The sequence below is a fragment of the Ambystoma mexicanum genome, chromosome 3p (assembly GCF_040938575.1).
Source record: "Ambystoma mexicanum isolate Mex_15411 chromosome 3p, UKY_AmexF1_1, whole genome shotgun sequence".
Taxonomy (NCBI): Eukaryota; Metazoa; Chordata; class Amphibia; order Caudata; family Ambystomatidae; genus Ambystoma; species Ambystoma mexicanum.
In genome coordinates, this window is record NC_090925.1 from 196318266 (window position 1) to 197471698 (window position 1153433).

Sequence of the window (1153433 nt, forward strand, 5' to 3'; positions counted from 1 at the left end):
CACTCTGAAGTAAACTGCACTGAGAATGGGCGTGTGTGGCTGGCTGACATACCCTGGAGCAGACATTAGGGGGATCCGAGAGTCGGTGTGCTGCTGGATACTGGGACCTACTATGCTCTCTCCCCACCTGTTGCCTCACTCTGGCGTGGTGCAGTTCGTTGCGGTGCATTGTGGTGAAAATGGCCCAGAAACTGTGCATTTTAGGGTTGAGTGGTCCTTCAACGACCACATTGATGTTTCTTGGATTTCAGGCGACCGTCTCATGTGTGAATGTCCGGAAATCCTGGGAAGAGGGAGGGGGGTCCATATGGTATGTAGCCAATCATGTCAGTTGTGTCAGGAGGGTCCTAACAGGTAACTTTGCAAATTGTGGTGCAGATTGGTAAAACGGTGTGGAATTGTATACAGAACAACGCTTTGCCATGTCACAAATCAACAGACACATTTGGACCTTTACTGAAATCTGGGGACTGGGGTGGGGTGTTCAAATGTCATGTAGCCAGTATTCTCTCGAGGATCCTAACAGGTAACTATGCAAAACTTGTTGCAGACTGGTGAAACGGTGTGGAATTGTGTAAGGAACAATGCTTCGCCAAGCCACAAACACATTTTGACTTTTGCTGAAATACAGGGAAAGAGGTGTGGGGTGTTCAAATGTCGTGTAGCCAGTGTTGTTCGGAGGGTCCTTACAGGTAACTATGCTAAAATTGGTGCAGATTGGTGAAACTGTGTGGATTTGTTTAAGGAACTTCTCCTGCCACAAACAATACCACACATTTTCACTTTTATAAATGTAGATGGATGAGTCCGATTGGTTACATCACAGGATTAAAAAGCAGCCCACAGTGGCTGCAAGTAAACACATATACTCATTTGTGATTCCTACATCATAATGTCACCACTAATTTTAATCCACATGTTTTGACTACAAAGCTTATACTTTTGCCACTAAACTGCCCCTCTTCACACCAGTGAAGACATCCTGTATTGTAAACAGGCGTTCAGCTCCTTTGTCTGGACCCTCAACTTTGCCAGCTAAGAGAAGAACTCGAGAGAATGAATCTTCCAAGGAGCAGGCAGTTCGGATCAGATGTGGCAAGCAGGCTTGGAAGCTGGACCCTCCAATGTTGGCTACTTCGCTGCTCCATCATCAACCCTTCCACTAGCCCCCTGTCTTTCACATTTAAGGTGCCCTATTATACTTTTGTTGTGTTTATTTCTGAGTACTCTTAGATTTGGAAGAAAAGGAAACTGGAGCACAGGGAGCTACAATGATACGCTTAAGGTCACGCCATTTTGGTAAAGGGTCAAGTGGGGGAAGTAGTGATTAGAATTCAATTGTTTCAAAATCCTTAGCTTAGCCACTAGGTCACACCGTCACTATTATAGCCAGTCTTTTCGGTTCAATAAAGGGCTTTTGTTTGAGTTCTCAGCATATCCCCATTTGATAGGTCACTTAATGGATGGATAGTGAGATAAAGTGATGTGTCAAAGATTGGACACTTATGGTCAAGTGGGGAGGCCAATATTAGAAGCCAGATCTTCCAGTTCCGAAATTGGCATTTTATTCACTTCATTTTGCACTCTCTCTCTCCTTACCCTTCCCACCGCTTTCCTTCTCTGATCCCCTGGATACCTGCTCCTCCCATGCACCTCCGGCCCGTTGGATGGCGAGGAGGGAAGGTTAACACTGTCCTGTGGGAGGTATGGAGGGAATGCAGGGCCTCTTCCGTGCAGATTTGAGAGCGGAGGCTTCTGAGAGGCAGACGGGGTGGATTGCATATCTGCGCTGTAGTTGGAATGCGCCCTTGAAGTGTGTCCCCAGAGACGTAGCCAAGTAGGGCCTGAATCCAATGTAGTGCGGCCCACCACAATGACATTAACATCTGCAAATGCCCACACAGTGTGCTGAGTGGGAATTTACAGACTTGCCCGCTCAAGTCCTACCCTGTCTATGCCTCTATGAGTACCAGCCTGTGCATGGTCCTGTGATGCTTGGAGAATGGGGCGGGCGAAGAGTTGGGAACTGGATGGGGGAGGGGTGGAGGAGGAAGGATGGAGCGTTGCAATGGTCTAAGGGATAGTGGTTGGATAGTTTGCAGAGATGTGCACTCCAGACTGTTGGAGGGTGAGGGAACTGCTATGACTATGAGGATGGTCTGGTTTGGACACCAGAGCCATGTGACTTACGTGCCTTCTGACTTATAATTATTACTAATCTTGCATGAGATTATTACGGCTAAGGCAGTCTGTCTGTGTTTTTCAATGATATCCTCCCCTGTCAAGAGATCATCATAATATGTGCCCCACCAGCATATCAGTATTGCTGGCTACGCCTGATGGTCAGGTTTCTAATACCTGCCTGCTGGTGTTATTGCTGATCTCTTGCTTGCTTGTCAGTATTGCTAGCTATGCCTGATGGTCAGGTTTCTAATACCTGCCTGCTAGTGTTATTGCTGATCTCTTGCTTGCTTGTCAGTATTGCTGGCCATGCCTGATGGTCAGGTTTCTAATACCTGCCTGCTGGTGTTATTGCTGATCTCTTGCTTGCTTGTCAGTATTGCTAGCTACGCCTGATGGTCAGGTTTCTAATACCTGCCTGCTGGTGTTATTGCTGATCTCTTGCTTGGTTGTCAGTATTGCTAGCTACACCTGATGGTCAGGTTTCTAATACCTGCCTGCTGGTGTTATTGCTGATCTCTTGCTTGCTTGTCAGTATTGCTAGCTACGCCTGATGGTCAGGTTTCTAATACCTGCCTGCTGGTGTTATTGCTGATCTCTTGCTTGCCAATATTGCTAGCTACGCCTGATGGTCAGGTTTCTAATACCTGCCTGCTGGTGTTATTGCTGATCTCTTGCTTGCTTGTCAATATTGCTAGCTATGCCTGATGGTCAGGTTTCTAATACCTGCCTGCTGGTGTTATTGCTGATCTCCTGGTTGCTTGTCAGTATTTAAAGTTCTGCCTGATTACCTCATTCCTAATCATCTCTAATCATTATCAGTCCTGATAATCTTGTTTATATAATTATTGCTTTGAAAGGCAGTGATATAGATATTATCTGGCCATGAGAATGAGAAATATTTTCTTAAGCTAAAGTGGAATTAACGTCCTACTTTCAAATTGTTATGATTGCATGCTCAGTAGCCTCTTACCTTGTATTATAGTATAACATATTTCACAGTCGCCCATGATTTGTGGGGCATTTATTGTTTGTTGGAAATGTTGCAGCTGGGCTGCTGTCAGAACCGATAGGTGGTCTGCTGGGTCCACAGACCCCTCCCTAGTTGTGCTCCAGTGTAGTTTTAGCTTCCCATATTATGTTATTGTCACAGATGGCCTTAAAAATTCTCAGAGTCTCCAGGAAGATTCACAGGTTTTTATTTGGGATTTTTAAAAATAGCTTAAGGCGCATCGAGTGTGAATGTCAAAAAGTGCAGACCTTTAAACGTAAGGGTAGGCACATTGTTTAATGTAACGACAGGCAAATTGATCAATATAACGCACTGGGCTGGAAAAAAGAGGGAGGAGAAATGACTCTAATGGGCATCCCTCTCTCATCTCCAGTAGGCTTTCCTTCCCTAGGTGACGTTTCCCTAAATGACGGATTTCCACACGTGTTACTGGTAAGACCTTCTATCTAAGGTTAGCTTAGATGAAGGTCTAAAGGCAAACGCCTCATCTATCGATCTCCGTCCGAGGTCCTTCTAAGTACCCCAAATGCTCATGAACAGAGGTGATGTTTTCTTTGTGCCAATTGCAGGCACCCTGGTTCTTTCTCACACTCACCTCTTCCTCTCTCTCGCCTTTCCCTTGATCTTATTACACCTCTTCCTTCCCAATCCTGTGCTACTCCAACCTCCCGTTTCCTCCCTCTCGTTCATTCTCCCTCTCACCTTCCCTCCCTTCCTCCTGTCATTCCGATATCCCACTGTCTCTCTCTCTCTTTCTTTCTCCTCTTGCATTTCTCCTACCCCTCTCCTTACCTTTCACTGCACCCCTCTTCTCATCTCTCAGCACACCCCTCTTCATACACTCTACTCAGGGATATGGTGCCCTGCTCGTCCTTCCTTCCAGTACACTCCCACTCACTATGTTTGTTAATGGTATTTATTGAGCGCGGACCTAGCTTCGAGAAGGAACAGAGCGCTTTACAGAGGTATACAACAATACAGATACATCACGGAGCGCTTTTCAGGGGTAACAACAGAACAGATATACAGCAGGGGTAGGATACAGAGGGACACAGAGGAGAGGGGTACAGCTGTTCTGGGTGGCGGGGAGGAGAAGGGTGGGCAGTGTCTAGCGGTTAAGGGGCACGAGGGGCGATGTGATGGCCTAGGTGTTGAGGAGGAGAGACTCCTTGAAGAGGTGGGTCTTGAGTTCTTTTCTGAATTGTAGGAGCTTGGGGGCGGGTCTGATGCTGACGGGGAGGAGGCAGAGAAGGCTTGTTTTCTGCTCCTTTCCTTTTTGCAGCAGTGGATTTCAAGTCTGTACGCGACCAGGCTTCTGGTGGTGCGCTGTATGCCAAAGATACCGAGTTTCGCCGTGAGATCGCTGGATGACTTGAGGGAGACTGCCTCATAGACGATGCAGCAAGACTTGAAGATGATTTGTGCATGCAGTGGGAGCCAGTGAAGGTCGATGAGGGTCGGGGTGATATAGTCATATCTGCTTAGACCCTTGATGAGGCATGCAGCCGCATATAATACCTTTTTCAGGGGCACAACGGCGGAAATGGGAGGCCTTCGAGGAGTGCATTACCCCATCCAGGTGGGATAGGACCAGTGCTTGTACGGTGGATCTAAAGATGTCCAGAGGCAGGCTTTTAGCCTATGGATGTCCTTGATTGAGTCGATCTTGAGGTATAGCTGTGTGTCGTAGGTGTATTGGTGGATGTTGTGTGTGTTTAGGAGGGCTCCCAGCGACTTCATGTATAGATTGAAGATCACTGCGGAGAGGATGGAACCCTGCGGTACTCCACAGGTGACGGGTAGCATTGGCGATTTAGAGGTGTCCATCTGAACAAACACCTGGCGGTTGGTGAGGTAGGACTTGAACCAGCATAGGACAAGGTTGCTGATCCACATGCACCAATGTAGGGTGTCCGTAAGCACCTGGTGGTCTACTGTGTCGAAAGGGGCCGAGAGGTCAAGTAGAACCAGGAGACAGGAGTGGCCGTCATCAAGGATGTTGAGGGCGTTGTCGACCATCTGTATGGTTGCTGTCCCCATGTTGCATCTGGGATTTGTAGGTTTGGAGGAGATTCTTGGTGTCTCTGTGTTGTGTGGCTACTGCTTTCTCAATGATCTTACCTAGGAAGGAAATATGGTTGATGGGGCGATAGTTACCTAGGTTGTCGGGATCCAGAGTGGGTTTCTTTAGTAAAGGGTGGATTTGTCCTGTTTTTAGGGTCGATGGGAAGGTGCCTTGAGTTAAGGAGCTTTTGGTGATCTCTAGGTAGGGAAAGAGAGCTTCTGCAGCAAGGGCCTTTAGGATGGATGGTGGGAGGATGTCGTTTGTATATGATGTGGCTTTTAGGGTGACCAGGGTTTCTACTGGGTCCTCTGTTGAGGGAGTCTTGAATGTTGTCCAAAATGTGGATCTTTCATGAGGAGGGACGCGAGGAGGGTCTGTGGATGAAGAGCTTGTATCTATGTTCTGGTGAATCTTGCTGATTTTGTTAATAAAGAAGATGTTGATGGTGGTGGATTTTTCGATGGAGCGTGGTATGGCAGAGGCGGGTTGCGAGTTGACGCAGTGCTTGACCGCATTGAAGAGGGCTCTGCTTTTGTTGTCAGCTTCTGCTATGGTGTTCTGATAGTAGGAGGCCTTGACTATGTTGATTAGTTGTCCGCGGGTTGCTTGGAGCTGTGCAAGGTTTTCTCTTGTTTCCTGATGACTCTTTTGCTGCGATTCAGTTCTTGAATGTACCAGGGTGCTGATGGTTTCGGTTTGCAGGTGCGTTGTTTCAGAGGCGCGTGTCAGTCAATGGAGGCGATGTCGTTGATGTTGATGCTACCTGGTGATGGTGGGGCTGGCCTGTGCGGACGCAGGAAGAAAACACAGGTTGGCGCATGCTTACCTGGTGTCTGAGCACGGGTTTGGGTCCTAGATCCTCCCAGTCCGAACAGGCCCAAACAGGAATTGCCCTTTTCTTCATCTGCCCGGGTGAGAGACGCCCTTGATTTAAGAGTTAAGAGCAGAAAGGAAGAGGAAGAACTAATAAGTTGGGTGGGGCTTAGGCCACGTAACCTAGATTCATGTGCACCTGCTCACCAACTGCAAAGGAAAAGAGGCTGGAAGGCTGCTTAAGTAGGGAAAAAGGGTGGCAAAACAGGAATACACTAACAGTTTAAAGTGATTGACAGGTGGGTGGGGCTTAGGCCACGTGACCTAGATTCACTTGCACCTGCTCACCAACTGCAAAGGAAAAGAGGCTGAAGGACTGCTTAAGTAGGGAAAAAGGGCAGCAAAACAGGAAGGCGCCAACAGATTAAAGTGATTGTATACTATTCTCACCCCTCTCCTGCGCTCTTCTCCTCCCACCCCACTTCTACTCCCCTCTCTACTATCCTTACTCTCCCCAACACCCACTGCTTTTAACTCTGCCTACTACCCTTACCTCCCTATTACTATCTCCCACACCTCCCTCACTGATACCCTTACCTTTACAAACACACTCTCAGTCACTGCTTCACTCACACAAACTAGTACCACTCTCCCTCACAAATATCTCACCTGCACTCTTTTCCTGTTCTGCCACCGACTCCTCAGCACTCCACTCCTCTGTTCTTCCTACGTCTGGACTCTCAGTCTACCTCCACACCTCCTGACCTCATCTCTGCTAGCCACACTCTGCCTTTAACCTGCCTGCCTTATATACCTTGGCTCTCCTTTCTCCCCCCGTACCCCATAGGCTCAATGGGCAATCTATGCCTGTCTTTTGCAAGGGACTGGGTTACACAGCCCAAAAGCTTTACAAAACCCTCTACATTCCTCCCCCTCTTCAGCACGGTTTTTTTGGCAACTCTGATGGTTCCCCATGCTGTTTCTCCTGCGTGGTGTGGGTCTGCAATATTGATTTTCTGCTGTTGTGGTGAGTTCTTTCCTTTTCTAAGGAGTTGGATGCTGTTGAGTAGTGGTAAAGGCTCTCATTCCGTTTTCCCCTTCGTTTTGTTCCACTCAGGGTTTTCATGGTTGGTCCCAAGTGCACCCTGGGATTTGCAGTTCTAGAAAAGAAGAAAAAGAACACTGGCCAGAAAAAGTGCTAGGAGACATTTTGTGACAGAGGGTGGAACCATGAACAACAGGCATAGCACATGGGCTCTCAGAGACTAGGGTCCCACCATCTCTCTCTTTCCCCCTGACAAGGTCATGGCCCTGACACTGTCACATTATGTTTTGTTATGTTATTGTGTTTTTACAAAGCACTGCTGCCATTTTCATGATCTCCAGGCACTTGTGTGGATCTGAAATGGAAGTAGGTGGGTTAAGGGACTATAGAGAAAAGACAAGGTGTTATGATCAACTGTTGGTGGTTGTAGAACCTGGAGCAACTGGAGTCCATGTTGGTGTGTTTTCTAGGTGGATTATGATGTGTATTCCCAGAGGTGTTTTATTTCCATATGGGATGACTGGCGGTCTGGAAAGATTTGTGTGTTTTGGCCAGTGGATAGGTTTACAAGTTGATTGGACAGATGTAGAGTTGTCACTGCATTGGTGCAAGTCACACATTTCAGGTCTTTTTGTCACTATTTAGTTTTAATAGCAGGGGCTGTGCTTGCGTGATGTGTTGGTTCAGCTGTTTAGGATCCGTTCTGTTTGAGTATTTCTGTAGCTTCCTGTGTGTTATTTTGTTCCTTGTTTTCTTCCTTTTGGAGTATGTTTGTTAAGCGGGTGTCCTGTGGTGGTGAGGCCGGAAAGACAGCGCTGGTATGGCATGCAAACCCGATGTGGTTGTGTTGCTGCGACTCGTGTTTTGACATTTTATTGCTTGCTGGTTTGGTTGTTTTGTTTACTCTAGGGAGTTATTTGTTGAGTGAGTGACAGATCTTATGATGCTGGTCATTATGTGGCGGCGTGTTGTAGTATATTTGCTTTTTGTCTGGTTTGTAGTAGTCCTCTGTGATGAATCTAGCAATGTCATCATTGCCTCTGGCAAACTGGGGAAACTGTCTTCTATATGGCCAGGAAAAGGCAGTCACTACCTGATCCTGACCCTGGGGGTGACTATCTGAGGGAGGACTAAATGGGGGGAGACAACCCTCATGGGAGGGAGGTGGACTCACTAGCTGGAACATGGAATCCCGGTTCCACTCGTGACATGACATCAACCCCTTAAATTCCCAATCCTGAATGGCCTATTGTAATATAGAACTAGAACCTACAATTTGCACTGACAATAATGTTTTTTCATACCATTGTAATAGAAGGACTGAGATGTGGAAGAGCACTAGAGCAGTGCAGAGAACTGAAGCCGCAAAACTAGAGAAGCCCCCTAGTTGTTGGATCAATCTGATAGGTGCTGGGACATTTAAAAACATCCAGTGGCAAGAAACATGGAGAATCACTACTCCTGACGCAGGTCGGAAAACCAAGAGGCAGCAAATTGCAGTAGGGAGCAAGAGAGCTCCTGCAGGCGCCATCAAAAGAGGCTCGGAAGTCAGAGGTTCGCCGTGCAGAGGCCAAGAGCAGAGGAAGCTGTGGAACCAAGGCCAAGGCATTGCGGGTAATGGGAAGAGGACGAGAGGCCAACAAAAGGAGGAATCGATCCACTGGGGAAATTGCAGATCGCAAGGAGCTAGGACCCCAAGTCAAGTATTGATTGAAACAAGTGAAAGAGGGGCAAGGACCTAATGGTTGAATGAAGAAAATATTAAAGCGTGGAACTATTACAAATGCAGAAAGCCCTGGCAGAAGAGTACACCAGGCAACCTGATTGCGAGTCTGGTACCCGCACCAAAGTACAAGTGACCATTGAGAAAGTCCTAGCAGGAGAGTACACCAGGTGAACTCATTGCGAGTCTGGGATCCGCACCCAATTGAATAAACATAAGTGTTTTGAAGCAAAGGAGGAGAGTGTGGCAGACTGGAGGAGGAGGCGGATGAAGAGGAGGAGGCGGAGGGTCTCGGGCTCACTCTCATGCTTGTCAAGAATCTATGTGTGGAGCAATTCCCTAATGAGTGGAAACCACTATCCAGCTTCCCTCTTATGTATATTACATTCCTCATTAGTCACAAACTTCCCCTAACTTTCACTACTTTCCTTTCTAAGTAACGGCATCGGTGCACTGGCAACCCAATAACCCTTTTGCTTTCCCTGGGCTTACCGGTTGCCTTTGGTGCTGCTTTGCCTTTGTTTGCTTTGCTGTATTGGCTCAGTGTGCACCCGGTTAAGCACAGCCTTGCTACTCTTCCTGGTTCTTCCATGTGCGGTTCGCCATAGCGTTTCCCTTCCTTACGGTAAAGCGCTGACACCTCCTTCTCTTGTCTCTGAAGTCGGGTAGTCCTCTCTGCTGTCTGCGACCACGCATCTTACTTTATTGTGGTTTTCAGCTACGTTCTTGCCCGGTAGGCAGACCCGTGTCTGCAGGTTTCTCTGTTCCTTCTCCTTCTCTTGACTCTCCTTGCCTACAACCCTGTCAGCTGGGTTTGACTTGTATTTAAACTTCCCGGCTCAATTACCCCCTTCTCAACAACTAGCCTGTTGCGTTTGATACTCGGTCTTAGAAATCATCATTGCTCCTCTGTTCTTCCTCATGTCAGTGGCCATGGTCCCTCCTTTTGAATGACATTGAGGGAGTAACTGCTGAACTTCATTAGGAGTAATCTTTACTGCTACTGATCTCTTCCTCATCTCAATAGTTTGTATGTGGTCCCTATTGGATCTTGGGGGAACCTAAAGTGGATCTACTAAAATGTTGGGGAGGGATATAACAATATGCCATTAAAGTCTGGGGAATTGAGAGAATGTCACGTAAAGGGAAGAGGGGGTATATGGTTTCATCTAACCATGTCCCATCATTCCCCCGAGGTGTACATCCCCCCAGGTGGTCCTCCCTCATATAGCCCCCAGGTTCAGGAACAGGTAGCGACTGCCATCACCTGGCCACATAGGAGGAAGTGGACTCAGGGAGGACATTGCTAGATTCATCACAGGTGGTAGTCACGTACGCGGAGTCAGAATAAATGGTCACTAAGCATCCTTGGAATGCTTCTAATGCTTTAATTAATGCAAGCTATTCCGCTGCCTGAGCCGAATAATGTGTTGGTAACCTTTTTTTATACTATAACCTCATATTCTCCATCTAGAAGGTGCACCAATACTGCCCCTGTGTGTCTCTGGCCAGTCTCTTGATCAATCATCGAGGACCCATCAACAAAGATTACCTCCTCTTCCTCAAGTGTGTCCTACCTTGCTCATGTTAAATCATCTTCAGGACCTTCATAGGCAATGCAATCATGCACTCCCTCACCTTCCTCAACATGGATTGCAATAAACGTGGCAGGGTTCACTGTGGGACACTGCACAATATGAATGGATGGGCTTGACAAAATAACCTCATATGCCGAATCCCGTTGTGTTGTTAAGGTGGATTTGTATCGCTCAAGAATTGCAAACACTGTGTGCTCTACTTTTAATGTCACTGAGCAATTCATAGTTATGGTTGAAGACTTTTCAATGGCAAAGGCAGCAGCGCTCAGTGCCTGTTCACAAGGGAATTGGCCCTGCATCACTGAATCTAATATGCCACTATTATATGCTAGGGGGTTGTGTACTAAGGAGGTTTTCTGAGCCAACACAACAGTCATTACTTGACCATTGGAATGTGAGAACAAATAATATTCCTTTGTGTAATCAGGATTTGCCAGTAGGGTTGTATTACGTATGGCATTTCTGAGTACCTGGAAACATGTTATCATTTTCCCTGTCCATGTGAGTGACCCTTTCCTTCCCTGTGCTTCTTTGAGTGCCTGTAGTAGAGGTTTTGTGTAACTAGAATAGTCAAACACCCCTGTTCTACAATCGTTAAACAAAGCCAAAAACTGTTGCATTTCTTTAACTGTAATGGGCTGTGGCGTGTTCTGTACCGCCGCTACTCTTTCTGGAGTTACTCTTTTTCCTGCTGATATTATTTGTCCCAGATATACCACTTCTTTCAGGCAGTATTGCATTCTGTCTGTATCTACTTTGCATCCTTTTTCCGCAAGCACTGTTAACAAAGTAATTGAATCTACTCTGCATAGGTCTTCTGTTGGGCTACACAATAAGAGGTCATCTACATACTGAATTACTGTACTCTGTACATGTATATTGCTCAAATCCATATGGAGGACTCTGTTAAAAATTCTCCGGGACTCACAGTAGCCATGAGGAAGTCTGGTGTGTTGGAACCTTTGCCCGCGATAGTTAAACACAGTGAGATATTGAGAATCGGAATGCAGTGGAATGGAAAAGTACTCCACTGCCTCTTACCACCAAGGTATCCCAGACCACTGTCCGTTTGTATTGCATACGGCACACTAAACGAGTACCTCTCCACTCACTCACGGCCGCTACCGAGGTGCCCGTCTCCCCCGCCCAACTATGGTGTTCCGCCCCCTCTGAAAGTCAATTGCCGATTACATTACCGTTAACCTCCCATCACACAGCCCTGCCTCCCTTTCCATGAAAACAAACACGTACAAAGGCATATGATACCTAGCAGAGACTTTCCCCTCAGCTGATACGTATTTCAAACCTATATGTCTACTTGCATATGATGCATTGTGTATACTGTCCACTGCTGCATTCTTATTGTTACTTAACCTGCTATGCCTATTTGAATTTAAATGTTGCTTAGTTATCTACATTGCCCACTGTTGCCTTCACAGTGCTCCACAGTTGCCTCTTGCACATTGTAGTCACTGCTGCACTGCCACTCACCGGTGCCTGCCATCTCTTAGCCTATGACGGCCTCTGTTGGATAATCGAATTTAGGTACTGTGATTATTAGCCTATGCCTGCCTTTCTTGGATAATTGCATCTAGGCATTGTGTTTATTGCTACACTGCCACTCACCTGTGTCATGCCATCTCTTAGCATTTGCTGGCCTCTCTTGGATAATCAAATCTAGGTACTGCGATTATTAGCCTATGCCTGCCTTTCTTGGATAATTGTATCTAGGTATTGTGTTTATTGCTGCACTGCCACTCACCTGTGCTGTGCCATCTCTTAGCCTTTGTTGGCCTCTCTTGGATAATCGAATCTAGGTACTGTGATTTTACTGTACTGCCACTATCCTCTTGTCAACCCTATCCTCTCTACTACCAATACTTTATATTGTCTAGCATATACTCCCCATTGATATCTAGCTATAGTGTACTGCACTGTGCCGGCCTAGATGCCTACCTATACTGTCTAGCCTATGTATGCCACTGATATTCAGCGATAGTGTACTGCACTGTTTCTGCCCCCTTACAACTATACCACTTTGTGCATACCCATTTAGCATGTTTCCCTTGATTATCAGCTTGCCTGCCTGCCTCCTGCTCCTTATAAACAATATAGCATTGCCTAGCATGTCATTTTACCCACAGATCACTATTTACTCCACTATAACTAACATTAAATCATCTAGTAGCTCACCTCTAGTCATAAAAGACCCACATCCAGTGCTACCCACTAGCTTCCCCTGCCCTACTATAGACAGGAATCTAAGACTTAGAGCTAGATTAGCTAAAATCTATGAACCACTCACCCGCTCAACAATGCCTACTGCACAGAGACTAAAAGCCACCACTGTCAGCCTAAATACCCTAAAATCTAACCTAAATCAGAATTCCTACCCTAAATTTCCACATAGTCCCTCTAAACAGAGCAATCCTGAAACAACACAAGTCCACCCTCCCACCATAACCACCGCGAGCCCCCAAATCAAGGGAGCTTTGATCAACGCCAGATCGTTAGTAGCTCACGCAACAGAAATTGCAGACTTGATCCTCAAAGAAGACCTTGACCTCCTCGCAATCACGGAGACATGGCTTCATCCGGCAGCAGGCCCAATGCTTATGCTTGCAGTCCCTGACAATTATTCCATCCTGAGACAAGACCGACCGAACTCTAGAGGAGGGGGTGTCGCTATTATCCACAAATGTAGTCTCACCATGAGATTAGCAACTACTATCAACGTCCTCTCTTGCAAACTACTCTCAGTTAAAGTCCCCCTCACTAATGCCCAAACTCTCAACATCCATGTGATCTATCGCCCTCCAGGCCCAATAGACACATTTGATGAGGATATTAATGCCATCCTATCCAGCAACCTCAAAATTTCCATTCAAGTACTCACCCTTGGCGACTTTAACATGGGTTTCAAAGACCCGGAAGACCAATTCACCAGTACCACCCTTAATACTCTTTATGAACTAGGATTTACCCAAAGAAGCATGGAACCTACACCTGCCAAAGGTAGAATACTCGATTGGGTGGCTGACTACAACTGCCTAGCCAATATTACCGACATTTCACCACTAGCCTCGACCTACCACCACCTGGTATCATTCACGCTTTTTACCACCCGACCCCCACCCCTGCCGGCCAGTAGGGCTCCACCCACACTTACGAGAAATAAGAAGAGCATAAGTGCGGAGAGACTTATCCCGAACTTACTCCCCACACTCAACACACTCCCTAACAACCTGGATCCTGAGACTCTGGTTGAAGAATACAATACAATTATGTCCACTTCGCTGGACCTAATCGCCCCCCTCAAACTCTGTCCAAGTAAGCCCAAAATGCACCTGAACAAATGGTATACAACTTTCCTTAAAAACCTAAGGCAGCAAAAAATAAACTGCGAGGCCATCTGGAAAAAAGTCCCGTCAGCAGCCAATAAACTCAAACTTACTAAACTACTTTACCCTTTACAAAAAATAAATCTACTTAGCAAAACAAACCTCCTTCGACTCCCGTATGTCACAAGCCAAATCAAATATGAAGGAATTATTCTCCATCCTTAAAGAAGTAGAAACCCCTATAGCACCACCAGATACTTGTATTAAAGATAAAAACTGGTGCTCAGCAATTCAGAATGCCTTAGCCAACAAGATCGCTACCCTAAAAAACAAAATCTCCTGTGAAAAAGCCTGCTTGAATGACCCCCACCTGTCCAAACCTCCCGAGAAGCCGACCCCAAGGGAAACCACCCGCTTCAATTTCTCTAAAGTCACCACACTGGAAGTAGAAAAAATCATCCTGTCACTTAAACCCTCCAACTGTCAGGGAGACCTGTGCCCTGCACAGCTCATTAAAGACGCTGCCCGTGACCTCTCCCCTTTCATCATGAAGCTAATTAATGCATCCTTCTCCACTGGTTCTATCCCCACTAATTTAAAACAATCTTGGGTATTACCACTATTCAAAAAAACCACACTTGACCCAGCCACGCCCACAAACTATAGACCTATAACGACCATACCATTCATTCTAAAAATCCTGGATAAGGTTGCCTACGTACAAATTCAGAAGTACTTGGAAGAACATCATCTACTAGGAAACAGACAGTCAGGCTTCCGTCCTCAACATGGGACTGAGACGGACCTTATTGACCTTAAAACACAGATAGATATGCTCAGCGACAATGGCCAAGCTGCCTTACTCCTCCTCCTTGACCTCTCTGCAGCATTCGACCTGGTCGACCACTCTGTCCTATGCACACACCTCCATACTTCAGCTCACTTCTCTGGTGAGGCCATTACATGGATTAGATCATTCCTCAACAGCAGAACCACGAGGGTCTTTTCACCTACAGCTGCAGCAGACCCCATACCTATCACTTGTGGTGTGCCACAAGGTTCTTGTGTCTCCCCTACACTGTACAATATATTTACCAAGCCCCTTTTCGATGATCTGGATCATCTCGGTATCACCTACACTAATTACGCAGATGATACCCAGATCCTCCTTCGGCTTTCTGGAGATTATGGGAAGGATTTGGCCTTGGTGAATAGAGTGTACATCATCATCCAGGCATGGATGGCCACCCATGGACTATGCCTGAATGATGATAAAACTGAACTCATCATCCTGGGTACTACCGCCAGCTTAAAGAAATTAGGCCCCGCCTATTCATCTTTCACGATTGATGGCAATAGTATCAAGGTAGGACTAGAGGTAAAAACGCTAGGCTTTTATTTAGACTCTAATTTCTCCTTCAACAGACAGGTGAACTCCCTAACCTCTTCCACGGCCTACACGTGCAAACTGTTCCGTGCAGCCAAACCCTTTCTGTCCGACACTAGCTGCTTGACCCTTGCTAGAGCCCTCATATTATCCCACCTGGACTACTGCAACGTGCTCTATCTTGGGTCTTCCAAAGCCACCACTAGCAAATTACAAACTCTTCAGAATAACGCTCTCAGAGTGGCTCTGGGCATCTCTAGAAGAGATCATATCACAGTCCACAGCCAACAGAACAATTGGCTCTCTATCAACAACAAAATTCTCTTAAAAACTGTGTCACTTACTCACAAGGCCCTCAATAAAGCTGCTCCCATTTACTTGATCGACAGATTTCATAGGCAGACCTCCCTGAGACCCACAAGAACAGCCTACAAAGACTGCCTCTCTGTCCCTATCTTTAAACGTGCCACTATATGGGGCAATAGTTTCCCAGTGAAAGCGGCTAAACTGGAACTCCCTACCACCTATTCTCAGAATGGACTCACATTCCGATCTAAGATTGTTTCATGGTTGAAGATGTAAGCCTCAAACATATTTAGTCGCTAAGTCTTTCATATTTGTGCCAACTGTACACACTGTACTCTCATGTGTTTACCTATATATATGTATACAATCCTGCCATTATTATTATTGTGTGTATGTACTTGTATATTTCATTGTTGTTGTAACTAAGCTTCACAAATTCATGTAACTGCTGTGCCCTGTTACCCCAGGGTATTCTGGCGCATTACAAATAATAAAACAAACAAACAAACTCATTTTTCAAATCAATGACAGTGAAATATGTGACCTGAATGGGTATGTTGCAAAGGATCTGTGGGGACACATTTAGCCACCCAGCAGAATTCCCCTCCATCACAAACCTTCACTTCAGCACTTACCAGCAAAATGGCTGCGCTGGCTCTGCAGAGCACCATTCCCTTGCATCAAAACTGCGTTTTGCAGCATCAAAAATGATGGCTGGGCTGTCGTTGCCAAGCAACTATTGGGCAAGATGGAACAGGGAACACACAGAGAAAGGCTTTCAGTGTGTTTCCTTATGTGCACCAAAGAAGAGAATTGAAAAAAAGAAATTCTTTGCTGCTAGCACAAAATTTTAAAATGATGGCGCCCTGATGCTCCTTTCAACCGTTTTCAACAGTACACAGTTTTGTTCAGTGAGACCCAGCTCTGTCCATCCATATTCAGGTTGTGCTCCAGGAAGAGGGGGCATTGCTCAATGAAGGATAGGCTATGCCAGGCAAGATCGCTGAAATAACAAAGAAACTCCACTCTCAGCCGTACGGAAAAACGCTTTACTTTTGGCAACAAAATATCATAGCTAAACTCTTCAAAAGAAGCTCTATTTCTCTGTGCTTATGCCAGTTTCAGTGGACCTTTGCCTTGAACAGATTTCTGTGTATGAGAAATTGACTAGGGCTGCAAATAATGTTTAGAATCTAGATGTAAGAGAAAACCGCATTGGAAAGTGACAGCAAAAGGAAGATTCACCATGTGTAAAAATGGCTGCTTTTTACAAACAAGAAAATGTCTGTTTGAAAGTAAATTGTGGAATTAAGGCCCTGTCTTTGGAAAGAAATGTGATGGGGGTTTTGTTTGAAAACATATATAGGATGTTTTATTTCAACAGACTTGCGTCTGATTCAGAAAATAAATAAAAAAATAAATCTACTGTGAAACCACAGAACAGGTTTTTAGGCCCTGGCTTCAAAGGACATATTCTTTCTTGGAACAGGATTTGCCTTCCCCCCAAGAGCCAGCCCCTTGTAAACTATGAATGGACCAAGAGGAAGCATCTCACATGCTCATCAGACTTTGTGTCTGGGCTCCAGCAAGAGACAAAGGATTTCCAGGACACACAGGTGCGACTTTATGAACAGCACCACTCCTCAACTTCAACTGGGGAGCCTCAAAGCCAACTCATGAGCAACATTGGCAGTTATGCCCTTATTTGGGAGACAATGCTGGCCATTTGGGGCAAAAGACTGTTTTGAATTGATAAACCTTAAGATTTTATTCCTGCGACCGTACAACGCAGTAATGTAGTCAAGTTTAACAGTTTAAATATGATTTTGGGGGCATTAAAACAAGATATTGTGGCTTTCCTTAGCATGTATGGGACACAAACGGTACAATAATGTCATTAATGGGAAAAGTGTTCATGGGATAACTTCGAAATTTAATGCAAATATGCCCTGTGATAATAGGTACACCTGTATAAAATTGCGGAATTGTAAGTGGAATATTTCCCACCGAAAGATTATTAGAAGGATGAAACAATGTTGTACAGACCTGGGAGTTTGACTGCCATGCTCTGGATGAAGTATGTCATTTGTCTGTGATTTGCAAGAGTGCGACAACTGTAAAAATTTGCAATTTAGGTCAGAACTGATTTTTGGCAAATGTGACTGTGGGATGGCTCTTTACCTCATAAAAACACACACCATAAAACACAGTACCCTCCTCCAATCCAATCTGCTTCTAGGAAGGAGGCAACATACATAGGCTGACCTATCCAGTTGTTAGAGGCATGTCCAGCCTAAACCTGCTCCAACAAGGAGAAAGGGGGAAAAGCTGTGGAACCCTTTTGGAGAGTATCCTGTGACCGACCGGCTTTTTGACCAGACAGGCCCAGCTGTTTTCTGCTAGGAGAGCCCCACTGTGATGCCGTGACCAGATCCTTTGAGTCCAGAAACCTGGTTTGCTGTCCCAAATCCAAAACTCAAGCACTGATTGTGAGTATCTCCCCAAAACAACAGATAGCCTACCCTATCTTGATACCTTCTCTTGGTTCCACCTTCTCAGTAATCCCATCCATACCCTGATAACTTGTTTAAGATAGTCTGAATCATCTGTGTATCCTGTTTCTTAATTTCATGCGTTGGCGTCATTCTTTCCCATCGCTTTAGTACATTGCATATGTCCTTAGTCATATTTGGAGTAAATTAATTAATTTCCACATAAAGAGACACGCGGCATGAAGGGGGTTAAGATGGCCGCTTAACCTGTTTCATGGGCAGCGTTATCTTCTTGATAATCTAGTTACAAAGTTGTAGTTGCAGTAGCACTTGTCATTTTCCCTTTCAAACCAATTCTCTCTGTCAAACTGCTTTTATTTTTAAAACCGATCTCTTTCAAACTGCTTTTATTTTTAAAACCGAATTAACATTTCCTTTGAGAATCTCATCCTGTCATTAAGTTAGAGTCAGTCTTAAACTTGCATATTATTCCTGTGATATGCATCTGTCATCCAGCATAAAAACAGCATTCCAATTCTGTCTATTTCACCCGTTTTTCAAACCGTTTGACATTTAAACCTGTGAAAGCCAGAAAGTGAAATTTCTATGCGTGTGATTTTGGTTGTACTGTGTTGTCCCTCCAAAGTTGATTGTTGGTACCATGCCTTGTAGTTGCTAGTGTTCTTACATCTCTGATACTCTTATAACTCATATTTACCTCATTTATTAAAATGCACATGTAAATTAATTATTTACCAATTCCGAGTGTTATTTATACAATTGCAAAGGTTTTTTAATCCGATTTTGCCTCTCATTTTGTGGCGGACAGTCAGATTTTAATTCTGTTTGCTGCCTAGTATACCTGACTCCTAGCTGTTCCTTTCTATCCACTCAATAGGGGTTTGAGGGAGCATTGCAGGGGGAAATCTTAACTCGGGTGCAATATACCCGAATAGTAAAATTGCTCCTATTCATCTGTGCTTTGGATATGTTCTAGTAAAAGGTCAACCAAGTGTATTTCAGCAGTTTACATTGTAATTATCACCCCATTGGTGATTGTTGCCCACTATTAAAATTGTGTGATTTTCTTTGAATTGAAAATCAATAAATATTGTATTCCCACCCACCGGCCTAGTTCATGGTCCATTGTGACCCCGGGTATTTGTAAAAGGGGGTGTGAGACGGGTTGGGTGCCAGCTCAATCTGAATTCTAGGAAATAAAGAAAAAGTATTTTAACTGTGCGCTGCATCCCAGGCTAGTGGCAAGAGTCCTGGTCCGGTGTGTGACGCTCGATTGGGATCCTTAAAAGCTTGGGGCTTGTGCCGGGATTTGAGACACGTGTTGCTGCCAGTGGCAGCTTAACACAGCAGGCTAACCTTCAAGGTAGTGATACTTTCTGTGGCTAGAAAGCTGTGTTACACTGTAAAAAGCACCTCCCGAAGTAAACCCTAAGTACCAGGCCTGCGTGTAAAACTAAAGCAAAATCAACCCCAAACTAGACAAAAAGCAACAGAATACAGGTTACCCTTATAGAAATAAATTAATAAAGGAAGAACACTTTCCAAAATGACCACAGTAGAGATCAACATGGCTAGGCAGCACCTTCTGCACAAGTTATTTGTCAGGAGGGAAGGGGCACAGCAAGATGAGGCGGTCTGGCTAGAAGAAATGATGCAACAGGTCACCACCATGGACATGGATATGTGGCAGGACGGTGGCCTATTACATCAAGCTTTGAGCGAGTTGTACATGACTCTGAAAATTAAAGAGGAGCAGATTAAAATTGTCAGAATCACAGCCTACATATATCTCCATATGGGAGTGATGCGGGCAAAACGTGAAGAAAACAGAACCCTTGCGCAAAATCAGTCCGGGCTCTTAAACCAAATCCAGACTCAATTAAAATTAGCGGTAGAAAAATTGCAAAAGGGCCAAGAGTCTGAGGTAGGATTGGAAAATTACATTAAACAGCTAAAGAGGACTTGGCCCTACAATAACAGAATAATTCAGACCAAGAAGCCCAATTAGATGCATTGAAAGAGGAGTGTCAGGAAAAGGCTGTCTGTCTAGAAGAGATTCAACAGAAACTAAATCAACAACTAAAATATAATAAAGTTTGCTCAGAACAAATCATCATGTTACATAAGCAGATTAAGAAAGTGGAAGAGGAACGGAATACATTAACTATTAAAGAACTCCTTGCACAAGCAGAATTTGATCAAGAACGCCAGAGATTAAATGCTATCAACCAACAAAGGGACGACCTGGCTGAAGAGAGGGGCACCCTAAATCAGGAGAAACATGCCCTATGTCAGGAAGTGTGCAACCTTAAAACAGAACTACAGAAAAGAGAGTTAGGACTCCAGAAAATAAATGAACTAAAAGTAGAATACAAAATGTTATTGGAGCACCCCAGATGAGTAGAAGGTGCTCTGGAAGAGAACACCCAAACTAAAAATGCGCAAACTCAGGAGTTGAATCTCCTGCAACAAAAATGGTCTCAGTGTTCCCAAACCATACAGCACAAAAAGACAATGAGGCCCTCTGTGAGGAGAACAATAGACTCCACAAGCAGGTGGCAGCTCAAGAGCAGGTAATCGAAGCCAGTCAAGCCTTGATAGCCGAGCAAAAGGCTCAGACCTTTGCCTACTATCAAGAGGTAGGGGCTGAGAAGGAGAAACTAGGTAGGTTGAACAATTAGATAGGGACAGGGCAACCCCTGATCACAGTGTGATGCCCTCTGTACTAAGGGCCTCAAACCCACTTACCAATATGTATGCCCAGGGCACTGCTGAATTCATGTCCGCCGGTTCACTAGAACTGGGTGTCCTGGGGCAGCCAGACTTAAATAGGCCTAGCATGATGGAGCTGACAGGTCAGTGCCCCTCAGAAAATGATGGGCGGGCGTCCCTGTATAGATTCAAAAATATCATGGCTGATGTCTCTGACCAGGTAGCCTCCTATGAGGAGAAAGTCAGGGAATTCGACCTGCAGAAGCACTATCTCCTAAGGGACCATTTAGTTCAAATTGCAGAAAAACAGCATGAAAGGAGGCCTCCACCCAATCAGCACAGTGGGGGGTTCCTCCGCCAACCCTGAAAGTCAGAAGACTACTCTCCTGTGTGCCACAGGGGAGAAGAAACTAGGCCCCATGTTAGGAAAGATTTCATAATTGTATGTACTTCTCCCTCCATGTGTCAACCGCCAATTGTTTTGCTGCTGTTTAGACACCATTGACTTACTTTGCCAGAGAAGCACAGCCTTCAGCTGCACTCCTCTGGGCTTTTGCTCACTTTTTATGGGGAAACTGACATGCCCCTAAGACCGTCAGTACTAGCAGACTTTGTTTCCCTTAGTCCTTTCCTCCTGTTGCAACTTTGTGCAACATGTAACAAGTGTGCAATGTATTTTACCATACAGCACACTGGGGTCTATAGTAATTTCCAAAGGCCCTCAATACTCTCGCTGGATTTTTTATGAACTGTGCAGATGTGTCATGGACAGGACTGGTGACAGCTATCTTTTTGCATTCTTTTTAACCCTTTCCTGCCAATTTAACCGCGCTAACCACGTTTGGCACGAATAGGTGGCCTGGCTCCAAAATGGCCATGCCATGAGGTTCTTTGTCCTGTCCTTTGGCCATCTTGCCCCTTCAGCTTCCCCAGGTCGAGTCAACCCGGGCCAGTCCTTATTTGATCATGCACTTTCCCGTGAATCCCAATGTTTTCGCGGGCTTCTGCATGCCTTGTGTGTGTGCCTCCAGGATGTGGGCTGGAATGTCTGATTCCAATGCACATCCTGGGTGCCAGAGAGTCTGGAGTGCCATGAATACCTGGGACCACCGTGGTCCGTGATTGGTCAATTTATGGAGTGTGTATTTGTGAGAAGATCTCCCATTGGGTCCTCTCTATTTTGGCGCGAAGGGAACTTTGGATAAGAGGAGGCTGAAAACACCACTACCATGTCGATCTCCTGAGTTCACACCGAACAAAGGATAGGATCCAAGTATCCTGCAACTACAAAGCTGAGCCGAGGAACCGCTGGTGACCCTCTGGAAGGTTTGGCACCCTGAGCCCGCTGTCGTCCCGTGGAACCCCTCTGCATCTGGTCGTCCTAAAAGGTCTGCAATGACGCTTTGACCCATTGGAATAGTGGGACCAACTATTCTCAGCACCTTCATCAAACCCTGCGAGCAAGCTTTCTCTTAAGTGTCCCTGGGCCAACCAGTGGACTGACCAGCTTACCCAGTTGCTTTGCTCTGTCACCGCTGCCGTTTTGAGGAGGCCCTCTGAACTTGGTATACTGCTAGCTCTGTGTCCCCGGCACCGTCACACCGAATTTCATACACTTGGCATTCCCAGGTCTGAAGTGAGGCGAGTGTGCCAGGACCGGAGTAAGCGCGGTTACCATGTTGCCCTGCCACGGCAACGACCTGTGCAAGTTCGCTGCATTTGTGACACTCTTGCCCCTGAAGCCTGCTGCAGTGAAACTGGGCCGATTCCTCCACCCAGAGTGGAGAAATTGCCACTGTCCCATTTGGGAATCATCGCTGTATCTTAGGAACTGAAAGGTGCAGAGACGTCCTTTTTGCCGCATTCGAGTCTGCCAGCGAAGTGGACTGAACTGGCGAAGTTTGGGTCTGCTTGCATCGGGGAACGGTGAGTACTCCTTACCCCAACCGGTGGCCCCTAGTGCAAGAGCCCATTTTTATGCATGAGTGGCCCCTAGGGGCCCATCTCCTTTCCACAGCTATTGCGAAATAGCGTCTCCATCCCGCACTCTCGAACTGCCTCTGCCTTCAAGTGGAGGTCCTTCTTGAATAGTGGGAACCTGTTCTGCATTACCTCATCCACCTTCCTGTGCTGCTAGAGACCCTTGAAGAGACCCTGTTCCGCCCACTGGCACAAGCGCGTGCATGTACTATTGAGCACAAGGCTCCTCTCTTCGTTGGGCTTGGACTTCCTCTTAGTCAGGTGAATTATTGATGTTGAACTGGGCCTAAAGATTAACTGCACTGCCTGTTTCCTTCCCATTTAGGTTGCCGACATATTTCGTGCAGTCACCCCTTTGGACCCCCATGGTCTTTTATATATATTGTATTGAGTGTGGTGAATTGGTTTACTTAGTGTTACTGTGATTCTTTTGCTATGGTCGATGTTACAAAGGCCTTGTAATAAATGTGTCTATATTTTTGATATAACACCTGTCTGGAGTAATTTGTAAGTGTCCTTGCTCTGTGTGCTCATTGAGGTCCTTCAGTCACCCTCACCCCTCCTGAGACTTAGTCTTGACCATCTGCCATATCTACCCTGATTGGTCTGGCTTGTCCAGAGGTTACCCTATTCCAAGAAACTAGGTTGGCCTTCTGAACTTCTGCCCCACCGGGTCCGAGTTCAGAAATCCTTCTTAACAAATTGGTTTACAGCAGATGGATAGGACTGAAGGTATGCAGTGTTGCATACTAGTGAAGGCATTTTGAGTTATTCCTACCAGGACACATAATGAATTGTTGTAGTATAACTGAAAAAGGCCATAGTCCTATCTATCAATATGGAAACAAGTGCCTTGTTAACTTTAAATGCTTCTAAATCTGAAACATTGAGAAAGATGTGTGCTGTGAGAGGTGTCTCTGCTCAAGGCACAAAAATGGAAATGATCCAAAGAATCATGGACTGGCAAGAAGCTCAGCTTAGTGCCATAGCTTCTGAGGACAGTGCAGAAGGAGGTGGGGCTGCTCCCACTGACAGAACTGGTAGTTCTGCCGCTGCACTGATCCATAGAGATCATGAGGATTTGGAGGATGTAATGTCTAATGTTTCCTCTGCCAGTGCTGAAGGTGAAGCCAGGCTTGAATTCAAGAAGCAAGAATTGCTGTTTAGGCAGAAGGAGCTTTGATTAAGCATGGCCAAGCTGAAGATAGAGCAGGCAGAAAAACAGAAAGACAGGGATCACGCGTTGGAACTGGCCAAGCTTCAGGTTGCCAATGGATCCAAGGGTCCTGGACATGGGTCTGGGTCCTCCTCTCATCCAAGGCTTCCTAAGGATCCGATCAGTGTGTATGAGGAAAAGAATGACATTATGGACTGGCTGAATACATTTGAGTATGCAAGTGAAGTTCAACAAGTTGACAATGCTGATAAAATTGCCTGGTTACTTAGCAGACTGCCCCATTCTGGCTGCAGTGCCATTATGGAAATGTCAAAAGCTGAGAGAGCAGATTTTGTAATGTTGAAGCAAACTCTTATCTTAAAGTTTGGAAAGACTCCTGCCCAATACTTAAAAAGATTCAGAGAGTACAAGAAAACAAGAAAAAAAAGGTGGTACTTGGGTATCTTATGTAACTGAATCCTTAAAGAACTTGACTGGCTGGGTTGAAGGTTATAAGGTCTCGACTTTTGAAGGTATGATATGTCTTGTCATGCTGGAACATATTTTTGCATCTTCTTCCCCTGAGCTTAAGCAGCATTTGGTAGATTCAAAGGCGATAGATCCTAAGAAGCTTGCCATAGCAGCTTATTTGTGGGTGTCACATAGAGTGCCCCATAAGGACAAAACTCATCCTGGTAAGCAGGAGGAGGGGAAAAAGTCCAAAGATAAGGAGGGTGGGGACTCTGATAAAACTTCCTCCCATAAGGGCCACGAAAGAAAAAAAAGGGTACGACACAAGAGAACTCGCAGGGTAGTGGAGGTCACCCTCCAAAACAGAACTCTGGTTATAGTAAGCCTCCCTATGTAAACAGACCCAGTGAATCTTGTTTTGCTTGTGGAGCAACTGACAATGTGAAGGGGGATCCCAGATGTAAAGTCAAAACCTTGGGGTCCACTCTGCTAATCTGGCCTTCTTCTCCTATGAGGAAGAAGAGATTACAGGGGCATCCTTCTCCTCAGACTCCTTCCCCAGTGGGATAGAAGCTGAGGTACGTTTAGTTTCACTGGGTTCATGGGAGCCTAAAGTCTCAGAGGCTTATGCTAGATTCCAGATAATACCAAGCACTACTTTAAAGGCAGTGTGCTGACCAATGGAGTAGATACTCCAGCTCTTAGGGATAGTGGATGAAGTCGAACTGTAGTGGATTCTACCTTGGTAGACCCAAAGGAAGTTGCCAGAGCTCCTCTGCTACCCACTAAATTGGCTGATGGCCCACCTCTCATGTTCCATGCAATACCTGTAACTCTTACTATAAATGGTACAGCAGTCAGAATTCCAGTGAGCATACAGAGGAGTATCCCAGGAAAGGTCTTGCTGGGAAATGATCTCAGAGCTTTAAGGCTTGTGGGATATACAGCTGAAAGACCCTGCACAAGGTCTCAAACAAGGGCAGCACTGGCCAAGACCAATGCAATGCCCCAGCCAAAGGGGAAACCCAAGGCTAAAGGAGAAAGAAAATCCAAAAGAGGGAAAGAAAACATTCCCCCTAACTCACCTACCACTGTGGTGGAGTTGGTTGGTCAATCACCAGGACCTGACGAGGAGGTGGTGATAACTGAAGTATTTGACCCAAATGACCATCCTGAACTAAAAGACTTGTTAGTAGAAGGTGGTCCTGACAGGGAAGAATTTAGTAAGGGCCAACGTGAGTGCCCATCTCTGGAAGGTCTAAGGAGACAGGCCTGCTCCCAGCTTCAGGGTGAACCTTCTGGGAAGCACCAGATTTATTGGGAAGGAGGGCACCTGTATAGTGAGCCTACAGAGTCTACAGAAGGATACCATAGGAGGTTGGTGGTTCCCCTTGCTGCAAGACCCTTCCTCCTGCAGCTGGCACATGAAGTGCCCCTTGCTGGTCACCTTCGAATCAAGAGAACCAAGCAAAGGTTATCCATGCACTTCTACTGGCCCAAGATGGGGGTGCAAGTAGAAAGTCACTGCAGGAGTTGTGCCTCCTGCCAGTTATCTGGTAAGAGTGGCTCAACAATCCAAGCTCTATTGGTACCACTCCAAGTTGTGGGGGTACCATTTGAGGGGGTCGGGATCGACAATGTTGGTCCCCTTGACCCCCAAACATCCTCAGGCAATAGGTTTATCCTGGTGCTGGTCGACCATGCCACCAGGTATCCTGAGGCCATCCCATTGAAAACTGTGACTGCCAAGTCAGTTGCAAAAGCTTTGCTTGGCATATTTACTAGGGTTGGCTTCCCTAAAGAAGTTGTGTCTGACAGAGGCAGCAACTTTATGTCCAAGTTTATGCAGGCCATGTGGAAGGAATGTGGTGTCACCTATATGTTTTCATCTGCATACCACCCACAGAGCAATGTTCTGGTTGAAAGGTTTAACAGGACCTTGAAAATCATGATTGGGGCTCTGGAAGAACCTCAAAGAAGATAATAGGATCTTCTGTTACCATGCTTACTGTTTGCCTATAGAGAGGTACCGCAAGAGGGTGTTGGCTTCAGCCCCTTTGAACTTCTGTTTGGTCACCCGGTAAGGGAACCCTTAGCCATAGCCAAGGAGGGATGGGAGATGCCCACTCCCCCCATTACTACCAATGTAGTGGACTCTGTGCTAAGGCTCAGAAAAAGGACGGCACTCCTGATTGGTCTGGCTATTGAAAAGTTGAAGGCAGGACAAGCTCTGGTGAAACACTGGTATGACCAGAAAGCTTCCCTCATCAATTTCACACCTGGTCAGCAAGTCCTTATCATGAATCCTATAAGCCCTAGAGCTTTACAGGACAAGTGGTCAGGCCCTTACACAGTGGTGGAGTCACTGGGTGAGGTCAACTATTTCGGGACCTTGGAAGGGCTGGTCAGGCTCCAAAAGTGTTCCATGTAAATAGACTGAAGGCTTTCATCCCAAGAGTTGAAATGGCTGCACTGCTGTTGGCTTCAGATGTTGAGGAAGAGGAGTCAGAACCTCTCCCTGACCTGTTCCAAAGCAGTCCTTCAGACAGCTCCATTGAGGGTGTCCATTTGGGCCCTCACCTGACCTCTGATCAAAAGGCTGAAGTGAAAAGTTTGCTTAGGCAATTTTCCCTTGTTTTCACAGACCCCTGGTTTGACACCTTGGTGCAAGCATAGCATTGACACAGGAGACAGTGTACCTACCAAAAGTAGGGGATACAGAATGTCGGACAAAGTAAGGTCTTACATTAAGACAGAGGTCAACAAAATGTTGGATCTTGGGGTGATTGAACCCTCCAGTAGTCCTTGATCCAGCCCAGTGGTTTTGGTTCCAAAGGAACGTACTTCTGAACTGAGGTTCTGTGTGGATTACAGGGCTCTGAATGCTGCCACCAAGACAGATGCACACCCCTTGCCTAGAACAGATGAGCTGGTGGATACTTTGGGTGCTTCCAAGAACCTCAGCACGTTTGACCTCACTGCAGGCTATTGGCAAATAGCCCTTGCAGAACATGCCAAGGAGAAGACGGCTTTCGCAACACCAGAGGGTCTTTAACAGTTCAAGGTAATGCCTTTTGCGTTGAAGAATGCCCCTGCCACTTTCCAGAGGCTTGTGAATCATGTGTTGAAGGGGTTGGATGAATTTTGTCTTGCATATCCGGATGATATAGCAGTTTTCAGTGCCACCTGGGAAGACCATGTGAAACACCTTGGGATTGTGTTACAGGCTCTTCAGAAGGCCCACTTGACCAAAAAGGCCAGCAAGTGCCAGATTGGACAAGGATCAGTGGTCTACCTTGGGCATGAAGTAGGTGGAGGGAGGATACAGCCTCTACCCAGTAAAGTACAAGCAGTACAAGAATGGCCTACCCCCACCACACAGACTCAAGTGAGAGCCTTTTTGGGACTCACTGGGTACTACAGAAATTTCATGGCAGACTATGGTACCATAGCTGCCCCTCTGACTGCTCTCACTACTCCAAAGAAACCCAAGAAGGTAACTTGGTCTGAAGAGTGTGAGAAGGCCTTCAATGGCTTAAAAGACTCCTTGTGCCAGGCCCCTGCTCTCAGGGCCCCTGATTACCAAAGTCATTTTATTGTGCAGACAGATGCCTCTGACACTGGGATAGGGGCTGTACTATCACAAGTAGATGAGAAGGGTAAGGAACACCCTATTGCCTTCATTAGTCGCCAGCTTAAGGACAGAGAGCTCAGATGGTCCACAGTAGAGAAATAATGTTTCTATGTTGTGTGGGCCCTAAGGAAGCTGAGGCCCTACCTCTATGGGACCCACTTCACTGTGCAAACTGACCATAAACCCTTAAAGTGGCTGATGAACATGAAGGGAGCGAATCCAAAGTTGCTTAGGTGGTCCACAAGTCCGCAAGGCTTTGACTTAACTATTGAGCATAGGCCAGGTGTCCAACATAGCAATGCTGATGGGTTGTTCAGAATGTTTAAACAACCTGAACAAGAAATTCATCCAGGGGTGGATTAGTTCCCCCTGTCCTTAGTTTGGGAGGGGCGAGTGTTAGGAAAGATTTCATAATTGTATGTAATTTTCCCTCCATGTGTCAACACCCAATCTTTTTGCTGCTGTTTAGACACCATTGACTGACTTTGCCAGAGAAGCACAGCCTTGAGCTGCACTCCTCTGGGCTTACGCTCACTTTTTATGGGGAAACTGACATGCCCTTAAGACAGTCAGTACTGGGAGACTTTGTTTCTCTTAGTCCTTTCCTCCTGTTGCAACTTTTGAGCAATATGTAATAAGTGTTCAATGTATCTTACCATACAACACACTTGGATCTATAGTCATTTTCAAAGGCCCTAGATACTCTCGCTGGACTTTTTATAAACTGTGCAGATGTGTCATGGACAGGACTGGTGGCAGCTATCTTTTTGCATTCTTTTGAACCCTTTCCTGCAATGTTAACCGCGTTAACCACATTTGGCACGAATAGGTGGCCTGGCTCCAAAATGGCCATGCCACAAGGTTCTTTGTCCTGTCCTTTGGCCATCTTGCCCCTTTACCTTCCCCAGGTTGAGTCGACCCGGGCCAGTCCTTATTTGGTCATGCACTTTCCCGCGAATCCCAATGTTTTCGCGAGCTTCTGCATGCCTTGTGTGTGTGCCTCCAGGATGTGGGCTGGAAGGTCTGAATCCAATACACATCCTGGGTGCCAGAGAGTCTGGAGTACCATGAATGCCTGGGACCACGGTGGTCTGTGATTGGTCCACGTATGGAGTGTGTGTTTGTGAACAGATCTCCCATTGGGTCCTCTCCATTTTGGCGCACAGGGAACTTTGGATAGGAGGTAGCTGAAAACACCACTACCATGTCAATCTCCTGAGTTCACACCGAACAAAGGATAGGATCCAAGTATCCTGCAACTACGAAGCTGAGTCGAGGAACCGCTGGTGATGTGCTGGAAGGTTTGGCACCCTGAGCCCGCTGTCGTCCCGTGGGACCCCTCTGCATCTGGTCGTCCTAGAAGGTCTGCGAAGATGAATCGTGGGACCAGCTATTCTCGGCACCTTCATCAAACCCTGCAAGTAAGCTTTCTCGGAAGTGTCCCTGGGCCAACCAGTGGACGGCCATCTTACCCAGTTGCTTTGCTCTGTCACTGCCGCTGTTTCGAGGAGGCCCTCGAAACCTTTTATACTTTTATACTGCTAGCTCTTTGTCCCCAGCACCCTCACACCATTACTGCGTTGCCCTGCCGCCGCAACGACCTGTGCAAGTTCGCTGCATTTGTGACCCTCTTGCCCCTGAAGCCTGCTGCAGTGAAACTGGGCCGATCCCTCCACCCGGAGCAGAGAAATCACCACTGTCCCGTTTGGGAATCATCACTGTATTTTAGGAACTGAAAGGTGCCGAGGCGTCCTTTTTACTGCATTCGAACCTGCCAGCTAAGTGGACTGAACTGGTGAAGTTTGGGTCTGCTTGCGTCGGGGACCGGTGAATATCCTAACCCCTACCAGTGGCCCCTAGCGCAAAAGCCCATTTTTATGCACAAGTGGCCCCTGGGGGGCCCCTCTCCTTTCCACAGCTATTGCGAAATAGCCACTCCATCCCGCACTCTCGAACTGCCTCTGCCTTTCAGTGGAGGTCCTTCTTGAATAGTGGGATGCTGTTCTGCATCGCCTCATCCACCTTCCTGAGCTGCTAGAGACCCTTGAAGAGACCCTGTGCCGCCCATTGGCATAAGCGCGTGCATGTACTATTGAGCACAAGGCTCCTCTCTTCATAGGGCTTAGACTGCCTCTCAGTCAGGTGAATTATTGATGTTAAACTGGGCCTAAAGATTAACTGCACTGCCTGTTTCCTTCCCATTTAGGTTGTCGACATATTTTGTGCAGTCACCCCTTTGGACCCCCATGGTCTTGTATATATATTGTATTGAGTGTGATGTATTGGTTTACTTAGTGTTACTGTGATTCTTTTGCTATGGTTGATGTTATAAAGGCCTTGTAATAAATGTGTCTATATTTTTGATATAACACCTGACTGGAGTAATTTGTAAGTGTCCTTGCTCTGTGTGCTCATTGAGGTCCTTCAGTCACCCTCACCCTTCCTGAGACTTAGTCTTGACCGCCTGCCATAGCTACCCTGATTGCCCTGTCCTGTCCAGAGGTTACCCTGTTCCAAGAAACTGGGTTGGCCTTCTGAACCTCTGCCCCACCAGGTCAGAGTTCAGAAATCCTTCTTAACACCCCACTATTCTGCGAGCCCCTCACAAGCTCGCAGAATCAGGGGGCGCGTAGAAGATCATGAGGGGACCTCCAACAGTAGCGGCTCGGAGTCTGAGGGCAAGTGGACTCAGGTAATGCGGCAAAAGAAGGCAGAAGGCAAATAAACAGAGGAGAGTTATGGTGAAAGACTCCATTAGGCAGATCAAGGCCATTAGGAATTTCTTAACACCGTACCACAAAACGCAAAATATTCTCTCTGAGAGCATCTGGAGCTCTATGAACAAATGATGGACACTTTTCCTTAAAGATAGCCAGAACTGCATAGATTATGCCAAATTGACGTTCTCTCCGGAGTACTCCAGCTTCTTTGCTGGACTGGAAGACCAACACTATTCAAGATTGTCCACCTACAAGGCGCCATCTTGAAACACTTTTCCACCCACAGAAACCCCCAGGAGGCTTGCAAAGCGGCCTACAATTTGGAATGCGGAGAAGATCAGGCCCCACGGGAATTTGTGCAGGAGCTAAAACGTGCCTTTGCACAAACTACCAGGAGGGTGCACACGTATAGTAGAGAGTTTATAACTACCTACTTTCATACGCTCCCAAAATACATAATGACCCAGCTGGTGAGGGATTTTCATGATAAAAGGACCGTGGACTGCATAATAGAGCAGGCTACCCGGATCTATGAGGTCCAAAAACCTGCAGAAAATAAAAATCAGATAAAAAACCTCAAACCACCCAACACCCCTGCTGCTTCTAAGGCGGCGGAGGTGAAGGTTGCCCCCATTTTGGACCTAGAAATGGGGGGGAGTCTAAAAATGCACCTACCCAAAATCAGTCAAATCAGAGGCAAAAAAGTCCTTCTGGCCAATCAGCAACAGATGGCAGCCAAGGAGGTAACCGCACCAATGGGACCCTTAACTCTCCTTATAAGTCACAGATACAAGGGCAACCAACCTATCTTGGGGTATGTATGGACTCCCCCAGCCCAAGAGGGTAATCCAACCAGGTAAGTACTGCCCCAGGAACCTCCCTCCTAACTTCCCTCAAGAGGGCAGTAATCCCTCAAATCCAGGGTTAAGTTTCTTTCCCCGGTAACTACCGAACCCCAACCTGCAGGACAACCCTCCGTTCTTTCCACGGTTTCAGGACTCCAGACCACCCAATCCAGGAGAGGGAGGCCAAAGGTGGAAGGCTACCAAATCCCCAATACCCAGGGTACTCCAGGAGAAGGGATAGGTACCCTTCCCGTGGACCGGCTAGGTATGAACAAAGACCCCTGTACCAGCCGGAACGGGTGTCCCGACTGGAGTGCCAGGTCCAGAACCTCACGCAGGATCTGAGCCGCATGTTGAGGGCTCAGCAGAACCCTCAGATGAACATGGCAGCTCAGAACCCCACAAACCAAGGGTCTGGCACCCCAGAACAATGATGCAGAGAGAACCCTGACAACTCACCGGTTTCAGAGTTGGAGGAACGGGAGGAAGGGTGGTTTGATGCCCTAGAGGAAGCTTCCTTCCTCACCCGTGAAAAGCCCCTGGGCACCCCGAAACCAGAACTAAAGTCTCTTGCCCCCGTAAATCTGCCCCTCAGGGAACAGGGGGTGGGCAGGAGAAATAAAGAAATCAAAAAGGCCCATTTTGTGGAGGAAGTTAGAGTCCTCCAGTTTGAAGGGGAAGAATTCTTAGAGGATTCTGAGAAGAGAATCTTCTCCTTCAAGGATGGGGGAATTCCTCCCAAAGAAAAATGGGTCCGAAGACATCTGAGTGAAGACTGGGTGGGTGTGGGGACTGATTCAGAGTCATCCATCCCTGAATCCCAGAATCGTCATCCTGAGAAAAAAATAGTAATGGAGGGATCCTCCCCAGAAATTGGTTCTAGTTACTGCCACCATGTAAGAGGTGGCAACACAGAGCTAAGGGAAAAAGGGGGTTCCAAAATCCCATCTATTTTAGGATGTGACATTTTTATTACAGATTCCCAGACTCAGCACAGAAAATTGTCCAAAACTCCACCGTGTCAGAGCCCAAAATAAAGAAATTGACCACCCAACTTGCCCGAAATGCCCATTACCTTTGCCCACTTGAAGAGAAGGAGGGGAGATTCTAAGCCCCCGTTTGAGTGCAAGGGCAATGTGCATTTACAGCACTGGTGGACACTGGATCCCGAACCACTCTTCTGTCAAAAAGGGCTTTTGAGCAGCTAAATTCAGGAAGGGGGGAGAGACACCAGATCCCTCACTGTCACGCTCCATCGAAGACGTTGGTCTTTGTGGCATTGATGGTCCCGTGGATGACGTGTCTCGGCCATTTTTCCTTTCAAGATGGCCGTCGCAACGAACGGTGTGAGTCTAGGCGTTACACAACTCAACACCCAGGAAGTTCCGCCCTCCTACTCGGAAGACAGTTTATCAGTCCCTGTGGACAACGCGCTGGTGCGTTGCTACTCCACTCAAACAACGCTACAGCCTGCCTTTCTAATATCCCTTCTCTGACTTCGAAAAACTCCAGCCCATTCTCGTACACACCCACTACCCGGCTCCGCCGAAGATTCTGGCATCCGGAATACGGTCTATACATCTGCTTGTTACACTCACACCACTGCGATTGTACCTTCAAGATTCACCCGCACTTTATGCCAGGTCACCACCAGAAGCCTCTGCTTTCAACGTGAAACGCCTCTGACTCTTTTCTAAGGGCAACCTGAATAATACATACTTACAATTACTATTACCTACCTACCTGCAGATGCTTACCAACCTCTCATCTTCTTTCCCTTCCAAGACCGCCTTTCTCCAGTCTTCATCTGAATCTTCGCTGCGCTGAAGACATCTATCCTGCAGCCACTGACACAGGGTTTTCTTCCCCAGAGGGTTTCCCTGAGACCTTTTCTCTCCTCTATTTTTCTAGGGGTAGGGAAAGAGTATCAGGGAGGCGTTCGCATTCATCCCCCTGTTGGAAGATATCTTAGCCAAGGAGAAGAAGGAAAGTACCGGTGAGTCATTTAGATAACCTGCCAGTATTTACATTGTATTTTGAATCCATAATTATTACAGTTAGCAACGCCCGAAAAGAAAGATAAAGGATCTGAAAAGGTTTCCTTTTACTGAACAGGTTGTCTCAAGGTTCATTGAGAAATCTTCACAGATAATTATGGATCCGGCCCAACAACAGCAGTTAGTAACAGCTGTACAATCATTAACGGCTGAAGTTCAGGCTTTAAAGCAGGAGAATGCATTTCTCCGGCAACAAGTGGGGAGAGTCGCTAGTTGTTCTGAATTACCTCCAGGCCCACTTCCGGGGGGGTTTATATGACGGGAACCCACATAAACTCAAGGCTTTTATTGAGGCCTGCACAGTCCAATTCTCATTTAAGAATGCCTTTTTCCATCGTGATAAGGTAGGACACATGATTGCTAATTTAACAGGTCCTGCTCTGGCATGGGCTACGCCACTCGTTACCACAAACAACGCTTTATTAGATTCCTATCCCGCCTTTTTGAACAGCCTCAGAGCACTGTTCAGCCGACAAGAGATCACAGTATCAGCCCAAGAACAGTTGTTGGACTTTAAACAAGGATCACAAGATTTACTGTCCTACATCACCAACTTTAAACAGTTAGCAGCTGGTACTTCGTGGGCTGATGATGCACTGATCACGTTATTCCGCAGGGGATTGAACGAGGAACTAAAAGGTGAAGTGTCCTGAGTGCCTAGATCTCCAAATCTAGCCGAATTGATTACCATGGTAATGCAGATGGACTACAGATTGCAAGAAAGACTGAAGGAACGACGTTGAGGCCGTTTCCTAAAACAGCCAATTACTTATTCTCCTAGTGCAGCGAGAACACAGACAGAAGAACCTATGCAAATAGGAGCTACAAGAGTCCGACTCAAACCTGAGGAGCGTAATAGACGTTGAGTCAAAGGGTTGTGTATGTATTGTGGTCCTAAAAACCACGCAGTCCAGGATTGCCCTATCACTCCTGTCAAGAGACAGGGAAACGCCACTTCCCAACCGCAAGGGGAACCGCGGCTAGGGAGTCAGTAATAGGTTCCTCAACAGCATCCTTACCTTCACAAGTAACAGACATTCCCGATCTCACTATGATGGCTCTGCAAGTCAAGATCGAATGGGGTGGCTCAGACTCTGTTCTGGTAACGGCCGTAATAGATTGTGGGGCTGCCGGGAATTTCATCGATACTTTCTTGAAGGCAACTCATAAAATACCGTACTCAGTCAAATCCTTGGCTATACCTGTGGAATCTGTGGATGGTAGTCCACTAGTTTAAGGTCCCATAAAGGAACAAACAATACCAATACAGATGAATATTTCCTCCCATCAAGAAACCATTGTATTTGATGTTATCCGTACGGCACATTACCCCTTGATTTTAGGGTTGCCCTGGATTCGAGCCCATAATCCTTACATCAATTGGAAGGCTGGCACAATTTTTCTAGGGTCAGAACATTGTTTGGCGCACTGTCTTTCTGACGGAGCTTTGGGGTTTCGTCCTACAATCTCAGTCTTAGGAAACACGGGTACCACCTCCTTGTTGAACAATATTCAAGAAGTTCCTCAAGAATACAGGAAGTTTCAGGCAGTATTTTCTAACTCAGAATATGCGGAATTACCCCCACACCGTAGAGATGATTGTGCCTTGGAACTCGTTCCAGATGCACCGATCCCTTTTGGTCGCATGTATGCTCTATCCATGCGGGAGCGAGAAAGCACTTAAGGAATATCTCCAAAATAACTTACGCAATGGGCTTATACAGGAGTTCATCTCTCCAGCCAGGGTTTCCTTATTCTTCATCCCCAAGAAGGATTCTACGGAACTCAGGCCGTGTATTGATTATCGGGGGTTGAATAAGATCACGAGCCCTGATCGATATCTGATGCCTCTCATACTGTATAGTCTGGAGGCGGTCAAGGGAGCCACAATCTTCACAAAATTAGACCTCCGTGGAGTGTACCATCTCATTCGTATACGCACCGGCGATGAGTGGAAGACGGCTTTTTGTACACCCTTGGGACATTACGAATATAAAGTAATGTCATTTGGCCTATCCAACGCCCCAGCTGTTTTCCAGCGTTTTATGGACCATATCTTTTCTGATATTCTTCTTCACACACTCATTGTCTACTTAGATGATATCTTGATTTTCTCTACATCACCATCAGAACACAGAAATCATCTAAGAGAAGTCCTACAGAGACTGCCTGACAATCATCTTTTTTGCAAATTGGACAAATGTGAGTTCCATATGAACAAGGTGGCATATCTGGGGTACATATTATCCGCAGAGGGGATAGCCATGGACCCTAGGAAGGTCTCAGCCATTACGGAATGGCCTGTTCCACTGTGTATTAAGGATCTGCAGAGGTTCTTGGGATTTGCACATTTTTATAGACGCTTTATTCCCCATTATTCTGAGGAGGTTCTTCCGATGACGGCTCTTCTTAAGAAAGATATACAATTGCATTGGTCAGAAGAGGCCCATCTAGCATTTGAGAGAATCAAGAAACACTTCCTTACAGGACCCATACTGATTACTCCGGACCAATCCAAAAGATTCATTGTGGAATCAGACGCATCTCATCAGGCGGTGGGTGCCGTCCTGCTTCAAGCAAATGATCAACGGGTAGAATGTCCCGTCGCCTATCTATCAAAGACACTTACGTCTTCAGAAATAAACTATTCAGTTCTTGAAAAAGAACTATTGGCGATGAAGAGAGCCTTTGAGGAGTGGAGACACCTACTGTTGGGAGCGAGACACCCTATTGAAGTCCGAACGGATCACAGTAATCTACGTATCTTACAATACTCACAGACTCGAAATAGCCGACAGGCACGTTGGGCACATTTCTTTTCTCCTTATGAGATAGTATTCTCCTTTATTTCAGGCAGAGTGAATCTCAAGGCAGACGCATTGTCCAGGAAGGATTACAACACCTCGACACCTTTCCGATCAGAACCTCTCTTTCCTCGAGCAAGATTTGTACAGGTGGTTACAACCTTTCTTCAGAATGTGGCTGAATCAACATCTCAATTCATCCAGCTAAACCCTAGATGTTTGACCACTTGGGAACTTACCATCTCCCAAGGATGTGCTTACAGAGATAAGATGCTATTTCTCCCCTCTGAGGACCTTAGAAGATTGGTTCTACAATTATGCCACGACTCCCAATTGGCGGGTCATAGAGGCGTTAAAAATACCAAGGAGCTGATCCAACGGAATTTCTGGTGGCCGGAAATGACTCAAGACATTCAAGACTATGTTTCTGCCTGTGCCATATGTTTGCAATCCAAACACCCTCGGTCCATTCCCTCGGGTCTCCTGTCGGTGATGCCCGTACCTGATCGCCTTTGGCAAATGATATCAACAGATTTTATAGTTGAACTGCCTATATCTGAAGGTTGCACTGTAATCATGGCAACAGTGGATTATTTTACAAAAATGGCACATTTTGTTCCTCTTCCTTGGATTCATACAGCAGCCCAGATGGCTAAGATTTTCCTTTCACGAATATTCACTCTTCATGGCCTTCCTGAAACAATCGTCTCTGATCGAGGTTCCCAATATACGTCTCGATATTGGCTGCAAGTTTGCAAAAGTTTGAACATCTCCCGAGCGTTGAGTTCGGGTTTCCATCCACAACAGAATGGCCAGACAGAACGATTAAATCAGACTTTAGAAGGATACTTGCAATGTTACATTTCTGCTTCACAAGACAACTGGTGTTCTTTGCTACCCTTGGCAGAGTTTGCCTATAATAACTCTCGTCACTCTGCTTTGGGTTTCAGCCCTTTCTTTTGTTCCTACGGTTATCATCCTACCTGTTTTCCCACTGGGCCTGCATCTTCGTCCCGGTTTCCAGATGTGGACAATCTCATCAGAACTCTCCAAGCGGGACATCGAACAGCTAAGACATCTCTTTTGGACGCTCAGAGTCGTGTCAAACGCTTTGCAGACAGACACCGCACTACAGCACCACAATTAGTGCCGGGTGATTTAGTGTGGTTGGCTTCCCGATTTTTACCCTGCCATCTGGTCCCTTCCAAGTTGTCTCCTAGATATTTCGGTCCCTTTCCTGTTTTGCAACAACTGGGTTTGTCTGCTTTCAGACTCAAACTACCTCCTTCGTGGTCAAGGATTCATCCAATATTCCATGTATCCCAGCTGAAGAAGGATGTTGTTGATCGGTTTTCTAGGGAAAGGATTGGTTCTCTTCCTCCTGTTGTCACCCCGACGGGACCTGAATATGAAGTGGCGGGCTTCTGTGATTCTCGCTTTTTTTCGGGTCGTCTCCAATTCTTGATCGATTGGAAGGGATATTCTCAAGCTGATCACACATGGGAACCTGCCTCAGCTGTTCATGCTCCGGCTCTTCTCCGCCGATTCTTTCGGTCACATCCGAATAAGCCGGGGGGCCCGGGCCGTTGGAGGGGGCATACTGTCACGCCCCTTTGAAGACGTTGGTCTTTGTGGCATCGATGGTCCCGTGGACGACGAGTTTCGGCCATTTTTCCTTTCAAGATGGCCGTCGCAACGAACGGTGTGAGTCTAGGCGTTACACAACTCAACACCCAGGAAGTTCCGCCCTCCTACTCGGAAGACAGTTTATCAGTCCCTGTGGACAACGCACTGGTGCGTTGCTACTCCGCTCAAACAACGCTACAGCCTGCCTTTCTAATATCCCTTCTCCGACTTCGAGAAACTCCAGCCCATTCTCGTACACACCCACTACCCGGCTCCGCCAAAGATTCTGGCATCCGGAATACGGTCTATACATCTGCTTGTTACACTCATACCACTGCGATTGTACCTTCAAGATTCACCCGCACTTTATGCCAGGTCGCCACCAGAAGCCACCGCTTCCAACGTGAAACGCCTCCGACTCCTTTCTAAGGGTAACCTGAATAATACATACTTACAATTACTATTACCTACCTACCTGCAGATGCTTACCAACCTCTCATCCTCTTTCTCTTCCAAGACCACCATTCTCCAGTCTTCATCTGAATCTTCGCTGCGCTGAAGACATCTATCCTGCAGCCGCTGCACAGGGTTTTCTTCCCCAGAGGGTTTCCCTGAGACCTTTTCTCTCCTCTATTTTTCTAGGGGTAGGGAAAGAGTATCAGGGAGGCGTTCACATTCATCCCCCTGTTGGAAGATAGCTTAGCCAAGGAGAGGAAGGAAAGTACAGATGAGTCATTGAGATAACCTGCCAGTATTTACATTGTATTTTGAATCCATAATTATTACACTCACCCCTCTTCCTGCACAACTCCAGAACTTCGACAGGAATGAAATTCCTGTCGAGGGGACTGCGGATCTGGAAATAAAAATTGGGCAACATAAGGTGAAACACCCGGTCATAGTCATGACTCCAGAGGGAACCCCCTGTCTATTAGAGAATGACATCCTTCGCAGGTTGTCTCCCCTAATAGACTGTGTGAACAATGTCCTCTGGACTCAGACTAACCAGCCAATAAAATAAAAAATAGAGTGTAAACCATGTTATTTGAAATGGCACCTGCCACATGGTTGAACAAAAGTCTGATCATATGGAGTTTAATTTCCAAAATAATCAAACACCTGATGTTACAGTAATTGCTATAGGACAACAACCTGGTGATGGGAACGCCTCTCCATTCCTTAAAATCAACCTTCATTCCAGTTTCAAGTGCCATTCCACACTGGAAGGAAATACATTCAAATTTTATACTAATTCACAATCTGAAAATCCAAACTCTATACTCAAAAGTGATGAGAAACCAGCTCAAAGTTTAGCTTACATTCAGGAAATTAGAGAACAGTTGCTCCTCCCTATTCAGTTAAATGAGGGGAAGGAGCCTGTTCTCGGCCGAGTGTGCGTGAACCATGGAAAGAGCTTAATCAGTGAAGCCATGTTCAGAAAGCTCCCAATAGATCCAACCATCCCTACATTTAAATTGATTGATAAGTGGGAAATGCGCCTGGAAACTCCCAATTCCAAACATCTCCTGCCTACACAGGTGTATGTTCAAAATTTCTTTAGGTGACAAAAGCATTAATCATAATTGTTGGGTCGTGCAAGATGTCCCTGCTGCATTCTATTTAGGAAGTGACATTCTCAATCGGTTTGCAATTAATTTGTACCTTATAAATTACAAGGCCTGCTCCCAACTAGGGGGCAATCTCATGGGCTTTGATGAGCCCAGTTGCTGCTGTATGCAGTTGAAGATCAAATTGGAGAGGAGGTCACCATCCCAGGACGAACCCGACAATTCCCACTTGACTTAAAAATTAAAAGAGGACAGAAACTGCAAAATCATGATGCCTATGTACATCTCAATTTCACAACAGCAGGGTTTGGGGTTAAACCCAACACCATTAGTCAATGTACAACACAACACCACTCCAATATTTGTGAATAACAGCTACCTTAGGAGTATCACTCTGGGCGCAGGCACCATTATTGGAATGGCGGTTCATGACCAACATTTTTCCATGGCTCTAGGAAATGAACTGATAGGACCAATCCCCAATGACTCTTATGATAATGATAATGACAATGACAATGACATACCACCGGACAGGATCTTCACCTGGCAAGGGGGAGATTTCCTGGTGTATTCTTCCTGCCCTTACGGGGAGGAAGAGGTGACCTGTGACATCAGGCAGGATGAGGTGATATTCCAGGTCCACAATGACTGTCTCTCCTACCTGAAACCCTCTGTCCAGGTCGATACTCTAACCAGAGACCTCTCCACCCAATTGGAGGAGGCCACTGAGATAGCAAAACTCGAAGTCTTTCCAGACTTCAGGCAAATGGTTGAAAAGCGGGTAAACCTAGCTGATGCCTGTGAGACTCCGGTGCAAAAGCAAAAGTTGAAACAGGTGTTCTTAGATTTACAAGATATCTCTGCTGTTCACTCGTATGACTGTGGTCGCACTGAGATCCATACTACCACCATTCCCACGGACTCTGGAATGACTCCTGTGTTTGTGAAGCAATATTGCTTGCCTCCATGGAGTCCCTGACTGAAATAATCAAAAACCTAGAGTCCCGTGGGATTTATTTATTTATTTATTTATTTATAATTCGTCCAGTCCACAGTGCCTTCAATAATCCGGTGCTGGGGATTTTAAAACCAAATGGCCAATGGAGACTTTGCGCAGACCTTAGGGAGCTAAACAAACGGGTCAACATGTACCGATGGCCTCTCCCCTACATTGCCCAAATGCTGGCCCAGATCCAGGGGTCAAAGGTGTATACCGCTATTGACCTGACAAATGGATACTGGACCGTACCTGTCAGTAGGGAGGACCAATACAAGCTGGCCTTTACCTTTGGGGGCAGCAGTACACGTGGACCCGGACTCCCTTCGTATACATAAACTCCAGCAACAAATTCAACATCTTCCTACACAAGGCCATGCCCAACTTGGGTGAAAGGGGTAACCTGGCCTATGTGGATGATGTCCTGATAAAAAGCGCAACTGTGGAGGAGCACATAGCAGAAATCCGTTATGTTCTGACCCAGTTGAGGGTTGCCGGAGCAAAACTGTCCTTCCAGAAGGCACAGTGGTGCAGGACCCTTGTCATCTTCTTGGGACATGAAATAACTCCTGAGGGTCTCTGTCCCCTGGAGAAGGAAGTGGAAGCACTCCTAAAGCTAAAAGACCCCACAAATCTGCATGAGCTAAGACGCCTTCTTGGACTGACTAATTACAGTAGGAAGTTCATTGAGGATTACGCAGAGGTCACAAGACCCCTGATCCATCTGTTGAAGGGGGGGTCAAGTGGGAGTGGGGTCCAGAACAAGCCGAGGCCGTACAGAAACTTAAAAGAATTCTCTCACTAGCTAACCCTGTCAAAAACATTGAGTTCTTCTTGGAGACAGGGTTCTCGAATACATGCTTGACAGCAGTATTATATCAAAAGCATGACAAGGTCAATAAAGTCATCACCTATGCATGCAAGACTTTATCCTCTGTGGAGGAAAAATTCAATGTTGTGAGAAGGCACTCCTGGCGACAGTATGGGCATTGAAGAATTACCGGCCGTTCATCCAGGGGGAACACCTCCTAGTGGAGACTCCACACCAGCCTTTGCAATACCTCCAAAGCGACAGAATCCGCTTCTTCCTGGATTCTGTCAATGCAAGGCTTTCCTGCGGAGGTCAGATATGGTCAAAACAAGAAGAGTCCCCTCATGCAAGGTCTGGCTGACTTGCATGATTTTGCCAGAAAAAACGGTCTTGAGGACGAGTGTCTTAAAACCCAGGACAACATGGGAGCGTACCTGAATTCCCTGCACAAAGTCTATGAAGAAGACAAGTGTGAGGGGATGCCCACAGTTTATGTGGACGGGTGCTACTACCATGTTGACAACAACGGGGAAAAGGAACTTGTGGCCGGCGCTGGTAATGCCTGGGTGAATGATGCCCTGGAACCCTCCACTTGGTACAAAATCGGTCCCTGCAGTAGTCAGGTGGCGAAGTTGATGGCAGTTTAGCATGCCATCCTCACTGCCATCCAACTCCAACTCCACAAACTGGTCATAATCACTGACTCAGATTATGTCCAGAACGGGTTTGTGGAGCACCTGGTTAATTGGAAAACCAGAGGCATGCTGTGTGCTAATAACAAACCACCTAAACATGGAAAGCTAATACAAAATTTTGATGATCTGGTCACCTCTAATGGGATGACCATCTATTGGAAAAGGTTAAGGGTCATTCCAGAATAGAGGGGCCAGACAAAACTGGAAACGACCCAGCTGATCAGCTGGCCAAAACCGGAGCCATCCAGGGGGATATCCTTGAGATTGAGTCCCTGTTGGGGGAAATCCAGGTCACTGCTGTCACTAGGCCCCAGACAAATGCTCACAATGAACTCTCAACTGCCCAGTGGAGAAAGGAGACCCCAGATGCTGATTTAATCAGGGCACAAAAAGGGGCTCCGGTTATTGGGAAATGTTATCAACACATTGAGGACCCTGAGAACTTTCCTCTGATGGATACCGATTACATTGGGACAGAGGACCTCAGGGTGTTGATGAAGCGTCCCAAAATGTTCTGAATCCAAGAAGGTTTGTTGGTAAGGAGATCCATCTCTGGATGTGACCAGTGGGTGGTACCTACCTCATTCCAAAGCCTGATGCTAAGTCACGCCCATGACGCAGCCACAGCCGGTCATCGGGGGTTTCACACTACTCTAGAAATCTTGCGGAAGGTTGAATACTGGCCACACATGGGGCAGGGCCTCGACCAATATTTGAAGGGGTGTCTTGTGTGTGCACAATTACAGCCAAGTTTACTCACACACCAAACTCCTCTCCAGAAGAGGGGGATGACACTGCCTTGGTCAGACTTACAAGTAGATTTCATCGGGCCTGTGATTCGCTCCTCTAGGGGGAACAAGTACATGTTAACCTTAACATGCTTCTTTTCCAAATGGGTGAAATGTCTCCTGGCCCCAAATTGCAAGGTAGAAACAGCAGCTGCCCTGATGATCCACCACATCGTCTCGCATTTTGGCCTATTCCACAGGATTCAGTCAGACCGAGGGAGTCACTTCACTAGCGAAGTGATGACGAAGATGTGGGAGATACTTGGGGTAAAAAGGAAACTTCACATTGCATACCGCCAGTCCTCTAGTGGGGGAGTTGAGAGGTACAATAAAAACAATTATGAGCCTTCTAAAAAGGTTTGTGGCAGATTCTGGGCCAAGTTGGGACATCCAATTACCGCTTGTCCTGATGGCCATCAGATCTACACCGTGTTCTGCGACCAAGATGTCTCCATTTGAGCTAATGACTGGATGAAGGATGGTGCTACCTCAGCATCTGCTCTATAGAACACAAGAACAGACACTGATAAATGAATTTAAGAAAACTCCTTCAACGTGCTTTTGCGTGCGCTCAGCGGAATCTGGAAAAATCAGCAGAGGCGATGAAGACTCAATATGACTTAAAAACAACCAAAAAGGAGTACCAAGTAGGAGACAGGGTCTACTTGTACAATTTTCAAAGGCACCAGACCAAGGAGCTGTAATTTCTCCCTACCTGGTGCGGTTTTTTATGAAATTATATATAAAATTTCACCTGTCACCTACAGAATCCGCATCCCCAAAGGAGAGTTGGCAGAAGAGAAATTGGTCCATATTAATCATTTAAAGAGTTCTCACCCCAGACACACTTTGCAGCTGATTGAGGAGCCACCAGAAAGTCAAATAGAGGATACATCTGGAGAATGAGAACAAGAAAAAGAAGAACCAGAAGGGAACAGGTAGGTTCATAGGTATATCTATCTAACAGGGAGTACTTTTCTTCATTGGCAGTGCAAAAGGGTATTGCCAAAAAAAACCTAGTAAAACTATCAATAGTTATCTGTGTCTTGTAAGGAATTATTTGTTGTTATTGTCCGAATGCTAGAATGACTGTAAGGTATGTGTGTCCCACTGCTGTCAACCTTCCGGGAAGACGGTCAGTGGGAAAATGTTGTAACCTGTCTTATTTATTCACTAGATTAGTACTGACTCTGCTCCTTCATAGACCCAGGAGGACTTCCCCGGGGACCGAAGGAAAATCTGTGGATGTCGCTCCACACTCCAAGGAAGACTGAAGGAAAATCTGTGGGTGTCACGCCACACTCCAACGAAAGACGACTGGAGGATCGAGGTGTACCGCTCCCTGATGGAAGAAGGATTCCCCCTGATTAACCCCACTTTGGCCTACTCTACCTCAACAAGAAGTCTCAGGGGAGTTGAGGGGGAATCTGCGGGGTACATTTACCCATCCAGCAGAATTACCCTCCATCACCAACCTGCACTTCAGCAATTACCAGCAAAATGGCTGTGCTGGCTCTGCAGAGCGCCATTCCCTTGCATCAAAACTGCATTTTTCAGCTACAAAAATTATGGCTGCGCTGTCGTTGCCAAGCACCTATTGGGCAAGATTGAATGTGTATGAAAAATTGACTAGGACTGCAAATAATATTTAGAATCTAGATGTAAGAGAAAACCGCATTGGAAAGTGACAGCAAAAGGAAGATTCACCACATGTAAAAATTGTTGCTTTATACAAACAAGGAAATGTCTGTTTGAACGTAAATTGTGGAATTAAGGCCCTGTCTTTAGATAGAAATGTGATGGGGGTTTTGTTTGAAAACAGATATAGGATGTTTTATTTCAACAGACTTGCTTCTGATTCAGAAAATAAATAAATAAATCTACTGTGAAGCCACAGAACAGGTTTTTAGGCCCTGGCTTCAAAGGACATTTGCTTTCTGGGAACAGGATTTGCCTTCCCCCTATGAGCCAGCCCCTTGGAAACTACGAATGGACCAAGAGGAAGCATCTCACACGCTTGTCAGACTTTGTGTCTGGGATCCAGCAAGAAACAAAGGATTTGTAGGACACTTAGGTTCGACTTTGTGAACAGCACCGCCCCTCAACTTCAACTGGGGAGCCTCAAAGCCGACTCCACAGCAACCTTGAAGTTATGCCCTTATTTGGGAGACAATGCTGGCCATTTGGGGCAAAAGACTGTTTTAAATGAATAAACTTTAACCCCTACAGTGCCAAGGACGAGATATCTCGTCATTGGAATTGCATGTGCAGTGCCAAGGACGAGATAGCTTGTCCTTTTTGGCATCTTGTTTTGAGCGATCCCTGCAAAGCAGGGTTTCCTTCAAAACTGTAATCCAAACCTCGGGCTATGTGAGGGGGAGGTCCCCCCTCACTGCCAGGGGGCTGGATTACCTTCAGTTTCACGTCGGCGTGCGTAAAGCAGATCGGCGTGAAACTGAAAGTAAAATCACTGCAGCATCCATTTTCGGCTGCTGCAGTGAAGAGAGAAGGTAAGAGCCCTTCTTTCTCCGCGTCGATCTCCAGCTGTATTTCAAGCCGGAGATCGAGGCGGGTATCGTTGGAAAGGGGAGATTCTCACCTTTCCAACAATACCCATTGTGTGCATTGCTGCCCACGGATCGGGCGCAACGTCACCGGATCAATAGAGATCCGTTTGTGATGCGGGGGTGGGGGGGCTTTTTACTAGGTAAGCAGCCCCCAAAGCATGGGGCCTCAGTGCTGGAGACCCCTGGGGGCAGATGATCACTGCCCCCAGGGGTGACAATAAAAATGTTAATAATTCGAGGGAAGGGGAGGTGGGAGGGGGTTTGGGGCCCTGGGGCCCACTAGGCCACCAGGGATATAGGAAAAAGTGGTGTCCTTGGAAAGGGGAGGTTCTCCCCTTTCCAAGGACACCACGTATATGACGCATTGCTGGTCACGGATCAGCGCAGACCGCTCGATCCGTGACCAGCAACCCACTGGACCACCATGGATTTGTTTGTGATGTGGGGGGGGCTGCTTCAAGTAAGCAGCCCTCTGCCCCCCCTGGCCTCCAAAGCATGGGGGCACATATGTGCACAACCCTGGGGGCAGATGGCTGATCATCTCCTTCCTTTAAGGCGAAGTCAGAAACCTACAACAAACGTATCATGGAAGCCAACTCCCACTCAAAAGAGCTTTTCACCATCTTTAAAGAACTCACCGTTCCCCCAATCTGTACAGATGAGATTGTTAAGGATGAAGCCTGGTGCAATAGCATCCAAACAGCGATGTTAAAGAAAATAGACCTTCTTCAAAACAAAATAGCAGAACACTTCAAGGCTCTGCACCCCCAACATACCCTCTCCGTCAATACCTCTAAAGGTAAGCACTCCTCCAAATTTAATTTTTCTCCAATCACCGAATCAGATGCTCTCCACATCCTCAAACAGCTCAAACCATCTCAATGCAAAGGCGATATTTGCCCCCCCCCAACATCATTAAAGAGTGTGCGGCACCCCTCACACCTATCATCACAGCATTCATTAACGCCTCATTCAAGACGGGCAAAGTCCCTGACAGCCTTAAAGAGGCGTGTGTGCGCCCGCTCTTAAAGAAACCAACCCTGGACCCTGCCCAACCTAACAACTACCGGCCCATTACTACGGTTCCATTTCTTCTAAAAATCTTAGATAAAGCTGCACACATGCAGATACAGTCCTACCTGGAAAACAACTCTGTCCTAGGCAAAAGGCAGTCTGAATCCCGCAAAGGTCATGGCACTGAAACCGCTTTACTAGATCTGAAGAACCAAATTACCCTAATTCTAGATAAAGGCAAGCCGGCCCTTCTGCTCCTTCTAGACCTCTCACGAACCATCTCACTCAGGCCGCACATTTCTCCAAACAAGCCACAAACTGGATCACCTCCTTCTTCGAAGGAAGAGTGATGAAAGTGTTTTCCAATATAGCAAACGCAGAGCCTACCACCATCAGTTATGGAGTCCCTCAGGGCTCATGTACGGCTCCTACCCTCTATAATCTTTTTACCAAGCCTCTCTTTGATAAACTGGACGCTCTTGGGATCACATACACCAACTATGCTGACGATACCCAAGTGCTCCTCCCGCTCACAGGACTCTACCATCAGGACGCAGCCACCCTCCAGAATATGTACGCCACCATCCAAGCATGGATGGCCACGAACGGCCTATGTCTTAACGGAGATAAGACCGAAATTCTCATCCTTGGTCAAAAATCCACTCTCACGAACCTCGAACCACTCTACACCAACTTCTGCATAGACAATTGTGTCATCCCAGTTCTACCCTCTGTTAAAACACTACGAGTCCACATTGACGCCTCACTCTCCATGGACAAGCAAGTCAACTCCATTGTTTCTGCCTCTGCCCTGAGCACTAAGCTCATTAATGCCATCAAACCTTTCCTAACCAAAGATAATTGCCTTTCTATTGCCAGAGCCACCATTGGAGCCAAACTAGATTATTGTAATGCGCTATTGGCTGGCACCTCCAACTCCAATCTCAATAAACTCCAAACAACACAGAATAATGCACTAAGAGCAGCTCCCAATATACCAAAAAGAGACCACATCGCGCAAGCCAGAAAGGCAGCACACTGGCTACCTGTCAAAGAGCGCATTACATTCAAAATACTTACCACCGCACACAAATGTATCAACCTGTCTGCACCCTCATACCTGTCTGATACGCTAGCCAGATCTCACTCCACCAGACCAACTAGGCAATGCCACACCAACCAACTTAGGGTCCCACGCATCAAACGAGCTAGAGCAGGTGGAATAAGTTTCCCCTACATTGCCCCTAAACTATGGAATGCACTACCTAGCACGCTCAGAGCAGAAACATCTCTCACTGTCTTCCGAAAAAAACTGAAAACCACCTTGTTTAACTAATTCCTCTTCCTTTGTGTTGTTTACTCTCTTCTCCTCCTCTCCTGTATCTACTACTCTTCTCTTGTAACTAAGTAATGACTTCACTGTATGTACAACAAGTCATTTTCATATCTGTAACAAGCGCCACGATGCCCTCCGGGCTGCCTGTGCGCTAAATAATTACGAATAAATAAATAAATAAATAAATCTGCCCCTAGGGAAGGGGACAAAAAAAAAAATAGAACGGGGTGGGGGGCCTGGGATTTCTTTGCACCCATGAAATGGTGGTGCCCCTCCCCTCCCACACCAAGTGGAAAGGGGGGCACCCCTTGTAGCCCTTTATGCCCCCAGGCAGGAGTACATGAGGTGGCCCCCCCATCCAATTGGGGTGTGGGGGCAGGGCCACCAGGAATTAGTGTGCAGGCCCCCCAAAGGATGGGGCCTGCAGGTTAGGCCCCCCCTGGGGGCAGATGGCTGATCATCTGCCCCCAGGGAAGGGGGCAAAACAAAAAACAAAAAAACAAAATGAAAATAACAAAAGGGAATGTTGGGTGGGATTGGGGGTCCACAAGCCACCAGGGATATATTGTACAGAAAAGGGGGTGGCCCTCTCCCCCTCCCCCCAAGGGGAAATGGGGGCACCCCTTGTAGACCTCCCTGGGGGCAGATATCTGCTCCTAGGAAGGGGCATCTGACCCCAGCGAGGGCTGCATGAGATGCCCCCCTCTTATCTGCCCCCAGGGAGGGCTGAATGAGATGCCCCCCCTGCATTTGGTGTGGGGGGGTAGAGGGTCACCCCCCATTACATTAGAACATTAGCTGACGGTTTAGGGAGCCCCTCAGCCCGCCCTAAGGTGTAGTGTACCTTTTCCATTTTTTTCCTTTGTTTACAAAACTTGCCTTGGCGCAGAGGGGCACATTGGTGTGCCAATCTGGCGCCGGGTGCCCAAACCTTACTTCCCCACCCACTGGGGGGCCTGTCCCACCCTTTTTGGGGGCCCTCTCCCCCTCACCCAAAATGGGTGGCAGGGGCACCTCATGCAGGCCTCCTTGGGCCTCCTACAAACAGCTGCGTGAGGTACACCCCCCCTCCATCAATCCTTCTTTCCCTCATGGAGCCCATCATTTCGCCTATCCACCAGTGCAACCTGTGTGCCACTATCAGCCCCAGCCGGTATCTTGCACTTGTACCTGCCCGCACCCATCAATGCTGTCTTTTTTATATTCCGCCCTGTGTCGCCTCTGCACCCTATAGATCTGTAAACTACCGACTTTATCTCCTCTGCATGCCCTCTGCCATATCTGCATTTTACTTGCTTGCAACTATCGTTGTGGACTTGCATCCAGTCTATGATTCCACTGTAATTTAGAAAACTGCAACACACACGCCCTTTCTCCCATCTGCCTGTCTATATGTCTGATGTAGCTCCTTACCAGACTGCATATTTGCACCTACCATGTCCTTTTTATGCATGCATGCCTGATGTAGCCCCCCGATATATGATGTGAGGTTTTACCAGTCGGTATATTTGCACCTACCATGTCCCTTTTATGTACGCATGCCTAATGTTGCCCCCGTAACATGAGGTGAGGCTTTACCAGTCTGCATATTCCCGCTTACCATGTCCTGTATCAATCACTTTAACTAGCGCCTATATGCTTCAGGGCTTTGTGAGCTGAAATAAAAGCAAAAATAAAAAGAAATAAAAATAAAATTAGCGTGCCTCTGACATCGGCTTCTCTCCTGGGGAATGGAAAAAGGGATTTGTTTTTGGAACTGAGATAAAACAGAGCCACAGTGCCACATCAGGGCGTGCAGGCTATTTTATTCATTGTGCACCAGGCCATAACATCCTTCTGCCACGTTAACAAACTGACCTCACTTTTACCACAATACGTTTCTGACTCCATCTTCCACCTGTTTCCACTCTTTCCGCACTCCTCACTAAAAAACATAACTTTGAATGCAACATCTAAATACTGGGGCTATAATATTGCCCTATCTATAACCTCTGCAACCACAACATTAATACATTTGTTGCTTCTTCTGTGTTGCTATATGTATGTATCTAATATGAAATAATGATATGTTAGGTTATTTATAACGTGCTTTTTAGAAACCCAGAGGTTTCTAAGCACGGACCCAGGGATCGAACCTGTGGTGCTCCGTGTCGTCTTGCTTCCAAGGCGAGCACGTTGCCCCTGAGCTATCCTCCCGAGACAAAAGTGTTCCTATGTGTCAAAACTAACTACAACCACTGTATGCGCCTTCTGCCGTGCAAAGCTCATCCTGCTCACACAATGAGACGTGTTAATATGTTTTTTCTCAGCTTGAACCTTTTTTGCCTGTCTGGAAAGCTCTACTTGCATCCCAACAGGTCCACTGGGTTGGTAGGTTGGATGTTGAGTGTTTAATTTCTGTTTGGTGTTAAAAATCCCAGTCCATTTCATGTTCGATCTCGTTTCCATTTCTCTGGTTCCAGTCCGGGTTTTCTTGGTTGTGCCCAGGTGCATTTTGGGATTCGATTGATTTCATCTGAAGAAGACAGAAAATAACTTTAGCCACAAGAGAGGCTGACAAGCATTGTGGAAGAGACCGTGGCACAGCCAGTCACATACAATGCAGATTTGTGGGGTGGAGTTGCATAGGGAGGACTGGCCCCCCCAGCTCTCCTTCACAACCCTTTGTGGTAAGATTGCCTTTGGTATACGCCCTGGTAAGCCACCTACCCCAGGTCGGGAGTGGTCCCTATTCCCCCATGGCAGGGCCAATCCCCTAACCCTGACACAATAGTGAGGGAACATTTTCTAAGCTGTTTTCTCCATGAATAGAGAATAAATGAACAAGCTTGAAGGAGGGAGATGCTTAGCACTGCTTTGGAGACATTTCTAAACGTTCCAGCGAATTGGTAAGTGCTTGAGAAATGTTGAGCAAGCCTTTGTCTAGGGTACACTTTGGTACTTGAACTATGCTTCCTAATATGCAACATGCGCCCTCTGGTTTCCTCAGTGTTTAACATGCACTCTGAAACTTGAACTACGTTTCCCAAAATGCAGCTTGATGCCCATGCTTTGTATTGATACCACCATGCCTGTTCCATCCAGCCTGGCCATGTACGTTTACTCACGCCCTGTTAACGGGGCTCGGGGATTTCTTGCATCAATTGCAATTCTGGCTTCTGGTGGCACTCCATTCCTTACATCGGGGGTGCACTGTGTATTTCTTGCCTCTGCTCACAGACCCCTCTGATGCAGTCTCTTGGACTTCTCACAGCAAGATGCCTCGCACCGTTCATCTATTGGCATCTCAGCTGTCCATATGGTGCCACTTCCAGATTGCAGCAGAACCAACCCAGCCATCATGGTTTCTACCTTCCCAGCTACACCTGGGATTAACCCCAGAGGTCGAAGTGGGCGGGAGCGGTCGAGAGCGGTGCTCCTATACTTTTTATTTTTAAGTTTCACTGTTCCTATACTTTTATTTTAAAAAGAAACCGTTCTGGAATGGTTTCGTTTTAAAATAAAAGTGTAGGAAGAAGTTGAAGCTTGCTCTTCAGTGCACTGCACTGACCATTCCCATGAATAGCAGGTGTGTTTGTTTGGGTGTCTGGATTGTGTGTGGGAGGGGGCGCAGGGATGAGGTTTGTGGGGAGCGGGCAGACCAGCAGGGAAGATAGTTCCACTACTTCTTTTCGTAAACTTTGACCACTGCTTAACCCTCATACCTTCACAGTACTCTTGGATTCCTCTCTCCACTGGCGGATTTCAGCTGCCATCAGGTCTAATGCATCCCTTCTCAACTATTGGCCTGTGAGATTTTTGTACTTTGCATGATTGGCGGAAAAACGTGTGACTTTTTGCTTGTGGTTTAATTAGATTGCATTAGCACCCAGGGAGAGGGTCTAGACAATCCAGGGAGAGGGTCTAGACAATCCAATTGCCAAGAACACAGGTGGAATCTGCCAGTTACTTCCTGCGTCCTCTTGGCCACCTCTGCATCGCCACTGGTTAACTTCCATTTTTGTTTTCAGTTGTTTTTTAAGGGAAATTGGGCACACATATTCATTGCAGCCGCAATTTCCAACGTTAGGATCTGTCTGGGAGGTGGTTACCGGCCAGCTACGCCCCCAAATGTACGGTGTATCAGTATAGTCAACTCCCCAGGATTATCTATGATTCGTTGAGTTTGAATTCCAGTTAACATGATCTAAGGCGAGGATATAAACCTCGGTGGCCATTTTGCATTTCGCTTTGATACCTCGCAGAATTCGTTTTGTATCAGAAGTTGTTGTCCCCACATTCTTCAAATAAAGGAAAGTGACCTGCTGAGTTTCTTACTCCATTTGGACCTCTAAGCAACCAATAAGTTCTATTTTGGCTTTTTTGTGTCAGTCAATGTGCGCACTTTGATATGATTTGAGTAGGGAACATTTAAGCTCGCCCATTGGTGGTGTGTACAAACTTCACAAGAGGCACATGACACGTGCTGTGTCCCTGTGTTGCGCCCTTTAAACTCCTGCTGGAAATGTAATGGCTCTTGTGAGCTGAAATGTTTGTTCCTGTGGTCAGGAGCTACTTTGCATCGATATTTTCCTAGTCATAAGAAGTCATCTGTCAAAGTCTGTGACTGTCAATTTTTCCCAACTCTTGCCCTGGGAACAGAGAAATTCCCTGTCTTTCTGAAGCGGAGCCTGTCCTCTCTCTATCTGCAGCAGAGATCGTCCTCTGGTACTCTCAAGAAGCCGCTATTCTATTCCTCTCCATGGGAGACCATCACTGCCCCTCCAAAGCAAGGAGCTTATCTGTCTCAAGCAGAGGCTGTTCTTTCTCTCCCTGAAGCAGCGTCTGTCGACGACCTCTCCATTTACCCCACCTTGGACTCTCCTGAGGTATTTCTATGGACATGTCCCTCCAGAGATGACACTAGGAGCCACTGCCACTGTTCTTCTTGCAGCCTCCAGTCTCTTGCTCTGTTCCTGCCTCGTGGGAAACCTCTTCATCTTGAAGGCTATCCTGCACCAGAGGCCGGCTTCACCGCGGGCCCTTCCGACCAATGAACTGGTCATCAGCTGTCTGGCCGTGGTCAATGTTCTCAACGGGCTGGCCAACTTCATCTGGATGGTGGTGTACCTCCTGGGTCTCTGCCAGCGTGCTGGTGGCTGGGTGTACCAGGTTGTGGACTTTGCCTGCATGAGCACTGCAAGCACAGGCTTCTGGTTCACTGCCTGTCTGTCAGCCTTTTACAGCCTCAAGATCTCCAGCTTCAGTCCTCCCTGCTTTGCCCGACTCAGGCTGCGGGCCCCCTCTGCAATGCCATACGTTCTGCTCTTCCTGCTGCTGGCCTGCGGTGCTCTCAGTGGGCCAACCATCTCCTACATCAGCCTGAAAGAAGCCAATGGCTCAGACTTACACTGCGGGGACTACTACGAGCTATCCGCCGGCTACAATGCTTACATCATGTCATTCACCATCCTGGCGTACGTGCTACCTCTGGCTGCCTTGACCATCTGTAGCTTTCTACTGGTGGCCTCGCTGTGCCGCCACTCTCGCCGCATGCAAGGCCGTCTCGGTGGCCCACGCGCAGGCGTGCACCTGCGCGTGGCCAAGATGGTGCTGGGGTTGCTGGCCTTCTACACCGCCTGTGTGGTTCTTGTCCAGCTTAGCGACCAGCTGTACATGGCCAGCGGCGGCAACAGTGACTGGTTCATAACCTACAGCTTTGTAATGTTGGCCTACTCTGCCGGTTGCCCCCTTGCCCTTACCTGGGGCACTGTCCGGCTGCACCAACGTCTGATGGAGCTCTGCAGCTGCAGGGGATGCTGTTCAGCGCCTGCGCGTCAGCGCAAGCCAGAGATTGACACTGGATGCACCTCGGTCAAATGTGGCTCACGCTCCTCCACCAGTGTTGCAAAGTCGATATTCATGATGGCTGTGGAGTAAAAACATTTATGATGGTGGTCAATACTTCATCCTATGATCTGAGGACCTCCAGGGATCTGGCCCGCAGGATCACCCGGGCCCTGTTGGCAATGGGGTAATTATTAGGGCCCACGGTCCTAGCAGGGAGTAGCTTTCCTTAATTCCACATCGTCCACTCATTATACGCAGACATTACATTCATGCCAAACCTCCCGATTTAGGCGGGAGACTCACGATTTTGTAGATTTTGTATTTTTCTCGTTCTCCCATCTAAAATAACTCGTATCCTATTGCAGCCCAGTGGGCAAATTTAGCTCACCCTTCCAGGAGCTGCAAAGTGTTGGCATCGTTCTGCCATTCATTCAACTCTGTGAAACTGTATCCCGCAGAGATGGGAGTGGGCCATTTCTGAATGTGAAAGTTCGAACCTTGGCCCGACGACCATTCCGTTTGTGAATGTGAGAAATTGTACTTTTGGGGCCACACCCATCCCTTTTCTCAATGTGAACATTGGAACCTTGACTGCACACCTATGAACTTGAAGATTCATGGATGCTTGTATGTTGTCGGAATCAGCGCTTGATTGTTCGGCCTTCTCAGTGGTGGTGGCTGGAGGTGGGCCAGGGCTCGGTGTGACGGGGTTCTTCTTTTTCTTGGGGTGGCTCCGTAACGTCAGGAGCCGGCGATTTCCATCTGTGTAGATGATGCTCGCCTATGCCACACAAGAGCAGGCACTGACTAAACCTCCCAAGGAAACCAACCACCATCACCACTGAACCCACACCACGGTACAACCATCTCCTATTGCATAGTCCCCCTACTCAACATCTCCTTCGAGTAATCCCTCGAAAAACCCGCAATGTCCAAAAACTTCTCGGCCGCCTTAACTATTATCATTTTGTCAGTCTTACTCTGAAAGGAACAATTAAAAACTTCAATCATAAAACAGCAAAAACGTCTCCTTCGTCAGCAACAAAGCATCCCCCATCACCTGTGTCTGCACAGCCTTCTCCTTAGCAGTGTTCGAAGTGAGCGGGAGCGGTCGGGAGCGGTGCTCCTCTACTTTTTTAAATTACCTTTTACAGCTCTGATACTTTTATTTGAAAATGAAATCGTTCCGGAATGGTTTCGTTTTAAAATAAAAGTGCAGGAAGAAGTTGAAACCTTCACTTTCAGTGCACTGCACTGAACGTTCCCTTAAACAGCAGGTTCAAGTGTTTGGGGGGTTGTGGCAATGGGGTGTGTGGGGAGCAGGAGCAGGCCAGCAGCGAACATAGTTCCACTACTTCTTTTATTACACTTCGACCACTGCTCCTTAGTAACATTCGATGGAGGCAAGAGCCCACTCTGAGCTTGACAATCCTGCCTAGCGCGGTCCTCACCAGAAACTTGCATCCGCGCAACCGCCTCAGCATAAGTCAAATTGTGAGACGTTCTCACTGATTGGACCTGGTCCTCGCGCATATACACAGGGCACTTCTTATGCACAGCGCTGTAATCCCCACCACAGTGCCTACAGGCAGGCTTTGTCTCACCTAAACACTCCTTGGTACCGTGGCCACCCCCACATTTCGCACAACATTGCACACCTCTGCAGACACTGGCTACACGGGCAAACCTCTGACACTCAAAACATCTCAGTGGGGCACATACTTTGCCACCTGAAACCTTTCATAACCAATCCTCAGAAACGGTGGCACCTTCACAGACTGAAACGTCACCAATGCAGTAGTCGAGTGCACTGTCCCTCCGCCATTGCTTTGACCCACTCCTGCCACATTATCGTGCTTAAGTTCTGTGATTAAAAGTTCCAAATCAGAACTGGTCAGCACTCCCTAGATCACCCCCTTACCTCTTTCCACACGTGTAGGCGGCACAGTACACACCACAGGAATCCGCAACACTTTACGCAACCGCAGTGCCTTCTCCTTTTGTTCAAAATTCTTGCAGCAAACCAAAAGGTTACCCTCACCCACCTTGCACCCAAACCAAGACGAACACGCCCTCTCCTGTACAACTTTTACTATTTCAATTGGGCCCAGCTTCCTGAAATCCCGACCTTCCACAGCACTCGCCACTATGACCAAAAAATCCCTCTGCTTAGGGGTACCAACATTACCCTCATGCAGCACACAGCACCCATTACCATCCACAGCTTCCTTAACACAGCCTCCTGCACCTGTCTCCCACGCTGGACGAAGAGGCACTACCTCCTCATGCTCCCACACTACATACCTCAAAGAAGCAGCAACACCACAGTCACCCTCCACCAACCTATCCACAGGAGACCTGCTACTTTTCTCATCCTGCCACTTTGTGAAAGGAACTGACTGCCACTCAGAGCCAGAATCACTAGAACCCAAGGATTCCTCCATTGAAAAACGTTCTCCCTAATGCCCCAAAATGGATAATGTGCCCCGCTACTGGCCACACTCGTTCTGCCAATGTTTATCCACCTACTCAGGACACCCACTCTCCATTCCGCCCACACACAACACCCTGTTCACTGACAGCGACTCCTTCTAAATCAATCTCAAACCCGATAAACCATTAAAGAGCAGGGATGTACCGAATAGAAGATTCAGTATTCGGCAGAATACCGAATAGTTGGGCAAAGTATAGTTCCCTTTTTAATACATACAGGGCCTCATTACACGGACGGCGGTAAGGGTTAACGGTCACCGTTAATGGCAACGGTGACCGTTAACCATTACCGCCGTACTACGAGGTCCCTTAGCGGGTTGGTGCTCTAACGCCTGCTTTTTGCAGGCGTTAAAAACCAATCCGCTAAGGGACCTCGGAGCTAATTATGGCACCGCAAAATTGCGGTGCCGTAATTAGCGCCTTCCCCATTCCCATAGAGCCCTATGGGGCAGAAATGGGAATGGGGAAGGGCAATGGCGGAAGGGGGATTTACCGCCCCACCGACCTTGGAATGGGGCGGTAAATCCCCTTACCGCCAAGGCGGTGCCGGTAATTTACCGGCATGGTCCAGGGTGCTAATAGCACCCTGTATCACCGCCTTCCGTGTAATGAGGCCCACAGTTGTGACGCAAAAAAGAAAATACTTTGTAAATTAAAACCGCACTGATAAATATGCATCCCCATTCTGTATTTTGTGTCTCTTTTTTGTTAACTGCAGGATGTGCTTACATGAAAGAAGACACTGAAGAGTTGCGTTCTTTGTGCATTCATGGGTGATGCTTCCATGGATACAGCTGGGCTAAGACCAACTAATTAGGAATAGCCTGTGGCAAGTAAATGCAAATGTACAATCACTGGGAGGGGAGTGTTTGGCAAGTGACTATTGCTTGGGTGTTGTGTTTATATCTCCTGAAAAACATATGGCATTTTCTCCTATTCCTGCTGCAAAATGTGCTGTAAAACGTGAAGTTTTTACCTGGTGCTGGGTACAGCTCCCTCGCTTCACTGCTTGTGGGAACATCTGCTCCCATAGTGAAAACAAAAGCTGGCACCCGTGAATGTATGCACAGTAATTGTACATATCTTAAAGCAAAATATAAAAGTTTTGTTCAATTGACATTTCCCCTTAGAAGAAAGTGCATATCAAAAAAGAGCATTGACATGTTTTTTAAAAAAAATGAATCGACACCAGAACAATGATCTTCCAGTAGGTATGCTGGTAAAGTATAAAAGGTTCCCACCTTTTAATAACAACAATCTATAGTAAAATATTCCCAGGAAATCAAAATCCCAATACGGGACACGTTTTTATGACTGTTTTATGTGGTCTTGTGGGTAAACGTCTGCTTTCGGGACAACCCGGTTGAAATTCTTGTAGCCAAACACTGAGCAAGTTAGCCGGCCTCAAAAACACCCAAGCTGGGTAGCGTCTGGCCTCTGAAAAAAGTGTGCCCACCTACATGTATCCTCTGCTTGTGCCCTGAAAAGCAACACATGGCCACAATGAGGGAAACTAACCTCTCCAGGATTGCAACCTCTTACCAAATCCGCATACATAAATGGCTTGCTTGCCCTGTCATCAGCCCTCCCACCCCCATGTTTGGCTTTGAACAGTACTCTGTTTTATAAAGATGACTTAAAAAGTACACAAATCATAGTAAAGTAATCACACAAATATATAAAACCTCATAGAAAAATGTTAGGCAAAAAGTGTACAATTGTGGCATTATTCACCCCAATCTTGAATGGGAGACTACAAATACCAGAATGCAATTCAGGAGAAGTCAATAAATGGCCTTTGCATTTTGAAAATGTACTTTCAAGACTTAGGGCTTGATTCATGGAATTAATTGCTTGAAAAATAGGGTACTTGCGTGCCATTCTGTGCTGAAAACCCTGTTCAGAGATTCATGGAATCGAATGCGGGGGAATTTTCCTGGACTTGCATGGAGTTTGTGCTGGCTCGGCACGTCTCTGTGAGCCGTCGAGGGCCTTGCGTGAGACTCCATGCACAGAAATGAGGAAGAACTTGCCTGCGGGCCGTCCCTCGTAATGCCCACATTTTCCCTTGTTTTTCCTAATTTTCTGATTTCTGCCTCCTTCCCTGCCCTCTGCGCAAGCAACGCCTGCCCTCTGTGTGGTGTCTCACGTAAAGCACCCAGTTGATCGCAGAGACGTATCGAGCCTGTGCGAAGTCCCAGCAGAGTACGAAAAAGTGCTGCATAGCCGATTCCATGAATAGACATACAGGATTTCGCATGCAGTTTGGCGTGCAAAGTCCCTATTTACTGTACAAGTAATTCCATAGGTCAGTTAACACAATTTACAAATGCAACTTACCAAAAAGCCACATTTACAATGCACCTTGCAATTACATATTTTCATAACTAATGTCACGCTTATAGGCAGAGTTTGAGCACTTTTCAATTTTCCATAATTTCCCAGTTGGCATACATTGCCACTTCCCTGCAATAAATTAAACAAAAGTGTGGAAGCCCCTCTACTGAGGACGAACATGGTTCAAATAACCTTTTCTATGGAATTTCTTCCACTGAAGAGGGTCTACTACCATGTTTTAGCTTACTGTACCCTTTGCAGAGGAGAAATACCCATTTGCATATCAGTCTGGGCAGTCCAGCACCGAAATGCTATGGCAATTCTCGGAACAAGAGTACCATCAGCAACCTCAGACAGGCGTTTCGGATTTGTTGGGCCTCCTCAGTGAGGTGAAACTGAGCCTTTCTATGGCACAAGGTCGAAACACGTGTCTGGGGTTGCTGTTGGTACTCGTGTTCAGAGGAAAATTACCTATCACTTCGGTGCTGGACTGCCAATGTGGAAGGCGGAAGAATGCTTTATTTCGGCTTTCGCGATTTACAAAAAGAAATACATTTTATGCAGAATAAAGAGTAAAAACCATATTAAAAAACATAGGGCCTCATTACACGGACGGCGGTGGTCCATGCCGGTAAAATACCGGCACCGCCTTGGTGGAAAGGGGAATTACCGCCCTATTCCAAGGTTGGTGGGGCGGTAATTCCCCCTTCCCCCATTGCCCTTCCCCATTCCCATTTTTGCCCCATAGGGCATAATGGAAATGGGGAAGGTGCTAATTACGGCACCGCAAATTGCGGTACCGTAATTAGCTCCCTCGTCCCTTTGCGGGTTGGTTTTTAATGCCTGCAAAAAGCAGGCGCTAAATTCTCCAACCCGCAAAGGGACCTCGTAGTAAGGCGGTAAGGTTTTACCGGTACCGGTAAAATACCGGTACCGGTAAACCCTTACCGCCGTCCGTGTAATGAGGCCCATATATTCTAAAAATATAAGATTGTGCACATTTATAACCATTTACAATGTGGGGATATAATTAAAATGTTCTTTCCAGACGCTTAAAAGCAGTGATAATGTACAAACATATATAATTAACAAAACATGTGTCGACTCAAGACAGAACAAAATGCAGTGCCTCCAAAAGAGTTCTAACATTAGTACCAACATAATGGGCCTCATTAGCTCTTAGTAGCCGTTAAAATCCATGGCGCTAACCTGCCATGATGCTAATTACGCCACCGTAATTTACGGTGGCGTAATTAGCGCCTTCCCCACTCCCATTATGCCCTATGGGGCAAAAATGGGAACGGGGAAGGGAAAATGGGAAATGGGGATTTACCGCCCCACTCACCTTGGAATGGGGCGGTAAATCCGCCATCCACCATGGTGTAAACGTAGTTTACACCATGGTGGTAAAGTTGGCGCAATTAGCGCCTGGGTCGTAATGACCCCCACTGTGTTAGATCTGTCCCTTGCAGTTTTTTCGAGGGTACGCCTCGCAATCATTTTTTGGGTGTGTTGTGTTTAGCAGTACAAGCAGCACACATATTGGCATCCGTTAATGGCGTTGTTTTCACAGTTGACGTAATAGGCGCTTGCCTGCTTGAGGTCACTAGCATCTGGGATAGAGAGTCAATTATATTTAGGTATCTGTCCAAACACGCAGGATCTTTTATTTTTAAATCATGCCAGCTTGGGAAGGGAATTGCTCATCTCCCAGTAAGCATTGGTTACACGATTCACACACTCAAACAAGAAGCTTGAATTGCCCAGGATTGTTTCGGGTCTACACGAACTTGATGACTCCAGGGAAACTTCTAACGTTTCAAGCAATGAGGCATTTTCAAGAGTATCTGCATCTCCAGCTTCCCCCAAAATAATAGACATGGTGGCTGGCTTGACCTGGGCTACGGCATTGGGAGTGTTTGACAACAAAGGGAGCAGCAAGCAATGCAATGAATGTCCGTTTTGATCGCCAATAGATGGAATCTCGGCTGAGGTGGAAAAGTAATTGAGTATAATGTTAGAGAACCTGGGAATTGGGTGAATGTTTTGCTCAAAGGTGAATACGGATGTAGAGAAGCACTCTGGGGCTCAATGTAGATTCAAGTGATTTTTTGTATAATTTCAACAGTACTTAGGTGCTATACAGAGTCTGATTCTGGGCTACAGAATCCAAAGTACAACGGTTTGTGTGATCACTCTAGCTAAAATGATCGTACTCTGTGCACACTTTTGAGCATAAAACTTGCAAAACAAATTACTGAATCTCGTCTGGTACAAACATGTTTTTTAATCCAAAAGTAAATAAAAAGTTTCTCAATACTCTAAATCAATATGTCTGTTTGATTTCATTAATTTTTCAAAATAAACATTTTAACAAACATTTCATTTGTGCAATCTTGTATTTTCAGATTGTATACATTTTTTTAACACATAAACATCTTTTATCAAGTTGTTTTTAAACCAAGGTCACTTGATATATTTCTTTGATAATTGATTTCCCGTTGGGTCTTCATAGTTCAAATTTTATAGATGATCTTTTTTCTCTTTAATGCGCAACGCGTTTCGGGCTATCTGAGCCCTTCATCAGGTGCGACAAAATTCTATTCTTCAAAAGTGTTGTATCTGTAAATAGATATATATTTCTTTTCTAATGTTCTGCTTCTAGACTTCTCACCTTTGTCGACTGGACTGCTACGTGCAACGAATCCTCAACACGATATTTCAATCTCAGAAGAAGAAGAATATGTCAGAAAAACCGAAGAATTGAAAAGCAAGTTTGAGAAAAGAGGCTATCCACCATCTACCATCACAACAGGTGCTGAAAAAGCAGGGAGAATTAGCAGAGAAGAAGCGTTGTTATCCAAAGAAAAGGAGGAACCGGAGAAATTAGTGTATGTGACCACTTTCTCCCAACAGAGCCCGAAAATCAAAGAAATCGTTAAAAAGAATTGGTCAACATTGACCCTGGATCCAACAATGAAAGGACTTTACCCAGAAGCACCACTCTTTGCATACTCCAAGAGCAAATCAATGAGAGAACACCTAATCAAAGCAGATTTTTCAGCGGAAAAACATACACTGGACACCTATAAGGGAACAATTCTGTGTCATAACTGTAATAATTGTAACAACTTGATCACAGGCAACACGATAACTCCTCCACACAAAGGTCATAAAATAAATCTCCATCACTCTTCAACTTGTGATTCGAAAAACGTTATATATGGCATAAGATGCCCATGTGGTTTATATTACGTGGGGATGACAATGAGGAAGGCCAAAATAAGATGGTCCGAACATAAATCAAATATCAGGACAGGAGCCTTTAAATCACTGGTCACTCAACACTTCAAAAAAGAAAGACACAACATTTCACAGATAAGATTTATCATTCTGGAACAAATAAAAACACTGAGAAGAGGAGGTAATCTAAACAAAATACTTCTGCAAAGAGAAACGTACTGGATTGACAAACTGAATTCAATGCAGCCAAATGGTATGAACGCAGATTGGGATTTGAGTTGCTTTCTGTAACAATGTACAGAATATATAGACTGTGCACGTAGACTGTGCACGATACCTGCACATTAAGAAGTCAAGGAGAATGTATCATGGAAAACAATGTTCTAAGCAACCCTGCCCCCAAAGGGCAAGCCTCTTGTGAGCTCAAGTGGGCTATGGAAAGTTCACAATGAAGACAATATTAGTCATTATCTGGGTTTGTGCAACAAAAGGCACATAACACACATTCAACCTCAAGCTCAGAACACTGAGTGATCAAGAAATCCGTAAAATATTGTAGCCATTCTCAAGTACACAATGGAGAGATATGGATAACCCACGAACAATCCAAACCACGACAAGATGGCGCCCAGGGAAGCACAACGGTTTCCCCATCTGTACATCCAATAGCAAGCAAGAAAGGACTAGACGCACAAAGGCCTAGTAAACAAAAACACGAAGTCAGAATTACAACCGTAACGTGATTTGCAGACTGTGGAGTGAACCGGAGAGAGGAGACGTGTGAGCGGATCAGTGGAGAAAAACGAGCGAAGCGAAAGAGGAAACGAAGCGGCTCGGCGCGGAACCAAAGTGCAAACAACGCAGTCACACACACGGCGTGTTGAGGATTCGTTGCATGTAGCAGTCCAGTCGACAAAGGTGAGAAGTCTAGAAGCAGAACATTAGAAAAGCATGTAAGCGATTGAATCAGGGCTTTGTGTCTGGGGCACAGCGCTATCACGTAGCGACTGTTCCCAACACAGACCCCACATATGCATATTCACAAATTCAGATTAAAAGCGGATGAATTATTCGTTTTGCAGATTGGGCAGAACATGCATGGAGGACATAAAAACTGATGAGGATATAACAGTGAAGCTAAACTGATGAGGATCAGATATTGGAAGACGGGAGTGATCCACAGTATTTCAGGTACAATGACCCATTTTATTGAATAGGGGAATCTTTTAAATTAACAATACACGGAAAATAAGGATACATGAACTAAACAGAAATATATATCTATTTACAGATATAACACTTTTGAAGAATAGAATTTTGTCACACCTGATGAATGGCTCAGATAGCCCGAAATGCGTTGTGCATTAAAGAGAAAAAAGATCATCTATAAAATTTGAACTATAAAGACCCAACGGGAAATCAATTATCAAAGAAATATATCAAGTGACCTTGGTTTAAAAACAACTTGATAAAAGATGTTTATGTGTTAAAAAACTGTATACAATCTGGAAATACAAGATTGCACGAATGAAATGTTTGTTAAAATGTTAATTTTGAAAAAAAACAGACATATTGATTTAGAGTATGAGAAACTTTTTATTTACTTTTGGATTAAAAAACATGTTTGTACCAGACGAGATTCAGTAATTTGTTTTGCATGTTTTATGCTCAAAAGTGTGCACAGAGTACGATCATTTTAGCTAGAGTGATCACACAAACCGTTGAAAGTTTTACTCACCCACGGCTGGGCTAGAATTGGATACACCATTGGGCGCTTGGCTATTCAAAGGTGTTAGCGATTGGTCGGCCCTGGGACCCACATTGTAGGGGAGCAAATTAGAGCCCCCCACGTGTGCTGCTAGAGATCATCACACTTGATTGTCTTCATACACAGGTTTCTTCATAGTGACGGTCGATGGAGGCCTCTAGGTCCACAAAAGTCGCCCGTCCTCAAGATTATCCCTGTCCAGAAGGTGCAGAGCTAGACCGGTTCTACAGGGTTTGGTATAGACAGAGATCCTGAAACATTTCCAACACCCAAGACGAACCAGACACTGCACTCCCTAAGGTTGCGCCTAGTGGGCGGGGGGCCCCAATATCGAACATACTACTGCACAAAGTCAGAGATATACCTGGGCCCTGGCTGGGAGGACAGGGAGGACACTGAAAGGGCCTGAAGGAGTAGAAAGAAGCTTAAAAGGCACTTGTGGGCGGAGTATGGGTAAATCACTCAAATAAGCAGTTGACGGTGAAACACATACTAATGGCTTAGGGGCAACTTGTACCATTGTATGTAAGCTGGTTTTTGGGTGGGCCTGACTCCTCAGGGCTCATTTTAACATAGAATGCTTTAAGCCGTCTTTGTTTCTTCCTGCAATGCAGCCTACTCCGCTCAGGCACCTGGATTGTGTACTATGACCCGTCAGATTCTTTCTGGACATTTTCTTGCCCATTTGGCACACTGCGAGAGCTGAGAGAGCTAAATCAGCTGATATCCAGCTGATATCCAGTATCTGTATAGGGATCTGTGGCATGGCTCTAGATACAGAGTGCCATACACCTCTGCTGACACTAGGTTGGAAGCTCAGTGTCTTTCTGCTCTTTGCTCGCACACAGGTGTCCAGGGTACTGGAATTACCGGAGTTAAGAGGGATCTTGCCTCGAGCCTTACCTCGAGCCACGAATAGGTGGCCACATTTTCCAATAGCAGGCCAGCCCGCTCTGAGAGCACTGTTGCCAGGAGAAGTGCATCCCGGACAAAGCAGGCAATGCAGGCATAAATGGTGCTCAGCTCCGCACAGTGACAGGGGAGGAGGCAGCTGGCCTTGATGGAAGACTTGCTTGAACTCACATCCTCCTCGCCCCTCGCTGCCTGCCACTTTTCCACTTACTGCTCGCGACACACCATGATGTACTGTGGCACACAGCACTTGCACCGGTCGCCCGCAGCACACCTCAGCACAGCCTCTCCCAGCTTCATACAGCTTCACATGGCTGTTAGAGGAAGGAACCTAGCTGTGTGCCAAGCCGCACCTCACACAATTAGAGTACAAACTGCCGGGGCCGCTTCGGACACTGCAAAAAGGTTGGTCCACCAATGTGGGTGGGACCAGACTGATATGCAAATGGATATTTCTTCTCTTTGAAAGGTACAGTGAGCTAAAACATGGTTGTAGACCCTCCCAAGTGGGCACCTTCCCAAAGAATAGGTTTTTTGCCTGTGGTCATTCTCAGTAGAAGTTCTCCCAGACCTATTTTTCCATGTTTAGGAACTTGGGGTTTTACCGTAAGTTACTGAGGGGTTATCAAGACGTGGACCCCATGCTCACTGTGCTTAGATAGACACAGCTTCACTTCACTGATGAGGCCCGACTAGGCCGAAAAACATGTCTCGGGTTGTTATTGGTACTCTTGTTCAGAGGCGAATTGCCTACAATTTCGGTGCTGGACTGCTCAGGTGGGTGGTACCAGACGCATATGCAAATAGATATTTCTCCTCTGTTAAAGGTTCAGTGAGCTAGACATGGTGTAGACCTTCCCTAGTGGGTACTGTGAGGGGTGAGTAATGTGAGACTCACGACTGGATTTAGATTTCTCAGGATTAAACATTTTATTGTGCACAGAATTATAAAATAAACCCTAACTACCAGAGGATTCCCTACCTAGTCTAGAATCTATGAGGCAAACCTCCTCTCATTCACACAACTAACCCTCACACGAATCGACATAAACATTCAAAACAACATGAAACAACATAAATAAAAGGTTACCAAACCCCCATTGTCTTGGATGACTTCCACTGAACCTGGGGAGAACCTGCACCCCCAGGAATGTTGCAAGGTCCATTTCTTCTAAGGACCAAAAATGTCTTAACCTAAATTTCCAAAGAAACAAAAGTTCACACAAATAAAATACACTGGCAAGAGTCTCTTCTTTGCTTGGTGAAAAATAAATTCCATTTACAGTTCCACAAAGAAAATAATAGCACCAATGGGGTTTCCTGGACGACTTCCTTTCCAGACAAAATAGATAAAGTTGAAGACAAATGTGCCACTTCCACTTTGACAACTTTTCTGCTTTCAACTTCTGCGGCGTCTTATTTACACAGTTTGTCAGGATGCTTTAAGAGTTGTTCTCCTCTCAGCAACTTGCTTTTTTTTACAGCACGGTGGGAGTAGACTCCCTTGCCCCACAGTTAGTTTCAGCTTCTACTTCTTCCAGCTTTTGTCCTTTTGACAGGAAAAAGGACGTCCACTGCATTACTATTGCTACTACGACTTCTGAGATTAGGCCACAGTTCTGCTACTGCTACTAAAACTTCTGAATGTAAGTCATTTTGCTGCTACAACTGCATCTTCAAAGACAGGCAACTTAGCAAGACGTTGTCAGCCTCTACAGGCTGGCAAGGCACTCTTCTTTCTATACTATAAGAAAGGGCAGCCTCTTTGCCTGTCTTGCAGCTATCACAAAATCTGCTGCTAGCATTTAGACCACTTCTTCCTCCTTCATATAGTCTTCGTCATGCAGATTTGAAAACAACAATTTCTGTTAACAAACACCCAGCTCCCACCCCAGCTTCATATACACCCTTCTTTTAATGGTCACCACAAAGCTATTGCGCCACTCTTTCAGCTTTGGTTGTTCTTGTCCCATTCAATTTAGAGGAATCTTGGGTAACAATATCTTTAACAACTTCAAAACAATGGTGTATAGATCTTTGAGAGAGAAGGATAGAGTCCGCTCTATAGCTTTGGGTAATGCTTGTTCTGGCTTCAGCTTCAGCTTCTTCTACGACTTCTGTTTCTGCTACTGCAGGTAGAAATCTGCCTCCTCTCTACTCCAGCATCCCTGTTGTGGTCACACTTCCTTGTGAACTGCTCTGCTTCTTCTGCTTCTACATTGCATTATATTACAAGGCATTTCTAATGCACGCTATAGACCCGCAGGCATGAAGGTGCAGACAAGAGGAAAAAAAACAGGCAAATAGATACTCCCAAAAAAACAGGGAGCATCTGAAGACAAAAGTTGGAAACTAAAAGATACAGGCTGCAGATGGGGTGTACCTTCTGTGATACTGCAGACTAGAGAAATATCAGGTGAAAAGCAAGGTTTTCAAATCTTTCTTAAAATTTGCGGTTGCGCAATTAACCTGGCAATTGGTTCCACAAACTAGGTGCTTTAAAAGCAAATGCACCATTCTCTGCTTTGGAATTCCTGGGTCTAATTATTTATTTATTTGCATTTTTAAAGCGCTCACACAGCCTGGGGGTATCAAGACGCTGTTACAAGAATTGTTTTTTGTTTTTTTTGTTGCGTAATTGTTTTTTTTTGCCTTAGTGGCGTATTTATAACACGCTTAAACACCCAGAGGTTTCTAAGCATGGACCCAGGGATCGAACCTGTGTTGCTTCGTATTGTCTCTTGCTTCCAAGGCGAACACATTGCTGCTGAGCTATCCTCCCGGGACAAGTTGCTCCAACAGATTTTGTGACCTAGACCTCAAGGATCTAGTGTTAGTTTTATCCCTAATGTGGCACGGAAGATAAGGTGGCATTAATTGCATTCTGCACTTAAAAGTTATAACTAAAGTTCTAAACTTAATTCTTGATTCAATTGGAAGCCAATGAAGTGATCACCTGGCCTCCGATACGTGTTCACCCCTCGAAAGCCCCACAACCACTCTCACCATCCAATTCTGTAGAACCTGCAATTTCTTTAAGTCCCGGATACAGGTACCCAGTAATAGGCTACAGCAACAATCCATCTTAACTCCTATAATCGCTCTCGCAATAGTTTCTGCACTTTTTTGGGAAATACATGGTCTCAGATGTGACAATAGTTTGACGTAATAGATAGCAGAAAACCCAACCGAGTTAACATGAGCTCTCATATTGAGAGTCTGTTCAAGAGTAACTCCCAGAATTTTTGTTTTTGGAAGTGGACGTATAATATCGCCCCCTAGCTTTAATGCACCATAGGCGTGATTTAGAGCTTTCAAAGCATGTGAGCTAGCTACGATCATTAGCTCTGCCTTGCTCCTATTAAGTGAGAGAAAATTATCCAGCATCCAACTCTCAATTAACCTAAAGATTCTGTTAACTTCAAACTCATCCTGTTCTTGGGAACCCGTTAGAGGTACTACGCATTGGTTGTCATCTGCGTAATTTGAAAATACCACCCCCTCCTGCTCTAACATAAAGAAGAAGGGTGCCATGAAAAGATTATATATACGTGGAGAGGTACTAGCCCCCTCAGGGACTCATAAAGAACTGGGATTGGAGCCACTTCTGCAACATCCGAGCAGATACTACTATGTCTTTGTTTAAGGAAAGATAAATCCATGAGGCAGCCAAATCCGAAAAATGTGTGACTTCCTTCAACCTGGTGTTTAATATGGAATGTTCAGTAAGGTCGAAGGCCGTCGATTGATCTAATGATATGATCAATGAGAGCCCACTCTTATCCATCTGTGTTAATAATTTGGATTTCAACTCCAGAAGCGAAGTCTCTGTGCCGAATAATTTTCTGGATCCTGACTGATGGGAATGCAGGATAGTAAATTGATTCAGATGCTCAGCAATTTGATGGTATGCTACCCGATCGAGTATTTAAAGAAAAAAAAAAGGGGGTATTCGAAATAGGTCGAAAATTCAATGGGTTATCCCTTGCCAATCTCGGTGTCTTAATAATTGGGGTAACCATAGTATGCTTTAGTTCAGTCGATACCTTACCCTCTATAAGTGAGGCATTTACAAACTAACAGACTGCTTTAACTATAGAGGGGGCGCATGTCTTGATTATCATTGAAGCACATGCATCACCTCTACACTGTAAAGGTTTCATCTGTTCAATGATTTTTTCTAGATCAGGTTCACAAATTAGGTGAAAATTTAAAATCAGGATATCTGTAACCCTTTTGAATGCCTTGCGAGGGGCATTGTCTAAAGATACAGAATTCTGCTTCGTTTTTGCAAGCATTGCTGATCGAATATTATGCAGCTTGTTTTGGAGTCCGTCTTGGATAAGTTGGCACTACTCCTTGTCATTTTTTTCTGTGAGACCTGATGGTGCAGGAGTAATTTCTTGTTCCCTCAATATTTTAAATAACTCTTTGGTATCAGATTCAGCATTAATTATGCGATTGCAATGAACATTTCTTTTTGCCAGAAGAATGCCGCTTTTATAAATCACTAACTGTTTTCTTATATATCACTAATAAATTTGGCTTGTGTTCACGTTTCCAAGTGTAAAAAGCTTCTGATACTGCCGACCTTCCAGCTTCTGCTCCAACTTCTTTCTACTGCTCCTCCCTGCTGCAGCCTTCTATGCCCCTCAGGGGGGCTAATTAGGTTCAGGTACAGGCCCTTATGATTAATTGCCTGACCTTGTTTAGAGTCATTAGGCTTGCCTGCCTGACCTGGACTCCTACATGATTCTTTAGCACTCTTCTTCTTCACAGTCCCCGAGGGAATCTGGGACTTGTAGTTTATCTTGGGGAAATTCAAATTCTCTCATTCTTTACAATGTTTTAAGATGGATTTTCCTCCCAGATATTATTAAGAGAAGAATTATACGGTTTAGCCCTCTGGACAACTGAAGGGACAGAAAAGGTTCCCTTTTCACCATTCCTGTTGGAATACCTTTGATAAAGTGGGGCACATGGGGGTATAAAAAGATTGGTTTCTTGGATTCAACACGAAGTGGAGTCACTCCTTCAGATTTTACCTTTTCATCCTGAATAGAGGATTCAGATGTATCAAAATGGCAACAGGCCAATTCCTCCTCTATGTCTGGAACTACAGTGTCTCACCCTGCGCAATCTCCCCACTTCTCTGGGCCTGGTCTCCACATTGGTGATCCTCCCGCAGTGCACCACCCCCAGGATTGGGATCAGGAAGCGTCTGCCCTCTCCTGGCCACCTGGGAGGAGACTCTAGTTAGGGTTTTGGTGGGGAATCCACAGTATTCTCCACAGTACCTAACCATAAATCATAGCCATGTGCCTTCTTGGTAGAGGAGCTCCCAGACCTTTGTATTAATTTCCCTGCAATAATATGCATGCTTTCCAAGTTTCCAGGATGCAATACCCAGGAATCAGACCCAGTTATTGATTGATTATGCTCATTTATTGTTTTCAGTATATTTACGTGGACCTGCAGATACTTGAGCTAGACGATCACAGTGTGGTGCTGTGACACCACTCCTATTGGGCAGTGGGAGTGCCTTGCCTCTCTGTGGCTGCTTTAGATACAGCCAGGTGCTGCTGGCCCCAGTAACTCACTGGGATTGCCTTGACTCTTTGTAGCTGCTTTAGATACAGCCAGGTGACATAGGCCCCAGTAACTCACTGGGATTGCCTTGACTCTTTGTGGCTGCTTTAGAACAGCCAGGTGCCGCAGGCCCCAGTGGCTCACTGGGAGTGCCTTGACTCTCTGTGGCTGCTTTAGATACAGTCAGGTGCCGCAGGCCCCAGTGGCTCTCTGGGAGTGCCTTGCTCTCTGTGGCTGCTTTAGAAACAGCCAGGTGCCGCAGGCCCCAGTGGCTCTCTGGGAGTGCCTTGACTCTCTGTGGCTGCTTTAGATACAGTCAGGTGCCGCAGGGCCCATTGGCTCACTGGGGGTGCCTTGACACTCTGTGGCTGCTTTAGATACAGTCAGGTGCCGCAGTGGCTCGCTGGTAGTGCCTTGACTTTCGACTGCTTTAGAAACAGCCAGGTGCTGCAGGCCCCAGTGGCTCGCTGGGAGTGCCTTGACTCTTTGTGGCTGCTTTAGATACAGCCAGGTGCTGCTGGCCCCAGTAACTCACTGGGAGTGCCTTGCTCTCTGTGGCTGCTTTAGATACAGCCAGGTGACATAGGTCCCAGTGGCTCACTGGGAGTGCCTTGACTCTTTGTGGCTGCTTTAGATACAGCCAGGTGACATAGGCCCCAGTGGCTCACTGGGAGTGCCTTGACTCTCTGTGGCTGCTTTAGATACAGCCAGGTGACATAGGCCCCAGTAACTCACTGGGATTGCCTTGACTCTTTGTGGCTGCTTTAGATACAGCCAGGTGACATAGGCCCCAGTGGCTCTCTGGGAGTGCCTTGCTCTCTGTGGCTGCTTTAGATACAGCCAGGTGACATAGGCCCCAGTAACTCACTGGGATTGCCTTGACTCTTTGTGGCTGCTTTAGATACAGCCAGGTGACATAGGCCCCAGTGGCTCACTGGGAGTGCCTTGACTCTCTGTGGCTGCTTTAGAACAGCCAGGTGCCGCAGGCCCCAGTGGCTCGCTGGGGGTGCCTTGACTCTCTGTGGCTGCTTTAGATACAGTCAGGTGCCGCAGGGCCCATTGGCTCACTGGGGGTGCCTTGACACTCTGTGGCTGCTTTAGATACAGTCAGGTGCCGCAGGCCCCAGTGGCTCGCTGGGAGTGCCTTGACTTTCGACTGCTTTAGAAACAGCCAGGTGCTGCAGGCCCAAAGGCTCTCTGGGAGTGCCTTGACTCTCCGTGGCTGGTTCAGATACAGCCAGGTGACATAGGCCCCAGTGGCTCACTGGGAGTGCCTTGACTCTCTGTGGCTGCTTTAGATACAGCCAGGTGACATAGGCCCCAGTGGCTCTCTGGGAGTGCCTTGACTCTCTGTGGCTGCTTTAGAAACAGCCAGGTGCTGCAGGCCCAAAGGCTCTCTGGGAGTGCCTTGACTCTCCGTGGCTGGTTCAGATACAGCCAGGTGACATAGGCCCCAGTGGCTCACTGGGAGTGCCTTGACTCTCTGTGGCTGCTTTAGATACAGCCAGGTGACATAGGCCCCAGTGGCTCTCTGGGAGTGCCTTGACTCTCTGTGGCTGCTTTAGATACAGCCAGGTGCCGCAGGCCCCAGTGGCTCGCTGGGAGTGCCTTGACTTTCGACTGCTTTAGAAACAGCCAGGTGCTGCAGGCCCAAAGGCTCTCTGGGAGTGCCTTGACTCTCCGTGGCTGGTTCAGATACAGCCAGGTGACATAGGCCCCAGTGGCTCACTGGGAGTGCCTTGACTCTCTGTGGCTGCTTTAGATACAGCCAGGTGACATAGGCCCCAGTGGCTCTCTGGGAGTGCCTTGACTCTCTGTGGCTGTTTTAGATACAGCCAGGTGACATAGGCCCCAGTGGCTCTCTGGGAGTGCCTTGCTCTCTGTGGCTGCTTTAGATACAGCCAGGTGACATAGGCCCCAGTAACTCACTGGGATTGCCTTGACTCTTTGTGGCTGCTTTAGATACAGCCAGGTGACATAGGCCCCAGTGGCTCACTGGGAGTGCCTTGACTCTCTGTGGCTGCTTTAGAACAGCCAGGTGCCGCAGGCCCCAGTGGCTCGCTGGGGGTGCCTTGACTCTCTGTGGCTGCTTTAGATACAGTCAGGTGCCGCAGGGCCCATTGGCTCACTGGGGGTGCCTTGACACTCTGTGGCTGCTTTAGATACAGTCAGGTGCCGCAGGCCCCAGTGGCTCGCTGGGAGTGCCTTGACTTTCGACTGCTTTAGAAACAGCCAGGTGCTGCAGGCCCAAAGGCTCTCTGGGAGTGCCTTGACTCTCCGTGGCTGGTTCAGATACAGCCAGGTGACATAGGCCCCAGTGGCTCACTGGGAGTGCCTTGACTCTCTGTGGCTGCTTTAGATACAGCCAGGTGACATAGGCCCCAGTGGCTCTCTGGGAGTGCCTTGACTCTCTGTGGCTGCTTTAGAAACAGCCAGGTGCTGCAGGCCCAAAGGCTCTCTGGGAGTGCCTTGACTCTCCGTGGCTGGTTCAGATACAGCCAGGTGACATAGGCCCCAGTGGCTCACTGGGAGTGCCTTGACTCTCTGTGGCTGCTTTAGATACAGCCAGGTGACATAGGCCCCAGTGGCTCTCTGGGAGTGCCTTGACTCTCTGTGGCTGCTTTAGATACAGCCAGGTGCCGCAGGCCCCAGTGGCTCGCTGGGAGTGCCTTGACTTTCGACTGCTTTAGAAACAGCCAGGTGCTGCAGGCCCAAAGGCTCTCTGGGAGTGCCTTGACTCTCCGTGGCTGGTTCAGATACAGCCAGGTGACATAGGCCCCAGTGGCTCACTGGGAGTGCCTTGACTCTCTGTGGCTGCTTTAGATACAGCCAGGTGACATAGGCCCCAGTGGCTCTCTGGGAGTGCCTTGACTCTCTGTGGCTGTTTTAGAAACAGCCAGGTGCTGCAGGCCCCAGTGGCTCTCTGGGAGTGTCTTGACTCTCTGTGGCTGCTTTAGAAACAGCTGGGTGACATAGGCCCCAGTGGCTCTCTGGGAGTGCCTTGACTCTCTGTGGCTGCTTTAGATACAGCCAGGTGACATAGGCCCCAGTGGCTCTCTGGGAGTGCCTTGACTCTCTGTGGCTGCTTTAGATACAGCCAGGTGCTGCAGGCCCCAGTGGCTCTCTGGGAGTGCCTTGACTCTCTGTGGCTGCGTTAGAAACAGCCAGGTGCCGCAGGCCCTAGTGGCTCGCTGGGAGTGCCTTGACTCTCTGTGGCTGCTTTAGATACAGCTGGGTGACATAGGCCCCAGTGGCTCTCTGGGAGTGCCTTGACTCTCTGTGGCTGCTTTAGATACAGCCAGGTGACATAGGCCCCAGTGGCTCTCTGGGAGTGCCTTGACTCTCTGTGGCTGCTTTAGATACAGCCAGGTGCTGCAGGCCCCAGTGGCTCACTGGGAGTGCCTTGACTCTCTGTGGCTGCTTTAGATACAGCCAGGTGACATAGGCCCCAGTGGCTCTCTGGGAGTGCCTTGACTCTCTGTGGCTGTTTTAGATACAGCCAGGTGACATAGGCCCCAGTGGCTCACTGGAGGAGGGGATGAAAACCAATGGGTAAATTAGTGGCCAGGGTCAGACTGGAACACAAAATAGTCCTGGCCAACAAATAAATGTGTCCCACATTCATAAATTGTAATTGGATGCTTTTTTTCGACAAACTGAGTAGTTACTGGGATTATTTGGGCATAATTGTGACAAGTTGTGGATTTACAAACACATTGGGTCATTAGCATCAGTTAAAAGTACAAGCTGCACAGTAATTAGAGTGGCTCATATTGATCGAGACAACTGTTCCACACAGGGATGTAGACTCGGTCCACACACTTTCGCCGCATCATTTTCCACGAAAAGGCGGCTTTTGTTGCATAGCGGCCTGTCAGGGAAGTGCGCATGCGTTTACTGTGCATGGAGGAAGTGAGCTGATTGTGGCGACGGCATGGCCTGTGAAGTAAGGAGGGGGTTTGGAGAGGGGTATGGATGTGTGTGTATGCATTTGTATGTCGAACCTGTGTGTGTGTGTGTGAGCCGTGGAACGGGAGAGCGGGATGAGGGTGGTTGGGGTGTAAAAACCGATGACTGTGCCCTGGGGGAAGAGGGGCAGGGGAGAACAAGGCTTGCAGGGGTGTCCCCAACATTTGGATTGGAGAGCCTAGGGGGCACAGAAAGGAAAAGATGATTCCCTGCAGTGCCTGAATCGTACCCGGGCAACCCGGCTTCGATGAAATTGGCCTGCAGGAATCAACATAGATCCAGCAGACCAGCCTTCCCAGCATTGCCCTATTGCCTTATGGGCCAGTCTGAGAATGCTGGTGGCCCCTCTGAGCCAGGCTCAAGTCCTTCTTTCCCGTCAATCGGACACTTAGGTAACAGGGTAGATGGTTCATATGTTCCACAAGTGCACTGTCTGCTGCAGTCGCTTGAAGGACTTTAAAGAGTACTTCAACGACTTAAAATGGTCAACTTTTCAATATCATTTTGCAGGACACTCAGGATCACGGCTATAAATCACACACATATCTGCCATTTTCGTCTATACATATACAGGTGACTGCTCATTAGTCCTTCGCAGATCTATGTTTATGCACAGGGGCATATGTATAACCCTATGTCTGGGAGGTCAATGGTGATAAAGAGGCATCTTCGGAAGGTAAGTATCTTTATTGTACACATACAGGTACATTGGTTAGTTAGTCAGTTGGGAGCAAAGGTAACAGGCATCCTCACCCAGCATATATGAAGGCAAATGTCCTTTACTGTCAGGCTTAGAACACTCGCACGAAGACTCCACAAAGCTGTAGGTCATCCAGCTTGGGCAGGCCCTTCAGATCTGAGCTCAGCTGGTCCTCCACCTCAGGTTCCTGCACAGCACCAGGCAACTCTGAGGTTTCTGCGTCCCCTGCTACCAAAGTAGGGTCCTCAGTGGCTACCAGCAACGCCGGTCCCTCCAACATGCCCCCTGGAAGCACTCCATGTCCTAAGGTGATGAGAGCCTTAAATCTGGCGGCCTCTTTGACCTTCGATCTGGTGGCCACTGCAACTATCTCGGGGTCAGGAAGTTCATTACCCAAAAGACATGGAACAGGGAATGAGTCTTTCATCGCTACATGACGCTGGGTAGATGAACTCTACTATTGCCACGGGGCACTTACTTTTTCTATCAAACCCACTGCAATCAGGCCCATCAATATATTGGCCTGGCTATACCCACTGACGGGTGACAGCAATGATGGTAGCCGCAGTGTCTCTGACCCCAGGAGTTTTGTGTCCATTGATATACACATGTCCTAAGAACAGATGAGTATTGTTGGGAACTGGGACCTCTTCTGGAGATCCGGCACCGTTCCCACTCAGTTTAACCAATCCACATTCAGTCACTCCTTGGCCTAGTGGGAAGTCTTCCTCTAGAAGCCCACACTAATGATGGCTTCCTCCATGGGTTCAACATTCACTATGGCTTGCTTGGGTAAGCCCTTGCAAGCAGGATCCCCTTCCATATGGCCCAGCTCCTTACACACGAAACAACCTTTGGGTTGTGAAAACGCAGGTGTCCCAGTCCTAGGGGTGTCCGCGCTCTGCTTTTTGGAGTGCGCGGCTGAACTAGAGTTGTGGCATTTCCCGCCATGACTTTGGGGACCTGAAGAGGAGTAGGCTGGACCTTATTCCTTCCCATCCTTGTTACTTTTCTTGTCCAATGGTTTCTCATCTGATTTGGGTGTGCTCGCCTGAGCCTTTTTCTGGATTCAAGCCCTTACAAACCTGCCGGCAGCCTTTGCAATCACTTTAGGGTCTGTAAAAGTCTTGTCCAAAGGATGCTGGTCTAAGTCAACCTCACAATTCTTCAAGATATGCTCACACGCAATCAAATTGTACACCCCTTTAAATGTGTCATCTTTGTTACCAGACATCGACCTGCTCATATATTTCAACGACAAGTGTGTCAACACTTCTAATGTCTGCCCACTTTTCTTTCTGAGCTCTCTGAAGCTCTTGAGATACTGTTCTGGGGAACTTCCTGAGGAGGGCTGCCTTCATGCTCTCATAAACTGGCCTTTCCTCAGGAGTTAACTGAAGAATTTCATCAGTCCCCTGGGTTTGTTAAGCGACTCATTAGGGCTGTAGCCCACAGTACCTGCTCCACCTCCTGTACCTGAAAAGCAAGCTCAAGCACTTCAAACCAATTAAAAATGTCCTTCCCCACTTCATAAGCATGTATTAAATCTTTAGGGATGGGGTGCCAGGGCTTATCCCAGGCACCTTGGTTTGAGCCACTACTGCTGCTTTCACCAGAGGTGGATCTGTTGGCCTCCTTCTTCTGCTCGAATGCCAGCTTGCGCAGTTCTTTGGTGACCTGGTTCCGCTCTTTTTTTTCCTTCAGCGCTAGTCTGCTCTCCTCCAACAGGAGCTTTTGAGCCGCTACATCGCTTACCACTTAAACAATTACTGGGCCACATAGAGGCCACTTAGAGGCCTGGGACCTAAGGGATGCTGCACTAGCCCCTGACCTCTCTGACACTCTGGAGTGTTATGAAACCACACTTGCTTACCTGAGGGATGGTTGGTGAGAAACACTACTCATGCTGTCTTTCTCGTCATCTTCCAGCACACCCTCTGGGCAGCCTTCTTTATTCGGGTACACGGGGCCTGGCCAGTCCCGCTGGGTCTCTTCCCCAGCCACCCTCGCTTCTACCCAAGCTTGGAGGCTGGTCAGCAACGCAGTTAATTAATCCTGGTGCTGTGAGCAGGATATCCTTGCTCATGCCTTTCACAGTCTCTATGTCAAGATCAATGATTCCTAACAAATACCTAGCAGTGTTTTGAACGTTAACTAAAGCCATACATTTATCGTTGGGTGACCAAGCTATGCGCAAGGCTCCAAATATATCTGACCGTCTGCCACCAATGTGACGGATCAACTTCCGGTGTACCTGTGGTCCAGGGGGGAATATTGGTTTCTAAACCATCAATCAGCCCCACACCTCTAATACACCAGAAGAGAGCTAAACAGATTGAAATAACAAGCAAATGATAAACCTCCTTGTCCAATTTTGGTAATGTGGATGGAATGGCAGGCTTATCTCCAAAAGGTCATGGATTGTTGGTTAGTTGCAACACAGCAAAAAAACAATTATTACCCAATGATAAAAGGAGTGTCGAGTCAAGGTTGTATTAAAAATATCTACTTTATTAATCACAACAGACAGTCTAACAACACTCCAAAATACAACCCACCCTGTAAAGGAATGCAGAGGACAGACAGTTTCAAAGAAGGAAAGGGGATGCACTTTGGATACTGACAGGAGGGTGGCCGGTATGGTTAATAACCACAACAGTTTGTTAAGGTTTCTTGACTTTTGCACAAAGGTGAAAAGGGGTCTACAAATGTCTCCAGGGGCCTCCTGGGAAGGATCAGGGGGACAGAACTACAATGTACCTTGTGCAGTAGGCGTTCTTGGTGCTTGACAGGATTCAGTTGACTTCAGTGCTGCTTTGCAGGCTTCTGTGACAGAGTTCGCGATTGGGAGTCAGCTGCGGTATCAGGCGGCAAGACGGTTCGGTGAGCGAAGCTGGATGAACAGCTGAAGGCTGGCTTATTGGCGGCTCAGGGTCAGGAATTGTTGTCTTAGTGCTTATCAGCGGTTCTGAAGCCCTGGTCGAGACGTCACAGATGTGTTTAAGCGATGGTGGCTTGACAACAGTCAGTATTGCCGTTGGTTTTGGATCGAGGGCCTTGACTGGCTCAAAAATGTCCTTCAAGGCGGACGGTGGTAGATGCTCGTAGAGGCACTTCTCCCAGCTTCTTCAATGAGCTGGTGTCATCCTTTTAGATGGACGGCCCACAGCTGTGGAGTGTGTTGCAGGCAGCTGCCTTGTCCTTGATTGTAGGTTCAGAGACCTTCTGGCACTTCCTATCCAGAAAGCTTGCTGCAGAGCCTAGCAGGGCATGCTGTGTGCTGGCTGGGAACGGGTTCTGGAGCAGCTGGTGGGTCCTCTGAGTTCTGTTTCTCCCTCTGTTCCCTGGTAGAGGTTTAGGTGAAGGATTTTTCTTCACTCCTTCTATATCCTGGCTTTCCTTCACTGCCGGAGGATGTAAGGCAGATTGTACCTTCAGACAGGGTCCAAGGTTGAGTTCTTCTTTCTTACTTCTTGTGAAGTCTTCAGATGCTCTGCCAAAAGAGAGGCTCGGCCCTCTTTAAAAGCCAAGTGGGCCATAGTGATTGGTGTAAGGTATGCATACCTTAAGGAACCAATTCTGGGGTCCCTACCAACAATCTCCTGTATGCGTGAGGTAATAACGAGAGTGCTTTGCAACAGGAAAGGTAAAGGGGCGAAAACAGGAACAAGGTGTGCCCCAGAACTAATATTGCAGAACCTTCCTCTCAATACAAAGAGCTCTGGGCTCACTCCTTTTTGCTACTAAGTCCCACCCACCTTCCTGTCTATTGTGTTCAAAGAGTCTATCTGGGTAATGGCCCTCCCTGTGTGGTTCCTGTTAAAGCAGCAGGTCTGCCTTGAAGCTGCAGCAAAACCAGACTCTCTGGCTCCTGCTAACCACATTCTCGTACCTTATGAATGGGGTCCCCCTAGCGAGGTGGCCTATTGTAAACAACAGATCCAGACATGGCAGTTCACTTGTCATTGATACTGAGAGCAGGAGCTGGCTTCGGGGTTGACACACTTACATATGCAAGGTTGTTGGGTTTCCTGTCTCCCCTCTGCAGGCAGGCCCTCATGTGGCCTGTTTGAAGTACCCTCTGTTGGAATGTTAAAAACTGCCACCAGCTGCAGGGCCTAACAAAAGAGCAGGGTGGTTCCATGGAGCCTTTGTCAGTTAATCAGACTGACCATGGCATGGGGAAGGTTGGTCCTCCCCCTTCCTGGAGATGACATTGTGCCATCCTCGCTTGTCTCATTCTAAATATGACAGGGGCGGACAGTGCCTGTAGACGTTTTACAGCCCTGAGTACACGGGTCTGTGCTTTTGCTGTGGTGTTAGCCCACACATTTTCCTGCGGTTGGTCTACCATCATTCCATTGAATTAAACATTTTTTAAAAAGCCCAGGCGAGCGCACGGCCACCCCGCAGATGGTCTAATTCCTCACAATTGGTGTCCTAGAACAAAACATCTACAGAGCCACAGGTTGCAGATCCAGCAGTGCAAGTAAAACTGTTTTTATTTTTTAAAAAGAGACTAGAAATTGGTATGTATGTGGAATCCATAAGTGAAAGAAGAGCTGCTGGTATGATCATGGGTTCTACATCATGGCTTGATTTACTTCGACAAAATCCTTTTTAATTGTTTCTTCATATGGGGCAATTCCCCCTTACCCTTCGCCTCTCCTCCCACTACCGCCCCTAGCCCCACAATACCCCCTATGCCCCTAAAGAGACACATGTAGGTACTTCCCCAGAAAGTGAGTTTGTCAAACTGAATGGCCAATGAGTAATTGACATCGATGAAACCACAGAATATGGTCATCAGGTACACCTTGGGTGTGTAACCCAGGGCCGTCATTTAGGGGTCGCCAAGGGTTGCAACTGCGACCCCTGAGGTCTCCCTTGCTACCCCTGTGGTATCCCTTGCTACCCCTAAAATAAACGGAAAAAAACCTTTTTTTTCTTTTTTTTCTTTTTTTATGCAAGCTTTTTTTTCTTTTTTTTATGCAAGCTCCTGGCCTGTGGCCAGCGCCATGTGGCTCTTTGCTTCCGGAGTGGCTGGCTTTCTTGTTCAGGCCTCTTAAAAAAAAATTAAAAAATAGGGGTTACACAATTTTAACACGTTCACTAGTGACCCTCCATAATTGATATTGATATTTTATTTCTATCGCGCTCATGCACAACTGTTTCAGCGCGCCACAAGGCAAGGGAGGGGAACAGCGGAGAACAAAATAACGATCTTACTAGGCCCAGTGACATTGAGAACGCGCAAGTGCATGGTGGAGGGGAAAAGTGCATGGAAGGGGGGGGAAGTGGAGAGTGCGGAGCAAAGGAGAAACAGATAAATAATAATAAATAAATAATAAAGGCAACAAACTGTTGAGAAGGTGTAAGAAGGTGTAAGAAGGTATACGAAAGAATAGGAATACCAAATAATGTGTCTTTCTAGAATTCTATACAATAACTGCTAGACTCATTAAAGGTTTATTTCAGGCACACTTCAGGGTGTGAGTCACTGATTTAGTCTGTTCTTAAATACCTGAACTCAGCCTTTCATTCTTCTCAGGTCGATAAATGAGTACCAACACAGGTTGGGTGATATTGTATGTATATTTTTTCTATATAAAGCGCTTAAGCGTAAGTGCTATATAATAACACATCATTATCATTTGGTCATGGACGTCTGCTTGCATTCACAGTAATTTGGTAATATGAGCCTATACACACTCATCTTGACGATACATATGACGATCCATTCTTTTATGAAATGTATATCACATTATAGTTATCTTAACCATGTCTTTCGTATTGTACTTAGGAACAATGCTATGTGATGCCTCTTCTGTTTTGTCAAGGGTTGAAAGGTGGTGTTCCATCGCTTCCCGCGATATCACTTTGGGGGTGGGGTCAAACGACATCACTTCCTGTGATGTCATCAGAGGTCAAGGGTCATGTGATGTCACGTCCGCTACCCGTGGCATTTTGGTGAAATGACGTCCCTGGTCTAACCTTTAGCTCTCCAGGTAGTTTGGTCTGCAACACTCCAGCCCTAACCAGCATATCCAATCTTCAGCCTTCAGAGCGCCATGTCGCAGGCGAATTATTAAGCTCTTGAATTATTAAGCTCTTGAAGAAAGAAAGCCACGAAGAGACATCCTCGGACATGACAGCCACGAAGAGACATCCTCGGACATGACAGCCACGAAAAGACATCCTCGGACATGACATTTCTGTTTTGCAGGAGACCTCTACGAGGGTATCTCCAGGCTACCTGGCAAGCTGTGGCACTATGGCTGAAGTTCAGCCGGCTTAGTGAAATCCAGCTCGGAGTCTAAGGGCCTGATTCATGCCATTTTCAGCGCGGTGCAAAGTGACTCTGCGGTGCCAACTAGCACCCGGATTCACAGAGCGGTGCAACGTGTATTTTTGCAGCGCAAAGTGGCTTTACACTGACTTTGCACCGGCGCAAAGTCCGTTTGCACTACAAAAATACACGTTACGCCGCTTTGTGAATCAGGCCCTCTAGGTTTTAGCTTGCATGTTCGCTCCGCGCAGGGACTTGTGAACATCTGCTTTGCGTGTGTAGTTGTTTCTGCTTTTCTTGCGCTTTCTTTTCCTGCGACCCATTTTCTTCTTCGATTCAGACACTTTTGGAGCTGCTTCTGGGGTTAGGTTTGTCATCATTCATTTTTAACGGTTTTAACTGATTTGTCTGCTTACTGTATATGTTTTCGGCTCATTTTTTCGCGTCCAAAATTCTCCGTAGCTGACAATGTTTAAATAGATCTGACACGTCTGAACCTTTTGAATAGTTAAGAACACATTTGATGTGAGCCTGTTGGTACTGTTAAAGTGTTTTTTTCATTCAATGGGGAATGAGCTGAAAGTAGTTTCTTTTAAAATGGTCGAGAGGTGTTAACGTCGTCAATAGGAGGAATTAATGCCCCCGCCTATCTGAAGCATTTGTGTGACTGTGAGCGAGAAGATGGCTATAGCGGACACTGCACACTGAATCGCCTCATGGCGCTGATCTATGCCTGTTAGTGAAAGAGAAGCAAGGCAAAGTGGCTGGCCACAAAAGGTTTTAAACCGAGATCTAAAACCAAGATAAATATTTCTGATTTGTTGCAGAGAAAATTTGCAGCATCAAGGCCCCACCGTATACCGCGGAACTGTAGCGCCAAGAACTAAAGCGGCAGTTGGGGGAGCGCTAGGTGGCTGCCAGAAACACCTCTCGCCTTTTCCATAACTTTTGGGAAAACAGACAACAGAATGTAAGGGGACACAGACCCCAGCATGGTAAAAGAGAGACCCCGCCACACTCCCAATCCCAGGTTGATCTGCTGTAAGATTACACATTTCAGGACCTGAAGGTGTACTACATGGGTGGCTGTTGGTTGGAGGACACACGTAATTAGCACCCAAGCGCTGTGCTCCTTGCGGGCATTCTCCCCATTTTCTAGGAAGACATTGAGAACACAGCGTGCAGGAATCTGCCCCTTTCTAGGGCAAATAGAGGTGGCAGCAGGAAGCAGAGAGACCTACTGGTACCCGGAGAGCAGGTGGCACAATAGCGGAAGTTGTTATAAAGGCACCAGGCACTAGCAACGATTGGTCACCCATGGAGATCAAATGGAGATGAAATCACCACCACACCCTTCAAACCAGGCGCCATCATGGCTAGAGACCCCCAGCAGGCATCCCTTTAACCACACACGTACACTTATCCATCTTCCACTTAGCCTCACGCCGCCCAACAAATGACATGCAGCTACACCGGGTCGGACTGAGTTAGTGGGGCCTCAGGGTAATTCCGTCTCAGGGACTGTTGGGACTGTGACCGGCCTAGCCCTGGCCCACTTTAATCCCTGATAACCTGTCATTCGGTAGTGTCGTCTTCCTCATACACAGGCCCCAGAGACTGGTCGCGGCATCAGATGGGAAGCGAAGCAGTATGCCCCGTATGGAAAACACGTAAACAACAGGCCACACGCGTGTCTCTGCAGCCGCGTGTGAGGGAGGGCAGCTCCTGCCACCCACGATGTGTGCGAGCAGCAAACGATAAACAGTGGCTAGTCAAATACACCCGCCACAAGCCCAGGCCGCCAGCCCATGCAAATCGGCCACTAATGGGAGAACCATGAAAATCAGAGCAGGGGTCTGAGAGGGCCCCATCGAGGAAACACACGACCAAAGATGGGCAACACCGAGAGGAGGGCGGTAAAGGGTCTCCAGGGATTAATACACCTGTTAAAAATGGCATGTGTGCAGTATGCAGCTCACAGGGTCCAGTGCCAGTAAGATAGTTGAAGGAGTAAGTGCACGTGCCTGCAGCTTTTTGTAAATTGACAAATCCTAACCATCTTCAAACCACAGTGACAGGGATCATGATTGAATCATGATTGAATCTCTAACATCAAGTGGGCAACTAAGCCCTCCTCTAGTGGAGATCACTATGAACGTCATCAAATACACAACGTCTTATTGGTTATACAAACTATAGGGCTCTCTATTACGACGTCCTCTATAATTGGTTGGCACCCTCATGCCCCTCTGTAATTAAATACTATTAAATGCTGAACCTCTGACGTTTTCAGTGTTCTTCCACCCCACCTTGTTCTTTTCACATGTTTTGTAGCTACTGAATGAAAACCCAGGCTCACAGTGGCATCGACTTCTTGATGATGGGCCAGCCAAGCCTTTCTTGAATTCTCCTTCGCCATTAGCTGTTTTCAAACTGCGCCACACTAAAAAAGCCTTTCTATTCATGGGGTCCAGACTCTGCTAAAGGGCATTGTGGAACATCCATATTCCATACATTCCTATGTGTATAGGTTTGCACATCGCTGCAATCTATTCACTACATAGCCATCCTTAAGAATACGTTGTCTGCTTGCGTTACTGCGTCTGTACAATTTTAAAATGACTTTTTTTCTTCATCGTTTGTGTAGCATGAGCATCTTCATCTCAAGCTCAAAATGTTGCTCATCTTTAACACCTCCTCCTTAGACCCCATAGAATGTTTATATTCTTAAGCCTCTTGCCTCCTTTCTGGGTGCATCTGCTCTGCTTCGCATGACATCACCAGTCTTCTTTTTCACTCATTATTACACTACTTCCGGGATTTCGTTCGAATGGCCATCATATTTTCGTGAATGCATATATGGTTTCCTCAATGGATACCTTACTTCCATGATTTTCTGCGGTACAGGCATTCTCACTGGTACTGCACTGTCTCACATTTCGGCTCCCAGCATATAGGCAACATGTGGGCAGAGCTTTTGCTGGGGGTACTTGGCTCCTTCTCTACTCTACCCCCTCTGGGCGATTCTTCGACCACTCTCTCATCAATCTTCACATCTAGACATCCACGTCTGAAAAAGTGCTTCTTTGGGACCCATATCTTTATGACTCCTTTCAGACATCCTGCTGATTTCACATGCTCATCTTTATTCCAGGACATAACTATGCATTGTCCATTGGGACTGCAGTAGATCTATTTCCCCACATACTTCTTGTGGTTCTTTGGGTACAGGAATCTCATTCCTTCAGGTGCATGGATGCTGGCCTTTATGTAGTCTCTGATCTCTTTGTCTGTCAGCTCTTTAGGTAGACATCCTTATTCAGCATTAATCACAATCTTCATTCCTACTGCCTTCTTTGCAGTCTTCTTGCATTGTGTGATTATTATCCTGATTACACAGAATCCAAACATAATCATCACCAACAGAGTTCCGAGGAATTTGAAAATGTTCACCCATCCATTCTGGAATCCATGAAAATATTGATCCAAACCAACTGTCATCAGCAATGTCTTCTACATCATCTTCCATCTTGGTATGCAAGTTTGTCAGCAACGTTATGGCCTCTGTCAAGGTGCCATCCTCATCATGACAAGGTATGAATGAGCAACACGATTCTCCGATTTTGGCACAAACACCTCCATCCATAGCTGTGATCATGTCCAGGACATATCTATTCTGTAGAGTCATCATTTGTATGGCTCTCAGCTCGTCTTTGATAACATTAAATCCTTTTATTGTGGTATTGATCGCCTGCAAAAGCTCCCATCTGGTTATCTGTAACCATTTGGTATTTGCTGCCGTCTGGATTCTGGGCATGAAGATTGTCGTGAATATTGATGAAGTCTGACTGAACAATCTGTGTTCATATGGAATGGCATCAAATGCTGCTATTGATTTAGCTGCAAAATAGTTCTCGCTCTTCATTTGGCTCAGGATCTCAACAGATCTCTTCTTCCTCAGGTGAGCATCTGCTTTTGGAAACTTCCCAATGTTGAAATCACTTTTAGGAATCACCAACGCTGGAACATGGACGCTCACTATAGAACATAGTCCTCCCCAAGCTCTGGGCAGCTTCATATAAGCTCTGGATCCACAGGCCCAGTAGTGATCCATTATCACTGCTGTCCCGTCCTTCATTCTTGGCACATCAAAGATTTGTCCACATTGCTGATTCTCTCCGACTTTTGTCATGCCATTATTTCTGAAACATAGCTCGGCACTAGCCAAAGGCACTATTTGCAACGGGCCTCATTTGTCTTCAACCCATGTCAAAAGCTTTGCAAGCTTTGGACATAAAGGATTGCATCCATTTTCAACTCGTTTAATAACTGGTCTCTGATTGCCAGTCACTGCCACAGCTCTGCATATGACCACACCTTCTTCTCATCCATCTGGAGAAAGCACTGATCGCCAGATCTGCATCTGTCCTCTTTCTATGCAGCTTCAAACCTCTTCATATGTTCTCCCATGGCAATTGAGTTTCCTGTTTATTTCCCATTTGAATCCTCCTTCCTTCATACCAGGCTGTTCATATCTTATCACATGATTTCTTGTGTGTGCTCTTGATATTGTTTTTATATCTTGCACATAATCATCTTCATCAGGTGCTGACCATTATGTCACCCATGTCAAGGATGCTGTTTGATCCAGGAACTGACCTCTTGTATGGCAGAGTGCAATGTGGGTCAGGCAGTGTGCTGCCTGAACATCTATTTCTATGGCTATGAATATCTTAGACTTTCCCATGGTATAAGGCAGGAGTGCACATACATAGAAATCCTCCTCTGACGTTCTCATTCCCACCTCTTTCATGTGTTGATACCACATGTTGTTCCCCAAATGTGCTTTGCTGTGAAGATAATTATTTAACTCATAATCATTCTCCTCCATACTTCTCTTAGGTCTCTTTCTTTGTCTTTCTCTAAGAATCTGCAGATGGCGTTCAGTAAGGATATCTGTAGGAGTCCTTCCTGCATACAGATGTTTAGGCATAACTGCCACAGAAGCAGGTGCTTCCACTTAACCTACTGGAGTAGGGATAATCACATAGGGTCTTGGTTTTCGTACAATTGCAACATCTGTAACTACCTTTCGTGCAGGAAGAAATATGGGAACTACTGCTTTCTTTGGACCAACATAATAATCAGTATGTATCGTGAGAAACAGAAGAATAATGATGAAGACGATGCATGCATATATTATACAGCAATACATCAGGCTCCAACCGCTGTGGTTTCTCGCACGTCGCTTATCTCTCTTGTTGTCTGCTATATTATTATTACTATCAATACTCCACCTCTTGCCTGTGATTACTTTTAATGAAGGAAAAAGTAGCTTTAATCAGGCAAGTTTATCAGATGCTCAGGTAGTAGACGAATTTGCGTGGGGCTCTCGTGTAGCAGCCAGTTATTGCAGGTCGATTCCTGGGAGCTCTCAGAAATACAGAAGTATTGGTCCTTTGGCCGACAAGATAACGGTGTTCTTGAAGCAATTAATACAAGATCAGAGCAAGTAGTTTGTGGGCATCATCGTTAGACAGGACCATCTGTACATTCCGTACGATACTCAGGTAGTTGGAGGATTTGCTCATTGATGGCTGAGAGCAATCTCCTCACAATGGGACAATTTTTAGGATCTTGCAGAAACACACTGAACTGGATGGACCCCAGCTGGCCCATTTGACCGGGGGTCTCCAAACAGCCCTTTAAGATGAGTAGCAGCACCCTCGAGATAGATGGGGATGCAAATTTATACTCTTGCACCAAATAACTATGACAACTCAATTTTTTGGCAAAGGGAGTCCGTTTAATGACAAGTCCAAAAAAAGTGGGGAGTTCAATGAACATCAGCAACCGCCCGATCTTCCTTCTCGCTTAAACTCCACTTAATTTCAGAAAAAACACATTATTTATATCAAAAACCCATCATCACTGACGCGCAATCTTAAAAACCTAACATGCAACGTGATTGGTTATAGGAAGGTAACTTTAACATAGGTACTATAACTATATGTGGTAACAGGGAGAGGGGATTGGATAATCAATGTAAGGTGGGGCAACTAAGCCCTTTCTTCAAAATGGCCACTGTGAACATAACTAAAAGTTACAACGTCTCATTGGTTCTACTCAGTATAGGACCCTAGATTACATGGTCCACTATGATTGAGTTGGCATCATACTTTTCCACTTACGTCCAACAGCATGCAGAACAACCAGCCAGGTGCAAGGAGTTTGTCTGCACCCCAGGTTCCCTCCAATTACGTTACCATCAATCATCACCTCAGTGGTCATGTGTCAATGTAACACCTTGGGGAATATGGTGAGTTTGGGATCTCTGGCGTCGGGGTATGCCATTGAATGTCCCACCATGACTTTCCAAGCGCTGGGTGCGGGACTAGCTTTGTTTTTCGTCGCGTACATAACCGGTAGCACTTATTCCCCTGCTTCCGGGTTACGGACGCGTTGCAACGTTTCCTTGGTTCCTCCGTGGTTTGCCTGCGCTCCGTGTTTACCTTCCTTGCGTTTGTTCCCATTTTGGCTTGCTCCCCCTCTCCCACTTAGCCTCCCTCTGGTTCTGCCTTTCCTTCCTCCTGCTCTTTCTCTTGCCTCCCTGCCTCCTCTCGCTCGAAGTTTTTCCCGAGTTCCTTCCCGTAATTTTACGTACTTCTGTCAGTCTCTTTCCTTCGCTTTGCTTCCGTTTCCTCCTCTTCCTGGTTTACTCTCTCTGCCTCTGTATTTCCCGCTTCCACCGGTACCCTGACCCCGGCCTGTTTACTTTTCTGTCTCAGCCTCCCGATCTGTGTTCCGCATTGATTACCTGTGTATCGGACCTAGCCTGTTTATTGGACTGCTCCTGCCTCCCGATCTGTGCACGCATTGCTTACCTGTGTATCGGACCTAGCCTGTTGATTGGACTGCTCCTGCCTCCCGATCTGTGCACGCATTGCTCACCTGTGAATCGGACCCAGCCTGTTTACTGGACTGCCTTTGACACCTGAAGTGCTCCCTCTGGTCTAACCACGTGGATGCCTTGGATCTTCTCCCACCGCACCTGACTTCATCTTGGTTTCCACAGACTTCAGATTTCTCTACTACAGCCTGAGGATATCATCTGGGGGTTTTATGTGCCTTTGGCTTTTTCCCCCTTCTTCTGATGGTCACGGGGGATCATCCACCGCCCCACCTATACGGTGGCACTGTGGCGTCCTTCCATGGCCGTCCTTACCTGCATAAAAAAAAGGAGAGACCCAGAATCAAAGAACAAAGGAAACCCAGGAGAAAAGACAAAGGTGAGGAGGAAGGGGAGGGATTCGAGACGGAGACCCCTTTTGAGGAAGAGGACATAGCCGACCCTTGTGACAGTCAGTTACTGCTTTGTAGTTTGGCCTCGAGTCTGCTTCTTGGTCTAAGAAAGTTTAAGGAGTATGGGTATGGCAGGGATCCATGCATAGGTGTGAAAGTCTCATCCCTTGCTACCTGCCTAGTCACGTGATTTGGACACCGTGAAATTGACCTCTTCTTCATGTATTTTCATGTATTTGATTTAATTCTGCCAGTATTCTACCATCTGTGGCTTATCTTGACCTTTCTGAACAGGATACTCTGTTCTTTTTCTCTTTAATTGTATCCACTGTTGGCCTTTTCCAGCCCGATACGACCTTGGCTTCTTGGCATGGTTACCTTCAGCTGGGTTTCTCTCCGTCTTAAATCTCGATTTGTTTGCTGCAACACTCTCCTCTTGAGACCTTTAGTAACCTTTGTTCAATTCTGCTCATGTGTGTAGTGGATTTTCACTCAACTATAAAGTGCTTTTTGAGGTATATATATGTATAGTTGTCGCTTGCCGCAATCTATTTTACTACTGAGCACAAGCAAGCTTCACAATTTCTTTGCTTCTTGTGGTTTCTTGCATCTGTACACATTTAAACTAACTGAACATCTTCATCGTGCATATGGCATACTTTTCTGCATCTTGACATCAACTGTTTCTCCTTAGATTCAAGATGTCACTTATCCATGGTATTCCGTCTCTTTGTCAGTATTCTTAGGTCATTATATCTTCTATATGTGCGTCAGTCCGATTTATTATGACGTCACCATTTGTCTTCCTTTAGTATATTCTTGGCTTCTTTGGGTATTCCATTCTGACAAACATCATTTTGTCTTGCCTGTAGATATGGTTTTCTCAATGGGTACCTTACTGTCCAGGTTTTCTGAGGTGTCAGTACTTCAATAGGTGCTGTTGCTCTGTTAGGCACTGGGCAGAGCCCGACTGAGGCTCTCTGCTGGTTTATCTGTTCTTCATACGTCACATATTTTGGCGTGAACGTACCTGGAACTAAGAAGGGGGTGGCTGGAGTGTGGATGGTGCTTGGCATTTCCTCTTCAACACAAACGTCAAAAGTTCTTCCAACCAGTGCAGGATATGCTTGTAGAATAAAGAGAAAAACAGCAAAAACGCGCCATTAAGTGTTGACATCAGACACCACCATGGGTGCCTCCAAAGTGAAACTCGGTAAGGAACGAGTCAGGAAACTGTTGCCTCCTTCAATCATCAAAAAGCAATTGAAGATCTGGCATTTTCCTTCTTCAAGACTTCATTATTTCACAGTCCAATGTTAGCAAACTCCTGTGGCTCAAGAACTAGCTTTTACACTCTTTGCGTAGCAGCTACAAAGAGTGTCTTAGGGGAGCCACAGTCCAAGTGTACACTTTCCCTCTGTCTACTGGACAGTCTCTGCGTACTTCTTCCTCATCATCGATCGAGTCTGCACATGCTGAACCTCTTCTCCTTGGCTTGCTTCCGAATGGGTTGGAGGTGCGGTGGCCTCTCCTGCATAGACTTTCAGGTCTCTGAGGTGTATCCAAGCGTGTCTCCCTAGGACTTTTACCGCTGATGCAGTAATGTCCTCCACTATGAAAGGGCAGTTAAATCTGGGCTCATGCCACTTGTGTAAAATTCTTAATTCAAATTTGATCACCACAAAAAAGTCTTGGATATATGTAATTCTTCAGGTCCGGTTGTTGTAGGGTCTTCATCTGTGTTCTGAGACCGACACCCCATCCATTTGACTTGATCCGAAATGACAGAGATACTCGTGGTCATACATGCTAAGTAAGCACATAGGTCATCTCCTAACAATTCTGCAGTTGTCTGGGCATCACTCCTAGTCCTCGATGGAGGAGTTAGTGGCGTTCTCATTTGCCTCACTGTGACTAGTTCATGGGGTGCGGGTGGTGGTCAGAGCCTGGTTGATTCCTCAATGCATATAATGCAAGGGGCAGGCAATGCAGCCATCCCTTTTTTAGCGTTAGTTTCAACTTAGCTATCCTCTCTTTGAGCAGACCATTGAGATTCTCTCATATACCGTTCGTTTGTGGGTGATAAGCAGAAGAAAACGTATGTTTTATGCTGAGCAATAAGCTAATTTTCTCAAATACCACATTCACAAAATGGGGGCCATTATCTGATCTCAACACCTCACATATTTCCCATCTAGGAAATCCTTCTCGGACTAAAAACGTTGCAGCGCAAGTGGCGTCAGGGTGTGCGCATGGACCCACCTCGATCCACCTAGAAAAGGGGTACACAACCACTATCATATCCCTATATCCATTACAGACCTGCAGCATATCAACAGAGTCGATATGTAAATGCAGAAAAGGACCATTTGGTCAAAGAATAACTCATCTAACTGTTTGCAGTGTGTGCCCAGTAGTAAACCTTTGACATATGATGCAATTTACTACATAAAAAGCAATGTGTTCTAAAAGGTTCGGTACAAACCAGTCCTCCATAAATGTTGCTGTGAGGCTCTCCCTAGTGACATGCACAGGGTAGTGTAACTGTTCTAATGTCACCCTCAATAAGGCTCCAGGCATCACCAGTTTACCAGTGCTGTCTTGTCACCACAGTGCCTCAGAAGGGAATAAAGAACACCCCCTCTGTGTCCACAGGTCTTTCTCATCCTGTGGGGCTCCACCTTGAACTTCTATCAATTGTGTTTGCAATAAATGATTACAGCTTTCATTCACAATCATCATCAAAACCATTCTCTCTTTCACATCAGGCGTATAAAAACTCATTAGGTCAAGTGAGTATGCAACTCTTTTTGCATGAAATAAAGTCTGTTCTCTTAGTGTGCGATGCGCACTTAACTATCACAAAGGCTACTGGGAATTGTAGTGCTTTAATAAGTCTGTCCAACAAGACAGCGTGTTGCACTGGAGTGCCGTCCGCTTGTAGGTAGCCCCTCCTTTTCCAAGTGCTAGCCCTGCATGTATGGTGGACGTCATGTAGGCGGAGTCACTATACACTGTTACTTTCTGCTCTGCGTGTTTCTCGAGAGCGACAATCAGCGCCTCTAAATCTGCAGCCTGTGCTACAAAGTGAGATGGCACTCGTGCACTTGATATTACTTCAAATTCTCTGTAAGCCCTGTGTTTTACCACAGCGGCACCTAAATGCCTTTGTCCATCAGTTTGATCGATCTTCGAAGAACCATCAATAAAGAGAATCTACCCTGCTGCTAGAGCGTTTTCCTTCACCCTCGGGATCTCGTCATAAAATCCCGCATAATTCGAGCAATCATGTGCTTGCTCGTCCTCTGCCAGTGGTTCAGTTACAAACGTGGCAGGGTTCACCGTCTTACATCTGACTATTTTAATCGCTGGATTCCATATAACCACCTCATAAGCAGAAGCTCTTTGAGATGTCAGTGTACCTTTGGGTTTCTCCAAAACAGCAAACAAAGCATGTTCAACAAATAACATCATGGAACACCCCATGGCTATGCTATCAGACTTCCCAATAGCAAACGCGGCGGCTGTCAATGATTGTTCACAAGGGAAGTGACCCCTGATTATTGGGTCCAAAATCCCACTGTAATATGCTATGTGCTTGTACCCCAACATAGTTCTCTGCGTGAGTACTGCTGTCATCACTGTTCTATTTGTGTGTGAAAATAAAAATAACTCTTCCGAATAATTGGGAATCCCTAAAACTGGAGCAGTGCAAATTGCCTTTTTTAATGCATCAAACCACTCCTCCATTTCCTCAGTCCATTCAATTTTTTCCTGATTCACTTGGGCCTTTTTCAGGGCCTGCAACAAGGGTCTTATGTTCGAACTATAATAGAATACCCAAGCTCTAACATAATTGCATAATCCTAAAAATTGTTGCATTTGCTTTATCGTGTACGGTTTGGAGGTTTTCAAAATCGCCTCAGTCCTTTCATGTGTAACTTTCTTTCCTTCATGCGAGATGAACTGTCCTCTGTATAACACCTCTTCTTGGCAATACTGTAATTTCTCTTTGTCCACCTTATGTCCCTTCTCTGCTAGAATAATCATTAGCTGAACTGAATCGCGTCTGCACTCTTCTTCTGATGTGATGCAGACCAAAATATTATCTACGTATTGCTGCACGACACTTGGCAAATCAATATTGCTTAGATCCATCTGCAGGACCCTATTGAAAATCGATGGTGACTCACAATACCCTTTAGGTAATCTTGTGCTTTTCAGCTTGGGAACGTAATGACGTAATATCTTGAGACTCTTTATGCAACGGGATTGAGAAAAACACATTTTTCAAGTGAATCACAGAAAAATATCGCGTCTCAACTAGGATACTACACAGGATCATCGCCAGATTAGGAACTAGAGGAAATTAGGCCTCTACAATCTGGTTAATTAGTCTCATATCCTGAATTAAACGCCACAACTCCCTCTACCCCCCTTAGATTTTGTGATAGGGTACACTGCAGTATTGCATGGTGACTCTGACATCACTAACATGGTGAATTGGGGGTGGGGATGCATACCACTCTTAATTCTTAAATTCGGTCAATGTGTTAAAAACTGGGGCACAGCAAAACGCAACTGAATTGTAATTGTTTCTTTAAAGCCTGATAGGCTGATTTGGTAATTCTACGACACAATAATTCAAAATTTAAATTCAAGAATTGTAATTCATATTTTTTGGAATTGTAACTGTGTATTTTTACATCATCATACACTTGTCTTTATAAATCATAGCATATATTTTCTAACAAAAAGTTTTACTGAGAAAAAACATTCATATTCTAAATACATTTGTTACATTAGTACATAACTTTACATTTCCATTTACAAAGCATCCCAATATTTCGATAGGAATGAGTCACTGAATATTGATGACCACTACTGTAACTAGTGCCCTATCTCTAACTACGCATTTCGGGCACTTCCCGCCCTTCTTCAGGTTTACTAACATGCCCTGATCCATCATGGCTGATATTGTCTTAAAAATACCTTTGTCTGCCTCTCGAGACATAGGATACTGCCTTGGTCGAGATAAAATTGCTTCAAGCTTCAATTTAATCTTCACTTATTCCACCCTCTTTAGGCCATCATCATAGAGGCTCGTAGTCCATAAAGAAACTTTCGCCATATTTTCATCAAAAACTGCAGGATGCTGCTGCACTATCAACATTTTCTGTGGAACCTTGCGTCCTTCTGTCCTAATCCAATATGTAATGCTAATCTCGAACACTACTTTGTCAACTGACGGGTCATCTCTGAACATATCCTCGTCAGTGACGTCAGTCAATCTGTAACCTCCCTCAATAGAAATCACTGTTCTCCATGGCCTGTCCTCATCCCAGCCTTCAAGCATCCCAGCCTTCAAGCATGGCCAATTCTGCTCGCACTACAGATGCTTGTAACTCTAAGGGAAATTCCTGTCCCCCCTCTTTGTCCATGGGAATCTCTGCCCTAAAGAGAAATTCATCAGGTATTCTCATAGTCTTACTAAACCAGGCAGCCATGTTAACAAAATGCATACCCCATAGTGAAAAACCTCTGGTTCTAACAGCATCCCTCGTATGGCTATTTGTCCATGATAAATTCGCCCACGTTTAAATAGTGTATTCCTGGCGTTGAACACACTATGTCGTCATCATTGAAAGAAATCGTCATGTTTAGTTTCGTCATTAAATCTCAGCCCAGTATATTAACTGGTGTCTGCCTTGAATACAACAATGGGACAGACATATCACATTATCCTATAGAGAATGGAAATTTCTCAGATAAAGGAACTCTACTTGTAGCTCCCGAGAACCCTAGAGCATTCATGGCATTACCTGATAATTAACATTTACCCTTCCGTAAACATGAGCAAGTTTCACCCGTGCCTACTAAAAAAGAAAATGATTTGCCTCCTATAGTAACGTCAACCCTCGGTTCCTCTTGAGGATTGGGTATCACAGATAGTATTGAACACATCAAGTCACTCAGTGAGCTGTCCTATTGTGGGTACATACTTATTCCTGTGCCCGTAAAACGATTCCCACCCTGGACAGTGACACACCCTACTCTAGGAGTCAATAACTGTCCTGTGTTTGTGCTCTGCTGTATCTGCATGGGTGCATTCTGTGACTGCCCTTGTGGTGGATTCGATGGCGCTTGCTGTGGTTGCAAAGCCTGTTGCGTTCTTGGTGCTTGTGCTTGATACACTGTCTGATCTTGGGCAAACCAGATAAGCGCTCCCCCTCTTGAGAATTGCCCACTCTGTACATATCCATGCCTCACGCAATGTGCTCTGTCATTCCACGTGTCCAACACACAAGAGGGAGTCTTCTAATTTGCCCTCCCTGCATGCCTTGATTATCATTCTGCATACTCCGAAATCCACCCTGGTTATTTTGAAAATGTCCTTGATTATGCTGAAAGCCGCCTCTTCCACGGAAGCCTCCCCTGCCTCTTGGTATAAATCTGTTCCCTCCTTGATCCAACTGCTGTTGGTTATTCACCTGCGGCATACCTGCTGCCTGTTGCAATCCTGGCCCTTCTCCACTAGTTAACATCGCCCCTTCTATAGCATATGTCAATAGCTTCTTCCCCACTAACTTAGCCTCCTCTATCTTCCTAGCATCGTCTCTCTTTTTATTTTTCTCCTGCAACAATCGGCAATGATGCGCAATGGTCAGCTATATTTCTGGCCATGGTTTTACTTCCATACCCACCAGCTTCTTGAGCTGTCTCTGTACCTTGTCTGGTAGTCCCTGACACAACATATGATAAAATACAGGTATAGATTTTCCCCACGGCTCGTACGTTTCCAAAGACCACTGCTCTTGAAAATTCTGAATGGAAATAAGCAGATCATATACTTCCTGCATTTTACGTGCCATTATAGTGCCCATATCTGACGTATCAGGATATTGCACTTGAAGCGCTTTCCAGACTGCCGCTCTCCAATTATTAAACAGCGCTCCATCTTGAACTGTGTTCTGTGCAGTGACACTTGTGTATCCTGCTCTCGTCCAAATGTCATCAGTCCTCTCCCCAAGGATAGCTGCTAGAAGACACTTAATGTCCCCTATGATAGGTATAATAGGTTATTTATAATGCACTTAACACCCAGAGGTTTCTAAGCGTGGACGCGGAGATAGAACCTGTGTTGCTCTGTGCCGTCTTACTTCCAAGGCGAGCACGTTGCCCCTGAGCTATCCTCCTAAGACAAAATATGGCTAGCGTGTTTACTTCTGTCATTTTCTCTAACTCATAGATCAATTTTACGGCACCCAATGTCAGACCCGGGAGCTTACACCTTAGGTTATCTTTATCTATCTGGGGACACGGGATATATTGTGGTCTGGCCCCTCCTTTTTCTAACAAGGGGAACTGCGAAATCCCAAAATCGCAATCATATCCCATCGTCTGACTGTCCATAGAGGGACAATGGTTCTGCACCGCCTGCTTCCTGGTAATGACCTTAACCTGTTCACATAGGGTGGTGAGTCCCCCCTCTCACTAAGAGGTCGTCTTTTAGGTAAATCTGGCTGTGCCATAGGCTCTGGCATCCACAGTTTAGGTAGGTCCAGATCCGACCACCTCACTTCCTTGTCTGTCTGGGATACCCCTCAGGACCACATGCACTACCGCCCTGGTTCCCTTTCTTCGTCTGACATATCTTGTCCCCAACTAGTGTGGCTACCCTCTTTCTCGTCCCTGTTGAGAGTCAGCCTGTCCAAATGCAAGGCTCTATGCTCGAGGCTGAACAGGCCCCCCTCTTTGCCTCGCGACTGAGCACCTTCAAATCGTTCATCTTTCCCTTTATTTCTTGATTCACTTTTTGTTCTCATCTCCTGGAAAGCCCTCTCAATTCTGTCTCTGATAGCTCCTATATAAAAATTATCTTCCAGATCTACTCTAGAAGGTCCTGGCATTGGTTCTTGTGTCAGGAAGAACTCCTCTATGTCCTCCCATGCTACTACTGGAGCAGGTTCCATTAGCTCTCTTTCCATGCAATCAATGTTGCATACCCTTTGCCTTCTCTTTCGTTCTATTTCCTCATCAAATTCTCTTTGTTTCTTTGCTTCCTCCCTAACCCTTTCCTCTTCCTGTCTTTTCACTTCTCTTCTCTCGTTTACCCTATGAATTTCTTCGTCTCTGCGTCTTTGCATTCTTTTATCTCTCAATTTCAGTTCTTCTGCTTCTTCTCTTCTCTTTTCTAGCATGTTTCATTCTTCGATTGCTCTCTGTTTATTATCATATTTTCTCTGCTCTTCTGTTCTCTCCTCCTTTCTTAACTGTTCATCCTGCTGCAGTTGTTCCCGCCTTTGTCTACTCTTCCTTTTAGCCTCATCTTTAATCGTTTTTCTCATTCCCTGTCATTCCCTGTCTTTTTTATCTTGCTCGTTATGATCTTCTCTTTGCCGTAGTTCATCAATGCTCTTTCCATCAAGTTTGAGCAATATCTGACCGCCCATCCATTAGTTCTGTATGAGCACTACCTCATCAGCTTTGTCCTTTTCACCTTTCCATCTCTTTATTTATCTTTCTATATCTACAGACGTACCTGGCTGTTCACCTTTCTCGTTGTCCCGTGGGACGTTAGAGATCACATCCCTTTCTGGAGTTTTTTTTGGACTTTCGTCGCTGCTATACGCAGGCTGCTCATGTATCGGATTACTGTACCTCGTCGCTGCCTTAAGCTATTTTAAAGGATTTAATCCTTCATCTAGGGGGAGCAGAAGTCTCAACACCCCCATCTTTGCACTGGTTAAGCATCCGGTCTTCAGAAGGCAGGTCTTCTCTTTCTTTCCTGGTACATCTTCCAAAGCTCTAAGCAAGCTAACCACTTTTAAATCTTTTTTCCTGTGTACGCTGCGTGCAAGTATGTCATCATGTATTGCAAAACTGCTTTGGATATTGATCCCCCTTGTGACCATGGCATGAACATTATATCTTCCGTGCCCCTAACCCATTCTGCACTGTACTGCTAAGCTTGGGTGCGTGTTTTGGCAGTTGTTTGCACAGGTGTATGAGCGGAGTAACATCCTCCATCATGACCAGTCACAATCGTCTGTCAATACTTACCGTTCTTTTACACAGATAATACTTTTCAGAAAATAAATTCAATATGAGCGTGCACCAATCGTCACAGCTCCAACCTCTGTGTTTCACTTTACTTCAATCTATCTATTCAACCAACACCATCAGTCAATTAAATACATAAATAACCAAATTTCAGCCTTCTCCCACAGTCTATTACTTTCTGTACTTCAATATTTCATAATTTCTTTGCCACATATAACACATACAATATACAAACAGACAGACTGGCCGGCCCCACCATAAATCTCTGCCAATGCTCCTCATGGCTATTCTTGCCCCTAAAATTAATCTGATCAGAGATAACTTATTCTCTTTAGCAATCCTTGATCGCTCGTAGTCTATTTATGTCCCCTTGGACTTTAAAATAACTTCTTCTAGACGTCGCTTGACGTAGGATTTAAAATGGGCTTATTTTATGGATCGCTCCTCGTCCACAACCAAATACTTCTGTTTGACACTCTACGTCATTAAACCAAATACCCAACCAACCCTCTGTTACTTTTTCCCCGTTATCACTTTCCCCCACTCAATGCTCATTCATTGTTTGCCACCTCTCTCAATCTACTCACCATTTGCGTTTTCAGCTCCTGACCCTCGGGGTCGTCTCCTCCTCAACCAGCCACCTCAGCCTTTGGTCCGCTCAGCTGCCTGTAAAAACCGGAAGGGGAATTCCGTGAAAGAGGGACCCATCCCACCTATCTTTTAGTAACTTGCACGTTTTTATTACTGGCCGCTGTCCACAGGGAGCTTCACGTTCCTCCAGCGAAACGGCAGAGCACATCCGATATTCCGAGACCCTTAAAAGCCTACTTGATCGATGGGTCTTGAACCATCATCTCTCTGCTACCACGTGAACCCGTATACCTAAGGGCTGTTTAAGACGAGGTACCAATACTTTGAGATTGATGGGAATGCAGAGTTTACTCAAACATCAATAATCAGACCGTCTCAGGAAGTTGACAAAAGTTAGTCTGTTTTATTTGCAATTGTCTAAAACTGGGAATACAACGGACATCAAAGGACGTCTCACAGCATATCTCTCAGCAGGTTTCATAAAAATCACTGTTATATAGTAAAAACTTGTCATCACTGACGTCAATCTACGTGGCAAACTACAAAAACCTACTTGGGAAAGTGATAGGCTTAGAGGGAACAACTAAGCATACGTTTCATACTGACAGGGATAGTGATTGGATCTCTAACATCAGGTGGGCAACTAAGCCCTCCTCTAGTGCAAGTCACTATGAACGTCAGCAAATACACAACGTCTTATTAGTTATACAAACCATAGGGCTCTATTACGTGGCCCTCTATAATTGGTTGCCACCCTCATACCCCTCTGTAATATTCCACACACGCTAGCAGCACGAAGGCTGGTACCCCAGGTGCTCGTGGGCTGGTCTTGACCATAGCTTCCCACCCAATTAGTCTAGCATCCATCATCACTCTTGAGGTCTGCCAGTCAATTAAGCTTTGATCTATACCTTGTAAATGTTCTCTGCGCCTGAGAATAAAAGGGAGTATAGGCATAGTTTGTCTCTTCATTTCAGTGTAGCTCGATCCAATGTCTATTTTCATCTGACCATGTGTGGAGACCACGTTTCAGAGCTTTTTGCTGTATTAAATACTATTAAATGCTGAACCTCTGACGTCTTCAGTGTTCTTCCACCCCACCTCAGACTGGGGTTTGTTCTTTTCACACGTTTTGTAGCTACTGAGGCTCACTGTGGTCTCCTTCGCCGTTAGCTGTTTTCCAACTGTTTTCCAACTGCGCCACACTAAAAAATCCTTTCTGTTCACAGGGTCCAGACTCTGCTAAAGTGCATTGTGGAACATCCATATTTCATACATTCCTATGTGTATACATTGGCGCATCGCCGCAATCTATTTACTACGTAGCCATCCTTAAGAATACTTTGTCTGCTTGTGTTACTGCGTCTGTACAATTGTAAAATGACTTTGCATTTTCTTCATCGTTTCTGTAGCATGAGCATCTTCATCTCGAGCCCGAATGTTGCTCATCTATAACACCTCCTCCTTAGACCCTATAGAATGTCTATATTCTTCTGCCTCTTGCCTCCTTTCTGGGTGTGTCTGCTCTGCTTCGCCAGTCACCAGTCTTCATTTTCACTCATTTTCACACTTCTTCTGGTACGTCATTCAAATGGCCATCATATTTTCGTGAATGCATACATGGTTCCCTCAATGGATGCCTTACTTCCATGATTTTCTGTGGTACAGGCATTCTCACTGGTACTGCACATGTCTCACATTCTGGCTCCCAGCATATAGGCAACATGGGGGCGGAGCTTTTGGTGGGGGTACTTGGCTCCTTCTCTACACCAGTTGCATTTATGCACAAGCTTGATTCATAACTGGGGGTATAACAGTAATACATTGCGAGTGGACATACAGTTAGGAGGGAAAATGACATTCAGGACATGGGGTGCATGCAGGGTGACATCCTGGTCGGCGAGAGTTTAGGCAAAGAGCCAGGTTTTCAAGGTTTTTCAGAAGGCCCAGTATGAATTCTCTGCTCCTAGATCTGCTGGGAGGGAGTTCCAGTGGTTAACTGCGACTGTTGGGAAGCTTATCCCCCCTCCTTGGACTCTTTTCACTCTTGGCATGGTCAATCTGTGGGCATGGATGGATCTTATTGGTCTGTTGCATTTTGTTCTTTCAATTTTTTGGTGTTAGGTACTGGGGGAAGTCTTGCTCAAACATTTGTGGGTGATAGAGAGAGTCTTGAAGATAATCCTTTCTTTGATAGGGAGCCAGTGAGCCTTTTTTCTGGCGGCTGTGTTGTGGCCTCTTCTCGGGATGTTCAGTGCTGCTTTGAGGGCATTATTCTGTATTACTTACAGTATATTTAAGTTCCTTTTGGATGTGCCTGCAAATAGAATGTTACAGTAGTCCAATATTGCCCTTGTGATTGCTCTGGCAATGGTCATGCAGCTATCTGAATTGAGGAATTGTCTAGCTGCGTTGATTAGTTTTGCTGTATAGGCTGCTAATGAGGCAATAGCAATGACTTGTCTGTTTAGGGATACTGATGCGTCTAAATACACGCCTAGGGTTTTTATTGCGTCTGAGATTGTTATTGTTATTTTGCATTTATATAGCACCTTATATACCAGTGGTATGGTCTGAAGGCGCTGGTAGGTTGAACGCCCTTGGGAACCGAAGTTCAGGTCAGTAGAGAGAGTAGAGGGAGTCAAAAGGTGCGTGTGAGCACCTGGTATGTGTGCAGTTCGTGCAGTATTCGTGTAATAGCTGCTTCTTAGCGGTAGGTGTGGTGGATGAGAGATCAAGAGTATGTGTTCATTCTGGCAGGATTTATCCAGACCGGATGTGACTGCGTTAGGCCTGAAGAGAACGCCTGGATGAGGGGTGTGAAACCAGCAGTGTTTAGTTAGAGTGATGTGGAGTGAGCGGCGGATGTTGGTATGAGAACAGTTATACCGAATGGTGTCATAGTATCCCTGTGTTCTAGTTGAGTGGTGATGTGAAGGAGAGAGTAAGCGTGGCGGTGTGATATGATGGGTTATATGCTCTTTCAAACGTTCTCTGCATTCCAAACCAAATTCCATACTACATACGTCATGCAATTCTATGCGCTCCAGTCCGTTCCATGCACTCCTATCTACTGCATGTACCCGAGTATGCTCCATACACTCCGGTCCGCTCCACGCACTCATGCATTCTAGCCCACCCCGCGCGCTTCAGTCCGCCCGCGCGCTGCAGTCTGCCCTGCGCATGCATTCTTGTCTGCCCCACGCATGCATTCTTGTCTATCCCACGCATGCACTCTTGTCTGCCCCATGCATGGGCTCCTGTCTGCCCCATGCTCTCCGCATTCAGCACTTCTACGTACTCCTCTATTCTACGCACTCATCAGTACTGGATGCAATCTGTGCTCGTCTGCTCTACGGACTTCTAGATTCGATTTTCACAGAGATGTTATTGGGTATATTTCTAATTTCGACTTCTAAATGCACTTCCAGATTCAGCTTTTCACAGAGGGGATATTGGGCACACTTCTCAATACAACTTTCCACGACCGGCTATTGGGTATACTTCTAAATACAACTTTCACAGAGAGGTTATTGGGTACATTTCTAAGTTCAACTTTCACAGAGGTCCAATTGGGACACTTCTAGATTCACAGAGAGGTTATTGGGCATACTTCTAAATTCAACTTCTAAGTGCACTTCTAAATCCAACTTTCACCTGGAAGCTATTGGGCACACTTCTAAATTCAACTTCTAATGCACTTCTAAATTCAACTTTCACAGAGAGTCTATTGGGCGCACTTCTAAATTCAACTTCCGAATGCATTTCTGAATTCAACTTTCACATAGAGTCTATTGAGCACACTTCTAAATTCAACTTTCCACAGAGAGGCTATTGGGTACGCTTCTAGATTCAACTTTCACAGGGATGGTATTGGGCACACTTCAAAATTCAACTTTGCACAGAGGTGTTACAGGGCACACTTCTAAATTCACAGCGGGGCTATTGGACACACTTCAAAATTCAAGTTTGGACAGAGGTGTTACAGGGCTCACTTCTAAGTTCGCAGGGGGGCTATTGGGCACACTTCTAAATTCGATTTTCACAGGAGGCTATTGGGCACATTTCTAAATGCAACTTTCAATGAGCGGCTATTGGGCATGCTTCTAAATTCGATTTTCACAAGGGCACGCTATTAGGCACACAGAGGATACTTAGGCATACTTCTAAATTCAACCAGGGCACGTTATTAGGCACACTTCTAAATTCAACCAGGGCATGCTATTAGACACACACAGATGATATTAGGCACACTTCTAAATTGGACCAGGGCACGCTATTAGGCACACTTCTAGATTCGACCAGGGCACACTATTTGGCACGCTTCTAAATTCAACTTTACACAGAGAGATATTAGGCACACTTCAAAATTCAACCAGGGCACGCAACTAGGCGCACTTCTAAATTCAACTTTACACAGAGAGGCTATTAGGCAGAGTTCTAGGTTCAATCAGGGCACGCTATTAGGCACACTTCTAAATTCCCCCAGGGCACGCTATTAGGCACACTTCTAAATTCCACCAGGGCACGCTATTAGGCACACTTCTAAATTCAACCAGGGCACGCTATTAGGCACACTTCAAAATTCAACCAGGGCACGCAATTAGGCGCACTTCAAAATTCAACCAGGGCACGCAATTAGGCGCACTTCTTAATTCAACTTTACACAGAGAGGCTATTAGGCAGAGTTCTAGGTTCGACCAGGGCACGCTATTAGGCACACACATATGATATTAGGCACACTTCAAAATTCAACCAGGGCACGCTATTGGGCACACTTCTAAATTCAACCAGGGCACACTTCTAAATTCAACTTTACACACAGAGGATATTAGGCCCACTTCTAAATGCAACTTTACACACAGAGGATATTAGGCGCACTTCTAAAATCATCCAGGGCATGCTATAAGCGCAGACTAAACTTGAGAATTCCCTCTAAGTGTGGCATATGCTAACAATCACATTTCTATCTAGATGCAACACGGGCTAAGCTTCAGAATTCCATCTAAGTGTGGCATATGCTAAAAATCAGATTTCTATCTAGATGCGGCGCAGGATAAATTGAGAATTTCCGGCTAAGTGTGGTACATGCTAACATTCACATTTCTATCTAGATGTGGCGCAGGCTAAATTGAGAATTCCATCTAAGTGTGGCATATGCTAACAATCACATTTCTATCTAGATGCGACGCGGGCTAAGCTTGAGAATTCCATCTAAGTGTGGCATATGCTAACAATCACATTTCTATCTAGATGCAGCGCAGGCTAAAATGTGAATTGCATCTAAAGGTGTCATATGATAACAATTAAATTTCTAGCTGGATGCGACGCAGGCTATATTGTGAATTCCATCTAAGTGTGGCATATGCTAACAATCACATTTCTATCTGGATGCGGCGCAGGCTAAATTGAGAATTCCATCTAAGTGTGGCATATGCTAAGAATCACATTTCTATCTAGATGCAGCGCAGGCTAAATTGAGAATTCCATCTAAGTGTGGCATATGCTATCAATCACATTTCTATCTAGATGCGGCGCAGGCTAAATTGAGAATTCCATCTAAGTGTGGCATATGCTAACAATCGCATTTCTATCTAGATGCGGCGCAGGCTAAATTGAGAATTTCCGGCTAAGTGTGTTACGTGCTAATATTGTTACACCTGTCTAAAGGAGATGCAGGCTAATCATGACATTTCTCTATCAATATGGTGCTAATTAACATTGGCTAGTGTAGTTATACACTGGGAGGCGGGAGGAGGGTCGGGAAGGGGAAGAGAGAGCAAGAGGGGCCGGGACAAACGACGCTGCACGCAGGTGCAGGGGGCCTCAACAGGGGCTGGAAACAAACGAAATCAGGGCTCAGAAGGCTCTACAGTATGCTGCACTCACCTCAATGCCTCCAGATGGAAAGTGGCGCTCGAGGTGAGTTCCAGAGGGCTACTTCCTACAAGGAATTCAGGTGGCCTATCAGGGGAGGGGGCGGGCTGGGAAGCGGGAGGAGGGTCGGGAGGGGGAAGAGAGAGCAAGAGGGGCCGGGACAAACGACGCTGCACGCAGGTGTTTAGGCACAAGCAATTAGATGCCATCAAGGACTGGATTGTCAGGTAAACCGTTGAGCATTAGTGAGTCTGTGTGATAGGAGCCTGTCAGGGGGAGAAGGAGTTGGGTGTCTGCAACGTAGTTTGTGTAAGATATGCCAAGGTCGTCCAGGAAGTCAAATAAGGGTTTGGTGAATATGTTATAAAGGGATGGGGAAACACATGATCCTTGGGGGACACTGTATGGGATGTGGATGGGTGAGGCGCTGTTTGTGTCAGATAAAACTCTCATGGTTCTTCCTTCTAGGAAGGAGGCGATCCAAAGTGAAGCTTCCTTGGAGAAGTTGGCTGATGGCCTAAGGTGATGGCATAGAGTTTGGTGTCCACTAGGTCGAATGCGGCCGACAGGTCTAGTAGAAGGAGGAGTGCTGGTTTGCCCTCATCCTTGGAGGCGTCCATTTGGATCTTAAGGTCAAGTAGTGCGGTTTCGGTGCATTGGACAGGACGGAATACCGATTGTCGCATCCCTAGGATGTGATTGGATTCTAGGTAATGTTGGATCTGGTTGAAGGCTGCTCGGTCTAGGATTCTTAGCAGGAAAGGTACTGTGGTGATGGGGCGGTAGTTGTTGGGCAGTGTTGGGTTTAGTAAGGGTTTTTTCAGTAGTGGGAGGACCCATGATTCTTTGAGTTCTGTTGGGACAAGACTTGTGGCGAATGAGGCATTGATGAATTTTGTGATGAAGGGGACTAGGGCTGCTGAACAGTCTTTTATGATTGAAGCTGGGCATATGTGTCCTTTGCATTTGGTTGGTTTCTGGTTGTTGAGCATATTGGCTGTTTCAAGCTCAGTGACGTCTCTAAAGCAAAAGGTGGGTGTAGTGTGAGAAGTGATGGCGAGGGAGGGCTGATAGGACTAGTTTTGATTCGTTTATCTTCAATTGTTTTCTGAAGTAGGCCGATTTTGGCGCGCATAGCGTTCTGTATGTTTGTGTGCCATGTTTCATGTTTGCTGATTGGTGAGGGTTGTGATACGGGATTCTCAAGTTCTCTTAGTATTTTGAACAGTTCTTGGGATCTGGAATTCACTTTGGCTACTCTGGCATTGTAGATGGCTGCTTTAGCTGTTGTGATGGCTTGCTTATATTCTTTAGCAACCTTATTAAAGGCCAGTCTCAGGTGTTCTATGGGTTCTTTTTCTCCAGAGAGCTTCTGCTTGTCTTTTCTGTGAGAAAAGTTGTTGGAGCTCAGGGGTGAACCAGGGGTTGCAGTGGTCTGCAGGTTTTGTTTTTCTGGGAAGGAGTGGAGCTACTGAGTCTATGGCTTTGGTTAAGGTGCTTGTGTAGATCTCAGTTAGATGTTTAGGGTCGTTTGAGGCTAGGTTTTCCCGAGCTAGGGGCGGGAGGTATGGAGGAGATAGATTTATTTAGAGCTACGTGACCAAGTGGGTGGTAGTGGTGGTGGTGAGGGCGGAGCTTGTTTGAGTGAGGGGAAGGTAAATGCAATGACATGATGGTCCGACTAAGGGCAGGGATTGTTTGAGGTAATGGTGATTTGGTTGTTCATTTTGGCTATCCAGTCCATGGTTCTGCCTTTGAGACGTGTAGGGGTTGTGATGCAGTGTTTGAAGCTTAGGTCTGAGAGAGCGTTGGCAACACCTGTTGCTGCGTGGTCAGATGGGTCATGGAGGCCTAGGTTGCGGTCTCCTAGTAGTATCGCTCTAGTGGTGGGTTTGATGTTTTCCCCTATGGTGTGGATGAGGTTTTGTTCAAAAGTATGAGAAGAGGCTGGCTGGCAGTATAGGATGTGTATGGTGACGGTCTCTCTGGGTGTGGTGACAAGTATAACTGATAGTCGTTCGCAGTGGCTTTCTGCAGAGGGGCTGCAGTGTCTTATCCGGAGGGAATCCCTATGTATGAGAGCTACCCCTCCCCCTCTAGAGCCTGTTCTGAACCATCTGAGTATGGTGAAGCCTTTGCGACGTGCTAAGGACAGTGCAGGGCCAGAGGCTTGGTGAAGCCAAGTTTCCGTAATGGCCAGTATGTCTAGGTACAGGGTAATGATTAGATAGTTAATGTCCAGAGCATGAGCAGCCAGGGACCTGGCATTGATGAGGGCTGCGTATAGTGTGGGGTCTTGTTGCGGTTCTGGGGTAGGTGAGGGTGTGGGGGGTGCGGGCAGTCTGTTGGGGCTGGTCATGATCTTGTTTCTCCTTTGGTTATTGGCAAATATATTGGGGTTCTCTTTATTGTTCGAGTTAGGAAGAGATGCAGTGTGGAGAGGAGGGTGCTTGGAGTTGTGTCTAGGACGCTTTCTTCTGGCTGGTTGTCTTTAGTGCCTTTGTGGTTGAGTGGCTGGTGCGAGACCTTGCGTTGAGGTTCTTATTTCTCATTGCTTTGGTCGCTGGGAAGTGGGAGGAGGTATCTCTGATAGTTCCTGCGCTGAGCCTATCGTTCCCTGTTTGGACGGGTGGCTGGGTAATGTTTGGAGGATCATTTTGGGGGAGGAGGCGATTTTGTGGACCAATGGTGATGGCTGGTAGGAAAGGGGTTGGGCAGATGATGGATGGTGCGGGCATCGGCCTGCTATCGAGAAGACTACATTTTTGCCGACCACAGGAGCGCCGGTGGTGCATAGGGGTTCTTCGGGCTATCTACTGGGGTGTGGTCTGTGCATCTCAGGCCTAGGCCTTTGAGTGAGACTGGCTTTGCTGGCTCCATATGTGAGCGCAGCTGAATCCGGTTTGTGCGTGCAGGGTGGAATCGATTTGGTAAGGCGGGCTAAGAACACATTTAGATTCGAGTTGGTGGTGTGGGCCAACTATGCACCTAAGTTTAGGTTTGGTTATGTAAGTGGTGCAGGTTAAGAGCACATCTAAGTTCGATTTCGTGGAACAGGCTAATTACACACCTAGAATCAATATGATAGGGCGGGCTAAAATATGCTCCAAGAATCAATTTGTTGGTGCAGGCTAAAATACACACTTAGAATCAATTTGATAGGGTGGGCTAAAATACACACCTAGAATAAATTTGTTGGTACAGGCTAAAATACACACGTAGAATCAATTTGTTGGCGCAGGCTAAAATACACATATAAAGTCAATTTGGCGTAAGGTAGTGGTGAGCCCATCACAGCATGGTGGCTATAGGTGCATCCAAAGTCAGTTTAAGCAAAGGTGAGGTGATTATGAGAGCTTTGTGGATGGTGCGTGGCATGTCCTTTGAGGATGTTGGTACAGAAGGTGCCGCGAGATGGGGCATGCAAGTGATTTGGTGAGGGTCAAGTGCAGGAATAGTGAGAAGGAGTTAACTTACTGGATCGTGTGTCCATAGGAGATTATCCAGTGCACCGCTTGCCGCTCACCCACGCTCAGACAGGCTCAGACAGGGGCCTTGGTAACGGGGTCTGTAATGGTTTATTGAGAAGCCACCCTCAACACGGGGAGTTCCTTCCGTCTCCACTCAAGTGGTTATTCAACAAACTGTTTAACAGATTCTTTTTTTAGCCCTATCTCAGACACATATCATGCCCTTTGGATCCCTCTCCCCTGAGCTAACAATGAGCCAAGAACCAGGCTGGTGTACGGGAAATATATTGGTATTTATTTAAATTAAAAGTAATAGACTTTAGCACGAAAATGTTAAACACCACTTTATCCGTGGCACAACACAATCAACTTCTCTCAGCATATATAAATCACATAAGTGAGTTAAAACGAACGCAATTACAATTCTTCACTTTCTGCAAATTTCACTTCACAAAAAAATTGTCATGGTGCATGCTCCCAAAACCCTGAAACTGGTGAGCCCATCCCGGACTTTGGCTTCCTTGGGGACTTCCTAGGCCCCAGCTAGGCTCACCTGGACTCAGTCCTGGCGCCGCTGGCACCAGGCTCATGCTAGGTGCTAAATACATGGGCCTTATACTTGGCTCTGAGAGGCTGAGCCATTCAGTACAGGGTGTGGCTTGGGACTACTTTACCTGGAGGCAGGATACGGTTAAGGGGGACTATTTCCCTGGGACTACTTGCAAGGCTATTTAAACCACACCCTGCAAACTGAACAGGCTTCGCGTTATTCTGCACTCCTGCAGCGTAACACTCACCGTGTCAGCTCAGCTCTTGCTTCCCTTCTGCCACGCCAGTCCAGAGTCTTCTTTCCATCGGCACCTGAGAAAAGAGAAGAACAGGAGTTAGAAACGCATTGAAGGCCTTACCTGCAGAACATCCTGATCTCGCCTTCTGCTTACCCACGGACTGCCGCATCTGTAGAAGAGCAGAACTGAAGGTACCCTCTCGGGTAGCTACTCACCTGAATTCGGCCACGTCTAGGAACTCCATCGAGCAGTCCTTCAATCTTCCAGCATTGCGCCGCAACTTAACCCGTCAAGCGGCTCTTCCATTTTCTTCCTGGAACTGCGTCGCACCTGCCGAACAGAAACAGACAAAGCAGGTTAGTCGCACACAGCAAGGAAAGCTAAATACAGCGAACAATTAGCGCGCCCAGCACAGTGCTATACTTACCAGCTGGAATCCTGCTCATCATTGTCAGGAGAGTCATCCATCATCCGAAAGCTGCTTAAAGCAGCACCCGAAAGACGAGAACAAACATTAGATATCTCGAGCAGAAAGAATTAAGGCAGCTATTTCAAGGAGTTAGTGGAATAGAGACTTACCTGCTTACTCCGGCCTTTCCACTTCAGCAATCCATCGGATCAGTGAAGTAACTAGATCCTGGAAAGACTTTGAAACCGCGCCCCTGCCAGAGTGTGCAGGACGGAGAGCTCGCCCATTAAAAAACCAAGGTGAGCCAGAGGAAGAGAAGTGAAAATCGGAAGGAGGGGAAAACCAAAACCAGCTCCATTCAATTGGCTAATATCTTGTATAGACTTGCAGACGAACATCTCATGAGGCAAGAACGAAGGGAAGACGGGAGCTAGCACCCTCAGTTAAGCAGAGCGACACCAGTGCAGACATCATCCTTCGAACACGAGCACGCCCCCGTGGAGACCAGGTGAGCGTGACAATAATTACACTGATCAATAACGAAGGCACTTATGTAATGTTGTGCGGTTTTAACTTTCCTGCAGGCTTAAAAGGGTAGCAGTAGAACTTCAAGATTGTTAAAAACACATATGGAAATTATAATTTTGCCCACACTTTTGGTTTAAAATAAACACCGTGATTTAACAGTTTGTTTTTCAGACCCCCCCCGCCCCTTGCTTTGGTCTATGTTGGGAAGTCAGACAGAAAATTGGAATGCTTTGAGGAATTTTGGATTTCAGACCCCCTTACTGAAAGGCCTGTGTTGGGGAAGCTTGATAAAAAAGTTGGACTGATTTAAGAACAAAGACACCCCTCTTCCTTAAAGAAGTCGGGGTCCGCAGGACAACACGGATTACCCAATTAATTTGTAGGCTATAGCTTTCAGCGCACACTGGGAAGTGAGCTTTGTTAATTTCAATTTGTAACAAAATTTACCCCGTAGTGTTCTGCCAAATGGGGAATTAATTATTTAATATTTTTTTGTTAAATAGGGTAAGGATCTACACAATTTTGCCCTCCAACCCACGATAAAGGGAAAGGATTCAAGGCAAACAGACTCCCCGCCTTTTGGTTTCCCTGGGCTCAGTTCTATTTACATAGCAAGCCTCTGTTTAAGGTTCAGGAAAGCCAGCTGCATCTCGGGACATTCTGGAAAGATAGGGCAAGGGTCTGGTCACTTCACTCTCAAAGATGGCCTCCCGCTCCCCACCATAGGACCCAGTCAGCTTTGAGGCCTTTTTAGGAATAGACTGCTCCACCCAGATACACTCTCAGCAATCTCCTGTGGTTTTTCCTTGCAGCTGTCAGGTGGTAAGTTTCAGCAGCCTTCCTGATGGCCTGTCTCCTGTTTGTCCTCTCCCTTTTATATGTCTGTCCCTCTCTGTGTCCTGTCTTTGTGTTTCCTTTTTCTGTGTGTCCCCTGTCCTAGTGCAGTCCCCCTTATTTAGCAGTGATGACACCACCAATTTTACAGTCTTGGGGAGATATCCTGCAATAATTTCTGCCACTAGGAATGGACAGTTACCCTTCTCTCTCCTCCCAAACCCAGCCTCCAAGTCAGGATTGGTTCAGGGGTCGGGAGCAACATATGGCAATTCCCATTTGTCATCACCCTTTCTTCTCCTTTTAACTTTTTGGAAAAAACTAGTTATGTACCACAACTTCATATTTTACTAGCAACTGCCTGACAAAATATATTTTCTGTATCAGCGAATCATGGGGAATTAGATAAGCCGACCCACAAATCTGTATCATGTAGCATGGCTATGTGCCACCTTTCAGCCTTTTTCATAAAAAGCACAACAGTTATGAATATGTAAGTTATTAAGCATATCCCTCATTTCATTTTCCACCCGCTCACCAACTCTCACATGTGGAACATGTTCAGATAAGCCAGAAACCTAGTTTAACTGGCCACTACAGTTCCCGGAGTCACAGGAAGATGAATTTTATATCCTCCAAATCGCCTGGAAATTACATAAAAAATGGCACATAGATGAAATCCATCCGCCTTATGATGGCTGAGAAAAAGGCCTAAATCATAATAGTCCTTTTAAATAAATTGTGAATCTTCATGTGGGACAAATGGTCCTGCTCCTGCTTCCGGCCATTTGTTTTCACTGGGTCAGCCTGTGCCCACAGTTTTTTTGATCAATCGACTTTGAAGTTGGTGCCCCCATTTTCACACATTTTAATCATGCTCCAGCCAAGGGTAACTTTTGCTTTGAGAGCCAGCAGATCTGGAGAACACTGAATTTCGACATCTTTAGCAGGACATTTTCTATTGTGGTTGGTCATTAGATGGGAGATGTGACATCCAGGCTGGAAGTGGGAGGATTCCTTATGAAGTTTTGTCCACAGCCAGCAAAAGGGTCTGCCTTGGGCTGACATTTTTTTCGTGAAGACAAAGTGGCTCTTCAAATGTCACTGGAGTTTTGTGGGTGAAACATAATATACATTTCGCTTTGTCAACCCACACATCATGTTTTGTTTTCCTGACATTTTCTGTGAGCAGTGATATGTTTTTTTCAACTTTTACTTTATCAAACCCTTTTTATTTGCACACACATGTGCAGGCCTTTTTTGTTTTTAATGTTTCCATGTGACTGGGATCTTTGATTTTTCCTTCTTTTGTAAATTAAAATGCTGCTTACTCATTGGTAATGACAGGTAGGCCCCTTTCCACATGGCTCTTCAATTTTACTTGAAAAACAACAACAAAGTCCAGGCCGTTTTATTTTCCGCGTTTGCCATTCATCTGAAAGGGACTTCTGTTGGGGCGTTTAAATGCACCCCATAGGTCTTGGGTAGGAGGATCCGGTTTACCACCTGCCAGTGATCCTGATTGGGTTGTTAGTGCAGCAGCAGCCAATCAGCAGGGGTCATCAGCACTATGCTACTTTGCTCTGTGCGATGCGGACCTGTCGGACATTTTTTAATTGGCTTTGCACAAGCCATGTTACATAGTAGGGCACAATCATTTTGCAGCAAATGCAATATGCGCGGACTCCCGCTCCAGAGAAGAAGCTGCACAGTGCACGAAAACATTAATTTAAGCAGGTCTTCTCATTTTCACACATGGCTCATACATGATACCATTCTGTAAACAAAGGGACCATAACCCATATCACAGTTATTCATTCATAGTTATGCAGTCTCAGCATGTATCACACATTACATTATGGTTCTATTATGAAACCGTTTATTTTTAAATACTGATATCAAATGTATATTATATATTATTTTTTACAACGCAACAAGAGATTCCGAGCATTTCAACACTTGCCACATATAATGCACACGTAAAAACGTGTTTTCATTATTTTCCCAATTCCAAATCAGAATGAATCAGGGCAAAAACAAAAAAACATCTTTAATCCGCTGTAAGAAACACTTGCTTGGTCTGCGGCCATTTCAGTAAGTAAGTAAATAAATAATTATGATGCATGTAACAGTGATGGTTACCGATAAACAAAGTGTATACGATCAATTATTTTCTCATCATTGAAAAGCTCACCACTTCATAAAGCTAAGCCAACATTGAAAGTTATTTAATTGGGAGTGGCCAGGGGGGGTTCTATTATATGTGCAACTATTGCCCCCCTCCACTTAAAGGTTGCATACAGTAGACAGATGCCCAAGATCACAGGGCAACAATACTACTAAACGGAAGTGTGCAGCATTCCAGAAATGCCTTTACTTATTGAAAAATAAATAGATGCTACTTATTTTAAAAAAGAAATGCATATATACCTTTTTTATTTTTTATTGTGTTTTGGCTCAGAAAATAAACCTTTCACATATATATTTTACCATTTACTGTTTGTAGTGAAATTAATTCACTTTATTATATACTGGTGTTTGCTACAAAAACATGCCTTGCAGAATAAATAAATAAATGCTGAAAAACTTTAAACAGCAGTGCCATGCAACCTATTGACTCAGACTGCTCATTTATTAACCTCGTTTTCAAAATGGCAGGGGAGGGAGGCACAGAACTTACTTCATTCACTGCCTTCACCCCTTTTTCATGTAAAAAAGCTACATCAATCTCATATTGTAGAGAAAACACCAACCAGAGCGTAGTGATATTGAGCACCTTGGCAAGGGGCTATATTTATTTTATTTCTTCATTTGCATTTATGAAGCGCACTAGCAGCCCGGGGGCATCGAGGCGCTGTTACTAGGGATTGACTTAGTTACATGATCAGACATGGCTACTGGTTACATGAAGCGTAGCAGGTTAGGAGCAGCTTACATAGATTAACAAAGTATATGCATATCATTAGGAAAAGAAGCAGTAGAACAGGCAGTACAATTGACACTTTTAGAGCCCTATGGTGGATACTGCGGGATTTCAGATGAACAGTCGTGTTTTGATTTCTTTACGGAAGGCTAAGTGGGATGGGATCCCTCTGAGGTTGGGAGGGAGGGAATTCCACCGTGTTGTGGCGAAGAAGAGGGAACTGGAGCCTGCGGCTTGTGCTTTTCTGACCTTGGGCACTGAGAGTCGGTTGGTGTATGGGGTTCTGATAGGTCTTTCTGTGAGTGGTCTGGTGAACCTCTGAGACAAGTATTGAGGTGCTGAGCTGTAGAGCCCTAAACCGTTGTCCAGTGATAGGTTTCTTGTTTATTGATAGGATTGTTTTGTTTCTCAGTTGTCCGTTTGGAACCAAAAAGCACCTAAACGTGTATTAACATCTTGAATTATTTCAATTTTAGTTGGGGGGCATCGGGAGGGGTGATTTGATTTGTTTTTTGGTTATCGCTCACACTGCCATGCGACTGCTGTGCTGCGATTCACACAATGAGTTGGAGCGGGGCGATTGGACGGAACAGAAGAGAGGCAGAGGGGCTATTGTTGATCTTCAGCCTCAAAAGCATCAGCAAATGCCATGTAGGTTTTGCCATGTAGGTTTTGTGACAGGGCCAGTAATTTGACCCTGTCAACAAGGGCTGGGCATCCCTCTCAGCCTGGGGTGGTAGGCCTATCATGCTAGAAACCAGAGCCATTCCTACCCAGCAGGGGGAAGGTGTTAGTAAGGAGGGCCCCTTTTCCCTGTCCTTTCCTTTGGTGCCCATTACATTGCTGATACAACCACTATTGATCACCCAATACCTCTGTAGGAATATGATGGCCAGTCTCTTTCTTATACTTGCAGAAAAACACATGAACCAGCATTCCTGGCTGATCACCTGCAATAAGGCACACCACCAGAGTCTCCGGGGAGATGCCTGCAGCCAGTGCTTTTTCACTGGCAATGAAGACTGTGGCGGCATGTAATGAGGAGTCTCACCAAATGGTGGCATAGTGGTTGTTCTGGAGTTTTATTTATAGAATAACAAACCTATGTTTTGCAAGGCCATCTCCAATATTTTTCCATCCCTCTCGGACAGATCAGCGTAGTACTCCTTGATCTGGGTCGTCAGCTGAAGCTCTGATCCAATCATCTTTAGCAAACCCTGGCTCAAACTGTACAATGATTTATTCTCCTTTGTCTTCACCATCACCTGGCTCCCCTCATTGGCCCATGGAAGTCTGGGGAAACAGTCCACTATCACATTCCCTGCACCCGAGGTGTACACAAACTTGGCATTATACTCCATAATGTCTATCATCCACCTACGTATCCTGGAGAAGGCGAAATGCGGGAATTTGGATTTCAAAATGTGTATCAGGGGTTTATGGTCAGTTCTCACAGTAACTGGCAGGCCGAAGATATGTGTCCTGAAGTGCTCTAAAATCCATCTCACTCCTAAAGCCTACTTTTCAATGGTCGAGTAATTTAACTCAGTGTCCTTCACACATGAGAGGCAAATGCAATGGTTACTACTGCACCTTTTGAACCTGTTGCAGCACCCCTCCTAGGCCCACATTGCTGGCGTCCACCACGATGACACTGGTGGCAGTGGCACTGAACATACTGAGAGTGGGCACTTTACTGATAGCTCTCTTGACATCCTCCAACTCACCCTGACATTGTTCCGACCAATTGAACTTTGGGCATTTCTTCATCAAACCTCTGTGTACGGTCTAGTCCGTGAAATGAAGGATGAATTTGGAAGTAGTACTGTGCCATTCCCAAAAAGGAGCGCAACTGATCTTTACTAACAGGGGCTTGCATGTTCGATATTGTCTGAACTAGTTCCTTCTTGTGTTTAATTCCTTTGCAGTTTATCACATACCCCAAATATGTCGCTTCACTCACTTTCAACCTGCACTTGTCAATCTTCAAGGTGAGCCTTTTTTCTTAAATAACCCGTGAAACGCCTAGGAGGTTTGCGTCATGGTCTTCCTCCATCATGGATGCAATAAGAATGTAATCTTGGAAATAATAAACCCCTGTTAGACCACCAAACAGTGAAAGACTGCAGCTGCAGAAGCTAATCCAAAGGGCATACGTTTGTATCTAAAGGCTACAAAGGTTGGGGCAAACGATGTTAGATGTAATGAATCATCGAGAATAACCTGGTCGTAGGCTGGAGGAGATAGGTCTAAAGCTGTGAAGTACTTTGCAGGCCTCACAGTAGTCAACATCTCATTGATGTTGGGTAGCGGATGCCTATTGACCCAGATGTTGGAATTTAGGTCTGTGATGTCTACACACATCCTTATGGAGTTGTCACTCTTTTTTACAATCACTATGCAAGCTAAACATTCCGACGACTCAATGGGTTCAATGTTGTCATGTTCACACAACTTGTCTAGCTCCTTTTCTAAAGCATCTTTAGTGCCGATAGATATTTTCCTGACCTTATGTATCACTGCCTTCGCTACTCTCTTAAACACAATGCAATGCTTGAATACTTTGAGCATGCCTATCTTGTCGTTGAATGCAAGAGGAAATGTCTTTGCCAGGCCCTCCTTAGACGCAAAATCATGCTTCGTGACACACAGTATGGGTTTTTCTTCACCAGGGTGTCTCTTGATCTGTACAGCAGCCTGCTCCTCCCATCCTACTACCGATGATCCGTTCTCCGCCAAATACAATTTAAAAAAAAATCTCTCCCCCCTAACTTGAGGTTGACCCATGTATAACCAAGAATCATGATGGAGCTCTTGCCATACCTTGTAGCTCTTAGGTGAGAGGGTCTCAACTCATGCAGCTATCCTTTCAAATTATGTTCAAATACGCTGGCGTCTACTATTGTGTACAGTGAAGCAGTATCCACCAATAGAACCAGCAGAATGTCATTCATTTCCATGCACACCCACGGACCTCACTTACCTGTAGAGCCGACGGTAAGAGTGTGGACAGGGTCGACATCAGAGATCGTGGCATGCAATTCATTGCTGAAGAGATGCAGATATTCTTGAACGATAAAAGGATCCAGCATAAGCACACCTTACTTTTTCACCCCATCATCTGGCTAAAAACAAAGAACATAACGACCGCACCAGCGGCACCCATGGTGTTGTGTTTAAGGACAGGGAATTGGTCAGAGTAAAAAACCATTGAAGGTGCTTAAAGGCTAGTCCAAATATAGGAGCCCACGGAAAGTTGAAAGTGTTGGGAAGAAGAATGTGGTGCTAGACGATGGGAAGAAGTTGTTTTTTGATGATCTTGTTCACTGCTCCTCCAACGTAAGCAATGTTTCAAGTGGTGACCTGTTGTCTGATCAGGACCTGTCCTTTGATGAGACTGCTTCAGGTGGTTCTAATCCTGTCACCCATTTCATGGATGTGTCTACCAGAGGAAGGAGAATCACCGCAAATTTGAAAGACAATTTTATTAATTAACCCAGTTTCTTCCTGTCTGTTGGATCCTGTTGATGTCTTCACCCCACCTTCCTATGCCCACCCTGTTTCATTTTCATGCCCTTCTGTGCCTGGCATCCCTTTTCCTACCCTGGTTGTTCCTTTCCACTGTTTTCTTTTGTTATGCAGGAAAGGTGTTGGGATTTAATTTCCCATTTCGTTTGAGAGCTGCCAGGGTTCACAAATGATACGGGAGGACTGTTAAGAACTGCTGCCTCTGGGAGTGGTGTGTGGCGTTCCTGGGGGTCTCTCACAATTAAACCTACCTTGCAACTTTCATCCTCCATCCGTACCATTATTTATAACAACCTACCTATACCTAACTAGAGGGGATTTCTCTACCTCAAACAAACGAAAACGTGTCCATCTGTGTAGTCCAAAACAAACATTCACTGTCCTAGTCCAAACTCCTTTTCCATCCCCAGCACTTTTTAAAACACAAATCCTAATCTAAAAAAAATAGTTATTTCTACACCCAGGAGAATGACTCCCTTCTCCTGGGTATGAGTTTCTCAAGGTGCAGCTTTCTCAAGCTCAGGAAATGTTCCAAGGTTCACAAACAAAGGGGAGGTTCCAAAGTTCACAACAAAAAAAACAAAGTTCCACTATTTTCAAGTGGGGCTAGGAGAATGACTCCCTTCTTCTAGCATGCTCCCCAGTTCTTTGAAAGCCTTTTCCAGGCTACATTATCTTCAACTTCTTTAACAGATCTTGTAGTTCCCTCCAAGGGCTACTTCTGCATTCTACTTTCTTTAACTTACCCCACTGGGACAATGAAGAGGCTCCCAAAGTCCTCCTTGACTCTCCAGTACCACACTCTTGTGGAACTGGTCAGGGTATTTACTCACAAGGTGTTTCACTATTTTCTCTTCATCTTCTTCTACTTCTTCTGCTCCTCAACTCACATTCTTAAACTTTTCCAGCCTCCTCCCAGACGTACTCTTATTCCCGTTACCTTCTCTCAGGGGAATGCTTCACCGGTTTCACCAGGGGAAGTGGGTTTATTCTTCCACCTTCTACTTGTACTTCTCTTCATAGGCTGGCTTGTCTTTGCGGACCGGTACTGCTGGCGGTTTTGGTGCAAGTATGGACCCTAATGGTCCACCCGTTATAGATCATGCCACCACCATAGTTTATTGTCCCCCCCATAAATTTGCATCTGCAGTAGGCCAGAGTAGGCGGTCTCGCTGCAGTTCTCGGACCGTAGGGTCCTCCCACAACAGTTGTAAAAAAATGCCTTTGGTATCAGTTGCTCTAACAGGCGACTCCTTACAATCCCTCGAGTAGTCACAAGCGTAGTTATTGCTATGTGGCCATAAACGTTATGACCATTCCTGGTCCTGTGGATGTCGCAGGTCACAGGATTCGGACGGTAGAAAAGCATACACATATTTGATGGCGCTGAGTCCTGGAGTCTCTTCTTGTTGTACTGATTTTGGTTGAAGGTTAGGCTTTTCTATCGTCCCACAACAGGTGACACCACCACCTCTCCATTTCTCCACTTCAATTGCACCAGCTCGCAGCCGACTCGCAAGACGCTTGCCTGGCATCCTGCTTCCTGTCTCAGCTACTCTCGAGAGCTGCCTCTCTGCAGTCCCCCGAAGCCCAGTTTCAACCTTTCGAGTTTCTCGACAGCATCCTTGCTCGCCGGGTTCCCCTTCCGGATTCAGAACTGAACAAAGTTGCTCTTTGCTGTTTAGTTTAAATAGCGGGGACTGCCCCAGCATAACGCCAGTTCGATTGACAACAGCTGGTCGAGCACTCTTCCTACTTGATTGTAACGTGCTCGGGATCTTCTTCCTCCCTGTACTCATTACAGCAAGGTTGTCTGACAGTTTACAATAACATATGGTTTCAGACTTTATCCTAGGTAGAGAAGGTTTGGGTGTTATTACTCTGTGGGGTTGGGAGTTAAAGGGGATGTGTCCCGGACTCACGTCCTTAACCCCAGTAAGGGAGTTCCTCCCCATGAGGTCTCCCGCATGTTACCAGCCCTAGGGGGACCATTGGTTTGCGGCCGCACCTCCCTAGCCTCATGGAAAGGGGCTGCCTTATGGGGAAAAGTGACGCGAAATGGAGAATCGTCACATACTCTTCCCAATTCACTTCCATTGAAAACCGAGACAAGAAATCCACATTTCCCTGTTCTTTCCACTTCTTATGCTCGACATAAAAGAAACGCGGTTGTAGTTCTAAAAACCAGTGCATAAAACGAGGGTTAGTGTTTTACATAGACTGAGCCCGGTTAAGGACAGCGATCGGTCAGGCAAGATGTTATACTGGAATCATTCAGAATAAACCAACGATAATAGCCAATAAGGCTGCAAAATGCTCTTAAGTCCCTCTTGGTCTTAGGGGGTGGAGTTTCACTAACAGCCTCATTTTCTCAAATTGAGGTCTCACCAAGTCATTCCCCCACAAAAGAAAACAAGTATCTCACTGCCGACTGGGCCAAGTGGCATTTCTTTGGGTTGGCTGTCAACCCCGCCTGACTTAAGTCTCTTACAATTTCATATAGGTGACATAGATGTTCCTCCCAGGTTCGGCTATGGATCACGATATCAAGATATGTGCTTCAGAATTGGGAAAAGGGTTGCAATATCTTATCCATGAGTTGCTGGAAAGTTGCTGGGTGCCATGGAGTACAAAGGGTAGGACTCTGAACTGAAACAATCCTCTAGGAGTGGAGAAGGCAGTTTTTTCCTTGGCGGATGGGTTTAATGGCACCTGCCAATAGCCCTTAGTCAGATCAATCGTGGAAATGAAAACCACATATCCCACTCTGTCAATAAGATTGTTGATTTGAGGCATCGGATAATTGTCAAACTGGGATATTGCGTTTAATTTTCTAAAATCTATGCAAAATCTCCACAATTGATTGGTTTTGCAACTAGGACTATTGGCGATGACCATGGGCTTTCAGATGCCTCTATTATTTCCGCCTCCAGCATTTTCTCCACCTCCTTGAGAATTATTTCCTTCCTGAACTCTGGGATTCTGTAAGGTTTTAAATTAACTACCTTTGCAGGGGAAGTACGGATATGATGTTAGAAATGTTTAACTCGCCCCGGCTCCTCATTAAATACATAAGGAAACTGGTCACGTAGATCCTCTATATCTTGTTTTTGGTTAGGAGGTAACTCGGGTGGTATTAGGTTATAGTCCCTGGTCCCCTCAGACAGGAGAATGGCCATAACTACTGAAGTACTCTCAACAGGATCCACCTTCCACTCTTTTAATAGATTTGTATGATAAATCTCAGTATTAGGCCCTCATTATGGACATACCGTTACCAGCACCTGATGTGCCGGAATATTACAGGTGCCGTCAACAGCATAGTCCCATAGGACTCAGTGGGGAGGGGGGAGAATTGCCCATATCACTGGCACCGGTAATACCGGTAGAAAGGGGAAAGTAGTAGCATAGTGGAGAGGGGAGTGTAGTAACAGAGTAAAGAAGGGCTAGTAGTAGTGGAGTGGAGAGGGAAGAGTAATATTAGAGTGGAGAAGGGAGCGTAGTGGTGGAGTCAAGAGAGTAATACTAGGAGAGTAGTAGTGGGGTGGAGAGGATAGAATAGTAGATTGGAAAGGGGCCAGTAGTAATAGAGTGGAGGGGAGAGTAGTGTTGGTAGGAGGAAGGAGAGAGAGGAATGGAAGAGGGTAAGATCCAAGGTTGAGGTAGACTGGAGAGGAACAGGAGAGGTTAAATCAGGCAGAGAGAGGTGAGATGGGATGGAGCAGAGGGGAGGAGAGAGTAGTGGTGTGGAAATGGGAGAGTAGTGGTAGAGCAGCAAATAGTAGTGGAATGGAGAGGGGATTGTAGTGGTGTAGCAGAGAGTAGTACTGGTGGGAGTAAGGAGAGAGGAAATAGAACAGGGTAAGATCGAAGGTTGGAGGTAGACTGTGGAGAGATAACCTCAGAGGGACTGAAGAGATAGAAGTAGGGAGAGGGCAGGCCAGATGCAGTAGAGGTTAGGAGTGGAGTGGCAGAAAGGGAGAGCGAGAGAGAGAGATCGAGGGAGTAGATATAAAAAGCAAAGAAGGAACAGAGAGGGTGAAGACCAGGGTGTCTGGAAGGCACGCCCTTTAACTATCACCTGGTTAGGAACCCTAGATTGTTCCCTGAGGGAGGCAAGATGCATGAGGCATTTGCCTTTAGGCCCTCACAAGAAGGTAGACAGTTTTAAGATAGTCGGTGTAACCGAACACTTTTAGCCAAAATTTCTTTTGGAGAAGCAATCTGCCAAAAACAGTATTTCACTGTGTTCAGTTGATTTTCCATAATCAAAGGTTTTTTAGGGACTCTGGTATGTCTAACCACTGCTAATCTCACCACACAACTACTCCAGCAGTCTGGGCTTTCATTTTTCTGCCGAATGCCTTATGGGACCTGTAGTCCTGGGCCACGTTGATTGAATACAGTAACAAATGCAGCAACAATCCTCCTAATATCATTAGTAAACATAAACCGAAGCTCAACGTGCCACCACCACTAAAATAAGAAAAATAAACAAATAGTATGCTAGGAATGTAGGCCTTCAGCTGCAAATAAACTTTCCATCAGTGACAGTGCCTAAATTCAAACAATAGTGGGCATGTCAATCAAACAGTGTATTTTAATTGTTGGCCATTTTAGCGTGACAGTGCAATAATTAGAAAATAGATAATCGAGTGCCCCTTCTTGAAGACACTTTTTACAGCTGGGCATATTATTATTTTGTTTTAATTGTTGGCCTTTATAGGCATCATAGGGCATAACAGTTTACATTAGACCAATCATGGAAGGAGATGATCGAATCCAGCTGCCATGTCTGTTTCCATTTTTCAGGTAAGTGATCAAACCTCTGCACCCCCATTGCCATGCTCATGAAGTGCATACTAGCTCAGCGCGGAACATCACCTGGCCCTCAGCGCTATCTTAGGGATTGCACTGAGTGCCTGCTCTGCAGGAATGTAGAAAATGTGCCATGTTGTGCATGGGTAACCAATATGTCTAGCACAGTTCAATTCTCTATAACCCTATCGGGCATGGGGGCATAAGAAACCTTGTGGGGGCTGCTCGCCGAAATGCAGGAGTCTCAAACTGAAGTAAACAGTGCATCGTGTGTCCACTGATATTACCAATGTTTATGATAAGTACTGTAGCAAGAGTTTGTAATGGGAGACTCACCTTATGTAACTGAGTATTATTTAGGCATTCTGACATGCTGCCATGATGCCGTATGAAACAAACCGGCGGGGGAATCAGAATTTGACCACCTACTTGATTGGTAAACAGCGCCAAGACATTGGGACAAAGAGGGAGCAATGTGTTCACCACTCATGGCACTGAAGATGCGGTGGGCTGATTCCTTCTGAGTTCGGTCAAGCGTGCCCGCTGTTTTGGCAGTAGCTGGGAGACCTTCCCAGATGCTGTCATATGACTTAATAAGGGAGAGGCCTGCTACAGTGACCAGCGCAATCCGAGGATGTAGCAGAAGCAATGGTTGGAGAGAGGATACCGACCATGTTTATAGACCTCGATGGGGAGCAAGATGGGTGCACGTAGAGGGGGTCAGTTAAAAGGAATCAGTGACTCAGAGCTTTCACCAACTGGCAAGATTTCACTTGCAACCACTGAGGTAGGGATATTTCTGTACGTGACAGTGGATGAAGTTGGAGAAAAAGATTGTGTGATGGAGCCCGATATCACAGGGTGCGATGAAATTGTACCTGTGGAATCAAAGGCAGCAATGCAGGCTTAGCAAACTCTCCCAAATGGGTTAATCCAGGAGGGATTGAAAAAGGCATTCAGTTAAACCAAAAGGATTGTGATAGTACATGTGTTGAAACAATGGAGATGGAATTGAGATCAACCAATTAGAATGAGAGTCTTTCCAGCAACGGTCATGATAGATTCAGAGAGGAAGTCGGTGTTAAGCAAATTGACCAATGGAAGCTAGCTGAAGAGCAAAAAGAGGCACGCAGGGGTGTCCAGCCTCCACGATGGAAAGGCCAGTTTAGAGGGAACTTGTTCAGAAGAACATTCCCACCCCTAAGATCAGTGCACGTCTTTTTTTTTAACATCTTTATTTAATGCTTTCAAGTTAAACATACGGAAGAGTACAACAATGAATTCTCTGGACAATATAATGAACACGCTATACATCCCTACATCGATGACGATTAAAACATCCTTCACCCTGTGGAATCTTTTCCCCATTAGGACAAACTCTTCCTTCCTAGATAATATTAATACAAAAATAAAACCTATTTACACACTAAACAAAAATACAGAACGAGCATTTAGACAGAAAAGAGAAAGAAAAAAAGGGGGGGGGTAAGATCCTGATAGTACGTTTCTCACCTTATGTTCCTTGGCATGCAATCACATGAATGCCGACCAGGAAGTAAACTATGCACTCTTCCTTACCACATGGACTGACATTCATGGGGATTCTCACACAGGGCTAAGACGCTCTTCATAGAGTACTTCGGGGCAATGTTTACTCCTGAGCTATTCTAGAATTTCGAAATTACCTTTATAGTAATTTTCTATAACAACATGTGTGTCTTTTCCCTGTTGCCCACCCCCCCCCCCTCCCACCCCCCCAACCCTGCTTTTCCTCCAACTACTGGTGGGGTCTCCTGTCTTTAATCCATTGAATATTAAGCAACCTCCAAGACGGCACAGCACTTAGTGCTTGATTTCATACCCCTGATGAAAGTAGTTTCGAATTGCAAATACCACTGAAACTGGCAGGCTTTCTCTCCGACCAAACAGACGAGTGATAAACTATAAACTTGGTGGAAGGTTGGACAATGATCCTCTCAAAGAATACAACATGAGGATGACTCGACACCCTGAACTGAGTCCTTAAAACCTGGGAGACGTGTTCATAGTGTACAGGAGAAAAGAATGAACAACTATGGCATCTTGCCTTACTGTGTCTCTAAAACAGAACACAGACCTATTCTGGCAATCTAGTATTGTTCTTTGGCCGGAACTTTTAAACCCTGTGGACAGAGAAACGGAATAAAATTTGGAAATGTTTCATCTGTGAAGCAGTTTTAACAATTGGGCTTCAAACCCTGAGAAGAGAGCAAATCAATAACAGAACCAAAACATTTTAGATAACCAAAAAAACCCACATAAAACAGATTCACCTGAGTCCTTCAACATAGGGAAATAAGATTACCATCTCTCTCATATTCCAAATTTGTTGAAAATACTCATAATTCAATTTAACACTCAACAACCATAGAAGTCATTAAAGGGCGTCCAGAGATCCAAATATTTGCCCTCCCGTCCCTGCCTCTGAAACATAACTCGCTCAAAATTAGATCAGTGCACGTCTTCTGATGGTCCAGCAGAAGAGCAGAGATGATGTCAGTCAAATGGAATCACAGGAGGATTGTAGCGTGACCACACGTGAACATGAGAGTTCTGCAAGTCAAGATGCCCAAGAAGTACTAGAACCAGGATACCAGAAAATAAAGAGATGCAACCCAACCAGGGACATTGGTTACCGTCATGGGAACAAGAAGATGCGTTCAGTGAGCTCGGCATCCTATTATGTGTGGAAGTTGTGGCACCCAGGACACAATTTTACTGGAAATTATGTGGTCTTTTTTACACAAGTGAAGTGACAGCTAAGACGACTCACTGCCGACGTACAGTGCATTACACAAGTCTACAGAAATATTTATCCCAACTAGCACAAGAAACACTAAAACTTTAGTGTGACACAAAAGGATGCTGGGATCGTTCCACAGTTTGAGAAGAAAAAGCTTTGATGAAAAGGGATGCAAGCAGCAAGGAAGGGCCAGTGATTGGTCATGGACTGAGCCAAGAAGTGGGGTTTCCTTCCCCACAATGCTACGTCAGCCTGCATCGCAGCATCGGAATGGACTGAAGTTGGGAGTCAGGAAAATACAGTGAAAAATCAGCTGTCCTTTGGCTCCCCAGAGCCTTAAATATTTTAACCACCAACATGAGTTTCATTGTAGAGATGGATGTTAGGCACAACTACAGCGACTGGACACAAAATTGTGCCCATTCTTTTTCTGACAATCACACAAGTTTTCTTTAATATGTACTTTTTTTTAATTCTGAGGGACATTCAAGAATGTATTATATGGATGTGCTATCTCTTGCAAGCATGCACGAGGTATCAGAACTTCCCCAGGACCACCTAGAGGTTTCTATCAAAGGGAAGAAGATTCAGTGGATCCCCCCCGTTTCTCACCCTTAAGTGAAAGTACCTGGTTGTAACAGCGCCTAGACGCCTTTGGGCTTTGTGCGCTTAACACATGTAAAATAAACATAAACAGTGTTGTTTGCAGTGGTGGACTGGGAACCAAAAGAGGCCCTGGAAATAATGTTCAAAGTGGCCCCATATTCAGTGGTCGAAGTGAGCGGGAGCGGTCAGGAGCGGTGCTCCTATACTTTTTTAAATTACCTTGTACAGCTCCTATACTTTTATTTTAAAAGAAACCGTTCCGGAATGCTTTTCTTTTAAAATAAAGTGTAGGAAGAAGTTGAAACCTTCACTTTCAGTGTACTGCACTGAACGTTCCCTTGAACATCAGGTGAAAGTGTTTGGGGGGGTGTATTGTGTGTGGGAGGGGTTGCGGCAATGGGGTTTGTTGGGAGCAGGGGCAGGCCAGCAGGGAACATAGCTCCACTACTTCTTTTCATACACTTCGGCCACTGCCCATATTACACATTTTCAGCCAGCCCAAATCCTTTTGTGTTGTATTTGGAAATACCACACAAAAGAGGCCCAGGGTGCAGAGGCTCACCAGAAAATCTCCAGAGCTCCCTATAGACCAGTCCGCTCCTGGTTGTTTGTAGGCAAGGCAATCCATGACCTGCTCTTGATGATTTGGTTTAGCGGATATTCTTATGTAGCGTTGCATGTCATCAGCATGTGTGTGGATCTGGTATTTTGGATTTCCTGGAGGGATGCAAGTGTACTTAGATAGACCGTGAAAAGAACTGACCACTAAACCGTTCTCTGGTGCACACTAGGAAGACACTTCCGAGCGTGATAGGGAGCCATTCTAACTTCTCATGGGTAAAGACTACAAAGCCAGTCCCCAAATTCAACTGGTCTTCACAGGGTGTGATGATCTACAATATCATAGACTGCTGGGCGAAATTGGAGGATCAGCCGCAGGCTTGGCCTGAAGCCCTGCAGATAAGTAGCCTTTCCCCGATGCCTACACGGGCTGCTTCTGTTTCATGTCGTTGGCAGAACCGTGATTAGAAATGGCGGAAGTGGCTCCCGAGATCCTGGTAAGTGGACAGATGACAAGCCACCCTGTTTTCCATGACATTTCCAGGCAAAGAAAGCCAGCGCTCAGCCTGAAGATGACCAAGGAGCAGGGACATGATTGATTGCTGCTGGAGATGCAGGCGACCACACTCCATGTGACAGAAGCATTGGTCAGTTGGTGATGGACAGCTGGCATGGTTTGTTTTTCTATTATAGGTATTTTTTGGTGTTTCAGACTTTTGATGATCTTGGGGATGCAGCCTTTCAGGAGTGAGGCAATCCACAGATGGCAGTAAGGCAGGGAGGCTCTGCATTGGCGCCATTTTATTTATTTATTTATTTGCATTTTTAAAGCGCTCACACAGCCCGGGGGCATCGAGGCGCTGTTACAGGAATATGTCTTAGTTATGTATTTATAACACGCTTAATACCCAGAGGTTTCCAAGCGCGGACCCGGGGATGGATTTGTGTCGTCTTGTTTCCAAGGCAAGCACGTTGCCCCTGAGCTATCCTCAAGTAGATCATGTACAGCCCACACAAAAGGTGGAGGCAAATGTATGCAGGCAATGAAAATCAAGTCGGGGGCATCCAATCCACTCTAAAAGAGTAAGGGGCACATCTGCCCCAAACGCACTTTCCAACAGCATGCTGCCACTAGCAGGTGCACACTGGGACATGCTTGCACCTGCAGCCCTACATTGAGGTGCAGAGTCTGGAACAGCCGCAGAGAGCATACGGAGCAGAGAGGAGGAGGAGACACCATGCAAGGCGAGCGCCTGTTCCCCGGGTCAGGCCTTCACCCTGGGCATTAAGTCATGTCCAGCTGATAACCCTGTACCGGCTGAACAGGGAGAACAATGCAGAGCTACTCTCCTTGATCCACGATGGCATCCACAGCAGGATCACTGGCACTTAGCACTTTTTTTTTTTTTTACAAGGCACTTAGCACTTTTTCTGATAACCTTGTTGCACTGACTTTTGTGGCTTAACTGTTGTAGATACACAGTGGCTATATACATTACAGTCAGCAGTGCCTGATTGGATAGTCTTTTAGATAGATACATTATTTTTTCTAACATATTTTTGATATATATCATGTATTTGTATGCATTTTATAAAACGTTATAGTGTGGATGATATAAAATGATTTTTACTGTGTTATTTGTATTAATTGAATAAAATATGTAAATTTGACTTCTGACCTGTCCAGTTCCCTCATTGCCCATTCACCCTACTGAGTCTTTGAATGTTTTGAATTGTTGTATTTATCCATGTGACCCCATTTCTCTTATTTTCAATCCACAGCAGGATCAACACCAGAACTGCCTTACGCCCGCTGCTGAAGCCTGTGTCGGTGCTTCATTTCCTTGCAACTGGCAACTAGCAGCACACGGTGGGTATGCTGCATGGCATGTCTCAGTCCACATTTTCAGTTGTGCTTCCTGTGAAGAAGACAAGGATAACCTTGCCGTGGTTTTTCTGCATACAAACACTATTCCATTGGTTACAATCTGACTTAAAAAGGTTTTCCCCAATTTCCCTACTTTAAACACTCTCACGCCACATCAACCACTTTCCAAGTCTGCTTCAAGTATTCTCCAGCATCACATAAAGAATAGTGCATCAACAACTGAGATGAGGAAGAAGCCGCGAGCGATGAGGACGCGAACCAGGATCGGCGGTGTAGTCACTGGCGAAATCCAATTGGCCCAACATGGTTCAAAACCATGCTGTGAAAAGAAGCATGGAGTTCTCCAGCTCAGGGCAGAACGAAGTACTGGCAGCGGCGTGGGAGTTTGGTGTTTTACACAAAATGTGTTAATTCAAATATCTTTACCCATCCGATGAATGAAGAAGAGCAGCCGAGGAAATGTGCTCAACACATCAGATTTTCTGGAGAGACTGATCGGGTTTACTAGAGAGAATCTGCAGGTTTGCTAGAGTCAATCTTCAGGTTTGCTAGAAAGAATCTGCAGATTTACTAGAGAGACTCATCGGGTTTGCCAGAGAGAATCTGCAGGTTTGCCAGAGAGAATCTGCAGGTTTGCTAGAGAGACTCATCGGGTTTGCTAGAGTCAATCTTCAGGTTTGCTAGAAAGAATCTGCAGATTTACTAGAGAGACTCATCGGGTTTGCCAGAGAGAATCTGCAGGTTTGCCAGAGAGAATCTGCAGGTTTGCTAGAGTCAATCTTCAGGTTTGCTAGAAAGAATCTGCAGATTTACTAGAGAGACTCATCAGGTTTGCTAGAGAGAATCTGCATGTTTGCTTTGTTGACAACAAACAAATTGTTTTTTTTCCTGAATCTAAGGGAGAGCAATCTTCTGATATGGGGTTAATGTCACGCTAATGATGGGCAAATTCGTGATCGATTTTCCCCCAATAAACTCGGGGCTTTACATAGGTACCAATTTGGTTTCTTTCTTAGAAAAACAACATTTTTGGGGAAAAACAGAATTCGTTTATCTCTCAGTGTAATCGAAAGTGTTAGGTCATATGAACTGTGCTCTCTTGCTTCACTGTTGCCTCATTAATCAGATACATTTGTGAGGAGAACTGGCAAACCATTGTACAAAATTGTTCTAAAACTATTGTCCGAAGTAAATCCCAAATGCTTTATAGATGGATGTATTTCAGCTACTTAAGGGCACACTTAGCCAGTAAATATTCCAGGTGTGTCTTCAACATATGCTGACATTTTACCTAAGCAGGAGGTCCTTGTGAACATAGAAGATGAGTGAAGCTCTCAGGATTCAGAGGCTTTCCTTTTGTTCACGATTAAAGCAAGGTGTCAGGTAATTGCCAGAAGGGGTTTCTGGACAAACATACTTTAGGGGGGAACAACCAAGGAAGGCTTCCCATGAGCTCCAAACAACAGAAGGGACGGGGGTAATTGTTTAAAAGTCTTAATTGCGTGGAAGGGAACGGTTCATTTTACACTTCTGTGCCAAAAGGTGTGCTTGGTGCAAGTTTCCTAATTTCCACCACTTAGCGGAAAACGGAAGAGTAAAACATAGGCAAAAATACCCCACCTCTTCTCTTTTCCACTATGATGGTGGAAGCATGCGAGTACCTCCCGCAATTAACCATTGCCCAGGCATTTGCAATTGATGGAATTTGCATGTTTTTATCAGGTGGTCATTTCATGCAGAGTCCATAAGAATTCCTTGTATTACGTCCAGTATAAAAATATATGCTGGCGGTAATGCAGAAGTATTTGCAGGCGGATCTGGTACATGAGGTGGACATGTAGACCGCATCTATGTTTGTCTCCCACCTGAGCCTGGTCCAATATCCACTGAAAACCCGTCATCCTTGTCTTCGGGTTCCTGAACACATTCCAGTGGGGCCAGGCTGTTCCTTGGATATATGGTCCAGATCTAGGCACAGTCTCAGGATGTGGTCCAGATGGTTAAGATCATTGGCAAGTCTTTGGAACAGCCACTTATGCTCCCAGGGCTAATGGGCGGTAGGGGGCCATAGGTTGGGCCAATGCTCTCCACCCTGGACTTTTTTTCCCCAGGAGTCACCCTCACCTTGGAGAGTCTAACATATGCCCTCTGCCCCTCTGTGATGCTTCAGCGATTTGTTGCTCCGCCCGCAACTAATGTCTGCCCTGGACCAGTCTGGCCTGCTGGAACCTGCCTTTTCACTATAAATACGGCGGTTACCTAGGGTCTGAAATAATATCTCCCCCTATAGCTGGTACTTTGCTTCTCCAGCTGCATGCTAGGGGTTGACTTTGACCAGCAATGTCAACCTTCCTTCTAGGCACAGATGGTATTTCTCCTCCAACTAACAACTTGGTCCTAGATCATACGCCTCCTCCTCCAACACAGTCTCCTCCTTCCAGCCTCCGACCTCCTCATCTAACCTCCTGCTTTCTCACTATGCCTCCAGCTTATCACTCGTTTCCAACCACTTCTCTCCAGGTACTAACTGAACACCCCACACGTGGAGACTGTCCAGGTCGGCCTTTGTAAGATTCTCCATCCCCTAAGGTAGCATCTTTGGAGACTGCTGTACTTGGGTAGTGTTGGCTGGATTGGTTGTGAATTGTCTCATGTGCTCAGGGTCAGGTGGCTTGTGAGGGTCCGGGCCTAAGGTTATTTTAAGGCCAACCACCATTGTTGATTGCAAACTGTTGCTATGAGCAGTGGCGGCTGGTGCGTTTGAAAGCTGGTGGGGCGTAAATTTCCCAGGGCGAATTTAGTAGCGAGCGCGCAAGCCCACCCCCCAAGGGGGTTGCGTGGGGGTTATACCCCGCAAAATTTTGGGAAAAATGGCTTAAAAAATGTGCAATTTACTGTCCCAAAAACCCACCGAAATATGAAAAAAGCATTCGGTTTTACACATTAATGGTGGTACACTATTCTTACGTGTGCAAGTGTGATGGTGTATTTTACAGCAGCTTGTATTGAGAATAGCTGGTACTATGGTGTATGCATAAAGGAATTCATTATATAGTCAGTAATGATGGAAACATATGTTTGTCATGCAGCCGTTACTGGTTGCCCCTGCTGTTTCGGTTGCGACTCGCGCGAGTCATGGGTTTCTGAGGCTCGGAGCATTGGAAAGCAATTTGTCCAATCTTTCAAGTGTTAAGCTGTTTTTGGCTTGATCCTCTAGGCTGAAGAGCATCCTCAGGCTTCTATGCACTGGTGTATAGGCGCGTTACAAATGCCATATCATATCATTTGCAGTAGCTGCCCTCAGCCGAGGTCTAATCCAAGGAAAATAATGCAAACACTGCCCCTGCTGCTGGTTGGCAAGCTGATGACAAAGCCAGGGGCACAAGGGGCCGAATCAGTGCAATGCAATCAATTATTACACAGATATCGGTAGGAATTATTAAAATGGCGATAGTTGGATGGCAAACGAAATGAACCCTCAATAATACCCCGGCGACGGCTCTCGCATCTCCAGGCAGCACAAAATGCTGCAGTTACTTATTTTTCATCTTCTAAAATCAGCCTTGATCTCCCTGCTGTGGAAATCATTGCACTGCCTGCCCGTCAGGCAAAGAATCGAATGTATGGCTAATGGCTCTTTGTGGGAGCGGGACCTCCATTCTGCTCACTAATATATATTGGCTGTGCCAACATCACGTTTTTGTGCGCCGAGGAGACAGGAATCTTTCAGTCTTGGCCCCTGGGCCCCATCAGTCTGCGTTGCCTTTATACATTTCTCTAAATTATTTTCTTAATACCACCATGCATATTTTAATAAAGCTTAAATGCAATCCACGTAAAACCTGCGTCCAGATGCAGTTTGTTCTGCCCGGTCTATGCGCATTACAAATAAATAAATACAATGTCAAACACTGGCACACGGCTGCGAAATAAGGTACAGTAAAGTGTACAAAGAGGGCAGCGTTTCCCTCCTGTTCCTTTGGGAAGTCTCTCGACCACGGATTTTACAATGGGAATAATTCATTTTCACGTAAATGGTAAACTGTGGGGGCAAAGTAAGGTGGCCTTGTCCCAGCCGCGGCCTGCGACCCCTCCGAGTCCCGCATCATGCAGTGCTAGGCCTGGCCCCTCTCTCCTCTGCTACCACTCTCCCCTGCTCGCGCTCCATCTCCTCTGCTCACCCTTTCCCCTGCTCGCGCTCCATCTCCTCTGCTGCCCCTCTCCCCTGCTTGCGCTCTCTCTTCTCTGCCCCTCTCTCCTCTGCTGCCCCTCTCCCCTGCTCGCACTGTCACTCCTCTGCTCTACCCTTTCGCTTCTCTATATTGACTGGTGCTCCTCTGCTCTGACGATATCCCCTTTGTGTTCTCTCTTTCTCTATCTCTCTGCTACCTCTCTCGCTCTCCCACTTGTTGCTCCCTTGCTCCCTTCACCCTGCAGGCTGCTCGATTTTCTGTTGACCCATACTCACGTGTCATCCATTATAAACTATGTCTCTCTTACCACTGTAAGCCATATCCGTATCTTCTTCTCTCTGTATCTCCCACCCACCCCTTACCCACTTCCCCTCGTTATTCTTTCCTGCTCATCAGACCCCTCTCAATGGTTCTGTATTGCTCTCTATGCATGATATATTATTCCCCAATCCCCTGTGACTGCCGAACTCCCTCGCTCAGATTTTGGCCCGGGGACGGGTATCTCTCGACTCACCTCTCACATTTTCTATCTCACGTTTCTACACGGTCCCTTCTCTCTTCATTGCATTCCCTCTTCTTCTTCTCCTGTGTAACTCTCTATTTCTAATGCCCCCCCTCTGCTACTCTTAGTCCCAGTACTTCTAGTCAATTCGTTCCAGCCCTCGGCTGTATTGTGTATTTTTTACCTGTGTCTCCTCTCCTACCGCCTACCTTTCTGGCTCACTTCTCTTTAGACACCTCCTGTTTACACTGTCTCTCTCTTTCTGGTCCTCGCTCTTTCCACTTCCCCTTTGGTCTTCTCCTCTATCTCTCCTGTGCACGTTTTCCCCTTCTCCCTTGTTCCTTACTTGCCACCCCCTCTCTACTTCTGCATCCTGTCTCTCCTTTTTTTGTCTCTGCCTATCAACGCACTCTCCCCACTACTTTTCCAATCCTCTTTTTCTCTTTTCTTTTGTTCTCCCTCCTTCCTTTTCTCTGCCTGTTTCTTTCACACTCCCCCGTTTTATCAAGAACTCCCTTTCCCTCCCGCGCCTTCCCCTCTCTCACCTTACTTCTCTCTTCTCGCTTGTTTTTCTTCGCCTCGCTCTCCCTCTCTCCATTCTGCGGCTCCTTTCCTTCCTTTCCCGCTTTCCCTTTCTTCCCTTCTCTCTCTCCTGCCCAGGTTTTTTGATGGAAAAGGCCGTTTCCTGCGGAGGGCTGCGACCCCCTTTCTCTCTTCCCGCCCGCCCGCCCGCACTAGGGTGGTGGGAGGGTCAGCCTTCCTGCTCCCACCCTCGCTGCGCTTCCCGGTGCTGGCAGCCCTGTGGCAGTGCCAGGCTGCGAGAGAGAATCCCGCTCAAATGAGAGTGCATTCAAATCCCTTAAAAGCTCCCCTTGCTAATGCACACGGATCTGGAGGAGACATGGGTTTAGCAGCAAAAAGGCTGTCTTTTCTGATATTATCCACCTGGGCGACCCCTGGCAGCGCCTGCTGAGCCCTTCTGTTACAGGAACCCGGGGATGGGGGGAAGAGGGAGAGCAGAGGGAGAGAGAAAAGGCAGGGGTAATGGAGACAGGAGGACGATGAATGCAGAGACATCATGGGGCGAAAGGGAGGTGGAGGAAAGAGGGGGGTAAAAGAGAGACGAGAGGGTCAAATGAACAGGGGAAGTGGCCGTAAAGAGCGAGTTGGCGAATAAGAGATTTGTCTGAAAGTGGCACCCGTCTTCAACCCAATGAGTAGGCCTTGCCGGACATCAATTCATTTTTATTTTTAAATTTCCCAAAGAAACTCCACTGCTTAAAAAGTGAATGAGTCTGAGAGCCATTAATATGTTCACATCAACCCCCACCCTCATCTGCCAAGTGACCATCTGCACCGCTACCACCCCCGCTCCCAAGAGTATCATTGAACATCTGTGCTAGGCCTGGCCACCAGGCACCGCACCAGCCGTGGTGCTGGTACCACTGTGCCAGGCAGCCAGGCCTCTCCCTCACGCTGCCAGGGCTCTCCCTGGTGACTTACTTTGCCGTTTTATATTTTCGGCATTTTTTATCGAAAAATGCAGAAAATATAAAATGGCACATTTTCGATGGAGTCGAGATTCTACGCGGCAGCGGTCCGCACTGGGCAGCAGCACGCCTGCCTGCGCCTTGCTGTCCGTGTGGGCGGACCGGGGGTAAAGGTCCAGGCCAGGTGGCCCCGGGCCCGCTACCACCAAGGCCCGTGGGAGACTCACTCGAGTGAGACACAAGGCCCCATGCCCCAATGAGTTGACGGCAGTCAGCAACACTGAAAGACGTAGGCCCTGGCCTACACGTCTTTCAGCGTTGCTGATTGGGCCGGCTGTGGACCATGTCCCCAGGCCCTGGGAAACACAAACAACATGCTGGGACCTACTACTTACCCGCCGGCAACTCGTGTCGTGGAGCAGGGTCCAGGCCGTCTCTGCTGGGCTGGTGGTGGTCTTCAGGGCCAGGAAGCTGAGCTCACGTCGACTTGTGACTCCTGCCGTCGTACCAATGCATAGATACAGTATGTCATTGGCTGTTTGCCAGCCAATGCAAGGGTTGTCATTGGCTGGCAAACAGCCAATGACATTACTGTGTCCATGCAGGGGAGGGGAGGGAATTTCATTGATGACCCGGAACCTAGTGCACTGTTTACGCACATTTTAGACTGGCGGGGCCACCCCTGAAGCGCCCCGCCAGCCTTCTAATTAAAGGGGCTTACGTAGAGTGCGTGGAGCTACGAGCTCCACGCACTCTACTATTGAAAGAGGAAGACGTAAAATGGGACGCGCCCCGCTATGAAAGCAGCCGGGCCGGCCCTTTGTTCTTGTTGCCTTGCCACAGCGCCCCCGCGCTGTTGGCAAAGGAAATGCAAGCTAAAAGAGATTCAATCAGAGAAATTCTCAGATTGAATCTCTTTTAGCTTCCTTTCTTTTCTCCTTCTTTTCTGGGGGGGCGGCGCCCGGCCGCCCTATGATAGCAGCCGCCACTGGCTATGAGTCTAAGGTTATCTTAAGGACAACCACCATTGTGGATTGCAAACTGTTGCTATGAGTCTAGGGGTATCTTAAGGCCAACCACCATTGTGGATTGCAAACTGTTGCTATGAGTCTAAGGTTATCTTAAGGACAACCACCATTGTGGATTGCAAACTGTTGCTATGAGTCTAAGGTTATCTTAAGGACAACCACCATTGTGGATTGCAAACTGTTGCTATGAGTTTAAGGTTATTTTACGGACAAATTAGTTTAAGGTTATCTTACGGACAACCACCATTGTGGATTGCAAACAGTTGCTATGAGTGATGCCCCTCACGCCCCACTGGAAAGTGTGGTGAGTTTGGTTATTTTCTTCCAGCATCCTCTAGTTCGTCTTCATGTACAATGTAGCCAGTAAATCCCCGGGGAGAGCTTTCTGCTCTGGAAAGTTTTTCGTCGCAGGAGGAATTACACTTTGTGTCGCCAGCGGTGTTTGTTGTGCTAGTCACACATTTGGAAGGATAGAATGTGCCAGTGCAAGTCCCTGAAACCCTCTTCCCTTGTGCTGTCATGGTATCCGGGTCGGTCTCTTGGAACAGGCTGATATGAATGCTGGTTTTGTGTGCTTTCTGCACTACTGCTGAAAACGAAATCAAAACACTGTTCTTGACTTTATATTTCTCCGGTGGAACCACCGGCACCTACAGTGCATCTGACTTACCATCAGGAAGTGGTGTGGGTAACCATGAAACCTTACAGTGTGTATTCATTTCTGAGCCCTGCAGCTTGGATCCCTTGAAGGAGTAGGCCTGATTTTTGATTGCAGGTGACAGACTTTGGGTGAATGGAAGGGACAACCCTTATGGAATCAGGCTAGGGCTAGTAGAGCTAAGGGCCAGGTCATAAGGCGGCCGTCCCCCATAGACATCAATGGGATCAGTAGGTACATTGACTTGGCACGTTCATAGCTCACTCTAGAGATGCAGCAGCGGTGGTCCGGGGATCCTCCGGGCTCAGCATCCACTAGCTCAAGGTGGCACCTGGTTCCTGTGACCACCCTCCTGCCGAGCCCTGGGTCAAATGGGGGATGTTGTCACACTCCTTCAAACTGCCAATATTTTGTTTGAAAAATACTCTCAGAAACTCCTTAACAATTGCCTTACAGAGTAATTTGTTGTAATCAATAAACTAGACTGGAAGGGCTTTAAAACAATACCATTTTACTTTTCTTTTTCAAAATATTTTGGGTGAGATAATTAGCTCTGAAGCGAATGTTCCCACTGTAAAAGCTGTGGATAAAGAGTCAATTTTCCTTTATGCAGGGGACACTGGGCGTCATTCAGTGTTTGGCTGTGTAGTAGACATAAGTAAGGAGGGTTCTGGGAGTTTCTCTCTACCGGCCTTTATCCCGGGTTAGAGTCTCAACCAGATTCTTAAGCTCAACATCCTTTCACAGAAGAGAAATGTCCACAACATATCTGTCTTTGTCCTGCCCTGGTTCAGTCCAGCACTGAAAGGCTAGGCAATTATCTTCTGAACAAGAGTACCAACAGCAAACCCAGACACACGTTTCAGCCTGGTTGGCCCTCCTCAGGAGGATAGCTCAGGGGCAACGTGCTCGCTTTGGAAGCCAGAAGACACGGAACAACACAGGTTCGATCCCCGGGTCCACGCAGGGCGTCAGGAGGGGGGTGCAGGAGGGGCAAACTTCCCTGGGCCTCGCGCCTGAGAGGGGCCTCGCGGTGCCCTCTCCTCCAGTCCCTGCCTTCTGCCAGTTGCTGTCCCTCTCACCGACTCCTAGGCACTTCCTGCAGCAGCAGTTGCCTGGACTCTGCTGAACTTTTTTTCTGTTCAATGCAGCGCTCGAACTGTCGATGTGGGCCCCCATCCCCTCACTTACACTGGTTTCAAATGGAGTCTGTTTCGCCGATATCCTCACCTGTGATGCAGACTGGGGAGGCCGCGCTTTTCCCACCCACTGGTACAGAACGAGGGTGCATAACCCCGCTGCTGCCAGAAGCACAGAAACATCTTCAGCCCTCATCAAGGTTGTTGTGGGAGGTTCTGGCGTTCGCAGCATTTCCAGCTGGGAACTTTGGGAAGGGTGAATATTTGTTGACTGTAAATGCTCTTTCCTCTGCCTGACCAGTTTGATTGTGTTCATTCTGACAAAAAATAAAAGTGAGTATCCGATACAACCAGCAGTTTTGTGTTGAGGAAATGAAAACACTGTAAGGGCACCATAGGGCCCAGTAGTTAAGCCCGATTTGAACATGTCCTGTCGCAACAGTCTATGCTCATGTGTGACATTTTCACATAGTTCTACTTTTTAGCTAACAGCGCTGCATGAATCCGACTTAAAATACCCACATGAACAGTACAAATTAAAGTTCAGACTGCAAAGTGCTTTTGACTTCAATGCCAAGACACTTCATTTTTTCTTATACAGCATTGGTTTTTTATATACAGCTTTTTTTTAACCCAAGGCAGCCAGCTTTCAAGAATGCAGACATATACATCCTTAATATTAATCATCCAAGTGGTAGACTATGACATCCTTTTTAGTTTTAGCTATTAGGTGCGGCACCTATAAGTTGAAAGTATTGCATTAGAGCACAGATAGCGGGAAATGGCACAAAGCTTGTAGATGTTGTCTGGATATCCCCTCTACCCCCCATTGACTTTCTATGGCTATGCTAATCCCTATGGGAATTCGCACCCAGTCCCTGAATAAAAAAAACACACCCTCATGGCAACACTTTGTGCTAGCTTTAATCAAGCCTTACTGTCAAACTTTGCACTCAAAGTGCCTGCCAGTGATTTCTCAAAGGAGTCTTCTTAGAGTGAATGACTTACTGGACACTGTAAACACACCACTGGTGTAATAAAAATGTCTTAACCAGATCTGCCTACAGCCACTTTATTTAAAAGTAGCATGCATGTCCTTTACTGAAGTCCTGTTAAAAACAAGCATTGGCAAAGCCAACAGTTTTGGTGTGTACATACGTAATAGACATTTGCAGGCACTGCTATTAGATGTGAAGCTTTTTGAACCATTTTGCACTTGCCGCCATCAACGGACAGTTAATTCCAATACAGCAGTGCCTTTTCCATGCCTACATGAAAGCCCAAACTGTTGCCATTGCCAATGCTTGTTTTGCTTTACCCTTGATGCACAGGACCATGCATCAAGGGTAGAGCAAACATAAGTGTTACCACATGGCTAATATGGACCACATTGAATGTAGGCCAGTCTAGCCAGTAATAACACTGATTGTGGGCAGCCAGTCTGGATATACTTTCTGTGGCATGGCATTTTTAGGAGCTGGGAGTCCTTATATGTTAATGTTAATGTTAAAGGACATTTGTACCGCGCACTATCACCACCGGAGTGGTCCCCTGGTGCTCTGGCGGCTCTGAAACAGGAGGGGAGGTTGAGTTAGTGGGAGGAAGCAGGAAAAAAAGCACGAGAGCAGTGATGTGCTGTTGGTGGCCTCAGCCCGGTGCATCCGTTGGCTGGGCCTGGGGTGTTTGTGGCCGGTAGTCGTTGTGTACTGTTGTGCAAGGCTATGTGTAATTTTGTTTTGTTGTTGCAGTGTAGTGAAGTTTGTGCGGTTTGTTGTGCTGTAGGTTTTGGTTGTGTTTGGTTTGGAGTTTGAGAGGTGTATGCAGAAAGGGAGATTGTTAGTAGGGGTTGGTTAGTTTGCGTAATGGTAATACTTCCATATATTGGTGCAGCCTGCATGGATATACATGGGAACAGGCAGCATGAACATATTTTTATACTGGCATATGTTGTGGGCAAAGGCAGCATGAAATGCATTTGACAATGTTCCTGTGCATGGTTGGTGACTTGCAACTATTGTCTTTTTCCATGTGCGACCATACAAAACCAATTGCAAACTGTATGGCTTTCTACCCAACCTTTTAAAGAAAGTGATGTAAAATGCACCATTTAAACCCATATTTCAATTTTTTTCTTGGGAGTGAGAACCCCTATCAAGCACCCCTTTTTTGGTTTGGACTCCCTCACCAGCCTCCACTGTACATGTCACTTTGCACGATGCGTTTTGTAATGCGCATATAGGTGCTGGCCGCTTCTTAATGCTGGCACCTCGCACCACACGTCGGCATGCCATCCTATACATATTTATGCATTTGATACAAAAGTTAGCCTGACAAAACCTTTCTTTAGTAGAAAAACCTATCTTTGCTGTAGTTGATTCGCAGTTGTAGGAATAGACCACATTTCGGTTCCTCCACACAAAACCTCAAGGGAATATTTCTCGTGTCCGTTTCTGGCCATGCTGCCGCTGGCCAGTGCAAATAATCATAAGGGGGCCTCACCAAATCTTTTGCCCCGGGCCTCACCACACCCTGTGACAGCCCTGGGTCCGCGCTTAGAAACCTCTGGGTATTAAGCGTGTTATAAATAACCTATCATAGTGTATCATATCCTCAGTGAGGTGGAGCTATGCCTCTCTGAGAGCAGTGAGCAGGGCTGTAAAGTAGAACATGCCCATAAGGCGGTAGTAACAGAATTACGTATAGCTGGAGGTCTTTTTTCCACTTTACCACCAAAAAATGGAGGAATTCCGCCCGTGGTAACTACTCCAAATCCTCGCTGGAGTCCTATGGGTTCCAAGAATGGGGATTAACAGCGCCATTCTTGCCCTTGCCATCGGCTGGAGTGGGAATCGCTAGATGCTGGACAGTATTTCCACCAAACTTGAAACTTTACATGAGGCCTAGGCCTATCTGACATATAGGTGGGGAAGCAGCAGGCCTCTGGACTCTTATCAATGCTAGCCCCACATTCATTTTTAGCCTCACCATCAATGTTCAATCCTCGAGTAAATAATAAAAAACGAATGAAAATGTGACACATGGGGAAACACGGTTTGTATATGAGGTATCCGCTTCCAGATTAAAGCTTAAGGTAAGGAGAGAAGGGGCATTCTTAACTATGCTACTCGGAGTAGAATATCAGTCTAAAGACTGATACATGATAAACATGCAAAGACCTGTCACGAATGGATGGGAGGCACAAACTTCATTTTTTCCTTTTACAAAACAGAATTAACTTTATTTAAATTATTGTGAATTGACAAAGGCGCAATAAATGCGCATGAACAGTGTAGGACTTTGTGCACGGGACAGGGTCGTCCCCCCCCCCAACCTCAGTGACTGGGATGGAAAGTCATTCTTGCGTACTGAGGGATGAACAAGGTTGCGCGGGTAACTCGTGGGGTTGAGGATCTCAAGGAGGGCAGGGATTGCTCTTGAAGGGGGGGGGGGGTTATCACGTTGTAAACATTGTGATAGAAGCACAGCAGGTGTGGGAATAGTGCCAACCGTGCCATCATGCAAAAGCATGGGATGCCATGATTGCAGTGGGTGGATGTTGAAATCAATGGTCATGCATCACCCACCCATGGAGAATCACCAATGAAAGGGAGTGACCATCAGGGGTACAAGTAGGTGCAAGTCTCAGAGGTCCACATTGGTCCACCCAAAATGGGCCCCATCAATATCAGGGCTTTCTCTCCCTGAACTCAGGCCCTCCATGACTGTAGGGGGAAGAGGAGTCAGAGGCGCCTTGATTGCGAGCAGGACGGGCCACCAAACCATATTCTATATTAGGCACACCATTTCCAGGGAAGACTGGAGGGGGCATAGAAGTTTTCTAGGTGCAGGAATAGAGCCAAGCTGGGCAAGTGTGCATTGGGCACAGCCGGTAGCAAGGGAGATGGTCAGATGGGGCACGACAGAGACGTCTTGGGCGGAGGTCTAAGGCTATCCTGGAGCTTGGTCGCCATCCTTCATCACACGTCTGGAAGATAAAAGAGAGAGGAGAGTGAGTTGGGCATTTTCAAGACACAGCAGCAGTATTCGACAAAAACACCAATAAAACAAAGCAGGCAGTTCATTCCAAAAAAGCAAAGCTCAAGGGTATCTCTGCTTAAGTGGGCAATTTCTGACGGGCATCATCTGTTGGGAACCACTTTGCACCCCCTCTGATTTAATGAAGGGTGGACAAGCCTTCAAGTTCTCGGCTGGAAGCATTTTTGGAATCAATAAAGTGCAGGTTCGAAGCAGCTGGGATCGGTCAGGGCCCTACTGAACCGACTCACCGAACCTTAAAATGTTCCATCTGCCCAGTTCGTGGCTCGTATCCATTCAAACCAGTTCAAACTATAGGTGCCTCTTGGTTTGAATCAGGTCGCACCAATTCAAATTTGAATGCAAAACCCATATCAAAATAAAATCAACTAAAATGCAATAAAAACACAACAAAACAAACATTCTGTCAAATGAAATCGAGACAGAGAAAGGAAGGAATGGGTGGGTCTACTCTGACTCTGCTCCATTTCCATGTTGAAATTGGGGTTTGAACATTTTAAATCCTTTTCACCTTCAGTTGCAAATAGGTAGTTCTCCAAATTTAGCTAGGCTAACTTCTGATTTACTAAAATCTAGCATGTTTGTTTATGCCTGTGATCAAACAATGTTTATTAGGTTGCTTTAAAAAACATGCAACGCTCCATCGCTTTGGGTTGTAAGGTACATGTGATTTCACACAAGCTATGATTTTGCTAAAATGATGCAACTGAAATCTGGAAAAAAATACCTTTTTGCATGAGCAATTTGTGAGAGGTTACATTTTAATTAAAAACCACATATAGATAACATTTTCAGTAGGTACTAAATTGTGCGGGGAACATCTGACGTTAAGCAGTAGTGCGTAAGTACCCGCCGCACCGGCTCCTGATATCCATGTTTTATTTGTCATCTTATTTTTTCTATACATTCTTTCTCATGTGGCTGGGGTGATTTGTTACAGCTTTCAAGAGCCGAGCCCCCTCTTACCTTCCATGTTGTTGGTGTCATTTCCTCTTCAGGGACCCTTTCTGCTTCTCCTGCTCGGATGGTCTCTGCTTCTTCGCCTTGTCTTCTTTCCTCGGCCGGTTGGCCTGGAGATTCTCGTAGATCATGCCCTCATCTTTCTGCCTGAGAGAAAACAAGGTGTGGGTCCACGACAACCACGGCGAGCGGTGAGTTGTTATTCAGAAAAGAGAGTGGTAAAAGACCGGGGAAGCAAGGGAGGCAGAAGAATTCATATACGTGAGACGTTTGAGTGGACACTCATAGGGCGGTCTTACTTTGATGATTTGCGCGCGGCTTTGCTGTGTGTGTTCTTCGACCCTTGAAGGCACTGGATGTTCCCATACTGAGACTCTGAATTTTTCTACAAGACACGACAAAAAAGAGAGACATGTTACAGTGCAAGGAGTATTTATGCCCCAAAGTATTCTCCTTACAACCATGCCGGCATACCGGGGGGTGAGGCACGTCTAGCTGTCGCCAGGTACTCACAGTGGTGCTTAATGCTTACTCCACCTCAAAGTGGCCCTGTCTGTACTCCTCTCTCATTGGTTTATAATGCTTATATACACCTCACATAGGCCCTAACTGTGCTCATATCACAGTGGTTCTGTCTTCACTTGCTGCACCATAGTTCTACCCGTACACCCTACTGTCACTCACAACTGTTCTACTCTCTAATGGGGTGGTGCCGCTTAGTCTCCCACAGGATCATGCAACTAATTAACAGAACAAGGAACTGACATAGCCAACCCACAAAGCACTCTTTGACCACACACATTGTCTCCCTCAGTTCTACTGTGTTGGCCGACCACAGTTAGGGCATAGTCTTCCACAACACAATATACCTTCATGAAATTGATCAAACACAAAATGTTTTGTTGATGCATGTGTAAGTCAAACTTGCAACTGTTGACTTGATACCAAAATGCAATTTGCAATGTCCTACGGAAATCCCAGATCATTGCCAGCCTGCACTACAGGACAAACCCAGGTACTAAAACGCCAGTGTCATATAATGCATTACGATGACTCCTGCCTCCAACAGTACCCATCTCACAGTGGTGTTTCTTGCTTGTACCTTTATGACAATAGTTCTGGCTGCTTTCATCTGACAGTGGTTTGTTCTTTATCCATCTCTCAGTATTTTATACTTTGTGGTTGTGTGTATACATCTCACATTGGCCCTGTCTACACACAGTGCATCATGCTTCTACCTGTACCCATGCCACAGTGGTTCCTACATTCATCCCATAATGTTGCAGACTGCATCTTGCAGTGGTCTTCCCCATCTGTATTTGTATTTGTTTATTTATATTGTGCAGCCTGCCCACCGGCATCAGGGCGCATGTTTAGAAAGGTAGTTACAAGAAAGTGTTACAGAAGACAGTTAAAGATTACAATTATATATACATACACATATATAAATATATACATACATTTACAGGGTAATATACAGCTGAAGTATATAAATGGTAGTCGGGAAGGTGCAGCATGCAGCCAGTGTTACATAGGAGTGGCCGCCATAACGTCTTGCTCGTGGAGTCAGTGTTTTGTTCTGCTTTTGAAGGATTGGAGGGAGGGGACATTCTTGAGCTCATTAGGTAGGGGGTTCCAGAGCTTCGCCGCCAGGACTGGGAAGCTCGAACCTCTGGCAGTTTGAAGTTTGTGCCCATCTCACAGTGCCACTGACTTCTTATACCCATTTCACAGTAGTTTCTTTCTGCATCACTCTCACAGTGCTACTGTCTTTAATAATCTCCCAGGTGTTCTGCCTGTACCCATCTCTAAACAGTTGGACTGATGTGATGATTCACATACTCTCGTCACTTCTCCCCAGAGAGGAACACCTTTCCATGAGGCTAGGGAGGTGAGGCCACTAACCAATGGTCCCCATAGGGGTGGTTTCATGAGGGAGGGCTTTATGGAGAGTAACTCCCTTCCTGGGGATAAGGATGTGAGACGGAGGACTTAAACACTCTTTTCCCATGATAGATCACCCTTTTCCTCCTGGTCTTGAGAAGCCAAAGCTTATAATATCTGGAAAGAGTTATTTAGAAAGTGTCAGAGTATACTCCTGTACTAACTTGTCGTCTAAGTCTGTTAGTTCGGATCTACGTTAGATCGAGTAGCTAATTCTATTCCTTTCCTTACCGGGACTGAGATGAAGAAGACTGATGACGATAAAAATAGTATAGCTGACTCAAGTACTATCACAAAGAAGACTATCAGAAACATGAAGACTACCAGCCATGCAAGTACTGAGAAGTGGTGGCCCTCAGGAGACATAATGAGTGGCCCAGTGTAGAAGGAGGAACTGCAGTGGTATATACCTCTGCAGAGGTGTGGTGCCTCCTACGCCATAAGAACAAAAGAAGGACTGCATATCAGAGAGTCGCAGCAAACCAGGACGAGAGACTGTGAAGCCCAGAAGCAGAAGGGGATGAGGAGAAGGCCAGGACAGAGGCGTGAGCAATCCGCTCGTGAAGTCAAGAGGACAATAGGACTCCTTCACCTGACGATGTCCAGATGGTAGTGGGAGGCTGCCAGATGGTGACGTGAACGCAAGAAGCAGCATCCATACCATCACTTCAAGGGCCGGGCAGGAGATCCAAAAGGCAAAAGAACCGAGTCACGGAGAAACCCACACAACTCTCCGAGCAGCAGAAGTACCTCAGGAAGAACCGGCCACCCATCCCTGGTGCAGACAAGGTAATGGAAGAAGCGTGAGGACTGATAGGGGCTGAAAGGTGCAGGAATTACAAACCTGGTACCTAGATTATGAACAGGACTATCTCCTGTGTGTCAGTACTTGACACGTGAGGCAGCCAAGGTGACATAAAGAGAGGGGTAGAGAAACCAGGGTGGAGGACCCAACCCAAAAGAGTGATACACGTCATCTACCTCATGGCAGTACTTGGCAGGGATGTAAACCAAGTGGGCCAAGCCAAGGAAGAAGAGAAACCGGGTTCAAGGACCCAACCCAAGAGAGTGATACGAATCATCTTACTCATGGCAGTACTTGGCAGGGATGTAAACCAAGTGGGCCAAACCAAAGAAGAGATACAAGGGTCGAGGACCCAAACCAAGAGCACAATGCAAGTCATCTTCCTTTAATTTAATTTTAATTTAATTTAGCATTTATATAGCGCTACGACCCCGCGGGTATCTGAGCGCTGCTTATTACCCACAGTGTATGGTGCTCATTTATCGACCTTGGAAGGATGAAAGGCTGAGTTTGGCCCTGCTGGGATTCGAACCTGCATCAGCAGGCTCTTCACAGATGTCAAAGCAAGCTCTCTACTCACTGTGCTATCGGACCGGCTTGTGGCAGTACTTCGAAGGAAAGTGGACCAAGTGGGCCAAACCAAAGAAGAAGAGAGAAACCAGGGTTGCATACCTTCACAACACTGAGAGTTTTGTGTTGCGAGTGTGAAACCTAATAAGGAGACATGGGGAAGGGAGTCCTTTTCCTGGTAACGTGGACTGGGAGGAAGATCCAACAAGCTTGGGGAAGGGAATCATTCCCCTGGGCTAATTTGAGACTGAGACCAAATGCCAGGGGAAAGGAGGCATTCTCCTGGCTCATGAAGAAACTGTAATTTTGGAACCGTGTGACCTGGGGAAGGGAGTCATTCCACCAGGTTGTTTGCAAATTGAACGCCAGGAGAAGGGAGATATTTTCCTGGCCCAAACAGGGGAACATTGTGTATTATTTGGAACTTTGTGACCTGGGGAAGGCAATCGCCCCACCAGGCCTGTTATTTGGAACTTTGTGACCTAGGGAAGGGAGTCATTCTGCCAGGTTGTTTGAGACTGAACGCTGGGAGAAGGGAGGCATTCTACTGGCCACCAAGGAGACATTGTGTGGAACTTTGACAATAACCCAGGGGAAGACAGGCATTCCCCTGGGATCAGCCCAGTGCTGATTTATTTATTAGTTTATAGTATAAGTGCCAGAAGTAGGGGGTTCTTGACACTGGACAGTGGACACTTTCACTTTAACAGACACCCTGACAGTCACCTAAGGGCTATAGTTAAGGCAGGGAAAAAAACTCTTAGAAATAGGGTAAGACAGGTTTTCTTGTGCTTTACTTTTACTAATAAAAGTCTATAGCCCCAAATATGCCACCTTTGTGTCAGACTCCTTCTTCTGCACACTTACACTGCCAACACACATCTTGCAGTGCATCCGACAGACAAAACCAAAACGACTGTTAGATACGTGCAAACAGTTAGAACCACTGTAAAATATTGTAGACAGCGGAAACTATTGAGAGATGGGTACAGGCAGAACCTCTGTGTGGCTGGTAAAGACAGATGCCGTGTGAGATTGATACATAAAATGAAACACTGTGAGATGGTTACAAGCAGTCAGCGGCACTGTGAGGAGGGTAAAGGCAATGAAGGGCACTGTGAGATGGGTACACACAGTCAGGGGCACTGTGAGATTGGCACAGCATAATGAGTTGGATATGGATGGTTAAAACGCTGAGATACGAACAGGGAGTCACAACTACTGTGATGTGGTTATAGACAGCCACACCCAATGTGAGATGGGTACAGACAGGGCTTTAAGTGGGCCCCGGCTAGCCCCGGCAGGCACCAACAATTGTGTCTGAGACAGGGCCATCACAGGGCTCCCTAATGTCCCCACTGCAGCCCACCAGAAGCAAAGGCTTTTTATAAAGCCTGAAACTCTCACGTAAAAGTGAGAGCTTCTGGCTTTAGAAAAAAGCCATGCCTGCCTTTTAATTGCGGCACTGCCCCCCTCCCTGCAGCGCACCCCTTTCATTATAAATGCAGGGATCTTCACCCTCGCACCACGGGTGCGAGGGTGATGATCGATGTAAAGTGGTGCCTGGCAGGAGGTCGGTGTCGCAATTAGGTGCCAACACTTACCTGATTTGAATGCCTCATGTTAGGCCACGGCCCTTTTGCAAAATCGAGCCGGGGCTCTTACAGGGAGAGGTCAGGCAAGTGTGGCCTCTTAATTCTGGCGCATACCCCCTGACAGACCACTGCCATTTTCAGCTTCACCCCAGCCCTATGAACCCTGACTCAATTTGGCAGGCCACTTAAAGCACTCAGTGGAGACACTCTTTGTATATATCACAGTAAATAAGCCTCTGCGAATGAGACATATCCTTGACCTTAAGCCCAGGGACCGCATCTCTCCTGCCCTAAAAAGTTTTCACTGCCTCCCGGTTCAAATCCCTCTGCATCATCCACAAGGCTATCTGTGCGAGGTGACCAAACTATCTTCAACTTTATCTTACTAAATACTCTCCCTCTGGACAACTACGTTCCTCTGGCACCAATACTTTGTGTGTAAAGCATTTTGCTAGACAGAGGGTAGGTGGTTGTTTGCTTTCCTCAGCTGGCTCCCTCCTATGGAACAGCCTCCCCCTCCCTCTGCGCCTTGAGCAGGACTTCCTTAAATTCCGGAAGCTCCATAAGACTTTCCTCTTTACCTCCTCCTTCCCTTCCTTTCTTCTCTGCTAATCCCACAGTTGCTGTGATTGGTGTCCTGGGCCCTTATGCATCCTTGGGGCCCCTGAGCTCCCACACTCAATCGGCCCAGTTCCTGTCTACCCTCAGCACTTGCATTGGCACACCCTCCGCCCAGGAGGTTCACACTTACACCTAATGCGGCTTCCCTTATTCTCTCCCCTGCTAATCCCACAGTTGCTGTGATTGGTGTCCTGAGCCCTTATGCATCCACGGGCCCTGACTTCCCGCACCCAATCGCATAGCTCTCAACTCACACGCTTTTGGCGGGTGTCACCCGCCAAGCCTCCTGCACGCCCATTCATTCCAATGGGCGTCTCACCCGCCAAAAATAAAATCGGGTGATTTCACCCGCCTTTGCAACACAAATGGTTGAGAGCTATGCAATCAGCCCAGCTACTGTCTATCCTCTGCACTTGCACTTACACCCTATGCGCCTGGAAGCTCGCACTTACACCTCTCGCGGCTCCGGGCCGTCTAGCACTCAACATTCCTAGCACTTCATCTGTGGCTAGCTCATGAGCTCGGTCTCCCCTGCACTTACCCCCTCTGCCCTCTTCCTTGCTGCACTTGCACGTTCTGAATACTTACAAGGCATAGTAGATTCGTCCTCTTTTCCTTTTCGCCCCACTGCTCTTAAATATTGTGTTTTTATGTAGTTTGATGTATTTTCCAATCCAGCTCCCTCCCTTTCCCTGTGGGCACCCTGAAACAGTATTTTCTTATTGTATAATCGCCTAACAAGCAAACAATAAATAAATAAACAAACAAACAAACAATACTAGCACTTCTTCTGTGGCTCACCCAGGAGCTCAGACTCCCCTACACTTACACCCTCTGCCCGTTTCCTTGCTACACTTGCACGTTCTGAATACTCACAAGGCGGAGTAGGTACGTCCCTTTTTCCTCCCAGTGCTCTTAAATATTTTGTTTTGCAATGTGTTTCACTCCCTTCGCCCTGTGGGCGCTTTGAAACAGTATTTTACTTGCTGTATAATGCCTAACAAGCAAACAATAAATAAATAAATAAAATAAATACATATGGCAATGTAGCCATGCCAGCACGGTTATGCACACGCGCCTCTCGCGGCAGTTCTACCTCTTATCAGTTCCTGTATCACTGGCTTTGAAGAGACTCCTGAATTCGGCGCCATCGCAGGATCGGAAAAAAAGGATGGAGAAACCAGGAAATGGTGGGTGGGGGTAGCTCTAACTGGTCTGCAGTGCTGCTATATTTGAGGACGACATGGAGAGGCGAAGAAGGTAGGCATAGCAGCAGGCAGGTGGCGGATGTGTTGTGAAATGACACATAAGAAGGTCCTGTGTTGCAAGCTTAACTCTTTATTGCTGAAGCAGTACCAGCAATGCAGGGCATATAAACACGTGCATCATTTAGTCCCATAGGTAACTGGCCTTCACTGTGCTGGAGGGTGCAGTGCAATAATGCCTCTGGAAAGGGTTTTAAGCCTCTCTCAAGAAGAGCGCCGGGAGCTCGACCTGCTCCGTGTCCTCTCTGGCTGAGTCTCCCCTTCGCGCTCTATTCACCCGGCTTTTTAGTGTGGACAGAGACGGTACTGTCTTTGGAGCTGGCGGCAGGCCAGTTTGTCAGAGGTGGCACAAGATGCCAGCCATTTCCTTTCAGACACCATACACTTGCATTTAAGTGTGATGAGGTCTGAGTCGTACCAAGAGTTGCACTTGGCTTTGGGCTTCAAGCAAATCCTCATGACAGGGGCAAGTATATGAAGAGTGTCAGAGATAGATGAGTCAAGGTTAGAGAGGGCTAAGTCAGGATGTGAGTCAGCCAGATGTGCAGGAGGGGGAGAGAAAGTAGCAGTGAAAACCTCAACTGACACATGCTTCATGGGTCAGATTACCAAGAATGTGGGTGGCAGTGTGGGGGTTGACTCAGCCTAAGGGGTAGAGAGAGAGAGAGAGAGAGAGAGAGAGAGAGAGAGAGAGAGAGAGAGAGAGAGAGAGAGAGAGAGAGAGAGAGAGAGAGAGAGAGAGGAGAAGAGAAGAGAAAGTGGTCACTCCAGGAGAGAGGTGTGCAGAGAGGGTTATAAAGGGGGAGGTCTGAGGAGATCAGAACATCCAGAGTGTGCCCTGCAGAGTGAGTCAGCCAGAGGGAAGAATAGAGAGAGAAAGAGAGTCGCAGAGGTTGCGAAAGAGCCCAGAGGAGGGACAGGAAACATCCAGGTGGATGTTTAGGTCTTCGAGGAGGAGGAGGTGAGTGGGCGAGGCCAGAAGGGAGGGGGAGAGGAAGGAGGATACCTGACCAGGTGGCTGCTAGATAGTAGCCACAGTGAGAGAATGTCCAGGAGAGAAAGAGAGCCTTCAGACCAAGCATTCAAAGGAGAAGTAGGCCTGCATAGGAATGATGGAGGCAGGAATCCACTCCGGGAAGATCAAGGCTACACCCTCACCGGGATGGTTGGATCTGGGCGTGCAGAGGATCTTGTATCCATCAGGGAGGAGAGTGTCAAAACCTGTGACAGATCTGGCCGTGAACCATGTCTCGGTAAGACCAAGGACATCAAGGTCGAATTCTTCCAGGAGACGGCAGATGCCAGAGGAGTGTTTGACAGCTGATCGAGAAGTTAGAGTGTCAATATGGAGAAGGTCGCCACCTTTGAAACACTTTCGGGGAGGGGTACATGTTAGAGGTACTCCCTGCGGAAGTGTAGAAGGAGCCTGAGGGTAGGCAGAGGAGGGAGGAGGAGAGGACAAGGTAGCCAAGGGAGAGGGGGAAAGCACCAGAGAGGTGGCAGAGGAAGGAGGCAAGGAAGCTGGAGTAGGGAAAGAAGGAAGCGTCTATCAAAGAGGAGGAGGTTGGCCTGAGGGCCTTGGACCAAGACGGTGCCATTTAGGTAAACATTAATGATGATCTTAGAGGAGTGGAAGGGGACCAAGGGGGCCTCCCACTGGGTGCCACCATTAATGGAAGAGGAGGAAAAAGGAGAGCGCACAGAGACCATATGTGGTGTCCATAGGTCTGGCGAAGAAATGACAAAGAGGATGTCGGTGAGGGTCTGTCTGGAGGAAGCGCTGGTAGAGGTATCAGTGATAGAAATAAAAGCTCTTTGTGATCCACCTAAACACAAACAAAAGGGCAGGAAATCAGATGTATCAGACTAAAAAGGACCAAAATCAAAACAAATAATCAAATTACACTCTACAGTGAACTGGGTTATCCAAAAAAAGTATGGGCAGCAATCTAAGTACAGTGTAAAGAGCTGGAGAAGACCCACTTGAAGGCTCTTGTGGGCTAAAGAAAGCAGAAAAGACAACACCATAGGAATGGAACATTGGAAAGGATCCACATTCTGACCGCTGCACCAGTCGCAGATCTTAGGGCAATGGTCCAGGATTTTGTTGCGGGCCGCCTGGCTGAAAGCAACACCTCCATCACATCATCTGGGAGGTCCCAATCCTTGTATCTCAACCTTTCAGATACCAAGCATGAAGGTTGAGAGACCTGACCTCTGGATGGAGAACCTGCCAGCAACATAAAACAAAATGCTCTTTTCTTGTGCTATTTTCCAGGTATTCATGATCAATCTTCTGAGAGGCAAATGTTTATGGAGAGGGGCACTCCTCCAGTCCTGCTCCCCCTCTGTCACTGGTAGGATCCCACAGTACATAACTCCAGTGAGAGCAGATCATCACGGTAGGGAAGACGGCGCAGAGAGCAGATGGACATGTCGAGAAGGTCCGGGTACCACGCTCTCCTGGCCCAATTCGGAGCAATGAGGATCATTCGGGAACCGAACCTCCATAACCTCCGCAACACCTGAGGAATGACAGGGACTGGAGGAAACGTGTACAGCAGTGGGAAAGACCACTCCACTACGAACACGTCCCCTAAGGCTCCTCTTGGGGGAAATTCCCACGAGCAGAATCTCTCGCACTTCCAGTTGACACTGGTGGGGAAGAGATCCACTTGTGGTGTTCCCCCAAAGGGTGAAGATCTCCAAAAGGACGTCCTGAGCCAACTCCCACTCATGAGTGACCATGCTCTGCCTGCTCAGAGCATCCGCCGCTGCGTTTTCGTCTCGGGCCAGATGAACTGCCGAGATTGAGATTTCCTGTTGGATGGCCCAGAACCAGAGCTGCATCGCCTCCCTGCACAACAGGAGTGACCCTGCCCCCCCCCCCTTTTTGTTGAGGTAATGCATGGCCACTGTGTTGTCCGTCATAATCAGGACAGTCTTCCCCCGCACAGATGGCAGAAAAGCCTTCAGGGCCAGCCTGATGGCTCTTAGCTCTAACAGATTTATGTGGAGTCTGGACTCCGACGGAGACCAACGGCCGCTGGCTATCAACTCGTTGGCATGAACACCCCAACATGTGAGGGAGGCATCCGTCACGATCGTCACCTCCAGCAATGGTTGCCAAAGCGGTGCCCCCTTCATCAGATTTCCTTCGTCGGCCCACCATGGAAGACCCTGGGTGACCGAGAGCGGAATCTGAATGGGATCCGGCATCCTGCCGGAGAATTGTGACCAGTGCATCTTGAGAGGCCACTGCAGGGATCTCATCCGCAGCCTGGCCTCTGGCACCAGAAAAATGCAGGATGCCATGAGGCCGAGCAACCTTAAGAATTGGAAATCCGGGAGACTCTGGGCAGGTTGAAACTTGTCCACCATATGCAGAATGTGATGAGACCTCACCTGGGGAGGCGAACACTGCCCCAGGTATGTGTCGAGCACTGCTCCGATGTATTGGAGCCGCGGGGAAGGTGTCAAACGCAATTTCTTTAAATTTAGGGAGAAGCCCAGCTTGTGAAGGGAATGGCAAGTGACGGATAGATGATCCAGGGCTTGCTCGGGGGAACGCGCCCTGATCAGCCAATCGTCCAGGTAGGGGTAGACGTGAATCCCCCCTCTCCTGAGGTACGCTGCCAAAACCACCATCAGCTTGGTGAAGACCCTCAGGGTGGAGGTCAATCTGAATGGCAGGACCCGAAACTGAAAGTGCGAGTCGCCAGCCGCGAACCTCAGGTACTTCCTGTGCTTGGGATGAATCGGCACATGAAAGTAAGCATCCTTGAGGTCCAGAGACACCAACCAATCCTGAAGTTGAAGGGCCTGGAGAACTTAAAAAAGAGTGACCATCTTGAACTTGTACTTCCTGAGAAGCTTGTTCAACCAACGCAAGTCCATGATGGGTCTCAATCCCCTGTCTTTCTTTGGGATCAAAAAATAAGGGGAATACCATCCCTTGTTCCTCTCCACTACAGGCACCAGTTCTATGGCGCCTTTCTCCAGCAGGGATAGGATTTCCTGCGCAAGGAGCGGATCCGGAAGCTTCAAAGAGAGTTTCCCCTGTGGATTGTCGTGAGGCCGCTGAAGGAAGGGAAGGCAGCAGCCGTGGGCTATGATATCCAGAACCCACGCATCTGAAGTAATGGTACACCATTCTCCAAGATGCTGCGCAAGTCTGCCCCCAACCATGGGACATGGCCTCATGACTGAGCTGTAGTGGCTAGGGAAGTGCCTGAAGGCAAAGAGGCAACTTGCCGAGCGGCTTTGGCACCCAGAGTTCCCCGTCTACCACGGGTACCCTTATGTTGGCCCCTTTGACTGGCAGCTCCTCTCGATCTACCAAAAGAGGAGTAGAAACTAAAAGAACCTCCCCTCCATTGCTGTCCCCTAGGAAGAAAAGGCAAAGGTTGACGTACTGCAGCGCTCAAAGACTTTGCTGCAGCTTTGGAGGTCTGCAACCTCTCAAGGCTCTCGTCAGCCTTGCTGCCAAATAAATGAACGCAATCAAAGGGCATGTTCAGAAGACGGGCTTGCACATCAGGAGCAAACCCTGACTTCCATAACCACGCAAACCTGCGTAGGACGGTGTTCGACGCCATGGACCGGCTGGCACAGTCTGCTGTGTCCAAATCCGACTGAAGGGATTCACACATAGCATCCTTGCCATCACGCATGAGGGCTAGGAAGCCATCCCTCTCCTCCCCTTCTCGGGAATATGCTCAGCCACTAAGGAAGCACAGTTCCACAGAGTGTGTGTAAATCTTGCCAAGGCACACATGGAGTTGACAGCTTTCAGTGCCATGCTCCCTGAAGAAAAGACCTTCCGAGCCCATCCATCGAAGCGCTTGTCGTCCCTATCCGGAGGGATGGTAGGGTACGCCTGCTGCCTCGAGGTGGCTGTAGCCGCCTAACCCACCAAACTCTCAGGAGTGGGGTGAGTAGACAAATAGCTGGGGTCGCTAACAGATGGGCAGTACTTTTTTGACAAATTCTTATTGACCGCCGGAAGAGATTCCGGAGCCTGCCAAGCCGATGACACTCTTTTTTGCAACATAAAATGAAAGGGCAATACCTGGTCAGAGAGGGGACCCTGGTCCAAGATGTCAGTAAGGTCATCCTGAATAAAATCCTCAGGAGGACTGGACCACCACAGGTATTCGGAGACCCTAGACATGAGTTGCCTGTTGGAAGAGTCTGCATGAGCCCCCGGCTCAGGCCTACCAAACTCAACTTGCGGAGAAGTGTCCAGGCCACTGGCATCATGGAGGGTCTGCCTCAACTCCTCCAAGGGGCTGTCAACCAACAATCCCGTAGCCTCATCCTGAGAAGCAGGGTCTTCAATCTCTGACCTTTCCTCCTCTTCAAAAATGTCGGTCAAAGGTCTGGAAAACCCAGAAGTGACAGAATAGGGCCTGGGGCCCTATACCAGCCTCCCAGACTTAACCACCTCCTCAGGAACTCCTCAGACACATTATGCCCAAAAAGCGTTGAGGGCGCCGAGGGCCTCGACGCTGAGGGCATCGAGAACATCAACGCCATCGAGAACATAGACGTCGAAACAGCCGAGGGCTTCGATGCTGGAATCTGCGCCATGGGTGTTGACGCCGCTACAGTGTGGGCTGGTAGGAACGAACAGCATCATCCTAGTCTGACTGTCCCGGCGCCGAACGAGTCGACGCCAGCGTCGATACCTCCACAGGCCGCAACAGTCTCGCTGGGGATGAGGACCAAGACCTGGACGCATGTCTATTGTGACTGCTCTTGTCCACACGGGACCTCCAGGGCTCCCTGTGCGAGTCGTGGCGCGAACCCGAGACCGAAGGCATGCGAGCCGCAGTTCGAGAGCATTCTCTGCCGGCTTTGTGAGAAGGTGCAACAGGAACCGTGCCTTGCGACTGGAAAATCGCCATCATTTGCTCTTTCAAAGCCGCCCAATCCTCCGGGGTTGAGGACTTCGTGGGACAGGCTGCCTTACGCACGGCGCCATCCTCCAAGGAGGACAGGGAAGGTGATTGGTGCCTGCGCTTCCTAGAGTGCTGCTAGTGCTGCTAGGACAAGGAATGGTAGAACCACTCCGGGACCGAGAACTTGGAGCCTCCTCTCGACGTGGATAGTCGCCCCTCGAGTCATCGGTGGAAACCCTACACTTCGATCGGGACTTATGGGACGTCGAGGCTACCTACCTTGAGCTTCCCCTTCCTTTCACGCAAGGCCTTGGTGGTTAGAGACTGGCATTTCGAGCAGTTGTCAATGTTGTGCGACTCACCCAGACACCATAAAGAAATACGGTGCAAGTCTGTCAACGACATCTTGGACTTGCAGTCCCGGCAAGTCTTGAACCCAGACTTTGGAGTCGGAGGGGTTGAAGAAATAGACATCATAAAGGTTGATGATACACACGAGGCGCGCCGAGTTTCACAAAGCTATACATGTTCGCTGTCGGAACAAATCGGAACTGAGGCAACGGGCACCGTGCGTCCTAAATATCACATTCGGTGACGTTGACCCTCGACGGAGGCCCTCGAGGGACATCGTCTCGATGCCATTGACGCAAGACGCCCTCTGCTGAAAAGTAACCGAAGTGCACATCTGTGGACATTAGATGTCATAGATGTGGAATACGTCGGAGGACACAATCTCTTTGAAAGTGTTTTTTCTACAACCACTTGGTTCAATAATCCAAAACATTAGTCTCTTCCACACAATGGGCCTCATTATGAGGAAGGCGGTAGAGGGTTAATGGCGCCGGTAGAGCTGCCGGTGCCGTTAACCCTCTACCGCCTCATTACGAGGTCTGCTTGCGGGTCCCGCTAAGGACGTCTGGTAAAACCAGGCGTCCTTAGCGGGACCCGCTAGAAGACCAGGATGCTAACAACGGGCCTGTCATTAACGGGCCCGTTGTTAGCATCCGCCCCATTTCCATTGAGCCCTATGGAGCTCAATGGCAATGGGGATGTACCGGGTCTGGGTCCCAGGAAAGGGAATTACCGGGCCCTCCAAGGTCGGAATGGCGCGGTAATTCCTCATTCCTGGAACCCGGACCCAGTACCCGGTATGGGGGTAGCCATGCCACTAAAAGCGTCATGGCTACCTCTATACTCGTAATGAGGCCCAATGTCTTTGCTAGACTTCAAAGGTAAATAAGCAATCACAATTATTCTTCCATTGAAAAGCTTTTGTTAGAATAGCTCAACCAAAACAACACTTGTTCAATGTCTCTTCTTCAACATCTTTTTACCATAAACATATCTTGTTCAATCAACTGGTTCTTTCCTGGTCCACTCTCCTGCCAATATGAACTCTAAAAGGTCCCTTTCCTGGTTCACTCTCCTGCCAAGAAGAAAAGCTCCTATCTCTACAGGTGATTTCTATGGTAGTATTATGTCTTAAGGTCTCCCCAATTAGACATCTCATAAAAGGAGAGCTATCTCTTTTGCCTTATTGGTAATTTTGGACAACCTCTTGGTTGTTGAGGGTTATAAGGTTCCCCTTGTGGACTATTTACAAATGGAGAATGATTCCCTTTTTGCACTTACTCTTCTTTAAAATAGCCTCTTGGCTGTTGGCAATGTAAGTTACAAACATCCCTTTCTTGTATTTTGTTAGGGAGATTTATCATTTGTATGCTTCATCCCCTCTCCTAGTGAGACCCCCAGCACTTATTGTTGGACTTCTGGATCTTTTTCTTTCTATTCTGAATGAGGCAAGCCTTTTTCCCCTGATTCATTCTCATTTGCTCTGACTTTTGAAACTTGGTTCTCTGTGTTGTACCTTTACTATAGAGTCTACCTTCCTCCATATCTCTTTAAAGACATCTGTGTTTAACTTTTGCAGCACAAAGCACCCTAGGTGCAGTGTTGCTGGGAACCCTTTGGGTTCTCCTTTGAGATGTATTACTATCCTCAAGTAATTACAGTTCTTAAGGATAGAGGGATATTTTGTATCCTTCTTAAAACTTTATACTATGAGAGATTAGGAGACACCACCTTATGTGGAGTGCTAAGGGGATATCTAGTATACTCATTCGCTCTGTTCCTGTAACTTTTAAATCACACAGACAACCTTATAATTATGGCTCATGGCAGTGGACGTGTTCTACTAATTATTGTGCTATGTTTTACCGCAGACTGTATTTGCAGTCCCGGTTATGCATGATAGGGTCACCTATGTTCTAACATGGTGGCTCCTTTCTTTTTTTGCCATTTCTATCATGGTTGTTCTTTATTAGCCCTTCTTCTACCATTCTGTGAGGAGGAGGTCTGTGTGTGTTTTGTCTTTGGTGGGAACCCTTGGGTGTCCCCGCCTAGGCTCTAGTGTGTCTGGGTAGGCAGGAAGTGTGTGAGGAGTTATTCACTCTCCTGCCCTTTGTCTACCTGAGTGCTGGAATGGAAAGTGTTCCCACTGGGGTGCAGGCTGTCCTGATTGGACAGCCACCCGCCCCTTTCTCTAAAATGCAGAGAGAGTTTGCAGGAGTGTGTGGTGAAACTGAATAAAAGGTGAGGTTCCTGAGCTGAAAGGCTAGTCGACCACTGGAAACTGAAATAACTGAAGCTGAGGATGACCAGAAACGCCTGCAGACCCTTGTCATCACCGTGAAGCGACCACTGCTGCCCTGACCCTGTTTCTACTAACAGAGGAGCTCCAAACAGGACAACTCCTTCCCTTTGGCTGGTGGGACCAAACAGCCCTGAGACAAACTGCAAATTGAGCCATCTCCCGAGGTCCTGTGCCTCTCCAGAGCTGCAGACACTGAATACCAGGAGATCTCTTACCCATTCATAGTGCAATGTCTTTGAGAGGCCAAATCCATCCAAGTCTTCCATCCAAGATTTCGTGCCCTGGTCCCTGCCCACCCAGTTGCACATCCGTACTGCCTCCTGGCAATGCTTGCACTTGGGTCTGTATCTGTAACCCTACAGTCCCCCTGCCTGCACTTATTGGACACCTGCTGTCTGCACTTACCATTGCACCTGCTACCTGCTGGGCGCACTTCTTGTTATTGTGATCCCATGACCAGCACTGCCCTCAACCCGCCCCTGGCACTTTTCCCCTCCAATCTACCCTGCACTTGCGCAATGTCAATATCACCTGGCCTAGTAAGATCGTTGTCATTGTTTTCCCTCTGTTCCCCCTCACTTGCCTTGAAACACTTGTGTATAGGCGTGTTATACATGCCATATCATATCATAAGTCTTTGCTGAGCTCCAGGTAAACCTCCCGAGACACGATCCGACTCATCTAAAGTCCCCTCTCCAGAGTGCAGCACTCCAGAATTGAAAAAGCTCGACCGGACAAATACCGTCCTTTGTTGGTGCTGAGAAAAAGGAACCAAAACTGAAGACTGACCAAGGAAACTAAAGAAATCAGTGCCAACGTTCCTCTCTCAATACTGCTGCTGAGACATCCCATTCAGAGTGATTCCTTTTGTCACCAGACCAAGGAATCAGGAGACTGTGTCGGTCGCTGCTACAAAGAGGAGAATCCAGCCACAAACATTTCTTCTAACCTAAGGTACTGTGGGGTGAAAAGTATAACTTACCTTGAACCACAAAGTCGCTCCAGTGTGACTAGAGTGCCTTAAGAGGCCTCCACAGTGTCCACTCTAGCTCAGACACAAGCTGCCGGCTTGTGTGCCTTTAGTGAGTCCTTTTGTAGGGTCTCCATCAGTGTGTTAAATTGGCAAGTATTTTTTCCTAGAGACTAAAAGTATCCCGAGGAATCTTCTCTGTTCTGCTGCTTCTTAAGACATTGAATCCACTCCAAACTGATTTTTATCATATAGTTACGGATTGGACATTAAAAGCATTAGTTTGCCCGAAAGGTGTCTCTAGAATGGTAAGCTCTACTGCTGTGTGATTAAGCAACCCTTTTCCTTCCTAAAAGACTTTATCTTATGTGGTTTTGCTAACTAAATACAATTACTGTATATCTTTGCCTCAACGTGAGTGCATGGTCGTACCAATAACACGGTAGAACTGTCATTAGTATCAACATCTGTAACAATTGTACCGCGAGCAACTACTACTGAAAAGTGTGCTTACGTATTCCCAAGTGCGCTGGTTAATTGAACTAAATATTTTGTCACCTTTCTTGTGTAAATATTATAAATGTATATATTTTGATGTGGCAGGCTTGTTATGCTATGGTAAGCTACATTATACACTCGCATACATTTAGATCTCAGATCCTCCATTTTGCCTTTGCCTGAGGCCTCCCTCTGCACTCAGCTCCTCAGACATGTGCAAACCCTGCCTAGTGCAGATTAGACCAAGACCATGTAACAAGGCAAAGGACACATCAGATCCTCTCTTCCGTTTGCTCTCAAGATCAAGCCTGTACCCAGCAAGGTAATGATAATGATAATAATGATAATTATGTGTTATTTATATAGCGCCTTAATCCAAAGCACTTTACAGAGCACATATTTACATACAATATCACCCAAACGAAATTGGTACTGATTTATCGACCTCGGAAGGATGAAAGGCTGAGTTGGCCTTGCCGGGATTCGAACCTGCGACCTGCAGATCATGCTCAGATCACAGCAGCGAGCGCTCAACCCGCTGAGCTATCTTACCGGCAGTAGCTAGTAGTAGTAGTAGTAGTAGTAGTAGTAGTAGTAGCAGCAGCAGCAGCAGCAGCAGCAGCAGCAGCAGCAGCAGCAGCAGCAGCAGCAGCAGCAGCAGCAGCAGCAGTAGTAGTAGTAGTAGTAGTAGTAGTAGTACAACAAGCTGTACAGGCATGGGCCACCACTCCAACTACTCTGACTCAAGTAAGAGCCTTGTTAGGATTTACTGGATACTTCAGGAAGTTCATTGAGAACTATGGGACCATAGCTTCTCCTCTGAATACTGTGTCCTCTCCCAAGTACCCTAAAAAAGTCAAGTGGCATGAGGACTGTGAAAAAGCATTTCAGGGGCTGAGTGATGCCTTCTGTAAGGCTCCAGTGCTGAGAGCTCCAGATTATACTCAGGCCTTCCTAATCAAGACTGATGTTAAATGTTAGAGGTATTTGTACCGCGCATCGTCACCAACAGTGTTGGTCCCCGGGCGCTCTGGCGGATCTGCAAACGAGAAGTCGGGATAGGTTAGTAGGGTGAAGGGGGAGTAGGATAGTAAGAGGGGTGGTGTTCTGTTGGCAGCTTCATCTCGGTATACACTGTGCGCTGTGCTTTAGGTGCAAGTATCGGAGCGATGTCGGGCCTCATGTGCTGTTGGTGCTGCTTATGTGTTGTTGCGGTATAGTGAAGTGCATGCGGCTTGCGGCTTGAGAGGTGGTTGTGTGAGTTTTTTTTAGTGCGTTAAGTATGCAGAAAAGTTTGAGTTTCTTGGTTAGTGGGTCACGTTTTGCATCTAGTCCTCGCAGTATGGCCGGATGCCTAGATTTCGGGACTCCTGCATGGCGCGAAAGCAGCTAGATTTGAGAGTCATATATGGTGGGAGAGGCCTATGCCAGGCAGAGCAATAGTGTATGGTACCATACATCGCTGGATATAAGAAACAATTGAGCAGTTCAGTACAATCCCAGGGCACAGCTAGATCCGAGGGTCCTGCTGAGTGGGAGGAAGGCCCGCGTCTGACAGATCAATTAAGGTTTTTGCGCTGGCGACTTTATGTTGTTTGTTTTGACCTATGTGTAAATTAGTATTCTGATGAACTATGTATAGTGAGATTAGAGAGTCTGTTCTTTTCCTTGGATCTCGGGGTGGGAGTGTGGTGTCGTCTTTCCCTATTATCTGAGCTAATTTGTCTGTTAGTGCTTCCGATATGGTGCAGGCGGGATGCTAAGGGTGAGCCGTCTGAGTGCTTCCGTTTTGGTCTGTCTATAAGTTCAGTCTTTAGTGTCCTCCTCTTATGGTTCTCTCTCACTTTCTCTTATGTAATGTCATGTAATGTCGTGGAGTGCGTTCCTTGGGTTCTGTTCGTCGTTGCTTGTTTGGTGGGAACTGGGGACGGTATCTTTATTCATCGTTGTTTTAGCGGTGTGGTCGTTCTTGTGGGTGGTCTTCTTGTTACACAGTGAAGAGCCAGGATTTGAGCAGTTTTCTGAATATTAGGTGGTTTCTTGTGTTCCGTATATTGATTGATAGGTCATTCCAAGTTTTTGGTGCCTGGTGAGAGAAAGATGATCCTCTGAGTTTTCTTCTGTTGTAAGGTGGTTCTAGGTGGATGTCGTTGCTTGATCTGAGCATTCTTGTCGTCTGGTGTAGGTGTAATTTATCTCTCAGGAACTCTGCGCAATGGTTGTGGAATTGACTTGTGGAATATTCAATCGCTCCATGGTCAAGCATATTTTTGACCTCTTCTTTAATGTGGTTCTTCGCATTATCTGACACCCTGTAGCCCCTGCTTTTCACACGTACACTATTGCCAGTGTCAATGTGTCAACACAGGGATAGAAGCAGTCCTGAGTCAATACGATAGCAAAGGCAGGTAGTACCCCATCTGCTTACTAAAAGATAGGGAAACCAGGTGGGCCTCAATTGAACGTGAATGTTTTTCTATTTTATAGGCCTTGAAGAAGCTCTGGCCATTCCTGTACGGAACTACTTTCAGGATTCAAACTGAACACCAACTCTTAAGGTGGTCAACACAGATGAAAGGAGAAAACCTAACATTGCTCAGGTTGTCCATTAGCCTTCAAGGCTTTGATTTCACTATTGAGCACAGGTCAGGTACCCAACATAAGAATGCTGATGGTCTCTCCAGAAAGTATGACTCACTGGACCAAGAGAATCAGGTTATATGTGATATTTCCACATTTTAAAGGCCAAGCACAAAAAAGACATACTTTTGGCCATTTTTGTGTGGCCTTAAAAATGACAAATATACATATGCCACCCCCCTTCACAAGACAATCCCGTCCCCCCACCCTTTCCTGCTGGTCGTCCTATAAATCGGGGGGGGGTAAATTCCCCCCTGAACCCTCCATTTACTCACCCACCACCCCCTTCCTATCTCAACACACACTCCCCAAAAACACACACACACACCAAATGTATTTACTTCCCTCAATGCGCCTTCCCTCTCCTGCCCGCGCTTGTCAGCCCCTGAACGCACTCGTGTGTGGCAGGGGCATGACAGTTCGATTTAGAAAGACAGCACTGTGCGGTCACAGAGCTGTCTTTCTAAATCGATCTTTTTTTTTTCTCGATTAAGTGAGAATTTTTTTTCACTTAATACCAAGATTCATCCAGGAGTGGATTAGATCCTCCTGTCCCTTAGTCTGGGGGGGGAACGAGTGTTAGGGAGCTTTGTAATTTGTATGCTTCATCCCCTCTCCTAGTGAGACCCCAAGCACTTACTTTTTGCTGGACATCTGGGCCTTTTTCTTTCTATCCTGAATGAGGGGAGTCTGTTTCCCCTCATTCATTCTGATTTGCTCTGTCTTTTGGAACTCTGTTATCTGTGTTTACCTTTACTTTGGAGACTACTTTCCTCCATATCTCTTTAAAAACATCTGTGTTTAGCTTTTGCAGCACACAGCACCCTAGGTACAGTGTTGCTGGGAACCATTTGTGTTCTCATTTGAGATGCTTTACTATCCTCAAGTAACTACAGTTCTTAAGGTTAGAGGGATGCTTGTATCCTTCCTAAAGCTTTATACTATGAGAGATTAACACCCACCACCTTATGAATGTTGATTACTAAGGGGATACCTAGTATCCCCCCTTCTCTCTGCTCCTGTGACATTTTAGTCACATAGACAACCCTATAGTTATGGCAACTGTTGTACTATTGTTTACCGCAGACTGTATTCACACTCTCAGTTGTGTACAATAGGGGCACCTATGTTCTAACATGCTGGCTCCTTTCTTTTTTGCCATTTCTATTATGGTTGTTCTTTGTTAACCCTTCTTCTACCATTCTGGGACAGGGAAGTCTGTGTGTGTGTGTTCCGCCTTTGGCAGGAACTCTTGGGTGTCCCGGCCGAGGCTCCAGTGTGTCTGGGCAGGCAGGACATGGGGGAGGAGTTATTCACTCGCATGCCCTTTGTCTGTCTGAGTGCCTGAATGGAACCAGTTGCTCTAAAATGCTGGGAGTGTTTGCAGAGGAGTTTGTGGTAAAACTGAATAAAAGGTGAGGTTCCTGAGGTGAAAGGCAAGTCGACCACTGGAAACTGAAGTAACCGAAACTGAGGACAACTAGATACATGTGCAGGTCCTTCTCTTCACCTTGAAGTGATCACTGCTGCCCTGACCCTGTTTTCTACTCCACAGAGGAGCTCTGAAGAGGACGACTCGTTCCCTTTGGCTGGTGGGACCAACGAGACCTGAGACGAACTCCAAATTGAGCAATCTCCTGAGGTGCTGTGCCTTTCCAGAGCTACAGACCCTGAATAGAAGGAGACCTCTGACCCATTTGCAGTGCAACATCTTTGAGATGCCGAATCCGCCCAAGTCTTTGCTGAGCTCCTGGTGAACCACCAGACACACGATCTGACTCATCTAAAGTTCCCTCACTAGAGTGCAGGACTCCAGAATCGAAGAAGATCGACCGGGCGAACACCATCCTTTGTTGGTGCTGAGAAAAAGGTGCCGAAACTGCAGACTGACAAAGGAGAGTGAAGAAATCTGTTCCAAGGGTCCTCTCTTCAGACTGCTTATTTATTTTAATTGTATCATCATCGCATTCAGAGTCCTTCCTTTCGTCACTAGACCGAGGAATGAGGAGCCGTGGCCGTCGCTGCTGCCAAGAGGAGAATCCAACCACGAGCATTTCTTCTAACCAAAGGTACTGAGGGGTGAAAGGTACTGAGGGGTGAAAGGTATAACTTACCTTGAACCAAGAAGCCACTCCAGCGTGACTAGAGTGTGTGAAGAGGTGTCCAGAATGTCCACACTACCTCAGACCCAAGCTGCAGGCTTGTGTCCCTTTTAGTGAGTGCTTTTGTAGGGCTCCATCATTGTGTTAAATTGCCAAGTATCTTTTCCAAGAGACTAAAAGTATCCTGAGGAACTTTTGCTGTTCTGCATTGAATCCACTCTGAACTGTCCTTTCTCGTGTAGTTAGGGATTGGACATTAAAAGCATTAGTTTGCCCGAAAAATGTCTCTAGAACCTTAAGCACTGCTGCTGTGTGATTAACTAAAGTGTTTCCTTCCTAAAAGACTTTGGGCCTCATTAAGACCCTGGCGCTAATGGGTTAACGGCGCCGTAAAAGGCTGCGGCGCCGTTAACCCATTAGCGCCTGATTACGCCTGATTACGAGGTCCCTTTGCAGGACCCAACCTTAACGGCTGGTCTACACCAGCCGTTAAAGTAGGGACCCGCAAAGGGACCTTGGTGCTAAGTACGGTACCGCAATTTGCGGTACCGTACTTAGCGCCTTCCCCATTCCCATTGAGCCCTATGGGGCGAAAATGGGAATGGGGAAGGGCCATGGTTCAATGGGGAATTACCCCCCCGACAACCTTGGAATGGGGTGGTAGTTCCCCATTGAACCATGGCGGACCCGTTACAACACCGGCACCAACCATGGTGCTAATAGCGCCATGGTTTAGCGGCAGTGTTGTAATGAGGGCCTTTATCTTATGTGGTTTTGCTAACTAAATACAATTGCCGTATATATCTCTGTCTTATCGCGAGTGCGGGCTCATACCGATAATATGGTATAACTGTCATTAGTGTCAAACTCTGCAACAATTGCACTGCAAGCAACTACCACTGAAGCATTTGCCTTTGAAAAGTGTTTTTAAGTATTACCCCTAAGTCTGTTGGGTAATTTAAGTATTTTACTACCTTTCTTGTGTAGATATAATAAATGTATGTATTTTAATATAACATTTGAAGTGGAACTGTTTCTTTGGACTATTGTACTTACTGGCTACAGCTCACATCTTCCTCCTATGATAATCCGGACTGCTCTGCCACTCTACTAAGGTTCCTTGAGTAGTACAGACTTATACTAAGAGTCTTACCTCAATTGGGCTTTAGGAAATATCCCCTAAAACACTTCCACTTCTTGCAAGCAGCCTCTTGGCTGTTGGCAATATGAGTTACAGGTTTGCGCCCTTTTTGTCTTCTTGTAGTTTGCCACTTAGGGGTTGTATTCAGGCTTTCATGTACTTCTGGCGGCCTCCCCTGAACTTCTCTGAGGCTCACCAGTAATTATGGGAGGCTTCAGCCTTCTTCTCTTGGGTGGTGTGGTACAGCAGCACTCCCCGTTAACGGCTCTACATCACGAGGACCTCTCTGGTTTGGACGCTGTCTGGGTCCCTCTCATCAGGAGTCTCCGCTGCTCCCTTCTCTGTGAGCACGGCTTCCCAGGTCTCCCATTCTCCTCACAGGCACCGTTTTCATGCCTTCCTGCTCACTCTCTGACCCCAAGCCATGGCCTGGGAGAGTGACATTTCTCCTGCTCCTTCTGCTTCCACCTTCCTGCAGCTGAATCGCACCTTCATTTTTAAAGGCCCTGCTCCGATGCCTTGTATCAAACCAACTAGACCGTAGATTCTTTCAATGGCACTTCCAATCCTCACTGACTCCTGGGTCTGCTTCCTCGTCCCAGTACCACAAGCATTATGGATCCAGAAGTCCATAATGGGTTTAAGTCTGTTATGTACATTTATTTGTTTGAAACTATTGAATTGGGGGTTACCAGATTTAGGAATGTTACAGGGTCGATGTGAGACTGAACATTAGGCTTAAGACTTTCACACAAAACATAATATTGATTATTAAAGGACATCACATTAGTTTTAGGAACTCCCAGGGTGTAAAAACTATTTGGTTTAAGTGACTTTTCACAGAGGGCTTTTTGAGTTTCTTTATGAGAGGGTGTGAGACAGGCATGGTATCAAGAGAGACACAGACTCAAAAGTTAAAGTTCCAAAACCTTTATTTACTTCAATGCTGAGGTTGGTGTAATACCTAACTGGCCCTAATTCTAAAGTGATGGTTCCCTGAACTGATGTTTCTAACGCCCGTCAATGTCTGAAAGTCCAAAACAATAATCCATCTGTGTCCAAACCTTTGCTTGCCCTCACTCTTTACAAAAATGTGTTAGGAGGTCTTTAAAATGGAAAATAGTGGCTCAACAGAAAATAGGAAACAAAGGTTGGTTTCATGTGGTCTTCTCACCAGGTGTAGTTTGATCAATGTCACAAAAAATGAGTTCAATCAAAAAGGTCTGTTTGTAAGACCTTCTACACAGGGCCCTTGCAATATTCTCAAATACTTTCAATGTCTTTGGTTCCTTGGTATTCCCTTCACTAAGCTTCACCTTTTCCAGGTTCAACAGAACTAAAGAAATATAGCACAGTTCCTCTTTTCAACTTCTCGGGGATCCCTTCCCCAAGCTTGAATTCCTTCAGTATCAAAATGGTTACGACTCTCAGGGTTCCCTTCCCCAAGCTCAGGCCCCTTCAGTTTTAAACACAAGTTCAATTTAACAACACAGTTTCTCTTAGGCCTCCTCCATTATAAACAAAAAAAGTTCAACTTGTCAAGATGTGCCTTTCTCTTGTTTACAGTTCCTTTCACATACAACCTTCTCATGGGGTAATATCAGAGACTTTCGAAATGCTAGGTTCTTGGCTCACCCTAAGCTCAGATCTTTGGCCCCTCTCTGTATTTCTTGTACTTGCTTCTCTTCTATCCTTTCCTCTTCCAGGTGATTCCTGCACCCCTTGGTTATCGTTCACTTGATTGTGTTCACTTGCACCTTCTCTGTCTTGCTTTCTCTCAGCTTGCTGTGCCCCTGGCACCTTCCCTTTGGGTTCACTTTCTCTTTACTGTGCCTCTTGCACATTAATAGCATTGCCTTTGTGCACCCTTACACCTGTCCTTGTCCTTTCTGTGCCTCTTGCTGCACACTTGGTTCATTCACCGGTGCTCACTTGAACCTCCACCTCACTTTCGGGTCACCCACCCCCTTCGTGTGTACTTTATTTCACTTTCTGGGGGTCACTTGCACCTTTCCTTCACTTTCGGGTCACTTGCACCCTTCTCATTTATCTTCAAGCCTTTTTCTTCCTTTCCCCTCTCTCAGCGCCTCTCTCTCGCTTTCCTTTTACTTTCCGCTATCTTACTTGCTTTCTGCAGTGTGCCACTTGCAAATTCTGTCCTTTTTCTCTTCTCGCTCCAGCTAGCTGCAAGCTCCCAAGTTTCTCATTACTTTCCCCTTTGAAACTCACCGGGTAGCGTTGTGCTGGTGAGCGGTCCTCTCAGGGCATATGGGATTGAGGTCAGGGTCTCACCATGTGCCCCTCGGACCCCCCTTGGGACCAGCACAAGTCGCAAGGGAACAAGCACACGTTGCCAGCAGGACACAGGCTGCCTCAGTCCGGCTACCCGGTGACACGCCTCTCTAGCCACACTGCAGCCCTTCACAGGCACCGAACCAGCATCACAGCATGCCACTCTCCTATGGATCCTCCAGGCTCCTCTCCCTTCAGCTCCCTCCTCCTTTGCTCCCTTCAGGATTTACTGCTTGCTCTCTGCTTCTGACAAAAAATTGGACTAGGACTGAAAGGGGATTCTCTGCTGGACTCAGCCACACAACCTCCCTTCTGCTCTCCCAACTGCTGCTCGGCCTGATCTCTCAGCAGTCCCCTTTTATACACCTGGTTTGTATCAATGGGCTGCAGGTGTGTGGTCAGGACTGGGTTTGCGGGACCTTCGATACTCCAATTAACAGGACATGCCCTTCCTTCAGTCCTGAAAAGAGAGTCAAGTGGAGTCAGGTGTAAGTGGTCATTATTAAATGCCTGACCCTGCATGACTATTAGTGGGACAACTTGAGGAGTTCCTTCATTTGGTTTCCCTTACTTTCCCCATGTCGTTTCTAAGGGTAATCCTCACTATTCTCGGCTGCCTCTTCTTCTTCCCAGTATTAGTTGCAAATGGGGAGGGGGAAATGGAATGGGATTGGAAATATCCCATGAAGGCTAACGAAAGGGCTTCTGATGGCAAATGGGGAGAGAGGGAATACCATGTCTTGCCCTTGGGTATTCTCCTTGCAATCCCTCGTGACCCTGCACTCAGGTGATCCCCCCCCTTGCTTGTCCAACCCCAGGGTTGACATCCAAAAGCGATGGACCTTCCCATGCCACCTGAACAGAGGATCCTGGGGGAGTAGGTGGAAGAACACCATCAGGTTTCTCACAGAGGGACTTGTGCAATGACAACAGGCCATCAAATACTCGGGGATCATTGAACACTCATCCTCACAAGAAGATGAATACTGCTCTTCTCCCAAAGGAGTGGCCTCTTTTCCCTGACAGCCATCTCCTCCCATGTGATCCTCCCGCATGATACCACCCCCAGGGTTAGAATCAGGTAGCGTCTGACTTTCCCTGGCCACATGGAAGGTGATCTTAGGCTGGGTTTTAGTGATGACTCTGCAGGATTAATCACAGTACTCTAAGGCAACCCTTACAGCACTGCTTAAAAGTTGTTATCTCTATCAGGTTTTTCATGCTAATGAACATGTTTAAGAGAAAATGTACTGCAAGCATTGGGCACTTTGTTCAGTTGTGTAAAAAGCCATTCAGCTCCTTGTTGCTGTGCAGTGTGGGATGTTTTTACCCATGCATACAAGCCCTACCATAAAACTGTGCAGTAATGGCATGGAAAACATCATGATGGCCAGAACTCCCCAGAAAGTGCACAGGGAAAACATGAAGAATAGGCTGCCACCCATTTTTGCCTATGTGAGCACAGGAGGGCACTGCCTAAAACCACAATTGGGCTACACACACAGTAGCCTGAAACCATTGGGAATGGCAATGCTGATTGCCAAAAAGCAATTCAGAACTGTGGGGAATTAATTTTCTTAATCCCAAAAATGGTTGCATTACCGGTACTCACCACTATCAGAAAGCCGGCGTTTTAAAACTACCAGACTTTTGTGTAAAACTGAACAAATGAAACAAAACCAGGCCAAGGAAAGACTTGCTAAGAGGTGGAAGAATGTAAAACTATATTCTGAAATGACTTGAAGGAAGTCATTATTTAATGTATAGGTACAAATTGTCAGTTTGATTTGAATGTAGAAAACTGGGAACAAAAAGTGACATTTAGCTGAAACCTGGCTTAATGAAACTGGATTCTGCCTGACAACTACCCCCGACAGGAGAAACCTGTTCAGCCACTCTTCCCAGGCCTAGCTGCATCCTGCTGCCCCTTGCCAAAAGGAGTTGTCACCTCTCTGATTAGATTAGGGGTGGAGCACCTGGGAACTGGAAAGAACAGAACAACGCAACTTCCTTGACTCAGGCAAATGTTATATTGGGGGCGTCGTAAAATAGCTTCCTCTTGGGAGAAACTGGGGGGCATCTGTGCCTCTGTGAACAAGCTGGCTTGGGGGAAGTGGATAAACCAGTTATTCCACCCTGTGATGTGGGAAGCCACACCCCTTTTTGACCAGAGCATAATTTTAAAAAGATAGATAATTCATAGTGCGGACTTGTCAGAATTATATAAGTAATATCATTATTTTTGTGATTTTTCTGTGAACATTTTAAGAGGTGTTAGGACCCTGTGGTGTATTCTGGGGGGGTTGCTAGCGGAAAATAGGGTCTCACTCCAAATGTATGCATGTTAAAAATCTGACACTTTATCCTCTGTAACCTATATCCCTGGTGCACATTTGTGTAAAATCTGGAAAGGTTTAGAGGTTGTTATCTGGATGAAAAGGGGAGAATTCTGTCATCAGTGGACACAACATTGTACAAAGACAGGTATCGGATGGTTTGGTGCTACAGAAAATATGTTAACTGGACCTATAATATTAGAAAAATGGTACATAGATAAATATGTATTTGGGTCAGAAATAGATTTGTGTGCAATCTGACAAGGGGAGGTTCCTCTGACCATAAAACCTACAGCATCACTCTGACTCACATTTCCTTCCCCCAAATCAAGGGAGAGAGGAGGAATTGGCCAATGATAAGTGAGAGGGGCAGGTTTAGTTATGACCAACGCACACACCCATTTCCAAAACACATAAAAAGAGACTGCTGGGACAGGTAGAGACATTCAATTCCATTTGCTGCGGAGCATGCTGACCGACGACTTCACATCCAGAGATCCAGACTTCAAATCCATCAATCTCCAGAACCTGTAGCAGAAATTAACTCCAGAATTTGTAGCAGAGAGGCCTGAATCCACCAGCTGAATCCTCTTCAGCAGGCCTCAAAATTAACCAAACTATTCAACAGCCGGGCAAGCTGTTTGAAGTTTTGCCGAGAATTTTTGCAAGAACCTGTAGCAGTACCCAGAAAGCAGTGTTACATCCAGAATCCAGAGAGGCTAGACCAGCAGAGCAGAGCTGACCCAGATCGCTGTGAGCAGAACCGGTGCCTGATTGACCCGCCGAGCAGACAGAACCACAGCCGGACGTGTTGACCAGATCCGTGACGAGGCCTAGTTCAAATTTATATTGTGAGTACCTAGCAGAACTGTGCAGAACCAATCTCTTAGTTAAAATAATCTAATCCAAACTATTTTAACCTAAGTAGAACTGCCTCCTAGAAATCGTGTCATCTGTCATTTTTAAAGCTGCACAACTATCAATTCTGCAGCTGCAAGCTGTCACCTGTCATTTTGAGTTTTACTTTAAATCCGAAAAAACTACCTTTATTTAATCGTCCGTATCTCTGGAACCGTTTGGGCTAGGAACGTAATTTAACTTTCATCTGAAAGCTTAGAATCTATCTAGGCTTTCCAACAAGCCTAGAACCGACTTCCTATTCCGTATACTTTTTCTGCAATCACGATTTACGCACTGGCGAAATTTACCGCAATTTGCGATTTTGGCTCAATTTCTCCACTTGTCAAAATAGCAGCTCCATTCTTTCTTTTGTTAAAATCCGTTGCAACTTGGTAATAACTCATAGAGCATTGCTAAAGTGAACCTGAACTAATACCAACACGCATCTCCCACTCACCCTGAATCTCTAGAGGGAATTAAAATCAGTTGGCACATTTTCCCATCCATTGCCATCACATTTAAAAAGCATTTTGGGCCTGTGTTTCAAACTCCTACCTGTTTCCTCTAAGCTTGCTGGGGGGGAACTGAATTTCGTATTGTATTTGATTGCATTCCTGAGAACTGTGTGCTCCTCTTTCCATCTCCTTCCATTTCTTACATTGCATAGGGGAGGGGGGTGAATTGCCAGAGAAAAAGTGATTATCTTATCTTTTGCTAAAATCATCTCAAGTATTTCTGTACTGCATTTTATTCCTCATTTCTTTTCCCTTGAAATCATAAAAGTATTTTTGCGACTTTATCCATCCTATACTAACTCCTCATTGATTGTAAAGAAGTGTGCTAGTGCCAGATTACCCATTGTTGATCAACATCATATGTCTAAGTGTACTATCAGATATTAATTTATTATAAAGTGTGATATATACATATTGTTTAAATTATCAAATAAACCTTTTAATTTGCAAAACAAACCTACTTCTTGGCTCAGTGGGGTCAGGGGGATTCTAAGAGGGGGGTGTTATACAAGGGTGGTCATCCAGAGTACTGAACTAGACATAAACATACATTAATAAGGGTTTTCCTCAGCATCCCAGACTAGGCATTGACTTGGCTGTAGTGTTGATTGAATACTGCTTACAGCAGTTCTACAGCTTTTTATTTAAGAAATCGCCAGAGCACCCATCTTGTACCCATCTCAGTGGCTCAGGCAGACTATACCCACCTCACAGCTGTTTTGACTATCTGTAGTCACCCCACAGTGGTTCTGTCTGTACACATCTCACTGTGGTTCTGTCTGTACTCACCCCACAGTGGTTCTGTCTGTACCCATCTCACTGTCGTTCTGTCTGTACTCACCCCACACTGGTTCTGTCTGTACCCATCTCACTGTGGTTCTGTCTGTACTCACCCCCCACAGTGGTTCTGTCTGTACTCACCTCCACAGTGGTTCTGTCAGTACACATCTCGCTGTGGATCTGTCTGTACTCACCCCACAGTGGTTCTGTCTGTACCCATCTCACTGTGGTTCTGACTGTTCCTTTCCCACAGTGGTGTTGACTGACAATGTTTAGATCACAGTATTTGGGAATGGATATACCATTCTTGCTACAGTTCTGCCTGTAACCATCTCACAGTGCTTTCCACTACCTGTGCGCATCTAATAGTTATTCTCATTCTCTGTTCCTAATTCACAAAGATTCTGCCTATATGCTTCTCACAGTGGCCCTTTCTGTCACCACAATCTGACAGTGTATTAAGAGACAGGGGGTGGTGTGACTGGATTGTGCGTTTGGCCTTTAAGTATCCATATAGTAAAAAAGGTCAGATTCAAAGAAATGCTATATCGCTGATTCTTTAATAAATTGAGTGGTCAGCTGACACGTGTTTCAACAAGCATCTTGTTCACGGCTATGCTATAGTTGGCAAAGCGTAACTTTATTCATGATTTATAGGGATTTCACAAGCATGTCCAAACTGGTTTGGTAAGGCGTAAGGACCCAGACTCGTCAGTCAAGTCCTCTTTTGGTGATATTTAACTGGTCTTGAGCTTCACTGGAAGTGTGTATCTGGTGTACGTATTATTTTCGGCTTATTAGGCAACATGTCTGGCGTGAGAGCCACCAGACATGTTGCCCGGGATTTGACCCCTAGAAATCGACAGGACTGCCTGAGTACCAAACCTAACAAGATGAAAATAATATGTACACCAGATACACGCTTTCAGTGAAGCTCAAAACCAGTTAATCAAATATCACCAAAAGAGGACTTGGCTGACGGGTCTGGGTCCTTACGCCTTACCAAACCAGTTCGGACACGCTTGTGAAATCCCAATAAATCAAGAATAAAGTTACGCTTTGCCAATTGTAGCAGAGCCGTGAACAAGACAACTGTCGAAACACGTGTCGGCTGATCACTCAAATTATTAAAGAATCCGCAATATAGCATTTCTTTGAATCCGACCATTTTTACTATATGGATACCTATAGGCCAAGCGTGCAATCCAGTCACGCCACCCCCTGTCTCTTACTACAACTTTACTAGGGTGTCTCTGGGTACATCCTGTGACTGTGAATCCGCAGCTGGCTCACGGAAACATTTGATTGACCATAGCGCACACTCCAGGGTCCTACCCGTACTTACCATAACTTGACAATCTGACAGTGGTTCAGACAGTCTATACCCATATCATGGTGGTAATGTCTGTACCCAATTCTTACCATTTTTGATTTCCTTTATTTGTCTGCCAGTAGTTCTGATGTTGACTATATCACAATAGTTCTGCCTGTACCAATCCCATGATGGTCTGTCTGCACATATCACAGTTGTTTCACTATCTGCACCTATGTCACAGTGATTCTGGCTGACTATACCCATCTTGCAGTGTTTCTGTCTCTAACTCCCTTGCAGTGATTATGAATGCTTGTACCATTCTCACAATGGGTTTCGCTTCCAGTATGTATCGCACAGTGATTCTGATTGTCCATTGCCGTCTCACAATGGTTCAGAGTGAACCCTTCTCACATTAGTGCTGAATATACCCATTTCATAGCGGTGTTGGCTTTGAGCACCCATTTCACAGCTTCTGGCTGACTGACCATTACACAGTGCTTTTCACTGTCTGCACCTATCTCAGTTCGTCTGTCAGCATCCATGGTCTGGCTGTGCTTATTTTACAGTGTGTTTGCTCTCTGTACCAATCACACAATGGTTAGGTCTATAGTAGGGGTCTGCACCCTTTGGCTTTACAGATCTTTTAGACTACAACTCCCAACAGCTCGAACCAGCATAGTCAATGATGAGGGACTATGAGTGCAGTAGTTCAAGATGTCTAGAGAGCCGCATGTTGCAGACCTTGCCTGTACTCATCTCACATTGCTTCAGAATGTCTGGCCCCGCCCCACAGTGATCGCTACAGACATGCCCCTGTTGCCCCAGCTCACCTGCATGGCTTTTAGTTTCTGCTTCTCTGTATCGATAAACTGTGACAACGCCATGTAGATGAATCTGTACTGGGCCTCGGTCTGCACCATCCCGGACCGCTGGTCGCGCACCATCTGGATTGTCTTCTGGATGTCAATGTCACAGTCCAGGCCTGGGGGGAGGTGAGCATTATTGGGGAATAATTCAAAAGCAATTAACATCAAGTGTGTGGACTGTTGAGTTCTGCAGCTTTACAGGGTCTAGATCTTTGCCAAACCCAACAATTTTACATTAGGGACTACACTGTTCAAATTATATTTTCAGAGCATATTAAAAAGTACACTTCCTTTCTTAACTTGCATATGTGAGGTGTCCTTCACCTTAAACATGTACTGCCCTATGTATTCAACACAAACTTATATAATGTACATGGCAGGCTGAACAGTCTCTTGGGATGCCAAACAACAGCTGTTATTATCACCCAACTCAATAGTACTATTTCTATGGCATTCTGAAAGCATGAAGTGCTGCCCCACAGCAGTAAGGGAACCTATCCGCAGCAGGCACCAGAGGCGTTGCTAGGGTGGGCTAAGGGGGCTATAGCCCCTGATCTTTTGGTTGTAGCCCCGGATAGAATCTCAGGAGCTACAAGCAAAAGGCCAGCTAGCCCCCGGTCCCGACAGTTCCAACATCAGCCTAGCCCCAGGTCTTTTCCAGACCTGGCAACACCCCTGGCAGGCACTTAACCCATGCAGCTACTGTATCATTACACGAATGAAGGAAGAGAAAATGTGCCTAGATGTCTATGAAATATGAGCTGCCTTTCGCTGAAGGCCATTTTCAGAGCACCATAACATAAGGCCAAGAGTGCTGCAGAATTTGTTTACATGTATAGCAGAATCGATACCACCAGATCCCCCCTATCACTGTGCTGAAAACTGCCTACACTGATGGAAGTAGAGCTGGATGGTATAATCCCAATACAGCCTACTAAGGACTAGCATAAGGGATATTTGGTGCACTTGAAATAATTAATTACTTGTCTCCTGATGCAGCCCGATTAGGGATTGAAACATGTTTGTTACCTTTGGTGTTGATCATGTCCATCAGCATGTCGATGACAATAATGGTGCCCGTCCGGCCAATACCTGCACTGTGAAAGAGGGAGTCAAAGATCAGTGCTTAATGGGGCCATGTTTGAGATGTAGATAGGAATGGGGATTTGAAAGAAGGTGAGGATGCAGTGTGGCAGGGGGCCAGGGCCCAGAGAGGCATGCAAAGAGTTCATGGTTGTCGGTTAGGTGAAGTATTGCGCAGCACTGGAAGAAGGGGCATTAGTGACATCATCAGAAAAGGACCAGTGCAGCTGGTACACACTCAATGAGCTCAAAGGGAACAACAAAGAACCATGACTGGCTGTTTTGCATGCATTGACATAACTTCTCAACATCTCATGACAAAAAGGACCACTGCTTACTGGGCAGCGGATACAGGAAAAACATGGCCAGGAGGCAATTATCTTGTGGTTAGCTCTGTGGTACAAAGGGTGGTTGGTGGGAGATGGGTTCCGTTTCAACACAAAACATCTAAGGAACAAATCTTGCCTCGCTATGGGTATTTATTTAGATTACTATATCTTTTATAGATGCTAAACAGTTGTTTACTCAAGAAACGGAAAGGATACAAAAGTTCATAAGAACTGGTTGAGGATTGTGTGGAAGTATTGCCAGCGCAGGCAATGGGCCGGAACAAGACGGAGCGGCGGTCGGGCAAAAATCGCCTTGCTGGAGCGCTGCTCCGTCCCCCAGACCCAGGGGCAAGCACATGACTGTCGCAGGTCCGAAGACTCGGCACGGAGTGCTGCCCAGTCTTCTGAAAGCAGTCTGCTCGTCGCAGCGCACGCATGCCACAGATCACCAGGACCAGGGGCTCGCACAGAAATCTTCCCCCCCAGATCTGTTTCGAAGTTCCACTTATTGCACGCGGCAGTAACGAGTAGCCCACTTTTCAACATAGCGGCACTGGAGACTGCAACAGTGTTGAAGCGGTTATGTCCAAACTGGTATATATGTCCTGAAATTCACAGACATCTCTTTATTAGGGTGAATGCTTTGACCAATCAAAACAGTAGAGTCCATTGTTCACTTAAAAGGGTTTCTTACTGAATCCTTAATTATTTATTTTAAATTGTTTTTATTAATGCATTTGTAACAGTAACAGCCCACCGGGCATATATCAAGCATACAGATTGCAATGGTACCGTGAAATAATGCCCATTTGTCTTGGCAAGCAAACGCCATGATTAACAGTGATTAAACAAACATTAAACCAATAACAAAGGCTTGCATGTTTCCGTATTCAACTTGGTAGTAATCCAGATCAGGTGGCGGCCGGGGCTGCAAAGTGTTCTTGCATCGTGTGAGTAATCACAATCTGACTTGGGGGTTTCGAGGGGACTCTGAGCTTAGATGTGTTGTCCATTTCACTAACAAAGCCTACTTGACAGTGAGGTTGTAGTCAAGGTGGTTTATCGCTATAATGAGCATTCTCCAGGCTTCAAAATTAGTGGCAGGGTCCCCTTCATGTGTCTGTTCGGACCAAGTCTCAAAATCCATGGGCCATCCTTCATATTGTGGGCCTTGTTTTATTTTCCACGCCATGCCTAGGCGCTGTTTTGCGAGTATACAAGCAAGATCCATAAGTTTAGTAACATGTTTGTGTTTGCTAGGTCTGGGATAAGCGCCCAATAGGCCTTCAAAAGCAGTCCATTTATATCGAACAACTCCAGCTCCTGTGCAAGCCTGGTTTAACGCGTGACCAGAGGATTTGTGCTTTATTGCATTCCCACAGCATGTGTATTAAGTCAGCCTCTTCCTGGTTACACCAGGGGCAGGCCGACAAAGTGTTAGTGCGAAATTTAGCCACTCTGCCGGGGGTCATATATGTGCGGTGGAGCACGTGGACCTGGAGTAATCGAAACCGTGCATTCCGGGATACTTCTTTGGGAAAGCTAGGGCCAGTTCCCATTGTTTGTCAGTTATGTCAGAGCCAACGTCACTCTCTCAACGTGTCCTTAACTTAGTGTCACGGGCGCTGGTCTTGGCTAGCAGGCATTCGTATAGTCTAGAAACAGGCTTCCAGCCATCCCCCACGGCATACATCAGAACTAAGGAAGTGTCCTCCTGTGGTTGGTCCTAGCCGCCTTCATTACCCTCATGTGCTTCAGAAATTGGCCCTTGGGAAGGCCCTCCCATTGTGTCAGACTATCCAGGTCCCTGAACCTACCATTCTCATACATGTCGCCCCAGATATATAACCCCAGTGACTCCCAGTACCTTGCGGTACCTAGATCTTCTGTCCGTGTCCATACATCAGTCATCAGTGGGACACTCGGTGAGAAGGGGTGTCGTGAGTGTAATAGTTTAAGGGTTCTAGCCCAGATCTGTCTGCCTACGTGCACCATCAGGAGTCGGGGGGTCAATGCGGCTATGTGGGAGCCACAAGAACTCTTTGAGGTGAGCAGGCCCCACCAATGTTTGGAGTAGTGCGGTCTCCCAGTACACCAAATCAAAAGCCTTGACGGCATCTAGTGTTGCCCTAGTGTTGCCACCACGCAGTGATCAGTGAGGGAATTGGTTACGTCAATGATAGGCGGCGAAGATTAAGAGAGGTGTTGCGGCCAGGTACAAGCCCGGTTTGGTCGATGTCTATCAGAGAGGGAATAGATTTCTGTAGGCGGGTGGCCAGTATGGCTGTGAGTATTTTCATATCATAGTTAAGCATGACTAGGGGTGGGTAAGAGTCGCACCACTCAGTGGGTTTCCAGGGTTTTGGAATGGGAATCACCAGTGTTTCACGCAAGGTGGCTGGAAGCGTGTCAGAGTCATATGCCTCCTCAAAGACTTTTTGCAGCACCGGGGCCAGGTTGGGGCAGTATGCCTTATAAAATTCAGCTGGAAGGCCATCACTACCCAGTGCTTTGCCAGAGGAAAGGGAGGTGATCGCCTCACCAATGTCTTCAACTATAATGGGTTGATCAAGGAAGGCTCTCTGATCGCTGGAAATCCTGGGAAGTCGGATCATTGAAAGAGCTTCAGCTATGTCAGCCAAAGGTATTGGAGTTTCGTGCTGATAAAGTTGGGGATAGTAAGCAGTGAAAGTGTCGTCAATGGCCGCCTGGGACCGCCACAAGACGCCACACTCATCATGAATCGCCGTTGTCAGGGCCCTGGGTTGTTCGCGTTTGCATAGCCAGGCCAGCAGTCTTCCGGATTTGTCTCCTTATGCGTGCACTCAGGCTATACGTGTGGCATAGTGAAATTTGAACAGCCTCTTCCAGGCCAGCAGACAGCGAAATCGAATCTCAGCTAGTTTCACCTTGGCCGACCGCTGGCCAAGCGTTAGGGCCTCCAGAGTAGTTATCTCCCTTTCCAGTATCTCCAGTTCCGCCTGCAGTTTCTGCGGATGCCCCCAGCGATGGCAATAACCTCCCCTCTGACCACCACCTTCATTGTTTCCTAGATGACTCGCCAGCTATTTACACTGCCAATGTTGTCTTTCATATAATTTACCAGGGTTTCACACAATGTCTCCTTAAACACAGGGTCCCTCAGAGCGTCTGTGGGCATACGCCATGTAGGGATGGGGGTTTTAGTTGTACCAAGCAGGCATGTAAGGACCAGAGGCGTGTGGTCCGATACTGTGCGGCCCATGTACTCTGCACTCGTGAACTCAGGTAGTTGTTCAGTGCCTACAAAGAAGTAGTCTATTCTGGTGTGCAATTTGTGGGTGGGGGGAGTAGGAAGAGTATCCCTTGACTTCTGGATGTAATTCCCTCCAGACATCGACCAGGTCAAGGTCAGAAAGTGCAGCATTCAGGACAGTGATGGCCTGGGAAGGGCCGTCACGGGGGCGGGGGAGGTTCTATCTAGTGTGATATCTCAGACACCCCACAAAAAGAAGATGTCATGTTTGGAGATAATGCAATTGCATAGCGTTCGGATATGTGTCGGGTCGAGTGATTTGGGAAATAGTCCACAATACAAATGTCTTTATTGCCCAAATATCCCAGTAGAATGAAGTAGCGGCCCTCCCTATCTTTGTCTAATTCTAATAGCTGGAAGGGTAGGCTCCCGTCCAGCCACACAAACACTCCCCTCAAAAATCTAGAGAATGGGGCACCACAGCCCAGCTCCCTCCCCACCACTCCAGTGGTTAATTACCTTGTCTTGGTCTTCTGGCAGTAAATGAGTTTCTTGCAGTAGCGCTATGTCTCTTTTTTTCTGGTGCCCGTAAAATTTCACCCTATTCCTTCGTATGTAAGACCCCAGGACCCTCACATTCAAAACTGGTAGTTTAAGGTGCATCATAACCCCCTTCAGATAATATACAAATTCCAGCCTTCCACTCCCATGTAACCCCCCCATCCGCCAGCAGTGTCGCATTGCACACCTAAAATCATGAACAATACAAGCAAACCATAACGAGAACAACAGACCTCCAAACATGGGGTACAAACAATGCCCAATGGAGATGTACCGTTTGGGCACACCCATTCCCTTGTGGCACACCAGGGCAGTGGGGTTGTGGGTGAAAGGACCAGCGATGAGCTTGTATCCATCGTCCATAAGGACTGAGGTGGTCTAGTCTGCACCCACTGGGCATCCTTGACTGCTTTCACCGAGTTGCAGGATGTCAGCCGCGGCAGGCCATCTGATCTACTAATTACACACCTTTGCGCAGGAGAGTACAAGAAGTTCAAAGCAGGTATTGTCCTGCTCAGTGAGGCACAGGGCTGCACTCGGGTGACTCTGTCTGCTGACACTGTGGGGCACCTGTCTCGCACGCAGGGCACGTATTGATTCAAAGCTGCTTTAGTCTGAGTGGGATTGTATTCAGGCTGTCGTAGGCTAATCCTTATTCCATTAGTCGTCCATGTCTATCTTGGGCTCTAGGTTGTTGTGCTCCATCCACATGTTCGCTGCCTCCGGTGTTTCTAAGGAAAGAGCCCTACCATTATATGGAACCTTCTAGCATGCTGGATAGATAAGCATGTACTTCAGACCTAATTTGTGGAGCCTTGCTTTAATCAGCACAAACGTGATCCTCCACTGCTGCACCATGGGTGTGTAGTCTGGGTAAATGGTGATCATTGCACTGCCCCTTTGGATCTTCCCGCCTTCTCTGGAGAACTGAAGGATCACTTCCCGATCTTGATAGTTTAAAATCCTGGCTATGACCAGGAGGGGATGGGAACCCGGCCGGGGCTTTTCCTGAAGGGAGCGATGAGCTCGCTCGACTGAGAAGCCCCGAGATAAGTTCCCAGGTCTGATTTTCTGTAGCAGTAGGGTCTCTATATAGTTGGTAGGGTCCTGTCCCTCAGCTCCCTCCGGGAGCCATAGCAGCTGGGTCTTCCGCTCCTCGTTCTGGCACACAATTTGTAGCCTCCAGCACCTTCATTCGTGAAGACAAATCTTCTGTGGTGGTAACCGTGTCCTTTAACAACGACTCAGTGGTGGTCACCCTTTCTGCTGGACATCGTGCCTCAGTAGCTGCACGTCAACCTTCACCTCTTCTATTTTATCTTCGAGAGGATCTAAGTGCCGCAATCGCAGCCTGGGCCTTGGCCTCCTGAGGATCGGGATGCACTGGTAAAGTGGCAGGCTGGATTGGGTCCGTGGGCAGAGCTGGGTCGCAAGGTTTCTGGAGGTTAGCAAAGGAGTCCATTTTCGTGCCCTTCCCTTTGCTTTTAGAGGGCGACATGGCTAGAGCCGTAGTGCAGGTCAGGACAGGCTCAAAACGTGTGATCACAGCTGCCCCAAGTAGTAAGCTGTTACAATCTCGCAGGCAAACTCTGTACCCTGCAGGGGGGCCAGTCATGGACGGTGCTGGCAGGGTTGGCGCTCGGGCACAAGAGGCCCATTCAGTAGACAGAGGCAAGCAGAGACCGAGCTGCAGGCCAGCTTGTGGTCCCGTTAAGGCATCAGTATGCGTGATCACAATAGGCTCTCAGATTTGGACCTCATACAGGACCCTAATGTCTGTGGTCCCTGAGCGCTTAGTTTTTATAAGTGAACAGTGTAGGGCAATCTCACAGTTAGTGTTTGGCTCGCAGGATCACTCAACACTCCGCCACCCCAGGGCTTTAGAAGAGAGGCACCCCAAGTGTAATTAGTGGGGGTTATCCCAACTGGTTGGGGTGTAGTCCAACTCACCCCTCTATGGCCGCCAGTGCAGCAGGATTGGTGTCGTGTATCCCAGCTATGGTGCTTCAGCGCAGAATTCGCTTTTAATTGGGGGTGGGTGAGCACCTCCTGCTCGATAGTGAAAGCTGTGGCAACGTGTTGTGCTTGTACCAGAGGTGCAGTGGAGGGCACCCTCAGCACGTTGGCAAAGCAGGAGCGCAGACCCGACCCCTGTGGCAGTTTGTAGGTGGGCTCGTGGTAGGCAGTCACTTGCCACTGCGCACGGGTGACCTCTCCCTGTCTGCAAATGGCTGTGTGTCTTCTCCGGCAGCAGTGGCTGCGGCTTTATAGGTGAGCCGCCTTCCACAAGGGGGCTGCAGTTGGGCTTTTCAAGCACCCGCTCTGTCTTCCTCCGTCACTGCCTCAAGCAAACAGGAGCAACCCCAGCAGGCAGCACAGCTCAGCATCCCCGGACCCATTACCACCAGAGCTCGGAGCAGACCCAAGCAATATGACTCAGCGTGATAGCGGGTCCAAGTCAGCAGTAACATTTAAGTCCACCCGCTCTCACAGGGGATATGCGCACAGTGAAGGCCAGGTTGTGGCACCTGGTGTCAGCTCCCGCAGCTTGTCAATGAGCATCGAGGGGCAGGGCTGCCATCTTGCATTCTGAGTCCCACGGGCTCCGAATTTCGTCGGACTTGGGCTCAGAGTGCCGTCACAATGGTGGCAATCCGGAATGTTATAAAATAAGGTGATTATTTGGCATTTCACCATTGCGGCAGGATCATGTAATAGGATCACCATGGGAGCCCAAGCAGATCACGTCCTCGCTGCATGAGGCTAGGCCACGCCCCCCTTACTGAATCACTATAAGACATGTTTAACATTTAAAATTGTAGACATTGGGCCTCATTACGAGTTTGGATGTAGCCATGCCCTTATTAAGGGCATGGCTACCCCCAAACTCAGGTCCGGATTCGGCAAAAGGGGACTTACCGGGCCATTCTGACCTTGGAGGACCTGATAATTCCCATTCGCGGGACGCGGACCCGGTACGTCCCCATTCCCACTTGAGCCCTCATAGGGCTCAATGGGAATGGGGAGGATGGTAACAACGGTCCCGTTAATAACAGGGTCGTTGCTACCATCCGGTACTGCTCGTGGGTGCGGCTCTGGATGCCTGGTCTGACCAGGCATCCAGAGCGGCACCCGCGAGCATGCTCGGAATGTTGCGTCGAGGTAACAATGGCGCCGGTAGCACTACTGGCACGTTGTTGCCTTACCGCAACACTCCTAAGAGGCCCATTATGTTGTTCCCATAATGCTCTTTGCTTTTATGCAAATCGCTAGGACTGGGTTCTGTGAAGAGATACTGTGTTGCGCAACCTGGCCGGGGGTCCCGCCCCTTGGCCCCACCCACTCCTTCCCACAGCTCCACCCCTCCAAAGAGGTCACAGTTCCCCCAATACATTTTTTCAAATTCCAGCACTGAGTATAGCCAAGCAAGTCAAGAGGTGATGTTCAGCTAGGAGTCGATCAGAATGCATCCATGGCAGAATGAAGTTATTTACTGTGGAAAAGGACAGATCGTCTGGAGCTTAACAGAATGAAAACAGCCAAAGGGTAGCTTCGACAGACCCTAAACAGGCTAATGCAAAAGACAGATTAGGTATGGGGGTTCAAATATTAAGAACATTTTATAATTTTGCCATGTATAGGGGAAGAAAGGAAGCACATATATGGGAAGAAAATAGCCAGCTAGGCAGAGGACAGTCTAGAAAAAGGAGGATCACACATTTTGGTGGGCAGAGGAGTGGCAATAAAGCGGATATCACAGAATCGAATAAGCAGAGTCGAAGATGGTGAGGCAAAGTGAATGACCAGAGAGTCGTCCGTGCAGTAGAGACATGACAACTTGAGATGTGTTGTGGCAGCGAGTAGGGAAGGGTGCAGATGAAAAATCGAAAGAGCCCAGAACATAGCCTTGAGGGACCCCCATAACCAGAGCCGGCCCCGGGTGGTTTCAGAAAATACACCCCCCCCCCGTCTCTGCATGCACCACTGGCCAATAATTTTGTACTCTCCGCTCTGGCGCCTGAGCTGGGAGTTAATCACTGGAGTAGGGTGCTCATGCATTAGCACCCGCGTCAGAGCGGGGAGGTAATCCTCTCAATAGATGGCTGTTGCTCTGCATCAGCACCCTATTATTGTTAAATGCGCCCCACTGCCGATAGCGCATTTAACAACGAAAGGCTGCCTGTCCCGCCTTCTCCCACTACGCCAGCTCAGAGGAGCCCTTGAAAGACTCCCCCGGGATGGTGTGGTGGGGGGCTAATAGTGCCCTGGGGAACTATAGTGCCCCGGGAGGTCGTCCAGCCCTAAGGCCGGCCCTGCCCATAACAAAGGGGAGCAGATGGGCAGGGCGCACCACAGCAAGACACATAGAAAGAGCACCCCAAACATCAGGGTAGGATGGTGAAGACAGTGCCACAAATACCAAGACAGCGGAGCATGGCCTGGAATATAAGGGGGCACAGAGCCTTTGCAATGGTAAAGGTCATATAGGTCAGACATAACTACCATGCCTGTAATGTGGGCAACATAGAATCTAAGATGCAACGGAGGAGAAGTGGGAATGACAGCTTGTGTGACTCTGGTGAGCAGGCAGCCCACAGCACCGGTGCCCAACTCACGCTTTACCAAGCATACGCTTGTAGATCTATTTAGGTTTAAAGAAAGAATATTAATCAGCTAATAGCATAAGCTTTGGTTTAGGTTGGGCAATGATGTAAAATAACTTTCATTTGTGATCCCAGGTTCTTTGCGGCCTTGGGGGTGACCATGCAATACTATGCTGGGCTGGTCAGTGTGTAAGTATGAAGAGGCAGAACAGTAGATTGAATCAGAGCATTGACCGGAGAGCCGTAGAGGATGCAAGAAAGAAGAGATGGAGGGGTGGATACCAAGCAAAGTGGAGGAATGCAAACGTGTGGCACCGCCCTGCAGCTCCATCCCCCAATACCTGCAGTCCACAGGGGTGGATAGCGAGGAAACTGGAGGACAGAAAACATATGTGGCACCTCCCTGTACCGCTGCTTCATCCCCCAATACCTGCAGTGCACAATGATGGGGCCAGCATTGGGAAAGCCCTCCTGGACCCGGTTGATATCGTCCAGGAAACTCAGCACACCACCGGGCTCCCCAGGCACGCCGTGGTCCGGCCAGCTAAGAAACTGGTAGTGCCAGATATCCCGGACATTGTTTTCCTAGAAGTCGAAAACAAAAGAAAATAAAACACAAAGATGATTTTGTGCTGATCCTCCCTTAGCTTTTGAAGGCAAGGAACAGTCTTCTGCATGTGTCCATCCATCCATTGCGGGGTTGGGAGAGGTAGAGACTGTCGTATAGACCAGGTGCTACAACCATACAATCAAAGATAGAATAAAGCGGCAGGATTTGGATCAGAAAATGAAACTGAAATCTCTAATGCCAGTGTACATTTTAGGGCATATGAAAGGTTTTTATATTTTGTCACCCAGTGCCACAATTAATCATTCTGATACAATTTTTTGATTTATAAAGCACCTTCGCCAAGGCGCTGCACATAAAGAACCACAATTGGTACAACAATCAAGCAAAATGATGGATCCGGTTTCTGTAGAGTGCGTGGGGCGGTAGTTAAATAGAGAAGTAGAGTTGAGAGAAGGCTTTTTCAAGATATGGCTAACTAGAGCATGCTTAAAGGAGGGAGGGAAGGTAGAAGAAGAGCGCGAGAGATTGAAAAGGGAGGTCAGAAGAAATTATAAAGGGATAGACAGCAGGGATAAGGGAAGAAGGCCAGGGGTCAAGCGGAGAAGCCAAGGGGTGAGTACGGGTAAGAAAAGAGGCAGTGTCAGAGTCAGTGAGAGGAGTCAACGAGAGAAGAGGAGAAGTGGGTCGGCATAGGTGTGGGTATGGAACACAGAGGAGAGTAAGATAATGATGAGAATAAAGTAGTGACTTTGGAGGCGCAAATGTAGATAGAGAGGAAGAGACAGAAGGATCAGAGGCAGGAAGGCAGAACATCTTGTTTATGGCCAGTAAAAGGCGCCGGGGTGACGTGAGAGAGAAGGAGTGAAAGAAGACAAATAGCGCAAGGAGAGAGGCATCATATAAAGAGTGAAGAACAGACAAGTGAGAGAGACGAGAGTGAGCTTTTTCCCAAAGGCGCTCCGCCTTCTGTAAAAGCAGAGTGAAGACAATGAAGACCAGGAGTCAGCCAAGGTTGTGAAGCTTTGCAAGACGGGGGAAACGATACTGAGGGATGGACCATGTCGCGAATAGCGGAAGGAGAGTTTTGGAGAGTAGTAGAAGTAGTGTCAGTAGGGAGTGCGGAAAAGTAGAGGGAAGTGTGACAGAAAGGGAAGACTGGGAGGAAGCAGAGGAAATGGAACAAAGGTTGCGACGAGAAAAGGTAGGGAGAAGGGGGAGTAGGAGTAGGGGCAGGGAAAAGGAGATAAGATAAGAAGAGCACATCAGTGAAAGAGAAGAGAATATCAAGTAAAGTGATGAACTAGAGACATGGGACGGGGAGTAGAGAGCTGGAACAGAGAGTAAGATTTGAGAAGTGGAATGAAAGATGGGTTACGGAAAGATGGAGGATAAAGTCACTTAGGAAAAAAAAGGGGGTAGGCGAGGGAAGAAGAGGGAATAGTAAAGAGTTAAGTCATCATAAAAAGTGTAAGCAGGGCCAGGAGGTCGATAGATAGTAAGGAAAGTGATAGTATATGGCTTTGAGAATGAAGAAACGTTATATTCAAAAGAGGAATAAGTAGAGACAGATGAAGGAGGAGAGGACGCAGTCGAAGAAGAATGGAAAAGAATGCTGGTGCCACGGTGGCATACATTGTTTGTGTTGCCTAGGTGCTTGAAGGTGCTTGAAGATTGGTGTGTTTTTTCTTTTTTGTAGGGGGCGCCACATTTTTTTCGTCCAGGGCGCTGCCGGTGCTAAGAACGGCCCAAGTGCCACCACTGTGACCAGTAGGTCGAGGTGAGTGGAAGAACTTAGTAGAGGAAGTAGTAAGAAAAGCAGGAGTGGAGGTATTATGGTGGGTAAGCCATGTTTCCGTCAGGAATAGAAATAGTAGATCAGGAGGAAAGAACAGATCAGGGATGCGGTGGGACTAATTGCAAATGGAACGAGTGCTCAACAATCCGACTTTTAAGGAGAGGAGTAGTAGAGGAAGATAGAGGGGAGTAAATAGAGGGGGGCCCATAGCGAGGACGGAAGACGGAATCGGTGGGAGAAAAAGATGGGATAGGGAGGGACATGAAGAGCAAAATCAAGAGAAAAGGCAGAGGCAGGGAACATAACCCTGGCATCCGTCCATCTTTGGACTCAATACATAGCAAACGCTCATTCCCTTTCTCCCCCCAGAATAGTGTAGAATGAGTCTTGTTTTGTTTTTTTGGCATAAGAAGGCCGCAGATTTATTTCCACAATATCATTAAAAAAACCACACTGCACACATTAGTGGAAAACACTCAGAAGATGCAGCGACTGCTCCGTGTCCAAATAACCTGCTTCCCCCTCTCCTTCCCCAAGAGTCCAGAATATGCCCAACTCTCCCAACCCTTGTGTCCGAGCCTCTCCTGCCCCTGCAGGCGCTCCTGGGCGGGGAGAGTGCCGTGTCCTAGGGGGAAGCTGAGCCCTTGTTCCCCCCCCCGACGCCCCTGCCGCTTAGGCTCCCAAGGCGCGCTGGTCTGTGAAGAGCGAAGACCCTTCCGGCTTTCTTCTAGCTCAATAGGAGCAACCAGGGTGAGAAAAAGCCCTTGAATCCGACGTCCTTCAAAGAGGACGCCCTAGGAGGTGGAAATAGGAAGAGGTGGCAAGGGGATCACGTGACTTCTCTCAATGGAGCAGCGTCAAGAGATTCTTTTCTCCAAACAGGTACGAAGATGCAGGGGAGGGCCAGAAGGCGGGGGCATCTCAGGGACCTCGGGCGGCAGTTCACACAACACTGGCGGCGATGAAGAGGTCAGGAGTGGTACAGTCCAGGGACAGTCTGTTGGCAAGGGAGTGGGGAGCTGGCCCTCTGGTTGAGAGGTCTGTAGGGACCCTTGGCGCTGTCTTGCCCACCAGTTGTATCAAAGATAGAGCTCCTTCTTGAGGTCATGACTTGGCAAGTGCCATTCACATTTGCGCACTCTGCATGAAAGGGAGACGAAATATGGGAGGGATTGTATTTTGCCATGCATGCTCGCGTGGAGCAACATTGGTGGCTGGGGTGGAATAACAGTGGACACTCCATCCTTAATCTCATCCACCAGAAATAATCTAATAGATGTTGTGTCTTCTGTTTAGTATGAAATAACAAGTAAGTCTTGGCAAAACCAATAGAATTGGCTCTTTGTAAGTGAAACTGTTTCGTAGTGGGGAAACCTGTGTGTGTGTTTATTAACACTAGAAATAATATATGCTGTCTTTCCTGGGAAGGCAGCATTGTGGGAAAAAAAGAGGTAAGGGCTGGAAGGTTTAGAATGAATCTAAACCTCTGGCATCACTCTAGGGTAACCCTCCAAACTATCATTTTTTGCCTGCCAAGCCATTACAGAAAGGGGAAAGACCATATGCAAATCAGGCTTGGTCCCACACCAAAAGGAGCAGTCCGGACTGAACTGCTGGGTCACATTCCTCCTGCACGAGACCACAAGCATCCCCAGACATGCTTCAGCCTCAGTGGGCGTCATCAGTGAGGAGTAGCTTGGGTCTCTAGGCCCAGCAGGCATGGGACCCACATCTGGGCATACCCGTCCCACTCATGGTGACTAGAGTAAGGCAAAAAACGTGACGGCTGGAAGGTTTAGAACTAATCTTAACCTCTAGCATCGCTCTGAGTAACCAGAAATCAGGCTCGGTTCCACACCAGAAGGGGCAGTCCAGCCTCAAATGCTAGGTCACATCCCTTCTGCACGAGACCACAAGCATCCCCAGACATGTTTCGGCTGAGTGGGACGGGTATGTCCAGTCGTGGGTCGCCTGCCGGCTGAGCCTAGAGACCTAAGCTACTCCTCATGTATGAGGCCCAATAATGCTGAAATAAGTCTGGGATGCTCGTGGTCTCATGCAGAAGGGATGTGACTAAGCAAGATTTGCATATGGTCTTTCCCCTTTTGTAATGGCTTGGCAGGATAAGAACGATGGTCTGGAGGCTTATCCCAGAGCAAAACCAGAGGTTAAGATTAATTCCAAACCTTCCACCTTTCACCTCCTTTGGTTTGCTTAATGCAGCATTGTGGCTATTTTTTGTCAAGGATCAAGCAGGAAGTTAAAAAATATGACAAAACTCCCCTCAACCGTGCTTGTTTATTCAGGTCCTAAAATATTACTTTCCAAGTATTAATACATATTTGTTTCAAGAATTTACCCAGACCCAAAGAAGCGGAAATAGAAATGGATTCACAACAAAAAATTCCCACAAACATGTAAGACAGGACACAAAATATAATTTCATTTCCTAATAAATATTTTTTTAGGAATTTAGTTGGACCCATAGAAATAGAATGCCACATGTGCAGCCCAGATGAAGCCAGATGTGACCTCCACGCACAATACTGCTGAGGTGACCTCCAGAACAACTGGACGCAGTACTCCAGCTGTTACCACCAGAACTAGAATAATCGAGATAAATCCTCCAGAAGAGGACACAACAATTTAGATGGAGCCTCCAGGACTAGGACCGATTCTTCAGATAAGGCCTCCAGAAGTGGACACAGCACCCGTGAGGGCAATGGGTTTCAGATGCGGGAATGAGTTAAGTGGCAACACTATACTTACGTCATTTAAGAGTGACAGCCTAAGACGCCGGATCTTGGAGTCTACGGTTGTACGCTCACTCACGTTCTCCAGCAGGTAAGGGCCAAACTCTTTAGTGCTTGCGGGTTCTGGCCAATAAGGGACACACTTATTCTGTAAGAATGAGAAGAATGAGTGAGTAGAATTGCAGACTGAAGGTAAGAGGGAAAGAAGGGAGAGGGAGAGAGAGAAAGAAAGGAGAGAGAGAAGGAAAGAAAGGAGATGAAAGTAAACATTTAGAAGAAAAGAGAAACAAAGAATGAAACAGTAAAGAATGTGGATGGATCAAGCAACATAAAGAGATGGGAAGAAAGAAAAAGAGAGTGGGGAATACGCATGCACAAATACAAATTATTCACTATTTCTTTACCCTTTATTACAGACCCCACCATTAAATGGCAGGATAATGCTCAGTATGCCGATTTATGATAGGTACACAATAAGAAAAAATGAAAGAAAGAAAGAACAAAGGAGAGAAAGAAAGAACGAAGGAGAGGAAGAAAGAGAAAAAGAAATAAAAATAGGATAAAGTGAGATACACAGCATGGAGAGAGAGGGAGAGTGGGAGAGAGATGGCAGAGTGAGAGGGCAGATAATAGAATGAAAGAGAAAGAAATGGTGAGGAATGAATTGAATTGAGATGGAGAGAGAATGGAGACACACAGACAGGCCAATGACAGGCCCAAGCAGGAGCGTATCATGCAGCAAGAGGGGTAGATTTGTCAAACTATAGATGGGTGAAAAATGAATGTACTAATAAATAAATGATGGGTTATTTGCTGGGTGGATGGGAAGGTGTTGGAATGGGTGGATGGGAGCACTGGCTGGAGGTTGTGTTGGGATGGTCAGGATAGGTCCCCAGGATTACAAGAGATTTATGTTGCGCATGCAATATCAATAACTGGGGATGGTGGCAAACTGGGTGCGATTTTGCAATTTCATATGTATCGAAGTGTACTTAATTATGGATGGGATATGTTACTTTAGTGTTACAGTTGTCTAGAATTGATACATATTAGCTTGCACACACGTAGAAAGATAAAATATCAAACCAACCAAATGTGAAAACATACATGCATATTAATACAAATACATGGGGAATTTATGAATCTCGATATAGTGCGCTTTTCACAAATTAATCAAAAACACGCTTGTCAGGGGCTGTTTTGCAAAGTGACATTTAAAACTGGTTTTGTGAGGTTTTAGAAGCCAGGGGATGGGTGAATAAGTAACTTCACAAACTTCTCAGTTAGCACAGCTGCAGGAACTAGCCATGGGTTTTATGGTCGTATAGGTTTCGTAGATAGTAGATGTAATCTGCGGGCACCTGAGAGCATGACAGATGGGTTTTCATTATTTATTTTGGTCAGCAGTAAAGTGCAGGGTAATTCAATCCCCAAGGCTACCCAGGAGTTTCAATTGTGAGATAAAGTGGCACTTTTGTAGATTGGAACAGTGACCTGGGGAATGAGATATTGCTAACTCAAAGAGACATTTTTTACTTTGCCTTCCTTATATTGCTTGAAATATTTCCGCAAACCATGTTCAAATTAAAAGTTAAGGCTAAAGCCCTTAGGCCAGTTATTGCTAGTAATGAATTATGTTTCAATGCCAATGTTTAACCGTGTGCTGATGTCATGACCTACTACTGGCGAATCCTAAGAAGATTGTGTTCTACATATGATCTGAAGATGACACTTAAGATAAAACTGGCCAATGAAAACAGAGGAATTGGGAAAAGATGGGGTTTCTTTGAAGAAGTTTTGTCCAATGATATGTGGGGGGTGGATTGCAATAAAGTACCTGGGAATGTTTTAAGAAAAACATATTTTTATTGTACTTTATGTACATCAAAAACCATCAACAATTGGTATAAGACTTTTGAGACAGTAAATAGCAATCCCCTTTCCACTCTCTCCCCCAAAAATCACTCCCTTGGTATCTTGATACTTTTTGCCCTTCCCCCATTCTCACCGCCCTCCCTCCCTTAAACATTGCCTTCAACATAATGTAAACCAGCATGTGAACCTTCGGTTCTGACCTGGTAAAGAATCTTACCACCTGCTTCTGATTATAATCTTTGGCCGCCTCTTGGGAGGCGTTCCCTCTTCTTGGGACATTGTCTCGTTAGGGTAACCCCTTTGGAGGGTGGAATTTACCACTCTCTCTATTTGAGCCACCCAGTACTATAATTCCGTAACCTCCTCCCAAGTACCACCTCTCATTCCCTAGCTTTTCAGGTATCTCGCTATAAATTCAGCCCATATACCCTGAAGTGATGCTGTCTTCCCATGAAGCACTGCAGTTATTTTTTCCATTACATATATGTTCATAGCAACATTGATCCATTATTTCTTGCCGGGAGTTGTAGCCCCTTTCCATTTCATGACTTGGCAGGCCCATGCTGCAAGCAACAGATGCGCTGCCACTCCAGTCAACCTTCTCAGTTCTCCCTCCACTTCTTCCATGCCGAATAATATCAGGAACAGTGTTTTGATACAGTGGATCCCATCTAGATCTTTAACCCACCCCAGCACTTCATCCCAGAACACCCGTATCCGAGGGCATCCTCACCACATATGCCAGTAGTTGGCCCTTTCCCCACACAAGCGCCACCACATGGGAATCGCTGACTGAAACATCTTTGACAGCTGGACAGGGTCGTATTGCCATCTGTGGAGAAGCTTAATGGCATGTAGTTTTTACTGAATAGAGATTGAGGTCCGCGAGGCCCCTTCACACAGTCTCACCCACAGCCCCGGGTCTATTTCCCTTTCCATATATCTGTCACAATGGCTCCCTGGTTTACTCGACTCCTCACCACTATCCACAGTGACCCTTATGCCCTCCTGCTCACCTGCTGTCTCTTCTTCTGTTTGGAGTCCAAATCTCCTTCTTCTCAGGGCCTCTTCTCGGGAATGCAGATGGGGTCTGCCTCGAGAGGAAGCCACCCTGCCCCTCTGACTCGGGGCCTAGGGGGGCCCCCGAACCGGGGCAGACCAATGAAGGGGAAAAAGCCACAAGGCACAAAAAACCCCTTCCGATTGGATTGGATAACAGGATGCCAGGTCAGAAATGATTTGAAGGATTCCCACACGGAACGAACTTCCTTCCAGAACGAAGGTAGGATGGGGGTGAGGGAACCCAACAGACAGAAAAGAAAAGGAGAACTGCTGAAGCCAATATGGTAGCCAAAACAGAAGGACTGCTGAAGAAAAGGGGAGCCTGAGAGGTAAGGGAGAGGACGAAAGGGCAATGCAGAACGTACTCAGGAGAAAGAAACGAGAGAGGAACAGAACACGGAGAAAGGCACTAGAGCGTACCAACCCGGAAGCCTAATGCGAATAGGTTGCAACGCGCGGGCTTCCGGGTTGGCGCTCGTAATGAAGTGCGCTGCTGATCCGACGGCGGAAAGCTAGACCGCGGCTGGAGAACGTGCAGCTGCGTAGCGGCCATATCAATGGCCACCCCAGCGCCAGCGTCTCCACAACCGCCAGCGGCCGCGGCTGCCGTGCGTGACAGTATGCCCCCCTCCAGATCCTACCCCTCCGGGTTTCCCCGGATGTGTTCGGTGAAAACATCTTAACAGTCTAGGAGCATGTACATATGACCTGGGTTCCCAAGAATCCTCCGAACTGGGATAGTTCTTCCATGACACAAGGTATTCCAATCTGCCTCTACGATATCTGGAATCTAATATGGCAGATACCTCATATTCTTCGGGTATAGCCTGGGGATAACTCGCTATCCCGGTAGCCTTTCTAACAGGAGTGCTTGAATCGACTAGCCGGAAGAGGGAGGAGTGAAAGACTGGGTGTATTCGAGACATGGACTTGAGAAGTTGTAATCTATAAGCCACTGGGTTAATCTTCTTGATTATTTTGAAAGGTCCGATAAACCGGGGGGTTAGTTTGGTTGGGTGTACCCATCTCGGCAAATATCTGGTGGACAACCAGACCCGCTCTCCCTCCCTCCAATCAGGACCGGATAAACGTCTTCTATCAGCCACCTCCTTATACCGGCGTCTGGTAGATATCAGACTTTGTTGAGCGGTAGTGTGGGCTGAGGTTATTTGATCTAATGTGGATTCGATGGTGGGTATATTAGAGGGTGAAGAGAAAATTGGTAGTATACCTCGAGGGTGGAAACCATAAGAACAAAAGAAAGGGCTGAGTCCCATCGCCGAGTGAACAGCGTTGTTATATGCGAATTCGGCAGTGGGCAGAAGACTCACCCAATTGTCCTGATACTTGTTGACATAACATCGGAGGTATTGTTCCAGGGAGGCATTAAGGCGTTCTGTCTGACCATTAGTCTGAGGATGGAAACCGGATGACAAGGCCCTCTCTATACCTAACCGTTGACATAGTGCGCCCCTAAATCGAGAGGTATATTGAGAGCCCCGGTCCGAGATAATCTTATCAGGCAGCCCGTGGAGCCTGAATATGTCCCTAAGGAATACTTCAGCCATTTCTGTAGCGGATGGAACTCCTTTCAGCGCTGAGAAATGGGCCAGCTTGGTAAATGAATCAATGGTAACCATAAGACATGTCAGCCCCTGGGATCGGGGCAGGTCTACTATAAAGTCTGTGGATATTTGGGACCATGGCTGGCTTGGCATTTCCGGTTGCATCAACAACCCATAGGGCTTGTGAGTGGAGTTCTTATTTTGGGCGCACACCATACACGACTTACAGTGTTGCATTACATCGTGAGAAAGAGAAGGCCAGAAGAAAGAGCGAGAGATCAACTCCACAGTACCCTTGACACCCCTATGTCCGGCGGTAACATGGTTGTGACCCCATTCCAGAACTTTCAGTTGTAGGGGTCTAGAGGGAATGTACAAACGCTGCCCCACCAGCAAAAGGCCTTCAGACCAGCGAAGTTGAGGTTGTAAGCCACCCGGCACAGTGGTTGCTAAATTTGGTTGGGTTGCTGTCTTAACTTCTTGAAGGAATGACGAGATTATCCCCACTATTCGGTTTCGGGGAAACATCATGTGACTAAATGAAGAAGAGTGATTTTCGGAGGTCTGACATCTTGACAGGGCGTCAGCCAAGCTGTTTTGAGTGCCTGGAATATAGGTTATAGAAAAGTCATATTGGCTGAAGAAATGAGCCCAACGAACCTGCCTGGAGTTGACGCATTCCATATTTCGAAGGATCTTTAGGTTCTTATGATCTGTACGTAAAGTGAATGGATGTGAACCGCCTTGTAGCAGGTGTCTCCACTCTTCACATGCCACCTTGAGCGCTAGAAGTTCCTTTTCAATGACTGAATAATTTTGTTGACTGGTGGATAGAGTCTTAGAAAGGTATGCGATAGGATGTTCCAGTCCATCTTTGAGTTGAAGAAGTACTGCTCCTAATGCGCTTGCGGAAGCATCAGCCTCTACTATAAAGGGCTGATTCTGATCAGGTTGGGATAGTATAGGTGCGGAACAGAATCTCCTCTTTAAACCAATAAAGGCTTGATTGGCCGTTTCCGACCATAGAAACGGCTTAGCCTCCTTCTTAAGTAGTGAAGTAATGGGCAGCACTATCTGCGAAAAATGTTCAATAAACTTTCTATAGAAGTTGGCTAGTCCCAAGAACCGTTGGACATCCTTCAAAGACATGGGTGCGGGCCAGTCCAAGATGGCAGACACCTTCCTGGGATCCATGGTTATGCCTTCATGGGATAAGATATAACCCAAATAAGGAACAGAAGATACGTAAAAAAAGCACTTCTCGGGTTTGACTAATAGGTGTTGGGATTGTAGTCGGTGAAACACTGTCTGAAGATGCGACGCATGTGCTGAGGAGGATTCTGAAAAAACCAAGATGTCATCGAGGTAGACTATGACATTGATGAATAACAGGTCAGAAAACAAGCGATCCATGAAACGTTGGAATATTGCCGGAGCGTTAACCAAGCCGAATGGCATTACTCAATATTCAAAAAGGCCAAAAGGTGTCCGAAAGGCTGTCTTCCATTCATCTCCATCTCTAATCCGGAGAAGGTGGTAGGCGCTCCGGAGATCTAATTTTGAGAAGACGGTTGAACCCTGTACAGCTTCCAGTATGTCTGCTATCAAAGGCATTGGATAACGGTCACGTACTGTGACCTTATTTAGACCCCGATAGTCGATACATGGCCTTAATTCCGAGGAATCCTTTTTAGGTATGAAAAATAAAGATGCTCCAGCCGGTGATTTAGAGGGTCGAATAAGGCCATTGGTCAGATGAGAGTCCAAGTAAATCCGAAGCGCCTTCTTCTCCAATAGAGATAACGAAAACATGCGACTAAACGGAACCAGGGCATCTGGTACCAGCTCGATGGCGCAGTCTTCCGGACGGTGTGGAGGGAGATCCAAGACCGGATTGTCTTTGAAGACTTCTTTGAACTTAACCAATTCTGAGGGAATCTTACAAACTTCATGTACTCCTTCTTGTTGGGGGGTTAGGACTTGTACAAATTCTTCTGAGGTATGGAGTAAACAGTTTTGTTTACAATACGAGGATGTAAAAGCCAGGGTGTTCTGAGCCCAGTCGATTAGCGGGTTATGCCTCCTTAACCAAGGGATTCCAAGGATAACCGGAAAATGGGCTGCTCGAATTAAGTCGAATTGTATCTGTTCTGAATGTTGGAGAATGCACGCCTTCAAAAAAATAGTGGAATGGGTGATGGGCCCCGATGACAGAGGAGAGCCATCAACTCCTTCTACCTTCTGGACTTCTTCCAGTTTCTGCAGTGGGAGACCATGTTTGTGTGCCCACTCAGTGTCCATAAATACTCCTGCGGCGCCACAATCCAAAAGCGCCATAGTGGTGAAGACTTTTGTCGGGGTTTCCAACCGGATGGGAACAGCCATAAGGCGAGAGTCCATGGTGGTTGAATGAGACGCTACGGTCACCGTAACATAGGGACTTGTGGTCGAACCTCGGTTACTCGTCCCCTTCAGTTCCGAGGTCGATCGTTTCCCGAGCGTCTTGGTGGGACTTCAGTACAACTTCGCAGTAAGTGGGAACCGGATCCACAATACATGCAGAGGCCCGCTTCCCTCCGGCGTCTTCTTTCTTCGGGGGTCAACGGGGACCGTGCGGACCCAACTTGCATGGGTTCCTCCTTGTTACTGGAGTGAGACAGTGAGGGCATACGGTAGGCACTAGGTAGAGGGGTGACCGACACCCTTTGTTTCTTCTTTTCTGCCTTGCGTTCGCTAAGGCGGTAGTCAATCTGTGTTACTATGGAGAATAAGTCCGACAGGGTAGTAGGACGGGCTATTCGGGCCAGCTCATCCTTTATCTCCTCCTTCAATCCTCGACGGAAAATTGTATACTGGGCCCTTTCTGGCCAACCTGCCTCAGAGGCCAACCGTTTAAAGGTGGAGATGTATGTCAGCAGGTCCTTGGAACCCTGTTGCACATCCAAAAGTTCCTCTGCAGCCACATGTGTTATCTCCGGTTGTTCGAACTGCTGGCGCAATAAGGTCAGAAAACCCCCATAATCTCTGATAATAGGGTTATTGTTGGTCACAAATGGGGTGGCCCAAGCCAAGGCATTTCCCATCATATTAGATATCATGTACCCCACCTTAGCTTGATCGTTAGAGAACATCAGTGGTCTGAATGCAAAGTAAACGGAACATGCTTCCAAAAATTCTTTTAAGCGCTTTGGGGTGCCGTCATATTTGCCTGTGGACAAGGTCATAGGCGGTAAGTCGGAATCTCTAGCTTCTCGATTAGAGATCATCTGCCTCAGAACTGCATTGTCTGCCTTTACATTCTGTAGTTCCATATTCATGGCCTGAACCGCGGCTACTAAATCTTGTATTTGCTCGGGGGAGGCCATACTTCTTTCTGGGCGTTGCAAACTGTCACAATGGCTCCCTGGTTTACTCGACTCCTCACCACTATCCACAGTGACCCTTATGCCCTCCTGCTCACCTGCTGTCTCTTCTTCTGTTTGGAGTCCAAATCTCCTTCTTCTCAGGGCCTCTTCTCGGGAATGCAGATGGGGTCTGCCTCGAGAGGAAGCCACCCTGCCCCTCTGACTCGGGGCCTAGGGGGGCCCCCGAACCGGGGCAGACCAATGAAGGGGAAAAAGCCACAAGGCACAAAAAACCCCTTCCGATTGGATTGGATAACAGGATGCCAGGTCAGAAATGATTTGAAGGATTCCCACACGGAACGAACTTCCTTCCAGAACGAAGGTAGGATGGGGGTGAGGGAACCCAACAGACAGAAAAGAAAAGGAGAACTGCTGAAGCCAATATGGTAGCCAAAACAGAAGGACTGCTGAAGAAAAGGGGAGCCTGAGAGGTAAGGGAGAGGACAAAAGGGCAATGCAGAACGTACTCAGGAGAAAGAAACGAGAGAGGAACAGAACACGGAGAAAGGCACTAGAGCGTACCAACCCGGAAGCCTAACGCGAATAGGTTGCAACGCGCGGGCTTCCGGGTTGGCGCTCGTAATGAAGTGCGCCGCTGATCCGACGGCGGAAAGCTAGACCGCGGCTGGAGAACGTGCAGCTGCGTAGCGGCCATATCAATGGCCGCCCCAGCGCCAGCGTCTCCACAACCGCCAGCGGCCGCGGCTGCCGTGCGTGACAATATCTTTCCCACCTCTGTCTCAAATTCTCTGTGGACCCCTTCCCTGCAATCAGCAGTGTACTATATATAACAGAAATCAAGCCCTTTGTTCCACTTCTTTTATGTAAGACTTTCAAAGGGAGTGAGGTCTACCTGTATCGCCGAAAGAGAACCTATGCCCAGTTCCCCTTCCAGGTCCGTAATCGTTATGATAACATAGTTGGCCCACCCTCTACAGGCACGCCTCTAACCATGTTTGGAATCTCTCAGGGTTCAGGATCGCATCCCGGACAACGGGTGCCCAAATATGACTACGGGGAGATGGCCATGTTGTCACTCCCTGCATATCCACCTTCTCCTGCCAAATTTCCCAAATGGTTCCCAGGATCGGGTGGTCCCTGATTTATTTTTCGTGAAACACTACCTCTTGGCACCCACAGCCACTCTGCCATAGTGGCGGGAGCTAAATTACGACTGTCCAACTCAACCCATTGGAAATCCTTCTGCATCCTTAGATGGGGTATGAGGACCCTTAGCTGTGCCGCTTTGTAATACAGCTTCAAATTCGGGCCCCCCGCTTCTTTTGGCAAAGTAAGAACTTCATACACAATTCTTGCTTTCTTCCCTTGCCACAGAAACTTAAGCATCTTCCCTTTTGTCTCCTGGAAGAAAGACTCAGGGACCCGTATTGGGAGCATTTGGAATGTGTATAAAAACCTTGGGAGGCAAACCATCTTCAGGGCGTTAAGGTGCCGAGCCACAATATGGTCAGTTTACCCCGTCTTTCAAGGTCGGCTCGAAATCCAGAAATGAGGGCAGGGACATTAGCTTCAAATACGGCTCCCACCTCCCTTGTAAGGTTAATACCCAGGTATCTCAATGTATCCCATTTAACCATTTGTCCCAATGGGTCGAATCTATTCCTGTCTTCTGCCCTGTCCCCCTTCAAAGGAAATAGGACAGACTTGGCCCTATTAATCTTGAAGCCAGATAGCTCTCCAAATTGTTCAATCAGGTGGATTATCCTTGGTATCTAGGATGGAGGGTTCCTTATATGTAGGAGCATATAGTCTGCGTATAACGCCACTTTTTAATCTACTCCATCCACCCTGAGTCCCTCAACTAGGGGGTCTCCTCTGATTCTTTGAGCTAAAGGCTCAAAGGAATGCACAAATAGGATCTGGGAGAGCCTTGTCCCGTGCCCCTACTTAGGGCGAACCAGCGGGAGTAACCACCATTAACTGCCACAGATGCCCTTGGGGAAGTGTACACTGCCATTATGCCCCTCCTAAACCTAGACCCCAAACCCACATTGCCCAGAACTTCCTCGAGAAAGTCCCACTCTACCCTATCAAACGGTTTCTCTGCGTCCATGAGAAAAGTGCACCCCACATCCCCCAACTCCCACATTTCGTGAATCAGATGTAAAGTTTACCTCATCGTGTCTGCTCCCTGTTGGCCCATTATAAAGCCCAGCTGATCAGAGTGTATCAGGTGCAGTATGTATGTTTCCAATCTCGCCGCCAGTACCCTCGTGTAAATCTTAGCATCGATATTCAGGCGGGATATGGGGCGGTCTGTTCCACACCTTCTGGAGTCCCTACCTTCCTTATGGATCACAGTTATTAGTGCGTGGGAAATGGATCACAGGGCTTCTCCTGTCTCCAGGATATCGTTAAAGAGCTCTACTATGAAGGCTAGGAGGGGGGAACTAAATGACTTATAAAAACCTGCTGAGAACCCATCTTCCACCGGGGCCTTACCTAGAGGTAGTCGCACCACCGCCCTCTTTATTTTTTCTGCCGTAATTGGGGCTTCCAGTGCCTCGGCTTTCTCCCGGGAGAGCCTTGGCATCTGCGTCCCAGCCAAGTATGTTGTTATCTCTCTGCGTCCCGGATTGGCCTCCGATTTGTATAGTTTTTCATAAAATACTGCGAACGCTTCTTGAATCCCTTCCGTCCCTGGGTCCTGTGTCCCCCCAACCTCTTCTATGGCAGCCACCCATCTCTCGGACCTCTGCGCCATCGACCTGGCAGCCAATAAAGCATCCGCCTTATCTAACTTTTTGTAGAACCTCTGTTTCAGGAACTGTAGGTTCCTGACTGTCTGACCTTCTACAAGGGGCCTCAGCTCTTCCCTTTTTCTCCTCGCCTCAAACACTCTCTGCTCCCTCTCTTGAATGGCGTCCCTCGCCCTCCTGTCAAGATGCACAATCTCATCTCTCAACCTGTTTTCAATTAACATCTGCTCCCTTTTCTTCCTAGCCCCTTCCCTAATCAGTATCCCCCTCCAAATCCCCTTCCCAACCTCCCACACCGTCTTCCTTGAGACCTCTCCCATGTTATTTATTTTAAAATATTCCCAATTTCAGTGGCCATTTCCTCGCGGAACACCGGGTCCTTCCACAGTGACTCATTGCATCTCCACTTAGACCCCTTATGTAATAGGCTGTGACTGTTTAGCTCAACCGTTACCATATCATGGTCTGACCATGCGAGCAGAGAGATCTCCGCATCCAACGTCTCCTCCCACATCCCCCCTTGGAAAGTACAGGTAGTCTATTCTGGTGAAGGTGCTCTGTGGGGCCGAGTAGAAGGTATACCCCTTTTTCGTTTGGGTGATGGTGCCGCCATTAATCTCGGAGCTCGTAGACCGCCATCATTTCCAAGATCTCACCCCGTCCCGGGCGGATCCTGCGTCCCTGTGTTTCCCGCTTGTCTATCCAATTTAACATCTGCCCACATATTAAAGTCCCCGTCCAATATTATATGGCCTGAAGCCTCCAACATCAACTTCGGATGTTTTTCAACAGAAACCTCACCTAACCCTGGTTAGGGCAGTAAACAGTAGCAAACATAAAACACACCTTCTGTATAGTGCCCACAATCAAGAAATCCCTGCCTTTTTCATCCGCCCACACTTTGACCACTTCCATTTTAAGCCCCTTCCCTATGAGGATTCCAGCCCCCGCTTTCCTCAAGGGCCCAGAGCCGCAGTATTCCTGTCCCAATCCACCACTTGGGACCGTATTTATTCTCCTGAAGAAACATCACATCAAGGCCCACTCTTCGGAATTCCGCTAGCCACTAACGACCTTTTCATGGGCGAGTTCAACCCCTTGACATTCAACGTTCCACTTCAAGATGACCACCCCCTTGAGTTCATAAATTTACTGGCATACTATCGTCCCACCGCCCACACCTCTTCTTCCCTCTCCAGGGGGCTAAACTCGGACTCCACTGACTAGCAACCGATTAAATTCAACTTCGAGAAGACCCTTTTCCTAACCCCTTCACCACCTCCCGCCCCTTCCCCTTTCCCCCAAGGTGCCTGACACCTCCCCGGCTGAAATTGAAATTATGGAAATGCGCGCTGCCAATTCATCAAACAATTCAAGAACTATACTCGAACACTACAGTCCCGATACATCTAGATCAACAAGGGTCGTTGACTACATCTATCACCACGAATAAAGGGCTGAAACAAGGCTGCCCCCTTGCAGCTGACTTGTTCAGCCTGTTTATAGCAGATGTCAAACAGGCATTCCACCACATTAGATGTTTTCCACCCAAAATCGGTAACACAACCATAAACCGGCTTTTGAATGCTGACGACATCGCCTTAATAGATCAAACTCCCATTGGCCTACAACGCCAACTGAACACATGCCATCATTATATCACAACCAATGGGCTTAAAATCAATCTAACTAAATCCATAGTGATGATATTTGGAGAAAAATCTATCGGCATGAGGAAAAGCTCTAATACCTGGTCAATTAACAGAGAAAACGTTCTACAAGTAACTGCGTTTACTTATTTAGGAGTCTGCCTGAATACAAGCATGAGTGACAAACCAAGACTCAATCTATTAAGATCCAAAGCCATAACTGTGGCTAGCCAGGGCAGAATCCTACTAAAACGCTATTGCAAATTCTCCCTCAGACCATTGATAACTTTCTATCGATCAAAAGTTATCCCCATCCTGACATTTGGTGCTGAAGAACAAGTTACTTTCTTACCTGGTAACGTTCTTTTGATGGGATGGTCCGACGACGTATTCCATATCTATGACAGGTAATGTCCACAGCTGTGCTGCTTCGGAAAATCTTTGGCGTCTGCGTCCTGCGTCGATGACGTTGATGCGCCGTCCCTGAGGACCTCCTCCGACGGCCGACGTCATCCGATGTGATAAGTAGGATGCATGACGCCCATAGCCTCAGTTATAGTTTTTTTCCCAGAACGTGTGCCACCAGTTATCTGCCAGTCAGACACACAAGGCCTTGCGGAACGCAAGCTGCAATCGCAAAAGAAATTCTGCAGCGGGGAAGGCAGGGAGGGAGCGATATGGAATACGTCGTCGGACCATCCCATCGAAAGAAAGTTACCAGGTAAGAAAGTAACTTGTTCTTCGAGGGGATTGGGTCCTCCGACGTATTCCATATCTATGACAGACTCCCAAAGCAGTACCAAGCAATGAGGTGGAAAAAGAATTTAGAATACAAATTTAGCATGCCCAATCAAAATGCGGAATAGAGAACTGCCTTGCTAAAGGCCAGATCTTGCCCTCTGATGGAATCGAGGGAGTAGTGACGTACAAAAGTATGTACTGAAGCCCATATGGCTGCATCACAGATGTGACGAATAGGAACTCCCCTCTGCAGAGCAGTAGACGCAGCCACTCCCCTGGTAGAATGGGCCCGCAAGCCAGCCGGAGGATCCTTACCCGCCAAGCGGTAACACTCGGAGATAGCTAAAATAATCCAACGAGACAAAGTCTGTTTCGTCACAGCTTGTCCCAAACGCTTTCCAGCATAACCAATGAAAAGTTGATCGTCCACTCTGACCCGGGACATGCGCGATGTGGGATGTTTTTACCCATGCATCCGAGCCCTACCACAAAAACTGTGCAGTACTGGCATGGAGTACATCATGATGGCCAGAACTTCCCAGAAAATGCACAGGGAAATGCATGAAGAATAGGCTGCCACCCATTTTTGCCTATGTTGTGAGCACAGAAGGGCACAGAGCCTAAAACCATTGTAAAAGGGGCAATGCTGATTGCCAAAAGCAACCCATAACTGGTGGGAATTCGTTTTCTTCAGGTCAAACATGGGTAATTTATGGGCACAACATTATTTTACTGCAGAACTACACCAATGCCATTTGTTGAACCTGGACAATATACTTCCATGTAATATCTCTTGTTTGAAATGCTTGAATTCAAGACTGATCCAAAAACATTGCATGCAGTACCCGCTTTTGACTGAGGGCGGCGCTAGCGGTCTAAACTCTGACAGGGAAACTGCATGTCAGGAGTTGCAGGAGAGGCCTTTACATCAAAGGCTGGGAGTTAATTAAAATCTTAACCACATGCTGTTCCCAGAAGACAATCTGATTTAATTAACAGGCCAAAGGCTGGGAAACCTCTCACCTCCAGAGATTCACACCAGGAGTTAGAATCTCACATGACCTCTTGATTGATAGAAGGCAGACTGGCTGGGAGCCTCCTGGAGACCACACAATAGGCTCTTGCACTTGAATAGAATATGTTGATTTTGACTGTTTCCTGTCAACAAAGGCCTGCCTGCCAGAAGACACATGTGATCACTGACCCACCCAAGTCTTGGAGGCGGACTCCAACACTCTGAGAACTGAATTGAAAGCAAAATATATATTTTACAGAAACACTGATAACTCTTTGTAATCAAATGACAGGAATGTATAACTTTGAGAGCCTTCATTTAAAAAATGTACCTTCGATTCAAGCCCAAACTCCAATTTGTGTGATGTTCTGGGGCAAAACCTTGCTATTTATGTATGCTACAGACTCTGTGTTTAAGCTAGAGACATGGGAATTTACTGGAGTATGTATGGACAGGCCGTGTATATGTGTATAATTTTTAATGAAAAACCAATATTGCAAAACCAGTTAAAAAACAGAAAATGTTGCCGTTTCTGAATGCAAGCTCTTAGAAACATCAGAGTTTGAACAGAGTATACCTCATGTGATACGTGATGGGTGCATGTAATTTCAAACCACTGTGTATCTATGAAATATGTCTTTAGGTCAAATATAGATTTGTGGGCAAACTGACCAGAGGAGGATCCTCTGACCCATAAAACCTACAGCATCACCATGACACACATTTCCTTCCCCCAATCAAAGCAGTGCGGAAAGCTTGACCAATGGGCAGTTGAAAGAGGGGCTGGCTAGTGATGCTGCACACACACCCGCTTTCAAAAGACATAAAAAGAGCCACTGGAAGCTAGAGAGGACATTCAATTCCATTTGCTGCGGAGCATGCTGACCGACGACTTCACATCCAGAGATCCTACACTTAGACTTCCAAGCTAAACAGAGACTACAGAACTTTGAACCAAGAAGGCCCACTGCAAGCAAAAGTATTTGTCAGCAGGCCCAAAAATCATTTGCAGACTATTCACAGCCGGACCCAGGTGTTGATTCTGGCCTGAAACCCTGTGCCAGAAAGATCCAGAAGCAGTGCTGTACCCAGAGAAAGCAGAGAAGTATCCAGAACCAGAGGCCAGAGATCCAGAGTGACCCAGACCGCTGTTCGCATAACCAGAGAGCTGACCCAGATCACTGTGAAGTGCCGAGACCAGAACCGGAGTCCAGTCCAAACCTGACCAGATCCGTGGGGAGGCCTATTTCAAAATATATTGTGAGTCCCTAGCAGAACTGTGCAGAACCAATCTCTTAGTTAAAATAATTTAATTCAATCTATTTTAAATCTAACCAGAACTGCCTCCTAACTGTCACCTGTCATTTGTAAAGCTGTCACCTGTCATTTTCTAGCTGCAAGCTGTAACCTGTCGCTTTGAACTTTTAAAATTTCAAATCCGAAAAACTACCTTTATTTAATCGTCAGTATCTCTGGAACCGTTTGTGCTAGGAACTTGGTTTAACTTTCCTCTGAAAGCTTAGAATCTTACCTTTCCAACAAGAACCGACTTCCTACTCCTTATACTTTCTCCGCAATCACGATTCACGCATTTGCGAATTTTGCCGCGATTTGCGATTTGGCCCGATTTCTTTACTTGTAAAAAGATAGCTGCTTAGCCTAAACTGCTAAACTTCGTTTGCCTCTTAAGAACCATCCCTGAATCATTGCTAGAGTGAGCCTGAGCTCATATTAACTAGATACCACTCACCCTGAACCTCCTGAAGGGAGTTAAAAGCATTTTCAGCATATTTCTCACTGCATTGTCATCATATTCAAAGCATTTTGCCTGTGTTTCAAAACTCCTATCTGTTGTATAAGCTGCTGGGGGGGATTGAACTGAATTACATTTGATTGCATTCCTAAGAACTGTGTCATCTTCATCTTCATCTCCTTACATTGCATAAAAGGGGGGGTGAATTGTCCAAGAAAGTGATTACATTGTCTTTTGCTGAACCCCTATTAAGTTTTTTTCTGTACTGCATTTTCATTCCACCTTGCATCCATTTGAAACCATAAAAGTATTGTTGCTATCTTATCCATCCTATAACCACTCATCATTGATTATAAAGAAGTGTGCTAGTGCCAGACTATCCATTATTGATTACTGCTCAGATTAAGTGTGATATTCAATTATTAATGTATTATAAAGTGTGATATATATATATATATATATTGTTTAAATTCTCAAATAAACCTTTTAACTTGCAAAACAGAACTACTTCTTGGCTCAGTGGGGTCAGGGGGATTCCAAGAGAGCGGTGTTATATAGGGGTAGTCATCCAGAACTCATGAACTGGACATAAAGATATATCAATAAGGGTTTCCATTCAGTATCCCAGACTAGGCATTGATTTAGCTGTAGTGCTGGATTGAATCCTCTTACAGCGAAATATAAAAGCTCAACGCTCTCCTAGGATCAAGCCTATGGAGCCTCTCCTCTTCCTTACCAGGATGTGGAGGAGGAAAGAACGCCGGAAGAACAACCTTCTGGCTCAAATGAAATTCCGAAACCACCTTCGGAAGAAAAGAAGGACGAACTCTAAGGACAACCCTGTCCTTATGAAACATAGTGAAGGGTGGCTTCACTGAAAGTGCCTGTAACTCACTCACTCTGCGAGCGGAAGTAACCGCAACCAAAAACACAGTTTTCAGAGTTAACAGCCTCAAAGGGCAAGAATGTAAAGGCTCAAACGGAGCACCCATAAGAAACTTAAGAACAAGGTTCAAATCCCAACCTGGCACCAGAAAAGGTGACGGAGGGAACACATTAGGGAGCCCTTTCAAAAACTGCGAAATTAAAGGAATTTTAAAATAGGAACACTCTTCAGACGAGCGCTTAAATATGGACAGTGACGCCAGGTAACCATTAATTGTCCCCACTTGCAAGCCCCTGTGGGCAAAAGAAAGCAAAAAAGACAGAACCATGGGAATGTCACATTCAAAAGGATCCACATTCTGAACTCTGCACCAGTCTCAGAACTTTCTCCAACGGCAACGGTACAGAGACTTAGTTGCCGGCCGCCTGGCCGAGAGCAACACCTCCATCACGTCTTCAGGGAGGTCCCAATCCTTATACCTCAACCTTTCAGAAGCCAAGCGTGAAGATTGAGGGATCCGACCTCTGGATGGAGAACCTGACCCCCCTCCCGTGAGAGCAGATCGTCTCGGTCGGGAAGACGACGTGGAGGTTAGATGGACAAGTCGAGAAGGTCTGGGTACCACGTCCTCCGGGCCCACGCCGGAACAATGAGGATCATCCGGGAACCGAACCTCCGTAACCTCTGCAGCACTTGCGGGATGACGGGGACTGGAGGAAACGCGTACAGCAGTGGGAATGACCACTCCACCACGAACGCGTCTCCTAAGGCTCCTTTTGGAGGAAATTCCCGCGAGCAAAACCTTTCGCACTTCCGGTTGACACTGGAGGCGAAGAGATCCACTTGAGGGGTCCCCCAAAGGGCGAAGATCTCCAGGAGAATCTCCTGAGCCAGCTCCCACTTGTGAGAGATCGAGCTCTGCCTGCTCAGAGCGTCCACCGTCTCGTTGTTGTCTCCAGCCAGATGAACAGCCGAGATCGAAACTTCCTGCTGGATGGCCCAGAATTCGAGCTGCATCGCCTCCCTGCACAGCGGAAATGACCCTGCCCCCCCTTTTTGTTGAGGTAGTGCATGGCCACTGTGTTGTCCGTTAGAATCAGGACACTCTTTCCGCGCACAGTCGGCAGAAAAGCCTTCAGGGCTAGCCTGACGGCCCTCAGCTCCAACAGATTGATATGGAGTCTGGACTCTGACGGAGACCAACGACCGCTGACTGTCAACTCGTTGGCATGAGCTCCCCATCCCGTGAGGGATGCGTCCGTCACGATCGTCACCTCCGGCCAGGGCAGCCAAAATGGGGCCCCCTTCATCAGATTGCCCTCGACGGCCCACCACAGAAGGTCCCGAGCCACCGAGGGCGGCACCTGAACAGGGTCCGACAGCCTGCCGGAGGACTGAGACCACTGGAGCTTGAGTGCCCACTGGAAAGATCTCATCCGCAGACGAGCCTCTGGCACCAGAAGAATGCAGGATGCCATGAGGCCGAACAGTCTCAAGAACTCGGACGCTGGGTGATCCTGGGCAAAATGAAACTTGTGCACCATCTGCTGAATGTGAAGAGCCCTCACCTGAGGAGGAAAACACTGCCCCAGGGACGTGTCGAGCACTGCTCCGATGTACTGGAGCTGCTGCGTTGGTGTCAAATGGGACTTCTTTGAATTGAGGGAGAAGCCCAGCCTGTGAAGGGAGTGGCAGGTGACGGACAGATAATCCAGGACTTGCTCAGGAGAGCTCCCTCTGATCAACCAATCATCCAGGTAGGGGTAGACGTGGATCCCCCCTTTCCTGAGATGCGCTGCCACCACCACCATGAGCTTGGTGAAAACCCTCGGGGCGGAGGTCAATCCGAACGGCAGGACCCAAAACTGAAAGTGCGAGTCGCCAACCGCGAACCTCAGGTACTTCTTGTGCTTGGGATGGATCGGCACATGGAAATAAGCATCCTTGAGGTCGAGAGACACCAACCAGTTCTGAAGTTGAAGGGCGTGGAGGACTTGAGAAAGAGTCACCATCTTGAACTTGTCCTTCCTGAGGAGTTTGTTCAAACCGCGCAAGTCCATGATTGGTCTCAATCCCCCGTCTTTCTTCGATATCAAAAAATAAGGGGAATACCATCCCTTGTTCCTCTCTGCTACAGGCACCAGTTCTATGGCGCCTTTCTCCAGCAGGGCTTGAATTTCCTGCGCAAGGAGAGGATCCGGACTCTTCAAAGAGAGGCTCCCTGGTGGATTGTCGTGAGGCCTCTGCCGAAAAGGAAGACAGTAGCCGTGGGTTATGATCTCCAAAACCCACACATCCGAAGTAAGGGCTTGCCACTCTACAAGATGCTGCGCCAGCCTTCCCCCAACCGGCGAACCATGGGACCTGGCCTCATGACTGAGTGGTACCGGCTGCGGCGTTGCCCGAGGGCAAAGAGACAACTGCCCGAGCGGCCTTGGCATCTCGAGTACCTTTATTTCCACCTCTGGCACTCTTACGATGGCCTCTTTGACTGCTAGCTCCCCTCGCTTTACTGAAGGACGAGTAATAGCGAAAGGAACCTCCCCTCCATTGCTGTCCCCTAGGACGAAAAGGCGGAGGTTGGTGAACTGCAGCGCCCAACGACTTCGCTGCAGCTTTGGAGGTCTGCAACCTCTCAAGGCTCTCGTCAGCCTTGCTGCCAAAAAGGTTTTCACCGTCAAAGGGCATGTTGAGGAGCCGGGACTGCACATCAGGAGCGAACCCACACTTCCGCAACCATGCAAACCTGCGCATTATGGTGCTCGCCGCCATGGACCGGCTAACACAATCTGCCAAGTCCAAACCCGACTGAACGGCCTCACACATGGCATCCTTGCCATCCTAAAACATAGCAAGGAAACCATCCCGTTTGTCCCCTTCGGGAATATGTTCAGCCGCTAATGCAACACAGTTCCACAGAGTGTGTGTGAAACGAGACAAGGCACATATGGAGTTGGCTGCCTGAAGCGCCATACCCCCCGAAGAAAACACTTTCTTCGCCCAGCCGCCAAAACATTTGTCGTCCCTATCCGGAGGGATGGTAGGATACGCCGCCTGCTTTGCCGGGGCCGGGGCCGTAGCCGCCTGCACCACCAAACTCTCCGGAGTGGGGTGCCGAGACAAGTAGCAGGGGTCGCTACTGGCTGGACGGTATTTTCGCGACAAACACTTGCCCACTGCCAGGGGACTCTCCGGAGCAGTCCAAGCCGCTGCCACCCTTCTCTGCAGAGCCATATGAAAAGGCAAAACCGGGTCAGTGGGTGGACCGAGATCAAGGATGTCCGTGAGATCATCCTGAACGAACTCCCCTGGGGGAGCTGACCAACCCAAGTACTCGGTGACCCAAGACATAAGGCGCCGATATGAAGAATCGGCATGAGTGCCAGGCTCCGGCCTACAAAACTCCACCTACGGAGAGGTGTACAGTCCACTGGCATCATGCAGCGACTGCCGCAGGTCATCAAACTGGCTATGGCCCGAGATAAGTTCATCGGGAACCGGAACCAAGCCGCCATCAAAGCCTTCATCACCCTCAGAAATGTACTCCAGGCGGGGAGAGGAAGACCTCTGGGGACCAAAGTAGTGCCTGACCTTAGCCAGAGCCTTTCTAGGGGCAAACCCCGTGCCACGGGGCCCCTCCGACACCACCGCCTAGAAAGGCGTCGGCATCGACAGAAAAGGCGTCGACGTCGAGCGAATTGGCGTCGACGTCAGCTGCAGCGCCGCCAACATCGGCGGCGTCGACACAGGCCTCGAAGCCGGAGCTCCGAGCGTGTCTCTCGACGACCTAGGCGCCGACGGCGTCGACGACCCCTTCGGAGGCAGAGCCTCGAGAGAAATCGTCGACTATCTCGGCGCCACAGGCGTCAACGTCTTCTTCGAAGACGGCACAGGATCACGCGGTCTCGAGCGCATCGAGGAACGGGACCTGGAATGGGCATGGCGAGAACGGCTACCCTTCTCCGAGCGGGACCTCTCCCGTGAGCCATGCCGACCACCTGAGCCCGAAGGCGTACGGGTGGTGTCTCTCGACCGGTGCCGACCGACCCCACTCAGAGGCGCGGACGGACCAGTGGCCTGCGATTCAAGAATCGCTAGCATCTGCTTCCCGAAGGAAGCCCATTCCTCCGGTGTCGCTTGCATGGAGGGATAAGCGACCCGCCGACGGGTGGAGTCCTCGGAAGAGGACGGGGAAGGCGACCTATGCCGGCGCTTCCGGGAATGCCTCGAAGAGGCGGAGGAGTGGCAAGACCGACTCCTGGAAGGAGACCCACTGGACTTCCGACGATGACGCGGAGAGTCGCCCCTCGAGTCATCCGTCGAAAGCCCCACAGACCTCGACTTCTGGGGCTTAGACACCCGGCCTACCGACAGCTTCTTCTTGCGTTCCCGCAAGGCCTTTGCCGTGAGCGACTGGCAGTCGACACAGTCGTCCGTACCGTGGGCCTCCCCGAGGCACCAGAGGCAGGCGTCGTACGAGTCTGTGACCGACATCTTGGACCCACAGTCCCCGCATTTCTTGAAGCCCGGACGCGGGGTTGAAGACAAAGAAGACATCGTCACGAACAGGTCTTCACAACAAACCGAACAGGTTCAACGAACCAAGAATTGAAAACAGCAAACTCCAACGAGTCGAGGCGTACCGAGATTCACAAAGCGAACATGTTCGCGGAAAAAACGGAACTGAGGCTATGGCGTCGTGCGTCCTACTTATCACATCGGGTGACGTCGGCCATCGGAGGAGGTCCTCGGGGATGGCGCATCGACGTCATCGACGCAGGACGCAGACGCCAAAGATTTTCTGAAGCAGCACAGCTGTGGACATTACCTGTCATAGACATGGAATACGTCGGAGGACCCAAACCCCTCGAAACAGTGTTTACATTCAGTTCTCACAACTGGATGATTCTTGAAGGCCTCTTCTGGAAACGATTGCCTAGAATCCCGCTTGGAACACTGATCCAAGCCCTACGTATGGCACTAGGTTTAACATCACTAAAAGCAATCATCACATGGAAATCATTAGCCCTATACCGGAAATGCGTCGATCCACCAAAGAAGAGTGGCTTCACATTCATAAATGAGGCTCTAACAAAAAATCAAGAACATACACTACAAGAATGGCAATTAATATGCCAAGCAATTCTTAAAGATCTGAATGAAACGGACAAATCACTTAGTGAAAATCCAGACAAAATTAAAAAAGAAACTTTACACCATGGATGTTTAGTTGTGTTCGACTTCCTCCAGCTGCTCCTCCATCTTATCTATCCTCTGGGTAATCTTGTCAACCCTACTTCCAATGTCTGCCCTCATATTCCTTATTTCTTCCATCAGGGCCGCCACGTCCTTTTTGGTTGCTGCTCATTCCGAAGCCATTTTACCCTGCCCCAAAGTTTCCAGCCAAGGGCGGTTCGGTGTATATTTGTTTGTGGCAAACTTCAGCTTTGCCTCCATGCACCACAGTCTGCTTCCCAGAGAGTGACCCCCAGTACCCTCTCTCCTCCTGTTCACCCCTCTGGATGGTTGCTGTCACCTCTTATGCAGCTTGCTCTTCGAGGTCACATTCTCAATATGGGCCATTGTTTCCCTCCCGCGACCCTGTGGCGGGCACACCACTAAGGTCCTATGTAGAGGGGACCCTCCCTTCTCCACTCTCCAATCCTGTGGTACAGCTCTGGGCGGGGGGTGGGGGGTATTTGTCAATGGGCAGTCCCAGGGGTATTGGTTTGAGTGATCGCCAGCTCAGCCCCACGTGCTTAGAGTCCCACCTGGACCTTGGGTCCTACCCACTCTAAACAAAGTGGCCCAATGTCCTTCTCCTCTGCGTGTGCGGGACCCTGTGCTGACCTTCAATTTGACTTTGCAAACTCACCTCCGACTTCGGCGTGTCAATCAATATTTTCCTGGTGCACCGTTGCACCAAGCCTAGGCCTGGAGCTCCGCAAGGAACTGTTACTGAGTCTTCTTCTGACAGTGGCTGTAGAACCCAGTTTGCGACAGGGAGGCGGGCACACGCCCCAAGACTGGGGGGCCCACACCTCCCTGCGCCCGCTGCAGGAGTCTACCGTGTCCATAGGAGGTCAGGAGACCCCTACTCCCAGATTCTCCAAAAATGCTTATCGAGGGTGGGGGGTGGGAGTCTCAGTGCCGTGCTGCCCCTAGGTCCCTCCTCAAGACTCTCCCCTTTGTCGCTTCAAAATGGCCTTGCTCTTGCTGTGGGCTGTGGCAACCAGGCTCCTCCTATCCCTCCATGGCATAAACAAACATGCTTGTCTCTGTGGTGGCCACTCATGTGGTTCAAAAGGCTGTATCAGTAGATGATGGGGTGCTCTGATACTTTCTGCAGCCCTAATTTGGCGACAGGGTGATCTCACTTGGGTAAACAAACCTGGAGGTAACGTTGTGCGTATGCTTACTTCTCACTGTGCACTGTGCATTATGAAGCTGTTCATATGGGGAGAAGGGCACCTGGTGCTGTGTTCGCACCCTTCCAGACCCCTTGGCAAGCTGCAGCCACCACTCCGGGATGACTCAAAGAGAGAAATCGCTTGAGAAACTGAGGTAATACCTTGGAGCAGGTTTGTCAGGTGAGAGTGCTATACCAGCCGGCTCTCTAACGTTATCTAATCAGGCGCTTGAAAGAAGGTCTGGCCTCATAGTACTTACAGTGGGCTGATCCAGCAATAAGGAATTGTGTGGTGACTGTGGGAGGTGTTCTCTTTTGAGCCCACAGTTCGGATAGAGCAGGGTGCTTGAGGCAAGGACTATCACATAGGGTTCTAAGAAATATATGGCTGCCATGCCAATGAGTGTGGTACAAAGTTTTAGTTACATCCTCATGCCGGGGAAAATGGCCCCCAAACCAAGGAACTATAATCTGAGGAAAAAGCCCTATGGCAAGTGTTAGGCAGAAACCTGTGCAGTTCCCTCTGGGACCACTGCAAAAGATTTAAGACTACAGGTGTTTGGCAGTAAACCCACTTGGTAGCAGTCTGTACCACACAGATTCACTTGGTAGCTGTGGCTGAGCAGTCAGACTTCCCTCAAGAAGAGTTAGGCAGTATACAGAGTATTCACAATAGGTCAAAAGAACACAGTAGAACAAGCAAACACTGACCAGAGCTTGGTGTAAAAGAGATATAATTATTTATTTAAAATCACATCTAATAAAACACACAGGCACTAATATTAAGCAGTTCAAAAACATGGTCACTAAAAGATATACACTCCCTTAAAAGAATATTAGACAAGTCTTTAAGTAAAGCCCCACTTATTTTCAGACAGCGGTGAGTGCTTAACGCAGATGGCACTCTAATAATTCAGTTTAAAAGGGGGAGAAAGGCAGAGTATAAATTGAAACAGATCCCAACACTTTCACAAGAACACAGCAAGAGAGGAAGGCAGAATCAAACCGTGAAGTTAGAGTTCAGAAAGCTGGATCCACTTTAAGAGGATCAGAACGAAATGTGTCCAAGGTCACAGGGTTGAAAAGTGCACAAAAGTCTCGAAAAGGTTCAGAAAGAGATGGACCAAGAGAAAGGGACCAGTTAGATGGTCAAGGCGGCCAGCCCAGTACAGAAAGTTAAGGGATTATTATTACCTTGTAGCAATCTTTAGAAAGCGAGGCCTGGCGGACACGGTACCTTAAAGTGGTGAGAATACTCCAGCGGGGGCAGTTGTTCCTGGCAGCGGATGCAAGTCGGTGCTTCGTCCGGGGGAAGAGAGGATCTCGTCGGGGAGGAAGACAGGAGTCCGTTGCACTGCCAGGGAAGAAACCAGCTGCAGAGTTCTCAGTTAAAAGGAGCGGTCCTTTTATTCGCGGTCCAGTGGTACGTGGCTATCCGGTTGCCGGGGTGCTTGGCACGGGCAATTCGACCACAAGACGTCCTGGGATGCGAGGAAAAGAAGGTAAACTGGTTGTGCCCACCAGTCAGGGGAAGAAGACTCTCCAGCAGGGAGATCTTCTCTGTCGTCGGGAAGTGGTGAGTCGGTTCCGCAGGGCTCCACTGGTGCGGTCGTCGTAGCAGGTCGGCTCAGCTTCTCCCTCGTCGGATTCTCAGGTCCTGTGGTGACTTCTAAAGTTCCAGTCCCCAAAGCCCTGCTTTTATGAAGCACACCCCCATTCACTCAGCCTTGCTGTCAATCAAACATGCTAAGTGGTGAGCCGGCTGGCTCACCACTTGGGCCAATCACACAAGAGTGCGACTTGAGTTACCAAGGTAACTCAGTCCAGGGTGCCTAAACCCCCTCCCACACCCCCTGTGGTACCCAGACAGAGTGGCACCATTTTGGAGGCTTCTGTGGAGAAGCCTGCCAAATGTGGAACAAAGGGCTTGACTTGGGTTGGAGTCACAGAAGAGAACACAAACGCCATTTTAGAATCGAGTCCTGGCAAAAATACCAACCGGCAAATTAATATTAAATAAATAAACCGGCGGTATGTTCGAGGCTATGAGAATTAAATAATTAAATTTGGTAGCCTTGAACAATGGGAAAATCCCATAGGGATATATTCGCGGTCGAATATAAAAAGTAGTATCCACTGCCACCAGCCAAAACTCGATCAGGGCGGACGGAGACCTGCCCCCTCGACTAACAGACCCCGGGGCAATAGAATTGCCCCGAGCAGTACGTCCACAATATGATGGTTTGCACTGGTTTCTGTTTATAATTTGGGACTAGTAAAGCCAATGGTGACTTTACATGCCCTGGGAGACAGTAGTCAGTCCCAGGGTATGGAGTCTATGGTGGGGTGTCTCACTATGACACCCCTGTGTCACTGCATGGAGGGTGCTGTGTAACACACATAGTAAAACTACATGAGAACCTATGGAGTAAAGGACCGCATAGCCCATAAAACACATTAACAGTCAAAGGAACACCATAAATCATGTCCAAGAGTGGGAGAAAACGAGTCTCACTCTTGGCAGGAGAAAAAAAAACAAACTCCAGAAATCCAGCAAAGCTGCTGGGGGACTCACTAGGTTAGGAAATTCAGCCTAAAGAGAGAATTCTCCCTAACAGCAAGAGCAATGAATATCAATGGGCCCCCTCTGGCGGTGCCTCTGAGGGTACTGAGGGTACTGCTGGTGAGCCGTTTCAGGAAGCAACCACTCCAACTGTGGGAGACTCTGTAAAATGGGGTCTTAACAAATTAAAAGAAATGACATCCTTTTTTCCCCAAAAAACTGCCCGCTGAGTGGGGCCCCCCAGTTGAACAGAATGCAGTCAGTGCGATGATGCATGATGAACCAGGTGTAAATAACATTTCTATACACTCATCCTTTGATGGAATTGATAACAATTCCCTATTAAACCTGTGCTACCGTGTAAGTAACTCACTGAGACCCCCTCAACTGTGCCTCAGGAAGCGCCAAATGCTCTATTAACTATCTCCCAAGAAAGTGGGAGCTTTAAGGAGCTGGAAGAACGGAGTGGGGTTTCAGGAGCACTACTGTCCCAAAGACTGTCAGCTTCCCCTAATTTGGTGATGGTGATACACCACCGGGGGTGAGTCCAGAAGTGGTGAACTCTAGCAATGCTTTAATGGCCTCCAATGAGAACTTCCTATACCAAACAACAGAAGACTCAGTGTTGCATTATGCCATTAAGGTTCTTTTGAAACTCTGTGGGTGCATCCATGATAAGGTGGCGAAACAAGGTAATAAGTTGGACTGGGTAATGGGCATTTTAAACCTCCCCACGCCTGCGGAAGAGAGGGCGCTGGAGGGTCCTTCTACTCCAGTGGTACCACCAATCAATATAGAATCTCATGAAGATGCTATTATTGAAATCCAACAAGACAAATTTACTCCTTTGAATTACTCAACCCACCGGGTGAGACGTAGACGAAAGAGGCTCCAAAAGGGGGGAGAGGGCCAAACCTTGATACTCTGATCCCCAATGGAACCAAGCAGCCGCTGAACTCAACTACAGCTAATGAAGACGGGTTACCGGTGAGATCAAAGAAACTAAAAAAGAAAAAAATGAGGAGGAAAAAGCAAAGACTTCAGAAAGAGGGCACGCTCACGGGTTGGCTGTTAAAAGATAATGTATCCATACAAGCCATTGAGAACATGATTGAACCATCGTCCCATATTAATGAGAATGTCAATGAACGGCCCATCTCGGCTTCTTCAGTTATTCCCAGGGTTGACCCTATTGTAGAGGGGCGGAGTTCCCCTCCGCTATGCCCAGTTTCATCTCCCCAGCCGATGATGTGGGAGGCATTGGACAAACGAATGGCGAGTTAGTCAGATGGACTGTACAATTAATAAATCTGCCATAAATAGACCAGCTTGGTTGAAACTATTCACCAAGATACGGACTCTTTGCATCCTGAACTCTAGTGATCTGGATTTTGTGCAACCCCTAGGGCCCTGATATAATGATCTGTCAAAGATCTATTGTGTCCTCCCGGCTACGGCTGCATTAATCAGAGCACAGAGTGAATCCCTGGAATTCCTGGGGTATAAGCTGGACTGTGAACCTGAGTTAAAACCTGGGGATGCGGCTTGTGTTTATTGTAAGAATTGAAATAACAAAGATAATTTGGTTAAGTCTGCACTACCCAGTAAGGTTGTGGGACAAGGTTTTGACAATAGGCACGGGAGGAAATGGCTCCAGAGTATTATTCCTGGGATGGGGGAGTCCCATGATTGAATTAAGATCCTGTCTTGGAACACCCAGGGCCATTCCCATTTCTCCTCGGAAGGAGGATCTCTAACATCAATTGTGGCTTCTGATATATTCCTGCTTCGCTTCAGGAAACTTGGATGCTGGAAGATTTAGCTCTTGATGGTTACAGGGTTTATCAGAGTAAGGCAAAAAAGGGATTACTGGGAAGACCTTCGGGAGGGTTATTGGTGGAGATTTCGCACAACTTTCTTTCCGTCATTGTAACTCCCTTGGAGGAAGGGGGTAATGCATTGGCTGTAGAAACCCGTTTGATGGTGGGAAGACTAGGGCACATTTACTGGTGGTATGTGTGTATGATCCCCAGGTAGTGAGAAATCAGAAATCATTTTTGAATATTTGGATAACTTGTTTATGAGATGGGTGGAAGATTCCGAGCATGATTTGATTTTATTGTGTGGGCATTTGAATGCGAAGTGCAGGGAATTTACCACAAAAAGATTATCTAGTCATATCTCCATACAAAATAAAATGGTGTTGAAAGCTCGGAATGCAAAAGCAATAAAATGGGAATAAATCTGGGAGCCATGGGAATTAACCTCTCTGAATGGCCGAGTTGGGAGTGACATACCAGGCCAACCCACGTGGTCTATGGCTAATAAGAATAGCTCCATTGATTATATATGTATGAATTCCCCCTTACTCACCCTTGTTGGACAATTCTGTACTGCTCCCACAATGTTTAATGACCACCGGAAATTGGAAACATACATTGGGGGAAAAGGCAGGGACCAGACTGCCCATGGTCCGGATGATATTCTGTTCAACCATGGTGTCAACAGAATTTGTTGGTCGGAAGGCAACATCAGAAGGGTTGGCAAATCTGTGTCTAAAACTATGGTTGAGTAATTTGATCCCAGTTGGCGTTCATTTATAGAAGGAAAAATGCTTGTGAAGTGCAAGGGGGGGAATGGGGGATAAGGTCAGCTGGCCTTTGCACTTCAATCGGAATTGTATTATGGAGCTAATTATAAAAGTAAAAAACTCAAGGGCCCAGGGTCCAAATGGTTTGGCGGTGGTTGTGTTGAATGCCGACCCCATAAAATGGGCATCCTTTCTTTGCAACCTTTTTACCAAAGTATGTATTCTCACTATCATGGTCAAGTTCAATCTTGATACCAGTATACAAGGCAGGTGACAGGTTAAATCCTGAAAATTACTGATTACTATAGCTCTTGGACACTACTGGTAAGGTCTTCTCGGCATGCGTGCTAAAACATCTGCAAGCTTGGGTTGATGAGAAAAGGTTGCTACATCCACTACAAACAGGTTTCCTGAGTGGCGGCAACATTAATTTGAACCTTCGAGTGCTGGATCAGCTAATTAATCAGGTGAATAAGAAAGTAAATCCGAGCCTGTACATTGCGTTCGTGGACTTTAAGTCCACGTTCAACCTGGTCAACAAGGATTGTTTGTGGGGAAAAATGGCAGAGTGGGGGTGCCCGGCTTGGCTTCTTGAAATTGTGGTGGCCTTACACAAGAAAACTACTGAGAGAATCCGATTGGGCAACTGGAACTCCCTTTTGGAAAAAAATCGGCATAGATAGAGGGGGTGAAACAAGGATGTTTGCTAGCCCCCCTACTCTTTAATTTATACTTGGCCAATCTGATCCATCGTTTGGGAGCCCTGTGTAGCTGGTCTCCTAAGATCGGTAATGACCGTTTTACGGCCATTCTATACGCCGATGATCTGGTGCTCTTTAGCCACACGGTTCAAGGTATAAAAGTTCTCATGGAAGCTCTGGTAAGCTATGCTTAAGAAAATTAGTTTATACTAAATCGAAATAAGCCAAGATAATGCTGGCTATCCACAAGAAAGTAAACAGGATAAGCATTGACCTTAGTATCAGGCGGATTGATTATGCCCCTCATTATAAATACTTGGGCATAAATCTAGCAGAAAATTGGTAATCAAGACATTATAAACGTTAAAACGGTACGGGCCTGACAATTAACATACCTGATAAATCGATTCTCTAAGGGATACACAGGATTCTCACTGAGTGGGACGCTCATGCTCTATAAGCAGTGGTTTTGTCCTGCCATTCTTTACGGCCTAGATGGACTGGAATTACAGCAATGGGAATGGTTAAAACGAATTGAGGGCTTCTTTTGGCGCAAGATGTTGGGTTTGCCCCAGAGTACACCAACTGAATACTTGCAATTGGAGTTAGGAGTACCATCGCTTAAAGCTCTTGTGCTGAAACGTAGAGGAGAGCTGTACCTATGTACCAAGATCTCGAAGAGGGAGTCTTTGATGGCGCGAGTAGCAGGACATAAAGTGGGGACGAGTAAGAAAGATAATACATTTCTAGAGTCTATAAATGCTGTCTTCAGTGAAATCGACTGGTGGCCGGAGTTTTCACGTGGCACGAAGTACGAAAAACTAAAAAAGTGCTGTCCAGGAAAATTATGCAATGGGATTGGATACGAAATTATGCCCACTTGGAATCATTGCAAGGGTATGCCCAAGTAGCCCAGGTAACACACAGTTTTATGCACCCACAGATAGACCTGCTGATTTGCCAGGATCCTAGGGTGAGACAGCTTTGACTCCTGATTATGATCAATCAGCTTCCAGTTCAAACAACCATGGGGGTGGGTGGGGGCGTTTGAACCTAAGTAAGGAGAATCGCTTTTGTAGGATATGCAAAACCCCCAGTAATAACTTCTGGGTCACCTAGTCCATAATTATGAAGCTATCCAGAGTAAAGACTTCTGGAATTACTGCCTGAATACGAAATCCATCTCAACGCATATAGCTTTATACCAAGTTTGGGTGAATGCTCAGAGGTATCTTTGAGATAGGTCTTATGAATTTGCTAGGAATATTACCTGTTGGCCCGCATGTTTAAAAGGGGAATGACGTGGGCCTGTAGGTTTGTTAGGTGATTTTTATTGATTTTATGCCTATGTTAGATGTCTGCATATTCCTTTTTAGGTGATGTGACTCTTGAAACAGATATGGGGACTGGCATTTAGGTTAAGAAAATGTATAATGTTGGTCATGTGTTATGTGGTATATTATGTGAGGTGATAGGTGGTATGTGACTGTTATGTGAATGATGTATGTGATACATGAAGGCTATGGATTTGAATTTTGTATATGTAATACGTCTTAATTGTATTTGTATGTGTAATATGTAATGTAAATGTATTGTAAAGATTTATACAAAATGTTCAGTGAACTGAAACATATAATAAAGTATTATTAAAAATGGCTAATCAGGCGAGTTACCCTTGAACTTCCGCCGGAGGCCCCCTCCTCTCCTTTGGGTCGCGTATCACCCAGGTGGTGGGAGATAATCACCTTACAGAGAGGGGGACACCCTGTTTGCTCCTGGACGTACCACAAGTTCACTCCTGGGGCCCCGTGGTGTCCCCACAGCAGCCTCTGCTGCCAATTACTTCTCCCCAGCACTGTGGATCGTTCTTGCGGCTAACTGCTGTGTAGAGGGGCTGAGGGAGCAGTGGTTCCTCGCTCCCACGGGACTGCACACCCACCAGGATCCCAGGGGGGCACTCACTCACCTCCCCCGAAGCTCCGAGCAGATCCTCCTCTCGCCCCGCTGGTTCTGGTCTCTTCCGTGGGAGGGCAGCTGCTGCACGCAGCCTTCCAGAACCATTGCAGTGGGGAATCCGGCCTCCACACAAGCCCACAATCCGCAGGCTCGTTCACCACGATTCCGGGGGTCGTTTTGCTCCGCTGTTTCGCTTGCAGTGCTGCAGTGCTTCCTCTTCACACACCCCAAGTTTCGTGTAGGGGGGACAAAAAGCGGGGCCTCAAGCCGCTTAACGGTCCCAGGCAGGGAGAAGAAAACGCTTAGGCTGCTTCCATGAGCGCGCCCCTGGTGGCCTCTCCTGGGAGTGTTTTAATTGTTGCATAAATGTATACAAGATGTGAACTGAGACTTGGGTTAGTTTGATCCTACAACACCATATAACTGCTCCCCAGATAATTGTAAGTTAAAACTTGCTTTATGGACAAAGCATGCACTCGTTCCTCAGGTGGTGAACCTGGTTTGGGCTGAGGTAATTGGGGGTCTGCCCCCACAAATTTGGTGAGCCAGCCAGGAGCCTAGGCTTTCCAAGATGCTGGGGGTCTTCTGTCTGCACCACTCAGCTGCGGCACTTCACTGGGATGACCAGTCTTCCATGCACTGTGAAAAAGAGGTCTGTGCACACCATATTGGTTAAAGGTCTGTCTTCTCCCCAGAGATGTGGTGCCATAGCCTAGCTGTGCAGAACGAGCACCACAACACGGCACTACGGGTTCACATGAGTGCACATTTGGGGTGTAAAGCAAGAGGGCAAATAGGGATAAAAAATGTTGTTTCATTGATTTAAGTTTTTTTTTGTAAGGGTAGACCTGGAGTGTGAGTGTGAAATCAGTTGAGATTCAAGAAGAGCAGATTGGCTTGACAGATGGGGGAGTATTTGGGTGCATGACTAGACACAGGGATGAATAGAGGAATAGATTGAAGCATACGTAAATGGATGGCCAGATCAAGGTTAGATGGATAGGCAATTAGTCGGGGAATAAATTAGTGGGTGATATGGGTAAATAAATATGAGGCAGTAAACATCAGGGAAGAAATAGATAGCGAAGTAGATCGCTGTATAAAAGATTAGGGAATAATTGGTCATGGGATACATGGAGGGATTAACTGATGGAGGAATAAGTGGGTGGATGACAAATGATGGAATGTATCGATGGATGAAAGGATAGATGGATAGATCAGTGGGTGGTTAGATGGATGCATAAGTGAAGGGATAGATGATAATAGGATGGATATTGATGGAGGGAGAGAGAGTTGAATCGATTAACACATGTGTGGTTGAAAAGGTGAAGTTATGGATGGGTGCATAAATAGATGGGTGGACAGATGGATGGGTGGATTAATAGATGGATGCATCAATCGATCAATTAATACTAGGATGGATATTGATGGAGGGAGAGAAGTGGGTTCAAGGGTAGATCAATGGATGAATAGATGAGGGAAAGATTGATGAATAGATGATGATAGATGGGGATAGTAACAGATTGGGGATGTGTGTTGGCGAACAGATTTTGGCAACATAAGTGGATAGACAATAGATAGGCAGATTCAAAGAGGGAGGCATATATAGTCTAATTAATATAAAAAGGCATATGTGGGTGGATTAACAGATTGTGACATATTAGTAGATACATAGATGGAGATATGGACGGGTACATGAAAAGATGGAAGGATAGGTGGATGGATGAAGAGATAGATGGGTGCATGAATAGATTGAGCAACAGATGAACACAAGGGGGATAGATAGGGCGTGACTAGATGGAGGGCTAGACGAGTGGATGAAGAGATAGATGGGTCCATGCATAGAGATTGAGCAACAGATGAACACAAGGGGGATACATAGAGCGTGACTAGATGGAGGGCTAGACGAGTAGATGAAGAGATGGATGGGTGCATGAATAGATTGAGCAACAGATGAACACAGGGGGGATAGATACGGCGTGACTAGATGGAGGGCTAGACGGGTGGATGGAGAGATAGATGGGTGTATGAATAGGGTGAGCAACAGATGAACAGAAGGGGGATAGATAGGGTGTGACTAGATGGAGGGCTAGACGGGTGGAGGAAGAGCTAGATGGTGTATGCATAGAACAAGTCATCAATGGGTAGATACACGCAAATGGGATAGCTAGGGCATGACTAGATGAAGGGAAAGACTGGTGGATGAAAATATGACAGTGAGATGGGAGAGAAATTGTGCAGTGGCACAGATGGGTGCATAACAAATGGATGAAAGGACGGATGGATGAAAAGATGGTGGGATAGACAGGTGGCTAAGGACATGAATGGATAGATGGAGTATGGATGGGCGGATAACTAGACGGGCGCATAACTAGAGCTGGGCTTTACGGGTGGATGAAGAGATGACAGACTGATGGGTGATTAAATAGCTGGAAGGTTAGATGAGTAGGTGTATAGATGAAGAAACAGAGAGGTGGACAGATGGGGAAGATGAGTGGGTGAATACAGATAGATGTATAGGTTGATAAAGTCACAAGGCACAGAGCCGATACTTGATTCTCACAAGGCTGAAAGTAAGGGATGGGGTTCGGGTGTGGGGTAAAGAGGGGCACTCACCCTGCCTTTCTCCACCTCCCGGGTTGTCATGACAATGAGCCGTGACTTCTCCTGCCACACCATCTGCCAGAAGTCATTGACGGTGACCGCAAGGCAGCCTTGGCAGGCGATGAAGGTCTTGCTGTACTCATCTGGACTCACCAACCGGTTCTGAGGATGGAGAAAGAAAGACAGGCTGGTGTACTTTTCCATTTTATTTGTACAGCTGTTATATTGTAGAGTTGCCATCTATCCAAGTGTTCTGGAATGTACCAAATAGGTTAACTGATTCCAAGAAAGATAAAGTGATTTCACCAAAATCACACTATTTCGTCAAGAGGAGGAGCGAAGATTCCAACACTGGTCTCCTGACTTCAGAGCCGAAGGCTATCACACTCCAGGATGGACACAGAGGGAATGACGGAGATGTTGCAGGAACAGGATGATAGCCAAAGTGTCTGCTGGTGCAAAGTTGGGGAGGGTAGGTGGAGTTCGCTTACATCCCCCAATGACAATGGCATAATAGCTTACCATGACAAAGTTGGCATTGATGTAATCAGAGCCAGGCACATTGCAGTCCCCAGACGCCAGGATGACCCGGGTTTCATCAACTGCAAGAAAGAGGAAATTAAATGTGAGGTAGGGGGCAACTAGAATCAGGACGATGGAAATGCACAGTGAGCAACAACAAGACATCACACAGTAAACAATGCCTCAGACTTTAAATAGGAACACAGGATCTCCTTAGTGCCCTTGGCCTTTAGAGGTGCATAGGGGGCGGCATTGGCAGCGGGTCAGTATTTTAACTGGAGTCACATAATAATTTCCCATGAATATGGCAGCAACCAATCATAGAGGGGAAGCCCAAACCAACCAAGGGGGTCGCACCACAGGAACACATTGTTTCTTTTTTTTAAACCTTTATTTAAGCAGGCAGGTAGACAGGTTGGACCATGTCACACGACCCCGAAACATCAAATAATAGACATACATGAAGTTTTGGTTCATATAACACATAATTTACATTTTCATTGCCTCTGAATAAAGTCCTTGCTGGCAATGTACCGAGGTAGGACCGGAATGGTTCTCATATGTTCCTCGGTCAGTCCACAACTGGCATAGTCATTGCCTATCCCGCTTCTTTTTCATTTGCATATGTCAATTCTCTTAACCATTCAGTGGGTTTCGATTTCCACTTAAGCAGTATACACTTCTTTGCCACTATACATGATATATTAAACAGTTTACGTCTTACTGTGGAGATTTTCCCAATGTCTCCCAGCAGGTACTTAAGTGGGATTAATGTGGGTGGAACTCCGACCATGACATGCAGCGTTGTGTGACCTCCTGTCAAAATCGTGCCACCGCGGGGGAAGGCCCAGAACATGTGATACGAATCTGCATCCCCTTGACCACATTTCATGCATTTACCCTCAGTGGTTGGGAAGAAACGTGCTACCCTAGCCGGGGTGTAATGCAATCGTTTCAAAACTTTAAATTGGACAAGTCCCAGTCTTGAGTTTAATGCAACCTCCCTTGTAAGGAAGCAGCATCTGCGCCATTTCGACTCGTCTATACTCCCACCCAGGTCTCTCGCCCAGTTAAACTTTGCTGTAATTCGAGGGGGCTGAAGGGCCTGCACCAGCCTGTATAGTCATGCAACCTGTCCCCTGTGTCTTTCCTTTGAGGTCATCACCTCAATATATTCGCATGATTCGGGCTCTTTTGGGAATGATGGCCAACTTCGGTGTGCTGCTGTCCTCATTCGGAAATACTGTAGCAACCTAACCGGAATCGCTCCCAGCTTCTCCTTGAATTCTTCTTTTGTTACAAACCTGCCCCCCGGAAATAGGTCTCCTAGGATCATCTCTTTACATGGGTCCCAGGCCTTTTGCATGTCTGTGTCATATGTGGGGGGAGGGAAGGGACAGTTCCAGAGTTCACTTGTTCTGTTATTTGGGACCTAGATTTCTAGGCGCTTGACCAGTTGGGCCCATGCCTCTATTGTCGTACGGACTGAATCGAATGCACACAAGTCTTTGTAATGGTCATGCAAGATGACTGCCTGGAGGTCTGTTGGGGCATCTCAATAGTGCTCTATGTCTGTTTGTACCGGTCTGGGGGGTGATGTGTACAAGTAGCTCGCCTATTGTGCTTGGACCACCAGATAGTACAGTTCAAAATCAGGGGCTGCCAAGCCACCACTTTATGGGGTTCTGTCAGTCTCTCCCAGCTCATACGAGGGAGAACAATTTTTTCCCGGCCATACCAGTATGTTTGTAAAATAGTACAGGAGCTTAGATACCACTACCATTTTTAACAGGGATAGTCTGCCGTACAATTACATCAGGGATTTCCCCCAGAATTCAAGCTTTACGGCAAGAGTGTTAATATATTCCTCATGGGCCCATTCGCATAGTAACTGTTGGGTGCGCTCTACCTTCACTCCCAGATATTTAAGGCTTGTTGGGGTCCACCTGCGTCCCATGAGGTCAGTCGGTATTGCAGTGTTGTCCGGCAATGGGAATTCTGTACCCTGTATTCATGGAAAATTTGGCCACTTCAGCCATGATTGGTCCCAAGTGTACCTCTGGGTTCCTTAAAAACAGTAGGGTATCATCCACTTATAAGTATATAACCTGGGGTGGCCCTGCTATTTGTATGCCCCTATGGGCGTGCTGTTCCCTCATCTGTTGTTCCAGTGGCTCTATTGCGAGTGCAAATATTAATGGTGAGAATGGACATCCCTGTCTTGTCCCCGTTAGAGTGTGAATGATTGATAAAGAGCCACGTTGGTCCTTATCCCAGCTGTTGGGTTTGAATACAGGAGTTTAACACATTTAATGTCATAATCACAAAACCCAAATCGTCTAAGTAACCCAAACAAGTAGTTCCAAGACACAGGGCCTCATTACGAGTTTGGAGGTAGCCATGGTGCTATTAGCGCAATGGCTGCCTCCAAAATCAGTCCGGGTCCGGGTTCCTTGAATGAGGAATTACCGAGCCATTCCAACCTTGGAGGACCCGGTAATTCCTCATTCAAAATACCCATCCCCATTCCCATTCGAGCCCCCATAGGGCTCAATGGGAAGGGGGAGGGAGCTAATAATGGCCCTGTTAATAACAGGCCTGTTATTAGCTCCCTGGTCCTTTAGCGGCTCGCGCTAAGGGACCTCGTAATGCGGTGGTAAGGGGTTAACGGCACCGGCATCCTTACCGGCGCCGTTAACTCCTTACCGCCGCACTCGTAATGAGGCCCACAGAGTCGAATGCTTTCTCTGCATCAAGCGATGCTGCCACCACTTGAACCTGCTGATCAATATGGGATATTATGCCAAAAAAGGTGTTGCAAATTAAGGGCTGTGGATCTGGTTGGGATGAAACCAGGATGGTCTGAATGTATAAGGTGAGTCATGTATGCTAATTTTCTGTTTGCCAATACTTAAGCATATATCTTGGCGTCACAATTAATTAATGACAATGGTCTATAGAAAGCAACCTCATTCACTGGTTGGCCCGGCATTGGTAATACTGTAATGATAACCTCTGCCAGAGTGGGGGGCAACTTCTGAGTTGCCATCGCCTCCTCCCATACCTTCAGTAGTCTTGGGCCCAGGATGTATAACTCTATACTTAGGCCGTCTGGTCCGGGGGCCTTGCCTGATGCAAGCATTCTTATGGCATTAACTATTTCTTCGGTTGTAATGGGGGAGTTTAGAACCTTCCTACCCTCTAGGGCGAGGCTCGGAAGGGGTATCAGTTGTTAATATGATTCCATTTCATCTATCGTGCACTTATCTGCATCAGCGTATAGCTTTCTATAGTATCCTAGAGACTCCCCGCTAATTGCTCCTGTGGTTGTTAGGAGCTCCCCGTTAGATCCCAAAATTCCTGTAATGGGCGTTATCCCTTTTTCAGTTTTAACTATTCTTGCCAGTAAACGGCCAGGTCTGTCTTCTTCCCCTTAGTGCCTCGCCTGGACCGGTTTGGCCATGTAGCGTACCTCCTGATGGTTCTACGTTAAAAACGTTCTTTTTTTTGGGGGGGGTTACCCCCCAAACCCCCCCTTTATTTTATTTTTTTTAATTATTCCCATTCACCCACAAATATTTATTTAATTTTTAACCCTCCCCAAAAACAAAAACGGCGATGAAAAGTCCCGCGACGAAAAATCCCGCGGCAAAAGAACGGTATACCCTCCTGATCAGCTAGGTCTCAGAACTTAAGCATGTTGCCCTTTGTCACCCCAAGTAGTGCATTGTCTGTTTTTGTGTCATATTCATTCTCTAGCCTAGTAGATCGGCTTCTACTTCCGCCAGCTCTCGCCTGATGGTCTTTAGTGTCCCAGTTGTGACTGAGATCATTGTGCCTCTCAGCCAGGCCTTAAAGGTCTCCCATATTGTGGCATACTTTGGGACTGATAGCTCATTCACCTTGAAAAATCTTGATTTTCTTGCAGAGATTTTCCACTAACCTGCTATCAGTGAGCACATCCCTAGACATGCCCCATAGGAATTGAGGTCTCAACAAGTTGCCCATCCCAAGTGACACCACCACGAGGAGTGATCTGATAGGGTGCGAGCCAGAATTCTGCTGCCATGCACACGAGGCACCCAACTAGCGGAGAGCAACCAGAGGTCGATCCTTGACATTGCATCATGAACCGTAGAGTGATATGTATATTCTGTTACATCCAGATGCAGATTCCTCCATACGTCAATATGTTCTAGTTGATACATTATTTGCTTAAGCAGTCAGATCACACCTAGTGGTGCTCGATCCATCCAAATATACATCTAAGATCGTATTAAAATCTCCCCCCAAATAATGGGAATATCACCCATGCCTTTCAGTATTTGTGACACCCGGTAGAAGAACTCAGGATCATCCACATTCGGGCCGTAACTATTTACTAGAATGATCGCTGCCCCAGCTAGTATTCCTTTCACCATAACATATCTACCTTAAGGATCCAACCTCACCTCCACTTCCTGAAAAGGTATTGTACAATGTATCATGATTAGTACACCTCTGGTTTGGGATGAGTAGGTCGTGTAATACCTCTGATTCCCCCGGTTATGTGCAAAACCAGTGTTCACCAGGCCCAGTGCCTGTGTTTCTTGCAACATCACTATCCTAGGGGCATGTCTAGCCAAGTATGCTGCAATCTTTCTGGCCTTAAAAGGATTGTTCAGGCACCGTACATTCCAAGACATTAGATCAATAACCTCACCCAGCATGCCATTCTGACAAAGAATGATTATGAACCATTGGTTTACACAATTTACTCAGGGTGTTGCCACCGCCTGGTCCACCCGCCAGCCTGCTCCTGTCTATTTTCAAGACATTTCTAACTTCCCTCCACACTTCACCTGCCTCCCCCCACCCGTTACCCTGCTTTAATATTCCAACATTTCCCTTGACTTGCCCGATCCCTCCCCCCACCATCACCAGCCACCCCAACTTGATGATGTCGACACTTTGAATTTTGGAAACTTCCACAGGTCGTGCTTAGAGCAGATCAGTAGCCGGTCGGCCCACCTACCGCATCCCCGACTTCCCAACAAATATGTTCACGTGCCTGTGTACGATACAGAGTACCATGTCAATGCCACCTTCACCATCAGGCCTCACCACCATTCTCACCAACCCTCAATGTCTGTCAGGGACTGTCCCGCGCTCTGGCGGAGGGAGCAGTATTGATGATTGAATATAAGCCGTGGCGTCAGCCGGATTTCAGAAGAAATGTCCCCTTCCTCCATGCTGAATGTGCAATTTTGCAGGGGAACATAAGGGTGTATGGGACATGCCTGGCTTTCAGTAGCCTCTTGGCCACATTGTATGATCTCCTTTGTACCTGTACTCCAGCCGCAAAGTCAGGGTAAATATGAATATTGTTAGCATCATAATGTAATGTCCCCGTTCTCTTGATAGTTTTAGGATGTGGTCCTTGTAGTTGAGGATTCTTGCTATTATGGTACGCGGTGGGGCTCCAGGTCTGGGGATCGGGGCTAGAGGGCGGTGCGCCTGCTCAACAAGGAAATGGTTGGAGAATTGATCGTCACCAAATAGGGACTTTGGCAGATTTTCTATGAAGGGTTCCATGGGTCCCCTAAATGCAGCCTCGGGTACTCTGAAAACACGTATGTTATTTCGTTTCGATCGTGATTCAAGATCATCACATTACCCCGGGTCTTATTTAGTTCGGCTTTGAGTATTGTGATATCCCGGTTGTTGGCTCACTGTGTCTTCAACAGTACTTATTCTATGCCCTGTCTCTTTAATTAGACCTGTCTCTTTCTCAAGCTTGGATTTTAAAGACCCAATGGTGGCTACAATATCATCGAGCTTGACGTTGACTGCCCGGAATCCACTTTGCATGGCTGTCATCAGCTGGTTGTCTTGAGCCTCAATGTTGTGAGCGTGGACGTCCCCACCTTCTCTGGTGTCGCCGGTCTGGATCCCGGGGTACAGTTACTGGTAAAGGAGTCTATTGGTCCTGGTTTCTTCCCAGCACCTTTGGTCATCTTGAAGCCCCTATCTCCTCTTTGTATGCCCTTCGCTGCCCACCAACACGCACCCCAGCCCCTGGTGTCCAAGTTCTATATTTGGTCTCAGCAGGATTCTTAGAAAGACCCAGGGCCTCACACTGGCACCGGTTGTTGCTGGGATCGCTCTGGCCTTCAGTTGTCTACAGGATGGCGTAGGGATCAGTAAGCCCTTCTGGCCAACTTCACCCGACCACTGCATCAAGCAACCCCCACAAAGAGGAGCAAATAGCGGATCTCTGCAGGTATAGTAGTTCAGAATTGCCTGTGGTACACAACCAGCACTGTCTGACACTTAAAAGGATCATATTTTACCCTTTGACAGCAGCCCCATGAGGTTGTCCCCCCTCGCTTTTATTTCCTCGTTTAGCCAATTTGGGCCATGCTCCGGAACCCAAGTTCCTGAATATCAGGGCTGGTTATCCGCCAGGGGGGAGCAGGGTGTCTTTTGCGCAGTCTCCAGTGCACTCCACACTCCCCGTATTACTATATATGTTTTGCTGTGCCCAGCCGGCCCTCAGGCCCTCCAGCACTGGTAATCGCTTTTGATTTCAGGAATGCGTCGTCAGCCGACCTCTGTGATGTGGTGTTGTGGAGGCCTGGCTAGCCCAGCCCCATCCCCTGATGGATATTCGTTGACAGTACCGGCCTCCACTGCACTATGGATCAGGCCCGTCCCTCTCACCTCTCCTCCGGTCCTGTAGCAGCTGGTGAAAGTCTCCTCTTCACTCGCACGCAGGCACCAGCACTCTCCAGGACACTCCAGACCAAGTTGTTCCTCATGCCGTCTTGGCCAACCTCCGCTGCCGAGGCGCTGGCTGGAGCAGGGGGCCAGGACAGCTAGCTACACCTCCCATTAGCCCTATACAGCATAGTCAATTAAATGGAGAGGGATCATGGGAGTTGTGGTCCAAAACCCCTGGAGAGCCGCATGCTCAAGACCCATGCTTTAAGAGAAGAACAGAACCAAGCATGAGTAATGGTAGAGCAAAGCGATAAGGGAGGAGCAGGCCGTAGCCTGGGGGCAAGCAGGGAAAAAGAGCAGGCATGTGTCTAGGCTCATGGAGGGTGGGGCATGACTAATAGAAATAAAGACTAGGAGCACATAGGACGAGAAGGGAAGAGTAATAAGGAGGAGGGCAGGCCATGACTACTTTTCAAAACAATGATAAGAAAGTGAAACCGAAGTTTGGCAGGAAAGAAAAGCCAGCCAAGAGGAGCTAAGAACTGAGAGACAAAGGAGCAGGGAAAAAAATCGAAGGGAAGACAAATAGCAGAACTGTAAACCGATTTTAAGTGAGGCTGGTGACCATACGTGGAAGTCCAAGAAGTCAAGCCAAGTAAAAACTGGATGAAAATAAGAAGCTTAGTTATCGAGAAAGGGAGGTATCTTGGAGATATTATGAAGTTGATAAAAGCAGGTGTGAGCAGCAGAAGAGATTAGGAAAAAGGGGAATGCAATATGACACCAAAGATACGAACAGAGGATGTTAAGGAAAGATGTACTTCCAAGACCAGCGCACTGCCCCAGTGCTATCCCCCATCCTCTCGCGGCACTAATCAAGCTGGAGAGCTTAACATGAAGAGAAGAGGCTGCCACAATATTCATAATTGTCTTGACTTTCTTTTTATGTTTCCTCTGATCCCCAGGTCCTGGGGAGCTCAGAAAACATAAAATGAAAGTCACAGCAACTATAAATACTTTGGCGGCCACCCGGGGGGAGTGTTCATAATTACGGTGACTTTCTTTTTAAGTTTCCCAGGCCCGGGGAGCCCATGACACTTGCAATGAAAGGCATGACAATTATGAATACAACGCTGCACTCCGATCGCAGCATGTGGCTTAGTATTTATGATTGCCCATACTTTCGCTTTAAGTCTTCCAAGCGTCCCCATGCCCGGGGAGCCCAGGAGACTTAAAACAAAAGTACCAACATTTTTTTTGTTGTTGATAAATTCTTTTTATTGGTTTACAACAACAAGACGGGCATACCCGTCACTCACACATACAGTAATAAATGGGATTGACTTTGAAAAGGGCCGTGGGTCGGGCAACCGAAAGCAAGGAACAGAATACATGTTAACAAACAACGATCGGGCAGGCCAGGAGTGCGTAAGTACAGTCATGCATGCACATAGTTCCTGAGGGGGAAGCAGGGAGCTCCACCAGGAGGGTGGTGGGGGTGGAGCGGGGTCCCATCGGTGCTAGTCTCAAGGTAGTTGCTCAAGGCCTTGCCGGTCATGTAATGCCAGACCATTTACCCCACACTTTCAGAGATTTACCAGGGCAGCCTCTGGCGGAATATATAAGTTTCTCCATGGACGCACATCTGTCCATCTCATTGGTCCATCTGCTTATGGTGGGTCCTTCCGACGCCCCCCACGTGGTGGCTACGAGTCTTTTGGTGAGGCCCAGAGCTACGGCAAGGAATGTTTTTTCTCCTTTTCTTGTGTGGTCTGCCTCCCCCCAGATACCCAGCAGTGCAACCTTGGGTTCTAGTGGAGCCGGGTTATCTAGGACAACGTTGATTTCATGAAAACATTCACGCCAGAATGTGTCTATGACATCACATTCCCACTGCATGTGATAAAAAGTACCAGGCACCCTATGAAATTTAGGGCAGTCAGCATCCTCCCTCAGTCCGCACTTGGCCAGTGCAGCCCAGGAATGATAAGCCTAGTGAAGTATTTTATACTGTATAAGCCTTAATTTGGTGTCTATGCCTATTTCACAGGGTTAACATTAGGGCCTCCACCCACTCCTCCAATTCCAGGGCGCCCACTAATCTCTCCCACAGACGGGTTAGGTCCTGACCCCCGAATGGAGTAATCACTTGGTACAGTGTCGATGTGGGTTTTGCTGGGATCCTCGCGTGTAGGACGTTGACCTCCAGGGGTGAGCTTTTAGGAATATATGAAAGAATAGGGAACTGGGCACCTAGGGCATGTGTCAGTTATGTGTGTCTGTAGATGTCTCCGGGAGGAAGGTCAAACTCCTCTCGTAACTTTGCGAACGGCTTGAGGTGTCCATCCTGTAAAACCTCTGTTAAGGTTAGTAGTCCCCGATCCTCCCAACCAGGAAAGCGGCCCATTGTCATAACCTCTGGGTTATACCCATTGTCCCACATAGTTTGGCTCATCGTCGGCCGCCTCCCCCACCTGATGTGTTGGAGTGCTTCATTCCACACCAACTGCATTTGTCTTATCATCCCCAGGAGATTGGCCACAGCAGAGTCTGTTCCACATAGGAACTGGAGGGGCATTCGCTCACCTAGTGTTGTTCCCGACATGTGGGAGAGCAGGGTCCACGTGGAGCCAATCATTCAAGATGCCTAGCTGTGCAGCCCAGTAGTAAGCCCTAAGGCAGGGCGATGCAGGATTGTTTCCCGCCTCACAGAAGTTTCTGGAGGGTTGAGTCTATGTTGAAAAAGGTTGTGGAGGGAATGTGAATGGAAGAGTTCTGCAGGACATAGAGGAATCTCGGCAGCATTTATGAACACTACGCTGCCTGCTGGCGAGTGGCATAGTATTCATAATTGTCTGTACTTTCACTTTAAGTCTCCCGAGCTCCCCTGGGCAGGGGAGCCTGGGAGACTTAAAACAAAAGGCATTATAGAGTACAAAGCCAGCAGAAGTAAAAAAAAAAGACTTATTTTTTTTTTTAAAAAGAAGGGGTGGGGCAGCACTCATCAGGAGCACAGAGCAGGAGCCTGACAGCATTCTCTGATCTCCGGCAGCAATAAGCAAAAGCTCAGGCTTTTGCTTGATTAGTGCCGCAGGATCAGAGTTAACATGAGCACAGGAGGCTCATTCATTTCACAAAATGGATGCCTCCCAGTACTTTGAGCCGAAAATCCCACAGATTTTACATAGGAACATTTTTCAAACATATTTTATATGTATATTTTTGATTATGGCCAATCTTCTTAAACAATAACATTTTTGAATGAATTTCCCCTGTCTCTTAACCAGGTTTTTTTTTTTACTGAATTTCAAGGGTTTTGTTTTACTATAGTTTCTCCGGGGCCCACTTAACTATGCTCCCATTGTTGCGCAGCATATGACCACAATTGTGCACACTGTACGTGTTGAACCAATAGGTTTCTTTGGGTCCCAAGAGCCATGGCCTTCGGCCTCACCCAATACCCCCACTTCACTGTAGCTGTAAAATGTTCTTTTTAACAATTTGTGTGTTGTACTCTTTTCCCATACCCACGGTATTCCCCCGATAATAGCAATAAGTTACACCTATGGCGGCAATGAACTACCCATGCTCGCAGTTATCCTGTGGTCATCCAAAAATGCTCGAAAAATCCCCATCTCTTCCCTGCCCTTATAGGCACTCAGCAAGTACCACCCTCCTATTGTCATGCTCCCCCACTACCTGGGGTGCTTTTTCCCTCCCTTCCACTTTCCCGTTACCCCCAAACACTCTTTGTTTCGTGTGACGCACTTTAATTCCTGATCGCGTTTTCCTTTGTAGTCACGGTTATCCCGAGGGATGCCTGCACTATTACAATGATAATGTGACAACGTTTGAACTCTAACTCAGTCGCCAGACCCCCATAACTCCCCAATTTCACATGGTGTCCTTTTTCCTCATGCCACTTCATCCTTCTTCCTCCTCCAAATATCTTGTATTTACTTTTCATTTTTGCCTAACCCCAGAATAACCGCAGGCATCGCTCGTATCATGCAAAGAAAATTGCAGCTTTTTCATTTCAGAAAAGCCTCTTTTCTGCATTGTACCATGTGAGATATAGCTATAATTTTGGGGAAAGTGGTGCCACCTTTCCCATCAAATTTTTTAAAAATGACTGCAATAACTCCAAACATGTCCCGGAAATTAAGTCAATGCTTTGTGCCCAAATTGTTCTTTACTTAGTCCAATTCCGTCCAGCGGTTTTTGAGCATCCATGTGATCAAAATGTGAAATCTTTTTGCTTTCTTAATAACTTTTTCATTTTTTTACGAATCTTTCCAGTCTAGGGGGGGTCCGTCACAAACATTTTGTTTGGAAAATTTCAACCAAGTCAAAACTTATCAGCAACAAAATGCTTGGATTTTGTATGAATCTAGGCAATCATCTTAACTATAGTGCAGCAACCACAGCACTGTAATACATGGGATACATTACTCTCCCTAATCGTATTTCTGATGCTTATATCTGCATTGATTCACATGCTTTGCATAGGCCGACATCTAGTGGAAGGTGCAGAATATTGCAAATTATGTTTTTTCAAAGTTCGAAAAAGGACGTCGACAGGGCGTGTTTGTAACACTATCGCTACTGTGACCTACCCTGTACCTATGATACTTCACACATTGAGGTCCCTCAGATTGCTTATTTCTGACAAGAAGGAGTGTAAGTTGTAAGCGTGGAGTGTAGGTAGAGACTATGGGGTGTGAAAGATCTATGTTTTTTCCCAAGAACCTTCAATTGCAAGAGGGGAAGAAGGGCGGGCGCATGTGAATCTAAGCAGATACAAGCATCAGTAATACGATTACGGTGAGTAATGTATCCCTTCTGAGGCTTGTGGATCTGCTTAGAATGCCATGCTTTCCATAGATTAGCGAGCAGTACTTGAAGAAGGAGGTGGGTTGTTTGAAGGTAGTGCTGCAAAAAGATGTTTCAACGGTTTATAGTGCTTGCATCGAATACCAAAGCATCGAATGCCTTAGCATCTAAAAAAAAGCAACAAAAAAGCATCGAATGCATTTTAAAACATTTTTTTTAATGGGGGGTCCCTCGAACCCCTGTTTTATTACCCCTTAAAATCCATTATAATTAAAATAAAACCTTTACCTTTGAAAAAAATGCGTTCAATGCTTTTTTTCAATGCATTTTTTTCTATGCTTTGTATTCGATGCAATGACTGGATACCATTTCAACACCGCTTGTCCCACCTCTGTATCATCCTTGGAATGTGTGTTTAGACAGTAATGTTGTGTGAAAGCATGTACTGAACTCCAAGTGGCAGGCTTGCAAATGGTATCTAGGTGCACATTTGCTATGCAGGCCAGAGTTGCTCCTGTGCCTCGAGTTGAGTGTGCTCTACGCTTAAATGGCAACGATCTCTTGGCAAGAGAATAGAAAAGTTGGATGCAGTTGACAATCCATTTAGAAATTGCTTCTTTAGAGATGGGGTCCCCTTCTCTTCCAGTGGCTATAGACACAAATAAAATCTGTTTTTCTGACAGGTTTGATCTTTGAAGATAGAACATGACAGCTCTGTTTACATCTAGTGTATGAAGGCTTTTTTCTGCTGCCTTTGTAGGGTTTTGGAAAAACACAGGCAGTTCTATAGTTGTGTTCACATGAAATGTTGATATAGATTTCGGTGAGAATCAAGGATGAGTGTGTAGCACCACTTTGTCTTGGTGTATTATTACAAAGGGATCTTGTAGTGACAGAGCCTGTAGTTCACTGACCCTTCTAATAGAGGTAATGGCTATAGGAAAGGCTGTTTTATATGTCAGAGGTTTAATGTTGGGCCTTGTGCATCAGCTCAAAGCGGGCCCCTATGAGCCATGCGAGTACCATATTGAGCTCCCAGCCAGGAGTAGGATTAGAAACTGGGGGTATAGTTTTTTAACACCTTCCATGAAGGCTTTAACTAATGGCACCGTCCCCCACAAAATTGTACTTTGAGAAGTGGTGTACGCGGAGAGAGCCACCAGGTGTACTTTGAGTGAGTTACAGACTATTCCTGAGTCAAGTAGGTATAGAAGGTAGTTGACTATGTTAGACGGTGAACAGTCAGTTGGATTGAGAGACCGTGTTTTGCACCATAGCAAAAATCACTTCCACTTGTTTAAGTAGCAGTGTCATGTGTTAGGTTTACGTTCTTCTTTGAGAATTTCCATGGACCGTTGGTCTAGGTTTAGGTGACCAAATCTATGACCTCAGGCACCAGGCTGCTAAATTCAATGTCTGAGGGCATGGGTGCAGCATTGTCTCTTGATCCTGAGTTAACAGATTGTCTGGACAAGGTAGTTTCATGGGAGGACACAGGGACATCATCTGAAGGTGGGAGAACCAGGTGTGCCATGCCCACTTGGGAGCTATTAAGATCAGTGTTACTTGTTCCGGTGTAGCTTGTGGACTATTTTGTTGAGAAGATGTTTTGGGGGGAAAAGCATACATATATTTCCCTGACCAATCCATCAGAAGTGCATTCCGCTTGGAACCTTTCTGTACACGTAATCTTGGCATTGTGCGTTCTCCAGGGTGGCAAAGAGGTCAATTTCTGGTAACCCCAGTTTGAGAAGACATTGGGCCTCATTACAAGGTAGGAGGTAAGGGATTACCAGCACCGGTAAGGGTGCTGGTAATCCCTTACCTCCATATTCCGAGGTCCCTTAGCGGGTCCCTTCCTTGACACCTGGTCTAACCAGGTGTTAAGGACGGGACCCGCTAAGGGGCTTCAGAGCTAATAACGGTACCGCAAATTGCGGTACCATTATTAGCTACTTCCCCATTCCCATTGAGCCCTATGAGGGCTCAAATGGGAATGGGTCTCAGAATGGGGATTTACCAGGTCCTCCAAGGTTGGAATGACCCGGTAAGTACCCATTCCGAGAACCCGGACCCGGTATGCGGTAAGGGGGTAGCCCTGGTGCTAATAGCACCATGGCTACCCCCTGCCTCGTAATGAGGCCCATTGTCTAGCAAGTCTGTGTTTAGGTGCCACTCGTGCTCTGCGGGTAGCAGTGTACTCCTGCTTAGCACGTCTGCCAGAGAATTGAGTTCCCCTGGAACATGTTGTGCCACTAGAAACATGTTGCGATGTAGTGCCCACAGCCAGATGTTCTGTGCTAGTTTAGACAGCCCTGCAGAGTGTGTTCCCCCCTGTTTGTTTATATAAAACATGGCTGTGGTACTGTCTGTGAGAGCTAGGACTGTCTAGTGTGCTAGCTGAGGCTTGAAGTGCTTTGAGGACTGCTAGCAGTTCCAGAAGGTTGCTGTGTTTTCTCGATAGCACCTATGTCCACACCCCGTGAGCTGGGTGGTGAAGGAAGTGAGCTCCCCACCCTGTCATTGATGCGTCTGATGTAAGAGTGGCCTCAGTCTCTGGTGTGTACAAAGGCTTTCCCTTTAGCAGATTGCTTCTGGTCCACCACTGTAGCAATTGAACCAGAGGTTGCAAAACTACCACTAGATCGTCTCACAACCCGATTGCTTGCGACCCTAGTTTTGCTAGCCACTGCTGCACTGGACACATGCACAGTCTGGTGTGTGGCACCAGGTAGATGCAGGAAGCCATCATTCCTAGCAGGCGCACAGCCTTAAGTACCATCACCTGGCAACCGGCTACATACAGAGGTGTTTGAAACAACATGTTTTTGGACCCTCTCTTGGAGGGTAAGACTGGCCTGGCGTTTGTTTTGTTTAGTGCCCCCAGAAATTGCTTTACTTGACTGGGCACTAGGCTTGATTTATTTTTGTTTATGGAGAAGCCCAATTGGAACAACAGATTGATTGTTTGTTTGTTGCGTGTTTTGTGGGCACCTCTGGGGTGTGTCCCCAGTAATTAGCCAGTCGTCTATGTAAGGGTACATTGGAATAGACTGCCTGTGCAAGTGGACGGCTACCACTGCTAGGACCATTGTGATCACCCTGGGTGCTGATGCAATGCTGAATGGTAGCACTTTGAATTGGTAGTGTTTGTTCCCCAATTTGAACCTTAGGTATTTTTTGTGCCCTGGCAAAAATGAAATATGAAAGTATGCATCTTTTATGCGCAATGTTGCCGTGTAATCCCCTTGTTTCAGTAGTGGGATGACTTCCTGCAACGTTGGGGCTTGGCATAAGTGTTTGCAGGGCACAGGTCCAGCACTGGGCACATTATTAGATATTCTTTGGGAACAAAGAAGTACATTGAATAGATACCTTGATTCTCTTCCAGAGGTGGCACCAGTTTCATTGCTCCCTTTTGGAGCACTATTTCGATTTCTTCCTGCAGGATCTTGAAATGTTCTGAGGGCATTTTTCTTACACGAGCTGGATGGTCTTGTTTCTGGGAACTCTACAGAGTATCCCTTGGCCACTGTCTTGAGTACCCAGCGGGCAAAGAGTGTTATGCGACCCCTGACTGGGGACGCATCGGAGGGAATGTGAATCGGCCCGTCATTTGGCAGCAGGGGTTGATGTGCCTCTAGAGGCTACAACCCTGCCTCGCCCTTTTCCACAGAGAAACCCTTGTTGCTGGTATTGGTAGGACGATTGACCTTACAGGCTGTAGAAGGAGGCATCAGATGTTGCCACGCCAGATTGGTTCGATCTGCTGAAGCCTTGTGCACGAAAATTCTTGTGCGCATTGAACACTCCCTTTTGTATAAAGGGTTTACTTGAAATCTGACCAAGTGTTTTAATGGTCTAATGTTCCTTCTTGGTAGTAATGTTCCTTCTTGGTAGTCTCCAGCTGTTCATCACAGCTTTACCGTAAATGACTGCCTCTTCAATAGGCATGTTAATGAGGGCTGTCTGTGTTTCTGGCTTAAAGCCTGGGCCTCTGAGCCAAGAGTGCCTCTTTAGGAGAGTTCCTTCTGCAATTACTCTTCCCGAGGTGTCAGCAGAGTCTAGAATGTTCTTTGGAATATTCTGTGACACCTTTTTTCCCTCTGTGGCCACCTTAAGCAGGTGTGATCGAGTAGGTTCCGGCACAGAGTCTAGATGTTTAATGACCTCATCCCACAGGGCGCTGTTATAGCTGGTGAGCAGTGTAGTATTGTTGGCTATTCTGTTCATTAATGGGCCAGAGGTAGTAATATGCTTGCCCAGTGTGTAGAGCCTTTTATATTCCTTATTCATAGGCACCTCAGAGGTGTAGTGAGGAACACCAGCTCTCTTCCTGGTGGTAGTGAACACCAGAGAATCTGGCTTTACGTGTCCTCTGATATACAGAGGATCAGATGCTGATGGCTTAAAGCTAATCTCCACCCTAGTGAGAGAGGGGGACAACAGGGATGGAGAGACACTCTTTTTGATGGATTCAAGTAGGGGAATAGCCTAACTTATGGGCTTTCTCTGATTGAGGATGTCCTCAACAAAGTCAGTTCCCTCAGGACTTGTCTCATCCGTCTGTATTCTGAAATGGTGAGCTGCCTTCTTGTGCAACTCATTATATAGCAGTTGGTCTACTATGGTTGAAGTATGACCGCTCTTGACTGCTGTGGTGTCATTTGGATCTATAAAGGTAAGATCTGGGCCATCCTGGTCTTGTAGGTAGGGGATGTCAGCATCTTGGTTGGGATCATCCTGATCCATGACCCAAATGTCCTGGTCTGCCTGATCAAACTGTAGGTCACCATGTTGAGAACCTTGAGAAACCTCCCGGGCGTGACAGTAGGGTGAGGCATGGGCGACGGGGGGCGTTGGGGCTGTCTAGGTCTCCAGGTTCCATTGCCACTGGAGGTTGCTCCACAGGTTTTTGTGGAGTAGGCAACTTGCTCATGAAGTCGACAAAGAAAGAGATTTTGCCCATGGTTTCCTCACATTTCGCCTGAGGCCATGCCCCCAGTAATTTGAGTTTCTGCGGGGGGTGGGGGAGGTTTGCCACAACAGTGCTTGCCCTGGCGGTCACTGTTTGGCCTACCATAGGACAGTCAGCCCTAGGGGTATCCTTGTGGCTTTCCCTTGGGAATTTTTTGTGAAGGGTTGATGACAGAGATGAAGATCCTTCCTCATAGTCCTCAGAGGCACCAGGGGTCTGTTTACTATGAGCATGATGCTCCTTGTGATGTTTTTCTGATGGAGAATGAGATTCATGTCTCTTCGACGGCTGCTTCGGCGCCTTTGCCTCATCGAACGTTGGCAAATAGTATTTATGCACACCCATTGCTAGAGTACCTTCATGAACGCCGTGTGGTAAGCATAGAGGCAGAACCACAGCAGATTTAGTCGGCAGTGGATTGGTAGGTCGATATATGCCTAGTCCGAGCGTACAGCCTTCCGTCAACGATTCTGTTGAGGAATGGCTCTGTGGGGTGTGTTTATGTGTAGGCATGTGTCCGTGTACTCCACCGTCACCAGAGATCTTCCTCATAGCAGTGCGCTGGGACTGCCTTTCGGGGCTGAGGACAGGCATGCCGGAACCGGAGTGCTCCTCAGTTATGTCTTTGAGCTCCGGATTGGAGTCTCGGCTGCCTCAGTCTTCGTGATTATAATTATAATTGTTCTTTTATAACACACTTAATACCAGAGATTGGTTTCTAAGTGGCAGAAACCTGTCTTGCACTGCTTTGCCTTGCTTCCAAGACAAACGCATTGCCCCTGAGCTGATTTGAAGATCCCTGCAACGGTCTCCGACTCGGCCATCATGACATGTTCCGCCCACTGCTTTGTTCGTTGATCTTTAAGGGTTTTCGGCCTAAAGAATTTGCACGATACACAGCGGGACTCCGAGTGATCACAGAGAAGGTAGTGGTTACACACTCTATGTGTGTCTTTCCACAGAAACTTCAGATTGCACTCAGGGCAACATTTAAATGTAGTATGTTCCATAATGGAAGGTGGGGATAAAGAGGCTGCCAGACAAAGGTAGTAGGGGCAGGGAGTGGGGCAGGTATTCTCTAGACAGATATGATCAGTCCCCCCTGATCTCCCTACTGGTAGGTCAAAGCCAGGTGCAGGCCGAAGCCTGTTGTCAGAATGAACATCTGTCTCAGTGTCCGAAATCAGGCGTTGTGATCGTTCTGAAGGTCAGCCATCGAGAAAGTGTGTCGATCGATAACTGGAAGTTGAAATTAAATGGAAATAACTCCAAAGTAGTTTTTGCTACAAGACTCTGTGATAATACAACTATCCATGATCCTTCTCAAACTGGGGTCATCCAGAAATCTATCTCTTCACAACACTTATGAACGCACAATACCCAAACTATGCCTCCGGGTATCCCCAAACAAAATCCAAGGGGAACGCCCAGTGGATCAATTGGTCAGATGATTTGCTTATGCTTTTTCCCCTGACTCCTCTCTGCAGCAAGATAATCCACAAGATGCAACAGGAACACGTCAAACATATCCTCATACCACCAATGTGGGTCCATTAACTGTGGTTCTCACATCTAATGAGAATGTCACTCTGCCCTCCAGTCAAACTACCGTGCCCTTTCAACATGCTGTCCCAAGATCAGGGGTCAACACTGCATCCATGTCATCAAACACTGAACCTAGCTGCTTAGCTCCTAAATTCACAGAGTTTGGACATTTAAACCTGCCACAAAGATGTATGCACATCCTTTTGGAGGCACATAAACCCAATAGCAGACACTGTTATTTCAATAAATGGAAACGCTTTGTCATTTGGTGTAATTCGCATAGCATCAATCCAATTGATTGCACACCATCACATATTGTTCTATACCTAATTTACCTCTTAGACTCAGGACTAGTCTTTAATTCACTGGAAGGCCATCTAGCGGCTCTTTCTGCACACACTGCCATTGAGAGTAAGGTTTATTGGTGGAAGGGCACTGTCATTAAAGCCTTAATGGAAGGAGTTAAAAGATTGCACCCTCCAATTTCAAATCCAATTTCCGAATGGTACTTGAATGTTGTCTTTACTGAACTTGTGGGCCAAACTTTTGAACCGATGGATAAAACCAGTCGAAAATGGCTTACTTATAACCAGTGGTCGAAGTGTAGGAAAAGAAGTAGTGGAACTATGTTCCCTGCTGGCCTGCACCCACTCCACACAAACCCCATCACCACGCCCCCTCCCACACACAATACAACCCCCCAAACATATGCACCTACTGTTTAAGGGAACGTTCAGTGTAGTGCACTGAAAGTGCAAGTTTCAACTTCTTCCTACACTTTTATATTAAAACGAAACCATTCCAAAACTGTTTCCTTTTAAAAGTATAGGAACAGTAAAATTTAATTTAAAAAAGTAGAGGAGCACCACTCCCGAACGCTCCCGCTCACTTCGACCACTGCTTTTCTCATGGCAGTTACATCAATAAGGAGGGTGTGTGAACTGCAAGCTCTCTCAGTTCAACATCCATTTGTCACCATTCACAAGGACAAAGTGGTTCTGCGCACACATCCACGCTTCACTCCTAAATTCATCTCAAAGTTCCATGTCAATCATTTCACAGAACTTTCTTCCAAAATCCAACAAATTCAGCAGAGAGGATCCTCCATACATTAACTGCGAGGAGAGCTCTGATGAATTAGCACAATAAGACAAAACCACTATGGAAAATAGATGTATTCATTGTTTTCATAGCCACAGGAAAAGAAGAGGATCCTGCCTCTAAGTCAGCAATTTCAAAATGGATTGTGAAATGCATCCAAATGTGTTATTGAGCCTCATTCCGAGTTGGGCGCAAAGGGATTACCGGCACCGGTAAGGACACCGGTGCCGGTAAACCCTTTGCACCCTATTCCGAGGTCCCTTAGCGGGTCCCTCCTTTAACACCTGATCTGACTAGGCATTGTGGACGGGACCCGTTAAGGGACTTCGAAGCTAATAATGGTACCGTAATTGGAGGTACCGTTATTAGCACCTTCCCCGTTCCCATTGAGCCCTATGGGGGCTCAAATGGGAATGGGGAATGGCATTTCCAATGGGACTTACCGGTCCCGTAAAGGTTGGACTACACCGGTAAGTGCCCATTGGACGAGACTGGTGCCAGTACCGTTATTGGTGGCAGTCATGGCACTGATCGTGCCATGACTGCCACCAATCTTGGAATGAGGCTCATTGTCTTTCAAAGACAATTTTACCTTTCATGCCTAAAGCTCACTCTACTTGAGGGACTGGGGCTACTTTAGCTATCATTGTAAATGTACATTTAGGTGCCATTCGCAAGGCTGCTACTTGGAGTTCTATTCACACCTTTACACTACATTACTGCTTAGACACACATTCTAAAAGTGATTCACAGGTAGGTCAGGCAGTGTTAAGACATCTTTTTGCCGCTGTACCTTTAAACAACCCACCACCATGTCCTGGCACTGCTCACTTGTCTATGCACATAATATGATTCTACGCAGATCCCCAAGCCTCAGAAGACATACATTACTTAACGTAATCATATTTCTGATGCTTCTATCTGCTTAGATTCACATACATCCTCCCTTCCTCCACTGGAGTTGAAGGTACATAGACATCTTACACCTTTCTTTACTTCCTGTACTCACGCATGCACTTTGTGCTCCCTCATGTCAGAAACAAAACAATCAGAGGGACCTTGATGCGTGGCTACAGTACACGTTACACTACGGATAGTGCTACAGACACACCCAGTCAATGTCCCTTTTAGAACATTGAAAACAAGATGCAATACTCTGCACCCACCACTAGATGCCAGCCTATGTACAGCATGTTATTCTGAGCCACCCAGAAGCCTCAGAAATATACATTTATATATTGTGAGGAATCTGAGGGAGTTCTCACTTATTTTCCCATGGCCAGGGAAAGGCCTTCGCTATCGGGTCCTGACCCTGGCGGGTGGATATGCAAGGGAGGATCATCTGGGTGGAGGAGACTAGGGGACTGGGGATGAGGCACCCTTAGGTGAGACATGGCATCCCCCAATTACCTTTCACTATGAGTCCAATGCCCCCCAAGCCTTTAAAGGCTGTTGTCAATCCCTTCCCTACGTTTCCTGTAAATCATTCCCTAATACACACCAGTTATGTAGTACTGGGACGAGGAGGAGACAACCAAGAGTAATACAGAACTCACAAACCAACACTGAGCAGTCTAGTCTTTTTTCAACCAGCAGCCTGACAGGATGTTTAAAAGCATGAAAATTGAAGAACATGGACTGAGCTGTGGAAACTGTTCTCCAGACTGCAGGACGAGAGGACGAGAGCAGACCTCTCCAGGAGGTTGGGTGGCAGACAGAGTGCTTGAGGAACCAGACAGAGAAGATGCAGAGTCTATGCAGTGCGAGGCCGGTGGCAGAGTACAGAAAAGGAACCGGCGTGTGTGCAGGAGAAGATGCCGAGTGAGGCCAGAGCTGCGGGAGAGCATCATTCGTGGGAGCGAAGCCACGAAGAGCCGCTACCGAGACGGAGCAAGGAGCTGCATGAGAGAGAGAGGACTTGTGACAGCCGTAAGCCTCACTGGAAAGCCGTAAGCACTGACGGTTGAGTCAACCTTGAAAAGGGGACACCGTTATGGCAGGCAAGAATGAGGCTTATAAGAAAGTTCATGAATACCGATTTAAATGAAAGCAAGCACTTTGATGAAACAAGTATTTTGAATACCGAATTATATGAAAGCAAATACTTTGAACTTTGAATACCGAATAGAATGAAAGTTGTTTTGTGGAATCACACTAGTTAAAGGAACTGTGTAAGCATTGGCAAGAGCTACAAGGATATACTTGTGAACTGTGCAGATTAAGAGAACAAGTATTGGCAAGAGTAATAAGGATATAAAGAAGCTGAGTAACTTGAAAGAAAAAGCATTGGCAAGAGCCATAAAATGAACTCTGTAACTTGAAAGAACCAGCAACGGTAAGAGCCATTAGAGTATGTGAAAGGGCGAAAAGCAAATGGTGGCAAACCAACCACCGGTAAGGCATTATAAGAATGTGAAATGAGGATAAGTCACGCATCACTGTATGGAAGCGACAGTGGTCACGTGCATATGAAGAAGGAGCAAATAAGGTGTGTTGGTTGCGTGACCTGTAATGGGTGTTCCGTGTGGTCCAACAACTGCGCCTACAGCCCTATATAGAAAAGCCACTTAAAGCACCACAAAGAAGCTTGTGATTGACTCTAATAGGAAACCTTGTGTGATTTGAAAGTAAGGAATTGAACTCTATGAAATTGGTGAAAGATAACCAAGACAGAAGAGCTGGGAAGGATCCCAAGGAATTGTGCTGTGTTGGAACTGTTGAAAAGACTTGAAAGCTTGGGGAAGGGAACCCCTTTTTGTGCTGTAAACTATTTGAACCCTGGGGAAGGGAGACCTTTTGACCAAGAGCTGGATGAAGCTCTGAATGTTTATTTGAACACTTATAATTTTCAGGCTGACATCCCTGCACATTATATACAAGTAGTTTTGAGGGCAAGAATACGTTTTGGAAACAGACAGACATTTGCCTTGGACTTCCTGACACAGACTATCCTTAGCTTTATTTAGGTAGGGAAATCCTACTTTAGCACAGGGCAAGTTGGGCCTTTTTACAACCTTCTTTATTGTAATAAATGTTTGTAGCCCAAACTTTCTGTGCATTGTCTTTGTCTCATTTATGATGCCGTCACAATATATATGTGTATATATATTGTAGGGCGGTGATAGCAGCCCTATAATTAAGTTCAGTCGTACTCCCATAGGAACATCGACAAACTCTAGTGTTAATAACTTTTGATTTGTGTGACGATTTGGATGAAACACTAATGTTGCTAAGGGATGTGTAGGCTCCTCCAGGCTGCAATGTTTCGTAAAGATTTGTTAAACAATAAAAAAGTTATTAAGAAGACAAATACATTTATTTTCTCCAAAGATGCGGCCTGCTTCCCATAAATCTTTCCATAGACAAACAAAGTCAATTTTTGCCTGACCGCACAGCCCAAACCATTGAATGGATTTGGACCAGGTCCCAAATAACTCGGGCAGGAAGCATTTAAAAGATGCCTTTTTGTGGTTTGGGGTTATTCCGTGAAGTCGTTTTTTAAATATTTGACAGAGAAGGGGGTGCCCCTTCTCAAGAATAGATAGCTGTATTTCGGTAAATTACCAAACAGTTTTTTTTTTAGAAATGAAACGGCCGCCATCTTTTTTTTCTCAATGCGAGAGATAGCCGCGGCTATAACCGAGGATATCCGAAAATGAAAAGCAAGATTAAAGCCATTTGCAGGTCAAAATAATTGCAGATGTCTTTAGTTTAGGGTTGTGGGGGTGGCTAGAGGTCACCAAGTGAAATGTGGAGTTGGAGGGGGTCTAATGAATGAGTTTGCAACACAAAGCTTTTCTGTAACCTCAGCTATAACCTAGAATAGCTGACAACTCAGAGCAAACTGCGTAACAGAAATAGTGTGTGTTGTGGGGGGGAAGTGAGAGGGCAGGAAAGGTGAGGCCATCTGGGGAGTGAGGCGAGCTGACACAGATTATGGGGGTACTTGGTGAGGCCATGGGGGGGGCAAGAAAGCATTTTTTGGGTCAGATTTTCTGATATTCGCGGCTATGATAAACTACAGATAACTGTGGTTATCTGCAGTACATATATAGAAATGACTACAGATAGCTGAGGTTATCTGTAGTTCTCCATCCGCGGCTATAGAACAAAAAGTTAAAAAAATAAAAATAGATATTTTGACAGGTACAGTGACGTCATGGGTGAAAAATCACTGGGGCATCTGGGACTCCCATACAGGAAGTATTGTGAGAAACCTGAAGGTGTCTCACCCGCTAGTCTCCGGAGATCTGTCGTCCAGGTTGCCAGGCCACGGCCATCGCTATCCGATCCAGTTCCTGGGGGTGGACCAGTGGGGGAGGATCACCTGGATGGGGGGGTGTTCGGGGAGTGGAAGTGGGACACCGAAGTTTGAGATGCGGTATCCCCTTCCTTGTAACACCTTTTCCCCATCCTACCCTGTAGGATATGTAGAAGTTCTACCCCCTTTTCAGACACAAACACTTTTTTACACCGTAACAGACTAACACCAGAGCCATTTACCTGACATGTCCCAACACAAGGGTCAGGCAGAGTCAGGCAGTTGATAATAATCACACACACCTGATGGCCCTTTACCTTCCCCACGGGGATAAAAGGCGGAGCACGAGCACGCACTACGAGCAAGGCAGAACGCACAAGACTACAGCTAGACCGGACTGGCAGTTCACACAGAGGAGAAAGGCAGCACGACCTGCAAGGAGGATGAAGGGGGAACTGCCTTTGCCCTTCTCAACTCAGACCCACAAAGCCTCAGAGAGGGAAATCATAAGACCGTGATCTACAGCTGGCTTGTTTAGGAACAAATGTCAACGGTGCACGGGGGCCTGCCGCATTGATAGCAAAGGCTGGGAGGCATGCTGGCTACTGTTTGGATCCATCAGGCCTTCTAAGGCAAGAGAATTTGCAGAGAAGAATCTTTGACCCCTGAAGGTTTTGGTATCATTGAACTGGAATTGTGACCCTCGTGGTGGAGAGGTCCAGGAGTGTGCTGTGCTCAGAAGTCCTGCCTTATCCTGTGCTAAAATGTGGGGAAGGGAGACCCAGCCATACCATCCTGACTTATCATTTTGTGAACACTTCTTTCTTGTCTGGTGAACATTATCCCACATTCTTTTTTTGTAACTTAGTGGTAAGGATTGGCAATAGGCTTTTTAGTATAGGCTCTTTTTATTTGACAAAACGCTACTAGGACTGCCTTATTATTATTTGATGGTCGTAGCATGCCCCCATCTTAGCTTTAGGTTTCGTTTGGGCATTTTTCTCACCCATTATAAAGTTCAATAAACACCCTTGAGCTGTGATCACTTGTGTCAGTCTTTACTGTTGCCACCATGAGTTCCTTACATATGGTGTCAGAGTGGGATGTGGCTCAATTGAAACAAATTGGGGAACCCTACAAATTTCAAAAACATAGTCATTGAGCTTCTAACCCTTCTGTTGCCACAAAAGAATCGATAGGTTTTGATATTTGTAGCAGTAGGGAAGCTGTCATCCCCCCTGGGAAAAGAGCAATGATTCCTACCTATCTAGTTTTGATACCCCCTCCAGGGTGTTACATCAGGTTAGCCCCAAAATCTGGCCTAGCATGGAAGTTCGGTATAGATGTTTTAGCAGGCGTCATCAACCCTGACTTCCGAGGGGAAGTAAAGGTTCTCTTAAAGAATCATGGCAAAATCCCATTTGAAGTACATAGTGGGGCTCCAATTACTCAAGGAATTCGGCAAAGGGCACCATTCCCTCAGTTTAGAAGAAGTGAACCAGACAAAACAGAAAGAGGTGCATTGGGCTTTGGGGAAGCTGATAAACCTTCTAACATTGAAGAAACGAAGGGAGAGGAACCCACCATCTATCCCGATCTAGGATTTGCTCAGCAAAACAATCCCGCTCTCGCTGACGCCTTTCTACAGGCTATTTCGGAGGGAGAAGGTATAGGACAAGGGAGCCCCTTTTTCTTCTCAAAGCAGGGATTGGTATACAGATGAGAAACATCAACCGAAGGGTTAATAAAAACACAGTTGGTGATCCCCAGAACCCACCGAAAGATTGAACTGGAGATCACACATTCCCATCTTACCGGGGGCCACTTAGGACAATCAAAAACCCAATCACACATCAGTGTGAAGTTTTACTGGCCAGGTTTCCACGCCGATATAAAGATCTTTCTCCAGACGTGTGAAATATGTTAAAAAAAACTAGCACACACGTCCCATTGCCTGCCTCTTTGAATCCTTTACCAATTTTAGAAGTCCCCTTTTCAGGTCTCGGAATGGACATTATTGGACCTCTAGAAACCTCCAGATTAGGCAACAAATACGTCCTTGTGATAGTTGATTATGCCATAGATACCCAGAAGAATTCCTAATGCAAAATAATACCACACAGAAAATCCTTAAAACACCTTGTACTGTATTTTTCCAGGGTTGGCTTTCCCAAGGAAATATTGACCGACCAAGGTTCAAATTTTATGAGCAAGCTCATGGCAGAGGTAAAAGAGCTACTCCATATTATCACCTTACGAACTTCTGTGTATCATCTCCAAACCAATGGCTTGGTAGAAAGATTGAACAAGAACCTAAAATGTATCTTGTGAACATTGGTAGACAACGACGGGAAAGACTGGCACCGAATTATCCCCCGGACGCTATTTGCAGTGAGGAAAGCCCCACAGGCCTCTACAGGATTTTCCCTTTTTGAACTACTTTATGGCAGGGAACCCAGAGATGTCCTGGACATGCACCGGGAAACCTGGGAAGAACGAGAAGAGACACCCATTCCCATCTCGCAAACTGCTACCCAAATGCGAGAAAATATGAGACTTGTTTGAGATCTAGTCAGCACTAATATGGAAAAGGCCCAGAGCCAACACAAATCTTACAACGACAAGGAAGTAACCTTGAGATCATTTTCTATAGGACAAAAAGTATTGGTCTTATTACCCACCTCAGAAAACAAGCTTGTTTCTAAATGGCATGGGCCCTATAAAATAGTAGAACGAACAGGAACCTGCACTTCTCCAGCATGGGGTCTGGCATGGATTCACATGCTCATGAATATTCCCCATCGTCAGGCCGGGAATCCTCTGTAAAGAAAAAAATCAGTATCAGTTTCGTTTCTGATCTGTCTTTCTTAGTAGTAACCAATCACTGGTCTCTGGGTCATACTGCCACAAGCCAATGACTACCCTCTCCCTAAGCCCCGCCTCTGGCAGCCATCCTCATATTTTTACCGCATGCTCAAGTGTTGGGAGTCCTCGTGTTTAGCTCTCGAGTTTTTTGCTGCGTTTTCGCGCTTTTTCAAAGAGATTTTCTCATTTTTCGGTCAAATAGAGCCTCAAGCTCCACCGTGTCTACATCCGATCAACGGGGACCCGTTTCGGATTTTCTACGCCCCTCAACGGTGATGTTTTCGTCGAGTTACGCTTCTTGGAGGAGTCCAGAAGTTTCTACGGCCTACCCGGACATGGCCCAGGAGAAAGGAAGCTCGACGCCCGGAAAGCTGTTCAGGGTTTGTCCTGGATGCCAGCTGCAGAATGTGTTCAAGGAGGACGAGCACTCGAAATGTCTCTACTGCCTTCATGAGAACAAAACGCATGTGGAGAAGGACCGTGCTTTTTGCGGGAACATGTCGGAATGGACCATCAGGGACCGACACTTTGTCTCTCCAACTGGCTGGAAGGAAAGAGCCCGTCAGGTGAGAAGAAGAAGAAGAAGTCAGAGCGGTCTTCTAAGTCCTGTGAGGGCGCCCCGGCGACGGGGGCCCAACAGAAGGCAAAGCACCGTGAGTCCGCGGGCACTGGGAGCACCGAACGGTCGGGCTCCACGGCTGCCAGGCAGGGCGCATCCTCTCCAGCGCCATCAACCACGAGCCAACGCTCTGACTCAGGGAAGAGGAAGAGGAAGGCCGAGAACCTGACAAAGCTTCTGGAGAGGCCCCGGTCGATCTCGAAGGATCCAGCCGAGGGGGACCGAGGCGGTGACCCTCCCCCCAAGGTGAAGGCCACAGGCCCGCAGAAGGTGGTGAAGGCCTTGATTCACCCGGCCTAGGCCTCTATCGAGGAAGTCGCGGCGGCCCTGGCGCAGCCTGAGGAGGCTACACCAGTGGAGGCGACCTTGGGGCCCAGAGTTTCCCTGCCACCACGGAGGGAAGCCTCTTTCAGGCCATCGAGAAGACCCCCGTGAAGACCCCGGCGGAAAAAGGGGAGGGGGAGCCGGTGGCCATTGTGGACACGGACACAGCCTCCGAGGAGGAACTGGTTGAAGTCTTGGAGGGCCTCGACGAGGGCGTCGAAGAGGCCCGGTCCCACGGGAGGGATCCCGACGAAGGGGACGACGAAAGCGACGGCGGCGAGGTTCCTTGTCAACCGTCGCACCCGTCGCTTCCGGAGCTGCAGGACAACTTGGCGGCCATTTTGTTGGCAATACAATCCTTATGTTCAGAGATAAGGATGAGATTGCCCCTACCACCGACGGAGGTCCCCCAAACAAGAGAAGACGGACCCATCCAGCCCCGCCTTTTCAGCCCTCGCTGCCTGCTCAGCCTTTGCCCACGTCCCCCGTACCTGGGGATGACACAGGAACGGACATGGGACGGAGCTCCCATCGCCTCCAGCCCGGGCCTCGCCGCCCGACGAGATTGGGTCTTTCCACGCTATGATCGCCAGTGCATCTGAGCTTTTTCAGCTCTGCCCCGAAGAGAAGAAGAAGGAAGGTTTTCTTTATCAACGGCGCGAGGCCAAGAGGAAGACAGTCCTCGCCGTGCCTCTGCTGGATGACATCTGGGACGAGGGTCTCACCCTTCTCAAGAACCCATCTACGACGTCTGCCAAGAGGGATTGGTACGAGAAGAAGTACCGGGTCCCTGACGTGGCACCTTTGTGCCTTAGGGCGCAACCGACCCCTGACTCGGTCGTCTCAGTGGCGGCCAAGAAGAAAGTGGGGGGTGTTCGGCCTCAATGTCAACTTCTTCGCCGGACGGCGAAGGAAAGAAGCTGGATGCAATGGGACGACGAGTTATCTCGTCGGCGTTAAGGCGGCCAACGCCCTCGCGATCGTGGCCCGCTACGACAAGGAGTTATGGTACAAGATCGCCCCCCTGTTGGACTTCCTACCGGACGACAAGAGGGCTGAGGCCCTGGAGATCTTGCAAGAAGGTGAGGTGGCATCGGACCATGCCATAACGGTGGCAACGGACATTGCCGACACCGGTTTCCGCCAGCTAGGCAACGGCGTTTGCCTCAGACGATGAGGGTGGCTCAAGGATTCCCGCCAGGACGTACAAGCCAAAGTTTTGGACATGCCGTTCGACGGGAACAACCTGTTTGGGAAAACAGTGGATGAGTCCCTCCAAGCCATCAAGGCGGACACGGAGACAGCTAAGGCCCTAGGAGTTCTCCAGCAATGAAGGCCGTCCTTTCGGAGCTCCGGAAGCAAGCAGGGTGCCTCCAAGGAATTCGGCAGTGGTTCCTCTACATACCGCCAAGCGGCCCGCTCCTCGTCGCAGGAAGCCTATAGAGGACGAGGCAAGTCGGGTGGATCCCGCCGTCGTCGCCAGGGAGGCCAAGGCGGCAAGGCATCCTCCAAGCAAGATTGAACCGACCGTGGCGTCGGGCCCCCACCGAAGCACCTCGGTGGGAGGCCGGCTGGTGAAGTTCGTCAGCGTGTGGGAGTCCATCTCCACTGACCGTTGGGTGCTGGACGCCCTGGCCCAGGGGCACGCCCTCGAATTTCTAACAAAGTGCTCCTGCATTCCTCCCGTGGCCAGGAAAGAAAACCACATCCCTCAACTGCTGTTGGAGGTAAGGGCGATGCTCAAGAAAGGTGCCATCGAACTCGTCCCAAAGAGGCTCCGGGGCTCCGGAGTATACTCAATGTACTTCCTCGTGAAAAAGAAGACAGGAGGGTGGCGACCCATCCTAGACCTGCGACGACTGAACAAGTACATCAAGGCACAGAAGTTCCGGATGGTCACCCTGCAGCACGTGCTGGGACAGCTGGAGGAGGGCGAATTCCTGTCGTCGTTGGATTTGGAGGATGCATACTTTCACATTCCCATTCTAAAAGGACACCGGAAGTTCCTCAGGTTCGTGGTCCAAGGGCGGCACTACCAGTTCAAGGCCCTCGCGTTTGGATTGAAGTCGGCACCCAGGGTTTTCACCAAGTGCCTCGCTCCAGTGGTGGCGCGGCTGCGCCTGCAGGGGATCCACGTCTACCTGTACCTAGACGATTGGCTCATCCGCGCAAGGACAAGGGAGCTTGCCGTAGAACACACAGCGAAGACCATCCAGGTGCTCACGGACCTGGGATTCTCCATCAACTTCCCCAAGTCCCACCTGGTCCCCGTCGCACTGTTTTTGGGAGCCAAGCTCGACAAAGTGGCGCGTCTGGCCTCGCCGTCGGAGGAAAGGACAAAGGCCATCCTAGGCAAGGTGCAGCGTCTCATGGCCACGGACGTGGCCAGAGTGAGGTCCATCAAGTTCCTCCTCGGGATGATGTCCTCTTGCATTTATCTCGCGCGCCTGTGCAGGCTTCGGATGCGCCCTCTACAGGAGTTCCTCGATGCCCGCTGGATTCAAGCGACGGGCAGCTTTGAGGACAGGATCCCTCTCAACGAAACCTTCCGACGAGCGATCCGGTGGTGGGCCACCCGTGCTAATCTAGCGGCAGGGACAGACATTCAGACCCCGGCCCACCAGGAGACGGTGACGACGGATGCCTCCCTGGAGGGGTGGGGAGCCCACAACGGAGATCTTCACGCGAGAAGCCTTTGGCTCCCGGAGGAGAAACCACTCCACATCAACATCCTGGAGCTCCGGGCAGTGTTCTGGGTCCTTTCTCCCGTCCCTCAAGGGCAAGGTGGTGAGGATCTTCACCGACAACACCTTCACGATGTTCTACATCCGAAAGCAGGGCGGAACCAGATCCCCGGCCCTATTCAAGGAAGCCCAGGACCTGTGGCATTGGGTCGTTGCTCAAGGGATGTTTCTGGTGCTGTTTCATCTGGCAGGGATAAAAAACACCATCGCCGACTCACTCAGCAGAGAGCTGTGCTCGTGCCACGAGTGGGAACTACGTCAGGATCAAGTGGACCGACTCTTTCAGCGATGGGGCAAACCCCAGATCGACCTGTTCGCGACGGCGACAAACTCCAAGTGCCAGAGGTTCGCCAGCAGGTTTCCCCAACTGAGGAGCATGGGCGATGCTTTCTTGTTCCCCTGGGACGGCCTGTTCCTATATGCGTTTCCTCCATTGCCGTTGCTGCTCCGACTCATCAACCAGCTCAAGAGGTCCCGGTGCAGAATGATCCTCGTCGCACTGGCGTGGCTGAGACAGATCTGGTTCCCGGACCTTCTGGACTTGTCAGCGTCTGCACCAGTCAAGCTGTCGACGGACGCAGATCTTCTCTCCAGAGAAGGAGGCGCAATTCTTCATCACGACCCAAAGTCGTTGAACTTGCAGGCCTGGCTCCTGAAGCACTAGAGTTTGCTGGATATGATATCATGGCCGACTGCAGAGAGGTTCTTGTGAAGGCCAGGGCGTCCTCAACTCTCAAGTGCTACGGACATAAGTGGAAGAGTTTCTCTATCTGGTGCCGTGCACAGAAGATTAACCCTCTGCGGATCACGGCCCCTCTAGTATTGCCGTACCCTCTGTCGCTAGCCAAAACTGGACTATCTTATGCTTCAATCAAGATACACCTGGCAGCAATTTCCCGATACACCAGGACTACAGGGCGGTCATCCCTGTGGTCTCATCGCCTCGTTAAGGAATTTATGAAGGGACTGGGCCTCATTCCGACCCTGGCGTTATCCAAGGCGCTATTAGCGCCTTGGTTGACGGCGTTATTTTTCCGACTCCGCCATGGTGAATGGCGGAATTACCGCCCCATTCCAAGGTTGGCGGGGGCGGTAATTCCCCATTCACCATGGGCCCTTCCCCATTCCCATTTTTGGCCCATAGGGCTCAATGGGAATGGGGAAGGTGCTAATTACGGCACCGTAAATTACGGTGCCGTAATTAGCTCCTAGGTCCCTTTGCAGGTTGGTTTTTTAACGCCTGCAAAAAGCAGGCGTTAAGTACCAACCCGCAAAGGGAACTCAGAATAGGGCGGTAAGGGTTTAACAGCACTGGTCTCGTTACCGGTGACCGTTAACCCTTACCGCCCTACTCGGAATGACCCCCACTGTTTCGATCATTCCCGCCAGTGAAGGCGTGGGAGCTCAACATGGTGCTGACCAGGCTCATGGGTCCGCCATTCGAGCCATTGCATTCGGCCCCGTTGAAGTTTCTGTCGTGGAAAACAGCGTTCCTTTTGGACATCACCTCCGCACGACGCGTGGGAAAGATCCAGGCACTATCCTGCAAGCCTACACACCTGACCTTTCACGATACGAGGGTAGTGCTGAGGACGCGCCCCTCCTTCATGCCCAAGGTGCCGTCGGACTTCCATCTCAACAAGCCCTTGGTGTTACCAGTCTTTTTCCCGTCGCCTTCGTCGCTGGCCGAGAGGACTTTGCACTCGCTGGATGTAGCTAGAGCGCTGAAGTTCTACGTGGACCGAACGAAGAGTTTTCGGAGGACATCACAGCTGTTTGTGAACTTTGGGCCTGTGAACCAAGGGAAGGCTCTCTCAAAGGCTTCCATTTCCAGATGGCTCTCCAGCTGCATCATGCACTGTCATCGGTTTGCGAACCGACCGTTGCCCGGCCGTCCGAGAGCCCATTCGACCAGAGCGGTCGCTGCTACCACGGCGTTCTTGTCTGGTGTGCCCCTGCGGACATCTTCAGGGCTGCTACGTGGAGGTTGACGCACACCTTCACGAGATTCTACTGTGTCGACCGGGATTCCAGGGAGGAGTCCAGGGTCGGCCAAGCAGTGCTGCGCAAACCTGTTCCCTTAAGGTGAGCCTGGTGAGGAGGTAAGAGATGCTTAATGTTGAGTTTTGATGTAATGCTTAATATTGAGCCTTTGCCACCTCCCGTGGTTGTGCATGTGTGTACTGCTATGTATTCTTATATTCATGAGCATGTGAATCCAAGCCAGACCCCATGCTGGAGAAGGAACAAGTTACTTACCTGTAACTGTTGTTCTCCAGCATGGGTCTATCATGGATTCACATGCAAACCCTCCCTCCTACCCCTCTGCGGCTCTTCACTTGGTCATACTGCCACTTTACGTGCTACCAAATCTGAGGATGGCTGCCAGAGGCGGGGCTTAAGGAGAGGGCAGTCATTGGCTGGGGGCAGTATGACCCAGAGACCAGTAATTGGTTACTACTAAGAAAGACAGATCAGAAACGAAACTGATACTGATTTTTTTCTTTACCAAGGATTCCCGGCCTGACGACGGGGAATATTCATGAGCATGTGAATCCATGCCAGACCCATGCTGGAGAACAACAGTTACAGGTAAGTAACTTGTTCCTTATAAAGTATTCCAACCGGACAGAAAATAGAAGGTCCATTTATATCACGTAAATCTCTTAAAAGATTGGAAGGAGAACCCATCAGCCACCATGCCATAGTACTATCTTGTTTAGTTCCAGAAGATATAGACAACTTTGAAATAATTCCTCCTGAGTTGTCTACTCAAAAACAAGAAGATCTAAAAGATATAATTATATTCTTCCCCGATGTATTTTCAGACAAACCAGGAAAAATCTAAGGCACTTACCACTATATTAGAGCACCCAAAGAAAAAGTGGTCAATTTAAAGCTGTATAGACTCCCGGAAGCCTGTAAACAGATAGTGGTTGAGGAAGTAAACATAATGCTGCAAGATGATATTACTGAGCCCTCTTCGAGCCCATGATCCCCTCCTATCATGTTGGTCAATAAACCTGACGGTTCCTGGAGGTTCTGTATAGACTTTTGCCAACTTAATGACTATCCCATGCCACACATCGATGAACTAGAAAAGGCACTATTTTCAACACCCTTAGGACTGTTTCAATTCAAAGTCCTCCCTTTTGGATTACACAGCGCACCAGCCACTTTCCAACACCTAATGGATAAAACCTTACTCCCCTATTCTGATTTCTGTGGCGCTTAAACTGACGATATCGTCATTTACAGTAAAATCAGGGAAGACCACCTTTTCCACCTTCATATTGTCATGAGAGTCCTCAGACAGGCCGGCCTAACTGATAATCCATCTAAATGCAGATTGGCACAGTCAGCTGTAAAATATCTTGTTTTTTTGTAGGGAACGGGAACGTACAGCCTCAAAATAAGAAAGTAAAAGCCCTCCTAGATACACCTACACCCAAGACTAAAAGGGATTTTAGAGCATTTCTACGGTTAATAGTATCTTACCGTAGGTTTATACCAAATTTCTTGGTCTAAACAGCTAGGCTAACGGATAAACTCAAGAATGCAGAGCCCCAGAAACTTCATTGGTCTGAAGAGGATGATATATGTTATAACAACTTGAAGCAAACTCTGTGCCAGAACCCAATCCTGAAGGAAGTAGACTTCTCCAAAGACTTTATATTGCAGACGGATGCCTCCCTTACAGGGTTAGGAGCTGTCCTATCCCAAGGTGGCTAAAAAGGTGGGGGCGGGGGGTGGCAATAATTTTTAGAGAAAAGTTTATCTTTTTTGTACCCAGCACACCGGTACTTGATGCTTGTGAGGGTTTGCTGGTTAAACTCAATCTGAGTCCCATTCTATCCTTAGCCTCCTCATTATTTACCGCCCACCCACCATCTTGCCAGATTTTCAGGAACAACTTCTGGTTTTCTTGGGATCCCACACAAAATTACAAACCCCACTAATAGTGGTGGGTGATTTTAATCTTTGGGCAAACAATCCATCGGATTTGGAGGCCGGCACTCTATTGAACCTCCTGGAGAGCAAAGAGCTAAAACAACATATTACCATCCCAACTCACCCAGGAGGTAACACTCTGGACTGGATTCTATCCAGAAATCAGATAATCTCGCCAATAAATGTAAAAATCTGTTGCTGGTCAGATCACCATCTTATTTTGATTTAGATCCTTTTATCTGGTCATGTCACGGATAGAGCATGCGCGTGCCCAAAATCCATCTTGCGCACAGGCACCCGCAACATTTCACAGGAGGCCTTTAAGTGCACTGTCTCTTCCCAACTATTGGCTATTGAGGGCAATGGTTCAATGGAATCATCTACCTGCCCAGTTGCGCTAAATGTCGCTTTCGACGAGTTAGCACCTCTTAAACTCTCTACTGTAAGAAAAGAAGTTCATCCCAGTGGTTGTCTACAATACTTTGGCAGCCAGGCAGCTGAAACGGGTGGTTGAAAGAGGATGGCGGAATAATCCCATAAAAAATACCCTGGCTCTGTACAAGGAAGCAGCAAAATACTATAAAAATTATTTTTTGAGAGCAAAAAAAAAACTCTAGAGAGCTGTTCACTATTTTGAACGAGCTAAAGGGGAAAGCACAAGAGCCACAGTTAGCTGTGGACGAAGCATGGTGCCAAAAGATCCACGACAGCTTTGTACAAAAGGTTAGACAGCACCAAGGGAGTATACTAATAATAATAATAATAATAATAATTTCGGGGGGGGGCGTGGCTTGGAGCGCCATCGATGTGGTCGCTCCCTTGAGGCCACCCGTGGGATGTCCGCCGCCAAATTCAAGCGGTTCTGCTCGAGTATCCGAGTCGCCAATGCCATCTACAGTGATCGGAACCGATGAGGCACAACCTGGCCTACAATGACCTCCGAACGCTGGAGCGTTCTCCTAGAACTTAGCGACCGAACCGCTCCCCTGTCGCCATTCGAAGAAACCAAGATGGCGGCCGCGCCGGAACTCAACAACATACTACGAACCCGATGGTGACGGGCTTCAGGGGGACCGAAGAGGAGTAGCAGACGGACCCGCCAACACGGATCCAGCCGGATCGTGCCGGGGCTGCCCGGAGAATATGTGAGAACTTCATCGGGGGCTGCATTCGGCCAGGTCGACGGGGGAAACACGGAGGCCACGAGATAAGTCCCAAGAGCCACCCAGAGAAGCTCGACCTCGCAGGCCCTCCCTCCACGCACCACCCAGTGCTTCCTGGGGCGCCCCGGCCCAGTCATCCAGCCAGCGACCCAGACTACTGCGGAACCACAGCTACTCCACCGACTTCTCACTCGCACTCCCATGCTTGAACTCTCCTGGGCGGCTGACGCACAGCTTTGGTCCCGCCGCAACTCCTCCAGCCAAGGCCGCCAAACACGATCATCATGACCAGGCAAACGAAGGTTGGCAAGGGCGCAGATATCTCCACCATGCTCACTACATTAGATAAAAGCAAGAAGCAAGAGCCCCCCAAACTCACCCCAGAGAAACAACATGAGGACGGGGGTGCCCTCGCTACCAAAGGGGACCTGATAGCCTTCATGGCGGACATCAAGTCGGAGTTTCGCTCATGCCTATCAGAACTCACCACCAAAATCGAACAGACAGACCAAAGGGTTACGGAGGTCGAACAGAGGCTCAGAGAAATCGAAGACCACTCTCAGGACCACGCTACCACTCTAGGGGAAATGCGAAGAGCCATTGACTCCCTGCATCAGAAATGCGAGATCCTGGAGTTTAAACATGAGGACCTTGAAAATAGGGCGCGCCACAATAATCTCCGCATTCGGGGGGTCCCAACCTCCGTCCCCGACAACAAGCTAGCGGACTACGTGGGACGCTTCTTTGAGGCCCTCCTCCCAGACCTGGATAAATCTCAGCTCTTGCTAGATCGCACCCACAGACTCCGCCCGCGTCGTGGGGCAGTCTCTGACCCCCCCCAGATGTCATTACGAGGGTCCACTTCTTCACAACCAAGGAAGCAATTTCGGCGATCAGCCGCCAAGGGGAGGAAATTACGTTTCAGAGCACGCCACTTCAAATATACCAGGACCTCGCACCACTCACCCTTCAGAAAAGAAAAGCACTCCGACCCCTGGCACTGTTCCTCCAGGAGCAGCAAGTCCGCTATAGATGGCTGTTTCCAGCGGCTCTACAATTCACATATAAAGGCACCCTACGCCGGATCAGTCACTTGGAGGATGCGGAGAGGATCATGCATCCAACCTCGCCCCAGGAACTCTCCACACCAACCCTGGAGGGAGCTGAGGACTCTGGGCCGCTTTCCTCCCCAAAACCTAAACGTACGCTATGGTCATCAACCCAGCGGATCAACAAAAAGAGATGAACAATGGTGCCCCCCGCACCTCTAGGCTCCAAATGCATCTTTCCCTGGTCTCCTCTGACCCGGTCTGAACTCGGATCCGCCACATAACGCCTAGTCTGATGAGCCTTGAGGGCGGAGACGGCGGACCATACCCACGGTTCATACCCACTCCAAGGACACTTTACAACTTTCGTTCCTTGGAAACCCACAGTACTTGATACGCGATGGGACAACCGGCCCCGTTGGCCCAGGGTACACCCGTACTTACAATGTTGGTCTACCCACCAGTTAAAGTTGCGGCCCCCCGTTGGGGCTCTGCGTTAAAACCTCAAGTGCAGGATGGTACCACAAGATCTCATGACAAACATGGCAGCTGAACCACCGACTCAAACTCCCCCCCCCCAACTCAAGAGATAGAGAATGGGACACCTCTGGACCACCATGTTCTGCGAATCCTCTCCCTAAATGTTAACGGACTGAGCTCCCCTAACAAACGAAAGGCAATCTTATTAAAGCTCCAGGACGAAGACGCAGCGATAGCTATGCTCCAAGAGACCCACTTGCTGCCGGCGGACGTGACCCGGCTTCGATCTCGATCATTCCCGCTTCAATTTTTTGCCTCAGGCCTAAGGAAAAAGGGAGGCACGGCGATTCTCTTTAGAAAAGACTTGAACCCGCAAATCCTGGAAACAAAAACATGCCCGGAAGGCCGATACAAAGCAGTCAAATGCCTCCTGTTGGGAGACACATACACCCTCATCTCGGTATATGCCCCTAACACTGGACAATCACTCTTCTACGACTTCTTGAACACGACTCTCGCTAGTTTTGAGGAGGGCCAAACCATTGTCGGAGGGGACTTCAATGGGGTTCCCGGCCCCACTAAAGACCGGTCACACCCCCCGACTTCAAGCGATTTTGCCCAAGCACTCAGCCTCCTCCGGCTGTTCAGATCTCTGGAGATAATAGACTCATGGCGGGTGTTTCACCCCGACGAAAGAGACTACTCCTTCTACTCGTTCGTACACCGCACTTTCTCAAGGATCGACTTATTCCTGATCTCCCCGCACACCTTCCCCTCAGTCAAAGAGGTCTCCATCGGCACGAGAGCCATGTCCGACCACGCTCCAGTGTTCCTGGAACTCCGGGTTCAGGACCCCACTCTCAATAACCCACGCAAATGGTCCCTATATGACCCGATTCTCAATGACATGGCTACGAGGGACAAGATCGCGACGGGAATAAAAAACTTCTTTGACGAAAACCCAGCCTCGGACACCTCACTAGCAAATAACTGGGACGCCATGAAGGCAGTAATCAGGGGCTCCCTCATTGCTCAAGGAGCGGCCTACCACCGGAACAGACGCTAGATCTGAATAGCTTTAGAGGACGAGCTAAGAGAGGCTGAGACAATCCACAAAGAAAAAGGCTGGTCCCCTAAAACGCAACGGATCATGAGAACAGCGAGGAAAAAGCTTGAAGCCCACTACGCGGAACAAACCGCTCTACTTATGGCAAAAGCCAAACAATCATATAACGCAAAGGGCAACAAGGCGAACAGGTTCCTGGTGGCCAAACTAGCCAAACGGAGATGCGTCAACACGATTGCAGGTCTGCGTGATCCTGAGGGGGTCACCCGGTACTCGGAGCCTGAAAAACGACAGCTCGCGACAGACTACCTGACCCAAATCATGAAGGCAACCCCTCGGAACCGACCGCAACAGGTGGAATACCTGCAGAGGGCAGCGGTACCCCGTCTCGCCAACACAACGAGAGACGAATTGGAGGAACCCATCACGGGGGAGGAGGTCGAGGAGGCCATCAAGTCGCTTAAAACACGAGCCCCAGGTCCGGACGGCTTTTCGACCAGATTCTATAAACTATTCAGGTCACAACTGACCCCCCATCTGGTGACCCTGTTCAACTCCTTCAGAGCCACAGGCGCTGTCACCCCATCGATGCAGGAATCAACCACCATCCTCCTGCCCAAACCAGGAAAGGACCCAAGGAGTCTAACCTCCTACAGACCAATTGCACTCTTAAACATTGATGCAAATATATATTCAAAAATCCTGGCAAATCGCCTGAACCGCGTCCTCCCGAAGATCATTCACCCCGACCAAGCAGGCTTCATCCTCCACCGATCAGCGGGAGACAACATACGGAGAACCTTGAACCTGGTGGACCTTGCCGCCCGGAACTCCCAAAAACTGGTCTTAGTGGCTCTCGACGCAGCCAAGGCATTTGATCGAGCAGATTGGCCCTTTATGAAACTCACCCTAGAGGCCTTCGGCTTCGGGTCAACTTTTCAGACAATGGTGCTGGCCAATTATAAGAGCCCAAGTACGAGTCTAAGAATTAATGGACACAGCTCAGCTCCGATCCCCCTATCATGCCGAACCCGGCAGGGCTGCCCGCTATCGCCCTTACTCTTCACTCTCACCATGGAGCCTTTGGCCCAAAGGATTAGGGGAGACGAACAAATTAAAGGGCTGCAGAACGGCCCCACGCAACACAAAATCGCCCTATATGCGGACGATGTCCTACTCACAATCTCAGAAGCCCAATCATCATTGGAACAGGCGATACGTGAACTTACCACCTATGGTGAGGTCTCAGGCTTCACTATAAACTTTGATAAATCCTCGGCCTTGGGCATCGAGCTCACCCCAGCAGAACGGGAGCCACTGACTGCGATGTGCCCGATGACATGGGTGAAGAAGGCCATCCCCTACCTAGGGGTCCACATCCCGGCTAACCCAAGAGACACATACAAAGCCAACTTCCCCCGGCTACTGAAAGAACTGGAAGGCGATTTGAAACGATGGGAGACCCAAGAGATCTCACTGCTGGGGCGCATCACAGCATGTAAGATGACCCTACTGCCGAGGTTACTATACGCCTGCGCCTCCCTCCCAGTAGCGATTCCTACACCAACCCTCAGGGACATCCAAAGGAAAATGCTGAAATTCATCTGGAAAGGTAAGAGAGCGAGAATCCCTCTCAAAACGATGCTGGGGGGCTCCAAGCTAGGAGGTCTGGGGGTCCCGGACTTGAGGGCCTATAGTGTGGCAGCACAACTAGCACAGATTCAGGCATGGCAAACTATAACAAACTGCCCCAGGTGGGTAGAGCTGGAACAATCACAAGCACCTCTACCCTTGCGATTTCTGCCACACATTCCGCCCCCCCTTAGAACACACTGGGGAGACCTCCTATCAACTAAACACACCCTTAGCTCCTGGGACTGGGCACTAAAGCAAAAGGGAGTGCCAAGAGGACTGAGCCCACGCTCCCCGGTCTTCCATAACCCATCCTTCTCACCCGGAGCAGACCCCCGCAATTTCCGGAACTGGATAAAGGGCGGGCTGGAGACCATAGACCAGCTACATATGGGAGGGACACCCCTCACCTTCGCCCAATGCAAGGAGAAGTTCCAACTCCAGGAAAGGGACAGATTCACTTATATCCAGCTACACCACTGGTGCTCGCACCCCCAAACTCTGCAGGCAGCAACACGCCCGCCCACCGCCCTGGAACTGACACTGGGGGACCTTCCAAACCGGGGCAGGGAATCCACCCTATATAGGCGCTTCTTAAGGGACTTCCTGTCCACAAAGACCCGCTGCATGGCTCAATGGGAGGCGGACCTGGGTCATCCGGTCGAGGACCAAACCTGGGTGGACATATGCACCAGAACACACACCTCCTCCACCTGCGTTACCAATAGGGAATGTGCGTACAAGGTGCTCCTCCGGTGGTATTACCCGCCCCTTCGACTTCACCACATGAACCCACATGTGGATCATGCCTGCTGGAGAGGATGTGGTCACCCAGGCTCTTTCTTCCATATGTGGTGGGCTTGCCCAAAGATACGACAGTTCTGGAGGACATGCCTAGAGACCATCGCACAAATTACGGGAACGGCGATTCCTCTGGAACCTGAACCAGTTTTGCTGGGAGCCCCGATCCCCGCGATCTACCCACGCTCCAGGACCAAGTCTGAACTATTGACACACTGCCTTCTGGCGGGGAAAACTGTGTTGGCCAGGGCCTGGAAATCCCCAGAAGGACCTCACATAGCCCAATGGTGGTCTAAACTCTGGGACATCCTGATCGCAGAGAAGGTGACGGCAGCACAGGCGGGAACGCTCCATCGCTTTCAGAATGTTTGGAGCCCAGGGCTGGAATACGACCAGCGCTTCCCCGCCCAGACCTACAAACCGACCAGGGCCCGATGGATCCTGAAACACCAAGAGAACCCTGAAGAAGACACATAGACGCTAAGGGGCGAACTGGATAACCCAGGAGGGAAAATTCCGCCTCCAAACCTAAGGGGTGGAGAGGCCGGAGGGAGGTGGGAGGGAGGAAGCCTGGTGATCAAAAAACCTGAATAAGCATTTCTTGTAATATGTCGTGATTTGTATATTTGCCATCCTGCCTTGATATAAAATAAACAAAGTTAAAAAAAATAAATAAATAATAATAATAATTTCGCATTTATATAGCGCTACGAACCCTCAGGTATCTGAGCGCTGCTTATTATTACCCACGGTGTGTGGTGCTCATTTATCGACCTCGGAAGGATGAAAGGCTGAGTTTGGCCCTGCCGGGATTCGAACCTGCGTTAGCAGGCTCTGCACGATGTCAAAGCGACCGCTCTACTCGCTGTGCCCCTTGACCGGCTATAAACCTTCATTCTTCTCATGCGGCTGGTAAGACACCAGGACCCTTAGTTTGGAAGAAGATAGAGACATAGATGTTTTCTTTTTTAAGCAGGTCTCAGTTAATGAGCTATCAATAATGGTTGATAACCTGAAACCTACATCATGTAAAGGTGATATCTTCCCTGCATCTCTGTTCAAGGAATATTTCCCCAGTATTGCCACACCAGGTGCTCCCTTTATAAATCGCTCTTTCCAGGAAGGGAAAGTCCCGGACTGTATTAAGGAAGCCTGGATCACCCCCTTATTAAAAAAGGATGGTTTCAATCCTCACGAACCCCTGAAGTATCGCCCTCTAACAAACGTCCCTTTCTTACTAAAGATTATGGATAAAGTTGCTTGTACGCAGTACAATGCCTTTGTTGAAGAGAAGGGCCTTCTGTCTAAGGGTCAGTCTGGTTTCAGGAAAAACTATGGAACGAAAATGGCTCTGGTGTAAGTTAAATCTTCCTTAGCCGAAATTGTTGATCAGGGTAGCCTGGCTATGCTGCTGTTGCTGGACCTGTCTGCCGCCTTTGATCTGGTTGATCACGATAGGCTGGCAAACAGGTTAATTGAGGTTGGCAATTGTTCCAAGCTAGCAGCAAACTGGTTCAGATCCTTTCTTGGACCAAGGAGAGCCAAGGTAACCAGGGGGACTTCAAGTCACAAGAGGTCCTCCTTTGTTGTGGCGTTCCACAAGGATCCAGTGTGTCCCCGCTGCTGTGTAACATTTATTCTAAGCTTCTTTTCGATCTCTTGGATGGCCTGCGTGTCAAATATGCAAATTATGCTGACGACATCCAGATCATCCTGGAATTGTCGGGCTCCTATGAGGCAGACTCACTATTGGTCGGTGGGTTCTTTCATGCTATTAAACCATGGATGGGAAATAACTTTCTGGCATTAAATGACAAGAAAAAAACGAGATTCCAATTCTCGGCAGTGCGGCTAAGCTTAAGACTTTGGGCCCTCAGTATGAGGCCTTTTCAATTGGTGGGGTGAGTATTCAGGTCTCTCGGCATGTTAAGATCTTGGGGGTGGTATTCGATTGTAATCTAAACTTCAATAAACATGTTTCCTACTTAAGGTCAAACTGTAATTATATGACTCAATTACTATGGCAGATTCAGCCATATTTGTCATAGGGAAATAGGGCCTTGATAGCCACAGCTACCATTAATTCTAGGCTTGATTATTGCAATGGGCTATTAGTTGGCAACACACAAGCAAATGTAAAAAAATTGCAAGCTATTCAGAATGGGGCGTTCAGAGCCGTATGCGGCATCGACACAGAGATCATGTCTCCAATGCCCGGAGGAAACTACACTGGCTCCCTGTACATCAAAGGATTCACTTTAAAGCATCTTGCTTGGTGTTCAAATGCCTTGCAGGTATTGCTCCTAGTTATCTTGAATCACGCATCACGAGAGTGCCTTACAGGCGAACGCTGCAGTACAATAACAAGGATCTACTACTGCAACCATGCTTCAAGCTCAAGAGGTTTGGAGACTTGAGTGTTAACGCCTGTGATCTACCCCTCTCTATCAGACAGCTTCCTTCGTCTGCCCAGTTTAGGAAAGCTTTAAAAACTCACCTGTTCGATGGTGGAGGAAGTTAAGTCTTCTTCTTTTCTTCCTCCTCCTGGTCTTCGACTGCAACCCAATTGTCATCTTCGCCCTCTCTATGTTCTTTGTTTGTATTGTCTGTGAGCGCTCTGAGGCCTGCAGGCGAGTTGGCGCCTAATAGAAATGTATTAGTATGGAATAGAATAGAGGTTTGCGACGGATTGGAATATCCCATCTTGTTTACAAGTCGCACGCTCTTCCCATGTGAAGAAAATTACAGTGTGCTGGAATTAGAGGCCCTGGCCATCAACTGGGCCATTTATCTCTGTGGATAGTACCTCTTAGGTAGAAAGTTTACATTAGTCACAGACCATTCTCCCCTAGTTTGGATCAGCCAACACAAAGACTCAAACCCACGTGTCATGCAATGGCTTCTAGACCTGCAGCCCTACTGCTTCACAGTGGAACACCGGAAAGGTAAGGACCAGGAGAATGTAGATATCCTATCCTGGTTCCCCTGTGAAGCAGATGCGCTACATAGCATGAAGGAAGGGTGTGTAAGGTGTCTCACCATCTAGTCTATGGAGATCTGTCGTCCAGTTGGCCAGGACATGGCCATCGCTATTGGATCCAGTTTCTGGGGGTGGACCAGTGGGTGGAGGATCACCTGGATGGGGGTCTTCGGGAGTGGTAGTGGCATACTGAAGTTTGAGACACTGTACCCCCTTCCCTGTAACACCTTTTCCCCATCCTACCCTGTAGGATGTTTAGAAGCTCTAACCCCCCCTTTTCCGACACAAAGACTTTCTTACACTGTAACAGACAATGGACTAATAACAGTGCCATTTAGCTGACATGTCCCAGAACAAGGGTCAGACGGAGTCAGCAATTGATAATAATCACACACACCTGACAGCCATTTACCTTCCCTACAGGGATAAAAGAAGGAGCACGAGAGCACACTACGAGCAAGGCCAAACACACAAGATTACAGCTATACCGGACCGGCATTTCAAACGGAGGAGAAAGGCGGCAAGACCTGGAAGGAGGACGAAGGGGGAACTGCCCTGGTCCTTTTCAACTCAGACCTGCAAAGCCTCAGAGAAGGAAATCATAAGACCGGGAGTTAAAGCTGGCGTGTGGAGGAACAGATGTCAACAGGGCATGTGGGCCTCCCGCATTGTTAGCACAGGTGTGGAGGCATACTGGCTACCGTGGTACTGTCCTTGACTCCAGAGGCAAGACAAGCCAACGGGTTCAACACAGCCAGTGAGTCAGAGGAAGCCGATAGAAAACCGACCTGTGTTGAGCCCAAGGTTGCAAGTGGCAACATTAGATTAACTTTAGAATAAAGAACTTGTATGCATTTGAACTTTTGGGAAAGCCTGAGAAGTGCCAGCTGCAAAGTGGTCAGGCACCGTAGCAGTTCTCATTCGAAGGACTCTCGCTGGCCCCTTTTCCGTTGAAACTGCAAGTACCAGAAGGCCCTAGGAAAGGGAGGCGTGAGGTGTCGGAGTGGTCCTACAAGGGTTACAATATATTTCCTTGTACACTCGAAAGTCTCTGACCCATTGCCAAGAGAAAGCTAAGGAAACCGAATCTTGCATCATGAGAAAGTAGAGTGAACTGTATATTTGGCTACCGTAAACCCGGTTGAGGGATGCCTGCGAGTTCCAGTGAAAAGTAATACACCCGTGAACATTGTGTAGACAAGAGTTGTTGTCCATAGTTGGGAGTTGCTTAAAAAGACATTAAGGATCTTGAATATTGCAATGTGCATTTGAAAGGCCGTAGTGAACCTGACGGAAGGAGGTCCAAATTGCAAGAAGGATCTGAGCCCGTCGTAGGGAGATCAAAGGGGCAAAGAGCAATTGGCCAAGGTACAAGATTACCAAAGGAGCTGCTTGTTGCTGAAGGTTTTGGCATTGTTGAAATGGATTTGTGAGCCTCATGCTGGAGAGGTCCAGGAGTGGGCTGTGCTCAGAAGTCCTGCGTTGTCCTGAGTCCCAGCCACACCATCCTGACCTATCATTTTGTGAACACTTCTTTCTTTTCTGGTGAACATTATCCTACACTATTTTTTATAACTTAGTGGTAAGGATTGGCAATAGGTTTTTTAGTCTAGGCCCTTTTCATTTGACAAGACTCTACTAGGACTGCCTTATTATTATTTGATGGTCATAGCTTGCTCCCATCTTAGCTTTAGGTTTAGTTTAGGTGTTTTTCTCACCCATTATAAAGTTCAATAAACACCCTTGAACTTTGACCTCTTGTGTCTGTCTTTACTGTTGCCACAATGAGTTCCTTACATTAACCAGGACTGACGCTGCTTAGCTTTAAAGCAAGGTAGCAGCTGGTATCCTCGAGCCATGTTGCCTAACAAATGAGCACAAGTTAAAAGACCACTTAGAGCAATGTGGGTTGAAGGGACAGGCACCTTCCTCGCTTAGAAGCCATGCACTTAGAGACCATTATTTTGCCTTTTGCTGAATTGTATTCTCGTATTTGCAGTTTCCTAGTCAAAACGTGTGGAATGATGCCACAATTGTACACTTTTTACCTAACATAGTTCGATAATGATTTATATATTTGAGTGACAATATGGTATGTGTACTTTTGAAGTAATTCTTTTATAAAGCAGAGTATATTGTTGAAAGCCAGCTATGTGGGTGAGGAGGGGAAATGAGAGGGCAAGTAAGTGATGAGTATTTGCCCACAATGTAGCAGGAGAGTTTGCAACACTGGACACTGGTGCAGTAATTTGCCCGATTGTGGCTGATTTTCAGGGCACAAGTAAAGGACACATGTAGGTGGAGAGCATAACTTTTTTCAGAGGGCGGACGCTACCCCTTGCGCATTTTTAAGGTTGACAAGCTTGCTCAAGTATTTGGCTACCAGGGTTTTACTGAGGTTGTCATGTTCCGTTGCAGACAGTTACCCACAAGACCACAGCACTTGTTTCATATTGGGATTTTGTTTTCCAGAAAAGATTTCACAACAGATTGCTGGGTTTAAGAGAGCACCTTTAACACTTTGCCAGCATATTTGTTGCAACATTTCCTCTCTCAGGTTATTTTTCATTACTTTTGTTTAAAGTCCAATGCTATTTTGTCTTGCGCACTTTCTTCTAAGTAGAAGGTCAATTGAACTACATTTGTATATTTCACTTCAAGGTATATGTTTAATTGAACTACATTTGTATATTTCACTTCAAGATATATGTTCACTCACTGAGGGTATATTCATGGGTGCCAGCTTTAGATTTTTGCTATGGGAGCAAAAGTACCTGGCATATTTTATTGAAGCAAGTAAAACAAGGGCCTTGTGGTACTCTGTTTAACCAAACGGTGTGATACTTGGCAAATAATTTCATCGCACAGCGCATTAATTAAAAACATTGTGAGTTCTCAAAGCCTGCAATCCTTTATACTTAATAAAAAAACAATATTTGTACAGCAACACTGACATCAGGGGTGAAAAATCACTGGTGACCCGGGTCTCCCACCCATGCGCTGGTGTAGCAGATGCCCCCGCAACCCTGGCGGCGCATGCATTCCCGCCACCACATGTCCTCGGAGGGTGCTGCCTCAAACATTTTAAAAAGTTTTTTTTTTAAAGAAATAGTTTTATAGTCAGAGTGACTTCAAAAGTAACCATTTCTTTTTGAAGTCGTAGGGCTCCCCTCCACCCCATGACATGTGGGCCTCCAGATGATGGGAACAAGCGTTGCTCGCTGCCGCAGGGAAGTCCTCATTCCCTGGACCCACCGATTAAAGGTACAAAAATTTATTTTTTTTAAACGTGCGTGCGTACATGTAAGTGTGTGTGTGTGCGTGTGTGTGTGTGTATATAAACATATTTTTTTTTCATTTGAGTTATTGGTTTTTTAGCAAACATTTCACAAGTAAACCTATTGATAAAATATAACTTTGGCGATACTCAATAAAACTGCCTGAAATGTTATATCATTCTTGTTGTGAACTCAAATGGTTCTACAAAGTGTGGTGCTGTTTTGCCAAGAGGGAGTTAAATTAGAGGGGGGTACCTAAATATTTGAAAGACTAATACATTTGGTGCCGTTTCACAAATCTGCACAAAATATTGCAAAACGATTTAAGACCCAGATTTGAATGTTTTTGCAAAGTTTGGTGGTATTTTGTGAAGAGGCGGCAAAACTAGATGGGGGGTTTCAACATTTTTAGATGGCTTATAACTTTGCTGCCATTTGATGAATGTGCACAAAAGATTTTAGAAAGATTATAGAGCCAACCTTGAATTTTTCTGCAAAGTCTGAATGGATTTTGTTAACTGGGAGCTAAATTATATGACTATTTTATGTACGTATATTTTGACACTTTAAAAAAAATAAAGCATGGATGGATTTGCAGAAAAGTTGTGCAAGGAGCATTGGCAAGGACCTGAAAGCATGGTTTTGCAATTGTGTCAGTGTTTTATTTTTTGAAAAGTGTTATATTATTTTCTTTTTATTGGTTACAAATTAATTCAACCTTCAACAAATTACAGTTAAGCAATTATATTCTTGAGTGCCCTACATATTACAAACAAATAGTACAACCAAAAAGCAACACACAATTGAAAAAAGTGTTATAATGAACGCACAAAAAATAGTGATATACCTTTGGTGACTGAGGTATCGCCAGTGGTAATGGGCAGTGGCCAGATTGTCAGAGTCATGGCCAGATAATCTGGCTACCGGCCATGGCCACGAAGGACTGGCAATAGGGTTAAAGTGGGCATGGCCACCAGGGACTGGCAATAGGGTTAAAGTGGGCATGGCCACCAGGGACTGGCAATAGGGTTAAAGTGGCCATGGCCACCAGGGACTGGCTATGTGGTGAAGTTGTTTAAAAATGGGATAGGTTTGAATGGGAAAATAATTTCTGTCCATGGCTACAATTCTGTCCATGGTTACAGCCCGAAGTGCTGCACAGGATTGCATCAAAAGATCACTGTGACTATCGCTGCATACACTCTGAGTCAATGCTAATCAGCAGATAATTACCAAGTATGCCAAACCAGGTGCTCACGTGGTCACCAGGCCATCCCTTGAAATCATTACCCACCCTTATTTGCGACCATAGTGGGACAATATATTGGGATTGGATGCTGGACTAATTTCCCCAACCTCGCAGCAATGACTGGATCATAATCCACATGCCTTGAGAAAGACTCTAGACAGTCGAATTACATGCCAGCTGAGTTCTAAGAATAAATATAACATCAAGAATGATTTTGAAGACTGCTTCATTACGACAACAGGTACTTATTGAAAAACCCAGTGCTGAGTTAAACAGGGCTCACGCTCCTATTTGAAACCTAACACTTGAAGAAGGCAGGGCACCTTCACAAAAGAACCCCATCACCAGCAGTAAGGTCATCAGTTTAAAATACTAGATGAAGTGCAGTGATCTACCCATTCTACTTCCCTGCAATTACTTGATAATCTTGTACTCTGGGGCATGCAGCATGGCAGCACCCAAGGTTTGAATGGGAAGAAATATTTTGCTTGTGGCTACAGCCTGAAGTGCTGTACTGAATGACAACAAACCTGTGCGAAGAAATGCAAGTACAAATAATTGTGATATAATTTTTCTGCTGTGGGCAGTGGCACAACAAATAGTGATATAAGTTTGGTGCATGGACAATGGGCCTGGCCCTCTGCAAGGATGAATGCCTACTCTGATTTACTTATTGGGGCATGCAGCATGGCCGAAGCTGCAGGTTTGATTGGGAAAAGAAATCTGCTTGCGGCTGCAGCTCGGAGTACTGGATGGGATTGCAGCAAAGTTGTGCAAGGAGCATCAGCATGGACCTGGAAGGATGCTTTTGGAAATCTGTCATGTGTTTTACTTTTTTGAAACTGTCAAAACGTAACAACAAAAAATAGTGATATAACTTTTCTGCCATGAGCAGACGGCCTGGCCTTCAGCAAGCATAAATGTCTACTCTGATTTGCCTAGTGGGGTATGCGTTGCAAAAAATATGTTTGTTAAAGGCGGTTTATAGTCATTTCTTACATGTTAAAAGAGTCATTATTAATAACTTATATACAGTGATGTAACATTATGAAACATTTTCACTTATGAAAACGTATTCAATTGACAGAAAAAACGTTGTTAAAGGGATGTTACGGATAAGATGCATCCCACCCTTGGGACTCCTATACACCAGGAGTTAGCCAGTGGCCTCCCACCTTGGCATCCCTAGGCACTTCCCTCCTGGGCTCCCATGAGCACTTGTCCATCCGTATTGCCCCTTTTATTTATGCACTTCTGTTATTACACAATGCATATGTGCATTTATAGGAGCACTATGTACAATTTTTTTCTATAAGTATGGGAAATGTAGATGCAAAGGATTTGTAGAACATTGTTAAGTGGCAGTTGGTGGGTGGAGGTTTAATATGTTGATAGGCTATATGTAGAGTTTTTTAAGTGATTAGTGGATATATGTGTGAATGGTGTGAAGCAGGCAATGAGGGAGTGTTACAAACATAACAGTAAAAAGAGTAAAAGGGTTGTTTCATGTGATGGTGTATGTGCAATCTGGGATTTCTAATATGGCATGGACTAGACAGGGGAATGCAGAGACTGTGGATAGTTATAAACAGCAATGTATTATGGTGTTTATTGTATACTATAGAGAAGAATTTCGGACAGAAATTTGTTTCTGTGCTTTTTTCTTTTTCTTTAGTATACAATTTTCCATTATTCTATTAGCAAAGTAGAAAATGTTCTTGGAAATGTTGGAGAATCTTATTGTATCTAACTACTTTAATGAAAAATGTAAAGTAGATGGAGTCTATACGCTTATTTTTTTAGTTCTATGTGTTACTTGTGAAAGGTGGCTCCTCAAGGAATCTTTTTTATTTTCTGGAGGTGGAGAGGGAAATGAGGGAAGGATCACCAACACACACATATGGAGGGGGAGGTGGACAGGGGAAGATGTTGCACATCTGTTAAATCTAAAGTAGAGGGCAGTGTTTCTCATGGTCCTTGGTTACAGCTTATAAAGCACTTCAAAATTGTTCCCCCTGCAGAGTGGTGGGTTGCAGTATATACAGAGTACTGGTACTGTTGATTTCAAAAGATATGGATTAACAGCCTATTTTATTGCTTGCAAGGTAGCTGATGGGATCTTGTGTCCCACAGACGTAGGCTGTGTGGTTACAGCATTGGTTGAGGAAGATGAGGTAGAGGAAGACAGCCTACTACTTACTGAGAAAGGAGCAGCCTTTCTAAGAGCATTGTGGTGGTTGGATTTGGTGTGGCGCTGTATGGAGGTGGTCCAGTAGGATTATAAATAGCAGTTTTGCTAATATTCTTCCAAGTATGTGCTGTGTGCTACATTGTTAATCGATAATGAGTAAGAATAGGTGTAGGAGCAGTGCAAGGGTACATTTTGATCTTCAAAGTTCCAAGATGAGCTGAAAAATACAGTTCTGAACTGTTTGCAACACACAGACCAGTTCGGAAAGTGCAGACGCGTTAGTGGACACGTCATCATGCTGCGTGCGAGCGCGTGGTCACATGACACGGTCTGAAAAGTCTGTGATGCGTCAGACGTTTGCGAACATCGGCGAACCCAAAAACTGTGGAAAAAGCTTCAAGAAAGGTATAGAAGTGTTAGAAATGATGCTAGAAGGTGGGGAATTTCAGAGTTTTAAGGCAAAACTTTCTAGATTGGAGAAATATGTTGCTATATTGGGGTAAGTATGATATTAGTAAGTTGTCGCAAATTAGGGTGCACTGGTAAAAACCAATGAAATTCACTGAAAAACTTTGTTAAAGGGTACGTTATGGTCAAGTTGCACTAATAAAAACCTATGAAATACAATGTAAACTTGTTGTTAAAGGGACGTCAATGACATTTGTGATGTTATCTTTCATGTACTGGGTGTTTGTCTTAGCAGTACACGGTGGTGGTGCGAGTTATGTTTGCTTAGCTAACCATAGCTGACGAATTTCTGGGGGGTTTCGGTTTTACTTTTAACCATAACGTTCCTTTAACAAAGTTTTTTCATTGAATATATGTATATATTCATGAAAAAACCTTAGTTAAGGTGCAGTTAAGTTGCATAGATTTAACCCAACAGAACCCTTAAAATTCAGCGGATGTGGGAAGCCATGGCCAGCTTATCTTGGCACACTCCCGTTGATGTCCCCCGTAATGCTTACTCCCCAGACTGCCATTTTGTATGTCTGTGATGCTGGAAATCCATCGGAGGGACAGGGCCTCCGTATCCTTGTCCTTTACTGCTTTTTATCGTGTGTTCTGTCGTGTTTTCCGCGCAGGAGTTCACGTGGGACTCCTGGCGGTGCAGCTCTCTTTCTTTTGGTTTGGTGAACGGACTCGTGGGATACCCTTATGGCACCCATTGGTGGGGGATACAACCCTGTGCCCCTAGTGTATGTTTTTGGGCACCTGTGGGTGGCCCACAGAGCACGGTATGGGCTGGTGGCAGCTCCATGCTGAATTTGTCCGGTGCTCGGAGCATCCTCCATTTTGGGATACCCCGGCCCTGCCATTGGGATCAGTTGATTCCTGAGGGAAAACAAGATGGCCCCAGTGACCTCTTGCTTTCCATTACCCATTACCTTGTTTTCCCAAAGTCCTGGGAAGCGCTGACTCTGTCCCTTCCCCCTGACTGGCTGGAAGTGCCATATATGGTGTTGTTGTGAAGGCCCAGTCAGACTAGCTGGAGCCTTCCTGGTGATGTATGTTGTGGGTACCTCCTGTGGGTGGGACCTGGGTGAATAGAGTGTGTGACGAATATGCATTCTGTGTTGTGGGTGTCCAGTATCTGGTGGTTGACACAATGACCGAGACAACCCTGCCCGAAACCGGTATGAATGCAGCTTGGAGTGTTGAATGGCTCGGTACTTGTCCCAATACACATAACTTGTTGTGAGTGTCTGGAGAGAAGTGAATGGCCTGAATACCTCATGTGCCTGATTGGCTGCCTGCCTGCATGAATGCCTGTAGTCGTGATTGGATGCTTGAATTGACCCAGTGGAATGAATGGGAGATCAACAGTATATCTGGGGACCTCTCACTGCTAGGAATCGTGTTCAGAAGCTGAAGTCCACTACGACGAGTAACTGGATTAACTGACGCTTGACCTTGAAGCCCTGCTGGACGAGAAGAATTGCTGTTGCTCTCCTTCACAATCTGAAAGCTGTTGTGCCTCCAAGGACTGACCCAGAGAGGACCTGGTAAGGCGCCCTCTTCCCGAGCTACGAGGGACCATTGTGCACAGCTGATCTTTGCCAACGCTCCCTGGTAGACAGACCTACGACAGGCTGCCGACCCGATACGGGGACTGCTGCGGAACTCCAAGGAGAAGCACTCGGACTGTTGTCCGCCACTGTCGACGACTGCCGTCGCCGACCGGAGCCGCTGTGCTCCCGTTTGCCTAAGAACTTCCATTGATCATCGGACGCTCTCGCCTGCATCGTCACCCGCTTGTCTCCCACTGGAGAAGGCCTGACCGTCGACGCGCCGAGAAGTATCCACCGGTGGGTTTCCCGCCACCTACAGACCGCCGAGACGCCGACGACTCGACGCCCTTGCTGGGCCACAGTTCTTCATCATCTCTTTGCGGTCCAGAACTATTGTCATGGAGGTGCCCCGCACGCCTCTTCCTTGCAGGACGCCAACACTCTGTCGTCGACGAGCACCGCTAGGAACGAAGCGGCCACTTCCCTGCCATAGTTCACCCTGTTCACCGTCGGACGTTCGACGACCCGTGACTCCTGCCTTAAAGGGAGGGCACTCAAGAAGGGCCGTCGATTCCCCGACACCGAACGCCAAGTTCCCCGACACCTCTCGACGATCCGTGGCTCCCACCTGAAAGGGAGGTACTCAAGAAGGATCGGTCGGTGCATCGTCGGAGAACTCTACTCCACCAGGTACATAGGGGGGGTAAAACTTTAATAAGAAGAAGTAAGACTATTGAACATTTGGACTGGGCTTGTGCTATATATCTTTATTTACAGGTTGCCCAGGTGGGGGGATCTCTACACAGAACTGTGCCTAGAGGTAGGGCCAGTATTCTGCCTATTGTTTCAACCATCTTAAGTTCCTGCCTATCTCTATTGCTGGTTTACTCGTTATTGATCTGTGTGACATTTTAACGGTACAGTTCATGCACTTTAAAGAGATTTGATAACATTAGTGGTACCACTCTAGACGTGTATATATTTATAATTATTGACTTCCAAGTACAAAGTGCGTTATTGTGATCGTGTACATACCTTTGAATATTAATTATATAAAGACTGTGTTTTCAGTAATACAGTGTGTGGACACTCCTTTGTGGGGGTTCGGGGACTACACTGTACTTAAGAACCAGCCTGCATCACCTCCTGAGAAGCTAGGCCTTGATTGCTCGTCCATTGCTACCAAATAGAGAATCTTGGCTGGGGTCCTCTGTGCCTCTCCTCTACCATATAGAGAGCGCAAATACAGACACCCCCTACCAGTCTTTACAATGTCATGGTGAATCCCTTCTCTTATAATATGTATGTGTTCATGGACTTTGCAGCAGGGACCGGCTGAGTTAAGCTGGTCATGACCTCCCACATTTGCTGAATTTCAAGGGTTTGTTGCACTAAATCTGCGCAACTTAACTGCACCTTAACTTAGTTTTTTCAGTGAATTTCAAGGGTTTTGTTATACCTTCTTTTTTTATGGGCAACTGGCCATGTCCACTGTACATGCCCCCCCCCCAATATGTTTCTTTTGGACCCACTAGGTGGCCACGAACTTCAGCCGTGGCCACTATACACATCTTTCAGGCCCAGTAGCCAGGGCCTTAGGTCCTGGCCAGTGAGCAAGGCCTTTGGACGTGTCCACTGTATATTTTAACACACGGTGGGCCACTAGCCATGGTCTTACATGTTCACCCAATATGTTTCTGTTGGACCCACCAGGTGGCCACAACCTTCAGCCGTGACCACTATACATGTCGTTCGGACCCACTAGCCTTTGGCCATGCCCACTGTATATTTTAAAACACTCCCAGGCCACTAGCCATGACTTTCGGCCATGTCCACTGTACATGTCCCCCCAATATGTTCCTTTTGACCCACTAGGTGGCCACAGCCTTTGGCTGTGGTCCCTATAGGTGTCTTTTGGGCCCACCAGCCATGGCCTTTGGCCCTCGCCATTGAGCACGGCCTTCTGCCATGCCCACTGTATATTTTAAAACACTACCGGTCCACTAGCCATGGCCTCCGGCCGAGTCCACTGCACATGTACCCCCAATATGTTTCTTCTGGACCCGCTAGGAGGCCACAGCATGACCACAGCCTTCGTACTCACTGGCCAGGGCCATATTGCATACCTTGACATGTTGCCCCAATAGGTTGCCCCACACCTCAATGAGGCTGTACAATTCCACTTTTTTGGTATTAATCTCATTTTTTAACTCTCTCTTTTTATTTGTAAACTGTTTTCTCATAACCGCAGTTATATTAACAATGGACTACAAATAACCGTGAATATTTCTAAAATATTTGCGGCTATTATAAGTGTGATGCACCTACAATAACGCTGAATATGAAAAAAGAACCTTGAATAAGTGAAAAAGCTTGAGCTCTGAACTTGGTCCCTGGCCCCAAAGCCCCCAATTTCACATGGTGTCTCTTTCCCCCTCCCCACCTCTAGCCTAATGCCATTTGATCTGTTTTTCTCCTCCAAGTGCCATTTTTTCAACTTTTCATTTTCGGATAACCCTGACTATTACCCCAAATATTTGCAAATATCTCTTGCATCGAGCAAACATGTGTCATTTCTGAAAAGCCTCTCTGCTGCAAAGCACCATGGGAGATCTCACTATAATTTTGGGAGAATATTTTTAAAACGACTGGACGCAATAACTCCAGACTCCCTGGAAATCGAGTCAATGCTTCGTGCCCAAGTTGTTTTGTACCTGGTCCAAATCTGTCCAGCGATTTTTGCTGATCGCTCGAGCAAAAATGTGACTTTCCTCTATGGGAAAATGAGTGGGGACTAGATAGAAACTGCAGATTTTGTTTTCTTAATAACCTTTGTTTTTGTAACTGATCTTTTCCAAAATATCCAGTCTATGCAGTGGAGGGGAGGGGGCCGCAGGAGGTGCTTAGCCCATAAGTACAATTTTATTTGGAAAATGCGAGCCAAATCCATTGTACGAGCCAAAAATTATAAGCAATTCATTTTTCCAGTTTCCTATGGTACTTGATACTCCACTCTAGTGCAGTGACAGCTACACTATTTTATATATATATATATATAAATATATATATATATATATAAATATATATATTTAAGAAATTTAATAAGTCTTGTCAGAATCTAAAACAAATGCATGTTTGTACACACATATTGCTTACCCAGTAATAGTCACTCTGTGGCTTGTATCTGTTTAGAGTCACATGCTTTGCACAGACTGCTGTCTTCTAGTGGTTGGGACAGAGTTGTTTACTTGCAAAGAAAATGGATGTTTATAGGGGCATTCTTGCCACCCTACCCCTACCATACATGTACAGGCACCCATGGTACTCCATGTGTCAAGGTCCTCAGATATGTTTTCGGCGTCAATCCCAAGTCTTCAGTGCTTACATTGAGGGGTTTGGCATCTTGGCATTCAAAGCCTTGAAATGTGGTTCAGTGTTAGGGGATGTCTTTCATTGTGTTGCAGTTTTATGGACAAGAGCAAGGGTCTCCTTAGTCTGGCTTTAAATGGGCCCAATGCTGCTGGGCATCAATTGCAAGGGTTTCCTTGTAGTATGGGGTTGGAAAAGTCCTCCGAAAGTCCTTATAGCTCGGACGGCGAGAGCACTCCAAAAACGCATTGATGTTTATACTCAATTTATGAATGATTTCAAGGTGAACTCTGCAAAATACGCTGTCATGGCCAGTGGCAGGGGCAAGAAAACCATAAGAAATATAAAAAAAGATCAGTAATGGGGCAGTGATACCTATGGTTCATGTTTTTGATTACCTTGGAATGACCTTTTCCCCAGATCTGACAAGTAAAGCCCATGTTAAGAAGCAGATTGTGCGGATGAATCAATCTTTAGGGGCATTACTTGTTTTATGGCCAAGCGCTCAACGTGATCCTTAAGGTCTATGGCACCCAGACGAAGGTGGCAAATACTGAAGGTGCTTCGTTAAGGGGATACTCAAATATGTCAGAGCTACAAATACTGGCAAACAATTTCTGTAAAAGGCTTTTGGGTCTCCCGAGATCCGCCCCTAACTTTGCGGTGCACAAGCAACTGGGCGTAGGATTTCTTGAGGACGAATGGTGCATGGCTCCAGTATTCCATTGCCTCTGCATTTGGTCCAACCCAAAGCTTGCTCTTACTCAGTTTATAATTAAAGAGCTTTTAAATCGAGATGGCTCGATGAAAATCCAATGGCTGCGCTATATTAGGTGTAGCCTGATTCATATTAACGCACTTGCACTTTTTTCATCATCTACTATATTGAATAATGGCCAACTAAATTCTTATACAACATTGTTCACTTCGTTTGTAGAACATCAATGTGAATCTGGGCAATTTCAACAGGAAACATGTGGGTGTTAGCACTGGTGATTCTTTACGGCTATATTTAACTTGGAGCCACAAGAAACAAGACATGATGGCTAATTACTAAAGCACGTTTTAACTGTCTTTCGTTGAAAGCAAACACTTCAAAATGGCCAGGACATTTAGTCGACAATGGCTGCCCGCTATGCAACTAAGTCGTGGAAGATATAATTAATTCTGTTATGTTCTGCCCTGGATATTCACGTATAAGAACATTTACAATTCTTCTTATTTTAAGACAACAGCAATTTGCAGAATGTCCTTGTGCTTTCTATGACCTTCTTCTGGATAATTCGTCGAGGGCATGTTGGCACACCTTAGAAGAGCAACTTAAGTGAGAAAACAACATGTGGATGTGGATAATTCTTTTTGTGCCCCAATAGAAAATTGAAGGACTTTTGCTGTTTGAATGGACTGCTAAACTTTTTTGCTATGATGTTTTAGGAATGGGTGTTCTACCCTGGCTGCTTTTTGAACTTTCTCGTTTCCATTTTGATATTTTTTGAAATTATGCATTTTTAAAAATGTATTTTATTGAGCATTTGTTAGACGCTTATACAACTGAATAGTGTTCCAAGGCGCCACAATGCTAAGGGAACAGGGGGAAAAAAGCAATAGCAAAAACAGTAAAAATACATTCATGGTCCTACTAGACCTTATGGCATTTAGACGTGCAAGTGCAGCGAGAAGAAGTGCAGGAGGTACGGGGGGTGGGAGGGAGCAGAGAAGTGGCAAGTGCTGATGGTGGGCCCGGGGGGAAGTGCTAAGGGGAGCCAAGGGGGAGAACCTCAGGCTAAGTGCTAATGCAGGCGACTTCCAAGAGTGGGATGCAGAGCCGCGAAGCTGGGGCCCACAGGGGCAGTACAATGGGGACAAGGGGTGCTGGTAACGACTGGGAAGAAGAAGGGCCTGGAATCCTATGTGAATCATGAGGATCAGGCCACCAGTCACAGCAGCAGTGGGTGATTAGCTGGGAAGGGAAAGAGGGAAGGAGGTAGAGAACAGCAGAGCTTTGAGTAGTTTCCGGAACTTGAGGAGGTCCGGCTCAAGTCTCAGAGGCGCGGGGTGGCTGTTCCAAAGGGAGGTGCCAGCCGAGGAGAGAGACCTGCCCCCCACTCTCTGCTTGGAGAAGCGTTTGACAGTCAAAGAATTGGAGTAAAAGGAGCATAGGGCTCTAGCGGGGGAGTATTTAGGGAGAGAAAGTTGGAGATAGCACAGTCCCAGGCCTCAGAAGGCCTTGTGGATGATGCAGAGAGTCTTGAATTTCATCCTTGCAGCCACTGGGAGCCAGTGGAGAGATCTTAGGGCTGGAGAGATATGGTCACTGGGCTTGAGGCTAAGGATAACTCTTGTGGCCCTATTCTGGATTAGTTGAGGAGGGCGAAGGGAGGAAAGAGGCAGATTGAGAAAGAGGCTGTTGCACTAGTCCACCCTGGAGAGGACCAGAGCTCTGGGGTCATTGACCTTCTGGAGAAAGGTGAGGAAAGGAAGAATGCCTCTAAGGAGGTGGAGCTGGAAGTGGGATTTCTTAGTAAGATCCATGATGTGAGTGATGAAGGAGAGACCGGAGTCGAAGATGACCCTGAGGATTTTGGCCTGACATGATGGTGGGGGTAGAGGACCGAAAGAGGGTGGCCAGAGGGAAGGGGGAAAAGAGGGCACAGGTGTCCCAATCAGAAGGATCACCGTCTTACTAGCATTAATACAGAGATTGTTGGCTGAGCACCATGCCTGAATGACAGACAGACAGTCAGGGATCAGAGAGGAGGAACATGCATTCTACTATATTGATCTGCTGTATATGTATTATATGAATGCTGTATACCGTTTGATGGATTTTATCCGAATAAACTATTTAAGAATGAATTAACATTTTGAAAGGTTAGATGCCGTGTTCCAATGGGATGAGACCCTTAACGTTTGTTATATGGGCCCTCTACTGAGATGGGAATTACAATTGTCCTATCAGGACGTTAAACCCCAAGGAACTACCTCCTTCCAAGATACAAAAACTGCCCTATTACACAGGGTGGGACAAACCAAAACCACCTTCCCACTGAAATTCTGGAATACCCATTTGCTCCCCAATGAAAGCCTGATGGAGTTAGCCAGATGAACACAAAGTCTCCTTTGCCAATGTTTGGGGAAGAAAACCCTTCCAGAGATGTTAGAAGCTATCGCCTTAGATCAGTTTATTAACGCATTAGCTCCGTCCCTCTAGAGAGCGGTACTCCAGCAACCCCAACCTTCCCTAGACACGGCTAATCAGATACCCCAGGCCCACTCCAAGGCGTTTAAATATTTTTGAAATACAGGGAAACCAGTAGAAACAAGAAGGGAGCCTAAGCCATCCATAACGTCCCTGTAGAAGCCTATAAAAGGCCCAAAAGCCCTTTCCTATCAGACCAAACCCAAAGGAAGAGACTACCCGGAGACCCTTGTCTCTTCCAGTTGTAAAACAAAAGGTGACCCCAGGGGAAGATGTTGGAAGTGGGAATCCTCTTTTCTCCACCATGCCCACCTGTTTCTCCTGTGGAGAAAACGGCCATTTCGCCCGAGCCTGTCCCAAAAACCTCATTGAGGAACCCATGGAGATAGGATGGGTAGGGACAGGGTAATGATCAGGAGAAGCAGTGGGAAGGGAGGAAAATCTGGAAGAGGCAGAGATTTGCTACTGGACCCCTTAGCCCGTCCAAACTCAAGAAACCATCCAACTTAATGGCTTCTAGGCTAGAGCTTTAATTGACTCAGGGAGCAAACAAACAACCATATGGTCAGACTTAATCTACCCCGAGGATCTAAAAAGGGAAGGGGACGTAAAAATCACCTGCATGCATGGGGATGTAGAGACCTATCCCAAAATTCTCCTCACACTAGAAATTAGAGGGTGTCCCACCAGGATAAGAAAGAAAGGGAGAGAGTCGAGATGAGTGGAACGTGAAGACCGCTAGCGCCCAGTGCCGTTGCTTATATGACAGGCCCTCCCTGGAGCAAGCAGTGCAACAGAGCAGATACATGGGTTGCCCAGGAGGAAGGGAAGAGATGAGAAGAGAGAGCGAGCGGGGAAGAGGGAAGGACTACCCTAGCCCCATCCTAGGGTCACAAGAACTTGAGAGAAGAGAGAGCATAAGAGAAGGAAGAAAGTTACGGAAGCCTGAGAAACCACAGCAGCATAAACCTCGAGAAGGGACCCAGGGACCCAAGAAAACTAAAAGAGCCAGAAGCAGAGAGGGGTCACAGGAACCCTAAAGAACTAAGTGAAATATTGGGTATGGGGAACCCAAAGGAGCCACAGGGGCACAATAAGCAAAGTGAAAAACATATATCAAGGGGACACAGAGGCACCCAACAGTTGGTCAAAGTGGGAAGAGATTGACCAAGTTGGTGGATAGGGATCAGGAAAATGTCCCTCGACCCAATGAAGTTTGGCTATTTTATTTTTCCAGGAACTTGAGACTTTTGTTCGAACTTTGTGGAACTTTTGAGGAACTTTTGATAGACTGACAAGAACGGTTTTCTTTGACAAGAACTGTTATTTACTTCTTATCATGGGATCCAAACCCAGGTGGGATTCCTGGGACAGCCAGAGATACCTTTGAGAACAACCAAGAGTGCAGGGCACTCAACCTATTTTTGTTTACGTTTTGATCAGTGGTAGGGCCAGTTTAGTGGATAGGTTTGGACATAGGGCTATTTTTGAAATGTTGACTATAGACGAGTACTTTCGTTTAGTCTGATTAGGAAGGGAACTCCCTTTTACTGGTAGGGTCAGTGAGGTGTTTTCTTTTCATTCAAATAAAACTATGTTCAAACAAGTCCTCTGGTCCGAGTCCTTCACTGATTTGACACACCAGCTTTCAACTCTGTCTCCAGTGGCACCATGGGTTTGCCAACATTTACAAAAGTGTTTGAACCTTGCACTGCAAAATTGTTTAAAGCGGCCTACATCTGCACCTGGCACCTTCTCTGCGGAAATAAATTGGTCCGTGAACTCAGAAGATGGGTCCACAGCCCTTTGCTTGGCAAAATCATCACATCATCCTGCAAACTTTGGTTCTGAGTCTGTGAACCAAGGGACAACGTTTTGACACCAATTGTACACCGGGGGTACCAATGGTAAATTGGGATACCAATCTTTTGAAGCAGGGTGTGTTATTAGTATTAGTTTAGGACGGGTGACCACCAGATACGGCCTTATGCAAAACAGAGATGCCACCTCAGGTACCATCACTCTGCCTGGGCTATAGCCAACGGCAACGGCCGGCGGGCTGTAGAGGCAGGTTGATTGTATCCGAGGTAAAGCTCAAGTCCATGTTCTGGGCACAGTGCTTGCTAGGAACTGGGTGGGAGGGAAGAGTGTGCACAGGGCTGCAGGAGAAGCCCAGCATGCACTGCAAATAGAATGATTACTACCAGTGCGTGCCCATTTGCCACTGCATGGCAGCAGTGCGTTCCTGACATGGCCACATGGCACGCCCAATGACAACAGTTGGTAGGGGCAGTGTTTCCAGTGCCACAGATGGGGCGCAGCGTTTGCTGGAAGTTTGATTACTGGGGCTCCTGGGATGAGTGCCTGCACGGCATAGCTGTATGTCATGCACAGCGGGTATCGCATCTCTGCATGAGGGGATGCAGTGTGCCCCGCGTAGGGAATACAGCCATCACCTGTGGACTTCGTAGGACAGGTTCCTGCATGGTTAATGGAGATGATTAAAAAAATCAAGTTAATTGACACACATTTTTGTTAAAGATGTTTGGTTCCCCGCTAGGTATTAAAGTAAACTTAAACTTAAAAATGACAAAAAGAATCTGAGGCTGAAAGGATTTATGTGGTTACAAATAAAATATAGAAACGTAATTCACGCCCACCATTCTTTGGTTATGTCGTTCTGCATGACATCACAGATGACATCGACGATGAGTCAGATATGTGCATTTTAAGGGAAAGAAGATAGTGGGACTGTGTACATGGGATGCACATGGGATGCAGTGACGTCAGATATGTGCATCTTAAGGGAAAGAAGATAGTGGGACTGTGTACATGGGATGCACATGGGATGCAGTGACGTCAGATATGTGCATCTTAAGGGAAAGAAGATAGTGGGACTGTGTACATGGGATGCACATGGGATGCAGCACCTATGTGTGATGGCAATTACTGTCACGCTTGATGCGTTCACAAGCCTCCTATGATTCGCCCATGTGGATCCCAGCGCCTGCCTTACAGACGCATCCAAGAATCCAAGTTGTTGGACTGAAATCTGATTGGTCCATTTCAATTTTTCCCCTACGATCCTCGGATCCAGCTGACAAGATATGTGTACATCCCTCAGCCAAGAATTCATAGAAATATTGAACTTAAAAACACAATGTTTCAAGTAACTGCTGAATGAGTTTACTCCAAATCTTGACAATGTGCCGCTAGGGTAGACGCCCCTTCAAACGCCAGCAGCCTCGGGTGCATCTGTTTAGTGGTCCCCTCCAAAAGTGCAAAACCTTCCCTGCTGGAGAATGAATAGGCAATGCATGTTTCTTTCCGCACGTAATACCCTTTGGTGCATGGTTGAGTTAGTTGCCTGAACCAATGTGCAAACTTTCATGCAGATTTGTGTTGGTGTTGAAATTATAAGGAGTAGTATTTGGCCATTTCGCGTGCGTGCGTGCCTGCGTGCGTGTGTGTGTGTGTGCGTGCGTGCGTGCGTGTATTTATATATATATACAAACTCAAACTCCTCTAAGCTCAAGGCCCCTCAATATGCATCAATGTATCCTCTGAGTTTGTGACCCGTCAGTAAAGCTATATTCCACACTGTTCCCCCCACCCCCAGAAACCTATACTCACATGGTAAGATATTCTTGTATCGGTTTTTGCTCTTGTTCTCTGGCCTTTGGCCTTCAGTGCGGTCTTTGAGCTGCTTGGCCTCCTGCTTCTGCAAGGTCTGAAAAGCACCAACAGGAGAGATAAGGAGGACGGGTCGGGGAGCAAGAAATGTCTGAAGAGAAATGGGACCTCAGAGGTACAGTCAGAGAGAGCCAAGCGGACGAGAAAGAGGCGAAGACAGAAATGAACCTCAGAGGAATGGGACCTCAGAGGTACAGACAGAGAGAGCCAAGTGGACGAGAAAGGGGCTAAGACAGAAATGAGAGACCCAAAGACCAATACATGCATACGGACATACCAAGGAAGAACAGCTAACAGACAACATGTGCAACCATTACAGCAACCGCTTTAGCAGTAAATATGACTGTACAGTTTATGCCACTCAAGCCACACTGAACGGAATGAGGGTAAAAGAGCGTCTGAGATGTGGGGATGGAGAAAGAGTGAGAGAAGGGGAAGGAGGATGGAAAGAGCTTTAGGGCCATGACCGTCACAGTGAGAGAGTGACCGGGCAGCTTACATCAAACTCTTCCCAGAATCCTGCCTTGGCGGTCTCTGCTTCCTCGCTCTTCTTGTTCAGCTCCTTCACCCGGTTCTCGATGTCGGCGGCATGGATTCTGGTGGCATAGTATGGCTGGAAACACAGGTGTTGTACAAGAGGAGAAGGGCAGTCAAAGATCACACAACATTTACAATTTTAAAAGCCCTGAGCTTATCTGAGCTATTTTAAACAGCTTTAAGGGCGACCCGTACATTAGGCATGTCAACCACGACATTAACACGAACAGAAACCTTAACATTTTCTTTTCTTTTTTAAATCAATGCAAATTTAAAATCATCCCTGTATCCACATTATTACACAGGTGTGACACCATGGGCCTCATTACAAGTTTGGAGGTAGGCATGGTGCTATTAGCACCATGGCGGCCTCCAAAATCGTGTCCGGGTTCCTTGAATGAGGAATTACTGGGTCATTCCAGCCTTGGAGGGACCGGTAATTCCTCATTAAAAAAAAACAATCCCCATTCCCATTTGAGCCCCCATAGAGCTCACTAGGAATGGGGATGGAGCTAATAACGGGCCCGTTATTAGCTCCCTTGTCCCCATGCGGGACCCGCAAAGGACGTCTAGTCTGACCAGACGTTATGAGCGGGTCCCCTAAGGGAACCTCGTAATAGGGCGGAATGGATTTACCAGCACCATTACCGGTGCTGGTAAACCCATTCCGCCCACCTCGTAATGAGGCCCCATGAATTTATATGAACTGATATATGAGGTAGTGAGTGTGACTACCAAAATATGAAGCACAATATCTAGAGAAGATGAGCCCATTAGAGCACGGGTAATCGGGTAAAGCACAGCAGGGTCCCTGGGGCATATGAGGCTGGGCCACCAGAGAGTGATGGGGGGGTGTGCCATGCATGGGCTGGAAGACTAATCCATGAGTGAGAGCGAGTGGCCATGGAACAAAGCAGGCCGAGCACCGGCACGGTTTCCCAGGATCTAAAAAAGGCATGAGCGATGCCAATTTTGAAAAAAACAGGATTGTCACCCGACTTGCCAAATAATTATCGGCCTATCACTAATACCACCTTTCTATTGAAACATTTTAGATCGTGTGGCGTACAAACAAATCTCAGCCCACCTGAAAACCCATTCTGGTCTTAATGACCACCAATTGGAATGAAGCCTCTCTACTAATGTTTCTGGATCCATCGGCCGCTTTTCAATCATGTCCACCAGGTTAAAGGAAGTTGCAAACTTTTCGCCACTTGCCATTCAATGGGTGTCCTCCTTTCCTTGCAATCACGAAAGTAGGGTTTATCTGGGAGAAGATGAATCGGCACCTATTAATCTTAGCTGCGGGGTTCCTCAAGGTGCATGCACCTCACCGTGTTTTTATAATATTTTTACTGTCCCGCTATTTGCTAGGCTGTCTCATGAAGGCGTGATTTTTACGAACTATGCCGACGACACGCAATAGGTTGTCCCGCTAACCGAGAGTCATAAGTTGGACGAAACAGAAATCAACAAGGAATTTGACCTCATTGAGTCATGGATGAATCACAATAAATTAGCACTCAGTAAGGACAAAACCGAGCTGATGGTAATTGGGTCAACTGATATGTTACAGTAACTTGGTACGGCATATGAAAGCTTTAATATAGGGGCAGAAACCATTGCTCCGTTGAAGAAAGTGAAAACTCTTGGAGTAATACTTGATCAGCATCTTACCATGAGATCACATATAAGCAGCCTGGTGTCATCATGTGCATATTATATAAATGTATTGGCTGACTTAAGACGCTGATCTCCCAAGAGAATGCGGAAATGATTGCCAGAGCAATCATTGGAGCGAAAATTGATTATTGCTCCAGCCTACTCATAGGCATTGATAAAACTAGTTGGAATAAACTCCAGGTTTGTCAGAATGGAGCTGTCGGTGTAGTAATGGGGCTCAAACGCAGAGACCGTGTTACATGGGGCCGACGCTCTCTACATTGGCTCCCGATTGAAGCGAGAATTCACTTCTGAATCCTAACGATTCTCCAAAGGTGTAGATCGGGTAAGATGCCAGGATACCTACAGCAGTTACTGGTCACAGGATCCTATGATAGATTACTCAGATCTAATCATCAGAACCTTCTTACCATTCCCAAATGTCGCACTGTGAAAGTGTCTAATGCAGCCTTCTCTGTAATTGCCCCAAAGGTCTGGAACGATCTTCCTCCAGATCTGAGAAGTCTGGAATGCACCAAAGCATTTCAAAAGAAATTGAAAACCTACCAGTTCACATAGGTAGCCACTTTCGCTATCTGGATATATGTCTATTTAGGTCTTACTTGTTACATGTTGTGTATGTCTAGTTGTGCCCTCAAGCCCCAGCGTCCATGGATGCACATAATGCATTTCTTAAAGTAAAGTAAAAGTGAAAAAGGCATGGAGGCGAGTGCAAGAGGGAGGTGGAACAGCAAATGTTGTGGGGCAGGGTGATCAACAGATGGGGGTAGATGTCCAGTGGGCAGGAAGGTGGGTGGTGTCACAAAATGATGCATGGTGACGCGTGAACACGTCAGGGTGATCAGTGAGTGAAGGAGGGTTGCCACCAGGCAGCATACACTTAATGAAAATATATATGAAATGGAACTAATGCACAGAGCCAGTAAACGAAAAATAGATGCCCTTAGTGAAGTGCAATTAGAAAGAAAACGGAAAACAGCGGTGTGTCAAGTGCTGTATGTCTTGAGCTGGTCTGGTAAAAATGCCAGAAACAATGCTGGTACTACCGGCTCTGGCATTTTTACCGGACTGGCTCACTCCGAGCAGTGAACTACCGGCAAGGCCTGACCTGCTGGGAATTGCGGCCCCTACCGGCAGAGAAATGACTGAATCACTGGTACCAGCTGCACTGCCTTGCTGTGTCATGGAAATAGAAAGGAGGCCATTCTATGGCGGTGCCATCTTTGTTTTTGGCTTTTTGATGGGAGATTGGACACTCGCATGACACGCGCAGACATTACCTTATCCAAAAAACACTTTTAGTCTATTCATACCCTGGAGGGTGCCCTGGCATGAGAATAGCTATCACCCCATTGTTTAGGGTCATACAGGGCTAATGGCCCTGAGCCCTCGTTGTGATGCTCGCTCTGCTCAGGCACGCCCGCCTGTCCGCCCCTGAACGTGGGATAACAGCTGCATTCCCCAGCATGAGGGGGTTACCATATGTTTTTGTTGCATGACAATCCCTAGAAATTGGGCAATTTAAAGGAAATCCATGGGAAAGGCATACTGTTATGGCTTCTCACAAAGACATGATGGCTTGGACATTTGGGGTTTCATGATGAGCGCTGTGGTAGTAGCGATAACATACAATGCCTGATCACGAGTATGTAGTGGTAAAACACGCGGTATTCACCACTACTGGATGTTTTGACACACCACCAAACTACGAGCTGTGTTACCGAAACTCAGTTTAAGACCAGCTTTTGTATAGAGGAAATGACCAACACACAAAAGCATGATCACACGTGGTAATTACGATATGCGGTAAACACCAGACCCGCTAGAGTCCTATTTCGGGTACATGGTATTTACAGCATGTGGTAAAGATAAAAGAGTTTGGTGGCATTACCTCTGGTAATACTGCAAAACTCATAATCGGGGCCACAGTGTTTTAAATACCTCTGATTTTTAAAATACCCCCTAATGATGAGTTGGGATTGCATGAGATGTTTACAGCACGGGGTGCATATAAAACACTGCAGTGGGTAAATAATCCATATTTACCCCACACAGTATTTACTATGTATCAAATGCGGTAAATATCCCAATTTATAATTATATGATATTTTAAAAATAGGAGGCTGTAAAATACCGTGTTTTTTCCATCACCACCTAGCTCCTAATGAGGCCGTTGATGAGAATCCCTAATGATGGAGTGACTACCCATGCATTTCACAGCAATCCCTGGCCGTTACGTAAGCAAGCGTGCATACAATGCCAAGTCCTGGCAATTTGACAGACATCTGGCATGCACTATGTGTAACAGTGTATGTAGTGACAACAGCTGCCATTGGGGGATTAGGTATTTGATGGAAAAACCTGGCATATAATACTGGCATTTGTGGAGACCACCTGGTATGCTTTGACTATCTGACTGTTTGCTAGGACTCACAATTGTATGATGTGAGTACCTAGCATGCAATGCCAATTCCTGCAGTATGCTTTGTCCACATGGCTCTATAATGACAATAGCTGGCAACCGGAACAATTTGAGCTCTACGGAAACCCAAGCAGTTGGTATTCATGCTTGCTTAATGCAGCCGCCTCGCAGTGCCGTCATTAGTCAGTGCCACTGTTCTCCTAATCAATAGCATTCTACGCATTCATCTGGGAAGGATAAAAGTCTAGAAGACATCTCGTGCCACCGACCTACCAGCGGCCTGTCCGGGCTGCCGTCAGTAACCCACTCAGAAGCTGGAAGATACGCAAGGCGGGATACAGAAGATGTAGACAGCAGGACTGGAAGACCTGGGGTACCTGGAGATGGGGTAAATCGCCACAGGAGTGAAGTGCTTCCAACCTGCAGTAGGTGTCATCTGACCGTCTCGTTAGCTAGGGAAACAAGGTCATGGCACCTGTTCCGGTGTTGTATCCGATGCTGTTTCCCTGTGATGAATGGCATGGCTTGGTCTTCCCAGGTTGTGGTTTTTAAGCCCAAGCAAATGTAATGCCTTTTTTTGGCAACTGTTGGTGTTCCATCTTCCTGTGTTTCAGTCCTTCCTCTCTCTTGCAGTACTTGTCCACTCTGAATCCTCGCCAGTGGGTGTCCCAGAAAGACATTGGGCCTCATTACACGGACGGCGGTAAGGGTTAACGGTCACCGTTAATGGCAACGGTGACCGTTAACCCTTACCGCCGTACTACGAGGTCCCTTTGCGGGTTGGAGGAACTAACGCCTGCTTCTTGCAGGCGTTAAGTACCAACCCGCTAAGGGACCTCGGAGCTAATTACGGCACCGCAAAATTGCGGTGCCGTAATTAGCGCCTTCCCCATTCCCATAGAGCCCTATGGGGCTGAAATGGGAATGGGGAAGGGCAATGGCGGAAAGGGGATTTACCGCCCCTCCAACCTTGGAATGGGGCGGTAAATCCCCTTTCCGCCAAGGCGGTGCCGGTAATTTACCGGCATGGTCCAGGGTGCTAATAGCACCCTGGATTACCGCCTTCCGTGTAATGAGGCCCATTCTATTTTGGCTCTCTGCAGTTTCCCTCGGATTCCCAAATCTGTACCCTTCCCTTCTGGTCCTGTCCCCTGTCTATTTGTCGCGTTTGCATGGCTTTTCCCCATTGGCTGATGGATTGCCCACATTCCAATATGCGCATTCCAGTGGGGGAGATGCTAATTGTAATGGTTTATTGAGAAGCCACCCTCAACACAGGGAGTTCCTCCTTCCCTCCCACTTAAGGGCTGATGCAGCAAACTGTCTATCTCAGACACATATCATGCCCCTTGGATCCCTCTCTCCCGAGCTAACAATGAGCAAAGAACCAGCCCGGTGTAAGGGAAATAGATGGGTATTTATTTAAATTAAAAGTAAAAGAAATGAGCACGAAAATGTCTACTGCCACTTTAACGTGGCACAACACAATCAACTTCTCTTAGCATAAATAAATCACAAAAGTGAGTTGAAAAGAACACAATCACAATTTTCACGGGCTACAAATTTCACTTCATAAAATAATTACAGTGATCAATTCCGAAAGCAAATGATCATGTAGTGATGTGCGATTTACATTTTTCTGCAGGTTTAAAAGGCTAGCATTAGGATTTCAAGATTGGTACAAATACTTATGGCAATTATGATTTTGCCCACACTTTTGGTTTAAAATAAGGAGTGATTTAGTGGTTTATTTTTCAGAACCCCCCACCCTACTTTGGTCTGTGTTGGGGAAATCAGACAGAAAAATATTAATGATTTGGGGAATTTTGGATTTCACACCACCCTCCAATGAAATGCCTGTGTTGGGGAATTCGGACAGAAAGTTTGAACTGATTTAAGAAAAAAGACACCCCTCTTCCTTAAAGGAGTCGAGGTCAGCAGGACAAAATGGATTACCCAATTAAATTATAGGCTATAGCAGAGGTCCCTAAACCGTCGATCGCGGGGGACTAGTAGCTCGCCTGAGCCTCTTCAGTCGCCCACGCTGGAAATACTGAAAAATAAACACTTTTTTAAGTTAATTTGTTCAATGCTGTGTTTTGCAGCTATTTTCCTTGATCAGGATCACCCTGGTCCTCCCAATTGCAGGTAGGGAGCTTGGCTGCTGTGCCACATGGGACTGCATGTAAATTCCTTGACAGATGTTCTGCTTCTGCAAGCCGCCTGTAGTACCAGAGTTGGCCTTGTGCGCCCCCGACACTTTCTTGCTTAAGCAAGCTTCTCTTGTTTGCCAGAGATGTCAGAGGGGGTGGGGAAGGATCAGTGTGACCACGCAATGAAAATATCACAGTAGCACTGCCGCTCGCCTGGAAATGTTCAAAATAATATTTTTAAAATGGTGCAATTTCTTTCATGTGGCTTCTTTCCAAAACCCACTTTTAGTACATTAAGCGATCCATAGACACGCTGTTCAGTAGAAGCCTACCAGGCTAGCTCAGCAGGTTGACAGACCAATGCTGAGATGTTATATATTCAAAACTAAATGCTGTATCATATCATAAGTGTTTCAAGGCGCGATGAGGCAAGGGAAGGGGAACAGAGTGAAGACAGACAATGAGCCTACTAGGCCAGGTGTCATTCAGATCGCGCAAGTGCATTGGAAGGGGGAAGGAGGAAAGTGCGGGGCGAGGGGAAGGGGACAGTGCAGTACATGGGATAATAAATAAATAATAAGTAGCGTCCGGCCAGCTGGTGGCAAGTGCAAAGGGAGTGCAGACATCAGGTGTCAAGTGCTTGTGGTGGAACTGTAGGGGTAAAGAACAGTCCCTAAGTGCGGGGGGGTTGCCAGGAAGGCAGTGCAGGTGTGCGACTGGGGTGGGGGGCCTGGGCTTGAGAGAAGGGGGGTTTCCTGGTGACCAGTGCAGGTGACCAGTGCAGTTTCAGTATCGGCCAGGAAGTCAGCAGGGGAGAGGAGGAGAAAAGGCAGAAGCAAAGAGAAAGATTTTGAGGTGCTTCCGGAACCATAGATGATTCTCCTCAAATTTCAGGGAGGCAGGGAGGCTGTTCCAGAGGGAGGCCCCAGCGGAGGAAAGATATTTACCACCAACTCATTGCTTGGAGAAGCGACTGACCCTGAGGGAGTTGGAGGCGGATGAGCGAAGAGCTCGAGAAGGAAGATATTTTGCAAGAGAGAGCTGAAGGTATTGAGGCCCCAGACCCCAGAAGGCTTTGTGGACAATGCAGAGGGTTTTGAACTTAATCCTCGCAGTGACTGGGAGCCAGTGCAGAGATTTCAGTCCTGGAGAGATACGATCCCTGGGCTTGAGCAAAGGACAAGTCTCGCAGTTCTGTTCTGGATGAGTTGCGGAGAGTAGAAGCAGACAGATTTAGAAAGAGGATGTTGCAATAGTCCAGCCTAGAGAGAACCAGAGCTCTGGAGACAGTGAGTTTCTGGGGGAAGGAGAGGAAAGGAAGAATGCCTCTGAGGAGGTGCAGCTGGTAGTATGACTTCTTAGAGATGTCAGAGATGTGAGGAGAGAAGGAGAGTGTGGAGTCTAAGATGACCCCGAGGTTTTTAGCCTCACAGGTGGGAGCAGGAGGAGGGCCAAGGGAGGCCGGCCAGAGAGTGACAAGAAAGAGCAGGTGTTCCAATGGGGAGAATCTCGGTCTTACTGGCATTAAGACAGAGATCATTGGCGGCACACCACTCCTGGGTGGCGGACAGCAGTCAGAGATGAGGGAGGGAGAAGAGGTGGCTGAGGATAGCCTGAAAATGAGCTGAGTGCCGTCCGCATAGCACTGAAAGCATAGAAAAGTGCTATAAAACGTGTTTGGCCAGGGTATGGGTTGGGCTTGTTGCTTGCTTATATTCAGGACGGAGGTAGGGATATTTCTGCCCCTGTAGTGAAAATCAAAAGTTGGCACCCATGAACCCACAGTTTAATTTCCTAAAAACTGCTGTCAGCACAACAGAAGCATTTATTTGTGATTAACCAGTTTGACAAGCATATAACATCTTTATAAATATAACCTGTGCTAAAACACAGAGGGGCACACAAATAACAGAGTATGTGTGGTGTCTGACAAAAAAAACATTTCAACAAAAACTAGTGAACGCAAGCAGCATTTTTCAATTTGGAAATAACTTATTTTTTTATTTATGGAAGTGTGAAATGCACATTTGGAAAACAAAAGTGTGCCTAACATGTAGAAAGCCTGCATAAAGTGCAAAGGAATGACACAAAAATTACAGGATATTTGTGTGGTAGTCCAACAAATATCTCTCTTTTTGAGACAGCTACTAATAAATAATAATGCAACAAAGAGGTTTTTGAAGTTCTTAATATAATCGTGAAGGCATATGTTATTCCATCTGTTTATAGACAGTAACGTAAAGGTTGGAGACTCCTGGGCTATAGTGTTCAGCGGAGACTGGGATTTGAGCTTTATTAATTTCCAATTTTAACAAAATTTACCCCGTAGTGTTCTGCCAAATGGGGAATTAATTAAAATTAATATCTGTAGTTAAATAGGCTAAAGATCTACACCGTTTTGCCCCCCGCCCCGCCCTCTATAAAGGGAAAGGATTCAATGCAAGTAGACTCCCCCCTCCTTTCGGTTTCCTGGGCTCAGTTCTACTTACATAGAAAGCCTCTGTTTAAGGTTCAGGAAAGCCAGCTGCATCTCAGGACACTTTGCAAAGAAAGGGCAGCTGTCTGGTCACTCCACTCTCAAAGATGGCCTCCCGCTCTCCACCATAGGACCCAGTCAGCTTTGTGGCCTTCCTAGAAATAGACAGCTCCACCTAGATGCACTCTCCGCAATCTCCTCTGGTGTTTATTTACAGATGTCAGATGGTAAGTTTCAGCCGTCTCCCTGATGGTCTGATGCTTGTCTGTCTGTTCCGGTCTCTCAGTGCAGTACCCCTTATATAGCAGCAATGACACCACCAGGTTACAATCTTGGGAAAGTACCTTGCAATAGTTCCCGCAACTAGTATTGGACAGTTACCCTTCTCTCTCCTCCCAAACCCAGCCTCCAAGTCAAGAATGGTTTAGGGGTCTGGAGCAACATATGGCAATTCCCATTTGTAATCGCCATTTGTTCAACTTTCAACTTTTTTGCAAAAACGAGTTATGTTTCACAACTTTGTAATTTTACTAGCAACTGCCACAATAAACTGATTCAGCTAATCATGGAGAATTAGATAAGTTGACCACCAAGTCCGTACCATGCAGCACGGCCATGTTGCACGTTTCTGCTGTTTGCATAAACAGCATAACAATTATGAATATGTAGGTTATTACCCATATCCCTAATGTTATTCTCCACCTGTTCATCAACTCTCACATTTGGAACATGTTTAGATCAGCCAGAAACCTAGTTTAATTGGCTATTACAGTTCCCTGACTCACAGGTGGATGCATTCTATATCTCCAAAATTGACTGGAAATTACATAAAAATGGTACATAAATGAAATCCATCTGCCATATTATTGCTGAGAAAAAGGCCTCAATGATAATAGTCCTTTTCAATGATTTGTGAATCTTCATGTGGGACAAATGGCCCTCCTCCTGCCTTCCAGCCATTTGTTTTCACTGGGTCAGCCTGTACCCAGAGTTTATTTTTTATCAGTCTCCTTTTTTGTTGGAAGCTTGCCCCATGTTCCTACATATTAGTCATGCTCCAGCAAAGGGGAACTTCTCTTGCAGTCAGTGCCTTTAGAGCCAGCCAGTCTGGAGAACACTGAATTTCCACACCTTTAGCAGGACACTTTATTGCAGTTAGTAATCAGAATGGAGATGTGACATCCAGACTTGGAGTGGGAGATTTCCTTGAGAAGTTCCCCACAGCCAGCAAAAGGGTTTGTCTTGGGCTGACATTTTTTTCATGAACACAAAGACCAGCCATTAAGGAAGGGACCCGCAAAGGGACCTTAGAGGTAATTACGGTACTGCAATTTGCAGTACCGTAACTACCGCCTTACCCATTCCCATTGAGCCCTATGGGGCAAAAATGGGAATGGGGAAGGGCCAATGGTGAATGTTGAATTACCGCCCCGCCAACCTTGGAATTGGGCGGTAATTCCGCCATTCACCATGGCGGAATCCGGCGTCAACCATGGCGCTATTAGCGCCATGGTTTAACGCCTGGGTCGTAATGAGGCCCATTGCTTTTTGTCAACCCACACATCATATCTTTTCCCTGACATTCTTCTGTTAGCAGTGATACATTTTCACATTTACACTGCTTTTATTTGCACACGCCTATGCCAGCCGTTTTTCTCACTGTTTAAAAATCCTGTTTTCCATGTGATAGGGATCCTTGATTCCTCCTTCTTTTGTAAATTAAAATGCTGCTTATCCTTTGGTAATGACAGGTAGGCCCCTTTTCTACATGGCTCTTCAATTTCACTTGAAAAAACAAACAAAGGCCAAGCTGTTTTTTTTCCATTGTTTAAAATCCTGCTGTTCATGTGAAAGGGACTTCTGTTTGGGGCCTTTGAATGCACCCCACATCGTCCTTTCCTGGTTTTAGATTTGCATCCTGGGACTTGTAGTCCTGGGTTTATAATGGGGCTATTTGGGACTACAATAAGTTAAAAAACATCTCCGAATGGAATGGGGGATATTGCCAGGTATGGGTTGTGCCACTTTGGCTAACCATATCACTCTTTTTCCCATATGCATTGCTGTTTGAGCAGCTCTTCTCTAGGACAATCTCACGTAACACAAGTCACACTATATTTCTGTGTCGGGCACTCACATAGTGCAATTGCTGTTCTAATTCTGGTGTTTCAGCAAAGTTGGCCGCAGTGCCCCTGGATTCCTTGCTCTTTTCTCCCATGGGTGCACGCGGGCATATTGTAAATTAACAGGTGCGCTGATTGAACCCATGTCAGGAGCTGAAATTGGATAGAAAACAGCTTCATGCCTGCAGAATCCCTTGCCCCCGCAACCCCTTGCTCAGAGTGGCGGGGGTTTCAATGGGGTAAGCACATCCAAGCATTGGCCTTACTCCCATGCTTCCAAAGTGTAACTTGACGGTCATGTGATGTCTTCTTGTCGGAGCTGCTTATCACCGCTCTTGTGTTCTTTAGTTCGGCTACTTTTGTCCCGGGGTGTTATCACTTGTAACACGGATGGGATTTGGGGGGAAAAGGCAGGGGACCCCTCCAATATGAGGGGACTCGAGCTTTGGAGGGAACATGATATATTGGATGATGCCACTGAGCTCTAGTGTTCCAAACTGCCAGATGTGGGATGCCCAAATAAGCCACTCCACTCACCTCTTTTTACTCCAACTTGCCAGGCTGCCTGCACAGCTTCCGTCTGGCCCATCGCCCATGCTTGGCTAAGGATCAGCCTGTCAGTGGAGTGGGTAAATGTAACCCAACTTTAGAGGGCGTGCCCTCAGCCTGACCTTTAAATAAAGAAATCAAATCTCCCCCAGAAACATTCATTCTGTCGGGACGTGCATCTCTGCAGCCAGTTGTTCCTACAGGGTCACTATAGCGACAGTGCACAACACTAGAGAGAGTAACATCCACACAGTACAAGACATTTAACACCTCTGTCTATCCCTTGTTATTGGGGACTGACAGTTCTGGAGACTGTCACAGGCCGAAAGGGTTAGGCGACGACTCCCCCACCCCACGTTATAAGGTGTTTATTAAGCAACACAAAACAAAGGCTTTAGGGAGCACTTGGTTTGCTGGAAAGGAATTTAACAAACCAATGTGAGTCACTATTCTCTGGAGGACGGTGGTCCTTAGACTTTTCTCTTTTCCACTTTCTTGGTGGGAAACAGAGTCACCCATGATCTGTGCACTTTAAGTGCCTTCCACTTCTTTCTTGGCGCGGCAGATGCCTGCTTATGCGTCGAAGGTCCTGGTCAGGATGTTGCCCTTCTGGTTCCCTGGGCCACCTAGTCATGGGCCTGGTTCTAGACTCTGACATTCTTTGCAGCATTGTGAGGGGCCCAAGCAGGGATGTTGCTAGGTCTGGAAAAGATCCGGGGCTACGCTAATGTAGGGACTGTCCGGACTCGGGGCTAGCAATAGCCTTTTTGGTTGTAATCCCTGAGCTTCTATCCGGGGCTACAACCACAAGACCCGGGGCTATAGCCCCCACCCCCAGCAACGCCTCTGGGCCCAAGGGTTTTTTTGGCATAACGCTCTTGCAGACTGCCGAAGACCCCCCTAGGGTCAACTGCCTCCCCCAAGCTAGGATCCTCCCTAGGATCTCGGGTCGTGAGCAGCTGTTTCTCAGCTTACTCTCCTTCTTGACTAATGCCACCCACCAGCTTCCTCCTCCACCACCAAACCCTCTAACTCCATCGTGTTATTCTTGGCTACTGGTTTGCAGCTTCACCTCTCTCCCCCTTCCTGGCTGCTCTTTCACATCCCCTTTGACCTCCACTGCACATTTTCTGATCCTCTGTCCAAAGCTGTCCTTTGCTCTTCCTTCCCCTGATCACCCAACCTTAGCTCATCACTTCCTCTCCTTCCCACTCTTCTGTTGCTCTCATCTCCTGCCTCTCATACCAGCTCCCCTCCTCTTCCTGCACCTCCATCCCTGCTGTATGACTAGTTGTCCCCCCTCCACATCCGTCAGCCAGCTCCTCTCTGCTTCACCACCTGCTCTTCTCTACCACTTTCCTTCTCACCGTTCCGCCACGCACTGCCTCTCTCTTCTCACCTTCAAGTCCAGACTCCAACCCTCCACCTTTCCTCCTGCCCCCTTTTATCCTCATGTGTATCATAACATTCAGCTGTTTGTCACCTGCATTATGATGGGTGCTTGGTGTTAGGAACGGCATAGTTTGTTCCATTCTCTGATCATTAAACGGGGCCCAGCACAGCTCGGCAAGTTGAGGGTTTTTTAAGATGAGATACCATCTTGGAATCAGATGGCCCGGAGTAGAGTTTGTCAGCAGTCAGCATTCTTTCGAATGTCTTTGGATCCAATCCATCCTGTACTGGGCTTCACGGGCTTGGTGCCCTGACCTTTCTCTTTGTGAAACAAAACATCATCTGATCTGGGCACAAGCAATGTTATACATCTCCCTTCATGGAAGATGTTCACATCCTCTTCCTTGTACTTTTTGAGAGCCTCAGACTTAACGGCAGTGCTGCCTCCTCCATAAATTCCCCAAAGACCCACTTTTGTACCTAGCAGAGGGCTTTCCTGGGGTTAAACCAATTAAGCAGGGGATGGTCTGGAAATCCTGGGCGATCCTCGGACATCCTCTTGGTGCCTATGTAAAGGTCCACTTCACGGAGCGGGTTGTGGTCCCCAGCCACAGTGGTCTCCCCAGTCTCATCCCTTAGCCCAATGCATGAGACTTCAACACATGACTTGCGCCATATTTTCAACCCAGAGAAACAGCAGGATAGATACACCTGGGGACTGAAGTCATCTATATATGTCCATTACAAAGAAGAGCCTGACAATTAAATGCCTCCATACATACATACACCTGGGGAGGGAATGAAAGATCTGGGTGTTTTTAGTATTTATTGGTTATTCATAAAGCACCTGTTTTGGGAGGATAGCTCAGGGGCAACGTGCTCGCCTTGGAAGCAAGACGATGCAGAGCAACACAGGTTCGATCCCCGGGTCCGCGCTTAGAAACTTCTGGGTATTAAGCACGTTATAAATAACCTATCCTATCCTATCCTATCATATCATATATAACAAATGGTGTTTCAAAGCGCCACAAGACAAAAAAAAGGGGTTGGGACAGGGAAGAAAGCAACAATAAACAACAAGAACGGTCCCACTAGGCCTTTTGTCATTCAAATTATGCAAGTGCAGTAACAAGAAGTGCACGGTAGGGAGGAGTGGGAGAGTTGGGCGGAAGTGCTGGTCATGGTGGAAGGGATAAAGCTAGGGTGGGAGGGGAGTGCGGGTCAGAATGGAGGTATACAAGTGCAGGGGGGAGGAGGAGGGGAAAAAAGGCCCTAGTTAAGGGGAGGCCAGGAGGGCAAGTGAAAGGGGGATGCAGGGAGTGAGGACCACATGCTAAGTTTGAGGGCAGGGGTGGACCAGGCTCGGTCAGGATGCACACCCCGCCTGGCTAGTCAGGGGAAGTGCAGGTTGGGGGGAGGGGGGAGTCAGGGATAAAGGGGTGCAGGTGTAGAGAGGGCGAGGAAGGGCCTTGTGCCCTGTAGGACTCCGAAGGGACCAGGCAGCCAGTCAATGTGGCAGAAGGTGGATTGGCAGGGGAATGGGAGAGGGAAGGAAGAAGAGAAAAGGAGGGTCTTGAGAAGCTTCTGGAACTTAAGGAGATCCGGCCCAAGCCTGAGAGGGCAGGGAGGCAATTACAGAGGCAGGATCCTGCCAAAGAGAGGGGTCTACCTCCCATTCTCTGCTTGGAGAAACGTCTTATCTGCAGAGAGCTGGAACTAGAGGATCAGAGGGCTCTAGCAGCGGGGTATTTAGGGAGAGAGAGTAGGATGTAGTGGGGTCCCAGGCCACAGAAGGCCTTGTGGATGATGCAGAGGGTCTTGAACTTGATCCCTGCAGCCACCAGGAACCAGTGGAGAGATTTTAGGGCTGGAGAGATGTGGTCCCTGGGCTTGAGGGCAAGGATAACTCTCGCAGTCCTGTTCTGAATTAGCTGGAGGGGGCAAAGGGGGATAGAGAAAGAGGCTGTTGCAGTAGTCCATCCTGGAGAGGACCAGACCTCTGGTGACTTTTCGTATCTAGGAAGGCCTCTACGTATGACAAGGCCAGGTGATGAACAGTGTTATGGTTATTATGATGGTATTTATTGAGTGCGGTTCCAGCTTCGAAAAACTACAGAGCGCTTTACAGAGGTATACAACTATACAGATACATAACAGAGTGCTTTACTGTTAGGAAAGATTTCCATTTATGGGTTCTTTTCCCTCCATTTGTGTACCCCCCCATAACTTTTTGCGGTTGTCTGACCGTCCTAGCCTGACCTTTGCCAGTGGAGCCCAGCCTTCTGCTGTACTGCACTGGGATTTTACCCATTTTGTTATGGGGAAACTGACATGCTCTTAAGACCGTCAGTACTGGGAGACTTTGTTTGCCTTAGTCTTTCACTTTGCTGCTATTCTTTAGTAACATTTGGTAACATCAGTGCACAAAGTACCTTACAGTACAGTGCGCGGGGGTCCCTTTTTCATTTATAAGGCCTTAGACACCCTTGAAGGATGTTTGGTGAATGTACAGGTGTGCCTTGGACAGAGCTAATTGCAGCTGTGACTTTTTATGTGTTTTCAACTCTTTTCAATGGTCTAAACCGTGTTTACCGTGTTTGGCCCATGACAGTGCCCAGTGCCTAAAATGGCCATGCCACGAGATCCTCTGTTCTGTCCTTTGGCCATCTTGTCCCTTTGCCCTCCCCAGGTCGAGCAGACCCGGGAAATTCCTTACTTTCATGCAGACCCCTGTGCAAACCGAAGCTTTCATAGGCTTCTGCATACCTTGTGTGTGTGTGTGCGCCCAGGATGAGGGCTGGAGCTGTCTAGTTCCTATGCACATCCTGGGTGCCGGGATGTCTGGTGTGCTGTGACCACTGTGGCCCGTGATTGGTGCACGCCTGGGATGGCTGTATGTGAAAAGATCTCTCATTAGTTTCTCTTTGTTATGGCACGAAGGAGATTTTGGATAAGGGAAGGCATTTTACACCCATTCCAGGTTGATCTTCTGAGTTCACACCAAACTTAGTAAAGGAGCCAAGTATCCGGAATCAACGAAGCAGATCCATGGAACCGCTGGTGACTCGCTGGAAGGTTTGGCACCCTGAGCTCACTGTTGTCCCGTCGGACCCCCTGTTTTTGATCTAACCTAGAAGGCCTGCAAGGGCACTTCGACTCATTGGAATAGTGAATTCATTTATTCTCGACACCTCCAACTTAACCTGTAAGTGAGCCGTTTTGGAAGTGTTCTTGGACTGCCCAGTGAACTGACCACTCGTATGGGACCTTTGCCCTGGAACCGCTGCCGTCTCAAGTTTCGACTTGAGCCTTTGCAGGCTGTAAGCTCTGGGTATAAGGCACTCTCCTGCTGAGTTTCGTACACCTCGCACTCCTAGGTTGGGAATTAGGAGAGTACGCCTGAACCCAAGCATACATGGTCACTGTGTCGCCCAGCTGTTGTGACGAACTTCATGGGCGCCTTGCTGCTGTGTCCCCTGTACCTGCAAACTTTCTGCAGTTGATCTGGCCTGATCCCTTCACCAGGAACAGAGAAATCGCCACTGCCCCGCCACAGAATCATTCCTGGAACGCAGCCCCAGAAAACCACAGAGCTGCGCAACTGCAGGATGTGAACCTGCGACCAAAGTGGACTGGACTGCCAAAGTTTGGTCAGGAGTGCACCAAAGCTCAGTGAGTACATGCAACCCTTACCGGTGGCTCTGGCGCATCCATCAATTTTTACACATGAGTGCCCGCTGAGGGCCACTCTTCTTTATCGAGGTAGCCTGTGCTACCGAGCTATTCCCAATTCTTGGATCCTGTTCTGCTCTCTTGAGGAGAACCACCTTGAATAGTGGGAACTTATTCTTCACTGCCTCACCCACCTTCCTGAGTCGCTACAGCCCCTTGAAGAGACCCTGTTTTGACTTAACCGCACGATCGCGTGCACCAGCACCAAAAGTACTTTTGAGCCCAAGGCTCCACTCATCTTAGGGACTGGACTGCATCTTAGCTAGGGTCTGAATTGTGAAGGACTGCCACAGAGATATTTGCACTGTATAACCTCTTTCTTTGCAGGTTGTGGAACTGTAGTGAGTGATATCCCTGGTGGCAATTGGTTACTGTATATATGTTTGCTAGATTAATGTTGTGTTGGTTTTGTTATTACTGCTGAATAATTACTTTGTGTTTGACTTAAGAGGCCTTTAATAAATGTATATATATATTATTGCTATACACCTGACAGAGTAATTTGTGGTTTAGTTTACTGTGTCCGCTCATTGTGGGCTTTCGATCAACCTCATCCCTCCTGAGACATAGTCTTGACCGCCCCCGGTGCTTCCGTGATTGGTCTGGCTTATCCAGAAGGTTACCCTGTTCCAAGAAACTAGGCTGGCCTTTTGAACCTCTGCCCACCAGGTCAGAGTTCAGAAATCCATTTACCAACTTTACAGAGGCACACAACAGTACAAATGCATAACAGAGGGCTTTTCAGAGGTAACAACAGATCAGATATACGGCCCGGCTACGGTACAGAGGGATACAGAGGAGGGGTACAGCTGTACAGGGTGGCAGGGAGGAGAGAGGCGGATGGCATCTAGCAAGTCAGGGGCAAGGTTATGGCCTAGCTGTTGAGGAGAGACTCTTTGAAGAGGTGTCCTGGCACTGAAGCCTGTTCTTTATCTGCAGGGCAGGGGAGGGACTAACAGCCCCTGTGTGTTTTCAATTTTCCTGTGTCCGACACTGAGTTCAAGTTGCAAACATTTTAATCGGGGATGGTGTCCCCCATGCGGACGTCTTACCTGCTTTATGTAAACCAAGGATCCCGACAGCTCCTCAATGTGCGATTTCTTATAGTGTTCGACGAGGTCAGCCAGTGAATCAAACTTCTCCTTTCCGCCCAGTGTATACTTTCCATTCTAGGGAGAGAAGTAGGACAGGACTCGTCAACGCAGGATATCAAGCACCCAAAGAAGAGAGCGGCATAAGGTTTCTGTATGGATTTCAGAACAAATAACAGAGGTAATCACTCGCACTCGACTGCTGAGAACCTTGGTTCGGTCTCTCGTGAATCCTGGTTAGGGAGCATCCAGATGCGCTAAGTGGCCACGGGAAACTTGAGCGCTCCGTGAATCCAGAGGCATCATCATTGTATGTTTCAGGGATGACACGGTCACACACATGCCACCCGATGACGATCCCTATGGATTGGAACATGCGCATATCCTGGCATGTGACCCCCATTGGCTGCCTTAACCAGTGGCATGTCCAGACTCTTTTGACTGGGGTGGCGCAAGTGGGGCACGGACTTATGCAGGGGTGCCATGAAGTACGAGCGTGCGTGCGCGCACACACACACACACACACACACACACACACAGATCATAATTTAGGATAATGGGGTGACCCCTGGGGTGGCCAATCAGATTCCAAGGGTAGCACGTGCCATTCAAGGCCCCTCCCTGGACAAGCCACTGGTCTTAACTCATGATCGAGTTTAATTATGTGATAAAAATGTTCATTACAAGAACATGTAAGAACATACATATGTGCAAAGTGCAAAGTGGTAGGTTACTTTTGCAAGATACATTTCTTTGGAGGACTTAGTGGATTTCAGCGGAGCAGAAGAACGCAGGGGTGTGATATTGGAGCTAACAAGGGTGGCAGCTAATGCCACCCTTAATGAATCTTGCCTCTCTGCAAGCACGCCCACCTCACCTCAGCACGGACGCCAGCCAGGGGCGTGTGAAATTCCCATAGACAACCAGATGTGCCTGCTGTGGAGTGACAGGAAGCTGGCCCTGGCGTACAGTCCACCCCATGCCATTGGAGGATGGGTTACCGCGGTGCCTCGCCACCTCAGGAGACCCCCTACTCCCACAGGATGTCCACCCAGCAGGACCCACCGTTGTTTTGAGCCCTCCTCTCAAGTCTCTCGTTTGCCCAGTCATCTGACAGGGCTGGGGTGGCACTAACATAACCATTCCTTGGGATACACTTTAACTACTTTTGGGGAGACCAATGTATTCCTAAAACGCTACTATTTCTGCACACGTGTACAATTGCCATCTTCTGCTCACGTGAGAGGGTAAACATGGAAAATGCACCCATTCCGCTTCCAGGGGCACGATCTGACCATAGAAAAGCAACTGAGTGTAAGTGCACAGCACAGCTGGGATTATAAGAATCATGAATGACTATTCATGACAATTAGGACGAGCCTTTGGTGCCGAGGAGGTGGCATAACCTGGGCACGAGGATGGAAATACAACATAGATAAGAAAGAGTGTCATACTCCCGCCCCCCGCACACCTTAGTGATTAATTAATTAATCAGCCAAGAGAATTAGCAATAATTTAGATTAGGTACAGTTAGCTAGTTGTGGTTAGTAATGCCATAGGCAAATCAAAATAGAAACAATTCACTCCACAGAAAAATAGAAGACTCTTTGTATTCCGTGCCTTCTGCAGAACGCGTTTCGGGATTCAGTGTCCCTTCATCAGTTCCAAGTCAAGAGTCTATATCACAACATAACATATGGCATTGTAAGCGTGGTGTATCTTAAGTTTCTTTTAAACAATAACATTATTTAAACGAATAGATTCGAGAAAATCTCTCTTTTATAGACATAATACACCATACTTACAATGCCTTATGATATATTGTAAAATAGACTCTTGAATTGCACTGATGAAGGGACACAGAATCCCGAAACGCGTTCTGCAGACGGCACAAAATCTTGAAGAGTCTTCTATTTTACTGTGGACTGAATTATTTCTATTTTGCCTTGCCTATGCAATTATTAACCGCAATATATCTAATTGTACCCAATCTAAATGATTGCTAATTATTGGCTGATTAATTCATCAGAAAGGTGTGCAGGGGACGGGAGCATCCGGTTCTTTTGGCTACACTTTCTTATCTATATGGAGAATCTGACCCAACCTTAGGGGCAAGCACACCCACTGCTACTTCTACTGTCCAACCCTCGAGGCGGGTGACTGTACACTGGCTTCCGGTACGTGAACGCATCGTCTTCAAAACACTCTCCATCACCCACAGATGCCTATCCAACGCTGCCCCCCACACCCGCCTCCAGGCCCAGTCTTTGAGAACGACTCGCTCCACCACCGCCCATCGCCTCATTACACCCAGGTGCAGACTGGTTAGGGCTGGTGGGACCAGCTTCCTGGTCACTGCCACGAAGCTCTGGGATTCTATGCCACTGACCCTGGGAGCTGAGAAATCTTACTGGGCATTCCGAAAACATCAAGCAACTTGGCACTTCACCTAGATGATCACCCTGTGAAGGCTCCTCAACCTGACACTCAACTGGCTGCAAACAGTATGCAAAGGTCGGAATGAGGCCCAGAAGCTTATAAGGGAAAGACATGGGGCCTCATTACGACCCAGGCGTTAACCATGGCGGTATTAGCGCCATGGTTGACGCCGGTACCTTACCGATTCCGCCATGGTGAATGGCGGAATTACCGCCCCATTCAAAGGTTGGTGGGGCGGTAATTCCCCATTCACCATTGGCCCTTCCCCATTCCCATTTTTGCTCCCATAGGGCTCAATGGAAATGGGGAAGGCGGTAATTACGGTACCGCAAATTGCAGTACCTTAATTACCTCCAAGGTCCCTTTGCGAGTCCCATAAAACCAGCCATTTAGGGAGGACCCACAAAAGGACCTCAGAATTGGGCGGTAAGGGATTACCGGCACCCATGCCCTTACCGGTACCGGTAATCCCTTACCGCCCTGGTCGTAATGAGGCCCATGAACTGTGCAAGGTGCTGCCTGTATTAGGGTGAAGGGGCTGCGTGCTGAGCACGGTGAGTCTCGATACAGGCACCGAGGTATGAGTGAGGCATTAGCCACACAGAAGTACCATAACAGCTTGCGGGAACATTCATGTACTGCACAATGTAGGGTTTCCGTTATACCCCATTATATAAGAGAGGCAGAATTACCACACGCAGTAATGGCGCCTGCTCCCTTGCCGCCACGTTTCATGGCGGCATTTCCTACATGCAGAGCAAGCGTTACTAACGCCTTAATCACGTGGAGCGGTAAATCAGGCGGTATTCATTCCGCAGTCTGGAAAATAGTTACGGGCCTGCTGAAGATTTCCAATTCCTTCTTCAGCGCCGAGATGCGAAACACGCGTCTCTCATATGCATGTTGCCCTCCTCTCCTTCTTCAGGAAATCGTGGGCACTTTCTAAGTCCCCCCTCACGCTCTAATTAAAACCGTTGCAGTTTTTAAAAAAAACAGTGACAACTCTTCATCAATCACTTGAATTAACCAATTCACTAAATTGTAACAAGCAACTACAATCCACACAAATAATCTTGTTGAAATTAATGAGGTTTTTTTTTAATAATTACTAAAATGACTTGGAAACATAATGAATGCAATGATACCTTCAGCCTTAACGCTAATCTGACGTGCCCACACGTATTTCACAACAATGTAACAACAATGCCATCTACTGGCCACTTTTACAAAAGACATAGGGGCTCATTACAAGTTTATCGCTGGGTAAAAATGCCAGTACAACAAATCACGAAGGACATCATTAGCTACAATCACTGGTGCGGGTAAATCCTCCCACGGTATTACCGGCACTGGTAACACAGGCAATTCTAGTACTGGAAATGCCGGCAAGAAGAACCAGTCATACCGACACAATGGTACCACCGGCTCATTATGAGCATGGACTTGCCGGTAAAACAGGCAAAAATACGCCGATATTAAAGATAAATCTATGCCGGAAACACTACCACCACACAGCTGCCGGTAAACGCACCCAGGTGGGGGAAATAAGGGCACAGGTGCACCCAATTCACCCAGAACGGGAACAGTATCAACGGGTCACAACCACAAGAGCAGTTCCTGGCACAGGCATGCTGCCACTGATAGTTGCTGCCATGGGCATGGAGGCGCTGCACGCTGGAGTGCCGCTAATAGAGGTGGAGCAGCTGCAGTAGCGACAGGACGTCAGGACAGGAGGAGGAGGAGGATGATTGGGAAGCAGGTGGTGAGGTGGAGGCGTGCTGTGATTCCCCCGCGCAAGGGCCACTCCCTGGGCCCTCACAGACAGCCAGATACACACCCTGTCGCAGCTAAACAGGGAGACAATACATGAACTCCTGTCCCTCATCCAGGATGACATTGGGAGCAGGGTCGGCATCAGGACAGCCATGCCACCATTGTTGAAGCTGGTGTCGGTCCTGCACTTTTCTTGCCACTGGCATGTTCCAGCACTCTGAGCCAGATGCATGGCATATTGCAGCCTGCTTTCTCCAGAGTACTGGTGTAGGTACTGGAGGCCCTCCTGCGCCAAAAGGGGCAGCACACCGCCCTCCCAACCACCCAGGCATAGGTAAACGCCACCAAGGCCAGCTACTATGCTGCATCGACTCCCTTGATGCCCTCCACGTGCAGTATTGAGCTGCATGTCTCCTCCCAGGGCATCAGGTTCGGGGGTGACGCCATCCTTCCTCCTGTGGCTTAAGATTCCCTGCGATAGGCAGACAGGATGTTCCGCACCCAAAGCCACGTGTGGCAGTCTCAGGGTGTGCAGGGGACGGGTCCTACTTCAGAGACCTTCCCCGACACCTCCTGCCATATCATATTCAGGAGATGGGCTCAGAGCGTAGTGCAAGCCCCATCTCCTGAAGAAAGAAAGAAAAGGCAAACAAATGACAGTTGCAATTAAAATGAAATGGGACTAGGTCCCTTTTCGGATGACGGCAGCCATAAGAAACATGGAAAAAAATGGCTCCTATCATCCCAAAAGGCATCTAGTCCCTTTTCTATTTTATGCTGCGGGTGCGGCTGGAGATTGCATTGCCACTGTCGCCAAGGCGCTTTACAAGATGAATGCGTTAGTACAATAAATGAAATGATAACCAGTAAGCAACAGAATACAACAGAAGAAAAGAAGAACAAGAATCACCAAAAAGACAGAAACGAACTAGGCAGAGGTCGAGCAACAAGATGAGGAGCTGCCAGCAAAAGATCTGACCATCTTCCACCAGAGCCAGGGCGACAGGTCAAATCTAAAAATACATGAAAATAGGTCTGAGCCAATTTCAGCATAGCAACCGCAGGTAACAATGGCACTACAATGGAACTGAAAACTAGCCCCAGATGGAAGTCAATACCGGCAAACAAACAGAGTCAAAGATGGAATTCAGGGCCATGGAACCACTCTCAGGACAGCCACTGGGAGCACCCGAACACCACCAATGTCTCAGGAAAGTCTCCGAGGACCGCCTTAAACATCCAGGAGTAGCAGCCTCCACTTTCCCACCATCTCTAGAGGCACCTTGGCAGTTGTTACAGTTCATGACCCACAGCAGCAAAACAGCCTGCCACGGCTAGGCACCTCACTCCTGTCCTCCTTGCCGCCTTTATCCTCCAGCACCACATAGTGGGACAACCTGTCCCCCCCGCCCCCCAGGGCAGATGACCGAAGCCAGGAGTCCGATGTCCAAAGCTGACAGTCCGCAACCACAACCTCCTCCTCCAAGGGGCTGTTGCCCTCCGGCGCTGCAGACACAGCAGACCGGGATAGTGCATCCCTCCGAGGCCCGCCCACAGAGCCCGGAGCACAACCCCAGGTCTCAAACCACCACCACTGCCTCAGCAGAGGACCTGTCCTCAAGGACCGGCGGCAGTCAGAGGAGAGGACCCTCCGATGTCCCTCCAAGGACTAGAATAAAATACATTATCATCCTGGGAAGGTAGATTTGAGAGGTGTCTCTCAGGTTCTCCTGTCCATCACCAGCCTTAAGAAAATGAACTCAGCACTGAATGCTAATGGAACTGGGCAAGACAGGGCCCTACACGACGTAGGGACCACAGAATAACAGACGGGGCCAGTGGCAGGATCCTGGCTCCAGCACAGGGGGACTATCTGGCGGGCATGAAAGGGAGACTAGTTTGGCCGGGGATAAGGAATTCGGATGAGAGGATGCCATCCAGCTACTCCTTTGAAAACCAACCCTGTGATCTTATACCCAACAGGGGAGGATAGCTCAGCGCCAACGTATTCGCCTTGGAAGCAAGACGACAGGAAGCAACACAGGTTCGATCCCCCGGACAACACTTAGATACCTTTGGGTATTTAAGTGCGTTATAAATACGCAACTAAGACAAAAAAATAATAATTACGCAACTAAAAAATGAACAATTCCTGTAACAGCGCCTCGACGCCTGCGGGCTGTGTGAGCGCTTTAAAAATGCAAATAAGTAAGGACAAGCCCTTTCCATAAGGGAAACCTACCCATTACAGCCACTATCCCAGACAAACTGTTAGTTCAATATATGTGCCTGCCTAACTCGTCCAACTCCAAAAACAGGTTGCTCCAATCTAGAGAAGCCACATGCCAGAGCCAGGACCGGATTTATCCCACTGATGGAAGACAAGGAGAGATCCTCTGTGGATCCCTCTAAAAGCGGAGGCTTGCATACAACAATCCAACACAGGGGAAATACCAACCAACATCAGAGACTTGGACATTCAAGTGGTAATGGCAAATCCTGCCGGGAAAGAGACATGTACAGGTCCCTAAACCCTGGCATTCAGCATTTGTTTCAGTGGAGGAAGGCCAGCACGCCAAACACATCATGAGCAACCGCAAGCCTGGAGACTGGGTGTTTGCAGAGGAAAATAATGCCAGCAAGTCGGGAAGAGCTGCAGCATCTAATTTCCATTGGATGTGGGTGTAGGAGGGCCCTGAACAAAGAGCTGGCATTAATCCAGATTCGTGATCCAGCAAAACATATCTTCCCAGATCAGGAAAAATACATTTGCACCACTCTAAAAAAACAGTACAGAGCAAAAGAGAAACAAGGAAAATAGTGTTGCAACATCACTCTTCCCTTGCCTTCTGCTCTCCTCACATTTCATCAACTCCCCCTGACCACCATGCCCATGTACCCCCAGTCTTTGTTCTATCTTAGATGGCGCATGCTCAACAATGCCACCCTGAACACGGTGGCTATTCCCAGCAGGCGTTTGTGGACCCACCATCTTGTTATTAAAGACATCTCCTTCCCACTTTCAGAATACTGAAGCAAGGAATAGGACAGTTACTTTCTTGCAAAACGACATTTTGAGGCACAAAATATTAGTTGCATTTTTGCAGACTATTTTTATTGAGCTGAATGCATGAGGGAGTGATAGCATGCAGGAGAGAGAGAGTCGGGGTGGTGTGGGGGAGTAACTAGAAGTAGTGTGGAGGAAAGAGTAGTAGGATTGTGAAGGAGGGAGTAGTAGTGTGGAGGAGGGAGTAGAAGTAGTGTGGAGGAGTAGGATTATGGAGGAGGGAGTAGTAGTAGTGTGGCTGAGAGAATAATAATAGTGTGGACGAAGGAGTAGTATTGTGTGCAGGACGGGGTAGCAGGATTGTGGGGAGGGAGTCAGTGTGGAGGAGGGAATAAAAGTAGTGTGGAGGAGGAGGAGGATTGTGGAGAAGGGAGTAGTAATAGTGTCTATGAGGGAGTAGAAGTACTGTGGAGGAAGGAGTAGTAGTAGTGTGGAGGAAGGAGTAGTAGGATTGTGAGAGAGGGTGTAGTGGTAGTGCAGAGGAGGGAGTAGTAGGATTGTGGAGGAGGGAGTAATAGTGTGGAGGAAGGAGTAGTTGGATTGTGGAGGTGGGAGTAGTAGTACTGTGGAGGATGGAGTAGTGGTAGTGTGAAGGAAGGAGTAGTAGTGTGGGGAAAGGAGTAGTAGTTGTGTGGGGAAGGGGTAGTAGTAGTGTGGGGGAGGGAGTAGACATAGTGTGGAGGTGGGAGTAGTAGTAGTCTGGAGGAAGGAGTATAGTAGTGTGGAAGAAGAGTAATAGTGTGGGGAAAGGAGGAGTAGTAGTGTGGGGGAGCAAGTAGAAGTAGTGTGGAGGAAGGAGTAGTAACATAATGGAAAAGGGAGTAGTAGCAAGGAAGAGAGAGCAGTGGTATGGAATGGTATTGTTTATTTGTAAAGCGCCTATACACAAAGCAAGTGCTTCAAAGCGCTCAAGGAGGGAGGGAACAAGGCGAAAAAAACAACAGTCATTCAGAGCCCTTGAATTTCTGAACAATATAAGTCTGCACAGGCAGAGTGAGTGCATGGAACAAGTGCATAAAATACAGCCTCCTTGCCTCTCTGAAACTTGAGGAAAACCATCTCCGGTTCCGGAAGCACCTCAAGACCTTCCTCTTTGCTTCTGCTTTCTCTCCTCCTCTCCCCTGCTGACTTCCTGACTGAATCTGAAACTGCACTGGCTACCTGGCTACCCTCTGATCTCGTGCCCAGGCCCCCTTCCCGCCAGTTGCACACCTGCACTGCCCTTCTGGCAATCCTTGCACTCTGGGACTGTTCTGTATCCCTACAGGCTCTACTAGCACTCGACACCTGATGTCTGCACTTCTATTTATTGTCTTTATTTATTTTACTGTTATCCTATGTACTACACTGCCCCCTCCCTGTTCCCCCACACTCCCTCCCTCCCCTGCACTTGCACAATCACAATGTCGCCTGGCCTAGTAGGATTGTTGTCTCTGACTTCCCTCTGTCCCCCTCCCTTGCCTGGTCGCGAACTTGAAACACTTGTGTATAGGCGCGTTATAAATGCCATATCATATCATATCATTTAACAGTGTAGATGACAGCTAATAGGTCTGACAAAGATTCCGCAGTTTTTCCAAGTGCATTGAAGAGCCACCATGCAGGGAGGGGAGACAAGGGAAAAACAGATAGACGATCTTCAAGGCATGGTACATTCAGATCGTGCAAGTGCGCAGACAGGTGCAGGAGAGGGGACAAGTGCAGAAGGTGGGGGGAACATGTGCGCCCAGTCAGTCAGAAGCTGGGGTAAGTGCCGAGAGATGCCGATCACATGGGTCATTGACCAAGTGCAGACCGTGGATGCAAGTGAAAGGGCCCGGAGGCAAGTGCAGGGGAGTAACATCAAAGGGTGGAGACGAGACCCAGTTTGCGGGAAAGTCACAGGAGGAACAGGAGAGAGGGTGAGAGAGTAGAGCCAGGAGCAGGGGAGACGGTGTGTAAAGAGAGGAGGGAAAAGAAAATGAGCAAAAAAGATAATACTGAATTTTACTGAGGGTCTGCAAGGAACGTGAACGTCCTAAATTCCCTCAAGAACACTAACATGTGGTTAGAGTATGGACAGTTAGGAAGTCCCTGAGGGAGTTTAGAAAGATAAGGCCCAGTGGCTTTTGGTCCTCATCGCAGCATATTTAGTCTCTGAGAAACAAACGCTAGCACTAACCTGGGTAGTAAAGATGCCTGGGCTAGGGAGGGGGTGCAACAGACAAGAGAGAGAGGCATGGCCGTACGGGCCACAAAGATTTTTTTTTTTTAAAAACCTTGAGCTGCCTGAACTCGGTTGTTGTACAAGCATCAGAGCACTTGTGTACCCAGCCCCCCCCTGTCTACAACCAGAGAGGAGGCAAGATAGGAGGATACTGTGCAAAGTGTTGCAGATGTTGAAATTCAAAACCTAGGTTCCATAGCGGCAGGTCTACTGGGCACATATGCTTTTCATTATTTATTTCAATCAATATTATAATAATAAATACTTTATTGTGATATAATCCAAGAATAGGATTTTACACAAATCATACATTTTCAAAACACATCCAATAAATGATTTTGAGCAAAAATACAGTAAAGTATAAAATAAAAAATCTAGAAATCTAGAATTCTAAAAATATTAGACTTATTGTACAGTATCGCAAGCTAAGTAGCACAGTCATGATTTCATTTTATCACTGCAACAATATAATAGTATGATATAGTGCTGGGTTATGTCGAAGTCAACCCACCAAACAATACTCAATACTCATGGCCTATCTGAAAAGTGAGATAATTCCTTCCTCATGTGTTTAATAGTCAGGTAATTTAGTGTAAGGCCAGGTGAGGGTCCACCGGATAATCAATGCCAGTATCTAATATGAATTAGATTATACCTGAAGTAGTGCCTTTATTTGTGTCCACACCCTAAAGAGCGCAAGCTGAAGGCGTAGGGAATCAGAGTTAAAGGCATGGTCTAGTAAACAATTTTATTTAAAAAATAGATAGGCAACATAAAAAAAAAATACTAGCATTCTCTTTTTTAAAACTTCCTATGTAATATTTTGAGCTATTCAAGCTCAAAATTCGCAAAAGCAAGAAAATGGGTGCATCCATTTTGTGAAATGGATGCCCTCCTGTGCTGGCTTTTGCTTTTGCGGCACTAATGAAGGAAAAGCCAGCCAGCTGTAGTAAACAAAAGCTACCGCTGGGTGGCTTTCCCTTCATTAGTGCTGTACGCGGAGGATGGGGACCGGAGACCAGAGCAGGAAAGCTGCAGCTGAATCTCGGTAAGTGCTATTTATTTTAAAAAAAAAATAAGCACTAGCTGCATTTTTTTTTCTACGTTTTCCGGGCTGGAGGAGCCCGGAAAACTTAGAAATAAAACCGCAGCTTTAAAAACGTTATGTTTATGTTTGCGGTCGCTTTTGAAGCGCGGAGGAGCCTGAGAAACTCGGAAAGAAAAACCGCAGCGTTTTCCAACAGAACCGCGTTGTGTTTCTGCCTGCTGTGGCTATCACTTTGGGTCTCCGGTGCTCCCAGGGGAGCACGGAGACCCAAAGTGAAAGCCACAGCAGGCAGAAACACAACACGGTTGTGTTTACATGCCGCGTAGTGTTTCTGCCTACAACTGATTTCCCATTTGGGGCTCTCGGAGAGCCCCAAATGGGAAATGCTAAATGCTGCGTTGTTTCTGCCTGAATCTGCTTTCCCATTTGGGGCTCTCGGGCTCCGAGAGCCCCAAATGGGAAAGCAGATTCAGGCAGAAACACAACGCAGTTGTGTTGGAAAACGCTGCGTTTTTTCTTTCCGAGTTTCTCAGGCTCCTCCGAGCCAGAGGAGCCTGAGAAACTTGGAAAGAAAAACCGTAGCGTTTTCCAACACAATAACGTTGTATTTATGTTTGCGGTCGCTTCAAAAGCGACCGCAAACATAAATACAACGTTTTTAAAGCTGCAGTATTATTTCTAAGTTTTCCGGGCTCCTCCAGCCCGGAAAACTTAGAAAAAAAACCGCAGCTAGTGCTTATTTTTTTTTTTAGATAAATAGCACTTACCGAGATTCAGCTGCAGCTTTCCTGCTCTGGTCTCCGGTCCCCGTCCTCCGCATACAGCACTAATGAAGGGAAAGCCACCCAGCGGTAGCTTTTGTTTACTACAGCTGGCTGGCTTTTCCTTCATTAGTGCCGCAAAAGCAAAAGCCAGCACAGGAGGGCATCCATTTCACAAAATGGATGCGCCCATGTGCTTGCTTTTGCAAATTTTGAGCTTGAATAGCTCAAAACTTTACATAGGAAGTTTTAAAAAAGAGAATGCTAGTATTTTTTTTTATGTTGCCTATCTATTTTTTAAATAAAACTATTTACTAGACCATGCCTTTAAGACAAGCATGCCAGTAGGCTTCCTCCGTTATTACCTCATAGTTATGTACCCATTTCCCATATGCATTCATATATACAGAGCCTAATTTAGAACAGAGTGTTAATTACTAGACCATGCCTTTAAGACCAGCATGCCAGAAGGCTTCCTCCGTTATTACCTCATAGTTATGAACCCATTTCCCATATGCATTCATATATACAGAGCCTAATTTAGAACAGAGTGTTAATTACTAGACCATGCCTTTAAGACCAGCATGCCAGAAGGCTTCCTCCGTTATTACCTCATAGTTATGTACCCATTTCCCATATGCATTCATATATACAGAGCCTAATTTAGAACAGAGTGTTAATACATGTCGGGTAGTTTCAAATACTCCTACACCCTGGCAGATTCGACAGAGCCTAGACTCATATGTAACCTTCAGCCGAGTTCCAATGATGGTGAGGACCGGTAGCTGGTTTATTTGTAATCTTAATAGGAACTGCCTTACTTCTGGAGCCAGGCATATGAGTAAATAGGCCGGGGGGGTTTTAAGTATTTGTGCATAACATGAGAAACTTCCTCATATCCACTCAATTTAGACAGATTGTCCGAATTTGCACACCAATTCCATTTATTCAGTTTGTCCTCAAATGCTTTTTTTTATGGATATAAGGCAGGTGTCTCAATTTTTCATAGGCCCAATCAATCTCCCTAAATAGAGATTCATTCAGCTCTTTATAATTTCGGCCCCGTGGATGTTTCCCTTTCTCATAATTATCTCCTGCTAAACTAAGCAATTTGCATCTCGGATCTGCTCGTGCTTTCAGATAAAAGGACCCTTGCACACGCAGTGCCATCCCTCTCAGTGAAATAGGTCCCAGTTCCAGGCGCAGATATTGAACCGAAGATGTTGAGCCATGTTAGATCTTGCATAGACGGCGCCTCCGAGCTGTAGAGAATGGCAGGTACAAAGCTACAATCTTAATATAATATACCCGCCATACTGAAACCAGCAGAACCCTTCGAAAATGTAAAGGCTTGGAGGGTGAGCAATTTTGCTCTTCGTTTTTTATTTCTTATTATGGCTTCATAATCAGACAGTACCTTAAAGTCTAGTCCCAAGTAGGGATATTGCTCCACCACCGCAATTTTACCCACGTCGGTATCTATGCCAGTCCGACTTGGGCCCTTACGTGCGATTGTCATTATTTTTGTTTATTCTAAATTGATGATGAGGCCTAGCTGGGTAGAATAGACTAATAGTTCATTCAACATGTTCTTTATGCCAGACAACGTACGATAAAATCAGATCAAGCCGTCAGCATACAGCATGCCAGAAATAGAGGTCTCACCCAATTTAGGGGGGCAATTTGACTTTAGTGTCATGCCTGCTAACAGATAGGTTGTGTAGCATTGGCGCAGTTACGCAGCCCTGCTTTACAACGATATTGATGTTAATTTCATCAGACACTTCTCCTTGGTCATTGAGTCGAACCCTAGTAGTGGTGTTACTGTGCAGGGCTATTAGCATATTCAAAATCCACTTAGGGCAATCCATAGCCTTAAGTTTTGAGCATAAGGTGTCCCGCCCCACTAGGTTGAAAGCACTGCTAAAATCTACAAAGGCTATGTACAATGTGGCCTCCTTGCTACTTGTGGTGTTATTAATTAATTGATCGAGAACCCTGATGTTATGGGTAGTACTTGCTCCAGGCCTAAAGCCCGTTTGTGCATAATGAAGAATCTGTTTCTCAGTAACCCAGGTTTCTATTTCTTTAAGAACCAATGTGTTAAAGATTTTGCTTGTTACATCCAGCATTGAGAGTTGCCGATAATTCACGGCAGACTTCCTCTCCCCCTTTTTGTATACTGGAATTAACACAGATTTCTTCCAAGAGGAAGGTATCTGACAAGTTCTACATATTCGGGAGTAAAGAGTAAGCAACACCTGTGCCCAACTGTTTGGATCCCTTTTTAATACAACATTGGCTAATCCATTAGGGCCCGGTGCATTGGATGATTTTAAATTCACAATGATCTGTTTTATGATCTTGTAGCCAAGAGTGAGAGGCCAGGTTTTTACCCCCACCAAACTGCTAGTATTAACAGCATCCTCCGTATGGAATTTATCAGAGATAAATTCAACCCATGTTTACCCAGAGATGGGGTTTAGTACCCTCAGCTTCTGTTCTCCCCCTGCCTGGCCTAAAATGTGCAAGATGTGCCAAATTATACGGCTGTTCTTACCGCCAAGAGCTTCTGCAAACTTCTGCCATTGGGTACTTTGTACAGTCAGGCAATACATTCTTAGCCACCTTTGGTATTTTCGCTTTATCTCTAAGCTCTTATTTTCTAGCAATCCATTATCTACTTCAGAAGTTGCTTGCACTCTTATGGCTCTTAGGGCTCGGCGCATCATAAGTTTCTGATCTCTTATATTTGCGTCAAAGGCTAGAGCCCCCCCGCCTTCCACCTTATTCCCGGGGCAAAGCTGCCCTTGAAAAGTGAATGTGTTAACTGCAGTATCCAACATTCAATTTCCTCGGGGCTCTTTCCCCACATTAGCTGCTTAATATTAGTGTGGCTGGGGAAGGAGTTGTCATTCATCTTATCGATGTTTCGCTGGGTCCACCAGATTTTATTTCTAGCATAATTGGGCACTATCTCTCAACAGATACCCCCCTCAGCCATTTCCCCACCTCCATCTACACTTAACATTAAGGTGGCATGGTGACTGTGATTGTTCAACATACCACTTAGTTGCCTAACGTACCCCAAGAGACACTCAGAAACAGCCATATAATCAAGCACATAATGCTTTTCTCCCACTGGCCAGGTTTCTTTGCCCGGTATGTCCCCCATTGTACGCCCATTTAGTATTGTCAAATTCCATTCCCTAAGGATATCACTGGTATTTAGGATTCGTAAAAATAGTCATTTAGAAAAAAGGGCAAAGAGTGTAGGTCGATTAAGTTGAATACCAGGTTTACCACCATCCGCCGGTGATATAGTCACTTTTTTTATGTTGACCTTAACTGGCACTACAGGCACACCATCCCCCATCGGGGGCTTTACAGTGGGTAGTCTAGAGTGTCCCTCGGACTCCTGCAAGGACACTTAATCTGAATGCTGTAGTGCTGGGCTTGTTTAAGAGCAAGAGGCCGACTGATCCACAGACTGCTGGCTCGTATGAGCCGGCTGTTCTTCCAGCAGCCAGCTCGTCAGAGTACCCACTGTTTGTGCCAATCTTCTCTTCCTTCGTGCTGCCCGTTTACGTTGTTTTTTGGAAATGCTTTTACCAGGTTGTCGTGGGGTGGAATTCCGAGGAGGGGAAGACACCACCAGCAGATTACCATTCAGTGGCTGGAGGGGGTGCCTAGCCAGGGCGTTAACTTCTCCAAACGTTTGTTTGCCTGTCTCGTCTGTTTCCTAGAGGGATGGGCCCCAGTCGGTGGCTCACCAACCCCTACGAGAGGAGGGTTGTTCTCCTTCTGAGCAGGTATTTCCATGTCCATGGTTGGCGATGGGACTGCCCTATCCCGACTAGTGGGCGGAATAACTGATGACGGTATTCCCCTCAAGTCAATACAAGGAATAATGGGAATTTTATTTGAAGTTCCCAATAATTTATGGAATGCAAGGATCACTCTCCCCTGTGCTTTCAAATCTTCGCGATTCGTTCCACATAACTTTAATAGGATTTTTATAGCAAAATTAAGTGTGGCATTGCTTGTTTGCGAAGTGTCATGTGTACTGAACTCCGATTGTACAGGTTCATGGGTCAAATTTGCTGAGTCAAATGCCATATTAGGACAGGCTGATTAGCGTGGTACCCTGGAAGACATTTCGGTTTGGGATGCTGATGTCACATACATAGGAGGGTCTTTAGGTAATTTATCCCCTTAATTTGGGACTTCCACTGGTTTCTCAGTCCTAGGCAAAAGTACCCCCTCCCCTTCCTGTTTATCTAAAGCTCTGTCACTTATTACAGAGGGGACCGATGTCGCCTCTCCAGCTTGTTTTCCCTCTTGTGTTCACACACGTTCTTGTAGTGCATAGCATAGTTGGAGTAAGGAGTCATTATCCAAATCTAAAGGAAGGTAACTGCCTTCTCCCTCTAGTTGGGAGATGTTGGGTTCACTCGGCCCAACCAAAGGCTCCCCTTCCAATGGTTTACTAGGAAAGTAAGCATCTAGTGGTCCCTTTTGGGGGGCACGGGCTTATCTCCAATTTCCTTCTTTCCACAATTTTCCAAGGTTGCCTTGTTACCCATAACAATGGCCGGCGTTTTGTTAGATTGTAAGCCATATGGTTTTCTTCCCCGTGTCGTTGTCGTTTTATTACAGCTGGTCGCTTTACCCGGCATTTTTAATGACTTTAATATGAGGGGCTTGGGAAAAACGTCACCAAACTGCTTTCCCAAGAGTCCTCGTTTATAGAGCGCCCAGCCCAACTCAGGACCAAGGGACCAAGGGCTATGGCAGTGCAAAACTATCACACTCCCGAGGTTCCCTTACGTAGGTCGTCCGAGGAAACAGTGCAGTCGGAGTTAGCAGCAACGGAGAAGGGAAAACGAGGGGAAGTCAACAAGAAGTTCAAGGAATCAAACACTTTCCGGAATTCTGGTTTGCTATTTTCTTTTAAAAAATGCCATAGCCAACCATTACAGTTCGTAGAAAAGTACCTGCAGGCGAAGGCGTTCTCCTCCCTTGCTCCTTCCTCGCTCCCCAGGAACACGAGAGACACAATGCACACGGCAAGTGTGCTGATTCCTGGCACTCGGCACCAGCCTCTCACTGCCGCTCCACTTTCAACTAAACTGGTTGGCGGCAGTTTCAAAATTCAGAAAAAGTCCAGCCTTAACAGCACCAATTCTGCAGTTGCCTCTGCAAGCCCCTGCTAGTTTTCCAACAGACGCTGCCGTTGCAGTTTCTGAGATTCCGCTAGAGGAAAATTTCAATCAATATTAACTTTATTGTGCCGTAGGGACATCAAAGTACAACATATAACATAACTCATATACAATTGCAATAACTCAAATTACAAACCAAACTTCCAAACAGCGGCCAGGCTGTGTCTACACTAGTAACAACCCTCGGGTCAGTCCTGGTATCAGCGGCTCAAGGGCCAGTTAGCATCGGATCAATTGGTCATACAGGCGACTACCCCACTTGCAATGCTAGCCCCCCAAATCTTTTCCCCAATGGGACTACCTCATCTCCTGAGAGCGAGAGTGCTGGCGGCCAGTTCCAGTGGGGGAGAGGGGGGGGGACATTGTTGGAATGGGGAAAGGCACTCATTTCAATCATACGATATGGTGAGCATCCACATACCGTTGGGAGCCAGGGAGTGCACTTGTTGATCAACGAGTCCCTAGATCTGGGCTGATCACCAGCACCTTTGGGGACTCTGTGTAGAAATATCAACCCCCCCCCTCCTCATGAGACCCTACAATGGCTTTGCGCTCCTTTGCTTGACATCGTTGGAGTCTTAGATCTCTGGTGCTGGTATCATTGGGGGCCGATATGGTTTCTACATGGCCTGCCCCTCCATCTTCCTTGTCACCCTGGGGCGTGCTTCTGGACCCCTGGACAGCCTGCCCACACCCAGCCCATCATAGAGTTTGAACAGATTTATACTGCTGGTTTCAACTTGTTTCGGGGGCCCCTTCTCGGGCTGGACAGTTCTGTTACCAATGATGTCAGTCAACGTTGTATCATTTGCCCGGGTGCTGCGTGACTTCTCCACTGCTGGCTGGGGGACGGACCCTTGTAGTGTCTTCCATGTTCAACGTTGTCTCCCCCTTGTTGCCGCTTCCACTGGGATCTTCTTAGATAAGCATAATCAATTTCTTCATAGAAGCCAGTTCACGAAGATCCCTCAGTGACTTCAACTGGGGTGAGGGTGATGTACAGATAGAATTGGCACCCGCCGGTTGTCCCTTTTTACCACTCATGACCTGCATCTTGACTTTATGGTCATTGGGATCTCCTAATAGCACTGCAGGGAGGTTGGACCTGGGCGATGCAAACCCTCCCCCCTGTAACCTTTTCGGAGAAGGGCTCAGTGCTTTGTTCTGGGTTGAGATGTTATCACCGCCATCAGAACTGAACATAACAGGGTTTAGGGCATCACAGTGATGTTCTGGTGTAGAGCGAAAGCCCATCCCCAAAATACATTAAACCATCCCTAAAGAGTCCTAATGCAGCACATATTCCACCCCCAAATCCATCCAGGATGAACACATTTCCCACCTTTTCAGTTTGGGTGGGAGCCGGCCGTGAGCTCTGTTGCAGTAGTGGCTGGCATACTGGAGTGATGCACTGATAGATGGAGACAGGGATAGGGGGTTCTGCTGACAGTCCAAGCAGATGAAACAGTCCAAATCCTCCCCTCCCCCCTACTGCGGCTCCTTACCTTGTCTGTTGGAGATCCTCATCGCTCTTACTTATTGGGCAGTGCTCTGCGGCGAGCTGCAAACCTCCATGTGCTCGCTCCCCACGTGGGTGTCTAACACCCTGTGGGAGCACAACACCCATGCCCTTTACCCGCAGCTTCACCATGGCGGGCCCGAGCTGAAGGAGAAGTGGGGGGCATGGCGTCCATTGTCTCGCGTATGTTTGCCCTCCTGGACCGAAAAGCAGAGAGTTGTGGGAGCGGAACACAACACCTGCGCCCTTTACCCATGGACTTCACACTGGCGGGCCCAGGCTGAAGGAGAAATGCGTGTGGGGGTGTGGCCTCCAGTGCCTCGGGTATGGTGGCCCTCCTGGGCCGAAAAGCAGAGAGTTGCCGGAGCGGGGTTCAACACCCATGCCCTTTACCCATTATTTATTTAAACCATCCTGCACCCATAGTCTGCCATATTTTCACAGTGGCATAGTAAATGTAAGGAGAATCATTGAAAAACTCTTCATTTATTTTGTTTGGAAACCAGGTGCATTGGCTTTGCAGGTGTGCTGGGTTGGTTCAGAATACACATATAAGTGCAGCCAGAGTGCTCATTCACACATATTTGAAAAAAAGAAACAATAGAAAGGGAGCACAAAAACATAGGCAGGAAAATACAGCTTCATTGGGGGCTTATTTTTAGAGAAACAGAAACACAGGAATTCCCCTGAGAGTTATTCCAACGTAGAAGCTAACATGTTGTTTTTAGTTTAATAGGCAAGATAATTGGTCTCTTTCCAGGGCAGGAATTAAACTTTCACAAGGAAAGTGGTAAGAGAAGGTGGGCACAGTAGTTCACTGTTGCGGTTCACCTATATTGTGACAGAATGCTGTCTTTTGAGGGGTAGCCTGAATCTTTTGGATTTTTTAAAGTGTTTTAAAAATAAAAGAATGCAGGTAATTCCGTTTTTGAAAGGGGTGTCTGCTATTTAGCCCCCCTTCCATAATACTCGAGGCAAAAATCATAAAGCACTCATGCGCTTTTGCTGTGACCATCCCTTAACATCCCCAGCAACTGCCCTTCGGTGGCAGCAGGGCAGGGTCAAAGGTCACCTGCGTTTTCTTTACAATGGCTTTCTATTGGTTTGCACCTCTGGTTGAGACTATTACATTTGTAAGCCCTGGTGAACCTGGTGGCATGTTTAACTGTTAATATAAGCCTTGCCTGGTTATGGTATAGTGGCTACTGGGATTACACAATTATACAGCTACAGCATTTTGAGGTCATATCAATGTTAGCTTGGAGAGGTGACTCAGTCATGACAGGGCTAATGTGCACTAGCTGTCTGGCCTGGGTGTCTCCAAAAAAAAAAACCATCTGGGAGCTGCTCCCTTTGATACACCTGGGGAAGGCCGCCAGCTTCTTCCAGGGCACAGGAACGTTCAGTGGGAGGTCTCCTGGGAACTGGTGCTTCAAAGACAGTCCTGACATAAGAAAGACACTCTCAAACCAGGGTGGTGGTTACTGGAATCCTTTTGAAGAAGGCATACACAGGAAGGGTTGGAGTAGGCTAGATAATGGGGTTTGGCCAAGAGAGGGGTTCCACTATCTTGGATTTTGCTAAGGCTCCACCAACCCCCTGCCCTATCCCACTTCCTGCAGGTAGGGCACTCTAGCTATGACATCAGCAGGCAAAGGACATTTGTTACAGGAGCATGGATTGGCCCCTTGACAACAAGCTTGTTCTGGATCAATTAACTTGCCTATATAATAGGGGAGACCCTTCCCTTAGTGGATTCATCTTTCTACTTCAAGCCAAGAAGGAGTCATCTGGAACTCTGTTGGGGATACAGTCTATTCTAAAGTCCCCTGCCATAGAAGTGAAGGCAGAAGGCTCCAAGAAAGAGGAACCCTTTTCTCCTTACCCATCGCAAGGGCACATTTGGAGTGAAACTGCAGTGTGGACATGGCCTACTGCAACTGAGGCACTGGTAGCAAAGACCACATCACTGGATGTAGCGGAACCCCCGCAAGTGCAATCTACAAACCTTCCTGGTTGAGATGGGCAGATGAAATGACTCATCTTTCCCCTGGATGCCCTGGACTGGCTCTCCCAGCAACTTAAAAGTAAAGGAACAGGCCTGAGCCGGCTCTCATCTGGACCCTCTAGAGCTACATCGCCTGCCTCTTCCAAGCCTCTCTGTGCCACGTGTTAGAATGGATTTCTAAACTCTGCTCTGCTGAACACATGTTTAGGAGGCCACCCTTTTCAGTGAAACAAGGGACACTTCTGGGAAGATAGCAGTCAAGGCTAAGTCTCAGGAGGAGTGAGGGTGATGAAAGGTCTCTGATGAGCACACACAGTGAAACACCAAGAATTACCCTTAGACAGTAGTATACGAAAATATACTATTTATTAGGCCCAAGAATAAACACAAGTGAATAATGGAAAGCAACAGCAATAATACAGTCACTGGAGTCCATGTGGTAAAGGTCTTAACTCTGCCAGTACCTGTAAGGGAACAGGGCAGCCAATCTTTATAGCATAGACAATCTTCAGAGATGGACAACCCTAACTTTATAAGTCCAACCCTAAGTTGAAGGGAGCCTTGTATGAAAAATTCATAAGGTACCTTTCTAAGGAGCTGGCAAAGTTAGGGGCAGGATTATGAAGAGTGAAAACAGGTTCAAAGAGTCAGGGGAGGATCTGCTGCGATGAACTAAGCTATTCCCAACTTTCGAGGGCTTTAGGAAGCGGGGCTACCCAAGCCAAAGAGAGGACCAGAAGGGATCCTCTGTGCGTAAAATGCAATGGATGAACAAGGGGTCACCGGTAAGTGGTTTCAGTACTCACCGCCCTAAGCTTGGTTTTGGTCCAAACTTAGCAGGTACGGAGAGGGTTGTCAGTTGTTCAATTTACCACCCTCAATTCTGCTTCAAAGTGCACAGGTGCTGCGGGTGCAGTTTGCAACGGAAGCTGAATTACCGACTTGGTTGGAGAATAAAGAAAACACAGATGCAGCTGGTCTCAGGGCACAAGAAGGAACGCGAGGAAAACTGCCTTCAGCGATCGTCACTGTCGCACAGTGATGCAGAGGCACCCAACTCTCACGATCTGATGCAACCTTCTCTCTCACGGTCAAAAGTCACTGGGATGACAAAATTCAATGAAAAGGTTCTTTGCAGTGCAAGCTAGGATTCCACAAAGTTTTGAGGTAAAACTTGATGCAACAAAGCTCCTGCACGGGTGCCAAAGCTCAAGTTGGACAGTCCACTGGATGGCCCAGGAACACTTCCAAACAAGCTCTTTTGCAGGGCAACCAGGAGGCATTGAGCATGATTATTCCCACTACTCCAAAGGTTCAAAGCACCTTTGTAGGTCTTCTGAGATTGAGCGAAAGCAGAGCTCTACCAGGTCAATGGGCTCAGGGTGCCAACCTTCTTCTGCGCGTCTCTGGATAGTCCTTTGTTCTGTCTGGCTCTTCTGGATACTTGGCTCCATCCACAGGTCGATTTGGACCTGTTGCTAATCTTCTGGTCTGCATTCAGGTCCCTTCCTTATATCCATAAGTCCGGCGAGTGCTTGCACCCGGCCGGCCAATGTGAAAGATTTGCACCAATCATGCACGCCAGCAGTGATCCAATCAGGGACCACGGTGGCTCTCATGTCCTCATGCACACCAGACATCCTGGCACCAGTAGTTTGGATTGGGACCAGACAGTCCCAAACCCACTTCCTTGGTACCTACACAAGTGACCTGCAATAGCTTACGAAGCAAGCAGCTTTCATGAGCTACTGCATGCCCAAATAAGGAAGTCAATGGACAAAATGATCAAAGGAATAGATAAAAGCCCTTGTGGCAGGGCCATGAAGGACACTAGCCACAGTCATAAGGCCTGAAAACACTAGGACCCCATTGCGGGGTACAGTAATGTACTTTGCGCAAAAGACACCAAAAGTGGCAACAAAGTCATAAGACTAAGAGAAACAAAGTTTCTCAGTACTGACAGCATGAAGGACATGCCAGTTTCCCGTAACACTGAGGGAAAGCCCAGGGGAGCGCAGCTGAAGGCTGTGCTCCACTGGCAAAAATCGGGTCAGGAAGCTGAAAGAAAAGCAAAATGTTTGGGGGGTCCACAAATATAGAGGGAAAGTTGACTTTAGAGAAATGTTCCCTAACACCACGTGCAGGCACATACCTGGACAACACTGCGTTTTGAACCTAGTTGACAACCCACCAACCCGATTCCAAATCACAGCCTCAGGACGCTCCTAGAAGCCATGCTCAATGTCAGGGAAGCCATTTCATCAAAATGCCAGGGGTAGCGGAAGTGACATCACACGACCCTTGACCTGTGATGACATCACAGGAAGTGATGTTATTGGACCCCACTCTGAAGTGACATCATGGGAAGCGATGGAGCATGACCTTTAACCCTGTGACAAAACAGGAAGTGGCATCACATAGCATTGTTCTTAAGTACACTATGAAATATATGGTCACGATATCACTGTAATGTGATATCCATTTCATACAAGAATGGATCAGCATAAGTATCATTAATATCGGTGTGTATAGGCCCATATTACTGAATTACTGTGAATGCAAGCCAAGGTCCAAGGGCAAATCATAATGATCTGTTATTATATGGCACTTGCGCTTAATCAGTGTATATAGAACTAATATACATACAATATCATCCAACCTGTGTTGGTACTCATTTATCAACATCAGAAGGATGAAAGGCTAAATTGGCCTTGCTGGGATTTCAACCTGCAACCTGTAGATCACACAAAGATTGCAGCAGCGAGCGCTCAACCCACTGAGCTATCTTACTGTGTATAGCTATCTTACCGGCTATAGTAAAAGGAGCAATTACATGTCTAAATGTTCTCAAAGTCGGAAAGCAAATTACACTCTGTAGTGGATACCAATGAACTAGTAACTGAGACTTTACAGCAGGCCAGTTCATCTGAGGGTCTGGTGCAACGTTGGCCACATGTCAAGCTTTCTGGCTTCAGAGGATGGCAAAATACACACCTTTGGGAGGGTTCATAACTGTGTATAAAAATGTTTAAAGTAGCGCATGGAAAGCACGACACTCACACAGCATCCCATACTCTGGGCACTCATTAACACATACATGCAAACATACATCCTGAACAGCATTCCATGGAGATAGGAAAGATAGACACACTACAACAAAGCATTAAGTCTCGCGCAATGAAATCAAGGGCCATTTTATGTGCTATGCGCAAAAATGTCTACACTGCAGACAAGCTTTTAGGCACAAGGATTTTGTCAAGTGACAGAGGACACTGAGATGGAATGTCTTGTGATGATTGTGGCGGAGACTACACAGAAAAAAACATGCTATAACTGCAACTTGCGAAAAGCAAAATACAGTCTGGTACTCTAAATATTTTTTGGAGATTTTTGGCTGCATTGTTAATTTGAGGTGTTTAAGAACAAAATAAATCAGTGGCTCACCCCCCTGAAGTGTGCCTGAAATAAACCTTTAATGAGTCTAGCAGTTATTGTATAGAATTCCAGAAAGAGAAATTGTTATTCCTATTCCTATTCTTTCTTATTTAGTGTCACTTGCGGAGCACCCAGTTTTCTTTTTTAAGAGGCCTGAACAAGAAAGCCACTCCAGAAAATAAGAGCCACATGGTGCTGGCCACATCCCAGGAGCTTCAATCTTCCCCCCCAAAAATCCTTTTAAAAATATTTGTTTTTGGGGTAGCCAGAGGGACTACTGGGGTAGCAAGGGGGACATCAGGGGTCGCAAGTGTGACCCCTGGCTTCCCCCAAATGACGTCCCTGCTCAACGTTGGTGAGTCCCCCGAAGACACGAACAAAAGATATCTGAAGAGGCCCTGTGACCCTGGTCCACCTTGACGGACACTAGTGCCTTTTTGTCCCCCTTCCCTACCTTTTGAGGGACATTCATACGCGTTTACATTTTGCTGCTGACATCTTTGCTTGTACACCTCTGCCTGCAAGCTCAGATTGCTCCCCCCTTTTTAAAGTCGGCTTCCCCTGTTTTCCCTTACACGGGTTTCCTCATCTTCTTCCTCGGTAAAGTCATAGCACCCCCTGCTTTGGTCTTCAGACACTTGGACGGCAGCCACTCTGGGGGTCTTCCTTTCCCTGCTCTCCCTTGACATACTCTCCCCTGGTGTCTCCACCATGCTGTCCAGCGTTGGGGCGAGGCACACCCGTGCAAAGTGATCCACCTTTCTGCACCTCCCACAGATATGTCCCTACACCGGGCACTCCTGCGGATGTGGCAGCTCCCACCCGCACTTATGGCATCGGGTAGCACCGAGGTCTCTCTGTGGCCAATCCCCTCTCCTCGTTGGTCTGCCGCCTTGCCACTTGCCGACAGCTGACACCTCCTCCAACTTGACCCGTTGCATGGGGGCTTCCAGCTTGAGTTGTTGCCTGGACAGTTCCATGGCCGAGGCCCGCACCTCTGCGAATTCCTGGGCGTGCCCAAGTTCTAATATACGTTCGAGGGTTAGCGCTAGGTCCCTCAGGACCTGTTTGTGCAGCTTTGATCAGGCACAGCCGTAGATGATCTGCGCCCTGATTTCGTCCTCCTCAAAGTTCCCCAGTGCACAAGACAGTGCAATGCCACGCAGTTTTCCATGAAATGCATCGAGGCTCTCCCCTTACTCTTGCCTCGCGCACCTCATCCTGGCCGCTGATAGTCCCTGTTGACCATGGGCCTGAAGTACTCGTTCAGGGCTGCAATGGCTGCATAGTAGGACTGATCTCTAGGCCTTAAGGTATTGAACAACCTCTTGACAGCCAGGCCGGCTGAGTACAGGAGGGTTGGGTGTTTTGCTCTTTCCTTTACTTCCACCGCCACAAAATACAGCTCCAGGTTCTCTACCCATGCCGTCCACCGGGGCCTAGACTGGTGGGTGTGCCCACAACATCAAAGGGATACAGAGGTGCAAGCTGACCACCCCGTCGGCACACACCCTCATTATCTACATCCCCCATGATGGTTACAGTGTGTGGCGCAGTCTGTGGTGATGGTTACAGGGTGTGGCGCAGTCTGTGCTCACTGCTGATGGGCCCCTGGGCTAGCTGGACCGAATGAAAGTCCTTGAGGGCACACAAGCCTTCCCTGAGGAGCCGCTACCCTTTGTTGGTGGTTGGCTGGTGACTGTGATACAACCAACTGCTCCTTGACCCTGCCGAGCCCAGGTCCCAGAGGGCGCACAAGCACTCCTCGGGAAGCCGCTACCCTTGGGGAGTCTGGCCAAAGGTAGAAAACACAGAGTGGTTGATGACAACCTATGCACCCAGAGCACCAAGCACTTGGGCCCTGCAGCCCTCTACAGGGGAAGACCTGCAGCCTCCAGGCCAGGACCTTCCATAGTAGAAGGGAAGAAAAGCGACAACATTGTTAGCTTCCTCCTTCCCTTGTTTTGCTGTTGGCACGTTGCTCTTGGGCTTCCTCTTCTCTCCGCCGGGGCCGGCTGCTTCGTGTGGGGTTCCGTAGAACTTTCAGATTCACCACCGCGGCCCGGTGGTATGGGCCACGCCCCTTTCCTTTGTCCCCTGTTGGTCGGATTAAGTGCGAGCCGTAGTGCCCATGGAGGCCAGGCCCCCTTTTCGGGCCGCTCCACAAGTAGAGGCCTAGAGTGTTTCTTTTTTTTGTGTGTGTGTTTTCACCATCGGTACCTATGGGCCCTCCTCCTATGCTGTCCCCTCACCGGGGTCCTCCGATGATGTTGGGGGCATGCGAGGACCAGCCACAGTCCTCTGCACTGTCACCACTGCGGGCCCGGGTCCACCCAGGCTCCGCCCACTGCCTTTGTTGGGCGGTGGCTCTCTACCCATGTGGCTGATGCCGCAGCTTTCACTGTTGCAGCCTCGCCAGCCGCGCCAATCCTGTGCCGCCTCCACACACACACGGCTGATGACGCAGCTAAAATACTCAGCGCGGCCCGGTCACCCGCTGCCTCTGGCACCAGGCGCAGCACTGGCCCTGGGCCACCCTGAGCGGCTAATGCCGCTCTCACCCACGTGGCTTCTTCTGCCTCCTCCAGAGAGGCACCTGGCGGCCCGCACACCCCAGAGTGAGCGGGACCCAGACTGCCTCGTCATCAATGTGGTGACGAGGTCATCAGGGCGGGCCACACCATGTGGTCCAGCGAAGCACAGGCACAGCAATCACGCCGTTAACACAAGGTCAAGCGACACCGAGCTGGATGCGGACTTGGCTCCGGGGGGCACACAGGCCGGGGTCCCAGATCAGGGCCGTGATCACACGGCAATTAGCACCAAACAAAGGAAACACAGACACTGAGTTCCACTTCCTCGGGATCTGCTGCACTGACCCTAACGTGCCAGCAGAGCCCCATTTATTAGAGGAGTGTCATGACGATGTCATGACGCTTCCTCGCACAGAAACACTAGCACACACACAACATTAACATTGAGCCGCCCATAACACTGCCCATGTCGGAAAAATTACGAACGGAGGAAGAATAAATGCCATCACACACGACGCTCACCACTAAGCCCTGAACAGGAAGTGGAAAACGGAAGCGAAATATCAAAGTGTCTGTCCACACAGGGTAGGAAAGAATAATTTTTATGAGCCCTGCTTAAGGCTATTTTGGTGAAGCAGCAGAGGGTGTGATAATAATACACGAGTTGACAGAGATATTCTGGGTAGATAAGGGAGTGAGCCATCACAAAGAACAAAACGAAGAGAAAGTGAAACAGGAAGGAAACGGCCAGAGGTGGAGACATGTCAACAGAGGCGAAGGCGTGCCAGCTAGGGCGGCGGCTGGGGCTGTACATTTCTAGTGGAACTGCTGCGCACACGAGGACCAGGCATCCGCCACGTTGTGTGCAGGGCTCGAAATGTCTTGACTTCTCTCCTCAAAGCCTTTCCAGGTCCCCTCACAACATGGCGTGAGGAGAGCTGGAGCTCAGGCAGCAGAGCAGCTCTCCCAGGGGGCTGTGCGGCGTTTAGCACGTAGCTCTGTGTCAACAGAGCATTATAATGCGGGCGAGTGTACATTAAAATGGGAGGGATGGGGACTATTACCAGGGACCTTTGACCCTTGGAATGGGGGAGTTGGGAGATTGGGAAGTGTAATGTGTTAAATAAGACTGGTTTTAAAAACTGCGGCATTGTTTTGTCTGACATTAATGTGTCAGGTGCCACTGTGCCCTTCCATGCAGGATGCAACATGTTTCTATGACAATTTCCATACTGTAGGGTTAGTTTATTATGACATACAAGTTTGTGATGTTGTGCGCGTTCTTTTAAAGTTATTTCTATAAACAAAGCCTTAATAAATATTCATATCAACTAAACCTGAGAAGTTATATGATCAACTGTTTAAATGGCCTACATCCCGTTTTCACCCACTAACCAAAGTGTGTGATCCTGGGCAAATCTGATTCATGGATTATCTGCGCCAAAAAAAACAGGATTTGTGAGCCTTTCTGCCTGCAAATCCCTGTTTAACTAATGGGGATTTGCGGGCAGAATGGAGCACAAATCCCCTTTTTTTGCCGCAAATAATCCATGAATCAGGCAGTTAATCTCTGTGTTATCTGGGGTCGCTGTAAATTATTCAGTCCATAGTTTATGTTATGATATTAATCAAGCACGATTAATTGATGATAGAGTTCCTTCGTATATCATAATAGTAGAGTAATTCTCACTCAACTTACTAATGGCAATTTATTATAATGTCACTTCCCTTGGTGCCCCTAAATATCAAAGACTAACGATGCTTCTGGCACCGCCATTTCTGTGAAGTCATTTATGCGGGTATCAACGCATATGCAAATGAGGACATTTGCATATATTGTGCCCCACGGGGCCTGGACAGAGCTCTAGCAGATGAGCATCCTGCATGTACAATGCTCCTACAGTTGTATTTTGTATGCTGTGTATGTGTCAAAATGACACCTGCCACTAATGTTACTAAAAGGTGGATGGTGGACTAGGGGGAGGGGGCATGAATTACGCCAAATTGAACCACTTCTGACGTGCTACCATGTCTAAAGTGTCCTGCAAAACCATTTTGTAAAGTTGGCCACCATGGAAGTATCTTCCAAGCAACTTGAAAAGTCACAGCAACCTGCAATTCCCATTACCCATGAGACTCCAACACCTACAAGCTACACTCAGGCTGTATGCCCCTCGGTAACGTCCCGCCGCCCAAAGTAAGGGCCAGAGCGAAGCGAGGGTACCTTAACGCGGGCGGCGGTGCTATTAGAGAGGGTCGTCCTGCCGCCGAGGGGCACATCGCCTTGGGCACCCGCGAGTTATCATTTAAAACGTACCTTGACTCAGTTCTGCACTACCGCGTCAGGACAGGAGTCCATCTTCAGTGTTGATTCTGCATCAACACTGAAAATGGACTCCTTTCCCCAACACAGCATTGCATGATGGTGTAAAGGTAAGGTTTTCCTTTAAATAAAAATGTTAACATCGCCTTTAGCGCCCGTGTGAAGTTACTCACGGGTGCTATAGGCGGTATGGGGGAGGTTGGAGGGAGCAAGGATGGCACAGCACACGGGCCCTCACTCTGTCTTCTGGTGTGAAGTGAGTCTATATAAAAGTTTTGACTATTAAGTATACCAGTAAGCACTGCATAAAAACCAAAACTATTGGCATGGGAAGTTAAGATAGGCGAGAGATGTGAGGCTGTACACAACCTGTGCGTGTTGCTTGGCTTTTTACCCACCTATTCACTGCCCATGGCTATGCTAGTGCCAATGACTGTTTTCATACACTATCTGCTCCTCTGCCAACAAAACACACAGCTCTGGAATCTCTATGAACTAGGTCTTTCCATTTAACGGGATGCCAAGATGTTTCTAAGCCACCTTCGGAAAGGGAAAGGCTTAATTCCAGCAGCAAACCAACTCCTGGTGTAATAACAATGTCTTAGCCAAGTGTCTATTCAACCATTTGATTTATAGGCCATGTGTGTGCCCTTGCATTGGTTCCTTGCACTGAAATTCTGCAAACCCACAAGCATTGGCAAAGCCAACAATTTTGGCTGTTGTATAGGCAGTAGGTAGACATTTGCAAAGCACCGCTATAACATTTGCCCGTTTTTGACATTTTATGACCAAGTGGTACCATTATCGCAGTGCCTGCAAATGCTTATATCCGAAGCCATACAATGGCTATGCCAATAGTTTCCTTTAGTTTTGGTGGTCAAACTTTCAGCCGGCTGCCTCAAAGCCATTTGTACATTTCTTTCAACACATGAAAGCCGTAAGGCTGTGCCCTCCTGTCAGGCCATTCTCACAGTGAACATCAGACTGGGGAACACAACTCAATGGAGTCAAAGGTTGTCTGCAGTCATATGAACTGTGGCCTATCTTTTGCACAAGCGGTCTCCCTTTATTTTTAAATGTCGCAGTTCATCCCCTCTATTGCTCTGCAGAAGTATGTTTTGTTCCATCAAGACTGTCACCTTCTCAACTTTTAATTCACTGTGTGTTTCCTTCCTTGTATTTGTAAAAAAAAGTGCAGATGCTTTTCTAATGTTCTAATCTCCATATTTTACTGCAGTGCCTTTGGTACAGATGTATCTGTCCTGTGCTGTGCCAATTTCGCCTCTAAAAGCCACCATGCTTGTTTTTTCTAACATTCTTTTAAACATCTCTTATACATTGTCTGTTCAGTTGTTTTGCAGAAAAGTAAAAGAATTGATCAGATGCAATGTTTGGTGGGTGGGGACATTCGCAGGGCAACAGAACTCCTAAGCATATGTTGCATAGCCCCCAAGATAAACAATCAAAGTTATGCAAATCATTTCCACCTAATGCACAATACACAATTGGGCGTGAAGCTTACTACGGTTATTTGATATGACGAGTCATAACTGTGTCAACTTGTGGTAGGCTCATATGTATAATTTGGAAACCAGAGAGCTGGATTCCCCATAGTAATAAAAATGTGTGATCCTGGGCAAATCATCTTCTCTCTGTGCTTCAGCCCACTTACATGGCGAAACTGGGCGCGCATAAAACAGCATATGTTTTAAGAAGTGCTATGTTAAAACTGAACTACCATTGGCAAAGCCACCAGGTTTATCTTTGGTGTAGGAAAGGGGGTCTGTGAGGAATAAGGCAATGTGGGATGGTGAAGTGTGAGGAAAAGAGGGGGAGAGGAAAATAAGGGAGAAGAGGAGTGTGGGAATAGGGGTAGTGATGAGCAAGGGGAAGAGTGGAGCTTGTATGGTGTGGTCTGCAGATATATGGTCAGTAAGACAAGGGGAGGTGCAGTGGACGGAGATGGTAAACATTTGCCACTAAAGCTAGAGAGGTTCTTGAGTAATACAATACCGTGACAATTGCCATCACTGGACGACAGGCACAATTGCTTCTGGATAGCCGCTCACAGGTGACTGTTGTGTAATGAGCCCTTTTACATAAAATATCTGGCGCTTACCCCACTAGAGCCCTTGGCTGGACTGAACCTCTTGGCGTGGGAGAAAACCCTTGCAAATATCTGGGATACATCCGGGTCAGACTGCCATTCCCATGCGATGTAGCTGGCGTCAGCACTCCTATTTACACCCTGTCTCTGGTCTGCAGCAGTCAGCATGAAGATCCTGTAACACTGGTGGTTATTGCTACTAGTTCCTCGATGTTCGAAGTTATGGCAGCATTATGTCGGGAGATGGCTGGACCACAATATGCCAGCACGTAGTCAACACATCCTATGTGCAAACAGGCATACTTGCAGAGAGAGATCCAGTCCAGAGCTCCACCTGATGGACCCATTGGAGATGTTCACACCACCCAGTTCGAGCAGATCACAATCCCAGCACACGCCACACTGATGGTTCCTGGCAGGGTGCAACTCAGAGGGTAGCAACGACCAAGATGTTTGGTGATGGAGGCACCAGAATGTGGGGGAGCTCTGGTATCCAGTCTTTGTATCGAAATAATTACCATCAAATTACTATCCATCGAAATGTATTCATTGAAATGCTTTTCCATCAAAAAGCATATTCAATTGAATGAATTTCGATGGATTTTTAGGGTTGGGTTAGGGTGGGTGCCCTTGGTGGTTGGGGGTGTTGGAGGGGGATCCCTGTTAGTGTTACAGTTAGGGTTAGAGTTGGGGTTAGGGTTAGAGTTAGGGTTGGGGTTAGGGGGCTCCTGGGGGTTGGGGGATTCGGGGGGAACCCCCCAATAAAGTTAGAGGAAGCTGGCCAGTGCTGAAATACTTTAAAGATTTGAGCACTGGACAGCTCCCTCTAACGTTATAACGTTAGGCATGTTTCATCGAATTTCCATGCAAAAAATGTGAAGTGTTTATGTAACAAAACCCTATTCGATGGAAGCGTTTCGATGCATAAACACTTTGCAGTTTATGTATGGGAATTTGATTAATCATTTTTCGATGGAAATGATTCGATGCATCTAATTCTCGATGGAAAGTCCATAAACCGAGAGCTCCCAGGGAGTTAACTGGTACAGTGGGCCCTGGTGAAAATGGATGGAATGGACCTGAACACCCTCGAGCTACTGGTCATTAATGTGAACCATAGGTCCATCAATTTACCAGGATGCACCATCATTGCACAGTTCCTCCTGACCACTTTTGTAGCCCCAGCTAATTTGGCTACCAGTCACCGAGACGGCTCTGGATCCCAAGACCTTGGACTTTGGAGACTCCACAATCTCAGAAATGGACAAGGAAAACCTGAGGGGACAGCTCACCCTGTGCACAGAGGCTTTCTCTGCCAGCCACAGGGACATCAGCAAGGTCCATAGAGTCGAACACCAGATCTGTGTGAGCAATGAGACGCCCTTTAGGGAGGGGTTGTGATGCCTGGCCCCAGGAGACATGGATGTCGCCATCTGGATGATCATCTTAGGCAGGAATTGTGCAAAGGCTTTCTCCACCAGCCACCCTGACATCAGAAATGCCCACAGAGTAGAACATTGGATCCGTGTGAGCTATGAAACGCTCTTCAGGGAGCGGTTGTGGCGCCTTGTCCCAGAGATATGGAGGATGTACGCCGCCATCTGGATGATCTTCTTAGGCAGGAATTATCCAGGATCTCAGGAGTTCCTCCGCTTCTCCCATCGTCACCCGGAAGAAGAACAGAGATGTCTGGATATGCATCATCTATCGTTGATTGAACACCCACACTATTCCAAACCAGTATACCAAGCCCCAGGTAGACAAGGCATTGGACTGTCTGACTGGGAGTACGTGGTTTTCAGTCCTTGACTTGCAGAGTGGGTATTATCAGATCCCAATGCATCCGGCGGATTGACAGAAGGCAGCGTTTATTTATACGTTAGGATTTTATGGGTTCCTCAGGATGCTAAAGGGGATTTCCAGTGCGCCAATGACTTTCCAGCACATCATGAAAAAGAGCGTCAGGGACATGAACCTCCTGGTTGTACTTGTGTACCTGGATGACATCACTGTGTTAGGGAGGACCCTTTAAGAACACAACAGGAGGTTCATGAAGGTGCTGTATTGCCTGCGGGGGCAAGGGCTAAAGGTCTGTGTGAACAAATGTCAGTTTTGCCAGACAAGCATCAGGTACATCGGACACATCGTCTCTGCAGAAGGCATCGCTGTGGTGTGGCAGAGATGGATTCCCTCCTCACCTGGTCTATACCTCAGACCCTCAAGGAGTTACAGAGTTTCCTGGGATTCTGTAACTACTACCAGAGGTTCATCGCAGGATATGCCAACAACGCCCGACCACTTGTGGATCTCACCAAAGGATGCCCACCTACCCAGAGAAGCCAGAGGACTACTGTCAACTCTGCAGACCATCTATATCATCCATGGGAGCCCTTGGTGAGCAGTGGACTGACTAATGTTAGCAGGCCTTCGAGGAGCTCAAGCAGATCCTCACCGAAGCACCAGTCCTGGCATGGATCCTCAGCTGATGTGCAACTTGCATGTGGACGCAAGTCCGGAGGGATTGGGAGCTCTTCTCAACCAGGAGACAAACGGTGAGATAAGACCAGTCGCTTTTGCCAGCCAATGCCTGCATGCAGTGGAGAAGAATTACCCAGTCCACAACTTGGACATTTTGGCATTGAAGTGGGCCATTACCGAGAAGTTCCAGGATGACCTCTATGGTGCCACCTTCACAGTAAGGATGTACAACAACCCCCTCACGGATATGTTGAAGTCGGCAAAGCTAGATGCTACCAGACACTGATGGCTTGCAACACTGTCCACATACAATTTCAATTTACAATACAGACCTGGGCACACCAACATCGATGCTCTCGGGAGGATAGCTCAGTGGCAACGTGCTCGCCTTGGAAGCAAGACAACATGGAGCAACACAGGTTCGATCCCGGGTCCACGTTTAGAAACCTCTGAGTATTAAGCTTGTTATAAATAACCTATCATATCATATTATGACCTCTCTCAGAGGCCACATGCTCAGCTGGATGGTATAGCTGGATCCACCTCGTGGAAGGAGTTGTCTTCAGCAGATGTCAATGCTATCTGCCATGCTCCAAGGATTGCTTGGGATCCTCAGCTGAGGTGGTACCTGCTGTCTACTGCAACATCACCAGTCTGGATGAAATCTGTATGTCGCAGCTAGCGCATCCTGGCATTGCTCTATTCTTGAAAGCAAAGACCATGGGTTGGATGTGTCAAGAGTCAAGAGACATCTCGCATGACCCCGAGCAAGCTGCAATACTGAAGGAGTGGTCAAGGTGCTCGTGCAGAAGGGTGGAATCCAGTAAAAGGCGAGCAGAGTTGGAGACTGGCTACTACATTGCCTGGGGTTGCCACAGAGAATTTGCAGAGCTTTATTGTGTGCACTCCATGACCAGCACGGATATCTTGGCAGCAATAGAACCTTTGAGTTGGTCCCTAGACTACCAGCAGATTTTGAGTATTATTTTGAGCACTGCCCACGTGTGTCACCAGGAAGACAGTGGCTCGCCCTGCAGCCTATCTTCATCAACTGCAGAGTTCCGGGGCCCATGGACCTCGGCTGCATTGACTTCCTCAAGTTGGATTTTTAGCACGCATCTAGATCTCATAAGGGACCGGTGCAATGAAAACAATATTTGAAATCGACATTGCCAATTTGGCAATATTAACAAGTTGAGATGTATTTATATATCATGGATGCGCAGAAGGAGTATGCATCTTTTATGCAAACTGTAAACATACATGTAGAAGATGTAAACTTTGTACATGTACGCTACTATATGTACAAGGACTGTTTTCGATGTTACTTTTCATATACATATAAGACATGTAAGAGATGTAAATTGCATACATGCATGAAGTATAAAACTCCCATATGCTTCTTATATGTACTGAAAACAAACACCAAAGTTAGACCTCACTTAAATGTGTGCTTTTATATGTACAGGAGGTATATAATACAAGAGCAGAATTAATGTACATCTTATATACGAACTGAACGTCTAAGAGATATACATTTTGTAAATGTTCAATAATATACATATGTAAACTCACATCAAAGTCAGAACTGCCTTTGATGTCAGTTTTCAGAAGATGTAAATAGCATACACCCAGTATGAACTGTACAACTCTTATATGCCTCTTCTACATTTAAAAACTCACATCACCGTCAAGCGTAATGTGAGCTTTCACACATCTAGGAGGCACATAGGACTTGTGCATTTCATGACTTTACACCAAACAGTCAAACGCCTTACACCAAATACGCTTATAACACATGCACTTATGACAAACACTTGCGACACACGTTCTTTTGACACACACAATGCACACTTAGGTTCATTTTATATGACTTCACACCAAACATTCATACGTCTTACACCATACACTCAGTCACCTACATGTGCAAGACATGCACTAAAAGAAAGGATATCTTCTACACAAACTGGACAAGTACATGTATGAAATGTACCTTATGTACATCTACACTAGGATACGTATAGAAACTCATATTAAAGTCAGGACAAAGTTTGATGTGAATGTTCGTATGCATATAAGACATATACAAGATGTAAATTGTGTACATCCACGAAATGTAAACTGCATGGCTTATACATCATACGTTCATATGCTGATACACTCATACTACAAACACTCATACTGCATACACCTGTAGAACATACACGTATAACTATAAACCACTGAAATGAGATCTAAAATATTTTGTAAATCAAGAGCTATAATTAATCTTACAAAATTAAAGTCTAAAAAGAGTGGAAATTACATAGCTACGATACTACTACTCATTGTATTCCACTGCAGATTCAACTATATAAATAGAAGGATACATATTCACTCTGTACTACTAAAATCCAACCTTGACACTCAGTTCAAGTATTAAGTAGGTTTCATCAATACTATAGTTCCACAGTTATAAATATATAAATAATACATTTTGTATAATTCTTTTATATCCTCCACAGTGCGCTGAAGCATCTATTTTAGGTCCTTTCAGTGCTCCTATATACACAAATGAAAGGTCACCTAGGAGCCTACAGACAAATATGATGCAGCTCATGTCTTGTTTTGTTAGTGCTCCTATATAGGTATATAGAGAGCTACTCCGCGATCCTATTATACTCACCTAGAGTAAAAACACTCTATATAAGCACATTCTACTCACAAAGAGTAAAATCACTCTCTAAAAGCACATTCTGTTTACCAAGAGTAAAACCACTCTCTAAATGCACATTATACTCACCTGGAGTAAAAGCACATTCTGTTCACCCAGAGTAAACCACTCTCTAATAGCACATTATACTCACATAGATTAAAACCTCTCTCTAAAGGCACATTATACTCAACCAGAGTAAAAACCACTCTCTAAAAGCACATTTTACGCACCTAGAGTAAAAGCACTCTCTAAAACCACATCCTGTTCACCCAGAGTAAAACCACTCTCTAAATGCACATTATACTCACCTAGAGTAAAAGCACTCTCTAAAAGCACATTATACTCACCTAAAGTAAAACCACTCTCTAAAAGCATGTTAAACTCAACCAGAGTAAAACTGCTCTCTAAAAGCACATTATACTCAATCAGAGTAAAAGCACTCTCTAAAAGCATGTTATGTTCACCTAGAGTAAAAGCACTCTCTAAAAGCATGTTAAACTCAACCAGAGTAAAACCACTCTCTAAATGCACATTATACTCACCTGGAGTAAAAGCACTCTCTAAAAGTACATTCTGTTCACCCATAGTAAAACCACTCTCTAAAAGCCCATTATGCTCACCTAGAGTAAAAACACTCTCTAAAAGCACATGCTGTTCACCCAGAGTAAACGCACTCTCTAAAAGCACATTATACTCACCTAGATTAAAAGCACTCTCTAAAGGCACATTATACTCAACCAGAGTAAAAGCACTCTCCAAAAGCACGTTAAACTCAACCAGAGTAGAACCACTCTTGAAATGCACATTATACTCAATCAGAGTAAATGCACTCTCTAAAAGCATGTTATGTTCACCTAGAGTAAAAGCACTCTCTAAAAGCATGTTAAACTCAACCAGAGTAAAACCACTCTCTAAATGCACATTATACTCACCTGGAGTAAAAGCACTCTCTAAAAGTACATTCTGTTCACCCATAGTAAAACCACTCTCTAAAAGCCCATTATGCTCACCTAGAGTAAAAACACTCTCTAAAAGCACATGCTGTTCACCCAGAGTAAACGCACTCTCTAAAAGCACATTATACTCACCTAGATTAAAAGCACTCTCTAAAGGCACATTATACTCAACCAGAGTAAAAGCACTCTCCAAAAGCACGTTAAACTCAACCAGAGTAAAGCCACTCTTGAAATGCACATTATACTCACCTAGAGTAAAAGCACTCTCTAAATGCATATTCTGTTCACCCAGAGTAAAAGCACTCTCTAAATGCACATTATTGTCACCTAGAGTAAAAGCACTGTCTAAAAGCACATTATACTCCCCCAGAGTAAAACCAGTCTCTAAAGCACATTATACTCCCTCAGAGTAAAACCACTCTCTTAAAGCACATTATACTCACCCAGAGTAAAACCACTCTCTAAAAGCACATTCTGTTCACCCATAGTAAAACCACTCTCTAAAAGCACATTATGCTCACCTAGAGTAAAAGCACTCTCTAAAAGCACATTATACTCACCTAGAGTAAAAGCACTCTCTAAAGGCACATTATACTCAACCAGAGTAAAAGCACTCTCTAAAAGCACATTATATTCACCTATAGTAAAAGCACTCTCTAAAAGCACGGTAAACTCAACCAGAGTAAAACCACTCTCTAGAAGCACATTATGCTCACCTAGAGTAAAAGCACCCTCTAAAGGCACATTATACTCAACCAGAGTAAAAGCACTCTCTAAAAGCACATTATATTCACCTAGAGTAAAAGCACTCTCTAAAAGCACGTTAAACTCAACCAGCGTAAAACCACTCTCTAAATGCACATTATGCTCACCTGGAGTAAAAGCAATCGCTAAAAGCACATTCTGTTCACCCAGAGTAAAAGCACTCTCTAAAAGCACATTATACTTCCCCAGAGTAAAACCGGTCTCTAAAGCACATTATACTCCCCCAGAGTAAAACCACTCTCTAAAAGCACATTCTGTTCACCCATAGTAAAACCACTCTCTAAAAGCACATTATGCTCATCTAGAGTAAAAGCACTCTCTAAAAGCACATGCTGTTCACCCAGAGTAAAACCACCCTCTAAAGGCACATTATACTCAACCAGAGTAAAAGCACTCTCTAAAAGCACATTATATTCACCTAGAGTAAAAGCACTCTCCAAAGGCACAATATACTCAACCAGAGTAAAAGCACTCGCTAAAAGCACATTATATTCACCTAGAGTAAAAGCACTCTCTAAAAGCACGTTAAACTCAACCAGAATAAAACCACTCTCTAAAAGCACATTATACTCACCTAGAGTAAAAGCACTCTCTAAAGGCACATTATACTCAACCAGAGTAAAAACACTCTCTAAAAGCACATTATATTCACCTAGAGTAAAAGCACTCTCTAAAAACACGTTAAACTCAACCAGAGTAAAACCACTCTCTAAAAGCACATTATACTCACCTAGAGTAAAAGCACTCTCCAAAGGCACAATATACTCAACCAGAGTAAAAGCACTCGCTAAAAGCACATTATATTCACCTAGAGTAAAAGCACTCTCTAAAAGCACATTAACTCAACCAGAGTAAAACCACTCTCTAAATGCACATTATACTCACCTGGAGTAAAAGCACTCGCTAAAAGCACATTCTGTTCACCCAGAGTACAAGCACTCTCTAAATGCACATTATTGTCACCTAGAGTAAAAGCACTCTCTAAAGCACATTATACTCACCCAGAGTAAAACCACTCTCTAAAAGCACATTATACTCACCGAGAGTAAAACCACTCTCTGAAAGCACATTCTGTTCACCCATAGTAAAACCACTCTCTAAAAGCACATTATGCTCACCTAGAGTAAAAGCACTCTCTAAAAGCACATTATACTCCCCCAGAGTAAAAGCACTCTCTAAAAGCACATTATATTCACCGAGAGTAAAACCACTCTCTAAAAGCACATTATACTCCCCCAGAGTAAAACCACTCTCTAAAAGCACATTATACTCCCCCAGAGGAAAACCACTCTCTAAAAGCACATTATACTCACCTAGAGTAAAAGCACTCTCTAAAAGCACATTATACTCCCCCAAAGTAAAAGCACTCTCTAAAAGCACATTATACTCCCCCAAAGTAAAAGCACTCTCTAAAAGCACATTATACTCCCCCAGAGTAAAACCACTCTCTAAAAGCACATTATACTCACCTAGAGTAAAAGCACTCTCTAAAAGCACATTATACTCCCCCATAGTAAAAGCACTCTCTAAAAGCACATTATACTCCCACAGAGTAAAAGCACTCTCTAAAAGCACATTGGAGCTTGTTTTATCAAAAAAAGTAATTTGGCAGTGGAGAATCGTCACGTTTGCACTGCAATGTAAACAGCTCCTTGCAGCCAAATCTTTGTCATTTGCACGGCGCAGGGCAAAAGTGCAGGGAAAGGGGCAGCGTGCACATGTATATGCTGCCTTTTGCCTTGCACAATTGCATTACGCTGTGCAAAGTGAGTAAACGCTGCCTGGCATGTCTCGCACAATTACCGATTTCCAGTAAAAGCGCTTAGAACATTACCAGTTTACATCATGCCCACTTTTCACATCATGCCCATTTCTCATTAGGCCTCCTTTCACAGCTAGTCTCTATTGTTGCCCGTCTTTCCCGGCAAGCTTGAGCTCCTGTTGCTAGTGCAGTACCAGGGGGGTCAATGCTGCCTGTGGTAGACTATGGCCTCCAAGGGCAGCGGGGTGCAACTACTGGTGTCTGCCCTTGGCTTGAAGGCTGGACGCAGGGCGCTAAACTGGCAAGCAGACACATCTTGGTGGGCCCTTTGACACCACTTCCCTATGGGAACCTTTTTATGGCCCACGCAGCTTATTTGTCGTATTACTGGGCGGATGACCCAGTTTGTAATGGTCTTCGTGTAGGAGCAGTGACCGTAATAGCTCTGCTTGTGGTGCTGCTGAAATGACGAGGCATGGCTGGCGCTCGTTCTTGGAAAACATCGGGATTTGCACAATTAGAAGCAATAGCACAATTCCTGTCCTCATGCAAGCACTAAGACAGCACATATTGGGACATTTCCCCTGCACTGCTAATTGTAGCCCCAATACATGGACAACATATAAGTGGATCTTTTCCGAGCCCCAGGGAAAGGGCAACATGTCACATTCCTAGTAAGCACACGTTGCAATGCTATTAACCACTTGCCTTTCATTAGTGCTAGGACCAGCATGCACCTTGTCACAGCTCTGGTTCCACAACCAGAAATTTGGCCCGAATATAAAAGTAGTCCGACATGCATATTCAGACAACCGCAGTATATTCTCAGTCTACACATGGCATCTCATGATCTACCATGTTGTGATATATCATGTCATGCCATCTCATGATTTGCTAGATCATGCTATTCTAGGTCATGATATTCCATGTCAAGATATGTCATGTCAGAATATGTCATCATGTCAGGAAATGTCATGTCCGGATATGACATGACATGATCGCAAGACATAAAATGTTATCATATGTGTGTGTCAAGGCATGATATAACAGTACGTTTCCAGTAAGCTATGTTATGGTAACAGTTTTATAAAGCGCTCGGAGGCCTGCAGCGCAGGTATCTTGGCACGAGAGACATCGAGCACAACTAATCAAACCTAGTTTCTGGTCTTTTTTTTTTTGGAAGAGGTAGATTTTCAAAAGGCGCCTAAATAGCAGATGGTTGGGAGTACACCTCAAAGCAAGAGGGAGTGCATTCCAGAGTCTGCCTGCTGCCACAGAGAAAGCACAACCGCCCACTCTGGACAGGCGGAAGCTAGGAATGTAAATTGAGCAGGCGCTTCCAGAGCGTAAGGCTTGAGCAGGCAGATATGGAGGGAACTTGTCGCAAAGATAGTCTGCACCTTGAAGATAAAAGGCCTGATGAACTAAACAGAGGGCCTTACATTCCACACGTTTAGCAACTGGGAGCCAATGTAGATGACAGAATAACCCCAAGATTCTTAACTAGCAACACTAGAGAAGGAAAATCACCAGATGCAGCTGGCCAAAAAGATGGAGTCCAGAGAGTGGGATTAGGAGGAGAACCCGCAACGAGAACCTCAGTCTTGTCCCCATTCAGCTTCAGCCAGTTCTTACCCATCCAATCCCCGACGGCTGTCAGGCACTGACTCAGGCATGATGACACCTCTGTCTGGTTCGGATCTAAACGAGCCAGGGCCTGGGTGTCATTGACATATGAGTAGCACCTGAAGTCGAAGGAGCGAATGAGGCAGTCCAGAGGCTGGATATAGATGGTAAAAAGCAAAGGGGACAAGGCAGAGGCATGAGGGACCCCACAAGACAGAGGACAAGCTACTTGATTGGGATTCTTATTAAGCTCCCGGTAAGATATTCAAAGTTTTGCATTCCTTGTAAGCGCGATATTCTTAGAAAGGTTGTAGTTTGACAATATCTGGAAGTTCTCAGTTTGACATTACTAGTAAGCTTGGTATCACCAGTAAGCTAAGAATATAGCATTTCCAGTAGGCTCCCAGCAAATTGACATTCGCAGTTTGCTTTCTGTTCTCAGAAAACTCTCAGTTTGACATTACCAGGAAGCAGAATTTACCATTCTGAATATGCCTGAAATGTGCAGTTAGCTGCTATTTTTAGCTGCTATATTTCTCTCCCAGTATGGCATTCTGCCATGGGGTACAAGACTGCCTTACCTGGGTCACTTTTGCAGCACTGGACATGGCTTCCAGTCTGTGGAAAAAGCACAGCGGCCAGAATTCTAATTTTTCCTCAACCAAGATGGCCACCGTGGCACAACAATGCCATATTTGGCCACACACAAGATGGCCGCACTTACGGTTCCGGTCACGTCGCATACATGGGAGGCAGATGCTACTTCAGCAGCATTCAGCGACTACCTGGAAGACGCGTCACAATGTTACTGACAGATGCAGCAGGACGAGCAGGAGTGTATGCAAAATACGTGAGTAGCATAGTGTGGAGAGACAGCACAGTAAATACCAAGCTAGTAGTACTCACAGGTGCAGCATGGAGGCAGGCAAAGGCTCATAGGCTAAGAGGCCAAGAGGCTGGTCAACAGCTTGTCTTGACCCTGTTCCACCTTTAACTGAGACGCCTCTGGCGGGGCGCCACTATGGAGTTCTTAAGTGATCACACAGACTCTCATGCTCTCGTCACCTGATCGCCTAGTCCATCAATGGTTGGACTCTGATTTTCGTCCCTGGTGTTTTTGGGATGAGACAATTTCTTCTTGATTGGTGTTCCGTGAGGAGTCTCCTGTGGCCTTCAGCTGAAGTGTGGGCCGACTCAAGATGGCCATCAGTAAGGTTGACATTCGCAGGAAGCTTCAATTTAGACCTTCCGAATAAGATCCTAAGTTCACATTCCAAGTAAGTTGACATTCACAGCATATTCCAAGCTTGACATTTCAAGTAAGCTTCCAATTTGGCATTACCACTAAGCTTGACATCCCCTGTAAGCACCCAGTAAGTGTGACGTACCAGTATTCGCAGCTTGGCATTCCCAGTAAGTTCCCAGTTTGACATTCCGAGTAAGCTTGGAATTCTCAGTATGCGCCTAATTTGACATTCCCAATAAGCTCTTAGACTGCACAACTTCAGTACAGTCCACACTGAAAAATCCCAAATGTGGCTAAATGCCATGCAAGCAAGCAGCCATTGTGAAACCTTCATTGTGCAGCTCAAACTGAAAAGACAGAAAACAACCCTGCCCCTTAGAATAATGTTAGGTAATATGATGAGGCGCAAGCACATCATTCTGAGACAAGACTTTGCAGTACATAGACACGATCCCAGAGGGCGATCAAAGCTTTGCTGGTGGCGCTGAAACAGTTGGCAAATTCTGTCGATTCTTTGTATAGTTTATTTAGTTGGATCAACCTTTAGCAACATCCTGACAATGCTCGATCTCTTTTGCAGCAATCCTTAAACGGTGACGTGCCAAGAAAGTAAAACATTTATATCCAGCGTGGAAAAAAGGTTCAGTCCTGAAGAAGATCACAAGTAATACACTTGGCGAAATATGTCAATTTGTTTAACCTTTTGAGTGCCTGCAAGAGCAAACTTTTTTTGCCCTGGGGTCTAAGGATTGTCTGCTCCCCCCCACCCACCCTACAAATAAGGGTGCATTTATACACTTTGTGGCAAAATGAAAACGTTTTTGTTGGGCGTTTATATATGTCTTAGAGCTCACAAAGATTTAATGTTGATGTAAGTAATGGGTCTCACAAATTGATGTCTTTTGTTGTTGTTGTTATTTGCGCTTCTCTTAGCTTTTGAAAATCTCTTATGATTTGTATGGGCGAAAAGTATATTCCTGTATATTAGAATCTTCAATGCTTGGTGATAAGAACTACAACATGTACATAGAGGGATCTATTTTGAACACTGTACATAATTGAGACAGACATTTTGGGTTCAGAAAGGGGTTTGCAAAGTCAGGAAAATTGGAGATAATGAAAAGAATGTAAAGTGACAAGTAAGGAGCATTGAACTTTTTTTGTTGCTTGTGTACATGTAATTGTGCTGTTTGTGATCCCAAGCCTGCCTCTCCATCCTCAAACATTGAACTACAACCTTTTACCTCGCACAGGATCTTGATGTGTGTGACTTTTTTCTTGGTGTCCTTCATCTCATCGGTCAGGACGGAGATGACGAAGTCGCCCGGGTTGCTGAGGCTCTCGCGTACCAAAAATGTCCAGGTCTCTCCCTTCTGCTGCAGGAGCTCCTCGGCTTTCGTGCCCGAGAGGTGTCCATGGTACCACCTGCGAACCAGAGAAAGGGGCGGGAAAGGAGCAGATGAGACACGGAAGGCAGGTGTGGAAACCTGGAAAGGAAAGGTTTAGTGGGCCACTGTTCTAATGAAGCAGCTGTGCCCCCAAGTAGCAATCTGGAACCAGTTGTACCTCAGGAGAACGCTTCTTAACTCTTCTGCTATTCATACAGCGACGTCCAGTCGTAAGTGTATCAGGCAGAGAAGACAGCCCACTTAAACAGGCTAATGCCAGGCTGGCTGGTTCCGTAATATGGAATTGCGGGTTACATGTCGTTATATCAAAGTAATTTATAACGAATGCCCATATATCCAATCTTTTATCTTGAAAACATTTATAGTGAATGCATTTTTGGGGGATGTGGGTTCCCCCCAAACTCCTGTCTGCTAGCCCTAAAAACCCATCCAGACTGTTTCCCAAACATATTTAACCCTTTACCCCACCCTAAATACATTCACTTTAAGGGTTTTCAAGATAAAAGATTCGATATATGGGCATTCAATATAAAGGATTCAATATAAACACTGTATACCGGAATGGCGCAAATAGGTTTTATCCAAATGATTTTTTGCACTTGCGCAAAAATGAAGCCGTCCCCTTTTTGCACTATGTACGCTGTGTGACATACAAAGAAACATATTTTGCCTCAAAGCCTCACTAACACGTTAGAAAAGTGGAGCAACATTTATTTGCTGTGTTCCTCATAGCATAAACAGAAGGAAAAAAATCAGTTTGTGTGTTTAGTTGCCTCCACTGGACTTAAAATGTTATGTCGCAGATACATTTGAAGCACACTCTATTTTCTCTGGTACTATCATTCTTGTCATGCCATGATATAAATAATATAAATAAACTATCATATCATGTAATAAGGACTGGAGCAGAACGTGCTCCATTATTTAGAACCCGCAAAGCAGGCCTGCTGCTGCTAAGAGCATTTTATCAATAACAAGCACACTTGAGATAATCCGGCGCCAGGAATCAGTTCCTCATTAGCACCTAGGGTTGGGGGGGGGGTGCAGCAACCTGTAGGAGACCTGAGCCAGGGACACTACACCTTACCGCACACATGTGCGAATGTGACCCCAGAAGGATGGTTTAAGCTTTTCCCTATCGATAGCCCAGCCCTAGGGACTAGCCGTCCTAGGGTTGCACCAGTTTCAATAAACAGACACAGCCTCAGGTGAGTTGGATAGAGTAAAACTCCTTATTTATATAACATTAATAGACCAAAGGATCTGCTCCTCGGCATGCCTGAGTAATATGGTTTTTACAGTTTCCTCTAGTTCCATTTATTCACAGACATTTAGGATTTATTCTCTCATTGCCTCCAATAGTTCTAGTTATCTTTAACACCAGTGAGGTCGCTGGGGGCAAGACCAATCAAGGTGGATAAAACCATCAACACATATTACAGTGGTAACATTTATGACTCAGATCAGTCTCATAGGATAACTACATAACTGTTTGTCGTTTGGTGGGAGTAACTTAGAGCATCACCCTTCACATATGGTAAGTAAACAACGGTTTCACAGGGATGTGGAGCTCTTTGTGAGTACGGTTATTCACCTTTGAAGAACAAATGACTCCTTCACTTATGAGAGTGCATTAGTGAGCAGGATTATACACAGTTGCTAAACTAAACAACTCTTGTAAGCATTTGCAAGCTAGCTTTTCCACCTTTGGTAAATTACACAGGGCCTCATTATGACCCTTGCGCTCCCGGTATGAAAGGGGCCGGTACGGGACCGTCCCTTTCATTACGGGAGCGCAGATTACGAGGTTCCCTTTGCAGGACCCGGACCAGACGTCTGGTATAACCAGATGTCTTTTCCGGGTCCCGCGAGGGGAAGAGGGAGGTAACAACGGGACACTTGTAATGTGCCCGTTGTTACCTCCATCCCCATTCCCATTGAGCTCTATGGGAGCTCAAATGGGAATGGGGAATGGTTCCTGCAAGGAGGACTTACCGGGTCCTCCTATGTCAGAATGACCCGGTTATTCCTCATTGCAGGAACCCGGTAATGGAGCCCGGTTTGGAGGCAGTAATGGAGCTAATAGCTCCATGGCTGCCTCCAAACTCGTAATGAGGGCCACAATCTTTCACTTCATGAGGGACATTTACGAGCAAATTTTGTCACATTTGATAAATACCCACTCTTTCATTTCATGAGGGACATTGGCGAGCGAGATTTGTCACATGTGATAATTAAACAATCTTTACTTCATGATGGACACTTGCAAGCAAGTTTGGTCACATTTGATAAATAACCACTTTACTTTGTTTTAAAACTTCCCTTCAGATTCCTGCCAACATCTGTGCCCCCTCATACTGGGCGGACACCCATCACGTTGTCCCCTGGATCCTAAGAGAACACCTTCCTCATGCAAGCCCTTACGTGATCCGGACCAATGTTGGCCGTTATCTAGATACCCCCTGAAACACCCGCGATGAGCACGACTCCCAGCTTGGGAGCTCAGTGAGGTGGGGTCTAAGGAGCAAAGTCTGACGGAGTGCCTTGATGCTAGTTCTTCGTTGACAAGAGCTGACAGCCTAATTTAGCGCCCCACTTTCAGTATTAAACCATATAGAGACCTGTACACGCGCCCCTACCCTTGAGGTTTTCTCTAATGTTCTCCCTTTTTACAGCTCTGCTTACTAGAACACGCCGCTGACTGTAGAAGCAGCGATACTCTGCCAATCCATAACCCCCTTTCACTCTCCAATTTTCTCTTCCTTAGGAGGCAACAGGAAACTGGCAGAACGGGGCCAGATAATATCATTTGTTTTATAGTTCCAAAACGGGAGGCACTATATTGCCGTCTCTGAAAACATTTCAGCTCCTACCTCCTGTCACGGAGAGGGGAAGGGCAGACTCACGTCGTCCGCTACTGACGGTCCCATGGACAGGCGCGTACACACGGGCACTACCAGCCCCCGCTGGGCTGACAGACTCGCTCCGCTGCTCGCTTCCTCGACTCTGGATGAGGGGAGAGTGCAAGCAGGCCCGGTGCAACCCCCAGTGGATCGCTTCAGCATGTATGGCCGAGATGCCCTGCGTGTTCAGGAAGACGGCACGCTCTCTCTCTCTATTACACTACCTGCCACGAACATTTCATGGTCCTCTCCACCTCTTCCCCAGGGCGGGGAGACGCCGATAGGATTTGTGTTACATTCACCTCATCCACGCTCCTATTTCCTCTGCGGGAGGCTCGTACCATGTCCCCCGGGATCTAGGAGAGAGAAAGCCCTGCAGAAATAAAAACAGGACTCATTTTACACACTTAATCTACCCTCCATACATTACATTAAAATGTCCACGCTGTCAAGAGGGGCTTTAGACCTAGAACCGGTACACCCTCTTTTGGTGCCGCCATTTTACCGTGGGCCAGTTCGGCGCAGCCATTTCGCTGCAGCTGCCGATTTGGCACGCCCATTTTGGCGCAGGAGACTTTCTGTCACGGCCGATTTGGTGCGATGCATGTTTGAACGTGGCTGACATTGCAGCCACCTCCAAACTCCCTTACGCCAAAGTCAAAAGCATAATTCTTTGCAAATGCAGCACGTTGAGGTACTTTGCCAGTTAACGTGTTGCATTTGCAAAGAATGATTTGTTGCACTTCTATATACCCTGTTGGGATGTGGAAAGGAGCGCTTGGTCTACCTTACATTCTGTGTGAACAGCCCAACTACAGACATCGATTGTTATGGAATTAGTGTGCGATTGTTACGTTTTTGTAACGAGGCCTGTTGTGGGAAGGATTTGCATTGCACGCTGGTGGCATGCTACATGTGTTTGAAAGCGGTCAATCAACCTGCGGAGCTAAGTTAACGCATGACACCTGTGGGAAGAGTAACTGCTGTTATGATGATAACACTTTCGGGGATGACGGTTTATGGTCTTTGCATCGAAAATGATGCTTCGAAATAAAAATCCATTGAAAAAAATTCTACGAAAATAAATGCATCGAAATGCAATCTTTTGAATAAACAGTACATGTCCATCAAATATAGGAATGGACAAGTTTCGATGGATATGTCCTTTTTAATGTAAAAGATGGCATTTCAATGCATTTATTTTGCACGTTATAACATTACATGGAGCTGTACAGTCCTGAAATCTTTAAAGTATTTCGGTACTGGCCAGCTTCATGTAACGTTTTAGTGCTTATTGTTGAGTGGGGGGGGTTCCCCACAAACTCCCCCCAACCCCAAGGGCAACCCCACTAACCCTAACACCCTAACCCTTGACCCTACCCCCACCCTAACCCTTACCCCACCCCTAACTCTAACCCTAACCCTAGCCCTAACCCTAAATCTAACTCTAGCAATGGAAAAGCAATTCAATTAATACAATTCGATGGATATGAATGTGATTAATACATTTTCGATGGAAAGTCCAGATACCGGGGATGGCAGGTTGAAAGTGCAGCCATTCACCCAGACAAGACTTCTGTTCATTAGTCACTCACCCGCGTTGCCTATGTGTACCCCAGGGGATGCTTTCCCACAGAGGCACACCTGGACACTCATCCACTCACACGGCCCCTCCTGTCTTGTTTCGGAGGATATGGACAAAGGGGATCTATTGCACAGATCAGAGAACGCCCTGAGGGGTGGGAGGTGCAGGGGGGCTGCGGTTCTGGGCATGCAGTAGAGGGGGGGGTGGGAGCTCAACCACGGTGTGTACTGCCTGACCGGGAAGCCCATGTGGGTATGAGAGGGGTATGCACTCATTGTAAGGGGGTGGGGGGATTGAAGAGCAGTTCAGCGGTGGAGTGCAGGAGTCGTGAAATGGCTGCACATGTGGCGTCAGGGGGGGTAGCTGTAGACCAGGAAATGCCCCCGGGGGCCAGGGGAGCTATAAGGGTTTGCTGGATCAGACCGGGTATGAGGCTGCCCTGTAGATGTGCACTCCCGGGTTCTGCCACTCTCTGCACATCTGCTGGAGTGCCCTTCATCACGTGTGGCTGGAAGATCACGGTGTGCCTGGCTCCCGCCCTCGTGCTGGGGGTGGTCTCTGGTATCCTTCCTACACACATAAGCGGAGGCAGCGAGGTGAAGAGAACCAGGGCCAACTAGCTTCCCCAGTCACTGCAAGCACTCCCCAGCTCGGTCTTCATTCTAATTACATATCATGAATAGTAACAGCCGATAATGAGCAACAGGTCGCGCCTAGCTGGGCCCATCCAAGGTCTGCTCAAACAATGCAGTCCAAACAGGTCTCTTGCTCTGTCTTTACCCTGACACTGTGATGACCCTACACACGCAGAGCCAAATAGCAAGTGCTCTTGGCTGTGTTTATATAGCGGTCTCTGCTACAGTGTTGGGGGTTTCATGGCGCTGTAAATAACAAACGCTATCACTGTCTAACACAGTGCCCTCGCGTGCTGACTTGGGAAAGATAAAAGGTTGAGCCTGCTCTTTGGTGCTTCACAGTCGCATCATTAAGCGCTCAGCTAGCTGAGCTACTGCCGACAGCAGATAATGAACACTGTAGAGTCAGACAGCAACAACTATTTCCCACGCTCCTAGAGGCCCTTCCTCTTGCGGTATGCGCTACATACCATCTAGTTAAGTGAACCACGTCACTATGTTCACGATATGAAGAGACGTTTTGCGTTATCAGCCGAAGAAAGTGCAAACGCCATGTTATCTTTGACAGCCAGGAGGTAGCTCGGTAGGTTGGGCTGCTGCTGCGAAGACCTGTATATCGCCTGCTGGCAGCAGGTGTAAAGCATGCTACCGAGGTCCATAATGTAAGTATCAGTGATTCTTGTAGCACACCGAGTCACATGATGCGAGCACGCAGAGACAGTGGTGTGCGCTCCTGGTGTAATCTGCACAAATGATGACCTGAAAGCAATGGCGTCCTGTGCATACACATGGAGTGAAACGTTAGGGACTTTGGGCGAGTCACTGAGCAACATCACAGGTGCATTATTTTGTGGTGATTATTTCAAGTCTGAACTTGTTTTTCGTTTTGTCTTTTTGGTTGCAGCAGCTCCTTCATGAATGTAGCAGTAGGATGCGTGTACGGAACATGTCCCTAGGCTCGTTGATCACAATGCGGCCTATACCCGCAAAAAGATCCTGGCGCCAAGAGCAGCCCCGCGGTGAACTGGTCACGCCGAAAGGGGCGCGCCAAACAGTCCTGCTCCGGCCTAGAACATACACCAATGGCCGATCCCGGCCTCCTGCCTCTCCCCCCTGGGCCGATGTCTTTGTTGCATTCATCCGATGGCCTGTGTGTTTTATCCCACCCACATGCTGCACCAGTCCCCACTAGAGTCCCCCTCCCGGCCCCCACCGGAGTGCCATAGCTCCCCCGCACACACGCCTGCATACATGCGTACCCCCATGTCGCATCCAGGCCACTTGTCGTAAAAGTAGAGGGGCCAATATGTCCTCGCTGTAGGAACATATTTGTTTGTAATTACATTTTAAGGGAAGTGGGCGCATGCCATTTGCTCAAAGGCCGATAAACAAAAAAAAACGATTACCCCTCCCAGCTCACGGGGCGGCCTGAAGTGCTAATAGCGTTTGGGGGTGGACAGGGTCCGTAACTACCTCAGGCTCGTGCTAGCAAGGTGTTACCACCCCTATCTGCCCCCCAAAACACAGTAGTGATCGATGAAGTCCGTCTCCCCCTCCCCCCATTCCACTCACCAGCACCAGTGACGCCATCACACATGCATCCACAGCAGTCTCGCCAGAAGCACAAGCAGCACACCCACCACCACAGCAGCAGCAGCAGCTACCTGCGCAGAGGGTGCCGCTGGGTACAGCGCCATTTGTAATACACGACGTAGAACTTATTCCACCAAGGGACTGTGTCAACCAGACGCTGACTGGGGCACCCCCCTAGTTGTTTCTGCAGCAGGAACATTCTCAAAGGCCTCAGCATGCCTAGAGCAGCTAATGACAATATGGCCACACAGAATGGCCCCCTGTCAGCTGGTTCCCACCAAAGCGAACAGTGCTGCAGGCATTGAGGTATATATAAAAAGAGTGTGTATCTCCAAAAAGCAGACAAAGAAAATTCAGCAGAAGCACTAATGCATCAAATAGCACCAAAGCCTGTGGGAGTCCTTCTGAAAAGGAGCGCACAGCTGTACTGATCAAGAGCGTTAGAACAGCCACAATTCCAGCACAAGGCGCTCATCAGGAATGCCTGGCAGTCCTGATTTACGCAGGATGCAGCACTATGCTCTTTCTATATTCTGAAGGTAAGGTGGAAGTGTGGAGGGGGCAATGCCAGAGGTCACCAGATGGGTTCTAGGTCAATTTGCCACCAAAAGCTATCCATATGATCTTTGCCTTTGACAGGGGGGAAGTACCCCTGCAGCCCCTTTTACCCTGCCCTGCATTGTCCAGTCCTTTACCCACCTATATGGATAGATTAAAGGGAATGCTTCTGGCTGCACTATTTTCTGGCAGCCAGTTCTGGCGATTGGGCTGGCTCTCGCCGGATCTGAGATCCGGCACCATATGTGTAGCCCGATCTTGCGATCCGGCCAGAGTCAACATTGGGGGAAGGAAAAAAAAAGAAATCACCAGCAAGCAAACTGTACAGTCCTCAGCCAGGACCCGGCCCTCAGCCAGGACCCGGTTTATTTATTTATTTATGCAACATTTGTCAGATACACGGACCCAGATTATTTATTTATTTATGCAATGTTTGTCCGATACCTGTATCTGACAAACATTGCATAAATAAATAAATATACAGGTATCCCACAAACACTGCATTGTTAGGCAGAATCCTGTGCAGTTCCCTTGGGGACCACTGCAAGAAGATTAAGACTACAGGAGTAAGCAGTAAACCCAATTGGTAGCAGTCTGCACCACCCAGATTTACCTGGTAGCTGTGGCTGAGCAGTCAGACCTCTCTCAAGAAGAGTAGGGCAGTATACAGAGGATACACAATAGGGCTAAAAACACAGTAGAGCAAGCATACACTGACCAGAGCTTTGTATCAAAAGTATATAATTATTTATTTAACACACACTTAAAGAAATACACTAGCACTATAAATCAAAGCAAGTTCAAACACAGTCAGAAAAGTATACACACCTCCCTTAAGAAGTATTAGACAAGTCTAAGTCAAAACACCACTATTTGTCAAAACAGATGTGAGCGTGTAACTTAGATGGCACTCCAATAATTAAGTAAAGGGGAGAGAAAAAGGCAGGTCATGAAAATAAGACAGTTCCCAACACTTTTCTAAGGCCAAAACAAGTTAGTGAAGGCAGAGTCTACTGTAGAGCCAAAGTTCATAGGCCAGGCCCACTTTAAATGGAGCAAGGCGAAATGTGCCCAAGATCACACAGTTTAGAAATGCATTCAAGTCTTTGTAAAAATGTTCAAAAGAGGTTGGGTTGATTCAGAAGGTAAGGTTAGAGTGTCTGGGGGCCAGCCCAGTTGGAAAGCCAAGGATTTAACGGTCACCTTTAGCAAACCGTAGAAAAGGAGGCCAGGTGGAACACAGTACCTTTAAAGTTGAGGAAGCTTCAGCGGTGGCAGTTGTTCCTGGCAGCGGGTGCAGTTTGTGGTTTCGACCAGGGGAAGAGAAGATCTCGTTGAGGATGAAACGTGGAGTCGTTTCACTGCCCAGGGAAGAGACCAGCCGCGGAGTTCATCGGTTAAAAGGTGCGTTCGTTTTATTTGCGGTCACAGTGGTGAAGCTTGGCTATCCAGCCGCCAGGGTGCTTGGCACGGGCGTTTTGACCAAGAGACGTCCTGGAAGGCGAAATGGAGAACTGGTTGATCCCACCAGCTCAGGGGAAGAAGACTCTTACAGCAGAAGATCTCTTGTCGTCGGGAACGTGGTGAGTTCGTTGAAGCAGGACTCCACCGGTGGTGTCGTTGTTGCAGGTGGCTCAGCTTCTCCCCTCTTTGGATTTCTTAGGTCCTGTGGCGACTTCTGAAGTTCCATTCCCGAAAGCCCTGCTTTTATGCAGAAAACCCCCCATTCAACAGCCTAGCTGTCACTCATACATGCTAAGTGGTGAGCCGGGTGGCTCACCACTGGGCCAATCAGAACAGAGTGTGACTTGAGTTGCTAAGGCAACGCAGTCCAGGGTGCCAATTCCCCCACCCACACATCCTGTGGAACCCAGACAGAGTGGCACCAGTTGGAGGGCTTCTGTGGAGAAGCCCGCCAAAAAGTGGAACAAAGGGCCCGACCTTGGTTGGAGTTACAGAGACGGACACAAACGCCATTTTAGAAAAGAGTTCTTGCAAAAAGACCCAACCGGTGATTTTATATTAAATAAATAAACCAGCGTTATCTTTAACATTGCACCAAAAAGTGGTGCGTTTAAAATCAATGGGAAAATCCCATAGGAAATATTCCGGTGGAATATTTTGCGTGTTAACCACTGCCACCAGCCAGAAACTCAACAAGGGGGGACTGGACAGTGCCCCATTGGAAACAGACCCAAGGGCAATCAAATTAACCCCTTCCAGTACTTCCACAATATGATGGTTTGTACTGGTTCTGTTCACAATTTTGGACTAGTAAAATCAATGGTGACTTTACATGCCCTGTGAGACAGTAGTCAGTCCCAGGGTATGGAGTCTATGTTTGGGGGTCACTATGACACCCCTGTGTTACTGCACTGAGGGTGCTGTGTAACACATACACAAAAACAGATGATACCCTATGGAGTAAAAAAAAAACATAGCCCACAAGCACACACTAAGTCAAAGGAGCACCTCAAATCATGCCTAAGAGTGGGAGGAAAAGAGTCTCACTCTTAGCAGGAGAAAAAAAACAAACCCCAGAAATCCAGCAAAGCTGCTGGGGGACTCACTAGGTTTGGGAAATTAGACTTTTAAGAGAATTCTCCCTAACATGCATGAATAAATACATACCCCTATCAACATTGAAACTATCACACACGATGCAGCCACCCAACTGCTTTCAGAGGGGAGCTGCAGGGGCTGTGCCGGGTGTGGTTCAAGTAAAAGAAAACGTTGCTTATGGCGAACAGAAATCACCCTGTTTGAATAGTACCCAAGGGGGAGTTTTTCTTAATAAAATGGGATGCAAATTGTGCAAACTCCACCCCCACCCGGCCCTTTTGGGGCCAATTATTTTCCATTTCCATCACTGCTGGCAGCTTCCTAAATGTGTCAAATTGACCTAAAACAGAGAAGAACACCTCGCAGACTGAGAGCTAAGCCATGGGCTCTAAAAAGGCAGCTGCTCATGAAGGGGAGGACTGGAAACATGTAGCCTGGGGGGTAAGTTTACTTTTCTGGCCAATAGTGCAGTAACCCAAGCCCACAGTGCAGTGGCCACGCCTTCATGAACAAGTCATCTCAATACCAACCTCCCCACCTACCGCACATTCTCAAGTATATATAGGAGACATTATTGATATTACTCTCCTTTTATGCAACATAGTTTTCAGTTATGTTTGTGGTTTCTTAGAGACCCTGGACATTCTCCCACTTAACAAACATAGTAAATTATAAGTATTAAGATATTTCACCAGGATAATGGGAAAGCTGGGATTTGAGCTGAGTTTTCAATGTGTTACACTTTGTAATTGGACAGCAGGCTACATTTCCTCCCATCCCATCTTTAGTTTTAGATCAATTAGCCAAATAGTTCAGTGGTAGTGGTAGATGAGCCAGTGCTGAAGGAGAGGGTCCGGGTTTGCTCTCAGAGTCAAACATGAGCTGTCATGGCAACAGTCCCATAGCTGGCTTCCTGTCTCCCCAGCCCACAACATAAAACCCATACCTGCACCCTGTATGCCCACCCCCCACAACATAAGGCCCACACTTGCCATCCTGCCTCTTCACCAGCATGTTTAACATACATTGTTAAAATGATTCGTAGAGTAACACTAAGAGTATAAACCAATATGAGTAAGGCTTTCTTACAGATAGTTAAAGAAAATAGTGCCCAGTGATGAAACATGATTTGCTCAGGATTGCAAAATGTATGAAGGGTGGAAGGTGTGGATTGGAGTCCTGTCTTCCTTGTTCCACAGTTTCCAATTCAGAATTCATGGGAGACTGCATCTTCTCCTGTTCCATCTTCAATATTAGAAACCAAAAAAATGCTTTCTGCAAAGTTGTTATTCAAAGGCGAAACTAGTATACTGTTAAAAAGAAATCTGGTTTTCAAAGCACCAATGTATCTACAAGGGGGGGAAGCCTATTAATCATCTATATTCTAAGGCAAATACACCTGAAACACAGACTGAATTCATAACTAATTAAAAATTACTATACTTATAATCTTAGTCTGTACAATTGTGTGTACTTTCAGAGCACCATGTCACATGATAAAGCAACCTGAACAAATGTAAGAGAAGTAGTAAATGAAACATATGTTCATAAAGCAAGTATGCATCAGTTAGTCAGGAAAAATAAAGGGTGTCAAGCCAGTCCCACAATCAGGTGCAGTGGCAGCCAGGTCAGACATAGATCTCAGCAACAGTCAACCTGCTGACCTACAGTTCCAGAGGTGTACCTCTGTCTCATGTACACTATTTTCCTTACCCATCATCCCCTGGTATTCTTCCCTTGGACCACATTCTCAATGTCCCCATTTCTTACAATTCACTTTCCGACCTCTTTTACACCCTCCTTCAACTTTTAATTCAATCCCCTACCCTTACCTTGCATGCACCTCCTTCCCTTGACCACATTGCTCACTCACCAATTCCTTGCTACTTATGCCCTTAATTTACCCATCACAGCAAGTCAATGTTTTGCCCCTCACCACCTTACGCTGCCCTGGCTTACAGTTAGAGAGTAGACACCTTGATTTGCCAGTCAACCTGTGCCAGACACAAAAAGAAGCCACTGTCAGGGTCTTGCTGGTAACTGTGACTATGGGGCCTGCACTTAGATAATGCAGAGCAAAAGACTGTGGGGGAATGGGTCCTTAGTATGATCCCAAGTTGCACTTTCTTGGAAAATCAGCTGCATATTTTAACTCACGGAAGCAGAGAGAACTCCAAGTGGAATACGCCTTGGACCTGGTGATGGAGAGGGAGCAAGAGCATCCTATATGTATGTGTGTTTTCAAATAAAAGATTTATCTGTATTGACATGACTTTGTATCTATATATATCTATATATCTGAATATGGTGTTGATCTGCATATGTGTCTTTTCTTGTTTGCATAAGAGAAGAGTGTTCTGGATAAGACAATGAAAAAATCACAGACTAAGAGGGTCATTCAGAGTTGGGTGGTAACAGTAAAATCGTCAGTATTTGGCAATTATAGTTAATTGTACCCTCCACCCAGTTCAGGGTTTGAGCAAATGTCATCAGTGGCATTTCATGGGAATATTTGTGGTGGTATTTTAGGCAGACAGAAAATCCATCTATTTTTACCTCTGCCTTGAAGTTGGAGGTCAAAAATCCAAACTTGGTCCAATTTGAAAAAAAAACATTATTTTTACTGTACAGATGGAAGGAAGGACTGGTGCTTCCCTTCAATAGAGAGAAAAATAGTTTTTGCAAAATGGCCATGTTGACGGGGCAAATAGGTGGGCATCTCTGATTGCCTCAGCTCAACACCCCACCCACATAATGCATAAACACACCATAATTTACCGGTTTGGTGCATAAAGAAAATCATCAGTAGTGATATGAGCCACCACTGTACATAATCAATTTCTCCCTTCACACTGAAGCTGAAAATGGCTAAAATTTCTTTTTAGAAAAACCTTTTTACATTACTGCCATCAGAGGTGGCATTTCTGAAATAGCACTGGAGGCATTCCAGAAATACCACCTCTACTGGTGGTAAACAGTGAGTTGGGTGATTCCCAGAAATACCACAGTCGGAGCCGATAACTTTCTTCAGTGGTATTAATAATTCCCCCTAACTCTGAATGACACCCTTAGTTTGCAGTCATTTAATAATGAATACCTGCATTTTACATCTTTCTATATGTGTTTTTCAACTGTGCCCAAAAGTAAGTACCACAAACAGTCCAACAGTCATTTCTATAACCACTACATAAGTAACATCCATGGGTGCTTTTCTGGGTGCAACTAAACAATTATTTTTTTAACACACTGGTGATTAAGCAATTCACCAGAACATTGGGCAAGCATTTGTAACGCATTAAACCGAGGACAAACTCTAATAAGATATGGACCCTACTTCCTTGGTAAGTACGTGTGATAAACTGCTGAGGTTTGTAACAAACCCATGGTGTATGGGGAGCAGTAGTGCCAACATTACCATCCAGGGACCCAGAATCTGTTATTTAAATGCATACATTGCCGCTGGATGGTATGAACTTGCCCCTGCAGCCTAGACTTCTCTCCCACTCTCTCACGGTGGAGGCCCATGTGTGGGGGCCATCCAGGCCCATCTACAACATTGCTGACATCAAGACGAATCTGAGCAGACGTTGAAGCACTGGGTTGCTTTGTGGCAGGCTACATTCTGAAGGGTTTAATGATCCAGTTCTGTAGCGACATTGGGACTGCGGTCCACAGGACCCAGTAGCTAGGATGGACCATCCAAGTCTTCTAAGTTCCAGAAAGGCCTGTTCCCCTGCTGCATAAGGACCCCCCCAGTCTCCACAAGGGCATCTTCTATGGTGCCCAATTCTACATGGCAGCTGCAGGCTTTGGGATCTTGGCATCTCAGTAGATACAAGATTGATATCATATATCAGTAGAACAGCCCACACCTACTCCCCACTCCTCACTCACCTGTTCTCTATCTCCTCCCTTGCTCACTCCTCTCATCTTTCCAGTTTCTGCTTCCTAGCCTGTTCTCTTTCTCCTCTTACTTAAATGCTCTTCTCAATCGACCCCCGCTCCTCCACCGTGAACCTTCTCTGTGTATCCTCCCGTTAGTGTGGTTCCTCTGTAGCCCCAGTGTATTTTTCCCTTGGCTGCTGGCGACGCTCTTACCACCAGGTCAGGGAGGGACGCCTCCGAAACCGGGCTGCATGTCTTGTCCCCAGAGGAAAGTGAGACACCAGGGTGGGATAGTATTTTATTTATTGGGTATGCAATGTGTTTGTGTTTACTGGGTACGCGTAGCTGGAGTATTATTTTGAGGGGCTAAACCATCCACACCAACATTGGGGCTGGATAGAATGCAAAAACAAAAAGGAATGAGAATGGACAGAATATCCGGGGTGAGAGGGTCGAAAGAAAAAGACAAATGTTTGAGAGCAATGGTCTTACCTGGAGAAGGTGTAAGAGGCTGGACTCTGGGCTTCCTAGGGGGGCCGTGGCCTTGAGCGGCCTTGCGGGGCTACCGGAACATTATTCGGTGGACCGCGCATGCCAGGTGCAGCCCGGCATAAACCGTGGGCCCAGCTGCGTGGCCGCTTTCATCGCATCTCCTAGCCCCTCTCATCATCGTTCTTGCTCTGTCTCTGGATACAGGCTTTCACCTTCGTGCCCATCTGGCAGTGGATAGCCTCTCCTCTCCATCCCCAATCCCTCTGCATCTTTCTCTACGGTCTGCATTGTCTGGATCCTAATCTCCTGCTATTCTTTCTCGTGCATTATTTATCTGACTTTCCTTTTCCTGTTTAATCTAGATCTCAATGTTGTGATATATCTTCACTCTCTATTCCTCTTGTGCAGCGTCCATCTTTTCTGACATTCTTTTCTTTGTTTTACATTTCACCACCTTCTTTCCCATGATCAATCATGTTATTTCTCCTCGTCCATTTTCTGTTTTTCATTCTTTCCCCTTTCCTCTCGACCCCGCCCATTTTCTTCGCTCACCCTCTTTCTTTCCAGTCTTACACTAATGTCCTCCTTTCTTCACCATCTGCCTTTCTGTTTTAGGCCTCTTCCTCACCATGTATTTTACTGTGTCTTTGTTTCCTCTCCTTTCTTGTACTCAATATTTCCCTCCTCCTTGCTCGGGCTGTCTGCTTCCTCTTCTCCGGCTCAGTCCCCACTGAGTCATCCACAGACTTCCCCGGATACTGTCCAAGCGTTCAGAGCACTTAAGATGGAGATTTTGCACCAGAAGTAGGGACGTTTCCTTTTTTCCACTGACCGGCAAGTGGTGCATATTAAGGGGAATAAACAAACCTCCCTCATTCTGGAGCAGGTTTATTTATTTATTTATTTATTTATTTATTTATTGGGAATTTGTAAGGCGCTTATGCAGCAAGGAAATTGTGTTTTCAAAACACCCAAGGTTACATTTATTTGTAAAATAGCAACATTTTGGGATACAAATCTCCCTAAAATGTATTGGTTAGTATGCTTGGTAGGACAGTCTTTCCCCTGAGCTGTGGGAGATCAAAGGGGAAGATCACCAGGGTGAACAGAAGCGTTCCTTTATGGGGTGAAGGGGTACCACGCTGTGTGTTTGCAACCTTTTCCTCTCGAGATGTTTTAGACTATAACTCCCATCAGCCTTAGCCAGCACAGTCAATTGTGAGGCGTGATTGGAGTTGTAATCCAAAACCTCTGGAGAGCACCATGTTGCAGACCACTGGAGCCCCCTATGGCTGGAGGATATGCTGGAGCTGATAATATATAAAAGGTGCACCTAGAAATGGCCCTAGGAACTCCTGCTAATCCCCTGGACTCCATGAGACAATATAGATAGACATGTTGTGACTCCTTGGTACATTGTGTCGATAAAGGGCACATGCATTAATAAAATATACAAGGCACAACCACAGCAGCATTCCCTCATTTGGTTTGTATCAAAATTAAGGCGCACCAGATGGATGTTCTTTAAAGCACATGGCAAAAAAGACAACTATTTTAATCTTCAAAGAAGTGAGGGGTAGGTGGTCATAGAAGCATATTTAGAAATGTATTTAGTAGTCGAGAAGGGTAACCGGGAAAGCAATGGCAAAAGTAGAGAAGAGAATTGCTGAAATTAATGGAGCAAGGAACCAACCCCCTCTGGTTGGGAATATGAGCGAAAAGAAAGCAATGCCTGCAGGGCCAGAAATGAGTCAAAGGAAAAGGGGACAACCTCCTAGTGCCTACATGCCTCATCCTTTGCCTTCAAAGCTCATTCCGGGGATAGAGCAGGAGAGTGGTGGGAGTGGGGTGGGGCCACTATAAACTCTGAATGACTGGGCCCTGGGCAACTCTGATATGACCTGTGTACCTGCCATTCCACATCCCTGTTGACTAAAGCCAGGGAATGGATGTCCGGCTCTCAGGCAGAACTCTGCTCATGATGCAGTGTGCAGAACACCGCTGGGTTTCAAGGAGTCCGATCACACCTCCCTAACTATCAATGCCTGCCGTTGCCTGGCGACATAAGAACGTAATTGATGCAAAACCATCTGGCTGATCCACAAAGCGCTCTCTGTGGCCTCAGGCTGACACACATGTATGTATTTATTTATTTATTACATTTGTTAGGCGCACAAAACCCTCGGGCATCAGGGCGCTGTCACAGCCAGGGACATTAGCTTGGAAGGAGGGTGGCAGGGGGAGCAGGGAAAAAGGTGTACAGTCAACTGGGGGCTCTAAGGGAGAGCAATGTTTTCGTTGGCTTTCTGAAGGGCCAGAAGGATTGTTCGTCTCTCAGATGAGGGGGGGGTGTGCTCCACTGAGAGGTCGCCACTGAGGTAAGCTTGTTTTAAGGGAAGGATGTAAGGAGTCGGGTTTGACAGTTTCTGAGTATGTTGTGTGTAAGGATGAACTCCTGCAGGGACATAAGAACCATGTAACATCTCTCAAGATGGATGCCTACCACAGGCTACACCAGAATATGCTAGAAAACCTTAGCTGAGCTTGCCCCTCCACATCTTACTCGCTTTGATTTGGGCACAGTGAGTATGTGAGTTCATGCCCTCCTGACTGGCCTGTTGGATTGGGCTTTCCCAAAGCTTTGTGTCAGGTATGGTGGGGCAGGGTTAGGAAGGCAGCGGAGGGTAACTGACAAGGTTTTAAAGAGGATTCACTCTTTGACTGGCAGCCAGTGTGCGTTTCTTCTTACCTCTGAGATCTGCTCTCTTTTAGGAATGTTCAGAGCTGCTCTGATAGAATTGTTTAGAATCACTTGTAATTTGTGAATGTTGTGTGAAGAGGTGTCAAGACATCATCAGTGTCAAAGTGCAAATGGTTTTGTTCCGAGGATCTTGACCTTCCCAAGGCTTCGTACCATGAAATTCCCTTCTGCTAAGACCCTCCGTCGCCTCACCCCACCGCCAGACTCGAATCTGACTATAAGAGACGCAGGACATCACTGAATACTTGTTTCACTGTGCTTTGTGTGTGTAAACCATTTCTTTGCCTGTAGGTTCAACACAACTGAACTCTATCCCATGCCCTCTTCGCATTGCCTCCATTTTCCACTTGCCACGCCAAGCACCTGCTTTTTGCTAGCACTCAGAAACTGACATCTCGTGGGTGATTACTGCAGCACAATGACATGTATATATTGTTGGGGATCTTAAAAAACAAAAAGCAGCTTCCAAACCTGTCCTCTCATACCCTTTGAGGGGTGGGATAAGATTTATTTTTCGAAAGTCATTATAAAATGGACATATGAAAAGCAAATGTTGCGTTGATTCTTAAACGATTTATTGTTAAACGATTACAAAGTGGGCAAAGGCAGACTTCTGGATTCTATTCGTTAAGAAGTACTTCAACTGGCGGAATCCCAAGGCAAACCCCTACAAGAAGGCCTCATGCCTGGGAGAGCTATGAAATCCAAGTATTGCTTGTATCCATATTCCCCCAGGATCAATACATAATTGGAAATTGAACACTGTCATGGTAGCTATTAAATATGAATTGCAGGGACCAAAACAAAACCTTGCAATTCCCAGTATAGAGTATTCCAGTGTCTAGAGTCAGAGATCACACTATGAGGAGTAAACCAGTATTGCTTGTGGCCAGCCGTTCTCAGGGCATGTCCTACAAGTATGAACGAAGCAAGGCCTGAGACCCTTCCTGCTTTAAGACATCACAAAGTGCTTCTTTGAATTCACGCAATTCCTGTCTCTCCCAGAATTTAATCCAATATTATATCATTCTAAAGCACGCCACAGTTGCAATTAGAATCCGTCCTAGAGCTAAATGGAAAATTGCATTAGGGGCATAAAATGGAAGCCTTGGTATTAGTTTTAAAAATGTGTTTTCAGTCAAAGAAAGATTTAGGATTAGAGAAGCCCCAAATGTCCGCTCCATACAAGGATTTGTCCCACAGCTTCATATGCATGCTGTCTAGCAAATCTTAATATCGCAGCATAGTTTCTGGATAAAATGATATTGCTCCCGCTGCCCTAACCCCCAAATATATGGCTCAAAGGTCCTTTTTTTCGTTCTAGGTGAAAAGATCTTTTCACCAAAAGACCGAGTTAGAAAGATCGCTCTGTGACTGCGAGGAGCAGTCTTTCTAAATCAAACTGTCACGCCCCTGCCTCAAACGAGTGCGCACAGGGGCTCACAAGAGATATTAGAGATATCCATCGGGAGGGTGTGTATGGGGGGTGGTGGGGAACGGGGAGGAACAATGGCGGCTTGGGGGATGAACCCCCCCACCCCCGCATAATATAAAAAACCTTACTGTAAAGCTCTCAAGTGAAAAGACCTTTGCACAGCTGGTTTTACGACCAGAAGAAAATCATTGTAAATCGGTCTTTTTCCCTTGAGAGCTTTAAAATGAGGTCATTTCACATAGAACCCCTCTTTTAGCAAATGGGATATCCAGATAATCTTACGAGGATACTACTTTAAGATGAGATGAAATCACATTTTAAGGATACATGTTCCCCCTTGCTCATGAGCATGTCATCGCCGTCACCCTTTTGACAGTTTATTTCTAATCCCGGTGCATCGCGGGTTTTACTAACGAGAGATTTGATTTTCTCAGGCTGGTGGGAGCTATGGGGATGACATCGCCATCATCTGCAAACAACAAAATGCTGGCAGGACCCCTAGTCAGATAGGGGGCACCAGCTACCAGACGAAATAAGGTTGAGGCCAAAACCCACCCCTACCTCACACAGGGCAGTCTTCCTTTCCCCAGACCTCATTTTACCAATTTAAAATAAATAATGATGTAGAGAACTGATACTTTTATCTCATAGCAATGGATCCACATGCACCCACCTTATAGCAAACCATGTGCTTCCCCTTCTACACCACCCCATCCTCACGTCTGCGGCATTTCACCTACTATCCGGTCCTCTTATCTTCCCTCTACCTCCACAGACGTCGTCTCCATGCACTGGACGTTGGCACAATAGGTCACCCTCCAGACAAGCCACTAGGACCACTAAGATGGTGACTCAGTGCAGTACAAAGGCCTTGCAACTTAAACAAACATGTGTCTCTCCTTTTCTCTTCCTTTCCCCTCCCTCCCCTCTGCTGCTCTTCTCCGTTCCCTCGCAGACTGAGGTCCGGACACCGCAGGAGGCGCCACACTACTCCACTCTCCCGAGAAGACTTGGCACCGTGAGGCCACTACACTGGTGACTGGCGCAATATTTAATACATCAATAAAATATATTACCTCTTAACATAAGACACAGAACACATGTGACATGTTATTCCCCTCCCCTTCAGAGCTTTGAGGCAGCATGAAAGCCATATCAGTGTGTGTGTTCCTTCCTAGTTTCTGTACAGGTTTCCTACTCCGCCGCTCTGCATCCTTCCTAGTTTCTGTACAGGTTTCCTACTCCGCCGCGCTGCATCCTTCCTAGTTTCTGTACAAGTTTCCTACTCCGCCGCTCTGCATCCTTCCTAGTTTCTGTACAGGTTTCCTACTCCGCCGCTCTGCATCCTTCCTAGTTTCTGTACAGGTTTCCTACTCCGCCGCTCTGCATCCTTCCTAGTTTCTGTACAGGTTTCCTACTCCGCCGCTCTGCATCCTTCCTAGTTTCTGTACAGGTTTCCTACTCCGCCGCTCTGCATCCTTCCTAGTTTCTGTACAGGTTTCCTACTCCGCCGCTCTGCATCCTTCCTAGTTTCTGTGTAGGTTTCCTACTCCGCCGCTCTGCATCCTTCCTAGTTTCTGTGTAGGTTTCCTACTCCGCCGCTCTGCATCCTTCCTAGTTTCTGTACAGGTTTCCTACTCCGCCGCTCTGCATCCTTCCTAGTTTCTGTACAGGTTTCCTACTCCGCCGCTCTGCATCCTTCCTAGTTTCTGTACAGGTTTCCTACTCCGCCGCTCTGCATCCTTCCTAGTTTCTGTACAGGTTTCCTACTCCGCCGCTCTGCATCCTTCCTAGTTTCTGTACAGGTTTCCTACTCCGCCGCTCTGCATCCTTCCTAGTTTCTGTACAGGTTTCCTACTCCGCCGCTCTGCATCCTTCCTAGTTTCTGTACAGGTTTCCTACTCCGCCGCTCTGCATCCTTCCTAGTTTCTGTACAGGTTTCCTACTCCGCCGCTCTGCATCCTTCCTAGTCTCTGTACAGGTTTCCTACTCCGCCGCTCTGCATCCTTCCTAGTTTCTGTACAGGTTTCCTACTCCGCCGCTCTGCATCCTTCCTAGTCTCTGTACAGGTTTCCTACTCCGCCGCTCTGCATCCTTCCTAGTTTCTGTACAGGTTTCCTACTCCGCCGCTCTGCATCCTTCCTAGTTTATGTACAGGTTTCCTACTCCGCCGCTCTGCATCCTTCCTAGTTTCTGTACAGGTTTCCTACTCCGCCGCTCTGCATCCTTCCTAGTTTCTGTACAGGTTTCCTACTCCGCCGCTCTGCATCCTTCCTAGTTTCTGTACAGGTTTCCTACTCCGCCGCTCTGCATCCTTCATAGTTTCTGTACAGGTTTCCTACTCCGCCGCTCTGCATCCTTCCTAGTTTCTGTACAGGTTTCCTACTCCGCCGCTCTGCATCCTTCCTAGTTTCTGTACAGGTTTCCTACTCCGCCGCTCTGCATCCTTCCTAGTTTCTGTGTAGGTTTCCTACTCCGCCGCTCTGCATCCTTCCTAGTTTCTGTGTAGGTTTCCTACTCCGCCGCTCTGCATTCTTCCTAGTTTCTGTCTAGGTTTCCTACTCCGCCGCTCTGCATCCTTCCTAGTTTCTGTGTAGGTTTCCTACTCCGCCGCTCTGCATCCTTCCTAGTTTCTGTACAGGTTTCCTACTCCGCCGCTCTGCATCCTTCCTAGTTTCTGTACAGGTTTCCTACTCCGCCGCTCTGCATCCTTCCTAGTTTCTGTACAGGTTTCCTACTCCGCCGCTCTGCATCCTTCCTAGTTTCTGTATAGGTTTCCTACTCCGCCGCTCTGCATCCTTCCTAGTTTCTGTATAGGTTTCCTACTCCGCCGCTCTGCATCCTTCCTAGTTTCTGTATAGGTTTCCTACTCCGCCGCTCTGCATCCTTCCTAGTTTCTGTACAGGTTTCCTACTCCGCCGCTCTGCATCCTTCCTAGTTTCTGTGCAGGTTTCCTACTCCGCCGCTCTGCATCCTTCCTAGTTTCTGTACAGGTTCCCTACTCCGCCGCTCTGCATCCTTCCTAGTTTCTGTATAGGTTTCCTACTCCGCCGCTCTGCATCCTTCCTAGTTTCTGTACAGGTTTCCTACTCCGCCGCTCTGCATCCTTCCTACTCCGCCGCTCTGCATCCTTCCTAGTTTCTGTACAGATTTCCTACTCCGCCGCTCTGCATCCTTCCTACAGGTTTCCTACTCCGCCGCTTTGCATGCTGAGCTGGCCGGCCTCAGGTGCACATTGACTTCTTCATTGTTGCACTTAAGGACAGGGCATACCACCTCGGAGGCAAATGTTGAATGTGGGACAGAGAAGGCTGCATGCTCACCCTCCCTTCCTCTAGAAAGCCCTGGAAGGCTGCATGCACACCCTCCCTTCCTCTAGAAAGCCCTGGAAGGCTGCATGCTCACCCTCCCTTCCTCTAGAAAGCCCTGGAAGGCTGCATGCTCACCCTCCCTTCCTCTAGAAAGCCCTGGAAGGCTGCATGCACACCCTCCCTTCCTCTAGAAAGCCCTGGAAGGCTGCATGCTCACCCTCCCTTCCTCTAGAAAGCCCTGGAAGGCTGCATGCTCACCCTCCCTTCCTCTAGAAAGCCCTGGAAGGCTGCATGCACGCCCTCCCTTCCTCCTCTAGAAAGCCCTGGAAGGCTGCATGCACACCCTCCCTTCCTCCTCTAGAAAGCCCTGCAAGGCTGCATGCTCACCCTCCCTTCCTCTAGAAAGCCCTGGAAGGCTGCATGCTCACCCTCCCTTCCTCTAGAAGGCCCTGGAAGGCTGCATGCTTACCCTCCCTTCCTCTAGAAAGCCTTGGAAGGCTGCATGCCCACCCTCCCTTCCTCTAGAAAGCCCTGGAAGGCTGCATGCTCACCCTCCCTTCTTCTAGAAATTCGTGGAAGGCTGCTGCTCACCCTCCCTTCCTCTAGAAAGCCCTGGAAGGCTACATGCTCACCCTCCCTTCCTCTAGAAAGCCCTGGAAGGGAAGATGTATCTGGAAATAGTTTGACTGAATGAACTAAAAAGCACTTCTCCACCCTGTTCGAAACATGCCTATACTTGGGAGTCAACGTTGGCACAAATGAATGTGGGCTTCCTGGGGGTTTCACCTATCTCCTCCTGCCCAGGTACATCCCAGTTCCCCATTGATCCTGCTGCTGGAGAACTGCCCTTTTTAATGCAATTCTGCTGGCTTGCAGTTTGGAATCTGAGAAAGAGTGAATCCCCTCATTATTTGACATTACTGAGTTTGCATACCTTCTGTCTGTCATGATGGGGTTGTTACAGCCATACACACATGTTCACTTCTGTTGGGCTGCCACTTCTTTTGATTCTTGTGTTTTATTTTAACACTTTATTCCAAACTTCTATTTTGTCACAAAGAATCTTTTCATTATTCAAGGGCATTTGATTCATTTTTCAATGTATCTATATGGGATACATTACTCACCGTAATCGTATTTCTGATGCATGTATTTGCTTAGATTCACATGCTGTGCATAGGCCGACATCTAGTGGAATCTGCGGAGTATTACAGTTGTTTTTTTCGAAATTCGAAAAGGGAGGTCGACCGGGCATGTCAGTAATATTATCCCTATTGTGCCGTCCACTGTACCCATGATCCCTCACACGTCGAGGTCCCTCAGATTGTTTTTAACGTTTTCTTATACAAGCATGTTATGATACCTCATATTTTATACCATGTTTTGTTTATTGTATTTGCAATATCATATCACTTTTCACAAGGCCAACAAGGGCTTTGAAGCAGAGGGAATTTACGTACCTGCATAATTAAATAATACACCTTGTCAGCCCTCATTTCATGAAAAGAGCCCCACTGCCCAATGAAGACCTGCAAAAGCAGACTCTAAAACCCCCCCCGAACCAAAGACTACCCTTCTGCTCTCTGTTAACAGGACGAGGTTACTGCAGCTCAGGTTGAGAATGGTAGACAAGGCTGGGTTATGTAGATTCATTAGCAAGAAGACACCAGCCTCAGACAAGGAGGAATGCAACCCCCCAAACCACCCACCAAACTCAACAAACACTGTCCCAAGTAATCTGAAAGAGTCCTGTGTACTACCTTTACTCAAAAAGCAAACACTAGACCCATCCATTCCAACCAACTATAGGCCTATTACGACTGTACCTTTCCTTCTGAAGATACTTGACAAAGTTGCGTATCTCCAGATACAGTAATATCTCGAAACAACCCACCTCCTAGGCGTCCGACAATCAGGCTTCAGACCATTACATGGCACTGAAACTGCCCTAATTGACCTAAAGACCCAAATTGAGGAGCTTAAGGAACAAAGGGAAAACTGCCATGCTACTCCTCCTTGACCCGTCAGCCGCCTTTGACTTGGTGGATCATGAAGTCTTATGCAATCACCTTCCCTTGGTGGCTCACTTCTCTAAGGACGCAATAGCCTGGGTCCAATCGTTCCTTAACAATAGAACCATGCGAGTCTTTTCCCCTTCAGACTCAGCAGACCTGATTCCTATAACGAGCTGCGTTCCGCAAGGCTCATGTGTCTCGCCCACTATGTATAATATCTTCACAAAGCCGCTGTTCGACAAATTGGATAATCTGGGTGTCTCTTACACTAGTTATGCAGACAACACCCAGATTCTCATACCCCTTTCGGGCAATTACCTCAGTGACACGGCTCTTGTGAACAAGATTCATCTCCTCATTCAGGCATGGATGGCCAACCATGGCCTCTGCCTGAATGACGACACGACTGAACTACTGATCATGGGAACCCCAGCCAACCTTAAAAAGCTAAACATTGATTATTCCTCGTTTGACATTGATGGCAACACTATCAAGGTCGTAAAAGAGGTAAAAACATTAGGTTTTTTGCCACAATTCTACTTTAACATTGACCAAACAAGTTAATTCACTGGTTTCAACTTCAGCATATACTTGTAAGCTAATTAGGGCCTGCTGGCCGTACTTATCCTCATCCAGCTGCATTACCTTAGCAAAAGCCCTTATACTTTCAAGATTAGACTACTCTAATGTGCTCTGTCTGGGCGCCAATAAGTATATCCTGAACAAGAGTCAAACACTACAGAACACTGCCTTAAGAACAGCCTTAAACCTCCCTAACAACGATCATATATCTGAACACAGAAGACAAAATCGCTGGCTGACAATTAAGGACAGAATCCTGCTTAAAAACACAACTTTGACCTCCAAATGCCTGAACAATACCGCCCCACTCTATCTCACTAATCGTATTGCCAGGAAAACCTCTAATCGCCCTTCCAGGACCAACTGCCTCAATGTACCTCGTTTTAACTTAGCCAAATTTGGCGGCAGACGTTTCCCAGTTATGGCAGCTCAAACTTGAAACTCACTCCCACTCACACTCCGTACTGAGCAAACGTACCCCAGCTTCAGACGTAACATTCAGAAATAGCTGAGAACCAATGATAATCATCCTGGGATCTAATCCCAAGAACAATGTGCAACCTAACTGTATGTCTCTGCATATATCTGTGAACCACAATGTTTTGCGGAGTCAAACCTTGTTCCCAGCACGCAATCTACTCTTGTCATGTTGGCTAACTGTAATTAATATATCTTGTAAATATTGTATATTACTGACTACTGTGCAACTTTGTACCTTGTAAATTTTGTAAATTGTAATTTGAAATTCTGCTAATGACATATCCTGTAACATAAGCTTAACACTGTCTTGTACTGCTTGTGCCCAGCTACCCCCGGTTTGGTGCGCCATACAAATAAATCAAACAAACAAACAAACCCTTGCATGCACTTCAGTCTCCTTGCAGGCCTAAAAAACTTCCAGGCAGGTGGCCGAGTGCCCTGTTCCCAGTGGAGCTGCAGCCCAAAATCCCCCTTCATTTGAGAGTGCCCGTTGCTTCGCCTAGTTTTCTTGGCTGCTCTTTGCCCCATGAGTAAGTCGAAGGCCTGTGCTGAAGGTGTCAGGAGGTCAGTGGGCTCGGCTTTACCAGAACCCCCTCAGCCTGTCAGCAGGAGGGAATCCAATATGATTATCGGGACACAACCGGTGACCACACCTTAAACACAACTCAGAGCCATCATGCATTCCCATCATGCCACCACCACACTAGTAATGGTCTCCATGAAAGTACTGCCGGTCAATAAGGGAAGTTCTCATCCCTTCTTTCGATTACATGAAACACTGAAAACAATACATTTGTCATAAGGATCAATATCACTCACTTCTATTTTTCAATCTCCCTACATGTTGTGGCAATAACACCCGAGGCGGCGCGCCAATACCACCCCAGGTAATGCCCCCGGAGCCATAGTTACAGGCCCGAGCGTAGCGAGGGCCTTAATGAAGCCCCGGGGGCATGACCGTGGGCGGTATTGGCCCGCCGCCGAGGGTCTTATTGCCATTAGCACCCCGGCCCGTTAGACCGGGGTGCTAATGGCATTTTTTTTCTGTTTCACTTGTTTCGAAACAGAAAAAAAAAAATTATAATAATGAAAAAAAATGGCAGCCGGGAAAGGGAAAACAGTCTGTTTTCCCTTTCCAAGGCGGACATCGGGAGCGGACGCGCTGGGAACACAAGTGTTCCCAGCGCGTTCGCTCCCAAGACCAGAAGAAAAAAGAAGGTAAGTGGGGTTGGGAGGGCGGAAGGGAGGGGGACGGGGAATCAAAAAAAAATAATAAAGTACCGCGGTCTCTGGCGGGGGACGATGGAAGCCTACAGCCGTGTGGAGGCTTGGAGCGGGGATGGCTCTGCTCCGAGTCTCCACACGGCTGGAAGTTTCCATCGTCCCCCGCCCGAGATCGCAGGATAGAAGGTAAGTCGGGTGGGGTGGGAGGAAATAAAAAAAAATTCTTACCAGAATCCCCGGCGGGGGACGAAGGAAGCCTCCAGCCATGGGGAGGCTCGGAGCGGGGATTGCCCCGTTTCGCGCCTCCTCATTGGCTGAGGGGCTGCCACGCCCCTTGCTGGGAACAGAGTAGCCGGCATGCACGGCGTAAAAGGGAATACGGTGTGGTATGGCTCGCAAATGAGCCAATCACCACGCAGTATTCCCGTTGCGCTGCGCGTGCCGGGTGCTAATATGTGTTGTCTGCACGTTTTTAACTCTGTGATGTTTGCCAATCTTCCCCTTTCCCGCTCTCCTTGGACCCACTTCCTTTTCACCACATAGACCAAGGTCTGGCTGCCAGCTTGGGTAGGGTCCAAACTCCCCTCTACACAGGCAAGGCTCTGTGCTTTCAGACCACTAGCGTGTTGATGTGCTATCATGAAAGACATGACATAACACAACATATTCACACCAGAAGTGCTAGTGAGCAGCCACAGGTGAGCAAGAGAAGAAATGGAAGGGAGCAGGTGGAAACTCATTGATTGGAAGAGAAAGTCCTGCTGGGGCATGCACCCTTTACGGTGGATACAGCAATGGACCAGGTGGGATGTAGCCCATATTGTTACTAGGGATTAGTTTCTGGAGTAGTACATGGAACATATGCCAGCCAATCAGCAACACAAGCTTCTGTGCAATATTTGCTTCTAAGCCACATTACCTGTGCCCACAGGAATGCATTTCCATCCTTGAGCCTCTCTGCCCTAGACCTATGTATCCTCACTTGCCACTGTATCCTCTGACACTCCCCTCCTGCTCACTTCACATGGGCCGGGAACAGACTCCCGTTGCTTGGTGGCCATCTTGGAATTAATATTTTTCATTTTTCGCACAGATGGATGAGCCATATGTAGCAACCAGCATGGTGGGTTGGTGTTAATAGATGTGTCAGTAGCTGTGGGATAATATTGGATTTGTGGAGCCATCCTTTTGCGCCCTTGGTTTTCTCTGGCCCAAAAGTCAGATTTTCAGGCTTATGACAAAAAGCGTTGCCTACGGAATCGGCCAATAATGCTTAACTAACCAGATGGGGGTACCACCATCAACAACCCCGATCAATTGCTTCCTGTAGATGGAGTAGGGTCAGGCCAAAGGAAAGAGGAGCCCCACATACAAAAACAGTAGAAGAGCCGGTGACCGAATAGGGTCTGCATGCCCAAATTAAGCAGGATAGAGAAGATTAGATGTTGCTGATGGACCTTATCTCCCAACATTTCCCTGGTTTCCGTAACATGGGTGGTTTCACATCTCCCTCCCAAGATAAACCTGGATTGAATCAGGAGGATTCAATAGAGGGTTCTACGTTATTACAACGAAGTCATTTACTTCGTCATAATTTACTTCGTTGCAATGGCTTCACATTTTTTTTTGCCTTTTTGGGGGAGGTCCCCCATTAACCCCTTCCCTACCACGCCAACCTCAACCCTCCCAACCCACCTTTTGCCCCTTAAGCCTTAAATGCATCTACACAATTCAAAGACATTCAAGGTAATTGTAACTAAGTAAAATACAGCGAAGTAATTTACTTGGTTAAAACAATGGTAGACTAAATAGAGTTAACTGGCACCATGGTATTATCAGCCATGCCCGGCTCTCAACAGATGTGATGGTGGTGACAGCTCGTGCATTAAATCCTGCATGGGGGATGGTCTTTGGCCTACAATAACACACAAATGCGTAAGGCCCCCAAAAAACCAGGCCGCTCTTATGGGTCTGAAGTCCCTTCAAAAAGGCATCCCCAGAGGTGTCATGAGTCTCCCACAAGGCCCGTGGATATACCCAAACAGCGCTCCAAGCCAAAGTGATAGAATGACATGCCCAACATGTGTAAGCAGGTACATTCTTGGGAACTCTGACTACTTCTGGCAGGATAGCTCAGGGGCAACGCGTTTGTCTTGAAAACAAGACAAAGTAGTGTATAGAAGTTCGAATCCCGATTCCGCGCTTAGAGACTCGACTTTGGTAGTAAGCGCGTTATGAAAGATTAATTCATTCATTTAATCGATCAGAGCTTGTGAGTACATTATTTCAAAAACATGGAAGTAATTCCATTACTTTTGGAGGTCAAACATCCTTAAAGGTTTGTGAGTAAATGACTTGCATGACAAAACATGTGGAAGGGGTGTAGAAGAGAGGTAGAATGCAAATTAGCAATTCGATTTTTAAAAGCCCCCTGGAGTGGGGGATGAGACTGCGGGAGTCATTAAGGGAAAGGTAAATGACCACATTTGGGAATAAGTCTGAGGCTCTGCAGCTGTTCAAGCACACTCCCATCAATGAAGGTCTTTCACTTCCTAACACCTATGTTTGGAGTTGGCTTCTTCTGAACTTAGAAAGATCCACTAATTTGGCTGATCTGATGGACTGCCTCAAATGAGGCAAAGATGTGAGTCAATGGTTAGGGGACAAGGCGGGCATCCAGTCAAATTTCTAAAGAGGAGGACATGGGAGACGTTTACAAGAGGAAACCGCCTACATTTTTTAGGCTTTTCCCAAGTCCCACAAGCAGCCAAAAAAGGCTTACGCAAGGAACCGGAGATTACTAAACATGACTTACTCCATCACTGGTTTCCGTAACCTCACATCTTGTAACGCAATTCAAGAAAAAAGGTGAACATGTCAGCTTCATTCAACCGCGTCTCTACTGTCCACCATCTCCACAGACAGATATTTGGGGGACCTAATCTCAAAATACAAATAAACAGTACATCATTTTGGGTCTTGAATGTGGATCTAGCTTCAGGAAGCAATGCAGGAATGTACATCAGTAAAGATGCCGGGTGGGGGTAGGGTGGGCACAGTTTCAGTCACCATTTCGGTATTAGAAAGGATTTAACATTTCGAGTTAGTGGGGGACTAGGGACAGTAGGACGCGGCCTGGAACAGGGGTGTGGGCTGTGGGGGTCGGTGGTCAGAAGGGATGCTGAGACGGGTTGGTTTGGAGGTGGATCTAACTGGGTGTGGAGAAGGTGTTCTTTGCCGTGGGCGGGGGTCTTGATTTCTTTTCTGAATTGCATGAGGGTCGATGCAAGTCTGATCTTGGTGGGAATGAGGATCCACAGTTTGAGGGTATAGATGAAGAATGCTGGTTTCCTGTTTCTTTTAGTATGCTGCATTTTTCACCCCCAAATCTTCACACATTGCATTTTAAGGGGACTTGTTAACGACATCGCACTTCATTAAGAATAAGGATTTTGGCATGAGAAAACATTTGAGGGGTGTGGGTGGAATGTGTATGTAGTTGTGCGGCGGAGGGAGGTGTGGCCGGGGGAAAGGGCGTGTGTGGGGACACCCGCTATGCAGGAGAAGAAGGTTCACCCTACATTAGTTAAAACTTAGGTTGGGATAATGCCGGTTGGCCCTGCCACCGGCGTCCTCATTTCTTTGCACTTCTACTTTACTAGTCGTCTTGCCAGCTCTTAACTTCTGGTGGTGCCCCGACACCCAGAGATTTTGAAGTTCTCTGCCACGTAGGAAGGACCGTGCATGGTGACAGCTTTGTATATGATGCAGGTGGCTCAGAAGGTGATACGTGCTGCTAGGGGCAGCTAGGGAAGTTCGATAAATGTGGGTGTCATGTGGACATATTTGTAGTTATATGTGATGAGGTGGGCATTTGCGTGGAGGATGCACGGCATAGGTGCTAGGTTGGCTGTAGGTAGGCCAGTGAGTAGGGCATTTTCTTCACCCAGGTAAGACAGGACTAGGGCGGACGGTGGATCTGAAGTCAGTGTCTGGTAGGAAGGGCTTTATTTTCCACAGAATGAATTAGTCTCTTGATCTCTTATAATGCGCTTAATGCCGGAGACCAATCTTCAAGCATGGGACTGGGATTCAAAACGGTGTTTCTCTGCGTTGTCTTGCTTCCAAGACAAACGCGTTGCCCCTGAGCTACGCTCCCAGCACAGAAGGTATCCTTGGAACCGTGCTGTCCAAGGTTCCTTCAATAGGAGTGTTATAAAGGATATGTGGCTGTCTACGAGGAACCCCAGAGATTTTGCACAGTTTCTCAGTCCCCGGGTGAAGCCCTTGAGGTTTATGGCGGACCACCTGGTCTGTTTGTGGGGGATTTCTATGCAGTTAGTTGGGAGAAGGGTTTCTCCTTGCTGGGCCTCATTGAGGTAGGCATTGCATATCCAGGTCTGCATTAGGCTGAGGCAGGCCTTGAGTTGGGTCAATTGATAACTGCTAGAGTTCAGCACTAACACAACCCTCTGCTACCATGACAGTGATATGATATGATAGGTTATTTATAATGCACTGAATACCCAGAGGTTTCTAAGCACAGACCCGGGGATCGAACCTGTGTTGCTCTGTGTCGTCCTGCTTCCAAGGTGAGCACGTTGTCCCTGAGCTATCCTCCCGGGGATCCTCCTCTGCTGAATAGGTGCAATTTAACATGAATAACAGCATTTATACAGCATACCCCACAAACTGAATTGTGCTAGAAAGCTGCTGTTGTTTTTACCCACTTCAGTGATTCTTATTGTATTGGCATCAGCAGGGAGGAAGGGCACATGGGCTATGTGGCAGAGATTGAAGCATGTGCCCTTCTGCTTACCCATCGATCTCTGCTGCCAGCACTTTAACTTGTTTTAATGGTCATTCACAAAACACGGTTATTCTTGCTTTATCGATGGTGAGAAACTCATGTTCGCGATTGGTCCTAGATATTGTCCCTTGTTGTCAGCGGGGTGAACACAGGAACTGCAACCTCTGACCCCCAGGCTTTCCTACCGCAGGCACATTATCAAGCTCATTCCGTTGGGCGCGTACACTGGGATCCCGGGGGTAGGAAGTGGCGGTTGGTCTGACTGCGCAGCGGATCACGTGATGGAAAAAGATTTGTGTGAGCCGTTTTCAAACATTGACAAGATCAACCACATTTTCCAACCGCAACGAGGAAGTGGTACCTCGGGCAGAGACTAGCAGGCTATTAATACCCGTGAAAGTGTGGGCAGGGAAATGGGGTACTTGTGGCACGTGGAGAAGAGGAGAGGCCAGGGAGGAAGGGGTGGGCTCTGGGGTACTCTGGGGGGCCCACTAGGGAAGAATGGTGTTACACTAACCCCCTATTAGGCCAAGCACATACAGCGAGTGAGCAGGACCAGCACCTTGCAAGCCCTGGGGAAAAATGCTTTCAAAAGCCGCATAGGATAAAACTGTACCTTTTACAACATTTCATATATACTGACATATATGGGAGGGTTGAACTAGGGCACCCTGAATAACGTCAGAGCTTGGCGCAGTATAATTACCTGTTTCCATACTCTAGCCCTTTCTTACTCCCCATCTTAAAACCTACAATATGTTCTCATAAGTCAGGGGTCTGCAACCTGTGGCTCTCCAAATGTTCTGGACTACAAATCCCACCAGCACTTGCCATCATAGTCAATGGGGAGTGATCTTGTGAGTTGTACTCCAAAACATCTGGAGAGTCCTAGGTTGCAGACCCCTGTCATAAGTGACCACTGAGTGTAATTTTCATTTGTTGAGTTTCCTCCCTCCACCGTGGATCATGTTCCAAAGAGGAGAGCGAAAAAAGGGAAGGAGATAGAGGAAAGAACCCGTAAGGTGGATGCTGCTATGATGGGGCAGCTATTTATGTACCGATGTGTCTAGTCACAAACACGCGCGCACACACACACACACACACACACACACACACACACACACATCACTGAATACTCACTTGGTTTACCCATGTTTGTCCTAACATACTGCAGTGTAGTGGCACGTGTTGCAACAGCCACATGTCTGTCTTTGCATACTCAAGTGGAGTCTCACTCATCCCCCCCCCCCCCGCATCTCTCTCCATAAACACTGCAGTGGGGTATTGGATGTTACAACCACATGTCTTTTCTTACATACTCCAGGGAGTCTCCCACATTCCACATGTTTGTATTTACATACTCCCGTTGGGGGCACTCATTTTCACATGCCTGTCCTTAAATACGTTGGTGGAGTTTTACCCATTCCTACAGCTGTGGCCTTAGATACTCAGGTGGAATCTTAGAATCTCACCCATTCCTGAATATCTGTCCTTAAATATCCCATTGTTGTCTGGCCCATTCCTAATGTCTTTCCCTACATACTGCAGTGGAGTGTCACTAATTCCAAGGACATGTATGCGCTTGCATAATGCAATGGTGTCTTCAGTGTTACAACCACATGTCTATCCTTACATACTCCAGTGAGGTCTCACTCATTCCTACATGTCTGGCTTTACATATTCCAATGGAGTCTCACACACAGGCCAGTGTTCCTATGCGCAATCATCAGGCACTCCACTCCCGAACACCAGTTCATCTCCCTAGCAATAGGCAACTGTATATTATCCTTTATCATACAATTCACCCTCTCCACCAGACCATTTCACCTAGGATTGTACAAGGCTGTAGTACTCAATTGTATGCCACTTTCTCTGCCCCGTTGCCCTAGACGCCAGTTGAATGCCGTTATCACTGACACTCTTGCTGGAAAAACCTTCCATGTCGAACACACAATGAAGAAACCTAACAACTTTCATTGATGCTATATCTGGAACAAACTCCTCCTCAAACCATTTACAGTTCTAATCTACTAGCAGAATGGCCAACCATTTCTCCACGCCTGGAAAATTCATCGGTCCCAGCAAGTCCAATGCAAATTTCAACCACACCTTGAATGAAACCTCAATCAGTATCCATCCTGGAGTTGACACATTCAGGTTCTTATCACTGGGAGCATAAGCTAAGCACTATTGAACCACTAGCTGTATATTCCTATCCATGGCAGGCCACCAGTAAGACACACAATCACGTATCTTAGTAACACTTGGGTCCAGAGGCCCCTCATGACTAAAATAAACTAGTCCTAATTGTGAAGAACAAGCAGACGGTTCAGTGTCCCTCAAAACTATTCTCTCTAGCTGAAATGGTGACATGCAGGCAGTCTATGTTGCAAGTCGTTCAGCAGAAAGTCTTGGTGCTGCTACTGTTTCTTTGGTGGACAGAACTGTGGGCTCAGTCTTTGGGTATGTTTTGTCACCGACTCTGCATGAAATCCGCCACTGATGTAGGCACGGAGCACCAGAGAGGACAATTTTGGGCAATCTTCAGAGGCTTCAGTGGCACCATGACAGGCCCTAAACCCTGCACTGTATGTGGCATGGGAACTAGAGGGAACTCACCCACAATGCAGCCTGCAAGACTTAATAAGACAGCAGTCTTAGAAAGAATCTTTGACACAGACATGGTGTCACCCTATCTTGCACAAGATGACTCAGCTGAAGCGAATGAAGATGATGACTTTGGTCTGCAAGGCCTTGGGAGTTCAGCAACCTAACCAATCTCTTGAGGAGCTTACTGTTGGCCTTCAGGGTGCACATGGGCTGGATACTTCTCAGGACTTCCCTGCCAATCACAATGGTCTGTCTGGTGAGTTCATCTCACATATAACACTGCTATGTCCACGAGAGGAGAACCACTGGGGTCATCTGCACCTATTGCCACCAACAAGGTTCACACGGTGGAGTCAGAGGTTCTGATGAACTTCAGTGGGATCTTATACGAGTCAGTGCTGACTTTGTGGTAGAAGGTTTACTTTGAACTGTGGATGAGCAGAAGAAGGATTCAGACTAACATTGGACATTATAACTTTTTTTATTTAAATAAAAAGAAAAATGCCTAACTCACCCTAATGCTATGGCAATGTGTCCTACCTAACCAGTCTAACTGAGGGTGCTCGTCTGTCGTGAAAAGTCCAAAGACAAATGTCCTCAGTCCAAAACCTACTTCTATCTGACCCTACCTCTAAAACAAATAACTAAAGATGGCCCAGACCTACATCTTCTGGCACCTTCCCTTTAACCGTATGCCTTGAAGCTTTATATCAGGGTTTTCTATTTGCAACAAATCTGACTTTGTCACCAACTGGAAACGACTTAGTAGAAACTATTGATCCTGGTTCCTAGTGTCTCTTTCATGAGCTTCAGTTTGTGCTGTATATTCATAGGTCGGCTACCCCAGAGTCTGTGAGACTTATCAATGTCCTTCATACTGTTTTTCTGGATGTAGTATTTTACATTCCTTTCTCTGGATATTAGTCCTTCAAACTCTTTATACTTGATGTTTTTTTAGTTGGGGTTTGGTATACCCTTAACAATGGTATGACACCACCAGTCTTGGGGCCTCTCTACTGGGTTCTCCTTTCTTTGTCTTTGATTTTCGAGATTGATACTTGAAGTTAACTCAGAGCAGTTTCAAACGTCTGTTAGAATTGGTTTCCACTGTTCCTCCACAATTATACTTAGTAACTATCTCGCTCTTTCCTCATAAACACATTTGTGCTTTCTCAATTATCTACAGTCCTCTTTGCAGTTCCTTTCAATTAATTAAGTAACTTCACTTCAGGTGGGTGGATTTGCAGGGCTTGGCGTCTTCCTTTGGTGCTGCTTTCATCACGGTTCCAGACTGCTCCACCTCTCCAAGACGTAGCTACATCAGAGGCCTTCCTGCGTATGACTCTCTCTCTCTCTCCCTCTCTCTCTCTCTCTCTCCTCTTGATTGGTTCGTCGCTGTTACAAACAAGTTCACGTTTAAACGGGTTTTCCATTTTCCTTCAGGTGTCATATTTGATTGATCATTACCTGAAGCCAAACAAAAGGAAGGCACATTACGTGTGATTGAAGGCAATCCCACGTAGGCAGATAGTATTGCTTGCCAAGGGAGTTCCTTGTGGAAATGAGGGTCCTTGTACCCTAGAGGGGAGTCACTCCCAGTGAGGTCCCACTTGCCCAGACCCCTATGGAGGGTCTTACAGAGCGGACTCACCTACCTAGCCTCATAGGGGTGTCTTCCTCCTAGGGAGAAGGGGCAAGCACTCTCGATTCATCACAGCACCCACTGTGTTTAAGGAATACGCACCCTCAGATCCCCTGATCCTGTCAACGCAAACCCAGATAGTCTAGTGCTTAAGGCTCTGAACATTTCTTTTTAAATGTAATGCCTTCTTGCAACAGTACCCATAAAGGGACTCTACACGTTTGGACACTTTGTGGCTAAAGGTGTTTGCCTAGGGTATCCTTTTTTTGTTAGTGTGCTGGCAAGGCCACGTGCAAAACAGCTCACTATGCACCGTGCGGTGTCAGAGGTATGTTAGCAGTTGCCCGGGGAGTTGCAGAAGGCTTCTCTAGAGCTAGTTTTGGGTGTGAAGACTACTATGATGGAGACTTTACGTTGCAAATTGCTTAGACAGGTCCAGGACATGATATGACATGATAGGTTATCTATAAGGCGCTTAGAACCCAGAGGTTTCTAAGCGCGGACCTGGGGATCGAACCTGGGTTGCTCTGTGTTGTCTTGCTTCCAAGGCAAACACGTTGCCCCTGAGCTATCCTCCCAAGACATGTTATGTTATGTTATAGGTATAGCGCACCGTCACCAATGGAACTGGTCCCCAGGCGCTCTGGCGGATCTGTAAACAAGAAGGAGGGTGAGTAGGGTTAGTCGGGTGGAGCGGGAGTAGGAGAGGTGGTGTGCTGTTGGCGGCTTCAGCTTGGTATACACCGAGTGCTGGGCTTTGGTGCAAGAATTGGATCGGACAAGACCTTGTGTGCTGTAGGTGCTGTTTATGTGTTGTTGATGCAGTGTGGTAAAGTGCATGCGGATTGCTGGGAGAGAAATGGCTGTGTCAGTTTTATGTGGGTTGAGTATGCAGAGATTTGAAAGTTGGGTTAGTGGGGTCTGTATCCTGATTCTGATACTTCTGGTTTCGTTTGAGCTGTATCCCTGTGGGTGGGGTTGTTGCTGATTCTTTATAGGGCGTCTCGCTGTGGTGTGTGATGACGCAGCACGGATACAGCTGTGTCCTAGTGGGTATTTGTATGAGTGATAGGTAAGTCTGAACCTTTCCTTCGGGTGTGAAACTGAGGTTGGTACTACCTATTCTCTTGTTATCTTTTGTGACAGTGGGCTGTTGGAGTTTGGAAAGGTTCTTGGTCAGTGTGCTGCTGATGAGGCGTCCTAGTGCTTCCGTCTTGGTCAGCCAGTGTATTCAGTTATTAGTTTCCTCCTATTATGACTATCTTTCATTTAGTCCTTTGGTTTTCGGGGGGTGACTTCCTTAAGAGCTATTGTTTGGTTATTGTTTGTGGGTGATGGTGCATAGATTCACAGTGACAAGGATTGAAACACACTCTTACACACAAGGCTTCTTGAACAAACAACTACCAATGTATCTATCAGTCAGCCAGAATAAGCCTTCCATGAGCAATGGTGTCTCATTGTTATCTTTATTTGGAGCTTCTGCAACTTGGACTTCTTTTTTCTGCATGCACTGGGTCTCTATTCAGCCACTTTATCAAAGGGATCTGAACCTTGTACTTACATTCCCACCCTGCAGTGATTTTTCATTCAGTTTCTTTATAATTTGTGTCTGTAATTCCCAATATCTGGTGCTTCTCTGTTCACTGTCTCTATCAATTGTAGTTTGGGATCTTGGATTCCCAGCATGCACTAATTCTCCTTTCTTGGATCATTCTCACGCGGTTCCAGACATTCAGCATTTTGCTATTCATTAATTTTCCCTGTGTGCTCTGGAAGGTTCTTTCTCAGTCATTTTCTGTTTATCTCCTTTCCCACTGGATTGTGAACCTCTTCTCTCCCCGTGCCAGGCATCAGTAACTCCTCTTCTACTCACATGATCACTGCCTCGGATAGCCAGTGTTAAGCTGTGGTCTCGTGCAGAAGGCATATGACCAAGCAGTTCGGGCTGGACTGCCCCTTTTGGGGTGGGAGCAAGTTTGATTTGCATATGGTCTTTCCTCGTCTGAAATGGATTGGCAGGGAAAGAACGATGGTCTGGCAGGTTGACCAGAGCAATGTCAGAGGTTAGAATTAATTCTAAACTTTTCAGCCATCACCTCTTTTGTCAAATAGCTCTTCCTCCAAGTTTGAACATGCACTTACTCCATTCCCTACTTTCTCCCTGAGCTCTAGGAACTTTCGTCCTTGGTCTTGAGTGTCAGCGCTTCTCCGTTCAATACCAACCAGGTGGGGTTTCCTCACGCCCACCATTTGGCCGGTGCAGTGGGTCTCCCCGCATTCACATACAGGCCTCCACGACCCTGTCTACAGTAGGGGGACCTCCCCATTGTCTTTTATCTCTCTGTCAGATCTCTCTGCATCCCCTCTCTGTTCCTCTGGCAGCCCTGCTCGCCTGGCATTTTTCATTTTTGCTTGAGCTAGCTCCACAGTGCTACCTTCTCCGGGCGCTCTTCTGATTTCAGAGTCAGAGATCAGCCAGTTCGGATCTACTCAGTGTTATAAATAATTTGTTGTTATAGTTGGGCTCTGAACATCCATACACAGACCAGCTGTGGAGCCATAAGGTTTTATCCAGGTCAGCCTATTGTACATATTTATAATTGTACTGGAACCAGTTTCTCTTTATATGTACAGTAGCACAGTAGACAACACAGGACCATGGACGGGTAGTTATACAGACAAAGAGACCCACCGGCCATCCTTACACACCCAGCTCAGGGCCCCAACTGACATTCATGGAACACTCATTCACAGACCCACACAACATTCTCCTAAGCTGCTCATCATTCATGCATCAACATTGCAATGGCATTCACTCCTGGCCAGTGACAATACAAGACTACAATACAACACTCAGCCATCCCATCTGGAGTCAGAATTATATATGTCCAAACTTTCTTGCTCAGCTGCCCTCGCAGGACTTCTGAATTCCGCACCTTTGCCGCAGGCTGCATGAAATGTTCATGGCGGGAGGGGCAAATTATTCTGCATGTCTCATCATTCTCATGGTTGGGGAGGGCGCTTCACCACAATATATACATACAGGGCACAGGAAGGAGCCATGTTGTGGCTGAGAAGAGATAGCAGTGAAAGTGGCAGGAAAGACAGAGGGCTGAGTAGAGGGACAAGGGAGAACAGAGGTTTTAGTATAGAGGCTTATGGCTGGACAGTATTTGGTGTTTCCTGCTTCGGAGTCAAGTGAAACGTAAAGGTACTGTCAGAGATGAGTGAGTGCTTGAGTGGGAGTCCGGCGACTTTCAACTAGTGAGGGCAATCTGGGGAGAAGTTCTAGGATTGTATAAATTGTTATTGATTTTCACTTGTACAGTGCACATCGCAAACTGAATGTCCTCTTTGCGTTAACAAGAGACGATGGTAGATAGACATGTCTGACAAGAAAGAGATGATGTATATGGGGAAAAAGGAAATTCAAGTTATTTAGAAAAGATATTTATTAATTTTCAATGTGAATCGTAAGAGGGAAACTATGGGCCTCATTACGACCTTGGAGGTAGGGGCTTAACGGCGCCAGTACAGCTGCTGGAGCCGTTAACGCCCTACCGCCTCATTAAGAGGTCTGCTCGCGGGTCCCGCTAAGGATGCCAGGTAAAACCAGGCGTCCTTAGCGGGTCCCGCGAGCAGACTAGGATACTAACAACGGGCCCATCATTAACGGGCCCGTTGTTAGCATCCTCCCCATTCCGATTGAGCCCTAACGGGCTCAAATGGGAATGGGGATGTACCGGGTCCGGGTTCCTTGAATGGGGAAATACCGGGCCCTCCAAGGTCGTAATGTCTTGAATTGGATTCTGGATGCAACCGGGAGCCACTGGAGACCTTGTTGGTGTGTAGAGAATATTTAATGCTATTCAGCTGAAAGATCAAGCAGGGTACACGCTGCGGTAGTGCCAGGTCTGCCTGGGGGTGTGAGGAACTCATCTAATGAGAAGCACAGTGGGGTACACGCTGCGGTAGTGCCAGGTCTGCATGGGGGTGTGAGGAACTCATCTAATGATAAGTACAGCGGGGTACACGCTGCGGTAGTGCCAGGTCTACATGGGGCTGTGAGGAACTCATCTCATGATAAGTACAGCGGGGTACACGCTGTGGTAGTGCCAGGTCTGCATGGGGCTGTGAGGAACTCATCTAATGATAAGTACAGCAGGCTAAACGCTGCGGTAGTGCCAGGTCTGCATGGGGCTGTGAGGAACTCATCTAATGATAAGTACAGCGGGGTACACGCTGCGGTAGTGCCAGGTCTGCATGGGGCTGTGAGGAACTCATCTCATGATAAGTACAGCGGGCTACATGCTGCGGTAGTGCCAGGTCTGCATGGGGCTGTGAGGAACTCATCTAATGATAAGTACAGCGGGGTACATGCTGCGGTAGTGCCAGGTCTACATGGGGGTGTGAGGAACTCATCTAATGATAAGCCCAGCGGGGTACACGCTGCGGTAGTGCCAGGTCTACATGGGGCGGGGAGGAACTCATAATGATAAGTACAGTGGGGTACACGCTGCGGTCAGTGCCAGGTCTACATGGGGCTGTGAGGAACTCATAATGATAAGTACAGCGGGGTACACGCTGCGGTCAGTGCCAGATCTACATGGGGCTGTGAGGAACTCATCTAATGATAAGTACAGCGGGTTACACGTTGCGGTAGTGCCAGGTCTACATGGGGGTGTGAGGAACTCATCTAATGATAAGCCCAGTGGGATACACGCTGCGGTAGTGCCAGGTCTACATGGGGGTGTGAGGAACTCATCTAAGCCCAGCGGGATACACGCTGCGGTAGTGCCAGGTCTACATGGGGGTGTGAGGAACTCATCTAAAGATAAGTACAGTGGGGTACACGCTGCGGTAGTGCCAGGTCTACATGGGGCTGTGAGGAACTCATCTAATGATAAGTACGGCGGGGTACACGCTGCGGTAGTGCCAGGTCTACATGGGGCTGTGAGAAACTCATCTCATGATAAGTACAGCGGGGTACACGCTGCGGTAGTGCCAGGTCTGCATGGGGCTGTGAGGAACTCATCTAATGATAAGTACAGCGGGCTACACGCTGCGGTAGTGCCAGGTCTGCATGGGGCTGTGAGGAACTCATCTAATGATAAGTACAGCGGGGTACACGCTGCGGTAGTGCCAGGTCTACATGGGGCTGTGAGGAACTCATCTAATGATAAGCCCAGCGGGGTACACGCTGCGGTAGTGCCAGGTCTACATGGGGCTGTGAGGAACTCATCTAATGATAAGTACAGCGTGGTACACGCTGTGGTAGTGCCAGGTCTGCATGGGGCTGTGAGGAACTCATCTAATGATAAGTACAGCGGGCTACACGCTGCGGTAGTGCCAGGTCTGCATGGGGCTGTGAGGAACTCATCTAATGATAAGTACAGCGGGGTACGCGCTGCGGTAGTGCCAGATCTACATGGGGGGGTGAGGAACTCATCTAATGATACGTACAGCAGAGTACACGCTATATGGGGCTGTGAGGAACTCATCTAATGATAAGTACAGCGGGGTACATGCTGCGGTAGTGCCAGGTCTACATGGGGCTGTGAGGAACTCATCGAATGATAAGCCCAGCGGGGTACACACTGCGGTAGTGCCAGGTCTACATGGGGGTGTGAGGAACCCATCTAAAGATAAGCCCAGCGGGCTACACGCTGCCGTAGTGCCAGGTCTACATGGGGCTGTGATGAACTCATCTAATGATAAGCCCAGCGGGGTACACGCTGCGGTAAACCAGGTCTACATGGGGGTGTGAGGAACTCATCTAAGCCCAGCGGGATACACGCTGCAGTAGTGCCAGGTCTACATGGGGGTGTGAGGAACTCATCTAATGATAAGTACAGCGGGGTACACGCTGCGGTAGTGCCAGGTCAACATGGGGCTGTGAGGAACTCATCTAATGATAAGCCCAGCGGGGTACACGCTGCGGTAGTGCCAGGTCTACATGGGGCTGTGAGGAACTCATCTCATGATAAGTACAGCGGGGTACATGCTGTGGTAGTGCCAGGTCTGCATGGGGCTGTGAGGAACTCATCTAATGATAAGTACAGCGGGCTACACGCTGCGGTAGTGCCAGGTCTGCATGGGGCTGTGAGGAACTCATCTAATGATAAGTACAGCGGGGTACATGCTGCAGTCAGTGCCAGATCTACATGGGGCTGTGGGGAACTCATCTAATGATAAGCCCAGCGGGGTACATGCTGCGGTAGTGCCAGGTCTACATGGGGCTGTGAGGAACTCATCTCATGATAAGTACAGCGGGGTACATGCTGCGGTAGTGCCAGGTCTGCATGGGGCTGTGAGGAACTCATCTAATGATAAGTACAGCGGGCTACACGCTGCGGTAGTGCCAGGTCTGCATGGGGCTGTGAGGAACTCATCTAATGATAAAGTACAGCGGGCTACACGCTGCGGTAGTGCCAGGTCTACATGGGGCTGTGAGGAACTCATCTAATGATAAGCCCAGCGGGGTACACGCTGCGGTAGTGCCAGGTCTACATGGGGCTGTGAGGAACTCATCTAATGATAAGTACAGCGGGGTACAGGCTGCGGTAGTGCCAGGTCTACATGGGGGTGTGAGGAACTCATCTAATGATAAGTACAGCAGAGTACACGCTATATGGGGCTGTGAGGAACTCATCTAATGATAAGTACAGCGGGGTACACGCTGCGGTAGTGCCAGGTCTACATGGGGGTGTGAGGAACTCAACTAATGATAAGTACAGCAGAGTACACGCTATATGGGGCTATGAGGAACTCATCTAATGATAAGTACAGCGGGGTACATGCTGCGGTCAGTGCCAGATCTACATGGGGCTGTGAGGAACTCATCTAATAATAAGTACAGCGGGGTACACGCTGCGGTAGTGCCAGGTCTACATGGGGGTGTAAGGAACTCATCTAATGATAAGCCCAGTGGGATACACGCTGCGGTAGTGCCAGGTCTACATGGGGGTGTGAGGAACTCATCTAAGCCCAGCAGGATACACGCTGCGGTAGTACCAGGTCTACATCGGGGTGTGAGGAACTCATCTAATGATAAGTACAGCAGGGTACACGCTGCGGTAGTGCCAAGTCTACATGGGTCTGTGAGGAACTCATCTAATGATAACTACAGTGGGGTACACGTTGCGGTAGTGCCAGGTCTACATAGGGCTGTGAGGAACTCATCTAATGATGAGCCCAGCGGGGTACACGCTGCGGTAGTGCCAGGTCTACATGGGGTTGTGAGGAACTCATCTAATGATAAGTACAGTAGGGTACACGCTGCAGTAGTGCCAGGTCTGCATGGGGCTTTGAGGAACTCATCTAATTGTAAACCCAGCGGGGTACACGCTGCGGTAGTGCCAGGTCTACATGGGGCTGTGAGGAACTCATCTAATGATAAGCCCAGCGGGATACACGCTGCGGTCAGTGCCAGATCTACATGGGGCTGTGAGGAACTCATCTAATGATAAGCCCAGCGGGGTACATGCTGCGGTAGTGCCAGGTCTACATGGGGCTGTGAGGAACTCATCTCATGATAAGTACAGCGGGGTACATGCTGCGGTAGTGCCAGGTCTGCATGCGGCTGTGAGGAACTCATCTAATGATAAGTACAGCGGGCTACACGCTGCGGTAGTGCCAGGTCTGCATGGGGCTGTGAGGAACTCATCTAATGATAAAGTACAGCGGGCTACACGCTGCGGTAGTGCCAGGTCTACATGGGGCTGTGAGGAACTCATCTAATGATAAGCCCAGCGGGGTACACGCTGCGGTACTGCCAGGTCTACATGGGGCTGTGAGGAACTCATCTAATGATAAGTACAGCGGGGTACAGGCTGCGGTAGTGCCAGGTCTACATGGGGGTGTGAGGAACTCATCTAATGATAAGTACAGCAGAGTACACGCTATATGGGGCTGTGAGGAACTCATCTAATGATAAGTACAGCGGGGTACACGCTGCGGTAGTGCCAGGTCTACATGGGGGTGTGAGGAACTCAACTAATGATAAGTACAGCAGAGTACATGCTATATGGGGCTATGAGGAACTCATCTAATGATAAGTACAGCGGGGTACATGCTGCGGTCAGTGCCAGATCTACATGGGGCTGTGAGGAACTCATCTAATAATAAGTACAGCGGGCTACACGCTGCAGTAGTGCCAGGTCTACCTGGGGGTGTGAGGAACTCATCTAATGATAAGCCCAGTGGGATACACGCTGCGGTAGTGCCAGGTCTACATGGGGGTGTGAGGAACTCATCTAAGCCCAGCAGGATACACGCTGCGGTAGTACCAGGTCTACATCGGGGTGTGAGGAACTCATCTAATGATAAGTACAGCAGGGTACACGCTGCGGTAGTGCCAGGTCTACATGGGTCTGTGAGGAACTCATTGTAGAGACTCTAGTGTTAGCCTCGCTGCGGTCACGCGCACTCTCGGGTCATTGCATGGAACGAGAGCCGCGTGACCACAGGAGGCGGTTGAGCTTGAAGAAACGGATCTGTGAGCTGGGTTTGGGAAGAGCTCCGGCGGGCTCCGTAATAAAAAGACTTACCCTATAACGTGTTGCCGTAACTTCTTCAGGTGGCGACGAGGATGGGCACACGGAGCTCGCCGTGGAGTTGGCTGCGGCCCCATAAAGCTGCTAGAAAAGACGCGTCATCCGCGGTGCGGACGGCAGACCCTGCAACAGGCAGAGCGGCCTGTGTGGGGGCGGGAGAGGGACTGTCTCTGTAGCGCCGGGGAGCGTGGCGCTGCAGGGGGACAGTCTCCCCACCTCTGCTCCGTACGGCTGCCGAAGTGAAAGCAGCTCTTTCTGGTTGGGGGGCGTGGCGCTGCAGGAGGACAGTTTCCACCTCAGCAACGAGAGGCTGAAAACGGAAAAGCAGCTCTTCCTGGTTGGTGCCGCCACCCTGCTCATTGGACAATAAGGTGAGGAGCAGGGAGAGGGAGGGCCGGGCACAACCAGAGGGGGAGGCTCATTTAAAGGGAGGAAAGAGATCACGTGAGACTGTGGCTGTGAAGAAGTGTCTCCCAGAGGAAAATTGAGACAAATACAAGGGTGAGGGAGCCTCACACCAGACAGTAATAGTGAATCAGCACAAAAGAAGAAAAACTGTGCAATTAACACAGAAAGACTGAAAAGCAATAAGAGGAACATATAAAGTACACTGGTGCCATTGTGAAATTGGGTGTAATTGGACCATCAAGAAAATGGCTGCAGCAAGCATGTCACCACCGCCACCGTTTCTGGCAGAACCTGGTGCTCCACCTATAAGATGGGACAGGTGGAAGAAGCTATTTGATACTTACCTAATTGCCATTGGAGGGGATAAATTCGCATCCGCAAGAAAAGAAGCGATTTTGCTTCACAACTTGGGGACTGAAGGCAGAAGTGTTTATGATGGTTTGCCTGATCCTCCCCAGCAGGGTCAAGGGGAGGTGGACCAATATTCCATGGCGGAAAGAAAGTTGGAAGCTCACTTTGAAGCCAAGAAAAATATAACGTTTGAGAGGCATAAGTTCTTCCAAAGAATACAAGATCCACAGGAACCAGTGGAAAACTTTATTGCAGCCTTGAGGTCCCTTAGCCATACATGCGAATTTGGACTGCTCACAGATTCTCTAATAAGAGACCAATTGGTACGTTGCACGAATAACGTAAAGATACAAGAGAGGCTATTGTCCAAGGATGCATCACTGGAAGCAGCCATAGCAATGGCTAGAAGCATGGAACAGACCCATAAATATATGACTACTATGAAGGGAGAAAAATCGGAAGGAGAAGTGGCTGCGGTGAGAGGATTCCGCAAGGGGGTCCCGAACAAGGAAGTGAGGTCCTATAAGTGTGGGAGTAACCGCCACATTTCAACAAGCATGTTCTATCCAGCCAGGAACATCTCCTGCTTAAAATGCAAGAAAATGGGTCATTTTGCAAGAGTTTGCCGCGAATCTGGGGTGGTGCAGAACATTGAGGCAGGAGGAAGGATGCCAGAACAAGAAGAGGATCAGGCAATGGGCAGGAGCAGTCAGGCGAAGCATGTGCTGGAAGTGTCAGAAGTATCAAACAAAAGTGGTGCACCAACGGATGTGTTCATGATCAATGGGAGAGTAGTAACAATGAAGGTGGACAGTTGTTCACCGTGGACTTTGATGTCGAAGGCAACATTTTTGGGCTGCATGCAGGGAGATGTAAAACAGTTGAGGGAACACAATATTGAACCCTATGCATATGGGAACGTGAGAATTGAAATTGTAGGGATGTTCCAGGCTTCCATAAAATACAAAGGGAGAAGCTGTGAATCTGAGATATATGTTACGCAAGAAGGTTCGTCGCTCCTAGGTTGGGGCGAACAGTGGAAATTAGGAATCAGAATCCAAGCGAATGCGGAAAGACCTATTGACGTGGCCGAGCTGAAGGATAAGTGGGAGAAGGAATATCCCAAAGTGTTCCAGGATAAATTGGGAGTGTTGAAGGGATTTGAGCACCAAATTCAACTAAAGGCAGGAGCTAGCCCAATAGTGCACAAGGTGAGGCCAGTGCCTCATGAATTAAATGAAAAACTAAAAGTAGAAGTGGAATCGCTACTTCAAAGTGGAATAATTGAGAAGAGTGAGAGCTCTGAATGGCTGTCGCCGGTGGTAGTGGCAGCAAAGGCAAATGGAGACATCAGACTATGTGTAGACCTGCGAGATCTTAACAGGAATATTTTAATAGATAGACATCCCCTGCCGATAATTGGTGACAAGTTATCTGTGTTGAACAATGCCAAAGTGTTTTCAGTCATTGATCTGTCTCAGGCATACCATCAAGTTCCGCTGAAGGAGGATTGCCAACATTTGACGGCATTCATTACAGTATTTGGAACATTTAAATATTGCAGGATGCCGTTTGGACTCGCCTCGGCGGCAGCCGTGTTCCAAAGGGTGATGGAGACAGTGTTGAGCGGAGTAAAGAACATTATTGTGTTCCAGGATGATGTTCTGATATATGCGAGTTCCCCTGAAGAACATGATGGGGTGTTGAGACAGGTGTTAAATAGATTGGGTGAGGCAGGGTTAACGGTAAAAAGGAGCAAGTGTAAGATTGCGGTGCACAAGGTAGAATATCTAGGACACGAGATAGATGAACAAGGGGTGAGGCCTAAGAGGAATTTGGTGGAGGCGGTGAAGGTTGCACCTGTGCCAGAGAATAAAGAACAAGTGAAGTCATTTTTAGGATTGGCCGAATATTATCACAAATTCGTGAAAGATTTTGCCAAGGTGTCCATTCCCATAAGAATGTTGCTCAAGAAAGGTGCAAAATTCGAATGGACAGCAGAATGTGATGTGGCTTTTGAGGGTATCAAACGAGAAGTTTGTGAAGCACCATCTATAGGTAGATTTGATCCCAAAGATAAGATTGTTTTGGTGGTTGATGCGAGCATGTTAGGGCTGGGAGCAACATTGGTGCAGTATGACAGAAAAAATACAGAGAGAGTTATTGCGTTTGCGTCTAGGACGCTGAGAGGTGCGGAGAGTAACTATTCTGTTATAGAAAGGGAGACTTTGGCCATGTTCTGGGCAGTAAGCCATTTTAAGTACTTCTTGTGGGGAAGAAGGTTCATAGTTAGGTCCGACCACAAGCCTATGGTTCAGCTTTTTGAGAGTGGAAGATGGGCGTTGGGATCACCAAGGATTAGTAGATGGGGGTTGGGACTCCAAAACTATAACTTTGAAGTGAGCTATCTGCCTGGAAAAAAAAATGTGGTGGCAGATTGTCTGTCAAGATTGCCAGTGAACTGTAAGATTGCAGAAGGTGGAGAAATAGAGGAAGAATCAGTAGTGGCAGAATTACAGAGTGCCATTAGTAAGGAAGAGTGGACACAAGAAGAAAGTACAGATGAGGACCTCAAGCTAGTAAAGGTGTGGACAGTGAGGGGGTGGCCGGCTAAAAGAGACTTGGATAGTAAATTCAATACATGGTGGGAGGTAAAGGATGAATTAAATTTGTGTGAAAACAGATTAAGGAGAGGAAAGTGTATTGTTCCTCCACAATCACTCAGGTCGGTGTTGGTTAGGCTGGCCCATCAGGGACATCCTGGAGAGGCTGCCATGAAAAGGAAGTTGAGGCAGAATTATTGGTGGCCGGGAATCGATAGGAGTGCAGAAAGGTGTGTCAAGGAGTGCATGACTTGCCAAACTAGTGACAAGTGTAGGGTGGTAAGAGAAGCTCCGTTAATATCTAATATAATACCAGACCAACCTTGGAGCAAGTTGGCGGTGGACATTATGGGTCCAGTATCAGGTCTGGGAGAAGGCTTGAAGTTTTTATTTGTGGTGGTAGACTTTCATTCCAAATGGTTTGAATGGGAAGCAGTGAAAGAGGTAACGGCTAAGGAATTGATTAGTTTCTTGGAGAGAGTTTTCCTTAAAGAAGGGGTACCGGTTGAAATTGTGTCTGACAATGGGGTACAATTTGTATCTGTGGCCATGAAAAAATTTCTGGCAGGCTATAGCATAAAACACACGAGGACGGCGTTGTATAATCCCAAGGCGAATGGTCTTGTTGAAAGAGTCAACAGGTACATAAAAGGGGGCTTGCAGATGGCCATGAAATCAGGACAGCCATGGAGGGAGGTGTTGAGGATGTTAACATGGAATTACGTTACTACGCCTCACTCTGTGACAGGGGTATCACCATTTGTGTCTATGAAAGGTAGAGAACCTGGGACAAGGCTTTGCCCAGGATGGCTAGGTATGGCCAAAGTGGTTAATGTTGATCGTGAGCATATAATGAGACTCATTACTTTGGGTCAAGAGAGAAATAAGAAATTGTTTGACGACAGGATGAAGGTGAAGGAACGACAATGGAAGGTTGGGGAAATGGTATATGTAAAAAATCCCAGGTTGGTGAACAAATGTGTGGAAAGTAAATTTCTGGGACCGAAAAAGATGTGTGCAGTAAAAAGTAACGTTGTCATATTGGAAGGAGGAGAGGTTTGGTCAAAGGGAAGGTTGGCAAGAGTGGGGAATGGTAAAGAGAATGAAGGGGATAATCAAGTGAAGGAAAAGGAAATGTATGTGAACAAAAATATGGAACTGGAAGAAGAGATGAAAGGAAGGCTGGTAAATGGAAAAAAAAATGGCACTGGTGTGAGAAATAATGAAGAAGGTTCGCATAGGTCTAGATCAAAGCCGGTGTGGATGAGAGATTATGAAACTTGATACACAAATATAAATTGCATGTTATATCTCGTTACAGGTAATTTAGAAATTAACTCTGTTAAATATTAGCACATATTCATATGTACTGTTTTGTTACAATTGATTATGTTTTCTCCTTACTTATATCTTCATCGTATATTTTGTTTGGTTGTTTTCCCTAAGGGGGAAGATGTGTAGAGACTCTAGTGTTAGCCTCGCTGCGGTCACGCGCACTCTCGGGTCATTGCATGGAACGAGAGCCGCGTGACCACAGGAGGCGGTTGAGCTTGAAGAAACGGATCTGTGAGCTGGGTTTGGGAAGAGCTCCGGCGGGCTCCGTAATAAAAAGACTTACCCTATAACGTGTTGCCGTAACTTCTTCACTCATCTAATGATAACTACAGTGGGGTACACGTTGCGGTAGTGCCAGGTCTACATAGGGCTGTGAGGAACTCATCTAATGATGAGCCCAGCGGGGTACACGCTGCGGTAGTGCCAGGTCTACATGGGGTTGTGAGGAACTCATCTAATGATAAGTACAGTAGGGTACACGCTGCAGTAGTGCCAGGTCTGCATGGGGCTTTGAGGAACTCATCTAATTGTAAGCCCAGCGGGGTACACGCTGCGGTAGTGCCAGGTCTACATGGGGCTGTGAGGAACTCATCTAATGATAAGCCCAGCGGGATACACGCTGCGGTAGTGCCAGGTCTACATGGGGGTGTGAGGAACTCATCTAAGCCCAGCGGGATACACGCTGCGATAGTGCCAGGTCTACATGGGGGTGTGAGGAACACATCTAATGATAAGTGCAGCAGGGTACACGCTGTGGTAGTGCCAGGTCTACATGGGCTGCGAGGAACTCATCTAATGATAAGTTCAGCGGGGTACACGCTGCGGTAGTGCCAGGTCTACATGGGGCTGTGAGGAACGCATCTAATGATAAGTTCAGCCGGGTACACGCTGCGGTAGTGCAAGGTCTGCATGGGGGTGTGAGGAACTCATGTAATGCTAAGTACAGACGGGGAAAACGCTGCGGTAGTGCCAGGTCTGCATGCGGCTGTGAGGAACTCATCTAATGATAAGTACAGCCGGGTACACGCTGCGGTAGTGCCAGGTCTGCATGGGGGTGTGAGGAACTCATCTAATGATAAGTACAGCGGGGTACATGCTGCGGTAGTGCCAGGTCTGCATGGGGCTGTGAGGAACTCATCTAATGATAAGTACAGCCGGGTACACGCTGCGGTAGTGCCAGGTCTGCATGGGGCTGTGAGGAACTCATCTAATGATAAGTACAGCGGGGTACACGCTGCGGTAGTGCCAGGTCTGGATGGGGCTGTGAGGAACTCATCTAATGATAAGTACAGTGGGGTACACGCTGCGGTAGTGCCAGGTCTACATGGGGCTGTGAGGAACTCATCTAATGATAAGTACAGCGGGGTACACGCTGCGGTAATGCCAGGTCTACATGGGGCTTTGAGGAACTCATCTAATGATAAGCCCAGCGAAGTACACGCTGCGGTAGTGCCAGGTCTACATAGGGCTGTGAGGAACTCATTTAATGATACGTACAGCGGGGTACACGCTGCGGTGGTGCCAGGTCTACATGGGGCTGTGAGGAACTCATCTAATGATAAGTACAGTGGGGTACACGCTGCGGTAGTGCCAGGTCTGCATGGGGCTGTGAGGAATGATAAGTACAGTGGGCTACATGCTGTGGTAGTGCCAGGTCTACATGGGGGTGTAAGGAACTCATCTAATGATAAGTACAGCGGGGTATACGCTGCGGTAGTGCCAGGTCTACATGGGGCTGTGAGGAACTCATCTAATGATAAGCCCAGCGGGGTACACGCTGCGGTAGTGCCAGGTATACATGGGGCTGTGAGGAACTCATCTAATGATAAGTACAGCGGGGTACAGGCTGCGGTAGTGCCAGGTCTACATGGGGGTGTGAGGAACTCATCTAATGATAAGTACAGCAGAGTACACGATATATGGGGCTGTGAGGAACTCATCTAATGATAAGTACAGCGGGGTACACGCTGCGGTAGTGCCAGGTCTACATGGGGGTGTGAGGAACTCATCTAATGATAAGTACAGCGGGGTACACGCTGCGGTAGTGCCAGGTCTACATGGGGGTGTGAGGAACTCATCTAATGATAAGCCCAGCGGAGTACACGCTGCGGTAGTGCCAGGTCTACTTGGGGCTGTGAGGAACTCATCTAATGATAAGTACAGCGGGGTACAGGCTGCGGTAGTGCCAGGTCTACATGGGGCTGTGAGGAACTCATTTAATGATACGTACAGCGGGGAACACGCTGCGGTAGTGCCAGGTCTACATGGGGCTGTGAGGAACTCATCTAATGATAAGTACAGCGGGGTACACGCTGCGGTGGTGCCAGGTCTACATGGGGCTGTGAGGAACTCATCTAATGATAAGTACAGCGGGGAACACGCTGCGGTAGTGCCAGGTCTACATGTGAGTGTGAGGAACTCATCTAATGATAAGCCCAGCGGGGTACACGCTGCGGTAGTGCCAGGTCTACATGGGGCTGTGAGGAACTCATCTAATGATAAGTACAGCGGGGTACACGCTGCGGTAGTGCCAGGTCTGCATGGGGCTGTGAGGAATGATAAGTACAGTGGGCTACATGCTGTGGTAGTGCCAGGTCTACATGGGGGTGTAAGGAACTCATCTAATGATAAGTACAGCGGGGTATACGCTGCGGTAGTGCCAGGTCTACATGGGGCTGTGAGGAACTCATCTAATGATAAGTACAGCGGGGTACACGCTGCGGTAGTGCCAGGTCTGCATGGGGCTGTGAGGAATGATAAGTACAGTGGGCTACATGCTGTGGTAGTGCCAGGTCTACATGGGGGTGTAAGGAACTCATCTAATGATAAAGTACAGCGGGCTACACGCTGCGGTAGTGCCAGGTCTACATGGGGCTGTGAGGAACTCATCTAATGATAAGTACAGCGGGGTACACGCTGCAGTAGTGCCAGGTCTACATGGGGCTGTGAGGAACTCATCTAATGATAAGTACAGCGGGGTACAGGCTGCGGTAGTGCCAGGTCTACATGGGGGTGTGAGGAACTCATCTAATGATAAGTACAGCAGAGTACACGCTATATGGGGCTGTGAGGAACTCATCTAATGATAAGTACAGCGGGGTACATGCTGCGGTAGTGCCAGGTCTACATGGGGGTGTGGGGAACTCAACTAATGATAAGTACAGCAGAGTACACGCTATATGGGGCTGTGAGGAACTCATCTAATGATAAGCCCAGCGGGGTACACGCTGCGGTAGTGCCAGGTCTACATGGGGGTGTGAGGAACTCATCTAATGATAAGTACAGCAGAGTACACGCTATATGGGGCTGTGAGGAACTCATCTAATGATAAGCCCAGCGGGGTACATGCTGCAGTAGTGCCAGGTCTACCTGGGGGTGTGAGGAACTCATCTAATGATAAGCCCAGCGGGGTACATGCTGCAGTAGTGCCAGGTCTACATGGGGCTGTGAGGAACTCATCTAATGATAAGTACAGCGGGGTACAGGCTGCGGTAGTGCCAGGTCTACATGGGGGTGTGAGGAACTCATCTAATGATAAGTACAGCAGAGTACACGCTATATGGGGCTATGAGGAACTCATCTAATGATAAGTACAGCGGGGTACATGCTGCGGTCAGTGCCAGATCTACATGGGGCTGTGAGGAACTCATCTAATGATAAGTACAGCCGGGTACACGCTGCGGTAGTGCCAGGTCTGCATGGGGCTGTGAGGAACTCATCTAATGATAAGTACAGCGGGGTACACGCTGCGGTAGTGCCAGGTCTGCATGGGGCTGTGAGGAACTCATCTAATGATAAGTACAGCGGGGTACACGCTGCGGTAGTGCCAGGTTTACATGGGGCTGTGAGGAACTCATCTAATGATAAGTACAGCGGGGTACACGCTGCGGTAATGCCAGGTCTACATGGGGCTTTGAGGAACTCATCTAATGATAAGCCCAGCGGGGTACACGCTGCGGTAGTGCCAGGTCTACATGGGGCTGTGAGGAACTCATTTAATGATACGTACAGCGGGGAACACGCTGCGGTAGTGCCAGGTCTACATGGGGCTGTGAGGAACTCATCTAATGATAAGTACAGCGGGGTACAGGCTGCGGTAGTGCCAGGTCTACATGGGGCTGTGAGGAACTCATTTAATGATACGTACAGCGGGGAAGACGCTGCGGTAGTGCCAGGTCTACATGGGGCTGTGAGGAACTCATCTAATGATAAGTACAGCGGGGTACACGCTGTGGTAGTGCCAGGTCTACATGGGGGTGTAAGGAACTCATCTAATGATAAAGTACAGCGGGCTACACGCTGCAGTAGTGCCAGGTCTACATGGGGCTGTGAGGAACTCATCTAATGATAAGCCCAGCGGGGTACACGCTGCGGTAGTGCCAGGTCTACATGGGGCTGTGAGGAACTCATCTAATGATAAGTACAGCGGGGTACAGGCTGCGGTAGTGCCAGGTCTACATGGGGGTGTGAGGAACTCATCTAATGATAAGTACAGCAGAGTACACGCTATATGGGGCTGTGAGGAACTCATCTAATGATAAGTACAGCGGGGTACACGCTGCGGTAGTGCCAGGTCTACACGGGGGTGTGAGGAACTCATCTAATGATAAGTACAGCAGAGTACACGCTATATGGGGCTGTGAGGAACTCATCTAATGATAAGTACAGCGGGGTACACGCTGCGGTAGTGCCAGGTCTACACGGGGGTGTGAGGAACTCATCTAATGATAAGTACAGCAGAGTACACGCTATATGGGGCTATGAGGAACTCATCTAATGATAAGTACAGCCGGGTACACGCTGCGGTAGTGCCAGGTCTGCATGGGGCTGTGAGGAACTCATCTAATGATAAGTACAGCGGGGTACACGCTGTGGTAGTGCCAGGTCTACATCGGGGTGTGAGGAACTCATCTAATGATAAGTACAGCAGGGTACACGCTGCGGTAGTGCCAGGTCTACATGGGTCTGTGAGGAACTCATCTAATGATAACTACAGTGGGGTACACGCTGCGGTAATGCCAGGTCTACATGGGGCTTTGAGGAACTCATCTAATGATAAGCCCAGCGGGGTACACGCTGCGGTAGTGCCAGGTCTACATGGGGCTGTGAGGAACTCATCTAATGATAAGTACAGCGGGGTACACGCTGCGGTAGTGCCAGGTCTGCATAGGGCTGTGAGGAATGATAAGTACAGTGGGCTACATGCTGTGGTAGTGCCAGGTCTACATGGGGGTGTAAGGAACTCATCTAATGATAAGTACAGCGGGGTACACGCTGCGCTAGTGCTAGGTCTACATGGGGGTGTGGGGAACTCATCTAATGATAAGTACAGCGGGGTACACTCTGCGGTAGTGCCGGGTCTACATAAGGTCTGTGGGGAACTCATCTAATGATAAGCCCAGCGGGGTACACGCTGCGGTAGTGCCAGGTCTACATGTGAGTGTGAGGAACTCATCTAATGATAAGTACAGCGGGGTACATGATGTGGTAGTGCCAGGTCTACATGGGGGTGTAAGGAACTCATCTAATGATAAGTACAGCGGGGTACACGCTGCGCTAGTGCTAGGTCTACATGGGGGTGTGGGGAACTCATCTAATGATAAGTACAGCGGGGTACACTCTGCGGTAGTGCCGGGTCTACATAAGGTCTGTGGGGAACTCATCTAATGATAAGCCCAGCGGGGTACACGCTGCGGTAGTGCCAGGTCTACATGTGAGTGTGAGGAACTCATCTAATGATAAACCCAGCGGGGTACACGCTGCGGTAGTGCCAGGTCTACATGGGGCTGTGAGGAACTCATCTAATGATAAGTACAGCGGGGTACACGCTGCGGTAGTGCCAGGTCTGCATGGGGCTGTGAGGAATGATAAGTACAGTGGGCTACATGCTGTGGTAGTGCCAGGTCTACATGGGGGTGTAAGGAACTCATCTAATGATAAGTACAGCGGGGTACACGCTGCGCTAGTGCTAGTTCTACATGGGGGTGTGAGGAACTCATCTAATGATAAGTACAGAGGGGTACACGCTGCGGTAGTGCCAGGTCTACATGGGGGTGTGGGGAACTCATCTAATGATAAGTACAGCGGGGTACACTCTGCGGTAGTGCCGGGTCTACATAAGGTCTGTGGGGAACTCATCTAATGATAAGCCCAGCGGGGTACACGCTGCGGTAGTGCCAGGTCTACATGTGAGTGTGAGGAACTCATCTAATGATAAGCCCAGCAGGCTACACGCTGTGGTAGTGCCAGGTCTACATCGGGGTGGGAGGAACTCATCTAATGATAAGTACAGCGGGGTACACACTGCGGTAGTGCCAGTACAGCCGGGTACACGCTGCGGTAGTGCCAGGTCTGCATGGGGCTGTGAGGAACTCATCTAATGATAAGTACAGCGGGGTACACGCTGCGGTAGTGCCAGGTCTACATGGGGGTGTGAGCAACTCATGTAATGATAAGTAAAGCCGGGTACACGCTGCGGAAGTGCCAGGTCTGCATGGGGCTGTGAGGAACTCATCTAATGATAAGTACAGCGGGGTACACGCTGCGGTAGTGCCAGGTCTGCATGGGGCTGTGAGGACCTCATCTAATGATAAGTACAGCGGGGTACATGCTGCGGTAGTGCCAGGTCTACATGGGGCTGTGAGGAACTCATCTAATGATAAGTACAGCGGGGTACACACTGCGGTAATGCCAGGTCTACATGGGGCTTTGAGGAACTCATCTAATGATAAGCCCAGCGGGGTACACGCTGCGGTAATGCCAGGTCTATATGGGGCTTTGAGGAACTCATCTAATGATAAGCCCAGCGGGGTACACGCTGCGGTAGTGCCAGGTCTACATGGGGCTGTGAGGAACTCATTTAATGATAATCACAGCGGGGAACACGCTGCGGTGGTGCCAGGTCTACATGGGGCTGTGAGGAACTCATCTAATGATAAGTACAGCGGGGTACACGGTGCGGTAGTGCTAGTTCTACATGGGGGTGTGAAGAACTCATCTAATGATAAGTACAGCGGGGTACACGCTGCGGTAGTGCCAGGTCTACATGGGGGTGTGGGGAACTCATCTAATGATAAGTACAGCGGGGTACACTCTGCGGTAGTGCCGGGTCTACATAAGGGCTGTGGGGAACTCATCTAATGATAAGTACAGCGGGCTACATGCTGCGGTAGTGCCAGATCTGCATGGGGGTGTGAGGAACTCATCTAATGATAAGTACAGCGGGCTACACGCTGCGGTAGTGCTAGTTCTACATGGGGTTGTGAGGAACTCATCTAATGATAAGTACAGCGGGGTACACGCTGCGGTAGTGTCAGGTCTGCATGGGGGTGTGAAGAACTCATCTAATGAGAAGTACAGCGGGGTACACGCTGCGGTAGTGCCAGGTCTACATAAGGGCTGTGGGGAACTCATCTAATGATAAGTACAGTGGGGTAAACGCTGCGGTAGTGTCAGGTCTACATGGGGTGTGAGGAACTCATCTAATGATAAGTACAGCGGGGTACACGCTGCGGTAGTGTCAGGTCTACATGGGGTGTGAGGAACTCATCTAATGATAAGTACAGCGGGGTACACGCTGCGGTAGTGCCAGGTCTGTATAAGGGCTGTGGGGAACTCATCTAACGATAAGTACAGCGGGGTACACGCTGCGGTAGTGCCAGGTCTACATGGGGGTGTAAGGAACTCATCTAATGATAAGTACAGCGGGGTATACGCTGCGGTAGTGCCAGGTCTACATGGGGCTGTGAGGAACTCATCTAATGATAAGCCCAGCGGGGTATACGCTGCGGTAGTGCCAGGTCTACATGGGGCTGTGAGGAACTCATCTAATGATAAGTACAGCGGGGTACAGGCTGCGGTAGTGCCAGGTCTACATGGGGGTGTGAGGAACTCATCTAATGATAAGTACAGCAGAGTACACGCTATATGGGGCTGTGAGGAACTCATCTAATGATAAGTACAGCGGGGTACAGGCTGCGGTAGTGCCAGGTCTACATGGGGGTGTGAGGAACTCATCTAATGATAAGTACAGCAGAGTACACGCTATATGGGGCTATGAGGAACTCATCTAATGATAAGTACAGCGGGGTACATGCTGCGGTCAGTGCCAGGTCTACATGGGGGTGTAAGGAACTCATCTAATGATAAGTACAGCGGGGTACACGCTGCGCTAGTGCTAGTTCTACATGGGGGTGTGAGGAACTCATCTAATGATAAGTACAGAGGGGTACACGCTGCGGTAGTGCCAGGTCTACATGGGGGTGTGGGGAACTCATCTAATGATAAGTACAGCGGGGTACACTCTGCGGTAGTGCCGGGTCTACATAAGGTCTGTGGGGAACTCATCTAATGATAAGCCCAGCGGGGTACACGCTGCGGTAGTGCCAGGTCTACATGTGAGTGTGAGGAACTCATCTAATGATAAGCCCAGCAGGCTACACGCTGTGGTAGTGCCAGGTCTACATCGGGGTGGGAGGAACTCATCTAATGATAAGTACAGCGGGGTACACACTGCGGTAGTGCCAGTACAGCCGGGTACACGCTGCGGTAGTGCCAGGTCTGCATGGGGCTGTGAGGAACTCATCTAATGATAAGTACAGCGGGGTACACGCTGCGGTAGTGCCAGGTCTACATGGGGGTGTGAGCAACTCATGTAATGATAAGTAAAGCCGGGTACATGCTGCGGAAGTGCCAGGTCTGCATGGGGCTGTGAGGAACTCATCTAATGATAAGTACAGCGGGGTACACGCTGCGGTAGTGCCAGGTCTGCATGGGGCTGTGAGGACCTCATCTAATGATAAGTACAGCGGGGTACATGCTGCGGTACTGCCAGGTCTACATGGGGCTGTGAGGAACTCATCTAATGATAAGTACAGCGGGGTACACACTGCGGTAATGCCAGGTCTACATGGGGCTTTGAGGAACTCATCTAATGATAAGCCCAGCGGGGTACACGCTGCGGTAATGCCAGGTCTATATGGGGCTTTGAGGAACTCATCTAATGATAAGCCCAGCGGGGTACACGCTGCGGTAGTGCCAGGTCTACATGGGGCTGTGAGGAACTCATTTAATGATAATCACAGCGGGGAACACGGTGCGGTAGTGCCAGGTCTACATGGGGCTGTGATGAACTCATCAAATGATAAGTACAGCGGGGTACACGCTGCGGTGGTGCCAGGTCTACATGGGGCTGTGAGGAACTCATCTAATGATAAGTACAGCGGGCTACATGCTGTGGTAGTGCCAGGTCTACATGGGGGTGTGAGGAACTCATTTAATGATAAGTACAGCGGGGTACACGGTGCGGTAGTGCTAGTTCTACATGGGGGTGTGAAGAACTCATCTAATGATAAGTACAGCGGGGTACACGCTGCGGTAGTGCCAGGTCTACATGGGGGTGTGGGGAACTCATCTAATGATAAGTACAGCGGGGTACACTCTGCGGTAGTGCCGGGTCTACATAAGGGCTGTGGGGAACTCATCTAATGATAAGTACAGTGGGGTACACGCTGCGGTAGTGCTAGTTCTACATGGGGGTGTGAGGAACTCATCTAATGATAAGTACAGCAGGGTACACGCTGCGGTAGTGCCAGGTCTACATGGGGGTGTGGGGAACTCATCTAATGATAAGTACAGAGGGGTACATGCTGCGGTAGTGCCAGGTCTGCATGGGGGTGTGAGGAACTCATCCAATGATAAGTACAGCGGGGTACACGCTGCGGTAGTGCTAGTTCTACATGGGGTTGTGAGGAACTCATCTAATGATAAGTACAGCGGGGTACACGCTGCGGTAGTGTCAGGTCTGCATGGGGGTGTGAAGAACTCATCTAATGAGAAGTACAGCGGGGTACACGCTGCGGTAGTGCCAGGTCTACATAAGGGCTGTGGGGAACTCATCTAATGATAAGTACAGTGGGGTAAACGCTGCGGTAGTGTCAGGTCTACATGGGGTGTGAGGAACTCATCTAATGATAAGTACAGCGGGGTACACGCTGCGGTAGTGTCAGGTCTACATGGGGTGTGAGGAACTCATCTAATGATAAGTACAGCGGGGTACACGCTGCGGTAGTGCCAGGTCTGTATAAGGGCTGTGGGGAACTCATCTAACGATAAGTACAGCGGGGTACACGCTGCGGTAGTGCCAGGTCTGCATGGGGCTGTGAGGAATGATAAGTACAGTGGGCTACATGCTGTGGTAGTGCCAGGTCTACATGGGGGTGTAAGGAACTCATCTAATGATAAGTACAGCGGGGTATACGCTGCGGTAGTGCCAGGTCTACATGGGGCTGTGAGGAACTCATCTAATGATAAGCCCAGCGGGGTATACGCTGCGGTAGTGCCAGGTCTACATGGGGCTGTGAGGAACTCATCTAATGATAAGTACAGCGGGGTACAGGCTGCGGTAGTGCCAGGTCTACATGGGGGTGTGAGGAACTCATCTAATGATAAGTACAGCAGAGTACACGCTATATGGGGCTGTGAGGAACTCATCTAATGATAAGCCCAGCGGGGTACACGCTGCGGTAGTGCCAGGTCTACTTGGGGCTGTGAGGAACTCATCTAATGATAAGTACAGCGGGGTACAGGCTGCGGTAGTGCCAGGTCTACATGGGGCTGTGAGGAACTCATTTAATGATACGTACAGCGGGGAACACGCTGCGGTAGTGCCAGGTCTACATGGGGCTGTGAGGAACTCATCTAATGATAAGTACAGCGGGGTACACGCTGCGGTGGTGCCAGGTCTACATGGGGCTGTGAGGAACTCATCTAATGATAAGTACAATGGGGTACACGCTGCAGTAGTGCCAGGTCTGCATGGGGCTGTGAGGAATGATAAGTACAGTGGGCTACATGCTGTGGTAGTGCCAGGTCTACATGGGGCTGTGAGGAACTCATCTAATGATAAGCCCAGCGGGGTACATGCTGCAGTAGTGCCAGGTCTACATGGGGCTGTGAGGAACTCATCTAATGATAAGTACAGCGGGGTACAGGCTGCGGTAGTGCCAGGTCTACATGGGGGTGTGAGGAACTCATCTAATGATAAGTACAGCAGAGTACACGCTATATGGGGCTGTGAGGAACTCATCTAATGATAAGTACAGCGGGGTACACGCTGCGGTAGTGCCAGATCTACATGGGGGTGTGAGGAACTCATCTAATGATAAGTACAGCAGAGTACACGCTATATGGGGCTATGAGGAACTCATCTAATGATAAGTACAGCGGGGTACATGCTGCGGTCAGTGCCAGATCTACATGGGGCTGTGAGGAACTCATCTAATGATAAGTACAGCCGGGTACACGCTGCGGTAGTGCCAGGTCTGCATGGGGCTGTGAGGAACTCATCTAATGATAAGTACAGCGGGGTACACGCTGCGGTAGTGCCAGGTCTGCATGGGGCTGTGAGGAACTCATCTAATGATAAGTACAGCGGGGTACACGCTGCGGTAGTGCCAGGTCTACATGGGGCTGTGAGGAACTCATCTAATGATAAGTACAGCGGGGTACACGCTGCGGTAATGCCAGGTCTACATGGGGCTTTGAGGAACTCATCTAATGATAAGCCCAGCGGGGTACACGCTGCGGTAGTGCCAGGTCTACATGGGGCTGTGAGGAACTCATTTAATGATACGTACAGCGGGGAACACGCTGCGGTAGTGCCAGGTCTACATGGGGCTGTGAGGAACTCATCTAATGATAAGTACAGCGGGGTACACGCTGCGGTTGTGTCAGGTCTACATGGGGCTGTGAGGAACTCATCTAATGATAAGTACAGTGGGCTACATGCTGTGGTAGTGCCAGGTCTACATGGGGGTGTAAGGAACTCATCTAATGATAAGTACAGCGGGGTACACGCTGCGGTAGTGCCAGGTCTACATGGGGCTGTGAGGAACTCATCTAATGATAAGCCCAGCGGGGTACAGGCTGCGGTAGTGCCAGGTCTACATGGGGGTGTGAGGAACTCATCTAATGATAAGTACAGCAGAGTACACGCTATATGGGGCTGTGAGGAACTCATCTAATGATAAGTACAGCGGGGTACACGCTGCGGTAGTGCCAGGTCTACATGGGGGTGTGAGGAACTCATCTAATGATAAGTACAGCAGAGTACACGCTATATGGGGCTGTGAGGAACTCATCTAATGATAAGCCCAGCGGGGTACATGCTGCGGTAGTGCCAGGTCTACATGGGGCTGTGAGGAACTCATCTAATGATAAGTACAGCGGGGTACAGGCTGCGGTAGTGCCAGGTCTACATGGGGCTGTGAGGAACTCATTTAATGATACGTACAGCGGGGAACACGCTGCGGTAGTGCCAGGTCTACATGGGGCTGTGAGGAACTCATCTAATGATAAGTACAGCGGGGTACACGCTGCGGTGGTGCCAGGTCTACATGGGGCTGTGAGGAACTCATCTAATGATAAGTACAGTGGGGTACACGCTGCGGTAGTGCCAGGTCTGCATGGGGCTGTGAGGAATGATAAGTACAGTGGGCTACATGCTGTGGTAGTGCCAGGTCTACATGGGGGTGTAAGGAACTCATCTAATGATAAAGTACAGCGGGCTACACGCTGCAGTAGTGACAGGTCTACATGGGGCTGTGAGGAACTCATCTAATGATAAGCCCAGCGGGGTACAGGCTGCGGTAGTGCCAGGTCTACATGGGGCTGTGAGGAACTCATCTAATGATAAGTACAGCGGGGTACAGGCTGCGGTAGTGCCAGGTCTACATGGGGCTGTGAGGAACTCATTTAATGATACGTACAGCGGGGAACACGCTGCGGTAGTGCCAGGTCTACATGGGGCTGTGAGGAACTCATCTAATGATAAGTACAGCGGGGTACACGCTGCGGTGGTGCCAGGTCTACATGGGGCTGTGAGGAACTCATCTAATGATAAGTACAGTGGGGTACACGCTGCGGTAGTGCCAGGTCTGCATGGGGCTGTGAGGAATGATAAGTACAGTGGGCTACATGCTGTGGTAGTGCCAGGTCTACATGGGGGTGTAAGGAACTCATCTAATGATAAAGTACAGCGGGCTACACGCTGCAGTAGTGACAGGTCTACATGGGGCTGTGAGGAACTCATCTAATGATAAGCCCAGCGGGGTACAGGCTGCGGTAGTGACAGGTCTACATGGGGCTGTGAGGAACTCATCTAATGATAAGCCCAGCGGGGTACAGGCTGCGGTAGTGCCAGGTCTACATGGGGGTGTGAGGAACTCATCTAATGATAAGTACAGCAGAGTACACGCTATATGGGGCTGTGAGGAACTCATCTAATGATAAGTACAGCGGGGTACACGCTGCGGTAGTGCCAGGTCTACACGGGGGTGTGAGGAACTCATCTAATGATAAGTACAGCAGAGTACACGCTATATGGGGCTGTGAGGAACTCATCTAATGATAAGTACAGCGGGGTACACGCTGCGGTAGTGCCAGATCTACATGGGGCTGTGAGGAACTCATCTAATAATAAGTACAGCGGGCTACACGCTGCAGTAGTGCCAGGTCTACCTGGGGGTGTGAGGAACTCATCTAATGATAAGTACAGTGGGGTACACGCTGTGGTAGTGCCAGGTCTACATGGGGGTGTGAGGAACTCATCTAAGCCCAGCAGGATACACGCTGCGGTAGTACCAGGTCTACATCGGGGTGTGAGGAACTCATCTAATGATAAGTACAGCAGGGTACACGCTGCGGTAGTGCCAGGTCTACATGGGTCTGTGAGGAACTCATCTAATGATAACTACAGTGGGGTACACGCTGCGGTAATGCCAGGTCTACATGGGGCTTTGAGGAACTCATCTAATGATAAGCCCAGCGGGGTACACGCTGCGGTAGTGCCAGGTCTACATGGGGCTGTGAGGAACTCATCTAATGATAAGTACAGCGGGGTACACGCTGCGGTAGTGCCAGGTCTGCATAGGGCTGTGAGGAATGATAAGTACAGTGGGCTACATGCTGTGGTAGTGCCAGGTCTACATGGGGGTGTAAGGAACTCATCTAATGATAAGTACAGCGGGGTACACGCTGCGCTAGTGCTAGGTCTACATGGGGGTGTGGGGAACTCATCTAATGATAAGTACAGCGGGGTACACTCTGCGGTAGTGCCGGGTCTACATAAGGTCTGTGGGGAACTCATCTAATGATAAGCCCAGCGGGGTACACGCTGCGGTAGTGCCAGGTCTACATGTGAGTGTGAGGAACTCATCTAATGATAAGAACAGCGGGGTACATGATGTGGTAGTGCCAGGTCTACATGGGGGTGTAAGGAACTCATCTAATGATAAGTACAGCGGGGTACACGCTGCGCTAGTGCTAGGTCTACATGGGGGTGTGGGGAACTCATCTAATGATAAGTACAGCGGGGTACACTCTGCGGTAGTGCCGGGTCTACATAAGGTCTGTGGGGAACTCATCTAATGATAAGCCCAGCGGGGTACACGCTGCGGTAGTGCCAGGTCTACATGTGAGTGTGAGGAACTCATCTAATGATAAGCCCAGCGGGGTACACGCTGCGGTAGTGCCAGGTCTACATGGGGCTGTGAGGAACTCAGGGGTACACGCTGCGGTAGTGCCAGGTCTACATGGGGCTGTGAGGAACTCATCTCATGATAAGTACTGCGGGGTACACGCTGCGGTAGTGCCAGGTCTGCATGGGGCTGTGAGGAACTCATCTAATGATAAGTACAGCGGGCTACACGCTGCGGTAGTGCCAGGTCTGCATGGGGCTGTGAGGAACTCATCTAATGATAAGTACAGCGGGGTACACGCTGCGGTAGTGCCAGGTCTACATGGGGCTGTGAGGAACTCATCTAATGATAAGTACAGCGGGGTACACGCTGTGGTAGTGCCAGGTCTACATGGGGCTGTGAGGAACTCATCTAATGATAAGCCCAGCGGGGTACACGCTGTGGTAGTGCCAGGTCTACATGGGGCTGTGAGGAACTCATCTAATGATAAGTACAGCGGGGTACACGCTGTGGTAGTGCCAGGTCTACATGGGGCTGTGAGGAACTCATCTAATGATAAGTACAGCGGGCTACACGCTGCGGTAGTGCCAGGTCTGCATGGGGCTGTGAGGAACTCATCTAATGATAAGTACAGCGGGGTACGCGCTGCGGTAGTGCCAGATCTACATGGGGGGGTGAGGAACTCATCTAATGATACGTACAGCAGAGTACACGCTATATGGGGCTGTGAGGAACTCATCTAATGATAAGTACAGCGGGGTACATGCTGCGGTAGTGCCAGGTCTACATGGGGCTGTGAGGAACTCATCGAATGATAAGCCCAGCGGGGTACACACTGCGGTAGTGCCAGGTCTACATGGGGGTGTGAGGAACCCATCTAAAGATAAGCCCAGCGGGCTACACGCTGCGGTAGTGCCAGGTCTGCATGGGGCTGTGAGGAACTCATCTAATGATAAGTACAGCGGGGTACACGCTGCCGTAGTGCCAGGTCTACATGGGGCTGTGATGAACTCATCTAATGATAAGCCCAGCGGGGTACACGCTGCGGTAAACCAGGTCTACATGGGGGTGTGAGGAACTCATCTAAGCCCAGCGGGATACACGCTGCAGTAGTGCCAGGTCTACATGGGGGTGTGAGGAACTCATCTAATGATAAGTACAGCGGGGTACACGCTGCGGTAGTGCCAGGTCAACATGGGGCTGTGAGGAACTCATCTAATGATAAGCCCAGCGGGGTACACGCTGCGGTAGTGCCAGGTCTACATGGGGCTGTGAGGAACTCATCTCATGATAAGTACAGCGGGGTACATGCTGTGGTAGTGCCAGGTCTGCATGGGGCTGTGAGGAACTCATCTAATGATAAGTACAGCGGGCTACACGCTGCGGTAGTGCCAGGTCTGCATGGGGCTATGAGGAACTCATCTAATGATAAGTACAGCGGGGTACATGCTGCGGTCAGTGCCAGATCTACATGGGGCTGTGAGGAACTCATCTAATGATAAGCCCAGCGGGGTACATGCTGCGGTAGTGCCAGGTCTACATGGGGCTGTGAGGAACTCATCTCATGATAAGTACAGCGGGGTACATGCTGCGGTAGTGCCAGGTCTGCATGGGGCTGTGAGGAACTCATCTAATGATAAGTACAGCGGGCTACAGGCTGCGGTAGTGCCAGGTCTGCATGGGGCTGTGAGGAACTCATCTAATGATAAAGTACAGCGGGCTACACGCTGCGGTAGTGCCAGGTCTACATGGGGCTGTGAGGAACTCATCTAATGATAAGCCCAGCGGGGTACACGCTGCGGTAGTGCCAGGTCTACATGGGGCTGTGAGGAACTCATCTAATGATAAGTACAGCGGGGTACAGGCTGCGGTAGTGCCAGGTCTACATGGGGGTGTGAGGAACTCATCTAATGATAAGCCCAGCGGGGTACACGCTGCGGTACTGCCAGGTCTACATGGGGCTGTGAGGAACTCATCTAATGATAAGTACAGCGGGGTACAGGCTGCGGTAGTGCCAGGTCTACCTGGGGGTGTGAGGAACTCATCTAATGATAAGCCCAGTGGGATACACGCTGCGGTAGTGCCAGGTCTACATGGGGGTGTGAGGAACTCATCTAAGCCCAGCAGGATACACGCTGCGGTAGTACCAGGTCTACATCGGGGTGTGAGGAACTCATCTAATGATAAGTACAGCAGGGTACACGCTGCGGTAGTGCCAGGTCTACATGGGGCTGTGAGGAACTCATCTAATGATAAGTACAGCGGGGTACACGCTGTGGTAGTGCCAGGTCTACATGGGGCTGTGAGGAACTCATCTAATGATAAGTACAGCGGGGTACACGCTGCGGTAGTGCCAAGTCTACATGGGTCTGTGAGGAACTCATCTAATGATAACTACAGTGGGGTACACGTTGCGGTAGTGCCAGGTCTACATAGGGCTGTGAGGAACTCATCTAATGATGAGCCCAGCGGGGTACACGCTGCGGTAGTGCCAGGTCTACATGGGGTTGTGAGGAACTCATCTAATTGTAAGCCCAGCGGGGTACACGCTGCGGTAGTGCCAGGTCTACATGGGGCTGTGAGGAACTCATCTAATGATAAGCCCAGCGGGATACACGCTGCGGTCAGTGCCAGATCTACATGGGGCTGTGAGGAACTCATCTAATGATGAGCCCAGCGGGGTACACGCTGCGGTAGTGCCAGGTCTACATGGGGTTGTGAGGAACTCATCTAATTGTAAGCCCAGCGGGGTACATGCTGCGGTAGTGCCAGGTCTGCATGGGGCTGTGAGGAACTCATCTAATGATAAGTACAGCGGGCTACACGCTGCGGTAGTGCCAGGTCTGCATGGGGCTGTGAGGAACTCATCTAATGATAAAGTACAGCGGGCTACACGCTGCGGTAGTGCCAGGTCTACATGGGGCTGTGAGGAACTCATCTAATAATAAGCCCAGCGGGGTACACGCTGCGGTAGTGCCAGGTCTACATGGGGCTGTGAGGAACTCATCTAATGATAAGTACAGCGGGGTACAGGCTGCGGTAGTGCCAGGTCTACATGGGGGTGTGAGGAACTCATCTAATGATAAGTACAGCAGAGTACACGCTATATGGGGCTGTGAGGAACTCATCTAATGATAAGTACAGCGGGGTACACGCTGCGGTAGTGCCAGGTCTACATGGGGGTGTGAGAAACTCAACTAATGATAAGTACAGCAGAGTACACGCTATATGGGGCTATGAGGAACTCATCTAATGATAAGTACAGCCGGGTACACGCTGCGGTAGTGCCAGGTCTACCTGGGGGTGTGAGGAACTCATCTAATGATAAGCCCAGTGGGATACACGCTGCGGTAGTGCCAGGTCTACATGGGGGTGTGAGGAACTCATCTAAGCCCAGCAGGATACACGCTGCGGTAGTACCAGGTCTACATCGGGGTGTGAGGAACTCATCTAATGATAAGTACAGCAGGGTACACGCTGCGGTAGTGCCAGGTCTACATGGGTCTGTGAGGAACTCATCTAATGATAACTACAGTGGGGTACACGTTGCGGTAGTGCCAGGTCTACATAGGGCTGTGAGGAACTCATCTAATGATGAGCCCAGCGGGGTACACGCTGCGGTAGTGCCAGGTCTACATGGGGTTGTGAGGAACTCATCTAATGATAAGTACAGTAGGGTACACGCTGCAGTAGTGCCAGGTCTGCATGGGGCTTTGAGGAACTCATCTAATTGTAAGCCCAGCGGGGTACACGCTGCGGTAGTGCCAGGTCTACATGGGGGTGTGAGGAACTCATCTAAGCCCAGCGGGATACACGCTGCGATAGTGCCAGGTCTACATGGGGGTGTGAGGAACACATCTAATGATAAGTGCAGCAGGGTACACGCTGTGGTAGTGCCAGGTCTACATGGGGCTGCGAGGTAGTGCCAGGTCTACATGGGCTGCGAGGAATTCATCTAATGATAAGTTCAGCCGGGTACACGCTGCGGTAGTGCCAGGTCTGCATGGGGCTGTGAGGAACTCATCTAATGATAAGTACAGCGGGGTACACGCTGCGGTAGTGCCAGGTCTACATGGGGCTGTGAGGAACGCATCTAATGATAAGTTCAGCCGGGTACACGCTGCGGTAGTGCAAGGTCTGCATGGGGGTGTGAGGAACTCATGTAATGCTATGTACAGACGGGGAAAACGCTGCGGTAGTGCCAGGTCTGCATGCGGCTGTGAGGAACTCATCTAATGATAAGTACAGCCGGGTACACGCTGCGGTAGTGCCAGGTCTGCATGGGGGTGTGAGGAACTCATCTAATGATAAGTACAGCGGGGTACATGCTGCGGTAGTGCCAGGTCTGCATGGGGCTGTGAGGAACTCATCTAATGATAAGTACAGCCGGGTACACGCTGCGGTAGTGCCAGGTCTGCATGGGGCTGTGAGGAACTCATCTAATGATAAGTACAGCGGGGTACACGCTGCGGTAGTGCCAGGTCTGGATGGGGCTGTGAGAAACTCATCTAATGATAAGTACAGCGGGGTACACGCTGCGGTAGTGCCAGGTCTACATGGGGCTGTGAGGAACTCATCTAATGATAAGTACAGCGGGGTACACGCTGCGGTAATGCCAGGTCTACATGGGGCTTTGAGGAACTCATCTAATGATAAGCCCAGCGAAGTACACGCTGCGGTAGTGCCAGGTCTACATAGGGCTGTGAGGAACTCATTTAATGATACGTACAGCGGGGTACACGCTGCGGTGGTGCCAGGTCTACATGGGGCTGTGAGGAACTCATCTAATGATAAGTACAGCGGGGTACACGCTGCGGTAGTGCCAGGTCTGCATGGGGCTGTGAGGAATGATAAGTACAGTGGGCTACATGCTGTGGTAGTGCCAGGTCTACATGGGGGTGTAAGGAACTCATCTAATGATAAGTACAGCGGGGTATACGCTGCGGTAGTGCCAGGTCTACATGGGGCTGTGAGGAACTCATCTAATGATAAGTACAGCGGGGTATACGCTGCGGTAGTGCCAGGTCTACATGGGGGTGTAAGGAACTCATCTAATGATAAGTACAGCGGGGTATACGCTGCGGTAGTGCCAGGTCTACATGGGGCTGTGAGGAACTCATCTAATGATAAGCCCAGCGGGGTACACGCTGCGGTAGTGCCAGGTCTACATGGGGCTGTGAGGAACTCATCTAATGATAAGTACAGCGGGGTACAGGCTGCGGTAGTGCCAGGTCTACATGGGGGTGTGAGGAACTCATCTAATGATAAGTACAGCAGAGTACACGCTATATGGGGCTGTGAGGAACTCATCTAATGATAAGTACAGCGGGGTACACGCTGCGGTAGTGCCAGGTCTACATGGGGGTGTGAGGAACTCATCTAATGATAAGTACAGCAGAGTACACGCTATATGGGGCTGTAAGGAACTCATCTAATGATAAGCCCAGCGGGGTACACGCTGCGGTAGTGCCAGGTCTACTTGGGGCTGTGAGGAACTCATCTAATGATAAGTACAGCGGGGTACAGGCTGCGGTAGTGCCAGGTCTACATGGGGCTGTGAGGAACTCATTTAATGATACGTACAGCGGGGAACACGCTGCGGTAGTGCCAGGTCTACATGGGGCTGTGAGGAACTCATCTAATGATAAGTACAATGGGGTACACGCTGCAGTAGTGCCAGGTCTGCATGGGGCTGTGAGGAACTCATCTAATGATAAGTACAGCAGAGTACACGCTGCGGTAGTGCCAGGTCTGCATGGGGCTGTGAGGAATGATAAGTACAGCGGGCTACACGCTGCGGTAGTGCCAGGTCTACATGGGGCTGTGAGGAACTCATCTAATGATAAGTACAGTGGGGTACACGCTGCGGTAGTGCCAGGTCTGCATGGGGCTGTGAGGAATGATAAGTACAGTGGGCTACATGCTGTGGTAGTGCCAGGTCTACATGGGGGTGTAAGGAACTCATCTAATGATAAAGTACAGCGGGCTACACGCTGCGGTAGTGCCAGGTCTACATGGGGCTGTGAGGAACTCATCTAATGATAAGTACAGCGGGGTACACGCTGCGGTAGTGCCAGGTCTACATGGGGCTGTGAGGAACTCATCTAATGATAAGCCCAGCGGGGTACATGCTGCAGTAGTGCCAGGTCTACATGGGGCTGTGAGGAACTCATCTAATGATAAGTACAGCAGAGTACACGCTATATGGGGTGTGAGGAACTCATCTAATGATAAGTACAGCGGGGTACACGCTGCGGTAGTGCCAGGTCTACATGGGGGTGTGAGGAACTCATCTAATGATAAGTACAGCAGAGTACACGCTATATGGGGCTGTGAGGAACTCATCTAATGATAAGTACAGCGGGGTACACGCTGCGGTAGTGCCAGGTCTACATGTGAGTGTGAGGAACTCATCTAATGATAAGCCCAGCGGGGTACACGCTGCGGTAGTGCCAGGTCTACATGGGGCTGTGAGGAACTCATCTAATGATAAGTACAGCAGAGTACACGCTATATGGGGTGTGAGGAACTCATCTAATGATAAGTACAGCGGGGTACACGCTGCGGTAGTGCCAGGTCTACATGTGAGTGTGAGGAACTCATCTAATGATAAGCCCAGCGGGGTACATGCTGCAGTAGTGCCAGGTATACATGGGGCTGTGAGGAACTCATCTAATGATAAGTACAGCAGAGTACACGCTATATGGGGCTATGAGGAACTCATCTAATGATAAGTACAGCGGGGTACACGCTGCGGTAGTGCCAGGTCTGCATGGGGCTGTGAGGAACTCATCTAATGATAAGTACAGCGGGGTACACGCTGCGGTAGTGCCAGGTCTACATGGGGCTGTGAGGAACTCATCTAATGATAAGTACAGCAGAGTACACGCTATATGGGGCTATGAGGAACTCATCTAATGATAAGTACAGCGGGGTACACGCTGCGGTAGTGCCAGGTCTGCATGGGGCTGTGAGGAACTCATCTAATGATAAGTACAGTGGGGTACACGCTGCGGTAGTGCCAGGTCTGCATGGGGCTGTGAGGAACTCATCTAATGATAAGTACAGCGGGGTACACGCTGCGGTAGTGCCAGGTCTACATGGGGCTGTGAGGAACTCATCTAATGATAAGTACAGCAGAGTACACGCTATATGGGGCTATGAGGAACTCATCTAATGATAAGTACAGTGGGCTACATGCTGTGGTAGTGCCAGGTCTACATGGGGGTGTAAGGAACTCATCTAATGATAAAGTACAGCGGGCTACACGCTGCGGTAGTGCCAGGTCTACATGGGGGTGTGAGGAACTCATCTAATGATAAGCCCAGTGGGATACACGCTGCGGTAGTGCCAGGTCTACATGGGGGTGTGAGGAACTCATCTAATGATAAGCCCAGCGGGGTACATGCTGCAGTAGTGCCAGGTCTACATGGGGCTGTGAGGAACTCATCTAATGATAAGTACAGCGGGGTACAGGCTGCGGTAGTGCCAGGTCTACATGGGGGTGTGAGGAACTCATCTAATGATAAGTACAGCAGAGTACACGCTATATGGGGCTGTGAGGAACTCATCTAATGATAAGTACAGCGGGGTACACGCTGCGGTAGTGCCAGGTCTACATGGGGGTGTGAGGAACTCATCTAATGATAAGTACAGCAGAGTACACGCTATATGGGGCTATGAGGAACTCATCTAATGATAAGTACAGCCGGGTACATGCTGCGGTCAGTGCCAGATCTACATGGGGCTGTGAGGAACTCATCTAATGATAAGTACAGCGGGGTACACGCTGCGGTAGTGCCAGGTCTGCATGGGGCTGTGAGGAACTCATCTAATGATAAGTACAGCGGGGTACACGCTGCGGTAGTGCCAGGTCTGCATGGGGCTGTGAGGAACTCAGCTAATGATAAGTACAGCGGGGTACACGCTGCGGTAGTGCCAGGTCTACATGGGGCTGTGAGGAACTCATCTAATGATAAGTACAGCGGGGTACACGCTGCGGTAATGCCAGGTCTACATGGGGCTTTGAGGAACTCATCTAATGATAAGCCCAGCGGGGTACACGCTGCGGTAGTGCCAGGTCTACATGGGGCTCTGAGGAACTCATTTAATGATACGTACAGCGGGGAACACGCTGCGGTAGTGCCCGGTCTACATGGGGCTGTGAGGAACTCATCTAATGATAAGTACAGCGGGGTACACGCTGCGGTTGTGCCAGGTCTACATGGGGCTGTGAGGAACTCATCTAATGATAAGTACAGTGGGGTACACGCTGCGGTAGTGCCAGGTCTGCATGGGGCTGTGAGGAATGATAAGTACAGTGGGCTACATGCTGTGGTAGTGCCAGGTCTACATGGGGGTGTAAGGAACTCATCTAATGATAAAGTACAGCGGGCTACACGCTGCGCTAGTGCCAGGTCTACATGGGGCTTTGAGGAACTCATCTAATGATAAGTACAGCGGGGTACACGCTGCGGTAATGCCAGGTCTACATGGGGCTTTGAGGAACTCATCTAATGATAAGCCCAGCGGGGTACACGCTGCGGTAGTGCCAGGTCTACATGGGGCTCTGAGGAACTCATTTAATGATACGTACAGCGGGGAACACGCTGCGGTAGTGCCCGGTCTACATGGGGCTGTGAGGAACTCATCTAATGATAAGTACAGCGGGGTACACGCTGCGGTTGTGCCAGGTCTACATGGGGCTGTGAGGAACTCATCTAATGATAAGTACAGCGGGGTACAGGCTGCGGTAGTGCCAGGTCTGCATGGGGCTGTGAGGAATGATAAGTACAGTGGGCTACATGCTGTGGTAGTGCCAGGTCTGCATGGGGCTGTGAGGAACTCATCTAATGATAAGCCCAGCGGGGTACAGGCTGCGGTAGTGCCAGGTCTACATGGGGGTGTGAGGAACTCATCTAATGATAAGTACAGCAGAGTACACGCTATATGGGGCTGTGAGGAACTCATCTAATGATAAGTACAGCGGGGTACACGCTGCGGTAGTGCCAGGTCTACATGGGGGTGTGAGGAACTCATCTAATGATAAGTACAGCAGAGTACACGCTATATGGGGCTGTGAGGAACTCATCTAATGATAAGCCCAGCGGGGTACACGCTGCGGTAGTGCCAGGTCTACATGGGGCTGTAAGGAACTCATCTAATGATAAGTACAGCGGGGTACAGGCTGCGGTAGTGCCAGGTCTACATGGGGCTGTGAGGAACTCATTTAATGATACGTACAGCGGGGAACACGCTGCGGTAGTGCCAGGTCTACATGGGGCTGTGAGGAACTCATCTAATGATAAGTACAGCGGGGTACACGCTGCGGTGGTGCCAGGTCTACATGGGGCTGTGAGGAACTCATCTAATGATAAGTACAGTGGGCTACACGCTGCGGTAGTGCCAGGTCTGCATGGGGCTGTGAGGAATGATAAGTACAGTGGGCTACACGCTGCAGTCGTGCCAGGTCTACATGGGGCTGTGAGGAACTCATCTAATGATAAGTACAGCGGGGTACACGCTGTGGTAGTGCCAGGTCTACATGGGGGTGTGAGGAACTCATCTAAGCCCAGCAGGATACACGCTGCGGTAGTACCAGGTCTACATCGGGGTGTGAGGAACTCATCTAATGATAAGTACAGCAGGGTACACGCTGCGGTAGTGCCAGGTCTACATGGGTCTGTGAGGAACTCATCTAATGATAACTACAGTGGGGTACACGCTGCGGTAATGCCAGGTCTACATGGGGCTTTGAGGAACTCATCTAATGATAAGCCCAGCGGGGTACACGCTGCGGTAGCGCCAGGTCTACATGGGGCTGTGAGGAACTCATCTAATGATAAGTACAGCGGGGTACACGCTGCGGTAGTGCCAGGTCTACATGGGGGTGTAAGGAACTCATCTAATGATAAGTACAGCGGGGTACACGCTGCGCTAGTGCTAGGTCTACATGGGGGTGTGGGGAACTCATCTAATGATAAGTACAGCGGGGTACACTCTGCGGTAGTGCCGGGTCTACATAAGGTCTGTGGGGAACTCATCTAATGATAAGCCCAGCGGGGTACACGCTGCGGTAGTGCCAGGTCTACATGTGAGTGTGAGGAACTCATCTAATGATAAGTACAGCGGGGTACATGATGTGGTAGTGCCAGGTCTACATGGGGGTGTAAGGAACTCATCTAATGATAAGTACAGCGGGGTACACGCTGCGCTAGTGCTAGGTCTACATGGGGGTGTGGGGAACTCATCTAATGATAAGTACAGCGGGGTACACTCTGCGGTAGTGCCGGGTCTACATAAGGTCTGTGGGGAACTCATCTAATGATAAGCCCAGCGGGGTACACGCTGCGGTAGTGCCAGGTCTACATGTGAGTGTGAGGAACTCATCTAATGATAAGCCCAGCGGGGTACACGCTGCGGTAGTGCCAGGTCTACATGGGGCTGTGAGGAACTCATCTAATGATAAGTACAGCGGGGTACACGCTGCGGTAGTGCCAGGTCTGCATGGGGCTGTGAGGAATGATAAGTACAGTGGGCTACATGCTGTGGTAGTGCCAGGTCTACATGGGGGTGTAAGGAACTCATCTAATGATAAGTACAGCGGGGTACACGCTGCGCTAGTGCTAGTTCTACATGGGGGTGTGAGGAACTCATCTAATGATAAGTACAGAGGGGTACACGCTGCGGTAGTGCCAGGTCTACATGGGGGTGTGGGGAACTCATCTAATGATAAGTACAGCGGGGTACACTCTGCGGTAGTGCCGGGTCTACATAAGGTCTGTGGGGAACTCATCTAATGATAAGCCCAGCGGGGTACACGCTGCGGTAGTGCCAGGTCTACATGTGAGTGTGAGGAACTCATCTAATGATAAGCCCAGCAGGCTACACGCTGTGGTAGTGCCAGGTCTACATCGGGGTGGGAGGAACTCATCTAATGATAAGTACAGCGGGGTACACACTGCGGTAGTGCCAGTACAGCCGGGTACACGCTGCGGTAGTGCCAGGTCTGCATGGGGCTGTGAGGAACTCATCTAATGATAAGTACAGCGGGGTACACGCTGCGGTAGTGCCAGGTCTACATGGGGGTGTGAGCAACTCATGTAATGATAAGTAAAGCCGGGTACACGCTGCGGAAGTGCCAGGTCTGCATGGGGCTGTGAGGAACTCATCTAATGATAAGTACAGCGGGGTACACGCTGCGGTAGTGCCAGGTCTGCATGGGGCTGTGAGGACCTCATCTAATGATAAGTACAGCGGTGTACATGCTGCGGTAGTGCCAGGTCTACATGGGGCTGTGAGGAACTCATCTAATGATAAGTACAGCGGGGTACACACTGCGGTAATGCCAGGTCTACATGGGGCTTTGAGGAACTCATCTAATGATAAGCCCAGCGGGGTACACGCTGCGGTAATGCCAGGTCTATATGGGGCTTTGAGGAACTCATCTAATGATAAGCCCAGCGGGGTACACGCTGCGGTAGTGCCAGGTCTACATGGGGCTGTGAGGAACTCATTTAATGATAATCACAGCGGGGAACACGGTGCGGTAGTGCCAGGTCTACATGGGGCTGTGATGAACTCATCAAATGATAAGTACAGCGGGGTACACGCTGCGGTGGTGCCAGGTCTACATGGGGGTGTGAGGAACTCATCTAATGATAAGTACAGCGGGGTACACGGTGCGGTAGTGCTAGTTCTACATGGGGGTGTGAAGAACTCATCTAATGATAAGTACAGCGGGGTACACGCTGCGGTAGTGCCAGGTCTACATGGGGGTGTGGGGAACTCATCTAATGATAAGTACAGCGGGGTACACTCTGCGGTAGTGCCGGGTCTACATAAGGGCTGTGGGGAACTCATCTAATGATAAGTACAGCGGGCTACATGCTGCGGTAGTGCCAGATCTGCATGGGGGTGTGAGGAACTCATCTAATGATAAGTACAGCGGGGTACACGCTGCGGTAGCGCCAGGTCTACATAAGGGCTGTGGGGAACTCATCTAATGATAAGTACAGTGGGGTACACGCTGCGGTAGTGCTAGTTCTACATGGGGGTGTGAGGAACTCATCTAATGATAAGTACAGCAGGGTACACGCTGCGGTAGTGCCAGGTCTACATGGGGGTGTGGGGAACTCATCTAATGATAAGTACAGAGGGGTACATGCTGCGGTAGTGCCAGGTCTGCATGGGGGTGTGAGGAACTCATCCAATGATAAGTACAGCGGGGTACACGCTGCGGTAGTGCTAGTTCTACATGGGGTTGTGAGGAACTCATCTAATGATAAGTACAGCGGGGTACACGCTGCGGTAGTGTCAGGTCTGCATGGTGGTGTGAAGAACTCATCTAATGAGAAGTACAGCGGGGTACACGCTGCGGTAGTGCCAGGTCTACATAAGGGCTGTGGGGAACTCATCTAATGATAAGTACAGTGGGGTAAACGCTGCGGTAGTGTCAGGTCTACATGGGGTGTGAGGAACTCATCTAATGATAAGTACAGCGGGGTACACGCTGCGGTAGTGTCAGGTCTACATGGGGTGTGAGGAACTCATCTAATGATAAGTACAGCGGGGTACACGCTGCGGTAGTGCCAGGTCTGTATAAGGGCTGTGGGGAACTCATCTAACGATAAGTACAGCGGGGTACACGCTGCGGTAGTGCCAGTTCTACATGGGGCTGTGAGGAACTCATCTAATGATAACTACAGCGGGGTACACGCTGCGGTAGTGCCAGGTCTACATGGGGCTGTGAGGAACTCATCTAATGATAAGCCCAGCGGGGTACACGCTGCGGTAGTGCCAGGTCTGCATAAGGGCTGTGGGGAACTCATCTAATGATAAGTACAGCGGGGTACATGCTGCGGTAGTGCCAGTTCTACATGGGGCTGTGAGGAACTCATCTAATGATAAGTACAGCGGGGTACACGCTGCGGTAGTGCTAGTTCTACATGGGGGTGTGAGGAACTCATCTAATGATAAGTACAGCGGGGTACACGCTGCGGTAGTGTCAGGTCTGAATGGGGGTGTGAGGAACTCATCTAATGAGAAGTACAGCGGGCTACACGCTGCGGTAGTGCCAGGTCTACATGGGGCTGTGAGGAACTCATCTAATGATAAGCCCAGCGGGGTACACGCTGCGGTAGTGCCAGGTCTACATGGGGGTGTGAGGAACTCATCTAAGCCCAGCGGGATACACGCTGCGGTAGTGCCAGGTCTACATGGGGCTGTGAGGAACTCATCTAATGATAAGTACAGCGGGCTACACGCTGCGGTAGTGCCAGGTCTGCATGGGGCTGTGAGGAACTCATCTAATGATAAGTACAGCGGGCTACACGCTGCGGTAGTGCCAGGTCTACATGGGGCTGTGAGGAACTCATCTAATGATAAGCCCAGCGGGGTACACGCTGCGGTAGTGCCAGGTCTACATGGGGCTGTGAGGAACTCATCTAATGATAAGTACAGCGGGGTACGCGCTGCGGTAGTGCCAGGTCTACATGGGGGGGTGAGGAACTCATCTAATGATAAGTACAGCAGAGTACACGCTATATGGGGCTGTGAGGAACTCATCTAATGATAAGTACAGCGGGGTACATGCTGCGGTAGTGCCAGGTCTACATGGGGGTGTGAGGAACTCATCTAATGATAAGTACAGCGGGCTACATGCTACGGTAGTGCCAGGTCTACATGGGGGTGTGAGGAACTCATCTAATGATAAGCCCAGCGGGGTACACGCTGCGGTAGTGCCAGGTCTACATGGGGTGTGAGGAACTCATCTAAGCCCAGCGGGATACACGCTGCGGTAGTGCCAGGTCTACATGGGGGTGTGAGGAACTCATCTAATGATAAGTACAGCGGGGTACACGCTGCGGTAGTGATAGGTCTACATGGGGCTGTGAGGAACTCATCTAATGATAAGCCCAGCGGGGTACACGCTGCGGTAGTGCTAGGTCTACATGGGGCTGTGAGGAACTCATCTTATGATAAGTAAAGTGGGGTACACGCTGCGGTAGTGCCAGGTCTGCATGGGGCTGTGAGGAACTCATCTAATGATAAGTACAGTGGGCTACACGCTGCGGTAGTGCCAGGTCTACATGGGGCTGTGAGGAACTCATGTAATGATAAGTACAGCGGGGTACACGCTGCGGTAGTGCTAGTTCTGCATGGGGGTGTGAGGAACTCATCTAATGATAAGTACAGCGGGGTATACAGGGAGGAACCATGATATTGCGGGGGAGGGTCTGCCACCAAATTTGTGCATTAGCATTGACAGGTAAACAGCAGGTTTTGTTAGCCCGACAATAGGTATCTGGGCAGCTGGCAGTATGGGAACAGTTTGGTGGGATAGTCAGCTGCAGGACAAGTGAGGTCTTTATGGAGCACACGTATTGACTGGCAGCCGGTATAGCGCCTTATGAGCTGTTGTGGTGTGGTCTCAACACTTCTGGGGAGACAGGAGGGGGGCTGCAAAATGTTGTACTACTCGAACTGTGTGCAGCTTTTTCATTCCAGCATTCTGGTATGTATCTGTTTGCATTTGTTGAAGTGTGTCATGGCTTCTGCACGGACTAGGTGGCTCTTGGGTGAGGCCTGTAGAAGGCAGCAGACCCCTAAGCATATTCCTGTGAGAATAGGCTGTTATAATGATGGAACTCACTTGAGGTCAGACTGACTGACAACATTAGCCTTACTTAGAGACAGGAGATGGGGAGCGGGGTGTATCCTGGACTCAGCCCACTGGCAGAATCTTGGGTCTACAAGTGTTGAGACAGAGGTTTGCTTTCATCCATGCGTTGGCATGTTGAGTCAGTCGGCAATGTGTTGGTTATTCACGCCACTTTCATCTAGTTTGAGGTTAAGCTGAGTATCGTCAGCACATGTCTGTGGATGGCCGGGTGGTTCCATGTCATTTCATCACAGGATGTTTTTCCGTGGGGTTTTTTACTGCAAATTTTTTATAGAAAAAACCCATCACATTTTTTTTTTCATTTATTTTTGGAGGGGTCCTCCCAACCCCCCATTCCCTTTCAGTTTTTATCTATTAACAAAAACCCACATCCCATATATATTTTTTTTAACCCCCCCCCAAAAAAATTTGATGGGCTTTTTTGATAAAAAAATTCATGGTAAAAAAACCTGCCAAAAACGTCACGCGATGAAAGGAGGTTGTACCGGCTGGGGTTGCACCTGGAACCATGTTAGCTTGTGACAGTCATTTTGCACCCCACCTTTGTTGCATGGCATTGAGGTCTAAAGCCAGGGAATGGGGAGATCACTACTGGGGAGTACAATCCAGTACCAGCATGGGGGGGCCAGGAACAGGCTTCCACTTAATCCTCAAAATCTGAGATCTTACTGTTCAGAAATTCTGAGTAGTCAGATGTGTGGCTCTTGGCCTGAGCCTGATAAAAAGGTCAAAAACCTTGCACTTCTTCTCCACAATATGTTTCTGGTAGGATTCTGATATACTCAGTAGTAAGATCTAGTATGTTCCAAATGAGAGACATGAAGCGCATTGTTTAGTCTGTCTGTCCCTCAGATATTTTGTAGTCAACACTTTTGTCTCTCCACGTGAGGTATCAACTCTTGCAATGTAGTCTTCACTCCCACATTGTGGGTGGTCTTGGCCATTAACGTCCTGCTAGCTCAAGCCATGGTAGGCTCAAGGAAGCCAGTGTTTAGTGCGTTTGGAAGAAGTATACACATGTTTTTCCCTTGGACGAAGTGGCACGTGCAGCCATGGGCCTCTCATGAAAGGGAAGGTACGCCTAGTCTAAGGTGGCAATCATTGGCAGGCGACTGGAGCTCGGGAGTGAGTCCCTTGTCGCTGTCCATGGCAGCATGGAGAAGGAAAGGGGCATAAAAACGGCGAGCGGTCCTGGAAAGTTTGAATGGCATGGGGGGGTATGGTGAGCGGTGGGGAGAATGAGAGGGCTTGCAGGTGAGAGGGCAGAATGAGGCAAGCTGGGCCATCGAGGATAATGGAGCTCATGGCTCGGGGAAGCGGAACGCGGGCCTTCACTACCCCTTCAAACCCGGCAAAGGAATGAGCTGGTTAGCCGGCAACCCCAGAATGTGTGCTAATGATGTATTTTTCTGGCAGAATATTAGGACTTGCCTTTTTGTTGAATTCGGTCTGTCTGCTTTTTTTCTTTTCGTTTGCAAACCTGGCAAAGGAATGAGCTGACTGGCAGGCAACCCCCTGAATGGCTGCTAATTCAGATTACTTTGAACTTCTGAAAGGAGACATTACGAAGATGCAGAGCCCGAAAGGTAGCAGTCTGCTTTCAATGGTACATGCCAGTAACCCTTGTCTGCCACTGCACTTGCATCCGGGGCAAAATGTATGCTTGCCTTTTGTTGAATTCGGTTTATCTGCTCTTTTTATTTTAATTTGCCTCCCCAAGCACATTTGGGTCTAGCGTCAAGCTGACTAATGCATCCACTACAAAGCCCTGTGTTTGACCTCATGGTTACAGGTTTGAGTCCCGGCAGGTCCACTCGTCCCTTCATCCTTCTGAGGTTGATAAAATGAGTACCATAAAGTTGGATAACATTAAAATCTGTTATCTGTCGATAGCGCCAAGATGCCCCTCTGGGGGTGAACGTGTGCTTTACAAATACACTGGTTATATGTTATAACAAAATGTTTACCTCAGAATCACTGATAAATGCCTACATATACCTGTGTTACGTCGGCCCATACGGTCACCCTTCACACTGTATGTAATTGCGTTGCTTGATGGTTGCATTTCAAGGCAAGTATGAGTTATTGTTTGTCTGTATGATTCTGAAAATATTTAATGTGTGCATACATTAAATGTATTGTAGTTCTCTTCTTAGCTCTCAGCCAACACGTGTTTCGCCACAAGGTCTTTCTCAAGGCATTAGCAGTAGATTATGATACTGCTTATAAGAGTAGGCTGTACTGAGTTATTGCATGAGGTCAGGTTATACTAGTGGCCTGGCTTCTTCTTGAGTTCGTCTAGATACTCTAGTGTTCCTTCGGTACATGAGTTCATGAGTTGATTCTTCTACACATCCTTTATGGAATCCTCATTTGAATGGGGGTGTTCTTTCTGGATTCATCCCAATGGCAGGCAAGCGGGCTACAGGAATAGAGTTCAATAATATGGGTGGATAGATGGATTCTTTCCAACGGTACACTTGGAAGGACATGAGAGAGGATACCGCTGGTTGCAGGCAGGGGATGCAGGGGATGGAGGGATGGAGGGACATGTGGATCCAGTTGTGCTTAAATTGTTGCAGGACCCACAGCTATGCTCCTGCTGAAGATATATCCCAGGGCATTCCCTGAAGTGGTAATGCACTTCCCACCCCCATTCGGGGCTTATTGCTATTAGTACCCAGGCCTGTAAGACCAGAGTACTAAAAGCATTTTCTTTCTCTGTGGCAAAACGCTGCAACAGAGAAATAAAAAGTAAAAAAAATGGCTGCCAAGGAATGGAGAACATAGTCCGTTCTCCCTTTCCAAAGGAGCCATTGAAATTAGTAAAAAAAAAAAAAGGGGAATTTAAAAATGCCCACCATGGAACAAGAGAAGGGATGGTACGCAGTCCCTTTTCCCTTTCCATGGCAGCCATAAAACAAGACTATGTGTAGTCACTTCTCCCTCTTCATGGTGGTGTGCCGCAGATTGGGAGTGGATGCGCTGGGTCAGATGTGTACCCGGCAAGTCCGCTCCCGATCAGGAACGGATTAAGGTAAGTGGGGTGGGGGGATGGAGGCAAATATTAGGCAAGGTGGTTGGGGGAGGGGAACGCAAGCCTCTTACCTCATTCCCCGGTGAGGAGAGATGGCGGCTGCTTGCCCTGAGGAAGCTCAGGGCAGCGGGATTACCATCTGCTAACGCCCAATTTCGGAGCCTCCCCATTTGCTGGCAGGGCGCCACACTCACCTAGCTGGGTACTAATACACAATGGGACCTTCCTAACAGCATTAAGTCAAGTCGGAACCAGTGAGGACCTCCCTTACCTTCTTATGACGCAAGAGAGAAAGTAAAATGTGTTCCCTTTTAATCCCCCCAAAACGAAAAGTCATTAAGCAACTTCTCCCAAATTGTGTCCCACCTTTTCCTATGCCAATGTTGATTGTTTACTAAGCTGTGAGGCCCATAGTCTTGTCTACAGTTGCTGAGAGGCTTCGTCTTCAATGCTTACAATAAAGGGGGCCACCTTCACAGGCCACATACCATAAAAATGCACGCATGACAATATGATTTTTAGATAAAAAATGCTAAACCCTATGGCAATTGCTAGCCAGTTTCTGCCTCTCCCCGCCTCATTACTCCAAATTCTCTGGTTGAAAGTGTAGTCCCGGTTTGGATTGCTTATTGATCTGTCTTATCTTGCAACAGTAGCAATGGTTTCACAGAGGCAGCACTGTGTTGGGCTACGGGTAGCGTTCAAAAGGATTTGCAGTGATCATAACAAGTTTCTTGATCAGAGGATTTGCGTTCTGATTCAGTCCTTGGCAGAATTATCTGTTTAGCTTCTCTAGATGTTCATCCAAAATCGCGATGCCCATCTCCCTGTGCAAGTCTGCTGTTCTTGTAAAAATGTGGGACTCCAGACGCTATCTTCAGTGCTTTGTTTTGCACCTTTGAAGAGCCGTCTGGTGTGTTTCTGCACAGGTGCTCCATGTCAGAGAGGTAAAGTCAGGGGGTCCACTAATCATCTTGTAGATGTTGACTTTACTCCAGATAGACATGGACCTTGCCTTCAATAGTGGGTACAGAGCTGTAAGCTTGCTGGAAGCTTTCTGTTGGGCGTTTTCGATCTGGCTTATCTGGGTGAGCTTGCTGTCCAGGTTCACTTCCAGGCATTAGCTGCTGCTCTCCCACGTGATGTTTTCTCTGTTGAGGCTGATGCACAGGTGCTATGTGATGACCTTTTGATGAACAGCGTAGCAGTGGTCTTGCTGGTGTTCAGTGCATTCTGCCAGTCGCTGTACCATGTCGACATCCTGTCCAAGGACATTTCAAGGTTCTTCGCAACTTCCTTTTCCCTGAAAGACTGTGAGATGACTGCAACATCATCAGGTCTGTTTTGTGGAGAGCCGTAGGGATGTGATTGGATGAAGATGTTGAACAGTAATGGATAGGGTGTGTTGTTCAGAGCTCTGCCTGCATGGTCATGTGGAAGGAGCGGTCGTCCAAGTAACTTGCGATCAAGTTCACCAAATACTATGGAAATCCTAGGTTGATCATCTTGTACAGAAGTTCTTTATGCCATTCTCGATCAAAGGCTTGAGCCACATTCAAGAAGACAATTTCAATAAATTTGTGGATAGTTTTGTCCACACCTCTCAGTAGCTGATGGTTTGTCGCTTGCTTCCCTTTACGAAAACCAAATTGTTCGTTGAGAAGATCCCTTTCTGAGGCAGAGTTGTTGAGTCGGGCGAGAAGGGCCCTTTCCAAAAGCTTAGTCCAGAAAGTAGGCTGATAGGGTGGTAGTTTGCTGGATCTCTCAGTGGTTTCCCAGGCTTTGGATACACAATGGGCCTCATTACACGGTAGGCAGTAGCCATGGGGATATTAGCGCCATGGCTACCCCCTTACCGCATTCCGGGTCCGTACTCCCGGAATAGGGACTTACAGGGTCATTCCGACCTTAGAGGACCCGGTAAATCCCCATTCCGGGAACCATTCCCCATTCCCATTTGAGGCCCCATAGGGCTCAATGGGAATGGGGATGGAGCTAATAACGGGCCCGCCATTAGCGGGCCCGTTACTAGCTCTGAAGTCCCTCAACGGGTCCCTTCCAGAACGCCTGGTAAAACCAGGCATTAGGGAAGGGACCCGCTAAGGGACCTCGTAGTAGGGCAGTAAGGGATTACCGGCGCCGGTGCTCTTACCAGTGCCGGTAATCCCTTACCGCCTACTGCGTAATGAGGCCCAATGACTCTGGCTTCTTTCCAGGATTTGGGTAAGTGGTGACGTCTCATGCATTAAAGATTTCTCCAAGACACAACCAAGCCTGCCTTCAGCCACTCAATTTATAAGCATTCTGCATGTCCTTTGCTGAAGTCCTGTTAAAAACAAACACTGGCAAAGCCAACAGTTTTCACTTGTGTGTAAGTATTAGTCGTTTGTCAGGCAGTACTATTTGATGTCCTGGTACCAGTACCACCATTTGGCCCCTGCTACCATCAATGACCAGTTAATATCACTACGGCTGTGCCCGGCAAGTGTTTTTTCCATGCCTACACAAAAGCCCAAACTGTTGGCCTTGCCAGTGCTTGTTGGTGTTTTCTTTGGTGTCAAATGCTGTGTTGGCATAAAATTGTTTGCGCTTTGGGGACAACTCAACCATTCTTTTCTCTAATGGGAAACCTGAGCAAAGCCGGTGTACAATAATAAAAGCCATGCTAACCTTCTAGTAGAAAAGTAGATAATCAGCCAGCCCCTGTCTGGGGGTGCAAACTAACAGTGACCGTGACCCATGACCTCTGCATGTAGCTAGCAAGCGCAGAGCAGGAATGGGCCTGAAGGCTGGCCGGCACTGATACTTGCCCAATCATTCTTGAGATGGCAAGAACTGAATAGGCATCAATGCAGGATAGCCCACTTGTGCCCAATACAGAGAGGATCCGGATTCAATAAGCATGGAGCCAAACCTACAGCGTTACCCAGAGGTGCTCATTCCAGAGAGGCCATAGACTGACTGGGCACGGAAAGTTACCAGTATTCACGAGTTCATATAAGATTTTGAGGTGGGAGTATTTTACCCCATACTTTTGAAAGTTGGGAGTGGAAGGATTATTCAGGGAGTCCAGAAAGTAGTTTACATTGTAAGCAGGGGTACCTTTAAGACATGTAAAATACATTTTAATTTTCAAAAGGTGAGATATTTTTGTTGTAACATACTATATTTGTATAATCCTTTAGGTCCCCTTCAGATAAGAATGGTACAGCTGGTCTTTGTGGCATGCACTGCTGTTGCCTCTGGCCTGAACACACCAACACAGCAGTGCAGGCAGCAACACGAGGCAGTCAGCGGCTGATCTTGTGCTCCCTGATTTTTCTTGGTTTGGGGTATTTGTCTAATTTTAGGGAGTAAAACAACGAGGCACGCCGCTTACCTGAGAACCCTGCCTGCCTGTTACCTGCAAGGGACCCGTCCAAAGAGGCCATTCATCGGCTGGCATGGTGAAGTTGCCAGCCGTGGTGTGTGGTGCAATGGATCAGACAAGAGAGGCCAGAGGTGGAATGGGCATTGCGTGTAAACCCCAATGGCACCTGATGTTTGCAGCCATTGCAGCAGTCCCCGAGGAGGATTTCCACGCTGGCTCTGTGTGCTTTACACTGCAGCCCTTGGAACTGCGGAAGGGGGAGTCGATCTGCCAGTCCAGAATTGCACTGAGTTTGGGAGACATTTTAAAGGTAGAACTGCAACTTCTTATACCCCGTGAGATCATTTGGGGGCGCTGTGCAGCACCTGCTATAAATTGTTTTCTGCTCCTGATGTAGTGTCCCATCTTTATGTTTAATGTGTGTCCCAGTCCTCTATTCATTGCGAGCAGAGGTAGGCGGAGCTACCGCCTAAGGTTTGCCAGTTGCAGTATAAAAAGAAAAGAGAACTGGCATACGCTGCATGTGTCTCCGTGTGCTTATTGATTGCGTTTATCTCTTATCAGTGTTGCATACCTCATAAAACCTATGCTCTGGCTTTTCCGTCCCGCGTGCTGGGCGCCATGACCTGTTGTTTCTCAGAAAAGATCAGCAAGCTTTCGAAGAACATGCACCTTCTATTCCATTGCAATTGGAGCCAATTCTGGGGGCGAGCCTGGCGTTGTGGTGGGGGTAGCTGAAGTTGCACTGTTCACAAACGAGCGTAATTCCAGAAGGGCTAATGATGGTGTTGGCATGGAAACCGACATGCAGGGTTGTCCATAGGCGCCAAGTATTGAATGGGCTTTGAAAAACGCTTACTCTTGAAGGTGAGTAATTCTTCAGAGAGGCCAGCCCAACGATTCCTTGGACATGCAGGTGTCCTCCTACGACAAGTAGACATTACCCCATAAGTGCGGAAACCCTGAACGCAGAACAGAGATTGCCCCTTGCTTTCAGCCACCTGAGAATCAGTGCTTTAAATGGGACGGCGCTACCCGCCCTCAGTACCTACACTTCTTAATGTTGAGCATTTGCATACCTGCGCTTCTCAGCGCCTGAAAGAGTACCTGTACTCAAGTATGGAAGCTTTTCATTTCCCTTCATGGCAACTTAAAGGACTAAGCTTCTGCAGCCTTTGCTCTCCACCACACGCAGTGCCCATGATGTCTCCTTCAGGGCCCTCCCTGCAGAACATAAGGAGAGACAAACATGCGCCCACTGTTCTCTCAGCACACCAGGCGCGGAACACGGTTTCGCTAAGTGGGCATCACCTGTTAACAGTGGTGTCTCTTGTTGGAGCAGGGACTGATTGGGAAGCCTGAGCAATTTCTTCTTAAAGATGTGTTTGTTAATAGCAGTGCCTGTTCTAATATGTAAATGTTTAAGCAATTGGAGTTCTGATGGAACGTTTTCGACTGAAAACTGGCATACTGCTCCAGTTACCTACCGAATTTCGTATTAGGCAATGAAAGCAAATATTAATAAAACTCCCCTTCTGAAGCTTAGTTTACAGCTATATTTATTTGTATTTCTATTACCGTATTATACAGTTAGCAAAAGCCAGCTTTTAATACAACACAATCAAAACCTAAAACCCAATTCCAGAATAAAATCCACGTATGACATGGCAGTAAAAATAAACGGGTTAGACAGCTTGTAATATCAAACATAGGCCACGATGCATGTTCCAAATGTTTTGACAGCATCTGTAACACCATCTCCTCATGGCAATATGTCCAGCAAGTTGGCAATCTTCTGCCAAAAAATGGTGAAAAATACAATACACGCTTCACAACCTCTCCTCATAAACATGGCCCGCGTCGCATCTGCCGATGTTGACCCCCAGAGACCTGCTGCTTTTTGAGCATTCATCCGTAGGTGCTGAAGAGAAAGGCACCCAGGCAAGGGGTGTCTGAGAGAGTCCAAGCACTCTTCCCCACACAGTCGACATTGCCTGCCCCCCCTCGTCGGTCTATTATTCCAAGCCCCCACTCTCCCACGATGTAGAATTTTAGTCTTCCAGAGTGCCAAGCCAAACTATATCCCACACATTTTGTAATATATCTCGGTGTTACTTCTCTAACCTGAGTGTATTCCGCAAATAATGCTGCAATAATGCTGCGTAGCTCGTGTTTTGTGGCCAAGTCAATAGTGAATTGCTCCTAGCTGTGCTCAACTGGTCTGTTCTTCGTGTGTTTTTTGAATTTGTTAACCGGCCAGCTGAAGGCGCACTCTGGTGCCATGGGCAGAAGACCACACTGTCACTATGTTGCTTCTTGCTCCAGATAAGATAAGATCACTTCATGTAATAAGCTCATCAGTGTGTCAGCTGGAGCCGCTGCCAATTACCGAAACAGAGATGTAGCTGACACATGAATGGCTACCACTTCGAATTCCAAATAAATCATTTCGGTGGAAGAACTGGGGCGGGGAGGGCCAGTCTCAGCAGTCTCTTTAGTACATAACGCTCCAATGTGAACGTCTCGGGCAGATTTGTTAAAAACCCAAGTTTCAGCCTCATATAGGATGATGGGGGGGGGGTCTTTGCATAATACAAATGAATCCGTGCCCCAGGAAAATAGCCCCCACCCTTATGAGCAGGCGTACCAATAGAGCCCGTTATTGTGTCCGTTTTCATTTTACTGGTTCCAAATGGTTTATTCCACGCAATTTGTTATCCAAACTAATGCCTAAGTATTTGCACTCTGAGACTACTTCAACTGCTACCCCGTCAAGAGCCCACAGCCACAGCTATAACATCTGCTAATTTGCTACGCAAAAAAGAAAGTCTCGTTTAATATAGATAGACATTCAAATTCTCGCAACACAATGCATAACGACGAAATGGAAGTTTGTGTGAAAGGATCTCAGGTGCACTGCTTTACCAAAGTGTGTGCTCCTTGGCACATAACTTAATCTCACTGGGCATTCCCTGCAAACAACATGGTGTGCCTAAAAGAGACCTGTGCCCAAGGTGCCCCGCGGAAACAGCCGGCGCCGAAAGCACTTCTTTTCTCTCCATTTAAAGCACTGCTGAAAATACACCCCATTCCTTCTGAGAGAAGCCCCACCTATGCCCCCCATGGCTCTAAGCAGGGAGGCTATATGCCCACTGCACGGCTACCCTTCCAGAAATAATTCATATAATAGCTCAATGAGTTAATACACTGCAGACCACCTATATCAATTACCCTGGATGGGATGACTCGGCCTTTCATCCTTCTGGGAGTCATAAAATGAGTACCAATGAGCGGGGAATGCAAAAATGCAGAACTGATAGAAGCATTATGGGAAATTTCTGTTTTGTTGGGATACCTGTTCTTTCTCTAATGCTAAAGAGTATTAACTGTTATCGTGGACACTCATTCCTCTATCACAAAACGTGACGATAAATAATATTATTAATATTATTATATAGCAACCCTGCTCCAGCTCCACAGCCAAGGACAGGCAATGGAGTGAGAATCAATTAAGAGTCCTATTTCTAAATGTGGTACATTTACAATAGGCCAGCCATATTGTATGCATGGTCATGCCCCTCTCGACGCCCCACTCACCCACTACCAGAGTAGGAAAAGTCAAGCATATAACAATTAGTTACACTAAATTGAATCCACATCATTAGTGCTGGTCTGAGCTCGCTCCTGAACCTGTCTGACACTGGCCATCTTCTCACACCAAGCGTGTGCTACTCTGAGGGCAAACCGCAATGACCGTGTTTTGCAGTAAGGCTACCTTATCATTTCAAAGTGGACATTGCCTGGTTCCAGACTCCCACAAGCATGGATGGACCCATTGGTGGCGGCCTGGTCCAGGTGGACATCAGGCATCGATGGCATGTGCCTACATCCCCTGGCTCTGAAAAAACCTGCTAACTGACCAAGTCCTCCTCGCGCTCTGCCCTATTCTGCCCTCCTGCCCTTGTATCGGGGACCCATCTAACTTGTTGCCTGGCATCCTGTAGACTTAACCTGGGTCCCTTGAAGACTCGTTATACCACACAATGCATCCATCGCAACCTTTTTTATGTGGCTAATACTTAATGCATTCTACCCTATTTTTTACGAATGCTCTGACTTGGATTGTAACCTCGTATCATGTATCTATTGCCAAAAGGCCAAAGGCATCGATAGAAAACTTGAAGCCAAGTTCTATTGGGAAAGCTAAATGCTTAGGTTACTTGGTGGGAATACAAGGAACACAGAAACAAGTTTGGCTTTTCTACATGACTGTTGCCCTCGGTTGCCCTTGGACTCTGCTCTCCTGGTGGATTAAAGGTAACCTGCATCCGATGTGGTTTAAGTGCCCTGCACATCTTTGCTTGCTTGGCATCCATGTAGGCTGTCAATTTGTCAAACCTCTAGTACCTTGGGGCATCTAATGGTGGGCCGGGCGTCAGACACTTCCCATTGTGCCTTGCAGCTGCCAGGCTTAAACCCTTGATAGGCTGTTGAGGCTCTGCCAGAGTACTGCTTCTCCTCCAAGCTAGGAGTCTCTCCAGAAGCTTACACCTCCTTTATCTTTGATTCATCCCTACCTCTGCATTACTTCTCCTTACCTCCTCCAGTTCTGCATCTCTCTCATGCTCTCTTTCTATTTCTCTCTCTCGTTTTTTTAAGATTCTACTCTGCTCATTTTTGCTGTTCCTGGTCACCTCCCTTCCTCCCTCGTTCTATGTTCTCTTCTTCTCCCGCTTCCTGCTCCACTTCAACTCTTTCACCTCCACTCCTCCTTCTTTCTCTGATGTTTTTCAATCCTGCTTTTTCCCCTTCAACACTTTCACATTTGCACCTCCCTCTTCCTCTAATGGTCTCCTCTCCTCTTTCACCCTGCCCATCTTCAACTCCTTCACCTTCTCTTCTCTTCCTGGTCTACTCCCCCCGTCTATGCTCCTCCGCATGTTTCCTCCCCATCAGTCCACCAATCACAACCATCTGTCCCTTACCTCATGATTCCAACTTGTGATTCCCACATCTCTCCTTATAATAGCCGCCCACTCTTGGCCCTCTTCCTGCTCCTTCCTGTGAGTCTAAGAACCTTGGTGTCATCTTCGACTCCACCCTCTCCTTCTCTCCTCACATCTGTGACGTCTCTAAGAAGTCAAACTATCAGCTGCACCTCCTCAGAGGCATTCTTCCTTTCCTCACTTTCTCCCAGAAGCTCACTGTCTCCAGAGCTCTGGCCCTCTCTAGGCTGGACTATTGCAAGAGCCTCTTTCTAAATCTTCCTGCCTCTACTCTTAGAGTCTTACACTTTATCCAGAACAGGACTGCAAGACTTGTCCTTGGCGGCCTCAAGCCCAGGGATAGTATCTCTCCAGCTCTGAAATATCTTCACTGGCTCCCTGTGGCTGCAAGGATCAACTTCAAGACCCTCTGCATCATCCACAAGGCTTTGGCTTTCTCTTTCAAAACATCTTCCTTCTCGAGCTCTCCGCTCATCCACCTCCAACTCTCTGAGGGTCAGATGCTCCTCCAGGCAGCGAGGTGAGGGCAGAGCTATCTCCTCGGCTGGGGCCTCCCTCTGGAACAGCCTTCCTGCCTCTCTCAAACTTGAGCAGAACCACCTCCGGTTCCGGAAGCAACTCAATACCTTCCTTTTCGCTTCAACGTTCTCTCTTCCTCTGCCCTGCTGATGCACCTGACTGCTATGTGCACTGGTCACCTGGTCAACCTCTAAACTAGGGCCCAGGCTCCTGCATGTCCAGTTGCCCTTGCACTGCCTCCGGGCTCCCTAGCACTTAAGGGTCTGTATCTGCAACCCTGCAGTCCCTTCTCTCTGCACTTATGAGCCACCCGCTGGCTGCACTTGTGAGTTAACTGCACTTCCCCTTTCCTCTCCCCCCTGGCACTTATCCCCTTCCCTCGTCCCCGAACATGCACGATCTGAGTGGCACAAGGCCTAGTATGATCGTTATTTTGTCCTCCCTTTGTTCCCCCTCCTTGTCCTGTCGCGCCTAGAAACACTTGTGTACAGGCACGTCATAAATGCACATCATATCCTATCATAGTCTCCTCTTAGTACTCTAGCAGGATCACTGGTAGGGCTACCAATGGTATGAACAAATTCACCGACGCTTACACAGGGATCAAGTGCTGGGGTTAGCTCACTAGCCAGGAAACTACCAGTCCATAGCACTATATAAAGACAACATATATCTTACGACTGCTTTTGCATAATTTGGTGCAACTTGATTGACTTTAGGGGGTACAATGGATAGGCCTGGACAGCACTAGGGGTCCGCATCAAGCACTCTATTCATGCGCATCACAGAGGTTTAAATCCCTCCTGTATTTTAGCATGACCTTCCGTGTAAAACAAAACCAAAACTGAACAACTCCAACAATGAATTGACTCCCTTGCACTGAAGTCACTTTCTGTCAATGTTATGTTGTGTTGCTTGATAGCGGTATAGCGCTTATCTCTGTTTCAGGGCGCTGCTGGGCAGGTGCAAGAAATAGGGAGAGAGCCTCAGCATATCCTTCGTCCCGGGCCTCAGATAGCCTTGTGACAGCCCTGGCCACCTCCTGGGGTACCGGAGCGAGTTAGCAGGGGTTCCCGAGGCTACCTGGTGACCATTTGGCCCGTTATCTCAGGAATAACTATTCTCCTAGTTTGCATGATTCTCAGGTTGGGCCGGCCCAAATGGGCAGAGGGTGACCAGCTTTCTGGAGGCAACTATGGGCATACGTCTGCTGATAAAGTGGAGTGTTTGGGGGATCCTCTGTGTACCCACTCTAGGGTCTGCATCACAGTGGGGGGTGTTGCTCCAGGTCCAAATGCCACCCAGGTCACATCCTCCAGCCTCCAACATGGGGCTTTGTCATACTGCATTGTGACCTTTGCCAGCACCTGTGGTAGAGTTAAATTTGGGGCCGGCTTGCACTAGTTCAGGTGAGGCAAGGGTCAAGGTCGGACTGGGGCATAGCATTGTCTCGGGCACCAATGAAAAGTTGGTCCACAGTTGCAGATGGCAATTTATTCCTTTTGTGACAGACTGTTTCATTAGTGCCCATGGGGGAGGTTTTTTTAAAAATAAAATGTGATTCCAATTGTGCATTTTAAAGAATATGTATACACTGGTCAGAATTACTAGCCACACAGTAAAGTAACTCATCAAACTGGCCCACATTGGCCAAAAAGTGTCCCACTTTGACCACAAAAACTGGCCCACACTAGCATTTTGAGTTTCTGGCTCGGGCAATGGTGAGCAGTTGGACAGAGATCTCTGCATATCAGGGCTATTCCCAGTTTCTCATTTCACTCAAGATCTCAATCCTATCACTGCTGATCCAGAAGAGATGTTTTTCTGGTTCCTTCCACATCGTCATTATATTAAAAAAAGATCTGTTCACCAGAGTCGAATTCAGGTTTGAGCCTTCTTCGGGCTTTCCTTACCGTTCCGAGGTGGGGTCTGAGCAGTTCACAGGGTACTTCAGCTCAATGAGGGTGCCGTCCTTGTCCTGCAGGGTGCCATGTTCCTTTGTGTAGAACTCAACAAGCTCGGTTAGCGTGGCAAACTTCTCGCCCCCGTATAGGTCATAATAGTCCCCTGTGTTTTGGATCCGGATGTGGGTGATGACGTCACCTACCCTGTGAGGTCAGAGGAAGAAGAATAGGGTTAGTGGGAGAAGCCAGGTCACTACAAAAGGAATGCCAACAGGACAGTGGCTACCCAGAGCTAATCCCTTACCTCACAGACAAGGAGAAGTCTCCCTGAGTCTTGCTGCTCGGCCGGGCCAGGAAGCTGCCATGTATCCCGCGGCTCTTCAGCAGGGCTTCGGCATCCAAGCCAGTGATGTCGCGGTGAAACCATCTGTAGAGACCAAGAAAGAGAGAGAAAAAGGTAAATGCACAACGCGAGAGGAGGAAAGAGAACTTCCAGAAAAGGTTGGTCTTAAACTTTTCATGTCACGATTTGTGCCTTTGTAGTTTTCATGTTTTGTACAGGGAACAATGTGCAAACACAATATATATTCAAAAACACACACAGAGCAGAGAGGGTTTTGTATCACTCGTTATGGATTGTTAGCATCATTCATTTTTATCCTTGTCTTTAACACACATTAATGGGCCTCATCACGAGTTCGGTGGTGCAGCAAAAAAGCAGTGGTATTCCCTTACCGCCACTTTTTTGGGCAGTTATGGAATTACCGCCATTTTTACAGAACTGCCGTGTTAGGAGGTAAATCCTCCACTTTTCCTCCAAAAATCGGGGAATTCCTGTGGACCCCAAAAATGGGGATTTAGGCCGCCCTACCACCACGTGATAAAGCCACAGGACCAGGTGGTGGGAACGGTAATGAAGTCTGGCTGTATTTCGGCAGATTTACTGCCGTAGTACCACCAAACGTGTAGTGAAGCCCGTTTTTAGCCCCAACTCCTTGACTGTGATGAGAACCAAAGGGGATCAGGACAGTCAAAGAGTGGAATAGAGATACACTAAAATACAATAAATACAGCAATAAAGAAAGGACAAATAAATATATAAATACCGAATCCAAAATACTGAAAGCTTTACAGAAATCAAGACAAATTCAATAAAAATAAAGAAGGGACGAGGTGGGATGCAGCAATGGCTAAGGAGTGGGAGAGGGAATGGGCGGTTCAAGAGGTGGACTGTGGTGGAAAGATAGGGAGAGAGTGTGAGGGAGAAAGACAGCGAGACAATTAGAAAAGTGCCACAATGCTCAGGCGAAGCTTCCTGCCACCTCTCCCTCTGCCACAACGCTCAAGTGAAGTTTTCTGCCACAATGCCGCCTCTACCTTTGCCACAATGCTCAGTTGAAGCTTTCTGCCACAATGCCACCTCTCCCTGTCCCACAGTGCTCAGGTGCAGCTTTCTGCCACAATGCTGCCTCTCCCTTTGCCACAATGCTCAGGTGAAGCTTTCTGCCACAATGCCGCCTCTCCCTCAGCCACAATGCTCAGGTGAAGCTTTCTGCCACAATGCCACCTCTCCCTCTGCCACAATGCTCAGGCAAAGCTTTCTGCCACCTCCCCCTCCGCCACAATGCTCAGGTAAAGCTTTCTGCCACAATGCCACCTCTCCCTTTGCCACAATGCTCAGTTGAAGCTTTCTGCCACAATGCCACCTCTCCCTGCCCCACAGTGCTCAGGTGCAGCTTTCTGCCACAATGCTGCCTCTCCCTTTGCCACAATGCTCAAGTGAAGCTTTCTGCTACAATGCCGCCTCTGCCTCTGCCACAATTTCACAATCACCCCTGAAATCCACCTTAAACTCTCCTCCTGTCTCACAGCTATTAAAAACTGGATGTCTTCTCACTTTCTCTCTCTTAACACTGACAAGACTGAGGTTGTATTCTTTCCTGCCAACACTCTTCCTCCTCCCTCTCCCCCTCCTCTTATCCTCTTTCCCCTACCAGTCTTCCCTTCTCAACCTCTGCTCGCAATCTTGGCCTCCACCTCGACTCTAACCTCTCACTTACTCAGCACATTTCTCTTACCTCCCGAGCCTGTCGCTATCACCTCTTCAATGTTCGTAAAATCCATTCCTCTCTCCCCTTCCATGCTACCAAACTCGTAATTTCCTCCCTTATCTTTTCCCATCTATTCTACTGTTCGGCTCTCCTCTTTGGCCTCCCTACCTCTCATCTCACCCCCCTCAAATCCCTCTATCAATCCGCTATCTGTACCCTCTGCTTTCTCTCGCCTTATGACTCCATCTCCTCTTTGCTTTCATCTCTTGGTTGTCTTCCCTTTCACTCACAACTTAAATTCAACTTCCTCTGCCTTGTCTTTAAATCTCTTTATGATCTTGACCCTCTCTGCCTCTCCTCCCTCCTCTCCTTCTACACCCCCTGTCGTCCCCTCCGCTCTGCTGACCTCTTCCTCCTCACTGTTCCTCCTTCTCCTTGCGCTCCTTCCCGCTTACGATCTTTTCAGCTTCTCGTCTCCTCTACGCTGGAACTCTCTACCTCTTCTTATCCTCTCCACTTCCTCTTACCCCTCCTTCCACTCCTCCTTAAAATCTCACCTTCTTCATCCTCCCTCCTGACAGCTCCTTACTACTTCCTCTTACTCTTCCTCTATTTTTATCTTGTTCTTAGTTTTCAGGAAATTGTTCTGCATACTGTTTTTGATTATATGACTCAAGTTTGTTACTCATGCTTCTAATGTATTCTTGTTGTTGTAATGTAAAGTAATTTGGCGTAAAGCGCTATATAAAATTAATAAATACAAATACACGATGCTCAGGTGAAGCTTTCTGCCACAATGCCGCCTCTCCATGTATTACACTGCTCAGGTGCAGCTTTCTGCCACAATGCCGCCTCTCCCTCTGCCACAATGCTCAGGTAAAGCTTTCTGCCACAATGCCGCCTCTCCCTCTGCCACAATGCTCAGGTAAAGCTTTCTGCCACAATGCCGCCGCTCCCTCTGCCACAATGCCCAGGTGAAGCTTTCTGTCACCTCTCCCTCTGCCACAATGCTCAGGTGAAGCTTTCTGCCACAATGCCGCCTCTCCCTCTGCCACAATGCTCAGGTGAAGCTTTCTGCCACAGTGCCGCCTCTCCCTCTGCCGCAATGCTCAGGTAAAGCTTTCTGCCACAATGCCGCCGCTCCCTCTGCCACAATGCCCAGGTGAAGCTTTCTGTCACCTCTCCCTCTGCCACAATGCTCAGGTGAAGCTTTCTGCCACAATGCCGCATCTCCCTCAGCCACAATGCTCAGGTGAAGCTTTCTGCCACAATGCCACCTCTCCCTCCGCCACAATGCTCAGGTGAAGCTTTCTGCCACAATGCCACCTCTCCCTCCGCCACAATGCTCAGGTGAAGCTTTCTGCCACAATGCCGCCTCTCCCTCTGCCACAATGCTCACGTGAAGCTTTCTGCCTGTCATGACCCATAGAACTTGTCCCTTCTGGACTTCCTGGTCCTTATCGCGCCAGGGCTTGTATTCTTTGTTACTCCAAACATGGCCGCAACAAGCGACTTGCCTCGCACCAGCTTCCACGTCGCACATGGCACGTTCTATAAATTGGCCACGCCCCCGCGGCCCCGCGCGTCTCAACGCTATCATTAGGTAGTGACTTGACGTGTGTGTGCTGTTCGGCGAATCCACTATTCCTAGATCCTGGTTCCTTCTTCTTTCCTTCACCCCTTCCCTCTAATCTTCTCCTGGAATCCCCATTCTTAGCAACCGCTACCTATTTTTCTGGACATCCTGGAGCAGCGACCTTCCCGAAAACTTGAACGCGCTCTGCAGCTGGACGAGACTCGAGCGAGTCTATACAAGACCCTGTCCGTCCACAAGAGGAATCCTCCCGCGGAACAGAGCAAGAAGTGATCCCAGGTGAGACGGGGGGAGATTTACGACAGTTTGAGACGCCCAACGACCGACACTGATACTGCTATGGAGAAAGCAGTCCAGGACCTTATGCGTGGCATGCAAGAGCTCACAACTGAAGTACAGAACTTAAAGGCTGAGAATGCTGCGTTAAGGCAGCTTGTTTTGACTCGCGACCCCGCTAACAAGGACAGTGTGTTACTGGGTGGAGTGGTAGACAAATATGATGGATCGGCAAAATCCTTACGTGGATTCCTGGATTCCTGCTTGGTGCATTTTACTTTTAAGCCCTATTATTTTTCAACTTCTAGGGCGAAGGTGGGCTTCATAATCTCGCACCTCAGAGGGAACGCATTGACCTGGCCACTCCCTTAGTCAACTCAGGGAATGCCCTCCTGGATGATTATGATGGATTCATTCAGGCACTCAAGACTATGTTCGACCGCCCACAACAGGTTTTTAGTACTCAGGAACGCTTACTAGATTTCCGACAGGGTACTCAGGATATGCTAACGTACGTTGCTAGATTCAAACAATTGGCCAAGGAAGCGGATTGGTCCTCAGAAGCAAGTTTCACTCTTATTTCGCAGGGGTCTAAACGAGGACATTAAGGATGAATTATCCCGGGTGGCTCGTCCTAGTTCATTCCAGGCTCTTATGGATCTAGCCATGCAAATAGACTTCCGAATCCAGGAAAGAAAGGCTGAAAGAAGAAAGACCAAGACACCCATTCAAAAGAATTCCCTTGAGACCTCTGTTAAAACGATTCTGCCCCAACCCCTAACATAGATCCAGAACCCATGCAAATCGGAGCCTTCCGTGGGCCTATTTCCCCTCAAGAAAGGATGAGAAGAATCCACACAGGCCTGTGCATGTATTGTGCCTCGGATAAACACCTTGTTAGAGAATGCCCTCTAGCCCCTCCACGGCGTTTGGGAAACGCCAGCTCCCGATCCTACATGGAGCGAGGTGTCGGGTGAGAGATGTTTGCTCCACATCAATTCCATCCTTGAACTCTCCTGGACAAAACAGTTTGGTGATACTACAGGCCTTCCTCTCGCCCTCCAAAGACAAGACCTATCCCATTCTGGCCTTGGTGGTTTGCGGAGCTATGGGAATTTTCATTGATCAAGACTGGGTTGTTAGTCATCATATTCCGTATGAGACACGAAACACCATGCAGCCGGAGGAAGCAATTGACGGAAGACCCCTCTATTCAGGACCCATAAGCCTGCAGACTAAAGAGATCCAACTTTCCATAAACCATCATCAAGAGCGGATTACTTTCGACATCATTAAGTCAGCCCATTACCCCATGGTTTTGGGTATGCCCTGGTCACAAAAGCACAATCCGTAAATCAATTGTACAGCAGGATAATTATTCCTGGGCTCAGAGTTCTTTATGTCCCACTGTCTATTTCTGGACCCCTCCTCGATAACTCCTAAAGAACCACCAAGAGACCAAGAAACACCACTCATGGTTTCCAATATCATGCAAGTTCCAGAGGCCTATCAGGGATATGCTGATGTATTTTCTACTGCCATAGTCCAAGCCTTACCCCCTCACAGGCCCGAAGACTGTGCCATAGATACAGATCCCTCAGCTGTAATTCCCTTCGGCCGAATGTTCATTCTTTCCGAACCTGAGAAAAAGGCCCTTCGGGAATACCTAGACACCAATTTTGAAAACGGTACCATAAAACCCTCGAAATCCCCAGCGGGTGCTTCGTTGTTCTTGGTTCCCAAGAAGGATACCAAGGTACTCAGACCTTGCCTCAACTATCGAGGCTTAAACCAATGCACCCTCAAAGATCGGTACCCACTGCCCCTGATCTCAGATATCCTGGAAGCTGTGAGAAGAGCCGTAATATTCCCGAAGTTGGATCTCCGGGGTGCCGTCCATTCCCGTGTCCGGGAAGGGGACGAATGGAAAACAGCCTTTAGAACACCCTTTGGTCACTATGAATACCTAGTCATGCCCTTTGGACTAGCCAATGCTCCTGCAGTCTTTCAGCGTTTTATGGACAGGGTGTTCTCTGATATGTTGTTCCTCTTCATCATTGTCTATCTGGATGACATATTGATTTTTTCCAAGGATCCTCTAAAACATGAAGAACATGTAAAGGCAGTACTACAACGACATCGTGAACACAAACTGTTAGCCAAGCCCGAAAAATTCTTGTTCCACGTTACTTCCGTTCACTACCTAGGATTCAGCCCAGAAGGAATTGGTATGGACCCTTCAAAGGTAAAGGCCATACTGGCTTGACCCGCTCCCACATCTGTGAAACAAGTGCAATCCTTCCTGGGGCTCGCCAACTTCTACCGGAAGTTTATTTCTACCTTTTCCGAGATCGTTCAGCCGATCGTTGCTCTATTGAAGAAAGACACCCCCTTTATCTGGTCTACACCGCAAGATAAAGCATTCCAACGATTGAAGACAGAGTTCACGCAAGCCCCCATCCTGACCCAGCCTGACCTAAATCGCCCATTCCTAGTGAAAACGGATGCCTCTAACTACACCAAAGGGGCGGTCTTGAAACAGGAACTTGAGGATGTACTGGAACACCCCACTGCTTACCTTTCACAAACCCTAACCCCCAGTGAGACACACTATTCCGTCCTGGAGAAGGAACTCTTGGCCATCCGTCAAGCCTTCACTGAATGGTGACACCTGCTTCTGGGTGCTAGATATCCAGTTCAGGTCCACACAGATCATCGGAATCTCCAAATCCTACAGTTGTTGGAGTGCAGGAACAGTCGTCAGGCCCGTTGGGCCTACTTCTTTGCCCAGTACCAGTTTCAAATCACTCATGTTCCCAGATCACAAAACATGATTGCTGACGCCTTATCTTGACGTCCTGACTACGCAGCCACTGAGGACAAGGCCTATCCTAGGATGTTTCCCCAAACTATCTTTGTAGCTCAAGCAATCAACCTCCTGGAAGAAATCCTAGTGCAAACCCGGTCCTCTGACCTCTGGAAGGAAATTTCAAGGAAGAATCCATGGAATCTAAGAGTCAAGAAAGAATATCTATTCAAGGACAATGCACTGGTCATTCCTACGCAGAAACTTCAACACAGGGTAATAAACCTCTGCCATGATACCCTTCACTCCGGTCATCGTGGTATAACTAACACCCTCCGTCTTATACAAAGACAGTTTTGGTGGCCTCGACTGAAGACTGACGTACAACAGTACGTCAAGGCTTGTACTGTCTGCAGTCAAAACAAACATGATAACAAGAGACCGGCGGGTCTTCTACTGCAACCGTCGCTGCCAAGAAGACCATGGGAGTTTATTGCTACAGACTTCATTGTGGAATGCCCACCTTTGCAAGGGTACACAACCATCATGGTAACCATAGACCTGTTCACCCATATGGCTCATTTTACACCTTTGTATAAACTACATCCTCCTCAGAACTTGCTGGAATCTTCCTGGAACATATTTTCCCTCTTCATGGACTTCCTTCCAAGATCATATCGGACCGATGACCACAATACGTCTCACAATTCTGGAAACATCTGTGTCGTATTCTAGGGATCCAACGCGCTCTCTCATCAGGTTATCACCCACAAACCAACGGGGCCACGGAACGTGTAAATCAAACTCTGGAGCAATATCTTTGTTGTTTTGCCACCAAGGTTCAGGATGACTGGTCTCTCCTCATACCCCTGGCCGAGTTTGCCTGCAACAATTCTGATCACTCAGCGCTCAAGGTCAGCCCTTTCTATTTCAGTCAAGGTTTTCACCCGTCCGTTTTACCTTCTGTTCTTCCACATCCCACTCCAGTACCTACTCTCGACTCATGGATACAGACTCTCATCAACATACAAAAGGAAGCCAAGGAACAATTGAAAGAGGCTCAAAGACGCACTAATCTCTATGTGGATTCCAAAATAAGATCAGCGCCCTCTTATTCTGTTGGTGATCAAGTCTGGTTGTCCTCGCAACTATTACCGTGACATCAACGGCTAAACAAATTGGCCCCTCAGTACTATGGACATTTTTCCATAAAGGAAGTCATCAATCCTGTCGCATTCCGACTCAAGCTAACCGATTCCTGGAAGAAGATACACCCAGTCTTTCACACTTCCCTATTGAAACCTTACATCCAATCCTCCCGAAAATCCTGCAGACCCAGTCCTGTTGTTGTGGACGATCAGCTGGAATATGAAGTGTCCAGAATATGCGATTCCAGGTATAAACGGGGTTGACTTCAATACCTGGTTGAATGGAAAGGATACCCTCATAGTGAGAGAACCTGGGAACCAGTTTCTAACTTAAATACCCCTCGACTGCTTAGAAGATTCCATCTCATACACCCGGGCAAACCTGGTGGAACAGGTCTTCGGAGGAGGCATGCTGTCATGACCAATAGAACTTGTCCCTTCTGGACTTCCTGGTCCTTATCGCGCCGGGGCTTGTATTCTTTGTTACTCCAAACATGGCCGCAACAGGTGACTTGCCTCACACCAGCTTCCACGTCGCACACGGCACGTTCTATAAATTGGCCACGCCCCTGCAGCCCTGCACGTCTCAACGCTATCATTAGGTAGTGACTTGACGTGTGCGTGCTGTTCGGCGAATCCACTATTCCTAGATCCTGGTTCCTTCTTCCTTCCTTCACCCCTTCCCTCTAATCTGCTCCTGGAATCCCCATTCTTGGCAACCGCTACCTATTTTTCTGGACATCCTGGAAGAGCGACCTTCCCGGAACTCTGAACGCGCTCTGCAGCTGGACGAGACTCGAGCGAGCTTATACAAGACCCGGTCCGTCCACAAGAGGAATCCTCCCGCGGAACAGAGCAAGATGCGATCCCAGGTGAGACGGGGGAGATTTACAACACTGCCACAGTGTCGCCTCTTCCTCTGCCACAATGCTCAGGGGAAGCTTTCTGCCACAATGCCGCCTCTCCCTCTGCCACAATGCTCAGGTGAAGTTTTCTGCCATAATGCCGCCTCTCCCTCTGACACAATGCTCAGGTGAAGCTTTCTGCCACAATGCCGCCTCTCCCTCTGCCACAATGCTCAGGTGAAGCTTTCTGCCACAGTGCTGCCTCTCCCTCTGCCACAATGCTCAGGTGAAGCTTTCTGCCACAGTGCCGCCTTTCCCTCTGCCACAATGCTCAGGTAAAGCTTCCTGCCACAATGGCGCCTCTACCTCTGCCACAATGCTCAGGTGAAGTTTTCTGCCACAATACCACCTCTCCCTCTACTCACTCTATGCCTGGAGCTTTGCTTCACCATCTGGTGATAGATTTCTATTCATGAGTCACACCTAAAAAAGACTTGATCTTGAACAAAATGTTTTTGCGCCAAATAAGAAATGGATTCATTTTAGGAGTTGCAGTGTAATACGGCGGAGAGAATAAACCGTACCGAGAGTTTCGACCTGAGGGACTTGTCAAGGGAAAGAAAGAGGCTTTACGAGAGGTCCACGCACTACGACATGTGATGACCAGTGGGCGCTGTGTGGGATGGAGGTCAATGTGTGTTTGGCTGCACCGGCAGAGCCCTATGGTGGGACCACTACAGAAGGGGTGGCCCGCGAGCAAGTCAGGGTAATGTCGGGAAGACAGCTGGCATTGTGGGGCGGCAGGAACTCTGGTGATGTTCAATGGGTGGGGATCCAGGCGTGGAGTGAAGCATGCTGGGCAGGATGCCGTTTTTTTAATAAGTTTACATTTTAATGTTAAGCTCTTCACCTTTATCTCTCTGTTTCCGGGCCACCCTCCCCCACCACATCTGCTTTCAGATCTGGTTGTGATATATATATCTAAAATTGGGAAAAATGAAACCGGGCAAGGACACCTTTGGGAGGAAGGGCCTGGAAGAACCATATGTGTGATGATTAGTATTTGAGCGTGATCTCTATTCTGCTTTCTTGTCCTATTTGATAATAAAATCATTTAAAAGAAAAATATTTTTGGGAAATTCCCAATAATATTGGAAGCATATCAGTGGTCCCAGGTGAGCTGCGTATCAGGGCAATAGGTGGTGGGGGACATGCATGTGCGGTGGAGAGGGTTCAACGTATCAGACTAGAGAATGACACCCTCCACGGCTATGGCCTCTGTCACCCCCCTCCGCGGCGGCCCCCAGACTCGAGCTTGGAGTCCTCCACTTTTCAATGTTTGGTTTGTCCAGCGACTTGCACTTGTGTGTAGGGCCAGCCTGGCAGCTACACGTAAACCCCAACACCATCTCTAGATGAACCAAGAGTGTGGCCAACGGGTCCGGTGAAGACTAGTCATGGATGGTTCATGAGGGCTAGCATGTTACGCCCGAAGACATCTAGTGCTTTAGGGAAGAACAACCTACTATACCTGAGATCAGCAACCACAGCCCTTATGCAGGGCAGAGCAACCTATTAACAACCTACTATGCCTGAGATCACAATCACAGCGTATATGCAGGGCAGAGCAACCTACTACACCTGAGATCAGCAATCACCGCCCTTATGCAGGGCAGACCAACCTACTATGTCTGGGATCAGCAATCACAGCCCTTATGCAGGGTAGAGCAACCTACTATGCCTAGGATCAACAATTACAGCCCTTATGCAGGGCAGAGAAACCTACTAACAACCTACTATCATGCCTGAGATCAGAAACCACAGCCCTTATGCGGGGCAGAGCAACCTACTAACAACTCAATATGCCTGAGATCACAATCACAGCGTGTATGCAGAGCAGAGCAACCTACTACACCTGAGATCAGCAATCACAGCCCTTATGCAGGGCAGACCAACCTACTATGCCTGGGATCAGCAATTACAGCCATTATGCAGGGCAGAGCAACCTGCTATGCCTAGGATCAACAATCACAGCCCTTATGCAGGGCAGAGAAACCTACTAACAACCTACTATCATACCTGAGATCAGCAATCACAGCGTATATGCAGGGCAGAGCAACCTACTACACCTGAGATCAGCAATCACAGCGTATATGCAGGGCAGAGCAACCTACTACACCTGAGATCAGCAATCACACCGTACATGCAGGGCAGAGCAACCTACTACACCTGAGATAAGCAATCACAGCCCTTATGCAGGGCAGACCAACCTACTATGCCTGGGATCAGCAATCACAGCCATTATGCAGGGCAGAGCAACCTACTATGCATGAGATCACAATCACAGCGTATATGCACACCTGAGATCAGCAATCACAGCTCTTATGCAGGGCAGAGCAACCTACTATGCCTGGGATCACCAATCACAGCCCTGTGCAGGGCAGAGCAACCTACTATGCCGGAGATCACCAATCACAGCCTTTCTGCATTTTCTGTTCCTAGATAATTTTTTTGCTCTATTAAAAATAATTTAAAATGGTGTTATAAGAAACTCCTGTGTTTGATCTCTTTTTAACATACACGCATTCTTAATATTTGTATGTGATTTATATACATTTTTTTTAAAGTCCTTGCCTGTGCAGGGATTGCAATTCAAGCCTATTTGATTGCCTCTCTCCCCTTTTCCTAGCTGCGTCTCGCGAGATCCAGTTCAGGCGTGGTATGTAGTAGGATGTATAAAAGTCAAACCGGCTGAATTCTTGTTTACGCTTCCCAAAGCAAAGGTAAAAGGAAATCATGTTGACGCTTCTCAGGGTTGAAAGGAATCTGCATCAGGATTTGCGCCCTGGGAGGATAGCTCAGCAGCAACTTGCGCACCTTGGGTGCAAGACGACACGAAGCACTGCAGGTTCGATCCCCAGGTCCGCGCTTAGAAACCTCCGGGTGTTTAAGCGCGTTATAAATACGCAACTAAGACAAAAACAATTACGCAATTAAAATACAAAAAAACAATGCCTGTAACAGCGCCTGATGCCCATGGGCTGTGTGAGCGCTTTAAAAAAAAAACAAAAAAATTAAGCTAGGCCAATGCGCTATCCCTCAAAGCCACAATATGGGTGGGTAAAGTAAGACACTTCTGTTGTGTGCAGCTACAATACCTGAGAGTTGTAGCAGATATGGGGGATCTCAATTACCTTCAATGTTACTGGCGAGCGGCAGACAGGGTCTTGCTCCAGTTTAGTGCAGAGTTTGTTTTTGAGGGGGCCTAGGGATTTTAATTTGGATTCCGACATATATTTGTCCATACTCTGAATACTCAGAGCACCATAGTCAGTCAATTCGAGAGATCCTAAGGCCATTATTTCTCCAAATAATGTGACGATATGAGATGAATTCTATAGAATAATCTAGTTCTCGTTTTTTCATGGTCATATTTTCTTTGCATGAAAAACATTTGCATTATCCAATGTGGATCCGAATGTTTGTGTTTCTGTGGAAAAGGTAAATCATGTTAAGAAATGTTAGGGAGCAGACCCTGACCTTGCAGGCTGCGACCCCGTGAATGCTCTTTAAGGAGTAACTCGATTTCCGCCGCGACCCGGGATCATTCTCTGAGCCGTAAGGCAATGCAAGTCCAGAGCCAGAGTGTGTGTGAGAGAGAGGAGAAGATAGAGAAACAGAGACACCACCAAAGCTCAATGTGCTGCATGAGCAGAAGCTATATTGCCAGCCCTCAACAGCGCCCCCGCACCCATACTTGCAGTATTACAGGCGCCGCCATCAACCGGATGCCTATCCAGCTTCATATGGCGGGAGTGCTAGCAAACCTCTGCGAGGACTGGACATTTCCTGGCATCTGTGGGGAAACCGGACCATGGCCACCATGATTGCAATAATAGAAATGTGAGAATATTATGCATTCTCGCTCATGCAAAAATGCACCATCGCATCTCTGATTAGTATGGACCCAAAGGCAATGCTCCAGCCTTGACTTTTTTTAGTTTTCCAAACTCTGCTCTTTAGCAGAGGCCCTTACCCACACAGACATATTATCTATTAGTACCCAGCGAGAGTCAACCAGAATGAAACAAGCATTCTGATTGGCCCTCGCCAAGTCCACACCTCTTCGGGAATCCCTCGTCCGGGATTCCATTCCTTTGTCCCCGGCAGGGGCCTTGCAGCCCCTCAGCCAATGAGGAGGCTCGAAATCAGGCCATCCCCGCTCCTAGCCTCCTCATGTCTGTAGGCCGCAATTCTCCCCCACCGGGGATTCAGGAAGGTTTTTTTCCCTTTCCGCAACCACCCTCCCCGCAACCAATCCCCTCCCCGCCCTCCTAGCCGCACTTAGCCACTTACCTTCTTATCTGTCCCTTTTCGGGAGCAAACGCGCCCAGAACACTTATGTTGCGTGTCTGCTCCCGATGGCCGCCATGGAAAGGGAAAACGGACTCCATCTCCCTTCCCCTGCTGCCATTTGCTTTGTCATTTCTTTTTCTGTTCCGAAACGCTGCAATGTTTTGGGACAGAAAAAGATTGCTTTTAGTACCCCGGTCTTGCGGGCCGGGGTACTAATAGCAATATGCCCCTCGCTGCTGGGCCATAACCCCGGGGCATTAGCTGACTTGGTAATGGCCCCACAGCTCAGGGCATATTGCTTAACCAACTGTGTTACGCGTAGAGCGCATGACTTCCGCAGGTAGTGCCGGCAAGGCGCTATCTGTATGGCATTTCTGTCGGGTACCTTGCTGGTAGTAAGACTATAGAAAACATTGAGCCTGTGGCTCAATTAATCATTGTAATTGAATGAAGCTATTCGACGTCAGTTCTGGTGCCAAATACGTGGTATCAGACTTTTCCCCACCAATTTCTTTCACAGTCTGTTTATGCTAATTTGGTGCTGCAATAACTTCTAAAGAATCTCTCGGCAATCAAAATAAATGAACGTGTTAATTTATCTACACCATTTTAAGTCAGTCATTTTAAGTCAGCAATTCTCAACGTGTCTTTCGTATAACACATTTAATCAGTGGAAGATATATTTTGAATGAAAATTCTATAAATTGAAATAAACATTGCAACATAACTATAAAACTGGATTTTAATCTTCAAAAAGTCTATAAAATTGCAGGCAATAATGACAGCTATGGTGGCTGATGCGGCCGGTAAGGTCCAGCCGCTTCAGTTAATAGGCCTGCCCAGAATGAAGCACAGTCCTTTAACGAGGACTGGTAGCTACGTTACCAGCCTTTGTAGCCATTACAAGTTGCTATTGTTGCCATTAGCACGCGGGCAATAGCTTAACGTGCGTCAACCCATTCAACAAAAAGAGAAAAAATACAAACAAGATGTCTGCCAGTTAAACAGAGAAGGGTGATTGCAGCCCTTTTTCTGTTTCCATGATGGCCAGAGAGAAAACAAACGCACTCAACCTGGTGGTGGCACTCTCAATTTAAAGTTTTACCCATGCTCTATACATTTTTTTAAAACACCCCTTTCCTTGTTTTTACCATTCGTTTTAAACACCCCTTATTGTAGAAAATATAGAGGTAATTATTTACAACACCCTTTCCCCTGTGCCCACTCCCCTGCACTTCGCACTTTTCCCTTTCCCCCTCCCCCTGCACTTGCACAATCTCAATGCCACCTGGCCGAGTAGGATCGCTGTCTGTCTTTCCCTTGTTCCCCCTCCCTTGCCTCGTCGCGCCTTGAAACACTTGTGTATAGGCGCGTTATAAATGCCATATCATATCTTATGCTCGATAATGTCTTACCTGCACAAAACAACCAGGCATCTCTGTGTATTGCCCTGCTTCTATTCACACCACAGAAATGTTTTACACAAGCATCTTCTGAATAAAATGTGCCTGTAATTACACCGTTTCAGGCGTGTGTGGTGCAGCCATTTACTGTGGGGAATAGGAAGAATGAGGGGGTTGCAATGCGTATAGCCCCTTCCCAGTGAAATGTGACTTGTCACGAAAAGGGCACTGCGGTTCATAGTCTCTTCTGGTGCACCAGTCTTTGAGCTAGTGCCCCATTTTCCCTGCGATTTCTGTCTCGGGGAACTCAGTAGTTTGTCATACGATCCCTCGATGCGTCCCAAGTCCCCTCCAACCTCTTGGAATTTGCGTATTCGTCACAGAGAGTCCTACCAGCATAACAGTGGTGTACCCTTCTAAGGGTCTTACATGGGGGTTGGATTACCCTCTTGCTGTGCTCCTCCCGTGTAGTCTTCCCCCCAAGGTTCATGGACTCTCCAGCAGATTATGTGGCCCACATCTAGTAGCATGAGTCTCCCTGCATCGCCTGCACCCTCTCAGGAACGTGCCTGCACCCTCTACGGAGCGTACCAATACCCTGTGCCTCGTAGTGTCTCTCTTAGCATACAGAACTGCATGGCTCTTATATACCAGTGGTCTCTCCGCCTGCAGCTTGTATTATTTAACATTTAGTTGTTGCCAATTTAGGGTCATTGTGTTACCCAATAAAGACAAGTTTATTCAAATCAAAAGCTCTGTCATCATCTTTATATATCAATGCATTTTGTAAAGTGCTCAGGGGGAGGGAATTGTGGGAGAAGGGTGGGGAGACACCTAGCACAGAACCCAGGGCTGCAAACCTGTAGTTCTTCTACTTGGAGTATTCAGACTGTTAAGTGCCTCTGAGTTAGGTGCCCTGAGGAGGATGTGGGGAGTGGAGGGAGGAGGAAAGGAAGGACTTACATTCAGCACAGGCACAGGGGCTAGAATCCTGTGGCACCAAACTGCTGAGAGTAAGGTAAGTCCAGGGAGATGGTGGTACCCGGGAGTGTCTCCAGGGACCTGATGAGGCAGATGATAAGGCCCAGGCAGAGATGTATTCCTGGGTGGGAGAAGCCTAATCAGGAGGAAACATTGGTGGTGGTCACACAGGGTCAAAAGTGCTGAAGTCTCAGGAGAGGCAGGAGGAAGCATTGGTGGTGGTCTCAGTGGGCCCAAAGTGCAGAAATCTCAGGAGGGGCAGAAGGAAGCATTGTTGGGATGTGACAGAGGGTCCAAAGCACCGGAAATCTCAGGAGAGGCAGGAGGAAGCTTTGGTGGTGGTCACAGAGGGTCCTAAGCGCCGAAATCTCAGGAGAGGTAGGAGGAAGCATTGGTGGTGGTCACAGAGGGTCCAAAGTGCTGAAATCTCAGGAGAGGCAGGAGGAAGCTTTCATGGTGGTCAAAGAGGGTCCAAAGTTCTGAAATCTCAGGAGAGGCAGAGGTAGCATTGGTGGTGGTCACAGAGGGTCCAAAGTGAAATCTGAAATCTCAGGAGAGGCAGGAGGAAGTATTGATGGTGGTCACAAAGGGTCCAAAGTGCCGAAATCCCAGGCGAGGCAGAGGAAGCATTGGTGGTAGTTACAGAGGGTCCAAAGTGCTGAAATCTCAGGAGAGGCAGGAGGAAACATTGGTGGTGGTCACAGAGGGTCCAAAGTGCTGAAATCACAGGAGAGGCAGAAGGAAGCATTGGCGGTGGTCACAGAGGGTCCAAAGTGCTAAAATCTCAGGAGAGGCAGAGGAAGCATTGGTGGTAGTCAAAGAGGGTCCAAAGTGCTGAAATCTCAGGAGACGCAGGAGGAAGCATTGGTGGTGTTCACAGAAGGTCCAAAGTGACGGAATCTCAGGAGAGGCAGGAGGAAGCATTGGTGCTGGTCACAGATGGGCCAAAGTGCTGAAATCTCAGGAGACGCAGGAGGAAGCATTGTTGGTGGTCACAGAGGGTCCAAAGTGCTGAAATCTCAGGAGAGGCAGGAGGAAACATTGGTGGTGGTCACAGAGGGTCCAAAGTGCTAAAATCTCAGGAGAGGCAGAGGAAGCATTGGTGGTGGTCACAAAAGGTCCAAAAGGCTAAAATCTCAGGAGAGGCAGAGGAAGCATTGGTGGTGTTCACACAGGGTCCAAAGTGCTGAAATCTCAAGAGAGGCAGAGGAAGCATTGGTGGTAGTCACAGAGGGTCCAAAGTGCTGAAATCTCAGGAGACGCAGCAGGAAGCATTGGTGGTGTTCACAGAGGGTCCAAAGTGACGGAATCTCAGGAGAGGCAGGAGGAAGCATTGATGCTGGTCACAGATGGTCCAAAGTGCTGAAATCTCAGGAGACGCAGGAGGAAGCATTGTTGGTGGTCACAGAGGGTCCAAAGTGCTGAAATCTTGGACGATATGGCACATAGTTTTTGTGGTTTGTCGCAGGGTGTTCGAAGTGCTAAGATCTGGGGAGCATTTGTGGTTGGGGGGAGCATTTGTGGGTGGTCATCTCCGGAAAGGAGTGATTAATGGGTCCTTGCCTCTGTGGAAAGGGAGAGGTCTGCCTGTGACTGGCATCCAGAGATGTAGGGTCAGGCAGATTCAGGCTTCTGAGAGAGTAACCGTTTGAGGAGATCCCTGAAATGGAAGGGGTCCTCCTGCAGTTTTAGACTAGTCTGGGGGCAAAATTGACACAGGCCAAGAGGCCAGACACCGTTAATCCGATCCCTCCCCTGTGAACCTTTTTTTATTGGGGTGCTTGGAGGAGGCCAATGTTGGAACACCAAGGTTCAGTTGTTTGCAGTGGCTCCGAGGACTGTGCAGAGGAGACTGACTCCGATCCTATGTTCTGGGCCGAGACAATTGGTGCTTTTCTGCTGCCCCAGGGAGATGCAGGCTTTACATTTCAAGCCCAGGGCCATTCTTGATGCCCTTTGCTGCTTCAGTTCAAGGTGCCTTAGGATAGATTTACACATGTCCACATATATGCCATTACGATAATACCCTCCAGACAATACTGCTGGCTGGACAGCGTCCACTTTGAGGTGGAAGGCTAAAGGGGGCGTCTCCAGAGTGTGTGGAGATACTAGTGTTCATCCTTCAATTTAGAGCTCATTGTTGGACCAGATTTGTGTTCTGTGTTAAAGAGCATCTTCAGGTTCTTGGCCGAGTTGGCCAGAATACAGGCTGTGCTCATGGAAAGGGGGCCAGTAGAATGCTAGGTGCTTTATTTGGCCTGCACCAATGAGCAGGATGCACATTTTGCACCCATTGAGGCAGAGGAAAGGGAAGGTCATGGCGTCTTATATCTGGGTAAGGTATCCAGTCGGGTTGTGACGGTTGAAGCTCCTGCTCTCTCTCAGTGGAACAGGACCCGGGTGTCAGGAATTGGAGGCTGTGGAAGCGCTGGAAGCTTTGATCACGCTCCAGTCCTCACCCAAGATGGCCGCCGATCAATCACGCTCCAGTCCTCACCCAAGATGGCCGCCGATCGATCAAGCTCCAGTCCTCACCCAAAATGGCCGCCGATCTATCACGCTCCAGTCCTCACCCAAGATGGCCGCCGACCCTTTATAGGCTGGCTCCTCCCACAAGCCGACGCGTTGTATCTGTCTACCAGCGCTCGGTTCGTGTGGAGATTCTCTCGTGAAATTCATCCGTTCCGGCTTCCTACTTTCGCCTACTGTGTGATCCTTTTCTGTATTCTTCAGCCCAAATTCTACTGCACTATACGCGGTATCGGCTTGCTCTGGGCCGTGCCGTGCTTACTTTACTCTTGCCTTCATTCTTTTGAGCACTATTGGTCTTTTCATTTCTTTCAGGTACCGGGGGTATACTGCTACCGGCGCCGTCACTCTGTTTTAGCGAGCGAAGCCTTGCTCACTAAGACCCTAAGGAGCATTTCTTAACTGGTGAGTGGGTTTCTTTCACAGTACTTCTTCCTTTCTTCCAAACTGTTCGTCTTCGCGGTCTGCTCTGAATGGGTTCTTTCATTCTTTACCTACTTACCTTTTCTAGTACTTTTCTCTGTTATTCTGTTTAGTCTAAACCTTTGGCTCTAGTAGCTTTCTTATATCTCCTGTTCGAATATTCCACTTCTCCTGGATACACTGAGCATTCATCAGCGGGGGAGTTTGTTCTCAAGTCTAACGGACTTCCTTGCCAGCTGCAAATGGAACTTTCATAACGGAAAGAGAGGAGTTCTAATTGTCGCCCAGCAGAACCCAATTGGGAACAGGGTTTTTTCTGCCTTAGTGCTTTTTCCCTGAATCTAGGACTGGCCCCCTGGGGATCCCCGCGGTCAGGGATTATCTCTGCCAAGGTGGCCTCCGGAGGGGACAGACCCTATCTGTACGATAAAAAGGCCCGAGCACCAAAGGACAAGACTCCCACAAGGAAGAGGGATCAGAAGAGATCAGAGGCTACTCTTACAGAACCCATTCCGGAAGAAACAGGTGAGGAGTTGGGGGAGGAAGCCTCGGTATCTGACACCGGGAGTCATTGGTGTAAATGGGAACATGAAAGATTGGAGTAGAGATGTAAACGGTTTCTTGTAGGTGTAGAAAAGTCACGATGATACAACAGAGCCTGGAGGAATGCTGTATGGCTGGTAATGGGGTCTCCGGGCCTATTGGACTGAAGACACCCAAAAAGCATAGTTTATAAAGTGCGCAATCATTGCCTGTCCCTACTTAAATGCTCTGTTCGCTCAACACTACTGTTTGTCTGAGCACTCTAAGGCCCTGATTGGAAGTGGGAGAGAAAAACAACCGAATTCCTGCCTCTTCTCTGAGCCGCTTCTGCATAACTAGTGAGCGGAATAGAATTGTTAAGTTCACTCACTAGGATCCAATATTTACTTCTCAGGAGAGTCTTCAGATGAAGGAAAACAACAGATGGACAGTTTGTCCATGCTACCGGTTCAAAATACTCACTATAAACAAAAAAGCTACTTTTACACAGTACAACAGCAGGTTGGTCCCTTTTCAGTTCGGCTTTCTTCCTATAGAACTAGAAGTGAGAGCCATTGCAGATTTCAGGCAATTTAGGGAATCCCTGTCTTTGCACGGAGCCACTCAGACAGACATACAGACCCCCCCAACTTGCCCCCTCTCTCTCTTTCTCTCTTTTCCTGAGGCAAACTACTTAGATTGTGCTCACCTGTAAGCCATGTTGCAATGGAAAGGTCCATTTCACTTGTTTATGACCCTCACTTTAGTGACTTGGGATCTCAAAGACACCGGTAATAGGGGTGCTCATATTGCAATGAGGTTAAGTAGAGCACGTTGGTGGACTATTTCCGACTTGCGCCTCTCTGGCTTCCACTGAGGAAGCACAAGTCGACTCGAGCAGTGCCAGGCAGAGTCTGAGCACAGCTTCACGGTCTTGTGCTCCTGCAAGTGTGCCATCTTGGTGGCACTGACATGTGAAGAACATATGTATGATGCAAGAAGTTGTCAGACCCATAAGTCTTCCTGTCAGGCTTCCCAATGCAGGCATGGAATGGCGGTTTGGTTATCTGAAATGAATGCTGGGAGGGACCGCTCCGGGTAAGCCAAGATCTGTTTAATGGTTGCATCAAAGAACACCCGGCCAAACTACTGTCTGTCATTCATGTTGTGTCGCATCCTTGAAGTTGAATGTCGATCTAGGCGCAGTTGTCAGGCCACACGGTCCACCCATTACAGGTAACACAACCGATAACCCTTGGCACTTTCTCATGCTTCTGTATTCTTCAGGTATTTGTGAACACAGGTTTTTCGCTCTGAACCTGTGTCACTGGTCAACACTTATTTCAGATCCTCCTTGGCATTCTCTTGGCTTTGCCACAACATATATCTCACACAACTCATTCCGTGGTGTTCACCCTTTCCACCACCTTGCTTTCACTTTAGTCATAATTGTGCTTCACTTGCTTTGATCTTGTGCTGTATTCAAATATGCTCATTACCTCTTTCAGTTAGTTCGGGATTGAATAATTGCTTGTTGCACTCTCAAAACTACTTATAACACTTTGCAGCTTGTTAGGCATTCACAAACACTGGAGTTTGTCTTCCATAGCAATTGCAATAGTTTTCGGTTAGTTCGGGATTCAGATATGCCTGTTTGCAGCCCCAAGAGAGCCCCAGTATGAGTGTTCCTTTCTTTACACTTAACGGTCTGCTGCCGCTTCTCTGGACGTCTCGATTCTGCTCCGCGGCTTCTTTCCACTCCACCGTTTACTTGTGGGAGCTATAGTGAGCAGCGCTCACCGTCCTCGAATCCTGCTGCACGTAGCTCCACTCTTACTTAGTGGAGGCTACCAGCGGCCTGCAGCGATCGGGAGGCTTCGGGTGTCCCAAAGCTTCTGCTGTGGACACAGGGCAAGGAGGACAGTACGCCTCTCGAACCTCTCACAGCATGATTTGGCCCTGGCGTCTTTCTCGCACTCCTGCTCAGCATGGCTTCCCTCCAGCTGGTTCCTCTCCAGCTTGCTCTGCTTCTGCAAGCCACATCCTTCTCTCCAGGCTGTTTTTCCCTCTCTGCTGGGTGGTCACCCATTTTATACACCTGGGACTTGTTAAATGGTTGCAGGTTCAAGTCCTTCATTTGACTTGCCTGACCATAGTTAAGCCTATTAGCTGGACATGCCTGGCTATTATAATGGAACTTCTCCATAGCCCTCCTCATCGTCACAGTACCAAAGTGGTGTGAATGAATGGAAGTGTGCATCATAACTCCCAGTTCCTTCCTCCTCATCTCAGACTTTAAGTGAAATGGCTGTGGGACATTTTGGGTAAAAGAAAGGGGCAAAGACTGATAATAGCCTGAGAAGGCAGGGGGATGTAGAGTTCATTTTGATAAGGCAAGGGGGATACCATGTCTCACCCAAAGACATCCTCTCCCACTCCTCAAGTATCCACCACCCAGGTGATCCTCCCTCGCATATCCACCCGGGATCCAAGAGTGATGGGCTTTCTCTGGCCATCTGACAAGATGCCCATAGAAGAGAAGAAGTGAGGATGCCCTCAGGTCCCTCACACTAAATGGAACAAAATGGTAGTTAATCCAGAGAGGAATAAGCAGCATATGAGGGTAACTGACACGTGGCCAACCAAGGCTAGCAAAAGCAAGCTCTGGATAGAATATGGGAAACAATGCTGGTGATTTCCCTATGAATCTTAGAAATATTCTTGCCTTGTTTGCTGAGGTTCCAGCCCTTAGAGTTAGAACTACACGAGATATAGAAAGGGTAGAGTTTGTGAAAGAAAAAAGTGTGGACATTGTGACAATTGAGATTGTATCAAGGACTGTGTTAGATTTATGTTTGAGTGTAGCTCACGGTCTCAAACAATGTAATGACATAGTCCCTTACAGTGAGACTGAAGGTTAGGATGTAATTAAAGCTAAAGAAACTACTAACCCGATGCAGCAAAATCCCTGGAGAGATAAGATCACAATTTCACTCACAAGGAAAATGAACGTTATATTAAATGGTCCTCTCAGCCCTCTTCTTATAGTAAAACAGAGGTAGATTGGCCTTGCATGGCTTCGTCTTTAAATAATAATGTACAGAGGCCGAGGCTTTGACAGTCGTCTATCTAATAACAACTTCAATGTAATTAGCTGGAATTCGAGAGGCAATTCCAACTTGTTTAATAATTCAGTTTTAGGAATGTATCTTAAGAATTACAATATCATTTTGGTACAGGAGACTTGGTTGATTGATTGTCCGGTGTTTGACAGTTAAAGGGTAATCTTTCAGTCTGCCATTAAAGGACCTAGTGGAAGAGCCTCTGGTGGTCTTATGACTATTATTAAATTACACCTCTCAAGAAAATAAATAGTTGAGTTTATTCGATAATAGAACTTGAGAGTGAAAATACCAAAATAAACTGTATTATTGTGAATGTATATTGGCATTTGGCAATATGTGAATTGAATACATTCTTGGACAAGACTGAGAACCTTATGTACAATTGGCAGGCAGCTAATACTAAAAGTTAGATTGTAATAGCCGGAGATTTAAATGTAGCATGTATAGACTTGATAGATTTAGATGATGATGACAAATTGCTAATGGCTTATGATTTAAGGCTGTGAGAAATTGTATTAAATGGAGTCATATGCTAAATACTGTGGGCCTGAGAATGCTCAATGAGACATCTAACAATGGTATACGTTTCACAAACACATAGAAAATGGGGATAAGAGAGCTGACATCTGCACGGCTTTTGCATCTCATTTCACCAGTAAAACTCAGAATATCCTGTCCACTCTCTCTTCCTGTGCCTCCTCTTCCTCTCCCTCTAAGTTTCCAGGCCCCTCTCTAGCCGTTTCTCCTCTTCCTTTCTCCTCCTTCCCCCTGTTCACTCCTGACGATGTTTCTAGACAAGTCTGATCTATGAAAGTCTTGTCAAAGCAGGTGCTCCCCTGCTCCTCCAGAACCATCAAGGACCACATCAACACCCTTGCTCCAGCCTTGGCCGATTTCGGCAATCACTCTTTTGCCACTGGAACTTCCCCTCCACCTTAAGCACTCCCTTGTGCACCCCATTCTTAAGAAGCCTTCTGTCGATCCCTCCTCTCCGGCAAACTATCGCCTGATCTATATCAATCCTTTCCTGGGAAAACACCTGGAAAAGCTGGCCATCTCCCAGCTTAATCTACATACTGAATCTGTTGGTTGTCTCCATGACCACCAGTCTGGCTTCAGGGCTCTAGAAGCATGGAAACTCCTCTCCTGAACACGCGTGAAGACTTGCTCTCGAATCTTGACTATAACCTTCCTTCTGCCCTCATTCTTCCTGTCCTCTCCTTTGCTTTTGACACAGCCAACCACGCCATCCTGCTCAATTGTCTCCGAGTCAACCCGGGTATCTCTGGTCAGGCCCTTGCCTGGTTCACCTCTTTTCTCACTGATTGGCCCTCCCATGCCCAACTTGGGTCTTTCCTCTCTTCTATCTCTCTTTCTCTACTTGTGGTGTTCCCCAGGGGTCTAATCTCTCTCCTTAGTTATTTAACCACTACCTGGCACCTTTGGCCCACCGCATCTCTACCTTCTGCTCTTACCTTCAGTGTTAGGCGGATGACACCCAGCTCTCCTTTAGGCTCCCCTCACACTCTACTGCTCCTTCTCTCATACCAGACTGTCTGCTATTCAGGAATGGTTTGCTTCCAACTGTCAAGATTAGAGGCCTTCTCCCCTTCCTCCTCACCTGAATCTTCTGTGGCGGATTCCTTAGGATTCGACTCCGTCTTCTTATGGTCCTTCCTCCTTATAGGAGTCTTGTCCTTTGGTGTCTTGACTTTCTTTTTGTGTAGATAGGGTCTGGCCCCTCCGGAGGCCACCTTGGCAGAGATGGAAACCTGTCCGCGGGGACCCCCAGGGGGCCAGTCCTAGTTCCAGGGAAAAAGCACGAAGGCAGAAAAAACCCTGTTTCCAGATGGGTTCTATTAGGGAGCTGTGTGTTCCTTTCACAAAGCAATGTAGGTCTGTTTCCAGCAGAAACCGAAGAAAGTCGGATTCCAACACCGATGGAGAGAGTCTGTAAACTCGGCAGTGACAGTAGGGCTTCCGGAGAGAAGTAGGGGTACCCTTTCAAATCTATAACACAATAGAGGCAAGCAGAGGAAAGAATGGACAGGAATGCCCGTATATAATAGTGAAAAGATGTAGGAAAAGAGGAGGTATAGAAAGAGTGTGCAAGAAAATACCCAGGCCACAAGCCGAAAAAGAAAAGGAATATGCCTGCAGAGCGCAAGCAAGCTTGCAAATGAGAAATGTAGAGTGAAGAGTAACCGAAAGTCAGAAAACGCCGAGCCAACTGAATAGAATGCTTCGGCGGAAAACAAGAGACGTAGGAGGCTGTAGCTCAGGCAAGGCGGAGCCGTAAGAACAGGTGAGGAAAAAATATACACAAGGTAGAAGTAGAAAGACCCAGGAAACAGGAACCCCGGAGAATACAAAAGGTGAACACAGAAGGTAGGCACAGGGAAGGCAAAGGCAGCAGCAGAGGAGGAATGGCAGGGAGGAAATTCCCGAACGAAGTCCACACGAACCGGAGCGTAGTGTAACAGATACAACGCATCGGTTTGTGGGAGGAGCCAGAATTTAAAGGCACGGCCACCATGTTGGGTGAGGACTAGAGTGCGCGCAAGTCAACGCTTCCAGCGCTTCCAAAGCTTCCATTCACAGTTCCTGACACCAACGAACTCTGCCTTAATGCCAGTAAGAATGAGATCCTCCTCATTGGGAATCTTGCTCGCGTCTTCCCTCTCTCACTCTGGTCGCTCACTCTGGGCCCTCTACCTGCTCCTTCCAATGAAGCTAAGAACCTTGGCACCACCCTCTCCTTCTTTCCTCACGTCTCTGACATCGCTAATAAGTCACTCTATCAGCTGCACCTCCTCAGAGGTATTCTTTATTTTCTCACTTTCTCCCAGAAGCTCACTGTCTCCAGAACCATGGCCCTCTCCAGGCTGGACTACTGCAACAGCCTCTTTCTAAATCTGCCTGCCTCTACTCACCCTCTACAACGTATCCAGAACAGGACTGCAAGACTTGTCATTGGCCTCAAGCACAGGAATCGTATCTCTCCAGCCCTGAAATCTCTCCACTGGCTCCCTGTGTCTGTGAGGATCAAGTTCAAGACCCTCTGCATCGTTCACAAGTTTTCCTGGGGGCGGAGACCACACCACATCCAACTTTCTCTAACTAAGCATCTTCTTTCTCGAGCCCTCTGCTCATCCACCTCCAACTCTCTGAGGGTCAGACGCTTCTCGAGGCAGAGAGTGGGGGGTAGATGTCTGTCCTCGGCTGGACCTCCCTCTGGAACAGCCTCCTTGCCTCTCTCAAACTTGAGCAGGGCCACCTAAGGTTCCAGAATCAACTCAAAACCTTCCTTTTCACTTCCGCTTTATCTCTCCCTCTCCCTTGCTGATGTCTCCGTCTGCTGTGCGCACTAGTTACCTGGCCACCCACTGAACTTAAGGTACCAGGCTTCTGCATGACCGGTTGCCCTTGCACTGCCTACGGGCCTCCTAACCACTTAAGGGACTGTATCTGCAACCCTACAGTCCCTTGACTCTATGCACTTATGAGTCATCTCCCAGCTGCACTTACTAGTTACTTTGCACTTTCCCATCCCACCCTCCCGGGCACTTCTACCCCTCACTCCCCCCGCACTTGCACGATCTGAATGACACAAGGCCTAGTTAGATTGTTGTTCTGTCCTCCTCTGTCCCCCCTTTCTTGTCTTTATGCGCCTAGAAACACTTGTGTACAGGCACGTTATAAATGACTTATCATATCATATACCCTTAGCTACATATATGTGGATTTGAATTGATATGACTGCTGTGCAAAATTTGAAATTGTGGAAACTGAGCACAGCGACAATAATATGTTAACAACTAATTTGAATGTGATTGTAACTGAAAGAGAGGTGATGAAATATGTTCCACTTATAATAAATCAGGGAAGAAATAGGATTAGTCTCCCATTCTCGTTAACAAATACGTTTAATGGGAGAGTTACCAATGAATGGAATTTGAGTAATTATGAATGGTTTTCATAACTATTTAGAGGAAATCATGCAAGAAATGATGATTGGAAATAATAGGTATAAGGGTTAAACATCTTCATCATTATGATAGAACTGTGATAGAGTATAAAAGGTCATTGAGAGCTGCACTTAAAAAGAGCAAAAAAGAGAATGATGATACCATGAAACAGATTAAGTCGGAAAAACGCAATTTTAAATCTTGGTTGATTAGCCATCATAGAATTATGCATGAAAATGATGCAGAATACATGCTGAAGCTCCTCAGCCAAAAAAATACTGCACATTTTTGCAGGTTCTAAATGGTGTAAACGGCTCGCAAACAGTGATACAACAAAACCCCATCTCAGAAGTGTCTTGATGAGCTCATGTTGATTCCATATATAGAAAGCCTGAGGCGATTATACGTCCTTCTCCTTGGTTTGACATAATCTCTGACAAAGGATGTCATTTGAGCCTATATTGTTGGACATCAAGAGAGCCAGCACTTTGAAAGTGCCCCGACCGGATAGGATGAGTAACATGGTGTTAAAGAATCCTCCTGAGTTATGGGCTGTATGCTTCTTGCAACTTGATTTATCGGAATTCATTCCAAAATCTTGGCAGATTGCGTATGTGCTCCCAATTTATAAGAAAGGAGAGACATAAATGACCCTTCTAATTATAGGCCCCTGATGTTGGTGGATGCCGACCAAAGAACAAGTTACTCTCTTACCTGGTAACATTCTTTCGATGGGATGGTCCGACGACGTATTCCATATCTATGACAGTAATCACCACAGCTGTGCTGCTTCAGAAAATCTTTCGGCGTCTGCGTCGATGATGTCGATACGCCGTCTTCGAGGACCTCTTCCGATGGCCGATGTCACCGGATGTTACAAGTAGGACACACGACACCCGTAGCCTCAGTTGTAGTTTTTTCCCAGAACGTGTGGCACCAAACTACTGCCAGTATGACCACAGAAAGCCTTGCGGAAACGTAAGCTGCAATCGCATAAGAAATTCTGTAGCGGGGAAGGCAGGGAGGGAGCGATATGGAATACGTCGTCGGACCATCCCCTCGAAAGAACGTTACCAGGTAAGAGAGTAACTTGTTCTTCGAGGGGATTGGGTCCTCCGACGTATTCCATATCTATGACAGACTCCCAAAGCAGTACCAACGTAAGGAGGAGGGAACAGAATTTAGAATATAGACATTTAGAATGCCCAATCAAATTGCTGAGTAAAAGATTGCCTTGCCAAAGGCCAGATCCTGCCCACGGATAGAATCGAGGGAGTAGTGACGTACAAAAGTATGGACCGAAGCCCAGGTGGCTGCATCACAGATGTTACGAATAGGAACACCCATCTACAGGGCAGTGGAGGCAGCCATCCCCCTGGTAGAATGGGCCTGCAAGCCTACCGCAGGGTCCTTACCCACCAAGTGGTAACATTCAGAAATTGCCAGGATAATCCATCGAGACAAAGTCTGCTTAGTAACAGCTTGTCCCAAACGCCTTCCAGCGTAACCAATAAAGAGTTGATCATCCACTCTGACCCGGGACATGCGTGAAATATAAAAGCTTAAAGCTCTCCTAGGATCCAGCCTATGGAGCTTCTCCTCTTCCTTACCAGGATGCGGAGGAGGATAAAATGCTGGAAGAATAACCTTCTGGCTTAAATGAAACTCCGACACCACCGTCAGAAGAAAGGAAGGACGAACTCTAAGGACAACCCTGTCCTTATGAAACACAGTGAAGGGTGGCTTAACTGAAAGTGCCTGTAACTCACTCACTCTGCGAGCGGGAGTGAGCACAACTAAAAATACAGTTTTAAGGGTTAAAAGTCTCAAAGGACAAGAATGCAATCCCAACCGGGCACCTGGAACGGTGACGGAGGGAATACATTAGTGAGCCCTTTCAGAAACTGAGAAATTAAAGGGATTTTAAAATAAGAACACTCTTCAAACGAGTGCTTAAAGATAGATAGCGCTGCCAGGTAACCTTTAACGGTACCCACTTGCAGGCCCTTGTGGGCCAAAGAAAGCAAAAAAGACAGAACCACAGGAATATCACATGAAAAAGGATCCACATTCTTAACCCTGCACCAGTCACAGAACTTTCTCCAACGGCAACGGTACAGGGACTTTGTTGCCGGCCATCTGACCGAAAGCAACACCTCCATCACATCTTCAGGGAGGTCCCAATCCATATACCTCAACCTTTCAGAAGCCAAGCGTGAAGGTTAGGGATCTGACCTCTCGATGGAGAACCTGACCCCCCTCCCGTGAGAGCAGATCGTCTCGGTAGGGAAGACGACATGGAGGGCAGATGGACAAGTCGAGAAGGTCCGGGTACCACGTCCTCCTGGCCCATGCCGGAGCAATGAGGATCATCCGGGAACCAAACCTCTGTAACTTCCGCAGCACTTGCGGATGCCGGGGACTAGAGGAAACGCGTACAGCAGTGGGAATGACCTCTCCACCACAAACGTGTCTCCTAAGGCTCCTCTTGGAGGAATTTCCCACAAGCAGAACCTTTCGCACTTCCGGTTGACACTGGAGGTGAAGAGATCCACTTGAGGGGTCCCCCAAAGGGCAAATATCTCCAGGAGAATCTCCTGAGCCAACTCCCACTCGTGAGAGATCGGGCTCTGCCTGCTCAGATTGTCCGCCGTCTCGTTTTCGGCTCCGGCCAGATGAACTGCAGAGACCGAAATCTCCTGCTGGATTGCCCAGAACCAGAGCTGCATCGCCTCCCTGCACAGAGGAAGTGACCCTGCCCCCCCCTTTTTGTTGAGGTAGTGGATGGCCACTGTGTTGTCCGTCAGGATCAGGCCATTCTTTCCTCACACAATCGGCAGAAACGCCTTCAGAGCAAGCCTGACGGCCCTCAGCTCCAACAGATTGATATGGAGTCTGGACTCCGACAGAGAACAACGACCGCTGACTGTCAACTCGTTGGCATGAGCTCCCCATCCCGTGAGGGATGCGTCGGTCACAATCGTCACCTCTGGCCAGGGTAGCCAAAATGGAGCCCCCTTCATCAGATTGCCTTCGACGGCCAACCACAGAAGGTCCCGGGCGACCAAGGGCGGCACCCGAACGGGATCCGAAATCCTGCCGGAGGACTGTGACCACTGCATCTTGAATGCCCACTACAAAGATCTCATCCGCAGTCGAGCCTCTGGCACCAGAAGAATGCAGGATGCCATGAGGCCGAGCAACCTCAAGAACTCGAATGCCAGGAGACTCTGGGCATGTTGAAACTTGTGCACCATCTGCTGAATGTGATGAACCCTCACCTGGGGAGGAAAACACTACCCCAGGGACATGTCGAGCACTGCTCCGATGTACTGGAGCTGCTGAGTTGGCATCAAGTGAGACTTCTTTAAGTTGAGGGAGAAGCCCAGCTTGTGAAGGGAGTGGCAGGTGACGGACAGATGATCCAGGACTTGCTCGGGAGAGCGCGCCCTGATAAACCAATCGTCCAGGTAGGGGTGGACGTAAATCCCCCCTTTCCTGAGATGCGCTGCCACCACCACCATGAGCTTGGTGAAGACCCTCGTGGCGGAGGTCAATCCGAACGGAAGGACCCGAATCTGAAAGTGCAAGCTGCCAACCGCGAACCTCAGGTACTTCTTTTGCTTTGGATGGCTCGGCACATGAAAATAAGCGTCCTTGAGGTCGAGAGACACCAACCAGTCCTGAAGTTGAAGGGCCTGGAGGACTTGAGAAAGAGTAACCATCATGAACTTGTCCTTCCTGAGGAGTTTGTTCAAACCGCGCAAGTCCATGATGGGTCTCAATCCCCCGTCTTTCTTCGAAATCAGAAAATAAGGGGAATACCATCCCTTGTTCCTCTCTGCTACAGGCACTAGTTCTATGGCGCCTTTCTCCAGCAGGGCTTGAATTTCCTGCGCAAGGAGCTGATCCGGACTCTTCAAAGAGAGATTCCCTGATGGATTGTCGTGAGGCCTCTGCCGGAAAGGAAGACAGTAGCCGTGGGCTATGATCTCCAGAACCCACACATCTGAAGTAATGGCGCGCCATTCTACAAGATGCTGCGCCAGCCTTCCTCCAACCGGCGAACCATGGGACATGGCCTCATGACTGAGCTGAAGCGGCTGCGGCGTTGCCTGAGGGCAAAGAGGCAACTGTCCGTGCGGCCTTGGCACCTCGAGTACCTTGTTTTCCACCTCTGGCACTCCTACGGTGGCCCCTTTGACTAGCAGCTCCTCTCGCTTTACTAAAGGACGAGTAATAACAAAAGGAACCTCCCCTCCATTGCTGTCCCCTAGGACAAAAAGGCAGAGGTTGTCGAACTGCAGCGCTCAAAGACTTCGCTGCAGCTTTTGAGGTCTGCAACCTCTCAAGGCTCTCGTCAGCCTTGCTGCCAAAAAGATGTACACCATCAAAGGGCATGTTGAGGAGCCGGGTTTGCACATCAGGAGCAAACCCCGACTTCTGCAACCACGCAAACCTGCGTATTACGGTGCTCGCCGCCATGGACTGGCTGACGCAATCTGCCATGTCCAGACCCGACTGAACAGCCTCACACATGGCATCCTTGCCATCCTGTATCATAGCAAGAAAACCATCCTGTTCTTCCTCTTCGGGAATATGTTCAGCCGCTAAGGAAACACAGTTCCACAGAGTGTGCGTGAAACATGACAAGCCACATAAAGAGTTGGCTGCCTGAAGAGCCATACCCCCTGAAGAAAACACTTTCTTCACCCAACCATCAAAACGCTTGTCGTCCCTATCTGGAGGGATGGTAGGATACGATGCCTGCTTTGCTGGGGCCGTAGCCGCCTGCACCACCAAACTCTCCGGAGTGGGGTGCATGGTCAAATAGCAGGGGTCGCTACTGGCTGGGTGGTATTTTCACGGCAAAGACTTGCCCACTGCCGGGAGACTCTCCGGAGCAGTCCAAGCCGCTGCCACCCTTCTTTGCAGAGCCATATGGAATGGCAGTTGGTGGACCTTGGTCGAGGACATCCGTCAGGTCATCCTGCAGAAAATCCCCTGGTGGAGCAGACCACCCCAAGTACTCGGTGACCCTCGACATCAGGCGCCGGTACGAGGACTCGGCATGGGTGCCAGGCTCAGGCCTACAGAACTCCACCTCCAGAGGGGTGTCCAGACCACTGGCGTCATGCAGCAACTGACGCAGGTCCTCAATCTGGCTATGTCCCGAGATAATCTCGTCCGGTACCGTATCAGGAACCATCCCATCTTCAGAACCCTCATCCACCTCAGAAATATAATCCAGATGGTGGAAAGTGGGCACAGAATGGGGAACAAAGACATGTTTGGCCTTGGCCAGAGCCTTTCTAGGGGGTTCCACCGTGCCATGGGGTACCTCCGACAAGACAACCTCAAAAGGCGTCGAGGGCATCGAGTGAATCGGCGTCGACGTCGAGCCGGGCGCCGCCAGCATCGACGGCTTCGACACAGGCCTCGAGGGCAGAGCCCCGAGCGTGTGCTTCGACAGCCTGGGCACCGATGGCGTCGACGACTTCCTCGGAGGCGAAACCTCGAGAGAGTCCCTCGACGACCTCGGCGCCACAGGCGTCAACGTCTTCTTCGAAGACTTCACAGGTGCACACGGTCTTGAGCGCGTCAAGGACCGGGACCTGGAACGGGCATGACTAGAACGATTCCCCTTGTCCAAGTGGGACCTTTCCCGCGAATCGTGCCGACCACCCGAGCCCGAAGGCTTACGAGCGGTGTCTCTAGTACGGTCACGCCCGACCCCACTCGGAGGCACGAACGGACCGGTGCCCTGCGATTCAAGAATCGCCAACATTGTCTTACCGAAGGAAGCCTATTCCTCCGGAGTCGCATGCTTGGTGGGATAAGCAACCCGCCGACGGGCGGAGTCCTCGGACGAGGAAGGCGACCGATGACGCTGCTTCCGTGGCAGGACCCACTCCGGGACCGAGACCCCCTAGACTTACGATGACGACGATGCGGAGAGTCGCCCCTCGAATCTTCCGTCGAAACCCCAGTGGACCTCGACTTCCGGGGCTTGGACACCTTACCGACCGACAGCTTCTTCTTACGCTCCCGCAACGCCTTGAACGTAAGCAACTGGCAGTCAACACAATCATCCGTGTCGTGGGCGCCGAGGCACCAGAGGCAGATGTCGTGCAAGTCCGTCACCAACGTCTTGGACCCGCAGTACCCACACTTCGTGAAGCTCGGACGCGGGGTGGAAGAATAGGAAGACATCCCGATAAACTTCACAAACGAACGGGTTCAAAGAACATAAAGAACAGAAACTCCAAAGAGTCGAGGCACACCAAGATCTCCGAAGCGAACACATTCGCGGAAAAAACAGAACTGAGGCTACGGGCGTCGTGTGTCCTACTTGTAACATCCGGTGACGTCGGCCGTCGGAGGAGGTCTTCGAAGACGGCGTATCGACGTCATCGACGCAGGACGCAGAAAGATTTTCCGAAGCAGCACAGCTGTGGTGATCACTGTCATAGACATGAAATACGTTGGAGGACCCAATCCCCTCGAAACATATTCACTGCTGTGCTGCTCTTTTGCAACATTTTAAGGTCTGGGCTTTTGAAAGTGGCAGATTAAAACAGTAACAGGTTGTTTTTCGTAAATTTCAAAGTACTATCCATAACAGATTTATGTTTAGATTATTGCAGGTATAAAAAATACGAACAGGTATATGCAGCATCCATAGACTGAACCATGGTTTTTGATTCAGTTAATCAGAATTTATTATGGCATAAGATAGAGAAAAGGGGAATTCCTGAAGGACTTTAGAAGTGGATAGTTAAATTGTATAGCGACACTTACATTAAAGTCGGGTTGAATAGGCACGGATCCTTGCCTAAAGAGATTTGAACTGATACTGAACTTAGACAAGGCCGTCTTTCAGTGCCATGACTTTTCAATTTGTATATATCCGATTTAGAAAAATAAATAATACATGATGCATTTGCATCAACTAAAATTGTAATACTCAAAAATTGCTTTATGGCATATGCAGATGATAACATGTTATTTGACTGCACTAGCTGTGGCTTACAGGGTCTGATGAATGTTTTTGTTGTTTATGCTCAAAGAACCTTTTTGACCATTAACTCTGGTAAAACGAAAATTAACCTTTCATGTAGGAAGAAAAGATTTGATCATTCCTGGTTTTTAAATCAGGAAAAAGCGGATTGCACAGACAGATTGATCTATTTGGGATTTCCTATTTTTAGTAAGCCTGCTAAACTAAAAAATATGGAATACCAGAGAGATAAAGCAGAACATTTAGGAAGACAAATAAAAAGGATTGATGATAAATATTGGAAATTCTCCATCCTCCCCCTAATACAATATTATGAGGGTAGAGTGATTCATAAGCTACCCTATGGCATTGAGGTCTTACTCTTATGTACATTCAATGGGCTGGAATTATATGAAGTGCTAATGTGGAGCAGTAGCTTGAAACTACCTAATTGTGCTCCAATGGCATTGATTAGATACGAATCAGGCTTATATTCTATATCATGCAGAGCAAAAGGGAGGCTTGTGAATTTAATGTATACGTCTTAAAATCCTGTTAAGAATTATTTATATGAAGACATGAACTACATTTTAGAAAGAAGACAAAATCGTACAATGATGTTATACCTGGATATTTTTTCCAAGATATTGGAAGAATTGGGTTTTACATTATCTGATTTGAATATTAAACTGACAATCATTAAGAAGGCAATTTTTGCAGATGATTGGAGAAGAACTATTGAAACTATGCATAAATATAGATATCTGAAACATCTATTTTATGAACACCAGAAGGTTGGAACACTTCCTGTATAGCTGCTTGTCTTTCCGCATCAAAGGGGACAACAAGAATTTTAAAGATTTTGTTTAAATATATTGCCACCTTGGGAAGTGCTTGTTAGAAGGAAGTTGCTACCAGCGGAGATGAATGTTTGTAGATATTGTAAGGATGTGAAAAGTATGAAACTTCTTCTAATTACATGTTCTTCTTCATTCAGTTTTAAAAGAATATTGTATTTTAGACAATTTGTTTATAGATTTTATAGATATTGATGCATTGTGGTCAAATTTATTGAGTTATTGAGTGGCCATTCTAATTCAGCAATGTTTGCTATTTTAAATGTTATAAAATTGTTACATTTGAAATGTGATGATTTGTAAATATTGAAAAATGAAGATTTGTAAGTAAGATATTGTAAAGGTAATTATTTACCATATACAATAAAACTAAATTAAAACAAATATTATTGCAGGGAGTGGAAAGGGCTCACCAAACATTCTGCCTCCTACCGCCCAGTGCATGACACCGCTGTCGAGGTGGGCACTGGTAGGTGCAGTTTCACCAGCCACCGCATTGGACTGTTGGCCCATGCTACTTCACATGACCACAGCCGGGAGCACGCAGGAGTGGGACTATCACAGTTGTCGCCGAGCCCTTGGATGGCCTCACATAACGCTGCCCCTATTATCACTCCACCAGCACTCGGGAAATGCTAAACTTGCAGATGAGTCTATAGAACAGTGTCTCCGCCCTACCTTTAGGAGCTACTCCCCATAGGCCGTCATGGTAAACCTTCGGAGAAAGGGTATCTTTAATAAGGAAAAAACGTTGAACAATTATGTCGGACCATTCATTGCTTGGCTGAAACAGTATACTTTATTATTTATTCTCAGACAGGCAGGCGCAGCATGTTTCCCTCAGGCTCAATTACAAAAGGGAGTGGAACCAATAGTTACATTTCCTTTCCTAGTCACTTTCTGTGGAAATTGTTTACTCTTTCTCAATGTTTCTAGTCCAAATCAACTACCTCTTCCCTAGGGTTCACTTGCTTTAGCTCTCGGCAACACGCCAAGTCAAAAGGTCAAGCTCCTACTGCTCCCCCTGAGCCGACTATCCTAGAGTGTCCTTTAAGGCACTTACACTCTTCTGCGGAGAGAGACCCATAAAGCAATGCAGGATTTTTCTAAGATCGTGTGCTGACTCCAGGGTGGATTAACTATGCAGCCCTCTGCAGTGCATACCTGTGAGATTCACTTGAAACCCAGAACTAGCTCTTAGAAGCCGGCCTGGTTGAGATCCACCCTTTCTATTAACACAGAGTGAGTATGCGCCCCAATCCTCAATGATCACTGTTATGAGTCTTCTGTCCTTCTGGTGCCTTCCATCTCAATTTCATCACCCAGAGACTCTGTGCCGGTTTGCTTAAACTGTTCCTCCATTGGTGAGCTATGTCTTGAGTCTGGAGTCACGTGTGGCGGCTGACATGCTAGGGCAGGTGCAACAGGCCAATGTCCCGAGTATGGGACATTGGCTGAAAAACATGGGCCCAAAACCCAGAGTCTGCCATTTAAGTCCGGAGGAACGACAACTCTTCCTCATACCCCAGTTCTATAATCGTAACAAATGCTGTATACCTTATTCTGGTCTCCATGTTTGCACATTTGCAGTCTCACGCCATTTTTTATTGCTGCCTAGGGGCGGGCCACCTCCACTACTCTACTGCATACTTTTCTACCTCCCTGTTATAGAGGGGAGTTAACAACATGTATCTACTCTGACTGGCTAATGAGGCTTCCACAGGGCTGCTGGAAGATGTCCAGAGCTTATCTCAACCAGTGGAATTTCCCAGCAATGGCCTTCTGTGTTCACCAGTGTCAATAGTGAGCACATGGGGCTGTTCATCACATACATCATGCTTTGATCCTTCACAGGTGAAATAAACACATCAATCCTGCTAAGAATATTTGATTTGTAATGGACCTATATTGATGTAGCTTCCATTCACATGGCACACAAACCCTGTGCACTACAGAAATGGCATATGTCCATGTGTTTCCGAGGTAACACATGCTTTTGTTGTTTCAAATACATTTCTGGCTTTACAAATGTATATTTCCCAATAACCAATGAGAGGTGTCTTTCAGGCCTTCGTGGTAACAGGCACATGCTACTCACACATGGGAGGCGGAGCTGTATTTTTTATAATATAGCATCACCCTTTTTCTACACCTACTAAACAGAATCATATCTAGCGGTTTGACAATAGCTGCTCTCTTAGTAAAAGATGACCACACCACCACAAAAACGGATGCTTGGTTTTGGGCTCTCTGTGAAAAGCAGACAATTGTGCAGTGTGAGGGTGCTCCACACCAGTAGGTCACGCGAAGACCGTCTATCTCCTCTGGCCACAATGTACAATCTTGGCACGAACCATGCATGGCCACAACAAACTAATTGAGTAGAGCGGCGCGAAAGATCTTTCTTCAATAGGTTGTGCATTGAGAGGCCACATTTACAAAGATTTGCACTGGAGCAAACCCGGAGATGCCCTGAGCGCCTCAGATTTGGTCCTGCTGCCTTATTCACAAACTCTAAAACTGGAGAAAAGGTAAAGCATCTTTGAGATGGTCATTGTGTTGGGATGGATATCCAAGTCCCAGGCCCCCCAAAGCAGTTTAGGTTGAGAAAAATATATTAAAGAAATGTAGACGTGGGACTGCAAGGGGTCGGGGTGCACTTCAAGGTGGAGGGAATATAATAGTTTATAGTATAACTGCGGGGTGGGAGAGTCAATTCAGTCCCTGTGGTAAGAATACACAGAACTTCTGCCATTTTAAGATTGGGGCCTAGAATGTCTGGGCCCCAGTACTGCTATTAGGGAAACTTGACACACCCGGCAGAGATACACTTTGCATCCCCATTCCCAATTTAGACAGCATAGTAAAAGGCCTCGCCAAATAGATACAACCATCCACTGTCCAGCACTGCAGGTCCATGCAATCAGAAAGGAATGTGAATAGCCAAGCGCGAGCACAGCTGCGCTCGTCATTGAAGGATGATCTCCTGGGAGCCAGGCAGAGGTCTTGAGCTGCCAGAACAGCCACATCCAGATTTAAGGCCCGGTGCCCCCATGATACTGTTCACTCTATAAGATGACCCCCATTAGTACCCCTAAAGCCCTAACTGACTGACTGATTAGTGTGGTCCTGGCCGAACCCAGATGAAGGCCCCGGGAGGGAACAGCTGCCAAAGGGGGAACACAAAGCAGGATGTCTTGTGATTTGTACTACAAGGTGCACAGGGCCAGGCTAACAAATCTACGTCAGTACTGGGGAGACATGATGGCGGTGCCTGCATGTCTGGGATCTGAAGATGTTCCTCACATTTCAGAAGGGCCAAGTTGACCCCAAGAGTATCCACTGAGCTCATGCCCGATTACCAAGTGCACATCACATGAGTTGTTTGTGGGGAGGGAAGCAGCTTCAATTAGGGATCCAATCATAATCCTGGGACCCAAGAATAACAAGGCCAGAAACCACATGGAAGGGGACTGACTGAAAGTAAGGGAAACCAATCTCATGCCATGCCATATGGAGCTGGCAGTAGGTACATAATGGCTAACCAGTGAACTAGGGGAATTAATACTGTATATTGCTTGCATCATGTGTGATGACAAACTTGTTTAAAAAGTACTGTCTTGCTGTGAACAAACCAGAGTGCTGCATGGCAGTCGCGCATACATGCCCCTAGTGACATGCTATTTGCCTTATTTGTGAAATAAAACATTGTTATCCTTGCAAGAGGTGCACCTAGCCTTTTTCCCCAGAGGATTGTTTTTTCTGGTGTCTGGTTGCCGGTGGTTTGCCCTAGAATAGGTAAATGTGATTAGAAAAGATTTGCTCAAAGGCATCTAAGAGATGCTCCAGGCAGATCCCAATTTGCTCCAGCTTTAGGTTTTGTGAATCAGGAAAAAGGCAGCAGGAGCAAATCTGATTTGTTAAGGGCATCTCTGGTTTTGCTCCAGTGCAACGCTTTGTGAATCCAAAGATGCACATTTCTACCATACGACAGTAGACAAGACTTTCACCTGGGGTACATGCAGGGTGAGAATTCAAAGCTGTGGCTAACGGGCTAGTATTCCTTAATTCCGCAGATCAGATGGCCAGCAACATGTTGCAATCTCTGTAAATGTCTGATCTGACAGACTAAAAACAAAATGACGAAGGAGCTCACACCGCATTGGTGTATGTCATTATAGGCGTATACCTAACAAGACTTACGCCTATGAGCTGTTCAAAACTACCACTGCCAGGTGCTTAACAAAAAGTATGTTTCATTTCTAAGCTTCTGGAGGGTATTGGAGTGTGTCTACTCTCGGATGTCATCTTCTCTTCAGCTTCATTCTCTTCTTCCCCCTCTTCATTCCGGCTCCAGACCTACTCACTCCATGGAAACTGACTTTTGCATGTTTCGGATTCTATTCTTTCTGTATGTCACAATAAGCTTTGTTCTATCTTGATTTTACTTGATCTATCTGTGGCCTTTGATACTCTGGATCACTGTACCCTACTTTCCTCTCTCTCCTCTTTTGGCATTTCTGCCTCCTTTCTTGCTAGGTTTAAATCTTATATTTCTGGACGCACTCACTCTACATCCTGGGCTAGCCAGCTTTCATCTCCACTTTCACTCCTGTACAGTGTCCCCCAAGGCTTTGTCCATGGTCCTCTTTTGTTCTCATTGTACACCATCCCTCTTTCCTCTCTCATCTCTTCTTTTAGCCTTTCCTGTCACTTCTACGTGGATGGCTCCCAAATATTTTTCTCTTTTTCTGAGTTCTCAGATTCTCTTCACTCTCAGGTCTCTGTTTGTCTCTCTTCCACCCAATCTTGGATGAGCACTTACTTCCATCATCATAACCCATCTAAAATGCAAGTTCTTTTCTTCCCTCCCTCCTCTATCGTTCCCCTTCTCCCACCTTCCTTTCTCTCCTTTCCTCCTTCTCAGCATTCTTTCTTTTCTGCTAGAAATCTCTGTGTTCTATTTGACTCTTCCCTTACATACCCTTCCCATATCTATCTTACTGTCCGTAACTGTCGCTTTATTCTCTTTAATCTTTGTCATGCTCATCCTTTTCTCTCTTTTCACTCCACCAAACTCCTCATTTCTGCCTTCATTTTCTCCCGTATTGACTATTGCTCTTCTCCTTATTGGACTCCTTACATCTCGTCTTATCCCTCTATGTTCTAATTGTCTACCTTTCGGTTTATCTCCCCGGTTCTCGATCTCTTCCTCACTTCTAACAGCTTCTATCCTTCCCTTTGGATATGTCTTTAGTTTCACTTACTTACCATTTTTTAAATGCCTTTATGGTTTTGCTCCCCCCTTTCTTGCTTCTCTTATTTCTTTAAATTCCACCACTCGAGTCTTACGCTCTCAATCGACCTATTGCTTTATTGTCCCTAAGCCCACTTGTGCTTCTTCTCGCTTTTACTCTTTCTTTTCTCGCTCCACTCCATTGGCATTCTCTTCCTCTTACTATCCGTCATTCCTTTACCTATCATATTTTCCATACCCGTCTGAAAGCCTACTTTCTGTCCTCATTGTCTGCTTCTTAACCTAATTAAGTATTTTGTCAATCTTACTCTGCAATTTTATACCGTTCTCTTCTTTTGCAAAAGCGCTTTGGCAAAGGTGTGTAATAAATTCAATAAATACAATACAATTATCCACACGCTCCTGAAGCTAGACCGTTACCCCCTACTCCATGATCTCCAAAACCTGGGACAGACCAGCATAGGCCCACTAACTGGATTTAATGCAAGAATGGAGCTTGTCAAGGAAGTGCCTAAACTGCTCTGTGGCTAAGGGAGAGGCTGGTGAGACTGGCATGAGGATGGGTAAAGCGATACATGGATTCTGAAGCCAAGTCAGATGGCAAACAATCCCCTGCTCCTTGTGCCAATTTTTGTTAAAAAGTGCAATCTTATACTCGGGACCTACTGGGCTGAAACTTCATAACAGGAATTGCAACACTGACATGCACATGCCATATGCGAGTCACTGGGCGCTAGGTCTTCAGAAGCAGCGAGGGTCTGCACTCCTCGCTTGGACCCTTGTAGAACAACCCACAACAGTAAAGTTAGAAGGATGTTTCCAGGAGAGGTCTCCCAAGAGAAAGGGAGCCGGCCCTGCCCAATGAATGTTTAAATGATGGTTGTCAATGTTCCCAAAGAGATTGTTTTCACACTCAGTGGTTGCCGCATTATCGTGGTGCGCGAGGCTGTCTCTAGTAAGGTCTTGGTGAATAATGCTGCCGCCAGATTGGCTTAATAAAAGGTATTCCTTAATACCTCTGAGGTTAGAAGTACCCTCGTAAAAAAGTAGATCGTTAGACCCGGCATAATGTTTGGGATAATTTACTCCCAAGTGTACAACATCAAAAAGCAGTGATTGTTAAGCCCTGTATAGCAGTACTCGTGTTATGTTATGTTATTTGGTCTTGTACAACACACTGCTGCGCACTTACGTGGTCTCCTTGCGCTCTGGCGGATCTGAAAAGGAAGGAGGGTCCGGGGAGCTTTATTAGTGAGATTGAGGGATAAACACAAAAGCTTTGAAGTGCTTCTTGGTAGCGTCAGTTCAGAAAAACATGTGGCCGTGTGCCTCTTTGTGCTGTTTGGTGGTTGTTATGTTGGGTGGGTGTGTGTGCTGTATGTGCAGTTGGCTTGGTTTCCTGATCAGTGTAATTTATAGTTGGTTGTAGTTTGTGATGATCTCATGTTTTGTTGCGGTAGAGGTATGTAGTATATTGTTGTGTGTTTTAGGTTGAGTATGTGGAATATTTGAGGGCTGTTATTGGGATCATGGACATTTTTATCATGTTTATATAAATTCTATACATTGGCCTCCCCAAGAAACATCTAAGGTTAACACAATGGCAGCCCCCAGAAACATCCAAACTAAGTACATTGGCTACCTTCAACACACATCTAGGTTCAATACTCTGGTTGCCTTCAAAACATCTAGTTTCAACACATTGGCTTCCCCAATAAACATCTCATTTCAATAAAATCCAGCATATTGGCTATCGTCAACATCCCCCAAGTGCAATGCATAGGCTATCTTAGTATTTTCATCAAAGTGCAGTGAGTTTGCCATCCCCCCACATCTACTGTGTGTGACGCACAGGCTAGCTTCACAATCTTCTAAGTGTGATACACAGCTACCCTGTAAATTCTTCTAAGTGCAGAGCTATGCTTATCCTACAAGGCTCAACAGGGGCAGCAGAGGACTATCCTTTGCAATTCATCTAAGCGCAATGCATAGGCTGACCTTCACATTTTTTCTAGATGCAATACATAGGCTAACCTGCAGAATTCATCTAATCGTAGTACGTAAACTGACCTTCACATTTCTTCTAGAAGCAATGCATAGGCTGACCATCGCATTTCTTCTAGATGCAATACATAGGCTAACCTGAAAAATTCATCCAAGCACAATAACATGGCAACACTAACACAAAGGGCCTGATCACGAATTGGGTGGTATCCCGGCTGGGAAACAACCCAACCTTATTAGAGTTAGTGCACACCTGTCTGGCAGTATTACCGCCAGATCACCGGTTGGGCGCTAACTGTTAGTCCCCATTCCCCATTGGGTCCGACCCAATGGCGAATTTGCTGCACAACTACCATGCAGTAGCCGGTGGTAATTGTGCTGAAAATTGGCATTTTTCCTGTGTGTTTACCGCCAGCTCCAAGCTGAGGTAAACACGCCAGGATCGAGATTGGGCAGACCCTTAAATGCGGCGGTAACAACGTTACTGCCGCATTTAACGGCTACCACCCAACTCGTGATCAGGCCCAAAGAGTACAGTTCAAGGCAGCATAATGTTAATAGAATGAAGTAGTAATGTAGGAGTGGCAGGTTTTTAACAGAGTACAGTAATGGCTGTACTCCCTGCCCATACCACCTTACCTGCATGTGAGTGGGAGCTGCCCTTTGCCTCTGGCCCTTCGATGGATGCCCAGGTAAGGCTGCCCTGGGGCCGTCTGTGAACAAGACAATTTCCTGGGCGAAGCAACCTATCACGGGCTGGGGGCATGAATAGGGATCATGGAGGGAGGGAGATGGGATGAGCAGGCATGGGGAATCAAGGGCGAGAGAGAGGTGGCAACAGTGGGGACATTTGAAAAAAGACTGCATCAGTCCACTCACCCTGGCCAAGCAGGCCCATGGCTGCAGGTTGCAAGCATTGCTTGCACTCTCACGGTCTTCACGCTCGCAGTGGAGCATTTCAGAGGAAGTCTTAGGCCTCTATTGTGCTTCCTGGATGAAGCAGCATATCACAGGTGGGAGCCGGGTATAGGGATCTGGGAGGGAGATGGGTTGAGCAGGCACAGGAAAGCGAGGGCGAGAGAAGTGTATGACAGTAACACTACACATCGCCATATATAACTTTTTTCAAAGGCATACATGCCAGCATGCCTCATTCCATTCGGGAGATGGAAATCCAATTCAGAAATTTTACTTTGCATTCTGGGAACTGTTCTCCTGGGTGCCACATTATAATTCCAGGATGACAGAACAAATCAAAGAACAAATCATTATCCTCACGTGATTATCAATTATACATAATGTAATGTAAGTGACCTTGTATGGCATCCTTCTGCCACTATTGGAGGCCTCAATGCGCGTGTAGCTGTAACAAACACACATTAGCAATGCCAACAGTTTGGGCTTTTGTGTAGGCATGGGCAAGGCACTTGCCAGGCACATCCATAGTGGTATTAACTGGGTGCAAAATGGTGCGAGTAGCTTGGCAAATAATAGCAGTGCCTAACAAAGGCCTAATACTTGCCAATGCTTGTCTTGAACAGGACTTCACTGAATGACACGAAAAGTGCTTATAAATCAAGTGGCTGAAGGCAGACCTGGTTTAGACATTTGTATGAGACCAGTAGTGTTTGTGGCTCCAATTAAGTCATTAACTCTCAGAAGACTGCTTTGAAAAAACACTTGCAGGCACTTCAAGTGCAAGTATTGATGGTAAGGCTTGATTTAAGTTAGCTGAAAGAGTTCCCATAAGGAAGTGTTTTGGGCAGGGATGGGCTGGAACTAGGTGGACTGGCCATAGGGTTTAGCATGGCCATGGGAAATCATTGGGTGGGCAAATAACCAAACAACATTTTCAAGATTTGTGTCCCTCCGCATATGCCATTTCTCCCTATCTGTACTCTAATGCAATAGTTGTGGTTTATAGATGGCACAAGTGCCACCTAATAATCCAAACTAAAAATGCGGGTGAGGTTTATTAGTGAGACAGTGGGAGAGGCAGCTTCCCCTGGTATTCCCCCGATAAGTGCAAAAATAGTCAAACTCTAACCAGCTCTCAAAACCACCCCCAACTCTCCAATTTCATATGGTATTCTCTTCAACCCTCTCCACCTCTAGAATGATACAATTTCATCCTTTTTCCTTTCCAAATAGCTTTTTGAGAGCTTTTTGTATTTTGCATACCCCCGGTATTACCCTGTTAATCGCTCACATGAGCAACAAAAAAAAATGCCTTTTCATTTATGAAAAGCCTATCTGCTGCAAAGCACCATGGGAGATATAGCTATATTTTTGGGGGCCAGGCCATCCCCTTCCCCATTGAATATTTTGTAAAATCCTGGATGGAATAACCCCAAAACTGTCCCGGAAATTAAGTCAACGACCAGCAGTTTGTACGCTTCGGCCTTACCAAATTTGGACTTTTTCTCTATAGGAAAATTAATAAGAGTAGGCCGAAAACAGCATTCTTTTGCTTTCTTAATAACATTTTCGATTTTAACTAATCCTTCCAAAAATGTCCTGTCTGGGGCGGCAGTGACAAACTTTTTGTTTGGAAAATATCAGCCATATCCGTCCTGCAAGTCAAAAGTTATCAGAAGTATAATGTTTGTATTTCCTATGACTCAAGGCTATCACCTTAACTAGAGGGTGGCCTTCACTGCTCTATAATTAGTAAAATAGTCAATTTGAGCCAAGACAGACATTCAACAATGTCACTTAGTATCCATCACTGGAAGTTCATCTTTAGTAAAGAGCCACATCAGCAAGGTATTGTGGGTATGCAAATTAGCCCAAATGCAAAACATTTTCTCCAGGAAATTGTCTTTGTCTTAGAGGGCAATTCTACTTTATATATAGCTTAATCAACCCAAGACAGACATTTTGCAAAAGCATTTTCTCAAGGAACTCCACTGATTTAGGAAAGGATGTAGGATAATTATTTCTCGACATCATGAGTCACATAACAATGGCAGGAGTACAAGAACTCCTGAAACAACCGCCATGCACTCCACCCCTGCCGGGGCTTCGTCAGGCTGATATTGATTAAGAATTCACAAGCATTTCATCTTTAAAAAAACATTGTCTGGGTGAATCATAGAACATCAAACACGGAAAGAAGAGTGTTTCAACTTACTGGTATAGACATTAAAACATATTTAAAAGGTGAGTGTCATTTTGAACTAGTGTTGCTAAGTCAGTTGTACTACCAAGTACATAAACCAGTAAAGCATATAACAGGAAATCCAGTCCATTATGATGCAAACAGATTTTCAATTCTCAGAATCAATTAAATATACTTGCATGTGCAAAATAATGTCAAATTTAATAAAAAAAGAGATCTGAGTTCAGTCTTGTGTTATACGGGACAATCTGTCTTGGAATACTAGCAGTAGGTACATGTAGGTACATGTTGTAAAATAATATGATGGCACAATTGTGCAAAGAGTAATATTGGCAACAGATGCATGTCCACAGTAAAATAAATTGATTGTTGTCATAATGTGCAAAATAGCCAATTTGAGCAGTTACCTTATCACTGTTCTAGAGCACAAGTGTGCAGGCAGATACAATTATCAATATCTATATCAAATATACAAACTCCATAGGCATCTAACTTTTTGTATGGTGACACACAGCACCTTAAGTGCAGTGTCACAGAGAAATCCTCTAGATTTCTTATAAGGTTTGAATACATTTTCTTTTGTGAACTACTGTTCCCAAGAACAGTAAAGTGAAATTGACTTTACTTACCTTTTCTCTTTGTAGGGCCAGCACACTCCATCATATGTGGAGTGCTGGGGGGTTACCTAGTAGTCCCTTATCCTACATTCTCATGTAACATTTTTTATCTTACCCTCACTACTTTAAATGGCTGGTGGCAGTGGTTGAATTTTCCTACCATTGTGCTTTTCTACCACAGGCTGAATCCTCAGCTGCAGTATAGCACCCATGGGTGACCATTTCGTCAAAATGACCCCAGTCTTCTTTTTTTGCCATTTTCTATTTGTGAGGTCTCTCCTGGGTTTTACTCTATGGATGTAGATTTGAGCCCTTTGTTCATTTTGCCTTTGGCGGGCTCCACCCCTGAAACCCGCCTCTAGCTCCAGTGTGCCTGGAAAGGGAGGATGTAAACAAGGTTCCCGAAATGCCTGTCCTTTTTCTCAAGGTATGCCTGAATTCAACCAGTCCTGATTCCACCCTGCTGTGTGATTGACTGCCTAGGCTGTGCGTTGAGGGTTTTGACACTAGAGTCAGAGTCGACCACTGGGAGAAACACCCTATGAAGGAACAGTGGACGAAGCTTGCTGCATCCTCCTGGACCTTTGAATTGCCCAGTGAAGCCCTGCTGCTGTGCAGAAACTCCTTTTACAATTCGACAGAGAAGCTCCGGAAGTGATGACTTCTTTCCTTGGGTTAGTGGGACCAACTAGCCCCGAGACAAACTCCACTGGACCATCTTCCCCGAGTGGCTGCACTTCTTTGCTGCTGCAAGAACTGAGTGGCAGGAGTCGAGAAATCTGTAGTCGAGTGCAACGTCTGATATCCGGCCAGAAGCTCCAGGAGTCTCCTAAGGAACCTCCAGAAGCAGGATGACCCGAGCTCGAGTCCCCTCACCAGAGTGCAGCACCCAAGAAGTGAAGGAAGCCCAACCGGTATTCGAGATCCGCGACATTGCTGTTTACCAAGCGCTGAAACCGCGAAGTGACGCTGAACCGAAAAGAGCCTGTAACTTCCGACGACCTCCAAAGTGCCATCGCAGGAGCTGTCCAGACATCCTCCCTCTTGTCCCCACGACTGAATTTGAGGAACCCAGGGTCTGCATCACTGCAACAGGACAGAATCCAGCTGGACCACTCTTCTTCAAACCAGAGGTACTGTTTAGACTTGGGGGTACTTACCTTTGTCTTTGAGCTGTGCTTTTCTCAGTTGAGACTTGTAGTGGTTTACCTGAGAGTTGATTCCAACTCCGGTTTTTCACAGGCTTAACAGCTTGTGACCCTACAAGTGATTTTTCTATAAACTCTCTAACTTTGTGTAAGACTTTTTGTTTATCTAAGAAGTGCCAGAGCTCTATAGACTGTGTTCCAATTGACTTAGTCTGTCCTGGTTCCCTGCAGACTCTTCTAGCCCATTGACTTTGATATTGTTTGTCTATCAGAGGTGGCAACTTGTTTTAGACTGCTATTGCTGGGAAAGGCTTGTCTAGATTTCATTGGAAGATTTAGTTGTCCTCACATATACTGAGAACCTGTTTAACCTTTTCCAAAATCTGCAAAGTATAACTAGTGATATATAAATGCCATTACTGTCCTTGTGAATGACGTCACCTCAGGGTGTAGGAAGTGTGTAAGAAGCATATCCAAAGAGTGTCCACTAACATGTGTGATTCTGAAAAGTATTCTAAAGTATATTTAAAGTGTTACATATCTTGCCTTTTTTAAAGAATGCTTATTCAAAAATTGATGTTAAAATAAATAACTATTTATAACTGAAACATTGAGCATAAGTGTTACTTGGTTACTTGTATTTACAAATGTCATTGCTACAGCTCTACAGCTCACCTTTCCCTTCCTTGAGATGGGCTTGGCTGCTCAGTCAAACTATCAACTTGTGTAATACAGACCTATACAGCAGATACGTGTTGTGTAGTCTCACACAGTGTTATTACATCAATTCTTGCCTACCACCAATGCTCTTGAATCATACATAGTATGCAGCTAATTAAACACAGTAATCCAACTCATAGTGTAGACATTTCAGCAAAGAATGGAAAAGTAGTATATATACACACAATAGCCCTGATAATAATGGGAAAGTTGTGGGAACATTAAAATTGATTAGCTCATAAAAAGACATGTAATTGATTGTCCACATTATGACCAATGGGCTGCAATGTAGCAAAGAGAATAATGAGTTTGCATTCTAGCTGACGTATCTTCAATTCTCTATGCCTTTTCTCATATCGTCTGATACACAAGGCAATCTCAATAAATATTTATATATACGAACAAGGAAGTGCGAAACGCATCAATTTCTATTCCATATGTACCCTGTTATATGCCATATTTTTTTGGATTCAATAAAGCTTCATTGGTATTCACTCACGGTTTTGCTTAATTTGTTTTATTTGCCCTGAGAGCACGTAGTGTGGCCCTGACACTCCTCAGAGTTTCTTTGTTTGTTTTACTTATGTATATGTATTTGTACTGCTGTACGAAGGTTTTTCAGAATATATATATATATATATATATTCACTGAGAAAACTTTGTGACATTTGTGATGTCATCTTTGATGTCCTGGGTGTTAGTCTTAGCAGTGCACGGATGTGGCGCGAGTTATGGTTGCTTGACCTACCATGACTGATTAATTTCTGGGTGGTTTTGGTCTTACTTGTATCCACAGCATTCCTTTAACAAACTACTGAATTTCATAGGTTTTTATTAGTGCAGCTTAACCATAACATCCCTTTAACAAAGTTTTTTCAGTGAATATCATAGGTTGTACCAGTGCACCCTTAATTTGCTACAAGTTCCTTATATTGTACTCACCCCCAAAGTGGCAGCTGTAGAGTCCGTGAACAGTACGACTGTCCGTGGACAGAAGGCAGCATTCACAAAGCCCTGAAGCAAAAGGGAGAACAAAAAATGTTCTACCCTTCAACCAGAAAACACACATACATAAAATAACATTAGGTACAATTACTAAACCCAAATATACCCTTTTCTACCTAATAATCACTTGAAAATGTACACATTTTGTTCATGTACCACACAACATGATGGAATGCACCAAGCACAAACCATACCTGTACACCTCATATTATCACCTCAGTACAACTCTGCATACATACTCACATACACCAGGTGCTTATTGAAGGACAAGCCTGTACTAAATTGTAAGAACACTGTGGGCCTCATTATGAGTCGGCTGTGCCGGAATCCGGTGATTCCGTGACGGTGGTTAATCCACTTCCGCGACCGCAAGCTTGCGGAAATAAGAGCCGATTACGGCACTTGGGTCGCGCGCAACACACCGAGGCGGAAACGGAGTCACCGCCGTCATGTAAACACCCACGCACATGGACTTTACGCCACAGAAAACGGTGCTAAACCCGTGTCCGCCCCCGCCCCCGCAGACACGGAAACACTGGAAGCGGAAACACCAACACCGGAAGTGGAAACAGCATGACCGCGGGAAAAAAACAGAAACAGAGAGGCGGCCATTATACAAAGCACAATCCACTGCCATACTCAGACACCACAGGTCAGATTACCTCCCTGAGACTGACAACTCATTGAATGGCATCCAGGATACCAGCACGCAGACAGTGAAAGCCGTGCTTTAGTGAGGCTGAGCTCAGAGTTCTGGTGGACCACATTGTTGAGCATGCGGAAATGCTCTTTAGTGCACACCAGCAGCGCGCTACTCAGCAACGGCGCAAGGAGGTGTGGGCGGAGGCAGCACGCAAGTGCACAGCGGTCGTTGTGACCACACGCTCTGTGAAGGACTGCCATACGAGGTGGGATGACCTCAGGCTCCTGGTGCGCAACCTCATGACTGCACACCGCCAACACAGCACTGGCACTGGTGGAGGCCCTGCATCCCCTCTCAAGTTGCAACCGTGGGAGGAGCGCTTCAGCAGTGTCATGCACCTCGAAGGCATCCACGGTATAGGAGAGGCAGAGGCAGGAGTGAGCCCACCTGCACATGCTGGTAAGTGCACATAGTACAAAGCCATAAGTATGAATGGGAATGACCCAATGGACCCACTCACAATGCCCCCCCCCCCCAACAGGGCAGGAGCGCTGCAGCAGTGTCATGCACCTCGAAGGCATCCACGGTATAGGAGAGGCAGAGGCAGGAGTGAGCCCACCTGCACATGCTGGTAAGTGCACATAGTACAAAGCCATAAGTATGAATGGGAATGACCCAATGGACCCACTCACAATGCCCCCCCCCAACAGGGCAGGAGTGACCCAATGGACCCACTCACAATGCCCCCCCAACAGGGCAGGAGTGACCCAATGGACCCACTGACTGGCCAGATAACAAGTAACCCCACCGACGTAGCATTGAGAGCAATGCTACGTCGGTGGGGTGGCTCTCCAGGTCGATTGGATGATTTGCGGCCACCATTGTCACCCTGGCACGCCATGTCAGAGAAGGGAACCGTGTGCAATCCAGCATTGCTCAGTCAATGTTGGTAGCCCAGCAGGCGTTTCAAGGGCGCTTGCCCACAGTCACACCGACAGTCACCTCAGCCAGCACCACCCCATCCAGCTCTGCCACTGCCAGGACACGGAGGCGTTCTAGTTGGGTGACTGGAGCCGCCAGCAAGGACACGGCACCGCATAAGCACACCCGCAAATAGTGGCATGTGGGGATGCCAGTCAACATGACATTTGGGGACACCATTGGTGTAGGGGGTGGGTACGTTTGGGTGGTGGGGGAGGTCCATTAGGGGGTTAGTTGTTTGGGGCCTGGTTGGGGGTATGTACGTTTGGGTGGTGGGTGGGCACGGGTGTACAGCTTACTTACCCAATGCACTTTCTTACCTGGTTTATCGAAAATACAACACCTTTGAAAAGTACCATAATGAGTGGACATCTGTCATTTCATATGCAGTACAATTAAATGGTATTTCCGGTCCCAAATTTTTATTGTCCCTACGGGTCGGCCATGCGCTTCCAAACATTAATCGGTCAATTGCAGTAAAATTCGTCACAGACCCAACCCGACCCCTCGTCCACTAAACAAATGATAAATCTCACTTTTACATAAATAAACAATTATCTCCATATTTATGGTTCTCTAGGGCTGCAAAGCACGCGGACAATATACAAAGATAGAGTGTAGAATTAAAGTTCTCAGGGATGGCTGAGCTCTGTTGTACACATCCTCATGCCTGTTCCTTGGCCTCCGTACAGGCGTCATCAGCCATGGCGTGAGTGCATATCCAGAATCTCCTACATGGGATGTAGATGTGGGAAACATGTCAGTGTTGGTAGTATCATGTCTTCATCAGATGCAGTGCAATCTTGTGTCATTGTTCATTCATGCGTATGTGTCATGCAGTGTTTTCACTGATGGGTGTTAATCTTCTATGGCCATCATAGTGGGGGTTGGCAGCTGGATATTGACCAATGCATTGGTGTGCATGTGGCTTGTGAGTATGGCATTGTGCAGTGATGTGCACACATGGCAGGGTCAATCCACAGTGATGATATAGTAGATGCAGGACGTGTCATGTACAGCCATCATGTGCATTGTGAGTGCTGTGTTGCATATTATGGGGGGGGGGGTTGCTGTGGCTCCAGGTGTGTGTGCCAGCGGGAGTTCAGGCTGTGTGTGTCAGGTGGCACGGTGTGTACAGCCACACTGTGGCTACCTGTCATGTGTTGCTTTGTGAAGTTTGGGTTCTGCTGTCTATTCAGTGGATGGGCGGGGGTTGATGCATGTGCAGTCGCAGCAGCCCACTCACTTAGCTCATTGCCCTGGTCACACACACACCCCACTTACACAGGTCCGGAGCACTGGCAGCTGTACTCACCCAATAGCCATGTGCTTTGGCCAGCATAGCGTTCCATGTACCGTGGCAATGTTGAATTCCGCAGTACCATTGAGTCATGGGTTGAGCCCGGGAAACGTGCGCAGCAATGTGTAATCACTAGCGTTGCATCACATACCATCTGTACATTCAGTGAGTGGTACTGTTTCCTATTGCGGAACACCATTTCAATTGCACGTGGTACTGTCAGCTCAATGTGGGTGCAGTCGAGTGCACCTATGCAATTTGGCATGCCTGCTATGGCATGGAAGGCCAACCTGGTGGCAATCACCTGGGGGAGGGTATGGGGTAGGGCAATCTGTTCAGACACATGGCGCAACAGGGCATCCAGTACCTGAACCAGGATTATTGAGAAACAGGGTTGTGATAGGCCGTGCAGCTCACCGACTATGTGTTGATAGGTACCGGTGCCAAGAAAGTGCAGTACAGACACGACCTTCAGGAGGGGGGGGTGGCGGTGGGGGTGTCTATGTGGCTGCTGATGTCGTCCTCTATCAGGCCAGTGATGTACAGGATTGTTGGACGGTCCAGCCGGTATAATGTGTGGATCTGTCCTGGGGTGAGGTTCCAGGGTGAGGCCCTGATGCGTGGTGTTGCAGGCTGCCTGCGGGGTGCTGCCGGCTGGACAATGGGGTTTGCCATGGGTACAGGGTTAGCTGGTTGCCGCCTGCGCCTCCTATGTCTCCTCCTCCTCCTCCTCCTCTGCAACATTACTGCCATCATGTGCAGTGCTGCCTGTTGGTTGAGTAGGCCCAGTCCCAATGCTACTGGAGCTGCTACCTGCATGGTTCTGTTTTGAGTTGGGCTGGGTGTGGCCCTTTTGTACGTACCCAGTGGCCTGCTGGGTCCAGCTGGGCTGATTTGGTGCACCTGTGGCCTGATTCAGGACACCAGGCACAGTTTAACGTCATGTTCGCTGTGGCGGCGGTACCGCCACCGTGATCACGGTTTTGCCGCCTTTTTGTTGTCAGTGTTTCCATGTCCGCGCTAGTTGTGATGCTCGCAGTGTTTTGTATTCCCGGCAACGGAGGAGTTTCCGTGCAGGCGGAGTTTATGGGAGCTTTAACTCCGCGGTGGCAGTTGGAGGTGGTGCTGTTTCCGGGTTCGCAGGTCATGATTAGGCGGACGCGGAAACTGTGCCGGTATGGTTATACCGGCTGCGTTCATTCCGGACCGGAGCACTTAATGAGGCCCTGTATTTATTTCTGTATTATTACCATTCATTATATAAACAGTTCTTATAAACAAAAAGCACTATTTGTTTTTATTTTCACATAAATGACAACCACAAGTGGTTGGAAGAAAACTTCCCAAAAGAAGAAATTAGTGATAATAACATATCTAATGGTTTAACATGCATCTTTTAATATAAATACATAATATAATTCGTACAGATAATTTGTACAGACCTCACTGAAATAAAACATGTTTTTTCTTATAGTACATCGTTTTCACAAAGAAACAACACCCTCATTTTATTATGCAGAATCCTAAGAATCACACAGACGCCCTATCCCCAATTGTACATAATGAAATCATGTTGTCTGCAAAATTGGATCAAATCAGTAATGATTTTAAGGAATTTTTAAATTATGTCACAAATCATGTGATTAACATGTTCATTATCACAGTCCTTCTTACACATGTCCCCCTTGTTCCCATCAATCATCCTTATCAAATTCCCAAGTAAAACCTCACTCCCTTCCTCCCATGATCATTATTGTACCAAAATGTCTAGCTTTCCCATTTATGTTTCCCATTCCGATATCCCATCCCTTTCCTTAATAAATGTATCTTTTATACTACAAACGCCTTTGTAAATTGTTCTGTAGGTGTTTATCCAGTCTTGTTTTTATTCTCTGCAATCTGTAATAGTTCAAGTATTGTAATGGGAAACGTGGAACTACAGGTCCCAGAACACAAACAAAAAAACTAGGACTACATAAGCACCTACAGACTGGAATGGATTATGCTGGCAACTACGCAAGCACTACCAACACATTAAACTTACACACACCAAGCGCTACACATCTTTTCCATCTGCTTTTATTTTCTTTTACAAAAAAGTTGCTCGCAGAGCTCCTATAAATGCACATATGCTTTTCTTAACTTTCATAAACAAACCTTTTTAAACAGTCAGCATTTTCCATTTTTCATTCAATATAAATGTCACACTTTCCAACCTCACTCATTAGATCCCTTACACTACCACCATTCTTCATCTGCTCACACATACCTGTATTCCGCTAACGTATCTATATATAACACTTCACCTTACATATAAAGTACCTTTCTTTCCCAATCTCTATTATAACACACCAAACACTGCTGCAAGAACAATCTGCCATTGCATTACCGCTAGGCCACACTTTCCCTATTCTTTAAAGGCAATGCAACACAATACAAACAGGGATGTCATTTAGGGGTCGCCAGAGGTCGCAAAAACACTTTTTTTTTGTAATGCAAGCTCCTGGGCTGTGGCCAGCACCATGTGGCTCTTTACTTCTAGATTTGCTGGCTTTCTTGTACAGGCCCCTTAAAAAAAAAATAAGTTAAATAAGAACAGGTGTGCCACAAGTCTTTTAGCACTGACCCTAAATAAGAAAGAATAGGAATACCAAATAATGTGTCTTTCTGGAATTCTATACAATAATTGTTAGAATCATCCAAGGTTTATTTCAGGCACACTTCGGGGGGAGAGTCACTGATTTAGTCTGTTCTTAAATGCCTCAACTCAGTCTTTCATCCTTCTGAGGTCGATAAATATACAATAATTGCTAGACTCATCAAAGGTTTATTTCAGGCACACTTTTGCGAGGTGAGTCACTGATTTAGTCTGTTCTTAAATGCCTCAACTCAGTCTTTCATCCTTCTGAGGTCGATAAATATACAATAATTGCTAGACTCATCAAAGGTTTATTTCAGGCACACTTCGGCGAGGTGAGTCACTGATTTAGTCTGTTCTTAAATGCCTCAACTCAGTCTTTCATCCTTCTGAGGTCGATAAATGAGTACCAACACAGGTTGGGTGATATTGGGTGTACATTTTTTCTATATAAAGCGCTGAAAGGTTGTGTTCCATCGCTTCCCGTGATATCACTTCGGGGTGGGGTCAAATGACATCACTTCCTGTGATGTCATCAGGGGGTCAAGGGTCGTGTGATGTCACTTCCGCTACCCCTGGCATTTTGGTGAAATGACATCTCTGAATACAAATACATTACACCACAAACACAGCACTTCTTTTATTAAACCCAGCAGCACACAAATAACCTAAATATGCACTTTTTCCTCACACCCATGTTGCCCTGTTCCTTCCAACGTACAAAACACAACTACTTACACTCCAATTATTCTAACAACATAGTTAAAACACTTTAGAACACATCCATTGCAGAACATCATGAACTCTTTTTCCCAAAAACTCCTCTAACCTTTATTAATAACAATCTGGCTTACTAAAAGTATTCACCATTACCACATATACCCACTAACTTTCATTTACAATTACAGGAAAGAAGATTGCAGAAACCAGCTGCTGAAAAAAGAACACCCTTCACATCCACAAGGTTATTGTACCATGTATATTTCTGTAATTGTAAAAGTATTGTACCACTATAGATTAGTATTCTACTAACAGTATTCTACCACTATTAGTTAGCCCATAGTATTCCTTTCGAATCACCATATATTTCACTTTAGCTCTTTCCATTCCCATCTGAACATCACCATTACAACACCCACTGTTTTCCCCAAAACATCACAATGTTTCTACTTATTTAATCACACCACCACTCACTTCCTCACTAACCCGAGCATCAGACCTCTACAGAATCTTACTCTTCCAACCTTTTCAACCACACCTGTTATGCCACTTCACAATCAAACAGCATTCTAGTCATCTCTACAATCACACCCACACACCCATGCACCATACATTCCACAACTTTAAAACCCAAACTTTCTTTTTTCCAAACAGACACCACAAATTCCCACTAAAATGTAACTCTGTAGAAAACAATGAAAAAATAGAGCAGCTAAGAATAAAAGCAAGCCATATAGTCATCCACCCCTAAAACAATTTATGTAAAACATTAAAACTAAAAAGCTAGTAACCTCACTCAAAAAACGAAACCAGCTATGACTAAAAGAGGTAAGGCCCCCCTCTTCCAGAAACTAAAAGTAAAAAAAAAATGTACAAAGAAAAGCAGACCTACTAATGTCCCTAACATAATATAGTATTATAAACCAATCCAAAAAATGAATGTTACTAAACATTTTCACCGTAGAGTTCTTCACAATCTTGTAACGAAAGCTGAAAAGTCATGATCAACACTAAAAACTACTGCGGGAGACTAATCCTCGAAGCTCTAATTGACAGCGCATTTCTACTAAAGAGAACATCGTTTATATTGATTTTAAACAGATTGAAACCACTAAATAAATGAATTAACAAATTGCAAAAAGTATGTCAATATAGATGCCTTGTCAAACTTCAGTGAAAGTGAAGGGATTCATACAAGCAGCACCATATTTCAATGAAGAGGCTTATAGACAAGAACAAAAGAAAAACAATTGCCATAGACAACGATGGCCAAGGGTATCAAATGGTAGGAGACACCATTATGGCAAAAGAAACCCTTATAGAAAAAACCTTCCCAACAAACGTTTAACCAAATATTCCTATCACCCAAACAAACCGTCCAGTGTACAAATGGACTTGCAGTTCAATGTGTAAGGTGCACCAACAATCCTTTAAATCTTTACGACAATTCCTCAATTACTATGTGAAATATGTGAAACTAACAGACATAAGTCAAATGAAAACTTTACGAACCATGGATTCTTGTCCAGTGCACAGCCACACTAGACTTTGAGGACATTTATTACTCTTGCATTTTAGGAACTGCTTGCAAAAGCACCTTCCACCACATCAAGATGTTAGCAACACACCATTCCGCTATACGGAATCTTGTGCATAGACTATACTATGCAAAAAGCCCTGCTCTAGAACTGCAACATTTAAATAACATTCTCCTGCATGGAACAGCCAACAGACTCCTTCACAAAATCAAGCACATCCAAAGTAAATACGTTTGGAACTGAAGTTGCCTTAGAAAATTCAGTAACTTCAGAAAACATTACTGAAAACCTCACAAACACCAATCTCCTAACAAACACATACAGAAAAGAAATACTTGGGTTTCAAAACACATCTGCTGAAATACCAGACTGTTGTCGCAGAACTTTTTATAAAAAGAGACAAAAATAGTAGATATGGCCTACAAAATAGAGGAATCCCAACGCTTCCAATTAGCTTTATATCTAACAGCAGAAAATAAATACAAAATAAAAGACCCCTCAATAGTTTGCACATACTGCAAAACAAAGCTTGACAATAACCAAATGCTGTCATGTGCTATCACTAATAACTTAGAAATATTCCCACTTCCAAAGGCTCTCCAACAACTTAACTTGTATGAAAGCATTATAATACAAACAGTTCACCCAATTGAAGCTATAATATGTCTTCAACCAAAAACAGCCAAATTACCTCCGTCTGAGATACTAAAGGGCATCCGTGGCAAAGTAGTATATTTGCCATTAGATCTTAAAGAAAATGCAGAAACTCTAGGAGTACAATGACCAATAGATCAATCTTTAATTGTACTAGTTAACAACAAAAGAGAATGTGGCAACAACTAGTCGACTTAAGCAAAGTTTGACAAGCCCTACAATATCTGAAAGAAAACAATGAATGCTACAAAGATATAAACATAGAGGAAAACTTAAGAGAAACCACCCAAATATTTCAAGATTCACCAGCAACTGGCCAATTTGAATGTGTAGTTCCTGTTACTGCAGCCAACATTTTAGACCAGTATACAATTCACCACTACACAGACAGCACTGAAGATGGATTAGAAACTTTTCAAATGCATCAAGCCAAAGTATCCAAAATGTGCGTATAGGAACAAAGTGTAGAAGCACTTTCTTTTACTCTACTCTTTCTTACAGGAAAAGGAGGAAGATATGATGAAAGGTCCACATAAATTAGTCCATCAGAATATCGCTCTTTACAAATGTATTCTGAAGACCCCAGATTCAAGCAAAATGTAGAATACATTTTGCACCTCCAGTTTGAATGTAAACTAACAACTCTATGTTATGGAGCTGCACACACATTAAAAACAGGCTCTCATTTTTTAAAAATGTCTGCTACCCAACTGCTTCAAAAAATAATAGAAAAAGATGAAGTTTTGCAGAGAAGTATCACAAATCTCTTGGCAAACATGCATGGCACAAAAGAATATGTCACGCTGACGTACGCTCTATGCTAAGGAACCCAGACCCAGTCAAGTGGTTTGCTACATTAAGTTGTGCAGAGTATGCAAGGGATGACTTGCACGACTACTTACGTACTGCAAACCAAAATAAAGATAGAATAGATATAAAATCTCTGTTCTCTTGACCCTGTCAATGTATCAAGGTACTTTCACCATCGCTTTATTGCCATGCTGCACTTCATCTGCAATAAAACTACTCCTCTGCTCTGAGAAGTGAAACACTTATTTTGGAGAAAAGAATATCAATCAAGAGGAGCACCACACATCCACATGTTTTATGGATAAAAGATGCTCCTAAATTTGGTCATGACAGTGATGCCACTGTTTTACAGCTTTCTGATAAAACAATTACCTGTGACATTCCTTCAGAAACCACAGATAGTAACCTATGTACACAAAGCGTACACTTCCAAAAATATAAGTGTGGCAAATACTGCCAACCTAGATATAAAAACAAAGGTAAATACTATACAAAATGTCACTTTGGCTTCCCTCGACCGGTTTGTGGGAAGAAAATAACAGTAAATAGCTTGATGTTAGACACAGTGTAAAAGGCAAATCCCCTAAAACACATACAACATTAAAAGGGACAAAGAATCCAAGTACATCAATGATTACAATGCAATCATTGCCCTCTTGTGGGATGCAAACATGGACATACAATGTATTGCAATGAATTCCACTGCAGTTGCAAGCTATGTCACAGCCTATCTCACCAAAGCTGAGAAAGCAGAGCTAAAAGACCTCTGGGATGACATATCATCTGACAAAACACTGTCACAAGAATTGTACAGCTTCGATATAAAAATGCTCTCCCATAGAGAATGCGGGTGCTACGAAGCTGCAGACCATTTAACGGATCCAGCCTTATATGGCAAATCTGAACACATTGTCTGGCTAAACCTTGGTCCAGCTTAATCCCAAAAACGAGTACTAAAATCCTACCAAGAGATAGAAAAAATAGCCACAAATGATCCCAACAACCATGACATTTTCAATAACAATTTGATTGACACATACTACACAAACAGAAGTACTACTTTGGAAAACATGTGCCTATACGACATAGCCCTAAACTACTACTACAAAAGAAATGTCATACTAGATGAGACCACTGGAAAATATTCAGTCTCAACTTGTGAAGGAAGCCCAGTAAAACATACTAAAAACAGCCTAATTAATCATATTAAGGTATCATTTAAATTTCTGCAACATAGAGAACTGTATTACATTGCCTTATTGCAACTTTTTTTAAACTTGGAGAAAAGAAAAATAATTATTAGGTCAATATGGGCCTCATTACGAGGTGGGCGGTAAGGGGTTACCGGCACCGGTAAGGGCACCGGTGCCGGTAATCCCTTACCGCCCTACTATGAGTTCCCTTTGCAGGTCCTTCCTTAATGCCTGGTCTTACCAGGGGTTAAGGACGGGACCCGCAAAGGGATACCGGGGTCAATAACAGTACCGCAATTTGCAGTACCGTTATTGCCGCCTTCCCATTGAGCCCTATGGGGGCTCAAATGGGAATGGGGAATGGCTCTGGTGAATGGGGAATTACCGGTCCCGCCGACCTCGGAATGGACCAGTAATTGCTCCATCCACCAGACCGGAGTCGTAACGATTTTGGAGGCAGCCATGGCGCTAATAGCACCATGGCTGCCTCCAACCTCGTAATGAGGCCCTATGACTCATTTGAAGCTGCATTCAAAGCAAATGAAAGCAGTATAACAAATGTCAATTTCAAACAATACAAAGAAATGTTGGACAATGAACGCCAACAAGAGGAAGAAATTGGAGCTCAACTAAATAAAGACACTCCTGAGGGAAGTCAACCATTCCTCACAGGAAGCCAAGAACCACTTGGAGAACCACTCATTCTAAACGAAGCAGACATAGACATGACTGAGGTAGAAAATACCATGTATCAATATAAACAATCTGAAGTAAACTTGTCAGTGCTTAAATCACAGCTAAATGATGAACAACTCACCATATAGAAGTCACTGAAGAAATTGAACATCGTTTTAAACATGAAACGAAAACATTATAAACCTCTGCTCCTGCATGTAAGTGGTGAAGCTGGTTCTGGTTAAACATTCTTAATTAAAATAATAAGCACATTTCTACAAAAAGTAACAAACAACAGCCTTTTGGCTATTGCAATAGCCCCCACAGTATTAGCTGCCTACAAAATGGGAGTGTAACTTTACACCGACTACTACTACTTCCAGTAGAGCACCAAAACAAATTAGAATACTACAAATTATCAGCAGAAGCTGCTACTGAAGTATGCACAATTCTGAAGCAAAGGCACCTAATAGATGAAGAAATCATGGTTTCCAACCTCATGTTGGCTTTAGTTCACCTCAGAATGCAAGAAGTCCTAAAAACCGACTAGGAAGAACTGTTTGGAGGAAAACATGTTATTGTTTTCAGAGAACTCCTACAGTTAACACCAGTAAAAGGTCAACCTATTTTCACAACATTAGGACACAAACAATGCAGCAACACACTTGGCAGCACTGGAAATGTAAATCTCTGGCAACATTTTCACTACAGATAACTAACTCAAACCAGTCTGCAGGCCTAACTGAAGCAAACATTTTAAAAAGCATTAGAACTGGTATGCTTACTAAAGATGCAAAATCCAATTTAAATAGACTCATCCATGAGATATATGGGCAAAACACATCTGCTCCTGATGTCATGGAACAATTAACTCAACAAAATATAAAATGCATATTCTTAATACCAACCCTTGCAAAATGTAGTCAATTCAATGAGACAATGTTAAAAAAAGAAATGCAACCCATACTGTATATCAGCTTCACAGACAAACTAGAAGTGCACAGAATGACATTCCCTATGTGTCAACAAGCAACAGCACTCTCGAACACAGGTGCATTGGAGAAAATATTAACTTTGTTCCTATACTGCAGAGTAATTCTAAAACATAACCTTGACGTATAACAAAGTTTAGTCAATGGAGCAATTGGTACAGTTGCTGGCTTCCAAACATATCCACATGACAACAACATTCAGTTTGTCAACACCCACTTTGACAAACTTGCAGAAGTTAAACAAATTGGCCACACAATCACACGTTTCCTTCTTTTCAAAGACATGTACGTACACAGAGAACAATTCTCTCTGTGTCTTGCATATGTTGTCACTATTCACAAATTGCAAGTTCTAACCCTAGAACACACATTGATTGACATTGTCAGCACAGTCTTTAAAGAAAGTATGAGTTCCATAGCACTTTCACGTCTCTGTACACTCAATGGCCTATTCCTAGTTAACTTAGATGCAAAGTGAACACTGACATTCCTTGCATCCTAGAATACAACAGGTTGCATGCACTGTAGACCCCCATCTACATAGCTACCGTGTACCTCATAAAAGAAAATCTTTAAAAAGAAAACTAATACAAGCTGAACCTATAACAGATCTCCCAGCAATATCGCTAAAGAAACAACAACCAACTCCTTCTCCATCAAATAATACAACCACACACATGTCTACTACAAACTCAATTGCACATCCATCAGAAAACAAAGACAAATGTCTCTTCTGCAAAAAGATCGGCAGGCCCATCAAACGATGCACAGACAGAACTTGATGGTCCATTTAAATTCAGCAACACAACTCGGGTAAATTGCTATGCAAGTGTAACAATCAATCTTCTCTTCCAATTGCCACCAATTGTTCACAACATTTACTTAAACGGCTTGTGCCATTTGTGTTTGCAAACGATAGCACTTACAGTGTCTCAGGTATAAGGCAATAATTGGGCTACTGTGCAGAAACTGTCACATTTTCCATAAACAGACAAGAAGATCCTCAAGAATTCCTAATGTGTTTACTACATGTACTGGAAACCAAAAACATCCCTATAAATGAAATTTTCCAGATTTCATAAACGTGGAAACACAAATGCACTCTCTGCAACTATGTTTTACAAGAAAACATCCCTAACGAACAATGTCTATATGTATCTATACCAAATTGTGAATCGATTCCATATCACCAGCTTCTGCAGAATGAACATCACTGCATATTATGCCCTTTTTGCAATTCAGACAATCAATGCAGCATACAAATAAAATCACAAAGCCATTATGTCATACTAATGCTTCTAAGGTACAATGCAGATGGTACCAAAAACAACTGTAGCCTCACTAGCTTACACATGGGCAAGTATCTCTTGGCAAAAACACCTTCACAACAGTAGGCATCATATGGTACCACAGCCACTTCAGGGCACTATACTGCATATGTCAAAACAAGAAGTGTCTGGTTTCAGAGTAACAACACCTGTGTTACACCAAAACATAGGTTACCAGCAAACCTAAAAATGCCTACTTAATATTCCTTCAACTCAAATGTACCCACTAAACTGTAGCAAAATCAACAGTTAGAATATGCCAACAGGTATCTAACTACATCCAAAATACTAGTTAGAATAGGCCAACAGGTATCTAACTACTTCAAAAATGTCTTTCATTACAATACACTTCAAATACGCCATCACAATTCTTTTTACTACAAAACTTCTTCTAAAGGCTAATGTAGTTAGAATATGCCAACAGATATCCAACTACTTTAAACATTAACTTAATCACACCATATTTCATACAAACATACTATCACACTTACACTCACATAATTGTTTATTTTATCCTATATGGATTTCTTTCCTATGGCCCAATGATTATTTAATGTCAGTACAACAACAGTGTATCATACACTAATGTTGTACCAAACATAGTACCTAGAATATACTGTTTATGAGGATCAAAAAAAGTAAATGTTTTTGTATAGTTGTTTGGAATTAAAGCTCTTAAACTATTGAACTTAAAAAATGGTACTGTTTTTCCCACAGAAAATGAACCAGAGATTCCAGCTTTATTACTGTTTGCAACTAAGTAACCATACCAAGTATAAACAAATACATATTCCATAAGCACTATCCTCAATTGTACTCCAATCATAAATACCATATACACTTCAATTATATAATTCCACCATATTACAAACACTTTATACTTCCACTACATTACCTATAATTACTATACACATATTACCACTGTGGTGGTTGTGGCCACTGGCCAGATTCTTAACCACCGCAATAGAATTAAATCATAAAACAAGTACATAGAATACACCTTCAAGTAACAAAGCTCACCCTGAACCCCTTGTAATTTAAATAATGATCAGGGACACCAAAATGGACCTCAGACTCAGTGGCATTTGCAAACCCTTTTTTCACCTAGAAAAACAGCCACATATTATCTTTATTTCACCTCCCCCCGGCCCTCTTTCGACCACTAAATAACCCCAAATGTGGTTTCCATACTTTTTCCCCACTGCAATGTCTGGATCCAACATGGCGGCCATTTAAAAAAATATGACACCTCACGCTTTTCACCATCCAATCAGCGGGCGCGTCCGAAGTCTGTGGATATCATGCTGCCCCCTGATTGGTCCAAAGGGCTGTCCGCGGAGCAAATAGGGAAGTGGGTCCACAGAGCAAACTGAGATATCACACACTTTTTTACACACTTTTTGGCACATTTTAAAAACAAACCACTGGATGGATTTACAGCAAATTTACAAAAGTACTCTTTCAGGATCAAGACGCCTCTCCTGCGCAAATGTGGTGAAAATCCATCCAGCGGTTTGGGCTGTAGGCGTGAGCAACATTTTTTTCCATTGCGTCTATGAGGATTTCCACACATTTTGGGACCCCCCCTATAACTTTGCCCCCCCTGAACGAAACCGCATCAAACTTTGCAGAATCATTCTGAGGGGGCCAAATACTTTTTTTGCAAAGTTTCGCAAGACTTTTTCCAGGGATGGAGAAGGGGTGAAGTTATAAGCCATCCAAAAAGTGCTCTCCTATGAGTCGAGCAACTTAACCATAACTACACGACCGCTACTGCAGGCCGTGTAATATATATATATATAGGCAGGATTTTGGCATGGTTTCTAAAATCGTGATGGAGGAGTGCCGCCGTGAACTGGCCAGTTTGAGTTTCTTTTGTTTATATATATATATATATATATATATATATATATATATATATATATATATCTATATATCACATTTTATATGACAAAAATTGCCATCTATATATAAATCCACCCACAGTCAATAATGTTTAAGGATTAAAATTAGAAGATAGCAATAAAATAACCTTCAAGAAGGTTGAATATCTTTCTTGCTGTCTCTGGCATTTTTATCATATTGAATTTTCTTCTCAAATGTGTATGTCTTGGAGAAATGTTGACAATTTTTCCCACACTTGTGAAATTTGAAATGGCCAAGTATTGCACAGGCTCAGCCAGCACTGCATGAGGAGTATCATAAAGAGAGAGGTGTTTCATCTGAGGGTTAGATGGCCTATACAGAGGACTGCGGGCCTCATCATGGCTCATCTCACCGCAGTGAAGGATTCTCGATTTGGGGCTTTCCCCCGAGCAGAGATGTCTTTATGGGAGGGCAGAAGGGGCACTTGTCCCAGGCCCCCACCATGGAGGGGGCTCCACAAGGCTGCATGATCTTTTGAAGTCAGTTTCCATTGTTGAAAAAATATAAATGGCACACGTTGGGATATTTTATGGCATGCTGCTGAGGTTAAACCTATTGTCTGTCTTTTGTTGATGAGAACGTTCTGCTCTGATTAATTCATCCTTTAATGCTTTCGGTCTTCACTGTAGTATACATAGTTTGTGCTTTCACTATAGCACACCTCCTGTAGCATTCGCACCTTTCTGTGGGGTCCCTGTTGGTCAGCCAAAGTTGAAATGCATATTGATACATTTGAGAGCTGCAATGGTTCAAATGATAGCTTAGTGTGTTAAGCACTCATTGGAGAGATGTCTGTTCATATCCAAGATTACAAAAGCAATTCCAGCGAGGCAGACTCAGCCTTTCCTATGTCTGACGTCAATAAACCTGCATGTATATGTACTTTGTTTTGAAGCACAGCAGGTGCTATTATTGGCAATGTAACTGCACCAGATAGCAGTTGCTATACAAACATAAAGCATCAGTATGGTGACAGTCTAGAAATTAGAAATAGGTTTCTTCAGAAACCTAGGCAGCCACCCCTAATGATGAACATACATGTTAGTCTGGAGAGGTAACCATATTCAAGACTGTGAAACCAAGGCATTCATTCTCGTGTCCTGGCTTTGTTAGCAGATCATACAGTGATCCTGGACAAATCATCTTATATCACTGACAGTACTGTGCTGTCTTCTGTGAAAAAAGGTTTGCCTTCTCACATGCTGCTGGCATTGTTTGAGTGAGAGGGGTTCTACACAGAAGAAAGTAACCAGATATTGGAGGCCTCTGGCAAGCACATTTTATGTTCTGCTCATTTGACAGAAAAACAGTTCTCTTTTTTGCCCAATTCCAAGGTTTATCTGCACATTTATAAATAACAATTTCACAAACCTTTGTTTTTAGCGTATTTAAAGCTTTAAAATACAAAAGAGAAATCCAGATACAATCTTTTTAAGATCACATCAGTTAGACTGCTAGTACTTTAATACTTCCCTTGATGATAGAAACAATGAAGCTAGAATCATCGCCGTTTAGCATAATACGCTTCTATAAAAATTTGTTTTTAAAAAACGGTCATGTTGGGTCATGCAATTTATGTGCTTTCCATGTCACTTCTATAACATTGCATTGTCTTAGTTCATGGTAAGAACTGGAAAAGAAAATGGCAGAATTTGCAGAATGGGCCCGAATCCCAGCATCACTGCCTAACCAATGTGTGATCCTCATCTCATTTAATCTCATATTGCCTAATTTGTTAAGATTACCAGTCCCATTACCTTTTAAAAATGTCACCCTCCAGAGTGATTTCGTTCTCAGGGTATTGTCTTCAAAAAAGCCTCACACTTGCTTTCAATGGCTAGTGTTACTTCCCCTATAATAATAGTGAGCATTTATATATTGCACACAACCACTTATTTCTTTCCTCTCCAATGGAAACACTACTTGAAAAATATACCCTTTTAATCTCAGTCTCAGACACCTTCCTAGAAGCATCTAATCTTCATTCACTATCTATGTTATATGTCTAGCTTTCTTCTTGCTTCTAATTGGTCTCCTGCATCCATGCTTAAGCACTTTTGCATTATGTGTGGCGGCTAATCTGAGTTGTCTATTCTGGATTATGTGTACCTTTTTCATATGATCTGTGTCCTGCATTCATACTATGGCAAGTATACCTTCCTCATGGATGCTAGTGATGAAAAGTGTCCTGTACCTATGCTACAACACAAGTACCCTTATTGTGGATTGCTAATGTTGTCCTTGCAATGCTACTTCTTCATCTTTCTGATTACAGCAAGAATAAAGAGGGTGATGGGACTGAAGGGGAGAACCTATGCTTATTTTTTGAGGCATCACATCAAGCTATGTGTGATGATCGCGGTGGGGTTGGGGGGGGGGGGTGGCGTGTCCAGATATTCAGACCCCTTAATTCGTTTTTGTTTGGTGGAGGAGGGCCCCACATGTGTCCCTGCCCCGGGCCCCAAAAATGCTTAAGATGGCCCTGCCCCCGAGACCTCCTTGCTGCCTTGCCACAGGCCCCCTCTTACCTACGTGTCTGCCTTCCCTGCTTTTCTATGCGAGTCCCTTTCCTCTTCGCGTTGCAGGGCTCTGTATTGAACCCGCAAGCTCCGTGGGCACCGGAGTGCAGGCTACTGTTTCTCACAATGGCACAAGGAATACCACCTTGAACCCTGTTTTTAAAAAAAGCATTTCTTTTTTACTTGGGCCGCAGGAAGCTTTACCTCAGAATCTTGACCGCAGTAAGGGGACCTGCTCCAATGTCATGTTATGCCAGGCTATGTGGGAATTGTGCGGCTCAGCTTTGCCACTCTCACACCCCTGTGGCACTGCCAGTCTTCTCGTGAGATCGCTGAACTACTGAATTGTGGTGGGCAGTCACAGCATATTTGAATGTAAGGGTAGATGGTTTAGTTGAAATCATTCTGAAAGTGGTAAATTCGGTCGACCTAAATTTGGTTACGGCGGTAAAATGGCAGTAGAGAGAGAGAGAGACGAATCCCCGTTTATGAGCACACATAGATCCATATCTGAAAGTTCCTGAGCGGATGGACCTGCCTGGGGGTGTGTGGGGGGGTGGGAGGTTCTGGTTTGGAAGATGCAGCGTGTGTCCGCCCGCATGAGCTCCTGTCTGCTGGTGTCAGATACGGAGTGTGGGTGCCTGTGGGGGCTTGGTCCCTGGTAGAAGTGTGCTGGGTGTGTCCGTGAGGTTGGCGGGTAGTTGGGGGTTGGAAGGCAGTAAGGCGAATAAGTGGTTGGGTAACCATTGTGGGGCTCATTTGTTTCACAGTAAGTGGCAATGAGAGGCATAACCTGGGCATTTGTCCATTAGCTATGCCATATGTATCACCCATTTCTCATTCTTACCAGCCCCTTTTCTTTCCCCTCCAGTAAGGTGCTGAATGAGACATTTTCCTTTGGTTTGGCATAACAAGGCCGCAGATTTATTTTCACATATATACAACCACAGCAAACAGATATTGAAAATAGCTCCAAAGATGCGGCGAATGCTCATCTTCCTGCTTCCCCCTTTTTTATCCATGTCCATTGCAGGCCCAACTCCCCCAAGCCCTTCGAGTCTGAGAACCGCCTAACCCTGCAGGTATTTGCGGACTGGGGGAGCGTCGTTTGTTGGGGGGAAGCTGAGCCCCAATTGCTACCGCCAGACACCCCCGCCATTTAGGCTCCCAGGAGAAGCTGTCCAGAATGAGCGAAGCCCCTTCTGGTTTAGCAATGGCTCATTAGGAGTCTTTCTCTCCTCATTGGTCGCCACAACACCGCACTGTTATCCTGCGACAATGACGTCCAGGCTCTGCCAAGCTGTAGGGTGGGAGGGTGGGAAACAAAATCCTCTCCTGGTTGGCGGGCGCCCGGCTGCTGGAAGAGATGCAAGTGCTCCTCTGCCGGGCGTCCGCCGCTTATGAAGCCCATGCTCCTCCCCTTTCCTTTGTTGCCCTTCGCGGGCTTTTGGCGCACTTTGGCGCTCTTTTCCGCCTCTTGCTGCCCTCTCCCCTGCCCCCGTGGGGGTGGGGGGGACGAGAGAGCAGACAGAGGAAGGCCTCTGCCCCGGTTATCGGGGTGCCTCCTCCATTTTCCTTCGTGTCTCCGTCGTCACCTTCATGACACATGCTACAGGCTCAGAGGTATACATACATTTGAGGCAGGTAAAAGTAGTAGATGTGCAGGGTTCTAGTCTACTCGGGTGGACGTGTAGTTCTGGGGCAAGGGGTTACGAAAGTGTAATCAGAACTACAATGCAGCCGAGGTAGCGGAGTTAAAATCAGGAAGAAACGTCATACAGTTTAGAGCCAGATCAAGAACAACAACCAGACTCGGAGAGCAAAGACAGAAATGGAGTCCCCTCGAACTCGGTCACAGCAAAAAGGGAAAGTGACAGGCAGGGTATCCTGGGGGTTCTTATCTGTATTAAATGTGACATGCTAGGGGTCCTGGGGGGGTCTTATCAGTATTAAAAAGTGACAGGCTGGGTGCCCTGGGGGGTCTTCTGCATTGAAAGTGGCAGACTGGGTGTCCTTGTGGTCCTTCTCTGTATTAAAAGTGACAGGCTAGCTGCCCTGGGGGTTCTTCTGCATTGAAAGTGACAGGCTGGGTGTCCTGGATGTTCTTATCTATATTGAGTGACAGGCTGGTTGCTGTGGATGGAGGGAGGGAGTGCAGGGGGGGGTGCCTACCTTTATTGAAAGTGGCAGGTTGGGTGTCCTGTGGGTTCTTATGTGTATTGAATGCGACAGGCTGGGTTTCCTGGGGGGTTTTATCTGTATTGAACTTGGCATGCTGGTTGTCCTGGGGGTTCTTATCTGTATTGAAAGTGACAGGCTGGGTGTCCTAGGGGTCTCATCTGTATTGAACATGACTGGTTGGGTGCCCTTCTGGCTCTTATCTGTATTGAAAGTGGCCGGCTGGGTGTCTTGGGGGTAGAGGGGGTCTTATCTGTACTGAAAGTGACAGGCTGGGTGTACTGGAGGTTATTATGTGTATTGAAAGTGACAGGCTGGGAGTCCTGGGGGGTCTTATCTGTACTGAAAGTGACAGTCTGGGTGACCTGGTGGGTCTTATATGTATTGAAAATTATAGGCTGGGTGTCCTGGTGGGTCTTATCTGCATTGAAAGTGACAGGCTGGGTGTCCTGGAGTGTCTTATCTGTATTCAATGTGGCAGCCTGGGTATCAGGGAGGTTCTTATATGTATTGAAAGTGGCAAGCTGGGTGTCCAGGGGGCTCTTATATGTATTGAAAATGACAGGATGTGTGTCCTGCGGGTTATCTGTATTAAAAGAGACAGGCTAGGTGTCCTGGGGGTTCTTATATGCATTGAAAGTGACAGGCTGGGTGGGATTGGAGGTGTACAGCATCAGGAAACATGTATGTGTATTGAAAGTGACAGGCTTGGTATTCTGGGGGCTCTTATATGTATTGAAAGATACAGGCTGGGTGCCCTAGGGTTTCTTACATGTATTGAAGGTGACGGGCTGGGTATCCTGGGGGTCATCATCTGTATTGAAAGTAACAGGCTGGGTGCCCTTGTGGTTCTTATATGTATAGAAAGTTATAGGCTGGGTGTCCTGGGGGGTCTTCTCTGTATTGAAAGTGACATGCTGGGTGTCCTGGGGGTTCTTATATGTATTGGAAGTAACAGAATGGGTGTCCTAGGGGTTCTTATACGTATTGAAAGTGGCAGGGTGGGTGTCCTGGGGGTTATGTGTATTGAAAGTAACAGGCTGTGTGTCCTTTGGGTTCTTATATGTAGTGAAAGTGACAGGCTGGGTGTCCTAGGGTTTCTTACATGTATTGAAAGTGACAGGCTGGGTGTCCTGTGGGTTATCAGTATTAAAAGCGACATGATGGGTGTCCTAGGGGTTCTTATATGTATTGAAAGTGGCAGGGTGGGTGTCTTGGGCGTTATTATCTGTATTGAAAGTGACAGGCTGTGTGTCCTGGCCGTTCTTATATGTATTGAAAGTGACAGGCTGGGTGTCCTGGGGCATCTTATGTGTATTGAAAGTGACAGGCTGGTTGTTATGGGGGTTCTTACATGTATTAAAAGTGACAGGCTGGGTGTACTAGGGGTTCGTAGATGTGTTGAAAGTGGCAACATGGGTGTCCTGTGGGTTCTTATATCTAATGAAAGTGACAGGCAGTGTGTCCTATGGGTTATCTGTATTAAAAGTGACAGGCTGGATGTCCTGAGGGTTCTTATATGTATTGAAAGTGACAGGCTGGGTGTCCTGGAGGTTCTTATTTGTACTTAAAGTGAAAGCCTGTGTGTCCTGGGGGTTCCTATCTGTATTATAAGTGGCAGGTTCAGGGGGGAGGGGTCTTATCTGTATTGAAAGTGACAGGCTGGGTGTCCTGGGGATCTCATCTGCATTGAACGTGACTGGTTGGGTGCCCTCCTGGCTCTTATCTGTATTGAAAGTGACAGGATGGGTGTCTTGGAGGTTTTTATCTGTATTGAAAGGGACAGGCTGGGTGCGCTGGGGGGTCTTATGTGTATTGAAAGTGGTGGGATGGGTGTCCTGGGGGGGTCTTATCTGTATTGAAAGTGACAGGCTGGGTGTCCTGGATGAAGGTTATTATGTGTATTGAAAGTGACAGGTTGGGTGTCCTGGGGGTCTTATCTGTATTGAATGTGACAGGATGTGTGTTCTGAGGGGTCTTGTGTGTATTGAAAGTAACAGGCTGGGTGTCCTGGGGGTTATCTGTATTGAAAGTGACAGGCTGGGTGCCGTGGGAGGGTTTTATCTGTATTGAAAGTGACAGGCTGGGTGTCCTGGAGGTCTGTATTAAATGTGACAGCTTGTGTGTCCGGGAGTTTATTATATGTATTGAAAGTGACAGGATGTGTGTCCTGCGAGTCATCTGTATTAAAAGTGACAGGCTGTGTGTCCTGGGGGTTGTTATATGGATTGAAAGTGACAGGCTGGGTGGGATTGGAGGTGTCCAGCTTCAGGAAACATGTATCTGTATTGAAAGGTACAGGCTGGGTATTCTTGGGGTTCTTATATGTATTGAAAGAAACAGGCTGGGTGTCGTGGGGGTTAGCTGTATTGAAAGTGACAGGCTGGGTGCCCTGGGAGTGTCTTATCCGTATTGAAAGAGACAGGCTGGGTGTCCTGGTGGGTCTTTTCTGCATTGAAAGTGACAGGCTGGGTATCCTGGAGGTCTGTATTAAATGCGACAGCCTGGATGTCCGGGGGGTTATTATATGTATTGAAAGTGAAAGGATGTGTGTCCTGTTTCCTCCTCCCTCTCAGCTGATGACTCTGCCTCCTACTTCTCTAGTACAAACAATTAACAAAATATGGTATACCCTGTCCACCTGTCTCCCTCTACTAGCCTCTCCCTCATTCTCCCAGCCTCCCATCTTCACCACACTCTCCTCTCTATCTCACTTCCCATCACCTTCCCTACTGAACTTCTACCCATCCTTCATTCTGCCAATGAATCGTGTGCTCCAATTGACCCCTTTGTACCACAAATTGTTAAGGATCTTGCACCTATTACCTTAGTTCATCTCTCTGCATTATTACACCTATAATCAGTACGGCTTCAGAGCAGCCGAAGGCACGGAAACGGCACTCCTGAACACCCGTGAAGACTTGCTCTCAAATCTCGATTCCAACTATCCTTCCGTTCTCATCCTTCTTGAACTTTCCTCTCCTTTTGATATAGTCAATCATGCCACTCTTATAAATCAGCTATGTGGTACCATTGGCATCACAGAACTGGCAATGGACTGGTTGACCTCCTTCCTCTCTGACCGATCATCCCAGGTTCAACTGGGCCCTTTTCTCTCCTCCATCACACTCTATACCTGCGGCGTCCCTCAAGGCTCTATTCTCTCAGCGTGACTTTTAGACATCTACCTTGCCACTCTAGCTCATTTGATCTCTGCCTTCTCCTCACTTTCAGTGTTATGCGGTTGACACACAGCTTTCCTTCAAGTGCCCCTCCACTGACTCCTCTTCTTCCTCTCTCCTTCCTGGCTGCCTGACTGCTATTCAGGCATGGTGTGCTGCTAACGATCTCTGCCTTAATGGCATTAAGCCTGAGATCCTTCTCATTGGGAGCCCAGCTCCCTCTTACCCTCCTACTCTCTGGCCGCCCTCCATGGGCCCTCCCCTCACCCTCTTGTGAGGCAAAAAACGTTGATGTCATCTTCGACTCCTCTCTCTCCTTCTCTCCTCACATCACAGACCTTGCCAAGAAGTCCCACTTTCAGCTGCACCCCCTCAGAGGTATTCTCCCTTTCCCCACCTTCCCCCAGAAACTCACTATGATATGACATGATATGATAGGTTATTTATAACGCGCTTAATACCCAGAGGTTTCTAAGCGTGGACCCGGTGATCGAACCAGTGTTGTTCCGTGTCGTCTTGCTTCCAAGGTGAGCAAGTTGCTGTAAGGCTATCCTCCCGAGACTATCTCCAGAACTTTGGTGCGAGGGTACAATCAATACGGTTGTTCGAGTGCATATCGTCTCTCATACACTCAATGCAGTATTAGGATGATACCTGGTGTCCCACATAGGGCTCTTCTCCTACTGTTCCAGTATGACAGAGATGAGGGGGTGGAAGCTAGGGATGACATTTTGACCTGCTCCTCTACACTTCCTCCCCATCCACAAGCACTTGCTCACTTTGTACTAAAACCGGCACATTCTTTGCCTCCCCCAACAAAATGTGGGAATGCAATACCAGCCACCCTATCAAGGAGAACAGAATGAGTTCTATGCCCAGGACCAGATACAACACTAAGGACAGACACCAAATGCATACCCGCAGACACACCATCCCATGACACAGGCACCACAAATGCAAGCGCCTATGCAGCAGTATTAGCAAGCACCACAGATGCAAGGTAACACACAACACGCATAGACAGCAAAGCAAATACCGCAGATGCAGAACAGCACACAACCAAATGACTAGACGGTGGCATGCACAGACACCATGACAATGACTCCCATAAGGAAATTGGGGGGGTCACTGTAGTGGGGGCAACCCATTCTTGGGAAATGGAATGCCATTATACGCTCAATAGGACAGCCCACATACGCACTTGATGTGTTCCATCCTATCGATTACACCCAACCCGGCAGAAGAACCACTTATAGGGGTGACGATAGGAGACAAAACGTTTTACTTTCTTGCAGACACAGGGGCGACAAGATCCTGCATCCGGGAAGGGAAATATAGTATGTCAGGCGATGCCATGAATGCTCAAGGGTTCCCTGGGATGACAGAAGTGATTCCTTTTACAGAATATATTGCACTTTCCATAGGGGAACACGATTTAGCTTTACCCCTACTATATTCCAGATAGACACCTATAAAAATGACCATTTCATTCTCTGACCAGGGGATAGTGTGTTCCACACCAGGGATAAACCTTCTAAATGTGAGGGAGATCATCAAGCATATTGTGGATGGAAGGTACAGAGGGGGTGCCAGTAGACGGGGAACTGTTGCAGTATGGGAATTAAATAATAATAGCATGGCTCGCAGGGATTCAGGGGAAATTGTGGCGCCTTCCAAATGAGTACTTATTCAGCCCACAGATACCATTAGATGAGAAGGAAGGGACAATAGTGCCACTAAAATTAGAGGCAGTGATAGTGGGGAATGACTGGATAGCATTGCATGGGACAGACGACACAGGGTGACCATGGCAACCAGTCATCACTGTGGCAGTAGCATACAGGTTGACTACTGTTACAGACGAAGAACTATTCAAAGACAACAGATCAGACCACAGATGGTGTTCGAAATGAGCATCACATATTGGGTGAGGGTACATTACAGAAAGGTACCACAGAGAACGGTGATGGTGCTGATAGCACCGCCAAGCTTTCTCAAGGAGGATTTGGCAAAAGTCCCCAGCATCTTATGGACCACAAGTCCCTATGATGTGGGCCTTCTGAAGGGGAAAGGCGCAGTGCAAATAAAGCTGAAGCCAGGAGCAATTTTACCACAAGTTAAGCAGTACCCACTTTCGAGAGAGGCAGACAAAGGTATTTATGGGACCATTGCAGCACTAGTGAAGTAGGGCATCCTAGTGCCATCAGAATCACCATGCAACACGGCTTTGTACCCTATCAAAAAGGTGAAAAGAGGGGCATGGCATTTTATACAGGACTTGCACTCTCTTAACCACATTGTAGAAGCAGTATTTCCTTTACTTCCGAATCTGGCTACAGTTTTGTGTAGCATCCCCACGGAAGCTGCCTACTTCATGGTCATAGATTTTAAGAATGCATTATTCTCTATACCACTACACCCAGACTCACAGTACTTAACTTCATTTCTATATAGAAATAAGAGGTGGAACCATAGAAGTCTTCCTCAAGGGTACTGTGAATCACCTTCCATATTCAAATGGGTACTCCAAATGGAACTAGACAATGTACAGATGAATAGCATGGTTATACAGTATGAAAATGACATATTGATTTGCAGGAAGACAGAGGAACAGTGGAGAAATGACTCAGTACACATGTTGACAGTACTCACAGAAAATGGGTACAAGGTAGACAAAGCCAAGATACAATACTGCCAGACAGAAGTGTTGTACATTGGACAGATGATATCCCAAAATGGCAGAAGAGTGACACTAGAGAGGGCAGAAGCAATACGCAGGACAGCAAAACCCACAACTGTAAGACAAATGCAGCAGTTCCTAGGACTATGTAATTACAGCAGGGCATGGGTATTTTACTACAGCACTTACACCAGGCCCCTATTGAGTGCACTGAAAGAGGCACAAAGAGGGGAGAGGACATTACAATGGACAACAGAAATGACTTAGTCATTTGACGAGCTGAAGGAAGCAATATGCACAGCTCCAGTGTTAGGAATCCCAGATTATCAAAAGGAATGTTTCATATTCTCACACTGCGATGGAGTGGTTATGACTGCAGTACTGACACAGAAGACAAGCATTAGGCACAAGCTTCTAGCCTACTACAGTGGGAAATTATACCCAGTCATGAGAGGACACCACTATCCATGTAAACAGGCACTGGCTGCAGCGCATTCGCAGTGGACAAGTCAGCGAGTATTACCATGGGATGCAGCACCACTCTCTACGTGGAGCATGCCCTCTTTGCAATACTGGAAATACCGAAGTCCACACTAACAACACAGACAGCTTCAGGGTACGAGGTGTTACATCAAACCTGGCTCTCAAGATAGTGAGATGCAGACTTGTCAACCCGGCAACCTTTATCAGCGACGTTTTACAGAAGGGTGACTATGCACACGACTGCACAGCAAACATAGAAGAATTCAGTGACACTCGCAAGGTAAAGGAGGACGCACTTGAGGGGGGAGGCATACTTTACATTGATGGGTCATCAACCATTAACCAAACAACTGGGGAAAGGCATACTGAGACAGCAGATCTGAGGTTGAGAGGGGATGAGACAAGTGAGGTAGTGACGATTGCACGTCTGCCGTTACATTACTCAGCACAAGCAGCAGAATTAGTTGCCTCAATATTGGCATTGGAGCACAGCATGTAAAAGGAAGTGACGATTTATTCAGATTCAGCCTACATGACATCCACAGTGCATTCTGGGCTGTCACATTGCATGAGGAGGGGCTTCAGGCATTATGCTGGGTCACAGGTGCAGCACACACTCCTATTGGGAAGATTGATAGAGGTCATAGACCTCCCAGATCGAATAGCAATAGTGAAATGCCAGGCACACATGAAGGGGGAGGACCCCATCTCCAGGGGTAACGAAGCAGCAGAAGCGGAAGCAAAACGCACTGCCTATTTTGAGGACATTTTAGAAATGGAGGCATCATCCCACATGTACAGTTATGCAAGAACAATGATAATCTTGTTGCAGGCTAGTTATCGACCTGAAGAAGGATCTTGTAGGTCCGAAATGCATTGGTCACTTCCCTGCAGATCTTGAATTAAAATTGACACTATCCTTTTACTACTATTAGTGCTGTAGCCAGTCTGTGGTAGATGGTATTGCACAGTGAGTTGCATTATTTTAACATGCTTTCCTTTGCTGTAGGCTACTTTTTTGATAGGTTTGCTGTAGTGTGTACAATCCTGGGTTGGGGTTTGGTGCCTGGGTCTTTTTATCACATTATTTAGTAGAGTGTCTTTGGCAGGACTCTATTTTGGGTTTTAGCACTGTAGAATTTCATAAGACTTGTCTAAACGTTAGGAGAATATTTGAATTATTGTGGTGCACGCCCACATCTCCTAGAAGTGTCAGGGGAGGCTTCACCCACATCCCTTAGATCTTTTGGCAGAAAATGCAATTTTTTAAGGAGCTAAAATCTTTACAATTATCTGGTCTGTTTCACTTAGGTTCCCTCCCTTTGCCTATGGAATTTCCTATTGCTGCTGTGTTTCCAGGCAGGTAGACAGCCCACAGAATTATAAAGGAAGATGGAGGGACTGGAGTCCATGAAGTGGGACAGCAGCCGGCCCAGATTGCATAACATTACAGAAAGTTTAAAATGCATACATGAAATTTAGGGGTCAAGCCACTTTCGGGGGTTCACCTCTGTTCTGGGCTCTTTTCCCGTTTGGTCCCATAACAGTTTTTGGGGTTTAACTCTGTTTTGGGTGCCTTCTGATTTCAGGGTTCCAATTTCAAGGTTCACTGCTTTTCCAGTGTCTTCTCCCCTTTTGGCTTCACAACAGTTTTTGGGATTCACCTCTGCTTCAGGGTACCTTCCAGTTTACCAGGTCACTACTGCTGTAGGCGGGTCCATCAGATTCAGGCATTCATAGACTACTACCTCAGCCTCTCAGCAAGCAGTTCAAGGTCAAAGGTTCAAATAGGCTGCTCATTTGGTCTTCCAGAAAACAGGTCCATGGGGGGTTCCCCCTCTGACTCCAGACCCTATCTGATGGCCAGTGACAAATGTCTCTTGTCTAGTTCTGGCACCTCTCCTTAGTTCTGTGTCCCTCATCTGCATTGGTGTGTGGAGAACACATTTTGGTGGACTGTGAACAAATTGCAGATGCTGGGCCTCATTACGAGTCCGGCGGTAACCGTGGTGGTAAAACCGCCTGATTACCGCCGGACTCGTATTACCATTCCGCCTCCGTGATTCCCGGAATTACCGGGGCATTACAACCCCTTTTTCCTGGAATCACGGAGGCAGAATGGTGTTAATCCCCATTCCCATCGAGTCCTATGGGACTCGATGGGAATGGGGATCATGGAAACACCGGCAGCATCTCGTAATGCTGCCGGTGTTTCCTCGTCCGCCTGCAGGCGGGCGGTGTTAAACCCGCCAGGTCAGACCTGGCGGGAACATCACCTCCCGCCTGCAGGGGTCGGACTCAGGCGGTCCGGAAACAACGGTGGCGGCGTGTTTACCGCCACCGTTATTTCCAGACCGCCTGGGTCGTAATGAGGCCCGCTGTCTTTTTTCTCCCACAGTTCTCCCCTCAAAAAGGACAGTACTCCAGTAAGCTTCATGGGTGGGGCCAAATGCCGGTATAAGATGGACGGCCTTTTTGGATCCTTTTCCTGATGGCCAAAGTTTGCAATGTCTGGTTGGGCTCTTCTCGACTTCTAACATCAAATGGTTGCCAGTATTCGCCAGTTTCCTCACCTGGGTGGATCCTACTACGGTTTCAGATGCTCCTCGTTTGTCTGCCTTCTCTTCCTGTCTTTTGGAAGAACCCCAAAAGGGATCTGGGTTTGCTCATGCCAGATGGGCACTGACGGTGGGCTCATGGGGGCTCCAGCAATCCCAGCATCTGGGTCAGAATTGAGTCACCATCCTGCTCTTCTCCTTATACGCACCAAAGAAGCCTGCCTCACCTACTCTATTACTATAATGTATGATATTGTGTCTGGGACACTTTGATCTGTCCCATTAGGAGCTTGCCTCATTGGGGACCTGCCACTCCAGTCCTGGGCTTTGCTCTTACTTTATTTTTCGTTCAATTGTATTCATTTGAAATTACTCAAAACTACAACTTCCATAATGCAATTGAGAAATTAATTCCCAGTGCCGAGACACAGTGTTCCAGTGATGTGAGGTCAACTGGCAGCTTAGTTAAGTAAAATTGGGAAAAGGATTGGGCCCATCCTGTGTAGTTGGTTGAGCTTACATGGGAAGGGTCTAGTGTGTTCCTCAGATGGGTATGGTAAACTAAAAGGTGCTGACTAGGTGTCATAATTATCTGTTTCAGACATGAATTCCCCACATAGCAGGTGGAACAGTTCACCTCTCTTCATATCCTCCTCTGTCTTCTCCTCCCTCGCTCCAAAGATGAGGAGTCTATAACTTCATAGACTCTTGGTCTTCTTCTTTCTGGCCTGTTTGATCCATCGATTGCAGCTGTTGCTTTTAAATCCCTGTGCATTGTTCACCGGGCGGTCTATCAGGCGGGACCTGAATTTCTTCTGGACAAGTTCCAGCCCTATGTTCCTGGTCGGACTCTTCACTCGGCCATCTTGATCGTTTGATTCGGGTCCCAAGGTTTCACCTCCAGAGAGTGGGTGGCAGGGCCTTCTCTGTGGCAGCTGCGAAGCTGTGGAACAGCATTCCCCTCAAACTCAAATCTACTGAGAATCATCTGGCTTTTCGCCGTCTTCTTAAGACAATTCTTTTATGCTGAAGCTGTTTTCCTTTTTACTGTAGTTGTTGTGCTGGTCATCGCGCCAAGGTGCCTTCGGATGTACGTGCGCGCAGCAAATTTGCCTAACATAACATAATATAGATGAGGACTCTGGGTGCTATCCAGTCCATGTATGAGGATCCTTGGAGACATACGCTCCATAAAGGCGAACTCTGGAGTCATCCATGCCATAGATGAGAGTTCTGTGAGTCTTGCACTATGAACATGAGGCATTCTGGAGGTATCCACTCCTTTCATGAGGATACTTGGTGGCATCCACTAAATAGATGTCCGGGGAGACATGTGTTCCATAGGGGACTCTTGGAGTCATCCACTCCATAGAGTACAACTCTGAGAGACATTGGATCAATGTATGAGGGCTCACTGTCACCCATGCCATGGATGAGAAATAAGAGGCAGTCACTCCATAGATGATAACGCTGGGACCGATCCACACCATCGATGAGGATTGCTGGAGTCATTGGCTCGATAAATGAGGAACACTATAATCACCGACTCATGGCTCAACACCACAGAGGAGCACTTGGAGGCCTCTTGGAATGATCCACTCTATAGATGAGGGCCCTGGGATCCATCCATTCCATATAGGAGTCCTCTGAGTCACTGGCTCCTTAGATGAGGACCCAAGGGGAAATCACCTCCAACGAGAAGAACTAGGAGGCCTTCACTCCATAGACCAGGGCTATTGGCACTATCCAGTACAGAGATGAAGAGCGTGAGAGACTTTGACACCATGGAGGAGGACTCTGGAAGACATCCATTTTGAGAGATGAGGACTCTGGGAGCGTTGACCTCTTGAGGTGCACATATGAGGACTCCAAGCTGTACTGCTATGTAAAGGACCCCAGGGATTCCTGAGCCCCTGGAAGAGCAGAGACCCCTGCCACAACCGCTAGAGGACATTCAATTGCCAAGTAATCAATGATTCTGGTACTTCCGGCAGAGCAGGAAAGAGACATGTGCTCCCTACAAGCAAGGGCGACTTTGATACCATTTTGGTGTTAATGCACCTTTGATCCCGGTGGGGGAGCTGCGCGGGCGCATTCTGCACACCTGCCCTCCTTCAGGCCTGGTTTGCGGAAAACAAAACCTTGCAGTGTAATAAAAGACACGAGAACTCGGACAGGTTGTTCCCGGGGAGAGGAGCCTACATCTGCATGGAACAACAAGGGACAAAGTACACGCAAAGGACAAAAGGCTTCTCAGTAAGGGAGGATTAGACGAACAAAAGAAGGCAGAAGTCAGCCATAGAAAGGCTTTTTACACAATATAGATCGGGTTTCATACCCAGCTACATCTCTCATATGCTAAGGACCAGCCTCACATGCTCAGGTTCTGGCATCATATTTCAGGCGCAGCAGGAGGCTCATAGAACCAGGTACAACCTTAAAAAGCTAGGAACATCCTCACATGCAAACGTGGGATGCCTTCATTCGATACAAGGCACTATGGGACTGCATTTCCCAGAATGCATCCCGTGTCACCTGCAGACAAAGTCTCCCACGCCACTCTGTATCCGAGAGGGGCCCCGCATCTCCCAGTGCTGACGCTGCCCTAGGACTACATTTCAAAGAATGCACTCTGATTACTTCCTACAGATGTAAACGCTAGTTGCAGAATGCACTATGCCTTACTCGGCGCAGATGTCCTGAAATGCATTCATGTCACAGAATGTTCCGTGGGGACATCCCTATAGGATCACACTGGCCGCACCCTGTGCAAATTGCCCAACAGCAGACTCCATGTATGTTTGGACGGAGGTTTCTTGTATGTCACTTTCACGTCCAAAATGTACAGTGCAAGGCTTGCTATTAACTGTACACATCCTCCATTCAATACAAGTCCAACACGCCCGTGTCCAAGAATGGGTACATATGCCTGCTCCACAAAACATGCCCCAGAATGCACTACGCCTAACACTGTGAGACTGTCTAGTGGACTATTCAGTATGAATACCTATGGAGGCGTGCATGACCCAGAATGCACTCTGCCTCGCTCACTACAAATTACCTTGCAGGACTACATGTCCCACAATACACCATAGCTCAATCACATAAATTGTCTCAACCAGACCACATATGCAGATCGTTAGATATACGATCCTGCTCTACCCTCTTATCGTTTAAAAAAGGCATCATCGAGCATCTTCAGAACATGTCATTACCACGTACAAAATCACTTGCATGGCTACATGTAATGGAATTCATGCTTTCTCACTCACTACCAGAAAATCATTCACCCCATCACTAAAGAAAATAATGGTGAGATGCCTCACACCCAACCTCAGAGCACTGAAGAAAACTAACAGGAAACTGGAACAAGAATGGAGGAAAATCTACGATCAGCAGAAGAAAAGATGTATCGCAAATGCAAGCAATACCCAGAAAGAGATGTTCAACATCATCAATGAGCGAAGAAACCCAGCACCCTGCAACAACACACTCACACCCTCACAAAAACTATGCGATGATCTTGCAGACCACTTCAAACACAAAATCACAAATAACAAGCAAGTTATCAAGAGCATGCCCCAAAACACCAACAACTCCCCTAACGAGCCAATGCTGGAACAAACTACAAGACTAAACTACTACTCTAGCCTAGTGAACAAAAGCAACAGAGCCGCCTCGCAAGCACATGCTTTCCCACCAATCATGTGCAAGACTATCCTCACTCAAGAAACACCTGCAGAATACTTCCACAACCTCTTCAACCATTCACTAACAACAGGAAACGTGCCACCAGCCTTCAAATCAGCATTCATCAAGCCACTCCTCAAAAACCCATCAGGAAACACGGAAGACCTAACCAACAACCGAACAATTTCAAACATCCCGTACCAGGCAAAACCCTAACAAATCCTGGAGCATGTAGAAAACAATCGGATATTAGACCGGGCATAAGTCAGATGCAGACTGATGAGAGGAATGGAAGCAGCTTTACTATTTACATGGGATGATCTGCAAACCAAAGCAGACTCCAATGTCAAATCAGCACTAATACTACTAGATCTATCAGCAGCCTTCAACACAGTCCACCACGAAACACTCATCAAAAGACTTGAAGAACTAGGAACTGGCAACAAAGCGTTACTATGGTTAAAATCCTTCCTAGCAGAAAGAACAGAAACAACGTGGCTAAACCCCTTCCACTCAGGGCCTTGCAAAACAACCTACTGGTCCCTGAGGCAAAATGGATAGAGTACCCCACTAAAAATTTCGAAAATCTGAACAAAACTCAAGAGGGTTCGGACAAAAGAGTCAAATGGCAATTGACGTTTGACAAAGAGGACATACTGGAACTGATAGCCAACTCATCCACATCCAAGACAGCAGGACCGAACGGACTGAAATATGAGGTTTTAAAACACAGCAAAGTAGTCTGGGCAAGAATACTATACTGGCTCTTGAAAGAGATTTTGGAGTGTCGAAAGTTTCCCCCCTCATGGAAAACAGCAATAATTATTCCATTTTTCAAGGGGGGAGACAGAGTACAACCGGAGAACTACCGCCCAATTGCCCTCCTGGACATTGAAAGTAAATTGTTCATGAAATTGATATTGAGAGATCTGGAAAAATGGGCAGAGGGGGCACAAGTATGGTCTAAATTTCAAACAGGGTTCAGGAGGGGACTGTCAACAGCCCTTAGTGGGCTGGTCCTGAACCTAGTCAGTGAAAACACTAGACGCAAGGGAGAACTTCATCTTTTTGGGGCCTGGGTGGACATCTCAAGGGTGTTCGACCAGGTCATCAGGGAACGCATGTGGACCAAATTTAGGAAATTGGGGGCACCAGAAGGTCTGCTAGCAATGCAGAAAAAGGGGTCAGAAAGGGATGCCTAGGAGCACTGTTCTTTTTTAATATGTACTTGCCTGATCTGGGTCCCTACCTTCGGTCGTCAGCTTTGGCCAGCCCAAGGATCAATATGGCTAAGGTCCACTGGTTGTTCTGCGCCTACGACATCGTCCTGGTGGACAACATGGCTGTGGGGTTACAACATCTCCTAAATAAGTTGGGTGAATACGCCAAGGAGAACGGGCTTACCATAACCGCTAGGAAATCTTAAGTAGTGGATTTAGGCATCCACAAAAATGGGTTAAATACTCTCATTGGGTCCTGTAGGGAGAGGTAATTCCTGGAGTGGTGGAAGTGGTGTACCTAGCATACACACTGTATGCTTCCCCCTCGATAGCTAAGGTGGAACAGGATGTACAGTATAAAATTGACCAGCTGGTATCCCAAATGACAAATATTCTTTATAAATTGTGCAAATTCTCAATCCTGCGACTAATAACATTTTGTACAGCGAAAGTTGCACCAGTGATTTTATACGGTCTTGTAGCAAAACCTCAACTTTGGCACACCAATTGATGCAAACTAGAGGGGTCAGTATGGAAAAGAAAGCTTGGTCTCCCAGCGAGCCTCCAAATGTCCAACCTAAGATTCGAATTGGGCCTAAAATAATTAAAGACATTGGCAGGATGGAGACTAATCTCCCTTCACCAACTTATCATCACAGCCACAGAAAATACGCTATACGAGGATATCAAGGCCCATATGGAGCACTGCAATTCAAAAATACTGGCCCATCTAGTAGAAAAAACAAACGAGATCCTTGAAAAAGCTGACACCAATCTTGATACTCTAATCTCCAACCCTTTGAAAGCAAAAAAAGCCATCGAAACAATGGATTGGATATTAACAATTGAGAGTACGAGAAGCACAGCTACACAGAACACCTTTATAGTAGTTGACAAAAAACTGGGGACTCTGCGAAGATACTTGATGAAGTTCCCAGACTGGAAAATTAGGAATAACTTCTTGAGAACCCGACTTAACCTTGTCCGTACTGGGGAAATCCTAACGAACAGGGGGCGGGAGGATGTAACTGTTAAATTGTGCAGAACATGCTCCAACCCGGAAAGTCAAAATCTGAAACATCTCTTGATGGAAAGAGAAGGCACCTGGTAACTGAGATCATCACTCCTTGCCAAATTCACAGCTAGAGGAGAGGGCATAGCCTCATACATGCTTTGGGACAGAAATAGCATTAACTATAGCTGTGGTTCAGATTCTGGAGAGAGGCAGCTTCTTGAGTTGACATTGCACTTTCATTTCATCAACTGCAGCAGTGGGTCACACTCGTCCATCTAAGTCCCTCCCTCCTCTGTCTTTCTCCCTGGTGCCCCCTAGTAAGACTCTGGAATGCTACAGGAGATCTGCATGGCAACTCGCCTGATTGGTATATTATTGGTACTACTTTTAAGCCAGAAACATCATCCTTGTCAAGACAATATGGGGATATAGGGAAAAAAATGTGAAATGTTGTTTTTGGATTGTAACACTGCTGTTCTTAATTCTCACAATAGCAATATGTTTTTATGCTGATTGCTTTTCATTTTTTATTGTATTAATTTTTTTCTATTTGTTTTTGTTTTTTTCTTTTCTCCTTTTTTTCTGCTTTTTTCTTTATCCATTTTGCTTGGTTTTACTATAAAACAAACCAGTAATATTAGCTATTTTGCATAACGTTTTGTATAACCAAACACAAATAAAAATTTAAAAAACAACCTACAGAGTTCCACAGGGCTCATCACTCTCACCACTGCTCATTAACATCTAAAAGGCCCCTCTCATCAATCACATCAAAAGACATGGTCTCACTTGCTACAACTATGCAAACAACACACAAATCATCTACAAAATCACACTAAGGAGAACAAGACCCAACCCTTATCAAATGCCTCACAGAAATCAAGCATTGGATGAGCACCAACAGCCTTAAAATCAACCCGGACAAAAAAGAAATCATGATCACACCCAACGACCCATCAAACCAACACCACATCCTATGGCCAACCGAAATGGAAATTAACGAGAACCTTCCAAAGTGGTTACAACCCTTGGAATATTAATGGACAACTAATTAACACTCGATCCCCAAGTCAAGGCAGCAGTAAAAACATGCTTCTTCCACCTACACGCAATACAGTTGTTACCAACTTCCCACATAGATCACTCACCGTCATCTCCCACTTCATGGCAATAATAGACTACACCAACAACATCTATCTCAGAATGCCTGACTACCTTACCAAAAAACTACAATGAAAACAGAACTCAGCAGCAAGTCTACTACTCAGACTCACTAAGAGAGAACACATCCCACCAGCACTGAGAACACTGCATTAGCTACCAGTCAAAAACCTGCACTGAGAACCTTACATTGGCTACCAGTAAAAAAAAGAATCTTCTTCTCTTCTTCAAAATTCCCAAAAAAAGAATCTACTTTTAATACCCAGAGCAATCCACGGCAAAGGAATGGAATCCACAAAGCATAGTGACCTTCCACCAGAAATAATTCCTTACTTGTAATTAAACATTGTTCATCATGTGAGGGCTCATGAACTAACTTGGATTTCTCAAATGCATGCAGGTCACATTACACAGGCCAGGGTCTTCCCGGTCTCCACTGATGGTCAACTTTTTCTCGGTCCACTCGGTTGTCACAAGTGTGGCACAGGACGAAAGCTGAATTTCATGCCCTGGCCAATTAAAACTTAATGCAGACTATTATTTTAGAAACATGGTATTTTCAACATACTTTAATCATAATTCAATGTTTAAGATTTTCCACTGGAATCTACAAACAAGAGACACTGACTAAGGAATCTCATTAGACCACAATACATCCAATGCCTTCAAAATACATCAGCGCTGGACAAAACTCTGGCCCTCCTGTAAGTCTTGGATGCCATTTGTACAATCAGCTACAGGACAATAGATTGATTCAGACTGACACTAAATTGACCATTCTTGTTCTGTTCCAATTCTGTCCCTCCCAGACAGGGGACACTACACTTTATCTACCTTTGTGCAATATCTCATCTACTGTCTCGCACACCTGCACCGAGGGTTGAATGCCTGGAGTTCCTGATAAGGGTAAGTTCCTCAGGGCAACCCAGAGGGAAAACTAGTCTCAGGTCACCCATATGATAGGATATGCACACACATGTTTGCAGGGTCTTCTAACCAGCCTTGACGAAGGCGGCCTCACCAAACTTACTGTTGATGAAAAAGTGAGGACGGAGGATTCCATCCCATATGATACGCAATAGGATCACCCAAAGATCCCTATGATTCCACGCACACATTGGCAGACCCAACAATATGTTAGAATGGGAAAATTAGAATACCTAACTTCTATTTAAATGTTTTTAAAAAGTTAACATTAATTGGAAAACGTCTGAATATGTGATCTAATATGGGACTCAATAATCAAATAAGATCCTACAGATTGATCCATTTGATGGATACTTGTTGTTCTCTTGTGCTGTCGCAGTTAACGTGATTTACGAGATTACTAATTTTGAAACAATGCTTTCATATTTTTTTCAATCATTACTTTCTTCTTCTTTAACCCAAACATCTCTGGGCTTTTGGGGTTCTAATTACCGAGTGCCTAAAAAAGGCTGCCACACCCTTTGGGTCTATCACTTCCGAACCTTCAGTTCAACCTCTGCTGCTTCTAAACCATTCTTGAATAGTCCAAGGTATCTGTCCTTTGGATTTATGCTGTGTTCATTAATTGTTTGTTCTTTTTAAGTATGTATAAATGTAAAGTGCTATTATTAAAAATAAATATTGTTACAACCAAACCTTTTATTGGTACATACCAGTTGGATGACGATTGGCTAGATCTTCATGAGTCCCCACACGATGAACAAGGTTTAATTGCAAGTAAGACATTATTTCCGGTGGAAGGTGACTATGTTTTGCTTATATGTCTCACCCCAGATTCCACCGGCAGTAGGGGTTTGCCCTACTTTTTGTTAACCAAGGAGTGGAATTCATATAGGGAACAATAACCATTTACAAACCAAACTGAACAGTAAGGCCCAGCATCGACATTCGACTCTAAGCAAACCAAAACTCAAAGCGGAAATTTGATGTATCAGAATTCTCCAGCATCTCGTCATAACTTTGGAATTCACTCCTGAAGGAAATACGAACAACAGAAGACCACCTAAAATTCAGGAAATTGCAAAAAACATGACTCTGACTCACCAAGCTAAACAGGAAACACTGTCGAAGGGAAACAGCCAACGCAACACAAGAGAAACAATCAAAATAACCGAAACCTAATGAATCGAAACCTGGATACTGCAACTAAAGAAAGAATTTTAAGAGAAACCACCATAGAAGAATAAGAACCCTGCCAGAGCAACATAACCATTGCATAGAAGGGCACAGACCACTAACATCACTAACTAACCCCACTAAAAACTTTACGATATCCTGCAAACTCCCCCTCAAACACCTGAAAAAACACACACATACTTCTACCACGCAGAAACCTAAAACCGCCACAAAATGTTCACGTCAGCAACACCCAACTAAACACAACACGGCACAGAAAATGCAACCAATTACACACAAATCATCCTACACACACTTATACAACAAACACGACCTAACCCATACCAACTAAAAACAAACCCAGCATACAGTGACCATTTTTTCCGAACTGAAGCTCAGAACAGCACAAAGCTCTCTAGCGCTTTCCCTCTCTATCCCACTAACTAAGCCGCCCCCACCCCTCCTTCCTTCTCAGATCCACCAGAATGCCTGGAGACCATGAAAATGGCAGTGGGGTGAGGTATAAATCAGCATAACATAACATTACAGGTGCCTAATAAGATGGCATTGCAAAGAATGTACGCTGCCTGCCACAGTACATAGCCCCCAAAGAGGACTACATGCCCCCGAATTCAGACTGTCTCACTTCCTGCAGAGAACCCACAAGGCTACATTTTCCAGAATGCATTCTTCCTCATACAGTAAAAGCGCTGACCAGGACTACATATCTAGAATGCATTCTAGCACACTACGAGCAAAACCTGTCCAATAATGCACACAACTTCATGTCCAAGAATATACTCTGCTGAGTCTCAAGACGGGATTCCAGCCACGTGACCACACAACCCATAATGCAATTGCTTCTACGGGGAGGACTGCAAAACACCTCTGATGAAGTCACCTCAAGTGCCCTTTAAGCACTGCCTTCATGCCCAACCACCCTGACTCATTGGTTGGAGGGCTGGACGTATCTGGGGGACCTGCGGAGGTTGAGTAATGGTCAAGGCTTGGAGGTACCAGGCTCTAACAAGAAATATAATAGGAAACAGTCATTGGGGGGCTGATGGGCGACCAACTACCTCTCCCTAAACTTCTCAGCCTGCCAATCAGACTCTATCATAGAAGGAGATACACTAATCCACCAATGAAACGGTGCAGTGTCTCAACTAGCAATCTTGGTGCACCATAGCGCACTCATTCCATGCCATGATATCTTGGCTCTAAAGGCAGTGCTAATGAATATTGCGGCTGCAATAGCATGCCTTCTAATGTCATTGCGGCCCTTTGCCCACTTTTCCCAGTTCCAATGCCCCAGACCAACTCAACTATACCCTTCTTCATACCTATTGCTAGATCTCCCAAGGTCACTTCAGCCAGATACTTAGTGCCATGTTGCGGTTGGCACAATGGGGACCTGTCACCGGTGAAGCATGTGCCTTCATTTTGGCAACCCAAGGCTCTTTCATGGGTGTTTAATTAACTTTTTTTGTTTTTATTCATTAGCTGTCGCTAAATTGCTTTTAGACAGACCGAAAATTAGTGGATGGGATAAAAAAAAACAAGCATTGCCAAAGTCAACATGTTTTGCTTTGTAAATATCGATGTATGATTTTTCTCTGATACCACCGAGGATAAAAAAGGCACATATGAGCTCCTTGTGGTGCTCTTTTCATTTGAAAGCGGTCTTATATAGGATTTGTTTATCAACAAAAACTTTTTTTATTGTATACAGTTTAAATTAAATCTTTACAAATGTATAATCAACGCATATTAGAAGACAGTGAAAACCAGGTAAAAAGCAACAAATAAAAAACATATTCTATTCGAATCGAATTGTAATGTATTGTGATATAGTTCTTTTTATATTGAGTCATGTATTAGATCATTTTTGCTCGTGAATTTTAAGATACACATTATAGTATGAAATTACTATTTTATATATGATGTGGGAAACAAAAGCAGTTTTATTTGGTCCAATTTTAAATCTCTTGTAATTTTGTATGTCTCTTTTTATCTTATGATTGATTTAAAAAAAATGAATGTATGGGATCATGAGTTTTCCTGATAATGTATTATGTTGGTTTGACTCGTGTAAAAGGTTTAAATTCAACCATATGCACGTAAATAAAGCAACAGCAAAAAAAGACATATCATTTGCATTTTTGCGAAGTCACTACTGTTGGATTTGTCAAATGCCTTCTAGAGTAGTGGCATTGAAGCTAATTAAAAGAAATGCTTCCATTGCTAATGTTTAAACCAAACACAGCAAAGCCTAATAATTCCCCAAAAATGGTCTTAGACAGAAACCTAAAAAAAAATCACAACAGCCATTTTTTCAGATGGCATCAAGCAAATTATGCGCTTGATCCCTGTAAAGCAATTGTATCTATATACAACAAACACATGAATGACCTATTAAACCAACATGCCCCACTGAAAAACAAAAAAGTTCGACCAAATATAAACCATCAAAAATGGTTCAACTCAGAAGCGATGAAACTTAAAAAAGAAAAACGGAAACTACAAAGGATATGGTTAAAAGATCCCAGTGAAAGTAATAAAAAGAACTGGAAAATTGCTGATACCATATACAGAACTAAAATAATTGATTTAAAGAAAAATCATTACAATGAACAGATCGTTACTGCATCTAACTCGACTGGGAAACTCTTCCAAATACTGAAAGCTATCGAAAAACCAATAGCTTTATCCCCACCATTCCAGCCAACTGAAAAAGACTGTGAAGCAGTCCAAACTACCTTTCACAATAAAATTATCAAAGCAAGAGAGACAATCATAAATTGTAAGACAAACAACACTTTCATCTCAGACAAAATATGTGACAATGAGAGCACCGCACAAAGTCCCAAATTCCAATTCAAATCTATATCATTGGAAGACATGAACAAAACCCTTTCAAGCACTAAATGTACCTCATGCTCGGAAAATGTGCTGCCACCTAAACTAATCCTAGACAACGCTGCAATCTTTGCGCCGTTCCTCCCAAGAATGGTTAATGCTTCCTTTAGAGATGGCAATGTCCCTGCCATAATTAAAACAGTAACAGTAACACCATTGCCAGAAAAACCTGAACTCAACCAACAAGATCCCACGAACCTAAGGCCAATTACAAACTGTAATTTCCTGTTAAAAATACTGGATAAGATTGCCACCGAACAACTCCAGGATTTTGTGGACGAAAGCAATCTACTCCACCCACAACAATCTGGATTTAGGACAGCCCACAGCACGGAGTCTGCGTTATTAGATCTGCAGACAGAAATGCTTAGCACCCTCGACAGGGGCAAGACTGGTTTGCTGATCCTATTGGACCTCTCGGCAGCCTTTCATCTGCTGGATCATCGGAGGCTCCGAGAGGCCCTAAATCAATCTGGGAACTGCTCCAAAGAGGCTCTTGATTGGGTGTCATATTTTCTACAGGACAGAAAATCCAAGATAGTCTGGGGTAAACACTCCTCTCAACCAAAACCAGTGAACTGTGGACTCCCCCAGGGCGCAAGCTTCTCCCCACTACTGTTCAACTTATACATGCGTTGCCTATGCACACTGCTGTCTCAACTTGGTATATTTTTCACCAACTTTGCTGACAACACCCAATTGGTGTTTGAAGTAAGTGGTAACTACGAACAGGATAGTGAAAAACTCTCAAAAATGTATAACATCATTGAAAGCTGGATGAAAGACAATTGGATGTGCTTAAACGCCACCAAAACAGAGCTCATGATTTTCGGATCACCCCTTGCTAGGAAAAAACTAAGTCCTCAATACACCACTTTCAAGATCAAAAGAAACATAATTTCAAACAGCAGAAAAGGTCAAAACACTAGGCATATACTTACAGGTATCCTTGGGAGAGGAAGCCCACATAGCCTATCTTAAAAGGAACTGCCAATACCACCAGAAATTATTGAACAAAATCAGACCACTGCTGAGCCTACAAAATAGCACAATCATAGCAAGAGCCATAATTCTCTCCCAATTAGATTATGGAAACTCTCTGTTACTGGCCGCCAGTAGTAAATGCTTAAAACAATGCCAAGTGATCCAGAACAACGCCATAAGAACAATCACTGGCAAACCTACGAGAGAGCATGTCACAATGGACAGAAAGGATCTACACTGGCTTGCGATTGAGGAGCGCAACACATTTAAAACCATCACTCTGGTACATCGATGCCTATTTGGCAAAGCGCCTACCTACCTAGAAAAACAATTCAAATGGCATGAATCAAAGTGTAATTTGAGATCAAACAATACCGGCCTCCTACAAGTTGCGCCAGTAAGAAAAGCAAAGGGCCAAGATAGGGCATTCACGACCAAAGCCGTCCTTAAAAGGAACAAACTCCCTACCGCATTGAGACTGAAAACTAATCATTTACGTTTCAGAAAACAATTAAAGACACTCCTGTTTAAATAAGACACCAACTCCTAGATACATCAGGAGGACCAAATACTTCCCTCTTATATGTTATGTTCACTGTGGCCTACGCCTGTCCCGTGCTCGTGTTACTTCACTCTCTCTGCAATGCGCTCTGATGCCTGTGGGCTGCAGCGCTATATAAACACATAAATAAATAAATAAATAAATAAATAAATAAATAAATAAATAAATAATGTCTGCCCGATTGCCAAGCTCCCGGTTTGCTCTATCTAAAAATCAGCCAAGCCGCATTTGCAAAAACCCACAACCACACTAAGTTTGTTTCCAGTGTGTTGAGTTTGTTATGTTCTGAAAATAAATCTGCTGCCTTTTTATGCCAACAAAGAAAACATGTCTCATTCTGCACCGTTCCTGGGTGGCATATCAAAAGGGGCGAACAGAATGAGCAAGTGTGTTGGTACAAGTATGGACCAATGACCAGGTTATGGAGGTGATGACATAAGCATGGAGGAGGCGCCCTAATAACGTGGGCAGGGTCCTCTCCTCCCTCCCCCCTGGGTAAGGGGGAGGTGCTCAGGAAGTGGCCTGAGGGGCAGGAAGCCCGCAAAACCGTGGAAATGCCCGCCAAAGGGAACAATGGGAAGGGGCGTGCCAGACAGCTTATAAGCCACCCGGCTTCCTTCTACAGGGACTTCAGCCCGAACAGAAGGACGCCCACCGCACATGGACCTGTTTTTCGTTTTCCTCACACCCACCCTGCTTCGAGGATGAGGGAATGGCAAAGCCTGGCCAGATACAGAATCCGAATGAGCCTTGGGAAAGCCGGAAGGGTTTTCGCTCTTCTCGGGACCACCCCTTCTTGGGTGCCTTAGCGGCAAGGGCACTGGAGGTAGCAATGAGGGCTCAGCTTCCCCCGGCTAAGCGGCGCTCTCTCAGCCCAGGAACACCTGCAAAGGCAGGCGGGGCTCAGACAAGAAGGGTTGGGGGAGCTCTGGCCTACGATGGACTTGGTTGGGAAAAGGGAAGAAAGGTTTGGACACGGAGCAGTCGCTCACCTTCAGAACTATTTTCACTAAGTTTGCTTGAAGTGTTTTGAGTTTGTTATGTTGTGAAATTAAATCTGCAGCCTTTTTATGCCAACAAAGAAAACATGTATCATTCTGCACCTTTCCTGGGTGGGGGATAGCAAAAGGGGCGAATAGAATGAGCAAGCGTGGTGGCACAAGGATGGACAAATGCCCAGGTTATATGCTCCTTTAGATAGTGTCCAGAGCTCTGCATCACGCAACAGGGTACCCTTGATATGTATAGTCAAGAGTGTTGCCGGAGACCTAAAGCTCTTTCAAACAGGACCCAGAAATGAATTAAATAGTCTGCACATTAGACTTGAACACAAACGACTGGGGTTTATCAGTGCCGCTAGCAATCACCTCAGCTGCAACGAAAACGTAGATTTATTTTCGCTTGATAGAAATGTTTCAACAAGCATTGGTCCTGCTGAAGAATAGTGTTTAAATGTAAAATACCACACACTGGGCTGCCTCTTGACAAGTGAAACGTGGTGCGAGCCCCCAACTCTCGGGTAGCCCTGTTCTTGACCTCAATCTGATACAGGGCTGCGTCAGCCCCAGTGCAATCAAAAACGCTGCCGCACAGGCTGCACAAAGGTCTCCGCAGAAGGCGCTCAACACACAGAGCTATGCTACTGCAACTGAAACCACTCCCTTGCAAGTTCCATGCAGAGGTTGCCAACAGGTGCATTCGCCCACTGTCCTATCTCACTGGGATTCAAACCTCTACCTACAATTTCAAGACTGAATTCGGGTATATGGACATGAATGTGATATGCTAGGTACAGTACAGCTATTGGAACTTGTGACACGCACACATATCTCTGCAGCACGGACTGCAACCCCTTCGGCTATCTTGTTGGGGTCAGAACCTGCATTGCCTATGTCACATATAGAAATAAGCAGAAGACACATGAACGTTCTGAGCTATCCTACTCGAGTGGAAACATGTGGCAGGCAGTTCACATAGTGATTAGCTCCGGGAGCATTCACTTCCTGAGCTTTCTCAATGAGATTGGAATCTATGACGTGCAGAATACACAACGATCTCTGCAGTATACAGTCATCCCACGAACCTACTATACAGAGAGCGTAATCAGTGACCACCCACCGCCCCCTTCCGTGTTCTGTTACTTAAATGGAAACCTGTGGCCTGTATCCTAGACACAAATGTCTCCTGCAGCTGCATGAACCCACAGAGCTCTCTCGCTGGCATTCCAAGGCTGCACAGAGATTACAGCAGTGAACACTCTACCCAATGAGCTATCTCACCAACTTCTCCTGTGCACGGAGGCCCTGACGCAGAGCTAACTGATTAGCTTCATGCAAATGCCTTTATTTATTTTGTCTATTTCTGGGTGTTGATATCTGGTGGAGCGCTGCTCGCTTCACACATGGAAATATAAAACAGCACATGACACACAAAGCGCGTATTGTGCGTCAAGCGTGATGGTTATTCCGCGGCAGCGTGTAATGCCGGGCCTGCCTGATTCCAGCGCGAGCTCCTGCATAGCTGGGAGCCACGGGCTGCCCACCTTTCCGCCTGATTCCAGCGCGAGCTCCTGCATAGCTGGGAGCCACGGGCTGCCCAATGCAGGCATCTGAAGAGTGGCAGAAGGAGTAGATTTCATGACATTGTTCATCCCTCGAGAAGAGCCTCACCGGCACGAAACGTGTAGTTTTATGCTAAATATGACCCACAGTAGTTCATATTAGGAGTAACCTGCACTCCTGTGAATAAAGTCACGTGAGCTACACGACGAAGAAATGAGATGTCCGGTTTCCCATGAAGAAGAACACATCAGCAAATAGCCAACATTGAGGCCCGATTCTTATAAAGTGAAGAGCGATTTCTTCAAGTAAAAAAAAAAACTCTGCAAGGAAGCCACGTGGGCTTCTAAGATGCTTTTATCCACATTTAGGCCCGGGTTATTGACTTTGGAAGTAAGTGGCAATGATACCCAGGGTGACAGGGGCAGGAGGTGGCAATGATACCCAGGATGACAGGGGCAGGAAGTGGAGATGATACCCAGGGTGACATGGGCAGGAAGTGGGAATGATACCCAGGGTGACAGGGGCAGGAAGTGGAGATGATACCCAGGGTGACATGGGCAGGAAGTGGGAATGATACCCAGGGTGACAGGGGCAGGAAGTGGCAATGATACCCAGGGTGACAGGGGCAGGAGGTGGCAATGATACCCAGGATGACAGGGGCAGGAAGTGGGAATGATACCCAGGGTGACATGGGCAGGAAGTGGAGATGATACCCAGGGTGACATGGGCAGGAAGTGGGAATGATACCCAGGGTGACAGGGGTTGGAAGTGGGAATGATGCCCAGGGTGACAGGGGCAGGAAGTGGAGATGATACCCAGGGTGACATGGGCAGGAAGTGGGAATGATACCCAGGGTGACAGGAGTAGGAAGTGGAGATGATACCCAGGGTGACAGGTGCAGGAAGTGGGAATGATGCCCAGGGTGACAGGGGCAGGAAGTGGGAATGGTACCCAGGGTGACAGGGGCAGGAAGTGGGAATGATACCCAGGGTGACAGGAGCAGGAAGTGGGAATGATGCCCAGGGCGACAGGGGCAGGAAGTGGAGATGATTCCCAGGGTGACAGGGGCAGGAAGTGGAAATGATAACCATGGTTAGGGGGGCAGGAAGTGAGAATGATACCCAGGGTGACAGGGGCAGGAAGTGGAAACGATGCCCATGGTGACATGGGCAGGAAGTGGAAATGATAACCATGGCTAGGGGGGCAGGAAGTGAGAATGATACCCAGGGTGACAGGGGCAGGAAGTGGAGATGATGCCCAGGGTGACAGGGGCAGGAAGTGGGAATGATATCCATGGTGATGGGGGCAGGAAGTGGGAATGATACCCAGGGTGTTGGTGGCAGGAAGTGGAAATGATACCCATGGTGAGAGGGGCAGGAAGTGAGACTGATACTCAGGGTGACATGGGCAGGAAGTGGGAATGATACCCATGGTGAGGGGGCAGGAAGTGGGAATGATACCCAGGGTGACAGGGGCAGGAAGTGTGAATGATATCCAGGGTGACAGGGGCAGGAAGTGGAGATGATACCCAGGGTGACAGGGGCCGGAAATGGGAATGATACCCATGGTGACAGATGCAGGAAGTGGGAATAATGATACCCTGGGTGACAGGGGCAGGAAGTGGGAATGATACCCAGGGTGACAGGGGCAGGAAGTGGGAATGATACCCAGGGTGTTGGCGGCAGGAAGTGGGAATGATACCCAGGGTGACAGGGGCAGGAAGTGGGAATGATATCCATGGTGGCAGGGCAGGAAGTGGGAATGATACCCAGGGTGACATGGGCAGGAAGTGGGAATGATATCCATGGTGACGGGGGCAGGAAGTGGGAATGATATCCATGGTGACGGGGCAGGAGGTGGGAATGATACCCATGGTGAGGGGGCAGGAAGTGAGAATGATACCCAGGGTGAAATGGGCAGGAAGTGGGAATTATACCCAGGTTGATGGGGGCAGGAAGTGGGAATGACACCCAGGGTGACAGGGGCAGGAACTGGGAATGATACCGAGGGTGACAGGGGCAGGAAGTGGAAATGATACCCAGGGTGACAGGGGCAGGAAGTGGGAATGATACCCAGGATGACAGGGGCAGGAAGTGGAAATTATACCCATGGTGAGGGGGGCAGGAAGTGGGAATGGTACCCAGGGTGACAGGGGCAGGAAGTGGGAATGATACCCAGGATGTCAGGGGCAGGAAGTGGGAATGATACCCAGGGTGACAGAGGCTGGAAGTGGAGATGATACCCAGGGTGACAGGGGCAGGAAGTGGGAATGATATCCACGGTGAAGGGGGCAGGAAGTGGGAATGATACCCATGGTGATGGGGGCAGGAAGTGGGAATGATACCCAGGGTGACATGGGCAGGAAGTGGGAATGATACCCATGGTGAAGGGGGCAGGAAGTGGGAATGATACCCAGGGTGACAGGGGCAGGAAGTGTAAATGATACCCATGGTGAGGGGGGCAGGAAGTCAGAATGATACCCAGGGTAACAGGGACAGGAAGTGGGAATGATACCAAAGGAGACAGGGGCAGGAAGTGGAAATGATGCCCATGGTGACATGGGCAGGAAGTGGAAATGATAACCATGGTTAGGGGGGCAGGAAGTGAGAATGATACCCAGGGGGACAGGGGCAGGAAGTGGGAATGATACCCATGGTGACATGGGGGGGCAGGAAGTGAGAATGATACCCAGGGGGACAGGGGCAGGAAGTGGGAATGATACCCATGGTGACGGGGGCAGGAAGTGAGAATGATACTCAGGGTGACAGGGGCAGGAAGTGGAAATGATGCCCATGGTGACATGGGCAGGAAGTGGAAATGATAACCATGGCTAGGGGGGCAGGAAGTGAGAATGATACCCAGGGTGACAGGGGCAGGAAGTGGAAATGATGCCCATGGTGACATGGGCAGGAAGTGGAAATGATAACCATGGTTAGGGGGGCAGAAAGTGAGAATGATACCCAGGGGGACAGGGTCAGGAAGTGGGAATGATACCCATGGTGAGGGGGGCAGGAAGTGGGAATGATACCCAGGGTGACAGGGGCAGGAAGTGTAAATGATACCCATGGTGAGGGGGCAGGAAGTGGAAATGATACCCAGGGTGACATGGGCAGGAAGTGGGAATGATACCAAAGGAGACAGGGGCAGGAAGTGGAAATGATAGCCAGGGGGACAGGGGCAGGAAGTGGGAATGATACCCAGGGAGACAGGGGCAGGACGTTGGAATGATACCCAGGGAGACAGGGGCAGGATTCCTGCTCGTCTGGGTCTTCCCTCTAGCTTGGTGACATTTCTTTAGCCCTGTATGTATTAAGCTGGGGCTAGCCAGCTTCAAGCAATGGCTGAACACTGTTGAGGCGTTGGGCTGGCATAAGATGGTCAGCCCAGTACCCACGCATACAGGATCACAACTTGGTGCAGAACGATCAGAAGTGGAGGGGGCTAGCTATGCCTGGCATAAGATGGTCAGCCCAGTACCCGCACACAGAGGATCACAGCATGGTGCAGACGGACCAGAAGCAGAGGGGGCTAGCTAGGCCTGGCATAAGATGGTCAGCTCAGCACCCACGCACACAGGATCACAGCATGGTGCAGAAAGACAAGAAGCGGAGGGGGCTAGCTATGCCCGGCATAAGATGGTCAGCCCAGTACCCGCGCACACAGGATCACAGCATGGTGCAGAAGGACCAGAAGCGGAGGGGGCTAGCTATGCCTGGCATAAGATGGTCAGCCCAGTACCCATGCACAGAGGATCACAGCATGCTGCAGAAAGACCTGAAGCGGAGGGGGCTAGCTATGCCTGGCATAAGATGGTCAGCCCAGTACCTGCGCACATAGGATCACAGCATGGTGCAGAAAGACCTGAAGTGGAGGGGGCTAGCTATGCCTGGCATAAGATGGTCAGCCCAGTACCCGTGCACAGAGGATCACAGCATGCTGCAGAAGGACCAGAAGTGGAGGAGGCTAGCTATGCCTGGCATAAGATGGTCAGCCCAGTACCCGTGCACAGAGGATCACAGCATGCTGCAGAAGGACCAGAAGTGGAGGATGCTAGCTATGCCTGGCATAAGATGGTCAGCCCAGTACCCGTGCACAGAGGATCACAGCATGGTGCAGAAAGACCAGAAGCGGAGGGGGCTAGCTATGTCTGGCATAAGATGGTCAGCCCAGTACCCGTGCACAGAGGATCACAGCATGGTGCAGAAAGACCAGAAGCGGAGGGGGCTAGCTATGTCTGGCATAAGATGGTCAGCCCAGTACCCGTGCACACAGGATCACAGCATGGTGCAGAAGGACCAGAAGCGGAGGAGGCTAGCTATGCCTGGCATAACATGGTCAGCCCAGTATCCGTGCACATAGGATCACAGCATGGTGCAGAAAGACCTGAAGCGGAGGGGGCTAGCTATGCCTGGCATAAGATGGTCAGCCCAGTACCCGTGCACAGAGGATCACAGCATGCTGCAGAAAGACCTGAAGCGGAGGGGGCTAGCTATGCCTGGCATAAAATGGTCAGCCAGTACCCGTGCACAGAGGATCACAGCATGCTGCAGAAGGACCAGAAGTGGAGGGGGCTAGCTATGCCTGGCATAAAATGGTCAGCCCAGTACCCGTGCACATAGGATCACAGCATGGTGCAGAAAGACCTGAAGTGGAGGGGGCTAGCTATGCCTAGCATAAGATGGTCAGCCCAGTACCCGTGCACATAGGATCACAGCATGGTGCAGAAAGACCTGAAGCGGAGGGGGCTAGCTATGCCTGGCATAAGATGGTCAGCCCAGTACCCGTGCACAGAGGATCACAGCATGCTGCAGAAGGACCAGAAGTGGAGGGGGCTAGCTATGCCTGGCATAAGATGGTCAGCCCAGTACCCGCGCACACAGGATCACAGCATGCTGCAGAAGGACCAGAAGTGGAGGGGGCTAGCTCTGCCTGGCATAAGATGGTCAGCCCAGTACCCGCGCACACAGGATCACACGCTGCTGGAAGCAGCACGTTAAGGGCACGAGTCCCTTTGCCAGGCGCAGGCAACAGATGCCGCCCATGGCATCTCCAGGTGTTGATGATGGCATGGTCCTTTTCATAAATACTTAAACCCGCACCTCTGCATGTGTGTGTGTGTGTGTGGGCCCTGATTTTAGATTGACAGTATTTGGGTTCTGTTCCCAGCAGGCTTCCGGAAAGCGCTGCCCTCTCGCTGCCAGTCCACTCATGCCCCAGTCTCTCTCAATGAGCTGCAAGCATGCCAGCATAAAGATGAGGTTCGCAAATATCTCATGGGAGCAATGACCTTCATACGGGAATGACTGACGGTCAACGAGAGCTCTAGGGACAGCTGTGAAACTTAAAGCCACTCTCATTTCTTCTCAGCCTAAGCTTGAAATTATCGATGCTAATATTTAGGCAGGTCTCAGTAGCATAACACATATCATTACAGTGCTTAGACGCGGTTATAGGTCAAAGTTTCGAATGCATAGGATCGAATGACCAGAGGCTCGAATCGAAAGGACCGAAAACCAAAAGGGTCGAATTATTATTTTTTTTGCGTTTTTTTTTGGGGGGGGGGGTGCCCCCCAAGCCCCTGTTTTTGTGGTAAAAACCACTTTCTTTCCAAAACGGAAACCCTCAAAAATATATATTTAAAAAAAGAATTCGACCCTTTGGTTTTAGGTCATAATGAGTCGATCCTTTTGTATTCGGTACTTTAACTGGACACCGTTAGAAGCAGGAGCAATATGCAATCATAGCACTCTTCTTATAAATGTGATAACATGAATGTGTTGTTTTCTATTGAAAAGGCAGTGCCGGGGGCAGGAGAGTGTGACGGTAGCTGTGGTAATGCATGTTTCGCTTTACCTGCACACTTGATCAGGCAACATGCCGTGGTGCAAGTGGGCGGCTTGGCGAGTGCAACGCTGAGCGGTGGCATGTGCCCGCTTGCAAGTTCCCGTTTTGCACCTCAGCTGGGCCGAATCCGCCCCTCATCCTTCTGGAGTCCATACATTGAGTGCCATCAAGTTTGGGAGTAATAAAAGCTATTGTTGCGGCACCAAGAAGCAGGAAGAACCTGGCATGCAGTGCTAGACATGACCACGTGATGCAATACCCACTCTAGCTGGTTATTGGAACATCTTGGAGACAGCAATATCAACACGTGGAGTATGTTGGTATTCCCAGTATAACAGGCCACAGAGACATAAGACCTGGGACGTCTTTTCACCAAAATACCAGGGGTAGCGGCAGTGACACCACACAACCCCTTGACCTCTGATGACATCACAGGAAGTGATATCATCTGACCCCACCCCTAAGTGACATCACAGGAAGCGATGGAACACGACCTTTCACCACTTGACAAAACAGGAAGTGGCATCACATAGCATTGTTCTAAGTACACTATGAAAAATATGGTTACGGTATCACTGTAAAGTGATATACATTGCATACAAGAATGGATCCCCAAATGTATCATTAATATCAGTGTGTATAGCCCCATATTAATATATTACTGTGAATGCAATTAGACGTCCAAGGCCAAACGATAATGATGTGTTATTATATAGCTCTTACGCTTAAGCATTTAATTTATAACAAATATGCATACAATATCACCCAAACTGTGTTGATACTCATTTATCAACCTCAGCAGGATGAAAGGCTGAGTTGACCTTGCCAGGAGTCGAACCTGCAACCTGCTGATCACATACACATTGCAGTAGCAAGCACTCTACCCACTGAGCTATCTTACCGGCTATAGATACCAGAAAACCAGCCACTCCAGAAACAAAGGGCCACATGCTGCGGGCCACTTGCTGCTGGCCACAGCCCGGGAGCTGCAATAAAAAATTTAAAAAACACTTTTTTTGGTTACATTTGTCTTGAGGGTAGCAGGGGAGACCACAGGGGTAGCAAGGGAGACTTCAGAGGTTGCAGTTGCGACCCCTGGCGAACCCTAAATGACGTCCCGGCATAAGACAATCGCATTGAGTCAGGCTTGCACACAGCACTGAACTGTATCAGGGAGACTTGCAGGACAGTTATTACACTGCAATGTGGTAATGTAAGAGGCCTGATCCCATTCCCATAAGCAGTGTCGGACCTGAGCTGCCAGATAACAAAAAGCCCCCACAGTCTGTCGTCGCCACCACCACCCAAGGTGGTGGTTTTACAGACTCCAATGTCCCACCGAGCAGGCAGGCAGGCGCGCTGCTGTGGATTAGTCGCCAGGGCCTGCTGGAGCTTTCCCTCTTAATTAATAAAGGTCTTTCATCTTCTCTACTGCACTACTTCCAGGACCGCAGCTGGACTGGGAACCAAAAGTGGCCCTGGAAATGGGTGGCCCCATAGTAACAACTACTGGAAGCGTTGTAACACATTCTTTACTTTATCCCACTCAAAAGAGGCCCATGGTGCACTGCAGAGGCCTACGGTGCACTACAGAGGTGCACAGCAGAGTCCAATGGTGCACTGAAGAAGCCCACAGTGCACTGCAGAGGCCCACAGTGCACTACAGAGGTGCTCTGCAGAGGCCCACGCTGCACTGCAGAGGACCATGGTGCACTGCAGAGGCTCACAGTGCACTGCAGATGCCCACGGTGCACTGCAGAGGCCCACAGTGCAATGCAGAGGCCCTTGGTGCACTGCAGAGGTTCACAGTGCACTGCAGATGCCCATGGTGCACTGCAGAGGTGCACTGCAGAGGCCCATAGTGAATGTTACGCTCACCTGACTCCCACAGGGGTGTCGATCTGAACTGGACAGCTGCGGTCTCCACCAATGTGACGCGTAGTGCTGAGATAACGGACTGGACTGGCCCACCTAGCTTCGTTTGCTTGGCCCGTAGGAATATTCTTCTGATGGTTTGGAAAGATGAGGTCTCCATCCTGCATTGAGCGCAGGGGCGCGTAGATAACCAGTTGCTTCACTGGCGCGAAGGAATTGGTGAGTTCCAGAACAATATTGACTCTGAGATTCCCGGCAAGACGCCGTAAGTATGTAGTTCGTAAGAGTTCAAATGTCTGACTGTCACTCTGTCCGATTCCTTGCAGGTTGCAGCTTGACCCTAGCGAAGAGTTCCTCGTGGCAACCGGTAATATTCAGGTAAGGATTTGTATCATCCAACACAGTTCGATAAAATAATGTCAATATGTAACCTGTTGCTTTCTCCCTTATTCAGGCGCTGAGAGAAAGTATGAAGTCTCGGGGAATAATGCCTCTGGCGGTAAAATCAGGTAAGTCTATTGTGGTGAGGAGGTTTCCCCTTGTTTGTCCCTTTGTTTCACCTTGCTGTCCTTTTGTTTCCCCTTATGGGCCGGGGTACGGCGAGGATGCAGTGGAAGTTGCGCCGACCCGTGAAGAGGAATAGTACCCCGGTGGTGAAATCAGGTAAGTCTATGGGGGGTAACTAATATTGCCTCTGTGTATTCCCTTGGCTCACCTTGCTGTTCTTGTCTTCCCCTTAGGTGCCGGAATGCGGCGGGAACATGTAGAAGGATGCGGTGGAATGTGAAGATGCTGCGAAGGCCGGTGAGTTCAGCGCGGCGCTGCAGCAGGCGAGGTGACGCGCATAAAATAACTTCTTTCTTCCAGCTCGAAGACGCGATGGATCGGGAATTCAGGTAAGGATCAAAGGTATTGCTCTTGTTCTAACGTTTTCTCCTTCTTTCTCCCTTTTTCTAGGAGCTCCAGATTCGAGGCGGGCGTGGCATAAGAATGGATGCAGACTTGCAGGCACTGTGAGCGTTACGCTGCTGGTTGCAGAAAAACGCAAAGCGTGTGCTGCTCTTTGGGCGTGGTTTAAATAGCCTCCAAAGTAGTCCCAGGTAAGTATTCCTCCCCAGGCCCACCCGGGTAAAAAAATAGTCCCTAGGTAAAGTAGTCCCTTCCAAGCCTCTTTTGGCTTGGAGCTCTTGCAGCATGGTCTGCATCAGGTAAGTTTGCAGCATTGTCTGCATCAGGTAAGTTTTAATCTATGAGCCTGGCGCCTATGGCGCCAGGACTGTCTCTCCATTTGAGCCTGGCGCTATAGACGCCAGGCCTGCACCCAAATAGCCCCTAGCAGGGGTTGTTGGGCTTGCTTGGAATAACTTGATGCCTGCTTTCGGGGTTGCTGGACTTGGTCTGGGTCCCCGGGGGTAGGCATCATGACAGCACTCCCCCCCCCAAGGCCCCTCCTAAAGTCGTTCTTCCCTGTGGTTTCGGTTTGTCTGGGAAATTTCGGTGGAATTTTTTCACCAATCTGGGTGCATGAACGTGGTCACTAGGTTCCCATGACCTTTCCTGTGGTCCGTAACCTTTCCAGTCGATTAAATAAAAAGGTTTTGACTTTATCAGATTGGAGTCCAGGATGTTCTTAACTTCAAATTTGGGTTCCCCGTCTACAAGGATGGGGTCTGGTGGCTTGGTTAATCTTGTCCCTGGTTGCACTGACTTCAAAAGTGACACATGAAAGACGGGGTGAATTTGCATATTAGCAGGTAAATCCAACTTGACAGCCACTGGGTTGATAATGGCCTTAATAGAGTCAGGTCCCAAATATCTGGGGTTAAAGGTCTGTGTTCCCTTTAGAGGTATATGTTTTGTGGCTAACCATACTTGGTCCCCTATCTGGTATTGTGGAGTATAACTTCTATGCCGATCAGCATCTTTCTTGTATTTTTCTTTCGCCTGTTTTAAATGTGCAGTTGCTTCCTTAAAGGCTTGTGTAATCGTAGCGTGCAGATGGTCCACTGCAGGTATTTCTAAGTGTTGGGGTGAGTCAAGGTCTGAGGTTGGTGCCCATATAAGGTATAAAAGGGGCTTTGTCCAGTTCCAGAATGTACTGAATTATTGTATGCATATTTGGCGATCCAAAGGATGTCTTTCCGATTACTCTCAGTCTGATGTAACATACAACGCAGGTATTGTTCAAAAGTCTGGTTGGTCCTCTCCGTTTGACCATCGATTTGGGGGTGGTGACTGGTCGATAACCTCACATCGATTTGCGCCAAATGACAACATTTGTTCCTAAAATGTGAAATGAATTGACTGCCCCGGTCAGAGACCAATACGGACGGAAATCCGTGTATGCAAACAATGTTTTCAAGGAACTCCTTGGCCAGGATTGAAGCTGAAGATAATGCCTTTAAAGGAACAAAGTGGGCCATCTTGGAAAAAAGATCCACAATAACTAGAATGGTGTTAAATCCATTGCATGGGGGTAGATCAATAATAATGTCTAACGATAAGGTGTGCCATGGTGTAGGAGGAATGTCTAAAGGTTGTAAGAGTCCAGCTGGTTTTTTCTTTTGACTTTTGTTTTGGGAGCAAATGCCACAAGACATCACAAATGATTTAATATCCTTTCGCCAGGTGGGCCACCAGAATTGTCTCTTAATTTTAGCTTCAGTTTTTGCAATACCTGGGTGCCCCTCCATTAGGGTATCATGATAACGGGAAATGACTAGCTCTTGTAGTTCCTTGTGTGGCAGAAATAGCCGCCCTTGGTAATAAGGCAGGTCATTGGTGACAGAGTAGTCCGGGGCTTTCTTTACCCAGTCCTGCAGGGCTGTAGGATCAAAGAGTTGCTGGATCTTTACCTGAATGTCCTTTAGTGTCTGTAGAGTAGTCATGCCAAGAATCCTTTGTTCCGAAATTATAGGTACTGGTTCTGGGTTCACTTCTGCCTCTCCCATCCCTATTCGGGATAAGGCGTCTGCTTTACCATTCTTACAACCTGGTCGATAGGTTATCACGAAATCAAACTCGGCAAAGAACAATGCCCATCGGAGTTGGCGTGACGATTGGGCCTTGGCTGTTTTTTCTTTTTTTTTTTTTAAACATATTTTTATTATTTTTAAACAGAATAAACATCACAAGTGTTCTCCCCAACAGTCCTCTCCCCTCCCTTCCCACCCACCCCCACCCCCCCGGAAGAGTTCGGGTCCTCTGTGAGCTCCTATTCGGGAACTTTTACGTGCTGTATATGTCCGATATTTTAATATTGTGTGGGCACCATTGTTCCATATAGTCTGATTTCAGGTATTCTAGCACTGGTCCCCATTCCCTCATGAAGGAGTTGTTCTGGTCCTGGAGGTGGTTTGTGATCTTTTCCATGGTCATTTGGGACCACACCTTATGCAGCCAGGTGTAAGTCAGTGGTGGGTCTCGTTTCTTCCAACTTTGGGCTATTGTTGCCCATGCCGTGATGACCAGGCCCATAAAGCTCCTCCATTGTGCTTTGCAAAGTTTCTTGGCATAAGGGTCTTTGAAACCACACAACCACACTCTCACCCCCATTTGGCCAGCCTCAGGGAATATTTTTGTCATTTCTGTTTGTACTTCCTTCCAGAAGCTCTTTGCTCCCTGACATTCCCACCAGATGTGCCTCCAGGTTCCTACGTCCTGGCATCCCCTCCAACAAAGGTTTGACGCATTCGGGTACATTGACCCCAGCCTCTGGGTGATTATTTTCAGCCACATTTCTCTGGTTTGGACAGCCCTGGTGAGTTTGGGGATGCTTGTCCACAATTCCTCCCATTGCTGCCAGGAAACTTCTTCTCCTAGTGTGGTTTCCCATCTTCTCATGTATGTCCATTTAATTTCTTCTTCTGGTGTGGAGATGAAGCTATACAGCGTAGACACCAGTTTTTTGTCACCTGTGTTGGTTATTAAGTACGTCTCAAATGGTGTTAAGTCCCTAGTGGCCGCCTGGAATACCTCTGGTGTACTCAGCCAGTGCTTTAACTGTTCGTATTTATATCTGTCTGCTTCTGTTAGCTTCCACATATTTTTACATTCCGCAAAAGACCGTATTTCTTTGTCTTGGATCAATTCCCCGATTTTTCTACATCCTGCTACTTCCCACTTCTCAAAGCCGCTGGGCTCTTGTCCTGGTGGGAACTGAGGGTTCCTGCAGATAGGCGTGAAGGGAGCCAGTGGGGTGGTCATGATTCCCTTTCTGGTTTGGACATCCCAGGGGTTTAGGGTTGATCTCATGACTTCACTTACTCGAAGGTTCAGGTGTCTGTGTTGTTTATTCTTCCACAGTAGGTCCTCAAGGGGGGTCCTAGCTACTGCCCTATCTTGCGTTATCCAGATTGTCTGTTGGTTCTCCCCCAACCATTCCTTCAGGACCCAGAGTTGGGCAGCATGATAGTATTTCTTAAAGTGGGGAAGGGTCATTCCACCAGCCTTTGTCGGTGCCGTAAGAACGGCTCTGGCAACCCTCGGGGGTTTCTTGTTCCACACAAATTGTGATATAGTTTTTGAGAGAGCTTTGAAGAAGGAGTCGAGGACTGAGACTGGGAGAGCACAGAAATAGTAGAGTACCCGGGGGAGTATGTTCATTTTAACGTATTGGATTCTTCCCCACCAGGAGATCCTAAGCGGGCACCATCTTTCTAGGTCCTTCTTGATTCTAGCGAGTAAGGGGGTGTAGTTACTCTTATAAATCTTATCCACCCTGTGTGTGAGCATCACCCCTAGATATTTGATGCCCTCCTCTACTGTTTTTAGACTGAGCTGGTCCGCCACTGCTTCTAGTGGTTCCCTGTTCCCGGCTAGGAGCATAATCTCTGATTTATTCCTATTGAGCTTCAGGCCTGAGATCCCCCCAAATTCCTCAAGTGTTTCTATGATTCTTGGTAAAGAGTTCCCCGGGTCCTCTAAGGCAACCAGCATGTCGTCCGCGTATGCTATGACTTTGTGTTGCCTGCCCTGCCATCTCTATCCCTTTTACCTCCTCTAGTTCCCTTATCTTGATTAGAAGGGGTTCCAAAAATATGGCGTATAGCAGAGGTGAGAGGGGCACGCCCTGCTTCGTACCCCTTGAAATCTGCACCCGGTCTGTGACTTCTCCATTTATGGCTATTCTTATCTCTGGGGGGTTGTAGTTAGCTCTTATCATATTTCTAAACTGTTCCCCGAACCCCATGTGCTTCAGTGTTCTGAAGAGGATAGACCACTCGATGCGGTCAAATGCCTTTTCGGCATCCAGTCAGAGTAATATTGCCGGTGTTTGGGTAATGCCTATTTTTTCTATCAGATGGGTTACTCTTCTTAAGTTGTCGTGTGTTTGCCTACCAGGGATGAAGCCTGATTGTATGTGTTTATTAGTGTCGTGAGGAGGGGCAATAGTCTGGCCGCCAGCACCTTCGTATATATTTTTGCGTCCAGATTTATTAGAGCTATCGGGCGATATGAGCCTGGGAGAGTCGGGTCTTTACACGTTTTGTGGAACACGAGGACTTTCGCTTCATTCATTGAGGGAGTTACGTTACCACTGTCTTTGGATGTATTGAGAAGCCTTGTCAGGACAGGGAGTAATGTATCTGCATATTTCTTGTAAAACTGGGCCGTGAAGCCGTCCGGGCCAGGTGCCTTTGAAATTGGGAGGCTCTTTATTGCCTTACTGACCTCTTCTTCTGTAATTTTAGCTTCCAGGGCCTGCTTGTCCTCATCTGCTATAGTTGGTATGGGGATGGATTGTAGAAACCTGTCTTGAAGCACCTCATCAGGGTGCTCTGTTGCATATAGCTCTTGATAGTAGGCTTTGAACGCATTCCCTATATCCTTTGTGTTTTTGTGGGGCGTTCCTTGTGCGTCTTTGATGTTCAGTATCGTCCTTGTTTTCTGATTTTCCCTGAGTTGCCTCGCTAGGAATTTGTCTGCCTTGTTGGCCCTGATGTAGTACCGTTGTTTCAAGTAAAGGAGTGATTTCTCAGCTTTTTTGTTGCGGAGCATCTCTAATTGTCCCTGTACATGTTTCATTGCTTTCTTGAGGCTCCTTGTGGGATGGATTGTGAGCTCCTCTTGAATTTCTGTCAGTTTCTTCTCGAGCGTTTTTTCCCATTCCTGATATTGTTTGTCTTTGGTGGCCTTTAGCGCTATTATATGTCCCCTAGTTACTGCCTTAAAGGTCTCCCATACTGTCCCCAGTGGGACTTCTCCGTTGTCATTTAACTCAAAGAATTCCTTAATTTTGTCCCTTAGGTCCTCCCCCAGTACTTGGTCCGTTAAGATGTCGGGTGGCATTCTCCATTTCAGGAGGCCTCTCCCCTTACCGGTGGTTTGAATGTCTAGCCATAGCGGGGCATGATCTGATAGCGCTATTGAACCCTTTTCAACCCCCAGGATCTTTCCAACCAGTCCCACTGACACCCAAAGATAGTCAATCCTCGACATCGTGTTGTGCACGTGCGAGTAGTATGTGAATCCGCTGTCTTGACCCTTCAGTTCTCTCCAGGCATCCTGTAGTGCCATTTGTTCCATCCTTTGTTTAAGTTGTTTGAATGGGGACCCATACCACTGCGTTCCCCCCGCACTCCTGTCTAGGCTGGGTTGCCATGCCAGGTTCAGATCTTGGCCCAGTATTATCTCTCCTTTTGCGAATTCCTCAAGTTTCCCCAGGGTGTCTCTAAGGAAACCATCTTGCCCCGTATTCGGGGAATAAATTGCCACTAGAGTGAACCTACGACGATCTATTGACACATTAACAAAGGCGTATCTCCCTTCCTTGTCCACTCGAGTATCTAAGAGGTTTGCCACCAGCCCCACTTTTGCTGCAATCATCACACCTGCTCTTTTTTCCCCTGCGTTCGCCTGTGCCCAGATCGTGTAACCTCTGAGATGTACTTTCTTTCTGTCCGCTGACTTAATATGTGTTTCCTGGAGGAGGAGAATGTCCGCCTTTTCCCTCCTCACCAAGGCCTCCATTTTTCTCCTTTTCACCGGTGGGTTCAGCCCCCTTACATTTTGTGAATAGATTCTGAGCATCCCCATCCCGTCTAATTTTCTGCTTTTGCTCTCGTTCCCACCTGTTGTGACCTCTTCCCTCTTCCGGAGATTTCCCCCCCATTCCCCACCCCCAACTGTCCAACTCCCCCCCCAACTATAAACCAAAATGTAACTTTTATCCTGAGGAGTGCCAGGGCCCCTATGGATGCTTGGGCGTTCCGCCCCACGCTCCCTGCCCTCTCGTGACTCTGGATTAACTGTGCAGGGAGTCCTAAACCCTGCGCCATCCTCTGACCACCGCGGTGTTGTTCCCGGTTCCCCACAGGGCCACTGAATACATGGAGTTCCGAGGTTAGCTTATTCTTCTTCCTCCTTATTGTTCCTCTGACGGATGATCCGTCCTATTTTGCTGTGTCTCTTTAAAGGTCCCCTGAGGGATTACACCACTTTCCCCCATCCATTTGATTTCTTTTTTTGTCGCACCTCCTCCCATCCTCTTAACCTTTTGTGCTGATCTCCTTTTGACCTGTCAGATCTCGCATCTGTTTCATCTAATTGCATGTCCATTATTTGGAGACCTTCTGCACATGTGGTCACTCTCCTCTGCTTGCCCTCCCACTCAAATAGTAAACCAAAGGGGAATGTCCATTTATATCTGATTTCTTTCTTCACCAATTCCCTCACCAGCGGGCCCATTTCTCTTCTTTTTAGGAGTGTTGCCGATGCCAAATCCTGATACAGTTGGATTTCGACTCCATTCATCCTTATGTGATCTAACTGCCGCACATTCCTAAGTATCAGTTCCTTTTGTGGGTAGGATGTGAGCGCCGCTAGTACGTCCCTTGGTCTCTCCCCTGGGGCACCCGTTCTTTGCGGCCCCACTCTGTGGATTCTGTCAATCCCTATGTCCGCTGAATCTTGAGCCTCGATTATGTCTCTGAACACCTCTTGCATCGAAACCTTGAGATCTTAATCCGACACCGTTTCAGGCACAAACTTGATGCGGATGTTGGATCTGCGAGAACGGTTCTCCAGATCCTCACACTGGATTTCTAGGTTATGGGTGAGCCTGACCAGATGTTCTTGTGTTTCGCTGCTTTGTTTCACCTCCTCTTCTATATTTTGTACTATTCTCTCCACAGTGTCTGTCCTTTCCTCCAATTTGGCCACATCAGTTTTCAACTCCTGCACCACCTGCTTCATCTAATTTCTCATTGTGGCAAATTGGTCCTGGACTGTGTACATGAACCTGTCCTGTAGCTCTGCGATCCAGGACCGCATATCATCCTTTGAGGGCGGGAGAGCGCTCTTGTTTGGGGCGTTTGTGTCCGTTGTGGGCTCTTCGTCTGCCCTGTCTTTTGTGTTCGCCCCTGTATCCGAGGACCACATTTGGAGCAGACTCGCATCCTGTTTGTGGGATTGCGGGGTGGGCTGTGTGCTACCCCCTTTCCCCTTTGCACGTGACATTTTCCTTGCTTATGAGGGTCTGGTGCCCCTCCCCGCGCACTTCACCAGGGGATAGTGGTGTAACTGTTTATGTGAATCCCCCCGTGTCTTCCGATGATGTTTTCACCTAATATGGTATTCCTTTCAGGGCCCCTGTGCCCCTTCGGTGCGGCTAGGTCTGGGTCCTATGGGGTTGGGTAGAATTGTCTACCTTGGGGCCTCACTTGTTATGGGAGTTACCCGCAGTTGTATTGCCCGTGGAGCCACGCCCCCCCTCTGCTTATTTTCTTTCCGCATTGCTGTGTGGAGATGGGGAGGGGGGGGGCGGCCAGTGCACCAGGGGAAACCCGCGGAGTCGCCTGCCGACGCGCTCACCTCTGGCTCTGTGGACTCCGCCGCCGGTGCCTGCAGCGTCTCCCTCTCCTCCCGTGTGTCTCCACCGACTCGGCTGGGCCCCTCTCATGTTGCTGTTGCCGGCTCTCCTGGAAGGTTGCAGCATTTCCAGGCCTGCTAGATTGTCTGCGTAGCGTGTCTCCGCTCGGCCCGTGCTCCGGTGCTTCCACTGTCTTGGTCTGTCCCACGTCGCACCTTCGGTGGCTCGTGTGGCGCTCGCGTGCTCCTCCGCACCCCTGAGCCGCCTCAGGCTCCCCACTCCAACAGCGGGGGATGAAGGCCTCCTTCGGCGCTCGATCCTGCCGGCAGTGCTCCGCAGCGCCTCCCCTTCTGGGCTTCACAGTCTCCCTCGGAGGGGGATGAGCGGCCGCTTCTCTCGGCGGGCTGATTCCCCGGAGTGGGCAATGCCGGTCTATCTCCGCCCGGTATCGGATCTTAGGAGCTGGGGTATTGCGGCGGTAGGTCCCATATCTGTTTCCTCGGAACTGCGCTGTTGTCGTGCTTTTTTGTTTTGGGCCCGGCGGGAGCGCGAACTAGACGCGATCTCCACCGCCGGTGGCCATCTTGGAAATCCCCTTGGCTGTCTTTAAATACTGTAAGTTCCGGTGATCGGTGATCACAGTAATGGTATGCCTGGCATCGAGAAGCATTGAAGGCAGATTTAATGGCTAATAACTCCTTGTCGGTAACCGCATAGTTTAACTCGGGTGCCGAGAACTTACTGGACCAAAATGCTTCTGGGTGAAGCTGGCCAGTTTCAGGGTCCTTTTGAGACCGGACAGCTCCCATGGCTAGACTGGATGCATCAGTTTCCACTATGTATGGAAGTTCAGGGCGCGGGTGCTTTAATACAGGTGCAGACGTGAATTTCGCTTTCAGCTCTTGGAAGGCATTTTCAGCTTCTTCAATCCACATAAAGCGTTTATTTATTCGCAAGAGTGCTGTGATGGGATGTACAACATGTGAAAAATCCGGGATGAATCTGCGGTAGAAATTGTAAAGCCGAGCATGCTTTGTACTCCCTTTAACTGAACTTGGTGATGGCCACTTAAGGTTTGCATCCACCTTTCGTGAGTCCATTCGGACTCTTCTTGGGATCAGGATAAACCCAAGGAATTCAACTTCTGTGGCATGAAAAACAAATTTTTCCAGTTTTGCATATAGTGACTGAAGATACTTTTATCTTTATCCTGAAGCGCAAAATCTCTTCCCCACTTCTTTGCATCACATGGTTACTTTGCAAGCCACATTAACTGCACAAAATGATAAAACAACTTTTTTCAAAAATGCTATTTTTTGTAACCTCACCAACTGTGAAGCACTTTCTTGCAGCAGGTCCGCATCAATAATTGAGCAGACTGGCCCCACCCCATCGGGACACACCTGGCATACATTAGACAGCAGCACACTGAATATGCACATAGCACAATACCCTAAACAGCTCCCTCCCAGTAGCATGCAGCGTGCAAGCCCTTTCCCATGAAACACACATGTACTTTTGCTGAAAGGGCGTTTACAGTGCACAGAGAACAAAATGCTTTACATTTTTTAAAAAAGTACGTTTCTTGGACCGTTGCGCATCTGCTTTGCATGAGACAGGGGCACCAACTTCTGGTCTTCCGGGGGGTGGCGGCACACAAAAAAGTTGCATTGAAAGTATAGGCACTCCTACGCAGATGGGCTTTCCCGGTACGCAGATGAGCGTTCATGGGGGGCGGAGGAGGCGGGACCCGAAGCACTTGCGTACTCTGCGCCCCTGGAATGAGATACATTTTTATGCATAAGTTTACAGAATTCCACATATTTTCATTGCGTTCACTTTGCAAGTTTGGTGAGGTTTCATCAAGGGGGAGCAAACTCATAGGGAGGGTCCCAAAAAGTGTTTTTCTTCCATAGACGCAATGGAAAAAAATGTTTTGCTCACACCTACAGCCCAAACCGCTGAATGGATTTTCACCAAATTTAGGCCGGAGCGGCGGCGTGGTCTCAAAAACGTGCGTTTGTAAATTTGGTGTAAATAGATCAAGTTGTTTTTTTAAAAAAGGCCCAAAAGTAGGTACACAAATATTAGTCATATCTGGGTTCCATCCGCAGACCCACTTCCCTGTTTGGTCTGTGGCCAGGCATCCAATTGGTCTAGAGGGCGACATGATGTCGGCAGACATCGGACGCGCCCACTGATTGGATGGTGAAAAGCGTAAAGTACGTCAGATTTTCGGAAACGTCTGCCATGTTGTATTTGCGGACAGTGTCTGTGAACATCGCAGTAAAAACCTATTATAAAACACAACATTGCACTTATCAAACATTCTGTGGTTAGGTGAAGGGTGATGAGGATGGGATGGGATATGGCCATAAGAAGCCAAAAAACAGTTGTTTTTCGTCCCCAAAGTCTGCAAACAGTCTGGATGTTCGGGTACAGTCCTGTAATGTTCGCGAACACTTCAGATGTTTGGGGACATCCATGCCTATTTCTACATTACAGGATTGGTTAAATGCAGTTTTTGGTTGTCTTATAACTTTGGCGCAAAAATCTGACGCATTTCCTGCTTTTCACCATGCAATCAGTGGGCGTGTCCGATATCCACGGACCTCATGTCAGCCTCTGGACCAATCTGTGGCACTTCCGCATACCGTACAGGGAAGTGAGTCCACAGACGGAACCCAGATATAACAAATTTTCTTTTTACCTACTTTTCGGTCGTTTTAAAAATAACTACTGTATGGATTTCCACCAAATGTACAAAAGCACGCTTTTGGGACCAAGCCGCCGCTCCTGCTGCAAAATTGGTGAAATTCCATCCAGCGGTTTGGGCTTTAGGCGTGAGCAAAATGTTTTTTCTATTGCATCTATGGGAGAAACCACACATTTTGGTGCCCCCTATAACTTTTCACCCCCTTGAGGAAACCTCACCAAACTTTGCAGGATAAATCTGATGGGGCCACATACTTTGGTTGCAACGTTTCAGGAGGATTCGTAAAGGGGAGTGGCAACGTTATAAACCGCCCAAAAAGTGTTCTTCCTATGGGTTGAGCAACTTAACCATGGGTGTGGCAGTTCTTTACCACTGTTGGGAATATACCAAAGGCTAAAGCTACCAAAATGAAATGCACTGAGTGCAACATTGTACTCAGTCGCAGACTACCTGTACAGTACTCCTTCGGGACCACCTCCATGCGCCGCCACACCAAATCCAAAGACAGCAGTGCTCTCAGAAAGGTTGTTCCTTTCTTAGCAAGTAGTAGGCTGTCTTCCTCAACCTCATCTTCCTCAACCAATACTGTAGTCATGAAAACAGAAAGACACTCTCTGAAATGCGCCACGTGTTCATTTAATGTTGTTATTTATGCCCATTGGTTAACACGTGTTTCGGCATAAGGGCCTTTTTCAAAACGGACATGTGCCGAAGCGTTGTAAGACTGTTTTATGCAATAGTGTAGATTACTTGTCACTTTTTGTTGTCCCGGCTTAATTCCCGCGGTCCCAATTTCATGGGGGCTCAGATCCCCTCGCGGGCACTGTAAATATACACTTCAGTTACTGGTGCATGTTGGACTTTGCAGAAACTGGTCTCCAAGCAGTGTAAACTCACGTTGAACCGTGCAAAGAATTCCATGAATCGGGCCCAACGTATTTGATGTTTTACGTGACACAGGTGTTTTCATTCATCATGAAATTTAATATAAGTAGGCTTTTACACATCACAAATTGGGAGGCACAAAAGGAGAATATTTAAAACGAATTTCAAATTGATTAAAAGTTACATAAAGCACTGGCATGATCAGGGAGAACTGTGGTCGACATCTTGGACTTGGAAGTTATACTAAACATATTAGCCAGTTCATTGCGACACTCAGTGGCAGCCATGTTCCTTTCATTGTTTCATCTGCTTTTAGTAATATTAATCAACATCCATTGCTCCCACACGCATGTTGGCTTTTGCCAACACGTTTCGCATTGAAAGGTGCTTCCTCAAGGCAGTGCAATTCTCATCTACTTAATGCTGCAATGCTGTCAGGCAGGTAAGCTCTGTGGGAGTGTTCCTAGCCCTGTAACAATGTACATGGCCTGATAACAGGAGCGCGTATGTCATTTTCTGAAATCTCCAGCAACCAGATGAAATAGTGTTCAACATCCATGTCATTTCCTTCGAGTTACTTACCCAATATGAGTTTTGGGCTAGTAGGATAGTTGTCTTATTAGGTGGCAAGATGTTTGAATGTGTTTGCACGGGTAGTGTAGCTCAGTGTCAACGTGCTCCTCTTGGAAGCAAAACGACACAGAGCAACACTGGTTCGAATCCCGGTTCCACGCTTAGAAACCTCGTCAGTATTAAGCGCCTTATAAATAACCAATTATGATGTAGGTTTCTCCAGAGTGTGATTGTAGTTTTTCTTTTGGCCTACGTCTACACGGGTTCCTCCTGAAAGGTTTTTAATTCCATGGGGAATCAAGTAGCCCAACACGTTGGTGCTTATGATATTCGGGCTATATGCCTTAAAGGTACAGACTACCACTAGGATTCCTTTTGGAAATAGCCACTAAGGGGCAGGCAAGATCGCAGAGAATATGGCCTGATCAGTCAGATGATTTAGAAGATAGAAAACAAAATCATCTCTGCTTGGCCAAACGCTTAGAAACTTGAACAATATCTACTACTATTACAAAAATCCCAGTAAAAGATTCCTGTCTGCACAGGACACACACTTCTGATGATATGGGCATCCGAAATGTTCACTTCTGTTAGATTTTAGACATGTGCAGCAATTATTTGTTATAGAGCAACAGAGGACAAACACCTGAAATCTAGAACTATCTCAACTCATTCTGCTGATAAAATGGAGTCGGATTTGAAATGAGATTCATTGGATCTACAGATTGGTCTCTTGCCCTTCATCAAATTAGCTCTGTGCACAGACCTGCGGAGGAATTTGGATACCATTGTTTGCCTGACGAATGGTATCGGGGCTCAGACACTTTCTAAGTTGCCCTGAGAATGCGGTCAGAGGTTCGAATGACATCCTGTTGTGCTACGAGCGGCAACAGGCATCTGAGCCTTTTTATCCACAGGGCGACAGGTATTTGACACAATATGCTTTGAGCACTGCCTGTCATCGGCAGGGCTGGCCTTAGGGCAGAGCAGGCCGGGCGACGGCCAGGGGCGCCATAGCCCCCAGGGCGCCAGCTCCGGGGAGCCTTTCAAGGGCTACTGTATGGGAGGGCTGGTCCAGAAGACCCCCCTCCCATGCCTCTTCTCCCCCGGTGAGGTTCATGGATCACCGGGTGTCCTTCCTGCCACCAGGGCCCAGGTGGCGGGTGGGGCACCGGCTGAAGACATTGACCAAACCTGTTCAATTTAGCTAGGCCCTGGAAACCATTTTGAATAATAAAAATGGCTTGAGCCCTGCGCACCGCCGCACGGCCCCCACCCTTGGAGAGTATCACTTATCCCTGTGGCCACAGCTCCCTGGCAGATCCGCTAAGAGCCCGGTCCCACGAGCAGACGGACATGAGCTAGTGTTAGATACCAACACTGTAACATTTCACCTTCCGCAGTGTATCGCTGTTTCCAGCATGACCCGGCAAGCAGGGCCTGGGTGGAAAAGAACTGTACAATGGTCCCCTGACAAAAAGCAAAGTCCCTAAATACTAATGAGCAAACCACCTTTGATGAAAGCGTTCTCTCCACAACCTCTCTGACTAAAAAAAAAACCTGTAACATGTATGAAAATGGCAGGATGGGTGCTCATATAACATGAGGGATGAAGCACCTACATCCCTGTAACTATGCGCAAATGGTAAAAGCGTCCCGGTGGTTTTTCATGTTATGTGTGTTATCGAAAAGACTGCACCCCACAGTCCCGCGCCAAAACTGAACTAATGCTGCTAGAGTGCAAAGGAAGACAAAATGCAACCATACTGAGGGCTCATGTAAGGGGTGCACGAAGATGCACCATATGGGTGTCCGAGCTCACTATGTGCCACTGCCGCCAGTCGCAGTGGCGGGTTGTTCCTGCGTGCTCCACCAACCTTACTACTACCTCACTTACCGTGTATGTATAAGCATATAACAAAATGTTGTAGTTGCTAAAAACGCAGTGTACAAGTAATGTGCTCAAACTGGCCATATAGATGGCAGCAGCAATGTCAAAAACGTGAGCTTTGGAAAGACTTAATGAGTATTGTATATTATATGAATGTTTATATATCTTCCACCTAAAATCTGCAACACACAAGGAAAATACCTTTGTGAGCACATGCAAGGCCATTCCCCCTCCCTCCCAGTGAAGCCGGCCAGACGAAAAAGCGGAGGCCTGTGCCGCACTGCTCCACCTCCCCCAATTCGGCTGGAGCCGCTTCAAGCATTCGCATTCCCCCGCAGCACCCAAGGCCACAGCCTGCCACCTGAATTATTTACAACCCAGCAGTAAACACAGATCCAAAGGCGCCCTGTCTTAGACTCCACGACCCGCTGGCCCACCCTAGGTTAATGGCCCCTGTAAAATTAGGACACCCAATATTATGGCAACATCACAAAAACACATCCATAATGACTTCTAACAAGACATGATAACGTAGACCGCATGCCCCATGCCCCTAGACCCAACCCCACGACCTCTGATACCCGGTCAACAGGATGGTGGTAACCATGTATTGACGAATCACCGACAGACCCCACTCCAGGTGCATTCCTCCTGTGTTGCATTAACCTGTAGAATAACCTATTGGAAGATTTACCAGGGAAGATAATATTGCAATGTTGAATGACTGCGGTGTGCGTGGCCCTAGGGCAGAAAGTCAGGAAAGACATTCATCTCTGACACTGATCATGGTTAGCACAACAACACCGCCCGGATGAGCCCAGCTGACCTGACAGGCCCAGCCCAACCCACGAGGGTAACCAGTGACGTCCTCCAGCCGTGGCAAACCACATCGCAGCAGCACCTATAGCTAGTCGTCGCCACCCAATCCCCACGAACTTGTGCCCCCTATAGCATGTAGGTTCTTATGATGTTTTTTGTAAATATATACGCCTGTCTTTGCTATTGTCAGACAGAGCGCTCTCGGAGGTTGCAGAGTTCTTTGCATGCCCTATTTTGATTGATAAACTCCCATTTAAGCTCACCCGCACTTTGTCCTGGCCTTATTCCCATCCTGGGAGAGTCCATTATTGTCTCTCATTGTGGGGAGGATCGTGCTATCTGGGGACGTTTGCCTTCACTACCCCAACCTGGCGTGGTGGGAGACGTGTCCTTTTGAAATAAAATGTGCTCACGGGAGCGGGCGCCTTTAACAACAATAGGATTCTGGCAGCCTATAATTACCTCCCCGATGCGACGCGGGAGCGGGCGGTTTTCATTACAAGCATCAGCACCCTATTACAGTGATTCACTCCCTGCTCTGGCGTGGGAATGGGGAGATGATCATCTTAATAGGGTGCCACAGCACCCTATTGTTGTTAAATGCGCACGTGGCCTTCTCCCACTACCGAAAAGAAACATTTAATGCCTCCAACCTTCCCACTCCGGGGGGTTGCCAACTTATTCTTTTTCTGCCCGGGTTGCTGCAGCCACTAAGGCTGGCACTGGTCATCAGGATTTATTCTGCCAACACAACGGTGTCAGGGTTTGATGCAGTTCATTTTGCCGCTAAATGTCATAAATGTCATGACGACTTGCGCACAGCTCACTTTGCCCGTAGATTGACCTCAAGATTGGAACGTAATTCACTTTTGTCTACAGAGTGGCATATTGGCTTCCGGTGAGGGCCAGAATCCAGTTTTGGCTACTTTTGATTACCCAAAAATGTCACGTGGAACTCATGCCTTCCTACTTAAAGGATTGGCTGGTTGTAAAACACAACTCGAGAGCCTTAAGATAGAACAACACTAATCAATTAATGACCCCTTGTTGCAACTCTAACAATGCCCTCAAGGGATCCTTTGCTAATGCCACCCGAGAACCTGGAATGCCCTCCCGGCGGATCTTAGGGACATGAAGTCAGTCGAACTATTTAAAAAGAAACTAAAAACATTTTTATTCTACTCGATTTGTTTCCCAGTTGAGGCCCCCAGCGGAGTAATCCGAATACAGTCTGCTCCCTTAAATTTGGGTGCTGTTTTGTGTTGATTTTGTCGGCGCCCGTAAGCCCTCGGGTCATTGGTGCGCGGTATAAATTCATAAATACAATACAATGTAATCTTTAATGAAACGTATCTTTTTCACACAATGGTATAAGCGCACTTTGGCGATACATATTTTTCCAAATAATGGTGCCAATACTGTGGTGCACTCCTTTGTCAGCAAAATAGTTTTGGATAGGTCGCCTTGAATTAAAAATGACCGCTAGTAATTCCGCCGGGCAGCTTGCGCTCCATTTTAGCGGTCTGTAATATTACGACGGAAGGGGAAGAACCACATACAAATGAGCCTTGTTCCTGATCCAAAAGCAGCGGAAAGGGGTGTGCCCGGTCCCTTGCTGGTTGTGCCAAGAGAACCAGGCTGCAGCTCACTCACGAGGGACAACAAGGCTGATATTTGAGGTGTATGTTCTTAGTTTTTTTATTGCTGAGTTTTTTGCTCAATATTTTCAGATGAAAAGCCTCATCCAATTTTTTCTTTTCTTTTTATTTGGGTGGGGGTTCCCCCCAAGCCCTCCCTTCCCTAATAGCTAATCCCCATTTCCCACATCCCCTTAACCCATATTTTCCCTAGCCAACCCACGGCCCCCATATTTTTTGATGAGTTTGCTCAGCGATGTAACAACGTCATGCTTCTATTTGTGTTTACATACACAGGGGGGCACTGCCTAGCAGTTTGGGCCAGCCTACTACCCTTGCGGCCAAGTTCCACACTGGTGGTCCCACCCTGGGCGGTGTTGGGGGTCGCCATCCGCGCCCCCGATGCGGTCCCGCAAGCCCCACAACAGACAGCACACGGAGACACGGTGTTGTTCGTTCGGGCTTCCCGGTCGCTCTGCTGCGGCCGGGAACGCCCCCTTTATTTAAACACCACGCGGCGGCGTGACGCGTCACGCCGCCGCGTTCGCCCGTCATCGGGCAACGCCACACTCCTCCTTTTCCCGGAGGATCAACAACCATTGCAAACTCGTCAACTTTATTAACTTAAACCCACACTTATAAAAACTTCACTGCACACCCAAACTCGTGGACCCCTTTAATGACAGCCACCCCCATTCGGATCCCCAGACTCAGGGGCCATCTGCCCCACAACATAGTCACTGAGGTAGGCGGGCTTCCCACGCCCAGGTCTCTGGGGGTACCTCCGGCCTACCTCTGGCACTTGATGCCCCTCGGCTCCTTCACCTCGGATGGGAGACTCCGGCACTTCGGCCGGGAAACTGTCATTGAACAACGTGTAGGGGGGATCAGGCTCAGGGGGGGTTTCAGTTCGCGAATCACCCAACTTCTTAAAGAAACTAACGTTCCGGGTGACGGCCGACCTGCCGTCCGAGGCCGTGATCATGGAACCCTTCACCGCCACCACGTCCAGGGGGTCGGGTTCGTAGGGGAGTGATAGTTTGCCCTGGGGACGTCTATTCCGTATTAAAACCTCATCCCCTGGCTCAAGACTCTGTGGTTGGAGGCCCCGTCGTCGATTTTCCTGCTCAATCCGAAGCCGTCTTTCACTCTCAACACGATTATCATCGATGACCCCTGGTTCCCTGTCCCCCACTTCCGGCAGCAGTCCTCGGGGGCACCTCTGGAACAACACCTCCGCCGGGGCCACTCCAGTGGCGGCGTGGGGAGTGGTGCGATACACACGGAGAAACTGGTACAGGGCCCGTTGTAGTGATTGGCCTTGTCCCTGAGCAATTCTGAATGTTTTGTTCAAGGTCCGCATGAGTCTCTCGGCATCCCCATTGGCCCGGGGCCACAGGGGGGACACCTTCCGGTGATGTACTCCACAGCTCTCCATCAGCTCAGAGAATCTCTCACTTTGAAACGGTGAACCATTGTCGGAACAGAGCGTGTGTGGAAAACCATGGGCCGCAAATATTTTCTCAACGGCGATCACCACATGTTCGAATGCTACGGACTCCACGAACTCAACCTCTGGATATCTGGAGTATTCATCTATGATCACCAGGAAATGGGTCCCCACCGATGTCGAGCCAAAGTCCGCATGGACGATCTCCCACGGCCTCGTGCCCCGGGGCATGGCCTGAATGGCGGGCTCCCGTTGGAGGGGGGATGCCGCTTGACACCACACACATGCGGCCACGAACTCGTCGACCTTCCTCTCGAGCTCGGGAAACCAAACCTTCAAACGGAGTCGCGCCTTGGTCTTGGCAGCTCCTTGATGACCATGGTGTGCAAGGCTGATTACCTCAAGAACCTTTGACTGTGGAACGACAATGCGGTCCCCCCGGAGCAGCAGCCCGGAGTTAGAGAAGGATAGCTCTTCCTTGACCTTCCACAACTGTTCCAGGCATGCTCTCGCTCCTGGCGAGAGCATGCCTGGAACGGACTTCCAGGACCCACTGTGCATGGCTTGTTTCAGAATTCGGAAGCACTCATCTCCTGCGGCGGCGACTTCCAGTTCTTCTATGGACATCGCGTTTGGTGTTGCCGCCTCCACGACCATGCGTATGTGACTGTCAGTTTCCTCTTCACAGGCCTCGTCCTCCTCTCCCCCACTCGCTCCAGGATGGCGGGATAGATAGTCCGCCGCATTGTTAGCTCCTGGTCTGTAAACAAGTGTTACGGAGTATTCCAGTAGGGCCAGCATCCATCTCTCGATCCTTGCCGGGGGTTTAGATGAGGACCCCGCCAGTATTGGGATCAGTGGCTTGTGGTCTGTCACCACCGTCACCGGGCGCCCCAGCACGTAGAGCCGGAAATGGCGGCAGCCCCACAACACCGCTAGAGCCTCCCGTTCGATTTGGGAGTATCTCTGTTCCGTGTCCGTGAGAGCCTTGCTGGCGTACGCCACGGGCTTGATGGTCCCAGTGATATCAATTTGGGTCAACACAGCGCCCAGCCCGAAAGGGCTCGCGTCTACCACAATTTCGGACTCCAGCGCTGGGTCGAAGAATGCCATCGTATCCTCCCTGGCGAGGGCACCTTTGATGTCGTCGAAGGCAGCTTGTTCCAGTGGGCCCCAGTGCCACAGCGTGTCCTTCTTGGTGAGCGCCCGGAGGGGTTCCGATCTTGAGGCCAGACTTTGGATGAACCGCCCACAGTATGTGACCATACCTAGGAAGCTCCTCACCTCCGTGACAGACTCAGGTGCTTTCGCCGCCTTAATGTCTTGGACTTTCTTTGGATCTGGCGATACCCCACCCTCCTTAAATATGAATCCAAAGAACTCGATCGACGAGCGCAGGAACTCACATTTTTCCCGGTGAAGGGTGAGGCCCAGCGACAGGAGCCGCTCCAGGGTCTTGTCCAGTCTCTGCATGTGGTCCGCTTCGGTCCTGGCAAACACCAGAATGTCATCACTTATATTCAGGACGCCCTCCAGATCTGCCAGCGCGCCCCTGATGATATTCTGGAATACCTCGGCGGCCGATGACACTCCAAAGCTCAGCCGCTTGTACCGGTACAATCCCCGATGGGTGGTGAAGGTCGTAATGTACAGGGACTCAGGGTGGAGTACGACTTGATGGTAGCCCGCTCGGAGGTCCAGCTTGGAGAATACGCGAGCCCCTTGAACCTCCGCAATAATGTCATCAATAGTCGGTGTAAGGTGCCGCTCCCTTCGGATGGCCTTATTGGGGAGCCTCATGTCGACGCAAATGCGTACTGAGTCAGGTTGCTTGGGCTTTCTGGCAACCACGATCGGGGACACCCACGGTGTCGGGCCCTCCACTTTCTCGATGATGTCGAGTTGTACCAAATTGTCTAACTCTTTGTCCACAAGTTCTCTGAGGTGGAATGGCACTCTGCGGTGTTTCAGCGCCACCGGTTGCACGGACTCGTCAATATGCAATCGGATCGGTTCTCCAGCCATCTTGCCGATCCCCTTGAAGAGCTTGGCATAGCGGTCTAGGAGGTCGCTGATGTCCTCTCGGTGCACGGCGTACGCAAATTTTACGATTCCCAACGCCTCCGCAGCCGCACAACTGAGCAAGGTGTTGCTACTGATTGGTGTTACGTAGAATCGAGCCTTGATGTGCGACCCATCATGTTCCACCTGCGCTATAAATGCCCCGTCCAGTGGTATGGGATCTTGACCACCAAACGCAAATATGCGGGCCCTCGGCGTTACCAAAACTGGGGAAGGCCTGAGAGAGTCATAATGTTCCCTGGCCATCACATTGACCGAGGCACCTGTGTCCACCAGGACTGGGACCGGGGCGTTGTTGATCCCTACAATACACCGTGGTTGCCTTCTGCTCTTTCCTTTAAGCATCCCCACGCTCGAGATGATGAATATGTTTTCCTCGTCCTCTTCATCCGCCACCTCCGCCTGAGGATCACCTTCACCCTGTTCCACCTGGGCTACGCTGGGCTGCTGGTATTGGCGAGGGGCCCATATCCTAGCCTGACCTCTCGGCACCATCACGGGCAGGGCGGCCCGGCACACCCTCGAGAAATGATCTGCCAGTCCGCATCTTCCACAGACCTTTCCGGCCGCCGGGCACTCCGCGGTATGAGGGAGGTCGTAGCCACACTTTTGGCATGACTCACCGGCTCTCCCTGCCCTGTCTCTGGGTCCTCCGCCTGGACGCCTCACTCCTCGCCCACCTCGCCACACGGCACACACCTCCTCCGACCTCACTGATCGAGATCCAGACTCCATCTTGACGGCCCTGGCCTCCGCTACCTCATGGCACCGGCCTAGTTCCAGTATGCGCTGTAGCGTGATACCGGGCTCCCGGAGGATTTGTCTCCTGAGTTTTCCGGAAGAACATGCTTGAATGAGCATAGTGCGCATCATGTCGTCCGCATCACCCCATGCACATCCCAGAGAGAGACGGCGTAGGCGACCATAGAAAGTGTCTAGCGTCTCTTCCTCCTTCTGTTTGGCCGAGAGCATGATAAACCTCTCATAGTCCGCGTTGGCGAGGGGGATAAAATGATTCAGGAGTGCCGCTTTGGCCGCATCATATGTGTTGTTGGCAGGCGTCAGGGACTCAAAAATGTCTTGGACTGCCGACCCAGCCGAGTACAGCATAGTGGCAATTCGGCTGTCGTCATCCGTCACGTGTGCCGCCCTGAAATACATGTCCAGACGACTCACCCATCTCCTCCATCGAGGCCCCATGCTTGAGGGCGGACCCGATGCATCAAACTCCGGGATGGGCTGCAGAGCTGCATGTGCGATGGGCACCGGGAGTTGAGCCATGATGGGGGGTGCAGGTTGACCCAGTGGCCGACCTGGTGTTGCAGCAGCAGGCTGTTGGTTGGTCAGCGGGGCAGTCACCTGGCTCTGATCCCGGGGCTGCGACGTTAATGAAGAGTCACTGTCAGCACCATCCGATTCATCCATGGACTTGAGCGCACAGGCACCCCCAGCCACAGCGTTGGGGGCCGCAACTCAGACCCACCTGATGATGAAGGAGACGAAAAAGAATGCACAGCACACTGATGATGAGGGAGATGAAGAAAATTGCATGCAGCCACTGTGTCATGTCCCTTCCACCTCAGAAAGTTCCAAAAATTAAGCCTGGAGCATTGGATTGGTATCAGGCAAGCCCAGTCATGGCAATCCTTCTCCGGGCTTCTACACGACGTGTGAGTCCCAGGAAAACTCAAAAAACCATTTCACAGGTATGGGCGTGCAGATGGAGCTGTCCGCTCCTGATGTGTCCAAAAATTAGGCCCATAAAGTGATTCCGCTCCGAACCGGAGCCTTCGAAATATTTATGGCCTTCAAACAAAATGGCCGCCGGCCGCGTGTGCGTCCTCGCGACCCGGCCTTGATCGGAGCGAATCTTCGATCCGCTCCCACGAGAAAAATTGTGATGAATACATTCACCGCCGGGCCCGGGTCTCCTCTACACCTCGTCGCCACTGTTGGGGGTCGCCATCCGCGCCCCCGATGCGGTCCCGCAAGCCCCACAACAGACAGCACACGGAGACACGGTGTTGTTCGTTCGGGCTTCCCGGTCGCTCTGCTGCGGCCGGGAACGCCCCCTTTATTTAAACACCACGCGGCGGCGTGACGCGTCACGCCGCCGCGTTCGCCCGTCATCGGGCAACGCCACAGGCGGGCGCAGATGGGCGTGGGGAATTTGCCAAGGAATTCCCAGTGGGTGTCAGTCACATCTTGATATGCATACGGGCAACGGCTACTGACACAAACCTTTATCATGGGGCAATAGTGACTGGAACGATAACGACCGATAAGGCAATGGTTACTTGCACAATACTGCTTGAGGGGTCAACAGATTCTGCTGCAATGCCAGTATAACTGGTAAATGGTTACTGGGACCATAGCGTTCCATCATGTTGTCTGATGGAGGAATCGCAGCTCACCCAATCACTGTTTCTTCCTACCCACCAAGACAGCCATCAGCACAAAGAGGCATTCAGCCTGTAATGGTCGACACCGGTCAGCTAAACAGGTCGTCTCTGCTTGCCCCAAAGGGGGATGACACCTGTGACATTATGAAGAGGAACACAACTTTTTAATGTTATGTTGGAGGAGCTTGATCGGCGTGTCCGTCGCCGCAGGTGACAGCCTCATGAAGCAGAAGAATGCTGGCTTGCCAAGTAATGTCCTGTGAGAGATGGGTTCAGGTGGATTACTGAGGAACAAACATGCACATGCAGGTATTTTCAAAATTGGACTTGTCAGATATATATTTAGAACAGAGCATGGACAGCTATTTCAAACTACCTGGGATCAGAACCCAGGACTCCAGGTTCTAAGTTCAGAAATGCAACTTCTAGACAAGACCTCCTAAGGCACGAACGAAGAGACGGTAAGGTGACCAGAGGAGAAAAAAAACAGAACAGGCCATAGACATAGATGTAGGACTAAAGTAAACACAAATAAAACTTTAGTCCTACTTCTATGTTGCTGGCGTGTTGCGGTGGGGGCGGGGTGCTCACAGGCACACTCATCTCATTGGAGGAGAGTAACTGGGGAGGGGAAGTGGGAGGAAATGAGGGCGTGAAAAGCATTCACACCCCCACCCATGCACAAGAAGAGTTGCACCGGGCACAATTTCGAAACCGGGACTGTAGCCACCCACCCGGGACAGAGGCTGATTGACCGGGACTGTCCCAGGAAAACCAGGACGTATGGTCACCCAAGCTGCAGGACCCCTGGGCTATTTAATTGATCACGTGTGCAGGCAGGGTAGGAATGTACATAGGCCGCCCCAGAATGTTTGCGGGATGCCGTAATGAAAGGAGTCGTTAAAACTCCTAAAAACCTTCGACACATCCTTATTAAAAGAGAAGATAGGGCGTAAAACGAAGTGCAGAAAGTGAGTTAATCAATGAAACCTTTTTTAAGTGCACAAGCAAAAGCTCAAAGTGAGGGCCTCTGCATTTGCTAAGGATTGTTTGAGGGCCTTGTTTCCACAGGAAATGGGCCTTTTGTTTTAGCACGCAAAGCCTTGGCGGGCAAAGCAGATCTTTTTGGAGACCAGTTTCTGCAAAGTCAAACATGCGCCAGTTACTGAGGACCTGAGACTTTTCTCAATAAAAGGAGGGGCATGGGTCACTAGCAGGCACGTCTCATTGTTCAACTGCTTCGCGAGCGAAATCCCAGATTATAAAGAGGAAGGTGTTGGTGTGCGGTGTCCATGGCAACAACCAGACCGTACGGGGTCGAGATAGCTGTAAGTGTTGATGGGGGCCTAAGGTTGGGCTACCACATGCAATTTTAGGACTCTTGGATGTGGTACAGAGGCTGACCACTGTGGGGGGAAATGATTTGCTCGAGGCTGGCAGGAAAACCTATTTCTATAAATAATTGGCTGCTGAAACGAGTTATGAGCTAGCTGTGGCGATTCCTGCGATAGGCATTAGGTCGAAGTTGACAATGTTTTATTGATTAACTCTGTCAGGTCGCTGCGAGCTCCAATCTCTTTCTGTTTGCATTGTCACAGTGCTTCCCTCTCAGGCTCTTTACTAAGTGTCCTTGGGATCTTCAATCGGAGGTTTCAATGTGTAAAGTTTCTTTGGTCATTCGCTATGTCAATGTCTACAGGAACTCTGCCTTCAAGTTCCAGCATGCAATGTTTCTCTGTCCAGCCACCTTCTCCAAGGCTGTATGATCTCTGCCTTCAAGTTACTGCAGGCAGTGTTTCTCTGTCCAGCCACCTTCTCCAAGTCTTTATGATCTCTGCCTTCAAGTTACTGCAGGCAGTGTTTCTCTGTCCAGCCACTTTCTCCAAGGCTTAAGGAACTCTGCCTTCAAGTTCCAGCATGCAATGTTTCTCTGTCCAGCCACCTTCTCCAAGGCTGTATGATCTCTGCCTTCAAGTTACTGCAGGCAGTGTTTCTCTGTCCAGCCACCTTCTCCAAGTCTTTATGATCTCTGCGTTCAAGTTACTGCAGGCAGTGTTTCTCTGTCCAGCCACTTTCTCCAAGGCTAAAGCAACTCTGCCTTCAAGTTGATGGAGGCAGTGTTTCTCTGTCCACCCACTTTCTTCAAGGATTAAGGAACTCTGCCTTCAAGTTGTTGCAGGCAGCGTTTATCTGTCCAGCCACTTTCTTAAGGCTGAAGGAACTCTGCCTTCAAGTTACAGCATGCAGCGTTTCTCTGTCCAGCCACTTTCTTAAGGAACTCTGCCTTCAAGTTACAGCATGCAGCGTTTCTCTGTCCAGCCACTTTCTTAAGGAACTCTGCCTTCAAGTTACAGCATGCAGCGTTTCTCGCAAGGTTCATTTTTTCTATGGCTTCAGGAAAGATTCCCACAAGTTACACCATCCAGGAGGTAGCACTTTGCTCTCAGTGCATAGTTTTTCCCGGAATCTCAGGACTATTCCTGCAGTTTTTTTTTTTTTTGCAATAAGCACTTCACTCAATCATGGAAATGGAAATATGTAAAGGGGGATCCCACAAGACTGGGGTGTGGACGGACTTCGGAGGGGGGCAGAGTTCAAAGGAGGCAGAGTTTAGAGGGGCGGAGCTGGCAGTTGAACTCCACTCAAAGGAAATGTTCAAAATAATAGTTTCAAGATTTTGCTATTTCTTTCATGCTGCTTCTTACCAAACTTCACACTTGTACATCAATTCCACTTTAAATCACTTCCATGGCAGTGGTGCACCCCAAATATGTACTGCCACTTTAAAAACACTTTGGGATCCCATCACCAGAAAAAATAACCTCAGAAATTAGATTTTCCAATAACTACGCTGGCAAAGTATAAAAGGAGCTCACCTTTAAAACCGAGCAATCTATATTGCAATATTCCCAGGAAAACAAAATCCAAATATGAGGCATGTGCTTTTATGATGATAATTTCATGTGGTCTTGTGGGTAAGGGTCAACACTGGGAAAGTGACAACCTATGTGAAATCCTGGTAGCCAATCACTTGAGCAAGTTTGCCAACCTCAAAAAACACCCAAGCAGTGTTGCGTCCACCCTCTGAAAAAAAGCAACACTGTCCACCCACATGTATCCTTTCCTTGTTCCCTGAAAAGCAGCACAGGGCCACAATCATGGAAAAATAACTGCTCCAGTCTCCAGGATTGCAACCTCTCTTGCCACATCCTGGACAATTGTCCCGGACTCGCTTGCCCTCTCATCAGTCCCCCTCCTCACCCCCTGTTTGTCTTTCAGCAATACTCTCCTTTGTAAAGATGGCTTGAAAAGTGCACATACCATATTGTCACTCCAATATATAAATCCTTATTGAAATATATTAGGCAAAAGGTGTAAAATTATGACATTTCCCCGCGCCCATCTTGACTGGGAGACTACAAATACCAGAATCCAATTCAGCAAAAGGCTAAATCATGGCCTTTGGGGTTTGACAATTGACTTCCAAGACTTATAGCAAAATGTAATGTGTGAAAAGGTTACCTGTTTATGTTTCAGTGTTTGACGAATTCAACGTTCATATATGCTAAAAAAATATTACAATGTGCCAAAAATAAACACTTGAATATGAACATCAGAAAATAATGTAGTTAGTTTAAAAACTGTTTTGTGTGATATAATTGAATTGGACTGGAGGAGGGCATTGCTTTAGGCATCTAACTTGTGGTTTCTGTGTGCTTTTGCAATTAAAATGTCCATTTGCGTTTCTTAATATGGAACCATTACGAACGTCTTGTCCAAAACAATAGTCCCTTAAATGAGCCATGATTTATGAATCACTCGTACTTTAAAAGCTCAGCTAGAAGAAATAAAGTGATAAGCTGTAAACATGGGGCCTGCACCCTCTCATGGGCAGCTGGGAGGGAGTATTTGTCTCCAGACAACCACTGAGCCACTAGACAAAAAGAAAAGCGAGTCTCGCACATGGAAGCCGCACAGCCCGCCCATGCCTCGGGCCGGGGACTCCATGTGGGGGCTCGGTGATGTAATCTGCTATGCACGCGAGAGCACACAGAGCAGATTAGATCACAGAGCCCCCACAAAGATGCCTTGCTTTGTGTGTTAACAAGGGAGTCCCTGTACCCCGGCAAAGCTGGGGGCTCGGTAAAGGCTTGTTAGGGCTGGGGCAAGTTGGGTGCGAGATCTGGGGAGACATATGAAGCTGGATGTCGGACCCGGCAAGATCTGGCCCATTGACCAGAGCTTCAGCCAATGCTCAGTTTTTTTGTGGCTCTAGGAACGCTTCCTACATATTCCAGCATGCAGCGTTTTGCTCTCAATGAACACTTTCTCACTGGCTCTAGGAATTATCCCTGCAAGTTCCAGCATGAAGCAGGTGCCACCTGAAGCCCATTCTCTCAGGTTATGGTCATTGTGCTTTGGTATGAAGTACTACAGGGGCCGAGCAAGCATTGACTTACTGGGCGGAGAGTGACATGCTAGGAAATTGCTGTGGGAGTTCCTTGGCATTGGGTTATCTGAATATAAAAACGACTTAGACTGGAAAATTATTTGGATGGTGATGAACAGCTTCCATCAAGGATTTTATGCACCAAGGAATTTTTGCCACGTGGCAAAAGGTAACCCGGATAAATGAGCACTTTGCAGCCAGTGCCTTGAGGGTTTAGTCCACTTTCTATTGCTATAGCCGCTCTATGATGATTGTACAGGTGTTTGTCTAAAACCATACTTGAAGTTTTTCTCCGGATGAGTTGCGTAACAGAAGAAATAAGGATTTATGAATCTACCCCCAAAGATATTTAGGGCTCGATTCAGGGAATTTATTGCACGGTCCAAAGTGACTTTGCACTGCTGAAAAGTGACTCTGCACTGCTGACATTTGTGTTTGGGGTAACAAGTTACCTTAAGAGGACTGGGCAGTAAAGGAGTTTATTTTTATCACAAAGGCCTGGTTGCTTTTTATATTCTTAGCTTCTTTTTTTAATCTTCGCCACTGGCAGAATGTAGGTTTTAGGGGGTTAATATGCTTCATTTATTGCACTAACAGAGTATAACTAGGGATCATATGCTCTTATAATGTATTGTTGATATGCACTTCCTATTGTATTCCAGACTGGCCTGTTCATGTACTTTACAGCTTACCAGTAACACTCTTTAACCTTGGTACCGCTGTATTATATATAGTGTTTCTATGAGCACGCCGCCTGAAATAAACTATACAGTGATGATGACTTCTCCTTGGCTCACCGCCAGGTCTCTGGAAATGGTCCCAGTTCCCCCTGCTGCGGCTACGAGCCTCTCGATCTCCTCCTCCTAGAGTCCTCTCCTCCAGCCACTTGCGTGGCAAGGCTGTGCTGCTATGGCTTTCTATGCCGTTCCCCTGCCACTCAACCCCCTCCGTTTGTCTCTATGGGGTCTCAAGTTGCCTCTCTCCTCCGCTCTTGCCTCCACTTTACCCCCGGTTGGTTACGGATGACATATTCCTCATCGGCCGGCATCTCAGTCAGAGTAGGTTCTGCTCCTCAGCCGCAGACTTCACCTCACACTTTCTTCTGGTGAACGCGTGCTGGGGCTGCCCCTGTATTCTGCCTCTCCGCTTAGTGTCTCTGGCAACTTTTATTCCTCCCGCACTGTTGCAGGACCTCTCCCATGATACAAATAAATAAAATCCTAAACATAGCAAGTAGACTCATGCAGCCCTAATGATTGAATGAGCGTGGAGGAGAGGACACTTGGCAGAGGTGCCTGGTGTGAGAAACCTGAGGGTGTTCTCCCAAGTAGATCCCTTTATTCAGGTGACCATAAAAAGACTGACCCTCTCTTATTCCAACCCCAAAGGCAAACGAGCAGGCATAGATCACCTGGGTAGAGGGACTTGGGGTTGTGCTCAGGAGACTGCTCAAAGGGAGACGCGGTACTATGCCGAGGAAGAAGGAGGGGTGAATGATATCTCTGAGGCCTTTCTAGGCTATAACATATCTGCCTCACCTCCTCCAATTAAATCTCTTCTACCTAGATCCAATGATGCCTCAGTACAGAAACAACCCCCTCAGATGTCAAACCCGTTTGCACCCGAAGATTATCCATCCCAGAATCCCTGTTTGTCTGTTCCCTACACAAATACTCCCGCTCATTGCCCTTCCCATTCTTCTCTAGATCCCACTACGTATTCTTTCCCAAAACCCCAGTATATTGCATTTGCAGAACACTACGATTCCCACAATCTCCTCTGTACGCTCTACGATCCCAGTTACTCTCATTTGCTTCACAAACCCTACCAATCCCATCCCTCCGATTGTCATCTTTCCCCAATCTACTATGACAGAATACTACCGTTCCAACAGTCCCCTATGTTCTGTTCTCCATTCCGGTCATTCTCGTCCATTTTGTAAACATTCCCCATCATACTCTGTAGGATACTCAGGAACTCCAACCCCCCACCCCTTCTACCGACACAAACACTTTTGCACAACACAAAGGACTACTGACTAACACCAGAGCCGTTTCCCTGACAGGTCCCAATACAAGGGTCAGGCAAAGTCAGGAAATTGATCAGATCCGTCACAAACACCTGACAACCCTTTCCCATCCCCACAGGGATAAAAGCTGGAGCTAGAGAGCACAGTATGAACATGGAAGACAAGACGACAAGACGGCTAATCAGGCGCGGCAGTTCAAGCGAAGGAGAAAGGCGACACACATTGAGAGGGATGCGTGAAGAGAAGTGACCTTGCCTTTTTTGCCACAGACCCACGGAACCTTCATGGAAGAGAGCTTAAGACCGCGAACAATAGCACAGGTGTCTTGCAGCAGATAGATATCAACGGTACCCCGGGGAAGCTCCAGCGACCGTGGTACCAGCCTTGACTCCAATGAAGAAGAAAAGCCAAGTGGTTCATCACAGCCGGTGAGACGAAAGGGAACACGATAAGAATCAGGCTGTGTTCAGTGAGAATCGCAAAGGGGCAAGTTTTTAACCAAATTTTATGAACTGTGAAAGAACTGTAACAAGAGTTAAAGGGGAAACCAGTTGCAGGAGGAAACCGGCACCATGAGGGTGCTAACTCATGAGACTCTGGTCTAGCCCCATATGAGAGAAATGACAGATACCAGCAGGCCGTAGGAGAGCCAGCAAAATAGGTCTAAGTAGTCATACTGAGGGTCAAGAAACATCCCCATACAGTTGATCTACAAACCAAGTGACAGAAAGGGAAGTGAAACCCGCAGTGAAAGGAAAGAAACTAAGGGAAGAGAAATCCCTCTAAAGAAAAGAAGAGGGTCCGTGCCCGATTGAGGGAGATCCAGGGGTGAAGCCTCACCCAAGTATTGGCAGTCAAGCGGGGTCCGAGCCCAACCGAGGGAGATCCAGGGGTGAAGCTATTGTAAAGACTGGAGGGGGGTGTCTGCTCTCTATATGGCAGAGGAGATACACAGAGGACCCCAGCCAAGATTCTCTATAAGGTAGCAATGGACGAGCAATCAAGGCCTAGCTTCTCAGGAGGTGATGCAGGCTGGTTCTTAAGTACAGTGTAGAGCCCAAGCTCCCACAAAGGAATGTCCACACACTGTATTAGTTAAAACACAGTCTTTATTTAATTAATAGTCAAGGTTATGTACACTATCACAATAACTCACTCTGTGCTCAGAAAGTCTACAATGGCAAATATATACAGTTCTAAAGTGGTACCACAATTATTATCAGATCTCATTAAAGTGCATCAACTATACTCTGGTGAAATGTCAAACAGATCAAGGAATAAAAGTAACCAACAATAGATATAGGAGGAAAGCAGTTGGTTAGAACAATTGGCAGAATATTGACCCCTACCAACTAAGCACAATTCCCCACCTAGGCAACCTTTAAATAAAGATATATTGTACAAGCCCAGTCCATATATTGTTCAAAAGAGTCTTATTTCCTTCTAAAATAGTTCTACAACCCCAATGTACCTGAAATAGCAGAGTCCGTCGTCGGGTCGTCGACAGATCCTTCTTGAGCGGCTCCTTTTAAGGCAGGAGCCACGGATCGTCGAGATCCCACGAGGAAAAAGGGGTGAACGATGATGGCGAGACGGCAGCTTCGTTCATAGCAGTGCTCGCCGACAATGGAGTGTTGGTGTCCTGCAAGGTAGAGGCATGCGGGGCACCTCGATGACGTTAGTTCAGGACCGAAAATAGAATGTGAGGAACTGTGGCCCAGCAAAGACGTCTGTGCGGTCGTCAGGTGGCAGGAAACCCACCGGCGGATGCTCCATCGGCGCGTCGGTGGCCTCGACTTTCTCCGGCGGGACAAAGCAGTCGATGGTGCAGGCGAGAGCATCCTTTGATCAAATGTTACTTAGGCAAAGGGAGCATGACGGCTGCCGTCAGCGACGGCGGTCATCAACGATGATGGACAACAGTGTCTGGGCGCTTCTCCTTGTGATTCCGCGGCAGTCCCCGTCTCTGGTCGGCAGCCTGTCGTAGGTCTGTCTACCAGGGAGCTTTGGCAAAGATCAGCTGGTGCACAATGGTCACTCGTACCTCGGGAAGAGGGCGCATTACCAGGTCCTCTCTGGGTCAGTCATTGGAGACACAGAAGCTTTCAGATTGATGAAGAAGGGCAACAGCAATTCTTCTCTTCCAGCGGGACTTCAAGGTTAAACTTCAGGTTTACTCCAGTTACTCGTTGTAGTGGACTTCAGCTTCTGAACACAAATTCTAGCAGTGAGAGGACCCCAGATATACTAGTTGATCTCACATTCCTTCTGCTGGGTCACACTCAGGCAAACCAATCGGTCAGAAGGGCATTCATGCAGGCAGGCAGCCAATCAGGTGCATAGTGCATTCAGGCCATTCACTTGGTGTCCGGTCATTTGGTCGACTGCAAACTGGTCGACTGCAATTTGGTCGACACCATTTGGTCGAAAACCAAATGGTCGAATTTTTTTTTTTTTATATATATATATATGTGTGTTTTGTGGGTTTTCGTGTGGGAAAAAAAAGGGGGTTGGGGGGACCCTCCCAAAAAAAAACAAAATAGGGGTAAAAAAAAAAAAACAAATTCGACCATTTGGTTTTCGACCAAATGGTGTCGACCAGTTGTCCAGCCGACCAAAAGTTTTCGACCAAATGACCTACAACCCATTCACTTCTCTCCATACACTAACAACAAGTTATGTGTATTGGGACAAGTACCCAGCCATTCAACACTCCACGCTGCATTCATACCAGTTTCGGGCAGGGCTGTCTCAGACATTGTGTCAAACACCAGAAACCCGACATCCACAACAAGAAGTGCATATTGGTCCCACACTTCATTCACCCAGGTCCCACCCACAGGGTGAACCCACAACATACAGTCACTGGGAAGACTCCAGCCAGTCTGGCCTGGACTTCACAACAACACCATGTATGGAACTTCCACCCAACAGCCAGTCAGGGGGAAGGGATAGAGTCAGGGCTTCCCAGGACTTTGGGAAAACAAGGTAACAGGCATTAAAAAGCAAGAGGCCACAGGGACCATCTTGTTTCCTATCAGGAATCAACTGATTCCAATGGCAGGGCCTGGGTATCCCAAAATGGAGGATACTCAGAACACCTGTCAAATTCAGCATGGAGCTGCTACCAGCCCATACCCTTCTCTTTGGGCTACACACAGGTGCCCAAAAACATACACTAAGGGCACAGGGTTGCACCCCCACCCATGGGTGCCATAAGGGTATCCCGTGGGTCTGTACACCAAACCAAAAACAGGAAGAGCTGCACTGCCAGGAGTCCCACATGAACTCCTGTGCAGAAAACACGACCGAACACACGATAAAAACAGTAAAGGACAAGGATACGGAGGCCCTGTCCCTCCGATGCATTTCCAGAATCACAGCTATCACCCAAATGTCCATTGAGAAAAGAACTGTCATGCAATTTGTGAAATGGGATAATTGAGAAGGGTCAGCGCCCAGAAGAGGGGGACTCAGGGGTGAAGCCATCACCCTACGTAAACTGTGATTGAAATGAACAGTCATCGCCCAGAAGAGGGGGAGCCAGGGGTGAGCCATTATCACACTAACAAACTTTAATTTGTTGAAGGAACATTTGTTTTGTTAGCTGAACATGCCAAGCCCTCGAAGGCAAGAGACTTTTCAGTGAGATGAGACTTGGCCATCAACGGTCCTGAGAGGTGCCATTAGAACTGTTGTCTCTTGGTGGAGAAGCCCAAGACTGTACTGTGCTCCAAGATCCCACCTAACTTCGTTCTCAAAACGTGGGGAAGGGAGACCCAGGCTACTGAATCCTGACATATTATTCAGAACACTTCTTTCTTTTCTTGGGAACTATCCAACACCCTTTATTGTATTAGTTGTAGGATTTGGCAATAGGTTTCTTACTATAGGCCCTTTTATTTTGACACAACGCCACTAGGACTGCCTTATTTTTCATTTGATGGTCGACGCTTGTTCCCATCTTAGAGTAAGGTTTAGAATAGGTGTTTTTCCAACCTGCATACAGGATTCAGCCTTGAACTGTGATCAATTGTGTCTGTTTTACTTGTTGCCAGCATGAGTTCCTCACATAAGGCCTTCTGTAAGGGCTTCGATGGGTGCGGTGCCCTTTGGAGGAGCTGTGGCATAGGTGGCCATGCATAACCTTTGTGGTGGTTTGGGGGACATGGGTGGGACTAGCTTATTTCCTCTGCTGTCTTTTTTTTCAGGGGTGATTTGCTGACCTGTTCAATGTTATGGCAGAATTTGGCTATAGAGATTATGAATAAAGCTGATAGTTTGTGGCATAATTGGGGAGATGCATTTGTAGTTGGGTATTGATCAGTGAGGGTTAGAGAGAGAAGTGGTCTTGGAAAGGTGTCAGGGGTAATAAGTGTCATTGGTGATTTGTGTATTTTCATTTTTGGTGCCATCAATGTTTACAGATTTAGAGTCAACATAAGTGTAAAATCAAGTCTGTCTTAATGTATTATATCTATAACTTATTAAACATGGTTTGCAATAATTGCATTCTAATTGACAATAAAAGTTTAAGAATGATCATAACAATAATAATTTGCATTTATATAGCGCTACGAACCCTCAGGCATCTGAGCGCTGCTTATTATTACCCACGGTGTGTGGTGCTCATTTATCGACCTCGGAAGGATGAAAGGCTGAGTTTGACCCTGCCGGGATTCAAACCTGTGCACTTTTTTGCATATTGGTGAGCATGTGCTCTTGTCTCTGGGCACCAGAAGACTCCCATTGCACGCTGTGGCAAAGACGGCAGCACTCTCTGAAGTGGATTTCATCTCGCTTGCGAGACACAAGACACGTTTCCATGAATCTGGCCTCTCCTGTTCTGATCTGTTAACCACAACCACTGGCATCCGCCAAGCAGGGGTGTTACTAGGTCTAGAAAAGATCCAGGGCTATGCTAATGTCCGGCCTGTCGGGAGCTGTCGGGACTCGGGGCAGGCTAGCCTTTTGGTTGTAGCCCCTGAGCTTCTGTCGGGGCACCACAACCAAGGGACCCAGGGCTATAGCCCCCCAGTCCTTCCTAGCAACGCCTCTGATGCCAAGGCTTGCGCCTTACACTGCTTCTGTGAAACGGTTGCAAGAAGCCATTCGCCTACATGTTGGAGGCCTTCTCTACTCCTTTTCAGCTGTAGGTGACACAGAGATTGCCTTCGAACTGCAAACATCTGCATGCTCATGCCATGACATGACATCACTAAGCGTTGGTTGCCCCTGCAAGAGTGGACAATCGATAACCACCTGCGCCTGAACGCAGAAAACATAAGCGTTGATGTTTTTAGGCTTGAGCATCCTCGAGCCCCCTCCTCTTTGTGTGGCCTCCCACCACCTGCCCCACCAATAAGACAAGCACTGAAGCCAAAAACCAAGGAATCTTGCTTGACTGCACACTCTCTTTCAACAGGCAGATTCGAGAGCTTGAACCTAAAGCATGCCTTCTCTACCTGCACATGCTTCTGCGAACAGCGCCACTCCGGAATATGAGATGAGGTTACTCAGGCTCTGGGATTGGCTAGGCTGGACTATGGTAACACTTTGTACGTGGTCCTCCCCAAACACTGTATCCACAACCTCTGGCAAATACAAAACAAAGCAGCCAGTGTGCAGTGTCTTGTATCCCTCCCCAGTGTGTGTGTCTGCCCTGTTGCTGTGATGTCATGAGTGAGTGATGAAATGCATGCATATTATGGTAGGTTCCTTCCAAGAAGTTCCAGGAGCTACGGTTGGAAGTGCTACCTGGGTGGTGTGGACCGGTGGGTTTTCTCCTTACCCCTTTACTTGTAACCTATGGTCTAAGACCTAATAAGGGAACCTGCTACTACCCACCTGAGTCACAGACTTTCAATTACTACACAGGGTAAATCTAAAACAAGAAATGTGTGGCCATATCGCCTCTGCCCTGAAGGCCCTGCACTGGCTTCCACTGGGACAAAGGGTGCATTTAAATCCTTGTGCATCATCCAGGTGCTTCATGGCAGGAAGTCGGTGCATGCTTCTGCCCTCATCAAAAGACATCTTCATCAGAAGCCCAAGATTCTTAATTCTTAATGGCCAACAAGCTATCAGCATCTACTTTCTGGAAGAAATACCTTAGCCAACGTTCCTTCAACACAGGAGGCGAATGCCTTTGAAACTTCCTTCCGCCTGATATTCCACAAGGAAAAAGCCTTTTGAGGCTCAGGGGAAAAAACTTCAAACCTATTTATTTAAATAGGTTTCCCACCGGAATTATTTCAGGTACCACTAGCTCCCACCGGTTCAAACTGCAGCTTTCAAGACAACAAAAGCTTGAACAAGGCCCCGGCCTAGCCATGACTACATGCCCCGCCTGCAGCGGGTTTGCCCCACCTGCCGCTTGCTTTAGTTCTTTCTGTACTTGCAGAGTATGCTCCTTTTGCTCAGGACTTGCTTGTCTTTCTTGCCCTCCCATGTTAGCATTCGAGCATTGGCTCTGGCCCCCTATCCTCTGCTCTTACACAGATATGAAGGGACCGAGACCTGCAAATCATGGTATGCAGTGATAAAATCATGGCAAAAATGTTACCTGTACATAAGAATCGCTGCAAAAATGCTGTGGCTTGACCTGGTAAAGGTGTACCCCATTATATCATTTAAGGGGAGCGGGTTTGCGGGGGCCATTTGTGCCGCAATTTTAACACATGGAACCCAAATCATCAGCTCATTGTAACCCTCCTTTGTCTTGTCCTAACCCACTATCCACTTAGGGGACCAAAAAGTAACTCTGTACAAATCAACAATAAAATTATAAATGTGAATCCTATCCAGTCCACCGGAGTGAGTACGTGGGTGACAACCCTTAGGCAGTGCCCACTACTCTCTGAGGAGTGTCTTGGCACTGATGTCCTGCTGCACTACTGCTCAAAAGAGGACTGTATCAAATCCATTTAAGAGATTCAGAGAGGGGGTGATTTTACGCCGTTCCAGTGGCAATCCAAGGAGGAGCTGCAGGCCAAAGGTCTTTATAATTTGGAGGAGCGTCTGACTTTGGGATGGACCTGCAGGTTATGATCACTGCCATGCAGTGGTCAGCCGTGAGGACTTCAGTCCAAGAGCTAGGCATTGTTGGCATTTTTTATCAATGCAGGAAAGTTTTCATTGGATTCGAGTTTCTATGGGAAGGCAGTAAATTAGCCATTTTTGCTCTGCGATATGGTCCTTCTTCCAAGAGTCACAGACCAGGGGCACCCAGGCATTCTGACTGTGTGTAAACGACGGATCATTAATCTTCAAAGGCCAGCTTATGGAATATTGGCAGGATCAAGGTAGGAATTTAGGACTGCTCATCAAAAGAGAAATCCTGTTTTTTCTTACTTTCTCGCTAGGACTATTCGCTGGTCAAAGCATACTTGGGGTGAAATCAATGGAGAACAACTCTGTGTCTGTGTACTGTGAGAAACCTGAAGGTGTCTCACCTGCTAGTCCCAGGAGATCTGTTGTCCAGTTGGCCAGGACATGGCCATCGCTATTGGATCCAGTTCCTTGGAGTGGGCTAGTGGGGGGAGGATCAACTGGGCGAGGGGTCTCTGGGAAGTGGAAGTGGGACACCGAGGGTTGAGACGCGGTATCTCCTTTCCTGTAATACCTTTCCCCATCCTACCCTGTATGATATTTAGAATCTCTACTTCCCACACAAACACTTTCTTACACTGTAACAAACAATGGACTAACACCAGAGCCATTTACCTGACATGTCCAAATACACAGGTCAGGCAGAGTCAAGCAATTGACAATAATCACGCACACCTGACGGCCCTTTAGCTTCTCCACAGGGATAAAAGGCGGATCAGGAAAGCACACTTCGAGCAAGGCCGGATGTAAGAGGAGACAGCGATACCAAACCGGCAGTTTAAGAGGAGAAGAAAGGCACTGAGATCTGGAAGAACGATGAAGGGGGAATTGCCCTTGCCCTTTTCAAGTCAGACTCTCAAAGCCCCCGAAAGAGAAAGCATAAAACCGGGAGTCACAGCTGGCGTGCGAAGCAGCAGACGTCAATGGTACACGGGGGCATCCTGCTTTGATAACGCAGGCGGTGAGGCAAGCTGGCTACTGTAGTACAATCTTTGACTCCAGAGGACAAAGAAGCCACAGGGTTCAGCACAGCCGGTGAGTCGGAGAAAACTGATAGTAAACCAAACTGTGTTGAGCCCAGAACTTGTGTATGTGGTTGAACTGTAGAGAAAGCACCAGTTGAGGTCCAGGTGCAGAGGGGTCCGGCACCACATGTGCGCTCATTCGAAAGACACTGACCTGGACCAAATGTTTGAAACTACAAGAACCAGAAGTCCTGGGAAAGGGTGGTGTGAGAGTGGTCCTATAAAGGTTAGGTGAAATCCCTTATACAATCAAAAGTCTCTGACCCGTAGCCAGAGGAAAGCTCGGGGAAGGGAACCCAGCTTTCCGAGAACATTGTGAACTGTGTAATAACGGCACGTGTGAACCCGACAGAGGGATGCTGTGAGAAAGCTAGGAGAAGGAAAGCCTTGCTGTCAGATGAAAATGAGCAATGCATGAACTGTGTTAAAATACATGAACTGTGTTAGAGAAAGGCCGCAGTGAACTCGACGGATGGGGGCCCAAAACTGCGAGAAGGATCCGAGCCCGGTGGAGAGAGATCCTGGGGGCGAAGTGCAATAGGCCAAGGTGTAAGATCACCTAGAGAACTTTTTGTTTGTTTGTCATTGTGAAAAACCAGAGGCCTTCTAAAGCAAGAGACCTTTGCAAGAAAGAGACTTAGCCTCTGAAGGTTTTGATATCATTGAAGTTGAACTGTGAACCTCGTGCTGACAAGGCCCAGGAGTGTGCTGTGCTTCAAACATGGGGAAGTAAGACCCAGCCATACCATCCTGACTTTCATTTTGTGGACGCTTATTTCTTTTCTGGTGAACATTATCCCACACTCTTTTTGTAATTTAGTAGTAAGGAATCAGCAATATATATATATTTTTTTAGTATAGGCCCTTTTTATTTGACAAGACGCCTTTAGGATTGCCTTATTATTATTTGATGGTCATAGCTTGCTCCCATCCTACATTTAGGTTTAGATTAGATTTCACCCTTTATACAGTTCAATGAACACTCTTGAACTGTTATCATTTATGTCTGTCTTTACTGTTGCAACCCTTTTTCTAATTAGGAACTACTATTGCCTTGTCCATATATTTTTGGGGGTTTTCTCTACATTGTTAAATGCGGCCATGGCCTCTGACCACCAGCCGGGTGACCCTCTTCAGCCGACTTGAGGTTCAGACAGCTTGGCAACATGAAGTTAATACTGACTGAATTTTCAGTCTGGTTTTATATTGGCACTTTGTTTCACTATGCACTTTATTCTACAACAATATGCTGCTATTTAGAGATGAGCTCGTAACAAAATTTAAAATTTAATATGTATGTTTTAAACAAATGGAATTTAAATAAAATATTCATGTTTTTCAATTATTGTTTGGTTTATATGGCCTGATCTGTGATTCCGAATTTCGGGGGCCCCCTCTCTCCCCAACCCATTGCCGGTCACCACTTTAACTTGAATTTTGTTTCCGCTGACACACTCTCTGTTCACTACATGTCTTTACTGTTGCCACCATGAGTTCCTTACAGTACCAGGACAATGACCTCAGTTTTGGTGTCAGTGAGTTGAAGCATGTTGACCTGCATCCATCTTTGTGCGGAACACAGAATGAGATGGAGCTCGCTCAAGTCTTCCTATGCCCTTAAGATCCTGATATGAATCCAGGTATTGCTGGTGTAGAATTGGGCTCTGATAGGCAGCTGTATCATGCTACAAGAAACATTCACACAAACTGTTGGTAATTGACCGTCAAGTAAATGTTCAGCTGAGGCGAATTAGACATAGTCCATGAAACTCATGTGTGATGCAGTGCTCTGAAACAGGTGTGAGGTGATAATGAGCGACATACAAAAACGAATTAAACAAATGAAACCCCAAGCATATGTCAAACCTACTGAAAACAATGCAAATTATGATGTCATTGTGTTCATGGGGTGAAATTAATTTGACTGCAATAGTTGCCTTTTTGAAATGTAAGCACCAGTTAGCAGTGAAATGTTTAACTGAATGACATTATTATGAACTAGGGAGAGCTTGGCACAGTAACGCCTAAGGTGGAGCCCAAGGTTTCAATTCTAAGTGACCATTGGTGATAGACATTTCAACCAATAAAATCTGGTAAAAGCCCATCAAGATGAAATGTTTGCTTTTCATTGAAAACTGGAAAACCCAATTGTAATGCAATCTGGTGGCGGTATTTTTTTTATGTGCTTTGCATTTGCTGCAATTGTTACCAGGGGAGGACCAGAGAAGTGAATGTGATAAAGGGAGTGTCCAGGGATCATTCTCCTCCTACTACTTTTGAAAAAAAAGAACAATTATAATTATTTTATTTTATTCATTTATAAAGCACACAGCAGCGCGTGGGCATCGAGGCGCTGTTGTGAGTCGAACCCAGCTATTCGTAGGTTTGTCAGGCGTATCTGTAGGAAAGGTACGGCTGATGTGTGTCTTTTTGGTTGCACTGCTTCAGACTCTCACTGCAGCGAACATGAATGGGCAACCTTTCCAACCAATCCCACAGAGCGTCTCAGAGAACTGCTTCCTAGCCCTTAATTCCTCTACTGCACACGGTTGCTCGGCGCGGCTCATTCTCACTACACACGGCCCGCAGGTGGCTTCAGATTAAGTTTAAGGAAAGGCTGGCACGCGATTGTTGGTTTGTTTCTTGCAGGTCGGTGAAACTGCAGAACAATACATCGGGAGGCCGCCCTATCATGATCATTAAGCTTGTAGTAAAGGCAATCCCTGGCCCTAATAAAATAAATAAAGAGAATAGGAGCTGGCTGAGATTGTGAATCTAGTGCCAAAGAAGCAAATGCATCTATGCTAAAAGCAATCGCTTTCTTCCCTGGAGAATATGTTCTGTTCCGAATACCTTTGCAGATCCTATCACTTTGCTTTGGAGTGAATGACAGGTGCCCACCCCCTGCAGGCGGCAGCACGGTTTGCTGTTGTGCCGCTGCCGGAGCCCCCACAGTGATCCCGGGCTCGGTGGTGACCTCAAAAGAAGTGCTCCAGCCGGGAGCAAAGAAAAGAGGAAGGCACCTGTGCAAGATCCCAGGCCGCTGGCGGTGAGTGCTACTGTGATCCGGCAGGAGCAGAAGGAAAAAAAATGTGTGCTCCCTGCCGGAGGGGATTCAAAGGATGGCCCTCTTAAAATCCTGGGCCCTGCAGAGAATCTGAGGAGCCCCAAGTCGGGGCAATGGAGAAAAAAAATGCAGTGGTCCATGTCAAATGGTAAAGGAGGCTCACTAGTGCCCAGGCTCACACGCATTGGTGTGAAGTACTGCGCACTGCACGGGCACTGCACCTGTAATCACCTCCCTGCACAAGTGCCTCAAGTGTGTAGACGCCTACCTGGGGGGGGGGGGGAGAAGGGGAACATTTCCCGCCTGGAGGGAGAGACCTAGGCAGCAAGCGACCCCCAACACTGTGCCACCACAGTCAACCTGCCTGCCCTGCGAGTGGCCTCAACTTCATGTGAGCCAAAACTCTGCAGCCATGCCACCTGACAACTAGAAGCAGTGCAACGGGCGGGTTATGGGTTGCAGCTCAACATGAGTGCTTGTGCATCCCTGGAGGTAAGAGACACTCCTGACTGGAGGAGCATCGCCGAGGAGGGGGGTGAGTGATGTCCTGTCACCTCGTGCCCTATCAACAGCACAGGGAGCAGTCTGGACGCCCTAAGATCTTTTCGGTGGTTACAGTTCCGAACCACAGGTTAATCAAGGGTTTTTTGTAAATGGTGGTGAAACTGTCTACATTCTACCGGCAGTTCACCGACCACGACTGTCACCTGCTGAGTATGTTTAGAATGGGTTAGTATGTGTGTAATGTCTGTAACTACCCGAGTTAGCTATGTATGTGTCAGTGGCATATCCTATTATCTGTCTACCCCGCAATTTCTAAAGTTATAAGTACTTTGTTGTTCTGTAACGGATGGGATTCATGTATGTCTCAGCAACGTTTGTTCCTTATGAAAAAGGAGGAGTGTTATGTATGACCCTCCCATGTGTATTGCCCCTTTAAGGGGATGTGTCCCTCCCACGCTGTGTCATGGCCCAAGCTAATAAAAGGAGCCCCTGCAGGCACGTGCAGCAGAACGGCTGCAGACTCCAACCATGGAACATCTGTGTCCGTCTCTCATTGTGGGCATACAGGCCTACACCGTGTGATCACGGTCCTGTGGCCCTGGCCTGCAGGCCCCATGCTGTGTGACCCCAGCCCTGCAGGTTCTTGCTGGTCTGGGCCCCCCAGACCAGCCTGGTGCCCTGGGTCCAGCCCAGGCACCCACCATCCTGGATGCTCCAGGCATCCATGGTGCTCCGGCACCCAGGCTGCGCCCCACAGCCTCTCAGGGCCCTGCCCTGCACCACCTCTGTAAGATCAGGTGACCCCGGCAAACCAGCATGGCCCCCCAGCACCAATGAGGCCAGCCGCCTGACTGCCGCCGGCCCCACAACAGAGACCATAGCGATAATCCATTTGAGACCCTGCAGATGCCTCCTGGGGACTTGTAGACTTGTGGTGGTGTATGCGCATTTCCTCAAGACGGGAGACAGGCACATAATAAACGCGCCCACTGTCTGCAGCATTGGCATTGCCCAGTTAGAGTGACATCTTTATTGGATGTTCACCTTGGAGATCTGCTTCCTCATGGTGAGTTTTAACGAGGATAAAAAAGGGCATTGTTTGCATTTGAGTAAACATGATTAAGCTCTTCCTACAGAGGCATCGCCGCAGGGGGGGCTGATGGGGCTATAGCCCCAATTCTTTTGTTTGTAGCCCTGAACATAAGCTCAGGGGCTACAACCAAAAGACTAGCCAGCCCCGAATCTCCCGAGATGAGCACAGCCCCGGATCTTTTCCAGACCTAGCAACACCCATGTGTTCCTGGGTGAAATGTATCAGTTTCAAAGGAAGGAGACTGTTGACGACTCATGATGTATTAAAAATGATGAATAAGGAAATATCTGCACAATCCGCTTTGAATTAGAGTGTTTAAATGTTTTCATTTGCTGTGTGGAGAGGAGAGACAATGTGAGATATCCGCGGAAGAGTTTTTGCTGCATAGTTTGTGCATGAAAACTAGAAGCTGTGCACCTTTGGAAATCAGAATATGATGTTATTTATAAAATATATATATATATATATATATATATATGGGATACATTACTCACCGTAATCGTATTTCTGATGCTTGTATCTGCTTAGATTCACATGCTGTGCATAGGCCGACATCTAGTGGAAGCTGCGGAGTATTACAGTTTGTTTTTCGAAACTCGAAAATGGGCGTCGACACAGGCGTGCCAGTAATACTATCCCTAGTGTGACGTCCACTGTACCCAAGATCCCTCAAGCGTCTGGGATCCTCAGATTGTATTTTTTCTGACATGAGGAAGCATGAGGAGTAGCGTGAGTACAGATAATCCAAGCAGATAGACAGAAAGGTAAGACTACAAGCAATCATGCGCCTTCTCTCGGAGGGGAGGAAGGGTGGGTCGCATGTGAATCTAAGCAGATACAAGCATCAGAAATACGATTACGGTGAGTAATGTATCCCTTCTGAGGCTTGTGGAATCTGCTTAGATCACATGCTGTGCATAGATTAGCGAGCAGTACCCGAAGAAGGAGGTGGGATGTGAGAAGGGTCATGAGCAAACAGGTGTCTTAGAACCGCTTGTCCCACTTGTGTATCTGTCTTGGAATGAGTGTCAATGCAGTAATGCTGAGTAAAAGTGTGAATAGAGCTCCAAGTAGCTGCTTTGCAAATGGTGTCGAGGGGAACATTTGCAATGAAAGCCAGAGTGGCACCAATGCCTCTAGTAGAATGGGCCCCTGGCGTAAAAGGCAGAGTTTTTCCAGAAAGAGAGTAACACAGCTGTATACAGTTGATAATCCACTTCGAGATCGCGCCTTTAGAGACGCAATCCCCCTCTCTGCCTGTAGCTACGGAGACAAACAGTTGATCTGTTTTTCTTAGCGGTCTGGTTTTATTTACATAGTAGAGGACCGCCCTACGCACATCAAGGGTGTGTAGTTTCACCTCAGCCGAGCTTTGCGGGTTCTGGAAGAAAGCCGGAAGCTCGATGGACTGGTTTACATGGAATTTAGATATAAATTTAGGTGAAAACCTAGGGTGTGTGCGTAAAACCAGTTTGTCTTTGTGGATAATAAAGAAAGGATCGGGGCGTGGCCAACCGCCATGTAGAGCGGACGCGACTTCGGCAAGCTCCGCAAGATGAGCCATCGATAAGCTGTTTTTCCTGTATTTAAGCCGGCCTCAGCGCCTACAAATCATCCCGAGAGCCGCCGGCGGCGACGAGAACCTCCTGGACCCTTCACACGCGAGGGTGGAAGCCCGGGAGCCGAGCTGAGAGGATCGCACACCCCACGACGCGGACAGCCAAGATGGCGGCTCACATCTGCTGAGCCATCCGAGAGAGGGCCGCCCTGCGCCGCCGAGCGGAACGGCGAGGGGGTGCCCCTGCTGACCCCCCGGTGGCCACCCCTGCGGTAGGCTCGGGAGCCCCAAGCCCGAAAACGAGTGATCGACTGAGGCGGACGAGGGCGCCTGCTGGCCCCGCTGTCGGAACCGCAGGGGACGGAGGCCCGGCTGGAACCGAGGCCCAGAGATCGCGCACTACACCGAGTGCGAGTGCACCGGCCACCTCGCGCTGCCCCGGTTGGCGATACCACCGGAGCTGCGCACCCCTGCCCGAATTGCGCCACGGGGGGCGGAGTGCTGGAACCGCGGCATTCGGAACGGGCAGCTACAGAAAGGAGTTCCCCCCCCCCACCGGGCACCGAGAAAAGCAGCGCGGGCCGAAACGCGAAGACTTTCCACGAACTACCATATCAGGCCTAGCCAGGCCGTATCGCACCCCGCGGTGCCTGGAGGCCCTTGAGAACCGGCGCCGGAGCGCTTGACGCCCCGCGGGAGGGCCCGAAGCGTGGACCATAACCCTCCGAGCGCCGGAGGACATCAAGCGGGCAACTTCCACAGCGAGGTGAGGGGATGTCCTGCCCGGATAAGTCAGCGGGGAGGGGGACCAGGTCTAAACAGCGGCAGACCACCCTGGATGCCTACACAGCCCCCGAACCCCCCAGCCCTGAGTGCCCGACCATGGCAACTGCCGCAGGGGACACGAGCGCTACTCCAGCGACGCCTGAACCCACTAACTTGCAACTCTTGGAGGCCATCAAGCTAATCCAAACGACTATGGTGAATAAAATCGACGCAGTGGCCATAGATCTGGGACTCCTCCGCCAAGACGTCCGCTCCCTGGCTAATCGAACGGAGGCACTCGAGACTCAAGTACGCGAGAATTCCGAAGCGAACACCCAACTTCTCCATGACATGGAAGGCCTCCAGCAAACGGTCAAAAACCTCGAGAACAAGGTGGAAGAGGCCGAAGGGAGGGCCCGCCGGAATAACATCCGGCTGCTCGGACTGCCTGAGGGCATCGAAGGCCCAGACCCCACCAACTACGTGGAAAACCTCCTGCTGCAGGAAATCGGCGCAGAGAAACTATCGCAGGGGTTCTCCATCGAAAGGGCCCATAGGTCGCTTGCCAAGAGGCCCCCGCCAGGTGGCCCACCCAGGCCCATGATTGCTAAAGTGTTAAACTACAGAGACCGCGAGGTCGTCCTGGCGTACTCTCGGTCAGGGGGCCAGATATTGAGAAATTCGGCCAGGATCGCCATCTACCCCGACTACACTTTTCAAGTGCAGATGAGCAGGGCCCAGTTCATCTACACCAAAGCCAGGTTGAAGGCCGCTGGTTTGAAATACATGCTCCTTTACCCTGCTAGGTTGAAAGTAATACACAAGAACAGAGCCCACCTATTCGACACACCGGAACAAGCCCGGGACTGGATGGACGAGCAGCAACTACCAGACATAGACGACAAGAGGCGCAGGCCGCGCTGATACACCTACCTAAGACTACTGTATTATACCGCACCATAAGAACACTGCAATCCAACCCCAGGAGCAGCTGAAGGGATCCTACCACGCGGAACACCGAGGTTTTAGCTCCCTCAACCCCCCAGGAGCTTGTGTTTTTCTGTTTTTTCAGGGTACGTTTACCCACCCGTAGGGCACCCGAAGACCATGCCAGGTCCTAGGGAGCGGAAACGGGACAGTCACGACGAGGAGCACCTTGTTAGACCAGTTATTTGTTGGGGAAGTTCTTTCTTAGGGAAAGGGGTGCCGGATATCCGCACCCTAGTTGGGATCCCTAAAGTTGACATACCGAGACCACAGGACTCCTCCAATACCACAGCACCTCCAATGAGGCCTCGACCGGGACCTGGACTAGTGAGAGTACACCACCTTGACTATGGCTGAGAGAGTGAAAGTGATGACATGGAACGTCAGAGGCATGAATAGCTACGTGAAACAGCGAAGAATTCAAGCATACCTGCGACGATGCAAGGTAGGGATCGCCATGCTTCAGGAGACACACCTAACGGAGGCTAAACTGACTGCGCTAGCCAAAACCTGGCGGGGGACCTTGGTGGGATCCTCCTACTCCTCATATGCTAGGGGGGTCCTGGTGTGGATTAACCCGTCAGTCCCTTTTAAAGTCACGGACACAAAAACGGATAACGAGGGTAGGATGGCGCTGGTGCAGGGTACCATGGAGGGAAGAGACCTATGCCTGATTAGCACATACGCACCCAACCATGACGCCACAGCTTTTTTCCGCTCCTTGAGCCCTAGACTATGCCCCCACGCAAACAGCACCATGATCTGGGGCGGGGACCACAACTGCACTTTAGACCCCCTCAAAGATAGGTCAGACACCAAACACTCCCGCCCGTCCCCCCCCGCCAAGATACTATCCAAACTGATTTCCAATCTGTCCCTTAGCGACCTGTGGAGGGAACTGAACCCGGAGAGACGGGAATACTCCTTCTTCTCCCCGCCACATAACGTCCACACTAGGCTGGACTACATGCTAGTCAGCCTGGAGCAGCAAGCCACTTTCAGCGAGGCACAATACTTACCCAGAGTATTATCAGACCACTCACCCCTGTCGGTCACTTGGGAGGTACACCCGCCCAGACCCCCTATCCCTACATGGAGACTGCGAGCAGAAGCATTGCTTGACGCGGCCTTCAGGGACCACGTACAAGACAGCACAGACGAATATTGGCTACACAATCTAGGCAGCGTAGATCGCATCAGCACCGCTTGGGAGGCGTATAAGGTGGTCATGAGAGGGGACATGCTGGCAGCGGTAGGGGGAACCCAAAAGGCCATCACGAACGCCCTGGCAAAAGCAGAAAGTAAGCTGGGGGAGCTGGAGAATAGAGCGAACCCGACCCCCGAGCAGGTACGGGAAATAATAGCGCAGAGACAAGCCTGTCTGTCACACTGGGAGTCCCTGGGGAAACTAAGCTACGCCAAGCACACGGAAAGGACACACGCCCTGGGAGACAAGCCCGGCAAACTCCTGGCCTGGCTGTACAAAAGGGAATCCCCTAGGACCCCCATCTGCCACATCCTCAGACCAGATGGCACTGCGGTGCACACCCAGGCTGATATTAATATGGTCTTCTCCGAATACTACCAGGACTTATATTCTCAAGCCCCGCCCCCGTTAGACACCGGGATCGAGGACGCCCTAGACTGCATAGAGTTACCCAAACTAGACCCACAGTTGGCCGCAACCCTGGAAGACCCAATCACCCCAGACGAGGTCAAGGCAACCATTAGATCTTTACCCTCTGGGAAAGCCCCAGGTATGGATGGTCTCCCGGGGGAATTCTATAAGACATATGAGGAGACCCTCGCCCCGCTGCTGGCACAAGTGTACAATGAGGCTTTCGAACGCGGCATACTCCCTGACTCCATGAGGGAAGCTGTAATCATCCCCTTGCTGAAGCCCGGCAAAGATGGAACAGATTGCGGTTCCTATAGACCTCTCTCCATGCTCAATGTCGACTGCAAAATACTTTCGGCACTCCTCGCCAACAGGCTACGCAAGGTGATCCCCCTGTTGATTCACCACGACCAAACTGGCTATGTACCTGGGCGCTCTATCACTGAAAATTTACGCAGGTTGCACCACATCATATACCGCACTGAGCATGACACCCAGAAATACGCGGTGGCATCACTAGACGCCACCAAGGCCTTTGATTCGGTTAATTGGGAATGGTTGTACGCCACCATGGCCAGGATGGGCATTGGACCCGCCTTTCTTAAATGGACCCATTTGCTTTACACACACCCCGAGGCTAGAGTGCGTACCAACAAGACGTACTCTGACAAATGGCCCCTCCACAGAGGCACACGACAGGGATGTCCCTTATCTCCCATGCTCTATATCATTGCTGCTGAGCCAGTGGCCGCGTACATCCGGCAGGAATACGGTGGGGGAGGCATTATACTTGATGGAGTGACTCACATCATCTCCATGTACGCGGACGACACCCTCCTCTACCTCAATAACCCTGAGCATCTCCTGCCCTACATCTTGGAGACTCTGGACTGCTTCCAAAAACACACAGGCATCCAGATAAACAAAGACAAGTCGTGTCTCTACCCCCTCGCAGCGCTACACAGCAATGAGGGCGGACCCCTGCCCCCACTGGCTCTCCAGTGGCAGGTAACGTCCTTTAAATACTTGGGCATTGTCATACACCGTAGCCCGTACACAGAACACATCCTCAACACAGCCAGATCAAAGGACGCACTCACCAACTCCATGGCCTTCTGGGGCAAACTTCCCCTTTCTGTGGCGGGGAGGGCGGGTCTCCTCAAAATGGTAGCGCTCCCACGCCTACTGCATTGCTTCACCAATGTCCCCTACAACATCCCCTCAGCCTTTTTCAGAGAATTGAACAAACTCTGCAGAGAATTCCTGTGGCAGGGAGGCAGGCACAGGGTGGGGCTTGACATCCTCCAGAGACCCTACGAGACGGGCGGACTGAAAGTCCCTAATTTCGAACTATATTATCTGGCCAGCCAATTGAAACACGTAACGCACTGGATGGCGGATGAAACCACCACTGACACCAGACTTCTCCAGCCGGCCCTGCCACTACTGCTACTTAGAGACTTGTTGTGGGTCGGGAAGGGGGCTCCACAACGTCACCCATACCTGGCCATGTTGGGAACCCAGCTCTGGAAGAGGGCCTGTAAGGCTGTGGGGCTGCGAGATCCGTACTCCCCACAGATCCCCATCGCTGCAGTCATGGCGACACCCTCATGGGGGCACACCGAGGCTCGCTCGGTATGGGAGCCCCACGGAGTAGCGACGCTGGGCGACCTCATGCACGAACACGAACTTTCTACATTCTCCGACCTCTGCGAGTCGACGGGCCTGCCCATCGGGCAGTTCTTGCTCCACGGGGCAATAACTCGGGCCTTAAGGAAGAGATGGCCTGAGGCAGACAATCGATTTACAGAGAATGAAACCATCGAAACCTTGCCGGACACAGCCGAGGGAGGCCACGAAACCTCCAGAATATACGAGGCCCTGTTACAGGCAACAACAACGAATGAACTGAAATGCAAAAAGAGATGGGAGAGCGAAATGGGCCTTGTATTCGAGGACAACGCATGGGAAAAGATTACCCACTACCACAAAAAGACCTCCAGAAATGCACGCCTCCAATTAATACAGCTATACATCACGAACCGAGCCTACCTCACACCTGACGCCATATCTAAGTTCAAGGGGGCCTCGCCACAATCATGCCCCAAGTGCCATGCGCCACAAGCAGGAATGACCCATATGTTCTGGAGCTGCCCCATGGTCCTGAGGTTCTGGACCCAGGTACGAGATAGGGTGGCGCTGGCCGGGATAGAAGTCGAAATTCACGAACCAGCAGCTTGCATACTGGGGGCTTACAAGCGAAGCACCAAGAACAAGCCCCTAAATAGACTCCTGGACTTGATTTACATAACGGCGAAAAGGCGCATAGCCATGAGCTGGAAGAGCGCACGAGGACCTGGTGAGGCCCTTTGGTGGTACGATCTCAAGAGATGGGTCGCCGCGGAGACGGCGGCTTGGGAAATGGCCATCCAGGTACAAAAACTTGACTCCAGTGCAGATCTTCTCCGCTGGGTAGAACTGACTGAGCCGCTCCTCCGTTCAGCGACATCGGCCAGCACTCCAAACAGTCCTGGTAGTCCCTGCTCGACACATGAGCATATTGAATGATTGGGGACTGACCTGTGGTCTCGGGGGGAGGGGGGCGGAACGGGTGGGGAGGGATTGTTGAGGTTGTTGGGGGTTTTTTTGTTTTTTTTTTTTTTTTTTTTTTTTTGTGTGGGTGTTACACATATTACACCGCCATACCACGCACTGTTTGTTATATGTTTTGAAAAACCAATAAAAATTTTTCAAAAAAAAAAAAAAAAAAAAGAAAGGATCCTGCACTGACAGAGCCTGAATTTCACTGACCCTTATTATGGAGGTAATGGCTACTAAGAAGGCCGTTTTATAAGTCAGGTGTTTGAGACTACTTTTATGCATGGGTTCGAAAGGGGGGCCCATGAGTTTAGCTAGCACCACATTGAGGTCCCATCCTGGCGGTGGGTTCGAAATAGGAGGGTGAAGTCTCTTTACTCCTTCCATGAAGGCTTTAACTACTGGTACTTTCCACCACGATACTTTGTTATGGGATGTGGTGTAAGCCGAGAGGGCTGCCAGGTGTACTTTCAGAGAGTTAAAAACCAAACCTGCGTCCAGCAGGTGGAGCATGTATGTTACCACGTTGGAAGGAGTGCAATCAACTGGGTTGATTTGTTTATTCTGGCACCAAATAACGAATCTCTTCCACTTGTCAAAGTAACAGTGCCTTGTGTTTGGTTTCCTGGATTCTTTTAGGATGTCCATACACCTCTGTGGTAAATTGAGATGCCCAAACTCTATGACCTCAGGAGCCATGCTGCCAGGTTCATTGAGTTGGGTTCCTGGTGCACTGTTTGACCTTGTTGCTGGGACAGTAGGTTGTACCAGGCTGGGAGTTTGATGGGCTCGCACAGCGCCATCCTGCGTAGGTGTGGAAACCATGGTTGTCTCGCCCACATGGGAGCAACTAGGATGAGTGTCATCGATTCCTTGTTCATCTTGTACACCACCTTCCTGATGAGAGGAGTTGGTGGAAAAGCGTACGCAAACATCCCTGACCAGTTCATCCACAGGGCGTTCCCTTGGGAGTCTGGCTGGGGGAACCTGGATGCAAATCCTGGGCATTGTTTGTTTTCGCTTGTGGCGAATAGGTCTATAGTGGGGAAACCCCACTGAGAGAAGACATCTTCTACGATCTCTCTCTGAAGGACCCATTCGTGTTCTTCTGGGAGGGAGTCTCTGCTTAGGGCATCCGCTAGGGAATTGAGCTCCCCTGGAACATGTTGTGCTGATAGGAAGATGTTCCGTCTGAGTGCCCACATCCAGATTTTCTGGGCAAACTTGGACAGATTTGGTGAACGAGTCCCTCCTTGTTTGTTCAGATAGAACATGGCTGTCGTGCTGTCCGTCCGGATCTGCACCGACAAGTTTAGTAGATGGGGCTCGAACGCCCGAAGCGCTCGGAATACTGCCAGAAGCTCTAGCAGGTTGATGTGGTTCTTGGCTACTGAGTGAGACCAGAGACCCTGAGCTGTGTGGTGGAGATGGTGAGCTCTCCACCCAGTCAGGCAAGCATCTGTAGTTACCACTGCTTGTACTTCGGGATCGTAAAAGGGTTTTCCCCTTGCGAGATTCTCTTTTGTCCACCAGTGTAAGCTCTGTACGAGTGTTGGCGAAACGACCACTAGATCGTCCCACTGACCACTTGCCTGAGACCACTGTTTTGCCAACCATTCCTGCATGGGACGCATGCGCAGACGCGCGTGGGGGACCAGGTAAATGCATGACGCCATCATGCCCAGTAACCGCATTGCTTTGCGTACCGTTATTTGTTGACCTGACTGATAATGTGGAATTTGCAGTAGTATATTCCGAATTCTCTCTTCCGAGGGGAAGGTCAACCCTTTCTGAGTATCTAGGATTGCTCCTAGGAACTGTTTTGAGGTGCTTGGCACCAGACTTGACTTCTTCTCGTTGATAGAGAAGCCTAATTCGTGGAGGAGGTCGATAGTCCTCTGAATGTTTGACCTGCAAATTCTTGGGGTTTCCCCCGTTATGAGCCAGTCGTCCAGATAAGGGTACACTGGGATTGCCTCCCTGCGTAGGTGTGCAGCTGCCACCGCCAGTACCTTGGTGAATACCCTTGGTGCTGAAGCTATCCCGAAGGGCAGTACCTTGAATTGGTAGTGGCGACTGTCCACTTTGAAGCGCAAGTATTTTTTGTGCGCTGGGAGCATGGAAATATGAAAATAAGCATCTTTCATATCCAAGGTTGCCATGTAGTCCCCCTTTTTTAGGAGGGGGATTACCTCTTGTAGCGTGGTCATACGGAATTTTTGGGGCTTGACATACTTGTTGGCAGGCCGTAGGTCCAATACTGGGCGCATTGTCAAATCTTTCTTTGGCATGAGGAAGTAAGTTGAATAGATACCCTTGTTTACCTGGTGTCCTGGGACGAGTTCTATCGCGTCCTTTTCTAGCAGAATGGCGATCTCCTTGAGAAGGATCTTCTGATGTTCTAAGGAGTGTATTCTTTGTCGTGGAGGGTGGTTCCGGGGACGCTGCAGTAATTCTATACAATATCCTGTGGACACTGTTGACAGCACCCATCTGTCTGAGGTGATCCCTTCCCAAGCCTGGGTGAAGTTGGAAATGCGTCCCCCTACTGGGGTTGCGTGAGAAGGGGCCCTGAACTGAGCGTCACTGCTTTGGCGGAGGCGTGCCACCTCCCTTGTTGGGGCTGCCTCTGCCTCTTCCACGACCTCTCTTGTTACCCTTGCTGTAACTTTGGGTAGACTGCTGGTTGTTGTTCCATTGTGTACCCTGTCCTTGGGCATAGTTGCCTCTTTGTGAATTTTGGCCGCGTGGGCGACGAAAATTACTGTTCCCCCTCTGGTTCGGGGGTTTGTTGGTAAGCTGGCCAAGGGATTTGAGAGTCTCGTACTCGTCCTTGGCATTCTTAAGTGCGCCTTCGACCGCTTTCCCAAACAATAGATCTGGTTCCACTGGCTTGTCTATTAATGAAGCCTGTGTTTCTGTTTTGAACCCCGACTGCCGTAACCACGCATGTCTCTTGATAACAGTACCTTCTGCTATCAATCTTCCTGCGTTGTCTGCAGCGTCGAAAGTTGCTTTTAAGATGCAACCAGACACGGCTCTCCCTTCTGCCGAGATCCGAGCCAACTGGCCCTTTAACGGTTCAGGAGCAGAGGCTATGAGCGCCGCAACCTCTTCCCATTGATGGCAGTTGTAACTTGCCAACAGGGTGGTGGAGTTTGCAATCCTTGCTTGGTAGGCGGACGTTGAGGCTACCTTCCTGCCAAACCCGTACAGTCTTTTGCTCTCCTTGTCGGGAGGAGCTTCTGACGACGATAAGGGTGTCCCAGCCCTCTTCCGAGTGTTGGTAACCACTAGGGAGTCTGGTTTAAAATGACCTCTTATATAAAGAGGGTCAGACTGGGCTGCCCGAAAAAGTTTTTCGACTCTGGGGTTGACGGCTCTGGTGAGGTTAGGATTCACCAGGGATGGATCTATTCTACGTTGGATGGATTTAAGGATAGGGATGGTCTGAGCGACCGGCCTCCTCTCTCCCACCAACTCTTCTGCGAAGTCCCTTTCCTCCTGTACACCGTGGGTGTTGATGTGAAAATGTTCTGCTGCGCGAGCAAGAACTTCATTAAGGAGGGGTTGGTTATCAACTGGCGAGTCGGTAACTGGGGCTTCGCTCTCTACCGGGGAATCTACTCTGTAAATTTCCTGCTCATCTTCTACCTCCTCCAGGTCCTCATCCTCCGCATAGTATTCAGACCCGGTTCGTTCCTCCATAATCGTAAACTCCTGGTCCCCTTCAGGGAAAGGTTTTCCTTGGTATCTGGGGTGTGGAGTAGAGTATGGAGTAGAGTAAGGCTGCACCTCGAAGGGGTCAGGTCTTTCGACCCGGGCCTTTTTACTTAGGGGGATAGGATCAGAGGAGCCTGAGGGTGTGGCCCCTTGAGGGTCATACGAAAGGAAATGTTCTGGGTTTTTGTCATAAAAATCAGCTAAGGAAGACATCCTTGACATGACCCTGTCTATGTCCTCACTGGACCATTCTTTGGAACAGGGTATGACTTTAGTAGGCAACTTAGAGGACTTATCAAGGGTACCCTTGCTTGATGTTGATGTCCCAGTAGATTTATGTTTATCTGTCTGCTTGGGGTGGAAGGATGGTCTTACAGGAGTGGAAGGCTGAGCTTTCCGCTGTTTCCCTCCCTCCCCGTGCGTGGAAAAATGTTTTCCCTGCCCCTTGGAGGCCCCAGAGACTTTCGACGCCTGGCGCCGAGGGTCGGGAGAGGTATCTTGCTTCGAGCGTGGGGCCTCGCTGGTGTTAACTGCGCTCTCGGTCTCTTGGAGCGCGGCCTGGGGGTGGAAGTCGTCTTCGTCTTCCGACGATCGAACTTCCGTTAATCTAGGGAGCGAGGCACTCTTGGCAAGAGTGGATGACTGCCTTGCGTCATGAGGCGATCTCGATCGAGAGCGCCCAGAGGACACCGAGTCGGACCGTTCTATCCGTGCCTCTTTCCGAGAAGTCGACGTCGTCGAGGTTCGGTTGGACTTGGTGTGCTTAGTGTGTGTAGGGTGTGTAGCGCTTGCGTCGCCGGGGGTCTTCCCCATAGCCGCCCTGCCGGACAACCTTCCGAGGTCGGGGACCTGCGCTCGGCAGTCTTTCGACGCCGTAATGCCCTCGCCGTCCGAAAGTACGGCGTCGCTGCCATCGCTGAAGGCGCCCTCCGCTGCCATGGCTGCCTGCCTGGCGTGGTGGGCCCAACGCTTTGTCGAACGGTCCTTAAGTGTTTTAGGTTTAAACCTACTACACGCTCTGCAGTTCGCTTCGGGGTGGTCCCTCGGCAAGCAGAGATTGCACGTGGCGTGCCTGTCGACCCAAGGGTATTTGCGGTTGCACTTGGGGCAGAATTGGAAAGGGGTACCCTCCATACGCACCTTGAGGCAGCGGGCTGGTAAGTGTAGGAAATATATAAGGTGTACCTATATACCAAGAGTGAAGAGTATGTACCACCCCCCACTCTCCCTACTTGCAGGGCCGAGGCCAGCGGCCTACTAGGCCCGGGCCGAGGCCAGCGGCCTTCCGAGGCCCAGATCCGTCGTGCAGCAGCCGACGGTCGATGTCTTCTCCAGCCGTCGTCGAGTGTCGATGGTCGACGTTGGGGTGGGGAAGGATGTCAATAAATAATTTTAAATTGCAATAATTAGCAAAAGTATGGCTAAGGCCAGGGGACTCCGCAAGATGCTTCCGACCAGTATGGCGGAAAAAAACAATCTGAGGATCCCAGACGCGTGAGGGATCTTGGGTACAGTGGACGTCACACTAGGGATAGTATTACTGGCACGCCTGTGTCGACGCCCATTTTCGAGTTTCGAAAAACAAACTGTAATACTCCGCAGCTTCCACTAGATGTCGGCCTATGCACAGCATGTGATCTAAGCAGATTCCACAAGCCTCAGAAATATATATATATATATATTGTGATGAATCAGTGATGATTCTCCCAGAAAACCTGGCCTGGGACCCTTCACATGTGGCCGGGAAAGGCAGACACTTTCTGATCCTGACCCGGAGGGTGGTGTTCTGCAGGAGGATCACATGGGGGCAGGAGGCAGGTTAGGAGGAATGGGAAACCCCTTGTTCAATTTCCCCTGAAACTCCAACCTCCGAATGGCTTATTGCAAAACAGAGGAAGTGAGAAAAATTTACTTTTTCATAAGGGACTTCGAGTCCCATTATTGCCGAAGTACTGGGACGAAGAAGAGGGCTAAAGAGGAACAAAACTGTAGAAGTTGTCAGCTTGTTAGTGGAAATGACCCACACCTGAGGGAGACTGGGGGGTGTAAAAGGCCCCCTCAGGTGCAGGCCATTAGTGGGCAGTGGAAGCAGCAGATGCAGAAACTGGAGGCGGGAGAAGACTTCGGGACTACTGACAAGCAGGGAGCAGTAGCCGGTCCTCAGAGGGTCTTTGCCTCCAGTAGCCTTGATTGCAGAGGTCACACAGCGGGAAGCATGGGATTAGGGAAGCTTGCCCTCTGAAGACCTGTTTTGCAGAGGCTGCGGTGTGGCAAGTGAAAGTGTGGAAAGGTTTCTTCCCAACACGACTGTCTCGGGTGTCCGGCGAGCACCTGAGAGCCTCCAGAGCCAAAGAAGTGGCGTCAGCAGACTAAATGTAGCAGATTGCTGGGTCATGAGAATCCACAGAAGCAAAGTGAGAGTGGGCAGTGAGGGAATCCGATGTGCACATCTTACCCTGTGAGTCCACCCGATGACGGTGACACCGGAGTGCTCCGAGACCGCTAGCATGTTCATTATAAGTGTTTTCAAAGTAGAAAATACTTGCGTCTGTCTGAACTTAATGCAGAAGGCAATTTTGAATACTGAACTATTAGAAACCAAAGGAAAAAAAAATGTTCAAACACAAATGACTGTTGTAGAGGAGGAGCTGAATGCCTCTGCAGGATGTCCCGCCCCCCTGCAGGCTGTATGTTGGAAACTTGAACCAGCACCATGTTTAACACCAGTAATTGTAACCATACTGCGAGAAATGTTCGAGAAAAGGTATCCGTTAAGAAAGCCATACTAGATTGATCCCGAAGAGAAGATAATCTCTTAGTAAAGGTCCCTGAAGGAATATGAAAACAAGAAAAGGAGGAGCTGGTGAAGTCACAAGAAATGAGCAGGACGCACAGAGAAGACTGGCTGAAGAAGAGAATGTATGGAACTTATAGAAACTGATGATGAAGTAAAGAATCGAGTAAACTTTCATGTGCGGAACAAAGATTGCACGTGTGAAGAGCACTGGAGAAAATGCAAATTGTTCGATAACTGTACAGATGCAGCAACGCAAGTAGACTAAGTGATCATAGAAGCTGACTATATGTAGCAAACACACTGCAGGCGAAGCCACCATAAATATGGTATATATGGTAGTGGCCATGTAGTTATGGTTAAGTTGCTGTTTCCATAGGAAGAGCACTCGTAGGGTGGCCTATAACTCCGCTCCCCCTGGACGAATCCTCACCAAACTGTGCAAAATAAAGTATATGGGGCACTCTGAATTGTTTTGCTACGTTTGGTGATGTTTGGTGCAGAGGGGCAAAAGTTATGGGGGGGTCCCAAAACATCTTTTTTTCCCATAGACTGGATGGGGGAAAAACTTTGCGCACGCCTACAGGTCAAACCGTTGGACGGAATTTTACCAAATTTGCGGCAGGGGCTTGGTCCCAAAAGTGTGCTTTTGTAAATTTGGTGACAATCCGTCCAGTAGTTTCCTTTAAAACGACCAAAAAATGTGTCTAAAAAAAATTGTGATATCTATGTCCGCTCCGCGGTCACACTTCCCTGTTCGCTCCGCGGACAAGATACCGATTGGCCAGGGGCGTTGTTAGGCAGAAACCTGTGCAGTTCCCTCTGGGACCACTGCAAAAGATTTAAGACTACAGGTGGTTGGCAGTAAACCCAATTGGTAGCAGTCTGTACCACCCAGATTTACCTGGTAGCTGTGGCTGAGCAGTCAGACTTCTCTCAAGAAGAGTTAGGCAGTATACAGAGTATTCACAATATGTCAAAAGAACACAGTAGAACAAGCAAACACTGACCAGAGCTTGGTGTAAAAGGGATATAATTATTTATTTAAAAACACATCTAGTTAAAAGCACTGGCACTAATGTTAAGCAGTTCAGAAACACGGTCACTAAAAGATATACACTCCCTTCAACGATTATTAGACAAGTCTTAAGTAAGGCAACACTTATTTTCAGACAGCGGTGAGCGCTTAACGAAGATGGCACTCTAATCAATCGGTTAAAAAGGGAGAGAAAGGCAGAGCAAAGTTAGAAACAGATCCCAACCCTTTCGGAAGAACACAGTAGGAGAAGAAGGCAGGTTAAAACTGTAAAGTCAAAGTTAACAAGGCGGACCCACTTTAAGAGGCTCCGGTCGAAATGTGTCCAAGGTCACACGGTTAAAAGTGCCCAAAAGTCTCGTAATAGTTTCAGAAGGAGTTGGATCAACAGAAAGGGACCAGTTAGATGGTCAAGGCGGCCAGCCCAGTCGAGAAGGTTAAGGGATTATTGTTACCTTGTAGCAATCTTTAGAAAGGGAGGCCTGGTGGACACCGTACCTTAAAATGGTGAGAATGCTCCAGCGGGGGCAGTTGTTCCTGGCAGCGGGTGCAAATCGGTGCTTCGTCCGGGGAAAGAGAGGATCTCGTCGGGGAGGAAAGCAGGAGTCTGTTGCACTGCCAGGGAAGAAACCAGCCGCGGAGTTCTCAATTAAAAGGAGCAGTCCTTTTATTTGCGGTCCAGGGGTCAGTGGCTATCTGGTTTCCGGGGTGCTTGGCACGGGCAATTCGACCACAAGACGTCCTGGGATGCGAGCAAAGAAGGTAAACTGGTGGTACCCACTAGTCAGGGGAAGAAGACTCTCCAGCAGGGAGATCTCCTCTGTCGTTGGAAAGTGTTGAGTCGGTTCAGCAGGGCTCCAACGGTGGTGTCGTCGTAGCAGGACGGCTCAGCTTCTCCCTCGTCGGATTTTCAGGTCCTGTGGCGACTTCTGAAGTTCCAGTCCTAAAAGCCCTGCTTTTATGCAGCACACCCCCATTCACTCAGCCTAGCTGTCAATCAAACATGCTAAGTGGTGAGCCGGCCGGCTCACCACTTGGGCCAATCACACAAGAGTGCGACTTGGGTTGCTAAGGCAACTCAGTCCAGGGTGCCTAAACCCCCTCCCACACACCCTGTGGTATCCAGACAGAGTGGCACCACTTTTGGAGGCTTCTGTGGACAAGCCCGCCAAAATGTGGAACAAAGGGCTCGACCTTTGGTTTGGAGTTACAGAGGTGAACACAAACGCCATTTCAAAACCTAGTTCTGGCAGAAAATACCAACCAGTGAATTAATATTAAATAAATAAACCGGCGTTTAGAGGCTATGTTAAAAAGTATTAGCTTCGAACAATGGGAAAATCCCATGGAGATATATTCGCGGTTGAATATGAAAAGTAGTAGTAATATGAAAATCCACTGCCACCAGCCAAAACTCGACAAGGGGGGACGGGACAGTGCCCCCTCGAATAACAGACCCAGGGGCAATCGAATTGCCCCTACCAGTACGTCCACAATATGATGGTTTGTACTGGTTCTGTTAGTAATTTGGGACTAGTAAAGCCAATGATGACTTTACATGCCCTGGGAGACAGTAGTCAGTCCCAGGGTATGGAGTCTATGGTGGGGGGGTCACTATGACACCCCGGTGTTACTGCACGGAGGGTGTGGTGTAACACACATAGAAAAAAAACATATGAGACCCTATGGAGTAAAAGACCCCATAGCCCATGAAACACATTAACATTCAAAGGAACACCACAAATCCTGTCCAAGAGTGGGAGAAAAAGAGTCTCACTCTTGGCAGGAGAAAAAAACAAACTCCAGAAATTCAGCAAAGCTGCTGGGGGACTCACTAGGTTAAGAAATTAAGCCTAAACAGAGAATTCTCCCTAATAGGCGTGGCATCATGACAACAGACACGCAACGTGTTTGCCGATTGGCTGCGGCGAGCCATGATGTGCGTCAGAATGTGTGGATGCGCCCGGCATCTTGGATCCGAACACAGCGCGGTCGCCACCAAAGGCGAAATGTTGTTTCTTAAACTGTTTTGCGCTCCTACAGTGAGTTGGGAGGTTCACAGAGTAAGAGATGGGTTAAATAATGTACTTGTTTGGGCGGCAGGTGTTAATGATGTATTCTCCATGTGAAATGCTGTTTAGGAAACTATTTTGATCTCCTACAATGCTTGGGGAGGTTCAGAGAGTAAGAGTTGGGTCAAATACTGTACTTGTTTGGGTGGCAGGTGTTATTGATGTATTCTCTATGCCCACCTTGTTCGGGATGTTTGTACGTGCAGAAAAGGAGGAGTCTACTAAAGGTATTATTTCAGTGCGTGCTGTGTACAGGCACCTTGAAACTGTTCTAAGGGCACACGTGGCATTAGCGACCATTGTGATTGAGTACATGTCGTTATTACATTATTTTTTACTATGGGTGTGCTATTGATTAGTACACCGCCATGGGTTTGACATGCTGCGGTGGTTGTGGCCAGGGCCTAGAGTCTTGGATGCATGGCCGTAGGTCGAAGGCCATACTTCCAAGACTCTAGGCCCTGGCCATAACCACCGCAGCATTTCAAAGCAATGGATACACCTGTAGTATTGATTACTGATTACATGGTTGTGGGGAGTGTGTAAAGTCTTGGGTACATGGCCGAAGCCCATGCACCCAAGAACAAAGTTATAAGCACTGCAGATATAAGACACTGCACACCCACACATTTTAATATCTATGGACATACAGCTAGGAGTCTAGCCTCTGGCCAGAACAAGAGAAGCATACCACACCTATCGATACAACCGTAGTTCCGCACATCACTCAGGTGGTTGTGGGCAGGATGTAGAGTTTTGGTTGCATGGCCTTGTGATGCCTTGTGATGTCATCTTTGATGTCCTGGGTGTTAGTATTAGCAATGCATGTAGGTGGTGTGAGTTATGGTTGCTTAGCTTACCATAACTAGGCAATGTCAAGGGTTTTTCGGTTTTACTTTGATCCATAACGTCCCTTCTACAAAGTTTTTTTTACTGAAATATATATATATAGCAGTGAAGAAAAACAAAGGGGCTACATATGTGATATCATCAGTGATGTCATCAATGACATTTGTGATGCCATCTTTCATGTGCTGGGAGTTAGTGTTAGCAGTACACAGTGGTGCGGGCAGGTATGGGTGCTTAGCCTACCATAAATGGCGAATTTCAGGGGTTTTTCGGTTTTACTTTGAACCATAATGGCACGTTTGTAAAGTGTTTTTAGTGAATTGCATAGGTTTTTAGTCGTGCAACGTAATCATGACGTCCGCTTAACAACGTTTTTTGTGTGTGTATAAATATATATAAAGAAACTGGACATCGGTGTCACAATTTTAGTAAACTCATACCCACTGAGAAAATGGATCGAAAACTGTGTTGCAGCAAAGAATTTTCAGAGAGCATGAAGGAAGCGAGAAAGGCTGCTTTGCCTGATGTCAAGAATGGACGCAGCCAAGAACTGGTTATCTGTTCTGAAAGGCAGCAAACGTGAGAAGCCGGATCATCCCTTTATTAAGGCATGAGGAAAGAACACCATGAGTGCCAGGTTTATTAATTCAAGACAATTAAAGGCTATGAAATGGGCCAAATTGCGGCCTCCTGTCACGTGAGTCGAGGAGGAAAATAGGAGGTGGACATGCGGACCAGAACCGTGATAAGCATGTACCCATACTCTCTTATATTCACAGAGAAGAGAAACTACTACAAGGCCGAGTTCAAAGACAAGTCTGCATGGCAGAAGGCATGGGTGATGAGAGATGCAGGACTAATTGGGTGGGGAGGTGAAGTCAAGTTCACCCACTGGCACCTGGGTCTGAGCTTACGTGCTGCTAGTGTCCCGGATGTCCTGGACAGGGTATGAGAGTGTCAACCAATTATAGAGGGCCATATAATGAAGAGCCTTATAGTTTAAGAACCAATAGTATTCTGTGTACTTAATAAGTGTTTAGGATGACTTGCACTAGAGGCAGGCTTAAGTTGGCCACCTGATAGTAGATATCCTATCACAACTTTTCCCTTATAGAAAGTATACTTAGATGTTCCCTTTAGTCCAACCACAACTCCCCGTAGGTTTTTCTTATTTGCCACACAGTAGGACATCAACTATGATGAATTTCTGTTATAAAAGTATTGTTTTTTATGAGATGCGTTGAGAGAAAATGAGCAAACGTCTGTTGATGTCTGTTGTAACTCCCTGTGTTAGATAATTGATAATACAACAGTTAAGAGCAATTTTGCCAACTGCCTGAGTCGGTTTTATTATTTGATGTAAGAGTTATTCTGCATCCCATTCATTTCATGACGTGTTACTGTAAGGACCTTAGGTTCACTGTGTATTTAAACCTGTGAGTGTGTGTAGAACCCAGCAACAGGATGGGGCAATACTCTGAGAACATAACGCAGACAACCTTACCCAACCCAAACGACTGCAAAAGCATGGCAATTCAAAACCAATATCGTCAAAGTCATGAGGGGACTAATGACAGTTCCAATGGTTGTAAAGCTTATTGCCCACATTTGAAGAAGCATATAACCAAAGCTGGTATAAACTCTGTGTTTGGTTAATGACACAGTGAGGAAACAAGAGTGGCAAGAAGGCTGCCCATCTGGAAAAGGTTGTTCGGAAAAAGAGAAGCATAAGTTGCAGAGGTTTCAGAAAGTACCAAACAGTACTAAAGAGCACCAATGTGAATCTTGCCTTCCATTGGGAATTACTTAAAGTCTGATTTTGTAAAATAATGAATACTGCAAAGCTGTTGTAAGCAGATCTTAACCACAGAAGCAATTGCTGGTAGTAAATAACTATTCAGGCAGGAGAGTATATTCGAATAGCGAACTTGAAGTAGTATGCCTGGCATTGGAGTAAACCAGGTGTGATTGAAGTAGTACGCCTGGCAGGGAAGTAAACCAGGTAGAAGTTGATGAGATGCTTTGAAGTGGGGTTAATAAATTATCCTGACAAACTTACATTGCTGATGAAAGAACTGTATAAAACAGCTGCAGGCGTGTTATGTAGATAATAGGTTGTTGCCAAGCATCCTGATAAAGACAATTTATGTTGCTACTGATGAACTGAAGAGATATTCTTTGGTTATGTGAAGAATATTACTGTGGGTCTTACTATCACAAGAGGAAGACAAAGAACCTTTGTTGAATCACTAGACTGTTGGAACTTTTGTTGTCAATTTGGAGTCACAAAGAACTGTGTTAGAACTTTCTTGCAAAAAAGGATTTCCTTATTTATTTTTGGAAGTGTGGAACAGAATCCTGATTGAATCTGGGGAAGGGTAATTCACGCAGATTATAAGGAGAGACTCTTGTCAGATTGTGAATTTACCTGCTATATTTTCTTTGCTTTTGAACTGCCATGCATTACTTTGTTGAGTTACTGTATGTATAAATGTGAGGGACAGATACCCTTCGTTACACTGTTTCTTTTAGTTTATTTTAGGCTGGGAACTCCCCACCAGGGTAGCGATAGTGAGGCGTTTATCCAACCTTTTGAGTTAATAAAATGGCATCTTTTGGAAAACCATCACAAAGTTGTCTGCCGCACATTTCTTACCCCTCACAATATGTATATAATATAGTGTGGGAGTCGCAGCACTATAGGTGAGTATCAAGGTACTGTGGCAACGGCGGAAAGCTGTGGCCAACTAGTGGGTCCAAAAGAAACATATTGGGGGAACAAGTACAGTGGGCATTGCTCGGTAGAGTTTTACAATATACTGTGGGAACTGGCCTTGGCTAGTAGGCCGGAAAAACATGTATAGTGACCACGGCCAAAGGCCATGGCCACCTAGAGGGTCCAAAAGAAACATGCTGGGGGAACATATTCAGTGGACACGGCCAAAGGCCATGGCTAGTTGCCTGTAAAAAAAAACGATGGTATAACAAAACCCTTGAAATTCATGCAAAACACCTTAGTTGAGATGTAGTTAAGTTGCGCAGATGTAATGCAAACAAACGCTGGAAATTCACCAGATGTGGGAAGACATTACCAGCTTAACTCAGTGTGTTCCCGCTGCAAAGCCCATGAGTGCATTTCAGCCAAGTCAGACATTCAACGCCACCCAGCAGCCGTAGCTGGAACTTCACTTCCAGTTCCGAGCCACATTAGTAAGGTAGATTAGCCCAAATGCAAACCTTTTTTACACATTCCTTTTTCACACATGCCACAACACCACCTAGTAGCCATCGCTGAAAGTTCACCTCCATTTCAGAGCCACATTAGAAAGGCATTGTGGGTATGAAAATTAGCACAAATGTAAGCCTTTTGCTGTAGAAAAGCACCTTTTTGTCTAACAGGGCAGTGCTACTTAATCAATGCAAAACACCAAAGTTATATTACTATTTTTTGTACCAAAATGTTTACTCTTTCCAAAAAATAAAACACAGAACAGATTTACAAAAGCATGCTTTTGGGTCCTTGCTAATGCAATAGGGGTATGTTGCAAATCCGTCCAACACTGTAGCTGAAAGCAGAATTTTCTTTCCCATTTAAGCCTATCCCATTTCGAAAATTCTAGGACCCCCCCACAACAAAGTTTGCCCCCTCTTGACAACATCCCTTTGAACTTTGTACACACATTCAAAGATGGGTCCATAATTTGTTTGGAAACGTTTGTGGAGATTCATCAAATGGCACCAAAGTTATAAGCCAACCAAAAATGTTAGCACCCCCCTCTAATATTGCTCTCTCTTGATAAACCGCAAAATACTTTGCACAGATATTCAAACTTAAGTTTACAATACGTTTGCAAACTTTTATGCAGATTCATCAAACGGCACCAAACATATAATATAACATAAACCATCCAAAAATGTTGGGACCCCCCCTCTAATTTTGCCCACTCTGACAAAATGGCAACAAACTCTGCAACAACATTCAGAGTTGGGTCTATAGTTGTATTACTCGATTTTGTGCATTTTCGTTGAATGGCGCCAAAGTTGTAAGACTTTAAATAACTGCTCTTCCCAGGCCCTATAATGCATGGATTGCCATGAACATTCAGAATTTTAAAAAGCCAATGGAGAAATGAGCTAATTGTTTACTTTTTGCTTTTTCTACTTTTTTTATAATGTTAGAGGCAAACACCCACCCACGCACCACTGCCATTTCCCCTTACCCTAACGTGTACCCTTACCCCACCTACTATTTACTATGCAAACACAAAAATGCCTATCATTTTTCAATCAAAAAGAATCAGTAATTTCTCCTTCGGTTTTTTGGTATTCTTTTTTCTGCAGATTGCATAATGCACACATATGCATAGATGTCCTCAAACATTTCTCAAGTTCGTGAACATAACAGCAATGTCCACAAACATCTGAGATGTTCACGGACATCGGAGAAGAAAAAACACAGATTTGTGGCTTTTTCCAGACATATCCCATCCTCATCAGCCCTCACTTTCCCCCGAGAGTGTTCAATTTGTTTGACAAGTGTAATGAAGAAGAGGTCCCTGGAATGGCCCTCATGTCCCCATGCGAATGTCAGCACGAAGAATGAGACACGAAAGATGCAACTCGCTGTTCGGCCAACACCAGGCACGCCAGTGTATCCCACATTTGCAAAGAGATATTCCCTCAGGCGACCCTTTGACCCTTATCAAGTTTACAACTTCGAAGAGACAGGTGCCTCATCGATGGATCACATTGACTGATGACAAGGTCCAGCCGGGAGGAAGTCACTAGTGACAACACACCATAGCAGCGTTAGTCACTAAGCAAATCTGCATTCCTGCATGAAGATATGCAGACACACACACATTTACATGAAGAACATGCTTACACCTTCTTAGCTTTTGCTATCCATTAGCGAAATGCAGAAACACAAGAAAGCCAAGCATACATGGACCGAGCTTGCAACTGCTTTACCGCAAACTAACCATAAGGAGCTACAGGGACGTATAAGGAACCTGTAGGGCTCTATCGTGACTAACCTCTAAGAAGATATTAGAACACATAGGGAAACCATAGAATGACTGTGGTGAATAAAGGTGAAACCACAGGCCTCAAATACATGGAGGGAAAAGTGCAGTCCCTGTAGCACGAAGCACAGAGACGGTGTTCGCAGCTAACAACAAGAGCGGGTGTATAATTCCTGATTCCCGAGGCGGTGAGCCACCTGCAAAATACAGAACAAAATCCTCATAATTGTAGACAGAAAGGCTCTGTTTTGTGGCCCTCGCACATGTGACTCAGCAGAGCCGAACAATGGCTATTTGCTCATGGTGAGAAGAGGAGCTGTTCCCAGCGATGCACACAAGATTGATACATGAGTTGTCCACCAAAAACTGCAACCTGCAGGCAGGCACTCAGGCTGGGTGATCAGACCAGTGACAACAATGGGGAAACATAGTCTTTCTCATTACCTTGAAAAGGTACACCAAATGCTGTGAAGGAAACAGGGTCCCAGGCCTGGGGGACCCACTCCAGTCATCCAGTCAATCCAGACGCTCAGATTATGGGGTGGTATAGAATGTTGGATGGGCCAATGGTCTTTGTGTGACCCTGCAACAAAGTAATAGATAGTTTTGGGGGGAAGTCTCAGGCGAAGCCATCGGACAGGGGAAAACCAGTGAGAATCCAGATGTATATGGGTTCCATAGGTAGTAAGCCAACCTAACCAATAGCGGATTCCTGTAGGTTTTTGGGGATGGTGTTAATGTTTGCATGTCACCACAATACAAAACTGGGAGACACAGGCTCAGAAACTGAGATTGCCAGAGATTTTTGGTTTCATGTATGATCCCTGTCTATTGGAGAATAAAAGACAGTTTAACTTGCCCCATGGCTGAGTCCCCCATTATTGATGGGGGAAGGTTTCGGATTGGTCCCTAGATACTCAGCTAAGTTGTGATATTGTTGATGCGAACGCCCCCCGTCCTCTGGAATACTATCACAGTAATGTTGACTTTTGGATTATATTTTTACAAGGACGTTCGCGTACTACGGGCACAATTTGCAAATTGAACATGGTGTCCCTTTTGACGCACATCATGTTTTTAATTGACCAATCAGTGGGCGCGTACGATGTCCACAAACGTTATGCGGCTTCCTGATTGGCTCAAAGGAATCCGTGGACACCGAACCAGGAAGTAAGTCTTCGGTCCAGACAGAGATATCACTCATTATTTAATCTACATTTTGGCAATTTTTTAAACATCCACTGGGCGGATTAACACCAAATTTGAAAAAGCACGCTTTTCAGACCAGGCTGCTGCTCCTCATGCAAATTTGGTGCAAATCCGTATAGCGATTTGGGATGTAGCCGTGAGCAAGATATGTTTATCTGGATTTCAAACGTTTTGGCACACCCCCCTCCCCCATAACCTCACCTTGACGAAATTGCACAGAACTTCACAGAGTAGTTCAGAGGTGGCTGCATACTTTTTTTTTCAATGTTTCGTGGGGATTAGTCAAACGTCACCAAAGTTATAAGTCACCACAAAACTGCTCTTCGTATGGGTTGAGTAACTTAACCATAACTACAGGGTTGCTCCTGCAGACCCTGTAATATAATTAAAGGAAACTGGAATATCTTTAAAGAAACTGAAAATAATACGTACTTATTACAGTAAAGTATATCTGTAAGATCACTACTTAAGCGACAGTACCGGACCGTACCGGCTTTTCTGGCCGATAGCCACAGAACAAGAGAAAGTACCCGATGTGCTCCGACTGCCTGTGAAAGGCCACAAGGGAGGGTGCTATAGCTGTTAGCATAATGGCCATGGTGCTAAGTGTATTGCTTTATTTACATAAGAAGCTGGGCAACCAGCGAGTGCAAGCAATTTCACAATTGAAAAAACGTACACTCCAAGGTGGTCACCATGGAAATAGCGAAGTGAACTGCCGGAAGCCTATTTTATTTCCGTTGGTGGCACGTGCGCAGGAGATTAGTGAAGCAGACAGAGGCGAGCACCGGTTGCGACATGCTGGCAGGAAAGCAGTCAGTGGGGTTCTTCAGGAAGCGGAGCAGGAAGAAGTTTCTGGAAGGCTGAGGGGAGAGCAGAGCCTATCCGAGGGCTCACAATGCGGGCACTTGCCCGTGAGTAATGCCTGATTTCAGAGCACTCTGATTGGCTGAGGCGTGCAGCTCATGTGTTTATCTCCTTGAATAAGAAAATGAAGTCCCTATGCAACTGCAATACATTACAGTCGGTTGAGATGCTACAATGCTGTTGCCTGAGCCTGCAGATCAGAATTCCAACTCCCACTGGAGCTGTTCATTCAAGGGCTGCCATATTTTAAGATTGTTTTCTTTTGACTGGTTTGACAATTCACAGCCATTATTCGATAAGCCGGAGGAGGCTCAGGTACCTGTCCCTGACCCTGACCCAGAAGTGATGATATGGCATTTACAACGCGCCTATACACACGTGAAGGCCTTTTTAAAGACTCTGAAGTGGGTCCATTCCAAGCGATCTAGGGTGAAGAAAAAGCGCCAGCGGGATACAAGTGGGCAGTTTCTGGGCAACCAGCCCAGGATTATAAATTCATACGGGGAGCTTCCCAAGGCATCCAGTGTTTGGCTATCATCTCCAGGTTCGGTTGGTTCATTGATAGGAGCGTCCAGTGCTGACAAAGGAGTGTGACCCCGCGGTAAAATTGGAGGGAGTGCGATTCACATCGCAAGTGGGAGGCGACACCCAACAAGGGGTTTCAGTTGCCAGGTGTCCCGTGTGGCGAGGACTGCTGCTTGGAAGGCTGTAGGCTTGCTACTACTCCCTGCACCTCTTTGTGCACTGTCTTCATCTGCGCCTGTCTTGCTGCTCGGCCGCCTGGCACTTTTCCTCGTATTCCTGAGAAGGGCTCATCCCACCTGAGTCGCCTTCCTTCCTCCTTCCTTTGCTGCTGGATCTGCCAGGCCTCCTCCTGTACCCCTGCACATCCCATGTGGCACTCCTGCACATCCCATGTGGCACTCTGCCCGGCCTCCTCCTGCACATCCCATGTGGCACTCTGCCCAACCTCCTCCTGCACATCCCATGTGCCACTCTGCCCGGCCTCCTCCTGCACATCCCATGTGCCACTCTGCCCAGCCTCCTCCTGCACAAACCCATGTGCCACTCTGCCCGGCCTCCTCCTGCACATCCCATGTGCCACTCTGCCCAGCCTCCTCCTGCACATCCCATGTGCCATTCTGCCCAGCCTCCTCCTGCACCCCTGCACATCCCATGGGCCACTCTGCCCAGCCTCCTGCTGTACCCCTGCACATCCCATGGGCCACTCTGCCCAGCCTCCTCCTGTACCCCCCATGTGCCACTCTACCCAGCCTTCTCCTGTGCCCGTGCACATCCCTATGCCACTCTGCCCAGCCTCCTCCTGTACCCTTGCACATCTCATGTGCCACTCTGCCCGGCCTCCTCCTGTACCCCTGCATATCACATGTGCCACTCTGCCCAGCCTCCTCCTGTACCCCTGCACATCTCATGTGCCACTCTGCCCAGCCTCCTCCTGTACCCCTGCAAATACCATGTGCCACTCTGCCCAGCCTCCTCCTGTACCCCTGCACATCTCATGTGCCACTCTGCCCAGCCTCCTCCTGTACCCCTGCAAATACCATGTGCCACTCTGTCCAGCCTCCTCCTGTACCCCTACACATCCCATGTGCCACTCTCCCCAGCTTCTTCCTGTACCCCCCATGTGCCACTCTGCCCAGCTTCCTCCTGTACCCCCCATGTGCCACTCTGCCCTGCTTCCTCCTGTACCCCTGCACATACCATGTGCCACTCTGCCCAGCTTCCTCCTGTACCCCCATGTGCCACTCCGCCCAGCCTCCACCTGCACCCCTGCACATCCCATGTGCCACTCTGCCCAGCCTCCTGCTGTACCCCTTTACATCCCATGTGCCACTCTACCCAGCCTCCTCCTGTACCCCTGCACATCCCATGTGCCACTCTGCCCCGCTTCATCCTTTACCTCTGCACATACCATGTGCCACTCTTCTCAGCTTCCTCCTGTACCCCCCATGTGCCACTCCGCCCATCCTCCACGTGCGCCCCTGCACATCCCATGTGCCACTCTGCCCAGCCTCCTGCTGTACCCCTTTACATCCCATGTGCCACTCTGCCCAGCCTCCTCCTGTACCCCTGCACATCCCATGTGCCACTCTGCCCAGCTTCCTCCTGTACCCCCCATGTGCCACTCTGCCCAGCTTCCTCCTGTACCCCCCCATGTGCCACTCTGCCCAGCTTCCTCCTGTACCCCCCATGTGCCACTCTGCCCCACTTCCTCCTGTACCCCTGCACATACCATGTGCCACTCTGCCCAGCTTCCTCCTGTACCCCCCATGTGCCACTCCGCCCAGCCTCCACCTGCACCCCTGCACATCCCATGTGCCACTCTGCCCAGCCTCCTGCTGTACCCCTTTACATCCCATGTGCCACTCTGCCCAGCCTCCTCCTGTACCCCTGCACATCCCATGTGCCACTCTGCCTCGCTTCCTCCTGTACCTCTGCACATACCATGTGCCACTCTGCCCAGCTTCCTCCTGTACCCCCTGTGCCACTCCGCCCAGCCTCCACGTGCACCCCTGCACATCCCATGTGCCACTCTGCCCAGCCTCCTGCTGTACCCCTGCACATCTCATGTGCCACTCTGCCCAGCCTCCTCCTGGACCCCTGCACATCTCATGTGCCACTCTGCCCAGCCTCCTCCTGTACCCCTGCACATCTCATGTGCCACTCTGCCCAGCCTCCTCCTGGACCCCTCTGCACGTCCCATGTGCCACTCTGCCCAGCCTCCTCCTGTTCCCCCCATGTGCCACTCTGCCCAGCCTCCTCCTGTACCCCTGCACATCCCATGTGCCACTCTGCCCAGCCTCCTCCTGTACCCCCCATGTGCCACTCTGCCCAGCCTCCTGCTGTACCCCTTTACATCCCATGGGCCACTCTGCCCAGCCTCCTCCTGTACCCCTGCACATCCCATGTGCCACTCTGCCCAGCTTCCTCCTGTACCCCCCCATGTGCCACTCTGCCCAGCCTCCTCCTGCACATCCCATGTGCCACTCTGCCCCGCTTCCTCCTGTACCCCTGCACATACCATGTGCCACTCTGTCCAGCTTCCTCCTGTACCCCCCATGTGCCACTCCGCCCAGCCTCCACCTGAACCCCTGCACATCCCATGTGCCACTCTGCCCAGCCTCCTGCTGTACCCCTTTACATCCCATGTGCCACTCTGCCCAGCCTCCTCCTGTACCCCTGCACATCCCATGTGCCACTCTGCCCCTTTACCTCTGCACATACCATGTGCCACTCTTCTCAGCTTCCTCCTGTACCCCCATGTGCCACTCCGCCCAGCCTCCACGTGCACCCCTGCACATCCCATGTGCCACTCTGCCCAGCCTCCTGCTGTACCCCTTTACATCCCATGTGCCACTCTGCCCAGCCTCCTCCTGTACCCCTGCACATCCCATGTGCCACTCTGCCCAGCTTCCTCCTGTACCCCCCATGTGCCACTCTGCCCAGCTTCCTCCTGTACCCCCCATGTGCCACTCTGCCCAGCTTCCTCCAGTACCCCCCATGTGCCACTCTGCCCCACTTCCTCCTGTACCCCTGCACATACCATGTGCCACTCTGCCCAGCTTCCTCCTGTACCCCCCATGTGCCACTCCGCCCAGCCTCCACCTGCACCCCTGCACATCCCATGTGCCACTCTGCCCAGCCTCCTGCTGTACCCCTTTACATCCCATCTGCCACTCTGCCCAGCCTCCTCCTGTACCCCTGCACATCCCATGTGCCACTCTGCCCCGCTTCCTCCTGTACCTCTGCACATGCCATGTGCCACTCTGCCCAGCTTCCTCCTGTACCCCCTCTGCCACTCCGCCCAGCCTCCACGTGCACCCCTGCACATCCCATGTGCCACTCTGCCCAGCCTCCTGCTGTACCCCTGCACATCTCATGTGCCACTCTGCCCAGCCTCCTGCTGTACCCCTGCACATCTCATGTGCCACTCTGCCCAGCCTCCTCCTGTACCCCTGCACATCTCATGTGCCACTCTGCCCAGCCTCCTCCTGGACCAATCTCTGCACGTCCCATGTGCCACTCTGCCCGGCCTCCTCCTGTTCCCCCCATGTGCCACTCTGCCCAGCCTCCTCCTGTACCCCTGCACATCCCATGTGCCACTCTGCCCAGCTTCCTCCTGTACCCGACCCATGTGCCACTCTGCCCAGCCTCCTCCTGCACATCCCATGTGCCACTCTGCCCAGCCTCCTCCTGTACCCCTGCACATCTCATGTGCCACTCTGCCCAGCCTCCTCCTGGACCCCTCTGCACGTCCCACTGCCGAGGCGCCCAGCCCCCGTGGATACGTGAGTGGCAGGCGCGGCTGGCTGCCGCATCTACCTGGGTGGGAGCACCCGTAAACCACAGGCCTTCATGGGCCCATAATGAACAATTGCAAAAAGGAAACACGCGCGCGTCTAACCATAGCTCACGGGTACTACAGCAAAGAGGGGAGTCGCTGCTGCTCCCCCTTTAGAGGCTACCATGCATGTAGTGCCAGGGCTCAAGTCGAGGGTACACGCGGGTGGATGGAAGTCCGTCCACCCCTCTTCCGCCTTGATATGCTAATTTGTGGTGACTCCACATGCAATTGGTATGTTAATGAGCCCCACAACTTTTTTTATGTTTAGGACTTGGCCCCTGGATGTAACGGCAGCATTAAAAACTACTATGCCTTTAGGCCTACCGATCGTATAAATACTGAAAAATGTAACTGTTCATCACAAATCCTTATTCATGTATTTGTATTTATTTATTTATTGAGTGCTCTATGGGCGTCGAAGCGCTTTAACCTGTAAAACAGCAATATAATAGATTGCATGAGAAACGAAAAGTGGCCAGTCGTCAAGAAGTCAGCGCAGAAGAGACCCGGAGAATGGCCCCCTTTTAGGTCTGCATTACTAAATCGGGGAGGTGCAGTGAGAAGCAGCACTGTTGTTCTTATCGCCTTGCGTTCTCTCTGTTACCCCGGATAAAGGGCCCTCGTGCGCTTGCCATCACCCGAGTCCCACTAACGCGGACCTCCAATGGACCGGGCGAGTGATTAGGCCGCTCGGCTGCCGAGGACTCAGGCTGTCAGCAATGGGGCCTGGGAAGCGCCTTTATACTGGAAGCACCGAACCCGAGCGACTGTCATTTGCATCTACACTTGCGGGCGGCGTGGGGGGTGCGAGGGCACTATGTATGCAGAATGATGGGGTTCGCATGTACAACAGACGCGGAGGATCTGTTTTTTTAAATATACTTTTACTTCCCCAAAGTGCTCTAACTCTGCCGCTATGTTTGGAACTGGCTGTGCACAGTAGAGTTCGGGTCTAGTCTACGCCCCACTTTATTTTGCCCCCCCCCCCTTCACGCTTGAGAAGCACTGACGTTTCACAGAAAAGTATTAAGGTAATTGGCTGATATGTCTGTGGCCTCCGCTACATCTTAGCCCACCTCTTTAGATTGAAACCATCCATGGGGGGCCCCAGATCCCACCCCCAGCATTTGAGGGACTTGGATCAACACACATATGACTAAGGGAGTGGGGAGTAGTTCCCTCACACAACCAACCGGGGGAGCAAACAAAACCTCACCTGGTTGGCTGACCCCAGGATGAGAATGTGCTTTCTTAAATCTTCCCCTTGGGGCAGTTGTAGGCAAGATTGTCTGCAGTACCCTGGGGGAGACTGCACCAGCCTTGACCTCTTGGCAATAGTTAACCCAACCTTTGGTATAAGGCTGTAGTACACAGGTTTGTAGAGTGACTGAGCAGCCAGGCTTATCTCAAGAGGGGTCCATGTGAGCTGTAGGGTTATAACATAGAGATTCACAGTGACAAGTATCCAAATAAACACTTACACTCAAGGCTTCTTGATTAAACAATTATTAATTTATTTAACAGTCAGCTGAATAAGCCTTCTTCAGAAGGGAGGAATCATATAACACCAAATATACTACAATACATACACACTCTCAGTGTCACTAAATCAGTAGTTACCCATTGGGGATGGCACACAGACACTTCCTACACCCTGAGGGGACTTAAATAACTAGGACACTGTGGACATTGATTTCCAACTGGCACATTTAGAGCATACTGAGTGTGAGATCAAAGGGAAAAGTTTCAGAAGGAGAAAACAATGGTTAACAAATATTCTTCAGCAGGTAAGTACTTTTTAGAGCCCTCCAATGCAAAGTAAGTTAACCCTTTCCTGGGGTAAAGGTAAAGCACAAAGCCAGCGGTAAGAAGAGTCTCTCGGGGGAGCCAGGACAGCCAATGTTAGTTGAGCAAAAGTCTAAGGGAGCTGAAGCACTTCTTGCAGATAGGTAAAACGTCTTGCACTGTGTTTTTAGGAATGTTTGTAGCAAATGAAATCACTGAAGGGCCACACCCCGGGAGGTTTGGGAGGGGCAAAGCTGCAAGCAACTCTGCAAAGTCAACCAAGACAAGTCTCAACTGAGAGCTAGCAAGGCTACACGACAAGAGGTAAGTCCTCTTAGTTTTACAGTAGCTCTGGTTAGAAGAAAAACTGCTTCCAGCTGGCTTCTGTTCCTGTGTAGGTCTGCAGATCCTGTGTTCCTGGGCCTCAGTCGTGGGGACAAGAGGGAGGACCTCTGGGGACTCCTGCACTATGAATGGAAGGTTGGCGGCAGCAATGGGCAAACTTCAGATCAGCGGCACTTCGCGGCTTGAGCTCCTCGTGGCTCTCGCAAACAGCACCACTGCAGTTCTCGGTTACCATAATGGACTTTCCTCGCATCTGGGGTCCAGCAGTCTGTTGAGGTGGCTCAGGCTTGGTCAGTCCTGCTTCATGGGAGTCCAGAGGATCTTCCTGGAGCTCGGGTCTGACTTAAAAGCGATGCACTCAATCTGGTGTTCCTCTCCCTGGCACTTCGGTTTCTGCAGTAGCAATGGAAGTACAGCCAACTCCAAGTGGATGTCCAGATGAGTTCACTTTGGAGTTGATTGGGCCCACCAACCCAAGGGAAGAAGTTGTCCGTTGCAGGGCTTCTCTAGTCGAGGCGAATTCAGAGCTTCAGCACAGCAGCAGGGCTTCACTGGGCAAACCAACGGTCCAGGAGTTGCAGCAGGCGTCTCTTCCAAGTTCTTCTTCGGATTCCTTCGTCCAGTGGTCTGCCTTCCAAGCAAAAAGCCTCGCCTTTTATGCAGGTTTCTCCCATTCATTTGCAGCGTAGCTAGCACTCACACAGCAGGGTGGCTGCCCTCCTGGGACAGCCAGCTGACCAATCACCTTTGGGTGCATTCCTGTAACCAAGGGGATTAAGCACAGGGAGTTTCGGGCACCTCTCACACTTCCTGCCAGACATCCTGGTGCCAGAGGCAGGCTTCACTTGTGAAGCCCGCCACAGACAAAATGAACAAAGAGACCAAACCTGGTTTGGCGCACAGAGTAAATCTAAAGAAGGACCATTTCCAACAAGAAATGGCAAAAAAAGAAGGCCGTGGCCATTTTGACAAAATGGGCACCCATGGGTGTCTTACTGTGGCTAGGATTGCAGCCCGCGGTATAAACACACAATGGTAGGAAAGAAAGCTACTTAGAAATCTTCGACCTTTTCTCTCAGAAGCCAACTGTGGCTCAGTCGCTCAGGCTATTATCTTACCCAGACTGGACTATGGCAACTCACTTCTGATTGGTGCTCCTAAGAAAAAGGTCATGACCTGCAAGTAGTTTGAAATGATGCTGTACGCATTGTCAAGAAGAAGTCCAGAAGAGAACACATTACCCAAAGCCAACAGGACGGTGTCCAGTCAACTCGTCGAAAAAAAACTGGTCGACTGCAATTTGGTCGACGCAATTTGGTCGAAAACCAAATGGTCGAATTTTTTTTTTATTTATATATTTATTTTTCGGGTTTTCGTTTAGTTAAAAAAGGGGTTTTTAGAGAAAAAAAGGGGGTTGGGGGGGGACCCCCCCAAAAAAAAAAAAAAGGGTTAAAATAAAAAAAAAAAAAAATTCGACCATTTGGTTTTCGACCAAATTGGTTCGACCATTTGTCTGGTCGGCCAATTTTTTTCGACCAAATGTCTGGCAACCCAACAGGACATTAGCTGGCTCCCGATTACAGCCCGCCTACAGTTTAATGCTGCAACTTTGGTTCACAAAACATTACACAGCTCACTACCAGGCTACATCAGAAGCATGGTGTCTGCCGATGAGCCTTCGAGAAAGTTACGCTCTTCAACCCAGGTACTAGTGGAATGTCCCAAATTTAAGTTGCCCAACAGCAATGGAAGGTATTTTCCCACTGTGGCTGTGAGGCTATGTAACTCGTTGACACTCGACGTCAGATCACGGAAGGAATACAATATTTTCCGTCGATAATTAAAAACGGTAATTTTCCACTAAGGCCTTCAGTCCTGTTTTATTTATGTTGTCTTATGTCTTTTTGGTGGTGCCCCGATGCATGCGGGCTTTCAGCGCACACATATAAACAAATAAATAAAATAAACAAATAAATATGTATTCTGAGGGTTTTATGATTGTATATTAGTACCCAGGACTGGATCTTTACCACACAGTATAGACCACTCTCTGAGTCTTCTCAGAGCGGAAGGCTGCAATCTTCCCTTGCTGGGAATCAGGTAAGTGCGCGTCCCCGCGTCCCTATCCTCCCGCTCCCAGTTTCCACATATTTAGGTTCCCCCAACCCGTCCCCACTTACCTTGTGCTTTAGTGTCCCTCGCCGGCTCCGAGCAGAGTAGTGTTCCCGGCGCATCACCGACTCTCGAATGGCTGCCACGGACATGGAGAAGGGACTACGTGTAGTTCCCTTCTCCTTGATCCATGGCAGTCATTTTTTTCTAGTTTTATTGCGAGCTGAGAAATGGAAAACACGCCATTTCTCAATTTGTGATAAACACACTTTTAGTACCTGGTACTACTAGCAATATAACCCTCGCAGGGGGGCATCACTCAGGCTTGTAACTGATGCCCAGGGGCATTACCTGACTGGTAATGCCCCCCTGCTCGGGTTATATTGCTTAAATAATAATTATGTTTTTATTGCATATGCTTTTAGGAAACATGTTATTTCTGAATTAAAGCTAAGAATGAAGAGATGAGTCTGGATCATCTCACACCCGTAGGGAATTGCCCCCTTTTAGGTGTTAATGATCTTTTGCACCCGGGTCGGAATGTTGGAATCCTGACAGCCATGTAGCCATGGCACCTGATTCATGTCATGATTCCGACATTTGAGCTCCGTCCCCTCGCTGTCCCCGCACCCACCCCAATTCCCCCCTCATCTTGCCTCTGGCCTTGCCTCGGCCTCCAGGACCCCCTCCTACACTCCTCTCTCTTGCCTGGGCCCTGCTCCGCTCCTCATCACCGTGGCTCTTCTTCCCATGAAAAGGGAAAAAGGACTAATGCCGGAAGGCCACTTAGCGGCTTGGCCGCCATTCCAGTATGCAAGCCCGCCAATAGTACCATGGTGGCAATAGCAATATTTCCCACGGCTGCCGAACTATACAGCTTCTTCCCAGCCCAAAGCCCTCGTTAAGCGCCCTTGCTTTACTGGGGCCCATAAATCTGGCTTGCAGGATCTTAAGAAGCTGAATTATCCACAGTTGTGACAATATTGCTTAATTACTATTGGTTAAAAACTTCAGCATGGTAGATATTCCTTCGGCATGTTTCACTGTTCTTCTTTGCAACTTCACTAGTAGGTTAAAATTGCATTTGTTGGACATTTGAATTCTTATATGATAGTCCCAAAACCGGGCACAACTCTTTGTTTAATCGTATTAGAAGACAAATGCCAAACAAACACAATTGTTGCTTTCCTGATGAAGCTGCTAGGATGAGCAGTGAAACACTCATCAATGAAAGATCCACCATTCTGATGATTTCAGCTAATTATCAAAACTTTTATTTCCTAAAAAGAGGGATTTGCAATTCTTTAAGGATGCATGATTGAAACACCAGATGATTGATCAACGCAACTCCAAAACATTGTGTTCTTCATGAATTACACATGTCTACCCTTAACAAAAGTGGAAGAAAAGTTCTTGGGATAGCTGTGTCTCGTGCCGCTTGCTATCCCAAGCTGACAAAATGCACAGAATGGTCTCAAATGGCCCTTCTTTGTATTACTCTGCCCGTTATGAACAGGCAATCACATCCCAAGGAACACATCTAATGCTCTTGTGTATCTATGATTAGATCATAAATGTATAGGTACAAATCTGGGACAGGGAAACCTCGCGAAATGTGGTTGGGTCGAACAATTCAAAACGGTGGGCCTCAAATTGGGTCTTCAAGACCTATGGTAGAGACCTGAATCAATCACCCCAAACTCCAGGCTTCCTTCGGACGAATGAGCAAAATTCATCAATTAATTATTCAACAGAATTTCAGTTACGGGAAAATTGCCTGTTTCATGGCAGTCTGGCATTATTGTCCCGATATCCAAATATGGCAATAGACAAGATCCAAAAAACTACAGGTTGATAGCCTTGTTAGATGTTATAGGGAAAATCTTGGCGGCACATTTACAAAAACAACTGGTACGATGGTCATCCAATTTCCAAATAATGGATACATGTCAAACAGGCTTCACAAAAGGAATTGGTACAGACCTGTATGTATTCATTCTAAATGTACTGAAAATTCAAACTATCAGAAACAAAAGTAACATATTCCTTGCCTTTATTGACCTGCAGCAAGCGTTCAACTCCATGAACAGAAACAAATTGTCGGCCAAAATATGTGCATGGAAATGTCCAGCAACCCTGATTGAAATCACAAAAGCCTTCTACACTCACACAACAGTGAACATTCGTTTAAACAAAGAAGGCGAAATATCATCCAAAATACAAACAGACAAAGGGGTCAAACAAGGATGTCCATTGGCAGCCACCTCATTCAATGTATACCTAGCATTGAAAAAGGTGGCCGACTTTCCTCCTAAAATCAATGGGCAACATATTGCGTGGATTTTATGTGCAGATTACCTTGTTTTATTGGACTGCACTCAAATAGGCCTGCAACGCAAACTGAGGCAGTTGGAAACATACATGTTTAAAAACGACCTAGTGATTTATCAAAAGAAATCCAAAATCATAAGTAAAACCCATGGTAATATAAAGAAGTCATCATTCGCGTGGAAACTTGGAAAAGGAAGTGGATGAAACTTGTGATTCCATTAGATATCTTGGAGTGCAATTCAACAAATCAACAGCGGAAACAGCATGGATAAACAGCTTAATATGTTTGTTTGTTTTGTTTGTTTGTTTGTTTTATTATTTATAATGCGCGAGCGTACCCGGGGGTATCAGGGCGCAGACTTTACAAGAATTTTCGAAGCTTGGTTACACTACACGAGGAAAATACATAATACAAATATAGGTGCACAAATGTTATATACAATATATACAAATCAACAGTAGGCCAGCAGGCCGTAATGTAATATACAGATAAGCAAGAGGCACACGTGGTTACAATGTGTGCGTGTAGCGCTGGACACTACCTGGTTTTAGTGGGTCTCCAGTTTCAGCCAGGAGATTAACTTGGAACGGAAGTTCTGATAAGGCAAGTCTGCTCTGAGGTTTGGAGGCAGGGAGTTCCAGAACTTGGCAGCTTTTACCGGGAAGGTGTTGCCTCCTATAGTGGCCCGTTTGTAGTGGGGGACAGATAAGCAATCTTTGTATGCGGTTCTGATGGGTCTTGAGGAGGATAGTTTGTGGAACCTGTTGATCAGGTAGGTTGGGGCTGCGTTGTTGAGAGACTTGTGGGTGAGGGATGCCGTTTTTAAGAGAATTTTATCTCTGGTGGGGAGCCAATTGTTCTGTTGGCTGAATCCTGTAATGTGTTCTCTTCTGGAGATGCCCAGAGCTGCTCTGAGAGCGTTGTTCTGAAGGGTTTGCAGTTTATTGGTGATGGCCTTGGTGGATCCTAGGTAGAGGGTGTTACAATAGTCAAGGCGAGACAGTATGAGGGCTCTGGCGAGTGTCAGACAACTAGTGTCGGACAGGAAAGGTTTGGCTGCACGGATTAATTTGCACGTGTAAGCCGTGGAGGATGCAAGGGAGCTCACCTGTCTTTTGAGGGAAAAATTGGAGTCTAGATAGAATCCCAATGTTTTGACCTCCAGTCCGACTTTGATGTTGTTCCCGTCAATCATGAAGGATTTATAAGCCGGGCCAAGTTTCTTTATACTGATTGTGGTGCCTAAGATGATGAGTTCTGTTTTATCATCATTCAGGCATAGTCCATGAGTAGCCATCCATGCCTGGATGATGATGTACACCCTATTTAACAAGGCCAAATCCTTTCCATAATCTCCTGAAAGCGGAAGGAGGATCTGAGTATCATCTGCATAGTTAGTGTAGGTGATACCAAGATGATCCAAATCATCGAAAAGGGGCTTGGTAAATATGTTATATAATGTGGGGGAGACACAAGAGCCCTGAGGAACACCACAGGTGATGGGTATAGGGTCTACTGCCACCGTGGGAGAGAAGACCCTCATAGTCCTGCCGTTAAGGAAGGATGTGATCCAGGTGATGGCCTCGCTGGAGAAATGAGCCGAGGAGTGGAGGTGTGAGCAAAGGACGCAGTGATCGACCAGATCGAAGGCTGCAGATAGGTCGAGGAGGAGGAGTAGGGCGGCTTGTCCGTTGTCTCTGAGCGAATCGATCTGCGCTTTCAAGTCAATAAGGGCGGTTTCAGTCCCGTGTTGGGGACGGAATCCAGATTGTCTAGAGCCTAAGAGGTTGTGTTCTTCCAAGTGCTTCTGTATTTGTACATAGGCAACCTTGTCCAGAATTTTTAGTAGAAAGGGAACAGTAGTTATGGGTCGGTAGTTTGTGGGTGTGGCTGGGTCGAGTGTAGGTTTTTTCAGTAGAGGTAGTACCCAGGATTGTTTTAGGTTAGTAGGGATGGAGCCAGTGGCAAAGGAGGCATTGATCAATTTTGTAATGAAAGGGGAGAGGTCGCGGGCAGCATCTTTAATGAGCTGTGCAGGGCATAGATCTCCCTGGCAGTTAGACGGTTTCAAGGACAGGATAATTTTTTCGACTTCCAGTATGTTGACTTTGGTGAATTGGAAGCGGGCTAGGTCAGTGGGTGTGGGTTTGTCCGGAATTATTGAGTTGAGGGTGTCATTCAGGGATGCTCTTTTGCTAGTGATTTTACTTTGAAGAGTCGCAATCTTGTTGGCTAGGGCACTTTGAATTTCTGAGCACCAGTTTCTATCTTTGGTGCACGTGTCAAGGGGTGCTATGGGGGTTTCTATTTCTTTGAGGATGGAGAAAAGTTCTTTCATGTTAGATTTCGCTTGGGATATACGAGAGTCAAAGGAGGCTCGTTTGGCCAGGTAGATTTCTTTTTTGTAGAGTGCGGCTAGTTTGGAGAGTTTTAGTTTATTAGAGGCTGAAGGGGATTTTTTCCAGATGGCCTCGCAGTTTCTTTTTTGCTGTCTTAGTTTTTTGAGGAATGGTGAGTACCATTTGTTGAGGTGCGTTTTCGGTTTACTGGATCTCAGTTTAAGGGGGGCGATGCGGTCCAGTGAGGTGGCCATAATCTTGTTATATTCTTCAACTAAGGACTCAGGGTCCAAGTTATCAGGAAGTGAGTTGAGAATGGGGAGGAGGTCAGGGATAAGTCTTTCTACTGTCATGTTCTTCTTGTTTCTAGTGAGAGTGGGTGGGGCCTTGATGGTGGGCGGGGGTGGGGGTCTGTCGGTGGAGAGCATGAATGATACCAAGTGGTGGTCGGTCCAGGCTTGGGGTGAGATATTAGTGATGTTCACTAGGCAGTTATGGTCGGCCACCCAGTCAAGTGTTCTACCTTTCGTGTGCGTAGGTGTCATACATCTTTGCACAAAGCCTAATTCAGTAAGAGTATTAGCTATGGTACTAGCGGAATGGTCTTCTAAGTCATTGTAGCCCAAGTTAAAGTCTCCTAAGGTGAGGGCTTGAGTGGAGCTTTTGAGGTTGCTGGATAGGATAGAGTTAAGGTCTTCATCGAAGCTGCCGATGGGGCCTGGCGGACGGTAGATCAGGTAGATGTTAAGAGTTTGGGAGTTAGTGAGTGGTATTTTGGCTGCTAGTGATTCGCAAGAGAGGGCGTCGGTCGAGGTGGTTAGTCTCATGGTAAGACTGCACTTGTGGATAAAGGCGACACCACCTCCTCTAGAGTTAGGGCGGTCTTGTCTCAGGATAGAATAGTTATCTGGGACTGCCAACATAAGCATAGGGCCTGCTGCTGGGTGTAGCCAGGTCTCAGTGATGGCGAGGAAGTCAAGGTTTTCGGTGAGTATTAGGTCTGCAATTTCTGTAGCATGAGCTACTAGCGACCTGGCATTGATCAAGGCTCCCTTGATATTGGGGCTAGCTTTGTTTTTAGAGATGGTAGCTATATTTTTTGAGGTAGTAGTATGGCGCTTGTCTTGTGTAAGTTTAGGGGTACCCTGGTTGCAGGAGTTCTGAAGGGTTTGTAGTGGGTTACTGGGTTGTGTGGAGGTAATAGGTCGCGGTGGCAGCGATCTAGAGTTATCTGTAGTGGACAGTGAGCGGGCAAGTGGTTCATGGATTTTGGCTAGTCTAGCTCTAAGTCCTAAGTTCCTTTCTGTGGTGGTGCGAGGGTGACTGGAAGATAGTGTCTGAGAGGCGTTTAAATCTGAGTAAGGTACTTGGTTGTTACGCCTGGGTAGGGCTGGCATGTTGGGTAGGTGTGGAGCCATCTTGGTCGGAAATGTGGTATTGAGGCTGGTCATGACGTAGGCAAGCAAGATGGAGGTGAGTAGATACATGCTAAATGGTGGGGTCGAGAATGTTGTGGAAACGCTGAGTAATACCTGGTTAAGGTGACCGTGGTTGGGATGGTCTATGTAGCCCCTAGATAAAGGTAGTTGATAGGGTTGTGATGCCGGGGGTCTGGCCGTCGGCAGGCACTGGCGTGTAACATGAAATAGGCACCCGCCTTGTTTCAATAGTGTGGTCTAAATGCGACCATAGGCCCAACACAGTAGTGTGGTCTAAATATGACCATAAGGCACAACACAGTAGTGTGGTCTAAATACGACCATAAGGCACAACACAGTGGTGTAGTCTAAATACGACCATGAGGCACAACACAGTAGTGTGGTCACTATGCGACCATAAGGCACAACTCAGTAGTGTGGTCTAAATACGACCATAGGCACAACACAGTAGTGTGGTCTAAATACGACCATAAGGCAACACAATAGTGTGGTCACTATCAAAAAGGAAAATGCTTGCCTCACAAGGTGCCATGATACACGCTAAATAGGGCACATTTTCACTGTCGCCACTTCTAACGTTCTGCCAAAGTTGTACCTACAATAACTTATGGCGCAGAGGCCGCCCTATGAATAAAATGTTCAAGCTGGTCAATACTAGACGGCACCTTTTGGAAAATCATTTTACATCTACTTAACAGTGTTCCCATGTACTTGATAAGAAACGAATTCGGCTTACATTCACTCTATGTAACAACACTATGGAAAGGGCTTTTGCTACATAGAAAGCTAAAAATGAGTGATGCAGCAGCACCTTATCCAATACTAAACACAAACAAGACTATGCCAGGAACTTGGCCATTGAATGATTGGAACGACAGATGGCTCAAACACCTAGAAGATCTGACAACAAATGAAGGGTCACTGATAACAAATCCAAGCTTGGTAAAAAAGAAAATCCAACAGAGAGAGTGGATCGAGACAGTAGAAAATTGAGCTAATAACAAAACACGATGGCATTACCCGAATGATCCCTGCAAAGCAAAAACAACGCCAAGCTATCGTATGAAATTTCCAAGCAGATATCACAGGAACCAATTCCCAAGGATAAGACTGAATCTTTATCATACACAGGAAATACAAAATATTTGGGCACAATAATCAACTCCAGCATAAATGACGAACCAATGGTAAAAAATGGTTTAAACAGCTGCAAACAATTAACCTCACAAGGGATCGTAATGCAGAAGAAATTCGGGAAATTCACGTGTGAGCCAGTGAGAAAATTCTACCAAAATAAAATTACACCGATCTTGATCTATGGGGCAGAGAACATGTTTGGCTGTAACCACAAGATATGGTCTAGGCGTGAAGGTTTCTTCTGGAAAAAAGTTCTTCAAATACCACAAAGCACACCGACTGCGTGTGTTTTATACGAAGTAGGAATATCTACTCTGAACGCAAGGATTACATGGAATAAGCTATTGCTCTTTAGGAAAATGCATGACGAAGCAAACCTACCACCGTTCAAAATCCTATTGGGAAACGAAATAGGCGAAAAAAAGTCGCCCCTAAGAGACTGGAAACAGCAATGTGAAGAAATCCTCAAACAGCTAGGGACGGATGAGTCAACGTTAGGGAATAATCCAGATTTTGTAAAAAGAAAATTGCTGGATCTCGATTGGATTACAATTGGGGAAAGAAGAGATTGTCAAAAGGCCATGATAAATCAACCAAAAGAAGCAAAGAAACGAAATACTCTTCAGAAATATCTGACACTGGCTCCATGCAAACACCTTAGAAAGCATTATTTGATGTTTCGTCTAAACATCCTAGAAACAAAAGAAATCCTGGGAATTAGGCGTGCGATATCAAGGGAAAATACTCTGTGCCGATTCTGTGGGGAGAAAGATGAAAATTTAAAACACCTCATTATAAGCTGTACTGAACTAAACGACCAACGTGACAGTTGCATGGGAAAGATAATGACAGAGTACCAGACACTATCTGAAGAAGAATGGTGGAGACAACTACATTTGACTGAAAGCAAGCCACTGTTGATCGCAGTAATGCGATTCTTGGCGCTCCTGCAGAAGCACCTAAAAATGAATCCGGTGGTCGCCTAAAACAGCAGCCCGCACAGTTTTGGGTCAAGAGACCAACCTCTCTGAAAAGACTGGGAAAGACAGAATACCTGTTGGTGCAAAGGCAGAGGAATCAGAGATAGAAAAAGTCAAGAGAAGAATACCAACAAGGTGTTTTAGTGAAAAATAGCTAAAGACTATTGATGGAATGATGATCTTATGCTAAAGATAAAGTTTTTCAAAAGTTTGTATAAACTAAATGAAAATAAAAAAAACAAAAAAAAAACAAAGGAAATAGTGTGCAGATGGAAATACAAGGAAGTGGGTGAAAAAAGCTGTCGATTCTGCTCTCGTGATGATCAAGTTGAGACTATTAAACACTTGATAATCATTTGTCCAGCTGTGGAAAAGCAGAGACTTTTACATCTGAAGAAACATTTCACAGACACACACTCAATAACTGTAGAGGAATGGTGGGGCCTGCTTTTATATGGAGAGAAAAAGGTTCTTGTATGTGATGTTGTAAACTTCATAGATGAGATACTAGGAAAAAAGGTAACACTTGACAAATAGACAATCAGACATGTCAAGCCGATCTCAACAAGAATTCGATCACCATTCGGCAGAAAGCTGAATAAGGATTTCTACATCGTATGAACTGTAAGACAAAGAAGGCGGAGGAAATAAATATTTTATGTGTAAAAAACATTTATTCTAAACGAGAACACAATAAAAAAAATGTAAAAGAAAAGGAAGCCTTAAAGGAGTCAACCTGGTCCGATGATGTAGATGAGGATAAGGCTGCCTGCCGCTAGTAATTATGGCCGTTTATCTCTGTCCATCAGAAATCCACAGGAGATCTTGAAATCTATCTGATTACATCTCTTAAGCTGAAGAATGAACAACATACATGAAATTTAGCTTTGGGAACCCGCCCGTAGGCAGTGTCCTGAATAGATGCGATCCAAGTAAGAATTTGTGTTGTCTATTCTGTACTCAGATGGTTGAAAGTTTCCAACATTTTATGTTTCTTTTGTCCCGTCTATGGTAATAACTGGGCAAGTGACACAAACCTTTACTTTGGTCAGCAGGCATCAGGACCCTGGAGGGGGCAGAGAGGTTTTGTAGACCCTCCATCAACCTTAGTATTAAACAACAAATAGATCCATTTTTGTATCGTGCTTGGTTGATTAGACAAAAAAACAAGAAGTCCTGCTGGAGGTTTAGCCCACTGCTCAATGGGGCCAAGCTCTATTATGTTGGGTTCCATGTAAGAGGTCTATAGGTATTAGTGCTAATGCTACTGTGGCCTGAAATAGTGTGTCTGCGGGTTCCATAATGTTAAAGGCAGCTATAACATAAGCTGTCTGCAGTAGTCTGATGACCTAGTCGCACGAACGGATGGTGGATACTAATTGCATATCACTAATATAAGGCATGGAAACAAACTTTAGAAAAAGTGAGCTGTCTGATGTCTCTCTGTTACAGCGGTGTCCCACAGGGAGATGACTCTGGTGGGCCAATCTTGTAACACCATGGAACCAAGGGCCGAGTTCTCCAGCATGTCACTAGCATTTAAATTAAACTCGGCTCTTCGAGCCAGATTGCGTTGCTCCAAAGGGCATCATTTAGACACCTCTCGTTGCCATTTTAATGGAGAACTGGGCCACTTTGTATCGACTCTTTGGTTAAATGTTGGAATTGGATTATGAAATGGTATGATGTTTGTATCATGTATAGACTTATATGTAGTTGTTTCTCTGCAGATTTAGTGTTGGTATGTCTGAAGTTCTATGTGCGAAATTAATCACTATTAGTAACCCTTAAGGCCATTGCCCTTTTTATGAGTGAAGCCCGTTTTATTTCTTTGTCATGTTCCCCCCCCACCCCCTTCCCTTTTCCATTTCCCAAAGGCCAAGCAATGTCTGGTGGTTTATACAGAGGAGTCAGGGGGGACAATTCGCCTACCTACAGTCAGGTTTTGGTGCTTTAAATAATAACATACCAAAATAACATGAGGTAATGCTAAAGCATGGCCACACATGTTGTGCACGTCCTGCTTCTATGCATGTCCAAGAGATTCCAGAGCACACCATCCAGCACAGAGTTTCACAATCGCGCACTGTGGGGAACAAAGGTCCTCTGAATGGGTCCATCGATTATGGTCACATTCAGGTCGGGTGACCAGATTTTCACAATAAAAAAAAAAGGGACGGGCCATCAACATAGAAGTAGGATTACAGTTTCAACAAAAGAAGGACTGAGATGGATACCGACCACCTGGAGTTCTACTCTTGCGGCTTGTTTGTATCTCTTTCATGAAGTGCCCCACTGATAGCGGACTCACGCAAGGTGATCCCGGGCACAAGGTAGTGCCATACTGTGGGCAGAGTGGGCATAGGATTCTGGCATGGAACTCCCTGATACAGGACTTATTTGGACAAATGGAAGAGAGCAGCACGGACGACCCCGGAGGAGTGGAACAACATTAATAAAGGAACTGGCAAAAGAGTAGGGTACCCCCGACAAGGCGATGGACGGGAGATACAGCACCTGTGGCTGGATTGGATGTGTGGACACTGATCAGGGCAGCAAGGCCACGAAGAATGAGGATGCAGAGCGGAGCGGAATCCACTAGGGAATGCCTGTGTGGTTGTCATGTTTTGTTGTTGTTGTTGGTTAATGTTGTAAAACAGTAAAGAGTTTACAAAAAAAAAGGTAGTGCCATCCTGTGAAGCGGCGGCAAGACGACCCAATGGCCTGGTACAAAACACATGTATCTATTTTATTTCTTACATTTTTGAAGCTCCCAGACCAGGGGGTGTCACGGCGTCTGGCAGAAAGGTAGAGATCAAGTGGAGTGTCAGAATAGAAGCGGAGCGGTAAAGGCGACATTAATCATATGTGTCGAAAAGCCAGATTTTGACCAGCCTTTTGAAGGCAGTATCAGATGTTTCATTGCAGGTGGCAGGCGGCAGAGAGTTCCAGAGAGGGGGAGCAGTTACTCAGAAGCTAGCACCCCCAGCTCTTTTTCTCGTAAAGCGGGGAACGTGCTGGGGATCTCTGGGGGATGCAATTGTTGAGGTGGCACAGGGCCTCGTTGAGAGGTGATCGGCTCATTTCATACCCAGAGCGGCAAGCAGTGGTTGCATTTTTGCTGAAGCGCCCATGCATATTTGACTTGTACACTTGTTTCTGAAAAGCAGTTGGTCTGATTTGGGAAACCACGTACCAATGCTATTTCCACTTGTTTTAAGTTCACTTGAAATGTCATTCAATGTACTTTTCAATGACACTACATTACAGCAAAACACTTGCAATCTGTTTCAGAATCAGTATTCCATGGAATGTTTTATAGCGGCCGAGCAAAGTCAACATTTCTTTGAAAACATTGGCAGACATGTTTTAGCAGGAAGGGGGTGCATCTAAGTTCAAACCATGTACCAATGCTATTTTCTGCTTCTTTATTGCCTGCTTCAAATTAGCCGTGAGTGGACTTTTTGAACTATGCTATACTCTCATGAAATACATAACACCTTTTGATAAATCAATATTCATTGTCACTTTAAAAAAGGCATTTCCACCAAGGCACATGCTGCCAGACCAGACTTTGCACAAAGTAACAACATAGAGTGACACACTGTGACACAGTGTGACACAGAGGGGCAGTGTGACACAGAGTGACACAGTGTGACACAGAGTGACATAGAGTGACACAGTGTGCTCCTTAAAATCCATCCCAGGTCTCACTTGTTGGACGGCATCACACTGTGTGGAGGAGACAGTTAAGCCATCATCTATGCAGCCACTTCACACACATAGGGGCTGAGAGACACTGCAGCGTTTAAGTGTAGGTGGCTAACACACTGCTCACGAGAGTCAGTTCTTCAAGCCTCCGCCTCTGAGACATCATGCATCCTAGGGGTGGAGTCACTTCTGCGGTCACAGACTGTATACATGGAGCAATACAACACGCAGGAGATTCTGTCCTATGAGGGACAGACTCAGCTCTCTGCATCTGTTGGCTCATGCATGAGAGGGACTGGCTTGCTGAGTCTGGAGTTCACTGTATCTGTTGGCTCATGCATGAGAGGGACTGGCTGAGTCTCGAGTTCACTGGTATCTGTTGGCAATGTACATGAGAGGGACTTGCTGGCTGAGTCTGGAGTTCACTTTATCTGTTGGCTCATGCATGCGAGGGACTGGCTCGCTGAGACAGGAATTCACTTTATCTGTTGGCAATGTACAGGAGAGGGACGGGCTGGCTGAATCGAGTTCACTGCATCTGTTGGCTCATGCATGAGAGGGACTGGCTGGCCGAGTCTGGAATTCACTGCATCTGTTGGCTCATGCATGTGGGGGACTGTTTGGCTGAGTTTGGAATTCACTGCATCTGTTGGCTCATGCATGAGAGGGACTGGCTGGCTGAGTCTGGAATTCATTGCATCTGTTGGCTCATGCATGAGAGGGACTGGCTGGCTGAGTCTGGAATTCACTGCATCTGTTGACTAATGCATGAGAGGGACTGGCTGGCTGAGTCTGAAATTCACTGCATCTGTTGGCTCATGCATGAGAGGAACTGGCTGGCTGAGTCTGGAATTCACTGCATCTGTTGGCTCATGCATGAGAAGGACTGGCTGGCTGAGTCTGGAATTCACTGCATGAATGAGAGAGACTGGCTGGCTGAGTCTGGAATTCATTGCATCCGTTGGCTCATGCATGAGAGGGACTGGCTGGCTGAGTCTGGAATTCACTGCATCTGTTGACTCATGCATGAGAGGGAATGGCTGGCTGAGTTTGGAATTCACTGCATCTGTTGACTCATGCATGAGAGGGAATGGCTGGCTGAGTTTGGAATTCACTGCATCTGTTGGCTCATGCATGAGAGGGACTGGCTGGCTGAGTCTGGAATTCACTGCATCTGTTGACTCATGCATGAGAGGGACTGGCTGGCTGAGTCTGGAATTCACTGTATCTGTTGGCTCATGCATGAGAGGGACTGGCTGGCTGAGTGGTATTGGCTGTGTCTGTTGGCAAGCATTGGAAGAACTTACTGGTCAGATTCTGGGTTCCCCTTGTCTGTATAGTCCCAAATCTTTGGTGGGAACCGTGGGATTGGGGTGGGAGGGTAAATCAGGTTGGGCATTCTGTACCTGTGTAATAACATAGCTCAGTGGGTCCGGGGGTGGGCGCTGCGTTCGGCTCTTGATTCTACGCATCTGTAACAGGACTTGGATGGATAGGCTTCTTGTGGCCAAGATATTCTGAATCTGCTTAACAACACCCCAGGGCCAGGAGGGAGTAAAGGCGGATTACGCCCTCGATTCAACGTAGTAGTAACGGTATCCAGGGATTATACCGTATATAAAAGAGAGAATAAATTTTTACCGAATAAGAAATACAGAAAAATACCGAATTTTGTTTAAAAAATATATGTGGGGGTGGGATAAGGGCTTAGTTCTATTGGGGAGGGGTTTTAAAGAGGAGGAAACGAGGGGACTTGGGGGGGAAATAAATTGATATTATTGTCATTATTTATGATCCATTAAATTTCATTCAGTAAAATCGCCGTCACCCATAGTAACATGACAGGGAGCTACAGTGTGTTGGTCCCTGGAACCCCTGCTAGGATTCACGCATGAGGGTGATAGGCTGGTTGTGACCTACCGTGGATGTCCCGATCCTCAGAAGGACACACCGGTTAGTTCTGGACCCATCTCATGATTTAGCCCTGGGAGAGAGCAGTTTCTTGGACTGTAGCTTGACTGTATCTATATAGTTGAGTGCTGGATCACCTCTTGCATACATGGCTGGAATGGAGACGCTAGTTAGCCCTTACATTCCCTGTATGTGTACGGTTAAAGCATGGCAGGGCCAGGCCAGAGGGTTGCTTGCATTTCCTGTATGTCCATGGTTATCTCGTAGGAGGGAGAGGCAAGTCGGATCCTAGTTGGGCTCTACACATTCCCTATATGCCTGTGGTTAATGTATGGGAGTGTCCGGCTAGGAGATCCTGTAGGTCTATGTTTAATTCATGGGAGGGACAGGCTAGATAGACGCTAGATCCACTCTATGATGAATGCATGGAAGGGGCAGGCTAGTTCGTCATTACATTCCCGGGATTTCTATTGTTAATGCATGGGAGGAGTAGGCTAGTTGGTTGCTTACATTCCATGGATGCTTACGGTTAATGCCTGGGAGAGACAGGCTAGGTTGGCCCTGGGTCCACTCTATCATGCATACTTGGTAGGTATTCACTAATTGACCCTTACATTCCCTGGATGTCTATTGTTAATGCATGGGAGGGGTAGGCTAGTTGGTTGCTTACATTCCATGGATGCTTACGGGTAATGCCTGGGAGAGACAGGCTAGGTTGGCCCTGGGTCCACCTATCATGCATACTTGGTAGGTATTCACTAATTGACCCTTACATTCCCTGGATGTCTATTGTTAATGCATGGGAGGGGTAGGCTAGTTGGTTTCTTACATTCCATGGATGCTTACGGCTAATGCCTGGGAGAGACAGGCTAGGTTGGCCTTGGGTCCATCATGCATACTTGGAAGGTATTCACTGGTTGATACTTAACTTCCCTGTAGGTCTGTTGTTAATGCATGGGATGGGGGCCTAGTTGGCTTAGGTGTGCTGTGTCTGCATTGGGGCAGGCTTATCATGGACATGGTCGTAGTGCTTGTCTTTATGGGGAAGTGTCTGTATGGGGAAATACTTGGGGTGCAGACTTTTAAATGTCCTGAATTGACAATCTGTAGACCTCTTGGTTCCCCCTACTTAACAATCCCTCTTCCAAAGGGACAGTGGTCTTCAAGTGTCAAAAACCAAACTCCATTGAGACTGCTCAGAGAGCATGAGAACACAGCCCAATGTCTGGGACTGCAAGCCAGTGCATGAGACTACAACCAGCACATGAGACTGCACTATAAGGCTGAGAATGTTTTCAGTGCAATAGTCTGTCTCTTAGGAGGTACAGGTTTTCAAATGCATATGACAGTTTTTAGTGTAAGCCGAAACCCTTGCATTAGAGTACAGATAAAGAATTGGCATACGAGGGGCACACAGCTTGAGGTGTTGTTTGGTTATTTTCCCATTCATTGACAGCCCAGGAACCTGCTTATCCCTATGGCCATATCCACCCAGTTCCTACCCCTCCCCGCCCAAACACCCCCTCATGGGAACTCCATGAGCTCACTTTAATCAAGCCTTGCCGTCAAACGTTGCACTCAAAGTGCCTGCCAGTGTTTTTTCAAAGCGGTCTTCTGAGAGTTAGTGACTTAATTGGAGCTGTAAACCCGCTACTGGTATAATTAAAATGTCTAAACCAGGTCTGCCCTCAGCCACTCGATTTATAACCACTATGCATGTCCTTAATTGAAGTCATGTTAAAAGCAAACATTGGCAAAGCCAACAGTTTTGGCTTGTGTATAATTATTAGGCATTTGCCAGGCACTGCTATTAGATGCCGAGGCACTCGCACCACTTTATACCTGAAACCATCAATGGGCAGTTAATACCACTATGGATGTGCCTGGCAAGTGCCTTTCCCATGCCTACACAAAAGCCCAAACTGTTGGCATTGCCAATACTTGTTTATTCTTCAAATGGGTACATTTCCAAGACGAGGCAAGGCTTCCTCTTAATGACACTGCTATTGTTTGGTTAGAGACTGACTTTTAGGGAGGAAGACTGCGTCTCAGCGTGTGCAGGACTTATTCCAAGCGTGTGAGATCCCCTGCCCGCCCTGGTAAGATGGCATTTCTGTGTCAGACAGCCTTCTAGTGTTTGTGGCATCCTTCCACCTCGAATGGGACATCCATGTAGTCACTAGTGGGTGAAATGAGCCCTCATTCATCCAGTCCCCATGAGAGAGGCAAAGAAGTCCTCTTCTTCTTGAGGGCAGGTTGGCAGGGCAACCATTATTATAAGTTTGCCTCCCCCAGGCCTGTCTGGACGCACCCCAGACCACAGACCATCACCCTCTTTTCCTGGATTTTGCACACACACACACGCCCCCCTCCAATCCACTCATTGGGGGGTTACATCATGCCAGGCAACCCCCCTAAGCACCCATGCCCTCTTCACTTACCTCACCATCCTGCAAAGATGATATCAATTTTTGGAGGCTCCGCTGCAATTCAGGGAGCAGGCGACGTCAAAAGCCTGGGCCTGGGTGCGAGCAAGTTGAAATCACCTTTAAAAAAAGGAAAAAGAAACGTCCTTGTGATAAAATTGGCAGAACCCCCGCACTTCTTTTATTTTCTCTGGTGTGACCTCCTGGTCGCCACCTGCAACCCAAGTGCAGCACCGGTCTCCCTGCTAAGGTGGAGAGGCGTCTTTCGCTCGTCTCCTCTGCTTCTGTTTTTGCCCCCTTCACCACGAGTGGTGGTGATGCGCTCGCTTTGCGCACACACACACACACACACACACACACACACTCGTAGCACCAGACCACATCCACAGAAAAGAGGAAGTTCGGGCAGAGGCGAATTTGATTACGACGTCGAGAACAGCGCGAGGAGCTCAGCAGTTCTATATCTGGGCGACACACAAGAACGAGAACAGCCTCATTCTCATAGCGCTTTACAATCCCCCCCCTCGGCCCCCCAGGGGGGAGGAAGGGAGGGGAGCTCCACAGGAAACAAAAGGAGATGTCAAACCGGAAAGAGGTTGCACAAACGTTCCGACGCTGGGAGAGACTTCTGCTTCTTCAGGCCGGCCATGTAGGCCTGTGGCCACCCGAGAGAGCACGCGAGGGCGGGAACTAGTTAATGTTGGAGGGGACGGGGCCCAGGGCAAAGCAATAAGCAAGGCAACTGGGGCTCGAACAGCACGGGTGTAGGGGTGCGGGCTGACACTCCCTAAAGGCAACACATGCAGCCCCTTTGCCTGGGGAGAAACGTTCCTTGTGTTGGCCATGGAGTGTGGGGCAGGGAACCCAGATCAACTTTCCGTGCCCGGAGTGTTTGCCCTCTCTATCTTCCCAATGTGGACGGTGGTGCTACCCCATAGGAACCCGCGTGCATACGAGATCTGCGTGGTACACGAGACCTGCGCGGTACATGAGATCTGCACTTTGGCCCCAAGTGGTTTAACAGTGGTTCCACCGCAGTGACTGGTCCACCAAGCAGACACTCCACCTAGTGTTGTGTCTCTATAATTGCATGCTTTAATAACAGTGTTAGACGCACCTGATAATGCTCTCGGCCAACAATGGAGTCAACTTGGGCCTATTCTAGTGGCTTAGTGCACTTGCTGGGATTGATGGTGGAGATGTTATTTAATCCCCGCGCTCAAATCTCTAAACTTTATTCCATGTAAATCTGCTCTTTACCATCATTGCTTGGTGCCCTGTGATGGCATGGTCGCCATTATCCTTCCAAAATGGAGCGCTACACATTTGCTGAAATCAGTTGCTTAACAGGTGCTGCTATTTTAGGACCAAATACGATCCCATTTCTTGCGGTTTTGTGTATTTTTAATCAATGGAATATTCTGATTAAATGTTTTTCCATCTTTGAAGTGTTTTAATTCGTACTTTTAATTTGCTTGTTTTGTTGTAGTATTATTTTGCATGGATGTATGGTTTTATGGAATTAACTTTTCCGAAACAAATTTAAAGAAATAAATTGACCAATTCATGCTCCGGACCTGTGAGGATTTGTTTACCCAGCCAGATATTGAACAACTCTGGATTGATTGGTGGCTCTCGGTCTCTCCTTAGTGGTCGAGTAAAAAAAGGAATCGATTAATAAAAGAAAAAGACCTGCCCTCAAGTGGAGCCGAGATGAAGCCTCATTTCCACGGACAAAAAGGCACAATTATCTGTGTAAGTGACACATACATTTTGAAACACGTGTTTCGTGCAATATTAGAACTAGTAAACATAGAAACTAGGACAAGGATAGTGATATACCCTTTGTTCAATATTTTCCTGGTACCTGCAAACGAACGGCAGTGATCTGGTGGATTCATGACCGGCAACTACACTACCCTTGACACAGCTTTGATCAGCGGTGAGTGGGGAAGAACACCATCAAAGAGATGCTTATACATAAGTAAATTGTGTCGTAAAAAAAGTGAAGAGGCTAAAGATTCATGGGAATGTTTTGTTTGTTTATTTTAGAGTTACATCCCAGAAGACATCATTTTCAGTCACTGCGGGAACCAAGAAACTAGATCCTGAGGAAGGTCGAACAATACAGCGGACCCAGTGGTCCCAACTCGACCAAAACAGATGAAGAGCATAGAGAAAACAATTGTAGTTATTCTCTGAAAAAAGAAATGAATACATGTATGTAGAAAAACCGCACTGATACTGACGGGATTGTTTATTGTGATTTGTGTTTTCGTGTGATGACTCTATGGTTTTGCACTTTTTGTTGAAATAGATGAGATATTGAAGGTATGTGTGAAAGTATGAGAGAATAGAGACTGATGATAAGAAATGTATGATGTTAAATGTTTGAAACAAACTACATTGAAATAATTTTTCTATATGAAAGTAAAAAGTTGTTTGTTTTGAAAATTATAAAATGTGTATATTTTTGGAAAATATTTTCTCTAGCCTCATTTGTGTCTAGGTCCATTGTTTATTTTTGATACTGGTGCAAAGTTGGCCACATGTCAAGCCTGCGTGGATTTACTTTTCAGGCTTCAGAGGTTGGCAAAATACATAGCATTCGGAGGGTTCATAAGTGTGTATTAAAGAATTTAGGGTAGCGCAGGGAAAGCAGTACACTCACACAGGATCCTGTACTCTGGGCACGCAAACAAACATCCGGAACAGCATGCCAGGGAGATAGGAAAGACAGACACATTACAACAAAGCATTAATTGTGGCACAATGAAATCAAGGGCCACTTTATGTGCTATGGTCAAACATTTCTACACTGTACACAAGCTTTTCGGCACAAGGATTTTGTCAAGTGGCCGAGGACACCAAGATGGAACGTCTTGTGATGACGGTAACAGAGACAACAGGAGAAAATAAACAGGCTATAACTGCAACTTGCAAAAAGCAAACTACATTGTCCCAAATGGAAGCACATTCTACCCTAAATGCTTTTTGGACGTTTGTCTGCATTGTGAGGTGTCCAAGAACAGACTGAATCAGTGACTTACCCCCTGAAGTGTGCCTCAAATAAACCTTAAATGAGTCTAGCAATTATTGTATAGAATTCCAGAAAGACAAATTATTTGTTATTCCTATTCTTTCTTATTTAGGGTCACTGCGGAAAGTGTTAGACTTGTGGAACCCCTGCCTGAACAAGAAAGCCAGCCACTCCAGAAAAAAGAGCCACATGGCACTGGCCACAGCCCAGGATCGTCCATTTAATAGAAAAAAACATCTTTCTTTTTAGGGATAGCAATAGGGACCACAGGGGTAGCAATGGAGACCTCAGGGGTCTCAGGTGCGACCCCTCGGGACCCCCAAATGACATCCCTGTAGGGGGGGGGATCCTATGCCTTCATGCACATATACTTGGGAAAGGAGCATATTGCCATGTTTTCTGATAGTACTCAAGTGAAGGGAAAAGCAAACCTGTGTATGTTCTTATGTGGAAATGCTGGCATATATTGGTGCAGCCAGCATGAACATGTGTTTTACACCAGCTTAATACTGGCATTGATTGTGGGAAAGGGAATCCTGTGTATGGTTTGGTTTATAGCCTGACATCTATTGAATTTCTGCATTCGTTACCCTATAGCACTGATTGTAAACTGTAGCTTTTTAAACATTTTTTCACGGAATGTGTTCTGTAAAATGCAACATTTTAAAAACGTATTTAGGTTTCATTCTCTGGGTGCCCTCGTTTTGTTTGGTCCCTTCTGTTTTTCATGAAAAATGTGTACACCCCTCCAATCCAAAAAATCACCAGCTGCCCATGAATACAGAATGAGATTGTGAGAACGATAGACAGCAGAAAGAAAACATAGATCAAGAAAGAGAAATATACGAAGGTAAAAAGGAGAGAAAGGCCTTGAAGACAGACAGTTCACAGAGCTGCTCTTCAGATCATTCAAGGGTGTTGGGTGCGGGTGGCAGATGCAGGGGGAGGGGTGGAATACAGGCTATGACCGTTTAGAGTAAGAGTGAGTGGAACATATCTATTCGAAGTCATACCCCCAATTGGGCCACCTAACACAAAATCGGCTGAAAGCAAATCCACCACATTTTGCGGACAACCACACCTTACTAAACAATTCTACTTTTTGGGGTTGGGGAAAATTAATTTAGTGGTTTCTGAATACATGATGCTCCTACCAGATAGAGCAACCTATAGGCTGTAAAAGTAAAAACCACTAGATGGCAGCAGTTATCTATAAAGCAAAATAAAGGTATTACACAGCAAAAACGTTGCCATTTGCTGCACATATTTACAAAGGAGGACTTTGGGTTTACAAATCCTTAAAAGTGCTGAAATTGATCTATTTAGCGTAATCAACCACAAATCACCGCAGTGTTCAGCAGCAGCAGATCTCCAAGCAGCGCCCACGTATGCACTGTTCTCTGCTGTCGCATGGCGCCTCAGGGGTTAATGTTGCATAAGCACCTCCATTTAAACTTGGTGCTGAATAATTATTGTTTAATGTGTTCTGAAGGGAGTGCCCCTGCTGGCGTTGGCTGGTGCAGATTTAAACAGTAAACAACATGCAGGTGCCAACGTAGAACACCCAAGTTATTTATTTACTCCCATCCATTCAGGGCCCCATACAAAGTGTTATAGTGTAAACACTCAGACCGGTGCTGGGGGTACAACACACGTCTTCCATAGTTATATATATATATATATATTTTAATGAGCCTGTTTCTTGTCTTTAGGCAAAAATCAATTATGAGTTAGTGCTCAACATCCGAAAAGAATAAGTTGAGGAAAAGAATGAAAAATGAATGATAAAGTAACCACTTCCCCCACGTGACCTTGCAATTTGGAAATCAAATACAATAACCACAATCTTTTTCTCAAAATTATTTGATGGTGGGGTACGTTAACCACACTGTTTTTTCTTAAAATGGTTTGATGTTCGTGGCATTCGTGCATATTCATTCTCTAAGCAAACAAGGGCACCTATGCCCATCGCTGGCCATATTTCACTCTTTCACCCTCTTCCCCCAAATGAATAAACCCAGGGTGACTTACACACGCGCGCACACACCTGGAATATTCTGGCCTCTTTTGAGGTCTCCCCTCTGGGGTTCTGTTCACGTCTGGAGCACTCTGCCTAGCTACAGAGAGCACACCTGGTGTGCTGTGCCACGTTCTGTAGGAAAGGCTTGGGGTGCACAGCAATTCGTGGCTTCCTACATACAGTGACATTCCCAAAGGTCCCAGGAGGTGGAGGAGCACACGCTGACAAGGAGCATCACAGTGGCTTGAAAAGGAGTGCCCATCCAGGTCCCTCTGATGTTGCGGCAGGATTTCATAAAGAATTGTTGGAACAGCGCTCTCCCGCAATAATAAAACGAGTGATGGCAAAGCCGCCGGGCCGCCCCAGGCGAGGCCTGGGAACTGGTACCACATAGCGGCAGGATTAGGAGAGGGGTCAGCGCCCCCCCCAACCCCCCCCCCCCGGCCAGCTCCCCTCCCACACAATTGATAAGGAGAGAGCGCTCTGGGAGAGCAGCTCTGGCGTTTCAAAGCGCAGGGGGGTGAGGTAATAAAAATATCTCACCCTTCCAACAGAATATATGGGTGCAGTGCACCCAGGGATTACAAGAATAGACAGGCAGGGCGATAAACAAAGAAATGCCCCCCCCTCCTTAGGGGGGGGGCATAGGTAGTCAGCTGGGGCTGGCCGGGTGGGCTGCTGACAGCCCACACAGAGGAGCACAGAGACCCAGGGCCTCCCTGGGTCCTATAATACTGAGCTGCTTGCAGCTCGAAAAAATCACTATCTGTTTGTGGACCCTGCACGGGGACCCAAACATATTACTGAAGTTCACTGTGTTCTCAGCATCTTCACTTTGACTTTTCTTTGCCACAAAACCCGCCCACTCTAGAAAAGGGGTGAAGAACAACAGAAAGAAACTCAGGACACCATACGGTGGCCACAACAAGTCGTGGGACAACGAAGGCGGCACGGACCGGAGGGGGGAACCTCCGGACCCGGTGCCCAAAAGTACTACATTATTATGTTATGAGATTATTGTTTATGTTCCATAACCATATTTGTAAATAATAAGACCTACAGCCTTTTTATTGCCAACACTTGACCCAATGTTGTGGTGTAATATTTGATGGGGAAGGACATGGGCCGTAAATCACAATGCGCCCACTCCAGCACAACCAATGTAAGTTTGCCTGCATATGTGTCTAGCAGTTACTTCCTGATACCCCCAACGACTGATATATACCCCACTGAGTGCAACGACTCTGCCAAAAGTTTGGAGCGCTCCCTTAGAGGGGGTTGAAGAGCAGACTGGCTCATGGGAGGGAGAATATTCGGCAGTGGAGGGACATAACCGAGATATTAAGTAAAGAAACTTCTCTAAACTTGATCAAAAGTTTCTGATCTCATGGAATGGGACCCCATGAGCGATGGACATTGGGCAAACACTGTTACAGTGTACCAAGGCCCAAGTGTGGGAGTTATTGCCAGTGGATAGTTTTAGACAGCAGCCATCAGATGAGTCATTCCAGAGTCCTAATGGGCTCTTGTCGTATGCCACACCTTATGCCCCACCTCATAGACTCCTACACTCGAAGTACAAACCCAGATTGAGATGGGCACCAGAGCGACATTAGGCCTCAGGGTTGCGCTTGAACCCTGGATGGTGGCGAGTCTACGACCCTTAAAAAAACTGCCATTTCTGAACTAAATATACATCCAAGCTCTGCAAATACAATTGAGGGGCACTATGTTGTGTGACAAATATTTTCAGACATATAGAAGTGGGCCTGAGAATATTGCCTCACAATGTTCTGTATGGCACATAGCCGAGCCAGGCACAGCAGTTTGCCAATTCCAGAGCGGGTGGGGAGGGCGTGGGGATACCTCCAATGATGAACAAATATAATAAATAGAGTAAATAAAAGAGGGGCAGGAACTCAGTCCATTAAAGGTTGGGACAGGGTGGGATATCTTTCCGCACAGGACCCAGTTCCACTGATCAGAATGGGGATTGCGCAATAGAGCTAAGACCCCAGAATAATCCCAGACTCACGCCGCCAATAGTCGCGGAAGATATGAACTGTGGCATCACGTGATGAGATGCAGGCCTGCGGCTCAGGCAGCTGTGTATATTAGGAGGGATAGGACATCAAAAGGGGCTCGTCTGAAACCTTGCAGACTTTGCCAGCTTTGCCAGTCGGGGAAATACACCTGTACCTGGGGTCCTTCTCCTGTGTGGTTTGTAGAAGGACGCCCTTCCCAGGAGTCTGGTATTCCGCCTTGATACTGCTGTTACACAAGGCGACCCCACAGCTGCAGTGCTGCATTAGAGAGCGCATCCTTTTATGTCCTTGCTTTTTGGTCTTCGTTTTAACCAACTGGTGGTTCCGCTACATCCCTGACGGCGCGGCGGGCTCTTGGATAGTAGTCAAGTGCTTGACCAGGTAAGATTCCCAATCAGGAGGCCCGATGAGATCTCTACTGAATGGGTTAATAACCAAAACACTTTAGTGTTATACTAAACCACTGCTTTTTTAAACTTCAGCTCCTGCCCCACCCTCGCAAGCTCTTTTTCTCTTCGCTGAAGGTCCCACAGCCACTATTTTGGTTAGAGTAGCCCTTAATAGCTGCAAGGTTGAAATGCTGCTGTGCTTTACTTTAAGTAGGGCTCATTTACCCAGGCCCATTTCTTGGCACGGGCGAGGCGAGCAGCTGCCCATGCCGCAATAGCCCAGGGGGCGCAATTGCCCCAGTCTCTGGAGCCTCTGGAGGGGATGAAATTCCCCAGTTTGTGGGGCGGTGCATTGCCGTGGGGAAGGTTTCAGGTGCTGGCACTGCCCCTTCCGACTGTAATGTCACGTAGTACCCAAGTACTACTTAACATTACAGAAGTCAGAGGCTCCCTCTGACCACTTTCGCGCCACTTAGGGTGGGGGCATGAGCACAACAATTAAAACACTTCAGGTCCCCCTGCAGCTAGGGCCAGCCCCTCTCATCAGAATTCCGGCAGGAAACTGTTAATGGTGGGGCATTAGTCACTGAATGGTTTCGTGCTAGCATTGTGATCAGAGGGGAGGTGTTGTGGGGAGTGGGGGTGCAGTGTAGGCAGCTTTGCCTCTCCCAAAATAATAGTTTAAAGCGGCGCTATTTCTTTCATGCTGCTTCCTTTCCAAACTATATATCAATTCCACTTTAAACCACTTCCATGGCACTGGTGATGAGTTACTTCATTATGCTGATAATAGTTTTGACCAGTGTTGCTGAGTAAATATTCTTTAAGCCACAGCCAGGTTTATTTATTTATTTATGCAATGTTTGTCAGGTACATGGACATGGATAATTTATTTATTTATGCAATGTTTGTCAGATACCTGTAGGTACCTGTAGATACCTGTAGGGATACATGTATGCCTATAAAAAGTCAACAGTCAGACTTTACTGTATCAAAGCATACACTTGATTCCCATTCAAAGAATGTTAAAGTGATTGTTTATTGGGTTCACGTGTCTCCTTGTCATTACCCTTTTGGCTTAGGTTGCCTCCAAACCCCCTCCAGCATCTTGTGTTCTTTGTTGGTTGTATATACTGCATCCTATGCTATATTCATGGTCTCTTGGTGTGCCCAGTCCTCATTATCTGCAGCCTAAGTGGGACTGGGGCATACAATTGTCTTGGACACCAATGAAAAAGTGGCCCACCGTTGCAAATGGCAATTCATTCCTTGTGTGACGGACTGTTGGACTTTGGGTAGGAGTCCCTTAACAGTGTAGGTTGGGAGTGGCGCGGGGTGCTGTGGGGGCGGTGTGCAGGGTGCGGTGGGGTTGACGCACGTGAGTGGCGCGCGGGGTGCGGACGGAGTGGCTTGCGGGGTTGTGGTGGGAGTGGCACGTGGGATGGGGTCTGGGGGGGCGCATTCCTAGTGTTTCACCCTGGGCAGCAAATGGACTAGAAACTGCCCTGCTGATTTACCATGTCATTTTAGCGGATTTCCGTTTGGGGGAAAATGCGGTCTAATTGGTGTCCTGTCCCAGATGTGAGAGGCAATCCTACTGCATGCACTCAGTTCTCAGATGTGTGCGCCCAACCTAAGGATAACATACGGCATGCCCCCTCTTTGCCTAGTCCAGGGGCCTGAAGCATTCGCCAGTTTTCATCAAACATGCGCTCATGAGTCCATCACAAAGGAATGCGAACTGGAGCATGTAATCACTCATGGCTCCTGGCAAAAACCCAAAGAGGTGTGCTTCCTTGGAAGTGGGTGACTGCGCGGCCACTAATTACTGCAAGACCCCCTCATCCATTAAGGGAACGACCCTGCGAATCTAGAACCAGTCCAGTCAGGATTACAAGCAAGAAGCGTCTTCCCTTAAGTCAGCAGATACCACAGCGCTGACCTTGGAATCTCTAGTCAAGGCGTCGCCTTCAGGATACATTGATAAACCCCTGCCCAGAGCTTTGTGGAGTTCCCACAAGCAGAACAGAGCACTATCACATGACGAATTGCAAAGGAAGGTGCCAGGGGGAACGCAAAGCGTTTCCACCCGGGGTGTTTTGGGCACTGCACAGGCCAACTAGCTGGTCTGCGCATAGCGCACTGACAAGGGTATTTAAGGGGGTAGGGAATGTTCGGGAGCAGGCGACGGTTAGGATGAGCGTTTGTCCAGGTCGCCTGCTCCTGAGCCTTCCCTGTGTGGGGCCTAGCTAGTGGCGGTGTTTTCTGAGGTGAGGGGTTGGGTAGCAGGTAGTTGTGTCGGGTTTGGGAAGATTAGTTACTGGGTGCGCTGTAGATAAAGCCACCTCTTACCTTATGGGCAGCAGGTTTGTGGAAGTCAGCTTTTCCGCCCGCTCCGGGCTTTGTGGGTCTCCTCTCGTTGGCCGCGTGGTCCATGGGGACAGGGGCGCGCTCTGGTAGCGGGCCTGGGGGTGGCGGCGTTGAACATTAGTAGGGCCATTTAGTACGGTGTGAATTTATTGCGGGGACCGGTAAGCAGTACCCGGGCCAGTTTGTCATGCTTCTAGGGCGGGTATCTGGGTCACTGAGCACAGTGTCGTTCGTTGTCCACCAGGGGGCGGCACAGACCTTTAAAGGGGCCGTCACACGCCAGTAGGAGGGAAGAAGGCACGGTTTGTTTGCTTCTAGCAAACTTGGTGCCCCACTTCCTTTATAGTGTTATATTGCGGGCGGGGATGCAGAGGGGCATTTGTAGTTTGTCGGGCAGGTAGGGTTAAATAAAAATAATAATAAAAATAATAATAAAATAGAAGTAGCAATTAGGGGTCAGGATATTAAAGACTGATTACTTTTAGTTAGCAGGGATATTAGCCTGCTTCCTGCTCTGGTGGCTTGGTTTTAAGCGGGGTACGTTATAAATAAATAAATTAGGGGAAGAATAAAGGCAGGCAAATACACTTTAGTGGAGCAGGTAATTTGGGTAGCTCGCCAGTTTAATTTGGTGAACTGACTGGAATTACAAGGGGCCATTTTCTCAGTTTACTATTGGCACAGGGATTTGCTGGGCTTCGAATAAGAATCTTCCCCAATTGGTTAGCGCTTTTAAGGGGGAAAAGGCTCAGGAGTTAGGCATAGGGGTAATTACACGCATTGGTGCAGTGTGGCCACGTCAGGATGGTGGGGCAAGGCGCAAAGAAAAACAGTGTGGTGGATCCCAAGGCCCTTAAGGAGGCGCTGGAAATTATTAGCAGGGCAACCAAAGACCAGCTCGATAATGCAGTGGGGGAGGTTACGGGTAAAAGGGTGGATAGTGAGGAAAAGCCACAGCGGAGAGCAGCGACGGATGGGGCTCTCGCAGCAGTGGTGGCATGTAGCCCCGCGGCTGGTAGAGGGGAGGTCTGGGAGTCGAGGGGTAGGAGGATAAGGAGGGAGATTGACAGGAGAGCGTCCAGGGGGGTAGGCGGGTCAGGAAGGGGTTCGGGGATATAGAACAGGTGGAGGAAGGAGAAGCTAGGAATTTGTGAAAAGGTGCAGGGCAGGTGGGGGGTGAAGGTAGGGGTGACGGGGTGCAGCGAGGAGCGACAGGGCAGAGGGTCAAGGGAGGACAATACCGGCAGAATAGTGCAGGTGGGAGGAGGAGAGAGTGGTCCCCTTCGATTAGTGAGGTAAGGGAGGGGTGCGGAACGCCCCCCCGGCTAGGAGGATTTCAGGCAGAGGGCACAGAGCGGCCCCTGCTATTTCAGAGGTGGAATATGGAGAGGGTTTAAGAACGGCCCCTCCACGAAATTCGCGAGGACAGTCTAGAGGGCACAGCACGGCCTCTAGCGAGGAGGACCACAGGGTGGAGGAGTGGACCCCTCGCCCGAGAGAAGAGGACCAGGATGGAGTTTCTGCGGCCCACCGAGTAGATGCCGACGGAGTGGTGGGGCGGACGCCCTGAGCTTGCAAGAGGAGGATCTGCCCGGCCCGAGCATGTGCTTGCAACAGCAATGGTATTACATGGGTGATGATGAAGGGGTGGAAGAATACGTGGGGCAGTGGGAGGATGAAGGGTACAGTGCTGTAAGGAGGAGGAGGAGGAGGGCCTGAAGGGGCCTAGGATGGGAAAGGGAAAGACAGGAGCAAGGGGGCTGTGAGGGCAAGAGGTCAGGGGGATAACTGGCTGGTAAGACTGTTGACATGTTTTGTCCCCACAGCAGGGGCCCAGTAAGGAAGGAGACGAGTGGAGGCCAGGCTCAAATGGGCGATGGCAGGGCAGAAAGAGGTGAGCGGGAAGGGGACTGGTCAGCGGCATGGCAGAGGCGGGACACAAGGTTGAGGCCACGAAGGGAAGGGTCAGGGTTGCAAGGGGTGAGGAGAGAGATTGGCGTGAAGGCTATGGGAGCTTTGGTGGGGGAGAAGGAGATTACCTCAGTGGAGGTGCAGACAGGTAGGGTGATTGAGCCCTTGGCACCAAGTTTCAGGTTGCAAAGGAGAAAGATGCAGAAGGAAAGGGCAAGGAGAAAAAGTGGCCATACATGCGCATTACGAAACTCCTGGGAGTACATTTGATGACAACGACAAAGGATAAGATGTGGGCTGGGGATTTTGTGGACGTGTTCAAGCTGCTTCATTGGGAGGTGAGAGCCAAAGAGGGTTTTAAAGAGGAGGAGAGGGAGATGGCCTCGCCTCCAAAGGTACCGGTGACGATCGAGAATTGGACATCAACTTTTATTGTCTATGCGAGTGTCTATTGTGTGAAATTTCCAGAGAGATGTGTGGCTCTGTTGAAGTACATGGACGTGATTAGAAAAGCATTCACGAGTTTTCGGGGCTTCGCGTGGGTGTGTTATGATGAAGAATTTAGGGCGAGGATGGCGGAGGATAGCCAGGCGGTCTGGGGTGAGATAGATATGGATCTCTGGCTGCAGTGGATGGCACCGACGAGGCCAGATCCGACATTGCACACAGCAAGTGGTTTGCCTGTGCCTTTCTGGCCCTTTCTTGGTCTCCCCGCCCACGAGGGGGCGGGGGAAGGAGGCAGAGGGCAGCCCTCAGCGGCGTGCTGGGCCTTTAATAAGGACAGCTGTACAAGGACGGTATGTAGGTTCAGACACGAATGCAGTAGGTGTGCAGGGAGGCACCCAATCACGCAGTGTTTCCAGCAGGGAGACAGGGGGAGAGGGCGAGGAGCAGGCAAGGGGGTTGTGGGGAAAAGCTTTTACTCCAATTAAAGTGGAGGTGTTGGAGAAGTGGCTTGAATTTTATCCAGGCAGGGAGGTCAGAGATCTTGGGAGACGGTTTTCGGTATGGCTTTAGGTTGGGTTATCAGGGGCCACGGGTGTGGCGTTGGGCAGAGAATTTGAAGTCCGCCAGGGAAAATGTGGAAGTGGTAAGAGAGAAATTGGGCAAGGAGATAGCAGCGGGTAGGATGGTAGGGCCATTTGCTGATCTGCCGGGGGATTTAGTGATATCCCCACTGGGTGTTGTACCCAAGAAGGTCCTGAAGGAATTTAGGTTAATACACCATTTGTCATTGCCAGAGGGCATGTCAGTAAATGATTGTATTGCTCTGGAGGAGTATGGGGTTGCATACGCAAGTGTGGATCAGGCGGTGGGGCTGGTGAGGAAGGCGGGGCGCGGGCCTTCATGGCCAAGTGTGACATTAAGGCAGCTTTCAGGTTGTTGCCAGTGCACCGGGAGGATTTTTGGCTACTGGCAATGCAATTTGAGGACTGCATCTACAAAGACAAGGCCTTGCCGATGGGGTGAGCAATTTCTTGCACCTTGTTCGAGCGTTTCAGTTCATTTTTACAGTGGGTTTTTTCATATAGTTCTGGATCGGAAGGTGAATTGCATTATCTAGATGAGTTGCTGTTCATTAGTGGGGCGGGCAAAAAAAAGGAGTGCGGTGAGATGCTATGGATGTTTCATGTACTGATGCAGGAGTTGGGGGTGCCGTTGGCAGAAGATAAAATGGAGGGACCGGGCAGTGGTGTTGACCTTTTTAGGGATCAAATTGGACTCAGTGGCCATGACCTCACGCTTGGCGCACGACAAGGTGAGCAGACTGGTAGGTTTGCTGGAAAAAGCAGTGGGGGCTCGGAAGATGACACTAGTGGAGATGCAGAGGCTGGTGGGGCATTTGAGTTTTGCATGCAAGGTGGTGGCCCCAGGGTGGACTTATTGTAGGAACAGGGCGCGGTCTATGGCGGGTAAGGGTGTCAGGGGCTGTTCGGGAAGACTGTAGGATTTGGTTGCAATTTCTGGAGAGTTTTAACGGGGTGTCCATATGGCTGGAAGAGGATCCGGTGTCATGGGAAGTGCAGATATTCTCAGATGCAGCAGGTGCAGGGGGTTTGGAGTGTTCTGGGGAGGCAGATGGTGCGCCGAGAAGTGGCCATCGCATTGGTTGAAGGAAGGGAAAAGCATTGCATTTCTGGAATTTGTTCCTTTGTTGGTTGCAATGGAACTGTGGGGGCAGGAGTTTCAGAACAGGAAAGTGAACTTCAACATTGACAACAAATGCGTGGTTCATGTAGTGAACAGGCAGTCAGCAAAGGATCAGAGGGTGGCAAGGTTAATGAGGGAGTTTGTTTTGTGTTGCATGGAATGGAATGTGGTGTTTAGGGCAACACATGTGCCGGCGAAGGATAATGGCATTGCTGATGCATTATCACGTTTTCAATGGCAGAGATTCCGTGGATTGGCACCAGGAGCGGAACAGGAGGGGAAGCGGATCCCGGAGGAGCTGTGGAAGATAGGAAGTTGAGAGCGCTGTCTTTAGTGGAGGGTTGCTTGCCCCGGCATCTAGGGAGGCATACAGGAGAGCATGGGAGGATTTCATAAAAGGGGGAGATTGTAGTTGGAAGGGTAGGGGGGATGCGGAAGAGTGGAGAAGGGATGATGTGGTCAATTTCCTCTTGAGGTGCATGGATAAGGGTTGGTCTAAAGCAACTATAGCTGGGAAGATGACGGGGGTCGCTTTCTATGGGAAATGGTTTTGGTTTTCCAGCCGAGCAGTGGGGAAATGGCAAGCAGGATGTTAGAGGGCTGGGCAAGGGAGAAGGGTTCCATGTAATAATGTCGCCATAAAAATATCGCCATACAAAAATATCGCCGAAAAATGGTCGTTTTTTGTGGCGACATTATTGCATGGAACATGCTTTTTTTTTTTTTTTTTTGCCCCTGTCGCCATATATATGGTCACCCAAATAATATTGCCACAGCATTTTCCCGGCGATATTATTTATGGCGACCATATATGTGGCGATGTTATTACCTGATACCGGGAGAATAAGAGGGGGAAGGATAGTAGGAGGCCTGTATCGGCGGCTCTGTCGGTCAAGTTGTGCCGGGCTTTAGAGGGGGTCTGCTGGTCGGCTTGGGAGAGAGTGATGTTTGCGACTTGCTTTACATGGGTGTTTTTTGGCGCCTTTAGGGTGTCTGAGCTGGTGGGAGGAAGGAGAGGAGTAAGTAGCCTGCATTGGAAAGATATTTATTTTTCGGAATTGGGTGTGGACAGGGTGTTGCTGGGTTGGGGCAGTAAGGTGTTGTGCCCGGTGAGGGCAGGTCTGGCTTGGAAAGAATTATGTGGGGGAAGGTTGGGTTTGGCTTTTTGGCATGAGCATGGGGCGGCAGTATCGGCAGCCCAAGTTTTGGAGGTTCTATGGAAGGTGTTGGTAGCAGTTGGGGAAAAGGCGGAGGAGTTTGGAACTCATTCGTTTAGGATGGGTGCGGCATCTGAAGCTAGTCGGTTGGGCTTATCTGAGGATAAAGTGAAAAGTTTGGGACGGTGGAGGTCCGGGAAGTACAAAGGGTATATTCAGGACTTGGGTAAAGGGGCTGTTTGAAATATGGACGTGGGGCGTAGGGGAGGGCTGAATGTTGTGGGGGGGTCGTGACTGGAAAATGACATTGGGCCTCATTACGACCCTGGCGGAGAACCATGGTGCAATTTGCACCATGGTCCATGGCGCAAAGCTGCCAACTCCGCCATGGGGGTTGGCGGACTTACCGCCCCATTCCGACCTTGGCGGGGCGGTAAGTCCCCAATCCCCATTTACCCTTCCCCATTCCCATTTTTGCCCCATAGGGTATAATGGGAGTGGGGAAGGCGTTAATTACGCCACCGTAAATTATGGTGGCGTAATTAACAACAAGTCCCGTAGCGCCATGGATTTTTCCGCCTGCAAAAAGCAGGCGTAAAAATCACCATGGCGCTACGGGAACTCGTAGTCAGGCGGAAAGGGGCGCCATGGTTTACGCTGGCGTAAACCCCTTTCCGCCAGGGTCGTAATGAGGGTAATTTCTTTTTCAGATGCAGTGCGGCGGCCGGGGGAGATGTCGCAGATTTGGATTGTGGGCCACTTTATTGTTAAGTGGGCATGGAAGGAGGCAGAAAAAAGGGATTTTGGCACCCAATTGGGGTGCAGCTACAAATTGGCACTGGTAAGGTGGTCGGGTTTAGGGGGCTTCGCTGGGATCAGCTGCTGCCTATGTTGGCGGAGTTGAAGGAGCGCTATGGGTCTCCAGAGGGGGTGATAATTCATGCAGGGGAGAATGACTTAGTAAGAGACACAGGTGTGGCTCTGGTGAGACAAATGAAGAGGGATTTGGTATGGGTCCGGGAGATGTGGCCCAAGGCAAGTCTAGTGCAGACTAAGCTGTTGCCGCGGAGAGCATGGAGGGGAGCGAGAAGGGAGGTAGCAACAGAGCGGGCAAGGAAGGGAATAAAAAGAGGGATGGTAACATTTTGTGGCTTGGTGGCAGTAAAGGTTTTGGAGCACAAAGGAATAGTATATGAGGACTTCAAGATTTTCCGGGAGGATGGCGTTCACCTGTCAATTTATGGGAACAGTTATTACCTTTTGGATTTGACTTTGCAGGTGCAAGAGATAATAAAGAGTTGGAAGTAGAAGGAAGTTGGTAGGGGTGGGGCAGAAATAACACCTCAGTGGAGGGTTTTTCTGTTGCCGCGGGCATGGCCCCTTTAGATGCAGGGGAGTGAAGCACAATGGGGGAATAGTGTGGGAAAACATGGGGGTGGTGCTGTTTGCACAAACGGGCTACCCCGGGGGAACAGATATTGAAGATGGGGGGGCATGGCCCCGGGGAAAAAGCGGGACGCCTAGAGAAGATGATAAGGAGACGGTAGGGACCAAGGGATAGGTAGGGAGGAAGTGGAACTGATTTAATTATTTAATTGTTGGGGGAACTGAAAGGGTTTAATTATTAAATTGGTTTGCTTGTTAAAACATGTTGTATTAGTCTGTAAAGCCAGGGAGCCAGGTTAGCGGTTAATTGTGAACTTTTGCCTGTCACATTAAAGCGACCTTTTCCACTACAAGCGAGTCTGGGTGTTTTTGTGCAGTAAGCCCAAAAGCCATGCCGAGTCTTTCCTCGCTGTTCTTCATCAGGTGACCAAGAATGCAGCAGAGGTGCACAGACAATGTGAGTAAGCGGGGGAAAGGGAGGTAAAGCCTTGGAAGACTGCTACAGCCTTCTGGACAAGTACACCAAGAGAGGCGGAGGCCTCAGATGCCAGAGATGGACAGTGGGGTGATGTGGGAAACAGCGGGAAGACAGTAGAGCGGAGGAGCAAGCAGATCCGGTCCATCTCATTGCAGCAGCCATTTCCCTGCAATTTCTGCTGCATTATGTGTATAGGTGGCAACCCCCCCATAATCCACCCACACACCCCTGCCCCTCCTCAACTACCCTTAATATTCGTTTTTTTTATTATTCCCAAACCCCTAACCCCCTTAAAAATGCTGCATAAAAATAATCTCAGCGAAATGTCATTTCATCAACGTCCTCAACGAGATAGGTGCAAGCTGCATGGCTGAGCGCTCTGATGCCTGTCTCATGCTTGTCTGTCTTGCCGCTATACAAATAAATAAATAAATGGGAAATTTGGATGCCAGTAGAACAGCTCTGCTAATTACGGTAACCCTCAAGGTCACAATGAGGTTGCTGCGTATAGTACTACCTTGGTCAAAACAGTAAAGCTTAAGAAAAGAGACGGCCAATTTAGAGTGATGCATATGTAGCACAGTTAAGGCCAGGGTATGCAGGCCACAGTTGGTGACCGACGGTGGGAACACTGTGGCCTTGTGGGTATTGTATGCAGGATGGACTACAACAAGCGTGAGAGTAGGAAACATGGCACGGTGAGCACTGGAATCAGCCTGGACTAGCAAGCGGGTGAAAACCAGGCTAAGTGCACATCGAGCTGCAAAAGAGAAAAAGGGTTCTTGCCTCAAGTATTGAAAGTGGTGAGCAAGAACAACTATTTTTTGGAAGTTGTCAAGTACAAATTCCAGGAAATCTCTGAACCAGAACTGTTGCTTACAGTCAATGGTACCAAGAGCCAACTACAAAGACTTGAAAGTCAAACTGTCCCTCACAATATTATGACATCAAGCATATAATAAAACACACATTGGCAATGCCAACCGTTTGGGCTTTTGTGTAGGCATGGAAAAGGCATTTGCCAGGCACAGTCGTAATGGTATTAAATGCCTAATAATGGCATCAGGTGCAAAATAGCACGAGTATCCGGGCATTTAATAGCAGTGCCCGTCAAACGCCTAATACTTATACACAAGCAAAAACCTTTGGCTTTTCCAACGCTTGTTTTTAACAGGACTTCAGTGAACGCCACGTATAGTGCCTATAAATCGAGTGTCTGAAGGCAGACCTGGTTAAGATATTTTTATTATACCCGTAGCGCATTTGTAACTTCAATTAAACCATTAACCTCCAGAAGACTGCTTTCAAAAACACTGGCACGCACTTCAAGTGCAACGTTTGATGTTAAGGCTTGACTAAAGAAAGCCCAAAGAGTTTCCATGAGGAGATGCTTTGGACGGGGAGTGGCAGACACTGGGTGGGAATGGCCATAGGGATTAGGATGGCCATAGGCAGTCAACGGGTGGGCAAATAACCAAACAGCACCTGCAAGCTTTGTGGCCCTCCTCATATGCCATTTCTCCCCATCTGTACTCTAATGCAATAGTTTCAGCTCGTAGGTGCTGCAAGCGACACCCGATAGCCCACACTAAAAATGCAGAACTTTTTTTTGAAAGTGGCAGCTATAAACTGCGTGCTCATCGCAATCCATACTTCCGCTGGTATTTAGCCGGTTTAGCTGCTACGCCAGGCAATATTGCGAGAGTACAGGTATGTGCGCAAAGGTGTGTGGTAAATCATTCCTCACCTGTGTCATTGAGCCATAGCTCTTCCCACAGATACTGTCATTTTGATCAAGCTCCAGAAGTCGGTTTCAGATACGCTCACCAGAGTTGAGCACATTATTGATCAAGCGAGAGGGTCATCAGCTATATCGACGCCCTCTAATAGAACAAACCAGGGATAGTGCATGTCCTCCAATGTCTTGAGCGCCAAGAAACCACGCAGGTGGCAACAGTGCGCGGTATAAGAACCTTTAACATAGCATGACATAGCGGGTTTCTGTCCTTCCAATCCCACAAGTGTACAATATGGTCTGGACACTTCTGAAATCGGAGACTACATTATTTCCGAATTTCACGAGGTACTATGCAGGACCATTACACCCAGCGTTATATCCAAGCTGGTGGGACGCCCCATTTCCTTGCGGTCCCCCTCAGCACTGGAAGCCTGGGAGCGCTTGTAACATTACTCGCATATGAAGTGCTCTGACCAGGTTCCTGGGGACTGGAGCCTTACGTCTTTCTTCACTCCCTGGGGGCTGTGGCATGTGTCCTCCCTTGGGGTAGTGAGGATTACAGTGCATAATAAGGACATCAGCCCTTCGACTGGAGAGCCTTGCCACAGCCATCACATATGAGGAATGGCCTAAGCAGAGGATGGGCCTTTTATTGCCAACACTTGAGCCAATGTTGTGGTGTAATATTTCATGGGAAGGGCATGGGCCGTAAGTCACAATGCGCCCACTCCAGCACAACCAATGTAAGTTTGCCTGCATATGTGTCTAGCAGTTATAAAGAGCCAGCCTGGCATCTAAGGGGCTGGCATCCCCAGCATAGCTGATCCTACTAAGGTAGTGTACCTCCCCACTCTGGCAAGGTGGTGAGAGATGAAGCTGCTTGGAGAAGACCCAGCTGATGCCCAACACATTGCCACTATGAGTACCCACAGCACTTTGGCCCATGAAGCCGCAGCGGATCTGTTGGATCTGCCCGGGCAGGAGGTGGGCGAGGAGCCACCGCCAAGTCCAATGCCTTGGCGATTGTCAATGCAACCCATTTACTCAGGGTGGCCACCGCTGGCTTTGCACCAATCCTTACTGGGTCAAGCTTAATCTCCCTGCTGGGTCCTCAGCATGTACGCTAGCAGGCTCCCCCTGACAGCCAAGCGGGTCATGCCGAATGCCAATTCCACCCCCCCCCCCAAACCCAGAATGGGAAACACCACCACCCGGTCTAAGTGGAAGGTTGCGCAAACCTTAAGGAGCCACCCTGGGCCCGCCTGCAGGGCCACAGCATCGGGTGGAGGGCGCAGATAAAACCCCTAAACCCCCCAGCCTTCATAAGCCTCCGGCCTTCACAAGCCCCTCGGCCTTCATAGGAACAAGAAGGCAACAAGGAATAGAGTCTTATATGACAGCCAACAAGGTAGAGGCTCAAACGCAGAGCCCTAAAAAGCCCTCAATGCAGGGGGTAGAGCCCCGGGAGTGAGGCAGGGGGGCTTTCCTGAAATAATTCAAAACCAAAAGCCCCCTAGAGAAGTGGGATACTAAAGGCACCAAAGGGTACCATTCACCCTAGGGTTGCCTACATGCTTTCACTGCTGCCCACTGAGCTTTTAAGGTCACAATAGCCAAACCATCGTTGAACCCCTTTCACAAATAAATCCCAAACTACCAGAGATCGACATGATGGGGATGTCATCCATTTTCGCCACCCACTTCTGATGCGATGCCTAATGATGGGAGTAAGCCAACATCCTGGACTGCGATACTGCCCCCATCAACGTCTTATAGCCCAAAGGACTGTAATCCCCTCCTCTCAGACACCAGGGAACTAGACCCAGCCGAGGCGAGGGGTGGCCTGGAAGGAAGGGGGCACCCTGTCAGGGCCGGCGAGGCCAGTAGGAGGCCACCAGGATCAGCCATGCTCATACAGCTCTGAATCGCATGGGGGGGGGGCTCTCCGAATGAGTGGAAAGGAGGGGGAGGGCATACAGAAGCCCCTACAGGCCGAGGGCAGGAAAAGGCATTCACCTCCCATACTAATGGGTCAATCGTCAATGAGCAATAGCAGGGCAGTAGCTAGGGGTAACTGGAGGCTCATACATGGCGAGTCAGCTTGCCAATTTCCCTTCAGGTGAACGGTAGCATTTACCGCGATAGGCAACATTCTAGGGAGGATGGCTGCTTAGTCATTCTGCCCAGATGTTGCTCACCCCCTGAATGGGCAGCGTTCTAGGGAGGATGGCTGCTTAGTCATTCTGCCCAGATGTTCCTCACCCTCTGAATGGGCAGCGTTCTAGGGAGGATGGCTGCTTAGTCATTCTGCCCAGGTGTTCCTCACCGCCTGAATACGACAGGCAGCGTTCTAGGGAGGATGGCTGCTTAGTCAGTCGGCCCAGATGTTCCTCAACCCTGAATGCGACAGGCAGCATTCTAGGGAGGATGGATGCTTAGTCAGTCGGCCCAGATGTTCCTCACCCCCTAAATGCGACAGTCAGCGTTCTAGGGAGGAAGCCTGCTTAGTCGGCCCAGATGTTGCTCAACCCCTGAATGCGACGGGCAGCGTTCTAGGGAGGATGGCTGCTTAGTCAGTCAGCCCAGATGTTGCTCACCCCCTGAATGCAATGGGCAGCGCTGTAGGGAGGATGGCTGCTTAGTCAGTCAGCCTAGATGTTCCTCACCCCCTAAATGCCACGGGCAGCGTTCTAGGGAGGATGGCTGCTTAGACATTCGGCCCAGATGTTCTTCACCCCCTGAGTGCGATGGGCAGCATTCTAGGGAGGATGGCTGCTTAGACATTCGGCCCACATGTTCTTCACCACCTGAATGTGACGGGCAGCATTCTAGGGAGGATGGTTGCTTAGACATTCCGCCCAGATGTTCCTCACAAGCTGAATGCGACAGGCAGCATTCTAGGGAGGATGGCTGCTTAGACATTCGGCCCAGATGTTCCTCACCACCTAAATACGACGGGCAGCATTCTAGGGAGGATGGCTGCTTAGACATTTGGCCCAGATGTTCCTCACCCCCTGAATGCGACAGGCAATATTCTAGGGAGGATGGCTGCTTAGTCATTCTGCTCAGAAGTTGCTCACCCCCTGAATGTGACAGGCTGTATTTTAGTGAGGGTGGCTGCTTAGTCATTCTGCCCAGATGTTCATCACCCCTGAATGTGACAGGAAGTATTCTAGGGAGGGTGGCTGCTTAGTAATTCTGCCCAGATGTTCTTCCTCACCCCCTGAATGCAACAGGCAGTATTCGGGGAGGTTGGCTGCTTAGTCATTCTGCCCAGATGTTTCTCACCCCCAAATGGACAGGGAGGGAGGATGGCTGCTTAGTCATTCTGCCCAGATGTCGCTCATCCCCTGAATGTGACAGGCAGTATCCTGGGGAGGATGGCTGCTTAGTCATTCTGCCCAGATGTCGCTCATCCCCTGAATGTGACAGGCAGTATCCTGGGGAGGATGGCTGCTTAGTCATTCTGCCCAGATGTCGCTCATCCCCTGAATGTGACAGGCAGTTAGGAAAAGAAGGTATTCCTCCACCCAATCCAGTTTTCCGAGCTGCCATGGATGCTAGGGATGGCGGGCTTGTGCCCCCCTTGATGGAGAATGTAAACCTTTGTGGTGTTACTGTCCATCGTGATTAAGATTTTGAGCTCCTCTATTAAAGGAGCAAAGGCCTCCTATACTGCCCTCAGCTCCTTCCGTTTCAAACAATGGTGTTTGTACTCAGATCCCAGAGACCTTGCACTGTACAATTCCCCAGAGTTACTCTCCATCCTGTCCGAATGGCATCCGTTGTTTTGACCACTGAGTGTGGGAGGTTCAATTCCACCCCTTCCAGGACATGTTCTAGATTCAACCACCATTAAAGGCCCTTCTTAATGTGATTGGAGATTGGGATGACCCCAATCTAGCCCCCACCTTCCAGTGCCTCAGTACATGGGAAACCAACAGTTGAAGGTGTACCCATGCCCAGGGGACCAAGAAGACCGTTACCACCATGCAGTTGTGTTAAACCAACAAGTCTTTGACTGAGGCCTCCTTCCTTCCCAGAAGATGTACCCGTCTTGCCTGCAGATTCGGTCCCTGGTCAGTGCGTGCCACACCTTTGACCGATGCGCCCAGAACTGGCCTGGCATTAGTTGAGATTTCTGAAGTTGATCAGCGGACCCAAGCTGGTCAGTATCTGGATGGTGGATGATAATTGTGCTCCAGAATGTTTTCTTATGGTCTATGTAGGAGCCAGTTGTCCAGGTATGGGGATAGCATCCATCTCGATTTGGGAAGGAGGCCAAGCACAGGTGCCATCACCTTGGTAAATGGCAGAAGCAAAATGTTTTCAGACTAAATGGCAGTACCAGCAGTGACGAACCAGAGGAATCTCTGGTCGCCCCCCGATGGGTCGGGAGATGATGGTAGGCATCTTGGAGATCTTTTGCCACCATCCAGTGCCCTGCCCGTACCAGATGAATCACTGTCTGCAGGGTTTCCATCTTGAACTTGAAACTCTCCACCCACTTCTTCAGCCTCTTGAGGTCAATGACTACACAAAACATCCAATGACTTCTGTGCCAGGAAGACTACCATGTACCTTCATTATTTTTTTATTGACTATGGTGGTTGACTTAAGTTAAGTTCTTCACCTTCCATATAAAAACATACAAGTAACAGAAATTGAAATAATTAAAAGGGGTTAATCTTCACAGTGGATGTCCGGACTGGCCATCAACAAAACAGTCAATTTCTTCTCCTATCACTTGTTCGCAATCATTGCCTTATGGGCATTGATCCACTCAAACACTTTCCCCAGGTAGAAAATTAAGGCAATGATTACCTTCCTTATCTGTTGGATGGGAACTCGGCTGATGCGCTTTTTCTCCAACAGCGACATTGGGGGTCATTCCGAGCTTGGAGGTAAGTACAGGGCTTTACCGGCATGGAGTAAAGAACAAGTCCGATCTGGTCACAGACCGCTAATTGCGGCGCATTACAACATCGTGGGCACGAGCTTTGCGCCATGCTGGTAAAGTACCTAGTGGCATGCCGAAAAAGGGCCCGTAAAACCCCCCACCGGCATGATGTGTGCCGTACTTAACAATACCGCCATGGAATCAGCGATGTCCGTAAATAACAATGGCCGTAAATTACAGCTACCGTAAATTACGGCCACCATTAAATAACGGAACGGGAAATATCGTCATCGCACAGAACGGGAAGGAGCGCGGCGGCCATCTTTAAAAACACAATCCATTGCCATACTCATCAGGCAGCACCCTTGAGAGCATTCTGACCACTGGAAAAGGCAATCTCACCCTGCAGGAATGCCAAAAGCTCCAAAGAAGACGGCAGACCGGCTCTGCAAGCAGCGATTTAGCCCAGATGAGTTGCAGGCCTTGGTAGACACACTGCAGGAGCACGCTGACATCGTGTTCAGCGGGGACATGCGCCGAGAGCCGGTGCTCTGCAAAAAGAACATCTGGGCACTAGTCGCCCAGAGGGTGAGCGCAGTTGGCACCACCCCCCGCACACCCAAGGACTGCCGCAAGCGGTGGGATGACCTGCGGTTGAGGGTGCAGAGCATCCTCTCCGCCAACCGCAGGCAGGCACTGCAGACCGGAGGGGGCCCAAGTTCCCCAATGAAGTTGATGGCATGGGGGGAGACATGTGCTGCTCTGATTGGAACGGAATCCATAGAGGGCATCGGCGAAAGGGAGTGTGGGGCACCATCGTCCGCCGATGGAGGTGAGTGTCCATAGTCTACACTGCCAATGCCAATTACATGATATATACAATCCCAAAGGCCGTCCAAGGCACCTTGTCATGGTGCCTACCCCCCATCCAAATCATGCTGAACCAACTGCCACCCAAGCTACGGCCAAGTGCAAGACATAACGCACATCTCACACAGTGCACAAACTGGCACATCCCATGATGCACACTGTGCAGCTGGGTGGCCAGTGTGCGAGTCAGACTGCAGAGTACCAGGCCTGGATGAGTGACTCCGACACCTACGTACATATCATACACATGATTATAAAGTAGTGCTGTTACATACCCAAAAGGCCACAAACCCCAAATGATTGAAATGTGAATGTAGCCATTAATGTCATTAGCGTCTCAAACAATCACTCATGCCGTCCCTCTCTTCTACCCCCACAGACAGTGACCATGAGAGCGGGGAGCCCGAGACCAGCTGTCCCTCCACCTCCAGGGGCAAAGGCAGGGTCCGCCGCATACCAGCACGGAAGGACACACCCACCCCGGTTCCTCAAAGGCCCATGGAAGGTGCACCACCCCCATCCCTCCCTGCATCGGCGCAAGGTACATCGACCAGCCCAAGGTCAGAGGAGGCCAGCATCGCTGTGGAGGTGGCAGCCACGGCCCCCCTTGAAACCGTGGACAGCCCCTTGTCCATCTGTGGAACGTCAGAGGAGGAATCAGACCCCACCGTCCACACTCCAGAGCCCTGCAATTACCCCTAGGTGTCGTGCAGGGACTCTGGGGAGCCTGACACACCTGACAGATGTGCATGTGGTGACGCACAGGAAGACGCCAATCCCGTGCCCAGTCCCCCAGTCGAAGCCCTGTCAGGGCATGTAAGCCCAATCCCCTGCACAGGGATGACACCACGTCAAATGATGCACGGCGTGCGGCACAGCTCACTGCACTCATTACTGAGCTGATGGAAGACAACCGCCAGAGCAGGGTGGAGTGGATTGACGAACTAAGGGCAATGCGTCAGGTGGTAACGGAAAATACAAACTGCCTTTGCGAAGTCCTTAGACGCATTGACGATGCCCTTGAGGCTGCGCGGTCCCATTCAGCCACCTCAGCAAGAGGACACCCCCTCATCTGGCCGCTCAACCCCTGCAAGCCCACTGCGACGTTCTCTACGCACACTGCGGGACATACCTCCCCCGGGCCCTGGGAGCATGGAGTTTTTAGCATAGCTGCCACATGTGGCCTTGATGGACACAATGGAACTATTGTTGGGGAGTTGAGGGGAGGGGGGGCGGTGGGTGAGGATCATTTGGGGAGGTGGGGGGAGGGGGGTGGTGGGTGAGGGTGTTTTGGGGAGTTGGGGGGAGGGGGGAGGTGGGTGAGGTTGGTGGAGGGTGTGTTTACACTTATGCAGTTAAATTTTCAATACACCGTTTGTGTCGCAAAGTTACACCTGTGTGGACATTCATCATTGAGCATGTGTATCATGATATCTGACAGTGCATGGTGTACAAGTATCACCCAGTGCCCTATGTGCCCATGTCATGCCACCCTCTGCTGACTTGTGTTTCGGTTTTTATGTCCAATCAATGTTTGCCACACGACATGTCCCTCCTGTGCAAAGGCACCATGATGCTGTCCTGCCCCTTCCTCCTCCTCCGGCACTCCATCTTCATCTGGTGTCAGCAGTCCCATGTCAGGGGACAGGGCCACGTTCCAAGGGATGCACATTTTGTTCAGCATTACACATGACATGGGGGTCTTGCACACCGACGCATTGCAGTAGATGGGTGCCCCACCCGACCTGCTTAGGCAACTCATATGTGCCTACTACAAGCCATGTGCCAGCTTCATCTCCACACATGCACGGGTATGGGCAGTATTGTAGGCCTCCTCAGGCCTGTTCTGTGGGTTCCTGACAGGGGTCCTGTACCATGGTGTCAAGGGACAGCCACCATCACCTGCATGTGCAGGCAATTAAGGTAATTGTTTGGACTGTTATGGTGGAGAAGTGAACTTGTCTTACATGGCAGCAGGTTGTTAATGGCCATACGCACATGTCCTTGGATGCATTTACCCCATTCATGGCCCCGATATGTGTCCTGTGCAATGGAATGATGTAGGGGGGAGCATCTTCGACATGGTCTATGAACTATGGCACACACATCTTGTAGAACAAGCATTGTTTATACATGCAGCAGTCTTGGGGTAAGATCCTTGAAATGCTGTGTACTGTGAGATTCGGTAATTGGGTGTGTTGGCTGTAGTCAGTAGCATATTCATCATACAGCACTGATCCGTACCATGGAGACTTCCACCACTCCTATGGGTGTGCCAAACCACTGATGCGGTCTGGTATCCCTGCTGGCCTCAGTTCAATCCACTCCCAGGGATGACTCTCCGGTGTGGTGGTATGCTGGAGGCAGCTACATAGTGCATATGCAGTGTGTCTTCCTATCTGCCCTTACGGTGTGTGATGGCCGCCAATGAGTGGTGCATGTGTTGTGGGTTGTGGCCTTGTCACATGTTGGTCATGTAGTGTTAGGTGTGTGCCTTACTACATCAATGTGGGTATCTGTACTCATGTGCCGTTACACTAGCTCTGTGGCATGGTGTTTGGTGGGGTGCACAACACTGCACATCGTGCACTGGCGTCGACATTTCATCCCGGTTTGCTTATGCAGGCACCCACCTCATGACACTGATGCACTTGCATGACACAGAGACAACTCACCAAGCAGCCAGGCATGTCGTCCTGCATGTCGCCCCATGTGGCTGCGTAGCGTGGGGTTCAGCTGGGCCATTGAGTCATGAGTTGGTCCTGGATGTCGGGCCCACCCATGTGCGATGATCTTGCTTACGTTGCATACCGTCTGCACGTTGGTGGAGTGGTATTGCTTGCGGTTCCGATACGCCACCTCCATGCCATGCAGGTCCGCCTACTCCACGTGGGTGCAGTCAAGGGCACCTATGCAATTTGGCATGCCTGCCAATGGATGGGAGGCAACTTTTGTGTCGCATATCTCCTGGGTAGTCCATGGTAGGGATTTGTAGTCCCTTGTGTGCTTGAGGAGGTGATCCATGTGTCCGTGAAATGAACGGTTGTGATATGCCATGCTTGGGCCCCACTGTGTGCTGGTAGGTGACTGTGGCATGGTGGTGGGGCACAGGCACCACCTTCAGTTGAGGGGGGATAGCGGCGTGCATTTCGTTGATGCTCACTATATCGTCATTTCTCAGGCCAACTATGGTGGTGATGGCGTCACAGTCAAGCTGGTACAGGATGTGGATCTGCTCAGGGGTAGCTTGAGAGACCGGATGCGTGGGAATGGGGACTGCTGGGGTGGTGACGGTGGCTGCACTGCTGCTGCATGCAAGGCCTGTCTCACCCTCCTTCTCCTCTGTGGTGGGGCCTGGTGTTGTTATTGTAGTTGTGCCCTTGCAAGCAGGGCCTCCTGCTTCATGTACTGCTACCACTATTGTTGTCATCTTGATGTGGGAGGGGGTGTGGTGTGTGGGTGTCAACCTTTTCTGCTGTGGCAGACTCCATTGGCTACACCTGGGCTGATTGTGTGGACCTGTGGCTCTGGGAACTACTGCTCAGGGTTCTTTACACCTTCTCTGAGATGCCTGTATGTACTCCATGCCGGTAAGGTACTTAACGGGCCTGAGGAGGCCGTTATTTACGTGTGCACATTCCTTGTGATCAGCTCCGGTTTACGCCATGCCGCTAATTTCGGCATGGTGTGTCGCGCGCGCGACCCAAGATCGCTATTTACTGCATTGTACTTTACGGTGCCGTAAATAGCGGTTTGTTTGGTCGGAATAGGCCATAGCGGTAAAGGATGCCGTTAATCACTTACCGGCATCCTTTTTCCCTTACCTCCAAGTTAGGAATGACCCCCATAATCTCCTCCAGGTGAGTGGGCTCGCAGATTGCAAGCAGTCATCACTACTCCCGACTCTTGGGCTTCGTGGTGAAACTCTGTCCGTCATCCCTCGGACATGATGCTGGTCACCTGCTGGTAGTTGATCTATGATCCCCACAGCTGCGTATTCTCCATCAGACTCCCTCCAACTGGGCTGGACTTCCCGGCGTAGGTAGGAGAGATTCACCCTGCTGGCTGGGCTTTGGATATCTGTCTGCCTGCTGAGAGGACCGATTTCTGCTGGGGTCTCTATCCTCCCGATGGTTGCCGCTTTACCATGAGAGGGTTGGTCTGGTATCCCTTCCCCTTAGAGGCTGCCTTTCCCTACAGGACTTCTTGACCATGGTGTCTAGAGTTGGTCCAAATAAGATCCACCACTGAAACAGGAGATGGAGAACAATGTTCTTTTGCCCCATATCCATTTTCCACCTTCTAAAATGGATGTGCCATCTGGCCAAGAAAAGGGTCCTTCCAGTGTGGCATCTACTGCTGTATCCAAGAGCAACTATTACTGCTGCTCCAGGGCATCTGCACAGTCCTCTCCTTCTGCCATCTTGATGTACAGTATTTAGAAGACCATCAGCATTTAGACCCAGTATATGCTTGCTTGCAGCGACACACTGGCCCCTGACAAAGCTCGCTTGAGCGGTGCATCCACCTGTTTGACACTGGCATCTGTTGAGGCCATGTTCATCTCCCGCCACCATCGAATGGTTTTCCTGCTAGATCCGGCATCAGAGATTCCACTGTAACTAACTAAGACAGGCAGGCCTTCGCTCCCTGTAGTGGATACCTTTGGTATCCGGTCAAAGGGTCGACTACAAAGGGTCGAATGGTCAAAGGATCGACACCAAAGGACCGAAAACAAAAGGATCACATTTTTTTTTTATTCCATTTTTTTGGGGGGTTTTCGTTTATGGAAAAAAGCGTTTTTTACCACAAAAAACGGGGGATGTGGGGGGGACCATCCCAAAAAAAAACATGTAAATAAAAAAACCTTTTTTTTCGATCCTTTTGTTTTCGGTCCTTTGGTGTGGACACTTTGACCATTCGATCCTTTGGTTGTCGATCCTTTGACCTACAACCGATACCTTTTCATCAAGACTTTACGGAGGGCCACCCACTCAGGGCTCAGGGTCCTCCCATTCCCTGTCCACAGCTTTAAAAAAAAATATTTTGAGAACTGGGACTTGCTCTGCTTCTGGAATATCAAACTGGCTCGGGCAGTCCTGTGCCGCCAGAGGAGGTACTGCAGATTTTACCCAGATGCGTTTGAGGAACTGAGGCCTGTTCTCCTTGGAAATACATAGACCCTTGGTAGGAACCCCCTCCTCTTCATCCTGCCATAGTTGTCTTGTCCTCCGCCAGCGGTGCGGATGTAGCAACCTGCATCAGACCTTTTGTTATTCTTTTGGTCGAGAAACGAAGACTTCTGGCTGTGGTGCCTGTGCGTCTTTAGGGTGGGAGAGGAGGAAGTAAAGTGGGACGTCTCCCAAGTCTTCCTCCCTCTGGCAGACTTGGGCATGCATTTTCTTCAATCCATCACCTTCACGCCCAGCATCATTCAGCCCCCGCCCACCTACCGGTCCAGAAATGTCCCAGGCCGCACTGCTACTCCTAGGTGAGATCTCTGAAATGGCAATTCTCACAGGGGTGCTCCTCTGGAGTCTGCGCCATGCCTCCACGCCTGATGCAGGATTGTCTAACAAGTGGGGTCTGAAGCTAATGTAGTTGGGTCCACCACAGTGACATTAACATATGCAAATGCCCACACAGTGCTGCTGCGTGGGCATTTACAGATTTTGGGTGGGCCTTGCTTGCTCAGGCCTTACCCTGTCTATGCCTCTTCCTGAATGCTCTAATGGGCCCTGACTCCCCACAGTACAGCCTGTCCTCGGTCGCCTCAGCCTCGTGGAAGCGCACGGTTTTTATTGCCAGAAAGAACACAGGAAGAGACTGTCAAATTGTCACATTGTCAAATTGTTTCCAATATCAAAATATTATAGTAACTTTTGAAATCAACATAATATAAAACCACATTATCATTCATTGATTTACAAGCTATTTTTAACAAAAAATAATGTACAGCTATTCGGACATTTACACAGATATCTTGGAACTGCGCCGTATGACCGGACTTCATGTTTAAAGTGATTGAACTTTTTTGCTTCGCCTTGTGTGTCAATCCAATCTTGATTCCATAGATCTCACAACCTGACTTCATGTTTAAAGTGATTGAACTTTTTTGCTTCGCCTAGTGTGTCAATCCAATCTTGTTTCCATAGATCTCACAACCAGACTTCATGTTTAAAGTGATTGAACTTTTTTGCTTCGCCTAGTGTGTCAATCCAATCTTGTTTCCATAGATCTCACAACCAGACTTCATGTTTAAAGTGATTGAACTTTTTTGCTTCGCCTAGTGTGTCAATCCAATCTTGTTTCCATAGATCTCACAACCAGACTTCATGTTTAAAGTGATTGAACTTTTTTGCTTCGCCTTGTGTGTCAATTCAATCTTGATTCCATAGGTCTCGCCTTCAGCATGATCTAGCGCCCTTTGCAAGAGCTCAAACATCAGTGCCGGCTTTTCCAGTAAACATTTCCTGTAAGAGCCAGTGTTTACCAAATAAACAGAGCTTTTGCAGACATTAGGCCGAGTTTGAGATGGAGAACTTGGATTGGTGTTGATCACTCCTGGCACACGTTTCCAAAATAGGCTCTCCAAGATAGGCCATAAGAAACATGGCAGAAACAGCGGATATTCACCACCACTGTTAACTTGTTAAACTGCAGTAGAGGCAGTATCGAGAAACAGCAGAATTTCCTGTTGAGTATCACTGCCTAAGTGGCCAGATTTTTGGCTTTCATTCTAAGTACTTTCTTGCTACGGGCGTCGGCCAGGCACTTGTTAAGGTATTACCCAAATTGGTCGTTTCAAATTGACCGTATGGTTCTGCTGACCGAAATCAGCCGGTACAATTTGGTCGCTTTGAAATTACCAATTTGGGTAATCACTACCAAACATGGGGAGCGGGGGTTGCCTTTGAGGGGAGCGAGGGTTTCCCCCGCTTCTGGATGTCTGGAGGACCAAAAACACCCAGAAAAAAAACATGAAAGGCAGACCCTGCGGCGTCAGATTAGCATAGGAGGGATGGATCCGACCATGCAGGGTAAAAACATGCATGGATGGCCAAAAGCTAAGTAGGGGGTGTGTGGGTGGAGGGGTGTGTGGGGGGTGGGTGTTTTTTTTTTAATTATGGCAATTTTGGCCATAGCAAAATTGGCTTGGTGGCCAACTTGACCACAGTCAATTCGGCTGCAAACAATTGTGCCACGGCCAAAACATATACATCCCTTGTTAACACATTTTCACAGATATTTTAACGTTTCAACCTGCTCTAATGGCTCCTTCTTCAATTGCCATACGAAATGCCCCTTCCTCCTCACATGGTTAGAGAGGAGTATAAGGATTTTGATGCATTGATCAGCAAGCCATTTTTTTGGCACATACTCCTTCAACTTATTAACCTACCACTGTAGTCCAATTGCTGTTTGATCCAGGAAGACCAAATCGTCGGCATACAGCATCCAGCTTATCGGTTGCCCTTCTATTCGCGGGTGGTAGCTTCTTGCTTGCCTCAAAGTGTCTCTCACATTCGAGATAATAGAATTGTACGATTGGACTGAGAAAAAAAATCAGACCGTACAAAAAGTCTGAAAAATGCTACCACCAAAGGTTCGAACACCAAAAGTTCGAGCCTTTGGAGGTAGCATTGTAGGTAAGTATAAAAAAAAAACTGCCAGGGCTGCGGGGGTGTCCCCCACAACAACCTGCTCACTATACTGTGTGGTATAGTAAGCGGGGTGTGGCGGAGGACACCCCCGCAGCACACCTGAATAAATAAATAAATAAATAACAGGGGCTGCGGGGGGTGTCCCCCGCAACACCCCGCTCACTATACTGTGTGGTATTGTGAGCGGGGTGTTACGGGGTCACACCTGCAGCTGCCGGAAAAAAAGAAAGAAAAGGACCCTGTGGCGCCAGTTCCGATCACGGAAGTCAAAGGGAACTGGCACCGCAGGGACTCAGTGTATCAAAAAGGTAAGTAGGGTTTGTTTATGTTGGGGGAGTGTTGTGTGTATGTTGTGGGTGTGGGTGTGTAGGGGTTTTGAATGCATGTTTGCATGGGAAATTTGCGAACCTTTTGTGGTTCGCACATTTCTCATGCAAACTTTTCCGTCGCTGACTTACCCACAATGGAAAAATCACGCAGATCCGAGATAAAGAGATTAAACAGTGTAGGCGATAGTGGGCAGCCCTTGAATGTATATATCTCCTCCAACCGGAAGCTTGCAGAGTTTAATCTCACTTTCATGGAGGTTGCAGTGTATAGGGCCTTTGTTGCCTCTAGTAAGTCATTAGGGCAGTTCCACTTGGCCATCTTTACCCATAGTAGGCGCTGGTGAACACTATCGAAAGCTTGTGCCAAGTCCACAAGAGAAAGTATAATTTTGACTTCTTTTCCAGGGTTCTACCCTTGAGTATGTTCAAGAAAAAGATGTTTGCCCTTGTCCCCAGTCCCTTGACAAACCCCATCTGGGAGATGTTGCTCCTTTTCATAGCCACCATCCACTCCATCGGGCACCGAAGTACCAAAGAGGCAAAGATTTTTCCTGCTACATCCAAAAGGGCAATAGGGCTTATTTCCCTTTTTGAATATTGGTATAACGATGGCCGTCTTCCAAGAAGGGGGTACCACTTGCCCATAGAGGGCCTTCTTTAGCATTGTGTTAGTTAATCCGTTAGAGCCCAGGGCTTGCAAGCCGCTGTTATAATTAACTCTCTAATGTTTTTGTCGTATAGAATCGACCAATTTCCTATGTCCTCAATCATATCATTACTAATTAATGTCATCAATTTTCAAAGAGGGCATTGAAGTGATTTGTCCATGTTTTTTTCTGGTACCCTATCCGTTTGTAGGGTGATCTGTGGAATTTGTTCTGATTTATGAGCTCCATATCTCACCTGATCGTTTTTTACATGTGGCTTTTAGCATCGTTTCTGCATTTTGCCGCATCATAATGGGAGAGCAGCTAGTTTTTGTACTTCAGTTTTCTTTTGCTAATGGCAGGGAGTGAGTTTGGAATGTATGCTTTTTTTATTTGTCTCAGATCTTTCTTAAGTTCTCTCCACTTCTTCACCACTGCCAAGTCAAAGACATGGCGGTGGTGGAAAGCGTTCTTCCCACTCAATGTTGTCTCCGGTAATTCTGAGATGGTTCCTCCCCTGCGTTATTTTCACTTTAGGGGTGTACCCGCTACCCTATATTTTGTTCTCTCCGACCCAGCACATTTTTAGTAGATTGTGGTTACTATTTTTCATGACAATAACCACGAAATCATTTATGCTGTTTACAAGTTTCTTCACACATAAATATAGTCTAGAACTGCTGTTTATGTTCCACGACTTCACGCCGAATTACCAGGAGTGTCTTCCTGCCTTTGGCCATTGAGTATATGGAGATCCCTAGACTTCATAACCTTCAACCAGGACAGAGCTCTTTTTTCTGATGGTTTCTTGAATGGGGTTTCGTCCACTAACAATCCACCACTCTTATTTCTGCAAGTGATATTTGAATCCCCACAGAGTATGATTGAACAGTTCTCCCCTCTCATATAGGCCTCATCTATCAAGTCTATGACACCCTCAATAAAATCTATCTCTGATATTGCAACTGGGTTCCAGTACAGATTTATAAACGTCATATTTCTTGGGCCGAATAAGAAGATTTTTACCAATTCACTTCCACCATTTGCACATAAGCGTTAGGATTTCGAGATTCGCCTATATTTACTCCCTTGGACCTAAGAGGGTCTCCCTATTTGCCCCCTCTTTGCCAGGTTCAACATGATTTTAAATCCATCCAGACAGAGCTTATGACACAGAAATGTCTCCTGCAAACATATATATCCTATTCCTCAAACTTAAGATCTTCTCTTTCAAAGATGTGGATATACCTTCTCGTGTTCCAGGAGGCCAAAGCAAGATTCATAGAGAGCCCCATCGGCAACTGCTACTGTATGGTGTTTACAACAATGGTTTTAGCCATCCAGGTCCAAGAAACCTCAGGAATTGCTTCCTGTTCGTGAGTGCCAGGCATTAGGACTTTTCGACCCAGCCCATTGTTTGTCTTCTGATCGCCACTCTCAGTTGGGGATCAAGTCTGGTACTGGGTTCATCACCCTGTTTTCCTGGAAACATGCCCTCCTGGGCTGTCTTTTGCTGGGGGGCTGGCACATCAATTTCACCATTCAGTGTAAGTCTCTTCCACTTCCCATTTGCTTCGGTGTGCTCGCTCCGTTGATCTGACCGCTCATTGTTCACAGATGGTAGATCAAACCCGCATGGTAGTAAACAAGAGGCAGTCTCAAGTAGGATTTGCCTCATCATAGGTGAGCGTATATGCGAACAGACTCGACCTAGTTGCGTCTCGCTCACAAATTCAACAGATTTATATCACTGCAGCGGATTGCCTCAAGGTCGGAATACAGTGGAGCAGTTCTATCACGTTTCTCCGGTTTAGAACTAAATTGTCTTGTGTCCTCTAGCCTCTCCAAGAGGATAAACGATAAGTCTTTTCTGGTTGATGACTTTGTTTTCGGTCAGGTCCCCATTCCTGTTTTCCCTGGAGAGTTGCAAAGAACTAGCTGAGGTTCTTTTATGTGATTGGCTGTATTAGGCGTCTGCCCTTTGCCACTTTTCAGCCAAAGTCAAAAACTTCGGTCCAAGGGCACTATGGAGAGTTGAGGTTAACCTCTTTGGCTAGGCTTGGGGCGAGTTCTGTCAGAATCTGACCTGTGTTGCTGGGAATGTATTCATCTTCAACTGTATATACAGAGAAATCCAACAATGGATTCGATGAACATCATTTGTCTTCCCCTAAAGTTCTTTCCTCATGCCCAGAGCCCGAAGCGTCAGCTTTCTGCAGGTTTTTTCTCCATTTTTTGCCTTCCCTATCTTTATTTCCAGGTCTGGAGGTGAAGGGGGCGCGGACAAGTTACGCAGGAATTTCCGTGTGTCATTTGATCTTATCTTCTTTTGATTTTACTGGTTCTTTGCTTTCTTGGGTATCTATTTTCTAGCATGTCTCTTATTTCTTCTTTGTCCAAAAAGTGACTGACTGGTAGTACCACTGCTATCTCTCGGTGCACTTCAGGTCTCCCAACAGCCCCATGCCTTTCTTCTAGTTGCACTTGAACCAATGGATCCTGCTCCTCTGATGAAAAACTTCTCTCCATCGCCTCACCCAATGGGAGCCCTAACAATGGCCCCATTGTGTTTTCGGATGTAATGTTCCTGCTGGATAGCATCTACGGCTCTTCCTCCGACTGGCAACCAACACCTACATTGACGATCCTAATGGCACCTACATACTCGGGTCTCTTTTGTGCTTTTTGTTGCCAGTTTCTATCCAATGAGGTATTCTCTTGTCCATCTTCCAATCCCAGCTCATGGGTATTACTCCTGAAGAGATTCTTGCATGGGTTGTTCCTGTTAATGGTTCACTTCTTAGAGCTGTCACAAATTCCTCTAGGAATATCATTTTCAAATTAAGCATTGCCAATAGTGTAGCCTGATCTTTAATGTTATCATTAAATGACACATATAGTGTCATGAATGGGGCCAATGCAATGGTTAATGTTGACATTTCGTTGACATTATTTGCCATTGGGTAGGTTTGAGATTCTAGTTTAATGAATTCTAGCTCGGAAAGTGTAGAGTATGCTGTGGATGAAGATGGTGACTTCTGAAAGGATTCCAGAGGCAGGCTGGTGGTCTTTGATGGTGTCATTCCATTCCCATTTCACCTACAGTTCTTTCAAAGGCCTCTAACTGGTTTGTGGATCCAATTACTCTTGCCATGCCATTGACTATTTTCGTGGCAGGGGTTAAGACACCTGAATCCACCATCTGGATCAGCTTCGTTATTCTTTCGATATCTGTATTCAGTCTGTTATCCATTCTTTTGTTCAGGTTTTTTTCCGGGGTGATTCCATGGACATTGGGGTGCTGATGTATGGCATTGACAAAGTATAAGCTCCAATTTGGGGAATCCTGGCCCTTGACTGTTCCTTCTGAAAAAACACTCCAATCCCTCTATCCGCTCGAGATTGGGGGGGACTGGTTGATGATAGCAGCAAAATTCAATTTGTTTGAGCACCCTCAACGCACCTCTCATCCACCCCCTCCAAAATATACGCATCAGTCATCACACCACGATCACACATCCAATTCTTGTTTTGGGCCTTTTTTCCACTGAAGTATGTTGTTATTTTGTTTAGGCCTGGTCTCGCTGTGACTACAGAAGAGCCCATTTGTGTGATCGGCGGCTGTGAGTTTAGCAATCTTTGCTGGATGGGCTGAGTGGATTGAATGGGTTGAGGGTGCAGTGCCTTTTGAGATATCCTCTAATTCAATCTCAGTTACGCGTGCAGGCGCTGCTTTATCTAAAATCATATCTGCACCACTGTGGGAGTTGGCGTCCAATGCATTACCCTTCACTAAGTGGAACAGCTGGGTCCAGTCACTCGTAATTAGTGTGTTTCTGGAATGAGTGTCATAGACTTATGCCTTTGTTACTACCCTGTTTTCCACTTCAAACGCTTCAGCTGGACCGCCTTGCTGAACAAATGTGTAGATGATTAAATTGTATCCGTTGCACTCACTGCATTTACTGCACTCGCCGCCATCAACGTGGGGTGTGCCAGCTCTGCACTCCCCGTTGCAGTCTGGTCTCTAGCCTGGGTTGCTCCTTTCTGGGACCGGTTGCTCTGCAACCCATAGGCCTCATCTATGACAGCTCCTGCTGCCCCTTGCTGCCTCCTGTTAAATGGTGTGATGTTCGCCGGATTGTAAAAGGAAGCCGCTACAAAACAGTAAAAAAGTTTATGTTTCAGCTGTTTGAGTTCAGCTGTAAAAGGCTGACTGGCCCCCGGAGGAGGTGCTAGAGGGACAGCCTACATAGCGGGCTGCCCATCTGGCTGCCCCATTCCGGGGTTGGTCAAACTCTACTCTTGCTCCCCATGGAGGTGGAAGAGGCGTCCACCAGGGCCGGGCATCCAGTCGCAGGTGCTTGGGGGGGGGTGCTTATAAGGCAGGGGGGCGCTTATAAGGCGGGGGTTGCAGCAGTACTGTCTCTTGTTCAGCAGCCCCCCGCATTGTAATTCCCACCCTCCCTCTCCCTTCAAAGAGTTAGTATGGGTTGAAAATTGTATGATTGAGGAGGTTTCCATGATGTAAGTGGTGTCAAGTTTTTATTTCAGATTGTTCAGTGACTTGGTGATGCGTTCGCATGACCAAGCAATTTACATCGATTCCTTTTGTGAATTATTAGGTGTAGTAATTTGTCCAGCATTATTGAGCATTGTGTTATTATGGTTATGTTTTGTGCAACAGTATCTAATGGTATTATTCTGTCGCAGGCGGAGTGTCGGGGGCGGTCCTAGCCAGAGATGAGTTTTGACAATGCAGCTTCGGCCGTGAGCGGTTCAGGAATGGCCGGGCTCCCGCCAAATCCAAGTGACGGCACGGACTCCCCTCCAGGGCAATTGAGGCTACAGCATCTGATGTCAGTGGTTCTGAGAATGTTTACTGACTGGCAGTACAGGACCAGAAGCGTATGTCCGCTTATGGCCAAGTGCAAACAGGGAATGACACGGGTCATCCTGGAAATGTATATTACTTTATTATGTGACTGGACCTGCCCATGTGGTGTTGCTCCAAATAAACTGTGACCTTGTGTTTCCAAATACTTTACAATGGTTTCTGTGGTTTCTTATAAATAAAATAATATGTTGATATGCTGTGTCCACAAAGAGGGGGGTGGTCAATAGGGCATCGCCCCACTATGTAATTCACCCAACGCTCCGTTAATCCAACTTTTCTGCGTGTGGACAAGACAGAGGAGGGAGGAAGCACAGCAGTCTCTGATTTCCCCGATTTCACAGCTTCAAGTGCTCAGCAGTCTTCACAAGGTTTTATGAACCGGACCCCAGCGGGAACTGCCTGTCCGCTTCCGCCTCCGCTATACTGGTGCTTGGGCATGTCAGCTTTTCACTCCAACATTCAGCAGTGCTCCGCCTCGCCAGGTTCATGTTCTCTGCTCACCAACACTGCAGGAACTGCCTGCCCGCTGCCGCCTCTGCATTCAAAATGCAATGTTTACGGAGTTAGTCATTCTTGATGAGTTCTCTTGTAAGTAAGCATTGGAAAAGCCAAGGTGACTGGCTTTGTAGTGTAGAAGGTTAAACTTTGTCTCCAAGGTAAAGAATCTGGGCTGTATCTGGCAGGACAACATGGGCTGTGAAGGTCAGGTTGGGGCCAAGGTACAGGCAGTGTTTTACTCATTGAGATTACTCTGATAGGTTTTGCCCTAGATTGCACAAGAAGACCATGCTACAGTGGTGGGAGCTTTGACCAATGCCCATCTGGACTATTGTAATAGTCTGTTGATGGGCATTCCAGCAAAACAACTTTATAGGCTACAAAATGCCCAGAATGCTCCAGTTAGATTGGCCTGTGGACTAAGTAAAACTGCCCATGTATCCCCCTCCCGCCGAGCATTACAGTGGCTGGCTGTGGAAGAATGTATTAAGTTTAAAGTGGCATACCTTGCATTCATATGCCTGAATAGATTAGCTCCGGACTATTTGAAGGATAAGATTAGCCTTTATCAGCCTCCCACGCGTTTACGATCTCAGGAACAATTATTTCTGAGCACTCCCTCATCCGCCTTTGTATCAAGGGGTGCACAGAAGATTTGCGGTCTTCGGTCCAAGGCCCTGGAACAGTATTCCCAGAGAGATCATGGCTCTGGACATTCTTTATCAATTCCGTAGGGCACTGAACACATTCCCGTTCAGATAGCGGTCTACCAATATGCTTCTGATATGACTCCTGTTCAAATCTGATGGTGGCCTCAATCTGGTTGTTTCATCTCTTTTGTCAGCTGTGCCACTATATGGTTTGGTTCGTTATGAGCGCAATACAAATATTCAAATCAAATCAAATCAAGACTTATTTGTCCTCTGGGGGTTTACAAAAAAAGGAAATCTTGACCACCAAATTCGCAGAGCTATTGTCTTTGCCAATACTTTTTATAATGGCTGGCATGATGAACTGGAAGCATGGTAAAGATGTATATACGAGGATCCAAACCCACATTGGGAGCAATTTTTAACCACAGAAACACTGGCAACCAAACACATTATTAATAATAATAAGTATCACAACAAAAAAACACAATTTCATGCAGCACCACACAAGTGGAAAACACATCAATCCGCCAAGCAACATCTTAAAAGCAACCTTCAACAATACCCTCCTTGACAGCTCCCACAAAATGGCTTAAACTATAACAGGGCTTTTTCCATGATGCCCTCATCCTGCATCACAGAGCAGCTGATGGACTCCAAGGCCCCTCTTCTGCATCTCCAAGAGCTCTTGCAGAGAGTTCAAGCTTTCTCTAATTAGACCTAACATGGGAGGGAGGGGCATTTTAGTAGGTGGATTGCCAAACTCGTCCATGCCTTCAAGTGGGAAAGCCAGTTTTTTTTTTAGATAAGGTCATTGTTTTGACTAAGGGCTACTCTTTTATTTATTAGATTGTCTAGGTTCAAGATGGAGGCGAATTTACTGCACGTAGCTGCAAATCCAGTGCTATAAAAAGCAACTGTAGGAGGCTGCCTATGGCGCGACTCACAGAAGGGAAACAGGGGGTACCATTATGACCCAACAAACATGAAATGTGCGCACCTTGCAAGGGGCAGTGGCGCCAAAACGGTCTTTCACATGAGGCAACATCATTTTTACAGCCACATTCCCTGGGTATTTGATATTTGTTTTTTAAAAAATGTTATTGTCCTTTCATACAGCGCCTAATATAATACCAGAGTTTGGTTTTTAAGCGCAGATTCGGGATTCGAACCTCTGTTGCTCTTCTGATCTTGCTTCCAATACAAGCGTGTTGCCCCTTTGCTATGATACTGCACAGAAGCTTCTGGAATGAGCAGAGGAACGGTGTAAATCCAACATTTAATGCAGGTGGTGTAAGGCATTCTAAATGTAACTGTTTATAGGGTGGGGTCCGGCCGGGTAAAACCAGATCATATAAACCAGGAATGTAAAGCTTGGTGGGTTGCAGGGACAGTGGGTGCGTGCGATTGGCACAGTACAAGACAGCACTGGAGCCAACGTTAATCCCGGGAGGACAGAGTGAGAAGCAAATGGCCAGACTAGTCTGGTTTCTGGTGGTCCTCGAATACCTTCCGACTCTTCCCCAATCCTATTGGCAAAGACACCTGTGTTTTATTTCCCCAGGACGGGAATAAATCCCCTCTAATCACGCCTGGAATGCCTAGTGTATGAGCTGCTTAATTAAAGCGAGGGTGTTGAATAAATGTCAGAGTATCCCAGAACAAGTCTGATCTGATTCCTGTAAATTGCATCAAAAGGTGCCGAACACAAAGTATTGCATAACATGCCTCCTCCCCCCAGCCCCGAACCATGTTCCCCAGCGCAGATCCCAAAGCCCAAAGGAGCAACTGTGAGTTAGTGTGAATACTCACCTACTTGAGGAGATGTAGTCTAATGGCGGTGCCATCGCTTGCTTGCTCAGCAGGGATCGAGAGATGGATGCATGCGAGGATGAGGAATCTGTAAGGAGTCCAAAGGGAAGAAGTAAGAACATGTACATTAAATGACACCCCCCCCCCATCCACCCCAAAGACAAGAGATAAATGACAGATTCTTGGATTGAGTGCCCATTACACATGCTGCGATCTTAAAAAGAAAAGGGAACCTTGGATCTAAGATTGCCCAGCAACTCCCGAAGGGAAATAGTCCATCCTGGTGGCAGTGACCAGAAGAAGAGAAAAAAAAGCTCCCAGACTGAGAATGGAGGACGAGGGACCACTCAGATTACACAGCCATGTAGATCTGGCAAAATATGCCAGACTGAACCAGAAAAAGAAAGCCACCACATCTGGCCTCTCCAGAAGAAGAGCTCCCAGACTGAAGATGTAGCACGAAGGACCACTCAGATTACACAGCCATGTAGATCCGGCAATATATGCCAGACTGAACCAGGAAAAGAAAGCCACCACATCTGGCCTCCCCAGAAGAAGAGCTTCCAGACTGAGCATGGAGGACAAGGGACCGCTCAGATTACACAGCCATGAGATCCGGCAAAATATGCCAGACTGAACCTGGGAAAAAAGCCACCACATCTGGCCTCCCCAGAAGAAGAGCTTCCAGACTGAGCATGGAGGACAAGGGACCGCTCAGATTACACAACCATGAGATCCGGCAAAATATGCCAGACTGAACCTGGGAAAAAAGCCACCATATCTGGCCTTCCCAGAAGAAGAAGGAAACTGCCAGTGCCACTGTAGACAACCTAGAAGAAAATTAAATACTTCTTGGTCATGGCAGCCCAAAGGTGGGCAAAGCATTCCCAGTTTGGATACTCCAGAAGAATACGACGATCTTTTGTCAATGGAGAATCTCTAAAGAACTAAAAACGATGACCATATCACTGAGGAACCTGGAATTATCATGGATAATATGGTTCCAATTGCTGGGGCAGGCCATTCCCCTGAACTGCAGCGCAATCATTTAGCGCTAGTGTTGCGAGGACATGGGGGTCCACATCCTGGGGCGACTAACTGAAAATGTGGGGGGCCCTGACCTGGGCACTGAACAAGCTCTACACACAGAACATCCTCAGAATATCAGCAGGGTAGCTCTGGGGCAACATGCTTTTCTTGGAATCAAGACAACACTGAGCAGCATGGGTTCCATACCCGGTCCTGTGCTTAGAGGCTAGACTCCGGCATATCGTGCAATATAAAAGCTCAATGTATGTCTCTTTTTTGTTGTTGCTGCAAGGCCAAAAACCTCATGCTAGCATAATAAAGTGACAATGCCACAAAACATTTTTTTTTATTTCTTAAAGTACACCACAATCATGCCTAGCCCCACTGCACTCAATCCCAGGCCCCCTTCCTCACCCTCCATGCATACATGCATATCATGTAACTCTGCTTTTGTACTGTGCCAAATCACCACCATAGTAGTTTCAAAACACCAAATGCTTTTCTGTCCCCGCCCGGGTCACCAGAACTTGCTCTTGCTATTCTTTCCCCAGACGAAGGATGTAGTAAGAAGGTAGGGAGTTGGCAGACACAGGGAGGGAGGGAGTTGGCCAGGCTAAATGCTGGTCTGAGAATGGGTCCGTGTTGGTCCAAAATATATGGAGTATCTTCTAAAGAGAGGTGACACAGAAGGTATGTGTTGAGCCAAAATACACACTGGGATTCCAAGGCAGTCCTCGAGTACCATAAAGATTCAGATGATCGAGGAGTGAGGGGTGCATGCGGGGCTCGGGAGCATGCTCGGGCAACCCTGGTAGATGTGTAGGTTTAAAATACCTGTCACCTCTATTTATGGGACCACAGGTACATTCCTGAATGTCAATTCTAGGACTGCCAACCCAACTAAGAAGATGGCCTCATCCAACATTGTGAATGCTGCTCCTAAGAAAAGGCAAGGCCGTGCCATGGGCAGCCTTATCTGTCCCTAAATGGAAAGTAAACAATATGTGTCTTTTGTGCCGCGTTTAAAGCCACAGTAAGTCCACCCAGCAGCACCAGGGAGTGGTGAAAGGCATCTTTCCGGCTATATCACATCCTTACTGTTCATGGCCTGTAAGAATGTCATTGTATTTTCCCTTGTTCCCTCCCTTGCCTTGAAGCGCTTTGAAACACATTGTGTATAGGCGCTATATAAATAAACTATCATATCATATCATAAGCCAGCAATGTAAGCACCAGTCATCAATAAAGTATCCAAGAGCTGGAGAAACATCACCAACCGAACAGCATCGCCATCTCAAAAAACACCCAACACCGGAGCCGCCTGCACACCTAGAAACTACAGGTATCCGGCCACTCCCACAAAGGGAATCTTACTCGCCTAAAGCCAGAGGAAAGTAGCAAACCGTGTCATTAAGGAGGCTGGTACAGGCTGGTGTAGTGGGTAGACATCCCACTGCTCAGAACCACAACCCAAAGCAGCACCAGCAACATCCCAGCAAAAGGGAGGCCGGCAAAGATGAAACCGCTCCTAGTCTCAGGCACTTGGCGAAGGGCAGACTGGTGCCCTACACCTCCCATGCCTGCTACTTCCCAACTCCCAAAAAGGAAATCACTCAAAATAGGGAGAATGCTCAAGCGGCCAAATGAAAACCGCGGAGAACTCCAAATCTAGAATTCCCAAATTCCGAATAAGCATAAACTTATATTTTAAAGCCAACAGCCAAAGGCTGCATGAAGGAAAGGTGGGGGAAAGGCAACCCGGGACACTCTTATTGGGTAAAGGTTATGTGAGGACATGGGGCGACTATGCAGCGAGTAACACCCCCAACCTGTGCCCGCCCCACTTTTTAAAAGACTTTGGTGTAATCAGAAAAGTGGAAGCGGCAAGCAGAACATAGACTAGTTTAACATTTAGGGGTCCCAAAAAATAATGGTGTGAGCATTTATGTATTTTTTGTGCACTTTTCGACTTTAAATTTGCGATTTTATTATACTTGTAAATGATCGGAAGTCTATCATCAGAGATTCAACTTTTTCCATTGACGAATGTCTTTCTTGTCCCTGCACATGAAAGATTTTCACGTAGACTCTCCCAAAATACACTGCCTCAGATATCTCCACCCCCAGAGTGGGTCAAAGTCATGGCACACAGACGGCTAACCTGGATGCTGAGGCCAAGCTGCCTGAGAAGGGGAGTGTCGGTGCCAGTGGACCGCCATCCACCTTAGAGACTGCTGAACACAGCATGTCACCCAACAGTCTCAAATCCATAACTATAATAGCAGAGGCGCCCCGTGCCTGAAGCCAGCCGGGACTAATGTAGCAGAAAAGAAATAAATGATTCTAAAAACAGAAAGGACTAAAATATGCAGGGGATCCAGCATGCCAATACGAAGCCTCGTGATTCCAGGAGAAGGCTTTCATTGGTTATTCAGTGTGTGTCTCCTTCTAGGAAAGAGTTCTCACGACACTTGCCTAATGGGGGGGGCCGATGCACAAGTCAAAGTGACTTCAAAAAGAAACCATTTCTTTTTGAAGTAACAAGGCTCCCCTCAACCCCATGACGTGTGTGTGTGTGTGTGTGTGTGTATGGTGAAAGGGTGCACACTTAAAAATATAAGTGGCTGCCTATGTGAGTGCAGGCTGAAAGGGTGCAGTTAGGATGGATTTCTAAACTCTGACCTGGTGGGCAGACGTTTAGGAGGCCACCCTAGATAAGTGGAACAGGGGAACCTTCTGGACAAACCAGACCAATCTACAGTAGCTTGGCAGGCAGTCAAGACTAGGTCTCAGGAGGGGTGAGAGTGATCGGAAGCCCACAATGAGGAAGGACACAGAGTAAAACTCCACAGATTACTCTTAGATGTATATCAAAAATACATTAATTATAGGCCTTTATAACAAAACCCGATTAAATCACAGTAACAAGAAAACAATTACCACACACTCTTATTCACTATATTACATAAATACAAAATGTATTTAGTCTAATGCCGATGAAAGGGGGGAAAATAACCACAACCTGCAACAGAAAGGGGTAAGTTCAACACAGATATTAAATTAGGCAGTTCTTTGTAATCAATCCCTAACTTATTTAGTCCAGCCCTAAGAAGTGAGGAGCCTTGCGCTCAAAGTACACCACGCTCGATCATGCGTAAGGTGAAAAACTGGTTCTCTTTTCAGGTGGCTGTAGCTGCTCTGAAAGGGGCTTGAGGCGTTGAAGAATTAAGTTCAATTCCTAGCAGAGGGTCTACCCTTGCAGATAGAATGAACTTTGGAGTTAGGGAATAGCTGTGTAGCGCAGGATAGCCCAGACAAGGTGAGTATCTTTTAAGGGATTCTCGTGCGTAAAATTAGATGGATGTGCCAGGGGGCCGCCGGTAAGTGATGAAAGTACTCACCTACCCTTGACACAGTTCGCACCAGTCTAGTCCACTTCGCTCGTAGGTTTGAACCCTGCAGTTATAGGATGCTCCGGCTCTCAGCGGCTACGGGATGGGATGATCGTCTGTGGCGGGACAGTAGCCTTTTATCAGCTTTTGAAGAAAGGAGAAGGATAGATCCATTGAAGCACGTCTCAAGACATGGTGGGGCAGGTCTGCAGGCACTTACAGTGACAGTCACCACAGCGGCGTGACACAGGGACCACAAATACTCGTGGCGTGGCGCCCTCTCATATATCACGACCAAGTGGAGCTAAGACAACGGGAGAGGGCTCAGGACCACAAGTAAGCAATTTCCAAAGTCATGGGTCTGAACTCAGGATGGCAGCGTTCCTGTGCGATACCCGGGGTTCAAGCTGGACAGTTCACTGGATGGCCCAGGAACACTTCTGAAGGGGCTCTTTGCAAGGTTAAGTAGGTAGTGCCGAGGGGGGGCATGGCTAAGGATCCATGCAGTAGGACGCCTTCCAACAGGCTCCTGCTGAACCGTTATGATCCTGCAAAATAACTGCAGCTCTGCAGTGCGTTTACACACCTAAATTGATGCTTGGACACATGAAGTGGCAATGCAGACAGGCGAGTTATAAGTAGACTGGAGGGAGACGGATCGCCTGGAATGACCAGCGGAAGGTTGGCGACATGTGTGCGACAAGATGACAAAGGATGGGGAACAAAGGCATTGCGGCGCAACAACAGCAAGTCACTGGGGGCTGACACACAATCGACTGTTGAAGGCCAAACCGGAGCCGCAGTGGACCCATCATAGACCCATACATAAGCGGCGGGCAATGCTGAAGTGGATTTCTAGGTGCGCCCCGGACAGAGAGATGCTGAGCGAGGGGTATCGCTCAACAATGCTCAGAAGATAAGCTGCCGAGGTGTTAAGGGCATTTAACTAAGGAGGGACAGTGGACAGCGGTTTCTGCCCATGCCGTAACTGGGCTGTCAGGGCCTGCTCAATGGACTTAAGTGAACACAAAGCAGATTGAGACCGGCAGAGAGAACAAAGAAACACTTGGTATGAGCGAACATTGCATGTTACTTAGTCTCCACTGTGGTCCGGCTGAAGCAGCGCGAGTGAGCGGCTGTGTGCATGTTACGAGCTGGGAGCAGTCCCCTCTGTGGTCCGGCCCACAGAGGGTGAACGCTGCCGATGACATAAGTTAAGTAGAACACTGCGGGATTCCATTGCGGTCCAGCTCAGAATGAGGAGAGAAGCCTAATTAGGGTGGAGGAATCATATGATCTCCTATTGGGTCCTCTTCTTTTTGGCATCAAGGAGATTCTGGATAAGAGAATGCTCCAAACACCCATGCCAGGTCAATCTCTTGAGTTCTCACTGAACAAAGAATAGGATCTAAGTATCCTGAAACTAAGAAGCTGAGTCAAGGAACCGCTGGTGACCCGCTGGAAGGTTTGGCACCCTGAGCCCGCTGTCGTCCCTCTGGACCCCCCGGCATCTGATCGAACTAGAAGGTCTGCAACAACGCTTTGACCCATTTGAAAAGTGGGACCAACTATTCTCGGCACCTTCATCAAACCCTGCAAGTAAGCCTGATCGGAAATGTCCTTGGGCCGACCAGTGGGCTGACCAGCCGGCCCAGGAACTTTGCTCTGATACCGCCAATGTTTCGTGTAGGCTCTTGAAACTAGGTACATCGCAAGCTCTATGTTCACGGCACTCTGACACTGAATTTCGTACCCTTGGTGTTCCCAGGTCTGGAGTAAAGATAGAGCGCCCGAACTGGAGTACACACGGTTACCGTGTTGCCCAGCCCTGGTGACGAACTTTGCAAGTGTATTGCAGCTGTGCCCTGAAGCCTGCTACAGTGACAGTGAAACTGGCCTGATCCATCCACCATGAGCAGATAAATCACCACTGTCCTGTTTGGGAATCAATGCTATAACTTCGTCGCTGAAAGCCGCAGAGCCGCAGAATTGACGCATTTGAACCTGCAACCGAATCGGCCTCGACTGCCGAAGTTTGGTCCGGAGTGCACCAGGGGTCAGTGAGTACTTGCAACCCTTAATGGTGGCCCTTAGCGCATCGATCCATTTTTATGCATGAGTGGCCCCTGAGGGCCCCTCTCCTTTCCACAGATAGCCTGAGCTATCAAACTATTCCCAACTCCTGGAACCTGTTCTGCCCTCTTGGGGAGACCCTCCACGAATAGTGGGAACTTATTCTGCATCACCTCACCCACCTTCCTGAGCTGCTACAGACCCTACCAGAGACCCCGTTTTCGCCCATCTGCACTACCGCGTGCACCAGCATTGCAAGTACTTTGAGCAATGGGGGCCCCTCTTCGTAGGCACTGGACTGCCTTTCAGTTAGGATTGTGATTACTGCAAAACTGCCTAAAGACTCTTTGCACTACCTGCTTCCTTACCTTTTCTAGGTTATGGACCCATTTCATGCATTAACCCTTTAGGCCTCTTGGTCTTGTATATATGTATTTTAGTAGGATTGTGTTGGTTTAAAAGTGTTACTGTTAATAACTATTGTGTTGAAACTCAAAGCCCTTGAATAAATGCATTTGTATTTTTAATGTATACACACATGACTGGGAGTGATTTGTAAGTGTTCTTTACTGTGTGTGCTCATTGAGGTCTTTCACCCTCACCCCTCCTGAGACCTAGTCTTGACCACCACCATTGCTACCTTGATTGGTCTGGCTTGTCCAGAAGGTTACCCTGTTCCAAGAAACTAGGCTGGCTTACTGAACCTCTGCCCACCAGGTCAGAGTTCAGAAATCCATCTTAACAATATACGCCCCCTGAATGGGTGTTCCCTCCTCCAGCTTTCTCCCTGAATGCGTCAGCAGCTCTGCACTCACCCCATCCCTCCCACACGAAACTATGTACATCAGGACAAGAGCAGTTAGTGACCGACCCAAGTGTTAGGAGTCCTACAATCCTGGCAGAGCGATACGTGGGCACCTATAGGGCACCATAGGTGATGGTGGTGAGGGAAGAAGAGGACGTGGAATAGCGACAGCATGGACAGGCATTGCAGTGACCCGAATGCATATTCAATTGTAAACAGGTTAGGTTGTCCTAGAAGTTTTCTTTATTTAACTCCCCCCCTCCTTGCTTTGGGAAAAGGGAGGGTGAACCCTGAAACATGCCCATGATGACTGCACTGAGAGATTCAATATACAAAGCAGTTATATTGAAATAGACATCACAATGGGCCTCATTACGACCCTGGCGTTAACCAATGGCGCTATTAGCGCCATGGTTAACGCCGGTAACTTACCGAATCCGCCATGGTGAAATGGGGAATTACCACCCCATTCCAAGGTTGGCAGGGCGGTAATTCCACATTTACCATTGGCCCTTCCCCATTCCCATTTTTGCCCCATAGGGCTCAATGGGAATGGGGAAGGCGGTAATTAAGGTACCGCAAATTGCGGTACTGTAATTATCTTCAAGGTCCCTTTGCGGGTTCCTACCTTAACGGCTGGTACCGACCAGCGGTTAAGGCCGAGAGCCGCAAAGGGACCTCATAGTAAGGCGTTAAGGGGTTAACAGCGCTGCAATTTTTTACGGCGCTGTTAACCCCTTAACGCCTGGTTCGTAATGAGGCCCAATGGGTACTTTTACACTACCACTTAAGCCAGAGCTTTTACATCACAGGGATGGGCTCGAATCCCTAACCTTTAGGTCACAGTGGCATACATTAGCAGATTGCGTCACGGATGGGCGCATGCCAAGGCCTGCAACAGCAATCAGAGAAAAAAGCCTGTCTGTTTTTCACATGCTTAAATTTACAGCCAAATCTGCACAATATTTATTTATTGACCTTATTTATATTTTTATTTATAAAGCACACAAAAACCCGAAGGTATCGAGGCGCTGTTACAGAGACAAGTTACATGCAGTTCAATTCAGAAAATATTGACCTGGGCAAACCTTGTATAGGCTCCCCAATTATGAAAACAGCCAGGTTTTAAGAGCTCTTTGGAAGACCCGGTGTGAATCTTCCGCACTCAATGCAGGTGGAAGGGAGTTCCATTGTTTAGCTGCTATGGGCGGGAAAATCAACCCTCCTGCATTTATGCATTTGAATTTTGGCTGGACAAGATGGTGGGCATGGGTTGTTCTAGTGGGCTTGGAGGAATGAGCCTTGGAGATTTTCTGAGAAAGGTAGGGTGGAGCAGACTTGGAGATGTACCTATGCATTATGGAGAGGGTTTAGAAGATAATCTATTCTCGGATCAGGAACCAGCACATGGCTCTTTGTGCGTCTGATGTGTGTTCAAGTTTTGGAATGTTGAGGGACGCTCGAGGAGCATTGTTTGGGATGCAGTTTCCGCAAAGAGTACATTTTCGTAGTGCCAGTGGCATGTTCAGAGGCGATGCGTCGACTCCGCCTTTCAGCTTTCCAATGTTGATCGAGCAATTACTACTAGGTTGAAGCTTTTATTGCATCGCTCTACGTAAGCACTGAGGTGAATGGCGGGTCGAGATATGAGTAGGAGGAAGCATGGTCGGGATTTAATATTTTAAAGTAATCGAAATGGATCAAAGTGGCGACAGACTGTTCGAATAGTACCCAAATGCAGAAGACTTTAAACTAGTATCCAAAGGGGAGTTTTTTGATAAAATGTAATGCAAATCGTACAATTTAAAGACAAACCATTCAAATGATAGTGGCGACAGGCGCTTCACCAAAATGAAACTGATTAAGACTTACTTGTGTTCCACAATTACCGAAGAAAGGCTATCAGCCCTTGTAATACTTTCAATTGAGAGTGAACTGGTTGAACAAATTGATTACTTAGCAGCAAAAAATGCTTTCACAGCAGCAAAGTCAACATAGACTAGTATGTACTGTTTGTGTAAACTGCTTTATCTTAGGAATTACTGCAAAGTTCTTGAATCACGATGTAATAAAACCTGTTTCATTTCTATAACAGTGATTTATTGACGTTGGGTAGGAGTTACTTAACGGCAGGGTGTAGTTTGGGAGTGGCGCTCATGCCGAGCGCGTGCCGGGGGGGCGCAATTTAGTGTTTCGCCCTGGGCACCAAATGGACTAGAACTGCCCTGCATGGCCTGGATGGAATCCCGACTGGTGAACTCCCAAGATATGGTTTGCTTCCAAGTAGTCCTGAATTTAGACATAGGCGGCTCTGTCCAGGATTTTTAATAGGAAAGGGAGGGGAGTGATAAGATGGCAATTATTAGGGACTGCTGCTTCTAGGGATTTTTTTTTTTTTAGCAAGGTGAGTAGTCAGTCTTCCTTGAGGCTGGAGGGCACTGTACCAGCACCAAATGAGGCATTAAGGAAAGTGGTGATAAAGGGCGTCAGGACTTCAGCGCACTCTTTAATGAGAGAAGCTGGGAACACAGCACCTTTACATCTTGAGGGTTTCAGGCTTTTTAGGATATCTGAGGCTTCCAGCTCAGAGACGTTTTGGAAGCGAAACAGTGGGAGGTCTAGACTAGTAGCCGTAGGAGAGGTAGCGGCTGCTCTGGACAGCTGAGAAGGTTTCAGATTGGCTTTTTTAGCAAGGATTATTTTGTGTAATGTTTCAGTTTTGAGGAGCATGGCATTTTGTACATTGGTGCACCATGCTTTGTCCTGGGGAGGGGCTGTAGGGACTTCCAGTTCCATGAGCATGGTGAATAGCTCTCTGGTATTAGATCTGGCATTGGCTATTCTAGAATTGAAGGTCATAGATTTGTTGCGAATGATCACTTCTTTGTACAACTTGGAGGCCCTCGTGAACACTAACCTTATGGTGTTTCAGCAAGTATTTTCTTTAGTCCTGAGTTCTAGGCAATCAGGGGTTAACCACAAATTGATGTGTCCAGCAGGTTTTGCTTTCCTGGGTGCTAGAGAAGTGATAGTGTCTGCCGCAATGGTTAAGGTCATGGCGTAGAGCTCTGCTAATACAGTAGGGTCATGTGAGCAAAGGTGCTCCTGTTTCAGAGTTTTGAGGATGGGTAGGATGCATTCTTTGGTAAATTTGCACGAGCCACGTGTCAGTGAAGGTGGCAGAGGAGCAGTTATAGGTTTGCTGTACTTGAAGTGTGGGATCATGAAGGTAATGATGTGGTGGTTGCACCATGGGCAGGGAGAGTTGGATCCAATAGTGACCTGGCAGTTGAGGTTTGCAATCCAGTCCAGGGTGCGACCTTTGGCATGGGGGGAAGGGCTGATACAATGGCTGGAGCCCAGTGCATTAAGGGAGTTGGCCACAGAGAACGCTTGTGAGCCAATAGGGTAATTGTGGTCCAAGTTTAAGTCACCTAGGGGGATTACTTTAGATGAGGGCTTGATGTTGGCACCTAGCGTGTGTAGAAGGTCTTCTTCAAAAGTTTGGATTGAGACCAGCGGGCGATAGATCACATGGATTGAGATGGTAGTTGTAGGAGATGATAGGATGTCACAGTTCGCATTCAAGGAGGTGTCAAACGGTCTTATGTGAAGGGGGTCTTTTGCTATTAGAGCAACCCCACCACCTCTGGAGTCAAGCCTATCATTCCTGTAGATGTTGAAGCCTGTACAAATGGAAATAAATTACTGGGGGGTCCCACCAGTGAGGGTGTTGTTCTACTTTTATGTTTGTGCCGGTCCCGGTTTATTTGGAAATCTGGTCACCCGACCTCAATGGCTACTGGGAACTCCCGGTGCCTAGCTGTGTGAGCCTTTCCAACACCCCCGAACAGCTGTTTGTGACAATCAAGCAGTGATGTCATTACCAAGGCGTGCAAGAAGGTAAGGAAGCCTTGCTTTACTGCAAGACAGCAAGTAACGACAACTTCCAAGTCTGTGGGCTCTAGTCCCCGGAACATGTGGTCAGAAAGAACATCCCTGAAATGACGTCTTACATGGAATATGCACAGGTGGACTCCGGAAAGCTAGATGGAGAAGCATAAAGAAATGAACTCTGAGACACTAAAAGAAATAGCAGCAAAGCCAAGCTCTGTTGACTCCACTATGTGAAGCTTTAAACCACGCAGCTGTTTCAACTGTACACCCAGTAGTAACTCTCCCAATATTTGCAGCGGTGCCCTGATTTTTCACCCAAACTTTTGATATTTTACAACAATTAATCATTTACTCTTGCCGAAAAATAACTTTCCTTCAATACAAGCAAATGGGTGGAAAGCAAACGTGCCCAAAATAGCAAAACTCTAACCTTGAAAGCAGGGGAGGAATTGGGCTGGAACAAGACGGATCTGCGCTCCAACAAAAATCGTCTTGCCGGAGTGCCGTTCCATGTAGATCAGAGGCCTAAACCCACCCGCATTACAGACTTGTATGATAAATTGGTGGCCATTCTTATGTTCCAAAAATGCACTTTGTATGCAAAGCAGCCAGCATCCTATATACAAGGAACCCACATCAATTAACACCTAGCTCCGCCCCTCAGTCCAGCCCACACTACTGACAAATCGCCCACCGCCCCACGTGCAACCACCTCCACTGCACGGGAAGGATGTGGCGGTGAGTTCCCCCATAAATGTTGGCCATTTCCAGCACTGCTTGGAAGGCCTTTAGAAATAAAAATCCGACCTGGAAAAAGAGTAAGCCTGGCCTTGGAACAGTGCATTGGTGTGATATGAAAAGGTTGAGGCGTCTCAATTTGGCAGAATGGGACTTAGAGATCTAAGTCCTGCCGTTACCCTGAATGAAGCATCTTGGACTAAACTGCATCTCCTTCACGTAATTTACTCTTGAACATTAAGCCTGAAGCCTGGACTTCACTCTCTCCTTATGCCTGCTTGGGCCTAGAATGCCATTCCTCTGCTGCACCCTGCCATGCCCTCCATCACCCCCTCAGGAAATACACCTCACCCAAATATGCTGCTGCAATAAAGAATTGCATCCCTGTTGTTCTGGCCTTTTTGGAGATTGACGACTGGGAACTGACCAGAAGTCTCTATCACCACCTTTTTTCTTTACGTCCGAGCCTAACAATTTCCTACTCCTCTATGGAAAGGCAATTATTCAGGTACTATGTCATCACATATTTGCTTTTACATTTTTATGCATTTTCACCTTCTTGTTTTCAAGCCCCTGTAGTCCCCACCCTTTTATTTTGTCTATAAATATTTCCTTTTTCCAGCACCTTCAAATTCCTATGCATTACCGACTGAGTGGTGCACAAAGTAGGCTCCAAATTCCTACAAGGAAAGATTATGCCTTACCACCCATATTGCACACTTAGGTCAAGCACTTCCCTCCTCCTAGTGGTCCCCACCTCCAATTCGGCCAGGAGAGGAGGATCCGCCTACTCAACCATGGCGCCAACTTTTTGGAACTCACTGCCTCAAAGCATTAGACACAGCGAAGACTACATGGCTTTCCGGAAAACACTCAAAACCTGGCTCTTCGCCTAAAAACACACAAGGGAATGCCGTGAATCACTCGACTTACCACCATGAGTACTAAACCGGCACCTCGCTCAATATGGACCCTTACATAGACCCTCAGGCCAGACGATATATATCCCCATTACCTGGAGCCTTTGGTCCAGACTTGAAACCAGAATCGTAGTGCTACCCATGTACTTGACGTAATAGATTCATAACCTTCAACCGCAGGAATACCGTATGCTCTGAGGCCTATAGTTATCGATCGCCAATAATCTGGACCGAATGTGCTAGACTCGCAACCCAAGCACTAATAGCACACATGAGCTTAATCAAGGCCATGCAATTGTGCGCTACCGCTATCAGTCCTTGAAGGCGCATGCCTGCTAATCCTACTCATCTGGAAATCCAAAAGAAGAACTAGATACCCGGGGGCCATCTAGCACTTATTTTGCTAATAACACCTGTCAGGGAATGCATTTGCAGAACTACCTACCAGGAATCTACCCAGCAGAACTACCAAGCCCTGCACTAATAGCACTTATGAACTTGATCATTGCCCTGCAATTATGCACTACGCAATCAGTCCAGAAATGCCCTTGATTGCTAATCCCACACATCTGGAAACCATGATCTGAACAATATACCAAGGAACACTCTAGCACTTACTATTTGATAATCTGGGAATCCTTTAGTAGAACTACCTATCAGGGCTTCCATTTAGCCGAACTACCAACCAAAGACGTCTCTAGCACCTATACAGTAACAAAATGAGTTTGAGACAGATCCACCTGTCACCACCTGTCTGTCCTCGCCAAAGCAATTTGACCCAACAAAACACAGGGAGGACCTTAGCCTCATAGCCCGAACCCTAAGGAGACACCTCCCCCTCGACAGGCACTGGAAGCTCAACATGAACAAGGTCCTCCAGGAAAGCACACACTCAAACACATCACTATGCTAAGGGCCTAATTACACGTAGTGCGGTAAACCATGGTGCTATTAGCACCATGGTTCATGCTGGTAATTTACCGGTACCGCCTTGGAGGAAGGGGGAATAACCGCCCTATTCCAAGGTTGGGAAGGCGGTAATTCCGCCTTCCTCCATTGTCCTTCCCCATTCCCATTTTTGCCCCGCTGATTGCGTAAAAAGCAGGCGTTAAAGTACCAAGCCGCAAAGGGACCTCGTAGTAAGGCGGTAAGGGTTTACCGGTACCCTTACCGCACTACGTGTAATGAGGCCCTAAGTCTTTTCTCTGCACCAACACACAATAGAATGCAGCTACACCACTCGATTAATTCGGCCTAGCTGCACACATACTCACACACCTCCATGTTCACCTCAGCAGTCTTTAGAACACAGCTACACCCCTTGAAATCGGCCTAGCTTCACACATAATCCCATTCACATACAAAGGCACCACCAGAATGCAGATACCCAAGTCCATTGGTCTTGCTACACACATTCGACTAATCTCACACAACCACTGCACCACAGCTAGCCCTAGTATGCAGCCACACAGCACTTATTGCACACTGGCTGCCCACATATCGAGTGCACCCAAGCACGTTTTACTACATTACTCTCTCCACTGACATAGACTGCAGTCCCCAAGGGCGTTCAAGCCACAGCTGTTAAAATGCAAGTTACAGGCTCTTCAGATTAACTTCATGTAAGTTTATTTCCATCTTGCTTATCACATTTCCACATGAAGACATTAAGTACATAAAGGAAATCAGCATAGACAAACACCGGCTCCCATCACCCAGGGCCAGGCAGCTGTAACTGTCACTGAATAGAACGCTGACTGAGAAGATTCTATCATCCACACACAAACATTCCAGACGACATCACCAGCTACATCACCACAGACAGGCACAATACAACAACAGCGCTTTGGGATCATACCAATGGTAAAAGGCGCTATACAAATGCCCAATAACATAACATCTGTTCTACTTGTTGCCTGATAAACGAGCAAAGCCGATGTAAATACAGGTGTGCAAATGCTGCAGATGCACAGAGATGTGAATGCACAGATGTAAGGACATGGCAACATTATTTCTATTAGACATCATTCTTTTTTAATCCCCACTAACACACTTCATCTATTCAAGTTTGTTTTATCCGGCAGATTTGTGCATTGTCTTGTTTTCTTCTGACACACTAAAGGCCAGGCGGCTGAAACAAGTAAACTAAACATGCCCCTTTTTCTAAATAACATGGTCTTCTTTTCCAAGAAGCTAGTTTGCTAATTTCTCCCTGCCACATGTCCTTTCGTCTGCCCACTGCTCAGTGATGCGGTCGTGGGGGCGGGGGAGGCAGCTGCACCACCCCCGCCCCCCACACACACCCTCCCGGCTCACCCCTGGTGCTCAGTGCAGCCCCCAGCCTCCCGCTGGTGCCCCATTATCCACCCTCTCCCCCCCCCCCGGCACCAAAAGCTGCCTCCGCCGCTGCCCCTGCCGCTGCCCTTTTGATCAGAGAGCACCAAGCTTGCTTATGTTAGTGCCGGCGGGGGGCACGTTGTTGCACGAGATCCACCCTGCACGGAGTCGATGGGCAGAGGTGGGAGAGGAGCTTGAGAGCGTGGGGTGCATAGTTCAGGGGTGTAGGATTAGGACGGGAGTCCAGTAAGGAGGCTGGCTCCCTAGTGTGTCCTACTGACGCCAAGAGTGACACTCAGTTTTAGTGGAGTGAAAGATAAGGTGGGAGTGGATTGTGGCGATATTCAAGAGGTTGCTCCGGTCCCCGTTGCATTGGGGGTAATGAACTGGCTAGGTTTGAGTTCACTGTCAAAATGTTCCCTAAGTTGGCAGCCTTGTGGTATGAGATCTGGACATCAGGTGGAAAGGGAAGGGGGTAGTGGGGAGCTTATAACTGTAAAAAAAAACTGCAAGGTAGAGTAACTGTATTTTTCTAGGAGGTGTGCACAAGGCATCAAAGTACCATGCAGGAAGACAGTTTGAGGTGCGAGCGGACAAATCAGGTGTGAAGGAGAGAAAGGAGAGAAAAGGATCGAGGGTCCTTCTCACATAGGTCATTGGAGAAGATGAAGGAGAATATAAGCTTGCAAAGAGACGAGGGTAAGAATAAAGAGGAAAGGATCAGGCACTATCCTTGCGGGAATCCTAATGCAAGAGGTCACAAAGGAGGCTCCAGTGTTTCAGGAGATGCCGCTTGAGCGCTCAGAGAGGGGTAACACCATCCAAGCAAGAGCAATGTACTGGTGGAGGCAGTTTATAATGACGAGCACAAGTCAGGATGCTGAAGACCTGGGTGGAGGCTATTTCAGTGGTGTAACTGTGCCAGTATAGGCACTGATGATGAAGACCTAGGTGGAGGCTATTTCAGTGGTGTAACTGTGGCAGTATAGGCACTGATGCTGAAGACCTGGGTGGAGCGTGGAGGCTGTTTCAGTGGTGTAACTGTGGCAGTATAGGCACTGATGCTGAAGACCTGGGTGGAGGCTGTTTCAGTGGTGTAACTGTGCCAGTATAGGCACTGATAGGTGGAGGCTGTTTCAGTGGTGTAACTGTGCCAGTATAGGCACTGATGCTGAAGACCTGGGTGGAGGCTGTTTCAGTGGTCTAACTGTGCCAGTATAGGCACTGATGCTGAAGACCTGGGTGGAGGCTGTTACAGTGGTGTAACTGTGGCAGTATAGGCACTGATGCTGAAGACCTGGGTGGGGGCTGTTTCAGTGGTGTAACTGTGCCAGTATAGGCACTGATGCTGAAGACCTGGGTGGGGGCTGTTTCAGTGGTGTAACTGTGCCAGTATAGGCACTGATGCTGAAGACCTGGGTGGAGGCTGTTACAGTGCTGTAACTGTGCCAGTATAGGCAGTGATGCTGAAGACCTGGGTGGAGGCTGTTTCAGTGCTGTAACTGTGCCAGTATAGGCAGTGATGCTGAAGACCTGGGTGGAGGCTGTTTCAGTGCTGTAACTGTGCCAGTATAGGCACTGATGCTGAAGACCTGGGTGGAGGCTTTTTCAGTGCTGTAACTGTGCCAGTATAGGCACTGATGCTGAAGACCTGGGTGGAGGCTGTTTCGGTGCTGTAACTGTGCCAGTATAGGCACTGATGCTGAAGACCTGGGTGGAGGCTGTTTCAGTGCTGTAACTGTGCCAGTATAGGCACTGATGCTGAAGACCTGGGTGGAGGCTGTTTCAGTGGTGTAACTGTGCCAGTATAGGCACTGATGCTGAAGACCTGGATGGAGGCTGTTACAGTGGTGTAACTGTGGCAGTATAGGCACTGATGCTGAAGACCTGGGTGGAGGCTGTTTCAGTGGTGTAACTGTGGCAGTATAGGCAGTGATGCTGAAGACCTGGGTGGAGGCTGTTTCAGTGGTGTAACTGTGGCAGTATAGGCAGTGATGCTGAAGACCTGGGTGGAGGCTGTTACAGTGGTGTAACTGTGGCAGTATAGGCACTGATGCTGAAGGCCTGGGTGGAGGCTGTTACAGTGGTGTAACTGTGCCAGTATAGGCACTGATGCTGAAGGCCTGGGTGGAGGCTGTTTCAGTGGTGTAACTGTGCCAGTATAGGCACTGATGCTGAAGACCTGGGTGGAGGCTGTTTCAGTGGTGTAACTGTGGCAGTATAGGCAGTGATGCTGAAGACCTGGGTGTAGGCTGTTTCAGTGGTGTAACTGTGCCAGTATAGGCAGTGATGCTGAAGACCTGGGTGGAGGCTGTTTCAGTGGTGTAACTGTGCCAGTATAGGCACTGATGCTGAAGACCTGGGTGGAGGCTGTTTCAGTGGTGTAACTGTGCCAGTATAGGCACTGATGCTGATGACCGGGGTGGAGGCTGTTTCAGTGCTGTAACTGTGGCAGTATAGGCAGTGATGCTGAAGACCTGGGTGTAGGCTGTTTCAGTGGTGTAACTGTGGCAGTATAGGCACTGATGCTGAAGACCTGGGTGGAGGCTGTTTCAGTGCTGTAACTGTGCCAGTATAGGCACTGATGCTGAAGACCTGGGTGGAGGCTGTTTCAGTGGTGTAACTGTGCCAGTATAGGCACTGATGATGAAGGCCTGGGTGTAGGCTGTTTCAGTGGTGTAACTGTGCCAGTATAGGCACTGATGCTGAAGACCTGGGTGGAGGCTGGTTCAGTGGTGTAACTGTGGCAGTATAGGCAGTGATGCTGAAGACCTGGGTGGAGGCTGTTTCAGTGGTGTAACTGTGCCAGTATAGGCACTGATGATGAAGACCTGGGTGGAGGCTGTTTCAGTGGTGCAACTGTGGCAGTGTAGGCAGCGATGCTGTTGAACACCAAACCCTCCAGGGCCTCAGATTAGTGGGCTAGAAGGGAGGCCAGATGATAGTTGGCTGCATTGTTAGGGTCAGCATGTACATGTTTTAAGATGGGCAGGACTGTCTGCACCTTGGGGCAAGCTGGGAATATCCCAGAGGCAAGCGATAGGGTAATGTGGGAGGAGATAAAAGAGCAAGTAAAGGGTGGCAGCACCTTCGGTGTGTTTGTTTTTGAGATGTAAAATGGTCGAATGGAGCATAGGATGGGTTGCAGCCAGGTGGATGGGGCAGGTAGAAGAACAGAGAGGTGGCAGAGGATGTATTGGGTATTAATGAGAAGAATGAAGGAGGAGGTATTCAAATAATGTGTGGTTAGGCTTATGGGTAGAACTGGGTTGTGTGAGGCACCAGAAGGTGCATCACCTGCTAGTCCCCAGGGATCTGTCATCCAGGTGGCCAGTAAACAGCCATCACTTTTGGATCCAGTTCCTGGGGGTGTACCAGTGGGGGAGGATCACCTGGATGAGGGGCCCTCGGGGAGTGGAAGCGGGACACTGAACGGTGAGACGCAGTATCCCCTTCCTAATAACACCTTTTCCCCATCCTACCAGGTAGGCTACCTAGGAATTCAACCTCCACCCCCTTTAACACAAACTCTTTCTCACGGAATGTTCACCGTGAGCGACAACGGACTAACACCAGACCCATATACCTGACATGTCCCAACACCATGGAGAGGCAAGGTCAGGCAATTACGGATTATTACGGAATACCTGACTTAGGTCACGCTTCCCCATACGGATAAAAGGCGGAGCACAAAAGCACACTCTGAGCGAGGCAAACCGCAAGAGGAAACAGCAGTTCCAAGATGGCAGTTTAGAACAAGGAGAAAGACCGTGAGACCAGAGAGAGTTGCAAGGAGGGAATACCCGTGACCTCTAAAGACTGTTTCTTTCATAAGCCTTGGAAAGTAAGATACCGAAGGCCAGGAACTAAGGCTGATTAAACCTGCAAATTGTGTCAGAGGTACCCGGGGCTCTCCCACATCGATAATCCAGACAGAGAGAAGTGATTTCCGCTGTGGTACTGTCCTTAGCTCCTACAACAAAGCAGCCTCAGAATATACAACACATCCAGTGAGTTGGAGAGACTGATACCAAACCAGCTTGTGTTTTGAACCAAGGTTGCAAGCAGCAACATTAAGTAAAGATAACAATGTGTGAGGCATTTGAAAAGAGCAATGCAAAGATAATTTGAACTTTGCAATTGCTCATTCAGATGTCTCTGTTAGGTATCCAACTGATGCTGAGTGTGAGAAAAGAGGAATAATGAGATCGAAGTGGTCATGCAGCGGGTCCAGCTAAATCCTGTGCATATACGAAAGTCTTTGATAGTTTATAGTGCATCTCAACAGGTCCAAGCACGGCTGAGGGAGACTAATCGAATGAAAGAGGGATCTGAGCCCGGCTGGGTGGGATCCGGGTTGAACCATGAGTCACCGAAGAAAGAATCACCTGAACATACTTGGAAAAGGATCTGAGCCCGACTGAGGGGGATCCAACATTGAACTTTCGTTGTGAAAAGGGATCTGAGCCCGGCTGAGGGGGATCCAGGGTGAACACCCAGAAATGAATACTGAGAAGAGGAAAATAATATTTAGTTTTGTGTAACAGTCCCTCTGAGTCAAGGGCTTGCGAGAAGCAAACAGACTTGAGCCCAGAAGGTCTTGAACTTTGTAAACAGAAATGTATCCTTGAACTGTGGTCACTTGTGTCTGTCTTACTATTGCCACCATGCGTTCCTTACAGATGGCTGCAGTGCTTACTGTTTTGTCTATGGACAGCACATGGTACAATAGTTTGGAAATTCAGGGCTAGAAAGTCAAAGTAATTTCTCCCAAGAATTGTTCCATATACACGACACACACACCTCTGACAAAAGGACTGTTTAGCCTTCTGACATCTGTGCACATTCGCCGCCTTCAGGCAACTGCAATCAGATCAATGCAAATAAAACACTCCCTACTCACATGCCCTGAATGCAGTTCGTTAGCCGGAATTAGGCATAGAAAAGTGGTCCTGGGCAAGCCAACAGCCACAAAACAGAGAAGAGTACATGGGACATTAGGGAGCTGTGCAGGAAACAGTATGGAATTTTCCAAGAAACATCAGGGAGTCCTACAGTGGGCTTTAGGAAGGTTTGGAAGGAACACCATGGAGATATGCAGGACAGCTCAGGGGGCTTTGCAGAGAATGTCAGGGAGATATGCAGAAGCCTCTGAGAGACTGGGTGATGAAACCATGAGATTTGCCATATAATTGGGAGTAATCAGTGACATTTGCAATATAAAAAGGATTTGAGACATGGTATTTGTATTTGCATTTTATTTATTTATATAGCGCGCCTGGCCCAAAGGTTACAGGTTACAGATACATAGGTTTATTTTTTTTAACACATTTTATTAGTTTCAGCTTATTCATCATACATTACACCAAAACACGGTGCACAAATAGAGTTTCCCAACATTCCCCATCCAACCTTCCTCCCCTCCCCCCTGAGCCTCACAACATTACAGCCTTCCTTTCCTGTTCCGTGGGCCAGCACGGGAACGGGCTCCCCATTACTTGACATGCTCAGCGCCACATCTTCCTCCCCTGGTCTAGTAATGCATGCTTTTCCCTTCCGGTGTTTCTGCCAACCACATCCATTCATTCAGAAAGAAAGGTGGACACTACGCCCCGAACAATTTAGACTCTGGTGTAGGGTCCTCTGACAACCATCTCGCCACATATTGAAGTTGGCCAGCCAAGTAGTACACCTCGAAATTCGGCCGTCTAATCCCCCCTTGCTCGTGCGCGTTTTGCAGTTTCCACAGTGCTACTCTATGTCTAGAATTATGCCAGATGAACCCCCTCCAAATACTCTGTACCCTGGTGAAGAACTGTTTGGGTATCATATACGGGACATTCACAAAATAGTGTAATATCCTGGATAATACCACCATCTTCAATAGCGCCCCTCTGCCCATCATAGTCAGAGGTAGCCGGGCCCAGAACACCATACTGCGTTCGATTTTTGTCACCGCCTCCTCAGTGTTAAGTTTGTGTTCATCCTCAACCTTGGGATATATATCCACCCCCAGGTACCTAAAGGTATCAGTTTTCCATGTTATCTGCAACACTGGCAGCTCGTGTCTTGGTATTCCAACATATCTCCCTATGGGGAATATGCTAGACTTCTTTGGGTTGATCGTTATGCCAGAAAGTATTGCATATCGCTCCATTACCTCTAACATATATTGTGGGTTTTCTTCAGGATATTTTAAATATAGCAACATATCATCTGCGTATAATGATTTCAAATGCTGTCCACCTTTCGTGCTGATTCCCACCTCCCCATACTGTTGCCTCAAATATGTCGCTCGGGGTTCCACTAAAGAGCATCAGAGACCAAGGGCATCCCTGTCTGGTGCCTCTGCTCAAAGTCCACTGTTCCAATGTGATCGATCCTATTCGGACTCAAGCCACCGGTTCACTGTACAGCAACTGGGCCCATTTCAAGTACACTGGACCCATCCCACATTCTTTCAGAACAGCTATCAACTACGCCCATTTCACCGAGTCGAAGGCTTTCACCGCATCCGGTGAGACTATCGCCATCTCTTGGGGGCTTCCCTCTGTCCGGTCTATGACATGCTGAAGTCTCCTGAGATTGTCGGAAATGCACCTGCATGGGACATACTCGGTCTGATCAGAGTATATACGTTTGTTTATTACCAGCCTCAATCTGTTAGCTATCACCGTGGTGAGTATCTTGCTATCCTGGTTGAGCATCGAGAGTGGTCTATAGGATCCACAGTCCGTGCTCAGCTTCCTTGGTTTGAGGAGTCTCTGAGGGTCTCTGGACACCTGCCACTGCCAAACGCCTTATTTAACATGGCCACCAACGTCAGAAGCAAATCTGCCCTATATGTTTTATAGAACTCGCTTGAGAGACCATCCGCCCCTGGGGCCTTATTGGTGGGTAGTGTATGGATCACCCACTCCAACTCCTCTAGTGTAAGTGGGGCCTCTAAGTTCTCCCTATCTGCTTCTCCGAGCTTAGGCAGATTGATCACAGTCAGCATTTCTAATATGTCTATTTCCTCTTCTCCCGTAGTGTTTGCATATAACTGCCGATAGTATTCTAAAAAGTAATTATTCACTCCCTCTTGGGTGTCTTCCACCAACCCATCCTCCCTTTGAATTTCCCTGATTGCTTGTCTGGGGTTTTCATTCCTACATAGCCAGGCAAGTATCCTGCCCGGTTTGTCACCCTCTGCATGCTGCCTTTCTATATATCTCCTATAGTTCAAGTTGCTTAGGCTCTTCCAGTGGCCTCTGCATTTGTTCTGTAGTTTAAGTATGGCTGCAACCTCCTCCGGGGTACTCCCTCCCCCTTGCGTTCTAGACTCTATCTCCTTTTCCATGTCCTGCGATTCCCTCACTATGCCTCCTTGTAACCCTTTCAATTTAGACATAGCCTCCACTCTCAATACCACCTTGAATGCTTCCCACAACGCGCCGGCTGATCGCACACTCCCCGTGTTATGCTCAAAATATTCCTTTATCACCACCCTCAGATCCTCCCTGAACACTGGATCCCTCAATGCCTCCGCTCTGAGTCTCCATGTCGGGATTATCGACCTAGATGGTAGGATCTGCCATGTTACAATCAGCGTTGCATGGTCAGAAAGGACTGCAGACTTGTATTCTGCATTCTTCACACCTCCTGTTAGGTCGCTAGCAGCAAATATATAGTCCAAACGGGTGTGTAGGTTGTGTGGGGCAGAATAGTGTGAGTACCCTCTGTGTTGTGAATGAAGCTTTCTCCACACATCTACCGATTGGAAATCATTTAAGGGGGCTCCCAGGGTCTTTGCCACTGGGGTGGGTTTGACAACTTTCTCATCCGATCTAACAAGCTTGGGGTCAAGTGTAAAATTAAAGTCCCTCTCCCCCCCAAGTATAAACAAGTATAACTGCTCCCTCCATATATGGGCTGATCTTTGCATATAAGTTCCTGAAGTGTATCGTGGTGTCATTATTCGGGGCATATATAATGATAATGTTTATTTCTTTGTTTTCCACTAACCCTTTTAGCAACACCATTCTGCATCCATCTCTACATTATGTTGCAGTAGTTTAAAAGGGACATGTGGCGCTGTCCACGTGATCACACCTCTAGCATACATGGAATATGTTGCACCTATTTTAGTCCCTTTCCATTTCCTCTTCACCACTTATAGCTTTTTCCTGGTCAGATGGGTTTCTTGCAACAATGCAATGTCTATTTTCTGCCTCTTTAGGTACATCATGACCTTATTCCGTTTGATATAACTATTTAGCCCTCTCACATTCCAGGTCACTATTTTTAGATCTCCCATGTCAACCATTCCCTATTCTTCCCACCTCCACCCCCACCCTCCGTTTCTTAAGAACCAGCTTGTGATTGTAGGCTCTCCCCGTCCCAACATTCCAGCCTCCCCATCCTCCCCCCTTACCCTCCCCCTCAACTACTCCATAAACTATTCCAACTCCCTCTCTCTCCCCACCGCCCTCCCAAACTCTCTCCTAAACCCCCCCTCAAACTTCCCAACTTGTTGCCCAGCTCCATCCCTGGATCTCAGGCTACCCCACATCTAATCCCTTTTTCGGCCTAGCCGATACTCGGAACTCAGCGGGGGGATACCGCCCTACCAGTATACCAACTAAACTAACTACTGGGGTTGCTAATGCGTTCCCTCAGTATCTCTCTTTACTGCCTCATGGTTAGATCAGGCCTTGTACTTATAGTCCAAGCTCCCCATAATGCAATCTATAGACTACTCCAAGATCAATGTCATCACTGTAGGTGCACTGCCCTCCCATTTATATCACATTACTTTCCTGTGGGGCTCTCCCTTATTCCTCTGCTTCCCGTCTGGTTCTCTGCTTCCGTCAGGCAGTTCCGCGAATCTAGCCATGTCATCGCTTCCTCCGGGGTGTCGAAAACATGCGCCTTACTGCCGTGTATCACTTTCAGCTTTTCCGGGTATAGCAGCATTTACTTGTATCCAGCCTCGCGCAGCCTCCTCTTTACGGACACATAATACAATCATTGGCGCTGTACCAAGAAGGTGTAGTCCGGGTATGCCGTGACGGTCGCTGATCCTCTGCTTATGGTTCCCCCTTTTCGGAAGTGCTCCCGGATCTTCTCCCTGTCTTTATAGTTCAATATTTTTGCTATAAGTGGACGGGGAGGTGCTCTGGTTGTGGCCGCCTGGTCATGGCTCCGTGCGCCCTCTCCACTGCAAATCCTTGGGTGAGTGCTCCTCCGCTTATCTCTTGTAACAGTATATTCTCAACATAGTCAGTCGGGTCCAAGCCTTCTTCTCATTCAGGGAGCCCCACAATACGAATATTATTTCTGCGCGCTCGTCCTTCTGCTTCCTCCGCCCTGATTTCCAGGTTGTGCACTTGTTGTTTCAGTATCGCAACCTCCTCAGCATTCGCGGTGCAAGTACTTGTGTTGGCCTTCACTTCATTTTCTAGCACCCCTGTGTGCTCTGCCAACTTTCTAACATCCTGTCGCATCAGACTGACGTCCACGCTCACGGCGTCAATTTTTAATTCCAGTGACGTCCGCAACTCAGCCATGGCCACGTCGATCTTACATTCCCAGGACATCTTCAGCTATGCTAAAGCTTCCAGGATCGGCTGGTCGTTTCGCGTGTGGGACCCTTCCCCCTGTGCTTCTGGTTTCTTAGGTCTCACCACTTCTCCAGTTGAGGACAATTTTGCAAAGTCCTCCATGGTTGGTTGTTTCACTCAAGGTTTACTCCCCCCCCCTTGGCTGCCATGTCCACGGGTGGTGTGAGATGGTCTCTACCTTTGATTTCAGGCCCCTCCGTTGTCTCAGTTCTACATCCCCGGTAATTGTTAGGTGCTTGTCGCCCCCAGCGTTGCGCTCCTTTGCCTATGGTCTCATCCAAGCACAAGCTTATCTGCTTGGCCTGTTTGGCTCCCCTGGCCATGTCGCACTTCCCTACAGGGTTGCCCAGGCCTCTCTCAGGGAGTCCCATGTTTGGTAAGGAGGGGAGCTCCAGGTGCCTTCTCCTCTGCTTTTATTCACCTATTTACGCACATACCGGTCCATCCCCCGAGGCTCTCCACATATTCGCTCTCGCCTGCTGCTATCTGGTGGTATCCCCACTTATCTAAGATACGGACTGTCTGTGGCTTGTATCCAGCGGCTCCGTCACAACAAGGGGTATTTCTTACTCTCAAGTGGCTCTGCCCTTTGTATTAGTCCACCAATTTCTGCCCCCTAAACTTGCGGAATGTTTGTTCTCACTCTCCCGACCACCCACTTAGCGGCTTTCAACTGGTCCAGGGCAGGGTTTTGGCCTCAGTAGCCTTCCATCATCATGCTGTCCTCAGCTTAGTATTCAGTAGGCTCCATATGATAATTCAGCTATGCCCTGGGTGTGTCCAGCCCTATTCCAGGTGGATTTCTATATCACTGCCCAATTCAGCACACCCAGGGCACCTGAGAGGTGGTCTGAGTCTTATCTGAAAATCTCCTGCCCATCTGCCGTGAATTCCACCCTGGGGTGTCCAGATGCGTCCAGCTGATTCCTTGTTGCTTAAATGCGCTACTAGCTGCGCTTACTTCTGCTGCGTTCTTATGTGCTTAGTGTCTTGTCTACTGCATTCATCCCTGCAGTACCCCGTAAGAGAGATTAGAGGCCTTCCGCCGTCTCAGCTTTCTGCTTGAGCACCGAGTATTTGTTCAATTAGATGGCGCCCGCCATCTTGTATTTCGTTTCTTATTTGCCGGTGACGCGTGGGGTCTGCAATCGGTCTACCGATCGAGTATGCACCGCTGTCAGCTCTGCCCTTCATGTGTCTGCTCCTCTTGCTGCACAACCTGTACTTATCATCGGCCGCACATTCCTCCGGCAGCTCCAGGTCTACGCACGCAGCTCTTGTGTGTTGCAACAATGTATCCAAATCATGTATTCAGACATGATCCAATGTATCACGGGCTTCGCGCAGCCCATGTTCGTTAATGCCTTAGCTGCAGCGAGCCTGCTCATCCAGCTTCAAGACTTTGTAGCGCGTCTTCTTCCCCCGCCGGACTGTACTGTGCCTCTGCAGGAGGAACTCACTCGCAGCTCCAAGTCCAGTAACAGCTACAGGCAGACGCCATTTTTAGTTTCCAGACCTGTGGACCTTCGCACTTCTCATTGCCGTTCTTCCCTCAGCAGGCTTCGTTTTTCCGTAGCTACAGAGCAGCATATGCCCTATATCTTCACACTGCAGAGGTTCCAGCGCCACCTTCTAAAGCATAAATTCAAAGCCCATAATTTAACAGTTAAACGTCAGATCTCGGGAGCCCTCAGGAACTGCGACCTAGCCCATGGCCCAGTAGCCACACCCCCCAGATACATAGTGATGCAAAGAAACAAGGAGGAAGAAACATGGGGCCTCATTACAAGTTTCCCGGTCCGGAAACAGGGGTGCCAGTAAGCTCACTGGCACCCTTGTTTCCGGAACGGCAAGCTACGAGTTTGCCTGCTGGGGCCACTGCACCCGGCAGGTCAGATACTGCTGGGGGCAGCGACCACGGTAGGCAAATCGTTCACAGAAGCACCTGTGACGAATCAACTTCCAGGGCACCAGTGGTCCAGGGATGAATATCGGTTTCTAAACTATCAATCAACCCCACACCTCTAGTACACCAGAAGGGATCTGAACAGATTGGAATACAAGTGAATTATAAGACCTCCTTGTCCAATTTAGGTAACATGGACGGAACAGCAGGCTTATCTCCGCAAGGTCGTGGATCGTTGGTTAGTTACAACACAGCGAAAATACAATTATTACCCAATGATAAAAGTGACTGTCCAGTCAAGGTTGTATAAAAATATCTACTTTATTATTACTACAACAGACAGGTCTAGCACACTACATTTACAGCCCACACTGTAAAGGGACACAGAGGACAGACAGTTTCACAAAGGAAAGGGATGCACTCTGGATACTGACAGGGGGGTATTTACTAAAGTAATCAGTCTTATAATTCAAGATTATTTGGTTCCAGCACCAAAGGGTCATAACTGTCTCTAGAGGCTTTTGGAGAAGGACCAGGGGGCAGAACCACAATGTAACTGGTGCTTAAGAAGTTCTTGGTGCTCGACAGAATCTAGGCGGTTCCAGGGCACTGCAGCCCTTGAGAAAGAGTTAATGGCGGGACACAGCTGCGGGTACCAGGCAACAGGCAGTTCGGCAAGCGAGGCAGGATGGACGTCTGCAGGCTGTCTGGTGTGGCGGCTCGGGATCAAGAATCGTTGTCTCTGTGCTGGTTGGCAGATCTGGAATGCTGGTCGAGGCGTATCGGACGGCTCTGGTGACTGCGGCGTGACAACAGTCAGCGGTGCAGCCGGATGCGGTTTGAGGACTCGACTGTCTCGAAAATGTCCATAAAAGATGGACGCTGGATGATACTTGTGTGGCACTTCTCTTAGCTTCTTCGCAGGGCTCGTGTCCTTTCAAGGCGGATGGCCCAACGCGCAGAAGGGTGTTAGCAGGCAACAGCCTTGTCCTTCGTCCAGAGACTCTCCGGCACTTCCCACCTAGGAGGCTTGCTGTCAGAACCTAGCAAGGCATGCTGTGTGCTGGCTGGGTACCGGTTCTGGAGCTGCTGGATGGGTCCTCTGAGTTTGGTATCTCCCTCTGTTCCCTGAGAGATATTTAGGGGAGGGATCTTGCTTCCCTCTTGGAACTCCTGGCCTACCTTTACTGGCAGAAGATGTAAGGTACACTGTACCTTCAGCTCAGGTCCAAATTAGTCCATCTTCTTATTCCTGGCAATTTCTTCAGATGATCTGATCAGTGAGGGGCTCAGCCCTCTTTTAAAGCCAAATGGGGCACAGGGATTGGTGTAGGCCAAGCCAAACTTAAGTGAGCCAATCTTGGGTCTCCACAAACAATCTTCAGTGATGCTTCAGGTCAGAATCAGAGCACTTGGCAACAGACAGTGGAAGGATGACAACATACACTTCTAAGTCCCACCCATCTTCCTGCCTGCTGTATATCAAAATGTCTCCCTAATTAACTGATCCATATGCTGCGCTTGATCACAACATGGGCCTCCTCTGAAGTAGGGGGTTGCAGGCAGACTTTCATCTCATACAATTCACATACTTCCCTGCTCTGAAAGGAGTGGTTGCATACCGAACATTCACTGCCCTTTCACACCAAGGAGGGGTGTTAGTACCAAGTTGACACATTGCATTACAAAGAGGTGTTGGCGTCTGGTCTCCATTGTCACTTCCTGCACCCAGACCTTCCCCAAGGCCTGCTAATTAACATTCTTCAGTATTCGCCGCCACCAGCAAGGTTTGATAATGGAGCCTTGAAATTCTAATCAGGCTGCCCATGGACAAAGGCTTTTGATGTACCCGCGGCTGTCAGGTGTCAGCTACACATGACAGGTGAGGGTGGCGCTGGTAAACTGTGTCCCCCCAGAGTACATGACTATTTTTCTGCTGTGCAGTGAGCGTGGAAAATATGTGCAGGAATAGCTGTACATATTTTCTGAGGTTGATCTGCCATCATTTATTGTTTTAAACATACAAACAAAGCCCTGGCCAGCGCACTCTTCCCGTGCGGATGGTCGAATCCCTCACAGCGCCGGCACCGTTAACAATTGTGCTGACGCTTCTGAGTACCCACTCCTATGGGCTCTGTGGGTTTGGGGACTTACATTTTACTGTCGCCTGACTTCCCGGGCCGCTGGACTTGTAATTTCTCGGTGGCACCGGGAAGTCAGGCGCCAGTAAATCTTTACGAGTCTGGCAGCAACCCTCCAGTGGCACCGGAAGGGTTACCGCCGGACTCTTATTGAGGCCCATGTAATGGTTGTGAGGGCCTGCAGATGTGAGTTGAGTGTATCATGCACATGTACTGCCTACACAATGTCCCTTTAGCACTCCACTAAGATTAACATAAAGAGGCAGACTTTGTTCTGAAACACCCTGTGCTGAGAGGGGTTATATGTTTTCTTATTCAGAGCGTATCCTGGGTCCCATACTCAGCGAGTCCTGCATACGGAGACAGGGGACATTCTTATTGTGTTGCTCTGTTAGGGTATGTGCTATAAGTGAGGTAGAGTGCATTCTAATAGGCATAGCCCTCTAGGAACCTATGCACTGATTGAGGAGAGGGTGCATTCTGGGGCATGTAGCCTTCCTGGGTGAACCTCTAAACTAGGTGATACTGCATTTTTTTTAGCAATGGTTTTATGGGGAATCTATACCTAGGGTTCAAAGTGAATTCTGGGACATGTAGTCCTATGAATCATCAGTACTGTGGAGGCTGAGTGCATTGATATAACTGTAGTCCTATAGGAGCATCTCCTAGATGTGCAGGTGGTGTGCGATGGGGAGGGTGGTACATGTAGTCCTGTTAAGGCAGCTAGTTTATGAGACACACATTAATGCGAAAACATTCTATGAAGTGAACAATGGTGCATTCTTGAGTAAGTGAGTCCAGTGTGGTTATCTGCAGAGGCAGAGTTAATTGAATGCCCTATTGCTCTGTTTTGGGGCAGCATGCATTTTGGGAAATGTGGTCTGAAATGTATGTCTATTCTGATTGAGCGAATGCCTTCTGGGATATGAAGAGTGGTGATGGAATTTACATATGTTTAGGCACATGGGATTGGGGACATACAGCCATGTGTGGAAACCTGTACTAGTAAGTTAGAGTGAATACCTGTGGTGACTTCAGTAAAGAGAGCATAATGCCTTCTGGGGCATGTAGTTCTCTGGGTGGGGGCTCTGCACCCAGTTAGAGGGCAATCAGAGAAATGCATTCTTCACAGCAGTGTGTGAAACTGTAGTTCCTCGGTATGCAATAGAATTGGGATAAGGCATACCCCTGCTTGCATGTGTTAAATAAAGTACCCCTGAAGAAGGCTTTTAAAAGCAGAAAGCAGAAATTAGTTGGATCATTCTGATTCCTCCGAACAAATTGACATACAAATCATAATTGTAGAGAGAAACTATTTTAGAACAAAGTTCCAGCATCGTGTGTACAATTTAATTAAGTAACATTTAAGGTACCAGAGCCATTTCACCCAAAAGTTATTCGACCAAAACGCTATCTACAAAGGTATTTAGCTAAGAGTGACAACTCAAAAACTACGTTAGTAAACAATTAAGACATTCTTAAGTCAAATCTTATGATTACCAATTAAGTCATTCTAAGTCTGTGGATGAATGAAGTACCTGAAAAAACTTCTCAGTTAAGTTAGAAAGATGTCTAATCTCAAAGGAACAGGTCTGTAGCTAAGAATACAAAAATACAAAAAGGGTAAGGACTTGAAATATTCTTTCAAACAGATTTCAGGGATTGGAGGAGAATGTAAGTCAAAAGTACCTTTAGTAATCTAAAGGTGAACTCCCGAACACGGTTAATTGCAGCTAAATAATAAAGAGACCAATCTAAAGAGGAACAGAGAAGGGAAAGTAAATATAGTTCCAATGGATCCAGAAATGGATCAGAATCTAAAAAGATTAACAGAGTAGGAAGGTGGTTACTCATCAATTGTAGGTTCCATGGGTATTCACCAGGAGGATGAATAGGATGTCATGCAAACACAGAGCTCTGTGAGAAGTAAACTTGTAGACCGAAAGTGGCCGAAAATTACATGAAAAACGTAAATCAACATGATGACGTCACCCCGTTAGTGATGTGAAGACGTCTCTTTGCAAATCTGAATGCATAGGAAGGTTTAGTCCGGTAAAGCAAATTAGTATGAATGAAAGAAGATAGTATTACAACACTGACACAGAACTTTCTCATGAATGCTTTTCCATTACAACAGTATTCTACTCTGTCCCCCAAGAACCAAACCCATACAACTCAAGCCCTGTTTAGACCAATTGTAGCAGGAATTAACAGCATTTTTGACCCTTTAGCAACCTTTATAGATCAGCTTCTTCAACCTATCGTACAACCTACCGACACATACCTAAGAGATACCATTCACTTTCTGAATTGCATAGAAAGCCTACAAATTCCATCCAATTACCTAATTCTATTTGCTATGGATGTACAAAGTCTCTGTACTTATGAAAGGGCCCCTAGGGGTCCCTCGCGATATGGAAACAAGGCAATAACCATACACGAAAAGATGCACCAGACACGAGGTTCAAATTCCCAATGCTAGGGTTTGTTGCAAGCAAAAATAGTCCCAATTGGCCAACTGTGGTCTCAGGCCCCGCGACGTGAGTTTTCTAGACCTCGAGGGTTGCAAGAGAGCGAATTACGTACATCAGTTACATATATACAAAATGCATATCATACAATCAGCCATGTCATGTTTAACACCCCCCTTTATTAAGTTTCTTTGAACTCGGGATGACGATGGACATTTCCGACGGGTATGACAATTATGACACTTTCGATGTCTATTCTAGTAACAATGTGCAATTAGAAAGTGCGGAGGCATCTTCTAGTTCTTGAACAGAACACAGTGGTTCTGTTCTTGGAAGCAAGCTGCATACGAGGGAAGAGCCACATTCCACGCTTTGCTATCTATGAGGTACTATTCGTGTCCTGGGAGCCGACACGCTCTAAAGGGTTTTGCGAAGGGGGGCCGTAAGAAGAGCATAATTCAAGCCTTTAGCTGCTTTATTCTAACATATTCTACCACAGTACGAGACTGGCTGGCAGCTGTGAAATGATTAAATGCCCTGCAGCTCTCCCTCAAGGCTACAGAGAGGGAGCGTGGGCATTCCTTTCTGGGCTACTCATGAGGAGTTTCAACGAACTCCTCAGTCCCGCGACCTTGCCCTTTCATATTCAGACAACAATGTTAACAGTTGAGCAGAGTAAGCAGAATTCGCAAGAATTGCAAGCTGCAAAGCAGTTTAGACAGAAAGCAATGAGTAATGGTTAACAAGCAAAATGGCGATTCTTGCTACGTTTAAAATGGCCGCTTGTTGGTCAAGCATAGCAGTCTATATTTCTATAATTCGGTGCATAAGACGGTTGGCCTTCGGCCATCAAGTTACGTCTGTCATTCAAATGAGGGGTATTCACTATTCCTTTTGGCCGTATGCCAAACGTCTTATTCATTCAATGTATCCTCCTCCGATGAGGATACGTCTGGGGTATCTATGTCTGAACCTTTCATGCTATCATGAGCATCATCTTCATCATTAATGTCTATAGCCATGAATTGTTTTACTGTTTTTGTTTCATCAGTGTCTCCGTTATTTCGGCCATGCATTTGTTTTCCTCTCAACACCATGTGCATACATCCCTTAGTACATCCATCAGTTATTTCAGTGCAAACTATTGGTAAGCATTGTATGCAACAACAACATGTTATGAATATGCCAAGTACCACCATTAGTATCGAAATTAACTTCCATTCCCAGGACCGCAATAGTCCCCACAACCAGGATCCTATCCCCCAACCCCCTTCTTCAGTAGAGAGTGTGGAACTTAGGACATGTAATTTCCGGATTGCTTTAAATATCGTAGGGGAGTAATCATCTATATACACACACAGCATGCAGTTTTTACAAGTTTGCAAACTCCCCCACGATCAACTAATAATATATCGAGAGCCATCCTGTTTTGTAGGGCCATTAGTCTTATTCCTTTCTCTTCTAACGTCATATTCAATAAAATATCCGTTGTTGAATCTATTGTATTTTTTAATATTCTAGACAGTTTTCTTATATTGTAGGAATTTTCTATTTGGGACAAGAATGGTATAAATGATTTGGCTATATCTATTGCTATCATTCCATCCTCACTACTCCTTTGAGTTCTACCTTTTGTTCGTCTGGCTACTTCTGCTGTTTCCAAGAGGAACACTCCTGGAAACAGTAGACCTAAGTAGCATGTACCTCCCCAGTTCCTAGGTAACCATGGATATGCTTTTTCCCCACATATAAAGTAAACAGGGTCCCCTACGTACACGGGTTCTATTTCGTGCTTTAAAACCACTGTGTTCAGGCAGTTGCTAAACGTTCCTACTTTATAGGAACCTTTTTTCTGTAAACATAGGGGAGCAGTTTCGGGGCTGTGATCCACTGTATAGGCAGGGGGCACAGCATCTTTATTCCATTCATCCCTCATTCGAAATGTCATTACTGATGTTTCTTCTGCTGGCGGGGTCGGTCTATTCTGCCTATGTAATCTATCTAGTCTTGTTGTCTTTCGTGTATTCATCCTCATGGGATCTGGTGAAAACACGCGAGCTTTGTGAAATATGGAACAACCCACAGGTCTCATGATCACTTCCTCAAATTCATTCATATTGGTCTCATCTAGCTGACCCGTATTACTCTTGTTCCATTTCCCAAAGAACATTGCACTCAACGATACTTCACATGAATAAACCAATGGTAACGGTTGTACATACCAGCCTATCCCTTTCCCACTGTGCTGTGGTAAATGGGCACAAACCCAGCAATCTTTTTTCTTTAAAATTGCATGGGTCATGTTCATGATGAGCAACAATGTATTGTTTCCGTACCCTCTCTATGTCTTTCTTCCATTGGGGGCAAAGTACCAGTGATTACATGAACCGGGCTTTCAGTAGCTGCTTTTGGCAAAAGTGTTTCTAATGGGTGCGCAGACTCCAGGAACCATAGTGTAATAGCTGTTATTGTTGGTACTACCATACTTAAGAAACACAGGACCAATGTCCAAATCAGTACCTTATTCCTTTTCCCATGCTTTTTCCCTAAATTTATAGTCTCTAAAACTATCATCTTTTCAGCAGGGGTGCAGGAGGAGGCTGAAACCGGTCTTGATTTGTTCTTCATCGTCCTTCTTCTTGCTGGCAAAGTTCGTCGCAAATGTCTCTCGTTCTTGATGCCAGAAAAGTTCAACGAAAATGTCACAGTTCAATTCTGCAGCCCTTTCACAGCCTAGATCACTTATTCACTCCGAGCAGGATTAGTTATTCTTTCTCCCACTGCTCAGACGATTTCTGAACAGTTCTTTATTGATAGAGTACTATGTGCATCCAGCTTGTCCCGTTCTGGTTTAGGACACATGTACTCTATCAGCCTTAGTACTTATGTGCGTCCAGCTTGTCCTGCTCTGGCTCCCGACACATGTACTTTTTACAAGCGCACCGAGGAGCCGTGAGTCTTGAATTGTCCGACTTGCACAACTCTCACACTTCTCTCCTCTACGCCCCTGGCTCCTACTCCGTCCGTGAGTGGAACCAAAGGCAAAAGAAAAGCACCAAAGATCTGTGGATTACTTTGCCTGTCGAGGCCGCAAATTATACCGTTTCACTCCTGGTATTGTATGATCCGTGAATAGTGCTGTTGCACTTTCAGTATCAGGCTCAGTGTCAGCTTGCGGCACAATGATGGGTAGCGATGAGCGCAGTGGCAATGATGTAGTTTCTTTCTTTGGCTTTGGTGCATTTGCAGAGACTGGCGGGCGCCAAAGGGGTACACGCGTTGTTTCTGCTCGTGTTTGCTATGCAGGGTTTGTGTCGCTCGGCAGTGATGTTGTTTCTGCTGAGCAACGTTGGGGCATTCTTCGCCCTTTCCCCTTACTGGCAGCCTCCTCAGGCTCTGTTTCGAGTTTCACTTCTCGCTTGGGCTTTGTTTCAAATTTCACTTCTCGCTCAGGCTGATGCTGTGGCAATGGACTGGCAACAGTTTCTTTTGTTTCCGAGACCGTTTCCTTTCTCTGGTCGTCGGAAGTTGTCAGCAGTCCTGGGAATCTTTTGGCATGCGTCGCATGGATCCATGCCTTCCGTCCGTCCACTCGGATAGCCGTTTGCGTCACCAAAAGTACTTGGTACGGGCCGCGCCACCTGGGTGCTAATGCTGTCTTCCGCTCAAAGTTCTTAATCAGGACCCAGCTTCCAGGCTCCAGCGAGTGCCCCGGTCCGGTGTATCGCACTGGTAACGCCTCCTGCACCTGCTGATGAATTAAACGCAACTTCTGCATTAAAAGGCCACAGTACGTGCTTAACATAGGATGCTCGACCTCCCATAATCTTTTGGGCTGCGGTGCGCACCATACATTTGCCGGTCTCCCCATTATAATTTCATAGGGGGAGAGCCCAGTTTTAGCCTGCAAAGACGTGCGCATGCACAATAGCGCTAGGGGTAATGCATCCACCCAACTCAACTTGCTCCCAGCACAGATTTTAGCTATCTTTGACTTTAAGATACCGTTATGTCTCTCAACAAGCCCGGCAGAACTGGGATGCTTGGAACTGTGGAATTGTTTCTCTATCTGTAGACCTGCACAGATCTGTAGTACTACTGCGCCCACAAAGTGTGGGCTGTTGTCTGACCACAGGATACGGGGCAACCCAAACCGGGAGAAATACTCTTTAAAACATTACTTTTGCCGTTGACATGGCAGTGCAGTCTTTTAAAGGATATGCCTCCACCCACTTGCTAAATGCACAAATCACCACTAACACATATTTGTAGTTCTGGCACCTTTCCATTTCTATGAAATCAAAATGGATCACCTCAAATGGCATAGAGGGTGGGCCAAAACTACCTACTGGAGTCACGGTTCCCTTCCCTACATTGTGTTGCAGGCACGTAATACAAATCTGCACTAGCCTTTCTGCATTCTTTTTTATGTGCTCATTTTTCCAAACTGTGGATAAATGCTGTACCATTTTCTTCGCGCAAATGTGGGTAGGGCTATGCGCCATCGTAACCATTGCAGTCACGTAACAATTTGGCAACATCCAGTTCTTTGTTTCCTTGTCCACCCAACATCCTTCCAAATCTAACTCAGCAGAGCCCTCAGCCCACCCCTGAATCTCTTCGGTCGTGGCCTCGGCCTGCATTTCTTTGACTGTGGCAACTCCATTCTCTATCATACAAGGTACTTCCTCAGTCTGTACTGTCATCATTTTATTTCCCAAGTCTGTGGCTGTTTGTTTTGCAATCCTGTCTGCAAATGCGTTTCCCTCTCCCACTTTACATGTTACTTTTTTATGCGCCTCGCATTTCACTATAGCTAAGCACTTTGGAAACGTGAGTGCAGACAACAATCGCACAATCAAAGGCCGATGCTGAATCCTGGCCCCATGTGATGTCAAGAAACCCCTCTCAGCCCAGAGTCGGCCAAAGTTATGAACCACGCCAAAGGCGTACTGGCTGTCAGTATAAATATTCACGTTCACATTCTCTCAGAGAGTTCACAGGCTCGGGTCAGTGCTATTATTTCTGCAGCTTGTGCCGAATTGTAGGGGATTCTTCTGCTTTCTACAACACTCTCTAGGGTAGTAATTGCATATGCGGCCGTTGATGTGCCATCAGGTAATTTAAAACAAGAGCCGTCACAAAACAACTCCCCATCTGGCTCTTTCTGTGGGATGTCGCTCAAGTCAACTCTTCCCTTTGTTTCTTCTTCAGTGACCATTAAACAATCATGGGGTGGTGATTCGTTGTCACCAATTTCTGCTATGGGCAGTGGCATTAATTCTGCAGGATTCAATGCGCTACACCTCATAATTTGGATGTGGGGTGCAAACAAGATGAGCTCATATCTTGTTAGTCTAGCAGAGGTGAGGTGTTGCGTCTGTGTTCTGTTTAATAGAACGTCTATGGCATGTGGCACCATCAGAATTAAAGTGTGCCCAATACCATTCCTTCCGTTTGTTTCACTGACGCAGCAGCCGCTGCGATGGATCGCAAACATCGTGGTAGTGCGCGTGCTACAGGGTCCAGCGCGGAAGAATAATAGCCGCACAGCCTATTTCTTCCACCTTGTTCCTGTGTCAAAACTGCCAATGCACATCCTTCATTCTCGCTCACAAATAGTCTAAAGATCTTTTTATAGTTAGGAGTGCCTAAAACTGGCGCAGCACACAATGCAGCTTTCATTTGCTCAAACGCTTTCTGACATTCCTCATCCCACTGTAAAGGCATCATTGCATCCTTTTTAGTTAATTTTATCATCGGCTTCACAATCAACGCAAAATTACTGATCCACTGCTGACAATAAGAGGCCATGCCTATTACAGCTCTCACTCCTTTTTGAGTTTTTGGAATAGGCATACTAGAAATACTTTCTATGCTTCTGGTGTTAAGATTCTCCCTTCTTTCGAAAGTAGGTAACCCAAATAAGACACCGCCTTTTGATTATACTGGAATTTCTTCAAACTTGCCTTGTGACCATGGGTCGCTAGGTGTGTCAATAGTAATATAGTACTTTCTTTGCAGATCTCTTTTGTGTCAGCAGCTAGTAATAAGTCATCTATGTACTGCAGGAGTACGCAACCTTCGGGTAATTCTAACATGTCTAGCTGCTCTTTTAGGGCTCTGCTGTAAATACTCGGGCTTTCTGTGTATCCTTGTGGAATGCGTGTGAATGTGAATGATCGACCTCCTAGAGTGAACGCGAACAGATATCTACTGCTTTTATCCACTGGAATGCTAAAGAACGAGTTCTTCAAATCAACTACACTAAAGTATTCTGTAGTGGCCGGTATCATTGTCAGTATTGTTGTGACGTCTGGGACCAAAGGGAATTGTGGCTCTGCCACTTTGTTCAATGCGCGCATATCAATTATGAAACGATATGGTACTTCATTGCCTCCTTTTTTGTAAGAAGAATCGGGCTGTTGCACGTGCTACCTGCAATTTCTTCAACCACCCCCAATCTCACCAGGTCAGTAACAATACTCTTTAATCCCTTCTCACCTTCAACAGAAATTTTATACTGGGGAATTTGTGGTAATGTAACACCTTCTTTCAAAGTTATTTTTGCTGGCTCTATTTTCAAGCATCCTACATCGTTATCATGCATTGCCCACAGACAGGTTGGTACTCTACTTAGCTCTTCTGGTAATGCTTTTGACATAAATTCCGTCACCGGTGCATTGTGAGGCCAAATCGTGAGGAACACCCCATCTGCCGTACAATGTATAACTGCCCCCAATTTTCTCAACAAATTTAATCCTAGCAAGTTCTCCCCACAATTTTCTGTCAGAAGAAATGGACATTGTTCCGTAAATGGTCCTATTGTAATTGGGACAGCTTCGGATATGGGGTTAATTACTGGTGTACCTGCGAACCCTACAGAAACATTCTTTTGCCCCGACAGTGGGATCTCCGGAACCAAGTGGTGGTCTATCGAACACTTCTGTGCCCCTGTATCTACAAGGAAACGGTGCTCCTTATTCCCGACTCTCATTTCTACGTAGGGTCCTCTCAGATTCAAGGGAATAGACACTGGTTCCGACCCCTGCCGTGGGCTGTCCTATTGTGAAAATAACACATCATCCGATGTGTAGTCACCGCTGCTGCTATAATACGTGTTTGGCTGTGTATCAAAAATATTCCCAATTCCCCCTCGGTGTCCTCCACTCTGATCATTTCTCTGTTGGCCCTGCCCGCCCTGATTTTGGTTCGGAACACTTTGGTTCAATGCCTGGTTCTGTTGCGCTTGGTTTTGACCATAGGATTGGTTTTGATTACCTCCATTGGTATATCCCTGTTGCTGCTGCATGCTATTTCTGCTTGGGCCATTTGTCCCCTGATGTCCTCTATGAGGCCTTCTCTGGCCAAACCCACCTCTATTCTGTAGGTGCGGGCATTGCGCTCGCCAGTGTCCTTCCTCCTTACAGTACGCACATTGATTTACTCCCAATGACACCCCGTGCATATTATTCAAATTTCCCCTGCCTTGTGCATTTCATCTACCTCTATTATATCCAATGACCTGCTGCAGTAACACTCTCGTTTTTAAATTTACTCTATCCTTCACCTCTCTTTCTTTCGCCACATTTACCCTGTTCTCGTAATACTGGGCTATGTGTAATATCTCACTCACCGGTTCTGCTGCCCAGGCACTTTCCGACGCCATTAACAAATCTTGAATTGGTAATATTAGTCCCCTCACATATTTATCAACAAATAGCCTTTTCCCCGACTCTGTGCTCACATCCTGCCCACTGAGGTCTGTGAATACTCCTTCAAATCTATTGAAATAATCCGTTACTGGCTCATCCTTGCCCTGTACACATGTAGTTAATTTGTCCCACTGAATCCTTTTTTCTGGAATTATTTCCCTCAATCTCCGCATAATCCGTTCTGGTAGATCTGCCATGCGGGTTCCCGGATTTTCCCCTACTTTTTTATTTTTGTCCTCCAATAGTAACTCCAACCACGTGGCGCCAAAAGCCCCCACGTCATCTACCATCCTCATCTGTTTCCATATATCTGCTGGCAAAATGACTGGGAAAATCAAATCTATATCGCTCATAGTAAGCACTGCTGATCTCAGAGTTGACTCTACTTCCTTGTAGAAACCTGCTGGATTCTTTCTTATATCAGGAATCATCTGTTTTTATAGTATTCACCTCTTGCCTGGAAAAGGGGACATGCACATACTGGGCAGTGAAATGGGCTGGTGTTACCTGCGCTCCTACTGTACCCGTCGCAGGGACCTCTACTTATGGTACAAACGTGGGCAGAACCTCTCTCATTGGAAATGCCCCACTCACGATCCCTCCCCCTTCTCTTAGGTTCAATAGTATTCCTAAGTCCAGTGATAGGCCCGTTTCTCCTGTACTTCGCTCGAATGCTCTCTTGTATACCGCTAGTATCTCAGGTGGGCTAGCCTTACTGTTTTTTTATATCCTTTTCTATCAAATGTTCAGCCATCGATTGCAGTGCCTTTCTTTTCATTGGCATGGGATATTCGTCAAATATGTCATGTATGACCATTGTTGGGATACTAGGATTCGACACCCACTTTATCGCTTCCCGTATACATACTTTCAGCTTGTCGCCCCTCTGTACAGATGACATTGAATGTCTCCGCTGTATGTATGGTTCTACCGTCCCTCTCCCATCTCTTCTAATATCCCAACCCCTGTATCCAGGTGCAGCAAACATTTCGGCATACTCATTATCCAACTCATTTTTAAGATCAAAAAGTCCATTCACATGTTCCTTTACTTCTTCATCTTTTATTCTACAACATGCTAATTGGTTCAAATCTAACAATCGTTGTGGCGGTAATTTCTCAAGTAACTTTTTCCATTCTCCCACCAAAAATTTCCCCATGCATTCCAACACTACCTGTCTCTCGTTGCTTCTTCGGTACCCATACAATGAGGCCAATGCTGCCGTCCCATCATTTCCTTCTATGTACATTTCTGCCTCTTGCTGTAATTCAATCTTTCTTTCTTTGCTGATCGCGCTGTGAGTTACCCGTCCAAATCCTGTTCCTTCAGCCCCGCCTCTCGCCTCCCCGGTCTCCATTTTGACTTCGGGAGGGGCGGATGGTGCTGAATCTGTCTCTGGAGCGGGAGGTGCGGATGGGACAAGTGACACAGGTGGCATCTGTGAAGGGCCTTCCTGGGTGCTGGGAAATTGTGTGTCTGCGGTCTGCGCTTGTGGGAGGGCTCGAGCTGTGGGTGGGGCTTGGGTTAATGCTTGCGTGAGGGGAAGTGCTTGGGCTGCGGGAGGCGATATGAGAACTACTGGTTGGGCCTGCGCAGTCACTACTGGCGTGTTTGGTTTCGATTCTGGTTTTGGGCCTCGCCCCATATTAGTTAGCAAATGTTCCATTAATTTGTCTGCTATGTGTAGTTCCCGCTGCGGTTATATTCCTTCTATGTTCATTTGCTCACGTCTCCCTTCCCGTCTTAGACTTGCCGTCCACTCCTCCTCCTCCTTTTCTTCTGCTACCTCAAGCTTCGATTTGTGCCTACGCGCATGCTTCTCTCTACTCCTAAATCGGAGCATTGCTTCCCTCCTCCAATCTTTAACAGTCTCAAAAGCTGCGGGTCACGTTTTTTTCCTAATCAGCACCCTTTTTAGGTTATCTATCCTCGCAATCTCAAAGCTACCATTAATTGGCCACTGATGGTCCTGTTGCTTTCTAGTTTGCCTATGCCAAATTTCACAAAATATTATCGCACCCACACCATATTTTGCATACATGTCATAAGCCGGCGTTCCCCCAGGCGGTGCACTTTGGCCATATTCCAAGGACTGTCTACCGCAGCGGAAAAGCCCCGCTAAAGTGGACAGTACTCCAGGCATGTTTTTAACCTTCCCCTTTGGTTAGCTAACCTTTACCTGGACGTTTGAATTTGCAAAATCAACACTCTACCAAAAATCAGGTTTTCGTTTGAATCGGGGAATGACTCACCTGATAAAACAAGTCGCCTGTCCTGACGCAACCTCTCCCAACGTCGTATCTGCGCTTCTCTGGCCTCTGCCTCGCTTCGGGACCCTCGCCTCCTTTGCCCTCTGGCCTGGTACGTCGATCAGGGATCAGATGTGTGCAGATCTGCGGAAGGAATCTCTCCTCACTTCTACAGGGCGCCCCGTACACCTCTTGATCCCGGCTCGATCGTCCCGTCCTCACCGTTCTTCCGCCTTTACTCCGTTACAATGTATATGATGGGGCAAGTGGGGGAGGGTCCCTATTCGGGCGCCATCTTGAAAGGGGCCCCTAGGGGTCCCTCGCGATATGGAAACAAGGCAATAACCATACACGAAAAGATGCGCCAGACACGAGGTTCAAATTCCCAATGCTAGGGTTTATTACAAGCAAAAATAGTCCCAATTGGCCAACTGTGGTCTCACGCCCCGTGGCGTGAGTTTTCTAGACCTCAAGGGACGCAAGAGAGCGAATTACGTACATCAGTTACATATATACAAAATGCATATCATACAATCAGCCATGTCATGTTTAACACCCCCCTTTATTAAGTTTCTTTGAACTCGGGATGACGATGGACATTTCCGACGGGTATGACAATTATGACACTTTCTATGTCTATTCTAGTAACAATGTGCAATTAGAAAGTGCGGAGGCATCTTCTAGTTGTTGAACAGAACACAGTGGTTCTGTTCTTGGAAGCAAGCTGCATACGAGGGGCCCTAGGGTTCCCTCGCGATATGGAAACAAGGCAATAACCATACACGAAAAGATGCGCCAGACACGAGGTTCAAATTCCCAATGCTAGGGTTTATTGCAAGCAAAAATAGTCCCAATTGGCCAACTGTGGTCTCAGGCCCCGCGACGTGAGTTTTCTAGACCTCGAGGGACGCAAGAGAGCGAATTACGTACATCAGTTACATATATACAAAATGCATATCATACAATCAGCCATGTCATGTTTAACACCCCCCTTTATTAAGTTTCTTTGAACTCGGGATGACGATGGACATTTCCGACGGGTATGACAATTATGACACTTTCGATGTCTATTCTAGTAACAATGTGCAATTAGAAAGTGCGGAGGCATCTTCTAGTTGTTGAACAGAACACAGTGGTTCTGTTCTTGGAAGCAAGCTGCATACGGGGGAAGAGCCACATTCCAAGCTTTGCTATCTATGAGGTACTATTCGTGTCCTGGGAGCCGACACGCTCTAAAGGGCTTTGCGAAGGGGGGCAGTAAGAAGAGCATAATTCAAGCCTTTAGCTGCTTTATTCTAACATATGCTACCACAGTACGAGACTGGCTGGCAGCTGTGAAATGATTAAATGCCCTGCAGCTCTCCCTCAAGGCTACAGAGAGGGAGCGTGGGCATTCCTTTCTGGGCTACTCATGAGGAGTTTCAACAAACTCCTCTGTCCCGCGACCTTGGCCTTTCATATTCAGACAACAATGTTAACAGTTGAGCAGAGTAAGCAGAATTCGCAAGAATTGCAAGCTGCAAAGCAGTTTAGACAGAAAGCAATGAGCAATGGTTAACAAGCAAAATGGCGATTCTTGCTACGTTTAAAATGGCCGCTTGTTGGTCAAGCATAGCAGTCTATATTTCTATAATTCGGTGCATAAGACGGTTGGCCTTCGGCCATCAAGTTACGTCTGTCATTCAAATGAGGGGTATTCACTTTTCCAGATCGACACTTACATACCTCATAATAAGTGGTTAGAAGCAGTCGAATGGATTTTACCTAAGGAAGAGTAATGGTCTTTGAAACCTATTATGTTGGTTGTCCTTAGTTTTTATTTTTGCCCCATGCTTTCTGAATTGCCTAGTATAATTCAATTTTTGTTCATGTGTTTATTTTTATGACTGTTATTTAATAAAGTAAGCTTTCTTTTTTATTATAAAGTACATGGTTTTATTTTAAACCTTATTCAAAGCAGTACAGTAAAAAGGAATTACAATTGAGAATGAAAAACATTCATACAAAGGTTAATAGAGAAGCAAAGGGAACAGAGAAAAAATAATAATTCAATCTCCATTACACATACTAGGATGTTTTCACTCTCATTTAAAACCAACAAATTCATCAAGTAAAAAAGGGAAAGGAAAAGACGTTTCCATTATATAAAAGGGACGACACTAACTGACCAGTGAAACTTTCTTGACGATTTCATATCCTCAGTACAATTAGCGGCATGTTATCATAGTGTCAACCCCACCATTTTAAGAAACATAACTACTCTTATCACAAGTGAGGTCAGGCTCCCCATTAAAACATAGTGCCAAAAGGTTTCCGCCTGTAAATATTCCAAATTATATACAAAGAGACCAAATACATCCTCCCATGTCTTCTGGCGCACAGGGAATACGTTCACTAAATGTTTTATAGATTCCACCTCTTTCACACAATAATGACGCATAGGATTTTCCCATTGGCCTCTTTTGAACAATATTTCTCTTGTGGGGGGCAAGTTAAATCTCATTCTCATAAATGTATCGCTGAATTGGCTATCTGGACATTGTCCAGATATTTTAAGATGTTGCCCCTTCTCTTATGCTCTCTTTGTTTTTCTGTATAGGACGTATACTTCATTCTTTCTTCACATGTGTTTATCCAGTCAATTTCCATCTATTTTTTCACTTTCTCAGGATTCTCCATCAGTATTTCAGTGCTAATCCCATATAAAACCATTACATGTTCGCCATCGTTTTTGAAGGGGGTCATAAGACCCTTCATTGGCCCATGCAAGCTTGTCCCCATTAGGGCATATAAGGATGAGGATTTACTGACCAGTCATTTTTGATATAACAGTATTTTCTTTATGTGTATCAGGTTTTCCAGAGAGCATAGGTCTAGTTAAAATCGCAATATGGCAACCGGAAGACAACTTGGGAGGCCCAAAACTTTCCTCCTTATTAGTCCCTCTAGTTTATTCAACTCCAGCTTTTCATAGTCCCCGCCTGTTTCAAGGCCATCAAGCAATGACAGGGTCCCCTTACCTGGGTGAAGAGTAAACCAACAGTATTTTTTCTTCATGAAGACCATTTGGGCCGCAAAGTGTTTTCCCCTTGTCCACAGTAGCTCTTGCCTTGCTCTAAGATCAAACGGCCTAACTAGGTTCAATCCCAAGTGTTTTCTTTTAATATTTATATGTTGTCTGCTTATGTACAGTGGTCTGCTCCCTTTAGACCAGGGCTTTAGCACTTTATTTTTTTGTTTACAATAAAAATTATATGGTTGCAATGGAGTCATCAAACTCAAATGATAAGTTCCTAACTTATGGAGATTGATCGTTACCAGTTAATGGAGTTTAAAATGTTTCCCAAAACTGGATCACCCTCTCTTACCTTCTGGCTATACCAGTGATAAAGCCTTGGGGAAGAATCCCTTCGGCCCTTCATTAGCCTGATTCAAAGGAATTCTTAAATCCCCCCCCCATCAGTTGGTATATCCCATCATGTCAGTTATTTTACCCCTGAAGCCTAGTAACCGTCAATCCAGTGACCGAAGAAGCCTAAAAGTCAAATTCCCGTGATATTGCCCTCAACCAGCCCTACAGATGAGGGATGTATTGGCCACTTTTACTCCCTAAAAATTGGCAAATACTCCCCAAAAATAAAAACAGGGAGCACAAATACTCCCAACATAAAATAGAAAACTAACTGGCAGGTAGAACCATGTGCCCCTGCTTTCACCCACACAGCTCCATGGATAGGTTTGGGCCAGTTGTGCATGTGATATCACAGAAAGAAAATACTATTATAGCTGCCTGATTAGAAGAAGTAAACATGTATATTTTAATGTGCATTAATAACTAGGTGCAAAGAAATGTTGATAACAAAAAATTCTGTTTTCCAGTTAAAACATATTTTTACTCGCTTATAAAATATTCACATTGGGAATTGGACTTCCATTTGTACTCTCTAAAAATGATTCTACTCCCAATTTTAAAAAATAGGGAGTAAAATATTCCCACTTCCAAATCTTAGCATTGCCCTCAGCGATCAAATATGTGACATCACATTATAGCTGGAGAAAGAAGTAGGTACACAGACACCTTTCCATTCATATGATGGCTAAGTATGGCCGCAAAGGCTGGACATAGGGTGACTGAGGCTTGGTGCCCCTGGGCAAGGTCAGGCTGCACCTGCCATATGATGGCAACACTTGTGTAAGGCGGTCACAGCGTATCTGAGACGGCAAGCCGAGTTAAATAATGTCAGACACATTGGCTTTGTCTATGCTTGTTACTCGTATGGGCATTCCAGGTTTCCCTTGGTGATTGCAACTCCCCAAACATTTCACTAAATGCAGCATGTAGCAAGAATTAGCGCCCGCAAGAGTCTTCTTCAACGCAGCCTTCAACATCATCTCAGAGTATGTATACATAGGGTTGCACACGTGTACCGACAATGACACCCAGAGTTTGTTGGAATTCCTGTGAACATAGCACAAGACTCTCAAACTCCAGGCATCCAACTGGGAACCATCAACAAATGGCTGCAGACTGGACAACAAGGAACCCCACTTCCCGGCATTGAGTATGTCTTCATGAAATACACAAACATCAACGCACATGACCCCGTTACGCCACAGTCGAAACACTGGAGGTCTAGCTGGACTCCCATCTAAAGAAAGAAGTGGAAACTAAACCCATTTACCCACAGATGCCACTTGATCCCAGGACGGTACTCATGAGCTTGAAGCAAGGAACTGGTCTCCCCACCTGAGCTGCTGTGTTCTGCTCTGGCCAGGCCCTCCTGGCCAGCCCCAAAGTGAGCATTTGTACGAACCAGATCCTTTGATGCATATACTACTGATTATTACTCCTGGGGCCGAGGACAGACCCAAAAGGGTCCTGAAACAGAACAATACGGGCCAATCCACTGCCGCTACTAGGGCACTCGTGTTAAGACCGTAGTGAACAAAGAAGCCGCATGTGGACATGGGTCATGAGTAGTGCATGCACACTATTTTCGATGTCAGTTCACACTGACTTGGCAGACACGCCATCTTGACCATCTGCAGTGTGGGTCCAATCATGGGTTTTTTCTTTCCATTCTGGGACTTGTAGCACTGGATATATAACATAGCAGACCCAGAGTTCAAATCCCTGACTGCACAGAAAGCACTAGCACTGGACTAATATCTCCTGATTGCAATGGGGCATTTTGTCATAGGCAGACTTGGACACATCTCACAGAGCTCTCCAGACCCATGTCTTGTTGGTCTAGCCTTAAGCCAATTGTCTGCCATTGGGATGACCTTGCATTTGGTCAGGCACTGAAAGGCTATCTCAGGGAGGTCTTGGAAAGAGACATAAACCTGTGTGTCAGGGTGAACTGGCGGCACTGTGGGATGTGTCTGCAGATCAAATCATAGAGCAGGCCAATGTGGGGCAAAAGCACTGACCAGCGGCAATGGACAATTTCCGCCCTGGCTGCCCAATGCACAACGGTCTCTGCCATGCCATGACAGGTGTCAATCTATCTTTACAGTATCTCAAATGCGAGCCTCGGCTAAGTGCACACCATGTCCTCCTCCAAGTTCGACTGATGCCTGGGGATCCAAGGAACACAGGCATGGAAACAGCATTACTCCCTTCAGTCTCTACTAGCCCTAAACTCTCAAACTCAATACACGCAAACAACTAATCCACTCACACATGCCTTGATATGAAATGATATGTTATGATTTGGTATTTATAACGCACCTGTACACAAGTGTTTCCAGGCTTCTTAGTAAGCCTTCACCGGGCGGCAACAAAGAGATCACTCCACACCCAACTAAAATACCACGGCCCCTGGCCAATACATCCTAGCACTCTTGGCTCGAGCGGTCTCCTTGGACACAGACGCCTCGATGCTCCCGACACAATCCACCTAGAAACTCAAACGCATACACAGCTCATGGTATCACTGGTCTTCATGCACCAACACAAGAGCATAGCGATCTTGCACTTTCCCTCTCACTCTGAGTAACCATACACCCATCCATTCTTTCAGAGCTGCGAGAGTGGCCTGAGGTAATGCAAATGGCAGCGGCATGCAGTATAAATCCCAATGACATAACATAACTCATTTTGGGCCCTCAGATGGACTGTTCCCTCACCCTACACATTGGGACCAATGACATGCTGTTTGACCCTTCTCTACGGGAAGGACGCACTTCATCGTATAACAATTCCGTCACCGCATGTTGGGTGCCTAGAAAACAGGACCAACAGTAACCAAGATTGCCAATAGCCATGCAATACTTAATTGGTGAGCAGGTGCAAGTGGATCTTGGTCACGTAACCTAAGCCCCACCCACCTGTCAATCACTGCTAATCCTGTGGTGCCTTTTTGTTTTTCTGCCCTTTTCCCCTACTTAAGCAGCCCCAGCCTATTTTCCTTTGCAGTTGGTTAGCAAGTGAAAGGGAATCATAGTCATGGCATGTCACCTATGCCCCAACCACCTGCTTAGCCCTGTCCCTTCCTTTCCTTTCCTAACTCTTAGATCAAAAGCTTCTCTCGCCCAGGCTTCCCAAGCAAAGGGCAGACAAAGAAAAGGACAACTCCTGTTTGGACCTTTTCAGACCGGACACACTATGGGCCAAAACCCCTGCTCTTCCGCCATCAGGTAAGCCCCATCGAACATGTGTTTCACCCCTCTGTCCGACCAACCCTTCCCTGCCATCACCACTCATCACCATCCACACCACTCATAAGCAACATCATGGATACTGCATCACGGCAACCTCACTTGCGTCACCATAGACCGCATCAACACGCCGTCATCCAATCCTACGAGAAAACGGATGCTCCCCAATGTCTGCTACGTAATCAACTACTCAGCAGACATCGCCAATCTCACAACCACACATGACTTGGATGCCATCTTCATTACTGAGACCTGGATGACATCCATTTCCACCCACATCCTAGATGTCCTCATCCCCAACAGCTATAGAATTTTACAACAAGACCGTTGAAACATGATCGGTGGAGGCCTTGTCTTCTTTCACAAGGCATCATGGCCATGAACCCAACTAGACTTTGCCAGCATTGGCTCTATCAAAAACCTTAGCAACCACTTCCCGCTCTTCCATATGGACACAGACACTTTTTACCTCGTTTACAGACCACCAAAGCCCAAATCCTCTGTAATCGAAGAATTCACGGATTTGGTCACCACCCCGTGTCTTGCACATACCAACTACATCTTCCTCAGCTACTTCAAAATTCCTAGCAACCAAATAAAAGAAGGAAGCTCTACCAGTCCTACTCGACACTCTAAGCTACACAGAGCAAGCAAAAGACCCTACTCACAAGAAAAGTAATTTCCTTGACGTCATCATTACTGCCCTCACCACCCTGCATCACAGCTCTCCAATCTCGATTGGTCAGACCATATGGCAATCCTCTTTGACACAACCCCAGTCAAGAACCTCCATTGGAAACCCAGGAAAGCAGCCTTCTAATCATTCAAGAACTTCCCAGTGGAGGGTCTCACGGATGACCTCGCCAAACTCAACCTCACATGGGCTGATCTACTTCTGATGAACCAGGACAGTGACTAGCTTCTCCAAGAACTCAAAACCACCCTCACAACCAACATCAACTGCAATGCCCCAGTGAAACAATACACCCTCAAGTCTAAACCTTCCACACCCTGGTACATTAAAGAACTTAGCTTCAATAAACAAACCATCAGAAAACGAGAAAAGGCCTTGCAAAAATCTTGCAGTTCCTCCAACTGCGCCCTCCTCATGGAACTCTGTGCCACATGCAGACAACTGATCACCACTGCCAAGGCCAGACACCACTACCCAAAAAACATAGCCAAAGCTCATAATGAAAGCAGAGCCCTCTTTAAAGCCATCAAGCACTGCATCAACCCTCTGACCCTTTGTACGGCACTCCATCGATAAATAGACCACCATCAACTCGTTCTTCATCAACAAGATCAGCATGGTTCACAAACACATACACACCAACGCCACAACTGACAGCACATCAAACATCCCATCTCGCAAAAGTCCTACTACCTGGACAACTTCAAGACATGCACTATGGAAGATCTCACTGGCACCCTCGCATCCCTCAAGGCAACATTGTACCTCTATGCTTAAGACCCATCCAACTGAAGTACCCCTCTATTACCTGACAATCATTAACAGCTCCCTAACTCAAGGCATCTTCCCCTCAACCCACCCTCAAAACCTGGCAAATTCTCCCCCTTCTCAAGAAACCAACTGTGGACCCTGCAACCTCAGCAACTACCGCCCCAATGCCAATCTTCCCTTCCTAGGTAAGATCCTTGAAAAATCAGTAGCCATGCAACTCCTCCAACCCATAGAAGCCAACATCCTCCTTCAGTTCTACCAATCTGGCTTCAGACTAAGATGCAGCACTGAAACGGCTACCAACAAGGTTATCGATGATGCCCTGAAAATCCTAGAAGGCCATGCTTGCCTCCAGATTCTGCTTGACCTCTCAGCAGCATTCGACACTTTGGCCCACCAAAAATAGGCCATCAGACCCTCAGTGACAATATACATCACTGCATCAGGATCTGGGAGATCATTCTCGGCTGGTTCAAAACCTACCTTGCAAACCCCACCAGTTTGTACAAATAAGTTCCTCCAGATCACCAATTTACCCATCACCTGTGGAGTCCTGCAAAGATCCATCCTCTCCGCTGCGATCTTCAGACTTTACATGGAATCGCCCAGAACTCTCCTGGCTCCACGCAACTTCCAAATCCAACAATAGCAGATGACAACCCTTTCTATCTCAAAATATCCTCAACTGAAGACATCCATAGGCTCAAGGCCAGCCTCACATTGATCCAGTCTTGGGTGTCCAGTGCTTGCCTGAAGCTCAACCGCTTACAAGACAATTCCTACTGCTGACCAACAACACTGAACAACCTGACATCCAGACCGGGTTCTCTGCTATGACCCGCGAGGAATTTACACCCCAGCTGACAACCTGCTCCAACTCCCTTGGGTTTGACATTGACAGACACCTCTCCTTCTAAACAACACTTAGCAAGGAAAATGCCAACAGCTTGGTACCACCTTTCCCTCCTGTGGAAAATCAAGCCCTTCATCCCAGAAAACAACTTCAGATTTGGTGTCCAGGCCTTGGTTTTTCGCCCGCATGGACGGTGGCAATGCCCTTTTGGAAGGCCTTTCCGGCGAATACCATGGCACCCCAGAGATGTGCCCTATGACCCATCATGACAAGCTCTGCATCTCCAAAAGGCCTATGATCCACCAGAAGTCAGGACATATGGAAACTTGAACTCTTTCCGTTGCAGGAAGGAAAGAACCAGACAGGCCGTCTCTGTCCATGCCCCCAGAATCTGGAACCAACTACCCGTCAACACCAGGCTCCCTCCCCGCTTCTACATTTCAGGAAGGAGCTCAAGACGCTCCACTTCAAGGAAATGGCTCCTCCCTAACACCTAGATCCAGCCACCCTCCACTCCCCCACCGTACCTGAGACTGGGTGACCTGTCCCTCCCCCCTCCGCGCTTACCTGTTTACTCCCCTGGTTGCTTGGAGATCGCTTGCTGCCAATTTGCCTGCCTTCCTCCTATGTTGTTGTTAGATCCCTGCAGCCTTGCAGCTCTGCTTCCCTCCAGGGGTGTTGCGAGGTCTGCAAAAGATCCGGGGCTACGGGAACTCGGCGCTAGCTAGCCTCTGCTTCCCTCACTGTGCCCTTCCCCCTATGATTTGTAAAGCACTCAAGGAAATAAAAACGTCCATGCACCGTTCTAGGGCCCTCACCTCTTTCCAAATAAGGACACCGGGTATACCCATGAAGAAACCTCGGATCTGGTTCCTGGGAGAGAACCCCCGTTTCCCTAAGCTTATCCTGGGATGTGGGACATTCACGACAATGACACCCACAACGACAATGTTGGCTAGCTTCTGCAGAAAGACGTCTTCTAGATTGCAGAAAACATCTTAAAACGTACCTCCTCAATGCACAACCAAGAACTGCTGCCTGCCCCTGCCAAGAAAGCTCCCCGGCAACGTCAATAAACAGGCTCGCCGAAAAGTGCCAGGACACCGTTCGTGTCAGCTGCCTGGGCCAGGCCCCACCCTAGCAGAGGCAGGTAAATATAAGCATCCCAGGTGCAGGCACGTCCCGTGAGTGTGCCGGGGAGGGGAGGGGACTTGGGAATGCTCCTGTGAGGACCCGGCTGCCCTTCGAGCTGCGGTAAGGAGCGGGCGTGTCTTTTCTTGCCCTGAGAGTAGACGGATGCTCCCAGAGAGCAGACCCAAGACAGAGCTGGAGCCTGAGTAGCGGACATGGAGTTACCGTGGGCAGGGAAAGCTGCTGGCTACATACCTCCTGAGGGGCGGCAGCGATACGGTGCCAGGAAGAGCGACGAGGGCCAGCCGGGTGCTGTCAGGGACTTCCCCTTATTATTCCCCGCCAGAGGCAGGCCTTGTGGCCCTCTGTGTCGACGATGCGCCTAGAGTCCACGTGGCGCTCTCCAGCCGCGGGCAGGTCGCCGGGCCGGTGGAACTCTCTTCTGGCTGCCGGTAGGTACAGAGTCTGGCTCCCGGGCCGAGCTGGCAGCAGGAGTGGCGAGGAATCCGAGCCCAGCCGCTTGCTCTGGCTCCAGTCCGGCGGGACCTGCCGTGGCTCCGCTGAGGGCCTGTGGCAGGGCCTGCAGACGCTCACAGGCCCTGCAGGAATGGTGGAAGCAGCGCCAGGCCTGTCCTCCAGGCTCAGTCCCTCGGGATTGCTATGGCGATAAGGGGTGGCAGTAAAGGAGGAAGTTCCCACACACCTGAATCGCGAGCATAGACCTCTGCGGCCCCGGGGACAAAGGCAGGCTTATTTTCTGCCGGTTCCTCTCGCACTCCCAGTTAATGAATAATGGGAGGAGAGCACCGGCTGATGCGTAATTATAGAGGGAGAAAAACGATATGCAACAGGCAGTGCTGGGAGACAAAACACTGCCCGACCTGTTCAGAGTCCCAAAGAAACTGCAAGCCCAGCGGGTCTTTGAGTCTGGCGCACAAATGACAGTGTGTAATCTGTAGGACGCGTGTTTGCGTCCTTTAAAATACCTCAGTAGGCCAGTGCACCGACTGCACCTCGTATCACACTGAAACAAATCGGGGTCACTCACTACAGAACTCTGTTTGCAACCCACAGACCATTGGTTCCAGTCCCAGCAGGACAGCACAATGCGGAGAATCCCCTTAAGATTGCTCATGGGTTTAATGCACCTGCTGCAGAGATGTGTTCGAATCTGAGCAAGAAAGGTCAAGGGTTGAGTGGGACTGCGCTGCTGAAGAGATGTGCCAGTAAACTGCGTATCACAGGTTCCAAACCTGGCCAAATACATTCTTTGGGTCTGATTTACAAAGCTTTTTTTCAATGGGATTGCAGCATTTTAAAAGGTTTTTTATAAATGGCCTATTGAGTTTATGTTTGGCGATTATGATATAGTCTGCATGCGGCAGGCTCAGAAGCTGTAAAACAAGTTTCATAGGATGATGCTGTGATTACTTACCCGTAATCTTCATTACTCCTAGTCCTGTTCTTCCTCATCACAGTCCTAACTCACGGAGGCAGTCTGCCATCTCGCTGAAACGCAAAGGCAAAGCTGCCGAGCGCAAGTGGCTGGCTTCCAGCATATTCGCTGACAAACTGGCCTGTCACCTGCTCCAAACGCAATACTGCCTCTCCATTGGCTCCAAGAAACAGGCCCACATCCAATCACTCATCGCTGGGGCATCAATCAACACGCCAGAACTTTTCTACTAATCCTACTGCAGTCTCCACTGCCCCTCTTCCTTCTCAGGCCCTCTGCACGTGTTGGCCTCAATCTTCAAAACTAAACACAGGACATCCTGTCCTCGCTCTCCTCTCCCCTTTGTCCCCTTCCTGCATGTAGTCTGACCTGACCCCCCACTTTCCTCCTTCTCTCCTATAGCACCTTATGAGGTAATCGAGACAGACTGCTCTATGAAAGTCTCCTCCAAACAGGTGCTCCCATGCTCTTCCAGAGCCATTAAAGACCACATTGCCTCCTTCGGTCTCTCCTTGGCTGAGTTCTGTAACCACTCTTTTGCCACTGGCACCTTCCCCTCACCTCTCAAGCACTCCCTTGTGCATCCCTTCATCCTTCCTAAAAAAAAAAAAGCTGTCTGCCCGGCTACCGCCCTAGCTGCTGGAAAAATTGGTCATCTCCCAACTAATCCAACACACTGAATGTGTTAGCTGCCTCCATGACCACCAGTCTGGCTTCCAAGCATCCAGGGGCACGGAAACTGCTCTCCTGAACACCCGTGATGACCTGCTCTCAAACCTTGACTCCAATATCCTTCTGTCCGTATCTTCCCCAATCTGTCCTCTGCCTTTGACACGCTCAACCATTCCATCCTCATAAAACGGCTCTGTGATACACTGAGTATCACAGATCGGGCACTGACTTGGCTGACCTGCGAAGCGGAAATGGGCTCTTTCTCTCCTCTACCTCACTCTCAACTTCCGGCGTCCCTCAGGGCTCTAGCCTTACGCCGTGTCTTTTCAACATTTACTTTGCCCCTCTGGCCCACCTGATCACCTTCTCGCTTCATTTCCAGTGTTATGCTGATGACACAGAGCTCTCCTCCTCCTCCTCCCCCTCTCCCTCCACTCTCATTCCCGACTGTCTGACTGCTAACCAGGTGTGGTGTGCTTCCAATGGTATCAGCCTTAATGCCAGTAAGACTGAGATCCTTCTCATTGGGACTCCTGCACCCTCCTTCCCTCCCACACTCTGGCTGCCCTCCCTGGTCCCTCTCCCCTCACCATCGTGAGGCAAAAAACCTGGGTGTCATCTTCGACTCTTCCGTCTCCTTCACATCTCACATTGTGGACCTTGCCAAAAAGGCCCACTCTCAGCTTCACCTTCTCAGAGGCATTCTCCCTTTCCTCACCTTCCCCCAAAAACACAATGGGGCTCGTTAAGACGTTAGCGGTAACCCCCTGGTGGTACCGGCGTGTTGCCGCCGACCTCGTAACACTGCCACCTGATATCCCGGTGCCACCGGGATATTACAGGTGGTGACAGGCCGGGATGTCAGGCAGTGGAAACTGTAAGTTCCCATTCTGGTGGAGTCTCAGCACGGGAATAGGTACACGGAAGCACTCGCGCCGTTGCTAACGATGCCGGTACTTTTGTGAAAATCATGCCTGCAGGGACTCGTAATCCCGGCAGGTCAGACCTACTGGGGGACTCCGGCTCCTGCAGGCAATGTCATAGTCTGGCGGTCCCAAAAGTGAGCCGGTACGTTGCTACCGGCACCCTTATTTCTGGACCACCAGACTTGGAATGAGGTCTAATGTCTCCAGAGCTCTGGTTCTCTCTAGGCTTGATAACTGTAACAGCCTCTTCCTTAATCTGTCTCTCTCCTCGCCCTCTTCAACTAATCCAGAATAGGATTGCAAGATTTATCCTTGGCCACAAGCACAGGGACCGCATCTCTCCAGCCCTAAAATCTCTCAGTGGCTCGCACTGGTTGCAAGGATTACATTCAAGACCCTTTGCATCATCCACAAGGCCTTCTGAGGCCAGGGACGTCGCGACATCCAACTCTCTCTCCCTAAATACCTACCTGCTAGAGTCCTTCGTTCCTCTACCTCCAACTCTCTGCAGATCAGATGTGTCTCTAAGCAGAGAGTAGGGGTAGATCTCTCTCTTCGGCAGGTGCCTCCCTCTGGAACGACATCCCTGCTCCTCTCTGACTTGAGCCGAATCCTCCTTAAGTTCTGGAAGCTTTACAAGACCTTCCTTTTCCCCTCCTCCTTCTCTCTCCCCCTCCCCTCCTAGTCTCCTTCTTCTGCGAATGGTTTGCCTGTGAACCATTATGAGTAGTACTTGGTCCCCCCGACCAATGTCCTGCACCCCTTCCTACCAGCACATGCCTTTGAGCACCTTTCCCTGACTAGCCTCTGAGGCTGGTCCACCCCCCTCCCTACACTTGCCCCCCACCCTTATTTTCCCTCTTGCACTTGCCCTCCTGGGCATCCTTAGTGCTTGCTCAGCCCTGCCCCCCAACACGTCTCTCTCTGAACCCTCTCCCTATCCCTTCCCCTCTCCCCGACCGCCACCTCCTCCCTGCACTTCTTGATATTGCACTTGCACAATCTGAATGTCACAAGGCCTAGTAGGACCGTTATTGTTGTTTTCTCTCCCCTTTCTCCACCCCCCACCCCACCTTTTTGTCGTGTGGCATCTGGAAACACTTTCTGATGTATAGGCGCCATACAAATGTTCAATAAATAAATAAATGAAATCGCCACAATATTCCTGTGTTCATACCAACGGAATCGGGGAAACATGATTATGACGAGGAAGAGCAAGGACTACGTAACCAGCGCATTGCCAGCACGACCACTCTTCCACACTGAAGTCAAACTCACGAAGTATGACAAAGCCAGCAATCATCCAGAAAGAATGACTGCAATACCCAGTCACCCTTTAACACCAAGCAAAGGGCCCATTGTGGACTTTAGGAATGCAGTGGCAAAACCATGATCTGTATGCCCCTGTCTGAATTACCACTCGATAATTCTGCCGGTAGTGATTCCGCCAGATAAATGGGGGCTAACCCCGCCCTTCCACGACTTATAATCCTGCGGTAATCCTACACGACCAAGTGACGGTAACTGATTTTTGGCAGTATGTTGTCAATTCACTGCAGAAATACAGCCAAACTCCGAATGAGGCCTATTGTGTCCTTAAACTACAGACCGATCGCTGTGAGAAGGTCTTGTGATCCTTGTTGGCGCACCTCTATGTCAGATGAAGGAACTGAGCTGTCCTGTCCTTGTAAGTGAGAATGACTGATCGAACATCGCGATAAACCCATCCGCCTGAAAAAGAGATCTGGCAGCGGCGCAGGTAGGACAATCTCCTGCGAAAGATGCATCGTAAGCATAAAAGACGAGTCATAGCGAAGGGATAATGCTTCAGGAGAGACTACCAGGTGTTGAGGAGAGCATAAAAAGGCTGTGAGTTACTAATTCCTTCAGCTGAGGTAATTGCTTTCAAAAAGATGGTCTTCATAGTCAGGTGTTTTAAGTCTGTCAGAGCGAGAGGTTCAAAGGGCCAACCCTGCAGGACCCAGAGAACTAAGGTTTGGTAGGTCCCAAGGTGGAGCGAGGGGCTTGATCCTGGGATGGAAGATTTCAGAAGCACCCAAGAGATGGTATCATCTGCTGCCTTACCATCAACCCAGGGACCCCTGGAAGCCTAAATGGCCCTCCATGTTGCCCTGTACAAGGCCAAATGGCAACACATTGGTAAAATCCTGGTGATATCCAAAGAACCAAATTCAAGAGGATGGAGGGTATTTCTGCCACACCAAATCATATCAGCATTCCAGTTTTGGGCATAGCAACAGGGGCCCGCTTGGATACCTGACCTGCTAGGGAGATGGGAACAGAGACAGAACCAGCATTCTGCGGCCCTCCAGCTCCATGTCCAAGGCAGGATGTTGATCGGCGTTGAGAACCCGGTAACAGACGTAGGGGAGGAGGTAGTGGCAGTCCCCAACAGCAGGGGGAGGGGAAACAAAGTTCTCCATCGCCATGTGACCATGAGACCTCACGCATGACCGAACCTGGTCCTCCTCGGGATCAAGGGAATGTGAGCGACCATCTAGGGGAACTTCAATGGCCAAGGGATGCCCGGGACGTTGGTAGCCCAGGCACCCCATCCCAGAACTCTGGAGCAGAACAGAGGGAGGCACACGTATCCACCGGAGGGAGGCTGGAGCAACGTGTGATCATCAGTAATGCTTCAGGGTTGACGGACATCGCTGGAGCAACGCATGATCATAAGTAATGCTTCGGGGTTGACGGACATCGCTGGAGCAACGCGTGATCATCAGTAATGCTTCAGGGTTGTCGGACATTGCTGGAGCAACGCGTGATCATCAGTAATGCTTCAGGGTTGACGCTGGAGCAACGCGTGATCATCAGTAATGCTTCAGGGTTGATGGACATCGCCTGGCAAGTAGGAAAGTTCCTGCTGAGGAAACCGGACCGCATGCGCCCATCTGCCCAACAACTTAACCGGGCGGTGGGGCGTGGGGGGTGGAATCTGTGTATCAAAGTTCATTAAGCTTGGAGCCCAGTGCTAAGGCAGATGCCAATAGGGAGAGGGTGAAGATGAAACTGCACCCATGGAGGTGACCAATACAGCAGCAGCCCTCGCCACTTCAGGGCAGAGGCCCCGTTCTGGGCATTCTGGGAGGCAAACGCAGCCTGACGTGGCCCCGAATCAAGCTCCAATGAAAAGAACAGCCTGGGAGGGACAGGGTGGCATTTCTTGATGCCAAAATGGAAGCCGTGGGAAAACGAGAGACTGCAGACCCTGGTCACAACTGCCAACGCATGTGGCTAGGCATGATGGGCCGGATCAGTGGCGGAGAAGAAAGTGGTGCCGGCCTTGAGTTTTTTTTTCATGTTAAAAACACCGGTTTCCTGCATCAATCTTTCCAAAATCGCTGCACGAGACACACAGGCCCAATACACGTTTTAAACAACTATATGGAAATTGTTGCAAAACACGTGTTTTTCTATAAAAAAAACACAGCTTCCATGTTTTTTTCCTCCCAATGAAACGCAGCCTCCCCGTGTCATTTGGTTAGTGTTGCAGTGCATTAACATGCATTGTTCAGAGCGCCTTTGTGTGCGCCGCTTTTGCACCATAACAAATGGTGTAAACACTGGGACACAAACAGTGCCAGCATTTCTTGTTAAAATCCCAGGCAGCGCTCCCGGAAATGCACTTCATTCGTTATCGTAGTGCTGCCCCTGCGATTCCTAGGGAACCATCATATACGCGCAGAAGAGGGGCATGCCTTTAGAGGTATGCGGCAGCGCAAAATGCAAGCACGCGGTGAGCGTTGGCATGCAAACCGCACATCTGCTTTCTGCGCGGGCGCACGGCCATTATTAAATCTAGCCCCTATGTTAAGTCTGCTCTTTCCAGAGCCCCGATGAGACCCCACCATGCCAGCAACGACGAAGATGGCAAAGGCAACCATGTAATTACAGTCCCTGTGAAGAGACTAGTGGGGGCGCACCCCCTGTTATGCGCATGCGCGGGATTGAAAAGTTTGCTGGTAGTGCTGGGGCCCTGATGACGTGTCTAGCCTCAGGGCCAATAGCATTCCGCAAACCGGGGACAGATCCGCTCTCTAATATCAAGGCTCTCACCTGTGCCTGGTGGTGCGCCAGGACTCCCAATTACAGTGCCATGCAGGCAGACCGCAGAAACCCTGGGCGATCGCAGCCCTGCCGCCAGTCCTGCTCCAGCATGGCCCTTGCCCATGAGCAGTCTTGGGAGCTGTGTCCCCTGCTCGGGAATAAAGCTCGGGCAGAGGAAGAGAAGCCCGCAGACTTCCTCCGCCAAGAGCTGCCCAAAGGGCAGCAGAACAAATCGGAGCATTGTGTGTATGCACGCTTTCTATACCCTGGCAGGGGGAGGGGCGATGACAAAAAAAAGGGACACTAAGAGGATATTTTTAGAAGAATGACTGGTGGGAAGGCAGAAAGCCTTCATGAATTAGTGCTATACGAGGATTAAAGGATGCGAGACGATCGTGATAATGCACCTGCAGCAGAGATGTGAGTGTGAACACGTCCACTAGTTCCAAACCCAGGAAGATCGGCCAGAAGGATATGAAGGTGACGAACGGGGAGCACAGCGAATGGAGGAGGCACCCCGATAACCGGGGCAGGGGCCTTCCTCCTTTACGCTCTCTCGCCCCTCCCCCCACATGGGCAGGGGAGAGGGCGGCAAAGGAGCCAAAGGAAAGGGCGCCAAGAGCCCAGGAAAGCCCGCGAAGGGCAACGAAGGAAGGAGGCGGGGCTTGGGGCATAAATACGGCGGGCGCCCGGCACAGGAGCACTTGCAGCTCTTTCAGCAGCCGGGCACCCGCCAAAAGTGGAGGACTTAGTTTTTCATCGTTGTAGTCCTGAGGTGCGGCGTACTTGTCGGAGTACACGGGTCGAGGACTTCTGGAGACGGCGGGCGGACAAGCGGTAACGGCGAAGAGCCGTACGCGGATCAAGGCACCGGCAAGCAAGAAGAAGGACCAGCCGGAAGGAAGAGGACACGCAGTCAGCTGATCACGGAGGCGGCGCGGGCCCGGAAGGAAGAAGGAAGCACGGCCTTTGCAGCCCGTTGAACGCGGTGAGGAGGCATCAGGACGTCTGTAGCAGGCAGGTCAGTTGAGCGGGACACCGGAAGCGCGGCGAGAAGGTACCGAGGTGTCTGCTGGGGCCCAGAGCGAAGCCGAGCAGCGGATCGGGAGAGCAGAGCACGGCGTGGAGGCACCGAGTTGTCTGCTGGGCTCAGAGTGAAGCCGTGCAGCGGAGCTGAGAACGGAGCGCGCCGCCTCTCCCCGCCCAGCCCGGAAACAAAAGGCAAAGTTGTTACAGGGACAGGAACGGGGGTGGGAGGCGGCAGGAGCTGAGAAGGGGAGAAGCCCCGGTCGGCTGAACAACAGCAGAGCTCCACGGGTTATTTAAGTGGAACTGCAGCTTGACTCGGGCTAACTGTGTCGGGCACGCAGAGGTAAAGAACAGATCTGGAACAAAAAAAAGAAGAAAGGGAGCAAGTTGCAGGAACAAGGACATTGGCTATAGCCAGAGGTGCACTGGACTATATTGAACATGGAAATATAAGGTAAAAGCCAGGAAGAGCAGCAGAAGGACGATTTGGAGGCCTTTCTGATGATGGCAAGGAGGGCTGGGGACAGATATGGTACAAGTTGGATGCAGTACATGGCAGCCCAGGTGGGAGCTGAGGTCCCAGGGCGTAGCCAGCGGTCGGATTCCCCGCTGTTGTTTCCACCAACACCCATGGAAGAGACAGGGGTAGAAGTACACTCCCAGGAGGGAGAAGTACAGGACATTGAGGAGCTGGAGGAAGAGGTCGAGCCGGTCTGCAAGAGGAAAAGAGTGATGACCAAGAGAGCAAGGGACAGCCAGCAGCAGGCGGCGGTGGCACAGAAACGGAAAGCCAACCCTAAGGGAAAGGGGAGGGTGCAGGAGGTTGAAGCCACACCGGCATCTGTTCCTGCTGAGGCTCCAAGGCCAACGGGAGGTCCTCGCGGTGCACCTGTAACCACACCGGCGGTAGCAGCTGAGGGTCCAACCACCTTGGAGATGGTGAAAGGTATGTTCAGGGAATGTATGGAAGCATGGGGGACTGGTGTAAATGGACAGATACCTGTTAATAATGATCATGCTTTGAACCTAGTGGGTAAGGGGGCGCAAGGGGGAAGTGTGGTCTCGGGACAGGGGGGCCAGGTGGGGAATCAGCCCGGGGTAGGCGCGGGTCGGCCATTGGTCGGGGGGGACCCGGGGCAGATGGCGACCCAAGGGGCGAGCACCGCCTACACCCCCCAGATAGGGGGAACACCGTGGTGGGGCGCACAGGCTCTTCCACAGGTGCAAGGGCAAGAGCTGGCTGGCAATAATACAATATATGGTAGACCTATGCCGGGGTTTGCACCAGCCAGAGTGGCAATTAATGCATTGGCGTGGCACATCCCGTTGGCATACAAAGAACTGGTATGGAGGAAGGAGTTCATGGATATTATGGAGTTGTTGGGGATGGTCCCCTCGGGACAGGGGTTCAGCGAGCCAACTGAAAGGGAAAAAGAGAAGAGGGAGAGGGAGAAGCCAAAAATTGAGTTCAATATCCATACCTGGTTAAGGGCTTTCCGGGTATTTGCCACTATTATGTTAGAGAAATTCCCTCAGGATGGCGTGGCATTGATGGTGTACGAACAGTATATTCAGGAGCAGTACTTGAAGCATGGGGGAGATACATGGAGCAATTATGATAAGGGTTTCAGACTCAAAATGCAGGTATGGCCAGCAATGACCTGGGATGAAGTGGATGTGGGAGGACGCATAGACACAAAAATGGTTCCATTCAGGCCAGTAGATGAGGCTGTCACAAGCGAAAGAGCAGCTCAGGGCAGGGGCAAGGGGTTCTACCCAAGGGGTAGAGGGTCATTTCGAGGGAACTCCTCTTGGAATAACCGGTCCAACTACCAAGGGGAGTTACCGGAATGTTGGTTGTTTGCAGAAGGGAAGTGCACCTATGGAAATGCATGCAGGTTCAAGCACTCAAAGGGCTCGAGCACAGGGAGGCATAGCTCTGCCAACCGAGAAGGCAAGGCGAAGGGCAGCTCAAAAAGCAACGAAAAAGGCAAGCATGATTAAAACGCAACTGCCAACGCCAATACGTTTACAGGCTATGATTCCTTTTCTGAATGCATATTGTGACAAGGGTGATGCAAAGTTGTTGTGGGAAGGTTTCAGGTGGGGTTTTAAAATTCCGTTCAACGGACAAATAGGACCGAGGGAGGCTTGCAATTTGAAGTCAGCTTTGTCAATACCTGACGTCTTGGCACTGAAAGTGCGAAAAGAGTTGCAGTTGGGGAGGGTGGCAGGTCCCTTTAGCACACCTCCACTGGAAAACTTGGTAGTGTCCCCGTTGGGGCTGGTACCTAAGAAGGAGTTGGGGCAGTACAGATTGATACAACACCTGTCTTTTCCTGAGGGTGAGTCAGTTAATGATGGCATTGCTGAAGAGCACTGCAGGGTTCAGTACGCATCGTTTGAAGAGGCGGTGGAAGTGGTAAAATCCTTAGGTGAGGGGGCCCTCATGGGGAAGGCCGACATAGAGTCGGCTTTCCGTTTGCTGCCAATTCACAGGGATAGCCATCATTTGCTGGGGTTCAAGGTGTTACAGGAGTACAAATGTTTACCGATGGGGTGTGCAATTTCATGTGCTTATTTTGAGAAGATCAGCCGGTTCCTGGAATTTTCAGTAAGGCAAAGAACCAAGGTCGGGGGTATGCTTCACTACCGCGACGATTTCATGTTTATTGGGAGAAAAGGAACGCATGATTGCAAGGAGCTCATGCGGGTATTTCAGGAGTTGATGGGGGAGTTTGGGGTCCCACTGGCTAAAGGTAAGACGGTGGGTCCGGCCACGAGCCTGGTATTTTTGGGGATTGAAATTGACTCAGTGGCAGGTGTGTGCAGGCTCCCGGGTGAGAAAGTGCGGAAGTTGAAGGAGGTAATTACAGGGATGTTGGGCAAGGAGAAAGCCACGCTGAAGGACCTCCAGTCCCTAGCGGGCAGCTTGAATTTTGCAGGCAAAGTGATCCCGGCAGGTAAAGTGTTCGCTAGAAGCATAGAGTTGAAAACAGTGGGCTTGAAGCATGCGGGCCAGCATGTGCGCCTGGGGAAAGAGGTTAAAGAGGATCTGAGAAGGTGGGAGACTTTCTTGGACCATTTTAACGGGGTGTTGGTATGGAAAGAATCGCTGGGGTCAGTGAATGGCCCAAAACTGGTTACCGACTCGTCAGGGGCGCTAGGTTTTGGTGCCATCCTGGGTAAGGGTTGGTGCGGGCAGGCGTGGCCGGCTGAATGGCGGGCGGAGGGGATCACCAGGGACATTACGGTTCTGGAGTTGTTCCCGATAGTGGTGGCATTCAAGCTCTGGCCTGAGCAAATGCAAGACAAAAAGGTGATGGTTTGGTTCTGACAACTTAGCAGTGGTGCAGATTATCAATCAAGGAACATGCAAGAACGGTAGGGCATTGCAGTTACTCAGGGAGCTTACAAAGTGCTTGCTGCAGCTGAACGCAGAGGTCAGGGTACGACATATACCCGGGGTTAAGAATGTGGCCGCTGATTCTCTTTCTCGTTTACAGTGGGGAAAGGTTCAGGAACATCACCCAGAGGCAAGCACAAGGATGACCCCCTTCCAGGCTCAATGGTGGGGATTGGTTGGGGAGATCTGAGCGCATTGATCGACACGGCACTCGCACGAGGCACAATGCGAAGATATAAAGGGTGCTGGGAGCAATTCATGGCCTTTCAAAGCAACATCTTGCCCGAGAGTGAGAAAGAAAGGCCAGTGCGGGCCTTTGTGGGATGGTGTTGGCAACAAGGAAGGCCCAGGTCTTGGGTGGCTTACCACCTAGCAGCAGTGGCGCATTTTTATAAATTGGGGGGCAGGCCCGATCCCACCAAAGAACATTACATTGTTATGGCAATGAGGGGCTGGGCCAAGCAGGCGACAGTTAAACCCGACGAGAGGCGGCCCATAGATGTGGTGAAGTTGCACGAATTAATCAGGAGCTTGGTGGTGGTGTGTAGGGATAAGTATGAAAAGGCATTGTTCGCAGCAGCCTTCTCACTGGCATTTTTTGGGGCCTTAAGGGTGAGCGAGCTGGTGCCTGCCAACAAGAAGGGTAAAGGTGCAAGTTTCCTTAGGAACTGTGATATAGGGATACAAGGAGAGCGTTTATACATATTTCTGAGGAGATCCAAGACCGATCAGACGGGGAAAGGCAGAAGCATTGTGTTAGGGGGTACCCGGGACAGTCCGGTTTGTCCAGTAGGATGCGCAAGCAAGTATTTGAGTTGGAGAATTCACACGGGGGAGGAAGCTCCTTTTCTAGTACATAACTATGGTTCAGCGTTAAGTCTGTTTCAGTTTAAAAAGGTGTTGGACATGACGCTGGCGGAAGCAGGGTTCTCGAAAGGAGTTTATGGGACGCATTCCTTCAGGATAGGGGCAGCCACATCGGCGGCAGGGATGGGCCTGGGAGCAGAGGCAATCAAGCAGATTGGGGGCTGGAGATCCGGTTGTTTTAAGCGGTATGTCAGGCCTGAAAAAATGTAAGTCTAACGGTTCCTCCCTCCTATCTCCTCGCAATAGCATCAAAGAAGGGAAGGCGACGATCCGCCTGGGTGGTGGGCCATTCCTTTGTGTCAAGGGCCAGGGCAAGCTGGACAGCCAAGCAGGAGGTGTTGACCGCCGGGGAATACAGGGTGCAGTGGCACGGAGTGCCGGGTATGAAATGGGCACAGCTACAGGGGCACATGCGCAGACTCCTGAAAGAACATCGGAGGCCCGATGTGTTGGTGGTACACCTCGGGGGCAATTACTTGGCTGGTCTGGGGAGGGGGATCTTGCTCAAGGAAATGATGTCTTCCTTACAGGAGCTATCGGCGGTAATGGGAGAAACTGAAATCGTATGGTCAGAAATCATCTCGAGACACGAATGGAGGGGAGCTGAGAGTCAGGCAGCCGTGGAGAATTCAAGAAGGAAGTTGAATTGGGCCATGTCTAAGTTTTGCAAAGGGAGAGGCTTTCAGCATATGAGACATGGTTTGATCAATCTGAAAAACAGGGAGTACTACTTGAAGGACGGAGTGCATTTGCCGGAGCAAGGAATGGATTTGTTTTTCTAGAATAAGTGCACAAAATTACTGGAGTTATAAGTCAGGAAAGGGGGGAGCCACGGTGGGCGGTAACCCACCTCTGGCGTGGCGGGTTGTGGCAACCTATGATAAGACAAAGACTCCGAATGAGCCATTGCTCAACCGGAAGGGGCTTCGCCCATTCTGGACAGCGCCTCCTGGGAGCCTAAACGGCGGGGGTGTCTGGCGGTAGCAATTGGGGCTCAACTTCCCCCCAACAAACGGCGCTCCCCCAGTCCGCAAAGACCTGCAGGGGCAGGCAGTTTCTCAGACTCGAAGGCCTTGGGGGAGTTGTGCCTGCAAACAATATGGAGGTAAAGGGGGAAGCAGGACGAGGAGCAGTCGCCACACCTTTTGGATCTAATTTCTAATACCTGTTTGCAGTGGTTATGTACATGTAAAAATACATCTGCAGCCTTGTTATGCCAAAACAAAGGAAATGTCTCATGCAGCACCTTACTGGAGGGGAAACGAAAGGGGCTGACAAAATGAGTAATGTTGGATACAAACGGCATAGCTAATGGACAAATGCCCAGGTTATGCCTGATGCAGGTTACATGTAATTGCATAGCTCAGAGGGTTACTCCACATGCTGTAGATGTCAGTGTGCTACATGCCACTAAGGTTGCTGTGCTTGCTGTAAAGATCTGCGTGCAAGTTGTAGGTCACTGATTCTAATCCCAGTAAGATATCACAGTGATTTCATTCAGTGACCTGCTGCACCCACGCCAAGTGGCTGAATTAACTAGGATCAGGTCGTGGGAACTGTTGGGAGCAGGTGATCTCTGCTCCAGGAACACTGGCTGTGCCGAGAGGCTAGTAGCAGTGCAGCCTGTGACCCGCATGCGATTGACCCCGAGTTCCCTCGCTGCGATTAAAATCTTTGATCGGCAGCAGGTGCATTAACTCCCAAGCTAGCTTTCTGCATCCGAACCTGTGCACATCAGAAATGACCAGACTAGTACCATGATGATTCTTTTTACTTTCACTTGAGGAATAGTAACCAGAGGAAAATGTATGTATGTATAAGTCAGGAACACAGCTCTGGATTCTAGCACGATCCATGCGCAATATGCGCTTCACATGATTTGATACGATAGGTTATTTATAACACGCTTATTACCCAGCGGTTTCTGAGCGCGGACCCGGTGATCGAACCTGTGTTGCTCCGTGTCGTCTTGCTTCCAAGGCGAGCACGTTGCCCCCGAGCTATCCTCCTGAGACATGTCCAAATCCCATCAAGGTAGCTCAGAGGGGTATTGAGGCTGATGCTGAGATCTGTTCAAAGCTTTAGACCACTCATCTACACAACACTTAGAGGCTTTCTTGACTGTCTGGCCTCAATTCCACGGCTGCTACGCTTGTACCTTAAGTGGGCTGGGAAACTGAGGGAGAGTGCACGATTGAGAAGCCAAATAATATTTGGAGATGAGACCCAAGTTTTTGATCACAGAATATACGTGCCACCAAACAGAGAAACACCTATAATAAGATGTTCTGTTGCTCAAAGTATAATTAAGGAGGAAAGTAAAGCAAACGAAAAATCCAAATAGTTCAGTGCAGGTTTAAATCACTATGTGATAGCTCATGCTGTTAAAGTGACTGCTGCGGAGCAGATCATTTCAGCCCAGCAGGTCAGAATTTCCAATCCCTGCAAAATAGTTCAAGAGGTCAATGTGCCAGCTGCAGCCCACCCCCATCTATCAAAAGAGCAGACGCGTTGTGACCCCAGGAGCACCCCATAAAACTGAAAAACTCATACCGCTCATAAAAAAATTGAAAAAGTTTTCTCTTCGGTGGATAGCACGTTTTAACTATAGCAAGTCTTTCCTTCTAGCAGGACTGTGCCCTGATCAACAGAAGGTTAGTGAAGCTGAGACGGCAGCAGGGGTGATGGTGTGTGGGGGGAGGGCGTGTCTAAGGGCACGCGGTCATATTGCTGACTTTTAGGCGGTCAAATTAGTAGAATGGACAGAGTAAGGGGCTCCCTCTCGAATGTTTTTCATTTTGTTCTCGCCCGTTGCCCACCTTTCAGGTTGGAAGTAGCTGCTGTGAGAGCTTTGGGGCGCCGCCCTCCTGCACATTCTAGAAAGTCTTCAACAAGAGCCAGAAAGTGGCCTTTTCAGGGGTTGGTTTGTTGTCCAGTCCAAACCTGATCTGGCATTCTAGACTGTTGGACAGCAGTTTCATACCCTTTACCTTACGCCATCAATGGCATGGTGGGTTTGAAAAAAGCAAGGGAAACCCCCTTCTAGCTGCACTTTGATAGTAGAAAATGCCATCTCAGCTAAAATACCACACACGCACAGCCCCACCTATTAAAAAACAAAATAGGTAATGGCTGGAAGGTTTGGAATGAATCCTAACCTCTGGCATTGCTGCGGGCAACCCTCCAGACCATCGCTCTTCACCTGCCAAGCCATTACAGAAGGGGAAAGACCATATGCAAATCAGGCTTGGTCCCACCCCTAGAGGGGCAGTCCAGCCCAAACCACTAGGCCACATCCCTTCTGCACAAGATCGCAAGAGCACACACCAGGGGAAGTTCATATGGCATATCAATGACAATCACCCCGAGAGAGTAACTGACCCATGTTAACATCTAACCCATGTTCAACATACTATCAGGAAAAGATGACTTCTAAAGCCTGGAGAAAATGGCTTGCCATAAAACACTATACCGTACATCGAGGTTGTTGCGATATTGAAGGGCTCTTGGAGATTTGCCTTCCATACTTTATGGTACGATAGCCTTGAATTACGAGCAGATCTCTTGGTTAAAACTCTTTGCAGGCAAACGCTTGAGGTCTGTCATAAATGTGCCAAATTCAGCACCTATTGAGGCATTGTGGCTAGTGTTTGGGGTTACTTCACTCAAGACACTATGGAACGTGCACAGAACTCTCTTATATGCTACATTTTTGGATAGTGGCCACGTCTCTCCCGCGACTAATGGGTAGAAGTGTTGTCAATGCTGATAGAAACAGCTTTATCGCTGATCTAAAGAACACTGCAACAACTTTTATAGGTTCCATATGTTAAAAACCCTGCAAAAATATCGCCATACAAAAATATCGCCATATTCTTGCGGCAATATTAAGGCATGGAACTTGCGGGGGACACCACCGCAACCCCCACATTATTTTTAAGGTAGCGGGGACACCCCCACAGCTCTTGCTCCCAAAAACCCAAAAAACCACCCCCCCCAAAAATATCGCCTATGGCCGTTCCAGACGACCATATATACAATGATATTCTTGTTGGGGATAATATGTAGTGATGCCCCTTTATAGCTGAATGAAACCTTGAAAATGACATATTAAAAACGGACCCAAACTTGGAAACCAAAATAAAAAAAGAAAGCTAGGTGCTGGGACATGGAAACAAACTTTGATAAGCTGCACAGTAAGGGTAGGTAGGGAGACATGGTCGACAAAGTCTTAACAGTCAATCCCCGTCTTCCTATCTAACCAAGCTTTGTCCTATAGAACCCACACGCTTTATACTGTATTTGTGGCTCAATTTATTGCCCCCTATGGATCTTATCGGTGCATGGCAAAAAATGCCTTATGCGGACCCGCTGTGTCGACTTTGTCATGTTCATATTGAAACTTGTCGACACATCTTGACCAACTGTGAGACATTGCCCACCTTTTATACACATGGTTGGACTGATTTTGTAAGCAATGTAGAGGATTGTTCAAGTGATCCATTTTGGTCAACCCTATTTAGTGCGTCATCAATTGTTATAGTGGCTGCCTTTTTTTAATATATGGAAAGAAGCGTTAAAGACATTTTAAATGAATTAAAAGTGATTCGATTTTAACTTGAATATACATGATATGATTTGATTGTACATACGTGGTGATTAATTGATTTTTTTCAGGATAATTTGTACCTACCTATTGTTCACTTTGTATTTTTATTGTTTATGTGCCTAAAGTTTTGTATTTAACTAAGTGCACAATAAGAAAAAAAAAACAAGACCGCAAGCATCCCCAGACATATTTCGGCCTCATTGGGCGTCATCAGTGAGGAGTAGCTTGGATCTCTAGGCACAGCAGGCACGGGACCCACGTCTGGGCATACCCGTCCCACTCGGGGTGACTTATGCAAAACAAAAGAGGTGATGGTTGGAAGGTTTGAAATTAACCCTAACCTCTGCCATTGCTGCGGGCAACCCTCCAGACCATCGTTCTTCAGCCTGCCATGCCATTTCTGAAGGGAAAGACCATATGCAAATCATGCTTGGTCCCACCCCAAGAGCGGCAGTCCAGCCCAAACTGCTAGGCCACATCCCTTCAGCACAAGACCGCAAGCATCCCCAGACATATTTCGGCCTCATTGGGCGTCATCAGTGAGGAGTAGCTTGGATCTCTAGGCACAGCAAGCTCGGCATCCACGTCTGGGCATACCCATCCCACTCGGGGTGACTTATGCAAAACAAAAGAGGTGATGGTTGAAAGGTTGGAAAGAAACCCTAACCTCTGGCATTGTTCTGGGCAACCCTCCAGAGAGAGGGTATGTCCAGACGTAGGTCCCTTGCTCGATGCGCCATAGGGAACCAAGCTGCACCTCACTGAGGAGGCCCAACAAGGCCGAAACATGTCTGGGGTTGCTTGTGTTTCGTGCAGCAGGGACTTGACCTAGCAGTTCAGGCGGGGCTGCTCCCATTGGTTGCGTAACCTGACCGATTTGCATATGGCTGGACCCCTTTTGCAATGGCGCAGACGGGCTAAAAAAAAGGGGCTAAATTTAAAACAATTTGCAGGCTTAGCCACAGATCATAGCCATCTTTGTGGCGTAGAAAATGTCCATCATTGTGTCATAGAACTATAAGCATAATTCCCCCTGAAATGTGTCTATTATTGTGCCATAGAACGTCTAAGTAACTGTGCCTTTAAATGTGTCCATCATTGTGCCAACATGTGTAAATCATTGTGCCATTCAACCTGTACACCATTAGGCCACAGCATGTGGAAATCATTGTGACAGATAATATGGCTTGTTTGCATAAGAAAATGGGCCCATGATTGGTTGTCCAACTCTGGATACTGACGGATTTTCAGGATATCTCTCATTAATATTCATGAAGAAAAATGTGCATACATTTAGAATCATTGTATGCAAGTTTTTCTCATGAATATTAATAAGGGTTATCCTTAAATCCCCACATGGATCTGGCCCTCGAGGCCTGGAGTTGGACAACCCTTATCGTTTCATAAGAATATTAGGTGCCAGCTTGGACTAGCACAGCCCACTCCAGCACACTTACAGGATATCCTCGCCAGCAGGTGAGGGTTTTGTATCCCCATCAGACATGCCAATTTATCACATGTCATTTCAGAAAAGCTCATCCTGGCCAGTTTTATTTCTTTGCCTTCTTGAACTTGTAATTTAGTTATAAGTGGGAGACCAAAGCGGGGCTCGAGCTCTCGCGTCAAGTTGCTTCCTGGAGCTCGACTGAGGTTCAAGCCAATGGGCCCTGAGAAACGAGCTGTGACCAGTCTGGGGCCCGCCTTCTCCACCTAACCCCCCCAAAAGAAATTCTCAAGACAATCTTTGTTGCTTATTCTAGGGGCTTATTCATGATGTCCTAGCTGGTCCCCAGCAGAGATGCATTCTGGAAGTGACTCAGTCTCACACCCTTCCTCCCCACTGGCCCAACTTATTCCTGCCAGGAGAAAGCTGGCAGCACTTCTTTCCAGATGCAGCGCTCAGCCGCTGCAGCTCACCATACCCCTGCCAGGAGAAAACTGGCAGCACTTCATTTTAGATGCAGCGCTCAGCCGCAGTCGCTCACCTTACCCTGGGCAGGAGAAAACTGGCAGCACTTCTTTCCAGATGCAGCGCTCAGCCGCTGAAGCTCACCTTACCCCTGCCAGGAGAAAGCTGGCAGCACTTCTTTCCAGATGCAGCGCTCAGCCGCTGCAGCTCACCTTACCCCTGCCAGGAGAAAGCTGGCAGCACTTCTTTCCAGATTCAGCACTCAGCCGCTGCAGCTCACCTTAGCCCTGCCAGGAGAATGCTGGCAGCACTTCTTTCCAGATGCAGCGCTCAGCCGCTGGAGCTCACTTCTTTCCAGATGCAGCGCTCAGCCGCTGCAGCTCACCTTACACCGGGCAGGAGAAAGCTGAGAGCACTTCTTTCCAGATGCAGCGCTCAGCCGCTGTAGCTCACCTTACCCCGGGCAGGAAAAAATCTGAGAGCACTTCTTTCCAGATGCAGCGCTCAGCTGCTGCAGCTCACCTTAGCCCTGCCAGGAGAAAGCTGGCAGCACTTCTTGCCAGATGCAGCGCTCAGCTGCTGCAGCTCACCTTTTCCCTGCCAGGAGAAAGCTGGCAGCACTTCTTTCCAGATGCAGCTGCAGCTCAACTTTTCGTCTTCTGCATGAAATGGGGCCCGGCACAGCCTTTAGCTCAGCCATCATCTCATGGTGATAGACTTTGCCGTGAACTACGCTCAGCAGACAGGACAATGGGGAAAACTGACAGGTAAAATACAGCGCCATTTTAAAATGCCTGTGCGTCTCATTTATTACAAAGATATTTCAGAGAACGCAAAATGTATATTTCAATTTGCTGAAACCACAGCGATTGATTGCACTCAGACTAGATTACATATCCATATTGTATATGACACGATTATTCATATTTTCAAAGGCAAAGTTTTGACAGTTGCTGTTTAGATTGCTATATTTTGATGCACTATGAACCATTTTTAAATGCTGCAGCATTACAGTGTATCTGTGGGCAGGCACCCTAATCCAGTCACATGTTTGGTGTGATAAAAAGGTGTGCATGACCAACACAAAGGTTGTACAACTGGTGTGACTGCCGCATGGGTCTTTGCCTTCCTTTATACGGACACCTATGCACACGATTTTTTAAAAAAAACGTTTCAAAAGTGAGAATAAAAATATGTGCCCAGGATCACACACTTTGATTAACTGGTGAACCCAGGATGTTAGCCCATTCTGCGATTTTGGCACTTTATCCCGCCTTTTCAGCACCAGGTCTAGTTTGTACAAATGCATGTGTGATTGGCAAAAAATTGTATTTTGGGTGTTATGCGTTCTTTTTCCTAGCTCTGCCCATGTTTGGACCTTAGAGCCAGGCCAGACCGGCCCTGACTCAGCCCTCCTCTTGAATTTCCTAGCTCTCTCAGCTATATCTTTAATGTAACATTAATAGGCTTTTTTACTTGCCCAAATCAACATGGCAGCAGATTCAGAGCACTTTGTAACAATATCTATTGAGGACCACTGATTGCTTCACAATTGGACTCATTTTCCTTTTTTGGGGCCGGCACGGTGCATGCATATTCAGATCATTTCGCCTTCAAGAGACTTATCTCCTGATCTTGCGCATTTCTGCACTGTGCTGCCTGCAATAGCTCAGTCTGTGCTTGCATCGCACGCTCCTTTAATTCGGCATTTTCTTGCCTAATGCCAGTCAGTTTGTGAGAACTTGACTGTTCCTTTTCTGCCTCCATTTCAACTGATGCACCTCGTGGTCCAGGAGGTCGTTTTCCTTCATCGGGTGCTTATTTTGCTTTTTCAAACTGCCTATGTTTTGGTGCATCTGATCAAATTCGTCTTGAGGATCAATCCCTTTTATAATCAGCTGACTATTTTCAGCTCTTAGTTCATGTATGGCTTGTTTAAAAGCTCCAATTTCATCTAACAACATCCTACTGTAAGCGTCTCATCATTTGGCTTGGCTTGGAGTGTGCTCACATCCTCCATACACTGCCTATGTGCATCATGCAGTGCTGAGAGTAGCATTCCCAGCTCAGCTCTGGACTCCAAATGGGTTCCTATCTCATATTTCAGTTGCTGAATGCGCCCTTCATATTTTAGCTCTGCAGTGTGACTGTTATCTAATTGTTCTTCTAATTTGTGTAGCGTTTTCTGGGTCTCTTCCAGGTCCCTAGTCTTCTCCATCAAACTGGGTTCTTTATTTTGCAATCGCTCTTCAGCTAATTGCAAATAAAAATAGTAGGTGTGAGCTGTGCCACTTGAATCTGGTCTTCCCTAATATTTACGGTCATGTAGAATTGTCGTAACTGTTGGTGTATCAGACCCCTATCCAGCCAAATATCAGTGGTTACTGCTGTAACGTCCTGAATGCTTCTGGCCTGCCAGGTGCCAGCATCCATCTCTTCCCATTCACCCCGAAGGAACAACTTTCAGAGGAGATGCTGTCTGGCCCGTTCCATTTCTACAACACTCATGCTTACAGTGACTTTTCTTTGTGACAAATTTGCAAACACTTTCTACCGCAACGCAATTGTGTCTTTTGCAGTCAGTAAATGTCTACAAATGTTTAAATAAATATCTGGTCAAATGTGATTATTTTGGGTTACTTCGGGTACTTTCATTCCTCGATACTCCTATGATTCTCAGAGGTCAAACCAAAGTGATACTTCAAAAAAACATGATTAACCCACCAAATATTTAGTGATTTTACACAAAAATGATTGGACTGCTATATCATGTCCTTGTCGTGAGTCAGAACAATAGGCTAATTCCCGGCTACCTAGCTCCCATTTTGTAACAATATCTATTGAGGACCACTATTAACAGGGGAAGGACCTTCTCCTGCCCAGTTTTGTCATTTGGATCAACCTACTTACATGGGAGACCTTGGTTATTGAGCACTCAGGGAAACAGCAGAGCTTATCTTTGTAGAGCACAGATCTGGTCAAAGGGTTCTGTCAAGGACAGTCAACAACAGTCCTTATCTGGCTCCTGAAATGTCTGCTTTTAAGTTTCCCAGTTTCTACCTTCCATGCAAAGTTTAAGGCCTCTCAATGTAGGTGGCTGTCTCCCTCCAAGATGGTTTTTAGTTAGCTCTTCTCCTGGCAAGGTGGTATCCTGATGGTTTTGGCAGCTCACCTTTCCCGTAGAGAATTCAAGTTTAAATCGTACCTGTGACACACTCCAAATTTTGAATATTCCCACACATTGGATTGGACACTCATTTTCTCAACCACCTTGCTAGTCAGGCCTCTGCCAGCTAATAGGGAAAGGTGTTCAGGAAGTCTGGATTATGGATGAAACTGGGAGCAGAGAAATGCATAATTTCAAAATGACATTTAGCTTACATTTTGGTTTCCTCAGAAAATCACAAGTTGACAACTTTCTTCAAATTACATATAACCATTGCAATCTATATATTTCAGATTCAGTGACTCATGTTGGGACTATTAAAATTAGTTTGGTCTTGACAAGACCTTCCTGGAGCATGCTATAATTTTTGACAGTTTCTTCATACACCCAAATAGTTATGGACATCAAACTTCACAAAGCACAGACTAATTTTACTTTCTATCTGCTCACCAAGTTTCAAACTTCCAAGTTTCAAACTTCCATCATTTATGGGAGGGCCACAATCATACTTTTACCTATAACTCAAATTACACACATTGCATGATGTTTGTATTTACATAGAACCGACAGGCTTTTTGAGATCTTTAATGTGAGTCCTGGGTGAGCTTACTGGGACACACGATTCTCCTGTTATTAAAGAAAAAGGAGTCCAATGTTAATCAATAGCAATGCATAATATATAAGTCTTCATTTTCACATTTCAGAAAACCCATGCAGTTTTGTTTTTCCAAAGTCACATGACTTGGACATCTGCCTTTCTATGTTGTCTGTTTATACTTAATTTTTGAAGTTCCACTAGGATTCTCTGAGAGGCATTTTATTGCGGCCATGAAAGTCCTGAAATGTCAATTCTGTTGGCTGCCTTATCTGACCCTTTGACAATTTTGATCTAAAAACTGTTGTATTTCTTTTTATTTACCTGAAACAGACCAGTCTTCCTGGTGGGCCTCAGCCAAAAGTCTCTGAGTTCAGAACTCCAGATACACAGTTTGGCAGTTCAGTGGGAGAAGCTGCAAAAGCAAACTACAATCACATTTGCAAGCTGAAAGCATTGTCTTTTTTAAATAAAAAGATGTGATTTCCATGTCATACATGTTATTCCAATACATTGCATTTGGTCCTTCTTTCCATGGGTTAATATATTTCTATAATCTGATGGTTGAAAAGACATGAGTGTTCCTCTTGAATTGTCCACACATAGGCTATTATTTAACAATGGAAACCAGTGTCCATTTTAAAACAAAGCAGGCCTTTCCATTTTACCTAATGTCACTTTGCATGGTGGAAAGTATGTTTTTTTCCGTGTCAGCTGAAATATGTCACTTGGCTTCACATTTGGATCTTATGCACAATTCCTTCTTTATTTTCCAAATTCGCAGAATTTTAATGTTGGGCTGTCTCATGTGTCATGCTGCTGTTTGTTTCCCGTTTGCATAAAGTCAGCATTTTCAGAAAACATGACTTTTGAAATCCATTGGACACCCTCTGCTGTATCAATGGTTTCTTTCATCTGGGTGCCTTCCAATTTTAGTAATGTTGAGTGAGACCCCCTTTTCGCATTCACTAGTCCTCATGTTGGGAGGACTGGCCTGCATGTTCCAATGGTTTGCATCCATCAGACAGCTTTAATCCTGCAGTAGTGGCCTTGCTTGGCCTTTTAGTTTGTCATTTTAGGGCTGAAATTATACCCCACAACTTGTAGTTTGGTTTTACACATTGCATGCATGTTAGTAGTATCGGAACAAGACTCACTTCCTTGGGTGGGCGAAGGAGGCAGATGCCCAGGGAGCAGCGCTAAGGAGCTCCTGTACTCAAGCTCCCAAGCAAGAGTTAAAATGGGCGACTGTATATCTGGAAACTGGACACTAGAAATAGGCACCCATCAACGATGCCCGGCATTACCAATACTGTTCGCCCTAGCACTAGAGCCCCAGGCAGGATATTTCTGGTAATATATACAGGAGACAGGGATTAGGGTCCAAGGAATAATGCACAATATACCATTATATGCAGATGATACATAAATATACATGAGTAACCCCAGAACAAATGTCCCAGTAATATTAGAGGTACTAGCTAAATTTAGTAAACTATCTGGTTATCATGTGAACAAGGAGAAATCCATGGTGTTCCCGTTAGGATCGATGCGCACACAACCCATGGATTTACTCCCGCAATGGTAGATTAGTTGGGAACTGGAATCCTTCCGCTATCCATGAGTTACAATTTTCCATGAAATGGTGGATACCATCATGTTTAACACTGGGAGAGCACTGTTCAATATAGGTGACTCAATAACATTTTGGAAATCCCTAATGCTCTCCTTGAAATAGCCCTGTGTAAAAGGGTGATACTATCCAGACTACTTTATTATTTCGTTAACATTCTGTATAAGATCAAGAAAGTATTCTTTAAAATGCTGGACACCAAAATAGGAGAACTGCTCTAGGGCTTTGAACTGGAGAAAGTTGGCATTAACCACTCTATGAAGGCCATATATAGAAGTGGACTTACCTTACCTAATTTGAGGCCTATTATGCAGCAGCACAGCTGCAAACAGTTTCCAACCGGGAGGACACACCGGAAGGAGACTTGAAACGATTATTACCACCACATAGGAAAGGGATTGAATTATTGTGGGATCTGATGGCAAGCATAGGGAAGAGCGAGATATATGCAGTACCAAGGGAGATCTGGAAACAGACACCAGGAAAATTACAGAACCCCAAACCGTACAGCCCGGACCTGCCTTAGGGCTTGGACCCAGTACTAAGGGGAATACTGACTAATCTTGCTTGTTCTAAATTACGACACAAAGGATGCACTAGATTAGGAATTATGACACAAAGGATGCACGAGATTAGGGGATCTCTATGAAGAAGGGAAACTGCTACCATTCCAAAAATGGCACCAATGGTATGACATGCCCGAGGGAGCCTTCTTGAGTTATGCCCGAATTGTGAAAAGAATAGCTGCCCTATGGGAGTAGAACCCAAAGGAATCGGAACATAGCTCCCTAATGCAACAGATAATAGATGCAGAAAATGGCAGAGGGCTGATCTCAAGCCTGTATCAGCAGATGGGAGAAGGAAATTCCCAGAATTAGGAGTTAAGGCAAAATGGGAAAAGGATGTTGGGAAAGAGATTCCCGAAGAACAGTGGGCCAGGATTTGGGAACAAACTCGTAAGGTGTCAAGAAAGACGAGTTAGGCTCATACAGTACAATTTCATACACAGAGTATACATGACACCATCCAGACTCCACATGATTAACCCACAACATGCACACACTTGCCCAAGATGTATGGAGGCCTCAGCGGTATTCTGGCATATGGTTTGGGACTGCCCGAAGATTAGGATATTCTGGTAGGAAGTAGTAACTAAGACCAACTCCAGGGCCCATAGTGAGTACACCTGCACACCAGCAAAATGCTTATGCGGGATATTACCTGGAGGAAAGAGAACCATGACCAGAAGGAAAATAGTGGACTTTTTACTCGTACTAGCCAAACGCAGGATTACAATCTCATGGAAAAAACCCAGGGGTCCACTGATCCAACTATGGATGGCAGTACTCACCCAGAAGAGCACTATGGGCCACAAGCCATTGTCCTATTACAGTGGCACACTTGATTCTGTCATGCAGGGATAGTTCGCTTGCGAACAAGCTCTTGCGGCTGCAGCCTTTGCAATTGAAAAAAGCTCCACAATTGTCATGGAGTGCTCCGTAACATTGTACATGGAACATTCACTTTTTGCAATATTGGATGGCTCAAAGTCCACCCTCACCACACAAAGAGCATCAGCATAGGAAATCGTATTATCAAGCCCACACATTCACGTTGTGAGGTGCAGAACAATAATCCCAGCTACATTTCTCACACAACCATGTACTTCCGAAGATTTGCAACAACACGACTGTGCATCGTATGAAGGAGAAGATGATGATATCCCCAAAGCAAAAGACAGCCTCCTAGAAGAAGGAGAAATCCTCTTCGCAGACGGGTCAGCATCAATTGATCAGGAAACAGTTGAAAGACATGTTGGGGCAGCAGTGGTATGCCTAGAGGAAGAAGACAGTTGTAATGAAAAGATTACCCGTACATTATTCGGCCCCAGCAGCTGAATTGATAGCACTCATTGAGGCCCTGCGGGCATCGAAGGGGTGTTATGCCACCATCTACTCAGACTTTGCGTATGTCACCACCACAGTGCAGTCAGGTCTGTGGCGTTGGAGAAGGAGGGTTTCAGGCAAGCAGATGGCTTACCAGTACAGCATGCCGCCTAGCTCAACACACAGATTTCCGCCCTCGCAGAACCAAATGCACAGCACATACACACAACACAGACGAAATATCATTAGGAAATGAAGCTGCCAATGCGGCAGCAAAATCTGCAGCATATCTCTCAGTGCCAACATCTGCTGAATACGTGGTAACCACAGTAAACGGCAGGCCAGACACAGATGCATACACAGCTCTGCCTATCACACAAATAATTGAGCTGCAGCGAAGGGCACCCCAGCCACAACCGTGGGTGCATGCAAGCACCCATCGATCATTTATGGAGACAACAAAATACAGAGAAAGTAGTAATGCCCGTGGAATTATTGCACAGAGTCTTCAAGCAATTGCATTACCCGTCCCATAGCTCTAAGTAACACATTGCAGCAGACATTAAAGAAGATTGGTTTATCCCAAATCTACAGGAGCACCTCTCAACGATGATGGTCCAATGTTCAACCTGTCAAGTGTTTATCACAGGCATGACACTAAGAACACTCAGAGGGACTTTTCCCCGCCCCATCGGTCCATTCCGTGAGCTGCACATTGACTACGCAGACATAGGAGAGTGATGCAATGGGGCACAATATTTGATTGGGGTGGTGGGTCCATTCTAGAGATTTGTTGAAACTGATATATGTGCCCACCCAGATGCCAAGTGTGCCGCAAAATTCCTTGTCAGAGAGGTCTTCCCTGCTGGGGAGTGTGTGACATTTTAAGATTAGATAATGGCACCCATTTCGTAATGAGCTTTTCAAAGAAATAACAGGCCTTTTAGGGATGAAACATTGCATGTGTTGAATTTACCACCACAAGCAAACGGAATTGTAGAGTGAATCAATGGCCTCCTCAAGAGCAGACTCTCAAAGTTATGTAACACACTAAAAAAAGAATTGGGTGTATTGCCTACCCCTGGTCTTGTTCCATCTGCGCACACAGCCTAGCAAGGACCACCACCTGTCCCCCCACGAAATAGTGAATGGCAGGCGCACGCAGCCACCCCTATCACCTTTGAGGAGAGCATACTCACAGAACATCAGCAATTCTGTGGGAGAAATGCAAACAGTACCCGTCCCAAACAACAAGCGCAATATGATGCATTGCCAAACAGATGGTTCTGCCGAACACAGAAAACTCACAAACATCAACTGCCCCACAAACTGACACCACACCCAGTCAACCATTGTTGCCGGGGAACTGGTCTATGCCAGAGGTATGTGTGAAAATGGAACAACCCCAGGTTCCATGGGCCCTAGGAGGTCGCGTTTTCCACCCCCTCACAGTTAAGGTGAAGGGGCTAATGTACTGGATACACTACTGAGACATTCGCAGGCCCCACCTCACGTTACGCCAAGTGTCCAAAATGAACAAAGCACAACTGGCTCAGTTGCGTAGCTCTATGCTGTCCATATGAGTGCATGTGAAAAGGTTTACAGTACATACATTCATTGCTGATAGAGCACGGGCTACGTACATTAGAACTCTCTCTCTCTCTCTACCGCTCTCCCCCACCCCTTACCTTTTCCCCACCCTTGCCCATTTTTTCCAAATACCAGAGACAACGATGATGGAGATGATGACACTAAGATGTTCTTCAACTGTAGACAGAAATAGTATTAGCAGTACTAGGATGTATAGCTATGACTGTGGCCTCCATTCTGTAGCTATTTTGTGTACAATAATTATGTTTTTATTAAGGATTTATTGGGGAAAGTCTTTTATCTGGGCTGACCATCTAAAAGAATGGGAGAGGGGACCACAGGTGGTTTGGAACATGAGTATATGTGCTAATGCCACTGATTTTACCCCCATGAACGTGAGCATACCTTCTAATGTTAGTGACTTCCATACCCTACAATGGAACAAAATTCACTTCTACCCCTATATCCTCAATTGTGACCACACTGAGTTCCATCCCATACATGGATGAAAGGACGAATGAGAGTACATTATTAAATCCCAAGGCGTCAAATAACATGACAAGAACCATATATAACGTGACCCCCGCAAATAGCAGCAGCTCCGATACAACTTTATGTACGAGCAGAATGTTCCCAATTTTAATGCCCAATGTGAAAAGTTATGTGTGTATTGAAAGCAGTGGTACAAATATTACCAAAAGCAGAAGTAAAGTAGTAAAAAGGCACGTGCTACACAAGGACAGAATGAAAAGACAAGCACGCAAGCATAAATATGATGCATATCATAGTTTAGTCCTAGACGCAGTAGAAGATATTCACCATCCCGAGCACTCAAACAGTTGGTACTCCAACATGAGTGCAGTGGGAAGACAAACTGCCAATGGGAGTTGCTACGTCTGTTCCTTAATACCGCATGCATCTGGGGCACCCAAGGTTTTAGTACCGCAGGAAGTACCAATGATAGAGACACAATGCTTAATTCATCTTGTGCGATCTAGGATCAAAGGCACATTCCGGGCACGCAAGGGCCACCTAGAACTCCTTGACCAAGACACCTGAAAATGCAAAACGAGTTCAACCAATGCCAACTGAACACAAGGTCCTTAATCAGTAACCTGTCATGCAAAGGATGGGTTGCAGAGCAACTCTTACACCAAATAATCAGGCCAACTCATGAATTGGCAAAAGTCTCATTTGACTGTTTTAATATACATTGTCTAAAACAGGGAGTTGCAACGGACATCAACTGACATTTGATCGTGCTCTCAACGCAAATCACATAAAAACACACTTACATACTAAACATTTGTCATAAGTGATGTCATCCTACAAGGCAAATAAGAAAAACCTATGGGGATTGTTGTTGGCTCCAGGGGAATATCTAAGTATACCTTCTATAGGGACTGGGATTGTGATAGGACCTCTACTGTCAGGGCGACAACTTAAGCCTGCCTCTAGTGCAAGTCATCCTCAACACTTATTAAGTACACAGATTACTATTGGTTCTTAAACTATGAGGCCCTTTGTTATGGGGCCCTTTACAATTGGTTGCCACAATTATGCCATGTGTGGAACATTCGGCTCACTAGCAGCATGTAAGCTCATACCCAGGTGCCGAGGGGTGAACTTGACTTCACCTCCCCACCAAATTAGCCCCTCATCTCTCATCGTCCCTGACTTCTGCCATGCAGAATGTCTTTGAACTTGGCCTTGCAGTAGATTCTCTTCTCTGGGAACATAAGGAAGTACGGGTACATGCTTATCACAGTTCTGGTCTGCATGCCCAACTCCTATTTTCATCCTCGGCTCACGTGACAGGAAACCGTATTTCGGCCCATTTTGGAGTATTTAATTGTGTTGAATTAATAAACTTGGGACTTGTGGTGTTCCTTCCTTACACCTTGACGAGGGATAATTCAGCTTCTCACATTCACTGTTCTTTGAGGATAGATAACCAGTTCTCAGCTGCCTTCAGTCTTGACAACAGATTCACCCTTCAAATCCCCGATCTTCAGCTAATTCTTTGCTGCGACACACACAGCTCTCGATCCTTCTTTCTCTGAGGGTTTGAGTTTACTAAAATTGTGACACTGATGTCCAGTTTCAACATAAATAATGTTGGCTTCGCCTGTAGTCTGGTCACTACATATAGCATGCTTCTATGATTACCTAGTATACTTGCGTTGCTGCAGCTGTACATTCATTAAACGGTTTGCATTTTCTGCAGTGTGTCACACACACGTGCAATCTTCTTTTCTTCATAGCACTCACTCGATTCTTTATTTTGTCATTAGTTTCTATAGGGTCCATACATTTTCTTCTTATCTTCTTAGTGCATCACTTCCAACTCTTGTGATGTCACCAGCTTCTCTTTCTCCTTTTTTCATATTCCTTCGGGGACCTCTTCCAAGAGTTTTTCACCTCTTCGTGCATACATCTGGTATGGCCTTCTCAGTGGATACCTTTCCTCGAACACTTGTTGCGGTATGGTCACAACTACTGGTGTCAAGCATGGCACAGTTTCAGGCTTCCAACAAACAGGCAGTAGGGGGGGCGGGACTTCCTGCAGAGGCATTTGGCTGCTCCTCTACACTCCCCCCTCTAGTTGATTCATCAACCACATCTTCATTAATCTGCATATCCTAGTACTTTTTCTTGAAGAAGTTCTTCTTCAGAGTACATATCTTCATCACTCCCTTCAGGGAACTGGCTGATTTAACATGTTCGTCCACACTCCAGGTCATGTAACTGCACTGTCCATTTGGACTACAATAGACCTATTGTCCCACATACTTCTTGTGATTCTTTGGATACAGGAAATTTATTCTCTCAGGTGCTAATATAATGTCCTTTATGTATTCTCTGATTTCTTCATCAGACAAATCCTTGGGTCCAAATCCTGGTTCAACATCAATCATGATCTTCATACCTACTGCCTTCTTTGCGGTCTTCTTGCACTTTGTAATTATTATCCTAATCACACAGAATCCGAACATCACCATGATTTCTCTAGGAAACCTGAAGATGCTTGCCATCAAATGTGGAACCCATGAGAAGATAGATGCAAACCAACTGTCGTCTGCAACATCCTCTGTCTCTTCTTCCATTTTGTTATGCAGATTTGCTAGCAACCTTATGGCCTCTGTCAAGGTCCTATTCTCGTCATCGTGAGAAGGTGTGAATGTGCAACATGATGGCCCAATTTTGGCGCAAACCTCTCCTTCCATTGCTATAATCACATCTAAGACATATCTGTTCTGGAGGGTCATTAGTTGTATGGCCCTCAACTCTTCCTTGATAGCATTGAATCCCTTTATGGTGGTGTTGATTGTCTACAGAAGCTCCCAGTGAGTGATTTGTAACCACTTCACATTAGCCATCATCTGGATCCCAGCCATAAAGACAGTCGTAAAGATTGAGGCAGTTTTGCTCAACAGCCTATGCTCATATGGAATAGCCTCTTATGCCTCTATCGATTTTGCTGAGCAGTCATTCTCTCTCTTGGTTTGATTGAGAAATTTAAACAATCTTCTCCTTCTGAAATGGGCATCTGGTTTTGGAAATTCTCCAATATTCAGGTCGCTCTGAGGAATCACTAATGCTGGAACATGGACGACCACGAAGGTACACGTTCCTCCCCAGTCCTTGGGCAACTTCATGTAAGCTCTGGACCCATGAGCCCAATAGGGATCCATTAGGACGGCTGTCCCTGCTCCCATCCTGGAGACATCAACTGTATTTTTGCAGCCTATGTTATTTCCCACATGCTTCTTCCCTTCTCTTTGAAAGCACAGTGTCACATTTTTCAGTGGAATCACAGCCATTGTACCTGATTCATCTGCTACCCATGTCAGCATCTTGGGATGTTCAGCCCTTGACTTCAAACACCCATCATTTACTCTTTGTACTTCTCGCATGTACGCATGTATTCTTGCTTCAATAGATGAGCTGCACAGGACATCAACCCTTTGTCCCGTCCTTTCTTGGTCTTTACTCGTCCATAGGCTAGTAACTGAGCTCTTTCCCAGCATCCAGGCATTCAAGCTATTTCTGCTTTATCAGGACAGTTCATTTTCTTCAATTCCTTTATAACCACTTCATCCTGTCCTGCCCTATGATACTTGAGCATCTTGTTCTTCCATGCAGACTCCTTTTCCATCGGTGTAGTCTTGATATCATCCTGGAATGGAAATTACATTTTCGATCTCCATCACAGAGTGGCCCAATGTCCTTGGAACTGTCCTTGTGTTATGCATGCAGCAAGATGAACAAGACATATGGCATCGTGTTCTGGGATTTCTCTAGAGAAGAAAGTTCAGGCAGCATTCATGGCATAGGGTAGCGCACAAACGTAACAACTCTTCTTAGATGTTCTCTCCCCTACACTTCTCATGTGTTGATACCACATGTTGTGACCCAAGTGTGCTGCATTATCCAAATATGTATTCATCCCCTCATTATCTTCCTCTGTGCTTCTCTTGTGTCTCCCCAACATAATGGTTGCAGCCCATGGAAACAACTCTAAAGCAGTTCTACTATGGGGGGACAACACAAGGGGTTTTGGCTCATCAGTTATGTTAATGTTAAAGGTATTTGTACCACGCACCATCACCAACAGAATTGGTCCCCAGGCGCTCATGCGGATCTGCAAACAAGAAGGCAGGAATGGGTTAGTCGGGTGAAGAGGGAATAGGAAAGTGAGAAAGTGGTGTGCTGTTGACAACTTCAGTTTGGTTTTCACTGTGCGCTGAGCTTTGGTGTGAATATCAGACCCATGCGAGACCTTGTGTGCTGTTGGTGCAGTTTATTTGTTGTTTGTTGTTGCAGTGTGGTCAAGTGCGTGCGGTTTTCTGAGCGAGAAGATGGTTGTGTGGATTTTTGTGTGAGTTAGGTATGCAGAGATTTGTTCATAGGGTTAGTGGGTTATATGACTCTTAGTCTTTGTAAGTCTTGTTCTATGTATCCGGTTGTCCTATAGGTAGGCATATTTTTCACTTTTCTTTCCTGTCCATCTAATTGTTGTGAGTGATGGCCTGGCACGTTCCCAACTGTGTTGTTTTGAACTAAGTGCAATGGGTAGGGGCGTGTCTTGTCCCCCACTCTGGTGTTGGTGCTGTAAGTTAGCAATCACCAACTCCCTTGCTATCTATTTCATGTTGGTGGTCCATTGTTGCCTGTGTGTAGTTTGTAGGCCAAGGTGTTATTGATATATCATCCTTGTCCTTCCATCCCGATCTATCTGTGATCTTTCCTTGGCATAGTTCTATCATATCTATCTCTCAGTAGGCAAGTTAATATGCCTTTGATTGTTCTTCCTTACCTTCTGTGTATGGACGGTAGCTTAGCGGCATTGGGAGGGTCGGTTTCTTCTCTCAGCATTGTTTTAACTGTGTATATTCCCCCATAGGCATTACTCTAGTTATGCGGTGAAGAGCCAAGATTTGAGCGGTTTTCTGAATAGGAGGTGACTTCTTGTGTTACGTATGTTCTTTGGTAGCTCATTCCAGGTTTTTGGGGCGTGGTGAGAGAAAGAAGAACCTCAGAATTTTCTTTTGTTGTAGGGTTTTGGTTCCAAAAGGATGTCGCTGCTCAATCTGAGCGTCCTTGTTGGGCGATGTAGGCTTAATTTGTCTCTTAGGAACTCTGCAGCTTGGTCGTGGATTATTCTGTGTGTGTAATGCACATTGATTTGAACTTGATTCACTGTTCTATTGGTAACCAGTGTAGTGTTTTCAAGGCTGGTGTGATGTGTTCTTTTCAGGGAAGCTTGAGGAGCAGTCTGGCCACCGCATTTTGTATGCGTTGTAGGTTTTTTAGAAGTCGTTCAGGCATGGCCAGTTATAGGCTATTGGCATAGTCAACTCTGGACATGATGAGAGCGATTACGGTGAGTGTTTTGTTGGTGAATGACAGGAATGGTCGGATCCTTTTTACCGCTCGCAGGAGAAAGAAGCATTTCTTGAGAGAGCGTTTACCTGAGGCCCTAGAGTAAGTTTGTTGTCCATCAGTGCTCCCAGGTTTTTTTTAAATCGATAATGGGGATGGGGTTGTACCAAGTTCTATTGGTCAGGGGATGTAGTGGTTGTCTCCTACATTATTTGTGATGTTCATTATTTCTGTTTTGCCCGGGTTGAGTTTGAGGTAGTTTGAGTTCTTTCAGTAGTATATTTCATGAAGTAATTTCTCTAATGTTGTGTTGTCTTCTTGAATGTCTTGTATTTTGTAGACTATTTGTGTATCATCAGCGTAGTTGTAACAGGTGAGGCCATGTCTTTCAATGAACTTGATTAGTGGAGACAGGTAGATGTTGAATAATAACGCGGAGAAGGATGATCTTTGTGGTACGCCACATGATGATTCTCTTGGGTTGGATTTGAAAGGTTTGATCCATATGGGCTCTGTTCTGTTTGTTAGGAAGGATTTGATCCATAGTAAGGCGTGGCCGGTGATTCCAATTTCTTCCAATCTCGTGATGAGGATGCCGCGGTTAACTGTGTCGAATGCCACAGAGAGGTCTAGAAGTATCAAAGCGTTTGTCTTTAGGTCATCCCATATTGAGAGAAGTGCTGATTCCGTTCCTCTCATTGGTCTAAAACCTACTTGTGCCTGGTCTAGCAGGCGGTGCTCTTCTATGAATTCTTGGGTTGTTCTGTATATGTATGTTTCGAGCAGTTCAGCTGGGTACGGGATGCTGGCGATGGGTCTGTAATTGGAGAGGTTGTCTAAGTTTAATGCTGTTTCTTTGAGGAGTGGCCTGATGTATGCTGATTTGAAGGATTGTGGCACTTTTCCTGTTGAGATTGAGAGGTTGAAGATGTTCCTGTGGTATTCCATGGGTTTTCCTTGTGAGAGGATTGATTTGTATATGTCCGGGGGGGGCAGGAATCTGCGGGGGAACATCTTTTGTTGCTTTGATTTACCAGTTTGACGAATGTCTCCACTGATATTAGGGGAAAGCTTTGGAATTTGTTCGGGCATTCCACGTAGAGGTGGGTGGGTTCCATATTCTGCCGCATGGTCTGTTTTGTATGGTCTGTTGGATGGTAATGATTTTGTTTTTTAAATGTTCTGCTAGATCATTGCATAGTTTCTTCGATAGGATTGCCATGGTGTTGGAGCAGGTGGATTTCTTTATTTAATTTATGATTTTAAAGAGTTCTTTTTGTGTGGTTGGTGCTTTGAAGAATCTGTTGTCATGGTATTTTCTTTTTGCATTTCCTTTTTGTATGAGCGGGTATGTTGTTGAAATTAGAATTTTTTCTTGCAATCGTTTTTCATCCTCCATTCTAGTTCAGTTTTCGTTCTTTTCTTTTCATGCCGCCGAGAAATGGGGTGAACCATTTTGCCGTTGCACTTTTGAATGAAGTGGTAAAAGGTTTTTCTTTGGCGATCTGGTCAATTGTTGTTGGGATCCAGTTGTGGAGTAGATCTAATTTCTTGTCCAGGTCAGCTTCGTCCATGGTTGTTGCTTGTGGTTTGCTGAGTTCCAGTAGTTCAGTTAGGCTGGAGGTTAGGTTTGGTTCTCCAATTTCTTTTCATGATGATCGGTGGCTTGTCCTGTTGCTTAGCTATTGGAGTGGCCAGTGTGATTATGAAAGGAATGATGAGGTGGTCGCTCTAGAGAATTTGGATTGGCGGCGCCGTGGTAATGAGTTTTTTGTTGGTGAACATTGCGTCTAGTGCATGTCCTGCCATGTGGGTTGCTCCTTTGACTAGTTGATGTAGATTCATTGTTGCTAGTTTTTTGGCTAGAGATTTTTGCGTGTGTGTGTGGTTTCTTCATCGAACCAGATGTTGAAGTCTCGAGGACGATCAGTTGATTGTGCTCGATGGCTAGGCTGTTGATTGCTTCCGTGAAGTCATCTACAAAGGTTAAATCGTAAGTTGCCGCTCTGTATATCAGTATGAATTTCAGTTTTGTTCTGGGGTTTGCTGATAGGCGGAGGATTAGAGATTCACACTTATCGATGTTGAATGGGTCTTCCAGTTTAATTTCCAGGTGTTCCTTGTGGATAATTGCCAGTCCACCACTTCTTTTGGTTTTCCTGTTTGCTTGGACGCACTTGAAGTTAACAGGCAGTGAGTTGTTGAGAGTGATCTTGTAATTGTCATGTAGACATATTTGATATGATATGGCATTTATAATGCACCTATGCACAAGTGTTTCAAGGCGCGAAGAGGCAAGCAAGGAGGAACAGAGGAAGACAGAGACAACGATCTTACTAGGCCAGGTGACATTGAGATCGCACAAGGGCAGGTGAGGTGGGAAGGGGAAAGTGAAAGGGGGAGGGGCCAGTGCAGTACATAGGATAAACAGTAACATAAATATAAACAATAAATAAAAAGTGTAGCCAGCTGGTGTCAAGTGCAAGGGTAAGTGCAGACATCAGGTGTCAAGTGCTGGAAGTGGGCTGTAGGGATACAGAAACAGCCCCAGAGTGCAAGGGTTTCCAGGGGGGCAGTGCAGGTGTGCAACTGGTGGGGAGGGATCTGGGCCCGAGATCAGAGGGTAGCCAGGTGACCAGTGCAGTTTCACTTTCAGCAAGGAGTTCAGCAGGGAAAGGAGAAGCAAAAAGGAAGGTCTTGAGGTGCTTCCGGAACCAGAGATGGCTCTTCTCAAGTTTCAGAGAGGCAGGGAGGCTGTTCCAGAGGGAGGCCCCAGCCGAAGAAAGAGATCTACTACCAACTCATTGCTTGGAGAAGCGACTGACCCTGAGGGAGTTGGAGGCGGATGACTGAAGAGCTCGAGAAGGAAGATATTTAGGAAGAGAAAGTTGAAGGTATTGAGGCCCCAGAAGGCCTTGTGGACAATGGAGAGAGTTTTGAACGTAATCATCGCAGCCACTGAAAGCCAGTGCAGAGATTTCCATCCTGAAGAGATACGGTCCCTGGACTTGAGGCCAAGGACAAGTCTCGCAGCCCTGTTTTGGATGAGTTGCAGAGGGCGGAGAGTAGAGGCAGGCAGATTTAGAAAGAGGCTGTTGCAGTAGTCCAGCCTAGAGAGCACCAGAGCTCTGGAGACAGTGAGCTTCTGGGGGAAGGAGAGGAAAGGAGGAATACCTCTGAGGAGGTGCAGCGGGTAGTGTGACTTCTTAGAGACGTCAGAGATGTGAGGCGAGAAGGATAAGAGTCGAAGATGACCCTGAGGTTCTTAGCCTCAAAGGTGGGAGCAGGAAGAGGACCAAGAGAGGCCAGCCAGAGAGCAACAGGAAAGAAGGGAGCAGGTGTACGGATGAGGAGAATCTCAGTCTTACAGGCATTGAAGCAGAGATCATTGGCGGCACACCACTCCTGGATAGCAGACAGACAGTCAGAGATGAGAGAAGGAGAAGAGGTGGCTGAAGGGAGCCTGAAAACGAGCTGAGTGTCATCCGCATAGCACTGAAAGTTGAGGCAGAAAGCGGCAAAACGGTGGGCAAGAAGTGCCAGGTATTGGTTGAACAGCCAGGGGGAAAGGTTAGACCTCTGGGGAACACCACAGGTAGAGATAGAGATATAGGAGAGGAAGGACCCAAGTTGGACCTGGGAGGGTGAATCGGAGAGGAAATAAGTCAGCCAAGCCAAGGCCTGATCAGTGATACCCAGGTTATCACGTAGATGATTTAGGAGGATGGCATGGTTGACCGCGTCAAAGGCAGAAGAGAGATAAATTAAGATGCGGACACAGGGGGTGTTGGAACCGAGGTTGGAGAGCAGGTCTTCACGGATGTTCAGGAGAGCAGTTTCTGGGCTTCTGGCAGCTCTGAAGCCAGACTGATGGTCATAGAGACAACCAACAGATTCAGTGTGAAGGTTAAGCCAGTAGATGGGCAGCTTTACCAGGAGGTTGCCCAGGAAGGAGTGATGGAGATTGGGCGATAGTTAGCCGGGCAGGATGGGTCGGCAGAGGGTTTCTTAAGAAGAAGGTGCACAAGGGAGTGCTTCAGGGGGGGAAGGGAAGACTCCAGTGGTGAAGGAGTGGTTGCAGAAGTCAGCCGGAGCAGGAGCCAGGGTGTCAATGTGGTCCTTGATGGTTTTTGTGGAACAGGGGTAAACCTATTTTGGTGAGACTGTCATAGATCAGACTTGTCTAGAAACCTCATCTGGGGAGAACAGGGGAAAGGCAGAGAAAGTGGGAGGAGAGGTGGCCGAAGAAGAGCCTGAGGAAGAGCAGGGAGTAGAGGGCAGAGGGTAGGGAGTTTCAGTTACAAACAGGATGTCGATACCTCCATCACATAGGAGGTCATAGATTTTGGTGGCATGTTTGGACATTGACCTTGCATGATTAGATTGCAATGGATCATTTTGGTGTGGTTTTGTTTATTTGTTGTTCCTTGTTTTGATGTGTTGGTGTTCACTTGTGGTGCTTCTGTATTGACGCTGGTTGGTTGGGGTTCAACGGAGGCTGCTTCTTCATTGAATCAGTCTGTTAGATTGGTAGTTGGGTTGTTGACTTCTAGTGCTTCATTGTCATGTGTGGATTGATGTGGATATCGATAGTGCACAGCTGTTCTTGTGATATATGGAGTAAGAGGTTGGTATCATCCCAATTTCTTCTTGGGTACTCCCGTATTTTTTCCGGTTGTTTGGGGGGGGATTCTTTGCTTGTCTCGAGATGTCCGTGTCGTTGAGGTATGGAGGCTCTGCGTTGGTTGCAAGGTATGGTGTAAGGTATAAGGATTTCTCTCTTACGATGTTTGTTCTGTTGATCGTAGTATTTGGCGGGGTGAATTCTGTAAGGAGACTTCTACTGGAGGCAATTGAGTTTGTGTATCCATATTATTTGTTCCATGTTCCTGCTCTCTTTGCCGGCGTCCAATTCTGCGCCGGGGCATTTTGAGTCCTCAGTTGTAGGAGTTGGTCTGGGTGTAGAGTTTATAGGGCAATTGCCTGCCTGTCGTGTTTTGTGCTAGGACTGTATTGAGGTTTGCTCTTACGTTGTGATGCCTGGGTGCTCTCTGAGGGTATCTGTCCATTCAGTCGGTTGGGTTAGGGTGTTCCTCTTTCTATGAGGGGACCCTCCAGTGGAGTAAGGGAGTAGTAGGTGTTGGACGTGTGGCTCGGCTGTTTGGGGCTATGGGGAGCAGGGTAACTGGGGTAATGTTTGGAGGTAATTACTAGCTTTAGAGGCTGCTGGGTGTTCCAGGGTGTTGGGCGGCCTAGGACTCAATTATGGTGGGTACTGATAGAGTGCCCATAGGTTTGAGATGACAAGATAGTGGGAGGCTTGGTTTCACTCGTGTTTTAAAAGAGAGACTACTCTTAGATTTAGGATCTCAGAGGGTCGGGGAGGTATCGAGGTTTTGGCGAGGACAAGCAATAAGTTAAAAACCTCGATTCCTGAGGTCTAGATGACAGGAAAGAGGCCTAGGCTTCCCAACATGGCAGGTTTTGATCAAGTACCAAGATTTGGGACACCTAGATAACGGGAGGGAAGCTTATGTTTCACAGATGGGCAGGCTGTAATTAAATGCCTACATTTGCTATACATAGACAGCAGGAGAAAGGCATGGGATTCACAGAGGGCAAGTGGTATTTAAAACATCTAGAATTGACACACCTGGATTTCGGGACAGAGGCATAGGTTTCAAGGAATTGCAGGCAGTAATGAGAACACCTAGATTTGAGACACCTAGACAGAGGGAGAAAGGCTGAGGTTAATAAATATAGATTTCAGACACCTAGATAACGGGAGAGAGGCCTAGTTTTCAAAGAATGGCAGGCAGAAGTTAGAACACCTAGATTTGAGAGACCTAGCCAAGGGGAGAAAGGCCTAGGTTTCAATCAGTAGCAGGCAGTAATTAGAACAACTAGATTTGAGATACCTAGATTACGGGAGAAAGGCCTAGGTTTCAAAGGGTGGCAGGCAGTAGTTGGAACACCAAGATTTGAGACATCTAGGTAACAGGAGAAAGGCCTAGGTTTCCAAACTAGATTTGAGACACCTGTTCAATGGGAGAAAGGCCTAGGTTTCAACAGTAGCAGGCAGTAATTAGAACAACTAGATATGAGATATCTACATTACGGGAGAAAGGTCTAGGTTTCAGAGAGTGGCAGGCAGTACTTAGAACACCTAGATTTGAGTCACCTAGACAACGGGAGAAAGGACTAGGTTTCAAAGAGCTGCAGGCAGCAATTGGAGCATCAAGATTTGTGATACCTAGATTACGGGAGAGAGGCCTAGGTTTCAGAGAGTGGCAGGCAGTAATTGGAACGCCTAGATTTGAGACACCTAGACAACAGGACAATTTCCAATGTTCAAGGTGTGCGACTAAGGCTGATATTCAGCCTTATGTTAACAGTATATTAACAGTTTTCAAGGCATGTGACACAAGTTAATATTCACAGTAATATCTTAATGTGGCACTCTCTAGATGTGAGTCAAGGCAATATTAACAATTCTCTAAGAGTGCGATGCAGGCTAATATTCACAGTACTAACTCGATGTAGCACTTTCTAGATGTGACTCAAGGCAGTATTAACATTTCTCTAAGAGTGCGACACAGGCTAATATTCACAGTACTAAATCGATGTGGCACTTTCTAGATGTGACTGTATTAATTCTCTAAGAGTGCCGTGCAGGCTAATATTCACAGTACTAACTCAATGTGGCACTTTCTAGATGTGACTCAAGGCAGTACTAACAATGCTCTAAGAGTGAGGCGTGGCTAGCAGCGTTGTGAGGTGGAAGCGAGCTCTGAGAGCTCCTGTGATCCGAACATTGATTTAGCAACAAAATATGCCCTATGCCGTTTGCATGGACTACAAACGAATGTAAGGATGCCTGAAACGACAGGGAAGCTCTGTGTAAAGGAAGGAGAAACGTGTGAGCCAAGCACCCGATGGCCCACCAAAGGAAAGTGAAGCCGGAGAGAAGGATGAAAAATGGCGGATGCTGCAATCAGACGGCCCGCGCACTGAGGTGTGTTGCACACAAGAGAGGGAGGCTTTCCTGATTGCTAGCTCCTCAGAGCAGGGGAGAACCAGCATAAGGGCGACTGAAGTGCTGTTCTTGCAGAGGATTGAGTAAACCGAGTGAAGCACTGGGAGGCGTTGGTTGGAACAAAGGACTTGCAGCCAGGGACACAGCACCATCGCGGCACCCGATTGAGGTGAAATATTGTGCTGGGATTTGCTGAATCACATGTGGAAACAACACCAGGCAGGCACTCTGCGGAATTGCATCCCCGGGGCGGCCGTCCGTGAAAAAGCTTGGCAACAGCTGCAGCTGGCAGCCCAGCAAAGGCAAAGTTCGGCTACCCTGCTGATATCGTGCTGCTTGAGCGCTCTTTCAACCATGATCAGCTGTTGATACTTTTCTCTATTTCTTCTTGCCTCACCCTCGTAGCGCACATTCAACAGGCGAACAGCAGCTGTGCCAGAGGACTTTCCTGGGCCTGCCCCAATTAGCCTTTTCTTTCAACGGCTTTTGGATACTTTGGAAGCAGCACGTGTCTTTTGCAAACAATAGCTAATCCCCCACACTAACGTGAGATGGGGGTTTAGATTCTATTAAAGACAAGGAGGCGATTATTATGCATTACAATCTTTACTCTGAAACCACAGCAGCAAAGAAAATACTTTTACAAACAAAAAAAGTTTCCACAACACAACTAGATAGAGTTCAATGTCAATGTATGGGGAACTCCCCAATCCATCATGGAGGACAGGTCATGCCCTGCAGGGGACCAATGAGCAGGGACCCTCTTCTATATATGTCCATTACTCTAACCCCAACCCCTCTTTCTGCAGCTGTCTTGCACCAGAAGTCCAATGAAACGGTTGAACTGCGTAGCGCGGAGAAAGAATCCAACGAAACTGGAGATCTCCACCTTCTCGCAGCCTGAATCTATGCCGAAGTTCTTCTGGATAGGACTTCTCATCCAAAATCACGCACTCCACAACTTGTTACTGCGAGCCACACTCCTGATGAGAACCTCAACTCGTGGCTGTAAGAACAACAAACAAGAAGGGTGGGTGGTTGGGAAAAACAACAAACCAAAGAATGTTCTCTCTTGAACCACCTGTGTACATGCGTGTCACAATTGTCATATCACATCATATCCAGGGTGGGTGGGTGGGATAATAATCGCCTCCTTGTCTTTAATAGAATCTAAACCCCCATCTCACGTTAGTGTGGGGGATTAGCTATTCTATGACAAGACAGGAGGCTCATATTATGCAAGTTCAAAGCCCTTGCATCTTATTAGTACAACATGATCCATACAATAGAGCCAATATAATAAAATATAATAAAATAATAGGAAAGGAAAAAAACATTTTTATGCTTTCATTAAATCAATCAGCTGATCGCAAGAGAATTGACCAAGACTAGGTTGCCCGAAAACTGTCTTATAAGGCATCGTCAAATGCAAGAAAACAGGAAATTGTGCCAATTCCAGTGTTCCTTACAGGCCGCCAAAACCAACTGGTTAAAGAGGGGAAAAAACCCTTAAACAAAGTTTTCCTACTAATAGGATAGGACAAAAACTCCTCTGTAAAAAACGCCTCTGTTGTCCAATAAAACATTTAAAACATTTAAATTAATATCATCTTTGGGATCCTAGAAAGCAAACCAAAGAAAATAAGCACAGAGCTCTCCTGGAGATAAAGAAAAAGTACCCCAAAGGGGGAAAGTCTTTTAGGTTCCATCCCAAGCATTAAAGGAAGATATTGCATTAGGATAAGGGCATGTCACATAACTACACTGGGGAACCAAGAGGGAAAGACAAATCTTCAAAAGGTAAAATGGGAGTAAAAATCATTTTATAAATTTGTAACAGGATGACCCATCCTGAGCAGAGCTGAAAAGCCATAGACTTAACCCACAATTGTCTTCAGACATATGTGTATATTAAGGAGGGATGTCCTCTGGAGGCTGAAGCAGAATGGAAGAGAGGGGCCCCCCTGAGAAGCTAAACCTGTCAAACCGCCAACCGGAGACCGTCAGACCTTCCGAACACTTGAAGAAGAACTCTGCAACCATGACAAGAAGCAGATATTTACAAACCTGATCCTTAAGAGGCCAAACCTGGCAAGGAGAAAAATGTGTCTTACATCCAATCGCTACCATCATAGTGACATCCAATTCCAAGTCTTAGCAAGACTCTAAACTGCAAAGAAGCGATCACTAAATAGTTAACTGAAGCTGCACACCAGAAGAGGACTAACCACTATTTCAGTCAAATTGGAGAGCCTTGAAGCTCACAGCACCCTGAGCTGGCACCTTATTGTAAAAACAAACTCTTGTGAAAACCCAAAGGTCCACCTGCCATGCAGGTGACTAGGAGAATCAAGTCATTAACTGAATATAAATATCCCAGCCCTCTGGGAATCGTACTGGCAGACACCTTCTGACAGTTAATGTAGAGACGCTGGAACACATTGTGATAGAGGGTCATAATAACTTGGAAGGGAGATTAGTATCACTCCCAGACCCCTCTATCTCACCAAGGGATATTGAGCCTTCACAAATGAGGAGAACCTTCCCCCACTTAACCAAGGGAAAAAAACCTTGCAACCCAGAAGAAGGCTACCCTGAGGACCACATTACAACCCCGCTTTTAACACCCTTAAGAGAAATAAATACACTCTAACCAACCCCCTGACCGTGGACAGGCTCCGCTTAACCTGTTGAAATACCAGGAATAGCGCAAAGGAAAGTAACTGACGGGAGGGAAATGCTTAGTGCGAGTCTGCACTGGCCCTGTGTCTGAACTCCTGTAAAAGAAAAACCGGAAAAACCATTGGGCGATACTCCACGTGGTGTATATCATGATACAATATCCCCCAAGGATGACGAGCATGGGAATGAGGGGGAAAGATCTCAGGGAAAAAATGATCAATGCCTCGTAAATACAGGTTGTGAAAGAAATCTGGGACCACTGTCCCCTCCAACCCGAGATCTGAGTCTCTGTATTCGTGTGAGGCTGACTGGCCACTAAGGGAATCAGGGAAAAAAGAAAATGAAGCACATTGTCCATAACAAACAGTACTTATACAGTACTACGAACCCTCAGGTATATGAGTGGTGCATATCACTATTACGAACGGTGTGTGACGTGAAGTGTTCACTTATCGATCTCAGCAGGATAAAATACTTATTTAGACCTCTCCAAAATTAGGAACCTGTATCAGTAGGGTCAGTACGGATGAGAAAAAACCAGCACCCTAATCGGTGCACTGTAGAAAATGTATATGTCTATATATATATATACACAACAAAAGAGATTAAGCAACGCTCTTGAGGGTACAAAAGCCTGCCTGAACTCCTCGAGCAGAGGAGAAAGTGCAACACACTGTTAGACGGTTAGTTGAACCACAGGCCAAGATTTGGGAGGAAACCCATGGGGCAAGCGCCCTAAAGTTATTGTTTGGCAACTCGTATATCTGATATCATCAAGTGTTTCCCAAACACTTTCTCCAAGTAGAACACGGTTGCTCAATTTGCCATGCAACAAAACTGCACAGTTACCCACGAGCTGACCCTGTCTCCACCAACAGTTCAAAAGTAAAAAGAATGTCCAATGGGACAAATAGTAAGGGAAACCCCGTCCCCACTATAGAGAGCCTCCAGCCCTGCAGACCTCAACAGAGGCATAACGCATCATCTGTTTCTTCCTCATGATGGGAGAAAATACAGCAGCTTAATCAGCACAGGTGTTGGGTGGAGCAATTGATATCGGGGAAAGCAAGACCTAAGGAAGGACTGAGTTGTCCTGAAACTAACTACGGTAAAGGGCGACAGAAGTTTAACTAAAAGACGAAGGTTAACACCAGTGTCAATAGAGGAAGGTACAACCCCCCACATGGGTCTGTTTTACCACAACCTCCACACACTCTTTTCTTTAAAGTACTTAATAAATTATATAAAATAGACATATAAAATATCCAAAGAAGAGGGGTTACGCCCTCACAGGGGTCCAAACCCCCCCGGCCCTTCTATAAGCTGCTACTTACCGAGCTATCCGGGCCACTGACAATTCTGAACACTCCAATGTGTTCCATTCATCACTTAAACATAATGTTTAGCAAAAGAGAGCACTGGGCAAGTGCACCTTAACTGCTCACCCTAGCAGGGTGTGGCAACCAGCAGTACACGAGGGGATCCCTCGCCGCAGAATCCAGGCAAAGCCTGAAACCAAGCAGGCTACGGTGTGCTTACCGAAATAATGACATCTGCCATATGCAGCATCTAAACAGACTGCTAACCATAAGGGAGGAATACCCTGAGCAATTGTGCCTTCAACTGTTTGCCCGAGCAGGGCGTGATAACCAGCAGTACACGAGGGGTAACCTTGCATTAGAACTGAGGTAGAAACCTGAAACCAAACAGGTTATGGCACACAAACCGTTAAGGTAATCACCAACGCCATATGCAGCACACCGACAAAGTTGCCAACTTTAAGTGAGGAATACACTGATGAAGTGTACCTCAACTGCTCACCCTAGCAGGGTGTGGAACCATCAGTATACGAGGGATCACCTCGCAGAAACACAAGCCAATCCTGCCACCGAGCAGGTGACGGTACCATTCCAGAGCACCACCAGAGTACCTGAAACTGGTCACCCCCGCAGGGTGTGGAAACCAGCAGTATACGAGGGGTTAACCTCCCCATAGAATTCAGGCAGAACCTGAAGCTAAACCGGGTATAGCACTTACCAAGAAGGCAAAGCACCCTTCAGTAGGCGAACTGGTGTTAATATATACTGAAAATATCAATTTAAACACAAAATAAAATATCAATTTTAAATATATATATATTATATGAATAAATATAAACATTAATGTGAATACCTATAAATAAATACACATTCGCATCCACATGTGTATACCGCCAAAGGCGGGCAGCGAACCGAGGCCCCTCAGCCTGGTAAACCTGCAAACCTCTCCTTGAGCTATGCCTCTTGTGGGCTGAAACATCCCTCACCACCATAGAACTATATAAATTAAATGTAGAAATACAAGCGTTTCACTCTAAAAAGAGGACACAGCTGCCCTTTTCAGGAATGCTCATGGAAGTTACTCCCATCAAAGGAGGGCCTAGACAAACTGCCCCCCCCCCCCCAGTCGGATCCCCAGGACAGGCTTAGCCTGTATGCAACTAATGACAATGCGCATGTAAACATAAAAACACACACACGCGACGTGCGGGAAGTTAATGAGTAAAAGAAGCTGCAGCCTTTACAGTCATGGAAAAAATGCGCGCAGGTTCCTACTGCCGCTTACATAATGAACTTGTAGAAAAACAAAAACAAAACTTCCTCTCAAGTGAAAAGAATTTCAAGTGTTCCCAAACCACCTGTGGGAAACGTGCACTGGCTCTGGGGCTGGGGCAGCTGCTAAAAATAACACTGCCTGGAGGGAAAGAATTTCACACATAGCTGCAGCCTGATTAGAAGGCCTCTCAGGGCTGAAGAAATATAAACAAACACTGCAGAAGCAGAAGGCTCCCAGCGGAGCATTACAAAGCATGAATGTGACCTGCAGGTCAGCGTTCGCACACGAACACGGCACTCAGCCAGTTACCAACGGAACATGAAATATACATGACCATTTCCACAGTACAGTGTAATAAAACCCCAAACTCATCAAAATAACATTAATAACATAAATAAATAGCACTCTAAACTCCATAAATTCAACACGAAGTCAAGAACTAGGAGGAGTGACTTAGCTTGTGGATTTCAGCAGCAAAGAAAGAGGGGTTGGGGTTAGAGTAATGGACATATATAGAAGAGGGTCCCTGCTCATTGGTCCCCTGCAGGGCATGTCCTGTCCTCCATGATGGATTGGGGAGTTCCCCATACATTGACATTGAACTCTATCTAGTTGTGTTGTGGAAACTTTTTTTGTTTGTAAAAGTATTTTCTTTGCTGCTGTGGTTTCAGAGTAAAGATTGTAATGCATAATATGAGCCTCCTGTCTTGTCATAGAATCAGCTGTGCTGAAAGGCTTTCCAGACGCCATGCTCACAGAGCGTTTTTCTTTCATCTTTGCGCAGCTGACCCAGGAATCCTTTCTCTTCAACCTGCAGCGGTCCCATTGTTGAGGAAGACCGCAGAGACTGAGGCCAGAAGGTGAGGGGTTTGAGGGGGTGACGAGGCAGTGAACAGAAATAGCGATGAGCCTGCAAGAATGTGGGCCACCCCTCCTCTCCCCGAGACTAAGTACGGGCCCCGGGGCCCCCCCAAGCAAATAACCAAGCCTGATGTGGGGTAAGCCCAGGGATCCTCATAATACAATAAAAGGAGCACCACCAGCTCTGAGGTGTGGCGCAATGCAAAGGGCGCAAACCAAAGCATAAGGGGAGCCATGTCTAAGGACGCCCCCCTGTACAAACATTGACAATAGCTGGAACATAATGGCGCCGAAGCCACCACCTGGGTAAAGGGCAAAACGGAAAGAGAAAGGTCATACTGAACGAATAATAATATATGTGGGAGGCCACAACCCATTGACTGGCCACAAAGTAAACACCACTGGGGGGGCGCTAACCCCACACACGCAGGATCCGAAGAAGGCACCCATAAGCAGCAGGGACCGCAGGGCCTCGAGGTGGACAGAACTGGGACAGACATGGCTCGTTAGAGAGAGAGTGCGCCGGCCACAGGAGAGAGGCCGTTCAGAGACATAGCACCTGCACCTAATACAGAAGAAGCGGGGCCCCGACATAGAGACACAAAGCCAAGGTCATAAACATGCCAGACAAACAGAAAGGAGGTAAAGGGAGGCAAACCAGTATAGAGTCATTCGCCCGCAAGAACGAGGACACACAGCCCGTGGCAGTAGAGGTGGCCACATCAAACCCCATGCAAGGGGAGATCAGACAAGTGGAAGGCAGCATTCTGGAGGCCATAGAAGCACTTAAAGCATCGATAGAGGGAAAGCTGGATGCGGTGATCATAGATGTGCGGCTCCTCAGACAAGACACAAGAATCTAGTGGAGAGAGTGACAACGGTGGAGCAACAGGTGCAGAGTAACATGGCGAACGTGACAACCTCCCAATCCCAAATGACAGAGGTGCTGGAAAGGATCCACATGCTGGAACTCAGAGCTGAAGACGCAGAAGGGAGTGCTTGACGCAACAATGTGCGCATAGTGGTGCAGCCAGAGGGGGAGGAAGGTAGAGACCCCACGAACTACATAGAAAGCCTACTGATTAAGAAGTAGGAGCAGGGAACCTATCCCAGGGATTCGTAGTGGAGAGGGCGCATAGAGCTCTAACCAGGAGACCCTGTCCGGGGGCACCCCCAAGACCTATGATTGCGAAGATCATGAACTTCAAAGACAGGGAGAAGATATTGACATTCTCAAGGGAGGGCGGGGTAATAACGAGAAATGACACTAGAGTAACCATCAACCCAGACTACACAGTGCTAGTGCATAGACAACGGGCGCAGTTTTGGCCGACCAAGGAGCGCCTTCGGGCTGCGGTGTGAAATTCATGCTGTTATACCCGGCCAAACTAAGGGGTCGATTCATGGAATTAATGTGCGCCGAAAATTCCCGCGCAGAGGTGCCAAAACATGCGATTTGCAGTAAAAGTGTGAAAATCGTAGTGCAAGTGCGAAAATCGCAGGGAAACCAGCGCACATTGATTCATGGAAGTCCGTGCGCGAGGAAAACATTGGATGTGCACTGATAATGTGTGCCGCGCACGCCGGCGCACAGGTCATCCAACAGCGTGCGCCACGGCCACTGCGAAATCGCACATAGTGCGGCGCACATCACAAAAGTAGGCGGAACACGGGGCGTAACACTCGGAATGGGGAACAACGCATGAAAATATGGGCGTCACGGGGGAAGTACAGGAGGCAAGTGCACAGAACGCCCACACGCTCGCCTACAACCCGTATTCATGGAATCGAATAGGGCAAACCAGCGCACGGTCAAAGACGCGCACAGGGCCAAACAAGTACGCCACAAGAAAGCAGGCGGTAGCGCCCCTGCGCCTGAAAAAAATGTGCGCCAAAATGCGCGCTAACAAAAAGCACCCATACACAGCCATGATGAATGGTCCATACAGTGGCCCTCTAGGACAAATGAGGTGCAAAGGGGTACCGACAAACACGGACACCCGCTGTGTGAAAAATAGCGTGTGCGTGTGGTGCGCGGGAAGTTCCACACGCGATTGGCCTGGGTACGTGTACTTAGGGGTGTGCGGGAAGTTCCACACGCGATTAGCCTGGGTGCGTGTACTACGGGGTGCACGGGAAGTTCCACACGCGATTCGCCTGGGTACGCGTGTTTCGGGGTGCGCGGGAAGATTCACACGCGATTTCAGCAGGGTACGTGTATTTCAGTGGTGCCGGGGAATGCTACACGTGATTTGGCCGTGTGGGTCCTCCCAGGTGTTCCCTCTACACCGTCCACGGCCCCTGCAGGCAGCCCACACCACAGGGGACTACCCTGCACCCCTGCTTATGTCCCACAGGCAACCCATCCACCATGGCCATGCCCACCAGCCAACCCACATGTCACCTTGCACTACTGATCACCAACACATGTCTCCCAGCACCCCCACCCCACAGCATCCAGGGGCACCCTCCACCAGGCCCCCACACATGTCTCCCACCACCCCCACCCCCCAGCAGTGCAGGGCACCCTCCGCCAGGCCCCCATTCATGTCTCCCACCACCCCCACTCCAGAGCAGTGCAGGGGCAGCCTCCACCAGGCCCCCACACATGTCCCCCTGCACCCCCACCCCCCAGCATCCAGGGGCAGCCTCCACCAGGCCCCCACTCATGTCTCCCACCACCCCCACCCCCAGCAGTGCAGAGCACCCTCCACCAGGCCACATTCATGTCTCCCACCACCCCCACCCCCCAGCATCCAGGGGCAGCCTCCACCAGGCCCCCACTCATGTCTCCCTGCACCCCCAAGCCCCAGCAGTGCAGGGGCAGCCTCCACCAGGCCCCCACTCATGTCTACCATCACCCCCACCCCCCAGCAGTGCAGGGGCAGCCTCCACCAGGCCCCCACTCATGTCTACCACCACCCCCACCCCCCAGCATCCAGGGGCAGCCTCCACCAGGCCCCCACTCATGTCTCCCACCACCCCCACCCCCCAGCAGTGCAAGGGCAGCCTCCACCAGGCCACCACTCATGTCTCCCACCACCCCCACCCTCCAGCATCCAGGGGCACCCTCCACCAGGCCCCCACGCATGTCTCCCACCACCCCCACCCCCCAGCAGTGCATGGGCAGCCTCCACCGGGCCCCCACACATGTCCCCCTGCACCCGCACCCCCCAGCATCCAGGGGCACCCTCCACCAGGCCCCCACTCATGTCTCCCACCACCCCCACCCCCCAGCAGTGCAGGGGCAGCCTCCACCAGGCCCCCACTCATGTCTACCACCACCACCACCCCCACCCCCCAGCCACCAGGGGCACCCTCCACCAGGCCCCCACTCATGTCTCCCACCACCCCCACCCCCCAGCAGTGCAGGGGCACCCTCCACCAGGCCCCCACTCATGTCCCCTATCACCCCCACCCCCCAGCATCCAGGGGCAGCCTCCACTAGACCCCACTCATGTCTCCCTGCACCCCCACCCCTCAACAGTGCACGGGCAGCCTCCACCAGGCCCCCACTCATGTCTCCCTGCACCCCCACCTCCCAGCATCCAGGGGCACCCTCCACCAGGCCCCCACTCATGTCTCCCACCACCCCCACCCCCCCAGCATCCAGGGGCAGCCTCCACCAGGCCCCCACTCATGTCCAACTCGTGTCTCCCACCACCCCCACCCCCCAGCAGTGCAGGGGCAGCCTCCACCAGGCCCCCACTCATGTCTCCCATCACCCCCACCCCCCAGCAGTGCAGGGGCAGCCTCTAGCAGGCCCCCACACATGTCTCCCACCACCCTCACCCCCCAGCAGTGCAGGGCACCCTGCACCAGGCCCCCATTCATGTCTCCCACCACCCCCACCCCAGAGCAGTGCAGGGGCAGCCTCCACCAGGCCCCCACACATGTCCCCCTGCACCCCCACCCCCCAGCATCCAGGGGCAGCCTCCACCAGGCCCCCACTCATGTCTCCCACCACCCCCACCCCCCAGCAGTGCAGGGCACCCTTCACCAGGCCCCCACTCATGTCTCCCACCACCCCCACCCCCCAGCATCCAGGGGCAGCCTCCACCAGGCCCCCACTCATGTCTCCCACCCCCCCACCCCCAGCAGTGCAGGGGCAGCCTCCACCAGGCCACCACTCATGTCTCCCACCACCCCCACCCCCCAGCATCCAGGGGCAGCCTCCACCAGGCCCCCACTCATGTCTCCCACCACCCCCACCCCCCAGCAGTGCAGGGGCAGCCTCCACCCCCCAGCAGTGCAGGGGCAGCCTCCACCAGGCCCCCACTCATGTCTCCCTGCACCCCCACCCCCCAGCATCCAGGGGCACCCTCCACCAGGCCCCCACTCATGTCTCCCACCACCCCCACCCCCCAGCATCCAGGGGCAGCCTCCACCAGGCCCCCACTCATGACCAATTCATGTCTCCCACCACCCCCACCCTCCAGCAGTGCAGGGCACCCTCCACCAGGCCCCCACACATGTCTACCACCCCCCACCCCCGAGCAGTGCAGGGGCAGCCTCCACCAGGCCCCCACTCATGTCTCCCATCACCCCCACCCCCCAGCAGTGCAGGGGCAGCCTCCAGCAGGCCCCCACTCATGTCTCCCACCACCCCACCCCCCAGCAGTGCAGGGACAGCCTCCACCAGGCCCCCACTCATGTCTCCCCCCACCCCCACCCACCAGCAGTGCAGGCACCCTCCACCAGGCCCCACTCATGTCTACCACCGCCCCCACCCCCCAGCAGTGCAGGGGCAGCCTCCACCAGGCCCCCACACATGTCCCCCTGCACCCCCACTCCCCAGCAGTGCAGGGGCAGCCCCCACCAGGCCCACACACATGTCTACCACCACCCCCACCCCCCAGCATCCAGGGGCACCCTCCACCAGGCCCCCACTCATGTCTCCCACCACCCCCACCCCCCAGCAGTGCAGGGGCAGCCTCCACCAGGCCCCCACTCATGTCTACTACCACCACCCCCACCCCCCAGCCACCAGGGGCACCCTCCACCAGGCCCCCACTCATGTCTCCCACCTCCCCCATCCCCAGCATCCAGGGGCAGCCTCCAAGAAGCCCCCACTCATGTCTTCCTGCACCCCCACCCCCCAGCAGTGCAGGGGCAGCCTCCACCAGGCCCCCACACATGTCTCCCACCCCCCACCCCCCGGCAGTGCAGGGGCACCCTCCACCTGGCCCCCACTCATGTCTCCCATCACCCTCACCCCCCAGCAGTGCAGGGGCAGCCTCCACCAGGCCCCCACTCATGTCTCCCACCACCCCCACCCCCCAGCAGTGCAGGGGCACCCTCCACCAGGCCCCCACTCATGTCTCCCACCACCACCACCCCCAGCAGTGCAGGGGCAGCCTCCACCAGGCCCCCCACTCAAGTCTCCCACCACCCCCACCCCCCAGCAGTGCAGAGGCAGCCTCCACCAGGCCCCCACTAATGTCTAACACCACCCCCACCCCCCAGCAGTGCAGGGGTAGCCTCCACCAGGCCCCCACCCATGTCTACCACCACCCCCACCACCCAGCAGTGCAGTGCACCCTCCACCAAGCCCCCACTCATGTCTCCCACCCCCCCACCCCCCAGCAGTGCAGGGGCAGCCTCCACCAGGCCCCCACTCATGTCTCCCATCACCCCCACCCTCCAGCAGTGCAGGGGCAGCCTCCACCAGGCCCCCACTCATGTCTCCCACCCCCCCACCCCCCAGCAGTGCAGGGGCAGCCTCCACCAGGCCCCCACTCATGTCTCCCATCACCGCCACCCGCCAGCAGTGCAGGGGCAGCCTCCACCAGGCCCCCACTCATGTCTCCCACCACGCCCACCCCCAGCATCCAGGGGCACCCTCCACCAGGCCCCCACTCATGTCTACCATCACCCCACCCCCGAGCAGTGCAGGGGCAGCCTCCACCAGGCCCCCACTCATGTCTCCCATCACCCCCACCCCCCAGAAGTGCAGGGGCAGCCTCCAGCAGGCCCCCACTCATGTCTCCCACCACCCCACCCCCCCAGCAGTGCAGGGGCAGCCTCCACCAGGCCCCCACTCATGTCTCCCCCCACCCCCACCCACCAGCAGTGCAGGCAGCCTCCACCAGGCCCCACTCATGTCTAGCACCACCCCCACCCCCCAGCAGTGCAGAGGCAGCCTCCACCAGGCCCCCACTCATGTCTCCCATCACCCCCACCCCCCAGAAGTGCAGGGGCAGCCTCCAGCAGGCCCCCACTCATGTCTCCCACCACCCCACCCCCCCAGCAGTGCAGGGGCAGCCTCCACCAGGCCCCCACTCATGTCTCCCCCCACCCCCACCCACCAGCAGTGCAGGCAGCCTCCACCAGGCCCCCACTCATGTCTCCCATCACCGCCACCCGCCAGCAGTGCAGGGGCAGCCTCCACCAGGCCCCCACTCATGTCTCCCACCACGCCCACCCCCAGCATCCAGGGGCACCCTCCACCAGGCCCCCACTCATGTCTACCATCACCCCACCCCCGAGCAGTGCAGGGGCAGCCTCCACCAGGCCCCCACTCATGTCTCCCATCACCCCCACCCCCCAGAAGTGCAGGGGCAGCCTCCAGCAGGCCCCCACTCATGTCTCCCACCACCCCACCCCCCCAGCAGTGCAGGGGCAGCCTCCACCAGGCCCCCACTCATGTCTCCCCCCACCCCCACCCACCAGCAGTGCAGGCAGCCTCCACCAGGCCCCACTCATGTCTACCACCACCCCCACCCCCCAGCATCCAGGGGCACCCTCCACCTGGCCCCCACTAATGTCTACCATCACCCCCACCCCCCAGCAGTGCAGGGGCAGCCTCCACCAGGCCCCCACTCATGTCTACCACCACCCCACCCCCCAGCCACCAGGGGCACCCTCCACCAGGCCCCCACTCATGTCTCCCACCCCCACCCCATCCCCAGCATCCAGGGGCAGCCTCCACCAGGCCCCCACTCATGTCTTCCTGCACCCCCACCCCCCAGCAGTGCAGGGGCAGCCTCCACCAGGCCCCCACACATGTCTGCCACTCCCCCACCCCCCAGCAGTGCAGGGGCAGCCTCCACCTGGCCCCCACTCATGTCTCCCATCACCCTCACCCCCCAGCAGTGCAGGGGCAGCCTCCACCAGGCCCCCACTCATGTCTCCCATCACCCCCACCCCCCAGCAGTGCAGGGGCACCCTCCACCAGGCCCCCACTCATGTCCCCTATCACCCCCACCCCCAGCATCCAGGGGCAGCCTCCATCAGGCCCCCACTCATGTCTCCCACCACCCCCACCCCCAGCAGTGCAGGGGCAGCCTCCACCAGGCCCCCCACTCAAGTCTCCCACCACCCCCACCCCCAGCAGTGCAGGGGCAGCCTCCACCAAGCCCCCACTCATGTCTCCCACCCCCCCACCCCCCAGCAGTGCAGGGGCAGCCTCCACCAGGCCCCCACTCATGTCTCCCATCACCCCCACCCCCCAGCAGTGCAGGGGCAGCCTCCACCAGGCCCCCACTCATGTCTCCCACCCCCCAGCAGTGCAGGACAGCCTCCACCAGGCCCCCACTCATGTCTCCCATCACCCCCACCCGCCAGCAGTGCAGAGGCAGCCTCCACCAGGCCCCCACTCATGTCTCCCACCACCCCCACCCCCCAGCATCCAGGGGCACCCTCCACCAGGCCCCCACTCATGTCTACCATCACCCCCACCCCCCAGGAGTGCAGGGGGACCCTCCACCAGGCTCCCACTCATGTCTTCCACCACCCCCACCCCCCAGCATCCAGGGGCAGCCTCCACCAGGCCCCCACTCATGTCTCCCATCACCCCCACCCCCCAGCATCCAGGGGCACCCGCCACCAGGCCCCCACTCATGTCTACCAGCATCCAGGGGCACCTTCCACCAGGCCCCCACTCATGTCTACCATCAGCCCCACCCCCAGCAGTGCAGGGGCAGCCTCCACCAGGCCCCCACTCATGTCCACCTGCACCCCCACCCCCCAGCATCCAGGGGCACCCTCCACCAGGCCCCCACTCATTTCTCCCACCACCCCCACCCCCCAGCATCCAGGGGCACCCTCCACCAGGCCCCCACTCATGTCTACCATCACCCCACCCCCCAGCATCCAGGGGCACCCTCCACCAGGCCCCCACTCATGTCTACCATCACCCCAACCCCCCCCAGCAGTGCAGGGGCAGCCTCCACCAGGCCCCCACTCATGTCCCCCTGCACCCCCACCTCCCAGCATCCAGGGGCACCCTCCACCAGGCCCCCACTCATGTCCCCTATCACCCCCACCCCCAGCATCCAGGGGCAGCCTCCACCAGGCCCCCACTCATGTCTCCCACCACCCCCACCCCCAGCAGTGCAGGGGCAGCCTCCACCAGGCCCCCACTCATGTCTCCCACCTCCCCCACCCCCCAGCAATCAGGGGCAGCGTCCACCAGGCCCCCACTCATGTCTCCCACCACCCCCAGCATCCAGGGGCACCCTCCACCAGGCCCCCACTCATGTCTCCCATCACCCTCACCCCCCCAGCAGTGCAGGGGCAGCCTCCACCAGGCCCCCACTCATGTCTCCCACCACCCCCACCCCCCAGCATCCAGGGGCACCCTCCACCATGCCCCCACTCATGTCCCCTATCACCCCCACCCCCAGCATCCAGGGGCAGCCTCCACCAGGCCCCCACTCATGTCTCCCATCACCCTCACCCCCCCAGCAGTGCAGGGGCAGCCTCCACCAGGCCCCCACTCATGTCTCCCACCACCAACCCCCCCAGCAGTGCAGGGGCAGCCTCCACCAGGCCCCCACTCATGTCTACCACCACCCACACCCCCCAGCCACCAGGGGCACCCTCCACCAGGCCCCCACTCATGTCTCCCACCCCCCCATCCCCAGCATCCAGGGGCAGCCTCCACCAGGCCCCCACTCATGTCTTCCACCACCCCCACCACCCAGCAGTGCAGGGGCAGCCTCCACCAGGCCCCCACTCATGTCTTCCTGCACCCCCACCCCCCAGCAGTGCAGGCGCAGCCCCCACCAGGCCCCCACACATGTCTCCCACCCACCCACCCCCCAGCAGTGCAGGGGCAGCCTCCACCTAGCCCCCACTCATGTCTTCCACCACCCCCACCACCCAGCAGTGCAGGGGCAGCCTCCACCAGGCCCCCACTCATGTCTTCCTGCACCCCCACCCCCCAGCAGTGCAGGCGCAGCCCCCACCAGGCCCCCACACATGTCTCCCACCCACCCACCCCCCAGCAGTGCAGGGGCAGCCTCCACCTAGCCCCCACTCATGTCTCCCATCACCCTCACCCCCCAGCAGTGCAGGGGCAGCCTCCACCAGGCCCCCACTCATGTCTCCCACCACCCCCACCCCCCAGCAGTGCAGGGGAACCCTCAACCAGGCCCCCCACTCATGTCTAACACCACCCCCACCCTCCAGCAGTGCAGGGGCAGCCTCCACCAGAACCCCCACTCATGTCTCCCACCACCCCCACCACCCAGCAGTGCAGGGGCAGCCTCCACCAGGCCCCCACTCATGTCTAACACCACCCCCACCCCCCAGCAGTGCAGGGGCAGCCTCCACCAGGCCCCCACTCATGTCTACCACCACCCCCACCACCCAGCAGTGCAGGGCACCCTCCACCAAGCCCCCACTCATGTCTCCCACCCCCCCACCCCCCAGCAGTGCAGGGGCAGCCTCCACCAGGCCCCCACCCATGTCTCCCATCACCCCCAACCCCCAGCAGTGCAGGGGCAGCCTCCACCAGGCCCCCACTCATGTCTCCCACCCCCCAGCAGTGCAGGACAGCCTCCACCAGGCCCCCACTCATGTCTCCCATCACCCCCACCCGCCAGCAGTGCAGGGGCAGCCTCCACCAGGCCCCCACTCATGTCTCCCACCACCCCCACCCCCCAGCATCCAGGGGCACCCTCCACCAGGCCCCCACTCATGTCTACCATCACCCCCACCCCCCAGCAGTGCAGGGGCACCCTCCACCAGGCTCCCACTCATGTCTCCCACCACCCCCACCCCCCAGCATCCAGGGGCAGCCTCCACCAGGCCCCCACTCATGTCTCCCACCACCCCCACCCCCCAGCATCCAGGGGCACCCGCCACCAGGCCCCCACTCATGTCTACCAGCATCCAGGGGCACCTTCCACCAGGCCCCCACTCATGTCTACCATCAGCCCCACCCCCAGCAGTGCAGGGGCAGCCTCCACCAGGCCCCCACTCATGTCCACCTGCACCCCCACCCCCCAGCATCCATGGGCACCCTCCACCAGGCCCCCACTCATTTCTCCCACCACCCCCACCCCCCAGCATCCAGGGGCAGCCTCCACCAGGCCCCCACTCATGTCTACCATCACCCCACCCCCCAGCATCCAGGGGCACCCTCCACCAGGCCCCCACTCATGTCTACCATCACCCCCACCCCCCCAGCAGTGCAGGGGCAGCCTCCACCAGGCCCTCACTCATGTCCCCCTGCACCCCCACCCCCCAGCATCCAGGGGCACCCTCCACCAGGCCCCCACTCATGTCCCCTATCACCCCCACCCCCAGCATCCAGGGGCAGCCTCCACCAGGCCCCCACTCATGTCAACCAGCATCCCCACCCCCAGCAGTGCAGGGGCAGCCTCCACCAGGCCCCCACTCATGTCTCCCACCTCCCCACCCCCCAGCATCCAGGGGCACCCTCCACCAGGCCCCCACTCATGTCCCCCTATCACCCCCACCCCCAGCATCCAGGGGCAGCCTCCACCAGGCCCCCACTCATGTCTCCCACCACCCCCACCCCCAGCAGTGCAGGGGCAGCCTCCACCAGGCCCCCACTCATGTCTCCCACCTCCCCCACGCCCCAGCAATCAGGGGCAGCGTCCACCAGGCCCCCACTCATGTCTCCCACCACCCCCAGCATCCAGGGGCACCCTCCACCAGGCCCCCACTCATGTCTCCCATCACCCTCACCCCCCCAGCAGTGCAGGGGCAGCCTCCACCAGGCCCCCACTCATGTCTCCCACCACCCCCACCCCCCAGCATCCAGGGGCACCCTCCACCAGGCCCCCACTCATGCCCCCTATCACCCCCACCCCCAGCATCCAGGGGCAGCCTCCACCAGGCCCCCACTCATGTCTCCCACTACCCCCACCCCCAGCAGTGCAGGGGCAGCCTCCACCAGGCCCCCACTCATGTCTACCACCACCCACACCCCCCAGCCACCAGGGGCACCCTCCACCAGGCCCCCACTCATGTCTCCCACCCCCCCATCCCCAGCATCCAGGGGCAGCCTCCACCAGGCCCCCACTCATGTCTTCCTGCACCCCCACCCCCCAGCAGTGCAGGGGCAGCCTCCACCAGGCCCCCACACATGTCTCCCACCCACCCACCCACCCCCCAGCAGTGCAGGGGCAGCCTCCACCAGGCCCCCACTCATGTCTACCACCACCCACACCCCCCAGCCACCAGGGGCACCCTCCACCAGGCCCCCACTCATGTCTCCCACCCCCCCATCCCCAGCATCCAGGGGCAGCCTCCACCTGGCCCCCACTCATGTCTCCCATCACCCTCACCCCCCAGCAGTGCAGGGGCAGCCTCCACCAGGCCCCCACTCATGTCTCCCACCACCCCCACCCCCCAGCAGTGCAGGGGCACCCTCCACCAGGCCCCCACTCATGTCCCCTATCACCCCCACCCCCAGCATCCAGGGGCAGCCTCCACCAGGCCCCCACTCATGTCTCCCACCACCCCCACCCCCAGCAGTGCAGGGGCTGCCTCCACCAGGCCCCCCACTCATGTCTAACACCACCCCCACCCCCCAGCAGTGCAGGGGCAGCCTCCACCAGGCCCCCACTCATGTCTCCCACCACCCCCACCACCCAGCAGTGCAGGGGCAGCCTCCACCAGGCCCCCACTCATGTCTCCCATCACCCCCACCCCCCAGCAGTGCAGGGGCAGCCTCCACCAGGCCCCCACTCATGTCTCCCACCCCCCCACCCCCCAGCAGTGCAGGGCAGCCTCCACCAGGCCCCCACTCATGTCTCCCATCACCCCCACCCGCCAGCAGTGCAGGCGCAGCCTCCACCAGGCCCCCACTCATGTCTCCCACCACCCCACCCCCCAGCATCCAGGGGCACCCTCCACCAGGCCCCCACTCATGTCTACCATCACCCCCACCCCCCAGCAGTGCAGGGGCACCCTCCACCAGGCTCCCACTCATGTCTCCCACCACCCCCACCCCCCAGCATCCAGGGGCAGCCTCCACCAGGCCCCCACTCATGTCTCCCACCACCCCCACCCCCCAGCATCCAGGGACACCCGCCACCAGGCCCCCACTCATGTCTACCAGCATCCAGGGGCACCTTCCACCAGGCCCCCACTCATGTCTACCATCAGCCCCACCCCCAGCATCCAGGGGCACCCTCCATCAGGCCCCCACTCATGTCCACCTGCACCCCCACCCCCCAGCATCCAGGGGCACCCTCCATCAGGCCCCCACTCATGTCTCCCACCACCCCCACCCCCCAGCATCCAGGGGCACCCTCCACCAGGCCCCCACTCATGTCTACCATCACCCCACCCCCAGCATCCAGGGGCACCCTCCACCAGGCCCCCACTCATGTCTACCATCACCCCCACCCCCCCAGCAGTGCAGGGGCAGCCTCCACAAGGCCCCCACTCATGTCCCCCTGCACCCCCACCCCCCAGCATCCAGGGGCACCCTCCACCAGGCCCCCATTCATGTCTCCCACCACCCCCACCCCCACCCCCCAGCATCCAGGGGCAGCCTCCACCAGGCCCCCACTCATGTCTGCCACCACCCAGCAGTGCAGGGCACCCTCCACCAAGCCCCCACTCATGTCTCCCACCCCTCCGCCCCCCAGCAGTGCAGGGGCAGCCTCCACCAGGCCCCCACTCATGTCTCCCATCACCCCCACCCCCCAGCAGTGCAGGGGGGCAGCCTCCACCAGGCCCCCACTCATGTCTCCCACCCCCCACCCCCCAGCAGTGCAGGGCAGCCTCCACCAGGCCCCCACTCATGTCTCCCACCACCCCCACCCCCCAGCATCCAGGGGCACCCTCCACCAGGCCCCCACTCATGTCTACCATCACCCCCACCCCCCAGCAGTGCAGGGGCACCCTCCACCAGGCTCCCACTCATGTCCCCCACCACCCCCACCCCCCAGCATCCAGGGGCAGCCTCCACCAGGCCCCCACTCATGTCTCCCACCACCCCCACCCCCCAGCATCCAGGGGCACCCGCTACCAGGCCCCCACTCATGTCTACCAGCATCCAGGGGCACCTTCCACCAGGCCCCCACTCATGTCTACCATCAGCCCCACCCCCAGCAGTGCAGGGGCAGCCTCCACCAGGCCCCCACTCATGTCCACCTGCACCCCCACCCCCCAGCATCCAGGGGCACCCTCCACCAAGCCCCCACTCATGTCTACCATCACCCCACCCCCCCAGCATCCAGGGGCACCCTCCACCAGGCCCCCACTCATGTCTACCATAACCCCCACCCCCCCAGCAGTGCAGGGGCAGCCTCCACAAGGCCCCCACTCATGTCCCCCTGCACCCCCACCCCCCAGCATCCAGGGGCACCCTCTACCAGGCCCCCACTCATGTCTCCCACCCCCCCCACCCCCCCCCCCGGATCCAGGGGCAGCATCCACCAGGCCCCCACTCATGTCTGCCACCACCCAGCAGTGCAGGGCACCCTCCACCAAGCCCCCACTCATGTCTCCCACCCCCCCACCCCCCAGCAGTGCTAGGGCAGCCTCCACCAGGCCCCCACTCATGTCTCCCATCACCCCCACCCCCCAGCAGTGCAGGGGGGCAGCCTCCACCAGGCCCCCACTCATGTCTCCCACCCCCCACCCCCCAGCAGTGCAGGGCAGCCTCCACCAGGCCCCCACTCATGTCTCCCATCACCCCCACCCGCCAGCAGTGCAGGGGCTGCCTCCACCAGGCCCCCACTCATGTCTCCCACCACCCCCACCCCCCAGCATCCAGGGGCACCCTCCACCAGGCCCCCACTCATGTCTACCATCACCCCCACCCCCCAGCAGTGCAGGGGCACCCTCCACCAGGCTCCCACTCATGTCTCCCACCACCCCCACCCCCAGCATCCAGGGGCAGCCTCCACCAGACCCCCACTCATGTCTCCCACCACCCCCACCCCCCAGCATCCAGGGGCACCCGCCACCAGGCCCCCACTCATGTCTACCAGCATCCAGGGGCACCTTCCACCAGGCCCCCACTCATGTCTACCATCAGCCCCACCCCCAGCAGTGCAGGGGCAGCCTCCACCAGGCCCCCACTCATGTCCACCTGCACCCCCACCCCCCAGCATCCAGGGGCACCCTCCACCAGGCCCCCACTCATGTCTACCATCACCCCACCCCCCAGCATCCAGGGGCACCCTCCACCAGGCCCCCACTCATGTCTACCATAACCCCCACCCCCCAGCAGTGCAGGGGCAGCCTCCACAAGGCCCCCACTCATGTCCCCCTGCACCCCCACCCCCCAACATCCAGGGGCACCCTCCACCAGGCCCCCACTCATGTCTCCCACCACCCCCACCCCCCAGGATCCAGGGGCAGCATCCACCAGGCCCCCACTCATATCTCCCACCACCACCACCCCCCAGCATCCAGGGGCACCCTCCACCAGGCCCCCACACATGTCTACCACCACCCCCACCCCCCAGCATCCAGGGGCACCCTCCACCAGGCCTCCACTCATGTCTACCATCACCCCCACCCCCAGCAGTGCAGGGGCACCCTCCACCATGCCCCCACTCATGTCTCCCACCTCCCCCACCCCCCAGCAATCAGGGGCAGCGTCCACCAGGCCCCCACTCATGTCTCTCACCACCCCCAGCATCCAGGGGCACCCTCCACCAGGCCCCCACTCATGTATCCCACCACCCCCACCCCCCAGCATCCAGGGGCACCCTCCACCAGGCCCCCACTCATGTCCCCTATCACCCCCACCCCCAGCATCCAGGGGCAGCCTCCACCAGGCCCCCACTCATGTCTCCCACCACCCCCACCCCCAGCAGTGCAGGGGCAGCCTCCACCAGGCCCCCCACTCAAGTCTCCCACCACCCCCACCCCCCAGCAGTGCAGGGGCAGCCTCCACCAGGCCCCCACTCATGTCTAACACCACCCCACCCCCCAGCAGTGCAGGGGCAGCCTCCACCAGGCCCCCACTCATGTCTCCCACCACCCCCACCCCCCAGCATCCAGGGGCAGCCTCCACCAGGCCCCCACTCATGTCTCCCACCACCCCCAAACCCCAGCATCCAGGGACACCCGCCACCAGGCCCCCACTCATGTCTACCAGCATCCAGGGGCACCTTCCACCAGGCCTCCACTCATGTCTACCATCAGCCCCACCCCCAGCAGTGCAGGGGCAGCCCCCACCAGGCCCCCACTCATGTCCACCTGCACCCCCACCCCCCAGCATCCAGGGGCACCCTCCACCAGGCCCCCACACATGTCTCCCACCACCCCCACCCCCCAGCATCCAGGGGCACCCTCCACCAGGCCCCCACTCATGTCTACCATCACCCCACCCCCCAGCATCCAGGGGCACCCTCCACCAGGCCCCCACTCATGTCTACCATCACCCCCATCCCCCCAGCAGTGCAGGGGCAGCCTCCACAAGGCCCCCACTCATGTCCCCCTGCACCCCCACCCCCCAGCATCCAGGGGCACCCTCCACCAGGCCCCCACTCATGTCTCCCACCACCCCCACCCCCCGGCATCCAGGGGCAGCCTCCACCAGGCCCCCACTCATGTCTCCCACCCCCCACCCCCCAGCAGTTCAGGGCTGCCTCCACCAGGCCCCCACTCATGTCTCCCATCACCCCCACCCGCCCGCAGTGCAGGGGCCGCGTCCACCAGGCCCCCACTCATGTCTCCCACCACCCCCACCCCCCAGCATCCAGGGGCACCCTCCACCAGGCCCCCACTCATGTCTACCATCACCCCCACCCCCCAGCAGTGCAGGGGCACCCTCCACCAGGCTCCCACTCATGTCTCCCACCACCCCCACCCCCCAGCATCCAGGGGCAGCCTCCACCAGGCCCCCACTCATGTCTCCCACCACCCCCACCCCCCAGCATCCAGGGGCACCCGCCACCAGGCCCCCACTCATGTCTACCAGCATCCAGGGGCACCTTCCACCAGGCCCCCACTCATGTCTACCATCAGCCCCACCCCCAGCAGTGCAGGGGCAGCCTCCACCAGGCCCCCACTCATGTCCACCTGCACCCCACCCCCCAGCATCCAGGGGCACCCTCCACCAGGCCCCCACTCATGTCTCCCACCACCCCCACCCCCCAGCATCCAGGGGCACCCTCCACCAGGCCCCCACTCATGTCAACCATCACCCCACCCCCCAGCATCCAGGGGCACCCTCCACCAGGCCCCCACTCATGTCTACTATCACCCCCACCCCCCCAGCAGTGCAGGGGCAGCCTCCACAAGGCCCCCACTCATGTCCCCCTGCACCCCCACCCCCTAACATCGAGGGGCACCCTCCACCAGGCCCCCACTCATGTCTCCCACCACCCCCACCCCCCAGCATCCAGGGGCAGCATCCACCAGGCCCCCACTCATATCTCCCACCACCACCACCCCCCAGCATCCAGGGGCACCCTCCACCAGGCCCCCACACATGTCTACCACCACCCCCACCCCCCAGCATCCAGGGGCACCCTCCACCAGGCCTCCACTCATGTCTACCATCACCCCCACCCCCAGCAGTGCAGGGGCACCCTCCACCAGGCCCCCACTCATGTCTCCCACCTCCCCCACCCCCCAGCAATCAGGGGCAGCGTCCACCAGGCCCCCACTCATGTCTCCCACCACCCCCAGCATCCAGGGGCACCCTCCACCAGGCCCCCACTTATGTCTCCCACCACCCTCACCCCCCAGCATCCAGGGGCACCCTCCACCAGGCCCCCACTCATGTCCCCTATCACCCCCAACCCCAGCATCCAGGGGCAGCCTCCACCAGGCCCCCACTCATGTCTCCCACCACCCCCACCCCCAGCAGTGCAGGGGCAGCCTCCACCAGTCCCCCCACTCCCCAGCAGTGCAGGGGGAGCCTCCACCAGGCCCCCACTCATGTCTAACACCACCCCACCCCCCAGCAGTGCAGGGGCAGCCTCCACCAGGCCCCCACTCATGTCTCCCACCACCCCCACCACCCAGCAGTGCAGGGCACCCTCCACCAAGCCCCCACTCATGTCTCCCACCCCCCACCCCCCAGCAGTGCAGGGGCAGCCTCCACCAGGCCCCCACTCATGTCTCCCATCACCCCCCCCAGCAGTGCAGGGGCAGCCTCCACCAGGCCCCCACTCATGTCTCCCACCCCCCCACCCCCCAGCAGTGCAGGGGCAGCCTCCACCAGGCCCCCACTCATGTCTCCCATCACACCCACCCCCCAGCGGTGCAGGGGCAGCCTCCACCAGGCCCCCACTCATGTCTCCCACCACCCCCACCCCCCAGCATCCAGGGGCACCCTCCACCAGGCCCCCACTCATGTCTACCATCACCCCCACCCCCAGCAGTGCAGGGGCACCCTCCACCAGGCTCCCACTCATGTCTCCTACCACCCCCACCCCCCCAGCATCCAGGGGCAGCCTCCACCAGGCCCCCACTCATGTCTCCCACCACCCCCACCCCCACCCCCCAGCATCCAGGGGCACCCGCCACCAGGCCCCCACTCATGTCTACCAGCATCCAGGGGCACCCTCCACCAGGCCCCCACTCATGTCTACCATCAGCCCCACCCCCAGCAGTGCAGGGGCAGCCTCCACCAGGTCCCCACTCATGTCCACCTGCACCCCCACCCCCAGCATCCAGGGGCACCCTCCACCAGGCCCCCACTCATGTCTCCCACCACCCCCACCCCCCAGCATCCAGGGGCACCCTCCACCAGGCCCCCACTCATGTCTCCCACCCCCCTCACCCCCCAGCATCTAGGGGCAGCATCCACCAGACCCCCACTCATGTCTCCCACCACCCCCACCCCCCAGCATCCAGGGGCACCCTCCACCAGGCCTCCACTCTTGTCTACCATCACCCCCACCCCCCGCAGTGCAGGGGCACCCTCCACCAGGCCCCCACTCATGTCCCCCTGCACCCCCACCCCCCAGCATCCAGGGGCACCCTCCACCAGGCCCCCACTCATGTCTCCCACCCCCCCCACCCCCCAGCATCCAGGGGCAGCATCCACCAGGCCCCCACTCATGTCTCCCACCACCCCCACCCCCCAGCATCCAGGGGCACCCTCCACCAGGCCTCCACTCATGTCTACCATCACCCCCACCCCCCCGCAGTGCAGGGGCACCCTCCACCAGGCCTCCACTCATGTCTACCATCACCCCCACCCCCCAGCAGTGCAGGGGCACCCTCCACCAGGCCTCCACTCATGTCTACCATCACCCCCACCCCCCAGCAGTGCAGGGGCACCCTCCACCAGGCCCCCACTCATGTCTCCCACCTCCCCCACCCCCCAGCAATCAGGGGCAGCGTCCACCAGGCCCCCACTCATGTCTCCCACCACCCCCACCCCCCAGCATCCAGGGGCACCCTCCACCAGGCCCCCACTCATGTCTACCATCACCCCCACCCCCCAGCATCCAGGGGCACCCTCCACCAGGCCCCCACTCATGTCTACCATCACCCCCACCCCCCGGCAGTGCAGGGGCAGCCTCCACCAGGCCCCCACTCATGCCCCCCTGCACCCTCACCCCCCAGCATCCAGGGGCACCCTCCACCAGGCCCCCACTCATGTCTCCCACCACCCCACCCCCCAGCATCCAGGGGCAGCCTCCACCAGGCCCCCACTCATGTCCCCCTGCATCCCCACCCCCCAGCATCCAGGTGCACCCTCCACCAGGCACCCACTCATGTCTCCCACCACCCCCACCCCCCAGCATCCAGGGACAGCATCCACCAGGCCCCCACTCATGTCTACCATCACCCCCACCCCCCCAGCAGTGCAGGGGCAGCCTCCACCAGGCCCCCACTCATGTCCCCCTGCAACCCCACCCCCCAGCATCCAGGGGCACCCTCCACCAGGCCCCCACTCATGTCTCCCACCACCCCCACCCCCCAGCATCCAGGGGCAGCATCCACCAGGCCCCCACTCATGTCTCCCACCACCACCACCCCCCAGCATCCAGGGGCACCCTCCACCAGGCCCCCACACATGTCTACCATCACCCCCACCCCCCAGCAGTGCAGGGGCACCCTCCACCAGGCCCCCACTCATGCCTCCCTCCTCCCCCACCCCCCAGCAATCAGGGGCAGCGTCCACCAGGCCCCCCACTCATGTCTCCCACCACCCCCACCCCCCAGCATCCAGGGGCACCCGCCACCAGGCCCCCACTCATGTCTACCAGCATCCAGGGGCACCTTCCACCAGGCCCCCACTCATGTCTACCATCAGCCCCACCCCCAGCAGTGCAGGGGCAGCCTCCACCAGGCCCCCACTCATGTCCACCTGCACCCCACCCCCCAGCATCCAGGGGCACCCTCCACCAGGCCCCCACTCATGTCTCCCACCACCCCCACCCCCCAGCATCCAGGGGCACCCTCCACCAGGCCCCCACTCATGTCAACCATCACCCCACCCCCCAGCATCCAGGGGCACCCTCCACCAGGCCCCCACTCATGTCTACTATCACCCCCACCCCCCCAGCAGTGCAGGGGCAGCCTCCACAAGGCCCCCACTCATGTCCCCCTGCACCCCCACCCCCTAACATCCAGGGGCACCCTCCACCAGGCCCCCACTCATGTCTCCCACCACCCCCACCCCCCAGCATCCAGGGGCAGCATCCACCAGGCCCCCACTCATATCTCCCACCACCACCACCCCCCAGCATCCAGGGGCACCCTCCACCAGGCCCCCACACATGTCTACCACCACCCCCACCCCCCAGCATCCAGGGGCACCCTCCACCAGGCCTCCACTCATGTCTACCATCACCCCCACCCCCAGCAGTGCAGGGGCACCCTCCACCAGGCCCCCACTCATGTCTCCCACCTCCCCCACCCCCCAGCAATCAGGGGCAGCGTCCACCAGGCCCCCACTCATGTCTCCCACCACCCCCAGCATCCAGGGGCACCCTCCACCAGGCCCCCACTTATGTCTCCCACCACCCTCACCCCCCAGCATCCAGGGGCACCCTCCACCAGGCCCCCACTCATGTCCCCTATCACCCCCAACCCCAGCATCCAGGGGCAGCCTCCACCAGGCCCCCACTCATGTCTCCCACCACCCCCACCCCCAGCAGTGCAGGGGCAGCCTCCACCAGTCCCCCCACTCCCCAGCAGTGCAGGGGGAGCCTCCACCAGGCCCCCACTCATGTCTAACACCACCCCACCCCCCAGCAGTGCAGGGGCAGCCTCCACCAGGCCCCCACTCATGTCTCCCACCACCCCCACCACCCAGCAGTGCAGGGCACCCTCCACCAAGCCCCCACTCATGTCTCCCACCCCCCACCCCCCAGCAGTGCAGGGGCAGCCTCCACCAGGCCCCCACTCATGTCTCCCATCACCCCCCCCCCAGCAGTGCAGGGGCAGCCTCCACCAGGCCCCCACTCATGTCTCCCACCCCCCCACCCCCCAGCAGTGCAGGGGCAGCCTCCACCAGGCCCCCACTCATGTCTCCCATCACACCCACCCCCCAGCGGTGCAGGGGCAGCCTCCACCAGGCCCCCACTCATGTCTCCCACCACCCCCACCTCCCAGCATCCAGGGGCACCCTCCACCAGGCCCCCACTCATGTCTACCATCACCCCCACCCCCAGCAGTGCAGGGGCACCCTCCACCAGGCTCCCACTCATGTCTCCTACCACCCCCACCCCCCAGCATCTAGGGGCAGCCTCCACCAGGCCCCCACTCATGTCTCCCACCACCCCCACCCCCCAGCATCCAGGGGCACCCGCCACCAGGCCCCCACTCATGTCTACCAGCATCCAGGGGCACCCTCCACCAGGCCCCCACTCATGTCTACCATCAGCCCCACCCCCAGCAGTGCAGGGGCAGCCTCCACCAGGTCCCCACTCATGTCCACCTGCACCCCCACCCCCAGCATCCAGGGGCACCCTCCACCAGGCCCCCACTCATGTCTCCCACCACCCCCACCCCCCAGCATCCAGGGGCACCCTCCACCAGGCCCCCACTCATGTCTCCCACCCCCCTCACCCCCCAGCATCTAGGGGCAGCATCCACCAGGCCCCCACTCATGTCTCCCACCACCCCCACCCCCCAGCATCCAGGGGCACCCTCCACCAGGCCTCCACTCATGTCTACCATCACCCCCACCCCCCGCAGTGCAGGGGCACCCTCCACCAGGCCCCCACTCATGTCCCCCTGCACCCCCACCCCCCAGCATCCAGGGGCACCCTCCACCAGGCCCCCACTCATGTCTCCCACCCCCCCCGCCCCCCAGCATCCAGGGGCAGCATCCACCAGGCCCCCACTCATGTCTCCCACCACCCCCACCCCCCAGCATCCAGGGGCACCCTCCACCAGGCCTCCACTCATGTCTACCATCACCCCCACCCCCCCGCAGTGCAGGGGCACCCTCCACCAGGCCTCCACTCATGTCTACCATCACCCCCACCCCCCAGCAGTGCAGGGGCACCCTCCACCAGGCCTCCACTCATGTCTACCATCACCCCCACCCCCCAGCAGTGCAGGGGCACCCTCCACCAGGCCCCCACTCATGTCTCCCACCTCCCCCACCCCCCAGCAATCAGGGGCAGCGTCCACCAGGCCCCCACTCATGTCTCCCACCACCCCCACCCCCCAGCATCCAGGGGCACCCTCCACCAGGCCCCCACTCATGTCTCCCACCACCCCCACCCCCCAGCATCCAGGGGCACCCTCCACCAGGCCCCCACTCATGTCTACCATCACCCCCACCCCCCGGCAGTGCAGGGGCAGCCTCTACCAGGCCCCCACTCATGCCCCCCTGCACCCTCACCCCCCAGCATCCAGGGGCACCCTCCACCAGGCCCCCACTCATGTCTCCCACCACCCCACCCCCCAGCATCCAGGGGCAGCCTCCACCAGGCCCCCACTCATGTCCCCCTGCATCCCCACCCCCCAGCATCCAGGTGCACCCTCCACCAGGCCCCCACTCATGTCTCCCACCACCCCCACCCCCCAGCATCCAGGGACAGCATCCACCAGGCCCCCACTCATGTCAACCATCACCCCCACCCCCCTCAGCAGTGCAGGGGCAGCCTCCACCAGGCCCCCACTCATGTCCCCCTGCAACCCCACCCCCCAGCATCCAGGGGCACCCTCCACCAGGCCCCCACTCATGTCTCCCACCACCCCCACCCCCCAGCATCCAGGGGCAGCATCCACCAGGCCCCCACTCATGTCTCCCACCACCACCACCCCCCAGCATCCAGGGGCACCCTCCACCAGGCCCCCACACATGTCTACCATCACCCCCACCCCCCAGCAGTGCAGGGGCACCCTCCACCAGGCCCCCACTCATGTCTCCCTCCTCCCCCACCCCCCAGCAATCAGGGGCAGCGTCCACCAGGCCCCCCACTCATGTCTCCCTGCACCCTCACCCCCCAGCATCCAGGGGCACCCTCCATCAGGCCCCCACTCATGTCTCCCACCCCCCCACCCCCCAGCATCCAGGGGCAGCCTCCACCAGGCCCCCACTCATGTCCCCCTGCACCCCCACCCCCCAGCATCCAGGGGCACCCTCCACCAGGCCCCCACTCATGTCTCCCACCACCCCCACCCCCCAGCATCCAGGGGCAGCATCCACCAGGCCCCCACTCATGTCTCCCACCACCACCACCCCCCAGCATCCAGGGGCACCCTCCACCAGGCCCCCACACATGTCTACCACCACCCCCACCCCTCAGCATCCAGGGGCACCCTCCACCAGGCCTCCACTCATGTCTACCATCACCCCCACCCCCCAGCAGTGCAGGGGCACCCTCCACCAGGCCCCCACTCATGTCTCCCACCTCCCCCACCCCCCAGCAATCAGGGCCAGCGTCCACCAGGCCCCCACTCATGTCTCCCACCACCCCCACCCCCCAGCATCCAGGGGCACCCTCCACCAGGCCCCCACTCATGTCTCCCATCACCCTCACCCCCAGCAGTGCAGGGGCAGCCTCCAACCAGGCGCCCACTCATGTCTCCCACCACCCCACCCCCCAGCAGTGCAGGGGGACCCTCCACCAGGCCCCACTCATGTCCCCTATCACCCCCACCCCCAGCATCCAGGGGAAGCCTCCACCAGGCCCCCACTCATGTCTCCCACCACCCCCACCCCCAGCAGTGCAGGGGCAGCCTCCACCAGGCCCCCACTCATGTCTAACACCACCACCACCCCCCAGCAGTGCAGGGGCAGCCTCCACCAGGCCCCCACTCATGTCTCCCACCACCCGCACCACCAAGCAGTGCAGGGCACCCTCCACCAAGCCCCCACTCATGTCTCCCACCCCCCAACCCCCAGCAGTGCAGGGGCAGCCTCCACCAGGCCCCCACTCATGTCTCCCATCACCCCCACCCCCCAGCAGTGCAGGGGCAGCCTCCACCAGGCCCCCACTCATGTCTCCCACCACCCCCACCCCCCAGCATCCAGGGGCACCCTCCACCAGGCCCCCACTCATGTCTACCATCACCCCCAGCCCCAGCAGTGCAGGGGCACCCTCCACCAGGCTCCCACTCATGTCTCCCACCACCCCACCCCCCAGCATCCAGGGGCAGCACCCAAAAGGCCCCCACTCATGTCTCCCACGACCCCCACCCCCTAGCATCCAGGGGCACCCGCCACCAGGCCCCCACTCATGTCTACCAGCATCCAGGGGCACCCTCCACCAGGCCCCCACTCATGTCTACCATCAGCCCCACCCCCAGCAGTGCAGGGGCAGCCTCCACCAGGCCCCCACTCATGTCCACCTGCACCCCCACCCCGCAGCATCCAGGGGCACCCTCCACCAGGCTCCCACTCATGTCTCCCACCACCCCCACCCCCAGCATCCAGGGGCACCCTCCACCAGGCCACCACTCATGTCTACCATCACCCCACCCCCCAGCATCCAGGGGCACCCTCCACCAGGCCCCCACTCATGGCTACCGTCACCCCCACCCCCCCAGCAGTGCAGGGGCAGCCTCCACCAGGCCCCCACTCATGTCCCCCTGCACCCCTACCCCCCAGCATCAAGGGGCACCCTCCACCAGGCCCCCACTCATGTTTCCCACCACCCCCACCCCCCAGCATCCAGAAGCAGCATCCACCAGGGCCCCACTCATGTCTCCCACCAACACCACCCTCCAGCATCCAGGGGCACCCTCCACCAGGCCCCCACACATGTCTACCACCACCCCCACCCCCCAGCATCCAGGGGCACCCTCCACCAGGCCTCCACTCATGTCTACCATCGCCCCCACCCCCCAGCAGTGCAGGGGCACCCTCCACCAGGCCCCCACTCATGTCTCCCACCTCCCCCACCCCCCAGCAATCAGGGGCAGCGTCCACCAGGCCCCCACTCATGTCTCCCACCACCCCCACCCCCCAGCATCCAGGGGCACCCTCCACCAGGCCCCCACTCATGTCTACCATCACCCCCACCCCCCAGCATCCAGGGGCACCCTCCACCAGGCCCCCACTCATGTCTACCATCACCCCCACCCCCCAGCAGTGCAGGGGCAGCCTCCACCAGGCTCCCACTCATGTCTCCCACCACCCCCACCCCCCAGCATCCAGGGGCAGCCTCCACCAGGCCCCCACTCATGTCTCCCACCACCCCCACCCCCCAGCATCCAGGGACACCCGCCACCAGGCCTCCACTCATTTCTACCATCGCCCCCACCCCCCAGCATCCAGGGGCACCCTCCACCAGGCCCCCACTCATGTCTCCCATCACCCTCACCCCCAGCAGTGCAGGGGCAGCCTCCAACCAGGTGCCCACTCATGTCTCCCACCTCCCCCACCCCCCAGCAATCAGGGGCAGTGTCCACCAGGCCCCCACTCATGTCTCCCACCACCCCCACCCCCCAGCATCCAGGGGCACCCTCCACCAGGCCCCCACTCATGTCTACCACCACCCCCACACCCCAGCATCCAGGGGCACCCTCCACCAGGCCTCCACTCATGTCTACCATCGCCCCCACCCCCCAGCAGTGCAGGGGCACCCTCCACCAGGCCCCCACTCATGTCTCCCACCTCCCCCACCCCCCAGCAATCAGGGGCAGCGTCCACCAGGCCCCCACTCATGTCTCCCACCACCCCCACCCCCCAGCATCCAGGGGCACCCTCCACCAGGCCCCCACTCATGTCTCCCATCACCCTCACCCCCAGCAGTGCAGGGGCAGCCTCCAACCAGGCGCCCACTCATGTCTCCCACCACCCCACCCCCCAGCAGTGCAGGGGGACCCTCCACCAGGCCCCCACTCATGTCCCCTATCACCCCCAGCATCCAGGGGAAGCCTCCACCAGGCCCCCACTCATGTCTCCCACCACCCCCACCCCCAGCAGTGCAGGGGCAGCCTCCACCAGGCCCCCCACTCAAGTCTCCCACCACCCCCACCCCCCAGCAGTGCAGGGGCAGCCTCCACCAGGCCCCAATTCATGTCTAACACCACCTCCACACCCCAGCAGTGCAGGGGCAGCCTCCACCAGGCCCCCACTCATGTCTCCCACCACCCCCACCACCAAGCAGTGCAGGGCACCCTCCACCAAGCCCCCACTCATGTCTCCCACCCCCCACCCCCCAGCAGTGCAGGGGCAGCCTCCACCAGGCCCCCACTCATGTCTCCCATCACCCCCACCCCCCAGCAGTGCAGGGGCAGCCTCCACCAGGCCCCCACCCATGTCTACCACCCCCCCACCCCCCAGCAGTGCAGGGGCAGCCTCCACCAGGCCCCCACTCATGTCTCCCATCACCCCCACCCCCCAGCAGTGCAGGGGCAGCCTCCACCAGGCCCCCACTCATGTCTCCCACCACCCCCACCCCCCAGCATCCAGGGGCACCCTCCACCAGGCCCCCACTCATGTCTACCATCACCCCCAGCCCCAGCAGTGCAGGGGCACCCTCCACCAGGCTCCCACTCATGTCTCCCACCACCCCACCCCCCAGCATCCAGGGGCAGCACCCACCAGGCCCCCACTCATGTCTCCCACGACCCCCACCCCCCAGCATCCAGGGGCACCAGCCACCAGGCCCCCACTCATGTCTACCAGCATCCAGGGGCACCCTCCACCAGGCCCCCACTCATGTCTACCATCAGCCCCACCCCCAGCAGTGCAGGGGCAGCCTCCACCAGGCCCCCACTCATGTCCACCTGCACCCCCACCCCGCAGCATCCAGGGGCACCCTCCACCAGGCCACCACTCATGTCTACCATCACCCCACCCCCCAGCATCCAGGGGCACCTTCCACCAGGCCCCCACTCATGGCTACCGTCACCCCCACCCCCCCAGCAGTGCAGGGGCAGCCTCCACCAGGCCCCCACTCATGTCCCCCAGCACCCCTACCCCCCAGCATCAAGGGGCACCCTCCAGGCCCCCACTCATGTTTCCCACCACCCCCACCCCCCAGCATCCAGGGGCAGCATCCACCAGGGCCCCACTCATGTCTCCCACCACCACCACCCCCCAGCATCCAGGGGCACCCTCCACCAGGCCCCCACACATGTCTACCACCACCCCCACCCCCCAGCATCCAGGGGCACCCTCCACCAGGCCTCCACTCATGTCTACCATCGCCCCCACCCCCCAGCAGTGCAGGGGCACCCTCCACCAGGCCCCCACTCATGTCTCCCACCTCCCCCACCCCCCAGCAATCAGGGGCAGCGTCCACCAGGCCCCCACTCATGTCTCCCACCACCCCCACCCCCCAGCATCCAGGGGCACCCTCCACCAGGCCCCCACTCATGTCCCCCTGCAACCCCACCCCCCAGCATCCAGGGGCACCCTCCACCAGGCCCCCACTCATGTCTCCCACCACCCCCACCCCCCAGCATCCAGGGGCAGCATCCACCAGGCCCCCACTCATGTCTCCCACCACCACCACCCCCAGCATCCAGGGGCACCCTCAACCAGGCCCCCACACATGTCTACCACCACCCCCACCCCCCAGCATCCAGGGGCACCCTCCACCAGGCCTCCACTCATGTCTACCATCACCCCCACCCCCCAGCAGTGCAGGGGCACCCTCCACCAGGCCCCCACTCATGTCTCCCACCTCCCCCACCCCCCAGCAATCAGGGGCAGCGTCCACCAGGCCACCACTCATGTCTCCCACCACCCCCACCCCCCAGCATCCAGGGGCACCCTCCACCAGGCCCCCACTCATGTCTCCCATCACCCCCACCCCCCAGCAGTGCAGGGGCACCCTCCACCAGGCCCCCACTCATGTCTCCCTCCTCCCCCACCCCCCAGCAATCAGGGGCAGCGTCCACCAGGCCCCCCACTCATGTCTCCCTGCACCCTCACCCCCCAGCATCCAGGGGCACCCTCCATCAGGCCCCCACTCATGTCTCCCACCCCCCCCCCACCCCCCAGCATCCAGGGGCAGCCTCCACCAGGCCCCCACTAATGTCCCCCTGCACCCCCACCCCCCAGCATCCAGGGGCACCCTCCACCAGGCCTCCACTCATGTCTACCATCACCCCCACCCCCCAGCAGTGCAGGGGCACCCTCCACCAGGCCCCCACTCATGTCTCCCACCTCCCCCACCCCCAGCAATCAGGGCCAGCGTCCACCAGGCCCCCACTCATGTCTCCCACCACCCCCACCCCCCAGCATCCAGGGGCACCCTCCACCAGGCCCCCACTCATGTCTCCCATCACCCTCACCCCCAGCAGTGCAGGGGCAGCCTCCAACCAGGCGCCCACTCATGTCTCCCACCACCCGACCCCCCAGCAGTGCAGGGGGACCCTCCACCAGGCCCCCACTCATGTCCCCTATCACCCCCACCCCCAGCATCCAGGGGAAGCATCCACCAGGCCCCCACTCATGTCTCCCACCACCCCCACCCCCAGCAGTGCAGGGGCAGCCTCCACCAGGCCCCCACTCATGTCTAACACCACCCCCACCCCCCAGCAGTGCAAGGGCAGCCTCCACCAGGCCCCCACTCATGTCTCCCACCACCCCCACCACCAAGCAGTGCAGGGCACCCTCCACCAAGCCCCCACTCATGTCTCCCACCCCCACCCCCCAGCAGTGCAGGGGCAGCCTCCACCAGGCCCCCACTCATGTCTCCCATCACCCCCACCCCCCAGCAGTGCAGGGGCAGCCTCCACCAGGCCCCCACCCATGTCTACCACCCCCCACCCCCCAGCAGTGCAGGGGCAGCCTCCACCAGGCCCCAACTCATGTCTCCCATCACCCCCACCCCCCAGCAGTGCAGGGGCAGCCTCCACCAGGCCCCCACTCATGTCTCCCACCACCCCCACCCCCCAGCATCCAGGGGCACCCTCCACCAGGCCCCCACTCATGTCTACCATCACCCCCAGCCCCAGCAGTGCAGGGGCACCCTCCACCAGGCTCCCACTCATGTCTCCCACCACCCCACCCCCCAGCATCCAGGGGCAGCACCCAAAAGGCCCCCACTCAGGTCTCCCACGACCCCCACCCCCCAGCATCCAGGGGCACCCGCCACCAGGCCCCCACTCATGTCTACCAGCATCCAGGGGCACCCTCCACCAGGCCCCCACTCATGTCTACCATCAGCCCCACCCCCAGCAGTGCAGGGGCAGCCTCCACCAGGCCCCCACTCATGTCCACCTGCACCCCCACCCCGCAGCATCCAGGGGCACCCTCCACCAGGCTCCCACTCATGTCTCCCACCACCCCCACCCCCAGCATCCAGGGGCACCCTCCACCAGGCCACCACTCATGTCTACCATCACCCCACCCCCAGCATCCAGGGGCACCCTCCACCAGGCCCCCACTCATGGCTACCGTCACCCCCACCCCCCCCCCCAGCAGTGCAGGGGCAGCCTCCACCAGGCCCCCACTCATGTCCCCCTGCACCCCCACCCCCCAGCATCAAGGGGCACCCTCCACCAGGCCCCCACCCATGTTTCCCACCACCCCCACCCCCCAGCATCCAGGGGCAGCATCCACCAGGGCCCCACTCATGTCTCCCACCAACACCACCCCCCAGCATCCAGGGGCACCCTCCACCAGGCCCCCACACATGTCTACCACCACCCCCACCATCCAGGGGCACCCTCCACCAGGCCTCCACTCATGTCTACCATCGCCCCCACCCCCCAGCAGTGCAGGGGCACCCTCCACCAGGCCCCCACTCATGTCTCCCACCTCCCCCACCCCCCAGCAATCAGGGGCAGCGTCCACCAGGCCCCCACTCATGTCTCCCACCACCCCCACCCCCCAGCATCCAGGGGCACCCTCCACCAGGCCCCCACTCATGTCTACCATCACCCCCACCCCCCAGGGGCACCCTCCACCAGGCCCCCACTCATGTCTACCATCACCCCCACCCCCCAGCAGTGCAAGGGCAGCCTCCACCAGGCTCCCACTCATGTCTCCCACCACCCCCACCCCCCAGCATCCAGGGGCAGCCTCCACCAGGCCCCCACTCATGTCTCCCACCACCCCCACCCCCCAGCATCCAGGGACACCCGCCACCAGGCCTCCACTCATGTCTACCATCGCCCCCACCCCCCAGCATCCAGGGGCACCCTCCACCAGGCCCCCACTCATGTCTCCCATCACCCTCACCCCCAGCAGTGCAGGGGCAGCATCCAACCAGGCGCCCACTCATGTCTCCCACCTCCCCCACCCCCCAGCAATCAGGGGCAGTGTCCACCAGGCCCCCACTCATGTCTCCCACCACCCCCACCCCCCAGCATCCAGGGGCACCCTCCACCAGGCCCCCACTCATGTCTACCACCACCCCCACACCCCAGCATCCAGGGGCACCCTCCACCAGGCCTCCACTCATGTCTACCATCGCCCCCACCCCCCAGCAGTGCAGGGGAACCCTCCACCAGGCCCCCACTCATGTCTCCCACCTCCCCCACCCCCCAGCATCCAGGGGCAGCACCCACCAGGCCCCCACTCATGTCTCCCACGACCCCCACCCCCCAGCATCCAGGGGCACCAGCCACCAGGCCCCCACTCATGTCTACCAGCATCCAGGGGCACCCTCCACCAGGCCCCCACTCATGTCTACCATCAGCCCCACCCCCAGCAGTTCAGGGGCAGCCTCCACCAGGCCCCCACTCATGTCCACCTGCACCCCCACCCCGCAGCATCCAGGGGCACCCTCCACCAGGCCACCACTCATGTCTACCATCACCCCACCCCCCAGCATCCAGGGGCACCTTCCACCAGGCCCCCACTCATGGCTACCGTCACCCCCACCCCCCCAGCAGTGCAGGGGTAGCCTCCACCAGGCCCACACTCATGTCCCCCAGCACCCCTACCCCCCAGCATCAAGGGGCACCCTCCAGGCCCCCACTCATGTTTCCCACCACCCCCACCCCCCAGCATCCAGGGGCAGCATCCACCAGGGCCCCACTCATGTCTCCCACCACCACCACCCCCCAGCATCCAGGGGCACCCTCCACCAGGCCCCCACACATGTCTACCACCACCCCCACCCCCCAGCATCCAGGGGCACCCTCCACCAGGCCTCCACTCATGTCTACCATCGCCCCCACCCCCCAGCAGTGCAGGGGCACCCTCCACCAGGCCCCCACTCATGTCTCCCACCTCCCCCACCCCCCAGCAATCAGGGGCAGCGTCCACCAGGCCCCCACTCATGTCTCCCACCACCCCCACCCCCCAGCATCCAGGGGCACCCTCCACCAGGCCCCCACTCATGTCCCCCTGCAACCCCACCCCCCAGCATCCAGGGGCACCCTCCACCAGGCCCCCACTCATGTCTCCCACCACCCCCACCCCCCAGCATCCAGGGGCAGCATCCACCAGGCCCCCACTCATGTCTCCCACCACCACCACCCCCCAGCATCCAGGGGCACCCTCCACCAGGCCCCCACACATGTCTACCACCACCCCCACCCCCCAGCATCCAGGGGCACCCTCCACCAGGCCTCCACTCATGTCTACCATCACCCCCACCCCCCAGCAGTGCAGGGGCACCCTCCACCAGGCCCCCACTCATGTCTCCCACCTCCCCCACCCCCCAGCAATCAGGGGCAGCGTCCACCAGGCCACCACTCATGTCTCCCACCACCCCCACCCCCCAGCATCCAGGGGCACCCTCCACCAGGCCCCCACTCATGTCTCCCATCACCCCCACCCCCCAGCAGTGCAGGGGCACCCTCCACCAGGCCCCCACTCATGTCTCCCTCCTCCCCCACCCCCAGCAATCAGGGGCAGCGTCCACCAGGCCCCCCACTCATGTCTCCCTGCACCCTCACCCCCCAGCATCCAGGGGCACCCTCCATCAGGCCCCCACTCATGTCTCCCACCCCCCCCACCCCCCAGCATCCAGGGGCAGCCTCCACCAGGCCCCCACTAATGTCCCCCTGCACCCCCACCCCCCAGCATCCAGGGGCACCCTCCACCAGGCCTCCACTCATGTCTACCATCACCCCCACCCCCCAGCAGTGCAGGGGCACCCTCCACCAGGCCCCCACTCATGTCTCCCACCTCCCCCACCCCCAGCAATCAGGGCCAGCGTCCACCAGGCCCCCACTCATGTCTCCCACCACCCCCACCCCCCAGCATCCAGGGGCACCCTCCACCAGGCCCCCACTCATGTCTCCCATCACCCTCACCCCCAGCAGTGCAGGGGCAGCCTCCAACCAGGCGCCCACTCATGTCTCCCACCACCCCACCCCCCAGCAGTGCAGGGGGACCCTCCACCAGGCCCCCACTCATGTCCCCTATCACCCCCAGCATCCAGGGGAAGCCTCCACCAGGCCCCCACTCATGTCTCCCACCACCCCCACCCCCAGCAGTGCAGGGGCAGCCTCCACCAGGCCCCCACTCATGTCTAACACCACCCCCAGCAGTGCAGGGGCAGCCTCCACCAGGCCCCCACTCATGTCTCCCACCACCCCCACCACCAAGCAGTGCAGGGCACCCTCCACCAAGCCCCCACTCATGTCTCCCACCCCCCACCCCCCAGCAGTGCAGGGGCAGCCTCCACCAGGCCCCCACTCATGTCTCCCATCACCCCCACCCCCCAGCAGTGCAGGGGCAGCCTCCACCAGGCCCCCACCCATGTCTACCACCCCCCACCCCCCAGCAGTGCAGGGGCAGCCTCCACCAGGCCCCCACTCATGTCTCCCATCACCCCCACCCCCCAGCAGTGCAGGGGCAGCCTCCACCAGGCCCCCACTCATGTCTCCCACCACCCCCACCCCCCAGCATCCAGGGGCACCCTCCACCAGGCCCCCACTCATCTCTACCATCACCCCCAGCCCCAGCAGTGCAGGGGCACCCTCCACCAGGCTCCCACTCATGTCTCCCACCACCCCACCCCCCAGCATCCAGGGGCAGCACCCAAAAGGCCCCCACTCAGGTCTCCCACGACCCCCACCCCCCAGCATCCAGGGGCACCCGCCACCAGGCCCCCACTCATGTCTACCAGCATCCAGGGGCACCCTCCACCAGGCCCCCACTCATGTCTACCATCAGCCCCACCCCCAGCAGTGCAGGGGCAGCCTCCACCAGGCCCCCACTCATGTCCACCTGCACCCCCACCCCGCAGCATCCAGGGGCACCCTCCACCAGGCTCCCACTCATGTCTCCCACCACCCCCACCCCCAGCATCCAGGGGCACCCTCCACCAGGCCACCACTCATGTCTACCATCACCCCACCCCCAGCATCCAGGGGCACCCTCCACCAGGCCTCCACTCATGTCTACCATCGCCCCCACCCCCCAGCAGTGCAGGGGCACCCTCCACCAGGCCCCCACTCATGTCTCCCACCTCCCCCACCCCCCAGCAATCAGGGGCAGCGTCCACCAGGCCCCCACTCATGTCTCCCACCACCCCCACCCCCCAGCATCCAGGGGCACCCTCCACCAGGCCCCCACTCATGTCTACCATCACCCCCACCCACCAGGGGCACCCTCCACCAGGCCCCCACTCATGTCTACCATCACCCCCACCCCCCAGCAGTGCAAGGGCAGCCTCCACCAGGCTCCCACTCATGTCTCCCACCACCCCCACCCCCCAGCATCCAGGGGCAGCCTCCACCAGGCCCCCACTCATGTCTCCCACCACCCCCACCCCCCAGCATCCAGGGACACCCGCCACCAGGCCTCCACTCATGTCTACCATCGCCCCCACCCCCCAGCATCCAGGGGCACCCTCCACCAGGCCCCCACTCATGTCTCCCATCACCCTCACCCCCAGCAGTGCAGGGGCAGCCTCCAACCAGGCACCCACTCATGTCTCCCACCTCCCCCACCCCCCAGCAATCAGGGGCAGTGTCCACCAGGCCCCCACTCATGTCTCCCACCACCCCCACCCCCCAGCATCCAGGGGCACCCTCCACCAGGCCCCCACTCATGTCTACCACCACCCCCACACCCCAGCATCCAGGGGCACCCTCCACCAGGCCTCCACTCATGTCTACCATCGCCCCCACCCCCAGCAGTGCAGGGGCACCCTCCACCAGGCCCCACTCATGTCTCCCACCTCCCCCACCCCCAGCCATCAGGGCAGCGTCCACCAGGCCCCCACTCATGTCCTCCCACCACCCCCACCCCGCAGCATCCAGGGGCACCCTCCACCAGGCCCCCACTCATGTCTCCCATCACCCTCACCCCCAGCAGTGCAGGGGCAGCCTCCAACCAGGCGCCCACTCATGTCTCCCACCACCCCACCCCCAGCAGTGCAGGGGGACCCTCCACCAGGCCCCCACTCATGTCCCTATCACCCCCAGCATCCAGGGGAAGCCTCCACCAGGCCCCCACTCATGTCTCCCACCACCCCCACCCCCAGCAGTGCAGGGGCAGCCTCCACCAGGCCCCCCACTCCAAGTCTCCCACCACCCCCACCCCCCAGCAGTGCAGGGGCAGCCTCCACCAGGCCCCCACTCATGTCTAACACCACCCCCACACCCCAGCAGTGCAGGGGCAGCCTCCACCAGGCCCCCACTCATGTCTCCCACCACCCCCACCACCAAGCAGTGCAGGGCACCCTCCACCAAGCCCCCACTCATGTCTCCCACCCCCCAGCAGTGCAGGGGCAGCCTCCACCAGGCCCCCACTCATGTCTCCCATCACCCCCACCCCCCAGCAGTGCAGGGGCAGCCTCCACCAGGCCCCCACCCATGTCTACCACGCCCCCACCCCCCAGCAGTGCAGGGGCAGCCTCCACCAGGCCCCCACTCATGTCTCCCATCACCCCCACCCCCCAGCAGTGCAGGGGCAGCCTCCACCAGGCCCCCACTCATGTCTCCCACCACCCCCACCCCCCAGCATCCAGGGGCACCCTCCACCAGGCCCCCACTCATGTCTACCATCACCCCCAGCCCCAGCAGTGCAGGGGCACCCTCCACCAGGCTCCCACTCATGTCTCCCACCACCCCACCCCCCAGCATCCAGGGGCAGCACCCACCAGGCCCCCACTCATGTCTCCCACGACCCCCACCCCCCAGCATCCAGGGGCACCCGCCACCAGGCCCCCACTCATGTCTACCAGCATCCAGGGGCACCCTCCACCAGGCCCCCACTCATGTCTACCATCAGCCCCACCCCCCAGCATCCAGGGGCACCCTCCACCAGGCCCCCACACATGTCTACCACCACCCCCACCCCCCAGCATCCAGGGGCACCCTCCACCAGGCCTCCACTCATGTCTACCATCACCCCCACCCCCCAGCAGTGCAGGGGCACCCTCCACCAGGGCCCCCACTCATGTCTCCCACCTCCCCCACCCCCCAGCAATCAGGGGCAGCGTCCACCAGGCCACCACTCATGTCTCCCACCACCCCCACCCCCCAGCATCCAGGGGCACCCTCCACCAGGCCCCCACTCATGTCTCCCATCACTCCCACCCCCCAGCAGTGCAGGGGCACCCTCCACCAGGCCCCCACTCATGTCTCCCTCCTCCCCCACCCCCCAGCAATCAGGTGCAGCGTCCACCAGGCCCCCCACTCATGTCTCCCTGCACCCTCACCCCCCAGCATCCAGGGGCACCCTCCATCAGGCCCCCACTCATGTCTCCCACCCCCCCCCACCCCCCAGCATCCAGGGGCAGCCTCCACCAGGTCCCCACTAATGTCCCCCTGCACCCCCACCCCCCAGCATCCAGGGGCACCCTCCACCAGGCCTCCACTCATGTCTACCATCACCCCCACCCCCCAGCAGTGCAGGGGCACCCTCCACCAGGCCCCCACTCATGTCTCCCACCTCCCCCACCCTCAGCAATCAGGGCCAGCGTCCACCAGGCCCCCACTCATGTCTCCCACCACCCCCACCCCCCAGCATCCAGGGGCACCCTCCACCAGGCCCCCACTCATGTCTCCCATCACCCTCACCCCCAGCAGTGCAGGGGCAGCCTCCAACCAGGCGCCCACTCATGTCTCCCACCACCCCACCCCCCAGCAGTGCAGGGGGACCCTCCACCAGGCCCCCACTCATGTCCCCTATCACCCCCACCCCCAGCATCCAGGGGAAGCCTCCACCAGGCCCCCACTCATGTCTCCCACCACCCCCACCCCCAGCAGTGCAGGGGCAGCCTCCACCAGGCCCCCACTCATGTCTAACACCACCCCCACCCCCCAGCAGTGCAGGGGCAGCCTCCACCAGGCCCCCACTCATGTCTCCCACCACCCCCACCACCAAGCAGTGCAGGGCACCCTCCACCAAGCCCCCACTCATGTCTCCCACCCCCCACCCCCCAGCAGTGCAGGGGCAGCCTCCACCAGGCCCCCACTCATGTCTCCCATCACCCCCACCCCCCAGCAGTGCAGGGGCAGCCTCCACCAGGCCCCCACCCATGTCTACCACCCCCCACCCCCCAGCAGTGCAGGGGCAGCCTCCACCAGGCCCCCACTCATGTCTCCCATCACCCCCACCCCCCAGCAGTGCAGGGGCAGCCTCCACCAGGCCCCCACTCATGTCACCCACCACCCCCACCCCCCAGCATCCAGGGGCACCCTCCACCAGGCCCCCACTCATGTCTACCATCACCCCCAGCCCCAGCAGTGCAGGGGCACGCTCCACCAGGCTCCCACTCATGTCTCCCACCACCCCACCCCCCAGCATCCAGGGGCAGCACCCAAAAGGCCCCCACTCATGTCTCCCACGACCCCCACCCCCCAGCATCCAGGGGCACCCGCCACCAGGCCCCCACTCATGTCTACCAGCATCCAGGGGCACCCTCCACCAGGCCCCCACTCATGTCTACCATCAGCCCCACCCCCAGCAGTGCAGGGGCAGCCTCCACCAGGCCCCCACTCATGTCCACCTGCACCCCCACCCCGCAGCATCCAGGGGCACCCTCCACCAGGCTCCCACTCATGTCTCCCACCACCCCCACCCCCAGCATCCAGGGGCACCCTCCACCAGGCCACCACTCATGTCTACCATCACCCCACCCCCAGCATCCAGGGGCACCCTCCACCAGGCCCCCACTCATGGCTACCGTCACCCCCACCCCCCCAGCAGTGCAGGGGCAGCCTCCACCAGGCCCCCACTCATGTCCCCCTGCACCCCCACCCCCCAGCATCAAGGGGCACCCTCCACCAGGCCCCCACCCATGTTTCCCACCACCCCCACCCCCCAGCATCCAGGGGCAGCATCCACCAGGGCCCCACTCATGTCTCCCACCAACACCACCCCCCAGCATCCAGGGGCACCCTCCACCAGGCCCCCACACATGTCTACCACCACCCCCACCATCCAGGGGCACCCTCCACCAGGCCTCCACTCATGTCTACCATCGCCCCCACCCCCCAGCAGTGCAGGGGCACCCTCCACCAGGCCCCCACTCATGTCTCCCACCTCCCCCACCCCCCAGCAATCAGGGGCAGCGTCCACCAGGCCCCCACTCATGTCTCCCACCACCCCACCCCCCAGCATCCAGGGGCACCCTCCACCAGGCCCCCACTCATGTCTACCATCACCCCCACCCCCCAGGGGCACCCTCCACCAGGCCCCCACTCATGTCTACCATCACCCCCACCCCCCAGCAGTGCAAGGGCAGCCTCCACCAGGCTCCCACTCATGTCTCCCACCACCCCCACCCCCCAGCATCCAGGGGCAGCCTCCACCAGGCCCCCACTCATGTCTCCCACCACCCCCACCCCCCAGCATCCAGGGACACCCGCCACCAGGCCTCCACTCATGTCTACCATCGCCCCCACCCCCCAGCATCCAGGGGCACCCTCCACCAGGCCCCCACTCATGTCTCCCATCACCCTCACCCCCAGCAGTGCAGGGGCAGCCTCCAACCAGGCGCCCACTCATGTCTCCCACCTCCCCCACCCCCCAGCAATCAGGGGCAGTGTCCACCAGGCCCCCACTCATGTCTCCCACCACCCCCACCCCCCAGCATCCAGGGGCACCCTCCACCAGGCCCCCACTCATGTCTACCACCACCCCCACACCCCAGCATCCAGGGGCACCCTCCACCAGGCCTCCACTCATGTCTACCATCGCCCCCACCCCCCAGCAGTGCAGGGGCACCCTCCACCAGGCCCCCACTCATGTCTCCCACCTCCCCCACCCCCCAGCCATCAGGGGCAGCGTCCACCAGGCCCCCACTCATGTCTCCCACCACCCCCACCCCCCAGCATCCAGGGGCACCCTCCACCAGGCCCCCACTCATGTCTCCCATCACCCTCACCCCCAGCAGTGCAGGGGCAGCCTCCAACCAGGCGCCCACTCATGTCTCCCACCACCCCACCCCCCAGCAGTGCAGGGGGACCCTCCACCAGGCCCCCACTCATGTCCCCTATCACCCCCAGCATCCAGGGGAAGCCTCCACCAGGCCCCCACTCATGTCTCCCACCACCCCCACCCCCAGCAGTGCAGGGGCAGCCTCCACCAGGCCCCCCACTCAAGTCTCCCACCACCCCCACCCCCCAGCAGTGCAGGGGCAGCCTCCACCAGGCCCCCACTCATGTCTAACACCACCCCCACACGCCAGCAGTGCAGGGGCAGCCTCCACCAGGCCCCCACTCATGTCTCCCACCACCCCCACCACCAAGCAGTGCAGGGCACCCTCCACCAAGCCCCCACTCATGTCTCCCACCCCCCAGCAGTGCAGGGGCAGCCTCCACCAGGCCCCCACTCATGTCTCCCATCACCCCCACCCCCCAGCAGTGCAGGGGCAGCCTCCACCAGGCCCCCACCCATGTCTACCACCCCCCCACCCCCCAGCAGTGCAGGGGCAGCCTCCACCAGGCCCCCACTCATGTCTCCCATCACCCCCACCCCCCAGCAGTGCAGGGGCAGCCTCCACCAGGCCCCCACTCATGTCTCCCACCACCCCCACCCCCCAGCATCCAGGGGCACCCTCCACCAGGCCCCCACTCATGTCTACCATCACCCCCAGCCCCAGCAGTGCAGGGGCACCCTCCACCAGGCTCCCACTCATGTCTCCCACCACCCCACCCCCCAGCATCCAGGGGCAGCACCCACCAGGCCCCCACTCATGTCTCCCACGACCCCCAGCATCCAGGGGCACCCGCCACCAGGCCCCCACTCATGTCTACCAGCATCCAGGGGCACCCTCCACCAGGCCCCCACTCATGTCTACCATCAGCCCCACCCCCAGCAGTGCAGGGGCAGCCTCCACCAGGCCCCCACTCATGTCCACCTGCACCCCCACCCCGCAGCATCCAGGGGCACCCTCCACCAGGCCACCACTCATGTCTACCATCACCCCACCCCCCAGCATCCAGGGGCACCTTCCACCAGGCCCCCACTCATGGCTACCGTCACCCCCACCCCCCAGCAGTGCAGGGGCAGCCTCCACCAGGCCCCCACTCATGTCCCCCAGCACCCCCACCCCCCAGCATCAAGGGGCACCCTCCAGGCCCCCACTCATGTTTCCCACCACCCCCACCCCCCAGCATCCAGGGGCAGCATCCACCAGGGCCCCACTCATGTCTCCCACCACCACCACCCCCCAGCATCCAGGGGCACCCTCCACCAGGCCCCCACACATGTCTACCACCACCCCCTCCCCCCAGCATCCAGGGGCACCCTCCACCAGGCCCCCACTCATGTCTCCCACCTCCCCCACCCCCCAGCAATCAGGGGCAGCATCCACCAGGCCCCCACTCATGTCTCCCACCACCCCCACCCCCCAGCATCCAGGGGCACCCTCCACCAGGCCCCCACTCATGTCTACCATCACCCCCACCCCCCAGCATCCAGGGGCACCCTCCACCAGGCCCACACTCATGTCTACCATCACCCCCACCCCCCAGCAGTGCAGGGGCAGCCTCCACCAGGCCCCCACTCATTTCCCCCTGCACCCTCACCCCCAAGCATCCAGGGGCACCCTCCACCAGGCCCCCACTCATGTCTCCCACCACCCCCAACCCCCAGCATCCAGGGGCAGCCTCCACCAGGCCCCCACTCATGTCCCCCTGCACCCCCACCCCCCAGCATCCAGGGGCACCCTCCACCAGCCCCCCACTCATGTCTCCCACCACCCCCACCCCCCAGCATCCAGGGGCAGCATCCACCAGGCCCCCACTCATGTCTCCCACCACCACCACCCCCCAGCATCCAGGGGCACCCTCCACCAGGCCCCCACACATGTCTACTACCACCCCCACCCCCCAGCATCCAGGGCACTCTCCACCAGGCCCCCACTCATGTCTACCATCACCCCACCCCCCAGCATCCAGAGGCACCCTCCACCAGGCCCCCACTCATGTCTACCATTACCCCCACACCCCCAGCAGTGCAGGGGCAGCCTCCACCAGGTCCCCACTCATGTCCCCCTGCACCCCCACCCCCCGGCATCCAGGGGCTCCCTCCACCAGGCCCCCACTCATGTCTCCCACCACCCCCACCCCCCAGCATCCAGGGGCAGCATCCACCAGGCCTCCACTCATGTCTCCCACCACCACCACCACCACCACCACCACCCCCCAGCATCCAGGGGCACCCTCCACCAGGCCCCCACACATGTCTACCACCACCCCCACCCCCCAGCATCCAGGGGCACCCTTCACCAGGCCTCCACTCATGTCTACAATCACCCCCACCCCCCAGCAGTGCAGGGGCACCCTCCACCAGGCCCCCACTCATGTCTACCATCACCCCCACCCCCCAGCAGTGCAGGGGCAGCCTCCACCAGGCCCCCACTCAAGTCCCCCTGCACCCTCATCCCCCAGCATCCAGGGGCACCCTCCACCAGGCCCCCACTCATGTCTCCCACCCCCCCCACCCCCCAGCATCCAGGGGCACCCTCCACCAGGCCACCACTCATGTCTACCATCACCCCACCCCCCAGCATCCAGGGGCACCCTCCACCAGGCCCCCACTCATGTCTACCGTCACCCCCACCCCCCCAGCAGTGCAGTGGCAGCCTCCACCAGGCCCCCACTCATGTCCCCCTGCACCCCCACCCCCCAGCATCAAGGGGCACCCTCCACCAGGCCCCCACTCATGTTTCCCACCACCACCACCCCCCAGCATCCAGGGGCAGCATCCACCAGGCCCCCACTCATGTCTCCCACCACCACCACCCCCCAGCATCCAGGGGCACCCTCCACCAGGCCCCCACACATGTCTACCACCGCCCCCACCCCCCAGCATCCAGGGGCACCCTCCACCAGGCCTCCACTCATATCTACCATCGCCCCCACCCCCCAGCAGTGCAGGGGCACCCTCCACCAAGCCCCCACTCATGTCTCCCACCTCCCCCACCCCCAGCAATCAGGGGCAGCGTCCACCAGGCCCCCACTCATGTCTCCCACCACCCCCACCCCCCAGCATCCAGGGGCACCCTCCACCAGGCCCCCACTCATGTCTACCATCACCCCCACCCCCAGCATCCAGGGGTACCCTCCACCAGGCCCCACTCATGTCTACCATCACCCCCACCCCCCAGCAGTGCAGGGGCACCCTCCACCAGGCCCCCACTCATGTCCCCCTGCACCCTCACCCCCCAGCATCCAGGGGCAACCTCCACCAGGCCCCCACTCATGTCTCCCACCACCCACAACCCCCAGCATCCAGGGGCAGCCTCCACCAGGCCCCCACTCATGTCCCCCTGCACCCCCACCCCCAGCATCCAGGGGCACCCTCCACCAGGCCCCCACTCATGTCTCCCACCACCCCCACCCCCCAGCATCCAGGGGCAGCATCCACCAGGCCCCCACTCATGTCTCCCACCACCACCACCCCCCAGCATCCAGGGGCACCCTCCACCAGGCCCCCACACATGTCTACTACCACCCCCACCCCCAGCATCCAGGGCACTCTCCACCAGGCCCCCACTCATGTCTACCATCACCCCACCCCCCAGCATCCAGAGGCACCCTCCACCAGGCCCCCACTCATGTCTACCATCACCCCCACACCCCCAGCAGTGCAGGGGCAGCCTCCACCAGGTCCCCACTCATGTCCCCCTGCACCCCCACCCCCCAGCATCCAGGGGCACCCTCCACCAGGCCCCCACTCATGTCTCCCACCACCCCCACCCCCCAGCATCCAGGGGCAGCATCCCCAGGCCCCCACTCATGTCTCCCACCACCACCAACACCCCCCAGCATCGAGGGGCACCCTCCACCAGGCCCCCACACATGTCTACCACCACCCCCACCCCCCAGCATCCAGGGGCACCCTCCACCAGGCCTCCACTCATGTCTACAATCACCCCCACCCCCCAGCAGTGAAGGGGCACCCTCCACCAGGCCCCCTCTCATGTCTCCCACCTCCCCCACCCCCCGGCAATCAGGGGCAGCCTCCACCAGGTCCCCACTCATGTCCCCCTGCACCCCCACCCCGCAGCATCCAGGGGCACCCTCCACCAGGCCCCCACTCATGTCTACCATCACCCCCACCCCCCAGCAGTGCAGGGGCAGCCTCCACCAGGCCCCCACTCATGTCCCCCTGCACCCTCACCCCCCAGCATCCAGGGGCACCCTCCACCAGGCCCCCACTCATGTCTCCCACCACCCCCACCCCCCAGCATCCAGGGGCAGCCTCCACCAGGCCCCCACTCATGTCTCCCACCACCCCCACCCCCCAGCATCCAGGGGCACCCTCCACCAGGCCCCCACTCATGTCTACCATGACCCCACCCCCCAGCATCCAGGGGCACCCTCCATCAGGCCCCCACTCATGTCTACCATCACCCCCACCCCCCAGCAGTGCAGGGTCAGCCTCCACCAGGCCCCCACTCATGTCCCCCTGCACCCCCACCCCCCTGCATCCAGGGGCAGCCTCCACCAGGCCCCCACTCATGTCCAACTCATGTCTGCCAGCACCCCTACCCCCCAGCAGTGCAGGGCACCCTCCACCAGGCCCCCACACTTGTCTCCCACCCCCCTCAACCCCCCAGCAGTGCAGGGGCAGCCCCCACCAGGCCCCCACTCATGTCTCCCACACCCCGCTACCCCGCAGCAGTGCAGGGGCAGCCTCCACCAGGCCCTCACTCATGTCTACCACCACCCCCACCCCCCAGCAGTGCAGGGGCTGCCTCCACCAGGCCCCCACGCATGTCTCCCACCACCCCCACCCTCCAGCAGTGCAGGGGCAGCCTCCACCAGGCCCCCACACATGTCTACCCCCACCCCCAGCATCCAGGGGCACCCTCCACCAGGCCCCCACTCATGTCTCCCACCACCCCCACCCCCCAGCAGTGCAGGGGCAGCCTCCACCAGGCCCCCACTCATGTCCCCCTGCACCCCCACCCCCCAGCATCCAGGGGCAACCTCCACCAGGCCCCCACTCATGTCTCCCACCACCCCCACCCCCCAGCAGTGCAGGGGCACCCTCCACCAGGCCCCCACTCATGTCTACAATCACCCCCACTCCCCAGCATCCAGGGGCAGCCTCCACCAGGCCCCCACTCGTCTCCCACCACCCCCACCCCCAGCATCCAGGGGACCCTCCACCAGGCCCCCACTCATGTCCCCCTGCACCCCCACCCTCCAGCATCCAGGGGCACCCTCCACCAGGCCCCCACTCATGTCTCCCACCACTCCCACCCCCCAGCATCCAGGGGCACCCTCCACCAGGCCCCCACACATGTCTCCCACCACCCCCACCCCCCAGCAGTGCAGGGCACCCTCCAGCATGCCCCCACACATGTCTCCCACCCCCCACCCCCCAGCAGTGCAGGGGCAGCCTCCACCAGGCCCCCACTCATGTCTCCCATCACCCCCACCCCCCAGCAGTGCAGGGGCAGCCTCCACCAGGCCCCCACTCATGTCTCCCACCCCCTCACCCCCCAGCAGTGCAGGGGCAGCCTCCACCAGGCCCCCACTCATGTCTCCCATCACCCCCACCCCCCAGCAGTGCAGGTGCAGCCTCCACCAGGCCCCCACTCATGTCTCCCCCCACCCCGACCCCCCAGCAGTGCAGGGGCAGCCTCCACCAGACCCTCACACATGTCTACCACCACCCCCACCCCCCAGCATCCAGGGGCACCCTCCACCAGGCCCCCACTCATGTCTACCATCACCCCCACCCCCAGCAGTGCAGAGGCACCCTCCACCAGGCCCCCACTCATGTCTCCCACCACCCCCATCCCCCAGCATCCAGGGGCAGCCTCCACCAGGCCCCCACTCATGTCTCCCACCACCCCCACCATCCAGGGGCACCCTCCACCAGGCCCCACTCATGTCTACCATCACCCCCACCCCCCCAGCATCCAGGGGCACCCTCCACCAGGCCCCCACTCATGTCTACCATCACCCCCACCCCCCAGCAGTGAAGGGGCAGCCTCCACCAGGTCCCCACTCATGTCCCCCTGCACCCCCACCCCCCAGCATCCAGGGGCACCCTCCACCAGGCCCCCACTCATGTCTCCCTGCACCCCCACCCCCCAGCAGTGCAGGGGCAGCCTCCACCAGGCCCCCACTCATGTCTCCCACCACCCCCACTCCCCCAGCAGTGCAGGGCACCCTCCACCAGGCACCCACACATGTCTCCCACCCCTCCCCACCCCCCAGCAGTGCAGGGGCAGCCTCCAACAGGCCCCCACTCATGTCTCCCACCACCCCCACCCCCCAGCAGTGCAGGGGCAGCCTCCACCAGACACCCACTCATGTCTCCCAGCACCCCCACCCCCCAGCAGTGCAGGGCACCCTCCACCAGGCCCCCACACATGTCTTCCACCCCCCAGCAGTGCAGGGGCAGCCTCCACCAGGCCCCCACTCATGTCTCCCATCACCCCCACCCCCCAGCAGTGCACGGGCAGCCTCCACCAGGCCCTCACTCATGTCTCCCACCACCCCCACGCCAAGCAGTGCAGGGGCAGCCTCCACCAGGCCCCCACACATGTCTACCACCACCCCCACCCCCCAGCATCCAGGGGCACCCTCCACCAGGCCCCCACTCATGTCTACCATCACCCCCACCCCCACCCCCCAGCAGTGCAGGGGCAGCCCGCACCAGGCCCCCACTCATGTCTCCCACACCCCCCCTACCCCCCAGCAGTGCAGGGGCAGCCTCCACCAGGCCCCCACTCATGTCTACCATCACCCCACCCCCCAGCAGTGCAGGGGCAGCCTCCACCAGGCCCCCACTCATGTCCCCCACCACCCCCACCCCCCAGCAGTGCAGGGGCAGCCTCCACCAGGCCCCCACACATGTCTACCACCACCCCCACCCCCCAGCATCCAGGGGCGCCCTCCACCAGGCCCCCACTCATGTCTCCCACCACCCCCACCCCCCAGCAGTGCAGGGGCACCCTCCACCAGGCCCCCACTCATGTCTCCCACCACCCCCACCCCCCAGCATCCAGGGGCAGCCTCCACCAGGACCCCACTCATGTCTCCAATCACCCCCACCCCCCAGCATCCAGGGGCACCCTCCACCAGGCCCCCACTCATGTCTACCATCACCCCCACCCCCCAGCATCCAGGGGCACCCTCCACCAGGCCCCCACTCATGTCTACCATCACCCCCACTGCCCAGCAGTGCAGGGGCAGCCTCCACCAGGCCCCCACTCATGTCCCCCTGCACCCCCACCCCCCAGCAGTGCAGGGGCACCCTCCACCAGGCCCCCACTCATGTCTACCACCACCCCCACCCCCCAGCAGTGCAGGGGCACCCTCCACCAGGCCCCCACTCATGTCTCCCAGCACCCCCACCCCCCAGCAGTGCAGGGCAACCTCCACCGGGCCCCCACACATGTCTCCCACCCCCCACCGTCCAGCAGTACAGGGGCAGCCTCCACCAGGCCCCCACACATGTCTCCAACCACCCCCACCCCCCAGCAGTGCAGGGCACCCTCCACCAGGCCCCCACACATGTCTCCCACCCCCCACCCCCCAGCAGTGCAGGGGCAGCCTCCACGAGGCCCCCACTCATGTCTCCCATCACCCCCACCCCCCAGCAGTGCAGGGGCAGCCTCCACCAGGCCCCCACTCATGTCGACCAGCCCCCAGCAGTGCAGGGGCAGCCTCCACCAGGCCCCCACTCATGTCTCCCATCACCCCACCCCCCAGCAGTGCAGGGCCAGCCTCCACCAGGCCCCCACTCATGTCTCCTACCACCCCCACCCCCCAGCAGTGAGGGGCAGCCTCCACCAGGCCCCCACACATGTCTACCACCACCCCCACCCCCCAGCATCCAGGGGCACCCTCCACCAGGCCCCCACTCATGTCTACCATCACCCCCACCGCCCAGCAGTGCAGGGGCACCCTCCACCAGGCCCCGACTCATATCTCCCACCACCCCCATCCCTCAGCATCCAGGGGCAGCCTCCACCAGGCCCCCACTCATGTCTCCCACCACCCCCACCATCCAGGGGCACCTTCCACCAGGCCCCCACCCATGTCTACCATCACCCCTACCCCCAGCATCCAGGGGCACCCTCCACCAGGCCCCCACTCATATCTACCATCACCCCACCCCCCGGCAGTGCAGGGGCAGCCTCCACCAGGCCCCCACTCATGTCCCCCTGCACCCCCACCTCTCAGCATCCAGGGGCACCCTCCACCAGGCCCCAACTCATGTCTCCCACCACCCCCACCCCCCAGCATCCAGGGGCAGCCTCCACGAGGCTCCCACTCATGTCTCCCACCACCCCCACCCCCAGCATCCAGGGGCACCCTCCACCAGGCCCCCACTCATGTCTACCATCACCCCCACCCCCCAGCATCCAGGGGCACCCTCCACCAGGCCCCAACTCATGTCTACCATCACCCCCAACCCCCAGCAGTGCAGGGGCAGCCTCCACCAGGCCCCCACTCATGTCTCCCACCACCCCCCCCAGCAGTGCAGGGCACCCTCCACCAGGCCCCCACACATGTCTCACACCCCCACCACCCAGCAGTGCAGGGGCAGCCTCCACCATGCCCCCACTCATGTCTCCCATCACCCCCACCCCCCAGCAGTGCAGGGGCAGCCTCCACCAGGCCCCCACTCATGTCTACCACCCCCCACCCCCCAGCAGTGCAGGGGCAGCCTCCACCAGGCACCACTCATGTCTCCCACCCCCCACCCCCCAGCAGTGCAGGGGCAGCCTCCACCAGGCCCCCACTCATGTCTCACACCACCCCCCAGCATCCAGGGGCAGCCTCCACCAGGCCCCCACTCATGTCTCCCACCACCCACACCCCCCAGCATCCACGGGCACCCTCCACCAGGACCCCACTCATGTCTACCATCACCCCCACCCCCCAGCATCCAGGGGACCCTCCACCAGGCCCCCACACATGTCTACCATCACCCCCACCCCCCAGCAGTGCAGGGGCAGCCTCCACCAGGCCCCCACTCATGTCCCCCTGCACCCCCACCCCCCAGCATCCAGGGGCACCCTCCACCAGGCCCCCACTCTTGTCTCCCACCACCCCACCCCCCAGCATCCAGGGGCACCCTCCACCAGGCCCCCACTCATGTCCCCTATCACCCCCACCCCCAGCATCCAGGGGCAGACTCCGCCAGGCCCCCACTCATGTCTCCCACCACCACCACCCCCCAGCATCCAGGGGCACCCTCCACCAGGCCCCCACTCATGTCTCCCACCACCCCCACCCCCCAGCATCCAGGGGCAGCATCCACCAGGCCCCCACTCATGTCTCCCACCACCACCACCACCCCCCAGCATTCAGGGGCACCCTCCACCAGGCCCCCACACATGTCTACCACCACCCCCACCCCCCAGCATCCAGGGGCACCCTCCACCAGTCCTCCACTCATGTCTACAATCACCCCCACCCCCCAGCAGTGCAGGGGCACCCTCCACCAGGCCCCCTCTCATGTCTCCCACCTCCCCCACCCCCCCAGCAATCAGGGGCAGCGTCCACCAGGCCCCCACTCATGTCTCCCACCACCCCCACCCCGCAGCATCCAGGGGCACCCTCCACCAGGCCCCCACTCATGTCTACCATCACCCCCACCCCCCAGCATCCAGGGGCACCCTCCACCAGGCCCCCACTCATGTCTACCATCACCCCCACCCCCCAGCAGTGCAGGGGCAGCCTCCACCAGGCCCCCACTCATGTCCCCCTGCACCCTCACCCCCCAGCATCCAGGGGCACCCTCCACCAGGCCCCCACTCATGTCTCCCACCACCCCCACCCCCCAGCATCCAGGGGCAGCCTCCACCAGGCCCCCACTCATGTCTCCCACCACCCCCACCCCCCAGCATCCAGGGGCACCCTCCACCAGGCCCCCACTCATGTCTACCATCACCCCCACCCCCCAGCAGTGCAGGGTCAGCCTCCACCAGGCCCCCACTCATGTCCCCCTGCACCCCCACCCCCCAGCATCCAGGGGCAGCCTCCACCAGGCCCCCACTGATGTCCAACTCATGTCTCCCACCACCCCCACCCCCCAGCAGTGCAGGGCACCCTCCACCAGGCCCCCACACATGTCTCCCACCCCCCCCACCCCCCAGCAGTGCAGGGGCAGCCTCCACCAGGCCCCCACGCATGTCTCCCACCACCCCCATCCCCCAGCAGTGCAGGGCACCCTCTACCAGGCCCCCACACATGTCTCCCACCCCCCTCAACCCCCCAGCAGTGCAGGGGCAGCCCCCACCAGGCCCCCACTCATGTCTCCCACACCCCGCTACCCCGCAGCAGTGCAGGGGCAGCCTCCACCAGGCCCTCACTCATGTCTACCACCACCCCCACCCCCCAGCAGTGCAGGGGCTGCCTCCACCAGGCCCCCACGCATGTCTCCCACCACCCCCACCCTCCAGCAGTGCAGGGGCAGCCTCCACCAGGCCCCCACACATGTCTACCACCACCCCCACCCCCCAGCATCCAGGGGCACCCTCCACCAGGCCCCCACTCATGTCTCCCACCACCCCCACCCCCCAGCAGTGCAGGGGCACCCTCCACCAGGCCCCCACTCATGTCTCCCACCACCCCCACCCCCCAGCATCCAGGGGCAGCATCCACCAGGCCCCCACTCATGTCTCCCACCACCACCACCACCTCCCAGCATCCAGGGGCACCCTCCACCAGGCCCCCACACATGTCTACCACCACCCCCACCCCCCAGCATCCAGGGGCACCCTCCACCAGTCCTCCACTCATGTCTACAATCACCCCCACCCCCCAGCAGTGCAGGGGCACCCTCCACCAGGCCCCCTCTCATGTCTCCCACCTCCCCCACCCCCCAGCAATCAGGGGCAGCGTCCACCAGGCCCCCACTCATGTCTCCCACCACCCCCACCCCGCAGCATCCAGGGGCACCCTCCACCAGGCCCCCACTCATGTCTACCATCACCCCCACCCCCCAGCATCCAGGGGCACCCTCCACCAGGCCCCCACTCATGTCTACCATCACCCCCACCCCCAGCAGTGCAGGGGCAGCCTCCACCAGGCCCCCACTCATGTCCCCCTGCACCCTCACCCCCCAGCATCCAGGGGCACCCTCCACCAGGCCCCCACTCATGTCTCCCACCACCCCCACCCCCCAGCATCCAGGGGCAGCCTCCACCAGGCCCCCACTCATGTCTCCCACCACCCCCACCCCCCAGCATCCAGGGGCACCCTCCACCAGGCCCCCACTCATGTCTACCATCACCCCCACCCCCCAGCAGTGCAGGGTCAGCCTCCACCAGGCCCCCACTCATGTCCCCCTGCACCCCCACCCCCCAGCATCCAGGGGCAGCCTCCACCAGGCCCCCACTGATGTCCAACTCATGTCTCCCACCACCCCCACCCCCCAGCAGTGCAGGGCACCCTCCACCAGGCCCCCACACATGTCTCCCACCCCCCCACCCCCCAGCAGTGCAGGGGCAGCCTCCACCAGGCCCCCACTCATGTCTCCCACCACCCCCATCCCCCAGCAGTGCAGGGCACCCTCTACCAGGCCCCCACACATGTCTCCCACCCCCCTCAACCCCCCAGCAGTGCAGGGGCAGCCCCCACCAGGCCCCCACTCATGTCTCCCACACCCCGCTACCCCGCAGCAGTGCAGGGGCAGCCTCCACCAGGCCCTCACTCATGTCTACCACCACCCCCACCCCCCAGCAGTGCAGGGGCTGCCTCCACCAGGCCCCCACGCATGTCTCCCACCACCCCCACCCTCCAGCAGTGCAGGGGCAGCCTCCACCAGGCCCCCACACATGTCTACCACCACCCCTACCCCCCAGCATCCAGGGGCACCCTCCACCAGGCCCCCACTCATGTCTCCCACCACCCCCAACCCCCAGCAGTGCAGGGGCACCCTCCACCAGGCCCCCACTCATGTCTCCCACCACCCCCACCCCCCAGCAGTGCAGGGGCAGCCTCCACCAGGCCCCCACTCATGTCCCCCTGCACCCCCACCCCCCAGCATCCAGGGGCAACCTCCACCAGGCCCCCACTCATGTCTCCCACCACCCCCACCCCACAGCAGTGCAGGGGCACCCTCCACCAGGCCCCCACTCATGTCTACAATCACCCCCATTCCCCAGCATCCAGGGGCAGCCTCTACCAGGCCCCCACTCGTCTCCCACCACCCCCCACCCCCCAGCAGTGCAGGGCACCCTCCAGCACGCCCCCACACATGTCTCCCACCCCCCACCCCCCAGCAGTGCAGGGGCAGCCTCCACCAGGCCCCCACACATGTCTCCCATCACCCCCACCCCCCAGCAGTGCAGGGGCAGCCTCCACCAGGCCCCCACTCATGTCTCCCACCCCCTCACCCCCCAGCAGTGCAGGGGCAGCCTCCACCAGGCCCCCACTCATGTCTCCCATCACCCCCACCCCCCAGCAGTGCAGGTGCAGCCTCCACCAGGCCCCCACTCATGTCTCCCACCACCCCGACCCCCCAGCAGTGCAGGGGCAGCCTCCACCAGACCCTCACACATGTCTACCACCAGACCCTCACACATGTCTACCACCACCCCCACCCCCCAGCATCCAGGGGCACCCTCCACCAGGCCCCCACTCATGTCTACCATCACCCCCACCCCCAGCAGTGCAGAGGCACCCTCCACCAGGCCCCCACTCATGTCTCCCACCACCCCATCCCCCAGCATCCAGGGGCAGCCTCCACCAGGCCCCCACTCATGTCTCCCACCACCCCCACCATCCAGGCGCACCCTCCACCAGGCCCCACTCATGTCTACCATCACCCCCACCCCCCAGCAGTGAAGGGGCAGCCTCCACCAGGTCCCCACTCATGTCCCCCTGCACCCCCACCCCCCAGCATCCAGGGGCACCCTCCACCAGGCCCCCACTCATGTCTCCCTGCAACCCCACCCCCCAGCAGTGCAGGGGCAGCCTCCACCAGGCCCCCACTCATGTCCAACTCATGTCTCCCACCACCCCCACCCCCCAGCAGTGCAGGGCACCCTCCACCAGGCCCCCACACATGTCTCCCACCCCCTCCCCACCCCCCAGCAGTGCAGGGGCAGCCTCCAACAGGCCCCCACTCATGTCTCCCACCACCCCCACCCCCCAGCAGTGCAGGGGCAGCCTCCACCAGACACCCACTCATGTCTCCCACCCCCCAGCAGTGCAGGGCACCCTCCACCAGGCCCCCACACATGTCTTCCACCCCCCAGCAGTGCAGGGGCAGCCTCCACCAGGCCCCCACTCATGTCTCCCATCACCCCCACCCCCCAGCAGTGCAGGGGCAGCCTCCACCAGGCCCTCACTCATGTCTCCCACCACCCCCACGCCCAGCAGTGCATGGGGCAGCCTCCACCAGGCCCCCACACATGTCTACCACCACCCCCACCCCCCAGCATCCAGGGGCACCCTCCACCAGGCCCCCACTCATGTCTACCATCACCCCCACCCCCCAGCAGTGCAGGGGCAGCCTCCACCAGGCCCCCACTCATGTCGACCACCCTCCAGCCCCCAGCAGTGCAGGGGCAGCCTCCACCAGGCCCCCACTCATGTCTCCCATCACCCCCACCCCCCAGCAGTGCAGGGGCACCCTCCACCAGGCCCCCACTCATGTCTCCCACCACCCCCACCCCCCAGCATCCAGGGGCAGCCTCCACCAGGCCCCCACTCATGTCTCCCACCACCCCCACCCCCCAGCATCCAGGGGCACCCTCCACCAGGCCCCCACTCATGTCTACCATCATCCCCACCCCCCAGCAGTGCAGGGTCAGCCTCCACCAGGCCCCCACTCATGTCCCCCTGCACCCCCACCCCCCAGCATCCAGGGGCAGCCTCCACTGATGTCCAACTCATGTCTCCCACCACCCCCACCCCCCAGCAGTGCAGGGCACCCTCCACCAGGCCCCCACACATGTCTCCCACCCCCCCACCCCCCAGCAGTGCAGGGGCAGCCTCCACCAGGCCCCCACACATGTCTCCCACCCCCCTCAACCCCCCAGCAGTGCAGGGGCAGCCCCCACCAGGCCCCCACTCATGTCTCCCACACCCCGCTACCCCGCAGCAGTGCAGGGGCAGCCTCCACCAGGCCCTCACTCATGTCTACCACCACCCCCACCCCCCAGCAGTGCAGGGGCTGCCTCCACCAGGCCCCCACGCATGTCTCCCACCACCCCCACCCTCCAGCAGTGCAGGGGCAGCCTCCACCAGGCCCCCACACATGTCTACCACCACCCCCACCCCCCAGCATCCAGGGGCACCCTCCACCAGGCCCCCACTCATGTCTCCCACCACCCCCACCCCCCAGCAGTGCAGGGACACCCTCCACCAGGCCCCCACTCATGTCTCCCACCACCCCCACCCCCCAGCAGTGCAGGGGCAGCCTCCACCAGGCCCCCACTCATGTCCCCCTGCACCCCCACCCCCCAGCATCCAGGGGCAACCTCCACCAGACCCCCACTCATGTCTCCCACCACCCCCACCCCCCAGCAGTGCAGGGGCACCCTCCACCAGGCCCCCACTCATGTCTACAATCACCCCCACTCCCCAGCATCCAGGGGCAGCCTCCACCAGGCCCCCACTCGTCTCCCACCACCCCCACCCCCAGCATCCAGGGGACCCTCCACCAGGCCCCCACTCATGTCCCCCTGCACCCCCACCCTCCAGCATCCATGGGCACCCTCCACCAGGCCCCCACTCATGTCTCCCACCACCCCCACCCCCCAGCATCCAGCATCCAGGGGCACCCTCCACCAGGCCCCCACACATGTCTCCCACCACCCCCACCCCCCAGCAGTGCAGGGCACCCTCCAGCACGCCCCCACACATGTCTCCCACCCCCCATCCCCCAGCAGTGCAGGGGCAGCCTCCACCAGGCCCCCACTCATGTCTCCCATCACCCCCACCCCCCAGCAGTGCAGGGGCAGCCTCCACCAGGCCCCCACTCATGTCTCCCACCCCCTCACCCCCCAGCAGTGCAGGGGCAGCCTCCACCAGGCCCCCACTCATGTCTCCCATCACCCCCACCCCCCAGCAGTGCAGGTGCAGCCTCCACCAGGCCCCCACTCATGTCTCCCACCACCCCGACCCCCCAGCAGTGCAGGGGCAGCCTCCACCAGACCCTCACACATGTCTACCACCACCCCCACCCCCCAGCATCCAGGGGCACCCTCCACCAGGCCCCCACTCATGTCTACCATCACCCCCACCCCCAGCAGTGCAGAGGCACCCTCCACCAGGCCCCCACTCATGTCTCCCACCACCCCATCCCCCAGCATCCAGGGGCAGCCTCCACCAGGCCCCCACTCATGTCTCCCACCACCCCCACCATCCAGGGGCACCCTCCACCAGGCCCCACTCATGTCTACCATCACCCCCACCCCCCAGCATCCAGGGGCACCCTCCACCAGGCCCCCACTCATGTCTACCATCACCCCCACCCCCCAGCAGTGAAGGGGCAGCCTCCACCAGGTCCCCACTCATGTCCCCCTGCACCCCCACCCCCCAGCATCCAGGGGCACCCTCCACCAGGCCCCCACTCATGTCTCCCTGCACCCCCACCCCCCAGCAGTGCAGGGGCAGCCTCCACCAGGCCCCCACTCATGTCTAACTCATGTCTCCCACGACCCCCACCCCCCAGCAGTGCAGGGCACCCTCCACCAGGCCCCCACACATGTCTCCCACCCCCTCCCCACCCCCCAGCAGTGCAGGGGCAGCCTCCAACAGGCCCCCACTCATGTCTCCCACCACCCCCACCCCCCAGCAGTGCAGGGGCAGCCTCCACCAGACACCCACTCATGTCTCCCACCACCCCCACCCCCCAGCAGTGCAGGGCACCCTCCACCAGGCCCCCACACATGTCTTCCACCCCCCAGCAGTGCAGGGGCAGCCTCCACCAGGCCCCCACTCATGTCTCCCATCACCCCCACCCTCCAGCAGTGCAGGGGCAGCCTCCACCAGGCCCTCACTCATGTCTCCCACCACCCCCACGCCCAGCAGTGCAGGGGCAGCCTCCACCAGGCCCCCACACATGTCTACCACCACCCCCACCCCCCAGCATCCAGGGGCACCCTCCACAAGGCCCCCACTCATGTCTACCATCACCCCCACCCCCCAGCAGTGCAGGGGCAGCCCCACCAGGCCCCCACTCATGTCTCCCACACCCCCCCCCTACCCCCCAGCAGTGCAGGGGCAGCCTCCACCAGGCCCCCACTCATGTCTACCATCACCCCACCCCCCAGCAGTGCAGGGGCAGCCTCCACCAGGCCCCCACTCATGTCCCCCACCACCCCCACCCCCCAGCAGTGCAGGGGCAGCCTCCACCAGGCCCCCACACATGTCTACCACCACCCCCACCCCCCAGCATCCAGGGGCGCCCTCCACCAGGCCCCCACTCATGTCTCCCACCACCCCCACCCCCAGCAGTGCAGGGGCACCCTCCACCAGGCCCCCACTCATGTCTCCCACCACCCCCACCCCCCAGCATCCAGGGGCAGCCTCCACCAGGCCCCCACTCATGTCTCCAATCACCCCCACCCCCCAGCATCCAGGGGCACCCTCCACCAGGCCCCCACTCATGTCTACCATCACCCCCACCCCCCAGCATCCAGGGGCACCCTCCACCAGGCCCCCACTCATGTCTACCATCACCCCCACCGCCCAGCAGTGCAGGGGCAGCCTCCACCAGGCCCCCACTCATGTCCCCCTGCACCCCCACCCCCCAGCAGTGCAGGGGCACCCTCCACCAGGCCCCCACTCATGTCTACCACCACCCCCACCCCCCAGCAGTGCAGGGGCACCCTCCACCAGGCCCCCACTCATGTCTCCCAGCACCCCCAACCCCAGCAGTGCAGGGCAACCTCCACCGGGCCCCCAAACATGTCTCCCACCCCCCCCCACCCTCCAGCAGTACAGGGGCAGCCTCCACCAGGCCCCCACACATGTCTCCAACCACCCCCACCCCCCAGCAGTACAGGGCACCCTCCACCAGGCCCCCACACATGTCTCCCACACCCCCCACCCCCCATCAGTGCAGGGGCAGCCTCCACCAGGCCCCCACTCATGTCTCCCATCACCCCCATCCCCCAGCAGTGCAGGGGCAGCCTCCACCAGGCCCCCACTCATGTCGACCACCCTCCAGCCCCCAGCAGTGCAGGGGCAGCCTCCACTAGGCCCCCACTCATGTCTCCCATCACCCCCACCCCCCAGCAGTGCAGGGGCAGCCACCACCAGGCCCCCATTCATGTCTCCCACTACCCCCACCCCTCAGCAGTGAGGGGCAGCCTCCACCAGGCCCCCACACATGTCTACCACCACCCCCACCCCCCAGCATCCAGGGGCACCCTCCACCAGGCCCCCACTCATGTCTACCATCACCCCCACCCCCCAGCAGTGCAGGGGCACCCTCCACCAGGCCCCCACTCATATCTCCCACCACCCCCATCCCTCAGCATCCAGGGGCACCCTCCACCAGGCCCCCACCCATGTCTACCATCACCCCCACCCCCAGCATCCAGGGGCACCCTCCACCAGGCCCCCACTCATATCTACCATCACCCCCCCCCCGGCAGTGCAGGGGCAGCCTCCACCAGGCCCCCACTCATGTCCCCCTGCACCCCCACCTCTCAGCATCCAGGGGCACCCTCCACCAGGCCCCCACTCATGTCTCCCACCACCCCCACCCCCCAGCATCCAGGGGCAGCCTCCACGAGGCTCCCACTCATGTCTCCCACCACCCCCATCCCCAGCATCCAGGGGCACCCTCCACCAGGCCCCCACTCATGTCTACCATCACCCCCACCCCCCAGCATCCAGGGGCACCCTCCACCAGGCCCCAACTCATGTCTACCATCACCCCCAACCCCCAGCAGTGCAGGGGCAGCCTCCACCAGGCCCCCACTCATGTCTCCCACCACCCCCACCCCCCGGCAGTGCAGGGCACCCTCCACCAGGCCCCCACACATGTCTCACACCCCCCCACCACCCAGCAGTGCAGGGGCAGCCTCCACCATGCCCCCACTAATGTCTCCCATCCCCCCCCACCCCTCAGCAGTGCAGGGGCAGCCTCCACCAGGCCCCCACTCATGTCTCCCACCCCCCACCCCCCACCCCCCAGCAGTGCAGGGGCAGCCTCCACCAGGCCCCACTCATGTCTCCCATCACCCCCACCACCCAGCAGTGCAGGGGCAGCCTCCACCAGGCCCCCACTCATGTCTCACACCACCCCCCAGCATCCAGGGGCAGCCTCCACCAGGCCCCCACTCATGTCTCCCACCACCCACACCCCCCAGCATCCACGGGCACCCTCCACCAGGGCCCCACTCATGTCTACCATCACCCCCACCCCCCAGCATCCAGGGGCACCCTCCACCAGGCCCCCACTCATGTCTCCCACCACCCCCACCCCCCAGCATCCAGGGGCACCCTCCACCAGGCCCCCACTCATGTCCCCTATCACCCCCACCCCCCTGCATCCAGGGGCAGCCTCCGCCAGGCCCCCACTCATGTCTCCCTGCACCCCCACACCCCAGCAGTGCAGGGGCACCCTCCACCAGGCCCCCACACATGTCTCCCACCCCCACCCCCCAGCAGTGCAGGGGCAGCCTCCACCAGGCCCCCACTCATGTCTCCCATCACTCCCACCCCCCAGCAGTGCAGGGGCACCCTCCACCAGGCCCCCACTCATGTCTCCCACCACCCCCACCCCCCAGCATTGCAGGGGCAGCCTCCACCAGGCCCCCACTCATGTCTCCCACCACCTCCACCCCCCAGCAGTGCAGGGGCAGCCTCCACCAGGCCCCCACTCATGTCTCCCACCACCCCCACCCCCCAGCAGTGCAGGGCACCCCCCAGCAGTGCAGGGCACCCTCCACCAGGCCCCCACTCATGTCTCCCACCACCTCCATCCCCGAGCATCCAGGGGCAGCCTCCACCAGGCCCCCACTCATGTCTCCCACCACCCCCACCATCCAGGGGCACCCTCCACCAGGCCCCCACTCATGTCTACCATCACCCCCACCCCCAGCATCCAGGGGCACCCTCCACCAGGCCCCCACACATGTCTACCACCACCCCCAACATCCAGGGGCACCCTCCACCAGGCCCCCACTCATGTCTACCATCACCCCCACCCCCCAGCAGTGCATGGGCACCCTCCACCAGGCCCCCACTCATGTCTCCCATCCCCCAGCATCCGGGGGCAGCCTCCACCAGGCCCCCACTCATGTCTCCCACCACCCCCAGCATCCAGGGGCAGCCTCCACCAGGCCCCCACTCATTTCTCCCACCACCCCCACCCCCCAGCATCCAGGGGCACCCTCCACCAGGCCCCCACTCATGTCTACCATCACCCCCACCCCCCAGCATCCAGGGGCACCCTCCACCAGGCCCCCACTCATGTCTACCATCACCCCCACCCCCCAGCAGGGCAGGGGCACCCTCCACTAGGCCCCCACTCATGTCCCCCAGCACCCAGCATCCAGGGGCAGCCTCCACCAGGCCCCCACTCATGTCCAACTCATGTCTCCCACCACCCCACCCCCCAGCAGTGCAGGGCACCCTCCACCAGGCCCCCACACATGTCTCCCACCCCCCCACCCCCCAGCAGTGCAGGGGCAGCCTCCACCAGGCTCCCACTCATGTCTCCCACCACCCCCACCCCCCAGCAGTGCAGGGGCAGCCTCCACCAGGCACCCACTCATGTCTCCCACCACCCCCCAGCAGTGCAGGGCACCCTCCACCAGGCCCCCACACGTCTCCCACCCGCCACCCCCCAGCAGTGCAGGGGCAGCCTCCACCAGGCCCCCACTCATGTCTCCCACCACCCCCACCCCCCAGCAGTGCAGGGGCAGCCTCCACCAGGCCCCCACTCATGTCTCCCACCACCCCCACCCCCCAGCAGTGCAGGGCACCCTCCACCAGGCCCCCACACATGTCTCCCACCCCCCCACCCCCCAGCAGTGCAGCGGCAGCCTCCACCAGGCCCCCACTCATGTCTCCCATCACCCCCACCAACCAGCAGTGCAGGGGCAGCCTCCACCAGGCCCCCACTCATGTCTCCCACCCCACCACCCCCCAGCAGTGCAGGGGCACCCTCCACCAGGCCCCCACTCATGTCTCCCACCACCTCCATCCCCGAGCATCCAGGGGCAGCCTCCACCAGGCCCCCACTCATGTCTCCCACCACCCCCAGCATCCAGGGGCACCCTCCACCAGGCCCCCACTCATTTCTACCATCACCCCCACCCCCCAGCAGTGCAGGGGCAGCCTCCACCAGGCCCCCACTCATGTCTACCATCACCCCCACCCCCCAGCAGTGCAGGGGCAGCCTCCACCAGGCCCCCACTCATGTCCCCCTGCACCCCAACCCCCCAGCATCCAGGAGCACCCTCCACCAGGCCCCCACTCATGTCTCCCTCCACCCCTCAGCATCCAGGGGCAGCCTCCACCAGGCCCCCACTCATGTCTACCATCACCCCCACCCCCCAGCAGTGCAGGGGCAGCCTCCACCAGGCCCCCACTCATGTCTCCCACCACCTCCACCCCCAGCAGTGCAGGGCACCCTCCACCAGGCCCCCACACATGTCTACCACCACCCCCACCATCCAGGGGCACCCTCCACCAGGCCCCCACTCATGTCTACCATCACCCCCACCCCCCAGCAGTGCAGGGGCACCCTCCACCAGGCCCCCACTCATGTCTCCCATCCCCCAGCATCCGGGGGCAGCCTCCACCAGGCCCCCACTCATGTCTCCCACCACCCCCACCATCCGGGGGCACCCTCCACCAGCCCCCCACTCATGTTTACCATCCCCCCCACCCCCCAGCATCCAGGGTCACCCTCCACAAGGCCCCCACTCATGTCTACCATCGCCCCCACCCCCAGCAGTGCAGGGGCAGCCTCCACCAGGCCCCCACTCATGTCCCCCTGCAACCCCACCCCCCAGCATCCAGGGGCAGCGTCCACCAGGCCCCCACTCATGTCCAACTCATGTCTCCCACCACCCCCACCCCCCAGCAGTGCAGGGCACCCTCCACCAGGCCCCCACACATGTCTCCTACCCCCCCACCCCCCAGCAGTGCAGGGGCAGCCTCCACCAGGCCCCCACTCATGTCTCCCACCACCCCACCCCCCAGCAGTGCAGGGGCAGCCTCCACCAGGCACCCACTCATGTCTTCCACCACCCCCACCCCCCAGCAGTGCAGGGCACCCTCCACCAGGCCCCCACTCATGTCTCCCACCCCCCACCCCCCCCAGCAGTGCAGGGGCAGCCTCCACCAGGCCCCCACTCGTGTCCCCCTGCACCCCCACCCCCCAGCATCCAGGGGCAGCCTCCACCAGGCCCCCACTCATGTCCAACTCATGTCTCCCACCACCCCCACCCCCTGGCAGTGCAGGGCACCCTCCACCAGGCCCCCACACATGTCTCCCACCCCCCCACCCCCCCCCACCCCCCAGCAGTGCAGGGGCAGCCTCCACCTGGCCCCCACTCATGTCTCCCACCACCCGCACCCCCCAGCAGTGCAGGGGCAGCCTCCACCAGGCTCCCACCACCCCCACCCCCCAGCAGTGCAGGGCACCCTCCACCAGGCCCCCACACATGTCTCCCACCCCCCAGCAGTGCAGGGGCAGCCTCCACCAGGCCCCCACTCATGTCTCCCACCACCCCCACCCCCCAGCAGTGCAGGGGCAGCCTGCACCAGGCCCCCACACATGTCTACCACCACCCCCACCCGCCAGCATCCACGGGCACCCTCCACCAGGCCCCCACTCATGTCTACCATCACCCCCACCCCCCAGCAGTGCAGGGGCACCCTCCACCAGGCCCCCACTCATGTCTCCCACCACCTCCATCCCCGAGCATCCAGGGGCAGCCTCCACCAGGCCCCCACTCATGTCTCCCACCACCCCCACCATCCAGGGGCACCCTCCACCAGGCCCCCACTCATGTCTACCATCACCCCCACCACCCAGCATCCAGGGGCACCCTCCACCAGGCCCCCACACATGTCTACCACCACCCCCAACATCCAGGGGCACCCTCCACCAGGCCCCCACTCATGTCTACCATCACCCCCACCCCCCAGCAGTGCAGGGGCAGCCTCCACCAGGCCCCCACTCATGTCCCTCTGCACCCCAACCCCCCAGCATCCAGGAGCACCCTCCACCAGGCCCCCACTCATGTCTCCCACCACCCCCAGCATCCAGGGGCAGCCTCCACCAGGCCCCCACTCATGTCTCCCACCACCCCCACCCCCCAGCATCCAGGGGCACCCTCCACCAGGCCCCCACTCATGTCTACCATCACCCCCACCCCCCAGCATCCAGGGGCACCCTCCACCAGGCCCCCACTCATGGCTATCATCACCCCCACCCCCCAGCGGTACAGGGGCAGCCTCCACCAGCCCCCCACACATGTCCCCCTGCACCCCCTGCACCCCCAGCATCCAGGGGCAGCCTCCACCAGGCCCCCACTCATGTCCAACTCATGTCTCCCACCACCCCCAGCCCCCAGCAGTGCAGGGCACCCTCCACCAGGCCCCCACACATGTCTCCCACCCCCCACCCCCCAGCAGTGCAGGGGCAGCCTCCAACAGGCCCCCACTCATGTCTCCCACCACCCCCACCCCCCAGCAGTGCAGGAGCAACCTCCACCAGGCACCCACTCATGTCTCCCACCACCCCCACCCCCCAGCAGTGCAGGGCACCCTCCACCAGGCCCCCACACATGTCTCCCACCCCCCACTCCCCAGCAGTGCAGGGGCAGCCTCCACCAGTCCCCCACTCATGTCTCCCATCACCCCCACCCCCCAGCAGAGCAGGCGCAGCCTCCACCAGGCCCCCACTCATGTATAGCACCGCCCCACCCCCCGGCAGTGCAGGGGCAGCCTCCACCAGGCCCCCACTCATGTCTCCCATCACCCCCACCCCCCAGCAGTTCAGGGGCAGCCTCCACCAGGCCCCCACTCATGTCTCCCACCACCCCCACCCCCCAGCAGTGCAGGGGCAGCCTCCACCAGGCCCCCACACATGTCTCCCACCACCCCCACCCCCCAGCAGTGCAGGGGCAGCCTCCACCAGGCCCCCACTCATGTCTACTACCACCACCCCCACCCCCCCAGCAGTGCAGGGGCACCCACCACCAGGCCCCTACTCATGTCTCCCACCACCCCCACCCCCCAGCATCATTGGGCAGCCTCCACCAGGCCCCCACTCATGTCTCCCACCACCCCCACCGCCCAGCATCCAGGGGCACCCTCCACCAGGCCCCCACTCATGCCTACCATCACCCCCACCCCCCAGCAGTGCAGGGGCAGCCTCCACTAGGCCCCCACTCATGTCCCCCTGCACCCCCAACCCCCAGCATCCAGGGGCACCCTCCACCAGGCCCCCACTCATGTCTCCCACCACCCCCACCACCCAGCATTGCATGGGCACCCTCCACCAGGCCCCCACTCATGTCTCCCACCACCCCCACCCACCCAGCATCCAGGGGCAGCCTCCACCAGGCCCACACTCATGTCTCCCACCACCCCCACCCCCCAGCTTCCAGGGGCACCCTCCACCAGGCCCCCACTCATGTCTACCATCACCCCCACCCCCCAGCATCCAGGGGCACCCTCCACCAGGCCCCCACTCATGTCTACCATCACCCCCACCCCCCAGCAGTGCAGGGGCAGCCTCCACCAGGCCCCCACTCATGTCCCCCTGCACTCCCACCCCCCAGCATCCAGGGGCACCCTCCACCAGGCCCCCACTCATGTCTCCCACCACCCACACCCCCCAGCATCCAGGAGCACCCTCCACCAGGCCCCCACTACCAGGCCCCCACTCATGTCCCCCTGCACTCCCACCCCCCAGCATCCAGGGGCACCCTCCACCAGGCCCCCACTCATGTCTCCCACCACCCCCACCCCCCAGCATCCAGGGGCACCCTCCACCAGGCCCCCACTCCTGTCTCCCACCACCCCCAACCCCCAGCATCCAGGGGCACCCTCCACCAGGCCCCCACACATGTCCCCCTGCACCCCCACCCCCCAGCTGTGCGATTTTCCTGGGTACGGGTATTCCTAGGGTGCGCGGGTAGTCTCCCATGCGATACCATCAGGGTACGTGTATTATGGGTCCGCAGGAAGTTCCACACGCGATTGCCCTGGGTACGTGTATTTCGGGGTGCGCGTGAACTTCCACACGCGACTGGGCCTGTGAGAGTGGGGTACGTGTATTCCAGGGGTGGGCGGGAATATTTACTCGCGACTGGGCCTGGGAGAGCGTGTTACATGTATTCCTGGGGTGGGGGGGAAGATTCACACGTTCGCCTACAACGCGCCGAAAAATAAATGGTCCAATCCTGAAACAGGTACGCCAGCATGAAGCAGGCGTAGGTCGACCCGCGCAGCATAAAAGTGCACGCAAACAACAAACAAGCTCAGACGCCAGGATGAATATACCATTCCTAGCAGCAGTGGCCGTGGGTTACCAAAGGAGGAGGAGGAGGATAGTGAGGGCCCGAATTTTCACTCCGAGTACCAGCCTTTTTGGGATTCCTGATGACCAGGTGTATGGGAGGTACAGGTTTCCACCACACATAATACTGGACCTGGTCAGTGAGTGGGAGGATGACCTCACATCACCCACCCTGTGCTCCCAAGCACTCAGCCACCTGGAGAAGGTCCTCAATGTACTGCACTTCTTGGCCACAGGATCATTTCAGCGGACAAGTGCCATAGTCGGTGGGGTGTCACAGGCCACCTAGTCACGCTGCCTACACCAGGTCTTGAACATCATCACTGCACGCCCATCAGTCCCTAGGCACATGTAACTGCCCAGGACACCTGCAGAAAGGCAGGCTGCCGCCCTCGATTTCTACGGTGTGGCACAATTCCCCAAAGTGCTAGGTGCCATTGACTGCACCCATGTGGCACTACGTCCCCCCAGGGCATCTGAGCACATCTATAGGAACCGCAAGCACTGGCATTCCATCAACGTGCAGGTAGTATGTAATGCCAAGGGAATCATCACCTCAGTATATGCCAACTATCCCGGGTCCACCCACGACAGCTTCATTTACCGAATGTCTACCCTAAGCCGGGACCTAGAAGCTGGGCGGCATGGCGATACATGGCTGCTTGGTGAGTATCAATGCCACTGCACATGCATGCATGTCAGGTGCAGAGTTATGTCACTACCCCACTAATGATACCCATCACCTCCTCACCAGTGCCTACCTTCTGAGCACCCACATGATGACGCCAATTCGGAACCCTATCACGCCTCCCGAAGTAAGATACAACACAGCCCATATTGCAACCCGGGGGATAGTGGAGCGCACATTCGGAGTGCTCAAGTCACGCTTTCGCTCCCTTGACCGTTCTGGCGGGCAGCTGTTATATGCGCCTCCAGTAGTGTGCAGGATCATAGTGGCAGCATGTGTCCTGCACAATGTTGCAACACGCCGGGGCCTGGCTGTGGACATGGTGGTGCCCCCACATCCCCAACCACATGCACGCCTGCTGTGCATGGGAGGGGAGAGGGCACGGGGTGAGGCAGCCCGTACGCAGCTGGTGGCTAGTTACTTCACATAGAAATCACACCCCTGTGGAGTGCACACAGCCCTGGCACATACCATCTGATAAGCAATGATGACTCGACCTTATGATTCCTTGCTGCAGAAATGAATACCCACTTGCAAAATACTACATGAGAACAGTGCCATGTCACCCAACCCCTCCCCGGCACGGCCACACAACACACCATGGCATGTCATGCAATTTGAGAGCAAACAAATGAATCCCCACAACATGCCCCAAGTGTCACCAGCTACAGTGTCCCTAATGGAAACATGGCCACACATGAAATGCTCACAGTAATGCAGGACCTACAACACACATTACCAAATACTTACCAAGAATACCAATCACCTACACAACCTCCAACCTACCTTAAACATGACATTACAGACTTAAAAATTTGCTAGCATCACTACCTGAAGATGCCAGCCCTCCGAACACTTCCAAGTATACAGTGTTAGCGCCACGCAAGAGTGTAGGTGCACTGCTTACAACATGGACTCCAGTTCCAAGGTGGACCGCCTTGTGAAGACATGAGAAATGGACATGCAAATTAGGAGGATGAGATGGTTGCAGAGGCACATATCAATACACCATGCAGTGTACAATACAACAACAATATGCATTATGAATGTATACACAGTATTGACTACAGACTGCCCACACATCGAATGGGAGTCCAATGTCACCATTACGTCAATGTCACTTGGGCACACCCTTTGCAAGCCCATGCAAACGGGAAGCAGGAGGGGTGTGTGTCACAAAAACCCAAGCATCTGAACCAAATTCATGACAAGCCTGCATGTGCCCAGCCACAATGCAGCGTATGCCCACGGGAGCCACACAAGGCAACACACTGTCCCAAAAAAACTAAAAAAACAAAAAAAAATCAAAAATGGCCAATAATGGGCCCGGGGGGTGGAGGAGGCCACCCAGGAGGTCCGAGGACAGGGTGCACACCAAAACCCACCTGTGTGGATCTTGCGGAAAAAAAAAACACCTCCATGGGCTCATGGCCTACAAGGCTACCCTATTGTGGGAGAATCACTGCTGTCACTCTCCTCACCCTCTGCAGCTGCATCAGGAGGTGGTGGCACTATGGGAGGCAGCCCACGCAAAGCCCTAGTCTGTTCCTCCATGGCAGCAAGCATGCGGGTGTGGTAGGTCTCGTTCTGGAGGATAATTGTGCGGAGGTCCCCATGCAACAACTCACGGGATGCCCGGACCTCTGCCCTAGTTGCCTGCATCTCAGCTGAGAGCGTACGTTTGAGACGCTCCAGCTGCTGTTCTGTCCTTCTGTTTGTTGAAGCCTCAGGCTCAACAAGAGTCATCCTGAGTGTTAGGGAGAATTCTCTGTTTAGGCTGAATTTCCTAACCTAGTGAGTCCCCCAACAGCTTTGCTGGATTTCGGGAGTTTGTTTTTTCCATCCTGCCAAGAGTGAGATCTTTTCCTCCCACTCTTGGACATGTATGTGTGTAATTCCTTTCAATGTCAATGTGTTCTATGGGCTATGGGGTCTTTTACTCCATAGGGTCTCATATGTTTTTCTATGTGTGTTACACCGCACCCTATGTGCCGTAGCACTGGGGCGTCCTAGCGGACCTCCACCATAGACTCCATACCCGGGGGCTGACTACTGTCTCCCCGGGCATGTAACGTCACCATTGGCTTTACTAGACCTAAATTTACTAACAGAACTAGTACAAACCATCTTATTGTGGACGTACTAGTAGGGGTAATTCGATTACTCCTGGATCTGTTACTCGAGGGGGCACTGTCCCGTCCCCCCTCGTCGAGTTTTGGCTGGTGCCAGTGGAAACTACTTGTTATGTTCGACCCCGAACCTAACCCTATGGGATTCGTCCCATTGTTGGAGATTGATACTTTTCCTCGTTAATCTCTAACGTACCACCGGTCTACTTATCGTAAATAAGTTTATCGGATGGTATTTTCTGCCAGAACTCGGTTTTTAAAATGGCGTCTGTGTTTGTCTCTGTGACTCCTAAACCAAAGGTTGAGCCCTTTGTTCCACTTTTGGTGGGCTCTGTACAGAGACCCTCCAAAGTGGTGCCATTCTGTCTGGGTTACCACAGGGGTGTGGGAGAGGGTTTAGGCACCCTGGACCGAGTTGCCTTGCCAACTCCGGCCGCACTCTGGAGTGATTGGCCCAAGTGGTGAGCCTTCCCGCTCACCACTTAGCATGTGTTGATTGACAGCTAGGCTGAATGAATGGGGGTTTTCTGCATAAAAGCAGGGCTTTTGGGACTGGATCTTCAGAAGTCGCCACAGGACCTAAGAATCCGACGAGGGTAACGCTGAGCTGACCTGCAATGACGACTCCTCCGGTGGAGCCCTGCTGAGCCGACTCACCACTTCCTGACGACAGAGTAGATCTCCCTGCCGGAGAGTCTCTTCCCCTGACTGGTGGGAACAACCAGTCCCCTTTGCTTTTTATTCGCCTCAGGACGCAGTGGTCGAATTGCCCGTGCAGCGCACCTCGGCAACCGGATAGCCACTACCCCTGTACCGCGACCAAAAGGTGGTGCCTTGTGACGGAGCACTCCGCGGCTGGTCTCTTCCCTGGCGGTGCACCGGACTTCACTTTTCTTCGACGACGAGAACATCTCTACTCTTGGCAAAGACCCGACGTGCATCCACCACCAGGAACAACTGCCCCCGCCGGAGCTGCCCTCCACAACAAGGTACCGTGTCCGCCTGGCTTCCCTTTCGATCGGTTCGAGTGAGGTGTCTTTATCCTCTCCTTTCCGTTGGGTCGCCTCCAAGCTTTTCTCATTTATTGTTCTGAACTGGTTCAATCTGCTGATAACAATTTGCTACAAAGACTTGAATGCATCTCCACTAGAGACTTTTTGGGACATATCGCCTTGCCTCCGAGTGGGCCTGGCCTCTGAACTTTATGATCTATTGTGGTTCTTGCCTTCTTCCCGTACATTTTACCCGTGAAGTATTGAACTGTGTTGATTTCGTAACCTGCCTATCTTTTTCTCTCCCGTCCTAACTAATATTAGATTGCCATCTAGGGTGAGGTATACAGCTCTGTCTGTAAATAAGTGGTGCCGGTAGAACCTAGACTTGTCGAAAAATTGTTAGGGGGATTGATCGTGTCTTCTTCGTAGAGTAATTGTGTTTGATTTGTTTGCCGTGAAAGTGCCATAGTGTTTTTAATAGATGTTTCGTTATAAATAAATACCTTAATATGTTTACACTAAGCCTCGTTGCGTGTTTGCTTGTCTTGCTGGGAAGAATTGCCCTATTTTGTATACTCCACATACTGCTCAACTCTTCTTGAGGGAAGTCTGACTGCTCAGCCACAGCTACCAAGTGAATCTGTGTGGTACAGACTGCTACCAAGTGGGTTCACCGCCAAACACCTGTAGTCCTAAATCTTTTGCAGTGGTCCCAGAGGGAACTGCACAGGTTTCTGCCTAACACTGGTGTACAGCGGTGGGATTTGTATCGAGTATACAGTTTAGAGTGCTTTTCGACACTGTAGGATAACTAACCACAAAACGTAGCACAAAAAGCAACTTTCAAAAACATGTCTACGATGGAAACTTACAGTCAAGAGTCCTTGTCAGGTAAAAATACTGAGAGTTTGCGAGCTCTCTGTAGGAAAGAGAATCTTTCTGTAAGAGGCAAGAAGTTAGAACTAATTGAGAGATTGCTGGCGAACCAAAGTCTGGGTACTGGTTCAGAGGAACCAAGCTCTCCAGCAAATGTAGATAACAGTGATGGTGTTGATCTAAATCGTAATTCTGATGATAGCGATGAAGAGGCTGACGATGACGGAGAGGCTAACGAAACTGTCTCCCCTGCTCCTCTACCCGCCTTACCAGCTGTGCCTACGGGGCCCATACCAGGTCCCACAAGTAACCCTGCTTATTTTGAACTTGAAAAAATGAAGCTCGAATTAGAATACAAACAGTTCTTGGCTCAATCTGAACGAAACCAAGAGCTCGAGTTCAGACAGATGAATGCCCAGGCTGAGCAGAAGCAAGCTGAGTTAAGACTCAGGGAAATAGAACTTAATCACGAGTTAGAGATGAAAAAGTTGTCTATGGAAAATGCTTCTCTCTCCTCTGGTTCCTCTAGGAGCTCCAGTCCCAAAAGACCCCGGATGCCGAAGGAATTAGTGGGTATGTATGAACCGAGATTGGATGTGTTGGATTGGTTGAAACTGTTTGAATACAATCATGGGCTCCAGGACATCACCGGGAATGCTTTACTTCCCTGGTTGTTCTCTAGGCTCCCTCCTGTTGTGACTGATGTGGTAATGGAGTTTGGGGAGACGGATAAGACGGATTACAAAAGTGTGAAACTAGCTTTAATAGCTAGATTCGGGAAGACCCCTTCCCAGTATCTTAAGAGGTTTAGAACCCTCAAAAAGCATGATGGTACCCCTTGGGCTACCTGGGTGAGTGAAGGGTTGAAGAACTTAGAGGAATGGATTAAGGGTTACAAAGTGAACACTTATGAGGGTATGAGGAATCTTTTTATGTTGGAGTCTATTTATGATGCCTGTTCTCCTGAGCTCAGACAGCACTTGGCTGATTCGAAGGAATTGGATTCCCGGGAGCTAGCTAAGGCTGCTGACTTATGGGTTGCCAACCGGGCTACTCATAAGGATTCTGGGGCAACTCAGAAAAAGGATGAGGGAAGACAGCCTAAAAAAGACTCAAAAGAGAATTCTAATAACTCACATTCCAAAGAGGGCCCCAAACAAAACCAGAAGGGTAAGCCACAAGGAAAACCATAGCAGAATAGTGTGTCTTCTGGTGCCAAACCGGAAGGAGGTCAGAACAAGCCACCATTCCAGAAAGCATTCGGTAAATGCTTTGTTTGTGGTTCGACTGACCACGTGAAAGGAGATCCCAAATGTAAGGGTAAACCTTCAGGGGTCCAGCATGTCTCCTTAGCCTTCGCTCCAGAGGAGGAAGTCCAAATGGCAAGTGGAAACTTTCTACTGCTAGCTGACGAACCCATTGGAGTCTCAGCCAGCGTTTCTTTAGTATCTCTGGGGTTGTGGGAACAACAGAATTTAGATGTCTATAATTCTATCCCCGATAATACTAAAGAGTATTATAAAGACAGTGTCCAGGTAAATGGTCAGGAGACTCCTGCCATTAGGGACACTGGGGGCAGCATAACTGTGGTGGATAAACCGTTTTTTCAGGCTGAGGATGTTGCTAAGGCACCCAAACGCCTCACCAAGTTAGCCGGAGGGCCGGTGCAGATGCTTCCCCAATTACCAGTTCTCATCCAGTGTAACAACATGACTGTGAAGATACCTGTCAGCATACAGAGTGAGGTACCAGGACGCGTACTGTTGGGTAACGATTTGAAAACTCTCGGAGTTGTATCGCATACTCCCAGACCTCCTAGTAAACGGTTACAGGAGCTAACCCGACCTGCAAGAGAGAGGACCATGCACGGTACTCTCCAGGAGATGATGAAGAAAGAAATCACTCCTGCTCCACTGGAATTGTCGGCCGCTGTCTCCAAGAAATCGGAAGCGAAAGGGAAACCTAAGACTTCTATCCCGAAACCAGCAGCCAGCATTCCAGTGCAGCCAACACGGACTTCCCTGCGGTTGTCCAAAGTTACACCCGTAACTCCACCTCCAGCCGAGGCTGAGATGGAGGTCCAACCCTGTGTGGTAGAATTAGACTCTGAGGAAGAGCTAATGGAAGGCCAGGAACTCATTGGAGATCTGGATCCTGTTGACCATCCTGAGCTGCAGTCTTTACTGGCAGAAGGTGGACCCAGGAGGGCAGACTTCAGTAAGGGACAGAGAGAATGTCCAACTCTGGAAGGTCTTCGCCACCAGGCAGAAGCTCAGGCTGAAGGGCAAGAGCCTGGGAAATACAGGTTGCACTGGGAAGATGGCCTCTTCTACAGTGATCCGACCGAGTCTGCACCTGGAGACTACAAACGACTTGTAGTACCTCAAGAGAACAGACCACAGTTCTTGCAGTTAGCCCACAAGATTCCTTTGGCTGGTCACTTGAGTTTCAAGAAGACTAAGGAAAGGCTCTTTCTCTACTTCTATTGGCCGAAGATGGGGGCCGAAGTAGAAAAACACTGCAGGAGCTGCCACACCTGCCAGATCTCTGGTAAGGTTGGCTCCAAGAATGTGGCACCTTTAGTGCCTCTCCCAGTTGTGGGAGTCCCATTTGAGAGAGTAGGGATTGACATTGTTGGTCCCCTTGATCCTCCAACCTCCTCAGGCAACAGGTTTATACTTGTTGTAGTAGACCATGCTACTAGGTATACTGAGGCAATTCTTATGAGGACTGTTACAGCTCCGGCTGTGGCTAAGGCCCTCCTTGGTATTTTTATTAGGGTCGGGTTTCCTAAGGAAGTAATCTCTGACAGGGGGTCAAACTTTATGTCCAACTACATGAAAGCCATGTGGAAAACCTGTGGAGTTACTTACAAGTTCTCAACTGCTTACCACCCACAAACCAATGGGTTGGTAGAACGGTTCAACCGAACCATGAAGAGCATGATAGGTGCTTTAGAGGAACCCCTTAACCGTAAGTGGGACCTTCTACTGCCATGCCTTCTCTTTGCTTATAGAGAAGTCCCTCAGGAGGGAGTAGGTTACTCGCCCTTCAAACTACTCTATGGTCATCCCGTCAGAGGTCCATTGGCCCTGATTAAGGAGGGGTTGGAGAGTGCTCCTTCTACCAAGCCAGTCAGAGTGACTGACTACGTGATAGGTCTCCGGAGGAGAATGTCACACATGATGACGGAAGCAAGCGATAACTTGAAAGCTGGACAAGCATTGGTCAAGCACTGGCACGATCAAAAGGCTAACATGGTTGAGTTCGCTCAAGACCAGCTCGTTCTCGTTATGATCCCAACAAGGCAGAGGGCCTTGCAAGATAAGTGGATGGGACCCTTCCGAGTCGTGGGTAAACTGGGCGAGGTTAACTATCTGGTGGACTAAGGGCAATCCCAAGGAGGCTCTGACAGTCTTTCACACCAACCGATTTAAAGCGTATGTCTCACGACCTGATGTAGGAGCGCTGCTTCTAGCGTCATCCGAGGAAGAAGAAGAGAGTGAAGCTCTTCCGGATCTCCTCAGAGGCTTACCTTTAGATGAAAAAATTGAAGGAGTAAATCTCTCCTCCAATCTGACACCCGAGCAACAAGAAGAGTGCAAATCTATGTTGAATCAGTTTGCATCTCTGTTCTCGCTTTCACCAGGCTTGACCCCTTGGGGCCAGCACGACATACTCACTGGTGACTGTCTGCCCGTCAAAAGCAGAGGATACCGCATGTCAGAAAACGTACGAACCCACATCAAAGGTGAGGTCAGCAAGATGCTTGATCTCGGGGTAATAGAGCCCTCTACTAGTCCATGGTCTAGCCCAGTTGTGTTAGTACCAAAGCTGGATCTACAGAACTTAGATTCTGCGTGGATTATAGAGCTCTTAATGCAGTCACCAAGTCTGATGCCCACCCTTTGCCAAGAACAGATGAGTTGGGGGATAAACTTGGCGCCGCCAAGTTCCTCAGCACATTTGACTTGACGTCAGGCTATTGGCAAATAGCCCTGACAGACCATGCCAAGGAGAAAACTGCATTTTCTACCCCCGTTGGCTTATACCAGTTTAAGGTAATGCCTTTCGGATTGAAGAATGCACCTGCTACGTTTCAACGGATGGTAAACCAGGTTCTGAATAGGATGGAGGACTTCTGCATGGCATACTTGGATGACATCGCAGTGTGCAGCAATTCCTGGGAAGAACATGTAACCCACCTGAGAGATGTTTTGCAGGCTCTTGGACGAGACAATCTGACCATGAAGGCGAGCAAATGCCAAATTGGACAGAGTAAGGTAGTCTATCTTGGGCATGAGGTAGGCGGTGGAGAAATAAGGCCTTTGCTCAGTAAAATTGAAGCTGTGCAAAATTGGACAACACCGACTACTCAAACCTAGGTGAGAGCCTTCCTAGGCCTCACTGGGTATTACAGGAATTTCATAGAGAACTATGGGACCATAGCTTCTCCACTGAATGTCATCTCCTCGCCCAAATTTCCTAAGAAGGTTAGATGGAACGAGGAGTGCAATCAGGCTTTTGAAAACCTGAAAAAGGCTCTTTGCCAAGCCCCAGTACTCAGAGCTCCTGATTACCGCCAACACTTTATTGTGCAGACAGATGCTTCAAATGTAGGAATAGGTGCCGTACTCAGTCAACTGGATGGGAAAGGTAGGGAGCACCCCGTTTGCTTCATCAGCCGCAAGCTGAAGGATCCTGAAACAAGGTGGGCAACAATCGAAAGAGAGTGCTTTGCTATTGTGTGGGCTCTGAAGAAGTTTAGGCCGTACTTGTATGTTTCTACTTTTGTCATTCAGACTGACCACCAACCCTTGAGATGGTTAATGCAAATGAAAGGGGAAAACCCAAAACTATTGAGATGGTCAATCTGCCTGCAAGGGTTTGATTTCACCATTGAGCACAGGTCAGGATGTCACCACCAAAATGCTGATGGTCTCTCTAGGATGTATGTCATCGACTAGAGGTATGAGATTTATCCAGGAGTGGATTAAATCCTCCTGTCCCTTAGTCTGGGGGGGCGAGTGTTAGGGAGAATTCTCTGTTTAGGCTGAATTTCCTAACCTAGTGAGTCCCCCAGCAGCTTTGCTGGATTTCGGGAGTTTGTTTTTTCCATCCTGCCAAGAGTGAGATCTTTTCCTCCCACTCTTGGACATGTATGTGTGTAATTCCTTTGAATGTCAATGTGTTCTATGGGCTATGGGGTCTTTTACTCCATAGGGTCTCATATGTTTTTCTATGTGTGTTACACCGCACCCTATGTGCCGTAGCACTGGGGCGTCCTAGCGGACCTCCACCATAGACTCCATACCCGGGGGCTGACTACTGTCTCCCCGGGCATGTAAAGTCACCATTGGCTTTACTAGACCTAAATTTACTAACAGAACTAGTACAAACCATCTTATTGTGGACGTACTAGTAGGGGTAATTCGATTACTCCTGGATCTGTTACTCGAGGGGGCACTGTCCCGTCCCCCCTCGTCGAGTTTTGGCTGGTGGCAGTGGAAACTACTTGTTATGTTCGACCCCGAACCTAACCCTATGGGATTCGTCCCATTGTTGGAGATTGATACTTTTCCTCGTTAATCTCTAACGTACCACCGGTCTACTTATCGTAAATAAGTTTATCGGATGGTACTTTCTGCCAGAACTCAGTTTTTAAAATGGCGTCTGCGTTTGTCTCTGTGACTCCTAAACCAAAGGTTGAGCCCTTTGTTCCACTTTTGGCAGGCTCTGTACAGAGACCCTCCAAAGTGGTGCCATTCTGTCTGGGTTACCACAGGGGTGTGGGAGGGGGTTTAGGCACCCTGGACCGAGTTGCCTTGCCAACTCCGGTCGCACTCTGGAGTGATTGGCCCAAGTGGTGAGCCTTCCCGCTCACCACTTAGCATGTGTTGATTGACAGCTAGGCTGAATGAATGGGGGTTTTCTGCATAAAAGCAGGGCTTTTGGGACTGGATCTTCAGAAGTTGGCACAGGACCTAAGAATCCGACGAGGGTAACGCTGAGCCGACCTGCAACGACGACACCTCCGGTGGAGCCCTGCTGAGCCGACTCACCACTTCCGGACGACAGAGGAGGTCTCCCTGCCAGAGAGTCTCTTCCCCTGACTGGTGGGAACAACCAGTCCCCTTTGCTTTTTATTCACCTCAGGATGCAGTGGTCGAATTGCCCGTGCAGCGCACCTCGGCAACCAGATAGCCACTACCCCTGTACCGCGACCAAAAGGTGGTGCCTTGTGACGGAGCACTGCGCGGCTGGTCTCTTCCCTGGTGGTGCACCGGACTTCACTTTTCTTCGACGACGAGAACATCTCTACTCTTGGCAAAGACCCGACGTGCATCCACCACCAGGAACAACTGCCCCCGCCGGAGCTGCCCTCCACAACAAGGTACCGTGTCCGCCTGGCTTCCCTTTCGATCGGTTCGAGTGAGGTGTCTTTATCCTCTCCTTTCCGTTGGGTCGCCTCCAAGCTTTTCTCATTTATTGTTCTGAACTGGTTCAATCTGCCGATAACAATTTGCTACAAAGACTTGAATGCATCTCCACTAGAGACTTTTGGGGACATATCGCCTTGCCTCCGAGTGGGCCTGGCCTCTGAACTTTATGATCTATTGTGGTTCTTGCCTTCTTACAGTACATTTTACCCGTGAAGTATTGAACTGTGTTGATTTCGTAACCTACCTATCTTTTTCTCTCCGGTCCTAACTAATATTAGAGTGCCATCTAGGTTGAGGTATACACCTCTGTCTGTAAATAAGTGGTGCCGGTAGAACCTAGACTTGTCGAAAAATTGTTAGGGGGATTGATCGTTTCTTCTTCGTAGAGTAATTGTGTTTGATGTGTTTGCCGTGAAAGTGCCATAGTGTTTTTAATAGACGTTTCATTATAAATAAATACCTTAATATCTTTACACTAAGCCTTGTTGCGTGTTTGCTTGTCTTGCTGGGAAGAATTGCCCTATTTTGTATACTCCACATACTGCTCAACTCTTCTTGAGGGAAGTCTGACTGCTCAGCCACAGCTACCAAGTGAATCTGTGTGGTACAGACTGCTACCAAGTGGGTTCACCGCCAAACACCTGTAGTCCTAAATCTTTTGCAGTGGTCCCAGAGGGAACTGCACAGGTTTCCGCCTAACACTGAGGTGAAGGAGTTCCACCCTCAGGGCTTCCCTGTGGCCCTGGGACTCTATGGAAATGGTTTCCCGCAGAGTCGCCAGTGCCGCCCGCCTGTCCCTGTCGGACGCCAACATGTCCTCCCTGTGTGACTGGCAGATAGAGTCTGTTGCCTGCTGTAGTCGCTTCATCAGCCTTTCGGGGGGGGACAATGGAAGAGGCCACCCTATCCATGGCCTGAGCCATCATCGCTGATGATGCTGCCTGTTGGGTTGCCATACCGTATATGGATTGCTCCCATGCGGTATTGCCAGGTGGCAGACGGCCACCACGTCGGCGGGAACCACACCTGTCTGGGGCAAGGTTACCTGCGCCTTGCTGTGCCGGCACTGCCTGAGGCTGCAGGACTGCATTCCCCCTCTGATCTGCTGGCCCAGCAACAGGATCAGATGTCACAGAGTGTGACCCTGCATCCGTAACCACCAAAGGCGTACCTGCCAACACTGACATCCCCATTGAGGGTTCTAACCCTGGTGCAGGTGGGTCGGACAGAACAGAATCCCTCCCAGGAACACTCACCTGCGACGGCACATAGGTCTCATCATCCGAATCGACACCTGAATACAGCTCGGGGGAGGTGCAGCCAGAGACACCCCTTGAAAGTACGACCTGCAGCAGTTGTGGGTTCTCACCCACCACCACACCACGTCCCTCACTGGTGGTCGGTCGGGCCTCAGACCCTTCCTGGGTCTGCACCATCTCCACAACCCCAGCAGTATCAAGTGCGTCATCCCCTGCAAAGACATAAAAGAAAACAAATGGAAACAGGCATTAGCACTATGGCACACAATTAGGGCTGAGAGGCTACAGAAACAGTACTTGATTGACACATGTCCCACATGACTAAAACCCTCCCATGCATGCACCGTCACTGCGTGTGAAGGGTAGGCAGATGGCACACATTGATGACACCAAGATGGAAGATGAACACATTTGCTGCATGCTGCCTAGCAGTGGCATCACACATTGCCCAGTGATTGGCATGTCAAATACACATGCCATCACACAGATGGCATGTACCCTAGCCATAAAGTGAAGAGGGAGAGGAGGGCACCAATTGTTCATTCAGTCCAGTTTGCTCATGAAATTGATTTTTTCATTGAAATGGTTCAAATGTTTAACCTGGAGCTGCCAGTCCAAAATGGTCCTATAGCACAGGGACATGTCTAAACAAATGATGTCCAGGAAACAAAGCCAGTCCACTGTACCATAGCCATGTCAGACATGTGACAATAGGACTGAGAAATCCAGAGTAAAAGTGGTGGTATGCAAACAATCTGCCTGAATAAACAGAGGAAAATAAGCAACAATGTTGTGGCAAGATGACACTTCAAGGACAACTGTCGTGGTGTTGGGCTGGATGTCTAATGTTGGCAGAAGGGATGCTGCTATACCCAAATGCTGGTGCGCAGAATGTATTGGATGAGGCACATAGGTGACCCAAACCACTCAGGCACACACACCCTCACCTGGCACCCAAACAGAAGCCCTCCCACACACACCATGCACATGGATGACACACACATGCATGTGCACTCACCGGACAATGCCTCGTAATCTGCCAGTTCTCCCACGCCTTGGATCTGTTCCTCCGTGACGTAGGTCCCAGCAACCTGCTCATGTGGAGTGAGTTCTATGTCCTCTGCTGGAGACCCACCTCCAGTCACTAGAGTTGCGGCATGACTTGAGGCCAGCTTATTCTTTGCCCTGCGCTTCAGGTAATTCCAGAGCTTGTAGCATTCAGTAGCTGTGCGCCTCACGATTCCAAGGGCACTTATGAGGTCCGCAATGGTCTGCCAGTGTGCCTGACGTTGTGCAGGTGTGGTCTTGGATCCTGCAACAATCACCATTTCGCGGTCATGTGCGGACACATACTCTACAAGTGCATTCAGTTCGGCCTCATTGAAGCTTGGCTTCCTTGACGGGCCGGACTGTGTAGCCGTGTCTGGGGCATCAGCCTTACTGGACGAGCACTCTTCCTCTTCCGCTTGGAAGGTGGTGGGGATCCTGAGTGTCCTACGCCGCTCTGTACACTAGGGGCAGGAGCCCCGATGGACTCTGTACTAGGAGTGTGGGATTGCACACTCAGCATGGGAGTTGGTGCAGGCATTAGCTCAAGTGTGATGGTGTCAGGGGGAATGTCAGCATGATGGACTTGGACCGACACTGTCCTGGCTGGGTGTGTGAGAGGTGGGGTGGATGGAGCCGCAGCTGCCCCTGCAGCCTCCCCAGCCTGCCTACGCGGGGCAGCAGATGACCTAGCTGCCCCTGATCCACTTGGCCTGATGACACCAACGTGTACCGGCACGCGTGGCCTAGACCTGCTGACCTGGAAGTCAGCCATGGAGTCACCCTGTGCCAGGTCTGTTCCACAGTGGGCTGGTCCAATAAGGGCTGAGCATGGATGGTGTCAGCCACGTTAACCTCAACCAGGGGGGGGGGGGCATGGGTGCCCCTGACTGCTCCTCCACACATGGGGGGCTAGGGGTACCCTGCAAGTCACGGCCACGTCCCCTACCGGATCCACCACGGCCACCACTTGGGGCTCGGCCACCTTTGCCACCCTTACGGCTTGTTCGCCTCCCAGCCATGGCACTGATGTTATTGTGCGTATGGGAGTCGATGTGAACTATTGTCCTGGGCAATTGGAGGTCAAAGGGGTTGGGTACCAGATGGTAATCGTACCCTAGTGCTCTAGCAAGGTTGTATGTCACCCCTGGGGAAAGATGACGGGTCACGCAACGCACAGGCACCCCAAAAAAGGGAAGCAAGGTGCACGCAACCCCTCCTAGACCACGTGTGTGGAAAAATAAACCTGCACTACGCTGTGGCACCCAGAAACACAAGAATGAACGTATGCGTGTCACATGCAGCCTAGAATGACCTCTGAAGGGGTACCCGACACACGGGGCAAGCACAGATGTTAAATACCTGCGCGACTCACCGTCTGCCAGTAACAAAAGCGTGAAAAATATGCGCGTGTGCGCGTTGGCAACACCACCGCCAAAAGAAGAATTGTACGCTGTCTGAGGAGACAGGACAACAGTAGAAGGGAACACTGTTTGAGGAAACAGGCCCAGGAAAAAGAGGAAAAGAGAAAAAGCTGTCAGAGGTAACAGGGAGTACGAACTTGAAACGCCGTGAAGTAAATCGCGTGTGAACCGACAAGAAGTACAGATTTCACACACTCGCTCTCCACGAAAAGCACGTACAAGGAAATGGCGTTCTACACGTACATTTTATACACTCGTCACAGACGCGCATACGCGATGAGGCCATTTCCACCAATTACACGCTTTGACACTCGGACGTGTATCCTTTTTTTTACACGCACCATTCTCTACGGCCATGCGCGTGACGTCATAGCTGCGCATGGGGGCCTTTGGGCCAATGAAATCGCGTATGCGTGCAGACGCGCTTACGCGCTAAGGGCCTTTCCTCGAATTACATGCAGACGTGCAGGACTTTTCACGTGCCAAATCACTCCGTATCAAGCTGGCCACGCGTAAGCACACGGAAGACCACGCTCCTGCCCAGAAAGCCAATTTACTGCCCCCCAGAGCCCCGAGCACGCTCCCACCTGCCATCTGCTGCTGCCTGACTGCCTGCAGCCCACGTGCCCTGCCATTTGCTGCCTGCACATCAGCCAGGGGTGCTGTTGCTGTGACCACCCCTGCTGGAACCGAAGACTCCCGACTGGGATTCCATCGCTCCACAGCCCAGCCCCAGGATCCAGTTGCCCACCCACTCCTGCCTCTGGGGTTGTCATGTCGGGCACTGCAACATCTGGCACCACTGACAACCCCCGGCCAAAGAGGCAGAGGGGCACCAGCTTCAGTGCCAGGGAAGTTGGTGTCCTGGTGGAGCAAGTCATGGGGCAGTATGATGCCCTCTATGGAAGTGTGCGCGCCGACAAGGAAGGACGGACTCGGATCTGGACGGACATCGTGACTGCCATCAACGCGGAGGGGGTGGCAGTCCGCGACTTCCAACATGTCAAGAAGCGCTGGGAGGACTTCAGGTCCAGGACCCTGAACAAGGCCCGGCGCCTCTTGAAGGCAGCGGATGCTAAGGGGCGCCAGGGCCACTTGTCGGAAGATCAGATGAGGGTCCTGGGATGCATATCCCCAGCGCTCGGCGTCCAGGTCCTTGAGAGGCAGACCCGTCTGGAGTCGAGCGGTAAGTGTACATGCATCATGATTGTAAGCTGTGCGTGTGTTGATGTGCCAGTAGTGTGCCGGTTGCACATCTGTTTGTATGGGGCCGAGTATGGGTGGGGGTGTACAGGACCATGAGGCTAACACATGCGAGGGCTGTCATGTGTGAGACATGGATGGTGCTTGTGTGTGCAGGCTTGCATGCCAAATGCAGTTGTGTGGGCACACATGTTTGGATGAATGTGTATGTAAGTAGGCATGTTCGTGATGTCACGCATGTATGTTGTTTTCATCTGCATGTATCAGCACTGTGTACATGTGCATGTGTGTGTATTTGACAAGGGTGCAACAGTGATGCAACATGGATGCATGTGACAGCGGGATGTGGAAGCCTGATTGGCAGATGTGACATGGATGCCCACCGGAAAAAACTGCGACAGTTGGCTGAGGTGTACACATGCATGCAAGTGTGGTGGTATGTGTGCATTTGTAGTGCACTCCCTGTGCTGCATGTGATGTCTGGCTCACCTTTGCCTGCTCATGCTGTTGTATGTGTATGGATGGTGCTGGCAGTTGCGATGTGGCTGTGGTATGGCTCATGTGTGCAAGTTGAAATGACATGTTTGTTGCCAATTGTGATGCCATGTCTGAGGTTTGCCAATGCCACTCATGTGCAACTGTCATGTGTGTATGTGTCCATTGTACAGTGCCCTGATGCTGTATTTTATTTCTCCCTGTCTGCAGCGTCAACTGATGAAGAGGGCGGAGAAGGTGCTGTGGAGCACAGCGGCGGGGATCGCACCGCCAGCCGGAGATGCAAGGCCCGGCTCCCCTCCCAGGTTGTGATCTCGTCGGGGAGTGAGGAGTCCGGTGCCGCATCCCAGGCCGCAGCTGCCGGGGGGAGGTCCAAGAGGCGGAGGTCAGAGTTGGACTCCTCGGCAACAGAAGGGGCAGCTGGGACCCCACAGGGCCCAACGGAGGAGGATGGCACGGAGTCATCCAGGTTGGTGGGGGGTTTGGTGGAGGAGGAGGCCGTGCAAGCAACAGAGACGGGGTCTGGAGGTGGGGATTCCACTGGTGCTAGTGGTGCAGTGCAGGACCAGGGACAGGAGGCAGCACAGGTCGCCGCGGAGGTGCCTGTGTGCAATCCTGTCCCTGATCCTGTCACTGCATCATCTTGCACCAGCAGGGATGCCTACGTCCAGACCCGTTTTCAGGCAGGGGATGAGCTCACGACAACTGGCCTTCCTCTGCCTGCTGACGTGGCTATCCGGGTCCGGGTTGAGCCTGACCTGACTGGTGTGGCGTTGCGTCAACGGGCCATGCGAGGTGACCTGCAGTGTTTTCATGAGGAGACTGCACATCATCTCGAATGGCTCCTTGAACGCGTCGGCCTACTGGGACAGGTCACCCAGGCCGGATTCCTCTGTTTGATGGGGCTTGCTCAGACCCCCTCCTCAACTGAACCCACTATGCGCCAGTCGTCCTCCGTGCCATCTTCCCACCCATCAGTCACCTGGGTGCCCTGTGGAGCTGCCTCTGACGGTGCGGCCAGGCTGGTGGAGGAGGCATCCCTGCCACAGTCGGGAGTCGGACGTCCAGCAGGGGTGGCCACATCAACGACTGCACCCCAGCCAGCGGAGGATGTGCAGGCAGCAGGAGGCAGTGCACGGGCAGAGGCGCAGCAGCAGCAACGTGGTGGGAGCCATGATGGCTCGGGGCCTTCGACATCGGAGGGGCAGGCATCGGCCAGAGGGCAGGAGGACCCAGGACGGGAAGTGTCTTCCGTGTGGCAGCGGTTGGGCCACGCCATAGATGCGGAGCGGCAGCGGGCGGAAGAGGCACGGCTCACGATCGTCAGGGTGGAGAACTCCATGCGGAGGGCCCTGAGGCGGGCCGAGTACCTCGAGGCAATCCGCAGGGAGTTTGGGGTGAACATGTGGACGGCCCTGCGGACCCTCGGGGCCATGGAGGAGGACCGCCTCCGGGACATTGAGCAGGAGTTCGATGATGCCCTGGCCCGGAACATCCCGAAGTGAGCCGTCGGACTAGCCCGCTGCCCTTGTAAATAGTTCTGTAGTTAGTGTTAGGTTTCCTTTGGTTTTGCATTTTTTTTGGACCTTTTGGACAATGGGCCACATTTTTGTATATATTTTCTTTTTTTTTAGGTAGTGTTATTAGATAGGTTTTATTTCTTCGGTTGGGATCATGGACCCTGGATTGTTTATCTGTATATAGTTGACTTTTGGATTTTCATTTTTTTTAGGATTTCCCCATGGAGCAATGGTTTTCGATTTTAATTTTCCATTGGATTTACTTTTGTGGACTGTGACTTTGGACACCTTTCCTTTGCATTATGATTTGTGGTTTTGCATTATTTCACGTACCTGCTGTTTTCTTTTTTTTAATTTCCATTATTGTTGGTTTATTTTTGATTCAATTTATGTTGCTTTTAATACATATTTTTTCTTCAAACTTCAATGTGTAGTATCATCTCATTGGTTTCATGCATATCATGATATGGGTTTTGACATTCACTGACACCCATTGGGTGTATTTGAGGGACATGTGTTCATTTCCAAACTTGCAATTGGGGTTCTATCATGTTTTTGCCATTTCTAAGTGGGTGGATGCAATACTCAGGTGGGTGTTTGGCATTAGGAGGCTGACCATAAGGGCCAGGTATCTAGATTGTGGTGACATGTTGGCTGGGGGACATGAGTGGGGGCCTGGTGGAGGGTGCCCCTGGATGCTGGGGGGTGGGGTGGTGGGAGACATGAGTGGGGGCCTGGTGGAGGCTGCCCCTGCACTGCTGGGGGGTGGGGTGCAGGGGGACATGTGTGGGGGCCTGGTGGAGGCGGCCCCTGCACTGCTGGGGTGTGGGGGTGGTAGTAGACATGAGTGGGGGCCTGGTGGAGGCGGCCCCTGCACTGCTGGGGTGTGGGGGTGGTAGTAGACATGAGTGGGGGCCTGGTGGAGGCTGCCCCTGCACTGCTGGGGGTGGGGGTGATGGTAGACATGAGTGGGGCCTGGTGGAGGGTGCCCCTGGATGCTGGGGGGTGGGGGTAGACATGAGTGGGGGCCTGGTGGAGGGTGCCCCTGCACTGCTGGGGGGTGGGGGTGGTAGTAGACATGTGTGGGGGCCTGGTGGAAGCTGCCCCTGCACTGCTGGGAGGTGGGGTGGTGGTAGACATGAGTGGGGGCCTGGTGGAGGGTGCCCCTGGATGCTGGGGGGTGGGGTGGTGGGAGACATGAGTGGGGGCCTGGTGGAGGGTGCCCCTGCACTGCTGGGGGGTGGGGGTGCAGGGGGACATGTGTGGGGGCCTGATGGAGGCTGCCCCTGGATGCTGGGGGGGTGGGGGTGGTGATAGACATGAGTGGGGGCCTGGTGGAGGGTGCCCCTGCACTGCTGGGGGGTTGGGGTGGTAGTAGACATGAGTGGGGGCCTGGTGAAGGGTGCCCCTGCATTGCTGGGGGGTGGGGGTGGTGGTAGACATGAGTGGGGGCCTGGTGGAGGGTGCCCCTGGATGCTGGGGGTGGGGGTGGTGGGAGACATGTGGGGGCCTGGTAGAGGCTGCCCCTGCACTGCTTAGGGGGTGGGGTGGTGGGAGACATGAGTGGGGGCCTGGTGGAGGGTGCCCCTGGATGCTGGGGGGTGGGGGTGGTGGGAGACATGAGTGGGGGCCTGGTGGAGGCTGCCCCTGCACTGCTGGGGGTGATGGTAGACATGAGTGGGGGCCTGGTGGAGGCTGCCCCTGGATGCTGGAGGGTGGGGGTGGTGGGAGACATGAGTGGGGGCCTGGTGGAGGCTGCCCCTGCACTGCTGGAGGGTGGGGGTGCAGGGAGACATGTGTGGGGGCCTGGTGGAGGCTGCCCCTGCACTGCTGGGGGGTGGGGGTGCAGGGGGACATGTGTGGGGGCCTGGTGGAGGGTGCCCCTGGATGCTGGGGGGTGGGGGTGGTGGGAGACATGAGTGGGGCCTGGTGGAGGCTGCCCCTGCACTGCTGGGGCGTGGGGGTGGTGGGAGACATGAGTGGGGGCCTGGTGGAGGGTGCCCCTGGTGCCTGGGAGTGCAGGGGGACTTGCATTGGTGGGCAGTAGTGCAAGGTGACATGTGGGTTGGCTGGGGGGCATGGCCGTGGTGGATGGGGTGCCTGCGGGACATGTGCAGGGTAGGCCCCTGTGGTGTGGGCCACCTGCAGGGGCCATGGAGGGTGTAGAGGGAACACCTGGGAGGACCCACACGTGCAATTCACGTGTGGTGCTCCCCGCGCACCCCTGGAATACACGTACCCTGATGGAATCGCGTGTGATACTTCATGCGCACCCCTGAAATACACGTACCCTGCTGCTTTTGCGTGTGATACTTCCTGCGCACCCCTGGAATACACGTACCCTGATGGAATCGCGTGTGATACTTCCCGCGCACCCCTGGAATACACGTACCCTGCTGTTTTTGCGTGTGATACTTCCCGCGCACCCCTGGAATACACGTGCCCTGATGGAATCGCGTGTGTTACTTCCCACGCACCCCTGATGTACACGTACCCAGGACAATCGTGTGTGGAACTTCCCGCGAACCACTGAAATACACGTTCCCCGCTTGGCGTTTGCTGTTTGGCAGCCCTGTGAACTGGTCCAGGGTTAGCGCAGCCCTTTGCGATGATTTGGGGATTTTGAAGGCTTTTCCTTGCGCGAGGGAGTTCTTGGGGGCGTAACTGGCGCTGCTGCAGGGTCGCTGCGCCACTGTGCGCCACGGCTGGTTTCGGAGGCTAAAATCCATGAATACGCTGTGCGATGAAAAGGATATTTCCGCACGCGGCTGGCGCAGTGTATCGCACGGGGACACTGTGCACCAGCCGCGTGCGCCATTTTTGTGCGAATTTCTATGAATTACCCTGTAAAAGTGTTTCACAATGAGATGTCACACATCTTTGCGACTACAGCTGACGCCCAAGAGTGGATGGACCAGCAAGGGATCCCACAACAAAGAGAGGCAAACGGGAGAAACAAGAATGCACCTCAATGAAGCATGGAGCGGAAATGACGAACAGTATACTTTACAGAAACATGGACCAATAGCCCAACGGGCGAGTGCTTACACAACACTTGAGCAGACCGCCGGATGCCACAAGAACTTACCAGAAGAATGGAACCTGGGGACGCACCACGATGTAACATGAAGAAGCGAAACAAACAGCAGACCAACAGCACAGAGACTTGAACCAGTAGTTTTAAAACTGGAGCTCACAGTTTCCGGGAGCAGACCACCAAGACCCACAGATGGTACCCCGAGGAAAGACAGAACTTGTGATGCCAGTTTCAACGCACCACGCTGCAACGAGTGCACCCATGAAAAGGAAGGAGGCACCTGGGAAGCGGTGGAACCCGAGCAGGGGGAGGGTGGCTGGGCGTTTGTTTATAGTTGTAGTAGTTGTGTGGTTTGGCTTGTTAAGGGTAGGCATGAGTGGAGGAGGACACATCAAACGACAAAGGCACGGCAGAGGCAAAGAGGGAGAGCAATCAGAGCTACGTCCAAAAACATAGAATCAGAGTGGTGCACCACGGATAGGGGCAAGCAAAGATCAGATGCATGAGTAGTTTGACAAGGTGCGGAGGGACCAAAACCACCCCTATGGGCAGAGACAAGCGTGGGCAGGCCCGGATGCATGAAAAGCCAGAAGGACGACCTATGAGCCCATGGGAAAGAGCAGACTGCTGGACTCAGCAAGTAAATGGGACAGGGAGTAGTAAATGTAGTCAAATTGAACTTCAGAGAACTAAATGCCTACGTCAAGAGGTTAATGGTTTACGCCTGGCTCAATAGGGCGAAGGTCCACATCGCAATGCTGCAAGAGACACACCTGAAGGCCGAGAAACAAGCCAAAGTAGCCAAGAAGTCGGGGGGGGGGGCAAATGTACTTCAATGTACTATAACTACACAAGGGGAGTGTTGACATGGATCGCTCCAGGGACTCCGTTCCAACTCATTAGACAAGAAAGGGATGCAGAAGGTAGGGTACTGATCATTCAGGGTATACTGGAGAACTGAGAGTCGTGCCTGGTGAATACGGCTGTCCGCAACCACAAAGCAACAGAGTTCTTCAAGACACCCATGCCCCAGCTGGCCCCATATAGGGTAGCATTTATCATCTGTGCCAGGGACTTCAACTGCACATTGGAGCCTCGACTGGACTGATCGGATACCAAGCACAAGAAACCAGCGCCGCCGGCCAGAGCGTTATGGAAGATACTGGATCAGCTTGAGCTGGAAGACATCTGGAGGAAGGTATACGTGGGAATTAGGGGATACGCACATTATAGCGCCCTGCACGGGACATTCACCCGAATTGACTACCTGTTCATGGACAAGGAGACACTGGGGGAATTCACCGGGGCACACATTTATGCACAGGCGCTATCCGACTACGCCCTGCTAGTTGGGGCTTGGACAAACACATACAGAAGAGCCCCCATACCCACATGGCGAATGAGGGCAGAGGCATTGTTGGATGTGGAATTCCAGGAGAACATCCAAAGCATGATAGTTGATTATTTTGATCACAATGCTAGCGTGGAGAGCACTGGAATGGTTTGGGAAGCCCTTAAGGTGGTAGTCAGGGGAGTGGCACTAGGGGAAACCAGAGGCCTCAGGGGCGAAGTTTTGGCCAAAGTGGATGAAGTAGAAAATGAGGTGGCACGGGTGGAAGTGCGAGCGGGCAAGATGGGTGAAGAACCGGGAGCTCTCACTACTTTGAGGCAGCAGTGTATGGCGATTTGGGAGGGACGGACGAAGCTGGATTATGGGAAGTATATACAGCTACTACACACAGAGGGAGACAAGCCCAGCAGGCTTCTAGCCTGGTTGACTAAACAAGAGGGTAAGCAGGAACCGATTAATGCAATTAAAGATGAGCAGGGGAGGAGATCAGGACCCAGGAAGGCATCAACACTGTTTTCTCGAGATTCCATGGGAAACTGTACTCCCGGGTCCAGGAGGCAGAGGAGGGAGATATAGCGGAGGCTCTGGTGGAAATCACCCTTCCCCAACTGACAGAGAAGCAAAGCCAAATGTTAGATGCACCCCTCACAGTGGAATAATTGTCTGCGGTCATAACCCGGCTTCGGACAGGCAAGTCTCCAGGGCCTGATGGGCTACCTGGGGAATTCTACAAGAAATACAAGGCCAGCCTGGCCCTGAGACTGTTGGAGACACTAGAGGAAGAGTACAAGAGGGGACGTCTCCCAAGTAGTATGTCGGAATCAATTATCGTACCAATACTAAAACCATGGAAACCGCCTCTAGAGTGTGGCTCTTACAGACCAATTTCCCTGATAAACCAAGACTCCAAAATTCTGACAGTGGCTCTGGCCAACCGGCTCAAAAGGGTTAGACCTACGCTGGTACACCCAGACCAAACGGGATACGTACCGGGAAGGAATACAACGTGGCATCTCCGCAGACTCCACCACATCATAGACAGTACGAATCAGAGAGGGGGAGAATGCGCAGTGACATCACTAGATGCCATAAAGGCATTTGATTCGGTGAACTGGGACTGGCTCCTGGGAGTGCTCGCCAACTTTGGGATAGGTGAAGGGTTCCTATGCTGGATTAAGCTCCTATATAAAGATCCAGGGGTCAGGGTGAAGACGGGGAGGCACGTCTCGGAGGGATGGAGCAGTGCACGGGGTACGAAGCATGGCTGCCCACTGTCTCTGATGTTGCATATCTTGGCCCTAGAACCATTCAAGGCCTTTCTAAGGGCCAAGTATGGGGACACTGAAATAGTGATAGATGGGGGAAGTACACCAAATCTCAATTTATGCAGACGACATGCTGCTCTATGTCCAGAACCCACGGACAAATTTGCCAGACCTGCTCGAAGCCCTGGGAGCATTCAGCAGGCTTTCGGGAATCACTATCAACAAGGGGAAATCCTTGCTGTTCCCCTTGGTGGATTTGAGAGGAGCGACCCCAACCCAGTTACCGGACCTGGGCCTCACATGGACCCCACTCACTTTCAGATATCTAGGAGTGAATATCTCCCATGACACCAAAGAAACGCAAAAGGCAAATACACATACAGCCCTCGACAATACAGGGAAGGCCATGCGGTTTTGGAGCACGCTATCATTGGGGATGATAGGGAGGGCAGCTTTGTTGAAGATGCCGGTGCTACCCCGTCTCCTGTATTATTTCACCAACATTCCTTACAAAATCCCTGGGTCGTTCTTTAAACAACTACACTCCATGGCACGGAAGTTCCTGTGGGGAGGGGGGAGAAACAGGGTGCACTGAACACACTGCAGAGGGACTATGCATGGGTGGGGGGCATCAGGCAGCCGGACTTTGAGCGATATTATTTGGTGGGCCAACTTCAATTTGTGGTACAGTGGCTGGGAGAAGACACATCTATAGACTCAATACTCTTTCAACCGGCGGTGCAGCGGTATTACCTGAGGGAGGTCCTGTGGATAGACAAAGCCTCAGCAAAAACACTCCCATTACATGATGAAGATGGACATGGACCTGTGGAAAAGAGTGTGGAAAATTCAAAGCATAAAGGACCCCTGCTCCAGACAAATCCCTCTTGCGAGATTAGTCGATGCTCGCATTAGGAATCTAGCAACATATAGAACGCAGTGGGAAGACAAGGGAGTAGCCCAAATAGGGGACTTGTGGCAAGCTGGATGCTGGGTGGCCTTTCAGACCCTGGCAGAAGACCATAATGGCCAATTCATATTGTACAACAACGTGGTCCGAACGATAAAGAAGAGATGGGAGACCATACCATAAAACGCAGGAGGGGCACTAGATGCATGGTATGATGTCTCGGGGGGGGAGGGGCACACTGTGTCAGTCTCTATGAACAACTACTAAGCGCCAACAACAAGAGAGACTTGCAAGCACAAGTTAAATGGGAGGAAGAGCTCCAGAAACCCTTCTCGGATGAGGAATGGAGCAGAGTCCTCCGGTATGCGAAGAAAGTCTCCAGGAACGCAAGGTTTAGGCAGGTGCAGCTCTATCTCATACACAGAGCATATCTGACGCCTAAAAGAATGTCGATCACAGGGAGCAGACAGTCCCATAGCTGTGCACGCTGCGCGACAGAGCTGGCGGACATGTTGCATATGTTCTGGTCATGCCCGAGGATAACGCACTTTTGGGACACCATCAAGGAAAAAGCATTGAAGGGAGGAATCCAAATGCAAGCATGGACACCAGAGTCATACCTGCTGAGCCTGTTCCCAAGAAGGGGTAAGCAGAGAACACACCTGGCGAAAAGGAAAGACCTGATGACATTAGTGGCAAAACGCTGCATAGCAATGGCGTGGAATACAAGCACTGGACCTTCAACAGAAAGGTGGTGGGCACACCTGCAAAAATGGGCGATAGCCGAAACATCAGTGTGGACAAGGGTGACGCAAAGGGGGTAAGGCGATAGTGGGGCCACGGTACTGGCATGGAACACCCTTGTGCAAGACCTGTTCAGAAGTGAAGGAAGAGACTGCACAGGCGAGCCTAGAGGCTTGGATGAAGATTAACCAGACGACAGAGGGAGCTTGACAAACAGGAGACGAAAGGAGTCAAGAGGAGGATGGCTCGGCCCACCTGCACCCAAGAGAAGCACACAGAGTAGCAGACGAGCATTATGGACTGAGGAGGAAGGGGCCTCGCCGTGATTCAAGCAAATAAGAGAATCGTAAACTCCAAGCAAAAGTGCCAGTAGCGATATGTGTTAATGTTTTAAGTTGTTATTTGTTGTTTTGTGTTGAAAATGCAAATAAAAAGGTTTTAAAAAACAATTCTCTAAGAGGGCCACGCAGGCTAATATTAACAATACTAACTTGATTTGGCACTCTCTAGATTTGACTCAATGTAATATTAACAGTTTTCAAGGCGTGTGACACAAGTTAATATTCACAGTACTGTCTTACTGTGGCACTCTATAGATGTGAATCAATGCAGTATTAACAATTCTCTACATAGGGTAATATTCACAGTCCTATCTTAGAGCGGCTTGGATAATAGTCACAAATCTCATCAGCTAAATGGAAAATCAAGCCGGGGAGAGGCGTGATCGGGGGCTCTAATAAAAACTATTGGAAGAGAACAAGGGCCAGGAGGATCTAGGATGGCCTGTACTCACATGCTACGCAACTAAAAGAAAGTGGCTTACAGGGAGCAGTGGCGGCCCTAGGGCCAGGCAAACACGGTCCTAGCAACCAATCAGGGGAGTGGGGCAGGATAGGAGGCAGGAGGAGGGACAGAAATGGGAAATCTAGCCGGGGAGAGGGTCAGGAGGCAAGGGCGCGATCTGGGTTTGGGGGCACTAATAAATAAAATTAAAAATGGAACACAAGGCCCAGGAGGGTCTAGGACGGCATGCACTCACCTGCTACACTTCTAAAAAAAAAGTGCCGTGCAGGGAGCAGTGCTGGTGCTAGGGCCAGGCAAACATGGACCTAGTTACCAGTCGGGGGAGACAAATGGGAAATCGAGATGGGGAGAGGGTTGGGGAGGCAAGGGCACGATCAGGGGCTAGGGGCTCTAATAATAAAAACAAATGGAAGACAACAAGGCCCAGGAGGGTCTAGGATAGCATCCACTCACCTGCTACACTTCTTAAAAAAAGTGGCGTGCAGGGAGCAGTGCCGGTGCTAGGGCTAAGCAAACATGGTCCTAGTGACCAATCAGGGGAGGGGTTCGGGATGGGAGGAGGGAGGGAAATGGGAAATCAAGCCGGGGAGAGGGCCGGGAGACAAGGGCATGATCGGGGGCTGGGAGCTCTAATTTAAAAACAAATGGAAGACAACAAGGCCCAGCAGGGTTTAGGATGGCCTGCACTCACCTGCTACACTTCTAAAAAAAAAAAAGTGGAATGCAGGGAGCAGTGCTGGTGCTAGGGCTAGGCTAAGCAAACACGGTCCTAGTAACCAATCAGGGGAGGGGGCAGGATGGGAGGTGGGAGGAGGGAGGGAAACAGGAAATCAAGCCGAGGAGAGGGTCAGGGAGGCAGGGGCGTGATCGTGGGCTGGGGGCTCTAATAAAAAAGAATAGAAGACAACAAGGCCTAGGAGGGTCTAGGATGGCCTGCACTCACCTACTATGCTTCTAAAAAAAGTGGCGTGCTGGTGTAGGGCCAGGCAAACACGGTCCTAGTGACCAATCAGGGGAGGGGTGAGGGAAGGGAGGAGGGAGGGAAACAGGAAATCAAGCCGGAGAGAGGGTCAGGGAGGCAAGGGCGCGATCGGGGCTGGGGGCTCAAATAAAAAAACAAAAACAAATGGAAGACAACAAGGCCCAGAAGGGTCTAGGATGGCCTGCACTCAACTGCTACACTTCTTAAAAAAAAGTAATGGACAAATTAACAATAGTTCGTGGAGTGGGGAGGATTAAAGGGGCATCTGCCTTATTTGGATCAATGAAAGTGAATCAGGAGTAACAGAAAGACACAAAGCATAATTGTACATATGCATATGACGAACCAACATATTAATCCCCACCACGTGTGCCATTCTGGGATCGGTTGGCTTGCTCATTCCCTAAAATCGTACCAACTTCAACATTCCTCATTTTTACTTCAATTGCTAAGGAAAAAACACTTCTATTCCAGCAGCTGCAATACATCTGATAACTGCAATATTTCCTCTACTATTGCTACAAGCAGCCTTCTTATTACAGGGCCATTCTTAGGATCCTGTAAAAAAGCTTGAATATTAACAGTGTGCAGTTTAGCAGTTATCATAATTGCCTCAGCCCTTTCAGGTATCACCTTCTTTCCCTCATGTGAGAATAAATGTCCTATGCATAACACCTCTTCTTTGCAATACTGTCTATTTTGTATGCCTTGTCTGCTAGGATAGTCATCAGCTGAAACGAGTCTTGTCTGCTCTCATCTTCTGTAGTGCTACAAATCAAAATGTCATCTGCGTACTGTACAGGACTTTTCAAATTGCCATTGCTTGGTCCATCTGGAGGACTCTGTTAAAGATAGATGGGGACTCACAGTACCCTTGAAGCAGCCTAGTATGTTTCAGACGAGTCTGGTGGAACATAAATGAAGTCAAGTCTTGTGAGTCCTTGTGCAACGGGATTGAGAAAAGCACTTTTTTTGAATCAATCACTGTGAAATATTGTGCTTCCACCAGTATACTGCATAGTATCGTCACCGGGTTAGGAACTAAATGAAACACTGCCTCTAAAATATGGCTAATCAGTCTCATATGTTGTATGAATCACCACGGCCCTCCCTTTGATTTTTTTTACAGGATACACCGTGGTGACACACGATGATTCTGACGGTACCAGAGTACCTTTTTCTATCATTGCTGAGATGGTCTTGAATATACCCTCATCAGCCTCTCGAGACATGGGGTACTGTCTTGCTCGAGGTAATATTGCCCCTGGCTTCAGTTTTATTTTAACTTCCCCTATACCCTCTAATAAACCTACATCATAAGGGCCTGTGGGCCATAGGATGCTTGGCACTTTGTCCAAGTCTTCTTTAAAAAATGCTGGATGCTGCCTCCTTATTGCCATTCGTAGTGGGATTTCCCTCTTCTCTATTATTATCCAGTATGTGATGCTCATAAAGATCACCACTTCATCGTCTGTTGGGTCATCTCTAAACATGTCATCGTCAGTTATGTCAGTCAGTCTGTACCCTTCTTCGATAGCTATCACTGTCCTCCTTGGTCTACCCTGATCATCCGTTCCTTCAAGCATCACCATTTCCCTTTGTACTATGGCTGCTTCTAATTCTAGAGGGATAGTCTATCCCCCCTCTTAGTACATAGCTATCTGTGGTCTAAACAAACATTTGTCAGGTATCCTCTCAGTTTTCCCCACTAAGCCAGGTAACCAAGTTAATAGAGGCTGACCACATAAAGGAAAACCTCTGGCTCAACTGGAACGCTTCGCAGAGCCACTTCCAGGAGTAGAACACACTATCCCTTTGTCAATAAATGAAATCATCATGTTCATTTCTGTCATCAAATCCCTTCCCAAAAGGTTAACTGGTGTCTGTCGTGAATACTACAGTGGAACAGATATGTCACACTCTCCTATGGAGACTGGTAATTCATCAGTAAAAGGAACTCGACTTGTAGCTCCAGAGAACCCTTGAGCATTCATTGCAATTCCCGACATTGAATATTTTCCCTCTTGTATATATGAACAAGTAGCCCCAGTATCTACTAAAAAAGAAAAAGATTTACCTCCTATCACCACATCGACTCTCGGTTCCTCTTGGGGGTCTGGTGTTACTGATAGTACTGAACATATCAAGTTTTCCTGTGAACTATCCCATTGTGGGTATATGCATACCCCTGTACATGTGAAATGATTCCCTCCCATTACAGTGGCCCCTCCTAGTCTAGGTGTCAATAACTGTCCTGTGTTTGCATACTGCAATGTCTACATGGGGGCATGTTGCGACTGCCCTTGTGGTGGATTAATTTTCACTTGCTCTGGTTAAGGTGTCTGTTGCATTCATGGCTCTTGCGTCTGATACACTGTCTGATCTTGGGCAAACCCTTCCCTAGTTTGTGTGCTATATGGTGGAAGATAAGCTGTCCCCCCTCTCGTGAATTGTCCATTCTGTACATTACCTTGGCTCCCACATAAGTGTGCAATGTGTCCTATCATCCCACAAGTCGAAAATACATTGGGAGACCACCTGACACGTCCCCCTTGGTTAAATCCATCTTGCACGTTCCGATTCTCATTTTGCGCATTTTGAAACCCACCTTGATTGTTTTTGAATCCACCCCTTCCTCTATATCCCATACCTCTGCCTCGTAGCATGCACCCATTCCCTCCTTGGTCCATCGGGCACTGATTACTTGCCTGCGATGCACACACTGTTTGCTGCACTCCCAATACTTCTCCGCTGGTCAATAACACCCCTTCTATGGCATACTTTTACAATTTCTTCTGAACTAATTTAGCTTCGTCAATTTTCCTCGCCTCATCGTTCTTCTTTTTTTTCTCCTGCAATAGCCGACAGTGATGCACTATTGTCAACTGTATCTCAGCCCACGGTTTGGCTTCCATTCCCACCAGTTTCTTCATTTGTCTCTGAACTGGCTTGGGCAACCCTTGACATAAAATGTGGTAAAATAATGCCACAGTTTTCCCCACAGTTTCCTCGTTCCAACATCTTGAATGTCCTGAATGTAAGCAATAGGGTCTTCATCTTCTTTCATCTTACGTCTCTTAATCGCACTCATATCTGAAGTGTCAGGTTATTGCACTCTGGGAGCACTCCACACATCTGCCATACAATTATTAAACAGTGCTCCATTGTGCACTGTATTCTGTGCTGTCGCACTTGAATAGCCTGCTCTCCTCCATATGTCATCAGCTCTTTCGCCAAGAATGGCTGCCAAGAGGCCCTTAATGTCTCCTATGGCAACGTATTTCCTCCTGTCATTTTTGCTAATTCATAAATCCATTTTCCCGTGCTTGATGTCAAACTCGGGAGTTTGCATCTTAAATTATCCTTATCTATCTGTGGCCATTGAATATACTGCGGTCTTGCTCCCCCTTTTTTCAGTAAGGGAAACAGTGTAAACCCTAACCAACAATCGACTCCCATCGTCTATCCATGGCAGGAACAATGGTGCCTGTCTATCTATTCACTGGTAGTGACCTTAACCTGTTCACATATGGCAGTGATTCTCCCTTCTAACTATATGATCGTTCTCAGGGACGTTCAGGATATGGTATGGGATCTGGCATCCTGTCATGAGGTGGTTCCAGATTTGACCATCTTACTTCCTTGTCCATTTGCAGGCCTCCCTCGGGGGCACATGCGCCTCCTCCCTCTTCCCCACGGAAGGATTCTCTCTCCTTGTCTGACATGCCTAATCCCCAACTGGTGTGACTCTCGTCCCCTTCAACCTGGTCTAGGTTCAGTTTGCTTAAGGACAAGGCTCTATGCTTGTCAAACTTATAAGGGAATAGGGGTCTCAATCCCCTCTTCCGAACCACAGAAGCCAAATAGATTGACCCCTCCCACCGTGGTTGGCACGGGCACCTGAATACTGATATCACAGGAACCCACGTGTCAGCCAATGCGGGGAAGATGGATTTAGGGAAAAGGGGATGGAGTGACAAAGGAAAGGAGGGGAACATATGCAAGCAAATACATACAATACAGCAATATTCCTGAACCTGTACCTCTATTTCCTGAACACCTAAACTGACCTCCTATACCTGTAATGACCTTGTTACATACGAATCATAGGAGCTCTTTAAACTCCACTTTGCACCTCACAGAACATAAGTGGATAACCTAGAACATGGACTTTGAACATAACATAGGGCTTGAACATAACGTAGGACTTGGACAGTCATTTCTTGAACACACATACATTGGCTTACAAGCTAAATGGCACAAACAAAAGGGTGTCCCTTTTTATGAAGACACAAGACACATGGCCCGTCGGGCACAATGAAGCCACAAACAATGATTTAGGAAAAAAGACACACACGAACATGCCCTTGTACTGTGTGGACCCATGCGTGTTCTTTAAATAGTCTCTATATCTTTCCCAGTGCCCTGTTTTATCCGTTCAGAGCTTTATAGCATGTTTTCTCCACATGGCGTGTCTAATGCATGGCATGTATCTTAGGGCGTGTTCCCTCACACAAAGTAGTCAATTAATAAACAAGTAAGCATATAGCAACTCCAGAATATGAACACTGGGGTCAAAAACACTTAACTGATGGTCCGGATGCCTCACAAGGACATCCAGACCCTGAAGAGCGATGCCCGAAGCTTATGGGAGCCCGCTTCAGCGCCACGGCCCGTGGTTATTCAGCTGTTCGTCACCGTCGCGGCCCGGGGAAGCTCCAAGAGTCCTTCGGCGTCTGAGAATTTCCGCATACCTGCTCCTAAGCTGCCACCGCCCGTGCTGAAAATCATTAATTACCTGCACCGAGGCACGGGCGGCGGCGAGTTTTAACAGTTGCTGCTAATGAGCAGCTGTTGTAGCGCGCGATAGGAGAACTACACCTTTCCCAACGCCTCATGGGAAATGTAGTTTATCGCCTTTTGCAAAGCAAGAAGCGCCGACCTGTAGCTTTCCTCAGATTCCTGACACTTTTCAAGACAAAACTGATTTTCTTCTTCAATTCATGTTTTCAATACTGGTGACGCATCCCCTTTCCCTCGATTTTGATTTTGATTTTGAGAGATTTATATTGTGTACACAACTAACCAAATTGAATCCTGGCGCAGATGGAACATTGGCTAGTACAAGTAGAGAAGTCATCAGATGATTATTACTGCCAGCAGAATTTACCAAGGAGATGAGAAGAGAGAAAACCCTATTTAAATAAATAGGTCTTTAAACCTGCTCTAAAAGTCAGTAAAGAATTTGCCCTTCTTAAGTTCAAAGGCAAGCTGTTCCATAATCTAGGTCCAGCGACTGAGAAGCTGCAATCTCCTCTTGTAACACAGTTTGCCCTCGGAACAGTGTGCCGGCATTGATCTTCTGATCTGAAAGGCCGATTAGAGTGGTACCGCTTCAATTTTTTAATTAAATAAGTTGGTGCCAGTCCATTAAGGCATTTGAACACTAAACACCCAATCTTGAATCTAATGCAGTCTCTACCACTAGCCAGTGTAAAGAGCGACGAAGGCCTGAGGTTGGGGTGTTTTTAGATACACCAAACACCAGTCAGATTTTCATAGCTGCGACTTCCCCTTAATTCCTGATAGGCCTTATCAATCCTATCTCTGATGCTTCCTATGTCAAAGTTTTCCTCTTCTAATGTTACTCTAGATGCCCCTGGTGTTGCTACCTTCGTCGGAAGAAACTCTTCTATTCTGTCTCATCGTATTGCAGGACTCAGCCCTACTGGCTCCCTTCGAGCAAGGCTAAATTCAGAATCCTGCTGTCTCCTTATTCATTCTAATTCTTTACCTAATTCCCTTTGTTTTCTTGCCTCCCTTCTGATTCTCTCCTCCTCAAGTCTCATCTCTTCTCTCCTCATTCCTGCTCTCTTTTCTTCCTCTTCTCTTTGTCTCTGTATCCTTTTGTCTCTTAATTTCTATGCTTCTTCCTCTTCTCTCTGTCTTTCTCTTCTATCCTTTTCCTCTATCGCTCTCTGTCTATTGTCATACTTCCTTTACTCTTCTGCACTTTCTTCTTTCTTTTGTTGCTCATCCTGATAAATCTGTTCTCGCCATTATTTGCTCTTTCTTTTATGTTCGTCTTCCTCCAATCTTTCTTCATGTACCCTGTCTTTTCTACACTGTTCATCTCATCCTCTCTTTGCCTCACTTCCTCAATGCTTTTCCCATGTAACTAATATCTGCCCTCCCATCCGTTTGTTCTGCACAAGCGTTAACTCGTCAGCTTTATCTTTCTCTCCTTTTCATTTCTTGATCTCTCGTTCTATTTCTGTCGATACATTTGATCGCTCACTTTTTCTCTTCTTTATCTTGTATGATCTTAAAGATCTCCTCTTTTCCCTTACTCTCCTCTGGACTATCGTCATTGCTATAAGCGGCCGGTTCATATATCGGATTACTATACCCTGTCAGCGCCTTCAGTTCCTTTAACGGATACAACCCTGCGTCTTCCATATCTACTTCAGGCGACTCAAGGGGAGTCGAAAGCTCGACACCTTCCTCCTTATGTTGGCTAAGCATCCAATCCTCAGGTGGCAGATCTTCCCTGTCTTCCTGATACATCTTCCAAAGCTCTAAAATAGTTAACCTTTTCTCTAATTCCTTCCTAGAGTCACAGCGAGCAAGTATGTGCTCATGTGTTGCAATACCACTTTTGACAGTGATCCCCTTGTGGCCATGGCATGAACATCTGCCATGCCCTTCACCCATTCCGCACTATACTGTTTGATCTTGGGCATGTGCTTTGGCTGTGTCTGACATAAATGCATCAAAGGAGTGATATCTCCCATTGTGACAAGTCTCAATTGACTGTCAATCCTTGACAGATTTTATAAAAATGGCTTTCACTTCTTTCAATGCTTTTTTAAAACAACAAATATGAGTGAGCTCCAACAATTGCTGCTCAAACCTCTACTCTTTTTCAATTATCTCTATCTGTCTCTAGATTGGTACCAATTTTTCCACTACAGCATCTAGTTATAGCTTCTCAATTCCTCTCAACAATACTTTCACAGCTTCCTCAATATTTCTACTTCAACAGGCAAACTAGTTGACTTTACACATATACTTAAAATACCCTGAGATCACTATTTTTTCTCTTTTGCTTTCAATTACTCTATAACAGAGTTTAACTAGTCTTCTTATATGAACCTGTTCATACGTAGCCTAGAGACTCCAACTGGAGTGTAAAACAAGTTCTTCTGGAACTCCCTTGAGTCAGGACTCATTAGGCATCATCTCTATCTTTTCACACAATATTTCCCAATACTCCCATAACTTTTAGAATGACCACAACTCCATCCCCTTAATTTGCCATTACCCTCAATCTACTCACCATTCGGTCATTTGGCTCAAGGTCTTCGGTATTGTCTACTTCTCGAAGTGACCACTTTCACCTTCTGTTCGCAAAGCGCCTTTGGAAACAGGCAGGGATTTTGTCAAAGAGGGACCCTGCCCACCGTCTTGATTTTCTTGCAATATTTCTATTCAGCAGCTCTCCACAGGAAACCCAGCGATCTTCCTGCTAGATGGTGGAGGATGTCCGATCGTCCGAAGCTCTGGGCCCATAACCCAGAGGTCGATGGATTGAAACCATGCTCTGCTACCATGTGAACACAAGGTCCTTAATCAGTAACCTGTCCTGCAAAGGATGGGATGCAGAGTAACTCTTACACCAAATAATCAGACAGACTCAGTTAGTTGGCAAAAGTCTCATTCAACTGTTTTAATATCAATTGGCTAAAACAGGGACTTACATGGAGTTACAATGGACATCAACGGACGTTCGTTCATGCTCTCAGCGCAAATCAAATAAAAACACACTTAAATACTAAAGAGTCATCATAAGTGACATCATACTATATGACAAATAAGAAAAACCTATGGGGGATTGTGGTTGGCTCAAGGGGAATATCTAAGAATACCTTCTACAGGGACTGGGATTGTGATAGGACATCTACCGTCAGGTGGACAACTTAAGCCTGCCTCTAGTGCACCTCAACACTTATTAAGTACACAGATTACTATTGGTTCTTAAACTGTAAGGCCCTTTGTTATGTGGCCCTCTACAATTGGTTGACACACTTATGCCATGTCTGGAACATTCGGCTCACTAGCAGCATGTAAGCTCATACCCAGGTGCAGGCGGTGAACTTTACTTCATCTCCACACCCAATTAGTCCCTCATCTCTCATCGCCCATGCCTTCTGCCATGCAGACTGTCGTTGAACTTGGCCTTGCAGTAGATTCTCTTCTCTGGGAAAATAAGACAGTACGGGTACATGCTTATCACATTTCTGGTCTGAAAGCTCAAATCCCATTTTCATCCTAGGCTCACGTGAGAGGAAACCGTATTTTGGCCCATTTTGCAGCATTCAATTGTCTTGAATTAATAAACTTGGCACTTGGGGTGTTCCTTCCTTAGACCTTGACAAGGGAAAATTCAGCTTCTCATGTTCACTGTTCTTTGAGGATAGATAACCAGTTATTGGCTGCCTTCAGTCTTGACACCAGGCCAGACAGCTTCACCCTTCAAATCCGCGATCTCCAGCTAATTCTTTGCTACGACATACACACAGCTCTCGATCCTTCTTTCTGCATGGGTTTGAGTTTACTAAACTGCAGTCTATTCACTACATATAGCCAGCTTCAATGATTACTTAGTCTAAGTAGACTAAGTAATCATTGAAGCTGGCTATATGTAGTGCGTTGCTCCACATTCATTGAACGGTTTGCATTTTCTGCAGTGTGTCACATACACATGCAATCTTCTTTTCTTCATAGGAACGTTCACTCGATTCTTTATTTCGTCATTAGTTTCTATAAGGTCCATACATCTTTTTCTTATCTTCTTAGTGCACCACTCTCAACTCTTGTGATGTCACCAGCTTTTCTTTCTCCCTTTTTTCATATTCCTTCTGGGACCTCTTCCAAGAGTTTGTCATCTCTTCGTGCATACATCTGGTTTGGCCTTCTCAGTGGTTACCTTTCCTCGAACACTCGTCACAGAATGGTCACAACTACTGGTGTCAAGCATTGGCCAGTTTCAGGCTTCCAGCATACAGGCAGTAGGGGGGGGGGGGGTGCGGGACTTCCTGCAGAGGCATTCGGCTGCTCCTCTACAGGAATGTTTAAAAGAACCTTAACTGGTGATCGAAGGGCAAAGTACATTAACATAAACTGGCAAGAAACGACTGTCACTTGTAAAGCCGAAGGACTTGTAGGGTTCCCAGAAAAAACTGTACACCTAGTAAAACAAGCATGTGTACAAGTACGGACAGAACACATCACCAAATTGACATGGATTGCAGCCATTGAAAAACTGGCAAAAGTGCACCAAGAAGAAAGTTATTAACTATTTTCTTTACAGCGAAGGAACTATTCCAAAGAGTGGTGTAACAGAATGATCCTAATTCCAGACCTCAGGAGGGGCACTGCAGCGTTGATGGACTATTACTGGGTCTGTGGCCAGCAAGCGTACTTGCACCTCCCACCTTCTTGAGGGGATATTGTTTGCTAGCTACGCTGCACTCTGCCCTGTTAGTAGTATCAGAGGTGTCTTGATATTGGGCAAAATCTTCCTCGGGGCCAGCCCTTTGAGAGCAAAAATACCCAATTCAGCCCAAAATACAGGTTCTATTGTGCTGAGCAGTGATCTCATGCTAGTGACAAATGACACCCTCAAAGATAAAGCATATTTATTCTAAGCAGTGAATTTCATATACATTTGGGATTCAAGTTAGAGAGTATTACAAAGCATAAAACAAAGAGCAATGCAAAATATAGTGAAACATGGAACTTAGATAAACATAGAGAAACATAGAGAAATATAGAGAAACATAGAGAAACACAGTCTTACGTCCCTTAATCTCAGCCCTGGGAGACCTGGGTTTCTCATAGAAAAACAAGGCTGGAGGACACCGTGAGAGCCAATCCCGGGCACCTGACTGTACACGAATCAAGTCCACAGGCGATCTCCCCCTGATCCCATGTGTGCATGGATACTTTATACTCTCTTGCTGTCAGTCACCATGACGCATAGTTCCAGAACTTTCTCTGTGAGGCTGGTTCATGGAAAAAACCCAGCTCTCTCTGAGATGCTCCCTGCTCGCTCCTACCCCCTCCCTTGTTCCCATCTGCGCTGGCTGAGGAATGTCTTATCAGTACCTTCCCAGAGAAAAGGAAGATTAGCTTGGAGCCAGGGCTAACGTTAGTGAGGCTGAATATTCTAAGGGAAGCAGGGATGTATTAACCCCATCTGCAAGCTCTAAAAGGCATGCACTCATAGCTTAGTGTTTATAGCGCTTAAGACTGGCTATCTAAGCGCTATATAGGTGCCATGATGTTCCAAACACTCCAAAAACCTATTAGCTACATGGCTAGGGGCCCTCCCTGCCTGTCTATCAACAATGTTTAATTTGACCTATCTCATACTAGGCCTGCATATTCCTTGTAGCTCACTACTGCATAATGGAAGTGCTACAACAGACTACTGTCAGCATTTTTAGCACATACTTTGAATACACTATTGGCTTTCAGCGGCTAATGCTGTCATCTAAAGCCCTGATTGGCAAGGTTGCAATTTCGTGTATCACTACATTCCACCCCTATTCAACGTTTGTGCGACAAATGCTGACTAATACCTATCAACATAGTATTTAGTGCAGTGATAAAGACCTAGGGGCTTTGCAAGAGGTTTAAGCAAACTATCTTCTAGCGGTTAGTTAGCGTGGCATGCAAGGTAAAACACTACCTAAACAAAAATGTACACAAAGTGAACAGTGACATATACCCTTGCCAAAACCTGGCCTACACAAAAATACCTACGCCAAGTGAACATGGACATTTACTCTAGCCAAAACCTGGCCTACACAAAAATACCTAAATCAATTTTGTATAACTGATTGTCAGTTAAAAAGCAGCATGCAGTTAAAATGTCAAGGCAATCCAGTGTAGTCTAATCTACAATGCACTATTGCATTTATGTATGGTTACCAATTCTAAAACCTGGCAGCCTTTCACCCTAAGGGCCTACCCTCCCCCTGATCCCAGGGCATTTAAGCGTGACTATGGGCTGTGTGACTAGACACTTCCCCCAGGTAGGTGGAACCCAACCAGAAACCATCTAATTTCGTGAACAAGGTGAACCCATGGGCACCAGGTTGTCTAAATAAAAACAATTCTACTAATTTACATCAAAGCATGGCATGTGTTATTCATGCAATCAAAAGCAAGCAATTCAATCCATATGTATGCTGGTAACTGTAGCTCTGCGTGCCAGTGTGTGGAGGATGGTCGCCCCCACCCAGTAAAAAGCCAACACCTGCTGATTTAACAATGTTTGCCATACAATGCATTGTGTGTATTTAGCAGTCTTGTTGACCTGCCCTATGGCAGACAAAAATGTCTTCATGTCTAAAATACTGTTATCTTCAATTGGCTGTCAATACTTGTAGCAGTGCTGGGCATATCAATGGGCCCCACTAGGCCAGAAGTTCTATAGCAGAGCTGGCATCAGAACCCATAGTGGCTAGCTTATAGTGCACAGTTTCTATGTCACAAGCATATAAAGCTCCTGTTACTCCCCGCTGCTCCTGCAATTAATGAATCTAGCTCCCTAGCTACGCGCACTCTAGTGATGGGCCATAGAAATGGACTCCATTTGTAGCAGCTTGGTAGTACTAAGGAAACATTGCCTCATGATAAATCTATGTCTAAGTGTAGCACTGTAATAATGAAGGTGTGCATTACCAGTCTACAATTTACATGTTGTCTTACTACTGGAAAATCTAACAGGTTCACAGTGTCTACCTTCTGTGACTTGGAGAATACCCTTCTTCAAGTGGGATATCTACCATATACAATAATAACTTTAGCCACAAACACCATACTACTATCCGGCAGTGGCTGTTTCATCACACCATGGAAAAAATTCATTTAGTCAAGTTATAGTTCATTAAATCTTGGCGAGAACACTCGCTGCAGTTCTTGGTCAGAAAAACATCACATTAGACAAATTAAACAAATGGTATCCATTCAGTGACAAAAGATGCCTGACAATGTGCCAGGCCAGTACTCTAGCAATTCCATGTGGATACTCATTTGCAGCGCTTTTCCAAAGAATTATTCCAAATGTTTACAATCAAAAGGTGACTCTTTGCATTAGTGTGCTGGAGACAGCTGTCCCCACAAAAACATGAAACTGGTTGGTTTAACAAAAACCGTGTCACACTCTGTGTCATAAAATCAAACATCAAGTCAGTCATGGTTTCATTTACCTGCCTTAAGCTGGCTGTAAAAGTATCCAGTGTTTCAAAGATTACCATTTCAAATTATAGCTCATACACTTGGCAGCATTACTTCAATTAAGAATCTTAACCTACGCACAGGTGACTTTGATGTGCGCACTCATCTTATCTCAAAATAAATTACGCTCCTGCTTGCATAATTCTGCTGCCCCAACAGTTCATAAATCATTCTCCTGCCTACGTGCAATGTAGAATATTTTTTTTTTTTTCAAAAACAAAACATCTCTGGTTAAAGCCATTCAGTTGGAAGAGTAAAACCATTTGGTTTTTTCAGATTCATCTCAACAGTGCATTTAAAAACCATTTTTCAATGTGTTAGCATTCAATTGCTGTGTCACACAGCTGTATGTGGTGCCTGATGTTACAGTCCATAATTCATTGTCCATAGTCCTTTAAACAAGAAAGGGCAAAACATGTCATTTAAATGTGTAGCATCAAATACTTGATAATTAGCCAAGTCTGCACCGTGCCAGTTCAGCAAAAGTTATTACTCTGTTGGACACTATTCGCAGGTTACAGCATTGAGTGCGGTGCAGGGCACGTTAAAGTTGAAATAGCATGTCGCAGTGGCTCGCTTTCTCTGAGAATGCGTCTGACCCTTCTTTGATCAGTGTCACCCACAAACTGCATATTCACTCTCTATATTATGAAATGTCTTGTCGTGCTTTGCCTAGGCAAAATACAAACAGAAATGTTAGGATGTCATCAAAACTTCAATATCAGCGTTATCCACCCCTTCCCATAATACCACCCCCATCTTCAAAAAGTCTCATCAGGTAACTACACACTTTGTCATTGCTACTGCAATTATTTATCACCTTTCTGCATGTTTCTGGGGGCTTATTTACACTCAACCATACGGGGTGTAACTGCCTAATCACAAACTCATTTGTGCAATGCAATCATAGCTGGTCAATGGTACCTCAGACTGATCTGTGCTTTTACAAAGCCATATAGTAAGTACCCAGGTCGCACAATGCTTTTCTTTTTCACCAAAGCGATCACAAATGCCAGGCGCCAACTTGCTTCCAGTGTCCCATGATCTTGGTTTAGGTTGCCCTGCTGGCATCACTCCATTTTTCAAAGGTAAAGTCTTTCAGTCCAATACCGCTTACAGTTGTACAAGCAGCTTTGTTTATTTATCTTTCTTTTCTTAGCAGTGTCTTTTCAAGCCTCTGGTTTTTTCACTTGTCATTTTTTCAAAGGGCGTTTGCTGTTTTTGAACCACCCCTTTGAGTGCGATAGTCTAAGCCAGTTTCTTTGTTGCTTCAACAAATCATTCATTCTTGCACTAAGCCGTGTGGCTTCTGGATCATGGCTAATGTGCAGTGTTCATGTTGTACTTCAAAGCCCCGCTCTGCATGTTGTCTCTTGCAAAACGGCTAAGCACTTTTTGTCAGTTTTGCTTCCATCTGGAATGCCATAATGTCTTTGTCAGTTACTCCATCCCTGGCAATGTAGCTTGCAGTTTGCCAGATGTGTATTTTCTCTTCTCAAAGCGCCTAGAGGTTTCTTCTCCAGTGCACAGCGCTTTACTTCAGTTCACATCACATGGAGCATTGGAATGCAGCTTGCACAGCAATAGCGTTTTACTTCACTTCACATCACATCACATGGGAATGCGGTTTGCACAGTAATGTCTGTTGGAATGGGCAGCTGTCTTTTCTTGGCCCATTCACAGATGCATAGGTAAATGTTCAGATGTGATGTGCCCGTCTGCCATCCTGCATGAAGCCTTTGCTCCGTACCACAGTTTACTGGGCAAATTCTTTACTTTTTGAACAGCTCTCTGTTTTTGCTCCCCCTTCCTCAGGAATGCAGGCATGTTTATCTTTCGTGTGCACCTGGCAGCGCCATTAGCACGCAGCTTGTCTCTTTTGCCTATAACTCTTATACTGTGGCGGCTTCACTCGTTTCAGACAATTCATCCAGATTAACTCTTTCTTGTACTGTTTCTGCTTTTGTTTGCCTTCACGCACCTCGCCCAAGACAGCTTCAAGGCACAAGCTCTGCACACACAGCAAGACTCTTGTTTTCAAAAGCGGCACTTTTCTTGTCATTTTTCTACTCCATGTAATTTTGCAAAATGTCAAAGCGTCTTTTTTTTTTCTTGTAATGTGCGATCTTTCAAGAGAACTCACAACCCATTAAATCTTTGTGCTATCTTATCACACACAGATGTTTCATTCTGTTGTACCATTGCCAAACTATAACCACTCAGTTCAGTGCATTTAAAAAATAAAAATGCCATATTTAGTGCAGCTCCCTGCACGTTTTTTTTTCTGCAAGAACAACCCGCACTCTATTGCTTGTGGGCTGTTTAATGTGTCAACAACATTTTTTCCCCATGTATCACAGTCAACAGGTCACTATTTCCAAAGCATACATCACTATTAAGGCAACAGCACAAATCCATGGCATAGCATGGGGACAGTCAAAAATACTCCAGGGGCAATTTAGAAAAATATAAATTGTTTTTCCCCCCAACCATTGCAAACTGGTTCTGCAATTTCAAATCAGTACACAAAAATCGAAAATCCAAATAACATTCACTCACTTTCCTTTTTAAGTGAGTCTCTCACCCAATATAAGCATGGCACAGCCTAAAATGCAATATAACCATTTTAGTGTGTTTCCTTTAAACAGAATTTGCCACCATTAGCACATGGAATTTTACAGTTGCCAAAAGAAAGAAAAAACTCTTTAGGCTCTCAGCACAGATGTTACTCATTCTCCTAAGCATGGCTCATTCCCCTTCCTCATTATTCAGGAATGCCAACCCTTCAAAAGCATATATCAAAAAAGACGAACCTTCGCCTCCGAACATTACAGCCCCCACTCGCTAGCACACTGGGGCTGAGTCAATGGTTAAATCACTATTCACAATTTGCATGTCAAATCCCTGCAATTATTATTTTTTTTTTCCTGCCCTCATGACAGAATAGAGATGAGAGCTCCGTCTCATTATGCATTCCAAATTACAACTTTAAACTTGGGAAACCACATGATAAAATTCTTTTTCTAATTGAGCATACATCTTTCTTAACCATTCATCGGAGTGCTTTAAACAAAGCCATTTCCCGCTCGTTTATTGCCTTGTACTCCCTGGCACCAATCCCATGCAATAAGTCAGTCACGACTGATTTACTGAAGGGAGTCTTAACCACACAAGCTATCGGCCACGGCAAACCGACACAACATTGCTGCCTTTTGAAGTCTCAGAGCTGCAGTGAGACCATCAAGGAAATGCGACAGCCTGCTCCCCACTCTACACTGTGTTCTCTCACACCATTTGTCATGTCAGCATGGCACTGCTCTTCACAATCCCACAAAGCTGCCACCAAATGTCTTGATATTGGGCAAAATCTTCCTCGGGGCCAGCCCTTTGAGAGCAAAAATACCCAATTCAGCCCAAAATACAGGTTCTATTGTGCTGAGCAGTGATCTCATGCTAGTGACAAATGACACCCTCAAAGATAAAGCATATTTATTCTAAGCAGTGAATTTCATATACATTTGGGATTCAAGTTAGAGAGTATTACAAAGCATAAAACAAAGAGCAATGCAAAATATAGTGAAACATGGAACTTAGATAAACATAGAGAAACATAGAGAAATATAGAGAAACATAGAGAAACACAGTCTTACGTCCCTTAATCTCAGCCCTGGGAGACCTGGGTTTCTCATAGAAAAACAAGGCTGGAGGACACCGTGAGAGCCAATCCCGGGCACCTGACTGTACACGAATCAAGTCCACAGGCGATCTCCCCCTGATCCCATGTGTGCATGGATACTTTATACTCTCTTGCTGTCAGTCACCATGACGCATAGTTCCAGAACTTTCTCTGTGAGGCTGGTTCATGGAAAAAACCCAGCTCTCTCTGAGATGCTCCCTGCTCGCTCCTACCCCCTCCCTTGTTCCCATCTGCGCTGGCTGAGGAATGTCTTATCAGTACCTTCCCAGAGAAAAGGAAGATTAGCTTGGAGCCAGGGCTAACGTTAGTGAGGCTGAATATTCTAAGGGAAGCAGGGATGTATTAACCCCATCTGCAAGCTCTAAAAGGCATGCACTCATAGCTTAGTGTTTATAGCGCTTAAGACTGGCTATCTAAGCGCTATATAGGTGCCATGATGTTCCAAACACTCCAAAAACCTATTAGCTACATGGCTAGGGGCCCTCCCTGCCTGTCTATCAACAATGTTTAATTTGACCTATCTCATACTAGGCCTGCATATTCCTTGTAGCTCACTACTGCATAATGGAAGTGCTACAACAGACTACTGTCAGCATTTTTAGCACATACTTTGAATACACTATTGGCTTTCAGCGGCTAATGCTGTCATCTAAAGCCCTGATTGGCAAGGTTGCAATTTCGTGTATCACTACAAGAGGAACACCTGAAAGAGGGGCCCCTGATTGATGAAGCGCCCACAGTGCCCTCAACGATCAAAGTAGAGCACACAATGCCACCACCAGACTTTCGCATACTCCCTGAGAAAGATTCCTATTACCAGCTGTGAAAACAAAATCCTCAAACTACATATGAACAGACTAATCCGAACTTCACGCACAAATACCTGATTGAATACAAGCTCTATAATTCTGCAGAGAAATGTTTTGCATCTCTAATACCCAGCATCCAGATGTGAGCCAATGCAAAATGATTGTAAGATAGGAACTGATCCAGTTGGCCAATGATACTGAACAAGGGCTCAGTTTCATAAAAGTTGAGCTGAGGGCCCTTAGACTGATGAGAATACAGAATATGCATCTTGGATCTCTGCATCTTGGATCTCCTAACAGCCATGGAAGGAGGTGTTTGCAAAAAGATTGAGAGTTTATGTTGCATGTTTGTACCTTCTGAAGATGCTGAAAAAGGGGCACTGCCACACACCATTGCAGTACATGCACTAGGGGTGAAGATGAAAAAAGAACCTAGCATTCAGGAAGGAGATTGGTTCACTATGGTCTTCAGCTGGATCCAATCATGGCTTGGAACATTGGTGAAAATGCTGCTGCCCATCATCGTATTCGTGCTGGTGATTTTCTGAACATGCCAATTGGGTCTCCAGTGTTGTGCCAAAGCAGGGCCTAATAGCGCAATGATGATGGTTTCTATTGGTAATACTAAGGTACCTCATGATACAAAGGAAATAGAGATACAGACTGAGCACCCTGTTCACCACATGGTCCCGCTCCCTGTTGGAGACATAGTTGATAACCTATACCACACAACCAAATTACAAGGAAGTCTGGGTATACCTGTCTGGGGGTGGGGATGAATTTACATGACATGTACACCCGAGCAATACGCGCAAGCAGGGGTGAGTTTAAGTCATGTGTGTCAGACCTGGAGGCCGATAAAAGGAAGACCTGCATGGGACGAAGCAGTAAGGCAAGCAAATGAGCGCAAATGTGGGGCAGGAGAATTTGTTACTGTAGAAGTAACTAAAGGGGGGGAATGTCAGGATGAAAATGAGTATATCCTACCCCCCTAAGTGCTTTCAGGTGAGGCGAGTCCCCTATGAAGTATTGTAGTGTAAAAGGAGGGAAAGAACTGCGCTATGAATCCCAATGTAGAGGTAACTTAACGCCAACAAGTAGTGCACTGCCCTAGGAAACCCATAGAAAGAAACGCCATTTTGTAATTATGTTGAAAGCACACGGTTGCATGATCACGCTGCACCAGTTGTGCCAGATCGACAGATTTGACTAGGCCCAACATCATCAAGGCAGAATGAATCCGCTATGCCAGTTCTCACGTAAGTTCACTTTCGCATGTCCCTTCAATATTGCAAACATTTAGTATCTTTTGGGGGAATGCGCCCTGCAAAAGCATGAGACAACACCAGGCTCTGCACTGTGCCCTTTAATCACCACTAAGCTTCCAGCAGGCCTCTAACCCCCCACGCAGCCAGCCCAAAGCCAGTCCCACACCCCTGACCAGACCCCCACGCTCCTGCATTCCATGATAAGCGAGTGGCCCCCCTATCCCAGTACAAATTAAGTGACCCTAAAAGATCTAAGCATGCATGACTGTTTTGCCCACCAGCATAAAATACATCCTTTGTAACACGAGGTACAGGGAGGGATAAATTATAGATCAAAACCAGGGTGGAGACCTTTGGTGTGAGAGGAAGTATCAATGAAGCCCAGAATGTGTGGGTCAGCATGACTGTATTTCATCCTCCCTTCCCCCTGGCACAGACCCCCGAGCCACCCAGGTGCATGCTACAGTGATGGAATAGTAAGCTCAGGGTGCTAGTTTAGATGCAACACTGTCTTTTATAAGTGACCTGACTTTCACCAGAAACCAAGATGAGCCCAGCTGACCCACGTGGAGCCTGATAAATGGCGGAAGAACCAACCAATTGTAGCCTGGCATCCCCTATAGAGCAGGGTCATGTATAACGTCCAATGAATCATCTGTGTAAATGTAAACCCTATATGTTACATCATCAGTGATGCTCTGGCCTCTCAAAAAAACCTTGACAGTCTGTTTGGAGTCAGAACATACTCTAGCAGCAGAGTCCTTTGCTAATAATTTGTATTCTGTACAATTAAACTTTGTTAACCTTGCAAGTTATCTCCTGGCTTATTTCCCTAGAGGGTTGTATTCACTCTGGAGTGTGCGTTAACAGGGACTTGCCTTCACCTGATCAGCATTCCTACCCCTTCTCCAGCTGTTAAGATGGATATCTGAACTCTGGCCTGGTGGGCAGAGGTTCAAAAGGCCATCCTAGTTTCTTGGAACAGGGTCACCTCATGGACAAGCAAGACCAATCAAGGTTGCATTGGCGGCGATCAAGACTAGGGCCCTCATTACAAGTCAGGCGGTGGACCATGGTGCTACTAGCACCATGGTCCATGCCGGATTCCGCCATGGTGGATGGTGGAATTACCGCCCCATTCCAAGGTGAGTGGGACGGTAATTCCCCATTCACCATTTGCCCTTCCCCATTCCCATTTTTGCCCCATAGGGCATAATGGGGATGGGGAAGGCGCTAATTACGGCACCGTAAATTACGGTGCCGTAATTAGCACCAAGGTCGCTTAGCGCCTTGGACTTTAACGTCTGCAAAAAGCAGGCGTTAAAGTGTGAATCAGGCGTTAAGGGTTAACGGCGCCAACCCTTAACGCCTGACTTGTAATGAGGGCCTAGGTCTCAGGGGGGGTGAGGGTGATCGAAAGTCCACAATGAGCACACACAGTAAACAACACCACAAAAGACTCTCAGTCCGGTGTATATCAAAAATACATATACATTTAATAAAGGCCTTTTAACTCAAACACAAAGTAATATTCAGCAGTATTAACAAAACGAACAACTAGGAAACATATATATAGTAACTATTGGCCTAAAGGTATATGACACAAGTAGCGATCCATACCTGTAAAGAAAGGTGTCCCACACTGCGAATATTCTTTAGGCAGTCCTTCAACAATTCAGACCCTAACTAATAGGCAGTCCAGTCCCTAGGAAGTGGGGAGCCTTGCGCTGAAAAGTACATTCAGTGCCAGAGCACTCGATTGTGTGATTAAGTTCAAAACAGGTCTTCTTCAGGGGGCTGCTCTGGCTCAGGAAGGTGGGTGAGGTTATGAAGAATAAGTTCCCACTATTCAAGGAGGGTCTCTACAAGATGGCTGAGAGGTTTCCAGGAATCGGGAATAGGCTGGCAGCACGGGCTACCTGAACAAAGGGAGAGTGGCCCTCAGGGGACCCTTATGCGTAAAAGTCTACGGATGTCCCAGGAGACACAGGTAAGGGATGTAAGTACTTACCAACCCTAGACGCACTCAGGACCAAACTACGCCAGTTATGTCCAGTTCTTTTGCAGGATCAAATCCTGCAGTTGCGCGTCTCTGGGGCTTTCAGGGGTTGCGTTCCGGGGCCTCAGTCCGTGTTGGGTCAGTGGCACTTTCTCTGCTTCTGGTGAAGGGATCGGGCCAGTTCCACTGCAGCTCGTTTTAGGGCACAGGGGGACACAGCAGCTATTTCCTGACCTAGAGATGGCAGCGATTCCAGTGCAAAGGTATCATATGAGCTGGTCAGTTTACTGGGCAGTCCAGGAACACTTCCGAAGAGGCTTGTGTGCAGGTTAAGAAGGAGGTGCCGAGAATAGTTAGGTCCCACTACTCCAACGGGTCAAAGCACCCTTGCAGGCTTTCTATGATCGATGCTAAACAGGGGCTCCGATGGGACAACAGCGGGGTCAGAGTGCCAAACCTTCCAGCGGGTCACCAGCAGTACCGCGGATCTGATTATGCGGTTCAGGATACTTGGCTCCTTTACTAAGTTCGGTGTGAACTCAGAAGATCAACCTGCAATGGGTTTAAGGTGCCTTCCCTTATCCAGAATCTCCTTCACGTCAACACAAAGAGATACCAATAGGAGATCTACTCACATTCAGCCATCCCAGACATGGACCAATCACGGACCACAGTGGTCCCAGTCATTCCCAGCACACCAGACATCCTGGCACCCAGGATGTGTATTGATATGAAATGATATTGCATTTATGACGCGCCTATACACTTGTGTTTCAAGGCATAAGAACTAGACAGCTCCAGCCCAAGTGCTGGGTGCGCACACACACACACACACAAGGCCTGCAGAAGCCTACAACAGCTTTGGTTTGCACGGGGGTCTGCATGACCAAATAAGGAATTTTCCGGGTCTGCTCGATCTGGGGAAGGCAAAGGGACAAAATGGCCAAAGCACAGAGCAAAGGACTTGGGGCATGGCCATTTTAGGCACTGGCTGCTGTCCTGGGCCAAACGCGGTAAACGCGTTATGTACCATAGAAAAGAGTCAAAAATGCTTTAAAAGGAACTGCTGCCACCGGCTCTGTCCTGGGCACACTTGTAGATTCTCCAGAAATCCTTCGAGGGTGTCTAGGGCCTTAAAAATGAAAAAGAGACACCAGCGCACTGTACTGTATGGTACATTGTGCAATGATAAAATGTTACTAAGAAATAGCAACTAAGTGAAAGACTAAGGGAAACAAAGTCTCCCAGTACTGACTATCTTAAGGGCATGTCAGCTTTCCCATTACAAAAAACGAGCAAAAGCTCAGCAGAGTGCAGCAGAAGGCTGTGCTCCACTGGCAAAAGTCAGGCTAGCATGGTCAGATAACAGAAAAAAGTTGGGGGGTACACAACCTGTGGGAAAATTACCCCTAAATGGGAATCTTTCCTAACACCAGTGATGGCTGATGTTTCCTCACAGCTGCTCATGCGCAATCATCACCTGTGCACACACAGCATTCTATTCCCCATCTTTTGTTCATTTTGGTAGAGTGGTCTGTGCGCGGTTTGCAGGTGCTCTTCCTCGATAGACATGCGCCACCTAGGCCGCATTAGACCAGTTTTAAGGGTGCAGATTCTCTGAGTCTCCCGCTCCGAAGGTGACCTGCACTGCCACAGCTCCACACCGTGCTTGCATTTTGTTTTTTTTCAGTGCCTCTCCCGCCACGACCTTGAAAAACTATTTAAACTCGTGGAAAGTCATCTTTGGAGCTCACGCCCAAGGCGTCAGCACAAGGGAAGCTCGTGACACATTCTTCAAATACACACATGTTTTCCAACTTGGCTGGCAGGGCAGCCGTGTACAAGCACCTGCTCCATGAGGGCTACTGCAGCGGGATAGGAGCAGAGAGGTTTTTATGGGAGGGCAACATGGGCACTTGCCCCGGGACCCCACCTTGGAGGGGGGCCTCAGAAGGCAGCCTGATTAAAAGAAATCAGTTCCCATTAGTCACCAAACTTAAGCATCACACATCAGGATATGTTATGGCTGCGCTGCTGAGGATCTCAGCCTATTGCCGGTCTGTTGTTGACAAGTCAACCTGACCTGCTTTCTGTGTTATCTGTGGATTTCAAAGTTTGTGCAGTCACTACGGCACAACACCTCGAGCATTCTCACCTTTCTGTGAGGATTTGATTGATCATGTGCAATAGACAAAGTTGAAATGGACATTGACAACTTTGAGTGCCGCCATGGTTCAGAAGATAGCTCAGTGTGTTAAGCACCCATTTCACAGATCTGTGTTCATATGCAACATCACAATAGCAAATTCCACCCAGGTCGACCCAGCCTTTCCAATGTGTGAAGTTGATGAGCCTTCATGTTCATGTATTTTATTTTTAAGCACACCAGGTGTTATCATCACCAATGTACCTGTACCGGTAGCTATAGAAACTAACACAGCGTCAGTATGTTGAAGGTTTAGAAATTGGTTTGTTCAGATGGGGAAGTTTTAAAACATATGCAGGCCCCTCCAATGATGAACATAAAGTGTTAGTCCAGAGAGTTAATTATGTATCCTAATTCCAGGCTGTAAAACCAAGCGCTTGTATCCTGGCTTTGACAGTAAACGATACAGTGATCCTGGACAAATCCTCTTGCGTCACTGACATTACTGTGCTGGCTTCTATGAAAAGGTTTGCCTTCTTCTCACATGCTGGTGGCATTGTTTAGCCATGACCTGCTCTTTCCTATGATGTAGGATATTTGAGTGGAAGGGGTTCTAGACAGAAGAGAGCAGACCAGATATCGCAGGCTTTTGACAAGCATATTTTAAGGTCTGCTTATATGACACCAAATAAGGTTTGATTTTTCATTGGATTTGAACGTTTTTCTGCATGTCTTTAAATACCATTTCCAAGCCTGTTCTTTGTATGTTTTTAAAGCTTTCAAAATACAAAACAGAAACCTATATGAAATCTTTTAAGATCACATCAATTACTATATTTGTAATTATATACTTCCATTGATGATGGAGACATTGAAGCTAGAATCATTCCCATTTTAAAATATATGCTTCTATAAAATTTAGTTTTTAAACATTATTTTGATGTTGGGTTATGTGATTTGTGTATTTTTTACGAAGTCAGTTCTATAAAATGGGATTATTTTGGCTCAGGCTAAGAACTGGAAAAGAAAGTGGTAAAGTGCAGAAATTACAGCGAGGGCACGAATCTCACTGCACCTCTTAACCAATGTGTGATACTGGGCATCTCATTTAATCTTGTATTGCCTTGCTTGACAAAATTGCCAGTCCCCAACACTTCAAAATTGGCAGCCCTTCAGAGTGATTTCGTTCTGAGGGTATGATCTTTAAGACTCATTCATGGTTTCACTGACTATATATAGAGTTGCTTCCTCTATAATAATAGTGAGCATTGATATATTGCACACCAGAGCCACTTGTTTATTTGCTCTCTAATGGCAACACTACTAGAAAACCATATCCCTTTTCTAATCTCAGTCTGTCCCTATCTGGATGCAGACACCTCCCTAGTATCTTCAAATCTTCACCCACGATCTATGCTATGGTATGTGTAGCTCTCTCCTTGCTTGCAATTGGTTGCCTGTATCCATGCTTCAGCATTTTTCCATTTTGTGAGGCAGAGAATCTGAGTCGTTTGTCTATTCTGGATTGTTGTCACCATTTCCATACGATCTGTGTCTTGCATTTACACTGTATACCTTCCTCGTGGCTTCTATTAATGAAATGTTTCCTGTACCTATGCTAGAACACAAGTACCCTCGTCATGGACTGTTAATGTTGCCCTTGAAATGCTACCTGTTGATCATTCTGATGAAAGCAAGAATGAAGAGGATAAGCAGGCTGAAAGAGAGTTCATTATCCATGCTTATTTTGACCTCTGCGAGGCAGCATACCAAGCTATGGTTTGTGATTGCGACGAGGGGTGTGTGACCAGATGTTCTAGATTCCGGAAAGGAGACATTATAGCTCCCGACATTGCCTCCCAGTGCCGTACTGGCCTGGGAGTGATACTGCCTCAATTACGTAGGGGAACCTTTATTACTCCGAGTCCTGCTCTTCCTCGTCACACTCATGATGAGGACCAGGGACGCCGCACCCATGCTGCAAGTTCTACATGGAGCATCCAGGGGACTGAATACCTGGCCCTGCTCAGGGCACACACTGCTCGAGCGTGGAGTCCTCAGTGTATTTGATTACATTGTTCCTGGAAGTGTCATAAGGCGATGAGAGGCTAGGGTAGTTACCCGAGTCATGTTCTACAGGGGCTCCCATAGCCCCTGGGACAGGACTGACAAATCAGCTGACAGAGCAATCAGGCACCCTTTCACCCCGTGATAGGGGGCAGGTGTTTCAGCCTCCAACAAAACAGCCAGAGGTCTACACTAAGCATAAAAGACTTGAGTGGTGGGAGGGGTCCTCCAACACCCCATCCACCTTCACTGCCACGCAAAGCAGGTAATCCGTGGCATGCTTCCTGACCTGTCACAAGGCCTCACTATAGGAGATGACTGGTCATCAGGCTTCTTTTCCTGAGCTTCTTCAACTCCTTCACTCTCCCCCTCTCCTCTGGGTTCGTTTTTTGGAATCCTTGTCGCCAAATGTGAACTCTAATCCCTCCCTTAAACAACAGAATTCTAATCCAACATCCAATAATCAATTTGGCCACACAACTCCCACTCTGCTCAACAACTGGATAGGTCGCTCTGATCAAACATGAGGCTTGTAACACAAGTAACTTAGAGGCTCCCCCATTTATGCACCTTAAATTTACTCCATACTTGGCCACTCCAATCAAACACGGGACACATGTAACATCATCTAACCTGGATCTCACACGTGCGTATTTTGCACAGTACGCTTGTGGGCCTCACACGGGGTCTGTGTATCTTCGCACCATGTCTGGGTGGTTGCGCAAATTTGTTTAGTGTGTTCTTTGGTGCCACCCCCCGCTACTCTTCGCAGGCTTTGATCTGTCCTGTTTAGCCTGCCCCTTCCCCAGCAGGAAGCGGCCGCCATGTTCCCCCACACGTTAAACTTTTTCCTGCTTTAGGAGTCGCCTTTGGCAGCACTGCGGGCAAGACACTAATGTTGCCACTCAGCCACTTTGGTGCTGTCATGACACTTCAGATTTAATTCATACTACATTCTTGCCAAAATAAGAGAAGCCACTAGTGTTTCATGGAAACCTAAAGGCCGCAGGATTGTGAACACTTAACACATTTTTCATCACATGACCGGCGATTACATTTTTTACGGGCTCTTCGATGCCGTGACTTTTCTGCCCCTTACTTTTTCTCCATTGTTATTAGGCTTCTACTTCACAACCATTTTATTTTCTGAAGTGACCGTACAACTGTTTGGGTGGCCCCTGGATTGGGCTGCAAGAAGTGCTGTTCTTCCTCTTTGTCCTGGGGGAGGTGGCATTTCTTGTTTGTAATGTACCCCTGCCGTTCAGCATCCCAAGGCATCCTGATTAGAACGCCTTACTAAAGCTTTGCATAAGGTGGGCAGTGAGCCCGGACACAGAAACAAAATAGAAAAAAGCACAAAAGAGAATGAAGCCTATTTTAGGCACAATTATTCATGTGTTGAGCCCACCAAGAAAGCAGACCCGTCTCCAGACGATTGACACTGATGGGCACCGATCTGGGCACTCCTAGAACCTCTTTAAAAATATGGCCCTCAAAGCAGTCAAAATACATTTTGTTTTTGAGTATTGTCATTTCAGAGCCGTAAAGACACATAGGAGTGACCTTTAAATGATAAAAAAAAAGCTATAAGGGGTAACAGGGAGAAGGTGCAAAGCTTGTGCTGGATGACTTTCATCAAGGAAAGACAGGACTTAATTTTCCCTTCCAGTTTCACCTTAAATTTAAGCAGTGCATTTCTAGCTGAGAACACAAAACCCAGTTAGCAAAAGGATTCAACCTCAGACACTCTTGTGTCCTTTATAAACCACTTGTGTAACCTCATTCAGGGAGTATTGCAAATCTACTGGAGTGAAGTCCATTAATATCAGGTCATCTGCATATCCAATGCAAGGCATACATGCAGTCCCACATTTGGGAGGATTACCACCCCACTGACCGCTCTCACTCCAGAGGTCCGACATATACAAGGTGAATAAGGTGGACATCAACTGCCGATCACACAACCTTGGTGGACTCCTCGACCCAAGGGCACTGATCTTGATAGTGCACCCAGGGTGTTTAGTCTGACCCGGGCCCGTTATTCGAGTACAGCGGCTGAAGCATACGTAGCCATCCCAGATCTATCCCCCACTCTGCTAGTTTATTCCACAAGCAGGACACATTTACATTATCAAATGCAGAGGACAGATCCAGGACAGCCACTTAAAGTTCTATGCCCATACAAACACTAGCTAGTGACATACACAAGGCCATCGCGATACCACTTTCTGTGGTTCCCACACCCCTTCTATAGCCGGTCTGAAAAGGACAAAACAGGTTGTTTGTCCCTACCTATTCTGTGAGATCTTTTAGTAAAATCGTTGCCAACATTTTTGATGATGTGTCTATCAAAGAAATTGGATGAAAGCTAGTCGAGTCACTTCTTGTACCTTTTTAGAAAATCGGAACGATTATGGTTTGGTTACAGGAGGTTGGGATGACACAGCTACCGACTACTTGATTAAACAATCTAAGGAGAATCTCAGTCGATAGTCTGCTGTTGTTTTTCAATAAGCTGATCTTATTTGTGTGACCATATTGTACCAATGTCTTGGTGCCGTATTTGCTCCCCAGATTGATTTTCATTACTGCTGAATTTAATCGCGAAATACTGAGTCCAATCTTCTTCTGTAACACAAGTGGAGATTACGCCGTCTCCTTATTATTCAAAGTCCATCAGATCCATCTCACGTCCTTCTTCGTGATATTAGTGAGAAGGTCTTGGTTAATTGTAATGTAACACTGTAGTCTATGATGCTTTAAACAATTTTAAAATGTCTGCCTCAAAATACGTGTTTCCGCTGGTATCTGTCCTGGATATCTCAAAAGATCTGATCATTTCTTGGCCGATGTTGGACAGATAGATGTAATCAATAACAGAGTTAGAAGCAATTTCAAACCAGGTTGGATCCAATACAGGTCCCCTCTTAAATATCAAGCTGACCTGGAGGAATCCCCACCTTGCCAGGAAATGTGCCCAACTCACCCTGTCTCATCCCTTTTTCCCCTGAATCTCGAGGCCCTCTGTCGCTATAATTGTATTATCGCAGTCAAGACCCTGAAGGCTTTTGTCCACCCGACAGGGTGAATAAAAATCCCCACCAATGATTATAGGGTTGGACTTGTGCTCACTTGACCAAGAACCAAGTACATTTTCAATATCGTTGGTGACTTCTACATGTACACGATTATAATAAATATTAAAAACCATCCCTCTATATTTATCTACCACCTCTGTGATGAACCTACCCTGTTTATTTTGTATAGTCTTGAACATGCCACCAAAGGGCCTACCCTTCTCTGCTTTTTTTGCCCTCTTTGTGGAAATATGATATCCATCTATACATTGATTAACACTGAGCCATGACTCTTTAATTAAAATCATGTCATACTGATTAAAAGATACACTCATTTGAGAACCAAGCAAGCTTTTATAGCCTCATGAGTTCCAACAGAGTAATTTACAACATTCCTTATCAGAAGCCTGGCCTAAGACCTGAGGATAAAGGAAGAGAGGAAGAGAACCATCCCAACGATGTGTGTCTTTTTTAAAACACATTTGCCTCGGCCCTTCATTGTCAACAGAGCACTTGATATCGGTATAAGTATTATTTCCCACCGTAGGCTGAATGTTCTCATTTCCATCCTTGTTAAATTGACTATGGTAACTTTCAAATCTTCACTTCAGTATTTCCTCATGTTTGCCAAAGACCAGGCTTTCTATCAACGTAAGAGTAGAAGAACAAGGCACATTTCCCAACATTATTGTCATAAAAAATGTGTACAAATCAAATATCTGAGGAGGACATTGTTATCGGCTCCGGAATGGTGGGGAATATTGAAAACCTTCTTGACCTGTTGAGGGGGGCAAGTGTCTCCCCTCAAAAGCTGATTCATACACAATCATAAGTAAGTAAGGGTTCATGCCTGTGACTAAAGTTACTCAGTACCAGCTTTCCTTGCAGCCTGTCAACAAAATGAGGCAGCATAGAAGACGTAGCGGCAACCGGACCGTTAACTTTCACACCTCCATTTAAAGTTGTGTACTCAACTGTGTTTACAATCCTCAGATTTTGGGGCTGGATTGCAGTGATGTTAGCACCTCGACAATTCAATACCCTCATCTTCGTTAGGTGGATCAGCGTCATTGGTGACATTGACTCTACCATCACCTACTGGTGTACAACAGTGACAAATTCCTCCCCTTCGGTTTCTTTTCTTTTTCTCTCTTTAGTAGGGTTGTCTCTGGACTAGTACGTAGTTCGGTTACAGAATCCATACCTTCTGGCAAGATTTTGATGTTGATAAATTAACTGAATGGCCTTGTTTGTGTGTCATTAATGAAGATAGTGTCAGGCACACAGACAGTAGCATCGCTCCTCAAGGACTCCCTATGTTCTTGGCTATATGTCACTGAGAAATGTTCTAGATTCTGTATTCTTCAGTTTAACACAACCTTTAATGTTCTTGGATTTTCGTCGATTTGTGAAGAGGTTGCTTCGCTTTGCAGGGCACCCATTGTGTTCAAAGGTAGTGTCATTCCCATTAATAAGATCCTTCCCACAAGGAAGGTTAGATATGTCATGATCGGCAAAATTAATGCTTCTTGTCACTATTTCCACTGCTTTTAGCCTCAAATATAGATTGCCTGATTCGTTGCCTAAGAAAAGAGACTTTAGTTCTTTAAGGATGGAAGAATTTTCTCTTACTTCGTATAGGTGTATAAAGGATTGCAAAACAATGTTCCCTGCAACTAATGGATTACTAGTGCTCCAGAGGCGGGAGTACCGAACAATCACCCACGCTGGATGTCTCATACGAGTTCTTATTAACTTGGCCAACATTACTGGTTTCAACATCCTCTTCCAGTGATGCAAACAATTTGGGAGATACACTCAGGCTTGGAGATACAAGGTCAACAGCTTGAATTTCATCGTACAAGCTGATGCAAACGTCCATCAGCACGATGCTAACTCTTATTTCTACGTCTTACAGTACAGGAGTTGATATATCAATACTTTCAATAAAGTCAGTACCCGTACCCAAAATGAGTGAATTGGGAATCAAATGATTCATTTGGACAACGTAGCTGTATGAACGAGTGGGTTTTTGTGAGGAAAAAGTCGTAATTGCTCCTTGTTTTACGGATGTGTAATTGTTGCTTTTGCTTGCAGCATGACGATTGAAAGTCATCTTCTTGTCAAGTGGAGTTTGATCTGTGCTTCTTAAGTGTTAGCATCTGGGTTTCCCTTGCATTATCGCAGGGCACTACACACAACGTTTGACTCTGAGAATATGTAGATATTAACAAGCTATTAAGATTCTCCAGAAAGCCTCTCTTTCTGTTTTCATGCAGCATACACTCAGAATGTGACCTTTGTTTACCCCAGAAGAGCCTGCAACCCAGCGGTCAACGATCTGCCAACTGCTAGTCACTAAAAAAGACACTTCACAGGGTATTTAAAAAGCAAGAAGCACACATCTCCAAGCAGTAGCTGGTGAGCTGTTTAGCTGGTTAGTTTTGACCGAAAACAGAGATAGCCCATACTAATCTCATGCAGAAACCAGGGCGAACTGCCTAAACCCCTAATCAGGGTAATAGAAGGACCTCAACAACAAGCTCAGTTCAGCAGTTTATCACACTTGCTACTCGGATTCCCACCAGGTTGGCCACTCGAGATGGTTAAGCAGGTAGTGGAGGTAGGTAAACAGCAAACTGAGTTTAGGGCTCTTTAGGATCAGACAGAATAACTCCAAATTCAAATAACTAAACCAACTCAGGAAGATTGCAAAGTACGGCTTCATTAACAATTATCTAAAACAGGGAGTTTCCAATGAACATCAATGGACGTACGCTCAGTTTCTTTCACACAAATCATAGCTTTTATATAAAAAATCCATCAGAGGTGACGTCATACTACGTAGCAATAATGAAAAACCTACCAAGGGTCGGTATTGGCTTAAGGGGAACATCTAAATATACTTTCTATAGGAACTAGGATTGTGATTGGCTGCCCACTATCAGGTGGACAAGATAAGCCTGCCTCTAAAACATGTAATCTTCAGAAACATTAGATATAGTATTACTGTATTAACCCTTTCAACTGTATATTTGTATGTCTACTCATGCAACAGCAACCTGTCTACTGCCTATGTCTGTAACCCTATTATTGTGACCTATTCGCGCCCAGATACCTCAGGGTCAGGTGCGCTATAGAAATAAAATAAACAAAACAAACAAACAATAGTTTCTCATTGGTTTTCAAACTATAAGGTCCTTCTCGTTATATGGACCACTACAATTGGTTGGCACACTGGTGCCAGGTCTGGAACATTCGGTTCACTTAGCAGCACGTAAGCCCAGACCCAGGTGCAAGGAGATGGGGCTTACACTACCTCCCCACCCAATTAGCCCAGCATCTCTCATCGCCCATGCCTTCTGCCATGAAGATTGTCTTTGAACTTGGCCTTGCAAAGTATCCTTGTCTTTAGAATACATGGGAGTTCGAACTCTATTTTCATCCTTGGCTCACGTGACAGGAGTCCACGATTTGGTCCATTTTGCAGGTTTTAAATGCTCTACATGAATTAAACTTGGCACTCTTGATGTTCTTTCTTTGCACCTTAACAAGGGATGACTCATTCTTTGCACGTTTGCTCCTTTCCAGAATAGATAGCTGACCTTGGCTGCTTTAGTCTTGACTCCAGGCCAGACAACCTCGTCTTGCAGTTCCATGATTCTGCTTATTCTTGCTGCGATACAGTTTACCCTTCCTGCTTCATGGGTCTTGGCTTACTAAATTCATGATACTGATGTCCAGCTTCTATACAAGTGCGATTTCGCATGTGCCCTATTCACTACCTATAGCCAGCTTCTATGATGACTTAGTCTACCTTGCGTTTCAGCATCTGTACAATTATTGAACGGTTGATTTTCTGCAGCACTTCGTGCATGTGTAATCTCCTTTTTCGCCTTTAAACCTATTCTTTACTTCGTCATTAGTCTCTTAAGGATTTATAGATCTTCTTCAGCCAGTATCTCGGGACTTCGCTGTCATGGTACAAACTCCCAAACCTCTGGAGTTTATGGGCCTACCCCAGTCACTGGCACCCTTAGGGGCTTATCAAGCCTGAAAAGTGTGTCCTAGGCTTTCCTGTACTCAGTCCTGGCGCTCTTTGATATATGGCCCTCTATAATTGGTTGGCATGCATGTACCCTTCTGGAATATTCCACTTGCTAGCAGCACGCAAGCTGGTGCCACAGGTGTTGGTGGGTTGGGCTTGACTATGCCCCCCCCACCCAATTAGCCTAACATCTATCACCACTCTTACTTTTTGCCATTCAATTAGCCTTTGAACATGGCCTTGCAAGCCTCATAACTCCTGGGAATAAAAAGAGAGTGTGAGCATGCTCTCATCTTCTCTGTTATGAAGTCCAGATCCAAGGCGCAGGAGCAACGTTGTACCAACCACCCCCACTATGGTCACGGAGCTTGCAAGTCGAAACTTACATAGGTTTCCTGGACCAGAGCAGGGAAGGAGGGTTAGGGTCTCGATGGTTGGATAGGTAGGGGGGAGTAAGGTAAACCGGATTGAGGATAAGGTAGAGGTTATGGGCAGGACAGGGGGAACATAGGGAAAGGTTGATTGCTGCACACTTTTGTTCAGGTGTCCTCAGCCCTTACTAGCTATTCTTCACATAAGCACCAATTAGCACATGAGGTCACCCTTTAACTATCTAGCCCTATGTCAACAGACCAGTACACAGTTGTAAGACAATATGTTTTGCATGCAAACTTAGCTCTGGTCTTTAGAGTCCTGTCCATGAAAGGTGGCAGAGTTCTTTGGCACGTCTGTGAGATTCTCTCAGCAATGGTCCAAGCTAAAAGAAATGACAAGCATTAAAATGCGCCCTTCAGAGTCGTCAGCATTCACACCATGCCACACTCACACACATACAGTTTTTGTTTCCTTCTCAAGGCGCAGATTGCGCAAAGTAAATGTGCCCAAAGAACAGTGGTATACACCAAGGTGTACAACAAGTAACAAGCGGTCTTTCTGCAGACCCCTGTAGGCGTAACTGTAGCTTTCACCGAGTTCTCACGAGCGGTCTTCCCTCAGACCCTCGTAAACGCATGCGCTTTTACAACATGGATGAGAATCACTGGTGTTTTCGCCTCGTGGGTCTTTCTTGGTCTCCAGGAGGCGGAAACACTCCAACAACAACACGGACCCCTGTGCGGGTTAATTTCCCCAAAATATACTGGCTGCGCACTATGGCGCCGAAGTTTTGCCCACTTAGCTTTTACTTGAAGGTGCAGGGGCTCTGGATGGGCAAACTATGGCCCCTGCACTTTCCCATTGATCCCCTTAGGTTCTGGCATGAACAGGTACTTATCTTGCTGAAGCGAGGGGCCGGGCTGCTACTCGGGTGCGGCTGGGCCCCTCGCGTTTGATTTTTGCTGGAGCCCTGGTGCGCACGTCTTCTCGCCGTGGAGTCTCGAGCGCAAGCCCCGTGCCTGGGACTCTGCGCATGCGCGTTGGGGTGCCACGCCCGTCCTGGCTCCTGATTGGCCTGGGCCGGCCCGAGGCATGCTGGGGGTTGTAGTTGTGTGGCGCCGGCTGCTGGGCAATGTAGTTTTGTAGGGCTGCTCTCCTTCACATAGGGCAAAGCAGCCTTTCATATGGTTGCAGATTTCCCCACAATGTGTGTGCAGCTGATCCAGCCACAATAGTCCCCACAACATCGCTATAAGAGGCCTGCCTGTGTCTTTGCCTGCCCTGTCTGTGTCTTTGCCTGCCCACATCCCTGACAGTACTCCCCCTCCCACAGAAGGTAGTTGTCCCAGGTTTATCAGGATAATTCCTGTGAAAAGCGTGCAACAATCTGGGGGCATGAATATGCTGTGAAGGTTCCCAAGTGCGCTCTTCGGGACCGAACCCTACCCAGTCCACAAGGTAAAACACCTGGCCTTTTTTGTCTTGTTTGGAATTCAATATTGCTTGAACTTCGTACTCAGGTTCCCCATGAACTAAGACGGGAGGTGGTTTCCTAGTGGCCGTTCCACGTGGAGCAGGTTTCAGGAGGGAAGTGTGGAAATTGGGATGAACCTTCATTTGGGAAGGTAGAGTCAATCGAATGGCAACTGGGTTTATAACCTTTGCTATTGGAAATGGGCCAAATACCGGGGTAGTAATTTCCTGGGTCCATCCGACGAAGGTTGCTGGTGGATAGCCACACCTTGTCTCCCACACAATAAGGTGGGCTAGCTCTGCGATGCTTATCAGCATAGTGTTTATATGTGTCTTTGGCCCTTGTGAGATTACCTTGCACCTCCTTCCAAACTTGCTCTGTGCCAATCCGTTGTACGGCCAACATAGGCAGCTCTGGTTCTGAAGATGGCATAGCCATGGGGAGAATTTGTGGGTGTTGTCCATAAAGGCAGTAAAAGGGAGTTCTTTTGGTGGAAGCATGTGTGGCGTTGTTATATGCCAACTCTGCCAACCAAGTATGTTGGACCCAGTTTGTCTCCCTACTTGTGGTAAAACAACGTAAATACTGCTCAAGGCATTGATTTACACGTTCTGTCTGGCCGTCAGTTTCGGGATGGTACCCGGACGACAAGCGGACTTCCATTCCTAGGATCTTACAGAATTCGCGCCAAAAGCGGGAGGTGAACTGCAGACCTCTATCTGTAATCACACAATAGGGGAGGCCATGGAGGCGAACTACATTCTGTAGAACTAATTCGGCGATTGCGCAGGCAGGCGGGACTCCCTTGCAAGGAATGAAGTGAGCCATTTTCAAAAAGGTATCTACTACCAATAATACGGAAGTGTATTCCTCTACCTCGGGAAGATCCACAATTAGGTTCATGGTGATAGTATGCCATGGTATCATGGGAGTTGGTAAGGACCGAAGAAGCCCAGCGGGTTTTTGGTGACTAGCCTTGTTTCGCGCACAGACCTCGCATTTTGAGACATATTGTAGAATGTCTTGTCACCACTTGGGCCACCAAAAATGTCTGGCTACCAACTCCTGGGTTTTTGACTTTCCCAGGTGTCCCGCCAATGATGAATCGTGGCACCATGATATGGCCTTTTCCTGTAGTTGCTTGGTGGGCAAGAATAAGGCTGACCCATGATAGGGAAGCCCTTCAATAAGTGTGTTCTGAGGATCTTGTTTGCATCACTGATGGATTTCTTGCATAGTGAAATCCTTTAAAATGGTCTCAAGGAAATCCGAGGTGGTACCAATAATACGGGTCGAAGGAATGATAGGTTGGGTTGGAATTCCAGCCTCTCGCTCTGCTGACTCAGGATATCGTGACAATATGTCAGCCTCTCGGTTGTTAGCTCCGGGTCTATACGTAATGATAAAGTCAAACTCAGCGAAGTATTGAGCCCATCGCAACTGGCGCGGGCTTAGCGTCTTGGCGGTTCTTATGAACTGGAGGTTACGGTGGTCCGTTATTACCGTGATGGTATGACGTGCCCCCATCAGATAGTGTCGCCACTCACCAAGAGCTGCCTTTATCGCCAACAGTTCCCGATCGGCAATGATATAGTTCTGTTCGGCAGGGAGTAATTTCCTTGGAAATAGGCCACTGAATGTAATAGGCCTGTTTGGGGGTCTTGTTGGGACAGGATAGCACCCAGAGCGTAGCTTGACGCGTCCCTCGCTACTATAAACGGTCTGGACAAATGTGGATGTTTCAGTACCGGCACATCAGTGAAGGCCTTTTTGAGCTGTTGAAACCCCTGGTTGGCTGCTGTGTCCCACACAAATGGGCAGCCCTTATGAAGAAGCTTCGTGATTGGAGTGACCAATGCTGGGAAGTTCTTAACAAAGCGTCTGTAGAAGTTTGCAAACCCCAGAAAAGACTGTGGGCCTCATTACATGGAATGCGGTAAGGGTTTACTGGTACCGGTAAGGGCACCGGTACCGGTAAACCCTTACCGCCTTACTACGAGGTCCCTTTGCGGGACCCGACCTCAACGGCTGGTTTTACCAGCCGTTAAGGAACGGGCCCGCAAAGGGACCTTGGTGCTAATTACGGTACCGCAGTTTGCGGTACCGTAAATAGCTCCTTCCCCATTCCCATTGAGCCCTATGGGGGCAAAAATGGGAATGGGGAAGTGCCTTGGTGAATGGGGAATTACCGCCCCCGCTCACCTTGGAGTAGGGCGGTAATTCCGCTATCCACCAAGGCGGACACGATAAAATACCAGCGGCAACCATGGCGCTAATAGCGCCATGGTTACCGCATACCGTGCAATGAGGCCCTCTATCTCTTTCACATTGGTAGGGGGAGCCCAATCCAAGATTGCCTGCACCTTTTTACTGTCCATTTGTACGCCAGTTGGGGTCAGATAATAGCCTAAAGATTCCACGGTGGTACGATGGAATTCGCACTTCTCCAGTTTTGCATAAAGATGATCTTCTGGCAGCTTTTGCAAAACCGCACGTACATGTTGGAAATGTTCCTGGAGATTATGAGAATATATGAGGATGTCATCAATGTAAACAATGGCACACACGTCTAGTTATTCTCTAAGAACCTCATTCAGGAAGTGTTGGAAGGCTGCGGGGGCGTTACAAAGACCGAATGGCATAACCTGATATTCCTACAATCCAAACTTAGTTCAGAAGGCGGTTTTCCATTCATCTCCCTCGTGCACCCGCACTAGATGGTATGCGCCTCCAAGGTCCAACTTGGTATAGATAGCCGCATTCCTGACCTGGTCGAGAAGGACTGGGATTAGGGGAAGCGGATAACGGTTCTTAATGGTTATCTGGTTCACCCCACGGTAATCTATACAAGTCCGGAGCTCTACGGACTTCTTCAGTACGAAGAGCAAAGGCGACGACACCGGTGAATTGGAGTGTCGAATAAAGCCACTCTTTAAATTAGAGGCAATGTACTCTTGGAGGTGAGTATTTTCAGCCTCCGTCAGAGCATAAATACGGCTACAAGGTACGGTAGCCCCTGGCTCCAGATCTATTCGGCAGTCAAAGGGCCGATGTGGGGGTAAAGATTCTGCAGCTTGTTTATTGAAAACGTCCACAAAGTCTGCGTACTCTTGGGGTAGGTCTTCGGGACGCACTTCCATTTGCTTACTAGTGGTGCTAATAGTACACAAGAAGGTGAAACTCCTTACCGGCAATGTTCTTGACATTGTGGTGAGTTCAAAATAATTATCCCTGTGGTCCAGTGTATTTGGGGGTTATGCTTCTTTAGCCATGGTAATCCCAGAATTAGCCTGAATTGCGGGGCAGCAATGATATCAAAGGCAATATTCTCCCTATGCCAAGCTCCGCATTGTAAAGTCACCAAACAGGTGCTATGTGTTATAGGCCCAGAGCAGAGCGGAGTGCTGTCCACGGCACGTACAGGCTCAGGCTTAGGTTTTTGCTGTACAGGGATACCTAAGGTAACCACATACTGGGCATCAATAGAATTCCCCGTCGCCCCTGAGTCCACTAACATAGTGACCTGTTTTCTATGTGTTTGAAATTCCAAACAACCATCTAAGGTGATATGCGTGGCATAGTTGGAATAGTCAGCCATTGGGCCCTGCTACTAAATAGGCTCGACAGGGTGATCCCCACTACCGATGAGCCGATGCATTTCCCTGGGTTTTAGGCTTGGTTGGGCAATCACGGACAAAACGTCCGGATTTGCCGCAATACAAACAGACGCTGTCCTTCCTCCTTTGTTCCTTTTCTTCCTTGGTTAGGGGACCTCGGATGGAACCTATTTGCATTGGTTCTTCCCCCTCAGATTTGGCCGCCACCCCCCGGGATCCCTTATACAGATCTAATCGAGGTACATGTCGAGAGTCTAACTTTCGGCTATCGCCCCGCCTTTCTGCCATATGATGATCTAGCCGTAAGGCCAGGTCAATCATGTCTGAGCACTCTCTTGGTTGTGGGTCAACCTGGGCTATAAGGTCTTTAATGTCATCTCTCAACCCTTGATAAAAGAGAGACATCTGCTTGTTACAGGGCCAATCGGCTTTGGCTACCAGCCGATTGAAATGTGTGAGATAAGTCACCAATTCCTTGTTCCCCTGCTTGAGACTTAACAATTCCCGATCCTTACAAAGGGTGGCCGTTCGCCGGTTGAATATTTTTTCAAACTCTGCCAGGAACTCATCCCAGTCATAAAGAATGGCGTGGTCCTTTTGGACTAAAGGGTTTGCCCATGCAGTTGCATCCCCCGTGAGGTACGATATTACGAATGCCGTACGGGACTGAACGGACCTAAAGGCTGCAGTCTTCGTTAGGAAATGGAGATGGCATTGGGTAATAAAAGTGGAAAACTTTTGGGGGTCTCCTGCATATCGCTCTGGGGGCGCTAATGGGACAATGGCCTCCGGACTTACATGCACCTGCACCGGGGTTTACGGTTGACCAGGTAATGGCGCTGTTTGGGCTGCTAAACTGCGTACTTGTGCGGACAAGGTGGCATAATCCTGTCTGGACGCCGCCAATTCCCCTTGCAGAGCTTTGGCTATCTCTTCCATGGCTTCAATGGGGGCTGGGTACGCCGCTTGGGCACCTGAATAATTCGTGGACTTGCGCTTCTGTAACGAAGTCCAGATCCAAGGCGCAGGAGTGACGTTGTACCAACCACCCCCACTATGGTCACGGAGCCCGCAAGTCGAAGCTTACATGGATTTCCTGGACCAGAGCAGGGAAGGAGGGTTAGGGTCTCGGTGGTTGGATAGGTAGAGGGGAGTTAGGTAAACCGGATTGAGGGTAAGGTAGATGTTATGGGCAACACAGGGGGAACATAGGGAAAGGTTTATTGCTGCGCACTTTTGTTCAGGTGTCCTCAGCCCTTACTAGCTATTCTTCACATAAGCACCAATTAGCGCATGAGGTCACCCTTCAACTATCTAGCCCTATGTCAACAGGCCAGAACACAGTTGTAAGACAATACGTTTTGCATGCAAACTTAGCTCTGGTCTTTAGAGTCCTGTCCATGAAGGGCGGCAGAGTTCTTTGGCACGTCTGTGAGATTCTCTCAACAATGGTCCAAGCTAAAAGAAATGACAAGCATTAAAATGCGCCCTTCAGAGTCATCAGCATTCACACCATGCCACACTCACACACATACAGTTTTTGTTTCCTTCTCAAGGCGCGGATTGCGCAAGGTAAATGTGCCCAAAGACCAGTGGTATACACCAAGGTGTACAACAAGTAACAAGCGGTCTTTCTGCAGACCCCTGTAGGCGTAACTGTAGCTTTCACCGAGTTCTCACGAGCGGTCTTCCCTCAGACCCTCGTAAACGCGTGCGCTTTTAAAACATGGATGAGAATCACTGGTGTTTTCGCCTTGTGGGTCTTGCTTGGGCTCCAGGAGGCGGAAACACTCCAACAACAACACGGACCCCTGTGCGGGTTAATTTCCCCAAAATATGCTTGCCGCGCACTATGGCACCGAAGTTTTGCCCACTTAGATTTTACTTGAAGGGGCTCTGGATGGGCAAATTATGGCCCCCTGCACTTTCCCATCGATCCCCCTAGGTTCTGGCATGAACAGGTACTTATCTTGCTGAAGCGAGGGGCCGGGCTGGGCCCTTCGCGTGTGATTTTGCTGGAGCTCAGGTCGGTGCACACATCTTCTCAGCGTGGAGTCTCGAGCGCAAGCCCCGTGCCTGGGACTCTGGGGTGCCACGCCCGTCCTGGCTCCTGATTGGCCTGGCCCGGCCCGAGGCATGCTAGGGGTTGTAGTTCTGGGCGCCGGCTGCTCGGCAATGCATTTTTGTAGGGCTGCTCTCCTGCACATAGGGCAAAGCAGCCTTTTATATGGTTGCAGCTTTCCCCACAATGTGTGTGCAGCTGATCCAGCCACAATAGTCCGCACAACACCCCTATAAGAGGCCTGTCTGTGTCTTTGCCGGCCCTGTCTGTGTCTTTGCTTGCCCACCTCCCTGTCATTCTCTTCTCAGCATCGTCTGCCCAAGTCTATTTCCATCTAGGTCATATGACTGGAGACCATGTTTTTGAGCTTTTTCTCTTTATTTAATGGTTTTAAAACAAATAAAACTTGGCACTCATTGTCCTTTTTCTATACCTTGGCACGGGCTTGGCCTGTCTTTTGCATTCATTGCATCTCTTGAAACTAGCCAACCAGTTCTCGGCTGCACTGGCCTTTTGACACTGAGCCAGACAAGCCCTCTTCGATTCTTTCTTGCTCGTCAGCTACTTTTGTTAACTGCGCCACACTTTCAGCTTCCATGCTTATGGGATCCCAGTTTGCTAACACATGATGTGGAACATCCATATTCTTATGCATATATATACCTTGGAGTATCATCACAATCTATTCACTACGTATAGCAAGCCTTTATGATTACTTAGTCTACTTGCGTTATTACTTAGTCTACTTGCGTTACTGCGTCTGTACAATTATAAAATGGTTTGCATTTTCTTTGGTGCTCTTCCACACGTGTAATCTTCATTTAACAGGTGAACATTTACTCGATTCTTACTTCATCACCAGATTCTATATGCTCTCTTTACTTTCTCTTCTGTTAACTCTTCTCATGTGCTAATTTGTGTTCATCAAAAACATTGATGAAAAAGACCCATGCACTCCAAACGAGGTGGTAGCCTCTTCCTTTGAAAATCTCCAATGTTTTTTCTTTATTAATTAACAAATAAATAAGTTCAAGTAATAGACACACATTAGAAATCAATTGTAACATTCATCTGTCTCAGAAAAAATTATCAAATAAGTTTTTTGATCAAGATAAACAACCAGATTTCTCTCCTTTGTAGACTTCACAGAAGAGTTTCTTTGTTTGAGTAAACAATATAATTCATCAATAACAATGCTCAGTGGGTTACAGCTTTCTGTCGCAATGCGAGTGGTACCACACTAATGAGACCTAAGTTCCCTCTGTGTGGTGCTTGTAAGTAACACCTCACTATGAGTTTCAAGGCTGGGCACCCCTTCAGGTGTAGCTGTTACCAGTGATAAGTCTGGAAAAATTGAAAAAAATGTATTTGAGTAATGGTTCTACTCGTTGTGCAGTTTTCCAAAAGATTAGTCTCTACATGGTAAGTACTCAGTGTATTAACACTGACCTGGCTGGAATCCTTGTCTCTCAATGCCATTTATGCTCTCACAGGATCAGGTACCCAAGTGGAAAGCTGAATGAGATATATTATATCGCCTTCAGTATGTATGGTCACCATACATTAATATATTGTTTCAAAGAAAATGCACTCAACATTCTTTAAAGGTAAAGGCCTACCTTCCAAGTGGCCATTGCACTGGTGAAGTCTTGATAATCAATCTGTTAGCCTCCAATTAATATTGCTATCTTCTCAATCTACCTGTGATTCAAATGAAAAGAATCAATCCAATATGTGGTACCTGTTTTCCTATCATGATAATCTGTACCAATACTTCCTACTTCACTTACCTGAGTAGTACGTAGCGCGATGCGGGAACCGGGACAAGGCTGAAGAAAACAGCCTCCCGTCCTGCATCCACTCTTTTTAATGCTGCCTTCTATTGTCATGTGATCGCATTACATTGACGTGATAAAGTCACATGCTCGCGCGATCATAAAATGTGAGAACATATTTGCGATCTATCTGGATCCACCTCTTAACACATCTACTTTCTTAGAGGATGATACTTGGCGCGATGCAGGAATCGGGGCCTGCCTATGTATTACCGCCTCCCGTCCTGCATCTGCTAAACTGATGTTTCGTAAGGTTTCTTAACTTCACTGCGTTCTCTCTGTGTATTAGAAATAAGGTTCAAGATGAGGGATGCTTCTTTTTCTGTGAAGCCTAAAGTCTCAGCTCTATTGTTCGTTAGAGATTCTATTTAAGCAATATGACCCGAGCGGCGGGGGCATTACCGACTCAGGTAATGCCCCGGGTCAGATAGATAGTTATAGGCCTGAGCGAAGCGAGGGGCTTAACGAAGGCCCCGGGGCATTACTTGAATCTGTAATGCCCCCGCCGCGAGGGTCATATTGCTATTAGTACCCCGGCTCCCAATATCTGCGTGACTGGGGCACTAAAAGCATTTCTTTCTGTCCCGAAACGCTGCAGCGTTTGGAGACAGAAAAAAAAAAGAAACGACCAAGAAAATGGCCGCCGGGAGAGGGAAAACAGAGTCCGTTTTCCCTTTCCATGGCAGCCATCAGGAGCAGAAGCACTGGGAAAACAAGTGTTCCCAGCGTGTCCGCTCCCGAAAAAGGATCAAAAAGAAGGTAAGTGGGGTTGGGAGGGGGACGGGAAAAAAAAAAGTTACAAAAAAATAAACGTACCTGCGTCCCCGCCGAGGGACGAGGGAAGCCTCCAGCCATGTGGAGGCGCATGGGCGGGGATGGCCCCGCTCCGAGTCTCCACATGGCTGGAGGCTGCCATCGTCCCCCGCCGGGGACGCAGGAGCAAGAAGGTAAGTGGGGGTGGGGGGAGGAGGGAGGAAAGGGAATTTTAAAAAAAGCATTACCGAGTCCCAGGCGGGGGGCGAAGGCAGCCTCTTGCTAAGTGAGTTTGTACATAATGATCATGGAGCAAATCACAAACAGGCCTGCCTCCAAAGGGAAGTATAGGGCCATCTGCTACAGAAGTAGGTGACTTCACATTTGTTCCTGGTGTAGGGATAATCACATATGGCCTTAGCCTTCCTACAAGAGATATGTCTGTAAGGGTCACTGGTGTGGGAAGAATCCAAGGAACTGTTGCCCTTTTTTGGACCAACAAAGTAAACAGTGTGTACCAGAAGAATCAGGAAAACAATGATGAATGCTGTGCATGCATATATTATACACCAGTACATTAATCCCCACCAGCGGCGATTCGTCATAAGTCGCTGGGCTCGTTTGTTGTCTATTCTGTATCATTATTAGGGCTCCACATTATGCCTGTGAACTACTTTTAAGGAAGGAAAAACCTTTTTAATCAGGCAAATTTGTCAGATGCTCAGGAAGCTGCCGAATATGCTTGATTATCTCCACAAGCAACCGACTGATTGCTGGATGATTTATAGGATCTCGTAGAAACACATAAGTGTTGCGCCAAACAATATAGGGATGAACTTGAATTATACAATAAAACATTATAACAAGTGATCTGTGGGCATCATCATTAGACCGGACCATTAGGGAGACCAAACAAGAACTCAGCGAGGAATGAATCTGAAACCTGCTCCCTCGTCCAGTTGTTAATCAAAAACTCAAGATCTGGCATACTTTTCAGGACTTCAATACTTTCTAAAGTCCAAGTTCATAAGATTTCTGTGGCTCAAGCAACACGTTTGCATGCCTGCTATAATATCTATAAGGAATGTTCACGGAATGCCACAGTCGAAATGCACACTTGCATTTATTTACTCAACACTTTCTGCGTCCTTCTTCCTCGTCATCGATCGAGTCTGCCGTGCTGAACTACTTCATGTTGACTTGCTTCCGAATCTACGGGTGTGGGTGGATCGGTCTCGCCAGCATAGCTTTTCACGTCACTCAAATGTATCTACGCATGTCTTTCTTGGACTTTTACTGCTAAGGGAGTAATGTTCTCAATGATATAGGGACCAATAAAACGGGGCTCATGCCACTTTCTAGTAAAGTTGCGCATTAGGATTGAGTCGCCCAGAAATAATCTTGGTACAGGTAATAGTTATTGTAGTCTGGTTGCTGAATGGTCTTCATTTGCATCCTGAGACCGACACCCCTTGCTTCTGTCTTGATCTGAAATGACAAGAGATACTAGCGGTCATACATGTCAAATAATCACGTATCTCATTTGCTAACATTTCTGCTGTTCTCTGGGTATCACTCCTATTCCTCGATGGAGGAGTCAGAGGCATTCTCATTTGCCTCCCCTTACTAGTTCATGGAGTGTGAGGTGGTGGTCCGACCCAGGCTCATTCCTTAATGCATATAATGCTAGGGGTAGGCAATAAAGCCATCCCTTCTTCAGTGTCAATTTTAATTTTGCAATTCTCTTTTTGAGAAGGCTGTTGAGTCTCTCACATATTCCGTTTGCTTGCAGGTGATAAGCAGAAGAAAGCTTATGTTTTATATTCAATAACAAGCTGATCTATTCGAATAACTCATTTGCAAAATGTGGATCTCAGCACCTCACATACTCCCCATCTAGGAAATACTTCTCATACTAAAAACTTTGCTGCGCAAGTAGCATCAGGATGTGTACATGGACCGGCTTCAATCCATCTTGAGAAGGGACACACCACCACTATCATATACCTATATCCACTACATACATGCAGCATATCAACATAGTCAATATAAAAATGCTCAAAAGGACCATTCGGTCTAGGGATCACTCCCCTGGTTGCTCGCAGTGTGTGCCCAGCAGTAAACCTTTTACATACGATGCAATTTACTACATAAAATGCAACGAGTTCTGACAGATTCGGTACAAATCAGTCCCCTGCAATAGTAGCTGCAAGCCTTTCCCTAGTTACATGCGCGGGCTAGTGCAGCTGTTCAAGCACTACCTTCAGTAATGCTACTGGCATCACTGACTTTTCAGTGCTGTCTTGCCGCCATAAGGCTTCAGTGGAGGATGAAGAACATCCCCTCCTTTCCCATAACTCCTTCTCATCTTGTGAAGCATTGCCTTGAATTTCCATCAACTGTGCTTTCAGTAAATGATAAAATCCCTCTTGCATTATCATAGCCATAGTCACCCCTCTCTTTATACTAGGAGTGTCAAAACCTGAAATATCTGAAGAATCCGTAACCCTTTTGGCTTCTTCGTCGGCGGCTTAATTTCTGCACAAAATAAAGTCAATTCTCTTAGTATGTGCTGGGCATTTGACTATTGCAATGGCTGTTGGGAGCTGTAGTGCCTTAATAGGCCTGTCCAGTAATACTGCGTGTTGCACTGGAGTGCCGTCCACTTGGAAGTAGCCCCTCATTTTCCAATGTGCTAGCCCTGCATGCATGGTTGAAGTCACATAGGCAAAGTCACTGTACACCATCACTTCCTCCCCTTTGTATTTCTCAAATGCGATAATGAGTGCCACCAATTCTGCTGCCTGTGCCGAATAATGAGATGGCAACCTTATGCTTGCCACAACTGCAAGTTCCCCATTTTCTCTGTATCTCACTACAGCTGAACCAGTTTGCCTTTCTCCATTATTTAGATCGATTTTCGATGACCCATCAATAAAGAGATTCTCCCCTTCCAACAACGCATTTTCATTTACATGCGGTATGTCGTCATGTAATGTCTCATAGCTAGCTGAATCATGCACATGTTCACCCTCTGCCACGGGCTCAGCTACGAATGTGGCAGGGTTCACTATCCTGCACCTGACTATCTTAATTGCAGGATTTGATATAACAACTTCATACGCTGATGCTCTCTGAGATGTTAACGTACCCTTGGTCTTTTCCAAAATAGCAAATAAAGCATGCTCAACAAATAAGGTCATAGAACACCCCATCACTATGCTTGTAGCCTTCTCAATGGTGTATGCGGCTCCTGCCAGCGATTGTTCGCAAAGAAAGTGTCCTCTCATAACTGGATCTAAAATCCCACTGTAATAGGCCAGAGGTTTATACCCCAGGGTAGTCCTCTGTGTAAGCACTGCTGTCATAACTGTCCCATTTGTATGCGAAAACAGGTAGGACTCCTCAGAATAATTGGGAATCCCCAAAACTGGAGCTGTACAAAATGCTTTCTTTAATTCATCAAACCCTTCCTCCATTTCCTCAGTCCATTCTATTTTATCATTATTTGCTTGTGCCTTTGTTAATCCCTGCAAAAGTGGTCTTGTGTATGAACTATAACCAAAATCCCCATGCTCTAACATAGTTACATAATCCCCCAAACTGTTGCATCTGTTCTATCGTATGCAGTGTTGCTGTCTTTATAATTGCATCTGCTATTTCAGGTGTAACCTTCTTTCCTTCGTGTGAGATCAACTGGCCTATGTACAACACCTCCTCTTGACAACACTGTAACTTCTTTTTGTCCACTTTACATCCCTTGTCTGCTAGAATAACCATTAACTGAATCGAGTCTTCTCTGCACACATCTTGTGTTGTGCTGCAAACTAAAATGTCTTTTACCTACTGCAGCACAACACTTTACCTTTTTAATTCAATATTGCCTAGGTCCAGCTGGAGGACCCTATTAAAAATCGATGGAGATTCGCAATACCCTTGAGGTAAACGAGTGCTTTTCAACTTAGTTTGACGAAACATGAATGACGTCAAGACTTGAGAGTCTTTATGCAACGGGATTGAGAAAATCAAATTTTTCAAGTCAATCACCGTGAAATATCATGCCTCAACAGGGACACTACATAGTATTGTCGCAGGATTTGGAACTAGAGGAAACTCTGCCTCTACAATCTGGTTAATCGGCCTCATGTCCTGAATTAAATGCCATGACCTTTCTGTTTTTCACAGGATACACTGCACAGTGACTCTGACGTCACTAGGATATGCTGGTCCATTAATGCTGAAATAGTTTTAATAATACCTTCATCTGCCTCTTGAGACATGTGGTACTGCCTTGCTCTAGGTAAAATTGCTCCTGGCTTCAGTTTAATCTGAACTTCTCCCACCCCCTTCAATAGGCCTATGTCATAGAGGCCTGCAGTCCATAACGAGATTGGCACTTTTTCTAAGTCCTCGTCAAAATATTCTGGACGTTTCCGCACTACCAACATTCGCCACGGGACCTCTCTTTTCTCTAATCTAATCCAATAAGTAATATTATTTTCAAATATCAACTCATTGTCTTCTGGATCGTCTTTAAACAACTCCTCATATGTGACATCAGTCAATCTATACCCTTCCCCAAAGCAAACACTGTTCTCCATGGTCTGCCCTCATCCCATCCTTTGAGCATGGCCATACCCTTAGTAGTACAGCTACAGCTAGTTCTAGAGGAATGACTCGTCCCATCCCTATTCGTTCATAGGTATCTGTGGTCTAAACAGAAACTCATCAGGTATTCTCATAGTGTTTCCCACTATGCCGGGCAACCATGTCAACAAAATACGTATCCCATACAGAAAAACATCAAGTTTGAGTGGCACTCCTCGCAGAGCCATATGCCCTGTAAATGCCATTATAAATTCGCCCACATTCAAATAGTGTATCCCAGGAGTGGAACACACTATGCCATCATCAGATTTTGCCAGCCCCTTAGTTACCGCCAGGAACCCCAGTGGTGTGGAATTGTCAAGATTTTGGCAATCACCACATTACCTGAGAGGCTGACATTGGCAGGTGCACTGGCCACAGGAGTATGAAGGGGGGAATAAGGGGAGCCATCAGAGAGCATGTTAGAGTTGGGTGCCAGAGGAGTAAGGAACCTTATATGCCAGTTGGACCCAGATCAAGACAGAACCGCATCAGGGGAGACTATGCAAGCCGAGCGCCTCAATTCAGGATAGAGACACAAACTTACCAACCCTACTAACAATTTCCCTTTCTGCATACACCTCTCAAACTCCAAACCAAACGCAACCAAAACCTACAGCACAACAAACTGCACAAACTTCACTACATCGCAACAACAAAACAAAAACACACATAGTCTTGCACAACAGTACACAATGACTACTGGCCGCAAACACCCTAGGCCCAGCCAACGGACCCACCGGGCTGAGGCCGCCAACAGCACATCACTGCTCTCTTGCACTTTTCCTGCTTCCTCCCACTAACTCAACCTCCCCTCCTCTTTCAGAGCCGCCAGAGCACCAGGGGACCACTCCGGTGGTGAAAGTGTGCGGTACAAATGTCCTTTAACATTAACATTAACATTAACAGTAAACGAAATCGTCATGTTAAGCTTTGTCATTAAATCTCGCAGCAGAATATTGACTGGTGATTGACTGGTGTCTACCGTGAATAAAATAAAGGCGCAGACATGTCATATTCTCCCACAGAAATTGCTAATTCATCAGTAAAAGGAACTCTACTTGTAGCTCCAGAGAAGCCTTGAGCATTCATGGCATTTCCTGATAATGGAAATTGTCCCTCTCGTATACATGAATGCGTTGCACCTGTGTCTGCTAAAAAAAGAAAAAGTTTTGCCTCCTATTGATACATCAACCCTTGGTTCCTTTTGGGGTTCTGGTGTTACCGATAGTACTGAACACATCAGGTTGCACTGGGAGCTAACCTATTGTGGATATATACTCATCCTAATACCTGTGAAAGGACTCCCTCCCATCACGGTAGCACCCCCCACTCTAGGTGTCATTAGCTGCCCGTTTTTGTGTTCTGTTGTATTTGCATAGGTGCGTGTTGTGACTGTCCTTGTGACTCACTCAATGTTGCTTGCTGTAATTGTTGTGCTTGTTGCATTTGTGGCACCTACTGTTGATACACTGTCTGATCTTGTGCAAACTAATTTCTAACTTGAGGGCTATATGCCAGAGGGTAAACTGTCCCCCCTCTTGAAAATTGCCCATTCTGTACATACCCTAGACTTCCACACATACACGCAATATGGCCTGCCACACGCCCAACACACAAGAGGCGCCCTTCTAATTTGCACTCCTTGCATATTCTGGTTGTCATTTTGCACATTCTGAAAGTTATTTTGATTATTTTGAAAACCACCCCTCTGAACCCCATTCCTTTGCCTCTCTGCATGAACCCATTTACTCCTTGATCCGTCAGTCGTTGATTATTTATCTGTGATACACCCTAGGTTGCTGCATTCCCAGTCCTTTTCCGCTTGTCAAAACCACCCCTTCTAAAGAGTATTTTGACAATTTCTTCTGAACTAGCTTGGCTTCTTCAAGTTTCCTAGCTTCTTCCCATTTCTTATTCTTCTCTTGCAGCAGTCTACAATGATACACTATAGTCAACTGTATTTCTGCCCACGGTCTTGCTTCCATACCCATTAATTTCTTGAGCTGCCTCTGCACTTGCTCCGGCAGTCCTTGACATAAAATGTAGTAAAATACCACCACTGATTTCCCCCAAGGCTCGTGAGTTTCCAAAGTCCACCGTCCCTGAATACTTTGAATGTAAGCCAGCGGATCTTCCCCTTCTTGCATCTTAAGTGCCATAATTGCACCGATATCTGAGGTTTCACGATACTGCACCCTCAGCGCTCTCCACACGTCTGCCCTACAATTATTGAATAGCACTCCATCATGAGCTGTATTCTGTGCTGTGACACTAGAATAACCTGCATGTGTCCAAATGTCATCAGCCCTTTCCCCAAGAATGGCTCCTAGGAGACCCTCAATGTCCCCTATGGCTAGAGTATTTCCTCCTGTCATTTTTTCTAGTACATAAATCCATTTTCCTGCACCCACCGCTAAACTGGGAAGTTTACATCTTAAATTATACGTATCCATCTCTGGCCATGGGATATACTGTAGCCTAGCTCCTCCTTTCTCTAATAAGGGTAACTGTGTGTACCCCGATTCGCCATCGGTTCCCATTGTCTGCCTATCCATAGCAGGGACAATGGTTCTGCATCGCCTTCTTCTTGGCAATGACCTTAATCTGCTCACAAATGGTGGTGATTCTCCTCTCTCGCTATGCGCTTGTCCTTTAGGGCGATCTGGATATGCCATAAAATCTGGCATTCTATCCTTAGGTTGTTCTAAATCTGACCATTTCACTTCCTTGTCTAACAGCGTGCATCCCTCAGGACACATGCGCCTTCTCCCTCCTCCTCACGGAAGGTTTCCCTTTCTTCATCTGACAAATCTAGTCCCCAACTAGTATGACTCTCATCCCTTTCATCTGTCTTCAAAGTCAGCCTGTCTAACAACAAGGCTCTATGCTCGATACTAAACGGGCTTCCTTCTTTGCCTCACAACTCAGCAATTATAGATCAATCTTCCTTTCCCCTGCTTCCTGATTCACCTTTTGTCCTCATCTCCAGATAAACTTTATTGATCCCATCTCCGATACTTCCCATCTCAAAACTCTCCTCTAGGTTTACTCTATATGGTTCTGGTGTTGCCTCCTTTAATGGAGCAAACTCCTCTAGGTTTATTCCAAGTGGTTCTGCCGTTGCTCCCTGTGGCAGGGGAAACTTCTCTATATGGGTCCATGATATCGCTGGACATGGTTCCCATAAACCCTTTCGCATATGCTCAATGTCGTGCTCCCTTTGTCTCCTTTTTCGTTCCATTTCTTCATCTAATTCCATTCATTTTTTTTGCTTCCCATCTAACCCTTTCCTCCTCTTTTCTTTTTTCTTCCCTTCTTTCGTTTGCTCTATGCACTTACTCATCGCTTCCTCTTTGTATTCTTTTATCTTGCAATTTCTGTTCTTCTTCCTCTTCTCTCTTCTTTTCTAGCATATCCTGTCTTTCACATGCTCTCTGCTTGTTGTCGTTCTTTCTTTTTTCCTCTGCCCTTTCTTCCTTTCTTTGTTGTTCCTCCTGATACATTTGTTCTCACCGCTGTCTATACTTTCTTTTATTCTCATCTTCCCTCAACCTTCTTTCTCGTTCTTTGTTTTGTTTATCTTGTTCGGGTTGGTCTTCCCCTTGCCTAACTTCATAGATGCTTTTCCCATCAAGTTTAAGCAATATCTTTCTTCCCAACTATTCGTTCTGTACGAGTGTTATCTCGTCAGCTTTATCCTTTTCTCCTTTCCATCTCTTAATCTCTCGTTCTATATCTGTGGTTACGTTTGATTGTTAATTTATTTCCTCCTTGTTCTGCAAGGCCTTAAAAATGGCTTCCTTCCTCTTACTGTCTTCTGAACTGTTACCACTACTGCAGTGCCCTTTACCCATTTGAACTGAACTGTTTGATCTTGGGCATATGTTCTGGCAAGGTTTTGCACATGTGCATCAGTGGTGTGACTTCTCCCATTTTGACAAGTCTCATTTGACTGTCTATACTTACCAGCGTTTACACACAATACGTTTCAGAAAAATAACAAATATGAGCATGCTCCACACTCGCCGCTCAAGCCTTTCTTCTCAATGCTTTCAATCTACCCTGCGGTTGGCGCCGACAATGACCCAAGATAGATAATATCTTTTTACCTCTATTCAGCACGTTTCTATCCTTGCCGTTTCTCCCAACACTTCTTTAAAACATAAAGTTCACAAACAGACAAACTTAGTCGACTTTCACATGCACGTCATGACACCTCTTTCCAATTAGCTCCTAATACTCCGATGGAGTTTGAATTGTCTTCTCTCACAGAGCTGTCTGTGCAGCTTGCTTCTATCCACTTGGATTTTAAGACAACACCTTCTACGCTCCTTGAGCGAGGAAAACCGGGCTTTCAGACACCACACGTCTCACTTTAACTCTTTAACATATATCTTTGACATTCCTCGTCACACACTAAAATAACCCCCATTACTTTATGTTACCACAATGCCACCCCCACAGTTTGCCACTCTCCTTAGCCTACTCACCATTCGTGTTTCAGCTTTAAGCCCTCGGTATCGTCTCCCCTCCTTCAATCCGGTCACTGTTGCCTCCAGTTCACTCGGCACCTGTGGAAACCTGGAGGGATTTCATCAAAGAAGGGCCGTCCCACCTGTTTCTTCTTTACTTGCAAGTTTGACTATTTTGGCTGCTCTCCACAGGAAACTTTGCATCCTTCCAGCTAGATGGCGGAGTGTATCGGATTATCCGAAAATCTTGAGTCTACTAAACCGATGCATCTTTATCTTACCATCCGACCCAGTACCACTTGAACCCGTAGGCCCTCTAAGACAAGGTGGCACTCTTATAGGATGGATAGGGAAGCAGAAGTTACTCAAACATCAATAAAAAGATCGACTCAGGAAGTTGGCAAAGGGTATGCTGTTTTATTAACAATTCTCTAAAACAGGAAGTACAACGGACATCAACAACGTCTCATGGCAAGGTCTCAACGATTTACATAAAAATCATCACTGACATCACACTACGTGGCAAACTGTAAAAACTTAAACTGGATTGTGGTGGATAACTGGAAACATCTACATATACTTTCTATGGGGTATGGGATTATGATTGGGTCTCTATTGTCAGGTGGGAAACTAAGCCCTCCTCTAGTGCAAGTCATTGGCATCATCATAAAATACACAACGATTTATTAGTTCACTAACTATGGTTGGCACGTGTGTACCCTTCTAGAATATTTCACTTGCTAGCAGCACGCAAGCTGGTACCCCGGGTGTTGGTAGGTTGGGCTTGACCATGCCTCCCCACCCAATTAGCCCAATATCTATCATCACTCTTACTTTCTGTCATTCAATTAGCCTCAAAACTCCTGGGAATAAAAAGGGAGTGTGAGCAGGCTCTCATTTTCTCGTCTCAGCGTTGTCTGCCCAAGTCTATTTCCATCTAGGTCACGTGACTGAAGACGACGTTCAAGCTTTTTCTCTGTATTTAATGGTTTTAAAACGAATAAAACTTGGCACTCATTGTCCTTTTGATGTACCTTGGCAGGGGCTTGGCTAGTATTTTGCATTCATTGTATCTCTTGAAACTAGACAACCAGTTCTCGGCTGCACTGGCCTTTTGACACTGGGCCAGATAAGCCCTCTTGGATTTTTTGCTTGTCAGCTACTTTTGTTAACTGTGCTACACTTTTTCCTTCCCTTCTCATGGGGTCCCAGTTTGCTAACACACGATATGGAACATTCAGATTCTTATGCATATATATACCTTGGCACATCGCCGCAATCTATTCACTACGTATAGCCAGCATTTATAATTACTTTGCCTACTTGTGTTACAGTGTCTGTACAATTATAAAATGGTTTGCATTTTCTTCCGTGCTCTTCCACACGTGTAATCTTCATTTTACAAGTGAACGTTTACTCGATTCTTACTTCATTACCAGATTCTATATGCTCTCTTTACTTTCTCTTCTGTTATCTCTTCTCAGTGTGTCACTTTACGTCATGTGACGTCGCCAGTCTGCTCTTTCATCCATCTTCTCTTGCTCTTCAGGGATCTTCCCCAAGAGGCTGTCAGCTCTTCACAGATACATAAAGAACGGTTTTCTCAATGGGTACTTTGCTTCAAAGGCTGCTCGCGTTATTGGCATCATTACAGGTGTCCTGCTTGTCACCATTTCCGGTTCCCAACATATATGCAAATTAGGGACTAGACTATCGGTAGAGGCTTTTGGCTCCTCCTCTACAATGCAGTACCAAGGAAGTGAACGCTCCCACAAAGAGAATACCGTTTAGAGGAGCAAACATTTTGAATCAAGGTTAAGAGAACCCATGAGGTTAAGGGAACCTGAGAAACCTGAACGAGCAAGCTGGGGAAGGAAAGTACTGACCCTTTGATTTAAGAGAACCTACAAGGTTAGGGAAGCCTGAGAAACCCAAACGAGCAAACACCCGGTATGAAGTTGGGGAAGGAAAGTACAAACACTTTGAATTAAGAGAACCTACAAGGTTACGGGAGTCTGAGAGGCCTGAATGAGCAAGCACTCTATATAAAGCAGAACAAGAGGAATACAAACATGTTTGTGTATAGGTTGGAAGAACCACCAAGGCTACGGAAGCCTGAGAAATCCGAACGGGCAAGCGCCCTTGTGAGTCTGGTCAACAGAGGCACAAACTCTTTGTATATAAGCAGGGACAACCGACAAGGTTACGGAAGCCTGAGAAACCCAAAGGAGCATGCACCTTATGTGAACCAAATTGAATGGATTACGAACATTTTTCATCCAAGCTGGAGAAAGCCAGCAAGGTTACGGGAACCTGAGTAACCTGAGGGAAAAAACACCCTAGAGAAAGTTTATACCTGAGAGTGCTCAAGTCTCCCAGAGAGCCATAAGACTTTGGGGAGCCTGAGAGCCATAGACATGTTCTCAGGAGACATGCTGTAAGCGAAAACGTATTGAAGAACATTTCTTTTGAACTAAGATTTGCAAGAAAGATCTAAATGATTGTTGAACCTTCAAAAACGTGTTGAAGAACATTTCTTTTGAATTAAGGGCTGCAAGAAAGATCTGAACTGTTATTGAACTTTATGAACTATTAAGAAAATGGAAGAGTTGGCCCAGGCAGACGTCTAACTCATAGACCGTTTCCTGGTCCTCTCCTTTCCGTTTGTGTTTCTAAAGTGGTAGGACCAGTTAGCAATTCGGATTTGGACATAAGAACTTTATTTTGGACTCTAAAATCCCACCCTTAGTTTTTGCTTTGCTAGGTAGGGACTTTCCTCACAGCAATAGGTCTAGTTAGGCATTTTTATCCTTTTTATTTGAATAAAGTCCTTAAAATGACTCCCGCTCGTCTGAGTCTTTCTTGTGGTCCACCACATACCATAAATATGATATCTGCACTTTAGATATTGTGACATAATCGAACGATTATGGGGAGGGCTGGATAGTGGCAGCCTTTTGATTCTTATTACCATATGATGAAGCAGGTAATTCGGTTTCTGGAAGATAGGTCTGTAATCAGACCCCTCCTTTCATAAATGCTCCATGCAAACATTATAATGCACCCATGTGCCTTTACTGAGACAGCCTCTTGGTGCCCTCAGCACCAGCCCTGCAATGGCACAGGGCAAGTTGAAAGGTCACATGCACTTTGGACTGCGGCTGGAATATAAACCTCCTGCATGCAGAGCTATTTTATTTATCTTCTTCACCTGTTTCAAAATCTAATAATTGTATGCCTTAGTCAGTGTGGTGGCAAGTAAATCTCTGAAAGTAAGCCATGCCTGGTTGTGGAATGGTGACTACTAAGCACACACATATTTTTTATTATTTATTTAATTGTGCTATAGTTCAACAAGTGAACTTTTCACAATACATGGTATAAAGGAAACAATATATACAAACAATACAATTACATCATTGACACTAGCCTACAAACTTAATCCACACTGCCTAGCTAAGTAAAATAAAAGACAGCTTGTGTGCGCAAGACCTAAGATGATTGGTCATTCATATGCTTGCTCATGTCATCATGCAGTAACCACAGTTCATTTAAAACAAAAAGGCAATTAAAAACCTGAAGGAAAGAGCAACTTAAAAAATCGGTGGGGTTCCTCCAGGAGCTTATGCCAATGTTCATATAATGAGATGGCTATAAGCTCCTGCTGTCGAGAGCCTTCTAGTCTTGAGCATTCTATTATTAGATGTTTAGTAATATTTCAATTTCAGATGGTATATGACAAAAAACAACAAATCCGTCAGTGCCTTACAATTCTTTTCTGAGCCCATAAGATTTCATTTGTAGGGAGTAAATGTAAACAAATTCTGAGAACATATAATTTCCATCGGGCATCTGGAAATGTTATTAGATAATCAGGCGCTCTGTTCAGAGGTTTTTGCTCTATAGTAATAATGGAGAATAACTTATACTTTGTACACTTGTTGATAGTTAGAATCCAATCATTTCTCCACAATCTAGTTTTAAATCAGTGGGATTCCCCACCAGCATCTCAGGTGTTGCTTCAATAGATCTCAAAATGTCAATACAATAATCTACCCATTTCTTCACTACATACCCCCTCTTGTTGGTAATTAAATTGTTAATTATGCTAAGTAGGTATTTCTCTTGCGCTGTAGAGTTTCCTGAATAAAGATAGCACTTTCCAGGTCACCATAGCTCTTAAGGAGAGTAAACCTATTTCAAAACTTAGAACCTGAATCGGAACACCCATCGGTAAATGGAATACTCTTTTTCAAAAGAGCCCCTCAAATCTAGCCCAGGAAATGGTACCCACAGTAAGCCTAGTTCCTGCCCCATACGTTTGAATTGTAATCACTTTTGCCTTATAAAAATTCAACACCGGGAGGGCAGAGAAACTGCCACATTTAATATTAATTATTTCCGCTTGTGAGGCTAGTCATATTACTTTATGTCTCAACCATGGTGTCAGATTATAGATGTTGTTTCCACCATTTACATTAAAACCTAAATACATAAAGGAGGTAACCACTTCCAGCTTTGTTCGATTAAGATGCCAACTACGGATTGGATGGATTCTTTTTCCAGACGATCTGATTATCAAGATGTTGGTCTTGCTTGTATCCAGCGATAAGTCATTATTGTTAACATAATGTTGGAGCTCCGTAAACTGTCTCTGCAAGCCGATAGGTGTTTGGTCTCGTAGAACAAGATCGTCAGCATAGGCAAGCCAATTGATCTTATTCAGGCCCAACCTGGGTGGAAAAGATCTTGCCTTCAAAAAGGTCACTCTGACATCCGAGATAGACAAGTTAAAAAGCATGGGGGCCAAATGCACCCCTTCATCAATCCTCATAGTGTCTGGATAGGGTATGATAAAAGGCCATTTCTATTCAGTCTAATTTTAATGGAGGTTTCCGAGTAAAGGGCCTTGATAATGTTAACCAGATAGGATGGATAACCCCAGTACCAGTTTGTCCCATAGTAGTGACCGGTTAACACTATCAAAGGCCATGGCAAAGTCTGCAAAAGCAACGTAGACACTTGAGACCTTATTAAGCGTTCTTCCTTTAAGCAAATCAATAGGAACTCATTTATCCCCGTTCCAATGCCTTTCACAAAACATGTTCGATAGATGCCATAGCTCCCAGAATTGATTACCGAGTTATGAAGTTGGCATTCAACCAGAGAACTAAAGATTTTTCTAGGGACATCTAAAAGTGCAATGGGGTTGTAATTTTGAGGGCTTAGTCTGTCCCCTTTTTATAAATTGGAATCACCACCGATATTTTCCAAGAAATAGGAATCGAACAGGACAAGATAATATGTCTGAAAATAGTCATTAGAATAGAGGCCCATAATGGGGGGTTGCCCTTCAAAGTCACGTTAGAAAGGCCATCAGTGCCAGGAGCACGACACTCTGCTCTTATTGATTAGATTGTAGAAATCATCTAAATCAAAGGGAAAGTTCCAAGGAACTCTACTCATTATATCAACCACAGGCATAGATTTTAATTCCAAAGAGTAAATTGAGGCAAAATGGCTGATCCACACTTCTTTTGCGATCGGATTTATCTGACACGCAGCTTGTAAATTTGAATTTAAAATAATTTCCCAAAATATGTCGTGTTATGATCAGCCAGTGCTCTCAGTATGTTCTCGGAATCATTCTGTGTGAAGATAAAGCCAATTTTTATAATGTTGCTTTAGGCATATACATTGCAAGTGTTTCTGTACAGTCAGACCTGAACCAAGTGCTCGTATCTGTGAACTTAGACTTATCTTTTTATTCTGTATTTTAGCAAGAATACCCAATCCGGCGAGCCGGATCGCGTGGTAACGGCCCAGGACCAAGGTACAGGCCCGAGCGCAGCAATGGCCTTACCAATGGGCTCTGATGCTGTTACCACCCAACCTAGCCCGCCAGATCAGGTATTATTGCTATTAGCACCCCAGATTTCTAATCTGGAAACCGGGGATGATAAGAGCAAAGTATTGTCATTCAATGAATGGGATGCCTTGGATATACTGTTCATTGAATCAAAATACTTACTTAACATGGCCACTGTTAGGAAAGATTCCTCTTTACTGCACGTTTCCTTCCATTTCTATGGACCCCCAAACCTTTTGCTTTTGTTTTGGAATCTGACCTTTTCTATTTACAGTGCAGTGAAGCCTTACGCTTCACTATACTGGCTTATTCCCATCTCTTATGGGGAAAATGACATGTCCTTCAGGCTGTCAGTGCTGGGAAACTTGTGGGAACTTCTATCATTGTACAAAGCATCTTACAATGCAGTAGAGTGGGGTATAAGTTCAATCCCACTTCGAAAACAACCAACTACTAGGGGAAAGACAATCAGGTTTCTGCCCTAAACATAGCACAGAGACTGCTCTACTGGACCTAAAAAACCAGGTGGATGCCATCAGGGACTCAGGTAAACTATGCATCCTACTACTCCTAGACCTATCAGTGGCATTCGACTTAGTAGACCATAATAAATTCTGTCTTACGCTTGCTAACAACTTTCACTTCTCTAAAGAGGCCACTGCTTGGATCAAATCCTTCCTCGCAGACCGCACTTCGAGAGGAGCAATAGAGGATGTTGCCGTAGACCCAATTACAGTTCCACTCGGAGTCCCTCAAGGCTCTTGCCTCTCCGCGACACTATATAACGCATACACAAAATTACTCTTTGCAGTACTCGACACCATGGGAGTAATATACACCAACTTTGCGGATGACACACAAATACTCATCCCCATTTCTGGCAATCTCGAAAAGGACACCATCACCATAAATAAAATGTATTCAATCATTCAGAATTGGATGGCGACAAACAGTCTCTGCCTCAATGGAGAAAAAACAGAGATACTGATAGTAGGATCCCCAGACTGACTAAATAAATTACACCCACACTACACAGCCATAGTTATTGACGGCACACCAATCAATATCTCCAAACAAGTCAAAACCCTAGGGGTTTATTTAGACTCTAGCCTTAGTATGTGCAAACACATTAGTGCTCTCTCCTTATCCACGGCATATACTGCCAAACTCATCTCCCTTAGCAGACCTTTTCTCACACCGCAGAACTGCACCATCCTAGCCAGAGCCCTCATACTGGCTACAATTGACTACTGCAACATACTATTGCTAGGGACCTAAAAAAAAAAAAGAAACTAAATGGAATTAATTCAGAACAAAGCCCTCCGTGCAGCACTAGGTATAAAAAAGAGAGATCATATCTCCCATCATAGGAGAGAAGCCCACTGGCTGCCCGTACAAGCTAGGATCTTACACAAAACCCTCACTATAGCACACAAATGTGTTACAGGCCCAGCTCCAAGCTATCTCAACCAATGCCTAACCCGCAAAACTTCACCCAGAACACTCAAATCCAATACAGACACACTCCTTTGCATCCCCCGCTTAAAAAATGTGAGAACAGGTAACACCAGTTTCCCAGTAGCAGCCTCCAGAATTTGGAACTCACTTCTAACCGCCAGCTCCAATGAGTCGTCCTTCCCCAAATTCAAGAAATCCCTCAAAACCTGGCTCTTCAACAAATTCTAAGAAGCCACAAAATCTATAGCACAATAACCAAAACTGAAACTATATATTTGTTGTAAGAATGTAACTTTACCCACTGTAAGTACTACCAAACACTGTCTGTCTCTGTTACCCTATGTAAATGATCTGAACAATCCAATAAGAATCATCACTGCTTGACTCTGGAACTCTATGTATTTGACCTGTATAACTCATTAAGATTCAAAATTGTATGTTTACAAATATGCCAATATGCACCAACTAAGTACCAAGTCACCCTGTAACAATTAAGTGCCAAGTATTCTTGTAACCTATGCCTAAGCCGAGGGTTTGGGCGTATAACCAAATGAAATAAATAAATAAAATAAATACTTTTTGTTTTACCCTAGACTAACACTCAGAGGATTTTTGGTTACTCTAGGTGTGCTAAACGGACAAGCCGGTGGCAGCAGTTACTTTTTCCAACTTTTTGGGACTTTTGATTTTAGCTTTACTGTGTTTACCACATTTGGCTATTAACTGTGGCACTGGTCAAATATGGACATGCCACAAGGTTTTCTGCTTGTCCTTTGGCCATCTTGTCTTTTAGTCTTCTTCCTGGCCAGAGAGGCCAGGACAATCCTTATATAAAGCAGAAGCTTTTGGCGGGCTACAGGAGGGCTATGTGTGTTTGCTGCCAGGAAGTGGGCTGGGCCTGTCTGGTCCCAATCCACAAACTGGTGAGTGTGTCTGAGTGGTATGCTGAGTTTTCCCGCCAGTGGTCCTGATTGGACCACTGCTGGGGTGTGTGTGTGGGGCAGATCTGTCATTGGCTAGTGGGGGCTGATGCTCTTACCTGGCCTTTTGGATAAGAAGAGGACCCCTGCACCAACTCTAGAGAGATCCTGGAAGAAACTGAAGGAGCCAAGACTCCTGTCCAGCTGCAAGACCCGCAAGGAAACCGGAGACCTGTCGGAAGAAGGCTTGGTGACCAACTTCTGCTGCTGTCCTGGGAGAGCCCTGTCTTGAAGGTGATCTCAAGAAGTCCTGAAAAGGAGCTGCGACCCTTGCAGTGGAGGGAACAACATCAGCCCGGAGTCCTGCAAAGAGCCTTCGTAAGTGCCTCAGGACCGCCCTGTGGCTGACCAGCTCTACGTTTGGGCTACTGTGATGCAGATGTCGCCATTCCGAGTTGAGGCCTGGAACTTGGGGGATCCTTAGCTTGTGCCACAAGACTTACCTCTGTGAAATTTCGTGGTCCTAGTAGTAGGGGGACTCGCGATCGGAGGCAGTCCCTTTGCATCACCGTGCTGCAGTGACCATCATCCGAAATTGCTTACCTGCATACATTCATGTCCTCGTAGGGGCCCTGCATCGAGTTTTGCTGCATTCTTCCACTGTGAGTCCTTGCACCAGCATCACACACCGACCAGAGATCTGCTCGAACCTGCAAACCCTGGGGATCAAGGGCTGAGGCTGACAGTGGGAAAAGCGACCTCAGACTTTCTTCAACTGACCTGCCAAGTCTCATGAAGTATTGGAGTACAGGGGGTGAAATATACAGATACTTACCTGTCCTCTAAACTTCCCTTTAAAAGTTTGCTAACTTTTATAACACTTTTCTAACACTTTGGCTTTGCAATTGCTTGTTCATGCAAGTACTCCGAAAGTTAGGAACACGTTTGTTAGCTAGTTTAATTCATCCCCTGACACTTGGAACTGTTCACTGGACCACAGAGACCCTACCTTCATTTTTTCCAGCTTCACAATCTATGTGTAAATTTTGCTGAACCTTTGGGCATAAGGCCCGAGACAATTTAGGGTGGGACTTCTGAAGTTAGGGGCGATTCTCGGTGGATCTGTAGTACAAATACTTACATGTACCTTTCTTTTGAGGGGTTTGATATGTATTTTGCCATACACCAGGAATTGTATATATGTATCTAATGTTAGTGTTGTGTGATAAAATTACCTGTTTGTAGTCATTTTTCACTGTGTGTTTTGGCCATAAGTAAAGAATAATTTTTATACCTGATTATCTAAGTGTAATCTTTGACTGCTGCACCGTGAGTACTCATTGTTGACCCCTTACAGGCTCACCACCTCTTGAGACTTAAACTGGTTTAGCTACAGCTCTCCAGAGCTGTCCCTGTCACAATATAGGTTGGCCTTCTATACATCTCTCCACCAGGCCACAGTATTGAAACTCAGTCCTAACAGCCAACATCTCTGAAGTAATCAGGTAAGTGGGGATGGGTGGGAGGGGAGGGAGGCGATGGGGGGAGATGGCGGGGAAGGAGGAAGCAGCCATCAGGTTGCATAGAATGCAGGTTTTTATCAGTAGATTCAGCCTAGTTGCTCCCCCCCACCCAGGGTGCTAATATTCTATCAAACACGTTTAAGTTTATACTGAGACTTCAATGGACCTTGCAGTTGTTCATAAAATTCAACCATTATATCAGCATAGTTGTTCAAAGAGAACAGCACATCCAAATCTGAATCACTTACAAAGGATTCCAATAGCTGTGAGGGGTCAGTAATGTGAAACTCACAACTGTATTTTGTAGGATTTACCATTTTACTATGCACAAAATTATAACAAAAGTCCTAACTAAAACCACTCTACCAGGGGATTCCCTACCTATTCTAAGAACTATGGGAAAACCTCCTAGAATTAATAAAATAAACCCTCACACTAAACAACAAACATTCAAAGCAACAAAAATACAACATAAGTAAAAAGTTACCAAACACCCAGTGCCTCGGATGACTTTGAGGTCGTGGGCAGGTCTGGCTCCCCAAGGAATGCCTCAAAGTCTGTTTCCTCCAACAACCAAAAAAAGTCTTAACCAAAGTCTTGAAAAGTTCCAAAGAAACAAAAGTTAACAGAAATAAAATCCACTGCAAAAGTCTCTTCTTTGCTTGGTGAAAAGATTCTAACAGCATCAATGGAGTTTCCTGGATATATATCTGGTCAGGATGCTTCCTTTTAAGATTTGCTCTTCTCCCAGCAACTTTCTTTTGCGAGAGAACTGTGAGAGCAGGCTCCCTTGCCCGACAGTTTAGCTCAGCTTCTACTTCTTCCAGCCTGTATAGCTCTGACAAAATATTGACAGCCACAGTCCTGCTACTGCTACTACAGCCTCTGCAATTATGTGATTTGCTGCTACAACTGCAACTTCAAGGATGGGCATTCTCTGCTAGATATCTTCTACCTCCACAGGTTGGCAAGGCACTCCTCTTTCTATTCCATAAGAAAGGGCAGCCTCTTTGGCTGTCTTGCAGCTATCATAAAATTTACTTCTAGCCTCTAGACCACTTCTTCTAAATAGTCTCTGCAATGCAGAAAGGAAAACAACCCAGTTCACTTTCCCAGCTTCATATACACCTTGCATTCAATGGTCTCCCCAAAGCTGTTGTGCCACTCTTCTGGTTTTGGATGATGATTCTCGAGTAACAATAAATTCAACAACTTTCCAACACGGGTGTACAGTTGTTATTTACTTTTATAGAGTTCTCTCTATGGGCTTGGGTAATGCTTGTTCTGGCTTCTGCTTCAACTCCTTCTGGGACTTCTGTTTCAGCCTTTAATGTGTTGCAAGATGTGGACCTTCTACTGAAAACAAAATTAGGCGCAAACAATTGCGTTTCCCTCTTGAACTTCCACTTCGGTCAGCACTCAGCCTCCAAGGTATCGAGAAACATTATCTCACGTGCGCTCCCTTTAAGCAATAGTTGCAACTCTTCGGGAATCTCAGTTTAACTTCAATTAGGCTACCGGCAGCGCTCTCCGTGTTAACAGGAGCCACGCAACCGCTCTGCAACAAAGTAATGCTGATGTTAGAGAAATGAAAGGCTTTTCATCACACGCAAGCGTTTCACATAGGTGCATGTTGCTTGCCCATTTATTTTTTACTTTTACTCGCTCAGATGTAAGCGCAAGTGTAAGTGAAAGCTGGCTACAGTAACCGGCAAGGTAATTCTGCTGTTCAGGCGTACAGAGCTTCCTTTTCTGAATCCCAATTACAACTGCTGTTGCTGCGGCTTCCCAACTTTGTTTCTTCTTCTCCCACTACTGCGGACGCTCTTGGGAGGATCCACACCCCTCTCCTGCACGGGTGTCTCCGATCCGGCCTCATCAAGGAAGAGTTACCTCCTCTCCAGTTTCCCTCTGCTTTCTTCTACACATGGGCCTTGGGAACAACTGCACCTTCAACTCTACATTCACATGAATGAGGTGCACCTGGAAGGACTGTCTGTTGCTTCAAGCTCCTTCCAGTGCTGCCGCAGCTTTACAGGGTTTGTGAGCACCGGACCAACTCAGAGTCTGCAGGTGAAATCGTCCTCCTCTCTACTCCGGCATCCCTGTTGTGGTCACACTTGCTTGTGAACTGCTGGCTACTTGCTCTACTTCTTCTGTTTCTGCTACTGCCGACCTTACAGCTTCTGCTCCATTTTCTTTCTACTGCTCCCCCCTGATGCAGCTTTTTATGACCCTCGGGTGGGCTAATTAGGTTCAGGTACAGGCCCTTATGCTTAATTGCCTGACCTTGTCTAGAGTCATTAAGCTTGTCTGCCTGACATGGACGTCTACATGCATTTTCAGCCCTCTTCTGATTCACAGTCCCTGAGGGTTTCTGAGACTTGTAGTTTAATTTGAGAACATTTGATTTCTCTAATTCTTCAAAAGGTTTATGTTGAATTTTCTTCCCCAGATTGTATTAAGGGAGGAAATATAAGGTTTAGCACTTTTAGTGACAGTAGGGACAGAAAAGGTCACATGTTCATCATTCCTGTGGGAATACTTTTGATATTGTGGAGGATAGGGAAACCTAGGTGTATAAAATATTGATTTCTTGTTTTCAACACGATGTGGAGTGAGTCTTTCAGATTTTACCTTTTCACCATTAATAGTTGATCGAGGTGTACAAAAATGGCAAAAAGCCATTTCCTCCTCTAAGTCTGGGTTAACAATATTCCTCTTTAAGGAAAAATAATGTGTCTCACCCTGTGCAATCTCCCCACTTCCTTGGGCCTGGCCTCCACCCAGGTGATCCTCCCACAGTACACCACCCCCAGGGTTGGGATCAGGAAGCATCTGCCCTCTCCTGGCTACCTGGGAGGAGACCCTATGTAGGGTTTCAGTGGGGGATCCGCAGGATTCTCCACATTGCATATTGAATTTAGCAGTGATTTTGTCCTTCCAAGTCATACGATTTCTTCCATTATTGATGTTTAAGTTTGGGGAATAATAGGAAGAGAAAGAGGGATTGCATTCAACGGACCGTAATAGATACAACGGAGCGTGATCACTGAGATTCGTGTCTATAACATCTAATGATTTACAAGTAAGAAAGATTTCTTCCCTCACGAATATATAATCTAACGTGCTCTTCAAAAATACACGTTTCCAAGTAGGCTTATACGGGAAGATCCCCATGAATATTCCCATTTAGTTGGTGTAATCCCCAAATTTGCATAAGATTACACCACGCTATACCTCTCAAAAGAAGAGCAATTTACTTTGTTTTAGAAGGGAGGGCGCCCAAGGTCTGGCTGCCTTACAGGTTGTATTAAGGTCTCCATGGATTAAAACACTATCAAAATTATGGGTTGATTACCATTTGTCCAGACCTATTTCAATGGTGTCCAGCAACTCCTTTTGAGTGATACCAGCTGGGCTCCAATAAACATTTATCAAAAGGAAACCTTCGAAATTACAATAGAAGTTTTTTTCCAACTTTAATTCAATCACTTGCACAAAAGGATAAGTGGAGAGCCATTCAACTGCTGACAAACCAATTCCATTGCGCACCCCCATGACCAATCCTGCTGAGGTTCGTGACTTCATTCTTTTTATGGCAGTATTGAGAAATACAGAGAAGTCGTCTAAAATGGGTTTCTCTATAAGCCATGTTTCTTGTAAAGCAAACACATCCACTGTTTTTAAATTGAAGTTGCCTACTTGGAATAATGTGAAAACCCTCGTGTGTTGCAAGAAATGAGTCACAGAAATGAGTCCCAAGGTGGTCAGATTTGCTAACCATTTCTACAGATTTTAATTGAAGAGCTCTTGCCAGCCAAAAGCAGTTATCTTTAATATCCTCAACTCGTGGCTCCCTTCCCCCCCAGTTTCACACTCCTATTACTTGCCAAAGTATTTGTACAGGTAATTTGAATCATCTGATCCCATTGCCTTAAGGTGTTTTTAGCCGGGCTCGAGATCATGTTTTGCTGCATGTGATCATCCAAAAAAGGTTTGGTTATTGATGTCAAATCGTAGCTCTGTGGGAGTAACTGGCCCGTCACTGCCAGGAGAATCTGAACTACCAGTTTGGATCTAATGTGCAATAAAACGTGGTCGAGCAAATAATCATTAACACATTCTACTTGCTCCATATTCTCTGAGATATCTTTCAGACTTGCAATCGAGCTGAATAATTCTAGCACATTTGATCTGTTGAGAATGATGTTTCCCTTAACTAACAGATAATTGGTTAGAACACTTGTCTTGTTGTTTCACACCCAATTGACTGGCCTTAGAAGTAACCACCAGTCTTCTTTGTTTCAAGGTGGTAAACGGGACCTCAATCCTATCATTGTGATCTCTATTCAATGTTGTTACCTTAGAAGTAATGGAAACATGATTACACTCTGTGAAGGCATCATGAAGTAGACATAGACAACTGAGTAGATTTTTGAATACAGACTTTTATTAAGCAAAAATTGGGGTTGGATAAAGGCCTAACTTGCCCTATGGTAAGGTGGATTTTCGCTACCTAAATTAAACCAATGATAGTCTCTGTCGTGACGTCCAAACAAATGTCTGTCTGTGTCAAAACCTATACTTGCCCTCTTGCCATCTAACTGTATACAATGTGTGGGGATGTTGGCGTCAAATGAAAAAGTGTTCAAATAAAAGTTAAGAGCTTCTTCCAGCTCTTGGATGGAAAAGGCTTTTCCCTTCCCCAAAGTTCAAGTAGTTCACGCTATTAGATAGGGGTTCCCTTCCCCATGCGTTCAAGTCTCTCAAGGTTCTGAAATAAAACAATCTTCCAGATCTAGTTCAATTCCTTAATTTCAGTTCACATATATAACTTCTTTGGTTCAATCACAAAAGTGACTTCTCATTAGGTGGATGAACTCGGACTAGGTGCAGTTGTCGGACCACACGGTCCGCCCAGTACAGGTCATGCAACCGATACATTCTACTTAGATTGGCTTTATAGGCTTCATGCCACAGCTTCAGCTTTTCAATGAGTCTTGACTTAATGTTCACTCACATATATTTGATACTTTATTATATCTGGCTTCATCACCATTCACTTGTAGCCTTTTGCCTACAAAGACCAGTACAAGCTTCCCAGTACACTCTCCTGCTAGGGAACCCAATTTCTGTTATTGCGTCTTCACACACAAGCAGTTATAAACTTCCCAGAACACTCCCCTGCTAGGAAACCCAATTTCTGTTATTGCGTCTTCACACACAAGCAGTTATAAGCTTCCCAGAACACTCCCCTGCTAGGAAACCCAATTTCTGTTATTGCGTCTTCACACACAAGCAGTTATAAGCTTCCCAGAACACTCCCCTGCTAGGAAACCCAATTTCTGTTATTGCGTCTTCACACACAAGCAGTTATAAATTTCCCAGAACACTTCCCTGCTAGGAAACCCAATTTCTGTTATTGCGTCTTCACACACAAGCAGTTATAAGCTTCCCAGTACACTCTACTGCTAGGAAATTTATTCAGTGCATCTTGATTCTTGGCAATGCATGTTTGCCTCATGACAATGTTCATTACAACCATTCATTCCTTTCAATAATAACTTGCTTTTTTGAAAAATGGTCACGAATATTGGCTCTTTGTCTTTTCACTTCTTGAAAATGTTCATTACAACCATACATTCCGTTCATTGATAAATCTGAATTTAACAGTTCTTGGTCCTCTGGTTTCTGACCTTTACTTGTTATGCGCTTTCCCAGCTTCTGCTGTGCATTCAATACACCCTGGGGTTCCCCTGCCTTCTGGGCAGACTCACCGGTTTCCAGTCAAGTGTCGGTCGGCTTCTGTATAGCACTGGAGAACCTTGTTTGGCTCTCTCTGCCTTGCGTCACCTTTCCACAGCATTGGGCACCTTCTGGAAGCACTTTGATGCCTTGCCTGGAGCACCAGTAAGCCACGTCCTTGCGATCCTGCAGCTGCGAACACCCACGGAGCTTCTCTCCACTCCCGGCATTTCTGCAGCTTCTCACAATGCCGGTTTCCCTCCTCCCCACTTGCTCACGGGTTTCAACCTGGCTTCTCTCCGGTTCTGGTTTCTCCGTTTCGGCAGCCTCTCCGGGTCTCTGCTTCTCCGCACGTGTCCCACCGTGTTCCCACAGGAAAATGGAAGTCTCCTTCTTGCCATCACATCCCCGAATTAAAGTTCCCGGCATCAATTACGACATCAGAAAGACTAGACTGCTCCGTGTCAAACCAACAGTCTTTCTTCTGTGTTTGATGCCTCTTACTCGTCTCAGTACCAAAGTGATGTCCGTGTATGAAAAAGTCATTATAAAGAGGATGAATGGCTCTGTGGTGTCTCTTCCTCGTGCCAGTACCCGATTGATGTCTTCTGGGGAATGATGGATGGGAAAGATAGGGAAGGGACTGACAGTAACCTACAAAGGCCTGGGGAATTTTAGGTTAATTGGGTAAGGGAATGGGGGATACCATGTCTCACCCAAGGGTGGCTCATCTCCACTCCAAGTCTCCTCCAGCCAGGTGATCCTCCCTCGCATATCCACCCCCAGGGTCAGGATCTGAAAGCAACAGCCTTTTCCTGGCCACCTGGGGAAGGATATATTTGGGAAAGAATTGAGGACGCCCTCTGATTCCTCACAACTCCTGTAATTTCAGTGGCACTTGCGTCACCAGTTGGTTCGCTGAAATTTCGTGCATCCAATTATTTGAACTATTTTTGGAAGCATTTTCGATAGAATATGTGGAGATGTTGTGAAGATCATCGGTTGCTTCCGACCTCTGGGACTCCAAGCCCTCACGGCTGACCACATCCTCGATTCCTGATTTAATTCTTTGTGGGGAAGGTTGTTTCTTAGAGAAAACCACTTTGGGCTTTTTTCTCCTCAGACCGCATTTCTTCATACCGGGTTCATTCTCACTGTACATTTCCTTCTCTACAACCAATTCGGATGACCTCCTAGTAGGTGTTACTATAGGGGGAACATAGCATTTTAGATTTTATGTTCAGGATGTTTTGGAAGCACATTGAATTTTTTTGGACCCACAATATAGCCCTCAAGAAACACAATTTTGATATTCATTTGAGACAACATTGATCTTTGATCGTTTACATTCAGATTCATGTTCTAATAAAGTCTTACTCGCTTTACGCATAGCTAAGGGCTGAAATCGTTTGAGAGAGACAAGTTGTGCTCACCAATGTTATTCAGCCAGCAGGACTACGTACGGGCACTGCTTCCTACAGCAGACTGCAGGAGACTGCACTCACTACTCGCACCTCCACACTGCGTACGGTTTTTATAGCAGTGACACTGAACAGAGTCTTCCGAAATCATGATCAGGAAGCAAAAGATCCACCACTGTAGGGGACTGCACTCATTACTCGCACCCCTGCCCACAAATTAAACAGTCACAGCAATTTGATAGCACACTAGTGGCGGTTCTATGAGAAAGGCTCAGCTATGAAAAGGCGGCTGTGTATTAGTGTCTGGTCTAACTATCTTTGCTACATCAAAGTGGAGCAGTGGCCAGGATGCTGCCTCTTTGAGGCACCAGAGGATGGCCAACACCTTTGTCTCAGGACACAGGAACATCCTCCTGGGAACCGGTGCTTTAAAGGCAGCACTGACATAACAAAGCCAGATTCTGACCAACCATATTGAATCACTGAGAGAAGCCTGAGAAAGACCTGGGGACGAGAGACATTCCAGCAAACACACTGACCTGCCAAAAGGAGCCTGAGAAAGGCCTGGGGAAGGGAGACATTCTCCCTACTTTTCAAACATGCCATCCAGAAGAAGGGAGTCATTCTTCTGCACCCTAAAGAGACGGACCTGGGTTAGAAGTAGGATTTTGACACAGGACGTTGGACTTTTTAGTTACAAACATTCTGATATTTCCTTAGTTTTACTTGAGGCAGGGAAACCCCTCTTTGTGTTAGGGTTAGATAGGTTTCTTTCTTTTGGTATAAAATAAGTCGTTGCTCAAAAACATGGCTCCTGTCTGACTTTACCCAGTCGTCTACTTAGACAAGAGGCCAATTCAAGCATCTACACATAAGACTTTGCACTAACCGTTAAAACATTGTTTCTGATTTTATAAGCTCTGTCTTCTGGTGGGGACACAGACACACACATTTCAACTTGTGTCCGGGAGAAGGAGCCTCAATCGCATTGCATTATTACATCCAGAACAGTTGTGTTGGACTGGGACTGGTGGTTGGCTAGGTGTCTTAGGACTTCTCTTCTTCGCCTCAGATGCAAAAGTATTTTTCATATTGGATTCTTCCAAGTGTGGCTGGAGACCCACAGCAGCACCAGTGTTAATCTGTGATTTGTGGATTTATAATCATTGACCTATTTAGACCAACATAGTGAAACGAAAGCCTTTCCCCATGAGTGATAGAAAAGAGTGTGTTGTTCTATACAAAGAACCCCACAGCCATGTTGGCTGTGATCCCACAGGCAGGCCCATATTTTCCTCAATCTTGCAGGCTAGCTGTGAAAATGTGCCCCTATCAACTGGCATGGGGAATTCCTGCATGCTTAATCCTCCAACCACTCACCCCTTAATTCCCAAATGTCTCCCAGGTGTTGGGCAAGTGACAGACACAACAGAGTATTGATCGCAAAGTTTCTGCCTTCCTTTCTGCTTCCTCAAAGTAAAAGCATTTCTTTTGCAGCCAGGAGGATTACTACTGCACATAAACCCCCGCTACATGTATTTTGTGTGCATCATTCATGAGGATAGGTCAAGGGTGATTTGGGTTGCTACGATAGCAAGATCCTCACCTCAATACTGGCCAGCAGACTTGCTAGAGTGCTAGGGTCCATAATCCATGAGGATCAGAACGGATTTGTCCCAGGTCGCAACACCACAGCCAATTTGAGGAGGCTCCAACACATCATGGCCGAAACTCATGACTCGGAGGAAGATCTAGCGATACTGTCACTTGACGCCATTAAGGCCTTTGACTCCATCTACTGGGAGTGGCTGGTGGAGGCCTTGCGGGCTTTTGGCTTCGGAAATGGCTTCATCAGATGGGTCCAGGTTCTCTACAACTCCCCAGTGGCCAGGGTCAAGACAGGCGGAACGGTCTCAGAACCTTGGAAAATACAGAGGGGCACGAGACAAGGATGCCCACTTTCGCCCATGCTGTACATACTGGGACTGGAACCGATTGCCTTATACTTTCGTCAGCAGCTCTTTGACGCCGGCATCAAGGTGGGCAACGTTTATAACATAATATCATTGTACGCTGATGATGTTCTCCTGTACCTAAAAGACCCTGAGTTCAATGCACCGACAGCACTGGAGGTACTCGACAACTATGCGAGATACTCCGGAATCCAATTTAGCAGACACAAATCCTCAGCATTCCCCCTGGCCGGATTGAGAGACGTCTCAGCGGAGGACCTTCCGATCATAGGGATAAAATGGCAACCCGAGAAGTTCAGATACCTGGGGATTAATCTCAGCCACACCCCACAGCTCACACATGAGCACAACACAGAAGCAGCCGTCACCAACCTCCGACGGTCCATAAAATTCTGGTCTAAACTCCCACTGGCAATGGTGGGGAGAGCGGCGATTGTCAAAATGATAATCCTCCCTCGCTTTTTATACTTCTTTGTGAACATTTGCCATTACATACGGCCCCCTTTCTTCAGGAAATTGGAAGCTATTATCAAGGACTTTTTATGGGGACCCCACAGACATAAATTGTCACTGGCCACACTAACCCTTCCACATAAAGAAGGCGGAATAAAACTTCCAGATCTCCAGCTCTACTACCTGGCCGCCCAGCTCAGTCACATCACGAGATGGCTGTCAGACGAATCTTCAGCTGAACTGGGGCTACTGAAGCAATCCCACACCAACTTAACTCCCAAGGAAACCCTATGGAATCCCCTCTGCTGCTCTTCGGAAACCCCTATGGTCGTCGGGCTTGGCAGACAGATATGGACCAGGACTTGCCACATCAGGAAGGTGCAACACCCATACTCTCCGGACCATCCCATAATGGCAGATGTGTGCAAGAAGGAGGCAGACCTCCCCATAGCAAGGAGGTGGGAGGAAGCCGCGATATACACATGGGGAGACATGTTTGAAGATGGAGTGTTCAGGGACTTCGAATCGATGCAAGAAATCGAAGGGCTACCCAAAGGCCAGTTCCTTTGGTACCATAGGCTCAAACGTACCGCCAAGAATCAGTGGCCCACCTGGCCAGAGGAACCTACCTCGGACCCTCTACTACAAGAAATGTATGACCTCTCTGATGGATGGAGACCTGTCTCCAGGTTATACAACAGGCTCATCGACAAACCTAACCCTAAGGGAGCGACACTGAGGGCAAAATGGGAAGTAGACCTTGCAGCCCCGCTCACTGATAAAGAATGGGAAAGAGCACTAATATTCCCCAAGAAAGTGTCAAGAAACTCCAGATTTGGCCAGATACAGTTGAACGTCCTTTATCGAACTTACATGACCCCCCACAGAGTTGCCTCGTTCAACGCGAAGGTCCCACCGGTGTGCCCATGGTGCGGGAACGACAGGGCAGACATGATCCACATGTTCTGGTCCTGCACCAAAGTGATGACACTCTGGTCGAAAGCCAAGCAATCCTGTAGAGACGCCGGCATGGAGCGATACGAATGGTCACCAGGAGAGTGCCTATTGGGTACATACCCCAGACCGAGTAAATTCAAACACCTCGTGAAACTAATGGACATTTCATGTATACTCGTCAAAAGGACCATAGCGATGGCTTGGAAGACACCAGCGGGCCCCAGACATGAGCGCTGGTTAAACGAAATGGCGAGGTGGACGGCTGCGGAGACCAGAGCCTGGCAGGAAGGAACTACATCCAACGGGGAAGCCACAAGCGGCTCCCTGGTCGCCTGGAGGGCCCTTCTGACGGACATGCTCTTTGATGCGGACCATAAGCCCCCTTGAACACCTGTTGTGGTTCATAGTAACAGGCTCCCACCATCACAAGGTATATGCCTCCTGCAGCTGTTCCCCTCCACTTCCTGAGAAGTTACACTCTGGACTGAACCACCATCACGAACTCCACTTACTACATCACACGAAGACTATCGTTGTTTAAGATAAGTTTCCTTTTGTTCTTTTCTTTCTCCCCATCTTCTTCTTTCCTTCTCTCTTTTTCACTTGTTCAATTCACGAGTTTGTATTGTTTTACCTTATCACGAAACCAATAAAATACTTTGAAAAAAAAAAAAAAAAAGGGTGATTTGGGTTGGTCAGTGGCCAACCTGCTTATCATACAGTTGGCTCGAAAGCAATCTAGCAAGTCAATATGGCAACAAGCTTCTACCAGTGATCAAGCTTGTACCATGCACAAGATGGAGGTGAAATGCTTGGGGCATTTTGCCCTTAATAAAAATGTAAAATGTGATTTTGTGGTCCTTTTTAAATGATCCATAAAGTGCCCTTGTTGTATATCTGAAGCAGCAGTTAGATGTTTTTTTACAGCCATGGGCAGACTATGAAGTAGAATTGAGACCCTTGTTTTGTTGGTTAAAGTCTTGCAGTTCTCTTTTGGTGACTGTAAAAAGGTGTCAATCGCCTTTGTAGTGCTATCAGGCATTTACTCTGGTTGAGCTACATTAAAAAAAGATGGAAGGAGAGTTGATGACGCCAATGATCTGGAGCAACACGAATTGTATTAGTTTTGCTGTGAATACTAGTCTGAGGGAAGCCTACACAGCCGTGCACATCTGGAACATAGTACCCCACAGCCAGGCGAGCTGCATGTTCACACATTATCTTTCTATTCAAAGAGAGCTATTTAGTTATATCTTGATGAATAAAGTTATTTTCCATGAAAATAATTTAAGTCAAAATGAGAGTGGTAATTATTCCATTAGGTTCTTTAACCTCTAAGCAGACTGTAGGCAATCGAATGAAAAATATTTCCCTCTATGAAAAGAATCAGTTGAGGATTTCAAGCATTTGTTCTTGTTTTGCTCGAGTTAGTAGAGATTAAGAAGGGTAAGTCAGAGACCAATGTGGCTGGTAAAGGGTGTTCCATCTGCCCATGATCTACCCGGGAGACATATTTAGTTATTTTTGGCATGTCAAACTACATCTCAAGAACCTGAAACCTAAGAGCTAAGTTTACAAGGCCTTTCCACAATACCATTAAGTGATGATTATAGTTTACGATCTATACAGGCATAAGCGACTGTGCTATATATTTGTGTTTGTAGCACACAGCTCGTCCATGAATGTAGATGAGCACAATGTTTTAGATGATCCTATTTGGCGATTTTATTTTACATCATTATGTTACTGCTATAAGGGTGCAAAAGTAACGCTCAGACACAAAGGTGGCATAGTTTTGGTTATGAACCTTTATTAACCAATAAAAGGGTTGGAAAAAAGGCCTCTGTCCCCAAAAGCTAAGAGGGACTTCCCTGCCTCAAAGAAATCTAAGGAAAACGTTAGGATGTCAAACAATTAGTCAGTCACTGTTGTGTCCAAAAACCCTGCTTCGGACCCCAACGCTAGTAACTTGAATCTAATGTACAAGGGTGCTATTTTCAGAACTTAAAGTGGTAATGACAGTTCCTGCCAAAAGTTTCATTACAACCATTCATTTCCGTTAACATGACTCTGCTTTTAATAATGTCCCCTTTAACAGTTTTTGGTCTTCTGGTTTTGGACCTTTACTTGTTATGCACTTTCCCAGCTTCTGTTGTGCATTTGGCATGCCCCTCGGTCCCCCTGCCTTCTGGGCAGACTCACCGGTTTCCAGTTGCATGTCTGTCGGCTTTGGTATGGCGCTGGAAAAAAGTTACCAATGTCTCAAGGTGATCAAACAACCAAAGAAATGTTGCGCAATGTATTACTCCAATGATTAGGGGTTAGCTCCTTTCCCCTGGATTTCTTCTGGTTCTACTTCAGGAGCTCGTCTCCTCCTTATGTGATTCCTTTCCTTTTTTTAATCTCCATGGGTCCCAGAACCTGTACCTTCTTGAATAAACTTCACTGTGTTCTTAGATTTTCACATGCGTGCAAATCACAGACTCGCAATTCTGTATTATACCTGCTTGGTGTACACTCCTGTCAAGCGTAGGTTTTCTTCTGATCGGTCTCTTTTGCTTTCAGGGTCCCAGACCCTCTTATTCTCTGGTTCTCATGTGGGTGCGGGTTCCTGACTCACAATGTGTGGTCGCAATAGCTTGCTTTACTCTCCTGACAAGCATATATTTCCTTCTGTAATGTCTCTGTTTTTCTCTCAGGGTCCCAGACCCTCTTATTCTCTGGCTTTCATATGGGTGCAGGTCCCAGATTCGAAATAATGTATCTTGCCTGTTTGGTTTACTCTCCTGCCAGGCACACAAGTATTTCTTTCTTTCTCTCATATTCTCGGGGTTCCGGACCATCTTATCTCATGTTCTGCAGTTGTTCCCTGACTCGTCCCAGACCTCTAGCACCTCTTCATCTTCCTGTGTACCTGTTTCTGTGATTCGCATCTTCCGAGCCCCAGTGCTCCGCTGTGAGGTTCCGGCAGCGTTTGGGTATTCTCTCGGGTAGGCGGCGGCTCCACCGGTCAATTCTTCTTCCTCTGACTGGATCTTCAGTCTCCAGCTGCATTCGGCTTCCTCTTCTCATCGGCGGTTGCTCTGCCAGTTGCTGCTCCCTTACCGGGTTGTGCTTTTGCTTTCCGGTGGCTTGCCGGACTTTGTGACGCCCAGAGAGTTGTTTGAGTACCGTACGAAGTAGCCTCCTTCTCCCTGGCCTACCTTCTTGCTCTTGTAAAGTATTGTTTTAGGCGGGTTGGGGCAAAACGTTTGTTGCTGAAATCTGGAGTCTGAAATCTGTTGTGATTATCCAAGGATACAGGAGGAAAAGTACCCTGCCTATAAAACTGTTTATCTGAATAAGAGAAAGTAAAAGCGGTTGGCTAACGCAGATTAGAATAAAAGATGTAAAAGCAGCACCTCCATGCTCCCTACTGATTTAAGAGAACATGAGACCGCTGCACTGATCAGGATAATGTAGTGTGGATTAGGGACTATAGTGAATGTGTTCTGTATGAGTGTGAAGAAGATATTGGGATGAGAGAACTATGGTTGTCTTGTATAAAATGAACTCTCTTGCAATCATGCTTTATGTTTCACGCTGAAATATCGCTCTGCATTGTGGGTAGTGTAATGGGGGATATAAACTGTGAACCATCAGTCATCTGAAATCTGACCAACACTTGCGAATGCAATTGAACTTTCTGTACTAGGAGAGGAATGGAGGTCATGTGGTAATACCTGACCCTTGATTAGACATGGCAGAGCGGTCAGTTATGAGCCGTACCCACGCCGGCAGCCACGGGATACAACAGCATCTTGATGCAGACTGTGTTTGGAATGGACCTGGATGCATAATAAGTCATACCTTGTCTTCCCCGCGTAAGAATGGGTTCAGGGCAGTCTAGACAAGTGCCACTTCCTCCTAAAGAAGGTCCAGCACACTTCATGTTTGCTCAGTATTCGCCCAAAGCATGTAAGTACCTGGATGAAAACAGCACACATTTACACAGAGCGAGTCATCTAGACACTTCCCCCAGGAAGGCACATTCGACTTAGACAGAATAATGAATGTAAGTAAGGCATTAGAAAAGAAAGGTGCATGTGTACACCAATGGCAATGGCACTGTTCTCTAGATTGGTATACTGAAGCTATTACTAGACAGACTGAACCCAAGACCCGGGTAGGGAAAGACACTCAAGAAAAGCTCTAGGAGCAAGTTAAATCCCTGAAAATGGAGTACTGCAATCTGCAGGTACCGGCCCGTAAAACCGGATACAAAGGTTTATATCCTGTATTCCAGGGGGATTCCCATTAATGGAAAGTCCTGAATATATTTTGGGCATGGACAACCATGCCATTTTGAATGGTACACCTGACGAACAACTGGTTAGCCCAGAATATACCCAACCGCCAAACTATCATCAGTCTACCCCAATACACCCTATAGTCGGCGCGTTCACCCCTGAAATACGAGCTTAGACCTCCCAACTTTCTTCGCCTTATTCAGGCACGTTTGAAGGCTTCCCAAATTTAACAGTTAATATCAGTACTGGTGCATTCCCGCTCAGACAGTTCCAGGAGGAGCTTCAGGTCATCACAGATCAATACTGTGGGATTGCTCATGCAGTCCTTACAGCTCCTCAAGCCATGGTGGCTCAGTTTGTTATGGGTTTGCAACCTAAGGTATCTGAAGGAATTAAGACAGTACTAATATGATGCGAAGCAAAGAGTTTGGTAGAAGTTTTATTAGCTGCACAGCACTTTCATAAAAAAGTTGACAGACAAAAAGAAACTACTGAAGTCAAACTCAAACTTATTGCACTGCAGATAATGAGTTTACAACATCCCCAGGTAAGGGGAGAGTTTTGCCCCACGCCAGGACGAGGGAAGGGAGAGAGGAGTCCCCCCAGTCATATGAGCCAGGACAAACTGCTGAAAGTTATTACACAAATAAATATAGTGATCAGTGGAACTACTGTAAAGAGTTTGAACACTGGAAAGTTGAGTGTCCCCATCGGCCTCAGTATGATGGTCGAGGCAGACAGCCAACCACACCAAGCAGAATGACAAAGTCTCAGCCTCCAGCGCCACCACTTCAGACTGATGGTTAGGACTGCCAAGAAGTCTCTGAACTTGTTGCACCACTTAGATCAATTGATACTACTGCCCCATATTTTGATAGTGTTATTGATGGTCAAAGGATTTCATGTTTGGTTGGCAATGGAGCATCACGGTCCATATTAAAAGCTGAGTTTTCATGAATGATGCATTCTGAGGAAGCTGTTAATGCTGTAGGTATAGTGGGTACTCCACTATCTCATCCTGTGTTCACTCCGCTTATGGTCCTGATAGGACCAATTTCTGACCAACATGCATTCTTGATGAGTCTCTGTTCTCTTGAGAATTTGTTTGGATTAGATTTATTGTGCAAGCTAAGTTGTTCCATATACTGTCGCCCTGATGGCCCATACCTTGATATTCCTGCTCATAGAGAACATGAGGTGCTGGCAGTATTACAGGAAATTACCAATTCGAAACCTGGAGACGAGACCGACATTCCCTGCTCATGACACGAACGGTTGGTTAAGTAAAGCCCCAGTAAAATTATGGTCAACCCATGCAAAGGATTATGGTTAATGTTGAGTCAGTCAAAATAACTCTAATCCTGCCAAGCCCCTGCCATGCATGCCTCAGTATCCTATTTTCCGCCAGGCTGAAGAAGGTATTCGCCCTTTAATAGAATTCCTTCTCCAACAAGGTATTATTGTGCCAACCTGCACTCTCTGCAATACTCCAATTTTGCCCACTAAGAAGCCAGGTAAAGATGTTTATCGTTTTATTCAGGATGTGTGCACAGTTAATGCAGCTGTGTTACTGGCTTTTCCTGTTGTACCTAATCTGGCTACCATTTTGTCATGTATTCCCTATTCAGCCAAATACTTCATTGTTGTAGATTTATGTTCAGCATTTTTCCCCATGCATCCTGCCAGCCAGAATCTGTTCACATTTACCCATAAATCCACTCTGTATACGTTCACTAGGCTTCCAATGGAATACAAAGAAAGCTCCACTCTGTTCTTCAAAATTTTAAAGCAAGATCTTGATTTGGCTGTTTCCAGGAGGGTCAATGCTGGTGCAGCACATAGATGATCTGCTCCTAGCCTCCTCCTCCTTGGAAGCTTGTGAGGAAGTCTCTTATTCTGTTAAACGCACTTGCTGAAAAGGGTCTGAAGGGATCTGAAGACAAATTACAGTTGTGTCTGCCCCATGTGCAATACCTGGGCAATGAGATTTCTGCTGGGGAAAGACAATTATCCCAGGATGGGATTGCAGCAATCCAGAAAGTTCCTAGGTCCCAGGCCAGGTAGCAGATGAGAGGGTTCCTTGGGAAGGTAAATTACTGTAGACACTAGGTCCAGGGATATGCATCCATAGTGAATCCCCTTCAGAACCTCATGCATGATTCGACCCCAGACTAGTGCCATGGTCTCAAGAAGCAGAAGCTGCCTTTGTCACCATTAAGCAAGCACTCACATTGGCTCTGGCTTTAGGTTTGCAGGCTTACAATAAGCCCTTTGTGCTGTTCTACGATGAGCACAACAGGTTCACTCAAGGTATGTTGACTCATTAACATGATATAAGATATGGCATTTATAATGCGCCTATACACAAGTGTTGCAAGGCGCGACAAGGCAAGGGAGGGGGAACAGAGGGAAGACAGACAGTGATCCTACTAGGCCAGGCGCATGGAGATAAGCAGTGGCCTGTATCCTACCACAGTGCAGCTTTAGATCCAGTAGCCGAAGAACTCCCAGCTTGTCTGTGAGCCATCACTGCTGCTTTCCTGTTGATAGAAAAGACTGACTCCCTAGTGCAGGGGCATTCTGTCATGATTGCAGACCTCCATGCTGTGTTGTCATCATTGCTTAAAGGGAAGACACAGGATGTGTCAAATTCCTGTCCCACCTGATTTGAAAAGTTGCTTATTTCTGCTGCAAATGTAACTTTGAATCAATGTTATGTTACCAGATTTGTAACGTGCATGTTCGCCCTAGGGCATCTTGGCGTGGAGGAAACGCACATTCAGTCAGTCAGCTCAGAGCTAGAAACGTAGTGTTTTGAGAAGGCAACAGAAATGAAGATTGATTCTCAACTCCTCTTAGGCTAGAAGCAAGGGCATTGTAAAGTTTGCTAGCTGCCACAGAAAAGGCCCGACTGCCCATCCTAGACACGCTGAACCTGGGGACCACAACAAGATGGGATGTAGCAGAACGCAAACTATGTTGAGGGACATAGGACTGAAATGTATCCAGTAAATAACCAGCACCTTGGTGGTAGTAGGTACAATGCACTGAGCACAGTGACTTAAATTTGACCCTCTCCGCAACCGGAAGCCAGTGAAGCGCCCAGAATACTGGGCTGATGTGGGCCACATAGGGGGTAGAGGTAGAAATACAGGCAGCTAGGTTCTGCAAAAGCTGTAGCCGATGAAGAACTCCAACCAGTTGGGCCAGGTAGAGGGCATTACAATAGTCAATGCCATTCATCACAATGGCAGATACGACTCACGGGCGCAGCCCTGCAGGCAGAAATGGTAGCATCTTGCAGAGTATTTTAAGAAAGAAATGACCAGTGTTACAGGTGGCACCAACCTGCGGGGCATAGAGAGAGTAGCCGAGAAGGTCACATTCAGGTTCTTGACCACAGCCACAGGTGTAGGTAGATTTCCCAATTCAGAACGCCAGAAGGAAGACACCCAGAGAGAAGAATCAGGGGGAGAGCCCACCACCAGAACCTCAGTCTTTGTCTCAGTTGAGTTTCAGCCAAATATCATCCATCCTCCTCTTCAAGGCCACCAGACACGCAGACACGGCGACACTTCAGGCTGGCTCGAATCCAAATGGACCAGAATTTGGGTGTCGTCAGCGTAGACGTAGCACTGGAACCCATAAGAGAGGATCAGGGCGACAAGAGGCTAAACATAGATGTTGAATAACATAGAGGTCAAGGCAGAGCCCCGAGGAACACCACATGAAAGCAAGTGAGAAGAAGAATGGAAGGGAGGCAGAGGAAGAAGAATGGAAGGGAGGCAGAGAGAGGAACTGACTCCTATCAGATAGAAATGACAAGCACCAGGCCAGGACGGGGCCAGAAAGGCCAGCCATGCAGAACAGTAGAATGGTGTGGTCAACTGTGTCAAATGCCGCAGAGAGGTCCAGCAATATAAGTGCCCCCACTCCACCACTATCCACCATCATGGCCAGGTTATCTAATACAGAGACTAGTATACTCAGCGTGTCCCTCTGCGGCCAGAATCCTGACTGTAAAGGGTTCAGAAAACAAGTGAATTCCAGGAAAGACAAAAGAAGAGGGGAAAGCAGTGACTCCAGAAGCTTCATAAAAAAAAGCGAAATAGGGCAATAGCTAGACAGCACTGTCACGTCCACTGATGTTTTTTTCAGTAGTGGAATAACAGTGGCTTGTTTTAATTCCATAGGGATATAGCCCCTTTGGCGGCAGAGGTTGACTGCCTTAGTAATCCAAGGAATAATGGCAGGTAAAATATACTTGAGCACAGCCAAAGGAATGGGCTCAGATGGACCAATGGACTTCAATTTATTCACGGCACAAGATACATGCTCAGCAGAACATACTGGAAACTCAGAACAGAGATGGGCAGAGGGAATTGTTTGAGGAGCAAGGTTAGCATTTATAGAGCCCTGTGTGTCCTTTCCAATAGCCTCGCGAATATTAGTAATTTTAGTAATAAAAAAGTCGGACAGGGAGTCACAGAGGACGTGAGTGGGTACTGTATGAGATGTAAAACGCTCCAATGAACAAAAAGCTTTAACCACAGAGAACAGTTCTTTCAAGTGATTCAGAGCTGATTACATTTTTGAAGTGAAAAAAACATGTTTCGCTGATTTAATAGCTGTGTGATATTCCCTTGAGAGTTGTCGATAGGCTAGTCTTTCCCTGGGACTATGTAGATACACCATTTTCTTTCAGCTTGCCTAAGTTTTAAGTAGAATCTTTTAAGCTCCTCAGAGAACCATAGAGCTGGAGGATGAGCTTTGAGGCGGACAGGTTTCAGGGGGGCAGTGCTATCGGCAACTGCAATCAAGGTTTTACAGAGAAACAAGAAGTCAATAGAGGAAGAATTCTGACATCTTTCAACACTAAGAGATTGCAGATGAGAGTGATCAACCGAACGGCAAGTTTGCTTCAGGCTAACTGTGGGAGTGATTTTCGAACAAGGGACTGGACACAGTACAGCAAATGGGACAGCTCACTGGTCTGACCACAGTAGTGATATAACTGGGGCAAAAGTGATAATAGAATGCATGGAGAAAATGAGGCCCAGGCATCCCGCCCGCATATGAGTAGGCTCAAGTAACAGCTGATGTAAGCCAAAATCAGCAAGAGAGTCGAAAAACTGGGCCAATAACATGTGCTGGGGTGCATTGAACCTAAGATTGAATTCACCTAGTACTACCAAATTAGAATAAATCAACTGGAGGGCAGCCACTTGTTCTAGACAAGGATTAAGGAACGCCGTATATGGACCGGGAGGATGCTAAAGTATCAAAATGTGGACAGAATAAGTGGGCAAAATAACCAGGCGGACCAATATCGCCTCCATCTTCACGCTATGCACGAGTGACAACATAAAAAATGCTAAAGAAGATTTAAACACAATGGCCACTCCGCCGCCTGGATGGGATGCTCCCCTATCCAGGTGGAGGATGTTGTACCCATCGGGGAGTGCAGAGGAGATGGAAGAGGCGGAGCTATCCGTTAGCCAGGTCTCCGTAAGGTAAACCAAATCAGGGACAGACAAATAAAATCATAGAAAAAAGAGAGTCTGTGCATTGATTAAAAAAGACCTAAGCGTCGACCTACATGCCAAGGCCGGAGCTTTACACGTCCCAGGTTGCATCCTGAAACCTACTGGAAACACAGTAGTCTCAGGTGCCAGCTGCAAAATAAAATTGCGGGAAGCCGGTGACCCTCACGATAAACTGAGGCCTCCCAGCCCCTCCGAAGCCCGCATGAACTTAATTTTGGAGCAACTCTGACGCAATGCCATCTCTCCTGCTGCACACGACCACGGCGCTGTCTGCAGGTAGCCCGCTTATCAGAGAGACACATGGTATTGACGTAGCCAATCCTGTCTCCCTGCTGAAGGCAGTGAAGACAGACTGGCCCAGGAAGTGAGTGCAGGCAAAGAAATGAAAATAGGACTAGCTATCAGACGCACGCAAGCCTAAGTGTCCTATGAGGCCACGCACCCGCTGTCAGCAGCGCTGAACATTCAAGGAAAAAAGAAGATAAAGTAAATGATACCAGTTAAAATAAATAAAAAAATAACATCCTAATCAAACATGAGTGCTAGTAAGCAGAGCCCAGTCACGTGCCTGGCACAGGTCTATGCCCGTTGCCTAACAGGAAATAAATAAGTGAATAAAATGTTCAGTCCTGAATCCTGCCTCTCTGCTACCAACATCAGAGGATGGGGAAGGAACAAGTTACTTACCTGTAACTGTTGTTCTCCAGCATGGGTCTGGCATGGATTCACATGCTCATGAATATTCCCCGTCGTCAGGCTGGGAATCCTCGGTAAAGGAAAAATCAGTATCAGTTTCGTTTCGGATCTGTCTTTCTTAGTAGTAACCAATCACTGATCTCTGGGTCATACTGCCCCCAGCCAATGACTGCCCTCTACCTAAGCCGCTCCCCTGGCAGCCATCCTCAGATATTTGGTAGCAGGTGAAGTGGCAGTATGACCAAGTGAAGAGCCGCACAGGGGAAGGAGGGAGGGTTCGCATGTGAATCCATGCCAGACCCATGCTGGAGAACAACAGTTACAGGTAAGTAACTTGTTCCTTCTCCAGCATGGGGTCTGACATGGATTCACATGCTCATGAATATAAGAATACATAGCAGTATACACATGCACAACCACGGGAGGTGGCAACAGGCTCAACATTAAGCAATACAACAACTCAACATTAAGCATCTCTTACCTCCTCACTAGGCTCACCTTAAGCAGTATACACATGCACAACCACGGGAGGTGGCAACAGGCTCAACCCTAAACAATACAACAACTCAACATTAAGCATCTCTTACCTCCTCACCAGGCTCACCTTAAGCGAACAGGTTGCAGAACTGCTTGGCTGACCCTGGACTCCTCCCTGGAGTCCCGATCGACGCAGTAGAATCTTGTGAAGGTGTGCGTCGACCTCCACGTAGCAACCCTGCAGATGTCCAGCAGGGGCACACCAGACAGGAACGCTGCGGTAGCAGCGATTGCTCTGGTCGAATGGGCTCTCGGACGGCTGGGCAGCGGTCGGTTTGCCAACCGGTGACAGTGCATGATGCAGCCGGAGAGCCATCTGGAAATGGAAGCCTTCGAGAAAGCCTTCCCCTGATTCACAGGACCAAAGTTCACAAACAGCTGTGATGTCTTCCGAAAACTCTTTGTGCGGTCCACGTAGAACGTCAGCGCTCTAGCCACATCCAGCGAGTGCAAAGTCCTCTCGGCCGGCGACGAAGGCGACGGGAAGAAAACTGGCAACACCAAGGGCTCGTTGAGGTGGAAGTCCGACGACACCTTGGGCATAAAGGAGGGGTGCGTCCTCAGCACCACCCTCGTGTCGTGGAAAGTCAAGTATGGAGGTTTGCAAGATAGGGCCTGGATCTCTCCCACTCGTCGTGCGGAGGTGATGGCCACAAGAAATGCTGTCTTCCAAGACAGGAACTTCAACGGCGCCGAATGCATAGGCTCGAATGGGGCACCCATGAGCCTGGTCAGCACCACGTTGAGCTCCCACGCCGGGGCAGGGGCCCTCAACGGTGGGAATGATCAGAATAATCCCTTCATGAATTCCTTCACCAGACGATGAGACCACAAGGACGCCCGTCCTGTAGTTCTGGTGTATCGGGAAATTGCAGCCAGATGTATCTTGATGGAGGCGTGAGCCAGTCCAGCTTTGGCCAGCAACAGTAGGTACGGCACTACTTGAGGGGCCGTAATCCGCAGAGGGTTAATCTTCTGTGAACGGCACCAGACAGAGAACCTCTTCCACTTATGTCCATAGCATTTGAGAGTTGAGGACGCCCTGGCTTTTGCAAGAACCTCTCTGCAGTCAGCCGGGATATCGTACCCTCCAAACTCTAGTGCTGCAGGAGCCAAGCCTGCAAGTTCAGCGACTCCGGGTCGTGATGAAGAATGGCGCCTCCTTCTCTGGAGAGAAGATCCGCATCCGTCGCCAGCTTGATAGGTGGGGACGCTGACAAGTCCAGAAGGTCCGGGAACCAGATCTGTCTCGGCCACGCCGGTGCGACGAGGATCATCCTGCACCTGGACCTCTTGAGCTGGTTGATGAGACGGAGCAGCAACGGCAACGGAGGGAACGCGTACAGGAACAGGCCGTCCCAAGGGAACGAGAAAGCATCGCCCATGCTCCTCGGTTGTGCGAACCTCTGGCACTTGGAGTTCGTCGCCGTCGCGAACAGGTCGATCTGGGGTTTGCCCCACCGTTGAAAGAGCCGATCCACCTGGTCCTGGCGTAGTTCCCCAGACAGCAGACAGACTCAAGGGGGGCAAGTGGGTGGGGGCACATACAGACTCATGGGGTGTGGGTGGGGGGCACATACAGAGTCACGGGGGCATGGGGGTGGGTGGGGGGCACATACAGATTCATGAGGGGCACAGACTCATGGGGGTAATGGGGGGTAGGGGGCACATACAGACTCAAGGGGGCATGGGGGGCATACACACACATGGGGGAGGGTGGGGGGACATACAGAGTCACAGGGGTATGGGGTGGGCACATACAGACTCATGGGGGCATGGGGTGGGTGGGGTGCACAGACTCACGGGGGCATGGGTCGGGGGCACATACAGACTCACGGGGGCCATGTGGGTGGGGGGCACATACAGACTCAAGGGGGCCATGGGGGTGGGTGGGGGTCACATATAGACTCATGGGGAGAATGGGGGTGGGTGGGGGTCAGATACAGACTTACGGGGGTATGGGGGTGGGTAGGGGTCACATACAGACTCACAGGAGATGGGGTTGATGGGGGGGCACATACAGAGTCACTGGGGAATGGGGGTGGGTGGGGGCACATACAGACTCACAGGGGGCATGGTGTGGATGGGCATATACAGACTCACAGGGGCACAGATTCACGGGGGCATGGGGGTGGGTGGGGGCTCACATACAGACTCACAGGGGACATGGGTGTGGGTCTGGGGCACATACCGACTCACAGGGCATGGGGGTCAGTGGGGGGCACATACAGACTCACAGGGGCATGGGCATTGGTGGGGGGCACATACAGACTCGCATGGGCATGGGGGTGGGTGGGGGCCACATACAGACTCATGGGCGGGCGAATGCGGCGGACCGTGGTGGGCAGGGGTAGACAGGGCCTCCGTGTGGGCCTTGGTGTGCTGTGCCGGCTCCCGCATCCCGGTTGCTGTGATTGGTCAATGAAGACCAGTGCAACCAATGGGAGGGGGAGACCAGAGGCAAGCGTAAAGCACATCACCGATGAAAAGATGATGCAGCCATCTTGAAGGCCATAAAACACAGTGAAAATACAATGCACGTAGAAATAAAGTCAAGCAACATCCAAAGTCTGGGTGGGGATCCACAGTACAAATACTCTTGCCGCAATCTGCACGTTGCCAGTATGAAAGTATTTACAATTGCAGTGAAACTACACAAATGCGCCTCATCATGCGCACGGAACGCCAGTAATGCAGCACTTAAACCATAACAAAAGCTCTTTCAGGTGGGATGTAGGAGGCAGGCAGAAGTCCTCAGGAGCAAGATCAAAGAGGCTCAGTGAGTCCGTGGAAGTAGGAAGAAAGAGTGCATGGCCTCCGAGTGGGCATTGGTGTGCTGTGCTGGATCCCGTCTCCCGGTTGCCGTGATTGGTCAATGAAGACCAGGGCAACCAATGGGAGAGGGAGACCAGAGGCAAGCACAAAGCACATCACCGATGAAAAGATGATGCAGCCATCTTGAAGGCCATAAAACACAGTGAAAACACAATGCACGTAGAAATAAAGTCAAGCAAAACTTGCATATTGTGATGTATCAGGAATGATTCCCCCACAAAACCTGGGGTCTTTCTCATGTGGCCAGGTGAAGGCAGGCACTTCCTGATACCGATCCTCATGGTGGTGTTCTGCAGGAGGATCACATGGGGGAGGAAACAGGTCACGAAGACAGAGAGATTCCACTGTTCAACTTACCCCAAAGCCCTAATCTTTTAATGGCTTATTGTCAGGTTGAATAAATTAGAAAAGCTAACTTTTTCGCCGGGGACTTCGAGTCCCATAATTCCCTCAGTACTGAGACAAGGAAGAGGGATATAGAGGGACAAAACTGTAGCAGTGGTCAGCTAATTAACCTAGATGACCCACACCTAGGGGAGACTGAGAGGCTTAAATGTCCCCCTCGGGTGCAGGTTGTACAGAAGAGGCAGGAGGAGAAGAAGCAGCACGGTCCGTATTTGTAGGCAGGACTGGAGGAACAGGAAGACGCTGTGGGTCCTGAGAGGGTCTGTGCCTCTAAGCATACTCAGTGAAGAGGTCTCGTAGCAAGAAGCGTGGAAGAGAAATGCTTGCCCATACTCAAAGCGTTGTGCAGAGATTTCGCAGCAGGAATCAGAAGAAGCGAAGGAAGCTGAGAGAACCCTGGTGGCAGGGTTGCAACAGAGCCTCTTAGGAGCATTGAAGACTCTGAATTACCGTGGCGGCAGCAAAGGCAGACCAAGAGGATTAGTGAGCCGAGACGAGCCACGGTCAATAAAGTCCTGCAAGCATCGGGTGGAATGGAGGTAAACGACTTAAGTACACTGTCGGCGAGTGACCCCGTAGTGTTCAGCTGTTTCCCGCTTGCTCCCAGCCAGCATGTTCATTCTCATATGAGCGAAAGAATACCGAACTGTTAAAAAGCAACAAAAGTGGCGTGTAAGGAGGCAAAGTAAGTATACAAGCCAGTTTGTGTGTTTATGGCAAGCACAACAACCAGGGGGTCCTGCTTACAACTTAATTGTGCAACCAATACCTACGCCAAGAGAGAATGAATCCTGAGCAATACCAATCCAGCAAGTATTGCCAAAAGCCAGAGGGGATTGGTAAAAGGTATACAGATTATAAGCTCAGCTTCTTGTGTTCTGAGAAATCTAAAACTCTGTCCAATCTAAGCTCACAATACAAAAGACATGGCAGCAGCAGAATAAGACTTTGTCCTTGGCACTATTTGGCTGTTGTGACGAAGGGGGAGGAAGGGTGGAAAATAGGCTACCCTCTCCAGAGGGAGAGGGGCAGAGTTGCCCATGAATCCAAAAGAGCACTAATGTGGTTCCTTGATTTCCCTAACGTATCTAAAGTCTGCGGCTAGAGAAGACTATTGAAGTTGTTATTCTAAGTTGGAAGTTACCATTGAAGCACTTTCCTGTACTTGTTGTTGATGAGGTGAGCATTCCCGTAGGTCAAGAAGTGGTTGCCCAGAAGAACCCGGTGAAAGAATAAGCCATGTAGTAGAAGGTGCAAGTGCTGAAGAGTGGTATTGATAGAGAACAACATATGCTGAGTTGCGATATTTGGGGAAGAATTGTGAAAGCTGATTGAAGAAAGGTTGCAATTCTTTCTGCAGCTAAAGTTGTGGTAAACCATCCTGAGCAAATGATTTGTTGTTGCTACGAATATGAGACAGTTCTTATGATTTTTTTTTTTAGGATGCTTCATTGAAGCAACAACATTTTGTGAATTGGAGTACAAGAACTTAAGAACTGTATTGGAACTTTGTGTTAAAACCAGATTTCCTTGTTTTCATTTCAACTGTGGAGAAAACACTTATTTGAATCTGGGGAAGGGAAGTTCACCAAGGTCATGACAACAGACATTGATCATATTGTGAATCAGGCCATATGCCATATATTGCTGTTTAACTGAATTGCCATATGTTTCCTTTTTGCTTTGCTGGTTGTATAAGTTTGAGGGTTAGATATCCCTTTGTTAGAGTTTTTCCTTTAGTATATTTTAGGTCGGAAAATCCGAGTCAGCGTACGAATAGTGAGGCGTTTATCCAACCTGTTCATTTAATAAAATGGCTAAAGTTGAAAACTCTTTACAAAGTTGTCCAACTCACATTTCTGACCCCTCACATATGGTGTCAGGCATGGGATCAGAATCAATTGGTACAAATTGGGGAACCCTGTTGTTTGTAAAATGTTATAATAGGGCCTCCACTCCCACTCTAGCTACTGTACAATCAATAGGTTTCGATACATACAGCAGTATAGGGGAGTTCATTCAATCAGGGGAAAGGACTTTCATCCATACAGATTTAATTCTTATACTAGGGCACTGAAATGCCTCTACATCAGGGCTGGCTTGGTGCTATGGCCTAGACGTATTAGCTGGGGAAACTGACCCTAACTATAGAGGAGATGTTGCTGGAGAAATGATTGCCCAAGGCATTTTAGAGAAGCAGTGTTTCCAAAACCCAAAGAGGTGAAAAACAGTAATGCCACTGGGAGAGAGACTCAAGGTTTCGGAGAAGCGGACCTTGAACCAGTGGTTCCCATACCTCGAAATAGTGAAGAAGAAATTATTCCTGATTTAGCCTTTGCCCAACGCAATGATCCCTTATTAGCCGAAACTTTTAATTAAGTGCCAGTGAGGAAGAAGGAAGGGAAAAGAAGGCTCAATTTTTTTTCCTTAAAGCCAGGTTACTATATAGAGGGGATGTGCATCCTTTGGGTACTTTGAAAACTCAAAATGTAATTCCTACGAGTCATAAGAACGTTATATTAGAGATAGCTCCTGCCTATTTAACTGGGGGACATTTAGGAGCAGCAGAAACACAAGCTTCAGAAACATCAAAGTTAGGTAACAAAAAAATATTGGTATCTTAGATTATGCCACCCGTTAACCTTAAGCCTTACCCCTGCGGAATAATACCTTGCGGCATATTTTTAAACATCTACTCCCTTTTTTCTCCCAGACTGGTTTCCGAAACAGATTCTGACGGATTAACGATCTACTTTTATGAGTAAACTCATGGCTGAGGTTAAGGACATCCTACAGACTAAAACTCTAAGACCCTCCATTTATCATCCCCAAATAGATGTATTAGTTGAAAGATTTAACTAGACCCAGAAAACCATTCTGAAGAAACTTGTGGAGGCAGATGGGAAAAATTGGGACCTTATGATACCATGGGTTTTAGTTGCCATTTGGAAGACGTCCCAATCTCCCACAGGGGTATCCCCTTTGAGTGCTGTATGGAAGAGAACCTAGAGATGTATTGGACATGTTGCAGGAAACCTGGGAGGAAAGAGAAAGGGCCACCATTCCATTGTTCTAGACAGCACAGAGGTTGAAAGTACATAGGACTGCTGTTAGAAGGATAGTTCACAATAATATGGTCCGTGCTTAGGAACATCAAAAAGAGTGTTATGATAAGTAAGCAATAATGAGATCCTTTTCCATGGGTCAAAAGGTGTTAGTCCTCCTTCCATCCTCAAAGAATAGAATGTTATCACAATGGTATGGGCCATATGAAATTTAAGAATAGATGGGACTGTTTAGTTATAAAGTCTCTCAACCTGAACGAAAAATTAAGGCACATATACACCATTACTCAAAGGATGGAAAGACGACGCAGAACAAAATACTTCAGTCATGTTAACCAGTTTGTTGTCAGAAAATGGTGAGTCATCATCTAATCACTCCTGAATTGTCCTCACGGGGAGCCCTAGAGCCCCAAATGGGAAAGCAGATTTAGGCAGAAACACTGCAGCATTTAGCATTTCCCATTTGGGGCTCTCGGGCCCCCCGTGGGGAGCCCGAGAGCCCCAAATGGGAAATCAGATTTAGGCAGAAACTCCGCGGCATGTAAACACAACTGTGTTGTGTTTCTGCCTGCCTTTGCCGGACCGGAGCACTTGTAATGAGGCCCACTGTATACAGAGAATTATGAACAAATAATACAGGTGCTCAAGTAAAGTTTCAAACTGGACTAAGCTATCTATATCCTTAAATGGCCGGGTTGCTATCCTTAAAATGGTGGATCTCACCAAGCTGCTTTATTTGTTTGTTAATATACCAATCTGGCCAGGTAGAACCTTCTTTGAAAAAATAAGAGCAATGGCTGTGTCCTTTGTGTGGGACGGGAAGACCCCTAGAATGAAATGGGAAAAGCTTACTGAACCTTATTGTACTGGAGGGCTAGCGGCACCAGACTTCAAATTATACAATCTTGCGGCGCAAGCGCAATTTGCGAAACACTGGTACGACCTTGAAGACCGCTCACCCCATATATGGCTCGAGAAGTTTGCTGCACATCCCATAGACCTCTGTTCTATCATATTCTATCCCCAATACAAAGACTCCTGTCCTTATGACCCAGTGGGAACCACAGTACGTGCATGAACAGCATTGTATAAAAAACTGAAAATAGAAACCCACATTTATTTATTTATTTATTTATTTATTTATTTATTGCATTTATTACTCGCCCAAACCCTTGTGTACCACGGCGATGTTACAGACAGCTTGGTTAAAACATTTCTTAGAGATTGCCAATTGGGCGCAGTGCATGTGAATACAAAATAATCATACACGAAGACATTTAATGCAGGGCTTCAGTACAGTGATATTTCCTGAAGCATGGAAGGGGATATTAGTCTTGGTTAAATAGCCACGTTTTCAGGGATTTCTTGAAGCCTGAGAACGTTTGCTCATTTTTGATGGGGCGGGGAAGAGTGTTCCAATATGTGGGTGCGAGGTATTGGAAACTACTGCCGGATGTCCCTTTGTGGAAATACCCCAGAATACCGCCCACACTGGACAAAACAATACAAAGACACTGGGACCCGAACAAAGAAATTTGAATGCGGGACATGTTCCCGAATGGGAAATTTGTTACAAGGGAGGAATTTAGTGAGGCAATAGGACGGGGACCACTTAAAACGCTTGAATATCTCAGGATGAAATCGGCATTTAGCGTACGCTGGCCACTTTTTCCAGACGAACCACCATCACACCCGTGTATACAGGCTACCACATCAGGCATGGGGTTAGGAGTCTCCAAATTATATTCATTGGTACAAACACATACCTCTACAACAAATCATATCAAAACTAAATGGGAAGAAGACCTACATTTTAGTATCCCAGATGAAAAATGGTCCAAATACTTTATGCTTACAAAATTGGTGTCAATGAACGCAGGTCTTCGACTGGTTCAGTTCAAGATCCTAAATAAGCTACATTACACCCACGCTTAGATGGCTGAATTCTCGGCGGCTCACTCGGGGGAATGCCCTAAATGTAAAACAAGTCAGGCAGGATCATACCACATGTACTGGGAATGCCCACTAATTGTTGCATCCTGGAAAGAGGTAGCGGAAATACTGGAAGAGATCACACAGATCCCAGCCACCATGTCTCCGCAAAAATACCTATTCGGAGACATAGGCAAACAAGCTGAAAAGACCAGGAGATTGTTTAATGTCTCATGTGCTGTAGCCAAAAGATGTATATTGAAATGCTGGACAAACACTTTTCCACCCAAAATTGAACATTTTCTTTGTGATTTAACCTATGTAAATGAATGTGAGGAACAATACACATTGATTGTGACATCGAGTTGCCGTCCAAAGGACATATGGGCCCTGTTTAGGATGTACCTGTGCGAAATGGCCTCAGATGAGGAAACCCCTACGTGATTGAAATGTAATTGATGAAATATGTATCTGATGACATGTGTATTATATCTACTGGTGTATGCAGTGTGCAGTGAGTTGAATCTGTATTGACCTTCAATAAAAAAAGAGTTTAAAAAAAATGCGGGTCGGTGTAGAGTGGTCAAAAGTAAACTTACATGATATGTATTGCCTCCATTCTTTTTGGCCAAGTCAGACACCAATGTATTTGCATCGAAGAATCTGCGTGAACTGATATTTCATGTGTCTTACAAACATTTTTCAAACTTAACCTTATCAATTGCTATTTTTTTTGGAACCTTTCATTCCTTGAATTGCTTCTAAAGTTTCCCTTTCGCTCACGGTCAAAAAAACAAATGCCCCTTATATATTAACTCGGATGCATGGGCCTATTGAGCGTGCAACCAAAAAAGCAACTCATGTGACCTTCACTCAGAAGGCAAATACATTCTTACTTTGCAACAACATATTGAAATGCAATTATGAGAACCGGTACTCCCATACACCTCCAGAATCGCTGTTTCCAGCAAACAGTGCAGATGGCAGGCTTAGTTTTCAAAACTTAGGACGCCAGTCTGACGGCAATATTATTCCAAAAGCATTGTAACCCAGACGCACTATTTGGTAGTGCTACAGTGAGCACCAACTTCCATTTAACCGTATGACTTTGGTGGTGGCAAGAAAACTCCACTTTTTCAGTTTGTGCAGCCACATCCCATCCCAGCCTCCTTAAAGATCACCTTCTGAAATAGTATTTCATAAGTGTGACAAGTGCAATGGTGTCTTGTTTTGTATGTGTTACTATACACTAAAACATGAATAAAAGATGGTGGGGGCACCGAAGAAAGCTAACGTACTTCACGCTGTTCCACAACCAATCAGGGAAAGTGCCACATGTCTGCGGACACAAATTCTTTCCCCCATTCACTCTAAGGGGAAAAGAGATGTTTTGGGATTCCCCCTTTGTAACTCCCCCCCACCCTCCTGGACTAAACATCACCAAACTGAGTGTCCGATATACTTTTTTTGGAAAGTTTGGTGAGGATTCGTCCAGGGGGAGCAGAGTTCTAAGGCACCCAAAAAAGTGCTCTTCCTATGGAAACAGCAACTTCACGTTAACTACACAGCCACTAACGTGGCTGTCTAATATGTGTTACGCTCACCTGGCTCCCACAGAGGCGTTGATCTGAACTGGACAGCTGCGGTCTCCACCAATGTGACGCGTAGGGCCGAGATGACAGACTGGACTGGCCCACCTAACTTTGTTTGCTTGGCACGTAGGAATATTCTTCTGCAAATGGAGAAAGGGAATTAACTACCCGTGGAGTTGAGGGTAAATCCCCCCACCCCCGCTGTTCTCCCCACTGATCACCTTTGATGTCCCCTCTTATAGTCTCACCTGATGGTTTGAAAAGATGAGCTCTCCATCCTGCATTGAGCGCAGGCGCGCGTAGATAACCAGTTGCTTCAGTGGCTCGAAGGAATTGGTGAGTTTCAGAACAATATTGACTCTGAGATTCCCAGCAAGACGCCGTAAGTATGTAGTTCGTAAGAGTTCAAAGGACTGACTTTCACTCTTGTCCGATTCCTTGCAGGTTGCAGCTTGACCCTAGTGAAGAGTTCCTTGTGGCAACCGGTGATATTCTGGTAAGGATTTGTATTATCCAACACAGTTCGATAAAATAATGTCAATATGTAACCTGTTGCTTTCTCCCTTATTCAGGCGCTGAGAGAAAGTATGAACTCTCGGGGAATAATGCCTCCGGCGGTAAAATCAGGTAAGTCTATTGTGGTGAGGAGGGTTCCCCTTGTTAGTCCCTTTGTTTCACCTTGCTGTCCTTTTGTTTCCCCTTAGGGGCCGGGGTTCGGCAAAGATGCAGTGGAAGCTGCGCCAACCCGTGAAGAGGAATAGTACCCCTGGTGGTAAAATCAGGTAAGTCTATGGGGGGTAACTAATATTCCTCTGTGTATTCCCTTGGCTCACCTTGCTGTTCTTGTCTTGTCTTTAGGTGCCGGAGTGCGGCGGGAACATGCAGGAGGATGCGGTGGAATGTGAAGATGCTGCGAAAGCCGGTAAATTCAGCACGGCGCTGCAGCAGGCGAGGCGACGCGCATAAAATAACTTCTTTCTTCCAGTTCGAAGGCGCGATGGATCGGGAATTCAGGTAAGGATCAAAGGTATTGCTCTTGTTCTAACCTTTTCTCCTTCTTTCTCCCTTTTTCTAGGAACACCAAACTCGAGGCGGGCGTGGCAGAAGGCTGGTTGCAGACTTGCAGGCACGGTGAGCGTTACGCTGCTGGATGCAGAATAACGCAAAGCGTGTGCTGCTCTTTGGAGTGGTTTAAATAGCCTCCAAAGTAGTCCCAGGTAAGTATTACTCCCCGGCCCCACCCGAGTAAAAAGAAAAATAGTCCCTAGGTAAAGTAGTCCCTTCCAAGCCTCTTTTGGCTTGGGGCTCTTGCAGCATGGTCTGCATCAGGTAAGTTTGCAGCATGGTCTGCATCAGGTGAGTTTTAATCTATGAGCCTGGCGACTATGGCGCCAGGACTGACTCTCCATATGAGCCTGGCGCCATAGGCACCCAAAAAGTACTCTTCCTATGGAAACAGCAACTTCACCATAAGTACACAGCCACTACCGTGGCTATGTAATATGCTGCAGTGGTCATGGGCAGGGCCTAGACTTTTGGGTGTATGTCCATAGATATTTAAATGTATGGATGTACAGTGGTTTACAACTCCAGTGCTTATAAGGTCGTTCTTGGGCCCAAGACTGTACACCCTCCCCAGAACCATCTGCGCGATAAGCGATATTATGGGTGTATCCATTGCTGTGCTATGATTTGGTGGTTGTGGACAGGGCCTAGAGTTTTGGGAGTGGCCAAAACTCTACATCCTGCCCACAACCAATGCACTATATAAAAACCATGGTGCCTTATAACTTCAGTGCTTATAAGAAGGCCATGCACCCAAAACTCTACATCCTGGCCATGACCACCACAGCATATTGCACCCATTGTGGCTTGTAAGTCCAGTACGTATAAATTTGGTCTTGGGTGCATGGCCTTTGGCCATGCACCCAAGGCTCTAGGCCCTCCGCACAAACACCTGAATTATGTTTGCTACTACAGGTGTATGTGTAGCTGTGATATGCTGCAGTGGTTGTGGCCAGACGCTAGAGTCTTGGGTGTAAGGCCATATATATGTGGATGCATGGGTCTCCGTTATATGAAACCCATATTGCCTTATAACTGTGTTTTTGGGTGCATGGCCTTCAGCCATGCAGCCAAGACTCTACGTACAGTCCACACAGTCCACAACTACCACAGCATATCACACCCATAGTGCCTTATAAATTCTGTACGTACAAATTTGATCTTGGGTACATGGCCTTTGGCCATGCATTGAAGACTCTAGGCCCTCCCCACAAACACCTGATCGATATGCGAGACGACTGGTGTAGGTATAGCTGCGATAAGCTGCGGTGGTTGTGGCCAGGGCCTAGCGTCTTGGGAGTATGGCCTACGGCCTATGGCCATGCACCCAGGACTCTAGGCCCTGGCCACAACCACCGCAGCATATCACACCCATGGCGGCGTATAAATTAGTAGCACACCCATACAAACAAAAATAGTAACTACGGCATGTACTCAATTGTAATGTTCGCTAACACCACGCGTGTCCTTAGAACAGTTTGAAGTTGCCTGCCCACAGCACGGACTGAAGTACTATCCTTATGAGACCCCTCATTTTCAGTACTTAGAAACATCCGGGACAAGGCGGGCATAGGGAATACATCATTAACAACTGTCGCCTAAACAAATACTGTTTTTCACCCATCTCTTACTGTCTGAACCTCCCCAAGCACTCTGACACAGCAAAACAGTTTCCGAAACAGCATTTTGCCACTGGTCACCGCTGCGCTGTCGGCGGATCCTAGATGTCGGGCGCATCCAAACAATCTGACGCAGAACACGGCTCACTGCAGCCAATCGGCGGAGATGTCGCGTGTCCGCAGTCATGACGCCATCCCCTTAGCCAATCGGTATCGGGAAGTGTGACCGCGGAGCGGACATAGATATCACACATTTTTTGAGACCTACTTTTTGGTCGTTTTAAAGGAAACTACTGCACGGATTGTCACCAAATTTACAAAAGCACGCTTTTGGGACCAAGCCCCTCCCGCAAATTTGGTGAAAATCCGTCCAGCGGTTTGGTCTGTAGGGGTGCGCAAAGTTTTTTCCCCATTCAGTCTATGGGGAAAAAAAGACGTTTTGGGACCCCCCCTATAACTTTTCCCCCCCTGGACAAAACATCACCAAACAGAGGCCCATATACTTATTTTGCAAAGTTTGGTGAGGATTCGTCCAGGAGGAGCAGAGTTATAGGCCGCCCAAAAAAGTGCTCTTCCTATGGAAACAGCAACTTAACCATGACTACACAGCCACTACCGTGGCTGTGTAATATATATATATATATATATTCTTCAATTCTTAGTAACGCGCTAGCTCACATCAAACAAACAGGACAGTGGACAGGTTGTCAGCAACAGGTAAGGAGAAATATTAGGTGAGGGACGCGTTGAAATAAAGGTTTTTAGCTTCCTCTTAAATTACACAAGGGTGGGAGTCATTTTCAGTTCAAGCAAGATGGCATTCCAGAGATCAGGGGCAAAGACATCAAAGTTGCTCTTCCGTATTTGGACAAGCGGAATCTGGGTTGGCTAAGCTTGGCCTGGTTCGATGATCTGAGGGAAAGCGAGGGCAGATAGTGCTTTAACCGCTCAGAGAGATAGACAGGTGCCTCGAGGGCGAAGCACTTAAAGGTAAGGGTCAGGATTTTTTAGGAGACACGGGGCCTGACAGGCAGCCAGTGCAAAGTTCTTCTTGCTTCTGTAATGGACTGCTGTCTGGGAATGCCCAACACTGCTCTGACGGCACTGTTCTGTGTGACCTGAAGAGCGGTGAAGTTAGAATGGACAGCGCTGGCCAAGAGACGATTGCAATAGTCAAGTCGAGAATTGACCAAAGCAGAGGCTAAGATGGACATGTTTTTTGTCGAGAGAAAGGGGGCATGTGTCAGAGAAGTTTGTTGATACGGCCAGAGGATGCCCGGGTCTTGGCTGCATGCTGCACCATGGAAAGTTTGGCAAAAGTGATACCCAACATTTTTACACTTTTGTTCACAGGTATGGTGATACTGGCAATGGAAAACTAGCATACTCCGGGACCAGGTTTTTCAGCATGTGACTGGAGGCAGTGATGAGGATCTTAGTTTTCTCTACATTAAGGGCCATTGAGTTCACTATCATCCAAGTATGGATGGTGAGATAGATGGAATTAATGACCTGGGAATCCTGAGCGTAAATGCCTGAGAGTCTGAGGATGACCTGGGTGTCATTGGCCTAATTTGTATACCGTATACCCAGGTAATCAAGAATCTTGAGGAGAAGCAAGATGTAAATATTAAACAACGTGGGTGAGAGGGACGAACCCTTAGGGACACCGCGAGTAAGTGAGGTGGTAGAAGAGCAGGCGTTGTCAATGGTAATCCTGGCATTGCGCAGACCCAGGAAGGAGGAAAGCCATTGCGTTGTTGTATTGGAGTAGCCCACCAGTGATTGCAACCTAGTCGCCAGCAGATCGTGGTCAAAAGCGGCCGATAAATCGAGCAGCATAAAGAGTGCCGGGTGGCCTTGATCGATGATGATGGAGAGGTTGGACTTGAGGTCAAGCATAGCGGTCTCTGTGCCGTGTCTGTTACGGAAGCCAGATTGACGCGTTTCCCTCAATACATTTCTGTAGCTGCAGGTATGCAACCGGATCTATGATCTTGAGGAGGAACGGAACGTTGGTTATTGGCCGGTAGTTTTTTGGCTGGCAGGGGTCTACGTTATCTTTTTTGAGGAGAGGGGTAATCCAGGCCTCTTTAAAGATCCATGGGAACCTGCCCTTGAAGAAAAGACTGATTAACAAGTTTGGTAACCCAGGGGCCCAAGGTGTCAAGGCAACTAACCAGGAGCCTCGAGGGGCAAGATTCACCCTTGCATGTGGCGAGTTTCATGTTCATGAATATCTGGGTGATTTCAGCCAGAGTGAAAGGAAGGAATGAGAATACAGGTTTATAAGTGGTAGAAGGGATGGTGGGGGATAAGTGTTGCAGCGCGGGTGTGGGAGTGGTGGTGACGTTTTGTCAGAGATGGTGGACTGTAGATGTGAGTCAACCTTAGCAGAGAAAGCATCATGGATTGTTTGAGCCCAGGCTGGATCGTGAGGTGGTGGGCTTTTGGTATAAGGTTTGTTGTTAAAGTCCTTCAGGATAGAGAAAAGTTCCTTGTAGCTTGACTTAGCTTGTAAGATTCTAGTGTTGAAATAGGAGGCTTTGGTTTGGGTCACAGAGGACTTGAAGTTTTTCACTGCCAGTTTGTAGGATGAAAGAGTAGCAGTGGTAGGCTGTGTGCACCAGGCCCATTCTGCCGCTCTCCTACGGTGTCGAAGAGTAAGAATATCGTCATTGAACTAGTGATGGAGGAGAGTTTCAGGCTGAATACACTTAGTACTAGTGGGAGCTAGGTTGTCCATATCTGTAGAAAGAGTGTTCATGATATGGGCAGTGAGGTCAGATAAACTATTATGGTCTTCAATGTGACCCATTTTGAGTCTCAGTGCCAGGGATAGTTTCTCAGTGTTGAGATTTTTAAGATTTCTAGTCTTGATGAACTATCGTGGGAGTGTCCACCCTGGGTGGGAACGTAGAGATATTCACAAGAAAAGTGAGACGCGAATGGCCGACCAAGGACAGGAGGAAATAGAAGGGAAAGAAGCAGAGAGCTGGTGTAATAGGATCCAATCCAGAGTATGGCCTCCATAGTGGGTAGGTTCATTGACTTTGTTGGGTGAAGCCAATGGTGATCAATGCCGCAAGCAGTGACTGGGCGGCCTTATCCGTAGGCGCATTGGCCCAGAGATTGAAGTCACCCAAGAGGAGAACTGGTGTATGCGTGTTAGAGATTTTGATCAATAGGTACAAGAGTTTCTCCTGAAAGTATGGGAGAGGTCTGGGAGGCTTATAGATGATAATAGTAAGAGGTATTGTCGTTAATTTTCAATTATATATATGTATATATATAACTGCATAATGTGCTGCCTTCTTTGGCCAAGCCCACCCTCCCCGCCCCACAGCCCCCGACCCCTTTGCAGTCCAGTGGGATTCAACGGTGTCCAGTCAAAGGGTCGAAAACATTGTTTCGAATGACAATAGTATTGAAACAAAATGACCGAAAAAAAAGGTTGAATGCCTTTTTTTAAATGTATTTTTATTTTTTAGCTTCTCTATAGGAAAAAAAAGTGGTTTTTATACCAAAAACAGGGGGCGGGGTCAGTTTCGGTCCTTTTGACTTCAAACTATTGCATTCAAATCAATTGCAGTCGACCCTTTCACCTACAACCGGATTCAACAATGCATGGTGTTAGCAATTTCATAGGAATAACCCTGCTGGAGACACCTTGTGCATCTGTGCCGGACAATTCAGGTCATACTCCAGAATTGGGGACCAAATATCTGTGAACCGGTGTAGCACCCCATCCTTGGCTGCTGTGACCTTTTCTGCCACCAGGATGTCCCGGACTTTGATCCACCATAGAGGCAACATAGGACCTTCGGGAGATTTCCAAGTCTGGGAATAGTGATCCTTGCAGCTAAGAGGAGCTGGGTAATTAGCTTAGCCATCACCCCAGACCTCGGGTATATCCCCGGGACTGGGACCCCCAGCAAGTTCACCTCAGGCTTTATCGGGAGTCTAACCCGGCAATCGCCTAAATGTAATTGATCACTTTTTCCCAAAAGGTTCGAGCCAGGGGAAACTCCCACCACATATGCAGATATGTCCCTTGAGCACCACATTTCCTCTAGCAAGTTGGGTCCAGTGAGCTCTTGGAAGTGGTCTAGTCACACCGAGGGGGTACTACCACCAGTATGCTAGCTTGAGGGTGCATTCTTTGTTTGTTACACATTTACTGGTTTGTTACACATTTACAGGAGGAATAGTTTCTTGTCCAAATGCCTACTCAAGTACACCCACCTCCCACTGGGCCATGTAGTTGGGTCAAAATGTCCACATGTCAGCTTGCATGAGCCTGTATAGTCTAGAAATGTTGCCACCTCGAGAGCCTTCTAGAAAAGTGAACTCCATGGGACTCGGGTCATGTATGGCCCCCTGTCTTATCAGAGGGTGCATTGTCCAGTGTCGGATTTGAACGCAGGTGTAAAGATCTGCCTCAGACAGGGAGAACCTTTCCCTGCAACTTTCGAAAGTCTGGGGCAAACCATTCTCAAAGAGTTGTGACAGAAATTGTAACCCCCCTGCGTCCATCTCCTGAATTAGCTGGGGGGGAGGCCTGGAGTAAAGTCAGGGTTATGAAAAATTGGAGTGCGTGGACCTACACCCCATGGGATCCCTGCTTTTCACATAGCCCAGTCCCATGTCTTCACCATCATTTTTGTGAAGGATAATAGGCAGTGCCATTGTTTTTATGTTGGGGGGAGATATATGGCAAGGAGCTAAGGGAAAGTGGCACTCTGGATTTTCAATGTCTACCCATGCCGGGGGACAATAGGAGTAAGCCAGGTGAGAAAATGTGTTAGCTGGGCGGCTGCATAAATTGCGCAAGTCTGGGACCCACATCCCACCCAGTCGAGCATTACCCACCATCATTCTTGTAGGGATCCTAGGTTTTCTCCCTCACCACATAAATCAGAAGATCTTCCGCTGTAGTCGGAGGAGGGAAGTTTGCGGGATGTCCACTTGGAGTGCCGAGCAGAGGTAGAGGACCTTGGGAACAAATTAATTTTACAGGCTGTGATCTGTCCCATCAATGAGATCTCCTGGGCCACCCACCTCTCAAGATCAGCCTCCAGTTAAATGGCTGCGGGTAGTTCCCTCAGGAGGGCCAAGGCACATGCCCCCAGGTACTCTATGGCTATATGGTCCCACTTGATCAGGCAGGAGGAACAAAGGGCCGCCACCTTTTCTGAAGTTAGCCCCATCCCAAAGGCCCCGGATTTATTATAGTTCACCTCAAAGCCTCCGTCCGTTTTAAGGAGTCTAGTTCTAAGAGAGACTGCTGCAAAGAAGGTTGAACATTCGTGAGGGTGAGCATCACGTCGTCCGTCTAAAGGGACAGCTTGTATTGTTTGCGACCAATCCACATCCTTTCAATTGCAGAGTTGTTACGAATCCGTCGAGCAAAAGGCTCCATCATCAGGGCGAAGATTAGCAGGGAGAGGGGGCATATCTACCTCATCCCGCACATGAGTGACATGGGATCCGTGTGCATCCGGTTCACCCGCAAGGAGGTCCTCGGTGAACTGTAATTGGCTAGGAGCATCCTACGAAACAGCAGCCCAAAGTGGAATGCTTCTAGGGTCAGTTGCATAAAGCCCAAGTCGATGTTGTCGAATGCCTCAATAGCATCTAGTGCTATCACTGCCAGTTTGTGGAGTTCTGTGGTCGCTATCTTCACCAGGTTTAGGGCCCGGTGGATCTTATCCTCTATGGTTCTGCCCATAATGAGCATGGCTGGTCCCCATTGATCAATTTGCGGAGGTCCCCGGCAAGCCGATTGGCTAAGACCTTAGAATAAATATTAGCATCAATATTGATTAACGAGATTGGCCAGTAGTGGGCACAATCTCTAGGGTCATTTCCAAGCTTTATCAGCAGGATAGTAGAATATTCCTGCATGGAAAGTGTCGTACAGCCCGTTTGTCAGAAGGAGTTAAAAAGATCTGTGAGGGGGAACTAGGAGCTGTGCACGGAAGAGCTTATAAAACCCGGGGGTGAATCCATCGGGGTCTGGGGCCCTTGCCTTCAGGGATCTGATTACAGAATCCACTTCCTTGGCTGTGATTGGTAAGTCTAGGGCCTCCCTATCTGCCTCAGCAAGATGTGGGAGAGCAGCCCCCTCTATTTATTGAATTTGGTCTGCGGCGACGCAGGGAGTGGCGGACATGGTTTCAATTAGGTGGGACGCTGCAATTTGGCATCTTCAGCGTATTGAATTGTTCCTTGCGAGTCCCGCAAGCCCACTATTGTGTTTCGCTGTTGCGTTTTTGCTAATTTCCTAAGCAACAATTTATTGGCTTTATTTCCCTTGGCGTAATATCCCTGTTTTGTTCTGAGAAGGGTCTGTGCTATTTCCTCCGCATAGTGTGCCTCCAATTCATTCCGGGCTGCCTGTAGGGATCACTGAGCTTTGGACGACCAGCCTTTTGTCTGCTTAATATCTGCTTCTGCCAACTCCCTCTCCAGCTGAGACTGAGCTTCAAATCAGCGTTTCTGATAGGCCGCCACATGGGCTATAAATTCCCCCCCTGATTACCGCTTTCATGGCCTCCCATGTGATCACCATCGAAGTGGAACCCGTGAAATTCTCCCGGAAGTAATTGCGGGTGGCTATTGCAATTCCATCTCCGAGTGCCATGTCGTTAAGGATCGGGTCATATAGACTCCATGGGGATCGGGGGAGGGGGGCCTTAGGACCATGGATTCGGACTGTTAGGAAGACCGGGGTTTGGTCGGACAATGCCCTCATTCCTATCGCCACCTCATCAACAAATGCCACGAGCTGGGGATTGGCTAATAGTAGGTCTATGCAGGATGAGGTGCGGTGTACTTGAGAGAAGGAGAAATCTTTTACCCCTGGCTTCAACACCTTCCAAGTATCGACCACCCCCAGGGACTTAAACAGGTTCAGTAACCCCAGAGCAACTTTAAAATCTTTCCACGCAGGTTGGTAAGATTGGTCAGCCAGGGGATCCGGCACCCCATTAAAGACCCGCACCCCAATTACCACCTGGCCCTCAATAAGGGGGAGTAAACCTGACTCCGGTTCCATAAGGAAAGCTTTCTGCCCCTCATTCGGGGTGTAAACAGATATCAAATAGCATACCTTTGGCCCCCACATAGCGACCCTCAGGGCCATACAGCATCTCCAGTTCTAAGAAGGGGGTCGCCCCTTGCCAAAAGGATAGCCGTGCCACCTTTCTTGGTTCCGCTGGATGTAATGTATTGTTCCGAAAAGTCTCTGCTGTGTAGGTGAGCATAGTCTGGTGGCATCAGATTAGTCTCTTGAAGAAATACCACCGAGCTGTTCAAGTCCTTCAGTCGCTGTAGAGTTGATTTGCGCTTCACTGGAGAATGTAAGCCTTTTACGTTAAGTAAGGAACTTTATCTTTTAATGGGGGAACGGTGGCAGCCGGGGGACAATTTCTGGTGCAGGTGAGGGGGGTACCGGGTGCGCGTTAGCAACTGGGTTTTCAACTTTTTGAACAAAAACTTAAACTTTAGCAACAAAACAAAAAAAGTAGTGGGCTCGTAGCCCCAATGGCCTGCGAGTATCACACTCTTGGCTTGGCAGAGGCCGCGTGGAGCCCGGGCCCAGCATTTTTGCTAGTACAAACTGCTGGTTCAACTGAGGAGCTGTTGAGTGTAGGAAAAAGTCTTCTCGGCCACAGCTCACGTCTGCTGCGGAGGCGCTACGGGCATCCGCCCCCTTCGCCCATGTGCTGAGCCTTGATTTGGGGACATCCCCTTTCAATGGAGTGGGAAGTTTCATTGGAGAGCCTTCATTTGTACCCCGGCAATCGCCCCCAAGATTCCCTCGGCCTCCTACAGGGCACTGATGGTCTGAGTCGTGCCTTTGAGCAGAAACTGCAGCGCATTAGGGAATTGCCAGCAGAATCGAATGTTTTGGTCTTGTAGAAACGTTGTTAGTGGCCTGAGCGGCCTTCTCTGAACCGTCGATGATGCCAAGTCTTGAAAGATCTGCAGGGGTGTCCCTTGGTAAGCTATCTCCCCTTGAATTCGGCTCGCTGTCATGATGATCTGTTTAGTTGTGAAGACGTGGACCCGAGTCATAACGTCTGGAGGGGGGTACAAGGCCGAGCTCCTGCGACCGCGCAACCTGTGAATGCGGTCCAGCTGTAGCATTGTTTTGTTGAGATGTGGGAGGAACGTTTGGAAAATCCCGCCCAAATAGTCTCTCAGGCCTTGATCTGGGATTGAGGAGGGAACCCCTTCAATCTGTAGGTTGTTTCTGTGGGCTCGATTCTCCATGTCCTCCTGTTTGGAAGCCATGGACTTGCCTTTCCGTTCTAGCATCTGGATTCTCCATTGTAACTCCGCCATTGACTGGTCCTCCACCTTTCTGAGTTTCTGTTCCACCTCTGGCACTCGGTTGTCCAGGCAGTCCACTCTTAACGAGATTTCTCTCATGCAGTTGCAGAACTTGGGGTTTAATTCCTGCCATAAGGACTGGATGTCCTCTTTCGTGTCTAGTTGCCATAAGGGCTGTTCCGGGGTGTGGACCATAGCTCACACCATCTCCGTTTTCCTTCCTTTATCTTGAGGTTGCAGGAAAGTGGCTATATCGGTTCTCTTTTGCGATTTCTGCTGTTTGGCCATGCTTCCTGCCCCAAAGGGCTTTTCACTGTAAGATAGGTGCCATCACCAGGCCCCCACTGTTTTAGGCAACCACCTGATCCTCCACACCCAACTGCAGACTGACTGCTCGGCAGGACCCAGGAATGGCACTGTTCCGGGGCCCTCGGGCTCCCGCAGCATACGTTGCACCAACCACAGCGGTAAGGTCTACGAGATTCGGTAACATGCTCTGCAATTTGTCCCCAGATGACTCCCCTCCACCTTCTATCACCCTGCAGTCTCTTCAGGCTGGTGTCGCTAATTCAGAAGGCAGACTCCCCTGCTGATCCGTTGGGATTTCTCCTCACTATGGCTCTGCTAGGCTGGCATGTTTACGGAGAGCCGATCCCCCCCCCCCCACGGGTAGATGTCACTGTCCTTGGGCACAGTGGGTTTGGGTTAAGCGAGGAGCCTAAGTCCATGGCCTAACAGGCTAATTCCCCGGGTCTTGCAGTCCTCCCCATGCTCTGACGGAGGCTGTAAAGCAGTGCGTAAATGGCGAGGGCTCCTCTGTCCTTGACCTCCACAGCCTCCCCTCCTCCTTTTCTGGCTTCAGGGTGGGGATTTCTCTCCTTGGTAAGTGCTCCAGGATCTTGATGGTGCACCCCTGGCTCACCTCACCCCTCAGCTGGCTCCATTATGGCACCTCCACACCAAGAACGACAACTCCATTCCGTGGCATGTCCCATGCCATGTCACAGCCCACCCAGAGCGTCCAAGCAGCAACTGCGGCCGCTCCCGCCCTCCGTGCCCAGTGGGGCTTCCTCCTCAGCCTCGGCAGATTTTGCAGACCAGAAGGCTAGACTAGGCATCAGGACGGGAGCCTCGCCAATTGATGGCTGCTATTTTGGAGGGAAGTTGGGAAGCCTGCGACAGCGCTTCCACGCCAAATATATATGGCCCTCAGGGGACCTAAGGCTCTATCACTCGATCAGGCCCCTCAGCACTGCATGCCGGTCACCTCTGGCCGTTTATGGGTTCTGTAGCAATGCTGCAACCGGCATTGCGAGCTGCTAAACCTGGGCTCCATGCAAGGCTCTTAGAGAAGCGCCTGCATTGTTGCTGCCTCAAGCCACCGCTCCACGGACCAGGTTATAAGACAACTTTTGTTATTCTATGGGACTTATATTGACATCATTAAATATAGTAGAATTTGGCCTGAACATATGACACATCTATATCAAGTCACTAGGGCATTGAGAAAAGCCGGCCTTGCAGTCAATCCCCAAAACCTTTATTTGGCTAGATCTGCTGTAAAATATTCAGGGGTTTTCGTGTGGAATGGATTAGTTCAACCTCAATCTGACAAAGTCAAAGTGGTTCTAGAAACCCCCTCACCAAAAACAAAGAAAGTTTAACGGGCTTCTCTAGGCCTTGTGAGATACTATTGCCGTTTTATGCCCAACTTTTCTTGCATTTCCGCTCGCCTTACAGATAAACTTCAAAATGCAGAGCCACAGAAATTAAGATTGTTTTGGTCAGTTAAAACACATATTATGTCAAGATCCAGATCTGAAGGTGGCAGACTTTAATAGACCTTTCATCTTACAAACTAACACCTCGCATGTCAGTTTTGGGGCAGTGTTATCCCAAAATCATAATGGCCTATAACACCCATTTCTCAATATTAGTAGATAATTGTTTGCCAGAGAAAAGAACTATGCAGCCCTGGAATTAGAAGCCCTAGAACATAGCGGACGTATTATTTCACGGGTAGCAAGTTCAGGTTCATTATCGATCATGCGCCCCTTAAATGGTTACATTCAAAGAAAGAATCCAATGCTAGAATCATGCGCTGGTGTTTAGATCTTCAGCCCTATTGATTCTCTGTTGAACATCGGAAAGGAAAAGAACAAGGTAATGGTGAATTCCTTGCTCAATACCCAATAGAGGCTGAAAAACACAGTGACACTAGGCGAAGGGTATGTGATGAATCAGGAATGATTCCCACCAAAACTTTGACCTGTGACCTTCCTCATGTGGCCAGGCGAAGGCAGACACTTACTGATCTTGACCCTGGAGGAGGTTTTCTGCAGGAGGATAACATGGGGGAGGAAACCGGTCAGGAAGACAGCAAGATTCCCCAGTTCAACCTTTCCCCTAAAACTCAATCTTTTGAAGGTTTGTCAAGTTGAAAAAGTTAGAAAAGCAAACTTTTTTGCTGGGGAATTCAAGTCCCATAATTCCCTTAGTACTAAGATGAGGAAGGGGGATGTAGAGGGACATAACTGTAGCAGTGGTCAGCTAATTAACCTAGATGACCCACACCTGAAGGAGGAGAGGCTTAAATGGCCCCCTCGGTTGCAGGTCGTAAGGAAGAGGCAGGAGGAGAAGCAGGAGAGGAGGCAGCAAAGTGCACCGTATTTGAAGGTGGGACTGGAGGTGCGGGAAGGCGCCGGGACCACTGTGGGCCATGAGAGGGTAAATGCCTGTAATGATGCCCAAGTTACGCAGCAGGAAACATGGAAGAGAAACACTTGCCCACACCCAAAGCATTGTGCAGGCAGAGATTTTGCAGCAGGAAGGAAGCCAGGAGATCTCTGGTGGCAGGTTTGCACCAGAGACTCTTAGGAGCATTGAAGACTGAGTTACCGTGGCGGCAGCAAAGGCGGACCAAGAGGATTTGCTTGCCGTGCCGAGATGAGCCACGGTCACTGAAGTTCTGCGAGCAGACCGGATCCAAGGAAAATGACTTACCCAGTGAGTTCACTGTCTGCGAGTGATCCCAGAGTGTTCTGCTGTTGTCTGTATGCTCCCAGCCAGCATGTTCATTCGTGTATGAGCGAAAGAGGTATTGTTGAATACGGAACTGTTAGAAAGCAACGAAAGTGGCATTTAAGGAAACAAAGTTACTGTAAAAGGGCAAGCACAATAACTCGGTGGGGGAATCCTGCTTAAAACTGAATTGTGCAACCAATACCCAAGCCAGGAGAGAGTGAAACCTGAGCAATACAAATCCAGCAAGTATTGCCAAAAGCCAGAAGGGATTGGTAAAAGGCACACAGATTGAAAGGTCAGCTACTTGTGTTCTGAGAAATCTACAACTCTGGCCAGGCTCACAATACCAAAGACAAGGCAGAAGCAGAATAATTCTTTATCCTTAGCACTATTTGGATGTTGTTACAATGAGGGAAGAAAGGTGGAAAATAGGCTGGCCTTTTGGAGAGGGTTATCCAGAGGGAGAGGAGCAGAGTTGCCCAGGAATCGTAAAGAGCACTAATGTTGTTCCTTTTTTCCTCTAACTTATCTAACCTCTGAAGCTGGAGAAGACTATTGAAGTTGTTGTTATTCCAAGTTGGAAGTTACCATTGAAGCACTTTTTTGTTCTTGTTGTTGAAGAAATAGACAGGCAGGCGACTATATCTCTAAGGCAAGAAGTGGTTGCCCAGAAGAACCCGGGGAAAGAATAAGCCAAGTAGTAGAAGGTGCAAGTGCTGAAGAGTGGTACCAATAGAGAACAACATATGTTGAGTTGTGATATTTGGGGAAGAATTGTGAAAACGGATTTCTTTCTGCAGCTAAAATTGTGGTAAACCATCCTGACCAAATTATTTGTTGTTGCTACAAATGTGAAACAGTTCTTATTCCAGGAGGAGCAAGAGCTTATGACTTTCTTTGCAGCTAGAAAAGGTTCTAACCCATCCTGACCAAATGATTTGCAGTTGCTACGAATGCGAGACAGTTCTTTTTGACGGAAGAGTCAGAGCTTATGACTTTCTTGGGATGATTCTTTAAAGCAATGAAACTTTGTGAATTGGAGTACAAGAACTTAAGAACGGTATTGGAACTGTGTTGAAACCGGATTTCCCTTTGATTTGTGGAGAAACCCCTTATTTGAATCTGGGCAAGGGGAGTTCACCCAGGTCATGACAAGAGACATTGACCCTATTGTGAATCAAGTCATATGTCATATATTGTTGTTGCATTGCCATACATTTCCTTTTTGTTTTGCTTGTTGTACAAGTGTGAGGGTTAGATTTCCCTTTGTTAGAGCGTTTCCTTTAGTTTACTTTATGCAGGGAAATCCTCGCTAGGGTAGGGATAGTGAGGCTTTTACCCAACCTGTTAATTTATCAAAATGGCTAAAGTTGAAAACTCTTTACAAAAGCGTGTCCGCCTCACATTTCTGACCCCTCACAATATGCATGTAGAAAAGCAGACACTGTGGCTAAAAAGTTGTTAGCAGAGAGTTTGTACCCGAGTTTGGATTGCCCCTCAGCATAGGCAGCGATTGAGGTACCCATTTTACTGGTCAAGTTATTAGAGAAGTGTGCAAAGCTTTAAGAATAACAGTTGCATTGTGCTCATCACCTGCAGTCTAGCGCACATGTAGAACGCAGGAAAAGCGACCTTAAGTTAAGGCTGTTTAAAGAGAGATAGAGTTGAAATGGCTCCAACCCTTGCCACTGGTTCTGTTTGTCATGCACAATAATCCAGTGTGAGCACAAACTGTCTGCCCATAAAATCTAACTGGTCACCCCATGAGAATGGGAACTGCAACACCAGCAGTTCCCCAAAATCAAAGTCTGCCGCTAGAGGATGTTACACTGCTCCAATTTTGTAGCATGCTATTTGAACTGTCTGTTCTCTCCATGCTCAGGTCTGTGAAGCCCTGCCTGAACCAGCTACTGAATCCTGCCACCCTCTACAGCCAGGACACAGGGTCCTGGTGACGGTCCACCAGTGGAGGTCTGTGCTCCATCCTAGGGTGCGTGGCCCATTCCAGGTCCTCTTAACCACAAACTCTGCAGGGAAATGTTCTAGAATCCCGGCTTGGATCCATGTGGTGCACTGCCACAAAGTTGCCTCCGCAATGAACAATCTTTCTTGGCTTGGCTACAGTTCCATCGTGACCACCAACCCCACCACTAGTGATGTCACCAGTCAATTGCTGATGTCAGACTGTTGCTGGAATGGAACGGCCAGAACCAGAAGGCGAGGGCCTGGCCTGCAATCAGTAAATATGCTCATGTGCTGAACCAGAATCTGCAGGTTCCAAACCTCTTCCACATAGTGAGATCCCTGCGGGAGCTATTGCTAAGGCTCCCTCATCAGGTGGTCGAAGTTCCGGAAGAAACAACCTCGATTCAGACCTCGCTGTTAGCGTACCATCTTTAGTGTCTGACCACTCTGGATCTTACAATGCAGCTCCATAAAGGTACACTTTGCAATCCTGTGGAAAGGCTCCCTGTGGACAGTCAATAGCTCTGAAGAAAGTGGCAAATGGGCAAGTCACTCAACCCTGGATTTGTCCCCATCAACGACAATGAATCCCCCGGAGATGGCAGCGCACTGGCGAAAAGTAGAGGCCACTACCTGTTTATTCACCGATACCTGAAAGTTATAGACCTGCTGCTAACATCTGTTGGCCATTCCTTTTGTTACACTGACCTTCATGTGCATGTGGCTCTGGAATATGGGATACTTGTAATGTGGACTTTTAACTGGAACCGATCATAAACTGTGGACTAAGGAATTCTTTGGTCAGTACCCAATTCCTGGAGGAACCTTTGAACATCGATATGTACTTTGCAGCAACATCACAGAGCCTAGGAACCTTTAACTGATATTTTTGGTCTGGTGCACTTATTTTACTTGCGTCTCGCACCTTAAAGGATATGATGAACTTAATCGACCTTTGTCTTCAAGCACTAACATGTGCTGGTGTCAAAACACGATATCTGAACTTGGACATGTGAGGAATGGACCGAGTGTACGCCATGTCTGGTTATATTCCTGTTATCATTGTCAGAATATTGATAAATTATTGCTTCACCGCGACTGATGCTTTTCACACCACCCATCATGAAAATTACGGTCCTGCTGCACAATCCTGGATTCATAGTGAAAATACATACTTGCATCTCTCCTGGCAGTATGCCTGCATTTTCACTCTTACAGACTGCTGGTTCTGTGCCCATTCACCATGTGGCCTATCATCCAGGTTCTCTTTTGCACCCATCCCCTTTCAGTGGGGGAGGTCTGTTTCTAAAGTTGGTTATCCAGTCCTAAGGCCCAGCTCCCTGTATGGATGCTCATTTCCACTTGGGTTTTACAGATCCCCTGAATTTTCCAACCCCATACCAAGTAAGCACTAAGGCAGCATCACTCCACCTTTCCTCCCCAGCAATTGGTCTTGTATGCTACACCAAACTAGGTCCTTTGTTCATGGGAAATAGAAAAATGTTGGTCCACAAATTCCAGAGTAGTGATCAATAATGTTATATTTGCCTTTGACTGCAATTCTTTACATTTTCCCAGTCCGGGTACGCTACATATTCCAGAACCTATTTCACCTGTGAAGACAAACCTTACCCCTGGCTACCCATTAATTGCAGTGAGAGTTGCTACATGGCGTATATTCTGCCCGCAGTGCATCATACTCCCACCTTTCTAGCAGTGTTCCATCTCAGAGGTACTGCCTGGGAAATCCTTGTTACAGGGGTGCAGCGGTAATGAAAAGGCTGGAGATTCACAACAGATTGAGCTTTGTGCAGTGATACTTCTTTGTTTGAGCCGAAGCAGAAACGTGCTTCAGCTGGCTGGGTGTGGTACAGCAGTGAACTGATTAGAACGTGCAGTACAGCGGTTTTAAAGGCTAGTGGCTCAATCTGGGTCAAACAGGCTGGAATCACAGTTCACAGACCAAACTGCAGGGATCCTGGATGTCTTGGCTCTCAGGTACTGAGAGTCAAACTCCAGGATTTCAGGGGGAAGAGTATTCATTGTTCTCAGGCTCCCAAACACAAGCCGAGGCTGGCGGATACCTTGAGGGTTCCTTCAGCACTGTGAGGTCCTAGGCAGCAGTGAGGCTGGTAGAGATGCATGTCTTGCTCCAACAGCAGGTCACCCCCAATGAGCACTGGGGATGGTCAGGGGCCAGATATTGCCTCATCTGCCTTCTCCACACAACTGGAGGTCTTTCAAAAGGACTGCTTTCCCCAGCAGGGTCCAATGAATTCTTCTTGAATGTTTGAAGGCAAGAGATGAATTAGCGAAGGCGTGGGAGACTGCTTCTTTTAAAGGCAAAGTCCACAGCTGATCAGACTAAAGAAAGCCTGCAGTAAGGGGTCCAATTTATGTGCTTTAAAAAGGTGGTCTCTGCCTTCCGACATCACCCCCCTTATATGCTTTGTGCTAAAAAGAAATGTGGAGGGAACAGGAAAAAATATAGAGCGAGAGAAACAAGATGGTGGAATCTTTCCTCAGCTGTGTGGCGCTCCCTCCGTCTACACTAACCCCACCCACTTCCCTTTTATTTTATATTAACTTCACAGGCCCTTTTGGCATGCAGCAGCATTGCCTTAGGCTAGTCCCTTTGTGAAGGGTGTGATATTTGATTCCTGTTCCGAGGACAGCACCCTGCTGAGGGGCCGTCTCACTGTGAAGATGTTACCCTACCTTACACAATGGATCAAAGAGAGGCAACCACCTGGATGGCCACCCACTTCCTCAAGCTCAACCCTTCCAAAACAGAATGCCTCCACATCCGTCCTCCAGGCACAAACAAACTCACTCAGTTGATCAAAAAAACTTGTCATGGACAACCCACACATATCCCGCCTACATACCTGTCAAATCCCTTGGCTTCACCATCAACCCCCAACTTTGCTTACACACCACATTACTGCGGTCAGCAACACGTGTAATCTACTATACCTCCTACAAAAGATCAGACACATCCTTTCTGTTGATGACTTCCACACCACAGTCCAAGCACTGGTTTTCTCCCAGCTGGACTATGGCAATGCTCACCTCAGTAGATTCTGCAAAGCACGCCCCTCCTGCAAGCCATACAAAATGCATCAGCCAGACTCATCCACCACCTACCCAAACATTCACACATCACCCCAGCTTTCACCCAGCCCCACTGGCTCCCTGTACCCCAACTAATTGTTTTCAAAGGTCTCTGCATTGTTTTTAAACTCATCCACCACAATATCCATCTTGCCTTTACGGCCAACTCCAACCCATCATCCACACAAACACAAGACAAGCAATCCAATATCTCCTACAAATTCTGAGATCGGAGGTCTGCTTTGGGGGAGCAGCAGGCTAGAAGCATGGGCAAGAGGCTGCAGGCAGGAGAAGAGACCTGAGGAAAGATGGCACTGAGACATATCACAGAACTGCAGCTTCTTGATGGGGTTGGTGGGACAGGCCGCAAGGAACCAGTAGGTCTGTCATACCTCGAGCAGGAATGATGTAGGCTTTTGAGGATAGTCTCTGGCTTTTGTGGGCTGTGCCTGGCATGATGGCTGCACCCGGACCCAACATTGAGGCACCCATATAAATGCATGAACAAATACAGTTTTTGATAATGTGGGCATTTTTTCATTTTATAGTTGGTGGAAATGTATCCAGTGCATGCCTGGATTGTAATTTCATGGAAAAACGTCATGATGTCACTTTAGCAATTCCAGCCCGGATCCCACCCGGCAAGTGAAATCGAAACGTTAATAATTGCACTTTGGCTGCAAAACCAGGGTCCGTTGCATATAATTGAATGGCAGGACACCCAAAACAATACCAGTGGGTAGGATTGTCCAAAGCCTACCATACAACCACGACTTCTGTTGACCCCTCCTTAAGGGAGAAGCGTATGCTCAGATGTCGGTCCTTTGCCTGCTTTACTTGGGGAATCAGGCTGCATCTCACGTATTGGGTACAATAGGTCTAAAAGAAAGCCCAACACATGTTTGGGTTGCTTGTGGTCCCACGGAGAGAGACATTGCCTAGATTCTACCCACACTGCTCCCCTGGCGATTACATTACAATGGTTGCAGGAGCAAACAAGTCTAAATTATAATCGACTGGCCCCTTCTATAATGGTGCAGATGGACTAAAATATTGATGGTATGGATGGAACGTTGCCAAGTGCAATGCTAGTGGTTACGGCAAATGGAAAGCTTTTTATCAATCACAGGTTTTGGTGGAAAGCAGATTGACATTTTAACAAAATTCAAGGCCTAGCCAATGTGTTGCCCAAAAACACGTGGCCTTGAGAGCCCATGATAGCACCTAGATTAAAGGGTGCGCCACAAAGTCCAGCACCCGCTCTGGTAAATGTTGCCAAGCTGTCCTGGGCTCTACTCCAGCTGTTCTGTGCGAGTAAAAGTAAATAATTCCCCTCTCCGATTGCTCATAAGCAGACTTTTCAGGAGAACCCAGGTGCTTGGCACAATACGTGGGAGCTGGGCGTGTGTGAAGGCAGCGTGCCAAGGAAGAAGGAATTTCATCCAGGCCGAGCTCCATCTAGTGAAAACTTGGCTGCCCCTCTCGGAATTTGCAGACAGGGGGGAAGCACGTACACTATAATCAGAGCGAGTCTCACAGTCTATGTGCTCTGTACTAGTGGGGAATGTCAAATTTGCAAGATACTAGGCGGGCCTGAAAGTCTTTCTCCTCCCTGCCATGAGGGTCTGTTCTCCACAGCAGAATGAGTCCTCACTTTCTCGTTGCTGGGGCGAGTGAACATTTTGTTGTCTGCTAATACTCTGCTGTCCAGGTCGCCTGCCACAGGAGAACTGCTCTTTACCTTTTCGAAAAGAACATTTCCACATTCAGCAAACTTTCTGCAGTGCTACTGTTAACCAAATTGATGCAAATCTATAGGAAAAGGCACAACTTGTAATTGACATGCATTGAATTAAGGCTAGTGAGTAATCACTCATGACCCCGCCCCCCCTTGCTACTGCCTTACTAAACTGATCTGTCTGTCCCCTCCCACATCTGGAGGCTGCCTGGCTGCCCGCCTCACCCACCAGCCCCCACCTGCGTACCTCCCCATTTCCACAGCTATGTATGCTATGAATCACCGACATACATAAAAGTTAAACATGACAATCACAAATCCAAACCCAGATCAAATTATTTTCAGACCTACAGATTTTAAAGGATTAAAAATGTTTTCGAAGTTAAATTAAAAAAATATATATTTTCATAATTTGTTTTCCATTGTAAATAATTCAAACTGAAGTCCTATAATCCTCTCTCTGGTTGTAAACCTGGCAGGGCAGACTCCTCTCTCCTGCGATTTATAAAATGCGCACCAGGGATTTGGGTTGGAAGGACTCCTCTTTTCGGCTACCTGCCGACCCGCTGTGGGTTGGTGAGGAGCAGTGAGTTGCTGGCAGTTGAGTGACGGTTTGCTCTTCTCAACAATATCTTTGCAAAAAAACGTTTGCGACTAGATGCCTTAATGTGAGAGGAGAGGCAGGAGCCCTGCTTGTGCAAGTCGTTCGTTGGTTAAGTTAATGCGCATTTGTATAGTGCCTTTCACCTTTGGTATGGTCTCACTGCGCTATACATTAAACACCCTCCGGGACTGGGGTCCAGGTCAGCGGAGATAGTCAGAGCAGTAAATAGTACTTGTGTGCAGATAGACTGAATTTCGTGGATATCTGCATCTAATGCTAGAAGTAGTGGGCAGAATATGCGATACAGGTAGAATGAGAGAAGCTAGGCCGAATTTATTGTGGGGGATAGCTGCATGCCGAGGGTTGTTGTGGTATGCAAGGTGGTGTATAATTATGTGTGCAGCTAGACCAAATTGATTGTAGGGGATGGCTCCATTCTAGTGTTGTAAGTGCTGAATGGAGAGTCGGGGTAGTGGGAGATATGTGAGAGTATCCGGGAGGTTGGACGAGGCCTCTCGCTCCCAGATTGCCTTCCTGTGCCTACCAAATTAACTGTACTCCCCTTTATAGGTGTCTGGAACCTCTAGGTCTAGTAGGAACTCAGCTCTATATGCAATCCAATCACAAAGGCAAAATGCAGTTTTAGGCAAACTTGCACAATCGGGCGAAATGCAATAGTAGGCTACCCTACTCAGGCGAAATGCAGTTTAGGCTGACTAGCGGAGTCATGCAGGATGTGAAATTTGGCAACCCTACTCAATCAGGCGATACACAGTTCTAGGCCAACTGGCACGATCAGGCGAACGCAATAATAGGCTAACTAGCACATCGGGCAAAATGCAATATTAGGCCAACTCACGCAAGACAAACTACCAGAGACACAGCAATGTTATGTTAAAGTATTTGTGCTGCGCGCCGTCACCAACGGAATTGGTCCCCAAGCGGCTCAGCAAAAGAGAAGGCGGGGTGGGTTAGTAGGGTGTAGGAAAGTGAGAAAGGTGGGGTCCTGTTGGCAGCTTCAGTTCGTTTTTCACTGTACGCTGAGCATGGGTGTGAATATCGGATCAATGAATATCGGATCAATGTGAGGCCTTGTGTGCTGTTCGTGCGACTTATGTGTTGTTTGTTTGTTGTTGCGGTGTGGTGAAGTACGTGCGGTTTGCTGTGCGAGAGAGTGGTTGTGTGGGTTTTTGTGCGAGTTAAGTATGCCAAAATTTGAGCTTTTTGTTTAGTGGGTTGTATGTCTCTTAGGGCCTCATTACGAGTTTGGAGGTAGCCATTGAGGGCATGGCTGCCTCCAAACTCGGGTCCAGGTTCCCTGAATGGGGAAATACCGGGTCATTCCGACCTTGGAGGGCCCGGTATTTCCCCATCCAGGGAGCTCGGACCCGGTACATCCCCATAGGGCTCAATGGGAATGGGGAGCATGCTAACAATAGGCCCGTTAATGAAGGGCCCGTTGTTAGCATGCTGGGCCGCTCGCGGGACCCGCAAAGGACATCTGGTAAAAACAGGCGTCCCCGGACCTCGTAATAGGGCGGTAAGGGGTTAACGGTGCCGGCACCTTTACCGGTGCTGTTAACCCCTTACCGCCCTCCTCGTAATGAGGCCCTTAGTCCTTGTAATTCTTGCTCCATGTATCTGGTTGTCTTATGGGGTAGGCATATTCTTCTTTTCGTTCCAGTCTGTCTAATTGCTAGGAGCAATGGTGTGGCAAGTTCACAGCTCTGTTACTTTCGACCTGAAAGCAACCAGTTGGGGTGAGCATTGGCACCCTACTCTGGTATTGGTGCTGTACTTTTACAATCACCCGCTCCCTTTCTGTCTATTTCCTGTTGGTGGTCCATAGCTGCCTGTATTTACTTATGTAGGCCAACGCTTACCGATAGGTTAGCCTCCCATCCCGATCACTCCGTGATCTTTCTTTGGTATGATTCCAGCGTATCTATCTTTCAATGGGTAATTTGGTATGCCATAGATTGTTCTTCTGTTGATGGGTGATACCTTAGGGGGGCAGGGGGATGTGTTTCCTCTTTCAGCATTGTTTCAGCTGTGTATGTGCCCCTATAGGCATTCTATCCAATTATGGGTGAAGAGCCAAGATTTGAGGAGTTTTCTGAATAGGAGGTGTTCTCTTGTGTTACATGTGTTCTTTGGTAGCTCGTTCCAGATTTTTTGGGTGAGGTGAGAAAAAGAGGATCCTCCAAATGTTCTTTTGTTGTATAGTTTTGGTTCCAAACAGATGTCGCTGCTGGATCTGAGCGGCCTTGTTGTGCGATGTACGTTTATTCTTTTCCTTAGGAACTCTGCGCCTTGGTCGTGTATTGCTCTGTGCATTATGCACATTGATTTGAATTTGATTGGCTGTTTTATTGGTAGCCAGTGTAGTGTTTTCAGCGCTGGTGTGACGTGTTCTCTTTGAGGTAGTTTGAGGAGCAGTCTGGGCACCGCATTTTGTAAGCTCTGGAGTTCTTTCAGAATTCGTTCAGGCATTCCTAGATATAGGCTGTTGGCGTAGTCTACTCTGGACATGACGAGAACGATGACGGCAAGTGTTTGGTTTGTGAATGACAGGAATGGTAGGATCCTTTTTACCGCTTGCAAGAGAAAGAAGCATTTCTTGATTAGAGCGTTAACTTGTGGCTCTAGAGCAAGTCCTTTGTCCATCGGGACTCAATCGACGATGGGGATTGGGTTGTACCAAGTTCTGTTGGCCAGGGGATGTAGAGGTTGTCTTCTCAATTTTTTGCGATGACCATTATTTCTGTTTTGCCTGGGTTGAGTTTGAGGTAGTTAGAGTTCATCCAGTTGTACATTTCACAAAGACAGTTCTCTAATGTTGTATTTTCTTCTTGTGTGTCTTGTATTTTGTAGACTATTTGTGTGTTGTCAGCATAGTTGTAGTGGGTCAGGCCTTGTCTTTCAATGATCTTGATTAGTTGAGACAGGTAGATGTTGAATAATAACAGGGAGAAGGATAATTCTTGTGGTACTCCACATGAGGATTCTCTTGGGTTGGATTTGTAAGGTTTGATCCATATTGTTTCTGTTCCGTTTGTTAGGAAGGATTTGATCCACAGTAGGGCGTTGTTAGCGATTCCAATTTCTTCCAATCTCATGATGAGGATGTCGTGGTTAAAACGGTCAAATGCTGCGGAGAGGTCTAGAAGTATCAAAGAGGTGCTGTTTGAGTGTACGTTTGCCTTTAGGTCATCCCAGATTGAGATAAGTGCTGTTTCCGTTCCTCTCATTGGTCTAAAGCCTACTTATGCCTGGTCTTATAAGTGGTGCTCCTCTATGAATTCTTGGGTTGTTCTGTATGTGTGTTTACAGCAGTTTAGCTCGGTACGGGATGTTGCAGATAGGTCTGTAATTGGCAAGGTCCTCCACGTTTCCTGCTGTATCCTTGAGGAGCGATTGATGTATGCTGATTTGAGAGATTGTGGCACTTTCCCTGTTGAGATTGATTGGTTGAAGACGTTCTTGTAGTATTCCATGGGGGTTCCTTGTGCGAGATTTGATTTGTATATGTCAGGTGGGCATGGATCCGCAGGGTAACCCCATTTGTTGTTTGATTTACCAGTTTGACGAATGTCTCCACTAATATTTGGGGGAAGCTTCAGAGTTTGTTCGGGCATTCCTCATAGTTTCAATATTGTGGTTGCATGGTCTGTTCTTTATGGTTTGTTGGATGGTCATGATTTTGTTTTTGCATAGTTTCTTCGATGGCATTGGAGTGTTGTTGCAGCCAGATGTTTTTTTAATTTCGTTTTGACTTTTAAATAGTTCTTTTTGGGTGTTTGGTGCTTTGAGGATTCTGTTGTCATAGTATTTCTTTTTTGCTTTTTTATTTCCCTTTCGTATGAGCGGGTATGTTGTTGAAATTTGAATTTCTTTTCGTAGTCCTTTTTGATCCTCCATTCTAGTTCGGTTTTTGCTTTTCACAGTGCTGAGTAGTGGGGTAAACCATTTTGCCGTTGCTCTCTTGCGAGATGGGTTAAAAGGTTTTTCTTTGGAGATTGTCAATTGTTGTCCTGATCCAGTTGTGAAGTAGATCTATTTTTTTGTCAAGGTCAGATTCGTCCATAGTTGTTGCTTGTGGTTTGATGATCTCCAGGAGTTCAGCGAAGTGGATTTTTTGATGGTTCTCCAGCTTCTTTTCATGATGATCGGTGACTTGCCCCGTTGCCTGGTTAATGGAGTGGGTAGTGTAATTACGAAGGGAATGATGAGGTGGTTGCTCCAGAGGATCTGGATTAGTGGCGCTGCGTGAGGAGTTCTTTCTTGGCGAAGATTGCGCCCAGTGTATGTCCTGCCGTGTGGGTTGCTCCTTTGACTAGTTGATGTAAATTCATTGCTGCCAGTTGGCTGGCTAGAGATTTTTAGGAGGTTGTGGTTTCTTCATCGAACCAGATGTTGGAAGTCTCAGAGGATAATCAGGAGATTGTGCTTGATGGCTAAGTTGGCGATTGCTTCCCTGAAGGAGTCTAAGGTTGCATTGTAAATTGGTGGTCTGTATACCAGTTTGAAATTCAGGTTTGTTGATAGGGAGAGGATTAGAGATTTGCATCTTTCAATGTTTAATGGGTGTTCTAGTTTAATTTCCAGGTGTTCCTTGTGGATGATTGCCAGTCCACCACCTTTTTTGGGTTTCCTCTTTGCTTAGATACACTTGAAGGTATCGGGCAGACAACGGTTGAGAGTGATCTTGTATTTGTCATCTAGCCATGTTTCAGTACGAATAGGATGTCGATACCTGTCACTTAGGTGGTCATGGATTTCAGTGGCATGTTTGGACCTAGACCTTGCATTGGTAAGATTGCAGTGGCTCTTTTTGGTGTGGTTTGGTTTATTTGTCGATCCCCGTTTTGATTTCAGCATGTTCAATCGAGGTGCTTCTGTGTTGACATTGGTTCATGGAGGTTACTTCATCATTGATTCGGTCTGTTAGATTGATAATTGGGTTGTGACTTGCACTGCTTCTTCATCTCCTATCAATTGGGATAATGCACCAAGATTTGAGAGCCACAGCAGAGGGAGAACACACACATATGAAACATGCATCAGTGAAGAATGCACGTAGATTTGAACACAAAGCTCTGGAGAAATGCACCTAGGTTCGAGACGCACAGCAGTGGGAGAATGCAGCTAGATTTAAGACGCACAGGAATGGGAAAAGATGCACCTAGATTGGAGACTTGCATATTATCAACAGTGTAATTAAATCCACTTGGATTCAGTTTATATAGTTGGGCTAGATGCGAGTAGATTAAAGGTAATGAGAGTGCTGGGGTTTCATGAGCAGTAATGGCTGTACACCCCACCCACACCATGAGCAGATCTCTCCAGACCATTACCCATCTAATGAGCCTAGTTCATTGCCAAACTTCTAAAGTGAGGTACAGAGCCATGCATGGTTATGTGCTACTGGGCCCAGGGTTCTTTGTCCCAGGCATTCTTACCTGTCCGTTGTAGTGGGTTGTTGGACTTTCCCTAACCATAGCTAGTTGGCCAGGGGCATGGTTTTGCAGCGTGTCAAAGCTAGATGAGTTCTTAAGCATGATTTAGGGGAAGAGCCAGGTCTTGAGAGCTTTTCAGAACATCATGTAGTCTTGCGTGTGTTGACTGAGGGAGGGGGAAATGGATGGAGAAGAGAGTTCCAGATTGTTGGCGCCAGGGTGAAGAAGGCAGACCCGCCAATCCTGGCCGATTTGAAAGGGGCGGGGGGGCACAAGGATGAGGGAAGTGCTTGACTCCAGGTTGCAGGTAGGGCAGAATCCTCTCTTGTAGGTATTTGGGGCCAGGTTGTGTGCACGGCTCAGTGAGTAACGCACACAATTTTAAAGGTGGCTCTTCGCCCAATCAGGAGCCAGTGTAGTGTGCGGAGTACAGGTGTAGGGTGATTCCCTTCGGCCAAGGGCACGGAGGAGCCTGGCTGTGGAGTTCTGAACTCCTTGGAGTTTGTTTAGTTGGTAGCCAGGTGCACCCAGATATAGGGAGTATACATAGTCAAGTCGAGACATGACAATGGATAGAACTGCTGTCAGTTTATGGGGGAGGTGAGATATGGAAAGATGAGTCTTAGTAGCTTGAGGTCGGAGTGGCATATTTGGATACATTGTTAATGCGGTGGGACAGGGTTACGTGACAAGTCCATTGTGCAGCCAATGTTTTTGACTGAGGATGAGGTAGAAGAGGGCGAGTGCCAAGGGAGGGTGGCTATTTTGGGGAAATAGGGCTGTTTTTCTACACACCATGATCTCCATTTTCCCTGGGTCGAATAGGAGATGGTTGCTATTCATTCAGAGATCAATGTCCATCAGGCATGCTGCTAGGTCAATGCGAGTGGATGGAGGCTGAAATAGGGAATTCTCAGGATGATTTCTGTGTCATTGGCGGAATTTTAGCAGGTGAGGTTGTGGGAGCAAATGAGCGCAGGCAGCGGTGTTGAGAAGAGGTTGAAAAGAAAGGGCGATAGGCAGGCGCCTTGAGGGACTAATGATCACTGGGCGTGCAGTGGAGAACAGGGGCGGGAGGGAGATAAGTGTTTTGGTGTCTATCCGTGAGGAATGAAGAGATCAAGTTGAGCACGGAGTGAATGCAGTCTGTCCAGGAGGATGGTGTGATTGATGGTGTCAAAGGCTGCCGAGAGGCCAAAAAGAATGAGTGCGGCACAGCCTTCTGGGTCTGTGGTGACTTTAAGGTCATCCCAGATGGTGACCAGTGTGGATTCAGTTCCGTGAAAAGGACGGAAACCAGATTGCACAGGGTCAAGGAGGTGGTTGGTGTCTACAAAGGAGTTGAGGTGTTGGAGATGGGTCTGTAGTTAGTTGAGTGGGTCAATATTGTTGAAGACGTGTTCTCGATCTTTAAAGCGCCGCAAAAAGGGAATAGATCTCGGATAGCTAATAACTCGAGAAAATTCCTTAGAAACATAAAAGCTGTACGCTTTACTATTAATTCAAATGCAGTGTGTACACAGGCAATTCCTGTGGCTTCTCAACATTCGAAGTCAAGTCATGTGGTACAAGATGGCACAAAAGACACCCATGCAGCCACTCCTGAAATTCCATATGATCTCTTGGAGTTATCCGTCTACGAGGACGTTGATTTGGACGAATTTGAACAAGTTGAAGAACTCAAAAGGTGTCAACGGTGCCGTCTGAGAAATTATTGAACCTTCCGTGTTGCCACAACCCATAAAGGATAAACCAGCAAGAGTATGTACGATAGTGCCATCCATCAGCTCTGAACAGATAACGCTGGAAAAACCACAGAGCCCATCATTTGTGACGCTCTTCCAAAAATGGGACAACTCACTGTGCCCCAGCGTAATGAGGCTCAAGAGCTTATACCAATAAATGCAGGCCCTAAATCAGGGATAGAGAAGGAAAAAGGGCACATCACCAAAAAAATTGTCGAGGAAGGAGTGAGAAACGTCAACCAGAAAGGCAATTCACAGATGAGAGGATCTTACAAGAGCAAATTTAAAAATGGCTATAAAACAACATCTGTGAGAAGAAATTATGATAGGCTAAATGCCAAGAACCACCCAAGTGTGAAGTACTGCCTGTGCTTGGAACGCATAGAAGACGACCTGTCCCTGAACCGGAACAATGTCCTACAATTGTTGCACTATGTACCAAGCCTGCATATGATCAACAAACGACATAAAAATAGTCGAATTTTTTAAGGAAAAACAAAGTGACACAGTAAAACTTCACATTGACTCTCGGATAATTTGTAATATCATATTGGATGCCACCACTATCCTAATATTTATGGGTTTTGATATTACAGAGCCGCAAGTAACTCAGAATCCTGACGATAAACAATCAACATCTGATGCAGACCATAAAAGAGACAGAAAGTTAAATCAATGTCTTACACAGAAGGTCATAGGAAAGACCCAGTCTGAAGTAAATGTGAATAAGCATCAAATACCTACTGTTAACAACATACCACAGCGCCAAGAAGAACTGAGTCTCCTGCAAGTATCGGAAACCAGAGAACCCATAAAAATAACCTTTGTTCATAAAGGTTCCACAGCGGGAGGAGAAAATACTATGCCCTGCACAATTCAATCCTGTAGTGAAGTCACTGATTGGAGCTGGATCTCTTCAGCCTTAGCTGCTCAAACTCGTAGCTAATGCCACGATTCGGGTTCATCTAGGGAGTGCACCATTGGATGTTGGAACACTCGCGGCTTTGCTCACCTGTATCAATCCAACAGACTGGGAAATTTGAATATAGCGTGTCTGCAGGAAAACTGGCTGGTTGAATGCCCCACAGTAGATGGCTATGAAGTCGCCCTAAACCAAGTCATTAAAAAGAAATTGGGTCGTCCCATCGTCTGGCCTATTGACATTTGTGCAAAGGAAGTCTGGTCATAAAATTCTGCAAGTGTTCAACATATCACCCTACATCCAGAAAGTAGTAGTGGTCTTGGATGGACGGGCTGAGAATGTACAAAACTACTTATACATATTTAACATCTACTGGCAACACAGCTCTAGTGACTCAGCTGTTTCCATTGATAAAATTACTCTATAGATCTAATTTATGAGCAGGAAGCAGCAACGAAAATTCTAATCTGTGGAGACTTTAATATCAAATGCTTAGAACTATCCAACAAAAAAAGACCCAGAAATGCAGATAGAGCATCCAAAGCTGTACAATGGTGTGCTGAAATGGATATGAGAAATGTACATCTTCTGAACGGCAATACCCCAGGTGATATGCCAGCAAAACCAACCTGAAGGAGACATAATCAGGAATCAATACTGGATTATTATTTTGCCTCAGAAGCTCTACAAATCCACATCAAAGATCTTCATGCAATGCCTAAAATTGAAAGAGACCACAACTTAGTACTTTTGAGCATAGCATCCATTGCTTGCAGAATGGGCAGTCACCATCATGGGAACATGATATAGCAGTTGAACCTAGCCACATTACACTGAGACTTAAAGAACAAAATGTGAGATCGCTCAATAACGCCCATCAAGAAGAATTAGGCCTTGTAGAATACCAACATCTTCTAACCATCGTTTCTGAAACACAAGGTGTGAGGAAACAGAAATTCATCAACAAACACGCCTTTGATCTTGACATCATGAAACAAAAAAGGCAGCCAAGAAGTAAAATTAGAGCATATGAGAAACCGTATACTGCTGAGGACTTGGTTAACATCAAGAAATCTAAACAGTCATATAAAAATTGGCTTAAGTCACATCAAGCAATCATGCTCCAACACGATGCAGAACTGATGCTTGCAAAAATGCAAAATAAAAACACGAGTCAGTTTTGGACTTTAATTAATGAGCAAGAGGGCTCTCAGACTGCACTCCAATCAAGTATGGTCACGGAAACCGATTGGATAAGACATTATGAACATCTTTATAAAAGGAAAAGAGACTCCCTTGACCCGGAACTGCCAGATCTGGTTAGGTGGGATCTGCAATTCGAACGTTCTGACATTCTGGAAACCATCAACAGAATAAGTACATCGCGTGCACCAGGCCCATATGTGTTAACCAACTTCATATTGAAATAAAATCCCAAAGCTTGGGCCGACTCCCGTTATGTTTTATTTGAAGATATCATATGTGCGCGTGCAACACCGACATCATGGAAAAGTGCAATAATTATACCAGTATTTAAAAAGGGTAACAGAGCGAATCCAACAGACTACCACCCTATTGCACTACTGTATGTCCTAAGTAAGATTTACGCCATGTTTATTCAATGCAATCTTCTAGCCTGGTCTATCGCTAGTAAGCATATTGACCACAGACAAACAGGGTTTGTTAAAGGAGTGGGCTGTAGCTTAAACCTCCTAATTGCCAACATACTGAAGATGGATGCAATAAGAACTAGCACTAAGATCTACCTAGCCATAATTGATCTATCTCACGCATTTTACAGAATAGATCGTGAGAAAGTATGGTAAAAAATGATTATTGGAATTGCCCTCAAAGCTTATTGTTGGCAATAAAGGATTTACACACGACCACTGTGATAAGAATTCGATTGGATCGCTTCGACAATCTATCTGCACCCATCAAAACCCTATGTGGAGTCAAACAAGGATGTCCTTTGGCTGCGATCATCTTCAATTTATTTATCTCCGACATTGATCAAGCCATTGAAAGTCCTAGATCGTTCTTGCCAAAAATAAATGGCATGCCCATAAGTCATCTCCTCTATGCAGATGACTTGATATTAGATTTAACACCAATAGGCCTTCAAAGAAAATTGAAAGCACTGGGTCAATATGTAAGAACCAATGGGTTGAACATTAACGCCTCAAAATCGGAAATACTTGTTCTTGAAAATCTAAGTGGTCAAAAGAAAAAACTTGACCCAAATTCTCACTGGCATATGGATAAAACCGTATTGAACATTACAATGAATGCGCGTTATTTGGATATGCAAATCAATTCCAACATTAATGACTTCCCGTGAGTCGAAACAACGAAAAAGAAATGCCACATTTTAGCAGTTCAAGCTGCTGTCCTAAATCGAAAATATGGGAAATATTCCCTGCTACCAACGTTGGCCTTCTATAAACAAAAAGCGGTTCCTGCACTAATTTTTGGTGCAGAATGTGCATCGGGCTGCCCAGAAGAGCTATGGAGCTCTCTTGAGAACATCTTTTTGTCCAGAGTTTTGTGCCTGCCCAAGGGAACTCTGACTGCTTGCATCCGACACGAACTCAGCCCAACATCCATCAAAGCTAGAGTGTGTTGGAACATAGTCTCCCTATATAGGAAAGATCACGTTGACAGAATCACCAATATAGTTTAAGATTTTGCAAGCAACTACTCACTGTAATGAGAATTGAGTCTTTGCTCTATGGATGAAACGATGCAGAGACATAATGCTAGATCTCGACATCAAGCTGGAGACATTACAAACAAATCCAGACCACACAACAAAAATGCTATGGAGACGTGATTGGTGCTCAACATGTGACCAAAAAAAGAAAACATCGAATAATGAAACATGTTCCACATGAGAAAAGAGCGCTTAACGAAATTCAAAATTTCTGGAAATTATTTCCGGACTCACATCGAAGAAAATTGTATATGTAATTTCATCTAAACCCGTTTAAAACAAGAGAAAAAACAAACACATGGGCTGAATCTAACAAATTGAGTGACCAATACAGACTTTGCAAACATCCAACGTTGTTCTGCCCGTTGCTCAGCTAAGAAAGAACAAAACATTTGGGAAGATTCATTGAAAAATGTCCAACGTTAACCGCTCTAGATTGGTGGCAAGTAACGTTCGATGAGACCGACAGGGCATTGACGATTACATTGACTTTTTTTCTTGAAGAAATACTGTTATGCTTTTATTCTGTAAAAGTTTAGGTTTCTTCCTTTGCCAGTTTTTTAATTGACAAATACTAGAACGATGCGAGTTGTTCAAAGATGGACAAGTATATGTCTTTGTATTATTTTTAGTTCTTATGTTTAGTTTTTCCTCTGTATTCCTTTTTTTCCCTCATTTATAGGTTTGATAGTTCGGTCTCTTTAGAACAGTTTGTTGATTTGAAGAGTTCTTGAATTAATGTTGATATTTTGTATGGATGAGCTGTATTTTAAAGGTTTGTAATAAACCATATAAAAAGAATTTTAAAAAGTAAGTATGCAGTGCAGTCAATGAGCGTCACCAAGAATCGGGTGTTGGAGATGGGTCAAGGAATGGTTTCTTTAGAAGGGGTTTAACATGCAAGACTTTGAAGGGTTCTGGAAAAATGCTGGCGGTGACGGAGTCATTTAGGATGGACCTGGCCAGTTGCCCTGCACATGTTGTGGTGAAGATATCTTTGACAGGGGTCGAATGAGGAGCCAGATGGTCGGCTGTCAAGACAGCAGTTTGATAAACTCCAGACTCGAGATGGTGCTGAAAGGACAGAAGAATGAGGTGTCGGAGGGCATACGGGTAGTTTCCTGGGCATTGCACGGGAGGCGAGATTGGTCTTGTGTGAATGGTGGCCATCGTGTCTAAGGCTGTTTCGTTGAAGTGTTCAGATAGGGAACTGCAGAGAGATTGGGAGGAGGGGCTGGGGGCGGCAGTGTATGGTGGGTTCAGGAATTCAGAAATCATCCTGGGGAGCTCTTTGCTGCTGTTGCAGCAGTTCAATATTCTGTTATTGTAATAGGATCTTTTGACCTTGCACATCTCAGATTTGTATTTACGTTGATGATGGGCATATGCCGATTTATTTTGTGGGGTTCGGATGGCTCACCATTTGCATTCTAGGGAGGGGTTTCGGATTTTGAACATCTTGGAGGTGGGGCAGGGGGTTGAACCACTTGAGGGTTGAACCTTGGCGGGCTGGAGTGAAGCTGGTGGGGATGAGAGGAAGAAATGCATCATGGAGCCAGGTGTTGAAAAGGTCAATGGATTGCAGTCTCTCTGGGGCCCAACGTAAGAGGAGGGTGAGGAGCAGGGCTTCTGCCAGTTCTAGGGTTACTTTGACCTTGTTCCAGCTCTTGAACTGCGAGGGAGAGATGGAGGAGGGGTTACCCAGAAAGAAAGGGATGGGGTGAGTGGGCTGTCCAGATGAGGGGTCTAGGGATGGATATGGTGAGGAGGTTGGTTCAGCTAAAGATGGCATCAAGGGTGTGGCCAGCAGTGTGGGTGGGCCCGGTTATCTACTTGGTACCGTGGAGTACCTTCAGAAAATCGACCAGAGGTTGAATCATGGGGCTGTTAGGGGTGTGAAACTAGAGGTTGAAATCCCTCAGTAGGGTGAGTGCCGGGTGGGTATTCATTGTGGGTGCGAGGGAGCTGCATAGGGTTTTGGCGACGTGGTGCTGTAAATGAGTAGGAAGCTGTGGGAGTGTGATGGAGATTTTGACTAGTAGGGATTCACAGTGATCTGCGCAAGGCTGTGTTTTCAACAGTGGATGGTGATGTGCGGTTTTTGTAGGAAGGCTACTCCATCTCCTCTGGAGGGTCTGTTGTGTGTGTGTGATGAGGGAGTAGTCGGGTGGGAACACTTAATGTTTCAGAGACAAATAGGAGAACAGGGTTTTCGGAGGCGAAAACAAAGATGCTGTGTCTGGCATTGATTTCAAGGCAGAATAGCTAGTGGTGTTGGTGCTTTTCCGGGTGTTGGGGCGGGCAGGTTTGGGGTGGTCGGTCTGACCGCTGGGATGGTGTTGGTGGGTGGGTCTCTGTGGGTAGGATGGAGTGGGGGCACGGGTGGTGGGGTTGGGAAGGGGGAGCAGGCAGTCATAGGTCTTCGAGTGATGACGTAGTGGCTCAGGCGGGGATGTTAGATTAATAGAGATTGGTGTGGAGAGTAGTGTGGTTGGGTGCTTGGGGGGGGGGTGGTCCAGAGTTCAGTGGGGGGAGGGGTGTCAACATTGGGGATCAGTGATGGAGGGGGAAGGAGGTGGAGTCTTGGCCGTGTTCATGAAGAAAGCATCAACTGGCTTATATGGGGGACCTGCATTGGCAAATGTTTGGGCTTTTGCACAGGCATTTGCCATGGCACTATCCCAATGGTATTAACTAACCATTAAAGGAAGCAGCTGCAAAATGGTGCGAGTACCTTTGCATGTAATAGCAGTTCCTAGCACATGCCTATCTAATAACTATACACAAGCCAAAATGGTTGATTTTGAAGAATGCTTTTATTAACAGGACTTCAATGAAGGACACATTATAAATCAAGTGGCTGATATTTTAAGTACACTAGTAGCACATGTACAACTCCAAGCAAGCCATTAACTCTCAAAAGACTGCTATGAAATAACACTGGCAGGCACTTAGAGCACAATGTTTGATGTTACTTCTTTATTAAGATAGCTCAAAAGGACACCAGGAGAGGGTTTTGGTCAGGCAGGGGCAGGAAGCGGGAATGAAAGGCCATAGGGAATAGCATGGCCATTGGCAGTCAATTGGTGGAGTCCTGTTGGCTTTGAGACTCAGTCTTGGCCTACAGAAATGCATCCATTCATATCTTGAAAGCAGTCAACCCGAACAGCAGCAGCAAACTTCAAATAGTTAGTCTGGAGCATAAGGATGTGTGCCCGCAACCACTACAATATCGTCTTTATGGGGACGCACTACCTTCGCTGTGGGGTTTGTGCTGGGTTGCATCATCAATTGTTTGGGATGCCTAGCAAAGACATATTTTTCTATGTGCCTGCACTAAGCTATGCGGTCTATGCTCTGCGCTGTTTTGAAGTGCTACTCTGCATTATGTTATGCTACACCAGGACATGTTTTTAAGATGCAGAAATCTGTTATTTTGGGATCAATGTGTTATTTTCCCAAAGCTAAAGACAAGTTAAATCAAATCTACCCGAGTGTTGCTTTTACTTGCATGTGTAGGACTTATTCACTCTTTCAGGGTGGGAGAATAAGATGATGGTTTCTGTTAAAAATAGCTTGTTAGGGAACGGTATATTGTGTTTTGGTTTCATTACAATGGTTTGCTTTACATGTCTAATGTTCAAGCCTCTTGAAACCGCCATAAGCCAGGCGGTAGCACCCCCTGCCCCCTAAACATGCAAATAAAAAAAACAGGAATAGAAGGTATGCCTGGAAATGTAGGCCTAGGCCCTACACCAGTTTTAACCTAACATTTGCATGATGCCCTCTATTTAATGGACAGCCACTGCGCCCAGATTAAGGTGGCTAGTCAAATGCTGAATTATGTAAATTAACTCCCATAAGCACTTAGCGTAAGAGGATTCCTGCCCCCACACACCACTTTAACCATAAAGCACCACTTTAACCATAAAGGTCCAGGCAGGACTCATGAACATTCAGGAAGCCCAGACCAGGGCTTTTGCTGCCAGGGAAGCCATGGTCAAAATCTCATCCTCTGTAAAGGTGCCTACATTTCCTTCCAGCTTTCCCATTTATAGAATCTAGCTGTTCAGGGCATAGAGGAGTAAGTGGAAGGACTTTGCCCGCTTTGTTTCTTGAGCATGGCTTTAACATGCTCAGGCGCACCATGACACCCTGGAAGGCTCACAAGTCTGATCACTACTAAGCCAAAGACAGGCTTCGCGTTAAGCACTTTGCACAGAAGTACACACCCAGGGCATGCGCAAGTACAAAATCATCGTGGTAACCAAGATGCAGGCAGAACTCCTAATCGGGATGCTAGTGGAGGGCAATGTCCTTGGTCAAGATAATATTGTTTATAAGGGCGATTCTTCCTCTCCTGTTGCTGGTGTGGTTGACTCATTCAGGTACACCAAAGAGTAAATGTGTGCTGCCATAAATGGGTAGTTCATAGATCTAGATGAAGAGGTTGAATGAACACAGAATGAGTACTAATGAGAAGGCGATTGGCCCTGCGGTTGCTTTCTGACCTGCAAGATTGTACGTTCAACAACACACATTCCTGGACCGATTCATCATGTCAAAACGAATTTTGACTTTCAATATTGACAGCCTTGAAAAAAAGAACTCTATCGTAGAAATACGATACAACAATAATTGGAAATACAGGTTCCTTATTTTTACTGAATCATTTTTGTGCTAACTGTACACCAATCCCAAAAGTGTGGATGGACCAAGAGGATTAGCAGGATTTTAAATGACATAACTAGGAAGGCCATGTCATTAACGCTATGTCTAGATAAACACAAATAATAATATGGTGTCTGTGCCAGCTCAAGCGAAACAGTAGGTGTATGGGGGGGGGGTTCGGGGGGAGAGAGAACATTGTCTAGCTTAAATACAGATTGTATGAACTACAAAGGTTTACTGTATCAATGCAACTCCCCAGTGAACCTCAGTCAAGGACTGTTTCTGCTTATTGCAGTCTATATGGATGCATTTGGGGGCACAAAAGAGTGCCCTGCTATCTCCTCAGAGGAACGGATGTTTTAGTCACTGTCCCACTCAAAGGAATGGACGGCCAAGCTTTGCTCACAATGCCAGAGAGTGGTGTATAATGATTGGAAAGGCATGGCTGCATTAATTACAGTTCACAAAACTGGCTAGGCCACATATGCATTATAATGTGCGGGTCTGATCCAAAGTATTGTGTCCAGTTCTTTAACCAACACGTGGAACATTGTGTCCAGCCATGCAGGCCACATTTGCTCCAGATGTGACTTACATACTTTTACAGGCATTCTAGTGTGCCCAGTTCTGGGGGCTCATCTTCGGAAGCATGAAAACAGTTGGAGACAGACCATTGATACAAGTTCAAAGAATTGGATGGTTTGAAATACAAACCTTATAAACAAGGAGAAGGTCACGAACAAGAGGCAACATTTGCAGTTGAATAGTGACTAGAGAGGACTAGAATTGGGGCTGCAACCTTTGGAACCTGTTTTGGACTACAACTTCATTAGCGATAGCCAGCATAGTCAACGATGAAGGGCCATGTATTCCAAAACCTCTGCAGAACCAAAGTTGAAGACCTCAGGCCAATAACCAAAAGCATGCTAACGAGCATGCAGTGTCTTTTGAAAGCAGACTAAATTGATCAATCATTAATCTTATGTCAAACTCAAGCTTCATGCTTATTACAGCAACAAAGACTTCACTAGCAGAGGGAGGTGTTTTAGAAAGCAAGGCACCAAAAACGCAAATATACACCACGAGAAGAACTTAGTGACCACAGAAGGCTGTACAGAGGATTGTATGGCTGGGGAGTAGGTTCACAAGTTGCTAAGGGTCCAGATGAAAATATATAGGCATCCCCTTGCCCATCAATTACTTCCCAATACTCTTCATTTGGGCAATGCCTCGAAATAAAATGGTTTAATCAGAAATTAAATATCGACCTGCTTCTGAAAACCCTTAGCTAATATACAGTTTCTCCTTTTTCGATTCAAGGTTACTCTGTACCTTTTCAAAAAAGACTTTGGCACTCCCACATCTAGCAACCGAAGCAAGTAACGGCCAGACACCCACCCAGGCACGTTCACAGGGTAGGAATGCAATATTACACCCCAGTGCAAAAGATGGCAGCTTCCAATCTCATTATTATATAGGATTCTAAAACGAAATGGGAATGAGGAAGTCCCCTTTGGGTGGGGGTGGAACACTAGATTTCAATCACAAGATAAAACTTTCAAACGGGGATTCCAAAACAAAAGCCCCGATACGCATCAATTTAAGGTGTGCTTCAGACATTGTCAAACTACCTAGCACAGTAAAAGGATATAGAAATGAGCAGCGCTTTCTAAAGAGCTACAGTCAAAAAGTTGCCATTTTTTAAAGAGACACCAAAACGTTAGGTGAAAACCCAATGCAAGAGGTATCAACAACACTCCTTTAAACAGAAGGAGGTATAGATTCACAAGGGGTAGAGGAGATAAGCGCATCTGTAGAAGGCCCGAAACCATTCAGAAGGAAGCCAACAGGGGGAATGCAGCTCTTTGGAAGGATGTTAATACAGGGGGGGGAAATGGAAACTTGTTTGAGAAATGTGAAACGCTGCAAACTCAATCTAGTGACATTATAAAAGTGGTATGGACTTGGTATTACAAAAGGACATCATACTGCTTATATTTGTCTGGATTCACTTTGAACACTAACTTAATTTGAAAAACATCTGGTTGTGAGCTGTATGCCCAGCAGTGCCTCTGTAATACCCATTATTACACAAACAGGGTGGTCTAAACACTGCCAAAAATCTTCCTAAAGCAGGGATGGGATCGAGTAGGAGGGAATCAAGGGATAAGGTTGCCACTTTTGATGTACAAATGTTTCAATGTCCTAAAGAGGGAATTTCAGAAATCAATCTTCTCTTTTCAGGTCAGAACTGTAAAAGTAGGATCTTGAGCCAGGCAATCCCAGAAGGATCAAAAGCCAAATGATCAGGAGCGCTACTGGGCTCACCATAGAGCCGGGAAATCAGATGAAAGCTTCATCTCCATCTGCACGCTAGGCATTAAGTGTTTAAGCAATCATTGCATGTCCTTTCACAGTGAGACACCTGGGCAGCAATTCATATTTTCACCTCAGCCAAGAAATCACTGTGATTCTACTAATAGAAGGCTGCCAGACAGACTCTGGTAACTCCAGATACTACAAAACAGGGAAGCATTTGTGCTATTCTGAGGTCCAAAGAAACACACAAACGCGTGGTAAAGTATTGCATTGGGGCTCCATGTATGAATACCAAAATTATAGTAATGTTGCTGGTCCACCCACCACTCTAAGAAACCGCCCACAAAATCATTATAAGCCAACAAGAGAACAGAGTTCTGCTGCCTTACCTGTACTTATAAGGAATATCCCCCGGCAGAAAGAGGACCACTTCTTGGGAATAGCACACCTCAATATTTGGAGAAATATCAAGGACCACATCTCCCCCTAACATTGCATTTAAGGTGTGGTTACTAAACAATGTATTGGCTTAGTTCTCCTGTACACAGAAAAGGGAAGGGCTTCTATATATACCACCCTAGCAGGAAGCAGGTCTTCACCTAATGACAAGGTACCTCCCTTTTCATATCGGACCATGTTGTGAGGCATAGGAGAACTCCAAAATCAAATCAATTAAATTCCCATGGGATTCGTAGTGGCTGATGTCTAAAGCAGCACACAGAGACAAGAGCCTTTATAGATTAGAACATGGATAGGGAGCCTTTGAAGAACAGCACAGGCACAGAGGGTTTGACTTAGGAGTCAGAGTAGTCCAGGTAACTATCTGGACGCGTGGTCATGCACAATATGCACCCCAGGCAAAGGCTGACCAGCAACAGGCTGCATTGAAATAATGGCATGAACGTGGCTGTCGTCAGTCATGGTTTAGACGAGCAAGGATTGCCTCTGGAAAGAAAAGGAGCTAATTCAAGGCATTCGGACACCAGCGCGGGCTTGGTAATGGGAACATAGGGGCACAACATGGCTCTTAATATAAATGGTCACCATCTAGTTTTACACTACAGCTATTTATGTGCTCAATGGATGTTTTGGATTTGTTTTCTGGATAATTGTGGTCCTTTATATCTTACTTGTCGTCGATTATTTGCTTTTTTTGCCAAGGTATTTTATTGGGGCCGGTTGAATATTCCTGGGCATTGCACCTTTAATACCGCGTTATCCCTACTTGTTATAAAGTACTTAAAGAACACTGTAGAGGCAATTGCAGACATTCTTAAAACAGGTTTATAATTTGGTCAATTGACATGGGAGGGGATGCAATTGGAATTGAGAACGTTGCAATTCATCCAGTTTCTTTGGCAAGTGTGCTCCAATTTTAAGTTCTAGTCCGGAGTCTTAGATGCAAAAAATGAACTGGCAGAATCTAACTGCTCCCACTACTACGCGTACATTTGAAGAGATGTATTTATATACTCAGGACACGATGATTTCAATTTCCATTATATTTCTAAAATAAAAAAGCCTGCCCTCATCACAAGCTGGTTTGGCCTTTGAAGGGGACTGTTGTGATCATTATTTCCATATTCCTGCTTTCCTTTTCTATACCTGTTCCCTTTATTCATCTATACACAACTATCCCCTAGCCCTGGCATTCCGGTCAGTTTGGCTTAGCACCAATCACGTTCTCCTCCCTGTGACGGGTGGATGTTTCATGCAGGACATCTGTGAAAGCCTGCACACTTCCAAGTGACATTTTGAGTCCATCACACAACTAACTGTTGCTGGGAACAGTCTGCAGTGTGCTGGAATACGTGGCCACTCGCCATGCTCAGCTTCGCAAGTAGGACGCAATTGTCTTTTACTGAGCAGCCTTTCCTGCTTGATCCTTTTACATGATTGATCATGCTTTTCTACTTCCCCCATGGTTTCCATTTCATTTTTCCTGTCAATTGTGTTAGTTTTCCTCTTATGCACCGCTTTTTCTTAACACAAAATTCCCTTCCTCCACAGGCCTTAGTCCGGTGGGGTCACTATTCATCCAACCTGAGGACAAGCTTCACCTAACCAGCAGACACGCTTCTATAAGACCTCTCGAGTCGTGACTGGCACAGTATCCTCGATAATAGAACAAAGGTTATAATGTATAGACTAGTCTGAAGTAAGAATCCCTTGCCCGGTGTAGAACTCAATTGTAACACATGGGAGGTCTTCCAATTGATCTTCTGCCACGTGATTGGATCCTGTCAAGAGGAAGCAGAAGAAGCAAGCATGTAGAATTATCAAAGATTCCAAGATCCTCATTGTTTTAAACATATCCCAATTGCTTTGCATTGCAGGTGTGGATTCTAGCAGCAAGTGGTTTCAGCACACTTCCTTGCAGCTGCTGTAAAAATGGGCAACATTTACAAAATTCCAAGACCTTCAGGGAGAGGCCGTTTAAATGAAGAAGTTAAAGAGATGTTTCGGGAGAAAGCAACAATGCAGAAGGATGAAGTAAGGTAGCGATAAGGACAGACAGCGCTCCTACTTATTGTCGTTCCAACTTACTGAACATCCTGCCACCAATGCTCCAACATCTATTCTTAGATGAAAGTCTAGATCTCATTTAAGACAAGAAGGCTGCTGGCTCAGACGAGATGTTTCCAGTAATTTGGCCAATGTAATATTCTAGAATATTGCAGCAACAAAATGTTAAGAAAGAGAAAACAACATGCCCAAATACATTCATCATCCACACACACACAAATTCCTGCCCCCACCAGAAATAGTCCAACCACAGCACCGAAACTAGATGCCTGTGAGGCTGCTGGACTGGTACACTTGGTGACAGCTATCCTTCCGAGCCCACTTGATGCACATAATGTCTGTTTTGGTAAAAGAACACTAGTGTTAACCTTCAGCTGTTTCACGATGTGGAAATTGCGGTGCCCCCGTGAGGGGGCACAGTCATGGGGGGCAAGAAGATAGACTTCAGCTTTCCTGACATGGCAGCGATCTCCGGATCTTGGGCCTCATAGGACTTGATCAGACGAGCAAACTTCAATACACCTAAAAAGAGAAAGCGAGAAAACCGTGATGAGTGAGGGGATTGAGGTCAATGCAAAATCATAGGTTAACTTAATAGGGGGAAATAAGGGGGAGGGGTTTTGAAGGGATAATGTTTTTGTGTTTGCCAAAGGTACAGGGGAGAGGGCATTTAATTTGTTTGTATTTCACTGTATTTAATTTCAATGAAACTTTTACAATGCAAGGAACAAGACAAACAACTACATTTCCTCAATATCTGATAACCATGGGTTTACTGCACAAACACAGACTTCATGCACATAGCACTTTATAGGGTAGGTTATGGCAGAAGGTACTAACATAACTGAAGGATAATGGCCAATAAATGGAAAGATTTGAAGAGAAAGGTAGTGGAGGAGTGAAAAGGCAGATGGCCAATTACTTTACATTTCATGTTTTAAGATTTTAGAGGTTTTATAAGCATTTAGAAGTATTATTGAACTATTGAAAATGTGATGAATTTTATTGCATTTTTGAATTATTTTGAAGCAATCTATGCTATGAACTGCTGTGTTATATCAGATAATAATGAAATGTAGTTGTCTTGTTCTTTGCATTGTAAATGTTTCACTGAAACTAAATGCAATGAAATAAAAAACAGCTAAGAGGGCATTTAACATCTCTGGTGGGTGGGAGGGAAAAGAAATAATAAATAATAAAAAAAAAACACCCAGGCACAGCGCACACACACAGACTTTTGAGACCACTTTCAAAACACATATGAATGAGGTACAACACAGGCATCAGCAGTGCCAGCTTGCCCACCACACACAAACTGCTACAAAACAGGATGCATATACATATATAAATAATTGCGCTAGCACATGGCATAGTTAATGTGAAGATGAATGGTCTATGAAGCCTTTATAAAAAATAAAAAAAATGTTTCTTTTAATGACTCTTGAACCTTCCTGTGAAAACAAATCTGAAATAAGTGTTGAGGCAGCCACCCGTCCAAGAAAAATGTCAGAACTTTCCATGTTCGGCTTCAGTTCAAAAACATTTTTGGGGAAAAAAGGTTTTTATTAGTGCGTTATAGTTTAATACAATACATTTCACACAAGCAATAAACGTACACGTCTCCTAAAGTAATGATTTCCACATTAAACCATAAATACTCATTAAAAAATGCTGTTTTTCACACAAATGCACACTTTAAATCTCTAATAACAGCTAGTGATAAACTTACATATTGCCCACTAAATAACACCCTCCACCAATTGTCTCTTTGCTGGTCTTTATATTCATCTAAAACCTTTGCAAAACCCCCTCCTTTAATCTTCAAAGCCTTTACAATCCACCAGCAGATGCTTCAAGCTCTCAATTTCATTGGGCACCTGACAAAATCTACATTCACGAGCTTCGATCTCAAACGACTGCCTAGAGCTTCTTTAGTCGAAAATAAAGAAAATCTTAAAACAATGGTTTAGGAACTTAAGCAAATAGTTTGGTAACTGGTTCAGGCTTTTTGTCTCACCTTTAAAATTAATAAAACGCTTATAGAAAGTATCTTAGTGCAAATCTATTCCCAATACCACATGTTGTTCTTCGCAGCAATAGGATTTCTAAGCAAAGTGTGGTATCCTGGTATGATTGTAGTTAGTGCTTGTGTATGAAGGGGCCTCACAGAATGTTAAACATTGTTTATAGCTGCATCCGACATTAACTCTAGACAGATTTGTTCCAATCTTACCATGATGTCATCTCTTTTGTATATACGCAGCTCTCGTAATACGGGAACATTTCTCATCAGCTAAAAGACATTTACGATAAAACATTTTCCATTTTACAATGCGCAAGCCCAATTCAAAACATTATCTGCATAGGAATGCTCTTTAGCCATTTCAATACCTTCTCCCAATAAAAAGAAAATATTCGATAGTCATACCGGAGTGCATAAAGCCGTTTCTGCTCTTGTAAGGCACAAGAATAATTTAATTAAAATGTACTCCCGGAAGTATAGAGTATCTTTCTTAACACCGTAAAATAATTGATCACTGAGCAGCCAACATTTGAGCTTTCCTTTTGAGTTCTTGCGCATTTACACTGTCATGCAAGCCATCACTCATTAAAACCTAAATATCTATTAGAATTCACCTTCACAATAAGAGAATTTTCTAAGCTCCATGAAAAGGTTTTCTTACAGTTCACTCTTGCCGATTTAAAAATCATAATCGCTGATTTAGCAATGTTCCCTTTCAAAATGTTTTTCAAATCATATATTAAAAACATTTTGTTTTGATGATAAATATTTTTTGGGCCCAAATATGTCAACAATGAACGATTCGATTTTTGGTATGCACCTAGATATTATGATGAATCTGTGCAATGAAAATAAATTCTGAAAATAGATCTGGTGAATTGAGATATTCACCTTTTACGATTTATGTATAAATTAAGCACACAGAATGAATATGCATCTTTTATACGAACTGTAAAGGTACGAGGGGTCAGCAACAGAGCTTAAAGAATTGATTAGACCAATGAGGAACAATTACAAATCATGGCTCCGTAATCACAGGGTGTCGTGTGACGGTGAGGGATGGAAGTATTTGAATAAACGAATAAAAACGAATGATACAAAAAAAAAAAAAATTCTGGCACTGGCTGGGGAAGGAGCAAGGCCTGTTTAAGGGCCCGAGTGAAATAGTCAACAGTAAGAATTTATTAAAAGGACTTTTCAAGGCCCACAAGATCCACCTTAGACACCCTGCCCGATGTTAAACACCAAGGTGGGCGAATTTATTAAAAACAGTGGACCTGGTAGATAAAATTAAACAATTAAAATCGTCTAGTGCTATGGTGATCCCGAGTTTTGGGCGAGTACGCTGAAATTAATATACCTACAGGTATACCAAACCGGGGTGATACCAGAGACATGGAAAAGCGCCATCCTAATTCCCATCTTTAAAAAAGGCCAGAGATTAAGTCCGGAAAACTACAGACTCCTGGCAATGCTGGACTGCAGTGGGAAAGTATTCACCAATATTTTATTGGAACTACTCACGGAATCGGTAACCCAAAAAGGAATACTTACTCATCACCAAACTGGGTTCAGACAGGGGTGTTCGACTATTCACTCAATCTGGACCGTGTTGACATTGATATCTGACCTAGAAGCTACACCAGGGATGGCCTTATTCGCTTGTTTTGTGGCCTATTTGTGCGCTTTTAAAAGCATTAACAGGTGGAAATTAGGGACAATGCTTGAGGAATGGGAAATAGACTCCTAGCTCCTGTATTTTATAACAGCCCTGTATGGTGACACAGTAGTTAAAATCAGGTTATCAGGACGGGGCATTATCAGACACCATCCCAACTTGAGAGGGTTTAAAACAAGGGTGTGCATTAGCCCGAGCTGTTAAAAAAATATATATATATATATATATCATGAGTATCAAAAGTCATAGCCTTCAATACTGATTTTAATAATTAAATTTACACATTATTTTAAATTTGATGAATTGTTTTATATATTAATTTTAAATGTTGATGGTTGTATTAATGCTAAGGTATAAATGTAAATGTGTATTTTTTGTATATGTTAGTGCATAAAGGATGCTAGACTTCCAGAACACAAAATAAATAAAAAATTAAAGAAAGGTACGTGTGGTAAATGTTGTACATGTACACTACTCTATACAAAAGCGTACAAATGTCGACAGACAAGTACCTCCCTCAAACCATTTATAATGTGTAACTACACGATAAACCTACCAACCAATACCAAGAGACGGTTGCAGTTATTGTGCACAATGATTTACAGACAAGGCATTACTGATTTTATTAAGCTTTATTTTCTTATTTATATAGGTCATAACTAACGACCCATAGGAAAAAGGGTATAAAATACAACATTTATCAACTGAACAAGTGTTAAAATCTAACAAGCCGAAAAACCAAGAAGGCACATCACACCAACCAAAAAACATTTATCTCTCAACATTCATCACCTAAACTTTCATTCGCATTCAGAAAAATCAAAAACATATACTCATTCATACCTGTGCAAATCAACGCAATTTCTATTGTGTGTTCCCAGAGCCAACAAACCAGTCTATACCACTAGACCTGAAGACGCTAAAAACATATTCATAGTCTTGTAAAGTGCATCAATGTGTATTCTAAAAAGAGTATATATATATTGGCACATTTCTTTCGATATATACACAATTGCTCCGACATTTCTATGTGACCCAAGTAGGGTCCGACGCCAAATTGGAGTGGAACCTCTGATCTTGTCGACTTGAGTTTCGGGCAGATAGTTGTTAAAACTCTTTACAACTACTGCACCTCATTAGGACATACAAATACAATGTTCTAGAAGAATGTGACTAACAGTTGGTGTGTTAGTAAAGTGCATTTCATCAATGTTCAACTTTATTCCTTCTTGTTTATTTTGTGTTCCAGTCCTAAAAACCCAATAGATGTAATCTGCACGTGGAGTTTTTGTCAGAGGAAAAGGCATGTAGGCAGTGTAGTCCGGCAGGCCATTCACCGGATATTGGCCTCCTGGTGTGGATGGTGGATCAAATCAACTGGAGGACTCGCCCTCTGTGGCGTCCCAGTGCTCCTATTTGAGGAGACTCAATGATGTCTTACTGACATCTTGGCTGTTTTTGATGTGCTGGATTCGAAGCAGGTACCAAACTGTCCCATCTCTAACATATTCCAAGTCCAAGGAGAAGACCAAAAGGTGGCCAATGAACTGTGTCTCGTCTCTCCTCTTGCTCGCATTTTCGCACCTAGACGTCGCTTGCGTCGCCAACAGATGAATTATGTTGTGCGACGGTGCCTCCGGTACACTATTCTATGCATGAAAACTCACATCAAAGTTAGGACTGACATTGGCACTTCCATCAGCCTGTGAGGGGCTCCATTCATTACAATCCCAGCTGGGCCCTTTGCATCATGGCCGCTGTGCACCATAGAATACCGAGGACTCCTACATCCAAGTCCTGGAGCCTGGCTCTGCTAACTGCAGATTGGCCGTGGCTTGTTTAATTTGGATTGCAGGCCCAGGAGCTGGCAGGTGACACCAGCACCCTCAAAGGGCCACCTACAAGGGCCTAGACGCACCCTTGAGCCTGTGCTGGCATGAAGGGACCCAGATCCAGTCACTGCCACCACCATGAGTTTTCTGTATCGCCTTCATCCTGCCAAACATGCCACTCCTCTTGGAGGCAAGACTCCTCATTGACTTCATATTTCACATCTCCTGCCCTGTTGATACAAATCTTTCATCAGCTCGCTGCTGCTTCTGCCTTGTTTGTTTCATTCCTTATGCCCCTCTTCACAGTCACTCAGCCCCCAGTGGCTGGCGCTGTCCACCCCCCCTCTCATGAGGCTCTTCCGGCTGGCGCCCTACGGCACTACACTTCGCCATTCCTGTGGCTCTGTAGCTCCACTCACCTGCCCTGCTAAGGTGGCTCCCGTCGTGATTTTGATTCATACTGCCTTGCTCTTGGTGAGACGTTACCCGTTTATTCTACAACCTTGGCACCCTTGCTGGTTTGCATACCTGCGGACCCCACGCACCTTCAGATGAGGCTTGCCAGTTGCTTCACCCCCTATTACGTTCATCCTGTATTTTACTGATCCGTCTTCTCCATTCCTGCACTATGCTTCTCATTTAAACTATTGCAACTCTGGATTGATGCCCTGCACAGTGTCTTGCCGCAAACACTGGTTTGACTTTCACAGCCCAGTACTTTGTTTCACATTTAACATACCTGCTTCCTCTGGAATTACTTTCTTCCCGGTTTTCATCTGCATCCCCACTGTGGGCTACATTGACCCACTGAACAGAATTTCTCCATAACCAAGCTGTGCTTCAGCAGAAACAGCAAAATGGCTGCGCTGGCTCCTGTGAGCACCACTGCATCACACCAAAACTGCGTTTTGCAGCTAAAAAAAAGGAAGGCTGCACTGTTTTGCCAAGCGCCATTGAGCAAGATGGAACAGGAAGCACCCTGAGAAAGGCTACTAGGGTGTGTTATTGTTTGTCTTGAAGAAATGGAGTGAAAAAGCAGAGCTGCTTTGCTGCAAGCCCAAAATTCCCATTGAGAAAGGGAATAGGTCACCTCTAAAATGAAGCCGCTCTGATGCTATTTTTCCAGGTTTTCACCCAACTGCTTTTATCAAAAAGACCCTGTGACACCCAGCCTTATTCACACTATACTCCATCAGAAAAGAGCCTTTTTCCTGAATGACTGCCAGCCAAACCTGAGAAAAATCAACAAGAGCTTTCCTTCAGCTACACGGGAAACGCTTAAATGGTGCTACAAAATGTCAAAGTCACTGCATGAAACGAAAATCAGAGCTTTTTGTGCAATTGTCAATTTAATGGAGACCTTTGCTTGGTACAGACTGGTGTGTAAAACAAGCTGGCTACAGCTACAGAACCATTATCGGAAAGGCAGATGCAAAAACCGAAATTGAAAGGAATATACCCGCTTTCACCAATGTGTCAAAATGGGCCTTTGCAAACTAAAGAAGAAAATGCCTGTTGGAAGGTACTATGTTGAACAAAAACTTCTCCCTGCCTAGTAACGTAAAAGGGGATTGTGCTGTGAAAATACATGTATGAGATGATTCTGTTCAGCAGGTTTTCTTCCAATTCCGAGCCAAAATAAGTAAAATTAAATGGCTGCATGGGGCGGGGGAATGTCACCCCAAAAACAGGTTTCTGCTGGGAGGATACCAGAAACAAAGGCCCCTCACAGTAGATATTGGCACACAAGTGATAATTGCTACTTGGGCCAGATTTTGGTCTGGGCACAGCCCTCCGACAATGGAACTTGTAGGACACCAAAGTGCAAGTGAAATATCACACCTATTCGTGACTTACACCAGAAGCTTTAAAGGAAGTCCGACAACCCTAGGGTGAGGGGGTAGCCTTGGAGAGGCCTGTACATATATGGAGAACAATACTGACCTTTTCCTCCAAGGACTAGGTTATTAATAAAAATGTTAAGGCTTATCTTTGCCACAGGACTGCAAAAATTAGAAAATTTAGCAGTTTAAATGTGATTTTTTGGACTTTATTTTAAGACACTGTAGCTTCCCTTGACACCTTGGGAATAGAAATGGCAGACAATTGGGTATTATAAGGAAAGTATCCACGATGCCATTGCGAATTTTAATACTTACATGCCTAATGATAATCCACACCCATGGATAAAGTTATAGAATTTTAAGTACTATAATTCTCACTGAAAAGCGCAAAAAACTGGTAGAAGGACGAAACAATGTCTCACAGATGGCTGAGTTGGACTGGAATGGTCTGCATAAAATATGTAGCCTGTTTATGTAATTTATTAAGAGACTTGAACTGTATACCAACTGTGGGAGGTTTTGAACATTATAAAACTCACATCATAAATCTGGCATCCTGCCCTTGAAATCCAACCAGCTGAGAGCGAGGCGGGGACTAGCACCCCTGACCAATCCAGTGGTTTAGAGGCGTGTTTAGCTAAGCCTGCCCAGCAATATACTTCTATGATATCACTATGCATTATAAATAAGAGTCAATGACAGAGCTCCAGACACACACACTCCTGAGTTTCCTGCGCCGGCGTTCCTGATCTCCATTTATCTTGCGGATTCCAGATTTTCAGACTTTCCCTACAAGGCCAAAGAATTGCTGACCCTACTCCAGAGCCCGCTGAAAAACCCAAGCATAGCTGATTCCTACTCCAGCAAGGCCATTGATCCAGAAAAACCCCACTAATATCCCATTAACCAAAAGGGGAAAGCAGTGATACCTTTTGCATCCTGAAATCAGATCGGCTTGCGGCCCACTAACTGCTTGCCCTCTGACTGCATCCAGCGGTACCTGTGTCATCCAGTGACCCGAATTGCCCAGCTGTTTGCTACCCAGTGACCAGACTTTGCCAGGCGCACCGCAGTGTGGTGCCCAGACCCTGTTGACGGTCCAAAAATCCCAAAAACTAATAGTGGACTGCGAGTATAATCCCCACCCCACAAAAACACAGCTTTTACCTTGCCTTTGTCCTTATCCCATCCTCTAAGCAGTCATACTTATACCCTGGTAAGTTGTTGAAACTGTTAGAATTATCCGTGTACCGGTCCTTGACTTTCTAAAGTGCTAGCGCCATCTCTTTATTAATTTTGTCTTGTGTAAATCCTAAGCCCCTAGTCATATTTTGAGTGATCAGACTAGTTTCTGCTTGGGGTTGGACGCTTGGGTGATGAGGTTGAAGTCGCAAATCAAGCTTGGAGCTTACTGTGTCCCTCCTTGGCGGTGTAGAATGAATAGTCTAGTTTAAAGTAAACCTGTTTTTGTCTCAACTGATTTTCTTTCCTATTTCACAGCTTCATATCGACCCTTTTTCTATCATGCATATTTCATCCAGTTTTTTCTCTAGAGACCTCCTTTCACTTCAGTAATATCCCTGTGATATACTTCAGTAATATCCCTGTGATATACATCTATCCCCCACTCCAAATCAGAGTATTTCAGCCATTTTTATTAAAAACCATTTGGGTAATTTAAAGCGGGAATTGAGAAAATTGCAAGTTTTCCAACGTGTCATTTGGCTGCAGCATGCTCTAAATTTTCCACTCATTTTCGAATTGTATGCCTTTTGCTGATCCATTGCCTTGTGATTGCCAGGGACAGAAGATACAAGCTATTGTGATAAAAACATATGTATATTATAATTTAACCACACAATTATTTGTAAAATTCAAGTGTTATTTAGGCCTTTTCTAAGAGTTTTTTTGCCTTATTCTGTGAGGGAAGGTCGGATTTTGATTCCGTTTTCTTCCCCTTATCCCCGACTACCCGCTGCTTCTTTCTATCCACTCACAATTCGATTATTTGTGGGTTCAGAGAACATTGCAGGGGGGAAACCTTAACTTGGGTGCCATCTAACCTAATCCCAAAAGTGCTCCTATTCACATGTGCTTTGTATATGTTCTAGGAGAAGGTTATTTAAGTGCATTGCTTACATTTGCATTGTAAATATCACCCCATTGGTGATTGCTGCCCCATATTAAAAATTGTATGATTTATTTTGAATTTTAATAAATAAATATTGTATTTTCACCAACTGGCCTGGTTCATGGTCCATTGTGACCCAGGGTATTTGAAAAAGGAGGGTGGGATACAAGTTGTGTCCCATTTCAAATTGAATTTGCATAAAATAAAGAGAAAGGCATATCAATTGAGCACTACATGGTAGGCTGAGACCAAGGTGTGTGTCGCCTGACTGAAATCCTACCACGCTGCTGGATTCACTCATGCACTGTACCACTGCTCTATCGGACTTCACCCGCACTCAATTTCTGAACATCTGAAGCCCCTCGCTCCACGAGGCACGACTTTTCCAATCTGTAGTCATACTTGCAGGTCTGATTTTTCCACAATGCAGTTTACCTACTTGTACCTGCACGTTTTAACTTGTTTTGTACTGCCCCCCACAACCCCTCCTTCACGTCCCTTCCTCCCCCTCTCCCTTTTTTCATGGCTCTGCACTTGCAATCAAAACTGTCTCACGGCCTAGCAGCAACGCTTTATGCAGTTTTTCATTCCTCCCACCCCTTCCTGTACTCCCCCTGTTCCCCCGCCACCCCCTCCTCTCATGCTATAGCACTTTCACGTTCCAAACGTTTCAAGACCTTTAAAAACGTTTTTGTTTTATACTTTCTCCCACTTCCTTTTACCCCCCCCCCCCAACCAGTCCTGATGTGCCTTGAAACAATTCTCCTGTATAGTGTGCATTACAAATAACCAAGAAATAAGATCAGAGATGTAAACGGCATACATGTATGAACTGTAAAACTCCTATATGCCTCTTCAACTTATTGAAAATTCACATCAAACAAAACTCATCTTACTGTAGGCTTTTATATAAACCTGAGGACTACAATACAAAAGCAGAATGGATGTACATCTCATATACAAACTGTACATGTATGTGTGGGAGATGTACATTTCGTAGATGTAATCTAATATGTATGAAAATACAAAGTCAGGACTGACGAATGTAATTTACATCTCCTGAAAACTGACATGTATGAACAGTAAAATGTGCACACCTATTGTACGTCTAACACAACCTCAATCCACCCTTATTTTATTTTGAGGGCTTTCATACGTAGAGGTGGTGTGTAGTACATATGTATTTCAGGACTATACACCAAAGCTCATACTCTACTTATGCACCAAACACTTCAGCACCTGGCTTGGTGTAAGTGTGCCCAGCATCCCCCAGCACCCCATTGCTTTAAAATAATGGTTTTTCCCCCCATTGTGTACACTCCCGCGCTTGTGCCTCGGTCTCCGTGCCCTGGAGCAGGCCATTAGCTGGTCTGCCGCCCTACCCCACCTCCCATAGGGCAACTAATTGGGCCCCATGCCCATCTTGAGAAATTCACCCACGGCAGCTTCTAAGCATGCAATCACCAGCTAAGGGCGACAAAGAAAAGGGCAGCTACAGAAGAAGAAGCAGCAGCTGCACTCCATATTTGGGCGCGGAGCCGGCCGCAGTCCACCAGCAGCGACTGATAAGGTAAGTGTGGTCTGGGCAGAGAGAAAAGCCATTACTGTACTCCAGAAAAGCCCCACCACTCTCATTACCTACTATAACAGATCAATTCTAGCAGTCAGCCATTTCTTACATTAAGCCCATTTGTGTTAGTCAGCCATATCTCGCATACACTACCCTCCCCTCCCTCCCCGGTTGTGCGAGACAGCCAATCCGTCACATCTAGCACAATTGCGTGACAGTCAGATCTTAATTTTTTCACAGATTGCGTGAGGTAAACATATTCAGCTTTCACATAGTTGTGCGAGTCTCTTTCGCATTAAGATCCATTGTATGAGATTTTGCCTTCCACCTAGTTGAGTGAGCTAGTCATAATTTGCATCAATACCTAGGTGTGTAGGGAAGCCGACGTCTGCACCTGGCAAATTATCTAGGATAAGCAAAACTTGCATCTCGCTTAGTGGGTAAGACAGCCAAAGCTTGCGACTAGCCTTAGGGAACAATGTAACCTAAAAACGTACATTTGGCCAACAGTCCAGGATAGCCACAGTTTTGCATTTGAACTAAGTGTGTAAGGCAGCCAAACTTTGCATCTGAAAAATTGTCTAAAAGGTAGGCTGAGCTGGCAGCTAGACGCTGCCCTAAGAATGATAGGGGAAGGGATATGGATCGTATTTAGTCAGAACAGCGGGAGTAGTAAATGTACTGGCACTAACTAATCGTACTAAGAACTCACTGTTCTGCATACACCTCTCAAACTCTGAACTAAACACAATCATACCTCTACAGCACCACCAATCGCACACACTTCATAACACCACCACAAAACAAACCTCACATAACCTCGCCCAACAACACATGGCACTCACCAACTGGAAAACCCACCTACACTCAGTGACCGATGTATCCGAAACTGAAGCTCCCAACAACTCATCCCAGCGCTCTTGCTCCTTTTCCCGCTCAGTCCTACTAACATACCGGGCACCACCCTTGCATTACAGATCTGCCAGAGCACCAAGAGACCACGCAGGTAGCAAAAGTGTGCTGTAAAAGAATCTTTAACATAACAAAAACAAGCAGAGGGACCCAGATTGTATTTTGAGGTGGCAGCATGTTACTCCCCATTTTTACCCTTTGAGAGTAAAAGCGATTTCAACGGAGTGAAAAGGAGGTTTCTCCTTTGCAAGAGTAAAAAGTATGTGACATCCAGTCAAGGTGTGCAAAAAGTTAAAACTGTATTCAAGTCTTTATCATGCGCCAGCGGTCCACACCGTGACAACAACAAATAGCAGGTTTCTATCACACTTAATTGCTAAAGCACAGGGTGTGGTAGTACAGACACCACTTCACAAAGGGAACAGATGAACAACACCCTGAGATTCCCCTGCATGCAAAGATCCAGTACAACAGCAGCACATGCTTTTAAACACTTTGCTCACACAGAACTGGTCAGCTTGTGCAGAAGCCGTGCAATTTTCCACTGCACAAACAAAAAAGGTGAATGAGGGCAACCCCAATGCAGGCTTTGATCGTGTATAACAGGTGGAGTGGATCAATGCAAGCTGTAAAGCAAGGGTAGACGATTCCCATTTAGAGAAAAGAAGGAATGGGTCTCTGTAGAAGTTCCACTTGCACACCTCATGTCCACCTTCTCCCTAAATTCCAGGGGATGCAGATGACAACTCTTCCTCAAACTCCCTTCTGACCTTCTCCCTACTTCCTCCATCTGCCATCCAGTCCTGGTGTGCTTCTAATGATCTTTGCCTCAACGTCAGCAAGACCAAGATCCTTCCTATTGGGACTCCTGCTGCCTTCCCCCTCCCTGCTCACTCTGGCCATCTTCTATGGGCTCTACTCCCTCTCCATCTGAAGCCAGAAACCTTGGAGTCATCTTCGACTCCTCCCTTTCCCCCTCCCTCATATGCAGGACCTTGCCAAGAAGGCCCACTTTCAACTCCACCTCCTAAAAGAAATTCCTTTCCTCACTTTCCCACAGAAGCTCATTGTCTCTAGAGCTCTGGTTCAATCTAGGCTAGATTACTGCAACAGCCTTTTCCTTAATCTACCCTCTTCTTCTCTACAACCTCTCCAGCTAATTCAGAATAGGGTTGCAAGCCATATCCTTGGCCTCAAGCCCAGGGACTGCATCTATCTCTCCAGCCCTAAAAACTCTTAGCTGGCTCCCAGGTTGCTGCAAGGATCAAATTCAAATCCCTCTGCATCATCCATACGGCTGTCTGGGGCCAGGCCATCTACAACTTGCCCTCACTAAATACTCTCCCTCCAGATCTTTACGTTCCTCCGGCACCAACTCTGTGTGTGTCAAGCGCTTCACTAAACAGCGAGCTGGTGGCCGCTCTCTCTCCTCAGCAGGCTCCCTCCTATGGAACAGCCTCCCCCCCCCCTTCCTCTTCGTCTTGAGCCAGATCTCCTCAAATTCCAGAAACTCCTTCCTTTTTACCTCTTCCTTTCCTTCGTCTCTCCTCTGCTAACCTCCAGTTACTTAGATTGATGACCAGGACACTTATGTGACCTCTTGGGCCCTGCCTCCCACACCCAATAGCCTCCACCCGCCCCAGCACTAGCCTTGGCACCCACTGGCCTATGCTACCACTGTCCTGAACTTATTTATTGGCAGCTGACCACCGAGAGTGTGAGTCTCTCTCTCTCTCTCTCTCTCCCTTCCTCCCTCCCACCATCATCCCTCCCTCCCTCCCTCCTTCCCTCCATCCATCCATCCCTCCATCCCTCCACCCCCCCCCAATCTCTTACTAAAGTAAGTTGCAGAAGGGGATGTTAATACAGGGGATAGGTCTAACAATTCCCCTTTCATTATTCCTCTACAAAAGGTTTGATCTAGCCTGCATATACTTTAATTAAGACACAAACAAACCTGGGCAATTACACATTAAAGCAAACATATTTGTGCGTTTTGAGGTTTGATAGCAGAATTGTCTTTTGTTGATTAAGTCTAGAACTAGTACTGCTTAGTGCCATGCCAATAGTGCAGAGGTAAAGGCTCAATGTTAAATTATAGATCGAATCTCATGATTAAAAGGTTGGTTGGACAGAGTTATCTTTACATACTTCAGGTCAGAAAACTGACCATCGACTGATTGCAATAATAGCCACAGTGCTTAGAAGTTGGAGGACCCTGCATGAAGCGCCACATAAAAGTGTTTCTAGAATTACAATTGTAACCATTTTATTTGTGTTTGTTTTGCAACAGCACTTGTACTGGCTGGAGAGTCAGGTGCTGAATGTTTTAATTGTAGACTTGAAGATTTGAAAGAGGCTCTGTAATGACAATCACTCACCCTTGAGCAAGGGCCCTGCTGCCACTGGACATTTGTAGTACCATTTACCACAATGACAGCATGTTACGGTGGTACTGATATTTAAACTCAACCTTGAATACTTATCTGTGCCCCAGATAAGGGTTTGAGGTGGGAGTATTTTACACACTGTTTTTCATAATTAGAGTGTACATTAGATTGCAAGACTCTGCAAGAGTGTAAAAAACATGCCACAGGCAACCAACACATGATTAAACTTGAAATGAATAAGACCCATTTAGAAACAAGAATTGTGTAGTAAAGATACCTGGCTTCAAACAATGCATTACATTTGTGGAAATCGTTCTCCTATACAATAATGTGCATCGACACAGCATATTTATGCATCTTGATGACAAATTCATTTGTTACAAAGAATACTTCCCAATTGTGACTCAGTTTTCCATGTTATTACTAAACTGCTAGGAAAATATGCACAATGTATAATGCTTCCGTTTGCTCCATAGGCATCCAGACACTAAATACAGCAGAAGGTGAACAGAATGAAATTATTCCTGATCTCACTGTGTGCTGTTTATTTCTGAAATGCTCCCTGCACAACTCAGAGAAGTATTTTTGGAGGCCTCTGTCATGGCCTTCGCTTTCATCCTTGCAGATAAAAAAGTGTTCTGGTTCTCGTCAGTCACTTGTCCTCTGCTCTCAACTGGTGCATAAACGATACGCATGAAAAGAGGAAAGTGGTTGCATTTACAAGAATTTAATGCATATAAAGGCCTGGTATGATGCTTATCTGGAGGCCTTACCACCACACACACATGACAAGCACAAACCTTTTATATGTACAAACTGTAAAACATTTATAAGCCAGACGCTACACACCAAACACTCATGATTTACACCATACATACGCTCATACGAGACACTTATGCCACCCAGTCACTTCCGTATAGAATGGCTAGAAGACATGCGTTAAAACAATGGACATATTCTAGACATAAACATGTACGAAGTTTGCATTACGTACATGCACACTGTTATATCTACAATAACTGACGTAGCCAGGACAAACTTATGTGGACAATGTATACAAAATGTAAATTGCGTAGATGTATGAAATGTAAACCGTATGGGTCAGGTCATAAACTGATATACTCATATGGCAAACACTCTCCAAAGCTGTACACCATACTCGCACCAAAACCCCCCACTGAAATTAGATTAAAAAATGAATACAATTTAAAAATCAAGAGTTCAAAGTTCTACCGTCCCGATGCATGGAGATCAGGTGGGGTTTATGAGGGGTAGACAGGGCCCTGATAACAGACACAAAACTCTTAATATCCCACATTTAGCCAGACAGTGGCATAGTGATGCCTGCCTGGTCTCTTGGAATCAGAGGTGTTCGATCGGGGTGGAGGCGCCGTTCCCGGGAAATGTTCTGGAGAGATTTGGCCTGTGAAATTTGTTTAGAACCCGGGTGGCTTCCACGTAGGATTCCTCCTCAGCCAGTCATGGTTAATGGTGTCCTATCAGACCCTTTCCGTTTGACTAGGGGGGGGGGGGGGGGAGGAGGGAGCGGGGCGCGGGCATACGCATCAAACATGGAATCATAAAATGGACAGTTTGAACGATTGCCAATGAGTGGGTGATAAGAGTACAACATTCCACAGACATTTTACTTTTTGTTTTTTGTCCTGGCCTACCCTAATAGGAATGAGATTATTCAATTCTACTATTCGATGTTCTACTCAGATATATTGATGGCACTGTATCCCAGACTTTCAATGTTTGATTATTGTATGTTTATTATTTACCCAGGATTCTTTGTCGTTTTAAATTCGTATCTTAGAATTGATTTTAACTCGTTTTTTTAAATCACACTACAAAGATCGGAAATAAAACCTATTCCCACACCTAACTAACGTTTTTGTGATTAAGGTTAACTCTTTTTAAAACTTAAAAAAAATATAATCTGTAGCAATCTATATGGCAGACATCACGTGTCCAGTAATATCTATCTGTGGCATGCATATGCATAAAATCAGCCACCATTTGGTGGTTGGTGTGGAGAGTTGCATCTTGTTTTTCGAATTGAAAAAAGGGGGGCATTGACAGGGTGACAGCATCACAAACTATGTACATGGGTAACCATGATCCCTCACGCGTCGACATCCTCAGAAAGTAACAAGCCCTTTCTTTTGCTTCGTCGAGGAGTTCTCCTTGTTCGAAGGACGCTGATGAGCTATTGTAAGAGATTTCGAAATCTCATTCGTGTTTTCTGGTAAACGTCATCTTACTGGACTCCGTTGCTTCCAAATGTTTAGTGCCCTTTTTTTTTGATGTAGGCATTGTGCGCTCGAGCTACGGCCGCCTTGAAGTCGAGTGATCAGTCGTATCTAGGAATGGCTGACTAGCCTTTACTTTTGGGCCCAGTTTTTTCCGGTGCAGCATTATGGATTCCTGCACAGTACGACTTGACATCGGCCAAACAGAGCTGGGAGGGAGGAAACACTTGACATTTCCCCTCTAATCTGCTCCTAAGTATTACTTTCAAATCCGATGCTTGGTTTTTCAACTTTGAGATCTGACGTTGTAGTGGCTGATTCACTCACAGATGTGTACCTGCATGGCATACACCATACAGCATTTTGTTTTCCGCTCCTTTAACATCAGAGCACCCTACAATGTTCAAAGGTTAAAAACATTGGAGGTGAAACAGAAGCTACACATTTTTTTCAGGATCAGACAAACATTTTGATAGAAAAATGGTAACAGTGAAGGGTCGATTTATGTGTGTGGAAACAGGTATGTTTCGAGGCTCTTTCTGAAAGCGGTGATGGGGGGTGCAGTACGGATTTTAAGAGGTAGGGTGTTCTATGACCTGGGAGCCCAGTGGATAAAGGCTTGCTTTAATGTGCATGTTAGTTTGCATAGTGGAGTGCGTAGGAGATGCCGACTTGCTTGTCTGGTATTTTATGGGTGATAGGCTTGAGTTTCCATGAAGGCAAGATGGAGTTTTGTGGTGCATAGCTTTCAGCCTCCTCTGGAGCAATTCTTTGGAGGTACAGGGAGCCAGTGGGGATTGGCGATAGCTAGGGTGATGTCTGAATTTTTGGTAGGTGGAGGAGTCTGGGTGCTGCATTTTGTATGGCTTTTAGGGGGGCATGGGTGATGCTGTGAAGTACAGTGAGGAGAGCATTGCTGCAGTACAACTTGGAGAGAACCAGTGCTTTGACTGCCGTGCGGAAGGGTCCTTGTTGAACCCTGTACTTGACCGGATGGGATGACACCGAAAAAGCGGGCATAGAGTAAGTGTCCTCCCAGTAGGGCAGGACGTGAACCAGTCGAAGACAGTGCCCGAGAGCTTCATCCTGTGGGATAGCGTGTTGACTAGAATGGTATTTTTGATGGCGTCGAAGGCTGCAGAGAGGTCAAGGAGGTACAGGTAGTGCTATGTTCTTTGTCAGTGACATTGTGGAGGTAATCAAGGGTGTGAAGTGTAGCCGTCTCAATGTTGTATCCAGGTCGAAAGCCAGATTGGAAGGTGTGAAGTAAGTTGTTTGTGATGATGTGCTGTTGCAATGTGAAAGCGTTACACGATTCTGGCGAGATGTGGCAGGATAGTGATGGTGCAGTAATTTTCGAGGAGTGAGGGGAAATCGAGAGATGTTTTGAGGACGGGTGACATTTGTCCAGTTTTAACAGCAGAGGGGATAGTACGATGAGAGACAGGAGTTGATGATATTGTGCAGGTGTGGACAAGGGTGTTGATCCATCATCCAGGAAGTGCACAGGTTTGGGTAGTAAGGTTGATGAGGCAGTCCGATGACGTGGAAGATGCACCATGTGATGGAACGTTTGGGGAATGGGAAAGTAGAGGGCAGGGCTTGCCTGATGTTTTTTTTTGGAGTTGGAAGTAGTCCATGAGGGAGTGGCATATTGCAGCGGGTGGGGGTGTGCACGATGTAGATGGGGGTTTGGAGAGGGATTTGTCAATGCTGGATAATTTGCATGCGATTGTTGACAGACTGGAGTTCTTGGAGGTAATGTGTGGCTTTGCCATTCATATGGATGTTTTGGATTTGTTGTGGCAGAGCTTGTGCTGTTCTGGTGGCGGGGCATGGGTTCTTTTGCCAGGCTGTTTTTAGACATCTATCTTCCTGCTTGATAGAGAGGAGGGAGTTGTCGAACCATGGTTTATGGTGGTGGATGCATGGTTTGTGAGATTTTAGGGGGAAATTATGTGGAGTGCCTGTGTGTTGATGGTGTTCCAATTGTTGAAGAGAGTGGAGGGCTGTATGTGTGTTGGGGAGGGTAGTAGGTGTGGTGCTAAGGCTGTGTCTGTAATGTGGTTTGTGTGGCTGTGGGGGAAATGTGTGGCAAGGTAGGCGATTGTGCGTAGTAGAGCGGGCGTGAAGAGGATAGCAAAGTCCGACCACAACACCCAGATTTGATTTCTACGAAGACAAGATTTTTGTTTGTAATAAATAGGTCGAGGGTGTTGCCAGCTGTGTATGGGGTAGGTGATTAGTTGTGTGGAGTTATGGGGGGTGGGTGGAGTGAGGATACTCTTCGATATGGGCTCTGCTGTCTGGATGGTAACTACGAGGGATGAAGTCACCAAGGTAAATATTGATTCAGGGGGAACTGTGGTCGTTAGTTGTGAAGTCAGTCCAGTCGGTGTGGAAATTGGGATTGTGTGTTGGGGGGTGGTAAATGAGGTGAAGAAAAGTGGGGTGTGATGGAGGGGGGGTAAGTGAGAGACAGTGCTTCAAAGGATGGGTATGGGGTTGCTAAGTGTGAGCGATTTTTTCCATATGATTGCAATGCAACACCTTGTTTGTATGGGCGGTCTCTGCGGTGGTTGAGATAGTGTGGGGGAAAGCATGTCAGGCATAATAGATGTGTGGTGGGGTTTGAGTCATTTTTCTGTAAAGAAGATTATATCTGGGAAGTGTGTGGCAATTATTGAGCAGTGGCACAGTGGCAGTTGAGAAAAATGCAGGTGTATGCAATCATTTGTTTCAGTGAGTGTGGTTTTCAGAGTTTCATTTGAATGTTATTTGTGCTTTGTAGCAACCAGTGGCAAACAGGAGCCAACAGAGAACACAGAATGAAAAAGGGAAAAGATAATAGCAAGAATCCTTAGCTCCATCAGCCCTTTGCTCTGGATCTACGGGTAATTGGACGCCCTAAAATAATAGCTTAAATTGCAGAAGTAACTTCTTATTGACATATTTTACAATAACACCTCTCTGAACTATACTGAGGTGTTATTGTATTTAATATATCTGCTTTTAAGTCGAATACAAGCAAACAAAGTTTGGGAAAGAGGACATAGTCCAGAAAACGGGGTGGAGTAAAGAGTGGGGGCGCATGGACTTTCTTGGGCCTAGGGCAGCCAAAATTGTAAATACGCCACTGCCTCAATTTGAGCATGGGAATATCCCCAGCTCCGCATAACCCGAGGTGAAATACTCAAACCACTTGGCTCCTTAACAGCGCCATGCCAATGACTACGTGCGACCTCAAGGGAGGCACTTCATAACCCTCAGCCTTAGCCTGACTCAAGTTCTGTTGCCACATACCTGTTTGCTATAAGAGACGCTTCACATTCATTGGTCTGACCCCTGCCTTTCTCGCTTGCTCTCAGACCCTTACCTTCCCCATCATTGCTGAAGCCATACGCCTTAATGACCTCCTGTTGGATCTGCGTGGCTACGGGCAGCACAAACTGTAACATCTTGCCCATATCGTTGCAGGCATTGTCGCGGGCCTCGTCCATGCGCAGCGTGTTCTCTGGGGAGCTGAAGGCCTTCATTACCTCCACGAGGACCACTGGGAAAAGAAGACAATATGGGTAACAGCAAGGATAAAACTGAAGATCATGCAAGATCCACGAGTAACGGACTGGCTGGAAATTACATGTGTGATGGGCCTCGGAAAATGCCCAAATGAATAATGCAAATGAGAAAGAGCAATGCCTTAAATGCGAAGAAAAAACCCCCACAAGAGTAAAATTGCAACCCGACTATATTCCTCCAGGATCGCGCAAGAGCAGAAACCACTAAAAAAAAGAGATGCAAATCCAAGTCACTAAAAAAAAAGTTAAACAAAAATGGGAAAAACGTATTTGTTCAAATCTCTCAGTATTCTTTACAATAGAAGCGGGGTTGGCAACAAAAAACCCACATGGTTGAAGTTGAACACAATTTGGGGAAAAATGAAGACTGAACGGGCCTGTCGGTGCCTCCAGCCTCCCTCCCATTAAAATATAAGAAAAAGTACCGTTCAATAAACGTCACAAACACATCTTGATGTAGACAAATACCAGCGTTAAGCAGACGTCAAAGTAGGCGGGAACTAAAGCGTACAACGGTCTCTTACTTTTCATGGAAATCGCCGATCGGTCATTACTTTATGTGACCCCGAGGGCAGTGCCGGGACAGTAGGGAAGGCCACCTTTGTTTGTGTTAACTTCTTCCCTGCCGGGGATTCCAACATGGGCCCTGCCAGTGACAATTGGGTGCCACATCTAATTGAGCCACAGGTGCTGTATTGGCTTAGTTTATTTCAATAGACTGCGGTATATGAAGCTCATTCTGAATCAGTCAAAAAGCACAGCTCAATACAACAGCAATCTGTCAATTGCTGTAGACACAGAGGTTTTTGCAGGTTATCAGAAGGGTGCGTTTGGCTATAGACATGGATGGGCATTTCTATAATTAGGGCTACGTACGTTACGGGGCCGAGGGGCTAGCAGGGACTTGCAAATAACTTTTCAACGCGTCTCCCTTTGATCAGGTACACGATAAACAAGACGTTTTTGCAGACGTGAGCAGGGACAGACTAAATGTCAACGTTGTGTGATAAGAACTGAAGGAGCCATTAGTACCAGAAACCTCCCCTCCATCCCCCCGAAACTCCATAGCTCCAGTAAACCCCATGGTATCTGCTGCTTTGACTGACACATACATGGTTTGCTTTCATGTGGAACTTTAATGTTTTTCCCCCCCATCATGCATAATAACATCTTACATGCTGGTGTCAAAGTCACTAAACATTCACACAGGTGGCTTCTATGATTATTTTTTAGGGTGACATTCTTCGCATTCTGACACTTTAGTCTTTCCTTAATGATGGGAAAAGCAAATCTGCAGACATACTCCATTTGCTTGAACTAACAAAACGTATATATTTATTGGGTTGGTTCATCATGTGATGTGTACTTTTCACTGCATCAAAATGAAACTATACTATTTTAGCTTTTTAAAGCCATACATGAACACATTTCTAGCAGGTGGCACTGAGAAGATGTGTGGGCAATCATCTAAAGTGCAGTCTGAGCTCAAATCCCAGTTGTAGCTCCTCCCTAGCATGTGTGATCCTCGGCAAAGCATTTTATATCGGTATACTGTACCCGCTAACAAAGACAGTTTTGGTGTTGTGGATGAGGCTGCCTGGCAAGTATACTTTTAGTTTTGTAACGGGGTTGGTGGCGGGAGGGGCCAAGATACCAGGTATGTGCAGGGACAGTACGAAGGCCTTTCCATCTTTTCAATTGAAATGGGCCTAAACTAGCTGCCCCCATGTTAGCAGTCTTACAATGCAAAGTACTCTTTTTAGTTCAGTAAATAAAGTGTGTGCTTTGCACAGCACACGTTACAGACTGACTGCCCTTGCTGGCACCCTCACTCGGGCCGTTTATCTTTGCACTATCACTTAATTGCCTTTTTATTCCAGTAAGTGGATACTTAGTGTTTCAGAGGACCGCTTGCGCTTGATTTTTGTGTTCGTGCAGAGGCCAATGCACACGTCCGTGATAATATGCAGATGCTCACACATCAGCACCCATAAATAGCCACCAAAAGGAGTAGTTCCTGGTGTGCATACATCTCCATTATAATCTATTCACACTGTGGGTGCTTGTGAGTCAATTTAATCGGTGTCGACAAACGGTCTCCAGCAGCCCAGACACATTTTCTGCGGCCCCGTGCATGGGTTTTGCTTTGTTGCATGGCACCACACCAGGTATAGTTTGTGTTTGTAACCTGGCAACGTGAATTCTATACCCCTCCCCCTTGCTTCTGCAAAATACACAGATACGGACCTTTGGCCTGCTCCACGGTCAGCGATACTGACTGCGACGAACCACCCGACGTCATCTGCCGCTGCAAGCTGGACATGTTGAGATCCGCTGTATCCGCTGTAGTCGCTTAACGGAGAAGCTGGCTCGTTATATACCTCGCTGTTGCTATGGCTCCTTTAACTACCTCGCTCTCCCACTACTGTCTCTTTATGATACTGTCCATTTCCCATCCGAAAAAAGACCAAAGCAACACACCACGCCCCCCATTCGTCACGTGACTTTTGGCACGTTGCGTTCCCTGCCAGGCACGCAGCGTCAGATGTCACATTCCACGTCTTGAGCGGGAAGTGGAACACGCTGCCTTCAGGGAGCAGAGGGAAAGTGCGTGCTATTAGGCGGGTGAGCTTTGGAATCCAAAGCCCCGCGCTGAGCCCCAGATGCGGGGAGAGGAGGGCAGGCCGAAAGTTATATTTCAACGCCCCTGTCATCCATTCACTATGACAGGTCTGGAGGGCCAATAAAGGAAAAGCATAGCTCTCAACGTACCCGCTTTTGGCGGGTGTCACTCGCCTTGAAAGCAGATTAATCACCCGCCAAGTCCCTCATGCGCCCATTCACTTCTATGGGCCTCTCGCCCGCTAAAAAGAAAATCGGGTGTTTTCACCCGCCTTGGTGACAAAAAAGGTTGGGAGCTATGGGAAAATGGTTGGAACAATGGATTGCGACATTAAACTGACTAGAGGGGGATGATAAAACAGGCTAATTTAAAGGGTAATCATTGTAAATATGGTAAGTAGCCGTAAGCATGTTCCAGTAGTTTAATATATAAATATAGGGGACTGCGCATGCGCGAGCCGCGCATGAAGAACTAATCGCGTCGGCTCCCGGTGGCCGCGATTAAATATCCTTCATTTATTCCGCTCCGGGAATTCGCCCGACCTCCTGAAGCAGCACAACACTGGCGGACCCATCCAGGCACTGCCTGCTACAACCCCGAGCAGAATCGGACCGGGGGGCGTGAGAAACGTCCCGGAGTCCGCCGACGCGAGACTCGCCGCCATTGCTGGGCGGTTAACTGCGGCTCCTTCGCCCCTCCCCCCAGGAGCTGCGGCGGCCACTGAGGCCCTCGGGGAGCGGACGGGCCGGGGGGAGCTGAGGACGACGGCCCGGGGCATCGCTCTGGTTCCTCCTGACTGCCGCCCGGGGCTCCTCCACCCTGCTGAGCCCCCTGCTTGAGACGGCCGTCCGAGTGCCCGAACCGCGGGCACAGCCGACGCTCGGCGCTGAAGCCGCAACGATCCTGGACACCAAGGGATTTCTACACTGTGCTACCAGACCCGGCGGCGTGAACAGAGGCGAGCAGAACGCTTTTCTGCCCCCACCCGCCTCTCCCTCAATTTGCGAGACTGTCACGCCTGGGGTCGAGCCGCGACACGGGAACCGGTAACGCGGTGTTGCGCTCCCCCATCAGCATTAACGAGGTAAGGGCAACCGGCGGGATACCGACCCGCATTAAGGAGACGCCTCACCCCCCACCCAAAAGTGAATTCGGAGGTCCACCTGTGGGGGGCACGGAGCCGAGGGGACTGGAGACGCTCTCCTCCCCCATCACCATTAGCACCCAGAACTGGTGACAACGTCCGCAGCACCCTCCGCAAACGATCGTGGGTCCAGGGAACTGGCAATAAGCTAACAACTGTGAGCAGTGACCCGGGGAGGGACGGAGGCCTCCCGTTGTAAAGGCCACGACTTCACAAGCACAAGGAGCGGGGCAGATACCCCACTGGGGCAGCCCGGTGTGAGACCGCGCATTGGGGCAAACCCCCGAAATTCACCGGACCAACCCCGACCAGGGACCCTTGGAACCGCCAACGACAAAGGTTTCTGCCCCTCAATCGACACAATTAACGGCCTCCAGGGGCCGCACAAAGAGGAGAGCCGCGGCTATCGCCTTCCATACGTCACTCATGAACTGAACATAATACGGGCTCCGGGGGGGCGCATATGCGGATGCCATCTCTGCGACCCTCCAATAGACACAACGGACCAACCATAGCAGGGGTCTGCTTCCAGCGGCCAAGCAATCCCGCCGGCACACCTGAATAGGGACACAATAGGGAAGGATCGTCGCCCGACAAACCCACCCCAACTCAGACTTTACAACGACCCCCTGGGGGGCACCAATACGTCCCATCCGGACTTGCCGCCTCACACGAATACCCGACTCCGCCATGGGCAAAGATAAGGTTAGGAGGCAGACCCTACAAAGCAAAATGGACCTCTATACCGTGGAAGCCCCCCCCCGCCTGGAAATGCAATCCCCAGCGGAAGCGGATGGTGGGGAAGCAGCTCATGACCCCCAACTCTCCCTGAGAGACTTAATGAAGGCAATTGGGGACTCGAGAACATTGCTGGAACTCAAAATTGGCGGAGTCTGCACGGAAGTATCTCTCCTACGTCAGGATCTGCGCAATTTATCGTCCAGAGTAGGAGAAGCGGAGCAAAGAGTGTCGGACACAGAAGATAATGTCCGCCAGTTGGAACAACAACTCGCCATTATTGCCCAGAAGGTAAACCAACTAGAATACCGAGCTGAAGACAGTGAGGGCAGAGCACGGCGCAATAACCTCAGGATTCTTGGGATCCCGGAGAAAGAGGAGGGCCCCAGTGTCGAACTTTTCCTAGAAGACTGGCTGACCCACATCTTTGCCCCCAAGAAACTGTCGAAATTCTTTTCTATTGAAAGAGCACATAGGGTACCCACTGGGCGACCTACCCCAGGAGCCCCCCCCCGAACTATAATTGCACGCCTCCTGAACTACCGAGACCGAGACGCCATCCTCCAGATGGCACGGGCCTCCGGCCCAATCACATACAACGGCTATAAAGTAGGGTTCTACCCGGACTACACTAAGGAGGTTCAGCGGGCCCGCCAGTCGTTTGACTCGGTTAAGAAAAAGCTTCACTCTCTATCCATCAAGTTCGCCCTCTTCTTCCCGGCATTGCTCAAGGTCCACCACGAGGGAACGACACACCTATTCCACAGCCCCAAAGAAGCATGGGACTGGCTCGAAACACAGATCCTTAATGGGCCGACGACTCGGCGCTCGCCCTCGGGACCGCCCGCTCGCAAACCCGGGCCCGGGCAGGACTCGCCGCCTCCTACTCCGATGGGCCCCGAAACAGAAACACCAAGACCCCCCCTCAGGAATACCACTGAGAACGGATGAGGCCTGGGCATCACAGTACTGAGGTCACCAAGGGACACCATGGAAATCACACCACCGCGGCCACCACCACCTTGACACCGCAGTTCCAAACACAGTCAGGGCGTCTCCACTGGAGCCACCACCCTAGGTCGGGTCATTCCGACGAAGTTTACGTTCAACAAGTTATAAGTTCGATGTTAGGGCGACAGGTGCTCCCAGTTGGAAGGGAAGTGCAGGGTGGGGGGAGTTTTGGGGATTTGAAGAAGCAAATTCACGGGAAAAGAAAGCTGGAAAACGATGAAAGCAGGCAAGTCAGACAAACACTACAGTGGGCCAGGTTCAGAGACGCAGGCACCTGCCAGTCTTCAGACACTCCGATGCGAGGCGGCCGCTGGGGATTCCCCCCCACCCCGAGAAGGAAACAACTTATGCCCCCGGGGGGGGAAAATGCAACGGCCACTAACCCTCTCAGACACCCCAACAAATAGTCTCACGCTGACAAGATGAACTCCAACAAAGTGAAGATACTGTCCTGGAACGTCAATGGCCTCGGCTTCAGCATAAAGCGAAGACTGGTACTCCAGTACCTAAACCGACACTCGCCAGACATTGCCCTCTTAAATGAAACACATCTGACAGGCACCAACACCATCTTTTTCAAAAGATCCAACTACTCGAAGGTCTACCATGCCGGATTCACGAAAGGGGCGAGGGGCACAATGATACTCGTCCACAAGAGAGTTCCTCTCCATGTTAGGAAGATCAGGACGGACCCCCGGGGCCGCTATGTGCTATTGCTGGCGGACATCTGGGGTGAGAGATGGGGCCTGGCAGCGCTCTATGCCCCCCCCACACTGACGAAGGAACTGCTCGCTGAATTACAGAACTTACTCCTGGAGGAGGAGGCGGATGTGTGGGTGCTCGGAGGGGACTTTAACGAGGTAATGGACATCACAATCGACAGAACCTATAGGAGAGCTGGAACACGTCCCACCTCTACGCCACTTACCACGTTTGCAGAAACCGCAGGAATGGTGGACACCTGGCGCACACTCCATGGCGACGAGGCAGGGTTCTCCTTCTATTCTGGGGTCCACAAATCATTCTCCAGGATCGACTACGCCTTCATCCCTCGCAATATAAACCACAGGCTCCTCGATGCTGCATTCCTCGCAAGAGGGATCTCGGACCACTCCCCGCTTCTCTTGACCCTCAAGAACTCTTCCTGCCGCTCAGACCGTAACTGGCGCCTAAATACGTACCATCTCCGTCTTCCCGAGATTGCAGAAGAGCTAGAGAAGACGACAGCGGAATATTTCGAACACAATGTGGGCTCGGTGGACTGCCCGGTCACGATCTGGGAGGCATACAAAACTGTCCTACGAGGGGAGGCTATCTCCAAGGTCTCCGCCTACCAACAACGCCAAGTCCAGAAGGTCAGGGATGCAGAGACACGCGTCCTGGAGTGTGTGCGACAAACCCTCATACAGAACACCCAAGAAGCAAAGGAGGCGATGCTCACGGCGCAGGCCGCCCTCAGTAACCTGTCCCTAGACAATGCACGAAATGCTCACCAGTTAGTCCGAAGCCAAATATATGAAAGGGGCGACAAAGCTAACAAGACACTGGCCTGGTTGGAGAGACGCGTGCAGAGCAGGGGACACGTTAGGGCAATCAGATCTCCGGATGGGACACTACTGACGGAAGATTCAGATATCGTCGAGGCATTCGCCACCTACTACAAAAATCTTTACACCCCGCCCACGGGGAACCCATCAGTCGAACCCTCCCGATACCTCGACCACATCGAAATCCCGACACTCCTGCAGCACCAATCAGACCTCCTGAATGCGGATATTACTGACACTGAGGTGCAGGAGGCACTGGCACAACTCCAGCCCGGGAAAACTCCGGGCCCCAATGGGTTCCCAACAGAAACGTGGAAGTGCCTTGGTAGCATGCTTCCCACCCACATGCACCGCATGTTTCTACGCAGCAGGGAACTAGGAGCACTCCCCCCAGACCTCAGGAAGGCATGCATAGTGGTCATACACAAGCCGGGGAAACCCCCGGAGGAATGTGCCTCCTATCGCCCGATATCCCTGATTAATGGCGAAGCGAAGGTCCTCGCCAAAACACTCGCCAACAGACTACTGCAAGTGATTGAGACCCTAATCCACCCGGACCAATGCGGTTTTATGCCCAATAAGTCGACTCGAATGAACTTGCGCAGGGTCCAATTGGCGCTATCCAGGGCAAGGGAGATACCAGCTCCACTCGCCCTCCTGGCGGTGGACTTCGAAAAGGCGTTTGACTCAGTGGGGTGGGATGCCTTGTGGGAGATCATGGCCAGAATGAACTTGGGGCAGACGTTTATATCATGGGTAAAACTGTTATATGCATCCCCGGAGGCCACGGTGAGGGTGAACGGCAGGTCCTCCAAACCTTTCCCCCTGGGTCGAGGCACGAGGCAGGGGTGCCCGCTGTCTCCACTCCTCTTCCTCCTGGCCATCGAGCCACTAGCGATTGAGCTTAGAGCTAACACCAACTGGAATGGCTTCGTCTGGCCGGGAGGGGGGGAAGACCGCCTTTCGCTCTATGCGGACGACCTGCTCATATACCTTAGTAACCCAGGGGTCTCGTGCCCGGTGGTCTCCCGCATACTCGGGGAATATCAATCCTTTGCAGGCCTAAAGGTTAATGAGGCCAAAACCATCTTCTTCCCGATTCAGGGGGGTGAGCCTGCGATTCCGGAGACCTGCCCATATCGCGTCTCTATCAGGGAATTCGAATACCTGGGTATACGGCTTGACCCGACGCTCGATGGGTTCCCCCGACTTAATATACAACCAGTAATAGAGCGGTTCATCAGAGACATACCCCACTGGCAATCTCTCCCCCTGTCCCTAATGGGCCGGGCCGCACTATTCAAAATGATGACCCTTCCCAGACTGTTGTATGTCCTCCAGAACGCCCCGTTCCCCATCCCCCGGGAAACCTTCGCACTCATCGACAAGAATCTGCGCACATTGCTTTGGGAAGGGAAACAATCCAGGATTGCCCTTGACACGCTCCAAAGATCGGTGTGGGAGGGAGGCATCGGGTTACCTTGCATACGCACCTATTACTTGGCCACACAAATAGGAGTAGTGAATGACTGGATACATGCAGACCCCACACAGCCACACAACCGTATAGAGCTGGAGACCATGTCCCCACTAACACCGCTCCAAATCCTCTACGCCACCCGCGACCAACTCCCGGCGCTGCCCAAAATGTCCCATCATATCCGGAGGGCTTGGCGGGCCGCCCACAAGCTAATTGGCTGGGAAGGCCAGCCAACACTGTCGCAACCCATATGGCACAATGCGCTCCTCCCAGAACTGGTAAAAATGGGCCCCTTCGGTCACTGGCTGACCAAAGGAATACACACATTAGCACAAATTATACAAGAGGGCCGCCTCTTGAGCTTTGAGACCATGCGCGAACGATTCAACCTGGCTCCCATGGATCGGTTTCGGCATGCGCAATTGTCCCATGCAATCCGCGCCCAATTCCCCGACACGACGGTCCTACCCCCTTGCTCCCCCATCGAGACCAATATTCTCCCGCAGTACATCTCTTCTAGGGTCACTTCCAGCCTCTATCAGGCCCTTAGCTCATTCGGGACTCCACAACTCGACGGACTAAAGGCAAAGTGGGAAAGAGACCTGGGCCCCCTGGAACCTGAAGACTGTGTAGAAGCATTAATGTCCCCCAGAGAAATTGGGATAGAATCCAAGCTTAGGCTCATACAGTTGAGGATCCTACATCGATCATATCACTCGCGCACTGCAATGGCCAGATGGGGTGGAATAGAAGACGAGACATGTGTCCGATGCAAAACTGAACCCGCCACCTTCTACCATATGATATGGGACTGTCAGGTGATACAGGCCTTCTGGGTGGGATGCGTTAATACAATCTCAGCCGCTCTGGGGACACCAATTCCCAGGGACCCCAAGATGGTACTATTGGGCATTGGAGGGGAAGTAGACCTGTCCAAACATGAAAAAATGTTCTTGGCAACGGCGCTGGGAGCGAGCAAAAGGCTTATAGCGGCCAATTGGGGGTCGGACGAACCATTGAGCCTGAATCGATGGAGTAACGAGCTGGACCGGGGTGCTGCCTTAGAGCGCCGAATTTATAATGCAAGGGGCTGCCACCGTAAATTCGAGAAAATATGGGGCAAATGGCTAGATGCTCAATAAGCTCTGTGGGTGGGGTTGCACCGGTAGTGATGCTTGCCTTGTTTGCCTGCCTGGTCCTATTGTTGTCTTGTTGTCTTCTGGTCCTCGGCCCTACGGGCCCCGTTGATATGGACGACTGCCTTCAACTTGTATACTGCTGAGATTGCCTTCCACATGTATACTGCTGATTCATGTCTTATTCTTATATGCCTCTTATGTTTTGTTGTTTAAATTCAATAAACAGAGTTATTAAAAAAAAAAATATATAAATATAGGACCCCAACAGCATATAAGCGTCTGGTGCTTGTGCCATCATTTTCAAACTGTCAAACCTCTGCGTGTGATGACATTCCAATATACAACGTTGTCATAATGTCATCACGAGCACAATAGTTACCACATATGCTTCCCCTTATATAACGCAATTAGGAATAAACTTGAGCAAAATGTACAACATTACTACAACACAACTACTTATATAAGGAAGAACTTGGAGAATGATTAACTTCCCAGTTACATCTTAAATGTGGTGGTGTACATAACTTCATAATCATCATATCTAACTGGTCTTCTCACCCAGCCATAAGGTTTTTCTGCACTCTGTTAATTTCTGTCAACACAACTGCAAATCACTTTCCATACTTCCACTCTAACCTCCTGTAATTTTTCCAAAAGTGTGTATTCTGTGACCGCACACTCACTCCCCCTCACCCCTTTCTGTCAGTGGAGGTAGTGTCAATAACATGCTGTCATCTTCCATAAACCTCCCGACTACTGCCTTTATCATCGGCACTGAAACACAACCAAGATGGCCGCCGCCTTGTCTGGACGCCCTCGCATGGCCAGGTGCACCTTGCAGCTTTCTGCATGATAATTGGAGGAGCCCCGCTGCAAATTTGGTGACCGGCCTCAAGCCGGCAATCGAAGCCGGCCCCCGTTGCAAGGCCCTGTTTTAAGGCCCAGGTTCCTGTCTTTCCTTGTCTTGCGGGGAATCCGGAGATGGTCACGACAGAGGGAAGACTCTTCTCCATTTAGTTTCTTGCCAAGATCACAACACTCTAGCACTTCTACATCTATGACCCTCAACTAACTTTACTTCTTGCAATGTTCGCAAAGCTTCTCTCAAGCACACCTGCCTGCAACCTTCTTCCAAAACCGGCACCATGAATTCCTCTAAACTTTGCTGCAGTCAGTTTAAAACCTGTATTTCTGCTCTTAGCTTTGTTATCTCTTAACTTTGGCTGTTATGCATCTGACCTTACCTACCTGTAATTATATGCAACCACTGAGCTCTGCCCCCTGGAGCCTGCGATACTTGCACACACTACCTACAAGTTTTAAGTGAGCTGACACCCCTGTGCCATATGGGCTTCGATCACCCATGCAACCTAGGACTCTATCTCTTTACATCTGTCACCACACTTGCGCTGTACTCACTTACTGTACTTACTCTTACCAAATGTTTTTTACCATGAACCCTTTTCCTTTCGTCTGCAGTCCTAGCCCCCAATCTATTATCATCCGGTTAATACTGCAGTTAAACGTTTTATAACGGCTTACCTTGACGCAGTAGTCTCACCTTGTGATCAGGCCCTATAACAGGTGTCCAGTCATATTTTCGAATGCAATATTTTCGAAAGTCAAAATGTCAAAAATATTAATTCGAAAATAATAATGTCGAAATACCAAAAATTCGAATATTTTTCGATTTTTTTTCTCGAATAATTTCACTTCAATGTAAGTATGTATATATGTTTTATTAAACATTTTTGAACATTGATAGTAATAACCATGGTTCATTAAGTATTTTTGAACATTAATAATATTCTGCATGTAATAGGTATTTTTAATATATATATATTTATAGGTTAAATAATTATATATTTTCTATGTATTTTCTATATATATATTACATTTTTAATAAATAAATATTAAATTACAAACTGGTAATAGTAGTTTTAACGTTGAACATTTAGTCTACTTTTTGTCCAATAGATGGCGGTATTGTATAAGAAATAACATTGTTCATTTTGTTGATATATGTTGTTCATGTCTACGTTAGGCTGCGTAACTCTACGTATGCGTAGGCGCCATTTTTAAAGTTCATTCTTGCAGCGTTTCCATCGCGTTCGGGTCTCCGTGTTTTCGCTTGTTTTTTTTTTTTGTTTTTCATGGATTTTCACCGGATTTTATGGATGCAATGGTTTTTTTTTTGCTGGATTCGATGGACGTTTTGGTTTTTCTGATCTATGGGTTTTTTTTTCGGCTTGGATTGTGGGTTTTTTTCCTGGGCTTTTCTTGGATTTTCAACTTTTTTTCATTGCTGGATTTCACTGTTATGGATCACAGATGTGGATTTCTTTTGGATGTTATTTTGGGTTCCTTGGATTTTGCAGTTAAACGTTTTATAACGGCTTACCTTGACGCAGTAGTCTCACCTTGTGATCAGGCCCTATAACAGGTGTCCAGTCATATTTTCGAATGCAATATTTTCGAAAGTCAAAATGTCAAAAATATTAATTCGAAAATAATAATGTCGAAATACCAAAAATTCGAATATTTTTCGATTTTTTTTCTCGAATAATTTCACTTCAATGTAAGTATGTATATATGTTTTATTAAACATTTTTGAACATTGATAGTAATAACCATGGTTCATTAAGTATTTTTGAACATTAATAATATTCTGCATGTAATAGGTATTTTTAATATATATATATTTATAGGTTAAATAATTATATATTTTCTATGTATTTTCTATATATATATTACATTTTTAATAAATAAACATTAAATTACAAACTGGTAATAGTAGTTTTAACGTTGAACATTTAGTCTACTTTTTGTCCAATAGATGGCGGTATTGTATAAGAAATAACATTGTTCATTTTGTTGATATATGTTGTTCATGTCTACGTTAGGCTGCGTAACTCTACGTATGCGTAGGCGCCATTTTTAAAGTTCATTCTTGCAGCGTTTCCATCGCGTTCGGGTCTCCGTGTTTTCGCTTGTTTTTTTTTTTTGTTTTTCATGGATTTTCACCGGATTTTATGGATGCAATGGTTTTTTTTTTGCTGGATTCGATGGACGTTTTGGTTTTTCTGATCTATGGATTTTTTTTTCGGCTTGGATTGTGGGTTTTTTTCCTGGGCTTTTCTTGGATTTTCAACTTTTTTTCATTGCTGGATTTCACTGTTATGGATCACAGATGTGGATTTCTTTTGGATGTTATTTTGGGTTCCTTGGATTTTGCTGTTGGGTTTTTTTATGGTTACTGCTTGGATTTCTCATGGTGGACCGGTGATTCATCCAAAACGTGAGTATTTTTAACATTTTAAATTATACGCTATTGAATCTAGGTAGTTCCCTTTGTCATTTTGGTTAAAATTACGTACTATTTGCTCTAGTCGCTGTTCATAGTCTCTGTATTTTTTCTTTTGGAACTCTGTGTTTGCGAGTGAAATCGTTTGTGATACTCGAAATTCCTGATGCGATTGTTCATTGTTTAATTCTTTCAAAAAATGCCACAAATTGGGGTTATTTGTGTTAAAAGTTTTATTAATACGGCTGTGCCATCCTTCTAGTGAATTGTTTGTTCTAGGTCGCCCTTCCAAGGTGGCTTTGTAGCAATTCCATAAGTTTATACTGTATTTTGGCCTTCTTCTGGTGCCACTCCTAGTTAATTGTCCAATCCATGTATTCTCCATGTAATCTAACATGTCCGAATTTTCTTGCTCATGATTTTTAAAATAGTAATTCTCTATTAAATGTTTGTAGAAATTTAAAACCTGATCTTCTTTTACAAATGCTAATCCGAATAGTTTTTTTTATGTTATGTTGGAAAGTGCTGTCGTCTGTGTATTTTGTATTTAGTCCGAGTTTCTGCAGTTTTTTCCATATTGACTGAGTAAAATGAAAAAAGCACCCTTGTATGTTAGAATCAGTGTATATTGTAGAAAATGCCTTGATCTGTGCTAATTCAAAATCCATGATTATGTTTCTGGGTTTTGAATCTGGTACAGTGCCCTTGATTTTCTTCAACACGATTCTGTATGTTTCTTCATTCTTTTTGGGCATTAAAACATAAACAAGTGGAATCAGTTTGTTATCTATCGTTCCATGTATCGAATAAAATTGTTGGAAGGATTGTGGGCATTCTTTGAAGGTTGCGTCACTTTGCCACTGGGCACTTTCACTTAGATTCTTGAAATTGGTCGCAGTTGAAAATATCAATATTGTTTTGTCTCTTACTTCAATGGTAGCATGGTGGAAATGTTCTCCATTAGCTGTCACTCTGAACACTTCTGGTATGGCGATGTCATTGTATGTTGTAGGTGCTGGTGGTAGATTTTCCTTTTGCTGTTTCGTGCGGTTTACTGTTCGTTGCATCGGTTTTTCACTAGGCATCTGCGCTGATGTGTGTGAAGGTAACGTGTCACATACTGTTGATATTACCAAACCGCTTGCCTGACCGGGGTTGTCTATTGCCTTCCTTTTTAGTTCGTGGAGAGTTTTTTTTTATTACTATACTTGTCTTGTCCGGTAGATGGTTGTGTTCTCCCTTTATTTTTGTATTGGAACATTCAACTAGAACTCGTGCGCCACATTTTGATCGTCCATATTCAATGCACTTCCAGTACGTGCGTTCATTTTTTTCCAATTCCTTATTATAAATGTATCCTTTCAAAACTAGCTGTTTTCCTCCTTTTTGCGAGGTTATGTATTCAACTGTTTCTGTCATCTTCAATCTAAAATAACGGAAAAAAATGCTTTACTATGTTTGTCATACACTAATAATAATATATTTTTCGAATTACATATCTAGTTACATACTTTTTATGTTTATATTACCTGATTGTTTGCCTGACGTAGCCGAATCGAATCCACTGTAGTTCGCTCTGACTCTGGTTCTGTCAGGTAATGACAGTTGTCCACAACCGTCATCTGTTCCTTGGTGTTTAGGCAAGGTTCTTTACTCGTGGGTGTCACCTATTGGTTTAACCCTTACCACTCTTCATTTTATGGGGTTTTCGTTAGTCTTAATGTATTTTATTTACAGATAGGCAAATGGTTATGTGTTGGTGGGTGAGAGGGGGGTGGGTGATTGCGGGCGTAAAGGTAAGAGGGGATGGGGGGGTAACCCCCCCATAAAACCGGGACTATTATCAATACTTCACATTGGTATGTTAGTACTGTTGTTTGACTTTTTTTTTTGACATTTTTGTTTCGACTAATTGTCTTTTTCTATTATATGTATACATTTTCGACATATTTGTTTTCGATTTTTTTTTTCGACATTTTTGTATTTCGGCATTATGTTTTCGATATTATGACTATAAACCCCTATAACATATGTACTAGTCATTCCATATGTCAATGCTTGCAGAGATGCAGTCTTCCCGCAATTTGTGGTTAAGCTCTCCATCATGTGCACCAGGACCCTTCCTACACCTTGCGACGAAGCCGCCATGCAACATGGGGTTAGGCTTCCCCAACGTGCTTACCTGGACTTTACTGCCCCTTGCTACGCAGCCGCCCTGTAACATGGGGTTAGGCTTCCTCAACGTGCTTAATTGGACTTTTCTGCACCTTACGAGGCAAACCGCCCTGCAACATGGGGTTAGGCATCCTCAATGTGCTTACTTGGACTTTACTGCACATTGCGACGCAGCCGCCCAGGAACATGGGGTTAGGCTCCCTCAACGTGCTTACATGGACTTTACTGCACTTTTTGCTGTAACTTTATTTTTTGTTCTTGCCTGTAACTTAATTGTTGTAACCAATCTCATAATTAAAAGCGCCTGGATGCCCTTGGGTATGGTGCGCTATATAAATGTCTAAAATAAAATAAATAAATTGTGTTTGTCACTCCACCTGGACTTGATACATAGACGCAGACTTGTCATAATTGGCACACCCCTTCTTACACCATCATACCTGCACCCGTCTAAACCACTATCCGTCTATATTACTATAGGTAATTTTGCAACTTCTACATTCCTTACAATCACCCCCCTGATCCATACTCCATTTCGTATTCGGTCGAAATGACCAAATCTAATTTACATACCCCACCAAAAGACCTAAAATGCATACCACCAAAAGTTCGAACACCAAAAGTTTGAACCTTTTGTGGTATGTATGTTTTGGTGGGGTAGGTAAAATAAAAACAATGGCTGTGGGGTCTGCGGGGGAGTTCCCTGCAACACCACGCTCACTATACTGTGTAGTATAGTGAGCGTGGTGTTGCAGGGGATACCCCCAGCTGACCCAAAAGAAAAAAGGCTGTGGGGGTGTCCCCGTAACACCCTGCTCACTATACCACACAGTATAGTGAGCGGGTTGCGGGGGACACTCCCGCAGCTGCCCGAAAAGAAAACAACAAAAAAGACCCCTGCAGCGCCAGTTCCCGATCACGGAAGTGAAAGGGAACAGGCGTCTCAGGGTCCAGCGAGACAGAAGGCAAGGTAAGTAAGGGGGTGGGGGTTTGGGTGGGGGTGTGTTGGGGTAGGGGTGTGGGTGGGGGTTTGGGTAGGGGTTTGGGCACATCGGGAATGTTCAGGGGAGAAATGACCGAAGATTATTTCGAGCAAATAATCTTCGGTCATTTCTCCCTCCAACATTTCCTTTGCGGGAAAATCACACAGATTCCCCATTTCTTCCCATCACTCGTCATCACGTCTCTTACCTACTATCATTACACTAATCGGTTATAATATCGTGAACATCCCTTTGGGATGCCAAAAGGTTTCTACACCCTCACAACATCACCCACCCTCACCGAAATTCCAGTGCTTTCCTTTCCGTCTCCCATATCTCTGTTCTACCTCACCTCAGACGCATCCATTAAGGATTTGCGGCACACATCAAGCGCAGTTGTCGGTGGAGTCGGACCCTTGTGGTGTTTTGGTGTTGGTTGCAGTAGGAACTTCATTACTGCAACACTCTTGAACTATAATCCTCTGCAAACTGCACAGAGCGCGTCATGCGTAGTTGTGGGTGGAGTCCGACCTTAGGGCATTTTGGTGTTGGTTGCAAGGCATAAAATAAGCAGTGTCGCACAGCAATTCGCTATGCAATTCTTTAGGTTTGCTAATCAAATGAACACTTGTGTAGCAAAGTTAGCCATTTAAGTTGCCCTCTTCAATGAAAACAAAGCTCACCCTGCATTCCTCTCTTGCAGTTAGTGCTCTCCTTACCCAACTTTCTCTGTTCACTTCAGTGCTAATGGAGAGAAAGTGCAGCAGTAATCTTCTCCTCCACTCAAGTGCCAAAGGCATGTGTAGTAGTGGTAGGCAACAGTTTCTTTTTCAAATAATTGCAAACCAGAAGTAATCGGGATGATCCTTTTTAAGCTTTTTATATCTTGTCTGGCACCGACAAGTATGTGTCAACTTTATATCTTTTAAAAAGACAGTCATGCAATTCCATTCCTAAAATGTAAGTTGTTAAATAATACATCATTACAGTATTGTAACTGTAAAACCCTGCATCATCTCCATGCTTTACAGTAAAGCTTAGGTTATTGAATCAGAATTTCATGGTATCAACTTTCATTTTGTTGGGGAAGATGCATCATGTTGACTAGTGAACATTTAAAAATGTACATTATCACATGATCAAATGCTTTTGATGGCAAACCTAGTTCTGTAACCTGCAGGTTGCATACATCTTGCAACTAGTGCTCAACCCATACTCCTTGACATTCTATATTATCACCCCGTTGCTTTATACCAGGTACCCTGAAAGTGAGATGACCATAAACTACAATATTCCACCTAGTTTGGCCAGTTCTCTGCCTGCTACACAATCCACTCTGCTTAGTTCTTCCTTTCCTCTTTCATAATAAATACACAAGACAAACTAAGTGCGTACACAAAGTAGTGATTAATAGTTGCATCCAATCTGTACATCTAAAGATCTACTGCAGTACCAAACACTGTAGTTAGCCTCTAGAGCTCCCTTTCCTTTATGATTGTATTACATATTAATACCTGCAGGAGACAGCACTGGCCAAACTGTTTTCAAAGCCTTTTGATCATATCTATTTATTTGTGTCCATTCATGTAGCTGACCTTTTGCATTTTACAGACACTCAGCTATGGCTCACAAAGTCAATTCGCCCATTCAAACAGTCGAGTAAATTTTATGAAAGGAGAGTAGCATTCACAAGCATGAGCTAACTCTAGAAGCTCTCTAATACTTTATTTATTGCTGAGCCAGAGGTTACCGACATATTGGATCCAGCTAGCCATCATGTCTCAGACACAAGTTTGTTACCTATTAAGAAGTGCTAACTTATCCGAATTTGATGGGGGATCAAATCGAGGGAACGTTCGAGAAAGTGAGAGTGATTATGAGCTGGCTAATGCTCCCCTTGTGGCTTCTAGTGATCGTAAACTGGCCAGTGTTCTTCTTGTGGCTTCCATTGGTAATCAAAGGGAGTCTTGTAAGAGTTTGGCAATACCTTTGGATAATGGAATGCTCCCCGACTACTCTTTGCTTTTTTTCCCTGATATTATAGTAGTAGAAGGCTTGTTTGGTTCTACTGTCGGTAACCGCATGGATTCTAATTTGAGCAATGTTCCACCGGAGACCTGTGTGAACTCTAATGGTAGCAGCTCTCATTGAGAACATCTGACGCACCTGTGCTCAACGAAAAGCCTTCTGATAATTTGAATCTTAACACTGATTATAAGCTTGGTGGAAATGGAAACGTCGAGCAGTTTGGGAAGGAGAGCAAATGAAAAGTAACATTTAAAGATGATTCATTTTTGTATTTCTGCGAATTAGTAGAGAGAGCGCATACGCAGGCCGTGTTAAATAGTAATAACAACACCCCTAATATTTACATGCTTCATGCTTATTGGACGTTTACTCCACATGCTATTTGGAATTTCCTTGGAAACAATGTGAGCCATTGGAGCAGACGATTTTATCTGCTTTACATCTTGTGTTTCACTCATTGGTTTGTTTGCATGACAACATCCGTTTGGAAACCCTGAAGAACATTGCTTATCTTTTAAGAGTATTGCACCGCATAAAATCACCAGAGGCTTCCATCCCTGACAAAGCTTTACCAACATCAATAGATAAAATGGGGCATGCAACTTGTAAGAGGTGTGCATGCACTGTAGACGCTTGTGTGGGTGCCGCAGTGGATGGCGGCAACTTTGTGCTGGCAGAGGTTAATCAGGAGAAACCGCATGTAAGATTGTACTGTGAGGTTTGTGAGGAGCCAGGAATGAGACGCGGACACAGAGGACTCGTGGTTTTTGGTTATAAACCTTTATTGAAACAAATGGGGGTTGGAAAATGCTTTACTATGCCTAATCTAGGAGGTATCTCTCTACATCAACCACATCTAATAGGTCTGTCCTTTGTCAAGATGTTCAAAGCAAAATCCGGAATCCTATTCTGGCCCTCACACTCTAAAACAAACTTAAGGTCCAAAAGGTATTGTCTCTGATTCTCACAACAAGATTCCAATCCAATGCAAAAGTTCAAATCCAATGAAAAAGGTTTGAAATGGACAATGTTCACAGTTCCAGGGCATGGCTCCCTTCCCCAGATTCCTTGTACTAATATGTAAAGATCAACTAAAGAACAGTCAAGTTCCTTTGAACCCAAGAGGATCCCTCCGTCCTCTGGTTGTGTTCAAAGTTTGCAGGGAAATAGCTCCCTTCCCCAGGTTTCTCTTTACTTTTAATGTGATTCAGATCCTAGTGATTCTCCTTTCACTCTATTACACTTTAGATGGGGGTCCCAGACTCGCAGATCACCTGGTATCCTCCCCTGCAGGCTCTTCTTGTCAATTTACAACAGTTCACACTCTCAAGGGCATGGGTCTTCCTTGAGATTCTTTTTATACTATATTTGAACACACACTTTAGTTTGCCTCGTGTACTCCCCTGCCAGGACTTTCATGCAGTCTTTAAATCACTTCTCTTCACCTGGTGTACTCTCCCGCAAAGACTTTATTAATGATATGATATGGCATTTGTAACGCGCCTATACACAAGTGTTTCAAGGCGTGACGAGGCAGGGAGGGGGGAACAAGGGGAAGACAGACAACGATCCTACTAGGCCAGGTGTCATTCAGATCGCGCAAGTGCAGGGGTAGGGGGAAGGGAGAAAGTGCAAGGGGAGGGGAGGGGGGAAGTGCAGTACAAGGTAAGTAGAATAAAATAAATAAAGGGCCAGCTGGTGGCAAGTGCAAGGTAAGTGCAGACAAGTGCTGGGAACGGGGGCTGTAGGGATACAGAGACAGTCCCGCAGTGCAGGGGTTGCCAGGGAGGCAGTGCAAGTGGGGAGTGGCAGGGCCCAGGACCGAGGTCGGCGAGAGTGGCCCAGTTGCAGATTCGGTGCAGATTCAGCGAAGAATTAGCAGGGGAGAGGGAGAGAAAGCAGAAGCAAAGAGGAAGGTTTTGAGGTGCTTCCGGAACCGGAGATGGTTCTCCTCAAGTTTCAGGGAGGCAGGAAGGCTGTTCCAGAGGGAGGCCCCTGCCGCGGAGAGAGATCTACCCCCAGCTCGTTGCTTCGAGAAGCGGCTGACCCTGAGGGAGTTGGAGACGGATGAGCGAAGGGCTCGGGAAGAAAGATATTTAGGAAGAGAGAGTTGAAGGTATTTAGGCCCCAGGCCCCAGAAGGCCTTGTGGACAATGCAGAGGGTTTTGAACTTTATCCTCGCAGCCACCGGGAGCCAGTGTAGAGACTTCAGTCCTGTATTTAACAAACATTCAGCTTAATCTGGTATAATCCCCTGCCAGGACTTTCCTGTTTAACCATGAAAGAACATTAGCCCACTTCTGGCTCATCCACTCTTGTTCCACACAGTTCTTTTCAATATTCTCTTCCTCTTTCATAAAAGGATTCTTTGCCCGTTTTCCAAGAGCATTCAATTTTACTTCGCTCTTGCCCTTGAGATATGGGTTTAACAACCTGTTTGTAACTTCTTCATTTGTCTCCCTTTGTGTCTTTCGCTTTATTCTTATGAAGCGGTACACTCTGTCAAGCAACCCAGTAACACATCTGTCTTCTATGGGCTTAACGGTTGCTCGCTTGGATCTCTCGCTTCAGTTTCCTTCCTTCTGCATTATTCTTACAGAGCGGCATGCACTTGCAGGCAACCTGGTAACCCGTCTGTCTTCCCTGGGCTTACCAGTGGCTTCTTGCGTAGCTTCGCTCAGAGTCTTCTCAACTTGCTGTCTTGGCGTGCTTCCCGACAGCCGCTGCACTCTTGCTGTGTTCCTTTCTATGATGCGCGGCTCCCGCTGCCTTCTGCTCTCGGGCGACAAACTGGCTGCACCTGGGCTTCTTTCTCCCATGTTTGGGCTTGCTACCACACCGTCTCCTACGGCATGGTTCCCTTTAGCGTGGTTCTTGGCATCGGCACAGCTTACAGTGCAGGCCAGCATCTGCAGTTCTCTCCTCACCTTCTCTCTGTCAGCTTTACCGGACGCCACTTTAACCTTCGCGGCATGATTGCCTAGCCTCCAAAGACTAGACTGTTAGAATGGTTTACTGGTCTTAGACTTCTTTATTGCTCCACTGTTCTTTCTCGTGTCAGTGTTTACGAGACTGTTTCTTTAATGAGGTTGAGGAAACTGTTACCGGTCCTCATTGGGATTGATCCTTACTACTCCCTGCCTCTTCCTCATCCCAGTTGTTAGCATATTGTTCTTTGTGGGATGTTGGAGTACTAAAAGTAGATCTAATAAGGGGTTGACGGAGAGTTTTACAATATGCCATTGGGGCATGTGAAATAGAGGAAACATCCCTAGAAGGGAATAGGCGTATGTGATTTTGTCATGCCACTCACCGGGTGTGGGAGGTGGGGTCGTCGGTTCCAGCAGGTCCCGACGTGGAGGCTTTACCCCTGATGGTGCCTTACACGGACTCGCCTGGTCCAGGTCCCCGACTCCTTGGGCACCGTCTGTCTCCAAAGCTTGTGCCCTGTCTTCACAGTGGTATATCCTAGTTTACCCTTGCACAGGTCCGCCACAGGCGTGCTCATGTACCCCCAGAGTCTAACATATTATGGGACTGCCCTGAGTCACAAAACCTTTACAATGGGAAATGCCCACTGGGACAAAAGAACGCTCTGCAAATCATTGCAAGGGACACTTAATCAGTTAATCTAAGTAATAGTATTTATAGAACATCTGGGGCCTGATTTACAAAGCATTCTTCAATGGGATGGGGAAGACGCTTTTGTAAACCAGGCCGTGATCTCCTCAATTGTATACACATGGGAATGGGTTCATTGCAAGAAGACAAGATGTTCTTTGTTTTTTACCTTATATGACATTTGTATATGGAAAGGTGGGGGGTGCAGACAGTACAGGTTGATGAAGCAGAGCTACATGTAGCAGAGGGTAAGTATACCTACAAAGCCAAGCGCAGAGAAGAGCAGGCACCTGGTAAAGTTCAAAAGACAAACATGTAATCATGCAACAGCTAGTTTTGCGCATGTGATCTGTTTCTTCATTCATTTACCGGCCTGATTCCTCTGGTGGGGTTGACTACTAGAACATCTAGTCTAGTCTTTCGAACCGGCTGACGAAGTGCACCGGAAAGCCACCTCTTGGCCTGATGGCGCAGGCCAAGAGGTGGACTCAGAAAGACAGTGAGAAAGAAAGGGAAAGCAAGAGAGAGGGGGTGGGGGAGAGACAGCGCGAGGGAGCGAAAGAGGGAGAGAGAGGAGTGAGAAGGAGAAAGAGGGGGAGAGGGAGAAGTGCAGGAGAAGAGGGTGTGGAGGCACATGGGGTGAGGTGAAGGTGGAGCAAAGGCTGCTAGAAGATAGTTGTTTCGTTAAAATGGGTGTTCTTCCCTCATTGGTCCTGAATGCCAATACATCAGTGTATATGCCACAACTGATGGGACCCTACCTGAAAAGCGCATTTCAGTTTTTTGGTACACACTAAACAAATGTAAATAAATGATTAATAAGCCTATTATAGTTAGTGGTGGTCGCTTGCACAGTGTTCTGGGTATTTCGGGATGTCTCGGTGCATGTCACGGAGGAGCCAGCCCTTATGATCAGCCATTGACAGGGTGTCATGCCTCCTTATTCCCTGCACTCAGATTCCCACAATGCCCTGCAGCTATGTTCATCTCCATCCACCCTTTCCCAATTACGCAACTCACGGCCGCAGGTTCAGCTCTCCTCGGCTCGTGCAAGGACGAGCATTCATTCATCATCCGCATGGACACAACGAAACTGCCGCTTATTCCGTGGTCTGCGCCCCTTTCTTCACTGGCAGCTGCCGTGGTGCAGGATCACGACTCGATTGGGGTTTCGGTTTCGTGTTTCCAACAGCATTGCCGGTCACGTGACGCGGAGAGAAGGTCACGTGACACGGAACAACGATCATGTGACTCAGTGACTTTAAAAGGTCACGATTAGCGTTACACCGTGCTTCACAGCTGTTCTACTTGGTTGTTTGGCGCGTATTCTGTTTCTGGACCTTTTTTGAATCACGGACCACGGACTTTGTTACACGGACTGCCTCTTCTCTTGTCCTTTGGATTTGTCAACGGTGTGAATCACGGAACCTCGACCTTGGAACTGTTACCAGATTGCTTCTATTGGATTTTGCTTTGGGACTTGGTTACTTTGGAACTGAACTTACAGCATGCTGCCCTCCATATTTGTGCTGTGTTAAACACCATCTGGGGCATCCAGTGAATTTCTGTGGGCAGCAGTTCTTCCAATTCTGCTGCCTCTTTCACTGAGGGTACAGGACCTGCATACACTACAGTCATCCTAGTATTCTTCATTCCACACACTGGTAAGACCATTCTGCTACTCCTTGTAACACCTGCCATTTGTGCTTTGCATTATTGTGTATGTAATTGCCTGTTTCCTTTGCGGTGCTACCTGGGGTCTCCAGCGTTCCTGTACCTAACCACCACCTTCGGCCTCAAAGACTGAACAGCGAGTTGTTTCTTATTCTCTGTTCGGTACTTGGGGACGGAGGTTCCTATAATCTTTGCGGCAATCAAGTTTTGACACAGAGCACAGGATGAGCTTGTTGGGCTGGATTGATTATACTCATAGCTGATAGTAAATCTATCATGGCGCACACCTTACCCATGGGCCGTCATGCTTTGGAGACTACCAGAGTGTGCTGTCCTACATATTGTCTGCTGGGAAACCTCTCACCATTCTTACTCAGTAGCTCTGGACCATTAAGCCCTATGGGAAGTCAGAGGTAAAGGGCAAGGTCAGGCGCCTGCCGTCAGTTCCCTGGAGCAGCAGCAGTGTGATGGGCTGGTGGTGGACCGATCTAAGTCTAGCACTGAACAGGCCCGGGCGGCACTCGCCGGCCCCAGAGCTGGCATTAGGGGGCCAATCATTATATTTTGGGCCCTGGCACTTATGTTTTTTTACAAATTAAGCACTGGAGGCTGGATGTTGAGAACATGGCAAAGAGGACACTGCTGAAAGCAAAGCAGACCAAGCGGATTGCTGTTTTAATTTTTGTATTTTATATTGAGAGCAAGCTGTGATAATGTTTGTGAATTACTGTAGTCAGCTTGGATATTGGTGTTCATCCCATAGCAGACTCCATCTCATGATTGAGAGTTGAAGCAGCTGGTGGGGCACAGTATTTGAGTGTGAGATAACATATCCACCAATTGAAGTAGAAAATGTGAGCATGATGACTGCGATTTTATTTACAGTTTTATACATGGTTTTCGAGGCACAGCCTGTGATTTTAGCAAAAGAAGCTGCTTCAACCTGTTTATATGCTTTCTATGATTAGATGGTTTCTACCCAGAGAGCGAAATTTGATTGTGAGTTTAAAGATTGCGTGTTGATATTGGCAGTTGCTTTGCCACTATTCACAGTGGAAGCAATGTAACACACATGAATTGACCTAGAGTATTAGGCACATCTAGGGGCCTAGCGAGAGTGTTTTGGTCATAGAAGGTACATTCAATAGATTCGATTTGTAACCAAGATCACACGTAGACACCATTTTAACTGTGCTCATGGTGAGTCCATGTTTCAATGTCAAGCAAAGATTTTATGTGTTTAGCACATTATTTTAACATACCATTTTTAAGCAAGCAAAATTGTGAATTCAATTTTACACTCCATCTCTTACATCTAAATGCCTCATGCCTCATCCGACTGTGAGTCAGGGCTGGAGTGAACGAAGTATTGTGTGCATTGTTTTTAAAGAACATTTGAGAACATTTTAGTATCAGAAGTGTTTTAGCTCATAGCATAGTTTTTAACAAAACTGCTAAAATGTTATACTTTTTATTTTTATTTTATTGTGTTGAGTTTGTTGAACTTTTCACAAATTGTCATAAAACATTAAATCAACACTATTAAAACTCCCATTCATCAAATAAAGTCCACATAGAACGACATATAGTGGACACGTGGCAGAAAGTGGTCTGTGTGGATGTCCTCTATATTGCCTGAAGGTGTGGCCCTGACTCGTGTGCCTGCAAGCAGTTCAAAAACTCCAGTGAACCGTGGAATGGACAAATGGCGGAAAGTGGTCTGTGTGGATTTCATTGCTCTCTATTGCCTGGAGGCGTGGCTCTGACTCGTGTGCCTGCAAGGAGTTCAACAACTCCAGTGAACCGCGGAACGTGGAGCGGACAAGTGGCAGAAACAGAAAGTGGTCTGTGTTGAGGCCTGAGGGGGTTGTGTCATCGCAGGCTGTTGAACAGAACCACACGAGCAGCCCTGTCGGTAAATGTGAGTTTGTACTTGCCCAGGTTCTTAATTCTTGGGCCAAATCAACTGGGCTCAGAGGGTTGGGTCCTTAATACGGGAGCCGCGCCTTTCCAGAGTGAGCGGTGAGAAATCGGTCAAGACAGCAGACACTGTGGGGAAATGCCATTTGATCTGCTGGTCGGGCATACTAAGCAATATGCGGGGTAAAAACAAGGGATACCCCCTGAGGAGCGAAGGTTGGCATTCTCTACCGTCAGCTGAGGCAGTGTCGTTATTGCACCAGGAGCCTGCTATGGCTGACAAGGACATGGGGATAATCTCCACCTTTTTCCCCACGAAACAACAGGCAAAGTACTCACAGGTCACTCATTCGGTGGGTGGGGGGGTCTAAAACACGCTGGCAGCAGAAATGAAAAAGACCACTACAGAGTGTGACATTTTAGGGCAAGTCTTATCGCAAGTGGAACAGGACGCAAACATATCTATACCTGAAGCTTGTGTGAGCCTGAAACAGGAAATTCAAACAATTGAAAGACTGAGGGACCGATTGAATGTTACCCCCACCCTCTTTAGAACTCTAACCAATCCAGTGGGAGTAATTCTGGACATCTGTGCACCAGATACTTGTAATTCCACTGAGATGTCTGCTACAAGGGAATGTATGCCTCAATTGCCCCACAGCAACGATTCGACACTTAGTGATCATTCAGAAATGGGTGAGAGTTCACTTGCAGCACTCAGCATAGTACTGCAATCCTTCATACACCTCTATGATATGGTGGCGTATGAGGTAAGAATGAACTCTGGCTTCTTAACATAAATAAGGACACTTCTTTAGAACGGAGCTAAGCACCAAGAATGCTCCAGTAAGGATCTGATTGAGGCCTTGGTATGTAATGTACCCAGTATAGCCACTACTGAAATGTTAACAACTCAAACTCGAATGCCTAGCTGTAATAAGTCAAAGAAGGAGGAACAGCAGAAGTAAGTAATATTGGTCGACAATTCTATTAATAATGACTCAAGTCTGATCTGATTTTACAAAAGAAAAAGAAAACTAAGAATATGAAACCCGAACTAAAGTCTATGAGAAATGGGTCAGGGAAATTCTTGCGGAAAATCATTGCTGCTGCAAACACATCGGTGTCACCCAAGACAGACTCTCTACAGCGGGGGTAGACTATGCCAGTAAGAGGTGATATCCAATCAATGAATGTGTCGATGAATACTGTTGGAAACAGTTTAGCTTGGCGTGAAGATTTGTCCAGCATACCTTCCCCTCTGCCTTGAACTTCTGCCGGAGCGCTGAACCCAAGGAAGAACAAAAAATTGCCAAAGGTGGTGGTTGCTGGGTCACCTGATCAAATGTTAAACGATCAGGTGGTGGGATTGCAAAGGGCGGATCTGGGAGATCAACTGGCTGGAGTGGGACAACAAGGTAATCCAAAACCAAATATGGACGTGGGTGATCAAAGGGGAAAGCAAACATTCAGCCAGGGTGCGCAAAGTAGTCTCAGCCAGCGAGGCGGGAGGTCCCCTACGCGCACACATTGGGAGAGGGCATCGAACATGTATTTTCCAACGGCTAATATTGATGTGACCAGTAAAAACGATGGCCGATTTGGATCTTTGAGTCCTTTTTTGTTGAAGACTGGAACACACCTTTAAACTGCTGAAGACTAGTGGCCCTGATGTCAGCTATCCAGAATCTCAATGCAATTACATCAGCAGATCTAAAGTTTCTTCATATATATGACTGTGCTTATCAGGGGAAATGTGTGGGTCATTTCCACCCTAAAATGATGGAGAGCTTAGTGCTTAGACAACAAGATGAATTCCCATTGAAGGGTTTTGAGTGCTACCAGGTGCGACAAGGAGAGGGTGCACCTTAAAACCATCAGAGGCCCAATCTCACAGTGAGATGCTATTTTGACCTAGACCAAATGAAGTTTGTGCCATTTGAACCTGAATATCCGAGTTGGGGCTGGCTTGCTACAGCGCTCCCAACCTTAGCAGGAAGGAGACCCGGCTTCTAGGGACTTAAGTAAACTCTTAATCTGGAACTCACAGGGCCATAACTCCTTTCTGAGTAGGGATAAGAGAGGGGTCTGGGATAAATACGACTTTATACTCCTCCAAGAGACATGGTTAAGGAGAAACCCTATATGGGATGGGTACTCAATCCACTCCACACCGGCAAAGAAAGTTTTGAGGGGGAGGCTCATGGGAGGGGTTGTTACAAGAGTGAAAATTAAAAAAAACAGCGTCATATTAAGAAAATGCGCGCAAGCTCTGAAGTTGTTTTGGCAGTAATGTTTTGTGATACTAGTGACATTGCTAAACAAATTGCTGTCTTGATGATTAACATTTACTTTAACCCTCTTCCCATGGATGTGGACGATGTCTTATATCATATTGACAGAGTGCTAACAGTTTGGCTCACCGACCACTCCGATGGATCTGTGGTCCTGGCTCGGGATTTTAACTGTAAGTGTGTGGTAATGGTTGGAGGGTGGGAAGATCTAGATGAGACCTCTGGTATCTCTCCCTTCATTCATTTATCTATGAAGGAGAAGTGTGTTAGGATTTGGTCGAAATTCCTCTCGAGATGGACTTTGTGCTAACCAGTGAACTCTTTGGAGGACGTCTATCTAGGGTGGAAGAGGTGATTGAATTTAATATAATAACATTGAGTCTTAGTGACCACGCAATGTTGCAACTGGGCCTAAGCAGTTCTGTCTCCAAGACACCCGAAGAGTTCATCGAAAGTGGCTCAGTGATAGTGTTGAGCCAGGGCAACAGGGATCTCCAATTTATCTCCAGTTTAGAGCAAGTTAATGCTGACTTGTGTATATGGTGGTCCAACTTGACCGACGCAAATAAAGCCTTGCACTCATTACCTGGGGTATTCCCGGAAGTGCTATCAAGATTAAGAAAACAGAAGAATGCTAATGTATTGGCCCAATCTAGGGTTACCCTTTTAGGGAAACAATATAAGTTTGATAAAGTGCGAAAATGCCAAATGAGGAAGAATGTTAGGAATTTGGCCAAATCTGTATCCAAAAGTCAGGAGGAGAAATAGAGGGGGACAAGTGTGTTTAAACAGCAATTTAGAAACTGGTGTAAACAAAATCACTATGGGAAATTCATAGTAGAAAATCAAGATATACTAAGCAACATTGTTACACAGAGCCCCATGCTGTGTGGTGGGCTCTGAATAATAAAAGCAATAATCAGGTATGCTACCAGTCAGCCGGAGTTTCAGAGGAAGTATGGGTAGACTATCTTTATATACAAAGTGGAATGTATGTATGTGTGTATGTTTATCGAGCTATACAAATCCACACCGTTGTACCCACGTCTACCATATTTTGCACAGTTTCCTCTTTTGTCTGAGGCAAGATCGTAGTCTATGTTTGGATGCAAAAATCGTATATGCAAAACATTTTTGGATGTTGTATGTTAGTCCAGCTATACAAATCCACACCGTTGAACCCACTTCTACAACATTTTGCATGGATTCCTCATTTGTCTGGGGCAAGATTGTAGTCTATGTTTGGTTGCAAAAAATTCACTCCGTAGACACTCTCATTTACGGATGCTAACCCTGATTCACTATGGTAGATACTAGATCGAGGCAAAATTTGGAAAAGTGTCTGAAGTAAAATGTTTTATGTGTGGGTTATTCCTTTGACAGTCATTACTATTGCATACAGTTTGAAAGTGTTTATTAAAGCATTTTTAAAGGGAATAAAAAAAAGATTAACACTTTTTTTATCACGCCACTCAAAATATGGGAAATGGCAAGGTTACAGTTTACTTAAGTTCATTCACGAGAAGAGAACACAATCAATCAATCTTTCTTGGGCATTTTCTCAAATGTGCTGAAGCCATTGAGTGACTGAAACATGCAGCACAAAAAACGCACATCACTTGGAAAAGCTCCATCTGATGCAAAGCGAAACACAACAACACACAGCAGCACGACTTGCCGACCAGAGGCTAAGAGCAACTTTCTCCAGGGCAAATGAGATGCCAGAACAAACTGAAGCAAGACTTGCTGACATGAGGACAAGAGCAACATCCTCCAGGGCACATGAGACACCAGAGCAAACTGAAGCAAGACTTGCCGACAAGAGGACAAGAGCAACATCCTCCAGGGCACATGATACACCCCTTGATCAGGACACCGGCAATACCAGGTACCCCAGCTAGTTTCTCTGATACATTTGGAGTCAAACAAAGCAAAGGGAAAATGTGTGGTCCTATGAACCCCTTGCAAACTCCCTCTCTCCCCCTGCCTATTCTATTTCATTGACTTGATATTGTACTCACTGTTGTCAAATTAAATAATTCCAGAGCGTCTGCCTCAGATGGCACATGGTATTATTAAAAGTAACCCAGCATTGTGGGTGGATATCCTGCACCATCTGGTCACTCCCATCGTTAAGGATTTGTCCTATGTCTTGGAAGCCCTCCACACTCGTACCGATCTTCAAGAGAAAGGACAGAGAGAACCCTTCCTGCTGTAGGCCAGTTTCTCTGACTGACACAACATCAAAGATTTTTGCTACACTTCTTCTTGGAGAATTGACCACATGGGTTGAGGAAGCTAATATCTTGATCCCTCTCCAAACTCGTTTTAGGAGAGGTAGTGGAACTTTAATTAGTGGGTTAATAAGTGGGATTGATCTGACAACTTGTCTGTCTGATATTGGACCGCCTCTGGGTTGATCGCTCTATGTGGCCACAGTTTATCTGTCTGCAGCCTTTGACAATGTTAACACCTCTGATCTTAGGTCTAAGCTGTCGGACTGGAGGATATATCTGGGATTGCTATCCCTGATCCAATTACTCTATTCAAACAAGACAACCAAAGTCAGATTAAACATGCTGGGTGAGTTGTCAAGGAAGATTCCATTGAGTAACGGCATACACCAAAGGTGCGTTCTAGCCCCCTCCTTATTCAATCTATATCTAGCTGACCTTTAGGTAAAGCAGGGAATGGGGAAGGTACGCGCCCAAGTGGCCCAATCTGGAAGTGAGGTGCATTGCATATGCAGATGATTTAGTATTAATAGACTATACATAGATGGGTCTGCAATGTCATCTGCAAGGCTTAGAAGATTATTTGAAAGCAAATCATCTGCAGGTCAATCCAAAGAAATCATATGTTATGGTTACTACAATGTGTTGGAAAATTAAGAGCTTTGTCTGGAAAGTGGGAAATATATAGCAATTCAGAGAGTTGACTCAATTAGCTATCTGGGCTTGACTATATCAGTATAAAAACATCAGGAGTATCTTAGAGCACAAATGGATGAAAAAAAATTGATCTTGCACCTCTTTACTGATGGCCATAAAGTCCAAACTATGTATTTACTCTAATGCCGTTCATTGAGTTCTACAAAGCCAAAGTGCCACAAATTATTATGTATGGCTGTGAACTATTGAATATCAATGAAAGAAAGATATTTGATGTTGTTGAGTCTAGGATTTTGAAGCAAACCCTCAGAATTCCAATCTCAGTTCCAGTCAGTGTCATCACATTGGAATTGGGATTGACCTCCTGGTGGGCACAATACACCGGAAGGAGCCTGTCTTTAATGGACAACTTGAAGCAGGCAGGTAAATCTGTCTTGGGTTTCTACGTAAGGGCGCCAATATCTAGAGACTCTAATCCTTATTGAAAGAAATGTAAAAGTGTATGTAATAGGATGAAGGAGGCTTTGGACCTGAAGGGTACAGTAGCAGTGGGAGTGGTGAAGAGGAGGATTGAATGTTAGGATAGAGCTATGGACCTGCAAGAATTTTGCAGATTGAGGCTATATGTTAGTAAGGAGCCTTTTTTCATGCATATTTCTAAGCCAAGGTTATATCTGGTTAAGTTTCCATCAACATTTAGACATTGGTTTCTAAGGTTTAGATTGCCGTGTCTTTCCACTCTTGAGTTTATGGCAACTATGCTTGGTATTCCAATTGAAATGAGAACATGCAGAATGTGTGATATGCGCGCAGTAGAAAATGTATTCCATCTTGCGATGTATTGTCTGTATTTTGTTGAACTGAGAATTAAAACCTTCGAGAGATTTGTTCATTCAACTTCACAGATCATATCTCAGGAGTTATGCAGTAGACTTATGACTAGTGTGCACATTTCTCCTATTATTGCTTTGGTTAGGATGCTAATGATCATTTTTTCAGATTTGACTAATGTAACAGAACAAGGCATTATGGATTTGGCTGGTATAAATGAATTCTAAAGGGGTAGTTGTGTAAGTGCATAAATGTACTTTTTGTACAGGAAAACACAATAAAAAATAAAAAGACAAAAGAAATTAAAAAATAATAATAAATATGATGATACCAATTGTGCTAAAATCTTCATCCATAATTGTTTTTAAAAATCTAACCTCACTTAGCTTTTAGCTTGCAACATTTCAAATATTTAACAATTTGTTCACATGCAACCAAAGTCAATATAAAGCAATTTGTAGAGAAGTGCTTTCCGAGTTAAGACAGTAAGTCCAGAAGTCAGTGGTCTTAATCGTATCGTAGTCTGTAACAAACTGATCAAAATTAATTACACATATATGTCAAACCAAGCATACTACACTCAATAAATATGTGTTTAGCAGTTTCCATCTTGTGCGGTAACTTACATATTCGACAAACTCTCTCAGATTTTCCATAATAACTTACTAGAAAGTCTTAATTCTATTAAAGACACGGAGGCGAGCATTATGCTTCTCTTTCTTTATTCCAACATGAAAAGAAAGCTCAGCAGCAAGATATTTTTTATGTACCTGAGCACAATAGGTGATATGTGTAAAAAAAAGTACACCAAAAAAATATATAATAAACACATTGAAACATATTAGGACATGTCCATTAGTCCCTGGAAAAGAAAGAACTCCATTTCCCAGGGGACTTCCCTTAAGTTCAGTTAGAGGTCACCACCATGTGACCTTAGTCCTCCAATAGGAATGTAGGTCTCTTCATAAACAGTCCTGAACATGATGTAACTTCCTCTTTCAAGGCTGCGAATTTGACAGTTCATAACTTGGTAAGTAAATGTAACCGTAGACATCTCATAACGGAAAAACAGAATCGAGGTGCAGGTTAGGCGGACTTGTCTGCAGGCACTGTCAAGAGTTAGAGAAAATACTAAAATTACTTCATGCATATGACAATCCTAGTTCCCTTTGTAGGGTGGGAGAGAAAAGCTTGAATTATTTAGAGTGCATATACAATTCTCAAATCATCAGTAATTCATAGCTATGTACATGATTACCATCAAGCGTGTTACGCGCTGCTATTCCTTCTCTCGCCGGGTGGGATAATGCTAGACTCTGTGTCTTTAATAGTATTAAGACTTTCTAGTAAGTTATTATGGAAAATCTTTATTCTATGTCAAGACCTCAAGGCTCACATTATGCTTGTTTAAAGCTTATTTACCACGATAGATACCGGATGATCTACTGGTTTCAGGTAGAATTGCTTAAATATAGATTTGCCTGCCCAGTCGGCCATCCTCATGATGTCTTCTAGGCAAACTCCAGCCTGAAAGGCTTTGGAGGCCATGGCTCCACTCACGGAGTGGGCTCTGAAGTGCTGGGTATCTATCCCTGCTTGAGTTATAGTCCAACACACCCAGCGTGCTAAAGTTGGAGCGGAAACTGCCTTGTGCAGTTTACGCAGAGCTATCAATAGCTGCCCATTAGGGGAGGTCCTAAGTGGGGCTGTCTTTTCTTCGTAAACCTTCAAGTATTTAACCAAGGAAAGCTTGGGTTGGTCTCCAAAAGCGGGGTAAGAAATCACACTAGAATTGCATTTAGTCCTCCTGTGTATATGAAATACGATGCCATCAGGAGACAAGGTCCTGCCTGCTAGATCGAGAGCTCTGACGTCAGAGACTCTCCTGCAAGAGACCAAGCAGAGTACGGTGGTCATTTTGCCAGATAGGGTCGTACGGGATAGCTCCTCATTATGCGGCCAGGACAGGAAAAGATTCAATACTTTATTAACGTCCCAAAGCTTGTCGTAGCGGGACGGGGGTGGGACTGTAAGTCTGACACCCTTGAGTAATCTGCAAACAAGGTGGTGGTCTCCTACCGGGACACCCTGAACGAGGTCATGTCCAGCAGAAATGGCTGAACGATAGGCGTTCACTGTCTATAGGCAAGACCTCTTTCAACTAAAGAAGCTAGGAAATTCAATATCTCCTCTACAGGTGCTGAAACTGGATGTAATCCTTTCCTTCGGCACCAGGTGCTCCAGGTGCCCCAAGAGTTGGAATACCTCTTAAGGGTAGCAGAAGCCCAGCTTTCCTCAATGAGACTGATCGCCATGCGTGGCATGCCGGGGACTCTCCATCTTGACCCGAAATCCTCCAGGCCGCTAGGGTCAGAGATCCGCTGAGAAGAAGGGGATGACGCTGCCCTGATGGATCTAGTAGGAGATCCGGAAACTGGGGTAGTAAGATTCGAGAATCCGAGGAAAGTTCCAGAAGAACTGGATACCAGGTCTGAGAGGTCTAGACCGGCGCTATGAGGACTAGATCCGAATGCTCCTGACAGGCCTTCGCCAGGGTCCTCGCTATCATGGTGAATGGGGGAAAGGCATAAAGTATCCCCTGGGACCTTTGTTGTAGAAATGCGTCTGTCGCCGCTGCTGCTGGATCCGGCTTCCAGCTGTAAAACACTGGTAGCTGGGCATTGAGTCTATGGACAAATCTCTTGGAGGCGGAGAAAGATTTCTCTGTCGAGCCTCCAGTCGCTGTAATCTGTGGAGTGCCGGGAGTACCAGTCCGCTACCACGTTTGTGAGACCAGGGAGATATTCCGCTGTGACTGAAATTCGATGTTCTAAACAGAAATGTCAAAAATCATTGGCTAATTCTGCTAGAGGCCTCAATTTGGTGCCACCTAGATGATTGATGTACCTTACCGCAGAAATGTTGTCCATTTTCAGCAAGATACAGCAACTCGCTCTGCCTCTGGCAAAGGAGCGTACTACAAAAGAGCCAGCGAGAAGCTCTAGGCAGTTGATATGTAGATCCAGCTCCTGAGGAGACCAAGTTCCTCCCGTTGCTACGGAGCTGCATCTCGCTCCCCAACCGGAGCGACTGGCATCTGATTCGATGATGATATATGGGGCGGATCCGAAGATGGCTCTGCCGTTCCAGGCTTCCATGTGAGTGAGCCACCAGTTGAGCTCTGTCCTCGCTTAAGGTGACAGTCTCAGGCGTTGGGAGTAAGAAAGGCTGTGTCTTAAGTGCTGATGCTTCAATCTTTGTAATTCCCAGTAGTGAAGGGGGCCGGGAAATATTGCCTGAATGGAGAAGGATAGCAAACCTATCACTCTTGCTAGCTCCCAAAGAGAGAAAAGACTCCTCTGTAGCAGCCTGCATATCTCCCGTTTGGTGGAATGGATGTTGGCTGATGGAAGGCAGAGTTGAGAATTCTGAGTATCCACCACGAACCCCAGAAATTCCAGGTTCCTGGATGGATGAAGAATTGACTTTTCCCAGTTTATGAGAAAGCCGAGGCTGTGTAGTAAGTCTATGGCTAGTCTGGTCTGCCTCTTAACTAGCTCTTGTGATTGAGCCATAAAGATGATGTCGTCCAAATAAATTATAAGTCGGACACCTTGTTCTCTTAGATGAGCTACTACTGGCCTTAGAAGTTTGGTAAAAGCCCAAGGTGCTGAGGAGAGCCGAACTCCCAGTCTCGATTTCTCCATGAGAATCTCAGATAACCTACGTGTGCCTGATGAATGGGCACTGCGAGGTAAGCATCTTTCAGGTCTAGGCGCAAGAGCCAATCGTTCGGTCTCAGGAGGTCCCTGAGCATGTGTATATCTTGCATCTTGAAATTGCGGTAAATGATGAATTCGTTGAGAGCTTTTAAGTTTATTACTGGGCGCACCTTTTGTTTTTTGCGTACCAGAAATATGGGGCTGAAGAAGCCTCCTTGACTTAAGCAGGGGCGAATCGCTTGTGTATTTCGTTGTCTAACACTATTTGATCTGTTTGGGACATTACTATAGGGGTAGGGCGACAGATTTGAAATGGCTGCGCAAAAAACTCTAGGCGCAGACTGCGAGCTGTGTCCCTGACCCAGGCATCTCCCGATAAGGTATCCCAAGCTCTTGCAAACATAGCTAGCCTCCCTCCTATAGGCGTTCGTGGCGCTGTTATAAGTACACTGACGTGAGGATTGTTGTTGGGTTGGATGCCTAGCCGCTCTTCTCCAGGCACGTCCTCTTCCACGCCCTCTTGAAGGGAAGAATATGTCTGTGCTCTCTTGCCATGCTGGTCCCTGGAGTGCTGAGGTCTTTTGTCGAAGAAATAATGGCCGGAGGAGCGACCTCTACCTGGTCCGGCCCTGGAGAAAATTGGAAGCGAAGACTCTCTTGATGGAGGCCTGAGCTTTGTCCAATGCTGTGAAGGTACTGACAAATTTTGACATTTCCTTCATGAAAGGATCCCCGAAAAGCAGGCCCTGAGTAGTAGGACCTGACTCTGTGTCCGCTAATGCGCTTTGCTTGGAGGCTATCTTAAATAGAATGCCTTTACAATGCTCAGTTGATATGGCACAACTAGCATTTCCTAGCAGGCAGATAGCCCGCTGAACCCGGCCTGAGAGAATCACCGGGTCAATGGGGGCAGATGTGCCGATGGCTGCTTCCACTAGGTCCAAAATCTTAGCCAGTGGACCTATAATGTCCAGAACCTTGTCCAGACAGGACTTCCAGGCACGGTCTATGCCTTTCCTAGGGTCCTTCACATTTCTAGCTACGGTGTTAGAGCTACTTTATCTGGATGGGGCATTCGTCTCGGAGTCTGGCTCTGACCTTCTTATCGAGGGGTTTGCGCATTCTGGAATAAATATATTTCGCTGTTCTGGAAGACGGTTCCCGGTCAGTGGATCTGGGATGTATTAGATCCTCTGGCACGAACATCCCCTTTTAAAGGAGATTTATTCCCAGTTATCTTCTTGGGGTTGCGGGCTGCCACAATCCCTGAGCTTGAGGGCTTTGAACCCTCTATTTGAAATTCCTCATCAGAGGAGGTGTGGGAGTGATCAGCATCGAACACGCCTCTGCTCTGATCGTCTTCCGTGCCCTGTCCATCTCCCTCCGGGTTTGAGGGTCTATTACCCCCGTTTTCCTCCTCGGGGTAAGAGGGTCCATCATGGGAAGGGGTTACCTTCCTAATCATAAAGGCTTTCTTTAGCCTGGAGAAGGCGTCCGATACGGCAGCAGTGGCAGGTTCTGGCTGGCTCGTGGGGGGTCGGAGAGCCTCTGCTCTTGCGAGCCGGGATACATCCCCCTTCAGTAAGGTGCTTCCTCTTTTGGGTCTTTTTCCTCCCAGGTGGAGAGGCTTCTCGTAGGTGCTCCTCCATAGTATCTAGGCGGTGTTGAATAGGAAGGAGCATGTCAGTTACTGCCTTTTTTATGCTGGTCTCAACCGAAGATCCCAGCACTTTTTGCAGGCTATTTGCCATTGCCACCTCATCAATATAGCAGGTTTCTTCCTTACACTCAGACCAAGCCTGATCTGATTGAGGGGAGTACTGCACTGCCATGGTTAATTTAAAGCACCTTTACTCACTTTTTTTTTCTTTCCTGGTCTTCCTGAACGCCTTCTCTCTAGCCCAGTAGTAATGATAATTCAGCTGTAATGTATCTTCAGGTAAGAGGGATCTCGGTTCTTAGTGGTGTTATCCTTTGAAGATCAGCTGAATCAGGAGATTTCCTCCTTTCTTTTTTTTAAAAATCGAAATAATCTGTTAATTTAAATGATCAGAAGCACTGCAGTCAGGATTCCGTCGCTCACGTTCGCAAAGAACGGTTATAATTTTAACGGACATGCGCACTCGAGCGCCAGAATCCTGAGGATAGGACCAGGGAGAACAGCAGCTCCCCTTGCGGCCCGCAGGTGGCGCTGCGGGCTTCGGGAAGGCCGCGCCGCTTCCCCAAGGCCTGAGGAGCAGCAAAGGGCCAGGGAAGCAAGCGCAAGCGCCCGGAGTGGTCCGCTTTCGCAGACTTCGAATCAGCTGATAAGCTGAAGCAGCACGAACAAAGAGTTTTGCGTATCCCGCTGCCTCCGACGCCAGCAGGAAGTAGCTGGCATCAGAGGGGAACGAAGAAAGAAAGGTACGAAGCTACGGCGTAGCTGAATGATATAAATCAGTCAGAAACACGTTCCAATACCTTCAAATACGGCATAAAAAAACTATGTTATTCTGTAGAACCTGATAAAATGAGGAGGCCGGATTTGTTATCATTAGCGAATCATTAGAATCACTGTTAGAGAATCATTACTCTTTGTTACAGAACCATTACCCAATCATTACTCTTTGCTATGGAATCATTCCATTATTGCATCCTGTTTAAGCTATCCATTATACATTGCTGAAGTAGACACTATCCACATATTAGACTGCCACTTTGTATGCATTAGGCATTTGCATTTAGAATAACACACTGTCATATTTGAAATACCCTGTAGAGCCATTTAGAATGACACATTGTTATGCTTTGTAGTTACACATGTAGAGACTGACATGTACACATGTATGCATGTAGAGTGTGCACTTAGAATGTGTTTGCATTATGTAGCTAGCGCTTGGGTTTGCGAGCAGAAAGCGTAAACGTTAGAAGGCATTTAGCTGGCATTATAAAGCCATTCCACTAAATGAGACAGAGGAGCGCCACTCTGTGCGAAGTTGTTATGAATTAGTGTGAAAGATTGGAATGCAAACACAGATAACATGACCCTTGTCCGAGTGGAGAGCAAAGGAGAGCTAATCAGCATGGCATGGCTTGGTGTTCGCAGAGACAGAGGAAGGTGGGGGCAGCGCCACATGCGGAGATGGGAGAGTGTGCTTTTGCGAGGAGAGATGGCCTGTTCTCTGAGAGAGAGGATTTTGTGATGCCAACAGAGCCAACAGTGGAGTGAATGACAATGAATGGAGGACTATATGGTACGATGGTGTTTTGCAGGCACTGCAGACAGAAGGCCATGAGCTAGTAGATATGTTTGTTTGTTTATTTTATTTATATAGCTCTCCTGACCCAGGAGTACATTTGAAATGTCACATTGACACAAAACACGCATTGACCAGAACACGAAAGAACATGCTACACAGACATTCAGGCACTGCCTGAATATAGAATGATGACACACAGAGAAACGAAGGAATTCTTAAAGTAACCATGGGGAATGAGTGCGTCATGGAATAGTATAACCAGGGGAGAGGGGAGTTGCTTTTTTTAGTTGCTGTTGGAGATGGTGCTAGATGCGATGAGGGAGAGATGTCTTGGTGCAGCAGAATCTGATGAGGCCTTGATGAGATTGATCTGGCAGAGAGAGAGCGAGGCCTGGCTCTGAATGACTGGCTGGTTGCAGAGTAGCGGGAGAGGAGAGACCTGGCCCTGGCAAACAGAGCTGGAGACCAAGGGAAGCAAATTGGAAGTATGGTTTATGGCCGAGACTGAAGTGATTGATTAGAACAGACACTCACACAAAGAGCTTTGGGTTTGGGAAAGGGGAAATCAGGTAGAGAGTGTGAAGTATGGTGTGGATTGGAGAGGATTGATCCTGCATGAAGGAGAGGATTGCTGGATGCTGACGCTTGCATTAGGCTGCATTAGAATCACAGGCTTGCATCACAGGCTTGCATTAGAAACCTGTAAGGCTTATAGTTATTGCATGGTAGATTTGCACCAAAAGTACAAAGATGCAAATTCAAGATTCACCTAGTTTAATGGAATGCTTGCATCATCATCATGCTTTGCTGTGCATAAATAAATGTATTCTATTGTTATAATTGAATCTATTCTTGTGTTTTCTTTGTGTCTTGTGTTTTGTGTCCATAGGAGTAAGATAGGTGTAAGTTGTTAGAATTAAGATAGAAGTAACACAGTGCACATAGGCCCTGAGATACGAAAGCAAGGGGGAGGGGTATAGTGATCCACACCCCCCCTAGGAGATTGTCTAAGATTGTCTAAGACCGGTGCATGTTTGCCCAAGGGGGGCAAGACTGTGATAGGATTTGTTTTACGGTCTCACAATTCAATAATTAAAATATCAATAACATTATATGAAATCATAGAAACACTTCATAAATAGTGCTGAACATGAATGTACTTATCTCTTGCTGTGAGCAGCAAAGAAAGAGGAAGTTACATCATGTTCAGGACTGTTTATGAAGAGACCTACATTCCTTTTGTAGGACTAAGGTCACATGTTGGTGACCTCTAACTGAACTTAAGGGAAGTCCCCTGGGAAATGGAGTTCTTTCTTCCCCAGGGACTAATGGACGTGTCCTAATATGTTTCAATGTGTTTATTATATATTTTTTGGGTGTACCTCTTTTACACATATCACCTATTGTGCTCAGGTACATAAAAAATATCTTGCTGCTGAGTTTTCTTTTCATGTTTGAATAAAGAAAGAGAAGCATAATGAGAGCCTCCTGTCTTGACATAGAATTGGACTAAACCACTACTAGAACTTCTGCTGCTCTGAAGTTACGTCGGGTCCCTTTTAATTGTCCATTAAAGCACGTTACGTCCTGGTGATCTGTCGTCATTCTACTCGCTCCCATATTCGGACGATCAAGCGAGAATCTGTCTAAGGATTCTCAGAGAGGTACAGGATGCATGTTAGGAAAGCCATCATAAGCATTCATCTGATCAACACGTATTACTTGAATGGTATCTGAAACCAGAATGTACCTGATATTTACTCGTTTGCTAGCCAATGCTACTACTCCTCCCTTACTTCACTCTGTCTCCTCTCTTCCTTCAGAACGGTGTTGCGCTACGAATCTGACATCTGCCTTCTTGTTCTGCATTGGCCTTTTGTCAGGGGCCGCTCCAGGCTGCCTGCCTAAACACCCTCACCTATACTACTGATTTGCTCTATGAGCCCGACTCCAAGGTTAAGACCCAGTTTGTTCTGCTCAAGCTACTACCATTTGTTCTCTGTCACCTATGGACCAGTACGAGTTTCAACTCGCAGCTCTCATTTCCCCTCGTTTTCATTAGCATTACAGGTAGCACACTCCATACTTTTCCTGCAGTTGTTTTAATCAAAGGCATCCCATTGAAATTTGCATATTTCAAATCAACTTGCCTATCTTTAGGCTTTTTTGGATTACAGTCAAATCTAATGTAATGCAATCTGAAATCTCCCCCACCCCAACGCGTCGATCTCCAGAAAATGTTTCCTTCTAAGAGTTTTATCTGAAAATGGCATCTCTGACCTTGCTATGGATTTCTGTGTGAAATTGAAAATTAAAGGCAAGGTCAGCACTGCCACCTAGTGGCCATTTCCGTACATGAATGTGATCCAAAATTTAACAGGCCAGAGGATATCTTCCCCTTAATAATTATTGTATGGAATAGCAATTTGGAATTTTTGAACTAGATGGCTGAAATGGGATACTTGATTAAATGGCACCTTGTACCAATGATCCTTAATCAAACACTTGTCCGTTCAGGACCAAGAAAAAGGTCCCCTATATTATGTTAAAGGATATTTGTACCGCACACTATTACCACCTGAGTGGTCCCCTGGCGCTCTAGTGGATTTGAAAAGCAAGGGGGTAGGGTAAGTTAGTTGGACTGAGGAGGAAAAAGAGCAAGAGAGCTGTGATGTGCTGTTGGCCTGTTCTGTTCGGTTTACACGGTTCACTGGGCGTAAGTGTGATTTTTCAGTCGGTAGTGGCCATGTGCTGTTGTGCGAGGCTATGCGTGGTTTGTTTTGTTGTTGCGGTGTAATGACGTGTGTGCCGTGTGTTGTGCTGCATAGGTATGGTAGTGTTTTATTTAGAGTTTGAGAGGTGTAATCAGAAGGATGAGTTGTTTAGTCGGTTGGTTAGCGGTGGCGCTCAATCGTGCCCCCTCTGCTTTGGCCACCTATGGCATGTGTCCCTGCCACTGTCATGCATTGTGGTCTCACTTCTATATGCTGTGCAGAGTTGTGAGTTCTCAGCAGGGCTGTTTAGTTTAGTGGAGATGCCTCCTCCACCCCCCGGGATCAGACTAATGGGTGTCTACACTGCTTTGTTCCCTAGCATATCCTGGTGTGGAGCCACTATTGCATCCTTGGGCCCTTTGGTGGGGGCGGGGGTGCTCTTCCCTGTGCCCTAGAGCTCCAGGTCTCCGTCCTGCTCAGACGTCTCCCTGCCTCCCTGTACTTTCTTGTGGTTCGGTCTAGTCCTTAGTCTTGCCATTTGTGTGTTCATTATGAGGGGTGTGGGTGTTGCGCATTCGTTTGCTTCTATTTCTGAGTTGAATAGCCAGGTTTTTATGAGTTTTCTGAATTTTAGGTGATCCTTGGTGTTTCGTATTTCTCTCGGGAGGGATTCCACATTTTAGTGGCTAGGCAGGAGAATGCTGATCAAAGAAAACGTTTTGCTCTGTGTGTTATGCACATTGTTTTGAATGTGATTCATTTTGTAACTGGCAGACAATGTACCATCTTTAGCGCTGGAGTGATGTGGTCTGTTCTTGAGAGTTTGAGGAGAAATCGGGCTGCTGTGTTCTGCATACATTGAAGTTTCTTCAGTAGACAATCTGGCATTCCGAGATATAGGCTGTTGGCGTAGTCTATCCTGGACATGACAAGGGTGATGATGGCCATTTTTTTGTGTGTGAAGGAGAGGAATGGTAGAATCCTTTTGATTTATTGCAGGTGGAAGAAGCATTTCTTGATCATTGTGTTTACTTGAGGTTCTAGGATAAGCTTGTTCTCCATTAGGATTCCAATGGTTTTGACTATTTTTGATGGCTTGGGGGCTGTTCCTAGTTCTGTTAGCCATGGGATGTATTGGTTGCTTTCCTGGTTTTTGGATATGATCATGATTTCTGTCATGCCTTGCCTTGGTTGATTTTGAGGCTGTTTGTGTTCATCCTTTTCACAGAGTTCTTTGAGGCAGTCTACGAGTGTTGTGTTCTTCTCTTGTACATCTCCGATTTTTGTAGATGATGTGGGTGTCATCTGCGTAGTTGTAGCAGGTGAGGCCGTGCCTTTTGAAGAGGTTGATTAGTGGAGTCATGTAGATGTTGACGAGGATGTGGAAGAGGTGGGGATAGGGAGGATCCTTGTAGTACTCTAAACATGGTATCCCGTGGCGTGGATTTGAATGGTTTTATCCATACTGTTTCCGTTCTTTCAGATAGGAAATATTTAATCCAGAGCAGTGCTGTGTCAGTAATCCCTATTTCTTCCGGTCTCTTGATGAGGATGTTGTGGCTGTGTCGAACGTTGCAGAGAGATCAAGTAGTATCAGTGGCCAGTTTGAGTTGAAGCTTCTCAAGACTTTCTGCAAAGTGTGATTGTTCGGTTAAAGAATTGCAATTATGTCTGTGATGCAGAATCCCTAATTCCCAATTAATTAAACAACCAGCCCTGTTTTATGGTCCCGGAATCTATTTAACAGTTCACTTTAGAATTAAGCTTACATTGCCATAAGTGTTTTAAAAAGAAAACAGGTTGCTCAGTTGTTTGTCCTGTAAGCAGCTTTGAAAATGAATATGCAGGTAAACCTGCCTCTGTCCCCCACAGCCTTCCACTTCATCTGCTGTCAACTATGGTATATTTTAACTTTGGGAAGTGCATTTCTTAGGGTTCACTTCAAATTTAATTGGAGCACTTATCCTCTCCCATGCCAGGAAACTGGAGCCCTTCAAGCTCTTATTTGATTCATCACATTTTTATAGGTGTAGTTTTCATTTTCCATTATAAATGCAGTCCAAGAATGCAGCCATATCAAAGGCTGCATTAGCATAATCTGTGATGATTTTTTTGCTCCACAAGCATTATTTATTTAATTTATTTATTTCTATATTTTATTTTTGCGTTTATAGCAGCGCACCAAACCCTCATGCATCAGGGCGGTAGTTACAGTAAGTGCAGATTTCTTAGGAGTGCAAAATCACAAATGCAGGTTAGAGCAAACGATTCTTATTAGCAAGGCCTAACAGAACCACACCACAAGGTGTGGGGGCTACATCAGATATGCAGGTATATGAATGAATAATAACAGCACAAGGCTGCAGGTCAAGTCCAGCATGTTACAGACATGGTATGTGGATTAAAACAGCACAGGGCTGCAAGTCAAGTTAGGCATGTTACAGACATAATTGGTGTATTGAAACAGCACAGGGCTGCAAGTTAAGTTCGGCATGTTACAGACATAATTGGTGAATTAAAACAGCACAGGGCTCCAAGTAAAGTTAGGCATGTTACAGACATTTGTGTATTAAAACAGCACAGGGCTGCAAGTCAAGTTAGGCATGTCACAGACATAATTGGTTGATTAAAACAGTGCAGGGCTGCAAGTCAAGTTCGGCATGTTACAGACATTTATGTATTAAAACCGCACAGGGCTGCAAGTCAAGTTAGGCATGTCACAGACATAATTGGTTGATTAAAACAGCGCAGGGCTGCAAGTCAAGTTCGGCATGTTACGTAACCAGTGGACCCATATGCCTTCAGGAAGGTAACATGTCCTGGGTGTTACTGAGCCCGGTCCCCCTGCTTATTCGCTGCCCCCCAGGTAGTACGCGAGACATTGGGTAGGTATTGGCAATAAAAGGCCGTGGGATTTTATTGCACAGTTATGGTCATAATAAAACATAATCATAATTACAGTAACCATATCATGTAGTACTTTTGGGCATCGGATCCCGAGGTTACCCCCTCTGGTCCGTGCCGCCATTCTTGTCCCACGACAGTGTGGTCACCGTACAGTGGCCTGTCTTCTTTCTCCTTTCTCCTTCTTCTCATCCTTTTTCTTAGGGTGGGAGGGTTCTGGGTAAAAGAAGAAGAGACTCTGAGTGAACAGAGTACTTTTTGGTTCGGGTCCCCGTGCAGGGTCCACAAACTGATTTGTCTTTGGCTGCAGCAGCCATTATATAGGACCCAAGGGCTGTCCCTTGGGTCATTCTGTGTGTTGGGGGCTGTGGTGCCAACCCCCAGCCAGCATCTGCTGACAGCTAATTGCACCTTATGGTGCCTGAGCCTAGCTCCCCCGCCCACTTCCTGCCTTTAGTGGGCCCTGTTGTTTCGTCTCCCTGTGTGGGTGGGGCAGAGTGTTGATTAACACCCTGCCCCTCCCTCTGTGTTTCTTGGTGCGGCGACTGTGCTCGCCTTTGTAGTATTATGGAGGAGAGGGGGAAGTGCTGGCCCATTTTTTGGGCTGCTGCTCTCCCTCTCCCCTGCCTAGCCAGCCATGGGGCACTGGTTACCCTGCCCCGCTTTGTGAGACCCTGCGCATTGCCCAGACCTAACAGGTTGATTAAAACAGTGCAGGCCTGCAAGTCAAATTCAGTATGTTACAGACCTAACAGGTTGATTAAAACAGTGCAGGCCTGCAAGTCAAGTTCGGTATGTTACGGACCTAACAGGTTGATTAAAACAGCACAGGGCTGCAAGTCAAGTTCAGCATGTTACAGACATAAGGTGAATTAAGACAGTGCGTGGCTGCAAGAAAAAGACATGACGTAGCATACCTTTTATTGCATCGGGCTATGGGATGGGCATTGCGAGGGTGCCAGACCAGATCAGGTAGGAGTCATTACATTAGGGTGCGCACGAAGTAGCAGTGACATATCAGGTAGCGAGCATCACATAGCATGAGTTAGAGTACAGAGCTGCAAGTAGGAGGCAGGTAGGTGGTAGAAGAGAGAGAGGGTAGATGATGAACGCAATGTGGGTCTGATGCAACGCCTTTGCTAAGGATAAGATACCAATGCTTAGGGGGTGGTGGTCTACCAAGGTGATGGATAGACTATCGCGGTAGGGTGGATTACAGGGTATAGTGGGGGAATAGGAAAACAAGCAGATAATGGATACAATGCACGGTGGGGGTCCACAAGGGCAGTGGTTTACCTCATGTTACAAGCTGGTATGAGGGACGATGTCTGTGGCCAAGGATCTTCAGGGAGTGTTTTGGAGTGTGGGCAACGGTGAAAAAGGCTGCACAGGGGAAAATCGAAGCCCGAAGTACGTGCCTGGACAGACACAGACCGGGAATGGGGCCTTTTAAGTCAACCTTCGAAGCCGGGTTGCTCCGGCATCGTCTTCATCCGGCTTGTTTCCATGTGAATAGATGAAGCGCTTTCCAGCCAATAGCAACGCTTGATGGGAGCAGGCTGGGAAAAGGAGTTTTCTGGCCGAGGAGGTGGAGATCAGGCGGCTAGGATGGCGTGGATCTCCAGCTCCCACACACCAGTGTGAACACTAAAAGGCAGTACGGCAAAGGTGGAATGAGCATGCCAGCCCTACTCAAGCTGGCAATGGCATGAAAAGGAGGGCCAAGATAACGAATGCGGTCTTTTCAGTCGGCCTTCGAAGTCGGGTTGCTCCGCCGTCGCCATCCGCCTCATTTCCATGTGAATATATGAAGCGCTTCCCAGCCAATAGCAATGCTCGATGGGAGCGTAATGCATAATAAAATGCAACAATAAAATACTAATTTTGTTTACACCTCAAAAAGTTGAATTTTAAAAATGTTAAAAACCCTGGAAAAACACCCCCATAATTGTAAAAACCAACATTGAAAACACAAAACAATATGTATATTGCAAAACCTTCTGTTGTGTAGTTTTGTCTTGGCACTGGCCTGGGTGCTTGCTGTAGAATGTTGGTGCATGAATGTAGCTCAGGAGAATGTTGGGTGGATCTGTGTGTGAATTTTCTGTGAGTGTCAGTTGGGGGCCTGAGCTGGGTTGAATGGATGGCCGGTGGGTCAGCTCCTTTATAAGTAATGTTATACCTTCCCATGTTTCTGTCCATGTCTACTCGTGCTGTAAATACAAGAAGAGTAACTGGAGTATTGTACAGATTGTACATATGTGAAATAAAGCCTACTTGGAACCAATCTAGACTACAGCTGGTCTGTTATTCAGAAGTGCACTCTGTCTAGCATAAGGCTTTACAACATTGGCAACGAGAAAAACCAGTAATCATAAAGGACATGGTGGAAAAAAAGGACTACAAAATGCGCATACAGAGGAGCTGCAGCACCAAAAAGTTACAGTAAGGATTGTGTAACCATCCTGCCCAGCTTGAGGGTTAAAGACTTAATATGTGCCACTGGACTCTGGGAGGGAGGTCCCCAACACAGAAAAATCCCCAGAGGATTTAGTGTGGCGAGAAAAATATGTATGAAGGAATTACTTGGTCTTCATTATAAGTTTTGGATTAAAATACATATAACAAGAAAAACAACGAAGAAGGAGCAGTGCGTGTAAGATAATGGCACCGGTTTCCAAGTGCATGTTTAATTTACAAGCAGGTGTGACTTATTTGCGCACGGGAGTCCAACAGATGACGCCTGTGCTCCATTTAACTATCAAGGAATATGGGAAACAAAACCAAAGAGTGCCATTGATAGGAAGGTGCCGTGTGTGACAGAAGGAACTTAAAACAGTGAATTATGGAAATCGTGTTGTTTCAAGATATCATTTACAACAGTGCCCGTAGCAGTTTTGTTTGGCAACTATAGATAGTTATGAGCGTATGCAGCATGGGACTTGCCTGTTTTGAGAATGCTGCATGTAATGTGATGGTTGCTGAGCAGAGGCCCAGCAGTGTCTGTTCTCTTCAAGGCTGCTGTGATAAATGATGACGTGATGTGGAATTCCGCAGGTATTGGTGATGCACAGAATGCAGACGTTGTAAGCTTCTGGCTTCTGCGGCCCATCGGTTTCGCCCTGCAGTGAAAAATGAGGCTGTTCAGTAAAGGACATTGTTTACCGTGCAGCGTGATAAGGAAATGGATGGATCGGAGTTCATTTTTCGGATCGGGTTTATGGTGTGTTCTCCCGTTGGTTGGAAAAAGGAAGTTTCTGGAGCTCAGATGCAAGTTTTCCTCAAGAGGGATACGTTTCTTTGCGCATATAAACAATTGTTTCAACGGAGCAGAAATGACTTAAAAAAAAGAGTAAAAAAAATGTTTTATGGTGAAAGCATTGCATTTATGCGATTTCGCAGCTTAAGGAACATTAATGTGAATTGAACATCGTTTTCAATAATATAAGAGACACTGTACATTAGGGAAATACTGGTGTTTAAAATGCCATAAGCAACGTGATTGAGGATTCATGAGTGATGGCAATCAGACAGTGGGAGCATCAAGAGCATTTAAATGTAGATGAGACATGCCTCAAAGCAAATAACGGCAATTCACAGTAACAATATTAATGTTGGGAAATTCTATGTGGGTTTATGTATTGGATATGTGTGCTGAACATAATTAAGCGATAGGTGAGTGGCTCTGATAAATGGCATCACATTTTTGGAATGAATACAAAATTTAGAATAGATTATCTTGGTGAATAATGTAAATGTTTAATTATACAAGGAAAACATTTGAAAGTTTTCAATACAATGTATTTGAGATTGGTGTCCAGTGGAATTAGTGGACATCCTGAAATGTGAGTTAAAGTGAAATCAATTTGCAAAGTGAAGAATCTGAGAATTGGCCGGGCCGTTGTCTCTTTATGATGCGTGATGTGTTGTGGCCCAATAGTTTATAGTGGTGCAGTATATTGTTTACTGTGACAAAGTAAGGTGTCTCAAAATGATAACTACTAAGAAAAAAAGTAAAGTGGAATTCATAAAAGTTAAGGTTAATCAAAATAGTGACTACTAATAGGTGATGTGAAATTTGTATTTGTTGTCAACTAAAAATGGTTGATGTTAGTTTTTTTTTCTTTTCAACATGACATTGTGTTTGACCAATTTTATGGTTGTTAACTTTATTTTCGGCAGCCTCACCGCATGTGTTGTGGAGTGAGGTTGGTGTCATGTTATGAGGGGACATCCTCCAAGTTTTTTTGGTTGGATGGTGCTGCAAATGTGAATAGTTGCGCACAAATTAAGTTGTATGGGGACATCCACCAAGTTTTTTTTTTTTGGTTGGATGGTGCAGCAATTTTTTAGTAGTTGCGCACTTATGAAGTAAAATATATAAAGTGTCTATGCGTGCTGTTGTACAGGAGGGCGGAGCGACCTCTGAACGGGCCCATGAGATTCAGAGCTCGCCCTCCGGCACCTTATGTTGAGATAGCTGCACCTAGAGGAGGATGGGGTGCAGGATTCTCTTACTCCAATACCAATCAATAAGGACAAGTCAATGGTTTGGCAAAGGGAAGTCTGTTTAATGAAAAGTACAAAAAACGGGGAAACAAATGGAAATCATCAGAGCTGCGATCGCATGTCTCGCTTCAACTCCCCAATTCTTCATGCAAACAGTAACCTTTATAGCAAATTCTCGTCATCATTGACGTGTAAAACTCATAAGTTTGACATGCAATTCTATTGTGAAGTGGGGGAATGGAAGACCAGGCTCCCGTCCTTCACCTCTCGCGCTTGGCCTAGAGGGTCACGACCCAGACACTCGCCGCAAGAAGAGTTTGTCCATTTACCAGACGACCAGGTACCCTGGTACAGGAACATACGGATGTGTCCATCTGCCTGCCCAGCAGCCCGCACTGGCCATGCCGACACCTGCGGCACGGATCAACTAGACTAACATCTACACGTCGTTAGAGATGCCATGACGACCTAGACAACGGGAAGCACATCTGTACAAAGATACACACTGAACATTCCCACACCAATCTACACGAAGAATATACTCAGTGCTATGACGTAGGCGACAGGCATATTCACGGACGTGCATCTTTATTATTTTTACATAGGCTTTCAGAATGCAGAAACGCAAGACGCGTCATGAACTCATCTATAAAGCTTGCTCAAGCTTCTCTTGAAACCCGTTACCACCATGAGAGGTATAATGGAGACACGATACTGGTCATAGAACTATATGCTACTATAACCTAAAGCACCTATGCACCAAACGGACTACTTATGCACCAGGCCGAGTAGGCCTCAAACAAGAGCTCCCGTGGACATTAACAAAGCAAGAGTCAGGTTGCTGATCCTGCAGAAAGAGCCCGGTGGAGCAACCAGCCAAGGTCGCAATGTTGCAAACCCACATTCCAAGAACAAATCATCAAAGGCACGATGTTGCAACCTCGTACTCCGCGCACCAACGTTAAAGTCACACCGGCAAAATTAAACCAGACGCGCGGTGGAAAAACAATATTAATTGTGCAGAATTCTGCCTCTTTCACGGTCCCTCCCCACGTGACCAAGCCGAACCTGACGAGATGCCAAACCCAGGAGAGTAGAGGCGTCTGGATCTATCGCTACGGGACACAGGCAGATACACATGAAAGGCTCAATGGACATCTGCGACAGTGGGAGCGGTCAGCCTTCCAGCTATGAATAAGTCCTCACATTGTCTGCACGTACCCATAGTGAAACATTGTTGCAACTTGCAGGTACACCGAGAGCTGGGAACAGCGGTGGTCCCAGGCTGGGAAGCTCACAGGCGCACCAATCAGAACATGGGGCTCCTATCACTGACGTCAGTAATGTTAACCAATCCCCAGGAGCCTTCATGTAACAATTCTCATGTATCTATTTGTAGGGACAACCCAGATATACCACCTGACTACCCTTTGACCACTAACATCGTTCTCTATATGTGTGCTATACTAACCCTACCACTCGAGCAACCAATTGAGAGTGGTGATAGGTTTTTTGTTAACTTTCTGAAGTGACGCAAGTAGCGCGTCATAATACAGTAAAAGGGGCCTGCGAGCCCCACGATTGTGTGTGTGTCAGGACGAACGCGTACGCTCCTTGACCCATCCCTGCCGTTTTGTCTAATAAACAGCAGAGTCACCTTGCTCCTTGTGTGTGTCTCATACTCTATCTCATCTGGGATATACGGGAGGAGTTGGGGCCTCCCTGCCCGGAGGTCTGCGGACGGCCCGGCCGACCCCGGCAGAATTTCCCCCCGACAAGTTGGAGGCACTGCTGAGATCTGTTTAAGATCGACTTTTTATTTTTTACTTTTTCCAGGCACTCCCGTTGCGAGGAGGCCCGGCGGCGCGGCCCCCTCTGCCGTTGCCCCCTTCTGAGGACTACAGGACCATCGCGGAGCTGCGAGAAGACCGGACAGCGCAATCCGGATATTGGCCCTCGGGAGCCGGTTGAGAAGTATCCCGCCCGCGGTCGGCGAGTGTCCAGACGTGGTCCAGACGAGGGGAGGTGGCGAGCCGCTTGGAGGGGTGCACGCAGTCGAGCGGCCCTGCATCGAGAGAACTTGGTGAGCATGACACGCACAACAAGCAATGCGAAATTGTGAGGGAGGGGGAGGAAGTAAATAAGGGAGGAGGGAGGTGTTGTGCAGATGCGCGGCGAAGGTATAACAACTGTTGGAAATGGAATGAATGGTAGCGAAACGAGTGCGAGAGCAGTCGGCTACGTTACGCGGAAGAGGGGGGCGGGGCACGAAAACATCACGTGCGGCCGCTCGTAAGACACTGATTGGCCTAAGTCGCGACTACGTGTGAGGGTTGGTGTGTGGTTTCCTACGATTTGGAATTTATTGATCAATGAGTAGACGAGGATCCCTATTGTTCGAGCAAGAAACTCGATAGGTAGATGACGTTTCCCTGTAGACGGTAGCTAGTTGCCTAGTTGCCCAAATACAGAAGATAATTGGCTGGTTAAGCCCTCCTGTTGAGGGGCGTATCACACGCGAGGCGACGCAGCGTGCGCAGTCCGATTATATTATTGATTTGATTACCTTGTTCCAGGAGAGACAGGAAGACAGCTGTAGGGTTAGCGGGGTAGATTGCAAGTGTATTTTCAACTTAAAGAACATAATAAGAATGTACCAGTAGCTCGAAGAAATCGGTGACGTCACCAGTAGGGATTTAATAGGATATAGCGAGCACAAGGAACTTTTGAGAATGGTGGGGAAGAGAAATATGATAAGGGAGCGGATACGTAAATAAACGATAGACGAGTGGACCGGAAGAGGAGAAGGGGAGAGGGACGTGGCTGCGCACGGAGAACGCCGGCCACGGCAAGTGTAAAAGGAGGAGGAGAAAGGGGAAACAGGACGACTGTATAAGAGCGTCGTAAGGGGTACGCAGCCGCAGGGGGCTGCGTGCGCTTCGGCCGCAGGGGGCCGTAGGGGAAGGAATATACAATATAAAATAATACATATATATATTTTGTTCTATGCTTTTAATAAGTTTTACTGCATATTCTGTCAAAGGATTGTCGTAAGTCCCCACACTTGCGGGGCCAGGTAAACAATATAAGGTTGTATATTGTAAACTGCTAGTGAAGGGAAGGGTAACGAGGGGAGCGCCACTATGTCATACGGGACAGGGTCGGGAGGGTGGGGGAACACCCTCACTACCCCACTACAACACATATGCACCACACTCCCACCCCATAGGGAGAAATTAATTAAGTACAGTATAGAGTGGACCCAGGGGACGGACAACAAAATGTTAACACCATGGCCGCCTAATGGTAGTTTCGATCCATATGCCCAACATTCACTGCTAAACCATCTGCACAATACATACAAGGGGAAGAAGTTGGCAAACCATGTGGAGGTGTTTAACTTATGGAGGATGTTCCAGGGGTCCCGACCAGGACCAAATGGAATGTTCACTATGGGGGAAACACCGGAAGAAAAGGAGATTAAGAAAGAAGGAACGGATGGGAAAGAGGGGTGTGAGAGCACAAAGAATACGAGGAACGGAGGACAGGGAGGAGAAAAGATTGATAAATCAGACGACATAAAAAAGGAACCGAGCAATGAGATACCCATTACACCGGGAGTGAAAACAGAGGGAGGAGGGTTGTACCCTTTAAGAGAATTAGGAGAAATAGAAGGACAGTTAAGGGCGGCTGAAGGATACTCGAACCCGGCATACAGCCCTCCACCATATGCGGCTCATAGGAAGATACCAATGGGGGAGGGGAGGATTGGAGAAGAGCAGACTGTAGAGATAGGAAATGATGAGTGGGTAGCTGCACAGATATTATTAAAACTACGAGGTTCACTAACTGGAGAAGAGAGGGAGGTAGTAAAGAGAACAGACGAGGATAGTAGAAGAGAGAGTGAGATGAGGGGGGAGGAGCTATTACGACAAAAGGAAGAGATTTTGGAGGAAAGGTTAGCAAAACTAAGGGATGAGCAGAATGAATTGATCAAACAGCTTGAGAGGGAGGAAAGAGAGAGAGTGAGGAAAAGGAAAGAAGGTAAGGACGAATTGGACAAATTAAGGGAACGAAATGAGGAGCAAAGGAGAGAAGCTGAAAGGGTAAAAGCAGCAGCAGACAGGGTGTCAAGAGTAGTGCTGAGAGAAAAGAAGAAGGAAGAAGAGGAAAAATAAAAGGAAATGGCAATATGGAGGAGGAGGGTACTATCAGAGACAGCTAAGAAATATGAAGAGGGCAAAGTAATAGAAAGAGAAAGGGTGAAATGGGAAAGGAAGAAAGAGGATGAAAGAATATTGGAACAGATGAGCAACGAAGTGATGGAGGAATTAAAAAGGAAAAGGGAGGAAAATAGTAGGGAGATGGAGGAGAGGAGTGAAGGAGAAAGAGAAGGGAGGAGTAGGGAGAGTGAAAAATGGGGGGATTTATATAGAAGTAGAGAAGTAGCAACAACATCAGCACTAGGGGGAGCAGTTGATAACAAAGGAAAAGGAGAAATGGACCTAATAGACTTAGAAACAGTAACAATAAAAGGGAAAAAGGCAGAGTGGGGGATACCTTTTATGACTGACTTTTGCAGTGAGGAGGAAGAAGGAGTAGAGAGGGAAGGAAGAAGGAGTGAAAGGGAAAGCTTAGATAAGCTATACCTCACTCGAACAAACATAGACTCGCCATGGATCAGTAGGAGAAGGGAGGAGCTGGAGAGAAGTGAAGAGGGGGTGCAAAAACTAGTGGAAAAACAAACCCATGAAACCACGCCATCCCCATCTCCATCGCACCCTACATGCTCAACCGCCACACGCTCGCTGCGCACAATAAAGCTCGCGCCCTTCATGGACCAACTGACTCCCTATGCATGTCGGCTTAGAGACCTCCCTAGTCGCAGACAAGACAGACAAATAAACATGCCCACATTAAACACAGGAAATGATGAAAAAAGGGGAAAGGAAGAAGAAGGAGGTAGGAGCAGGGGTAATAAGGACGAACTTGAAGAGGTAAAGGAAACGGGCGAAGAGGAGGGGTGTGAGGACTCGATATTAGGGAACGTAAAGGGGGACACAAGACACAACTTAATGCCACTGTTGGAGAGAGGAGGGGTTAGACCACAGTATGTACCTTGGAAACATACGGATAAAGAAAATATAAAATGTAGGCTCCCATCACTAAGTGGAGGTGCGGGTAAGTGGATATATGAAATGGAAAAACACACCGCAGGACAGAAACTAGCAGTAGGAGATGTGAAGGGCCTGTTAATATCAATATTAGGGGATAGAGCGGATGACATTTGGAAGAGAGCGGGATTCCATGGGGTAACAATAACGAACACATCACATGATGGGGCACCATTTGCAAACTGCAGACATGCGCTATGGCAGGCACTGAGAGTACAGTACTCAGACACATCAGACATAGGAGCCATTACTTCCCGTAAGATGCGTGAGAATGAGGATCCTGTTGATTATATCCAGGATATTCAAGAGAAGTGGCGCATGGAAACTAGAGAACAATGGGACAAAACACCAGCCATATTTTATCATATACTAGTGCAAGGGCTCCCAGAAGGAGTTCAGAAACAACTAAAGAAAGTAGTGGGAATGGAAGCAAAACCATGGCCAGAAATACAACTGACTATAGTACATCACTGCAGGACATGGCAAGGAAAAATGAAACAAAAGGAAGAGGACAGGAAAACAGAAGAGGCCAAACTAGTACAGAAAAAACTTACTAAATACACAATGGAAGGGGCACTAATAACTACGCCCACACCAATGGCCCAAAGCCCCACGCAAGTAGTGGCTGCACAAGATCCCGCTCAAATAGCACCTCCACAAAGTGTAATACAGCAAGTGCCGCCTCTGCAATTACACGCACCAAACATGGGAGGAGGGTACCCAATGCAAGGAACTGGGTATTATAGTTATAACAGGGGGAGAGGAGGATTTATGAGAGGGAGAGGGTACGGATATAATACCCAACAACAGGGGGGGGGACTTAGAAATTCCTACCCCACAGGGCAACCCGTATACCAGGACAACACAGGGAGCTTCCCATGGCAAAGCAGGGAACCACCTGTGTGTTGGAGCTGCGGACTATTAGGACACATGTCACGTACGTGTAGGGTCAGGCCAGGAACACCAGCATGGAATGAACAAGCACAACCTAGGACCTCACAAGAACAGCAGGGCATACAACAACAGCAGAAGTCACAACAAGGAAGTGACCCACAACAACAAACAACACAACAGCAGCCACAAACATATTCACTGCCACAACAACAAATAACACAACAGCCACTGCCACAACAACAAGTAGCGCTAATACAACCACCCCAAACTCAACAAACGCAATTGGGTAGGGTGACGGTGTTGGGACACAACCCTTACACAGGGAATGGCCAATCATTGTACCCCCAATAGGACAGCCCACAGACGGCCTTGGTGTGTCCCATCCTGTCAGTAACACCTAATAGTGCGGAGGAGCCACGCATAGAGGTAACGATAGGTGACAAAAAATTATCATTCCTTGTTGACACCGGGGCAACCCGGTCTTGCATAAAGGAAGGTAAATTTAAGATGTCAGGCGAAGCCATGAACACCCAAGGATTTTCTGGGGCTAAAGGATTGGTTCCATTTACTGATAACGTTCCCTTATCTATTGGAGATTATGATCTGTCGGTTCCACTTTTGTATTATAGTGCCTCACCAGTAAATATACTGGGGAGGGACATAATGAACAGGTTGAATATGACGATCTCCTTTACAGAGGATGGCATAATTTGCTCTACTCCAGGGATTAACATGCTCGCAGCACGACAGATTATGCAAGCATACTGTGGACAGACAGCGATTAGGGCGGAGCCAGTAGATGGCGAGCTATTCCAGTATGGCACAGACATGGCATTTGCATGGATGCCAGGGATAGAAGGGAAAATATGGAGGAGGCCAGCAGCCTATCTGTTCTGACCAGAAACACCAGTTAATGAACCAGAAGGAAAGGTGTTTGTAATGGACATCGAGAGCATTATTGCAACAGCTGATTATGTTGCTGTGCACGCCCAAGATAAAGAAGGGAGAGCATGGAGGGCAGTGATAGCACTAGCAGAAGGATGTAGGCTGACCCAGGTGTCAGATGAAGAGCTGTTCTCAGAAGAAAAGGAGGAAGGTGAAATGGTGTTCATGATGAGTGTAGAAATATGGCTAAGAGTGGCTCACAAACAAGTAGCACAGAAAATTGCAATGGCACTTGAGGCACCCGCAGGCACCCCAGTCCCATTCTTTAAGGAGGATATGTCAAAGGTGCCCAAATCATTATGGACTATTAGCCCTTATGACGTGGGATGCATAAAAAGCATAGGGGGTGTAAGGATAAAATTGAAAAAAGGTGCCATACTACCAAGAGTGAAACAGTACCCATTGTCAAAAGAGGCAGATGAGGGCATATATGAAACCATAACGGCCCTTATAAACAATGGCATATTGGTCCCCTCAGAATCACCATGTAACACGGCTGTGTACCCGGTGCGCAAGGCTAAAGGGGGGTCTTGGCGCTTCATACAGGACCTCAGGCCCTTGAACAACATAGTAGAAGCAGAGTATCCAGTAACAGCAAACCCGGCCACAATATTGTGTGGCATTCCAGCAGAAGCATCACGATTTACAGTGATTGACCTTAAAAATGCTTTTTTCTCAATACCATTACACCCAGACTCACAAGATTTGACAAGCTTCACTTACCGAAATACAAAGTGGAAACATACCAGATTGCCACAGGGGTATTGTGAATCACCCTCAATTTTCAATAGAGTAATACAGATGGATTTGGGTAATGTTGAGGTGGAAAGCACAGTATTACAGTATGTGGATGACATAATAATTTGCAGTACAAACGAAAATAAATGTAGAGAGGACTCATTAAAAATGTTGACAATATTGGCTGAAAAGGGGTACAAGGTAGACATGGAAAAGATACAATACTGTCAGGAACAGGTACTTTACATTGGCCAACTGATATCCCAACATGGAAGAAAGATTGCACCACAAAGAGCACAGGCCATTTCAAGTACTCCCGTGCCACAGACTGTGAGAGAACTGCAGCAGTTTCTGGGGCTGTGCAACTACTGTAGAACATGGGTATTTGATTACAGTTCATACATAGGACCCCTGCTTGAGGGTTTGAGGGATGCCAATAAAGGGGAGAAAAAGTTGGGGTGGACTATGGAAATGAGGGAGGCCTTTGACGAATTGAAAGACGCGATATCAACTGCTCCAGTACTGGCATCCCCAGACTATGAGCGACGCTTTTTTATATTTTCACATTGCGACTCAGCAGTGATGAAAGCAGTATTGGCCCAAAAAACGAGCATGGGCTATAAACCAGTAGCATTTTACAGCGGTCACTTAGACCCTGTGATGTTAGGCCACTTCCCTTGCGAACAAGGTCTCGCTGCAGCTGCTTTTGCAGTGGAAAAATCCTCAGCAATAACCATGGGGTGTCCAACTACACTGTTTGTGGAACATGCACTATTTGCAATATTGAATAAACCCAAGTCCACACTAACGACACAAAGGGCATCAGGTTATGAGATCATTTTGTCTAGAGCTGAACTAGCAATTGTTAGATGTAGCACGGTTAACCCTGCAAGGTTCCTAGCAGAAGTAATTGAGGAGGGAGATTACGCCCACGACTGCACCCAAATAACTGAAATGTACTCATGTACTAGAAAAGTTGAAGAAAACGCACTAGTGGGAGGTGAGCTTTTGTTTATTGATGGGTCATCAACTATTGATCAAGGAGATGGGATACGAAGGACTGGGGCAGCAGTAGTAAAAATGATGGAGGCGCCGGTGTGTGTGGCTATGAAGTGTGTACAATTACCACAGCATTACTCTGCTCAAGCCGCGGAACTGGTTGCACTAATATTGGCATTAAAGGAAAGTTTTAACAAACGAGTAACTATATATTCCGACAGTGCATACGTTACATCCACTGTCCACTCAGGGCTATCAAAATGGAGAAGAAGAGGGTTTAGGAGAGCTGATGGCACTCCAGTGCAACATGCCCTCTTGTTGGCTGAACTAATTGAAGTAATAAACGACCCCCAAGAACTAGCCCTAGTCAAATGCACCGCACACACCAATGGTGAAGACCACGTCTCAAAAGGGAATGCAGCAGCAGACGCACATGCGAAATATGCTGCATACTTTGGTGAGATATGGAACCCCACAGACTCACAGAGAGGGAGAGGGAGGGGAATGGCGAGGGAGATGTTAATAAGAGAAGGGTACACCCATCTCCCAGCCACACAGATTATGGAGCTACAAGCGGCTGCACCAATGGCCGAAAAAGAAATATGGGTAAAAAGAGGATGTACAATGTCACCAACCGACGCACTATGGCGCCAGGGTGGCACTGGGAAAGTTGTAATACCGTTGGCACTCTTAAATACCGCCCTGAGCCAATTACATCACCCAGCCCATACAGGCAAGGAAATAATTGCAGCACGAATTAGGGAAGATTGGTTCTGTCCTGAGTTAAATTCTCATGTGTCAAATTTTATCAGCAATTGTCTCACATGTCAACAGTTTACGGCCGGTCATACTCTAAAAGTGATAAGAGGTACCATACCCCGGCCAGAAGGACTTTTTCGGCACCTTCACATTGACTATGTTGATATGATCAACATATGTCAAGGTAATAGGTATATGATTGTAGTAGTATGCCCATTTTCTAGGTGGATTGAAGCAGGGCCCTGTTCACACCCAGATGCATTTAGAGCAGCCACATTCCTAGTAAGGGAGGTCTTCCCCAGGTGGGGAGTGTGCGAGGTGTTAAGATCAGACAATGGCCCACATTTCGCAAACGAAATGTTCCAGCATATCACATCCCTGCTGAGCATAAAACACAAATTTGCATGTGCATACCACCCACAGGCTAATGGTGTATGTGAACGCCTGAATGGCTTATTGAAGGAGGCAATTGCAAAAATACAACAAACAACAAAGAAAAGTTGGTTGTATTGCCTTCCGTTAGCCCTATTCGAATTAAGGAATAGGCCAGGGTCCGACCACCACCTCACCCCTCACGAGGTGGTTACTGGACGTCAAATGCGCCTTCCCCTAACGCCAACGTCAAGGGCATTCACTGACCACGAAAGTTCAGCGAGTGTGTTAGGTGATGAAATGTATCAATATGTGTCTTCTTTGATTACTAGTGTCGTGTTTGTGTCTCAACAGCTCGAGCGCACACGGGGCGGGTCTACCAGCAATCAAGAAGAAGGCGCAAGTACAGAATTGGAAAAGGAGAACTTGTGCAAACTTGCCAAAGGTGACCACGTGCTACTTCGCAATTTCAATAGAAAATGGAACGATAAGAGGTTCACCGGCCCCCATCTGGTAGAGGACGTATCAACAAGAGCAGTAAAACTAAAGGACAAGCGTGCCTGGAACCACCTACATGATGTAAAGATCTACAAACTGCAGACCCGCCCCAGCGCCAACGACAGGTCCATTGGAAGAACAGCAACAACATCCCCGACAGCGGAAGAAAGTTCCACCACAGACAACGACCCAATTGTTCCCTCGGAGACAATAACTGACGAAGAAAGGGGTGATCACCATACTGCCCACCCCATGGTCACACGTTCAAAGAGTAAAAATACTTCCGCCATCTGAGCCCAAACCCCCCGCCCATTGACTCCCAAGTACAGTTGTAACTTAAACTGAAGGACATTGCCTGCACTAATACACATGTAAACACGTGAATGTTCTCTTTTTTCTCTCGCACATACAGGAACTGCGTAATATTGTATTGTCAAGAAAAAGCTAACTAACAAGTTCACTGTCCAGGCGTAGATGGTACTCCCAGACGATAACTACCCAGAAGAATTGTCACACCAATTTGTATACGAAATAAAAAGGCCAACATACCTAAAAAGGAGAAGGGTACGTGTCTACTACACAGCCTTCCTCCTGGCCATAGAATATTCCATGCCCCACCTCCACCCATACTTGCCGGTCCTAAGAGACCGATCACTTAGAGTAGCGTGGGAGCAGCTCTTCGCCTGGGCACTGAATGACTATTTGATAGGGAGAGCTTAAAGGAAACAAAACTAACATTTAATAACAAGCATTTTGAGAATTTTTAGGCGGGCAACTTTAACGTCGCAAGAATACGCTGCCAGGACTGCAGCAAGGTAAGAGCAAAATGCCGGTGAGATTAGCATATGTAATAAAAATAATAGGGATTTTTATGATCACCGGGTTCTTGGCTGCCTCTGTCTGGCAGTACAGCTATGCTATCAATTTTATTGCTGCACCCAAACCTAATATACCCCCGTTCCCTGCTGCAACAGGTGTTACGTCAGGTGGTAATAGTAACATTGCACCCAAGCAAAATAGAGTTAAACGCAGCACATACTCGGACAATAAAGGTATTGATAATTATATACAAGATTCAGCACATGTCACAAACAACATATGGTACCAACACATGACCCGCATTGGTAAGCAGACAACTGAGGATAGCTGCTACGTTTGCTCATTAATACCATACGCCATGAGCGCTTCACGAACATTTGTTGCCACAGAAATAGATGAAAAGACAGCACAGTGCATAATATACTTGGCACTGTTCCAAACGAAAGGAAGATTTCAAGGAACAGTAGTGCACATGACATGGAAAACACGAGACTCATACCCGTATGAAAACAACTTCCTCAAGACCTATTTGAGTTATCACAAGACCAGTTTACATGCTGAAGCATTCAAATACATAACAAGTGGCCCTGCAAAAGGAGAAACAAAGAAAGTAACACTGCAGTATCTACCATGTGATTGGTACGCCACTGAAGTTCCGGGTAAACAAGGATGCTGGGAGAGGCCGCTGGTGACGATAACAGGAAAGGTGTATCTGGACAACAGCTGGGAGATAGGAGTGATTGGCAGCAACATGGTAACAAAAGAAACTATCTCAACCATCGAGACACACAATCACCGATGTTGGACGACGTGGATCAAGTATGTACCAATGCTCACGTGGGTAGAAGAAGATGAAGACCCAATAACAATACTACCGTTGACTGCGCCCAAGGTATGCTACCAGCATAAAGGAGGGGTGGACGTAGGATATAACACCAATTGTGCAAGCGTGATGGAGTTACCTGAGGGGGGAGCGGGAACAGCAGTAATAATGGACCATTATTGGGCCTGTGGAGAAAAGGCATACCATACACTGCCTCCCCTGTGGAATGGTGTGTGCACAATGGTACACGTCAATGTACCATCACTAGTGGTACCTAAGAAGCATGTCAATGTGGCGAAATTTCCTAAAATGGATGAAGGGGATAAGAGAAGAAAGAGATCTGCACCACTTCAGGAGGAGCAAAGGAACAGGACCAACAGCAATGATACTGTCCTAAATAGGAGAAAAAGACAAGGAGAGCCACTGACAGGAAATTACCTGTGGGGAAGGTCGGAAACGGCACTAACATCAATACCGCCAGAACACAGACTATTCAGCAGAGCAGCAATGTTCTTCTCCTCAATAATACATCCGGGACTGCAGGCTTACGCAAACGCAAAATGGCTCCAAATAACTAGATGGGAACTAATGATGACCATCAATTCTACAGTAAATGGGTTCAACGCAATTAAAGAGGAGCTGCGAGCTGTAAGGATGGTAGCACTCCAGAACAGATATGTATTGGACCTTCTCACAGCAATGGAAGGAGGAGTTTGTGCAAAGATAGGACAATCTTGCTGCACGTTCATACCTGCCAACGATGCTGACAATGGTACACTGACAGAAGCAGTTTCACAATTGGCCCAGATGCACTCCAAAATGATGGATGAAAGTAACGGTGTAAACAAGGATAAGAGCTGGTTTTCACTATTATGGTCATGGATGCCATCCTGGCTGTCAGATGGACTGAAAATAATAGTGGGTTGTACTATTTTGGCTGGAGCTACTCTGATCATAATTAGATTTTGGAAGGCCCGGAAGGCACGCACTACTGACGAGTTGCTGGAGATGGTGGGAATGCACCCCTTGATGCCAGCAGATGACGGCCAGCATACAGGTGTGATAATACAGGAGAGGGAGAAGTTGCGCACCCAAATCATTACCAACCATCTAGACCCACCATCAGTGAAGATCGAGAACCCAAGGAACCCCAGGAGCTACATAGGAAGATGGGTATACTGTACTCCTGGAGGAACCTGTGAATATATGTATTGGTCATTTGAAGATCATGTAAACCATTATGGACATCTCGGAGGAATAACTAAGATATGGCGAGTAAGAGGTGATAACGAGAAGGATATGTTTGTGGTCGACAAGTTGACCAGAGGGGGGACTGAAGTGGGGGAATGGAAGACCAGGCTCCCGTCCTTCACCTCTCGCGCTTGGCCTAGAGGGTCACGACCCAGACACCCGCCGCGAGAAGAGTTTGTCCATTTACCAGACGACCAGGTACCCTGGTACAGGAACATACGGATGTGTCCATCTGCCTGCCCAGCAGCCCGCACTGGCCATGCCGACACCTGCGGCACGGATCAACTAGACTAACATCTACACGTCGTTAGAGATGCCATGACGACCTAGACAACGGGAAGCACATCTGTACAAAGATACACATTGAACATTCCCACACCAATCTACACGAAGAATATACTCAGTGCTATGACGTAGGCGACAGGCATATTCACGGACGTGCATCTTTATTATTTTTACATAGGCTTTCAGAATGCAGAAACGCAAGACGCGTCATGAACTCATCTATAAAGCTTGCTCACGCTTCTCTTGAAACCCGTTACCACCATGAGAGGTATAATGGAGACACGATACTGGTCATAGAACTATATGCTACTATAACCTAAAGCACCTATGCACCAAACGGACTACTTATGCACCAGGCCGAGTAGGCCTCAAACAAGAGCTCCCGTGGACATTAACAAAGCAAGAGTCAGGTTGCTGATCCTGCAGAAAGAGCCCGGTGGAGCAACCAGCCAAGGTCGCAATGTTGCAAACCCACATTCCAAGAACAAATCATCAAAGGCACGATGTTGCAACCTCGTACTCCGCGCACCAACGTTAAAGTCACACCGGCAAAATTAAACCAGACGCGCAGTGGAAAAACAATATTAATTGTGCAGAATTCTGCCTCTTTCACGGTCCCTCCCCACGTGACCAAGCCGAACCTGACGAGATGCCAAACCCAGGAGAGTAGAGGCGTCTGGATCTATCGCTACGGGACACAGGCAGATACACATGAAAGGCTCAATGGACATCTGCGACAGTGGGAGCGGTCAGCCTTCCAGCTATGAATAAGTCCTCACATTGTCTGCACGTACCCATAGTGAAACATTGTTGCAACTTGCAGGTACACCGAGAGCTGGGAACAGCGGTGGTCCCAGGCTGGGAAGCTCACGGGCGCACCAATCAGAACATGGGGCTCCTATCACTGACGTCAGTAATGTTAACCAATCCCCAGGAGCCTTCATGTAACAATTCTCATGTATCTATTCGTAGGGACAACCCAGATATACCACCTGACTACCCTTTGACCACTAACATCGTTCTCTATATGTGTGCTATACTAACCCTACCACTCGAGCAACCAATTAAGAGTGGCGATAGGTTTTTTGTTAACTTTCTGAAGTGACGCAAGTAGCGCGTCATAATACAGTAAAAGGGGCCTGCGAGCCCCACGATTGTGTGTGTGTCAGGACGAACGCGTACGCTCCTTGACCCATCCCTGCCATTTTGTCTAATAAACAGCAGAGTCACCTTGCTCCTTGTGTGTGTCTCATACTCTATCTCATCTGGGATATACGGGAGGAGTTGGGGCCTCCCTGCCCGGAGGTCTGCGGACGGCCCGGCCGACCCCGGCAGAATTTCCCCCCGACAAGTGGAAAAGGTAACTTAAGTATAGGTACTATATCTGTATATGGTAACAGAGTGTGGGGATTGGATAACTATTATCGGGTGGGCGTCTATGCCCATCCCTCTACAACACTTGTGATAGACGTCACTAAAAGTACGACGTCTTATTGGTTCTACTCGCTATAGGACCCTAGATTATTTGGTCCATTGTGATTGGGTCGGTTACACCCCTAGACATAAATCTCCACTTTAATTAGCAGCATGCAGACGTTCACCCAGGTGCGGGATGGCCCAAGGTTCACCCAGCCTCCCTTCCATCAATCAATACCCTTAGGCCTATGTGTCAATTAGTTGGCTGAGAATAGCCTCGAACTGTAGCTTCTTATCCGGAAAAGTTATTGCATCTTCTTGGGTTGGATGACATCAGATGTGGGTACCTCTCCGCACCAGGCTGGTCACATGTCAGTTCACCGTGAATCGGCTTCATTTTCCCTATATTTGTGTATTTGATTCTTTATTCGGCCTCGCCACCTGCTTGGGCCTCCTTATCTCGACCTTCACGGGGCAGGCTTCTATGCTCTTAAGTTTTGATTCTTCAGAGTTGCTGCTCTCCTCCCTTCATTGAGCCTAGCTCGAATTCCTAGCCATGAGCTGCTTCTTGCTGAGTTTCGATTCCACTCTTTCGTCTGACTGAGTTAGTTTATGAATCCTGGCCTGTTCATCCTCTATCATCCTAGGCTTAATTCTACTTTTGTAAAATGAAGTTGCACTTGTATAATGTGCTTCTTGAGGTAGATATATAGTTGGCGCTTGCCGCTCTATCCTCCTACTAAGCATTGCAAGCAGTATCGTTTCCTTAGCTAATTGCGTTTTCAAGCCTATTTACATCATTATTCGCAACATTTTGTCTTTATCACCTTTTTGGTTGTCGTTTCTTTCATCTGTGAGTCTATCCGACCATTGTGTCGTCATCATTCGCCTCCAATAAGAGCCCTTTGGGTCTCTTCAGGGACAGTTTGTAAGTGGTCTTCATTTCGCGTCAGCTGCTGATATGGTTGTCTTTATGGGTACCTTGCAGCCCATGGTTGTATGGTTATTGGCGCTTCAACAGGTATACAAGTCCTTCTGATGGGTACTTGTCAGAGCCCCACTGTGGCTCTGTGTTGGTTCATTTGCTCTTTATATGTCACATATCTTGGCGAGTATGCTTCTGGTATCTGAAAATGGGTGGCTGGAGTGCAGGCCATATTTGGGACCTGCTCTATACACCCCCCTCTGGTCGGTTTATCGACCACTTCTTCTTCCTCCTTTAGATTACTCTTACTTGGTTCTTCTGCATCCAATTCTTCGTATTCTGGGTTTGTTCATGATGGTGTGAACGTGTGTTTCTTTGGAGTCCATATTTGTATCACTCCTTTCAGGCTTCCTGCTGTTTTTACATGTTCGTGTTTGTTCCAGGTCATAAGCTGACATTGTCCATTTGGGCTGCAATAGATCTATTTTCCTTCATAATGTCTACGTCTTCTGAGATACACAAACTTTGTTCCTTCTGGTGCAGATTCGCTGGCCTTCACAAAGTCTCTTATTTCTTCATCTGTCAGGTCTCTCTGTTTCCATCCTGGTTCGACGTTGATCATGATCTTCGTCCCAATGGCTTTCTTCGCTGTTTTCTGGCATTGTGTGATGATTATCTTGATAACACAAAATCCTAATAGTATCATCAATAGCAAGGCTCCCAGAAATTTGAATACATCTGCCATCCATTGTGGGACCCATGAGAATAGAGTTCCAAACCAGCTGTCATCATCAACTTCGTCAGTTTCATTGATCATCTGGTTCTGTAGGTTTGTCAGCATACCTATGGCTTCTGTTAGGGTTCCATTTTCTTCATCATGCGAGGGTATAAATGTGCAACATGATTCTCCGATTTTTGCACAGACACCTCCATCCATCGCAGTGATCATGTCAAGTGCATATCTGTTCTGGAGGGTCATCAATCGGATTGCTCTTAGTTCTTCCTTAATAGCATTAAATCCTTTGATGGTATTGTTATTGGTCTGCAATAACTCCCATCTGGTTATCTGCAAACATTTCGTATTTGCTCCAACCTGGAAGCTTGGCATGAGGATTGTTGTGAACACTGATGAGGTGAGACTAAACAGCCTGTGTTCGTATGGGATTGCATGAAATGCTTCTTCTGATTTGGCTGAGAAGTAATTTTCTCTCTTCATTCGGGATATCAGTTCTGCACATCTCCTTTTCCTCAGGTGGGCATCTGCTTTCGGAAAACTGTCAATGTTCAGGTCACTCTTCGGGATCACTAGTGCAGGAACGTGGACGTTCACTATTGTGCATATGCCTCTCCAATTTCTCGGCAGCCTTGTGTGTGCTTTGGATCCACACACCCAGTAATGATCCATAATTACTAGGGTTCCGTGAGTCTTTCCTGGAGCTTCAAAAATGCGTCCGCAGTTCTGATTCTCTCCCATCTTCCTCGTGCCATTGTTCCTGAAGCACAATTTTGGGCTTTCCAGTGGCACTATCTGCAGGGGTCCTCCTCTGTCTTCAACCCTTGTTAGTAACTTTACCAACTTTGGCCATTGAGGTTTGCACAGTTTCTGTGAGTTTTCTACTGCTTCCTTGTAGGCTCCAAGGACCATCCATGCTCAGCACTACTCCTGCTTCCCATCCGTCTGATGACAGCACTGTTCCCCAGATCTGCATTTGACCTCTGTTCTTCCAAATTTGGGCTTCTTCTGGAGTTTTTCCTTGGACGTTCAGTCTCGGGTTAATTTCCCATCTTGTTCCTGCTCCTTTCACTTCTGGCTTTTCATACCTGATCACGTGATTCCTAGTATGAGCTCTGTTTCTTGTCTTAATGTCCTGGACATAATCATCTTCATCGGGATATGCTGTTTCAGTTGCCCATATCAGTGAGGCATCTTTTCCCATAAACTGTCCTCTGGTGTTGCACATTGCTACGTGCGACAAACAGTGTGCTGTCGGGACATCGATTTCTACAGCCACGAAGATGTTGGATTTTCCCATGCTGTACGGTAGAAGTGCACACACAAAGCATTCTCCTTCTGAATTTCGTCTTCCAACTTCTTTCATGTGTTGGTACCAAATGTTGTTCCCCAGATGCGCTGTGCTATCCAGGTAATCGTTCAGTTCATTGTTATCTTCATGTAGGCTTCTCTTGATTCTTAGTGTCTTCCTGTAGTTCGCTAAGATTACATCTCTAAAAGCATCTTAATGGCTTTTTCTTGCTGGAGGACCCTTAGGCTTTTCAGTCCATGTTGCAGGCATTTCCGTCTGTGCCATTTGAGTGGACACGATTCTGTCTGCTCTTTCCTGCTCCTCATGCATCTTTTCTTTTCTGCGTGCAAGTGCCCATGCTATCCAGCCTGACACTGGTCCTGTATATGGCTGTATAGTAGGTCTGATGCTTGTCCCATGGGTTGGAACTTGTGTGTTTGTCGACACAGTCTCTGCTGGTTTATTTTTCAATTCCTCATGTAGATTCTTTGCTCTAGCTATGAACGGGAATAAATGATCTATCAACATTTGTGTCCTTGCAGTGAATTCTCTTGTAGCCGCTTCTGTCTTCTCGGGGGCTTTTGCTATGTCTACAGTAGTCGGCCTTTCACTTGACTTCCTTCTGTCTCTCTCATTGTTTCCTGGGGCTGATTGGTCGGTAGGCAGTTGTAGGGGAGGAATGGCCACGAGGCCCTCCTCACCTACAGCTCCCTCCCCAGGTGAGGACCATGGCTCGGTGGGAGCACCCTCATGCCACCCGGGCCCAGGTGGAGGGGGGTTCACCCGCCGACGACATTGCCCACACGCACCCTGTCTTTGCATTTACCGAAACTTAAGTTAGGCCTAGACGCCATCGTGCACAGCAAACATGGTGTGAGTTCAGCACACTGTAACGAGGCCCCCACCTTTGGAGGGCCTTTCATGCATCTCTGCCGCCTCAGCAGCCCTGGCAGATCCGCTGCGAGCGCGTTCCCATGAGAAAGTCGGAGATGAGCTAAACCCGAGATGCCAACACGGCAACATTATATTAGTAACAATGTGATATTGCACCCCGTATGACCCGGACCGCAAGGCCGGGGCAACGGGGAAAAAAGCTGAAGCATCACTATCTGAAGAAGGTAGAAAATAGTTCAAGTATTGGTATTAATGAACTACCTCTGTTTAAAATGTGAACGAACCATAAAAATGTAACGTTATATGATATCCCTCCAGGTCTGGACTAATGCTGCTATAACCACGGAGAAAGATGTTGACCAAACGTGTAACCTCTATTTGTAAAAGTGTTTTTCAATAGTATGTAGAAACTTGAACTCATATATGTTTTGAATCACCCAAAGCGGCGAGCATCAATCTCTGTAGGCCATAACCTAGATATCCCTCGTATAACGTCTAATGTACATACAATACGCACACAATGTAGTGAACATAATGTTAGGTAATGAAAAGGTACTGGAACCGACTGTATTAAAGAAATGTGTAACGAAAATGAAATATATATATATATATATGTGTGTCTGAATAACGTTAAAATAAGGCAGAACAGTATAAAACTTCTGCATTCACTGATCAGCAACGCACGAGGAAAATACCTTTGTGAGTATATGCAAGGTCATTCCCTCTCCCACCCCACCAAGCCTGCCAGATAAAAAAGCTAAGACTTGTGCTGCGCTCCTTCACCTCCCCCAACCAAGCTGGCGTTACTTCAGAGAGTCAGAGGCCCCGGCGCCGCAACCAAGGCCACAGCCCGCCACCTGTGTTATTTACAGCACGGTAATAAACCCACGGATGAACCCACTGATCTACCAGCACCCTCTCATAAATCCCCACGAACCCCCCCAAGAATCCTGACCCCGTGTAAGGACGACCCCCATCATTGGGACAAGACACAGAGACCCATCTATATAATAACTTCTAACGCAGCAGACAGACATGTATCACTCGGCCCAGGTCCCAGAGCCCCGTCCCGTGACCTAAAATACCGGTCAATAAGACACAGGTAAATCTCACCCCAACCGACAACCACCAGACCTCTCACGAGGTGCATTCCTCATGTGTTGTGTTTATTTTATAAGATAAGCTGGTGAAGCGATTTATTAATGAACGTAAATGTCATTTTCTGAATAACTGTAGTGTGCATGGCCTAGGGCAAATGAGACAGGAAAGGTATTCGTTATTGTCACAGGCTGCCCCAGCACATCAACACCGCATGGATGACCTCAAGCCGGCCTGCCAGGCCCAACCCAACCCACGAGGCTGACCAGTGACGTCGTCCCGCCAAGACCAACCCCGCGCCAGCAACACCTATAGTTAGTCGACACCACCCAATCCCAATTGACTTGTGCCCCCTATAGTGTTTAGGTGTTGATGACGTTTTTGTATTAGAAATACGCCTGTCTTTGCTATTGTCAGGCAGAGCGCTCTCGTAGGTTGCAGAGTTCTTTGCATGCCTTATCCTTGGATAAACTCCCACTTACGCTCACCCGCACTCTGTCTTGGTCTTATTCCCACTACGGGAGAGTCCCTTATTGTCTCTCATTGCGGGGAGGATCGTGCTGAATTGGGGGCGCTTCCTTTCAGTGGTGACCCCGATAGCGTGATATCTCCAAACTATTTTTCCTAACTCCTTCTTAAACGACCCCCTTGTGGCACGAGAATCTCCGGTCGAGAAGGGATACGCACGGTGAGCCGTCTCCGGGAGGCCGCCCGCCAACGGCGACCGGCACAATAAGAAGTGCGCACTCAATGAGAAAGGGTACGGGATCCCGATTGGAAAAAAATCCCCTTTGAGTGCCGCTCGCCGGAGCCAGGGGCTGACCGTTGAGTTACCGGTGACGCCGCCTGGACGGACCCAGTTTCGGAGAGTATCGGTTCAAGACGGGCACGTGAGTACCGAGTGCGAGTGATCGTCAAGGGGAAAAGAAAGGGAATTGGGAATAACAGAACGGGGACAGGTAGAGGAGAAGAATATCGGGCGTCTACTACAGACGGGTCTTGAAATTTTCTTTATTCTTTCTTTTGCATATGGCCATTAGGAGTAAGAAATAAGTGACGTGGTAGAAGTGACGGAAACCTAGCTCCGAGAGGGGGTGGAAGGCGGCGCCGCATAGTGCTATCTAGACTAGTACTGGGAATATATGAAGAAGTGAGAAATAAGTTATTGGTGTCTAGCAAAAGGAGACACCGGGAATATTTTTTAGTGATTGTGCTCTCTCTCTCTATTTCTTCTTTTTCCATTTCCACGGGGTAGGGGGCGAAAATGAGAAGGGTATAAAGAAGTTAGAACATCTTAAAAAGCGGGGACTCAGTAGTGGCACGTACAGACGTGAACACAGTAACCTTAGCAGGAAAACAGGGACAGCTGGTTAGGGAGGAAAGGGAGGAGAAAGACAAAGAGTGTGAGTGGAAAGCATTGTGAAGGGTGCGCGCACCGTACGAGTGTGAGAGACGAACGGGTGGCCGCGAGGCGGTGTCAGAGAGTGTGGCCATAACCAGTACTTGATCAATTACAAGTGAGATCACATAAGAGTGCCTGGGAATGGGAAGGAGATGAGATATGGTGAGTGAGAAGAGATTTGTGCAGTGAATAACGGTGGGTGATAATTTTAAGAGGTCCGCTCTTGTCTGTGCCATAAAGGAATACATACGCATATTTACAGCTAATAAAAGGTAACGAAAGCGAACGTGGTAGCGCTAGCGATTTAAAGGATGGGGGCTGAAACTCCCTTGTCACACATTTGCAAGAGCTTGCCGGGATATGCTGAACGCATAAATAAATATCATGATCAATGGTTAACAGAATTGAAGGGGGAGGGGTTGCCCCAGATTTGGCCAGAAGGAGGGTCTTTTGACAAAAGCGTTCTTGATATGGTATGTACATGTATTCGCCTTAAGTATAAGGGAAAACAATGGCAGAACAGGAAGGAGATATTAGATCTTTGGAGATTGTTTGAGGAAGTACCCCCACCCAAAGCTCCAGCTCCAAATATTGATTTACCCTCCACCACAGACAATCCACTAATGATCCCGCGAGAGGAAAAGGAACAGTTAAGTACAGAACAGCCTGCGGAAGTGGTTATGTTGTACCCAATATTACCTAAACCAGCCCCTGCAGCAGGATATAGCGACCCGATTTATGTGCCTCCCCCTTCAACCAGCACGCCACAAAGACCAACTGCACCCCCACCATACGAAAACACCAGAGAGCGCACCCAGGGAGGCACACAGAGAGTGGACATAGAGAAGTTAACAAGTGACTTAGAGTCGAGGCTTACAGTGGCACGAGATGAGCTCTCAAGAATAAAAGACATATGTGAACGCACAGCGTGCGCCCCCACACAATCTGGACGCACGTCTAGAGCGTCGAGCGAAAGTAGACAAATTGAGGAAGGATGGAAAAAGGGGGAAATACTGTTCAGAATTGAGGAAGAACCGACCAGGATAATAGAAGTAGGGACAGCAGAAGGAAGCATTGGTGATGTCTCGCGAGAGAGAGGGATCAGAGAGGATTTGTTATGTGATGTCAGAGGAGGGGGGGATGAGAGTGATAGATTGAGCATGGCAGTAGGAGGAGAAGGCGAGGAGCTAGATGGGGCATGTTCACTGGGGACTATAGAGGATGAATGGATAGGACGACTAAGAAATAGGGTGGGGAAGATGGCGTCATTAGAGTCAGCAGTGACTAAGGAAAAGGAAGCTGCAACGGCAAAAGGGAAATTACAACTACCATTACTCCACAGGGGAGGTGGGAGGCCGAACTATATACCGTGGGCTCAGATGGACAAGGCTAACTTAATGAAATTACTACCACAGCTGTCAGGAGGGGCAAGCAAGTGGATATATGCATTTGAGAAACATACCGCGGGTATACCGCTGGCAGTAGGCGATGTGAAAAGCCTACTAGTGTCCGCAGTAGGGGATCAGGCAGACAGAGTGTGGGCTAAAGCGGGTTTTCCAGCTGTAACTTTGGAGTGTGATCGCCATGATGGGGCTTCTTTTAACACCGTGCGAGCAAGGGTGTGGGACGCACTGCGGGAAACCTTCCCAGATACCCCTGATCTGCAGTCAGTAATGCAATGTACCATGAATGATGGGGAGGACGCTATGGATTACATTCTCCGGGTGCAGGAGATGTGGAGAGCGGAAACGGGTACGCCCTGGCACCAATCCACGTCTCTATTTTACTTCATCATTAAAAGAGGGCTCCCAAAGGAAGTGCAAAAGGCACTAGATAAAATAGCAGGTGTTGAGGCAAAAGGCTGGCCGGAGATCCAAAGCATAATAGTACACCATTGTAAACGGATCAAAGAAAGAGAGAGGGAAGTAGCACAGAAAAGGTTGGCGGACGAGGCGAAGTTGGTGCAATCAAAATTGGTGAAGGTCGCAGCAGCGGTAGCGGGACTCCCACTCATACGGGAGGGAGAGGAAGGAGAGGAGGGGCAAATAGCAATACAAGGAAGAATAGCAGCGAATTGGGCAGGACAAGGGCAACGACAGTGGACAGAGCAGGAGCAGAACGGAGGTCCAACGTGGCAAGAGTGGGCCCCAAGAGGAGGAAGAGGTGGGTACAGGGGGCGAAGAGGAGGACAAGGGTATGGAGGAATGGGAGGAAATGGGTGGCAGGGTCCCAGAGGTCCACAGGGGAGCTGTTGGAATTGTGGGAGATGGGGGCATTACTCAAGGGAATGTAGGAGCAGACAAAACAACGGTTTCCAAGAGATAGAACAGTACGGACACCCCCATCCAGGAAGCCCCTACGGCCTCCCCATGGGACAATACCAGCAACCAGACAATGTAGTACAAAGGAGTAACGCACAACTACACGGACATCAATACCGAACACAAACCAGCCCACAGAATAATGACAATGTGCACTACACGCCTGGTAATACTTTCGCCACAGAAGCTAATGGGGCACCAGCCCCCGCACCTTACAGTGGAGTGTCAGTAGTTTCGGGGAATATTTTCGATCAAGGGGGGGCAATGAGACACCCCGCATAGGACAGCCCACAGAGAGCACTTGCGTGTCCAGTACTGTCTACGACCCACAATGCATCAGAGGAACCATTGATAGGAGCGCAGATAGGAGACAAGCAATTCATATTCATGGTGGATTCGGGAGCGGAGAAATCATGCATTAGAGAGGGCCGGTTCCCGTTATCTAATAGAACGTTAGAGACGCAGGGGTTCTCTGGGGCTGTAATTGAAGTTCCTTACACAGAGGTATTGGATGTGACAGTGGGGGGTAAAACAGTGAAAGCACCCTTACTGTACTATGAAAACTCTCCCATCAACTTACTGGGGAGAGATCTCTTGAGCAAACTAAACATGACCATATCATTCACAGGGAGCGGCATCGTATGTTCAACGCCAGGCATATGCCCCCTCCGTATATTAGCAGTAATACACGGCCACACAATAATAAAAGAGATCAGAGGGGTACCAAGAAATGAGGAGATGTTTGTTGAAGGCATGAGAACATTGGCTCTCATAGTACCAGAACTAAAAATGGTGGAGTGGAGAATACCAGCAGAATTCCTTTTTCGTCCCATAGCAAGCCCTGACACTGCTCTTGGGGAAGTACTATCATTGGATTTGCATGCAATACATGTATCAGCAAACAGAATATGCGTGATTGGTATTGACATGGAAGGGTGTGAGTGGCGGACAGTATTGTGTACAAATGCAAATATCCCCCTGAGAGAGCTCTCGGACGAGGAGCTATTTTCTGACACTGAGGGAGATGGTGAAGTAGTGATGGAACTGGCAATGCCCTGCGACATCGTAGTTACAGCCAGACAAACTAAAGTTGAACTAATGGCGGTAGTAGGAGCACCGCATACATTTTTTGATGAAGACATGAGTTCAGTACCCGCTAACTTATGGACTAATGGCCCCCACGATGTAGGGTTGCTACATGAAGTTCAGCCTGTGGTGATAAAAGTAAAACAAGGAGCAATACTACCCCGGGTGAAACAATATCCACTGTCGCGAGAAGCAGAAGAAGGGATCAGAGAGACAATAGAAGCACTGCTAGCACAGGGTATAATAGTGCCCTCAAACTCCCCATGCAACACATGCATTTACCCAATCAAAAAAGCGAAGGGGGGTTCATGGAGGATGATACAAGATTTACGCCCATTGAACGATGTGGTAATGAAGGAGTTCCCTTTAGTCCCGAACCCGGCGACAATACTGTGCAACATTCCAAAAATAGCATCACACTTCACAGTAATTGACTTAAAAAATGCATTCTTTTCGATTCCCTTGGCAGAAGAGAGCAGGTACTTGACAGCATTTACATTGGGAGGAAGGAGGTTCGAACACTGCAGACTACCACAAGGATATTGCGAGAGCCCAAGCATATTTAACAGGGTACTACATGAAGATCTGGGGAATTTGTCTGTAGAAAGCACAGTGATTCAGTACGTTGATGATTTATTGGTTTGTGCACAGGCTGAGGAAGAATGCAGACAGGACTCGATAACACTCTTGACATTATTGGCAAATAAGGGGTACAAGGTGGACAAGGGGAAGTTACAATACTGTCTGACGGAGGTCCTATACTTGGGTCAGTTGATATCAAAGGATGGCAAGCGAATTATACCAGACAGGGCACAGGCGATTAGAACAATTGGGGAGCCCAAAACAGTAAAAGAGATGCAGAAATTTCTGGGTATGTGTAACTATTGCCGAGCATGGATATTGGACTATGCGGCGTACACAAGGCCCCTGCTACAGGCACTGAAAGAAGCACAACAAGAACACAAACACATAGAATGGACAGAGGTGATGAACACAGCATTTAACTCACTAAAAGAGCTGATATCAAGCGCTCCAGTACTAGCAAACCCAGATTATGGGCGCGAATTCTTCTTATTTTCACACTGCAAAGGAACATTGATGACAGCAGTACTGACACAGAAAACATCCTTAGGGCACAAACCACTAGCTTACTACAGCGGCACCCTAGACGCAGTAATGCAAGGTCATTTCGCCTGCGAGCAATCCCTAGCTGCAGCCGCGTTCGCAATTGAAAAAAGTGCCACGATAGTAATGGGCTGCCCGGTGACACTGTTTGTGGAACACTCACTTTTTGCAATATTAGAGCGAACAAAGAGCACATTGACAACACAACGCGCCACAGCATATGAGATAATACTGTCCAGCGCTAACATCCATATAGTAAGATGTAAAACAGTGAACCCAGCCACATTCATCACAGAGGCATGCACCATAGAGGACATGCAAAACCACAACTGCGCCACGTACACAGGTGACGAAAGTAAGGATCCAGTGATTTTTGAAAATGCCCTGACCGAGGGTGAGGTGTATTTTGCGGACGGGTCAGCATCAATAGACATGGAGACAGGAGAAAAGCATGTGGGTATGGCAGTGGTACGATTAGAGGAAGATGAATATGAGATACTAGTACAACACCGCCTCCCATCACACTATTCAGCGCAAGCAGCAGAACTAATAGCGCTAATAGAAGCATTGCATGCCGCCAAGGGGTGCGCAGTGACCATATATACAGACTCAGCATACATGACAACAACAGTTCACGGCGGGTTGGCCCGGTGGGGGCGGAGAGGGTTTCGGCGAGCAGACGGAACGCCAGTCCAGCATGCAGAATTATTGAAAGAACTGATTGAGGCCCTGCAAGACCCCACGGCAGTGGCCATCGTAAAATGTCAAGCTCATACCGCAAATACAGATTTTATATCTTCGGGGAACGCGGCAGCAGACGCCGCTGCCAAAGCAGCTTCATATCTACAAAAAGGTGAAATAGGAGAGTACATGTTGCACCACACAGTAAGCCAAGAAGTCCCCACAGGATACAACATGATGTCCACACAGGAGATAATAGAGCTGCAAGAGGGAGCTAGTGCAGAGGAAAAATTGCTGTGGACTAAGAGAGGATGCAGCAAATCACCGACTGATTTATTGTGGCGACAAGAGAGTTCAGGAAAAGTGGTAATGCCAATCACGCTGTTAGAAATAGCATTTCAACAACTACACTTTCCTGCACACAACACAAAGAAACACATAATGGCAGAGATACAAGAAGATTGGTTTACACCTTGCCTCCAGGAACACGTCACAAGGTTAGCTCTAGAATGCACGACATGTCAAATTTACAACTCAGGTATGACATTGCGTACACTAAGGGGTACGATACCAAAACCAAGTGGCCCATTCAGAGAGCTCCACATTGATTATGTAGACATGGGAGAAAGGTGTAACGGGGCTCGATACATGATTGTGGTTGTATGTCCATTTTCGAGGTGGGTGGAGGCAGGCCCTTGTGCCCGCCCTGACGCGAAGGGCGCCGCGAAGTTCCTAGTGCGGGAAGTGTTTCCGCGCTGGGGAATTTGCGACGTTATTCGCTCAGATAACGGGACGCATTTTGTTAATGAACTCTTTAAAGAAGTGACTACATTATTGGGAATAAAGCACAAATTATGTTCAATTTATCATCCTCAAAGTAATGGCGTCGTAGAAAAGATAAACGGCCTGTTAAAAAGCAGATTATCAAAACTTTGTTTTTCCCTTAAAAAGACTTGGATGTACTGCCTGCCTTTGGCCTTGTTTGAACTACGAAACCAGCCAAGTAAGGATCACCATTTGTCCCCGCACGAGATCGTCACGGGAAGAAGAATGCACACAGCGCATTCGCCTCTCCGTGAGCGTTCTGATGCACACAGAAGCGCAGCTATATTGGGGGAGGAGTTCACAGAATACCTGCGAAAATTGACACGGGCAGCGCGCGTAATTTCAAAGCAACTAGCCCCCCCCTCGACAAGAGAGGAGGGGAACGCGACTGAACCAAACGGTTTGCCTGAAAAACCACTACAGCTAATGCCTGGTGACCTTATATATGTTAGAAGTTTTGTGCGGAGGTGGAACGCACCACGCTTCCATGGCCCCTATGAGGTAGTGTTTTGCACGCCTACAGCAGTAAAGGTTAAGGGCCTGCGATATTGGGTGCATTTGACAGATGTACGTAAAGCTTACAGCGCTGCGGAGAGTGAGGTGCAGGATGAGGCACAGGCAACAGCGGACGATGAAGTTGTGCGGAATGAATGATTGGAATTTTGTGTGCTTCATGAGATGAACAGTGAACACAATTAGCGCGCAACAAATGTCCTGGACTAAAACATGTACACATGTATATGTAAATTTTCTTTTTACAATTTTTGGAAGTTTTGCGTGGGGTTCTTTTTTCCCTTCCTGTACTCTTTAAGATGTTTTTTATTATTGTTGTTTTTAAAAATGTCATGTTTTTCATTATTTATATATATATATAGTAAGGTACGAATAATATTGACTGAAAGCTACCTTGTCTGTCAACAAACCCCCTTCCTCACCCAACCCTATATTTTATCACCGAAACGTTACAATGTGGAAATGCTTACATGTTTGTATTTAATGAACTTTTGTGTCTCAAACAGGATTTATCATGGCATCGAATGGGCAGCCTGCAACTAATAGATATGTTAGATTTAGAGAAATGTTAGTGGCTAGATTAACATATTCATTTGAATGTGGTTTATCAATGTGTGCTATCGTGTTCTTCATCTCAATGTTTTGTCTGGTGTTACACTGGATTATAGCGTTCATCTCTACCGAGATGAACGAGGGGGGAGGGGGGAACAACACCACCCTTGCTCCTGGAACGAAAACAATTCCGACTGTAGGTATCAAAGAAGGTGATTTCTTGATCTGGGATGGATCACACTTTGTGTGGGGATACTATACTACACCACCCACTGCTGTCCTCTCACAATGGAGAACCAAAAATGTAGATAATGACACAATGTCCCAACCTGGAACATACAACAACCACACGATCCCCCCCGCCCCAATTTCAAACAACGATCTCTTGTTTATTAATGAGGATGGAAAAGTGATTATGATGACAGAACACAAGTCCCTATATGAAGAATTAGAAAAGGGGGGTGGGAGGGAGGAAGGGGGGCCTGGTTCTTCACCTCCTATAACGAGAAGGTACAGAAGAAGGGAGAAAAGTAGGCGGAGAAGAGAGACTGGTGGAAAAGGGTATGATGAGTATTATGGGCTAGGGTTAGACAAAATGGAAGACCCACGACACCCTCACCAAGCAAATAAATGGTATGCAGATATGAGCACAACAGCTAAACAAACAACCAATGAGAGCTGTTATGTCTGCTCACTTATCCCCCATGCATCAGGCACACCTAAAGTATTGTTGCCACGAGAATTGCCCATTGTGGATGCCCAATGTCTCCTTCATCTCACGCTGTGTAGAATAAAGAACACTTTCCAAGCACACGATGTCTCTTTCAGAATGGTACAGAACAACAAAACGTGCTATTCGCAAGCGTCTGGAGTGATCTGCCTTAAAGAACCTTTCTTTGCAATACAAGGGACACTGTTTTCCGAAAGCAAATGGAAAGACGAAGAAGTGCTGTGCAAGGCAGAAGCACTGAAGGGTGTTCAACCGGAAAAGTTGCGGTGGATGGAAAGAACGTGCTTGCCAATATGGAAAGAACACATCCCTAAATTAACATGGGTAACAGCGATGGAAAAACCCTTTAAGCTACAAAGTGAAATACAAAACAAACTATGTTTCAAGGGAGAAGGAAAAATGGCAATAGGAACGAACAAGAACTGTAACAAAACTCTCACCATCCCAGATATGAAAAAAGGAACAGCAGCACTAATGGACACCTACTGGGTATGCGGGAACAAGGCGTACCTGCACCTTCCCCAATCATGGAGTGGTAGCTGCTCAATGGCCACTTTGCATTCAACACTAATGGTGATTCCCGAAAGCCATATTGACAGAAGTAACACGATGAACGAAGGCTTGAACCAGAATGCAGCGTCTCCAACTACACAAGCGCACCTTTATGTCCTGTCCTCCGGAGGGAAAGGAGAAGAGCTCTCAAGGAACAAGCGAGCCTCGAACTACATATCACAAGCATCATCTGATTTATTGGCACAGATCCCAGACAAGTATCGCCTGTTCAGCTCCGTGGAAACATTCTTTGCTTCACTAGTATCAAGTGTCCAAGCAAGAGCAAATGCAAAATGGCTCCAGATCACACGGTGGGAACTGATCCAGTTGGCCAATGACACTGAAGAAGGGTTTAACATAATAAAGGTGGAACTACGAGCTCTGCGATTAATGACCATGCAAAACAGGTATGTTCTAGACCTGTTAACAGCAATCGATGGAGGTGTTTGCCGAAAAATAGGAAGTGCATGCTGCACGTTCGTACCTTCCGAAGACGCAGAAAATGGGTCCCTGTCCCACGTTATTGAAGCAGTACATAACCTGGGCGAGAAGATGAAAATGGAAGGTGGAGCTGAGGATAGCTCGTGGTTCGACAATATCTTCTCTTGGGTTCCCTCATGGCTTGGAGTGACAATGAAGTTCCTGATACCAATAGTGGTGATCATCCTTGTGATGTTCTGCCTGTGCCAGGTGGGCCTCCGATGTTGTGCTAATGCAGTCCCTAACGGTGCAATGATGATGGTGACAATGGGCAACTCCGGTGGTACAATTAAAGCAACACAAGAAGTACATGTGCAGACAGGAACAGACAACACCCCCAGGTACCAGTTAGTGCCTATGTGCCGTGACAAGTACATAGTAGATAAGCTATGGCACACCACGATTAAAGAACCACGAGAAGTAGAACTGGAATGGTATGAGGAGGTCTGGGTAGATCTGGAAGAGACCGGCGACTGTATATATTTGACATGTACACCAGACGAGTATGCTAGGAGAGGTGAGAGCTTAAGGGGGGTGTGCAGAGCATGGATGCCTATAAAAGGAACCCCTGCATGGGATGGTGCAGTGTTAGAAGAACAAGAATGTAGAAGATTAGAAGAGCTAAAGAAATTCGTTACTTTAAGTAACGAAAGGGGGGAAATGTAGGGGAGGAATGGCCACGAGGCCCTCCTCACCTACAGCTCCCTCCCCAGGTGAGGACCATGGCTCGGTGGGAGCACCCTCATGCCACCCGGGCCCAGGTGGAGGGGGGTTCACCCGCCGACGACATTGCCCACACGCACCCTGTCTTTGCATTTACCGAAACTTAAGTTAGGCCTAGACGCCATCGTGCACAGCAAACATGGTGTGAGTTCAGCACACTGTAACGAGGCCCCCACCTTTGGAGGGCCTTTCATGCATCTCTGCCGCCTCAGCAGCCCTGGCAGATCCGCTGCGAGCGCGTTCCCATGAGAAAGTCGGAGATGAGCTAAACCCGAGATGCCAACACGGCAACATTATATTAGTAACAATGTGATATTGCACCCCGTATGACCCGGACCGCAAGGCCGGGGCAACGGGGAAAAAAGCTGAAGCATCACTATCTGAAGAAGGTAGAAAATAGTTCAAGTATTGGTATTAATGAACTACCTCTGTTTAAAATGTGAACGAACCATAAAAATGTAACGTTATATGATATCCCTCCAGGTCTGGACTAATGCTGCTATAACCACGGAGAAAGATGTTGACCAAACGTGTAACCTCTATTTGTAAAAGTGTTTTTCAATAGTATGTAGAAACTTGAACTCATATATGTTTTGAATCACCCAAAGCGGCGAGCATCAATCTCTGTAGGCCATAACCTAGATATCCCTCGTATAACGTCTAATGTACATACAATACGCACACAATGTAGTGAACATAATGTTAGGTAATGAAAAGGTACTGGAACCGACTGTATTAAAGAAATGTGTAACGAAAATGAAATATATATATATATATATGTGTGTCTGAATAACGTTAAAATAAGGCAGAACAGTATAAAACTTCTGCATTCACTGATCAGCAACGCACGAGGAAAATACCTTTGTGAGTATATGCAAGGTCATTCCCTCTCCCACCCCACCAAGCCTGCCAGATAAAAAAGCTAAGACTTGTGCTGCGCTCCTTCACCTCCCCCAACCAAGCTGGCGTTACTTCAGAGAGTCAGAGGCCCCGGCGCCGCAACCAAGGCCACAGCCCGCCACCTGTGTTATTTACAGCACGGTAATAAACCCACGGATGAACCCACTGATCTACCAGCACCCTCTCATAAATCCCCACGAACCCCCCCAAGAATCCTGACCCCGTGTAAGGACGACCCCCATCATTGGGACAAGACACAGAGACCCATCTATATAATAACTTCTAACGCAGCAGACAGACATGTATCACTCGGCCCAGGTCCCAGAGCCCCGTCCCGTGACCTAAAATACCGGTCAATAAGACACAGGTAAATCTCACCCCAACCGACAACCACCAGACCTCTCACGAGGTGCATTCCTCATGTGTTGTGTTTATTTTATAAGATAAGCTGGTGAAGCGATTTATTAATGAACGTAAATGTCATTTTCTGAATAACTGTAGTGTGCATGGCCTAGGGCAAATGAGACAGGAAAGGTATTCGTTATTGTCACAGGCTGCCCCAGCACATCAACACCGCATGGATGACCTCAAGCCGGCCTGCCAGGCCCAACCCAACCCACGAGGCTGACCAGTGACGTCGTCCCGCCAAGACCAACCCCGCGCCAGCAACACCTATAGTTAGTCGACACCACCCAATCCCAATTGACTTGTGCCCCCTATAGTGTTTAGGTGTTGATGACGTTTTTGTATTAGAAATACGCCTGTCTTTGCTATTGTCAGGCAGAGCGCTCTCGTAGGTTGCAGAGTTCTTTGCATGCCTTATCCTTGGATAAACTCCCACTTACGCTCACCCGCACTCTGTCTTGGTCTTATTCCCACTACGGGAGAGTCCCTTATTGTCTCTCATTGCGGGGAGGATCGTGCTGAATTGGGGGCGCTTCCTTTCACAGTCTTGTGCTCTCTGCTGCCTTTGCTTGAGGTTCTGCAGCCATTGACACTTGCCCAGGTTCGTGTGCATTTAGTGTGTAGGTGCGTGTAGTGGTTAGTGCTATGTTTTCATTCGTTCCATGCTGACCCTGTCTCCAGCTTTTCTCTTCATTCGTTAATTCAAGTGTGTGTGTATTACTGCTAATTACATTAAATTTTAGTTCATTTACCTTACCATCAGATTTTCTTGGGACTGGAATGACTATATAGGGTTGGGGTGCCTTTGTGGGACTCATGCATACATAATCAGGTGGATGCACTGCAATTGGACCGTTTCGTGCACCAACAAAGAATGCAGTTCTGATTGTTAATGACAGAAAGACAATGATAATCACCATGCAAATACATATAATTGCGCGGTATGAAAGGTGGCAGCATTTCCTTCCAGGGAAGTGGGGGCGCCTCTCTGCTGGTGGGATGACCAGGTTACTGTTTTGGGCCCCCATTTCAATCATAACAAAAATGTCAGTGTTTTATTAATTTCGCTCACTCCAAAGTTTGTATCTTAAAAGTGTCTGGTGCTTCACAAGTGTCCCCCCTCTTGTGGGTGACGATTGCCCCTGGATATGGGATACAGTTCCCTTGCTGGACTATGGAAAATAGATCAGCCTAACACCTTCGGCGAGTCACATTCATTGTGCATATTCAAAATAGGTGAATTCCCAGTCCACCCCCAGAATCTGCTTCAATCCTGAAGACATGCTGTAATCTGTTCAATGTGATGAAAAAGTGGAAAAATGACGTGAACAGTCCCTGCACCTTCCTGCTGCGTGTATTGCTACTAGGTAGTTTAGTTTAGTCCATAGTTGACCCAAATGTTCTGAGTTTGCTGGATTTCTAATGAAAGTAAGTGTGTCTGTGGTTCTTCGACAATAGCTGGGCACTCCTCTATGATGCGAAAGAAGAGTGTATTGACGAGTTCATCTATAATTGCCTGCGGTGGAAGCATTTGTGTCCTTATCATTGTATTCAGGCAGGGAAATGAAAGCCTCTGCGATGACAGTACGTACTTTCCAGATTATTTTCTTGTTAGCAGGATCTTGGATAAAGTCTGTGACACTGGTGAATCTCCCTACAAGTGACGGATATGTCTCTAGCACTAATTGGAAACAGGACAGCACATCCCTTGTGATATTTCTGCTAGGTGACACCATAAATGCTGCAAAGCGACGTCTTGCTCTGTAATGAGTCAGGATGCTGTGTTTAGCTCTTTAGGCAAAGTCTTTGATCACAATCTATTTGAGTCTTGTTTTCACCGATGCTTCAGTGTGATTAATTTACAAGTTCATGTCAACAAACGTGTTGTGGCTTAGATGCGCAATTGTCTTCTTCACCCTACAACTGAGATGCATAGAGTGTCCGTTATGTCCTTATCCCCTTTTTTGCTTAGAGGAACTGTCAGGTTTAAGCCACAACTTGCAACCGGGTTCCTCTGTCTTGGCTTTGCTGTTCATGCGTCCTTCTTCCTCATCATGGATCTCATCTGCACGTGCTGAGGTTCTTCCCCGTTGTCTGTAGTTTCTTTGCGGTGGGGTGCAGCTAGAGGGTTTTCTCCGATGTAGGGCTTAATGTCATTGAGAAAAATCCATGCTCTCCTGACCTGCAATTTTACTGCTGATGGAGTGCAGTCTTCTATGATGAAAGGACCATTGAATCTCGGCTCGTCCCACCTTCTCCTCGTGTGGTTCTTGATGAGGACTGCGTCTCCAGGAAAAACGAGTGGAACACAAAGATCTTGAGCTGGGTCTGTTGCAGAGTCTTCTGCAATGCTTTGTGCTGTGCTGCACCCTTTTCGTCGCCGCTGCAGCTGGTCTGAAATTACAGTAAGGCTGGATGTCATACAATTCAGGTACTTTGATAATTCGGTTCCCAGTACCTCTCGGGTTGGCTGGGCATCACATCTAGCTCTATCTCGTTGGGTAAGGGGGGTATTCATTCTCCTTTCCGTGCCTATCTTGTGCGGCGGAAGATGATGGTCGGAGCCTGGTTGGTTCCGAAGAGCATACAATGCCAGTGGAAGGCAGTGCAATCATCCCCTCTTTAGAGTAAGCTTCAACTTGGCTATCCTTTCCTTTAACAAGCCGTTGAGCCTCTCACAAATACCATTACCTTCCGGATGATACGCAGACGGGAACTTGTGCTTTATGCCAAGCAACAGACTGATCTGCTCGAAGACAGAGTTAACAAAATGAGCCCCGTTGTCTGACCTCATCACCTCACACACCCCCCATCTAGGGAACACTTCCCTCACCAGGAATTTAGCCGCACAGGTTGAGTCTGGGTGTGTACAAGGACCTGCTTCTATCCATCTAGAGAATGGACACACCACTACAATTAAGTACCTGTACCCATTACACACTTGGATCATGTCGACGTAGTCGATATGTAAGTGCTGAAAAGGCCCATTTGGCCGTGGGAGGACTCCTCTCACTACTTTTAATGTGTGCCCAGCAGTGAATTTCTGGCAGATTATGCAGTTCACCATAAAAAATGCAACATGCTCTGCTAAATTCGGTATAAACCAGTCTTCCGCGAGCGTTGCAGCTAGATTCTCTTTTGACATATGTAATGGGTAATGCAATTGCTCCAATGCTATTCTTAGTAGGGCTACAGGCATGACTGGTTTACCAGTGCTGTCTTGCCGCCACACTCCGTCAGAGGGGTTTAAAGAACACCCTTGATGTTTCCAAAGGTTCTTTTCATCTTGCGGTGCCTCCCCTTGAAGCTCCATTAGTTGTGTCTGCCCCACATTACTATAGGCTTCTTGTGTGGTTCGTGCTACCATAATTTTTTCATGGTTGCACGCCACTTCCACTTCCATGATCGTCTCACTCTTGGATGCCATACGCTTGGCTTCCGTGTCTGCTGCGTGATTTCCGCGTGACACAAAATCTGTCCCGTGAGTATGGGCGGTGCATTTTACGACCGCTATGCCCACTGGGAGCTGTAGTGCCTTAATCAGCCTGTCCAATAAGTCTGCATGCTGCACTGGCTTGCCGTCCGTTCGGAGGTAGCCCCTTCTTTTCCAGCATGCTAGTCCTGCGTGCACTGTGGATGTGACATAGGGGGAGTCACTGTACACCGTTACTTCCTGGTCTGTGTGATTCTCAATGGCGAGTATCGACGCCAATAATTCTGCAGCCTGTGCTGAGTAATGAGATGGTATTCGCCCACTGACGAGTACTCGAAATTCTCTGTTTGCTATGTGTTTCATTACATCTACGCCTGTGTATCTGTGTCCGTCTTCTTGGTCGATTCTCAAAGAACCGTCAATGAAAATTATCTCTCCTCCTGCTAGGGCATTTTCTTTTACCCTGGGGATTTCATCATAGAATTCTTCATAGTTTGCACAGTCATGTATCGGTTCTCCTTCAGTGACTGGCTCGGCTATGAACGTAGCTGGGTTTACTGTTTTACATCAAACTATTTTGATCGATGGATTAGATATCATCACTTTATAGGCAGAAGCTCTTTGAGATGTCAGCGTACCCTTTGGTTTCTCTAAAATGGCAAATAATGAGTGCTCGACGTATAACGTCATGGAACATCCCATTACAATGGTTGTCACCTTCTCTATGGTGAACTCTGCGGCAGCTAAGCTTTGTTCGCATGTGTACTGGCCTCTCATTACTGGGTCCAGATTCCCACTGTAATAAGCCAGGGGCTTGTACCCCAACGAGGTTCTTTGAGCGAGTACTGCCGCCATAACGATGCCATCTGTGTGCGAGAACAGATGGAATTCCTAATTATGCAGAGGAATTCTGAGAACTGGAGCCATACAAATCGCTCTCTTGAGTTCTGTAAACCCCTTTTCCATTGTCTCAGTCCATACAATCTTTTCCTTTGTCACCAGCGCCTTCTTTAGGGCCTGGAGCAAGGGCTTGGTATATGAGCTGTAATCGAAGACCCATGCTCTAACATAATTGCACCGCCCTAAAAAGCTCTGCATTTGCTTTACCGTGAGTGGCTTTGTTGTGTTCATGATAGCGTCAGCCCTTTCTGGGGTTACCTTTTTCCCCTCATGCAAAATTAACTGGCCTATGTACAGCACCTCCTGTTGACAATATTGTAGCTTTTTCTTGTCAACCTTATATCCTTTCTCAGCCAGTATGGTCAGTAGCTTAACAGAATCGCGCCTGCATTGCTCTTCTGTTGTGTATGTCATCCACATACTGCAAGACGACGCTTTCTACTGCAATTGTGCTCAGGTCCATCTGGAGGACTCTGTTAAAGATGGACGGAGACTCACAGTACCCATGTGGCAACCTCGTGCTTTTTAGACGCATTTGTCTGAATGTGAACGATGTCAGATCCTGTGAATCGCGGTGCAACGGGATTGAGAAAAAGGTATTTTTCAAGTCAATCACCGTGAAATACTTTGCCTCAACTGGTATACTACATAACATTGTAGAAGGATTAGGGACTAGAGGGAACTCTGCTTCAACAATAGCGTTTAATGCTCTTAAATCTTGGATTAAATGCCAAGACCCTCCCTTTGATTTCTTGACAGGATAAATCACTGTGTTCCAGGGTGACTCTGACGTCACTATGATGCCCTGTTCCATCATGGCGGAAATAGCCTTCGCGATCCCTTCATCCACCTCTCTGGACATGGGATATTGTCGTGCTCTTGGTAAAATTGCTCCTGGTTTCAATTTAATTTTCACTTCTCCCACCCCCTTCAGGAGGCCTACGTCATATGGTCCTGTAGTCCACACTGAGACAGGCTCCTGGGCCATGTCATCATCAAAGTATTCAGGACGTACCAGTGCCAACATCATTCTCTGAGGCACTTCTCTTTTAATCATCTTTACCCAAAATATGAGACTCACTTCCATCCTTGTCTCTTCTGAGTCTGGTTGTTCTTCAAACAGATCGTCATCAGTGACGTCAGTCACTCGATACCCTTCTTCAATGGCGATAATCGCACACCATTGTCTGCCTTCATCATCGTAGCCTTCAACTAATGCTATCCTACCTCGCACTGCTGCACCATGTATCATCAAGGGAAATATTTGTCCCTCCTCCTCCTCATGTATTGGTATTCTCGGCCTGAATAGAAATTCGTCAGGGGTTCTCCTGACCTTGACTGCAAGGCCTGGTAATCCCGTCATAAGTACACATATGCCATATGCGAAAACCTCAGGTTCCAGCGGTGTAGCTCTCATGGCTCTGTGTCCTGAATATGCTCTGATCATATCGCACACGTTCGAATAATGCATTCCTGGAGTAGAGCATACTATGCCCTCCTCTGTAAATGAGATGTTCATTTTCAATGTTGTCATTAAATATCAACCCAAAATATTACTGGGGTCTGACGTGAATACAATAAAGGTACATTAATTTCGCATTCCCCTATGGAGACTGGGAGTGCATCTGTAAAGGGAACTCGACTGTGAGCTCCTGTAAAATTCTGAGTATCTATAGCCTCGCCGGACAAGGAAAACTTGCCTTCTCGTATGCACGAGCGTGTTGCCCCCGTGTCAACTAAGAAGGAATATTCTTTACCCCCTATGGCGACATTTACCCTAGGTTCCCTATTATGATCTGGTGTCACTGATAGGATAGAGCACATCAGGGTTCCCAGTGAGCTGTCCTAGTTCATGTACAAGTTCGGTCCACTGTACTCTTGTGGATTTTCTCCATTCCCAGGGTTGCCTCCCGTTCCGGAGTTTGTGCCCTGAGATAATTACGGTGGTGACTGATGGAATTGCCCTTGCGGCAAGTTCCCCATACTCGGGGGTTGAACCCCCTGCTGCGCACTCTGCTGCATGCCTAGTGCTTGCTGCTGCACTGTGTGATTCTGTGCACCGCCCTGTTGGGAGATTGCAGGCGGATTCACCGTGCCTGCTCCCATTCCTTGGCTATTTTGCCACGCACCTTGGCTTCTGCATGAGCGCGCCAGATGCCCTGTCATTCCACACAGCCAACACACCGGTGGTGGTCGGGCTATTTGTCCATTCGCCACATCTGTATTGCCCATTTGCACATTTTGAAAACCTCCTTGATTCCCTTGGAAACCTACCTGATTACTCTGCCATCCTCTTCCTCTAAATCCCCTTCCCCTTGGGTATTGTCCTACGATACCCTGGGTGTTCTGCTGTTGGATAGCCACCTGTTGTGCGTTCTGTTCAGCTGGGCTAGTTAGCATGGGTCCTTCAAGAGCGTACTTGGATAATTTCTTTTGCACTAGCTTTGCTTCCTCACCTTTTCAAGTTGCCTCCTTTTTCCAATTCTTTTCTTGCAACAGTCTACAGTAATGTGCAATAGTCAACTGTATTTCGGCACAGGGTTTAGCCTCAACTCCTACCAAATTCTTAAACTGTTTTTGTACAGGCTCTGGTAACACCTGGCATAAAATGTGGTAAAACACAGGTATGGATTTTGTCCAAGATTCATGCGTTTCGAGCACCCACGCGTCTTGGAAATTTGGGATATAAATTAACAGATCTTCTGACTCCTTCATTTTGCGAGTCATTATAGCTCCCATATCGGAAGTGTCTGGGTAAAGCACTTGTAGCGCTTTCCATACTGCTGCTCTGCAATTGTTGAGTGGCGCTCCGTTGTGGGCAGTGTTAATTATGGTAACGCCAGGGTACCCAGCCCGTGCCCATACATCGTCAGCTCTCTCACCGAGTATGGCAATCAGGAGACCTTTAATGTCTCCTATAGCTAACGGGACACCTCCTGTCATCTTTTCTAACTCGTGTATCCACTTCCCATCTCCTGATGTCAGCATTGGAAGCTTGTTTTTCAAGTTTTCTCGATCCATGTGTGGCCATGGAATATATTGCGGTCTTGCTCCCCCCTTTTCTAACAGTGGAAATTGGAATGCGCAGCCTTTTCTCTTCCCCCATAGCTCTCCTGTCTATCGCTGGCGTAAAATTCCTGCATCGCCGTTTGCCTGGCAATGTCCTCAACCTGTCCACATAGGCGGGCGCTGACACCCCCCTCTGACCATGGGGTGCTCCTTCGTGTCGGTCAGACTGTGATGTAGATTCTGATGCCCTTGGTGCGGACTCGCTAGCGTCTGACCATCTCACTTCCTTGGGAGCCACTTTTCGCGCCGTCTCCCTTTTTCATTTGTCTTGCACTCCGTATCCTCTGCGGAGTCAGACATTGATTGTTCCCAATTCATGCAACTCCTTGCGTCATCGTCGTTCTTACTGATTTCTAGCCTATCCAGGGACAGTCTCCTGCTTCCACTACTTCGGGTGGCGTCTTCAGTGTCGTACAGCTGAGTGCTTTCCAAGCGCTCGTCTTCCCCTTGGGATATTGGTTCTATCCCCATTTCATCATATATCTTATCGATCGTTTCCCTGATGCTTCTGGAGTCGAAGTCATCCTCAATATTTGCCCCCCTAGTGCCTGGTACTGAATTGTACGCAGGGAAAAATTCTTCAATGTCTTCCCATTCTACAGCAGGATTGGGCTTTTTAACTTACCGCTCCAGATATTCGAAATCGTGTGCCCTCTGTCTACGCTTACATTCAATGTCCTCATTAAATTCTTTGCGCTTCCTCGCCTCTTCTCTGACCTTATCTTCTTCCCTTCTTCTTTCATTTCTACGTTCATCTGCCCTTCGAATTTCCTCATCCTTTCGCCTATTTATCCTTTTTTCACGTGCTCTATGCTCTTCTTCCAGTTTTTCCAGGTTGTATCTGTACTGGTCATAGGCTGTGCCCTGTTTGCGACTGAGCTGCTTTGCTTGCTCTTCGCGATATAGCTGTTCTCACCTCAGCCTATCTTTCCTTCTTATTCTTTCATCTTTTATCTCCCTTCCCTTCTCCATTCTCTGTGTCTCATCAGACTTCTTTCTCATCCTCACATCATCACTTCCTTTTCCATCGAGTTTCAACAATATCTCTCCTCCCATCCATTCGTCTTTCGCGAATGCTATCTCATCAGTTCTGTCTCCACTTCCTTTCCATTTCGTTCCCTCTCTCACCTTATCGAGAGGTGCACTTGTCTGTGCCTGATCCTTCCTCTCATCATCGCGTCTCTCCTTGTCCCTCGGGACTGCAGAGGTAATATTTTTATCCTGATTTCTCCCCTTAATTTTGTCACTACTGTACGTAGGTGACTCATATGTAGTGTTGCTGTACCCCATAGCTGCCTTGAGCTCTCTTAATGGGTAGAGTTCCTCTGCCTTACTTCCCTCGGTTTCTGTTTCAGGCGGGGCAGGTGGCGCGGTAGGCGTCTCACCCCCCTCCGTGCATACATTTAATATCCAGTCAGCAGGTGGCTCTTCGTCCTTCGACAGTTCGAACATTTTCCAAAGTTCTAGAACAGCAAGGCTTTTCTCTAGTTTCTTGCCTGTACAACCCCTTGATCAATTTCAAACAACAAGGAGACAAATTTCCTTACATGTGACACATCAACAGAACATGTATGACAAACGTTAAACAGACTAGACAGACACCAGCTGGACACAGATATCTCTGCCTTCTAATCAATACCCCGACATGGAGTTCAAACAAACTCCTTTTTATGATGTCTTTAATCGTCGTAGTAGCCAAATCTTTCCCTATTATGTGGGACTATGAGTTCTCGCTTCTTCTGACTGCTATATTAAAGCGCAGGAACAAGGCGTACCCTTTATCTCGGGTGTCCTCCCCGGTATCCTCTCTCTTTATCTCTGGTGTCCTTCCCGGTATCCTCTCTCTTTATCTCGGGTGTCCTCCCCGGTATCCTCTCTTTTTATCTCGGGTGTCCTCCCCGGTATCCTCTCTTTTTTTCAGTTATTCCTGAGTCATTATCCCCCTATATATATATATATATATATATATATAAAGTCTTCTCTATTTCTGACTATTTTGTTTTCTCCACCTCCCTCCGTTACCTTTCCCCTTACTTGTTCTATTGCTTGAGGACATTTGCCAAAGCATCAATTTTCATTTCACTCACCTCTCGCATCTTTCCTCTCTGTGTCTTCGGGATCACCGCCTTCGTTACTGCCTTTTTTGGTCTTTCGTCTGATTCACTGCCCGTAGGAATGGAAGGGTTTGTGTTTGTAAAACGGGTGCCTTCAACCCACTGCAGTTTTTTGGACAGTATTACGCTATCATTGTCCACGGGAAGCTTCACAGTCTACTCGGCCAAAATGGCAAAGGACTTGTGATATTGCCGAAGACCTAGAGTTACTTCGTGTCGACGGTCATTGGTGTTTTATCAATAATGATAATTCAATAGTTGGTGGTCAAAACCATCCTCACCGCTACCAAGTCTACAGGAGGGCAGAGCGACCTCTGAACGGGCTCAGGAGATTCAGAGCTCGCCCTCCGGCACCTTAAGTCGAGATAGCTGCACCTAGAGGAGGATGGGGTGCAGGATTCTCTTCTTACTCCAACACCAATCAATAAGGACAAGTCAATGGTTTGGCAAAGGGAAGTCCGTTTAATGACAAGTACAAAAAACGGGGAAACAAATGGAAATCATCAGAGCTGCGATCGCCTGTCTCGCTTCAACTCCCCAATTCTTCATGCAAACAGTAACTTTTATAGCAAATTCTCGTCATCATTGACGTGAAAAACTCTTAAGTTTGATATGCAATTCAATTGGTTGGAAAAGGTAACTTAAGTATAGGTACTATATCTGTATATGGTAACAGAGTGTGGGGATTGGATAACTCTTATCGGGTGGGCGTCTATGCCCATCCCTCTACAACACTCGTGATAGACATCACTAAAAGTACGACGTCTTATTGGTTCTACTTGCTATAGGACCCTAGATTATTTGGTCCATTGTGATTGGGGCGGTTATACCCCTAGACATAAAACTCCACTTTAATTAGCAGCATGCAGAATGCTCGCCCAGGTGCCGGATGGCCCAAGATTCACCCTGCCTCCCTTCCATCAATCAATACCCTTAGGCCTATGTGTCAATTAGTTGGCTGAGAGTAGCCTCAAACTGTAGCTTCTTATCCGGAAAAGATATGGCATCCTCTGGGGTTGGATGACATCAGATGTGGGTACCTCTCCGCACCAGGCTGGTCATGTGCCAGTTCACCGTGAACCAGCTTAATTTTCCCTCTATTTGTGTATCTGATTCTTTGTTCGGCCTCGGCACCTGCCTGGGCCTCCTTATCTCGACCTTCACGGGGCAGGCTTCTATGCTCTTAAATTTCGATTCTTCGGATTTGCTGCTCTCCACCCTTTCTTGGGTTGACCTCGAATTCCTAGCCATGAGCTGCTTCTTGCTGAGTTTCGATTCCTCTCTTTCATCTGACTTTGAGCTAGTTTATGAATCCTGTCCTGTTCGTCCTCTATCATCCTAGGCTTAATTCTGCTTTTGTAAAATGGAGTCGCACTTGCATAATGTGCTTCTTGAGGTAGATATTTAGTTGGCGCTTGTCGCTCTATCCTCCTACTAAGCATTGCAAGCAGTATTGTTTCCTTAGCTTCTTGCGTTTCCAAGCCTATTTATATCATTATTCGCAACATTTTGTCGTTGTTTATCACCTTTTTGGTTGTTGTTTCTTACATCTGTGAGTCTATCCGGACCATTGCGCCGTCATCATTCGCCTCCAGTAAGAGCCCTTTCAGTCTCTTCAGGGACAGTTTGTAAGTGGTCTTCATTTCGCGTCAGCTGCTGATATGGTTGTCTTTATGGGTACCTTGCAGCCCATGGTTGTATGGTTATTGGCGGTTAAACAGGTATACAAGTCCTTCTGATGGGTACTGGACAGAGCCCCACTGTGGCTCTGTGTTGGTTCATTTGCTCTTTATACGTCACATATCTTGGTGAGTATGCTTCTGGTATCTCAAAATGGGTGGCTGTTGTGCAGGCCATATTTAGGACCTCCTCTACACTGTAAATACAAGAAGAGTAACTGACGTAATGTACATATTGTTCACATGTGAAATAAAGCCTACCTGGAACCAATCTAGACTACAGCTCGTCTGTGATTCAGAAGTGCACTCTGAATGTCTAGCATAAGGCTTTACAACACCTTCTCACCTTCCCTTTGCATTTCAAGCCTCTCTATTACTAGAATCCCTGACTCTTTTCCCTACTGCACCACCACTGCAAGGTTAGTGGTTCAAGTAAGGAAGACATACTTCCCTGCCCCACTCTGCATTATTGTTGCATTGGACCCCACCAATTCTGCACATTAACAAGGCTTTTGCGTCTATTTTATCCTCCATCTGACCCACCAAAGATGTTGATATATGTCATTATTGAGGCAAGCGTCTATGCATTTTCCATTTCAATCACTGTATTCTAGTTGAACGCTTATTGTACATATGTAAATAATCTACTATCTTATTGATTACGTGGGAAAACCTTGTGACTGCCATGCTGCCTCAACTTAAATATTTACCTATTATCCCCTGCCCACCTCCCATGCAATTCAACATTCTATGCAATTTAATGTATATCCACTTTTCATAAATCACACAATGCCAAAGTCTCTTCCTAACAACTTCTATTAAATTTATTATAAGCAGAGTGCCTCTCTGTTTCCTTTGACGAGATGATTGCATTGCTCGCAGTATAAACATGGACATATGCCTTTTTTTCCTTCACTTTGCAGTGCGTTGCTGAATATATTCAGGGCACTCTTCTTTAATAAGTAATTATGCAATGTTCCTACCTAACCCGCATGTGAATGTAGGCATTGATTTAATTAAACAGTTGCAATGAAGTAGCATCTCCAGTTGTTATTTATTTTACAATGTATTTAAATTGAATATGTTAACTGGAGTCTATAGCAACAAATACCAAAACCGGCGCCAAACAGACATTCAGTCGTTGATCTCATGCAATATTAGAGGCTCTTTCCAATGATGTTGTAGAGCTTCAGGTTGGCAGCCTGTAGACAGACATGTCAATGACCTCATGGTACAAGGGTTTTTATTAAAAAAAATGTTTGTCTTACTTTTGCAAAGTGCCCCTTTTAATATGCCTAGAGCAGAATCAGAGTAAATAGAAAGTAACTCATGAATCTATCAGGCAGGATCGAGCACCACGTGGGGCTCATAGTGCCCGATGGGAAGGGGGATAAGGTGGCCAGACATACAGAAATACTACTGGGCAGCACACATAGCGCAGGTAAATGAATGGCTTCAGAGAGGTGGCAGGAGATTGCATACCCGGCTCAAGACCCAACTTCTGGGCCAGAACAGCCCGTTATGAGTGATGTACGGCATAGCGGCACAGGGGCTGTGCCTCCTTCTATGAAGGAGGTTATTAAGTCAAGAGAAGGAATGAAGGCAGCGTTGGAATGTAAAGGCATAGTCACATTGATGGCACTAATAAGGCAACAAGGACATGCCGTCAGCGGGAAAGCTGGGCAGAATGTAAGCGTGACATAAAAGGGATTTGGGTGATGAAATATCTGACCCAAAATAGGACTTTGAGAACTTTCTAGGAAATGAATCACCAATTCCAGCTTCAGGAGCATACATTTGATAAGTATTTCCAGCTTCGTCACATGTTACAGGTGCCACTGGGAGGGACTTTGACTCGTATCAGAATTTACTGCTGGAGGGTCGTTAACAACAAAAAGAATCTGAAATGTTTATTAGATAATAATATTAGAACCTTCAAGTCCAAACAGAGAGATTGGCTCAGAGACAAATGGCAAACGATTTTGAGTCAGTTGGAGGAGGGGGATTTGAGGGCGATTATACCAAAATAGCGATTTTGAGAGCATTTGGATTCATTCAGCTTAAAGCTCTACACAGTGTCTCCTACACTAGACTGCATAGAGTGGCTGGGGCTGCTAACCCGAACTGTCATCAGTGTTGTACAAATGCTCACACTTCCACCTCTTCTGCGAATGCCCTAAAATACTTGGATACTTGGATGGTGTACACAAACACTTGTTGGGATCAGTGGAATCAACCCCAGGCTGGTCCTCCTTAGCATCTACAGGGATTAATTCTTCTCCAGATTCCAAAAACCTTTTCTATCGACAACCCTGGAGGTGCTGAAGATACATATTGTGAAGCAATGGGGAGTGGGCACAGTCATGAGCACCAGGACATGGAAGTAAGGAATGAACAGATGGATGTATCTCAGACAAAGAGTGCATAGCCTTGGAAGCATGGGAAGATTTTGAGTAGATGCTAAGGAAATGCGTGAGCCCATGGCAGCCCGAATGCATGGCAGAATGAGAGGGTGCACTGATACCCATACAATCGACGAAATGGTGCTAGCAATTGAACTTTTGTCTAGATGTGCGTTGTTCATTTTGACCATAGATGGCTATTTTAGCAGGAAGTGCCTGTAGCATTATAATAATAACTAAAGGAGATGGATGTACATGTCACTGTCAATCTGGTAAAGTGAATACCCTTCATTTGAATGACAGACGTAACTTGATGGCCGTAGGCCAACCGTCTTATGCACCGAATTATAGAAATACAGACTGCTATGCTTGACCAACAAACGGCCATTTTAAACGTAGCAAGAATCGCCATTTTGCTTGTTAACCATTGCTCATTGCTTTCTGTCTAAAACTGCTTTGCAGCTTGCAATTCTTGCAGATTCTACTTACTCTGCTCAACTGTTAACATTGTTGTCTTAATATGAAAGGGCAAGGTCGCAGGACTGAGGAATTCCTTGAAACTCCTCATGAGTAGCCCAGAAAGGAAAGCCCACGCTCCCTCTCTGTAGCCTTGAGGGAGAGCTGCAGGGCATTTAATCATTTCACAACTGCCAGCCAGTCTCGTACTGTGATAGAATATGTTAGAATAAAGCAGCTAAAGGCTTGAATTATGCTCTTCTTACGGCCCCCCTTCGCAAAACCCTTTAGAGCGTGTCAGCTCCCAGGACACGAATAGTACCTCATAGATAGCAAAGCTTGGAATGTGACTCTTCCCCCGTGTGCAGCTTGCTTCCAAGAACAGAACCACCGTGTTCTGTTCAACAACTAAAAGATGCCTCCGCACTTTCTAATTGCACATTGTTACTAGAATAGACATTGAAAGTGTCATAATTGTCATACCCGTCGGAAATGTCCATCGTCATCCCGAGTTCAAAGAAACTTAATAAAGGAGGGTGTTAAACATGACATAGCTGATTGTATGATATGCATTTTGTATATATGTAACTGATATACGTAATTAGTTCTCTTGCGTCCCTCGAGGTCTAGGAAACTCACGTCGCGGGGCGTAAGACCACAGTTGGCCAATTGGGACTATTTTTGCTTGCAATAAACCCTAGCATTGGGAATTTGAACCTCGTGTCTGGCGCATCTTTTCGTGTATGGTTATTGCCTTGTTTCCATATCGCGAGGGACCCCTAGGGGCCCCTTTCAAGATGGCGCCCGAAAAGGGACCCTCCCCCACTTGCCCCATCCTATACGTTGTAACGGAGTAAAGGCGGAAGAACGGCGAGGACGGGACGATCAAGCCGGGATCAAGAGGTGTATGGGGCGCCCTGTAGAAGTGAGGAGAGATTCCTTTGCAGATCTGCACCCATCTGATCCCTGATCGACGTACCGGGCCAGAGGGCAAAGGAGGCGAGGGTCCCGAAACGAGGCAGAAGCCAGAGAAGCGCAGACACGACGTTGGGAGAGGTTGCGTTAGGACAGGCGACTTGTTTTATCAGGTGAGTCATTCCCCGATTCAAACAAAAACCTGATTTTTGGTAGAGTGTTGATTTTGCAAATTCAAACGTCCAGGTAAAGGTTAGCTAACCAAAGGGGAAGGTTAAAAACATGCCTGGAGTACTGTCCACTTTAGCGGGGCTTTTCCGCTGCGGTAGACAGTCCTTGGAATATGGCCAAAGTGCACCGCCTGGGGGAACGCCGGCTTATGACATGTATGCAAAATATGGTGTGGGTGCAATAATATTTTGTGAAATTTGGCATAGGCAAACTAGAAAGCAACAGGACCATCAGTGGCCGATTAATGGTAGTTTTGAGATTGCGAGGATAGATAACCTAGAAAGGGTGCTGATTAGGAAAAAAGCGCGACTCGCAGCTTTTGAGACTGTCAAAGATTGGAGGAGGGAAGCAAGCCTCCGACTTAGGAGAAGAGAGAAGCATGCGCGTAGGCACAAATCGAAGGTTAAGGTAGCAGAAGAAAAGGAGGAGGAGGAGTGGACGGCAAGTCTAAGGCGGGAAGGGAGACGTGAGCAAATGAACATAGAAGGAGTATACCCGCAGCGGCAAATACACATAGCAGACAAATTAATGGGACATTTGCTAACTAATACGGGTCGAGGCCCAAAACCAGAATCGAAACCAAACACGCCAGTGGTGACTGCGCAGGCCCAACCAGTAGTTCTCATACCCCCTCCCAAAGCCCAAGCACTTCCCCTCACGCAAGCATTAACCGAAGCCCCACCCACAGCTCGAGCCCTCCCACAAGCGCAGACCGCAGACACACAATTTCCCAGCACCCAGGAAGGCCCTTCACAGATGCCACCTGTGTCACTTGTCCCATCCGCACCTCCCGCTCCAGAAACAGATTCAGCACCATCCGCCCCTCCCGAAGTCGAGAGGCGGGGCTGGAGGAACAGGATTTGGACGGGTAACTTGAAGCGCGATCAGCAAAGAAAGAAAGATTGAATTACAGCAAGAGGCAGAAAGGTACATAGAAGGAAACGATGGGACGGCAGCATTGGCCTTATTGTATGGGTACCGAAGAAGCAACGAGAGACAGGTAGTGTTGGAATGCATGGGGACATTTTTGGTGGGAGAATGGAAAAAGATACTTGGGAATTTACCGCCACAACGATTGTTAGATTTGAATAAGTTAGCACGCAGTGAGCAAATAGATGAGGATGTAAGAAAACATGTGTACAAACACATTGAACTGAAAAATGAAATGGAAGATAGATATGCTGAAATGTTTGCTACACCTGAATATAGTAGTGAGTGTATTAAGAAAGGTAGGAAGGAGGCGTCGAGGTTGTATGTGCAAAAATCGTGGCCGAGAGTTTTTTCAGGTGGTGCAAAGCATTTGCCGGTACCGGGACAAATAGGTGATAAACAGAGATTGCAGGCATGGGTGGGGGAAACAATGCGATGGATGTCGAACAAAAGAACGTCAGTGAAGGAAGTAAGTGAGATATGTAATGGGTACCCATTGGAGATGAGAAAAGAAGCTATGCGAACGATAGTAGGAGTGTTACTGCAGAAGGTCATTGGATACAATAGAGATAGAGGAAATGCACAAGGCAGGGGAAAGTTGAATAATATGCACGGGGTGTCATTGGGAGTAAATCAATGTGCGTACTGTAAGGAGGAAGGACACTGGCGAGCGCAATGCCCGCACCTACAGAATAGAGGTGGGTTTGGCCAGAGAAGGCCTCATAGAGGACATCAGGGGTCAAATGGCCCACGCAGAAATAGCATGCAGCAGCAGCAGGGATATACCAATGGAGGTACTCAAAACCAATCCTATGGTCAAAACCAAGCGCAACAGAACCAGGCATTGAACCAAAGTGTTCCGAACCAAAATCAGGGCGGGCAGGGCCAACAGAGAAATGATCAGAGTGGAGGACACCGAGGGGGAAATGGGAATATTTTTGATACACAGCCAAACACGTATTATAGCCGCAGCGGTGACTACACATCGAACAATGTGTTGTTTTCGCAATAGGACAGCCCATGGCAGGGGTCGGAACCAGTGTCTATTCCTGTGAATCAGAGAGGACCCTACGTAGAAATGAGAGTCAGGAATAAGGAGCAACGTTTCCTTGTAGATACAGGGGCGCAGAAGTGTTCGATAGACCACCACTTGGTTCCGGAGATCCCACTGTCGGGGCAAAATAATGTTTCTGTAGGGTTCACAGGTACACCAGTAATTAACCCCATGTCCGAAGCTGTCCCGATTACAATAGGACCATTTACGGAACAGTGTCCATTTCTTCTGACAGAAAATTGTGGGGAGAACTTGCTAGGATTAAATTTGTTGAGAAAATTGGGGGCAGTTATACATTGTACGGCAGATGGGGTGTTCCTCACGATGTGGCCTCAAGATGCACCGGTGACAGAATTTATGTCAAAAGAGTTACCAGAAGAGCTAAGTAGAGTACCAACCTGTCTGTGGGCAATGCATGATAACGATGTAGGATGCTTGAAAATAGAGCCAGCAAAAATAACTTTGAAAGAAGGTGTTACATTACCACAAATTCCCCAGTATAAAATTTCTGTTGAAGGTGAGAAGGGATTAAAGAGTATTGTTACTGACCCAGTGTGATTGGGGGTGGTTGAAGAAATTGCAGGTAGCACGTGCAACAGCCCGATTCTTCCAGTTTACAAGAAAGGAGGCAATGAAGTACCATATCGTTTCATAATTGATCTGCGCGCATTGAACAAAGTGGTAGACCCACAATTCCCTTTGGTCCCAGATGTCACAACAATACTGACGATGATACCGGCCACTGAAGAATACTTTAGTGTAGGCGATTTGAAGAACGCGTTCTTTAGCATTCCAGTGGATAAAAGCAGTAGATATCTGTTCGCGTTCACTCTACGAGGTCGATCATTCACATTCACACGCATTCCACAAGGATACACAGAAAGCCCGAGCATTTACAGCAGAGCGCTAAAAGAGTAGCTAGACATGTTAGCATTACCCGAAGGTTGCATACTCTTGCAGTACATAGATGATTTATTACTAGCTGCTGACACAAAAGAGATCTGCAAAGAAAGTACTATATTACTATTGACACACCTAGCGACCCATGGTCACAAGGCAAGTTTGAAGAAATTCCAGTATAATCAAAAGAAGGTGTCTTATTTGGGTTACCTACTTTCGAAAGAAGGGAGAAGATTAACACCAGAACGCATCGAAAGTATTTCTAGTATGCCTATTCCAAAAACTCAAAAAGGAGTGAGAGCTGTAATAGGCATGGCCTCTTATTGTCGGCAGTGGATCAGTAATTTTGCGTTGATTGTGAAGCCGATGATAAAGTTAACTAAAAAGGATGCAGTGATGCCTTTACAGTGGGATGAGGAATGTCAGAAAGCGTTTGAGCAATTGAAAGCTGCATTGTGTGCTGCGCCAGTTTTAGGCACTCCTAACTATAAAAAGATCTTTAGACTTGTGAGCGAGAGTGAAGGATGTGCATTGGTGGTTTTGACACAGGAACAAGGTGGAAGAAATAGGCCGTGCGGCTATTATTCTTCCGCGCTGGACTCTGTAGCGCGCGCACTACCACGATGTTTGCGATCCATTGCAGCGGCTGCTGTGTCAGTTAAACAAACGTAAGGAATGGTATTGGGGCACACTTTAATTCTGATGGTGCCACATGCTATAGACGTTCTATTAAATAGAACACAGACGCAACAACTCACTTCTGCTAGACTAACAAGATATGAGCTCATCTTGTTTGCACCCCACATCCAAATTATGAGGTGTAGCGCATTGAATCCTGCAGAATTTATGCCACTGCCCATAGCAGAAATTGGTGACAACAAATCACCACCCCATGATTGTTTAATGGTCACTGAAGAAGAAACAAAGGGAAGAGTTGACTTGAGTGACATCCCACAGAAAGAGCCAGATGGGGAGTTGTTTTGTGACGGCTCTTGTTTTAAATTACCTGATGGCACATCAACGGCCGCATATGCAATTACTACCCTAGAGAGTGTTGTAGAAAGCAGAAGAATCCCCTACAATTCGGCACAAGCCGCAGAAATAATAGCACTGACCCGACCCTGTGAACTCTCTGAGAATTTGAACGTGAATATTTATACTGACAGCCAGTACGCCTTTGGCGTGGTTCATAACTTTGGCCGACTCTGGCTGAGAGGGGTTTCTTGACATCACATGGGGCCAGGATTCAGCATGGGCCTTTGATTGTGCGATTGTTGTCTGCACTCACGTTTCCAAAGCGCCTAGCTATAGTGAAATGCGAGGCGCATAAAAAGGTAACATGTAAAGTGGGAGAGGGAAACGCATTTTCAGACAGGATTGCAAAACAAACAGCCACAGATTTGGGAAATAAAATGATGACAGTACAGACTGAGGAAGTACCTTATATGATAGAGAATGGAGTTGCCACAGTCAAAGAAATGCAGGCTGAGGCCACGACCGAAGAGATTCAGGGGTGGGCTGAGGGCTCTGCTGAGTTAGATTTGGAAGGATGTTGGGTGGACAAAGAGACCAAGAACTGGATGTTGCCAAATTGTTACGTAACCGCAATGGTTACAATGGCGCATAGCCCTACCCACATTTGCGCGAAGAAGATGGTACAGCATTTATCCACAGTATGGAAAAATGAGCACATAAAAAAGAATGCAGAAAGGCTAGTGCAGAATTGTATTACGTGCCTGCAACACAATGTAGGGAAGGGAACCGTGACTCCAGTAGGTAGTTTTGGCCCACCCTCCATGCCATTCGAGGTGATCCATTTTGATTTCATAGAAATGGAAAGGTGCCAGAACTACAAATATGTGTTAGTGGTGATTTGTGCATTTAGCAAGTGGGTGGAGGCATATCCTTTAAAAGACTGCACTGCCATGTCAACGGCAAAAGTAATGTTGAAAGAGTATTTCTCCCGGTTCGGGTTGCCCCGTGTCCTGTGGTCAGACAACGGCCCACACTTTGTGGGCGCAGTAGTACTGCAGATCTGTGCAGGTCTGCAGATAGAGAAACGATTCCACAGTTCCAGGCATCCCAGTTATGCCGGGCTTGTTGAGAGACATAACGGTATCTTAAAGTCAAAGATAGCTAAAATCTGTGCTCAGAGCAAGTTGAGTTGGGTGGATGCATTACCCCTAGCGCTATTGTGCATGCGCACGTCTGTGCAGGCTAAAACTGGGCTCTTCCCCTATGAAATTATAATGGGAAGACCGGCAAATGTATGGTGCGCACCGCAGCCCAAAAGATTATGTGAGGTCGAGCATCCTATGTTAAGCACGTACTGTGGCCTTTTAATGCAGAAGTTGCGTTTGATTCATCAGCAGGTGCAGGAGGCGTTACCAGTAGGGATGTAACGGTATAACGCTATACTGTTAAAGATACCGTGAACCACTTAATTGAACAATAACAACCGTCACATTGTTTATACCGTTATACCGTTCATACCGTTAAGTGTGCTTTTCAATCTGATTTGGAAAGGCTGCAGTAAGCAATTGCTGCACAGTCTTGGTTTTGCACTGTTGGATGTGCCATCTGCCAAGTAGTTTCAGTTGGAGCAGTTTTTAATGCCATTCCATAAACCACACGTGCCTTACACAAAATCAAGATGTTAGCAATAGGAAGAATAGATACAGTGCCAAGAAGGAAAAGGGTTTACTTTGGGGTGGCGGCTTTGGGGTTTATATATTTATAATGGATAATGTTCTCTAAACATATGGCAATGGGGGATTTCCCTGGTTCTATCATTGAATTTACATATAATAAGTCACACTGCGAAATTCACTCATCTCTGTGGGTATTCCCTGCTGCCATACCAAAGGGTAACATGTCAGTGATTACTGAACACCTTTTCGCCCGCAAGTAAACTAAAGGCTGTAACGTAAAAAGAAAGTGTGTGTGTGTGTGTGTGTGTGTGTGTGTGTGTGTGTGTATGTGCACAAGCGTATACTACCATCAGCCTCCATTGATCTGTGGCACGCAGGTTATCAAGATGGCAACATGTTCATCTTCACCAGTAGCCAGTGGGGAAGCAAAAAGCCTAAATGACCACTTAAGAAAAGCTTTTCAGTTTGCTTTGCCAGTTGCAGCAGGCCTCCACCCCACCCCCTCCTCTCCACACGTGTGTTTGTGTTTGGTGGAAGCAAGGCATTTCAGTGGAAAGTATGTTGAAAAGCCCAATTCTGGCCCTGGGTGCCTGGTTTTGTTTGTGATGATAAATCTGTCAATTTATGACCTTTTAGAAAATATTTGTTAAGATCAGTTAACTCCACCTGCTATACCGCGATAACCATGATATACCGTCATTTGGCAAGAAGGTTATCGTACCGTCATAAAACGAATACCGTGACACCCCTAGTTACCAGTGCGATACACTGGACCGGGGCACTCGCTGGAGCCTGGAAGCTGGGTCTTGATAAAGAACTTTGAGCGGAAGACAGCATTAGCACCCAGGTGGCGCGGCCCCTACCAAGTACTTTTGGCGACGCAAACGGCCATTCGAGTGGACGGATGGAAGGCATGGATCCATGCGACACATGGCAAAAGATTCCCTGGACTGCTGACAACTTCCGACGACAAGAGAAAGGAAACGGTCTCGGAAACGAAAGAAACTGTTGCCAGTCCATTGCCACAGCATCAGCCTGAGCGAGAAGTGAAAGTTGAAACAAAGTCCAAGCGAGAAGTGAAACTCGAAACAGAGCCTGAGGAGGCTGCCAGTAAGGGGAAAGGGCAAAAAGTGCCCCAACGTTGCTCAGCAGAAACAACATCACTGCCGAGCGACACAAACCCTGCATTGCAAACACGAGCAGAAACAACGCGTGTACCCCTTTTGGCGCCCACCAGTTTCTGCAAACGCACCAAAGCCAAAGAAAGAAACTACATCATTGCCACGGCGCTCATCGCTACCCATCATTGTGCCGCAGGCTGACACTGAGCCTGATACTGAAAGAACAACGGCACTATTCACGGATCATACAATACCAGGAGTGAAACGGTATAATTTGCGGCCTCGACAGGCAAAGTAATCCAGAGATCTTTGGTGCTTTTCTTTTTCCTTTGGTTCCACTCACGGACGGAGTAGGAGCCAGGGGCGTAGAGGAGAGAAGTGTGAGAGTTGTGCAAGTTGGACAATTCAAGACTCACGGCTCCTCGGTGCGCTTATAAAAGTACATGTGTCAGGAGCCAGAGCAGGACAAGCTGGACGCACATAAGTACTAAGGCTGATAGAGTACAGATGTCCTAAACCAGAGCGGGACAAGCTGGATGCACATAGTACTCTATCAATAAAGAACTGTTCAGAAATCGTCTGAGCAGTGGGAGAAAGAACAACTAATCTTGCTCGGAGTGGATAAGTGATCTAGGCTGTGAAAGGGCTGGCAGAATTGAACTGTGACATTTTCGTTGAACTTTTCTGGCATCAAGAACGAGAGACATTTGCAACGAACTTTGCCAGCAAGAAGAAGAAGGACGATGAAGAACAAGTCAAGACCGGTTTCAGCCTCCTCCTGCACCCCTGCTGAAATGATGATAGATTTAGAAACTGTAAAATTAGGAAAAAAGCATGGTAAAAGGAATAAGGTACTGATTTGGACATTGGTCGTGTGTTTCTTAAGTATGGTAGTACCAACAATAACAGCTATTACACTATGGTTCCTGGAGTCCGCGCACCCATTAGAAACACTTTTGCCAAAAGCAGCTACTGAAAGCCCGGTTCATGTAATCACTGGTACTTTGCCCCCAATGGAAGAAAGACATAGAGAAGGATACTGCAACAATACATTGTTGCTCATCATGAACATGACCCATGCGGTTTTAAAGAAAAAAGATTGCTGGATTTGTGCCCATTTACCACAGCACGGTGGGAAAGGGATAGGCTGGTATGTACAACTGTTACCATTGGTTTATTCATGTGAAGTATCGTTGAGTGCAATGTTCTTTGGGAAATGGAACAAGAGTAATACGGGTCAGCTAGATGAGACCAATATGAATGAATTTGAGAAGTGATCATGAGACCTGTGGGTTGTTCCATATTCCACAAAGCTCGCGTGTTTTCACCAGATCCCATGAGGAAGAATACACGAAAGACAACAAGACTAGATAGATTACATAGGCAGAATAGACCAACCCCGCCAGCAGAAGAAACATCAGTAATGACATTTCGAATGAGGGATGAATTGAATAAAGATGCTGTGCCCCCTGCCTATACAGTGGATCACAGCCCCGAAACTGCTCCCCTATGTTTACAGAAAAAAGGTTCCTATAAAGTAGGAACATTTAGCAGCTGCCTGAACACAGTGGTTTTGAAGCACGAAATAGAACCTGTGTACGTAGGGGACACTGTCTACTTTATATGTGGAAAAAAAGCATATCCATGGTTAGCTAGGAACTGGGGAGGTACATGCTACTTAGGTCTACTGTTTCCAGGAGTGTTCCTCTTGGAAACAGCAGAAGTAGCCAGACGAACAAAAGGTAGAACTCAAAGGAGTAGCGAGGATGGAATGATAGCAATAGATACAGCCAAATCATTTATACCATTGTTGTCCCAAATAGAAAATTCCTACAATATAAGAAAACTGTGTAGAATATTAAAAAATACAATAGATTCAACAACGGATATTTTATTGAATATGACGTTAGAAGAAAAAGGAATAAGACTAATGGCACTACAAAACAGGATGGCTCTCGATATAATATTAGTTGATCGTGGATGAGTTTGCAAACTCGTAAAAACTGCATTCTGTGTGTATATAGATGATTACTCCCCTACGATATTTAAAGCAATCCGGAAATTACATGTCCTAAGTTCCACACTCTCTACTGGAGAAGGGGGTTGGGGATAGGATCCTGGTTGTGGGGACTGTTGCGGTCCTGGGGATGGAAGTTAATTTCGATACTAATGGTGGTACTTGGTATCAGGGATGATACTGTGAACCACTTAATTGAACAATAATAACCATCACATTGTTTATACCGGTATACCGTTTATACCGTTAAGTGTGCTTTTCAATCTGATTTGGAAAGGCTGCAGTAAGCAAGTGCTGCACAGTCTTGGTCTTGCACTGTTGGATGTGCCGTCTGCCAAGTAGTTTCAGTTGGAGCAGTTTTTAATGCCATTCCATAAACCACACATGCCTGACATAAAATCAATATGTTAGCAATAGGAAGAATAAATACAGTGCCAAGAAGGAAAAGGGTTTACTTTGGGATGGCGGCTTTGGGATTTATATATTTATAATGGATATTGTTTGCTAAACATATGACAATGGGGGATTTCCCTGGTTCCATCATTGAATTTGCATATAATAAGTCACACTGCGAAATTCACTGAGCTCTGTGGGTATTCCCTGCTACCATACCAAAGGGTAACATGTCCGTGATTACTGAACACCTTTTGGCCCGCAAGTAAACTAAAGGCTGTAAAGTAAAGAGAGCGTGTGTGCCTATGCGCACAAGCGTATACTATCATCAGCCTCCATTGATCAGTGGCATGCAGGTTATCAAGATGGCAACATGTTCATCTTCACCAGTAGCCAATCGGGGAGCTAAAAGCCTAAATGACCACTTAAGAAAAGCTATTCAGTTTGCTTTGCCAGTCGCAGCAGGGCTCCCCCCACAATCCCCTCCTCCTCTTCACACGTGTGTTTGGTGGAAGCAAGGAGTGGCATTTCAGTGGAAAGTATGTTGAAAAGCCCAATTCTGGCCCTGGGTGCCTGGTTTTGTTTTATGATGATAAATCTGACAATTTATGACCTTTTAGAAAATATTTGTTAAGATTAGTTAACTCCACCTGCTATACCGCGATAACCATGATATACCGTCATTTGGCAAGAAGGTTATCGTACCGTCATAAACTAATACCGTGACACCCCTACTTGGTATATTCATAACCTGTTGCTGTTGCATACAATGCTTACCAATAGTTTGCACTGAAATAACTGATGGATGTACTAAGGGATGTATGCACATGGTGTCGAGAGGAAAACAAACGCATGGCCGAAATAACAGAGACACTGATGAAACAAAAACAGTAAAACAATTCATGGCTATAGACATTAATGATGAAGATGATGCTCATGATAGCATGAGAGGTTCAGACATAGATACCCCAGACGTATCCTCATCAGAGGAGGATACAATGAATGAATAAGACGTTTGGCATACGGCCAAAAGGAGGGTTTGTCAATCTGGAAAAGTGAATATCCTTCATTTGAATGACAGACGTAACTTGATGGCCGTAGGCCAACCGTCTTATGCACCGAATTATAGAAATACAGACTGCTATGCTTGACCAACAAGCGGCCATTTTAAACGTAGCAAGAATCGCCATTTTGCTTGTTAACCATTGCTCATTGCTTTCTGTCTAAAACTGCTTTGCAGCTTGCAATTTTTGCGGATTCTGCTTACTCTGCTCAACTGTTAACATTGTTGCCTGAATATGAAAGGGCAAGGTCGCAGGACTGGGGAGTTCGTTGAAACTCCTCATGAGTAGCCCAGAAAGGAATGCCCACGCTCCCTCTCTGTAGCCTTGAGGGAGAGCTGCAGGGCATTTAATAATTTCACAGCTGCCAGCCAGTCTCGTACTGTGGTAGAATATGTTAGAATAAAGCAGCTAAAGGCTTGAATTATGCTCTTCTTACGGCCCCCCTTCGCAAAACCCTTTGGAGCGTGTCGGCTCCCAGGACACGAATAGTACCTCATAGATAGCAAAGCTTGGAATGTGACTCTTCCCCCGTGTGCAGCTTGCTTCCAAGAACAGAACCGCCGTGTTCTGTTCAACAACTAAAAGATGCCTCCGCACTTTCTAATTGCACATTGTTACTAGAATAGACATCGAAAGTGTCATAATTGTCATACCCGTCGGAAATATCTATCGTCATCCCGAGTTCAAAGAAACTTAATAAAGGAGGGTGTTAAACATGACATAGCTGATTGTATGATATGCATTTTGTATATATGTAACTGATGTACGTAATTCGCTCTCTTGCGTCCCTCGAGGTCTAGGAAACTCACGTCGCAGGGCGTGAGACCACAGTTGGCCAATTGGGACTATCTTTGCTTGCAATAAACCCTAGCATTGGGAATTTGAACCTTGTGTCTGGCGCATCTTTTCGTGTATGGTTATTGCCTTGTTTCCATATCGCGAGGGACCCCTATGGGCCCCTTTCATCACTGTACCAATGCTGCAGACAGTATTACATTAAGAAAGTCAAATGAAGACAACATTTAACTCACGCAAGAGAGGTGCTGAAAAGATCGAGGCATTTTACAGATGAGAAGTCCTAGTACTATTGTAAGGAACAGCCAGATGAGGTCAGTGCTAATAAAATGACAGGAAATATGAGTTTAAGAAAACAAAAACTGCAGTGAGAGAATTAATTTGTAGACATATCATTACCATGGAAGCAGTTAGATATGACCTGATATTTTATTTATATCGCACCCATGCATAAGTGGTTCAAGGAAAAGGGAAGAATAAACATGATAGCTAAGAAAAAGAGAGTAGATTGAGAAATAGTGGCTACTATTGAATGCTCAGAGAAAAAACACCACAGTCTAAAAAAGTAAACGAATAATAGTTGTGTGTGTAAAGAAAGCTCTTTACCCTTGCAAAAAGTACAGAAACTCAAAGATAAAGACTGAAGCATGTCAGGTGAAGGTGAATGTATAAAAGGAATATGTTTTAAATATAAACAAAGGCCAGCCACAGGGAGTACAGTAAGAAAGCTGTACATATCAAAATAGTCGTTTAATGTTTCGACAAACCATTCACAGATGAAGTAATGTAAAAGAGAAAGGTGAAGGAATTAAATATCTCCTTCTTGGTCCCAGTAATTATGCGCGACTGATCATGGGGTAAACATTGCAAGTTGCAAGCTTCTAAAGTATTGATATTTATTTTGGAGAAAAAAAATGCAGACGTATATATTTTTCATATGAAAAACAATAATAAAGGTGTACATGTGATACTCAGATCAATGCATTCTGTCACTCTCAATTGATATTTTAAAAAATGCACTTCAAATAATTTAGAAAATCTGGTTTCATGTTCATGCTAAGTGCTCAATATGCAACAGTAAGGAAGGGTTTAAATTATTCTTCGGATGAAAAATTAGAGTGTGGAAAATATTACAATCGTAGGTTTTGTAAAGAAAATAGTAATGAATCAATTTGATAGTCATTGAAACATACAATAAATGTAAAGTTGGTTTTACTTGTTCTAAGGTGAACTGTATTCTCTCTTGGCAACTATTATAATAATCGACAAAAGCACATAACTCTTCACTTTTAAGTTTCCAGATACCAAAAATGTCACTAACATATCTAAAGAGGACCGTTAATTGAGAATTCCAGTTACATTGTTTCAAAATGTAATCAATTTCCATTGTAAAAAAATGCACTTGCACATTTTTGGTTTGATATACAAAGTTATTTGGCCCGCGCCATCAGGGAGAAACTGGGAATGTTTAGGTGCCCAAGGGAGCCACCTCCTCAGTGATGTATCTTCTGGATGCAGTATATGGGGGGCGCGCCCAAGATCTCTGAGTCCATCTTCGATGAACAGTAATCAGTGCATGTAAAACCAGGACTGGACACTGATTCAGAAGGTAGGGGCTTGAAAGCTTGCAGCTTTACCATGCAGGAAGGAGGGCACTGTCTGAGGCTTTGTAAATTTGGTAGCGTTGCCACTACACCATTTATGATTCTCACATCGGCCAGTTTTGAGAGTTTGACAGAGGTTCTCCCCAGCCCGACCCATATCAGACCAGCCTCGGATGGAGAAGAGAGAATGAGTGTTTGCCTTATATGTAGCGAATTGGTAAATAAGCCACTGAAACTAGTATGATGGAATTAAATTAGAGTTAAGATTGTACAATAATGCATGGCCGGCTCACTAGGTCAAAGGAGAAAGTCATGTTAGGGACAACACTATGAGGGCAACTGTCCATGATAAGGCCTGTATGCAGAGGCTGTCTAGCACATTATGCACAGGCTTCGAAGCCTTCCTGCGCTGCCCAGGTGTGTTCAAGTGATACCCAACGGAACAGGAAAGCACACATTCTTCAATGTATTCCCTAGGCCACATACGGTCATGTCCCCTAGACAGAAAAACTGGGAAGAACTACGCTTAAATGAGAGTGGGTTTGATCTGTGGCTCCTCTTGGGGCAAATCCCTGGACCAGGCTGTCTTGCAACTCTTGAGGGCTGCTAGGAGCATTATGAGGATGATGGAGGGGACGTGTGAGGTTGGATTCTTTGTGGGCTGTGGCTGGGCGGCTTTTCTGGCCATTAATATGCATGATCCAGCCATGTTTATCTTTCTCATGGTGGGCGGCAGATAGATTTGCCTGTGAATAGAGGGGAAATCTTAAGGTTCAGACAGGTTGTAGAGTACACCTACCAAGCTTACATTTGCTGGTTCGCATTGGCTGTGTCAGCCCTTTCTCGTGCACTAAGTGCCACTAATCTGTATTAGTTATTTATTTTGTGTAAAATGTGTTTTAAAATGGAGGTGAAAAATGATAAAATGTATTTTTGTACAATTTTACGTTTTGATAATGAAAATTTGTAAAGGTTTTTTCAAACCAATATACAATAAATAAAAAAATAAAAAAAAGTTATTTATTTTATTGTTTATGGGATACTAGGGCTAATCTTCACAGCCTTTGTCGGCCTTAGATAAAACAATATGACATTGCAAATTGGACATAAAAAACATGGCATAATACATCATAACATTACACTATGTATCATAAAATGCTAGTATAACAAGATCGCCAATAGGTCCAAAAAAACGAGGGATCGGTTGGCGATGCATACATGTCCAATTAAATTGGACATAAAAAACATGGCATAATACATCATAACATTACACTATGTATCATAAAATGCTAGTATAACAAGATCGCCAATAGGTCCAAAAAAACGAGGGATCGGTTGGCGATGCATACATGTCCAATTAAATAAAATGAAAAATGAGCAAAACTCCTTTAAACCGGAAAATGGCCTTTCATAACATTTAAAGAGGACACAAGGATGATAAGAAGTGGAAGTCTAGCAGGTGTGTGTTATTCTGGGGAGGGTGCCAGGGCTTTCTCATGTGCTTGACTTAACACACTTGCAAACTTAACTTTGCCTGGCATACTCTCCTGCCAGGGCTTTCCCATGTGTTTCACTTGACACACTTGCAAACTTGACTTTGCAAACTTGACTATATCTTGCATTTCCCCTTTTTAAATATTGCTTCCTTTATCTTTATTTATCATTGGTAAGGTTGCCTTATTGCTTTGGTGTCCCTGCTTCCTTCCTGAGGCTTCACTGGCTTTCTGTGGTGCCCTTCGGTTCTCCCAGGGTGAGCGTGAAGTGGCTCTTCAGCATCATAAGCCCACGTCCCTGGTTCACCGACTTTGCTTGTCGGCTCCCGCGTCCTTCACAGCTCCTGCCTGCCTGCTGTGTGCTTCTCAGTGTTTACTGGATATTGGATACTGCTCTCTGTTTCCCGTGAATGCCAGGAAGTCTTCCCTTCTCTTTTTCCTGTGGCTTTTAGGCTTGCGGACAGGCTCCTGCATTCTTCATTCTCTGGCCTTCCCCTTGAGCCGGTTGGCTCCACGGTCTTCCTTGCAGCACAGTAGTCCCTTGGTCAGCACCGAGAGGACGAGGCTTCATCGGCAAAGTCTCCCACCTTTCAGCTGGTTTGGGTTTTTAAATGTCCCAATACCTATTATGCGCTTCGCCTTTACTAATCCTCATTACTCCAGTCAGCTTTCTCGTCGCAGTACTTTCATATGCATGGAAATGGTAGTCAGTTCTTGGTAACTTATGCATGGAACACTGGAAGATATTCTTAGTAGCTTCCATGAGCGGTTGAAGGGAGTCGTGACAATATGCCATTAAGGCATGGGGACTGGAAGGGGTATCCCTAAAAGGAAAAGGGTAATACCATGTCTCATCCGATGATGTTGTATCACCTCTCTGAGGGTCACCTACCTCCATCTGGTCGTCCCTCAAATAGCCGACCCCGGGGTCAGGATCAGGTAGACGCTGCCCTCCCCATGACTACATGGGGAGAGGCTACCGCTGGGAAAGGAGTGATAACATCATCAAATTCATCAAAAAACCCTCTCCCCAGCGGTAGTAATTATAATCTCTTCACGCAAAGTTTCCATTTGACCCAGGCTGCATCTGCTGTGCTTCCTGCAAGTTGTGATTTTCCCCAACATTTGTTAATTTGGCTCCTTCTACTGTCAATTTTGACAGTTTCTTTTGTACCAACTTCACTTCTTCTATATTCCTCTCTTCAACCTTCTTTTAGTCTACAATGATGAAAACATTTAATTGTATCTCAGGCCATGGCTTCACTTCAATTCCCCACAATTTTCTTTAATTGTCTCTGTACCTCTTCGGGGAGACTCTGGCATAAATGTGATAAAGAATGGTTACGGTTTTGTCCCATACTTCTCTCGTTTCTATATGCTATTTCTCCTGATTCTCCTGTATATAAGCAGCAGGGTTTTCCTCTGGTCCTATTTTTTAGGTCATTATTGCACTCATATCAGATGTGTCTGGAATTTGTATTGTAAGTGCCTTCCAAACGTCTGCTTGACATTTGTTAAAAGGGGAACTGTCATGTTGTTTATTTTGTGCTGTCACCCTGGGATACCCTGCTTGTTTCAAAATATCTTCTGATTGTTCACCCAATATAGCAGCAAACAAGCTTTTCATGTCTACCACAGCTGATGTCATGCCAGCGGTCTCTCTCTTGCTCTCTCTAGCTCATAAATCCACTTTTTGATAACTGCTGTAAGCAACAGTAATTTGTAAATGAAATTATTTCTATCGGTCTGTTGCCATGGTATATACTGGGATAGTCCTCTACCTTTCTGTCAGAGAGGATATTGTGTCAGTCTGGTTCTGTGTAAGGGTGCAGCTGCACCTTTCGTCTTCTCCAGTACTTCCGTTAGGCTAACCTTCTTCCAACCCGATAAATCTCTTAGGTTAGTCTATTTACATAGTGAGTTTTCCTTTCTACCCCCTTGAGCTCATCTCTGGGAGCCATGGATATTTAATATGTTCCAGCCTTATCGCTGGTTCCTCCAAGTCGGACTAAGCTACCTCTCTCCCTGCACATGTGCCCGAAGATTGGGTCTGTGCAGCCTCCTCTTCATCACTCTCCTCATCACCTCCGTCTTCCGACGTTGTGTCTTCTTTCTCTTCTCTATCCTAAAAATCTAGTCTTCTAAGGGGATCTGTCTGTATGATCCACTCATTACCCCTTCCAATACATCCACGTCTTCCTCTTGCTGATACGTGCCCTAACTTCCTATTATATTGGTGCCATCCCTTCTGTTCCTTTGCCTAGCATGGTGCCTCTACTCATAATGTCTTCAACTTCTTTGCAGTGTCTCCCTAAACTTCTCTCTGTTTTCCTTTCTTCATCTTGTCTTTTTTCTTGTTCTTTTTCTTCCCCTCTTTTCCTTGTTTTTTCTCTCTCTTCCCACTTCTTTTCTCTTTACCTGTCTTCTTCACGTCTGTTCTCTCTTTCCCTCTACTCTTTGTTTTACCCTTTCTCTCTCTTCCTCCAACCTTTTCTCTTTTTTCACCTCCTGTCTATCGCTACCTCCCCTCGCCTTCCCTTTACCTTTGTTGTTGCTCTTTCCGACAGGTTTTAATGAAATCTGCCCTTCTATCCATTTGTCTGGCACACGCGCTGTCCTATCGATCTCTTCCTGCGTGCTATTTTGGGGAAGAGGAGGGGGAGGAACCGTGGGCCCTGCACCCGTTTCATCATGCTGGTTAAGCATACATTGAACATTTTCCACAGTTCTAATATACTGAATCTGATCTGTAATTGTTTTCCATTATGAATGACTATGTTCCCCTGTGTTGCAGTACCGATTTCGAATGAGTGCTGTCTTGAAGCCATGGCATAAACATCTTACCAGCTGTATTTTGTGTTGTATTTAAGAATTGTTGTTATATATCTGGGAAGTGTTTTACACAAATGGACAATGGCATTTCTGCCATGCTTACAATATAAAACACAATTTACCAGTGATGAATAAACACTGCTTCAACTCTTGCCTACTTTATTCACTCCTTTGCAACCCTCTGCCCACAATAGTTGCCCCAATGTTACTGCACCCACCTCTCTCTCAGAGACCGAGTCCTCAATAACACACAATCCTTCTTTTGAGCAGCACCAAAAACACAGCTCACGCTCTGGACCCTTTTGCCTGGTCCTCAATACCAATTCACCTCTTCTACTAACAGAGAGAAAAAACATCTCTACAATTCTATATTGCTCCACAACACAAGGCTAGCGCTAGCAAACATTAACACACATCAAAATAGCTGTCTTTGCTTATAGGTGGGGGATTCCTCTCTTTATTTCTGTCCCTTAAATAGGCTTATCACGTGATCTTCCTCAACCCTTGTCAAAGGTATTCACTCCTTTGTCATCTCTCCTTCTCATAAATCAATAACACACAAAAACCCCAACCCCCCAGTTTTAACGTGCACCGTTCATGCTGACTTCCACGGATCCTCTCAGAGTCTCGTGTTGAGCCCCATCTAGCTGACTGCTCTCCCTCTCGCCCAGTGGGGCGGCCTGTGGGCTTGCGGGTAACGGGGTACCTGATGGGCCTTTCTTCTCAGATGAGCGTTATCTCCGCTCTCCACAGACCACCCTCGCTGACCAAGGGTACGCGGCGAGGAGCCGTCACTTGTCCGGAAATGTGTAGAGAACCACCCTCTGCTACCACGTATTGAGGAGGTGCTGAGGATCACACAGTCAATCAGGAAAAATACTCAATGCTGGAGTACTGAAGTGCATGTCAAAACCTAGCTTTATTCAAACAACAAATCCAAGCTGGGATAGCATACAAGCATTTTCTCTTATAGCTCTCACATTTCAAATGATTGCAAGCTAGTTGTGGTACACATTTACGTCAGAAATTACATCACAACTACATTATCAGTTTACAAAACCTTCAGGGAAATGGGGTTGGTTAATTTCTTGGGCTACATATAGGATGTATATGGGCTATTGGTAGATAATCATCGGATGGCTCCTACTGTACCCATCCTAATATTGATAATACTTCTACTAAATCATTGTAAGGACAGCTAATTGGTCAACACTATCTGGGATAAGCGGTGTGGCAAGGGAACTTTTCATTGGTTGGCATCGAGCTCACCAACCTTGGACATTCTGACAGGACATCAGTACATGAGCGATACACAAGTGGGAGAAGAGAATTCCATGGGCTGCCATCTTTCCAATTAAAGAACACTCCTAATCATACCGAGGCAATGAACCCTTCCCTATTCTTTGAACTTGGCCTTGTGTGCCGTCTGGTGTCTTTGTGCACGCTAAGGGAGTTCTGCACGTGTCTTATCTGTGTATGGCTCGTAATGAATGGCTAGTGTTTTCCATATCTGAGTCACCTTTTAGGGTACTGTGTAACCTGCATTCTGTGTTCTTTGTGGCCACTCTTGGCGCTAGTCAGTTGCCTTCTATAAAGGCTTTTGGGTTGCTGATCTAATGCACCTCCACTTCAATGGGTATTTGTGCTTTTATTAAAATTGATTAAATGGGGAAACTGTAGCTGCTCGTCCTGGGACATTTATCTCATGCCTGCGTTCGGTTCATCCACTACTACCTTTCTAGTTTCTAACCTTGTCTCTGATCAAATGTGAGCGTTCTTTTTTTAAAGCGGGCTGCAATGCTTGGATATGTGTGTGTGTCTGTTTGAAATGTTCAGCATACTTCCCAACATACTAGAAACCTGAAATTTGGTGTGTGGGTAGGTTCCATGGTGTAGGCAATGCAATCGGTATAAAACATACATTCTTCTAATTAGTTTTGTTTTTTAAGCCATCTGCAATGCTTGGATATTTGTGTGTGTCTGTTTGAAATGTTCAGCATACTTCCCAACATGCTACAAACCTGAACTTTGGAATATGGGTAGGTTCCATGGTGTAGACAATGTAACAAATATTAAATATATCTTTTTGGGATTTATTTTTTAAAACGGTCTGCAATGCTTACCCCTACCATATGTCTCCCTGCAGTTCTGTTGTAGTTATACATTCATTGTTCCTAAAGTTCAGCAGGTCATGAAAACTTTAGCAGTTCATTGTTCCAAACTTTCCACACTATCAGCAATCTAGCTGACATTAGTGGCACTCACTTTTGAAGTCATGTGGGTGACAAAAAACAGTGATTTTATAGTAATGCGGGTGACAGGAAACAGTGGATGTCCCTTCAATAGTGTCTGCAGTGACGTGGTCTGTCACAGCGTGGAAAATCTCTCATGATAATTACAGGAACTTCATTTCCCTCAGACGTTGATGAATGTATGCCATCTCAACAGTAAGACGCTTACATGCTTCAGCCGTACACGTTCGGGTACGGCACTTCAAGCTTACTTGCTTCAGCCCTACATGTACGGCACTTATCTTGAGGTCACTGCTGCTTCGGCTGTAGATCGGGACACCAATAATGTTGCTGCGCAATCTCAATGCTCCAACTCAAAGTAGCTGGAATCGATTTATAGGATTCATGCTTTTCTCATGGTCACCTTTATGTGGCTTACTCCAGAGTTGGAAATATAGACAATTTGTTCACACTTTCTCCTACAGGAAAGACTAGCAATATTGCCTAAAAAGAAGCATTGGTTTAGTTCATGAAATAAACTTCAAACTAGGACTGAAGTAGGAATTACTGTGCAAAGCACAGGTACACCTGCCTTTGTGTACATATATTTCTGAGGCTTGTGGAATCTGCTTAGATCACATGCTATGCATAGGCCGACATCTAGTGTAAGCTGTGGAGTATTACCGTTGTTTTCGAAACTCGAAAAGGGACGTCGCCATGGCGTGCCAGTAATACTATCCCTAGTATGACATCCACTGTACCCATGGTCCTTCATGCGTCAAGGTCCCTCAGATGTTTTTTTTCCGCCATCATGACGCACGCTTAATCGGAGAGTTCATTTCGGCTAACACCATTTGCTATTGAAAAATTAAGATTAGTTACTCTTTCTATCCTTTCTCCAAACCGACTTTGACTACTTCATCGACGCGGTGGAGAGGACGAATGTCGAATGAAATCCCAGACACGACGGATCCTTTTGGCCTTGGAACGCCACACCGGACCTAGGCCCTAACAGGGAGAGTGGGGTGTGGTCATTGTAGAATGCATTTTCCCCTTCATCCTCTCCTTTCTCGCCTGGCTGCCATTTCCCATAAACATGGAGAACACTCCATTTAAGCTTTGCCCCACATGCAATAATAAATTCCCCTGGATAAACAAGCACTGGGTTTGCAATGTGTGTGTAGCGCGGGATCACGCCTAGTGGCATTGTCGGGCCTGCAAGCTCTTCAAGCCAAAAATACTTCGGGACCGGAGAACTAAATGCCTGGCCCATCACTCCATGCAGGCCAAGGCCGCCATGGATGTGGAGGGAGCCTCCAGTGATGGCAGTGTCATGGTCCTTACGGACAGCGAAGCAACGGGGAACCGTTATGTTCCCAAGTGCAAGCCCCTGACCCCAAAAGACAGGCCGGCGGCTCTGTTACGTGGACAACACCCGGCGCCGAAAGCACTCTCATGACCCCAAAGCACTAAACACATAGCCCGGGGCAAGGAATCAACACCATCGGGGACCAAACACTCAAAAACAGGGTCAAGGGGGAGGTCCACAGAATCCCTGTCCTCTGAGCACTCAAGGACCCCATCGCCTCACGACAGGCCCGTAAGTCAAAAGACAAACCAGACGCCGTGCCCAAAAATGGCTGTAAGCTCAAAATCACTAGTTTATCCCACTTAGTGAAAAAACATGTCCCTGAGAGCCTGCTTAAGTCTAAACATTCAAAGAAACACTCCTCCAAAAGAGCCAATCATAAGGAGAAGTCTAACAAGGACAAGTCTATTACTACTCACAGGGAGAAACACACTGTTCCCCAAGAGGTAGGTTCCTTGGCAGAAGCCTTAAAAAACAAAGGCCAACTTCAAGCTCAGGGCCAGTCAACACCCCAAGGCCAACCTACACCCCTAGGACAGGCCACTACTCCTCAGTATCCTGGTGTCATTCCAAGTTTAGCCACATGGACTGCCGAAGACATAGACAGGGTCATGACTAGGATGACCTTTATGACCAACTTCTTCAAGAAGAACCCACAGGCATACCAGAACTTCCAAACCACACCTCTAACAGCTGAGGCTTCGACCTCTCAGACCCCAGCTAAGAAAACACAACCTAATATCAACAGGACTCGCCAGTGGCCCATTCTCCAGTTGACAATCAGCCACTCCATACTGATATGCTTATAAAGGCAGCTGAACACTTTTGAATCCAAACCCAAGCGACACAGCTCGATAAGGATGTCATAGAAGATATATTGGAGGACAAGAGAGCCGCCATCCAATTCATTCCTATTCTGCAATCCGTCCAAAGAAGGATTCAACCTTCTCTGGAAACACCAAACCAGACACGGGCAGTCAACCCGCGGGTTGAAAAAGTTTTCCGCCCAGCGCCATCTGACCCCCTTTACATCAGGGACCAGTTTAAGCCAGATTCTCTTGTGGTTACCACAACTGGTAAGAGGGCCAAAACACTGTTAGCCTCATTAGAGGCACCCCTCCCCCCCGATAAGGAGAGCAAAAACTCTGCAGTATGGGGAGAGAGGTAGCCACTTTGGCAGCTTTCCAGACAAGGATCGCCACTAACTTGACACTTCTGGCAAGCTATAACTGCCACAAATGGGATGAGATAACTACACTGATAGCTTCTGCTCCCGAACCTCTGAAGTCGCAATTGGCCCTGGTAGCAGCAGATGGCAAGGCAACATCCAGCTGCATCTTAAAAAACAACCTAGATTCCGCAGACAATGCAGGCAGGATTTTTGCCGAAAGGGACCATCATCAAACGCCACGCATGGCTACGCCAGTCTGGCTTCAAACTTGAAACCCAAGCTACACTCCTCAATATGCAGATGGAACCCATTGTCTTATTCGAGAAAGCCGTAGAAGATGCACTAAAGTCCACCATAGAGGAATATAATACCCTTAAATCTCTTGTCCAGCAGACAAACAAACTACCAGGTCAGAGAGGCGGAAGAAATTTTTGTCGGTTTCGTGGCCAAAACTCTCAGAGAGGCTCGAGTTACGGACAAGGTCAGGGCTGGCGGTGGTGGCAGCGCACCTGCGCAGGGAGGCAGTCCCAGTGTACCCCGACCTGGATGACTGGCTGATCACAGGAGAATCACCCCATCTTTGCAACAAAACACGCAAGGAACCATAAGCCTTCTCTTCCAATTGGGCTTCCAAATAAATTAGAAAAAGTAAAGTCTTGTGCCAAACACAACAAAACAGTTCCTAGGAGCTGTCTTAAACACGGAAGCAGAGTTAGTTTTTCCATCTAAGGAAAGGGTTCAAAACATGCTACGGCAAATGCCTCTGTATCAAGCCGGTCACCAGATAAGCGTATGTAAAGCTATACGTTTACTAGGCATGATGGCGTCGTGCATATACCTGGTCTCACACGCACGTCTATGCATGCGCCCAAGCAGGAGGGGTTGTCGAAACAATGGTCTCAGGCAAGTGGTCAGTGGGACGATCTAGTGGTCATTTTGCCAACACTAGTACAAAACCTATGCTGGTGGACAAAGGAAAACCTGTTAAAGGGAAAACCCTTCCATGTCCTGGCAGTGCAAGCGATCGTTACAACAGACGCATCACTCTCCGGGTGGGCAGCTCATTACCTTCACCACACAGCACATGATCTGTGGACTCACATCACGGCACAGAAGCACATCAACCTGCTGGAACTCCTAGCAGTATTCAAAACGCTTCAAGCATTCGAAGCGCAGCTAACAAATCAGTTGGTACAAATCCTAACTGACAGCATCACTGCAATGTTCTATATAAACAAGCGGGGGGCACACACTCTCCAAATCTGTCCAAGCTGGCACAGAAAGTATGGAGGTGGGCACTTAGATGGGGGATGTTCCTATCCTCCCAACATGTTCCAGGGGTACTCCACACTCTAGCAAACTCTCTGAGCAGAGATACCCTACCAGAAGAACACGAGTGGCAACTAGACTCAAGTGTCATAGATCACATCTTTTCACAGTGGGGTTACCCCACGCTAGACTTGTTTGCTATAAGAGAAAATAAGTAATGCCCAGACTTCGCGTCCAGGTTTGTTTGTTTGTTTTGTTTGTTTATTTTATTTGTATAGCGCTCCAAACCCAGGGGTAGAAGGGCGCTTAAGAATATGGTTACAGTGTTGAGAAGTATCTTTGTGTTACATACTTCGTACATACTTATAATATATACATATATATACAGTTATCAATATACAGTGCACATACAATACATACAATATACAATTTTCAATGTGAATACAGTACCTAAACCAGTTACCGCATGTGGGTGTAAGGTCTGGTGTTAGTGGGGCTATTCTTTGTTTAGGAGCCAGCTGATGATCTGCTTCTTGAAGATCTGGAAGGATTTGATAGTTTTGATGTTGAGAGGCGGGTTGTTCCAGAGTTGGGGGGCAAGTACTGTGAAGCTTGCCCCTCCAGCTCTTTTTAGGTGGAACCTGGGCATTCTCAAGCATAGAGTGTTGGAGGATCTGGTGGATCTGGTAGCGGGTTTCATGGTGAATTTATTAGCTAGATATGGTGGTGCTAGATTATTGAGGGACTTGTACGTGGGGCAGATGGTTTTTAAGTCCATTTTTTGGCGTATGGATAGCCATTTGCAGGCTTTCCTAGTAGCGGAGATATGCTCTCGTCTAGGAATGTTGAGGGCTGCCCGCAGGACGTTATTTTGTATTGCCTGCAGCTTGTTGATTACAGATTTGTTAGCACCTAGGTACAGGCTGTTGCAGTAGTCCAGTTTGGATTGTCTGAGGGCCCTGGCAATGGTGAGGCAGCTGTTGGGTGATAGGAATGGTCTGCTGGCCCTAATGAGCTTGCCGGTGTAGGCAGAGGCTGAGGCGGTCATATTGGTGTGTTTGGTGAGATTGGTGTTGGCATCTAGATAGAAGCCAAGGGTTTTCACGCTTTTGGCTATAGGGATGGTGTGGCCATCGATGGTGATGTTATTATAGCTAGGATTAAGTTTAGTTAGGGTGTTGGGGGAGCCGACGTTGAGGAGCTCTGTCTTCTCATCATTCAGGCAGAGACCATGCAAGGCCATCCATGCCTGAATGATGGAGAATATTTTGTTGATCCGGGCAGAGTCTGCTTGGTAATTACCTGTGATGGTGAGGGGTATCTGGGTGTCATTTGCGTAATTTGTGTAGGTGACACCCAGACGGCCCAGTTGGTCAAATAGAGGCTTTCTAAATATATTGTACAAAGTGGGGGATACACAGGATCCTTGTGGGACCCCGCATATGATGGGGATGGGGTCTGCTGCAGCTGTTGTGGAGAAGACCCGCATGGTTCTGTTTGCCAGGAAGGATTGTATCCATGTGATGGCAGAGGAGGAGAAGTGGGCTGCGGTGGCAAGGTGATTGCAAATTATTTCATGGCTGACCAGGTCAAAAGCCGCTGAGAGGTCGAGTAGGAGTAGGATTGCGGCATTGCCTTTATCTTTAATTTCATCAATCTGGCTTTTGAGATCAACAAGGGCGGTTTCTGTTCCGTGGTGAGGTCTGAAGCCAGATTGACGTATTCCTAGCAGTTGGTTGTATTCCAAGTATTCCTGAATTTGGATGTAGGCAACTCTGTCCAGGATTTTTAGTAGGAAGGGGACTGTGGTGATGGGCCTGTAGTTGGTGGGTATGGCTGGGTCGAGAGATTGTTTTTTTAGGAGTGGGAGAACCCATGATTGTTTTAAGTTGCTAGGGATCGAGTTATTGGTGAAGGATAGGTTGATGAGTTTGGTGATGAAGGGGGAGAGCTCTCTAGCTGCATCTTTTATGATCTGTGCCGGGCAGCTGTCTCCTTTGCAGTTTGAGGGTTTCAAGGAGGTGATGATTTTTTGAACTTCCGGGATGGTGACTTTCTTAAACGAGAAGCCTGAACTAGTATTGTTAGGCGTGGGTAGGCTAGGGTTGGTGGCCTTGTCATTGGAGAGTTGTTGGCGTTTGTCCTCAATTTTAGTTTGGAGTCCTGAAATTTTGTTGTCTGGAGGTGAAATAGGGTTTTCTAGTTCCTTCAGAATTTTAATTAATTCTTTGGTGGAGGAAGGTGCCTGAACAATCCTGGTGTTGTATACATCTTTTTTGGTGCAGATTATCTCGCTTTTGTAAAGTGAGGATAGGTTTGTGAGGTTGGATTTGTTTTCCGCGGTGGGGTTAGTCTTCCAAGTGTGTTGTGCCTTGGCTTTCTCTTTTTTGAGTAGTTTGAGCTCAGGGTTGTACCACGAGTTCAGATGAGCTTTGGGTTTGACTTTGCGTATTTCCAGGGGGGCAGCGGTATCCATTGCTCTAGCCATGGAATCATTGAAGGTGTTGATTAGCAGGTTTAAGTCAGCGTTGGCTGGGAGAGCATTGAGGGTAGGTAGGACCAGTGGTAGTAGGGCTTCAGCAGTAATGTTGAGTTTATTCCTGGTGGGACAGGCTGGTGCCGGGGGGAGTTTATTGGGCAGTGCCTGATTGGTGTTGACCTCAAGAGGGATCATGTGATGATCGGCCCATGCCAGAGGTTGGGGGTCTTTGCAGGTTGTATTGCAATTGTAGGTTGCTACCCAATCAAGGGTTCTGCCTTTTTGGTGGGTGGGGAGTACAATGAGTTGAGGGAGATCATGATCGGCTAGGACATTGGCTAGGGATGCAGCATGTGCATCGTTCGGGTCTTGGTAACCGAGGTTGAAGTCCCCGAGGATCATGATTTGTGCTGATGGTTTGGAATATTCGGTGATGAGGGATGTGATGTCTTCTTCAAAGGTCCCAGGGGGGCCTGAGGGTCTATATATGAGGTGGAAGGTGATCGTGGTTGTGGGGGAGGTTTGTAGTTTGGCTGTGAGTATCTCGCAGGATGTGAGTGAGACTGTAGCAGCTAGTCTGAGGTCTAGGGAGGATTTGGAAATGATCGCTACACCTCCACCTCTGGCGTTAGGTCTGTCAGCTCTGAGGATAGAGTATTTGTCTGGGATGGCTAGCGATAAATGTGGTCCAGACGTCTCATGAAGCCAGGTTTCTGTTAGGGCTAGAAAGTCGAGGTCGTTGGTAAGGATGATGTCTGCAATTTCTGTGGGGTGGGCAGCCAGGGATCTGACGTTGAGTAGGGCGCCTTTTAGTGGGGGAGGTGTGGGCTTATTTGGCGCATTGTGCTTTGTATTGGTTTTGGTGTTAGCTTTGGAGTTGGGTCTAGTAGTTGTGGTGGGGAACCTGGAGCCTAATCTGTCATTGCGGGCTGTGAGGTTGGGGGTAAGGGGGAGGGGTTCGGCTGGGAGGCCTATAGCGGGCAGGAGGTTTGGTAGTCAGTTTAATTTGGTTAGACTTAGCGATGGGACTGGGGTGGCTGCGTGTAGTGTTGGTGGGTGGGCCTTGGTTGACAATGGAGGTGAGAGGGTGGTGGTGAGTGGGAGGGAAGGGGGATGTGGAGGGTAGGAACGGAGTGGGGCAGGGGATGGGGTGGTGTCTGGGGCACCCTTGTTTAGCCAGGCCATCCTGGTGGGCTATATAGCTATTGCTGCTACAAGGTACGTTGTCCAGCGTTATGCAGAAAGGGAACATGATTAGGGCAAGCCAGAAGATCATGGTCTGGTGGTAGCGATGCGTATTACTGGAGGCTAGTGGCACTAGTGGGGAGCAGGCCAGGCTATGATAGTTAGTGGCTAGTTTAGGCTGGGTAGAATTGGTCAAAGTACACCCTGGGGTGCTATAGTAACTAGGTTAAAGACACAACTAGATTCGAAATTGCACAATAGGTTAAAGACACAACTAGATTCGAAATTGCACACTACATTAAAGCACAGCTAGATTCGAAATTGCACACTAGGTTAAAGAAACAACTAGAATAGAAATTGCACACTAGGTTAAAGACACAACTAGATTCGAAATTGCACATATGTTAAAATACACCACCAGATTCAACAGCACAGTTGGTCAAAGTGCACCTTGGGCGCTATAGTAACTAGGTTAAAAACACAGCTAGATTCGAAATTGCACACTAGGTTAAAGCACAGCTAGATTCGAAATTGCACATTAGGTTAAAAACACAGCTAGATTCGAAATTGCACATTAGGTTAAAAACACAGCTAGAATCGAAATTGCACATTTGGTTAAAAACACAGCTAGATTCGAAATTGCACATTAGGTTAAAAACACAGCTAGAATCGAAATTGCACATTTGGTTAAAAACACAGCTAGATTCGAAATTGCACATTAGGTTAAAAACACAGCTAGATTCGAAATTGCACACTAGGTTAAAAACGCAACTAGATTCAACAGTACAGTTGGTCAGAGTACACATTGGGGCATTTTAGTGACTAACTAGTGACAAGCTGACTAGGTTGAAGGCACATCCAGATTTGAAATTGTGAGGCATAGTGGAGCACATTGGAGCAGAGTTCATAGCCTGATTGGAGTAGTATGGGCTAATCAGTCATAGGGGTGATAGGCACTAAAAGTGATCAGGAGAACAGTAGACAGGGTGGTGGGGGAGGCGAGTTAGGAGTAGAGCATTAGCTTGTGCTGTGTTAGGGAGTTACAGGTTATACAGCGTCAGACACATAAGGCTAGGAGTGTGGTGCCTCTGGGAACCACGTCATGCATTGAGCTCGGCATCAAGATGCGAAGGTGGAGACATTTAGCTGTTTGGTGGGCTAGAGCAATGTTAGTCACTGGTAGTGTGCTGGTAGAAGTACAGGGGCCGGAGCCAATGGTAGCAGAATGTCTGGATCACTTTGAGCGTGTTGGCTGTGGCTATTGGCAGTGTACAGTAGCTACATATGGGTTACCTTAGCATGCGAGGGCCAGGGGGTCTGGCAGACGGCAGACACGGAACAACAGGCACAAAACAGGTGTTGGCCTTGCCTCCCGTGGGCCTTGGAGGGAGTGGGCCGGCTTCGCCTGCCGGCGGCCAATGGGGGTACAGATGGGCCTGGTGGCCAATCAGATGGCAGCTGAGGACTAGCAGGCAGAAGGGGCTGCGGGCATCCGACCAGACTCCCCAGACTCCCAACCAGACTCCAAAGGGAACACCCTATGGATGAGCTGGTCAGGGAAATTTGCTTATGCTTCTCCCCCCCCAACTCCTTTAATGAGAAGGGTAGTGAACAAGATTCACGGAGAATAGATGATGCTCATCCTAGTTGCTCCCATGTGGGCAAGACCGCCATGGTATCCACATCTGTGCAAACTGGCGATGTGCGATCCCATCAAACTCCTGTGCCAGACCAATCTATTGATCCACCACAGGGGAATAATAGTGCACCCTCAACCACACTCAATGAACTTGGCAGCATGGCTCCTGAGATCATAGAGTCAGACATCTTAATCTACCATAACGGTGTATGGATATCCTCAAGGAGACATGTAAACCAAACACCAGACACTATTATTTCGACAAGTGGAGAAGATTTATAATTTGGTGCCAGTCTAAACAAATAAACCCCATAGAATGTACTCCTTCCCACATTCTTCCCACAATCTTAATGATGTGCTCCACTTGCTAGACTCAGGGTTAGTTTTCAACCCTATAAAGGTCCACCTGGATGCTTTATCAGCTTATACCACCTCTCAACGTAAAATATCATGATGGAAAGTGCCAGTCAATAAGGCATTCATGGAGGGAGTAAAGAGACTCCACCCTCCAATTCCTAGTCCTCTGCCAGGCTGGGATCTCAATAGTACTAGCAAAGCTCATGGGACCTCCCTTTGACCTCCCTTTGAGCCTATGCATAAGTCAAGTCTTAAACACCTGACATACAAGACTGCCTTCTTAGTGGCCATTACTTCCATAAGAAGAGTTAATGAATTGCAAGCATTGTCATTGCAGGACCCTTTCTTTGTTTTACAGGTTTTACGTACACACCCTAGCTTTTCACCTAAATTAATTTCCAAATTCCACGTGAACCAATCCATTGAGCTGCCGGCTTTCTTCCAGAACGCAACTAGCTCAGCTGAGGTAAAACTCCATACACTAGCTGTACGGAGGGTGGTCCTTTACTATGCAAACAAGACCAGACCGCTTAGGAAAACAGACCAACTGTTTGTCTCCGTAGCACCAGGCAGAGAAGGAGTCCGCATTTCCAAGAATGCCATCTCCAGATTGATAGTCAGATGCGGGGATCGAACCTGTGTAGCTCTGTGTCGTCTTGCTTCCAAGGTGAGCATGTTGCCCCTGAGCTATCCTCCCGAAACATATGCATCATATGATACGACTGAACCCTAAGGAAAGTACTGTAAGAACATATGAGAGGGGTAACATCTACAAATATAGTACCTTTTGAATTTTCGGTTTCTGACTGTCAGTGAAGAAAACCACCTCACCTAGATATGTCAGAGAACAAAAAAGAAGGGGCCAGACATGTGATGTCATCAGTGATATCATCAGTTAAATTGGTGATGTCATCTTTGATGTCATGGGTGTTAGTCTTAGCAGAAACTGGTGAATTTCTGGGGGTTTTCAATTTTACTTGTAACCATAATATCCTTTGAACACTCTTTTTCCACTGGTTTTGATAGGTTTCTATTAGTGCAAAGTAACCATAACTTCCTTTTAACAATGTTTTTTCACTGTATTTGATAGGTTTTTGTTAGCACAACTTAACCATAACTTCCTTTTAACAATGTTTTTTCACTGAATTTCACAGGGTTTTACCAGGATACCTTTAATTTGTGTACATGTACCATACAACATACTGACCCCCGTGGCCCAATGTGATAGCCACAGAGTCCGCGGACTGTTCGACTGTCCGCAGACGTCAGGCAGCATCCACACTGCCCAAAAGCTCAGGGGTTGCCTTACATTGTTGTAGTGTGCAGCAAAGAAACAGACGATGTTTAAAGGGCAACACATATGTGTACTACAAGGAAAAATTAAGTAGGTCTACAAACTCTGTACTTATAAAAGCAGCAGTGCAATTACATAGGTTGTGCCACATAATGGAATGCACCAAGCAGAGAAATAACCTGTGCATCCAACAATATTACCTATGTGCTGCTTTGCATACACAGTGAGAAGCAATTGTCACAAGGAAGTGCAACGTACCTAGAGGAGAACCATACAAAAAGTAGTAAGTACACTATATTTCTTCCTGTAACTGTGGAGTTTGTTCTGTGTACATGACTAGTAAAAAGTATTATTTCTTTTACACAGAAATGGCAAGCACCCTGGAGTGGCTTGAGGAAAATTTACCTCATGATGAAATGAGTGACAATAGCAACTCTAATGGTACACAGCACAATTTTTGAAGTAGGAAAATTAATGCACATTGCTTCACATGTAACTGAAACATGTTTCTTTTTTAACAGTACATACTGCAAATGAAGGCAATGGGATGGAAGCACCAGCTAATGTACAAGAGGATGGGCACAGGCACACCCATAGTGGAAATGGGGGAAATGAACTGAGAAGCCTGTGTGCAAAAATGGATCAGTTGAACATTATGTTTGCAGAGTTAAAGACATTTGTAGAAAAGCATATGATGGACAATATTAAGTACCACTGCCCCACTTGTACCTGCGCCCCTTTCCCTTGTCCCAGCCAACCATCCCCACAAATTCCCTTTAGTCAAAGATGCTATGATGAGATCTCAATCCCTTCCTCCCCTCATGGCCTGTGCAAAACCCCAATTCCCCTGTATATGTTTCCCATTCCGCTACCCCTTCCCTTTCCTAAGTGTGTGTGTGTGTGTGTGTGCGCGTGTGTCTCTCTCCACGGACAGTGTGACTGTCCGGGCAGCGCACCTGTCTGGACCTGTCTGCAAAATTATTACTCACCTTTATATGATTTGGGGACCCACACCTTGTCCTGCGGACACCTGGGCACATGCGCACCCGATCCCCTGTGCCCGCCGAACACTGCGCCTGTCCACAAAGTCTGTAAAGTTGTGTTGCACTTTTAATTAGTTTGGGGATCCCACCCCTGTCCGACGGACACCTGGGCGCATGCGCATCTAATCCCCTGTGCACACACTGCATCCTCTGCAATAAGTGTCCTGCGGCCAGCCGTCCCATCTGCGACGTCACCATGTCACTGCACCCACGCTGAGTGTCGGTGCATATCTGTGGTCACTATTCAGACCCCCAGATAGCTAAAAAGTACTTTTTTGACCACTCCAAGGTGTTATAAGGTGATACTTCACCCTTGCAGAGGTCCTAGACCATGCCCTGGTCAATCTAGAGATGTTTTGCAACTTTTTGAGCCTAGCGTGGAGTTAGAAGTGTCACTCAACTGTTTGTGGAGCACTCCCCTGCATCCCTATAAAAGGCCAGACCCCACTGCTGCTCCTCATTCTATTTTTGACTGGCCAGGACAGAGCACTGCTCCAGATTGCTGGTTTGCTGGGATTGCTTTTCTGCTGTCTGGTGTTACTTTTGGTGTACTGATCCAAATGGCAACCATGGCTGCTGCTGGCTCCTCAGCACCACCCCCAGCACCATCACCACCACCACCTTTTAGAGAGCTTGGGGAGGGGAACAGGTGTGGTGAACGAGAGGGGGATCAAGAAGAGGAAGAGGATGAGGTAGTGGAAGTCCCCACTACCAGCTGCCAATGTGAGTCTTGGGTGTGGAGGCTCTTTACCACCGTTGGGGGGTAACCAAGGCACGTGCAGCCAAGGTTCGTTGCACTGAGTGCAGTTGCGGTAAGCATGGGCTGTACAGCTACGGGACCACCTCCATGCGGCGACACCTGGGGTTGAACTACAAGGCAGCAGTTCGGAGGGTCGTCCCCTTCGAAGGCAGTAGTAGATTGAGTTCCTCTATCACATCCTCTGCATCTGCTCCTGTCTCCACAAGAGACACTCCTGTGGGGCAGCAGACCATACGCGATGCAGTGGACACTTGCCTTTCGAGGGTCACTGTACTGTGTAAGTACTGTGACACAGTACTCTGCAGGGGGGAGCAATTTCGAAGGGCTTTCGAGGCTACAGTCCGGGAGCATGAGAAATACTGCCCCTTACCTCCATGAGGCCTACCCAACATCTTCCTCTCTCCATCTGCCCCTTCGTCCCTATGGTTGGTGCCCCTTCCCTACCCTCCCTTCCCTTCCTTGTGTGTTGTGTACAAAAACACCCCAGAAATTATAAACCAACTAAAACTCCAAAAGAACAGCTCTTTTCAGAGCCACCTTTCACAGTTTAAAAATAGAAGAACCAAAAAAAGGTGCAGTACCCTGCGCAGCCTGCGAAGTCCATGGACATTGCGGTTATTCCGCGGATACCCAAAAATATAGGTGGTTGGACCAACAAAATCATTGCACTCTTTTCCGGGGGAATGTGGTGGCTCTGAAAACAGCCTTTTTGTGTTGGATTTTTGTTTTTGGAAGGTTTGAAGTGGGCAACACCTACTGCAAAAATGCTTGCTATAGTTGCAAAAAGGGCTGCAAAGCATTTAAGATATTTCACAAAAAAGCTGACTGCCAGCATCAGTAAGATGGAGTCCATCTCTGCGAGAAATATTGGTGCTACAAAATGTAATGTTTTCATTGTGGAATGACGACATGCCAACATCTCTCAAAATGCGCAAACAGCCTTGTTGACATTGCGCCTCGCTTTCTCCATTTGCAGAGCAAATGAAGAAGAGCGCAGCCACATCTGTCTCTGGGCAATGCGAGAAAAAATTACTCAAGAGTTTGGAAACATGTCCATGTCTTTCCCAAGTGCCTGCTTCATCGCAAACTGCAATGAGATTCCGGTAACATGACCTAACTGTTCCCTCGACAATGAACAATAATAATGGCTGGATGATGGCATGTCACTAAAGTGGCACAAAGGGGAACCAACTCCACCCACTTCATGCCGCGCGCTCCATACCAGTGCACATCCACATGATAAAATCCAAGATGTGCGGCCACTCCACAGTGCTTTGCATACACCTGCAACCAATGTACCAAAGAGTCCCCCAAAATCCAGACACTCTGCCTCCTAAAAGACACAACCGGAGCCATAGCCATCTGCACTCCTCTAAGTAGACAGACACTCTGCCACACTCTCTCCTTGCACACCACACCCAGGGAATCTTATTGGCCTAGCCCCTGGCCTCCACAGCTCCATTTCCATGCCTGCCATCCTCAAAAGCCCGAGATGTGGCACGTGTGATCTATGGACTTCTGCGGCATCCGCGGATAAATCGGCCAATTCAAGGGGGTGGGCAGAGAAATGTAACCCAGGGTAGGAGATTTCCTCTTTAGTGGTGGCTCTGAAAACAGCCTTTAACACCTTTTGTTTTGTATTTTTTGGGGGGGTTTCTCTTCTTTTCCTCCTTACTGCCTTACATGAACCGCTGCAAAGCATCCCTTAGATTGCGAAAGAAAATGGCATTTCCAAGGGTGGATTAAGAAATGTCATCTGCAGTGAAATAGTTTGCAGTAAGAGAATCAATGTTCTGATTGTGAAAAGAGAACATCCCAGCACTATGCTAAAATGCAAACATGCCTCTATTTACAAGACACCTTTGGGGACAGAGGACATTGGGGTTGTTCCATACTGCTCTAGGTGGTATTTGTGAGAAAACTACCTTTGCACTGGGAAAAAACAGCGTCAGTGCCTTCACCAAGTCCTTCAGTGCACTGAGCCAACATGGAGCAGTCATGTAACCCAAATGCAGTGCTCCACAATGCACCACTACAACATCAGGAGTGCTGGAAGTGGCCATAACTCTGCAAAGAGCAAGCACTCCTTGCAAATTGCGGCCAGGTACACTGTACCACAAAGCCTCCACTCCTTGAAAACCAAGATTGGCAGAAATGCCTCTTCTGTCTGCAGACCTCTCCAGATCATTTACAAATGAATCACCAACCATCAACACCCTGACTTTCTGCATCTCTGCCATCTTCACTGCACACAGCAATTGAAAACAGGGTTACCCTCTCTTCCTATGAAGCACAACTGTACACGTGATTGGTTAATCCCCACAGTCCCATTTCCATGCCAGGCATGCTGGGAAGATCTGGATGTGGCACGCCGTGTCTACAGACTACAGCAGTGTTCGCGGGCTCCATAGCACAGGGGCATCCCTTATTCCCTTTCCACTTCTCTCTTTGCAGCACTCCCTCATTGGCTGCTGCCAATGAGGCACACAACCATCCACCAACCAACCACCAATCACATCCAAGAACTCTACAGCCTACTCCGTCATCACAGTTCAACACTTTAGATGTACTGTTGAACACTCAGAGTACAGGTCTCCTGTTATTCTAAAGCACTTCCATCAAAAAGTACTGTAAAACTCTCCAAGATTTCTGCTTCCGGATTCATCCACATCTGCATCCATCAACACAAACTACAGGTATGCATATATTTTGTAGAGTACATTTGCAACTCTTTTACAAATGCATATGAACATGGTGCCTGCCTTTTACCCTGTATAACCTACTCAATAATCGTACTCTCATTTGTCCCATTGCCTGACATCAAGTGGCAGTTAATTACAATGTTGTGTGCTTTCAAAGTTTTCTTTTAATGCCCACTTCCATAAAAGTTGCAAACCACTTATTTCAATTTTAGCAGCACTCTCTGTGATTATTCTGTAAAAATAAAAAAAGCAAAACCACATTGGGAACATTTGCACATCATGTTCAAGTGCCAGATCCTATGTGAAACTTCAATATGTTTCCACAACATGCATGCTTGCCCCTGTCGCCCATTCTAATGTGAAAACTGTTATTTTCATCTTTCCTTCTGTCACTTTTACAACCACTTCTCCCACAAACACACTTGTTGTAAAATGCCAAGAATGCACACAGAAAACAAAAGCTGCATGTATGTTACCATAGCATGGCAAGTACATAGATTGCAAAATTAACAAAGTGCACTGCGCTTACAACCCATTTCAGCACCATTTGAAGGAAAGCAAATAAATGCATGTGTACATTGGCAACAGTGCTATTTGTAAATTTTGATAAATAAATTAAAGGAACAGGAAAGAATTTCTGCAACATACTGCAATGGTAGTCATATAGCAAGCATCTATGTATGGGAAGGTTGATAAAATTCCACACACTAACAATGTTCTTTCTAATCTGTACATCTTTCTGGGGTTCTGCCTTTTTTTCAGCCTACTAGAACTTGCACTACTCCATTTCCAAAGCAAATAGTATAACAACAACTCACAGATTTCGAAAACTGCAGTCCCATAGGGCATACTTATCACAGCACCACCGGCCCCCATACCAACAATGCTGATACTCCCAAGTCCCCATTCCTATACAGTGCTGTACAATTGTACACACATGCAGACTAACATTTTCCAACACCTGACTTTCCATGCCAACATGGCTTGTAATATCCTCGTGACACTGGGAAGCTTGCTGCCAAACAAGTATTAAGAATTTAGTGGCAACCTGTCTGCACCAACAGCAGTCTTACAACCATATTCGTAATCACGTGCAATGTTACTAACTCTTCTTCCCAACAAATCCTCCTACAATGTAAAATAATGTGTTCTCCTAGTACAATTATTGTGCCATTAACAAACATACCCACTAACTTTCTTCTTTCGCAATTGCAGTGAAGAACAGCGTCCTGAAAGACAGAAACGTCTCTATTGGAAGATAAAACCCAGAAGAAACCTACTCTTCACATCCAACAAAGTAAGTGCAGTACTGTAGTAGTATTCTTCCGGTTAGTCATATAGTGCAGTGTTGTTGTATAGTAGCCTACAAAATTCACACAACCAGCACAAAGCCATATTTCCAAGAGCAGACACAAACAAGAGCAGACAAACCCAATTGCCATACATAGCAGTGACCAAGGGTATGAAATGGTAGACAACACCATTATGGCAGAAGAAATGCTCATTGAAAGAATGTCTCCAACAAACTTACAATCAACTCTCCATTCCACAGAGCCAATCTGTCCCGTCTACAAATGACCCTGCACCTCAATGTTTAATGTACGAAAAAAATCCTTCAAATCTTTATGTCAATTCCTCAACCACTATGTGAAAGAAAAAGAGAAAATGAGAGTGAAAATGTTGCAAACCATGGACTCCTGTCCAGTATGCAAATACAAAGGACTGCAAGGCCATTCATTAGCCTGCATTTCCGGGCCTGCTTGCAGAAGCACCTTCCACCACATCAAAAGGTTAGCGACACACCATTCCACTATACGGAATCTTGTCCAGAAACTGTACTATGCAAAAAGTCCTGCTTCAGAACTGGAGCATTTAAATCACATTCTCCTACATGGCACAGCCAAAGAACCCCTGGAAGAAATAGACCACATCCAAAGCAAATATTTTGGAAGTGAAAAGCACTTACAAAATCTAGTAACTTTAAAGAAGAGTAGTGAAAACCTCAGAGATGCCAACCTTCTAATTCACACGTACAAAAAAGAAATAGCACAGTTTAAAAGCACATATCCTGAAGTACCAAACCAAGTATGTGTGTGTGTCGCAGAACTTTTCATAAAAAGAGCACCAAAAATGTAGATATTGCGCACAAAATAAAAGACAATGAGGAATCGCAATGTTCCAATTAGCTCTCTTCAGTATAGTAGAAAACAAATACGAAATTACTAACCCCTCAATACTTTGCACTACAAAGCTTGATAATAACCAAATGTCTTCACTGGCTATCACTAATAACTTGGAAATATTCCCACTTGCAAAACACTCCAACAGCTTAATTTGTATGAGAGAATTATAATCCAAACAGTACACCCATTTCAAGCAATAATACGCCTTCAACCTAAAACAGCCATGTTGCCTCCTTCTGAATTACTAAAAGGCATTTGTGGCAAAGTAGTTTGCCATTAGATCTTAAAGAAAATGTAGAGACTCTGGGAGTGAAACAGCCAATTGATCAATCCTTGATTATCCTAGTGAATGGTGTACCTACAAAAGACACACAAATGTGGCAACAACTAGTAGACTTAAACAAAGTTAGAGAAGCCCTACAATATCTTAAAGAGAACAATGAATACTACAAAGAAATTAACATTGAAGAAAACCTGAGGGAAACCACCAAAATAATTCAGGATTCCTCATCAACTGGCCAATTTGAACTTGTAGATCCTATTACAGCATCCAATATTTTAGACCAGTATACAATTCACCCATTGCACTCCAAAGACAGCATAGACGATGCACTTGAAACATATAAAATGCGGCAAGCTAAAGAATGTCTAATTGGCATATGGGAAAAAAAGTGTAGACGCACAAGCCTTTCCTCTACTCTTTCCTACTGCAAAAGGGGGAAGGTATGATGAAAGATGCACACAAATAGCAGCATCTGAATAACGCTCTTTACGAATGTATTTTGAAGACCCCAGATTCAGACAAAACGTTGAATACATATTCCACCTCCTGTTTGAAAGTGAACTAACAACTCTATGATACAGAGTTGCACACACATTGAAAACAGGTTCCAATTTTTTAAACATTTTTACTACGCAACTACTTCAAAAGGTACAAGACAAAGATGAAGTTTTGCAATCAAGTATCACAAACATGCGTGGTACAAAAGAATATTTGTTCCGATGTCACACAGATGTACGGTGTATGCTACGCAACCTTGACCCAACCACATGGTTGTCACTTTAAATTGTGGAGAGTATGCATGGGAAGACTTGCACGAATTCCTACGCATAGCTAAAACAATGAGGGATAGACATAAAAACACTAGAACTAGAACTCTACTCTCTTGACCCTGTAAATGTGTCAAGGTACTTCCACCACCAATTTATTGCCATGCTGCACTTCATCTGTAATAAAGCAATTCCTCCCCTCAGTGAAGTGCAACAATTCTTTTGGAGAAAAGAATATAAATCCAGAGGAGCACCACACATCCACATGCTTTTGTGGATAAATGATGCTCCTAAATTTAGTCAGGACAGTGATGCCACTGTTTTGCAGTTAATTCACAAATATGTAACTTGCGTCATCCCTTCAGAAAGCACACATAGTTAGCTACACGCACACATTTTGCGGTTTCAAAGACATTAATGTGGGAAATATTGTTGACGCAGATATAAAACCAAAGGCAAATACTACACCACATTTTTGGTTTCCATAGACCAGTATCAGCAAAAGGACAAGTAAACAGCTTCATGTCTTCTGTTAGACACAGTGTGAAAGGCAAATCGCCTAAGAAAACATACTGCATTAAAAGAAGCGAAGCATCAAAGTACATCAATGATTACAATGCAATCATTGCCCTCTTGTGGAATGCAAACATAGATGTACAGTAGATTGCAGACAATTCCACTGCAGTTGCACGATATGTCACAGCCTACCTAACCAAAGCTGAGAAAACAGAGCTGAAAGACCTCTGGGATGACATATCATCTGACAAAACACTGTCACAAAAACTATACAGCTTTGGCAAAAAAATGCTCTCCCATACAGAATGTGGTTGCTACGAAGCTGCAGACCATTTAACAGGCACAGCCTTATATGGGAAATCTGAAAACATAGTCTGGCTAAGCCTTGATCCTGTTGCATCCAGAAAAAGAGTGCTTAAATCATACCAAGACATAGAAACAATAGCCAAAAACGATCCCAACAGCCAGGACATTTTGAAAAACAATTCCTTGAACACATACTACCGAAACAGGAGTACTGCTTTGGAAACCATGTGTCTATACCACATAGCCTAGCATTTCTTGTACAGGAGTTATATTAAACCAGATGAAAAAAAAGGTAAATACATACTCAAAAGTTGTGAAGGTAGCCTGATTAAACTTACCAAACCCAGCCTGATTAATCACATGAAGCTATCATTTTAAACTCCTCAACATAGAGAACTTTACTACATGTCCGTACTCCAACTTTTTAAACCATCGAGAAAAGAAGAAGATTTATTGGACACCCATGACTCCTATGAAGATGCTTTCAATGCAAATGAAAGCAGTATAACAGATATCAATTTCAAGCAGTACAAAAACATGTTGGACAATGAACGCCAACAAGAGGAAGAAGTTCAAGCACAACTAAATAAAGACACTCCTGAAGGTAGTCAACCTTCTTTTAGAGGAAACCAAGAACTGCTTAGAGAGCCACTCATAGTAAATTATGCAAAATTAGCCATGACTGAAGTAGAAAACACCATGTGTCAATATGAGGAATCTGGAGAAAACCTTGCTCTACTAAAATCACAACTCAGTGATGAACAATGTAGCATTTTCCTGCAAGTAAGTAAAGAAATTGAACATGGTGTGCAGCACGAAACTAAAACTTTTAGCAGTCAAAATTATAAACCTGTACTCATGTGTGTAAATGGTGAAGCTGGTTCAGGCAAATCATTCATAAAAAAAAAATCAGCAAGTTCCTCCAAAAATTGACAGACACTGAGCGTTCAGCTGTTGTAACAGCCCCCACAGGATTAGCTGCCTACAACATAGGTGGTGTTACTTTACACCGACTGCTGCTCCTTCCAGTAGAACACCAAAACAAATTAGAGTATTACAAACATTCAACAGAAGCTGCTATGGATCTACGCAGAATTCTGAAACAAATAAAAATGCTCCTAATAGATGAGGTGAGCATGGTCTCCAACCTAATGTTGGCTTTGATTCACCTCAAATTGCAAGAGGTCCTTAAAACAAACTACGAAGAACTCTTTGGAGGAAAGCACCTTATTGTTTTCGGAGATCTTCTACAATTAACACCAGTGAAAGGTGAATCTATTTTTAAAACCTTAGGGCACAAACTGTGCCATAACACACTTGGCAGCATAGGAAATGTAAATCTCTGGAAACATTTCCAATACAGAGAACTAACTCAAAACATGCATCAGTCTGCAGACCTCAACTATGCTAACATTTTGAAAAGCATTCAAATTGGTCTGCTTTCTAAGGATGCACAGTCAATCTTAAATAGTAGACTCATCCAAGAGCTATACGGGCATAGCACATCTGCTGCTCATGTCATTGAACAATTAGTATAAACAAATGTGAAATGTATGCCCTTAATGCCAACCCTAGAAAGCTGTGAACAATTAAATGAAACAATGTTAAAAAAAGAAATACAACCAATAGTGCAAATTAACTCCATGGACAAACTGGAAGTGCACGATATGACACTGCCTATGTGTCAACAAGCCACAGCACGACTATATAGCTTAGAAAACTGTATCTCCAACACAGCTGGTTTGGAGAGAATATTACAATTGTGTTTAAACTGTAGAGTAATGCAAAAACGTAACCTTGACGTGGAGCAAGGTTTAGTTAATGGTGCACTTAGTACAGTTGTTAGCTTCCAGACATATCCACGTGACAACAACATTCAGTTTGGCAATATCCACTTTGACACATTTTCAGAAGTTAAAAGGAAAGGACACTCAACAGCCCAATTCCTTCTTTTCAAAGACATGTATGTATGCAGAGAACAGTTTTCTCTGTCTCTTGCATATGCAGTCACTATTCATGAATCGCAAGGTCTAACCCTAGATCAGGCATTGATTGACATTGGCAGCACAGTCTTTAAAGAAGGTATGAGTTACGTAGCACTGTCAAAGCTACGTACACTTGAATGACTATTTCTAGTCAATTTTCATACAAACAAAGTCAAGGCTGACATTCCTTGCATCGTAGAGTACAACGGACTACGTGCATTCTACACACCCCATCTCAATGTGTACCCTGTTCCTCAAAAAATAAAACCTGTTAAAAGAAAAGTAATGCAAGCAGAACTTATAAGAGACCTACCAACAGTAGCACCAAAGAAATTGAAGGCAGCTGCTACTCCATCAAGTAGCACAACCACAAAAGGATGAAGTGGAAACGCAAGTGCACATTCAACAGCACAAAGAAAGAGAAGTATGTTTTCTAAAAAAACAAGTGGAGCTCCAGCAAATGACACAGAACTGTCAGGTCCATTTAAATTTTCAAACAGAACTGGTGTAAATTGCTATGCAAATGTAGCAATTAATGTTATGTTACAATTGCCACCAATTGTTGAAAACCTTTACTTGAATGCTGCAGACCAGTTGTGTTTGCAAATGCTCCTCCTTCATAGAAATGCAACAAACAATCCTGACAACATTTATAGTGTCTCAGGAATAAGGCAGGAATTGGACTACTGTGCGGGAATGGTGAGATTCACCATAAAGACACAAGAAGATCCCCAAGAATGTCTAATGTACTTACTCCAAGTGCTCGAAAGCAAAAACATACATATAAATGAAATCTTACAGATTTCATATATGTGGAAACATACATGCACTCTCTGCAAACATGTGGCGCAGGGTCAAGTCCCTAATGAGCGCTTTGTGTATGTATCTATACGTAATTGTGAATCTATTCCATTTCAGCAGCTGGTGCAAAATGCAAATTATGGCATATTATGTACTGTTTGCAATTCAGACAATCATTCCACCTTACGCATACACTCACATAGCCAATTCGTAACAGTAATGTTTTTAAGATACAACACAGATGGTACCAAAAACAACTGCAAGCTTACTAGCTGCACACACGGGCAAGTATCGATTGGCAAGAAAACCTTCACAACAGTAGGCATAATCTACCACACGGGTGCCATAACCAGTGCAGGTCACTATAATGCATACATGAAAAAGAAATGTGGGTGGCTTGAATGCAATGATACTTCCATTACTCTGAAACAGAGACTACCAGCAAATATAGCAAATGCCTACGTAATATTCCTTAAAACCTAAATTTACTCACTGACCTGTAAAAGTAGCATAACCTACTGCCCGATAGATACCAACAGGTATGTAAGTGCAAATGAAAAATACCCTTCTGCTCTGTGAAACTGTAAGAACTTAGCATACACCATCTGGCCCGTGAGTGCATCAGTTGCGCTGCTATACAGTTCTTTCCCCAATGACCCAATGATTATAGACACAGAAACAACAACTGTAGAAAACACGCACTAATATTGTTTCACCCATAGTACTTAAAAAGTACTGAGTATGAGGGTCTACAAACTGTCCTCACTAACCTGTAAAACTACCAACTGTTAGAATGTGCCCACTGCTGCCTAACTGTTCCCATACCACTGCAATGAATACAGCAACGGGTATCTAACTGCACCCATAATACTGCAATGTCCCTTGCAAATAGTGGAAAACTTAAATCCACCAACAGGAATGAAAGTGCTTCAAAACATACCCTGTATAACTGTGAACAGTTAGAACACGCCAACTGGTATTAACTGCACCCATAATACTCCAATATTACTTTACATTACTATAAAAGTTAAAATCCACCAGCAAAAATGAAAGTTCTTCTGAAGATGCCCTTCAAGACTCTTAAAGTATCAACAGTCAGAATACACCAACTGGTATCTGCGTACACCCACGGTGCTACAATGTTACTTCTCTGGTCAAACTGCTAAAATCCACCTTCAAGAATGAAACTGTTTCAAAACACTGTGAAACTAGCAACAGTTAGAATATGCTAACAGGTATCTAACTGCCCCACAATAATGCAATATTAGTTTTCAATAGTACAGTACTTACAATACACCAACAGGAATCAAACTGCATGAACGCATAGTGTTAAAAAGTGAAAAAGGATAAACATTTTGAATACGCTAACTGGTATCTAACTGCAACCGTACCACCACCACTTCCGAAAAGCAAGATACATACACCATTTCAATTCCTCCTACTGCACAGTGCTCGTAACAGCAAAACCACGTAGTTGTGCACCTTAAACATTCTGTAAGTACTACACACTTAAATGAAACATAGTGTGACACGTAACGTCAAATAAATGTACAAGTTTCTTTTTTATCCTGCATGTTTTTTTTCCACAGACCCAATGATTATTGGGCCACAACCACCACAGCATAATACAGCCATGCACCCAAGAATCTGGCCAGTGGCCACAACCCACACACAACAATTAACCCTTACCTTCCCAATTTGAACACCATCTGCACATATTGAAGTACGCAGCCAACCCTATTTTTCCCCAATGCCAATATCACTGTATCACCAGTCTCCACTCCCTGCTGTAAGAAACCCTCATGCTGTCTCTGAATAAGCCCAAACATGGCCACCAAACACTAGCTACTGCAATAGTTGTGGGTGAAGTCTTGGTTGCATGGCCGTATGATAGTGCAGTCCTTCTGCCAGTGCCTAGATTCTTGGACGTATGGCCTATTTTTAACCTATCCAAACATCCTTATATCATCTACATTCCACTCCCCTAACCTAGTAAAGCCTGCCTGCAGTGACCACGTAAGCTGTCTGCCCAAAGGCCTGGTCTATGCACTACTGTACACATATTATTGTAATGGGTTTTTTCCAATAGACAAATTCCACTTCTGTAGACATACTATTACAGTACTTGTAACCAGTGGCCAGACTCTTGGGTGCATGGACTCTGCACGGTCTTCTTCCATCTAACAAATACATCGTATCAACCATCTTTCACTCCCCGACCCTTCCCAGCCCCTCTTCCCAACACCAAATGCCCCAAAACATGTTTCCCAGCCCTGTTCCCCATTGCGCTATTTGCGGACAGTCGCAGCTATCCGGCTATTTCGGGAAAATATGACGCACATCACTCTTTCCACCAGCCAATCAGTGGGCGTGTTGGGAGTCCGCTGACATCACGTGGCCCTCCAGAGTAATCAGACTCCTGTCTGCTGAGCGAACAGGGAAATGGGTCAGCAGAGCAAACCTAGATGTCACTAATTTTTTGGAACCTACATTTTGCATGTTTTAAAGAAAACTACTGGACGGAATTACACAAAATATACAAAAGCATGCTTTCGGGACCGGCCGCCACTCCTGCTGCAAATTTGGTGAAAATCCGTCCAGGTGTTTGGGCTGTAGGCATGAGCAAAACAATGTTTCCATTGTGTCTATGGAAAAACAAACATTTTGGGACCTATCCTGTAACTGTGCTCCTCCTTGACGAAACCTTGGGTGAAGTTTGCAGAATGGCCCAGTAGGGCGTGCCTCTGATAGTTTTTAGTGTAATGCCTGTATTATAACTTTGACACATAGTACAATATATAGCCTTGTCAGTCAAGTTTTCCTGTAGGTTTGGGACAAACCAGTCATCCTGTATATCTGCTGCAATGTGCTGTTTGGAAACGTGTGATGGGTGGTGTAACTGGTCGAATGTGACCAGTAATAACTCATGTGGCATAACAGCCTTCCCAGATATCTCTTGCCTCCATAACAAATCGGTCGGGACTGTTTACACCCTCTTTTCACCCAAAGCTCTTTCTCTTCTTGTGCTGCTCGTCCCTGTAACACAATCAGCTGCGCAATTGGTAAGGCATTTTATGGTGTTGACAACTGTTCAGTGTTTGGTGTTAACACAGGATATTCGGAAATCTTTGGCACTGGAAGATAAACTGCCGTTTTTGCCGCTGCATCCGCAGCAACGTTACTGAGTGAAACCCTGTTTGTGTTGTTAGTGTGGGCAGAGTGTTTTAGACTGCCACTATTGATGGCTGGGACAGGGCGGGAATGAGTATGTCCAATAATGTGGCATGCTGAACTGGAGATCCGTCACCTCTCCTGAATCCCCTTCTCTTCCACCGTGCAAGGCCTGCATGCACTGTGGTGGTGATGCATGCTGAATTGCAATAAATGGTCACGTGGCACCCCTGGGATGCTTGTAGCGTTTCAATAAGCACTATGAGCATGGCAGCTTCAGCTGAAAAGTGCATTGGCAATCTCTTTTGATCAAGTGTTTTGTATTCCCCATCCACTAGGTGGACCACTGCTGCATCAGTGTGCTGTAAACCTGTGCCCTGGTCGATTGTTGCCGACCCATCATCAAAGAGGACCCCCACTCTCCAGTGGTTTGTCATGTGCTTTTGGGATATCATCTTCCTCTCCCTCAAAAGTTACACAGTCGGGGTTGGCGAAGTCCTCGTCAGAACACATTTCTGTTAAAAAGGTAGCTGGGTTAACAGTTTTGCATTGTACAATGTGAATGTCTGAGCTCAACAGGTAGACGCTTGTTGTGTGGTTGTTAGGGAGAATTCTCCAGAATGGCTAATTTCCCTTATCTACAGAGTCCTTCAGCAGCTTTGCTGGATTTCTAGGATTTATTTTGTTCACCTGGTAAGAGTGTGAGCCTTTTTTCCCACTGTTACATGTGTTTTGCTGTGTGTATTTTACATTTTCTTGTGTTCATAGACTGTGGAGGCTCACCTACTCCACAGGC

General features: G+C 48.1%; 3 protein-coding genes across 9 annotated transcripts; 1 reads left to right on the plus strand and 2 right to left on the minus strand.

Annotated features, from left to right (window-relative positions):
- The first annotated feature begins 52661 nt into the window (after positions 1–52661).
- Positions 52662–53684, plus strand: LOC138579857 (taste receptor type 2 member 134-like). The gene has a single exon (XM_069650088.1). It carries the CDS (start codon positions 52662–52664, stop codon positions 53682–53684), a length of 1023 nt encoding a protein of 340 aa, XP_069506189.1.
- Positions 53685–139080: 85396 nt separating this feature from the next.
- PTPN6 (protein tyrosine phosphatase non-receptor type 6) lies at positions 139081–722856 on the minus strand. 7 transcript variants are annotated; one of them, XM_069650624.1, is made up of 18 exons: positions 722318–722856; positions 670673–670760; positions 629736–629840; positions 436809–436931; positions 436514–436708; positions 345006–345186; positions 301750–301866; positions 284130–284243; positions 283571–283667; positions 221546–221625; positions 221036–221185; positions 187547–187678; positions 182842–182996; positions 173629–173696; positions 172564–172715; positions 141188–141273; positions 140895–141035; positions 139081–139857 (listed from the first exon to the last, which is right to left on the minus strand). In XM_069650624.1, exons 3-17 carry the CDS (start codon positions 629741–629743, stop codon positions 140912–140914), a joined length of 1782 nt encoding a protein of 593 aa, XP_069506725.1. In that variant the 5' UTR covers positions 629744–629840; positions 670673–670760; positions 722318–722856; the 3' UTR covers positions 139081–139857; positions 140895–140911. The 7 variants fall into 7 exon arrangements, with proteins under 7 accessions (XP_069506725.1, XP_069506727.1, XP_069506726.1 ...); XM_069650626.1 differs by having other exon boundaries at positions 722766–722839; XM_069650625.1 differs by lacking the exon at positions 722318–722856 and adding an exon at positions 721941–722089.
- A 269417-nt stretch (positions 722857–992273) lies between these two features.
- C3PH12orf57 (chromosome 3p C12orf57 homolog) lies at positions 992274–1014831 on the minus strand. Its single transcript, XM_069650628.1, has 3 exons — positions 1014621–1014831; positions 1012172–1012348; positions 992274–992682 (listed from the first exon to the last, which is right to left on the minus strand). Exons 1-3 carry the CDS (start codon positions 1014694–1014696, stop codon positions 992540–992542), a joined length of 396 nt encoding a protein of 131 aa, XP_069506729.1. The 5' UTR covers positions 1014697–1014831; the 3' UTR covers positions 992274–992539.
- Between the last annotated feature and the right edge of the window lie 138602 nt (positions 1014832–1153433).

Excerpts from the sequence above, each read along its gene's own strand:
- LOC138579857 (XM_069650088.1), top strand. The coding sequence starts at position 52,662 with ATGACACTAGGAGCCACTGCCACTGTTCTTCTTGCAGCCTCCAGTCTC.
- PTPN6 (XM_069650621.1), bottom strand. The coding sequence starts at position 670,707 with ATGGCACCGCCATTAGACTACATCTCCTCAAGTAG. Across the intron at positions 436,709-436,808 it reads GACTTCTCCTTGTCTGTGAG|GGTAGGTGACGTCATCACCC; the intron begins GTAAGGGATTAG and ends CTGACCTCACAG. Across the intron at positions 283,668-284,129 it reads GATTCTGGGAAGAGTTTGAT|ACCTTGCAGAAGCAGGAGGC; the intron begins GTAAGCTGCCCG and ends GGTGCTTTTCAG.
- C3PH12orf57 (XM_069650628.1), bottom strand. The coding sequence starts at position 1,014,696 with ATGTCCAGCTTGCAGCGGCAGATGACGTCGGGTGGTTCGTCGCAGTCA. Across the intron at positions 1,012,349-1,014,620 it reads GACCGTGGAGCAGGCCAAAG|TGGTCCTCGTGGAGGTAATG; the intron begins GTCCGTATCTGT and ends TTCTTTTCCCAG. Across the intron at positions 992,683-1,012,171 it reads CTTCAGCAATGATGGGGAAG|GTGTATTGAAGTTTGCTCGT; the intron begins GTAAGGGTCTGA and ends TTCTCTTTTTAG.